Source organism: Myodes glareolus, chromosome 13 (assembly GCF_982192425.1).
Source record: "Myodes glareolus chromosome 13, mMyoGla1.1, whole genome shotgun sequence".
Lineage (NCBI taxonomy): Eukaryota > Metazoa > Chordata > Mammalia > Rodentia > Cricetidae > Myodes > Myodes glareolus.
This window is the reverse complement of record NC_142038.1, coordinates 61,772,468-62,925,900: the sequence shown is the minus strand read 5'-3', so window position 1 is coordinate 62,925,900 and position 1,153,433 is coordinate 61,772,468. Positions and strand designations below refer to the sequence as shown.

General features: G+C 42.9%; 8 protein-coding genes, 1 long non-coding RNA gene, 1 other non-coding gene and 1 pseudogene across 23 annotated transcripts; 8 read left to right on the top strand and 3 right to left on the bottom strand.

The window, feature by feature from the left end:
* The first annotated feature begins 127,962 nt into the window (after positions 1 to 127,962).
* Rmp24 (ribonuclease MRP subunit p24) lies at positions 127,963 to 134,817 on the top strand. The gene is made up of 5 exons (XM_048442611.3): positions 127,963 to 128,112; positions 128,190 to 128,212; positions 130,087 to 130,286; positions 132,589 to 132,785; positions 134,334 to 134,817. The coding sequence occupies exons 1-5, from the start codon at positions 128,036 to 128,038 to the stop codon at positions 134,485 to 134,487; spliced, it is 651 nt and encodes a 216-aa protein (XP_048298568.3). The 5' UTR covers positions 127,963 to 128,035; the 3' UTR covers positions 134,488 to 134,817.
* Positions 134,818 to 139,291: 4,474 nt separating this feature from the next.
* Positions 139,292 to 186,522, bottom strand: Rprd1a (regulation of nuclear pre-mRNA domain containing 1A). Of its 2 annotated transcripts, XM_048442609.3 has the most exons (8): positions 186,279 to 186,522; positions 165,229 to 165,358; positions 161,826 to 161,932; positions 161,651 to 161,748; positions 160,109 to 160,235; positions 159,831 to 160,006; positions 142,480 to 142,675; positions 139,292 to 142,182 (listed from the first exon to the last, which is right to left on the bottom strand). In XM_048442609.3, the coding sequence occupies exons 1-7, from the start codon at positions 186,427 to 186,429 to the stop codon at positions 142,526 to 142,528; spliced, it is 939 nt and encodes a 312-aa protein (XP_048298566.1). In that variant the 5' UTR covers positions 186,430 to 186,522; the 3' UTR covers positions 139,292 to 142,182; positions 142,480 to 142,525. The 2 variants fall into 2 exon arrangements, with proteins under 2 accessions (XP_048298566.1, XP_085556168.1); XM_085700042.2 differs by having other exon boundaries at positions 139,292 to 142,675; positions 186,279 to 186,521.
* An 18,574-nt stretch (positions 186,523 to 205,096) lies between these two features.
* Positions 205,097 to 205,228, top strand: LOC125405891 (small nucleolar RNA SNORA24). The gene has a single exon (XR_007233712.1). It is a non-coding gene; the product is annotated as a small nucleolar RNA SNORA24 (small nucleolar RNA).
* A 17,186-nt stretch (positions 205,229 to 222,414) lies between these two features.
* On the bottom strand, positions 222,415 to 246,052 carry Slc39a6 (solute carrier family 39 member 6). Its single transcript, XM_048442608.3, has 10 exons — positions 245,542 to 246,052; positions 243,008 to 243,865; positions 241,437 to 241,620; positions 240,221 to 240,390; positions 238,565 to 238,783; positions 232,709 to 232,814; positions 228,370 to 228,747; positions 226,823 to 226,903; positions 224,839 to 225,029; positions 222,415 to 223,608 (listed from the first exon to the last, which is right to left on the bottom strand). Exons 2-10 carry the CDS (start codon positions 243,854 to 243,856, stop codon positions 223,456 to 223,458), a joined length of 2,331 nt encoding a protein of 776 aa, XP_048298565.2. The 5' UTR covers positions 243,857 to 243,865; positions 245,542 to 246,052; the 3' UTR covers positions 222,415 to 223,455.
* Positions 246,053 to 246,192: 140 nt separating this feature from the next.
* On the top strand, positions 246,193 to 286,217 carry Elp2 (elongator acetyltransferase complex subunit 2). Its single transcript, XM_048442607.3, has 22 exons — positions 246,193 to 246,380; positions 250,053 to 250,131; positions 251,493 to 251,563; positions 262,008 to 262,161; positions 262,515 to 262,592; positions 264,090 to 264,154; positions 264,348 to 264,414; positions 265,000 to 265,137; positions 266,348 to 266,443; positions 268,679 to 268,779; positions 268,968 to 269,099; positions 271,877 to 272,026; positions 272,165 to 272,353; positions 274,547 to 274,616; positions 275,048 to 275,143; positions 275,278 to 275,335; positions 275,876 to 275,948; positions 278,651 to 278,843; positions 280,484 to 280,605; positions 282,444 to 282,577; positions 283,152 to 283,259; positions 285,283 to 286,217. Exons 1-22 carry the CDS (start codon positions 246,243 to 246,245, stop codon positions 285,461 to 285,463), a joined length of 2,493 nt encoding a protein of 830 aa, XP_048298564.1. The 5' UTR covers positions 246,193 to 246,242; the 3' UTR covers positions 285,464 to 286,217.
* On the top strand, positions 251,571 to 258,010 carry LOC146891807 (uncharacterized). The gene is made up of 2 exons (XR_015005424.2): positions 251,571 to 257,203; positions 257,735 to 258,010. It is a non-coding gene; the product is annotated as an uncharacterized LOC146891807 (long non-coding RNA).
* An 11,914-nt stretch (positions 286,218 to 298,131) lies between the features above and the next one.
* Positions 298,132 to 347,414, top strand: Mocos (molybdenum cofactor sulfurase). The gene is made up of 15 exons (XM_048442605.3): positions 298,132 to 298,371; positions 304,549 to 304,638; positions 307,441 to 307,507; positions 309,924 to 310,565; positions 314,132 to 314,208; positions 316,901 to 317,100; positions 319,021 to 319,137; positions 321,728 to 322,147; positions 325,378 to 325,540; positions 328,917 to 328,995; positions 332,494 to 332,618; positions 336,662 to 336,767; positions 340,299 to 340,437; positions 345,752 to 345,856; positions 347,226 to 347,414. Exons 1-15 carry the CDS (start codon positions 298,236 to 298,238, stop codon positions 347,334 to 347,336), a joined length of 2,577 nt encoding a protein of 858 aa, XP_048298562.3. The 5' UTR covers positions 298,132 to 298,235; the 3' UTR covers positions 347,337 to 347,414.
* An 8,008-nt stretch (positions 347,415 to 355,422) lies between these two features.
* Positions 355,423 to 785,094, top strand: Fhod3 (formin homology 2 domain containing 3). Of its 9 annotated transcripts, none has more exons than XM_087896219.1 (28): positions 355,423 to 355,658; positions 395,567 to 395,673; positions 410,519 to 410,583; positions 533,352 to 533,419; positions 540,210 to 540,315; positions 611,424 to 611,518; positions 626,187 to 626,298; positions 633,151 to 633,245; positions 640,658 to 640,801; positions 646,513 to 646,754; positions 668,092 to 668,184; positions 670,512 to 670,853; positions 676,158 to 676,262; positions 698,402 to 698,536; positions 702,199 to 702,249; positions 709,604 to 709,911; positions 728,049 to 728,327; positions 731,916 to 732,793; positions 742,642 to 742,800; positions 750,048 to 750,230; positions 754,036 to 754,155; positions 755,018 to 755,179; positions 758,689 to 758,879; positions 768,218 to 768,410; positions 772,595 to 772,618; positions 774,061 to 774,235; positions 779,461 to 779,622; positions 784,510 to 785,094. In XM_087896219.1, the coding sequence occupies exons 1-28, from the start codon at positions 355,494 to 355,496 to the stop codon at positions 784,590 to 784,592; spliced, it is 4,842 nt and encodes a 1,613-aa protein (XP_087752345.1). In that variant the 5' UTR covers positions 355,423 to 355,493; the 3' UTR covers positions 784,593 to 785,094. The 9 variants fall into 9 exon arrangements, with proteins under 9 accessions (XP_087752345.1, XP_085556155.2, XP_085556156.2 ...); XM_085700029.2 differs by having other exon boundaries at positions 355,424 to 355,658; positions 709,604 to 709,815; XM_085700030.2 differs by lacking the exon at positions 772,595 to 772,618 and having other exon boundaries at positions 355,425 to 355,658; positions 709,604 to 709,815.
* A 7,946-nt stretch (positions 785,095 to 793,040) lies between these two features.
* On the bottom strand, positions 793,041 to 848,070 carry Tpgs2 (tubulin polyglutamylase complex subunit 2). 2 transcript variants are annotated; one of them, XM_048442602.3, is made up of 7 exons: positions 847,912 to 848,070; positions 828,440 to 828,519; positions 808,888 to 808,975; positions 806,310 to 806,435; positions 797,946 to 798,017; positions 796,047 to 796,207; positions 793,041 to 794,740 (listed from the first exon to the last, which is right to left on the bottom strand). In XM_048442602.3, exons 1-7 carry the CDS (start codon positions 847,991 to 847,993, stop codon positions 794,504 to 794,506), a joined length of 846 nt encoding a protein of 281 aa, XP_048298559.3. In that variant the 5' UTR covers positions 847,994 to 848,070; the 3' UTR covers positions 793,041 to 794,503. The 2 variants fall into 2 exon arrangements, with proteins under 2 accessions (XP_048298559.3, XP_048298558.3); XM_048442601.3 differs by having other exon boundaries at positions 797,904 to 798,017; positions 847,912 to 848,069.
* Positions 848,071 to 848,161: 91 nt separating this feature from the next.
* Kiaa1328 (KIAA1328 ortholog) lies at positions 848,162 to 1,149,110 on the top strand. Of its 4 annotated transcripts, none has more exons than XM_048442598.3 (11): positions 848,162 to 848,459; positions 858,354 to 858,389; positions 859,095 to 859,231; positions 863,302 to 863,396; positions 893,331 to 893,446; positions 949,462 to 949,589; positions 1,035,591 to 1,036,267; positions 1,044,591 to 1,044,698; positions 1,097,791 to 1,097,972; positions 1,108,299 to 1,108,407; positions 1,147,405 to 1,149,110. In XM_048442598.3, exons 1-11 carry the CDS (start codon positions 848,162 to 848,164, stop codon positions 1,147,607 to 1,147,609), a joined length of 2,091 nt encoding a protein of 696 aa, XP_048298555.3. In that variant the 3' UTR covers positions 1,147,610 to 1,149,110. The 4 variants fall into 4 exon arrangements, with proteins under 4 accessions (XP_048298555.3, XP_048298556.3, XP_085556165.2 ...); XM_085700039.2 differs by lacking the exon at positions 848,162 to 848,459 and adding an exon at positions 850,107 to 850,298; XM_048442599.3 differs by lacking the exon at positions 1,044,591 to 1,044,698 and having other exon boundaries at positions 848,362 to 848,459.
* Positions 1,077,862 to 1,086,464, top strand: LOC125405884 (kinetochore protein Spc25 pseudogene; annotated as a pseudogene).
* Positions 1,149,111 to 1,153,433: the final 4,323 nt, after the last annotated feature.

The window sequence follows — 1,153,433 nt, the reverse complement described above, 5'->3', positions numbered from 1 at the left end:
TCCTGTTAGATTCAGGGGTGAAGAGGAAAGCGACGGAAGGCGGAAGGAGAGCAGCTTAACCTCAAGATAATCAGCCTGTTCAGTTCAATCAGAGAAAGATGGCTGCTCTTCCACAACACAGTGGTGGGAGAGAAAGATGTGGGGAGAAAGACGTCTGGGATTTTTTAAAGAGGTGGGTGAGGGGCTTGGGAGTGAGGGTGTTGGATAGCTTCAGGGGCTGTGCAGGTCCGCGGTCTCTCATGAAATTATTTGCTCCAGTAGGTCAGACTCCCCTGGGAGACAGGCTGTCTCAGCAAGCATTCCTTCGTGACTGACTGAGAAAGGTTGTGCAAGGCCAGCTGTAGCCTCCTAGGAATTCTGTTTTTACATCTGAGGCAGTCTGTTTGGCTCTACCCTCAAATGCCAAAAGCTTAAAATCAGTCTGCTAGTTCCTGCCATGGTCTCCCTGCCTTTGCTGTCTCTTCCTTGCCCACTGCGGCTCAGGCACTGAACTCCTCCCTTGTGCTGAGCTCCTCCTATGAGGAGAAGGCACCATATTGATCCAGAAGGAGTCTGATCAGGACGCAGGAGGTGCCTGTGTCTGCCACTGTCCAGTACCATTCAGTCATGCATCAGATTTTTGATTGCTGTTATTATGACATTTTCATGCATATGCATTATTACCATTCGCTCATATCCACTGTCTCCCATTATCCTCCTACATCAGCTGATTGTCTTGTTTTGTGAGCAAATACCTGACAAGGACCAACTTAAAGGATGGATTATTGGGAGATGGCAAAATGACTTCGTGGTTAAGAGCACTGGCTGCCCTTCCAGAGGACCTGGGTTCAAATCCCAGTACCCACATGGCAGCTCAGAACCATCTGCAACTCCAGCTCCAGGGGAATCTGATGCCGCCTTCTGGCTTCCACGGATAATGCATGCACATGGTGCACAGACATATATGCAGACAAAACAACCATATACTTGAAATCAAAATAAACAATTTCTTTTTAATAAGGAAGGGCTTATTGGACTCATGGCTAAGGATTGTGACACACATGGTAGTTGTCAGCTCCATGGCAACAGGGCTGTGCCGTAGCAACTATCACACACTGCAACAACTATCACACACTTGTTCCAGCAAGGACAAGGAACAGGGCCTGGCTGTAAATGTCACGACCCTGTCTCCTACAGGGACCCATGTCTTCCAGCCAGACACCACTTCTCATGGTTCTGTAGCCTCTAAAATGCCTCTGACAATGGGGACCAGGTGTTTGAACACATGAGGGAAGTATGACCATTCAATCCCAAGCCACACTGCCTCCCCGACATGCCTCCCCACCTCCTCTGTCTCCAAATCGCATCGCTTCTCTTTCTGTCCTTCATAATACACAAAGTATAGACTCCGAATGTAGGAAGGAGATTGATGGTGATCTTTCTCTATGACCCTCTTCGTTTTCTTCCTTATCTCTCTTTAGATCCATTTGCCCCACAATCTTCAACTTTATGTTATATATATTGTCCTAGTTAGTGGTTTGTCAACTTGACACACATTATAGTGTTTAGGAAGAGGGAACTTCTATTGAGAAAATGACCCCACCAGATTGGCCTATGGGCAAGCCTGTGGTGCATTTCCTTGATTAATGATTGATGTGAGAGGCCCTAGCTCACTGAGCTCTGTGCCACCCCTGGGCAAGTGGCCCTGGATGCTAGGAGAAAGCAGGATGAGCAAATGTCTTACTTAGGGTTTCTATTGCTGTGATGAGACACCATGACCATAGCAACTCTTATTAGAAAACATTCAATTGTGTTGGCTCTCTTAGAGTTTCAGGGTTCAGTCCGTTATCATCATGATGGTGTGCAGGCAGATGTGGTGCTGGAGCTGAGAGTGCCACATCTTGCAGGGAACAGGAAGTCGACTGAAAGCCACACTGATGGAAACGTGAACAAAAGAGACCTTAAGTCCACCCCCAACATACTTCCTCCAACAAAGTCACATCTCCTAATAGTGCCACTCCCTTTGGAGACCGTTTTCCTTCCAACTACCACAGGAAGCTACAAGGCACAAGTCAGTAAGGATCGTTTCTCCATTATCTCTGCTCCAGGTTCCTGTCCTGAGTTCTTATCCTGACTTGTCGTAACAATGGACTAGAATTCACAGGGGGAAGTAAACCCTTTCCTCCCCAAGTTGGTTTTAGTCTTGGTGTTTGTCACAGCAATAAAACCCCTAAACATGTATGTGTATATATGTGCCTCTGTGTGTGTGTGTGCATGCGTGTGTATATATATACCTGTGTGTGTATATATGTATATATGTACTTGTGTGTGTATGTATAAGTGCGTGTGTGTTTAAGCAGGAGAGAGAAATATATTTCTTTTCTGGTTTTAACAAGTTAACCTCCGATTGCAGCCACTTTCTTACAAATGGCATAATCCCATTCTTTTTTATAGTTAAATGAAACTCACTGTACATCTCTACCATGTTTTCTTAATTCACTCACACGTTATTGTATCATTTTCAAAGGATACTGTGACCTCAAGTGGGTTGCTTTGTAAGCTAGATAAGTCTCTGTCACCATGCACCTATGGGAAGGCACAGACAGAATGTGTTCCCTGGGGATGGAACTTCCTGCGGTGTTAATAAGTTCAAACCTGTTGGTTGAATGTTGAAACGAACATTCACGTCAGCAGATGTCACCAGATGTCTTAGCGTAATTGAATCAATGGTGTTTATTGCAATAGATGCTGCTTATTAACACTGTTGGAGAGTTATGGCGGCTGCTTATTTGTACAAGAAAAGTGGAAGTACCCTTCTGACAAAAAGAGGAGACGGGGCCTTTGCAGAAGCAGCAAACAGTGATGTTGTGGGAACTTCTCTACCACCCTGGAGGCCAGAGAATGCAGCCAGACATCACCGTGAGGTTGTTAAGGGATAGAATCAACACTGAGGGCAAGATGAGACTGATGGGTAGATTTGCCTCCAGGGAAGCAATGTGCCTGCCATCAGTTGGCCAATGCTATTAATGGGGCTTTAATGCTGTTAATGAGGCTCCCAATTAGGGCTCCAGGACCCTGTGTTTGACCTTGTCACATTCTTTTTTTCACAAAAACTAATGATTATTTTATTTTCCAATAAAACAAATCAGGGAGTAATAGAGAAAGTGGTAGACAGCATAATCAAGATTTCGAGCTCTCTTGGGGGTCAGAAATGTCCAGTTACAATGAAAGAGGTGAATCTGTACAGCACGAAGGTCAGAGCTCATACCAACACCCAGACCACTTATAAACCGTGAGTGGGACTTCGGCCTGAAAGGCTTGTGGAGAGAAGAATGGCTGCCAATGTCAGGCTCATCGCCAATCAAAGGTGTGATGTAACAGATGATGTGACGAGTCCCCTCCCGTCTGCACTGATCCTTTCAGGAGAACAAGAAGTCTGGGCTGCACCGGCATCCATGGACCACCATGTCCGGACGTTCTGTTTCATCTCACTGGCTTCAGTGTCCCATATCTTCTCCTTCCCCACGACCACCATTGCCTTGTGTGCTAGGACCATTTTTGTCGCCCTAAGATCCAGGCCTTAGTGAAGGCCCGTTACTCCCCATGTCGAAGGCAAAACCTTGGATCCAGAGTCAAAGCACACGGTCCTCTACTAATTGCTTCTCTTTCTCTCCATGCTTTCTTATGTATTTCCACCAATGCTGAGAACTTACCCTTCCTTAGATACATCCCTACATCCTCCTGTGCCTCAGAGACCGTCTCCCTCCAGCCTTCTCGCTGTGCCTGGTCAAGGCTTGCATCCTTTCTCCACCGCACCACCTCAACCCTGGACGTCCCACCTCCGAAGCTCATGGTTGCTTTGCTGTCTTCTTAGGACATTTTTTTGTACTGAGGATTGGACCCAGGGTTTGTGTGTGCTAGGCAAGCTCCCTACCACTCCTCTATATCTCAGGTCTCTTATGCTTTTAAAACAAGTCTAACTCGAAAATCTTAACATCTGTAAGTAGAGTTCTGTGCCGAAATGATACGGACATAGTGTCCTAAGCTTGACCATATCTTGTGTGTCCTCTTCTTCCCCCTCGCTAGGGGTTCAGATAGGAATTCATTTGTAAACAATAATAACAAATCAAAGATAAAGTATTATCGTTAAATTTAATTCAGTGCTCTAGATCCATAAAGTTTGCTGTTATTCTAACTCACTGGGAAAATTAAACATGACTTTGCTCACCCAGAGAAAGGCAGGGCAGGCAACAGGTGTGGAAGGAAGGTCTGCTTTCAGAGTAGACATGTGAGGTAAAAACCTCTAACTGGTCTACTAGAAGCTTCCACGTTATGTGGGGTTACAGTCAGTTCTGGGCTGAGAAGAGCAGAGCACAGTTGGGTGATTGAGTGACAAGCTCAGGGGTCAGGGCTCCAAGAATAGGAGGAGCAGCTGTAGCAACCAGCACCTCGGAGGAGAGGTCATTCAAGGCTGCCCAGCATCAGACTAGAACAAAGAAGGAGTCGTCACAAACGGTGAGGATGTAGTACAGCATGACCAGACGGCCGAACTGAGGCAGAACAACCACAGTAACAGCCAGCCCCCATACTCACCTGCACGGTGTCCAACTTCTGACCCTGCAAGGTGATGCTGTCATGTGCAAATGGGTTGGACCACATCCAAGCTACCCTGGGACACAGGTGCCCCATGGACCACAGGTTGAACACAGCTGCTAGGGAGAGGCTGTGGCGGGGCAGAAAGGGCAGTATGGAGGGAAGCATAGCATGTGCTATTGCCGTTTAGAAGGCAGGGATATTGTTTTCTACTTTTATAAATGATCTATTTGTGTGTGTGTCTGCCCGTGCCATGATGTGCATGTGGAGATCAGAGGACAAGCCGTAGTAAATTCTCTCCTTTCACCACAAGGACCAGGTCAGCCGGCCTGGTGGCTAGTATCTTTATGCACTGAGCTGTTTTGTTGACCCTTCGTTATCTGTTTCCAGTACCGATTCTAGCAGGCAGCGTGTGTACATATTACACAGTGGTGTGGACAAGTTTAAGTCAACCCAGGATCTGATAATATGAGTGTAGAAACATTTGGAAATGTATGCTATGATCAGTCTTGCATATTTGGGTCATTCCCAGGCTTGAGAAAAGCAGACCATGAACTGAAGACTGAGGGGCAGGCCCAGGGGCTCAGCCTCTAACAACAGGAGGGATCTTTGGAGGCTGCACAAAGGGGCTTTCAGCACCAAGCTTCGGAATTAGACTCAAGAGCTTCCAAATCTGAGTCTAGGAAAAGGTGGCTTCATATGGGATTTCAGACAGAGATAAGGGCTGCTAGGGCAAAACATTTAAACCCTGACTTATGCTTTAAAAATCCCATTAAAAAAAGACAAAAGCAATCCCAGATCTTTCTGTGTCCACCTGCAGGCACCGTAGATCAGAGGCTCAGCCCACACTGTCTCTTGGTTATTCTGCTATCATTAATGCTCCAGAGTCAGAGTCAGGTCTCAGGAATACTGGGATCTGACAGGGCTGTGTTCTGAATTCATTTATAACCAGACCGAAATGAATCCAAATAAATATATTTTTCACCTCTGAAAATTCAAGGTTGTCGGATCTGAAGCTGGTAACTTCATTTCTAGGGATGAATAACTTCATTTCTAAGGCTGTAACTGGTATTTGAGAGACAATTTCTGCACTGGGTACAGGTTAAAGGTCAGGCTGTTGATTTTCATTTTCTTCCATCAAACGATCTGTTGAAAAATTAACAAATCTGAAATAGTTCTGGACAAGCGACAGCCTCTATAAGTTTCAGTACACGAACTAATAAAAACCACATTCTGAAGCCGAAGAGAATGGCATGCATTTATAATTTTACAACTGGCTGAGTGCTATTTTAATTAATGTGGTGAACTTGCGAATTCGGTCAATTTAATTATAGAGGAAATAACTGCATTTGGTTTATTGCCTATTTAGTGCGATTAAAATTTACTGGAGGAAAAAAAATCATGCATGAGCAGTATTTTAACATTTTTCTAAATGCCTGGCTGACATTTGGTGCACAAAAATGAACTCGTATTTTCTACCTTGTGTTGAATTATATTTTGTGATCACAGGCTGAGCTAGATTTGGTCCAAAGCAGCGTGGAGTAAATCAGCTGCTGTGGCTGTAAATCTCCAGAATAAAAAATTATGGAAAGATTGTTTATTAACCCAAGCCCTTCTGAAGAAGTCATTTGCTACAACTTTATTTCCATTGCTTTCATTTAATTCTAATGCTTTCTCTGTCATAAGCTTGCAAGTTCTTTCTCTCAGTATTTCATATTAATATGTCCAGCAGACCTACACAGCACCATGGCCTGTTTGCCAGAGACTTGGCTGGTATGGGGGAGTCAGCTCAAATACATATCACAGGTGAAATGTGCCTGTATGTGTTCGTGTGTGCATGAGGCCAGAAGTCAATGTTAGCTGTCTTCTCTCACTCCCCACCTTATTTATTCAACTGCACTGAACTTGCAGCTCACTTATCTGGCAAGTCTAGCTGGCCAGCAAGCCCTAGGTATCCTCCTGTCTCTGCCACCCAGTGCTAGGGTGGCAAGCATTCCCCCCTCCCCCGTGCCTAGCTTTTCATATGGCTGCCCTACTGTCAGAACCCAGACCCTCAAGCCTGTGTGCCTGGTAAACCATCTCCCTAGTCACAATAAATCCATCAAAAAACTACTGAGTATTTTGGTGGTTTGAATGAGAAATGTCCCAAACTCAGTCCCTATTTGATGGTGCCTTTGGGAGGGTTAAGGAACTTTTAGGAGGTAAAACTTTGCTGGAGGAGTACATCACTAGGGCTAGATTCTGCAAGTTTATGGGCTCTTGTTTTCTGCTTCCTGTGTGTAGATATGTGATGATTTTTATCCAGCTTCCTGCTCCAGTCCACATGTTTTCCCTGCCATGCCCTCTCTGCTACAGTAGAGACGACCTCTCTGGAGCCATAAGTCACAGTAACTGATTTTCTGTGTTAGAGCATTCATTTCATCACAGCAGCAGGAAGTAAGACAAGAGCATTCTCCAGGGCAGAACTATCCTGGAGGAACAAAGAAGACTACAGTCCTGGCTTCAGATTTCAACCCCTGGGACCCACATAGTAAAAGGAGAGAGAACCAAGTCCAACAACTTGTTCTCTGGCCTCACACACATGTGGCATGCAAGTACACACCACACACACACACACACACACACACACACACACACACACACACACCACACAAATAAAAAATTAGAAAACATAAATAAAAATAAAGTACTTGGCCTGGGTCAGCAGAAATCAACTATGAGCTGCCCAGTGCTTTTAGACCCAGGCGGGCACAAGGAAGACAGCCACAGCTCTTCCCCTGGCCACTTGGCATGGGCCAGGAGAAATCAACCCCTGGGCACTATTGTGTGATGAATGTGTACATGGTGAGGATATGGGAGAAAGAGGCAGATGGTTTATGTGCTGGGGAGAGAGGTGGATCTGAAGAGGTGAAGGTGGCGAGGAGCGGGCTGATGTGGGTGACCTTGTCTCCTGCAGCCAGGGCTGTTGCCGAGGGCCATGTCTTGGTCTGTGGCCCTGATGCAGCAGCGGTGGTCTGTGTTAATGCCCAGGGATCCTGTTATAGAGGGCCCTGCAGAGGCCTGGAGTCTGGCACCACCTGTTACTATGTCAGTGTCTGAGGGATAATCCCCCACAGGTGCCATACTGATCTCAGAGGCCTGTGCTGCCACCCAAGACCATGGTGACATCTGGGTCTGGACTGCTGCAGAGGGCCATGTCTGGGTCCATGACCCTGCTGCAGCAGGGAGGGTTTTGATTCATAGCAGTGCATCTTGTTATGGTGGATGAAGATTTGGCGAGAGGGCAGAGCTGACATGCTTCAAATGGTGTGGGAGAATCGCCTGTATCCTGTCAATTATATTTTAAATAAATGCTGATTGGCCAGTAGCCAGACAGAAAGTATAGGTGGGACAACCACACAGGAAGTAGAGGCTGGTCAATGAGAACAGGAGAATTCTGGGAAGAGGGAAGCCCATTCCTCTGCAGTCCTGGACCAATCACAGAAGTAGCAAGATGTGACTGCCTCACTGAATAAGGTACCAAGCCATGTGGCTAACATAGACAAGAATAAGGGGCTAATATAAGTTATAAGAGTTAATAAGAAGCCTGAGCTAATGGGCCAATCAGTTTATAACTAATGTAGATCTCTGTGTGATTTCTTTGGGACTTAACGATTGCGGGAACTGGGCAGGACAGAAAACCTCAGTCAACACTAACAGACAGTAATAACTCCTGGTCATTACTTCACCCCTCGAAGGGTCCGTAAATCAGGAGTTAGCTTCTGCTTTCTGGCCAGGTGCTTTTAGCTTAAATCACTGTCACCCAGTCCTGAGTCACTCACCGTCTACAGAGGGTGGGCAGGCTTCTCCAGCTACTTCTCTACCCAAAACTTCCAGTGATGCTGGAGAAGAAACGTGGGGAGCACATCTCATTCTCCTCTTACGAATTCTGGGTGGTTGTCTCCTTTTGACAGCTTTTAAATGGACTCAAAGTTAACCAAGTTTTGGCTACAAGACTGCCTCACTGTCAGAGCCGAGGACAGCTTTTATCAGAACCTGTCAATGTTGGGGCAGAAAGGGCAAAAGGAGTGGAAAGCATCCCTACCGGCTTCACGAATAGCCAGCGATTCCGTGGGCAAACTGGGCTCTCTCCCTGCCCCACACTGAAGAACAGGTGCTTTCTCTGAGGCTGTTGAATTTATATTTTATGTTTACCAGCCTCGGGGGGCTTTCAAATTTCAATGGGCCCTTCTTTCCTTTCTGTTCTTAAGAAAGCAGAGAGCCAACCCAAGTGAGAAAACTGTAACCAGGCATAACCACACAATCACAGGGGTGGGGTGTGTAGCTCAGTGCATGCCTTGCATGCACGAAGCCATGGATTCCACCCCTGACACCCCCAAAACTGGTCATAAACACTCGGGAGGTGGAAGTTTAAGGGCCGTCCTCAAACCTTTCCAGTTTTACTCTTGGGAAAAAGCCTGCTCTAGCTATCATGGCCAATGGATGTATAGAGAACAATTCTTCATTAAGCCCTAGAAGAACTAGGTGCATCTGTCACCATAGGACAGCCTAGGCAGAAGCAGTGTTGATCTCATCCGGACCTCGCTCCAGGCCCATGACTGGTCTCTCGCTCTGTGGCTCTCATCAGTCCATGATCTCCTTCTCCACAGCTGACCACAGCTCAGGATTCTGGGACTGCCCTCTGCCTACAGCGCCCCTTTGACAAGTGTGGAGCCCCTGCGGGGCTTCCCTTCAGCCCTCAGTGTCCATCTCAGGGACAGATTGTCCTTGCAACACATTTACTTCCCAGTGACAGTAGAAAAGACGGCCACAGCCGGGGAGAGAGACTTGGCATGACCACGTTCATCACTGTATCAAGCACTGGCTGAGCTCTGTGCTCATCCTCCGAGCATGCTCAAGATCTATCCCTTATCAAACTGCCGAGAGCCACTGCCTGGGCCAAGGCTTTGAAGGCAGAGTTATTTCCCTTGGGTCAGACTGGAGTTCTAGGAAGGTGACACCCTCCCCCCACTTCTCCACAAGGACCCAAGGAAACCCTAGTCCCTGGGGCTTTGTTTTCAGAGATGGAGAGTAGGAAGCAGACTCTGATTTCTTTTTTTTTTTCTGTTGCATGTCACTTTTCTTTTTTAGAGCAAAGGGTGTACCATTTATTATTTGAGAAAGCTTTATCAAAAGAAAGTTATTATAAGAAACAATAGAATCACCCAGAATGTAGTCTGTGAGAATGCTGGGGCCAGGTAATGAAACCTAACAGTCGCTTCTGCATTTTGAGCGAGAGAGAAAGAAATCCACAGTGGCTGTCATCCTCACCAGAGAAGATATTGAAGGTGTTTTATAATTAGCTCCCACTCCTCTGACAAAAGGAATGAACGAACTAGAATATCTCAATTCCTCCTCCAGAACATGAGAAAGCCCCCCGCAGTAGCACAGAGGCAGCCACCTCCGTGGCACCTGCCATTTCCCGTGTGCAGACTTTCTTCTGCCAACGACTCTCCGTTCCCTCATCCCCAGAATCCTGGCTGAGTTTTCTCCTTCAAATGTAATATTTCTGTTATTACTTTTTGACAAAGTATAATAACTATGGTGTCAAACAATAGTAGGTGGAGGAACACATGAAAGGCTTCAGGGTTTGCTCGGTGTCCTGATCACATGGGACTCTGGGGTGACAGGGCTGGTCTTCCTCATCATCAGATTCTGTTCTTTTCCTTACCGCCCCATACCGTGGTGTGCTCCCCCAGAAATCCCAGGGCTTGCTGGTTTCCATAGCATCCACCTGTCAAGACTGGTTTGGGGCAGCTGTGTGTTTCTAGAATCCAACTTGTCCTTACCAACCGACCAGTAGGCAGTTCTTGTAGCATGACTCCCAGCAGATGGTAGCAGTCATCTGGGCATGAGAATTCCCTTAGCCCCTGTGTCCCTCTTATCCCCTTGTGCTGGGGTTCCCCGTCTGGGGCAGGAGACACCCCCTATTATCTAAATGATTAGTGTCCTCACTGCTGTTACTAATAACTTCCTAACAGGGAATTTCTGAAATCAGAACACATAGAGATAATTAATGCTAAAGAAGGGAACTGTGGGTTCCTTGTTTCTGAGACAGTCATGGAGGAGCAGACAGGATACATTTTCCTTTCTCCAGGCAGCTTTCTTGGTAAAGTATTGGGGTAAGAGGCAATCTTTGATGGGGGAGTTCAATGCAGGGGATCGATTGGATGACTTGGGGGTGGGAAAAGGGAGGATCTAAACAAGATTCAAGGGAAAAGGCAGACATTTGATGAAGCAAGGAGCTACCATGCCAAGGTCCGTGAGACAAGAGGTGCAGAGGGTACAGCTAGGAACCTAAATCACAGATACTGAAACAATTGGGCTGCCTGGTCGGAGAGCTGGAACCCTAGCAGAAGGGCAGAGCTGTGACAGAAACAACCCCTGCTGAAGCCCAAGAGGTAGAGCTAGAAGGAGTGGCATTTCCTTCTCCCCCAGTTTTCTGCCAGGTTCCCATTAGCCATGCCCACTAGAAATATCATGGAAAAGAACCTGTGGCCAAAAGAGTTCCCACAGGGACAGAATAGCTTGGAGACACCCTCCCGGTCAAGCTTTGCTGCTGCCTTAGTTTGCTTTTAGAAAGACTAGGCCCAAGAAGTCACAGGCCTGCCCATAGCCCATCTTAGCTCCCTTGTCCCTGGAAATGAGGTCTTAGGGTTTCTATTGCTGTGAAGAGACACCATGACCACGGCAACTCTTATAGGGAACATTTAATTGGGGAGGCTCACTTACAGTTTCAGAGGTTCGGTCCGTTATCATGACGTTGGGGAACATGGCAGTGTACAGGCACACGTGGTGCTGGAGAAGTAACTGAGAGTTCTGTATCTTGCTGGCAACGGGAAGTTGGGTGAGACATTAGACAGTATCTTGGGCATAGGAAACCTCAAAGCCCACCCCCTCAGGGACACACTTCCTCTAACAAGGCCAAACCCACTCCAGCAAAGCCACACCTCCTAATAGTGCCACTCCCTATGGGTTTATGGGGGTCGATTACATTCCAGCTACCACACAGGGTCAAGAATGTCATCAGCTGTGGAGATGAGAAAAGGACCCCAGGAAACATCAGGAACGCTGAGAGCTGAGAAGGCAGCTCGGCTCAGGGTGGCTCCCGGGATGGCTGAGTGCCTAGAGACAGAGTCATCTTAGAAGGTCGTAGACATCGGAATCCTCACACTCCATCAGGAAACCTGGGCTAGACGCGGCCTGTGATAAAGAGAAGGGAGAGAGATTAGACTGAGGCCTCCATTTTTATAAAGGTGCTTTGAAGCCATGCGACATGCTTGTGTTAGACAAATTACACGCTTTTGAACTGTTAACGCTTTGTACTAGAATAGAATTGTCATTGCATCGCATAAGACTGAGGTAGGTAGGTGGACCCCTGCGAGCTGAGGCAGCCTAACCGTTAGGAGTTTACTCAGGTCTGGGCTAGAAGTCCAGGGCCACATTCCTATCCTGGCCAGTGACAGTTTTCTTCTTTCTTCTGTCTCAGAGTTGCTATGGGGATCTCATGAGACAATGAAGCACCTGGTTATCAGCCTGCCTCCCCGCAAGTGCTCAACTAATATGACTGACCTTACAGGGTAGAGAGTCCTCTCGTGACATGGAGCAGGATCACCCATCCAAGGGCCCTCAGGTACTTCCTTCCCATGCTAAGTCAATGAGGCCACGCAGTGGGCGAATGGCTTCCTCTCACCTGTTTTTACAGTTGGACAAGAAAGGAGCCCAGAGCACATCCAGATCAAAGGTGGCAAGTCGCTTTCCCAGATTATGGGTCTTTATCCCAAGATAAATCCCACAGATTACAACATGTCGAGGCAGTCCCGAAGCAAAAGGAGATCAGAGGAAAAATACATTGGCCGGCAAAACTGACAGCCTTCAGAGCTGCCTATGAGAATCCAGAAGTATTGTGCTCAGTTCCCGTGGGGAGAATAATGTGTATTGTTATATGAGTGGGAAGAGAAAGACCCTCGTGGGGATAAAGATATTCAGTGTGCCTTCCCCACTGTCAGAAAGGCTGGCTAGAACCCAGATGCCTGGAGGTTTAGGCTGCAAGAAGAGGTGAGTCATCTAGGGGCATGCAGAAAAGGGTAGGTGTCTCCAACCACCATGGGTCCCCTCTATGACCTGTGTGAGCAGCAGGAACTGCAAGTACCTGCTTAAGTTGAGGTGACAGTGACAGGCAGAGGCAGCTGAGGGAGTCTGTTGATTGTAGTGTGGTAGGGCATGGGGACAGAATAGTGTCCACAGGATGCTGGGACAGGAGGACGATGGGGGAGAGGAAGTTGGAGCCCAGATCAAGAGCTGGAGATGAATCAAACACTGAAAATGACAGTGGGGAAATCGAGGTCCCCTTTTGGGGTTCTTAGCCTTGTTAATGACAGAACTTAACATAAAGTTAGGAATTACTCCGATTTAGTAAAGTGGCAGTTGTAGGTGGCTCCTCCCAGATCTATGGCTTCACCAGATCATAATTAGGCGATAGACTAGGTTTCCTGTATCAGACATGATGGGTGGGCCCTGAGTCCAACTAGAGAGCTGCGAACATCTCAGGAGAGGAAGCAGAAATGGGAGCGGGAGTTCGTCCTTTAGAAATGTCAGAGAACTTACATGTAGGAAGTCTCAACAACACGGCTGCCCAAACAAATCCCAAACAATGCTAGCATGGAAGGGAGAAATCTCAGAGCCCCAACTTTGTCTTGTAGACAAGAAACTGCAGACAACTAATGAACGCTAACAGTGGGAAAAATAATCTTCCCAGAGGGAAAAGCTCCCCAGTGGACTGTCCAACGCAGCTGATCAGTCCTGAGAACATACACAGAAGCTATAGGACGCAAACTGAGCAGGCTATATTCATGTATGTAGGAAGTATGTGTGTGTGCGTGCGTGCGTGTGTGTGTGTGTGTGTGTGTGTGTGTGTAGGGTGTATACGTATGTGTGTGGAGGGTGTGTGTGCGTGTGTGTATGCGCGTGCGTGTGTGTGTGTGTGTGCGTGCGTGTGTGTGTGTGTGGAGGGTGTGTGTGTGTGTGTGGAGGGTGTGTGTGTGTGTGGAGGGTGTGTGTGTGTATGTGTGGAGGGTGTGTGTGTATGTGTAGAGGGTGTGTGTGTGTGTGTGTGCGTGCGTGTGTGTATGTGTGTGGAGGGTGTATACATATGTGTGTGTGGAGGGTGTATACATATGTGTGTGTGGAGGGTGTGTGTATGTGTGTGTGTATGTGTAAAGGGTGTGTGTATGTGTGTGTATGTCTGTGTGTGTGGAGGGTGTGTGTGTGTGTGTGTGTGTGTGTAGAGGGTGTGTGTGTGTGTGTGTAGAGGGTGTGTGTGGCGGGTGTGTGTGTGTGTGTCTGTGTGTGTGTAGAGGGTGTGTAGGGGGTATTTGTGCATGAACAATTTTTAAAAAAGGAGGCAAGATTTGCCTTAGGCCATTCTGAAGTAAATTGTCTTATGCCAGTTTGAGAAAGTGGGGTGGGGACCTGGGAGGAGTTGGAAGGAGGAAAGAGAAGGGGAAAGTGGTGCAATAATATTTAATTTCAAACCATAAAAATAAATAGAATGGTTGACGAATGGACCCAAAGGAAGCTCCACGGTAATGTTACTAGAGTTTAAAAACAAACAGCAAAGTGGAGGCCAGGCCTGCTGCAAATGTCTGCAGCGGTCTAGTGGAGGAAAATGGGCAAGAGAGGAAAGGAGCCTTGCTGCTTGCGCTAGGCAGCGTGGAGGTCACGCACATGCTGGTAGGCAGTCATGTGACAAAGTTCAAAGTATCAGGAAAGCGTCCTTAGCTCAGAGGTTAGAGTGCTTGTTGCTCTTGCAGAGGACCTGGGCTCGTTTCCCACATCATGGCTTCAGTTCCGGGGATCTGGCACTGTTTTCTGGCCTCCATGGGCACCAGGCATGTGTACATATACGCAGGCAAAAGTCATATTTATACAATAAAACAAATAAATCTAAAAAATGCATATTCAGGTCCTGACCAGCATCTGAAAGTGTTATGGATCTGGGGTCACTCAGAGATTCACCAGTCTAACCATGAATAACTGCTAATAAATAAAAGATTTATTAAATACTGATCAGGACCATGGATACTGGCCAGGTCCAAACCCAAGGTTCATGTTCTAAGTACGGCCTTGAATTACATTAGTCATGGGCTTATAGGACAAAATCCACAAGGCTGCGCACTTCTGCCTTTGTCCAATCAGGGGGAAGCACACACCCTGATGTATTTCCTGTCTAAGCACCTCCTGCCTATGTGTGATCAAGCACACACCCTGTAGGGCAACCATGCTTGTTTAGAGAAGTAAAAACACATGGTTTGTTATCTTACATAAACAACACCCCCCAGAGTTCCAATAGCCTTTCTGTTTGGGAGCAAATGGGGCTTCCAGGTTAGAGGTATTTTTGTCCTATAAACTTCTTAAGTACAGTAATTAAAACATAACATTAGTCATCAGACACCCCCCTACACTTAAGTTGTGTTCTGAGTCCAATCCTGTGACCAGTTCATATTGGGATCTGTACTCAGTGGTGTCGTGTGCCAGCTTGGCACAAGCTGGAGCCATCAGAGAGGAAGGAGCCTCAGTTGAGAAAATGCCTTCCAGTTGGGTCTTATGAAGGCAGCACAAGCCAGGTCAAGCAGCACCTTCCATACCCTCTGTATCAGCTGCTGCCGCCAGGCTCCTGTCCTGTTTGAGTTCCTGTCCTGACTTCCTTCAGTGATGAACAGCAATTTAGAAGAGTAAACCAAACAAACCCATTCCTCCCCAGCTTGCTTTTTGGTCATGGTGTTTTGTTACAGCAATACAAACCCTAACTAAAACAAAATCTAATAACAACCAGTGCAATAGCATCTAGATGGGAATTTATGCATCTAGCTAAGGCATTAATAATACAAAGGTCAACAATAATTAACAGAAAGTGAAGGATCAAAGGCTGGTATCAGAGTTACGATCCAGGAGGAACCCAAAAATGAAAATGGAAACCAGACATTTATTTCATCTTAGGCCCATTTTTGCATTTTTTTTTCAAAAATGCAACCAAATTATCTCTCATAGTTTCCTACTGGCTTGCATAGAAACAAGAATATTTCTTTTTCTTCTCTTTTTAAATTCTATTTATTTATTTTAAGAAAAAAACAAATTATCTTTTTCCATTTTACATACCAATCCAAGTTCCCACTCCCTCCCCTCCTCCCATTCATCTACCTACCCCCTCATTCTACCCCCCAATCCACTCCTCAGAAAGGGTAAAGCACATTGCTTTGAGGAAGGTCCAAGACCCTCCCTACTATATGTAGGCTGAGCAAGGTATCCATCCAAAGAGAATAGGTTCCCAAAAAGCCAGTACAAGCAGTAGGGATTAACCCTGGTGCCACTGCCAGTGGCCCCTCAGTCTGCCCCAGCCATGCAACTGCACATTCAGAGGGACTAGTTTGGTCTTTCCTGGTGTTGGTGAGCTGCCATTAGCTCAGATAGACTGTTTCAGTAGGTGAGCCCATCATGGTCTTGACCTCTTTTCTCATATTCTCATTCCTCCCACTCTTCAACTGGACTTTGGGAGCTCAGTCCAGTGCTCCAGTGCAGGTCTCCATCTCTGTTTCCATCAGCTGCTGGATGAAGGTTCTAGGGTGATATTTAAGATAGTCATCGATCTGACTACAGGGCAAGGCCAGATCAAGCCCCCCTCCTCTATTGCGTAGGGTCTTAGTTGGGTCATCCTTATGAATTCCTGGGAATTTCTTTAGAGCCAAGTTTCTTGTTAACTCCATAATGGCTTCCTCAATCAAGATATCTCTTTCCTTGCTCTCATCTCTGTCCTTCCTCCATCTTGACTATCCCATTTTCTCAAGTTTTCCTTGTTTCTCCCTTTACCCTTTCTCTTCCCTTATTACCCTGCCTTCTCCCCCCACCCTTATGTTCCCAATTATGTCAGGCTATCTTGTCTATTTTAACTTTCCAGGTGGATCTATATATGCTTTTCTTAGGGTTCACCTTGTTACTTAGCTTCTCTAGGATCATAAAATATAGGCTCAATGTCCTTTGCTTATAGCTAGTATCCACTAATGAGTGAGTACATGCCATATTCATCTTTTTAGGTCTGGGTTACCTCACCCAGGATGATGTTTTCTAGTTCAGTTCATTTGCATGCAAAATTCAAGATGTCATTGTTTTTTACTGCTGGGTAGTACTCTAATGTGTAAATGTGCCACATTTTCTTTATCCATTCTTTGGTTGAGGGGCATCTGGGTTGTTTCCAGGTTCTGGCTATTACAAATAATGCTGCTATGAACATAATTGAACAAATGTCTTTGTAGTATGACTGACCATCTTTTGGGTATATGACTAAGTCGTATTGCTGGGGCCTGAGGTAGGTTGATTCCCAATTTTCTTAGAAACCTCCACACTGATTTCCAAAATGGTTATACAAGTTTTCATTTCTACCAACAATGGATGAGTGTTCCCCTTACTCTACATCCCCTCCAGAATAAGCTATCATTGGTGTTTTTGATCTTAGCCATTCTGACAGCTATAAAATGGTATCTCAAAGTTGTTTTGATTTGCATTTCTCTGATGGCTAAGGATGTTGAACATTTTCTTAAGTGTCTTTCAGTCATTAAAGATTCTTCTGTTGAGAATTCTCTGTTTAGTTCTGTATCATATTTTAAAATTGGGCTGTTTGAAATTTTGATGTCTAGTGTCTTGAATTCTTTATATATTTTGGAGATCAGTCCTTTACCTGATGTGGGGTTGGTGAAGATATTTTCCTATTCAGTAGGCTGCCTTTTTGTCTTATTGACTGTGTCCTTTGCTTTACAGAAGCTTCTCGGTGTCAGGAGGTCCCATTTATTTATTGTTGCTCTCGGTGTCTGTGCTACTGGGATTATATTTCTGTGCCCTTGCATTGAAGGCTACTTCCCACTTTTTCTTCTACCAGGTTTAGTGTAGTCAGATTTACATTGAGGTCTTTAATCCATTTGGACTTGAGTTTTGCGCATGAGGATAGATGTGGATCTATTTTCATTCTTCTACATGCTGACATCCAGTTATGCCAGTGCCATTTGTTGAAAATCTTTCTTTTTTTCCATTGTATAATTTCCATTGTATAGTTTCTTTGTCAAAAATCAAGTGTTTGTAGGTGTGTGAATTAATATCTGGGTCTTTGATTCAATTCCATTGGTCAACCTCTCTGTTTTTATGTCAATCTCAAGCTGTTTTCATGATTATAGCTCTATAATAGAGCTTGATGTCAGGGATGGTAATGCCTCTGGAAGTTCGTTTATTGTACAGGATTGTTTTGGCTATCCTGTTTTTTTTTTTTTCCATGTGAAGTTGATTATTGTTCTTTCAAGGTCTGTGAAGAATTGTGTTAGTATTTTGATGGGAATTGCATTGAATCTATAAATTGCTTTTGGTAGGATTATCAATTTATTATGTTGATCCTTATCTTCACAAAGTTACATTTAAAATTGTTTTCTGTTGCTTCTTCTGGGTTAGTACGATTAAATCTTCCTATTGTGCGACCACTGGGTTCTGGTGTTACCTTGTTGCTTTTTAGGTTGTTGGATGAATTCTTGCATTGGCACCTATCCATTTCTTCCTTCAATTGATGCCGGCAGTGTCTTTGTGTCTTGGTCCAATCCTTGCAGTGGCTGTCTGTGTCTTTGGGGATTGTTCTTGGTCCACTCTGTATTGTCAATATCTGTGTCTCAGGAGGCCACTGAAGTCTCTCTTAGCCTGTTCTCTTAGTCTGCTCTCTTGGTCCCCTCTGTGCAGTCACAGCCTGTGCTTTAGAGTTCCTCTCTTGGTCCCCTCAGTAGGAAACTCCCCAGCTGGCTGGCTAAATAAGCTGAGGCAGTTGAGGGAGGGGCCCCGGGTTTTGCCCCACTATGGAGGGCCTAGAGAGTGTGGTATTCTGCTGGGTGGCTGGTCACTCACCTCTTGGTCCTCTCTGTATTGTACCGAGCTGTGTTTTAGAGTCCGACAGAGGTTGTAGGATCCTTGGGCTTTCCCTGAAGATGATGAAAACATTTGTGGAAATTCTCAATAAGATTCACAGGCAGTAGTTCTTCAATGAGAAAGTGGATATTGCAGATCCCACAATTCCTCGGTGGCTTCTCTTCAGTTCCTTAAAGGCTGCTAACCTGAGCATCAACAAGAATATTTCGTAAAGCCACATAATAACTCCCTTGTTTTACATAGAGCAGGTTGAGAGCCCTATCATATTGCAGCATTATTCCAATCAATGAATCTCCCTGTTGATAGCTCTGGTTCATTTGGTTTTATACAGCACCTTTCCTGGTTTTCCAATAGGCACTAGAGGTAGCCATTTTGTCACCTTTGCCAGAGAGCTTCCTTTGGACCTAACATTCCAACCTTTGTTGAGGGTAAAAGGTGATGTACTCTCTTCCGTAACTACTTCCTGCTGAAAAGAAGACATCATTGTCAGGTCCTGGGAAGGCTGAAATGCTAGTCATAGACCAGGAAGGGATTCAGGCAATGGGCATTCATCAGAAGTATCTTTGTTGACCTAATTGAAGAGACGGGGGCAATCACATTGACTGGACTGGTCCACACCAGCTTTCAGGAAACCCAGGGCTCACCGCCATTTGGAACAGTTGTGAGTCCACAGCTGAGCAGAGGTCATTTGTTTATCACATAGGATAACATTATATCTTCAATTGCTGCATAGGGCAGTCTAGGCCTTTGCCTGATAAACCAAGAAGGTCTGAGAGATTTCCAAGTGGGAAACATGGGAAAATTGGCCTACTAATTTAGGCAAAGCAGACTGTCAACCCAACAGTGTTCACAGCTTTGACTGGACCCTGGCAGTGGGCAAGACATGGGAAGCTTTTTGTCCAGGGGTTAGTGTCACCACAATCCAGGTGGAATCATCTGTATCACATTTTCTCTGGAGGCCTTCGTGTCACCACGAAGTTTTGTCTACCTCAAGAAGCTTTTTCCATTAAAAATTTAAAGGCAGCCCCTTGAAAAGTTTTGAAGTTAGTTATTTGCTTTAGGCTTAACTTTGAAAACATATACAGGAAGCTCAATAAAGCTTATTTCTGTAAATAAATTACATTAGTACATAGCATGAGAACACATTAAAAAATTTGATCATTGGGGGCTGGAGAAATGGCTCAGCAGTTAGGAGCACTGACTGTTCTTCCAGAGGACCTGGGTTCAATTCCCCAGCACCCACATGGCAGCTCATAACTGTCTGAAAATCCAGTTCCAGAGGATCTGACACTTTCACACCAATGTACATAAAATAAAGATAAATCATAAAAAATTTAAAAAAAATTGATCATTTATAAGGTAATTATTAACGTGTGTCTTAATTGTCTCTAACAGTTTATAATAAGGTAGATTTTATAAGATTAGGGTTTACATTTTTATCCCTGTTGGGCTTAGCCTTAAAAATAATAATTTTTTTAATTGAAGCACTTTTAGTATCAAAATAAAACTTTAAATCCTAAATACAGTGTAGGTGGACTTTTTCTTCCCATTTGCCAGCTCTCAAATAACTTCTTATTTTCTATAAAAGCATGGCTGATAGCTTGGGTTTTTTTTCTAACTAGCTCTTTTAGCTTAAGTTAACCCATATATCCTACTCTACATTCTTTAATGTGGCTCGATCACCTTTACTTTGTAAAGCTCGTGGTGCTTGCTCATGTTCCTGGTGTCTCCTCATGACTCCACCCTTCTTCTTCCCAGCATCCTCTGCACCTGGAAATCTTGCCTAGCTTTTGGTCATTAAGCTATTTATTAAACCAAAATGAGTGACACATCTTTGCAGTGTACCAGAAGATCACTCCACAATGTTTCCCTTCCTGTTTTACTTATTGTCCAGTCTCTGTAATGGAAAAATGCAAGGCTTATTTGAAGACCTGGCTGGAGTAGTCTGTGAGGCTGGACCATCTCAGCCAGCAGTCTTGAAGCTGTTCTGGATGCAGAACTCTGAGGAAACTGCAAGAGAGGCACTCAGAGGGGATGAGTCACCTAGACCACACATTTTCATTGGTGTCTGGTTCCCTTGCCCTGAAAACACATAAAGTTTCAAAGATAGAACACATATCTGCAAAACACAAGTATAGAGTGTAGTGTGCACAAGTCAGTTAAAGATTTTTTTTTGTTTTTTTGTTTGAGCAGGTAAAAGGTATCTGTCAACTTTACAAGTCCATGTGAACTGTATAATTAAACTGCAATATCTGTGCCATATAAAAGGATGTCATGTAATAATAAGTCATGAGAATGAGGACTCTGTAGCCAACAAGGTTTATCATGTCTCATCTCAAATTTGTTCCCATGTCAAGGGATTATCTTACATCACCTGCCCTATCATCTTTTTTGGCTTCCTCCCTCATATATGTGGCCACAACACTCAGGAGGTCTTCCCTGGTCAAATCTGATCTCTATCTAAACTTTGGATGAATCTACAGTTTTTCATTTCTAGTGTAAACAAAAGCATAACTCTCTCCAATGCAACATGTTGGATAACTTCTGTTTTGAAGTTAAAACATTTTAAAATATATAGGTTGGTTTAATTTAGCAATTTCCATAATCTAATACCTCTCAGCAGCTATTGTTTTCTGTACATTAGCATTTAAAAATTAAAAATTGACAAGACAACCTACAGGATCCAGATTCCCTATGTATTTTCCATACTTACAAGGCTTATTTTTTTTATTTTTTACTCTCTCTTTAAAGACTTTATTATTTTTAAACTTTTTTCTGTGACTGTCTATACCTGTTTTTTTTTTTCATAAGCCCACCCACAGAGCTAAGCACACTGTAACCTGTTTAGAGCTTTTGTCCATCTGAACCTGCTTTACTGCATATCTGTAACCTTTTCTGTCTGCATAAGAAAAACCTTAAACCTATCATGTGGCTTAGTTCATGGCACACTGAGGGCCCAAGCACTCAGGCAGATGCCAGGAGATGTGTCTCTGTACCATGGCCAGCATGAGCAACACCAGATTAGGAAGCCACATTTGGCTCTGATTTTGTGTGTTTAGAACCTTTTTTTGTTTGTTCGTTTGTTTGTTTTTTCGAGACAAGGTTTCTCTGTAGTTTAGGAGCCTGTCCTGGAACTAGCTCTTGTAGACCAGGCTGGTCTCAAACTCACAGAGATCCACGTGCCTCTGCCTCCCAAGTGCTGGGATTAAAGGCATGTGCCACCACCACCTAGTTAGAACCATTTTTTGGTTTTGTTTTTGTTTTTGTTTTTTTTTAAAAAAAAACTTTCTCAGGTCTTATGTGTATATATACGACTGTATGTTTGGGCACCATTTATAGGAAGATATTTCTGTCCCACCAGCCAGCTCCCAAATAACCACACAGAGACTTCTTATTATGAAAGCTTGGCCAATAGTTTTTGTTTGTTTCTAATTAGTTCTTATAACTTAAATTAACCCATATCTCTTAATCTTTGTTCTTTTATGTGACTCGATTACCTTTACTTTTGTAAAACCATCAGTGCTTGCTTGCATCCCTGGCATCTCCTCATGACTCCACCCTTCTTCCCAGCATCCTCTGTACCTGGAAATCCTGCCTAGCTATTGGCCATTCAGGTCTTTATTAAATCAAAATGAGTGGCATATCTTGACAGTGTACAAAAAGATCGTTGCACAGCAATACAGTCCTTAGGGAAAGTGGCAATTTTACTTTCCTGGTCTTTTCATAGTGTACCTTTACAGGATATTACAGTTTCTTGTGTGACTCAATTTGTCAAAATAGCTAAAACTTAACAAAGTTAGCAAAGACAAGGAGGTTAGAATCAGTCTCTTAGCCTGGATAGACTTAGGTAAGGAAAAACATCCTATAGGCTCTTTGTCATAGCCGACCGTGAGAAGCTCCCTCATGGCAGTTGATGACAGCTACAACTGTGGTAGGCTGGTCCATGCAGCAGGACTCAGCATCTTTTCTAGCTGGACTGGAATGGTATGTCTCCACATAGGCCAGCAATTCAATTCTCTGAATCTTGGGAGAAGAGGTTCTGCTTTTATTTCCACAGGAAATGAGAAACTCTGGATTCATTCTGGGTTAAGAAAAATTAGGTTTGATTGAGAAAGATTGCAAAATCTCTAATGGGAGTGGATAGCCCAGATGTTCCAACATTTCAGAGTGCCTCTGTTGCAGTTTCTTCTGGGTTCTACATCCAAAATAGCTTCAAGGCTGTTGGCTGAGATGATCCAGCCTCACAGAATATTCCAGTCAGGATTTAACCATAATCCTGAATTTCCTCAAGTTTCCTTAAAGATTACCAGCATCCCTCATCATCAGGAAATAATCTAGAGAACTATGACCACATTCTCAAAAAATGGATTATGGGTGTTTGTCTTGTTTAGAGTGTTGTTTACAAGTTGTTATGGATAATGGTCAGGAAAAAAGCTAAACAAAGGAGATTAGATTCAGGGTTCTTGCTTTGAAAACAAAAAAAAGTGGAAATACTGTGGCTAATGCTCTTGTACACTGTAAAGATTTGTCACTCATATTGGTTTAATAAAATGCTGATTGGTCAGTAGTCAGGCAGGAAGTATAGACAGGGCAACCTGACCAGGAGAATTCTTGGAAGAGGAAAGGCAGAGATGTAGTTGCTAGCAAGTTGCAGAGGAAACAAGATGAGAATGACTTATTGAGAAAAGGTACCAAGCCATGTGGCTAAACATAGGTAAGAATTATGAATGAACTTAAATTGTAAGAGATAATAATAAGCCTGAGAGACAGGCTAAACAGTTTATAATTAATATAAGTCTCTGTGTGTTTATTTGGGACTGAACGAAACCAGATGGGACAAAAACTTCTGTCTACATCTGGCATCCAAACTTTTGGCAAGTATTTCGACACAAAGCCTGAAAAAGCTTTAAAAGGAGTATTTTCCTCTGAATTTGTCAAGTGCTAAAGGGTTAGACATTGTTAATGTAACTATTGCGTGTATATATTGTATATAGTTATTGCACTTATTGTATACAGTTTTCTTATATTAATTGTAACTTTCTCTTTTATTTTGGACCTAAAAAAGGGAAATGTGATGATATTTTGTTTGTACTCTAACAAATAAAGCTTGCCTGAAGATCAGAGTGCAGAGCTAGCTGTGCTAGTTAACCATAGAGACCAGGCAGTGGTGGTGCACACCTTTAATCCAAGCCCTAGGGGAACAGAGGCAGGTGGATCTCTGTGAGTTCCAGACCACCCTGGACTATACAAGGTTGAATCAGTCTAAAAGAGAAAGAGCTCACATCTTTGATCCCAGCACTAGGGAGGTGGAGACAGGAGTGGTATGGCTGGGCAGAGAGAGAGAAATATAAGGCAGGAGGAGACAGAAGCTCAGGACGTTCAATCTGAGGATGCATAGAGACAGGATCTTCCACTCTGATCTGAGCATTCAGAGATGTAAATGAAAAGTCGTAGCACCCTGATAAGCCTCTCCGCCGATGCAATAATCTGAATCAGACCAAATCAAACTGAATCAGAAAAAGTCCAGGTTTAATGGATACCAAGGCTCTCAGATGGCGTTCCAGCCACCCCTCCCCCAGAGAGCAGAAAGGAAAGGAAGATCAGAAAACCATGTGTTTGTTCTCCAAGGGGCAGTTTAAATACCCTTTGGGAGTAGTCTGGAGTATCTCTGGGGAGGGGTCATCATTTGGCGGGCTTTCTCAGGGGTGGAGTCTGGACTGAAACAACTCCTAGGGGAGGGAGCTTGGGATGGAACTTCCACCCAAACATGCCAGACTCTCTGGATATATGGATGCCAGGGGCTGGGGTGAAGCCTTAACCCAAGCAGTAAGAACTCTGGCTGCTCTGCTTCTCTGATCTTTCAGCTTTCACCCCCTAATATCTGACTCTGGGTTTTCATTGTTAAGACCAATTAGAAATCACGCTACACTGGACCAGAGGTTTTCTACCAATGGGCCTTTGTTTCTACTTGAACAAAAGTTCTGGGCGAGTACGAGCCCTTTCCCCTAACTATCCAGTTCAGCGGATAGGATGGGAGGAATAGGGTAAGTCTGTGAGTCGGGGGAACATCTTGCTTCAGGAGGGGCTCGCTTGGGTAAGGTTTTGATGAGGGTAATGGAAAGTGCTGGGGCTGAGTGCTTTTGTGGGAGGCGGACAGCCTCACTAAAGGGCAGAGGTAGGACCATGAAAGGCGCTCTGAAGAATTAGTGGTTCAGTGTGTCAGGTCAGCATGCCTGGAAGGCCTCTTTCATCAGCTGAAAGGTACTGAGTTAAAGTTGATGGGGAACTAAGCTAGTTCATGCTTCTTCAGTAATTAACTTTATTGAATTTGAGGGCCTCAGGGAACAGATTCATTTGACAAACCCAACAATTGAATGGCGCTTCTCAGGCATTCTCTCTGACGCAGCAGGGTAGAGAATCTTGTCTTGTGGCTTAGTATAGTAGGACCAAGAGAGGGATGAAGCCTGACTCTATGAAAACTACTGGTCTCCTCACCTTTGCCCCTCCAGATAGTTTTCATACCCCATATTAGGTTTCTCTGCTGACACAGTAAGTCAAATCAAGCTGAATTGAAGATCAGGTTTACTGGGCCAAGTACTCTTGGGTGACTTTCCAGCCCCCCCCACCCCAGGGGTGAGGCAGGGAAAGGGGCAGGAGAAATCACATGGCAGATGTAGAGGCAAGGTTTTAAAAACCCTGTAGGCATGGTCTTGAACTGTGTGGGGCGGAGCCTGGACTTGTGGTGGTTCTTCTGAAGGGGTGGAGTCTGAAGAGGGAGGAGTGGAGCCAAGGGTAGTTTCTAGCTGAACAGATCTGATGGATACCCCTACACAATACCGCCTTTACAAATGGGAGAATGTTTGCATCAGCCCCGACACAGACCTACCACCGAAGGCAAACCTGTCTCCACACGTACACGGCTCCAGACTGGGCTCTGACTCTGAGAATACATTCTGTGTTGTACAAATGCTAAAAACGAATTGAAGTAATATATAAGCAGAAACACAGGCCTTTAAAAAGAACAAGACATAATTTGAATGTGTGGAGCACTTGGTGAAGCAGGGTGAAGGAAACACCAGATGAAGTTGCACCAAGGCTTGCTGGTTTCAGAATCTTGGCAGTTGAGGCCTCTGCTCCGGAGGAAGCAGGGCTGAGGATTAGTCAAATGAGTGCGTATGCTAAGAAGGTTTCCCACTGACAGAAAGGAGAATTAAGGCTTAGAAAAGAGAAAAGTAGCGCTAGTCTGGGGAGGTGGGAGAAATTGGGAGCTGTGAGTGGAGAGAGAGAGAGAGAGAGAGAGAGAGAGAGAGAGAAATTAGCATGTACATAAATGTGTGCATACATTTTCTGTAGCTCTGGAGAGCACATAGCACCCAGATTTTAGCTTTCTGAGTTTTGAACTCCCTGAGCACACACTCTTTCTAGTGGTTTGTACTCACACCCAGAGTCTGGCTTTAGTCTCCAGGAACACTGAGAAAAATGGCTCATGATAGGGCAGGGGTAATGTAACAGGCAAGACAGTGCAGTGGTTCCTCCATCCCACGTTCTTGCTGAGGCCACTTTAGGTTTGACTAGAATTTGACCTCCTTGATGGAAAATTCCATGGAAAATGACCCAGATCTATTTTAGGAACCTGAGGTCAAGATTCCCTAGGCTAATTTATCTTGGTTTCTGTTAAACTGCCTGCTGTGGGAGCCTCTCCCTGCCACTAACTGCTGATCTTAGCTTCTGTTAAACTGCTTGCTTTAGCAAAACCTCCCTGTCAAGTTGGGAGCATAGGCCCCTGCCCCTCACATCTATCCCAGCCCCCAGGCCTGGTCTGGACTCTAAATCCCAGCAGGTCAGGTTCTGACCCCTCCAAAGAGGAACACGTGGTCTCCCTTTCTTCCTCCCGGTGGTCGCATTTCCGTGGCTTCCCGGTTTCCCCACCGGGGCCACCCGAGAGTGCAGAATTCCCATTAAACCTGGATATTGATATTTCTTAATTCAGCTTGTTTTGATTTGGCTTGATTGGGAACTTTTGCATCGGTAGGGAGCTCACATTAGGAAATATTCCTAACACGCCCCCTCCAGCTGCTGAGCAAAATAACAGGATATGGCTTTTGTTTCTAAAAGCCTTGGGTTCCAAATACCTGAGTACGGTCTCCGTTGGCTGGAATAAACACCTTCAACTGGCTAGAAACTGTGTCTGAGGGCTTTTCTCTGGTGGGTTCCTAGTAACAGTAAGAAACATGCATGAGACGCCTGAATTTGTGGCGTCAACCAAGACAAGCATCTCAGGACGGGCCAATATAAAGGCAGTTGGAGTTTACCAAAATAGAAAGGAAAGGTTCAGGAGAAGAATAAAGCTCACCAGAAAGCGAGGAGCCCTAGTGGTGGCCGTATGGAGGAGTCTGGAAGCTTTTGGAATTTCACTGTTCACTCCTCCTATTTAAAAGCAGTTATTTTTGTTTTTACTTATGTGTATAGATGTGACTTGTGAGCACAAGCCCCTCAGAGGATCCATTCAGAAGGCACTGGATTCCCTACAGTTGCAGTTATAAGTAGTTAGGAGCTGCCCGGTTCGGTGCTGGGAACCAAACTCAAGCCCTCTGGTTAAGCAGCAAGCCCTCCCAGCCACTAAGTCACCTCTCCAGCCCCATGTGCAGAGGTTTTCTAAAGGACTCTCCCCTTCTCCATCTCTGCTCCCATTTTTGATCATTGAGGCTGTAGGGTGGCTCTGAGGTTTTAATAAGGGAAACCAGTAGTCAGTAAGGTTGCACGGGATGGGGTAGGAGAACAAGGATTCATCATTTATCATAAGTGGAGCTTCTGCTGAGATCCCTAGAACACTGCAGGTGCACACTTGGAGGAGCAGGCTCTCAGCAAATGTTAATCGTTCTGAAATTGTTGTTTCTCAGTTGACTATGAGGCTTCAACCGGACTCAGAGTGAGAGTCCTATTCTTTCTTATGTCATATAACCTGCCTCTAGAAGTAGAGCCTGGCTAAGCCACGGGAGGAAAGCAACATGAGTCCTTTACTGCCAAGGCAGCTGTACTAGGTGTTTGTAGTCCCGTCTTGGTTTTGTGTTTAAATATAATTATGATGTGACCTAATTTTATCTCAAGCTCCCCGATCTTGCAGTGACCTGTCAGTTGCTGATGTCCTGTGATACAGTGTATCACAGAAGACTCCATGACCCAGATCCTGACAAGGCTGAGACCTAGCTAAAGGTGTCAGACCAGTCATCCCCCTGTTCTTAGGAGACCGAGACCACCCTTCCTTTCTTGGTCAGAATGGATCGTAAGTCACAGGGCAAAGCAAGCGCCCACATGTCTTTCAGACCTAGTTATTAGTTAACTAATTGGAAGAATGAGAAGGGGTTTTCTAACTACATTATTGACCAGTGTATAAAGCAATGGGATTCGTTATGATATCGTCTGACGTATGTGTCTTATATGTAAGAAAGTGTCCTCCTTCATCCCCCTCCCCAGCTGCCCTCTGTAAGACAAGCAGCCATGGTCAGTCAAAGAGAAAACAGGCACAATTCCCTCACAAGAGGTTTATTTTAACCCAAAGGCCTCCAGGCTGTGACCAGCCTTGAGGTGGGAGAAAGAGCCTTAAACAGAAAGGACACAACACATGGAGTTTTTGTTTGGTTGGTTAGTTTGGAAATTTTTTTTGCATATGTGTTTTCTGTTATTATTGTTTACCTGTTTTCTGTTTTGTTTTGTTGTGTTGTTTTGGTTTCAATGTGTATGTGTGTGGTGCAGGTTTTGTTTTTGGGCTTTTTGAAACAGGCTCTCACTATATATCTCTGGTTGTCCTGAAATTCACTAGGTAGCTCAGGCTGGCACCGAACTCCAGAGATCCTCCTGCCTCTGTTTCCCGAGTTGTGGGATTAAAGGTGTGCAAACCACCTGTTTTATGCAGGTTTGTGGCCAGAAATCAACTCAAGTCTTGGTCCTCTGGCACAATTCACCTTCTTGTTAGACACAGTATCTCACTGGCCTGGAGCACACCAAGCGGACCAGGCAAGTCCACAGGTTCCAGGGAATCTCCTATCTCTACTTTCCTCACGCCTGGATTGTTTTAAACGTGGGTCTGGTACTCGAACTTAGGGTCTCATACTTGCAGGGCAAGTTCTTTACAAACTGAGCTATGTTCTCAACCCCCTAACACCTTATTAAGAACTTTATTAAGAAATAAGGTTAAGCATCTTAAGAGAAAAGGCAAAACTCATTGGTGGGGGGTGGGTATTCTGTAGATGTATACCTGGAAGAAAAAGAAAGAAAGAAAGAAAGAAAGAAAGAAAGAAAGAAAGAAAGAAAGAAAGAAAGAAAGAACCAACCAAGTGAAACTTTTAGGGATAAGGGAATGCTAGCAAAAGGACTTTTAAAATAACAAGTGTAATAGCTTTCCTACATGTAACAATAACCAGCTAGCAAACAGAATGGAATAAAACACTCCACTTTAAAATGACACAAAAAGAAAACAAAACTGCTAGACCTAAGACTACTAAGGTGTGGAGAATGAAGGGAAAATTTATACTCAGTTGATAAAACTGAAAGGGCTTAAAGTAAGTGGAGACACAGTTGTCCAAGATAGGAAAATCCACTCTAAAAAGGGACCAATTTACTCTAATTTTACCGTCAAACATAATGGGATCCCAGTGCAAATAGCATCAATTCAACATCCCAACAATGGGAATTTCAAAACTAAAAAACGAGAAAATGAGATGAAAAGAATTTTCAAAGAAATAGTGCCGTTTCTCAAGCAAAACATTCAAGATTAAAATTATTCAGTTCAGCACAGAGAATGAAGAAGGAGAGATGGCTGTCATGTCCAGGGATATGAGTAAGGAATGTAGAAGAAAGAGGGCAGGAAGGAAAGCTGTGAACTACCCAGATCCATACACAGAAAAGCCCTGAAATATTCTCAGAATGAATCCTCTGAGTTAGGACAGTGATGGGAATATCTTTAAACATCTGAGGAAAAGCACTTCTATCTAATGATTTATACCCAGCTGTGACTGCATTTGTTGATAATGATAGTGGTGGTAGTTGGTAGGGTTTTTTTCCCTTCTCATTTATGAATTTAAAATCTGATTTAGTGTAGAAAAACTCAAATACTTAAAAGGTAGAGATGTCAGCTGGTGGTGTGGGACAATGGTCTGTGTTCTGTCAATCATATTTTAAATAAATGCTGATTGGCCAGCTAGCCAGGCAGGAACTGTAGGTGTGACAACCAGACAGGAAGTAGAGGTGGGTCAATGAGAACAGGAGAATTCTGGGAAGAAGGAAGCTCATTCCTCTGCAGTTGTGACCCCGCCACAGAAGAAGCAAGATGTGACTGCCTCACTGAATAAGGTACTGAGCCACGTGGCTAGCATAGACAAGAATAATGGGCTAATATAAGTTATAAGAGTTAATAAGAAGTCTGAGCTACTAGGTCAATCAGTCTATAACTAATGTAGACCTCTGTGTGATTTCTTTGGGACTTAATGACTGTGGGAACTGGGCAGGACAGAAAACCTCAGACAAGCTGGGAGGTGGTGGCACATGCCTTAAATCCCAGCACTCAGGAGGCAGAGTCAGGAGGCAGGTCTGAGTTTTGAGACCTGCCTGGTCTACAGAGCAAGTTCCAAGACAGCCAGGGCTACACAGTGAAACCTTATCTCAAAAAACAAAAACAAAAAATAAAGAAAGTATAGATGTCTGTTTAACTCTCTTGTTCCTACCACCCAGCCTCGATGATGATCAAATTGTGGTGCTTCTCAACACATCTACATGCTGAGCTCATGCCTCCTGTTCTGTCAATGTGGCTCTCCCAAAGATAAGGGCCTAAAATATATACTATAACACCTTTACTCTACCTAACTAAAATTAGACAGTATCAAGCCAGCAGGATAGCCTAGTAGATAAGGGGCTCTCTGTCAAGCCTAACAGCCTGAGTTCATTCTTGTAACTCACATAATGAAGGGAGAATTGGCTCCTACAAGTTGTTCATTGATCTGCACATACATGCCATGGCTTGTATGTGCAGCCTACACACACATGCCTACACACACACATACCTAAACATACACATCTACACATACACACATGCCTACACATATACCTACACATACATACCTACACGTACACACACATACCTATTCATACACACACCCCTATATACACACACAACACTAACACATACCTACACATACACACACACCTATATACACACACAACACACACACAGAGAGTTTTTAAATTTTTAAACAATGTCATCAGAATCTAGTGTTCCAGTTTCCAGTTATCTCATTAATGCCACAGATTTTAAAAAATGCTTTATTTGAATCGGGGTCCATATATGACACATACATTGTTGACTTTCTGAGGTCTTTAATTCTAGACTCATCTCCCTACCATCTTCATTAGAAATTATGCTCTTGGGAGTGCTTTTTCCCCTTCAAATGTATTTGATGAAGAAAGAAGGTCATGTGACCTGCCATGTCCCTCTGTCCTAGATTATCTGACTGGCTTGCATTTCTCTGTGTGGATAGTCTCCTTCTGCTCAATTTCCTCTACAGTATACAATTTCCTGGTGCAGTGTTTGATCTAGCAGAGAATCAGGACTTCCCTTAGCACCCTTTCTCAGAAGCTGATAATGATGTATTCCCCTGAAATGATGGAGCAGACCAAAGACCTGCGGCCAGAACATGAGGGAGGCCAGGAGGTTGCCTAGGATAATGTGGGGACAAGAACTTGGAGGACAGGATGTGGTAGATGCAGGGGGTGAAGTCAGGGAGAACGAAAGGAGGTCCTAAGGCAAACATTAAAACTAACAATACAGGGGGCTGGAGAGATGGCTCAGAGGTTAAGAGCACTGACTGCTCTTCCAGAGATCCTGAGTTCAATTCCCAGCAACCACATGGTGGCCCACAACCACCTATAACAAGATTTGGTGCCCTCTTCTGATGTGTGGGCATACATGCTAGAACACTGTCTACATAATAAATAAATAAATCTTTTAAAAAAAAACTAACAATACACAGGATGATGGAGCATAAAGTTGAATTGGTAATGCCCAAATGAAAAACTAAGACATATGTATTTTAATTATTGATCAAGAAGGGAAAAGCAAAGCATAGTCCACTTCAGCTTCACCTAGAATAATATTTATCAGTTGTAATAATAAAATACTGAATATTGTGTTAACGTAAAGCTGGCGGTATAACTGTACTTAGAAGACAGGAGGAGAAATGTGTACGCGTGCATGCTGGGAGGGGCAGGACTGCGCAGTAGGAAATTATCTAGTGAAGCCCACACGGACAAGCCAATAAGCTTCAGAAAAAGCAGGTGTGTTAGCTGAGTTCTGACCCCCTCAGATGTCCAGGTGTTCTCCTTTGGAGCCTGTATACTAGTAAAATGGCAAAAGAGACGTCCAAGTAAATTCAAACCCTTAAAATGGGGAGATTTTCTTGGATTATCCCTAAATGTCTGTTGTGATTGGTCGACTTGTCCACATGGTCCTGAGAAGGGGAGTGTGGATTGAGGACAGAAACAGACAAGTGACAGAGTCAGGAGGATTCCAGTGAAGACTGTAACAAAAGCCCTGAACTTATCCCTCACAGCCCTTATATTCCCCAGTCAAAAGGGGAGAGCACAGGACTTCCATGATAAACAAACAAACAAACAAACAAACAAACAAAAACAGCAAGGACAATTACCTGCTTACATCTCAAAACACCTGGTAACCTCACCATAAATCAAGCATCCTGGTGTCTGGTCTTTGATGAGCAAAGCATCCAGTAGCCCCACCTTTGGTCAAACATCCTGTTGTTCATCCTTGAGGATCAAGAATAGGTTTGAACTCTCTGACCTTTAGTCAAGATGGAATGGATCCAAAACCGTGGACTCCACAAATGTCCCCAGATGAACCCCCATTACATTGTGTGTGCTTGTGGGTGGAAGCAAACAGCAATCTGGCTTTGATGAAGACGACTGCAAATCTCTCAAAAGCAGAGACAATGGAGAGCAGACTACAAAGCAGTCTCTCCGCTTAGAAGCGACGGGGGAAGCGCGGTCCCTGGGGCCTTCGGAAGAACAGCTCTGCCAGCATTTTGTCCACGGTCCCTTAAGACTCTGACTTCATTTCCAGCAGAGGAATAGGCAAATGAGTGTGTGTTTCTTTAAGACATTGTGTCTGGTGTTTTGTTAGGACAGAAAGCTAGTACAGCACAGCGCACAGAAGTCTGAATGGAGATGTGCAATCAACGCAGCAGCTCAAGCATTGGGCTGAGATGACTCCAGAGAGGGTGGGTAAGACCTGGTATGAGTGGGGTTTTATAACAAGTGGTACCATCTGAGTTTTAAATATGCACATATATTATACTGTGATAAAAATGAAAATAAACTTAAAAATATAGCAAAGCCAAGTGATTTTTAACAAGTGAGTTATGGCATATATCCAAGAAATAGGCAAACAGTTCTGGAGTGAACAGACAAAGGCTCCCCTCCGTTTGCTCTGTGTGTCGGTAAGCACACGGGAGCAGAGGGAGAGAACACACATCACACGACAAACCCACCCCTGAGCAAACATGCACGGAACTGAATAAGGGACGGACAATGAGCGCGAAATGTTGATCATGGACATTTGTTTTCTTTTGATGCCATAACATATCAGCGAAATCAGAGGCTTAGACACCTGTCCTCTTACTTTTCTGTAGGTCTCGGGGCTAGCATGCTTCCACTACAAGCTGTCAGGGGCACACACGTGCCTGTTTGTCCTAATGCTTTACTGTAGGGCTCTGCTCTTGGGGAAATCCCTCTCCAGTTTCCTTAGGTAGTTTGAGGAGGTCAGTCCCTTACACCTGTAGGGTGGGGTGATCTGTGTTGCTGGCTGTCAGCTGAGGGCTACTGCCGCCAACATCCCCAGCTGAAGGCTTTCTTCCATTTTCAAAGCCAGCAACCTCAGACTGTATCTTGTTCATACATCTTTGACCCTCAGTTCTGCCTTGCTCAAGTCTCTAATGTTATTTCCAGGGGGAACCTTCCTGCTGACCTGTAAGGTTACATTTCCACAGGTCCCTGGGGTTGGGGTACCAGTGCCTTAGGGGACCACTGCCTGCCTGCCACCATGTACACACATTTACACTATGGTCAAGTAAGTTTTATCACAGCAGTGCTAATGAGGACAGTTTGTGATGGTTTGAAATTAGAACGTCTACTATTATAATTTATCACACTAACAGATACGAGAGAAAAATAAGTGCAATATCATTTTAGTAAATTGTAAAAAAGTACTTGATAATATTCAACACCCGTTCACAATAAATACTCTAATTAAAATCAGAGTCAGAAGAGTTCCCTACTGGTGTTTGATAACAACCTAACATCGTTTCATTCTTAAAGCCATGCTTTGTTGTGTTTAACTCAGTGTGCACATAGGGTGGTACGTGCACATGTGAATGAGGATGTGCTCAGAGCCCAGGAAAGGCTGTCACATCCTCTAGAACTGGAGCAACAGACAGTTGTGAGCCACCGTGTGGGTACTGGAAAACAAACTCAGGACTTCTGCAGAGAGTAGCCAGCGTTCTTAATCATTTTGTTGACTGTTCTTGATTGTCAACTTGACAACACCTGGAATTAACTAAAACTCAAAAATAAAGGGCACACCTGTGGGGGGATTTTTGCTTCATTTAAAGTAGGAAGATTCACTTCTAATATGGATCTCTGAGGTAAGAAGACACACCTTTAATCCAGATTTCTTTTAAGAATTTTTCATGATCTATTTAACTTTATTTTATGTACATTGGTGTGAAGGTCTCAGATCTCCTGGAATTGGAATTACAGACAGCTGTGAGCTGCCATGTGGGTGCTGGGAATTGAACCCCAGTCCTCTGGAAGAGCAGTCAGTGCTCTTTTCCTCTGAGCCACTTTTCCAGCCCCAATCCAGATCTTTTGAGCAGGGAAAAGTCACACCTTTAATCTAGATCTTGGGGTGGAAAGACATACCTTTAGTCTGGATCACTTGAGCTAGGAAAACCCGTTGGAAGGCCTTGCTGATCAGAGGTTGCAGTCTATCATGGCCTGGCAACCTTTTCCAAAACTCAGTGACATGGGAACCTCTCCACTCCCCAGTGAGACTTCCTGCTCTCTACCTTATCTGGAGAATGTCCCTGGGTCCGGAGGACCGGCCTTTTCTGCAAGTTGTCTCTAATCCTGGATCCTGATTTATCTTTAGCATGATCCTTAGCACAATTTCTTGTTAGAAGTCCCCTTCTGCGCATATGGTAACCAAGATCTGTACTAGGAGCTTTGCTCTAGGACTCTGTAGCCACATACAAAGCCTTATGATAGAACTGTGGCACTTAATGCAAATTAGCTTTTATCCCCAGGCTTCCCCAATCCTATTTATTTCTTTTACTCTGGAATAAAGCTGAGCTGATTCACCCAAGTTGTTTCCTGGAGGGCTGTCTCCATCTTATTCACAGCAATCTGAACCCTGTTCCCCACTGTGCTCCGTCCACACTCATGAACCGATGATCTGGAGGAAGAAGCAGAGCCACAAAATCCCACCTCTAATCTGGGCCACACCTTCTTCTGGAAGCCTATATAAGGAGATGGAAGAAGGAAGTTTCTGCTCTTTGCTTTGCTAGCTTGCTCTCACCTTGCTAGCAAGTCCATTCCTTCACTGGCATTAGAGCCTACATCTTCAGGATTCCAGCAAGAAGACCTGAGATATCCAACCTTGTGGACTGAGAAACTTCTCGATTCTTGGACTTTTTGTTCACAGCCAGCAACTGTTGGGTTAACTAGGCTGCAGCCTGTAAATCACTCCTCTAAATCCCCTTTGTCTCTATCCAACCATCCATCCATCCATCCATCCATCCATCAATCCATTCATCTTTTTATATCTATCCATTCATCTATCCACCTATTATCTATCTATCTATCTATCTATCTATCTATCTATCTATCTATCTATCTATCTATCCATACATCCACTCACCCATCTATCTATCTATCCATTTACCCACCTATCTATTATCTATCATCTATCTGTCTTTCTATGTATCTGTCTTTCTATGTATCTATCCATCCATACATCAATTCATTCATCTATCTATCTATCATCTATCTATCCATCCATCTTTTTACTTATTCATTCTATAACTTCTGTTACTCTAGAGAATTCTGAACTAATAAAACCAGTGAGATGCTCTTCAGCCCCAGCAACCAAAAGTCTTAACCAAATACCATTCTTCACAGTACAGGGTCCAGCCATCCCTTTAAACTCAAAATAAAGGCAAAAATCTCCACTATTTGTCTTTTTATTCCCCACATCATGCATGAGTGGATTTTAATTTTGATTCACTCCTCACTCTCAACCTCCAACTCCTCCCAGATCGCTCCCTTCCTCTTACTGAGTCCAACAACAGCTGCTCACATTCATGTAAGGATGTAGGGCAGCCTAGATATAGGAGTTCCCACTCCTCAAGAAAACTGACTTTACTCCCCTATTGCTGTCAACTGCCTTTAGCTTCTCAGATAGGGGTGGAGCCTTGTGAGTCCCCTCCCACTGCTGAATATTGAGCAGGTTTATCTTGTGTAGGTCTTGTATCAGCAGCCACAGTTGTTGAGAGCCCATGAGCGCAGTTGCCTGTCGTGTCCAGAAGACATGGTTCTCAGCAGTCTTCCGCCCTCATCTGCAGAACTCCCTGAGCCTTGTGGGAAATGTGATGGAGGTGTCCCATTGGGGATGAGCACTCCACAGTCACTTACCTCTGTGCTTTGGTCATTTGGGGTTCAATGTGTTGCTCTCTGGTCAATGCAAAAAGAAGTTTCTCTGCTGAGAGGTAAAGGTGGTATTAGTCTCCAGCTATAAAGGTAAGTATTTAGATGGCAGTTGGATACTCTACCTATTCAGCAAAGTGATAGCTGTAGGTTCTCTCCTAGGGTCTATGACCTCTCCAGGCACGGTTCTTAGTTAAGTTTATAGCTCTTTCCTTTAAATCTAATCAGACAACTCTAGCTGTTAGTTGCCCTTCAAGACATCTGTGCCACAATTGCACCGATGGGCATATCTTGCCAGGTGAGCTGTCTTTACAGTAGATGGGTCAGGCTGTTGGTGGCTTTTCTCTCCCCACAGCCTACCTAACATACTACCTACCATACTGTAGCACTATGACAACTAGACATCAGGGAGCATGTTTCCAGTGCCGTAACCGTTGATGTCTCCAAGTCCTGTGAGGAAAATAAGCACACCCATGTCTGAACATGGCCCATGAATGAAGCTGTGTGAGGAGAACGCTGCCTCTTTGTGAGAAAACTCGAAGAAAACAGGACAAGAGTCTTATGACCTCAGTCCTCCAAAGTACAGGATTGTTCTTGGAACGCGCTTTAGTGCCCCTCCCAGTGTAGTGAATAGGAGTGGGTTTGCTTCAGCTTCCCCATTGCCATTTCCTATGCTATTCAGCGCCTTGAACTCATGTGAACTTGGCTCATATGACCTTTCTTGGCCATCAAAATATAAATTGTCTGATCTAAACAAAGTTGGCTTCAGCATGAGACTTTAGTCCGCCTCACTCATGGACTGTATTCTCCCACTTCCCAATGCTCTAGGGCGGTGGGAACCCACTATTAACAGCTAGAACCAACATTGTACTAGCCACTGTAGTCAACACAAGAACGGGAAGATCAGGAAAAGTCACAGAGGGACCAAGATGATCATTGTTCTCATGAAAAGTAATTATCTGCAGGAACCCCTATGAGAGTTAACAGACTATAAAAAGCAATAAGAGAATTTGGCAGTTTTGTCAAATTCAAGACCCACACAAACTTCCTACATATAAACAATAATCTGTATATGTATATTAATGAATGTTCTCTTTGTGTATATAATATTTAAAATGTACATAGCATTTCAAATGACAGGGAAAACTATAAACTACTTAGGAGCAAATCTAAGAAAACATGTCCAGAAGACTCCTTCGGGAAAAGTGTAGACTTCACTGAAGACTATAATAATCTAAAAGAGAGAGGCACATACAGTACCCATGGAGGAAGAGTCATTTCAACACCCCAACAAGTCAGATTTAGTGTAATGGTAATTGGATCTCCATCGGGATTTTACAAAATGTATTAGAGGGTGGATTGGTGTGTTTCTTTGTTCAACTGCTTCTCTCTATGTACAGAATCCAGGGATCAACTTCAGGTCTGACTCCTCAGGAGCTGTCCATCTTGCTTTGTGAAACAGTCTCTGGCTGGGACCTGGAGCTCACTGGCTAGGCTGGCTGACCAGAGCCTCAGGGTCCACCCATCTTTGCCAGCCCAGTGAGGGATTACAGTATACTCTGCCATGCTCTTTGCTTTCCATGGGTGTTGGGGAGCAAACACAGGTCTTGATGTTTACACGGCAAACACTGTCCTGGGATCATCATCTCAGCTCCACCTACAGGTTTCTTTGTGGGATCTCCCAAGCCAATTTGAAAAACAAAGGAACCAGAATAACCAAGACACTCCTGAAGAGAAGAGAGCACTTGCTCTTCCTAGAGATGGGGAAGGGGGATGTAGTGAGCACACTATGGTTGTGACCACGAAACCTCCTTCCTGGTTGTCATTGCTGCTGGGACATGAAGAGGGTTAATGAATGTGCTCATGTGTCAGTCAGCCTTCCTCTGTCTTCACGTGTCCTTTCCTGTGACTGCCTCTCCTGGCCCACAGACTTAGGTCTGCCTGTCCTGCCCTGGAGAACTCACCCACCATGTTCCACAGACCACACGGGGTCTCTGTGTCTCCTGGTAACTGTCTTCTGGGAAGCACACCCTTCCCGGCGGCCGGGCTCTTTAGAAACTGTGGTCTTACCTGTCTGCTGCGCTCGCACCAGCAGCAGTGCTAGCCTTCCATCCATGCTGACTTTTTACAAATTAGCTCATATGTCCATGCATGAATAATGCTCCAGAATGAGATGGAGCTCAACAAAAGCTTCTTTCTGTTTTTCATCTTTTTTTATGTCGAAATCGAATATCATCATTCACATAAATAATAGATGAGAATGAGATTTGCTATCATTCATTCCATTCTTTGGGCTCCTCTCAATTTCATGCCACATATCACAAATACATCCATACAAAGTGATTGAATCTTAAAGTTCTAAAACATTTCCTGTGATAATAATACCCCAAACGTTAAAATATTTCTTCTGATTGATTGAAGAATGGCTATTAGTAAGTAGTATGTGTTTCTCTCAGTTTCTTTTCCTGGTTTGGTGTTACAACACTGTAGCAGATCAAACAGTGTTGAGAGTTTTTGGAGCCCCCAACTCAAGGTATAGCCCATCCCAGTGGAGAAGTCAAGGCCACAGGAGCTTGAAACTCCTGCTCACATCACAATCACGGTCAGGAGAGAGCAAGCGCTGAAGACACGCGCTGATGCCTGGCTTGCTGTTTTCACTTACACAGCTCATGCTCCACCGATGATTAGGAGGCTCTTCCCAACCCAATTAATGAAAGCAAGATACAATCTTACAGACAGTCTTATAGCAATACAAGCAGAAGCCCATCTCTAGTGACTGTCGGTCCTGTGAAGTTGACAGTTAATATTAATCATGTACAGTGCTTACCAAGATTACGTATAGTTTCATGTATTTGCTTATTATTTATTTATTTTTGAGGAAGAATCTCGCTGTACATCCAAGGCTGTCCTGGAACTGCTATGGAACCCAGCCTGGCATTCTCAGTCTCTGCAACATTGAAGTTGAAATAATGTGCCATCATACGTGGTTGCAGTCTACATTTCAATAAGTAATTATCAAACAAAGGAAAATTAGGAATTACACTTGTAGGCTGTTTTCCTATGCCTGCAGACACTCCCAAATCATCACTCAGAGACTTAATATTAATTGTAAATGCTCAGGCATGTTACTAGCTAACTCCTATATTTTAAATTAACCCATATTTCTTATTTATGCTTTGGCACATTGCTTAGTACCTTTTCTCAGTATGGCTTATCTTGTTTTATCCTGCATCTGCTCAAGACTCTCAGCTCCACCTGTCTTCCCAGCATTCCCAGTTTTGCTCTCCTCACCTTATCCTGTTCAGCTATTGACCAGTGAGCTTCCTTATTAAACCAATCACAGTGACAAATCTTCACAGTATACAAAAGAATTATTCCACAGCATACACTTTTTTACCCAGGAGTGGTAACACACACTCTGGAGGCAGACGTGAGCAGACCTCTGTGAATTCAAGCTCAGCCTGGTCTACATGGTAAATTCCAGGACAGTCAGAACTACATAGTGAGGCCCTGTCTCAAAACAAATAAACAAGACTTGTCTTTTAAAATGTTACTTACAAGCATTACCCTTCAAAGAAATTGAAACAGGCTTTACGGTCACAAGAAGTTTTTGTAAGGTTTCAAATTATAGATATTCTTTGTTACAGATATGCTTTATGGGGCACTGAATTATATAGGTCAGAGAGAATGGAGCAGGGAGAAGACCTAAGGTTGGAGCTGAAGACCAGAGTCTAAGAGTTGTGCTCTCGGGGTTGAGAAGCTGAAGCTGAGGAGTCCTAGGTTGTGCACTCCCTACATAACCTTTCTTACCAGGAGCACAGGTCTCTGCTTTCACATATTTTTAATGTTCCTTGAGAACAGACATAATTGTCTACTATTCTACATAATTTTAATACATTAATATTATTCTATTTTTAGTGTCAGCAATGTGACATTAGCAAAGCACAATCCCATAATCTGACATTTAACTATTGTCTTTAATTTGAGGTTTGTTGGTTTTATACTTGAAAACTTACTTTGTTTTTGTGTAATCATAAGAATACAAAAAATACAAAAATATAAAAAAAGCATCTGCTATTTGTGTTTCTTTTAAAGGAGACTCATTTTGTCCAAATCTGAAAAATTGTCTTAATGTATGGAGGACCCCCAAGTCTGGGAAACCCAAAATCCCTCTGTTGCTGGACAGCATTTCCCCATTGTCATCCAATTACAGGACCCTACCCGGTCCATTCCCCAGGCCCAGAGCCCACTCTCACCCCAGAGCCTCTGGGGACTTAAACCTATCATCTCTGCCTGTCTAAGAAAATAACTGCTCATCCTGCATCTTCTCCTTTTAACACCCCTATACTTGCAGTTAAGAAATCTAACGGAAACTACTGCCTGGCTCAAGACCTCCAGCTCATTAATTCTGCAGTGGTCTCCTCTATCCTGTGGTGACCAACCCTTACAAACTTCTTTCCACTATCCCTTCAGGAACCTCCCATCTCTTAGTTCTGGATCTCAAGGACACTTTCTTCTCTATCCATCTCAGCACTCAGACTCAAAACACGTTGGTTTTCTCCTGAACTGACCCTGACACTCACCTCTCCACAGAGTTCACTTGGACTATCCTACCCTAGGGGTTCCGGGACAGCTCACACCTACTTGGCCAGACCCTAGCTTCTGACCTACTCTGTCACTCTCCAAATCTCAACTCATACAGCGTGTAAATGACCCTCTGCTCTGAGCCGTTCCCTACAAATTAGCCAAACTACTAATACCTCTGCTCTTCTAAATTTCTTGTCCTGCTGGGGCTGTAGAGTCTCACCTTCTAAGGTCTAACTGTCCACTCCTCAGGTCACCTACTTGGGATTAACCATTACCCCAACCCAGAAAGCCATTACTTTGGATAGAAAACATCTAACGCAGACCCAGGCAGTCCCCTCTACTAAATAGGAATTACCGTTCTCAGGAATATCTGGTTGCTTACGGGCCTGCATCCCTTTTCTCCCTCCTTGCCCCTCCCTTATACAAGGCAGCCCTTGGCCCCTCACATGAGCTCCTCCTCAACCCCATTACTAAGCCCTTTCAGAAGCTCCAACAGACTCTCCTCCAGGTTCCAGCTCTTAATCACCCAGACCTAACTCGTCCTTTCTCCCTCTATGTAACAGAAAAGGAGGGATATGTCGTTGGGGTCCTTAACCACCAGCCAGGACCTTCCTTTGCATCAGTGGCACACCTGTCAAAAAGAAACTAAACCTTACAACATGGGATGGGCACCCTGCTTGCATGCTTTAGCGACATGAAATGAAATAATTCATTTTTTCATGAATCAAAAAAATTAACCTTTGAGTCACCGACCGCTGCCTTCTCACACAACCTGTTCCATCTCTTAACTGATAAGGGCCCTATAAACTCTACCTCCTTACCAGGTTCTTTCTCTCCAGGTGGCACTAGTAGACGATGCCACATTTACTTTCCAATCTTATCCAACCATCAATATCTCAAGTCTTCTTCCTTGAGCCAACACGGATCACTCCCTATCTCATTCCTGCATTGAAACCCTAGAGGAACTACTGCCCCACCCCTTACACCTACAGGAGGGCACATTGTCTTGGGCTACTTATACCTGGTACTTAGATAGCAGCCCCTTTTTACATGAGGGTACCCAAAAAGCAGGCTATGCTATAGTGTCAGATACTGGGATGGTTGAAGCATGGGCAGTCCCTGTCCACACTCCCAACCAACAGGCTGAACTAATCGCACCCACCAGTGCCTTTCGATTGGCACAGGGACAGCTCCTAAATGCTTACACTGACTCCAAATACGCTTTTCACATCCTCCTGTCCCATACTCCTATCTGGAAAGCGCACAGGCTACTTACAACAAAAGGAGGATCCGCAACTAACTCAGGCCAAATTACACGCATGCTAAAAAGCCTCGCACCTCTCCAAAGCTATAGGAATTCTTCACTGCTGCTCTCATCAGACTGACAGCTCCAGTCTCTCTAAAGGAATAACTGAGGTGACAGGCAGCTAGAGCAGCCGCCCTTCAGGCCCAGACTCGCCTCGCCCACTGCAGAGAGTCCCTGCACTACAAGTCACATCCTCACGGTCCCCTGACACTCGACAAAGTCTCTTCTATCTCCATCAGTTCTTTTATCCTAAGAGCCAGGCTTTGTCTCATTTTACCAAGGCCCACCTGCAGCTCACCCCTGAGGACTTGTATTTCTTAAGAACCTTTACTGCCTCTTGTAAAATCTGTCAAATGTCAAACTCTAATTCCAGACTTCACAATCTCCCCCTTTTCCTACCTACCAGGCCAGGGGATCCCTCCCGATGACTGACAGGCAACTTGACTTTACCCACCTGCCCACGGTCAGACAAGTTAAGTACCTCCTGTTTCTGTTTTTAGTAGACATGTTCTCAGGCTGGGCAGAAGCACTCTCCAGCACCAACAAAAGGGCTCAGACGATCTCTGTCCTCCTTCTCTGGGAGATTATTCTGTGATTTAGAATCCTCACCTCTCTCTATCCTGACAATGGTGCTGAATTCACCTCCAAGATCTCCCAAACCCTATCCAAAGCTCTCAGCATCCCTTAGCATTTTCATATCCTACATCATCCTCAGGACTCAGAAAGATAAAATGAACCAACTGCTCCTTAATAAACATTCTTGTTAAAATGTCACAGGAACTTCACCTTGATTGGGTAAAGCTCTTGCCTCTGGCTCTTTTCAGGCTCTGGGCTCTCCCCCAAGCAACTCCTTTCAATCATGCCATTTGAACTCATGTATGGGAGGCTATTTCTAACTGCCCCCCTCCCCCACAGGCCTTCCATCCAAACTCTCACCTCTTCCTGGTCACATGCTCACCCCTACTCTATCACCTTTGTTCCCTGCTATGGAACTTTACTGACAGCCCCCTGCTTCGACCATGCACCAACCCTATCCATCCTCAGTCCACATAGCTGCTAAGCTTGAGGGCCTCCCTCATTGGATTCACTTATCCCACCTCAAACCCTTTACCCCGCACCCACACCTCAAGATAATCTTTCTTCATACACAACAACCCTAACAGGGCCCTGGTCCCTTAAGTTTCAGAGGACAACAAGGTCAACTGCCTTGTCTCCAATCCCAGAAAAATGAGGCTTCACATCACAACACAACCATACTCAACCGGATTGGGAACCCCATATGCTTTCCTTCCTGACCCCATTCTGCAAGCTCCTGTCTCTACTAATCACATCCTGCCTCATCAATTTTCTTCCTATGCATCTCCAAACACAGATTTGAAATTTCTAATTAAACTAATTAGATGTTGTTGCAGGACTAGCAACTGTTAGCCACAGAGTTACAGGCGTAAAGACTATAAAACGTGCCCAGGTGGGAAGAAACAACACCCCAGAGATATCCACACCCCAAACTCAAGGAGACTCACAGCAGATTTCAGCATAACCCTTTACTATTGACTGCCCTCAGCGGTCAACCGTCTGAGTCCTGAGTGTTAAGGTGAGGCCAAGATGATGGGGAAGGGGCGGGGGCTTTAAGGTTTATTTACGTGGAGGTAGAAAAGCTTATCTGGTGAAAGGAGAAAGTGGTTCGAGACTACAAAAGGATGAAATATCTTTCAGATTCCTCTTTCTCACTATGTTACTATCTATAACTTAAACACTAGCCAATAGAATTTTGATACACTGTTAATCTAGCTCTGGAAGAGGACTTCCCACTATACTCCACCACTATATTACCATAGCCACAAGTTCAGGATTTTAAATTCCCTTCAGTGGTTTTTTTAACGTATCTAAAACTCATCTCTTTTTAAAAACTTAGAAATTCTCGTAAGCTTCAGGGAGTTGGCTTGGATCCACCCAAACAAGTCAGATTCCTCCAGCTAAGTACCATCCCATCTTTCCCTAGTCTTGGAACCTCCCTCCCTCCTCAATGACCAGGATCTAAGGAAAAATTTTTTCCCTGACTTTAGCTTTATCTTCTGCTCTGACAGCATCTTGCCAGATCCCAACAGTGCCGGATGGTTCCACAGAGCCTGGACAGCAGTGAAACAATCAGGAACCCCAAGACATGGCCAGCACCCCAGCTTTCTCAAGCCCCCCGAAGATGACTGATGCCTCCCACGTCAGCAGGAAGCAGTCTCCATTTTATCTTCATTTTGGCCAACTGCAGAACGATTCCCCAATCAGGCTGCGGGGCTAAGCCCAATAGAACACACTAGCAGTGCAGAAACCGCAACAGAAGAATACTTATGTCTGGTGCAGTCTATGTATCAGGCCCAAAGAGCATAGACCAGCCAGTGTTCAAGCAATGGCCGGGGCCTGCATCCTATGCTCACCTTCTAGGAAGCCAGAACAGGCTGCCAGTGCAAAAGGAATGAAAGGGAAATTGTGGTGGCCAAGGTCGAAACAGCCAACCCATGCCCCCGCTATCCCCACAGTAAGTGCCAGTTCTCAAGCAATACCAGGTCCCGGTAGACAGAGCCGTACCCTGTAGAAGTGATCGGAAAAAAAAATCTTTGTTCTTGTTAAGATGGTAAGAAAGACTTAATTCAAGATGATTACAATAAAGATATTTCAGAGAGAGAGAGAGAAAGAGAGAGAGAGATTGAGAGAGGAGGTCAGACCCAACTCTGAACACAACAGAAAGGGCAGAGAGCCAGAGCTGTGCAGGCCAGAATGTGCCACCGGAGACGCGCCTTTTGGCATAAGCATCATTTTGAGCCTATTATTTTGAGAAACTGCAGACGTGGGAAACGCTCTGACAACAGAGTGGGAGTTCCGCTTTTGTGAGGGAAATTTACATCTGTAAAGGAAATCTCCATGTGTAAGGGCGTCTTCTTCTCTGTTCCAAGAATAAAGATGATTAAATTTCTAGATGGAGACAGCACCCACTTAAATCTGCATGACAAACCTTAACCTTGCTCATGAGCTGTTTCTGCTCAATTTCCATAGCCGCTCTTTCTTCCTTTGTTTCCTGCAAATGATGATATTTAAGCCAGATGGTGCTATCAAAGTCACTTCTTGGAAGTGTACTCATTTCTCTGGGTATGCCCTATGTGTACAGGAGGTTTACAGTTTATTAAAGCTTTTTTTTTTTTTTTTGCAATCTGTCCTGTTAATGGGGTCCTCACCTGAAAAGTTAAAAAAAAAAAATAGTGCTGTGGGATAACGCTCTTGTAGCCTGTAAAGATTTGTCACTCATAATGGTTTAATAAAATGCTGATTGTCCAGCAGCCAGGCAGGAAGTACAGGTGGGGTGACCAGACTAGGAGAATTCTGGGAAAAGGAAAGGCTCGGTCTGGAGACACCAGCCAGATGCAGAGGAAGCAAGATGAGAATGCCTCACCGAGTAAGGTGCCAAGTCACATGACTAAACATAGATAAGAATTATGGGTTAATTTAAGTTGTAAGAGCTAGTTAGTAATAAGCCTGAGCTAATAGGCCAAACAGTTTATAATTAATATAAGCTTCTGTGTGTTTTATTGGGACTGAATAGCTGTGGGACTGGGCAGGACAGAAACTTCTGTCTACAAGAGAGAGAGAATAGAGAAAAATTATTTTTCTTTCTCTGCGTAGCCATCGAACAGGATAGGAGGGTTATAAAAAATTACTAAGTAGATTCTAACTCCAATCCAAAAGTTAAGTAGCCAAAGTCAAAGATGAGGAAGTTGATCCAATAGGAAGGCATTCCCAAATGAGGCTTGCTTCATCCACTGTCCAGTACATCAGTCACTGAAGTTATGAATTTTGCCTGTCAATCCCACAGATGGCGAGGAGAAAGACAATCAATCAAAATCATGGCCGTAAGGGCTTTTTGGCAATCAGACACCATGCAACAGACCTCAAGCTTGCTACTTTTCAAATAACTGAGGTGCCTATTTAACATATCAAAACTGGTCCTGACCACCAGGTTCTCCCAGCCTCCCTCAGCCCCTCCTTGTTACAGGATGTGGCTGGCATACCCTGCCCTCTATGAACTCCCCAGTCCAGGGGCTGAGCTGTCCTTCCCCCAGAGGCTCTTCCCTGTATAATCCAGACATTTTGGCTACCCACCCCTTTTGTACCTTTGGCCTCCTGGCTGCTACACCTCTGTTACTTCTCTCCCCCTCCCTTCTTTTCCCTCTCTCCCCACACGGCCCAGCTTAGTCTAGTTATGTCCACTCTGTACTCTACCAGATGCCTTTGACTCTGGCTATGCTCACCTACATATTTACAATAAACTTTCTCCTCTACCAAAGCTATTTCTTTTTCCATTCAGTGCAAGAGATTTGGGGGGGAGGACAGGAGAGGCTGTCTCTGAGCAGGGATAAGACAGTGTTGACTTATGAGGGTATGAAGCATGTGCATACAGGAGGTGGACATGCATTTCATTAGTGATGATGTGTCACATTGGCCTCTAGTGAAGACATGGCATTGTTGCTGAGTCATTGAAGGAGAGATGAGCCTGGTTCTAGAATGTGGGCCTTTCCTAATAATGCCTAAATTAATTAAAACTAGCTTTATATGTGTACATGGGCTGTCCCCCCTAAGCCGGGGTTCCAGAGATCAGCCCTGGACATAGTGAGGCCAGGGTTTTTATAGTTTTGGAGTAGGTGGTTCCAAATAGGTTGTTTGGCAGGCAAAGAAGCAGAGTTACAGGAATGGGACATAAACATAGCAAGTTGGTCATAACCTCCCGAAACAAAGGCAAGGTTGTCATTTCCTGGAACAGGCAGTTCAGAATTATTTGAAGTTAAAGTTACAGGAAGGGCATAGCCCAATCCTTGAGAACAGAGGTTTAATCATAAGCAGAAATGAACCTATTTTGCCTTTATTGTAAGGTGACTTTCAAGTCCAAGATGAAGGCAAGCTGGTTTATCATTGCCAACATGAGAAAGTTACAGCCTCCAGCATGGACTGTGTCTCCTTGCAGTAGGGGTTAGGGTTATGCACAGAGAAGAGTTAAGGTGATCTGAGGTCGTGAATGGTGACTGAAGACAGGAAAAGACAAAATGTCAAGTAAATATGTCCTGAAACTTCTAGACTCTTCGCTTGTCCTCCAGGACGTGCCATTGTGTGCAGCACTTCCATTTTGGATGAGCTATGACAGTTTCTGTAAGCACAGTAGTTCGGGTCATGGGACTAAAGTGACTTGTTTCTCTCGCTTCTTCCCTGACCTCCTGCACAGTAGGAAAGATGTTTACCGATTAATGCTCTTTTGCTGGTGACTCACTGGCTGTCCCTAGCATTTGTCAACTGTGGGCCCCAAAAGGACACTGTAAACCTTCTTCCCCATATCAGCCCCTCTTCTACCCCAGCTTACAAGTAAGCATCAGGATTTGATTCTTACAGAGACCCTCTCTGTAGGTTTTTCTTCAAGTACATGTCTACACAGTCGGCCTGTCACTCAGCACGCGCCTGTCTTTCCTTCTCACTGACCTTTGAGCAGGGTACAAGTTCAGAAAATGGCTGAATTAGTGTGGTCTTTCTACTCAGTTTTGGCTGAGCCAAATCTTGGTTCTTTAACCTTCCAGATGGAAGCCAATAACCAAGTCAGAGATTCAAGAGGTAGGACTTCGTTCAGCGGACAGTGAAGTCAGATCCAGAGTCAGAAGTTTAGATTGCGTCTCTTACACATACATCCGCATGCACATGTACACACACACACACACACACACACACACACATACCTGGAATCAGGTAATGCAAGAGAGGCTAATGCTTTCTTAGGCAGATTATTAAGTGAATGGAATAGCCCCGACTTTCCTGGATTTTAAGACTCTGCCTCAAAGAATCCTGCCCTCTCTCCTTTGTGACAATAGTTGGCTGGTTGTGGAGCTTGTTGTAGAAATTACAAATTGTCCTGGCACTGGTGAGGGGAAGATTTACTATGGAGATGTATAATCACAAGACAGCAACGAAACTAGAAGGCAACTGTGGATACTGGACCTGTCATTTTGAAGCAGCCTGGTTCTGCCTGATCTTGCATTTAGTTTTCCACATAAGCTCACCCTCTGTGATAGTTTGTGTAACATGAGGGAGGCCGGCTTGTTGGGATTTCTGTCCCGCCCGGTACCCCACAGCCCGCAAGCCCCAAAGAAAATCACACAGAGATCTCTCTATAAGTTATAAAGCTGATTGGCCCATTAACTCAGGCTACTTATTAACTAACTCTCACATCTTGATTAACCCATTTTTCTGATCTATGTTAGCCATGTGGCTCAGTACCTTTTTCAGTGGGGCAGATCACATCCTGCTGCTTCGGTGATCTGGGCAGGAGTGGGAGGAATCAGCCTCCTCCTTCCCAGAATTCTCCTGTTCTCATTGCATCACCTCTACTTCCTGTCTGGTTTTTCTGCCTATACTTCCTGCCTGGCCAATCAACATTTATTTAAAACATGTTTGACAGAATACAGACAATTCTCCTGCACCAAGTTTGAATGGGAAATGTCCTCAAATGGCTATGAAATTTTATCATAGTAAGAGAAGTACAGTAACAAACCACCATTATACTAACTGCACATTCTTAGTGTACACACAGATTACACAGTGTATGCAAGGATAGGGCTCAAGAAAGAGAAACGACGGGAATCAGTGTAAGAACTGACAGAAGTGTACCTGGTAGGACAGGAGATTAGATCCCTCTGCACTTAGGCTCCTCACTCTTGACGGATGTCAAGGGCAAAGGTCATTTTCCTATAACTTCCTTATTCCTGTGTGTTGGCATGGGCCAAGTCAAAAGTCTCATAGAGATCCATCACTAACTGTTCTAAGGAGATGAATAGGTGTACTTCTTCCCTTGGAAGTGTTAGTTGACAGTTCTTATTGTTGTGGTTTAGCTATGAAAACACTACAACCTAGAAGGCATAAACTTAACCAGAAGGTTAAGGATCAAAGAGTAATAAAAAACAGCAATTTTTAATAACGGACCCAAGAAAAAAGGAAACCAGCTGTTCTGTGAGGCTTATCTGATGGTATCCCTATGGAGCCGTGTTGTGGGGGGGCTGGATAGATGGTCTGTAGTGGTACTACTCTTGCAGGGGGCCAGAGTTCTGTTTCCAGCACTCATATCAGGTGGCTTATAACTACCTGTAACTCCAGCTCAGTGCCCACTTCAGGCTTCTGAAGGCACATGCACTTGTGTGTATACACACACACACACACACACACACACACACGCATGCATGCATAATTAAAAAATAATATTTTTTAAAGAAGAGTGTGTGTATGTGTGCGTTTATGTGTGTACCTTTAACACGGCTAATATTGGGGGTTATTTATTCATTCATATATGATTGGAGTGTGTTGAGAGAGTGTGTTTGCCATGGCACACATATGGAGATCTGACAGGTTTCTCCTTCCACTGCGGGCTCCAGGCTCTGAACCCAGGTAACCAAACTCGCATTGCAAACACTTCTAGCCACTGGTCATCTGACCAAACCTAATTAGCTTTCACCTAGGAGCTGGTGACTTCACAATTACTGCTTGCTGTTTCAAGAGAATATAAAGGACCAAACATTGATCTGCGATGCTTTGTCTATGTGTATTAGTTACTTTTCTGTCCAAATACCTGACGAGATGCAAGTTAAAGGAAGAAGGGTTTTTTTAAGGCTTACACCCAAGGGAATGACTCTATCCCGGTGGGGAAGGTATGGTAGGAAACAAGAGAAGCAATTAAAGGAAGGAGACAGGAAAAATAAAACGGGGAAGTGGCGCCCAAAGCTCCTGCACATCACTGCTATAACTGCAGTCTAAGAATTCTTTTCCAAACGACCTCCCATTTTCTAAGAATGGAGTGAGGACACTGAAAATTTTCAGGTGATGAGTGGATGTACTATTAACATCCAGACGAACCTAGCCCCACCCCTTGAGGACCTGACAGAGTGAGGGTGTGCTGGGCAGGCGTACCCTACTTCTTTAAAAGGCAAAACTCCACCTACTTCGTGCTCTTCTTCCTCTTCCCTTTTTTCTCTCTGCCTCTCTCTCTCTCTCTCTCTCTCTCTCTCTCTCTCTCTCTCTCTCTCTTTCTCTCTCTTCTTTTTCGCTGCTCCTGTCCTCAGAGATTGATCTCTTCCCTTCCCTTTTCCCTTCTGTCAATAAACCCCACCCCTAAGTTCTGTCAGTTAGGTGTATTTGTCTGTCCCTCACCTGCCATGGGCTCTCACCTGCCACCAAGGCCATTCTTGCTCAGAATCACAACATGTATTCCAGAAGAAAGCGTTTAAGGGCATATATAACATATTCATGGTGAAAGGCATTTTCCAGGTGCTTTCTTATGAAAAGCGTCAACTACCATATAGGCTAGTCAGTCTCAAGAGTAGAAACTGGAGAGGTAAGAACCAGAAAGTTGGGAGGAAGAGACAGCCAGACATATTATTTCCCAGAGCATGGAAGGAGACTGATCACAGAAAAGATCACAGCCAGGGTACCTGGTTCTTACCATGTACAGAGCAACCAGGCCAAGTTCTAGAGCCAATAGCTAAAGTACAATGATAATGGAGTCATTGCCTGTGGTCTCCAAGGGGTTATCCTTGAGAAGCTGAGATATCCTCTGCTACAAAATACATCTGTAACTTTTCCTTTTTATTCCTTAAACTAGAAATTCCAAAATTCAAGAGTATGAAGTTAAAGAAAGAGAGAGACAGAGAAAGAGAGAGAGAGAGAGAGAGAGACAGAAAGGAAAGAAAGGAAAGGAAAGAAAGAAAGAAAGAAAGAAAGAAAGAAAGAAAGAAAGAAAGAAAGAAAATTAAGTTAATCTGGGAATATTGGCACATATCTTTAATCCCAGCACCTGGGAGTCTGCAGCAGGCTTTGTGAATTCAAGGTCTAACCTGCTCTACATAGTGAGACCCTCCCTAAAACAACAAAATAGAGTATGAAGTCGAAAAGACTGAGTAGCATATCCTCCAAGATAAGAACTAAGACCAGGGTGTTCCGGAGAGATGGGTGGGTGGGCAATCGCTGTTTCAGTAAAGTTGCCAGCCTGCTCTCCAGTGTAAAATCTTGGTTCTTTAACCCTCCAGAGGGCAGCCAAGAACTTGAGAGGTCACTGAGGGAAAAGAGCTGAGGTTTTGTTCAATGGACAGGGAAGAGCAAGATCCAGGGATCAAGCTCTCAGACCATTTCTTCCCTTGCCCCAAAAGGTGATGGAGACAAGGCTATCTTCTCGGGATATAAAGGATCAGATGGATAAATAAGTGGGTGGATTTGTTTGTGGGCTTTTTTTTCTGAGAGGTACCACTGTGTCTCTAAGAAGTCTGTCTTCCCCTTTCTGTTTTGCCATATCTGGCTAGTTCTGGGGCTTGTTAGAGGAATAGTAAACTCTCATGGCACTGCTGAGTAGAAACTTCATATGATGAGATGATGAGATGGTAATGAATTGGGAGGTACCCACTGGCTGAGTTTGATGACTCCATCAGTGTGATGTAGCAGCCTGGCTTTGATGGCTCTAATACCTTGTTTTCTGTAGGAATTCACCATCATGATTCAAACAAGATGCACAAACACACACACACACACACACACACACACACACACACACCATTTTGTTTGCTTGTGTGGTTTATTTCTTTGAGAAAGTTGTCCGATGAGTTTTGACCATCCTTACTTCCTCCACCCCTCCCTACCCACCCAAATTGGCATCTTTTTTGTTTGTTTGTTTCCACCCATCAAATCCAGCTTGATGTCTTGTATGAGATCTTCCACCGGAGCATGGTCCCTACAAAGACTGTCTACAAAAATTGCCTTTCCCTCTCTCCCATCTATCAGTTGCCAATAGCTCTTTGACTAAGAAGGAGCCGACATGTCCACCTCCCCTCTCCTTGCTGGAATTTGCTCTGACTTAAGCTTGCTCAAGGCCTGTGCGAGTTATCATAACTGCTAGGAGTTCACCTACCCTGCTGTGTACAGCGGACACTGCGTCTTTGTAGTTATTACTGCCTTTGCTCTCAAAGTCTTTCTGCCTCCTCTCCTTCAAAGCTCCCTAAGCCTTGAGAGGAGGTGCTGCAGTGTAGATTTGAGCATTCTGCAAACTCTTGTTCTCTGCCCCTTGGTCAGAAAACAGACATTCTTAGTGGACACACTGGCCATGTAAGTGCACTGACCGTGTAAGCAAAGGGAAGCCAGAAGAAACAGTAAGGAAGCGAGAGAAAGGAAAACTCGCCTTCCAAGGAGGGGTTTTAACTCACAAGCTGTGGTGTTTTCTGTTCTCTCACATCAAAAAGTTTTCAACTGCCTACTCTCAAAGATCAGCACCTCCAACAGGTTTGAGATAGAAGAGGCTTCCAAGTCAGACCCAAGGGAATGCTAAGTCAGTGGCGTTTTCTGCACAAAGCTGATGGGACTTCACTGTGTAGGAATGTGAATTCTAAAACTGGATGAAAGTAATGAAGCCAAAAGATTTGTCAAAGGAGGCAGGAAACCCGGGAATTGTGGGTAGAGAGGTCAACTGTTCAAGCGTTGGGCCTTCCATTGAGTAAGGAACAAAAATTCCTGGTATCTTTTTCTTAAACACCTTTTATTGATTATTGTGGCTAAATCCTGCTCCCCACTTCCATTCATTTCCTCACCCCTTCACATCCACCCTTTGCCCTTCACATCTACCCTTTGCCCTTGCAACCTTCAGCCCCAAGTCAAAACAAGGACAAAACAAAAGGCAAAAGCAAAACCAACCAAACAAAACCAAACAGTCTCATTGTGGAAGTTGCAATGTGACACAAAGAGCCAACAGTGTGCCCTTCAGTTCACACATCTTTACTTGTAATGTTCATTGTATTGAGTCGTTGGTCGGGCCCAGGTTTTTAATCATTGACCACAAGGTTAAAAATAAATGTACACCAATGTCATGTCGTTGGCTGCCTCTGTGAGCAGTGCCTACTTCCAGCTCTTAGTCCATGCAGGAGCCTTGTTGCCCCACGAAATGTAAATGACTTCCATGCTGTTAGAAAGAATTTAAAGAAAGGATCTGACACAAAATTGCACTTCAGAATGAGCTTTTGAAGGAGAGAAGAGTCTCCAGACTATGGGGAGTGGAGCAGGGACATGATCCACCTTTAAGTGGGGAAGCGGAACCATTAGCACCACACCAGGGGCCCCTTATGAGACCTTGACGGGAGAATCTTCCCTTCACTAAGAGAGCTAGCCACTGCATACAGCATGGTGAGGGGTCTGAAAGAACGTTTTCAAATCCCCCAGAACCTGGAGAACAAAGAGGGTAGCAGATGCCATAAAATTCCAGAGGAGCTATGGGGTCTGTGATCTAACATGTGGGACGATCCACAAGCAGCACTAAATACCGGCAAACTTGCTTACCTTGACCTTCCTCTGCTCAGAGGTCAACTCCCCCTTCCAGCGAATTTCCTCACACCTGAGCATATTAGCAGCAGACCAGGAAAAAGCAGAGTAATTTTTAGTGCTCAGAATGTCCCATCAGCCTGACTCCTCCTTAATCTTCAATTAAAGCTTCAAAGAACATCATACATTGGCAACTGTTTTCTTCTGGAGGGTCTGCCTTTTCTGGAAGGATGGTAGGCTTCTGCTGTTCTTTCACTTCCTGGAAAGCCTGCTTAGCCCTCACTCTGGTCTCTTCCTGGGAAGGGGGAAAGGGGGGCATTGGAAAGGAGTATAGCTCACCGTTAACAGGCTTATTTGAGATTTTCCCTGGTTTCAGCAGGATTTTGCCTGGCTTCTGCAGGGCTGGCTGAGACAGAACACATAGAGAAGGCCAAGTTGAGGCCCAGGAAAGAACAGCTTAAAGGACCCTGAAGCTCCATCTTGGAAAGAGTCTTAGCAAGAAAAAATATAACAAAAAGAAATTTAGTGGCGAGGAACCCCAGAGATTACTGTTGTAATCAAGAGCTAATAGAAGCACTTGGGTCAGCACATCTCAACCTGTGGGTCGCGATCACTTTGGGGATCGAACAACCCTTTCACAGAGGTCACCTAAGACCATTGGAAACACAGATATTTACATTACGATGGTAGCAAAAATACAGTTGTGAACTAGCAACGAAATGACTTTACCGTTGGGGTCAGCACAGCATGAGGAACCGTATATAAAAGGGTCGCGGCATTAGGAAGGTTGAGAACCACTGTACTAAGTACGGATCCAGGGTGAAAACACTCTGTGGAAGCCATGAAGCTCTCCTGGGGCCTGGCGGACAGTTTTGTAAATGTGAGTGACTCCCAAAGCAGAAGAAAACTGTTTGAAACCCGTTCCGGGAGCTGGAGAAATGGCTTGGGGCTGGAGAGATGGCTCAGCGGTTAAGAGCACTGAGTGCTCTTCCAAAGGACCTGGGTTCAATTCCCAGCGCCCAGATGGCAGCTCACAACTGTCTGAAAATGCAGTTCCACGAGATCTGACACCTTCACACCAATGCACATAAAATAAAAAGTTAAATAAATCATTTTAAAAAAAGAAAAGAAAAGAAACCTGTTCCGGAGCTTGGCTTGAAACATTCACGGGGCCAGGCCTTTCTCCAGAAAGCCTGACCTTGCTTGGCACATACTGTACACACACTACCTGCTACTGTAGGCTACAGTGGACTACTGTTAGGCATGGCTCTACAATTCCCAAACTGTCCAGTAGGCGTGGCTTTCTTTCCCCGTAGATGCAAATCAGTTCTGCAGCTAATTCAGAAGCTCTTCCCTGAGTTCCAGTTCAAGGATAGTACCGTATCTTTTCAAACCGTGCCATTGCCTGAGCAAAAGGCTTGAGTGAGGCTTTCTATTAGTTTATGCAAATACTCATGTAAAATTCCAACAACGATGGCTCTCGGGCTGAGTGAGCATCTCCCCGGAAGAGTTAAAACTGTCAACCTGAGCAGGCGGGGAGGGGATTTTCTGGGACCCCACAGGTACGGATCTCAACGGAGGGTGTGGGAATAATTGATTTGCATAACTCTCACTAACAGTGTTTGGATTCCAACTTACTGATTCAAATATGCAGAAAAGCCCGAGGCAGGGACTGAGTAGGTGTGAACGACAGCCTGACGGCTCCGATTCGCATCAATTAGCATTTCAAAAAGTGTCGTTCGGCTGGAAGACCTTTTCTTAATTACTGCTGCACAGAGGTTCTAGGGGGAGCAAAGAGCTGTCTGTGGGGGCAAATCTTGAATTCTGTGCAGGGGAAAGGCGTCCAAAAAAGGAAGAAGAGAGAGAGAGAGAGAGAGAGAGAGAGAGAGAGAGAGAGAGAGAGTTAGGAATTGACTTCAGCCATTAGTAGGAAAATCGCAGTGATACCAGAGGACTTTGGGATCCCCAAAGCTTGGTTCCCTATGGAACTTGAATTTTCCATTCGCAGTGGAACTTTGTCCTCAGGATACCTGTATTTATGTTATCTGTGTGGGTAATGCAGAGACAGTAGCAAACACAGAAAAGAAAGTGTGTGTGTGGGGGGGGGTCATTTCTGTCTCTCTGCTGTCCCTTTGCTGTGTCTTTTAAAAGGCAACAGAACCATCTCTACTGACTCATTGTCAAATCACCCCCCTTCCCACGCTCTACTGGGGACATTTCTCTTTGTGCAGCTGAAGTAGAAAGTGGGCAGGAGGCTGCTGACTTATTGTGGAAATAAACAGAACACTCGTATGAGAAGAGGCAGAGGCTCTGGGCTCCAGCAAGGGCGCCAGCCACAGTCACCACCCAGTGCTGGCAGAATCTAAGCGCAGGCAGCGGGGTGGGAAGCTTCGCAGAGGAAAAGCGATGGCTCCAGTCGTGCCCTGGCTGCCCTGGCTAGCGGCTGTTGGCGTGGAAAGCTGGAGGCAGGCCGATCAGAAGAGGGGACATTTTAAATGACTGCAGGGGGGTTGGCTTTCTATCTGTGGTTCTCAATGGAGGAGGGGTCCGGATAAAAAGCGGGGACTCTGCCAAATACTAACCCTTTGGCAGAGTGCTGCAGTCGGTGCGGTTTGACTACCCAGACCGGTTGCTATGGATTTTTGTGGGTCAGAATTACATTTTTTCTGTGTGGTGTTGCCATTGTCCGCTAGTGCATTCAGTCTGTCACCAGGGTTCTGTTTGTCACACACACATTCTTGGAGGGAATACCGCAATCTTGAACACAAATGGTAGCCTGTTTAGAAATGCCTCCCATTCCACCCTCATAGCACTCGGGGGAGCCCAAGTCTTTGACCACATTACCACTGGGAAGGTGAAGTCTTCAGGGGGCTGCTAGCACATCTGATTTGGTTGCTTAGGTACAGAGTCAGGAACGGACAAGATGTCTGATCCTCAGGGATCGGGACCGGCAACCATGAGGCCTCTGGGTATCGTCTGCTGGCCTGGTGAAAAGACCCCGGGTCCTAGGCTACTATAGAAACACAACTGACACATATCCCAACCTTGAAAGATCAACGGAATCCATGATCCAAGGAGAACCAGGAAACCAGGGTATTCTGTTGTCATCTGCAGTCACCACAGATCCCCCGAGTTGGAATAGGGACTGTTTGGAACTTCACCCTAGACTGCTCGGTGTGGCACCATGGGACAAGGGGGAAGCACAAGATTCCCTGTCCAGGAGGGGCACATGGCAGCCTGTGCTCCGTAACAGAAAAGGGGTAGCTAGACAAAAGCAGAGAACGGTTGCCTGTCAAATGACTATAGGCCTACTGGGGAGCCCAGCACCTCCCGCCTGACTAGATCCTTCTAGTTCTTTCAGTTGTAGCCTTTCTTCCAGAGAATAGGGCAGGATCTGTCTGGGCAGAGGACCTCTCTGAAGGAATGAGTCGGTGGCTTTTGAAAAGTTTTTCTTGCACCCCGATAAACCTCTCGGCCAACGTAATAATCCGAATCAGGGCAAATTAAACCAAATTAGAAAAAGCCCAGGTTTAATGGATGTCGGCACTCACTAGTGGCTCTCCAGCCCCCCAGAGAGGAGACAAGAAAAGAAGACCGAAAAAACACATGTTTGTTCTGGGGGGCAGACAGGTTAAATACCCTGTGGGCGTGGTATTGAGCATCTCTGGGAAGGGAGTCATCGTTTGGCGGACTTTCTTGGGGGTGGAGTCTAAACTGAGACAACTCCCAGGGGAGGGGGCTTGGGAGGGAACTTTCCACCCAAACATGCCAGACTCTTTGGATATATGGATGCCAGGGGCCGGGTGACACTTCCAGCCAAACAGGTTTATTCAGGCAAGTTTAGGTTAGAGGAGTTCTTTCCTTAAAAAAAAAAAAAAAAAAAAAAAAAAAGTTTATTTTATATGTATGAATGCTTTGTCTACATGTATGTATGTGTATCACACGTATGCCTGGTGCCTACAGCAGTCAGAAGAGGGCATCAGGTCCCCTAGAACTGGAGCTACGGGTGGTTGTGAGTCACCATTTGGATGCTGGAAACTGAACCCTGACCTTCTTCAAGAACAAGTGCTGTTAACTGCTGAGCCATCTCTCCAGCCCCAGTGATTCCTTTGTGGTTATGTTTCTAGAAATATCTGGGGATTGAGCTGTGCTTTGTGTCCCTGCTTTGCGACAGTCTGTTCCTGGGGAGATGCCACACACACACACACACACACACACACTCACACTCACACTGTTCACCCCAGAGTGGGAGCCCATGATAGGCCAAAGTATGGATCAGACACCAAAGTCCAACTTGATGAGCCAATGACATCATTTATTAGGATTACTTAAGGAAATTTGAGTGAAGGGTTATTCATAGGAGCAGAAATGACCCAAAGACAGCTGCATCACCAAAGTCCACACCAGCATGGGTGACATCTCACAACAGCTGGGAACCTGGGGCACACTGCCCAGCCTGCAGACAGCTCAGCAGGATGGAGAGCGTCCTTTCCAGGTGCTGCACTTGGTCTAAACACCTTCCAGGCAGCTTGTCTGGTTTCTGCTACTGCCAGACAGCTGGTTTGGTCTTCGAGTCTTCTTTGCATCTTGGCTGGTCTGAGAGTGACTCTCAGTTCTCTTCCCTGTTTCTCGAGTCTGGGGGGAGGGCTGAAGGAGGTCTAGTGATCGCATCAGTCATACATGATTAATTTCCTTAGTTTCTTAATCCTTGAGGGGGTTCAGGGCCGTCAAAGAGGTGACCTCTTTTGGTTTCAGCATTCCAGGGTCAACCTCCTTCCTTTCCTGTCTCAGTCAGAACAGCAGGAAGGTAGGGAACCGCTAGGATACTTTAGGACTTTGTGTCTTGCTTTGGGGATAAGGATTCCAGCTCTCCGACCTGGAATTAGCAAAGAGGATGCTTTGACTGGGAGAAGGGGGAGAATGAGGGCGAGAGACAAGAGGGTGGGAGAAAGTCAAAGACAGATGAGTTCTGTGGCTGCTTAGGGAGTCATCCAGCCTCTATTTCACAGCACTCAGCACGCCCTTGGGGTATCATTTTTTGACCTGTCAAAATATTAGGTGAAATAAGTGTTCTCAGTAGTCACTGGTCCTAGGGAACAGCCTAGACTAAAAGAACTATATTCTCTCTGAAGCAAGAAATCATATCACTCACAATGGGGCCACTATCGACTTTTCTAGCGGACAAAGAAAGCCTCCATGATTCTTTCCTCCAGACCTTGGAAGCTGAACTCCAAAGCAAGAGAAAAGTTGTGAGCTCAATGAAAGCCCTACTGGAAGTTCTGCCTGTGGCTTCTGTCTTCATTTCACCTGAGAGAAAATCAGCACTGAGATGAAGTAAAAGGAACTATTACCAAGAATTTGGGGGAGACCTATGTTGGGTGCCATATATTACTGGAGAACTTTTTTTTTCCGTTGGGTTATTAGTCTCATTAATAAAATAATTTAGAAAGGGACCTGGAAATAAGATCAAGGACAGTTCCATGACAGTTTAAGAGAAAACAACCAGACAGGTAAGTTGCCAAACTTGGCAGCTTCCAGGAAGAGAGAAAAGAAAAGGAGAAAGCCATGTTGTTTATAGAAGCCACAACAGAAAGGGGAGGGAGAAGGGAGCTGAGAGGGTCCAGTGCAATAGAGGGAGAAAGCTTAGCCTTTGGGAAAGAGACAGGAAGAAGAAAGGAAAACAATTTTCCATGAGGGAAGTTCTGCAAGCATATGCTCTGAGAGAAGGGATAATTATCCCTCCCATCTCCTCAGCATGGCCTTATGAGAAGCATCCTTTTTGGTGGGTCACTTATTGATCAAGTGATTGACAGACCCAGCTGGATTTACTCTTAAGGGAGGCGATAATGGTATGTAATGCTCCAATCTTTGGAGTAGAGAAAATGCCCTGTCTCCCTCCAGGGCCAGAGGTAGATTTTGATCTTTCCACCAGGAGGAAATAGCTTTTCCTCAATGAGTCTCAAAAGGGTCCTGGTATCCCTGGTGGCATCCAAGGCTAGTGTACCAGAACTTTAGGTTTAGAGTCAGGAGACTTGGTGTCAAATGACTCTTAAATTCTCACTGTTATTTTTGGACCTGACAAATTTAAGGATTGCTGTCCTATCTAGGCCAGTTGTACTTTCCTTCATTTTATTACAACATGACACAAAGCCAAAGATTCTAAGAAACAGATATCTGGGGAGGGGTTTCATTCTCCTACTCCTTATGAATAGCTAGTTGTGACAATTAAAACTGGTCACTAGACAGAATCTAGAATCACTTAGGAGACACACCTCTGCATATGTCTGTGAGGAAGTTTCTAGATTGGCTTATCTGAGGTGGGAAGATTCACTTTAAATGTTGGTAGCATTATTCCATGAGTTGTGGTCCCAGACTAAATAAAAAGAACAAAGTTAGGTAATTCATCTTTCTCTCCTTGATTGCAGATACAATGTGACCAGCTGCCTCCCATTCTTTCACCACACCTTTTCCTACCACAATGGACTAAACATTCAAACTTTGAACCTAAACAAACTCCTCTTTCTTTGGATTGTTTTTTGTTTTGTTTTGCTTTTGTTTTTTGTCAGGTGTTGTGTCATGGCAACAAGAAAAGTAACTGATTCGTAAGTCCTACAAAACTATCTGTATCTTGCCATTCCTTCCACTGCCACAAACTGGGTTGCTACACCAGACTTAGATTTATTTATATCTATGATATGTATGATTTATGTGTATGTATCATGTGTATGTTTTTCTTGCATGTATGTATGTGCATCATGTGGGTGCCTGGGACCTGGGAGGTCAGAAAAGGACATTGAATCTCCAGAACTGCAATTATGGATGGTTGTGAGCCACCATGCCTGCTGGGGACTGAACCTAGGTCTGCTGAAACTCACAGCTTCCTCCTGTGCCAGTCTCCCAAGTCCTGGGGTAACAGGTGCGACATTACACCTGGCCTTCCCCACCCCCACCCCCTTTTTTTGAGATGGCCTCTAGAACTTTCTCTATAGCCCAGCCTGGCCTTAAACTAGAAATCCTCCTACCTCAGCTCCTGAGAGCAAGTTTTATGGGTATATATTACCACAGTGGGCTTGGGACTTGGTAACTCTTCCTTCGGGTAGAAGTCCAGGTGTAAAGTCCTTATCTAGTTACAATATGTTTACTTCTTGGAGAACAGAAAAACAAATTTCCCTCTAGTCTTGACTAGAAATATTTTTCAACAGGAAAGCATAATGTCTGAATGAAAAGGGGAAATCTTTTGGAATTTTAACTTGCATATTTTTCTTGTTGTAGATATACAGCACTGTCTGGAAAGGGTGCTCTTAGTCAAGTGTGCCTCACACTTAGGAAAAAGAGGCACTTATTCTACTCATCCCGTCTGCTGCAAAGAGAAGAAAAATCATCCAATGCCAGCAAGGAGCTTTTGCCCAGATAGTACTGGGCTTATTCCAACTTGTTCTCTCTTTATATTCTGGAGACTAGGGCACAATTTCGGAGGGAATCCCTTGCCATGAATAGAATTATTATTTTTTTTTTCACAAACATGGTGTACATGTGTTAAGAAAAGACAAACTTTTATAGCCAGGCATGGTGGCACATACCTTTAATCCCAGCACTCAGGAAACTGAGGCAAGAGGATCAGGGATTTAAGATTAGCCTGGGCTACACAGCAGGACCCTGTCTTTAAAAAAATAACAAACAACAATTACACATTATTTTTACTACACTGAGAAGTTTAACAAAGAAAGGAAGGTGGCCAGGGGCTGCCATGAGGTTGAGCTTGCAGGAGACGAAACACAAAGTGAGGTGTGGGTGGGTTGTTCAGTTGCCCCATTCCATCCTGCTCAGACGCTGTCAAGGGCCCTACTTTAGTTCTACATCTGTTTCTGTGATTAAAACACCCTGATCCTCCTGCCACACCGTGCTACAAAATCAACTTAGAGGAAAGAGTGTTTTTTGGCTTACGATTCCAGGTTACACTCTATCATTGCAGGGCAGTCAAGACAGGAGCACCAAGCAGTCAGTCACTTCACATCCTCTGCCAAGAGCAGAGAGGCTAAACACACATTCAGACTCATACACTCGTGGGTCAGTTCCTCTAAAAACACAATAGAAAAAGTCATACAGTTCTCAGGGTCCAGCCCATGATGGGTGTTGTCCACATTCAAGGAGCAACTTCCCAACTCCATTAACTCTTCTAAGAAAAATCCTTCACAGGCCATTCCGAAGTAGGTGATCCCTCCTTGAGAACCCCCTTCCCAGGAGATTCTAGATTGTGGCAAATTGAAAATTAGAACTAACCATCACAGTCCCTTTATGCCTGACCCTGCTGACTACAGACAGCCAGGGTGATTAAAGACTTGCTTCAGGGCTGTGTGTGGCTATCTTATTTGCGTTGTGGGTGACATTTGGGAACCTACCTTTAAAATGATTTTGGAGGCAGCAGTGTTCTGGAATAGTCCAGTGACTAAGGATCTACAGGCCAGGGTGGGCTCTGGTGTATGACCTGTGACTTGACAAGGCCCAGAGGGCCTAAGTATTGCAGTGACAGTGGGGTGCCAGATGCAGAATGCTAATCTCTGGGGGTGGGGTGGGGATGAAAGTGAGGTCCTGGGAGCGAACTGAATAGTAAGCCTGACCCCCAGAAAAGCAAAGCAGAAGTTTAGTCTTGGCGGATTTCGGCAAAAATCTTAGGGCTGGGAAAAACACATGGTATGATCTAGGCCAACCAGCCCCTGGACAGGCACCGTCACTGGGACCCGGAGAAATAGTGACCCAAGGGCCACCTATAGTTCCTTGCTCACCCAGCTCTGGTAGGAGTAGTGAGAATGGTGGAAGGCAAAGTCAGTGCACACTTACAGCATCCTATCCAAAGATGCTAGGTGTGTAATCCAGGCTAGTGTTAGGGGAACTCTTCACTGAAACAAACTGCTATAGGTTGGATAGCTTACGTATCAAATGTTTTGTCTCCAGCCTAAGTGCTGTGGAGCACTTAGAAGGCAGGGTTTCCTCCTAAGAAGAAGGGTTACTGAGTATGTGGTCTGAGCATGGCTCCTGGGTCCCAAACCCCTTCTATTCCGTTTTCCTGCTGCCATGAAGTGAGTAGTTTTCTCTGATATGTGCTGCTACCATGGTGCTCTGCCTTACTTACCACAGGTTCAAAGGCAACGGACCGGATTACCATGGGATGAAGCGTATGAAACCATGAGCCAAAAGAAACTTTTTTCTTTATATGATGATTATCTCAAGAATCTTTGTCACAGTTTCAGAAATCTAACACATGAATGTAGTTACAAATAAATATGTTTAGAAATATATATATATAGGGGCTGGAGAGATGAATCAGTGGTTAAGAGCACTGATTGTTCTTCCAGAGGTCCTGAGTTCAATTCCCAGTAACCACATGGTGGCTCAACCATCTGTAATGAAATCTTGTCCCCTCTTCTGGCCTATAGGCACACATGCAGACAGAACATTGTAAACAAAATAAATAAATAAATCTTTTAAAAAAAGAAATATATATATAATTATAAGTATAGATATCAATATGGCACAGACACACGCACACACTCACACACACACAGGCACACACTCACACATACATACCCACAGGCACACACTCACACATGCACACACACACACAGGCACACATGCACAGGCACACACTCACACATACACACTCACATGCACACACACAGGCACACTCACAGGCACACACTCACACGTGTGCACACACAAGCACACACACATGCACACACACAGACACACACTCACACATGAGCACACAGGCACACACGCACAGGCACACACAAATATACGTATATAGGATGAACACCAAGGGTCTGACTCTGAAAAAAGCAAAGTTTACTTGAAAATATTGGTGAGGGCTTAGGGATTAAGAAGATAAAGTAAATAGTGGTGTTTTTCATTTTAGAGAAATAAAAAAAAATCCAAGAGAAACCAGGATGTGACAGCAAAAGAAGACAGGGACATTCTAGTCCCATGGGAGAATCTAGAGAGGAAACAGCCTCGAGCAGATCACTTTTGGATCATAGCTCCGACTTACAAAGCCCAACGGCCGCCACCATGCTGACATCTGAGTGGCCGTGCGTCTAGCTGCTTTGTCCTTGGGAAATTTTGAGGCAATGATGGGAATTTAGCCATGGGTGCAAAGTGATCTAGTACCTAAAGTCTGTCATAAAGCTGGGCAACGGGTGGCAGCTGCTCTGCTGGGGTGTATGTCATACTTCAGAGGAAGAAAAAATCTGTTGCGGTCTCAGGTGATGCAGGTCCACAGCGCTCAGCACCACTGAGGCAGAGCAAGCGGCTGGAAAATGACAATATTCTTTGCATTGAATGCAACAGCTCCTTCTGTGGATAATTAGAAATTGCAACAGCTGGTATTATAGTCTCTAGATCATGCAACTTCTACAAAATAAAGTAGATTGTCTTCATTTATGGGTAGGAAAAACCAATGCTCAGAACGGTAACTTAACAGAACACTGCCATGTATCTATATTCATTGATGAGCAAAGATCCAAAGGTGGTGTTTCCTGTAAACCGTCCGGTCCTCTCCTGATGCCGACACCAGCCTGCCAGTTCACAGGTTCCTTCGCTTCCGTCACTTTGACTCATCTCTCTATTTCCACCTGACCGCACACAATTAAGTCTAGCGTAACACATCTTCTCACTTATGTATGGCTGGATAGAGGTGCTTTGACTTTATTGAAGAAACTCTTAGAGCTGCCAGAAGGGAAATGCTAATAAAGAAATAGTCTTATCAATCTTATTTTTTAATGATATGTAAATTTTTTTCAAAGAAAATATTTTAAGCGGAAGACAAAATGTGGCTCTTGAAAACTTGAGTTAAGGGCTGGCCAGACGGCTCTGCAGGAAACAGTTCCTGCCACCAAGTCCGAGGACCTGGTGGTCCCCAGGACCCACACAGGGAAGGAGAAAAGCAGCTCCCACGGGCTGTCCTATGACCTCCACACCCAATCACGGCTTGTGCATAACCCCTGCCACACACAGCAAACAAACAAATGATGCAAGGAACAAAAGCAAACAAGAAACTCAAGAAGCTGGAGAATGACTTAGTCGGTAAAATCAGTTTGCGAAAGGATCCATGTTCGGATCCCAGAATCCAGGTTTAAAAACAAAGCCTGGTGGCCTGACCCTGTAATCTAGTGAAGGCAAGACAGGAGGTGGGAACAGACTGACCTCTGGTAGTCCGTGGGCTGGCTAGACTCATCTGTCTGACAATGGTCCAGGCCTGTAGGAGCCTGTGTCTTAGACAGAAGTGGGGACCGTGCCTGAGGACTGTCACCACGGTTCTCCTCTAACCGCTACGTACTGTTGTGTGTATGCTAAGGCCCTACAGAAACACATGCACGTTCACACTACCTTGAGTTAACACAAAACCAGACTGGCACAGGTTCCTGGCCTGGGTGACAGGGGTAGAGGTAGGGGAAGGATAGCACCCCTTCTGCCCTTTCTTTTTGCATGGTTAACATCCAGAGGCTGAGCGACTGAGTAGGGCTGGAACTGACGACCAGGGGTGTGTACCAGGACCCACATCAGCGCGAGGGTACCTCTAGAACAGCGTAGCAAGGTCTTCAGAGGACGTAAGTGCTGGGAGCTCTTAGTGATTACACACTCTACTTCCTTCTAATTTTACACATGAGGAAATTGGGGCCCAGGGGGTAGAGCAACTCTCCCAGAGGAAGTTTGGCGTGAGATTCTGGGAATAGAAGCATGGCTTCCACTCCACGGCAGTGCCAGTTCTATTAACTAAGAGGCCGTATCCCTCCTACCCCCCTGGCACTGGTGAGCACATGTGGACATTTTTAATGCGCTGCAGAGCTAATTCCCTGTGCCCACAGAAGGAAATAATTGCACTATAATGGCCCTTTTTGTCTCTATTATGTTTTTAAAATCATCATTTTTTTTCTTCTTTGAGAGTTTCACACATGCACACAATACACTTCCGATATTCTCTCCCCGACCCTAACTCCTCCTAGGTCACCCCACATCCCCTTCTTAACTGCATGTCTATCTTTTTGGTTTGTTTTTTTATAACCCACTGAGGGAAATTATTGCTGCCTATACACACACCGATGTGAGGCCTCCCAGTGACCATGGCCTTCCTCCCAGGCTCCCCCAGCAGCCATCACTTGCCAATGGGTCTTCAGCTAGGAGTGGGGCTCACACACCCCTCCCCAAGCCGGCTGGAGTGTTGGTCAGCTCGAGTTTGTCCAAGAAACCACAGCTGCTACATTCAGAGGGGCGTGGTCCTTTCCACCTGGCTGTCTTCTGCTGTTTTTTTTTTTTTTATTTCTGTCTGCTTTTATGTTCGTTTTGGTTTTATTTTGAGACATGGTTTCATTGTGTAGCCCTGATTGGTCTGGAATTTGCTCTGTAGACCGAATTGTCCTTGAACTCATAGAAATTTGCCTGCCTCTGCTTCCTGAGTGCTGGAACTAAACGTGTGTGCCAGTATACATAGTTTTAAGCTTGTTTTTATAACAAAAACATGTCTAAGATACAATTCATATGCCATACAATTCACATACATACATACATACATACATACATACAAACAATTCAGCTGTGGCGGCACACACTTTAAATCCCAGTACTCAGGAAGCAGAAGCAGGCAGACCTCTGAGTTTGAGACCAGCCTGGTCTACAAAGCCAGGCCTACACAGAAAAGTCCTGTCTCACAAAGAAAACAAACAAATAACAACAATTAAAAAAAACAGTTCACTAACTCAAAGTACATATCTCAGTAGATTTTTAACAGTAGATTTTTAAAATTTTATTTGTATTACTTTTAGTTGTGTAGAGGGGTGTGCTTCTGCATGTGGCCCAAACTGACCAGAGGCATCAGATCCCCTGGCACTGGAGTTAGAGAGGACAGTGAGATGCCATGTAGGTGCTGGGAACTGAACTTGGGTCTTCTGGAAGAACAGCAAGTTCTCTTAACCACCAAGCCATCTCTCCAGCCATTTTTGCAGTTTTTAGAATGCTGAGAGTGTGGGACCAGAAGCACAACGCATAGTCCACATCCTGGTCTGCACCGCCATGGCTGCCTCTCTTCATTTCCCCGCAGGGTCTTCAGCCCTAGGAAATCTCAGTCTATTTCTGCCTCTACGGGTTTGTCAGTTCTGGGTGCTATAATTAATGCGATCACGCCAGCTGTGGTTTCTGTGATTGGCATCTTTCACTCGGCATAATATTTCAAGTCAGTAAAGTTACTTCAATCCCCTCTGTTATTAAAGAATATTGTGCTGAATGGACCAGTTGGGGAACATTTGAGTCATTTCTATTTTTTGGCTAAGATGGGTAACATCATGAGCATTTGGACACATACTTTCTGTAATGATAAGTCTTCCTGGGTCATATGCACACACTTACCGAACAACTGCTAACTTACACAGTACTTTTCTGTTTCAAAACTTTTTTTTTTCTTAAACTTTATTTAACCTTATTTCATGTACATTGGTATAATGATGTCAGATTTTCTGGAACTGGAGTTATAGACAGCTGCAAGCTGCCATGTGGGTGCTGGGAATTGAACCCTGGTCCTCTGGAAGAGCAGTCAGTGCTCTTAACCACTGAGCCATCTCACCAGCCCCCTGTTTCAAAACTTTTTGAGCAAGTGCCAAACTGCTTTCCGAAGTGGTTGACCATTGGTATCCTAACACCGTGTGAAGCCCCCAGTTTCTCTGTGTCTTGACCTCAGCCCTGCTCTTTGCCTTTCTTATGGCTCTGACAAACACAGACACAGCTTAGGGAAGAGAGGTGAACCTGGCTCACAGTGTGGTGGGGAAGGTGTGGCAGCTGGATCAGGGTCATCCAGCCAGGAGGTGGCCCGTGGCGTGAGCATCCTGGTGACTGACAGGATTCAGTTAAGTCCCGCATCCCGAAGATCCCGAAGTTACACACCTCCTAAAACAGCGGTGTGTGTGTGTGTGTGGGGGGGGGGGTGTCCAGAGTTCAAACCTGTGGGGGCGTAGACATCAAAATGATGACAGCAGCCACATTTCATTGTGGTTTTGATTTGTGTTTTCAGTCTATTGGCTTTTTTTAAAAAAATTGAAAATATGCTTTCAGGTACATAAATATGAATATCACTTTTTACTGGACTCTAGCCCTTATCAATAGCAGGGTAACCCCGTTCTTTCACAGCATGCTCTTTGCCTTAAACTCCATCCTGATTTTGTGTTTTTAGTTTGGTGAATATTTTCCTGGCATATATTTTCATAAGTTGTTTTGTTTTAGAGAGAGTCATGCCAAGTTTGAATCTGTTTTGCTTGTTTATTTTCTGTAACTGCTCTTAATTCCAGCACCAGACAGGCTATATTCATTTCCACTACAGGCAGATCTTAGGGTATCTTCAAATTTACTACGTTTCTTTGTAACATTTTTACTTCCTCAGCTTTGTGAGATTGATTTAATTTTCTTTACTGTTTTTTAGTGTTTTCTTTAAAGATTAAAAAATATTATGTATCTATTTTTTAAAAACTTCATAGAAATATATATGTTGAGCATCTCTCCCTGCTTTTCAACCCCCACTCTTCCTGTTGGTCTCCTTTGTCCTCCTAGACAATTTTACCTCTGCCATATACACACGTTTCATGGATCCGTATAACATCTAGAATCTACAGTGATAGAAAACTGGCTTATTTTACTTAATACGATCACCTCCCAGTTGCAACCATTTTCCTGACTTCAATCTTCTTTATAGCTGAAAAAAATTTTCCATTGTTCCATTGTGTATTTACACTTTACTTTCTTTACTGAGACAGGGTTTCTATGTGTTACAGTCCTGGCTGTCCTGAAACTAGCTCTGTATACCAGGTTGGCCTGGAACTCACAGAGATCTGACTGTCTCTGCCTCCTGAGTGCTAGGATTAAAGGTGTGTCCACCATTCCTCTGTTGATGGGCACCTCAGCTGGCTCCATATAGCCACTGTGACCAATATCACAGTAAACATCCTGTGAGTGTCTTCAGCATGTGCTGACCTGGAGTCCAGACAGATATCCAGGAGTCACACAGCTGGCTGTGTCATAGATTCACTTTTAGTTTGTTTCTTTCTTTGTTTGTGTTTTGAGAAACCTTCATTCTAACTTCCATAATGACTGCCATTATAGTTGGAGTAAGATAGAATCTCAATGTAGTTTTGATTTGCATTTCTGTGATAGCTGTTGAGGTTGGACATTCTTTTTGTATGTATATTGACCATTGTTTTTCATCTTTTTTTTGCTGTTATTTTGTTTTTCTTTTTGAGCCAGGACACCACCATGCCCAGCTAAATTTCATCTCTTGAAAATTGTGATGAATTCATCAATTGTGATGAACCCTCAATTCATTAGTGTTGACAGTAGTTTCTGTCCTGCCTGGTCCCGCAGCCATTCAGTCCCAACTAACCACACAGAGCAGAGGCCTATATTAATTATAAACTGGTTGGTCTATTAGCTCAGGCTTCTTATTAACTAACTCTTACATCTTACATTAACCCATTATTCTTGTCTGTGTTTGCCACATGACTTGGTACCTTTGTCAGCGAGAGATTCTCATCTTACTTCCTCTCTGTCTGGGTGACGACTGCAGACTGCATCTTTCCTTTTCCCAGAATTTTCTTGTTCTCATCGCCCTGCCTCTACTTCCTGCCTGGTTGCCCCCCCACCATGCTTCTGGCCTGGCTACTGGCCAATCACCGTTTTATTGAAATACAAGTGACAGGGTACAGACCATTGCTTCACAGTACATTAGTGCATTTATTTATTGGGTTGTTTGGTATCTTATTTAGTTTTTAGGGTTTTTTTTTTGATATTACAGGTACTAATCCTTTGCAAACATGTGGCCTGCAAAGATTTCTCTCCCACTCTGTATGTGGTCCAGTTTGTAATTTCAGTAGTTGGCTTCATTTCATGAGCAACCATAATCCTTACCTATGTCTGAGTCTTGAAGTGTTTTTCCTATAAGAGGTTCAGCTCTTAAATTAAGGCTTTTGAATAATTTAGAGTTTATTTTTGTGCAAGGTGAGAAATAAGGGCCTAGTTTCATTCTTCTCCATGTGGCTACCCAATTAGAAGCACACATTTAAATACTTATTTCTGTTAATTCACATCAATTTAACAAGCTTTTCTTTTGCTCTTATTTACTCCTGCTTCATCTCAGGTAACAATTACCAAGAATTTCAGATCCAATAAGAAAACTATTAAGAGTAATGACGGCAATTTGCAGTTATTCTAGAACACCTTGTCCTGTCCCGTAGCTTGTCGTAGGCAACCAGAACATGGATTCCTCTGATGTTACTAACACGTCTGAAGGGAATGTGATGCACCACACAGCCAGGAAGTAGGAGTCAGAGGAGGATGCTAAACATAAGAGCTTGTGGATGAAAATTAAGTAGAAGCCATGAAAGAAAAAACAAACGAGTACAGATAAAACCAGTAGCATAAAAATTCAAGTCCTCAACACCAAAAGAAAAATTTTAAAGAAAAAACAAAAGAGTTTAGTCATAAAAACTATAAAATACAGCTCAACACACATAGTGACTTTAACAAAGTATTATAGAGCTGAAGTGAACCACAGCAGTCATATTAAGATGCACAAAGGCAAGGCTGGAGAAGCAGCTCAGAAACAGCTCAGAGCATTGGTCACTCTTCCAAAAGTACTGAGTTCGATTCCCAGCTTCCACATGGTGGCTCACAACCATCTGTAACGAGATCTGGTTCCCTCTTCTGGCATGTAAACAGAATGTTATGCATAATAAATAAATATATCTTTTTAAAAAGATGCCCAAAGGATTTAATTCAACAATTCAATAATTTTTCATCTGCCTCATAAAGCATGACCCTGTGTGTCGTACAAAAGGCATGCAAGGCATTCAAAAGGAGAATGTGAAGAAATGTGAAGAAAGGAATACCAAGCAATCCCAAATGAGGAGGCAGGGCTGACACTGTTGACCTGGTAAAGAGAGACGTACGTAAGTGATAAAAGTGCACCTTAAGATGATATGGCCCTCTAGGCTGGGTGGTGGCACATGCCTTTATCCCAGCACTTGGGAGACAGAGGCAGAGGAATCTCTTGAGTTTGAGGCCAGTCTGGTCTACTGAGAGAGTTCAAGGACAGCTTGGGCTACACAGAGAAACCCTGTCTCAAAACAACACAACAACAAACACTATCTTGACCATCTATGTACCAAGTAATATAGCCACCAAAACAAAAGGAGGCACAAGGAGAAATAGACTAATATGAGAAAAGATTTGCTTATATCCTAGAAAGACAAAAACAAAAATGGGCATAGGAGAGTCATCCTGTCCAATCAGTAGGCTGAATCTGTCTCGGAGGTGTTGGTACCCAGGTTTTTTCCCCTTTGCTCGAGGTGCTATGCGGGGGGGGGGGGGGGGGGGGGGGGGCATTTTTCCTCTGACTTCCTGGTTTCTCTGCTCGCTGCACCAGCTTAGAGAGAACTCGCCCTCTTTTGTTATGGCAATTCCACCTGCAAGCAAGGTTCCCACCTCAGCGCAGCTGCTCTCTGACCTTGGGCATGGCCACCTGACTTCTTTCCCTGTTCCGGATGGGAGGGGGCTGTTGTCCTTCTGCCCCATAGTATATATGCCCGACTTGTGCTTAATAAAGTTGCCATTTACTCCTTTGGTGAATGAGCCTGGTCTCTCTGTGTGTCTGTTCAACCCTTAGGATATTTATCCATTCTCGTGGACTTGATTCGGGAGGCGCGCGCCTGAATCGGGTGTGGGAATGCACAGAAAAGTGCAGGCAACACGGAGGGTTGTATGTGAGATGGGGTTTTGCTATGCATCCTAGGCCAGCCTGGAGCTCAGTTCATAGCCAAGGTTGACTGTGAGTCCTCCTGCCCTTATTTCTCAGTGTTGGGATTGTGAGTTTGTATCCCAAAATAAACATCAAGGCAGGTCTTAATGAAGTTTTTGAAACATTGACAGAGGAGGATACGCCTGATCCTGATAAAGAGAAAGCACTGTCTACTCAAGGACACATGGACAGCCACAAAAAATTATATTAGTATATCTCAACAAAGCATTGGCTACTCTCTAACATGGGAATATTATAAGCACTCTCTAATAATGATGGAATAAAACCAGAAATTAATGACAAATTGGAAAACTTTAAATATGTTATTAAAATGCTTTTCAGGGGCAGGAGAGATGGCTCAGTGGTTCAGAATGCTTGCTGTTCTTTCCGAGAACCTTAGTTGGATTCCCAGACCCATATCAGGCAGTTCCATTTCCTTCATACACATGGTATGTATAAACCCACATATTCATAAATGAAACTAACCAATAAATCATTGAAAAATGCTTTTTAGAACTTTTGAAAATTAATGATAATGACACTATATTTCGGAAGGTATGGGATATATTTTAAAAGTTCACCAGAGAAGGCTGCATAGTTTTACATATTCATACAAGTAAAAAATTTAAAAAAAAATATAAAATTCTGCTTAAAACACCTGGAGGGGCTTGAAGAGGTGGCTCAGCTGTTAAAAACACTGACTGCTCTTGCAGAAGAAATAGATAATGTTCTCAGCACCCACAGGGTGGCTCATAACCATCTGTAACTCCAGTCCAGGAATCTGTCACCCTCTTCTGGCCTCTGCAGATACTTCATGCACATAGTACACACACACACACACACACACACACACACACACACACACACACAACATAGTGTATATAATGAAAATAAATCTGTTTAAAAACACCTAGAAAATATATATCAAATGAAGTAAAAGCAAAAGAAAGAAGAAATAAGCACAAAATGTAAGTAATAAGGAATAGCAATATGCATACCCACCCAAAGGCTGGTTCTTAAGAACAAGTAACAGAATAGATGATTAGGAAAATGGGAGAAGACACAAGGCACACAGCGATCACTCTGGGGAGTGGTCCTTTGGGTTTCACACATCCACTCACCCTCATGAGCAAACCTAGGCCATATTCTACTCATTGTGGTGTTCCTCAGAGTGAACTATAAGCCTCTGCCCTGTGAGTGTCTAAGGGCCCCCAGCCAGTCTACCCTCTGTTGTCCCAGCTGGGATCCTTGAGGAAGCTGAGTCCTATCATCCTCCATGACTCTAGCTCATAGAGCATTTTATTAACTCTGTCACTGCCGTAGCAAATGATGGCAGATTTAACAATTCTGTCTGTCCCATGCATATCCCACTGAGCTGATGCCAAACAAGCATCAGAGCCGCAGTCCTCTGCAGGGTCTCGACACAATCCCTCCCTGACCTTTTCAGCTTCTAGGGGCTATTTGCTCATGGCTCCTTCCTCCATCCTCAAAACAAGGCTCGGGCTGAGTCTTCCCACTCACGCTTTGGCCTTCTCTGCTCTGGCCTCTTCATCCTTTCTTAAGATACCAGCTGGTTACATGGGACCCACTCAGAAAGCTGGTCTCCTCTGTCTTCTTTGTTAGGTTGGTTTTGGGTTTTTGAGACAGGGTTTCTCTGTGTAGCCCTGGCTGTCTTAGAATTCATTCTCTAGACCAGGCTGGCCTCAAACTCAGAGATCCACTTGCCTCTACCTCCTGAGTGCTGGGATTAAAGGTGTGCACCACCACCACTTGGCTTCTTCTTTGTGTCTTAAGCTCAACTCATTAGCAACCTAATTGTTCTTTGCCATTTGATATGACACATTTATGGGCCAGTCCCTGGGATAAGCACACATCATTGGGGGACCATTAATCTGATGCAGAGTTCAGCTAGCTTTTACATCTAACTACAGATAGTTACTATGATAAGACCTTATTGTGGCCCCAAATTAATCAAGTTTGAGTGGGAAGACCACAGATCTATGGAAGATACACCAGCATGAGTCTATCTCTATCTATAAAATCCCCCAACATGCATGCACACACGTATGCACAGATACACATATACTCACAACGCACACACACACGCACACGCACACACACACACACGCTCACACAGTCAAGTAAGTACACACATAGCAGGCCACAAACTCAGGGTGCACAGAGAGAGTAAGACTGGTTTCAGAAACTGGCAAGGTAGTTCAGGGGCAAAATGTTCACCACTTAAGAACAAGAGCTTGAGTTTGATGCCTAGCACCCAAAGACAAGGCTGTACTTGGTAATGTGTGCTTGGAAGCCAGGCTCTGGGGAGGTGGAGAAAGCAGGATTCTTGGGGCTCACTGGCCAGCCAGCTTAGCTGAACTGGAAAGTTTCAGGCTCCAGTGAGATACTTTGTCTCATAAAAACAAGTTAGATGGTTCCTGAGGAAAAAACCCTAAGGTCGACCTGTGGCCTCCACATGAACACATGTACACATACATGTACAAACACAGAGACCAGCTTGCAGGAGATAACTTTACCTGGGCTGTGTGACCTAGAACCCGGTGACTTTATAGGAGCAAAGCCAGTGATGGCAGTAAAATGGCAGAGCTGAGGACAGAAAACCAAGGCTTGACGAGCACCTTCCACACTCTCACGGCCAAAGGACAGACAGAAGGAACAGGACATTTTGCCAAAGCCAGGGGATGCTCCCAGATGAGACATACTCACTAGAAACTGAGCTCTGTAAAAGAGGGTGACAAATGGTTCTCCTGCATGCCTGTGATGTGACCCTCGCCTTAGTCACCCTGCAGAGAGGACCTCTGTAGCTGCAGGCGTCAGCTGGGGTCCTATCAGGTAACAGATGCCTGCTCCAAAGGACAAACAAGGAATGCTTAAGGAGGGAATTGTTTACGGATAGGTAGCTAAGGACTGAGGGACCCCAGAGAGCAAGGAGGCTCCCTGGGACTTAGAGCGATCTTGTTACACCATTCAAGCTATAGGGAGCAAGGGGTAGGGCCACTACAAAACCCTGTGGGAGCTGTGTACTGGGTGAGGTGGGGTGCTTGGTGTCTCCTGCTCTCTGACATCCTCTGCCCAGCTGCCACCATGCATAGAAGTCAGTCTTTGGAGGGGTGTGGGGCAGAGAAGGGGCCCAGAAAGACTGGGACTAGTAGAAATATTCAACCACGGCCTGCTCGTTTCTGGGTGATTGTAGCAATACCTGGATTTGGGGAAACATTTGCAAGAATGGCAACCACGCAAACTTTCATTTGCCCAGAACTCAGATGGCAGGGAAAGGAAGCCCCAAGGGGAGAAGGCACCGTGAGGAAGTCATGTCGGTGGAGGCAGGGCTGAGTGTGTGGAGGGAGGCAGTGCTCTGTGCTCGCACAAATCACAGGGCTGAATTCCAAACCTTTGGTTAAAAATTGGAGATGTTTACTCACCTGGAGCACTCTCAGCCCCACATCTGTCGTTGTCTTAGGTGTCCTCACGTGCACGCGCGCGGCTTTCATGCTGCTCCTGGGCCCTTTCTCGGCATATTAAAGCACGTTTTAAATTGTCACATCATCCAAGGCAGAGAAGTCCTGATGGAAATGCAGTTTGAAACGAGCAGCAATCAGCAGAGCTCCATCAATTAGCACTCGGCATTTAGCAGAGCAGGAGATTTTCTGAGGCTGAACATTTTACAGGGCTCGCTGTTGTTGCCTGTTTGAGTGATGTCCAGGGCTCTTGACTAGCCGTTTTGACTGACAGGTTTTTCTGTTTGTGCTGCCAAAGAATACCGAGTTTCTTAGGGGAAGCTTTAACACAAATGGTTTAGCTCGTACAAGGCTCTTCATCACCCTTTTTTTTTTTTTAAAGTATCCCTGCTTCAAACCACTAATTATAATTTATTATAACAATACTTCCCAAGAAGCAGAGGCCTCACTATAATTAGCTGCCGGAGAGCAGGCACAGCAACTCTTTATTTAGTTTCGGTTTACTTGTTCGGAATTTGTTACCACTTGAAATTTAACTCCTAATCAGATCTAAACTCCAAATGCTAGGGAATCATCACCATGGGCTGCATATATTTCCCAGCAATTTGCTCTTTTTTTTTGCTTTGTTTTTGTTTTGGTGATGCCTGCTATTTTATATAGCTGAGAGGGAAAGATTTTTATCCTACAATGTTAACATATTTATGCCTTTTCTGGGAGATTGAGATGCATGGCTCCCGGGCATCACGCACAGCTTTCAAGTGCTGGGTTGTGCGGATGGAAATGCACTCCTCCACTGTCATGCTTCATCAAGCACCGAAATGAAGAGTCGTTGTCTCCTGTGGTCTGTCCCGAGACTTGCCCTGGCTCTGTCTCCTTATCTGTAAAATGCGGATGATAAGAGAGCTGTGTGTGGAGTTTCATCTGAGCATTTGGCGAAGGGCCTGGCAGCAAGCAACTCTGACTTTCATTCTGGGCCAGCCAACAGGGTCACGGCGGCAGCGGCTAAAGCAGATGAGAGAGTGGGTATCTGGGCTTGTGCTGAGCCGGGACAGGGACTGTCTGCAAATGAGCAGCAGGACAGGCTTCGAAGACGACTCTCAATGCTTAATTCAGACACAGTCACCAGAACCAAGTGGTTTGAAATTACTTGGCTCTCAAGTGGTTGGGTGACAAATATTTCTTCATTGGGGGCACCTTCTATCCTGTTGTCATGACGTTCAGGCCCTTTAGCACCCCGGACTGAGGTTTCTGTCTTGAGAATGAAGTTTTGCTCCTGGCCTCGTATGGTATGAATGCATGAGGGTACTTGCCAGGCGTTGGGAATGCCCACCAATATTCATGCTTCATGGGGTACCGTGCCACCTACAGTTATTGAAATGTCACTCGGGTAGTTCAGAAAGTCGGTACATAGAGATTTAACTTGGTGACACAATATTGAAAGGACACCATACAGATATGTTTGAAGCACTGCCCTTTTATGCAGATTAGAAGTATTAATAGTTTAATTGTGCTAGAAGGGTGCAGCCTGCTGTGCACAGGGGACCCAGGTTCAACCCCCAACACCATAAACTGGGGGTAGTGGTACACACCAGGGAGGTAGAGGCAGGAGATTAAAACACTCAAGACTGTTCTTGGTGACATAGTGACTTTGAGGCCAGGCTGTTAGATATGAGACCCTAGCCCCCAACTCCACCCCCAGAAAAGAGAAAGGGAAAGAAAGAAGTAGTTTAGCTGTTGTCTGTGGTGGTAACAGCAACATGGTTATTGCCAAAGTACTACAAATAAAAAATGCCATTGCACAATGAAGAATAAACTCGCCAGCCTTGCGTTGCTCAAACCCTGCATTCTCCCCCACCAAGACTGGCCCAGGGCCCAGCTCTTGGGAGTACCCTGCTTATAGTGTCTGTATACCTAAGGCCTTGGCATCAGATAGTTTATGCCAACAGTGAAATATATGGTGAACAATGCCAGGTGCCAAGATTGGTGCTCTGACCTCTGAAACACTGGTGTCTTACTTACTGTTCCATTACTGGGAAGAGATGCCACAACCAAGGGAACTCTTAGAAAAGATAGCATTGAACGGAGAGCTTGCTTATGGTTTCAGAGGGTGAGTCCATTATCATCAGAGAGAGTAGACAGGCATGGTGCTGCGGCAGGAGCTGAGAGCTTTACACCCTGAACTGCAGGCAGCAGGCAGCAGGCAGAAATAGAGAGACACTGGGCCTAGTGGGGGACTTTTGAAACCGCAAAGTCTACCCTCAGTGAAAGTCCTCCAATAAGGTCACACCTACTCCAACAAGGCCACATCTCCTAATCCTTCTCAAACCGTGCAACTAAATGGGGAGCAGGCATTCAAACATATGTGCCTATCCGGGCTGTTCTTGTTCAAATCGTCACGCCAGCTGGGGCAAGGAGCTGAGACTGGCGACACGGGCACCACCGTGTGCACGGTTTCCCCCAAAGCTCCACGTGTCCCTGCATGGCCGCGGCTCCTGTGTCCTGTCACGTCCCAGCTGGGAGGATCTGCACGTGATTCTTCAGGTGGTGACAGTTGAAGGCCCCTTAGTTTTTCCTGTGCCCCATCCTATGTTCCTTTCCTACTCCTGATATTAGTCTCTAGGGCTTTGCTATAACAAGTAAACTTGATCATATTTGGGGGATCCTCTGAGTTTTCCGGTAAGTCATCATAAACAAGGATTGTCTTGGGAACCCCCAGTGCAAACAAAAGAAAAACCATCCATTGTACCCCTCTTAAAGATAAGTTAAACACATGGAGATCGCACACATACTCAAGGTTTTTTTGTTTTTTATAAGTGGAAAACATTATTCTCTGCTTAAGAAGCTTCCCTCGGTTAATACATAATGGATATGCTTTCCTTTGCCCTTCACTACAGAGATGAGATTTGTATGAGGTTCCATTGCGTCAAATTACAGACTTTGAGGTACGTTTGCTTAATCCATTATCTACAAATAGACACGTGACCACTTTCCTCTGCTCTTTGTATTTTAAACAATGCTTCAGTTAACACCAAAGATAATCTCTTTGTGAGCTTTTCTAACTTTCTGTGATATAACTGTAATGCAATTATTGTATAACAAGGATTGTAATACTGAGCCATCGAGTGGGCTTGTTAAGGGACTTGCAACCAAGCCTGATCATCTCACAAGACTCACAAGATGGAAAGAGAGAATTCCTGTAAGCTGTCCTCTACAAGAATGTCACACCATGTGTGTGTCCCCACACAAATTAAGGAATGTAATTAAAAAAATGTAAGGACTGTAATACAAAGATTTAAAAATGATGATGAAATCACTTGAAGTGACAAAAGAGGTGTGTCATAGCAGGGAAAGTTTTTTTGGACTACCGCCAGGAGGACTTCTGATCTTTAAAATCATTGGAATTTGTCTAGAATCTGAAGAAATCCTCATTTACATTAATGGAATCCTGGATCCCCATTATTTCCAATGTATCAACATTACAGGCTGTTATTTATTGTAAGTCTGAAAATATGCAAGACTTTTTGCTGAGATTTATTGTGATCCATTTGTCAAAAGTTTTCAGTTGTAAAGACCTGGCCCACAGCCCAAATGATGTAAGAGCAAGTGTACCTACTAATAATAATACAGCCATCTGCAGAACAAAACTAACCAATCTTAGACAAAGGCAACAGAGCCCAGAGTCTACACCACATATCAATGATAATGTCTAACAGTCAGGAAAGAAAAGATCGGAAAATGGACTCTGTAATCAACAGGAAACAACAAATTAACAAGATCCATGCATGACTAAGATACCGGAATTACCAGACAAAAACTTCTAAAAATAATTAGTATAGATCTGTTAAATAATTTTAAGAGAAAAATGCAAAATGAGTGAGCAGGGGAAAAGGAACTCTTAAAAATAATCAGAATTCTAAAAAAGTGAAATTTGCAGAAAAATTGATGGGTTTGGGAAGTATATTAGATGAGGTAACCCAAACTCAGAAAGAAAAATCTGCACATTCTCTCTCATCTTTGTTCAAGTCCAGACTTGGCTACAGATCACGACTATGTCTCAGAAAACCGAAACAGAAGACGGGACAAAGACAGCTACTGATTTTTCACCAGGACAGACAGGCAGGAGGCAGACAAGCACCCCTGGCCACTAGGGAGATGGAAACTGAGAGCACACTGAAGTAGCCTTACAAACCTAATGGGGTGAATCAGTAAGGCAGGGCTGCTTAGACCGGGAGGGAGGGGTCTCACACACACATGATGGGGTGTGCAGCAGACACCACTTTGGGAAACACTGGGTGCTTAGCTTCTACCTTCCACTGCCCCCGAACCCGCAATCTTGGGATTTTACCCCAGAGGAATGAAAACTATTGTTTCACACAAAGCTTTCTGCATGAATATTTCTAGGAGACTTATTTGTAATTGCCAAAATATAGAGATGTCCAAATGTCCTTAACATGTGGTAGTTTGAAAGGGAATGCCACCCAAAAGCCCATATGTTTGAATACTTGAACTCCAGGTGGTGAAATTATCTGGGAAGAATTAGGAAACACTGTCTTGTCACTGAGGGTGGGTTTGGAGGTTCCCAAAGCCCAAACCATCCCCAGTTGCACTAGCCCTCTGTTTCTCTCTCTTTCTCTGCCTCCTGCTTGTGGGTCAGGTGTAACTTCTCAGTTACAGCTTCAGCACCATGCCTAATGGCCTGCTGCCTGGCTCCTTGCCATGACGGTCATAGACTCGTCCTCTGAAACCGTGAGCCCCATAAACCCTTTCTTCTATAAGTTTCCTTGATCATAGTGGCTAATTAAGGCGGTAGAGAAATAGATAAACAAACTGATCTACTTCTATAATGGAATACTACGTGGCAATATAAAGGCACGCTATTGATCAGACATGCAGTTGACTGGATTTTAGGGCATGGTTGTAGTGTGACTATGCCTACCTTAAGAAGATTACATACATACATAGAGTCAAATTCTACAACGATCTCAAATCGACAGAATTGTAGAGCTGGAGGACCAGATTACAGGTGCCAGGGGAACAGAGGGACAAGAGCAGCGACGGTAAAGCAATAGTGTGAGGTCATTCGTGGGCTGTGATGGGCGGCGCTCTATCTCGATGGGAAACTGTGTAAACCACTCAAGAGCAAGCTGCATAAAGACACACGTATGCACTCGTCTGGGAAAACCGGAAGCATCTGGGGAAGAAACAGTCTGCAGCACTGCACCAATCCCAGCTTCCTGGCTCTGTGCCTATACTGAGGTAACAGGCTACTGCTTGATGAGGAATGGACAGTCAGGATTCCCGTGTTACTTTCTTCACGTGAATCTATAAAAAAAAAATTAAGTCAAAAGACTTTGAAGGACTACTCATTGTCAAAGGCAATAGGGGTTTAAGGGGGTTCTAACACATAGAAAAGGTAAAATACACAACAAAACAAGCCAGAGTGGGAAATAGCGTGAAATATTGTTGTATCTCCGACTGTGAATTACAGTAATACTAATTCAAGGACAACTGTAGTCATTAAAGAGTGTGTACTGACTCTTTACACAGCAATTACTTCTCTCCCCAGACCAGTAAGTGATAGAAAGACAGACAGGAGGGTTAGAACTCTGATGGGTGCAGAGAAAGAAGACATGGCATAAAATAGAATACTGCAAAATTCAAGATGAATCCACGAGGAAGCCAGGATATATGGGGTAAACAGAAAGAACAAAACAGCAAGAGACCTGGTAACTCCAAATGGGCTAAATCAAGCATAGAAAATATGTTTTATTGTTTGTGTGTTTTAAAATCTTCGAGAACCTGCTACTTCCAGAAGGTACACACGAGATGGCAAAGAAAAGGTGCAGAAGATCCAAACGCTAATCCTAAGAATGCTAGTACAACTCTGTTGTTAGAAAGATGGGCTTTGAGATTAACGGATGGTCAGTGAAGGGGGAAGGGCAAAACGAGGGCTGGAGATGTATCTGAGTGGGCAGTGCTTGCCCCGCATGCTTGAGGCTGTGTTCCCTATCCAGCTTGGCATCAACCAAATACGGTGATATGTGTCTGCAAGACCAGCACTTGGGAGATACAGTTCAAGGTCATCCTAGGCTACTGGCTACATAGTGAACTTTCTAACAGCCTGGATACATGGGACACTGAATCAAAATTAATAATAATAATAAATAGTGAAATGATCACCTTAACAGGACACAGTAACCATAAAAATACTCATAAACCAATCTTCCTTCATGTATAGCTCATGAAGCAAAAACTGAGGGCTGAAGCAAGGCATGGTCCCATCCCTCTGTGAGTTCCAGGCCAGCCTGGTCTGCACACTGAGTTCCAGAACAGTCTCTATAGAGAGAGACCCTGTCTCAAAAAAACCAATCAACCAACCAAACAAAAATCCTGAGGATTGGAGAGATGGCTCAGTGGTTAAGAGCTCTTGCTGCTCTTGCAGAGGACCCAGGTTCGATTCCCCAGTACAGATCATCTGGCACCATAAATGAAAGAATGGCATAAAAATGATGGGGGGATGGTAAGATGGCTCACCAGACAAAACAAGCATCCCGACCCATGATAGGGCTGCAGTACCATCTCTGCACCGATCAGGAGCCCACCCAGAGCCTTGGTTGGGCACTGTTATGATCTCTTTGTGATGAGGAAGCTTGGTTCTGCCCAGCACCATGATGGACTAAGCGAGACTAGGAGACCCACACGCAGGCCTGGAGTGGTCCTCCCAAGTTCTGAAGAGAAAACACCCACCAGGTGCCAGGCAGCCAGGCGCTACTGTGGTGAGTAAATGTACAGTGTGGTATGGGAGAGAGAGACAGCATGAACAAGGAAGAGATGCTTCCCCCCAACCCCTATGCCTGAGGTGGGTGGGAGAGCTGGCCCTGCCCCTCAGCAGCTGCAGTACTCAGGACAGCAGACTGCACCTCACCTGGGCAGCACAGTAGAGCCAACCCTCTTGGCAGAGGCTGAGTGGTGGGTGAGCCAGGCCCAAAGTTGTGAGTATGGGAGAACTATCTCATCTGTCACGAGGCACCATGGGCAGGAAAGAGATGTCCCCCTTCCCCTTCACCCCTTACCACTTACAACGGGGAGTCGACCCTCTCCCTTACCAGCTGCAGCACTCAGAAAAGAGAGCCCTGCTCCCCTGGGTATCACAGCAGAGCTAACCCTGCTGGCAAGGGTACCACTGAGCAGGCCCTGAGGGTGCGAGACCGGGCTAACTGGCCACCCTCCCTCGTCTGCCATGTAGCGCTGAGGGTGAGAGAAAGATGCTCTCCACCCCGTGCCCCTGCCATCTGTGGTGAGTGAAGGAAATGCCCCTCCTACCGGCTGCAGAGGGAGAGCAGCCCTGTACCTCAATGACCCTATGGCAGGGGTATGGGTGAACCAGCCCCGAGAACACGAGCTTGGAAGGGCCCTGCCCTTCATCTGCCATATGGTGGTGTGGATGGGGGCAAGATGCCTTTCCCCCCACCCCTCACTACCTGTGGCAGGTGGAAGAGATGACCCCTGAGGTCATAAGAGTAGAAGAGCTGTCCCTGCCCCTCACCAGCTGCAGCACTTGGAAGAGTGATCCCTGTACCTCGCCTGGCTAACACAGTGGAGCTGGCCCCGATAGTGTAGATGTGGGAGAGCTGACCCTGAGGGCATGAAAGCAGGAGAACTGGCCCCACCCTTGGAGAGCTCGCCTTGGTGGTGAGGATGGGCAAGCGCTGGCAGGCTGACCAACCCTGCAATCACCCAGGCCCAGAACCAGGGTTATGAGTTGGCCCCCTGGAATATCCACCCCAGGTATGATCTGTGGGAGCTCATGAAGGGGCCAGTCCTGCAGACTCAAAGTTGCAGGATCTCCACGTCACAAGGCATCTAGAGGAGTCCTAGTGAGGGGCCAGCATCTATAGTGCAGAAGAAACCAGACCAATGACTCTTTGCAATGGACACTTGCAGGTAAAGATGTATGGACAAAGGGGTTACTGTGTGATGCACTGGGTCACACTAGAGCTTCCATGACAAGATTTTTCCTTTTCTTTTTTTTTTCTCTTAAATTTTATGCTATTGGGGAGGCTGCAAGGACAGGTACAAAAGAACTGGAAAGTGAATGGGATGGAGATGTATGATGTGAAAAAACACAAAGAATAAATAAAAAGATAGTTAAAAAGAAAACAAAAAACCCACAACCACCTGCCTTTGTAGGCCTGATGGGAAAGAACTCCAGAGTCGCCCTTTGACCTCCATAGTGTATCCTTATACCCCCACAACATATGCCATACATACTAATGGTGGCTCACAGCCATGGCTAACTCCAATTCCAGGGATCTGATACCCTCTTTTGAACTACACAACCACCAAGCACATACATGCAGGAAAACACTCATACATAATAAACCTATTATTATGAATAAAATAAACCTAACAAAAATTAAACTGAGAGAACAAAAGTAACATCTACAGTCCTTCTCAGAGATTTTAACTTCCTCTCTCAGTCTCCATTTGCTTTTAGGACATTGAGTTCCTGGATATTTTAGGTTGATTATTTTCTAGACTGACTCTCAGCTCCTCCGATGTTTCCTTGTGATTAGATTCAGCTCATTTGATTTTGGCAGGGGCCTCACATAAGTGATTGTGAGTCCATGGTTCTAACAGAGATTGTGACGGTCGGTTCTTTGTGGATGACGTCCACTCCAACCTGCCAGGTTCCTCTCTAGCAATGTCATCCTTGTACATTACCTGTAAAGGGTGTAACTTGCTCCTCCTTGAACGCTCAGCTCAGTGAGGAGCAGGTGTTTGGTTTTGGTCAGCATGGGCTCGTGGTTTCTTACGTATTTCAACATTACTATCAATATGTATTTTGGTGGGCTAGATATGGTGGCACATGCCTTTAATTCAAGCACTCAGGAGTCAATCTCCATGAGTTCGAGTCAGCCTGACCTGCATACATTGTGACACCCTGCACTATCCCACTATAAAACCCCAAAATATACAGTGTATTTTGGTGATCAGAGAGTCCCAGCTGTGGTCACCAAAGCCTCTTCAGATAACTTCTATATCCTTTTGATGAGCCTCTCATTTTTAAAAAAGTTATTAGGGTGTATGCTACACGTGTGGTGTGGGAGTCATATGCACACGGAGAAGTCAGAGAGAAACTGTGGGGTCAGTTCTCTCCTGTCAGGCTCACAAGGCAAGCCCACTGCCTAGCGAGCCATCTTGCCAGCCACTCATCAGGCATTCCTTTCTTTGTGGAACCAGACGATCCAGGCTCATGTTGTATGACTTATCCCAGACCCGGAATCAGTCACTTCTTTAAGGAGCTCTGGACACTGTTCACATAACGTCTTTGCAAACAAAGATCTGGGTGTGAGGTGTGCTCTCGGGACAAGAGTTAAGGAATAATTGTGTGTGTACACGCCATGTGAATGTGGGTGTGAGCGAGTGTGTAAGTGTGTGTGCGTGTCCATCCACACTGAAACCACAATCTGATGGTTTGGAATGGAATCACAATACCTCTGATTCTGCTTCAAGGCTTCCATTTACTGTGGTGTTTGCCCTCTCCCAATTACATCACAGACTCTTCCCATCTCAGAAGACTTCTTAGGGCACCAGAGAAGGCTCAGCCATTAAGTGCATTTGCTGATTTTGGAGAGTACCCGGTTCAGTTCTCAGTACCCACGTGGTGGTTCACAACCATTCATAACTCCAGCTCAGGGTGTCCAATGCCCTCTTCTGACCTCCACAGACACCAAGCGGGCACGTGAGCCACACTATATATAGGGAAAACACTGCATATAGATAAAATGAATAGATCTAATAAAAGAAAAGTTTAAAAGACTTCTCATTTTGGTAACAACTTTGCTGCTTATATTGTCCCTAACATGTTTATCTGATTACTCCAGTGTATGTAGCCCATTTTCCTGACAATGTCCCCCAACAGAGTAATGGGACATCTTACAGAATGCCTTACCTGCACAGTGGTTTATACAAGTGTCTGTCCATTTCCTTCCTCTGGACTGTCTAACCGGTGTCAGCCATGCTTTTCCTGACCCGCTCTGAGTTTCCCGTCAGTCTTTGCTAAGCAGGACACTACGAACACAGTGTCTAGGTTTATGGATGCAATGCAGCATAGCATGGCTGCCTGAACCTGACAGTCACCCGTTCTGAGGCAGAGCAGCTCCTGACTCTCAATCCTTTCAAATTCCTGTCCCTCCCATTAGTTCAGATTGAAATAAAGCCTCTCTTGTTACTCAGTTTCCCTCCACCTCACTCAAGAGAAGGAAAAAAAAATACTGAACTGATTATATTTTAAAATCAATATATTTTTTGTAAAAAGAACATCCTGCAGACAGGGCAAGGTTTATTAAAAGTGCAGGCATTTGGATGCTTTCTGTCCAGGATACAGGGCAGTCGCGGAGAGTCTCAGCAGGCACCCTGGGTGCTGGGGAAGATCTGGTTATAAATGAAGGACAATGCCTTGGGATGGGGAATTGTAGAAAAGTGACCCATGGGCCTTAAGTCAGAAGTCAAGGGTTACTTACTGGACCCTGTGTCCTCAGGATTGACCGACTCCCCTGCTAGCAAGTATGTCCAATCTTTTGAAATTGGGCCACTATGTTATGTTACGTTGCCATTTACAACATTTAAGGTCAAAAACTAGGGAGGAGTTAAAAAGAAAATCCCATCATGTTCCAAGTTCATAGTTTTATGTTGGGCTGCATTCCTGGTTGTGTTCAGCACACACGGTCAGCCTCGCCTTTCTGCAGGCCCTGGGTTCTACATGCCTGGCTGAATGGATGAAAGAACTTTGTTCAAGGCCTGTGGTACAGCCCTCTGCCCTTCTGCCCTAACTTTCCCTCTGCCAATGCCGAATCCCTCGGGGGCTACTGGGCAGGCTCTGCAGCACACCTGCGTCCCTCCGGCTGCAACACAAGACACGAGGGGTCAGAGCAGCGCCCGGGTCCAGTGTTGTAGCCTGAGGACCCGCATCAAGTCCCGTGAGCCCCAGTGGCCTCCCCTACATGGTTCCACCTCTAGATGAGCTTCTGGTTTCCATCTGGGGAGGCCCATCTGCTGCATGCCCAGCGAGGAAGCTGCAAAAGAACAGAAGGCAGCATGGGTAGTGGGCGTGGCACTCAGCTACCATTAGGGGAAAACCCAGTGCATAGGCTGTGTCTGGCGCAGGACCCTGCCTGCGCAGCTAGCCTGGTGGTAATGCTGAGAGACAAAGACTGTGCACACATTCATGACCACGTCCCTCTTCCTCTAAACAATAAATTATGGCTGTGTACAAGCCACTGATTATAGTTTATTACAATAACCCTTCCTAGAAAGCAGCTCTTACTCTAAAACCATGATAAGGATTTTATAAATGCCAGGCTGATTCAATGACTTGCCCTGGATTATAAATATCTTCACTGGGAAAGCGGCAGTCAACACAGTATTATTGCTACTCACTTGCACTGGGCCTATGGAGAATTTATTGTTTATTTATGGTTTATTTTTATTCAAAAACTCTTGTGTATCATTTTTGTGTGGGTTCTTTTTGGTGTGTGATTTTGGTGCTTTCTTATAAAAATCAAACGGTCTAGAATCAAGACAGTGCCCTATGTCAGCTCTCCCAAAGGGACATGTTAATACTTTTTCTCCAGACTCACTGTCAGGAAAACTTTGCAAAAAAGCCCATGGCTTCAGGATTGAGGCATGAAATGCTGTATGCCCTCCCTTTCTCCCTCCTTCCTCCTTTCCTTCCTTCTTCTCTCCTCCTCCCTCCCTTCTTTCTGTCCCCCTTTCCTCTCTCTTTCAGTCTTACTGTGTTTGCTAGGCTAGTCTCTAACTCCCCACCCTCCGGCCCAAGCAATCAGCCTCTTGAGTAGATGGGACCAAGGTTCACACCTGGGTCCAGCTCTCACCTGGCTTCTGTCTTCGGTAAAGCAGACAAGTCCGTTGGTTCCTGCAGAAGGCAGGATGGGGCCAGATTAGACATCGTGCTTCAGGGCAGATCTGAAGGGTCACACGGTTTTCTACCAATGAAAGAAGACAAGACTCTCAAGACCTGCAAAGCAGGATGCAGAATGACATCATAGCATGTCCACCTTTGTACCTGGATTTAAAATTAAACAATTTAGAGGGAAAGTAAAATCCCTTCTCTTGCTCAGATTATCTATAAGGAATCTGAGAGGCTCTTCCCAGTTGATGTGGCATAACCTGTTGTACCTGCTGAGCCATCCTCTCCCAGGACTGTAGGGCATGGTGGAAGAGGACAGAGGCTGTGTGGCAGGCAGCGTAGCCTCGCTGGAAGCCATCCCCTCTGTAATGGAAAAAATTAAAAATGCTGCAGGATCCCCAGCAGCAGTAGGCAGCAGAAATGCTGTAGGCCCCCAAGCGGTGATAGCGGGCCATGTGGTGGCAGGCAGCGGGCCCTGAGAGCAGCCAGCCAGTGCCAGGCAGAGACGGCTGCCGGTCCCCGGGTACCCGAGCGGTGGCTGGTCCCACGCAGGGAGACACGTGGCAGGCGGGCAGGCAAGAGACAGACGTGGATAGGCACGACATGCAGATGGAGGTTAAATATTTATTCAGGGGGTTATGGAGGGAAAGAAAAAGGGGAGAAGAGGGGGAGGGGGGAAAGAGAGAGAAAGAGAGAGAGAAAGCGGGGAAGGAGAGAAGTGGGAAGAGAGGCAGGAGCCGCTTCGCCTCTCCGAGAGGAAGACGGAAAAGAGAAAGAGCTCAGGCCGGAAGCTGAAGATCAGCCTGCCTCAGCGGATGGGGGAGGGAGTGGGTGTGGCTTGTCTCTTAAAGAGACAGAACAATCATTACACGCTCCCCCTGCATGCTTCTTCTCTAGCAGAGCTGGTGACCACTGCCGAGTTACCATTTTCTTGTGATTGAAATCTTCTTACCTCTAGAGGGAGGCAGGAGCCTCATACAACACTTAGGAAATGTCTAAGGTTCACAAGCCCCTCCCAGGGATTATCTAACAATCACAGAGAGAGAGAGAGAGAGAGAGAGAGAGAGAGAGAGACAGAGACAGAGAGAGAGAGAGAGAGAGAGAGAGAGAGAGAGAGAGACTCTTCTGTAGAACTGCCTATAAGGTGTGCAGGAGCTCCAGAGATGGAGGTTTTGTGACTCATCACTGTGCTGGGAAGGACTTCTTATGAGGCAACTACCGTATGCTACTGCAAGTAACCCTAATAAAGTCACTGACTCTCCACAGTAGACTCAGGTAATCATTAGTACCCCATCCGGGATGAACAAATGTTTGTTCATCTCCCTAGGAAAAGTCCCACAACACTTGGAAGTCAAGATGAGTCCCCACATCCCCAGGAACCAGGAACAACTGAAGTGTGGGCCAGCAGGGACAGAGTTGTATAAGCCTGGGCAAGCCTCTGCACCTGCCTCGTGGCATGTTCTCCTAGGTGCCATAGGTTGGGTCCTCTTCCCAGACTACACACAGAACTGGAGCAGTGGAGGAGCAAGCCCCAGACAGCAGGGAAACTCCTGGGCCGGAACAGTGGCAAGTGGGGTGTGTAACAAGCCAAGGAAAAGGCAGCCTCCATCCCTGCTGGCTGCCAGGGACCGTCCACCTCCAGCTCCACCTTCCATGTACTGGAGAGATCCAACCACATCACCTTGCCCAGATTGAGGGGGCTGCCTGGCTCCACATGCCAAGGAGAGGTGGGGGAAGAGAGAACGAAAACCAGAGAGAAGCCAAGAACAGACCTTGAAGTACTTTGCTCCTCCTTTCAGAGGGACATCAAGGAAAGCAGGCATCAGGGACAGGACAAGGAGAGAGGGCTCTGATTATTACAGTGCCTATGACAAGGTCAGGAGCCTCCTAGGGATGGTGAAACCTAGAGTGTGGTAGGACGGCGGGGGGGGGGGGGGAGACAGAAGAAGTTCCTTATTGAATAGCCTTGTTAAAATGCAGCCAGATTCCAGGGCCATACCAGGAGGCAGCAAGTGTCCCTGCAGCTTCTCCAGCAAACAGGGACAGGAGGCACATGTGGACTAAGGCCTACAGGAGAGGGCAGCGGCAGAGCTCCTGCCAAGACTGGAGATGCAGAACCCCAGATGTTCCCAGTAGCTGAAGGGCACACGATGACTCTTCAAGTACTTTGCAGAGGGGAGGCCTCAGCTAGAGGGCAGGCTGTTGGGGGGTTTTGAAGCACTCATGGCTGGCTTGTAGCTTGCACAAACTAGATTAACATTAACTAAGAGGGTCTCTGTGACAGTCATGGCTCCATCCCTGCCTGCGTGGTTCAGGGACACGTCCAAGGCAGATGATGAGGACAAGACCATCAGGAAGGGAGGAAGGAGACAGCAGACGAAGACACTCCTCATGCCCTGAGAGATCTAGACACCTCCTGGAGCACACAGAAACTGAGAGAAGACACAGCCCCATTTGCAAGATGTTTACTCAGGGACAGCAGACACAGCTATCATCAAGCAGATGTTGCTGCACAGAAAGCGGGCCCATTTGCCTTCCATTTGCAGCAGGTTCTGTTTGAACTTATTTCCTCTTTGTTTCTACACCCTAAACAAGGGAAGCCTGCATCACCCATTTACAATCCCCTCCCTCTGGGCAACATAAGTCTCCACTGTATGATTATCCTAGTGAATACGTTTCAGTTGGTAAAGTGTTTATCACATGAATACAAGGACCTAAATTTGAACCCAGAACCTACATGAAAAAACTGGGTATAGTGAGGTGTACTTATCACCCCAGAGCTGGGGAGGAAGATACAAGTAGATCAGTGTGGCTTATTGACCAGCCAGTCTCGTTGAACCGGTGAGTTCCAGTAAAGTGAGAGACCCTGTCTCAAAAGAAACAAGAGGAAGGGTGACTGGGGAAGATGCCTGGGACTGACCTCTGGTGTCTACACGCATGGGCACACATGCACCTCTGCACACACCCACACATGAGCACACACACACGCACGCACACAAAGACAAAAGCCTTGATCTGGCCTCTGTCCAGTTGTGCTTACAGACAGTATAGGATGGATCTTCTCTGTGAGCCCAGATAAATAAATACTTAGAGGAAAATGATTGACCCTGAATTCATTCATCAAATATATATTGAGCCTCTTTGCATACCAGGTCTACCCGACACACTGAAAAGGCAGCAAACCCCTGGGCTGCTTGAGTTGCGGTCAGATCCTCCCACCCACAGCCAACTGCAACGGCGCAGTGCGGGAGTTAAGGAACCTGACCTTTGGAGCCAGGTTGTTCTGAGTTCAAACACAGCCATTGAGCTGTGTGACTGGAAGACTCTAAAAATAAGTCTCTACATCTGAAAAATGGGAGGGTGATGACGTCACGGAGAGAAAGGCAGCAGGCGGGCTACGATGTACTTACTGCCTGTGAGAAGGGCTTGTGACCCCAGAGAAGAGGGAGACCCCAGAGCTCAATGTTTTTGTTGTCATATGTAGCACTGTAATGTACCAAGTGTGTCCTGCTCACCTGGTCAAATCCTAACCCCTACTGTGACTGTATGTGGAAGAGGGAGAGATCGTTTGGTGAGACAGGGAGCCAGGGAGAAATGGGACGAGTCAGCCATCATATTCCCCCATAGCCTCAAGCCTGCTACCCCTTACCCTAAGCGAGCTCAACTCCCTGAGCCATTCCCCATGCTCCTCACGGTGCCCACAGCCCACATACATATAGTAGAAGATCATCCCCTCCCCATCCGACTTCCTTCCCAACTGCCCTAATCAGCCTTCCCTTCTGATTGCCCCCGCCTGTCAACTGTCAGTCTCTGCATTTTCTAGGGCGCAACTCAAGGCTTTAGCCCACATTTCCTGTCCCTTGCCCATCCTAGCAGCTCTCCCCACAGGCCCTTCCCATCCAGAGGAACCCATTTGCTTCCGTCTCCCCTGCTCCTTTGCCTTTGACTCCACCATGACCCATAGGGCAGCCCCTTCCTGCCTATGTTTCCAGGGCCCGCTGGGGCGGGGGATTCTTGCATCTCATCTTCTCACATGTTTAGACTGTGTTGAGCTTCTGGGAGTTTTTATATTACACATCTTTTGAGATAGTAAACACAGTTAGAAAGTCTGGGTTGGAAAATTCTGCCCTGCCAGGAACTGAATCCTATATCCCAAGGTCTCTAATAAAAAATATGAAATATTAAAGGTATGTGATAAATATTTGTTAGATAAATTAAATTACTTTATAACCCTCCCCATTTTATCACTGAAAAGGCCTTTTTTTCCTGGCAGATATAACACAATCCAGTATCTCAAAAGCTTTAGCTGAGATCATTTTCTCAAGCACAGCTATTAATAATTTGCCTTAAAATGCTCATTTAAGTACCCAATGCAGAGATAAGAGGTCTGCTTTCCTGTTGATGCTCACACTCAACCATAATTATCTGTCACAAGAGGCATGAAGAGGTATGAAGATGAAAGCTCCGTGGGTCTGGTCTGACACTTCAGAATCCTGAGACAGGGGGCAATTAGCAGCGGCCTTAAGTGCCGGGGTGGGGAGGGGCACCACTAATCATCTGAGACCAGTGATTCTGAATGTCATAGAATTCCGTGTCCTCTCCTACATCACACACACGCATGCGCGTGCGCGCGCGCGCACACACACACACACCCACACCCTTCTCCCTGTCAGGAAGGAACATCTACAGACAGACGCATGGAGATAGCTGCATTGTGTAAGGGTCCACATGGGACCGTCTCGCTTTCCTAAGCGTGAGAATGCTGGCATCACCCAGCCATTCCCCTTTACTCAGGGTCACCGTCGTGAGCATTACTCGGGGCGCCGTGCCTCTGTGACTTCCCCAGCAGCGCTGTGCCCTCTCTCCTCGGCTGAAGAAACACTCCATTTCTGTGTCTGTTACTTTTCAGTCTTGCTCCGACTCTGTTGTTATGAGGGGACAGACTGCAGAACAGCCCCGAGCTCCCAACAGATAGAGGTACAAATGCCAGGAAGCTGAGCAGGCTGACCGATCGTGACTAGGTATGATGGCCGCGGCTAATGCAGACAGCGGCTGTCCCGGTCCGCTTGCTGTGTGGTCTGGGCTCGGCAAAGTCCGTTCCAATCCTCGAGTCGTTGCTGAGGTACCACCCCGCCAGGATCCAGGCACGTTCAAGCGGTATGTCAAAAGACTTGGCTCAGAATGAGGATGGTAGGAGAGCTTTGTCCTCTCCATGCGTGGCGATTTAATTTCAATACACCAACGTTCACCAAATGAAGTGAAAGCCGCTAATCTGAAGTGTATCGGGTCTGGAGCTTTTGTGACATCTCTGTTTAGGAATCCGTGCTGGCTTTACAGCAGTCAATGAGTTTCTGCATGCTGAAGTAGCTCTACAGTAAGAGTCAATCCTGGGAAGTCCCAAGAATTTTCCTCCATTCCGCCCTATAGAATCTTTACTGTCTGACATTTGACTGCCCTCGGCAGGGACGCTTGTCCTCGCCTTGTCTCGGCTGAAGAGTACTGATGTTTGGTACAACTGGTGTTCGGCTCGCTTTCTCCCTTTTCCTTCTAGTCCGGGACCCATGCGGGGTGGGCCTACTCTCCTCCGTTAGCCCACTCTATGAACTCCCTCAAAGGTACATTCATAGGTGTGTCTCCTGGAAGATTCTAAATCCCATCATGATGCCAGGGAAGGACAAATGCTCGCGTGTGATTCCAGTCTCTCAGCCACAGGAGTGTGCAAGTGGAAGAGATCTGAAATGAACACACAGGCTGTGGACAATCTTAAACCCACAGGCACGTACAGTGGTCAGCACAGGGCCTGGCTCTCTCCAGTCAGGGGCAGTGTGAGGTCTCAGTGAGGAAGCTTGCCTGTGAGAGACTCAGATCCATGAATGTTACCCCCCCCCCCCACTGCCCCTGGAGGAGATTATGCTAGGCCAAACTTCATCAGCTGCTGGGGTTTTCCTAAGTCCCCTGGGTTCCCCTTCTTGAAGCTTCTTGAGCTCCTTGATTCCCAACCTCTGTGTGGTCAGCCCTCCCTTGGACCACCCTGTCTCCCCCTCACAGTGACCCTTGTCATGTGACACTTGGCCACTCCAGGAAAAAAATCTGGCCTTTGAGACTCTTTGCCCTCTGAGGGACACATTCACATACTTCCTGGATAAGGATGCACATACTGTTGGGGGACGTTATTCTGTCTACAAGAACCCCCCAACTCGTGTGATCCTGATGGCCTGACCCTGATCCACCTGACCCTGCCTGGTCTTGCACATAATGAAGAATTAGGCCAGCTCCTGTCATTTATTTCTAGACCTCTATGATTCTGTAACAAAGCACACTGGCACTTTGGTGAGAAGTGAAGACAATTGCCGTTTCTCTGCCTGTGGGTCCCTGGGGAAACGATGGCAAGGTGATGAGACGGGGGCTCATGCCTTGGTGTGTTAAATTCTGTTTTGAAGGCTCTTGGAATAATATAAAAGCCATTCTCAGACGTCCTCCTCTGCTTTTTATCTCTGTACAGCTGTCTGGGAAAGCAAAGGTGTCTGCCGTTCTGTGTGAATCTGGACCTGCAGCCGCTCCCCTCAGAACACTTTTATTTTCCCACAGATGCTTTACTTAATTAGCATGACCCATGACTGTTTCCTGCCTCGGCTGGCTTCCCTCTCCCACCTTCCCCGGTGTGCTCAGGGGAACATCGCTTTCCCTCCGTATTCTGGGAGAGCTCAGGCATTCCCCTCAGCTGCCCACAAATCTAAGCCTCATGTCTGGCCAAACTCACCAGGGGGTCAATAGGAAGGACTCTACATGGTGCACCCAGCCTCTTTTTCTCCCCACTCTTAGCACAAAGGTGGAAGGGGCGGCCAGAGGAGGAGCAGGAAGGATCCGGAAATGTGGCTTCCTTTCCGTGGTGCCGCCTGGGCTACTTGGCGGCTGTGCTGTCCCTAGAAAGGGAGCCATACAAATGCTGCAGACCCGGGGGGCAGGCAGGTTTCTCCACATGCCCGCAGCCTCCTCTCCACACCTTTCTACCGTCAAGGAACGCAGAAGAGTTGCCCCGCGCTGCCTCTTCCAGTCACCCTGGATTCCGCCTCCAGCAGCTCCTCTGCCCCACCTCCCAGCTCAGTCAACCACCCAGCAGTCCAGGAACCACCACCATCTCAGTTATAACAGAGGGAAGGCCTGGGGCTGCCCCACCAGAGACCATTCCTCTGATCTCCCTGAACCACTCAGAGGCTCTTGGTCCTCTGCCCGGAGTGAGTGCCGGAAGTGCCGTTGCCAGGCCAGAGAGTGGCAGGCAGTGGGCCTGCCCTTGGCCCCCAAATTCACTCAACAACCCCTTGGGAGGGACTGGGGCTGGGCACCACTAAAGGCACTGGGGATATTGTGACATGAACGCTACCTGGTGGAACTTTCCCTCGTAATTTACATGCTAACAGGGAAGAAATGGGGCTGAGCAAAGTGGGTGGGAGGAGGGATAAAGAACACCAGGAAGCGGGGAGACTAAGAGGAAACAGTGAAGACTGAGGGAACTAAGAACCAAGAGAGGTATGGCTGGGGCAGAAAGAACAAGGGGAGTATTGGGAGGTGATTTTAGAGGGGTAAGTGGGTGGAGCCAACAGCAAAAGACTTTCGAGGCTACTAGAGTCTGGTTTTGTTACTATGATGAAATAACCTGAGGCAGGCTACTTTATAAAGAAAAGGCAGTTGCTGGGCTCATAAGACCAAGACATCAGGTCCAGGGGCCTCATCTGGCAATGGTATTGTTGTTGGCAGAGTTTCAAGGTGGCCTGGAGCATCACATGGCAAGAGATAGTGTGTGTGTGTGTGTGTGTGATCATATAAAGCCACCAGGATCCAATCATGGACACTACATCCTAAGAACCTTACCTAGTACAATTCCCTCTCTGTAAGTCCACTTCTAAACGTCAACCTAAGTCTTCCCGCATCCTCACACCTCACAGAGGGACACTGGAGGACCCTGTGGCTCGACCCATATAACAGCTCTGAAATTCCTTCTGAATCCAGGAGGGAGACATTGGGAGGACCTGGGAGGCAGAATGGCATGGTGCGGCAGGAAGCCCTAGCTGCTCAGTGGACAAACGGACAGCAGGAAGCAAGAGCAGAAGTACCTGGACCAGCTGGGAGGCCCGGCTCTTTTGGGCAGAGTGACAGGGGCCAAAATCAGCAGGGAGAAATTCTTAAGTTCCTGGTGAAAAGCAATTAAATTCCTGGTGACATTGGTTAAATTCCTGATGAGATGTGGTAAGTTCCTGTGAGACATGATTAAGTTCCTGGTGAGAAGTGGCTAAGTTCCTGGTGAGACATGGTTAAATTCCTGGTGAGACGTGGTTAAGTTCCTGGTGAGGCGTGGTTAAATTCCTGGTGAGAAGTGGTTAAGTTCCTGGTGAGACGTGGTTAAGTTCCTGATGAAACATGGTTAATTAAGTTCCTGGTGCGACATGGTTAAGTTTCTGGTGAGACATGGTTAAGTTTCTGGTGAGACATGGTTAAGTTTCTGGTGAGACATGGTAAGTTCCTGGTGAGATATGACTAAGTTCCTGGTGAGAAGTGGCTAAGTTCCTGGTGAGACATGGTTAAATTCCTGGTGAGACGTGGTTAAGTTCCTGGTGAGGCGTGGTTAAATTCCTGGTGAGAAGTGGTTAAATTCCTGGTGAGACGTGGTTAAGTTCCTGATGAAACATGGTTAATTAAGTTCCTGGAGAGATGTGGTTAAGTTTCTGGTGAGACATGGTTAAGTTTCTGGTGAGACGTGGTTAAGTTCCTGATGAGACGTGGTTAAGTTCCTGATGAAACATGGTTAATTAAGTTCCTGGTGAGATGTGGTTAAGTTTCTGGTGAGACATGGTTAAGTTTCTGGTGAGACATGGTAAGTTCCTGGTGAGACATGGTTAAGTTCCTGGTTTGGTCAAAAGAAAGGTCAACACTTCCTACCAGATTTGATAAGGACTTGAGAGATGACTGAGACCATGATTTGAGGCCTGCGCAGCATGAAAGGCAGAACTGTCACTAAGTGAGGCAGAGGAGACCGGAAGCAGGTGGTGGGGCTGCGTTAGTTTGTGCTGTTTCCTGTCTACTAGGCATCCGAGAGGAGACATCACTGAGGCAGCAGGCATGTTTCTCTCCAGGGAAGAAGTCCAGGCTCCACGTATAAATTGAGACTCATCAGCACCTAAGTGATTTAAAGCCATGACCTGGAAAAACAGAAACCCCAGAAACAGACCCACACAAAACAACCGACTGGTCTCGGACCAAGGAGCTGAGACAGCGAAGCAGAGACGGAAAGGTCTTTCCAATAAGCAGCACTGAGCCAATCAGATGCTGATAGGAATAAAAGGGAATGGACACAGACTGCCTTGGGCTCCTCCTAAAAAGTGGCTTCACCACAGGTCATGAGCAGAGATGCAAACCATAAAACCACGAGGTTTGTGGAAGATTCAGGAGACCATCTAGGCAACATGAGCTTGAGTGGCAAGTTTTTAGATGCAACACCAGAGGCAGAAGCCATTTTGTTTTATTTTTTTAAGGGGCAGAAAGAAATAGTTAACCTTATTTTAAAAAAAAATGTCAGGAAACTGGACAAGGGAATGTGAAGGAAGCCCAGCAGCCCAAGGAGAGATGGCCTAACGCCTCTCCACAAACAGCCAGCCCTCTGCACTCCTGTCCCAGGCATGAGCAGGGCTGGTGTGAAGGCTAACTTTGTCAACTTGACTGAGACGAGAAGGGTCTAGGAGTTTAACAAGGCACATCTCATGCTTTTCTCCTTGCTGACAGAATACCTGAGAGAACTTAAGAGAGGAGAGGTTTGGGGCTTGAGAGATGGCTCTGTGGTCAAGAACTCTTGCTGCCCTTGCAGAGGACCCAGGTGCAATTCCCAGCACCTACACAGCAGCTCACAACTACATATAACCCCAGTTCTCGGGGAATCCAACGCCTTCCCCGACCATCAAAAGCACCAGGCACGTGCGCGGTTCACATATATAGACATATGCAGGCAAAATACATACACAATAAAATAAATAACCCTAAGAAAGAGAACAGAGAGATATTTAAGGGCACGGTTTCTAAGGGTATAGTCCACCAGGGTGGGGAGTATGCAGTCCATGGCTGCAGGGACTCGGTCAACGGCAGAGAGAGTTTAGCATTTTGTTCACAATCTAATGGATCAGTATGCAAGAGAGTGGGACCGGAAGTAAGGCTGGGCTGTAATTCACAACCTCACCTCCATGATCCCTCCCACTAGCTAGACCTCAAAACCTCCCTGCAAAGAGCTTGACACCAGAGCATGCAGGGATAGCCCACTCGCAAACCAGCAGAGGGAAGACTGGCCATGAGTGTGGCTGCACAATCTACGTGCTGGGGGTCTGAATTTAATAAACAGAAAAAGGAAGAAATCTCACCAGTGACTTCTTGGCCACTCCAGGGGTGCAATCTGCTCTACCACACCCTCCCCCATGTAATGACAGAAACCTTCAAAGCCAGGAGCCAAAATAAATCTTTCCTTCCTCACATTATAATGCTCAGGCAACATGTCGCAGAGAGAAAAGATGACTAACGCAGCTGGAGATACAAACATGGAAGCCAGCATGGAACGTCTCTCAAGAAACGGCCTGTCTGCATGAACCGACCTAAGAGTGTCCCAGGCAGAGGAGGAGGCTAAAGAACCAAGGCCTCCCCACCCCCAGAGGGGCAAGTCCCCACCAGGCCTTGGCTGTATTAATGAGCAGTAACCAGCACAGCTACAAAGAACCTGAGGGACAAGAAGGAAGCCAACTCAAAGTATGACAGGCAACTGAGAAGCCAAGGGAGTCTGAGGGTTAACTATTGGATTGGCCACAAGGACCTTAGCGGCTAAACTCTGGGCTATGCTGGTGCAAAGCTCTGCCTAGGTGCGCTCCTGAGGACACCAGTGGAGCAGCAACGAGACAGCCCATAGGCAATTCTAGCCGCAGAGTTGTGTCGAAAGGGAATCAGAGATAATAAGCAATATGTGAAGGGGGAGTTAAGTCAAAGAGAAGAGCTTTGTAAATTGCAGCAAGCACAGGCTATTGTTAATGTTCTAGAAGAAAGAGACAACTCAGCCACACAGGAGAGGAGGGAAGAATGCCGGAGCAGAGGGCTGGGAGAGAGGGGAAGAAATGTCACACTCGACTAGCTAACGCTGCAGAAAGCAAGCGAGATGAAAGCCATCTGGGAAATTCACACATTTCCACTTCCTCATACTTTGGAAGAGCAGCCCATACTCTGAGAAGCACCCAGGGGCAAAGTTAAACCAACCACTCAGAACTCCAGAGGGGAATAAAAGGAGAAGCAAAAGTGAGCACTGGGACCTCCAAGTCAGCCAATGACTGAGCAGATCTTCCCTGCAGGAGTCCTGGGAAACAGTGACCAGGGAGCTGTATTGGTTAGCACACTCAGATGGCCAATCCTTTCATTTTCAGACTAAACTTTATCTTATGCACGCCACTCCAGGTGCAGCACGGCTGTGCCTGAGAAGCACGCCCTGTCTCCTCAGAGATAGCACATCCATGCTCACCCAGGCCTGATGAGGGTGCAGGATGTGCATGCAAAAAATGCCAGAAAACTGATCTTGAAGTGATGGACTCTTCTGAAACCAGGCCATGTAATATATCTACAGCTCTAAGGATACATTTAAATCCACCAAACTGTATGCTCCATATCGGTAAATACTGTGATGTATATAAAGTAGATCTCAATAAACTTATAAAAAGAGAAACATTGATTATAGAAGATATGGGTCCTCTGAGAAGGGGTCACCCACCTCCATCTCTAGGATGCCATGCTCATGGCTTAGAAATTACTGTTTGTCTTCTCTGCTGGTTGAATGAGAAACTCCAAAGCCACCTGTAGAAATCAGGGCTCTATCCTGTAGCAACCAAGAGTTCCCTGGATGTAACAAAGGCTGGTCCTGGGAATACTTGGTTAGCTAGTTAGTCTACAGTGGCCCAATCGGCAGCTTACAAAGACATTTACCAGTCAGTGAAGAACTCGGCATCGGGCACTGCTTCTCAGGCACAGTGGCCCTCAGAGAAGGACAGATGGAACTCCTAGGAAGAGCCAGGTCTTGCTTATTGTAGTTATCCATTTTCTGCTGTTAAAAAAAATACCTGAAGCTGGGTAGTATATACAGAAAAGAAGATCATTTAGTTCAGTTTTAGAGATCAAGGGCATGGTGCCAGCATGTAGCGTCTCCGCTGAAGTCCCTGTGATAGATGACATCATGGAAGAAGTATGTGGAAGGGGGAGAAATCACACGGTGAGACAGGAAGTACAGGTCAGCCATCACACCCATCCTTAAGAGGATTAGCCAGAGCACTTATAGCTACACCTTGCTAAAGCCAGGGCCCCAGCGACCTAATCAACTCCCAATAGGCCCCACCTCCTAAAGGTATCATTACCATATTGGGGTGGAGCTTTTAACATATGAGCCCCATGGACACACTCTTGCCATCTCCAAATCATAGTGCCCACCCAGCCAAATTTTCCTTGTTCACTTTGACTTATCTAAACTCCCATTTTCTCAAATAAGTCTAGCTCTGTGCTCTTGACTGTCTTGGGGGTCTCTGCATTTCAGACGGATCGATCTCTTAGCTTACAGGGCCACGCATGTGACACACAGTTCAGAATGATCCTCTGTGAAAGCTGCCCTGAGTTGGCATAGGTTCCCTCTGGAAGCCACTGAGTCCTCTGAACTACCCAGGAAAGAACTAAGGAAGCCTTGGCTGGACATTTTACAAGCTGCCCCCACCTCTGTGATCCCAGCACTGCGGTTGTCCCTAACAGCAGCAAGCCTCCTAGGTGACTGAAGTATGTGGGTTTCCGGGGGGAGGGGGTGCTTCCCTCTCGCTCAAGGCTGCCCTTCTGCAGCCCTCCTTTGTCTGCTCGCTCCTGCGCACACAGCCATTCTTTCCTCACCAATCTGCCCAGCCTTTCTTCATTGGCACCTCGCCCCCTCCTCATCAACACAAATCTTTCCTGTCTGATCTCAGCAGCTAGGTGCAGCAATTCAGATCTCTCCTATTCTCTGGGCACCTTGGGGAAGTGTCCCGCGCTACCGTCTCGCCAGCAAGAACCACACGGAACACTAGGATCCTTCTGCAGAATAGCTTTATGTCTCTTGGGAGCAGAGCATAAGCCAACACGGCCGTGGGGACCCAGATAAGATGGAACCCATCCCTTATAAAGGAAACAGACCCTGCCCTGGACGTGTCATTCCCGGATTGGCTGACTGTTCCCAGTCCCAGGTGAAACCTCGGGAGTAGGCAGGGACGCAGCGGTAGAGAGTTACAAAGCACGTGCGCTGAGATTAAAGACGTGTGCTGCCACACCTTGGGGTCACAGAGGTCAATCTCTACCTTTGTTCCTAGAAGCAATGGAGAATGTGGTCCGGCCCTCCACATATCCCCCTTTTTTTACTTCTTTGCAGAAAGGCAACTCCCTAGGAAGGTAAAGATAGAGGTCGCACTTCCCAAAATGAAAACATAAAAATGGGCTTACACGGAATCTGTCCCTAGGCTCATGACACCTGGAACCTATCCGGCCTGCCCTCTGCTATTTTTCTGGGAAAGGGAATATACAGCAGAAAACCCTTAAGCAGAGCGACTTATCTCTCAGAGAGGGCCATTCTCTGTGCGATGCTCTTCAGCTCGACAACCTTCAGGGCTAGCTAAGCCAAGCACTCCACCCTGTGCAATGGACCACAGTCCTAGGGGTGCAGGAGCTGGTTGGCTTAAACCCTACTGCTTTAGATAACCACACATCAGTAGAGGCCCCCTGTTTCAGGGCAGCCAGCGCTTGTGCAATAACCACTTTGTCCCTACAATTTTAGGATTTGAGTCAGCAGACCATCCATAGGAAAAACACTAATCCATAGCATAGGACTGTTCCAAAACATTTCCACCCCCACCCATTCTTTGAAGTAGGGGAATGAGAGACACGGCCCAGGACTGAAGTCCTACGGCCAAGCTTATAAATCATATCTAGGACAGTAGGGAGGGGGCCCAAAATCTTATTGGTTGTAAAAAATCGGGGAGACACCGCCATCCTATGGTTGACTGGTAACAACTTCAGGAAGGCTGAGAGTGTCCTCCATCGGTGCTCTGTCATCCATCCGCAAAATGGCAGGAGGAACAGCAGCCAGGTCCTCAGGCGAATCCGTGTGTTGTGGATCACTCTTCACTGTTCGGGTCAATCGCTCTGGCAGCCAGAATGGGCTTTCTTGATCCTGTGGGAAAACACAAACAGCTCCCCTGGATCTCAATAAGATGGGATCCGGGCCTTTCCATTCATTAGAAAGCACATCTTTCCACTTAAACACGCATAGAGCAAATGGTTGAGTCTCATCAATACGGCACAGCTGTGCCTCCTTAATGGATTCCTCCACTAGCAACAAGGCTGCCTCTGCTGCCAGCGTCAAGGCCCGAGGGGAAGTAATATGAGTATCCCCTTCCAAGATATAGGTTTAGGATTTATTGGCTCCCGTATTCCCTGCTGGGAGCGACCCAAGCCCCTTCCTGGCCTATGACCCATTCTGATCATTATATCTTGGGCCTGAGATGAATATACATTAGATAGGGTCAATCCCATGCCCTGCATCACGTCTCTTCCCCATAAGTTGACCGGCAGGGGGAGGACATATGGTGTAAAATATCCTGACTGCCCTTCATCTGTTTCCCAGGTTAATCTGGTGGAGCTAATGGTAGGGTTTGCACTGTAGCCCAAGCCCTGTAGGGCATGAGACGACTCAGTAACTGGCCAGGACTGTGGCCACCAGCGCGATGAGATAATACTTTTGTCCGCGCCGGTGTCCAAAATGCCTTTGAAGCATTTACCATTGACCCAAAGGGGCAGTTTGGGTCGATCTTGAAGGCTAACAACCAAGTAGGCTGAATCCTGTCCTGTTGACCCCATTAATCTATTCTCCGGCCTCTGGTGGATGTCTGCCGGAAGAAGCAGTAACTGAGCTATCCTGTCTCCTTTACTGATGGAAAAAACTCCACTAGGGCAAGAGCATAGGGCTTGTATCTCAGCAGTGTGCTGACTATCAACAAGACCTGGGTGGACGATTAATCCCTGTAGGGTAAGCGAGCCACGTCCTAAAAGCAGGCCCACGCTTCCAGGGGGTAGGGGCTCAGGCAGCTGCACAGGGACGGGCTGTACCCCCATTTGAGGCATTAATAAGAAGTCGGTGGAGGCACACAAGTCCACTCTTGTTCTGCCTCCGAGGGTCCCTCGGTCATTGCCCTGGCGAACTTGTTCCCATATTTTTGGGGGCCCTGGGACCAAGGGCCCGCCATCCCGTTTTTTGGATTATCAATCTGTGGGTTTCCTAATGGTGGGAGGATCTTACCATGGGCGCCCCTAACGGAGTAGCAAAGCTCTGCCCTATGATAACCTTTACCACAGCGTGAGCAAAGCATAGGGGGCGCTCTCTCCTTTTCTGATAACCTACAGTCCCTTTTTAAGTGTCCTGGCTTCCCACATTTAAAGCAAACTCTTCTGTCTGGCCCTTTAAAAGGGTGTTTTTGTGACTGCATGATGGCTGCAGCCAAACCTGCATTCGTCAGGGGTCCTCCTAGTTCTCTACAGACCCTAAGCCAGTCCTGTAGCCCTTTATTTTTCCTAGGTGCTATGGCGGCACGGCACTCCTGCGTGGCTTGCTCAAAAATGAGCTGCTCAATTAGGGGCGTGGCCGTATCAGTATCGCCAAAAATGCGTCCTGCTGCCTCAATCATTCTTGCCACGAAATCTGAAAAAGGCTCCTGAATCCCTTGTATAATCTTAGTGAGCGGAGTGCTCCCTTCTCCCTTTTTTGACAAGGCTTTCCATGCTCTTACAGCTGTATCGGCTATCTGGCGGTAGGCGCCGTAAGGGTAGTTTGTCTGGGCAGCGGCATAGTGCCCTCGCCCAGTCAGGAGGTCAAATGTCCATTGCTGTTGTTCTGGAATTAAGGCCTGAGCGTTAGCTCTGGCCTGTTCCTGGGCTGCCTCGTGCCACAGCGCTTTCCATTCCAAATATTGACCCATGCTGATGAGCGATGCTTTTGCAACTGTTTCCCAGTCCGCTGGAGTCATGGCAGACAAGGCCAATCTATCCAACTGGGCTAAGGTAAAATTAGCAGTCACTCCATACTTTCTGACTGACTCTGCTAATTCTTTGATTTGATTGTACTCCACAGGTGCATGTAATCGCCCGTTTTCCCCTTCATAAACGGGGAAAGCCAAGTGTAGCTTTCTCTTGATCTTGTCAGGGATAAATGAAAAGGTCTTTGGCCCAAGGCTTTCCTCATAAGGAGGCGCCGAAGGGGCAATTGAGGGAAGGTGTAGCCTATAATGAGGCAGATGGACCGTTTGGGATAACCTCATGGCCCTGCCGTTGGCTAATTCTACTTCCTCCTCTGTATCCATTTCTCCTTCCTCTTCTTCTGCAGAAGACTTTTGGCCTTGTGGGCCAATATTCTCCCCCATTTCTACTTCCTTAGAATTCCTGGAGGGTCCTTTTTCCTTAATTTTTTCTCTCACGCGCGCGTCTAACCTCCCACTGCATTCAGTTTCTGATATTCTGTCCTGAATTTCCTCCGCCCTTGCAACAACCGCTTGGCAAGATTCATCTTTTAAGCAATTTTTGATGGAAAATAAGAGAATTGCTAAGATAAGCATCAAGGCCTGTATGAAACCTTCCCAATGCGGAGACAAGTCGAGCTCAAAACCGAAAAATCCAGGAACAGACATTACCTCTCTGATATGCAGACCCTGCAGTTCTGAATCCTTCCTGAATCCAAAGTGAATCCAAGAGATCCCCGTCGGTGCGGTGGTCAGGATTCCTCGGCGTCCCGAGGGCTTCGGCACCAGATGTCCCGCGCTACCGTCTCGCCAGCAAGAACCACACGGAACACTAGGATCCTTCTGCAGAATAGCTTTATGTCTCTTGGGAGCAGAGCATAAGCCAACACGGCCGTGGGGACCCAGATAAGATGGAACCCATCCCTTATAAAGGAAACAGACCCTGCCCTGGACGTGTCATTCCCGGATTGGCTGACTGTTCCCAGTCCCAGGTGAAACCTCGGGAGTAGGCAGGGACGCAGCGGTAGAGAGTTACAAAGCACGTGCGCTGAGATTAAAGACGTGTGCCGCCACACCTTGGGGTCACAGAGGTCAATCTCTACCTTTGTTCCTAGAAGCAATGGAGAATGTGGTCCGGCCCTCCACAGGGAAGCGTGCTGGGTGTCTTCCTCTGCTGTGAGATTAAATGGCTAATGCAGAGTGAGGTGTTTATTAGCACATTTGTAGCGCGCTCTTCCTGTGGCCAATGAACCGTGCCATGCGCTGCAGGCCTTTGGAAACCTGCAGGTCTTGGCCCTTTCCAGCTGCCTTCAATCTTGTTGCTTGTGACTCAGGGATGCTGTTTTATTGCCAGAAACCTCGCTGTCTTCTCTTCCACACCACCCAAGTTCAAAATTGTTGGGTGACTGACTCCGAATAACAAACTTCTTTTCTACTACTTATTTGTAGCAAGCTCCAGTCTCTCTGATGCCGTAGTGGCCTTAATTCCTATTAGTATATCCTTGTTCCTGTTTGTCCCTAGCCCTTTTTGTGTCTTTGTCACACACACACACACACACACACACACACACACACATACACACACACACCCTAGAAGCAGCAAGTGCATCTCCATTTGACCGCACAAAACCCCTGGCCCCTGTTGGGACTCATTTCCATCTCCAGTCCTAACTCTTCGCCCTTTTAGACCTAGCTATTATTGCTTCTAATTTGCATTGAATGGCCCCATAGCAACCATCAGACGCTGCTTTGGATACCAACTTGCTCCTAATCCTGCTAGATTCACCAGAATTGAAGCTCTTCCAGAGTACAATTTAACATGCGATATACAGAGCCGCGAACAGTTTCCACCGCATCCAGATACACACATGCCCTCTGCCGAATAACTGCACGGAACCAAGCTGCTCAGAAGGCACATCTGGGGTGGAGCACGCTGTTCCTCGGCCATTAAAGGAAGAAAAACCAATCTCAACAGTTTACTACCCTTGAAACACTATTAGACCCAAGACAGAGCTACTTCTGGTAGAATGGGTTTACGTGGGAGACATCTGGACAAACAGGCAACACGTGCATGAAAATGTCCAGTGTGTCTGATAACCAGGAAGATGGAGATCAAAGCCACAGTAAGACCCTTCCACTCTCCAATGAAGTGGTTATTATATAAGTAAATACAATAGCAAGCGCTAGAGAGAATTGGAGAAAGGGGGAGCATTGCATGTTAGTGGGACTGAATTAGGAGAGCCACTGTGAACGACAGAATGAAGCGTCTTTCCAAAATTCTAAACAGAACTGACAGCTGGGGTAGTGATGTGCACTTTCGACCTTACAACTCAGGAGGTAGAGGCACGAGGAGCTATGTGAGCCTGAGGTCACCCTGATCTACATAGCAAGTTCCAGCCAGCCAGGGATACATTGTGAGATGCTGTCGAAAACAAAACAAAAACAAACAAGCAAAAAACCACAGAACTACCCTGTGAGCTAGGACCACCACCACTGGGTGTATCTGAAAAGTAAATGATTACATCGGCACCCTGTTCTTTCCTGCACTGTTCATCATCGCTATAAAATGAACACAAATGGACTGGGGAGGCAGCCCCGTTGGTAGGGTGCTTGCCTAGCATGCATAAAGCCCTTGGGTTGAGATCAACACTGCCAAAAGGGAGGGGAGGGGGCACATGGTTGCAGCTCAGCTCTCAGTGGGTGGAGGCAGGAGGATCAAGAAGCACATGGTCATCCTTGGTTACAGAGTTGGAGGCCGATGGGGCAGAGAGAGAGAGAGAGAGTCAGAGACAGAGAGATAAAGACATAGACACAGAGAGAAAGACAGAGACAGAGAGAAAGACAAGATGAAGAAGAAGAAAAAGAAAGAAAAGGGAGTGAGACAACTCAAGTGTCCGTCAACTGAGAAACGGACAGTGAAATGTCATACACACACAACAGAACACTGTTCAGTCGGAATCCACGGGATAGAATCCTGACATTTGAGACAACCTTTGATGGAACCAGAAAGCATTAAAGGCAGACACTGAAAGACAAATACCGCATGGTCTCAATCATTTGTACGATATAAAAAAAAAAACCATTGATCTCTGAAGAATTGGGAGGAGAACGATAGTCACTGGAGGCTGGGGAACAGCAGGAAGGAAGACACGGGGTAAGGTTAACCAGTGAGTCCTGCAGAGCCACTGCACAGAACTTAGAGGTTCAGGTGAGTATTGAACAATGGGGTGACTGGAGGTAATAAAATATTGCTTATCCCAAAGAGATGTGTTTGGAGAGGCAACCTGCCAAACCTGGTTTAACCGGCGTAGGTGCGCTAAAGCGACTATCACAGAACACCACTAACACGGATGTTTACGCTTAACGCGTCGGTTTAAAATGATTCGCATTTAGATTTTAAAAAGAATAAAGGAAAGACTTTAAACAATGTATGATATTTAAGGAAGTAGATAATTTATAATAGCTTTTTAAAAAGCCAGGCGGCGGTGGTGGTGGTGATGCACACCTTCAATTACAACACTTGGGAGGCAGAGGCAAGTGGATCTCTGAGTTCATGGCCAGCCTGGTTTACAGAGTGAGTTCCAGGACCCAAGGGCTATGCAGAGAAACCTTGTATCACAAAAAGCAAACTAACAACAACAATAATAACAATATCCTTTTAAAATAATCGCATTTAGATAGATAGATCCCACTTGTCCCAGAACAGGTGTAAACACCACCATACGGGGAGACGAGATCCCTGGGAGAAAAATCTGAAGGTTTAATTTGTAGTGTTTCTCATATTCTTGAGATAATCGCTTCTACCATGATGATTTCAAGCCATGGACGGTGTGAGAAGAGCTCACAGAATTAACAAAGGTTCTGCCGGTTGTGGAAAGCCAACCTAAAGCAGATGCCAGATGCAGCAACATAACAGAAAGGATGGGAAACACAGCAATGAGGCAAGGATAGAGGTTAAAAATGGAGTCGGGGGGCTGGGGGTAGAGTAGCTCAGGTAGCAGAAGGCTTTGCCTCTCAAAGCGCTCGCAGCACGTGCCTGGTTGTCGGAGTTTGTTTCCCAGAACCCACACAAAAGTGGAATGAGAGAACTGGCTCCATAGTACTGTCCTTTGACATCACACATACACAACATAAAAAATATTTCAAGACCCTACGGATGGGACTGAGAGTCCAGGGCCAGGCTTTGTTTTCTTTTTCTTTCTTTCTTTCTTCTTCTTTTTTTTTTTAGTGGACAACGACTAAGGAATGACACCTGGGGTTGTTCTCTGGCCCTCTCTCTCTCTCTCTCTCTCTCTCTCTCACACACACACACACACACACACACACACACACACACACAAACACACACACACACAGAGAGAGAGAGAGAGAGAAAGAGAGAGAATGGATTCAGGCATTTGTAAATATAAGTATGCTTTGCTAGGCATGGTGGCACACTCCCGTAATCCCTGCACATAGGGTGCTGAGGCAGGGGCACAATCTCAAACCTTGTCTTAAAACAACAGTACTATAAACATCAGGGAGCCTGACACACATCTGAACACCCACATATGTCTTTAAGCACACATCCCCCCCCCCCAAGCACTTCAAGGAAACACCTGGTCCACCATGTTCTGAAGACTAAAGTCCCATGCTGAGAAGTGTTCCTTTCCTCTTCCACAAGTAGGTCATGTTTCTCCACCTTTCTGGGCCTGTGAAGCAGCCACTGTGCCCCTCAGTACTCGCTCTCCTCAGCATCAGCCTGGCGCTCAGACCTTGGGTCTGAGATTAGGAGGCCAGTCACAGGCTGGGGGTGCAGGTCCCACTCCCGCCGTGCCTTGCTGCGTGGAGCTGAGGTGTGTGCCCATGCAGCAGCCTTGAAGGAGTTGTCCGTGCCTAGAGCAAGGATCAGACCTGGCAAGGCTGAAAGTGCTCTCCCTCCTGAAGCACAGCTGCTGGCTGGAAGACCTCCTTCTTCTCAAACATGTGATACTGTGTGGGAAACTTGTACTTTTGCAGATCTCAGTGAGTTCAAGGCTGGCCTGGTCTACAGAGGAGAGCCAGGGCTAAGCAGAGAAACCCCGAACTGGAAAACCAAAACCAACAAACGAGCAAACAAAACTTGCACTTTTAAACTGGGCATGATGACTTATGCCTGTAATCCCAGCACTTGAGATGCCGAGGCAGAAAGATTTCTACATGTTAAAGGCTAGCCAACCTGCAAAGTGAGTAAGTACCAGGCAGCCAGTGCTACACAGTGAGGCTACACACACACACACACACACACACACACACACACACACACATGAACCCACACTGGAATCAGGCTGTGTCCTCTCTAAGGTACTCCACATTGTACAAAGCACAGGTTTTTCAACTGTGTGTTGCCCTAGAAGACTTCATTTTGCGAGCAGCTTTCGGCTCCATTTTGAGTCCAGAAGGTGACTCCGCACCCGGGCAGACATCTGAATGACGCCGTCAGGCACCATAGGCTGATAAACGCCTTGTTCTTGGGAACACCCCACAAATTTACTGGGGTGAGTTGAGACTGTAGGAGCAGGTAGGTATATTAAGATCATATCAGAAAACCCACGCCTAAGAACCTGCCAGACACATCAGATACCACAGAGAGGTGGACACCCAGCATTATGACAGTGACAATCCCCACTGACCTGTCATCTGACCACTCAGTGTCAAGGACAGACAGGCAGATGCCTCCCATCTTTGGTCCCCACTGTTGATGTGACCAACTGACATTGGCCTGTCCTCTTGCTCACCCATCTAGCCTTGAGGTCGTCTGCCTGTCTCTACACAAATGTCCTGCACTTTCCTTTCTACAGTTGAGCTCCACTCCATTGCTTTGCTCTCAGACCTGTGACCCACAGTGGCCTGACCCACAGCAGCAGCCTCTCCAGAGGCTTTGACAGAAATGCCATTTCCTCTCATCTACCCTCCATCCTGCCTCTCAGGCCTCTATGCCCTCCTGAACTCTGCTGTGGCCTCTTAGGCCTTCACAGTTCTGTAATCTACATATGTTACGTATGGAGACATAACCAGTGTGTGGCTTGTGACGTGTGGCGTGAGAGTTACTCTGTCTACCTCAGTCACAGCTACCCCAGGAAGTCGGTATTTGGTAGATTGTTGCCACTGTGGAAACACACATCCGTGTTCACATGTGTTGCTGACAGCACACATCCGTGTTCACATGTGTTGCTGACAAGCACACGCACAGCGATAAGATTTGGTGCAGTGCGATCCACACACAGGAAAGTTCAGAAATCATATGAAAAAAGAGTCAGGACATCCACAGTCCCGTCCCTTTCTGAGCACGGCCTGCCCCCAGTGGTCCCCTTATGCCTCTTCCCAGTCACTCTTCCCCAACACTGACACCTTTGACTAACGGGGTCACTGGCTAATGAACACACAGTGAGCGCGGCGGGAAAGGCCAGTAATCCAAGACCAGAAAATGGTCCCCGTTACAGGCTTTTAGAAGCGTGGCTCAGAAAGCTCCAGCTGCTAGCTGGGACCACTGTCACCTGACTCCACAGAGCCTCAGTCCCCCACCCTAAGACTCGCTGACTGAGGCTGAGCTTTGATCAGCCAGCACTACCCTTATTTATATGGCTTTTATTTGCATGGTATAGATGCAGACCTGGAAAAGGAGAGCTCACACTATCTTTCTAAAACTAGCCAGTCCATACTATCTCCCTTCACATGGCACAAATTGCATCAGGAAACAGAACAGAAATGGAGACGCCCTTCCCACTCCCCTCCCTGTCGCCCGTTAACCTAGGCCGCAGGTAAGATCACTGCCCAGCCTGCTGTCTTCCTGTAGGTTAGTCAATGACCTCTTCTTACTCTGGTCTAAAGGGTGATGTCATTCCCTGCCCTCCAACCCTGTCCCTGCTACCGCCGACCACTACACTAAGTAGTGTTTGCGGCATTTTTTTACTCATGTTTGTGAGATTCAGCTTTATGATGACAAGTAGGTCCTGACCATTCAGTATCACCGCTGTATGCAGAGTGAGGGCTTTGCTGTTGGAATATATCCCACTGTATCCCAGATTTTGTTTTTCAGCTACTATGAATAAAGCTTTTATTACCATTCTAGCACACATGTTTTGGGTGTGTGTGTGCATATATATACTTGGGATGTACACACACACATATATATTTTTCTTGGGATATGTACACATTACAAGATATCTATATCATATTGCATTTCTTCATTAGATGTTGCTATAAAATTTATGAGTAATTGTGCCAAAACTGTAACATTTTATCCATTAAGTTAAGGAAAATTATTTTAAAGTGCAATGATCCACGTTGAAGAAGTTGTGGCAGATCTGGTGCTCTAGTATACAGGTTGGAACAGCTCCCTGCAACCTACCATCACAGAGCAGTGAAGAGATCAGTCCAAAATGCAGAGGAGTAAATATTTATTCATTCACTGAGCAAACAAGAATAAACCATGTAAGCTGTGTATGACCATGGCAGGGCTTGCTCGTTGTTACTGGCATTTCTAGTACAATCAGGAACAGCCCTCCAGTCGGTTGCTCTGTGCTGGGTTGCAGGCAGTAGCCAACACATATAGATTAGAGAAAGCATATAGAGCCTGGCTTAGAGAAGAGCAGAAGGGGGCATTAGCTTATGTCTAATTGTGGGTGACATGGGCTCACACCTGCAGAAGCCCGGAGAGTCAGTGTGACTAACTCCCCCAAACAACTGTCACAGCAAAAAGAAGATGGTGTGAATCTTTTGAGGCAAAAGCTTTTATATGTCAAAAGACACAAGGCAAGAGCAAATTCCACCTGCAGACAGCAGTAAGAAATGAAGTGAATTGTGTAGGACCAGGTGGTTAGAAATGTCTAAACCTGAATAAGAAACTCATCGAAGTTCCCAATAACAGGAAAGGAGCCTGGGACACAGGGGGCTGAGCGTCTGCGCTTAGGGAGCAAATTCTACACCACAAAAATGTCAGTTCTCATCTAACTAGTGTACAAGTGTGATGAGATGCCAGCTGGGGTGGTTGGAAGGAGAGTGCCCCCATAGGTGCATATGTTTGAACCCTTAGTCCTCAGCAAAACTGTTCCAAATGATTAGGGGGTGTGGCCTCTTTGGAGAAGGTGTAGCACAGGGGTGGCTCTGGAGTTTATCTCTCTCCGCCTGCTGCCTGAATATCAGGATGTAGCTCTCAGCTACTTCTCCAATACCATGCCCGCCTGCCCGCCTGCAGCCATGCTCCCCACCATGATGATAGTGGAGCAACCCTCGGAAAGTGTGAGAAATCCCCAATTCAGTGTTTTCTTCTCTTAAGTTGCTTTGGTCATGGTGTCTCTTCCCAACAATAGAACACTAACTGGACACCAACCAAAGCACCAATCAGCATTTTCTTTTTTAAATTTTTTTTTTTATTTTTATTGAGCTCTACATTTTTCTCTGCTTCCCTCCCTACTTCTCCCCGCCCCCTTCAATCCAAGGTCCCCATGCTCCCAATTTATTCAGGAGATCTTGTCTTTTTCTATTTCTCATGTAGATTAGATCTATGTATGTCTCTCTTAGGGTCCTCATTGTTGGCTAGGTTCTCTGGGATTGTGATTTGTGGGCTGGTTTTCTTTGCTTTATGTTTAAAAACCACTTATAAGTGAGTACATGTGATAACTGTCTTTCTATATCTGGGTTACCTCACTCAAAATGACCAATCAGCATTTTCATCAAGCTACATAAGTTGATCAGTCAACAAAGGCCATATATTCTATGAATACATTTATAGGAAATGTCCTGAAAAGGGACAGTTCATACCCACCAAAATGTCAATGATTGCTTAAGCAGGGACAAGAGTAGAAGGTCGAATAGTGATTGATTATAATGGGTAGATGGCTTCATTTAGGACAGGCAAGTTCCTCTAAAGTAGCGGTAGCTCTAATACCTAAGAACTACTGATTTGAATATTTTAAGTGGGTGAAATATACGATATATAAGTTATAATCCCAATAAAGCCACTTAGAATTTCATGCAGAAAATGGCATACATAATGTGGAAAGCAATAAAAAAATCAAGCCAGGGCTAACTATGATATATTAAAACATGCACTGAAGCCTCTTCATTTAAAACAGTAAGGTGCTTGGGCTGGAGAGATGGCTCAACAGTAAGAGCACTGGCCATCCTTGTGGATGACCTGAGTTCAATTCCGAGACCCACGCAGTGGCTCACAACCATCTCTAACTCCAGCTCCAGGAGATCCAATGCTCTTCTGGCCTCCAAAGGCATTAGGCACACGTGTGATACACAGACATTCATGCAAACAAAACACTCACACATAAAAATATAAAATATTTTTTAAGAATGATCCCCCTATGCCTGGCAAAAGAGAGGATGGTATCCAAGAAATAAATGGCTCATCCTGTACTCACTAAGCCTGGGAGAGCTGTGAGTCCAGCACCGTGTTGGGCTCCAGGGAGAGGAGAGCAGTGCATGCCCTGTAGGAGCTCCTGGGTGACTGTCCCCAGGGCTGCCACTAACCCATGCCACCTGCATACATGAATTATAAAAAGAGCTCTCTCTTGCGTGGACCCAGTCCTGTATTGAGGGATGTAACTTGGGTGAAGAACGTTGACCAAACAGTAGCCCCACTTGCTCCCCCTGGCCTTTTGTGCAAGGCAGGAACTATACATCCGTGTGTAGTTGTCCTCATGGTTTCTGCATTGCCTGGGTTTGCAGCCCTGGCCTCTCTTCATTGGCAAACAAGGCCTGTACTTAGAATAGCAGCCCGCATGTCTAGAGTGAGTCTGGAACCCCCACCATGTACACTGCTCACAAGTCAGAGCTTCTGTCTCAAGCCCTGACCAACAGGCAGAACCTAAGAATTGAAGCTTCGACCCAGCTTCTGTCTATGTCCCAGGCACATGAATCCAGGGTTTCCCAGTCAAGCAGGGTAGAAAGGCTACGGTCGCGACACAGGAAGGGAAAGAAACCCTTTACCCCAGCACCTGGCTGGGAGTCAGAAACCTCACCACAGCTGACAAAGCCCAGCGGGTCTCTAGAGACACCATCCCCTTTCCCAAGACAAGTTTAAGCAAAGACATTCAAAGCAACAAATGAACCACACGAGCTTAAAGCCAGGATGTTAAGACCCTGAGCTACATCACTGCTCTCTTCTCTCTAAACCCAAGTGACGCAAAGATCAGCTTTACAAAAGGAAATCCACAGAGAGGTCAGTATGCTAGCACATGCACATTTGCTTATTTTTTATACTATACTTAAATTTCAAGCTTTGCTTAATTTTTCAATCATTTAACAAATTATATGCTTTGGGTAACACGGCTTCCCAGCCATTTTCCTGGATGCACACTGTCCTTTTCTTAATTCTTTCTTTCTCTCCCTTGAATCCTCTCTCTCCTTATTTCTCTCCTCCCTCTCTCCCCCTCCCTCTTTCTCTTCTCTACTCTGTGAATTAACCTGAGGTGTATTTTTTAATCTCTACTTAATAAACTCACTAACTTTGATCACCCTAGCTCATTCTGAACTCTTTTTCCGGTATAGTCAAGTGTGGAGCTTTACCTGACGGCCGCCTGTCGGTGGGATCCTCTGGCCGTGGCTGCAGCACTGCTGGGCTGTGTCCTTGCCACTGGTGATAAGACAATCCTCAGAGGCCAGCACCCTCTGAGGGTCATCCCTCTGTCTGAGCAGCTTCCCCAGCCCTGCCCTGCCCTTTGTCGCCTTGTCCCTTGTCCTCCATCCTCCCCAGAGTACACCCCCACTGAGCTCATCACCCCTCTCTCCCCGTCCCGAGCCCAGACAGATGGTTGACACTCACTGGCACAGATGTGCAGCACTGTCTCAAGACAGGACACAATCTTAGTGACCTCACTTACCTTGTGCCCTCACCAAAAGCACACTGGGTCCAACAGACGCAGTAGGGGTGCCAAGAGAAAGACGTGCTAATCAGTCAGCAGTAATTCCTGAGAAGGTGCTATACCTCCTGATGCCCCCGTCACCCTCCCCGGTATAGAAACAGCCAAGGCCACCTTGGCCTGGTTTCCCTTATTAGGACAGACTCTCCAAGTTCTCAGTTCTGGGGCGATGGAGGCACTGCGGCCTCATAGCAGCGGGCAGGCTCTTGGGGAGTCCCCTTACTGGCCATTGTTTCTTCCTGGATTGTTTTCTCCCTCACGCACTTGGGTATCAGAGCACTTGGCCAAGCCTCTGGTCTGCAATGGGCACTGAGAAAGCAAAGCCTGCAGACATGGTGCTGCGCAAGGACAGGGCCCTTTGCGCTGACCCCCTCTGCCCAGCGGAGAAAGGGCGGGGGAGGCGAAGGAAGGAGTACTGAGGTGTGAAGGGGCACATGCGCGGTGAAAATAAAAACGCAAAGGCTTTTCAAAATGGAAGCCGAGGCCTTGGGAAGCAGAACGTGGGTGGATTCCAGCCTGGAGTGCAAGCTGCAGCCACCTTCTACCCTCTGACTGCCACCAGAGCCACGGGGTAGCTGCCCCTTGCCCAGGGGCTCCAGACATAGATGAAGACGGTTCGGACTATTTCGTCACCCACATCTCCATCCCCTTTCTCCAGTCACTACTGGAGGAAGGGCCTGGCCCTGCTCAACCCCACAATGACCTCAAGCCCCACCCTTCTTCCTTGGGGCACTCCCAGTGAGGTCTTCTGCCCCAACCGCAATCCCCAAGATCCAAAATAAGGTTTGGACCTGAACGGTGTCTGAGTCCTGAGGTGGGTTGAGGGGTGCTGAGTGTGTGTGTCAAATACATACTTCCAGGGTTCTCTTTCCCATGAAGCTCGCTGGTCCCTACTTGCCATTGATTTTATGTATAGACTGTAACTGGATGAAAAAGAATACTGTTGGTGGTGAGGGAAAAAAAAAAGGTTATCTTTTAAAACAAATTAGAATATTCATTGGTTAATCCAGACCCCTTTCCACAACTCTTTACAGACTGTATGAGGTGAGGGGGGAGGGGGTTGGTGGACATGTTCACGTACACTGTGGAGGTGAGAGGGGATCAAACACAAGTTGCCAGGCTTGGAAGTAAGCATTTTACCCCCCAAGGCATCTTGTCAGCCCAAGAAGGAGCCCAGCACCAACTCTTCTGAGGTTGTTTAGAGACAAGGTCTCCTAGAGCCCAGGTGGGCCAGGAGTGAACAGGGACAATCTTTAGTTCCTGCTGGTCCTTCTGTCACATCCCCCTAGGGACAGAGGTCTCAGGCCTGTGTGACACCTTGGTTTAGGTGCCGTAGGAGAAAGGCAGGCCCTGGGTACGCTAAGCAGGCGTCAACCAACTCAGCGACATCCCCTGCACTGGCCTGGTTCTGAGACAGGTTTCCCGTAGCTAAGACTGAGCTGGCCCCCTTCCTCCACCACCTTCCAAATACGGGGATTCAGGGTCTGAGCCTCCAGGCCCAGCTCACCCCCTACCTCTGAATGCCCTTGAGTGCAGATCTCAAGGGAGTGCCAGTGGTTGATGGGCCCCTAGAATGGCAAAGCTCTAGGGGGGACATATACAAAGAATGTTTGCAGGAAGCTTTCCACCTGCCTCATTCCAGAGGAATCTTGAGGCTCATTCTTTCTGGAGCCCTGGCAGAACGAGAGCTTCCTGACAATCCAGAGCGAATTCTAGCTGACAGGTGCACACAGCCTTGGAGGAGCAAGACTGAGAACAGTCCTCTTGTTCTCTCTTTACCAGCGTGTTGGAGCAGGGGCATGACAGACCTCCTCCCTGTCTCCCACTCCACCCACCGAACTGGGTGGCACTGGACTTTCTGTGGGGTGACCACTGTGGTCTCCCAGCTTCATGTGGGCCTGACCAGTCTAGTTCAGTTGAGGCATCTCTGTTTCCTTTGCTGAGGCGTTTGTTCCAGGGATACATTCCTGCAGAGAGAATGGCCCAGACAGAACACACAGGGTCATGATCAGGGGTGGCTAGCAACTCTCCCCTCTGCGGTCCTGAAGGGAAGCTAGCACAGAACAGAACCAGAAAAGTAAAGAGAAAACAAGAACCCAGAACCCCAACGCGGCCACACCTAGAGCACAGCAAACAGCTGTGCCCGAAAACCTGGGTCTGAGCTCAAGGCTGAATACTGGAGTGTGTTTTTCTTCATGGAAACCAAAAACATCACAACTGAGATGCCACACAGCCTCTGAATTGTTAAGCATTCATCGACAGAAACAGGCTGAGGAGATGGTTGTCTATAAAGTGTTTGCTACGCAAGCATGGAGGCATGAGTCTGAATCCCCAACACCCACAGAAAAAGCTGGGTGCAGTGGCACACACCTGTCATCCCAGTGTGGAAGGCAGAGATAGGAGGGAGCAGAGGGTATGCTGGCCAGCCAGTCTAACTAGATCAGTGAGCTCCAAGTTCAGAGAGACCCTGCCTCAAAAACTAAGATGAGCAGTTGAGAAAGACGCCTGATGCCTCTGCATGCATGCATACACACGTGCACAGACACACAAACATGTCTACACATGCGAACCATGTACACACACATGTGTAGACATACACAAAAATAGACATACACACCATCTCAGGTGATAGCTCTGGAAACCCTGGCTTTGAGAGGCATTAGTCTCAAGCTTGTCCCAGTAACCTACCCAGGCTATGCTGGAGCCTCGATTGACCGTTCAGATCATTCAGGCATTATTTTCCACCCACATACTGCTTGCACCTCAGAAGATTTGAACCAACTTAGAAAAACTGACTTATATTAGGGGAGAATTAAAACAATAACTAATTATTGTGGTGGTTTGGATGAGAATGGTACCCATGGGTTCATGTATCTGAACACTAGTCCCCGGTTAGTAGGACTGTTTGAGAAGAATTAGGAGACATGACCTTGCTGGAGGAGGTGTGGCCTTGTTGAAGAAAGTGTGTCACTGGGGGTGGGCTTTGAGGTTTCAAAAGTCCTTACCAGGCCCAGTCTCTCTCTCTCTCTCCTTTCTCTCTCTCTCTCTCTCTCTCTCTCTCTCTCTCTCTCTCTCTCTCTCTCCCCCCCCCCCACAGATGAGGATGCAAAGCTCTCAGCCACTGCTCCAGTGCCATGCCTGTCTGACTCTTTCCATGATGATAATGGACTTATCCTCTGAAACTGTAAGCCAGCCCCAATTAAATGCTTTCTTTCATATAAGTCACCTTGGACATGGTGCCTCTTACAGCAATAGAATGGTAACTAAGACAACTATCTAGGAGAAAGGCCAATATATCGTGAAACCCCAACGAGGGTTCGTTGCTATACCCACAGGTTAGCTGGGCACGTCCTGCCAGCTAAGGAAAAACTTATGATCTTACTATCTGAAAAAGAAAGGATGCTTTTCCCCGGCAGCCAGCTTGTAAAGCTTAGGCTCTGAACGCTGACGTTAGCAGAACCACACTTCAGCTTATCTGTATTTCAAGCAACACCAAAAATGTCAACATTAATCTAAGTGCTGGCAGTGTGCGAATGTCACCGATCCTGGCAGAGAAACGTTCACATCAGCACTTGTAAGAGCACGCAGCGGGCAGCAGTGAGCTTTCAAAGGAAGCATAGGCCGCCAGCAGCAGTAGAGGGTGCGCTGAGGCTCTGGCCTGTGCAGTCCCTCTGCAGACGGGGCAAAGAGGCAGGGAAGCAGGGGGATGAATGGGAGGGGATGGTGTGGGAGGTGCTCTCGGCAGGACAGTGCAGTGGAAGAGAAGAAGCAGTCTTCAGGGATACAAACTGCCAGGGGTCACCATGCTCCCCATCCACGCGAGAACCACGGAGCAGTAGAGTAGCTGTGATTACCTTGGGAGAACCAGGGCAAGCGGCACATAACTGCTAACAGGAAGACCTTGCATAACCATGCCTTGTCTTACCACAAGGTAACCGTGGTGCTCTTTTTACCCCATTACATTGATGATTGCTGATTGGCTATCAGCCTGAATTCTCATACTAGGGGACTGATCCAAAAACCCCCTGCTCAGTCCTGTGGCCACATCCATCCTATCTACCCTTCTAGGAGGCGGCTCCCTGTGAACTGGGCTAGCAGTTCCACCCCTGAGCTTGTGCTGAGCCTTCCCACATCACCACATGCTCCCTCTACAGTGCTCCAGAGGTGCAAAATAATGAGCTGGCCCCAGGGAGCTACAGCCCATGGGCACCACAAGCTAATGAGAAACCTGAAGCTTTCGGGCCTTCTGCAGAGGGTTCTGGGAGCCCTGCAGCCCTGGTTCATGCACATAGCCCAACTCACACAGGCAGCTCCTTCTCCAGCTCGCTCTCGCTCTCCACATACACCATGCGCAGTAGAACCTCTGGTAGAAACCTAAACTGTGATGGTTGGAATAACAACGCCCCCCTAGGCTTATATATTTGAGTTAGTCACCAGAGAGTGGCACTATTTATGAGGATGAGGAAGTATGGCCTTCCTGGAGGAACTATTGCCACCGGGGGTGGCCTATAAGGTTTCAGAGGCCTAAGCCAGGCCCAGTGGGTCTCTCTTCCTGCTGTCTGCTGATCTGGATGCAGAACTCTCAGATGCTTTCCTAATACCATGTCTGCCTACATGCTGCCATGCTTCCTGCCACGAGAGTGATGGGCTAAATCTCTGAAACTGTACGCAAGCCCCAGTGAAACGCCTTCCTTCATAAGAGCTGCCGTGGTCGTGGTGCCTCTTCACAGCGGCAGGACAGTGACTAACGGAAGCTAAGAGAAGGCATCGTCACTGACGCACACCACAAAGCAAACGCGCTATTAGGGTTCAGGCCTTTGCTGCTGAAATCTGCCGAGGAGAGAGAAGCCACAGCGGAGCAAGGTGTAGAGGGAATATCTCCAGATCCACCCAAGGCCAAAGATCTCCACAGACCCCATCTGCCAAGCGACGCAGTTTCGGAAGGACAAAGGTGCACTCCAAAGTGACAGCAGTCAGCACGCCCTGGGCGTGTTGGACAGCTTGTGGCGGTCTCAGAAAAAAATGTGTTTCAAAGCATTCTTTCACTCACAGGCTGTTGGGAGAGGTCAGCGATGGGTCTGAGAAGAGTTGCTTCCAGTTTTCCAGCCAGTGGAGACAAAGTCTCTTCTTTTAGGAAGAAAAAAAAATGACTCTATTGATTCCATTTTCGTATTCTAATGTTATAAGCTCCAGAAGCTAGTAAATCAGCAACGGGGGGGGGGGGGGAGGGGGGGCAAGATGGCTCAGTGAGCAAAGGAACTTGCCGCCAAGTCTGAAGAGCTGAGTCCACCTTCAGAATTCATATGGTGGAAGGGGAGAACCAACCCCAGCAAGCTGTCCATCAGCCAGCACGTGTGCACCATGACGCTTCACTCTGTGCACACCTGTGTGTAACACACACACACACGCACACACACACACAGGTGTTATTGTGCCTAGAACTAAGTCTAAGTCAGAGTGAATTGAAAATGTGTTGTTCAAAGCCCCCAGTCTCACAGATTTTCCTCTCAGGCTCCTCAGGCCCCAAGGGAGCAGTCTCCATCTTCCAAGACAGGCATGGAGTAGTTGCGTGGCCTGTTCAGTAAAAGGGCCTCCTCACACCTGCTCCCAACTTCCAACTCCATCCCAGACAGTGAAAACGAGGGACACAGAATGAGAGGAGATATGATCAGATAATTTTCTTCTGAATTCATGATTTTTGTTTTGGTTTGGTTTTGTTTTTAGAGACAGAGTTTCTCTGTGTAGCCTTGGCTGTCCTGACTCTCATTCTGTAGAGTCTGGCCTTGAATTCAGAGATCCACCTGCCTCTGCGCCTCAAGTGCTGGGATTAAGGGAATGTGCCACCACACCCAGCTTTTAAAAAGTAATTAAAATAATATTTACAATACTTTAAATTAACTCATTAAATGTAGTAATATTAGCAGTAACAGTCTCAGTAGGAAAGAACTGTCAATTTTATATGTGAGCATCTATGGAAAACTGCCTTTTGATTGACAGGTAACACCTTAACAAGTATTTTTAGAGGCTGGAGAGATGCCTCAGTGGTTAAGAGCACATACTGCTCTTCCACAGGACTCGAGTCCAGTTCCCAACACCCACATTGGCACATTAAGCAGCTCACCAGCACCTATAACTCCAGACCCTGTGGGCATCTGTGCTCAAGGGCACATTCCCACACACAACATACTCACATTCATAATTCTTTAAATCATTTTAATCCAGCCTTTGACGATTTCATAAATGCATACAATACATCTTGATCATTTTTACCTGTTTTCCTCTTTTTCCCCTTACACTGGCTGAATCCCTCATTTTGCCCTGCAATCCCCTGCTTGTTCCTTTTCTGTCGCAGTGGTAAGACACCCTGACAGAAGCTACTTAAGGGAAAAGGGGGAAAAGGGGTCTTTCAGAAAGGTTGATTGGCTCACAGATCAAGAGGAGTATGAAGACAAAGCAGCAAGTGCCTAAAGCAGCTGGTCTAAGAGCATCCACAATCAGAAAGCAGAGGGCGATGAATGTTCACTGCTGCTCACCCTCCTTTCTCAGGTTACACCATCCGGGATGCTGCCAGGGACAGGCCCTACTCACAGTAAAGATGGGTCCTGGGAAAGTGAGATGGCCCCAGCAGACTCCTAAAGGCTCATCTCCCAAGTGATTCTGGGTTGTCGCACTGATAATCAGCACTGACCACCACATGCAGCTGCCGCCTTCATGTCTCTTTATTGTTGATACAGGAGGAAGAGTGGAAACCAGTGAGTCTAACTAGGGTTGCTCGCATGAGCACAGTGGGGTTATTTATAAGGGCATGAGCAACATGGGGACATTTACGCCCCTGATGAAAAGCTACTCCCCTCCCCCAGCAGCCATTAACTTCCAGTGGCTCTGGGGGAAGAGGAATAGCTAACAGTTCAAGAAACACCAATCCTCAACCAAGTCACTCAGTTGCTGACACTAAGAGAAATAAAACAGCAAGGGAACAGCCACCGTTTACTGAGCACATACTACACACAATCTCACAATGATTCTTTTGTTTTGTTTTGCTATTCTTTTGGTTTTTTGTTTATTTTTCTGTTTGCTTTTGTTTTTTAATTGATATTTATTGAGCACTACATTTTTCTCTGCTCCCCTCCCTACCTTTCCCCTCCTCCCTCAACCCTCCCCCAAGGTCTCCATGCTCCCAATTTACTCAGGAGATCTTGTCTTTTTATATTTTCTACTTCCCATGAAGATCAGATCTATGTAAGTCTCTCTTAGTGTCCTCATTGTTGTCTAGGTTCTCTGGGATTGTGGTTTGTAGGCTGGTTTTTGTTGCTTTATGATTTAAAACCACCTATGAGTGAGTACATGTGATAATTGTCTTTCTGGGTCTGGGTTACCTCACTCAAAATAATGTTTTCTCGTTCCATCCATTTTCCTGCAAAATTCAAGCTGTCGTTATTTTTTTCTGCTGTCACAATAATTCTTTAATCTCACAATAATCCTCTGAAATGGAGACCAGAAGCCTCATTTTATAAATGTGAAAACTGAGGCAACGTGCAACTTTACACACTCAAGGTCATATGTCCAGGAAGAAGCCTATCCACTTCTCTTAAAGCTCAAGGTCAAATCCACCACCCCAAAGAGACGTTGTGTCTGCTCAGGCATGCACATGACACCCTGGTACCCACTTTGGCCAGGTTCCTCGGAAAGGGCCTCTATCTGATCTGTCACAGTCCCGTTATTGGCACACCCACAAAGCTGTGCCACCTCCTGCCACACCTGACTGCAGAAGGCTGAGCAGGCACGGCAGGCGTGGCAGTAAGGCCAGGGTGACACAGAGCCTGTCACTCCGGGATCAGGAGCAATGTGGCCAGACACTGTGGCCAGAGTTGCGAGCATGCCATATGCTTAGGGTAGGCCTGGGCCTGGTGGGCACAGAAACCAGGAACAGGGGCACAACCCAGAGGATGTCGCACTGATGCCAAAGCAGGGTGACCATCAAAGACGACGGTCCTGAGGTCTCAGTGGGACTTCCGTCCCGACCTGTCCCCTGGTGCCCGGCAGCCGAGGTCTCTGCTACCTCTCTTGCCCATGTGGAGAAGATGGCCACCCTTCCTCTGTGGTTGACAGACTTACAGCAGGGCTACGAAGCGGTCACGCATAAACCTCACAGTTGGAGGGCCTGGCGTTTGGGAGTATGGCTGTTTATGTGTCTACACAGTTCAGAAATGACTTGTCACTGTGACAATTCTGAGTTGGCTCAGGCTGGGTCTCGCATTCTATGTGGGAGCAACCGGGACTGACACTTGCGCACCTAGGATGTTTCGGGCCAGGACTGACACCTTGGCAAGAGTGACCGCGGGAGCTAGAGGACATCGGGCCTCTGTCACCACGCTGTCCGTCACCCAGCGACAAGGACTAAGCTGCTCTACTTGACAGCTAAATGCCAAGAAGGGGACACAGAAACAGCAGCCCTCGCTGGGCCTTTTGAAACATTCTATTGGTCAAAGTGGGCTGCTTAGTGAGTTCCAGGACATCCAGGGCTATGTTCTTAGAAAGACCCTGTCTCAAAATACAAAACAAACAACAACAAAAAAGCGGATTATAGAACCAGCTCTGACTTAAAGAAATGAAAAGTAGATTCTTCTAGGTAGGAAAAGTGGCATGTGCCCACAGGGGTTGTTTGCAGCTGCTTTTGCAGACAATCTGCCACAAAAGATACAAGCAGACCAGGTGTGCAGACTTATCTGCCTTTATTTCTCCGTATCCCTGCCTGGAATGTAGGTGTGGTGACTGGAACTTCACCTCCTGTCCATGACGCAACCTGGGAGATGAGAGCTGCCCACTGAGGAAAGGAGAGAAGGGGGAAGGTTTCCCCTAAAGGATCTGTCACACCAGGCATGGCTCCTTCCAGAGCTACCTGGCATGCACAAAGGTTATTTGGTTTCTCCATTATACAAAACAGTGCGCTCAGCTGCAAATGTGGACAGCTAAGGGAAGGAATCACAGCTGGCCTCCACTGCAGCATTTGCTAGTCTAAAAATCTGTCCCTAGGTACAGAGGCAGACCAGGTGGCGCAGTGTTTGCTTAGCACGCAAGAAGCCCCAGTCTTGACCCCTAGCACCACATAAAACTGGGAGCAGTGCCCTCAGAAGGTAGAGGCAGGAGGATCAGGATCATCAAATCACCCTCCTCAGCAACATATAGAATTGGAGGCCTAGCCTGAGTTACAAGAGACCCTGTTTCCAAAATCAGATGAGCTGGAGAGACGGCTTAGCCAGCTGTGACTGGTGTGCAAACATGATCTGAGTTTGGATCCCAGCACCCGCAAAAACCGAGGGCTGCAGTCTGCACCAAAAAATGCCGAGTGTGTGACACGGGGACAGGACAGGCCCTGACTTACTGGCCAGCTAGCTAAGATAAAACACTAAGAGATTCAAAACTAAAGTGACCGCGCCGCATGGTTTAGCGCCCCGACTGCTCTTCCAGAGAACCCAGCTTTGACCCTCCAGCACCACACAGCAGCTCACTACTATCTGTAACTCCGGGTCCAGGGGGCCCAATGTCTTTTGGACTCCCTGGGCACCAGGCATGATGTAATGCACAGACAAACATGTCCGCAAAACACCCATACACATAAAAAATATTTTTTACAGTAAAATAAGGTGGAGAAGCGATTGGGCAAGACATTCCGACCTCAGCCTCTGGCTTCCAGATGTGCAGGCGAATGAACCCGTACAGATATACACGGGCACCACACACTCCTAAGTACAAGGTCATCCTCGGTGCCGAGCAAGTTCAAGGCTAACCTGGACCACGTGAGTGATGTTTATAAAATACATTAGCTCTAACCCTGAGTAATTCATTCAAGCCAAAGGTTTGGTGGTGAGGTTTGGGGAACCCTGGGGTTGTAGGAGAAGATGCTAGGCCAGTCCTATTCTTTCGTCTACGCGCTGCTGGAGGAGAGACTCCTTTACAGCCTTTCTACCACAGCGGAGGGAGCTTTGGAGCCGGTTCCTGGCATGGCACTTAGGGAGAAACAGCAGGGAAAGTTCAACCCGGGTAATCAAACCCACACTCCCGCCTCCCACGGCTCCCTCGCTGTCAGCCACCCCCTCTCATCGCTGATCTCTACTGCCACCATCTGAGAAACTTGACTTCTCCCGAATTCACACAACCGGCAAATATCTGAAGCAAGAACAGGTGTGCCCAGAGGACCCCACAGCCGCCAAGTCTTGCAAGGGAAGCAAGCTGGGGATTGCAGATGAGAGTGGAGCACACAGGAGGGGTCTGCTATGACCCTCTAGCCTCCAGCAGCGACACTGGGGAAGGGTGGCTGCCCAGCAGAACCGATTTCTTCCGCGGTGGCTGAACTTGCCTCCGCTATCATTTCACTCGTTTTCGTGTAGAGGTCGGCAAAACTTTTGCATATATTTCAAGTTATTGAAATATTTTATTGCCCCCATCTATTTTCAAAGAGCAGTTAGCTATCTAAAAACAAATGATCCCTTTCTGAATATATTTAAATATAATTAGAGAGGCACGGCTGCCGCACACAGTATTATGAGACTTTGTGTAAACAAATTATTCACCGTGCGGGTTGGCAAGGTCTTGGGGTCCTGCAGTCTAATTTTTAACACTAATGGCTCTTCAGAGATACCCCGGGGCACAGAAAAACACAGCACCTGGCAGTCGGCCTCCACATCCCGTAGAGCTTCGCGTCTTCCCTTGCGGTTCCGCCCCGAGCAAACCTGTTGCCTGCGTGCGGGCCTCCTGCTCCCAGGGCCGGGTGACCGGCGTACAGCGTCGGTGGTAACAGGTGGACTCCGGCCCTGCGCGGACTCCCGCTCTCCCTGCCCGCGCCGGCGAAGCTGCCAGTCTAGCCGGCTGCTGTCGGACTATTCCCCGGGCTAACCTCCCAACCCGCTGCACGTTCTCTTCCCGTATGCAATCTCTCTGTCAGTTTCTGCTTCCATCCACTGTGTCTGGAAACGTCCCCGGTGCAGGTCCTTGTCTCCCTTTCCATAGCTCACTGACCCAGGCTCTGCACTGCTCACCACAGTCCAAGCCGAGGTCCTCGACGTAATTCTTCACACCCATTCTAATAAATAGCGGTTCTCCAGCCCCCACACTGACCCGCGTACTAGCGTGACTGTTTTTACCGTTTATACCCCATCTCCTTGGCAGAAGGGTCTTTTCCGCGATCTATGCCCAGGGCTGCAGTCCGGATCCTTCAGCACTCGGACTGCCCGAGTCCTCCGCCCGGCACTGGCCACGACTTGGGGCGGATGGACTGGGCTCCGGGGATGCGCGGTGAAGCTGGCCCGGGCTCGCCGGGATCGCGCTCGAACCACGGAGGATTCTCGCCGGGATCGCGCTCGGACCCCAGAGGATGCTTACCTACCTGGTTCACACTCGGCCCGGATCTCGGGATCCCAGTAGGACCTGGGCTCTCAGGATTACACTCGGACTCGCATTCAAGGTCCACCGGCTCCGGAGAATGCTTTGCTCGGCAGCAGTGTAGGAGTCAGGGGTTGGACGGTCAGCAAGGAGTCCCAGTCAAGTTATCCCTCGTATCTCGTTTGCGGGGAGCTGCCGAGAGTCTGTGCACCGACCTGGCGGAGCCTGAGCGGTCCGAGTGACTCCTCCAAGCCAGTTTACCCGCCCACAGACCGGGGTCTCCCTGGTGCTCTTGGTTGCTTCTCCTTAGTAAGAGAATTTGCGCCTCGCGGGGATCCACGCGAAACTAAACTATTTTTCCCTCTGCTGGTGACTGCCGGGAACTGCAAACGAGCGAAGAAATGCAGAAAAGTTTGCTTCCCTGCTGGCGCTCACCTTGCGGGGTGGGGGAAGTCTTCTATCCACTACAGGCTTTGGAAATGCGCACTACTTGTAAGCGGATTATTCTGTTGTACTGTGTTTTGTTTTATATGCCACATTAAGAAAATGCAAGTCACTCTTAGAGTCATTTCTCCATTTTATTTTATCTTAAAGATTTATTTTGTTTTATATGTAGGGGCGTTCTGCCTACATGTTTGTCTGTGCACTACAAGCATGTCTGGTGACCAAGGAGCCCAGAAGAGGTCAACGGATTCCCTGAATCTGGAGTTACAGGTGCTTGTGAGCTGCTGCTCTACAAAGTGAGTTCCAGGACATTCGGGGCCACACAGAGAAACCCTGTCTCGGAAAATAAGCAAAACAAAACAAATTAAAATAAAAAACAACAAAAGAAGAAGAAGAAGAAGAAGAAGAAGAAGAAGAAGAAGAAGAAGAAGAAGAAGAAGAAGAAGAAGAAGAAGAAGAAGAAGAAGAAGAAGAAGCAGAAGCAGCAGCAGCAGCAGCAGCTAGAGTTCCCTTCTGCATTTATGGCCAGAGAACCAACGACATTTCTGGAGAAGCCATATTTTGGTTTTTGGGTTTTATCTCTTCCTGGACTCATAATGTGTGAGATAACCCTCTCAGGAAATGCTGGACCTGGTAGTGCAAAGACATGGTTTGTGGTTCCTGGAGGGAGCTGTTGACCTGAGAGCAGAGCCGTGGGAAGTGGTGGAAAGAGGAATCAGGGATTGGGAGTCAGGATCCGAGGGGGGGGAGTACACTGGGCACCTGGGCAGGTCTGTGTGGACAATCAGATCAGTTATTTTAGCAACTCTGCCACTGAGAAAACAGGTGAGAAGTCAAGCAGAGCTGCTGAGTAGGCATTTGAAGACAGGAGAGTGGTCTCAGAGAGGAAAGCGGCAGGGGAAGGACAGGATGATGGAAAGTAGAGGAGGTGTGAATCTCCCTTCTTTTCTGCCTTACAGGCTGGTGAAAGGGATCAGAGTCTGGAATCAGATGTGGTGTGGTGGCTCACACTTGTCATCTCGGGACTCAGTAGGCTGAAGCAAAAAGTAGGGTAAGATAAAGGACAGCCTGGGCGGGGCTGGAGAGATGGCTCAGTGGTTAAGAGCATTCCCTGCCCTTCCAGAGGTCCTGAGTTCAATTCCTGGCTGTTCAATTACTGGCAACCACATGGTGGCTCACAACCATCTGTAATGACGCCTGATACTCTCTTCTGGCTTGCAGACATATAGACAGAATATCGTATACATAATAAATACTAAAAAAGAAAAAGAACAACAGCCTGGGCTACAGAGTGAGGTTGAGGACACCCTGGACATACAAGGTATGTCTCTGCCTCAAGAAAGGAAAAAAAACATTTCTTTAAGATGAAGTGGCACTGCATTTATGCTCTGGGTTTGTTATGAGGATTAATAAGTTAACAATACATGTTAGCGTGTTAAGAAAAGCACCTAGCAGTCATGCTCATTACAAACTGCTCTGCATTATATTTCAGATAAGAAAAGGCCAGGGTCTATGGAAAGGCCTTAACATAACTTGCTGTTCATCTTGGAAAAAAATCAGATGTTTTACTTTACACTTAAGAAAAAAAAAATCACACTGAATATAGTTAAAGAATATGCATGCCAGGCTGGCGTGGTGGTGCTTGCCTTTAATCCCAGAACTCAGGAGGCAAGCAAATATATGAGTTGGAGGCCAGCCTGATCAATATACTGAGTTCCAGGACACCCAGAGCTATGAAGAAAGACTCTGTTTCAAAAAAAAATTAAATTAGTAAAGTGAACTCATAAAAAAAAATTGTACGTGAAATAAATCAAACTAGGGCTGGAGAAATGGCTTGGCCATTAAGGGCATTTGGTGGATCACCATTTAAGAGCACACTAATTGTTCTTGCTGAGGTCCTGGGTTTCTTTCCCAGCAACCACGTGGCAGTCCTAGCTTCAATTCCAAGGGACGGGATACCTTCTGACTTACGCAGGTACTGCACGCAAGAGATGCACATACAGACACGCAGGCAAACACCTATACACATAATATATAAATCGGAGGGAGGGAGGACAAACTAGAAGAGTAAAGAAAACCACCTGGATGGCAGTAAACTGATTAACGTTAAGTTACCCAGATCTTGACCTGATGGTTAGAAGAAGCAAAACTAGAACGAAGTCAGTGAGGTTGGTGAAACCTTGGGCTCGGGAACCTGTTCCATTCCGGGCACAAGGACTTCGCTATGGATTTTACAGGGGACCACGTCAAAACGAAATAATGAACTCCCGGCGTGAAACCGAGAAGATCGGAACTTCTAAATCGCGAGTGCGTGTTTCCGGAGGGAGTTTGAGTACGGAGGCCCACGATGGTTACACACGAAAGCTGACTTCCGGCATGGTCTTTCGTGGCGTCTCGGCGGCCGGGCGCGCTAGCTATGCGGCAGAAGCACTACCTTGAAGCGGCGGCTCGCGGCCTGGTGGAAAGCTGCCCTGGCCAGGCCCGCTACCTCCTGTAGGAGAGGGACGGAGGGCGGGCGGGCGGGCGGGCGGCCACGGTGTCCCGGCCTCACTCCTTGCTCTGTTTTGCAGCTGGGCCTACAATTCGACACACGGTAGGAGAACGCCGGCTGCGGTGGCTTCGGCCCTTGTCGCCCGGCTCTGCGCCATTCCGACATTCCAGTGATCCAAGAGAAGGCCGATCGACTTGTCTCATAGAAAAAAACGAAGTCCTAGGTTTCTCAGTTGCACGAAAAACCTAAGTTCCAAATTCTTTAATATGCCTTAACCCTTACCATTTGACACATTGGTCAGTCTTTTTTATTTTAAAATGTTTTTTGTGCTTTGCCTGCGTGTATATCAGAGCACCACGTGCGTGCCTGGTGTGGCAGGAACCAGAAGAGGGCATCGGATCCCCTGGAAGTTACAGCTGGTTGTGAGCTTCTCCGTGGGTGCTGGGAATTAAACCCTAGTCTTCTGCTAGAACGGCAAATACTCCTAACGCTCCAGTCCCTTGATCAGTTTTTATTTTAAAATTTTCTTCTAATATTCTAATTTTATTCTTAATAAGTGTGTAAATTTTGCCCTCATGTCTATACCACTTGGGAGCCTGGTGACCAGATGAGGAGGGTGAATCCCCTAGAACTGGAGTTACCGGCAAGTGTGAGCTGTGCAGAGTGGGTGCTGGGAATCGAACCTGTGTTCTCTGGAAGAGCAGCCAGCATTCTTAGCTACTGAGCCATCTCTCTAGCCCACACATTGTGTGTTTGTGTTTCCAAGAGCATGAATGTTCATAAGTCAGAGAGCGGCTTTGGGGAATACGATCTGTCCTACTAGATGGGTTCCTGGAGATGGAATTCTGTGCCTTGACCCACAGAACCATCTCAACAGCACACTGATCAGTGTTTCAGAAGTAGTTCCCACCTGTCTTCCTGACATCGACTTCTTGCTCCTGTACCTGAGTATACTTTGTTGGTTCTCCTAATCTTCCAAGATCCAAATATTGTGTCCCCAGAACTCAGTTCTTAAATGACAGTTTCTCATTCAGTCTTAGGGTTGGGTACAGTATAGTGAGACCTTCACGATTCCAGCCTAGAGATCTCCAGATTCTAGACTCATATGATCTCATTGCCTTCCTAGCTTTTTTTTTTTTTAAATGACTAGTTCTTCCCACCACAGTAAACTGATCCTGTCCTTACTTTGAAACCATTTTTTACTCCCTAACTTCTCTCCTTAGTCCTTCTTGTGTCAGCAAATCACATTGGCTTTAAGATACCTCCCCATTTTTACATCCATTGCTTCCAACCTGGTCCAGACAATTAGTGTTCCTCTCCTGGACTGTTGCTAACTGCATTCCTGAAGCCTGTTTCTAAGCCAGCCTGCCAAATAACCTCTCTGACATACTGCGTTTGTTCACTTGACTCCAGCCACACCAGACCTGCTTGCTGTTGTATTCCAGGGCTTCTCGGAATGCTTTAGCATGCCTGGAACTCTACTTACTGCCTGCTGTCATTTCTCTCTGCAAATGTCACTGATTACAGTAACAGGACCAAACTCTGATCCCCTCCCTTAGCCCCACCCCCTGGCCCAGCACTTTGCTATTGTTTGTCATCTGGTTGTCCACTGTTCACAGTACCCAAAAAATACTGGTCGTACTAATATGAAAGGAAGGAAGGAAAGAAGGGAGGGAGGAAAAACCCCTGTGCAGTGTAAGTGTGGTAAATGTATTGATAATTAAGCAACAAATGAGCAAAGTAGTAAAGGCCAGCAGCCTGCCTGTATGTTGTTGAAGGAGTAGATGGAGGGAATTAGAGAATTTTATAAAGTACATCATTGCCAGTTTGCTTTTATGAATTTTCTTACCAGGAGTTTGCTTCAAGAGACTGTATCTGTTGATATCATGGGTATATTTATCTTTTTCCCATTTATGATGCCATTTGTTTGAGGTAACAAACATGCTGACTTGTGAATTTGGTTTATGTAATTATAGAGGAAAACAGCACTTTTGAAGAAACATGTCCACACTGCTTCCAGTTGTTGGTTCTGGATAACTCTAGAGTGCGCCTCAAACCCAAGGCCAAACTGACACCCAAGATACAGAAACTCCTTAATCGAGAAGCAAGAAATTATGCACTCAGTTTTAAAGAAGCAAAGCTATTGAGAAAGTACAAAGACTCCACAAGTGTTCTGGTAAGGTTGCAGCTCTAGGACATAAAAATGTGGTTTTATTTTGTCTTCCGTCCCCTAGGTCAGAATCAGTCTGCCAGCATCTGGACTGTTAAGGGCACACACAGTGTCTCTATAACATCAGTTCACCAAGGGCACAGTTTACTTTTATTTATTTATTTATTTAGAGACAGGGTTTTCTTATGTAGCCCTAGCCGTTGTAGAACTCCCTGGCCTCAAACTCAGAGATCCGCCTGCCTCTGCCTCCTGAGTGCTGGGATTAAAGGCGTGCGCCACTACACCAGCTAGTTTATTTTTATTTTTGATAAGTGCCTGAAAACAAGTGATGAATGAGCTTACCTGTGCTCATGTCACTGTGTTTGCCAGTGTAACTCACAGGCTCTGGTACCACTTAATCCTTCCTTTGGTGACACTACCCTTGTGTTCACAATCCAGTGACAGCATGTAGTACTTGTCGACCCGGCAAAGTGTTTAGTATCAGGAATACAACAAAATTCCCTAGGACTTACAAGATGAAGCCCACCATCAGATATGTTTTATATCTTGCATGCTCTGTGTGAACATTATCAGCCTACTCAAGTACATGTAGGCACTGGATATTACTATAGCTTAGGTCTGGCCTAAGACAGGGTCTTGCTATGCAGCCAAAACTGGCCTTAAACCCACTGTGTAGCCTAGGCTGATCTCAACCTATGAGCCTTCTGCCAAAGGAAATTGTTAGAAAACATTGCTGCAACATATTTGGAAAATGTTCCTATAGGAAGTAAGTCTTCTGATGTTTTACTTTGCTGAAGTTTTAGTTAGCAATCACTAGAAAGGCTTGGGATGTTTAGCTGATTTATCTCTGTATGCAATCTTTTCCCAAAAACTGAGGCAGCAGGCCTTTATGCAAATTGCTATAGTCACACTTCTACTGCTGTGAGAAAACACCACAACCAAGGCAATTTATAAAAGAAAGTGTTTAATTAGGCTTACGGTTCCAGGACTAGACTCCATAGAGGCTGAATGAAGGAACAGCTGAGGGCTCACATCTTGATTCACAACCTTGAGGCAGAGAGAGACACTGGGCGTCACTGTCTTTTGAAACTTCAAAGCCCGCCCCCAGTAACACTTCCTCCAGCAAGGCTAACATCCTAATCCTTCCCAAACAGCTGTACCTACTGAATTTCAAGCACGTGAACCTATGGGGCTGTTCTCACTCAAACCACCACAGATCTTCATTTGCATTTTTGTCTGTTTGAAATCTAAGTACCTCAGATTTACATTCTGCTGAGACATGAGCTATGTAGAAAAGGCATTTAAGTACCAAGTAGACCATGTCTTAACAATACATCTACTGGGGCTGGAGAGATGGCTCAGCAGCTAAAAGCATGTGCTGCTTGTTTAGTTCCCAACAGCCATGCCTATAATCAACATAACCTTTTATACCATCTTGGCCTCTTCATGGGACCAGTCATGTACATGGTGCACATATATTCGTATGGGCAAACATCCATATATATAAAACAAAAATAAATATTAAATCTGAACCTATAAGAGTTAACTTCTAGAAGCAATGATGGAAACCGAAAGGTTTTTATAGTCATACCAACATTTACAGAATCACTATGGATCTTAAGGCACTACTTAAAATGTCAGCGATCTGCCATGTTATATTGGGGGAAAAAAATCTAAAATATACCCTAAAGGAGATAGTCAGTCTTTACTGCTGTTACAAAGACTAGCCAGATGTTAGTGTCTGGTCTCCAATGCCCAGTTCCCACACAAACCAGCTTCATGTTGAAGAAGTACAGCTTATTTAAAATTATCTTATTTTGAGATGTACCATTTCCCCGTTCCCTTTCCTCCTTCCATACCTCCCATGTACCCTATTGCTCTTTCAAATTCATGGCCTCTTTTTTTGTTTGTTACATGCATATATGTATATTATGGACATATATATTCCTAAATAGAACCTGCTCAGTCTGTATAAGGCTATGTGTATGTACATTTTCAAGGCTGGGCATTTAGTATTAGATAGCCAGTTGGTGTGCTCTTCCCTGGAGAAGACTATTCCTCCTGCTTTCCACATTTCTTAGTTGCCTATAGGTCTTTGTATAGCATTTTAAATATAAATATTTAGCCAATACCCTCTTATTAGCAATTCTGTTGTTTTTAATTTGTCTTGTCAGATTCCTCCTGGTAGACTGGGGGTAGCCTCTGTGCTAACTTGCTTCTGTCATACTGACAGAGAACCTGAGGATACCAGTGGTTTACTGAGTTACATTACCAGAGAACTCATGGCATCAACTTCTTTTTGTGGTAGCTGGTTACCTGTAGAACATGCAACAGAACAGTGAAACACTATGGCAAAAGTAGAAGCTTCCTGTCAGCGCTGAAGAGCAACGCTGCCACTGCTACAAACAAAGTCAACCTGAAAACACCAAAGAGAAATACCCCAGGCTCCACACACCCAAGTCATAAGATGTCTGATTCCAAAGGCAAAAGCCCCTCGACTTTCAGGTACCTTAATTCCTTAATTTGTAAGGTGCTATGAAGTATGAAATATAACTTAATGTGCACTCTTGAGTACTCCGTGTGTTACAGGCCTTGGCAAATTTTCTTTTTTTTCTTTTTTGGTTTTTCGAGACAGGGTTTCTCTATGTTGCTTTGGAACCTGTCTTGGAATTCACTTTGTAGACCACGCTGACCTTGAACTCACAGAGATCCACCTTCCTCTGCCTCCCAAGTGCTGGGATTAAAGGCGTGTGCCAACACTGCCTAGCTCTTTTTTTTTTTTTGGTTTAACCTTAGTCTCTGTTACCAGTTTCTACCTGTTCTTTCCTGCTGCTGCTGTCCTGGGCGAGGTGAGGTCCTCAGTGACTTTTTGTGAGGATTACGGCAGTGATCTCCTGATGAAGACCTGGCTGACATGCAGCTCTGTCAGCAGCATTTAACCGTGACTCTGTGGCACGGGTCAAATATGTGATCATGGCTTCCCAGGCCGGCTCCTGCCAGCCCATTGTGTCCTTGGCTTACTCCGTGCCACCAAACCTGAAGCCCTCACACGTCTCCAAACTGTACCACTTTCCTTTGTCACAAATGCTTGTTGGACTCTAACTGAATAGAGATCTGCCAGAGATGGCGAGTTTTCATTTTAGGACTCCTCAGTACTCTGTCACTGTGTACTCATACATGCAACTCCAAAGATACTGTGGGAAGAATTTAGAGTATTTTCTTACAAAAAAACCTGAAATATCTTGAGCATAAACAACAAAATCTAGCAAGTACTGAGTTATTTGTGTTCAATGTTTGACATTTCTATTGAGTTTGAAGTTTATGATACTGAGTCAAGTCCACTTTTATGTATATTATTGATTTTAGTCAGTATTTGTGTAAGAATTCAACAGAAAATGTCACTTTTGTATAAATAGGGATAAAAGAAAATGTGGCATATTTAAAACAATTTGATTGTATCTGGGGTACTGGGGACAGGGGTCAGTTGGTAGTCAGTGAGCACAAAGACCTGAGCTCAGATCCCCAGCACCCACACGAAGACTCATACTAGATGGTGAATGGCTTCTTCTGTGGATGTCTGTGGAGTGTGCCATATGCACCTGGCACTACCTAAAAGTACCAGAATATGGACCTACTAGGCTGGTGCCTGTCTGTGGCACTGCCATTCTAATGGGGAGACATGGTGGAATGGTGCCTCCCAAGCCTTTCACTGTTGGGGAATGGCGTGGTCTTCAGTTGTAAGGAGAGAATGTTTTAAAGTTCTCACTTAGAATTGTCATGAATCCTGCAGTCAGGTGTAAAGAGAGCTCAGCCTGATAACATTACCTCCCAGTTTATCTTTCTAGAACCATCCAGTGCGCCTAAATGGTGTCAGAATCTGATATTCTAAGAGGTTTTCATTGTTGTTAATGAGAATTACTATGATGAGGACAGCCAGTGCCCATAGAGAGCTGAAATTCATGTGGTTTGCCAAGTAGAAGATGCTGGGAGGAATTCTCTACAGAACGTTTGTCCTTTGGCAATGTGTTAACAGTAGTCATTCTCTCGTTTCAGAACACCCGCATCTGGGCAGTCAACACCTGTTTGCTCCTCAAGGAGTGGGAGCAAAAGAAAGAAACACTTCTCTCAACTAAAAGTGCTGCTTAGTCAGAGTGCATCTGAGAGGAACCCAAAGCTGGACTTCAGGCACTTCTTATCTTCTCTGTGAGGAGAACGCCTTTGAAAAGGACTGCCTAGTGCAGGTTCTGAGCTTTTGTCTTCACTTAAATATTTGAGCACATGGAAACTCGGTCCAAAACCAAGCTCTTGGCATCCTTTGGTGCTTATGCAGAAAATGCCTCATCAAATCAAGTGACTGGGACTTCCCTGGGTAAATGTGAAGATCAAATACAAAAGACCAGACCAGAGAGATGCCAGTTGTTTTCTGGCATGCACATGAGTACCCCCCCCCCCCCCCATACAAAGAGTCAATGTAATAAAGGGTTGGGGTTTAAGAAACTATGACAGTTCTTACAATAAAGGTATAGTGGATTTTGAATGGTAGCATTTATTTCATTTTTAACAGTTTTTATTGTCATTTATTTCAGAAGGAAACAAAGATCTTTCAACATAAAATACAAATGACGATTTCTTTCAGCAGCATACAAAAAAAAAGCCTGTATTTTAAAAAATATTTTCAAAATTTAGGCCAGGCAGTGGTGGCGCACGCCTTTAATCCCAGCACTCAGGAAACAGAGGTAGGCTGATAATCTGTTAGTTTGAGGCCAGCCTGGTCTACAAGAGCTAGTTCCAGGGCAGGCTTCAAAGCTACAGAGAAACCCTGTTTTGAAAAAACAAAAAATTAAAAAAAAAAAAATCAAAACTTTTAGTGTAATGTAGTATGGTATCATAAATATGGTCTAAATCCACACGGTACACAGTGTGACAAAGTCAGAAATTAAAGCAAAAAAAAAAGCATAATATTTTAAACAAATGATGTCTGATGAATATCTACAGCTTTATAAGAAACTAAAGTCTCTGAAATGACAGATAACAAGCACTGGAATATTCAGGTCATTAACTGCCAAAAATAGACCTCATAAATGTTTTATTTTGCATATGGCCGAGTAACATCTAAAATTGCATGCCTACCACACTGGTTTATTTGAAAAAGTGATTACTTCACTGACTATAAAGACATTAAAAATATTCCAAGAGGGCTGGAAGGATGACCAGGAAGTAGAAGCACTTACCGCCAGACGATGGCCTGAGTTTAATCCCTAGGACCCACATGGTGGAAGGGGAGGGCCAACTACTACAAGTGGTATGTGTATAACCACAGGAAAAGTAGAGAGACAGTGCTGTGATAAGAGCACTTACTGCCCTTGCAGAGGGCCCAGGTTTGCCAGCACCTATATGGTGCCTCACAACCATCCAGAACTCCAGTTCCAGGAGATCAGGTGCCCTCTTTTGATCCCCCTGGGCATTAGGCATGCACTTAGTACACGGACATACAAACAAGCAAACACTAATACGTAAATACATCTAAAAAATCCATAATGAAAATTCTTTCCTAAATTGTAAGACATTCCTCTAAATACTGTTATTAAGTGGTATGCTTTAAAGTGTGTATTACTTAAAGACCTTGTTTTATGCTACTGATTTAAAATTTTACTGTTCTATCCCATTAATGGGCATAAAAGGAAGCAAAGAGGCAGGGGCTGACAACTGTTGTCTGTCTTCCTCAATGCTAGTAAAGACATTTAAACTAGCTCCTCAAACAAAGAAAGCTAAACATTTGTTGCTATCTTGGGCGTCTATGCCAATAGACAGGTACATGACGAACTGGCCGGGAAGCTCACCCGAGGCCCTACAACACTCAAATACCAGCTCAAAACCAGATGAAAAGTGTTAACTGCAGCTCAGGTCTGAAAACCACAGCCAAAGCTCCACTCCCCTATTTATGGCAGTATAGTGAATACAATGAGATTACACAATAGCACTGGGAGTGATTTAACAGCTTGGTCTCAGAAAGAATTTGCTGGACATGGTGGTGCATACCTATAATCCCAGAACTCAGGAAGGCTGTGAGTTCAAGGCCAGCCTGAACAATATAGTGAGACTCTGTGACAACAAGCAATAGTAAAAAAAGACATTATTATTTGGGGAAAGCCATATATTAATATATGACTTTTAAATTCCTCCTTCAACTTGTACTTCCATAAGTAAGGTAAAGTTTTATCTGGTGAACAAAGAAACTGAGATATTGCTTGGTGGCAGAGTGAGTGACTACTATCATGGGCAAGGTACTGGGTTCTGTTCTCAATAGCACACACACAGGAAGACAGAATTAACTGAATAGAGCAGTATTTCTAGCTATATCTGGATTAGCTAATGGTTCTGAATCACAATTATTTAAATTAACTCAAAATTCAAGTTTTGTGTTTTTCCATGAAGCACAACTCAAATGTGGTAATTCTAAAGTTTGTTACATAGCCCACTTTACCAAGAGATTAGGAGCACTGGCGGATGCTTAAGATAGGATGTCCAGGGGCTGGAGAGATGGCTCAACGATTAAGAGGTTACTGGTCTTGCAGAGGACCTGCGTTGTGTTCCAAACACCAACTTCAGACAATTCACACTGCCTATAACTCCAGCTTTAGGGGCATTAAAAACCCCTGACCTGCAGGTACATGTACATATCTGTACGCACACACATACACACATATAAAAGAACAAAATGTTCTTTAAAAAATGTTTTTTAAAAATTTTAATTATCTAGGAATTTTTTAAGAGGTGCATACACCTAATCTTGGATATTGTAAACCTGGGCCCAATAGTTTGCACTAAGAACAAGTTCTTGGCCAAGGCTAATGATTCTGATCTAATATGCCCCTAGCTTAGAAAAATAAAATTCTGAAAATTGTTATTATTCCATTCCCACTTGCTTTTAGACATTTGAAGACATAAGAGCAGCTGAGTAGTAATCTGTGTGCCTCAAAAACTCCATCAAACATCACTTGAAATCATCTCCATCAGCAGTTCACTCTAGCTGCCGTGCTAGTACACACCTATAATCCCACAATAGACAGACAGACAGATAGATGGATGGATGATAGATACATAAATTCTTTAATACATTCATTCATTCATATTTTGGTTTTTCAATAGGTTTTTCCTCTATGTAACAGTCTTAGCTGTCCTGGAACTAGCTCTTGTAGACCAGGCTGGCCTCAAACTCAGAGATCTGCCTACTTCTGCCTCCAAGTGCTGGGATTAAAGGCATGCACCACCACCGCCTGGCAAATAAAATTTTAAAGTTGATTTTCAGCTTTCCTAACCTGGGAGGGAGTAAAGGACTGGGGACAGTCTCATGTAATCTAAGATTTAAAGGTGGGGATTGTTAGGAAATAAACAGAGCAAGTCCAGCAATCGATATTAGAATAGAGAAGCCAGAAGAAGAAACAGTGAATAGACAAAGGGAACAATGAAGGAAAGAGACAAGACAGGTCTGGCTGGAAACAGAATGAACAGGTTAAGAAGTGCAATCAAGGACAGTCCAAATCAATGTGAGCACCGAGCAGGCTGAGGCAGCGAGACCCTATCCCCAGGCCAGCTTAGGTGTCTGTGAGACAGCCTAGCAAACAAACAAAACCAAACCAAAGGGAAAAAGAACAGGGCAAGGCAGAGCTGGTTCGGTGAACTGCAGGTTAGATATTAATATTAACAATAATAAAATGTGAAGGAGAACTGGGAAGGTGCAGAGTTGTCATGCAAACCCTTGGGGTCCCTTACATGTACACCGGGCCTGACTCTTTGCAGTCTCTGGCATGGGATTCTGAGGCAGAACATGTGGCTATGGATTCTGTAGTTTATAAAACCTACATTCTACTCGAGTAATGCGAACAGGAAGCACATGAATTCAGATGAAGTGGCCAAGTGCCATGTAAGAATGGGGGAAAGGGCACTAGCCAGAGGACCGTATTTCCCCAACTTTCCAGAGTGCAAAAATAGGACAGTTTGACCTTTTCTAGTAACTTCAACTAAGTCGTGTGTGTGAGTGGTATGTGTGTTATGTCAGAGATCTAACCAGGGCCGTAGTCTTACTTACAAGCCTTCTACAATTGAACCACATTCCCAGCCACAGCCGAGGCTTATCAAAACTCTTGTCAACACAGATTTCTAGTATTTCCCAATTTTACATTAAATCCAAAGCATGAAAACGAGTGGTATAACTACCACTACAGCACACACCTAGCATCAGGGGCCCTGATTGTGATCCCTAGCACCACAAACGTTAACTCAGGAGTCCCAGGAAGCCTATACTCCAGGAAGTCCACCTGAGAGCACTGTGCTAGTGCTGGCATGTATCAAATGGCTCTTCCCTGCCCCAAAAGGAGCCAACTATGTGATGAACTGTAAAGACTGTACTTCATAATTACCCATAATTCCTAAACTATTTTCGTGTGTGTGTATGCATGGTACATGTGCCCAAGCTGAGGCTAGAACAGGACACTGGTTTCTTTCTCTGTTGCTCTCTGTGTCTTGAGATAGGGTCTCTCACTAAACCTGAAGCTATTCTGGCTATCCTAGCCGGCCAGGGAGCTCCTGGAATCTGCCTGTCTCCACCCCAGGACTGGCACTTGTAACCATGCCCAGCTTTTTATTCAGGCACTGGGAAACCAAACTTAGGTCCTCATGTTTATACTGCAATGGCTCTTACCCACTGAGCTATTTCCCCAACCCCTGCTTAAATATTTGAGATAAGATTTTGGCACTCAGCCATCTGCAACTTAACAAATGACGTAGTAATACTGATAGTCCTACAAGTCTGGACTACTGACCAAGTACAGAGACCCCTTTTTATAGTTTCTGCTTCACTGACACTTCCAGGACTTTGCCAACTCCCTCCCTTTAGCTCCAAGCCTTTCTGTCCTTTATGCAATCAACTGGATTCACCAAAACAAAACAAAACAAAACAAAAAAACCAAAAAAAGGAAAAGAAAAAAAAGAAATCACACGCACAAAAACTCTTCAAAAAGAACATAAAACTTTATTAGTATCTTATACTGTCATCAGATACAGCTAAAGGGTTTGTAAAAGACAGGGAGAATCCTCTTCCCATGTGCCCCTGTCACCTCAGACTGACTGTAGATGGCAACAAAAGCTCTGTATAACCACATCCATTAAGTGACACATGTTCCCTTTCTGTACAGGAGAGCCGAGTCCACACTGTTAGCAACTTTGTAGAGCACACCTGGGAAGCACGGCTCATCTTTAGGACTAACTCCTACCAGATGGTAAAGTAGGGTTTTGTGTTACTTCACATCCCGTCCATCAGAGTGGGAATTCAGGAAGGCCTCGTGCCTCCCAGTCACTGTCCTTGTCCTCTCCAGACTCCTCAGACCAGTCCAGGAACACACACCGTGACACTGCTCACGTGACAGTGACAGCGGACCAACCACATTCTTTGAACTCTGAAAATCATGATGGCTGGATCATCCTAGCTTTTGTTGATTCTAAGGGATTTCTTAAAGATTAGCTCTGATTCAGAATGCTGCGGAGCACTATCACACACCTGCAGGGGTGGCTTTCCTCAGGGAAGGCTGGCGCAGAGCACAGCTCCTTTCCAGGCTCCCAGCTCCCCCTGTGGTTCTTTTACTTACTGTAGTGTTGCAGGAGCAGAGAGGCACCAGGAATCTGTTCAAACTGCCACTGCAGACAGCTCTCTGCACTGTTTGTGGAGAAAAGAGGAGGGTGTCCATTCACAGCACAGGGCCTTGCTGTAAATGTGACTCACTTTGCCCTGAGGGCCAGGCCAGGCTCTCACACCTTAGATGCATGGTAGAGAAAATGTGCATGATTTAGAGTTCGGTATTTTGTACCCTCACCTAAACCTGTTTGTTTGTCTGTCTTCCTTCCTTCCTTTTTCTTTTAAGGCAGGGTCTCACCATGAAACTAATGGCACGAATCTCACTACAGAGAGCTCTGTAGAACAAACAGGCTGGCCTTAAACTCACAGAGATCCTACTTCTATTAAAGGTGTGCACCACCACACCCAGCTTAGACTATCTCCTAAGGCTTACCATGTTAACTACTGTAAGGCTGGAAAACTTACTTCTAGAACATACTGTACAGTTTGTGGGACTCAGGTTTTAAGTACTAGCATTTATCACAGATCTCATCAAGCTCTTTAAAAAAATAATACATTTTATCATAAATATTTAGATCAGATACTGGCATCAAAAGAGTATCTAAGTCTGTCTTCATGGTGAAAATATTTCAGCAAACTTCTAAAAGATTTTGTATCTTCCCAAGAGTACACCGTTTATAAATTAGTTTTAAATGGAAAAAAGTATCTACTTTAGATGGATAAATCACCATGTCAGCAAATCATAAATAAGTTCAAGATACTGAAAATAAGTTAACACACAAAACTTCTGCTTCCAAAAACATCAAAAACAACAAAAACTAACTTACTTGGCATACTTTCAAAACAGGCATAACCAGGGTGTGAAATGTGCATCTGTCCACCCTCCTTTGCTGAATCTTTTCTTCGATCCCTACACCTAGGGAAAAGACAGCAGCACTGGCAGACACCCTACTGTCAGGGCAGAGTCTGGCTGCCACACACAAACCCCTTCCTGTGACAGACAAACGCTGCTCAGGATGTGCCATGAGCCACTCCTCAGCCACAGCACAGGTTAAGTACATCTGTGGTCAAGTGGATTTGGCTCCCAGCTGAGCTTCAGTGGTGTGCACAGGGAACCTGCTATAGCTTCTATAAGGAAATGTGTCCTAACTCCCAAAAGCTGTCTAAAGCACTGGAAGCTAGGATGTGCAGGGGATGGATGATGCTATCTATACACAGAACTGCTTGGAGAGAGGTCAGATTGTTAAAAGCACTGTTTCCCAACCTACTGACTCTATTGAAGATAAATTACCTGTCACCCTTCACATGTAATTCAACTATAATCTCTTAATACTGAGAAAGAAACAGTGAAGCCATTCAGAGTAGCAAGATATAATTGGCCCGTGAAACTTAAAAGGTGTTCTATTAACTAACTAGTTTGACTCTGATTACAATGAGAAATGCAAAGCAATGAAGGAGAAAAACAGTCCCCTCTCATTATCAAATACAAACCTACAGGTTCACAATGTAACTTAAAAGAAAGTTGGAGAGCATGCACCTGCTCTAACACACCAGGACCGAGTAAAGGTACATTTGTTTTATATGTACATCTGTAAACATACAAGTATAAAATTCACCAGATCTACCCTGTAGTAGCATTGCTTAATTCCCAAATATATAGTTATTCAAAAACTTTAAGGAAATAAAATGTTTCAGGCTGCTTAACTGAGTATTATGGATACTGAGTTCTTGAGCTACTTAAGCTAAATGCTATTTTACATTATATGGACGAGGGAATAAGCATGTCACTTTCTGATGTCTCCTTTACTCCCCACAGCTGGTGTTTTGTTAAAGGGACCAATGACACATGATGACCGACCTGAGAGAAGCGGTCAGCTGTACTCTTGATAGGACGTCAAAACTTACATCGTCCTCAAAGCACTGAATGCACTTAGCTCTACAGTAATCAAGGGAGTCTACTGAGCAGGCCTTTATCCTGGGCTGGCCTTCGGGGTGGAGTTACTGCAGTGCTATGGAAAAAACGCTCCATAGGCTGTAATCTGACCCTCCATGTGGCACCCATGTCTAGGGTTAAGTTACTGACCTCTAGGAAATAAAAAATTCAAAGGCATGAGGACACAGAGAACCAATATTTGGGTGGTAAAAAGGGTAAAGGTGAGGTTGAAACATTTAGTCTCTATAATCAAGTCCTAACAATACCATAATACAGTCTCACATCAGCTCTTGATCAGTTCTTCTCTTAGGAATTAGATAGTGTACAGTGATTAGATACTGAAAAAAAAAATAAAGAAAAACAATTGAAAATACATGAAGAAACAGAAACATGGAATTTCTCACAAGGCCTCAAAAAAACATCAAAAAACAAAACTTACAAAAAGATCTTTTGAAAATAAGTACTATTTTAGGCTCATTAATACACAGAAATCACTTGGTTTTAACTAAGTCATGTTAACTCACTAATAAAAGAGTAAACAAACCAACATTTAAACCATTTTATAATTCCTTGTCATTTCTTGTACCATTCTCTGAAAACATACAAAAATAACTCTGCAGGACTATTCACCTAACCTGTCTCCACGTCTGGCAAAGTCCTGGCCTTGGAAGAGACTGGCCATCAATCTTCACTGTAGATGTCCCCAGCAAAGGGCAGGTGCACGTGACTGCCAGTGACATTGGGCAGGCGAGATAAGTCTGGCAGGCTCTGGATCCGGGCTCTGAGTTCTTTGCGAACCAGGGAAACTCTGGCTAACTTGCGCTTATATTCCTGTAACAACAAACCACTCTTGTTAGCTTTCATGACGTAAAAGCAATCTAGTTTTCTACTGATCTCTGCAGAGAGTGTATTATTCAGTTAATGCCAAATAAAAGAACATTCCACTGTGAGTTTTAGTCAAAAAGACTACAGAGGCAATAAAGGGGTTGAATAAAAGTGTATTAAATCCATGCATGAAAACAACATAATGAAACACACTACTATGTATCAAAAAATTATGTTTTCTTAAATTGAAACTTCAAATTCTTTTCTGTGACTGCTGGTAATAAACTACTGCAGCATTATCAGTAAACTGGGACTTTGTCTCCAATACAAACCAGCTGCTTCATAATACATTATAGTTCTACTGGTGATGGTTCCATGTAACCACAGCTGACCATGGTCCACTGTGTAGCTGAGGATGACCCGCTGTCTCCACCTCCTGAGTGCTGGGATGACAGCATGCACCAGCACATTCAGGTTCTGTGCTGCTGGAGAAGAACTCAGGCTCTGTGTACACTAGGCAAGCACTCTACCAATGGAGCTACAATCCAGCCCCAGCATCTTTTCTTACTATCTCCATTTATTACTGCTTTAAAATTAAAATTAAGGTCATGACTACACTCCCACTGTTACTAATAAGTGACACATTATTATACACTCTGAAATTCTGATAGCCGCACTTGAATGCAACTTGAAGTAATGATACACATTTTCTTCTATATATTTTAAAACATTTAACTTCAAATGGGTTACACAGCTCACCAAACTGGGCACCAGAAAACAGGTTTAAAAAGGCTAGCAACCAGTACCCCAAGGAATGAGAGACTAGAGGTCAATGAAGATCATTTGGTTTAGCAGAAGAGATCACTGTCTGTGGCAGGTATTTCTCATTCTAAATGAAGGTTTGACATCCTCAGTTAAATTCCCCAGGATATCACATGGAAATTTCCACATTCCTTTAGCCAACAAAGGCCTGAAGTGAGAACAAAACAGTAAGCATCAGAACCCCTCTTCAGTGTATCTCAGTGCTAGCTGCACACCTCATTCTCCTTAGGGATTTCTAAGAACCCACTTGACTTGTAAAAGAAAACTATTGGGCCCACTACACATCAGTATCTCCGAATATCTGAAAAGGGGTCTAGATCATATGAATTTTGTAAAAGCTTCCCAAATGATGCTAGCAGCCAAAATTGTGAGCCACTTGCCTACATTTCTGATGCCTAAAATATTGTAGTCTTGGTACTTCTAAGTTTCCTCTGTAGAAGTAGAATTACCAGGCAGGGCAGCGGGTTTGTCAGATTACTATGACCCACAGCACTTAGGAAATGGGGTGGGGGTGTCTAAGAGAACTAGGCACATTAGCTGCAAAGCACCAGATAGCTACAGACATCACAGGTAACAACATTCTTGCCTTTCCAACCAATTATGATGCCAAGCTGCACTAACAGGCATTTCAAGGGCCCTACAGTCCAAGGACTAACTCTTTACTTGCCAAGGACACAGTCTTAGAATACCAAAGGTACATATCACTATGGCAGCTGAGTGGTATACACAAAACATTTAGAAGCAGGGGAATAGATTTCTAACTACATACTTCTAAACATCAATTTTGGAGGGGGTTAACGGTGTACCTCACTGGTAGAGTGCTTGCTTAGCATGCAAAGCCCTGGGTTCACTCATCAGTAACAGGTCAAACATTGTATTTGAAAGAGGGAAAGGCACAATGAACTACCAGAACATCTTGCTGTTTCTTTGATAATTTCACTGTGTAGCCTAGGCTCCAACCCCCAGAGTGACCTTAACCAAAGAAAAACAACCTGAATCCTTTTTTCTACAAATTCTACTCTTTTCCATTTTATCTTATTTTACCGATTGGATAGCTGTTTTTTGTTGTTGGTTTTTAGATTTATTTATTAAGCATACAGTGGTCTGCCTGCATGTATGCTTGCAGGCCATAAGAGGGCACTAGATCTCATTTCAGGTGGTTGTGAACCACCATGTGGCTGCTGGGAATTGAACTCAGGACCTTTGGAAGAGCAGGCAGTGCTCTTAATCACTGAGCCATCTCTCCAGCCCTGGATAGCTGGTTTTAAATATTGAAGTACACTCAGGTACAGTGGAATCTTTAGTCCCTGCACCCAAGTAGGGGTAGCAGGTGAGCTCTGTGAATTTAAGACCTAATGTACACAGAGAGTTCTAGGCCAGCCAGAGTGACAGCAGGAGCCTTCATCTTGCCATGTTGTACCACTGAGTTAAAGTTCAGATTTAAAGTTTCTATCATGCTGAAGGCCTGGGCTCACACCTGTCCCTTAGATGATGTGATCAGCCTTAACTAGATCTCTGCAGCCAATGCCTACTATATACTGGATATCCCAGACCTCATAAACTCTATCTTGATCAAATACAGCCACCAATACTGCCTACTCCAGTCTCCACGGATTTCCTATGCACTGTGCTCACTTTTCAAAGCTCATTTGTTCTAACTCTAAATAGTACTGGATTGTTTCCAAGCTCCACACTTGTACTGGAGAGGAGTTTTCCTGAGTCAACTTTTCTTATGGTAGAAAGCAGAGCAATGGGTCATGAAGCCAGGAGACTTGAGATAAATCGTTGCCACCCTAATCTTCTACCTGATTATCCAAGTCCCCATGTTCTCTTTAGAAAATAAGGGCATCTGTCTTACAGATCCATGATGCTTAAAGAACCTTGAACTTTCAAATCAGGAAGTGCTATGTGATTAACATTCTGTGGTAGCATCTGAATTAGCTCAAAACAAGCAACTAGATTCACAGGAGTTCTCAGTCTCCCTAACGCTGGACACTTTAATAGTTCCTCTTGCTGTGGTGACTCCCAACCATAAAATTATTTTCATTGCTACCTCATTACTATACTTTCGCTATTATGAATTTTAATGTAAATATGCTTTCCAGTGGTCTTAGGTGACCCCCAGGCCGAGAAGCACTGAGCTAGAATAAATTTCCCAGACTGGGTGTGGTCACGCACACTATAATCCCAGCACTTAGATGGCACAGGCAAAGCAGCCTAAAATTCAAAACTAGCCTGGTCTATACAGTAGTACCAGGCCAGCCTGGGCTACAGAGTTCTGGAGACCCTTTCTTAAGAGGTGAGGAAAAAATGTTATTTTAGGTCTCATACAGCTGTTCTAAAACTCTTACTGTTTAAAGTGTTTCTTGTTCTTGTTTTCCCATACAGGGTTTCTCTGTGTAGCCTTGGTTGTCCTGGGACTTGCTTCGTAGACCAGGCTGGCCTCAAACTCTGCCTGCCTCTGACTCCTGAGTACTGGGATTAAAGGCATGCATCAACACTGCCTGGCTGGCTTAAATGTTTTTTGACTTGTACATGGAATCACCTTTTCTTAAAGATGCTCCTACTCCTGCCCTCCCTCTTCATACAAATTGTGACAAGACTAAACAAACAAAAATCCACAAGAGAATTGGATGTGGTAGCACATGTGTGTGCTTTTGGGACTTGGGAGGAGTAAGGCAGGAATGAGGCTGGCCTGAACTAGTGATATCTGGTCTCGAGATGTAACTAAATAAAATACATTTTTTCTTAGAAAACAAATGAAAAAAACCCTAAAAACAAAAAGTGGAGAATTTCCACTGAATCCCCCAGATGCCAAGAAGGCTCAGCAGTGAGAAGAACCTGCCTATTAAAACCCCACCCACTTCTTGGGACACTTCTGCTGTGTTATAAATAATACTACACCAAACCAGGAACCCCAAAGCTGATTCCTGTGAGCTGGTTTTGTGACCTGTTGGAAGCAACTTGAACAGATTTCAGAATGCTATGAAAACAGGCTTACACCAGTCCGTTCCTCCCCTTTGCAACTGCTATCTCTACTGTTATTTAAGAATAACATGACAAGATTGGCAATAACCAACATAAGCATCTATACTCTTTCAGAACAGTAACATCCTAGCACAATCATCAAAGACTTTCTCCACAAAATTTCTTAAAGATGGAGAAAATGGAACATTGTTTCCATAGAATTTCAGAAGGGTCAGATACATGAATATCCAGGCAGGTCATCTCTGTAGTTTTCTGTGCGTGTATCATTAAGCTGATATCTGATCACTTAAAAATTCTGTTATGGACTCAACATATTTCATTGAGCACACTCTAGCCCAAACCTAAAACACCAGTCATTATTCTAAACACTCCATTTAATCGCTAAGGTGGAGACTACATGTTACAGACGATGAAACTAAGTCACAACCAGTAAGAATCTTGACTCAAACCCGACAACTGGTAGTTTGGGGACTAACTAGTGTTTAGTACGGCTGTCTTGCCTGACTCTGACCAAGTAAAGTTTCCCCCAAGTACCCACGTTAAAGTAGAAAATGAGGAAAGCTAAGAAGAGGAGATGAGAGGAAAGGAAAGGAGAAAGAGAACTATGGTGGGAGGAAAAAAAAAAAAAGGAAGAAACAAACTACAATGGAGATTAATTATACCTGGGCTAGACAAACTCACACCATGATAATGTAACCTTATTTATACCTACCCATTTTCAGAAATTAAAACTGGGATTGAAAATAAAATTTCCCTTAGAAGATTCACCAAAAAAGTGAATAAAAAATGGATTGCTTATTTAAAAAAAAAAAAAACCTGACAGCTGAAGAAAAGGAAACACAACTCTATACAGACTGGTTCAGTTCTTACGCTTGCCCACTATGCCAATTTGTTTCTTGAGACCTGGAATTAATTTTATGGGTATTCTGAATATTTTTCCAAGCAAAAAGCCCTAAATCACCTACAGGACTGCCTACTGAAAAGGGTTAGCAGTCCTGACGCCCAACTCAAGAGCCAAGGAGACAACTATGACTTGGACCAATAGGCCTGTCATTAAACACCTGTGACTTTTTTCTTTCTTTTCAGCAGCAGAGTCACCACTGTCTCCTACACAGACATTAAGTTTTACAGAAAAAAAGAATAAAAAGGGTGGCCAGGGGTTGACAGGCAGCGTACAACACTGACGACTTCTTCAGTAACCAGGCAACCTCAAAAGCAGGATGCAACTTACAGAACTGCCCTGCTTCTACAGTGATGACTAGATGAAGCTGACATTTGTTAGCTTTAAATATTTTTGTGTCCCTTTTAGTCTCTCCCTTAGTGCATTTTATGTAACATGTACCATATTGTTGCTACTATATTACCTTGAGATTTTCAAATGTCGTGTAGTATGACATCTAAACAGGATGCCCACAGAATCTTGTTTCACAGCTTTTAACAAAGATGCCAGAAAGATGAATCTAGGCTCATGTTTGGAATAAAAATTTTGTAAAATGATCTATACTACATTTCTGTTGTATCCTCCACATGCTGATACCACGAGTTAAGCACCAAGAGGGAATTTCTGCACAAAGCTGCCCTCTGAGTCAGTCATACAGATCTCACTCACGTCAACACTGGATCCAATTTTTCCATATCCTTGTTACTTCATCTCATCACTCCATCACCTCTAACAGCAAACTCACTACTTTCTTTGCTCAAATGTTTTTTGACAGAAAACCCCAGGTCAGTGGGTCTCTCAACATTTTTGAACATAGCTTTCCTGAACACTAGGCATCATTACTGGAGTCACACCTTGCCTCAACAACTCTGCAAAGTCCACTGCCTCCTTTCTTTGTTGCATGCATTTCCTCCTCTGGTTTCTTTCCAGGTTTTCTTGCTGGTGCTGCAATATAAGCAGGATCTGTCTAGGTTTAAACTGCACTTGGTTTTCTTAAGCTTGCTGGACATTCTAGTTTCCCTAGATTAGGGGTGGGTTTCTACCACTCATTCTGGAAATCATTAAGTCATTGCGGCTTCACATTTCTCCTACTTTTTTCTTCTGGTGTTCCAGGCAAGAAACAAGACTGTCTCCATTCTTGGATGTATTATTTATGGGTTTCATTTTTGTCTTCCCGTTTATTTTCTACTCTGCATTTGTTTAAGAAATTCTCATTGGCCTCTCACAAGCTCACCAATTACCCATGGCTGTCCTCTTACCGAGTTAGTCATCTGTCGATAAAAATTGGTGAACTTTTCTTTTATCTTGTTTTTATTTGAGCCATTTTTACCTCTCTTACATTATCTGCTTAATTTGGCATGGTGTCTGCTTTACCCATCAGAACCCTAATCATTTGTTAAAATCCTGGCTTAATTATTTTTAATATTAAGTCTGGTTCTGATACTTGCTTTGTCTCTCTTGGCTGCCTTTTAGTGATCAGTGTGTTCTGTTGTGTTTTTAACCGACGTTGAAACAATGTACCAGGCAATACGGAAGCAAACACGCTTGGGTGTGAAGCACTGTGTCAATCTCATGGGAATTAAGACTATTTAAGGTTGAATTAGATGTCAGACCAAAGACCCACCACTAATAATAGTACTGCTCCTGGTTCTGCCCATGGAAGTAAACCAAACTTTTCTCTTTCCATAGCCTCAAGCACCTGAAGGCACAAATGCCTTCAGTCCCCAGCCCTCTCTCCTAGTGCTCTACTTTAAGGCACTGTCTGCACTTCCTCTGGTGCCCTGGCCAGGGCTCCTGGCTCTAGTTATACTGTGGACAGTTCACTCACATTGCTTATGTAGTATCCCATATTTACTAGTTCAGCTCAATACCATCCTAGCTACATCACCTGGCTAACAGCTACATTTAACCAGTGCTTTTCCCTGACTGACATTACCTAATAAATAGCAAATCTTAACCATGGGTCAAATTAATCTTGGGTGAGTTTTCAGAAGTAGCTCTAAGCAACTTAACTGTGAGAGAAAATGTGTATGTGCATACATGTATTTCTCAAAACAATTGGCAACAAAAACTACCTATCTCCTCTTCTTAATTATTTGATAATATGCTTCTGATGTTGCTTAGGTACATTTTTTTTAACTCCAAAAAAAAAAAAAACTAAACTAAACACACTTGTTATTTTCTCAACAGTACAGTAACTAAAATAGTCTTTGGAATTAAAACACCGTGGCTTAATAAACACTGAATTCCTATCACAACCAGTTTCTTAATTCTGCATTGTGACATGGAAATTCTGATTTTTCCTATAAACTCCCAAGCACATTACCTTATGTTGGAACAAGACTCACAGAAGTGCCATGAATGGAACAGACTTTGACCCAAGCAGTTAGGGGTCCCTCATCATGACCTAAAATATGAGATTTGGGGACTGTTCTACAAAGACTGACTATAGGCCAGTAAGCCTGACCAAATTCTACCTATAAAATCACATTACTCGCAACATCATTAGGCTCACCTTAAATGCCTAATTATTATTGTTTAAGAGGTTCACGATTTATCTCAGTCAGCCCTGGAATACCTCCCCATGAGTTATTGGTCAGAGAAATCCTTCAAACACAAGCTACTGTCATCAGTCTTGACTGCCTACTAGAACCAAACTGTAAAACCCTACTACTGAAGACACAACACCTTTGCTTGTAGGTAGGGTAGAAGAAAACTGCACTGTCTGTTAACTGCTGTCATTATTGCTTTGTTCCCTTGCCTCATCCTAGTTCTACTACTCAACTTCAAAATTACCAACCCAAGCCCAACTTCCACACAAAACCCACGTTACGACAGTAAACCAAACAGCATCTTGTTCCTGACAAATCTACATTTTACATTCCACATTTCATTTTCTACAGCAGGTCCTATGTATGACACTTGTGAAAACCAGCAGACACCATGAGTGGCAAACGCTGGTCCTTTCACAGGGTTATTCAGCTGACACTTCATGCCACACCACAGGACAATAAAGATGTTATACAGCTGAACTGGATAAGATTCCCAGTGATACAAATGCAAGATTTCATGGATTCAAGTAGAATCAAGAAATGATTTCTAAATGTTTTGTCTGATTGCCATGCCCATCAAAGTCCCAGAAACATTTAATCTACTAAAAACAAAATCTTTCCAAACACAACCTTCCTGTTAAATTTTACTCTTCTTTCGCTCCAAGGGGAAACATTTAAACTATACTATCTATATTTTGTAATTAACTTCTTATGAGCATACAAATTTTATACCTTGAACACTGAAGGACTTATATGCCAAAATATAAAGAAATTTGTAATTAACCCCCCCATCCAACCCCGTGTACCATAAACGTTGGGAACTGCATTTTTAGAAGCAGTCTCTTATAGCTCAGGCTGGCCTCCAACTCACTATGTAGCTAAGCACAATCTGGAGCTTCTGGTCCTCCTGCCCCCACCTCCCTAGTGCTGTGGTGTTGGGGATCAAACTCACGTCTTCATGCATGCTAGGCAAACACTTTACCAACTAAGCTACACCCCACCCCAGCCTAATCATACATTCACCCACCCACCCACCCAGAAGGGGGTGCATTACCAGGGCACAAGTACAGAGGTAATAGATAACTTGAAGGAGCCAGCTCTTGTCTTCCGCCACATGGGTTCTGGGGACCAAACTCAGGTAGGGCTTGGGAGCAAGTGCCTTCACCTCTTGAGTTATCTCACCGGTCTCTCGATACTCTGTTTTATACACATTTTTAGTACGTTTTTTTCTTTAATGTATTGTACATACACTTGAGGAGATTAGAGGACAACTTGCAGAAGTCAGTTCTCTCTTCTAGCATGTGGGTCCGAGGAACTGAACTCAGGTCATCAGGCTTGGCATCAAGCACCTTATCAACTAAGCTATCTTGCCAGCTTTTAAAACATTTTTATAACTATATCCTGTTCATAGGGAAAATATCACCATAACACATTAAATTCAAACTACAAAGTGACTCACTTTGTTGTACCCTGACCTAAGGTTATAGCCATTATGACTTCGATGCTTTAGCTTTATATTCTTTCTTGCCTTGTCTAGAATCCCTCAGTTCTCCTTTGATTTGGGGGGGGGGGGAGATTTCTCATATATAGCTATAGCACCTACTAGTTAGGGTATTTCCAATAGTTACTCTACTGTGATTGTTCTTCCTCCCCGCACACCCATATCTTACCCACTCGCATAGTGCTGAGATAGCAGTGGACCAATCCCAGAACCTCATGCATGCTAGGCAAGTACTCTAATACTGAGCTAAAAACAACTCAGGACCCAGTTAATTGTTGCCAGGGGAGACATATTCTTCAGTGTGAAAAGGGATGAGAGTAATAGGGAGAGAGTATGATCAAAATAATTGTAAACATATGTGAAATAAAGCTCTAACAAACCTAAAAAAAATTGTCAGTGCCTAGAAGAAAAAAAATATGTAATAAAAAGATGTTTTTATTGAAATTTGTTTGAATATTCTCTAAAGAATAGAAATGAAAGATTCATTATATATTTTGTAATTTACTTTGCTTACTTAAATTATCCTTAGATTTTTTTTTTCTTCTCAAAGGACATAACTTGTCTATCAACCACATACTTTAAAAGATTGAATTCAGCTGGGTGGTGCATGCCTTTAATCCTAGCACTTGGGAGCAGAGGCAGATGCATTTCTTTGAGTTCGACGCCAGCCTGTCTACAGAGCTAGTTCCAGGACAGCCAGGGCTATACAAAGAAACCCTGTCTTGAAAAACAAACAAACAAAAACCATTGAATTCCCTAATTCTTCAATTATGGGTTAGGAAAGTAAAAGTAGTACTAACGAAACAGAGGCAGAGGGACCTCTATAAATTCAAGGCCAGTCTGGTCTACATAGTGAGTTCCAGGAAAATCAAGAAGGGGAGGGGTATACAGAGAAGGGTCGGGAAGCACTGGTAGCGATCAAAAGTCTAAGGAATTAACCAACTAAGCAAGAAGCACACATTCACATCTGTAGAAAATACACAGGAGCTAATTAAACAGTATTTTACATTCATGCTGAACAAGTCTGACACTCCGTGGTGTCTGCTAAGCTCTGAAGGCATGAATATTTTAGAGTCATTGCAGATATTCATAATCCTTGTTAACTTATTTCAAGTCGTTTTTAAAAGGAATCCTATGTTTCCTATAGCTCCCCAACGCAAAGTTAAAAAACCCACAGACCATAACAACAGCTGGCATACTAGACAATAGTGAACACACAGTGGGAAAATCTACTTCTAGTCAGGTCTAGGTGAGTCCAGAAATCCAGTCTTGAAATGGATCTCCTGTCTTCTGATTCCCTCTCCATTCATCCTACATAACAGTTAAGCACCTGTCATAGTAAATCCCTTTTTTCAAAAAAAGACTTAAACAATCTGACAAAACCAACTCTATTCAATATTAATCTGAACATGGAGGGAAATGCCTGTGATTCCAGCACTTGGAAGACAGACAGGAAACTCTCACGTTTAGGCCAGCCTGTACTACAGCGGGAGATCTTATCTCAATGAACAACAACAAAATGATGAGGACACAGCCACCACCACTAACACCCAGACAATAAAGACTCCATTCTAGAAGAGCAAAACAAACACAAGTCAGCAATAGTGACAGAAGATAAAGGAAAAACATTTTAGAAATGGTTAAACCAGGAGAAGGGATGAGCAAGATGGAGTAGCAACAACGCAGAATACTTAATGCATGTTAAGAGTACAATGAAAAGTTCTAAGTAATAAAGAAGAAAAGCTAAAATTCAACTAAGGTCTCCCTGCAAAAAGAACAAGTCTTCAAAACCTTCAAATCCTGGTTTGTGTACAATAAAATTCCAGCCTCTAATGCAGAGGCAGAAAAGGTTGCTCAACAAAGCTACTTTCTATTGAATTTTGACAAGAGTTGACAGTCGTAACTTTTCTTTCTTTTGTCTCCTCCTTCTTCTCCCCCAACTCCTTTTCTTATGTAGACCAGGCTGGCCTTGAACTCAGAGACCTAGCCAATCAATGAATCCTTTAAAGACCAGGAAAAAGAACAAGACTGTTTTTGATAGGCGCTATAGCAAGGACAGACCTAGAAGCTGTAATGCAAATTAGACAAACATTTCAATATTCTAGTAGTCAAGATCACAGACCATGGTACTGATAGTTAAGTAAAAGGAAAGCATGGGAAACTTGTTTCCTGGGTGAAGAGCACAAGTTTTGTAAAATAAAGAGTTCCAGAAGCAGGACAAACGACAACAGAATGAACTTCAACGCTACCAAAGGGGTTGGAAAAATGGGAGGCCTCGCAAGCACGAAGACTGGATCTGGTTCCCAGAACCCATGAAAAATAAGCCAGTGTGTTGAGGCACACCCGTGATCTCAACACTGAGGAATTAGAGACAGGGAGACCTCGGATGTTCATTAGTCAACCAGCCTAGCCTACTTGGCAAGTACAAAGCTAGTAAGAGACGCTGTGTCAAGAACAACAGGTCTAGTGCTTGGGAAACAACAGCTGATTTTGTTCTGTGGCCTATGCACATATAAAAACCATGTATCTTCTGATGCCCTAACTTTTTTTTCTCCTAAGAATTCAATACTATCACAAACAAGCAAATATTTAAACTGAAATAGATTCAGAGCAGTAAGTTCCACCAGCAAGAAGTTAAATGTAATAGACCCGCCAAAATGTTTATTAATTGCTAAATGTCATTTCAGCCAATAGTTTCAACAAGAAGAAACTGAAAGAAGTCAGACAGTGGTGGTGCAACGCCTTTAACTCCAGCACTCAGGAGGCAGAGAGAACTGAAAGCTAGCCTTATCTACAGAGCTAGTTCAATGACAACCAACACTACACAAAGAAACTTTGTCTCAAAAAACAAAACAAAAAAATAAAGTAGATAGTTAAATACTATGTAACAGGCTATAACTTGGCTGTTAAAGTCAGAGTGATAATCAAGATAAGAGTAGATGGAGGAGAGTTTGGTTGGCATGGGCAAAGCTCGGGGCATCCCAAAAACCAAAAGGGAAAGGGGGTGGGGTGATTATATGGAAATGTTTACAGTAAAAGTGCAAAATAAGACAGGATACAAAAACAGGCATGGATACAACAATCTCATCCTTCATATCTTGTTAAAAGCTAAGGAATAATGGAATTGTAGGTATGATCTATGCTTTTAGCAATGGGTGCAAAACTATGATGAACACACACTACCTTTACAGTATTAACGAAACTTCACCTCACACAAGCAAGGCGGTGGACACTTGTAAGCCCAGCAACAAAGAGGCCAGTCTGGGTTTCAGAGCCAAGAAAGAATCCATCCAACACTTCATTGCTACTACCTGGGCGGCTCAGACCACCACTGCCAGCATGCAGTTTAGATGAACTTTTGTCCACCTTCCCTCTCTGGTTCACTCAGCAACCAAGAGCCAGCACCACTGCTCCTTCCTGCGCTTTGAACTTGTGTAATCATCTCTTCAGGGAAATTCAAGTGCCTTCTTCATTGTGGCTCCAACCTACCTTGAATTTCCTCTTACTCCTAAGAACCCTCAGCTGCTACAATAGCAAACTGTAAGTGGTGCTGACCAGCTAAGGACTCTGCCCCCGCAGGCAGCACACCTGTTCATCTGCACACGCTTTCCACCCCAGCAGTAAGGGACAGAGTGGAACTCCAGCCCACCTGGCACTGTCCCCTTTCAGCCTCAGCACTGCTCACTCGATCCCTGTAGTCCTAGATTACTCAGATGCTGCTCTCTTACTAATGGGAGGAACAAAACAGGTACACTTTCACAAGGTAAAAAAATGACCATTTTCTCTGTTAAAAGGGCTGAGCCAGACTTCCAGCCACTGTATACACTGAGCTCCATGCGGTCTTTCTAGTAAGCAGTCCTCCTGGCTTTTCTCCCTCACAGAGTCAGTCATCCTTAGTCACCAGGATCCACCAATTTTATTACAGCAAATCAAGATATGAGAGGGAGAAAAACCACATTTCATATGCTTATTAAACTGTTATTAATTTATTAATTTATTATATCTAACTTGTTAATTAAACTTTATCTTGGGTATGAATGACAGGGGGAAAAATGGCCCATGACATGATAAAGGAATGAGCACTCTTAATTAAAATACAAAGCTGAAAATAATGAGAAAAAAATAAAATTGCATGCATACAATAACCATGATTAGTTGAAATAGCAAACATGAATGGTATTAGAAAGCAATCAAAGTCACAATTTGCACAATTAAACGTAAAACTTACAGGTCAGTATGCACATGTAAGAATTAAGCTTGGCAGAAATAGCATTTCACAACACTAGTAAAGAAATCATTAATTTTGGGTTTTAGGGGAGAAGGTTGATGTAGAATCTCACTATGGAGCAGAGATCCATACAAAGACCAAGCTGGCCTCAAATGCATGCTTCTGCTTCAGTCTACATTGTACTAAGATTAAGACCCGAGTCACTATACCTGTCCTACTACTAATCAATAAAAGCAATTAATTATTACTTTCAATTTGCTACATCTCTGCATTATATGCAAAACAAATTTCAATAAAATTATTGAGAAATAATACAAAACATCACAAGACCTTTACGGTTAATAGATAGAGAAGGCTATTTTAAATATATATCTATATTTACACAGGCAAAGATAAGTCATAAAATCAGAACTTAAGACTGGTCAAAAGATAAAAGAAAATGAAAGAAAAATATATGCAGTACTCAGTATGGGTGAAATCATACACAAAAAGATGCCCTTACGCTGCAGGCTCTGACAGCCTGGCTCGGAATATAACTCTGTGGGAGAGCACATACCTAGCACGACTGAGACCTTCTGGATGAACCCCAGCACTCCACCCTACTGCAAACCAATCCTCAACATCTTAGAAAGCTCAAGCCTGTACTACGGTTCTATCCATATTAAGCAGATTCATACAGTGAATACAGTTTAACAGAGGCACCATGACAACTCAAGGGAAAGGAGCTTTCTGTGCTTGAACACAAATGCACGTGAAGGACAGAGGTCAACAGACAGGTAGGTAGGTGTCTTCCTCCACTGCTCTCCACTTTGAGAAAGGGTCTCCCTCTCTCTCCGAACCTGGAACTCAGATTCAGCTAAACTGTCTGCCTCCCAGTGCTAGGACCACAAGTGCATGCCGCCATGCTCCGTGCTCATCATTTAGAGAGGGTTATGGATCCGAACAGCTCTCATGCTTGCCCAGAAATAACTTTACTCACTGAGCCATCTTCCTACCCCAGAACAAGCTTTAATAATCAATATTCACATATCAAATAAGCACTTATCCTCTCTATATGCTTTCTCATTATGACCTCTAGTGTTTGGAATTATGGACTCCTTCTTTATAATCTATTCCTAGACTTGGAAGTGCACAGTTTACAAAGATTAGCAAGCACTATCATTATGTATGCTTATCCATGTGTCTATTTTGGTTCTTTTCAAGAGTTTCTCTCTGTGTGGCCTTCTAGCTGTACTGGAACTCTGTAACCCAGACTGGCCTTGAACTTAAGAGCTCCACCTGCTTCTGCCTTCCAAGAGCTGGGACTAAAGGCAGCAAGCACTGATTTTATAAAAGCATGTTTTCTTCCACTAACTTCTAGAAACTAAACAATCAGGGATCTCATTGATATGGAAGAACTTCTCATCTGTACATTGCTTCCTCTTTAAAAAACATCACATCAAAGAGTCACTTTAAGTTATCCTATGGTGGTAGACACAATCTCAGCAATAGGAAGGCTGAGGCAAGAGGTTCAAGGTTGCAGATCAAATAAATCTTTTCTTTTTCTATCTTATGTGCACTGGTGTTTTGTCTGTGTGAAGGGATCAGATCCCCAGGAACTGGAGTTACAGACAGTTGTGAGCTGCCATTTGGGTGCTGGAAATTGAACCCAGGTCCTCTGAAAGAGCAGCTAGTGCTCTTAACCAATGAGCCATATCTCCAGCATGCATGCATCCATCCATTCCCACCCGTCAGATTGCTACATAGCCTAAACTGGCCTTAATCTCAGGATTTCTTTGCTTCAGGCTCACTAATACTAGGATTATGCGCAAGTGCAACAGCCTAGATTAAAAGTCTATTATCTGTTCACTTATCAACGTTAATCCAAAATTACCAAAACAGTTAGAAGCACTTCATATTTTCATCATTTCAAATGTTTTAATAGTGGTTTTCTCAAGACATGAACCACTTTCTCAAGACAAGACCACTTCTTAAACTGATACTTTTATTCCATTTTATAACAATGGTGATTAGTGACATCGATACTTAAACCAGTTTAAGAGACAGTGCAACTGATACAAAACCTTAAACTTTCAGTCCTCAGTCTCTACTTCAGGGTGATGCCACCTACTAATACAAAGCATGTCTAAAGTCATTGTCACGTCATATGACAAAAAAAAGACAAAAAAAAAAAAACCACCCCAAAATGGCTTCTCAATGACAATTTACAATGAGTTCTTGCTAAATAACTTCCTAATTTATGAAAATGGCATCTTTAAAAATATGATCATGAACTGGGCATAATGGCACACACCTTTAATTCTAGAACTCAGCAGGCAGAGGCAGACATATCTGAATTCAAGGCCAGCTTGGTTTACAAAGTGAGTTCCAGGATGGCCAGGGGTACAAAGAAAAACCCTGTCTTGAAAAACTAGAAAGACTTAAAAATACAAAAATAAAACAAAAAAACCTGATCATAATTGAAGTGGCTTCTTCAATTTAAAATTCATTCATGCTGAACAATCAAACTTCCTTGATTTCAAGCCAGTGATTAGTTGGAAAGGGAAGGATTAGAAAGCATTTGAGAAATAGGACTTCTGATTTTTCCAAAGGGATATACTACTTTCTATAAGAACAGAAAGTCAACATGACTTTGGAGTGAATGCACCGAAGCTGGAGGCATTGTTGAGGCTCTCAACAATCCAGTAGTGCTTAGCTACTTTATTTTCCCATGCCTTACTTCCATGAAGACACAGTGTGGATAATAATGTGTCCTGCTGTATAGGATTATGTGAAGAGTCTTGAACAGTACCCCAGAGACATGGTAAGTGTTAGCGTTAATGTCATCAGCTCTATGTATGACTATTAACTAGTAAATCTGACTAGAAAGTACCAGTAAATGGGGCAGGGACAGTGATCTATTTTTTACAGTTACATGTCAAATATAAATTCTATTTTTGAAACCAATGATAGTCAACACCAAAAGTGAGAAAGTAAATATAAATAGAATAAAAATCTTCAATTTTCAAAAACATGAGACAATACAGGCTTTGGAGTTTGATGTTTATTTTTAGCTGGAAATATGCTAATGGTGATGACATCGTAAGAAGATATGCCATGTCCAATACCTGCAATAGAAGCTCAACAGAAGTTAAAGAAACTGTAGTACCAAAAGGCTGAAGTCAAAAACTGTTGACATACTCACCCATACGCTGCAAATGGGAAACAAGTAAAGATACATTAAGACTGAAGTCCACTACAACATCACAAACAGGTTAAGTGAACTACCAAATTCGTGTTCTAGGAAACTCTACTTATCTAGTCCATTTCAAGCAGGCAACCTCTTCAAGGACAGCATAAAATTAAGAGTAGAGCATTGGTGTGTGGAATAATCAAGGAATTCTCTCAGAACTGCAATACAATTCAGTCTAAGCACCACCTGGGGATTAGTGAGAAACTGCTGAGCCAAGAATTAAATAATAAATAAATTTATGAGGCAACACCATGATAGACCTACAAATTTAGAGTGAGAAGTCTATTATACAGGGACTGAATTCAAGACATTTTCACATGGCGCTGAAATTCAAAACAACTCAAGTAAGAACCCGTTAATTGAATGGTCTTTTAAATAAAGCTAAGCCCAGTTCTCCTATGCTGACAATGGTTACTCCACCAACAGTAACAACCATACCCAATCCATCAACAACCTTTTCCGGAACAGCACTGTGTAAGCCCAGAGAGTATGGCTGAGGGGGAATATGGTAAGTGTGACAATCAGATGTGGAGGAGGTAATTTGAATATTTAATGATAGACCTAAAAGATAGTATGTGCTAAGAAAAGGAACTCAATAAGCTGAACAATTTATTACCACTAACACAAGACTTATCAGACTTGACTTTTTCTTATTATGTTTGTGCTTAGAGGATTTAAATTTCTACTATTACATGAAATTTCACATGTAACAAATTCTGCTAAGACCAAAGTTTTTGGTTTACTTAAGCAGTCTACAGGGAAAAACTGATAGCAAGAAGCAGCTTACCTGGGCCACTGCCTAAAATAGTCCATGATGCAAGAACTCTGAGATACACAGATACATTAAGGTACAGTAAAATTAAATAAAAATGCACTAAAGAAGGAAAAGGTTACGCACTTCCAATTTATGTTCTTTCTCTGCAAGGGCTTCCTTTTGACAACGAAGAAAATCTGCTAACATTCGAGTGAGCTGTTTTCTATCATCTATTTCTGCCGCCAGTCTGCCATTATAATCTGCCAGCAACATACAAGCATCCTCTACCATTTTAGAAAGCCTTTCTCCAGATTCTTTATCTAAGAAAAGCACAAGATAATACAATTAATGTACAACAAAACAATGACAAACCACCCCCACACCCACCTCCAAAATAACCCTGTGGACCTCACTCTTCTTACCTGTTATTTTCTCAAGCAGGGACACTTCTTGAACTTCAACAGGCAAAGAAGCTATCCTTTGATGAACTGCTGCATCACCTGAGGCTGCATTTTCTAAATCTTGCAATGCTCTAACAAGGTCGAGAGTCTAAAAAATTACACAACTTCAGAACCAAAAGAAATAAAGCTCTAACAAGTATAGAGGACTTGACACCTCTTTCCTATGCCTAATCCTTACAAAGTACTCACTAGCAAAAGTCTGCATTCTTAAGACACATTTGTAAAAAATACATGTTAGATTACTTTTTAAATGTATCTTACCTCCACGTATGTCTGTCTGCAACACGATCATACCTGGTACCCCAGAGGTCAGGAAAGGGAGCCAGATGCCCTGGAACTGGAGTTCCAGTTAGTGGTAAGCTGTCTAATGTGTGCTGGGACCAAATCAAAGCTGGGTTCTCAGGTTAAGAGCTTAACCGAGAAAGAGCAGCGGTGATCTTAACCAATGAGCCATCTCTTCTGTCCCCAATCCTTCTTTTATATAAGTTAAAAAAAAAAAAACTATGCTATTTTAAGCGTTGAACATGAGGCACCACTTTAGACCTTGAGGTGTTCACACCGTAGTGTTCATGAAAGCAAAGAATGCAAAAACTTTTCTAATTAGCAAACTGAGGTAAGTGACTGGTTCATATGGTAGATACCTCAGAGGAAAGAGAAGGCAGCTGTTAACTCTGACCTAGACAGTATTAATCTAGAAAATTTTTATTTTCCTGAAAAGTTTTACACATAATACATGGCGTTACTACCACCTATTCTGCTATCATCCTAGCAACCATTTTATATGTTTAAAAACAAAAAATATCTAAAGGGGGCAATGTTCATTCAAGCACAGAATTTTAGTTTAAGTCATATAACAAATGTGTTGGTTTTATTTTATTTTAAAAATAAAATGGTTTTTAGTTTTTTTGGGTTTTTTGTTTGTTTGTTTTTCTGTGTATCTTTGGCTGTCTTGGAACTTACTCCGTAGACCAAGATGGCCTTGAACTCACAAAGATCCACCTGCCTCTGCCTCCCAAGTGCTGGGATTAAAGGAGTGCACCACCACAACCAGCAAAAATAAAATCTTTAGTGTACATAGTGGGTGTTTCGCTACATTTATTCATACTTAGCAACTGGAAATGCATTCCCTATATAAATCATACAATATAGCACTTAAGGTATTGCAATGGCTAAGAGCATGAACGGCTCCTGAAGAAGAGTTCAGTGTTTAGGACCATGATGGGTAGGCAGCCTACAACTGCTGAGACTCCAGCCCAGGGAAACAGACACCTCCTAGCTCCTTGGATGTTCACTTGCACATACCCATGGACAGACACATGCATAACTAAAATAACAAAATCTTCACACACACACATACACACCATACTACGTCAAAGAAAAGCAATTTGTTAACCAGAAATATGAGAGATTAACTTAGTGCCTTTCTTGCACCCAGAATACTGAAATTATCAAAGCCCGGAGGACACATGGAGTAAAAAGCCCACAGCTGTCTTGCTTTTTTACCTGTGGTGGCTCACTTGGGGACCCCAGAGAGGAACAATTTTCATTCTCATCCACCTTTATCTGGTCATAAGTCCGCTTCCTGGTCTTCTTATCTCCATCTGATTTAAAAACATGAAGTCTATGAAAGATGTGTCTTCCTGAGAGCCAGAGAAAGTGATCAAGACCCTATACTTACAGAGAGCGTGCTTAAGTTGATCTAACACATCATCCTCATAGACAGATCGCTCTTCCCAAATAGACAGCACTCTGCCAAGGTGCTTCTTACAACTTTCATCAGTTTCACTAAATTAAAAAAAACAACAACAACAAAATACTGACAGTAAAAATGTATAGTGAACACTACCACAAAGTAATGCTGATTTAAAATGGGACCAAATGCTGGCTCCCTGAAAGAACTACTCAGGTGGGCTGAGCACCAGCAGCAGCAGCTCAGTCAAGGTGTGATGCAAACACCATCCTTGCTTCCCTTAAGAACTCAGTAACATCTACACAGAGAAACCCTGTCTCAAACAAAAACCTAAAAGAACAAAAAACTCAGTAAGAGAAAAAAGCAAATCAAATGGTCTTAATTTCAAATTTTCAGGAGCAGACACTAGGAGCTCACAATGATGGTGCTCGCAAGTGAAAGGAGCTAAAGGACAGTGCACGTTTTAAGTCTGCTGAACCCACTGCTGTCTTTGGCACAGAAACCAAAGGGAACTTCCCAGCAGCTGTTGTCCATAAGCACCATGAATGAGGACGTGGTACTACAGACAGCACCCTGACAGATCCAGCCCAGTCAGAGAACAGAGGTACTATCTGAGAAATAAAGGCAAAATTGAAGACTGGATCTACGGGAAAATGGGACATGGGTGACTTTCAACCATTTGTCAATTCCTTCAGCGCTACCTCACCTGTTTTTGCAGTGTGTGTGTGTGTGTCCGTCCGATAACCTGGAACTGGAGTTAAGGCAATTGTGAACTTCCATGTGGGTGTTGACAAACTAACCCGGGTCCTCTGCAAGAGCTGTGCATGCTCCTAACTGTTGAGTCATGCTCGAGTGCCTTGCCTGGGTTTTATACCACCATCATTCACTCATCTCCAGCCTTAACTCCTTCACTTTAAAAAATATCCACTCTATGTCAAATCAGAACAAGCTCTTCTCAACCGTCTCTGAAACCCAAATCCTCAGCCTGAACTACGGTCCCACAGCCTCTGCTTCTGGCAAACTCTCCACACTCCTTGCTGATCTTTAGACTTGTCCAGAATACTACGGTTCATTCTTCCTACCTAAAATCTTTTCAGTAGGTGAATTTTTCTAGAGAGGAACATATATAAAAGCATAGGATAGGAGCTGGGCATATAGCTCAGTTGGTAGAGTACTTGCCTAGCATGCATGAAACCTTGGGCTTGATCTCCAGCACCACATAAACCATGTATGTTGGTATATGTCTGTAATCCCTGCAGCATTTGAGAGGGACAAGTAGGAGGATAATAAATTCACAATCAAAAATAAAAATAAAAACAAAAAGGAAATTCAGTCAATTTTGGCTACATACCAAGTTCAGGGTCAGCTTGGGATATAAGAGATCCTATCTCAAAACTAAAAGTATCTAGAGTGGGAGTTTTAGAACAACTGAGACTACATAGAGAAACCCTGTCTTGACAAACAAAAACATTTATTTTGCTGTGTGGTGGTGGTACAGGCCTTTAATCCCAGGTCTCGGGAGGCTGAGGCAGGCATATTTCTGTGAGTTCAAGGTCAGTCTGGTCTACAGAGCTAGTTCTAGGACAGTTAAGCATATACAAAGAAACGGTCTTGAAAACAAACAAACAAAAAAGTAGCTGAAGGTACAAAGAACTTAGAAAAGGGTCTGTTAGTTTAAAATGCAGACTACAGGTGGGAAAAAGCACAGCGCACATGAGTATAGAGGCGCAGACCGAGCTCCACAATGGAGCACCTTCAGTCTTGCTCAAAGAGAAGGGAGTAATAAGAGTGCTCTGCCACTCTGCCTACAGTTTTCCCAGAGGACCAAGCCACACTAGGGGAGTGGCTACTGCGACCACCAAGAAAAGATGACGGCAACTAGTCAGGAAAATGGCACCCGGCAGGCTGTGTGCTCCATGGAGCATGCAGTGAAGGAGAAGGAAGCGTAGATGACACCCATCATGCTATCAGGACAAATGAAGCTGTCATTCACTGAGATAATGAGATCTAGAGAAGGAGCAAATTTGGTAGGAACAAGGAAAGTTCATAGACAGTGAGCATGAGACACCTAAGTAGAAACATCAACAAGTAACTCGGCATACAGCTCAGGAATGAAGAAACAAGTCTCAACTGAGCCAGACTTGGGCCTTTGTGCCTTTGTTCTCCAGTCCTGAGGGAGAGGCAGAGATGGAGAGTTCAAGGCTAGCCAGGCCAGCCAGAGCTACATAATCACATTCTGTGTGTGTGTGTGGGGGGGGGGGGGTTGAACTGGAAAATAGGATTTTAAATTGTTATAGGACAAAAATTAAACCCAGTGCAGTAAAAGAAACCATCAAAGGCAAGAAAAGAGCATAGCCACAGAAGGTGTAGCACTTAGCTCTAAGCAGCACATCTGATGCGGGTAGAAGGCAATGTGGAAACTGCAGGTCACATGATATTAAAAAAGCAGTAACAGCAACACCTGACATGGACATTCTCACCCTAGAGCACTAATGGATGTAATCGCCACGCACCATTGTATGCTGAAGCTCAGCCTGATTTACTATCTCATCCAGCACTGCTTGCCCAGGAAATCTATTACATTCCAGCATATAATATTTGAAAATAAGATTGTAAGGCAGGTCAGCCAGATGGTTTAGTAGATAAAACGCATTTGTCTCACAACGTAGTGACTTGAGTCCAATCCCTGGGACCCACATTATAGAGGAAAGAACCAACTCTAATCTGCAACTGTGTACAATGGCGTATGTACACAAACACAAACAAATGAAATATAAATATTTAGAGTGCATAAACTAGGATTTCCACACATAAAGTTACCTGAAGAAAATGTTTGAAAAGTTTATGATTAAATATTCGTTCTTTTTTTAAAAACTGTTATTTATGTGTACTGGTGTTTTGTCTACAAGTATATCTGTATGAAGATGTCAGATCCACTGGAACTTGAATTATGAACAGTGTGAGCCACTACGTGGGTGCTGGGAACTGAACTCAGGACCTCTGGAAGAACAGCTAGTACGCTTAACTGTTGAGCCATCTATCATTTCTAAAGTACTTAAAAATGTTAGGAAATACACACACACGAGAAAACAGTAAAAATATTGTGGTATTAAGTAAGTTCAGAATTGTCAAACATAAGATGGAGTTCTACAAGCAAGCATTTTCAGTTCAGTTCCTTTATGCCCAGTGACGTTCATCCCAAGAAAGCAGGCCTTCTGGTCTCTTACAGGAAAGCCATGATTCAAGTATTCCAAATACCCTCAGTGGCAGCTCAAATTCCTCACAGAAAGCAAAAACCATCAAATTACAAATTAAAGAAAGCTTCTAACAAATACATTCCATATATTCTTGCTGATTCTACACCTTACCTCATGTACAAAAAGGACCCTACCTTGAAACATGCTTGAACGCTTCCACAATGACTGGCGCAAAGTCTTTCGTGAACTCTGGTCCCTTCCGTTTGCTGTTCTGAATGACATCATTGGCCAGGTAGAGAAAAGTAAGCTTTCTGTTGGGTTTGGCTAAAAAATGAGAAAAGGAAAAAATATTAAGACATATAAAACATCCTCACTGAACGCAGGCAAACTTTCTTCCCACTGGAACGGCTCCAGCTTCTCCTATGAACTCATCCACTACTGCTACTGACATTACCAGGGCAGCCAGTCTACCGCTTCTGAAGGTCAGATGTGTGTGTGGGAAAAAAAAGAATCAAAGAGGCACAGAGGTCAGTGATGGACCTTGCTGTCCCAGCTTTCACCCAGGGAAAAGCTGAGAGTTACCAAATGTTTAATTTCTCTCCCATTAATTATTTTTGTAAGACTTTATGTTTTACTTATGCATATACGCATGTTAGCCGTCTGAGGGTATGTGATGTATACGCATGCATGTGAAGTCAGACCCCGAGGTTGGAGTTACAGGTGGTTTTGAGTGGTCCTGTGTGAACTCAGGACGTCTGGGAGAACAGTCAGTGTTCTCTCTATGTAATTTGACAGTGTCTTTCTATGTAATCCTGGCAGTCCTGGATTTTGCTACGTAGACCAGGTTGACTGTAAGCTCAGACATTCTCCTGCCTCTGCTTCCCAAGTATTGGGATTAAAAACATGCACTACCATGTCCAGCCTCTATCAAATGATTTATTTATTTTTGCGGTACATTGCAGTTTTCCCTCACCCCTCTCCTCCTAGTCCCCCCACTATATCAAATGATTTTTAAAACTATTTTTTTCTTATCTAAATGACAGACTGACTGCAATACTTTTGAATGGGTGCTTGAGTCAATAAATGGGGTCCTTTCTTAGTTATGGCAACATTTTTAAACTTTTATTATATGCTACATACCACTCTAAGCAATGTATGTATTATCTAATTTAGCCCAAATAATGTAATAAATTGTTATAGCTATTTAGTAACTGAGCAAAGAAATATCAAAAAGGCTGTTTATCCACAGGGAAATAGGGGGCATGATCAACCAAGATCTAACATCCTACATGTTCACTAACAGATAAAATGTGCTGGTCACCCCTTCCAAATGCTATTCAGCCTGACAAAGGAAGAAAATTCTGACAGTCTACAATATAGATGAACCCTGTGGACATCACGTCAAGTGGAAGAATCCAGTCACAAACAGATAAACACTATTCTTCTTCTCCTTAGGTGCAGCACCCAAAGTCAAACCACAGAGCCAGACAGAAGGGCAAGGTTGCTAAGGTTCAGAAGCAGAGGATATTGTTTCATTTACAGTGAGATATTCCAGGTTCACAAGCTGCAGAGTTCCAAGGACTGAGAATACAGCTTCGTGGAAGAACACGCGCTTGGTATGCATGATGCCTTGAAGAGACAGGTAGAGAGAGAAAAGCAGAGGGAGGGAGAAAGAGGGGAAAGGAAGAAAAGAGAGACAGAGACAAAGACAGAAAGAGAATATAAATTGGTTGGATAACTGTGACGAAGAATTCCTGGAAAGAAGCTGTGTCTACAAAGGAGACTCCAAAGCTGTGCTACAGAGAGGTTGGAATATTGCAGGCGCAGAGTCTAATAAAAATTTCTCTTTAGTTCTCTTTACCTTCCTAACAGCCATTCAGTGTCCACCTCTGTTCCAGACCTAATACCTTATGATTAACAGATAAAACTCCTTTGGAATATAAGCATAGACCCCCCCCTCCTCGTTTCCAACAATTAAAGAGCTAAGAAAGAAGCCAGTTTTAAAAACAACAGCCAATACTGCTTTCACACAGGCCTGTAATAACAAAACCTGGGAGGCCACTGCAAAGAGTTTAAGGCCAGTCTAAGAAGTAAAGTAAGCCCCAGTCTCAAAATCCAAAACAACAAAAACAAAACAAAAAGGCTAGGGATGTGGCTCAGTAGTAGACCACTCGCCTAGCATTCATTAATACCTGGGTTTCAGTCTCAAATTCCTAATTCCCTAAAGAACACCTCTGGGGCAGCAGAGAGGCAGGTTAGGTCACGAGTCTGACCTTGTCAGTTCCTAAGCTTCTGCTGTTCACATCAACATGCAAACAATTATAAACATTACATCCCACTGTATTTATGTATTCTGCTACATTTCTATCAATAAAGCATAAGCCAAGTGCCATTTAATAAGTAAAATAATTAATAAGCATTAATAATAATTATTAATGAAGTACTACACTGTACAACCCACTTACTTCCCTGAGGTAAATCTTAAGCTGCACTAGGTGTAGAGGTATAGATCTTCCTAGAGCATGGGTATCAACACACACACACAATTGCACACTTAGGTCTTACAGAAGATCAGGAGAAAAGTCATTATCTTGTAACAAAAATCTATTACAAAGAAAGGTTTGGCATAGCAATGCTTCGTAATCCCACATTCAGAAGGCTTAAGGCAATAGGACCACAAGTTTGTGGTCAGTGTGGAGTAATTTATGGGACTTCATCTTTAAAAAAAAAAAAAAAACCTATACTAGATTGCAGGACAGGTCAACAGGTAAAGACAATTGTTGACAAGCATGACTACCTAAGTCTGATCCCCAGGACCCTTGAGGTAAAGGAGTTGATGTCTCTTGACATCTCTCAGTTGTCCGTGGGCCTCTACAGGTGGGCTCAGTAAATAAACATAGTGATTTTTTTTCAAAGCTCTATAATATGAGGTAGAACATTCGTCTAGCGTATGCAGAGGCCCTGGGCTTAATCTCCAACATTTTCCTCCCTGACAAACTGAACTGCTATGGACAATAAGATTACAGTAAGTATACATTAAATCTTAATTTTTTGAGACAGGGTCTCACTGTGTAGCTCTGGCTGACCCAGAACTAGCACTCAGAGGTCTGAAATGCCTCGGCTGGGAATCAAGGCACATACCACCACTCCCAGTTTAAGTCTTCTAATTTTAAGTGCAATTTAATTAAGTTTCTGAATGAATTTTACCAAAGGATTAATTATAAATGGTGAAGATTTCATGCCATTTCTTCCTCCATTAATTCGGGTAAATTATTTAGTATTTACTATATTCACAGGCATTGTATTAGGCACTAAGAATAAAAGACAACTTTCAGTCAGACAAGCACAAACCTACATATACACATGCACACAAAATAAATAAAAATGTGGTAACGTTCTAAAAAGACTAAGAAAGTTTAAGCTTCACTGTTCAGAAAATGGTGCACAGCAGTTCTACAAGTGGGTGGTGTGCAAAACACACAGATACACCCTCTGGTGCATTAGGAAAGCTCAAACAGAAGGATTGGTATTATCATTTGCGTATGATATGCTACTCAAAGGCTTGGATGTAGAAACAGTGGAACTTTTGAGAGGTGTCAGAGACCTCAGAAGGTGAAGTCTCAATGGGAGGTCACTGGAAGCATGTTCCCCTCCCCCTCCCTGCTTCCTGATAGCCATGAGGCAGGTGAACAGGTATGCTACCCCACATTCACCACAATACTTCTTCTCCACAGTTCCAAAACCAAAGGAGTCAACCAACCATAAACTGAACCATAAGTAAGAGAAAAATCCCTCTTTCATTTTTGGTTTGGTTTGTGGGTGTTGGTGAGACAAGGTACGCCTTCCACTTGGAGCTTTCTTGCCTCCACTTGTCAAGTGTGTCTTTCTTCCTTTTAAGTTGATCTGCTAAAGTATCATGCCACAGTAGTTGCAGGTTACAACTGGACACTGAGAATACAGCAAAGGGTCAGAAAAGAAGAGGATATTTCAAACTGGAGCTTGGGTTTCTGTCTTTTGCTCTCCCTGCTCACTTTAACCACCTTTAGCCATGGTTTGCTTTCAGAGGGTTGTTTACATAGAAGAAAAGGTCTTCTCTTCATTGCCATGATACTCTGCCTCATCTGAGGGCCAGAACAATGGGACAAGGGACCATGGACAAAAACCTATGAAGCCATGAGCCAAAAACTTTCCTGAGATATTGTTAATGTAAGGGATTCTGTAATGGTGATAAGAAAGGCAACTAATACAGATTCAGCCCCAATACTGGGGGAAGGGGGCTGCCAAGAGACTATTCCATTTTTTATTATTTGGTTTTCATTTTATGATTTACTTTTATTTCATATGCATTGGTGGTTTGCCTGCATGTGTATCTGCACAAAGGTGTCAGGTTCCCTGAAACTGGAGTTACAGTTGTGAAACTGCCATGTGGGTGTTGGGAATTGAACCCGGGTCCTCTGGAAGAGCAGTCAGGGCTCTTTAACCACTGAGCCATCGCTCCAGTCCCTGTTGTGCTTTTTCCCCCTGTACGAATTATATTTCAGAGAACCAATGGTTGATGAAGAGTAAGTTTTTACAGATTGGGTATCTGATGGAGGAGGGTTAACTGTCTATGTGTTACTTTCATTGGTTAACAAAGAAACTGCCTTGGCCTTTTTGATAGGCCAGCCCTTAGGTGGGTGGAGTAGACAGAACAGAATTATGGGAGAAAGAAAGCAGAGGCAGACAGACGCCATGACTCTCCTCTCTGAGACGGACACTGGTTAGAATCCTCCTGGTAAGCCACCACCTCGTGGTGCTACACAGATTATTAGAAATGGGTTAGATCAATATGTAAGAGTTAGCCAATAAGAGGCTACAGATAATGGGCCAAGCAGTGTTTAAATGAATACAGTTTCCACGTAATTATTTCGGATAAAGCTAGACAGGAGCCAGGTGTTGGGACACAGTCCGCCATTCCTTCTACAGGTATCCAAACATGAGTCACCAAAGTCACCTAGAAGACTTACTAAACACAAACTGTTGATCCTACCTAGTTTCTGTATGGGGTAAATCTCAAAATTATCCATTTCCACAATTCTCAGATGATACTGATGCTACCAGTCTGAGACCTATAACTTTCTTTTAAGGCAAGGTGTCACCATGTAGCTGTAGCTAGCTTAGATTAAAAACCCTTATGTAGGGGTATGCCTAGATCACATGCTGACTTTACTGCCTGTCTCCAAAGAGCTGAAATTACAAGTACACACCAACATGCCTAGCTGAAGACAAACGTGAGAGAAATTCTATAGTCCACAGAACACAATCTTTTCAGCAAATAAACTGCATGGAATTTAAAACAAACAAACAGAAAAAGGACGCCAGCATGGTAGTTACATGCCTTTAAACCCAGCACTGAAGACGAAGAAGCAGACAAACTTTTGAAGTCAGCCCGATGTACGTAGCAATTTCTAGATCAGCCAGGGCTACACAGTGAAATCCTGTCTCAAAATTAAAGGGGGAGGATAAAGTGAAAAAAAGATCTGTCAGTCAAAATCCATGTATAGATTCTACTTTATTGTTATTTTTTTTTTCGAGACAGTGTTTCTCTGTAGCTTTGGAGTCTGACCTGGAACTAGCTCTTATAGATCAGGTTGGCCTCGAACTCAGAGATCCACCTGCCTCTGTCTCCCGAGTGCTGGGATTAAAGGTATACACCACTACCCGCCCAGCTTGGATTCTACTTTATATATTAATTATTCAAGATATTTCTAAGGGAACCTGGGATACTACACATAGATACTAAGTTGAAAATTATCAGTTATGAGGCTCATAATTATGATGATGGCTCAGGGGAGCAAACATGAGCACATACACAAATGTAAAAGGAATCACGGTTAATTTTGTTGGGTATGATTTCCCCCTTATGGTTGTATCAAAATTTAATATAGGTCTTAAAGTATTATAAACATATCCTTTATGATAAAATGGCTCCATATCTGATATTTGCTTTAAATAACAAGAGGAAAGAAGCATACAGCAAAATGGAGAAGCCATAGGCATGAAACAGAGAAGACACATGTCACTAATGCTGAAACCTGATGAGACCAGGGCTGGGCTCTACACAGCTGGACAGTACTTGCCTACCAGGCACAAACTTTGGGTTCAAACCCCAGTACTGCATAAACCAGGAAGTAGTAGTGCACACTTTTAATTCCAGCACTTGGGAGGTAGAGGCAGGAGAATCATATGTTCAAAGCTATGCTTGAACTATACAATGAGGTGAAGACAAGCCCTGAGTACATGAGAGCCTATCTCAAAAACGATGATGCTGAAACTGGATGGTGTTCATGAAGTATCAAGTCCTGACTTTTGTGTATAATTTTTTTGTCTCTTCTAGATTTTTGAGACAGATCTCTCTATATATTCCTGGCTGTCCTAGAACTTGCTATATAGACCAGGCTGGCCTCAAACTCACAGAGATATTTAGAGATCTATCTGCCTCTGCTGGATTAAAGGTATGTGACACTACCGCCCCTTAGAGGTTGAATATGTTCATATTCCCTTTTTTGGTTACTTCCTATTCGTATCATGTTTCCTGGTTTCAGCTGAGATATTTGCTTTCCTTATTAATTTATATTTATGAATAAATTAGTCTTTTCATGCTACAAGTATCTTCTCTGGAGCTGTTGCTTAAAACTGAAATTTGGTATTTTCTATACTCATAAACTTTAGGAGATTTACGCAGCTAAATCTATTTCCTGCATGAATCTTAGCCGATAGCCTATTTAGAAAAAATACCTGATGCACCAAGAAGTAGTGGTAAATGCACACTTTCTTATTTGCATAACTGCTTTTCATTCACTCAGGTGAAATTAGCTTTCTCTGTGGCACTGGGTAGGATAAGAACTACTTGTTGGTACTCCAATTATGCTCGTGGATCTGAGGATCTAAATGACAGCGGCTTCCCGTGTAACATATCATCCTCAACCGCTGCTCTGTTGCATTAACAGACTTCTAACTCCTGTGCCAACACCACATTGTTTGGAGTAAACCGAGTTCATAGTCCGCCTGGAAACTTCCAATGGACACTACTTCCACTCTTGGCTTCCCTTCAAAATGATCTAGGCTCTGGCTTCCAAGCCTGCTTTTCCCAATAATCTAATCTTTAGAATTGGTTCTAAATTTCTTGTTAAAAAAACATCCTGAGATCAGCAAGATGGATCAGTATGTAAGAGTGCTGATCACTGAATCTGACAACCAAAATTCAATTACAGAACTTCTATGGCAAAGAAAACAGATTTCCATGAGCATGCACACAACACATACTCTTTTGCACAATTTCTAAGCAGTAGGTGGTGCATCCCATGATCCCAGTACCAGGAAGCTGAGGCAACAAAATCATAATTCAAAATTCAAGGCCAATCTGTGCTTAAAAAAAAAAAACCTTAAAAATTTCTCTGGATTTACAATTTAATTTGGAGATCACTATACTGACCTCTTTACAAATGGATTCTATTAACCAGCACTTCCTGGGAGAAGGTGTCCTGGGAGGACCCACTCTCACAGAAGCCCACCAATAACAGGCTACTACACCCATTCCCATCCTCCCTGTGATGTCACTGAAGGCCCAAGTCACCATACCTCCCTCCTATGATGTGCTGTGTCTTAAATCCAACTAAAACAAGACTGAACAAGAGTGAGAATTTCATAACATCATGCAGTAAATCCATGAATCAAAGCCAGATGTAGTAGCACTTACTTTCAAATCCAGTTTGGCAGGGGTCAGAGGCAAGGAAGATCTCTGAGAGCTTGGGGCCAGTCTTGTCTATACAATGAGTTCTAGGACAGCCAGGGATATACAGTGAAAATGGGTCTCAAAATAAAACAAATATGAATCAACTTTTTGGGGGGTTTATTTCTTATCTGTTGTTTTCTGAGACTGGTTCTCACTATTATTGGAACTTGGAGTGGTGTTTTTGTTTCCCAAGTGTTGGTTATATCTACCTAGCAGTATGTCAGCTTTTACATGCTACAACTAGAGACAAGAAGCTCTCAAATAGAATGAAAAATCAATAATCAATACATGCCAACACCAATGAGATGTGAAAATCGTGACAAACTCCTAAAGCAGCCATCATAAAAATGCATGAAAATATGCTTTAAAATGCATTTCAAATCTATGGGACGCAAACGAAGTAGTGCCAAGAAAGGAAACTGAACACCATAAATACACACCGCAAGAAGGATGTCTCAAATCAATAAAGCAAGCTCAGAGCCCCCAAATCTAGGAAGGTATGGGGGCACCACAAAATAAACCTGAGCAAGCAGAAAGAAAGAAATAGTGACAAGATCAACTAAATTAAAGAGGAAGAAGGGATTGATGAAAATAAAGCCCACTCTTGGAAAAGATCAATGCAACTTAAAACTCAGGTGGGAACAGCTGTTCCTGCCTGTAATCCCAGCACATAGGAGTCTGTGGTGGGATTACCATGAGTTCAGGAATAGCCTGAGTTAAAAAACAACCATCAAAAATAGATCTTATTTTTGCCTCTAAGGGTGTTTTGCACGCATGTATGTCTGTACCACTTGGGTGCTTGGTGCCTAGAGGCCAGAAGATCCCCTGAAACTAGAAATAAAAACAGTTGTGAGCTGCTCTTTGGGTGCTAAGAATTGAACCTGGGTCCTCCAAAAGAATAACCAGTGCTCTTGAGTACTGTGCCTTTTCTCCAGCACCCAGAAGACTGCCCTTTAAAGGTGGAACAAAGTCTAAGGCTGCTGAGGAGAATGCCTTCACATTGTGTGAAGATGTGTCATTGTAACTGGTTTAATAAAGAGTTGAATGGCCAATAGCTAGGCATGTAAGGCAGGAATTCTGGGGACAGAGAGGTCTTGGGGAAGAAGAAAGGCAGAGTGGTCAGCCAGACAGAGAGAATGCAGGATGGTCAGTACAGAGTAAAGGTAACCGAGCCACGTAAAAGAACATAGATTAAAATATGAGTTAATTTAAGTTATAAGAGCTATTGGGACAAGCCTGAACTATTGGCCAAGCTTTCATAATTAATAAAAGTCTCCATGTTGTTGGTTTGTTTTTTTTTGTGAGCTGGTGGCTCAAAGAAAAATCCACCTATATAAGACCTTTCAAGCTATCAAAGCTAAGGTAAGTTAATTCAACACTAATAGAACTAACGAACAGGGTATACTAAAAGAACTCTTTAAGGCTAATCTGAAAAACACTAGATACTAATTGAAAAGTCCTAAGAAATAATACTCAACAGTAAGGGTAAGTATAAAAGCAAACACAAAAGCCAGTATTATTGTATTTTAAGTTTGTAACCGTTACACAGTTCAGAAGGATGGCTCAATCACTGACTTAGCTAATTTATTTCTAAATTCATCCAATCCTTTCCTATAATCTCTTTCCAACCCTTCTTCCCTCCAATTACCTTGGCTCCCAGTTATTTACTTGGGGAGGAGCGGGACAGAGAGGCACAGGTTTGGGGGTCAGGACAACTTGCAGGAGTCAGTTTTCTCCTTGCATCATGTGGGTTCTGGGGCTCAAACTAAAGCTGTCAGGATTGGCAAGTGCCTTTACCTCCTGAGGTATCTCAGTGACCTTACTATGTCTTTAAGACAAAGAAAGGACATCACCCTCTATGGAACAGAGACACTGGCACTAATGAAGGCCTACACGGAAGAACTTCAGAGTAAGCCTACAATAAGAGACAATACCTGGATGACTGCTGTGAAGCCCTCTACCCTGGCCTGCCTTCCTCTTTCCTGGTTGCTTTCCACATTCAGGTGTGATCACAACACTAAATCTCTTGCCTTTCTGAGCCTAGCTCACAGAGACCCACAGTGCACTCGCTGATTTGTAGTGAAGTTCAAGCACATGAGGTCTAATTGGATGAACCAGATGTGACTTGGAGAGTATACCTTGTCCTTAGCCACTTATGTGCTCTTTCTGTTTCTTGGCCACCACAAACCAAACTTTGCTCTATTACATAAATGCTCCTTGCCCTGATATTTTGCTCTATGTTGGGTTCAAAAGCAATGGAGCTACTGATTACAGATGAGACTGAGATCTCTGAAATCATGGGCCTTTGCTGTTGTTGTTTTTTGATTTTGCTTATTTGAGATAGGTTTCTTTTTTAAAAAAATAATAAATCTTTATTTATTATGTATAGTATTCTGCCTGCATGTATGCTTGGACATCAGAAGAGGGCACCAGATTTCATTATAGATGGTTGTGAGCCACCATGTGGTTGCTGGGAATTGAAATCATGACCTCTGGAAGAGGAGTCAGTATTCTTAACCTCTGAGCCATCTTCTATCCAGTCCTCAAGATAGGTTTCTTTGTGTAGTCTTGATTATCTTGGAACTCACACTGTGGATCAGGCACCATGCTGCCAAGGGTATTTTATTTGATTGACAACTTTTAGTCCTGCTCACTAACCTTGAATTTGTGTTCCTTCTTTCAGAGGGCTTTGATTACAGATGTGCAACATCATATTTTGAAAACAATCAAAATGCAAAAAAGTATACCTTTATTCATTAGTACCTAAGATAGTTTGAATAATTGGCCCCCATAAGCTCATAGGGAGAGAGGCACTATCAGGAAATATAGCTTTATTGGGGTGAGTATGGTCATGTTGGAGGAAGTGCATCACTATGGAGGCGGGCTTTGAGGTCTTATATCTGTTCAAATCACACCCAGTGTCTCAATTCACTTCCTGTTGCCTTCAGATAAATATATAAAATTCTAAGCTCCTTCTCTAACACCTGTGGGCATGCTGCCCTGTACCACCTGTAATGATAATGGACTGAGCCTCTGAACTGTAAACCACCCCAAGTAAGTGTGTTCCTTTATAAGAGTTGCCATGGTCATGGTGTCTCTTCAAACAATAGAAACCCTAAGACAGTGTCCAACACAAAAAATGTAAATTGTGAAGACAACTACATAAATGGAGGGACGGTTGAACAAGAACAGATTTATTTTTGGATGCTACTGAAGAAAACTGGTACCAAAACAAAGTTGGTTGTATGAAAGAAACTAAAACTGCAGAGAGGAGCTGTCGACAGAGAACGGAAGCTAAGAAACACGGAAGAAACAGGAGAGAGAACATACAAGCACACACAAAAAGTGCATTCTTTTTGTTAAGATGAAACTTACTTAACCATATTAAGGCAGACAATTAATTATTCAGGAGCACTTAGCACATTTATAGGATTATGTAACCATTGCCTTTATGTAGTTCCAATATATTTTCAGTTCCTCCAAAGACCCATCATATCCATTAAACATTCATTCCCTATTTCCCTCCCCCTCACATCTGAATTACCACTTTTTATTCTATGATTTTCTCTAACTTATATATTTCAAAGAAACAGAATTATACAGTATGTGACCTTCTATATGAGACTTATTTTTGCTTTCCATGATGTTTATAAGGTTTGTCCACACTGCTATATATGTCAGCACTTCCTTCCTTTTTATGGTTGAATATTACTCCAGTATATGGACATATCACATTTATCTAGTCATCTGGTGGTGGGAATTCAGGTCCACAATTAAGAAAATCACGAGTTTGGGGTTAGAGGCTCAGAAATTAAGAGTACTTGCTGCTCTTGCAGTGGACCGAGTTCAGTTCTCAGAACCAACACTGGGAAGCTTACAACAGCCTGAAATTCCAAAACCAGGGGATCTGATGCCCTTTCCAAGCCTCCAAAGAAATCTGGACTCACAGGAATATATCACCTCAACCTCCCAACCCCTGAGACATACACACAGAATTTGTTTGTTTTTGCAGGACAGAATTTCTCTATGTAGCTCTGGTGGTCCTAGAACTCAGTCTGTAGACCAGGCTGGCTGGCCTTGAACTAAGAGAGCCACCTGCTTCTGCCTCCAGAGGGCTGGGATTAAAGGCATGAGCCATTACCAGCCCGCTCATAATTTTTTTATGTATGTGGTGATTTCTCAGAAAATCATGAAACAACTTCCTCAAGACGCAGTAATACCACTTTTGAGTATACATCCAAAGGATGCTCAATCATGTCACAAGGACATGTCACAAGGACATATAAACATGCTATGTTTATAGCAGCATTGTTTGTCATAGCCAGAACCTAGAAACAACCTAAATGCCCCTCGACCAAAGAATGGATAAGGAAAATGTGGTACATTTACACAATGGAGTAATACACAGCAGAAAAAAATCAACATCTTGAATTCTGCAGGCAAATGGATAGAGCTAGAAAACATCATTGGGTGAGGTAACCCAGACCTAGAAAGACAATTATCACATATATTCACTCCTAAGTGGTTTTTAAACATAAAGCAAAAAACAAAAAGCAAAACAAAACCCACACACACAGCCTACACATCACAATCCCAGAGAACCTAGATAACCATAAGGACCCTAAGAGAGACATACATGGATCTAATCTACATGGGAAGTAAAAAAAGACAAGATCTCCTGAGTAAATTGGGAGCATGTGGACAATGGGAGAGGGTTGAAGGGAAGGGAAGAGGCAGGGAGGGGAGCAGAGAAAAATGTAGAGCTCAATAAAAACCAATAAAATTTAAAAAAATCTAAAAATTCAGGCTGGAGAGATGACTCAGTGGTTAAGAGCACTGGCTGCTATTCCAGAGGCCATGAGTCCAATTCCCAGTAACCACGTGGTGGCTCACAACCATCTCTAGTGAGATCTGCTGCCCTCTTCTGGCATAAAGGCATACGTTCAGATAGACTATTCATACAGAAAATACATAAATCTTTAAAAAAGGTTTTAATCTAAAAAATTCACCTAGTCATGAGTGTGTTGAGGTAAACAGCATAACTAATGCCATCCAAACCATCAGCTGTAAACAAACCAGCTGACTCAACGTTCATAAATGTAAAATGTCCAGGCAACTGTGGGTTAGAGTAACGCTAAAGAATACACAGACCCAAGACATTGTATGTGCTCAAAGAAAGACATAGATATTTGTTATGAGAGACCATCTCATGGGATTGGGGAGGCTGTTAAGCACACAGATTCAAAGCTTACAAACTAGAAATCCAGCAAAGCCAATAGTGTAGCTCTAGTTGAACCCGTGAGAACCAGGAGTGCCAACAGTGTTCTGAAGGCTGTAGGTGGAGACTCAAGTTGAGCAGCAAAGATTTCTGTTAAAGATGAAAAGTGTTTGGGAAAAAGTACTGCCTGGGGGCTTGAAGCATGTCTCAGTGAGTAAGATCAAATGCTCTTGCAGGACTGGGGCTCAGTTCCCAGGACCCACATGGTGGCTTCACAACCATTTCTAACTCCAGTTCCAGGGGATCAAACACCCTCTTGAGTTCCAAGCACCATGTGATGCACAGACACATGCATAAACACTCACATACAAATAAAACTTAAAAAAAAAATGCAGGGAGACCTTGCCTCCCCCAGAAAAGAAAAGAAAAAAGATACTACCTTGTATCAGGCACTTGGAAGACTATAGCATGAGGACTGGCAAAAAAATCAAAAGCCAGGTACCAGCAGGAGCTACAAGATAGGGCCACATTTCAACAAGACTCTTAACTCAAAAAAGTCAACCAAATAAGAAAAAACTTATTTTACAATAACTTATTTAAGTCAGGCGGTAGTGGCGCACGCCTTTAATCCCAGCACTCGGGAGGCGAAGGCAGGCAGATCTCTTTGAGTTCGAGCCCAACCTGGTCTACAAGAGCTAGTTCCAGGACAGCTAGGGCTGTTACACAGAGAAACTCTGTCTTGAAAAACAAGAAGAAGAAAAGAGAAATAGATGATCTGGTAGTTTGGATGAAATACAATCCTTGACCACTTCAACTAAAATTGTTTTGAAGAATAATCTATAAAATTGCTCTTGAGAGGTAGAGATGGGAAGAACAAGAAGTCAAAGTCATCCTTAGCTACATTCTTAGCTACACAGCAAATAAGCCAAGCCCAGCTTGAGTTACATAAGACCCTGCCTATGAGTAAATAAGAAGTTGAGTAAAATTAAAATCACAACCTAGGAACAAATGTATTACTTACGATATTTGCAAATACTAAAGGTGAAGGAAACACACTGGGTGAAATGCTGAGGTTTACTTAAACTGTTTCTGAAGCAGAACTATGCTTCCTAAACTGGATCAATGTGTCAGAGGACAAACATTCAACAATACAGATCATTTTCTTAATTTACAAAAACACAGCTAACTTTTTTTCAGTTTAAGTTTTTTTTTCCACAAGGAAGACAGAGAGGGAGGATAGTGAACAAGTTCGAGAACCACTTATAATAACCACACATGCAGATTAAGACTACAGTTTTCCGACTAACAACATTGCCATTGCAAAGATGTTAGCTGTCTTTAAGACAGTAACAATTTGAAATGATGCCCTCTCAAAAACCTAAATGTACTTTTCTTGCAGCTAATAAGATAATTCAACAGTTAATCCAGAAAACCAAGAAAATTCTGAAGAAGAACAGCTGTGGGGCTGGAGCACTGGTGGTACCCTGCAGCCCTGGAATCAGTGTGGCAGCAGGACCTGAGAACACAGACCAGCAGGGCGGAACAGTGAGAAGCCACCAAAGGTTATCTAAGAAGCTACTTCCCTTCCTTCCTCCAAAACAGAAATTAAGAACTAGAAATGTTCAGTGGAAATGCCATGGCAAATACCCACATTCTAATGATCAGAACAGCTGAGGGCACTTGTCTAGTATGTGCAAGACCCTGGGTTTGACTTCCAGCAACAAATTATTAAAGCTACTGTAAAAATGTGTATTCTTAGTACAGTTTGTAGCAAATTATACTCACTAATAATCTTTAAGTCTTCCCAATTTCCTAAACTAAGCTAGGTCCCCTGTGCAGTATCAGAATCACTCAGTAGCAGAATCCACTTCCCTGGCTGCTATGAAAGCTCCGTGAAAAGAAAGTTGCGGCATTTTATCTGCTAAATCATCTTAGTCCATTAAGAAGAATACAATAACCTTTTCCTGAAAAAAAGCAAAAGATCTACTTGTACATTTCAAATGAATATTCACTTTATTAAAAACAAACAAAAACACCTTGGGCTGGGAAATGGCTTATGGCTAATGCAAAACTTGAATTCAATGTCCAGAATCCATAAAAGTCAGGCAATACATCCCAACAATGAGAAGGCAGAGACAGGCAGACCCCTGGGGCACGCTGGCTAGCCAGTTTAGCCTCATCAGTAATCACTGGATGAGGGATCCTATTTCAAAAAACAAGTGGTTTCTGAAAAAAGACATCATCTGCATCCTCTGGCATTGATATGGACGTACACAGGTGGCACTCACACCCATGCATACAAACACACACAAGAAATTCCTTTTATATTTTTATGTATATTATGTGTGTATTGTACATGGCATGTGTGTTCGTTCCAGAATGCATGGGAAGGTCAGAGGACAACTCTTCCCACCATGCAGGTAGCAGGAGTAGAACTCAAATCACCAGGCGTGGCAGCACACATCTTTACACACTGAGCCATCTTACAGGACCTTTCCCCTCATTTTTTGCCCTATAAAACTACACTTGTTTGTTCAAAGTAAGAGCACATGTTTATCTTTATTAGAAACTAAAGGAAACTTGCTTAACTAGGAACAACAATGGCCACTTTTTTAAAAAAACGTACGTCACAGGTAAGAAAACTTAAAATTTCAATTCAGAGGAATTCATATTTTAAAAGAAGCACGCTTATGGCACAGCAATGCACCTTCTGCTCCATATCTACCTAACCATTTACAGGAAAGAGAAATATTCCTTAAAAATTAGTATGTGGATCCCTGGGATCCTCAAAACCATCTCCTGGGGTCCATGTAATCAGAACTACCTCTACAACATGCTCAACTATCCTGTGTCTTTTCCTTCTTCTCTCTCTTATACACTCAGTGCTGCTCTTCAGCAGTCATGAGATGTGTGATGTAATGCAGAAACAGACATGAGAATTCATTCCCCTCTAAGGCATTTAAAAGATCTGCAGGGGCTGCGGTAGCTCACTTAGCATCAAGAGGTCCTGGACCCCACACACAGCACCACAAACAACAATGTAGAAATACTCACTCCTCTTCCTAACATTCTATTAGGAAACAAACTTTCACCAAAACATCTTATGTTGTATGAAATCAATTCAGTAATTTTTCAATACTTAACAAATGTAGTAAATGCAAATTTGTATCCTACTTTAAAAAAAAGATGAAGAAAGAAAAAAGCTAACATGTTTTAGCTGTTGAAGATTATCTGCTGAAGCTAGGAGACAACTACATGATGTTCATATTTGACACGGTTCAACGTTTCATGATTTTTCTGTTTTCTTTTTTTTTTTGTTTTGTTTTGCTTTTGTTTTTTCAAAATAGGGTTTCTCTGTAGCTTTGGAGCCTGTCCTGGAACTAGCTCTTGTAGACCAGGCTGGCTTCAAACTCACAGAGACCCGCCTGCCTCTGCCTCCTGAGTACTGGGATTAAAGGTGTGTGCCACCACAGCCCTGCAATTTGGCTTTTTTTTTTGACAGGCCTATCAACTGATAATTTAAATATTTATTCCACCCAAAAAATAATACAAAAATCACTTTATACTACAAATCTTATTCCTAGAAAGGGATGTGAAAAAAAATCTATGAAAATGAGGGAAAAGTTATGCAGCTTCAATTCAACAATTATCTTCAAAGATAGTCTACATTGGTTTGAGAACATCAATTCTTTTATTGTTGTTTTGCTTTGTTTCAGACAGAGTTTCTCTGTGTAACCATGGCTGTCCTCAAACTCAGAGATCTATCTGCCTCTGCCTCCTCAGTACTAAGATTAAAAGTGTGTGCCACCACCATCCGGTCCGTCCATCAATTCTTTTTAACTATGAAAATTTCAGTGCAAACTTATTTAGTTCTAACTACAAAACAGAAATAAGTAACAGTATCACACAACATAGAAAACTGTCATTTTAAAACAGAATGTCTTTAAGAATACACATACACACTGTGCTGTTTCTAAAACAAATTAGAGCAGGTAATATACAGTCTTTATTTTATTAACGTCACCTCTTACTGATCTAAAGCATTATCAGTGAATACAAATTCAACAAGCACTTCAATCGGTTGAGTTAAAACAACTAAAAACTGAAAAAAGAAAACCCAAAGGAGTCCATTATTTGCTTCATACATACCACACCACCACGACCCATTTACAACACAACAGAGTGATAGTTTCCTGGTACACAATCGTGGTGCTGAGGGGACAAAGATCATCCTAAAGCTGATGAAGTGGAAGGGCACTCGGTTGAGGCCCTACAAATCACCCATGATGAGGAAAGAATTTTGGGGTAGACTATTGCAGACCACTTTGAGTTCTATGCAGAAGCAAGTTCACCACCACCAGTACTGTCCGCACTGTCATTCAGAACATCTATTTACATGTCATTTTCTTCCTAAGTACAAAGCATTTCATCACGTAAGGGTGTCTGCCCCCAGTCAGGCTCATAGCACAATTTACCATCTGCCTGCACGCTGGCATCACTATCTTTTCAATATATTGAAATTATCTAGCACACATCTCATTATCACATACCTTTCCTGCCTTTGGTAATCATTATCTTGGAATATAGTGCTCAACCACTGCTTTCCACATAGCTCTTGTTTTGTTGAGGTGGCTGTTTGAGGCAAGGTCTCTCTATGCAGCCTAGACTAAAGTTGAACTTTAATTTGCCTGCCTCGGCCTCCAAATTGGAATTACAGGTAAATATCACCAATACATTGGTGATGCATTCGTGGCAACTGCATGTTATATAAACACTAGATTTTGAGAGTTTTCTAACTTTTCTAAATGGCAAACTGGTCTGTACCCTCCAGACCAGTTTTACTCAGTACCTTGTTTTACTCAAGATTTGGTTGTTCCTTAATTCAGTGCTGTTCCACATAGCTCTATAAGGAATGCCCAGCTTTCTGACACTACAACACACTGTCATCTATAAAACTCACACTCAAGAATTGTGCGAAAGGGGCTGCAAAGATGGCTCAGTGGGTAAGAGCAATTGTTCTTAGAGGACTAGAGTTCGGCTCCAGGCACCCACAAGGTGGCTCACAACTGGGAGAAGATCTTTTATGGCATCCTTAGGCACTGGTGCACAAATATAAATGCAGGTGAAACATTCACACACATAAAATTAATAATTTTTAAAAAACTATGCAATAGGGCTAGAGAGATGGCTCAGTGGTCTAGAGCACTTCCTGCCCTTGCAGAAGACCTGGGTTAAATTCCCAGCACTCATATGGTGGCTCATAATCATCTATAACTCCAGTTTCAGAGGTTTCAACACCCTCTTTGGGCCTCCTCAGGCACACAAACGGTGCACAAACATACATACACATCTATACACATAAATAAAATTTAAAACATTTTCTATGCAACAGAATGACCAAAAAACAAAATCACACGTTAAAAAAATCACATACTGTCATGTTCACAACTCTGTGTTGGGCACATTTATATTGGCTGCATGGAGCCCTCCAGCTGCAGAATGCACTTATCTGCATCTAGTTCACTAATTAAAAAACAACAACAAAATTATTAAGCATTACTAATTTGTGTTAATATCACAGCATAAAGGTCATTTTCTCCTACCAGAATATCTGTTTCCACTTTATAAGGGCTGGAAATGTAACTCAATAGTCTTCTTTCAGGACCCAGACCATGTGTCCTCTTCACATTCCTACAGTTTTGTTTATCAACTTCAACATCTCATCTCTTACAGCACAGTGCCAATGGCAATCATTTAACTATTGTGAACTAGGAAATATTACTGTACACGGTATTGACAGATGGGGTTATGCTGCTTTTAAGAAAACAGTATTACAGTGTACAAGGCCTTAGGTTCAATCCCCAGTACCACACACCCCCAAAAGAAAGTTATTTGAGGTTGGAGAGATAGCTCAGAGGTTAAAAGCATTGGCTGTTCTTCCAGAGGTCCTGAGTTTAATTCCCAGCAACCACATGGTGGCTCACAACCATCTGTAATGAGATCTGGTGCCCTCTTCTGGTGTGCAGACATACATGCAAGCAGAATATGCAAAACATATAAATAAATCTTTTTAAAAAAGGAAAAAACTAAGTTAAATTTCCATTTTTATAATGCAATACACAATTCTGTGCTCTATTACAGGATATATTCCTAGCAAAAGAACAATGACATCAACAGGCATATAGATATACTTTCAACTTCAATCTCCAGGTATGAGCCTTACTTAGCCCGGGCTTCTTATTGTTATCCAATCTATACCTTTAGCAAGTTCATTTCTATAACCCAAAACATCTATCTCATCTAAGTCTCTCAAAGGAACACTGACAAATACAAATTCTCAATCAATGAATATCACAGTTTGCTGGATTTTTTCCAACCAAGTTTTGTATAGGCTTTGCACCTTTGGGAAACTCAGACACGATTTATGTATTTCAAACAAAAGGTGTTGAAGACAAAAGGCAGATTAGATTAAGGCTAGGTGCCAACATTCCAGAATCAAACCAACTGCAGCTCTGTTGGGGTTCCCCCTACACTAAGTTAAATTGCTGCTCTTGCAGAGGACCTGGGTTCAGTTCCCAATATCCACATCAAGTTTAACCACATATACCTGTAACTTTAGTTTCAGGGAACCCAACATCCTCTTTTGACATTCGTAGACACCAGGCACAGCAAAAAGAGAACATATATAATTAAGGCAAACAATCATACACATCGAACTAATTTTATTAATGTTATAAATAAAGTTGCCTGCCTTTAATCCCAGCATCTGGGAGGCAAAGGCACACAGATCTAAGTTTGAGGCCAGCCTGGTGTAGGGTTTCAGGACAGTCAAAGACACACAGAGAAACCCTGTCTGGAAACACACACACACACACACACACACACACACACACACACACAAAGAAAAAGTTAAGCACAGACACTTTTTATGAAAGCTGTGCAGATGTCTGAAACAATAAAGAACAGAGCCACTCTGTTCAATGATCTAAGAATTAACGTACAATTCAGATTAAGCCAATAAAAAAAAGACAGGATCTCACAATGTATAATGTAGCCCTGGCTGACCTGGAACTCATGTAGGCCAGCCAGGATGATCTCGAACTCAAGAGCCCCTGTGGCCCATGTGCTAAGATTAAAGGTGTGTGCCACTACACCAGTCCACCAATACCTACTTTCTGCAGCTCTAGTACAAACTAGCGCTTTATAGATAAAGTTACTCAGCAGGAATGAACTGAATTTTTGCGTGTCGGTGAGTGAAAGACATTTGTTCAAAAAAGTTCTCCTGGCTTTGGGTATCACTACTAAATATTCTGTAAAATGAAGACGCTGAACTAAAGAGTCCTTAAGTTACTAACTGTCATTTTCAGGTAAGGCATCTACAATCCAAAAGCTAAAAGGAATTCGCCAGCCGAGATCCTCTTTCCTACAAGCAGGGGATCTTTACTCCGCATCACGTGTCTTTAAACTCGCGGTTCAAAAACTGACATACCTGTATTAGTTATACATAAGCAAATTGATCTATCATAGAAAAAGCACAACTCCCAACCCTACATTTTTTTTTCCTTTCAACTTTGTGATTTTTTTTCCTTCTATCTTCCATGAAAAACTACAGGATGAGAAAAACGCCGACTGTATGAGTTTCGGGCTCTAAACTGGTGCTGGGCCCAAATCTCTCGATACTATTTAGTGTTTGGTTGTGAACTTCTTGATTATTTACCTTTTAGTCTGTCACTGCGGACCAAGCACCGGTTCTGCAGAAGGCACGGTAAACGAGAGCGGGACACACTAGTAATCCCCACGCCCGAAGACCCCGGGAAAGTACTCATGAGCCCGGCGGGGATGGGTGGGACGCGCAGAGACAGGGCTAAAAACAGTACCAAGGGGTCGGAGTGTTACCGAGTGCCAGGGCCCGGGAAAGGACGCGGGATCCAGGAAGCTGGGGTGCGGCGTGAGATGCTAGGAGCCCGGAGTGAAAAGAGGGCAGCCTGGGGCAGGGCGCGGGAACACGGCACCTCGGACCGAATCACCGGGAACCTGGAGTACGGTGCGGGGAGGCAGCGAGGAAAGCCAGGGAGCCCGGACCGAATTGGCAGGAACCTGGGAAAAACTAGAGAGCCCAGGCGGAACTCAGGAAGCCGGCGCGGGGAGTTCGGGGTGGGAAGCGAGGAACCTGGGGAAAAGACTGGGAGCCGGGAGCAGGACCCCGGATCCAGGAAGCCGGCAGCCAGAGTCGGACGCGCCCGACCGCTCACCTTTGCGAAGCTCCCGCTCCCACACTGTGACGATGGGCCGCGAGTGTTTGCGATGGTGGATGAGCCACAGGGACAGGGTCTGTACGCTCTGCTGCGAGTTGCTCAACTCGGACAGCTTCTTCTCCAGCGCCGCCTCAGAGAAGGCGGACATCCCTCCGAAACCACGTCCGCGCCGTCCCACGCCGTGGAGCAGAGTGGAGGAGAGTGTCGCCGCCCTCGTCGCCGCCTCGCCCCCACACCCCACCCTTCCCCACGCCCTCACCACCGCCACCCCCGAGTCCGAGGCCGGCCGCAACCTAGCAAGATGGCGCCCGGCCGGCAGTGACGTCATGCGCTGGGCCCCGCCCCTCGCGCTGCTCACCCTGGGAAAGGAGACGACGCCCGGAGGCGGGAGTGAAAGGGAGGAACGAGCGGAAAAGGCAGGTACTGTGAGAGGGCGGGGCAAGGGGGCGGGACGGGGCGAGGAGGGCGGGCCTCCTTGGGCGTGGCCAGGCCTGTGAGAGGCCCTGGGCTTTCTGTTTCTAGGGAAAACTGCTCTGCTACATTAACAGGAAGGACAGATAGCTGAGTGGATTCATGCATGAAGCCTTGGGCTTAAACCTCAGTTCAGTAATTAAATAAGCGAACATACAAATGTGGGCTGTAGCTCAGTTGCCAGAGTTCTTGCCTAGCAGCCTAGATTGCAGCAAGTTCCATGCTCTTTACCCAGCACAGCACTAAAAATCCTGGCCGGCTGCTGCAATCCCATCACTTGGAAAGTGGGGGCACAAGAATCAGAAGCTCCGCCTCAGCTACATGGCAAATTTGAAACCAGCTTAAGGATAATGAAATTCTGTCTCAAAAAAAGCGGGTGGGGGACCAGATAGATGGCTTAGTAATTATTATTACTAATTATTATTAGTAATTATTGCTCTTGCAGAGGACCTGATTTCAATTCCCAGCACCCACATAGGGTGGGTCACAGCCACTTGCAACCCCAACTTTGGGGAATTCAACCCCCTTTTCTGGGTGACTAGGCACCTGTATGTATGCATATATAAACAACACAAAAAATAAAATAAATACATCTTTTTAAAATCAAAACAAGAACTAGTATAGCTCACCCAAGGGATCAACAAGGTTTGGCTGTTTTTCTTTCCCAGACTCAGCTATTGCCAAGTGAGTAAGATTGCTACTTGTCAAGACTATGTGCAGCAGTCATTGTTGCTCTGTGGATTCCCTGGCCAAGCCTTAGCCTCAGTACTTGCTTTTCCTGCTACTTCAGATATGGCTTGAATTCCAGAAAGCCAAGAACTGAAAGGTGCTTCATGTCCTCAATGCTAATGCCCACCTCCTACAAGTTACGCCTGTTCCCAGGGAGGAGTGTGCAGAAAGAGGCCACAATGTGCCACCAGAAGCAAAGTGTCATGACCGCTTTGTTGTACTTCTTCAGACCCTGACCACTTAGACCACGTGACCTACAGTCACCAAGCTAGTCAGCATGTGTTTCGGGGGGAGGGGGTGTGAGGAAGGGTTTCTCTATATAACAGCCCAGGCTGTCCTGGAATTCACTTTGTAGACCAGGCTAGCCCCGAACTCACAGAGATCTGCCTGCCTCTGCCTCCCAAATGCTGGGATTAAAGTCTTGTGCTGCCGCTGCCTGGCATCTGTGTGTGTGTGTGTGTGTGTGTGTGTGTGTGTGTGTGTACTTTGTGTATGTTGTATATATGTGTGGTGTATGTATGCTGTATGGGGTTGTATGTAGCCTGGCCACACACATGCAGATAGGATCCATGCTTCTGCAAAACTCTCTGAATAAGAAATGGGTGCTGATTCCCTCCAGGCACTTTTCTTACCCTCAGAAAGCTGGCCAATATTTCTGTGCACCATCATCAACTTCAACAGCAAAGTTTATTATCAGCTGCTTTATATCAGATTCAAGATCAAGAATTCTACTTAAAAAAGAAGCACAATTTACTGAAAATGTGACGACTATAGAAAAAAATACATCTCGGTGCTTTCAGTAACAGCAGAACAGTCAGATCTACAATAAGCTGCACCAGGAGCTGAGGTTCAAGCCGTGCGGAACTTTGGCGCTGCAGGTAAACAGCTGAACTCTGAAGCATGTGTGCATCACAACATGCACATAGCAATGGGAAAGACAGCGATAGTGGATCTGTTTGTTTTAAGTTATAGAAACAAAATTACAGTTTAACACTTTTTTATTGTTTTGTTTTTTTGATTTAGGATCTCACTGTGTATCCTTAGGTGCTCTGAAACATGCTTCCTAGACCAGACTAGCTTTGAACACACATAGAGACCCATCTGTCTCTGCCTTCTGAGTGCTAGATCAAAGGTGTACACCACTGCTTTGGGATATTTGATTGCACTATGGAACTCCCAAACTGTGTTAATAAAATTAACCTTGGATCAGGAGGCAGAGCAGAGACTAATCGGCAGGAATAGGCCATAGAGAGGACAGAGGGGCCAGGAATGAGGATAGAGAGTCCCACAGGAAGGAGTGGGGATTCGAAGTCTTGAGACAAGGAGAGAGACTCTTCTCTTGCTGGATCTCTGGCCAAATAGAAAGACCAGTTGGTTGCTTCTCGACTCCTCTGATCTAGCAGGTTTTCACCCCAACATCTGACCCAAGTCTTTATTGGTAAACACAATGATAAAGACTTAGTTAAAATCTACATTTGGCAACCAAGCCAGTGCCAGCGTGGTGCTGACTTTAGACTGCAAGGCACAGATGGTAGTTAAAATATTAGTAGATTCAGGTGTAGCTGCTAGGCTGACAAAGAACAAACAAACAAACAACAAAAAACACCACAGCCACTTTTTTTTAAAGTAAGTATTTTACATGAATCGAGAAGCACTTAAGTGTGACAGATGGTCTGGAAGAAAACAGCATATTCTACAGTCGACTTTGGAAAGGATCCAAGTTGGATTCTTAAGCTGCTTTTATATTTTCATGCTTATGACAGTAATAGGTTTATGGATTACTTATATGGTATTATTGATTTAAGTGAGTCTATATAGAGATGTGAGGAAGAGATCTGGTCAGTGAGGAAGAGACCTGTTCAGTCGTCCTCATCAACTTAGACCATGAAACCCAATATGGACAAGTTCAACAGAAGCCAACATATACAGGCTGCCCATGCATGCTTCAGCATTTCCAGAGCATAAATTTTCAGTTATTTTGATATATAGATGTGGCTCAGTATAATGTGTGGGTTTGTATTATCCCTACTGTGTGTGTGGTATGGGGAATACACACAGGTGGTGGTCAGAAAACAACCCTGGGGTGTTGGTCTTCTCCTACCATCTTTATGCGAGCTCCAGAGGTTGAAATTGGTTGTCCAGCTTCTGTGGGAAGCGTCCTTACCTGCTGAGCCATCTCACCGGACTGGTGGTCTGCTGCTACTGCTGTTGCTTCTGGAGACAGAGTGTGGTGGTTTGAAAGCAAATGGCCCCCAAAGAGAGTGGCTCTAACGGGAGTTGTGACCTTGTTGGAGTAGGTGTGGCCTCGTTGGGGGTGTCACTGTTGGAATGGGCTTTGAGGTCTGCTTTGCTCAAGCTACACCCAGTGAGACAATTCTCTTCCTGTTGCCGTTGAACAAGATGTAAAGACTCTCAGCTCCAGCACCTGTAGCATTAATTCTAATTGTTCTTAATAAATAAAAACCCAGAGTCAGCTATCAGGGGGTGAAAGCTGAAAGATCAGAGAAGCAGAGCAGCCACTAGAGAGACCTTTTACCTCTACCAATGATCAGACCAAAGATAAGATCCCATCCTCAGACTGCCTCCCCAGACTGTATCCTCAGACTGCATCTGTCTCCACTAAACCTCAGACTGCAAACTGCAACTCAGACTGCAATTCAGACTGCATCTGAGCTCCTTTTTCCTCCTGCCTTATATTCCTCTCTCCACCCAGCCATATCACTCTTGTCTCCACCTTCCTAGTACTGAAGTTAAAGGTGTGTGCCACCACCGCTTGGTCTCTAGTGGCTTAGTTCTGCACTCTGATCTTCAAGCAAGCTTTATTTGTTAAAACACAAACAAAATATCACTACAAACACCATGTCTGTCTTCATGCTGCCTTGCTTTCCATGATGATGATAATGGACTAAACCTCTGAACTGTAAGTCAGTCACCCCAATTCAATGTTTTCCTTTATAAGAGTTGTTGTGGTCAGGGTGTCTTTTCACACCAATAGAAACCCTAGTTAAAACACAGTCTCTTGTCTCTTAGGTTGGGCTCAGACTTGTGGATATAGTGCTTGGTGAGTTCCAGAGCTGTTACACAGAGAAATCCTGTCTCAAAGAAGGAAAAAGAAAAGGAAAGGAAAGGAAAGAAAAAAAAGAAAGAAATTTTCATGGCCAACCATATTGGTGCTATTCTGTAATCTCAGTGCTTGAGATGCCAAGGCAGACAGATTTCTATGAGCTCAAAGCCAGTTTCCGGAAAGATACATAAGAACACAGGCATTCCTGAAGCATCCTTTGAGAATCACAGTGACTCAAGGACTCTAGCAAAGTTAGGTGTGGTTGCTCACACTTGTATTCTCACACTTGGGGAATGAAATGAGGAGGATCGGAGTTCAAAGCCATTGTGGCTAAGTAGATGATTGGAGGCCAGCCTGGACCCCAAGAGTTCCTGTCTCAAACAAACCAAGAGCAAAGACATCAAATGTTTATTAATCTGTTTGGTAGCCAAGTGTGGTAGTGTGTGGTTGCTGACTGGGTACTTGGCAGGCTCAGGTGTGGAGACTGCTGAAAGTTCAAGGTCAGCGTAAGCAACGTGGAGAGTTTAAGGCTGGCCTGGGATTTAGAGTAAGACTGTGTCAAGAAGAACAAGATGAATGTTTTAAATCTGACTAGTTGTAAGCAGAGTTTGTCCCATTTTTCATAGTATGACACCTTGAAGCTCGGAGGAAGTTTAAGAGGGAACCCTTTCCAGCTCTTCTGCAGTGTTCTCCCCTATATCCACAGTCTTCATTCTCTTCCTGGCATGCCCTTCTGTTTATCCAGTTCCTTTGACCTAGTTGTTAGTACTTAGCATAGTCTGAGTTTAAACCTACACCTCTTCAGAGATACGCATGTATCTTTGTGTGTGTGTGTGTGTGTGTGTGTGTGTGTGTGTGGTGTTTTTAAGACAGGGTTTCTCTGTGTAACAATCCTAGCTGTCCTGGAACTAGTTCTTGTTGACCAGGCTGGCCTCGAACTCATGGAAAGCCACCTGCCTCTGCCTCCCAAGTACTGGGATTAGAGGCGTGCGCCACCACTGCCCGGCTCACATGTATCTTTAACCCTATTCTCTCTTTGCAGCTCTCAATTCCTGTGTTCACTGGGGCTCTATCTTCCTCTTTTCTTACTGCAGTCCTTCCTTCCTCAACTTTGCAAACCATCTTATTCCAGCCTTCTTTTCTTCCCTCCCAATTTAACATGTACAATTTCTTTCCTACCTACGTTGCCCAGTGACTTGTGTGTCTTGTTCAGTACTGGTATTATTATTTGCTCATAATTTAGTATGCATGCTTTCTTGCCAGCGAGATTTTGCTGTCAGTGAATCTTCTGTTTCTCTTGGTCCTCAATTCGACTCATCTGTGACTGTCCTAAACACTCAGTGTATTCTGCACATGTGTGCCTGCTTCTTCTTCAGCCTGCAGAAGCCACGCTTAGAAACATTGTTACTACTGCTGTTTTCACAATATCTGTTATAATAATAATATGTATCCCATAGTTATGACTTGTTTCTCTCCCTCCCTCCCTCCGTCCCTCCCTCCCTTCCCCTGCCCCCTCCCCTTGACAAGGTCTCTCTATCTGGCTGTCCTGGAACTCGCTGTGTAGATCAGGCTGGTCTTGGACTCACAGAGATCCTCCTGCTTCTGCCTTATAAGTGTAGAGATTAAAGGAGAGTGCTTTGTTTTTGTCTCTTAACCACAGATTAGAAAGGAAGAGGTAAAATGGATCTCTCCTCATAGAAATCTTGCTGAGTATGAAGGTATTATGGGGTATCCACTAGCAAAGACTACTCAGACACAGTTTTGAGCCAATTGAAAATCTTTATTAGCTGGCCAGCTACTACACTGGGTGTTCAGGCTCCCAGTATAACCCCGGTCAAACATTTTTCAGGGTGAGTTTTTTGCTTTTTTTTCCAAGACAGAGTTTCTCTGTGTAACTTTGGAGTCTGTCCTGGAACTAGCTGCTGTAGACCAGGCCTCAAACTCACAGAAATTCGCCTGCCTCTGCCTCCTGAGTGCTGGGATTAAAGGCATGTGCCACCACCGCCCGGCTCAGGGTGAGCTTTTAAACACAAAAACTATATCCTGGGTTGACATACTTCAGTTAACAAGAGCAGTTAGCCAGAAGCAGAACTACAAAAGCCAAATAAACAAACTTAGTACATTTAGAGACTCTCCCAGAATCATGGACTTTGATGGATTAGGTGTTTGTTTTCATTTTGGCAGATGATGCTGTCTATGTGCTGAGTTAATGGCACTTCCGTCATGGTTTCAGTTGTGCTAAGGCCTGAGGGCCTGTTACCGTGGGACAGGCCTGTATTCCAAGTATTTGGGTTGCTGGGGTGAGATAATCATAAATTTAAGAACAGTCTGGGCTACATAATAAATTGTAGGTCAAGCTAGACTACAAAGTAAGACACTGTCTCAGAAAACATAAAAACATAAGCAGGGAGATTTGGCACACACCTTTAACCCCAGAACTTGGGAGGCCAGCGGGGATATACAGTGTGATCCTGATTCAAAACAAGAAACATAATTCTAAATAAAAGAAGGCAGATACAAAAGACTATATATTTTGTGATTCCATTTATATGAAATATTCAGAATAAGCTAGCCCAGAAACAGAAAGAGGTTGCCATAGGGGTTGGGGGAATGGGTGACTATTCAATGGGAGTTTCCTTTTGGAGTGATGAAAATATTCCGAAACTAGACAGCATTGATGACTGCATTGGAGTATTGATGTACTAAACAGCAGTAGCTTGTATGCTTAAAGGCAGTTAATTCACAAATTAAAAATTAAAGTAAAATGATTAGTTCCCCATTATGTGAATTTTGCCTCAGTACAAAAGGAGGAAGAAGATAATAGGAAAAGTAAGTTTATTTCCAATTTTATCAATTATACTTGTTTATTTATTGGGTACTAGTTATTGAACCCAGGGCTTCATGTGTGTTAAGGATAGACCACTGAGCTATATCTCCAGCCACATTCCTCAAATTTCTTTTTTTTTTAGTTATAAACTGATTGGCCTAGTAGCTCAGACTTTTTATTAACTCTTACAACTTATATTAGCCAATTATTCTTGTCTATGTTAGCCACGTAGCTTGGTACCTTATTCAACGAGGCAGTCACATCTTGCTTCTTCTGTGGCTAGGTCACGACTGCAGAAATGAGCTTTCCCCTTCCAGAATTCTGTTCTCATCACCCCGACTCTACTTCCTGCCTGGCTACTGGCCAATCAGCATTTATTAAAATACAATTGACAGGGTATAGATCATTGTCGCACAGCACTTCCCCCCGTTTTTGTTTTTGTTTTTTTAATATTTATTTATTATGTATACAATATTCTGTCTGTGTGTCTGCCTGCAGGCCAGAAGAGGGCACCAGATCTCATTTCAGATGGTTGTGAGCCACCATGTGGTTCTGGGAATTGAACTCAGGACCTTTGGAAGAAGAGACAATGCTCTTAACCGCTGAGGCATCTCTCTGGCCCACTTCCCCCCGTTTTTTAAAAAAAATACAAGAACTCTGAATCTGATCTCCTTTGTTTAGCTTTTATCCTGACCATTATCCATAACAACCTGTAACCAACATTCTAAACAAAGAAAAATATCCATAGTTCATTTTTTGGAAATGTGGGCATAGTTTTCTAGGCTACTTCCTGCTGGTTGGGGGCACTGATAATCTTGTGAGACCTAAAGAAAATTTTGAATTATGATAAAGTCCTGATTGGAGTATGTTGTGAGGCTTGATCATCTCAGGCAGCTGTCTTGAATCTGTTCTGGATGTAGAACTCAGACATGAGCCATCCACTCCTATCTGAGATTTTTCAGGGGGTCTTCCTTGATCAAACCTGATTTTTCTTACCCTAGAATGAATCCACAACCTCTCATTTTCTGTGGAAACAAAAACAAAACCTCTTCTCCAAAGTAACATATCTTTTGACAATCCAGGTGTTGGTGGCGCATGCCTATAATCCTAGCACTCTGGAGGCAGAGGCAGGCAGATCTCTGCGAGTTCGAGGCCAACCTGGTCTACAAGAGCTAGTTTCAGGACAGGCTCCAAAGCTACAGAGAAACTCTGTCTCGAAAAAACATGGTGCTAGAGAAAGAGTCAAAAGTTCTACGTCTGGATCAGCAGGCAACTGGAAGAAAGAGCCATTGGGCCTGGCTTGTGCTTCTAAAACTTCAAAACCCACCCCTAGTGACACATTTCCTCCAACAAGGCCATATTTTCTAATATTCAATTTCCTATGATCCCATGAAGGTCATTTTCATTCAAATCACCACAGGGAATTTTGTCTAGCGTGCAGGAAGCCCTGGGTTCAATCCCCAACCCCATACACACTGGGCATTGTGGTACATGCTTGTAATCCCAGCACCAGGATCTCCTGATCTTTGCATGTGCCCCCATTTCCCTTTCTTTCTGTCTCTCTCCCTCTCTCACACACACATGCTACACTTACACTCACACACTCTTTCACACAGTAAATGTTTCTTTTAATTAAAATAAACAACAAATGTTTCATGATTCTGTACTTCCCAGAGTTAAAGAATCACACAAATGTTCATTTACAAACACTGCAAGTAAAAAACCACAGAAGATAAAATTACAGGTTTTCAGGTTTAAATATCCTTCTCAACTGATATCATATGTTATATATTTTATGAACTAAATTAAAACACTTAGAATTAGAAAAGAATAATCTTGCTATCACAATATAGCAGTATTCTTAGAATAAATTCGTCTTTGGTTAAGTCTTTGGCTCTCCTCTGTTTTGATAATGTGCTGATACAATAAATTGGAGAAAGCAATTTAACCTGGGAATCAGCAGATGTGAGCTGTCACGGTCCCCACCAGTCACATAAACAGGTTCATCAGGCCCTTGAGCTAGGAGCCTCTGGGTCTAGAGGGGATCAGAGAAGAGCCACAGTGGAAAGGACTTCAGTAAGTGTTGTTATACACTCACATGGCAGAAGACCCCAGGGTGCTGACAAAATATTGGTGTCTGCAGATGGGATTTGTGTGTGAGGCTGGAGACCTGGCTGCTGAGTCGTGAGTGCTCGCTGTTCCTGCGGAAGACGAGTTCAGCTTCCAGCACCCACAGCAGCAAGCTCACAACCAACTTTGATTTTTAGCTCCTGGGGATCTGATGCCCTCATCAGGCCTTCTCAGGTACCTTGTATATACATCACATATCCACACACATACTTACACGTACTTAAAACTAGTAAAATTAAAAATAAATCTTCTTTTTAAAAATGATAAAAAAACACATGCCATCTCAAAAAAAGAAATCTGGCCAGGTATTGGTGGCACATACCTTTAACACCAGTACTCAGGAAGCAGAGGCAGAGGGATCTCTGAGTTCAAGCCCAGCCTGGTCTACAGAGCATGTTCAAGGACAGCCAGGGCTATGAGGAGAAACCCCGTCTCGAAAAACAAAACAAATAAAAACCACCACCCCCAAAAAAGAAAGGAAGCAATGTGTTGTGCTTCCATCCTCACGTCTCCAGAATCTTCAGTATTACTAAGTCAGTCCCAGGAAACAGAAAATGGAAATGAGGCGCTTTGCTTAAATCCCCTGTTCACACAAATGCTGTGGCACACCCAGGGTGACACCAGGGGACTGACAGTCCATCTTCCAACACAAGCACCATGACACGCTGACTTTAGTTGAGAAACACACGTTTTCTACACAACCTTCTAACGGCTGAACCGAGGGAGTACAAAGATAGCATTGGTTGCCCTGCCTAGGCTAGAGTACACCTAACAAAATGTATCCTCGAAGGATATAAGCAGTAGGCAAGTTACTTCTGAAACTATCCTGAACTCAAAAGGCAAGCCGCTAACGTCATCCCCACATGAGTAGGGATAGTTACAGCTCCTTTCCCTGGATGTCCTTACGCCAACTTTCACCTTCTAGCTTTGTACACAAAAGTGACCAATTCTCTCCCCAGTGACCTGCCCCTGCTTCTGAAGAACTGATACTGTTGTCCCTAAAAACACAGTAGGGCAATTCACACAGCTCTGCAGCCACAGCCCCTTAAGCCATCCCTGAGCCTCTAGCAGTGACAAATTGTTCCATTTCCCAAATCCATTTTCCACTTCTTCCGTCCCTAAAATATACAAACAACATATATGAAGACCCTTCTCTCATCTCTAGACCTTAAAAGTTCCAAGGCTGAGATCTGGTAAACCTGACTAGGTGACTCAAAAGGACAGCGGTAGTTCATATCTACCTTGGCCACACTAAATTGGTTTTCCTGATTTATTCTATTAGTAGCATTATCAAAATAGAGGAACAAAGAACATGTAAAGACTAACATGATTATTCTAAAAATGTTGATAGAGCACACATACTCAGAGTTTTCTTTTTAGAATAGTTTTTTGTGTGTGTGTGTGAGTGAGTGTGAGAGAGAGAGAGTGTGTGTAAGTGTGTAAATGTGGAATGTATATGTGTGTGTGTGTGTATGTGTGTGTGTGATGGTATGTGTGTGAGAAAAAGAGTTGTGTGAGGGTATAAATGTTGGTTTGAGTGTGTATGTGAGTGTATGTGTGTGAGGAAAGAGGGTGTGTGTGTGAGAGGGTGTGTATGTGACTGTATGTGTATGAGTGTGTGAATGTGCATATGAGTATGTATATGAGAGTGTATGTGAGAGAGTATGTTGTGAGGGAGTATGTGAGAGTGTGAATGTGTATGTGAATGGGTGTATGGTTCTCTGTGTATGCACAGGAGCTGTGCATACATGTGGAGGTCAGGGGACATCCTCAAGTGCCGCTCCTCACCTTCCACTGTGAGATAGGTCTCGTTTACTCGGCACACTCCAGTTTGCCTTGCCCTCCAGTTCCAAGACTCTCCGGTCTCCTCTCTCCTCTCACCATAGCAATGCTGTCATTACAGAAGTTCTCCACTGGGTCTCAGTTTACACAGGTTTGGAGATCTGAACTCAGATCCTTACATTTTCACAATGGACATTTACCCACTGAGCTACCTCTTCCATTCCAAGAGAATTTCTTTTTAAATATTTATTCGGGGTGGGTGAGATGGATCAGTGGGAAAGGCTCCTGATGCCAAGCCTGAAGTCCTGAGTTCAATCCCTGCTCTTCATGGTGGAAGCAGAGAACTGACTATCCAACAAGCTGTGCCATGATGTACACCCACACTAAATAATAAAATAAACGTAATCAAAGGAGCCCTATTGGTTGGGGCCAGCACATGAGAGAATAAACTTGATGAAGAACGTGCACACAAAAGAAAACTGTCTGATGTTACAGCACGGGTGAACCTTGAAAACATTACTCGAAAAGAAATAAGCCAGGTATCATGTAACAAAGACAGAAAGCATGGGGGGGAGGACTTACTATTAACAGGTACAGTGTTCTGTTTGGGATGACAAAAGAGCTCCCCACGTAAACAGTGGTGGCAGCTGTGCCACATTGAAGTGTCGTTACTGCCAGACTTCAACGTTCAAAAGGACTAAATGGCAAATTTTATGTTAGTCATAATTTACCAAAATAAAAATGAAAAACCTAGATTGAATTTTTTATTATGAAAAACTTCAAGAATATACAAAGGTAAGAGAACAGTGAACAGATTCAACGCAATGCCCATCAAAATCCCAGCAAAATTCTTCAAAGACCTCAAAAGAATGGTACTCAACTTCATATGGAAAAGCAAAAACACCCATTATAGCCAAAACAATCCTGTACAATAAAAGAACTTCTGAAGGAATCACAATTCCTGACTTCAAACTACAGTACTGCAAACAGTCTGGTACTGGCATAAGAACAGACAGGAGGACCAATGGAACCAAATTGAAGACGCGGATATCAATCCACGCATCTTCGAACACCTGATGTTTGATAAAGAAGAAAAAAATATCAAATGGAAAAAGAAAGCATATTTAACAAGTGGTGCTGGCATAACTGGATATCAACATGTAGAAGAATGAAAATAGACCCATATCTATCACCATGCATAAAACTCAAGTCCAAATGGATCAAAGACCTCAACATAAAACCAGCGACACTGAACCTTATAGAAGAGAAAGTGGGAAGTACACTTGAACGCATTGGCACAGGGAACCACTTCCTAAATATAACCCCAACAGCACAGATACTGAGAGAAACAATTAATAAATGGGACTTCCCGAAACTGAAAATCTTCTGTAAAGCAAAGGACATGGTCAACAAGTCAAAACAACAGCCTACATAATGGGAAAAGATCTTCACTAACCCCACATCAGACAGAGGTCTGATCTCCAAAATATACAAAGAACTCAAGAAATTGGACACCAAAAGATCACATGCAATCAAAATGCAAATCAAAACAACTCTGAGATTCCATCTTACACTTGTAAGAATGGCCAAGATCAAAAACACTGATGATAACTTATACTGCAGAGGTTATGGGGAAAAGGGAGCACTTCTGCATTGCTGGTGGAAATGCAAGCTGGTACAACCCCTTTGGATGTCAGTGTGGCGATTTCTCAGAAAATTAGAAAACAATTTTCCTCAAGACCCAGTAATACCACTTTTGGGTATATATCCAAAGGATGCTCAATCGTGCCAAAAGGACATGTGTTCAGCTATGAACATGTCTGTCATAGCCAGAACCTGGAAACAACCTAAATGCCTCTCAATTGAAGAATGGATAAGGAAAATGTGGTACATTTACACCATGAATTACTACACAGAAGAAAAAAATAAAGACATCTTGAATTTTGCAGGCAAATAGATGGAGATAGAAAACATTGTTTTGAGTGAGGTAACCCAGACACAGAAAGACAATTATCACATGTACTCACTCATAGGTGGTTTTTAAACATAAAGCAAAGAGAACCAGCCTACAAATCAGAATCCCAGAGAACTTAGACAACAATGAAGACACTAAAAGAGACTTACATAGATCTAATGTACATGGGAAGTAGAAAAAGACAAGATCTCCTGAGTAAATTGGGAGCATGGGGACCTTGAGGGAGAATTGAAGTGGGGAGGGGAGAGGCAGGGAGGGGAGCAGAGAAAAATGTAGAGCTCAATAAATATCAATAAAAATATATTAAAAAAAGAACAGTGAACCTGCTGGATATAGTGGCATAGACCCTTAATCTCAGTATGCTAAAGACTGAGACAGGAGGATTACAAGTTTTGGGACAGTCTGTAGTAAGACCTTTTCATATATATATATATATATATATATATATATATATATATATATGTATATATATATCAATAAAAATAAAATAAACTTCCTTCTGCTCATCACCAGCTTTAAGTAATTATCAATTCCTTGCTAATCCTTTACACACCAAGTCCCTCCTGGGCCACACAACAGCAAACCTCACACTTCCCATTGCTGCATATGCTCTTATTTCAAAATGCTTCTCCACAATAAATGGTTTCCTTACCAATAAATTTGTATTTCTCATTAAGAACTCAGGTCTGGGTGGGAGTGGGTGGCTGGAGAGATGGTTCAGCAGTTAAGAGCACTGACTGTTCTTCCAGGGAACCCAGGTTCAATTCCCAACACCCACATAGCAGCTCACAACTGCCTGTAACTCTAGTTCCAGGGGTCTGAAAACCTCACAGACATACATGCAGGCAAAACAAACAAACAAACAAACAAAAAATCTCAGGTTGGGGTTAGTAGAGTATAGACAAAGCTCTTGGTTCTGTTCTTTAGACCACATAAGCACACACCTGCAATTCCAGCACTCAGGAGGTGGAAGCAATTGATTCAGAAGTTTACGGTTGCTATGGGACAACCCTTTTGTATGCTGTGAATATGTTTTAATACCATTGGTTAATAAAGAAGCTGCTTTGGCTTATAGCAAGGCAGATAGAGCCAGGCAGGAAATCCAAGGGAGAAAAAGGGCAGAGTCAGGAAGATACAGGGGAGATACCAGCAAGCCACTGGAGGAACAAGATGTCAGAGAATTGGTAAGTCATGGGCCACTTGGCAATATATACACTAATAGAAATGGGTTAATTTAAATGTAAGAGCTAGTTAGAAATAAGGCTGAGCAATAGGCCAAACAGTGTATAATTAATGCCTCTGAGTGATTATTTCAAAAGTGATTGCTTGGCCAGGCGGGACAGGAAAGTCTCTGTTTTCACAAGGTCATTCTTGACTAAAAATGAGTCTAAAGAAGCTGTCAAACAGCAACAACAAAACCCCCAACACCTTCTGTCAGATTCTTCCTCATTGTCCTAGAGTGAACACAACACATCTCTTCTCCTGTGTGTCTCTGACTGCCTGACTCTGATATACCATAGCTCAAACACTGGCAGGGTTGCTTCTTTGAAATAGGTAATCCTTCAGTGTCTGCTACAGTTTAAATGTGTCCTGCCAAAGCTCATTGGTACCAACTTGACTGTAGTTGTTGTTTGAAACATGGTCTCATGCAGTCCAGGCTGGGTTTAAACTCACTATATAGCTGAGACTGGCCTTGCACTCCTGATCACCAACACCTGGTATATGAGCTGGAGCTGTTATACCCAAATGTTAGATGTTCGGAGGAAATGATTTCTAGGAGGTGAGGTGACGAGGGTGTGTTCCCCTATGACACTGTTGGTTACTTTCCGAGAAGAGAAAGTAAAAACTCAGCTTCCATGCCTGTTTTGCCGTTTGATGCTCCCTCCCACGTTAGCATGCAGCAACAAGGCCCTTAATAGGCTAAGTGGACACCATCACCATGCTCTTGAGTCTGGAGCCAATAGATTACTTTTTTTTAAAATATAAATTATCCAACCTCAGGAGTTTTGTTACCACAACAGAAGCAAACAAAGGCAGAAGTGGCACTGTGGATTAGCAGCATGATGACCGATGTAAGCCACAAAGTGCAGCTCTTGACCTTGTGACATTGCGAGATGGCCAGCGCAGTCTCAGGTGCTCGGGCTGGCATGCCATGGGGTACCACATCCGGTGAAGACTCCTTCAAAGCTGCCCTGATGAACTATACTGAATTGCTTCTAGATGCCCCTTTGCTTCATGAGTATATAATCCCCTCCCCACCCCGAGAGGATATCTCTGTGTAATATCCTTGGCTGTCCTGGACCTTGATTTGTAGATCAGGCTGACTTTGAACTCACAGAAATCCACCTACCTTTGCTTCCCAAGTGTTGGAATTAAAGGATTCACTACACACCGGACTATGAGTTTTTAATTTTTGTTGTTGTTGAAGACAGGGTTTCTCTGTGTAGCCTTGGCTGTACTGGAGCTCACTCTCTACACCAGGCTGGCCTTGAGGTCAGAGATCCAGAGTGCTGGGATTAGGTGTACACCACCACTGCCAAGTAGGACATGTAATATTTAAAGGCTGGGATGGTTTAATTTTAGTGTAGCCAGTACTTAATTCTTCCTGGGACCTCCACAGGAAGCTTTTGGAAGCTTTGGCAGATCTTTACAGAACTCCGCAGAAAGCTGAGGCCCTAAGGTCCAGCCTTCCTGAAATGTGTTAGTCATTTCTACAGAAGCCCAGCCATCATTTTCTCGAATGAACAAGTCATTGAGATTCATCTCCCCATGGGGATTCATTTTGTTACAGTTCTGATGCAGATGAGAAGCTTGCTTATTCATGCATTGCTCCAGCACGTACAAAACGAGCCCATCTTGACTTCTGCATGACACCTCAATGGATATGTGAAAACCACATTATAACCAGCCATACAATCATTTGCCAAACCTATGTGTGAAAAAGAGCTTGAAAGCAATTTCTGGTATGAAACTTCAGGATGTTCCTGAAGTGTTTAACCAAGATGGGAAGACTTACCTTGAATACAGACAGCGCCATTTCAATGGCTGGAATCCTAGACTGAATCAAAAATGAAAAAAAAAAAGAAGGAAAGAAGGAAGGAAGGAAAAGGTATGGCAGCACATTCCTATAATCTCAGCACTCAGGACATGGAGGCAGGAAGTTTAGGGGTCCAGGGCTATCCTTGGCTACATAGTGAGTTTAAGGATGGCCTGGGCTACAGGAGATTCTGTCTCAAAGAATCTATGACATATCACTACAAAGGAAAACTAGACTAAAAAAGAGAAGGCTGTTGGCCTCTGGCATCCCTTCTGCTTGGCCCCCACAGACTGTGGTGCCCTGGCTGGCATTTTCCACCACAATGGGCAGCATCCCTCCCAACTGTGAGTCAGAATGAAATCCCCCCTCTCTTAAGGAGCTTGGCAGGTGTTTACTCACAGGGTTGAAAGAGTAAGGGCTCCATCTCCGATGTAGGAGAGGCTGGCCTTGTGCTCAGAGAGACCAGGTATTCTGATGAAAACACTATCACACAACATCTGCATCAGGTAAGACCACACTGTGATCTTCAAAAAGTGATACAAAAACAAATGATAAGGCCTTCAGAGATGACTCAGCTGCAAGAGCACTTATTGCTCAATTCCCGGCACCAGGCACACAAGTGGTATACCGATGTACATGCAAGCAAAACACATGCATAAATTATTTACTTTATGCATATGAGTGTTTTGCCTGAATATATGGGTTTTACATTAGTACAGTGTCCCTGAAGGCCAGAAGAAGACATCAGGCCCCCTGGAACTGATGCTCAAGACAGTTGTGAGCCACCATGTGAATGCTGGGAAAATGAATGGGATCCTCTGCAAGAGCAACAAATATTCTTAATTGCTGAGCCATTCCTTCAGCCCATAAATAAATATTTTTAAGATGATAATTTTATTAGGCCTTACCTAAGTAAAAACACATGCAGAATGGGTCAGTATGTAAACAACAAAGGCCGGCTTCCTAGAATGCCCCACAGGAATCCTGTCTACTGAGTATCCATGCACCATGCATGCCCTTCATAGTCGCTTCTCTATGGCGCCCCCTGCTGTACATGCTTTCTCACTGAAGAAAGTCAAAACCGACTTACTCAGCTGCAGGTATGTGTTTGTACCTGGCAGTCCTTATCAGAGGGCAAGGACCTTCTCAACAATTAATGTGGGCCAGGCACTGGGAATGTAACAGTGGCTAAAACAGACACAAATTTCTCAGACCTTATGTGGAAGTGGAGACCGAGCCGTTTAGTGTCAAGTGTAAAATATGGCATCAGTTTATGCCTAGTGGTTTAAGGCCAATTGAGGCAGGAAATGGGTGTTTGGGTTCTGGAATTTTCCAACTGGTTTGGCAGGATAAGCCTTGCTGAGATGACATTCCAAAATGCGAAGGAGGAAAGCAGGAACCTCATACTTAATAAAGGATGTGCAAGCGCAAGAAAGGCTTGGGGCCTAGAACCGTGACCAGAGAGGAAAAGCAATCTTCAGACATGAGGACGAAAACAGTTCATAGTGGGGACCTGAAAGGGCTTTGGCTTTTACTCTGAGAGAGACAGCGAGTTTTTGGAAGGCATTTGAACAGGAGAACAGCATGGTCTGGCATTTTAATTAAAAAACAAAAGCACTTGTGTCTGTTCTGACACAAAGAACCCAGAAGAAGTGGGACACCGGACACCAGATCTACAGAGATCAATTACTGCTAGCATAAGAAGAGAGGAGCAGGCAGGCTCTGGGTGACTTGGGAAGGTAGAACACACCAGGCTGACAGACGGGGATGGAGATGAGAGACAGAAAGGTCAAAAATTCTAAAATTGTCAGCTGAGCTAAAACCGGAAGACTGGAGTTATCATTAACCGAGACAAAGAAGACAGTTGGAAGCCACAAATTTGAGCAAAAAAACAACAGGAATTCATATTCAATTTGCAGCAATAAGTGGCAATGTTGGGGAGGCAAATTCAGAGCGGTCTGCGCTACAGCTGTAATTTGAGGAGCACAGGTATAGACCGTTGGCTCTACAACTGAGACAGGGTGAGATCACCAAGAAGGACATGCAGACAGAGGGAGGTCAGCAGCTGAATTCAGGTGAATGCCCGAAATGTTCAGAGATTGGGAAGGGAGAAGAGATAAACTACAAATATTCAAAACACTGACCACCAGCATCGGGGGAAGCAGCAGTATGGAATCTTGGAACCTGGAAAATGCTGTGAAAGACAGTAACAGTCAGCTGTTGAGTTCTGTTGGGAGATGGTAGGATGAGGGCTGAGACTCTGCTATCACTATGAGCAGTGCCCTGTCTGGGCCTTTTCAGGAGAAACAGCTGATTTCTTAGCATTATTTTAATTGTTTTGTTTGTTTGTGTGTGTGTGTGTGTGTGTGTGTGTGTGTGTGTGTGTGTGTGTGTACATATGCATCTGGGAGTCTTGAGGGCTAGAAGAGGGTGCTAGATACCCTGGGATGCAGTAACAGGCAGTTGTGAGCTGCCCAGTGGAAGTACCAGAAATCAAACTTGGGTCCTCTGCAAGAGCAGCAAGTGTTCTTGACCACTGTACCACTGGAGACAGTCATCTCTCCAGTCTTTCTTTAGCAATTTTTAAAAATAAAGTATCACTATCTAGCATGTTGTATAACTTACCCATTTATCTTTTCTCTTGTCTACCTGCTATTACATTAAATTAAAGCTTCATGAGGGCGGGGATTTGGGTCTGTTTTGCTAGTTAACACAACAGGAAATCCAATGAGATGCCTATAATCCTCACACTTGGAAGGCTGAAGCAGGAAGGTTGCTGCAAGTTTGAGGCCAGCCTGGACTCCATAGTTCAATGCTAGCCTGGGAAATATATTGGAACAACTTCCCAACCAGGGAAGAGAGTGTTCTTGCTTATCTGTGACACTGTCTCATTTAACTGTTATCAGATTCTGATTTGGCACAAACAACATTCTTCATCATTAAAAGCCCGTGGGATGCCTGGTTATTGGCACACTTTTCTAAACTGTTATTAAAATGTTTCTAGAAAACAAAACAAAACACCACCAACACACAAGGCTTCTGGTCCCAGTAGGAGCTCAGGAAGAATTCATTTTGCAAATTCATTGCTATGGTAGTTCGTTCTTATGACAGTGTTCCTAAATGATCTACAATGGTCAGGCTGTGCTCTCAGCTAAGTCCTGGGATACTAGGTTGGCTCCTCTTTGTTCCTATATGATCTAATATGGCCAGGTTGTGCTCTCAGCTAAGTCCTGGGATACTAGGCTGGCTCCTCTCTGCTCAAAGCCTGGCATTTTATGGTGCAATTCAGCAAGTCCAGCCTGTTTGACAGGTGCACCTCGTAACCACACCATGCCACACTGCTCAGAACTACACAGCTTCCTGGGAACGGAAGGGAAACAAAATCTCTGATCAGCTGGACCCTCACAGCTCAGGATGTACACTCGGCTCCAATGGGGGAGTCCCACCCCTCAAAAGAAATAAAGTAGAAGGTAATCGGGCTTCAAAATTAGAAGTCTCACTTAAGATAAAGATGCCCGATCTAAATTCCCAGTTTTCAGCCTGGGAGATAGGTAGGCAGGCATTTGAGCCCCCTCTGTGGCTTTAACAAACTCTGGGAATTTCATGAAAGCGACTGGGTTCAGAAAGCTTCATTCAAGCGCAATATAGAATCAGTAAGATCAATATTGTTGGCTGTTTGGAGAGCTGGGGGAAATTACATAGAGGACTGTAGTAGACTTTCATAAATTATATGTGTATACATACATGTATGTCACATATGTTCCTTTTTCACTTCATGATCCTATCCAATATCCAATTTGCCTCTTTCATTTATTTTTGTTAAGAAAATAAATGAGGGTCAGTGTAAAGTTGCTACTGCCAAGTGTGACAACCTGAATATTGGGGACCCACAAGGTAGAAGGAGAACACAGATTCCTGCAAGGTATTTTCTGTTCTCGCCAAAAAATCATTATTCTTTTAAAATTTCATGCACGTATATATCTTTATTGTTTTACCCCACTTAGCCTTCCACTGAACCCATTTGCCCCCAACAAATCCCTTCTCCTAGGGACTTGTTTCATCTTTGTGTGTGTGTATGTGTGTGTGTGACATTGAGTGTAATTAGGGTTGCTCCCATGAACATGAGTATGGGGGATTCCACTGAAGAACATGGCTCCCCTTTCCCCAGAAGTCAATAGCTACCAATAACTTTGGGTAGTTATTGTGTGTAGTAGGTGTGGCCTTGTTTGAAGAAGCATGTCATTGGGGGTGGGCTTTGAGGTTCTGAAGGGCTCTTGCCATCCTCAGAATGAAGATGGATGCTAAAAAGAAAACTCACACTAGCTTAGAATTGAGTATAATAAAGGGTTATTTATTTAGGGATAGACTCACAGATCACAGTCCTCTGCACAAACAGGGGACAGGAATCAAATCCAGCAGCTGGAAGAAAGAGAGCAAGAGCATGCTTTACATGGGCATTTATAGTATAAGAGGCCACACCCAAGTGGGCTGGTAATTAAAGGAGTTCCTACAGCACCTCCCCCTTTTGTTTAAATAAGAGTTCTAAGCCTAATACAAAATTATATACAATAAGAACATATATCAAATATAGAAATTAGAATTACAACCAGCATAAATAATATCAAGCAAGAAACGTATGATAAATGCTATAATAATTATCCTATGCTAAGGAGTTTAAATCTTGTGTTAGAAAAAGCTTGGTTAAGTCATGAGAGGAATTTAACTACAACTATCTAGTCTTCAACCCCATCAAAGACCTGAGAAGGTAAATAATATTACTTGAGTCAACAGGAAGTGCCATCAAGCAACTTCCAAAATGTGCAACAAATGACAGAGACAACTGACTACCTGGGCAGTCACCAAAAGTCTCATTTGCAACATTGGAGCAACCAACTTTGGCTAAGGTCTAGAGTAACTGACCATTTTCAGAGACAGGAAATTTTTCAAAACTGTCTTACCCTGTCTTGGCAAAATTTGACAGTCTTTTTTCTTGTATCCTGCTTGTCCTGTCTGGACATTGTGCATTTTGTCAGTGGTCGATGCCTGGGCAGTTCCTTGCCCAAAGGCCAGTTTTTCCAAGAAGAAAACAAGCTCCAAGTGAAGTGTCTTTGGTGCTCAGCATTCTCTTGGGAATAGATTGGTGCTGCCAGGAGCAATTGTGTCTCATGTCAACAGAAACCTAAGGGTTTTGTTTGTTTGTTTGTTTGTTTTGTCGTCTCCCCCCCCCCTCCCGCCGCAACAGAGTTTCTCTGTAGCTTTGGAACCTGTCCTGGAACTAGCTCTTGTAGACCAGGCTGGCCTCAAACTCACAGAGATCCACCTGCCTCTGCCTACCAAGTGCTGGGATTAAAGGCGTGTACCACCACTGCCCGGTTGGTTATTTAAATGCCGTATTCTCAGTTCTTTGAAGTGGTTGAAGATTACCTATCTATGCGGAATACAATCTCTATGTATCTAAAAAACCTGATTAGTCTAAGTATGACAAACATAGATGATTATTGATCTATAATTCTTAATGAATATATAGCTTAAAGACTTAGACTTCATATTAGAATATTAAACAATCTTTAAACAACTGTGCAGCAAATGAGGACAATGACCTCAAAATGTAAACAATATATAAGTATCTTGATCAGAGGTAGAAACATATAGTGCAATATGATAAATATGTCCTAAAATTGTATCAATATTCAAAAGGTCTTAAACAGAGGAAGAATCATGTATACATATAATATGACACAATAACTTTGCCTAGGTGTACAAATGTTGTAGACAGAAATAGTAACATATTCAATATATTTTGAATTTGTATTAATATATAAGAATCTATACCAATGTAAATTGCTTATAAATAATAGCTCACAAATATTCACTCTACTACTCACTATTATTACTAGTGTAAGCTCACACTAATTTACCAATTATCCCATCCAATTTTCCTTTTTTTTTTCCAAAGAGATTCCTGAGCCTACATAATTTCCACTCCAACTCCCAACCCTACATCAATTATAATCAACCCCTAATTGATATCCTTAACCCTGAGGACAAACTTTGTTGGAGAGGGAATGTCATCTTATAGAATTACTTCCAGCTGTCATGGGGGCAATGCTCTTTCTATGGGATCCTGTGAAAGTAAAGTGATGGTTATGTTTCAAGATTACTGTCTGGTATAATTGCAAATAGTCTCTGAGTATTAGGTAGGGTTTCTATGAAGTTCCTATTTGGAGTTCTGGCCAGAACGTTATTAAAAAAAATTGTACCATTTCAGCTAACCATGTTGGAACATCTTGAGCAGCTGGTACTCCAAACAGGTCTTAGAGCAGTGTTATCAGTATCATGATGTCATAGCAACCAGGTGAAGTCGTTGTGGGACCCCATCTTCTTCCTGGAAACTTCAAAGATTACTGCAGGAAAATCTACTTTTCATTGTGGAAAGCATTATACATATAGACATATATTCAATGAGATGTATGACATAGACAAGAATAGACATGGGGGGCAAAGTAAAATATTTCCTTAAAATCCATCTTCTTTCTGTCCCATACCAGATGGCTCCTGACATGAGACAGAAACTCTGAATTTTTCTTTTAACAGCATGCTTGGATTTAGAGAAGGGTAGCCATTGTCCAGCTCCAAAGCCAACTTTATCTCTAAATATAGCTTTATATATTCATAAATACATATACATATATATATATATAATGAATTTTTACACCCTCAGATGACCTGTTCTCATAAGTCATATTCCTTTTTGCTTGGCGATCCTTTCTGGATATTTATTTTTTCCTCTTTAGGCATCCAAACATCCAGGATCTCTTGACTTTTTGATGTGTATTTTCCTGTAAGGACAAGAACAGAACCCTGCCCCAGTCCTTATGAGGTTTCCATATACTACCTGTATGGCTATCACTTCTGCGGGTGAGTTGTCATTTCTCTTTCTCAAGAAGTTTCTCTTTTCCAAACCAAATCTTTAGAAGGAGTTCCTACAGCACCAGAGTATGCGCTCCTGTTTGTGATTTGAACTCTCAACTGCCGCTCCAGATACACGCCTGCTGCTGCTACCTCTGTCCCATCATCAAGAACGCTAAAGCTCTGGAACTGGAAACACAAAATAAGCTTTCTCCTATAAGTTGCTGTCTTTGTTACTGTTCAGTTGCTATGAAGAGGCACCACGACCAAACCAACTCTTAAAAGAGAAAGCATTTAATCGGGGACTTGCTCGCAGTTTTAGAGGGTTGGTCCATGATCATCATGGTGGGAAACTGACAGGAACGGTGCTAGAACCATAGCTGAGAACCTTACATCCTGATTCGTTGGCATGGAGAGGGGCTAGACTCTGCTTTTGAAGCTCGAAGTCCACCCCCAACAAAACAAGGCCACACCTACTCCAGCAAGGCCACACTTCCTAATACTTCACAAACAGTTAAACTCCATGGTGACTAAGCATTCAAATACCTGAGCCTGCGGAGGTTACCTGCCTTCAGATCAGCACAGCTATCTTGGCTATGGTGTCTTATGGCAGCAATAGAAAAGTAATTGACAGCCTTCCTCTGTGAGTTCATGAGTGCAGCAGCCACGCCACGTCCAGAAGATGACGTTTCAGAGCATCCTCCTTGTCCTTCAACTCAACTCATCACCCTTCCTCATGACCTTCCCTGGCCCTTGCAGGGTGTACTATAGATGTCTCGCTTGGGGTTGAACACACGACAGCCACTTAGTCTCAGCACTTTGGCTGGCCAAGTGTGAGCCATTCATTGCAAAGAGAAGTAGTTCCTCTGAGGGACTAACCTGTTCAAGCAAAACCTTCTGTTTACGGTATCAGGTGTGAATTCCGTCCTTTGCCTCAGGCCTCAAACACAGAAGGCAGTTGGCGGCCCCCATAACAGCTGCGCCACTGTTGAACCAGTGGACACATCTTGCCTGGTAATTTAACATCGTAACTTGCATGGCTCACAGATCGGGAAGACTGGTGATCACCCCCCCCCCAGCAGACTGGGTAGCATCTTTAGTCAATACGAAAGCTAGCCACCTGGCTCATGTTTGAATTGCATTTATTTTTTCCCCCTTAAAGTCACATTTCCTCTTATGAGAAAGACTGAAATCCTGTGATACAAAGCATTCTATACAATGAAGACTTATCTTTTCCCCACGAGCTCCCAGATGATGTCTTCAGTCTCTTTCTTCTATCTATAAAGGGAATACCTTTATATTCATGTAAATATTTATGTCTAGAGCAGTATTGAAATTCTGTTTACACAGCTCTTGCATAGCTATGCTAGGTGAAATCAGTTATATTACGTGTGTGAGGGGGTACAGGGAGTTGAACCCTGGGCCTATGCATGCTAGGCAAGCACTCCACCACAGACCTGGAGCCTCAACCCCAAGTTAATTCTTCTTCTTTTTAGTAGTTTTATTCATGTTTTACTTCTTTCTCTCTCTCTCTCTCTCTCTCTCTCTCTCTCTCTCTCTCTCTCTCTCTCTCATTTTTTGAGGCAGGGTTTCTCTGTAGCTTTGGAGCCTGTCTTGGACCTCGCTCTGTATACCAGGCTAGCCTCGAACTCACAGAGCTCTGCCTGTCTCTGCCTCCCGAGTGCTGGGATTAAAAGTGTACACTATCACCTCCCGGCTTCATTTTTAAAAATTTTATTCAATAATTTTAAAAGTCAATTTTCAGATTCACCTTTCATTCCCCTATACACACACAACTCCTCCCCTGCTCCACTATTCTCTCCCAAACTCATGTGACCTTTATTTCTTCTTCCAAAAGCCACGGAAGCCACTTAGTACCACAAGTGAGAGAGGGCAGACAACTAAGAGCCAGAGGTAGTGGATGACTGAATCAAAACACTGTTTACTGATTGACAAAGCTGTTGTACACATGAGATCATAGAGGAGGCTGTTACTATATCTACAAGACCCCTACAAGATTAAGCAAGCCAGAATCCCAGCATAGGTGAGGGAAGGGGTTACAAAATCCAAATTAGTTATCACTCAAAAAAAGGCTAATAATGGAACTATATGCATTATTTCTTAATTAGTCATCTTGTAAATTTATAAAATTTAAAGTTTAATTAAAATATCTCTTCAAAATCTCTACAGGGACACACTTAGATTCATGTATAAATTACTGTTATAAATAATATAATTAAATCAAAAGAGACAAATATACCCCATCATTTTGTTTTGTTTTCTGAGACAGGGTTTCACTATTTAATCCAGGCTGGCCTCAAACTCACAGACATCTGCTTGCCTCCTCCTCCTGAGTGCTGGGATTAAGGTGTGAACCATCATGCCTTGGTACCACATCCTTTAAAAGTTTGCTTTGTTTTTAATTTTTGAAACAGGGTTTCTCTATGTAGCCTGGCTGTCCTGTAACTCACTCTGTAGACCAAGCTGGCCTCAAACTCAGAGGCCCGCCTGCCTTTCCTTCCTGCCCAGGCACATCCTTTTTTTTTTTTTTTTTAAAAAAATATTTTAAAATAATTTCGTGTGTATATGCATCTATGTGAGTTTATGTACACCACCTACATGCAGGGACTGTAGAGTTCAGAAAAGGGTGTTAGATGCAACAAAAATATAGCGAAAATATTAGAAACAAGACAAAAATACTTATAAATTAATTTCATAAGAACATTATCAAGATGTCAAAACCTGCTAAGGGATCTTCAGAGAACTGAAGTTACAGATGATTGTGAGCCACCATGTGGATTCTGGGAACCAAACCTGGGTCCTCTGCGAGAGCAGTAAGTGCTCTTAACCACTAGGTCATCTCTCTAGCTCCTCATCCTTTTACTAAAAATGTTTATGTGTGCGCATGTGCACACACTTGTGTCCAGGTGCCCACAGGGGCCAGATCCCCTGGAACAACGATTACAGGCAGTCACGAGCTCTTTGACAAAGGTAAGGGGAGTTGAACTCCAGTCCTACAAATAGCGCTGAGCATTGTTAACCCCAGAACCATCTCTAGCCTCTCTAATACTCTCTCTTTCTCCCTTACTCTCCCGCTTCACTCCCCTTCTCTGTCTCCTTGTCTCTCTCTTTTTTAATAATTTATTTATTTTTATTATATGTGCAGTGATGTGTATGTCTGTGTGAAGGTGTCAGGTCCCTGAAAGTGGAGCTACAGACAGTTGTGAGCTGCCATGTGGATGCTGGGAATTGAACCCAGGTGCTGTGGAAAAGCAGCCAGTACTCTTAACCGCTGAGCCATCTCTCCAGCCCTTGTCTCTCTGTTTATAGAAAAAAATTACAGGAATATTTTTGCACTGGATTATTGCAAATTTTAATACACATGTAGATTTGTGTAATTATCACCCAAGTTAGTCTTAATGGCCCCATCACTCCCAAACACTTATACTGCCAATTCACATCCACAAACGATTTTCACACTAACTCTGGAAACTTCTGATTTGTCCTCCCAGTCATGTATCTAGAGTATTATGTGACTAGGAGCCTGTAAAACACATCCTCCCGGGTGACACCCCCACAGGCTGTTTTATGCATCAATACTTATTTTTTCACAGAGCATTGCATTGTGCTACGTGAACACAGTTGACAGATGTACAGGTTCTTTCCAGTTTGTGGTGGTTATGAGCAGAATAGGCTTTGTATCAATGTAAATTTTAATTACTCCAGGTAAATACACAGGAGGGGAATTGCTGGGTTATCATATCAGTAACTGTTTGTTTGCTAGAATGTGCCAACTTGCTTTTCATCCCAGCTAAGCCATGGGCATTCCCAGCAGCTGGCTGAGAAGTTCAGTCCATCCACGCCCTTTTTAAGTCTCTAGCTAAGAAATTGCTACTAGGATTTTGATTAAAAATGATATGTTTATTGAATTTTCCAGTCAATGAATAACATATATTTAATTATGCTTGAAAACATAAAATTTAGTTTTTAGTTTTCAGTATGACTGTCTTATACATATTTTGTTGGGGTTATTCTCGGGAATGACATTTGGGTAGGAGCTGTTGCAAGTCAAACTTTATTTTATTTTAATATATATTTATTAATTATGTATACAGTGTTCTGCCTGCATGTGTGCCTATACACCAGAAAAGGGCACCAGTTCTCATTATGGTTGTGAGCCACCATGTGGTTGCTGGGAATTGAACTCAGAACCTCTGGAAGAGCTTCAGCCCCTCAAACTTTATTTTAAATTTCAGCTTCCAACTGCCCCTTGTCAGATAGTATACATCTGATAATTTGTGTGTGTGTGTATGTGAGAATTGTAGTCTGGGTGTAGAATTCCTAGGAGGTTGAAAACCCTTCTGGGTGTGTCTGTGAGGGCATTTCCTGATGAATTATGGAGTGAGACTTACCCTGAATGCAAACTGTGCCCTCCCCATCGGCATGACACAGCAGAAGGAGCAAACAGCTGAAGCCAGCATTCTCCTCTTTCTCTCTGATTCCCAAACAGCCCCGAGGTGCACAGTTGCCCTCTGCCTCACTCTCCTGCTGCCAGGATGCTATCTGTTTCACTGAGCAAGCACTCACAGATGGAACACTCTGGAAAACATGAGCTGAAGGAAATCAAATCTTCCAAGCAAGGGTTGTTGTCCAATCAAGGGCTGGGCAAGGAGAATGAGGGAAGGGTTGATCCTATGATACCTAACAAAAGGCAGGATTAGAAGAAGTTACTGAAAAGCCTGCACTCCATGTACACCTAATTATTTGGAAAAGCGGCGAGCCTGTATGAGTAAATCAGCAGCCTCTAACAGAAGGAAAATTACAAGCTGATCAGCAGTTATTGTAGGGACAGCTGGATAATGGTCACTTTATGCCCTCCAATTCCCCCTGGAATTCTCTAATTTTGTGATTAAAAAGAAATCAGGAAAATGGAGGTTGATACAATATTTAAGAGAAGTTAATGAGATCATGCAACCAATGGGAGCTTTACATCCTGGGTTGCCTTCTCCTCCAGCTATACCAAAAGACACCCATAAGATTATTTTAGATTTAAAGGATTGTTTTTATACCAGTCCTTTGGCACTACAAGATTGTCAAAGATTTGCATTTAGTACTCCATCCGTTAATTTCAAAGAGCCAATGAGGGGCTGGAGAGATGGCTCAGCCGTTAAGAGCATTGCTTGCTCTTCCAAAGGTCTTGAGTTCAATTCCCAGCAACCTCATGGTGGCTCACAACCATCTGTAATGAGACCTGGTGCCCTCTTCTGGCCTGCAGAATACTGAAAATACTGTACACAAATCTAAAAAAAAAAAAGAGCCAATGAGAAGATATCATTGGAGCATCTTGCCTCAGGGAATGGCAAACAGTGCTGCATTGTGCCAGAAATTTGTGGCTCAGGTTATACAAAATGTTAGAGATCAATTTCTACAAGTTTATATTGTTCATTATATGGATGATATCTTGCTTGCCCATAAAAATAAAGGAGTTTTCAACAGAGGAATGTAAATGGCTGAAAGACACTTAAGGAAATGCTCAACATCCTAAGCCATCAGAGAAATGCAAATCAAAACAACTCTGAGATTCCATCTTACACCTGTAAGAATGGCCAAGATCAAAAACACTGATGACAACTTATGCTGGAGAGGTTGTGGGGAAAAGGGAACACTCCTGCATTGCTGGTGGGAATGCAAGCTAGTATAGCCCCTTTGGGTGTCAGTGTGGTGATTTCTCAGAAAATTAGGAAATAACCTTCCTCAAGACCCAGCAATACCATTTTTGGGTATATATCCAAAGAATGCTCAATCGTGCCACAAGGACATGTGCTCAACCATGTTCATAGCAGCTTTGTTTGTCATAGCCAGAACCTGGAAACAACCTAAATGTCTGAAGAATGGATCAGGAAAATGTGGTACATTTACACAATGAAGTAATACACAGCAGAAAAAAATAACGACATCTTGAAATTTGCAGGCAAATGGATGGAGATAGAAAACATCATTTTTAAGGGAGGTAACCCAGACCCATAAAGACAGTTATCATATGTACTCACTCATAAGTGGTTTTTAAACATAAAGCAAAGAAAACCATCCTAGAAATCACAATCCCAGAGAACCTAGACAACAATGAGGACTCTAAGAGAGACATACATAGATCTAATCTACATGGGAAGTAGAAAAAGACAAGATCTCCTGAATAAATTTGGAACAGAGGACCTTGGGAGAGGGTTGAAGGGGAGGGAAGAAGTGGGGAGGGGAGCAGAGAAAAATGTAGAGCTCAATAAAAATCAATAAATTAAAAAAATAAAGGATTTTTGCTTAAGACATAAGGACAAATTCAGCAGAGTCTTACCCAGGCAGGGTTAGCTATTGGCGTATTTAGGTCATATGTTATATCCTAAAGAAATTAAACGTCAGAAATTGTAAATTAGGAAATATAGTTTACAGACTCTGAATGATTCAGAGATTGTTAGGAGCTATTCAGTGACTGAGACCTTTTTTTTTAAGATTCGGTATGGGAGACCTTGAGCCATTAAGTGAAATTCTTAAGAGGAGCAGTGACCCGAATTACACAGACACCCTGCAGATACTTCTAGACAGGTATTGAGCAGGTGGGATATGCAATACGGAAACACCAGGTACACTGTATTAATAATGATCAACCTTGGCAAGCATACATATTACCTACAAAACTTACTCCCACAGCAGTATTATGGCAAAATGGTCCTCTTTTATGGCCATACCTTCCTGTTTTGCCAGTCAAGGTATTAATTAAATTCTTACTTTGAAACAGTAGCTTGTTCTGTACAGAAAAGTTAGATGAATCCTAGGCAATATTTTGGTAGGGAACCTAATGCGATCAATGTTCCTTATACTAAGCAACAGATTGATTGGTTATTTCAAAATAATGATTCTTGGGCAATTGTATTTGCTCAGTTTGTAGGCTAAATTGATAATCTTTTCCCAGGTGATCGATTGCTGCAATTCACACAACTACATTCCTTTATTTTCCCAAAAATTGTAATGAAAGATCCCTTAAAGGATGCTATATTAATCTTTACAAATGGTTCTTCCAATGGAAGAGCAGCATATGTTGCTGATGGTAAAGGATGTGTAGTACAAACAGATCTGGCCTCAGTTCCAATAGCTGAACTGCGAGCTGCTGCTGCAGTAATCCAGCGTTTTACAAATAAGGCATTTAATTTATATACTGACAGTCACTACATTTTTAAAGCTCTTCAGGTAACAGAAACAGTTCTATGTATTAGGACTGGTAATCATCAAGTAAAAATGCTGTTCCAGCAAATTCAAAATGTCATTCATCCAAGAAAATTGCCATGCTTTGTGGGTTATATCAAAGCACATTCAAATCTCCCTGGTCCATTGGCTGAAGGTAATGCTTTAGCTGATAAACTTACTCAATTGATCGCTTTATCTCAAGTTGCGCTTGCTTGGTGATCACATGCTTTATATCATTAAAATAGTAAAAGTTTAAGAAGACAATTTGGATTAAGAGAAATTGCTCATAAGATTGTTAAGCAATATCATATATTCCCACAATATTTACCTGTACCTCATCTGGGAGTAAGTCCTCGAGGCCTGCTTCCTAATCATTTACAGAAAATGGATGTTACTCATATTGCAGAATTTGGCAAATTAAGATGTGTACATGTGACAATTGATACATATTCAGCTTTCTCAATGACCTCTGCACAGACTGAAGAAGTCACTAAACATTGAAAACTTTCTGAACCTTGATAAAAATCTCTGCCGATGCAATAATCCAAATCAGACCAAATCAAACTGAATTAGAAAAAGCCCAGGTTTAATGGATCCCAATGCTCCTGGATGACTTTCCAGCTTCCCAGAGAGAAGATGGGGAAGGAAGACGGGAAAGCCACAGGTTTGTTCTCTGGGAGGCAGTTTAAATACCCTGTGGGAGTGGTCTTGAGCCTCTCTGAGGAGGGGTCATCATTTGGTGGGCTTTCTTGGGGTTGGAGTCTGGACTGAGGCAACTCCCAGGGGCAGGAGCTCGGGATGGAACTTTCCAGAACATTACAGACTCTTTGGATATATGGATGCCAGGGGCTGGGGTGAGGCTTCCACCAAAGCATCCCAGATTCTTTGGGTATATGCATGCCAGTGGCTGGGTTGATGTTTCCACCCAAACAAACATGTGATAACTCATTGCTTAAAGTGCTTTTCATATATGGAAATCCCTAGAATTATAAATATGGAAAATGGGTCCAGATATGTTAGTGAAACATTTCAACAATTTAGTTCCCAATGAAATATTGATCATGAAATAGGCGTTCCTTGTAGTCCTCAAGGACAAGGAATTGGGGAGCATGCCCGCGGCTCCTTGAAAACACAACTTCAAAAGATAAAAATGAGGGAATTATATCCTCAGTTGCCACATAATGCCTTAAGTCATGACACTTTTACTCTGAATTTCTTGACCGTGGATAGATTCTAGCTAGCATCATGGCACCAGAGCAACCTTTGCTAAAGCGAAACAGAAAGACCCTTGCACTGGATTAAGGGAAGGACCTGACCCTGTTTTAATATGGGGTTGAGGGCATGTCTATTTTTTCACAGGAGGGGAATGAGGCTCAATGGATTCTGGAATGGCTGGTCTGGTGTGTGAAGGAGAAGGATGCCAGCCCTGATGACATCATAGCTGCTGGTGCCCCCACAGAAGAGTCGGAGTGAGACTGATGAACCTGTGTTCCTGACCCCTTTATGTCATCATGCTGCAGTCTGAGAAAGGAAGGAAGATGGCGGTGATGGTTGGTGATTCTCAGCTTCAAACTTCCAGATCTTAGTGAGTCCTATTTACTTTGGAACCAGCTCAAGAATGCTGACTGAATGTTTGGCAGTTTATCCATACTATATTTTGGGGCACAGAATTCAGTTTAGCAAGTATAGTATTTGTCTACTGCTGAGATGGAAAGCCCCAGAGACTTCCCCTCTGTGGAAAAAAGACTTGTAAAGACAGTGGAACACTATCGTTCAGGCAAAGAGTGACCACAGACAAGAAGAGGGATGGCACACAAGTTTTTGCTGCTACTCAGAGACTGGGACAGTTCGAACTTATCTTTGAAAGTGAGAGGCAGCAATGCAATTGGACTACAGGAGAGGAAAAAGATTTATAGCTCACCCATCACAGAAACCTCTTTTTTTTTTGTTTCAAATGATTTTTTTTTTGAGACAGGGTTTTTCTGTAGCTTTGGAGCCTGTCCTGGAACTAGCTCTTGTAGACCAGGCTGGCTTCGAACTCACAGAGATCCGCCTGCCTCTGCCTCCCAAGTGCTGGGATTAAAGGCATGGGCCACCACCGCTCGGCATTCAAATGATTTCAGAGAAATGTGATTTGACAAATTGTGTGTTTTATTGTTAATTTCCACACTAGAATTATGGTATGGACCTGTTAATGTTTGTAGCTACTTTAGTTCACTATGAAGATGTTACCGGTTAGAAAAAGGTTAGAGCTTGCCTGAGAAAAATTTGACACGATGCTAATGAGTCCTTAGATTTGATGTTTAATAAGACAAATTTGAATTTTGATTCAGCGAAAAACTGTTAAAGACATCCTGAACCAATTTGAAAAGGCCATCCCATCGTGGTCATTCTTCACTCCTTTATTAGGAGATATTGTGGCCATAGGAGCATGTATACCGCAAAGCATTATCTGCTTGCATATGATTATCTAGTTGTCTGTGAACTCTCTCGATGGAACGTTGGCTCAAGTACACAGAACCTAGCTGCACACCCCCCCTTAACCCTTTACTAACAGAGGTGGATAGTCAATGATGGCTAAGATCTTTTTTCCCTCCAGGAAACCCAAGTCAGAATGTACATGATGGAATGTATTTACCGATAACAGGTAAGTCTGGAAAGTGGAAAACGGCCTAAACCATGCACAGCCACCTGTCCTGTAGCAGAAGCACAGGCTTTATTAAATAAATTAAAAATAGAGGAAAATGTGAAGGGCCACAGAAGTAGGCCTATTCCACTTTGACCAAACGCCAGAGAATTCAAGCCTACATCTGCTTCTTTGTGGATATGACAGGAGGTTTGACCCAGGGAGTGGCTGTCTATAGGATGTTCTAAGGTGTGGTTGCTGCATGTCTTGCCTAAACAACGGAATGCTTAACTCAGGATATAGTTGCTTGATGTTTCAGGTATTGAAACAGGTAATTGCTGTTTGTTCTTTGTGATACATTAAAGCAGATTTTTTTTTTTTTGCCTTCTTCCCCTCCTTTTGGATTGGGATATATAAACATGAAAAATAACGTGAGCAAATTCAGTATTCACTGGATTACCCTCCTGGTTCTACTCTGTGTCTCCATTCCTTTTTCTTTAGTATCTCTGTTCCTCCTAATATTTCTGATCCATATACCCCTACCGTGGAATGTGCAAACCCCATCAAGGCTGGACCCCAACCACATGTGGGGCCCTGGCAGATATCACCCCAATGTGGGGTCACAACAGAGGAGGAAACCATACTATTAAATTGTATCAGAGGGAGTCATTTCCTTCAGTGGTCTACTGATTGGTAGATTATTCAGTCAACTGGACATTGATTTTGGCCTGTTCTACAGTTTCTCAGTTCCTGGTTTTCTTTGGTTTTACACAGAATCACAGGAACTAATTGCTTCAGTATCACACACACACACACACACACACACACACACACACACACACACGTTCAGACTGGAATGGGAACTGCATAAGGGCCCTGTTGTTTCCTTTGACCAAACTAGATGCTCTCACTTCCAGTCTCATAAGACAAGGGACAAGCTTCTGTATTTCACAAACTCCTTGAGGGACATTTCCAGTTAGTACAAGACCCTCCCCACCTTGCCCAGCTGCAGTAGGAGCAGCACGGCTGCAGCAGGAGCAGTGCAGCTGCAGCAGAAGCAACACGGCTGCAGTAGGAGTAGCGCGGCTGCAATACGAGCAGCAAGGCTGCAGTAGGAGCAGTGCAGCTGCAGTAGGAGCAGCACAGCACAGCACAGCACAGCTACAGTAGGAGCAACATGGCTGCAGTAGGAGCAACGCAGCACAGCTGCAGTAGGAGCAGTGCAGCTGCAGTAGGAGTGGCGTGGCTGCAGTAGAAGTGCAACATGGCTGCAGTAGGAGCAGCACGGCTGCAGCAGGAGCAGCACGGCTGCAGTAGGAGCAGCGTAGCTGCAGTAGGAGCAGCGCGGCTGCAGTAGGAGCAGCGCAGCACGGTATGGCTTGCTGGATCAGAGAGGTCATTTAGCCCCAAGGAAGATGATTTTCTCATCCTGGCAGGCGCTCTGTTACACATAACCCTTTGCATCAGGGAAACAAAATGATGGTTCCAAAGTCTCCCAACAGGCCCTAAGTAGGAGGTGGGGTATTACTCACTTGTTTCTGGTTCTATTTAGAATGTAGCTAATAATACTTTGAACACTCTTCCATCTTAGGCGCTGTTCTTTTTTGTTTGTTTATTTTAAATTTAGGGACAGCTGGGCTGGGGCATGGCTCAGTAGGTAAAGTGCATGAGGATCTGAGTTGGGAAGTTCAGCAACCACGTGAGAAGCCAGACATGGCTATCCTCACCTGTAATCCTAGTGCTTGCAGGGCACAGAAGCAGATGCCTGGAGTTCAGCAGCCAACTAGCTGAATCCATGAGATCCCAATTCAGTTAGAGAACCTGTCTCAAAAACAAGGTGGAGAAAGATTTTGGAGGCCACCTTGGTGAACCTCCTGGTCCCCACATATATATGCACATGCACGTGTAACCACATGCACAGGTACACACCTTCCCCTCCAAAGTTAGAGAAAACTGGGATCAAACTATAGATCATTATTCTTTAAAATATCCTTTGAAGGGGGCTGGAGAGATGACAGAGATTAAGAGCACTGGCTGCTCTTCCAGAGGTCTTGAGTTCAATTCCCAGAAACCACATGGTGGTAACTAACAACCATCCATAATGAGATCTGGTACCCTCTTCTGGCCTGCAAATATGCAGGAAGAACACTGTATATGTAGTACATTTTTTTTAAAAAAATCCTTTGAAATCAAGAGTTCAGAAATGAGTAATATGTAAGTGAATTAATTGGCTGGCATATTTTAATCTAGATTATAGCATAAAGGAATGTATTTTCTGTTGCTGTGATAAAATAAACTTTTTTTTTCTTTTGAGACAGGTTTCTCTGTGTAACAGCCCTGACTGTCCTGGAACTCCCTCTGTAGACCAGGCTGGCCTTGAGCTCACAGAGATCCACCTGCCTCTGCCTCCCAAGTGCTGGGATTAAAGGTGCAAAATAAATAACCTTAAAAAAAAAAGCAACTTAATGGAGGGAGGAAGGACTTATTTTGGCTTAGCTCCAGAGGATGGAGTCTATCATGGGGACTGGGGTGGGGGGCATGGAAGGAGGCTGGGGAGGTGTCATGACAGAAGCTGGGGGCTGGGTGGTCACACTGCACTAGGGAGGCAGTAAGCAAACAGGAAGTGGGGTTCACCTCCAACACCCCACTTCTCCAGCAGGGCTGTACCACCTACAGGTTCACATTCCCCCAAAGCATCACCAGCTGGGTACCACATGTTCAAGCATGAGTGCATGGGGACATTTCCCATTCAAACTGCAACTACTACACATTCTAACTTCAGGTGTGTCTGCACACATGCATGAGCATGCACACCCATGTGCATGTGAATAACTAGGTGTTCTGATCTCTAACACTCCATTGTTCCTTTGAGACAAGTTTCTCTTACAGAACTTGTGTTTCGGCTAGGCTGGTGGCCAGCAGTACCCAGTAACCTTGCTGTCTCTGGCCCTTCCACCACTGTGGGTACACAAGAGTACACTGCCAAGCCTAGCTTTTCATATGTGTGCTAGGGCTGGGGACTCAGTTCCTCCTGCTGTGTAGTAAGGGTTCCTACCCAGAGATCCAAGTCTCCAGCCCTCAGACATCTTAACTTTAAGGAAATTAAGGGGAGTTTTGAGACAGGGTCTCACTATGTACTCCTGGTTAGCCTTGTGTTCACAGAAATCCACCTGGCTCTGCCTCCCAAGTGCTGAGACTAATGGCCTGTGCCACTATGCCAGGCTGGAAGTTTTTAATGGGCTCAGTTTTAACTTAGCGAGAAGAACAAGTTCTGAAGACAGCGTGAACAGACTCAGTACTCCATGCTGAGTAAGACAGTAAGATGAAAGGAAGCACGAAGCCTGACATTGAGTTGACACTTTTATTTTCTTAAGAAACATCTAGACAGTGCTATAGACAGCCCTAATGAATGTGCAGTGCCATACATAAAAGGATGGAAGCTCACAGTGACATCTTAAAGCACTGGAAGAGAGCGAAGTGCTTTCTGAATCCAAGAGGTCAAAATAAATTCAGAATGGTTTGTAACGTCCTCATGTGGATTAAGGTTTTAATACATACTTGCTGTTTGGGAACCTAGACAACCAGAAACCCAATCACGTAACTTTGAGTGTGTCATCCCTCAGTGAAAACCAAGTCTTCTGGTGACACACACTAGTTAACCCATTTAGCCTGTCTCCATACACAGATTTAAAATCCTGGTTTTTGTCAACTGACACGTTGCTTGGATTAAGGAAATATACTTAGACTTTTCTATTATACAAACAAATAACCAAACTAAGTGTATCAAAGTGCTCACTGTTTTTTACAGGAACATTAACAATCTGACAGATGTTCAGAGTGTACTCTGCACTAAATACGTCCCTTTACACATCTAACCCCCCCCCCATAGCATAGTCTCTGTTGTGATTTTTCTAAGCAACGGACACCTCCCCAGCCCTTCAGTTCTCTCCTTTCTTATTTCTTGGCTGTACTCAGCCCAACGTTGGCATCTGTGGCTCTGTGCTCATCCTGCCTCACCACTAGCAGGTCTGCAGGGGCCTAACTCCAGCAGGCAACTAATGTTAAAGTTGTACAAAAGAGTATTAAAGACACTTTCTAAGATATACAGAACATGTCATGCCAAAACATACAATAAACTGGTAATACTGGTGAATCGCACATAGAATTTATACTTCCAAAACAGAATAACTTAAATATTAAAACGTACCTTTATGTTACCCAATGTAACTGACTTTATAAGCATAACAAATGGCAAAATTTGATACAAAAAAAATCACAAAATCCACTAGTTTTAAATGCTGTGTATCACAGCATGTAAACATCTCTATCATCTACTCCAACTACAGACAGCAATGCTTCTTCAAGCTACTCAAGGGTTTAGAACTTAATTAGAAATTGATACGAAACACAATTTTATGTTCAAATATGGAAATGAGTAACATAATTCCGAAACCCAGGAGGATCCCAGCGTTCTGCAGGAAGAAATATCCCCAACGGCTGCATCCGTGGTCACTAGCATCATTGTGCAGCATCTCAGGTACCTGGAAGAGGCGAAACAACAGTTCAGCTTTCAGAAGTATAGATGAATTCTAGAAGAATCTGTAGGGCGGTTTTGCCCGGAGCTGGGTGAAGTAGGGGTTGCCCCTAGAACTCGACTATTCCATGCACACTGAGTCTCTTGTCCTGATAGCTGACTAGTTCAGGACTACTGTGGTATTCTGAGCAGGTAAACATTCACCCCACTGTTAAATGAAAAGTGATGCTGACTTCCCCGCTTCAGGTTAAGCATGGTTAAGGTTCAAGTCTAGGATTTTTTTGTTTGTTTTTCCCCAAGACAGTTTCTCTGTGTAGCCCTGGCTGTCCTGGAACTCACTCTGTAGACCGGGTTGGCCTCGAACTCAGAGATCCACCTGCCTCTGTCTCCCAAGTGCTGGGATTAAAGGCGTGTATCATCACTGGTTTAAGGTTCACGGCTAATGCTGAGGGGAGCTCTTGCACTACTTGAAATACAAGTTTAGCAACAAAATTTCTTCTTATGCGAACTTGGTGACAAAAGAATTTTATTTTGCCAAAAAGGGAATGTTATGTACAGCCTGTGGACAACATTGGTTTGGGTTTTGACATTTCAGAGCCTAATTTGATTTTAAAAAGGTAAAATAAAGCTGGGCAGTGGTGGCACATGTCTTTAATCCCAGCACTCAGAGGCAGAGGCAGGTGGATCTCTGCGAGTTCGAGGCTAACCAGTCTACAAGAGCTAGTTCCAGGACAGGTGCCAGAGCTACAGAGAAACCCTGTCTCAAAAAACCAAAAAAAAAAAAAAAAAAAAAAAAAAAAGGTAAAACAAGGGGATGTGTTTTCGTGTGTTGCCTGTAAAATCTTGGGTAGGAGAAAGGTGTGTAAGTGATCAACATGAGAAACACTGAGCTCAAAGGGCACTGACACTCTGAACTGCCAGCCTTTGGGATCCAGGATCTCTTTGCACCACTGGAATCTAACACCATTTTTGCAATAATTTTTTTTTTAATTAAAAAAAAAAGATTTATTTTTGTTTATGTACATGTGGGTTTGTGCTTGTACATTGCCTGCAGAGGCCAGGAGAGGGGGTCAGATCCCCTGGAGCTGACTTATAGGATGTGGGTGCCCCACCCCAGTCCTCTAAAAGAACAGTATGTACTCTTAGCAGCTCAGCCATCTCTCCAGGCCCTGCAACAATTTTACAGAACACAATCCTGTTTTACTTAGTCAGTGCCCTCTGACTTCTGGAAACTCACCATGTCAACCAGAGCGACGTACATGAACAAGCCAGCGGTGAGCGCAAATACCCACATAGAAACATTTTCCGCGTAGTGCCCGATGAATATCCCTGTTGCCATCCCAAGATACGCCAGCATGGCCGACAGGGCGTTATAGAGCACAGCCTGCTTGACGGTCATGCCGGCCTTGAGCAAAACAGCAAAGTCACCTGTACCAGAGAACAAAAATGAGGGGAAAGCCATTGAAAATCATTTCAACACACATCTCAGATTTCTCAGACTAAAAAAAAAAAAGTTTGATTTTTCTCAAGGGGAATAAAAAGAAAATATTCAGGGCTAGAACAGAATTAGTGAGTGTAGTCACCTCAACAGTTCTACAAACTAAACAATTATTTTATCCCACATCTTCTGAAGGCTTCTTCTATGCCAGGGATGACGAGCAAGTCTACTGCTGTATTCTTGTACTGTCTTTAAGGGGGCTGATCCTGGGGTGCAGGCAGGAGCAGCAGGAGTCCAGTTATGCCAAGCTTAAGGCTAACCTGGGCTACATGAGACCCAATCTCAAAAACACTAAAACAAACAACAATAAGAGAACAACTGGCAATAGAGGAGGGTGGTGTAGAACTCACACGGTCGGCAATTGATAAAGGAAACCCCTAACTAAGAGCACCTGAGTCGTGGAGATAGAAATGGCTAAGAAACTTCACAGGGCAGGAAGGACTGAGAGAGGGGAAGGAAGGGGACACAGGCTGACGTAAGCATGTGCCAGGTATGGGAGGCCTTCTGAACAGCTGGAGACACGGCAGGAACAGAAGTGAAAATAGCAGCAGTGTTTGTGAGTGAACATATGCCTGCCCATGAGAGGACACGAACTGGAATCCACACAAGGAAGGAAGTTCTCAAACTGTACTACAACTCAAGTACAACTTATCAACTCCTCTCCTTCAGCTCTAAGACATCACGTCTCTCTCTCTCTGTGTGTGTGTGTGTGTGTGTGTGTGTGCCTGTGTGTACAAGCACTGCATACAGACTCAAGGTCAGAAGAGAGGGTCAGCTTTCCTGTCTCTATCAGTTTCTACTTTATTCTGTGGAGGCAGTCTCTCACTGAACCTTGAGCCAGGTTGGCGGTCAGCGAGCCCCAGTAAGTCTCCTGTCTCCATCCTCCACAAGGTTACAGAAACACACCCGCGTGCTGGGTCTGGGCTCAGGACCTCATGCTTGCACATCCAGTGCTCTTACCCACCGAACCATCAATCAGAAGCCTGTTTTTTAGGTAGTACTGGGACTAAATCTGGGCTGTCACACATTCTAGGTAAGTGCTCCACTGTGAGTTACCTACCACACAAGCTAGACTCTCTTAGCTTAAGAAGTGTTCCTGTATGAGCTGCAGTTCTCTTTTGGGGGTAGAGGTACTGGTGGTGGGAGACAGGGTCACGTAGCTCAGGCTGGCCTCAAACTATATGGTTGAAGATGACCTCAAACTCCTGATCCTCCTGCCTTTCCTCCCAAGTGCTGGGATGAGTCATGCATACCCTACTGAAGAACCACAACCACTCATGTCCCAGCGTGCCAGCACAGAAAGAGACTTGGTAAAGGAAGAATACAGAAGGGGCCCAGGTACTGCTGAACAAACCCTTGCAGGCATGGTGTACTTGTAGGGTCCAAATTCTGAAAGAAATGTGTGTTCAGTGAGAAAGGCAGTCAGATGAGCAGACAGCGGGAAGGCTCAGGTTAGGAAGACGTCAGCTCCAACGCTCTACAGCCAAGCCAATGAGAGCAGGAAGACGTCAGCTCCAGCGTTCTACAGCCGAGCACTGAGAGCAGGAAGACGTCAGCTCCAGCACGCTACAGCCGAGCACTGGGAGCAGGAAGACGTCAGCTCCAGCACTCTACAGCCGAGCACTGAGAGCAGGAAGACGTCAGCTCCAGCGCTCTACAGCCGAGCCACTGAGAGCAGCACAGCTCATTCTCACACCAAAGGCAGTCCACATGCTTCTCTTACCTAGTTCATGAGGCAGTTCATGACAGAACACAGCAACAGAGGTGCTTAGCCCGCTGGACAGGCCCTCAGTGAAAGCGGCACCTGTGTAAATAAAGTCAAGAATAGCTGGCTGGGCGTTTTGAAATCTTGCAGTACACAAAAATGACAGAAAAACAATGGTGTTAAATTTTGGCTGTGCATAAACACCATCTTCCTAGCTCAACCTCTATATTCTTACTAAAATAAAAAAGCTACAAGCTGAGCGTGGTGGCACATATCTTTAATTGTAGTACTTGGAGGAAGAGGCATGAGGATCTCTGTAAGTTTGAAGCCAGCCTGGTCTACATAGGGACCAAGTCAGCCAGAGCTAAGAGAGACCCTGCATAAAGATATAAACACGTATTTATTTTGTGTGCGACTGCAGCACTTGTGAGGTCTGAGGACAACTTGTGGGAAAGGGGCTCTCCTTTTCTCACGTGGATGCTGGGGATGGCACTTAGATGGCAGGTTTGGTGGCAAATGCTTTTACCTCTGTGTCATCTCACTGGCCCCAACCTCTATCTTCTAAGAATCTCACAGCACATCTCACTGGGCCTAAATTTCCCTGGGAAGCACAGCATATGTGATGGGGAAGCGGAGGTTCAATTGTCCAGCAATGAGCAGGTATCTACAAACCAGAGAAGGGAGTGCTCTCATAGCAAACACTGGTCTGAGAATATAAACTAGATTAGAGGAAAGCCCTCTTCAGCCAGAGTGCATAAGCTCTTCGCCGGCCTCCGAGGAATTCATGCCATCACCAGACTTGTGCGCATGCATCCTTTCTTTACTCTTCCACAAGGAGACCCAAGAAACAGCCCCTCCCCTTTAAAAAGCTAATTCCTCTTGCTGACCAATTACCTACCAGCTGTGTATGGGGACAGTGCCCGTGTGTCAGCCCAAGCAGGCCATGGGGAGTAGACCCCCAGTGGGCCAAGGCCTGGCTGGAATGCAGCACTTCTCCCTCTACCAGCTTCTGCAGCCTAATTCCCAGTGTTTCACATTTTGTGCCTGGAACTCTCAATTACGGTACAAAGATTTAACTTTGTCCTTTCCTTTGGCCAGAGATGAGTAACTGGGTTACCAGATCCAAGTAAATTCCTTCATCACAGAAAGAACCCGACCTCAGAGGGGACATGCATATACACAGGATGCCTCCCACACACTTCATGTTTAAACCATGATCTTAAGACTTCACAGATAAAAACACTGTTTTGTGTTTGTGATGCAAGGGCTGGAATCAGGGCTCATGCACAGTGTAACTGCTTCAGCACCACTGAGCTAGAGCCCCAGCTAAGAGCAACTACTGGTAAGGATGGTTAGGCCACAGGTGCGGTATAGCTCCTAGACTGTCTTGTAGCACACATTTACTAAATACTTCGCTGTCAGAGAGCAAACAAAAAAACTTTTTGATAATTTTGGAAGTCAACATCTTCACCTAAACTAACCTATTTATTTCTGTTAAACTTGAACGAACATTTAATGAGCTATTTCCAGGCCAGCCAGCAAGGACCAGCAATGCAACAGCATACCAATTGCAAGGCCGTCACTGAAATTGTGCAGCCCGTCACCCATGATCACCATCCAGGCCAATGTGGCAATGCCGGCATCCTTCAGCTCCTCTCGAGAGTAGCGCTGGCTGTGGCTGTGGGGGTGGTGGTTCTGGTGGTGGTGGTGGTGTAGAATATGATGGTAGTCGTGATGGTGGTGAATGAGGTCATCTGACTGGCCCAGTGTGTCATGGAAGTGTGAATGGCACTTGTTCTTGCAGCCCCTGGGCACGTATTCATTGTAGACTTCTTGCGGGTGTGTGTGGGCTATCATAACCTCTTCTTCTTCCAACATTGTTGGCTGCTGGGAATCAAAGGGGGAGGGCTCTTGGGAGTCCGCTTGTAGATAGCTTTCAGGTCCTAGGGATAAACACAAAGAACGTTGTTGATGTCCCACGGATGGCAGATCATCTCAGGGCCCGGTAGCCCTCCGACCTGCAGGATAGCGCAGCAGAGCTCTGTTGATGAGGAACGCCAACAGGCTCGACGGAATTCTTCAAAGGAAACATATCACAAGAAGAAGGGCTTTCAGTGCATAGTTCTAGCAATAAAGAGGCTGAGGGGAGCTACTCTCACAGTGAGATCCTATCTCATAAAAGGGTTTATTTTTAAGTTTAATTTTTAATTACACTTACTTCTTTATTTGCATGCATGGGCGTTGGCACATGGCCATGGCATGTATGTGGAGGTCAGAAGACAGCCGTCTGGAGTTGCCTTGCCTTTCAGCGAGTGTGCACAGACTGAGGACTGAACTCAGATAAGCAGACCTGACATCAGCCCCTTGTCAGTTAAGCCATCCATCTCGCTGGCCCTACTTCCTCTTGGTTCCCCCTCTCTCTCTTTTCCAATGAGTATATTAATGACTTTCTTGTTTTGTTTTTCCAGATAGGGTTTCTCTGTGTAACAGATCTGGCTGTCCTGAAACTGGCTTTGTAGACCAGGCTGGCCTCAAATTCACAGATATCTGACTGTCTCTGCCTTCCGAGTGCTGGGATTAATGGGCACGCACCACCACTGCCTGGTTTAATGACCTCTTTTTAATTACAGAAAAAATTTCAAAATTGTAAATGCATGTTGATTTAAAACTGGTTAGAGTGTGCTTGTTCTCAAAATGGTAAAAAGCTAGTGCTTCTTTTTGACCATTTATTCACTTTCTCTGACTTTTCTGACCAATTGTGCATTTCTAAGACTGTCACGATTACTACTAAAGAGAATGGATGATACTATCAAATAAGAAACTGAAAATAAAAATTAAAAATCTCTATCAAATTATCCACAGCCCATCTGAAACTCAGTCCACTTCAGATGGGCTCTGCTCTGCTCTTTCTTTGTGTCAGTGAGTCAGGATTTGCAACTGTCATAAACTGAAAGGCGAGAGAGGAGGGGATCTCATCTCAACGCATCCAAGCTCTCCAGTCAAGACACAGAACACAGAATTATCTGCAGTGCCGGAGTGGCTTTCCTGTGATCCGCGATAGTGACGGAACACAGTCCTCTGGGTAAGAGAAAGGGATGTGTATGGTGCACATTTTCATTCCATTCCAGGTTTTTGTTTTTTTTTTTTTGAGACATGGTTTTGCACTCACAAAGATCCACCTGCCTCTGCCTCCCGAGTGTTGGGATTAAAGGCGTGCGCCACCCAGCTTTTTTTTTTTTTTCTTTTTAAATGTGCATTGGTGTTTTGGCACTGGGCTTCAGGTCCCCGGAACTGGAGTTACAGACAGTTATGATCTGCCATGTGGGTGCTGGGAGTTGAACTCGGGTCCTCTAGAAGAGCAGACACTGAGCTGAACCACTTTACCACTGAGCCACTGCTCCAGCCAACCCTCTCCAACACAGTTTTAAACTCCCCCTTGCAGCTCCTATGATTTTGAAGCTGGGAATATTAAAGTTTCCAGTCCCAACAAAGTCACTCTGCAGATGACCAGTCATGGGGCAGTCACAGCTCTCAGCTCTCGGGGAAGGAAAGGTCCCCTTCCTAGCTCTCTAGGGCAGAGGATTCATGGAGGGGGTGGCCAAGGCTTTGGAAGAGAAGGGTCCAGTTTCACCAACAGCCAGGCTCAGAAGTTATTTTTTTTCTTTGGTTGTTTGAGACAAGGCTCCACATGGCCCAGGCTAGCCTTGAGTCAGAACAGAGTTGAGGATGACCTTGAACTCCTGATGCCTGTCAATACTTCTCAAGTGCTGGGATTACAGGCTTGCATAAATCCTTTTGTTGTTGTTGTTGTTTCAGACTGGGTTTCTCTGTGTAGCCCTGGCTGTCCTAGAACTCTCTGTTGACCAAGATGGCCTTGAACTGAAAGATGCACTTCCTGAGTGCACTGCTGCAGCTACCACCACCACTTGGCCTTCTGTGGTGCAGGGAATGGAACCCAGGGCTTCCTGAATGCTAGGCAAGAACTACCAATGCAGCTACATCCTCCCCCTGAGTAAAAGGCTTCAAACATTAGCACTTCACAATTGCCCTCCTGAATATCCCTTAATACCTTCTGCTTCCTTGTATTTGAAAAGATGAGTATTCCTTTTCATTTAAAAAAAATCATATGCTGGGTGGTGGTGGCCTTTAATTCTGGCAGCTGGGAGGTAGAGGCAGGCGGATCTCTGTGAGTTCAAGGCCAGCCTGGTCTACAGATCGAGTTCCAATAGGTCAGGGCTGTTACACAGAGAAAGCCTGTCTTGAAAAAAACAAAATTAACAACAAACAAAAGAAAGTATAGACCTATCAGCTGAGTTCCTATTTATTAGGTGACAAAATCCAAGGAAAACAACAAAATAACCTTAATACTTTATCATCATCACCAAGAAACATTTACTGGCTGGGCTTGGTGGCTCTTGCCCTCAGTCCTCACTGATTATCTGCTTGGATAAAGGAAAGGAAACTAACAGTAAGGCTACTCTTCCTCCTGTACACTGTTACCAATTTGTGGGGAGCATGCCTGACCTTCTTTCTGATCCTATGATTACAAATGCCACTGGCTTCCATTCAGAATACTGCAGACGGACCAGCTACAGAGAGAGCCAATGTGTTGCAGCTGCTCTTTGGGGAAAAGAGAATGGAAAATGCAGGGTGAAGTAAAAAGCTCACCCGCAAGATCAGTGTTTTCTTTCCTCTTAGTGGCTCTCTGTTGAGCTCCTATCCTATGGTATTACATATTGTTTATTTGTCTTAGAGTTCTGCTATGTAGCCCAGGCTGGCCTCACACTCCTAATCCTCCTGTCTCAAGACCGTAAATGCTGGGGTTATTGCTGTTCCAGCTGTTCTGGCGGCCTTACGGGGATACAGGGAACACATCTGCCTTTAAGAAGTTAGTTGACTCTAGTGATACAAGTATACATTTGTGAAAATCCCTAAAACTATATTTAAAACTGTGACTCATTTTAAATGAGTAGAAAGTAAAGACCAGAAGTCTCTTTCATCAACTAAGAGGAAGTTCACTTGTGTGTCTGTAAGAAGGGTGCTTCCCTTCTGAAAGACTCGTGACCCATTAAGATATCCTGGAACCCAATGTGACGCTAAGCAGCCCTCACCATGGTCTCATATGGCCTCATTTCAGTTCAGTTCTCACTTCAGAAGGAAGCGAGAGGGTGCCAGCACCGTGTGGTGTCACGCAACTGAGGCTTGGAACTAAGACCCCCAAGACTGATGGTCCCTCACAGCAGGAGGCATTGGAGGGTATTGTTGGCCTCTTGCCTGAGATTCTGGCCAGCTGTATGCTGTAAGCCTTAGGATCTCTGGAAGGGGTAGAGTATATGGAGGGTGGAAAGTTAACTGAAGGGAGACTCCATCTATGTAGCCATGGGAAACTGTCAATCACACTGGGTGAGATTGTTAGGTGGTATGGCTGCTTTGGGGACATCCATGTTCCCATAAGTCAAATAAGCCCATTAATTCCCCAAGTTAGGCTCCAGTAAACCCAAACCTGGGTTTGTCATTGGCACCATCTTCAGCATTTGTTGCTATTTCCCCAGGGAAAGAATTCATACAACAGACCTTCACACATGGCCCCTCCAGCAGTGACCGCCTTGTGGTATTTCCGGAGGACTCAAGAAGCTTGGAGGAAGGCCTTTGACACACTGCTCACATGAGCTCAGTTCTGTATCTCAGAGCAAATAAACAAGGCTTCTGTTAGTCTGAGGTCACCTGAGCTGTCCTCAAGAGACTACCCTGCTTCGTCCTGAAGAGCACTCACGGCCTGGGCAACCCCAGTCTTAAGTACGGTGTGTGGTGGAGAGGACTGCAAACTCACTGCGGCAGCGAAGGGGGAGAGGAGGAAATGACACACGCAGCAGAGGTCACCTGGCCCAAGTCGCAGAGACTTACGTTCACCTGCGTCCGCCTTCTCCTCATTTGTGGAGAGCTGAGACTCGTATTTCGACAGCTGCTTCTTAATCTCCACATCTTCATCGCTTTCAGGTTTCTTTTGGTTCTGAAACAGGAAGAGCAACGTTCTGAAATAGCTGATCTGCATATGTGGACAGCTCTCAATACAGCTGGGGCTCAGTGCGAGAGAACTTGCCTAATACGGGCGGGACCCTGGCTCCCACCAATCAAGAGCCAGGGAAGCAAAAGGCAAAGAAGGCAAGAGCACTGGCACACCTCCAGGAAACAAAAGCCATCCAAGAGCAGGGCCTTGGACTTGCTTGTTTAGCACCTAGGATGAACTTCTGGCTGTAAAAAGTTTTAAAAAGGCAAAAAATGTCTGAGTCGAGAGAAAAACCACCATTAACCTTCCTGTGTGGCCTGCACCAGCCACTGTAGTGTGGGCTCACACAGTCAGTGTTAGAAACACACCCTCTTGGAGCACAGGAGGACTCAAGATGACGCACAACGTGGACGTTAATGTTAACCAGATCCTGGTGATTCATCACACGTTAAACCAACAAACTCGACCTGTTATGCATTTAGGGATAGTTACAACCACTTCCTTCTGGCGTGGTAACCTCTGAGCCACTTCTTGGACATTGAAACCTACATTTTTCATATTTTGTTATGCAGACTGAAGTACTTTTCCTTAGTAAAACACCTTTAACATTAGAAATTTAGATTTCATTTATATGTCGATGTGCTGTGTGGAGAGAAGTCAGGTAAGGGCACTGGAGCTAGAGGTGGGGTCCAAGACCCAAACTCCAGTCATCTACAAGAGCAACAAGTGCTCCCTAGTCTTGGTGTTTTCTCTCAAGTATTTATCATTTAGCCTTGAAATTATCAGTGGGCTTTTTCAAAAATCTCGATCCTTTCTTGTACATTTTGTGTGGTAACGGGAGTGGAACCCAGGCCCTCATGCATGCTAGAGTTAGACAAGTACTACCTCTGAGCTAGTCCATCAGCGAGCGTGCTCTTTCAGAGAGGTTTCCATCTGAGCCAAGGCTGGCACTCAGATTGGGTGTGGGCCACAGGAGCTCGCTACTCCAGAGCTTTGTAACCACTCCTGCACTAGGCTCCCTGTGTGCGTCTGAGCAACGTTTATTTTGCAGAGGTCTCACTGAACATTCAAGCCTGTGTGTTAGCTATTTATGTTGAAATTAGTGTTTTTAATTATAGAAATTATCACATGAATGTATTTATTATTTGCATTACATTTAAATGAGCAAGACAGACATAGTCACTACTGTCCTGCAGCTGCTCCCCAGAGGACAGGAGCTTTAAGGCAGAAGACGATTATGCAATTCTTCGCTTATAATCATTGATACATTTGATAAACACTGATACATCTGAAAACCATAGGGTGCTATCAGAGTGTATAACAAGAAGACCTGAAAAGTTTCAGGATGGGTTCTTCAAAAATGCAGCAGTTAAACCAAAATGTAAGGGTGAGCAGGACCTTGGCGTGAAGGACGGCGAGGCAGTGGTCTAGGTAGTTTTTGAAATGGAGGGAGGGCCCCCAAACAGCAACGATCTGGCTCTTTTCTGGAACTAAACGAAATTCATGATAATATGAGAGGAGTCTCTGGAAGGTGGCTGGTTTAGAGTGAAAGCTTCAGTAACTGCAGGAGCCCAGGTAGCACAGAGCATGCTGGGAGTGGCCTCTGTCTGCAGGGCAATGGGAAGTCACGGAGGATTCTGAGCAGAGGTGTAGAGCACAGCCTGTTCTGTGTAATAAAGCATGTGGGAGAAACGGAAACTGTGGGCAGGCTGGGTGGGCAGGGGAGACAACTTAGGCCTGGACAAGAAGGACCGCAAAAATGGTTGGGGAAAGAGAAAGACTGTGGACATACTGAATAAAGCTGGATCTGGATGGGGACGGTGGGGTGTTACGATGCTGTGGTTCTCAGTGAGAGCTTTCACCAGTCGCAATGACGCGTGAGGTGGAACTGCTGTAAAGGTCTAACTACACAGAGTGAGCCTGAGCAGCAAGTCTCAATGGAATGCACATTATCAACTGACATGATGCCAGGTGACTGACTACATCTGACTCCAGGACACAGCTTGGACTCCTCAGGGAAAACACACTCTTGCTTCCAACACTCAGTACACAGTCAAGTATTTTTTATTTTATTTATCCTTATAAGGGGGGAAAATAAATTAAGTAATACTAAGACCTGAATGATCTTTAAAAACTATACCCAACATTTTCTATGGTGGGATCAGGACAGGTAATGTTTGCAGAACTTGGCGAAGACTATCTGGAGTACCTTCTGTTGTTTCCTCCGTTCCACAAGCATTCATCATCTCAACTACACGCCAGACTCAAGGTGGGCAGAGAGAAGCGCATAGGACACAGGCATCCCAGATCTTCACGATTATATTCTTACTGGATGTCTTAAATCAGAGATAACTCAACCTCCCTGTGGCAGCGATCCTCAGCAATATGAACATCACATTGTTGTTGCACTTAAAGATACTGGCATAGCACACGGCTCATACACAGCTCACTAGTGACCTGCTCCAGTTGGGAAGGAAAGGGATGTATTTTACATAGTAGCCTATCCTTTAGAATCTTGTTATAGAGTGCCAAGATAAAGGGCAGTTAGGTAACATTTAGGTACAACTTGGAAACTAGGGTTGATGAGCTAGCACAGTGGATAAGAGGCACCTGCTGCCAAGCTTGATGACCTGAGCTCTATCCCTGGGACCTACACGGTGTAAGGCTATTGTAAGTCATCCTCTTGCCTCCACATGTGTGTCATGGCATGCACATGCCCTCCCCCACATAAATGTAATTTTAAAAAATTGAAACTAATTAAAATAAAAATATAAACAAATTAGGGTGTTTTGAAAAAGAAATACACAGCCAAAGATGGTGGCACGTACCTTTAAAGCCAGCCTCTGGAGAGCAGAGTCAGGCAGATCTCCTCTGAGTTCAAGGTCAGATTGGTTTACAAAGGTATTAGACAACCAAGGGTTATACAGAGAAATCCTATCTCAATAAACAAATAGATAAATAAAATAATAAAAATTAATCAAAACCCCATAAGCTGAATTCTAAGTGTCCCGTAAATGAAAAGTAAACAAATATTTTTACTATTTCTAATTATGTGTGTGTGTGTGGGGGGGTATGTGCACATGAATGCAGGTGGCTGCGGAGGCCAAAAGATGGCACTGGATTCCCTGGAGCTGGAGCTACAGATGGCTGGAAGCTGTCCTACATGAATGCTGGACAACAAACTTGGGTTTTCCCTAAGACAGTATACACTCTTAATGTGCTCTCTAGCTCCATGATTTCATATATATATTTATATATTCTGTTTTTTTCCAGACAGCTTCTGTGTGTATCTCTGGCTGTCCTTGAACTCAGAGATCTACCTGCCTCCGACTCCCAAGTGGTAGGATTAAAGGCGTGCACTACCACTGCCTGGCCCCATGACCATATTTTTAAAGCTAAGAATAATTCAAAAGGATATAAAGAAACAGAACGTGTCTTTCAACCAGTCTAAGTGCAGCAAATGGAAACAGTCACAGGGAACATAATTCAGTCATTAAAATAAAGTGGATGAGTCGGAAAATTGGCTTTGAGGTTAAAAGCATGTGTTACCTTTACAGAGGACCTGGGTTCAACTCCCAACACCCACATGGTGGCTCACAACCACCTGTAGCTCCAGTCCCAGGGAATCTGGTGCCTTCTTCTGATTTCTACAGGCACCAAGAACACATATGGCACACATACATACATGCAGGCAAATTATTCATACATACAAAATAATAAAATCTTTTTAAAATTCAATAAAAAAGAAAAGAGTGACGAAACTATTCTTTCATTTGTGCTGTCTTTTGAGATGGGTTGTCACATAGCCCAGGCTGGCCTCAAACCTGATATGTAGATGAGGATGACCCTGAGATTTTAATCCTTCTGCCCCCACCTTGCAGGTGCTATGATTACGGGCATAGGACACCATGCCCAGCTCAGAAGAAGCTATTTCTGTTTACTTCTTCCTGTAAACGTCAGTCCATTAAACAGAGGGTTCATATTTGTAATATATGATTTTTTAAAAATCTGCTATTTTTATTACCTTTTCCCCCCGAAACAGGGTTTCTCTGTGTAAGGGCCCTAGCGGTCCTGGAACTAGCTCCAGGGTAGCTTTGAACTCACAGAGACCTGCCTGCCTCTGACTCCTGAGTGCTGGGATTAAAGGCATGCGTCACCACCTGAAAAATCTCTTTTTAAAGCAAGAATCTCACTATATAGTCCAGCATGTCATGAAATTCAATTATGTAGTTCGTTGGCATTAAACTCAGGACACTCCATCCTCCAACACCTGAGCATGTGGACCACAGATGTGTGTTGCCCTGCCCTGCCCAGCTTAGCATAGGAAGGTTGTGAGTGTAAGATCCCTAAGGGTAAACAGGATGGAGGCGGTCACTGAGTGCAAGTTTCCCACAGTGGGTCTGATGCTCAGTCAGGGCCAGCTATACTTAATTTTCAGACTTTTCCATGCCAGCTCTGCTGGTTGTATAATTGCACAACTTAATTACATGTTGCTCAAACTCTGAAATGACAGTGAGAATAGGAACTTCTATGAAAGCAGAAGCTGAATGCATTTAAAAAAGATTCAAAGGCAAGTTACCACAGAGTCTAATTAATGTAAAGTGTCCATGGTTTAAACACAATCCTTTCAAAATCTAACATGCATGTTCAGAATAGCTCTTTAAGTATGCAACCTCTTGTTCAATTTTAGAGAAAATGAAGTTGGAAATTGTAGATGAGCTACGGCACAGGTATAAATAAAAAGAAGACATGGGACTCATGTGACCCACCTAAAAAAGAGACACGGGATTCACGTGACCCACCTCAAAAAGGCACGAGACTCACGTGACCCACCTAAAGAAGACACGGGACTCACAGGACCTAAAGAAGTTCTGACTCAGTTGACGAGCACTCGTCTGGGCTGCTGGGATCACAGTCAGCGCCATGCTTGCTGTACTCACCACTGTGAGGGCTCCTCTGCCAGGCTTCTGACCGGGCTGCCTGATCACGTCAGACTAGAGGCAGAACACCTTATGACTGAAAGTATCATTAGCAGAAAAAAACAACCTCTACTTGGCTTTGGAATCATTTATGATCCAGTTTGCAAAGTAAGTCATGTATCCTTTAAAATGCAACAGAACCACAGCTAGAGGGCAATTAATTTAAAACCAATGTCTATTTAATCATGGCGTCCCACATACTGATGATATATCCATAACACCAGGCCTCTGCCTTGGTTTCAGTCACATACATACACAGACCTTTAGTCTTTTTCTTCTTATTCCCCAAGAGGTACAAGGAGTACAGAAGAACGGACACTTAGGGCTGGGCTAGGAGCCGGCTCAGCTGGTAAACTGACTGCTGCACAACCACAGGGACCTGAGTTTAGATAACCAGAACCCCAAAACCGCACGTGATACCAAGGAGATGGAAACACGAGGCTCCCGGCTTCCTAGCCTAGTCGGCAAGCTCCAGGCTCGGTAGAGACTTGTCTCGACTAATAAGGTGGAGAGAGACTGAGGAAGACACTGATGTTAACCTCTGGCCGCTAGTCTAACACACGTTAGAAGGCAGGCAGGCCAGCTGTTCCCTCCAGGTTATCAAGACACAGAGCTTCTATCCGAACCCCTGTGGGAACAAAAGCATCCTTAACGGTACTGAATGCGTCTCACACAAAGATCACAGACTCTGGGCAGGCTAGGCTGACGACAGCCAGGATGCCACTCTAAGCCTGTGCCTGACGTACAGCGAGCCTCCAGGGACGGCAGCCTTACCTTCTTTTTCTTATCTTTAAACTGCTTGATCAGTGTGAGGACGTGCTCCACAAGAAACATGAAATACAAGCCCCCTAGAGCTGTCAGACCTTTCCACGTGGAATCAAAATAGGTGCTTTCTTCTATGCTGTCAGCCGACAGGTGACTGAACAGTGGGCCTCTTTTCATTTCCATCGCTGGTTCTTCGTGGCTATGACTGTGGTGGTGACTTGCATGAGACTAAAAGTGAAATAACACAGTTTCATATGTCGGAAGAACTGCCAAGTATGAAATCATTAGGCAATTAATGGAAGGCTTTAGAGATGAGGAGACACTGAAAAAATAAAGAGGATGAAGAGTGCTGGCTACTCAGAGCTTCATGGATGCTACCTGCTATGCACTTAACAGAATGGGTGTTTGGGATAAAGGCAGATACATTCCATAGTGACCATCATAACTTAGAATTTTCTCAATGTCTGATGTGTTACCATGGCCCAATTAACATAGACTTCGTATCACACAGTATCTATTCCTTACAGGTACCACTTAGAGGTTCACACCAGGTTCATCAGATCAGCCCTGAGAGAAGCCTAGTCAGGACGGAGGGGTGAACCCTGCAGATATCTGAGAACCTGGGCACTGCACCTGCCGCCTGTGGCAGAGTAGAGCAGTAACTAGCTGATGCCACTTATGATAGGAAACCACCTGGGTGTGCAGCATCCTAAGCAAGGCCATGGGGTCTCCGCTATGCACAGGCCACTTCCCATAGTTGGTATGCCTAAACATCTGTCATTTGGTAGTCAGACAGACAGCCACTCAGAATAGCTTTCATTTTGAATCCAATATGAGACTGCCAGTGTTCTCTGAAGGAGTAGCATTCCCTTTCTACCAAACTGACAATCTCTATGTCAATTTTTCTTTTTTCAGGGCTGTAATTGAGGCCAGGGTTTGCTTTAATTCAGGCAAGCGCTCGACCACGAAGGCACATCCTCACCCCTCTAAAATAAGTGAGAAAAGTGACCTCCACATATTTCCTGCTTGTGAATTATCCCAAACACTTAATAAAAGGTAAATGCACTTTATCAGGCCTGCATATTGAAAAATTCATGCCAGGCGGTGGTGGTACATGTCTTTAATCCCCGTATTTGGATCTCTAAGATCGAGGTCAGCCTTGTCTAGAGATCGAGTTCCAGTGCAGTCAGGGAGACACACAAAGAACCCTGTCTGGACCTCGCCCCCCCCCCCCCCCCAAAAAAGATTCATTTAGGTCAAGGAGTATCAATCTTTAAATACAGAAATCCTACCTCAAGGAAACCTCAGTTTTGTGGCCGCGAGAACGGGCACACACTTTAAATCTGTGGCAACAACAGGAAGCAAGCGGCTCCCACTGCTTCAGATCTGAGCAGGATTTTTCCTCCTTTAATTAGTGAGTTCAAAAATCTTGGTCTGATTTGGCAGTCTCTAACAGACAGAAACCAACCAAACAAACAAAAGTCTCACCATCATGTACTAAAATCTTGCATAAGTTATCAAATACACTTTAAGACCAACTTTTCAAAACAAAAACTCTAACTTCTGAAAATACCAACACAGCGAGTCCGAGTGCAAACTCAACGCTTGTACTTTCAATGTGTGAGGATAAAACACGGCAGGGGATGGGCATATCACAGAACTTACGTGTGGGAGAAGATGTAACAGAGCGTCTCCACTCAGAGTCCCGACCGCCAGTGCCACGAGGAAGCTCAGCAGGAACTTGAAAAACACCCGGTTCATGAGTGGCACCAAGATGACCCCCAGCAGGGACAGGAAACTGATGATGGAAATGGCTATGAAGCCACCGAGCCAGGCTGGCAAACCAATCAGAGCAGAGGAGTCATGGAGATTTGTAAACTGAGAGGTTTCCTACCAGCATTAAACAGCAGGCGAGCACAAAGCAGCTGCATTCAGGCATCCTCACTGCAATCTTGCTGCAGGCCCTGACAGAGAACCTTATACACAAATAAAGAGACTTCAAGATAATTCAAGATAAGGAAGGTAAACCTAGTTGATTTTTTTTTTGATTTTTTTTTTTTTTTTTTGAGACAGGATCTTACTATGTGGCCTTGGCCGGCTTGGAATTCATAGAGATCCACCTGCTGTGATTATAAGTGTGTCCTACCATGTTTGGCTTTAGTGGAAAAACCTTTAAATGGGGATTATAGGAAGAAAAAAAGTTACAAGGATGAACTTTCCCTTACTTGGGACCCAAGTGGGGCTTTCATTGCTAGAATAGCTAAGCTACGAAACAGGAGAGGGAGGCAAACTAGGAACTCACTAATTTCCTCAGCAAATAAAGCATTCATTTCTTCCTCAGTATAGTATGCTTACTCCCCATTCCCTTCCCCTTCCTTACTTTGTAGTCTCTATGTAGACCATGGTGGCTTTGAACACATGATCTCCCTTTCTCAGCTTCTTCAATGCTGAGATTACAGCTGTTATCATTCAAGGCTTTATTTGTTTAAAAACACACTTTTATTTTGTGAATTTGTGTGGGCTTTACATATGTCTGTATGTGTGTATGCTTTATGCAGGAGCCTCCTCAAGTCTGAAGAGGGCACTGGATTCCCTGGAACTGGGGTTACAGATGGGTGTGAGCCACCAGGTGGGTACTAGGAATTGAACCAGGTCCTCTGCAAGAGAAGTCAGTGCTCTTAACCACTGAGCCATCCCCACCGCCGTGTCTTTTTAAAGGAGGCAAATGCACTTTTAAAATTTATATTCAGAACATTCAGGGCACAGAACAACTAAGATTTTCTATCTAGAGCTATAGTGAAAAATAGTCTGGAATATAAAGAGAAGTACAAAGTAAGTAGATCTACTAAAAACTGTTCTTATGTAACAAAGGTAGATTTACCTATTTGTAAAGAATAGGTCTTTTGAGGGATTTCCGCCTTCTTCTCACTTGCTGTATGAATCAGACAGGACCGAGCATCAATTTGGTTGATGATGGCTGGGCAGAGATAGTTAAACTCCGTTGCATTCAACATAACCTGGATGTTCATGCCATGGGATGTCAGCAGCTTTGTTGCATTGAAGCACTGAAGGACAAGACAGTAAAAAAAAAAAAAAAAAAATCACAGAAAGCAATTCCCACTAGGAGACTCTAAAATGTAGTCTGACTCATCACCCTGAAGCTCTACTAAAGCTACTTTGTTGATAAAATTAATGCAAGTTAAAATCGGCTTTGCTTTCGGCCCTTTGGAATTTGCCTCCAGTAGCCTGAAGAAGATACTATGTCACAATTATGTATGTCATCCTCTCCTGACCACATCACAAGTCACCAAGGGAGCAAACCTCCCGTGGAAGAGCTTGGGGATAAGTGGAGATTCACAAGCCTGTTAACTCATTGTATACAGCTATTACGGAAACGAGCTTTAATTTCGAAATGGGGTTCATTAGAGACTGAGAAATAGGTTCGGGGACTAACGCTCTCCGTCTTGGCCCAAACACGCCCAAGACATGTTGCTCCTCCTGCTATGACACTCCTTGCAAAAACTCAGCTCAGTTCTGTCTACGTGCCTGGCAGAGTGATTCTCTGCAACGAGAGATTTTTAAATTATACAGATGACTCTTGCAGAGGGCAATGCTGGTTAATAAAGCAAACCTGTCCCAGCAGGCAGATGCACTCAACAGTTTAATTGGATGACGAGTTTAGTTTGAAGAGAAACTCCTCTATGCAATTTAGCACCTTCCCCCTCCCCCCAAAAAAGCTCATCTGGTTAGAGTATCTGTTTCTCATCTTCTCTAAAGATATTTCAGATGCACAAGCAACTCTTTACCAATACGACTCAGAACAACTTCATTACCAGTGCTGCTATGGCCCATTCCTAAGATTACCCCAAAGTTCAGTCATACACCGGCTTGAGTGAAGCACCTACACTCTGGTCATTAGAGACAGACAACTAATGCTCCCCCCACCTCCCGATACTCATTTGGCAAAAGTAAATTTAGCCAAAGTAAATTATGTAGTACAGGAAAGTTTATTCTAGAAAAGTCACATGACCTGGGAACTGCACTACCTGACATCCCCTGTCAACTTGCTCCAATTTCAATCCCTCCACAAGCTACTGTTGGGGCTTTCGACCTAGGAGAGACACACAGGGGCTCTTGCGTTTGCAGCACCGTAACCTTGCTTTTCCCTAAACCACGGAGTCTAAGTCCTGCTTCTTCAGATCCCCCACTGTCTATATATTAATATTATTCATCCTTAAACTTTCTCCACAATTAACCTTGGCATCTTTTTATAGTTATAATAAACTCATTCTCCTGGATAGCTAGTCCAGGATGTTTACAACATTCTGTATAGTGTGAGCCTAGCTGAGAAGGAAGAAAAGCTCCCCCTTTTATAACTGTTTTACTTTATTTCACACTCATCCCTGGAGGGGACAAACAGGTGCATTAAATATTGCCCAGCATTTATCTTACCTCCTGAATATTGTCATTTGTATTTCGTGAATATATAAAGCTCTTTCTGGGCTCACTCCCAGACTCGTTGCTTTTCCTACCAGCTAGCCGGCTCAGTCGGCCCACTCGGCTCTTCTCTGTGATGCTGGGTGGGGTAGAAGGGTTTACATCTTTGGGGCGTTTGCCACGTTTCGGAGTCTCTACAGTCTCTAGGAAGTGAGTTCCTTCAGAGACAGAGTTGTACACAGCTGAGGTTACTTCACTTGTGCTCACACCCTCCTTGGCGCTCCTTCTGCCATTCACGCGTTCTGGTGGGTGAGAGCCTTTCCCCTGGCTGGTTCTAGTTTTACCTGAACTATCAGAGTCATGATCTGGGCAAAAGGCTTTCCGATTGTTTTTACCACCAGCAGGGTGACTGCGGCGGGAATGGCGTTCATGGTCGGTATGGTGCTCGTGGTCAGCGTGATGCTCGTGGTCGGCGTGGTGCTCACGGTCAGAGTGGTGCTCACGGTCAGCGTGGTGCTCGTGGTCGGAGTGATGCTCGTGGTCAGCATGATGCTCGTGGTCGGAGTGGTGCTCATGTTCATGGTGTATGTGGACTCTTTTAATCTTATCTATGCCTATATTCTGAAGCAATTTTCTGAACCCTTCAACTGACAAGGAATCATTCTCTCCATAGCGGTAGAAAAGCTGTTGCAAATAATGTCGCTGCATGGTAACCGCCAGGTCCACATTAATGCCAGATTCCCAATTTAAATTAATTTTCTCGGTGGTCTGAGAGAGAGCAACTGTTGATTGTAGTTCATGAAGGGGATTCGTGACCCAAAGGGCAAAGGTCAGAACCATGATTACAGATAAATTCCTGGCCATTGCACCTTCCTAGAAAAGATAAGGGGAAAAGTTCTTTACCACACTTCTAAAACAATTTAAGAAACTTCACGCTAAAAACTGATGCCGAATTACACCGTTACACTGTCAACATTCACACGGCACTGTCTGTTCTGACCAGGAAAGTATGAGGTCGTGTGGAGACAGAACTAGGACTCTGGGTCTCCCCCTGCAGGCCCACACACCTGGAGCAAACACAGGACAGTCATCTGAAAAGAGACAATAATTAGTTCCGCAAAAGCAGCAGCAGGAGGAAAAGATCCACGTGCTCACAGACATGCCTCCGCTTCTCACTGAGCTGAGAACTAGAGCTCAACACCAAACCTAAGGGCTTCTACCATCATAAACAGAAAGGGCAAAGAATCGGAAATAGTAGAGCCAACAGCCTCAACTGAAACTTGGGAATTTTTAAAAATGGTTTCATTTTCCTTGGACACATTTATGCCCTTTATTTCCACTCTACATGATTTTACCAAGTTGTTGTGTGAATCGAGTTATTTTCTATTCATCTTCAGATTGGAGCACACACACACACACACACACACACACACACACACACACACACACAAGCCATCTCTGCACCCCAACTCGGCAATGAATCAGACCTGATTTCCTGTCAGTGCATTGAGATTTCCCAAGTCTTCTGAACGACAGCATAATAATAGTAGTTCTTTGAACAAAGTGAATTAAGCTTAGTGAAATCACACTACATTGTTCTTCAGTCGCTACACATTAGCTAGAGAACGTTTTATCACGTAATGTTTGGAATTCAAGGCCTCTGCCTGAAAGAGGAGTCCCCATTCCTTTCCAAGCGGAAGTGGAGCTTGAGAAGCAGTATAGTAGAGTCAGGTCTTTGGGGGGATGTTAAACCCATGTCTCTAGCAAAAGACTCTGAGGGATTTTGAGCTATAGAGGGCAACAGACTACCATTTTTCAGCCTATTCCTTGGCAGGTTCTCATGACCTCATCTGAAAAGCCGGTAATATCTATGTGCAAGAAAGAACACACAGTGGAAGTGCTTGTTAAACTCCCCTGTTGCCCAAGTGCTGATTATCATACTAGGCACTCAGGTAAATGGAGGCACATACAAGCAGATAGGACCAGACTCCTGCAAACAATCGTCGGGGCCTCACATTTTGAGAACTCCCATGATAGGCAAAGAAGACCCGTGAAGAAATCATTCCCAAGGGGAGAGGCGTCACTAGATGGGTGGGGCAGATCTGGCTTTGAGCCAGAGGAAGATGCTGAGGGCCGCAGACCGGTCCTCGGATCTCCTTTTAGGCCAAGTCTGCGTGTGTGTGTGTGTGTGTGTGTGTGTGTGTGTGTGTGTAAGAAACAAGCCACAAGAGGCCTTGAAAAAAGGGACAGTGGAGAAAAAGGAAAAGCGCACAAAGCTCGCTTGTGAGGGCTCCTGTAAGGAAACATGTTACTAGCTTCTTAGAATGCGAGCGAAAAGTTAACACAGAAAGTCCCTAGTTTTGGGTCCCCAAACCCACATGGGGACCCCAAGTTGGGAGGGGCAGTTATCCAGGGCGAATGGGGTTCGAGGTGGGGCCCTCGCAGCATCCACTCTCCGTTGCCCTGCTTGGTCCCCAGCAGCCCTTCTCTGCGGACCCGGGCCTGCGGGGCTCCTTCCTGCAGTCCTGCAGCAGTCGTGAGGAACTCACCTCTCCCGGTGTCCCGCCGCCGGGTCCCGTGCGCAGGTTCCCCGAGGGCGGTCCGAGGGGGCTGGAAACCGACCCGGCTCCGGTCTCCGAGAAGCCTTTACAGGGCACGGAGCAGCAGCGGAATCATGAGCCCGTCTAACCCTCGGCCCCAGGTTGCCGCGCCTCCTCCAAGCAGGACAATCGGTAATTACCGCCGCCGCCGCTGCTAGCACCGTGGCGCACGCGCAGTGCAACTCCGGAGCCAGTCTGCAAAGACCGATCCGCTTTTCCGCGTGTTCTCAGACGCCACGGGCTCGCCGCGATAGAGAGGCGGGCGCGGGTCCTTTCCTCGCGCCCTTCCTCTCCACCGCCAGGACCGCGGCCCAGCCGGGTCCGCTGTGGACAGCTGAGCTGATGGAACCGCCCCCGATCACGAGCTCCTCCGAGAGCGCCCCGCGTCCAGCGCTCGGGCCTGGCTCGCGCACGGGGAAGCGGTCGGAGGGATGCGCGAGGCGAGCAGAGGCTAAGGGGTAGAACCACGCCAGCAGACGGGGGCGTGGTCGGGAGGCGTGGCCTGCGGGGCTGGGCCGTCTTAGTCCCGCCCTGGCCCCTCGGAAATGCGGACCGGCTGGCGTCCGCGGGAGAAGCCGCGGCTTGGAAGAGTAGTTCCGCTCTGGGGCGGAAGTGCGCGGGAGTGTCTCGGCTACTGACCAGCTGGAATCATGGTGCCTCCTTTGCTAGAGGTGTCTCACGTGTTTTGCTGTCCAAACGGGGTTCGAGGAACTTTGAGTTGGAATTGCGGGCATGGAGGACTCCTGGCCTTCGGCACGTCCTGCTCCGTGGTTCTCTATGACCCTCAGGTACGAGGGATTAGGCGCGCGCGCTACGGGCCTAGCTTGCAGGCCGACTACAGTCAAGGGGTCTAGGAGAACCTCCCGAGGGGCCTGGACTCTGTCCTCTCCTGCGTGGCGCTGCCTCTCTCTGCCTAGGGTGACCGTGGCCCGTGACCCCCGAACTGAAACACCAAGGACGGCATCTTTCTCAGAACCGTTAGAAAAATTGAAATTTAGGCGTGGGTTAAAGCCACACACGGCATCTGAGTTCTTTGTTTCCCCACAGTATAGTTAACGAGCTTACGCTGAATTGCAAAGAAATGTTACGGATATTTTAGAAACGTGAATGCAGCATTTATTTATTTATTTATTTATTTATTTATTTATTTATTTGGGTTTTTCGAGGCAGGGTTTCTCTGTACGAATATTTTAGATACGTGAATGCAGCATCTATTTATTTATTTGGGATATTTTAGATACGTGAGTACAGCATCTATCTATTTATTTATTTGGGTTTTTTGAGGCAGGGTTTCTCTGTACGGATATTTTAGAGACGTGAATGCAGCATTTATTTATTTATTTATTTAGGTTTTTCGAGGCAGGGTTTCTCTGTAGCTTTGGAGCCTGTCCTGGAACTAGCTCTTGTACACCAGTCTGGCCTCGAACTCACAGAGATCTGCCTGCCTCTGCCTCCCAAGTGCTAGGATTAAAGGCATGTGCCACCGCTGCCCGGTTGTGGATGCAGCTTTTAAAGAACTATGGGAAAAATAGAGGATGGGAGTCCTAAGTCCTGGTTATAAGGCAGAACTTAACCCATTTCTTGAAGATCAGCTAATTGTTTATTTTTTGTCAGTTTTCCTATTCAGCTTCTCAAGTGAGTAATTAATGTATTCTACCGGAGTTATGAAGCCTCGCCATCGTTTACTCTAGGGTGGTTCAGTTAGAGTTGCATGGGTCCTGCGTCACAGTTGAAAGGCTGGAAACCAAAATGCAGCGCAGATGCTTGTCTCTGTTTCCTACAGTGCTGCATTGTTAACATTTGATTTGGAATTCCATTTCCCTCAAATTTTGCAGATATAAGATTCTATTTGAAAAAAATTTTAATTGCTTCCTCTTACTTTTAGCATGCTCTTAGCTTTTCTCACGTTTATCTCGTTATCATATATTCTTGATTGGCAAGAAGAAGCATATCAAACCAAAGGTGAACTTTACACTGCCCATCAGCCAGTGGCCAACTAGGCCAGTAGAAGCCCATGTTTGGGCAGAAGGCAGTGGATTTGTTCCCGTGCCTTCCATAACTTTTGTTGTTGTTTGTTTCACTTTGTAGCTTAGGCTGCATTGCCTCTGAAGCCACTGTAGTTGAGGCTGCCTTCAAGCTTACCTTCCTCTCGCCTTAGCCTCCCAGGCGTTGAGACCACGGACCTGAGCCACCATTTCCACCTCGGTCACATTTTTTTAATGATAACCTGATAGTCCCAAGATTTTTTTTTGTTTTTTGTTTTGTTTTGTTTTTTGAGACAGGGTTTCTATGTGTAACCCTGGCTATCCTGGAACTAGCTCTGTAGACCAGGCTGGCCTCGAACTCACAAAGATCCACCTGCTTCTGCATCCTGAGTGCTGGGCTTAAAGGTGCATGCCACCACTTCCTGGCATGTTAGAGGATTTTTATGTTGAACACCCAAAATACTTTGTCAATAATTTGTCAAATATTTTCTGGTTGGGTACTTAATTTAAGGAATAGGAACACTTGAAATACGGGTCTGTGGGTAAAGTACTTGCCCAGCCACCATGAGGACCTAAATTCAGATCCCCCAGCATCCATGTCAAAGCCAGGCGTGTCTGTGTGCATCTCACTCCAGAGCTCACTGGCTACCTAGTCTAGCAAAAACAGTAATCTTGGGTTCAGAAAAGGTGGAGAATTGATTGAGAAAGACATTCTGATATCAGCTTATGGCCTTCACACACACGTACACACACACACGCACACATTGCTACAGTACAATTTTGAGGATGATGCTCTCTTGGCATTTTTTGAGATCCCGTCTAGGCTTGCTGTAGGCGTTGTGACTCTACAAAGATAATGAGTAATTACTTTTCATTCTAGTGGGAGAGACAAGGAAATGCATTTAAGTGCTTTCCAACCTCAGAGAGCTGATTTGTTAAATACATTTGTTTATACACATTTACCTGTACCTTTTTCCCAGCCGTGAGAAATTCTGTTTGGCATGCAAACAGACATCAAGTCAGTGCTACTGGTAACAAACTTGGAAAGGGCTGTAATGAGACGTCCTATGAGCAGATCTTTAGCTGTGTGTGAAGTCATGCTGCCCAGGGGTGGCTGAGGATCTAACTGTAGAACTTGCAGGGATCTGATTTAGAAGGACTTTAGCAGTTGTGGCTTCATGACCTGTGTCACTGTCACTGGGGTAAAGAACCTACCATTTTATTAACCATGAATTTATGTACATTAGCTACAGATTTTTTTTTATTTTATTTTAACCATTGGCTTGAGCCGGAGAGATGGTTCAGTGGTTAGGAGCATTGGCTGCTCTTCCAAAGGACCCAGGCTCAATTCTCAGCACCCACATGGTGTTATGCCCGTGTCATTAGACCACCAGAGAGCCAGTGTTCAATGCAAACACAGAGGGGTTTAGTTGATTACAACCCCAAGCTTGGACCACTGTCCATCACTCCGGTGCAGCAGGTGGAGGAGAGTGGTCTTGAATGTTTACAGGTTAGGGTTTATATAAAGAAAAACCACAAGTGGGTCACAGTCTGGTCAGAGGGTCTTGGGGTAGCTGACATTTAACCTGATTGGTTATGGTGAGAGGAAATACAGAACTGAAGAGTAAAGCAGTTAAAAATACATGAGGCATGGTCGAAGCACGTAGTTAGTAGCTGTCATTAGCCATGTGGTTAGTGGCTGTCGTCAATCATATACTTATCAGTTATACCCAGGGTGGAGTTCAGCTTGTTTCGGGAACTTCAGGTCATGAAGAGGGCATAAGAGAGTTGGTCTTAGTTTAGTTCAAATTTGACCCTTACAGTGGCAGCTCACAACTGTCTGTAATTCCAGTTCCCGGGATGCAACACCCAGACACACATACAGACAAAACACTAATGCACATGGAAAAAAAATTAAACCCTTTACTTAATGCAGCTTGGTAGTATTTTGCTGAGGACTGTGACCCTCAAAGGAACTTTTTGTTTATCCTGGGAGAGTTAAGACAGGCTTGCTGACATGGGAATTGGGTGAACAGAACTGTGGAGAAGAAGATCAAAGGAGCTAAGGTAGTCAAGTTATTAATAGGATGGTGTGAATACCTGTGAAAAGGCAGGAAATCACTCTAGTGAATGGGTAACTCAAGCCACGGTTAGAGGTTGATGGCTTAAAAGGCAACTCTGTTGATGGAATTCTGTTCTTTTTTTCTTTTTGGTTTTTCGAGACAGGGTTTCTCAGTGTAACAGTCCTAGCTGTCCTAGAACTAGCTCTTGTAGACCAGGCTGGCCTTGAACTCACAGAGATCCACCTGCCTCTGCCTCCTGAGTGCTGGGATTAAAGGTGTGTGTCTCCACTCTCCAGCTGGAATTCTGTTCTTTTTTATTGCATCAAAATACTGACAGCTGATTTTTACTTACTTACCAATCCCTTTGTACACTACATTCTAATGTACTAATTGATATTTTTTTCCTCTAAAGAGAAAGGTAGTTATCAACAATCTGAATGGTCACACCGCCCGAGTCAATTGCCTGGAGTGGATACGTAGACGGGATGGCTGTAAGTAGAAAGCCCAGAAGACTGATCTCATGCTTTTGGAAAAAGTACAGTTAGTAATTTTTTTGTTATCTCTTAATTTATTATTTCCTTGATTGATGTATGTTTGGAAAAAATATCATTATAATTAAATTACTATTGCCAGTATGTGTTGGTGAGGTTGGGTTGATTTTTCCACCTACCTTCAAACTCAGGTCTCTGGGTTTGTACAGCAGGTGCCTAAGATGTAATGAACCATCTTAACTGTCTTTACTTGTTTGTTTGTTTGTTTTTTTAAGACTAAGTCTCACTGTGTCCTGGCTGGCCTAGAACTCACGATGTAGACCAGACTGGCCTCAAATCCACAGAGGTGCCCCTGCCTCTTCCTCTGGAGTTCTGGGGCTAAAGGCATGTGTTTCAATGCCCAACATCATTGTCGTTCTTAAATAAACTATTAAAAAATACTTTTTAGTTTTAAATTTCTAATACTGATATACATAGTCCACATTAAAAGCTTCTTAGGGATTCTTCGAATTCTCTCTCTCTCTCTCTTTTTTTTTTTGGTTTTTTGAGATAGGGTTTCACTGTAGTTTTAGAACCCGTCCTGGAACTAGCTCTTGTAGACCAGGCTGGCCTCGAACTCACAGAGATCCACCTGCCTCTGCCTCCTGAGTGCTGGGATTAAAGGCATGAATCACCCACCATCGCCTGGCTGGTTCTTCAAATTCTTAAAGAATGTGAAGTAGTACAAAAATTTTGAAAATCGCTGGAATGCAGTGAATTATTTCTCTTCATTGTGAGACTCTCTGACTCCAGAGTTTCTAATGAACCTGTTGATTGCTGTAACTCTCATTCCAGTGGAATTCTCTTAGTTGTCCTTTTGTACTGGCTGTGCTGTTGTCTAACACTCTTGAGTTAAGTTTCTTTTCATTCTCCATTACAATCTAGGTGCAAGTGCAGAATGTTCTTGTGCTAGTGAGACTCTCCTGTGGTTTTGTCTGTAATATTTAAAAAAAAAATAAGCTCAGTACACCACTTATCTCAAGTAGTAGGTCAGAGTAAGTCGTGTATCAGTAAAAGCATTATATACTACAAAGAATGGCTCTTCATGTATGTGCAAAAGCACAGTTTTAAATAGATTACTTGCCACCACTTGACATCAGAGACCACAGGAATCACACCATAGGACTTTGTTGTGAAGCATGAATTTTGCTTTAGTTAAAAGTAAGGTCACATGAAATGAATTACATGTGTCATCACCATAATTAGTGCCCCTCTAGTAAGTTCTGTCACTATATGATTTAGAGTCCCTAAGAAGATGATAAGAAAATAATTAGGGGAAGAAATGACATGAATGCAAATATTTACCAAAACAACTTTTTCAGCCTCTTCCTCTGAATTGGTGTCTGGAGGATCTGACAATCGAGTGATTCACTGGGAACTAGAGAATAATCAGGTCGGTAGCTGTTTCTAACTCTTAAGAAATGACTGTATTTACTTTTCATGTTTTAGCTCTCCTTTCTTTTCTGATTTATGAGTGCCCTCGTTTTTTCTCATCTATGAACTTACTTTATTTGCTTATCTGTAACCTATATACTTTATCGTTTGTAAAATCTGAAGACGAAACCCCAGCACTGAGAAGAAGGTGGACACAAAGTCCCTAGCCAAGCAGGTATTTGCATTTTATACCTACTGGGAAAGAAAAAAACAAATTTTCTGTCATTGAGTGTCACTGGATGTCTCAAATATAATCTAGGTCAAGCCCCATGTCCAGAAGTAGCTGGCCAACACAAAACTGGTTCCATGTTTTTGTGTTTTTTGTTTTGTTGTTGTTGTTTTTTTTTTCTTTTCATTTTGGCTTTATTTATTTATTTAGTTTTTACGTACCAATCCTAGTTCCCCCTCCCTCCTCCTCCCACATCCCCTTTTCCCCCACCGCACCTCCTATTTGTTCCTCAGAGAGGTTAAGGCCTCCCCTGGGAATTTAACTAAGTCTCTTCCATCACCTCATTGAGAAAGAACCAAGCCCCCACCCCCAGGCTGAGCAAGGTATCTCCATAGAGAATGGGTTCCACAAAGTTGGTTCAGGTTTTAGCATTAGATCCTGGTCCCACTGCCAGTGGCCTCATGTACTGTCCAAATCACTCCATTGTCTCCTGTATTCAGGAGTCCTAGTTTGGACCTATGCAGGTTCCTCAGTTGTCAGTCTGAAGTTAGTGATCTTCCGCTAGTTCAGGTCAGCTGATGTGGGTTTCCACATCATATCATGGCCTTGACTCCTTTCTTTGTTCATATTATCGCTCATCCCTTTCTTCACCTGGAGCTTGGCTCACTGGTTAGTTGTGGATCTCTCCATCTGCTTTCATCTGTTTCTGGAAGAAGGTTCTAGCTTTTTGGGGTGTGTACTGTAGACTGGTTATCCTTTGTGTTATGTCTGGTATCCACTTATGAGTGAATATGTGCTATATTTGTCTCCGGTTCCATCTGTTTGCCTGCAAATTTAAAGATGTCTTTTTTTTTTTTAAACTGCTGAGTAGTACCCCATTGTGTAAATGTACCACATTTTCTTTATCCATTCTTCAGTTTAGGGGCATCTAGGTTGTTCCCAGGTTCTGGCTATTACGAATAATGCTGCTATGAACATAGTTGAGCAAATGTTTTTGGGGTGTGATTGTGCAAACCCCAAAAGTTACAATATTGCTGGGTCTTAAGATTGATTTCTAATTTTCTGAGAAATCGCCATACTGATTTCCACAACGCCTGTACAGTTGTATTCCCACCAGCAATGGAGGAGTGTTCCCCTTACCTGACATCCTCTCCAGCATAAACTGTCATCTTTGTTTTGTTTTTGATCTTAACCATTCTGATTGATGTAAGATGGTATCTCAGAGTTGTTTTGATTTGCATTTCCCTGATGACTAAATGTCTTTTGGCCATTTGAGAGTCTTCTGTTGCGTATTCTCTGTTTAGATCTGTACTCCATTTTTCAATTTGATTACATGATAGTTTGATATCTAGTTTCTTGAGTTCTTTGTATATTTTGGAGATCAGCCCTCTGTCAGGTGTGGGGTTCTGAAGGCAACCGTTTTGTCTTGTTGACTGTTGTCCTTTACAAAAACTTGTCAGTTTCAGGAGGTCCCGTTTATTAATTGTTGCTCTCAGTGTCTTTGCTACTTGGGTTATATTTAGGAAATGGTCTCCTGTGAGAATGCATTCAAGTGTACATCCCACTTTCTTTTCTTTGAGGTTTAGTGTGGATAGATTTATGTTGAGGTCTTTGATCCATTTGGACTTGTTTTGTACATGGTGATAGATACGGATCTATTTGCATTCTTCTGCATATCAACTTCCAGTTATACCAACACCATTTGTTGAAGATGCTTTCTCTTTTCCATTTTATATTTTTAGCTTCTTTGTCAAAAATCAGGTGTTCATAGGTGAGTGGATTAATATCAGGATCTTTGATTTGATTTCTTTGGTCCTCCTTTCTGTTTTTATGCCATTACCAATCTGTTTTCATCACTGTAGCTCTGTAATAGAGCTTGATGTCAGGGATGGCGATGCCTCCAGAAGTTCCTTTATTGTACAGGGTTGCTCTGGCTATCCTTGGCTTTTTGTTTCTCCATACGAAATTTAGTATTGTTCTTTCAAGGTCTGTGAAGAATTGTACTGGGATTTTGATGGGTATTGCATTGAGTCTGTAGATTGCCATTTTTATTATTTTAATCCTGCCTATCCATCAGCATGGGAGATATCTTCTTCAGTTTCGTTCTGCAAAGACTTAAAGTTCTTGTCATACAGGTCTTTCACTTGTTTGGTTATAGTTACCCCAAGATATTTTATGTCATTTGTGTCTGTTGTGAAGGGTGAGGTTTCTCTGATTTCTTTCTCAGCTCCTTTATCATCTGTATATAGAAGGGCTACTCATTTTTTTTCGAGTTAAACTTGTATCCTGCCACATCACTGAAGATATTTATCAGCTTTTGGAGTTCCCTAGTAGAATTTTTGGGGTCACTTATGTATACTATCATGTTATCAGCAAATAGGGAAAGTTTGATTTCTTCCTTTCTAGTTTGTATTCCCTTGATCTACTTTTGTTGTCTTAATTGCTCTAGCAAAGACTTTGAGTGCTATACTAACAGAATAGGTATGGAGAGAGTGGACAGCCTCCTTGTTTCTGATTTTAGGGGGATCGCTTTGAATTTCTCTTCATTTAGTTTGATGTTGGTTGTTGGCATGCTGTTTTTGCCTTTATTATGTTTAGGAATGTTCCTTGTATCCTTGACCTCTCCAAGACCTTTATCATGAAGGGGTGTTACATTTTGTTGAAGACTTTAAGCATCTAATGAGATGATCATGTGGGTTTTTTTTCCCCCTCAGCTTGTTTATATGGTGGATTATGTTGACAGATTTTCATATGTTGAACCATTCCTGCATCTCTGGGATGAAGCCTACTTGATTGTTATGTTCCCCTTTTCATTCTTTACTTTGTTAATTTGGATATTTTTTCTCTGCCTTTTGGTCAGTTTGGATAAAGGTTTGTCAATCTTGTTGATTTTCTCCAAGACCTAACCCCCTTATTTCACTGATTTTTTTTGGTATTGTTTTCTTTGTTTCTATTTTATTGATTTCAGCCCTCAATTTGATTATTTCATGCTGTCTACTCCTTCTGGGTGAGTTTGCTTCTTTTTGTTCTAGATCTTTCAGGTTATCTGTTAATTCACTAGTGTGGGGTTTTTCCAGCTTCTTTATGTAGGCATCTAGTGCTATGAACTTTCTTCTTAGGACTGCTGTCATTGTGTCCCATAAGTTTGGGTATGTTGTGTGGTCATTTTCATCGAATTTAAGGAGTCTTTATTGTCTTTCTTTATTTCTTCCTTCAGCCATTGGTGATTCAGTTGATCATTGTTCAATTTCCATTGTGTTTGTGAACTTTCTAAAATTAGTGTTGTTGAATTCTAACTGTAAGCCATGGTGATCCAGTAAGATACAGGTAGTTACTCCATTTCTTTTGTATCTATTGAGGTTTGCTTTTTTACCAAGTATGTGATCAATTTTTGAGAAGGTTCCATGAGGTGCTGAGAAGATGGTATATTCTTTCATGTTTCAGTGGAATATTCTATAGATGCCAGTTAAGTCCATATGAGTCATATCATCTGTTACGTTTCTGTCTAGTAGACCTGTCCAATGGTGAGAGTGGGGTGTTGAAGTCTCCCATTGTTAGTGTTGGGGGCTTAATGTGAGATTTAAGCTTTAGTAATGTTTCTTTTACAAATGTGGGTTCCCTTGTATTTGGGGCATAGATGTTTAGAATTGAGATTTCCTCTTGATGGATTTTTTTCCTGTGACTAATATGAAATGTCCTTTTTTGTCTCTTTTGGTCAATTTTAATTTGACATCTACTTTGTTAGATATTAGGATAGCTACACCAGCTTGTTTTTTTTAGATCCACTTGATTGGGAAATTTTTTCCCAACCCTTTATTCTGAGGTAATGTCTTTGAGGTCGAAGTGTGTTTCTTGTATGCAACAGAGAATGGATTCTATTTTAGTATCCAATTTGTTAACCTGTGTCTTTTTATAGGCGAATTGAGTCCATTGATATTAATGGACATTAATGACCAGTGATTGCAAGTTCCTGTTATTTTTGTTTTTGTTGTTGTTGGTGGTATTGTGTGTGTTTCCCTTTTTGGGGTTTGCTGCTGTGAGACCATCTATTGCTTGTGTTTTAGTAGATGTAACTTGGACTGGAGTTTTCTTTCTAGTACTTTCTGTAGGGCTGGATTGTTTAAATCTGGTTTTGTCAAGAAATACCTTGTTTTCTCCATATATGGTAATTGAAAGTTTTGCTGGGTATAGTAGTCTGGGGTGGCATCTGTGGTCTCTTAGTGTCTGCATAGCACCTGTCCAGGACCTTTTGACTTTCATGGTTTCCATTGAGAAGTTGGGTGTAATTCTGATAGGTCTACCTTTATATGTTACTTCGCCTTTTTCCTTTGTAGCACTTAATATTCTTTCTTTATTCTGTATGTTTTGATTATTATGTGGCGAGGGGACTGTTTGTCCAGTCTATTTGGTGTTCTGTAAGCTTCTTGTATTTTCGTAGGTTGGGAAAATTTTCTTCTATGATTTTGTTGAATATGTTTTCTGTGCCTTTGAGTTGGATTTCTTCTTCTTCTAGCCCTGTTATTCTTTTTGGGTTTTTGAGACAGGGTTTCTCTGTGTAGCTTTGGAGCCTGTCCTGGAACTTGCTCTGTAGAAGGCTGGCCTCAAACTCACAGAGATCCGCCTGTCTCTTTCTCTCAAATGCTGGGATTAAAGGTGTGGGCCACCACTTCTCAGCTATCCCTATTATTCTTAGGTTTGGTCTTTTCATAGAGTCCCATATTTCCTGGATATTTTGTGTTAAGCTTTTGTTGTATTTAACATTTTCTTTGACCAATGAATGTATTTCCTCTATTGTGTCTTCAGTGGCTGAGAACCTCTCTTCCATCTCTTGTATTCTGTTGTTTATTTTTACATTTGTGGTTCCTGACTATTTACCCAAATTTTCCTTTTCAGAATTCCCTCGGTTTGTGTTTTCTTTATTGTCTGTATTTCAATTTTCAAGTTTTGAGTTATTTCTTTTATCCATTTGACTGCTTCTTCTTGGTTTTCTCTAAGGGATTTTTTGATTACTTCTAATTTTTTGTTTGTCTTTTCCTCCACTTTCTTAAGGGAATATTTTTTTCCTCTTTAACAGCCTCAATCATTTTCATAAAGTTGGTTTTAAGGTCATTTTCTTCTTCATCTGCGTTGAGATGTTCAGATCTTGCTGTTGTAGACCACTAGTTTCTGGTGGTACCGTGTTGCTCTTTGTGCTGTTGAGTGTGTTCTTACCTTGTTATCTACCACTTCTTCCTCCAATCACAATTGGTGGAGCCTGTACTTCAGGGGTCCTTCTTCCTCTAGTTGGTATAGTTGGGGATCTGTGACTCCATTGGGTGCTCCTTCAGGTGCAGGCGGAGCAGAACCTCTGGTAATCTCTCTTCCAGAGCCCACTCCTTGAGGTCGAGGCCGTGCACAGGTCTGGTCTGGTTCCTTGCTGCTCCCAGGCAGGTCAGTTGCTTGGGCTTCTGGTGCTCCCATGTGGATCAGTCACTCAGGCTTCCTCTCATTTTGGGTACTTTTTTTAATTACAGTTTTATTTTTTTGTTTGTTTTGCTTTACAGTTTTTGGTTTTTTGTTTGTAGCACAAATGAGAGAATGAAGTTGGATGGGTAGGGGGGAAGAATCTTGAGTTGGATGGGGGAAACATGATATATATAGTATATGAAGAAAAGAAGAAGAAAATAAATAACTGGGTATGATTGAATTGTTATATAGGAAAGTAAATGGTCTCATATGCTACAGACTCAATATTTGAAGTAAATTGAATCTACTGTAAGAGAAATTGCCAAAAGAGCATTAGGAAAAAAACAATCTGAAGCCCAAATACTTTATCTTTTTTTTTTCTGTCAAGTATATAGCTCTCTTAACTAGTGTTTATTGCTGTGAAGAGGCACCATGACCACAGCAACTCTTATAAAGGAAAGCATTTAATTGGAGCTTCTTACAGTTTCAGAGGTTTGTCCATTATCTTCTTGGCAGGGAGTGTGGTGGTACAGACTGACGTGGTGCTGGAGAAGGAGCAACAGTAAGAGAGAAACGCTGGGCCTGGTGTGAGCAATTGAAACCCCAAAGCCCACCCTACTGACACTTCCTCCAACAAAGCCACATCCTTCAATCCCTGTCAAGTGGTGCCCCTTCTTAATGGCCAAACTTTGGGGGCCATTCCTATTCAAACCATCACAGTAGCCAAGATTATATATATAGTATATTATATCTGTATCTGTATATGTTTTTTAATAAAAAAGATATTTCTGAGGATGGGCTGCAGAGATGCAGTGGGTAAATGCTTGCTGCACAGGCTGGAGGACCTGAGTTTCAGTCTCAAGGACTCACATAGTGGCTGGGCGTGGTAGCATTCACCTGGAATCACAAAGCTTCTATTGTGGAGCAAAGATGGAGACAGGAGAGTGCCCAGAAGCTCTGGGGCAGCTAGCCTGGGATACATCATGGCAGACAACTAAGAGAGACCCAGGCTCAAATCAGGTGGAAGATGAGGACTAAGTTTGTCCTTCAGCCCCACATCATGCCATACATTTACACAAACATACTTAAATGCATATGCATACACATTTCCTGAGACAGGGTCACTGTATGTCCTAATCTGGCTTAAAGGCATGATCCCCTGAAAGACTGGAATTACAGGTGCCATACTGAGTTGAGTTTATCTTCTGCTTGTCAGAGCCCTGTATCCTTATTCTAATTTCTGTCTCCACGTTCTTGTGCTGTCACTTGTCCTTGTGAATCTCTCATTCAGACTGATCTTATGTGAGCTGTTCTGTTTTGGATAATGACAGACATTTTGGTTTATTAAATGGGCAGCTACTGCCAGGTGAATATAGATCTCAAATTGTAAGCGATATTCCTCACAGTGTGTGATGTTCATGGGCCTCTTTAATGGACAGTTAAGTTGTTCCTAGTTTTAGGCTAAGATTAAGAAAAGTAAAGCAAGTTATTGTGCTGGTTTTGAACATTACCCCACAGAAGTAGGTAAGTCAGGGTCCTCTTGGTCATGAGTCAAGGACATTATCTTGAAAGCTTAGTGAACTTGAGTAATGAAAAGTCAAAGTGCTCCATGCCCAGGTGTGTGAACTTACTGTACCTCCACAGCAAACAGATGGCCTTAGTTGTAAGGTGGAGGGTTATTGTCTTGGGAAAAAAATTAAAGGATGAGGATTCAAAGTAAGAAAAATAGTACACAAATGAACCGCCATTCCCATTTAAAATCTTAGCATCCCATTGAATTCAGAGGAGACAGTTTAGGAAATGTTACTGGATAGTACATATGTACAGAAGTAATAGAGAATAAGGGAAGGTCGTATTTGAGTACTAGCTTTAGGAGTTCATTCTTAGGCTGATCATATGGTGCAGGCCTCTACTGTCAGCACTCAACAGGCTGAGGCAGAAGTAGGAGTTTAAGGTCAGTATAGGCTATACAGCAAAACACTATCTCAAAGTTTTTGTTGTTGTGGTTGGGCTGGGATACAAATCAGTGGCAGAGCACCTGCCTAGTATGCATGAGACTAGATTCAATTCTTATCTTTCAGGGGAGGGGTTTCTATTCAGCAAGCATTTGAAAGTCTGTTGGCTAAGGAAAGGAGTAATGTGATAGCACTGCTAACTCAGCATAGGGAATACAGGAAGGAAAGGAGAGTGTGTGTAAAAAACGCTTTTGGCATTGATAGGTTAGTTAAAATAGATTGGGGATACAATGGACAGGGAAAGGAGTAAGTGAAAATTGGGTTCTTTCTTAGTACCCTGGGAGAAAGGTTCTTGAGCAGAAAAAAAAATGGATAAGATATGGAACCATGTCGACAGGAATTAGAGGGCCGTGTGCAGAAGGGGTTTAGGAACCCCTGCATTTGAATGAGCAGAATGCCACCCCCAGTGCGCCCAGTCTTAGCAGAAGATTCCAGGGAGGCTAAATGAGCTCAGGATGTGGAACTTGGTGGAACAGAAACATCAGTCAGCAAATGGCACACACATGAACAGCTGCATCCACATAAAGCCTGAGAGCTTGGGAAATACTTCCAGACAGAAAAGAAGAGAGTTATAGCAGCGTTTTCTCAGGTGGGCTCTGTTTGCTAGAGGCAAGTGTGTCTCATTTAAGAGAAGCTTCCTGACTCAACTTCAGCTGCAAAAACTTTGCAGTCCTTTTAAGAGGCTCTGCCACAAAACACGTAAATGTTTATGAACAGCGTTCAGCATGCTTCTTGGTGGCAGCATGGACCTTGAAATGCCATAGAGTTGTGGAAATAAACATAGCTTCAATCGGTACCTCTGCCATGAAGCTAGACTCTGAGAAAGCTAAAAAATGAGCTGGATCCAGCCGTCAAAGTCACGGCTTTAATCATAGCCATATTGCTTAGCAATAAATTAAAGACTCGTGTGGTCATAAAAATAGAGATATACAGTAAAGATAGATTCAGACAAAAAAAACTCTAAATGGCTTACAGTGTGTTTAAAAATGTATGTAGTCTTGGCAGAGAAAAGAAAAAGGATAAAATTCTTAAAAAAAAAAAAGAAAGAAAGAGTAGTTGGGTATGGTGGCACACACCTTTAATCCCAGCACTTGGGAGGCAGAGACAGGAAGATCTCTGTGAGTTCAAGGACAGACTAGTCTACAGAGTGAGTTCGTGGACATCCAAAGATACACAGAGAGACCCTGTCTCAAAAAGCCAAAATTTAAAAATAAAAATAAAAGAAATAGAGTTTAAAATAAAGCCACATAAAAGATGAAAAATACACAGAGAGTCTGGATACTGTGTGTTATTGTGTTGTCTTTAAATTTTTTGATGGCTGAGGAAGGAGCAAGAGCTACTAAAAGACATTTGATTATAAATGCTGCTGGATTAATCCAACATAAGTATTTTGAAAATGACTTCAAAATTTAAGTCAAAAGGTATGTTACTTTGGAGAAGAGGTTTTGTTTTTGTTTCCATAGGAAATGAAAGACTAGGGATTCATTCTGGGTTAAGAAAAAATCAAGTTTGATCAAGGAAGAACCCCCCCCCCCCGAGAAATCTCCAATGGAAACGGATGGACCACATGATCCAGCATTTCAGAGGACCTCTGTTGGGAGTTTCCTCTGAGTTCTGCATCCAGAACAGTTTCAAGACTGCTGACTGAGATGATCAAGCCTCACAGAATATTTTATTCAGAACTTTTGACCATAATTCAAAATTTTCTTTAGGTCCCCATAAAATTATCAGCGTCCCCAATCAGCAGGAAGTAGCCTAGAAAACTATGCCCACATTCCCAAAAAATAGATTATGAATGTTTGCCTTTGTTTAGAATGTTGGTTACAGGTTGTTAATGATAATGGTCAGGAAGAATGCTAAGCAGGAGAGATTTGATTTAGAGTTTTTGTTTTGAAAACAAAAGGGGGGGGGCAAGTGCTGTGGGACAATGGTCTGTACCCTGTCAATTGTATTTTAATAAAACGCGGATTGGCCAGTAGCCAGGCAGGAAGTATAGGCTGGGCAACGAGAACAGGGGAATTCTGGGAAGAGAAAAGTTTCAGTCTGCAGCCATCATCTAGACACAGAGGAAGCAACTTGTGACTTCCTCACCAAAAAAGGTACCAAGCCATGTAACTAACACAGACTAGAATTATGGGTTCAGATGTAAGATATAAGAGTTAATAAAAGCCTGAGCTAATAAGCCAATTAGTTTATAGTTAATGTCGACTTCTGTGTGTTTCTTTGGGGCTAAATGACTGTGGGACCAGGCTGGACAGAAACCTCAGTCAACAAGCTCTTATTTTTGAGACCTGAAGTGAGAGACTTGCCAGATTCTTCCTCAGTGCTTCCCTAAATTCCTAGTGGCAGGACAGTCAAACTGAGGGGAGAATGAGGCCAGACTGAGGTGGGGGTGGGGTGTGAAAGAAGGATGAAAGGAATGGGGATTCAGGAGGAAAGGCTGAGCATCTTAGGGATTGGGTACCCATCCTTGTGTTTCTGCGTGCAGTGCACCTGACTGCTGATCAAAGAAAGTACCTCTAAGATGGTGTAGCTGAGGATGAGCTCTTGTCTGCCTCCCAAGTGCCGGGATTACAGATATACAGCCATCGTGTTCTATCTACAGCCTCACCTTTCTTCTTTGAGACAGTCTCGTTGATAGTCTAGGCTGTTCTCACACTCACAGTGGTCCTCTGGATCAGCTCCTGCGTTCCAGGATTACAGGCGTGAGCTGCCATGCCCAGCTGTATAATTCTTCCATTCTTGTAACACATGTGTCATTCTTCCTGATTCAGGTTTTAAAAGCATTCCGTCTCCAAGGCCATGAAGGACCTGTTTATGCCGTGCACGCTATTTACCTGAGTGAGCCGCCTGATGTGGTGCACACTCTGATAGCCTCTGCAGCTGCAGACTCCACAGTTCGACTGTGGTCTAAAAAGGGGTCAGAAGGTAGGTTTGGAGGCTTTGTAATCTTAGGTAAAAGAAGTAGAGGTTGTGAAAGACTAACAGCTTACAAGAGCACTTGTAAGTACCAACATTTCAAGCAATCTAATATGAATGTGTTTCTTTTGTGATTTTTCAAAAATATCCCTTAACAAAACTATTTCCAACTAAGCCTTTTTAAATGAGCTATTTTTTTTCCTCTGATCTTGTTGAAATTCAACATTTAATTACTCAAAGTCACTGAGGCTTGGGATTGACTTCTCCATCTCTTTGCTGACATCCTAGACTAGTGATGCCATGCAGCTTCTTAGGTAGATAAGCTCAGGGGTAATTGTTCATGGTGAGTTTTTGTTTTTTAGTAAAATACCTTCAGACCTTGATCTTCGGGGATGCATGTATTCTGACTCTCTGCCTTTCTGTTTTGCCTGGAACTAATGGTGAGTGTCCTTCCATTTATTAAAAGAACAACCTAAGAAATGATTAGGACCTTGATTTTTGTATCTGTTACATTTGTCTCTCTTGTATTGGTGATCCAGCAGATGGCCTCACACATGCGAAACAGCACTCTACCACTGAACTGTACTCACAAGCCCTGTATCTAAATGCTCTTACGAAGTAAGCAAACTGGTCATTGAGGTAAAGGGAGATAGAGGCAGAAGGATCCAGAGTTCGAGGCTAGCCTGGACTACATGAGACTCTGTTTCAGAAACAGAGCTAGAACAGATAAACTGAGATGTTGATAATGTAACATTTATTACAGTATTCAACAACCCAAATCTAGCTCATAAAATTAGGGCAACTATTAGAAATTTTGGTAGCTGAGATTTTATTGATTTAATATATGTACCAAATTACTATTGCTTGTCATTGAATTTTTCATGGATGTATATAAATACAGTTTGGAGAAAGTAGTTCTTTGAAGGTGAAGATTGGACTAAGTTGAAAGGTACTTAACTGTGTGAGCTTCTCAAGATGAGAACTCTTCATGTCTTGCATGGTGAGTTTAGTTTGACTTCCCTGTTTTCTTTAGCCACAGAAATGACAGTTGATGGGTCAGTGATTCTCTTTACCTTCTCCTTTACCTGGGGGACAGGCCTGCTGCTAGAGGCATGGCCAGGAAACTCTAGCCTCTCCTGCTCTCTGTCCTCTGGCAGGAGTTGGAACTCTGGTTCCATGTTGTTTCCTTTATGCAAAGGTGACTGGGAAGTGAGGTTAGTTTTGCAACACATACCTTTCAGTCATCTAAGAGTTCCTGTATTTGATTATGTGCCCTTTTATTTTAATTTAATTCATTCTTAAGCCAAATGTAAAACCCTTGAAGTCAGCAAACACATGTAAAAATATTTAGGTAGCAGCTGATGCTGGGCTCAGAGGGTCTTCAATATTCAGCTAGGCTAACGGTTTTTCCCCTTGGTCCACTGGCTAGTATTATAGAAGTGCACCTTACTTGTTTTTTCTTGAAATTTATTTTGATTAGGGGACAACTTTTGGGAGTGCTTCTGTCTGTGCGCTCTAAGGCAAGGGCTCTCTTGTTTCTATACTTCGTGTATTCTAGGATAGGGGGCCTGCAACTGTCTGCCAGTTCATCTGTCTGCCTCTCATCTTGCCGAGGAAGTGCTGAGATTACAGATGCACAACACCACATCTGACTTTTTTATGTGGGCCCTAGGGATTGAAGCCTTCTCCTCAGTCTCCTCCTTGCTCTACACTTGCACTCCCTTTCCCTCTTCTTCTGTCATATTGCTCAGATTGGGCGCACTGTCTCAGTACTTGCCATAACCGCTGATTAGAACTGTGTAGAGTGTCCCTTTATTCCTGGGGACAGGTTGGACCCTTTCAGTTGATTTGTGCGATGATATGGGGAGCAGAAGTTGATTTCTTCACCCAGTGATCATAGCTGCAGTACTCACAGCCATGCCTGTTTTCCTTCCCAGTCCCGGTGTTGGCATGTGGTGCTGATGACTGCAAAGTTCACATATGTGTTCAGCGGGAAGGCCAGGTAACTACTGGTTTTTATTAAGAAACTAGAATTGTGTTTTGCTTAGCAATACATCTTAACGTAGAAACTTTAAAATAGTTGCAAAATTCCAGCCGCTCAGTGTTTTCAGTGCACATTTAAACTGCTTGAAGATAGTGACTAGGCCAACTAGTCACTGAGGTGTCACGTACCTTACTGACCCTCTTCTTCCTAGTTTCAGAAAGTGCTTGCTCTCATTGGACACGACGACTGGATAAGAGGAGCAGAGTGGGCACACTTTGGTCAGTATGAGATTTTACTAGAAGTGGGCATGGCAGGGACAAGTTTGGTTTTTTTTTTTTTGTGTGTGTGTGTTACATTGTACTGTCCCAGTCAGAAAAGAGACTTGAGTTGTTAGGCATGCATCTAGAGATTAGAAAAGAGCACTGGGGAGCAGGAACAGGGTTTCCTTTCAAGTCCCAAGATCACACTCACTGAGGCTCGGCAGCAGGTATTATTGCCCACTGCGCCATCATCTCTCTGGCCCAGAGCTGTTGATTGGGTGGTGAAGAATGGAATAAACTGATATTTACAATATGACAATATTTGTCTTATTTATATGTAGATGTTCTTGAAGAATTATTCCTAGAACTTTGTGGCCTAGCTATAGAAAACCACCTGTTGTTATATATGTATTTATTAACATTGTGTATATATTTTTGCCAATGCCATTAAAAATGAATTCCAGCCAAATAAATGAAGGATAAGGAAGCAAAGTCTAATATTTTTGGATCTAGAAAAATACACAGCATAGATGAAAAAGTCTTATACCTAAATTTACTACATACACTGTTTTAAAAATAATGTAACATGTATTTTCTAAATAGGTAGAGACCTTTTCCTAGCAAGCTGTTCACAGGATTGCATGATAAGAATATGGAGACTGTATAGGAAACAAGCAACTTTAAAAATCGAGACCCATAATATAAGACTGAAGGAAAGTACTTTCACTGTACGAGACGGAGGTGGGTAACAGTGACGTGTTTGGTATAATATACTCAGCTCTGCTAGCTGTTTATTTGTCTGGTCTCCAAGCATCTGTGTGAAGGTTAGTTTTTTATTTTTATGTGAGATCTATTATTTTCCATGTTTGAAACCCTTTTATAAACTGTGTTAGTCAGGTCTTTTTAACTGCTGAATGTTATGCCCACTGTTTACCAGTGACTTAATCTGTGAGATGTTGCAAGCATAGTCTAGGAAGGCCTAAAAGGCCAGTGTGAATTCTGGTCCTGTGGAGTACGCTCATAAGAGACAAGCTGAATTCTTTCTTTACATTTGAGTGGCATATGTAATCCAGATTTTCTTATAATGTTGTAATAGACTGACTTGCCACTCATAGATCCTATTAGAGATATAGCTTGGCCAAAATATGAAAATTTTCATTTATTTGTTTTTAAGGCCTGGAATATGAATTTAGCTTCCCTTATTCATTTATGTTAAATTTTTTATAAAAAGTTGATAATTAATTATCAAGTAAATAACAAGGAGGCTGACTCTCCTGCTTGTGTTAGTTATTTGTTTGGTTTTGTTTTTCTGTTTATTTAACACAGGGTATCATGTATTCCAAACTGGCCTTTTGACTCTTGAACTTCCTCCTTGTACCTTCTAGATGTTGTTGTATTGGAGAACCACACCATATTGTCCTGTTAATGTCAAACTGGCTGTGCTGGACACACTCATTCTCTCAGCCGAGTTAAAGCCCCAGTCCTTGATTTTGCTTTAATACTGCTTTTATTCTTGGAGGGTGGCATGCCGTGTGTTCAGTTGTGCTGGAAATTAACCCAGGGTTTGCATGTGCTAGGCAGTAGTGACCGAACTGCACTCTCAGGCCTAATTTTTGAGCTGATATAAATTGTATGTGTGATGTTTCAAAATGTAAATATGTGGTTTTGCTTTTTAATTGCTCTGTAACAGTGTTTTCAGGAATATTTCAAATAGTAAGATATATTCTTATTTACTCATGCCCACATAGAGAAAAATGTAGGGGAAAATTCATTTTTAGCTCTTTTTTTAAGTGGGTGAGGTTAATGAAGTTTAGAATTCTTGTTCTTTTTGCTGAATCTGGATTATTATGTTTTGTTCTAATTTTTTGACGTAATTACACAGCAGACTTGATTCTGCAGGTGTTCCTTTAAAAGAGCTGTGAGGAAAGGATGTCTGTCGCTTCTGTTGTAGATACCATCGTAACGTGTGCGATGACCCTGGAGACCCTGCTGGCTGGACACGAAAACTGGGTAAACGCAGTTCATTGGCAGCCTCCATTTTATAAAGGTAGGAGGGAAGTAGAGAGCTCTTGCTTCGAGGATTAAATGTAACCGTGTTTTACATAAAAACAGTATTGCAGCTGACTGGAGGATTGCTTTGGGTGTAACTGAAGTTCATAAACGTGAGGCATTTGTAAGCTGGCCTGTGTAATTACCGTGCTGGCAGCAGCTCCACTGAAACTTGTACTCTGGCAGGCTGACTGGTTGCCGCCAGGGTCCTGAAACTGCCATGCCCTGTTAGTTGTGTTTCTTTAAAGTTCCTATGTGACTCGGGAGCTTAAGAAAAATTGAGTCAAGCCAACCGAACTGGACCCCTCACTCTTGGAAGTGTGGAAGTGGTGATAATGGAGATGGTGTTTATGAGAAACAACACCTTTCCCTTGTTTCTTTTGCCTTTCACCTCTGTCACTGGAGGGGCAGGGTTACCCTCAGACTGCTGCTAGTGTACGGCTGGTTCTTGTCCTTAGGAACAGCAGTCCTTGTTGCTCAGATGACCACCGGCCACCACTCAGCTCTTGGGTTGATCACGTTTGCCACAGTGTCTTCATCATTTTGTCTTTTGTAGCCAGCGCCAATGTATGCCACGTAGCCTTGTCTAGTGATTTCCTTCTTTCCAACCCATCACCCCTCCACTCTCCTGACCCTGTCCCTGCTTTCTCCCAGAGGTCATTGTTTTCCAACTCTGTAGCTGAGAGCAAATAAGCCGTGCAATTTGCTGTTTCTTTCCTAGCAGCTCAAGTTTAGTTCAAAACAAACAAATAAAAAAATATTGGTGAGTATAATGGTACACACATGTAATCTAACCACTAGAGAGGCTGGGGAAAGAGGATTGTGAGTTTGTAGCCAGACTGAACTACATAGTAAAGTCCCATTTCAGGAGAAAAGAAAGAGGTGAGCATGGTGATATAGCAGCAATTCTAGGAGTCTGAGATAGGAGGATTACAAGATCAAGGCTAGTCAATCTTATTTCAAACACACACGTGGAAAAGGAAGAAAGACTATATACTCATTTTTGCTAATTTGAAGCTGTGTTTCTACCAGTAAAATTAAGAAAAAGAGGGACTTGAGAGATCTATTTGACACCTTTGAATTTTAAGGGTACCTGCACTTACACACGTAGACACATAGTTAAAAATCTTTAGATAAAGAAGAGGAAGCTGTTGTTTTGACTGAGCACTTACACCAAGATCAAGTCAAAGATAGAGAAAGTCAAAGTGGAATCACTAGTTTCACATTTCCAAGCTCAAATGAAGCTCTTTGTTTGGTCTTCAAAGGAAGAGGTGGGGAGTCAGTATCAGAGGCTGGAGGGATGGATCAGTAGTTCGAGTACCCCCTGCTCTTACAGAGACCCGAGCTGTTTCCCAGGACCGTCAGGCAGTTCATAAAGACTTGTAATTCCAGGGAATCTAATGCTCTCTAATGACCCTCTGCATGCACAGCATAAATCTGCTCAAACAGCTGAGCAGATGCACTCACACATACATCTATAATAAATAGTTAAAATGTTCAGGAAGGGCCTGGAGAGATGGCTTTTGCAGAGGACCCAGACCGGTCCCCAGCACCCCTATCAGTTCACTCACAACTGTTCACTCCCAACTATAGAGAGATCAGACACCACTGTACATACTCACACAGAGGTGTAAATACAGACATAATTCAAAATAGTAAAACAAATTTATTTTTAAAAATATATACTACTTAAAATTTTTGTATTAGAGAGAAAACCTCTAGCTTTTCTGTAATTCAGGAACATTTGAAGCTTTCCTCCATTCTTCTGTAGAGAAACGGTGCTAAGTTCAATGCCTGTCAGTCCTAGGCATGTTATTGAACTTGAATTTCATGTTTATGTAGTGATGGACAGCATTGTTGTCATTGGCAAAACTTGGTACTAGTATGTGCTCACCCTTTTTCAATACACGTGTACATATTTAGACATAGAGCTATGTTGGTTCATGTTCCTAGCTTATTACTCTGTAATACTCCATTGTCTGAATCTATCACAATTTGTTTATGTTAAAGGTAGATCTTCTGGCTGTTTGTACGATTTTGGAGACTGGTTCCCAGGCTGGTCTTGACCTTAAATCAGTTGTGCTTTAAGTGCCGAAGTTATAGGTGTGGACTATCACATCTGGTTTTGCACACCTTTGCTGTTGTGATCAGTGCTATGTGCCTTTCTGTTTTGTTCTGTCAAACTTGGACTCCGCTTGTTGATGGTTTAAAAATATCAGTTTTTACTCTTCAGATGGTGTTCTGCAGCAGCCAGTGAGACTGCTGTCTGCCTCCATGGACAAGACCATGATTCTCTGGGCTCCAGATGAAGAGTCAGGGATTTGGCTAGAACAGGTAAGATGTGAATATTTAAGAAATTCAAAATGGAGCTTTTAAAAGTCAGTATATCCACCCCAAATCTATATTCCTAGAGCTGTAAATTTCCTCTCTGTATACGTTAAATGAGTTATAATCTCTGAACTGCTTTTCTAGTGTGAGAATTGGACCTGTTGACTGATAACTGTTTTTCTGTTCTTGTGTAGGTCCGAGTAGGTGAAGTAGGTGGAAATACCATGGGGTTTTATGATTGTCAGTTTGGAGAGAACGGCTCCATGATCATCGCACATGCATTCCATGGAGCACTGCACCTTTGGAAGCAGAGTACAGTAAACCCAGTACGAGCATATTGACTCCTTGCTGACTTGTGCTTTCCCAGTAGACACATTTAAGCAGAGATGACTCTCCTTTCTAAAGATAGGCTGTGGTATTTAAATCGAGTTAGAAGTTTGGGCTTTTCTAGGAAGGAAAATGCAGAGTTGTACAGCAGTGTGACAGTATTGAATGGTGCCTAGATGTTATTCATGTGGGGCTGAAATGTGGCTCTGTGGCATTAGTCTAATTTATGTGAGACCCTGGGTTATCTGCCCTGCACCTCCCATCATGTACAGATGAAAGTCAGTCTGGATGCTAGATAAATGAGTTTTAAATTTAATAAATAAATAAAAATATTGGGTGTGGCCAGGCGGTTATGGTACACTCCTTTAATCCCAGCACTTGGGAGGCAGAGGCAGGCGAATCTCTGTGAGTTCAAGGCCAGCCTGGTCTACAAGAGCTAGCTCCAGGACAGGCTCCAAAGCTACAGAGAGACCCTGTCCTGGAAAACCAAAAAAAAAAAAAATTGGGTGAAATGTGACTTGGATATTTTGAGGTGTATCTGATAGCTTCCTTTTTAAAATATATTTTACATATTTTTATTTTGTGTATGTGTTGGTGTAAAAGTGCAAAGATTAGAAGACAACGTAGATACAACTTTCTCCTTATTCCATGTGGGTCCTGGGGATGAAGTTTAGGTCATTAGGCTTTGTGACCAGTGTCTGTACTTGTTGAGCCATCTCACTAACCTCGTAGCTTCCTTTCTAAAGTACATATTCATGGATTTGCATCACTTTTAGTTTGTGGCCTTTGAAATAATCACCTCTGAGGTTTTAACTTCTTGTTTTATTGAAGACTTAGTCTTACAGCCTTCATTTGAACTTAGCCTTTAAGATTATTTCCACAGTTAAAACAACCAATAAATCTACGACAATGTTAGTTTAGAACTATTTTTTGAAGTGAATTCTATTTCTTTAACTCAGACTCTTTGAGAGTCTTTGCAGAAGGAAAACACTAGATGAGGGACATAGCCCCCAAATCAGAAAAAAGTTTCACTGTGCTTATGCATAGGATTTACCATATGTGGGGTAGAGAGTTGATTTTTAAGTGGACTTTGTTTTTGTTTTTTAGAACGGGTAAACTGACCCCAAAACTGAGCGTGAAGCAGAGGGCCTGCTCACCCCAGGCCAGTGCTCATGGGCTTCACTGTCTGCCTCCACACCAGAGTGCTCCATTTATTTATAATCAGGATTAATTATTTAAAGATTTATTTTTAGGTGTTTGTGTGTGGGTATGTACATGTGAATGCAGGTGCCCAGAATAGAGAGGCCAGAAGAGGGTGTTAGATTCCATGGAACTGGAGCTCTAGGCAGATGTGAACTGACTGGCATGGGTTGGGAACCGAGCTTTGGGTGGCTTGGAAGAGCAGTGCGCACTCCTAACCACTGAGCCATCTACCTAACCCTTCAAGATTGATTTTTATTTATTTTTCAAAGATTTATTTTGTATGTGTGTATGAACATATGCTCAGTGTATGTGCAAGTGTTCACACTTGCCTGTGCACAGAAGCCAGGAGAGGGTCAGATTCTTTGAGAGCTGGAGTTTTAGGCATTTGCAGGACGCTTGGTTTGCTCCATGGGTGCTGAGATCTGAACTCTAGTCTTCATGATTGTTCAGCAAGCACTCTTAACCACTGAGCTGTCTCTCCAACCCAGCTCTCATTTTTTTATGAACAAGTAGGAAGTTGCTACGGGAGACTGTACTGGTAATCCCAAAGTGCTATCTATGAACCGCAGCTTGTTGTAAACACTCCTTAGAGCTTAACTTTAGAGCCTGTATAACTTAGTTTAATTATTTATAGAACAAGTATGTTAGTTCATGCCTATATATAATTCCAGCACTTGGAGGCAGATATAAAAACATCAAGAATTCCTTGCCAGCCTCTGGTGTACAGAGCAGAGTTTGGGACCAGTCTGTGTTACATGAGACTCTGTTTCAATATAACAGAAGAAAAAGTATTATTGCCTATATCATTAGTCTTGGCTTTAAACAACCTGCTAGTTGCATAATTAATTTCATTTCCTCTCTTAGTTTTGTTCCCTGTTGAGTTTATTAAGAAAGGCTCTGGGGACAGGTACATGGCATTCTCTATATTACCTATATCCATGGTTGCTGTTGTGAGCTGAACAGGTGGACCAATTTGATGTCGTTCATTTTTCTGTCCTTTATATCCATAAATCCTTTAACTTTTGTTTTGCTTTGCTTTGTTTTGTTTTGTTTTGAGACAGGGTCTCTCTATGTAGCTCTGGCTGTCCTGGAGCTCACATGTAGACTAGGCTGGTGTCACAGAGAGCCGACTGCCTTTGCTTCCCTAGTGCTGGTTTTAGGGTGTTTGGTATCACACCTGACTCAGTTTTTTAACTTAATATAGAAACCCTTTAGGTTCACACTCAAATTTAGTCTCATTTTACTCAATATTCTTTCTTCATTATGGAGTTTAATAAATACTCTGCAATCATGTAGTATTTGTTGTCCCTGCATACTTCATGAGTATAAACTCAATTCTAATGCATTTGTGTGGTGGTCACTTTTATTTACCTGTTTTGCAGGAGAGTTGATAGACAGGTAGCATCAGGCTGTCTTGACTGCTGGGAAATTTTCCATAAACACTGTTTCAAAGGACGTGGTTGAGTGGGAAACAATCAGCTCCTTTTATGATCTTGTCTTGAATATTTAGTTTTACAGCTTTCCTCTTGATGGTCCTTGTTTATCTTGGTATATGTTATCATTTTTATTGCAGAGACAGTGGGTTCCAGGCATTGTCATTTCAGGACACTTTGCTGGTGTCCAAGACCTAATATGGGATCCAGAGGGAGATTTCATTATCACCACTAGCACTGATCAAACAACTCGCCTTTTTGCTCCATGGAAGAGAAGAGGCTATTCACAGGTAAGATACCTTCCTGCTGAACTCAAGACCCTCTTTGCATTTGAAATCTCCTAGTGGAGCAGTCTCCTCAGCTCTTGAAAAGGACTGATTTTGAAGCATGCACTCATTTTTATTTTATCTGTTGTGTTTTAACTCCAGGTAACTTGGCATGAGATTGCAAGGCCTCAGATACATGGTTATGACCTGAAATGTTTAGCGATGATTGATCGGTTTCAGTTTGTGTCTGGAGCAGATGAAAAAGTTCTTCGTGTTTTTTCTGCCCCTCGGAATTTTGTGGAAAATTTTTGTACCATTTCAGGGCAGTCACTGAATTATATGCGTTGCGATGTGAGTATTCCTTTAAATCTTTCATTTCAATCTTTTTCTTTAAAATTTAAAAAAGTTTGCTTCAGGCTGTAGATGTAGCATACAGGTAGAAAAGAAGTCATATCACATGTGTCTGGTTTGATAGACTTAAGTGAAGTGTCACATGTAATGATATAAATTTTAAACACAGGCTGGAGAGATGGCTCAGCAGTTAAGAGCATTTGCTGTTCTTACAGAGGACCTGAGTTTGGTTTTCAGCACCCACAAAATCTTAAGCGTATTCCTGTCTTTCTTAAATCTTAAATTAACCCATTTCTATTAACCTATGTATTGTCGCGTGGCTGTGGCTTACTGGGCTAAGATCCATCCAGTGTCTGTCTCCGGCAGGGACTACATGGCTTCTCACTGACTCTGCCTTTTTTCTCCCAGCATTTAGTTTAGTTTTCCCTCCTAGCTCTATTCTGCTAAGCTACTGGCCAAAACAGATTTATTCATTAACAAATAAAAGCAGCACATAGACAGAAGGACTTCCCACACCATCTAGCCTTAATGAAAATGTTTTGGTAGGACTTTGTTTCTATTACAAGTACATTTTTATTTTTGCTTATTTATACCTGTTTTTTTGCATAAAATTTGGGCTACTTGCAAATATATGTGAATTTTGTTTTAGAACACAGATTGTATTTCTTAGCATGTATGTGGCCCATGTTTCTAGCATTGAAGAAAACAAATAGCATGGATTATAAGATAATAAAGTAGGTGATGTATGCCTTTAATCTCATCACTTGAAAGTCAGAGGCTAGCAGTGTGTGTGAGTTCAAGGCTAACCTGGTCTTTTTAGTGAGTTCTAGATCAGCCAAGGCTGCATAACTGTCTTAAAAATCCAAATAAATAGTGAGTAATAAATAATGAAGTACTGGATATGAAGTGGGAAGACAGTTAGCTATAGAGAATGGTTCTTTTGCACATAGTGTCTGTGTATGCTTTATTACTAAGAGTTGGGTCACAGGTAAAAGGTAGAAGAGAAGGAGAACCAGCAAGCAAGGGGAGGCTAAAGCTGTTGGGGCTTGTGTTAGAGTGAAGAGGGAATGAGAGTTGAAGGCAAGTGCTGGAGGGCTTTAGGTGGCAGGTGCAGTTCATATTGTGCTGTTGAAAGAATGTGATGAAAAGCATTTTGTAACCAAGAGTATTGTATGGGAACCCAGAGATTAAGGGGGGAAGCCAGGAGCAGTGTGGGAAATGAAGTTCAGCGTCACTTGGCAGCACCTCAGCTTTCTCAGTCGCTGAAGGCAGTTGCTTCTCTTCTGCTTGCTCCTGCTATTGCTGAGTTGTTGAAATGAGACCCAGAGGAGCTCAGACTCCATGGTGGAGGGAGAGCAGGTCCAGGATCTGACCAGCTCTAGGAAAGGAACGAAGTGGGGTTTTCTGGGATTCCAGGAAAAGTTTAGCTCCAGACACATTTGATCCTGTGTGCTAGAGCACAGGTGCCCTGTGGCTTCAAGTGGTTCTCATTGATTTTGACTATTTGATATTTGATATTGACTATTGTTTGGTAAGCATCAGGATTGCTTCTCACTGCCCTTTTCTACAGTGTAGAATATCATGCAGCACCTCACATCCAGGTAGCCATTCTCAGTCATTTGGTGTTTTAAATTCATATCACTCATGAGTCTAGTTCCAGCCTGTGTGTTAAAGTTGAATTGGTAAGCACTCAGCATATGGTTGAATACCATTTTTGATGGTTAGAGTTTGGCTCACATGTGAGTGCAGGATCTAGGCAGAGCATTGTTTCTTCAGATCATACTTTACTAAGTTGTAAAGTAGCTTTAAGTTATGTACATATGTCTAATAAAAATGACATGACCGTGCCTTTTTGAGCAACATCCTTGTTTCAGGGACATCCCTTGAGGCTTTTTTGGTGGGTGGAGTTTTTGACCTTGCATTTCAGCCAGGCCCTATAGCCTGCTATGTAGCGGTGGCTGGGGGGCTTACCTAGGAGAGAGTGCATGGTGGAGTTGGGGTGTTGGGTAGAGCCTGTCTGTTGGAGAGGGGTTGGAAGTGGCACCTGTCAGTTCAGGAGTTGGAAAGATGGCAGACAGCCACACAAATGAGGCTCGAAACGTTCTTAGCATTTATGAACCTTACTTTTTTTGTGGGTTGAGGTATCAGTAACTTTTAGTGTCTGTGATGTACATATTGTGCTTTTCGTTCTAGGAGAACAATGAACTTCCAGAGGGAGCCACTGTTCCTGCTTTGGGGCTGTCAAATAAAGCTGTCTTTGAGGGTAAGGATTTAGTCTCGAAAATTATTGAATTTACTTAAAATTTAGTTACAGATTTCCGTGCACCCAATGTTCCTTTAGGCCTGTTCTGACATTTTGTAGCAACTGCTCTGTTCACATGTGGACCACTGACACAGGTGCAGTTCTCACCGGGATTTCACAGAGCATGCCAAGATTGGAAGCTATTTGAAGGGTCAGTTATATATGCCAGAAAAGTTGTAAATACCTAGGTTAAAGCAAATGGACAGAATCCTTTTGGAATTCATTCCTGCTTTAAGAGCTGGTTAGGAAAATACTGAAGTAGAAAAGCCTTTGCAGTCTCGTGGACAGAGCTCTGAAATACACTGTTTGAAAGGGCGGCTCCTCTCTGATATGTGGCTTTGAGACATTGTCATGGCAACTCCATTCATGATGTCCGTGTTTCTCTAAACTAGGAGACCTGGTCACTCAGAATTCTGACGAGGAGGAGCTCTTAACTAGCCCTGCCTTTGGGTATCCCGAAGTGATTTTTCAGCCTGCTATCCTTTCTGGTAAGACAAACTACACACGGTCTGTACTCTGTCGCTGTGCACCTAGAGCTGTGGCTTGTATTTTCTAAATGGCTAAAATTAGGAAAAAGACAGTTGTATGAAAAGTTTACTGTAGAATTAAAAATATATTGCAGAGCCTCCCACTGAGGATCACCTTCTGCAGAATACCTTGTGGCCTGAAGTTCAGAAACTGTAAGTGAAACTGTGGTTTTGGAGTCAGTCATAGCTTGAGGGTCCCTTTAGGACTTGGCTTTCTCCTTCCCCTTCCTCCTACCTACATCTTCCTCCTGCCCAATAGAGTTTCATAGGGGTGAGAATCAAACCTCACAGGGATTTGTTTTTCTTCTTTATGTTGGTGTTACTGTGTTGTTACTGTTAGTTGGTTGGTGTTAATTTCCCAGATAGAGAAGTGTAATATACTATGTGCTTTCGTTTGTTATTCAACCAGTTGTTTTTTTCTTTGTTGGTTCTCATCAATGTCTTTTCATGGTTGTTTGTTGGACTGGCGGGCATTAGACATGAAAACCTGTGTGTTAATCTGATCATTTTGGAAGCTAAGGTTTTTCCTTGGTTTCTTACTTTTTCCCTAAATAGTTGCCTAGGTAAAACGTGATGTTCTCTGAGGAGTTGTGTATTAGGTCAAGGGAATGGTCTTTTCACTTTGAAATTTTTTGCAATGTAGGAATAAATACATTGCTGATTCAGAAGGCATGTTTTCTCCTTAAATTACAGGTATGGACACGGCTTTGAGATATTTTGTGTTACATGTAACAATTCTAAGACTCTGCTTGCCTCTGCTTGTAAGGTAGGACATTTATGGTGTCTGTGTATGTTTTAGTGTTACTTGGTCATGGGTATTTTTTGTAAATGTGGCAGATATAGGCAGTGGTCCACATGAAACGAGCCTTGCAGGTACCATTGCCAGAACCTCTTTTCTTATGTTCTCTTTTCCTCATCTCTCTTTAAAAACATGTGATTAAATAGATTTTAAATCTATTTTAGCTACTCATTTATTCTTAGAGTTGATCCTTGAACAGTTTGGATCTTGGGGTGCTGATCCCTATGCTCACACTAAAAAAATTGCATATGGCCTGACCAGTGATTAACCACTGAAGAAAATGTCCTCTGCAGCCAGCTAGGCAGGCCAGGTCTCCTCCCAGGACTGTGCAGTGACTGCAGCAGCGCCCCCTTGTGTTGTCGTAAGGGCGTTGGAGACAGTTTGCTAGTATGTATTTGCGTGTTTCAGATCTCGTGCTGTCTTCAGTCTGGACTCCTGGCAGTGTATGAAGGTGCCTTGGAGAAGCTCCAGAACAGTGGTCAGGGGTCATATTGGCCAGGGCATCATGTCTACACCAAGCTGTAGAATAAAGAACATGTGATTGAGGCCCTGTGCAGGGCCAGTTCAGGTTCCAAAGAACTGAGGCTTCCCCAAGTTTAGTGCAGATGATCTTTGTGATCATTACAGCTTGAATGGAAAGGCATCTTGGCAGCCGGGAGCAAAGGAATACCACACAGTCATACCACACAACAAATGTCACACAAGAGATTTATTGGGAAAAAACCAGGAGGGTGGCTGCCTCAGTTCGGGTGAGAAACAGCAGCAAACTGAACAGGATACAGAACTTTTATATAGAGTTTCTTGGGAAGGGGGTGGAACTTTTCAGGGTAGAGCTTTCCAGGGTGGAGATTGTTGGGATTTCATGTCCAGAAATTGGGCTTTTTACTCTGTGGGATGGGGCAGAGTCCATCAGTAAGATAGAAGCTAGCTTACAGTTTCAGAGGGTTGGTCAGTCAGGCCATTTTTCATCCTAGCAAGGAGCTTGGCAGCATGTAGACAGACGTGCTGCTGGTGGAGAAGCTTGGAGTTCTGCATCCGGATCCATAAGTAGTAGGAAAAAAAGACTGGGACTGGCGTGGATCCTTGAAACCTCAAAGCTCAGCCCAGTAATACTGTTCCCCTGACAAGGCCTCGCCTCCTAATTCCTTCAGATAGTGCCATTTCCTGGTGACCCATTCAAATTTGTGAGCCTATGGGGGCCATTCTCTTTCAAACCACCACACTACGTGTGACTCCTTTAATGGGTGCTAAATAAGGCTGTTTAAGTTATAGTTACCCCTTAGGATCATTTCAGTAGCGCAGAGTCACCAGTGATACTGTTTTTTCTATTGCTGTGATAAAAACCATGACCAAGGCAATTCTAGAAGGAAGGGTTTATGTAAGCTTACAGTTCCAGGGGGTAAGAGTCCATCACTATCATAGTGGGTAAGTGGTCGAACAGCTAAGAGCTGAGAGTTCACGTCAGAGCATGAGTCGGAAGCAGAGAAATGGGGAGAGTCTTTTGAAACCTCAGAACCTTCCTTGCCTCCCTAGTCACTGAAGACCAAGTAGTCAAATGCCCAGACTATGAGGGGCATCTCATGCAAACCACCATGCCATCTTTTTATTCTTTTTACTGGCAATATTTTTCCTTCCCCAACCCCTTTGTATCTGTGTCTGTGTGTAACTTCTCGGAGTCCAACAAAGTGCACCTGGATTTGTCTGCATCTTTCTTCTGTCTCACAGCGCTGTGGCCAGTCCTCATAACCTAGAAACTAGATTTCCAAAATAAGGCATTCATTCCACAGATTTTAATATCTTGTATTTTTATTCAGTTAAAAATACTTTTGCAGTGGCACACGCCTTTAATCCCGATACTTGGGAGGTAGAGAGAGGCAGGTGGATCTCTGAGTTCAGGGCCAGCCTGGTCTACAGAACGAATTCCAGGACAGCCAGGGCTACACAGAGTGACACTGTCTCAAAAAATAAAATAAAAAATAAAAAAAATCCAAACCAAGAAACTTTGCAACCTTTGACCTCTTGGCTATTTTTAGATGTATTCTAAAGTTTCTATAAACAAAGTATTTTGTAGGTATTTTTCTGTTGCTGATTGTTACTTTTGTTTCTCTATAGTTTCACACTATGACTTGAATCCTTTGAAATCTGATCTGGGTAAACTCTCATTTCAGTTGAAAAGAGTGATCTGTTGATAGCATCTCTGTGACTCTTAGGCTAATTGAGGATGGTGTTGTGATCATCATGTTCTCAGCTTTCTTAAGTAGGATTGGAGGTCTCTGACTATACTTAGGGTATTTGCCTTTTTCTTTCAGTTCATACTTTATGTGTTTTGAAGCTCCATTGATAGATTTGTTTGTAAATAGTTAACAGTGACTTCCTCTTTGTTAGTCTTAATTTTTATTGTGGGGTGACCCTCTTTCCAGTAATACTGACTCCTTGTTCACCAAACTGCGGAGAGACTTCTAAATTGTTAACCATGCAGGTAGTACACACGTGGCTTGTTGTTATTAAAAGTTCTAACATTCTCATTACGCAGGGTCCTTGGAGGCGTTTGTGGAGATACATAGATAAATACATTAAAATAGAGCCACAGAAACACCATACTATTTTTGATGTGTTCTTTTGGTTTGTTTCGGCTTCTGTGTTGTTACTGTCTAATCTCTGTCCTGCAGGCAGCTCAGAAGGAACACGCAGCTATCATTCTTTGGAGCACAGCGTCTTGGAAACAAGTGCAGAGTCTTGCTTACCACACGCTGACTGTCACACAGATGGCCTTCTCTCCTGATGACAAGTTCTTACTGGCTGTTTCCAGAGATCGAACCTGGTCATTGTGGAAGAAGCAGGATGTGAATTCACCTGAATTCGGTAAAGCAGCCTGTGTGGCAAAGGTTATCAGGAAGGCTGTCTTGTCCGTTTTGTCCACATTTAGCAGCTGTGAGATCAACAGAAAGGTAACAGGGCGGAGACAGTCTCCTAACTGGGAGGAGGGCTCAACGCTCTTGGACGACTAGGGAGCACTCGGCTTTCCTTATCAGATTCTATTTAAACCTTTTTTTCCCTTTATAATTTATTTGTGTGTGTGTGTGTGTGTGAGGTGGGGGACAGACAGATCATTCCTCATGATAATGTGAAAGTGATAGGCCCAAGATATAGACTGTATTTCAGATTTTGAATCTAGATCTTCTGAGCATGTGATGTAGTGTGGACCCACAGCTGTCGTGATGAAAGCCACTACTCCACAGCCGACTTGCGTGAGCTGTGATGTGCAGTGGACTAATGTATTAGATGCATTTTTGACTTAACAGTATTTTCATTCGTGATTGATTGTCAGGGTGCAAAGCCACTGTAAGTCCAGCACATTTGTTTTGCTTTGACATCACTAGTGATTTCCTAACTTGCAGCACCTCATTTTAAAAGTTGAACTGTTGGACCACCAAGATGGCTCAGTACTGGCACCAAGCCTGAGGACCAAGTTCAGTCACTGGAATGCACATGTGGAAGAGAGAGCCGAGCCCTACAAGCTGTTCTGACATGCACTCGTGTATGCTTGTACACACATGACTATACACACCCACTAAATAAATAACAAATGTTAAAAAGAAAAAGTTGAAGTGCTGTAGGTGATGCAGGTGTTAATTTGTTATATCGTCTTGGATTATGAATTGATAAATTTATTTTCTTCATAAGCAGTTACATATTCCCATATAAAGTGTTGAATGGAGGGGCCGCCCAGCTTGAAATAACCACACAGAAACTGTATTAATTAAATTACTGCTTGGCCCACTAGCTCCAGCCTCTTCTTGGCTAGCCCTCACATCTTGATTTAACCCATTTTTATTAATCTGTATATTGCCCCATGCCAGTGGCTTACTGGGAAAGATTGTAACCAGTGACCTTCTCAGGTGAAGGATCCATGGCTTCTCCCTCATTCTGCTTTCTTCCTCCCAGAATTCAGTCCTGTCTTTTCCACCTACCTAAGTTCTGGCCTATCAGGCCAAGACAGTTTCTTTACTGATTAGCCAATACAAGCAACACATAGAAGGACCTCCTACACCAATAAAGGTTGCCATTAGGCCTTTTGCTTAAATAGTAATGAAAAAAATGTCTTCCCTCCTCTTTTTACAGTATTTTCCCCTTAATATGAAAATTTGGCTACTTCGTGTGTACAGTTAAATCACCCCAGACTCCCCAGACTTCTTTGTAGAATCATAAATTAGCTTTCAGTTGAATGTCTGAGAGATTTTTATTGTCGTTCACCAGAGAGGGAGGAGACATGAGCCTTGTGCACATAGCCTTTGGTTCGGGGTGGGTTCCTGGCCTCTGCTGCAGAGTGAGTGCAGCATGGGTGAAGTGCATTGTGGGTGAGTGCAGTGTGGGTGAAGTGGCCCCCAAGTTGATATTGGTGGAGTTGGTGTTGGCACCCAGACAGACCTTGCCGCAGATTAGAAGAGGAGCTGATTGTCCTGATTGGGTGTAGTATATGTGAATTTTTTTCTTTTTTTCAGACCCATTTTTCAGTCTCTTTGCATTCACCAACAAAATCACTTCTGTGCATAGTAGAATCATCTGGTCTTGTGATTGGAGTCCTGATAGCAAGTATTTCTTCACTGGAAGTCGAGATAAAAAGGTATTTTTTTTTTCAATAAAAGGTAAAATAATACTTTTTAAATGTTTTTGCAGGTTTTTTTTTTGGCATTGGCTAATTTGTGTGTGTGTGTGTGTGTGTATGTCTATTTGAGCTGTATGTTTTTTCCCACTCCCCTTTTTTCTCCCCTTTCATTCCCACCCTCACCCCCAAGCTGGTGCTGCACGCCTTTAATCCTAACACTTGGGAGGAAGAGGCAGGTGGATCTCTGTGATCTACAGTTATGCTTAAAAGCACATTATTCTTCCTTTTTGACATGAGATTTACAAATTAGTTCATGGCTTCCCCATTGTATATGTACATTGAAAGGTTTTCCTTGCTAAACTCTACAAATGTATTTCTCTGAAACATGAAGAGAAGAACTTTCAGTCAGTTTCTTTCATCAGATAGCGTCAGCACCAAAGAAGGGATGGATTAGCTCTTGGTTAAGAGTGAGAACCAGGAGAACAGGGTGGGGAGACATTTGCTAAAGACACCATTTCTCACTTTCTGATCAATACTCTTATGAGAATAACCTTTTTTTGTGGCTGTTGAGACAGCTCCAACAATGCTCTCTACCTCATCAGTGCTGGGTTCAGATACAGCACATTTTTGTTTGGGTTTTATTTTTAATACAGGCACTGGGAATCAAACATGGGTTCTCATATCTGTGTGACAAGCCTTCAAAGACTCAGCTGTCTCCCCAGTAGTAAAGGTTACAGTGACAGAAGAGGGGCAGAACATGGCCGAAGCTTGAGAAACTCAGGATAAGTTAGGTAGCCCGCTGTGTCTGAATCCACCCTTCTCCTTGTTGTCTGACAACTGCCCTTAGCTCCTGCTTGTCCCTCTAGTTTTGTGCTTTAAAATATTGTCTTAGAGGCTGGAGAGATGGCTCAGCAGTTAAGAGCACTGCCTGTTCTTCCAGAGATCCTGAGTTCATTTCCTGGCAACCACATCAGCCATCTGAAATGAGGTCTGGCGCCCTCTTCTGGCCTGCAGGCACACATGCAAACAGAGCACTGTGTACCTAATAATAAATAAATAGATCTTTCAAAATAAAATAAAAGACTGTCTTTTCTGAGTTTCCTAGTCCAGGCAGGTAGGATGGGGTAGTGTTTCTTTTCGTCCCCTTCTCTTTCTAGTGATAACTGAAAGGCCTGGAGACACCCAGGCTAAAAGTCAGTGTGGGCCTGCTGCAGTCATTCTCCCAGACTGACTGTTCCTTCCCCGTTGTGAGAGTGAGAGTGCATCCCTTGCTGGGTGCAGGGAAGCAGGTGCTGTCTGCCTAGCTCTCGGGGATTGAGTGACTAAAACGGACCCGTTACACTTGCTGCAGTTTCAGAAATGTGTGCGTCCCAAGACCTGTGCTCAGAATCATGCTTTGGTCCTGCATTTGCAGCTTGTCCTTTTGCTTCTTTTTCCATTTCTTCGTGGCCAGACACCCTTGAGCCCTGGGCTCTCAGGGAAGTCTCGTTTTTATGCAGAGCATTGTTCTCCTAAGAGCCAAATTGACTGCCTGAGCTTTAGTTAGTATAGAAGAGGAGACTGCTTTCCTCTCCAGTAAACGTGTTGCAGTTCCCAGGGTGGCATCTGTAGCCAGGACATGATGGCCAGGATTTCACTGCATTGGAACCATGTTGTGTATTATAGAACATGCCAGATAACACTCTGCTCTCAGGGTACACTTCTGTAGCTGAGGTCTGAACCTGTGTCTGCCACACTGCGACTTCTCTGTGATACGTAAAGAACTAGAGCGGATGGTTTTCATCATCTGTTGGGATTTGAATGCACCGCTAGAGAAACCTTGCAGAGAAAGCTTCACAACGTAGTCTGTGTTCTAGGTGGTCGTCTGGGGCGAGTGTAATTCCAACAGTGACCGCACGGAGCACAACATTGGCCCCTGCTCTTCTGTCCTGGATGTGGGCAGTTCTGTGACAGCTGTCAGTGTCTGTCCTGTGCTGAGCCTACCCCACAGGTCAGTTTCTTCAGATTTGGTTGTTCAGTAGCATCTCAGTTTTTGTTTTGGTTTGTGGACCTCCCTGCAGTGTTGCTGCTGCTTTCAAAGTGCTTTTGCTTCTGATAAGAATTTTTAAATCAGCCGGGTGGTGGTGCACATCTTTAATCCCAGCACTTGAGAGGCAGAGGCAGGAGGATCTCTGTGAGTTTGAGGCCAGCCTGGTCTACAAAGCAAGTTCCAGGCTAGCCAGGGCTTCACAGAGAAACCCTGTCTCCAAAAACTAAGAAGATTTTTTCTGAATCTTAGAATTTCGTGATTAGTGGTCAGATGGGAACAGGAATGAAGGTTCTTGTTACAGCAGTGACCATTCTTCCTTCTTACACGCAGCCTAGGAGAGCAGGCATCCGTGCAGCCACTGGGAAAACACTAGCGTGGGGACTTTGGAAGCTAAGGACAGGAGCCTTCATGCATCCTCTGCAGAGGGGAGGCTGGGGATACAGCAGAAGCAGTGAGGTGGATGATGCCAAAGAAGGACTCGGGCAGGTAGAGATGAGATTCATGCTGAACCAGCCTGTCATCTCCCTCCTTTCAGATACGTGGTTGCAATCGGATTAGAGAGCGGGAAGATTTGTTTATTCTTCTGGAAAAAGACCAGCCAAGAAGTCAATGACTGGACCCGGTTTGTAGAGACAAATCCAAGGTATTTTCTTCCTACTCTGCTTCCATCTGATTAAATAGAAACAGGGGCGGTCTTCGATGGCATGTTTTGTGATCATTTTCATGGAGAGCGACAGAGCTCTGTCTCTACTTAGAGCCAAATAGTACCTCCTAACATGATGTTTGCTACTATGCTGGATTCAGCGTTCAATTTGCTCAATAGGTTGCTGGGTTTTGTCATCTGCTTTTACAGACTTTATCCATGGCTGCCTCACCTTACCTCTCCTCTCTCCTCTTCTTTGCTTTCTAAAGATGTGATCTTTTGGCCCTGGTCCTCTTCCATCTCCTACATTCTAGGATCACAGGTCCCATCACACCCATTTTTTAATGTGCTGGGATGGAGCCCAGGGCTTCATACATGTGAGGCAAGGTTTCTGCCAGCTAAACTATATCCCCAATCCTAGCAGAGGTTATTTTAATCTGCCTTTTAGTACATGTTAGTTGCCAGTGTTAATTGTTGTTAATCAATGCCTAAGCTTTCAGTAAGTCATTGATAGCCTTCTGTCTCATTTTCTGAACTTTTCAGTCTTTCTAGTCTGTACTGTTTAAACATATTTTCAAATACTTTTTAAAGTGACAGTGTCATGGTGAGTGATTAGAGAGAGCAGGCCTCACCCAGCCGTGTCCTCTAGAGGAGCTTGTCTCTGTCAGTGGTCACTGAACTGTTAAAATGCGTGTCTGCCTTGTTAATGTTCAGCTTGTTACAAAAGAGGCAGCCGTGACAGTTCATCTTCCCCCTGACATTCTTGCTCTTACCCTCCCCTTTCCTTTACTTCCTTCTGCCCCTGGATTGGGATTCAGACTGCTACTATGGCCCCGCTGTGGGAAGCCAGTTAGCATGGGAAGATGTGCAGAACTCAGGGTTTTCATTTGGCAGTTTCTTTCTTTGTTATTGTAATGATAGGGTTTGTGACTTGAAAGTTGTTCTGGATTCAATTGTGTTATTTGGATAGCTGGTATTCTGATTACTAAATTTTAACTTTTTGCTGGTAATGCATTTCCAGAAATACAAGCAAGACTTTCAGATTGACTTCTTAAAGGCCATGTCTTATAATTAACTGGTGAATTTTGTGTTGCTAGGGATTCAACTAGAGCCTTAAACATATTAGGAAAATACTCTACCACTGAGCTGCACCCCAGCCCCTCCCCCACCAGATCTCTTTCTGCTTCCCTCCTCCCCCTGCTCTTCATGTGGTTTTTCTGTCTGTCTGTCTTTTTATGACAGTCTTACTGTATAGGTCTGCTTGAACTAATTTGATATATAGCCCATCCTGGACTTCCTGGCCCCCAACGTCATACATTTCTGTGACTATGAGTGTGTGTGTGTGTGTGTGTGTGCGCGCGCACGCGTGCCTCTGTCTGTCTGTCTATGTTTTATTAGTCTATGCCTGAAGAGGTTCTCAGGTCTGCTGTTATATTCCTCCCTGCCATATTCACTTGTGAAAGACTTTCTTGTGAATCTGGAGCTAGGCTGGTGGCCAGCAGTCTTCTTGTCTACTCTACACACAGCCCCGGGGATTACAGGATTATGTAGCTAGTCTGGCTTTTTACATGGGGTCCTAGGGATTTAAATTCATGTGATCCCGTTTGCAAACTGAGCCATTTCTCCAGGTCCCTCCATATCTTTTTTTTATGATTTATGTATCTTTTTTGTTTTATGTGCATTGGTGTGAAGGTGTCAGATTCCCTGGAACTGGATTTTCAGACAGTTGTGAGCTGCCATGTGGGTGCTGGGAATTGAACCCAGGTCCTCTGGAAGAGCAGTCAGTGCTCTTAACCGCTGAGCCATCTCTCCAGCCCCCCTCCATATCTTTTAAATGTGTTATGTTAACATGTTAGATTTAAGGAAGAAATGAAACAAATTTAAAAGAAAAAACACACATCATTTTCTGTAAAAAAGTAAGGGCTATAAGGGTGCGCTGGTTACAACCCTGCAGGTGACCTTCCAGTGGGGAATTTTGCAGGCATTGCTTGTTTTCACCTTATAATTTCTGTCTTGCTTGCAGCGAAAGTCACACGCTTGGTATCAGAAGGCTATCCTGGAAGAACTGCAGTAGAAACACGAGGCGGCACGAAGTGGACACTGAGTGGCTGCACTTTGCAAGCTGTGGCGAAGATCACACCGTGAAGATTTACAGGGTTAACAGATATGCACTGATTGACTTGATCACACCCTGCCAGTCCTGATGTGTCTTAAAATGTGTGTTATGTAAATAGGTCCCCTTTCTTTACCTTCGTGATTGAATGAGTTTCCCTAGCTGGGCCTTAGTCCTTCCATTATCTGATGAAGGCCGTGTACGCTTTCCCTTGTTATGTAGTACACATACACACCCATCCAGAACCTTCTCTGTGCTGTCGGAGATGGTTGGATCTACCTTTGCGCGGTCCAGATTAAGAACATTTGTTCTTCATGGCCAAATTTGTCTGATTTTGCATTATGTGGAGTGTTTAGCTCTCTGTGTCTGTTTTGTGTTATGACAAACGCTAGAGCATGGGTACTCGGTAAAGAAAAAGGTTTATGTAGCTAAGAGTTCTGGGGTTTAAGAGCCTGGCCCTGAAATCTGCTTGGTTCTGGAGAGGCCTTGAGAGTGGGATGGCAGTAATGAGAAATGTGTCTGGATCAGGGAGATCACGTGATAGGACAGTGATGTGGGATTCCTCACTGTATGCTGTGAATATGTTTTATCACCATTGGTTAATAAAGAAGCTGCTTTGGCCTGTAGCAGGGCAGAATATAGACAGATGGAAAAACTAAACTGAATGAATAGAAGACAGAGTCAAGTAGACACCATGTAGCTGCTGAAGAAGAAAGATGCCAGAACCTTACCGATAAGCCACAGACTTGTGGCAATATGCAGATTAATAGAAATGGGTTAATTTAAGATGTAAGAGTTAGTTAATTAGAAGCCTAAGCTAATAGGCCAAGCAGTGTTGTAATTAATATAGTTTCTGTGTGATTATTCAGGTCTGGGCAGCCAGAAAACGTAAGCGCTGTCTCAGTTTACAAATGAAGCACAATTAATAAAAACTCGGAGAGAGAAATGGTTCAACCTGAAAATGCAGAAAGCAAAGTAAGTAGTCACCAGGTCTTACCTCTACCTCAGTCCAAAATGGTGATCCTGCCTCCAGGAATCTCAGAGTCAGTCTGTGTCTGAGAACTGTCTCCTCCTGTTTTATAATCCTCTCTAGTTCTGGGATTAAAGGCATGCATTGCCTGGTTTCTATATCAACTAGTTTGGCTACTGGGATTAAAGGTGTGTGTTACCACTGGCTGATAGTAAGACTGACCAGTGGGGTTGTTTTACTCTGATCTTCAGGCAAGCTTTATTTATTTATTAAAGTACAAATGAAATGCCACTACAGGACAGAAAGCAAAAGAGATTGCGGGATGTACCACATCTGCTTAAAACCCTCTCACAAGAATGCTGGATCACCAGACACTAGACCTGCCTCTTCCAGGTTCCCCTCCCTGTCAGTGCCACCACACTAGACCGTACGCTTCCAGCGAGTGGAGTGCAGAATCTACACTCACACCACGTCCAAAGAACCTTCTTTGGGATGCTCTCTTACTTGAGAGAGGAAATAACAGAGGAGCCCAGCGTGTTCAAGTTTTACTTTTCCACTCCCTCTCAGTCAGCACATCACACTGTGTGCTGTTGACCTCTTCTCACTGGCTGCCGAGTGTTCCGGAACTTGGCAGGCACTTTTAAGCTTGAGCTGTAGCTATTCTCCCTTCTTTAATTTAAAGAAAGACTTTGAGATTCTTTAAAAAGCTTCAAGTATCATTTCCAGATATAAAGCAATAAATTAGGGGCTGGACAGTGAGCGATCTGAGTTTAGATGACAGCTGATGTCATAAGAGTGAAGGATGTGTGTCATGGGCTGGAGACATTAGGATGAGGAAGTCCAGTAATGGAGCTTGGGAGAGGTTTGGGCTGCTGGAAGGCTGGAACTCAACAGCCCTCTTGGAAAATGGTCATCTGGCAAGTTGAGTGTGTAGAGGGAAGGAAAACAAGCGTTTCTGTAGTGGGAGCTGATGCCATTGTCGAAGTGAGGTTACCCTTCTTCCGCTTATCTTAACCACTCAGCTCACAGCACGGAATTTCAGACAGCTCAGTGAATGAAATGGATGGTTTCTGCCTTGAAGCTTTTCCTAAGCAGAGGAGAGGCGATGGGATTCTCCCAAGTACATGTTTTCCTTGAACACCAGGAGTCATCCATGTCCCCGGTCTCTCTTTGGTCTCATCAGAGGAAAGTGGATCTGTTATTCATTCCAAAGGGAGAGTGAGAACTGAAGACTGCACAAGGGGGACTAAGCCTCCCTGGCAGCGTTGGGAAGTCCTGGGTGGGCTGCTGTTGAGCTGTTCTCAGCACCTGCTGAGCTGAGAGGGGAAGACAAGACACCGCTCTGGGCAGTTCTCTTCTGTGTGTGTGTCAGCATCACCTCCCCAGCTGCTTATGAACTGGTTGCTAACTGGCCCTGACCCTGGAGTTTTGCATTTATGTGAAGCTGGAAGCTGAGACTATATTTGAAACAAACAAACTCTAAGGAACACAAGTCTCAGTCTTGATGGCATACCTGTTGTATTGTAACCTCAGCTCTCAGCTCTCCCACCCCACCTCTGCACCATACATCCACACCCACTGGTATTAGGGATGTTAGGCCCAGAGATGAAATCTGCTCCAGCCATCTCCAGGAGACTGAAACGCCCTCACGCCTCAGAAGCCCTGTGGCACAGCTGCACATTTGTTTGAGCACACAGCTGCAATACCATCAATGAAATGGGTCGTGCTGATGCCTTCCTGGAGTCTACACTCTCTGAAGTGTCTTTCTGGGCTGGCCTCATGCACAACAAGGAGAGTTTCAGTTTTTGAAAAGCCCATGGAATGGGTAGTGTGACCCCAAAAGCACACATAAGAGTGTGATCCACATGGTGATCCACAACTGCAATCTCAGCTTTTTAGTCCTGTACTCATAACTGACCTTAAAGTCCACATGGCAAAAGATCTCATGTATATACAGAGGTTGGCGCAGGGAGTTGGTCTGTTGCTGGTGGTGTCCTGAGCACTTGGGGGGGGGGGGTCTTAGTAATCGCACAGGTTTTCTGGTTTGTTGAATCGAGGCCATCTTCATAATGATGAAACACATTGAATTTGGACTAATGTACTACACTCAGGAGGACCACATCTATAAAGTCATGTACTGACTTTCTGATAGGATCCTTGCTGCTGTGGGGTCAGTTTCCAGGTCACCTGCTGCTGTCACTGGGGCAGCTAGTCCCATGAGCTGCAAGAGGCAAACTCGGCACTAAAAACAGGATAAAAAACAGAGATAAAGCCGGGTGGCTGTATTGAATCCTTTAATTCGAGCATTTCTGAGGCAGAGGTGGAGGGAATCTTTTTTAGTTCAAGGTTAGTCTGGTTTACATACTGAGCTCCAGGCCAGTCAGGGTTACACAGACTCTGTCTCAAAAAAAACCCAAAAGAACAGAGACAAAACTAGCAGAAGCCAAATGGGTATCATGGAGAGTTGATCTCAATGAGATGCTTACAGAAAACTAATAGAGGTTTGCTAAGACCCCAGCCATCTGATGGCAGATAGGTGTGGTCCTGCGCTCTCTCTCTCTCTCTCTCTCTCTCTCTCTCTCTCTCTCTCTCTCTCTCTCTCTCTTTCCAAGACAGGGTTTCTCTGTAGCTTTGGAGCCTGTCCTGGAGCTAGCTCTTGTAGACCAGGCTGGCCTCGAAGTAACAGAGATCTGCCTGCCTCTGCCACCCGAGTGCTGGGATTAAAGGTGTGCGCCACCACCACCCAGCACCTTTAAGATTTTTTTTTAATATGTAGCTCAGGCTGGCCTTGAACTCATGATCCTCCTGCTTCTGCCTCCTTCGGCAAATCCTACCGGTGTGCACCACCACAACCGGCGCCTTTAAGATATCTTGAACGAACGCATCTCAACCTCAAAGACAGACATCACCTCAGAATAAAAGGTTGGGAAAAAAATATACCAATCAAATGGACCTAAGAAACAAGTGGGTGTAGCTATCCTAATATCTAACAAAATAGACTTCAAGCTAAAATCAGTCAAAAGAGACAAAGAAGGACATTTCATATTAGTCACAGGAAAAATCCATCAAGAAGAAATTTCAATACTGAACATCTATGCCCCAAATACAAGGGCATATGTCAAAGAAACACTTCTAAAGCTTAGATCATATATTAAACCCCACACACTAATAGTGGGAGACTTCAACACTCCCCTCTCACCACTGGACAGGTCAATCAGACAAAAACATGAACAGAAAAATAACGGAACTAACAGATGTTATAACTCAAATGGACTTAAAGACATCTATAGAATATTTCATCCAAACAGAAAAGAATATACCTTCTCAGCACTTTAGAGAACCTCAAAAATTGACCACATACTCGATAACAAAACAAACCTCAACAAATACAAAAAAACTGGAATAACCCAATGTACCTTACCAGATCACCATGGTTTCTAGAAGTCAACAGCAATACCAATTCCAGAAAACCCACAAACACATGGAAATTAAACAATGCTCACCTGAATTATCAATGGGTCAAGGAAGAATTAAAGGGAGAAATTAAAGACTTCCTAAAATTCAATGAAAATGACCCAAGTTTATGGGACACAATGAAAGCAGTGTTAAGAGGCAAGTTCATAGCACTAAACGCCTACATAAAGAAGCTCAAAAAATTCCACACTAGTGAATTAACAGAACATTTAAAAACTTTAGAACAAAAAGAAGCAAACTCACCTAAGAGAACTAGACAGCAGGAAATAATCAAATTGAGAACTGAAATCAACAAAATAGAAACAAAGAAAACAATAGAAAGAATCAATGAGACAAAGAGTTGGTTTTTCGAGAAAAATCAACAAAATAGACAAGTCTTTATCCAAACTAACCAAAAGGCAGAGAAAGAATACCCAAATTAACAAAATCAGAAATGAAAAGGGGGACATAACAACAGACACGGAGGAAATACAGAGGATCATCAGGTCATATTTTGAAAACCTGTACTCCACAAAATTGGAAAACTTAAAGAAAATGAACAACTTTCTGGAGAAATATCACTTACCAAAATTAAGTCAAGACCATATAAGCAAATTAAACAGACCTATAACTGCTGAAGAAATAGAAACAGTCATCAAAAGTCTCCCAACCAAAAAAAAAAAAAAAAAAAGCCCAGAACCAGATGGTTTCAGCTCAGAATTCTACAAGATTTTCAAAGAGGAACTAATACCAGTACTCCTCAAGTTATTCCACACAATAGAAACAGAAGGAACATTGCCAAACTCTTTTTATGAGGCTACAATTACCCTGATACCCAAACCACAGAAAGACAATACTAAGAAAGAATTACAGACCAATCTCACTTGTGAACATTGATGCAAAAATACTAAATAAAATACTAGCAAATCGAATCCAAGAATACATTCAGAACCGTCATCCACCATGACCAAGTTAGCTTCATCCCACAAATGCAGGGATGGTTCAACATACAAAAATTTGTCAATGTAATCCACCATATAAACAAGCTGAAAAATAGAAACCACATGATCATCTCATTAGATGCCGAAAAAGCATTTGATAAAATACAACATCCCTTCATGATAAAGGTCTTGGAGAGAGCAGGGATACAATGAACATACCTAAACATAATTAAGGCAATATACAGCAAGCCAACAGTCAACATCAAACTAAATGGAGAGAAACTCCCAGCCATTCCACTGAAATCAGGAACAAGACAAGGTTGCCCACTCTCTCCATATCTATTCAATATAGTTCTTGAGGTCTTAACTAGAGCAATAAGACACCAAAGGGAGATCAAAGGGATACAAATTGGAAAAGAAGAAGTCAAACTCTCACTATTTTCTGATGATATGATAGTTTACATAAGCAACCCAAGAAATTCTATCAAGAAACTTCTATAGCTCATAAATACTTTCAGTAATGTAGCAGGATACAAGATTAATTAAAAAAAAATCAGTAGCCCTACTGTACACAGTTGATAAAAGGGCTGGGGAAGAAATCAGAGAATCAACACCCTTCTCAATAGCCACAAATAGCATAAAATATCTCGGAGTAACTCTAACCAAACAAGTGGAAGACTTGTATGACAAGAACTTCAAATCTTTGAAGAAAGAAATTGAAGAAGACACCAGAAAGCGGAAAGACCTCCCATGCTCTTGGGTAGGCAGAATTAATATAGTAAATATGGCAATCTTACTGAAAGCAATCTACGGATTCAACACAATGCTCATCAAAATCCCAGCAAAATTCTCCAAAGACCTTGAAAGAACGGTACTCAACTTCATTTGGAAAAGCAAAAAACCCAGGATAGCCAAAACAATCCTAGACAATAAAAGAACTTCTGGAGGCAGCACAATCCCTGACTTCAAACTCTACTACAGAGCTACAGTACTGAAAACAGCCTGGGACTGGCATAAGAACAGACAGGAGGACCAATGGAACTGAATAGAAGACCCGAATATCAATCCACACATCTTCGAAAGAAGCAAAAAAAAAAAAAAAATCAAATGGAAAAAAGAAAGCATATTTAACAAGTGGTGCTGGCATAACTGGATATCAACATGTAGAAGAATGAAAATAGACCCATATCTATCACCATGCACAAAACTCAAGTCCAAATGAATCAAAGACCTCTGTCTTTGCCTCTGTCTCCTGAGTGTTGGAATTAAAGGCATGCACACCATGCCTGGCTCTCCAAGACTTTTATCATGAAGGGATGTTGGATTTTTTTTCAAAACTTTTTCTACATCTAATAAGATGATCATGTGGCTTTTGTCTTTCATTTTGTTTATGTAGTGGATTATGTTCATTGATTTACCAATATTGAACTATCACTGTATCTCTGGGATGAATCCTATTTGATCATTTTTAATCTTTTTTATGTATTCTAGGATTTGGCTTGTAAGTATTTTATTGAGAATTTTTGCCTTTGTTCAGAAGGGATATTGGTCTGTAATTTTCTTTGTTAGGTCTTTGTGTGGTTCAGGTACCAATAATTACCCCCTTGTAAAAATAATTAGGCAGTGTTCCTAAAGTTTCTATGAAGAATAATTTGAGTATTTGTGTTAAGTTTTCACTGAAGGTCGGGTAGAATTCTGCACTGAAGCCATCTGGCCCTGGGCTTTTTTGTGGGGGGTGGGTTAGACTTTTAATGACTGCTTCTACTTAACTGGGGGCTTTGGGTCTATTTAAATTGATTATCTGATCTTGACTTAACTTTGGTAGGTGGTATAGATCAAGAAATGTATCCATTTCTTTTAAGTGTTCCGTTTGGTGGAGTATGAATTTAAGATTCTCTGGATTTCCTCAGTGTCTGCTGTATTGTTACTCCTTTCAGCTCCGATTTCATTGAGTCTTCTCTCCCTCTTTCAGTTAATTTGGCTAAGAATTTATCAATCTTAATGATTTTCTCAAGGCGCCAACTCTTCACTTCATTGATTCTTTATATTGTTTTTCTATTTTTTATTTTATTGGTTTCAGCCCTGTTTGATTATTTCCTGCCATCGGCTCATTTGGGGTGGTACGGTTTCTTGGCTTCTTATTTTAGCGCTCTCAGGCGAGCTGTTAAGTTACTAATATGAGATCTCTCCCGTAGTGAAGAGCGGGGTTGCTTGTTCTGTTCTGTTCGGCTAGCTTATACCCAAAATAACCACATGGAAATTATATTAATTAAATTGTTGCCTGGCCCATTTGTTCTAGCCTCTTATTGGCTAACTCTCACATTTTGCTTTAACCCATATCTAGTAATCTGTGTGTTACCACGAGGTCATGGCTTACCGGGAAAGATGCATGTCTGACTCTTGTGACTCCGTGGTGGCTCTCTGCCTGCCTTCTTTCTCCCAGCATCCCGTTCTCTTTTCCCCGCCCACCTAAGTTTCTGCCCTATCAAAAGGCCAAGGCAATCTCTCTATTCAACCAATGAAAGCAACACATCCTACACCACTCTCCGTTTGTTTTAATGTAGCCACTGTGTTTGATGAACTTCTTAGAACTAATTTCACTGTGTCATAGGTTTAAAATACGTTTTATTTTGGTTTTCATTCAGTTCTAAAATGTTTTTACTTTCATTTTTAACTTGTCTTGACCCAATTTTATTCAATAATGAGTTGTTCAGTTTCCATGAGTTTGTTTACTTTCTGTTGCTGATCTCCCGCTCTAATCTGTGGTGCTCAGATAGGATGCAGGGTGCTATTTCAATTTTCTTGTATCTATTGGGACTTACTTTGTATATGGTCAATTTTGGATAAAGTTCCATGAGCTGCTGATAAGAAGGCATAATCTTTTGTGTTTGGGTGAAATCTGTAAATATTTGCTAGGTTCATTTGATTTATGATGTTATTTAACTTCTCTGTTTAGTTTTCGTCTGGAAGACCTGTCTATTGGCACGAGTGGTGTATCGAAGTCACCCACTGTCACTGTGTGAGGTCCAATATGTAATTTTAAATGTATTAGTGTTTTGTGTATGAGTCTGGTATCCTTGTGTTTAGTGCATAAATGTTTAGAATTGTAAGATACTCTCAGTATATTTTTCCTTTTATGAGTATGTAGTGTTCTTCCCTATCTCTTTTGATTTAGTTTTGATTTAAAGTCTATTTTTTCAGGTATTAAAATGACTACATCTGCTTGCTTCTTGGGTCCATTTGCCTAAAGTATCTTTTTCCATACTTTTATCCTGCCTGAGATTATATCTATCCTTCGTAATAAGTTGTGTTTCTTGGATACAACAGAAAGATGGATCATATTTTTCAAATATAGTTTGCTTGTCTGTGTCTTTTTATTGAGGGAATTGAGATTGTTAAATTAGAGAGTTATTGCTGGGCAGGGGTGGCACATGCCTTTAATCCCAGCACTTGGGAGGCAGAGGCAGGCAGATCTCACTGAGTTCCAGGACAGCCAGGGTTATCCACAGAGAAACAGAAACTGTTACTAAGACAATGAATAAAGCTGAGGATTCATGATAAGTGCAATTAACCAGCGACAAAGGCAGATACTCTGTGACTCGCTTAGCCTAGCTCTCCAGAGAAAGCGTGCAGGAAGACAGTAGAGTGGTTCTGACCAGAACCTGAGGGAGGAGGAAAGGATGGTTGTGTGCCAGTTCTGGAGATTATACAGCGAGCATGCAGAGGTATATAGTTGGTGCTTACAATGACAGGTGTTATACTTAACCACAGTTTTAAAAAGTATTCATAGACACTCCCTTTTCTTGGGTGTTAATTGGTATGCCTTAAAACTCCCTAAGTAAAATATATTTGGACACTAAGCTAAACAAGGAGATGTCTTCACTCTGGGCGTTGGGGTCATTGTACTCTCTTTTTATATGTTTCACAATTCTCTGTGTACTCTCCAAATGGGAAAAGGTATGAACAGGCAAATCTGTAGATGGAATAGCAAAGGATGTGTTTTGTTACCCCTTCCCCTTCTGTATTTATTTATTTATTTATTTATTTATTTATTGATTGATTGATTGATTTGGTTTTTCGAGACAAGGTTTCTCTGTGGCTTTGAAGCCTGTCCAGGAACTAGCTCTATGTAGACCAGAGCTGGCCTTGAACTCACAGAGATCTGCCTGCCTTTGCCTCCCAAGTGGTGGAATTAAAGGCGTGTACCACCACTGCCCGGCTACTCCTTCCCCTTCTAACAAATAGCAGGTTGCTTAGTCGGAGGCCCCTGACATCACAAGCAAGAAACTTAGATGGCAGGGACCATGAGGCTGAAGGGAAGGGAGAGAAAGAATGAATGGTCTTGCTTTGGAAGATCTCAAGAACCCTGGACCCAGTCAGACCTCTCTGAAACTTATAGGTGGACCTATTGTTATGGAACCAAGTCGGAAAGCATCCTCCTGCCATCTGATATTAGCTCTGCCAACTCTCTCAAGGACTCCCCGAAGCCAGTGACCACTGATTGTCCAACTGATTGGCTTGACTGAATTCTGTGTATTCCTGAAGGCCTTCACGTGCCGCGCAGAACCTCCACTTGAGGAATCTGTGGATGAAGCTTTGCATCTGGGCTCTCCCTGGCTCTCACCGTGGGCAAACTTTCCCTTCATCTCTGTGAGTGGAAAAGAATATTAAAGTATTAATTTGGTTTTCACTTCAACTGTGTATGAAAGAAAATGCAAAATTACCTTTCTCCTTTATATAAGATAGACTATTTCTCAAATAAAATGAGTCAAATTAGGCAGCCCAGAATGGATAGGGCATTAACAACATCAGACACCCAGGCTTTTAATTTGCTCCAGTCCTCCACCTGCCAGCTGTTTGGCTCCCTGCCATGATCTCTGCATTCCAGCTAGGAAAGAGGAGAAAGACCTTTCCCTAATTAAGGGAGTTTCTTGAAGTCCCACATAATTCTGTCCAATATCCTTGGCCGGAATTTAGGATTGTGTCTATATTCAGTATAATGAGAAGCTGGAAAATGAATTCGCCCGCCCTAAGACCCTTTGGGCTTGGAGTCACAGTTTCCACTGTATCTTAGTCTTTCTTCTCTCTGCTTCCTTCCCTCCCTCTCCCTTCCACTCTCCCTCCTCTTTCCCTCCTCACTTGCCGCTTTGAAGTTCTAATCCAGGGTTTCCCATGCCAGAAAACACTACCACAGAGCTACACCCCTAACCCCAGAATGTCTTTCTTTTGTTCACAACACCTAGCAGGGTGCATTGTCACCCAGTTACAGAATTAGGGAGGGTATAGATTTGCTAAGGCAAATAAGCCCGCAGGAAGCATCCTCAGACACTACCTGTCATTTGCTATGTAGAACGACTAATACCCTTTCCTCTTTTCCGTGGTGGTATCAAGTCAGAGGCAGAGTCAGAGGGAGGTGAGGTGTCCCAGCACAGAAGGAAAGAGAGGAGGGGTGGCTTCTGAGTGAATGCAGGAGAAATCAAACTCCAGGAAAACAGCTCTAGGAGGAGCCCACTTGGGTGTGCCCACTCTGAGAGCTATGTTCTGCTAGTATTCTTGGGTTTTGTTTTGAACATTACGTTATGAATATAAATATAATGGACCCTTGTTCCCAATCTCTTCATGATTCCAAGCTGCCTTTCCAGCTTCTACCCACAGAAAAGGTCTCTCCAGTCCTCTGGGAAGGAAGCGTCCTGTTTTTTTTTTTTTTTTTTTTTTTTTCTTTCCATTGCTGTCTAGTTCATTCTATTGCACTAAACTGCAGTGCTTTGGAAAGAAAACTATACCATTGCTCAACTGGCCCTCTTCTGATTTCCAAACCACCCCAATAGCTAGACCTGCAGCTTCTCTTTTAGGGAGGCCCATGCTACTTAGGTGGACGCACAGAATTGTATGCATGATCTAAACAAAATTTGCTTTTTAGGAAACACCCACACCAACCTCATGCTCACTTGTTTGGAGATTTGATCATGACCCCCGTCTGGACCCCCGACTTCCTCCAAGACCAATAGGCGAAGGTCTCCCAGGGATCGCTGGCCGGTGAGGGAGCTGCTTCTCCATCTGAGCTTACAAAGCAGCTCTGACAGCCTCGACCTCATTAGGTCACAGTAAAGCAGCCACGTTATGCTAACCCTCAGAGGCCGCTATGGCCTGTCCTGTCCTCTGGTTCTCCTCCTGTACTTCCTCTGGGCCACTCTCACCATGCTGCCTGCCCTCTTTTCTGTGTTCCTGAGGTGCCCACACAAGCCTTCCGTGTGTCTTGTTTCTCCAGCCTGACGTCATCATTTTTAGTACTGATTGACAATCTCCACTGAAATGGCCTGCATAGAGCCCCACTTTCGCTTCTCTGTGCCTGAGTTCCCAGTCTCCCAATCCCTGAGCCAGTATTCGGGACCTCCCTGTCCCTGAATTTCATTACTTTTGCACTATCTGGACCTCATAACCTCACTGTTCCGGCCTGGACACTCCTGCCCAAACGTCGAGCAGCACCAAGCAAGAAGGCGCATTTCACACTGGGCTTCTCTGCCATCACCACCCATCCCACTGTATTTTTTGGTCTTAACCCAGGACGTTGGTTTGGGAGTGGTTGACCTTGACCCAGGCTTCAAAGTTGGGCGTGGTGGCTCCCCTTCTGGTCTCCCATCTGTTGACTTCTGGCCGCAGTTTGGGCTCTCCGTTGTGCAAGGATGTGAGCCTTTTTCCTAGTCTCTCAGTACATGGAAGTCCTGAGAACCGTGCCCTAGTGTTACCCTCCAAATTTAGCTCCTCACTACGCCTTGTCTGAGCACACTTCCCATGCCATCAGGGATTGCACAACTAATCACCTTCCCATCCCAGTCGTTTTCAGATCTTGGTGGCACTTGGCGCACCTGTTGCCTCCTTGTCCTTGGCCCCTACTTTGCGCTGGTTGCTTTGCCTGACTCTCTCAGCTGTACTCTGAGCCCTTAGCGGTGCAGAAGGGAGAGTCCAACCCACTAGCAGCGCTGGACTGGGTCACACTAGAGCTTCCGGGCTCCGATGTTGCACAATCGCTGGGAGTTTATCAAGCAACCCAGTGGTTTTGCTTTGAAACGCGGAGCACTGGCGACCACAGCAGTCCAAGTGTCCTTCCCTTGCGAACCTGGAGCTCAAGGGGCGAGGGCCCCCGGTTCTGGGCCAGGAGAACCGGGGTCACATATGCCTAGCGAGAAGTCATGCACTCCGTTGTTCCTTCCACTTGTCTCAGTGGCGCGGGGATATCCCAGGACTCTCGCCCAGGTGTCTTGGAAGTCACCTGAGTAGCGAGGTCGCGAAGAGCGTAGCTGGGTCCAGTTCCAGGCGGTCAAAGGCCGCTTAGAAATGAAAGCAGCTCGGTGAGTCAGCGCGCTGAGAGGAGGCTGGCCCGCGAGGCGCCGCCCCTGGGTGGGGACCCCAGTCACTCTCCGCCGGCCGGGTTTGAGTCGCTGGCCTCGCGCACTTCCCGGGCTGGGTGGCCTGGACTCTTCAGACGGCAGGCGCGGATCATGGCCTGTGGGGCGACGGAGAGGGGACCTGAGCCCCCGGCCTTCCAGCGCCATCCAGAAGCCATCGCACCGCGCCTGGCCCACGGCTACGGGCTGCGCAGAGAGTTGCGGGACCTGGAGTTCGGCCGCTTAGCAGGTGAGAGGTGGGCGCGGGTACTCGCAGGGATATGCTGGTCTGGAACCAGCGTGCGAGACGATCTGTCTCATTTGGGGGGCGTCCTTTGCACTTGATCTTAGCTAAAAGACCAAGAAGAGATGGACTCCTCGAGAATCGAAAGTCTAGGAGAGATTGTGTGGGTGTAACCGGCTCCGCGCTATCCCTTCAGCAGTAGCAAACTTCTTGCTACAATTGTACAACTGTTCCGTGGTGCGAGACCAGCCTGACCTTTCGTTAGGTCTTGCCACACACTTCAAATAGGTTCTCTTTGCCTGCCTCTATTGCTGGAAGAATACCCCATTCTAAAGACCCCGTCACAGCCAAGGTCACACAATTCATAATATTGAGCAGAGGTGTTTCTGGGATGCCTCACACACGCCAGGGGTGCGCGGGAGGCTACTACACGCAGTTAGGAAAAGTGATTCTGTGGTGGCGACCAGCGATGGCCGAGACAGCGATCAGTGGACAGGTCTTGCAAGGCCACGACCCTCTCTCTCTATAGGGATGTCTTCTCTGTATTCTTTTCGAAACATTATTACTATTACTGTTGATATTTTAAAGAGGGTTCTTCTGGGCGGTGGTGGCGCATGCCTTTAATCCCAGCACTCGGGAGGCAGAGGCAGGCGGATTCTCTGTGAGTTCGAGGCCAGCCTGGTCTACAAGAGCTAGTTCCAGGACAGGCTCCAAAAGCTACAGAGAAACCAGAAAAGGGAAAAAAGAAAGAAAGAAAGAAAAGAAGGAAGGAAGAAAGAAAAAACAGGGTTCTGTGCAATCATGTAGTCCAGGTTGGCCTTGAATTCATTAAGTTGTCGAGGTTTGCCTTGAACTTTTGATCCTCTTTCCTCTGCTCCTGATGCTCTGGACTTAAAGGCGTGTCCCAAACTCGCCTGGCACCAAGCCTCATTTTTCTCTCTTCTGTTGCCAGAACAATGAGCAGAGCATGAGCTCTAGCTTGCTGGGAAACTGGAAGACTTAGAGAAGCATGCAATTTGAGCTTTCACAGGTCAAGCCTGTGAACCCGTGGGTTGGATCCGGTCACATACTTTGGGATCACAGGTGGAACCTGTTGACTGAGTCGGGAATTAAGCTCAGATTAACTGCAGGTGTAGCCCGGCCTACTGCTGCAGATTGACAACTCACCACTAGTCCTGGAACTTGACCAGGAAGGGGGTGCTTCAGCAAAGTTCAGAACCCACGGTGGAGCAGGAAGGTCATGGGCCAGGGTACACGGGTTTGTTCGATCCCCTCGGGGTGCTTGTCCCTGCTGTGCGTGGCAGAACAGTCTTTTACTATTTTGGAATAGTAACTAATTATTCTTTGGGTCTTGGGGGAGCTGAGACCTCCTCTTTACTCTGTAGTTGGAGCCTTGCAACTTATTTCTCCCCCTTCTTCCCGGTGCTTTGTCCCTGCCTGGAGACAGCCCTTAGCTTCTTTGCTACCTCCGTCCTTCCTCCCCCCCTCCCCCCGCCCTTACTAGGGAAACTGCCTACCAATCAGAAGTAGTCTGATATGAATACCCACAGGTGCAGAGGGCAGCAGGCTCCTCTGTTTTCTGGAGCAAATCCCAGATCCCAGGGAGTAATTATTTCGATGTCACGGATCCCTTATCTTCTCAAATCCTCTCCAACCCTGATCTTCCACACCCTTAAAGCTTCATAAAGGTATGGTCACGTCCCTCTGGCTCCTTTCTCTCAGTGAGCTGCACCCAAACTTGACATTAGCTGGTAGTAGCCACTCCTCCAGGTTGGCATTTGAAGCCTTTTAACACCCATGGTGATGGTATATAGGTTATTTAATTTCTTTCTTTTTTTCCTTCCTTCCTTCCTTCCTTCCTTCCTTCCTTCCTTCCTTCCTTCCTTCCTTCCTTCTTTCCTTCCCTTCCCTTCCCTTCCCTTCCCTTCCCTTCTCCTTCTCCTTCTTCCCTCAATCTTGTGACAATTTTCCTGCTTCAGCCTCTCAAGTGGTAGGATTGCAGGTGAGAGTCACTATACCCAGATGGATCCTTTATTTACTTAGAGAATTCCCTGAATGCATTGTGGTTGAGGTAGACACGCCCCCCCCCCCCCCCCAGAGGGAGTGGGAAGGAAAGGAGAGAGAGATCTGTTTATTGTGCTAGCCTGGAAATTCCTATGTAGATGAGGCTTGCCTTTAATCTGCCTCTGTCTCTTGGGTGTTGGGATTAGAGATGTGTACCACCATGCTTGGTTTGAAATACACTTTGTGTGTGTGTGCACGTGTGTATGGAAACAAGAGAACGTGGCAAGTGTCTTCCTCTGTCGCTCTACCTTATTTCTTCAGGTAGGGTTGTAGCATGATTAATAAAAACCCAGAGACAGAAATTGGGGTTCAACCCCAAAACCAGAAAAGCAAAGCAGCTAAGCCACTAGAGAAGTCTTACCTCCACCAAGGCTGGGCGACTGCAAACTAAACCAGCCTCTCTCTCCTCCCATTGCATATTCTCTCTAGTGCTGGGATTAAGGCAAATGACTCCTTAGTACTGGAATTAAAGGTGTGGGCCACCACGACCTGGATTTATTTCTGCATTGTTCTGGTGTAGCCCATGGTGGTCTTGAACTCACAGAGATCCACCCACCTCTGTCTCCCAAATCCTGGGATTAAATGTGTGTGTCACCATTGCTTGACTTCTAGTGGCTTTATCTTTACCTTTGGTCTTCAGGCAAGATTTATTTATCAAAATACAAATAATACACCACTACCCAGGGTCTCACTGGTATGGAGTCTGCTGACTGTCTAGGCTGGCTGGCCAGTGAACCCCATCTCCACCTCCCTGCAGGTATGCGCAGCCACACCCAGCTTTCTTTTGCCCATCTCTGGGATGGAACTCTGGTCTCAGGCTTGGGCAGTGCTCGCTCTACCCACTGAGAAACCTTCCCATCCCTGAGGTAGGCATCTGTGAACTAAACAGGTGCTTTTTCCTACCTCTGAAAACACTGGCAATTATTCACTTTTTTTCCCATAGACATAAACTGGAGAGAGGCCGGGGAGTAACAACCAACCCAACGAGCCAGAATGACCTAGCCCCCATGCCTTCTTTCCCGCCCTGAGATTTTCTGCAGGACTGAAAATGTACCTGCTTAGTTGGTGACGTGGGCAATTAAATGTGTGCCCTGCAGGAGCTGAAAGGTTTTGCTTGACTGGTGGGATAGGGGTTTCCTGGCCCTAAGGAAGGGAATGTACGAATATCCAGCCGTGGCTGGGGCTGGTCTTCCCGCGTCAGGCGCTGACTGGCGATTAAAGGTGCATGGCCCAGAAGAAATCCTGGCCTCTCTCCTTCTCCCCCCCTCTTGCCGTTCCTTCCCTCTCCCTCTTTCCCCCTTTCCCTTCACCTCTTCTCTATTTATCTCTGAATATTAATTCAGAGCTAATGAAACAGCCAAGTATATCAAAGAAAATAAAAGTTGTTTGACTTCTCTTTCTACCAGACCTAATGCTAGTTGGCTTTCGGATCAATTGCCTGCTTTTCTTCACTCTGAAAACTGTGTTTACTGTGTTCCAGGCATCCAGCCGGGTACTGTCAAACTACCTACTAACCACCACTCCTCTTGCAGATGCCAGAACAGGGGTCCAGAAAGGCAGGTGGCTGAACCAAGGTTCTCTCTGGCTGGCTAACTTGGATTTGCCTTGTTGGCCTCCTGAGATCAGATCCCTGGTTCACCTAATTCAGTTGCCTTCTTTTGCAAGATTAACTGTTGAACCCCAGCCAAACAAAGCAGGATCTTCCTGAATGACTTCCTAGTTTCTTGGAAGATTCTGGGCAAGATGTACAGTGCTCCTCAGAGTCAGGGTCTCACCTTGATCTTCACCTGAAGATCTTTTTAAAGATTATAATTAAAATCTAAGAATGTATTTGCATGAGTGGTCATTTTGTCTGGCATATATCTCTGTATATTGCATGTGTGGCTGGTGCCTATGGAGGCCAGAAGAGGGCATCAGATTCCCTCAGACTGGAACTGTGAGCCACCGTGTGGGTGCTGGGAATTGAAGAGGAGCCAATGCTCTCACGTGAACATCTTAGTACATTGACTATTGGACTTCCAAAGCCTTTCTTTCAGTTTGGTGAATTTGTATTTCACAATCTTCAGTGAATAATAAAAGAATTATTTTTAAAAAAGATGTTTTTAATTCTTTGAGAATTCTATATAATGTGTTTTGATTATATTCATCCTCCACTTCTCCCCCAGCTCCTCCCAGACTCAACCTCTACCTCTTCACATCCTCCAAACTCTGTGTCCTCTATCATCATCATCATCATCATCATCATCATCATCATCATCATCATCATCATCATTATCCACTAAATTCAATTTGTGTTGACCACATATACTTGTGAGTGTGGGACCATATGGAACATGGTTTTCCAAGAAAACACTTTAAAAACACTGGGCAGATTAGGCGATGTGTTTTAGTGGCATCAGATTCAAAAGATGGCAAATGAAGTAGAAGAACGGCCAAGGCACCGCCACTGGGCTCCACTGCCTTTGCACTGCCACCCCAGGGCCAGTGGCTGTCTGTCATCCGTGTGCTTCTCCAGCAGCTGTCTGTGTAAATACATACGTGCCCCCTTTTCCTATGAAAGGGAACCATAACATTCTCATTTTCAGATGCTACTCTCGTGAGGGTGTGGAGATATGACTAATAATGGTGATTGAGGGGGGCAGTGAATAAAATGTTCCAGAATTAGGTAATGTAAGCACACTACAGCCACTAATCTGTCCGCTTACAGAGGATGGATTTTTTTTTTATGGTATGTGGGTTATATCTTGATGAAGTTTTTGCAAACAAAAATGGACCCTGCATAATCCAAAAAAAACCCCTGTTAAGTGAATTAAAAAACAAATGGATTTATTCCTACTGTATGCATTTGAAATGATATCCCAGAATTCGCTTCATCTGAGTACTGTGTGTGTATAAGTACGTGTGTGTGTGTGCGCATGCCCTACACGAGCGTATGCAGATTCACAAGTGTGTGTGAGCATTTGTTAAGAGCGCAAGCCAACCTGTGGCTCTTTAGGCACCATTCGCCTTGTTTATTTGAGGCGGGGTCTCTCGTCACCCTGGCGCTTGTGGCTCAGGCAGGATGGCTGGCCAGACTGCCCCAAGGGCACCCCGCTTCTGCTGTCTGCTGGTGGGGTCACAAGCAGGGATTCTGGAGCTCAAAGTCGCAATCCCAAGCCTTCACGGCAAGTGCTGGGCCAGCTGAGTTCTGGCCCAGTCTCATGTCAGTACCATCTCATACCCGTGCTTTAGAAACAGCAGATTGGTGTGGACTACCTGTCTATGTATCAGAGATACATGCTCATGGCCATTCCCTTTGCCGTCTTGTGGTTTTATAATGTTGCATTGGATATCTTCACCTACAGGTTGTTTTGCAGAATCCTAGGCTTCATGAGATACACCTGCAGAAAGAATTGTTGGGGCAAAGTGACTGATGTTGCCCAAATGCTGTTCTATGAAATTGTCCTAATTTCTCCCCTTATCAGCCATGTGCCCGACCCTTACCCTACAATGAGGTACTATCTTCAGATTTCTGCCAATCTGATCACCATAGTATCTCCAGCTTGTCTGAGTTTGTCTTGGGTGGGTGGGTGGGGGAGGCTGCAAGGGAAGCTTTTATCCTCTACTCAAAAGCTCTACTAGTGAATCCAGGCTTGACGACAGTGGCGTGGGTATGGGAATGAAAGGTCAGCGCTCCCCTTTCCCTGGAAACACTCAGTTTTCAGAACGAGCGTGAAACTGCTGTGTTGTCATTGGTCACCAAGGTGTGCTGGGCACTTCCTGGCTGGTGAGAGGGCAGCTCATCAGGCAGGTTCCTCAGGACTGCGTGCGTATATTAAGAAACACACAACAAGGAGTTCAGGGGTGCCAGCTGTGTTGAAAGGTGGCTGCGGTGCTGCACATCTGGAGTCCCAGCTCTGGGGAGGTGGAGGCAGGAGGATTAAGAATTCAAATCCAATGACCACATAGAGAATTTGAGGTCAGCAGGAGATATATGAAATCCTGTCTCAAAAACAAATGAGGAAACAAATGGAGACAAAATGAAATAAAAGAATGGGAACCAGTGTATTCACACAGGTCAGATTTACATAAAGTGTGGAGAAGCACCTGCAACTTTATTTGTAATTAATTTTTTTTCAGGAACTGTCTACCTTGACCATGCAGGAGCCACTTTGTTTCCCCAGAGCCAGCTCACAAACTTTACTAAGGATCTCACGGAAAATGTCTATGGTAAGGAATATCACACACACGGATTTTAGCCAACTACACACAGCTGATTAATCAATTGATTAATTTGTGTTTAGTCATGTTGGATTCCTGGAGTACATGGGGGTACATGGAGCAAATCAGCTTCATGACAGATAAAGGGTCAGGCCAGCACCCTGGGTCATTGTGCATCATACACTTGTGCCTGAGGTAGAAAGTTCCAGCTCAGGGGCACACAGACCACTTGCAGAATGGGTTGGTGTCGGGAAGAGAATCTTGGTTGGAGAGTGCCATGTTTGGGGTGGGTAGTTAAACACTGTCCAGTGCAGAGGGTAGGGGAGCATGAAGAACATTCATTCACCCTTGCTATACATTCCTTGAGTCGCTATGTGTGGTTTGTGCTATGAAATCAGAAGGAAACGTAGTTCCTTTCTTGGTGGAGACTTTGGTTCAGACCTGGAGGACACGATCTTAATCAAATGATCTCAGCTACATGTGCTTAGCAACTGTTCAAAAGTCAGTGCACGAAGGAGGCTGGCATCATGGTCACCTGCGTTTGCAGAAAGACAATAGGGTTGGCAGTGTGCTTGTTAGGGGGGTTGGAAGGGGAGCTGATGTTGAATGATGAGCCAGAATTCACTGGGACAACAGGAGGAGACACCGTGCAGGAAGCTCTAGCAGCAAAAGCCAGGATCTCGGACCACAGAGGGGAGGAGAATGAAAGTCTGAATGGATAGGCTGATGGGTAGGGCCACTTAGGCCTCTGTAGGTGATGCTGTGGTGGCCATTATTCTAGGAAGCATCAGCATAGTGTACTCAGAAGATCAATCAAAAGAGACAAATAATGCCAATATCAGTTGATCAATATGTCATTCACTGAGCAGGTGCTGCCTAAATATGTGGCATGTATTATTGTCATGCATCTGTATGACACTCCAAGAGTCATGGGTTGTGCTATTAAGTTTATGTAGCGTAGCTGTTAGCTGTTTCCTCCAGGTAGGACATGGCCTCCATCATGAATCACAGGACCTCTGGTCACCTGTATGAGTCCCTCACAGGGTGGGACCCATTGATGGTCCCTTGTGGAAGGCTGATGAGAGGGCTCATAGGATTCAGTAGCAAGGTCCCCAAGGAGGCCACCATCCCCAGGGTTTATACAGTAAAACAGTTGACTGTGTTGGGACCATTCTGTAGCTGGTAAAGTTGCCTGTAACTTGCCCAGGGGATGCACAGCTACCGTTGAGTGACCCACACTCTTGTGAGTGACCTCAGCAAACTCACTGGCTGTCTAAGCTGGTCTTGGGTGGATTTTTTTCTTTCACCTCGATGCTGTCTCTGATGTTTGATGTCTCCCCAGGAATAGTCTCCCAATATCTTGATTTACAGGCGAGCAAATGGAGCCCCAGTAGGGGCAAGTAACTAACCGAATGCTACACATTTACAAAGTTCTGGAGTTGAGGGAAGAGGGTCACCGGAGCTGTTTATCTCTAGACAATTTGGCTCCAGGGCCTAAGTCCTGGTCTTCCCACCCCAAGATGCCCTTGTTCATGACAGTCCTGTTACGCTACAGATACACACAGGGGTTTGAGTCTTCACTCTGGACAGTCAAGGGGTCTTTAAATCTGAGAAAGTCCCCAGAGAGGGGGCCACTGAGGGATTTTATCTTGATTTTCATCTGTGATTTGCGAAGAGACCTGAAATTATCCTGCAACCTTGACAAAAACCATAACTGTGGGAGAGCAGTTAGCCTGAGAGATGGCAGCTTCAAGGTCCAGGTGGTCCAGGTGGTCCAGGTGGTCCAGGTGGTCCAGGTGGTTCAGGTGGTCCAGGTGGTCCAGGTGGTCCAGGTGGTTCAGGTGGTCCAGGTGGTCCAGGTGGTCCAGGTGGTCCAGGTGGTCCAGGTGGTCCAGGTGGTCCTAAAGACACGGGGTTAAAAACTGACCTGAGGGAAAAGCAATGGGAATGTCTGCCAAGTCCCTCAGGCTGCTAGCTGAGGTAGAAAGAATGGGCATGAATACTAATATTTAGAAGGTAGCTTGACAGGCACATGGCGTCTATTTATTAGAGCAACAACCGTAAGTGCCCAACCAGGGCCTATGGCATCCCTAGCCACAGGCTTTTGGTCAGGTTCACAGTTAGGGCCTATGGCGTCCCTAGCCACAGGCTTTTGGTCAGGTTCACAGTTAGGGCCTATGGCGTCCCTAGCCACAGGCTTTTGGTCAGGTTCACAGTTAGGGTCTATGGCGTCCCTAGCCACAGGCTTTTGGTCAGGTTCACAGTTAGGGCCTATGGCGTCCCTAGCCACAGGCTTTTGGTCAGGTTTACAGTTCCAGATGTAAACCACCTGCCTTGGCTTCAGTCAGAAAGCAGCTGGCTGCCTTCATTGTAGTTACGCAGTGACGAGCATAATTTTTCTCCCAGCAGCCTGCACAGTACCTTCTGTTCTATAAAAAGCTTAGTATGTTTTTTGATGTTCCTGTCATAGTCAGTATTTTTTTCTTTTGTTTTTATTGTCAAACAGTTGCCCACTGTGTGAGGATTGTAGTACTTTGTCTACCTGTTCACAGTCCCTGGGCATTTCTTCTCCTTCCAGAATTTGGCTTTATGAATAGAGCCAGTATGAACACTTGTGTGGTCTGTATGGATAAAGCATTTTTATTCCTTTTGAGTATGGACCAAGAGTGGAATTGTTGGACCATATGTGACTTTTACGGTTTAAGTTCTTGAGAAATGGAGGGAGAGGGCTTTAAAGGAACACAGGGAGAGGCCATCTCGTTATGAGTTTCAATTAGAGATAATTAAAGCTTTGTCTCTGTAACCTGCCAGGCAATCCTCACAGCCAGAACATCACCAGCAAGCTCACCCATGACACCGTGGAGCAGGTTCGCTACAGGTGAGCCCCAGGGATGTCTGCTAAGAGGGCTACCTAGGTGGACGGACCTTCTAGTAGAGGTCTGTGTCCTACAGCCCTTCTGAGGGGGTTCAGAAAGAATTCAGCTAAAAAGCAGCATATGAATGGCAATAGTCAGGAGTCCAGAAGACAGAGGACATGCGTAAGTACAACAGGGATGGTGGCTCTGAATGGGGGCTGAAGTGACGGGTGTGTGTGTGTGTGTGTGGCCCAGGCTCCAGCTGTGTCTTCAGGAAGAAGCACCATTTTCTGGTTTTCCTTTTTCTTTCTGGTTTATAAGTCAGGTTTACGTATTCATAATCCCATTATCATTTTGAGACAGGCTATCTGGTAGCTTGCCTCTAGCTCTCTTGTAGCAATGCTGGCCATGAACTCCTGATCCTCCTGTTTCCGATTTCTAAGCGCTGGAACTGCAGGTGTGCACCACTATGCTCAACTATCCCATTATTTTCACTAGGTTTTGCATCTAGAGAGTTTTTAAATTGTTCCCCATGCATAATAACTGGTTTCTGGTAAATAATATCTACAAGGTATGTTATCTAAATCAAAAAATTCAAATTATTTCAAATTTGAAAGTGATACTAGTTTTGGATCAGGGCACCAGTCATAAAAGCAATGTACAATAGGCTGCTGAACTGAAGTTCATTGTGTTAGAGGCTGGAGAGGCCGCTCAGAGGTTAGAGTGCTTACTACGCTTGCAGAGGACCCAGGTTTTGTTCCCAGCACCCACAAGGTGCTCATAACTGCCCATCATGAATTCCTGGGGACCTTATTCTTCTGTGTTCCATGGGCTCCTGCACACACATGGTGCACATACGTCTATTCAAACCCACACATAAGAAAATAATGAATGAGGGCTGAGAGATGGCTCAGTGGTTAAGAGTGCTGCTTGCTCTTCCTGAGTTCAATTCCCAGCAACTGCATGGTGGCTCACAGCCATCTGTAATGAGATTTGGTGCCCTCTTCTGGCCTGCAGGCATACATGCAGAATACTAAGAATACTGTATACATAATAAATAAATAATTTTTTTTTAAAAAAAGAAAATAATGAACGAATAAGTATATTTTAAAAATTCATGGTGAAAGAGTGGGCAGAAGTACAAAGAAGAAGGTGAAGTACAAAATATTCAGGTTATTGTAGACATAAAACTTTGCTTAGAATTATTTATTTTATTTGATGTGTATGAGTGTTTTGCCTATATATACATGTAGCATGAATTCTAATTGCTCTTAATAATAAAAACCCAGAGTCAGCTATTAGGGGGTGAAGGCAGAAAGAACAGAGAAGCAGAGCTGCCAGCCACTAGAGTTCTTACCTCTATCAAATCCTCAAAGGGGCTGAACCTCTGTTTCCTCCTTCCTTATACTCCCCCTCCCCGCCCAGCTGTATTACCTCCTGTCCACCTCCCTAGTGCTGGGATCAAAGGTGTGAGCTCTGTTTTTCTTTTAGACTGGTCAAATCTCTTGTAGCCCAGGCTGGTCTTGAACTCCGGATCTTTCTACTTCCACCTACCAAGTGCTGGAATTAAAGGTGTGTGCTACCAGTGTCTGGCCTCTATGGCTAACTAGTGGCTATCTCTGCCCTCTGATCTTCAGGCAAGTTTGTATTTGTAAGAGCACAAACAAAACGTCACCACATGTATATGTATGTGCACTCTGCTCATGCTTCGTGCGCAGGTCAGAAGAGGGTGTTAGGACCCTTGGGACTGGGGTTATAGATGGTTGTGAGCTGCCAGGTGGGTGCTGGGAATAAAGCCGGGTGTTTTGCAAAAGCAAGAAATGCTTTAAAATGCTGAGTCATCTTTCCAGTCCCCTTATAGATTATTAAAAATTTGGAACTCATTTATTAAGAAGGTCTGATCTTGTACCCGAGTCTGCTCTGGAGATTTTTTGTTGTTGTTGTTGTTTTGTTTTGTTTGTTTGTTTGTTTTGAGACAGGATCTCACGTATCTTGGACTAGCTCTGAACTAACTAGGTTGCTGAGGATGTCCTTGAATTTATCATCCTTCTGCCTCCATCTCCTGCGTTTTGGTATTGGCAGGATATAGTACCACCGTGGGTTTATGAAATACTTGGGGGTGAACCCAGGCCTCTTGGGATTTAGGCAAGCTTCAGCTTCAGCCCTGTGTTGTGAATCTCTGCTGTGTCCAAGCAGAGATGGGACTCCAGAGGCAAGAAGTTTAAATTTGATCTTTGTGAGAACTCAGGGTTATCCTTAGCTAAATAGAAAGTTCAAGCCCAGCCTATAGGGTGTGACTTTCTCTGCCCTGCCTCAACTACGCGCTGTGGCTAGGCATACTGGAGGTAGAGACGCCCTACTAGGTTGAGTAGACCTAAAACACTTGGAATTACTCGGCATGAAGCAGAGGCCCCGTTATGACACTGTGGTTCTTCCCAGGATCCTGTCCCACTTCCACACCACCCCGGAGGACTACACCGTGATCTTCACAGCTGGAAGCACCGCTGCTCTCAGGCTGGTGGCAGAGGCATTTCCGTGGGTGTCCCGGACCCCAGAGAACAGCGGTAGCCACTTCTGTTACCTCACCGACAACCATACCTCTGTGGTGGGAATGAGGAAGGTGGCTTCAGCCATGAATGTCACGTCCACCCCAGTCAAGCCAGAGGACATGTGGTCACTGGAGGAAAGGGGTGCCGGAGCCTGCGATGCTGACTGTCGGCTCCCGCACCTCTTCTGTTACCCAGCTCAGAGCAACTTCTCAGGCACCAGATACCCACTGTCATGGATAGAAGAGGTCAAGTCTGGGCGGAGGAGCCCCGTGAGTGTGCCTGGGAGGTGGTTTGTGCTCCTCGACGCAGCCTCCTATGTCAGCACCTCCCCCTTGGATCTGTCGGCTCACCAGCCTGACTTTGTCCCCGTCTCCTTCTACAAGATCTTTGGGCTTCCCACAGGCCTGGGCGCTCTGCTAGTCAGTAAGCACGTGGCTCCCCTGCTGAGGAAAGGTTACTTCGGAGGAGGCACTGCAGCCGCCTACCTGGCAGGAGAGGACTTTTACATCCCCAGGTCATCGGTGGCAGAAAGGTAACTTTGCCATGGCATGTCCTGTGTCCTTAACAAAGGCAAGCTGGCATGAGTGACTGGTAAGATTGTGCAAGCCGAGCCCAGGTTTGGAACACAGGTCAAGGGAGTTTGATATCACCGTAGGACATTCGGGGGCGGGGCTCTCAGATTTGGGAGGCAGAGATCAGCTGGAGTGTGCCATGGGTGGCTCGGTGAACTCTGCCCTGTGTGTAGCTTCTTCACTGGGGTGGAGGAGCGGATCTACAGACAAGAACTGCAAGAGAAAGGAGTGAAAAGTAAGAGCCACAGGTGCCGGGCTTTGGCCTCGGCACTCACTGGTGAGAGATGATAGTGAGAAACAGGGTCTTAAAAGATGCGGTTCTGAACGCATGTGCGAGCAGTTCAAAGCAAACTCAGTTTCCCAGCGGCTAGAGTGAACTCTGCTCCGCTCCTCGGCAAGAATTAACTAAACCCAAAGCCGGAACCTGGGAAGCAGTGTTGGTAGCAACCTCTGCAAGCCAGGCTGAGAAGTTACCAAAAACACCGAAGGCAGGCTGCCATTTGCCTTCCAGGTCTGAAGCCTTTCTCCAGGCTGCAGGAAAGGCTGTATGGCTCTTGCTGGGCACCTTCCCAAAAGTGGATGGTGGGACCCAGAATATTGAGTGTATCAGAGGCCAACATGGCGACTGACCTAGGGGACACCATGAGGTTGTGGTAGGAAACTAGCTACCGTACACTTGGTGCCTGAGAACAGCCCGAGGGGACGATGGCTTAGATTCCCATCCCATGCCCAGCATCCAGGTGCAGATTCAGGGTCGCACTCTGGTGGTAGAGTCAGAGTTAGATATATGGTGGACTAATAGGCTAGAGATCTGGAATCATTCCCCACACAGCTACTGTGACTGCACAAGGCTTGACCTCTCAAAGACTTGTGCTCTTTTATGTAAACAAACGCATCAGAACGTATTATGAGGCTGTTGGAAATATCTTCCATTTAGGGCTTCTCCAGAGCGAATGTTCGAGTACAGAATTGTGAACCTGTGTGGTGACAAACACAGGTGACTTTTGTCATTCTAGCTCTTGGGAGGTGGAGGCTCCAGGTCATCCTTAGCTACACAGGGAGTTTGAGGCCAGCCATGTCTATAGGAGCCCTGTCTCAAAAGAAAGATAACAATAACAATGAAAAACAAAGTATAACCACCTCCTAAAGACAAGGGAGGAAGCTAACAAACTCCCCCTACCCCTAAACTAGGAATGCTAATATAAAACCTTTCGAACCCAAGTGTAGCAGTTTATTGTTTAGAATAACTAAGTGAGAAAAAAAAATAGCATTTGTGATACACTGTGTCTTAGGTATTCCATTGGTGTGAAGGGACACCATGACCAAGGCAGCTTACAGAAGAAGGCATTTAGTTGCGGTTTGCTTCCAGTTTCAGGGGGTTAGTTCATGACCGTCATGGCAGATGCATGTGGCAGGCACAGCACAGAAGCAGCGGCTGACAGATGACATCTTAGCTTAAGTACTCAGCAGAAAGAAAATGAGACTGGGCCTGGCTTTTGAAACCTTAGAGCCCACCCCCAATGACACACCTCCTCCAGTGAGGCCACACCTCCTAATCTTTTCCAAGCAGCTCCACCAATTGGGGACCAAGCATTCAAACATGGGTGCCTATGGGGGCCATTCTCACTCAGTGTAAATCGGGTAAAGACTCACTATGATTTAATCTGGTGTCTTAGGGTTTTATTGCTGTGAAGAGACACCATGACCATGGCGACTCTTATAAAGGAAAACATTGAACTGGGGCTGCCTTACAGGTCAGAGGTTCAGTCCATTGTAGCCATGGTGGGAAGCTTGGCCGCATGCAGGACCACGTGGTGCTGGGGAAGGAGTTGAGAGTTCTACATCTTGACCCATAGGCAGCAGGAAGGGACTGGCCAGGTTTGGGCTTCTGAGAACTCAAAGCCCACCTTCTAGTGACACACCTCCTCCAAGAAAGCCATACTTAGTCCAACAAGACCACACCTCCTAATAGAGCTACTCCTTATGGACCTAATGGGGTCATTTTTATTCACGTCACACAGCTGGGTAACTAGGGGCCTGATGGCCTGGAGAGATGGAGCAGCTCAAGGGGGTGGATACGGGAGCGCTGGGCTGCATCAGAGCACGCTCCTTTGCTTAGATGGAGCACACGTAGATGTGCAGAGAACAGACAGTTCTCTCTTGCCTTTTTAAGCCCATCTCTGCATGCCCTAGAGTGAGCTGGAAATGAAAAGCCTAGTACACAGATGTATCAAGGGTGAACGGACCATGTTTCCGCCTTCTAGACCTTACAGTTCAGTGCATGGCTGCTGTTGCCTGCTTTCCTTCATCTGGATGTTTGGGAAAGGGAAGCCTCATCATCACCCTGTAGACTGTCCTTCAGTGGTCACCTCTCTTTCTCTCTCTCCCTTTCTCCCTCCCTTTCTCTCTTTCTCTCTCTCTCTCTTTCTCTCTCTCTCTCTCTCTCTCTCTCTCTTTCTCTGTCTCGGCTGGATCACAAAACCCAGATTAGTGTCCACATTACTCGGCAACTGAGGGTGACCTTGAAGTTTTTTATCCTCTTGACCCCACCCTGGTCGTGTATATTTTGCTAAAGTCCTGTTAGAGCTGTCCAGCGTCTCTCCTCTGACCCTCCTGCTGCTGCGCTGGGCTTCTGTGAAGGGCCGTGCGGGTTCCCTTTCTCTGTAGAAGGCCCTTTTCCGTGGAAACTCTCAGGCTGACATCTTCTGAAGTCAGACTCCTTCTGACTTCTACTTAGCCTCCACTTAAACCTTCATTAGCGATGACTCAGCTTGACTACACTGTCTCTGTGTTTGCGCTTAACCTGCCTCGTGACTGTGGCTTGTTTTGTTTTCTCCGCCTGTTTGCTGAGCCTTGTTCTCTGCTCTATAGGCCACGATGCTGTGGGAAAGGGGCCTGCTTATCAGTTCCCTATGCTTAGCACCTGGAATAATGCCTGAGGCACAGTGAACTGTCCGAGATGAGTTAATGAAAGTGCTGATGAAGTTCATGAAGTTTATGTTCATGAAGTGCAAACATAACAAACACTTTGTCAATAAAGAAGGTTACAATCATTGGTATTAATGAGACCTTCGTATCTAACCCAAACCTGCGCTTCCATACAGTTTGGAACTAGAGACTCCTTTGTCAAGTGCCTCACAGGACTCAGTGGGATCCGCTTGACTTGATGCCTGTCAGTGGTGCCCTCTGGTGGTCAGAGTTGAGTATTTCACGAGTTTGCGGCCGATTTTGTCCAAGCTCCTCCTGAGACTCCCAAAGTGCATCTCATTTGTCTTTCAAGGCAGTGACTGTATTTTAATGTCCTCTGTCACCTGCAGCCCACTGTAGCAAGTATGAAGGAGTTGTGAAAACTGCAGAGCAGTTAGGGCCCGAATCAGCCAGGTGGGCTTTGGCATGCAAAACTTCTCCCATGGTGGGGAGAGCCAGTTTTATAAGCCACAGAAGGGAGTTATTAACAAATGCCCTCACCTCACACAGAATACATGTGGATTGTGTTGGCCAAGGCTTGACAGCTTGTTCCCTACAGGTTTGAAGATGGCACCATATCATTCCTTGATATAATAGCGTTGAAACATGGATTTGATGCTTTGGAGCACCTCACAGGTCAGTGGACATATTTACCCAAGTGGGCTTAGCTTTCGTTGCTGTATCCTTAAGAGATTGCAGGTATAGATGTGAAGGAGACAAGGTCTGTGGAAGTGAGCGGCGTGCACTAAGTAGCTAGAGTCTTCGTGCAGTGAAGCTGTATTCTAAATGTCTTCAGGGTACTCAGGACGGCTTGGCAGGGTTGATTTTTTTGCTTTTCCAGGCACGACCACATTTTAACAGAGGTCATTTCCAGAGCCAAAGACTAATAGTTGTGCGTGGTGGAGGCATAGTCCTGGGTCCCTGGGCTGGCTGAGGTCTTATCAGCTCTTACCTGTCTGGATTTTCTCTTCAGCCCCATAGGGGAGCTGCTGGCAAACCCATGTTGCCCCCAAATGGAGTGGATGCTCAGCAAGTGTATTCATCAGGGTTCTCTAGAATGATAGAACCTACAGGATGAATCCCTCTCTATGTATAGAAAGGGATTTATTGGAATGAGTTTTAGGCTGTGCTCCAGCTAATCCAACAATGGCTGACTGTGAATGGAAAGTCTGAGAATCCAGGAGTTGCTCAGTCCACGAGGCCGGATGTCCCAGCTGGTCTGCAGTAGATGCTGGGGTTCCGGAGAAGTAGGCTCTAATGCTAGTGAAGGAATGGACTGGAAACAGGCAAAGAGCAAGAGCTTCCTTCTTCTGTGTCCTTACATGGGTTCCAGCAGAACCTCAAGATCTGGGTTAGAAGTGGACCATTCTACTTCAAATTAAGCAGAAATCCCTCGCTGCCATACCCTCCATTTTTAGGCAATTCCAGATAGAGTCAAGTTGACAGCTAAGAATAACCATCACAGAAATATTGAATGCCTTCTCAGTCTGGCACGCGGGGACCTGAGAGGACTAGAATTTAAACCCAGGACTTGTAAATAATGCCTGACCTCAAGCTCCTGGACACGCTTCCACCAGCTTTTGTACGATGCCTGCTCTTTCCTGACAAGAGCTATAGTGGCCAAAACACAGGCAGATGCCACTGCTCTTCCTGCGGGGATGATCATAAAAGTATACGACTGCGGTTGATTACTCTGGTGAGCCGGCATCACCTGGTGTGCCGTGCTCCTGGGAATTCTTTCCAGAACTTTTAGAACTATGTGGCATGACTGTTACCATTCGTGTGTGTGTGTGTGTGTGTGTGTGTGTGTGTGTGAGAGAGAGAGAGAGAGAGAGAGAGAGAGCGAGCACACACGAACAAGTTTTAGGATGTGTTTTCCCTCTCTCCCTGGTCTGAGGCAGTGTCTATTGTGTCCTTTCTGCTGCTGTGCTGTGCATTTCAGGCTAGCTAACCTGTAACCTTCTGCAGGCTCCCCCATCTCCGCCTCCCTTCACACTGCAGCAGTATTGGGGCTAACCTGTAACCTTCTGCAGGCTCCCCCATTTCCGCCTCCCGTTGCACTGCAGCAGTATTGGGGCTAGCCTGCAACCTTCTGCAGGCTCCCCCATTTCCGCCTCCCGTTGCACTGCAGCAGTATTGGGGCTAGCCTGCAACCTTCTGCAGGCTCCCCCGTCTCCACCTCCCTTCACACTGCAGCAGTATTGGGGCTAGCCTGCAACCTTCTGAGGATTCCCCATCTCCACCTCCCATCGCACTGCAACAGGACAAGGGCTAGCCTGCAGCCTTCTGCAGATTCCCAGCCTCTGCCTCCCATCACACTGCAGCCGTCCTGGGATTACAGATTCGTGCCACTTTTTTGCAACATTCATGACTTTTTACCTGGGTTCCGGGCATCAGGTTCTGACCAGCAAGCTCGCGTGTGCTCAGCAAGTGCTTTCTCCCATTGGGCCATCCTCGTTCTCCTCTCACATCTGTACTGTGGTCACCACAGGTCACATCTAAAACACTTTTTATCATCTCAACTCACTTTTTATAATCTCTTGTCATTAAACAGTTTCTCCCTTCTCCCCATCCCCAAGTGACCCCCAATCTACTTTCTGTCTATATGAGTTTGCCTGTTTCAGACACCTTTTTAGATATAAAAGGCACAATAATACAATATTACTCACTTTAAACAGTTAACATGTGTTCATCCATTTGGCAGCAGGTAGCCTTAATTGCTATGCATTATGTTAAAACAATTTAACCAGTAAGAACAAAAATGAACTTAATCATTAAGGGCAAAAATGATAAAAAATATTGCATACTTTTTGCCACTGTCTAACAAAGGTCTAACTAAATAATTGAATGCTGTTTAACTATATGCATGTTACTACAAATATATATATGTATATGAATATATCTACAAGCTTACATGTATATAATGTATATAATTATATATTTAAAAGAATGTAGCAAGAATTCCTTTGGAAATATTCCATAAGAACAACAAAGACAAACTTATCCAGTGTCAATTTTGGGGCTGAATTAATGGCTCAGAGGTTAAGAGACTGGCTTCTCTTTCAGAGGACCCAGGTTCAATCCCATATTGACTCAAAACTGTCTATAACTCCAGTTCCAGGGAATCAGACTCCCTCTTCTGGACCCAACAGGTACTACACAGATGCCACACAGGCAAAACAAAATAAAAAAATAAAAATACATCAACTTTGTCATAAAGATAGCTATAGTTAAAGCCTGGGGTCTGGGTTGACCAGTTGTATAAGCATGTCTTAGACAGCAGTGAGTGACTTGCATGTGAAGTCCGTCTCTCTGCTTTTGTCCCTAGGTGGCATGGAGAACATACAAAGGCACACCTTCGCTCTGGCACAGTACACCCACTCTGCCCTGTCTTCTCTCTGCTATCCCAATGGAGCCCCTGTGGTGCGAATCTACAGTGATTCCAAGTTCAGCAGCCCTGACGTGCAGGGTCCAATCATCAATTTTAATGTGTTGGACGATGGTGGGAGCATCATTGGCTACTCCCAGGTGGGATTTTGAGTCATCTTTTTTTTTGTTTTGTTTTGTTTTGAGGGAGGGTCTCACTCCAGCCCAGGTTGACCTTGCGCTCACAGCATCCTCCTGTGCCTACCTCCTAAGTGCTGAAATTACAGGTGTTAGCCACTGTACCCGACTCAAGTCATGAGGTCCAGCTCTTCCTATATTCATCATATTCATCCTCTTATACCAGGAATGTTCCTGTCTAAGCTTCCTTACTCTTGGCATTTCCTTACTAGTCCCCAGAAGGAGCTGTGAGGAAGCCCAGGCTTAAACACACTTATTTGTTTATCTGTTTGTTTATACACAGAATCTCATGTAGGCAAGGTTGGTGGAGAACTCACTAGATAGCCATGGATGACCTTGAACTCTTGATCTTCCTGCCTCCACATCCTGAGTGCAGACATTAGATGCACCCGTCATACTCAGCTCAGAGGCTTTACAGCTCTCATCAAGACGCGATTCTACTCAAGCTTGGCTGTGTGTCTTTAGCCTCCTTTACTTAGGTAGAGAGAAAGGGCAGGGAGCAGATGAGAACTCGCGAGAGTGGGAAAGCACCTGGAACAGGTAGAAAGGCAGTGTGGGCAGAATGTCACAGCTGAGGTCCCTACATGTAGCCCCACAACACAACAGACCACATTTATCTACCTATATATTTAAACTAAGCATTACCAGTAACCCACCCAGCTTTGAAGAAGCCCTACTGTCTGCCTTAGTCTATGCATGCAAAGACTTCAAAGGATTTGAGAACTGGTTAGGGGCAGTTTCTGTATTGCACCCTTTGTGTGAATTTTTTTTTCCAGTGGAGAAAGAGGGAAATTGCTTTACAGGTTAGGAAGGGCTGGAGTCGGAACAGACTAAGCAATCAGTCAAAGCTGGAAGATGCTGCTCCTTCTTCCCAAACGCCCCAGAACACGTGCAGCTTCGTTACACTACAAACAGATTCTATTTCCTAGCTATGCACTGTGGCGCGATGCTACTCTGGAGGCTGAGGCTGGAGAATTCTTTGAGCCGGGTTTAGGGCCAGTCAGCACACACCCCATAGCCTCCAGGGGGCAGCAGAGAGTGTCATGACACCTGGACTGAGCATCAAGCCTGACTGAACCTTTAGTTGGAGAAATTAGAAACTGGACATAGATGTCATAAAGAATTCACATGATACTTGTGACACAGGCTGTGAGCCGAGATGGTGCTGCCCAGGCATCCCTGGGGCCTGCTCTGTGGTCAGACCCTGTGGTGGCCGATGTGAAGGATCAGCAATGGCCCCAGCCCCACTCACCGTTATTCCTCTGACGCTCCCTGGGAATACACAGGCTCCTCACTTAGACTTTGGTCTGGATTTGATATTTTCTCAAGCTGTAATTCAATTTCTAGGATACTTTCTAGAACGTTGAATAAACCGTAGATCCTGACATTGGTTGTTTCTCTCACCACGGTGATAGAAACCTGGTAAAGCCATTTCAGGGAAGGGGTAATTATCACTCACAGTTGAAGTGACATGGTCCATCACTGGGACAAGGGTGTGGTGGCTGGCAGCTCCATGGTGGCAGGGGGATGTAACTGGGCCCTTTACCTTTCACTGCAGAGGAAGGAAGGGCTAAATTATAACTCCGAAGGCCCACAAATTAGCGGCTTACTTTTTCCAGTAAGACCCCACCGACCCAGGGTCCCACAACTTCCCAAAACATCATCAATGTCTGGGGATCAAGTGTTTAAGCATGTGAGGCCCTTTGGGTATTTTTTACATCTGCAACATAACAACCATGAATTCTAGAGCGAGGTCCAGACTCAGATCGCCTACTATTCTTTGTTAAGAAAGAGAGGTTCAATGCTGTTCCAGAATTCTGTTCCAGGCAATCCCAGCGAAACTAGTCACTTCTGACATTGATTCCGTGTTCCTTTTATCCCCAGGTGGACAAAATGGCCAGCTTGTACAACATCCACCTGAGGACTGGCTGCTTCTGTAACTTGGGCGCCTGCCAGAGGCACCTGGGGCTAAGTGACGAGATGGTTAAAAAACATTTTCAGGTCGGTACCAGACCCTGCAGCCCACACAGAGTGCAGCCGGCAAGGCTGTGTGGTGGCCGGTCATGGGGGCTGGTCATGGGGGCTGGTCATGGGGGCTGGTCATGGGGGGTGGTCATGGGGGGTGGTCATGGGGGCTGGTGGAGGCCGCTGCATCAGGCTCATCTTGCCAGCCAGGCCCCTTCTGTGGGCGGCCAAGGAGAGGAGGGGCTGATAAAACAGAAAGCACTTGAATTTATCAGCTCCGTGGCAGTATTTTCTGATGAATTTTTCACTTTGAGAGTAATTTATAAAATACTCTGTGTGTGTGTGTGTGTGTGTGTGTGTGTGTGTGCGCGCGCGCACATGTGCTGTAGCATGTGTGTAGCGGTTAGAAGACAACTTGTTGAGTTGATTGTCTCTTTCTATCATGTAGGTCTTGGAGATCAAACCTAGGTTTTCAGGGTTGGTGCAAAGTACCTTTACCCAATGAATTGTCTCACTGGCCAGAGGTTAAAAATGTAACTGAAGAGGGCTGTTAGTGGGGGGCATTCAGCTTCATACCCTTGCACAATTTACTCCTTCTTGGGTACAGCTTCCTCACTGAAGTTAGCCTCCCTCCAGGCTGGAAGTGGGTGGAACTTGTTCATGGTCTAAGGGTCCTGTCTCCCAGAATCCTCACCCTCCCTGTTTGTCCTGTGGTGGAGGTTTTTCACTCTGGGAACATATAGCCTATCTTTTTTCCAAAAAATTAATTAATTAATTAGTATATGCCTGCCTGCCAGAAGAAGGCGCTACCATGTGGTTGCTGGGGTTGAACTCAGGACCTCTGAAAGAGCAGCCAGTGCTCTTAACCTCTGAGCCATCTCTCCAGCCCCCATATAGCCTATCTTGAACCATTTTACAAGAATAGTTTCTCATTATTGTGATAAAGCATCCAGTGGCGTTGACTCATCTGGGAGGAGGTATTTGCTTTGCTCATGATCTCAGGGGTTCAGTCAACAGTCACCTGGCCCCATGCTTGGGCCAAGCATCATGGCAGTGGAGTGTGACAGAGGAGAGAAGCCCACTTGGGAACCGACTGGGCGGTAGAAAACATCTAACAAGAAAGGATCAAAGCTCTTGCTGCAGTGACCTGCTTCCTCCAGCTGGGCCCACTGCTCAGTGATTCCACAACTTCCCAAAATAGTGCTGCCATCTGGGAACCAAGTCTCAAGCATGGGTTTATGGGGGGGCATTCCAGTTTTATACCATAGCAAGTGGCAAAGAATCTTGCGTGTCTTGCAGTAGTTGCTAATTTGAGTTTCTTTTTCTTGCCACAAAATATGCATGTGCTAGGTCCCAGTTAACTATTTATTATTATTATTATTATTATTGTTATTATTATTGTGTGTGTATGCATGACATGTTTGGACACAGACAGCACATTACACACTTAGAGGCTTGAGAACAGCATTGTAGAGTTGGTTCTTTCCTTCCATCTTTGCATAGATCCCAGGGTTCAAACTCGGGTCACCAGGGTTGTGCAACAAGCTTCCTTAATCACTGAACCATCTCTCTAGCCTCTGAACTAGATTTTACCTTAAAAAAGAGAATGGGCTGACTAAAGGATGTGATCCTTGGTAGGTCGAACCTGCTCCAGTGAAAGTCACATGTGGGCATGCACAAACTGTTCTTGTTAAGGGTTTAACATAAGGGAGATGCATAGTTGGGTAGGGAAGGAGTGGTCTGAGAGGATTGGGGGGAGGGATGTGATTATTTTCAACATATATTGCATGAAATTCTCAAAGAATTAATATTAGGAAAAATTTGAGCTCCATCTGAGAGAGAAAGGTAGAGGGAGGGAGGGGGAGAAAGAGGTGGAGGGAGGGCGGGAAGATGGAGAAAAGGAGAGAGAGAGAAGGCAGAACTGCATACAGCTCTGGCTATGGCTCCGGATGGGGGTGGAAGGCTGCATCACGTCTCTGTGGGTGACTGGCCTGTACTAGCGAGGTGTCCTGGGCATCTAATGTCACATCTCTGAGGGTGACTGGCCTGTACTAGGGAGGTGTCCTGGGTATCTACTGTACATGCTTCTCATGACCAGCACCAGGTAGCTGGGTGGGCACAGAGTGATTCCACCTTCCCCGCTCTGGCAGGAGCAGCTAAGCTGACCTGGGCCTTAGAGGGGCTGTGGGCTAGTATTGTAGCCTTTCTCTTTCTCTTCCAAGGTCCTGCTGTCAGGGATGCCAGCCTCCCACTTAGAGAGGCTGTCCAGGAGTAGCCAGTGGGTATTCAGCCTTGGCCTGGGCAGACTGTGAAGTAGAGCCCTTGGTGCTTCTGAAACTTCAATCTGTCTGTTGAGCCCCCTGGGAGGATGGTCTCCATGAAGCCCTGCTGCTAGCCTCTTTAAAGTTCCTTCACACTGTTATCAGCTCCAGTTCATAGCTGATGCAGGTGTGGCCCAGGCAGTGTGTCCTGTGTCTACAGAGTAGGAACGGTTTCTCAGGCACCCAGAAATTCTGCCTTCCTGGGTTTATTTTGAAATAATTAAAATTTATTTTTGTACTGTTTTTCCAATTTATCCATGAAGCACGAGTTTCCCCAGCTGACTGACATATCTGGCTAATTCTAGGCTGGCCATGTCTGTGGAGATGATGTTGACATCATAGATGGACGGCCCACGGGCTCTGTGAGGGTTTCCTTTGGATACATGTCCACACTAGAAGATGCCCAGGCCTTTCTCAGGTTCATCAGAGCAATCTGCCTTCGCTCGCCCGGTGACCAGTCTGTTTCCCAAGCTAGCACCAGTGGAGCCTTATCCTCAGGAAGTGACTGTCACTCACCTCCGGAAGGTGCCTGCACAGACCCTACAGTTTGCAATGACTCCTGTCCTGCTGCAAATACCGTGGACCTGGACCGGTCTCTGAGCAAAGCCAGCAGCATCCAGCAGACCCTTCCAGAGGAAGCTGCAGGTATCCCGAATGGGGACCTTGGGTCCCACATTGTCACCAACATTTACCTCTACCCCATCAAATCCTGTGCTGCGTTTGAGGTAAGGGCTTCACAGAAATGGCTGCCTTGTTCCTTTCTCTGAGCACCGTTCCTCCCTGCCCCCTCTTTTGGGAGGCTGTGTACAACCCTTTTCTTCCTTTTTGACAAGAAGTGAAAGAGCAATGTAGCAAGTGAAGAAAAGCAGGGCAAAACTCAAGACAGAATGTTGTCCTTGGAAGAGACATTTTCCTCCTGAGTGTCTTGATAGGGTTGAATTTTTAAGTCTGATACTGCTTGTGAGGACCACCAGAGGACCCTGGGTTTGTGTGCACATGGGTTCATATGTGTATGGAAGTGTGTATACATGTGTATGCATGCATGTAGAGGCCAGAGGACAATGTTAGCTGCCGTTTATTGGGTGCCCTCATGTTGCATGGTGAGGGCCCGTTTGTTCGTCCTGGCTGCCCGGCTAGCTTAGTCCCGAAATAACCCTACAGAAATTGTGTTAATTAAATCACTGCCTGGCCCATTATCTCAAGCCCCTTATTGGCTAACTCTCACATCTTGATTTAACCCATTTCTATTAATCTGTATATAGCCACGTGGTAGTGGCTTACCCGGAAAGATTCAGCATGTCTGATTCTGGTGGCTCCATGGAGGCTCTCTCTGTCTCTCCTTTCTTCCTCCCAGAATTCAGTTCTGTCTTCTCCACCTACCTAAGTTCCAGCCTTTCAACTAGGTCAAGGCAGTTTCTTTATTCATTAACCAATGAAAGCAACACACAAACAGAAGGAACTCCTACACCACCCTACTCTCACCTTGATTTTGGAGACCGAGCCTCTCACTGGCCTGGACCTCTCTTTGTAGGCTCAGTGAGTGATCAGCTGGACTCGGTCATTTTCCTGTCTCCACCTTCCCAGTGCTGGGGTTACAAGTACATGCCACCCCACCTAAGTTCTTACCCAGTGTTTTCCTGGGGACCTGACTCGGTTTGCTTGCATAGTAAACACTTCACCAGCTGAGCCACCTCTCTAGCCGAGGCCTAACTGCCTGAGACTGTAGCTGGGTGGATGTTCGGGGCTTTTTGCTGAAGCAGGTGAGGTGTCTTGTTTCATTTGACCCATAAAATGGTTACATAAGAGGCATAGTAACAGTATCCCTAGGTCATCGCCCTGGAGCCTGAGAGGACCAAGATTAAACACCTTGTCTAGGCCACCTGCAAGAATTGGTATCTGGGTCTGCCGACCCAGGCTCACACTCTCCTGTGACTCCTCTGCCCACCCCATGAAAATAAACTGCAGTGGTCATTGTGACCCACGGGTTTTGTGTCGATGGAGTCAACCAATGACAACCCCCAAATATTAGGAAAAGTTGCAGTTGTTACGCTACTTCCTAAGCAACATGGCAGCTATTCACGGAGCACTTGCATCATGTCAGATAATGTAGGTAACTTAGAGATTTTACAGGGAGATATGCACAGGTGGTATGCAAACCTTATGGTTTAAGAAGAATGGTTTGGGCCTCCATAGACCGGGGTATTTTTAGGGGATCCTGGAAGTAACCTTTTGCAGATACTGAATTACTTCACACCACACAAACATGTTGTTGTGGTGATCCTTGCATTGGGGACAGGTAGCATGCCTTGACTGGCAGTCAACCTTAGTTACCTAAAAGATGATCTTCCTTATTGTGGCCAACATGACGCTGCAAAGATCCAAGACTCCTGATCTCACTCTGGGGTGGCACAGTCTCTGGGGTGGTACGGTCTCTGGATGCACAGTCTCTGGGGTGGCACAGTCTTAGGGATGGCAGTCAGTCTCTGGGGTGGCACAGTCTCAGTCTGGCACACACTGGGATATCACAATGTCTGGGATGGCACAGTCTCTGGATGGCACAGTCTCTGGGGTGGCATAGTCTCCTCTGGGATGACACAGCCTCCTGGTGGTTCTATGGGAGACTGGATGTAGAAAATGTCTCTCACAGGTTCATGTGTCTGAGCACCTCGTCCCCACTGGTGGTGCTGTTTTAGGGTGCTCTAGGATCTTTAGGGGGTGGATTCCAGCTGGAGGAAGTAGTTCTTGAGATCCACAGCCTAACTGGCTTCTGTCCCTCCATGGCCTCCTGGTCTGTGGAGATGTGAGCAAACAGTCTCAGACTTTTGCCTCTATAGGCTCAAGCTGTCCCCACCATGATGGGTTGTACCCACAAACCCTGAGCCCAGACAAACTGTTTCTCCTTTAAGCTGCTTCTTGCTTTCCCTTTTGCTTTTCCAGATGGGTCTGTCCACAGGTCAAGCATAGGAGAGATACACCAGAATTCTGGGGCTCGATAAGGGCTGATTTTGTTTTCCTTCAATCCATTTTCTAAGGAGTCTCAATCCTTTTGGTTGTAATTGGTGTTGGGATATAAGACCTGGGTATATGAATGCGCTTTGTGTTTAAATTCTGTACAAATATGAACAATGCAGGTTTGATGTTTTATTTTTATTACCAGCTTGATGTGAACCAGAGTTACATGGGGAGAGGAAATATCAGTGAGGAATTATCTAGATGTGGAGTGTTTCCTTGATTGTTAATTGAGGTGGGAAGATCCACTATGAATATGGGCAGAACCGTTTCCTGGGCTGGGCCCTGGACTGTGTAAGAGGAAAGCTATCTGAGCATAAGCAGGAGGCAAACAGGCAGCATGGGTGCATTTGTTTCTCTCTGCTCTGACTGGACGTGACGTAACCTCCTTGAGCCCCCGCCTCTGGGATGTCCCGGCAATGATGAGCTGTGACATGGAATCATAAGCCAAATAAACCCTCTCCTCCCTAAAGTTGCTTTTGGCTAGGGTTTTTGTCACAGCAATTGAAACTCGGACGGCAAGAAAACTTACACATTTGAAGCGGGCCAGTTCAGTGACTTTTACAGTATAGTCATATGTCTGCAGTGTTAAGAGACACCCAGACCAGCATCCACTGCAGTGGAAGGCTATACAGAAAGTGGGATCTGGGACATCTATGGGGAGGGATGCTAGCCTCGGGGTTAGAAAAGCATTGCTCTTGTAGCCCCTGCACTCCGCATGCCTTGCATGCACATGCCTTGCCTGGTCAGTGGAGAAGGGTGGAGACTGGTTCTGGAGACGGACAGGAAGGTCCACAGCATCTCCTCTGCAAAACTCTCTCTGTCGTGCATTTTCCTCCTTTCCTCCTCTAAGAGCGCGTGCTGAATTCACAAAGGTCATCTGTATTTGTGTAATGTTGTGAATGACTTTGAGGAGCCCTGGCCTAAATCCCCTACTTCTGCGTAGGTGACCAAGTGGCCTGTAGGGAGCAAAGGGCTGCTGTACGACCGGAACTGGATGGTTGTGAATCACAATGGCATTTGTCTCAGTCAGAAGCAGGAGCCACGGCTCTGCCTGATCCAGCCCGTCATCAACCTGCAGCAGAGGATCATGGTCATCAAAGCCAAAGGTATGAAAAGGGTTCCTCTCCACAGGGTGATCTCTAGGGACAGATTTCATCCTCTAGTTAAAAATCAAACCAAACCAAAAGGCTCGATGTCTCTCTTCTACCAAATGTTAGCATCATTTTCTAGTAAATGAAATGATGTCCAGGAAAGACAACAAAAGCCTGTGCTCTTTCTTACTTTGAGAAGTTTGTCAGAGGGAAGGGGATAGAAACCTGGGATCATAGGGCTCTTCACACTTGCATTTCCATTTTTCCCCACCAGGCCTTGTATTTTAGGCTTCAGTTCTTTCCTCTTGAATTTTACCTTGAGCCATGCACACACTGAAGAGGGGCACTTTCTATGATGATGGGAGGGTTCAGCATCTATACTGTAAAGTCTGGCAACCGCTGGCCATATGTGGCCACTGAATCATCAAACTGTGGTCAGAAGACACCAGAACTGAATTTCAAACGTATTAAATTTTTTTTTGTTTGTTTTGTTTTTTGAGACAGGATTTCTCTGTAGCTTTGGAGTCTGTCCTGGAACTAGCTCTTGTAGACCAGACTGGCCTCGAACTCAGAGATTTGTCTGCCTCTGTCTCTCGAGTGTTGGGATTGAAGGCATGCACCACCACCACCCGATTCAAATTGTATTAAATTTTAATTCATCTAAATAGCTGCATGTGGCTTACGGTTACAGTGTTTGCCACCATAGAGGCAGAAAATAGTATTTAATATACAACTCTGCCATTCAATTTTTAACAAATTTAACACTTGGTTTAATTTCTTAAGATTCTTTCTTTCCTATATTTCTTTTTCTTTCTTATAAAAACCATAGTATGTGTGTGAGTGTGGCTGCCCATGTGCTATGGCATGTATGTGGACATCACAGAACCACTTTCAGGGAGTCAGTTCTGTCCTGTCTCTCTGGTTTCTGCTGTTGTGCTGGGTACCCCAGGCGAGCAGGTCTTCGAGCTTCTGATTCTCCTATCTGCTATTCCCATCCCGTAGTAAGTGTGCTGAGATGACACATGCAGGCCACCTATCTGGCCTTCTATGTGCTTTCGGGATCAGACTCAGGCCACCAGACTTGGGTATTAGGCACTTTTACCCACTGAGCCAATGGTAATGATAAAAATTGTTAATACATATATACACACATATGTGCATATTAGATATTACACACATATGTGTATATAATGAATATCTGTATATTTATCTATATATATGTATATATGTATGTATGTGTGTGTGTGTGCGTGTGTGTGTGTACCCCTCTGTCCCTCTCCTGCATCTTGCTCTTCCCCGCTTATAGAATATCATGACTTTCCACTCAACTGTGGCTGAACTTTCATGATGTCCTACATCTATGTCTTCATGACTTTGTTTCTTGCCTTTTTTTTCTGATTCTGTGGTTGAGTTTTCCTTAAGTCAATAAGTCAATATTTTAGAGTTCCAAAGAAAATACTGATATTGACCCTTTGTTCTACTGGATGGATTTTAGTACATGTACATATTTGGGCAATCACCCCACAGCACAAGTACAGAAGAGCCTGTCATCCCAGGGGAAGTTCATGGTTCTACCCCTGTGTGGTTTCTCTTTACCCAACCTTAATGTCTGATGAACAAAGAGACTGTGGAGTCAAGGGCATCATGTAGTGTGTGAACTTTAGAAACAGTTTCTTTCACTCAACAAGATAGTTTTGAGACCTACCTGAGTCCTACATGTAACACAGCATGGAACTGCATGTCACTGAGCGGTATCTCTGAGTGTGGATGTAATACAGCGCGTTTGTGCATCATTCATTGAAGGATATGCGAGTTGGTGCTGATTTGGAGGTAGTTTTAAATTTGAATATTTATTTATTAATTTAGTATTTTTGAATAGAAGAATGACACGTTTAAAAAACAAATCTCACCAGATCGTGGTTGCTCATGCCTTTAATCCCAACACTCAGAAAGCAGAAGCAGGTGGATCTCTGTGAGCCTGGTCTCCAGGAGTTCCAGAACAACAAGGGCTACACAGAGAAACCGTGTCTAGAACACCCCCACCCCGCCAAACTCAGAAACCAAGAAAATCAAAACCAAAACAAACTTACTAAAAACAAGTCCCTCTTGCTTGAGTCTCATGTTTCCCATGTCTTCCCAGTCTCTCCAGATACATCTTAGCTTCTCTAAGACATAATATACCAGTAACCTGACCAACTCTTCAGCTACCAATCAACTAAAAAGCCCAGGAGGCCATGGCTGGCCTCAGAGGGTCCTCTCTGCTCTTCCTATAGCTGAAGCTTCCCTGTTTCACTGAGGCACCTTGGTAGCATGGGGTAAACATTAGTGAGCCCTGTTGGAAGAGGCCCCCTACCTCCTCTTCTCAAGGGAACAATGCTTTTGCTCTTGCACTGTTCTGGCCACCCCCAGCCCCCTGACTCAGACTCAGAGGTGCAGCTCTTCTTCACATAAGTGGTCTTGGAGGACATTTGACACAAGCATGCTTGGGTCTCATCATCCATGAATGAGACATATTATGTTAGTAGATTATCTTGTCCTGAATTATTCTTGATGTCTTGAGAAGAAAGTGCTATGTGGCAATATGTTTTTAATACTTTGCTAGGTTTGACTAGATAGTATCATGTTGGCCTTTTTTTTCTAAATTAGTGATGTCAAAACCTGTTCTTCATATATACTTCTTGTTCAAATTCTTGTACCCAGAATATTAATAGCTACTATTTTACCTATTACACATGCATGTTAGTCCTGTATATGTGTGGCGAATATAACAATTGAGAAACATTGGATTTCCTTTCCAACCCCACAAATGCAGCTTTCTAAAGCAATGGTGATTGCTGATGCTTGGATCTAGTCTAATTCTGGAAATGTACACTCACTGCCAGTATCTTTACAGTATCACCCCGCCTGTCTATTTCTCCCATCCTAGTACCAACCAGACTTGACCCTGCTGAGCTTCTGAGACCAGATGAGAGCAGATGCATTTGGGGCAGTGTGGCCATATATTGGCTGTGTGTTTCTAAATGACTTAGGGTAGCTTAGAGAACAATGACCTCAGAAGGTGGAGACTCACAGAGCAGAGAAATCTAGCAGAGCAGTTTGTAGAGGTCCTGGGGACTGTGGGTGTGATGGTCCAGTGTTGATGTTCCACCAGGAAGTTCCTTGAAGCATGCACTAGGGTGCTGATAGTGAGGAAGAAAATCTGTGCTATTCGTTTCTAACAGCCAGACTCATTCCTCATCTAACCAAAGCCCAGAGTCATTAAAATGGATGTTTCCTCATCTAACCAAAGCCCAGTGCCATTAAAAGTAATGTATCTCCTAACAATGAGTGTTCCCTTGCACAGCCGTTCATTTGGTGAGGTGCTGAATTTGCTTCTACCTCTGTTCATTAGGGATGGAGCCTATAGAGGTGCCGCTTGAGGAAGACAGCACGCGGGTGCAGATTTGCCAGAGCAGAGTGTGTGCAGACAGGTGAGCTCTGGAGCAGGTAACATGCATGGCTCCTTGGACACAGTGGCCAGAGGGAGGACAGAGCTTTGCCTTATACTATGGACAGATCTCCCATTCTATCTGTCTCAGGCTCCACTCCAACCACACTGCTTCTTTGTATCCTTTTCACCCAACCAGCAGGCTCCATTTTAATCTGTATTTGCTGCTCTCTCTGCCTGTCATGCTCCCTACTTGTGACTCCTAAGGAGAATTTCCTGCCCCACCAGTCTCACTTTCAGCAGGGAAAGTTTGGGCTCTAGAGCGTCTACATCCCTTGTGACCTACATATGACCTACACCTAAGAACATGGGATAGCAAAACTTCCAGTCATGAAAAACCTGTCTAATAGGTGGGTGGTGGTGGTGCACATCTTTAATCCCAGCACTTGGGAGGCAGAGGCAGGCAGATCTCTGTGAATTCGAGGCCAAACTGGTCTACAGAGTGAGTTCCAGGACAGCCAGGGCTACAGAGAGAAACCCTGTCTCAAAAAAACTTAAAAAAAAAGAAAGAAAAAGAAAAACCAGTCTAAGCTGATACCAACCAACCTCTGTCAATAAAATATGCAGCTATAGGCAGTTCACTAGGGACTTACGTGTAATAGGCAGGAGCTGGGGAGACAGCGAAGTCAATAGAGTGCTAGCCACTCTATCATGAGGATCAAGCTAGGTGTAATGGAACCCTTGTAACTCCAGCACGGGGAGGAGGAGGAAGCATATGACCCCTGGCATTTGCTGACCAGCCCGCCTAGCCAAACTGATGAGTCCCAGGTTCCAGGAGAGACTCTTACAAAAACCGTGGGCTGGAGGAGGGCTCAGTGGTTAAGAACATGTGCTGCTCTTCAAAGGACCTGGCTTTGGCTCCCAGCACCCACATGGTATTTTATAACCATCTGTAACTCCAGTTCCAGGGGTCTGACATCCTCTTCTGAGGTTAGCAGACACAAGGCATATAGGTGATGTACATACATGCACACAGGCCCAGGTTCATAAAATAAAAGTAAATTTTTTTTTTTGTTTTTCAAGGGTTTCTCTGTAGCTTTGTAGCCTGTCCTGGAACTTGCTCTGTAGACCAGGCTGGCCTCAAACTCACAGAGATTCATCTGTCTCTGCCTCCCGAGTGCTGGGATTAAAGGCATGTGCTACCACTGCATGAAAATAAATAAATCTTAAAAGAGACATATAGTTAACCAATTGAAGTTTTTAAGGAAATAAAGGTGGATGGCTCCAGAGGAAAGATACCCAAGTTTGACCTCAGGAGTCTACACAGACACACATATGCACATACTTGCACACATATGTGCACCCCCAGAGCAAGCATGCATATCTACTCACCTATCCCCCACCCCATAACATCTAGACTATGAATTATCTATTAATGATTGCAAACTTTCTGATGGAAAGAAATACAGATAGCAAACGTGTTTCCTCTGCAATGGCTGTGAATTCAGTCCCCCAAGTCATGACGGGATTTGCTAAAGGTCCATCCAAAGTGAGCTCAGGTGACTGTGTCAGTCACCTTTTCAGGGCTGTGACCAAAATGTTGGGAAGAGCCACAGAGCGGAGCAGGGCTTATTTTGGCTTTTGGTTTGAAGGTTCGGTCCCTTCTGACTGGAAAGGAATGGTGTCAGAAATGTCCGCTGGCAGTGGCAGCCAGAGTTCAAGGGTGCTCAGTCAGAAGTTGACAGGTGGAAAGCAAAGAAGAGAGAGTATAGCTATTGTGGTGGTTTTCTCCTGTCTGCCTGTCACAGGTAGGGACACCAGCCACTGGGTTTGACATACTCAGGGTGTGTCTTCCTTCCCTCAGTTGATCTCCGTGGAAGCTCTGTCATGGAAATGCCCTCACAGGCATGCCTAATGCGGCAACTCACTAATGTCCCAGTGTTTTTATCCCAATCAATAACCAGCCAGCCTTAGCCACAGAGCGTGACAGGCAAGGCTCCCTCTAGGACTTGGAGTACTACACCACTGTGAAAGAAGAGAAAGGCGCTAATGTGGTGTTGATGGCCAATTGCATGTCTCTCTCTTGGCAGCTGAAATGTTGAGCACAAGCGACGTCTTCTTGCTGGTAGTGTTCGTACTGTTTAAGCAGTTTTGACAATTTAAATATTCATCCCGGTACATTCATCAGGACAATGAATCTCAGGCAGACGTTTTTCCCCACATTGCTATACACTAACCTTCTGACAGGAAGAACTATATTTACATAGGGATATGTGTAGTTATTTTCATTATTTGTGTGTGTCTGTGTATGTGTGTTTGCATGTGCCATGACATGAGGCCAGAAAAAAACTTCTAGAAGTTGGTTTTCTTCCTCCACCATGTAGATTCTGGGGATTGACTCAGGCCAACAGGATAGGCAGTGAGTGCTTTAGCCCACCGAGCAGTCTTGCCTGTCTAGAATATGTGCAGTTTTTTTTTTTAAACTAGGTCATCAATTTAACTTGGCCGCAGTTGAGATGAACACTGTGTCCTGGTTAATAAGGCTTTTCAGATATCTGGAGGTTGGAGGCACTTCGGCTCAGAGAGCCATTGCGATGACTGTGATCTTGGTGTAGTCTCTGAAAGCACAGGGTTGGCGGGGAGGGAGGACAAGCACTACAAACTGGTTTCTTGGTCCCTGGTCTTCCTGGAAAAGGAACCAGCTGTTTTCTCCAGTGAAATTTAAGTTTTTAGCAGTATCTGCTTTGTAACCCTAAGATACTGTGATCCCAAGGTAAGATGTGGCCTTAACTCTTTGTGATATTCAGTTTTAAAGACTCTAGAGTAGTCTAGAGTTTTGTTTTATTTCATGTGCATGAGTGGTCTCTATTTGCACATCGTGCATTCCTGGTGCCCTTGGAAGTCAGAAGAGGGCACCAGAGCCCCTGAACTGAAGCTATAGACAGTTGTGAGGTGTCTTGTGAGCTCTGGGAGCTGAACTCGAATTCTCTGGAAGAGCAGCAAGTGCACCTAACAATTGAACTGCTTCTTCACCTCCGTATTCCATAATTTAAAACACAGATCAGCAGGTTTACTTACACATCAGTACCTTATATACACAGCATTGAAGGCTGTAAATGAAACACATCAGCCCACATAATCTGAGTGTCAGAGAAACTGTTCCATCAGCCCATTGTAAAAACCAGGACGTGATTCTGGGTGGAAGACCTTATTATGCAAAATATCACTCCGTAAATCTCAAACCCTGAGCTTTGTGCTCCCAGGGTTAGTATTTAACATGGAGAAGATCTTCGGGAGTCCCTGCAAAGCTTTGGTCAGCTCTGAACGCCTCCCGTGAGTCCCACCTCAAAGACCTTCTTGGTCCTGGGAGATATCTGGGTAGCTTTCCAAGATGTTTGCTGCTTCAGGCTGTCTGCTAGTAGGGACTTTGAAATGTTTTCTTTTGTGTTCTTATTTTAATTTGAATGTTTTCTATTTGAATAATCATTCAAAGAATTGCTACAAAAATTTACCGTCTTTGTGATTTTTTTTTTTTTGCCAGGGTAAATACTTATGACTGTGGAGAAAATGTTTCAAAATGGCTGTCTAAGTTTTTTGGCCGTCCATGTCATTTAATCAAGCAAAGTCCTGACTTCCAACGAAATGCAAGGAAGACACCTGGAAAAGGTATGACACTGGGATCGGGTATTAAAGGGCTGGAGCCCTAGTTATTCTGCATGGGTCACGCTCAGCCCAGAAAGTGGATTCACTGGGCAATGGGCTCCTGACATCATCTTGTGGCTGCAAGACACACTGCAGAGTTCTAACCTGGGAGTTTTGTGACCTCCCTTGAGGCTTGGAGCACAGCTTCATTGCAGTAGGAGACACGGGAGCATAGAACCACAGCTGGCACTTGGGGAAGAAGCAGGCCTGGGTGCATCAACGGTGGTGGGCACAGAGGAGAGGAGAGGCCTGTGGGCTGCACAATGTGGAGCCAGAACCGGATCGTGGCGCTTATGCCTGCGTCCAGGATGCCCCTCCCGGTGCAAAGCTCCCTGGGTCTAGCTGGCCTTCCACCAGTTTTGTGTTTGGAGAATTTAGGAAAATAATTAAGTTTCATTATTCCCCAGAGGATTCTTACATTTTCATCTAAAGTTGTGAAGGTAGTTTAAACAGCTGCAAAAGATGGTATCTGTAGAACATTTCATTTGTTTTTTGTTTTATCTGCTTGCATGTCTGATGTCTGTGTATCATGTGTGTGCAGTGCCCTTAGAGGCCAGAAGTGGGAGTCAGATCCCCTGGAAATGGAATTGAAGACAGTTGTTAGCCACTGTGTGAGTTTTAGGACCTGCCTGGCTCTCTGGAAGAACAACTCATGCTCTTAGCTGCTGAGCCATCTCCAGCCCTGCAGCACATCTGACTTAGTGTTATTTTGAGTTGAAACTTGTACAGGAGTTTTACCACCATGGTCACAGCTATTTGAGTACTGTGATAATCTTCTTAATGCCATAGCTATTAAAATGTCATGAATTTTCATTAAAATATGTGAGTATGTGAACATATGTGTATGTGTCTATATGTACATACATGTATGTATATAGCTCATGTGTGTGTCTTTTTAATGTCTATATGGCATGTGTGTGTGTTTGTGTGTATGTATGGTGTGTGTGCATGAGTATGTGTATGGTGTGTTGTAAATAGTGTGTGTGTATGGTATGCATTACAATGTGTGTGTGTATGGTGTGTGTGTGTATGGTATGCATTATAATGTGTGTGTATGTACGGTGTGGGTGTGGGTGTGGGTGTGCATGCACATGTGCATGTGTACCTTGCTTGAGGCAGAGTCTCTGGCTCACTGTTGCATGATGGACCTCAAGCTCCTAGGAATTCTGGTCTTGCCTCCCATCTCACCTTAGGTGTGTAGGAATCACAAATGTATACCACTGCATCTAGCATTGCATGGGTCCTGACAATCTGAACTTCTGCTTTCATGCATGCTTTATTCACTGAGCCGTCTTCCCAGAGACAGGGTTTCTCTGTGTATCCCCGGCTGTCCTGCAACTAGCTCCATAGACCAGGCAGGCTTCGAACTCACAGAGATCCACCTGCTTCTGCCTCCCTGAGTGCTGGGATTAAAGGTGTGCGCCACCACACCCAGCTTTTATTTTGTTTTGTTTTCAAGAAAGAGTTTTTCTCTGTGTAGTCCTGACTATCATAGGACTAGCTCTGTAGATCAGGCTAGCTTTGAACTCAGGGATTTGCCTGCCTCTGTCCCCCGAATACTGGGATTAAAGTTGTACCTCCATGCCTGGCATTTTAATTCTTTCCTTTTCCTTTTCAAACTTGGATTTCATTTCTTTTCTTCAGTGGAATCTTGTCTTAGGGTTATTTTATTCATGGAAATATTTTATTGGCCACCTCACATCTCTACAAAACTAAAAAAGAAATAATAGAAACATATACAAAGACTTTGAAGTTTGCTTAGACCATCTGGGTCTAAGGGTTAGGAAATTTCTAGATGAAGTTCTTATAATTCTAACAGTGTCTAGTCAATCAAAATATCATAAATACATTTTAAAAATAATTATTGAACGTAAAGAACAAATCTTGGAACTCTGTTACTGGATACCTGGGCTCTGGTTTGGTTTCCACATTTGGGAGTGGCTGTCATTCACAGACAGGCCTGGGAGCGCTCAGCACCACCCACTTCTGGGAAATCTCATCAAGCAAGAAGAGCTGGGATCTTGGTTAGCTGCTTCGCACACTGCCGCTCAGGCCTTTCTTTTGAGGTCGGTGACCGGAGCACAGGGTCCTAACGTGAAATGCCTTTCATGTCTGTCACTCGACAGCTTAATTAGGTCCTGCAGTTCCGCAGCCAGTAAAGGACTGGACTATATCTGACCTCTGGGAGGATCTTTTGCCCAGGCTGTGGAGCCTCCCGCCGCGGCTCCAGGGTTTGAATGGGATTTTTGTTTGTCATCTGGAGGTGGTCAGCCCCGGTGCAGTGTGCCTTTCCTCTGTGACAGGGGAGCGGGCCCTTTGTAGAGGATGGCCTGGCACCTTCCTTCTTAGGCAGACCAAAGAGGACAGAGGGAGTGGACCACATACTCCGGAGGCCACAGTCCCTGCTTGAAGACCCAGCCAGCCCTTTTATGACCAACTTGGATAAAAGTAGAAGAACTTTAGTTTCTTTCAATAGTTTTTCTTCCTTTTCAGTAGCTTTGAATCTTCTGGTTATTTCTCTATAAGTACAATGTACAAACCCACTGGTTGCTGAGTATCTGCTTCTGTTTATTGCCAAAGACTGTTTGTTTCTCTCTCTCTGTGTGTCTCTCTTTGTCTCTCTGTCTCTCTGTCTCTCTCTCTTCCTTTAAGTACTTTGTGGTGTTGGAGAGATGACTCATTGGTTAGAAGTATTGGCTGTTGAGGGGTCAAGAACACCACAAGAAAACCCACAGAATCAACTAACTTGGGCTCATAGAGACAGAACTGACAACCAGGGAACCTACGTGGTCTGACCTAGGCCCTCGGCCTATATGTTATGGGTGTGTAGTTTGGTCTTCTTGTGGGACTCCAAACAGTGGGAATGGGGGTGCTGTCTCTGACTCGTTTGCCTGCTTTTGGGACCCTTTTCTTTCTACTGGGTTACCTTGCCCAGCCTTAATATGAGGGGAGGTGCCTGATCTTATTGCAGTTTGATATGCAATATTGGTTGATATCCCTGGGAGGCCTTTTCTTTCTTTCTTTCTTTCTTTCTTTCTTTCTTTCTTTCTTTCTTTCTTTCTTTCTTTCCTTTTTTTTTTAAAAAAGGGAAACAGAGGAGGAGTGGATTGAGGTGGGGACTGTGGTTGGTATGAAATATATAATAGAAAATTTTTTAAAAAGGCACTGGATGCTCTTCCAGAGGACCCAGTTTCGATTTCTAGCACCCACATGGTGTGTCACAACTATCTGCCACTCCAGTCTCAGCTGATCCAAGGCCCTCTTCTGGCCTCCATGAATGTGTAGGCAAATACCCATATGAATTAGTACACACACGCACACACACACACACACACCACATATATACACACACCACATACACAATACACACATACACACCCTACATACATACAAACATACACACACATACACACACACACACACACACACACACACACACAAATATAACTGATGGAAGTTGTAAGCCTGTATACATTGCAAGCCTCTCTGTTTTACCCAGTGTAGGCAGGGCTCACTCCAGCCCTGCACTATTGCTTCCAAGATTTGTCTCTGACTCTGAGTGTGGTGGCACATGCCTGGGGCGGTAGAGACAGGAGGATTGGGAACTTGGGGCCTGCCTGACTGTGTAACAAGACCCTGCTTCAAAAACAAAACTCTTGGTCAGAATAAATTCACTTCAGCATTTTATTATTATCTTCTCGGGATCATTTGAAGCAGAGACCTAGCATATTCTAGGACTGTTAGCCCTGGGATTACAAGCAGGTGCCCCTGAGAGAGGCTTTTTACATGAGTGCTGGGCATCAGCTTAGGTTCTCCAGCATGCACCGCATGATCTTCTTTGTTCTGTCTTTGGAGAGGTTTGAGCCGTGCTTAGAACAGTCTCGCTTTCCCCAGTGCTGATGTTTTCCCTCGTGGAAGGCATCTGCCTTTATAAACCTCAGGCCTTGGGGATGAGAGGCGGCAGCGTTGCCTGGAAAGCAACCCTTCTTTCCCTGCTTCCCTTCCAGGGCCGTCTCCTGGCACCGCCGCCACCCTGTCCCTGGTGAATGAGGCGCAGTATTTGCTGGTGAACACATCGAGTGTTCTGGAGCTTCAACAACAGCTAAATGCCAGGTAAGACCCTTTCCCTGGGGACAGGAGAGACATGTATAACTCTTTACCCTTGAGGGGCCTGGTACCTACCTGGGAAAGAAAGATCTGGGAGTTGGTGAGTCCAGACCCTTCAGTTACAGGTGAGAAATGAGGCCGGGCGAAGTCAGCGAACACTTTGGGAAATTCTTGTTTGTCTGCCTGCCTGCCTGCCTGCCTGCCTTCCTTCCTTCCTTCCTTCCTTCCTTCCTTCCTTCCTTCCTTCCTTCCTTCCTTCCTTCCTTCCTTTCTCCCTCCCACCCTCCCTCCCTCCCTCGCTCCTTCCCTCCCATTCTCCCTACCTCCTTTCCTTCCTTCTTCCATCGCTTCCTCTGTTCCATCCATCCAACCCTCCCTTTCTAAATTGTGTGTGTGTGTGTGTGTGTGTGTGTACACATGTGTGCATATTAGTATAAGGGTATACATGTATTCAATTGGGTGTGGAGGGTAGAGCTCAATCTTAGGCTTCTTTCAGTCACTCTCTACCTTGCTCATAGATTGATTAGGCCAGGCCAGGCAACTACCAAGTCCCAGGAATCCCCCTGTCTCTTTCTTTTCAGCACTGGGATTACAAGTGGGTGCCGCTAAGCAAGACTTTGTGCGTGTGTGTGTGTGTGTGTGTGTGTGTGTGCCGGGGATCAACTCAGATGCACAGCATTTGACCATCAAAGCCATTTTCTCAGCCCTGGTTCCTGTTACTAATTCTGAGAGCTCTCATTTACTGCCTGTGCCAATCAGCCTACCATTGCTGTAGCAAAGGTTTGGGACAATCAACTTGTCAAGAGAATGTGCGTCTTCTGGGGTGTCAGTCATATTGGCAGCCCCGTGGCTTGGGCCCTATTGTGGCACATCACAGCAGGAGTACATGGTGAGAGAATGGAGAAGGGCTGGGGACACCCACAGTTCCCTTTTAGGACATGTCTCCAGCGACCCAAACTCCTCCCAGTTTGAGTCTCTTAACGCTTCCACCATTTCTGGTGGGACAATGATGGGAATCCAGCTTTCACTGTGGGCTTTGGAGGATATTTAAGGTCAAGACTGTAGCATGGCCTCTCTTGATGCTCTCATGAAACGTGGAGAACCCCCAGCTCTGGCTTTAATTATTCTATTTCTACACCTCGTTTTAATTTGTTACCAGCTCGACCTGATTTCATCGCCCATCCTCCTACTGCCCCTGTCTCTTAGGATTCCCGCCCTACTTCACACAAGAGTGATTATAAAAGCATTTTGAGTGTGGCCACAAGCAGGTTTTGTTTGTAAGATACACCTTCAGACACAGTGTCCCTGGCTGCTCACTCTCCCCCAGTGCCCTCCCGAGGGCTCAGATACTTTTAGGATACCATCCCAACTCTTGGGATTCTTCCTTAGAGGAAACGCAGGCCTGGTAGCCAGGCAGTTAATTAGGGAAAGTCATGTAGCTGTCTGTCAGGTCTTGGTGGACACAGGCTTCTCATTCATAGTCCTCAGGCCAGGGAGGTAGGTGTGTACTCCTGGCACATCATGGGCCATTGGTGTGGGAGAATTGTCTGTATTCTGTCAATCATATTTTAATAAAATGCTGATTGGCCAGGCAGGCAGTATAGACGGGAAAGCCAGACAGAAAGTAGGGGTGGAGAAAAGAGACCGGGAGTATTCTGAGAATCAGGAAGCTCTCTACATTCCTGCTCAGACTACCAAAGAGGCAGCATGTGAAGCTGACAGCTGGAAAAGGTACCAAGCCATATGGCTAACATAGATCAGAATAATGGGTTAATATAAGTTACAAGGGCTAATAAGAAGCCTGACCTAATGGGCCAATCAGTTTATAATCTTATGGAGTCTTGTATGTGATTTTCCTTGGGAGTTGCCGGTTGTGGGGTACCGGGCGGGAACAGATACCCCAACAAGCCGGCCTTCATGTTACAGGCCATGTGGTCTTGTGCACACATGTTCACACCTTGAACACCTACACATACAGCTGACAGGGGCCACGGGACTCTCCTTGACCTTCCCTCAAGATTAGCTAACGGAGTTTCTAGTCTTTTGAGAGAACACACAATAGGGTTCCTTGGCCGTGGATCAAGTTTGTCTACCTCAGGTGCAGAATTGTGACTTAACTTTGGAGTTTCTGGTGTTCTGAATTTTCTCAGAACCAGGGAACCCTTCTTTCAGACATCCAGAACAGGAGAGAGCAGGTCCTTAATGTGGGTGGTTAGAAGACAGGCTTGTTGCAACCCTGGTTCCTACCAGCAGGGCATATACTTCCAACCAGCTGGATTAGAGCAAGGCTGGCTGGCCCCAAATGATGTCATAGGTCAGAGACTGAGCCAGGCCTTGGTGTTTCTCAGTGTCTGCATGCAGATTGACTCCCCCCCCATTTGCATGGTAACACAATAGTTTTCAGATAAGAAACCTCTCCTTCCGCAAAACCCAAAGGAGTCTGTACCAACTTTGAAAGTAAATCCAAACTGAAGGACTGTATAGTAGTCCTCTCTGGTGCTGGAGATTCTCAGAGCTTGCAGTGAAGCTAGGCTTAGATCTCCCAGTCCCAGGCTCCATATGTGACCCCGGCCATTCAGAAGGGTGTCACAAGCCTTCCACGCCAATCCCACAGCCATCCTACCATGCTCAGTGGCTATCTCCCGCCACTTCCCAGTGTATTCCAATACAGAAATTCTAGGAATTTGTTGAAGTATACAAAGTGCAAAAATCCCCAAGCCCATAGCACAGAGAAATTTACAGATGTGTGCGCCCGAGTGACCCCAGATCAGGTAGGGACCATACCCGACGGAAGCCACCCTTATTTAGATTTCTTTCACTGTAGACACTCTTGCCCATCCTTTGATTTAACACAGTGTGTGCTCCTGTGTCGGGGAAGTCCTCAGAACTGTCTTCAGTGTATTCCTCTGAATGGACTGGGTGTATGGGAACCCAGAAGGTCATTTTGTAGATGCTCATGGCAATAAACAAAACTTTCAGTCAGGAATGATATGAATTGGGCCTGGGGGTATAGGTTATAATTATGGTACTAGGGATGCCGAGGCATATTGGAGGCCAACCTGGGTAACTTAGGGAGATCCTGTCCCATTAAACAAAGAATCTTATCCTCTATGATCTTTTGTTTTTCTTCATTTGTTCTGGCCTGCGTGAGAGAGTGTGGTCTCTGTGCTAAGAAGATCTTTGTAGTTCAAATACCAACAGCTCTTGTCTGTCTATGTCTTGTCCCATGTTATAGAACTGGTGTTTTCTGGAGGCTCATTAATTTTTATTCTGTTCATCTGGTTTCTTCAGCTAAACTTATCCACTGTTTGCTTCCTGTGGGCTTCTCCCTGGAGGTGGGACCATATCCTAGGGAAGGGCTGTGGATGTGTCTAACAGACGGGTGTGTTTTGCTTTTACACTCATGAGAGAAGTTTTTTTCTGACCATTCAGGCCTCAGGTATAGTCAGGGCTGGAGTGTGAAGTGTGTAGAATTGTTACAACAATGTGGGCACCCTGCGTCTCCCTCCGCTTACCCTTCTTGATCTGTATTAACAGTGATGAGCATAGAAAGGAGGAGCCATTGTCAGTGAAAGATCTCGTCTCCCGCTTCCGTGCCAACATCATTACCAAAGGAGCGAGGGCTTTTGAAGAAGAGGCATGGGATGAGGTTTCCGTTGGCTCCTTGCATTTCCAGGTAAGTTTTAGGAGGTGGTTCTCCTTCCTCAAAGGGCTGCAGTGACTGTTGATCTCAACTCCAAACTGGATGGTGACAGCTACCCCTCTCTCCACTTACCATCTTCTGTGCATTGTGTTTGGGCTTAAGTATGTTCTCTGGGTATGTTTGTGTCATGAAAACATGTCCCCTTTAATGATGCTGGACTTCCCAGTGCTGTAGAGCTTGTAGAGGGAGACCTAGAAGCCTAGTGACCCCTTAATGCTTTCTATTGCTGTTGCCTCTCCCTTCCCTTCCTCCCTCTGTTATCCCTTCCCCTCTCTCCGCTCCCTCCTCACCCCTACTCCCTACCCTTTCTTTTCTCTTCTGGCTTCTGCCCTTAATGGCAGCTGGGGAAGAGATTATAGTTAGAGGCAGACCCATTGTCATCTCCTCTCAGTCCCCCAAGCCTTTGCAGGAGTCTTAAATGTATGAGAGATGGAAGGGAAACCGCATCCTGCATCTTCATTCCTCACATGACTGACAAACTCATGAGCTCTGCCTCTGAGCTTGGCCTTCCCTCCAGTCTCCTGCCTCAGGCCTTTGCCCTGTTGCCCCTTCTACCTGTTGTATTGCAACTGAACATTGGCTTAGAGGTCACCTCAGCAATATGATTCTTCTCAGCATGCTGCCTACAACATCCCTGAGTGACCAGGGTGCAGATAATGCCTGCTTTTTTTTTTTTTTTTTTTTTTACCAACTTGCTCTGGGACCTAGAGCATCCTGGCGGAGTCAGCGCCCAGTGAGCAATTATTCGGAAGTCAGACAGGAACGGTAAGGACTAACTGGAGGCTGTAGAGGATGGCTCACCAGTGGACAATGTGCTCAGCTCTTCAGTGGGTATGAATTGATCCTACTAATTGCAGAGGGTGTAACTGGACTGTCACATGACTACCTTGTGTCCCCGGGCTTGTGCTTCAATGCAATACCAGTCCAACACCCAGAAAAACAGTAAAAAGGTCTACATTGCCATCAGTGGATCTCAGATCTGGAGTGGGGGTACACAAAAGGCCTGGTGACCCTTCTTACCCTTGAACTCTGTAAGTTCTTACTGAGCAGTTTCCAACTTGAAAGCCATTCTCTTTTCTTTCCTATAAGCCTGGTTCTGGTAGTGTCTCTCCTGTCATTGCCCTGTCTGCTGGCCTCCTCTTCCATTCCTATTCTCCATCACTGAATCTCTGCTGTTTTAGAAACATCTGCTCTGACTCAACCTGCTGGGCACCAAGGTAGGCGCTAAATATACCTCGTGAGATATTTGGAGAGAGGGAGGGAGGACCAAAGGGAGGGAGAGGAAAGAGCGAGGGAAAAAGTAACTGTGCCAGGCTCACTATCAGAAGCCCACCTGACAAGAGCAGCACCCGTGTCTCCCCAGGGGCTCGGGGCCACACATAGAAAAGGCACGAGGAACCTTTGAGTGACATCTCAGCACGCTTTGCCTTCTATAGTTAACATTTCTAATGTATGGAAACAAACTGAAATTAGACTATGCATGCTCTTTGGCCCAGTAATTTCATTTTGAAGAAAACTATTGCATAGAAATGCTCGTGCACTGGCTGGGGAGGTAGCTCAGTGGTAGAGCACTAGCCTAGTGTGAGCAAAACCCTAGGTTCAGTCCCCAGTGGAGCAAAACCATCACTGCTAACAGCAAGTGTGCAAAGAAGTGTGGTCAGGTTACTTACTAAAGTATTATTATATCATAAAAAAATTAGGGAACATTCTGACTATGCTTGTACAGAGCTATTAACAAGGTTAAATAAATTATGCCACATCTGTACAATGTAGTCAGTAAGTGGAAAATTTACAAGATACAGTTAATTCTGTGCCTTTCGAAAATAAACACTTAAGACACGTCTGTGGATGGCAGTGGGCGCTATGGCAGTTGCTAAGGGACTGGAGCATCTCTTTGAGAAAGCAGATTTTAACTGGATGCCACTAAGCCATCACTACTTTATACATGTTAGCTCAACCTCACTTGGAGAAACTGATCCTTAAAAATTCCAAATAGGGACTGGAGTGGTAGCTTAAGTGTTGCAGTGAGGGCCCACTTGTTTGTCCTGGCACCTGTTAGCTTAGCCCTGAATAACCACACAGAAACTGTATTAATTAAATCACTGCTTGGCCCATTAGCTCTAACTTCTTACTGGCTAACTCTTACATATTAATTTAACCCATTTCTATTAATCTGTATATCACCACATGACAGTGGCTTACCGACAAAGATTCAGCATGTCTGACTCTGGCGGCTTCATGGCGGCTCTCCCCTACTCTGCCCTTCTTCCTCCCAGCATTCAGTTCTGTCTTCCCCACCTACCCAAGTTCTGCCCTATCAACTAGGCCAAGGCAGTTTCTTTATTCATTAACCAATGAAAGCAACACACAAACAGAAGGACCTCCCACACCACTTAAGTAGTTAAGAGCACTGACTGCCCTCACAGATGGCTCAGGTTTGGTTCCCATCTTTAAAAAAATGAATAGATCCAAGTAGGCAACTGGTATGCATTAAGACTGTCACTAAAAATTATCGAGAACTTACTGACTGTTTTTCTAGTGACTGAATATCTGATAAGAAGCAGCTTGAGGGAGGAAAGGTTTATTTAGGCTCATGGCTTCAGGGCAGATACAGTCCTTCCTGGAGAGAAGGTGTGGGGGATGGGGGTGGGGTTGTGGGGGCAACAGTGAGACTGCTTGCTCATGTCTGGGCCAATCAAGAAACAGTGAACAAGAAGCTAGGGCCAGCTCTAGGCCCCATCCCCAAGTGACCATTTCCTGAGAGCAGCTCCATATCATAAAGGGACCACAATGTGCCAAAATAGCACCCCAGGTGGGGGATTTTACATTCCTAGAACAAGAGAAACTGAGTTGTTAGGAACTGTTTCATAGCTTCAAAGAGATAAGAACATCAACTCGGACAGACCAAGCTTTCACCCTGAGAATTACAAAGTGTGAGGAGGAGGAGGAAGAGGAGGAAGCTCTTTGTGTACTGACATGGAAGGGTACCCCCTGTGTGATAGGTGATGGAAGGAAACCCAGGTGGCCTTTCAGATGTCAGTGTGCTTCCCACAAAGGTGCAGAGGTAGGATTGGGTGTAGAGTTTAGTTTGGGGGTAAGCTTCAGCCATATAGCAGCCCTTGTCGCTGAGAATGGGGAGGTTGGATGGGTTTCTTTTCTGATTGCTGTAATCACTGTGAAAGCAACTCAAGCGAGGAAGAGTTAATTTCGGCTCACAGCTTGAGGGTGCGATCTGTCATGGTGAGAAAGATGGCAACAGGAGTGAGGCGGCTGGTCACAGGCAGGAAGGGGAGAGCGTGGATGCTGGTGATCAGCTGTGGTGTTTGTTCAGTCTGGGACCATAGCCCATGGGATGATGGCTACTACAGTTAGGGTAGGTCAGCACACACCCACTAGCCCAATCTAGAAAGTCCCTCATAGACGAGTCTGGAGGAGAGTCTCCAAGAGGAGCCTAGATCTTCCTAAGCTGCTGTCTGTTTACCACAGGGGAGATGGTGACTGTTGACTTTTCCCTTTTGACTCTACTCTGCATGTGCTTGTATTTGGCTTGTTTTTCAACAGGCATTTATGACAGTAAACGCTTTTTAAAGATACATATTAAAAGAAAACTAAGGAAGGCTTAAAAAGGAAGTGTGTATGGATGCATATGTATTTATAAAAGAATATCTGGAAGATGTCCCTCCTGCCACCTGAGAAATTTTCTGAGGATCTTTTCAACAAAAATGATGAGGTTTTGACACAAAGTGTTGTGTGTGAAGAGAAGCTGTCTGGACCTGGGTCTGGCGGCTGCTGTTGGTCCCTGGCATCCCTTCTGCCAGCTCATGGGAGACACTGTTTTCCGGGGTAGCTGAGAGCGTCTCCATACTGAGCTGAACTGGCCCCTGTCTCAGGATCCTCATCCCCAGCAGTGAGTGCTTCCACTTGAGCATGAAGGTGTGTGGGCTTGGCGTCCCTCTAGTCGTGTCTGGACTCCCGGACACATCCAGCTAAGCGGCTGGATGAGGAAACATCTTAATTGGTGTTGTAAGCACCTGGTGTTCTTTCCAGCACCCTCTGCCACTCACAGGGCCTGGGAACGTGGAACTCAGAACCACACAGACACTATTTCCCAGCGGACGGATGCCCATCAGCTAGAGTGAAGACTATACCACAGGCCAGGGCTCAGCTGCATTAGTGCTTCTAACCTCAGCGAACCGTGCTGACCCACGAATAAGCTGAGGCACAAGCAGCCATGGGGAAACCCAGTCACGGACACAGTGATCCTCGCTGTTGAGGTAGCTAAGGCAAGAGGATCTCTTGAGTTCAGTTCACGTACTGAGATTCTGTCTTTTAAAAAAGCCCTTTTGCATCTTGCGTGTGTAGCAAAAGAGCAATCTCATCACTGCTGAGATGTAAACTTGCTGTTAATATTGATGTCTTTCCCCTCTTGTTATGAAAGTGGTAAAGGCTATGGCCAATGACTGCTGAGTCCTCTCATACCATATGACCTATGCCAAGCAGCTGGAGGGGATTTTATCTGTTTTTGTATTGGGTATGTAGGCGTGTGTATCTGTAGACATATATAAAATACATGTAGACCTTGCTTGCTTCTCAATTACAGAATACGAGTATCCTCTCCATTTTATTTAAAGGCCTTTGTGATTTTTTTTTAAAAAGAGTCTTACGTAGCTCAGGCAAGCATCAGACTTGCTGTGATGCTGAAGATGAACTTGAATTTCTGATCCTTCTGCCTCCACCTTGAGTGCTGGGATTACAGGTGTGGATTGCCACACCTGTTCTATGCAGGACTGGAGTGGGAACCCAGGATTTCATGCATGTGGGCAAGCCCCTGACTCACAGAGCCACACCCCCAGCTTCTTGTAGATTAATTTTAATTGTTGTGGTAAGCATCGCATAGATGTGTTATCTTCAGTACCATGTGATGTCTAAGATACACGTTTTCCACACTGTCAGCCTTACGCGGACGAATCCCTGCTGGTGATTCTGTGTTTGGACTTCTACTTCCTTTGTAGGTTAAATCTCTGTGTGGATAGTTGGTGCCCTGGGCCTGGCTCCGTGGTGATTTCCGTCCTCAGATTCCTCCCGCCTGTAGGAACCATCAAGCTCGTCTTCTGCTCCTTTCTTTCTCCCCGCTGTTCTTAGGAAGCCACCTTTCAGCTGGCAGCCCCGGATGGGCCAACCACTGCCCAGGAAGGGCTGCAGAGAGGGGGCCTTGTTTGTGTTCAGAGCTTGGTCGTATGCTTGTGATTCCACCCGGCCTCATTGCATTTCCCTTCTCCCCTGCCAGGTCCTGGGACCTTGTCACAGGTGTCAGATGATATGTATTGACCAGAAAACAGGGCAGCGGAACCAAGATGTTTTCCAGCAGCTTTCTGAGAGTCGGGGGAGAAAGGTAGGTATGCGTGCCCAACGTGGCAGCCGCATTTTAAGATTTTGGCATGCCCTTGGCACAGAACTATTCTGACGGGAGTGCTGAGGAATTTTCAGCAGTGGAGGGTTCGCTGTACTGCCCAATGCCCTAGTCAAGTTCTCGACTTGCCCCTGGTTCCCTATTGTTTTCCTTGCCATCCAGTGTCTCATCCTGTGTTGGATACTGTTTTATTATAATCATTTTAATGTTCTTAGATCTTATTGAATATAGAGGGAATATAAAAATACCAAGACTGGGGATGTGGCTCAGTGGTAGAGTGCTCACTCGCCTAGCACGCACCTGGGTCTGGCTTCCATCTCTACCACCACATGAAAACATCAATCCTACTACCCTGATCACTATTTTGTTCACCACAGAGATCTCATTAAAAGGTCAGATGGCTCCGTGGGTAGGGGATCTCCTGAGAGGGCTCGGTGAAGTCCATGATACCTAGCCCAGCAGTTCATCTTCTTGGGGGTAAAGGACTCGGTGTTGCTGTTGTAGAGTCTCGATTATAAAAGCTGAGAGTTTGAGATATTGATTCACTAGAAGCATTTGTGTTTAGCTTTGTATCTTCTGTTAGGACTTTGTGAAGAATTCCAGCCTTTAAAGCATTCTTGAAGCAGGGTATGGTGATAACTCCTAGAGCCCCAAAGGAGCTCAAGGACATCCATGGTTACATAGAGCGTTTGCGGTCACCCTAGATTACAGTGAGGTCCTGTCCCAAATAAATAATAAATAAATAGGCTGGGAAGATAGCTCAACCTGTAGCGTGCATGCCTTACAAGCTTAAGAGCTCTCTCTTTCTCATACACACACACACACACACACACACACACACACACACACAGAGAGAGAGAGAGGCACACACACACAGACACACACACAGACACACACAGACACACACACAGACACACACACACACATAGACACACACACACACACACAGAGAGAGAGAGAGAGGCACACACACACAGACACACACAGATACACACAGACACACACACAGACACACACAGACACACAGACACACACACACACACAGACACACACACACGAACTGAACTGGACACTTTGACACATGCTTGTAATCCCAGACTGGAAAGGTAGAAACAGGCAGATTCCAGGGGCTCTTCAGCCAGCCTATCTGGTGAGCAACAGACCCATAAGAGACCCTGTCTCCATAGGCAGGGTGGATGGCACCTGAGAAACAGCAGCCAGAGTTGTCCTCCACACATGAACACACGCCTCTGCGTTCTGGAATGCTGGAATTAAAAGCAAGCTACAAATGATTTTTAACAACTTTCAAAATAATATATGGCTTGTCTTGTGACTATCGCCTCTCTCACAGGTGAACTTTGGTGTGTACCTGATGCACGCGTCCTTGGATTTATCCTCTCCCTGCTTCCTGTCGGTGGGATCTGAGGTGCTCCCTGTGTTGAAGGAGCGTGGAGTGTCCTGACTCACCTGCTTCCCAGAAGCACCCGGGCGTTATCATCTAACATTTCTTCCCCAGAGAGCATTAAAGTTTCTCTTCACATCGCTGTCTACGTTATTGAGACCTGTGACTTGGTTCAGTAGAACTTAGTCTTAGAATGGGCACTGCTCTTTGCCTTTGGAGGCCCAACCCAGTCTTAACCCGGGCCCCTGACCTCTCTGCTCACCAGCACTGACCTGCAGTGCCCACACCTAAAAAGGTGTCCTCGCATTTCACATATCCAAACAATGAGCAGTCATAGACAGTGAAATTTTATGATACTCAGGAGATGAAGTTTTTGTTTGTTTGTTTTTTACTTGTGTGGGAGTTGATTCTCTCTACCTTGTGGGTCCTGGAGATCAACCACTGGTGTCAGGCTTGGGGGCAAGTGCCTTTACCTGCTGAGGCATTTTCATGGCCCCATTTTTTTAAAATAGTTTTATTGGGCTAGTGCACACCTTTAATCCCAGCACTTGGGGAGGCAGAGGCAGGCAGATGTCTGTGAGTTTGAGGTCAGCCTGGTTTACAGAGCAAGTTCTGGCCAGTCAAGGCTACACAGAGAAACCCCAAACCACAGAGTTTATTGGGTACATTGCAATAGGTCAGCAGGCTGGCAGCAACTAGAGCGTCTGCCTGGCTCTCATTCTGTATATTTCTGGAGGCAGGGGTAGAGACAGGGCTTTCCGTCTCTCAGGCTGGCTTGATTTTCCTGCCCTCACCTCCCAAGAGAAAGCACCACCATATCATATTCAGCTTGATTTATGTATTTTGAAGGTATTTAATTATCTGTCTATTTATTTTCTTATGTATGTGTTCACACTTAAGATTTCTGTTTTTAAAAAATTTTTATTTTTAGGTAGGGTTTCACTGTGTCTCTCTGGCTGGCCTAGAACTTACCTGGTTCTGAACTCATGGGGATCTGCCTGCCTCTGCTTCCCAAGTGCTAGAATTGTGCCCACACACCTGATTTCTACATCTTTCTGATAGACTGGGTCTTTTCATTTATACTATTTTTTTTGTCCCGAGTATATTTTTCAGCTGTCTAATATGTCATGCTGATATTTCTCAGCCATTTATGAGAACTATGAGCCTCCTCTCATGAATAAATACAAATCTTGAAATTCTTGAAAAAGTATCAAACTTAGTGTAGCAATTTCTCAAAAGATTATGTATCATGGCTGTGTTGGATTTATTTCAGGTGCACAATGGTGTTTTAATTTTATAAAACGGAGTGGGTTTATACGTCACACAAGCCTGCCCAGCTAGAGAGTGTGCCTCTGCACATCCCAAGCTCTCTTCTCCACATTGTCACACTTGCTAATGTTTGTGAAAGATTAGCGTGAGCGAGCACTCTGCTGCACGCCTCACAGATCCCAAACACCCTATGGAGATAGGCAGAGAGGCAAAATAACCCCATGAAGATGGGAGTAGAACCTAGGGAGATCAAACTGGAGCTGGGACCTAAACTGCTGACTCATGATTGTGGGCCACGTTCTAAGCACTTCCGACGGAGAGATCCATGTGATCCTCTTGAAGACAATTATGAGGAGTTTACTAGTCTCATCTTTATAGATGAGAAAACTGAGGCCAAGGTCAGTTGCTTGATCTAGGTTTTCCAACTGGTGATAGATCTGAGATCTGAGAGGCTGAGGTCTGAGGGGCTGAGGTCTTAGGTTCTGGCGTCTGAGGGGCTGAGGTCTAGAGTTTACTCTCTGATCACTATGATCACTGTTGTTTACTAGCAGGGGGCTTTGCTTCAGAGGTACAGGAAGCATGATAAGAACAAATACCCAAGAGCAGTTTTCTCCCCAGTTGCACCTCCCATTGCGTTAACAGAACAAGCTCAGAGGGTTTGGTGGTTCCTCTCAGCCAATCACAACATGATACAACTTTGATCAGCAGTCTAAGCACAGGGGTACATCGAGGAGACATGAGATTAGCCTGGGGGAAGCCAAGGTAAGTCCCATGGAGATGGATAGGACAGTGCCATCACCTGCCCTCTTTGACCTACAACTGCCTCTGGTCTCAGGGGCCTTCAAGCATGTCCCAAAGTGGCATTTGCTGTTTGGAGTGACAGTGCCTTGATTAGATGATGCCATCAGGATCAATTTTGCCCTCTTTTCCCACCTTTCCTTCATTCATGGCGAAGTGGTTGTGGTTTAATTATCCACTTGTCAGGACCTAGGGTCGCCTTGGAGACAACCTCAGGACACACCTGCGACGGATGATCAAGGTTAACGGGTTTGTATATATGCCAAATATGGGCGGCACCACCTCATAGGCTGGGGTCCTGGACTAAACAAAAAAGGAGAAAGTGAACTGAGCACCAATATTCATCTCTGCCTCCTGATTGGGTGCAATGTGATCAGCTGCCTCACGCTCCTGCCACCATGTTCTTTTTCTAAGAAATGCTCTTCTTAGATTGTCTTTGTCATGTATTTTGTCTCAGCAACCAGACAGGTAGCTGTGGTATATTCTTTTACACTGTGTGAGTACGTGCCACTCTGATTGGTTTGATAGAAAAGCTAAACAGCCAGTAGCGAGGCAGGATTTTGGGGGCAGAGAAAATGCTGGGAAGGTGAAGGATGGATCTGAAGGTGGCCAGCCAGACTCAGAAGAAGCAGGATGGACAGTACTTAGATGAGGGAAGTGTGCCTTGGGGTGGCACATAGATTAATAGAAAGGGATTTCTTTAAGTTATAAGAGCCAACTAACAACAAGCCTAAGCTATCGGCCAACCTTTCATAATTAATAAAGAGTCTCCGTGTGGTTATTTGCGAGTGAATTCCTGTCAGCCAATCAAGAGTGGTTTTGTGGTCCCTGACGAAAAATTCTACCTATAAGTAGGTAAAGGAGAGGTGTGTGTGTGTGGGTTTACCAGAAATAGAAAGTATAGGGTTTTAGGCATCTAGAGGACCTGGTGACCCATTGTGGGTATTGAAATCTTGGTTGGGACTTGAGGACCCTCAGGGACCTGGCAACAGCCCAGACCTCCTTGGTATGTATTGTTTCAAGCACCTAGGATTTCTGAGAAAGGCTGGGCCTCTCCCATCACAGGGCCAGCTCAGGGAGCATGTGGAAACCGCAGCCTCTTACATCCTCTTTAATCCTCTCTCTTGTGCTAGCAGAATTAACATCTACGTATTTCACTTTACAAATCCCTAAATTAAAATCGTGGCAAATAATACAGTCTCTGAATAAGTGAGAGAAGATCTCTAAATCTCACCTGAAAACGGAGGAAAACCACAGTTCTTACTGTGGGACAGGGCAGCATCTCAAAATGCCTAAGTTCAGTCATGTCTACCGCCCGGTGGCAGCATTAGGTAAGCACAGAGTTTTTTCTTTCAGGATTCTGAGCTCTAGTTGAAATCGGGTCAGCATTTCTCAACAGCTGAGTGCCGGTGAGGGTTTTTGGATTCTGAGGAAAACTGTATCACTGGTGGTGGCTCCTTCAGAAGGGACGTCCTAACTGATTGCATCTGCACCTTACTCTTCAGTCTGCTTAGCACAGACCAGTCGTTTGGGGGCTGTTTTTCTTAGATTTGTGCTTTGTTTTTCCTTCAAGGATGTAGCTTTGTTTTGTCTAGCCCGCTCCTCTCTACCGCTTCCCTTTCTGTGGATGTATGTGTGCCTCCATACATGTGCTCAAACATGTGTCTATATAGAGGGGTGTGTGCCTCCAGGACTGTATGTCACATAGTTAACCGTTGAAGCGATGACTGAAGCAGTTCCTCACCTTGGGGTCCTCAGGGCTCTTTGCAAATTTATGGCTTCGCTTTTACCTCTGCAGGGGCAGAATCTAGTACCCAGTTTCTGAGTCAGGGGTGGTCCTGAACTGACTTGGTGTCCAACCCCTTCCAAAGCTGTCAAATGGACACTGTGATTTTGTTGTTGTTATTACATGCATTCATATATTTTTTGTGTGTGCCTGAGTGTGTGGAACTCAGGACTACTTGTGGGAGGTGATTCTCTTCTGACGCCGTGTGGGTTATAGGGAAACAACTCAGGTAGTAAGGCTTGGCAAGCAACTTTACCTGCTGAGCTATATCGTTAGCTGCAGCTCAAATCCTGAGCCCAGGGATCAAGAGACTGAACAGCGCCTGCTCTTGGTTTTTAGCATCTGCCTCAGTGTGGAGTTCATGGGAGGAACACTGATCTAGCCTTCCATGACAAACCACATGGAATAGAGGTGCACTGTTCACAGAACTGCTCCACATCAACCAGCTGACAGCCGGCAGACACCCCTAGACGTGATGGTAGATGATTTTAATCGCTTCATTTCAGCGATGCTCTCAGATGACAGCCACAGCAGGAGGGACACCGCTGAGGCCAGCCGAAATGATGACCTAGAGGGCGAACGGAATGGTTTATTACCTGACACCTTTCAACTCAAAACATTTGTGTCTTGGAAGTACAGAACCGCCGCAGTCAAAAGCCAAGCTAAGCGTGGTGGCCGAATGAGAACTGTTGCCTCAAGGTTCATGTATTTGAGTGCTGGGCCCCAGTTAGTGCTGCCTGAAGGGGTTCTACAACCCTTAGCAGGTGCCTTGTTGCAGGATGCACGGTGCCGAGTGGGCTTTGAGAGTTTACAGCCCCATTCCATTTCCCTCTCATTTTTCCTGTGCATGGAAATTCATAGGAATTTTCCACAGTGAGGAAAACCATGGTTCTTATAAAATTAAAGGTGATCACTTAGCTTCCTGCTCCTGCTGCCTGTTGCCATGGCTCTCTTGCTCACCCTCCCTCTGAAACCAGGTGCCAAAATAAACTTGTCTTTCCTGAAGTCACTTTTGGTGACGGTGTTTCATTGCAGCAACAGAAAGTCACCCTACACCGAGTGACACAGATTTGAGAAGCAGGCAGCACCCTGAGGCCGGGAAAGTGGCCAAGAAGTCTCTGCCTGAGGGTACACACAGGCGAGGAGACCTTCCAGGTGAAGCACATCCAGAACCCTTGACTTAAAAAGGCAGGCTACATGACCATTATGTATTCAGTAGTCAGTGCTGAGCCCGAGGCAGACTCCCATCAGCACACACTTCTGCTTAGGCAGTGAGCCGGAGACACACGTGACCGTCTGTTATGCCAGCCCTGCGTGTGTGGCTGCTTTCTACACCCTCAGGTTTGCCCTTGGGTATGGTTACATTCACCTTTCTCTATGGATCTTAGCTCCAAGCTCTGGTGCAATCTCCTTTTTTCCAAACCCTGGTCCCCTGCAAGAGCAGCTGCTCTGCACTGCTGATTTATCTCTCGGGCCTCCAACAATCACATTCTAAAATGTATTTCATCTCTTAGGCCCTAAGACTTAGGGGATTGAAACCCTCTTCTGGCCTCCACAGGCATTGCATACATATGGGGCATAGGCAAAATACCTATACACATACACATTAAAATATATATTACTTTTTTTTTTTTTGCTGTCTGGAAGTCTGGGGATAAGAAACTGCTTTATTTTGCAATTCTAAGTTTAGGGATTCCAGATTTCTTCCCTTCTTGCAAATAAAATTCATTAGTATGTGCATCTGGAAATACCCAACAGGTACTTAGAACGATTTTAGAGATCTCCCTAGATAACTCCTTAGCTTCAGGCCATATGCTTTATTTATTCCAGATGAGTGTAGGCAATCATCTTGCCCAATGTTTCATTGTTCTGTTGCATAAAAACCATTTTTCTAATCTTCAGAAGTCTTTGGAAGCTTTTTCCCCTGAGCTCCCTGACAGTGGGTGAGAGGAGGTGCTGCAGAGTCTCTTCAGATCCGTTCTCAGAAGCCACACACTGTTAATTCTACACACTCTTCTCGTGAGAGCAAGTAACGAAGCCACCCTGATTCAAAAAATGGGGAGCGGGTATGGTGGTGCACGCCTTTGAGTCCATCACTCAGAAGGCAGAGGCAGGCTGATCACTATGAGTTAGGACAGTCAGGACTGCCTGGTAAGACTCGGTCAAAAAAATATCAAGGAATGGAGAAACAGGGTCCATGTGTTAATGGAAGAAGTGACCGAGTTATGAAAATATGAAGGGAGAGAGGAAACAGGAGGACATGAGGGGTGTGGGGAGATGGGGGAATGATGAATGAGAGGGAAATTTGGGGAAATAAGGGGTTTTGGACAAATGGAAATATGAGGGGTGTGGTGAAATTTGGGGGCTATGAATGAGGGGTGTCTGCTGGCTGACAGCTGGTTGATGTGAGGACTTCTGAGAGATAGCTCATCTCCAATCCACGTGGTTTCTTATGGAAGGCTAGATCAGTATTCATCCCCTGAACTCTGCTGGCTGACGCAGATTCTGAGACTCTCCGTCACGTCTGGGAAGGCACACAGCTGGAGCGTGAAGTGGCTACGCTGTGTCACAGTCAGGACACACAGAGAGGTGACTGTGCCGCTCAGCTTTCTTCTTTAGCGCTAGCCCATGGGGTGGGTTTTCTTGTCCTCATTTAAACTTTTCTGGAAACATCATTGAAGACACTCTTAAGGGGCATGTTTCATGGTGAGTCTAAATGCAGTCAAACTGTGGATAAAGACTAACCATCAAAAATCCAAGTAGGCAGAAATGAGTCAAATAGAGTGCATCATGACATTGGAGAGGCTGAGGCAGGAGGATCATGAGTTTGAGTCCAGCGTGGGCTTCGCCAACCCCTCCCCCCCTTTTGAGAATGGGTCTCAATTACGTAGGCTTGGTTTTCCTGGAACTAGCTCTGTAGACCAGGATGGCCTTGAACTCAGAGATTTGAGTACCTCTGCCTCCTGAATACTGGGATCAAAAGGCATGCACCACCAAGCCCAGTTCAAATTTTGTCTCAAAAACTAGTCTCCCTACCAATCAAAAAAGACTAGGACAACTGATGAAGGAATCAGAGGCTGTGTAAAAGAGAGGCCAGAGAAATCTCTAGGAGAATGCACATGCTTATGAAGAGTCCACAGAAACGGAAAGCTGCGAGCGAAGCTGCTAACGGATGGACTAGGGTTTCTAGTCTCTTGAAACTAGAGAGAAGGGAGAGGGACGAATTAGGAGCCCTCTTGGGTGTGAAGAACGACAGATGCTGCTTTTAGGGAGACAGGGATTAGGAATCAGCAATGCAGCCTGGAAATGGAAAAGGCAGTCAGTTCTCTTTAGAAACGTTAGGGGGCGCCCGTGAGCAGCGAAGAGAGCTGGGATATGCTGCGTGGAGCATTGCGGCTCCAGGCTGGAAGAAGCAGGGGGACTGTCAAGCGTCACTCAAATTCCCGGGGTTTCGAGTAGAGCCCTCCGATTTTTTCCCGCCTTTTCATCATTCTGAGATCTGTCCAGAAGCACCCCTCCTCCTCTGCTGCAGATGGGTTCAGTTAGAACTTCCGGAGACCTAACCGAGGAGAGGGGTGGTGATGATGGACAGGTTCAACCATAATTCTTAGGGTGCTCTTGGGGCCCGGCTTTGGGGTCGTGGAGCCTTGCCTTGCAGCCTGTCGGCTCTCACTCCGGGCGCCCTTGGACTCAAGAAAAGCTGCTGGGATTCCTAGGCTCCTTATTCTCCTCAGCTCCTTTTCTCTCTGACGCAAACCTCCCTGGAGTCCTCACCCGGGCTCAGGATTGCGGTCTCCCAACCACAGGGTTGCAGAGAGCTTGTTCCTCGCCTCTGCGTGCCTAGCAGAAAGGCCGGTCCTATAATCTTCATCTGCAAAGGGTTGTGCTGTGTTCTGTCCCAGGGGAAACGTAGTCAGAGAACAGCCCTGTCCCCAATCCAGTGCCCGCGCTCCGAGGCTGGTGCAGCAGGGACCTGGGCGGCGGGTGCACGTGTAGCCGGCTCTGCGTAGGGGCGTTCCTGCACGCTGATCCCTGTTAAGCGCAGGGCTGCGGACGCGGCGCTAGCCGCTCTCGCATTCTCTGTCCCTGCAGCGGTCGCGTAGGTCGGGGAAGCCCGTCTTGGTGCCGGGGAAACCGAGAGAGGGGGGAGGAGCCCGAGCGGGAGGGGTGGGAGGGGGCGCAGCCCCGCCCCCGCCCCGCCCCCCGTGGCCGGAGTCCGGGCTTCAGCCCGGCGCGCCGTAGCCTGCGAGCCCGCGAGCCTGCTAGCGGCTGCTGCGGCGGTTTCCCCTTCGCGCAGACCAGGCGTCCCAGCCCTCGCGGCCCGCTGACCCTGGGGCTCGCGCCCCACGGGGCAGGGATGCATCATGGCCACGCTGGCTTGTCGCGTGCAGTTCTTGGACGACACCGATCCTTTTAACAGTACCAACTTCCCAGAGCCCAGCCGGCCACCGCTGTTCACATTCCGCGAGGACCTGGCTCTGGGCACCCAGCTGGCCGGAGTCCATCGGTTGCTGCGGGCGCCGCACAAGGTAAGATCCGGCGGGGTGGGTGGGGAGCTGGGGACGCAACCCCTGCAGCCGTGCCTGTCAGGGTGGGGGCGCTGCAGACGGACTGGACAGGCAGAGGCCCCGGGGACACGCGCCCAAGGGCAGATATCACTGAGGGTTAGGCAGAGGGGCCCCGAGCACCCAGAGGCTGGCGCATGACTCTCTGGCTGGCGGGAAGGACAGCTCCACGTCCTAGCCCAGATCTTTGGACGAGCGGGGCCCAGCAGGTGCCACACCGGCTGGAGGCGGGATGTGTTGGGATCTCCGTGGCCTCTCCGTTAGCTCGGCCTGGTGGGCGGGGTGCAGCTCGGACGCTGGGGCGATCGGCTCGGGTACCCCGCTTGGCCCCGAGTCGGGCATGGAGAGAGCTCCGGGCGGGACTCGGTTTCCTGAAAGAGAGCCCTGAGTGATGCCGGGGACAGAAGCTCTGTAGGGCCTCCCTGGCACTGCGGGCGGCTAGGCGACCCTCGCGACAAAGCACGCTTTCCGGGAACACCTCTCCCTCCTCCCTCTGGCAAGGGGCGCGCACTGCGATAGTGTTCACACTATCCCGTTTTTTTCTTCCGAGGAGCAGGTGGCCTCAGGAACCTTGGAGGAACAGCCCCTGTGGGAGGAAGGGCGGGGGCGCGGGCAAGAGACTCACAAAGCCTCGGCCCAGGAGCCCCAAATGAGTGTCCCCTGGGAAGAATGGCGTCTCAGTCCACCCGTTAGAGTTTTCTTTTCTTTTCATGTCTTTTCTTTCTTTTTTAACCCTTTGAAGGAGGCCAGGCGTCGTGCAAAGTGTTTGTAAAGAGCCAGGCATTGAAAGCTAATCATTTAGCTCTCCGGGAAAGCCTTCCTCCCACTTACACAGATGGACTGCACCTTGAAGGGTTTACTTCCTTGCTGTATTTTCTGCTTAGGTCCACATCAAAGTTTAGAGATAATTAATTCTGTGAGGATCAACATGGACAAACATTTGGGAAAGAGAACCCTTAATTCCAAGAGCAAAAGTGGTTTTGGAAAATCCTTCCGCTTTCTGTTAGATGCCCACTGGTTTTGAAAGTAAAAGAGGAGGCTGTGTTTGTACCTGAGGGGTTCAGAAATCATCTTCCCCTGCTCTGAGTTCCTCAGTGCTCCCTCCATACCACCTAACTAGTAACCACTTTCTTTTTCTTTTCTTTTTCTTTTTAAATGGAGAGTGGGCAGATTCTCTCATTCCTTCTGTACCGGTTCTGGGTGATTATATAGTCACGGTACTTGCATTCTTTCTGACCACAGCGCGGCCATACCTTGGGAGTCGCTTTAGTAAGTTCTCACCCCTTCTCCAGCAGCAGATTCAGTAAAAGTTTTCTCAGTGTCTCCCACTTCATGGTTCCTCCATTCATCATGGTCTCAGATTACAGTGATCTTTTGTTGAAGCCACAGAAGCCTCATAATTGTGGCCTTGTGACCTTGAAGTGGTCTCCTTGGATCTCAAACGCTATATACATGGGTTGACCTTTCAGGCTCTGGACTCAAGTATGTTTTTAGGTTTCCATAGTCTTAATCCAGTATTCCTGGTGGGGCAGGAAATCCTGACGCTCCCCCCTTCCCTCTCCTGGGCCCCCACCAGAAGCCACAGTACAACAGGCACACTGTCTCCCAGAACTTTCTAAGGTATCCTTTGTGAAACAAACACAAAAAAAAGATTTAGAGAAAATCTTTAATCATCCAAGATCAGTCTTAGACCTTTTTGGCCAAGGACGCCAGCAGTATTTTCACTTGTTTATATACACTGTGTGTAAGTTTTTGCACTTATGAATAGTGCAAACAGCTGACTGGTAACCAGAGTTCCTTCAAGCAGAATTCAGGGCATCCAGTGTTTAAGTACACACATTCGTATCTTTAAGATGTTAGTTTCCAGCAATTAAAAACACCGGAGCGTAGTCTTCCATATCCCAAGCTAACTTTGAACTTGCTCTGTATCTGAGGTTACCCTTGAAGTTTGATCCTCCTGACCGCACCTCACAGCCACGAGCCACCACAAACACATTGTGCAGTGCGGGGCTTTGTGTGTACTAGGTGCAAACTGTGATCTCCAGCCCCTCTAGCGGATAATCCACCTATGACAGAACTTAACACCATACAGCTCCATGATATAGTGCTTTTATTATCCCTGTTTTAGAGATAAAGAAACAGAGGTAGAGAGCAATTAAGTAAACCAATATCTCTGCCGGAGTAGGGAGCTGAGAGCCTAAATAGGCCTGTGTGACTGGACACCTCCGTGCAGCCCTCTGAGCAGCTAGATGTGTGGGTGAAGACAGAGGCTATACTTCCTGAGCCCTCTCATCCGTTACCTTGGCAAGTTTGCCTAACACAACCACTTTTGTGTGCCAAGCACCTTTTGGCCTGGGGGCAGGTGATGTTACAAGCATAAGGGCTTAAAGAATTCCTGGCCTGGTAGAGTTCTTAGAGGTAAGAACATATAGTTAGCGGCTGGATGTTCCAGGCCACCAGTGACTCTTCCCAGGGCTTAGGGAACACTTCTCCTGGGGGCGGGGCGGGGGGACTCTGGGAGGTAGAAAGGGGAAGCACTCGGGTGGACTCACGTATATACCCGATGTCCTCAGTCTTGTACTGGGGAAATGGCTCAGCTAAACTGCTTGACATGTAAATGTGACAACCTGAGCTCAATATCCCAGAACCTTAAAAAGAAAAAAAAAAGTTAGGTGTGGTGGTGCATGCCTGTAATTCCAGCACTGTGCATGGGGATGGCGGTGGTGAATAAGAGGAGGAGTGTGGGATGTTGGGGACCAAAGGATTGATTGGATCAATCAGTGTAGTTGAATCTGTAAGCTCCAGGTTCAATATGAGAGACTCTGTCTCAAAAAATAAAGTGGGGAGTGATTGGTGAAGACACCTGATGTCAGCCTCTGGTCTCACCACACACACATGAACCTTCCTGCCCCCATCCAAACACACACACCATACACACAACAACAAAAACAACAACAATCTAAGGGCAGTTTTCCTCATTTGGTAGACAAAACAGGAATGCAGAGTATGTGTATAAAAAGAGTCATGACTAATATGTGTCTTAAAATAACAATTATGACTTTGCAATTAAACTTTTAAAAATATTTATTTTATATGTACGAGTGTTTTGCTTGCACACATGTCTGTACATTATGCACATTCTAGAACTGTGAGCTGCTGTATGAGTGCTAGGAACCCAGGTCTTCTGCAAGAACAAGAAGTGCTCTTAACCACCGAGCCATCTCTCCAGCCCCACAACTGTAATTTTTAATGACGTAGGTAGTTTGATTTGGGATCATTTTCGTCATGTACTAAGTGCTAGAGAGACTAGAGCTGGGATAGCCGCTCTGTTCCAGGTACCTGTCTCATCAGAACCCTACCAGCTCACCAAGCACATGACTGCCAGGCCAAGGACTATTGCATGTCCTAGCAAGAGAGACTAAATATGGGAGCCCCCTGGTCACGTGAGTTTAAATCCCAGAGTTAGCTTCTGACACTGATCTGGCTCAGTGGAGCTCAATGCTCCATGTTAGTGTCTTGCATGTTCTCCTTCCAGGAAGTCTGTCCATTCTCAGAACACGTCTTCCAGGGCTCGCCTCGAGTGTCCCCTGTTTAATCCCTTCTCACCACCTTTGTCTCTGTGGCTGCCCACAGTGCCTAGGCTATCCTATCCTTAAAACAGCCAGTTGCACCAAGGATTAGATCTTTGCTACAGGTACAAGGTGGACATCGTCTTGGCTTCTATTTGAACTGAACACTCAGGCTTCCCCTGATCTACTGATTCAGAACACGTGTCTTACCATGGTGCTTAGGTAATTCCTGCCCGAGTGCACGGGTTACAGGTGAAGTACATCAGGCTGTTAGTATGTGGGGTTTTTATTATCTTCTCTCTCTTTAGATAACTTCCTGAAGGTAACGCCCTGGTGGCCCCTTTCTCTACGTTGTACCTAGAAGCTAAGTAGTGCTAAGACAGGGCGTGCACCACGTTGACTGACAGGTGTTAGTTTTAGAACACAAATCCACCCGTATTATTGCCCTAATGAATTTCCACCTTAATCCTCTTAAGGGACACATCTGTTTGTTACATTACATTGAGATTTTTCAAAGATGAGATCATTAGTAAACTTGGCAAGTGGGCTATGCCTCGGTATCTTAGGACAACACTGTTTAAGAATGTTCTATGAATGGCTACGAGTCTAAGCAGGGTTGAATCTAGCCCCGCTGTAATTAGCTCACTTGGTTGGAACCTTGCTATTGAGATCGGGATCATGGGATTGAACCCTTTATGGGTCAGCTGGCTTTGCTTCATGCATGGCTACAGACCATGTCACTAACCTAGCCAGACGTCTAGCAGGTGCTCCCATGGCTCCTTGCAAGTATCTGAGTTGGGACAGAATGACAGCAGACTTGGGGGTGCAGTGGGGCAGGGCTCCTCTGGAATGAGCTCGTGTTGAATACTGTCTTATAGACCTCCAAATTTCATTTGATATGGAAATGTCAAATTTCATTTTTCGCTGTCCCCAGCAACTGTGGCAGGTTGACAGACAGGGAAATGCCAGCGAACACGGAAGGAAACAATCATAGGTGGGTTAAACAGGTTGCTAAAGGCCATAAGGCCTTGCTGCTTTAAGTGAAGGAGCTGGGATTGAAGGTCAAGTCTTTTTTTACTCTGAAGCCTGTAGCCAACTGTGTCCCATTATTAGAAAACCAGCAGAGCACGGGCTGCTGCTCCCCACGGGGGCGGGGCACGGCTGCCTGCCGCGGGTCTGTGACTTACATCGCTCTGCTCTGGTGCGTCCACCCTTGGTGGATGCTCTGGGGGCCTGTGCCTTCTGTCCTTGGAGTCCAACCTGGGTCCCTCAGCAAAACAACTGGCCTGTCTTCACCCTCCTACATGGTACCGTGAAATGTTAGTTCTTGCTGGTGACAGCTTTAAACTCACTAACATGCCAGGTCAACTCAGAAACGCCCTTCCCCCACCCTCCTTTCTTTCCCTCCCGGTTCTCTCTAGTGGTGAAACTTTCCGACGCCCGGGGGACTTTGCTTCCTTCAGGCAGAGGCAGCTACTGCTCCTGGTGGCCTCCACACTTCATCTGCTGTTCCTCTGACTTCTGTGGCTGGCTTCGGAGTGACCTGTCTGCAACCAATCTCTTCTTCTTCCTCCATTTGCAGTGTTGGGTTTGAGAGTGAAGTGAAGAGAGGAATATTAAGTCACAGCAAAACGTTAAGACTCCCCATAAGGATGGCACCAGCAAGAGCCCGACTGGAGGATGTTGCAGTTTCCCTACCAAACAAGTTGTGAGGAGAAAGAGATGACTAGAAAGAAACGAAATGGAAAGAAGCTTGAGAGATGTATTAACCAGTATGAGGCCCTAGCTGAAGGCCGAGTCAAGCAAACTCATTGTAAATAAATATTTGAGATTGGTGGGGGAAAGTCAAATGGGACTGGCTAGTTGGTAGTGTACACAATTAACTTTTAAAATTACATATTTATTAACTTACTTTGTGTGGGTGAATACCTGTGTGCATGCATGTGACACAGCGTGAGTATGCGTGGAGGCCAGAGGTCAGTTTTCAAGAGTTGTTCTCTCCTTCAACCACACGGGTCCCTAAACTGAACTCAGGATGGCAGGATGGTCAGTATCATCTTTTCCAGCCCCACATGACTGGTTTTAAAGCGAGATAAAGCTATGCTGCTATTTTGAAAGAAGAATTTGTGTTGTTCAGAGATATGTAATGAAATATTTATAGTCCAGGGTATAGATGACTGGACCTTGCTTTAGGGTGATCTAAGATAGAGAGGCAAGCAGCTGGGCCAGTGTCTAGATAGCTTAGGTAGATCGTAGTTAAACTGAACTGTGGGCTGTGGAGAAGGGGCTGATAGTGTTTCTTATACTTTTGCATGTTGGGATTTTCCTCCTCCTCCTTCTCTTCCTCCTCCTCCTCTTTCTTTTTGTAAAGAAAGGATCCCTCTGGGATCAGAGCTTTGTCATTAAGCCTTACAGTTCCCCGAGCATGCTCACTATGGCCAAGTGAAGTGTTTTGTCTTGCACAATTATGTCTCACTCTGTAGCCCTAGCTGGCCTGAAACACAATGTCTTCACCTCTTCTGCTGATGCTAAGATTTCTGGCCTGTGCCATCATGCTTAGCCTCTGGTGATGTTTTCTCTTCCCACTCGGTTGTAGTCACCTTAGGATTTTAGAAAGGCATCGTTTTTGTTTGTTTGTTTGTTTGTTTGTGTTCAGAGTATCTTCCCAGGCTCAGCTGATCACCATGTAGACTGATGCTGGCCGGTACCTGTTCCATTTCCTGCTGGCCTGGTGAAGGAAATGCTCAGGGAGGGCTGCACCTGGCTGTAGCATAGGCACCTGCACTTTAACCACTAAGTAAGATGTGGTTACAGCTGAAATAAATGGCACCTTATGTAAAGGCAGCCAGTTTCCTACTTCTGTTGAAGCCTGTGGCGTGCCTCCTGGCCACAGCAGGGCTTGATTTCCAGGGAACCAACCCTGCCACTGCATTTCAGCTCCAAAGAGCATCTTGGGGTGTAACAAATGGCAGGGGAATTTTAACAAGTGAAAATGGAAGTTTGTGTATGTTGGCATTTCTCCTATTACCTTCAACTTTTTATGGGCAGACTAAAACATTTGTGGGCTATCGAAGAGGGAATAAGATGAATCATTCCGAAGGAAAAATTCCCAATTGATTACCAACCAGAAAGAACTCATTCTCAGAGGTTTCAGGAGTTTAGAGACTGTAACAAATGGGGTCTACATTGTATCTGTTCACAAAGTGGGGCTCCTCACTCCCTACGTGGGCGGTACTCTCACTCCTGTCTCAGTGCTGGGGCTGCATATGTACCCACAAAGCAAGGCATCCACAACACCTCTTTGCCAGTTAGTTTTGTAACTTTTAGAAATTAAACTGCTAGACTCCAAGGGGTGATGTTTAAGGACTAATGTTAGGAAGACATTTTAAACTTTTTGAACAAATAGAAGAAAAAAAGAAAGAGAACATCGATGACTCAATAAAGAACAGTTTTCCTAGGTTTGTCAGGAAAGAATCAAATTAGTTTCTCAAATGCCTCATCAAATACTTTTTTTTTTGCCTTCTTGAAACAGAGATACCCAAGAAGGAGGCTTCCCTAGAGTTCATAGGGTTACTCTGCTTCGCCACACTCTTGATATATTCTGAAGACGGGATGAAAGGGTGGGGTAAAAAAAGGATGTTCTAGGATAAGCCCAAGGTGTTCTTAAACAACTTGTTTAATTGAAAAATCGTGTGTGTGTACGCGTGCGTGTATGTGGATACGTGTATGTGGATATGTGTGGAGGCCAGAAGATGGTGTCTGATGGTTGATTCCACTCAGAACTGGAGTTCTAGGTGGTTGTGAGTCACTCCATGTAGGTGCTGGGAACTGAACTCAGGATGAGCAAGCACTCCCAACCACTGAGCTATGTCTCTGGTGCCACCAAGGCGTCTTCCACTGGTTGAACAGATGCAAAGGGTTTTATAGCAATGATTGATGGGTGTATTCGATACCTTTATTGCTGCTGTGACTAAATTAAAAAAAGGGCAACTTACAGGAGGAAGAGGTTGTTCTGGCTTATGGTCCAGACTTTACCGTCTATCACGGTAAAGGTGTGGTAACAGAGGCAGCCTCTGTCTGTGGTTGGTGGAAGGAGAGGGGAACATGGGTGCTCAGCCGGCTTTCTCTGGTTTCTCTTCTTTACACGTGGTCCAGGATTCTTCTACCCATGGAAACTGCTGCCCACATCCAGGGTGGGTCTTTCTTAGTTAATCTAGGGGATGCCCATACTCCTGAGGTGCTCTGTGCCAATGCCCTAGACATTCTTAATCTAATCAAGTTAGCTTTCTATCTTCACACCATAGTGTCCAGATGCTCCTGGCTAGAGCTGACAAGTTTAAAGCAGGTGGGACCCCCTGAGAGGTGTGTTCTTAGAGGACAGAACGAGCAGGACGGTCCTTCTGGCCCAGCTAGGGTCATGCACAGCCCCGCAGCTTCTCACCAGCCGTGGTTTTGAGTGAGGGAGTTTATCCCTGCTGCCCTGTAGTCACCTGTGCCCTTGCTCCAGCCGGGACTCGAGGTCATCTTTTCCAGTCCCGAGTTTCTTACAAGGGTGAGCCCAGTGACAGTGGGAACAACCCCTGACTCATGCACAAGAGCACTCCGCAGCATTGGCTTTGAGACAACTGACCCATTTTCCTTCTCTCCTATTACTTCGCTGTTCTTAAATGAAAGCAAAATTTCGTATAACTAACAGTCCTACACCCAGACTACACCTAGCTCTCCACCTACACCTAGCTCTCGTTCCCTGTGAACGGTGACGGACTGCTCGGAGGGGGTCATCGCTGCAAGGCAGTTTGAAAGGTAGGAGATAGATATTGTAGGGAAACAGTCTGAGGGGTGTGATGGTTAACTTAGATTGTCCAATTGATTGGATTATGAAACACCTGAGGGACTAGTGACTCATACTAGTGAGGGCATTTCCAGAGAGAATTAACTGTCAGGGGATGTGGGGAGCAGCATCCCATGGCAGGGGTCTTAGACTAGATAGACTAGAGAGAAATCCAGAGGAGAAGCGACATCCATGTCTCTGTTTCCTGGTCTGCCAAGATGAGGACCAGCAGTCTTCTGCTCCTGCTGCCGCTGATGGTGAGCGATCCTGCTGCCTTGCTGTCCCTACTATGATAGAAACAGGTAAATTACTTTCTTTTCCCTTACACAAGCGTGGGACAAGCTAAACAGTCCACGTTCATATTCTATAATAGAACTTTAAAAATAAGTCTCAGTTCATCAGGCCTCTCTCCCTAAATAAATAAAAAGTCAGCAACAATAAAACTCTTACTGTGTCTGTTGAAGAATCTGGAACATTCCTCCTGCAGAAGGTGAAAGTACAGCCGGCTCTCCTCTGTAGCTGTGAATCTGAACTGCGTTTGTGAACTTAGGATGATGCTTTTGGAGAGAGGTTATACTGGTCAAGTTCAGTTCTTGAGAGAAGAACCAAGGGAGAATTCATCGCTTATACAATAAATAAGATGGAGACGGAGCATGTCTGGGTTTGGAGACAGTAGCAAACTACACCGAAGACATGCCAACCATGTTCTTATCACCGGAAGGTACTGGTTCTAACACGTCCACATCTCACCATAACTAGAACACAAAGCACAAGAATATATCTGAGCATATTTTCCAGGTACACAGTCTTTAATGACAGCGTGATAATCCAGTCTGTTCCTGGACGATGATCCGTGTTTCGATTGCTTCCAGTCCATGAGGGAAAGCACTCCACTTCTTGTAATGTTTAACTTGCCCCAAACTCATGCATGCATGAATGAACCATTGGATATTTAGGTAGTTGACAATAAAGAAGTAACAGGTAATTCTATAATACATTTCCTTATAGGAAAAACACCAAGTCTTTGTGCCTGCTAAATTCCTTAATTAAATTCCTAGATGTTTAACTGCTGAGTTGAAAAGTCAAGATCTCCTCTTTGAGGGAAGACGTTTCTGTGTTATGAACAATGGAGGTAGTTGGAAAAGTGGTATCTAAGTTAGGGCAGAGGTGTTAGAGATTATCATGGATTATAATGGGCAAGCTCCGGAGCCCAGGGCTAGTTGGCTTTCTTTGCCTTCCGCCATTGTGTTCCCTCAGAGAGTGACACCGAGGTCACTGACAGAAGCCTGAATAAATGATGTGTGTGTACCTCACTGCTCTCCGCTGCTCAAAGGGCACCATGTGCCCGGTGGTCTTCTCATCCATGTACTTTCTGTCAAGGAGACTAGTTCTTACTGTGTTTAGTGTCTGTGTCTCCCAGTAAGGTTGAAAGCCCAGGAGAATGACACACACCTGAACTCCCTCTGTTTAGAGGGCCTAGGAACTGATATGTAATTGACTCTAGTAAATACATTTTCAGGCCTTCGTCCCATCTCTATTCTACCAATAGGATTACAACATGTTATACCTTCTCAAGCCGAAGGTGAGTGTGGCAGGACCAACCACTCTATTCTTTGTACCCCTTTCCACACTGGACCTATGCCAAGTCCTCAGACGAGAAAGTCTCACTTATACAAAAGGGTCAGGTTGACAGGGCAAGGCCACACGATCCCATAGGTGCCATTTTTCTCTTGTCTTTGGGTTGGTGTTCTCACCACCATAGAGAGCCGTTCAGCTCTGTGTGTCTCACCAGAACTCCACTGCCCATGAATATAAAGTGACAGAATCTGAGTCATCAGTCATTCTTGGGTGTGCCATTTTTAGTGATAGCATGATAATTCATACACGCATCATGATGACGGAACTGCCCAGTGGTTCTCCTCTTTCTCTCCAACACGTGTGCAGACGAGTTTGTGTGGTGGGCACTTGGGAGGCGGCCTGGGTCAGGAGTCCTATGATGGAGGAAGACATCAGGCTAAGCCTGAAGCCCATGGTCCAAAATGGAGAAGCACCACTTCTGTTTTTTTTTTAATTTTCTTTATTCTTCTTTCATACAATACATCCTGACCACAGCATCCCCTCCCTCTACTCCTCCCAGTTCATACACATCCCCTCTCTTCCACACCTACTCTCCCCCTCCCCCACCTTCCCCCAGAGAAGAACAGGTCTCTTAGGGACATCAACTGAACATGGTACAAGACACAATAAAACTAGGCACAAACCCTCACATTAAGCCTGGGTGAGGTGACCCAGTAGGAGAAAAGTATCCCCAAAGCAGGCAAAAAAGTCAGAGATACCCCCACTGCCAGGAGTCCCCCCCAAACAGCAAGCCAATAGCCATAGCATGATACAAAGGACCCAGCACAGATCCGTGCTGGCTCAGCTAGTATCGCTAGCTTCTGTGAGCCTCCATGGCCCAGCTTAGTGGATTCTGTGGGCTGGCAGCATCACTTCTTCGGCACCGAACACTGAGTCATATTGCTGCCTGTGCTGAGTGCTAAGGAGGGGGAGAGCTGCGGTGTGCTTATGTAAGGGATGAGGGACCCCTAAGGCCATTGTGGCTGTAGCAGCCATGATTAGCGGGTTTGGGGAGGCAAGAGTTGTGGCCATGGAGCCCAACTATTCTTTCATTATTTGTATATTTCAATGTTTTATTTCTTTTCTTTTGTTTGTTTGTTAAGATGGGGTCTCATGTGGCTAAGGGCCGACCTTGAACTCACTATGTAGCCAAAGATGGCTTTAAACTCCATGGTCTCCCTGCCTCTACTTCATAAGTTCTGGGATTATAGGTATATGCCCCATTCCCAGTTCTCACACTGAATAATCTGACTTTGTCAACCTCGGAAGTGCCAGGTAGGATTTTTGTTACCAGTGGTAGCAGTCATTTGGGGGCGGGGGGATGATCTTTGGGGGATGTCTTTCTTTCTGAGATCTGAGCAGCAAGCTGCAGACGTATTCAGGCTGACTTCTGAGAGCAGCAGCTCCTGTAAACCTTCCAGAACGCAGCAATACCCGGGTGTGTGCTCCGTGGGCAGCCAGGGCCTGCAGCTCGAATAGCTTGGCCGTTCTTCCTGTACCTCCTCCAAGTCATCCACAGATGTGTCAAGGAGGGGGAGAGGAGAGCCGCTGGGCAGAACTCTCCAGAACAATAGAGATGCAAGTGGCTTTCTTTCTCTTTCTTTCTTTTATTTTTGTTCCCAGAACTGGGTGCATTTTTGTGGACGGTGATTCACCACGGAGTATGCCAGTAATAGAACCATGGCATGTCTGCAAAAGGCACTGGGGCATGGACTGCCCTGCCTGGTCCCTGTGCAGCCCACTGAAAGGGGCAATGTGGTGCAGCGATTGAGGGGGGCAATGTGGTGCAGCTATTGAGGGGGGCAATGTGGTGCAGCTATTGAGGGGAGCAATGTGGTGCAGCTATTGAGAGGGGCAATGTGGTGCAGCTATTGAGGGGGGCAATGTGGTGCAGCTATTGAGGGGGGCAATGTGGCACAAAGGTCCCCATTAGAGAGATAAGAGAGCTACAGGCCAGCAACATTTGTAACAGATGCCCTCAAACAGACCCTCACAGGAAACAGCCCCTTATAGGAATCAGCCTCTCACAGCAAACAGCTTCTCACAGGAAATATTCCCTCAGAGGAAATGGTCTTTCACAGGAAACAGCTTCTCACAGGAAACAGTTTCTCACAGGAAATGACCCCTCACGGGAAACAGCTTCTCACAGGAAACAGTTTCTCACAGGAAATGGCCCCTCACAGGAAACAGCCCCTCATGGAAATGGCCCATTATGGGGAACAGTATCTCTAAGGAAGCAATTGCTGTAGGAAATGACCCCTCACGAGGCAGTGAAACTTGAACTTGGAGTGTTCTTTCCTTTGTGTCTCTCTGGTGAGAGAACCCATTGCAATCTGTCAGAGACAAGGATGGAGGAAATTGATACCCAGAGAAGCATAGAGAGGGAAGACAGTGGGAGACCCATTTAAGCTGAGTTTACTGATGTTACATACCATGCCAGTACAAATCAGTTCCGGATGTTACTTCCGTCCTGTCCAATAGACACGTGAGAAATGGATGGATGTTACTTCCATCATATCCAATACACACATAAGAAATGGGCAGATGTTACTTCCATCATATCCAATAGACACGTGAGAAATGGATGGATGTTACTTCCGTCCTATCCAATAGACACGTGAGAAATGGAAGGGAAGGGAGGAGAAGACAGCAAGACAGGAAGAAGATTACTCAAAGAACAAGTGAAGGAGACAGAAAGGGGACGGTGTATGGAGAGACAGCCACTGAAAGACCACATGCCAAGACAACATGAGAAGAGGAAAAGACACAGGCTCATGCCTCAGACATGTTTAGGGAAGGCAGGGATCTTGCTGCCCGTGGGTTGGGACTCTGCTATTTCCCGGTAAGCTGATTATTCAGTTACTAACTAGTGAGGACCCTCATCTGAGGGTTTTCTTCCTCTTTCCTTCTCAAAGGTGTTCGCAGGTATTGGTCTGGTGTCAGATTCTCTGGAGAGGAGCAAAGAGCAACACGGCAGAACAGTAACAGAATGGTGACATCTCTGTATTTGATAGGCCTGCGTGCCCCATACCCATGCCTACTCTCATCTGGGTGCACTCTGAGGACTGAACCTAGGGCCTCATACGTGTTTACGCCAGTGCTCTACCATTGAGCAGCTGATGGAGGAGGGTTAACTGTCTATGTGTTACTTTTATTGGTTAATAAAGAAACTGCCTTGGCTTTTGATAGGACAGTAGCTTAGATAGGTGGAGTAGACAGAACAGAATGCTGGGAGGAAGAAGGCAATGAGGCAGTCGCCATGACTCTCCTCTCCGAGACAGATGCAGGTTAGGACCTTTCCCGCTAAGCCACCACCTCGTGGTGTTACACAGATTACTAAATATTACTAAATAAGCAAGATGTGAGAATTAGTCAATAAGATGCTACAGATAATGGGCCAGGCAGTGTTTAAATGAATATAGTTTCCATATAATTATTTTGGGTAAAGCTGGCCGGGCGGGCGATGGGAAGTGGCCCGCTGCTGCTTTTACAAGCAGCAGCCCCGCTCCTCTTTGTTTATCCTCCTGAAACTTTGAGCAGCATTATCTCCCTTGGAAGGCCGTTGAGCAGAAGAATCAAAACAGGCTCTCACCTTCATTGCGTGGCACATATTTGTATGACTTTCAGTCCCAGCTGCACGGGCCCTGCAGGCTGTGCCCACTTCCCCAAATGTTATCCTGTGTCCACAACAATCCCAGCGCATCTATTCCCCCTCACCCGCCCCTGCTCCCCCATGGTGTTCCCACTGCCTGCGCAGGTCCTGACTGAGAATGCAGGGATGAAGCCGACTTTTCAGATGCAGCCCCACCCCATACCCCTGTTGGTCTGTCCTCCCAGGCTTTTCCCTGCTTCTCTTCTCATGGAGAACCTAGCCGCTGTTTGCTGTCCTTACTCTCCACTCCGCTCTGGGATCCTTTCTCTAGCTTTTATATGGCCTACAGCCACCTTCATTCAGACAGGTCCTTCGCTTTGGCCCCTAGGCCCAGGCTTCCATCTTTCTTCTATCTTAGGCCCTCCTTATTTAAGCTCTGCTGTCTTCTCTCATGACCTGTATTGTCCCATCCCAGCTTCTGTACTCATTGTAGTATATTTCCTCTTCCTAATGTAGCTGTCTTTCAGCCCAAAGGATAGTTTCCTGTCTTGACCTTGATCTTAGCAACACTTGCCCGTTTTGGTCAGTGCCATCAATTTCTTCTTTATTTTTTCTGCTCCCCAAGCTCTCTGAATGCTGCCTGTCAGGACACCCCTTCTCTGCACAGTCCTCTCCTTTCTAGGAGGTTTCAAGGACTTTCTGATGACCGTGGAGTTCATATCTCTGGTCCATTTCTCTTTCTGGGCCCGAAAACCAATACGCAGTGGTCCCTTGGGCAATTCCTCCCAGACATACTGCAGATGCTGACGATCCAGCGTGTCCAGATCAGACCTTCCTCTCCTGTAGACATGCTGCCTCCATGAAGAGCACCTATCAGCAAGTTTGTTCAGTCCAAGGGTCTCTCTCTGGCTCCGCCTCTACCCGTCCTCACGCTCAGTCGCTCCTGCTGTGTCTTGGGATCCTCCTCTCCATTCTCTGTGGAGCTGTGTGCCTGTGGAGAAAAAGCTCAGTGTTTATTAGGCGACTAAAGATGAGATACTATTTGAGAGAGATTAAATCATGGGGGATTGCTCAAACCATACGGGCACCTGTGTTTTCTGCTGTGGCTACAAATCAGTAAAAAATGTCCTCCCTCCAGACAACTGTCTCTGTTTTCTCATACTCTTTCCTTCCATTAGGGATCTGGGAGGAGCTCACTGGTGATCTGACTCAGGGTTTCTCAGGGGTTTGCATCCAGGTGGTACCTTGTCTGGGTTCCTCTCAGAGGGTGTTTTATCCATTGCCTCGAGGCCATGCCTGAGAAGATGTGAATAGTTGACAGGCCCCGTCTCCATGGTCTCTCTACTGGGTCTCCCTCACTTCTAGGAGCTGGACTTCTTATACAGCAGTTTGAGTTTTCAAAGACAGCCAGAGCCACAGGAGTGCCAGAACCTGTGCCGCCTTTTTCTCGGTACCACTCATTAGATGCACAACACTAAGGCTGACTCTCACTCCAGGGCAGAGAACAGGACATCACTGCTTCACAGGGAGGATGCTGAAGGGTTGGTGAACTTAGACCACGTAAACACTGTGAAATTCAGTTGTATTTTGGCGTATAGCTCTGTACGTATCAGAGGCCTCTGTATGGACAAGATACGAGATATTTCCGGAAGATGTGTTCATTTGTGGACATGAACTCTTCTTCTTCCCGTCATATCCCTGGCAGGCATGGATCTCTCCTGAGCGGTTTCTCAGAACTCCATGTGAGTAGAGTCATTCTGTATGTGATCTTTTGAAACTGATGTCTTTACTCTCTATGATGTACTTAAGATCCTTGTTAGTTGTTGGGCGTGTTAACAATCCATTCCTTTTATCACCAAGTCCATGTATGGACCTACCATAATCTGTGTATCAGTTTGCTCATTGAAGTATACATGTATTGTGTGAAGATTTTGTGTGAACAATTTATTGTTTTCCTATGCTTTGGCCTAAAGTGGCATTTTTTTTTCCCAGATACTGTTAGGAGAAATTGTTAACTGTGTCTTTGGACTTGAGTGTCTTAAGGACCTTTTGAAACTCTACCTAGAAATCATTGCTCATAGCTGCTTGAGTCTTCTTTTCTTTAAGTCTTCTGAGGCCCCAGTGTGGATGAATCGTGCGATAAGGTTCTGGTGTCTGTATTACCCAGTCCTTGCTGTGTACACCCATCCTGCAGCTCTCCAGAGGGACAGTAGTCACGACTGTGCTTTGACGAGTACCATTTCTCAAATCCCAGAGTACATAGATTCCCCAGAATTTCATCACTCATCAAAATAGTCAGCCCTCTGTATTGCAGGTGCTGTATGTGAGGATTCAACCAAGTGTGGATCCAGAACGTTAGAAAAAGGCTCGCCTCCGCGCTCTACTGAGCAGTTGCTGATTTGTGGTCATCCCCTCAACAGTGCAGTAGAATGACTATTTGTGACCATTTGTGTTGTACTAGGCAGCGTATGCATGATAGAGATGGCTTCCAGTGTACGAATGGATGCTTACATGACTTATATGCAAACACTATGCTGCTTATATCAGAGACTCTGGTGTCTGTTGTGGGGGTCCCGGAGCCAGCCTCCACAGACACCAAGGGATGGAGCTGGCATTAACTAAAGCATCCAGAACGCTGGAGATTGTTAGATTATGCATCTATATGAAATGAGAAGTTAGTGGGGGCATGTGCCTTGCTGGATGTGACTCTTGGCTTCCTTCCTTGGTTACCCAAGAGTTTTAAATCTGCCATTTGGGACCAGAGTTTACCCTCACAGGTCACCCTCATCCTAACCCTTTTGGCTGTCTTGTTTGCACACTGTGTAGACACCTGCACATGTTTTTTTTATGGGTGGAAGCGAGGGACTTTAGCAGAGGAGATTGGACAACGTCGAATCCTGAGAGCCTGGCTTGCCTGAACTTTGCTTGGAACATTAGAGTTTGTGCGCAGCCCTTTAGTTAAAGACTGCACGCATCTCACAGAATCCACGGGGGAGGACGGAGATAAAACCCAGAACCTCTCTGCTCAAATGCCCAGCCCATCTCTTGTGTCCGTCTAATGGCCTGGGAGCATGTGCAAATCCCCTGCTCCTTCCCTGCAATTGTGTCCCAGCAGGTCCCAGGAATGCTTTCTGCTCAATCTGGATAACTTATGTCACACCATGATAGCCCAGACTTTAGAAACTGGGCTTAGGAGTCCTAACTGAGTGTTCCTACATCACCTTGGGAACCTCCTGCTCCATCCTCTTCCTGTAAGTGATGGGAGGAGGGGAGGAGTCCTGAAGTGGCAGCTGCTTTCCCACCATTGCTGCTTCTGCATGCATCCTATAGGCCCAGCCAGCCAGAGTAGGGCCTCAGCTAATCCTGGAGGCTTATTACAAAGGGGAGGGAGGGGCTGACCCCAAGCCTTAGGTTTCTTTGTGTCTCAGGGCTCTGGTGACTTTAAGCCTATTTGGTTCCTTCACACTCTCAGAGAGTCATTTCTCTCATTAAATAAACAAAACAAAACAACAAACCAACTTCCTCAGCCTGCCTGGTCCCAGCAGAAGAGTGTGCTGGTCTCCTTAAGTGAACAGATACAACTCTGTAAAGTCTGAACAGTTTAAATTTCATTATTCAGCATAGTGTTTATCTGGGGACCAGAGTTTGCCAAAGCTGGAGGATCCTGTGAGGGGTTCTGACTAGACTCACAAGATACTGAGAGCCACAGCTGAACTCTAGAACGGGTCCAGGGTAGAAGGTGCAACTGAGGCTCCTTTGCAACTGAGTCACTAACGTGTCAAGTCCCTCTGACCGCATGGGGGTCATGAAGTTGCATGCATGCATACCAAAGCGTGGCTGGTCACATGTGTCTTTAGTGTTTGGAGTCTCTGATTAGAGCTCAGAATAATTAGTGACTTGGAGTTGAAACCAACAAGACCGAGCCCAGCAGTCCACCTTGGGATCTTGTCATTCTGTGGACCTGTTTATTTTAGGGTCTGTGCTTTGTTTTTTTGACTGGGTCCTGGTCTCTTTGGAGATTGGTGGCTGGTGGTGTAGCTCCCATGGACCACATGCCATGCTCCTAACTTGACAGAGCTCTGCAGAAACAGCAGTGAACAGAATAGGCAGGGATCCTGGCCTTAGGAGCTTCTGGTCTAGGGGGAGAGATGCAGTGGCCAGAGAGTCAGGGTATGGGTACGAGGAGCAGCTATGGAAGCACAGAGGAGAGAGGCTGTGCCCTCTGGACCCTTGTGGACCCTGCCATGGGTTGGCTGTACATCCATAGGGCATGTATAAGCTCTCACCACTTCCCGCTACTAGAGTGCCGAGGAGATGACAGCAAAGCCAGCGGCGGCAGAGCCACTTGCCCCCAGGACACTGTCTCTTGATGGCGTTTGAAAATGAGTCTGTTAGCTTTCTGTATGTGAGTTCATGTTTTGTGGATGGAACCCAGCGTGTGTGTAGGTTCCTCCAACTCCCTGTCTTGCTGACAGTCTGGGTATTAGGCTATTGTGGTAGATGAGGGGGTCTTCTAGAGTGGTGATGGGGATTTGATGGAGGGGAGATTGTGAGCAGGTGCCAAGGTCCTGAGGTCAGGCTTGAAGGATAGTAGAACTTGGTAGCTTGCTTGGGCCTTGACATCAAAAGAGCAGCCGGGCCAGAATGGGGTGGCCTTCGCCATGAGAACATGAAGCAGGGCTTGGGAGAGGTTAGTCATTTCTTGCCGAAGTCATCCTCCATTCGCATGCGCATGAGATCCTACAATATAGAAAGGGTGGTAGGGTCATTCTGGTGTTCTCTAGACTGTGTCCCCAATTCCAGGCAGGGCTACAGCACCTCACAAACGTGACTATATTCGGTGACGAAAGCACGCAACTTGAAGCCCCCTTCCAAACTCTAGTCTTGAATCACACACGCTCACCCAGGTTTTTAAGGAAAACAAACTTGGCCAAGTGTCCCCACTGCTGGCCTTGATGTTCCAGTTCCCCCTTCCAGTCAGCTTTGTTTTCTGTTACCAGCTCCTCTGTGGCTGGGGCAGGCTGTGTGCTGGTGAGATCTGTGCTGGGCTGAGTTGGCACAGAAAGGTGGTCTGGTGAGAGGAGCTCTGCTCTGGCTCCTGGTCTGTCTGGTGCGGCTGTAACAAAAAATATGTAATCCCAGCCCAGGGTTTTTCATATTGGTTCTGAGTTTCTGGTATATGCTTAGAAAGTGTCCCAAATATTAATTCTTTGAAAGTCAGGTCCACCTTAAGCATTGGTCTATATTGTTCTGCCTGATCTTCCAGGCTTCTCTACCATCTCTTCCCCAAATGCTGAGCATTGATCCCTCCCCCCCCCCCGCCCCGCCAAATATCCCTCTCCAATGTCTTTGCTTTAAGTCCACATTTCTCCAGTGTAGTAGGAGTCCTCTTGTTTGTTCCTGGCTGCCCAGACTCCTGAAATAACCACACAGAAACTGTATTAATTAAATCACTGCTTGGCCCATTAGCTCTAGCTTCTTATTGGCTAACTCTTACATCTTAATTTAACCCATCTCCATTAATCTGTGCATCACCACGGGGTTGTGGCCTACCAGCAAAGTTTCAGCACGTCTGTCTCTGGTGGAGGCTCCATGGCTTCTCCCTGACTCTGCCTCCTTTTTCTCAGCATTCAGTTTAGCCGCCCGCCCCCCCGCCCCCTGCTCTGTTCTACCCTATCAGGCCAAGCAAGTTTCTTTATTAACCAATGGTATTCACAGCATACAGAGGGGGATCCCACATCACTCCAGAGCAGTAAACAGGGAAGCTGATGCTTGGATATTACACCCCACCCTGTCTGTTCTCTAAAGCTGTATCCACAGTGAAGGGAGGTGCAGATGCATGGGGTCACACTGTTTCAAGTGCTGTACAGATTCTTTATAGGAAAACTTAGATTCACTGCTGTGTGTCACACATTGCTCTTGCTTATTCTTGAGCAGAGGTTAGCCAACTTTTTTCATACAGGGCCAGATTGTCGATATTTTTTGCTCACCCGCAGTTGCTGTGCCATAGAAAGGCAAGTCACAACTCTAGCGTGACTACCATGCACCATCAAGGCAGTTGAAAGTGTGCTAAGATCAAGGCTTGACCAAAGGGAGCAAAGGGGGGAGTCATATGTTGAATTTTCAAAATTCTTGAAACAGGCACAGATGTATGTCCTAAGACTTACTTAGTGATTCTATGACTAATGTAGACCTAAGCGACATGTATGCAGCATATATGCCCCCAAAGACATGAAAGTGTTCATGCTAGCAACTGTTTTCATTAACAATGATTAATTATGTGCATTCACACAAAAACATATAGTGCTGAAAATGGAGGTAATTACATTGATGTAACACAATAGACGAATCTCAACCATGTGATCGAGTGTAGGAAGTTGTCCATTTATATCAAGTTTAAGGCAGGAGCGCTGGTTCAGAGTCTTGGAGCTCTATCTGTGGGAGCAGTGAGTGTTAGTGTTAGTGTAGGGGCTGGTGAAGATCTCTGGACCACAAGTGACTTTTTCTATTCTTCTTCTTCTTCATCATCATTATTATTATTATTTTTGTGGGTTGGCTTTTGTCTGCATATTTCTCTGCATGAGTGTGTAGGATCTCCTGGAACTGGAGTTACAGACAGTTGTGAGCTGCCATGTGGGTTCTTGGATTGAACATGAGCCCTTTGGAAGAGCAGCCAGTCCTCTTAACTGCTGAGCTATCTCTCCAGCCCTCTTTTCTAGTCTTTTACCTGAACGCTGGTGACATGGATGTGTTCATTGAAGAATCCATTTACCGGCAGTTTTGTGTTGTGCGTGTGTGTTACTTAAAAGTACGGGAGACGGGTGTTGTTGGCATGGGGCCTCTTGTATTTTCCCAGCGGGGAACCAGAAATGTAAGAGAGAAGAAGATGGCGACAAAATCCAAGAGGCTTTTCAGGTACTTCCGAATTACAGAGTGGCTGATTTGTCCTCATCCCAGATGGCAGTAGTCCAGGAAGTCATGAGAGAACTATTTCTGTGGTAGAAGGTCCTGGTGGTGCGCAGAGTACCACAGACTCAAGGAACGAAAGCGACAATTCTGCCCCCCCCCCCCCCGCCCCTCCACTCAGCTCTTCTATCCGGCTGCAAAGGGTCAGAATTCTTGCGAGGGAGCCTACACCCACAGAGCAAAAAAGAAAAATGCCACTTTTGAAAGGACAGATGCAAATTAGCATTTTATGGACAGAGCCTCTTGCTGAGCGGGACACCCCAGACACAGTGGGCAGCGCAGGAGGCGGCGTTGGCGGGCAAGAAGTCCACTCTTTCAGAAGCTGAATGAAAGATGTTTCAATAACTTGATTCAGGGGTTGGACAGATGGCTCAGTGGTTAAGTGCTTGTCATGCAAACATCAGGACTAGAGTTTGAATCCCTCAGAATCCATGTAAATGCCAAGTGGGTGGGGCAGCCTGCCTGTAATTCAAGGCTGAGAAAGCAGAGAAGGGATCCTCAGAGCAAGCTGGCTAGCGATAGTAGCCATATTGAAAAGATCTGGATTTGATTGAGAGAGCCTGTCTCAATGAATAAGGTGGAAGATCGATCGAGGATGGCTCCCTGACATCAACCTCAGGTTTCAGTGTGCGTGTGTGCACACACACACACACGTGTGTACCTGCACATATGTGTGCCTCTACACACATGGAAATTAAAAAATAATAACCTGATGCAAAAATAAAGGTTTCACCGCGTGATTATTTCATGATAAGCCACTCCTGGAGAAGCTCATCTGTATAGCAGTATTGACTGAGGCTGCTCAGCAATCCATCTTTTGTGAGTACGGATGTCAGGTCAAAGTAACAGATGTCCTTTGGCTCAAGTGTGGTGGTGCACACCTGTAATCCCAGCCTGTGGGAGACAGCAGTAGGAGGTAAGGAGTTTAAGTTCAGCCTTAGTGATAGAGGAAATTTCAGGTCAGCCTGGACCGTATCATCAGACCCTGACTCAACAAAACAACAAAATAAAGCAAATAAACAAAAACCCAAAGGAATGCCTATTGCAGGTGGTAGGATATTCTCTCTTTTGGTCATAGGAAAGTCAAGGAAAGAAAGTGAGAAGTGTTTTATTGTATAGGAAGAGAAAAGCTCAGAGATGTCCGCCAATGGCATGAATAAACTATTGTTCTATGTAGGTAAATTTAAACATTTATTTACAACACTTTTTTTTTTTGAGACAACGGCTAGATATGTAACCTTGTACTGATATTGAACTCACACAGACCTCTGGCCTTAGCTTCCCAAGTTTTGGGATTACAGGGTCGATCTACCACACCCAGGGTAAAAATCCTTATCGGTAGCTCAAGAGTTTGCTCTTAGTTCCTAAGTTCTGCTGCTGCTCGTGCATAAAGACGAGGTGAGTATTCTAGTTGTTGATTTAACAGACCACACACTGGTTTCCCCACTTCTTTCTCATTAATGAAGTACTTTGAAGGCTAAGTGTCTTCACTGATTGATCGGCTTGGTTCTTGGAGATCCTCAGAACTCACACAGCTGGGAAACTAGAGACCCAAGGGGAGCCTTGCTTGTCCATGCACAGTTTCTGGGTGACGACCCCTGCATCATTAGGAGATTCAAGGATTTTGCCTTTGGAGGAGCCGTTTATCTTCCAACCAGCCAAAAATAGGCACAAAATCAGTCCTTTGCATGTTATCAGTTCAGAGTGTGTCACAAGGTTTGTCTGATTTGGGAATGCTTTCTGCCAAGTTGGAAAGCAGTTCGGGAGGCTCCAAGTAGCTGCGATACTGCGCTGTCTCCTCTGGAGTCAGTCTTTCCTCTAGTAGTGCTGAGATTATCAACTTTATTCCATGCATTTTTATTAACAAATTGTATTTATCAAAGGCACTGAAGTGCTGGCACAGCCCTCAAGCAGTAGCGTTTTTCTGACGATTGAATGAGTTACTGTGTTAGTAGCACCCAGGTGTGTTATTTGATCTTGAGATATGTCCTTGTCATGTACAAAGTTCACGATGGGAGAACTGCATGAGTTATTAAGGTCAATTTTCTAACGTTTTTGGTAATTTTATATATTTTGTGTTGGGCTGCTGTGGTGGCACTACAAGGGACACCTATTAGGAGGAAATACATCATTGGGAATGGGCTTTGAGGTAGTATATCCTGACCCTTCTTTTTGTTCTTTTTCTCTGCTTCCTATGTGTGGATCAAATGTTGTAGCATGAAGGGCCTGCTTGTTGGGGTTTCTGTCCCGCCTTGTACCCCACAGCCGGCAAGCCCCAAAGAAAATCACACAGAGATCTCCATAAGTTATAAAGCTGATTGGCCCATTAGCTTAGGCTACTTATTAGCTCTTGTAGCTTATATTAACCCATTGTTCTTGTCTATGTCAGCCACATGGCTCAGTACCTTTATCAGCAGGGCAGGTTACATCTTGCTTCTTGGTGGTCTGGACAGGAATGGGAGGAATCAGCTTCCTCTTTCCCAGAATTCTCCTGTTCTTATTGCATCACCTCTACTTCCTGTCTGGTTTTCCTGCCTATACTTCCTGCCTGGCCAATCAGTGTTTATTTAAAACATGATTGACAGAATACAGACAATTCTCCCACACCAAAATGTGGTCTCTCTGCTTCCTGTGTGAGGATCAAATGTGGTCTCTCTGCTTCCTGTATGTGTATCAAATGGAGTAGTTAGTCTCTCTGCTTCCTCATTGCCAGGCTGGCCTCATGCCCCTGCTGACGTGCTTTCCTCACTGTAGTGGGCTGTGCACCACCTGGAACTGTGAACTAAAATAAGCCCGTCTCCTCTCAGTTGCTTTTGGTTGTGGTATCTTATCACAGCCAAACAGAAGCAACAATGTGACTGTTCATAGATGTCCTTTGTTGGACGAGGTTTGAGGGCCACTGGATGGACACACTTACACTTGATAATTTCAAATATTCTTTGAAAGAATCATTTGAAGTTCCATGAATTCTCAAAAACACAGAAAAGGTTTGTCTCGTAGGTAGAGTGTGAACTAGTCACGGCAAGATTTTTTGCCTTCCAGATTTGAGCTCCTCACAGCAATGGTGCCATGTGGTGGGTCATAGTCTCGTTTCCCCAATAAGGAAAAAGTCTTAGAAGTTGAGTGATTTGTGTAAGGTTACACTGCTTCTGTGTGGCAGAATTGGGGATTAGCTATGTACTACCACCACCACCTCCTCCTCTTCCTCCTCCCCCTTCTCCCTGCTCCTCATCTTATTTCCATAATGCTTTCTCAAACTGGTGTCCTTGCTTCCTGGAGTCTGTGGACATCATGGTGGCAGAAATGAGGGTTTGATCAATGAGTTTACAATTTGAGAAAAATTTATCTTCCATCGGAAGTTGATAAACATTTCCTGTAAAGGGTAGATGGAAATTTGTGAGCCCTTGTAGACCAAACAGTCTCTGTGGCAATGATTCATTCACTCTGCTGTTGTGATTTGAAAGCTCTATAGACAATACATAAATAACTGTGCATTTGTGCACCAATAAAACTTTATTTATAGAGCTTTGGCTCTCAGTCTGTGTTTGCTGCTGCAGTAGTTCCTGCATTAGTCTGTGCTGCCTTCTTCTCTTGCCAGACTCCACCCTCTCTGGGCTCAAATCCCCACTACCTTCTAGGAAGCTTCCTACTCTCTCTGAGAACTCACCATTAGAGCCACATTCCACTCATGTGCTGGGTCCTGGGTGCAGGGTGATGGCTAGGATGAACTTGATTTCATGGAGCTGGCATGTCTGGTGGGAGACAAGCAGGCATACGTCAAGTCATGGTGAGGAGTAAGAAGAATAAGGAAGGGGATGGATGGAAAGGGATGGGGCTCTTTTACATGGGGGATGTGCAAGAAGGACTCTACATTGGAGGGAAGGAAGGAACAAACCCTTGGCTGTCCGGATGAAGAGGATTTCAGGCAGGAGAAAAGCTTGTGAAAAGATCTCAGGCTGCTGGGCAGAGAAATTTGAATGTGAGCGAGTTGAGAATCCAGAGCCTCCAGAGTAAGGTGCTGGCAAAGAAGCCCTGATTTTCTAAATATCTAACAAGTCAGAGCTACCTGCTTTTCATATTGGTAAGAGTCATTTTTTCTTGTCAATGTAGCTAAAGGAGGAAGGGCTTATGTTGGTTGACGGTTTATAGGGTCCACCATGGCATGAATGGTCTGATAGATGAGTTGACTTGGTTCCTAGTGGTTGGGGTGCATGGCAGCTGCCTGTTATGTGGCATGGGCCAGAAACCAGAGAGAGCTTGGACTAAGCTGTAATCTTAGACCAGGACACCCCCTACCCCCAATGAGCCATTTCTCCTACCTCCTAAGGGTCCTACAACCTTTTAAAACACCAAGTGTTCAAGCAAATGAGCCTGGGAGGATATTTCACTTCCAAATGTGACATTTCCCCCGGAGGATCACAGTAGGGTGTTGTAGGAACATAGAGCTAAAGACAGAGCCGAGATAATTGGAGGGCAGGTTTGAAGAAAGAGGAACAGCTTCATTTGAATGTTTAAATTGGAGTTGTTGGTTGGATCTTCATCTCCAGATGTCAAATAGACAAGTTAGGAGTTCAAATTAGTGCCATATGGTGGGGAACTGGCAAGGCGTAGATTAGATGATCTTTACCAGCAGGCTTGCTGGAGTTGCCCTGAGAGGGACCGGGAAGAATGAAAACAGTCTGGAGGTGTTGGGTTTTTCCATTGATACCTTTAAGGTTTCAAGAATCTTACCTAAATCTATTTCTATGTTCTTTTTCTCCCACCGTTATCCATGGGACTACCATGGATTGGTCCTGGGAACCAATGCCTCTGAAACCCCTTGTGTGTACACCACCTACAGAAGTGTGCCACCATCCTTGCCATTTGCCTTGGTTCTGTGCCTGCCCCGCCACGCAGCCTCATGGCCCACAGTTCACCACAGCTGCCTTCCCTGCCTGCCCCCCCATCTCCATGGTGCTACCCACTTTGTAACTTTCCCAGTGTTATAGAGTAACACGTCACCAATGCATTAAAGGATCTGGAAGGATTCTAGAGTTGTACAATCACTGTAGGGCTTACTCTCTTTCTAGAATGTTCCCTCATGCTGAAATGTCAGTTGCATAATTGGAGTTCTGCTGTGGCCCTCATTGAGTGGTGGCTGCTGTGTTGGTTGGGTTGTTGTATTGGTGGATCTGCAATTCTGTAAGCAGAACACCTGACAGGAAACAGTCAAAGGGAGGAGAGACATCCTCACTTTAACTATCGACTTGACCCAGCCTAGAGTCACCTAAGGGAAGAGTCTCAGTTGAGGTACCAGATTGGTCTATGGGCAAGTCTCTCTCTCTCCCCTCTCCCCCTCTCTCCTTTTCTCTCCCTCTCTCCCTCCTCTGTCTCTCCCTCCTTCCTTTTCTCTCTCTCTTTCTCTTTCTATCCCCCCCCTCTGTGGTGTGTGTGTGGTGTGGTGTGTGCATGTGCATGTGTGTGTGTTTGTGTGTGGTGTGGTGTGTGTGTGTGTCTTATTAACTGATGTAGATGACACAATTCCCTAGGCAGGTGGCCCTGGGCTGTCTAAGAAAGCTAGCTTCGCATAAGCCTGGTGAACATGAAAACCAGCCAACAGTGTTCCTCCATGGCTTCTCCTTTAAGTTCTCGCAGTGAGAATGGAACCCAGAACAAAATGTTTGTTTTCACCCATGTTTCAGGGGATTTCAGGCCACCTCAGCAGAATAGTTTCCCTTTGGTGGATCGGGAAGCAGAGGTGGAGCTGAACCAGGGGCTGGTGCTATCGCTTCCGGAGTCTTACCGCTAGTAACCTACTCCTGCCCAGAAACCCCACCTCCTAAAATGATAACACTCTCCAGTGAATATGCATTTAGAACTCGCTCCCATTGGAGATAATAGGTGATGGAGAGATAGTGGAGGATGCAGAAAATGGAAATGAATGTGTGGTGTTTGAGCTGCAGGAGGAAGGGATGAAGCCAGCACTGTGGCGCTGCCTAGAGGAGAGCAGGTTCCCAGTAGTGCTCTGGATGTCTTGGGAGACTTCGTGTAACCCTAAGAGCCACCCCTTACAGTGGAGAATCCCAGGGAAGAGCTCTGAAGCCTCTGCCAGTGCACACCTGGAAAGAGCTCCCGCTCTGCCGCCTCTCTCAGCTTGGGAGGTAGGAAGGGATCATAGCTTTCACTTGCCTATGCCAAGTCAGATCAACTGATAATGCCTGCCTACCTTCCAGGGCAGAGGAAAGCTGATTGATTAGTCCTGTCGACCAGAGAATGTATGGCGCTGGCTTCATTTTTGTCTAGTAGAGTGTTTCCAATTGTCTGAGAGCGGTCCCTGCCAGGTTCAGGAGAGCTTGGTGCCCCTCACATCCTAGCAGGGAATTAGGCCATGTGAACCACACACCTACCAAGTTAGAGTTGGCTCGAAATTAATCAGCTGGACTGCAGACTAGTCATAATTGATTAGTTTTTGAAAAATGAAATAAAAAAAATCACAATTTTTTTCTGAGGTTTTTGGAGGTGATGCCTGGTAAAGTCATTTTCATGTTTCATATCACATGTAAAGGAAGCTTCTAGAGAAGTCAGAATAAAACACCAGAGAGGAATAAAAATTTAAAAGTAGCAAGAACTTTCCGCTGTCAAAGGAACAGTATTTGTAAAGGTATTTTGAGTGCTGTTTAACTGTAAGGACTGATTTTTGTGCTTTCCTTGAGGAAAACCAACCCAAGCATAGGCTCAAAATTACAGAACACATTGGCCTTATTGTTTTCTCTGCAATTAAGCTGAAGCACTATGGGAAACTCTGACATGCCTTTGATGGAACCAGATGTAGGAGGGCCTGGCTGGAGGGAGGCGATGTGGCCTGCGGTGTGGAGCAACTATTGTTTGTCCAGCAGGAATCCAACCTCCGACAGGTTGGCTATTGCCTCCTGTACAGGCTTAACATATGTGGATTGACTTCATGTGGGAAGGCCAGCCCACAGTAAAGGGGAATGATCGCCTGGTGAGCCCTGGCACATACGGCTCATGACCCTCCTATCAGGCTCTTGGGACTGTACCAAGGTCAGGAAGGTCTTGAAGAGAGCACCAGAACGAGTATCTCTTTTACTTGCTGTCTGTCCATCTCCTGGATGCTCAGGACCCAGCTAGAAAATGAAAGAGAAAGGAGGTGTGGGGTGAGTAGCCAGGGCACCTGCAGGCTGGAAACTGAGCATGCCCTCTGGAGCTGGCTGGCCCTGTGTTTAAGAGCACACATTCCCCTCCTCCTTCTAGGTTATCCCCTGTTATATCCGACATCAGTTCCTCTCTGTGCTAATCTCTTTTGCTTCTAAGTTCCTCCTTGAGATAGGCATCCAAATATTTCCCTTTATCTTTGGAGCATAAGTAAGTCATTATAAAAATAATGTATAATTTTCCATGTTGGTATTTTACAGAGGCAAATGATGAAATGCTCATTGTTGGTAACTGTTAAAAAAAGGTTGGAAAACCTTCAAAGGGGACACAGCGCTATTTGTCTGTACACCTAGTGTTCATCAGGCTGAAGCAGGAGGATGATAAATTTGAGGTCAGTCTGGACTACACATTAATTCCTAGGCCCAGCATGGGCTATAGAGTGATGTCCTTTCTCACAAATATAAATAAAAACCAACCCAGCATAGCCCAGGAAAGGATTTGAGCCTCTATTTATGGTTTGTTGACCAATTGTCATAAAGTACACTAACAGTGTGACTTTCTTCATTATACAAGGCCCTGACATCCCTCGCCACCTTGATGTCTATAGAGAGATTGTACCTGATAGAACCCAGGTGGGATCAAAGAAAATGCATTACAGTCCCCCAGGGTTGAGGGAACCCAAGGTTTCTAGGGCTGGAAAAAGCCCAGACCTTGTTCCAGAAGGTGAAGTACTTGAGTGCTCCACATGACAGAGAAGCTTGCTAGGTTGGTTGGTCTGTGATCGTTGGACAAATCAGAAGCAAATTCCAGAGTCTGTGTAAGGTATACCTGTGGAACTCATGTTGGGGTATGGCTATGCTGGGGAGGAAGTGTCTGGTGCAGAAAGCCTGAGCTACATAGTAAGTTCTAGATCAGGCAAGGCTGCACAGCAAAACTCTACCTCAAAAGTATAATAACCAAAACGTTAACAACAACAACAACAACAATAATAACAACAACAATACTCCCCAAATCCAATGTGTTGGTGGTCCTGTCCCGCTGCTGGATCAGAGTGAACATTGCACAGGGTTTGAATGTAATTCCTGCCCCTTGTAAAGGTCAACCCCCTTGTTTTTTATTAAAATTGGTTGTTTACAATGTTTATATATGTTTACTTATGTACACATGCATGCGCCCGTGCACATTTTCTCCCTCTCCCTCTCTCTCTCTCTCTCTCTCTGAATTCAGAAGACAACTTTGTGAAATTGGTTTCACGTTCACATGGGTTCTGGCCATTGAACTCAGGTTTCCAGGATTGGGTGGTAACCACCTTTCCTCACCAAGCCCTCTTTCCTGCTCTTGACCACATTTTTAGTAATATTTATTCACTGGACTGATGTGGGATTCCCCTCTGTATGCTGTGAATACCATTGGTTAATAAAGGAACTGCTTTGGGCCTATAGCAGAGCTATAGGGGAACAGATCTAGGTGGGGAGAACTAAACTGAATGCTGGGAGAAAGGAGGCAGAGTGAGGGAGAAGCTATGGAGCCGTCGCCGGAGACAGACATGCTGAAACTTTGCTGGTAGGTCACGACCTTGTGGCGATGCACAGATTAATGGATATGGGTAAAATTAAGATGTAGGAGTTAGTCAATAAGAAGCTAGAGCTAATGGGTCAAGCAGTGATTTAAGTAATACAGTTTCTGTGTGATGTTTTCGGGGCTAAGCCGCTGGGAACTAACTAGCAGCCTCCTCCAACACTGAACTGTGTGTGTAGAAGAGCCCTGGAAAGAAAAGTTTCCAAGTTGAGCAGAGGCAGCAGCATCTGAACCATAGCGAACAGTGAACAGGCTTCTGGTGCTGGCCACTGTGCCCAGCAGCACGCGCAAGGTGTTCTGAAGGCTTCCACGGCCACCTTCAGCCCAGCACCCTGGCTCCCTGCATCTGGCTTTCCAAATATTTCCCTGAGTCCTATTCTCATGTTTCCTGATCCTGCAAGGTTCAAACCTGGCTTCCAATTCTCATGGAACTCGCCTGGTGGAAACAGCTTTGATCTTGGGGGGGTCGTAAGCTGGAGGTTTCACACCTGTCCAGTATGTCTCAGCTAGAGGGTTTCCCCATCGGTGAGAGGCAGGAACAGCTCCTTGGACGAGACCTGCCCAGCTTTACCTCAACTGGATCTTGTCATCACCTCACTGCTCCCAGTTTCAGTACTGGGATGTATCTGTGTTTCTGGTAGCCTGGGGTTACTACATCAGGATGGCTTTAGGTAGAATGGGGACCTAGTGGGTGCACAGCTCCCACCCAATGGAGCATTGCCTTGTCTGAGAGTGGAGTGGTCAAACTGTGCTGCTTCAGGCTTCTCTCTGGAAGGCACAGCCTGAGTATTGTGGCAACCTTACAGGACACAGGACATGTCCACCAACCACATACATCCGGAGCTGCAATGCCTGCTTGGTCAGAGCATTTTTCTTTAACATCTGGGGATGATTATACTCTGCCTAAAACACAGTGGTAGGGCAGCTTTAGGAAACGCACTTGGGTGAAGGAGGGCGACAAGCAGGCAGCTGGCTTGTGCGTGACCCTCCCTGGAGACGGCCCTCCCTGGAGACGGTAGGTCTGAGGGGCTTTCCACAGCCAACTTCCTTTGTCTTCGTTTTGAATCAGAAAGGTACCAAGTCCTGTCTTGCCACAAATCTCCCACTGACTGAGACTAAAGTCATTTGAACTGCTTCTGGGAGGGGCCTCAGGAACATTCTGATTTAGGCTTTGAACAATTTGTGTAGATGAGGTTTGTGATAGTTGATATTGTCAACTTGGCAAGGTCTAGAATCACCTAGACAGCACCTGTGGATGTGCCTATGAGGGAGTATCTAGACTGGTTTGCTGACTCTTACCCTCCCTGTGGGCAGCACATTCCCTGGGTCAGGGTTTCCCACTGAATGGAAAGGAGAAAGTCAGCTGAGAGCCAGCAGTCACTTCTTCTGCTTCTGGAGTGCAGCTGCAGTGTGACCAGCTGCCTTGTGTTCCTGCCACCACCTGCCCACTAAAATAATATGTCTTTAACCGGTGAGCCAAAATCAAACCTTTCCTTCCTTAAGTTGTTTTGTAGACACGTTGTCACAGCACCAAGTCACTAAGCCTCACCGTGTAGCCCAGGCTGGCCTCAAATCCCCAAGTCCTCTGCCTCAGCCTCCTGAAGGCTGAGAGTGCAGGTGTGAGCCACCACCCTTGCGGAGAGAAAAAGGTTTCTGATTTTGAAACCTCTTCTCTCAACTCCTTTACTATTATTAAAAGAAGATGATTTAACAGTGTTCGGGGGATGGTGTCCGGCCATGAGCCCCGCCTGTGCCGGGCAAGGGCTGAAATCCTGAGCCTCACTCTCAGCCTTGACTCTGGCTTTTCAAAAGTCAGCCCTGGAAGGCAGAGGGAGGAGGATTTCTGTGATTTCCAGGCCAGCCTGGTCTACATAGCTAGCTGTCTCATAAAACACAAAAACCAAACCCAAAAAACATGAAACCCAACTCCCCAGGCAGGCAGCCAGGTCGTCAGCCCAAGTGTCTCTGGGTGGTAATACAATGACTGAGGCTGAGTCTAAATCTCATGGAGGATAATCTACAACTTCACATTTCCCAGTAGAACATATACTGTGCTTAAAACGTTGATTATCGATGGGTGAGATGGTTCAGTGGGTAAAGGAAATACCGTATAAACCGAAAACCTGTCTACCTGAGTTAATTCGTGGAGCCACGTAAAGGTGGAAAGAGAGAACAGCCTCCACCTAGCCGTCCTCTGACCTTCACAGGTTTCCTGCCCACATCATATACTTAAAAAAGTTACAAAATTTCATTAATTCTCAAGACTTAATTTTCAGCAATCTGAGGTCCAATTGTTTTATTTGGTGTCGGTGGTGAGACTCAGACAGCAGTGCTCTTACTCGGGACACTTCTAGAGTTATGGACCAATAGCTTTTGCCTCAGCTACAGAAGTATACACAGTGGTTAGTGAGTGTGGTCCGAATACGTCACACCTGGCTGTGGCCATAACCCTGCTCATGGCTGCCACATAGCACGAATCTCCCACCAGGAGAGCCCACATTTTCTCCCCAGCCTGTCTGAGACACTGATTAGAGGCGACTCTGTGTTTGGGTTTTTCTTTTCTTTTATTAGGTAACTAACTTGGGAGCATTATGGCTTTGTGAGGGCTTTAGCTGTTTCCTCTGTGTACCTGTTTGAATGGAGGGCTGGAGGAGAATTCTTTCTTTCTCAGAGATGGGCATTCTGTTCTTAAGCAGGCAGTGTTGGCTGTCTTCCTGCCCCTTCCTTCTGCTCCCCCTTCCTTCCTCCCATTCCCTCTTATCCCCTCCCCTCCCCTCCCTTTTCCATTCTCTTTCCCTCCTCTTCCCCTGTCCTTTATGCCTCCCAGTTAAACACGTACAGTTTGCCATTTATAGGTACACGATGCCTATAGGTGCTTCAAGCGTATTGAAAAAGTTATAGCAGAGATTACAGGGCACAGCGTTTGGTGAAAACCACCCCTAGTCCTTCACTTCATGATATCTGCTGGGGAAGGCGGGGTCCTGTAAACAGAGTGATCAGCCTGCTGCCGGAAAGCTGCTGGCTGTGGAGATGTCGATGAGAGAGGGCAGGAGGTGCATGCTGACCTAAGCTCCTGGGCTCCGGGGATCTCATGACAGCACACATGGCAGGAACCTCTGCAGAGCTGTTTTGTGGTGGGATTTTCACCCATCACTGAGCTGGGGCTGTCTGGTCATATAGTTAATGAGTTACCACGGGAACAGAGTAAGGACGTGGCTGACTTCTTGCTGCTGATTTGAAACTTGCTTGGTTTTTTTTTTGAGAAGGTGTGGGGCCGAGTGTACATAGCATATGGTGTCAAAGACAGCTCAAAAGAAATGAAGAGACTTGACATGCGGTCAGGATCTGAGGATAGGGAGTTATTCCATCTCTTGAGTCATGGTCCAGACTTACAGCACACAGGAGTCTGGTGGGTAGGTTTCTTGGAGATTCAGATAGTGTATGCCCCAAAGGAAGTGTGGTGGTGAGGAATCTGAGGGGCTCTCCATTGCTCTGTTCTTCCTGCGAATGCTGAACCGGGAGTTCAGTGCATATTCTCTTTACTCTTACGTATTGGCAACTAACCATACCTATTGTAAAAGGTCAGGTGGCCACACTGGGCAAGGCCCGGAACTGCTCACCGGCATTGTGACATCTGCCCATCTCTGTTATTTTACAGCTGTGATAATGAGTACTGGACTGGTTTTCTTTTCTTTTGAGGATGCTCTGACAAGCTTGTGTGTTCAGGTTTCCTGGCTAGCAGGCAGCTCACCTTCTAGAATTATTGAAAGCATTTCCTAGAAGTTCACAGTGGCAGCCAGCTGGACTTTCCGTGAGGTGTGGCTTCTGTTCCTGGGCCTGGCCATGGGTACCAGGTGAAGCTGGAGGGTTGGCCTGTTTCCAAGGATCCCCGTGAATCTTTGCTGGGTGTTAGCCTGATACCCACAGATGGATCCCGGAGATGTATTTGCTCATTAGAAAGAACCCTTGAGGCTACGTGGTGGCAGTGGAAGGAGAGCCAAAGATTGGGAGAAGAGGAACAAGTTCCAAAGCAATTAGGGCTTCAGCATTTGCTCTTGGCTTACTTCTTTCCTCAAGTAATCTAACAGTATTATCTCATCTGTTTTCTCAGAGTGGAGCCCAAGGTTCCTGGATCTATTCACCACGTAATGGTGGGAATTATACAGATCCTTAGAATCCAGCTGCCTTGACCCACATAATTTGAATGTTCGGATGTGATCCAGTGTTCCAAGAGGCTACTGTATGCACTGAAGCTTGAGAACCACTGGCAATGGATGGTAGAGATCCCAGGTTAAAGAGCCTTGGGGTTCTGGGCTCTATTCTACAGGTCTTATTATGAGGGCATGTAAGGGGGTCAGAGGAGCTCCCCAGCAGCTGACTATCCCTGGCTCACAGTCTAGAGTCCACAGTCTGTAGTGTAATGGTAGTCCGTGGTTGTTCAAATCCTTTGCCTACTTTTAAATGGGGTTATTTGCCCTTTTGCTGTTCAGTTGTAACAGTCTCTTAAATGCTCTAATACAAGTCCTTTACCAGATGCATGTAAGTCTCTCATTGCTTTTCTCCCTCCATTTCCTTTTCTCATGGGATCTTTATTATCCAGAGAGTATGGGGGACAGTGCTTGGTGACAACCTTTCCTAGTGCTGTTCTTCATCATGTCGGCTGGGAAAGGTGTCAGCGTGAAACAGGTCCTACATCAGGGCCATCAGCATGTCACCATGAAGCTGCTTGCTGGGGGATGTAATGAGAAAGGAAAGATGGGTATGGTGACTTAAGCACCCACATAGTGTCTTACAGCCATCTGAAACTACAGTTCCAGGGGTTCTGATGCCCTCATCTGGACTCTGTGGGCACTGCAGACATGTGGTACATATAAACAGTGCAGGTAAACATACACATAAAATAGAAAGAAATAAATCTTAAAAACAACTCCCTCAGATACCACATGTGCACACACACACACACACACACCACATAAAGTAAGTGAAGAAGAAAGAAAACTTACAACAGAGAAAAATAGTATAATTAAAACTTGGTTCTTTGAAAAGATGAATAAAACTTATGTATGTCTCTCTTAAATAACCCCAAATGCCTCCATTTATTTAGAAATAATAGATAAAATAGGTCAGAAAGAGAAATCCCAGCTCTACTCCAGTCCCACATACTGTTTACTTGGCGTTTTTCATGCTGGTGAGTATGTCTACTGATTAGTTTGCTCAGGAAAGAAAGTCAAGATTTTTCTTCTGTGTTGGACACTTCCATATTGGATCAGTCACTAGGTCTCCCTCACCTCCCTACCTTAACCCTCATATTGTTATCCTCCTTCCCCTTCTCTCCTGAAGCAGTGATAGAATTATTTTTCAATTTGAATAAAATAATGTAGACCACAGGACATTGTACCTATGTAAGACAATGCATTCTAGCTTTCTGAACGAAAAAGTCTAATATACTTTGGTGTGGCAGGTCCTTCTGTCTATGTGTTGCTTTTATTGGTTAATGAGTAAAGAAGCTGGCTTGACTGGTGTGATAGGGCAGCGTAGAGCTAGGTGGGGAAAACTAAACTGAATGCTGGGAGGAGGAAGGAGGAGTGGGAGAGAAGCCATGGAGCCACTGCCAGAGACAGACGCTGAACCTTGCTGGTAAGCCATAACCACGTGGCGATACACAGATTAATAGAAATGGGCTAATCAAGATGTAAGAGTTAGCCAATAAGAAGCTAGAGCTAATGAGTGATTTAATGTGATTTAAATAATATAGTTTCTGTGTGATTTTTTTGGGGGGGCTAAACAGCCGGGAACAAACAAGCAACCTCCCTACTACAATACTTCCAACTATTTAAAGATAAAGAGTCATTTACTTTCCTGTCTATGTGTTACCATTCCATAAAACTCGCTCCTTTATCTTCTCAGGGGATCTGATCGAGGTTACTGTTGGTGGGTGGGTCGTGTGCTCATCTTAATTTAAGTCTAGGACTTGATTTGGAAGCTACTTGAGTCAGCTTCAGGACAGGGCATGTATCCTTGGCTTAGTGATCACAGACAGCTTACCTAGGCTTCTGAGGAAGGAAAATCAAGCCACTTTCAAAGTAAATACATTCATAACATAATCTTTCCACCCTTCTTCTACAGTGTTCCCTTAGGTGCCAGACTACTTTGTAGATGTATTCACTGGGACTGGGCTTCATAACCCTGCCTTCTGATTGATTGTGGTTTCCCGTAATAGTCTCTGTATGTTGCAAAGAGAAGTTTCCTTGATGTGGGGGGTGAGGACTACACTTATCTGTGGGTGTAAGGACAAATATTTAGAATGTACTTAGGGATTATGCTGGTTTAGTAAAGTGGTGGTTGGAGGTTCTCCTCCAAGAGCTGTGACTTCACTAGCCCTGGTGGTTGGCTGGGTTTCCTGAACCAGGTGTGATGTCCCCCTGTTCCGTGGGTCTTAAATCCAATTAGAGGCTTGTTGGTTACCACTCAGGTATGCTTGCCACTACTGCACCTTTTGTGCTGTCACACCCTACTGATCATTATTGTGGTTCATAAGCTTCAGAGATAGGTAGGTCTCTTGGTTGTTTCCCTGCTTCAGAAGCTTGCATTGTGCCCTCTGGGTACCATGAAAGCAGGTGCCCAGGGAGGAGGCATTCAGGTCAGTTCCAGCTCAGGGGTCTCCGGGCCCTATGTCTGAAGTGCATGGTATTTCAACAGTAGGGCTGAAACTTCCATCCCTAGGGGTTGGGGTGGCAACCAAGAGTGACAGCCACAGCCTGTGTGTTTTAGGAGTCTCTTGAAAACCATGATCAGTAACTAAAAAGAGGGTTTCTCATACCTGGTGTTGTATGCCCCACTTCTGAAGGGATCCACAACTTCCCTGCCAAAAAATGCTACCAGCTGGAGTAGCTGTTTAATCATGAGAGCCTGTTAAAGATTCGCATTCAAACCACAATATTGTCATCTTTTACTTTGAAGTTTGCAAGAGGAGGAAGGTGGAACAGTAGAGTGAGCTCTGGGGCCTAGGAACTTGGCATGCCTGCTTTCTCTCACTTCTCCGGGAGGGGTTTTGAAATCACTGCTTCCCAATTCCTCAGTGCTTCAGGTCCTGTGTACTCAGTACCTGCTGCTGTCCTTTGTCCCCAGCAGGAGTTTTAGCTCAGGAAGTCAAAGTTAGATTTGTGTGCTCTGTGACCATCTCAGGACGGCCCTATTTGAGCTTATCATACCACAGTACATTTAGTGGACAACTTGTGGTGGTAGCTCCCCCGTCGCCACCCCCCCATCCAGACTCTGGGAACTGTGATGGTCAGATTTGCCCTACCTGTCAGCTGTGGGTGGTCTGCGTTGACAGATCATGGAGATAGGAGACTGACAACCACGAAGTTACCCTGAAGCCAAATGATCTACTGGGAAGTGCTGGCTTAGGTTGTTTCCCTATTTCTGTTGGGCTGTCTCATGTGTCTGTCATCAGCTGTTGGATCATCTGGAGCTTGACAATCTAGATTGGCCTCACTCACTGGCGGGATTCCAGTAATCAGAAGGGAGGACAGCTCCTGGGAGTGAGTAGGCTACAGTTGTCAGCTAGGCTACATCGCTGTCACCCATGAGAAGCAAGACACAGGCCAGCCTGGGTTCTAGGTTGCTGTACAGATCACATGGGGAGGGTGGGGTTGTGAGCACGAGAGGGTCCCGCCACATGACACAAGGGAGTGAGGCTCACTTGAGATTTTCTTTAAATGGTGAAGTCTATTGTTAAACTATGTATTTTCTCATTTCTATGCAGCTACAGAATTAGTGTAAATGGTAGCCTTGTGCATATTTATAGAAGGGTTCTGTTCGAATCTATTTCAGGGTTACACAGAAATTTTATTGCCTAGACTAGACTCAAGATTTGCTGCCAGAACCCAGATAATCATTAAACCACCCCAGCAACACACCACTTCGCTGGCTTAGGGAGAGGGAAAGAATATATAAATCGAGACGTGACATCAGCCTTCCTTCAGATGGTTGAGGTTTTTCCGGCATGGTGAGCTTGCCTTTTTGGAGTGCACTGTCTTTGTTAGGAACAGTCAAAAGAACCCCAGAGTCACTCGGTGAGGCATCTGTAATAAGGAGCAGAGGGAGTTTTCTGTGTCACCAGGCTGCTTGTTTAAATGGTGTGTTTTGACTGGGGCAGCAGGGGGGAGCGGCACATTCAGGAGATGTCATCGAAGGACCTTTATTGTGGGTCTGGGATTGACTCTCTCTGAGCAGCTTGATCCCTGCCAGAACCCCGGCCACAGGTTGACAGCAGGCAACCTGATCTGAAGTCTCCCAGCCACGCCACTGTCACTGCCCCTAAATTCCCTAATCACCACCCTTCTATAATAGCGCTGTAACGCTATCTTCCCACATGGCTCCCTGCTTTGTCTTATGTCCTGAAGTGCCCGACAGTGTCCTGGCCACCAAACTTTCAGCCAAGAAAGGAGTGCAGGGGACATGCTGCCAGGGGATCAGGGTTGACATGAAAATTGTCAGAGTCAGGAAATTCCGGGACCCTTAAGTCATCTGGGAGGACATTTGACATGAGAGGCCAAGGCAAGAGATCAGGTTGCTCTCCCTAAGCCGTAATGGAGGCCAGGGACTCGGTCTGGCAGGAAAATGTCTGAGTCTTTTGGTGAGGAAAACTTGGATATTATGCCGGCATGTTTAGAGCAACCAGTTTGAAATTTGCCTTTCCCTATTGCCTCTACACCTTGGCTTTGGGCATTTGCTTTACAAGCTTGTAACTGTGACTTAGTAATCATTGCCGAGGTTGAAATGGCTAATCTTTGTGGGCAACTTGATTTAGAATCACCAGGGAGACGCACCTCTGAGTTCGTTCACTAGGATGTTTCCAGGAAGGTTTACCTGAGGAAGGGAGCCCCATCTTGAAAGGAGGAGGAAGTGTGTTGAGCTGGTATATTCACCCCTCTGCTTCCTTCTGAACGCAGTGATTGGCTGCTTCTTGTTCCTGCGTCCACACCTTCCCAGACCTAATGGAGTGTTTCCTCGTAAACCACCAGACAAAACAAACACTTCGCTGAGTATTTTTGTCCCAGCAGAGAGCAAAGTAACTAATACAGGCTTCTACCAGTTTGTGAAAGCGAGACCCAAAGCTGACCTCAGATCTCTGAGATGTCTAGGAGACATCTATGTCGTTCTAGCCGCAGTGCGTTTTATCCATGCCCCTTGACTCGCATGATGATAGTTTAAATATTAATCTTGTGTCTTGGGTGTAATGGGGAGGCTGGTGTGCATCGTGGCATCGCTTTGGCGGTATGTTGGCTCCCTTGGCACCTTGGCCTCTATGCACACCATGCCCCAAGGCAATCTGTCCCAGGATAGTCAGTATCCCAGGGATGCTTCTCATCCCCTGGTTGTTCTGCACATACCCCACATTTTCCTCTCAGAGGACTAAAGACCCATGGTCACCTCTTCTTTTTCAGTTGAGAGATTAACTGGCACACATGCATAGGGGCTTGCTTACCCCTTAGTTAGGGGATCAGGTTGGTGACATTTGGCTAGGAAACAATGATAGTCTTCTTCTGGGTGGGGACTTGCGCAATATTATGGAGGGTTTTGGCATCTCTGCTGAAACAGTCACTGGAGAATAAACTAAGGAGGAGCATCCACTGCCTGGCAGTTGGTCTATCTGTGTCTTATTCTAATCTACAGTCTGCTTGTTGTCCCACTCATTCAATGACACCGTATCTCTGAGGGAAGGAAGCCATTCTGTGTTCTTTGGTGCCCTGCCTGTGTCAGATATATAATTTTGTTAAGATGGTATTTTTGAAATGGTGGCAGTTAGTGGTGTCTGGAATGTGAGGAGGGGGGTGGCGGGGTCAGGCAGTTAGGCCGAGGGCTGGGGATCTGTTGCCATAGGCTGAGAAAATTGTGGGGTTTCCTGTTGTTATTTGGGCCTTGACACAGAGCACGTTGAGGCAGATCCCTGGAAGGCCTTGATGACCATGAAAGAAGGTTCAGTGTTCACTGAGACTTCTGGGAATAAAGCTGGACATTCCAAATGGAGCTGAGGAGCCCCAGTGGCCAGGACTACAGTTGTGACCATCAGTACACTTCTCCTCCCTCTTCTCCTGCCTCCGCCCCACTGACTGCGATTTCAGCCAGGAGCTGCCATGCTTGACTGAAGTTTTCAGTTAGAGTCTTGACTCACCAACTAGATGAATAGTAAGAGCCATCCCGACCACTCAGGGAGTCAAACATGACATGGTATACTTGGTTTTCTCACAATATTAATCTCAATCTTTGGCAAAATAATTTTTAAGTGTAGGTAATCGTTCTAAATACAGCAAAATGCTGGTAATGGCCACTTCAGAATTTTAACAACATGGGCCACCGCCAGCCGTCTGACAGACACTTCTGTCTACTTGCACCAGCTCCGCTCCAGTACGCTTTCACTTAGCCCTCCTTCAGCTAGGCATCACGGTTCAGAGTAATGCTGGATTTTTACAAAGCCCATGAGGGCAGCTGAAGGTGACTCGATGATACCTGGGCCCCACCCCAGGAGATGACTGGGACTAACCCCTTCCTTCTCTCCTAGCTCGACGACTGTACCTTGCAGCTGTCCCACAATGGTGCCTACCTGGATCTGGAGGCCACACTGGCGGAACAGCGCGATGAGTTGGAAGGCTTCCAGGATGACACAGGGTAAGCACAGCCATTGTCCCTGCACCCTGGTCCCGCTTACTGTCGTCGTGGGTATGCTAAAGTCTTAAAATGCTTTGAAGAAATCGCTTTGGCCTTGACCTTCATTTAAAGTCCTGCAAGTCCTCATTGGTGACTGTAGATCTTTGTCTATCTTGAGGACTTGGCTCCTTGCAGGTCACCTTGGCTTAAGGGAAGTTGCTGGGATGAGTGAATTGAGCACACAACATTCTCTTTTAAGGGATTTTTAAACCAAAGTATAACAAATCAACCTTCTCTAGATTTTTGGTGGATCAACAACTGTTTTAATACTGTTTCCAATAATTTAGTTGATAATTTAATTTTCTTGGCAGGCTTCCTGGTAGTTTTATGGTATATAATTTTTTTCTACCCATTATAGTGGGTAAAATAATTATTAATGAGGTTAATTAACACAAGTTATTTCTTAGCCTACATCTGGACTGCACAATACTTAGGATTGTTATACTGAGAGATAGGGTAATGTTCATGAGAGATCAGAGATGTATATAGAAAGTGAAGCCTCTGTTGGACTACACATGCAGATAACCAGCCTTCCTGTGTTCACTGAGACACCGATAGAGCCATCTGACGGGGCTGCCTCTCTTCCTGTCCCTTCACCTTGAACCGTGCACAGCTCTGTTTGTATCACCTTCCTCCTCCTGACCTTCACAGAGTTTCCGATGCTTCCCAGGTCATTTTCAGCTGATGTAATCCGGTGTTCAGAGAGACCCCCGAAGCTATCTGACACTCTCTTAGCCAAGCTAAGAATGTTGCTGAGCTGAGCGTATTGATTTTTCATGCATAGTCTGAATAATGGGGATACATTGGAACCTTTCTTGTGTGACTTTCAGGTAGGTCCCTGGCTCCAGTGTGCCCTGATGACTTTCTGGGCTTCTGCCACTTTTGTAGCCTTCATAGTTAAGGATAAATATTCCTCTACTTGTCCCTCTTCACTTCTGGTTAAACTCCATAACTTCAGAACTTGCCTGTCTAAATAAATGCCTGGCACCTGACATTTCTCAGTTCTCTGTAGCCATTTTTGAAAACTGGAGGATGGTGAATGGCAGTCTCAGAGTGAATTCCTATGCAACATGCCTGGTTCATCAAAAAAGTCAATGTACTTTGTAGGATCAAGCAAACGCCTCTGAAGATATCCTGTTGTATTCAGAGTGGCACAAGGCCGCACAAATAGCGTACAGGCAAACTCTCCAGGTGCGTCACAGGCTGCACGTGCAAGAGGGACCACTCCAGCGACACAACTGCTCATTGGCATAACGTTGATTTCATCTTTAGGCTTTCATGTAGCCCAGGCTGGACCTCAAACTTGCAATATAACAGAGAATGACCTTGAACTTCCATGCTCCTTCCTTCACCTCTCAAGCACTGGGGACTGATCCTAGGTCTTTGTGCATATCAGACAAGCACTCTACCAACTGAGCTACATTGCCAGCCTTCACCAGTATTTCAGAAATGGATATTAAAGGATTATGGGACCAGTATATTCAGGGGAAATTCCATTGCAATAATTTTTGCCTGTTTCTGACAGTGACATCCCATTGTAGACCTCAGAATACTGGCTAGAATGACAGTCTCATGGAATGCCTTCATGGCTCATTGATCAAACAGACCCCAGCAGCGTTATGAGTAGATCATTGTTGACTTGAAAAATGTCTCTAGTGGAGTAATGCTTAAAGTCCATGTCCTGCCTGATTTTTTTTTTAAACAAAAACTTGAATGATTTGGCAGCGCAAGGAAAAAAAAGTGCTAATGTATTAGGTGACAATATTAGAATAAAGGTCAGGGGAATGGCTGGGTGGTGGTGGCACTCGGGAGGCAGAGGCAGGTGAATCCCTGTGAGTTTGAGGCCAGCCTGGTCTACAAGAGTTAGTTCCAGGACAGCTAGGACTGTTACACAGGGAAACCCTGTCTCAAAAAAATAAACACACAAACAAAAAGAATAAAGATCAGGGGAAAAGAACACACGGAGGCTTCTTGTTTACAGGATCTTCTGAATAGCAGCCTAGGAGATTAGTAAGGCATACATCTTGCTGTGTCTGTGAGTAAATTTACAGAGAAAATTGACTATAGGTGGAGACCCTCATGAGTGCAGGCTGGGAGTCTAGATGAAATAAAAGGGGAAGGAAGAGAAATATCGCTAGCACAGACATCCTGTCTCTCTGCTCCTTGTCCTCCATGATCGGAAGCCATGTTTTGCTTGGCCATGTTCTCTCGACCACGATGGAATAGAAACCCTGCAATCATGGGCCAGTATACATCCTTCTTCTCTTAGTTAGGTTTTCTCAGGTGTCACAGTGATGACTTCTGACCAGCATAAGCTGGGATCCCATTTCTGTTCCCTTGCAGCAAGGGATGCTGGGAGAATGGGTGATAGCGCAACAAGAAAGGGGCTCAAGATATGGAAACTTCAGACTGAAGCGGATAGCCCCAAAGGTGATGGGTGGGAACATGTTTGACAGATGTGTCCCAAATTCACCCCGTAGGTTTGGGATGTCTTTGAAATGGTCTGCCTCCCTAGTGGCTGTCCCTTGTCTTTTGTAACATACCCAAGATGGAGTGTTAAAAAGAACAACAACACATCTGATCTCTTAGTGGGAGACTTGTTTGTCCTGGGTTTGGGCAGCAGAGGCCCAGCAGCATAGTGACCTGGAATGTCTGGGCCACACTGTTCCCCCAACAGGAGAATTGCTATCACTGAGCCTTGAGGTGCTGGCCAATTCCTAGCTGTTGAGCAGCAGACAACTTCTGGCAGGGATGGTACCTGTGTCCATTCATCCTGTCACCTGCCCTTGAGCCTCTCCCGGGTCCTCCCTTAGATGTGGGGCATTTGGCAAAGTTTATGTGACTGAAGAGTCCTATGTCCCATGATCAAGAGCTACAATATAATGCTTCCTAGTTAAGACCTGACCTTTTGAGGTGTGAACAAGGCCACAGAAGTACTATTTTTGCATGAATTATAGGAAGATGGTCTAAAAATGAAAGTGTATGAAATTGTGGCAATTTTCTGTGGTGTGTTTGGAGTGAGCTCCTTTGCTAGAGGGATCATTTCTTTGTTCCTGTCCATTGCTTTTGGTCCTTGACACCAGACTAAAAATTAACCCACTTGTTGAGAATTACCACTTGAGCCCTAGCTAACCAGGGAAGAGGAGAAAGACCTTCAACAGAGGAAGGACAAAGCAATTATTATATGAACAAAACCGAGCAGGCCTCCCAAGGCCAGGGAAATCAGCAAGCATGGCACAGTGCAGTGGAAACAGGCCCAGAGTCTCTAGATTGTTCTTGACTCTGCTATTGGGTGACCTTGGGCATTCTTCTGATAGAAGTTCACAAAATGAAGATATTTATAAAATGTACTTACAGAGTAAAGATTCCTGATACTGCTTTCCTCCTTGATTACCAGGCACTCTGCTGGGTTTTCTGTAACCCCAGGAAGGCAGCATTGGGTAGTGGCTGTGTTGGTTTGTTCTTGTCAGTTTGACACACATTACAGTCATCTGGGAAGAGGGACCCTCAGTCGAGGAACTGACTCCATCAGATTGGTCTGCGAGGGCATTTTCTAAATTGTTAATTGATACAGAAGGGCCCAGCCCATGGTGGGTGGTGTCATTCCCAGCAGGTGGGCCTGGGCTATGTGGAGAAGCAGCTGAGCAATCCGGAAGAAGCAAGCCAGGAATCAATGCTTCTCCATGGGGTCCACTTCAGTTCCTGGGCCTGCTTCCCTGGAAGTTGAACTAAACCCTTTCCTTCTGGAGTTAACAGACTTAGAAAACTAAGACAAGTGGTTAGGGTGTTGATTCTTGTATCTCACCATGTGCATCCCAGGTATGGGGCTCAGGTCATCTGGCTGGGTGGTGAGAGCCATCTCAGCCGTTCTGTATCGTGACAACTGCTGTGGGATGCCCCTCTGTATGCATCTGCATGTTTTATTGCCATTGGTTAATAAAGAAGCTGCTTTGGCCTGTGGCAGGGCAGAATAAAGCCAGGCAGGAAATCTGAACAGAGATATAGAGAGAGAGTATGTGGAGTTAGAGAGATGCTATGCAGCTGCCAAAGAAGACAGACACTGGAACCTTACTGGTAGGCTGCAGCCTTGTGTTGATACACAGATTATTAAAAAGTTTTAAGAGCTAGGTAGGAATATGCCTAAGCTATTGGCTAAACAGTGTTGTAGTTAATATAGTTTCTGTGTGATTATTTGGGTGGGGGTGGCTGGGAACGTAAGCACAGTCTCCTCTTACAGATGACTTTATGGCTAATGTCATCACTGTGTAATCATGGTATGTAAGTTTACCTCTCTGAACCTCTTATGAACCTTATAAAGATGGAGAGTACAATCATGACCTTGTATTGTCTCTAGGTGAAATATGATGTTGTATATAAAACAGTAAGCTAGTCTGTTTCTCCCTACCCATGCTTAGAACTCACTGTTGTTGGCAACTATAGCCAGAATTTGGAGTCATGGTACTCTGACTGACATGGATGGCTCAGAAGCTCTGGCCATGTAGGGCCACTCAGAACAGCTCTTAAACTGTGGGTTGTGACCCCATATGGGCATATATGGCATCTGGAGGTCTTGAAAATTTTGGTAGCTGCAAACGTTTCTAAATGTGATAAAAATTGATTAAAAATCAAAATGTACCATGAGTTCAAGATGTCTCTGGCATTGCTTGCCTGTGCTGCACGCCAGTGCATCTTGAATAATGCTAGAATTGTATGACTACTGATAAATTGTGTGGCCCATCGCCACCTGCCTGCCTGCACAGGAGAAAAGTGGCCTTGCAAATAAAAGGACGGCCGGGGTGAGTTTAGGAAGGGCTAAGTGGGGTGGCCTGGAAGTCCTGCTCACCAGCTCTGGGAAGCTTCTCACACATGGTCTCATCCCAGCTTCAGAGCTCTGCAGAACAGTCTGGAATCGTGTTTTTTGAAGGAGCTGTTCCAGTGTTTGAACGTTTGGTTAGGGACCCTCTGGTGAGACTCTCAGTCTCTCAGAGATGACGTCACCACTTGCAGTGCTTTAACAGTACTGTTTGCATATCCTACCTCAGGCCTGTGAAGGGAGAGTCTGGGCCTGGGCCCAGGCAGTGTGATTTGTATCTTTAACTAAGTCCAATGTGCAGCCCCAGTTGGGCGAACTGTAGTGTAGATCAGTGGTTCTCAACCTTCCGGATGCTGCGGCCCTATAATACAGTTTCTCATATTGTGGTGACCTCCAGTTGAAAAATTATTTTCATCGCTACTTTATAATTGTAATTTTGCTACTGTTATGGACCATAATATAAATATCTATGTTTTCTGATGGTTTTAGGCTTCCCCTGTGAGGGGTCGTGACCCACATGCTGAGAACCACTGGTGTAGACTGTGTGATAGGTTCAGCTATTCCAACAAATGACCTGTGTGGAAGGAGCTTTTTCTGAAGCCTGAGTATGAAGGCTTGGGGTTAGGGTGGGTAGAAGGCAAGGCAGGCCCTGGGAAGAATCTGGAGTAGATGCCGGTGAGATGAGACTCACCATGGAGATGAGAATGAGTGACCCAAACCTGGTAACAGAGGACTGGGGCCTGGATCAGTGGAAGGAGAGTGGGAAGCCATGACTCATACATGGATAGACTCATGTTTGCATAGAGGTGAACAGAATTATGCAGTTGACCTGTGACAGTAGGGGGACAGTGTATCAAGAGGGTGACTATGCTGAGAAGGGGTGAAATTGTGTTGTGTGGGACAGAGTAAGCAGAAGAGAGGAGTGACTGACGGGGTGACAGCAGCATTTCCTGAGAGCTGGGCCAACCAAACTTCTGTCCTGTGAGGAATCCTGAGTTTAGACCTCAAGGGCAGTGAAATGTAAGAGACCTTTGCCACAAATAGAAACTCAGCTGAAAATGGATTATGTCTAAAATATAACAACTCAAAGCATGAAAGAGGAAGCAGGCTCAAGTCTATATGGCCCCCGTGAGGTAACCAACAGTCTCAGAGACCCCTGTGAGGTAACCAACAGTCTCCATGACTCCTGTGAGGTAACCAACAGTCTCCATGATCCCTGTGAGGTAACCAACAGTCTCCATGATCCCTGTGAGGTAACCAACAGTCTCCATGATCCCTGTGAGGTAACCAACAGTCTCCATGATCCCTGTGAGGTAACCAACAGTCTCCATGACCCCTGTGAGGTAACCAACAGTCTCAGAGACCCCTGTGTGGTAACCAACAGTCTCCATGACCCCTGTGAGGTAACCAACAGTCTCAGAGACCCCTGTGTGGTAACCAACAGTCTCCATGATCCCTGTGAGGTAACTGACATATGTTAGAGATGATTGAAGAAAAGTGACAAAACAAACTGGATTCATCTAAATTAAAAACAGTTTCTCACTTAAAAAATATACTTGGTAGATGGGGTGGAATAAGAAAATTTGTAAATCATATATCTGTAAGTTATATATCAGAATATGTAAAGAGCTCTTGCAACTCAATAACAAAGTGTTAATTATAAAAGGGGAAAAAGTCTGAATAGGGATTTATTCCAACAAGATATACCAATGGCCAAGAAGATGCACAAATGGCCAAGAAGCATGTGAGAAGCCGCTCAACATTGTAAGTCACTGGGGAAATTCAAGCCTAAACCATAGTGAGGTCCTACTGTACACCTATTGGCATGGCTAGAATCATAGTAACAGATGGTAGCATGTGCTGAGGGGGACGTGGTGAAACTGGACACCCAATGCCCTGCTGTGGGAATGTAAAGTGGTACAGACTCTTTGAGCAGCAGCCTGATGGTTTCTTAAAATGCTAAACATAAGTGACCACACAGCTCAGCAATTCTACTTCTAGATATATCCCCGAGAGATGAAGCATTTGTCCATGCAAAGGTCTGCACACAGATGCTCCCTGAGCTATTATTTATCATAGCCCCAAAGCAGAAGGATCCTGAATGCAATTAGCTGAAGAATTTGCAAAGCAAGTGGTCTGTGCGTGCGATGGGACAGCGCCAGCACGAGAAGAAAGAGGTTTGATGTCATAGTGTGGGTGTGCAATGTCCCCCACAGGCTCCTGTGTGTGAACACTGGCTCCCCAGGTGGTGGCTCTGTTTTTGGCAGCCTTTGGAGCCTCTGGGAGGGGATGCCTAGCTGGGGAATGGATTCTTGTGGGGTGGACTTATACCCCAGACTTACTTCTGGCCCAATAGTTCTCTGTTTCCTGGTGTGTAAAGCTGTGAGCTGGCAGCCTCACATTCCTGCTGCCACGGTCACCAGCTGCTCCCACCATCCTGCTTATGTCTCATCAAGTCATGAGCATAAGTAGGTTTGTCCTGCTGCAAATTGCCAGGTGTGAGCCTTGTTCTAAGTCTTGCCAGGCATTTGGTCACAGATGTGAGGAAAGTAACTCTCCATGTCCCCTTCTAGATGAGCATCAAGAACATGTGACTGAGTGAAAGAAATCAGACGCACAGGTGATATACTGCACAGTTCCATCTATATGAAATGTCAGAAAAGCTGGTCTATAGAGAGAGGGTCTTTGTTAGAGTTTCTGTTGCTGTGAGGAAACACCGTGGTCAAAAGCTTTGAGGAGGACAGGGTTTATTTGGTTTATACTTCCACATTTGTAATCTATCATTGAAGGAAGCCAGTCCAGGAACTCAAGCAGGGCAGGAACCTAGAGGCAGGAGCTGATGCAGAGGCCATGGAAGGGTGCTGATTACAGGCTTGCTCAGCCTGCTTTCTTATAGAACTCACGACCACCAGCCCATGGATGGCCCCACATAATGGGCTGGGCCCTTCCACATTAATTAACAAAGTGCTCTACAAAGCTGCGTGGTGGTGATGAATGCCTTTAATCTTAGCACTCAGGTGGCAGAGGCAGGTGGATCTGTGTGAGTTTGAGGCCAGCCTGGTCTACAGAGCGAGTTCCAGGACAGGCTTCAAAGCTACAGAGAATTGGACAGAGGACTGATCTCAAAAATGTATAAAGAACTCAGGAAAATAGACATCAAATTCCCAAATAATCTAATAAAAAGAGGGATACAGACCTAAACAGAGAATTTTCAACGGAAGAATTACAAATGGCCAAAAGACACTTAAGAAATTGCTCGACATCTTAGCCATCAGAGAGATGCAAATCAAAACGACTCTGAGATACTATCTTACACCAGTCAGAATGGTTGATAAAACACCTAAGGTATCTTATGCTGGAGAGGATGTGGAGTAAGAGAATACTTCTCCATCACTGTAGGAGTGAAAACTTGTACAGCCACTTTGGAAATCACTATGACTGTTTCTCAGAAAATTAGGGATCAATCTACCTTAGAAATAACACTCTTGGGCATATACCCAAAGCATGCACTCAAACCACAAGGACATTTGCTCCACTGTCTTCACAGCAGCATTATTTGTCATAGCCAGAATCTGGAAACAATCTAGGTGCCCCTCAACCGAGGAATAGATAAATAAAATGTGGTACATTTGCACAATGGAGTACTACTCAGTGATAAAAAAACAATGACATCTTGAAATTTGCATGTAAATGAATAGAACAAGAAAAAAAATCCTAAGTGAGGTAACTCAGACCCAGATAGACAAACATGGTATATACTCACTCATAAGTGGATGTTAGATGTAAAGCAAAGGATAACCAGCCTATAGTTTACAATCCCAGAGAAGCTAGGTAACAAGGAGAACCCCAAGAGAGACAAAAGATAACCCTAAGAGACATGGATCCCCCTGGGAAGGGAAAACAGACAAGATCGGAAAATATTGGGAGTATAGCAGGGAGAAGGGAGGGTGAAAGGGGAGGGGAGAAGGGGAGGGATGAGAAGAAGATGAGGGAATGGGATGCTCAAGAAGGAGGAAGAACAGAGAAGGAGAGAAAGGAAAGAGATATCTTAATGGAGGGAGACTTAAAGGGCTAGCAAAAAACGTGACACTAGGGAAATTCCCAGGAACCAACAATGATGGTCCCAGCTAAGACTCTAAGCAACGATAGAGAGGATGCCTAAAGTGGCCTTCCCCTGTAATCAGATTGATGACTACCCTAATTGAAGAACCTTCATCCAGTAACTGATGGAAGCAGATGGGTTCCAAGAGAGGCAGGAGCAATAATATGAGCAAAGGGGTCAAGATCATGATGGTGATACCCACAGAAACAGCTGACTTGATCTAGTGAGAGCTCACTGACTCTGAACTGATAGTGGGGAAACCTGCATAGCACCAAACTAGGCCTTCTGAATGTGGGGGGACAGTTGTGAGGTTGGGCATTCTATGGGGTCACTGACAGTGGAACCAGGATTTATCCCTACTGCTTGAAGTGGTGTCTTGGAGCACATTCTCTTTGGAGGGATACCTTGCTCAGGTTAGATATAGGTGGGGAGGGCCTTGGTTTTGCCTTGAAGTGAAGTTTGACTGTTGATTCCCCATGGGAGGCCTTACCCTTTCTGAGGAGTCTAGGCAGAGGCTGCTCATTCGTTCCTGGCCACCCAGACCCGAAATAATCACATAGAAACTATATCATTTGCAGTATTCTTTGACCAATAGCTTAAGTGTGTTGCTAGATAGCTCTTATATTTTTTCTATTAATCTGTGTATTGCTACTTGGTTGTGGCCTACCGGTAAGGTTCTGTCCAGCATCCAGTGTCTGGCGTCTGTCTCCTGCAGCCACTACATGGCTTCCCTTGACTTCACCTACTCTTTCCCTCTGTTTGGAATTCCCACCTTGCCCTATTCTGCACTGCAATAGGCCCAAAGCAGCTTATTTATCCACATCAGAGGAGTGGATGGGGAGTGAGGTGGAGGGAAAGGTGGGAAGGGAGTGGGAACAGGAATAGCTATGTAAAAAGATAAAAGATTGTATTAAAAAAATTCTTTAAAAGAAACCTTGTCTCCATAAGAAAAAAAAGTGCTCTCACAGCTGGATCTTATGGAGGCATTTTCTCAATTGAGGTTCCCTCCTTTCAGATAACTCTAGCTTATGTCAAGTTGACATTAAATTATCAGGCACAAAGGGGGTTCATTTGCAGTCCCTGGAATTGGACGTGGAGTGAGGAATGGCCACAGATAGGCGCGGGGTTTCTCTTGGGGTATGTGGGGAGCAGGGGCAGTTAAAAAGTTAGGCTGTGGTGATGAGGAGACCTCTTTATATTCAGACACCATGTTTTTGAATTACGTGCTTGCATTATGATTCCCGAAGTGTACTTCCTTAAAGCTTAAAATGAATATGTTAATGCAGGACCATAGAAGAAACACTGCACTGGTCCCTGGGTGCAGGGAGAAGGCACAGGTTTTGCAATGAGAGGGCAGTGAAGAGGGGTGCAGGGCCTTCTCAGGGTTTTTCTGAGCATTGTCCAGGGTGTCTGAAGGTGTTGATCTCTTCTGCTCGAGCACATAGGCTTGGTGTTTTGGTCACAGACGTGTACTATGAAGCATCTACCAATTAGTCTTTATATCTGGGGACTCCTCATGCCATGCAGTAAAATGTGCGACCCATCCATCGTCAGTAAACTGTATAACTGATTCATCGTCAGAGCCCAGGACACTCAGGGCCACACACAGCAGGTGTACATATCACTGTCCGTGTTAAATCCTTTGAACTTTAATTGAATCCAAAAGTGTATCAATGACACACTGTCATGGTGGATTCTTGGGAAGTCAGTAATGTGGGAGTTGGAAGAGAGGAAGAGAGGAAAGACGTGATGTGGGAGGAATGAGGAATGGCAGAGAGAACAGAACAGACTACACAGAGGGACAGGCAGGCGTTAGAGCAGTAGAGGAAGAGGAAAGACCAATACGGTGACCGTTGATGAGAAGGATGCCACCTCACATCAGCAAGCCTTTGTCACATGCCAGGCATGACCTCTGCACGGAACCTGACATCCAACCATCATCAACAATCTTCACACCCTCAGCAGAAAATTGACTTGGTAGTGACCCATTTTCCATACAAGGAAGCTGGGCTCAGGGAGGTTAAGGTACCTTTGGAACTCACCCAGCTGGTTTAGCATCCTTTTTCTAGCTTCCCACTCTCCTAGGGCACACAGTGTCTGTCTGGATGTGAACGCAGTGATGGTTGGATCTCTGACTTGAGCTTTGAGCTTCTGAACAACTCAGACTTAGGTAGCTTTATCCTTTGACCAGAAGACAACCCATTCAAATTCCCCTTCGGTCTCTGAGCCAGGGTGCCCAGTGGATCTTACAGTGTTGGAAGCTTGTTAGGGGCTGTTCTCCCTGAAGACCTCCAGAGGGGCCTGCTCCTGCTTCTACAGAATGTTTGCATACTTCCTTCTACCCTCGACTGAAATAGTAGTTTATATTTTCTTAAATGCCTGGAGGCCAACGTGGGTGTCTTTTCTACTGTTGGCTGAAAACTACTGAAGGCTGACTCTGGCCTTTCACAGTTAGGCAAAGAAAGTCCCTGATTAAGAGGGACTTGGTAAGCCATGACAAGGCCTTTCTGTTTTGTTTTTTTTTTTCCTTGTGAAGATGTCCTCTTGAGAGCTGGGAATGTAAACACAGGTTTTTGAGAGTTTCAATGACCCAAATGAGAGTTCTTTCCCCAAGGCATAAGTATTACAAGTGTTTTCTGAGAGGCCAGAAACTTGCTGGAAGCTTAGGGCTCTGACCTTCACATCCCTGGCATTTGGGCCTTGATAGAGTCTTTTTTTTTTGATTCCTGTGACTTCCGGATGACTCCCTGTTGTCACTAGGAAAGGGATGGCCTTGGGTGTGGCCTGCAGATGGGAACACTGGGATTCGGAAGCTGGTGATGGTCCTTGGCATCAGCTGCGCTGATAAGAGAGGAAGCCCATTGCTGCTGAAGCCACAGGCCTCACACACTGTCTTTGCCCCCGGGTCCCAGTGCCCAGCTGACTCAGCAGCTGGGCAGTGTTCCACAGGTGTGGCGACTGGGCAGTGTTCCAACATGTGGGTGGCAGGGAGCAAGGAACCCTCATGAGCTCCTGTGGGACTGTGTCAATCTTCCGTTGATTTGAATCTTGGAATAAGGAAGCCCTGTGAAGTTACCTGCTGAAGTTTGCACTAAGGTGCTCCAGAGAAGCATAACTATTGAATCTCATCCCTCTTCTATTTCTCTTTTATCAACTACCCGCTGCTCCATGCTAGCTTTATTTGCATTTGTAGACAGTATCGAGTTGGTACTTCTTCGTAATATTTCCACACACACATTCACTGCACTTTGGTTGTATTTATCCCCTCTGTTACTCTCCTGTAGCCGCTCTTCCTTCCCACTCCACATCCCCAGCCTGCAGTTTCATGGTCTCTCCTACCCCGCACAGCTAGACTGCCTTGGTATCTTAGCTGCTGCAAACAGCGCAGCTACGAACAAGGGTGTGTAGGTCTCCCTGTGATACGCCGACTTGGATTCTTTGGGGGCACATTCCCGGAAGCGCTGCTGCTGGATATATGGGCATTCTCCTTGTGGCTTTCCCAGCTTTCACAGTGGCTGCACTCCAATTTCCACCAGCACTCAGTGAGGCTTCCCTTGCTTGCGTTCTTGCCAGCGGAGAGGCTTGTTTTGTAAGACCTTGTGACAAGACTCAGGCTGGTAGGTGGGTCAGAGGGCTGGCCGTTCAGGTAAGGACTGACGCTGGAGAACCGAGTGGAAAGGCGGCAGACCAGGCCAGCTGCTTGTGACTGCCCGTGGGAAATCCACGTTGCTCCCTTAGTGCAGCAGGCAGTGGTGCATGCTCTAGTCAGTCTGTGTTACCAGCTCTGCAGTAAGAGAATGAAAGAGGGGCCACCTGCCTGTGAGGCAGCTGGAGGGAGGGGACAGGTGCAGGTCACATTGGTTAGGTTGGGGCCAAGCTCAGTTATCCTACCTGTGAGACTTCAGAGATGGATCACAACTTTTCCAAGCCTCTCTTATCTATAAAATACACAGTACTAGAAGACAAAATCTGTGTAAAGTACTCAGGGCTTCATCCGGAACATACAGTCTATGTGTCTCACGCACATTAAGAACTACTGGGACTTTTTTTTGCCTTTGAAATTTACATTTATCTACTCTCTCTCTCTCTCTCTCTCTCTCTCTCTCTCTCTCTCTGTGTGTGTGTGTGTGTGTGTGTGTGCATGCGTGAGTGTGTGTACACATGCACATGTCACAGTATGGATGTGGAGGTCAAGAACAACTTGTGCATTTGATTCCCCCCTTCTAGCACGTGGGGTGGACCTGGGTATCAAACTCAGGCCTTCGGACTTGGTGTCAAGTGCCTTTGCCCACTGTACCATCTTGCTGGCCTGTAACTGCTATCTTCTGAACCCAGACTGAAACACTACTCCATTTCTTGGGGAAAGATACCAGGGTTTACTTTCTTCTGAAAGTTGTGGTCATAGAGTTAAAGAAAAGAAGGTCTGGATGGATGAACCAGAGTCAAGAGAACTCACTGCTTTGACTGAGGACACAGGTTCGGTTCTTAGCTCCCTATGGCAGCTCAAGCCACCTCAACACGCCCTCAACATGCTTCCAGCCTGTGCCTCCCCAACGCACACAGGGCCCATCAGTTGTAGGGCCTTGTATACATGGACAGGTAAAGACCCAGGTGAACACTGAAACAAGAGCTACAGACGATGACATTACCCTTTAAATAGACTTTTAATTCTGAGTACATGAGGGAGATGCTTGTATATCTGTTTATTGCTGCATGATTCATAATGAGTAAGAAATGGGGCCAGCCTAGGTGTCTAGAAACAGATAGTTAGACAAATGAATTCAATTCTGCTGCGAAGAAAAATGACACTATGACATGCACAGGCATCTGAGGACTGGAGGCCACCACATAGCTTCCTAAGACTGCACGGCTGGTTTCCCCCTTTCCTTTCTAATAATAAATTTAAAGCATGCACACCCTTCTTTTCTGGGCTCAAAAAGAAAATATATAATAGATGCAGTCACTACTTGGGCTTCGTGTCTCCGTCCCACACAACTGGGCTGCTGAAGGCACGGGTGGATTCTGTTACAGGTGAGGCCCCAAGAGAAGGGATGAGGATGGGAAGCGATTCAGCCCAGAAAGACCTGCCTTGCTCCCTGATTCCGGACCATTTGCTTTCTCAGCTTGCTTTCAATGGCAGGCTTCCTAGGGTTTCCTAGTCTCAAGGCCCTTGTTACCTGCATACAGCCAGGATCCGTGGTCTCTCCCACTGTACATTTTATGCCAAGTCAGTGCTGTTCTATCTCTGCATACAAGGGCCTACCTATGACAGGCCTGGTAGGAGTGGAGCTGTGGAGGCCCAGGTCATTTCTTCCTCCTGGAGACTAAGGGGAGGAGGATTTGAGGTGAAGTAGCGAGTGTGCATGTCGTCAGGGCCAATAACAAGTAGCCTGCAAGTATCTGTGGTGGACTCCATCTTCTTGTAAGAATCCCAGGGAGAAGCCATGGCAGCCTTGAATTGACATGCTATTCCAGATGGTAGGATATGTTCTCCTTTCCTATATCTGTAAAACACAATTTAAAATAACCATGGGATTGGGTGAGCAGATTGTGTTGTTATATTCCAGGGATTTCACTTCATATGCTCAGATTTAAAAATCTTCCCAACATGGTCAAGCAGGCTCCATAGACTCTGGGGAATTGGGCTTGGTGATAAAACATGTGTACAAATCTAGAGAAGCCAAAGTTTCTCTCTCTCTCTCTCTCTCTCTCTCTCTCTCTCTCTTTTTTTTTTTTGGTGATGTGTTATTTCAGGTTGCATTCTTGTGTAGAGTAGGTCCCTGCTTATTGGGCATCTGTTTTAGGAGAGTGTGCTGACAGTGCTCACTGTTCAGGTTGTTGGGTGCTGCCGCCTCTGCTGACGTCTGTGTTTTGTTTCCTGTCTCTCTTAGGCGGGGCAAGAAGAACAGCATTATTCTGAGGACACAGCTATCTGTGAGGGTCCACGCCTGCATTGGTGAGTGGCGTCTGCGGCAGGCATGCGTGCTGTCTGCTTCCAGTGATCATGTGTGATGGGAAATGACACAGAAACCGTGATTGTCATGCTATCTGCTTGGGCTAGCCCTCATGGGTTTCTGGAATTTTGGGAAAGCCACTTCTAGCAATCAGTTTTGAAGCCCGGTTTATTCCTGGCTTCCTTTGCTCTTTTGATTGTGACTGGAAATGAGACAGCTTGAGGTCACTGATGGAGATCATTCTAGAAGTCATGAGGATCTTCCTGGTTTGTCACCAGTGAGAACCTCTACCCAGCTGAAGCTATCCTTCATATGGCTCCTTGAAGCTTGCTTATGGGGAAATGGAGCTTGAGACTCCAGGTGTGGTCAGGTGACTGGAAGGAAATCTTGGGTCAATGGAGAGTGGGGTGCAGAGTGGGGGTGGAGAGTGGGGGTGTAGAGTGCAGTGGCGCATCAGTTACTTCTCATGCTGCGGTAATCAAATACCCGGCAGGAAGCAACTTTGGGGTGCAACGGCTTTTGTTTTCGTTTTGTTTGTTTTTGGCTTACAGTTTGAGGGACTACAGTTCTTTATGGCAGGGAAGGCATAAGAGCAAGAGTGTGAGGCAGCTGTCATACCGCGCTTGCAGTCAGGACACAGAGGGATGCTTTCTCCTTTGTGTTGAGTCCTGGACCCCAGTCCTCAGGATCATGTCACCCACATGCAGGGTGGGTCTTCCCATTTGAGTTAAGTCTTTCTGGAGACAGCTTCATAAGCACACATACCCAGATTTACATTTCACTGGAGATTCCAATTCTGGTCAACTTGAGAGTGAAGATTAGCTGTCACAGAACTAAGTAAGCAAGGTACTTGTGGTTCCATGTGGCTTTCCTGTGGTCATTGGAGGACCACTGGGTCATTCCTGCACTCACTGGTTTCCCCACCGCAGCCATGGGTTCACTAGAAAGAAATGGATTGTATATGCCAAGAGGATGACCTCACAGAAATGGTAGATTCTTTCTAGTACTAAACCAGGGGATGCAAGAGTTTAAAATCATAAAAAGAAAGAAAACCAAGTTTACTGTATGCATCAACGATCTCACATGTGCCTAAGTTTGCTTTTATTTGATGTTTGCTGTGGTCTTGAGGCTTCCTTCAATCAGGGGAATGTCAGTCATGCTGCTGATCCTGGCCTGTACCAGAAACAAAGGGTTCATGGATGGAATGGAAGGAACACTTTCTGGTCCCTTCTCATCCCTGATGGATGAGAGGGCAGATGGACACTAAGGGGAATTTATGTCATTTTATTTTGGTGTGAAATTCTAGGAGTGGTGGCAAGTGTCAACCTTTGTATTGCTCCAAAGCAGAAATGATTGTGTAGATGGCTCAAACCCTCAGGGGCTGAAGGTTATTGTAGAGTGGGTTGTAATGTTTCTGGAAACCTGGAAAGGTCTGTGGGACATGCATCATTGACCATCTAACCTGCAGCTGCTGTGAGTATGGCGCACACATGAATATTAACTATATTGCATCAAATCAGTTGTTTCACATGCATGAAGCGTGTCTAAAGACAAATCCTGTGACCCATCACTTTGTGCACATTCCTCCCAGCTTTCACCCCAAATCAAGAACAAGCTTAAGCACATTCCAGGTGTGAAATAACACTGAAGCCCAACATGGGAAAGTAGCCGACAGCTCCCCTACTCCCAGAGACTTGGGACATAAGTGTGGATGAACTTTCCTGGGGACAGGAAGGCAATGGAAAGTTGACTTTTATTACAGTGGTCTGGCTCCACATTTGAAGGTGCTAAATCCTTTTTAGAAAATGTGTTTGTGGGCAAGGGATACAGCTCAGCTAGTCATGTGCCTGTCTAGCACCCAAAGGGCCTTTGGTTTGCTCTCCACCAACATATAAACTAAATAGGGCGATGCTCACCTTTATTCCCAGCACTTGGGAGGTGGAGGCAGGGGGAATCAGAAGTTCAGTGTTGTTTTTGGATGCTTGGAAAGTCCAAGGCCAGCATGGGATACACAAGATTTTGCCTATAAACAAATCAATCAGCCATATAAATACCACACCAAATGGCATAACATGTCATGCAGTATAAATTATACCAAATATAAATACAACCAAACCAATATAAATACCTAAATATTTTAACCACAAAACTTTTCTAAACATCTTTTGTGTTGTTGGCTATTTCTTGTTCGGTCTTCTATAACTGATGGAGATCACATGCTTTGTTCCACAGTGTGTTTACCCCCAGTAGCCAGTTCAACCCATGTGGTGTGACTAGGATATCTCCACTATAATGCCTAGAGGGTGTAATCAGTTACTGATATGTGTGTGTGCCCATGCGCACACTCTCAACCTTCCTTAAGCCAATTTGCCATGGTTATTGCAATCATCTAATTTGATGAAATAGTAGCTAAATGTTTGATCAACTGATTGTGGATATAAAAATCATGGCTTTAAAAATTCACTGACTGTTTTGGAAAAGAATCAAAATTAGTCATTACAAAAACATTTAAGTCAAGTGTGAGCGTGGCCGTCTATGAAAGGTGAAGGGTGTTGGAAACACAGATGGATTCCAGTATTCACAAACGGTTTCAACTCTTACTTCACTTCAAGGGAACTGAATTGGGCAGCAGTAGACCATGCTGCCAGAATGTTTCATGCCAGGAGACTCATGGGAAATTCTAGTTTGTGGAACACCTATGTCTGTGTCTCTGCAAAAGTAAGAAATGGTACTCAGTCCCTGGAGTGCACGTGAAGACAAGGTCTCGAGTTGCACAGCACAGCTTTGACCGGATTCTCTCTTTTCGTCAGTCTCCACCATCAGTCGCCACAGGCCCAGAGGGTTAGGATGGATAAACTGATGCCTGAGACAATAGGTTCTCTCTGCATTGAAAACCGTCTTGTTGGGTCCATTTCTTCCTTTGGTGAGATCTGCAGTAGTTTCATTCAGACACCAATTGAGTGATACCGTTTGGTTATATGTGGAAAGTGGAATGAACGCATCTCCTCTTGAAGTGTTCTTCACATTGGGACATAACCTTTACTTTTCCAAGGGGCCGCATTTGATGCCATTTCTTCATTGTAACAAGACAGCACAACACAAAACAAAGCAAAATAATGAACAAAAGCTGGAGCAGCCTCCAGCTGAAATGACAAAGGAAAACAAGACAAGGGACAAACCCTTTCATATCAGTGAAGTCCTGGTTTCTTCTCAAGATCATTTCTACTCATGGCTATGTGAGAAACAGACTCATCCCTGAAGATGTTCGCTGCAGCTGCCACCAGAGGTTCAACTGATACACAGCACACTGAAAACCTTGCTTTGCACCCATGGTAGTACGGAAAGGAACCATGATCAGCTTTTGTTCCGTGGGTCTACAACACCAGCAAGCCTGTGCTTTCCTCACCCCACCTCACTTCCCCTTCACTCCCGCTTGTCTGGAGTGGGGGAACGCTTCCAGTCCAGGGAAAGTGCTGAGGGATTAGAGGTGACTAGGGTTTGGAATTGTCCAGCACTAGCCTTGGAAGCCTGTACCCGCAGGGATAAGTGTGGAGCACAGCCTTTAAGGTTAGCAACTCGGCAACCCTGACAAGAACCAAAGGCCACAGGGGCTCTGCTTTGATGGTCCTAGCTAATCTCTGAGACAGGTCTGTGTGATAGTGTAGGAGTTGCGACATGTTTGGCAGGAAGCCGGAATAAGAATTTGGTATAGAGAAGCCCCAGGCTTTTGTACCTTTATGCTCCTCCTTGCTATGACTTTTCTTTTGTATATTTTTAGTGTGAATGCCTGATGTAATAATATGTTACAGAAAAACAATGCATATATTGCCGTTTTAATTCAGCTTCGGTCCCTAAAGAGATAAAAACATTGTTTCCATCTTAGGCGTGAACCTATAGATCTAAATTAAAAAAAAGAAATCTCTGATCAGCATAAGTCTGCATTTTATGAAGTTAGCAAAAAATATTTTTTTGATTCTGCCAAGGATCCTATTTCAAGCCCAGAAAAGTGTTCCAAGGGACTGGCTCTGATGAGAGAGCTACAGGAGAAACAGAAAGAAACCAAGGAAGTGCAGGGTTAAGATGGAGTCCAGGATGGAAGAGAAAAAAGTGTGGCTATCCACAGTGGTATATGCCTTTAATTCCAGCACTTTGGAGGCAGAGGCAGAGGCTGTTAGATCCTCTGTGAGTTCAAGGCCAACCTGGTCAACATAGTGAATTCCAGAACATCCATGGCTACATAGTAAGACCATGTCTCCAAAATCCAACAAGAAACCATGTGGAAATTGTGAGACCCTGTGATGGTTGGTCTTATTCACCAATGTGGCTGAATTTAGAATCATCTAGAAGATGTACCTGGCATGTCTGTAAGAATGTTTCCAGAGAACATTAACTAAAGAGGAAAGACCACCTTAAACTTGGGTGCTACCATCCCATGGCCCTTTGGAGGGGTAGAACAAGTGAGAAGTCAGCTGAGTGCCAGGGTTCCTCTTCCTGCTCCCCACCCCACTGAGCTGTGAACAAGCAGCAGCTCCATTCTGGCATTGGAAGAGCTACCTGCAGCCACGCCATAAAGGACTGGTTTCTGTCAAACCACGAGTCGAGTAAACTTTCCTCTTTTAAGTTGCTTCTTATTTGGTCACAGCATTGACAACATAACTGATACAGACCCTGAAGTTGACGTGGCTGGGTTTTCTACTGGCTGCCATTTTCTGCTTGGTTTTAAGTTTTTTTTTTTTTTTTTTCCTCTCACACTTCTGAATTTGGTTTTGTCTTTCGTTTAAGAGAAGTCAGTTCAGTTGATTGGTCCTCGGGTACCCAGAAGTACCCGTGCTTACAAGTGTCCAGCACTGAATTAAAAGGGTGGCATTTAACAGAAGATGCTAAAGACTGTTGGGGCTTATAGCTGCAGAAGAGCAGCTTGGCACCAGGTCCTCAGTGCCGTTTTCCCAGTCTTTGTGACAGTGAGGTCGGGGCATGGAGATGGAGAGGTGGGCAGAAGCTGGCAAGCTGGCTGAAGTAAGCAGTATCTGTGTGAGGTTTGCCACACTGCTCAGAAGGCCAATTCAGAGGCATAGAGAAATGTAGGCAGAGCCTGCTCATTCGTTTCCTGGCCTCCGGGACATGAATGATCACACAGAAACTGTATTAATTACAATAGTGTTTGGCCAATAGCTTATGCATATTTCTAACTAGCTAATTCTTGCACCTTAAATTAACACATTTCTATTCATCTGTGAATCACCACGAGGCTGTGGTCTACTGGTAAAGGTTTCAGAGTATCTGTCTCCTCTGGCAGCTACATGGCGTCTCTTTGACTCCACCTATTCTCTCTCTACATCTCCGTTTGAATTTTCTGCCTGGCTTTACTCTGTTAAGCCATTAGCTGAAAGCAGCTTCTTTATTAACCAATGGCAATAAAGCATATTCACAGCATACAGAGCATATAGAGGGGAAATCCCACATCAGAGAAGTGTTTAAAGAAAAGAACTCAGGAGAAGGACGTTCCACCCACCGGTGGAGAGAAGTGGTTGGTTTCTTGCAGTTGAGGCATTGTCTGTGTACAGAGTGTGAAGAATTTTCCCTTTCAGGCTGAGACATGCAGCTGTGTGCATCAAGTGTTAGCACTGTGACAGTAGTGAGCTGAAGGGACATGTGTGCGTGTGCTCATGCATGTGTACATGCATGTGTGTGTGTCTGTGTCTATTTAGGTATGTGTAGAGGTCAGAGAACACTCTTTTGTGTTCCTCAAGTGTCATCTGCCATTTTTTGCTTTGATTTGAGATGGACCAGTTTCCACTGACCTGGAATTATTTACCAACTGAACTAGGCTGGCTGGTGAGCCCCAGGGGCCTGCCTCTCCCAGAGTTAAGATGGTAAATGTGTGCTAGCAGGTCTAGCACTTTTGAAAAATGAGTTTTGAAGGGCTGGAGAGACAGCCTAGTGGCTAAGAGCACTTGTTGCTCTTACAGATGACCAGGGTTTAACACCCAACACTCACATGGCAATTCACAATCATCTGTAATTCCAATTCCAGGGATCTAGCACCGTCTTCAGTCTCTGTGGGTATCAGGCATGTATATGTTATACATGCATACACATAGACAAAACACTCACATACACAAATAATTATTAACAAAGGGGTTTTGAGCATCTAAGTCATAGTCTCATGCTTATAAGGCAAGCACCTAGCAGTAGAGCTATCCCGCAGCCTGGCAGGCACTCTCAATGGGAAGGGAGCCTAGACCAGCTCTAGCGGTCATTGCTGAAGGGAGGCGTGAGTGTGTAAGGCAGGGTGGCAGCAGGACTCAGGCAAGGTACAGGCTTTGTCCAGTACTGAAACCTCTGTAGCAGCTGTGGTATACAGGACCTTGAGTTCCTGGACTTACAGGGCGAGGCGGAGCTGTAAGGCATGACCACTAGGCCCTCCGTCCGTCCGCAGCCTGAGCTCACAATCATGTTTACCTGTCTATTCTGTTTTGTTTTTTTATTTAAATTTTGTTTTGTTTTGTTTTGAGATAGTATTTCTCTGTATAGCCCTGGCTGTCCTCTCGATAGACCAGGCTGGTCTCAAACTCAGAGTTCCACTTGCCTCTGCCTCCTGCATGCTGGGAGGAAAGGTGTGGCCCCAACTGTGCATCTCTGTTAGCATTTCTTAAGCTCTGTTCTTCTAACTAGACTGGCACAGCTCCCTCCCCTCTCCCATCTTTCCCTCTGCAATCCCTGCTGATTGTCAACAGAGCCCCACCAGCCCTGTGGGAAAGTTCCCTTCCAGCTTCCTTTCCCAGCACTGCCTCTGGTGGGTGATGGGGACACTGGGCTTTGGAACGTTAGTTGAAACAGGTGACCTGTACTCCTTGACCCTGTGTGTGGTTTGAAATTTCCCTTCAAATTAGGGGTTTTCATCAGGAAACAGAAAAACCGACTCCTTGGTGATGTTTCTATTCCTTAAGGAGGATGAGGTACAGCCATGGGTGCTAAGATACCAGGCCTGGGCAAATTAGCTCTGCCATCTGGCACCTTGGGCAAGTGCTGCTGGTCCCTGACAAGTGACTGAGAAAGAAAGTCAAGCTGGCTGTTGCCAGGCCAGTAGGTCTGCCATGCCCTGAGCCATTTGGTCGTTTTGATTCTCTGATTGCCATTGCTTTCTCTGTCTCCGGGCCTTCGACTCATAGCTGACCGTGTACTGCCTAAGCACAGAGGCACTTCTGCATTGAGCTCCCGGGCTTGGGAGGGTATTGCTTCCGGGACACCACAGTGACCAACCGTGTGCATTTCTAGTGAGGTCAGGTACACAGGATTCCAGGCTTCCCTGAGAACTCGGATCCTTCAACCTTTGATTTTCCCATGGGTGTTTATTGGCCTGCTAGTCACGGCTTCAGCATGAAGTGGGGGCTGGGTTTGGAATCCAGAGTCACGGCTGCAGTAAGTGACTTTTGTTTGAAATCTCCTCCCTCTTATCCCCCTTCAAGCCTGTGACCTAGTTTTGCCTGCGGTTCTGCTTTCTATGTTAAAACAAGCTCTGTGGGTTAATCAGATAAGTATCTCACACCATCTGTTTTCTGTCAGTCTGTCACGGGTCCTAGGTGGCAGACCCCACAGAATGCCCACGTGTCTAGTGGCTCACTGGGGTGGGGGAGGGGGTTCTCAGAGGGCTCGCTGTCTCCCCACTCTTCAGTGTCACCACCTCTCTAAGGTGTCTGAGTCAGGCTGTGACAGCTAGATGTGCCCAATTACCCATAATTCCTGCTTCTCCCAAAAGAAGAGTGAAGAGACCCAGGGAGACTGTAATACACACCTGCTGCCAGGCTCAGACCCTGCCTGAGCTTCTGGTCTTAAGATGCCGGGAACTGTTCAGACTGTTGCCCATCTATCCACGGATGATGAGGTCGTGTGATGCATAGATCATGAGTGAGTTCTCAACAAAAATAAAAACAGCAGTTCAGGGATTCACTTGAAGCTTGGCTCTCACCTCTGCAGAATACAGGGTGCAATCAAGACAAGAGGCACGGTGAGGGATGGAGCCGGAGACCCTTCCAGGATAGCTATGTTAGGATTAGAGGCCCCAGGAGAGGAAACACAGATGTGAACACAGATGAATTAAGATCTCTTGGGCAGTTTTATTTCAAGTTGTGCTCAGCTCCTCTATTATTTTATTTAAACTATCTACAACATCCCTAGGACTTAGTTTCATCTTATTACTAAAGATCTTAAGATGATGGATATTGGAGATTGAGCTTCATGTTGGAACCATTACCAGTTTGCTTGCTTTGTCCCAGTCGAGAGACTATGTCTAACCTGGCCACTTAAAAAGGAACATACAATTTGGTAAAAAAACCAGACAAACAAACAAACAAAAAAAAAACAAAAAAACCTGACTTGAGTAATTTGGTAGGGATACCTGTGGCTAGAATTACAGGGGGTTGACTCATAGTATACACCATGGGCTAGCAGTTAGACTGCAGAACACTGCCAGCCAACAAAACCTTCAGTGATGTCCAGAAGCAGCCCCTGGTCTGGTTAGCACTGTGCTCTGGAATGATTCCTATTGCCTTAGAACTTTTCCCATCACAGTGCAGGGCAAGCTCTGGGTACCAGCTTTCTGTGCCCATGACTGTTTCCATGAAAGGATGGAGTCATTTCTGTCATGGACAATCAGAGTCGGTGTTGGGAAATAGAGTGCTTTGTCCCTTTCGAGACATTTGCTATCCAGAGGATGTGGGAATACAGAAGGGGGTGGGTGGGTGTTCCACTGTGCCTTGCTTTTCAAAGGTAGCCTTCTCAGGATTATTCGTGTATTTACACACTATTTGTGGCTTGGTCATAGACTCAGGAAAAGGGGTTTATGCAAGATCGTGGGAGCAGAGTGCCCATTTTTCTGTATTGGAAATAGTTAATGGAAAGTAGTTTAACTGCCCCACCCCATCAAGCAAAAACCAGATAAAGCTAGCTGTAATAGGGAACTGATTCAGGGTTTAATGTAAGGGTGGAAAAAGAAATCAACATTGGGACATTTGTCATCCATCATCTCAAGTTCAAGAACTAGAGTCCCGGTGACAGGAGCAGGGGAGGAAGTGTGAAGGGTTTATCAATTGTCATATTACTGTAATTGGAGAAGGACTTATAAATAAATTATTGTTTGTGCTAATAAATGAAGTGAAAAGACAAGCTCATGCTCTCTTGAGGCTTGTCTGTGAACTTCTCCATTCTCCCTAGCTGTGTAGTAGAGAGACTGTGGTAGAAATGCTGGCCCAGGGCCTTGTGGACGAGCTGTGCAGGTCACCCATGTGTGCTGGAATGGGCACCTTTGGAGACTCCTTCCACTCTCCTGTCCCCGTGGGTTCTTTGACAAGCTTCCACCTGCCTCAGTGTGCTGTGTGCCTGAGATGCCACATGCGGATGAGTGGGTGAAAGTGCAAACTCGAACTCCCCCCTGAGTGGGCAAGTCTGTCCTGTGATGTCACGTGGGAAGATCAAGTCTGTCCTGTGATGTCACGTGGGAAGATCAAGTCTATCCTGTGATGTCACATGGGCAGATCAAGTCTATCCTGTGATGTCACGTGGGAAGATCAAGTCGATCCTGTGATGTCACATGGGAAGATCAAGTCTGTCCTGTGATGTCACGTGGGCAGATCAAGTCTGTTCTGTGATGTCACATGGGCAGATCAAGTCTGTTCTATGATGTCACGTGGGAAGATCAAGTCTGTCCTGTGATGTCACATGGGAAGATTAATTATATACTGTGATGTCACGTGGGAAAATGACGTGAATGAACTTGGAGACATAGGTCTGAGGTTCTTCTCTCAAAGTAGAGTTAGCATCATTGTGAACCCTGATGCCCTCCTTGCTGGGGAGGCCAAGGCCAGGGCCTTTCTCAAGATCAAAATGAAGACAGAGCTGCTATCGTTGGGCAGGGGCTATGGACAGGTTTATTCTATTATTCTAACACATCATCCTCACCTTGCAGAAGGAGAGGGATTCGAGGAGGTTTGGTTGCTCTCTTAGGCACCCCGAGTGAGAGAGAGGATATTTTTCAAGTCCACGTCTGTCTATCTGCTGACAGGAAAAGCCTGGTTTCGGTAGAGGCAATCTACTTTTTAACAGGTTGTCTCTTTCTCAGAAGTAGAAAGATAAATTTCCACTGAGCACTTAACGCTTCTGCTTCCTGATGGGCACTGAGCAAAACACATTCAGCAAAATTCACCTCATTTAATACAGGAATTCCAGTTCCCATTTAGTGGATGAGGAAGTGAGGCATTCACTGGTCCTGGTACTCAGCCAAGGCCTCTCAGGCAGAGCTGGGCCCAGGTCTGCTGACTGCATGGTGCTCTACATTGGCCTCTGTGCTTTGCTTCCTCACATCCTTGGCCAGAGCTTCTGGCCTCTGAGCCTTGACTGGCCCAACTCTGGGCGGATGGGAGAGTACAGCTCTGATGTCAGACTCGCCCCTGAGAAACTGCATGACCTTGGACAGGTGACCTTGCTTGTCAAAGGGAATGATATTTCGTTTCAGAATTGTGAGGATTAGATAAATATTTAATTGACAGCAGAACCATGAAAGCGCTCACCTTGAATACTGATTTGTAGGTTCAGGGAGTGGTCAGAAGAGACAGAGCAGAGTTTAGGTGCCAGGCCTCTGTGTCTCTCTCACTCCTGGCAGAGTTATCTGTTTATCCTTAGCAGTAAAGACCAAGGGACCTGGTGCTTCCTGCTGCAAGTGTAGAGAGTGTGTGCATGCTAAGTACCGCTTTCTGTCATACAGCAAGCACTGGGCACATGTGGCTCACAAAGCAGTCTTGTGGTCTGTGGCTTTACGCATTGCTAGAAAAATGTAGTGGCCCATGCCTGTAATGCTAGCACTTGGGAGACAGACAGGAGGATGTGCCATGAGTGTGAGGGCAGCCTGGTATACATAGCAAGTTAAAGGGCAGCCTGAGCTACACATTCTCAAAACCCACTAACCAATTGCTAGAGCAAAGTCGAATAGCAGTGATGCAGCATTTGGTCTCCTCCCAGAGGCAGAACCCATGTTCATGAGATGCTTAACTAGCCACTAATGCTTGAGGGACCCCATCTCCCTCTTCAGAATTATAGGAAATATGAAACTGGGGCGTGCCACCGAGTTTCCCATTGTTGTGGTAGAGGTCATCTTCATACTCTCTCTTCCTCATCAACTTACCTTGACTATGGGTTGATAAAGGCCAATTGAAAACTTATGTTTGCACAGAGTAGAGTTGCCTGGTACCCTGGGTATGGTGTGGGTGCGGGGTTGCGGGGGATGAGTTGAGTGAGCACTTCTCTTGCTGAGCCTTGGGCTCAGAAGCAGCGGAAAGGGCCCTGTGGTGCTTTGCACTTCAAGAAGTCATTTACCAAACCACTAGGGACTTGGGAAAGAAACTCCATAGAGCTTCCTTATTGAGGAGTTCCAAGGTTGTTTGTGTGTGTGTGTGTGTTCAGCACACATTGCTGTGTATATCAGAGGAATTTTGAAGACAGGGAATCATGGCGGGTTTGTCAGATGAGGTGGCCCGAGCATGCCCACGGCTGTTCACACCAGGCTTCTGCAGGCTGGGCTGCTAGGTGCACCAGCCTGGGACTGGTACTGAGTGCAGCCTGACCTGGGGTGGTAGGTGCGGCTCTTCAGCTCCTTGGCTCAGCTTCAAGATTTGGAAGCCAGTCTTTTCAAGGCCTGACTGAGGCCCGGCCCTTGTCAGGACTCGTAGGGGCTCCAGGCTGTGGTGTCTGGCATAGGATGGGTAGGGAACAGAGGGTCCCCAGATCAGCACGTTAGTAAGCCAGGCAAGAGACACTGAGACAGGCCTTGTGGGAAAGTGCTTTTGATGTCACCCCAGGTGAAGTTGTTCCAGAATCCATGATTAAATACTTAAAACAGTTTTGAAGAGGTCTAGAGAAAGAGAAGAGGGGCGATAGAGAGAGCCACTGGCACAGAAGCAGAAGAGGGAGCTGTTTTAGGGAGAGGGGATCAGCAGCAAAGGCGGCGAAGGGAGGCAGTGGTGGACAGACATGAGTACAGTGAATGACCTGAGCGCCGAGGCGATGGCTCAGGGGTAAGATAGGTGCTGTTCTTGCAGAGGACCCCAGCATTCGCTCCGGCTGGCTCACAGCCTCCTGTAACTTCAGATCTGATGCCCCTAGCCTCTGAGGGCATCTTACATGCACATACCCACACACATGTCCATAGCCAAAACCAATAATAAAACTAAAATTTAAAAATACGTATTGATATGTGTGAAGTGTCACTGTGAAACACGTTATTTAAGTGGTAACTAAAAAGTTAATACAATGGACAAAAATAAAACATGATAGTTTTTTTTTAAATCCTCCTTTGGCATGTTTTTTTTTCTTTCATCCTTTCTCCTCCTTTTTTTCTTCTTCCTTCCCTCCCTCCCTCCCTCTTTGCCTTTCTTTCACTTTTATTGGTTGTGCTGAGGACGAAACCAGGGCCTCTCACATGGTACTCAACCTTGAGCTATAGCCTCATTCTTCTTTATACTTTTTGAGACAGACCCCCATTAAGTTGTCCAGGCTGGCCTTGAACTCACTCCATAGTTTAGGCTTAGAATTCTCCTGCTTAGCCTCATGAATAACTGAGATGACAAGCATGTGCAGCCATGTATTTTTTCTTCTTTTTAATTTGTGTATGTTCATGTGTATGTGTGTGTTTGTGCAGGGATGTATGTGCACGTGCACGTGTGTGTATGTGTCTGTGTGCATATGTGTGTGCGTTCGTGCATATGTGTATATCTGCCTCTCTCTCTCTCTCTCTCTCTCTCTCTCTCTCTCTCTCTGTGTGTGTGTGTGTGTGTGTGTGTGTGTGTGTGTGTGTTGTGGGTGTGCATACAGGCTTGCTATGACTCCTGTTTGGATATTAGAGAACATCTTGGGTATTGGCCCTCACCTTCCCATATGTTTGAGAGAGTGTAGTTTTTTGTTGGTCTGCTGCTGTGCACAGCTGTGCTGTCTGTCAAGCCTCTGAAGATTCCTTGTTTCTGCCTTCCCTTTTCCTGTGAGTGTACTGAGATTATAGATGCATGCTACTGTGCCCACATATACACACATACACACACACATCTGCACACTCTTGAAAGTACTGGGATTACAGATGCCTGCTACTGTATCCACATACATACATAAATACACACACACACCCCACACATCTGCACACACTTGAGAGCACTGGAATTATAGATGCATGCTATTGTACTCACAGATACACACACATCCACCACACACACCCATAGATGCACACATATGCATGAATACGCACATGTATGCACCAGACACATATACACACGCACATACGTGAGAGCACTAGGATTATAAATGCCTGCTACCGTATCTGTCTCTGTGTAGGTTCTGGGATTGATTCAGGTTCTCATGCTTGAGTGGCAGACACATCCTGTGCCATCTTCCCGTCCGTATTTTTATTTCTTAGGAGAAACGGTGTAGAATCCAGAACCCAGCCAATCATGACAGCGAAGGACTGCTTGTTTCTTGGGGACAGACAGTAGTGGAGGGTGTCAGGTGCCCTGGAGGGATGTCGTGGTCCAGGTGAGAGGGTAACTGAGAGAGCGATAGGATCTGGTTGTCAAGCCAGCATCATCTGGTGGCTAGATGTGGAGTGTAGCAGTTTCTCCAGAAACTGGGGACTGAGGAGTCAAGAGGAAAGGCCGTGTAAGAACCAGGTGAAGAACTTTGGCCTCTCTGAGTCCCGAAGGATTTTCAGTAACGGAATCTTGAGTTCCATTCCCGTATGGAGCCCACACCATCATTATCATTTGTGCTACTGTTCCTAGATTTCTGACGGAATAACTGCACAGTTATTAAATGCCTAGTGAGTACAGCCGTGATTGCTGTGCCTTCCCCGAGTTCTGCGTTTTAGACATGCGCTCTCTCCATAGATGATGTGACGCTGGTTTTCATTTTCTTTTGATGTGGGCTCATCCCATTGGAATCACAAGCTCTGTCCTTGTGTGGAGACAAGAGTAGGATCTTCCCCCAGCTTCTCAGGACAATAGGAAGAGAAGCTCCTGTACCCCTCTCTTTACTCCTGCCTAGTGAACATGCGAGAAGTCAGCGGTACTTCTTTAGTGACTGCCCTACTCCAAGGACTCTCGAAGTCTGCTTTGCCTTGGACTAGTGACCTGCTCTGGTGGTGGAGCCAGCAATGCTTCTTGGAAGCCCTCTCTATGAAATTCAAACAGGTCCTCACCTGCTCTCTGGTTTCCTATGTGGTTCAGATATCATGAGGAAGAAGAGCAGTGTTACCTGTGCTGCCAGGGCTCCGTGCAGAGGTTCTCTGGCACAGGTAGACTGGTATAGGACTTGGGAATGTGGTATTTTAGTACCAGCTGTGCTCCAGTGGGTCTGAGGCTGCCTGGCCTGTCAGATGGAAGGAAGGATGAACTGTGTGTGTGAGTGTGTGTGTGTGTGTGTGTGGTGTGTGTGTGGTGTGTGTGTGTGTGTGTCCGTCCGTCCATCCATCTGTCTGTGTGTGTGAACAGAGCAGTAAGCTGTTCCTGGTCCCCGCCCCTCTCAGTGACTCTGATTGAAGAGGTATTGCTTCACCTAGTTGAGCTAAAACTGGAGGTACCCTGAGTTTTGTTCTTTTCAAGGCCAGAATATTCAAGGTCAGAGAGAGGGAGTGAGTTTTAAATAAAATGTGATGTCACCCGTGTGTGTAGTCCAACACCAGCTTGGCATTTGCTCTTCTGGAGAAGACAGCGTGTGCTCTGCTAGGTTACACTCACTGCTCCCACCTGGAAGTGCAACTTAGTCTTGCAAACATATTATTTACCTCGGTTTTTTTTTTCCCCAGCACATGCTTTTTGAATGATGTAAGGAAAGCTACTGCAGTAACAAGCTATGGGAGAGAGACTGTTCTGAGACGAGCCTGTTGCAGCTAGCCTGCTTGAGTGTCCTACCTGATCCCGCTGACGGGTGATCTCAGAGGCCAAGCAGACTGCTTCCTGCCTGGACGGCTGGCAGCAGCCCTTGCTTATCACCCTGGGTTAGCGCTGTCTCTGTGATAAAATGTCTGAAAAGAGTACATTGAGAGAAGGGTTGTTCTGGCTTGTGACCCGAGAGGGTGGAGTCTGTCAGGGTGGTTCACAGCTGCTGCACCAGGGGCATCAAACTGCTGGCCCCTCTTTTCTCCCAGCATTCAGCTTAGTTTTCCCCACCTAACTCTGTTCTTCTATAGCTCTGCTATAGGCCCAAAGCAGTTCTTTCATTCATTAACCAATAAAAGCAACACATAGACAGAAGGACCTCCCACACCATGAGGCGTATGCCCTGGTGACTCATTTTCTTTTCCCAGACAAACCCAACCCTTTAAAACAGTGCCACCAGCTGGGACCCAAGTGTCCAAACACATGAGCCTATAGAGGGACATTTTACATTGATAGCACACCATGGTGTGATGCTGGATTGCCCACATTTGGAGAGGGAAGTATGAGTTAGTTTATTGTTCAACTCTGGGACTGGAGAAACCACAAAGTAAGACAGGCGAAAAAAATGTATGACAAATTTTGGGGGGCAATAATATGTGAATCAACAATGGGTAACGTATAAATGAAACCATCTTGGGAAGAGAAGGAGTTCATTTGTCTGGTCAGTACACTGCCTTGACTTCTTTGCCCTTCACTCAGAAATAGACTATGAATGCTAACCAGGAGGTATGTGATGGGAAGTTAGGAGTTGAAGGTCAGAGAGTTGGGAACTCACATTGTACTCAACATAGTTCTGTTGTGTGTCCTCCCTTGAGCATAAGTGCAAGTTTCATAGGATGCTGGTATCACCTGGAGGGATGCTTGTGGCCAGCAGGTGCACACCCACCATATCCTGAGGGTGAGATGCACCGTGTGGAAAGACAGTAGGGGTACCCAAGGCTTGAATCCAAAGTGTTCTCACTTTTGGTAACAGTCACAGACTAGGTACAGTTTGCCTATTTCTAGACAAATGCCAGGGTTCCTATATCTTTAAGGATGCCTGTGGGTACCTAAAATCCATGTGTGACCCCTGTCCATATCAGGTCATCCTTGTTCATAGAAACTTTTTTCAAAGTTTCAGGAGCATTCTATATGAGATGCTGTGGACAATGGCAGACAGGCTCGGCTCTCAGAGACTAGACCGGTTGAAAGTCCTCAGCTACAGTGGGTGACATCTCAGAAAAGGTTTTTGGTAGCCAGAGCTTTGCAACCAGATGCAACCACATTAAGCCCTCGTTTTTACTTCTCAGCAGGTCAATGAATCTCCTCAGCAGCTCCTTTGCAAAGTGGGTGATGATTTGTCCCATGTGCCTTACAGGATGTGTTCTGAAGCACGGAAGACATGAGGGTGCATGCTTGTCCCTTCGCCCCCTGTTAAGTCTCATAGGCCACATGGACCTGTGGGTTTGTCTGTGTGCTATCTTCTTCATTGACTCAGGCTTTCAGGACTCACTTGTCATCTCTTCCACGATGAGATGGCACATGCAGTGTGCTTGTCATAGGTCTCTGTGTGTGTGCTGTGTGTATACGTGTGTGCATACATGTGTGTTGGGGGGCTCATTGAGTAGGCGTTCTGGCTGTCCTGCCACATGGAACTGGCCCCCTTTACAGAAGGGTCAACTCTGGAAGATATGAGGTGCTCTGTCTGATTTCTGTCTTGGATCTGTTACTCAGGCTATGTGGCCTTGAGCAAGCTACTTCTCTCTGCCTTGACTTCCTTGCCTATAACATGATATAATTACCGTTCTTTGGGGGGGGGTGTTCCAGTATTTATTTTTCATTGCTATGACTAAATATCTGATAAAAGCTATGTAAGGATGGACTGACTTATTTGGCATTGCAGTCTGAAGGTATAGTTCATTATGGTGGGGAATGCATGGAGGTAGGCGCGTCCACATCCAGGAAGCAGAAGGGGATGAGTGCTGGTACTCACCTAGCTTTTTCCTCTTTATTTATCTAAGATCCCAACCCATGTACGGATGCCATTCTGATTTAGGTTGAGTCTTCCCATCTTATTTAACTCAATCAAGGAACTCCTGACTGAAATGCCCAGAGGTTTGTCTTCTCGATGGGTCTAGAACTTGTCAAATTGACAGCATCGAGCACCACAGGGGTTAAAGGAATGAATCCATGTCAGGTAGTTACAATGGCACCTGATGTTCAATAAACACTGGGTATGCAGCAGCTATTATTGGCTGCTTGGCGCAATCTTCAGCACATGGCAGCTTTTAATATATCTGCATGAATAATACGTGCAGCAGAGTTCACGATTAGAGCAAGAGCCAAGCTGAAACACGAGAACACAGGAATCATCTTTCTTTCCTTTCTTCCTGAAATCCTCTCAGGTTTCCCCGAAGTGCTGATAAGATGTAATGGCCGAAGGTGAACACTGTCTACTCAAACTAGCCTCCACGAGTAGACTCCCCAAGTAGACGGAGGAAAGGCAGGCTCTGTCCTCATGGCTCCGACCCTGATATTGTTGTTTTCTTTACTTATTAGTCCCACAGGGACCCAGCAAGGTGGTGTGAGGGCAGAGCAGGCAGGGCGTCTGTGTCTCCTTTCGTGATATTTTCTGTGCTTGTCTGGGTTTCTGCTCACAGCTGATTCGTGCCTCGCCATCCAGCAGATTCTTTTTCCTCTGGCTCCCGCGATGGCAGATGGGAAGGGCGGTTTTAATGAATTACTGTTTTCCTGTGGAGATTAGGCTTTCATTATAAATATAATTGCTGACACACAGCCTTCTGGTGCTTACATATCATTTGCCAATTAGGATAATGGACTCAAAAAGTCTCCTGGAAAGTGACACGGACAACATTAAGCCTGTAAGTCGGTGTGGGGCACTGGTGGATGAAGTCCTTTGGCCAACTGGAAGCAACATGTCCCAAGTCTGCCCACAATGTGCTTGGGCTAAGAGGTCTGAAAATATTCATGACCTATGAGGAAGAGATTAAAATTAGTAGGCAGAGATGCTGCAGCCAAGCTTGTGATGTGTCATTCCACAGCCATGCTTGCCACATGCTTCTGGGACAGCGGTGGGGTGGAAGGCTGTGCCACTTAATTTTAGAGTTAAATAATTGAATGTAGTATTGAAACCATTTGTGATGGGTTTGGAACTGGCGATGGGTGTTGTAATGTTTCCATCATTTTTTTTTTACCCTCTTCCCCCGTCTCTGTGTGTGTCACATATACACGTGTTCATGTATAAGTGTGGGCGCATACATACCAGGATGTGAGTGTGGGGGTCAGAAGACAGCATTATCTGTTGCCTTCCAAGGGTTTCTTTCTGTTTATTGCTGTATATGCCAGACTGATTAGCCTGTGCTCCAGGAGCGTTCTTGTGTCCTGCTTCCATCTTGCCACATGAGGATCTCTGGGATTGTAGATGTACGCTAGAGTGTCCAGCTTTAGGTGGGGTCTAGGGACCAAAACTCAGATGCTCGTGCTTGTCTGGCATGAGTACCACCAATCACCTCAGAGCCCCTCCATCACTGACTTAGGGGCCATAGCTTTTGGGCACCTCTCTATTTTTGTTTTTCACCCCTGGTATTTCAGTGTTTTCCCATATTGGCACCACAGACCACGTGACAATGAGACCAGGCTTTGTCGTGAAGCCTGGTCTGTGCCTTGCAGGGTGTCTACAGCTCCTGACCCCCACCCACTGGATGGCAGGAACAACACCCAGTGGTGGATCCCTCCAGATGCTGCGAATGTCCTTTGGCGCTGTGATGGAGAGCCCCTTCTCCAGCTGTCCACAGGAGCGCTCAGAGGTGACCTCAGAAGCTGTCTGTCATCTTCACAGCAGCACCGCGTGTCATGGCAGACCTTCTCAGCCGAGACACTGCAGGGAGACCTTTGATCTTGGCGCCCCAGCTGGGTGATGAGTACTTTACCTGTCCAAGAATACGGACAAGAAAGAAAGAGACCCGACTCTTAAGTGACTTAAGAAAGTGAGCGTTTTGATTGGAGCTGGGAGGCTTAACTTTAAACACCATCAAAGGACCCTATTCCAGAGTTGATATTAAGGTCCCAAACTTCAGAGAAATTTAGGTTTTGGTCCTCTCTATGAGGTCAGGAGTGACTCCATTTGTACCCACAGCCTGGGAACTAGAAAAACGTGCTGGGAAGGGACTTGGATGGTGAGCAACTTGAGGAAATTGAGTTTATGAACCTAGCGTGAAAGGGCTAAGGAAGCACCTAGAGGAGGAGGAGGTGTGAGCACGGGAAGATATACACAGCACATGAGCAGGACCAAGATGGGAGGGGGTCACTGGGGCGGGGTGGGATTCATGAGGAAGAAATCCAACAGAATGCAGAAGATTTGGGATTTCCTCGCCGTCACCTGAGAAGGATACTCTCTGCTTCACAGGCTCTCTGTTAAGTACAAATAAAATATCAGTGTAAGTCACACATGATAGTATGCATTTGTGACCCCAGCATTTTGGCCATGAGGCCGGAGAATTGTGGGTTCAAAACTAACCCTACATGGTGAGACCCTTTCTCAAAAAAGTGAAACAAACAAAACCCCCCAAAACCCTAAAATACAGAGGTCCTAAGTGAAGGCTGCTTATGAAAGTCTTTGTGTGTAGTGGTTATAACCAGACAATGACATTTTCCCAGTGCCAAATGGAAAAGGAGGGGTCGTTGAGTTCAGAGTCTGAGGAGGGAAGTGTATGATAGGAGTATCACTTAAGGAAGAGTATTTTGGGATGAATTGGATGAAAAGGAGCCAAAGAAAGAAGTAGGAGGCCAGGGGTGTGGCCTAACTGCATAGGAGGGTATGTGGTAGGTGGGGCTTTGATGGGAGGGAGCAGAAGTTATCTTAGTATCCATGATTAGCCAGACTCCTTGCTCCTTGATATGCTAGAAAATATTCCATAGTGTTAAGATGAATCCAGACAGTGTATTAAATATATGAATATCAATCACAAGACCTTACTAAGACGAAAGAAGTCAGTGTGACCCGATGTTTAGGTAAGTCATCAGTCACAGGTCATTGATCATGAGCAACAAGTTTTCTGATAGCTGAGTTGCTCAGGGAAACCACGGACTTTTGTACGAAATATTTCTTGTGTTTGAGAGGGAATCCTCTGAGAATGTATGAGGTAGATTTAGTTTTTTTTGGGGGGGAGGCAGGCACTGGATATTAAATCATTATATAAATGCAGAACATATCTTGAAGTATAGCTTTTTGAGAACCCACTCTAATCTTGTTTCAGTTGGTCGGTCTTTCTTTGAATTTGTGGATCACCTTTTAAAAGTTCTAGTCTTTCAGGAATTTCCATGCTGTTTGAGCAGGGTATTCATTAATGGAATAGGAACAACGGAAATGCAAAGAATCTATGAAGTAGAGAGTTGCTTCTTTGGAAAGATAAACAAAGCAGACAATTCCTTCGCTAAATTAACCAAAAAGAAGAGAAGGCCCGAAATGATACGATTAGAGCTGAAAAGGAAGCATTATAAAGGTCTCAGAACGCTAGGCAAATCATACACACATACATTAAAACCTCTGTCTCACTAAATTGGAAGAGTCTAGAAGAAATGGACCAATTTCTAGATGCATATGACTGGCCAAAATTTAACTGAGAGGACACAAATGATTTGGATATATCCATGACACACAATGAAATCGAAGCACTGAAACAAATTCCCAGCAGCAGCCCAGGTCTGGGCGAACTCAATGCAGAGTTTTCCAGAGAAGGACAGATATTAATACTCTACAAATCGTCCTTAAAATAGAAATGGGTGCTTCCAAACTCCCTTCACATAGCCAGCATTACCCTTGTGCACAAGCCAGGTAAAGATACAGCAATATAAAGAATATTATAGACAAATTTCTCATGAACATGGACACAAAATTTTTCATTAAAATACTTGCAAATCAAATTCAAGATCACATAAAAATAGACCTTTCTTATAGCAAACTTCTGAAAGATGGAAGCCTTTTTAAAAGGTTTCCGTGGTCTCAGTGTACCATCTCTGTGGACGTCAAACTTCCTGAGCCTTGACTGGGCCCACGGAGTGAGGCAGTCTGACTCTGGGCTTCTGTGGGGTCTGAGAAGCAGAGTCAGCAATGCCAGGATACAGATATGCCTCACGGGAGCACATGGAGACTGAATTCTGCAGCCAACCAAGCTCACACTTTAATTTGAAGAGACCTGAGGGTGACTCCTGAGAACACAGAAGAACAAATACACATGTCCAATGGCCCATCTTTATCTGCCACTGGCTAGGGTACGTGTTCTTATAGAAATACAACTTGATGGCCTTTCCTAGAGAGTGGTCAGCTGAGACAAGAGGTCAAAGGCTGGAATTTTAAACAGACTCTCCTCTGTCCCAGGTTGACCTGCAATTCAGTAACCACAGATGACCTTGGGCTTCCACATTCCAAGTCCGGAGAGCATAGGCACACCAGACTTAGAAGCCTCTGTGTATCCAACCCAGGACTTGGTTTATGCCAAGCAAACACTAGCTGACTTATATTACTAACCTCTGCATTGGGTTTTCATAAAAAAGGTCATCATACTCCCATGAGATAATGAAAGCCAGTTCTGTAGTTTAGTATTTTTGTTTACGTAACTTGATGTTTTATAGAATACACTCTGTGTATATAGGAGAATTCATATTGAAAACTGATTTGAATTTGCAATTTAACTAATTTTATTATTTTGAAACAATTCTATTAATACAATGATTTGAAGACAAAAAGTCTGAAAGGATCAAGTTACAAGAGTCTGCCATCTGTCTCTGGCCTGGCTGCCTACTACCTGCTGTCACTGGTTTCTGAAGTTGGTCTGTGCAGGAAGGGGCAGCTATGTACACACTCACACAGATAATCACAGGGTGTTCCCTGTGATAATGCAGTGAATTTCTCAAGCCATTTCCTCTCGAATCCATCAAATGGTAGTGGATTGATGATTCAGAGGCTCCACAAACTCTGAATGGATGCCTGAAGGCAGCTCAGACAGTTTTCTATAGAGTATTTATGCTGGCACAGGAAGAAAGCCAGGCAGAGGAAACCTCAGGGTTTTCAACCAGCATGGTATGGTCTAACTATAAATCTTTGAGAAGCTGGGGGTCTGGTCAGGCAGCTAACATAAGGGAACTGGCTGAGTTCAGTTTGGGGCGTGTTGAATATGGATAAGCATGTAGCTGGGTAAGATGGTATCGGAGGTTCTGGGAGGGGAGAGTTGCTGATGAGTGTGGAGAATCTCATGATACTGCGAAAGGTGGGTGTGCATCCAGGCAGATGCTGGCAGGGAGGGGACAGGAGAGCGCTATGGGGACAAGTAGGGGAGGATCAGAATGGGAAAGAGAAATGAGTGCAAGGGATGTGTATGATTTCTTAAAGAGAAAATTCCTATTTACGTATGTTTGTGTGTGTATATGTGCACACAAGTCTCTCTCTCTCTCTCTCTCTCTCTCTCTCTCTCTCTCTCTCTCTCTGTGTACGCTTTCATCACAGAGGACAACTTGACTCTGTCCTTCTATTGTGTGAATCCTGAGGCTCAAACTTAGGTCCTCAGGTGTAGCCACAAGTACCTTTATCCACTGATCCATCTTGTTAGCTAGTATGAAAATTAAAAATAAAACAAGAAACTTTAAAATTAAATCTTGTTCATCAGGCCTTCTTCCTTAAGTAAAAAAAAGCAACAACAATAATACTCTTACCGTGTCTTTTGAGGAATCTGGAACATTCTTCCTTCAGAAGGTTTATTTTTTTTTTCCTTTTGCAAATTGGCCACGGATTCTGGAGACTTGATGAGCCCTCAGTTCCCTTTTGGGTAGGCTGGGTTTTTCCCCCCCTTGCAGTTATCTGGCAGATTCTCCTGTGCCCCACACAATGAGAGCCAAAGATGTATTAGTATTAGGAAAGCTGAAAAGGTAACCTAACCTGTTTTAAAACTGATGACTTAGGATGAATTGATAAAGAGATGCTATCTAGGGTTGGAGAGAAAGCTCTGCCAGAATGGTGCTTGCCATACAAGCATGAGGACCCAAGCTCAATCCTTAGAACCACTTAAAAGCACCTAGTGAGTTGCATCACTTGTAATCCCAGCACTGGAGAGGTAGAGGCAGATGATCCCTGGGGCTCACTGGCCAGCCAATCAAGCGTGCTTGCTGAGTTCCAGGCCAGTGAGAGACCCTGTCTCGAACAGTGACAACAGAACAAGGTGGATGGCTTTTGAAGAGGTTGATCTCAATCTTACACACACACACACACACACGCATGCACGCACGCACGCGTGTGCGTGCACTCACACACATGCATACAAGTACATAAGAGGTAGTGCTTTTGTTCATTATATGGTGAAAAACTTTAAGGATAATAAAGGCTTGATTTTTTTCTTCCCCTTTATTTTTTGAGTAAATTTTTAATTTCATTGTGAACTTAGGAGTCTAAATATATCTTATGCATTTGAGTTAATTGCACTTACCATTTTATGTGGATGTCTTCCAGCACAGAACTCACTCCCCAGGCTAGTCTCGCTTCTACAGTCTGCACAGTACTCTCATGTACTTACCTTGATTTGACCTTGGTCATCTCTGAGCATCATGCACCCTGCCGTGCTAATTCATAATGTAAAGCAAAGGGCAGTTTGTGGGGCTGGTCAGATGGCTCAGTGGGAAAGGGTAGCTTTGTCATTTATTTTCTTCCTTCCTCCCTCTCTTTCTCCCTCCCTTTCTTCCTTCCTTCCCTCCCTCTTTCTTTCCTCCCTCCCTCCCTCCCTTCCTTCTTTCCTTCCTTCCCTCCTTCTCTCCCTCCCTTTATCCCTCCCTCCCTCCCTTCCTTCCCTCCCACCCTCCCTTCCTTCCTTCTTTCCTTCCTTCCTTCTTTCTTTCCTCTCTTTCTCCCTTCCTCCATCCTCCTTCCTTTTTTCCTTTAAATTGAGGGTCTCTAGTCAGCCTCCAAAGTTGTGGGTGTCACTATGGCCCTTTTCATACAGATATGCCATTATGCTTTGTTCTTATATGTCCCCTTCTCCAGTTTTCTCCTCCATCTCCCCTGACCTTCTCTGGCCCCTGGCACTGCTAACTGTGTTTGACCCGGAGAAGCTCCCCCTTTGGCATTCTGTATCTTTAAAGTGTCATCTGTCCACGCACTTTTGTGTTCCTTCTTGTTTCATCATTTATTTTATTTTGTATTCAAATGGTCCACAATTTAATGTCTCTGTTTTTCTAATTCTAACGTATGTTGCTTTTTCCAATAAGAGACCTCTCATCCTTATGGCACTAGGAACAGACTGCTGACTTAGATGTGCCTTCTGAGTGTACGTTTATTGACTGTGGGGTCTGTACTGCTGACCTCTTTACTCTCCCTTTCCCTACAGCGAGGACTCTGCATGTGATTTGTCCTCAAGTCGTTTATGTTGCTCTCTTTTGGGGTATGTATGAGGAGGAGACAGGGTTCCATTCCATAGCCTAGTTTAGCCTTGAACTCATTTTGTATCCAAGCTGGCCCCCAACTCAAAGCAATCCTCCTGCCTTAGGCTCTGCAGTGCTGGGATTTTAGGCGTGTTCCTCATGCTTGGCCTGTGTTACTCACTTTTACACAAAGCCAGTTCCCCTGACCTTTCAGAAGGATGCTTAGCTCAGAGTTCCTAGTTTTTCATTGAGCTGCTTGTCCATCCTTGTCACTAAACACAAGTTCAGACACTTGGCTGACTGCCTTCTCAGATTCCTGCCTGTTTTCTGCTCATATTATTATTCTTACTTTTCTCAACTCCCAGCAGTTTCTTCTGTTCTAAAAGTAAGCCGAGGGGAGGTGAGACTGTTCGGAGCCTTCAGTCTGATCCATGAGCCTAGGGCTAGCTGGTTAGTGGTTGGTCAGTGCCCCTTCTCAGTTTCAGCTGTGGTTCCCCAGTTGACCTATTTTGGGTTATGCTGGTCTCAGGTTGACCAGATGCCTCCTTGCTTCCCTTCAATCTCACTGGACAGATGATAATTCGTGTGTATCTTATGGCCATTGGTGGTTTGTCCTCACCCACTTAAATTTCAGTGTGTGTGGAGTGGGTCCTCACCCACTGTATTTTCACGTTTGTTATTTTCCTTTAGATGTTTTTTACAGAGCATTTGTTTTGCTGTCTGGTTGCTTTGTTAAAAGTGGGTTTTGGCAATTCAAAAACTATTTTAGACCTCCATGAGGTAGTTGTAAGAAGCAGTCCGGAGGTCCTCCTGCCTGTTGCCTGTCAGCTTGGTGGGTGGTGATGTTGGTGTTTTAAACAGGGTCCTGTTCATTTTGTGTGAGTGTGTGTTCACATGTGTGCCCCTGCATATGTGTGGCGGTCGGAGAACAACTTTGGGGGTGTCGGTACTCATTTCCACCTTGTTTGAGGCAGGGTCTCTACATCACTTGATGCTGCATTTTACCAGCCTAGCTCGACAGAAGGCTTCTAGATATTCTCCTTTTCCTGCTTCCCGTATTGCCCCAAGAGCTCTGGGGTTAACAGATGTGTGCTATTGAGCCCAGCCTTTAAGGGGTTCTGGGAGTTCAAATTCACATTTGTACAACAAGCACTTACCACCTGAGCTATGTCTCCAGACCCATTTTTTGGAGAGATCAGAAAAAAATATGTTGCTACCACTGCTTCCATCTTTGTAGAATTCTCTCCTCCTTGGTGATCTTTAAAAGAATTTAACAGTTATTATATAGAATTCAATTTCCCTTTAGATGCCCCTCCCCCAAGATTTTGAGGCAGGATTTCCTTTCCTGTGATATCAAATGGCCTATAGCTTTGCTCCAGGACTAGGCTGGAGTTGCTTGGGGCACAAGGGTTGTGTGCTTCCTTCTCTCTTGCTGCCTACCATTTTTAGCGAATCTTTTCAGAGTAGGATGGTGGCCTGAGCTCAGTGGAGGGAAGGCTGAAGAAAAGCTTGTCCTGTCTTCCCCAGAGATGGTCTGCAAATTTCCTCATAACACTCTTTCCTCTGTCTGATTGACCACAGTTTAGCCATGGAGCTGCAGGTTGCTGCTATGGAGTCTTGGGAAAGGCCGTACGGCTACCTACAGTAAGACTGGAGTTCTAGTTCCCCTAGGAGATGGGGGAGAGAAAACAGTGGAGGCCTTGAAGCCAGTGGGTCCTTCCTTCTGTGTGCTTGAACACTAGCTACAGAAAATGAATAAACATGCAGGAAATTAAAAGGCTATTTTGAGTATGATTTTAATCTTAACATATTTTTCTGGTTAATCTTGCTGTGCTGCAAATGAAAACATCCCAGTGGCAGGAACTGAACTCTGAAAGTGCCTCAGGACTTCCAATCTCCTGAAGGTAGAGGTGGTGGGAGGGAGGGCGGGTGCTCTTCTTCCTAGAAGGACATCTATGGTCATGTCTTTCAAGGATGACAATGACTCTGAACCCCCTGGAGCATCCCTGTCTGGACTGTGTATTTGTATATGCCTGTGCATATGTGAGTGCCTGTTAATATGTACACAGGTGCTTGCATGTGTATAAACACACACACATATGTGCACCTGCAGGTGAACACAATTGCACAAACCAGAGTACAATCCCAGGTGTCATCCTCAGAAATTCCATTTGCCTCCTTTGAGGTAGGGCCTCTCACTGGCCTGGAGCACACTGATGGAGCTGTGTAATCTGGCCAGGAATCCCTGATGATTCTCTCGTGTCTACCTCAGAGGTGGTGGGACCACAAACCTTTGCTGCTGTGTTTCTCACTCGGATCCTGGGACTGGAACTCAATTCCCCACGCTTGTACCACACGCATTCACTTTTGACTGAGTTGCGTCCTCAGCCTCCAGTATGGATTTGAAGGGCTCACCGGCTTCTGAATCTTGTCTAGAGAGTTAGCGATCACCCCGAAGCCTTTAGACAGACACAGTGGGGAAGAACTGGGGCAGTGCTGGCCCCCTTTCTGCTGGAGCTGGGATGTCTTCACGGAAGCCTTTGCAATTCCCTGATTTGTTAGAGTGCAAGAATGTGCAGAACCTGGATCGGAGGCAGAAGAATTGCTGTTGGTCATGCTCTTGTGTAACATGCGAGCAGCTGTGGATGGCGTGTGGTGACAGAGCACTGAGAAGGAACACCTCTCTGTGGAATTGTTACATGTGTGGCAGATAGGCATAAGCGTGTGTAGTGTTTGTGATTAAGATTTACATAAACAGAAGCTTAGTGGTTAAGAGTGCTTGGTATACAGCCTTGAGGTTTAGAGTTCAGATCTCAGGGTGCTGATACTTTGTTTGTGATCTAACAAATGAAGCTTGCCCGAAGATCAGAGTGCAGAGCGAGCCACACTAGTTAGACATAGAGGCCAAACAGTGGTGGCATACACTTTTAATACCAGCACCTGGGAGACAGAAGCAGGCAGATCCCTGTTGGTTCAAAACCACCCTGGGTTACAGGGAATTGATCCAGTCTAAAAGAGAAGCAGAGTTAAGAGTTGGAGGCTCACATCTTTAATCCCAGTGTTTGGGAGTCATATGCCTTGAATCCCAGCACTAAGGAGGTGGAGACAGGAAGGGCTATGGCTGGGGGAGAGAGGAATATAAGGCAGGAGGAGACAGGAGCTCAGTGCAGTCAGTCTGAAAACGCAGTCTGAAGACAGGATTGCCCGTTTGGTCTGAGCATTGGCAGAGGTAAGAACTCTCCAGTGGCTGCCGATCCGCTTCTCTGATCCTTCAGCCTTCAGCCCTGATAGCTGACTCTGAGTTTTTATAATTAAGATCAATTAGAGTTCATGCTATCTCAGTGCCTATGCAACAAACCAGTTGTTTTATAAATGACTGTAACTATAGCTCTGAGGGATCTGTGCCCTCTTCTGGTCTCTGTGTACATGCATAGGCATGGCACTCCCCTGTGCATGCATATCTATCTATCTATCTATCTATCTATCTATCTATCTATCTATCTATCTATCTATCTATCTATCTATTCACACGTAAATAAGATGTATCTCAAAAAGCTATGCAAAAATAGAATTGGCCACTATAAATGGGTGACCTAGCACGTGTGCCCACATTGTGTTTGTCCAGTCTTTGGAACCTTTCCATCCGGCACTGCTGAAACTACATCCTCACTGAGCATCAGGGCCCAGCTTCCCCTTTTTTCAGGCCTGACAACACCATCCTGCTGTCCGTCTCCATGTGCTGGAATAGCTTGGATACCTTAGATGGGTGAAACCATCTAAACACAGACACCGTGTTTGTCTTTTCCCTGTTGTGGTGCTGAAGATCAAACACAGGGCTTCATGGCTGCAAGGCAAGCGCTTGCCCTGACCCCTATTATAGCATCCTTCATTCCCATTTATGTTTTGAATGGCAGAATTTATTTGGTTTCAAAATCTGGATGACTCCACTCTAAGTAGATAGAACGTGTGTTTTCTTTATTGTCGACCTGTCACTGATGTTGGAGCTGCTTCCATGCCGTGGTCATTGTGACTAATGCTGCTATAGGCTTCAGTGTGTCTTTGATGCTCTGCTTTGAATTCTTTCAGGTATGTACACAGAAGTACTGTGGCCAGTTACTAACAATTTAGTTTATAACTTTTCGGGTGCCAATCTTGTTCTTCTACAGTCATTTTATTTCCCTTCAATTTTCCCCATTCTTGCTAGCACTTCACTGCTTTTGGGTAGCGGTTCTAAGAGATGTCATTGTGATTTTTATTTGAATTTTTACCATTATGCTTTTGAATCCTTGCCTGGTTGTCCTAAAATGGAAGGACCCAAAGGTACCCTCTATGGGGAAGTGGGTAGTAAAGTTGTAGTTTTGGGGTCCAGGTGTGGAAAGCTGCCTTTACCAAGCTCCTGTCTGATTGTTAGAGAGCCCAGCCCCATGCTTCCCCTGAAGCTGGCCCTCCTGGGTTGAACTGTGTGCTGTGGAAATGCAAAAGTCAAGCCTGCTGGAAGAGGTGCCAGCATAAATCGTCTTCTTAGTTTGGGAATGAGGAGGATCTTCTTTTGTTCCCTTTGAAAAGGTCTCCTCATGGTTTGCTTCGAAATGATTTGCTGTTTTCCAAAGGGTTAAAAATAAAAGTATTTATTGGGAGAGATGCCAAGCGTTGAATGGCCACAGTCTCTCCTAAAGAAAGGTGTGATGTATTGAATGTCCTGTGACCGTTTGGGGGACTGTTTGCTAGACTTCCCGATGTGGGAGATACAAAGCCCATTGTGATAAGCACCCGGAACCTTTAGGCAGAGATGGATTGTGCCTTCCTACGAGACCGCCTACATTTCAAACAAGTGGCCTTGCTCTTAATGTCCCTCTTTGGCCCTTTTCCCTGCCCTCTGCCCTTCTTGTCTGTAATCAACATCCTAAAACACTCCTGACGTTTCAGTCTTGCTTGCTTTCCAGGTTATTTGCCGTTTCTCCATTTAGCCACTTTAAAAAAAATGTGTCAAAATACTTATAAGATAAAACTTACATTCTTATTTTAGGATTCAGTGAAATGGCATTCAGCACATTCATGGTGTATAACCATTTGCCTCCCATATCCAGATCTCACACTGCCAAGCAATCTCGCCCTCCTCCCAGCCAGCAGCTCATGAAGAGACCCATTCTTATTGCGCCTTCACAAATCTGGCCAGTCTAGGCATTTCACACATGTAACTAGAATTATATAGCATTTGCCTTTTCATGGCTGCATTATTTCATTTGGCATAATGTTCTTAAGGACCCTCCCCTCTCCGTGACTTCCTACCTCCCATGTAACGGCAGGTGTCAGAATTCCCTATCTTTTAAGTGCCAACTAGCAATATCCCTTTGTAGGTTCAGACATTTCTCTGTCCATAGGTCTGGTGAATCACGCTGCTGTGAATATAGATACATCCTTATTTCTTTGAGAGGTGTATTTCACTTCTTTTGGCTATACACACAGGAGTGGAACTGCTGCATCTCGTGTGTGTGTATGTGCAGGTGTGTGCATATGTGTGCATGCATGCGTGCGTGCGTGTGTGGTGAATCTTAGTTGCTAACTAGGTGAGATTTAGCATGACCTGAGATACAGGCTTGCTTATGGGCAGTATCTTGATTGGGTTAGTAGAGGTGAGAAGATCGGCTCACTGTGAGTGGACCGTTCTCTGGACTTGGATCCGGGACACTGTGTAAGTGGAGAAAGAGAACTGAGCAGGAGCAATCCTCGCTTTCTGTCTCACGACTGTGGGTGTGATGCGAACAGCTTCCTCAGGCGCCTGCCGTGTGATCGGCTCTAACCCAAACAAACCATTTCTCCCATAAGTTGCTCTTCTCAGGGTATTTCATCACGTTGACGTAAAGTAACTATAATTTAATAATTTAACAACTACTGTTTGGTGGTGGAGGGAGGGGCGGCACAGGTGTAACCATGTGATGTGGCTTTGGATTTCACTTTAATGGAAGCCTGTGGGGAGTGGCATTAGCATGTCGTCTTAGCGACCTGTTATGTTATGATGGCCAGGCATATACAGGGGTACCCACAGTATGTGACATCTTGTGCATGCTTGGGCAGTACTAGAAGCTAGTAGCCTGGGTCTCTCAGTTGAGACATGTTTTGTGTTCTCTTTTGCCTGAGCATTTCCCACTATCCAGGGAATGATACGAGCCTAAGGTCTTTTTGTCCCCCTTTAAAGGAGTTATTTGAACACATTAGACTGTGTGAGGAGGAGGAAGGCAAGGGCAGGGATGGATAATGCCTAGGGAAAGTCTCCATGGGCTCGTGGGAAGACTGGCCTCTCCCCTTTTGGTCTGCCTGTGGTTGAGATGAGCTCTGAGCTCACCCTGGGGAGCCAGTGTGGGATCTTGTGGTCCTACACTTGTATTTTCAGAGACGCCTGACTCTCGGGAGTGCAGGGAATCAGGTGTCTGAAACCAAGCAAGTGGAGCTGCTTCAGCCTGTAGGAGGGGGCCTCACCGGTATGAAAAGAAGCCTTACCTTTCTTAGCTTTAAGTGTCCAGACAACAAGGGTGGCAAGTATGAGTCTTGTGCTCCTTCCCCTGGAGGTGCCAGATTCCTAGCCTGGCCAGACTTAGATGTCTCGTTCACGGTGTGAGGAGGGCAAATGCAGCTGGGCTATCAGTCACCTTCCCTTTTGGTTCTTGTTCCTGCCTGGCCTTTCACAGCCTGCACTACTTTGGGGACTGTGGGAGTTTCACTTGGGTGTATCTGGACACATAGTTGGGTTTTCTGATATAGATTAATGTCATGTGTCTATACACATGCTGTGTGTTCATCTTCTGTTGAATCACCTAGAGGTTTCCTTGGGCTGCTTGTTTAATGAAAGAACCATACTAAAGTGTCTCACTGTCCCAGCAGACACATAGAATCTTGCCATAGCCAGTCTTCGGGCTCTACGAACCCTAAAGTTCCTTCTTGGCTGCAAGGCTAAGGACACAATATCTCCCCCTGCCTCGGCTGCCAAAGGATCTCAGGGTGTGCCCTGGCTAGCTGCATCAGCCCTATGCCCTGGACACATCTAGTCCCTTTGCTCATTTTACTCCCTTTCCCTTTTATTATTTATTGTTATTATTCTTGTCTATGTGTGTATGAATAGGTGAAGGATACTGTATTAATTACTTTTCCATTGCTGTGATAAAGTACCATGACCAAAACAACATATAGAAGGAAGGGTCTGTTTGGCTTATGAACCCAGAAAGTTAGGGTTCGTGGTGGTGGGAGCAGCATGGCAACAGGTGGCAGACTTGTTGTCTGGGACGGAATTCAAGAACAGACGGCTCACATCTCCAATTGCAAGCATAAAGCAGAGAATGCAAACATGGGAATTAAAGACCTCCCCCCAGTGACAAACTTCCTCCAGCCGGGTCACACCTCCTAAACTGCTAAAACAGTGCTACCAAGTGTGGACCAAATTTTCAAATGCCTGAGACTATGGGGGACATTTTCAAACCACCCTGGCTGTGTGATGCTCATACAGGGAACAGAGGGCAGCTTTGTGGACTTGGCTCTCTTTCAATTTTTATGCGGGTGCGGGGACTGAACTCCTGCTGTCAGGGTTGTGTGCCAGGTGTCTTTACCCCACTGAGCCATCTTGCTGGCCCCATTTTCTCCTTTTTTTCCAGCTCTGATTTTCAGCCTTAGGAGGCCTATCTGGTCTCAGAACCTAATAGGAAACTGTTACTGGAAAGCAGTTGGGTTCTTTCTGTAGCCACCACCAGGGGCAGTGTCCAGCCTCTACCCCAGCACAAAACCAGAGACACACAGATGGCTTTAGGGGTCCTGTGGGGTTTGGAGTCATGGAGCAGCGGATAGCGCTATAGACCTATAGGTCAGGCTCTTGTTTGAGAGTTCAAGCAGGATTGAACTCTGTTCCTTTTGGTCCATAAAGTCCTTTCAGTCACCTGGATGCAGTAAAAAATGTGAGGATGCTCTCCAAGACTGAGAAGGAAGAGGGCACAGGTTCGCGCTGGAGATTCCCTTTCTCCACCTCTAACTGCTGGACGTAAGATGGGCAACAGTGCCCACCTGGCTGTATGGGAGCTTGGAATCTGAGCTCAGTCCTCATGCTTGCGTCCCACACTGAGGGCTTCACCCACGGAGCCATCCCACCCACTCTGCGTATGCCTTCTGTAAATTGTTGTTTAAAAATTAATTTCTTTACACCAGAATATATTTTAAACATGGTGCTCTTGAAATTGACATCTTTTGGGTATCACTGAGAAGAGGAGAATCCCATGGAGCTGGTGACCTCTGTGGCAGGCACAGGACAAGAAAGTGTGTGCTTACTGGGTTTGCCCTTTTTATTTTTAAAAGCAGGAGATCTGCTGGAGCTGCGGTGAGGACTGGCTCGCTCCTTTCTCTGGCTTTCATCATGGCGGTCAGGAGGCCGTAACAAAGGGCCCCCCAAGGCAGATTAGAAGCCCCATTGACTGCCTGTCACCTCTGCTCACTGTGGCTGTGTCCTTTATGCACAGATACCTCTCTGGGCTAGTCTGCATATATGTAAGAAATATGAGAAACACAGGCTATCTAAAATCACTAGTAACATAATAATAAAGCATGGGCGGCATGGCTATAAAATGTCTTGGCACTAGCGTATCCGCTATTTTATATATGTGCATGAAGAATAAGATACGCTGGAGAAGGAGAGGGACCTGTCCAAGGCCACAGAGCTGGCCGGAGTAGAGTCGCCTTTTCTATGGCAGGTCTGGTTTTCTTTCCTGACACCCACAGCTTCTCAGCTAATGTGACACTGCCTGTCCCTTCAAGTCCTTCTCTCTCTTTGTGCCTACATGGGAGTAGCTTAGTGAGGGATAGAGTGCCATGTGTTTTGGGGTTTTAAGACCTTAGTCACTAACATGTTGCAGGGTTCAGCGTGTCTGAATTAGAACCACAACGACTTTCCATTTGCTGCAGAACACCAAACGTTTACCCAGAACAGCATCTTTTGTTTCACATCTGCAGAAAGCAGGGTTCGCCTGGCCCAGGCTGTGGCCAGCAGTGACGCATGGTTGGAACTCCAGCTGGCCAGGCTGTTGGAATGCTCTCCTTGCCTAGGCTTTACTAAGCCATGACAATGACGTGAAAAGCTGCCAGGACGTTCTGGTTGAGAAGGGGCCGTAGGGTTACAGGGTGCAGGATCCCGGGCTCCTATGAAGCTCCCAGTGAACGTCCTCCAAAACCAGAGTTGGAGCAAGTCAGTTCCGGAGCAGCCAGAATAGCCCTGGGCAAGTGTGTGTGTGGGGTGTTGGAGTGTCTCCTGGATCGTCCTTTCCCCGTGCTCCCAGGATGCTGCTGTGAGGTGGGCCCGTCACCTGTGGCCTTTCCCCACGGTCCTTTAGGATGCCATCAGAGAGGATGTGTTGCCTCAGGTGACTTGGCACTCTTCCTAAGAATAGCGGCTCCATCACGGACCCCCACAGCCCCCTTCTCACCTTGAAGACTTCATCTCTCAGACTGCTGCTGAGTGCCCTGTTTGTGCTGCTAACCAAGACTGAGACGTTAGAACCCTGACTGGACCCCTGGGATAATTTATGTATACATCCATAATTTCCAAATCTGAAATCTTGACCGCCTCAAATCCTAGCTTTTTGCATGCTGAATATGCCACAGATAGAAAATTCCACCCCACGCAACATTGTTTCACGCACAAAATTATGCAGAATTCTCTTTAAGGGTCTCCGGATGCTACGTTAGTGAATGCAGGAAACACCAGTGCATCTAGTAGTTACCCTTGGGACCGAGCCCCAGGGTGTCTCATTACCTAGATGTCGGTATCCCCAAATCTGAAGACTTCTGAACTCGGAAATGCTGCAGGCTGCACATTTCAAATAAGAGATGCCTTATTCATTTGTGCGCTTACGGCAGAGCGGATCATTCAGAGGTCTCTCCGCTCATCTTTGTAGTCAAAAATATGCCACGGCAGAGAGATGTAAGAGTCACAAAAACTGCACAAAATGAAAGGCTGTAAGACAAGGTTAGCAGAAAAATCATAGGGTTTATTATAACAATTCGCTTTGCAAACCACTCTGAAGTTTTGCTAGCGACTGCCAGCAGGCAGTGCAACCTAGAGCCTGAGCTTGGCTAGAACCCTTCATGCTTCCAGGTGGCTTTCCTGTGGGGATATTGTGTTTGCACTGGATGTAACAAATAAAGCTGAAAGATCACAGAGGCCAGGCAGTGGTGACACACACATTTAATCCCAGCACTCGGGAGACAGAGGCAGATGGATCTCTGTGGGTTCAAGGCCACCCTGGGCTACACGCGGCTGAATCTGTCTAAAAGAGAAACAGAGCTCACACAAAGGTAATGCCAGCATGTGGGATCCCACGGCTTTAATTCCAGCACTAGGGAAGTGGAGACAGGAAGGAATGTGGCTGGACTGAGAGAGGACTATTAGGTGGCTGGAGACATCAGTCTGCGGATTCATAGAGACAGGATCTGCCTCTTCAGCCTGAGCATTCGGAGAGGTAAGAACTCTAGTGGCTGGCTGCACTGCTTCTGCGATCTTTCAGCTTTCACGCCCTTATATCTGAATTTGGCTTTTTATTTAATAAGACTAATTAGGATTGTGCTACAGGCTGGTGCTGTGCTATAGTAATGAGCGTCTACAGCCTGACATCATACCAGGTTCTGGATTCCTACATGGCAACTTTTTAGATATCCCCATTCAAGCTCACCCCCTAAGGTTGTAGATTGAGGGGTCCTGGACGGGGCCTGAGATCCTGCGTTTCCTATAAGCTCCTTACTGATGCTAAGTGCAGGGTCCTCAGCTCTAAGGTACATGTGCCCCCAGTTTAATGGCTAGCGGATGCCAAGGGCAAGGCTATCCAATGAGCTGGGGTTGTTGGATGCTCCCAAGATTGTCTCTCTAGTCCCAATATAATGGCCACTCTGTCTGCCATGCTTATGGTGTGACTATGAACGCTCCTACCTTTCACCCAGAAGTTTTATAGGCCTTCAGCCTTCATGGATGGAAGATTAAGTTATTCACACATCCATACTTTGATTTTTTTAATGATAGCATATCCGTTTATCTTTTCCCCCTGTTGTTCTTTTTTTTTTCAAAAAAAATTTTATTGAGCTCTACATTTTTCTCTGCTCCCCTCTCTGCCTCTCCCCTCCACTTCAACCCTTTCCCAAGGTTCCCATGCTCTCAGTTTACTCAAGAGATCTTGTCTTTTTCTACTTCCCATGTAGCTTAGATCCATGTATGTCTCTCTCCCCTGTCATTCTTTATGAAATCGCCAGTGCTCACTTTATCTTTGTGAAGCATCAGCCCCCACTAAGCACAAAGAGAGAACTGGATTTAGGGGTTTGAAGTTCAGCTGTTCCTGGTTCTTTGGCTTAGCAGCTGTTTCCCTGACTTCTCTCTTCCTCCATTTGCTCCTCTGTGAAATGGACCCAGTAGTGCCCTCAGCACAGGGCTGTGCACAGAGATAAGGAACCAGAATCTGTTGCTTTATTTATGTACATTCCGAGATTTTGGGTTCAATTTTCAGAAGGGTTTAGTACAAAGACCCCCCCCACAAATTAATATATATTCTCATACTTTCTGAAGATCTATGTACACATATACAAACATACATATGGCTACTTTTATGATTTTGTTTTTTGCTTCTTTTTTCCTTTGAAATAGAGTCCTACTATTTACCCTTAGCTGGACTCAAACTCAACTGTGTAGACCAGGATCTTAGACTCACAAAGGTTCCTTTGCCTCACCAGTGCTGGTGTAAAAGACACATAGACATATGCTACCTTGTCTTTGACTTTTTTTTGTGATAAGGTCTCAGTCTTTTGCTCAGGCTGGCCTAGAGCTTGCTATGTAGCCCAGACTGGACTTGAATTTAAGTTCTATCTGCTTCAGCTTACTTGGTGCTGGAATTGTAGGCATGAACCACTGTACCTAGCTTCCAAATAACTTCAAATCATTTTCTATGTAGCTCAGGCTTGCCTTGTCTCCTTCAGCGTCAGCCTCCCGAGGGCGAGAAGCATGTCTGTGAGCTACCTGGTGAGCAAGGGCTTGAAAGCTGTGGAGTTGCTCTTTCTCCTTGTCCCTCCTGCTTTCTTGGCTCCATGCTGTGAGTCAAACTAATGGACATGAAATGTTTGCAGAAGTCAATTAAGCATTAAGGGTCCATGTAATTTGTGGACATTAATACATTATGTGAGCTGTAACAGATAATCTCAGTGTCGGAGCCTGGAAAGTGTAAGCAGGTGGAAGCACTTCTCATGGAAGCAGAAGTGGGAGTAAGGTTCAGGGCAAGCATTGAGAGACTCAGGATGGACAGAGTCTATGCTTTTTAAGGTCTGGAGGAACCAGCTATGAGGACATTTTTATGTGGCTGTGAACATGTCAAGATGTGGAACAGATGTACCTCCTGTCCACATGGGAGAACGAGTCTCGCTGGTGGCTGTAAGGCTCGTGTCTGCTGGGAATTATTACACAATAATTGTTTTCCTTTCCTCCACTCATTGTTGGTTAAACACAGCGAAGCTCGTTTTCCATTGGAAACATGATTGTGTAGGTTGGCTGGGGTTCCAGGGGCTGAGTTGACGGCTCAGCAGTTCATGCCTGCAGAGAGATACACACAGTAGGTTTCGGATAATGAATAGACAAATGTATTTCCCGAGTGCAGACGTGGGTGGACTCGAGTCTGCCCTGAGTTCATACTGTTGCCCTGTCTGTTTGAAAGCAAATGGGTGCTCTTGCAGACGCTGGTTCCCATGCTGGTGCTAACTCTGGTTGCCTGCATGTAGAATTAAGTAGGCATTGCTGCCTGCGCAGGCCTGATGCTGCAGATTGGACCTCATGTCTCCCCTCATCTGATTCTCATGTTTTTAAGTTGCATTTTACGTTTTTGTAAGAATTTCCTATTGAGAACGCTTTCTACCTACCCAAAGCACAGCCTCGGGCCTGCATGCGCAACAGGTGATGTGTTTGTGTGGGGATCTTCTGCGGCAGGGTAGCAATGGAGCAGATGGGGAGAGGGTTCAAATTCCAGCTACAGGCGAGGTGGGAAGGGGTTGCATTTGTTTTTACCAGTCTTCTTCACTTTGAATGTCTGCCCGTTCTAGCCTGTAGGATGAACGGATTTGCTTGAATTGTCTTTCTTTCTTCCTGGGATCTGCCACACATAGGGATGGGCCAGTTTTAGGTTTCCAGAGCTATTGGACACTTTTGGAATGGGATTGCACACTGTGAGTAGCCGCTCATTTTCAGAGCAGCCTGTCAACTGCATTAGTGGCTGGTAAGAGGAAAGGCTGTTGGCACAAGGCCACGTGTTAGTAGCATGTGACATTGAGATCTTGGGTGGCATAATCAGACTACAGGTGGGTGCTTATTCTGGCCTGTCACATGACTTACCCCTCTACCCACTCTCCCACCTGTCACCACCGGGAAACATTGGCTAGGTGCGCATGCTTCTGTTCGGGTGTGGAGTGAGGTGCTGTGTGGACACAGTGCTGTACACAGAGCTTTGGGATGCTGTGGATTACAGCGTCTGTAATCCCTGGAGTACTGGATCCATGGTAAAGCCTTATCCACCACCTTTGTTCCTCCATCTCTGTTCACTCCTGATCTCCCTCCTCCAAGGGCTACCTTTGTTTTCCTTTGAAGTCTGAACCTTAACAACCTGGGGTCCCCTTGTACGAACAATAATTGTTCTGCACATCTGTTCCATGGCCACTGTGACCATATCCACAGTCATCTCTTAGCCTACTTCTCATTTACAGTCTGTCAGCTCTGCCCTTTCATGTCAGAACCATGGAGCCCTGACAGTCTGTGGAAATGATCCACTGTTTACTCTGAGTTTCGCTCCCGGGGCTATGGATAGCCCATGTCTTTCCCATGATAGACACTGTCTCTTCCTGACCAGATATAAGTATGTCTACCCTTGGCCCTTGCCTGGCAACCTCTAAGCTGAACTGATACCCATTGATGGCTCTCTCCGACTCCCCCAACAAGTAGCCAGTACTGTGTGAGTCAACACACACTGTGTGATTCACTGCTTGAAAGTGTCTAACATGCTCATTTTTAGTATAGTCACAGAACTGTGAAATTATCACCCCAGTGTTAGGGCTGTTGTTTTCCATTCACGGAAACTCATTCATTAGTAATCTTATTTTCCCAGCCTCCCTAACCCGTGCCAATCACTCAAGTCTCTACAGATTTGTGTGTTCTAGGTACTTCCTTAGAAATGGAATCATACCATTTCATAGGAAACAGTATGGCATAGTTGTTTTTTAAAACTGCTACTAAGTAGCATAACAGTCATGGAATGAGTATATATATTCTCGTATGCATGCATACATATGTATATGAGAAAGGAAACGGAATATTTGCACAGAAACTTGTGCTTGATGTTCGTGTTGACATTAATCCTCACTGCCAAAAATTGGAAAGCATCTCAAACAGGTGACAAACTAAAATCATCATGACGTTCTCATACCACAGAGTGGTAGCCACAGAGCGGAATGCAGTGCTGAGACACACTGCAGCCTGGATGGCCCCTGCAACACTCAGTGAACGGAATCATGTTGCTGTGCATCGTTGCGACATAAGTGTGCTTCATGTTCTAGACACAGTCCTTACAAGAGCTGCAAGCAGTTTCTCCCTTTCTCTGTGGACTGCCTGTCTGTGTTCTTCATCTCCTTTAAAGCAGAAAAATTTTAATGATGTCTCTTTTACCTATTTTCTTTCAGGTTGTAAGAAATCACCTAATTCATTGCCATGAAGCTTGGCTCTTGTCATTTCTTTTGAAGATTGACCCCGTGGGCTTTTACATCAAGGGCTTCAACCTATTTTCGAGTCAGTGTGTGTCATTTTTGCACATAGCATGAGACATGGGTGCAGTTTAATGTTTTTGCCTCTGGTTATGTAGCTGTTTAGCACCACAGGCTGAAAAAGCTGTGTTCGTACATTTCCCATGAGTTAATGAACACATTGTAGCTTCCACATTTGAACTTGTAAGTGCTTTGGTAGTTTTCTTTGGCTTACCTATAATTCTCCAAAGGACGTCATGTGGTCCAGAAGGAGGAGTCAGTGACCTCATGGTTCTGTCTGTTATTAGAGACCCACATTCTTAGAAGGACGTTTAATCATGGAATTTTAGTCCCTGAAGGCCACTGAAGTCTGGTGTCTGGATTCCCGTTTGTTCCTAGCTTCCAGGGCTTGCCGTTTATCGTCCATACTGTGTTTATTGGCGTCCACAGCCTTGCTCTTCGTCAGTAGCAGGTACAGTGCCCTCATTTAAAACATCTGGGCAGGGCGCAGTGGTGGCTCCCTTTTCTTCTCTTGTCCACACGGCTGGAGAAGCTCATGGGAGCACTGTAGCCATTGGCCTTCACAGAGCATGGGGACCCTGGATTCTGGTTCCTGTTCCTTTAATGAAAGCACCCGGGCTCATTCCTGTCCATTCACACTGTCCTGCCTCTGATCTTTAGAGTAGGGCCACCATTTGGCCATGGGGAGATCTGCCCTTCTCCCGTTGCTTAAGCCCTGCTCCAGGCAGTGGTTGCTCTTGTGGCTTCTTTTACCCCCTGCCCAGATGCTCCGAAAATAGACTTCTCCCTGTGGGCCATCTGCAGGGTGACAAATGGACCGCTGAAGGGGGAGGAGAATTGAAGCCCCTTGTTTAAAGTGTGTTTGCTAATTATAACCTAGACTGCTCTGTTTCTCCTGATCCCTAGGCCCATGTTGGCATCAGAGGGTTGTAGGTCTGTGTGTGCGTGCATGTGTGTGTGTGAGAGAGTGTGTGTGTGGTGTGTGAGTGTGTGTGTGTGTGTGTGTGGTGTGTGAGTGTGTGTGTATGTGTCTCTGTGTGTCTCTCTGTGTATATCTGTCTGTGTATGTGAGTGCATGTATGTGTGTGTGGCATGAGTTTGTGTGTGTGGTGTGTGAGTGTGTGTGGTGTGTGAATGTGTGTGTGTGGTGTGTGAGTGTGTATATGTGTCTCTGTGTGTCTCTGTGTGTATATCTGTCTGTCTGTCTGTGTGAGTGCATGTATGTGTATGTGGCATGAGTGTGTGTGTGTGTGTGAGAGAGAGTGTGTGTGTGTGGTGTGTGAGTGTGTGTGAGAGAGTGTGTGTGTTGTGTGTGAGTGTGTGTCTGTATGGTGTGTGAGTGTGTGTGGTGTGTGAGTGTGTGTGTGAGGTGTGTGAGTGTATGTGTATATGTGTTTCTGTGTGTGTATATCTGTCTGTCTGTTTGTCTGTGTCTGTGTTGTATGTGTGTGTAGCACTCAAGACTACAGTTTTAGGAGAGACCTGGGGAACAGAAGAACTAGTCAAATCTAACATTGTATTTACCACTTTCAGAGCAAGGGCATTGGGATACCTGCACAGACAACAGGCCCTCTCAGTGGGTGTATTCACGTATGTGTTTGAGGAAAAATTGGAGAAAAAGCCACATCAATTACCAGTACCAGGATTTCAATTCTGGTACTTAAAATTAAACCAAATGTCCCGGTTACCTTTTTGTCAATTTGACACAAGCTTGCATTATTTGGGAGGAGGAACCTCAACTGAGAAAATGCCTCTATTCAGATTGACCTGAAGACAAGCCTGTGTAATATTATCTGGATCAATAATTGATGTGGGAAGACCCAGCCAATTGTGGACAGTGTCACTCCTGGGCTGGTAGCCCTGGCTTGTATAAGAAAGCAGCTCAGCAAACCATGAGGAGCAAGGCAGTAAGCAGCACCCCTCCGTGCATCCGTTCCTGTCTTAGTTTTTGTTTTGAGTTTCTGCCCCTGCATCCCTTCATGCTGAATTGCAACTATAAGTTGAGACAAACCTCCTGTTCTCTGAGTTGCTTTTGGCTATGTTGTTCATCACAGCAATAGAAACTTCAGTAAGATAGTAAAGTTTGTAGAAATATGATTAACTCTCCGAGGAAAAGGAAATGCCATTCTTCAGTCAAAATGAATCCATAGCTGAAATGCACAGGCGGGCAGGTGGTTACTGGAGGGCACACATCTGAGCACCTGGGGAAGCAGTCTGGTATGGTCCCCTTTCCTCTGTGTGAGTGTGGGCGTGGTGCTGGGGAAGAGCTGCCTAGATGAACTGCTTCTGCCCTCAAGGGGGACTTGAAGTGAAAAAGATGAATTTGCTCTTTAAGAAATTTTGAACGATTCAAAATACATGGTACCATGAAAGAATGCAATACATCTTTGTATCATTAAACCAATATTCCACAACATAAACAAATGAAACACATCTTTAAATAATATTCCACAACAGCCACCTTTTACTTGAGCAAATTTGTCTACATCACTTTATAATTTCATTCTCAAAATGATTTGCAGTCGGCCTCAGCAAAGAGTCTTCAAGGAATGCTTGAGATCTTGTGGTTGTTCGGGTGAATGTCTGTCTTCTCTTGCACATTGTGGAGTCGCTCAGAGCCATGTGCTGAGGATTGGAAGGGAAGGCTTGGAGGACTCGGAGAACTAAGCCCATAAGTAGCTGCATGGATGTCTGGCCCCCTTACCTTCCTGTGTGGCAGCCCATGTGAGCAGGCCACCCCTGTGTATGGCAAAGGTCAACAATGACCCACAAGTCCCTCTACTGGAAGAGACTGAGAAATCAAGCCATTCAGACTTCAAAATGTCCATTTCTTTCCACTAGTTCTTCTAAGTGGGCCATACAGGACTTGCAAAAGTCTAGGGTGGGGGACACTGTTCATTTCTGCCCAACGTTGTATTTAGCCACGTGAATTCCAAACCAAAGATGACAGGGGTATCAAAGTGGTTTCTACCCACAGGGCCAGAGCAGCCACTGCCGCACCCGAGGCCTCTGTCAGCTCATCCGTACATGCTTGTTTCTTAGTTTCTAGATTTTGGGGGCTGAGCTGGTGGCTCTTGCTGTCCTTTTGTGAAGATATCTCCTCCTGATACACTTTGTTTATTGGGTCCATTCTTAGAAGGAGGTTTCTAAACCTCGAGTGAGTCTTTCTGGGTCTTTAACCTTTGTACTGTACCAGCTGGCTGTGAGTATACAATGAAGAAATGGCCCCCCAGAGGGACAGTGACAGCAAGGAGGACACTTGACTGATGGCAGTCATGTGCGATCAAGAGACAGCCATGGATCCTAGCTGACTTCTAGTCTATCCTGTCAGGAGTAAGGAACAAAACAAAACAAAACAAAACACCACTTTCTAGTCAATTTGGCAAGGACCTGGCCATGAAGGGAGTGGCTCTTAGGGAGAGGGGCCAGGTGTTTTCACAGCTGGGTCCTCTGGCCAAGAACATCTGCAGTGTGGTGGGCGAGTGAGACCTTTGCAGGAAGCCACAGATAATGAGGTGGGGCTGGGGTAAGGGGAGAGGAAAAGTAGAGTCTGGCTGGGTGTGTGCTGCTTCTTCCCACAGACCCCCCCCCCCTCCAAAAGCCTGCTCACTTCCCCTGGGTAGCAGCCTCCTTCCCTTGTCAGGTTTGCTGCTCCCTCCCTTAGCTCACAGGAAACTGGCAAAGTCCATCAAGGACTGCTGTGAGAGGCGGTGCCCACAGCGAGGAGCTGGGGTCTCTGAGACTCTCCTGTGCCACAAGGGAAGGGGCACCGAACAGTTAGCGGCTCCCGGAAGGCTTGCTAGTGGAAGGGTGGATGCTGCCCAGTCAGATCTGCGGGATGTGATTTGGTTGGTCCCAGGGGGCGAATGGCCTCTTCGCAGCTTTGCTTCGTTTGGACGGTTTTATTCAGGCAATCAATATTTAATTGCTTGATGGTTCTAAAGTTTAGCAGGCTGCAGTAAATCTATATTTAGCAAAAAAAAAAAAAAAAAAAAAAAACCCAAGTAATACTGTAAGCCATCTCCCACAGGAGTAAAATGACTGGGATGTTTTCTTAAATCCTAAAAGAGAGGCCAAGCACCTGCATGTCTTTGGTTCTATATTTAAAACTTGAACTCATTGTGTGTGAGTGTTATGCGCATTTGTGGAGGTCAGAGGACAGCTCGCGGGAGCGAGTGCTCTCCTTCCGCTATGTGGATTCTGAAGATCAAACTGAGGTCATGAGGTTTGATGGCAAATAACTTTACTCAGTGACCCTAGAATTCCCGTGGCCTGGGGGAATTTAGCGGGATCTGGCCTCGATGGAGAAAGAAGGCCAGGACTGCAGTTCAGTGGTAGAACTCTTGCTTAGTAGGCATGAAGCCCTAGGTTGTTCCCAGTACTGAAGACAAAATACCCAAAAGATGATTTCAAAGCTCAGCCTCCATCCCGCCCGCTAGATTTCAGGCTCCGGTGTGACCCTGGATGGTGGGCGTGCCCTGCTTCTGCCTGCTGGAATTCAGCCCCCATGTGTACCTGGATGGTGGGCATGCCCTCCTTCTGCCTGCTGAACCTCTCTGTCGATCGATGCTTTTCTCTCAGCCTGTAGAGGCTCCGTGCTCCTCGTTGCCTCTTAAGGTTTGGTTTCTGAGAGGAAACAGCTGAGAACTGAGGGAAATCCCCTTCCTTACACTGTCTCTGTGTCCCACTCACCTGGGCCGAGAGGCCCTGGAGGGTGAATCTAACGTGAGCTTTGACTCGTGACTTTGGGCCTTAGAAACCACTCCTGATGATCACACACTTGCCTCTCTCTCACTAATCCACACGTTCACCAACGTGAGAGTCTGAGAAAGAGGACAAATAGAGCTTGTTTGCAGTTTTATTTTTATGTATGTATATGTATTTGTGCCTATGTGAGTGTCGGCCACGTGTGTGTGTGTGTGTGTGTGTGTGTGTACATGCATGTGTGTGCGCGTGAATACCTATGGAGGTCAGAAAAGGCAGCTGGGATCCCTTGGAACTAGAGTTATAGGCGGTTGTAAGCTGCCTGGCTAGGGACTAACCTGAGCCTTCTACAAGAGCAGAAAGTGCTCTTGACCCCTGAGCTGCCTCTCCAGCACCTGAATATGGAGACTTGAGCTGGGACATCTTCCCCAGGTGTCCCCAGCAGCACAGGGTCTACCTTGGAGAGCGGTAAATGCCGCTCTTCATTTCTTCTTCTAAACATTTATTTCCTAGAAAGACCTGTCACTTGCTACTATTAACTGACTTTGATTTTTTTTTTTGTTCATGTTAGCCTTGTTTTTCTTAAAAGATAGTCACCACTCGTTCAAGAAATTTAGCTTAAAAAAACGTTATCTCGCAGGAAAAGGAAAGGTCTCAGGGTTGTGAATGCATATAGTGGAGTTATGCATATTGCAATGTGCAGCCACCTAGGTGCGTGCTTGATAGTGTATGTATGCCTATGTATGTATATACGCTGATGTGTGTGTATGCATGTGTGCATGTGTGTGCGTGTGTGTGTACTCATGCACGTGTATATGCAGACCAGAGGCCAGTGTCTTGCTCTGTTACTCTTCAGCCTGTTTTTTGAAACAAGGCGTCTCATCTCCAGTTCTGCTAGACGGGTGGGCCAGCAAGCTCCAGGGACCTCCCTGTGTCTGTTTCCCCAGCACTAGGATGACAGGTGCATGTGGTCTTCTGGGGCTCCGAACTCAGGTCCTCTCGCTTACGTGTCAAGCCTTTACTAAGCCATCTTTTCAGCCCCAGCACTTAAGGTTTGTCCTTGGGAGTTGATCGGCATTTTTTTTTTTTAAAATGCATATGGGGAGTCTGCCCACATGTGTGTTTATGCACCATGTTACATGTCTGGTGCCTGCAGAGGCCAGAAGAGGATGTCAGACCCCAGTACCTGGAATATAGATGTTTGTAAACTGTCATGTGGGTGTTGGAAATCAAACCCAGGTCCTCTGCAAGAGCAGCCAGTGATCTTAACTGCGGAGCCAGTTCAAGCTCTTGATTGACATTCTTATTTGACATTTGGAGATGCTGTAACTTTAATCAATCCAGACCAAAGTACCTGTTTCTGACTATGCCCAGGTAATGATCCATGGCTGTATAAATGGTCCTCACAACTTCCTGTTGTCTAGGAGTTCCATAAAGATTGGCGTTAGGAATGAGGACCTTGAGAGAGGCATACATGAATCTAATGTACATGGGAAGTAGAAAAAGACAAGATTTCCTGAGTAAATTTGGAGCATGGGGATTAAGAGAGAGGGTAGAAGGGGAGGGTAGTGGGAGGGAGGGAATTGGAGAAAAATATATAGCTCAATAAAACAATAAAAATAAATAAATTAAAAATTTTGGTGTTAAGTTGGTCATCTCATTCAAGGGAACACTCCAGCAGCAGAAAGTTTGAACAAAATGGTTCCCGTGTCATAGATGTGTAGAAAGCACACGTGTTGCTTAGTGACAGTGGTTTGTCACCTGTCAAGAACTTGACTGCTGAAGGCCAAAAAGTAGTGAAGTAGTGCCATGAAATGGAGGTGGCAGGGATGTGACATTTATCATAATCAACATGGGAAGTGACTCAGGTTTTATTTTTGCTGCTTGTATTGTTTGCTTGTTTGATTCTGCTTTTAACCACAGGACACGGGTTGGTCTCCTACAAGAGCCCAGGTTCTCTGGACAAGAGGGAATTCCACGTTAATGAGCAGGACTCAGATGGTGGCTGAGGAGGGAATTCTCTGTGGGTTAGCACAGGATAACGTGGGTGTGTGGGGGTCGTGGTGGCGACAGGGGTGGCCATAAGATGGCCCAGTAGTTAAAGGCACTTACTGCCAAACTTGACAACCTGATTTTGATCCCAAGAACCCCATGGTGAAAAAAGAGCTGACTCTTGTAAGTTGTCCTCTAAACTTCACACATGTGCTGTGACATGTGTGCATGAATGCATGCACATGTGTGTGCATACATACATATTTGAAAAGCAAAAGCATGGATGCCTGAGAAATAATTTACTGTGCTGAAACCCAGGCCGATTTTTTTTTTTTATGAGCCTGGCTATAAACATCTTAAATTCTTCCCCGGCATCAAATTCAAGGAAAATGTTGTGAAATAGCATTGGATGCAGTAAAGGAATTCAAAAATAATTGCAACTTGCTGTCTTCTCCACTGTCAAAGGGTGCATGGGAATCCGTCTTTCCAGCTGTGCAGCCCCGAGGACCTCGGCATCTCCCTTGACTCCTTGGCCCTGCTGTGTGGCTGGCTGCCCCCTTTGGGTTCATGCAGAGGCCTCCTGGACAGCTGATGGTCAGGGCAGCTGAGTGACCCACCTCTAGTGTGCCCCACCCAGAAAAGGAGCTCCCAATTTAGCTGTTAGATTTGAGCACGAAATGCCATAGCTCAGCCACCAGAGCTTCGGCGTTCTGTTTGAATAAAAGGGCAGATGCCTCACACATGTTTCCATGAATCAATATAAACCATGGAAGGAAAGAATGCTGATTCTCAATAGGAGCTCCGTCGACTTGTTAGCTTATGGTTTTTAAGTTTCAGTAAGCAGATGCCGAAAGCAAGCTTGCATCCCTGTTAGTGGTGCGCCAGAAGCTATGCAGGCTGCGTGGACTCTATAAAGAGGAAATTGTGTCTTTGATGACCCCAGAATTGGGTGCGTTTCCTCTGGCCGGTATTGTCTCCTATGGACATACGTTAAGGTTAGAGAGCGACAAGAGGCTGAAGAGGAAGTGTGTGCTCCTTCTTTCTTTCCCTACTGAGATGAGCAGGGGCTGGGAAGATGTTCAATGGTTGTTCAATGGTTACAAGCACTTGGTGCTCTTCCAGAGGACCTGGGTTCAGGTCCCAGCCACCACATGGTTGCTGCCAGCTGGTTGTAACTCCTGTTTCAGGGATTCTAATGCCCTCTTCTGACTTCCGTGGACACTCCACAGAGGGCATGTCATACAGTCAGGCAAAGCATTTCTACATGAAATAAACCTTTAAAAAAAACAAAAGCCAAAACAGAGCTGATACTCAAGTCATGGAATGAATCTGCTGAGTGGAAAACCTAAAATTAGGCCCACAGTCGACTCCATTCTGTTTTGGAGGCATCAAGGGTTCCCAGTAGGCCTCATGCTGAGTTCTTTGACTGACGTCTTCTATACCTGCCTATCTCAAGTATCTTGGGAAGTTGTTTCCTTCTGACTGTGGGGTCCTGAAGGATTATAGCAAATTTATAGTGGTGTGTCCATACCCCCAGACTTCTAGGACAGCGCCAGGCACATGCCAGTGTCTATTAACTGATGGTGTGCACTTGTATGTGCCTGAGACACAATGGGAGGAGGTGGCTCGTACTTACCAGGTTCAGCTGGTGTCAGGTAGCCTGAAATCACGAATGGGCTGTGAACAATTAAGAAATGAACCCTAGGATGAGAACCAATCATGGATGGCATCTCTTGCCTTCCATTGACAGCCAGTACCCCTGCCTGTGTAAAGACCTTCTAGGTGAAGTTAGAGTCTGTGCATGCAGGGTGAGGTGCCAGTGTGTGTGTTCTGCCCCAGGATGGGAGCCATGTGGGATCCCAGGGTACACAGGGAGCCTGTCTGTCAGCCCAGCTTGTGGTTAGCCCTTGTCAGCTCACAACAGCTGGTGTTATAATAAGCCCTCAGACGACACCAGCTGCAAATTAGATATTAAATATGTCTTACTCCATGACACAGGGTTTTTATAAAAGCACACTGACCACTTGCAATAGCCAGCTTATGGGAAAGGGTGAGATGCGAGCTTGCTGCCTGTCTACAGTCAGCTTCGTTGCTTCCTAACTCCCCGTCTGGCCCTGCAGCCTTGTGACCAGCAGGCTGTGTCCGTCTGAGGACAGTGCACAGCAGTAAGCAGAGGTTGTGGGTCGCAGGAGTGCAAATAGCAACCTGAGACAGTGCTTGCTGGTCCTTTCTTTCAGCTGTCAACTTCAGTGGGACCGGGTTCTCAGTGTTTACCACTGTCTCTTTCAGCACCCGCCGACTTTTTTTCTTCCCAGGAGACAAATGTTGAGGTTAAAAATGGTCATGACTCATTCAGATGCCCAGCCAGCATCGAGTAGTAGCCACCAGGGCATACAGTGCCACGAATCTTGCTAAATTGGCCCTCAGGCCCTTCAACTATTTCCAATAACCTTATGGTTGAAAATATTCTAGTTACTTTAATTTAGAAATAAAAGTAAGACTCCTGGCTATTTGTCAGAAACTGAAAGTTCTATACTAATTAATTATTCCCCTCCCCGCGTGTGTTAGGTTAGACGCAGGTGTTCTTTAGAGGTATCCCTTGACTTTTGGAGAGGGTCTTTCATGGGATCTGGACCTTTCTTATCACCCCAGGCTTGTTTGGGTGGAGCGTGCATCTCCCTGTCTCCACTTACAAGCATGAGCCACTATACCCCACCCTTTTCACGTGGGTTCTGAGGATTGAATGTAGTCTATCTCCTCGTGCCTATGCAGGAAGTGATTTACAGGCTGAACTATCCCCTTTTATTGTTTTTCCCTTAAAGGATAAATCCATGTGGAAGGTATGGCAATGAGTACACATTTGATAGTTCTTGGGAAGTCTGGGAGGGTGGGAAAAAGCCATCATCCAAAAGATAAGATAGAAAGGGTGCTGGCTCAGGGAATAAAAGTATCTCCCTAGCAAACCTGATGGTCTGAGTTGGGGTCCCTGGACCCCACAAAGCTCATTATTTGGTAACCCCAGCATGTTCATACGGGGAGATGTGAATAGGAGAGATAAGAGAATCTCTGGAAGCTCATGGGGCAGCTAGTCTGCCTTTACAACACCAAGGAGACGCTGTCTTAAACAAGTTGGAAGGGTGAGGACCAAGGCCTAAAGGTTGTCCTCCGACTTCCACAGGTGTATAATGGTTTTTGCACACCAACATCTCCCACACAAGTAAATACACTCGTACATTTATGCGTCACAATTGCACATCTCTATCGCACGCAATAAAAAGTCAAATAAAAAGATAAACTACCAAATGCACTGTGCCACTGAACAGCTCTTGGTGCCCTTCCTAGATTAGCGAACAGTGAGTTCCTTATCTGGTATTTAGTAGTGTATAGTATTTCACTGTGTGTCCAGAGGAATCCTTCTTTGCTCTAGGCCTTATTGAGGAATACTTGGCATGGTAAACAAGACTGCAGTGAGGCGGTTCTGTGAATATCGGCCCCCCAGTCCACTGATTCCCTGGGCCTAGTCAACTCTAGATGGAAGATTCTCAAAATCGAAAAAAATGTATCTCTCTTAGGCGCAAATAGACTTTGCTCTTGCTCTTATTCCTTAGACTTTTCTCTTGCTCTTAGGTAACACAGTGTAGCAATTACTTACGCTGTGTTAGATATTAAAAGTCATCTGGAAGGGGCTGGACAGATGGCTTGACAGTCAAGAGCACTGATTGCTCTTCAAGAGAATCTGGGTTGATTTCCACCACGGACATGGTGGCTCACAAGTGTCTATAACCCCAGTTCCAGGGGATCTTGTGCTCTTTTCTGGCTCTGAAGGTATACACATAGTGCTGCATAGCCATACATGGAGACAAAACACTCAAGTACACAAACTAATAAAACCCTTAGAAAGTCAGTGGGAGATGAGTTAAAGTACATGGGAGGGTATGCAGGTTTTATGCACGTAAGTTGTCAGTTTACCATCAGGAACCTGAGCATGCATCCTGTGCGTGTGGGATTACAAGAACACAGCATCACATCTGACTTCTACAGGGTTCTGAGCTTGAACTCTGGTCTGTGACTTGCTTATCAGCTGAGCCATCTCTCTAATGTCTATCCATGCATTTTGAGGTTCACAGGGGTGGGATCCTAAAATCAATCACCTACCAACTTAGGTAGAAATATGATGCCATCTTTGCTATGTGCAAGTTTATCTGTTGTTGTATTAGGGTGCTCTGCTTTCCCCATGTACTATATGGTTTTATGAGGAGATTTTTTTTTCCCATAGTATAATGATTTTTAGAGTTGTGTGTTACAAATGAGCTTATCATCTGGGTGTGATGATACTTTTTTTTTACATTTTTTTTGTTCCTTGTCTCCCCTAGCCCTGATGTTTATCAGAGCAGAGTCTCCAAATCATTCCCTTACTGCACTGTGCCCAGAGCCCACATCAGTGTCTGATGCACAGCAGACGTCCACACATTTAACTGACGAATAACAGTTATCTGAGCAAACAGCACTCCTGCAATAGTCTGTTATAAATAAATGGATCTATTTTTACAAAGGAATGACTTTGCCAGGTGTGTATTGTCCCATGGACCATCTCCAGCTCTCAAGCAGAGGCTGGGAAGGAAATGGGTGGGGTTTGGGGTCTCACAGACTTCTGGAATCTGAATGTAAGGAGAGCTTTATAGTATGATGTAGGTTAAGAACAGGGAAGAGGGTCTAGCTCAACTTGTAGAGTGCTTGCCTAGCACACACAAGGCCCTGGGTTAAATCCCTAGCACTGTGGGAACTGAGGTGGGGCACACATGTAATCTCAGCACTTAGAAGACAGGCGATCAGAAGTTCAAGGGTATCTTTGTGTAGTGTGAGGTCAGCCAGAGCTACTGTAGACTAGGTAACTTATAAAGAAAAGAGGTTTCTTCCTTACAGCACTAGGGCCTGGAAAGTCTGAGGTTGAGATGCTTGTACCTGGTAAGGGTCTCTGTGTCACTCACACACCATGGTGGGGGTCACAGGAGCAGAAGGGGAACAAATTTGCTTCTATGACAAGCTTTTTCTCTGCATAGGGAACCTATTCCCAAGGTAAGAATTTTAGTCCATTTATGAGGACAGCACCCTCATCCCCTGAGAACCTTATAAACCCCAGTTCTGTTGCATGTTGAATATTTTCCAAGGCATGATTTGGGGAAGCTCATCCAAAGCATAAGAACACGTGCACATTGGCACAGGGGGCCACTTCCTGAATCCAACCCCAGCAGCACAGACATTTATTATAATTATAATAAATGGAACCTCCTGAAACTGAGAAGCTTCTGTAAAGCAAAGGACACGGTCAACACCTACAGAATGGGAAAAGATCTTCACCAACCCCACATCAGACAAAGGTCTGATCTCCAAAATATACAAAGAACTTAAGAAATTGGTCATCAAAAGAACAAATAATCCAATAAAAGAAATGGAGTGCAGACCCAAACAGAGAACTCTCAACAGAGGAATCTAAGATGGCTGAAAGACACTTAAGGAAAGGTTCAGCATCCTTAGTCATCAGAGAAATGCAAATCAAAACAACTCTGAGATTCCATCTTATATCTGTAAGAATGGCCAAGATCAAAAACACTGATGACAACTTATGCTGGAGAGGTTGTGGGGTAAAGGGAACACTCCCGCATTGCTGGTGGTACAAGCTGGTACAGCCCCTTTGGCTATCAGTATGGTGATTTCTCAAAAAATTAGAAAACAACCTTCCTCAAGACTCAGTAATACCTCTTTTGGTTATATATCCAAAGGATGCTCAATCATGCCACAAGAACTTGTGCTCAACTATGTTCATATCATTGTTTGTCATAGCCAGAACCTGGAAACACCCTAAATGCCCTTCGACTGAAGAATGGATAAGGAAAATGTGGTACATTTACACAGTAGAGTACTACACAGCAGAAAAAAATAACAACATCTTGAATTTTGTAGGCAAATGGATGGAGCTAGAAAACATCATAATGAGTGAGGTAACCCAGACCCAGAAAAACAATTATCATATGTATTCACTCATAAGTGGTTTTTAAACATAAAGCAAAGAAAGCCAGCCTACAAATCACAATCCCAGAGAACCTAGACAACAATGAGGACCCTAAGAGGGACATACATAGATCTAATCTACATGGGAAGTAGAAAAAGACAAGATCTTCTGAGTAAATTGGAAGCATAGGGACGATGGGAGAGGATTGAAGGGGAGGGGAGAGGCAGGGAGAGGAGCAGAGAAAAATGTAGGGCTCAATAAAATCAATAAAAAGGCTACCAATAAAAAAGAACAAAACAAGATAAAAACAAAACAAAACAAACAAGCAAAAAAGAACACGTGCATATAGCAACAGCTGTGGAAAATAGCAACCATGCATTGTTTCTGTTCATCTTCATGGCAGTATTCGATGCATAGGAACTATTTTTTTCTCATCTTTCAAATGAAAAATGGAGGTGGGAGGCAGAGAGGCTTCCTGTTTCTGAGACGACAATGTCTTTGGTGGGTAGAATCTCTGAGATTCTGAATGCAAAGCCTGTGCATGTCTCCATGCACTGTACTGAGAGCCGTAGGGCAGATCCTGATACCAAAAGACTGTCATTTGCCACCAGGAGGAAAGGGTAGGGATATAAATGGAAGTCAGCAGAGTGTGAGGGCGTAAGAGCTGGAGTGGGTACCTGAGTGTTCTGTGTGGATGGCTTTTCCTCTGGAGCAGACCAGAAGTCAGACTTTCCCAAAGGAGGAGATCGTATAGGCATGAGAAGGAAGGCGCTGGCAACTTTGAATTCTTGCCTTGTCCTAAGCACAGAGCTATTCTTAATACTGTATTCTGTATCGAGGATTTCAGCTCTGGACTTGGTGAAGAGTCTTTTTAGTCTGTTTTACTACATCTTTATAACATTCCTGGGTTGGATTTTTTTTCCCTTCATTTTCCACAATACCCAAAGAATGTGCCCAGAGCCACATAGTTAATAACTGTCAATATTTCATCACTACTCACCAGCCAGTGAGGCAGGCCTCATTTGTAGCAACGAGGACCCACAGTGAAGAAATGGCATAGTTAGAATATGAACTCAGGGCTATCTTCAGTCTTTCCCTTATCTTGCTTCGAGGTGTGTTTCTAGAAAAAAAAAATCATGAGAGCTATATTTCTTACAAGTCTTCATAAAAGTAAAGGTGTAATTAAAATAACAGTGGTGATCTTGTGTTTATAGAAAAGCCAATCAGCAAGTTGTGCCGCAGTCCGTCACAGAACGTGGGACATACATGCTTTAAGCATGATAACTCGGTGATGTGAATGATCATATTGCCCATGGTGTATTTTGTGCAAACCCAGCAGGCCTGCCTCTCTGCTGACCAAAACCTGCGTCCATTGCCATGCCCTGGGAATCCTAAGCTGTCCTGGCTACAGTCAGCTTCTGTCACCACTGGGGTTTCTTTCCTGACCCAGCTTTTCCATGTTTTCACGGTGGCGTCCTCTGCACCCTCCCCCCACCCCAAAGCACCATTCCAGTTTCTTGAAAATTCTAGTTCAGTTTGATGCCCTGAGGAAATTCTTAGCCGCATCTCTTGTTTGAACCTTTGTCAGTTTTGCCACACTAAGTTGTAACCACTTGCTCATATGACTGACTTTGCACGTGGCTCGAGAATTTTCTGGAGACTAAGAGTGTGGTGGTTTTCACATTTTATAGCCATGCTCCTTTGCCTGTCTTGGCCCCAGACACATTCAGCCTGTGTTTGTGAAGCAAGGTGGATACAACACGTTTGAATGGTCTCGTAGAACTATGGCACACACTTAACCACTCCCTCAGTTAGAAACAGGCGCTGTTCCTGTGCGGATTGCTCGCCATAATTCATGTAATCGCTAGTTTGTCACTTCTCAAAGTAATTCTTAGGCTATAGAATAGGTTTCACACAGGGCATGTTGTAGATTTTTTTTTTTCTCAAACTGGATAACACCTAGGAATATTACTGCGAGCATTTGCGGTCCTGCTTTTCCAGATTCTAGGCAGCCTTTTAGACCTCTAGAAGAACTTCAGCTCCCCAGTTTCTTCTTCCACATTGACCAGTGTCCTTCATCTCTGCCTGTGGCTTTCAGTAATTCTAGAGGTCAACTTGGAGGCCTTGTATTATCTGCTTTCTGTTGCTGTGATGAACACCTTGCCCTAAAGCTACTTGGGAAGGAAAAGTTTATTTGGCTTCTACATCACAGGGCAACAATTCAAGCAGGAACCTGGAGGCAGGAACTGAAGCGGAACCCGTGGAGAAGGGCTGCTTGCTGGCTTGTTTCCCAGGGATTACTTAATTTGCTCTTTTATATCACCCAGGATCCCCTGCCTTGGGGTGGTACCTCTCCCAGGAAGCTAGGCCTTTCTGCACCAATGACTAATCAGAAAGCACCCTACAGACTGGCCTAAGGCAGTGTAATGGAGTACTTTCTCAGTGGAGGCTCCTTCTCCCAGATAACTCCAGCTTGTGTCAAGTTGACAAGCAAACACGCGGACAAACAAAACCAACCAGAGCAGCATGGATCATGCTTCATAGCGTCAGTGAATTTGACCTGAGGTCACTCACGACTCTCCAACCAGATGATTCTCAGAAAGCAGGGAACATATGAAACAATTCCTAGTATCATCTTCCAGTCTATTTTGAGCAGTAAGATTGTCTATATACTAGTCATAATGAACACTGGAGGGGTGTCATGTTCAGAGTTTGTGTCGACAAATTGCACAATGACTCCTGCCCCAATTCTTGGCTCTCATCTTCCTGTGTGAATGTAGTGACAGAAATATATATATATATATATATGCCACTGTCCTTTTTTATATATATTATATTTATATATATTTATATATATTATATATTTATATATTTTATATATTTTATATATTTTATATAAATATATTTTATAATATATATTATATAATTATATAATATATATAATATAATATATATATAATATATATTTTATATAAATATATATATATATATATATATATATATATATATATATATATATATATATATGCCACTGTCCTTATCTCAGAACAATACTAACAAAGCTGACAGGGACACCTGCTTTGTTATAGAGCAAAGTGGAGACTCTAAGAGATTGACCAGAGAGATGAGACACTGCGAAGAACTACCCTGCCTCTCTGGTTGCAGTTGTTGAGAGAGGCATATAAAAACATGACCTGGAATCGCAGCACTTCCGCGCAAGATCTCTGTCTTAGGTGACCACATTGCCAGAACATAAGGCTTTTCAGAGTGAGCTGGTCTGACCAGCCTTGGGCCTTGTTAGCATTGCACGCCCATGGCTGTGCCACTCAGCTGTAGACTGAGAGGTTCTGAACACCGAGAGGATATCCTGATAGGATGCAGGGCAGTCGAGGATGGCCACAGGGCTCCTGAGCACCAGGAAGATGTCCTGATAGGATGCAGGGGAGTTGGGGATGGCCAGAGGGCCCCAGAAGGGGTCTGTGACATTGTCTCTAGCAACCATGCTTTTCCTGAGGAAGCCGTGGGTTCACTGTGGTCCACTCCAGGGCTACCTCTCTGTGGGTGGAGGTTGCTGACAGAAGCTTGGATTTATGCTTGAGCAAGCTCGGGCTGTGTCTTCAGTGGGTGAACAGCCAAATTTAGTGGCCTCTGAAGTTCCTTCCCAATCTCAAATTCTGCAGGACTGGACAATCCATGCTTTGTTGTAATTTTAGAGCTGCTAACATATGGTTTGGAGATGGACTCATCATTATAATTGGGGTTATGTAATACTATAAAAGGAAACGGTCCTTTAAGTGGGAAAGCTCAGGAAAGTTTACAGAGAAGCAAGAAAAACCACAATGGTTTTGCAGAAGGGGAGTTCTGTTGCATGTAATTGTGATGAGAAACACACACACACACACACACACACACACACACACACACACACACACACAGAGTCTAATTCCTGGAAATATTCTGTAACAAATGAGATGGGGAAGGAAACTTGATGTGCTTAGAATATTATGCTCAAGAATGTATTTTGTACTTAACAGCAAATGCAGTGTTTTGCATGCAACTATCTTAGTCTGGGGGTGGAAACCAGAACTAAATACAAAACCGTCCTTTCTCTCTTTTGGCGATTTGTTTTTGAGTGTTTCCGCTTTCCAGTAATCACAGCTTTGTCTGGCCCCAAGAGTTCTGCCTCTGTGGGGCCAGTGTTTTACAGAGTGGTTATTACAGCTGGAACAGGAGCAGGGAGGCCAAGGACCCGGCAGGACTTTGGCCATACTGGAGATTGTCTTCTGAAAGAGGCCTTGGCTGCTTTCTAATTTTGCCCATGTTTTACTGCAATCTGTAGCTTAAAATTTATTAGACAAAGAATCTACAGTGCCTGCTGGACGCTTTAAAGCTTTCTTTGCTGCCTCTCCCCCCGTTATTCTCATTCATTCTCTCTCTCTCTCTCTCTCTCTCTCTCTCTCTCTCTCTCTCTCTCTCCCCCTCCCTCCCTCCCTCCCTCCCTCCTTCTCTCTCTCTCTCTCTCTCTCTCTCTCTCTCTCTGTCTCTCTGTCTCTCTGTCTCTGTCTCTCTCTCGTGCCAGATGGACACCTAAAGGTTTTTCTCTGGTACCCTCTGCTTTGTTTTTTACACAAGGTCTCTCACTAACTGAAGGTCATCGTGTGGGTGTGGCTGACTCACTTGTGAGCTCCCAGAGTCTGACTGTCCTCCTTCCCCAGTGTGCACTGATATGACAAGTGACTGCCACTACACCTAGAATGTTTTTTTAAGTTGTGAGTTGTATGCGTTTCAGGGCATCACGCTCAGGTCCCACTCCTGCAAGACAGACACGTTACTGGTTCAGCCATTTGCTTTGTGGTTAGGACACTGATGCTTGTCTTGCTGGTAGAAGTTGTTGAGATGCATTTTTCTGTTTCTGAGACTTCAGTACATCAAGACATTGAAAACAAAATCATCTATGTGAAATTTATATTAATAACTTTCCCCCTTAAACCTTGACATGCGGAACCTTGAGATGCGGAACCCTCAGACACCCCACCTATATGGAGGAAGGGGGAGGGCCAACATTTTTCTAAAACGATCTTCTAATGGTAGCCCAGGAGACTACAATCACAGAAAACCCTGAGTGCCTCCTATTTTGTGCCCCTTCCGGGGTCATGTGCAGGAGGGAGGGAGGCCGGAGGGCAGGACCTCCTTGTGTGTGCTTGAGTTCATGGGTCACTGTCAATTGCAGAGGACAGTAAATGGCACCTGCTTGTGACTCAGATGTAATGAGGGCTGTCTCGTAATCAGTGCTCTTTGTTGTAATTTTGGACAGTATTTTGTAGACTGGGTGATGTCTGCTTTTTGGATTTTAGGGTTCTATGCCTTTTGAATGTACAGACTTCCCTTTCTCTTTCTCACAACCTCTGACCATTAGAGTGCTTTTGCCAACTGTTAGATTGCTTTACTGGTTCTTGCTGTGTCAGCATCCATTGTCCACAGTGGGGTCAGTAGATAGCCTTGCTGGATGAAGAAGAGAAGCTAAATCTGATTAAGACTACTGCAGGCCAAAGAAGGGATTTAAACTATAGAAATGAAAAGAAAATACTATAAAAACAAAAGGCAAATGTGGAGAAAAATCAAGCAGCTGAAGAAGAGCTAGTTGTTCATGTAAAGACCCAGAAGAAAGGCTAAGCACAGAACCAACAAAGCTGAAGATGCATAGAAGAAAGCAGTAGTTCAGACCTGCGTGCCTCTTACAGGGTCTCTTGTGGGAGTTTTAGGATAACAGTGGTACCCTGTGTGGTACTTTGAAAGAAAATGGCCCCCAAAGGGAGTGGCACTATTAGGAGGTGTGGCCTTGTTGGAGGAAGTGTGTCACTGTGGGGGTGGGCTTTGAGGTCTCATATATGTTCAAGCCATGCTCAATGGAGACAGACTACTTCATGTTGCTTTGAATCAAGATGTAGGGACTCCCAGCTACTCCTCTAGGACTGTGTCTGCCTGCACACGATCGTGTCATCCCATGACGATAATAGACTAAACCTCTGAACTGTAAGCCACCCCAATTAAATGATTTTCCTTTTTAAGTGTTGCTGTGGTCTTGCTGTCTCTTCACAGCAATAGAAACCCTACGTCAGACACCCTGCTAATTCGGAAAGCTCGACATGTTTCCTAGTAGCACACACCTTTCATATACAGAAGAATTTTGTTCCCCAAATATGTTATGAGCCATGACAACATACTAGTGGCTACTTTGCTTCTCAATCCATGTCCTGTCTAAGTCCCATCTGGTAGCCTTCCCTGCTATAAGGAGAGAGTGATCCCCCTGAAGTTTTCATCTGTCCCTCTTCGACCTCCCAGTAGCAGCGTTTGCTTCTCTTTAGGGAAACTACCCTTTCCTTGGGAAAGTCATGATGTGTTCTTGTCTGTCAGGTTGCACCAAGCCTCGCTGGTTCTGGGTCCTACTAGGACAGTTATTCTTAGAGTCCTGATGTTGAGGGGACAAGGGCAAAGCCAACTTAGTTCAACAACAGGGGTCCCTAGGATGATTTTGTATAGCACCTGGTCCCAAAGTACCCAGGGCTACTCTGCTTCCAGCCCTCCCCACAGCCTGAAGAATTCCACTCTGCTTGGGAATGGGTGAGGCACAGTAGGCCTTCCATACTTTCCCCATCTTTTATTGCTGACAATTACCTTCTTGTTGGCCTTCCTAGAAACTTAATGGAGTCAACATTTTATTTCTCTGTTTTATAGAAAAGGAAAATGCAATGTAGAAAAGTCAGGCTATTTCTGTTAGTTGAGGGTCCAGCTAGTCTGGACTTTCCCCGCAGTTACTGCAGCCCTCTGTTACCAGCCACTCATGCCCAGCCAGAGATCTGCTTGCCTGCCGTGATGGCGTCTTTGTGTACGTCTATATCCTTAGGATAAACTTGTTGAAAGTGGTTTGTAAATAAAAGTAACGTGTGTCTGGTGCTCTTTTTAAAGGTTATTTTTTATTGTCATGTGCATGAGTGTGTGTGACTATGCATGTGAGTGCAGGCGACCACAGAGGCCAGAGGTGTTGGGTTCCCCTGGAACTGGAATTATAAGTGGTTGTGAGCCTCCTGATATAGGTGCTGGGACTTGAACGCAGGTCCTCTGGAAGAGCAGTAAGTGCTCTTAACTGCAGAGCCCTCACTTTTATTGATTTCCAACTGCTCAGTAAAGGACCACCGAGAGTGACTTGAGACACACACCCTTGCATTTGCTCTCATGCAGTTCATGTAGGTGGGGAATCCTGGTGCCTCGTCATCACCAGGCTAGAGGAAAAGACTTGACTGCCGTGTTCTCATCTGAGACTCAAATTCCGCCTCCAGATCCCCAGATTAGTGGGCAGAATTCAGTTCCCCGGTTATTAGACCAGAACTCTCAGCCTTTTTAGGCCACTGGCTGTTAACATGCCAGTCACTCCTTCCGGCTCACCTGGATCACCTCTGGGCTGCTATCGGTTCTCACTTCAGACACTGCTTAAGTCTGGTTAGGACAGTCATGCCTGAGTTAACCTATCTTTTGATTTATGGCCTGAATTAATCTCCACACTTACCCATCATAGTCATGGGCCTTAGTTGTCCTCTGGGGAGGGGATTAGGCCATGTGCAGCTGAGAAGAAATCATGGGGGCTTTGATGGCTTCGCCGATTACAATCCTTTCAACACTGGCTTACTTAAGCCTGACAGAATGAAGCAGGATTAATCAGTAATGTCTTTTATACTGCTTAAATTCCTTTGCATCTCAGGTTACTACTTCAGTATGAATGTTCTCGAGCTTCGGATGGGGACAAGCTTAGTCCTACTCCTAGAAAGATTAGCAGACTTGCTCAATGTTTCAGTACATTGGGATGTTATTAGATATGTGAATTACATATTTGAATTACTGATTGAAAGCTATGTATTGAATGAACTATTCAAAGTGTGATGGATAAATCAGTGCTGAGTTGAGGCTTGTTGCTACTCACCTGGAGATAATACAGAAAGTGAGAATGAGAGTATCCAGGGGAGCATTTGTGATCATTCCACACTGTGGGAGCAGGCGAGTGTAGCAGTAGGCTAGGGTGTGTAGCCAAGTGTAGCTGTAGGCTAGGGTGTATAGCCAAGTGTAGCAGTAGGCTAGGGTGTGTAGCCAAGTGTAGCTGTAGGCTAGGGTGTGTAGCCAAGTGTAGCAGTAGGCTAGGGTGTGTAGCCAAGTGTAGCTGTAGGCTAGGGACTTGTACCCAAGTGTAGCTGTAGGCCAGGGACTTGTAGCCAAGTGTAGCTGTAGGCTAGGGATGTGTTTGTGGTCAAGTTCACAGTCAGGGTCATTTTGGTCCTTTTCTGTGCTCCTCCACACAGTGAGGGAATGCGGGATGAGTCCTGTTCACTAATGACATAAGGAAGAGAAAAGCTGGCCACGGTGGCTCACACTTGTGAACTCAACACGCAGAAGGCAGAGAGCAGGAGGACTGGTATGAATTGCCTGTAATCTCAGTATCCAGGAGTAGAGGCAGGAGGATTACTGTTAGTTTGAGGGCTTGATGGAAGCCTGAGATACAGAGTAAGAATATGTTCATAAGAATCAAAAATACAAATCTATGAGATGAGGTTGCTGTATTATCTCCTCAGTGATTTAACCGCAGGTGTCTGTAAAGAAGATGGCCAGCGTTTCATAGTGAGAGGATGCTGTCCTCATGGCTTAGTACTTAGTTTAGCTAAGCATTTTGAATTTTATTTTCCATCATACAGATCCACACTTACGACTTTCTGAGTATAATCCATATGTTTCAGTGTACTTAGAAAACCGAGGCAGGAGGATCATGAGTTCGAGACCAGCCTGGGGAGAGTAGTGAGTCTTCTCATAAAAGATAAAACATAAGCAAAACCAGTAAGTATATGGTACTTATTTCATCCAAAGGGAATTTAAACCCCATTAAACTGCCCTGGATTGATTGAGGATGCATTTTGAAAACGTTCTTGCATCCATTTTAGAAGAGAGTTAAAAATTAATGTCAAAATTATACTAAAAGCTTTCCCTGTTTTCATCAATGTATCTTGGTGAGACTGGGTTCTCCAAGCACTGCCAAATCTCAATAAAGAAATGGTTTAAATGCACATTCGTCTCTGAAGTTAGATTGCTTTGTTAAGCATATCTAACTTCAGATATGAAGTTAGAATTAATTAATTAATTAATTAACATTAATTAATTAATGTTAATTCAGGTGAATTAACAGACAAACAGGTTGACTGACCCTGCTGAGAAGGGCTCAGTGCTGCCTCTCCTCAGAGCACACAAAGGGGTTTTATATGGGTTCTCTGTTCTACTTGGAGTTTTCTGTTTGTGCTGCAACAAAACACAGGAGCAGTGGCAATTTGTGTATTAAATACCACCTGCTTGAATTCCTTCCCTTCTCAGATTGTATTTGTTAACATCGAATTTTGTGTCTCAAGTCTGATGATAAAAGTATTTGGCATGGGTTTATGTGTCCTTGGTAGATTCCTTTACTACTCCTGTTTTTTTTTTATAATTTACATAATGACTGGCCACGGTGGATTCGAAATGTTCTGGACAGTTTGTGAAGCCCTGAGCCGGCCTTCGAGTGTCTACTTAGGTGCACTCACTTTTGGTGATAACCCCCAACCCATGCTGGCCCCACCCTGACTTTTCCAGTGATTGCTGACAGAAGACACCCTGGGTCTGTTCTAGATAGTTCCATGAAGACCTCTATTGGGACTGAGGAGAGGGCTCGGTGGGTAAAGCGCTTCCTTGTGAGCGTGACGAATTGAGTTTTGTCCTTAGAACCTATGTGAAGACAGATAAGGTAGCACATGCTTGTAATCACAGTGCTGGCCAGGCAGAGACCTCTCCGAGGACTGTAGATAGAGGCATAGTTAGTATCTCTGTATCTGCTCAGGATGGAGAGGGGAGGCCAGTGTGTTTGGGTCATGAATGAATGATGCCTTCGAGACCGAGAACTTTCAAGTCCTTGCTGCCTGTGACTGGACTTGTTAGAGTCCTCCAGAGAAATAGATAATGGGGCACACACACATAAGTAAAGGAGACGTTATGGTTGGAATTGTGTGGTTTTGTAAGACTTCTACCGCCCGCAACCTGTAGACCCCGGAAGAGAAGCTAGGGGTGTAATTCCAACCAGACCGGAAGGTTGCGGACGAGGAGAGTTGATAGTCTGACGCTCAGTGTCAAACCAAAGCCTGGAAGCTGGAAGGTTTGAAGGCCCGGCACCCTGGAGGGGTAGCCTCTCAGAACTGATAAGTGTGGAGGTCCTGGGTCCAAAGAGAAAGAACCTGTTTTCCTTCTGTTCTAGCCTCACCCCTACCTCCATAGACTGATGGATACAGCTTCCAGTGGTACAGGGCCTACTGATCCAAATGCTAGGCTCTTCTAGAAACATCCTCACTGATGGACCATCACATAATCCTGAGACAGAGATGTGGGTCTCCTCTAGCAATCAAGTTGACACCTGGAATTCATTCCTGGGGACCTTGTTAAGATGTAGTCGGTCTCAGTGGGCCAAGGTGATCAAGGCTCCTGGGGGAAGCAGACATCATGGTATCTGGAACCATGCTTTGAATTGCTAGGAATTAAGCCACTAAGCAAAACATAGTGAAAAGCCTGGAGTGGTGGCCCAAGCCTTTAACCCCAGTGCTTAGAGGCAGAGGCAGCCAGATCTCTGTGAGTTCAAGGCCAGCCTGGTCTGCACAGACAGATTCTTCCTGAAAACAATAACAACAAAAATAGCTAGGGGGATTAGGGAGGTGGTTCAGCTAGTTAGGTAGCTACCTCGTAAACCCAAGTCCCTGGAACCCACAGGAAGAAGTGGCTGGAATGGTGGCATATGCTTGTAATCTCAGAACTTAGAAGGAGGAGATAGGCAGATGCGGGGGGGGAGGGGCTCCCTGGTTAGATAGCCTAATCAGATTGGCAGGTTACAAACGACCGAGGAGCCTATCTCAAAAGACCATGGATAATATTCCTGAAAAATGACAGCCAACACCATCCCCTGACTTCCACATGTATGCATACACACAAACTCACATATATACACATACAAAGAGAGGTATTTAAGACCTACTCAGGTGTGGCAAGCTCTCCTTGTTGATTTGGCCAAGTTGTCATGTAGCTCAGTAGAAGGAGATGCAGGGCATTCCATAGGGTTTTTCTCATGTGTCTGATGGAGTCTTCTTCCCTGAAGAAGGTGGGCTGTTTGCCTGAGTTCCTCTTTGTCATCCTTCTTGGCAGAGCCCTGTGTCAGGCTGAGAGAGGTTAGGTACACTGGGCTGCCCTGACCCACTCGCTCTGAATCTGCAGCCATTAGATGACTGGGCGCCATTGGTTCCACGGTGGCCCTCCCACAGCCCACATCTGTACCACTTCTCACCATCAACACCCAAGGGCCACCATTCAGTGGTGCTGCCCAACCCACTTTGAAGATTATCTTGAGGTTGGAGCGGTTGGAGGTGAACTTTTAGATTTTTGTTGAGGAACCTGAGCACCTAATGGAAGAAACCCAATGTGTTGTTGCAAGTCCTGTTAATATCACCCCACTTACGAGCATAGCTCACATTCCTGTCATTTTTAAATGGATCAGTAGTTACATTTTCTCATGTTGCTGAGCATGTCCACGCATCGGGGGCTTTCCTCGGAGACTGGGTGCTGGGCGCTTCTCCAGGCTTTTCCTTTTGGATTTTAGATGGGATTCTATGATTATCTGCTAAAATTATCACCCGTGCCTGCAACCCGTGAAAACTGGCAGGTCACCCAGGGGCATAGTCACAGAACCTGCCGGACTCATTTTCTTTTTCCTCCCCACAGTATTCGCCCCGACTGTAATTGCACAATCCTTTCCACGGTTATGAGTCTAAAGCCAGTCTCTTCCATAGACTCTCTCTTCCAGGTGTGTGGTCTCACCTCTCTGTTTTTATGACCTTCTGGCCTGCGGGAAGGTCAGGGAAATAGTTTAGATGCGCCGATGAGCTGCTTTGTGTCTAGACTGGGTGGCTGCTAAGGGGATGCTGTGCCTCAGTCTGGGAGCAGTACCATCACGTGTGGATGGTGGTGGATGCTGACATGGTTGCTGAGCTAGGTGGATGCCGACTGAGATTTTCTGTGCAGCACCACCATCACGTGGTGAGAACCTGTGTGGCCCAGGCATTGTTTCAGATGCTGGGGAAGTACGAACACTGCTGTGGGCATAGGTCTTGCCTTCAGGCAGTTCATGGCTCTCGGTCAGAATGGGGAAGGAAATGGCCAGTTTTACTTCATTTTGGCAAATCACAGAAAACATAGAATGTCAGGGGTCTGTGGGATCAGACTGAAGTTGGGGTGCTTGGAGATAGGAGACATGTGTCGGGTCCAGAACGGCCTGCTTCAAACTCCTGCCATCTGCGTAGCTGCTGCAGTGGGCTGAGTCCTGGTTGGCAGATTCTGCACAGCCTCGTGTTTGGCAGTGGGCTCCTGCATCCTCATTTTAAGCTCATTATAGAGATGATATATTGGGAAAGCACATGTTACAGGGGAGGCGTCACAGAGAAGCCATGCTGTGCAATTACCTCAATGCCTCCTAATTACAGGAGTTCCTGTCAAGCGCCACATGGCTTTATCACACTGTAGATGCAGTGTCTACCCTGATGGACAAGATGGCTGTTGGTAGGACTGTGAAGTCATTTCATGAATACAGCTAGGAAGGACCTTGGTCAAGTTACAATGACACGTTGAATGTTTAAGTAGTAGTACATCAGAAGAACAAAACGAAAAGGCCAAGCCAGATTGGGATTTCTGACTTTATTCTATGAGAATCAGGGAATCAAGCCATGGAAGAGAATGTTAAGTTACTGCCTGCAGGGTGTTTCCTTTGTGAGTCACAGTGAGAAAGTCATTCTTGTCCACTGTTTGGATGCCATTGCCAGTGACTGGAATTTGCAGGACTCTCAGACACTGGGTCTTCCCTGTGTTTTTGGAGCATTCCTGCATCCATCTCCTGCATCCACTCCCATCATCCCTTGCTGTGTTCGCAGTCCTGTGGCTCACACATCTCTAAAGTATACCCATTCATGGAGTTTAAAATTGTCTACAGCTCAATAGCTGCTGTCTGTCTTTAAAGGTTGTAAGACACTGGTCTATCAGTGCCAGACCAGTGTTGTTCCTCTCGGCTTTTGGTAGGTGGGAGTTTTCACCGCTGAGAGTTTTCTTCCACGTTGGAGACCAGTGTCAGGTACTTGTGTGTGCTAGGCAGCTGCTCTACTACTGAATTCTGTCCCCAGTCTATGTTGAGATTAAAAACAACCTAAATGCCCCTTGACCAAAGAATGGATAAGGAAAATGTGGTACATTTACACAATGGAGTACTACACAGCAGAAAAAATAATGACATCTTGAATTTTGTGGGAAAATGGATGGAGCTAGAAAACACTATTTTGAGTAAGGTAACCCAGACACAGAAAGACAATTATCATATACTTACTCATAGGTGGTTTTTAAACATAAAGCAAAGAAAACCAGCCTACAAACAACAATCCCAGAGAACTTAGACAACAATGAGGATCCTAAGAGAGACATACATGGATCTAATCTACATGGAAAGTAGAAAAGACAAGATCTCCTGAGTAAATTGGGAGCCTGGGGGCCTTGGGGAGAGGGTTAAAGGGAAGGGAGCAGCGAAAAATGTAGAGCTCAATAAAAATCCCAATTCTGATGACTTTGTATTCTTGTTTGGATTTCTTATGACAGGTATACTTGTTTTTCTGAAGGCATTTATTTTTATCTATGTGTCTGTGTACTCCTGTGTGTGTGAGTGTGTGTGCATGCGTGCATGTGTGTGTGTGCATGTGTGCATGTGTATGTGTGTGTTTATACTTGCAGAGACCAGAAGAGGGTGTCAGAACTGGAATTGGACCTGGAGATCCTGGCCATTGTGAGCTGCCTGAAGTGGGTGCTGGGACCTGAACTCTGGTCTTCTACAAGAACAACCACTGCTCTAAACTGCTGAGCCATCTCTTTATCTCCTTTAATATATTTATTTTTCACATAGTATTTTTTAATTTTATATGATTATATTGGGAAAAATTGTGACTATTCCTAAAAACTTGATTTTATTATTTTGAAATTTTGTTGTATTTTAACTTTATTTTTAAGTGATTGCAGACCTTCTAAAAAGTTGAAAACATAGACACTTAGTGTGACCTTCATTCCACCACCTCAGAGGTCCACTTGAGAATCATTGGTGAACCACCCAGCTGAAAGCTATGAACTCTTCTGTAAACTTTGTATTTAGATTTAGTGGTCTATGATTGTCTTTTTTTTTTTTCCTGTCCCAGAACCCAGTTAAGCCTTGCATCTTGGATCACACGTTTTATTTCTGTTAACCTTTGGAAAGCTTAAATAAGATAATCCGGGCGTTTTAGGAGATTGTGACCGTGTCTCTGTTTATACATAAAGCAGCTTCCCCTAAAAGGCTCATGTGTTAAAAGCCTTGATCCCTAATGTAATTTTCAGAGGGGCTTCGGCCGAATCATGAGATATTTGACCTGATCAACTCATCAACACAATGAAATAAACCACGATTCCATCAGTGAATTAATCTATTAAAACCGTAGTTGGATTCTTAATCTGATGATATTATTGGGAGGTGGTGGGAACCAAGAGGTAGGCCTAGTGGAGGAAGTAGGTGTGCCTTTGAGGGGGTCTGTCTTGTTCCTTCCCTTTTCTGTCTCTCCCTGCTTTCCAGCCATCTAGAAGTGAACAGCCGTCTCCATCCGTTGCTTTCACTGCCCCATGCTCTGCCTCACCATGGGTCCATTGCCATGGAACCTGCTGGCCGTGGACTAAATACTCTGAAACAGCCTAATAAACCTTTCCTGCCTTAACCTGTTCCCTGAGGTATTCCGTCACAGCAGTGGAAAGTGACGAGCCACGGGTTGTATGTGTGAGGAGTGCATGCACACACATGTACTGCCAACACTGTGTGTTGTGGAGCTGGTGTGAGTTGTTTTGCCGGAGGCTGGTCTGGACCCCTTGCTTGTCTTGTTTTCTAAGGAGGGGATCTACCCTGGGCTCAGCTTAGGTGCAGACTCTCAGTATGAGCTCTCAGGATCCCTCTGAGCTCTGTTGATTGTGGTTAAGGAAACAACCTCCTATTTAGGAGAAAGTCAAATTTCTGGCTTGGAGGTATGTCTTGTGTTTTCACAGCACGACTTCTGAGCAGGGATTTTATTTAATTATGTTAAGATGAAATGATCAATGATACTAACATATAGAACGTACTTTTCCGTCTCTGGTAGGGTCAGGGTGGTGGATCTGAGGAGTGGATATGCTCAGGTGCAGTGATCCATTGCAAAGTCATTTCCAGTCTTTGTCCACGAATGCTGCTCAATTTATTTAAAGTGTAAAGAAAGGGTTTAAGTTATTCCCTGACCCCAAGGCAGTGTTTAAAATTCCCATCAACGTAAATTTTGCTTTACCTCAGTGTTTCTTGCTTTGGTGAGGGGTGTGGCTGTGGAGAGTTAGGCTCTGTCTTGTCTTGAGTGTCCCGTTTGTCTGTCACTTTCAATAGTCTGGTGTGTCCAGGAAGTAACGCAGGCTTTGGTAACTTGCTGCCTTCCTCATCTTTATTTTAAGTCATGTTTAAGCTGAAGTTGCAGTCCTCTTCTAAGTTAATTCATGAACCGCTTTGGGGCTGGTAGGTCAGCTAGTCGAGTGCTTGCCTTCCCTGCACAAATTTCTGGGTGTGATCCCTTGCCCACAAAGGCGTGGTAGTACATGCTCTTAATCGCAGCACTCAGGAGGTAAAGGCAGGAGGGTCAGACGTTCAAGGTCATCCTTAGCCACTACGTGTCTTATTATCTTAGACTGTGTGAAACACTGTCTCACAATGAAAACAAAATAGTTTTGACTTATCTGAGCTTTCTTTAGAATCTTTGCGAGTACCTCAATAACTAGGGCACCTACACCTCTGTTTATAGACAGATACCTGGTCCTGTCCTGGGATAAGGCTGGAACTTGTGGCTGAGAAGGTGACAATTAGGGCTAGAATAGTCTGGGCATGATCCCTAATCAGTTATGTCACCGCGCGACACTGAGCCATGTGTAGGGGCGAGCACGATCCCTAATCAATTATGTCATGAGTGAGAGACTGATCCATGTGTAGTGACTTGAAAACCAGGCCTCATTGTGAGCTATGGTCACTCAAGGCTGGCACTTGAAGCTAGAACACAGGGAGTCTGGTCTTTCTTGGCCAAGGATCACCCTGGAGTTACCCACAGGTGGCACTCTCCTGAGCAACAGTCTGGGGTTATCAGCTAGGTGAGGAGCCAGTGCCTGAGCTGCCTTTTATCAGCTCTGAGTCTGTGAACTGCCTATTCTTCCCCAGAAGCTGAGGCAGTTGTGGGCCTTCTCCCTTTCCCACACACGACTCAGCATGAAGCCTGCTCCATGGAGACATCAGGGGCTTGTCCTAAGGACAAGTTTTGCCCTGTATTAATTTGAGTGTCCTATACTGAACCCACTTTGAACCTGATTTGGGGGTCACCAACGGTGCACAAGCAGAGTGAGGATGGATGAAGGTGTGAGCCTGTGAGTCTGTGCTGGTTATTCTTTGTCAGCTTGACCTGAAGCAAGTCTGTAGGGTATTGTCTTTATTAATGATACATTTGGGAGGGTCCAACTCATCTTGGGCTGTGCCACCCCTGGGCCAGTGGTCCTGAGTTCTATTAAAAAAAAAAAAACCAAACTGAGTAAGCCAGTAAGCAGCATTCCTCCATGGTCTCTGTATCAGTTTCTGCCTTGAACGGAGATTGGAATGCAACTTTGGTCAAACTGCTTTAAGGTAAGCTGAAGTAAGGAATTAGCTTCACTAAACATCACACAGTCAATAAGATTATTTTTAGTGTGGCAAACTGAGAAATAGCTGTTGTTCAGGCAATTGAATTTCAAACTTACAGGCACATGGGCATTCCTATGTGAACAAGGCACTGCCTGCCTGGCCTCCCGTGGAGTAGGGCTGCCAGGTAGCTGGGGAGGCAGGAGTCTTTCTGGATTTTTCTACTTGACGTGGGCGTCCATTTCTTGATGTTGGGAGTTTTCTTGGCTTCTGGAACTGTGATGGTGTATGATTTGGGTCCCGATCAAACATCTTCGTTTCATAAAAACATCTCTTCACTAGAACAGGTAGACAGCCTTTCCCACTGGGGTAAAGGATGTAGTCCAGTACCCCTCCCTGTGCCCACAGCTCTTGAGTACCTCACCATTATTCTTCATGTAAGAGTAAACAGCCTAGCTCTGCCTTAATGTCACAAAGGGTTTTGGGCACTGATGTCCGAGGTCAATGGCTGGATGCCTGCTAGTGAGAGAGAGTTCCCTTCCCTTCTTCCCTTCCCTCATCTCCTCTTTCCGTTTCCCCTCCCCATCTTGATATTTTTGAAACAAAGCTTCATTCTGTAGCTTAGGCTGCTCTCAAACTCATTACCTAGCCCAGACTGGACTCAAACTTGTAACAGTCCCAAGTACTGGAATTACAGGGATATACTGCCATGCTTGGGTTAAGGGCCACACCTTCTGAGGGCTGTGTCTGCTGCTCTTCCTTGCTCACTTGTTCTACCTGCCTCCAGTCTGTCTTCTTCATCTTTCAGGGGTGACAAGAGCGTGTAGAGAATGTTCATGTTGGCAGCACCAGATTCTTTTATAGAAATATAGTACTTCCCTCCACTTACAGCTGGGGCAGGCTCTGTTGTCAGAAAACTCCTAGGAATAGGCAGCTGCTGGGAAATGCAGTGACCTGGCTTTCTTATCTGCCGAGTGGGATAGCAGGGCTTCCATGAAAGGTAGGGAAAGCTGAGGTGTGAACAGCATCTTCCCTGCTGGAAGAATGTAATACTATCCTGTCATTGGCCTTCTCTTAGTGTCCAGAGGGGTGATGGGAACGCGACCAACTCCTATTTATCAGGATACTTGATGACGGTAATGAACTTGATTCAAGAACTGATTTTAAGTTGCAGAGTGAAATTTCTCTCCATCCAAACATTTGGAAATAATTTCTACTCATGGCTTTGCCGATAGGGTATTTGGGGGGCTATTCAACTATTTTGTTTATTTGGAGCTTCATTTCTGAATTTGATTCATTTTTGCTAAACATTGCTTAAGTCAATGCAAGATCAGCAGACCTCGGCACCCCTGCCCATGCTCAGTTCTTCCCCTCCCGAATTAGCCTCTTTCCAAGGTCATTCTCATGGTGTGTCTTCACAGTTCTAACCAATTTGTTATACCGCTTGTGGTTGGTGCCACTTGCCAACGTGACTGGATCTGGGATTACCTAGATGTCTCTGGGTGTGCCTTCAAGGGCATTTCTAGAGTCTTAACTGACGAGGAGAGACCCACCTTGATTGTGACTGGCACCATCCATGGGCTGTGCTCCCAGACTGAGCAAAAGTGGAAGGAGGAGGAAGTCCTCCCCTTTCTCTGCTTCTTGGTTGGTACAAGGAAGGTGTACGTTCCTTTGGATTGTGAGCCAAATCCATCCTCCCTCAAGTTGCTTTTTGTAAGTTATTTGGTTCCAGTAACAAGAAAAGTAAGCTGATATATTAATATGGGTTTGACCATTTAGTTTAGATGTCTTCTTTTAGTTTCCTTAAATGAAAGATAAGAATTTTATTTCTTCAATCACATATCCCAGCTACTATGAGACTCTTCCTGGGGAGACAAACATGGATTTCCTGAAGGTAGGACATCAGTGACAGACACATGAATGGTTTCACTCATGTGTAGCTTGGTGAATCCATGGGTTTAATTAGAGTTACTTACAAGAACATGGAAACTTTTAAGTGGTTCTACTACTGAAGAAAATGTCCCTTCCTCATCAATGGTTGACTGCTTATATATCCTCAGAGAGGGGTAGAGTTTCATGAGACTTCCCCCTCTGTGAAAGAATGTTAATGGGCTCAATCTTTTTTTTTATTTAGAAAGTTTATTCATACAGTATATTTTGATGATGTTTTCCTCTCTCCTTCAGCTCCTCCCAGAACTTCCCAACTCCCAACCTACCCAACTTTATGTTCTTTTTCCCTTTCAAAGAAAGAAAAAACAGCAATAGCCAAAAACTCAAAAATCAAACAAATAAAGCACCAGTAGGATAAAGAATGCTAAAACAAAACACACACACATACACACACATATACACACACACATATACACACATACACACACATATACACACATATACACACACATACACACACATATACACACACATACATACATATACACACACATGCACACACACATATACACACACATACACACACATACACACACATACATACACACATATACACATACACATATACACACATACACATACACACACATATACACACACATGCACACACATATACACACATGCACACACATATACACACACATACACACACACACACATACATGCACACACAGGAAACCTATGGAGTTTGCATTGTGTTGTTCAACTACTCATGGACATAGGGCCTGCCCTGACGTGTGGTTGATATACTCAGTGAAACCCATCGGAAAAATTAATTTGCCCTTTGCCGTTAAGTACCAGCTGGTGCCCATTTTCTTAGGAATGGGGCCCTGTTTCCACTCACCCCTCTCAGCTCTGAGACTCCATCTGAGGTGTGCTGCCACAGTCTGTGAATTCGTATGTGCATCAGTCCTGTTGTATCTGGTAGAATCCATGTCCTTAGAGTCCTCCATCACCCCTGGCTCACATAATCGTTCCACGTCCTATTCCTGACCTTGAGGAGGGGTTTGGTGAAGCGATCCCATTAAGGACGGATTTCTCCAAAAGCCTCTCATTCTCTGCACATTGTTCAACTGTGCATTTCTGTTTTAAATTTCATCTTCTGGAAGAGAAGCTTATCTGATGTGGACTGAGCAAGGCATTGAAATATGGATATAGTAAAGTGTCATTAGGAGTCATTTTATTGCTATGTTTCTTTAACAGAATTATTAGTATTAGGTTCCTCCTGGCCCATGAACCATCTAATCCTAGGTTCTTGGCCACTTTAGCAGTGCCAGGTATGAGTTTCATCCTATGAAGTAGGCCTTAAATCCAATAAAAGAAAAAGTGGTTGGTTACTCCCACACCTGTGCCACTATTGTACCAGTGTATCTTGCAGGCAGATTGCCATTGAAGGTCACAGGGTTTGTATTTGGGTGATATTGATTGTTACCACTTTCCTATGGTAGTGTACAGAGTACATTAGTGTTCTAGCACAGTGAACACTAGTCAATACATGTGCTCTTTTTACTTAGGCATCAGCTTGACTTTTTCATATTTGATGACATGTTTTATTTGACAAGTATTGTTTTCATCAATAGGGCCTTACAATCAAGTTGTAAAGAGCAACCCCCAGCTTTGACAATTACTTATGATGATGGGGGTTCTATGGGACCCCTTTGACCAGTGACTAAACAAACAATATATAACCTATTCCTGGGCCTGGGGGGGTTTACTTGGTAGTTTAAGATATCTAATTCAGACATTGTCTTCCCTATTATATAGTGTCTCCTTTTAGATTCCTTTCATAAATGCATATATTTTAGGAAACGTATTGTTACTATTACAATAACGAGCTTCCATATGGCTTTTCAAATGGTTTTTAGTGTTAGTTGTCACTCTTCTTGTTTCCTTGTTCACTCTTTTATCTCCTTCCCTATTTATCCCTCTTATTCTAGTTTCCCTTTCATGTCTCTAAAGAGAAACACTACATCCTATTTCTCCTTCAGTGGGAGATCTCCTCTGGTCCCTTATTATGTCCCTAACCTCTGTGGTTATTTGGGTTGTAGCATACCTATCAAACGCTTAACTGCTAACATCCACTGATAAGACAAAACACATGCTATCTTTAGGTCCGGATTACCTCACCTATGATGATTGCTTCTAGCTCCATCCATTTCTCTTCAAATTTCATTTTTTTACTAGTTGAATAATACTCCATGTGTAAATGTGTCCTGTTTTCATTATCCATTTATCGGTTGATAGACATATAGGTTGTTTTCAGTTTCTGGCTATTGGGAGTAGAGAGACGATGAACACGGATGAGCACACAGCTCTGTAGTAGGATGTAGAGGCTTTCAGTTATCTACCCAAGAGTGGGCTAGCTGGATCTTGAGGGAGATCCACTCCCAGATGATTCCCATAGTTGCTGTATAAATTTGCACTCCCACCATCAATGAATTATTGTCCCTCACACCCTCACCAGCATGTGCTGTCATTTGTTTTATTGAACGTGGCCATTCTCACTTGGGTGCGATGAATCCCAAAGTCGTGTGGATTTGCATTTACCTGTTAGCTAGAAGTAGTGAACATTTCTGTGTTCCTATGTCACTTGAGTTTTATATTTTGAGAATTCTGCGTAGTTCTGTGCTCCATTTTAAAGTTGCATTGTGTTTTTGCGTTCAAATCTTTCCCCTTCCTGTGTGTTGCCCTTTTCCCTAAATGACGGTGTCCTTTGCTATACAGAAACCTTTTAGTTTCCATGAGGTCCCATGTACTAATGCTGCCTTAGTGTCTGCGCTATCAATGTCCTGTTCAGAGTGTTCTTTCCTGTGAACGATTGCAATCTTGGTGGCTCTCCTGTGAGCCATCACAGACACTGAGGATTTAAAAGTTCAGTGGTGCTGAGTGATGGTGGCGCACACCTTTTACCCCAGCACTGGGGAGGCAGAGACAGGTGGGGGCCAACTTGGTCTACAGAGTAAGTCCCTGGACAGGCTCCAAAAAGTTACAGGGAAACCCTGCCTCAAAACCCTGCTCTCCACCCCCAAATAGAGTACAATGACCACATTATGCCTGAAGACAGTGTTCTATACCTATGCTACACACAGATGCTCACACAGAGCTCAAGGAGACAGTGCTGTCGATGCACACAGGCACACAGGCACACCTTGCCCTCCCCAGGTCCTTTCCTTGCTACTGTTCTGAGATGCACAGTGGTGTTTCGTTGTTAGGGTTCTGTCAGTGTTGTGCCCAACTGTGACTGCACTTTCTTTCCTGTTAGAATCTGTTTTTTTAGAATTCATAACTGCCTTATTTTACACTAGCATTCTTTTTTTTTCCTGTCTCATATTTCTGGGTACCTGTTTGCCTCTGAACTTCGACAGTGCCTTAAAAATATCTTCTCAGTCTGTTTGGATGTGCCAGAGATTCTATCATTTCAAACTCATATTTAAGAGAGAATGATCTAGTTCCTGCCTGGAAACTTTCAGCCATCTACAGACCTACCCCACCTCCAACTTCCAGTGAGATCTCACTTTCCTTGTGTCTTTGGGGCAGGGGCACACTGCGAACTAACCTGCTTCAGTTGGCTTCTATTTAGGTCTCAGAGCACATGGTTGGTTATCTCTTCTGGCTCTTCCATCTGCTGATACGATGGTCACTTTTTATAGAATGAACAGAAGCAAGCATAAGCTCACAATATGAAACAAAGCAGGAGAGGAAATGACAGCAGACCAGGGGTGTTGGAAACGTTGCTAAAGCTGGGGTGTATGTAGTCATTCTGCCCTATTCAGCTCAAAGTCACTTCTGTTTCTTATTTGCTCCCCAGCAAAAGCCTTGCTCTTCATTACAGCCTTTCCCTTTGGCAGAATGCCCACCCTGTGTGCCCTGCCCTCCTGCCACCTGAGGTGCTGGTTCCTGGTCTTAGGAACAGTACCAGCTTGGAGTACTTGGTATTGAAGAAGAAACTTGTTAGGGAAATATTCTGGGATGGAATGAAAGGAATAAAGAGGAAGCCTCCGTTGCTTTTTCTCTTTTGCTTTGCTCCTATCTGTAGGATGGTAGAACTAACTAGCACAACTTTTTAGTAGGAAATACCTCTTAATGCTGTTTCACTGAGAAAGATTTACTTTCCTCTTCTCTCACATAGCTCTAACAACATTGGTTACACCGTTTGTATTTGATTTGTGTGTGCTCCCACACGTGTGTGCTCTGTCAGACTTCTTAAGAGGATCTTCTTTCTTTTTTGTCTCTCATAAACCCACGATATTGTCTGGCCTGCTTGGCTCTGGGATTCTATGTGCCCCTGCCTTCCAATGCTGAAAACACAGGGTAAATCGCAACACCCAGCTTTTCACTGTATCCAGGGGGTCTGCATAACCAAGTATCTTATCCACTGAGCCATATCCTTAGCCCCTAAGCATCCATTAAAAAATTTTCAATGATTTCAATGCCACAGGCTAATAAATATGTCCAGTTTTAGAGAGAAAAGAATTTAAAAGAAATAATTGGAAATAAGCCAGGCATTGTGGCACAAATGTCCATTTGCAGCCTTCAGGAAGCTGAAGCAGTAAGGTTCCAACCTGGATATAATGGTTTGAATGCAATGGTCCCGTAGGCCCATAGGGACATGCACTATTGGGAGGTGTGTTCTTGTTGGGGTACGTGTGGTGTTGTTGGAGGAAGTGTGTCACTGGCGGCAGGCTTTGAGGTCTCAGATGCTCAAGCCAGACCTAGTATGGCATTCTCTTCCCTGCCTGCTGATCTGGATCTAGGACTCTCAGCTCCTTCTCCAGCACCATGTCTGCCTGCCTGTGTGCCACCATGGTTCCTGCCTTGATGATACTAGAGTAAATCTCTAAACTATAAGCCAGCCCCAAGTAAATGTTTTTCTTCATAAAAGTTGCCATTGTCATGGTGTCTCTTCACAACAATAAAACACGGAGACACTGGGCTACAGAGTAAGACCCTGTGCCCAGAAAACAAAGCAGCAACAGCAACAGCAAACCCCGATTCATGCCCTGCCATCTCAGGCTCTGGGATGAATCAGCAGTTTCTACAGCCTAGATTTAAGACTTTAATGCATCCACCTTGGTTCTAGATGCAGCATCCAGAGCTTCAGGAGAGTAGCAAGTGTGACGGTTTCCATATGGAGTTTGGATCTCCCGCCGTCCCCCCATTATGCGCCATCTGACTGACTGGAGCCAGCAGGCAGATGGGAGTGAGTGCACGGGGCCCTGTACCAACTGCAGAATCTCTCTGTGTGAATGCAGTCAGGAAGCCCATGCGCAGTTCCAGGGTACACCCTGCACGTGCTTGCACGTTCACATCTGCCACTCCGGCACCTGTACTTTTCCAGTGTTTTCCAGGCCCCCTGTGGAGTAAGTGGAGCCTTGGTTCCTGTTGAACTGCCTTTGTCCTGAGCAGTGAACAGTGGCAGGTGAGCCTGACTCTAGCTCCTAGTGAATTATAATTAACTGTGAGGCTCAAATAAATCCCTTAGCTATGCAAGGTTTTCCCTCTTTGCGTGACCTTGGATGGTCTGTGATAAATCAACTTCTAACAGTTGACTCCAACAAATGCAGAACTTGGGGAACAGGGAGCCATGCTGTGTTAACTCAGGGTTACAGTCTGGCCCTGCCGTTGACTTGTCTTCTCTTCTTGAGAGATCAAGGGGCAAAGCCCTGTTGAATGTAATGTAATAGAAGATATTTAGAAAGAGGTGCTGAGGAGATTGCTCAGTCTGTAACAGCCTGTCCTATAAACACTAAGAAAGCACCTGTGAAAAGCCAGGCATGCTAGACACACATCTGTAACCCTAGCCCTGGCTGGATGTAGATAGATCTCTGAAGCTTCCAGGCTCAACTGCTGAGCTCCAGGTTCAGTGGGAGAGCCTGCCTTGAAAATAAGGTGGACAGTGATTGGGGAAGGCACTCAGTACCAATCGCTGGTCTCCACATGCATGATTACATACACCCATGCACATACCATGCACAAACACACAGGAAAATATTTAGAAAGGAAATGCTTATTTTATATAAGTATGCATAAAACAACATGAACTCCTATGATATGGGTAAGGGTCGACTAGAAAGGCAGGGCTATAGAAATCAACCAGCTTGTGAATGCCAAAGTTTATCAAGGTTCTTTCTGGAAGGGTAGGGAAACGGTCTTTAGCCTATGGGTTCCCCACGAGTGACAGTATCAATGATGAAGTCAAAAAGAACCCCACTTCCATTTCCTTCCTACATTGCTGTTCATAAGAAACCACTGCTTACCCCAACTCTTCCCCAGCCATGTGGAACAGAATCACACAAAACTAGGGCTAACACCTTCTTCCCTCAGTCACGGGTTGCCTTACAACAGTGCTATTTAGAGTGTTCCATATGAGTCAAAAGGAAAAACGTTGGTGTGTATGTATTCACCTGTAAAGGGATATCCTGTCTTTTTTCTGTTTTATATTTATACTTTTGGTGTTGGGGGCCAGGGATAAGAATAACAGGAAGATGGAGATAGATGTGGTGGAGAATAGGGTTAAAGTTGAGCTCCAGCAGGTAGGGGAGTGGGAAAAGACATGGAAGGATTAGAATGTTCTGTGAATAGGGAGACTTCAAGCTGTTGTCTGGTGGGCAAGACAAGAGGAGAAAGCATTAGAGAAGCTTAGCTGTGTGCGATGGGTACTCAGGTACCTTCGGTGTGGTTCTGAAATGCATTGAGGAATAACTCGATGTTGGACTTGCTTTTCTTGGGAGTCTGACACCCCAGACAGGGCTGTGCAGATGACTCAAGGAGATTGAGAGCATCTTGTAATGGGTGGTCATGTGACTTTCACTGCAAGTTGCAGATATTAGCTTTGTTAGGTTGTTGGCCAGCGAGAGCATCTTCAGATGTGTTTCAAAACTGTGTAGTAAACACAGCGCTGGTAAAGAATATTTAGTTTTTGTAAGAATTTTGGCTTGAATCTAAACATGAAAGGGTCTGAACCCAGCAATAAAAAGTCAGGGTGTTCAGAAAGCAAGGAGGCAGCTTTTATTATTTTCTATTATTGCTAGATCAAAAAGCCCACAAGAGTTTGACAGCCTTGCCCGAGAGCATGAGAGCAGAGAGGCTGCTGCAGTCCTGGAGGGGCTGGAGAGTCATGTGTCTGGACTTGAAGTTCCTCTCTGAGCCAGCACCTGCTCTTCCTCCATCTTTCTGGGGGATCCCCAAAGCTTATAAAAGCTAGCTTCGTTCAGAACATCACCACCCAGAAATCATGTAGGGAGGCCTGCTGCTTTATCACGTGCTGTGTCACAGGCAAAGATGGACATGGGTAAATTGTAGCCTCGTAATACATGCACTCCTTAATTAATATCATAATGGGTCAACATTCGGATGATGTAGAGAGCCCTTGAGCTATACAGAGGGCCAAGTTGTAGAGTCTCCAGGTGCAAGAGGACCATCTGACAATTCATGCAGAGAAAGGGAAGCCAATACGGGATCGAGGGCAGGCTGAAGATGTAGGAGTAGGTTGCTCTGTTCACTTTCTGGCCCATTTCTTCCTATAGACTTAATCCAGTGACTTCTAGATTAAAGCATGAGACTAGCTTGATACCATACGATATGGTATCATGGCTCACTGAAGTCGTCTATAGTAGTGTCTAGAAGCTCGAAGAAAATGAGCTAGCCAACGTGAGTTGTGGAGTGAGGAAGGAGGGTGGGCATGAGAATTTATCAAAGTTGAGCAGTAGGGTTGAAGAGGGCAGGCTGAAGACTCCTCTGCTTGCACTTTTTGAGGCTCCTTTATACCCTTACAACTTTGGTAAAATACAATTGATTTGAACAGTATTACATATGGCTTTGGTACTACAGACTTTCTGGCCTTGGTGTGTGTGTGTGTGTGTGTGTGTGTGTGTGTGTGTGTGATAGATAGATAGATAGATAGATAGATAGATAGATAGATAGATAGATAGAACATTATAACATTATACATTATTGCACATGTTTTTTTGTACCACTGACTGCTGGCCTTGATGTGTGTGAGGCACAGCCTGGCTGCTGTGGCGGTGAGGAGAAATCAGAATGGGATGGTATCATCTCCAGATAGAAGTGAGCACTTGCTTCTGTTGACGACCTCTTTCTCACCTGTCCATTGATCCATTGCCGTCTCAAGGGTTTCAGAAAACCACACTAACTTTCTGGGTATGTTTTTGTATACTATTCCCCCGGAAATGACCAAATGGCTGAGTTGAGTTGCCAGGGCACTTGGCCAAATGAGGCTACATGAATCTTTTCTGCTTTTTTCTTTAATTTTTTTCTGGTTTATTTTAATACTTTCCACCTAGAAGCAAAATCAGTCTCTCTGAGGAACTTGAGCTATTTTTGAGCCACACTGTCATAAGCTGTCCTGCCTCAGCAGCTTCTGATGCTTGGGGATTTTCCTGATCACACTTCCTCTCTCCTAGATCAGAGCTTTGCCCTGTGATGGCTTCCACGGCAGTGCCCCCTGAGGCAGCTGGAACCTACCCTCCCAGCTGTTTAAAGCTTCTGCTTTCTGAGAGCTTCACAGAGTTCTAATCCACCTTCTTTCCAGCCTGTTCTTTCTGGCCCTTGTCTGTTGGCCAGCATTTTTAGACTCTCTCCACCTCTGCCTCCTCTGGGAACAGTATCCTCCCTTAGACAAAAGGCAAATCACTATCAACCAAAGGAAATTTACATCCATATATTTATATAGCAGCAGGCAGACTGAGCAGTCAGCCCAGGCAGAATGTCTTAGAGAAAGAGAGGAGGAGACCAAGCCCTGTATAAGGATGTCTCAGTCAAACCCAGAGCTGGACAACATGGCTAATCTTTCTAGCTAGCTTGCTCTGGGGATGCCCTGTTTGCCCCTGAGGTTGGAATTACCAGGGCTGCCACTCCCACCTAACATTTAGCTGGGTTTCTGGAGATCTGAGCTCTTCTGGTCTTCACACTTGCTCAGCAAGCACTTTGACCTCCCAGCCATCTTCCTAGCCTTCTCTTTGGTCTCGAATTTGGAATTATCTCTCCTCAGCCTCCTCAGTATCTGGGGTTACAAGGCCTGCGCCACCACACTCTATTTAGAGTGTACCTCTAATTATAAAGGCAAAATTTAATGTAATACAGAATTCTGTGCTATACTTGAGGAAGCATCATCCATCTGATGTTTCCTGCAACTCTTGGTTGCATCAGAAGGCCACGCCCAATGACTAATGCTATACCATTGAGGGCTGCATAGCACCTTCTGTGTTCACACAACAGATTTTCTAATGATGCAATTACAATGAGCAGTTGTCTTTACGTGGCAGGTGACTGTGTGCTGCCTTCCTAAAATGGTCTGAACAAACTCTGCCAAGAGTATGTCAAGAGAAATTGCTTAGAAAAAAGTTGGTTACTTCCAGTGCTTAGAATTGGGTCAGTGGCATCTGTGGAAGAACTCCTTTGTAGTAAGGTGCCTTGGTGTATGTGTTAGGGAGTGGGCAGAGGCAATAGGTGCCAGCACGTGGTACTGCAATCATATCAGGACAGGTTAGGTATGGCGGCACATGTCTTTCATTCCAGCACCCTGGAGGCAGAGGCAGATGGGTTCCTGTACAAGGGGAGCCTTGTCGACACAGTGAGTTCCAGGCCAGGCAAGGCTATGTAGTGAGACCCTACCTTACAAAATGTTGTCTGGTCCCTGGAGGTCAGGCTGTGAGCTCTGTACTTCAGTGTCAGTGAGCTGTGAGGCACCATACACCATGCAGGTACTGAAATCTAGACGCTTCTAAGTTTAATGTGTATGGTGGTTTATGGGAACGTTTATTCAAAGTGCCAGCTGATAGACTGGGGCATGCATCCCACATCTGTGATTGTAGCCCTGAGTCTCCTGTTGATTATTATGTAACTGTGGTAGTTTGAATGTAATTGGCACCCATAAGATCATAGGAAGTGGCACTATTAGGAGGTGTATCTTTGTTGGAGGAAGTATGTCACTGTGGGGTGGGATTTGAGGTCTCATATATGCCCAAGCCATGTCCAGTGCATCAGTCTACTTCCTGTTGCCTGTATATCAGCATGTAGCAGCTCCTTCTTTAGCACCATGTCTGTCTGCATGCCGCTGTGTCTCACCATGACAATATTGGACTGAACCTCTGAACTGTAAATGAGCCATCAAAATTAAATGTTTTTCCTGTTTAAGAGTTGCCATGGTCATGGTGTCTCTCCACAGCAATAGAAACCCTAAGACAGAAGTTGGTACTAGGAACTGGGGTACTGATGTGAAAGGCCTGACCATATTTTTATTTGGAAGAATTTGGACTTTGGTGCTTAGGGTTAGGAAAGCAGTGGAATGCTTTAATTACTGCTTTAAATACTACTAGTATGGACCATACTAGTAGGAGCACAGAAAACAGTGGTGCTGAGTGTGATCTGATGAACTGTATGGGGTCAGCTCTAGAGGTTTTAGAGGAGAATACTAGTATGTGCCCTAGAGACTGGTCTTGTGATATTTTGGTGAGCAATGTGGCTGCTTTTTGCCCTTATCCAAGAAGTTGGCCTGAGGCTAAAGTGAAGAGTTTTGTATTAATTCTGTTGGCAGAGTAAATCTCAAAACAGACTAGTGTCAACTTTTTCATGTGGTTATTAGTGTTAATTCTGATGAAGATTTATCATGAAAAGGAGCAAGCTGAGCGAATAAAATTGCAAAACATATGTAGAGAAAAGGGACATCAGGAAATGCAATAGAGCCAGATCCTCTGTGCAAGGAGATTAAAAATGGAATAAAATGAGTGGTGACCTCAGGACAAGATCCCACCCAGCTAAGTTTCCACTTTTGAAAAGTAATTAAAGGAAAGCGTAGAGCCCGGCATTGTGTACACCTTTAATCCCAGCATATGGGGAGCAGAAGCTAACAGATCTCTGAGGTTGAGGTAAGCCTGATTTACAGAGCAAGTTCCAGAACAGACAAACATAGGCGGTAAAGGAAATTATCAAAAACAGAAAGCTGGTGAAGATGTAATTGAATGAGGGGGCCATGTTATAGCCCCAGCAAGCAGGAGAACTTGGCAGCTTCTGCCACATGGTTCTGGCTTTAAGGCTAGAAGAAAGGGGTTATGGAATCTGTCCCCATGACTAAGGAGGCCAGGCGTGTGTCAGGGGTATCCTTAAATGGATACCTAGAGAGGCCATTGTGTGAAGCTGTCAAGTTGAAGTCTGGATTGCCTTGGAGACTCCAAGATGTTGGAGATGCCAGAGCTGTGGGATACCTGCTGAGGAGAGCTGCTGACAGGGAGTGGAACCAGTCAAAGAGAAAGACGTGTGTTGCAGTCAACAAAGATGAAAGGAACTGGAGATATGAAGAGCGTTTTGACATCAGACATGGAGATGCAGAGTTTGGAGTTTCCCCAGCTGGTTTTCAGTCTTGCTTTGGTCCAGTGTTTCCTCACTATGCTCCCTTCCCAACATTTTGGAATGGTAATGTATATAATGGAAGTATGTGATCTGTTTTTTTGATTTTGATTTTATAGGGGATTACAGTTACGGGTTTGCATGAATCTCAGAAGAATCTTTGAACTTTGTACTTCAAAACATTGCTGAAACTGTGTTAGACTATGGGGGCTTTTGAAGTTGTATTAAATGTATTTTGCGTTATGATATGCCTATAAGCCTTTGGGGGCCAGGGAGTGGAATGTGGTGGTTTGAATGTAATTGGCCTCCATAATCTCATGGGAAGTGGCATTATTAGGAGGTGTGACTTTGTTGGAGTAGGTATGGCCTTTGTTGGAGAAAGTATGTCACGGCAATACAAACCCTAACTAAGACAATAACCTTGAACAAGTCACTTACCTTCTCTGAGCATCACTTTCTAATTGGTCAAATCCAAACTGTAAGGCTGGCATTAGCAGGTTGTTACGAGAAATGAATAAAGAGTCATCTGGGAAATGCCTGCTCCCACCCATGCTTACCTGCTGAGCAAGCGAGGTGAAAACTTTCCTGGCTTTGTTGGGGGTCCCTGGGGACGTCTTACATCTTAGCAAATAAAGTAACTGAAAATGGTAAGTGTAAGTTGTGCCCAGGGGTTGAAAGGCAGGGACCCAAGTGCAAGTTTTTAGGGCTCCCTGCAGAGGAAGGGTGGGAAGCTGGGCAGGTGATTTTCTGCAGTCTTGTCCAGCTCTGCTGACAACATCCTGTTCTGGGTGCAGCTTCTCACTCGCTCTCTTGTTACCACCAGCCTTTGCCCCGAGCAAGAGCGTGTCTCTCCCTTTTTGAGAGAGCGAGCATATTTCCATCATTTTCACTTTTACTAAAGTGAGAAGGCGCTCCTCTAATTCCTTGCCCTTCTTCTGCCATTAGATTTGTGCTGAGGGCATCACCACCACTCTTTGCAAAGGTTGTGTGACCTGAACCCAGGCAGGCATGGATCCTTCCCAGGCATTTGCCCTGCTGGGTTTACAGTCACTTGGTTCAGGAGCATCTTGCCCAACACTGATCATCAATTGGAGGTATTTGAAGACTTGGAGAATCTAGAGAGAACCTGCTTCTGTTTTGAATGCCTGTGTCTGCTTCTCACAGTATCCAGAGTCCCCTTGTGGGCTCTCCTGGGAACTCACCCAACACAGGAAACACTTTTAATAGGGAAATGTCTGTACTGATGCTGGACTACAGGAGGCTGCCCTGTAGATCTTTGACCCCGCCTGTGTATTTTGTAAGGTGCCATGGGAACTGCTGAAGAAGAGGTGATGTAGACAGAATCACAGCAGGACTTGGGAGACCTCAGTCTTGGTCAGAGATCTGTCATGGATACTGTGATCTTCAACTATTTCCTTTTACACTTCGTGTTTTCAGGTGATTTTGTTTGTTTTTCAGTAAAATCAAGTTGGGCAAGACATTCTTGAATACATTTTCCAGAAGTTATGATCCACTAATATAAGACTGTGAAAGTAGCAGTTTTTGAATACTTTGGGGAGACTATTTTTGTGCAAAGCTTTTGTTTGCTTTAAAGATAGAGCTTCACTGTGTAGCTCTGGCTGGCCAAGAACTCAGAGATCTGCCTGCCTCTGCCTCCTGAGTGCTGGGATCAAAAGCATGTGCCGTCACACCCAGCCTACATAAAAGCTGTTTTTACTAAAGTTTCTCTCATATATTCTCCCCCCCCTCCCCGCAACTCATGGCCATCTCTGCTTCTCCTGTGCCCTAGCTTATATGTCCAGGTGTTCTGTTCACCAGCCTGTGCTCTGAAGGAATCAGGACACAGCTTTCTGAGGCTCTGGTAAATCCCATGTGGGTGCAGGCAAGTACTGAGCTCTCCCACCTTCTTTACTCCCCAGTTACTGACTTATTAGATGACTACACATAATTTGGATTAGATTCCCACAGATTGCTAAACCAGTAGTTTAAAGACAGTAACATGCTGCCCAGTATAAGTCTGATTCATGTGTCTTCTGGATTAAAAAGAACCATTCTGATAACTTTGCTCATGGGGACTTTTATTTTCAGACATTATCTTTGAGAGTTAAATGTTTAGTAAATTCAAGTGAGTGAGGTGTTACTGTAGTGAGGAACTGCGGGCAGGCCTGCTTTTCGCCTCACCCGGCTCCCGCACGGCTAGCTTAGTCCCAGAAATAACAACACACAAATTGTATTCATTTAAGCACTGCCTGGCTCATTATCTCTAGAGAGTTAGTTACTGACTAACTCTCATATCTTGATATTAACCCATTTCTAATAATCTGTGTAGCACCACGAGGTAGTGGCTTACCGGAAAAGATTCAGCATGTCTGACCTGGTGGCTGGCTCCATGGCTTCTGCCTCATAGCCCTCTTCCCAGCATTCTGTTCTGTTTTCTCCGCCTACCTAATTTTCTGTCCTATCAAGGGGCCAAGGCAGTCTCTTTATTGACCAATGAAAATAACACAATAGACAGATAACCCTCCTCCATCATGTTACCTCTCATGTCTCTGGTTTCTTATAGTCAAAATGAACATTTAAGTTACTGGAAGGAACTCAGTAGGGTGCTTGCCTGGCATGTACAAAGGTCTGGGCTCAGCCCTTAGCTCTGCATAAATCAAGCGTGATGGCAAATGCCTAATGCCTGTAATCTCAGCACAGGAAGTGAAGGGAAGAGGAGTAAGGGTTTAGGACCATCCTTGGCTACAGAGAGAGCTCCAGGCTAGCCTGGAATACATGACTTCCTTGTCTCAAAGAGGTGTGGGGGTGGGAGGAGAACTGAACATGTAGAAATTCCTTCCTGAGAGTCTCATAGGTTGTGGTCAGCATGTGGACCAAAGTTCAGTTTGTTTGCTGAAAACATACATGTTATCAGTTTAGTTGATGCCATGGGCTTGGGTGTCTTTACTTCACCTGGGTGTTGGTGAAAGTGACATCCAAAGTTTCTTGTAAGTGCTTAGTAGATGGATAGATTAACAACATAATCTTTACTCTTAAAATAATGTTTTCCTCCTTTAATCCCAGCTCTTGGGAAGCAGAGGCAGGCAGATCTCTGTGAGTTCAGGGCCAGGACAGGCTCCAAAGCTACAGAGAAACCCGGTCTCAAAAAACCATAATAATAATAATAATAATAATAATAATGTTTTTCTCCTTGGGGTGTCTGTTTACTGACATGCTCAGAGACATGGACTTTACTCAGCAAATAGGTTCTTAAGCTGTAAGGAAATTCACAGCATTGGTAGGAGTGTTCTCTCTCTGGTACAGGGGCAGGTTTGTGTAGATTAAGCACGAGAAAGCAACATGTTTAAATTATATTTACTCAGGAAAGCTTCATGCTTCCAATAACTGGCACTCTATTTGGTCTGTGCCCATGGCCAAGATGATAATTCTCTTGGAAAACATGCCACTGTACTTGAGATTTTGGATAATTGTGTCAATATTGACGTGTTGAAGAAAAGAATTGTGGAGCCTTTCTGATAAACGCTATCAGGGGGAAGGATTAGCAGAGGCCAAGTCAGTAAGAGCGGTAAACATTCCTTCCCTTAATAACGGTCCGGTCCGTTGCTTCCGAAGGGCATTCCACCCTTTAAAGGCTTCCAGAGAGTGCTAACGGCTATTTGAAATGTACAGTGGGGCCCACTGACCTCTGGAAGTACCTTCCAGTACTTCTGGAAGCTTGTTGTGTGCTGTGCTGGGAGAAACGGCAGTGTGGCCTGGACCTCAGCCCTTAGAAAGCTAGGTCAGGGACCATTCTGCTCCCCCAGAGTAAGTGGGGTCCAGAGGGGAAACTTGGGTCAAAGAGATAAAAGTTCCATCAGGGAACACTGGGGAGAAGGTGTGCTTCTTTTCCCCTGGTGGCTGCCAGTGTGATAAGTTACAGGAGTAGACGGGCTCTGCGCACAGTGGAGAGAGCAGGGGAACCAGGGACACAGAGCAGGGGGCGGAACCTGGATGGGTCTCCAGGAATGGCAGAGATGCGGAGGGAGGGGAACCGGGAGAAGGAGGAGGGGGAAAGGGGAGGAATCAGAGTCAGCATTAGCAGTGTGGCAGTGGCTTGACTCCAGCCAAGGACAAAGCTTGGGAGACGCTCAGTCAGCAGAGAGTCTTCCATGAGAGCACAAGGACCCACGTTTGGATCGCAAGCGTCCACGTAGCAATTTGTCTGGGGTAGAGTGTGACTGTAATCATGGTGCCGGGAGTGGTCATGGCCGGAGACAGAGGCCTGACCAGGGAAGGACAGATTCAGTGAAAGCCTCTCATAGGAGAGAGGGAATAAGGAAGATAATTATTGTCAAGCTCTGGTTTCCATACATAGATAAGCCCATGTATCTGCATGTACATGTGTAAGTATTCACACAATGATACATAGCACACACACACACACACACACACACACACACACACACACACACACACACACGAACATGAGCAAGAGCCAATTTCCCATTCCTCTGCTTTTTTCTTTCTTTGTCTCTCCCCTTCCTTTCTTTCGTTCCACAAGCCCCCAAATGCCACCTTTCTGTCTTTCTCTCGCGATGGCCAGCTCTCACAGATGCTGTGGCTGCCTTCCTGTGACCTACAAGTGACGGAAGGCCTGAGATGACCAGGGATGATGCCCTGGCTTAGCTTTGCCTCTATAGAGAGTCAAGTGAGAGCCAGGAGCTGACAAAGAAGCTCCAGGACCACCTCAGACCACTATGGAGAACCTTCTAGCACTGTCTCTGATCCCCTCTCCTAGGGGATTCACGTAGTGGGAGAAGGCGTTCTGACGTTTGTAGACTCATTGTGTATCTACACACTGCTTTAAACCACAGGCCAAGGTCACTTTTATCTTAAAGACTAACACCTCTCAACTAATACTAGAGTTTTGAAATGCCATGTGCTGAGAAATCGGAGGCCTTGCCTGGTCCTTGTGGGGCACAGCTAGTAGCCTCTGTTGTTGACCACTGAGAGAGAGGTCGCAATTTACTTCTCTGGTCAAAGACCAAAGTCGCATTGGCATTTTCTTCTTGTCTTATATATGCAATTTCATTTACTTCTTAGGCTACTTCTGAGACTGGGTCTGATCTCAGTTCTAAATCACAAGCTAGGGTAAGTCCTCCAGGTAGACAGTGCCAGTATTTGACTCGGGCCTCGCTTCCTTGCCCATTTGTTTGCCCTTTCTCATATTCACTTCCTCCCTAACCACAACACACTCAAATCCTAGGTAATTTTGACATTGCTAAAGAAAGGAACTTGAGATAATTACTACTTCCCGAGAGAGCAGCCCTTACTCTTGATGACCAGGTGGGTCCCTCTGCCTTCATTTCTCCAGGCAGAGGGAACAAGCATCTCCGACTGCCTACAAGACCATGGTTTACCTTCAAGTATCGCATGAGTTTTTGTCTGGCGATGGGCACCTGGGATGATTTCCCTGGAGTTGACTACTCCTACTGACGAGCGAGTCTAGATCTTTGAAGTAGGTAGATACAACATTGCACTCCTTGGGCTGCTGGTGGCAGCAGTGGTGGCGGTGGTGGTGCTGGCATGACCCTGGATGAAGAAGCTCACCTTCTGTTTATGCTGCAGGGCTCCCAGGCATTCTCTTTTGCTTTTGCAGTGATCTCTCAATAATTCTGCAAAACTTCAGTGTCTGCTGCAGCTTTTGCTTCTGGGTTTGTTGGGAGCATATGCAGTGTGTTGTCAACACATAAAGCAAGAACTGTTCTTTCCTGTGGACCCTGTCGTCCAGCAAGAACAGGCCAAAGAGCTATCATTGCCACCTGTGACTGCTTAGCAGATCTCCAGCAAGGGATACCTCTCTTGCCTTTCCATCTGGGGCAAGAGACACAGGCTGCTTCAGCCTGATCCAGCATCACTTCTGGAAGGAGTACAATTGTGTGAGGAGGTCAAAGGCAAGGGTGCTGAGCCTGGATGCAAATCCAAGCCCCTTAGTTTGTAGCTTGGAGGTGTGTGTGTGTGCACTTGTGTGTGCATGTACATGTGTGTGTGTATCTGTGTATGCGCCATGGCACTCAGGCAAAAGTTGGAGGGCAGACACCTCTGTGGAGTCACTTCTCTCCTCCCACCTCTGTGTGGCTTCCTGGTATGGAATCTGGGTTTTCAGGCTTTCAGAAAATGCATTTCCCTTCTGAGCTATCTCACCGGTGTTGGCCTTTGTGGCATTCAGGAAGCCTCACTGTGACCTCCGAGCTGTGTGGCACTCATTTACCATCCAGGTCTGATACGATTCTGCGAGGGGCAGATGACTGCAGGCTTCCTGCTAGAAGCCTCCCTGTGGCAGGTTCCTGTGCAGAAGACCCAGGGAAGTGGGAGATTTGTTCAAATGGATGCAAATGCCAAGGGAGTCTGAGCGATTCACAGCCAGAAGGCAAGGGAAGGTCTGTCCCACAGTAGGACAGGTGGTGGATACCTTGTCTCTCAATAATCCCACTCTCTCCCTGCAAGAATAGAAAGCCAGGCATTCCTGGGAGAAGCTTCTGGATGTAGGAAGGAAGCCACACCAGGAACAGCCCAGAACTTGACCTCTGAATGCTGATTCACCAGCAGCCAGGCTCTTCCTTGTCAGGGCTCTTATCTCCTTAGGACACTGAGATCTCTGCTGACTTAATGACTTAGGGATCCACCAGCTTAACCTGAAACCGCACGGATAGTAGATACCTTTTCCTAGTCTGGGTCATCTGAAAGGGAGGCCAGATGGGGGGTGAGAAAGCCGTGACTGTTAGGGAAGAATGTTGCAGTAAGAATAACCCACAATGCACAGTGATAAGGGTCCAGATGGTCACCGATGTCAGCTGGGGACAGGGAAGGTGGAGGTGGTAGAGACACAACAGGGTGATAAGATAAGACCGTGACACAGGAATGTACAGCCCAGGAATGCATGGCTGGGACTCTGGCAAAGGCCCTGGGAGCGCTTCTCCTGGCTTTGCCCTGCAATGCAACCAAGAATATCTTATATGTGTCACTTGTTCCCAGTGCTTTGTAGGAACAGAAATCTGTGGTTCAGACATATGAAGGGACCACTTGGAGCTTGGTAGCAGAGTTTAGCCTGACTCCATCTTTTCTGACTTCTCCCACAGGCTTCCTACTGCTGCTGTCCCAGGCCCTGAAATGACAGTGCTGTTGTCCTCTGCTCCACTGTGGGAGTGCATAGCCCCTCTAGTGTGAGCGTCGGCAAGAATGTCGCACCACTAACCTGCCATACAGTGAGCCCTCTGTACGGCAGGTCTGCAGACTAGAATCATCTGTAGGCTTGTGCCTTCCTGGAAGTCGAAAGGGACAGACAGATAGCCAGCTAGGAAACAGACAGACACTCAGGTTAGAATGACTTCATGGCAAGGACTAGGAAGGAACTGAATTGTCTGGGCTTCAGCCTGTTTGTGCCTTAGGACTTTGGACTTGCTATATAAGGCCATTCTCTGTAATGTGATTACTCTGGGGCTTGCAGAGACTTGAGGTCAGGTTTTCTACCTGGGTTACCCATGGCTTCCATGCCATCCTCAGCTTGAGGCCCTAGTTGCTCACCAGGCACAGAACTGCACAGTTAAGTTGTATGGAGCCCCTCGGGGCTGGTGTTGACTGTTTTCCTTCCTTCCTTCTGGAACTTGAGGAGATTCTCCAGCTCCTCACCCAGGGCTAGGCTCTACAGATGGCGGTGCAGATAGGAGGTCATATGAAAACCACATTTAGAAATCTCTGGATCTAGTTCACAGCCTCCATCGGCATGCTGAGGGGAGAGATGAACAGCTGTGTTGCCCGGGGGCTGTGAATGGAGGCAGAACACGGTCTGGGGAATATTGTCCCCTGCTTGCTCCTGCACAGAGCAGGCTGGCTAAGCTTCCTTCTGGGATCTGCCAGCTTGCCCTTAACTAGTGAAAGTTTCAGGATGGCATGCTTAGGACAGGAGCCCGAGACAGCTTTGCAAGGGCTCCAAAGCCAGCCCTGTGCACCCAACCATCGCTCAGCTAAGAGGCAGCTGAAACCGGCCCTGAAAGAAATTGTCAGCGTGTCAGACTTGACAGGGGTCTCCAAACCTCATTTTCTGTGGTTAGACCTTACATGAAACCAGTCGGAGCTGGGACTAGGACTTGGGCGCATTTGAGTTGTTCCAGAGTTGCGGCTTCATCCAGCCCCGAGGGAAGCTGTTAGAAGGTTAAGGGGGTGGCAGTGGGTTTGTGGGAGCGTTCCAGTGCTCTGTGGCCAAGCCAGGATAAGCGTGATTATTTCCACAAATCAAGCCATTTTCATGCATATTTCCCCCTGTGTCCTGATCTGTGTAATTGTGGAATGCGTATGTGTGGGAAGGAGCCTTTGGAAAACTCATTCCCCCTCTTTGTCAAGGGGCTGACAAGCTTAGGTAACTGGCTCGTGGGGAGATTGTACTCTGGAGGGCCGGCAGGGATTCCTGCTGGGGGGAGAGGGTGGACGTCTGGGCCTGGCCTGTTCTGCTTTGTCCTCTGCAGGTTGTAGAAGGTCAGGTGATGACCAGAAAGTCGGGAGTCTCTCTGGGAGGTGAGCATGCTTTGAAAGTTAGGAGACCCAGCTGGTATTCTCCTGTTCCTAATGGGAACGACGCCTCTTTTTGTTCTCCTTGTCTCTTCAAGGCTAACAGGGTGCCTGCTCCATAGACGATAACTGCCTATATCACCCATTCTAATTGGCAGCCCCTTGGTCTCTTGGGCTCCATTTCCTCATGTGTTTGGGAAAGAATGGGATTAGCATCAAAGTGGTATGATGGTTAATCCTGACTATCAGCTTGATTGGATTAAAAAGACTTTAGGGCAGGGTTTCTCAACCTGTGGGTCATGACCCCGTTGGAGGCGTCTAATGACCCTTTCGCAGGGGTGCCCTAAGACGATCGGAAAACACAGATATTTATATTACGATTCATAAGAGTAGCCAGATTACAGTTATGAAGATTCATCGAAAATAATTTAATGGTCTGGTCACCACAGCATGAAAAACTGGATTTAAAGGGTCACAGCAGTAGGGAGCTGAGAACCTCTGGCTGAGGGTGTTAGTGATAACTCCTTTGGCTGGGTCTTTGAGGGCATTTCCAGAGATGACGGACTGAAGGAAGCGCTGGTCCCTGACTGAGGAAAAACCAGCTGAGCATTAGCCTTCCCCTCTCTCTGCTTTCCTGATCCACTCAGATGTGAACAAGCAGCCTCAGCCCCCGCCCCCTGCCCCCCCCCCGCCACATCTCTGCAACGAAGGACTGTGCTCTCAAACTGTGAGCCCAAACCCCATTTCTTCCTCCGCTGCTTCTTGTCAAGTATTTGATCATAGTGATGAGAAAACGTCGTCATGCAGGTGGGAAAGGACTGTAGTTGTTGCTCTATGAAGAGCTTTGTGGAGAGGTTGCTGACACACAGATTCGCCGTGGAATGAGCTGCGTGGCAAGGGTGGAATGTGCCCAGTGGTCCTTCTTCAAGTCCCATGCTCGCTCAAATCTGGATCACACAGCTTATTGGAGATCATTATTCTTAGTCTTAAGGGGTGCGGTTCTTGGTGCTATGTACAGATGGTCCACACAGTGATTTTGGGTGTTCCCTGATATGTCAAAGATTAGCCGCTTTATCTATGAAGACACAAAGCTGAGTCAGTCGGAGCTTGGCCTTGATTCCCGATGAGCTTGAGCCAAGCAGGGTCTTAATGGTCCCTGGACACTGATGTCCTTAATACAACAAGGGATAAGGAGACTAAGGTCATGGTTAGGAATGAAGTAACTGGCAGTCTGTACATGATGGAGGGTGGAGTGCATGATGACACCTTGCCCTTTGGTGACCAGGGAAGGTGATGGCATCTGTGTGGATAACCTGCTTGGTCTCTTGAGAGAAGATACCTGAGGACTTTCAGCCCTGGCTTAACAATGCCCAGGCGCATGTGGTAAGGGTCAGACCCTGCAGTACGCAGAGTTAATGCTAAGCATTTCTGCATTAATGAAAGAGAAGAGAAGGCTTTCCAAGAGGGTGGATTTGGGAAGAGGAAGTGCTGCTCCTGGCACTTGGCTGGACCCGTGAGTGCAAGAGCACACACACTTGCTGTTTGAAGCATCCCGAGCTGTTCTTAGTCAGGTTTCCTCTTCCTTCATCCCAAGGTGCCACATCCCGGCTCCCTCTCCCACTTGGTTCACCTGAGCAGCCTTGCATCTTGTTTTAACCTCTGCTTCCCAGAGGCTTCCTGTGGCTACCATGCTTCCCCAGCCTTCCAAGTGGTTGTGAGTAGAAACCACTTCTTCTGTTCTCTTTGACCACACTGCGTCCACAGTGAGGAGCTGTCAACAAGCTCTGACTTCCCTAGTGGCCCCTGAACTTCTCCCGAGGCCCTGGCTCACGGACAACAAAGATCATCTGTGCAGTTAGGCTTCACACCATGGATCTGGTTAGCCCTGCTCTGAGAAAAGACTCCTTTTGTTCAGACCTGACTTTGGGAACATTCTTCTTGAGGTTTTGGTGCAGAAAATTAGAGCCATCAAAGCAAAGGCAGCAAAGAGCACTTCTCTGTGGGGACGTGACCCTGGTTAAAGGTCGGCGGCTTCTACTCTCCAGAGGTACCCGCCGCCTATCCGCAGAGTAATTGATGTTTTCTTTGCAGCTCATGAGAAGGTTTATTTCGGGGTGGGGGGCAGTTTTGTTTTCCTCCTGGGGCCTTTTATATAGACAAGATGATAGAGGCACAGGTAGAGAGAACCAGATGCCTTCCCCAGCCATCTTAGTGCCCAAGGTGCCTGAAAGGCAAGCCGATTCTGGGTGAGAGAGAAAAATCCTTTACTAGATGAAGCATTGGAAAAGTGGAAGTCTCTGGTTTAATGTCAAATACTAGCGTAGACACCACTTCCTTCTAGCTTTGTCAAGATCTGTGTTGCATTTTCCTGAGATGCACTCTGACCACTTAGTGTTTCCTACAAATGATTCTGTAGGCTTTCTGAGAGGAAACTCAGTACCTTTGGAGTTGCTTCCAGGCCAGCCAGTCTTGAACAGTCTCTGGCAAGTTACTATGACATCAGCTACTACTTATGAGTGAGAAAAGAATATTAATTTTACAATAGTGCATATTTAGCATGTGAAGGAGCAATTATTACTATTATTATTTGGATGTGTATATGTGTATAGCTGCCAGAGGAGTATGTTGGGTCTCCTCCTCTATGGCTCCTCACCTTATTCCCGTGAGACAGTCTCTCACTGAGTTTAGGTCTTAGGTGGCAGTTAGCAACCCCAGTGTTCTTCCTATGTCTACCCCACTCATAATGCTGGGGTTACAGGTACATAACCACACTCTGCTTTTTTTGTGGGTTCTGTGGTTTCTGGTCCTTACATTCCACAGCAAGTGCTGTTGCCCACTGAGCCATCTCTCCATTCCTATCTCTTCTAAGCAAGAACTGTTAAAACCAGCTTTATTGAGATAAATTTACCCAGAACTCTCTCTTTTTTTTCTTTCTTGAGACAGGTTTTTTCTGTGTAGTCTTGGCTGTTCTGTAGTTCAATTTGTAGACCAGGCTGGTTTCAACCTCACAAAGGTCTGCCTGCCTCTGCCTCCTGAATGCTGGGATTAAAGGTGTGCACCACTGCCACTTGGCTTATCTTTTTTTTTTTTATAGTACTAAGTGCTTAGTAAAAAAAGTTCTTCAAGCTGAGGACACAGCTCAGTGTGAAAGGTGGTTTGCAAGTATGAGTCTCTGAGTTCAAATCCTGTGTTTACATGTACACTTGCCATGACCACATACACCTCTAAGTTCGCTGCTGTGAGGACAGAGACAGGGGGATGACTAAAGCTTGCTGGCCACCAGGTTCAGGGAGAGGCACTGTCTCACAGGAATGAGGTGGCCTATGATAGAGAAGGTCACCTGACACTCTCTTCTGGTTTCCATTAGTACATGTGGCACACATATTTGTACATACATGTAAAATTACACATACACATACCACACACACACTACATTCTCACACACATGACATTTTCACACACCATAACAGAGTTCTCTGCTATAAGACGCACCTTTAAATTTTATTATTGTTGTTGTTGTTGTGTGCACACATGTGCTGCCGTGTGTAGAGGTTAGAGGACCACTTTGTGGGCTTGGCCCTCTCCTTCCACATTTATTTACATGGGTTCTTGATATTAAACTCAGGCTGTCTGGTTTGCGTGGGAAGTTCTTTTCCCACTGATTCATCTCACTGGCTCCACAAAACAGCTTTTAGTGATCTGGGGGGATTAGTAATCCTTGGAGTCCATTCTGGGAAATGTATATGAGTCCAGTTTGCTCCCCTCCCGTCTCTCCTTCTTCTATGGCGTGGTCGCAAGTCTGTGGGTTCCACATTCCCTAACCGTTTGGTTCTCTGGCTTCTGTTCATTCCTACCCCTTGACCCTCAATAGCAAAGTTGAGATTTAGAAAACACCATTTCTTCTGATATCTGGACATCATAGAAGAGTAAAAAACACCTTGCAAAGGGCTTAGAGATCCCAAAAGCCATCTTAGTTTGGGACAATCTTGTAAAACAGGACTAATTATTGTCCCAAAGCCTTGCTTGTCACCTCTCTGCCATCTATCTCTACTATGTTCACAGGAACATGTCCCCACGGAAGAAGAATGCTAGTCGTGGTGGACTGTGTAATGTGTGATGGCAGGAAGCAGCTGCCATCAGAGGGCAAAGGCCCTGATTCACTGCAGGAGACTTAGAGGCAGATGATCCTTGGGACTACAGGAAACTTCGGGCAGGCAAAGGTCCAGAAACAGTGTCTGGAGAGTAGGACAGAATGGGACAACTCCTGGCAGTCCGAGGCAGAGCTCTGGCTGGTGGGGTTTGGCTCCATTACCTCAGGACGCCCACCCTCTAGACTACCGCCTTGAGCTTGGCTTCAGTGCAGGCCTCTGGGGCAGGAAGGACTTAGCACTAGGAGGCCTTTTTTGACTTTTAACTTTGACCTTGATTGCCTTCCTGGGTGAGGGCCTGCCTGCAGGGTTGCCCCTCTGGACTTGGAGAGTGTGGTAGTTTTCACTGGCAGCCTGGAGATCAGACCAGGCAGTTGGGAGTTGAAATCTATATTCAGGGTCTTTGGAAGAGGTTGGTTTTCTGATGGGTCCCAGGGTCTAGTTGGCAGCAGATTATTCATGGGGCTGGGACCCTGAGCATCTCAGGTCCTCTCTGTTTCTGGAAATTCTAGAATCTCAATGTTCTCAGACACTCACAGTGAGAAACATATATGATGAGGAGTACCTGGGGATACGTACCAGAGAGAAGCCCCAATGAGCAAGGGTTATTCAAACTCAGTGCTAGTTCTACTGAAAGAGAACCGAAGACGTGCACCCACACAAAGACTTGTATGTGAACAGCCACATCGTTCACACCAGCTCAAATGCCCATCAACTACTGAACGGTTAAACATGGTGTGGGGTATCCACATAGGAGAACAATAGCCTTGAGAAGCCACGGAACTGCGTGGTCTGCCACTGAAAACAGTATATTAAGTAAAGGAAACCGAACATAAAAAGTCAAATTTACATTCTTAGATGAATTATCTGGAGTGGGCAAATCCTTAAGATGGAAAGCAGAGGAGTGGGGCCTGAGAGGAGGGCTGGGTTGGGAGACTGGAGTCCGGTGTGGGGTTTCTTTGAAGAGTGATAAAAATGTCCATTGTTGGAGAGAGTGGCTTCCCGACTTTCTGAATATACAGAAACAAAACAATTATAGAGTTTAAAGTATAAATTTTATGGTATGTAAAATATATCTCATTAGAACTAACACAATTCTCCCAAAGTTTGTGCCTCTTTACGTGAGTTCTTTATTTACTTGCTTAATGCAGAAAGTGCTCTGGTTTGCACAGGTATGGCGGGTGGGGGGATGAAGTTGGTGCCTTTCACTCTAGTGCCCGCCCCACCCCTTCTGCAGAGGCTCAGCCCGGATTTTGCTTGCTCTGATGTACATCCAAGCGCATGTGTCCTGGGGTCTTTCTCGACTTGGTAGTCTCTCTAGGTCTGAGTTACACCCAGGGATGGTGTCCTTCAGGGACCTGAATACTTAGGTGGCTGGCATTCTCAACCACTTGGTGATCTTTAAATAGTCCCCAGCTGTAGAAAGTTGAGGGCCTTGGCTGTTACTTCTCATGACAGCTAAAGAGGCTTTTGTGCTGAGGTAGACCAGGTAGCCTGGAGCTCAGAGAGGGGTGGAGGGACCCATAATTGAGAATTCTCATGGGAAGGTCCTGCTATCAAAGGGAAGACCAGCCAGACAACTTTGGAGAGTGTTCTGTGTAGCCACTAGACACAGCCTTTGTCCACGCTCATAGTACAGATGTCTTTGTGAGACCGTTCTCTCCATTGAGCAAGTTGGGGGCCCATCATATTCTGCAGGGTGAGGATCACAGGGGCTTCTTCATGCTGAGATACATAACTCTGGAATTTTGTAATTTTAAATGGAAGCTGTTGCATATAGTTTCAATGGGGAGTATTAGTTTTATAGTTAGAACAAGTGTATATTAAGAAAATAACTGTGTCCTAGGGAATGTGGAGTAGAAGTTTTAAGAGCGGGGCATGAGCAAAGCACAGTAATGCACGTGCATGAAAGTATTGATAATGACGTACATGCATGAAAATGTCCATAGTGATGCTTATGCATGAAAGTATCCATAGTGATGCTCATGCATGAAAGTGTTCATAGTGATGTACGTGCATGAAAGTATCCATAGTGATGTACATGCATGAAGGTGTCCATAGTGATGTACATGCATGAAAGTATCCATAGTGATGTACATGCATGAAAGTATCCATAGTGATGTACCTGCATGAAAGTATCCATAGGGATGTACATGCATGAAAGTGTTCATAGTGATGTACATGCATGAAAGTATCTATAGTGATGTACATGCATGAAAGTATCTATAGTGATGTACATGCATGAAAGTATCCATAGGGATGTACATGCATGAAAGTATCCATAGGGATGTACATGCATGAAAGTGTTCATAGTGATGTACATGCATGAAAGTGTTCATAGTGATGTACATGCATGAAAGTGTCCATAGTGATGTACATGCATGAAAGTGTCCTAAAGAAATATATAATTGTAATTAATTTAAAAAGTAAGTAATTTCAAAAACCCTAGGTACTGGGGGGAGAAAGTCTTTCTAGAATGTGCCATTCACTAAATACTAAATATGTTGTAGAAAGTGTGATCCAAAATTTGGTCAGGAGAATACTTTTAAAGCATTTTACTACTTTTTTTAAAAGACAGTCTCATGTAGCTCAGGCTGGCAGCAAGTTTGCCATTTGACTGAGGATGACCGCAAACCACTGATGGATCTTGCTGCCTCCCCTCTCCAGTGCTGAGATTATAGGCATACATTACCGTACGTAGCTTACTCAGTGCTGGGGATGGCTCCACGGCTTCATGTATGCTTTGCAGTTCCTTCTCCATTGGAGTCCAGCACCAGCGTTTCACTGCTACTGGGAGTTTCAGTTTATGAAGGCTGTTCATTCGTTCATTTAATGACCCATTTCTTCCTAGCATCAGCCCATTAGTCTTGGACTGTTGTAGTCTTTACCCGGCGGTCGCCTCAGCATGTCCCCTGACTGTGGAGCCTAGTATCCCAAGGTGCTCACTCAGTATCACTGCCACAGGTTAGTCCCACTGGGACTCTTGGGGGAATTGCCTCCTAGGCTATCAAGGGGGCCTTAAGAGGCATTGCCTTCACACCTCTGGGACAAAGGAACACAGCGTCAATCCAGAGCAGTTTGGGATCTCCATCTCTAGTCACCAATGGTCCTGTTGGCCTCAAAGGCCAGGACTGCTGCTCCAGACCAGAGTCTCCCATCCTAGCTGAATCTGCTGATGGCGGACCATCTTGTGAGGTGGGAGGCTAGGGTCAGTCACCCCAAATGAATTTCCTCTCGCATCCCTGTAAGTGGTGTGTGCCAAGTTCTTGTCTCAGCCCCCCCCTCCCCCCCAGTCTCCGGGCAGGGGCTGTCGGATGCGTGGCGCTTATTATGTTCAAGTGCGCTCTCACCCAGAGTGAGTCACTCAGCCCAGGATCAAAGGCGGTAATTTCATGTCAATTAGCCACTTCAAAGCATGCTGTGGAGGAAAATTAGAAATCAGGAAACAAATTGAATTATACATCAAAGGCAGGCAATCTCTTGACCTTTTTTCCTTCCAAGATCTGTTCCTTAGTGTGAAGATCCAAGAGATGTGGTCAGCTCAGGGTGGGGGCGGGGGCGGGAGGTGTGCTAACCAGAGCCCCCTTGATCACTTCCTTCCCCATGCAGTGTTCTGGCAGAACGTGATGGGGGTTTCGTCATAAAAATACCAGCCATAAATCGAGGAAGAATTGCACACAGAGGGATCTGGGAGGTGGGAGAGGGGTAGAATGCTTCTGAGTTCATTCCCCAGGACCCAGGTACCTGCATACTCACAAACATGTGCACACAGTAAGACCGTTGTATCGTGTCATGATTATGTGGTAAACTGGAAGAGATAATTTGATGGGCATGAGATTTGGGGGAGGAGAAAGAGCTGCAGTGGTGGGAGGAGCCTGTTAGGCTTGGACCTTGGGGCAGGTCTTAAGTGATGGGTGATCTGGGAAACTGAGGAAGAGGGCTGGTACTCCAGAAAGAGGGGAGGAAAGATAATGAAGTGTGGGATATGTGTGAGAGGCTCAGTAGGGGTGGGGATGGATGCAGGGGTGGGTGGAGGGCTTCCATGTATGTGGGTTCTTAATGCTGGACATAGGCATGTGAACTCAGTAGTCAGGAATTAGAGGTAGTGACAAATTGTAGGGTAGGAGTAGCTTGGACTTGGGAGATAGCCTGCGGCTAAAAGCACTTATGTTTGCAATCCAAGTAAGAGGTAGCAACATGGTGAACATGGTATCTTCATGCTTCCCATCACAGCCTGGCGCTGTGCCTTGAATACACCTAGTATATTTGTGTGTGTGTGTGTGTGTGTGTGTGTGTGTGTGTGTGTGTGTGTGTGTGGCCATGCACAGCTTTACATGGATACTGGGGATTTGAACTCGGGTCTTTGTGCTTACACAATAAGTGCTATTCCGAGATCTAGCACTCATGTGGCAGGTGATGGGTCTCATCTCAGGAAGTGAGACCACATACAGTAGAGTCCTTGGGCCAGAATGGCCCCATAAGAGACAACAATGACTGCGAGCCAAAGGACCTTTAAGACGCTTTGGCTCCATGTGCTGACTTCTTGGGGCCTGACACACAGACTGAGGGAGCAGAGGACTCTGGGAGGCTCCAGGAGATAGAATTCACATTTTGCTCTGCTGAGAGCCAGCATGTAGGGCCAGGGGCCACTCCACTGGAGCAGAAAGTTGGTTCTGAAAGGGATCTCAAGGCTTCCAGGGTTCCCGCCTTTGTCCATTTGTCTTAGTCCAGCTAATTTTTCCTCATTTCCCCTTGATTGTTACCAAGTACCTTGGTTCTCCACACTGAATGGAGACAGGGGTTGTTCTGAGACAGTACACTGACTTTGGACTCACATCTCTACTTAAAATTGCAAGATTGCTTGCATTCCCCCCCTTTCCTTCCTCCCCTCCCCCTCCACCCCATCCTCCCGCTTTTTGTCCCTCCCCATCTTCCTCCCAGTTTTAAAACTAAGGTACAAAAGCGTTGAAAAAATGTGCCCAGCCCTGTACATATCCAGGTGGTTTTCAGAGGCTACTTAGCAGGCAGATTTAAAAAGATGTTTTGGGAGACTTGAGTTGGGTTATAGCTTTACGAAGAAGTGATCCAGAAATGTCTGGATGTCTGCTCTGTAACCACTTTTGCTCACTCTAAAATTTCCTGTAGCTTACATTAAAAATATTAAAGGTTATGGCATGGGTCTTTTTTCCCCCCTTTAGTTTCCAAAGTCATCTTAAAGTGTAATTCACAAATTCACTTTATACTTTTCAATCTGTTACCCTTTCTGCTTAACCAATTGGGCATAATGTATCTTAAATTAAGAAAAAGTGAGGGCGACCTGAAGAGAGCAGGAGTTTCCAAAGAGAACTGAGCAAGAGTGATGATCTAAAACATACAGTTAACTTAGAAACCTGCTAAGTGACTGGTGGTGTGGTGGGAAGGCTTGGGAAAGGGCAGTGAACTTGAAGCCAGGTTCTCTGCGGTGCTGCTGCTGTGGAGCTCCTCCTGGAAACCTCCATTCTTGCTTCTGCCCATCCACTCTCAAAAATTCTGAGGACTCAGTGATTCTGGCCCTCTGGAGGAGTTCTGGTTGCTCCTCCCTAAAGTTGGAATAGCAAAGAGGGGATTCTAAATTTAGCTGCACTATATATGCAAGACCAGAGGAGACGCTGCTTATCACCTTCAGATACCGAGTTCAGACTTGGTAATCAGCGCCCGAATTCTTTTGTGCCATCCCACCGCTAGTGGCTTCCCTTGCCCACGTTTCTCTTTTCCTAGGAACCCCTTTTCAGTGGTCCTTCTGTGTGTCTTCATAGTATGAATGTCACGGGTTATTTTTCAGAGGTGAGAATGGGCTGTCAATTTCTTCCCCGTGGCTGTTTTGTGTGAGCACACTGGACGTTCTCATGACTCGGCCATGTATGCCTCACCACCATAAGCTCCAGACTCCGGCTGAGCTGCACCGTGATGGGACTCTGGCCCCCTGTCCAGAGATCAACTCATCAGACTGGCTTTCTTCCTTATTTCTGAAGTTTGTAGCTATTTATGTTGGTGCTGTCATGAGCTTCCAGGTTTCGGAAACTCTGGGCATGTGGAGGTGTGCATTTATACTCACAGTAGCTTCTTAGGGGATGCACAGAAGTCATCAAAAGCCATCTCAGGACTGTATCATGTTTTGAATGTATTTATTGAGTAACAGTCTCTGATACTTATATCTGTGTTTATGAAACAGGGTCTTACTGTACACCCCAGGCTGGTTCAGATTTGAGTAGCTCTGCCTTCCGCTTCTGACTATTGGGATTCCAGGTGTAAGCTCTCAGACCTGAACTATATCTAATGCAACGATCGACTAGTCAGAAGTCATTACAAATATATAACCCTGAGAGCTTTACTGTGTTTAGTGTGTCTGTTATCTATAGTTTTTTACGTGTCAAAGGGTTCTGTCAATGTCTACTATCAAAGGAACAGACATCCTAGTGTGTAAAATGGACTGTAGCATCCTATCCCCAACTAATTTTCCACTACCAAATGATCAACCCTGATATCATACAGTGACTCCGTATGGACTGAGCAGCTGCATCTGTGCACATATAAATACGTATATATAAAGGTGTACATGCGTATTTATATGTGCATATATGTATATATACCTCTCTCGCTCTCTCTATATATATACACACACACCTCTCTATATACATATATATATATGTGCACACACATACAGCAACAATGATCAAAGAAAGCAAAGCCATAAATTTGAGAGAGTGCAATAAGAGGGGTTGGAAGGAGGAAAGGAAGAGGGAAGTGACATAATTATATTGTAATTTCAAAGTATTCTTATACTAAAATGATGGTCTGCCGTCTCCTTCTGTGCCTTTTCCAAGTTCCTGCCGGGGAAGCCTGGTGCTGGAGCTCCAGCTTCTGAGTTTTCCTGAAGCCAGAGCTTCCTCTTCTTGAGCCCCACTTCCCCCACAACTCTCTCCCAGCTGCAGCTGCAGGGGGCTGGGCCAGGAACAGATGAACCATTCCTAAAAACTGGTCATCCAGAACTAGACAAAATGAGCTGATGAAACCATCCCGTCCATCCACATTACCAGAGCCTCCTAGGCAGGGAAGAGAGACGGCTTCATTCTGTAGAGTGGATTCAAGCAAATCTGCTGTCTGTTTCTTACCCACTCAGGGATCCCTAAAGACAATTTGTCTCTGGGGTTCAGCAGATCGATGCGTCCTGCTGCCCAGCCCTGCTCTCAGGTACCCTGAGGCCTTCCCTTGCTGACTGTGTGTGGTCTGAGAAGTGCTTCTCAGTTACTGTGTCTCGGCAGCTGCTCACTGGCATGTTAGAATGAAATTTGATTCAATCCTGTAATGGAATATTTATACACGTATAGGAAGATAACCCTTGCTTTGTGTCTGCCAAAGATTCTGAAGTGAGAAGGGGGAGTAGCTTAAATGATTGCCTAGAAGAAGGAAAGAGTGCCCAATTTTAGTCCTTCTAGCCTAAAGATGCTGCCCAAGATACTCTACGGCAGTGGTTCTCAACCCGTGGATTGTGACCCCTTTGGAGTTGAGCCCTTTCACGGGGGTCGCCTAAGACCATTGGAAAACACAAATATTTACAGTATGACTCATAACAGTATCAAAATTACAGTTATGAAGTAGCAATGAAATAATTTTATGGTTGGGGGGGTCACCACAACACGAGGAACGTTTGAAAGGGTTACAGCATTAGAAAGGTTGAGAATCACTGCTCTATGGTTTCAATGATATTATCACTATGGAAATGTCTTGTAGGCCATCAAAGGATCTTTTCCATTTATTTGCAGCTTTTAAAATTTATTTGTGTGTATATGCAGATGTGTGAGAACAGTCATGTGTGTGGGTACATATGTGCGCTCACATGTGCAGGCCACTATGTATCGTGTGTGAGGGCCAAGTAGCAACTCTGTGTGCCATTCCTCTGGCAGCATCTGTTTTGTTATTTGACACAGCCTCTCATTGACCCTGGAGCTTGCTGATCCAGCTGGGCTGCTCGGCCAACAATTCCCAACAGCGTACTTCTGCCTCCCCAGCAATAAGGTTTTACGTTTGGGCATGCAGGTCACCCGTACCTGGCTCTTTTCTGTGTTTGCGGGGATCAAACTTAGGTCCTGATGCTTCCATGGCAAGTGCTTGACCAATGTGGCCATCTCGCTGGTCCTGAATCACAATTCCCAGCTTAATTTCATGGGTTACAGTTTTTTTCAGACTCTGGAAACATGAAGTGACAGCTTTAGTCATCTTGGTCACCATTGACCTGATAGTTTACGTTCAACAGATCGTAGCAGGCAAAGAGTATTCGGCTCTTGATTCCTGCCTTGTGGCAAACCAGCACAGCAGGACAGAGAGACCCCCCCCCCATTACACATAACAGGCATTGCACATGAGGAAGCGGAAACAAGCCGTGACTTCTAAATGAAGGCTCCTCACCGCATCAAGACTGGTCTCTGCTTATCTGCCGCGTTTGTCTCCGGCGGGGCTTCCAGCCTTTGCTGGTTCTGTATCCTGTCTTCTGTCCACATGCCTTTATGTCTAAAGGACATAAAGCCAGTTCCTTTAGCTGGCCATGGGCCAGGCTAGGTGTGCAGGGCGTTTGTGGTTATGTTTGTAGAGCACGATCCCCCCCCCCCACACACACACACTTTAAAGCTCTTAAAGACTTTCTAGCTCCTGTTGGAAAGGAACCTAAATTTCCCTCAGCTTTTTTACTTCCACAGAGGATAAAAGTCATAAGCAGCAGGAAGCCCGGGCTGTTTTCTGTGTGTTCTCTGCACCTCTTTTTCTCAGTCAATGGCCTTAGGAATTTCTAAAGTCAGCTATAATCTTTCCCTTGAAGAAAGGCTTCCTTGGGATCCAGCTCTTCAGGTGAACCAAAACTCTCCCTGGGACAGCAAGGTGGGAGAAGATAAGGCAAAGAAAGGGAGGATCTCAGCACGGGTCCTTCTAGACAGACGGGCACATTTTCTTAAGGTGGAAGGAAAGGCCCTGAGGGCCAGAGAACTCTGCTTTTTCTTATTTTTCTTTACAATGATACCCCACCTTCTTTCCTTTTTTTTCTCCTTTCTTTTTAAATTCCCCTCTCAACCAGAATAAGAGTCAACACAGAATTTTTCAAAAGGTTCTGAAAATTGGTGTGGCATGGGATGGGGTGCCATTGGTACCATGGACAGATTCCAAGCTACCATTTCTTTCCCTGGCTGATTGGAAACAACACCTTACAGAAAATTAATGTAGGATACACATGATTAGAGTTTGATGGATACTCACTTCCCCAGCTAATTAAACATCAATATTCATGATGTAAATAGGTTAAACACAATTTTTATGTAAAGTAACAAAAACAAGGTCTTTCATGTGATGACTGACATCTTAAAGGGTGTTTGTCTCCTATCCACTGAAGAAAAAGTCCTGTATTACTGAATTGGAGACAGTCTGAGTCTAAATATTAATTTAGTTGGGTGTGAGAATGAATCAATCAATTTTCCCTTCATTCCAAAGAGTGGTGTAAGGGAGCAGTGTCTATGTCAGAATCTGGGTTGGAGTTTTCTGCAATTAGTCAGGAAGGGGCGTCTGACATTTGATCTGCCTTACAGATCCTGAAAATGACTCCGAGTCCTCAGAAATTAAAAAGAGAAGGGGCAAGGGGTGGTGGCAGACTCAAACCCCTATTCACAAGATAAGGGGAAGCGGGGATGGGGAGCAATTCTTTCCTTCCCTTCACCAGCTAATTCATACCTATTATGTGTCAGTCATTGGTTAAAGCCCCGGGTCAGAGCTGCGCCTTTAACAGACAAAAGCCCCCTTACGCTTGTGGAGCTTGCATTTCCGTTTGTGTGGGAGAGGCGCAGACAGTAAGTACAGAGAAGTGAGAAAAGTACATGGCAGGAGAGTGGTAACCACCAGGAGCAGAGAAAACAGGTGATTCTGGAAGACAAGAGTAGATAAGAATTTAAACCGGGGCTATGAGAGAAGTCTCCCTCAGGGAGAGGTGTTTGGTAATGACCTGGAGACTTGAGCCACGTAGGGGCAAGCGAAGAAGCAGAGTGACCTGGAAGGAGATCACAGGACCCCAATGGGAGATGATGGCTTAGACCACAGGACCCCAATGGGAGATGATGGCTTAGACCACAGGACCCCAATGGGAGATGATGGCTTAGACCACAGGACCCCAATGGAAGATGATAGCTTAGAGCACAGGACCCCAATGGGAGTTGATGGCTTAGACTACAGGACAATGGGAGATGCTGGCTTAGAGCACAGGACCCCAATGGGAGATGCTGGCTTAGAGCACAGGACCCCAATGGGAGATGCTGGCTTAGAGCACAGGACCCCAATGGGAGATGATGCATAGAACAGGGGTGTGGAGCAGGCAGTGGCAAGAAAGGGCTGGATGTGGGAAACCTTGGCAGATGAGACCAGGGATGGAGAAGAGAGTGACAGAGCTGGCCATGGATTCTGCCCTGACATCTGATGCAGGCCCGGTTGTCCTTCTGTGGTCCCTAAAATGCTAGGACTATGGGTTATGACATGCTATATACTGTGCAATTGTTTGCATTTCTTTTTCTAGCCTTTCCATCACAGGGAGTTTAATATATGTCTGTTGGCTTGAATGGAATTGATTCTGTTCCAGAATCAGCACTTGAGATCCATAGAACATTGTAGAATACCTGTTTAGTTGCCAATGCATGATTCATCTGAGGTAAAAATGATAACCAGAGGCCTCCATGGTATCTTCTCTGAGTCAATTAGACCTACACATGGCCTAGAAACAGATATGTGGGCTCAGACACAGGGAAAAGGTGGAGTCTTTCTTCCCATGAAATCCAGGGTCTTCCACCTCCCTCTGGGTCAGTAGGGCTATGTCTTGGTGTGGTGGCACAGGAAGACTCAGATGGAAACTCTTGTGTTGAGAGGCAAATTACTCCAAAGATTCTAGCATAATCTGAAAATGACCTAAAGGCAGACAGCGTGTCCTGAAGCCAGGAGGAGCCAGCAAACCAGTGTGGCTCGTGGACAGTTGGGGTGGAAGGCAGCATGAAGTACAGACCTCACACACCACCAGGCCCAGTCAGGCGTTCCAGGCTGATCCCAGGAGACTGGTGGGCATGGAAAGAAAACACTGTCTATTGTTCTTTCTAGACGGCCATCACTGGTGTTTTCTGTAGGTCGATCTGTTTGTTGAGTGCACCATGTGTTGGAAGAGGATTGTCCTGTTGTCTGGGTTTCTGAAAAGGTCAGAATGAATGGTGCAAAAATATATCACTAAGGGTGGCAGATGTCCTGACTCTTGTATTTTTTTTTTAATTTTTTGTTTTACATCCCAACTGCTGTTTCCTTTTCCTCCTTTCCTCCCAGTCAATCCCCACCACCTCCTCGCTGTCCCCCATCCACTCCTCCTCCATTTCTATTCAGAAAAGGACAGCCTCCATGGATATTGACAAAACATGGCATATCAAGTTGCAGTAAGACTAAGCACCTTGCCTTGTATTAAGACTGGGCCAGGCGCTCCAGTATGAGGGATAGGGTCCCAAAAGCCAGTAAAAGAATCAGAGCTATTCCCTGCTCCAACTGTTAGGAGTCCCACAAGAAGAGCAAGCTACAAAGCTGCCACATATTTAAAGAGTGCCTTGGTCAGTCCCATGCAGGCTCCCTGGTTATCGGTTCAGTCTCTGAGAGCCTATGAATCCAGATTAGTTGATTCTGTGGGTTTTCTTGTGATGTCCTTGACTCTTCTGACTCCTATAATTTTTCTGCCCTGTTTGTCAGGATTCCCTGAGCTAGGCCTAATGTTTGACTGTGGGTCTCTGCATTTGTTTCCACCAGTTGCTGGATGAGGCCTCTCTGGTACTATTGGGCTAGGCACCAATCTGTGAGTATAGCAGAATACCATTAGGCATCATTACATTGGCATTTTCCCCCCTCCAGTTGTGTTTGGTGCTATCCTAGGTCTCTGGGCCATCCAGACACTCCAGGCAGTGCCAAGTGTGGGCTCGCTATCACGGCATGGGTCTCAGACTGGACCAGTCATTGTCTGGCCACTCCCACAATCTCTGTGTCATCCTTAGCCGGACAGACTGTAGGCTGAAGTGATTGCATGGAGTTTTGGTTCAAGTGTGGTGGCATCCTCCTAGTCTTTCTGATTGATGACACATCTTAACATTCCATGTGTGTCACCTTTGTTCACTCACCTCTGATGATGGGTGATGACCCCCTTGGAGCAGATATAGACAGCAAGATTCAAGGCACTCATGAGAGTGTAGGTGTCTACCTCTGACTGGTGAGTTGGCCCCTCCCAAGTACTGTAGACGTTCCTCAACTCCCAAGGCCAGTGGTTCTCTGAACGGTGTCTTTGAACCATTCACAATCCCTGGGGCTACTGCTTCTGAGCCCGAGAGCTGTGCAAAGCCTTCTGCAGCCTGCTGATCCCAGACCTACGCTTGGCATACCCCCTAAGACTTCCCACCACACATTCAAGTTTGAGCAAACTAAAGGTAACTTACCCCTTCCCCAGTACCTGAAATAAAGTAAGAACCCTGTCACCGGTCGAGCTGTGGGCTGTCCACAGTCATAGGGGTTCTTCCTAGGAGGCCACCTATCCCTGCCTCTCAGTACCCCCAACTCCCTTCTTTGTTGCTGGTTTCCTCACATAACTTGTTGTCCATGTGTCTACTTCCTGTAATATGTGCCGTAGGGCATGTGGAGGTTAAACTGTTACAGTCTTTTTGGTAATCTGAGGTCAGATAGACTTGTCCTTCCTATGACCGTCACATGCCACATGTCAGACCGTGAGAGGAGTTAGCCTCAGAGTTCTATTTTAACTCATGCCCCTGGAAGGGAATTTCTGGCTGATTGTGCCTCACAATCCTCTAGAAACGTCTATTAACTCATGCAAGGAGGCTAAAAAATATCTAGTCATCTTAGATCTTGTTGAGTCTGTGAAATTGAAGTTTTTTGTAATTTTCGGACTAGGGGAAGCAAAACAGAATCCAGCTCCCTTGCATACTCAGCAACAGTTTGGGTGCCTGAATTTGGCCTAATGGTACCTTTATCTGCAGTTAGTGTTTGAGGCCGCCTCTAAGTGTGGCATAATGATGGTGTTCATGTCTCTTCCTGGGGCCATGTGGGGGTGCAGGAAAGAGCAACAGCACCCTAGGGGGTGTGGTGATGTCTGGGGCCCTACTGTCGGACCACAAAGATTACCGAGGGAATTTATCATGCTTGTGGCTCTGTTCTGTGAAGGAAGGGGGAATTGAAGGGAAGACGAACCGCCCCCCCCCCCGCCAGGGGGCAGAAAAAATTCTTTCTCTGCAGCTCGATTTCCTGGATTGTAACTGTGTGCCCCATCCGTTCCCCCAGTTCTGCTTCCGAGATGCCACCAACATGATGCTTTACAGGGAGTGGAGTCCCACAATTAGTTAGCACATGCCTGTGCTTCTACTCCCATGATCCTTCTGTCCTTGGGAGTAATGGAAGATGCTGGGTGAACATGGGGGGTATGTAGGTGACCTAGCCAGTGAGAATGCCATCTTTTGCAAATGTGCTCAAAGTTCCCTTTTCCCACCCACATGCTTCCTTACCTGAAATAGTTCAACCAGTGACCAGCTGGCCCCGTTCACAGTGATTTGGGAACTGTATCGTTGTGTTGACCATGGGTCCTCACGTCTGTCTGATTCTGTTAGGAGCTTGTGATTACAACTGTCTTTCGGATGTTCTCTCTCCTCACATAACAACGTGAGCTGATGGTAAAACCACTGAGGAGGCGTGAAGGGGTGGAAAGCTAGAAAGTGAGCCTGGATGCTTCCTGATCGGCCAGACGTGTGTGTGTGTGTGTGTGTGTGTGTGTGTGTGTGTGTGTGTGTGTGTGATTGTCTAAAGTTTATTAAGTGGGCTGGGCTGGGTAGCTGGTCGGGAAGCTGCAGAGGTCTAGCTTCCTCCACCCCTCCAGCAATGGGGTCCCAGACATGTGTCATCACACCTGCCTTCCATGGGTTCTGTGAACCAAACCCAGGTTCACTAAGACCTCACATGCCTTGACAGTCTCTTAACCATTCTTAGTCTTTACTCTCCACCACTCTGGGAAAAATCTTCCTTGCTACTCCTCCAGGGCTGCCCCTTCATTCCTGCTTGCATGAGTCGGTTGGATGCCAATACAGAGCTGGTCCTCCTGGGATTCAGACCCTGATGGGCAAAAGAAGTGCTGGATAACTGAGTCCCAGAAGCAGGCTGAGGAGCAGGGGGAGAGAGCCATGGGAATTCTTTCATCTGCTGACAAATGACATCTCTGTGAATGGACACCAGCCGCAGCCAGTGAACCTGAAGCCTCCCAGAGAGCAGGGCACATAATGGACATCACGGTGGTTGAGTAACTATCATAAATGTGACTTCGCTGAGCTGCCATGCTCATGATTGATGACTTCCAGGAGTCTTCTCACTGCCGGGACACTGCTGCTGCCCTGCTGCCCCAGGCTGTCTCCTTAGTGTGCACTTTCTTCAGCTAGGAGAGCCGCACCTGCTTCGCCGGCCCTAGGGACAGGCTCACTTCTCCACATCTGTCTGGGGCTCTTTGGTTCCTGGAAGGGCAGGCCTCTGAAGCCCCGCCAGAGGCCTCTCTCTGTCAGCATTTCCTGGAGTCCTCTGTGTATCTTTTTGGGCTATTTTGTTAGACTAACCCCCTCACAAACCCTTGGCAGTGAGCAACACAACTCCTTCCTTTCTTCGTCTTCCCCATGACGGCTCGCAGCTGCTGACAGCCATCCTGGTTCTGCTGGAAGGTGCGCGCTATGGCTCTTCTTCCCCCCAGATCCAGCATGAGCATGTGCAGTTGTGCCTCTCCACTAGGCCGTCTTCTGTGCTTTCCCGAGTGCTTCCAAGGTAGTACTGCATGTGCGGCTTTCTGTCTATGGATGCTTTGTGGCAACCACTTTATGGGTACTCGTGACCCCTTATGTCTGTTGTGGTTTAGAAACAGTTACTTAAATGTGTCTCTGAAGAGTTGGAACGTGAGCTGAATTATAGACTCTAGGATCAAATCAACCTTCTCTTTCTTCATTAACTTTACTGAGGAATAATTTACATGCAAGAAGATCGACACATTTTAAATTCACAATTTGATGACTTTTGACAATTGCATGCACCATTACAAGCAAGATGAAAACCATTTCCCTTCAAGTCCTTTCATGCATCTTTCTTGCACCCTTCCCCCTCCCCAATCCAGACAAGCACTGATCTGCTTTCTGTCCCTGAAGATCAGATTTGTCTTTTCCAAAACTTGGTATAAATGCAGTCGTACAATCCACACTCCTGGAGTCTGGCTCCCTTTGCTTAGTGTGATGTTGAAACTCTGCCATGTTGTGGCATGTGTCAGTAGTGTTTGTATTGCCCATTAGCTCTGCTTGTACGAATGCCCCACAGCTTGTTTACCTGCTCACCAGCCAACAGATATTGGACTATTTCTGGGAGATTTTTGCTATTGTGAGTAAGGCAACCGTGAATCTGCATGACATAGTTTTATGGGTATCAATTTTCATATTTCCTTTGGGACAGCCAAGGAGGGGAACTGCTGGGCCCAAGGGTAGGTGTCTATTTCTGTTTATAAGAAACTGTCAACGTGTTTTCCAATGCAGTTGCTCCATATCATGTCTCACAAGCAGAGGATGGAGCCCATTTGCTCTGGGGTCTTGATACCATGACAGAGTCTGTCTTTTTACTATAAGCCACTCTAGGAGTATAATGTGCCAATACTTTCTTTTGCAAATGTAAAACACTGGAGACCTAGAGATTTTCTAAAAGCCAACAGGAGGGTCAGGGCTGTGCTCGTGGTAAGACCTCCACCCTTGAGAGCGTTGGCACATCCCCAAGAGCTTTGCTGGTGCACCCCTGGGAGCACGGCTGGTGCTTTCCTGCTAAACTTGGGACAGCTGTCCTTCTGCCTCTCTCAGGCTGAATTATCTTACTTGAGACTAAAGCATCCCCGGTGAACCCAGAGTCGCTCTGGTACCCTTAGAATAAAATGCCAAGTTTCTCCTGCAGGAACCCTGGCGTGTGACTCATCGTCTCATGCTGACATCTTTTTACAGGACCCACTGCACTTCTGGTACTCAGCGGAGCTGACTTTAGGTAAAAGTTGTGTGTCATCAGGGAGTATGGGCTAATGACAGGCTAGGACACACCGAGCCTAACTCTAGGTGCTCTTTGGTCTTTTCTATAGTTGAAGCCCAGCAGAATTTGAAACTGTGTCCAGGTTGTGCTCCTGTGAACTTTGCAAGCATGCTGGGCTCATGCAGCAGTTTGGTCAGAACTCTCTGCTCATTGTGGTGATGCAGGACCCACCACTTGAAATACACTCAGAAGGGAAGTAGCTAGAACGTGGGCTCCACACGTATGCAGCTCATTCTTCCAGGGGTCCAAATCTGCAGTTAGGTGTGAATTGGCTGTAGGACCAAACGCCATTTAACCTTACTATATTTAATGGTAGAAACATGCCCATATATTCTTTTCCTGTGGATCTTTGGTTCTTCCCACCCCCCATTGGCTTTTTATAAACTTTCCTTAGAGCTGTGCTTTTAAAAACTGGGTCTCTGCTCTGGTTCCGTTTTGTTTGCATGCTACGCTACTTGCCCTGGATGAATGGCGGCTCCTCTCTTGAAGGACACTGAAAGGGAGAGGCCTGCCCCCTGGCGTGGGGCAGGTGCACTCCTGGGCTTCACCATCTCTGCTAGGTCACATGATTGATGTCAGACCGTTCCCTTTTGACCCCAGCTAATGATCCTTATCTTCTCTCCAAGACCCAACAGCTACCCCTTTCTCTCAGAGTGTCCAGGGCAGGGAAGGAGAGCCTTTCCCTGTCAAGATCTATTGACCCCAGCAAACAAAGGCTCTGTCTCCAAGGCAGCGATGGTGCCTTGCTGAGGGTTCCCAAAGCCCAGAAGGCTCTGAGCTTAGGCAGTCTTCTTATCCTACAGGGAACCTGACAGATGCAAGAGGTGACTCCCCAAACCCAAGTGGTGTGCCTGGAAGAGGCCGCCCACGCACTGTACACAGAACCCTGGGTCTATTTCTAAAGGTATTATGTACCCATTTGTATCCTGTTGTTGGGATAAAAAGCAACGAAACAAAACAAAAACTGACAAAAAGCAACTTGAGGAGGAAAAGGATTTATTGAATATTATACTTCCAGGTCACAGTTTATCCCTGAGGGAAGAGTCAGGTCAGGAACTCAAGGCAAGGACTAGGGCAGAGTCTATAGAAGTTTACTTTCTGGCTTCCAGCTTTTTTATATAACCCAAGACTACCTGCCTGAGGAATGGTGCTGCCCACAATGGGCTGGACCCTCCTACATCGTTTAATTTTTAAGACAGTTCTACTAGAGAAAGACACCCAACATCAGTTTTAAAGTCTTTTAAAGGCAGTATGAAAGCTGCTGATGAAATAAGTCTCTGAAGTCCTCCAGATGGTAATTAATGGAGAAGAGAAAAATGGAGTGTAAAAGGGAAGAAAGCAGGAGGACATTAGCTAGAGACGGAGACCAAAGCCAAGACCACCCAACTCAGTCTCATCCCTGGGTCCCTCGGGGCTTAGGCTGCCACTCAAGATGACATAAAATGATGTCATGGGGCCAGCAGCCTGTTTCAGGATAATGTGAACAACTGGCCACCTTGGGAACATGTCTGGGGTTCTCTTTGAGAACTAAGGACATCTGAGGACCCTCTTTTCTACTGTTCTTTGATCCTGGGGATGAAAAAGGTATGTCTGGGACAGAATTTTCAGCTTGTCCAGTAGTCTACTCTATCTTATCTGATTATGCCTTTACCTCTGAGCATGGATGGTTTCTGAAGACAGAGATGAAAGTATTTCATTGGTTCCCAAGGTCAAATCACTTCTTCAAATTCTGAAGGACAACTATTTTCTCAAACTGATTGAGTCTAGATATATAAAAAAACTTTTCCTGGGCTGAATTCTTCAGTGAAGATGAGGATGGAGATGTGGTTTCCAAGGTAACCATCTAAAGGGTGAAGACTTGGATTGGGCCCAGTAGGTAGCAACAGCAGACCAGCACTACACACATCACTGTACAACTGGATATCATCCGTATCCCCTCTACCAACAGCTTCTTACAGGCTATTCACCTCCAATGCTTAGAAGGACTGTAGACCAAAGTTTCTGTCCTGCCTGGTCCCACAGCCATTCAATCCCAACTAAACACACAGAGGCTTATATTAGTTATAAACTATTTGGTCTATTAGCTCATGTTTATTATTAACTAGTTCTTACAACTTAAATTAACCCATAATTCTTATCTATGTTTAGCCTTGTGGCTTGGTACCTTACTCAGTGAGGCATTCTCATCTTGCCTCCTCTGCTTCTGGTTGATGACTGTAGGATGCCTTTCCTCTTCCCAGAATTTTCCTAGTCCGGTTTCCCCACCTATACTTCCTGCCTGGCTATTGGCTAATCAGTGTTTTATTAAACCAATACGAGTGACAAATCTTTACAGTGTGCAAGAAGGACAGCAAAGGACTAATTCCCACAGCAAAGGACTAATTCTTGCCTCTGGCATTTCCTTAAGGTCTGGTGTTTGCAATACTGAGCTGTCTTCTTGGCTGACAGGTCATCATCCTGAGAACTGAATTGTGCCCTGGGTATTGTGTGTGTGTGTGTGTGTGTGTGTGTGTGTGTGTGTGTGTGTGTTTGCAGACATATGTACCACAATGTACAGGTGAATTCCACCTTGTTTGAAATGGTCTCTTTGCTGTCTCAAGCTTAACTGCAGACCCCAGGCTAGCTGGCCCCTGAGCCTCCAGGGGTGCTCCTGTGTCTGCCTCCTTTCTCACCACAGGAGTAGCTGGACTGTAGATATGTACTAGCACACTTGGGTTTACACGGGCTTTGGTTTTTGAACTCAGGTCCTTGTGGTTGCGTGGCGAGCACTTCACTCACTGAGCTGTCTCCCTGGTACCACTAAATGACCCTTCACTCATTTGTTTGGCACATCTCTTGTCATAGAATTAAGTGGCTAGGGCCTGAAGGAAAGAAAGGCCTCCCAATCATCCATCTAGGGATAAACAAGAGCCTGGGAGTGCCTGGGGCAGTAAAGTGGTACCCTCTTCTCTGGGCACTCACAGAGTGCACCAACCTATGAAACTGATCCAAGGACCCTCCCCCAGGGACAAATAACATGAACTCATTCTGGGCCATAAACTCTGGGGGCTGAGGCTGCTTCCGACCCTAGATTGGCTTCCGGAGAGCCTTTCACTATCTCAGGAGAAGGTCCAATGGCCCCTGTTCCTCCTGTGTCCATTTCCCAAGGCCTTTTAAATCGGTTCTGGCTCTTGCTACTCCCCTGTTCAGTTTTTCTGTGCTGGCAGCCATGCAGGCAATGAACTTGATGAAGTCCCATCTCGTTAGATCCCCATCCTCTCCCTGCTTGTATTCTTGAGCCCTCTCTGAAGCACAGTTGAAATCACTCAGCCCAGCCTACAAGGCTCTCCCTGGTGTAGCAATATTCTAATTGGTCTTAATAATAAAACCTTGGAGTCAGACATTAGGGAGTGAAAACTGATAGATCAGAGGAGAAGTGCAGCCAGCCACTAGAGAGACTTTTTACCTCTACCAAATCCTCAGACTGTCTCTGCGAGTCCTCAAACTGCACGTTCTGACGGAATCCTCAGAACACATGCTCAGAATGCCTCCTCCCACCTTCTTTTTTTTAAAGTAATTTTATTAAATTATAAAAGTTTCCATTTCCGCCCCTCTTCCCAACTCCCTCCCACTCCCCCCACTCCCTCTCCTCCTCCCTCTTCGTCCCTTAGGGCAGTCAGGGTTTCCTGCCCTGTGGGAAGTTCAAATTCCTCCCCCCTCCCTCCAGGTCCAGGAAGGTGAGTATCCAAACAGACTGGATCCCCAAAATTCAGTATATGCAGAGGAAACAAGTCGCAGTGTCATAGTCAATGGCTTTTCAGAAAGACTTCGGGCCAGCCACATTCAGAGAATCCGGCCAAATTCAGAGAATCTGGTTAGATCATGTCCTCGTTCAGTCCCAGTCCAGCTGGCCTTGGTAATCTTTCATTAGATTCGTCCCCTTGTATCAGTGGGTGATAGCATCCCTCGCAGTCCTTATTTCCTTTTTCATTTTCTTCGTCCTTCTGCTCCTCATTTGAACCTTGGGGGGCTCAGTCCGGTGCTCCAATGTGGGTCTCCGTCTGTATCGCCATCCATCGCCAGATGAAGGATCTATGGTGATAAGCAAAATATTCATCAGTATGGTTATGGGCCAAGGCCGGTTCAGGCACCCTCTCCTCTGTCCAGAGAACAATCTGGGGATCTCTCCTTGGACCTGGGATCCCATATATAATCAAGTCTCCTGTAAACCCTAAATGACTCCCTTAGTTGAAATATATTCTTCCCTGATACCATATTCATCTTTCCTCCCTCCCCCCCCCATCCCGGTCCACCGAGCTTTCCCCATTCCTCCCCTTCTCTCTAACCCTCTCCCCTTCCAACAACCCTCCCACCCCCCCCATGCACCCGAGGTTACCTGGGACTCTTGTCTCTTTCCTACCTCCTGGTGGATAGCTAAATAATCTTCATCAGGTTCATCTTCTTATTTAGCTTCTCTAGGATCACGAATAATAGGCTCAAAGACCTTTAATTATGGTTAGAATCCATTTATGAGTGAATACATACCGTGTTCCTCTTTTTGGGTCTGGCTTACCTCACTCAGTAAAGCGTTTTCTATGTCCATCCATTTGCATGCAAAATTCAAGATGTCATTGTTTTTTACCGCTGAGTAAAACTCTAATGTATATATGTTCCACACCTTATTAACCATTCTTCTATTGAGGGGCACCTAGGCTGTTTTCAGGTTCTGGCTATTACAAATAGTGCTGCTATGAACATAGTTGAACAAATGCTTTTGTAGTATGTTCGGGAATCTCTAGGGTATATTCCCAAGAGTGAAATTGCTGGGTCCTGAGGGAGGTTGACTCCCAGTTTCCTGAGAAACCGCCACACTGATTTCCACAGTGGCTGCACAAGTTTGCATTCCCATCAACAATGGATGAGTGTTCCCCTCATTCCACATCCTCTCCAGCATAGGCTATCATTGGTGTTTTTGACTTTAGCTATTCTGACAGGTGTAAGATGGTATCTCAAAGTGGTTTTGATTTGCATTTCCCTGATCGCTAAGGAGGTTGAGCATGACCTTAAGTGTCTTCTGGCCATTCGAAGTTCATCTGTTGTGAATTCTCTGTTCAGATCAGTACCCCATTTTTTAATTGGGTTAATTAGAGTTTTATTGTCTAGTTTCTTGAGTTCTTTGTATATTCTGGAGATCAAACCTTTGTCTGATGAGGGGTTGGTGAAGATCTTCTCCCAGTTAGAAGGCAGCCTTTTTGTCTTTCTGACAGTGTCCTTTGCTTTACAGAAGCTTCTCAGTTTCAGCAGGTCCCATTTATTCATTGTTTCTCTTATTGTCTGTGCTACTGGGGTCCTACTTAGGAAGTGGCCTCCTGTGCCTATATCTTGTAGACTACTTCAGAAATGAAAAGGGGGACATAACCACAGACACAGAGGAAATTCAGAGAATCATTAAATCTTACTACGAAAGTTTATATGCCACAAAGTTGGAAAATGTAAAAGAAATGGACATTTTTTTAGATAAGTACCATATACCAAAGTTGAACCAAGACCAGGTGAACAATCTAAATAGACCTGTTAGTCGTGAAGAATTAGAAGCTGTTATCAAAAATCTCCCTACCAAAAAAAGCCCAGGACCAGATGGTTTCAATGCAGAATTCTACCAGAACCTCCAGGAAGAGCTAATACCTATACTCCTTAATGTATTCCACAATATAGAAAAAGAAGAGTCACTGCCAAACTCCTTTTATGAAGCTACAGTCACCCTAATACCAAAACCACACAAAGATACAACCAAGAAAGAGAATTACAGGCCAATCTCACTCATGAACATCGATGCAAAAATTCTCAATAAAATACTGGCAAACCGAATCCAAGAACACGTTAGAAAAATTATCCATTATGATCAAGTAGGCTTTATCCCAGAGATGCAGGGATGGTTCAACATATGCAAATCTATCAATGTAATCCATCATATAAATAAACTGAAAGAAAAAAACCATATGATCATTTCATTGGATGCTGAAAAAGCATTTGACAAAATTCAACACCCATTTATGATAAAGGTATTGGAGAGACTGGGGATACAAGGATTATACCTAAATATAATAAAAGCAATATACAGCAAGCCGACAGCTAACATCAAATTGAATGGAGAGAAACTCCTCCCACCTTCTATTCCTCTCTCCACCCAGCCATTTCCCTTCCTGTCTCTACCTTCCTAGTGCTGGGATTAAAGGCACGTGACTCCCAAATACTGGGATTAAAGGTGTAAGTCATCACTGCCTGGCTCTAATTCTCTTTTAGACTGGATTGATTTTACCTAGCCAGGATAGCCTTGAGCTCACAGAGATCCCATCTGCCTCTGCCTCCCAAGTGCTGGGATTAACGGTGTGCGCCACCACTGCCTGGCCTCCATGGCTGACTAGTGGTTTAACTCTGCACTCTGATCTTCAGGTAAATTGTATTTATTAGATTACAAACAAAATATCACTACACCTTGGGCTGGCTCTCCCCATGTCTCTCCACTGGCTTGGGTGATAACAGGGTGCCCATATGCCCATCAGCCAGCTGTGTTCAAGTGGGTGTTCTCTTTGACTGCATGGCTTTGCTGCTGCTTGGCTGTATGCCTACTGCCTTTCCTTCCTCTTACATACCGCTCCTCATGCTAGCTGATTTTATTCAGGATCACCTTTACGTCCCAGTCCCAGGACCACTGGGTTTGTCACCCCTTCCTCTGGGACCCCTAAACATTGTCATTGCTTTCTCGTGCGACATTGATGGTTACCACGGTAGACAACCAATAAAGGATTGTTCTAAAGGAATTGCTAGGGATACCTTGTAAGGTGGGACTACGATCCAAGGGAATCTGGATTTAAATGAGGTTTTCTCAGGCAATCTTTCAGTCCACCGAGTCTGAAAACCTTGTTGGGTAACTGAGCAGAAAAAGGCATCTGCTAAGAAAGCCCGGTGACTCGAGTTTAGTCCCTGGGATCCATGTAAAGTCATAAGTAACGAACCGACTCTGCAAAATTAATTATTCTATAACCCACATATGCACACTGTGGCACATGTGCCCCTGGCCATCACACATGCATTAATATTCTCTCTCAATAGCAACAACAATAATAGTGTAGACCTTGAAAATTTGAAAGGTCTTGCTCCTGTGTAGCCTTTTTTATCTGAAGGCTGATTGGCTGGCAGGCGCAGGTAGCCACTACTCAGCATCAGGACTGGGTCAGAAGGGAGAAATCACACTTCCTTCCCCGTGTGTATGTGTGTGTGTTCTCTAAAGAACATGGTGATATTTGAGAGTCCTGGTTGGGTATGAGCAGTTTCAGTGGCTCAGGTGTTTACCTTGTTTTATTACGCAATCAGAGCTCGTGGCCAGCGATTTTCAGTTACTCTTCTCTGATTCCATAAGGCTCAAATCTCAGTTTTAGGCCAGCACCTGAGTGACCTCTCTGCCTTCACTTTTATCTGAAAAATGGAGAGTTAGGATTAGATAAAGAGTTTCACTCTGAAATGAGTAGAAGAATCCCGCATAGGCACACAGGAAGTTTCCAGGTCCCCATGTTTTCTGAAATTGTCACATTCTGTGTGTCTGAATATTTTTTCCTGCAACACGTTTGTGAAGTTTAATTAAGAGTTTCTGACTCTAAAATGCTTTTTAAAATTACTGGAATAAGTCAGGTGGTGGTGGCACACGCCTTTAATCCCAGCACTTGGGAGGCAGAGGCAGATGGATCTCTGTGAGTTAGAGGCCAGAGTGGTCTACAAGAGCTGTGTAGCCTCTTTATCTGAAGACTGATGGGCTGGTGGGCACAGGTCCAGGACAGCTAGTGCTGTTATACAGAAAAACCCTGTCTTGAAAAAACAAACAAACAAACAAAAACCCTGGGATAAATGATTTACAGAAATGCCAATTATGATGGTTAATTTTGATTGTTGATTTGAAGGGCTTTAGAACCACCTAGGAGAATGCCCTTAGGAGTATCTGTTGGGGTGTTTCTAGAGAGGTTTAAATTAGGATAAAAGGCCCAACCTGAATGCAGGTGGCACCGGTCTGTGGCCTGGGGTCCTGGGCAGAATCAAGAGGAGAAAGTGGGCAGAGCATCCCTTGCTCTCTGAAGCTGAGTCTGTCACACGTTTTGTCTCAGCAACCAGGAAGTACCTGTGGTGGTTTGAATGGAATTGGCCCCCAGAAGCTCATAGCCAGTGACACTGTTTGGAGGTGTGGCCTTGTTGGAGGAAGAGGCCTGGTGACACATACCCTTAAACTGCACCTTGAAGCTGGAGGGCACACCTTCAAGCTGGGTCACACCTTCTGCTGGAAGTGTGTCACTGTGGGGGCATGTAGTGACATTTCATTTGTATTTTAATAAATAAAGCTTGCCTGAAGTTCAGAGAGTAAAAACTGTTGCACCGATCAGACTTCCAGACCAGGCAGTGATGACACACACCTGCAATCCCAGTAACCACATTTGTTTCCCAGAGAAACTGGGTGGTAGTGGTGCACACTTTTAGTCCCAGCCTTTGAGAGGAATGTAAGACAGGAGGAGACAGCTCTCACAAACAGTCTCATTCTGAGATTCCCGGAGGCAGGATCACTATTTCAGACTGAAGTAGAGGTAAGAGCCAGTGGCTGGCTGTTTTGCTTTTCTGACCTTCAGGTTGAACTCAAATCTCCATCTCTGGGTTTTCAATCATTGTGCTACAGGGGCAGGCTTTGAGGTCTTTTCTCAAGCTTCACTCGGTGTGAACAGTCAGTCAACTGCCTGTTGCATGCATGATGTAGAACGCTTGGCTCTTTTTCCAGCACCATGCCAGCCTGCATGCCACCATGCTCCCTTCCATGATGAATTGAACCCTCCAAAATAGAAGCAAGCCACCAGAGTTAAATGTTTGCTTTTTAAGAGTTGCCATGGTCTTGGTGTCTCTTCACAATATTAAGCAGTAACAGATATGACTTCTATTTTCTATGTACTGGAGATGGCTCCCCTGTGGCTTTCCTGTGACAAAGGGGCCAGCGTGTGGCCTTTGTTTACATGTGATTGTGTAAGACTACAGATTTGGAGAACTTGAGGAGAGGGGACCCTGCACCCAAACATAAAACAGCTACCGGTCATATCTGAAGGATAAAGAAAGTTGTCTCTCAAAGATTACATGTGGGATTTCTGGCATAAATTACACTCTATAGCATATGGAATTAAAAAGCAGAATATCTGAGAAAATACTTTAGCCAAAATATATATTATTTTGGATTTTAGCTTTCTTTTGATATTTGATACTAAAAAAAAGATATTAAAATTTTGTGACTCTCTGGGCTGGAGAGATTGCTCAGTAGTTAAGAGCATGTGTTGCTCTCTCAGAGGACTTGCGTTCAATTCTCAGCACCCATGGCAGCTCACAACTGTCTGTAGCTCCAGTTCCAGGGGATCTGATGCCATCTTCTGGTCTCTGTTGGTAACGCACACACGTGATATGCAAAAAAGCAGGCAAAACACCTATACACATACAATAAAAGTAAATAAATCTTTAAAAATTAGAATCTTCTAAGTGAGTTCTCTTGCGTGAGTAAAGTCGTTCTTAGGGAAGAATGCTGTTCTGTGCAGCTTAATTCGGAATAGAAAGTGTTGAAACAGATGGCGGTAGAAATTAAAGATGTGAGACTAGACAAGTGTTCCTTCTAGAGGAATTTTAGTTTAAATTCAGTGCATTGGACAAATGGGAAGCAAGGACTTTGGAGACCTCACAAATATGTCTTCATCTTTTCTAGAGGAGTTTTCTTACCTAAGGGTGAGAATCAGTGTGGGAACCTCTCTCTCTCTCTCTCTCTCTCTCTCTCTCTCTCTCTCTCTGTCTGTCTCTCTCTCTCACATGAGTTTATAAATGCTATCATACTATCATTTAACTTTGCCCTTGACCCAGTGGATATTCACAGACCAATTCTCCTAATTATGAGAGAATACGTGCCATTTTATATGTATGAATGATTCACCAAGATATACTGGGACATAAAATATACCTTAATATAGCTAAAATCACTAATACTATAAAATCATATTTTCTGACTGTTGAGAAATTGATAGTCATCTGAAAAATCCTGTATATTTAGAAATAAGTAATATAGATCAAGTAAACCACAAGTCAAAACTGTTACAGGATTAGGTTATTTCTACTTGGATTTTAAAGATTTATTTTATACTTTAAATGTGTTTGTTTGCATTTGTGCATGTATGCACACACATGTGCTTGTCTGTGCATGTGTATATGCAGATGTCCATATAGCTCAGAAAACTCCCGGGGCTGGAGTTACAGGTGGTTGTGTGCCACTTGAGATGAGTACGGGCGACTGAACTTGGGTCCTATGGAAGAGCAGTATGTGCTCTTAATCACTGAGCCATCTCTCCAGCCCCTTCACATTTGAATTTAATATTTGAAATAGTCACTATTAATAAAATTTGAATTAAAGCAAATATGTCAAAATATATAAAAATTAACTACGGCAGTGCTTAGAAGAAACTGGAGAATCATTGCCGATTTTCCAAAATAAAACCACAAAACTAGTTAGTGAAGGTCCTGCTTTAAGAAATTAAAAAAATGGACTGGGACCATAGCTCAGTGGTGGAGTGCCTGTCTAGGATGCTGGAGACCCTGTGCTCAAAGGGGGGAAAGTTCCAGTTACCTATTTTACAGCAAACAATTATTTTTAAAAGTAGAAACTAGAAAAGAGAGAGAGAGCAATTGAAACCGAAAGCAAACACAAAGAAGACCATAATCAATGATCCAAACTGCAGAAAGAATGGGAAAGCCAACGAGCCCACAGCTGACTTTTGAAAAGACTGACATGACCGCTATGACTCTACCCAGACTGTTAAATCAAAGGTTATTAGACACAAAAGATCAATATCAAAGCTAAGAGAGAGATTGACAAAGTCAATAAAAGGGGGACCAGGAATATTACAAGTATTTCCATTTCCATAAGACTGTAACAGTTTGTATGAACTAGATACGTCCTTGAAAGAGATCCCCAGAGTTCACTCAAGAAACTATATACCGTATAGCGCTTTATTATAGGAATTGAATAAATTAAGTTGCCATTTCGATGCAAATGCTGCGGCTTAACACCGCTTGCTTCCACATCTCCCAGGGTATGTCACCTTCAGAGTTAGCACGCATAGCAAGTGCATCCTGCTCATGACCACAGTCCTAGTAACCAATTACACCTCTGGATTTCTCTAAGAGGACAAGTGTTACACTAAGAACACCGGAAGTCATAACACACAGTTGTCTCAGATCTGGGCTGAAGCATTTCGAAAGGCCTTTGATGTTAATGTGACATGACGCTATGCACAAGGCAGACAGTTTATGCTATGTGTTCAGAGTCCAGATTTCAGTGAAGTCATGTGACGCAGCAGAGGCAAGTGATGCCAGGCTTAATAATACCTTGAGAAGGTGAACTACTTGCTTGGTTGTGAACCAACTTTTGGTTATTGTGTATTCAGAAACCTTTTTTTGGTTTGTGTGTGTGTGTGTGTGTGTGTGTGTTCACGCACATGCATGCTCCTTATTCAGTTACCTGATCCTATGAGGGGTTGAAAGTCACAGTTCAAGGGGTTAGGGGCTAAGTGACCTTATGCTCTATTCTATCACACAGATTCCTAATTTCTAAATTATTTTATTCTCTACTCTATCATACAAGTTCCCAATTTTTAATTTTTAAATAAACTATTTCCTTGAAAGCTCTAGTGTATGGTCTGTATATGAGTCATTTTCACACTGCTGAGGTGATCTAAGTGGCTGCATTGTAGTCGTTTTCCTGGTAGAAGATGTCATCCTTCATAATTTCTTATGTTTGTGACATTCGTTGAGCCAACTAAATTAATTGTCCTATTCTTTATTTCAGAAAAACTGTACAACTCCAGTGGCCGAGATCTAAGAAGGGCTCTTTTCTCGCTGAAGCAGATATTTCAGGTAAAAAGGGAAAACAAAAGCCAAAATACTACAGTCCTGATTCGCTTTGCTGGGGAACTAGATACATACAAGCTTACACCTGTGTTTGTTACAGATAGGAAAGTCTGTTCAGATGACATCACAAGATGGTAGGGTAGGGAATGTAATGGTCTCTCCTGTCCCTTTAAGAGACAGGCCTCACCCACTCCCCCCACAAAACTGAGTCAGGCAGATCTTCCTGCCTGCCTGCAGCCTGAGCCCCTTCCTTTTTCCCCTCTCTTTCCCAAAGAGGCAACTTCTTCTAGCTTCCTTATCCCCACTTCTCCCCTGCTCTGCTCTTCCCCCATCTCCCCTTCTCCTTTTCCTTTACCCCTCCATAACCCACTAAATAAATACCTACTTCCTCTGCATGGCGCGCCTACCCATCTCAGTCTCTTACCCACTATGCGGCTCCGTGCCTAGGGCCTATTGGCTTTCACGTCCTGTGAGCCACTCAGGGGCTCCCTGCCTGGGACCTGGCTGCCTTCGTGGCTGGTTGTGGTCTTAGACCCACTGCCTGCTGCCTGCTGTCACTTGGAGACCTGTAGCGTTTTACTTAAACCATATCAGGGAAAACACTTGTTTGGCAAGAACTGGGTCCACTTTGGATCTCCAGCACCAGGTAAAGGCTGGATGGGCACGATGGCAGGCAGAAACAGGATTCTAGAAGAATCTGGATAACCTTTCTTGCTGAATCTCTGGATTCGTGTAAGAGACCTTGCCTAATATAGAGGATGACGAGGAACTGGGGAAGACTGCTGCTGTCAACCTCTGGCCTCCACATGGGCCTGCACATGTGTCCACACACATGGAAATACATGTACACATCACACACAAGGGAATCAGATCAGAATTCCAGAGAATATTTATGTCAAATATTTCAAGTATGAACAGCAAAGACAGCGTAATCAAATGTTTTTCTTCTATATTCCAGTTTTTAAAAAGAAAACCCGTTTGAGTGTAATTAAAGACCTGTGTTCTGTGCACCCAAATCAGTATTTGCTTTTACACCCAGGCCACCTAACTACCAGTAGTTGCCTTTCATGTTCCTTGTGTGCATTCATGTTTCCACCCTAGCGGTAGACACCCACAGTGTATGGCGGTCTTTAGTATTAGCTTGCCATTTGTACTGTCACATGGCATATGTCCTACTTTGGTTCATTCATGGAGAGTGAACGGGTGCAGTTGTGACTGTAGATCTGGCTAGGATTGTATTTTATACACTGAGCTTAAGGTTCCTTCTTTGGGTGGACAGTTTGCTTAATTCCAGTTTGGGTATTGTAAAGCCTGCTTCTGGGGGTGTGTTCCCTTGTGGACACGCAAGTCCCTCATCACCGGTTTCATCTTATCACTCCGTACCAAGCCTTCTTTTCATCCCTATTCTGAGATAATCAAAGCTTAGTGAAGGACTAGGTCAGGCTCCAGATCCCAGAGAGACAGCAGTGGGCAGAGTAAGGCTATGGGTTTGTGCAGAGAACCTTTGCATGGAGTATATCTGTCTAGGTTCACTGTTTTCCCCTTATAATTTTAGACTTATGTATAGATTTCACTTCCCTTTAGTTCCTGTTCTATTCTTTAAAAGATTTTTCCTTGTAGAAGATAATTTTAGTGAGAATGAATTTCTCTCTGTTAATAGGGACTAGGTAGGTAAAAAGGTGGGGCAAAAAAATCCAACTCACGCACACATTCTTACCTTCTTCAAAACTAGCTCTTTTTCTGGAATGGAATCCTGCTCTCGCTTCTTCCAGGAATGGGATCCATTTCCTGGGGGGCATTTCTGAAGTCATGTCCTCTTATCTCCCACAGCCTGAGTTTGCTGTTTGAGGCATGTTCGAGGCATGTTATAAATAAGCCTGTATCCTCTTACCACATGAAGAATAGCAGGGAACTATCAGATAATGCTAAGATTCTTCCCCAGAGCTCTCAGAAGCAAGTTGAAGGTTGCTCACTGGTTGTCCAGAGTCAGGACAATATACATCAACGAGGATGGTAATTGAAATGGATCCAGATGCACCAGGGAAGTTTGAATTGATGAACACATTCATAAGGACAGTAAACACTAACGATGATAGAACATGACTAGGTAGTGAACGCTGGTGGACAGGCTGCTTGGAAAAGGGCAAATTTTTAGAACCTCAAAGTCTTCTTGCCTTTTTTCACTGAACTTTAAGGTGAAAAGAAGTTTCCTTTTAAAAAGGGAATCTTTGTAGAAAGGGTCTAGGTAATAAGGAACAACAGAATGCCACTGTTTTGTGCCCCCTAATGAATCCGTTAATGAATTAATAACACAATAAAAGTTGCTAACATGACAGAAACAAGGTACCATCCACCATTAGGTACCTCCTGATAGAAATATACAGTATGATGTGGTCAAGCCAACAAATCAATCCTGGATTCAGACATGAGTCCAATAACAAATAATTGAAGACATAGGCACACATTGAACATCAATTTAGGTAAGTTATCTGCCAAATCCAGACTGTGGGCTACTCTAAAAGACGAATGACTTTCTTCAGCATGTAAATTAATGAGGGTAGGGACATTACCTTTTATTGATTAGTTAATAGAGGTTTCTGAGTTTTAGATTCATATAAATGAATTACCATATGTGGCTCTTACTTGGACCTTGTCCTGGTTTGAGCTCTGTGGTTGTCATAAAACACTCTGACCAGAAGTAACTTATGCAGGAAAAGGGTTTGTTCAGCCTACACCTCCAGATCACAGCCTATTATTGAAGAAAGTCAGGGTTGGAACTTAAGGCAGGAACCTAGATGTGGGAACCTTGGAGGAGTACCGTTTGCTGGCTTGATCTCTGGCTCATGTTCATCTAGCGTTCTTATGTAACTGAGTCATAGCTATCTAGGGATGGTGCTGCCCACAGTGGGTGGGCCTCCCCACATCAACCACCTATCAAAGCCGTCTATTACAGACATGGCCACTGGTCAGTTTGATCTGGGTAGTTCCTTGAATGAGGTTCCCTCTTTCCAGGTAACACTAAGTTGTGTCAAACTGACTATACCTAACCAAGACATCTTGTGTAAATGGTGAAGAAAAAGTTGGAAATTTGAACACTGACTGGTTGTTTGATAGTCTTTTTAATATTGAAATATTTCTTCATGCCAGGCGGTGGTGGCTCACACCTTTAATCCCAGCACTTGGGAGGCAGAGGCAGGCGGATCTCTGTGAGTTGGAGGCCAGTCTCGTCTACAAGAGCTAGTTCCAGGACAGGCTCCAGAGCAACAGCAAAACCCTGTATCAAAAAAAAAAGAAAGAAAAAATTATTTCTTATGAATACCTATTCTGAAAGTTTCTATATTTGGAAGCTACACAGAAATAATGTATTAGCTGATATGTAGTCTGAGAATTGCTTCAGGTTATGTTGCAGGAGATGATAGAATTATGGCTAACGTGGATAAAGCAAGGTTGCTGTGGATTCATTCACACCTGTGTATGTGAGACAAGTTTACATACAGTGAGATTCTCCTAAATTAAAAAGATAGAAAGAAAATCAAGTATACTTTTTTTTAGACTTGTTATATAGTCTTTGAAGCAATTTATTTCTTGGCGCGCATCCCTTGAGGTTTTCCTATTGATTCATGAAATGGTTTTGAACAAATAGACTGGTGCTGTGTAGACAAGGAAGGTGCTGGCAAGCATGAGTTTCAAGCCTGGGTAACTGGTCTGACAGACAGCATGCTGGGTAAGGCTTAGGTAGATGCCTTGCATAATTTTGGGTCTGCATCTTCATCATCTCTTGCACTTTCTAAGCATGGAGTTTCTTTTAGAAACTTGGACTTTAAGAGCTTAAAAAATAGAGACATTGATTATTTGTATTTAGTTATTCATTGACTAATAAGCGTTAGCAATAACAACAACAATAACACCCAAGACAAACCAAATTTCAGGGCTGATAAGATTCCTGGGGGTGGGAGTAGGGGTGGGGGCGCTTAAGGGCCCCTGCTGCCAAGCTTGAAACTCTGAATTAGATCAAATACTCAGGCGACAGCAGGGAGAGTCACATGCTGCCCACTGACCTCCACCTGCATGCTGTGTCATGTGCCCCAAAATACATGCTTCTACATGCACACGCACATACACAAAGGAAATGTAAGAAAATTTAATTAAGAAAAATCACAAGACAGTGAATAGCTTCTATAGAAAATTCTGGAATGTGGAAGTACTCTCTTATCAGCTAGTGAGGACATTTTAATTTCATAATAGCCTGAAGCCAGTGTCTTTAAGAACCGTGCGTTAGTGCCTATGTATTTCAGGATATGTATTTAAAATCGAGGACACTGCCAACTTGAAGACTTTCTCCGCATTTATTACCCACGAGCATCCCCTTCCTCGGTGCTCTATCTGCACGGCTCCATGCATTTTCACCAAGGGTCTGAGTTATTCTCACGAACGCCGTCCCGCCTGTCCAGTACGTTTTTTTCCGAGCGTCTTTGCCAGACGCTCGGTTCTCTGGTATATTAATATTAGTGATTAGCTTGAGTGGTTTCTTGAGAGCTTGTTCGCACTTTTTCACCATGAAGTCATGTGTGAATCGAGTTTTAGTTAAAGCAATAAACATTTGTTACATGCTTGGAAAACTCTCCTGACTAGACATGAGCTCATCTGCATGTCCAGTTTTCACATAAGCTGCTGGAAAAGGGGACAGAGGAGGGGGAAAGCTTTTTTTTTTAATATCCTTTATACCTACCAGTGTAAAGTAATTTTCCAAAGACTCGTGATACTGTCCCATTTTCTCTTTCTTCCCCAGCCACGATTATCTCAAAGTCTGCGTTTGCACAGCTGTCTTTCATTACGTTCAGCCTTGCTCCCCCTGCCCCCTAGCTGGCGCTGACCCTGCCTCTCACTACATCACTTCCCAGGGACCTGTACTGTGTCTGCCCACATTTAGCGCAAGACTCCCATCCGTATAATTGAAAAATGTCATATAATAAAGAAAGGGGTTGATTGCGTGTTGAGACGGGAGAATCGTGCCAGGTCACCCATTTCCTCTCTTGCTGATAAACCCCGGTGGCCACGACTGCTGCCGTCCTCTACCGCCCCGTTGTTTTTCTGTATTCCCACTGCTGGGGTTTGTTTGTGAAGTTTCTGCTCTGTTGTTTTGATGAGGGATGGATGGTCCAGCTGTATCCTACCTGCATTGGAGACTAAGCAGTGGGTAACCTAGGGCATCTCCCCCATCTCGGTGGAAGAAAGCAGCAATGGAAACATCTGTTTCACAGGGCTCCCCAGAATTTGGTTTTACAGCAACCGCCCAGCTTGAGGGCTGGCCAGACATAGTCCAGCGGTCCTGGCCAAGTGTGTTTTGTTTCCCTGTCTCCCTGCCCTCCTGAGTCCCAGACTATGTGTTGTATGAGATAGTGTTTCTTGAGCCACTTGCCCATTTGGGAATTGAAGCAGAGTCTAGGTCTCATTTTAGCAATGCAGATCCACTGCTTCTGTATAGTGTCTTGTTTCCTTGTTCCTTGTCCTCTGAAGCGCCCCAGGTGGTCTTAACGTGAAAGTGAGGGTGGGTGCTCCTTAGAACCTCCATCTTACCACGAAGGAAGGAAGAAAGGTAGGTAAGAAGGAAGGAAGGAAAGAAGGAAGGAAGGAAAGAAGGAAGGAAGGAAGGAAGGAAGGAAGGAAGGAAAGAAGGAAGGGGAAGGGAAGGAAGGAAGGGAAGGCGGGGGAGAGGGAGGGAGGGAGGGAGCGAGTGAGCAAGCTTTGGTACTCAGTCCCAGCTCTGTCCACTGCAGCTCCCTCTCCCTGTTAGGAGTATGGCTAGGCAGTTTGCTCATCTTACAAGTTCCTGTGAGGCTCTCAGATGAACTTCCAAGGTTCCCTTGCCTTGTCTGTCTGGACAGTTCTCTGTGAGTACCACTTCCTTAGCAGTCATCGGCTTGATGTCCTGCCTTCTGCTTGCCAAGGCGGCCCTTTGGAAGGATGGCCGGCAGCTGCGGTGACCGGCTGCTTCTGTACTCTGCCTCCTTACCTGTGCCACCAGCCATGCAAGGCAAGAGATGAGAGGAAAGGCTTCTTTAGGTTGACAGGGAACATTCACAAGCCTCGTGTTGAAACTGCCATCCCTAGGCTATCTGCTGGGACAAGAGTGTGTTTTTCTTGACAGGTTGCACGGTCACAGGATGCTTCCTGTAGTAAAAAGCCGTGGAAGCTTCATGTGGCCAGCATCCTGGGTCCTGTGGGGGCATGAGGCCTGGGGATCTCGAAGAACGAAAGCAGAGCACTGTAAAGCTTCTGGGCACGCAAGCGATTCATTTGCCATGTCTTTATTAGATTGCACAGAAGGCAGTAATTGGTCTTTGGCAAATGCCAGTGTGAAGACTGGTTGTAAAATTCCTTTGGCAAGAGTTAGATGCTCACTCATGTGTATGAACTTTCTTTCTCTCCCTCTCCCTCCCTATTTCTCTCTCCCCACCTCTTTCTTTCTCCCCCCTCCCCCCCAAAAAACCCTTACAAAAATAAAATTGAAAACAAAACAAGACAAAAATCTAGAGGTAGGGAGGATATGGGAGGAGATGGGAAAGCGGCGGGGGAGGGGAGCGAATGAACAAAAAAATTTAAACAAAAAAAAAATTCAAGAGTTAGATGTACCATTTGAATAGAGCAATATTTCCTCAGGGGTCATTTATTTCAAAGATTCCTGCAAAGTTTGGACAATGAAGCTTAGATATAAAGTAGACAGAGACCTATTTGAATGTTTTTTTGTTTTTTTTTAAAAAAAGGTCTTTTCATTTCTTTCTTTTCTTCCTGCCAGGATGACAAGGATTTGGTGCATGAATTCGTCATGGCTGAAGGTCTGACGTGTTTGATCAAGGTGGGAGCTGAGGCGGACCAGAACTATCAGAACTACATCCTGAGGGGTGAGTCCTAAGCAGCCATGCCATACGTGCCTCGCTGTGCAGAGGCCGGGGCCTCCCTCAGGAGCTCACAGGCTGAGAACTTTGCACGAAATCTGGGATAAGGCAGGGAAGACTCACGGCATTTTCATCATCAGCTCAGGGCTGACTTAGTATCCTCTAGGTGGCTAAGAAAAAGAAGGGGTGATTCACGTCTTAAAATCAACCCCTTTATTTGGTAAGAAGGAACACGCACTCTGTGTGCTCGGATAGAATTCTTGATTTTAGCTCAGAGCTACCCAAAACTAAAACTCGATTTATTTCGAGGTGAAAGTCGCTCCTGTTTTTTCTTCTTCTTTAAACATGAGCTGCCCTCTGTCACAGAGCACATCCCTGCCTGTTTCTGCTGAAGAGGCCTCAGGTGGCCTGGGAACTTGCACTGTAAGGAATGTAATTGCTACGTTGTCATTTCGTGTGCTAACTGGTCTATGGGTGGCTTTGGAGCACAGCTTCCTGTGCTGTTCAGAGTTAATGGTCTCTTATGATGGTGGCCATTTATGCCCCTCTGCTAAGACATCTGTTTTCTCCCAAACCTGTGCCAGAGCAGGTAGGGCAGAAATGATTTTATTTGCCTTCCAAGGAGACATTTAATGTCAGTCTTTTGTTTCATTTCATATTATCTCCATTTTATTGACAATAAATTGAGTACCGTTGAAAATAATTAAGACTCAAAGAACCCAGTGCTTGTTTTTAAGGAAGTCACTTTCCCTGGGCATGACCGAACAGACTCTGCCTAGGCACTGGCCCAGGCCAGAAAGGTTCTGGGCTTTTCTGTCCCTTCCGTGTGAATAAGTGTGATCCTGCAAACTGTATGCTGACATTCATTAAAAACAGAAGGCCACAGACATCTTTTAGTTTTCCCTTGTATGGAGGGAAAGGCACACGAGATGTGATAGTATCAGCTGTCCGTGGTTAGAGCCGACTGAGGCAGCAGATGGCCATCTGCCCTGAAAATGCTCCCATGTCCCATGTCATCTAGTTCATGCTAATCAAGCCTTCTTTCCCGTCTGGTGCTACTAAAAACCCCACACAACCGACGGCACAAGGGAAAGCCCCCCCCCCCCCCGGGTCACTGGATACACTTTCAGTGTTCATCATTGGGGCTTATTTGGTAAATGCCATGTGTGTAGGAGAGGGTGCCTTCCTTAGCCTCGCTCTTTGCTCTGTGATGTGCCGATGACTATGTCTGTGTGGGTGGCAGGTTGGCTCCTGTCACCTTCCGTCTTTCCTTGGGCTTGTAACAGATTTGAGTCAGAGGTCAGGAAGGATGCCTGGCAGTCAAGATGCATGATTTCTGTCTTTCGTATAATTAAATCATTTACATGGAGACTGTGATGGTGTGTGTAGACACACAGATGTCAAACTCATGCTGCATTGTAGCCGAAGGGGGCGGCTGTCTGTGTGTCAGAAGGGTCAGCTCCTGCCTGCATCCTCCTTCTTGTGTCTCTGAGCACACTTAGACTAGGTGGCAGCAGAGAAATGGGGTAGGAAGAAGTGTACTTCTACTGGCTTATGTTTTTCCCACTGATAAGTTAGGAACTTAGAAGTTGGATGACACAGGAAATATACACTGAAATGTCTCATTATGAATAACGAGTCCAAACTGACTCTATGGATGCTACTGTTTCAAGTATTTATCATTTAGCATTACAAAAAGCCTAACACATAAAGAAGCTATGCAGAACTAACATAACCTTCCATATGTATTTTATTCATCTGTCCCTCTTCTGGGAGCATATATGTGTGATTCTTATGTGTACACATTTATCCCCATTGCATCCAAGTCTGGGTGAGGAACATGGTTTTCAGCTATAGTTGAGTCAATTTATCAGAACAGATAAGAATTTTTACCAAACTCCCACCCCACTTATAAATGGATCACATGATCACCTGTTGCTGCAAGGGAGGCAGAGAAAGTGGGTGATTAGCTTCTTGGATTTAGCAGAGGAGGAGCTGGCTAGAAAGTCTGGCCTTGGACCTGTAGGCTGCTAGATATGGCCATGTGGAGGGCGTTAGGAAGAGGAAACTTGGTGTGACTGAGAAGAGCCCCTCTAGGGAGCAGCAGTGAGTGCCACCCATAGCTAGCCTTGGGGTTGCCCAGAGAATCTTTGTACAGAGGGAAGGTGGAGCTCAGTAGTCATACAAGGCCCCTGTGTGGAGGATGGCGAATTCTGCCCACCAGCAACGGTACATGGTGTTGACATCAGGAACTCTATTTAGGCTCTGCCATACTGACTGCTCATCCCGAATCTCTGAGTGGTTTGGTCTTTTACAGTGTTCTGATCTGGACCAGAAAGATGCAAAGGGCAATGTACTGAATGGTAGCATGTGAGAATGCCCAGTCGCGACCCACATTAACGTGTGAGAATGCCCATTCATGAACCCATGTTAGCATGTGAGAATGCCCACTCATGACCCACATTAACGTGTGAGAATGCCCATTCATGACCCATGTTAGCACGTGAGAATACCCACTCATGACCTATGTTAGCATGTGAGAATGCCCACTCATGACCCACATTAATGTGTGAAAATTTCCACTCATGACCCATGTTAGTGTGTGAGAATGCCCACTTATGACCCATGTTAGTGTGTGGGAATACCCACTTATGACCCATGTTAGCGTGTGAGAATGCCCACTCACGACCCACATTAATGTGTGAAAATTCCCACTCATGACCCATGTTAGTGTGTGGGAATACCCACTTACGACCCACATTAGCATGTGAGAATTCCCACTCATGACCCATGTTAGCATGTGAGAATGCCCATTCATGACCCATGTTAGCATGTGAGAATGCCCACTTATGACCCATGTTAGCATGTTAGAATGTCCACTCAGGGCCCATACAGATCTGGAAGGCACCTGATGCTTCACTGTCTTGTAGAAAATGCCAATAGTTAAGTCCCTACAGTCGGCACACTTGTGAGATAGGAAGTCTAGTACTCCATCCCCACCGCCAGTGTCAGTCCTTCCTGTTTTTCTTTCCAGTGGTGCCCATTTATTGGAGACCAGAGACTTGCCATGCATTCCCTGGAAAGAGAGTAGTTTCCCATGACACTCAAGTAACTTCCCTGCGTCCTGTTTTCCACAGAAGGGGGCGTCTTCTTTGCCTGCCCCATGTCCAACGAGTCTCCAGAGATTTGCCCTCGGCAGGGCTTGGTATTCACCCAGTAGCCCGCTCTGAGGCATCTGGCTGGGACCTGTGCCAGGAGCCGTACCTTCTGGGAGCATGGAAATGACAGATTTCTTGGGGTGTGACTTTTTTGTTTTTATACAAGGAAGCTATCGCTTTTCTAACCCTCGTGTTGAGTCACTCCTCTGTGTCTTCAACAACGTTCTTGTGAACACTTGTTTTGACATGGCAGTGAGCTGCCAGCAGTCAGCAGACATTCACAGTCAAGAATAACCTTCCAGTTGCTTCTGTTTGCCCAGCCCTGTTTTAGCCTCTTATGCTGGACTGGGGATGGAGGAGGGGCAGATGGGGATCAAAGGAAAGAGGCCTGCTTGAGTTTTATGGTTCCGTTATTGCTTTCTGGTGAGAGCATAGCAGGCCACCGGGGGCCACTCAGAGCACCCAGGGGTTGGTCTGACAGCAGTGGCAGTGGGGGCTGTGGTCAAGCCTCTTCACTGTGGTTCTGAGGGTGGGAACAGATGAAGTAAAATAAGAAAGCCTGTAGGTGTGCTGATTAGTCTTCACTGAGAGTGTGAATGGGTTTAGAATCACCTAGGAAACACGCCTCTGGAGCTTTCCCCAAGGAGAGCCCCACTCTGACTGGATGGCACTGTCCTACGGGCTGGGGTCCTAGATGGAAGAAGGAAGCAGGCTGCCCATCAGTGGTTTTTTTCTGCTTCTTGACTGGATGCAGTGTGTCCAGGAGCCTCACGTTTCTGCTGCCGTACCAGAGACACACTTGCCGTTACACTGTCCCCGCTATAATGGGGTGTGTTCTCGAACTGTGAGCCACAATAAACCCTTTCTTTCCTAAGCCACTTTTGTCAGGAGTCCGTCGCTGCAGTGAGATCAGTCATCAACAGTTACAATTATTCCAGTGGGCTTCGAGGCCTGTCATGGATGACCAGGGCTTGTGCATGGTGACTTCAGCCGTGGGGCACTGTTACAGGACTGGTTGACGGTGACAGGCTCTTTAGAAAGGGGAACTTTAGGAGGCTCCCAAACCAGGCCTAACAATATTTAGGAAACAACACTGCAGATGGTAAGGTGGCTCCAGACCAGCGTATCGTGTGTGAAGTTTCCTCTGGAGTCACCCAAGAGCTCAGCTTGATGAGGCCCCCCCTCTGGCCCCGTGGGCCTGAAGGAGTAGATGTGAAGGCAGCACTTGTCTGGATTGCTTCTAGAGCACTCTAGTTATCTGTGAAGGAACTTGAGGTGATCATTTCTACTTAGCCCCATTGGCTGGTGGTGGTGGTGGTGGTGGTGGTGGTGTGTGTGTGTGTGTGCATATGTGCATGTATGTGCACATGGGGGCATGTGGTTTAAGCTTTTTATGTTTTCCCTTCATGTGTCTGTATGCCACATGTGTACCCGGCGCCCTCAGAAGCCACAAGAGTGTGTTGAAGCCTCTGAAACTGGAGGTATAAATGGTTGTGAGTCACCATGTGGGTGCTGGGAATTGAGCCTGGGTCCTTCAGAAGGGCAGCAAGTGCCCTTAACCACGGAGCCGTCTCTCTAGCCGCATGCCTGAGCTGTTTTTACATAGAGGCCCAGACATTGGTTCCGTTCCATTGAGTGTCCATTGACTGGGAGGTAAAGACAGGTTTGGGATTCAGGCAGCCAAGCGCTCTCCACAAATGTGAACAGGCTGCTGAGAAGAGGGTCTTAGCTGCGCAACACGGAGAAATAATATTTATCTGAGTTATTATTCTTGGATGGTTATAGCTAATGATCTACAGTTTTTCAGGGTAGCCAGTATTTAATATAAATGTACCATGGAATTTTATACCTCACAATTATGCTTATGGAAGGAGAACCTAGAGTGGTATATTCCTGGGAACTTCAACTTTCCACAAACATTACCCAGCCTTTGGCGTGGGCCGCATGCCACACCAGGCCCCGTGTCTGAGAGGATGAAGCCGAGATCGAACCCTGCCCTAAAGCAGATGCCCAGCACATTTTAGAGACTGTAGCCCGTGTTTAGAAATTGCACATGCATGATAGACTTCAGAAGAAAAGGAGGAAGGTGTGTGAAAGCCACAGGCCAGCTGTATGATCTGGCGGCTCCCCAAGAGAAGCCTCCTTGACTGGCAAGTTTCATACAGAGGATTTTTTTCCCCAACGTGGGGTCTCACTGCGAAGCTCTGGTTGGTCTGGAACTTACTATGCACAGCAGGCTGACCTCATGCTCACAGAGCTCCACCTGAGGTCTTTGCTTCCTGAGTGCCGGATGCAGAGGCATTCAGCGCCACACCTGGCTCGTATGAAGAAATGCGATGTGGTCGTTCTGCTGAAAGCAAATCTTGATTGGTCATGAACACACATACCAGCGGCCTTATCAGAGCTGCATTATAAAACTCATGTAGTTCAGTTCTTTCATCCTACAAGAAAAATATGGATATTTTTACCCCCAGAGAATGTTTGAAGAAATTTTGTCTACACCGTCAGCATTTCCAAATGCAGAGATTTCTCAGGGCTGAATTTAAAAAAATGTGGTTGATATATGCAATGGATTCAGCCACAAAGGAAAATAAAATGGTGTCATTTGTAGTAGACTAGATGGGAGCTGAAGATTGTTCTGTTATATGCAAGTAAGGTAGGCACAGATAAATATCATGTGCTTTTTCTCACATATAGCATTTATATAGATATATATAGGTTAATATATTATATCTCATTATATAGATTTATATAGATGTATGTGTGTATATGCATGTGTACACGCATACATTTATGTATATGACATGGGATGGAAGGGAGACAGTGGGAGAGGAAGACTTCTAAGAAGAGGTAAGAGAAAGAAACAGTAATGGGGAGAAAGACAATATATTGCATGTTTTATTTCGTGTGCAGAACCCAGATGTAACTGTAGATGTGAACACATAAGGCGAATTCTTTGGCTGGGAGGCGGAGACTGATTGGGAGGGGGATGGAGGGTGGGGAAGTAGTTCTAGGAGGGGAAGGGTTGGGAGGACAGTAGGGTCGTAAGTATGAGCAAAGTACAGTGACACACGTGAACATGTCACGATGAAGTCCATTAGTTTGTGTTAAAATATTTTAAGTTTTGTGTTAAAAACTTTAATTCAAAGGAAAAAAGAAAACCAGAGTTCATGCTTGCTTTTTTTTTTTTTTAAATGGGAGCTAGTCTTACCTATCTATATTCCACTAGAGGAAAAACTTCCCAAGTGGCATTCCCATGAGGGGATTCTCTTGGAGAATTAGATGTGGTTAGATTTTTGTCAGCATCTACAGCAGCAGCAGCAGAAATCCCTGAGCATGGAGGACCAGTGATGGGAATGGTGGCCACATCAGTGGCACTGAAATCCACATGAACATTCTCTAGCCCAGAAAAATACCTAAGCTTATATCTTAGTGCTTCCGATCAGAGAAGGCAAACAGGAAGTGGGGGTCAGATGTCAGAGGAGTGGGGAGAAGGGGCACCAAAGTGGCTGTCAGGTGAAGAAATGGAAGTAGAGGTGTATCGCTGCTTAGTTTCTGAGCCAAGGTGAGGCTGTGATTTCTGATTTTTCCATTGGCTAGTGGGCTTGACTCCTCCTCTTCTCCTGCCCTCATCCAGATCACTCTGCTGGGCTGGGTACTACTCTTGCTACGCAGGTTTTCTGTGCCTGGTCAAGACTTCAGAGACATCATGGTGGCTTCATCCTCATCCTGGTATGGATGATAGTACTGCATACTTGTGTCCTGTGGTGCCATCTGCCCCGTGTGAACTGAGGCTGGTATCCAAGATGGATTTCTTCCTTGCTTGATGTCATTCTTCTTGCTGAATGGGTGTGGTATGGAGGGAGCCAAATTGAACATTTGTGGAGGCAAGTCAAGCCTGCAGCTCATTTCTATTTAGCCTAGTATCTTTAAATTAAAAAAAAATGTGAACACTGATAAATTAGATTTGGTATGAAACACTAAGTTCAAGCTGGTGTTGGGCCGTCAGTGCTGCATGGCCAGTTAGAGAAGGAAGTGGCCGTTCCTTGTAACCGGGGCATGTGTCTCTGCCTTCTCTGCCCTGGCTTCTGTATGATTGGCCACTCCTGCAGCTAGTCCACTTCAGTTTGCTGCCTCTTTGCCCTGCGTGTGTTTACATTTGAGACCGCTGACTAATGACATCATAGTCTGTGAAGTGAGAATTCCAGTCTAAAGGAGACGAGCCCAGCTCTGTTACAGGAGTGATGATGTCATTTCTGCTTCTTGCACTTGATTCTCAAGTGCAGGGTGCAGCTCCCCACCCCCCCCCCCGCCTTCTCAGCACTCTGGTGTGCCTCTTTCCCTCCAAGGCCTGCTACGAATCCGTCAGAGCAGAAGGCTGTCACTCAAAAAGAACAGTAACTTACAGTCAGAACAGTGCAGCTTGAGAAATAGGGAGGGAGGACAGAGAGCCACTGAGGTACCGGGGTGCAATGACAGGAGGTTCTGGTTGGAAGCTGGCTATATTGGATGAGCCTGAGTTGGCCGACAAGCTTTCATCTCAATTCTAAATCTTTTGCCCTCCACCCCACACAAGTTTTCCTTGTTGATCAAGTCTTGTCTAGGATGAGAGTGTCAGCAGCGTGCCCGTGACATAAAGCTGTCCCAAGACAGCCACATCTGAGAAGATGGCTACAAGGCTGGAGAGATGGTTCAGACATTAAGAGCACTTGCTACTCTTCCAGAGGGCAGGGATTCGGTACCCAGCACCCACATGATCGCTCACAACTGTTTGTAACTCTAGTTTCATGGAAGCTAATGTCCTCTTCTAGCCTTCATAGGCACTGCACACGCATGGTGCACAGGCACACATGCAGGCAAAAGCACCCAAATCACATACAATAATGAATTAAGAATAAATAAATAATAATATATTAAAAATTTAAAAACTGCCCATAAAAATAAAAGACAGACACAAAAATATGGAATGATGTATGTGTTTTTCTTAAAAACGTAAGTAACTGTTATGGCTTTTTTTGTTTTACTGAATAAGCTGTGCAAACCGAATATTTTGAACTACAGCTATCATATAAAGGCCACCAGGGGCTCTATCCACACCCTTGCTTGCTTCATGTGTGACTTTGATAAGAATGGATGTGATTTTACATTCTTTGCCAGCCATATTCCTGGAAGGATGTGGCTTAAAAAAGTGGTCCTGGGACACAAAGACAGTTGTCATGGCCTTGTGACATCTCTTAGACTTAGCATAATTGTTTCTTTAAACTTTAGCTCCTTCATGTGAAAAGGGTAGTCTTATGCCAACTAAAAAATTATACCCAAATCACCCAGTGACAAAGACTGATGAGACCATTAGGCTCAAATAAACTATTCAGTCTAAAACAATATGGAGCTGTGTATGCCCTGTGTCTGACAGCTCCATCCCTGGCACTTTTGCCTTGGAAAATACCTAAATGACTTCCAGCAGATTTTGTATAAAAATTGACATATTGGCACAGGTGTCCAGTTTAGCACCTGTTGGCGATGTGGCCTCCTGGTGTAATCAGCTACCTGCTGAGAAATTTGGTCACAGCAAAGAGAGTCAGTCTGCCCTTTCTGGGGACAGAGATGTGAGGTCCCTCTGGTGGCTACTTGGTGTCCATGGTGACAGATGCTTTCTGTCTTCAGAGTGTTTGCTCTGTGGCCCCTCCTTCCTCCCTGAGTAACAGGGGCAAAATATGGATTCAAGTTGGAACAGTTCCATCTTTCTCCTGGCTTCTTCAGACTTTAGATCACTGCGCCCCCGGCCAACTCTGCTCCTTCAATTTCTGCAGGAGTCTGTTTCCAGAACGAAAAGCCAAGTGCTGCCCCGTGTCCTCTGAAGCCAGTGGCAGTGCCTGATGTGTCTGGGTGGGCTGGCTGGGGGTAGCTGTTGTCCTCCAGGCGACAGGCTTCAGAGCTCTTCCCACCTGCGCTTGTCCTGGGACATCTGGGTGAGCTGAAGAGGAGGTGGTCTAGAGGCGGCTGGACTTTTGTTTGTTTGCTTGATTCGAGTCAGCACAGCCCGTGGTCTGTGCCGTATCCACCCCACAGACCTGTGTGCAAGACTACTGGGCCTCGGGTGGGTGAATGAGCTCCCACCAGGGGGGGCAAGAAAGGACAGAGACAGGTCCTTACCTTTGATGTCACACAATGCTTTTCACGCTCCTTCTGCTCTGAGGTCAGAGAACATGCTGGGATACCCTGTGGGAGGGCAGCCCCACCTCATTGGTCCCTTGGTGGTCGCCGGTGAGTGCGGCAGTGCCCATCCATTGCGGACTCCAGGTTGTTGTTGCCAGCTTTGCTGATGGTGCCGCTTTTCCCTTCTCCTCTCTTTCCAAGGACCTTTTACCCTATAATTACAGAATGCCTATGTGTAAAATTTAAATTTATGAATAAAAACCCACTATCATTAGAAGAAGCAAGCATTAAATGGTAACAGATGCCTAATATCTAAGAGTCTAGAGAAATCACAGCTGGGCAGATCTGGAAACATTACCTCCGACTTGCAGCCTCACTAGGCAGACGGGTGTGAACCGGCTAACTCTGATCCCCTTTTAAACTGCAGAAATGGTAAAGTTATATGCTTACCTCAGTGCTGTTGTGTGCAGGCTTGAATGAGAATACATGTGCGTATGTGACCCCTTGGTTTTCAGCTGGCAGTACTGTTAGGGGAGGTTTAGGGGGTGCAGCCTTGCTGGAAGATGTAAGCCACTAGGGGTAGTGATGAAGGCAGGCTTTGAGGTGAAATAGCCTGTCCTTCCTTCCAGTTAGTTCTTCCTGATTCACGCTTGCAATTGAGGTGTGACTGCTCAGCTTCCTGCTCCTGAAGTCATGCCTTCCACTCGCCACCACCTCTCTGGCCCACCACGATGAACCCATCCCTCTAGAGCCATAAGCCAAAAGAAACAATCACTTTCTTAAGCTGCTTCTAGGCACAGTGTTTTATCAATGCAACAGAGAAGTAATTAAAATATTTAGTTATGGTTAATTTGACAACTCTTTTTCTGTGTCCCCCACATGGCTGTTTGAGTGTGTGCTGGGGATCAAACCTAGGCCTGGTACATGCCGAACCAGTGCTCCACCCTTGAGCTGCACCTCACCCTCCCGAGTAGGCTATTTATAGCATTCCCAATGCATTCCACATAGCACCATCTCTCCAGAAATTCAAAGTGACTTTCGGACAAGAATAAACCCATAAAAATAAAATAAAATTCTTTACAACCCCATGTTATCAAGTCCCTAGTGTTTTACTTGAAGAAGGCCACTAGAAGGCTCTGTGTTCATCCTTTTATCTACTGTGAAAGGGAAGAAAGAGAAAAAAATAGATATTTGGCTTCTTCTTATACAAAGCATGGAATTATCCCCAGACAAATCTCATTATAGCATATCCACCAGGCAATTTTTCTTTTTACACAAACCTAAATTGTGTTCCAGTACCTGGTCTTTTCCTCAGTCAGTGGGCTTTCTGCGGCAGCTGTTGGCTAGGTGTCTCTCAAAGCACTACCCTTGCCCATGTGACTGTTTATTACTTGATCTTGCCTGCAGCCTTCTTTTTATTCAGCTTTGGATTACAAACCCAGGCTTATGATTGAGCAGCATGTCTGATGCAAGACTTACTCTATTTTCTTGGCTGGGATTTCCTGGGAAGGCAGTTGGTGTGTTCATAGAGTCCTTCATCCTGGGAAGGCAGTTGGTGTGTTCATCGAGTCCTTCATCCTGGGGTTTGCAGAGTTCTTAGTAGACAGGCCTGCTTCCCAACACCACTCTGCTCTTGACATGGAGTCTTTCCCCACCGTAGTTGTCCTTTAGCTCAGGACCCGTGAGCTGTCCATCTACTGGGTCTCTAATTCCAGAACACCACATCCAAACCTGAACCAGGTATTGCCATAGCCAGTTGGCCCCCTGCCAGAACCTCTCTGTGCCATCTCCACAAAGAGTGCCATTGTTCATCACATTCAAGGTAGGCATCTGAAGGGCCTGCTACACCTACTCTCCCACTCCCCTGTAGCAATGAGCTGGTAGCCAACTGAGGGGCTTCCTAAACCTACTCTCCCGCCAATCTGTAACAATGAGCCACCAAATCTAGACTTGTCTGTCTTTCCTTCCCTTTCAGATCATCCTGCATCTTCATTCTTAGTTGTGGTCTTGATTTCAGACCCCCATTTGTTCCTTCCTAACCCATCCTCCCACCTCCTGCCACTCCCTGATGGATCTCTGTTTTCAGTCCTATCTATCTTTGGTCCCTCTTGCACCCTGTGTCAAGTTTCAATGTCCTGCATCATTGCTCTGCTCTGCTCAGACCCCCTCTCTTATCTTCAATTGCTCTTTCCTTCCATGCAGGAAGAGCCCACCAGAGTGATACCCTGTGTGTCTGTCTAGGCCAGCATGGATGAATGTCTGCAGCTTCAGGGAGGGTTCTGTTCTCTTGTGAGTGGTTTGTTCATCCTCTTTGTGGGTTCATCCATTAGCAACCTTATTCTGCTCATCCTTCAGGTGGATCCCAGGTTTACAAATATCCCCAGAAGACCATCTTGGACCCCAGTATTTTGGTATTCTGCATATAACCTGATCTGGACAGTTGCTGGCAAATACTCAGTGAGCATGTGGTAGACTGTCCCTAGGTTAATTTCTTCACCTGACTTGACTCTGCTTCCATCCTTGTCTGGGAGACACATTTTCAGGGCTCAGTAAAAGTTGACTGTATGAGGACAAAAATGGATGCTATTACTATTCTCGAGGAGCATGCTAACTGGCATTAGAGGCTGGAGAGACCCATAATTCCCTAAGCTGAAAAGTTGGCCCAGCAGTTACAGGTCTCATTTCTCAGAAAATCTATAGTTCTAGTTGATTTATTTTTGTTCCTTAGCAGAAAGTGCCAAATGATTAAAAGTCCTTGCTGATACATTTGCTGGATCAGTAGTATAGGGTGGTGCATAGTTTGCTTCTGTATGTCCTGATTTTGCTAGGTGAGATGCATGGACGTGCACTTTACTCTGTAGTCTGTTTTATATGAGGGACAGTTATTTTCCTGCTTCTGATATAGGACAAGTTCTTTGGTGACAGAATGATACATAGCAGCCTTTGTAGCCCCAGAGCTAGCATCTTCCTAAGGGTCACATAGATATTTGATAGGCAGTTGGTAAAACATTGAATTAATGAGCCACACTCAAGGACCATCTTGGTTTGTCCAGTGTTCATGAGTGACTATGACTAGGTGTAAATCTTTTACTTAGAACTTCACGTGCACAGCCAGAAGGTGGGAAACTGGAACATTGGGTGTATGCTACAGGGCTACCTTAGGGTTTGGAGGGTTTTCTGTTTCTGTTTCTGTTTCTGTATTGTATCTGTTGCTTTCTTCTTTCTCTCCTCTTCTCTCCCTGTTGGAGGATTGCTCTCGTTTGTTCCTGGTTGCCGAGAACCAAAATAATCACACGGAAGCTATATTATTCGTAATACTGTTTGGCCAATAGCTTAAGCGTATTGCTAGCTGGCTTTTATATCCTATACTAACCCATCTCCATTAATCTGTGTATCGCCATATAGCTGTGGCGTACCGGGTAAAGTTCTGTCCAGCATCTGACCTCTTTCTCCAGCAGGGCTACATGACTTCTCCTCTACTCCACCTATTCTCTCTCTATATCTCTTTCAGCCTGGCTTTACTCTGCTAAGCCACTGGCCGAAGGCAACTTTTTTATTAACCAATAAAAGCAGCACACAGACAGAAGGACTTCCCACACCATCTCCCTATCATCTTAAAATGAGACTCCATCAAAGCCACCCTCACCCTCTTCTGGAAACAGTTCACACAGGCTCTGGTGCGTCTCAGCTGCAGAGACACTTCTGTCACTTCTAGGGCCCCTGACTCTTTTACAGTGACGTATCTGTTCCTTTACTCCCCAGGTAACCCCATCCTTGGAACTGGCATTGAGCCTAGCAGGATTTAATCAGAGCAGGAGTTTAGATGCAGTTAGCTAAGTAAGTGGTTGTTTTTGGACGAAAGGACAATTTTATTTTATTTTTGCTTTTAAAGATGGATTAGAAGCAATAAGTGGAAGTTACAGGAAAGTGGGTTTTTGACGGCAGACGAGCTCCAAGAGTTGGAAAATTAGTTTCCTTCTCCTGCCAACACAAACTTATCTGTGGTGCCATTCTGGAGCAGACTGTGAGGATTCTGAAGCCACATCCAGCTTCAGCAGGAAAGAGCGCCATGGCTGATTAGTGATGTCTGTCAGCAGCTCCCGGCAGGGAGGGCGTGGGAGTGCTGTGCTGCGGATTTAGAGATTAGAGGCTAGGAGGCAGTTTCAGAAGGGTTGCTGGGTTGATTTCAAACAGGTGTGTGCCAATTAAAATTTCCTAGTCACAGACTCACTACCTTGCCTTGGAAATGCTTCAGCTGGTCCATCAGGTCTACAAAACTCAGGACTGACTGCCATTGGCTGACTTTTGTGCATACTTCGATCTCTAAGGTTCTAAGTAAAATATAAAAGGCTGAAGGGAAGAAACAGCTCAGCTACCAATAAAGCCAGCTGTGTTTGTGACATGTAGAGCCCAGTCATGCCATGGGCAAGGCAGATGGACTTCCGCCCTTTGGTCCTTTGTCATCAAAATGGTTGTTAGTCCAGAATCTTTTCGGAGGATTCAGAAACTTGAATGGTTGACCAAGTAAGTGTGGTTTCTATTTGGGAAACCATACATATGTGGTGAGGCCAGCAGCAGAGGACCAGTTTGTAGGCTTCTTGTCTTCCAGAACCTAAGGGCTCAGATCCAGGAGGACGCTCAGAAACACCATGGGGATTGGGAGAGAGGTTGATACCCATGAGGAGAGCGTCCCAGCCATGACTATCCTGGAAGTGGGGACTTTCTTATCTTTACTTGGATGCAGCCACATGTCCAACATTGCCCAAAGAGTTTCTGTCCAGTGTACATCTTAATGGCTCTAACCAGCAGGATTCTTTTCAGGGATAGAACTGATAAAATGTAGAGATATAAATTATAAGGAGTGGAGGGGTCCCTACAGTGGGAGCTGGGTAATCCATCAGTGAGCACCTGCAGAATGGAGAGAGAATGGTAGATAACCAGGTGCCCAGTCCCATGAGTGTGCTACCTTGGTAGGCATACCCACCAAAAGCCTGGAGGTTTCCTAGAGAGTTGCTGGATGTTTGAGTTCATGTTGAAAGACCAGAGAAGCTAGAGCCTGAGGTCAATGGGCAGCAGCAGAGACAGGGACAGTCGGTGACTTGTAAGCTATCAAGCTGTCTTTCCGTGCCTTCGCATTTCATTCGGGCAGCAGGTGCTTTGCAAGGTGCTGTGTCCACTCAGGATGGGTCCTCGTCTCCTAGTTAGACCCCATATGTCAGTCATCAACAGGTAGGTTTCATGAACCCTATGCATAAAGACTATTAATATAAGACAAGCCCTCACATGGACCCTCACCTACCTTTGTAGATTTTCTTTCTGTCTTTCCTTAGCTCCTCCATATCTTAACTAGAGGATTTCGATAACACCGACCTCTTCTAAATTCTACATTTCATTGGTTATTTTTTCAATTTGTGCTTTCCCCAATTGTTTTATGATTAAAATGCTTAATAGATAAAGATGCTCTGACTTATTCACTGGCCAGTGGATTTTACTTGATGTCTTTGCAAGATGCAGTCTCTTTGAAGTAGAATACAGGAAGAAGAAACCATGGTACCTTATGAAATAACAAGCTGTATCATCAAGTTCAAGGATAAGGTGCCATGACGATTAATCCCCATTGTCAACCTAACCGGATTAGAATCGCCATGAAAGCATAGCTCTGGGCATGTAGGTGTGGGTGTTGCCCGAAAGGTTTAGCTGAGGGGGATGTTGCTGGCTCTATCCCATGGGCTGGGGTCCCAGATGGAATGAAAAGGGAGAAGCAAGCTAATGGCCAGCATTCATTTTTCTCTGCTTCCTGGCTGTGGTATATTGTGATCCTGCCTCCCGTTCTTCCCACCACACCTCCTCTGCCACAGTGGACTGTATCCTCAAATAGAAAGTCAGAATAAGCCCTTCTTCCCCTAAACTGGTTTTGTCAGTTAATCTCGCTACAACAATGGGAAAAGTAATTAATCCAGGTGCTGAAGATCATGAACTTAGAAGGTAGTGAAGCAACCTGTAGCAGGGTTCTACGATAGTCCAGAAGGTTGCCTCTCCTGATACACAGCCTGTACAATCCTCTCCTCTTAAGTGCAGGTCAGCCCTATGAGAATGATGGAGCTGTGAATGTCCTAGAACCATGTTGCGATTATATTATCAGGCCAAGCAGAATAAATTTTGCAGATGTAGTTAAACTTCTCAACTTGTTGATTCTGAGTCAAAAGGAAGATGACCCTAGGTATGATGAACCCAGACAGATGAAACTCTTAAAGCAAACTCCAAAAATCCCTCTACTGACCGTGAAGAAGCCACCATGGGCTCCACAGCTGCGCGGAAGTGAAATCTGCCAACAACCACATGAATCTGGACGAGCATCCCAAGCCTCAGCTGAGACCACAGCCCCATAGGCTTGATTATAGCCCAGTGAGACGCTGAGAAGGAGTCCTGGTCAGGCTGAGGCTGGACCCCTGCCTCCTGGAAACTGTGAGGTGACACATGCGTGTTGTTTAAAGCTGCTGAAGCTGTGGCAGTCTGTTATGCAGAATTAGGAAGCGAATGTCACCCGGTGCAAAGGACTGCGATCCTAAGCTGTCCGTGCTTGCTGAAATTTGAATGCTGTATTGAAAACACGGTGCAGCCTCAAAGGCAGCAGTCTCAGGGAAAGGGAGTGGGCCAGTTTCATGAGGACAGCAGCTTTGATTTACACCCTGGGCTTTTTGGGCAACTGTGGAACTACCGCTGAAGCTGAAGTCCCCAGCACTGCCTGCATCCTTCTCTTCCACGCCTTGGCCGTCCTCTCCCACAAGAGGCAAAGGCTCGTTGGAGGTTTTGACTTTTGCTCATGTCTACCTCTGTTCAAATAGAGGGCTTTTGTTTAACATAAGTATCTCCAACTCCTCCATCCATTTTCCTGCAAATGGCAACATTTCATTTTTTTTTATAGTTCAGTAAAATTCTATGTGTATATGGACCCCATTTTCTGTATTTGTTCTTCTCTTGGTGGACATTTAGGTTGATTCCTTAGCTTAGCTATGGTAAACACAGAGCATGTTCATTCTCATATGTGGAATCTAAGTGTGTGCATGCATGTGTGCATATGTGTGTGCACGGTTTTCCTTTGTTTCCATGTGTCCCCATTCAACTCTTCCCCTCACCCAATACAAACCCAATGCATATAGCTGGAATGGAAACAGGAGGGCTCTGGCTGAGCCTTTTACCACAAGGAACTTGGCAGAGGCTTAGGATAGCCTTCTAGTAAGGATGGATTGACCAAGAAAATGCTGCATTGAGTTAGGTTTTGGATCACAATCCCAACAGCCTCCTTCCCCTCCTTAATTTCACCAGTATCAGCATTATTATGCTTCCGAAGGTAGTCAGTAAATCTTAAATAGCTCAGCCCTATGTCATCCCTTTCAAAGGCACAGGAGCTCGCTTTTCGGTTACTCTTTGCATGATCTTTTAAGATGTTTGCTTTTCATAATTGATTTTTTATTTCCTTAAAAAAGGAATCAGCTTAGCGTATCACATTTCTTGGGAATTTCATAAAATGTGGAATGTACTCAAGCTGAATGCCATTGTTGCGTGGACAAGCGACAGCACACGGTTTCTCGTGGTTCTCAGGCTAGGAGACAGCTAGGAAATGGCTTCTGGGTTCCATGTAGATTACAGCGTTGACTCGCATCAGTTGATGAACTGATGGGAAAGGTGCTTGGAGCCAAAAATAATTAGACCTTTGGTACATCGTGGCTGAGCTGCTAGTCTTGCCCAGCTAGGAAGAAACTCGGACCCTCCTTACTCCGCTTGGAAATCAGATGTGTGGAACTGGACTCTGGGTGCCGTGACTCTGCAGACAGTGACGGACTGGCTGCTTGTCCAGTATCTGGTGGTGAGGTCTGGGAAGGCCTTCCAACCTACAGTGGCCATTCTCTGTAGAGATGTGGCAGAGGTGAGTGTTGGCCTGTGACATGTAGTGGGCCACAGGGAAGACCTAGCTTCCTAAGCAAGGGGTGGCATAATTGCATATAAAGGTTTTTTTGCCAATAGTTAAAGGTTTCCGAACCTCTGCTAACCAAAAGTTAATTCAGAATTAAATCTGTAATTACTCTGAGGCGTTTCTGATTGATGTGCCTATGCTATCACACGATTTCCCTGTAGTCTTGGTTCTGAACACATGTGCCATCGTGTCATGAGCACTGGAACGCATCTGCTCAGTCTGGGATTATTGTTTGTTATTAATTACACTGTTGTTACTGTTCTAAAAAGGTTTCTACTCTTGGTCTAGAGAGATGGTTCTGATAACCCGAGTTTAGTCCCTGGAGACCAACTTCCAAAAGTTATCCTCTGACATGTCTCCATGGACCTTGACATGAGCACACATGCATACATGCTCCTCTGTTCATGTTCACTTACTCTCTTACCACACATACACACACACACACACACACACACACACACACACACACACACTGCATACATCTACATACTACAAATATAATTAAAAGAAAAATGCCTACTTTTTGTTTCTTTTTATAGAAGCACAATGGTTTAATCATAGAAAACAAAGACTTTAGATATTTTCCCACCATCATCCCTCAGCTTCTGAGTATCAAATGAGTTATCTTTGGATTGTATTATATTTCAATATTTGATTTTAATAATTGCTATTTGAGATGCTGCCTTGAGTTTCATAACATTCAAACCCTTAAATGATTTTTGTCTTGGAATCAGAACAGAATCTTCAACGATTTCTGAAATGGCTTCACACACACTTCTGCTATTTTGTACTGTGTATTTATATGAAACTGTGTTTTAGCATTGACAGTCATAAAATCAAAATATTGGTCAGCTCTGAAAAATATTGAAGGTGCTGTATCTCCTGAAAGTTTTTTTAATCAGATATCCAGCCAATACTTAATTCTTTACATAAAAAATAAACACACCCCTCTCGTTGGTATTATAATTTGTTTTATTCTTCAATAAATGTGAAAAGTAGTATGTAGGGCTGGAGAGATGGCTCAGAGGTTAAGAGCACCGACTGCTCTTCCAGAGGTCCTGAGTTCAATTCCCAGCAACCACATGGTGGCTCACAGCCATCTATAATGAGATCTGGTGCCCTCTTCTGGCATGCAAGCATACATGGAAGGAATGTTATATACATAATAAATAAATAAATCTTAAAAAAAGTAGTATGTATACCAAAGAATTGTTTTAATGACTTTTTGTCTTTAATTATTTAGTTATTATTGACATTATCGTTGGCATATGATTGGTGTATACCTGTTTTCCATATCTAATCACCTGGTGACCTGACAGAAGTGTTTGAAGGAACTGAAGGAAGGGAGGCTCTGTTTAGGCTTACCGTCCTAGGGAATACAGTCCAGGAAAGCATGGTGGCCAGAGCAAGAGGCAGCAGACACATTTCACCTGGCTTCAAGAAGGAGAAAGTCACGGCTGCTATTCAGTACACTTCATCGTCTTTCTTCTGTTCGGAATTCCAACCCTTCAGATTATGATGCTCTCATTGAGGATGGGTCTTCCCACCTCATGGAACCCTGACAGACGTGGCTGAGGCTGTCTCTTCAGTGAGTTTAGATCCTGTCAAGTTGAAAATCAACATGAGTCACAATTCCCAAGGTAGCATAAAAAAATCGTCTCACCTAAAATTCTGATTAGTCATGCATGAGAAATTAGCACAAGTTCTTAATAACAAGGGACTGACTAAAGAGGCTACTCCCGTGCCTGTGGCCATCACCCACTGTGCAGCAGGGTATGAGAATGCCTCCTGGAAATCTGCCCTGTAACCTAGTGGGTTTCTTGGCTAAAACAGTCAGGTCTCTGCTTGCTTTTGGCTTTGCAGCTTTGTGGTCCAGAGTCAGCCTTGCACTGCTGCTGGACACTGCAGGGAGGTGTTGTTTCTTATTCGGTTGCTGGCAAGAGTGGCCATAGAGGAGCTTCATGAGCCATTGTTCTGCCCCTTTCTGGTTATTGTGCTGTTCCTCTCTAGGTCAAAGACATTAGTGTGCAGTGGTGGCCCCTGAAGATCCTACTATGAGCACAAATTATCTATAGCATGCAGGCCTTCATGGGACATGTGTATTGACCAGGCATGTGGTGGTGGAAGCGAGAAGGTATTTATGCCACCACCATGGCGGGACATCCTCCTGGCTCTGTGTTTGCTGCGTCTGAGGCTGAGCTGCATGGCCACTCTGTGATCTCCCATATGCTCGGTCTTTAGCTCTATGTGCTGACCCTTCCACTGCCTTACCTTACTATAGGATATCTCTCTACCCTTTGTGCCGCCCTTCCTATGCCGTCTCCTCAGCGGAGCTCTTCCTGGACGCCCTGTGCGGTGTAATCGTTCCCATTTCACAGGGTATCTGTGTTTGTCAGGGTTCTCCAAAAGAAACAGAGCTAGAGAGAGAAGGGGAGAGGAAGAGGGAGAGAGAGAAAGGGAGAGAGAGAGAGAGCGAGAGCGAGAGAGAGAGAGAGAAAAGAGAGAGAAGAGAGAGAGAAAGAGAGAGAGAGAAAAGAGAGAGAGAGAGAGAGAGAGAGAGAGAGGGAGAGAGAGAGAGAGAGAGAGAGAGAGAGAGAGAGAGAAGATGAGAATGGATATAGAAATTTTATTAGAGAGGCTTACAGGCCTCTCTAGACCAGCTAGTCCAACAGTGGATTCTCTCAACAGAAAGCTTAAAAATTTGGTAGGTGTTAAGTTCATGAGATTGGATGTCCCAACAATCCTGATGTGATGCTGAAGTCCTAGGGAATTCTGGTTTTCAGTCTACATGGGAATCTCTAAGAAATAGGTTCTAATACTCATGAAGGAATGCCCCAAGAACAGGACAGATAAACTCCAGGTAGAGTGAGGGCAATCCGACTGAACACAAAACCTTCCTTTCCCTTTATCCTTTCAGGCAGGCTGCCACCAGAAGGTGTGCCGCAGACTCAGGCAGTGTCTTCTGACCTCAAATGATCCAGATTTAGGGTGGGTCTTCACCCCTCAGTTGATCCCATTAAGAAAATCCTTCATAGGTGTGCCCAGCTGCTTGGGTTTTAGCAAAGTTGACAGCTAAGATTAGCCACTACCACCTCTGAGGACCACACCCTTTTCTTATTTACGCCCAGACCCTCCGTGTCCTATTCGGAGCAGAGCTTCATATAGTTCCCGGCATACGCTGGACTCCTCAGGGAAGGAATCCGCCAGCGTCTGTGGTCCAGGGATGTCATTAAGAGGACAGATCTTGGTACAAGGCGAAGCCAGAGACTCCCGTGATACGAGCACACCACAGGCAGCACCACGTTTGTACACGTGAAGAGGAGGCCCGCGGCATCTTAGTGTTCTCAGCTTGTCCCTTTCAGGCTGCCCCGCAGGAGAGTGAAATAATTGGGCGATTCTGGGCATTCGGAATGGACTGCCAGGAACAGAGTGCTCTGTGCTCCTGATCATAAGGCCCCAGGTATCTGGGGAATAGAGTCGACCTTCCTGCTGTTCACTGTCTTTCCTGTGCAAAGGGCACAGTGCTGCGAGACCCAAAGAGAAAGTGGGGAAAAGGCTGAACCCCTCATGCTGCCAGTCGCATATCCCTCACCTGGGGGGTCTGGGCTGGTGTCCTGCCCCACCCCCTGCTTCTCTTTCAGCCTCAGATAACATCGGAAGACCTCCTGCATGGTCCTCTGGGCAAAGAGTGATCTCATTTGCTCAGGAGCTCTCCAAAGCCAGCACCCTACACGCACCATTAAATGCCATGAGTTTTCTGTCAATTAAAATTCTTACTTGGCTGTTTTATCAGATTATACTTGGAGGGTTTTGAGTGCTGAAAAAGTTGACATCATGCTACAACTTCTGTACTCCTCAGACATCTGACAGGGGTCCGTTATCACTCCTATCCTTACAACATGCCTTCTGCCAGTGTGCTGGGCAGAATTCTGGCTATCTCACTTCTTTATACAAACCCCCTGATGATGGATTGGTCTTAGCTATACAGGATGGAATAAATACTGGCTAAAAGCTCAGTGTCCCAGGGGGACCTCAGACAACCTTACTATCTTTTGCTATTAAAAGGGTGTCCAGAGAGCACATGGTCTCTTTCTGCCACTGGGTTTTATAAGTAGTTATTGGCAATGTGTGTGTTGATTCTGTGGAACAGTGTGTGGATGGTCCATTGATGCAAGCTTTTGTGGTTGTTCTAGAAATAGGGCAACTTTCAAGACAGATGGGTTTAAGTAGAATGTCCTTATCGGATGGTTCAAAATCTTGCCATTGTGTTTGCCTCATGCTTCTTGCCCGCTGTCAGCATGCCCAGTACGGCAGTAGGGCAGCCAGGCTTCTTCTGAGTGTTCTCATCATTAAGGTTTGGGAGCAGTCTGCTTTAGGTGACTTATCTCTGTAGCAGGAAGGTCTGTTGGAGAATTCATATTTTTCCTCATTTTCCTTTTCACTGTAGAACTAAAGAGACAAGAGGCTTGAGGCTTGAGGGGAGTTTTTCTCAGATACCCTTGTTCTCAGAATACAACAAGGCCGAGGTGGCCTCAGGCCTGAAAAGGCTGTTATCTAGTGCCACAGGATGTTGGTCATCAGCGTCAGTATCCAGATCTTGGCTGGGTTTCCCACTGGGCTCTGAAGCAGTAGACCCTGCTCTGGGAGCATCTTCTGGGTTCATGGAATATCACCCTTGACCTTGAGAACCTCTGCTCCTTGAGAGAGACAGTCTTACAGAGTGGGAAGGTTCAGTTGTGTTGTGGTAGGGATATATGATCTCATGAGCACTGGGCTGTCTTTAAGGGAGAAGACATCAGTGCTCTCCTCTGTTAATAATCCCTCTTAGGTGGCTTGAGAGATAGCTCCGTGGCTAAAGCACATATTGTTCTTGCAGAAGTCCTGGGCCAGTTCCAAGTAGCCACGTCGGTACTTACCACTGCCTATAACTCAAGTTTCAATGTAACTGACACCCTCTTCTGATCTCCTGGGGTTATCTGTACACATGTGTTGCACATATAGACAAGCAAGCACAGACAAATGCTAATACATATTTTTTTAAATTATGTCTCTTATAAAATATGTTTAATAAATTAATTTAAAATACCTTAAACTTTAAAAAGGTATTAGACAAAACTTTATGTTTATTATTTCTATCTACTGATGAACTTAAACAATGTTGTTCTTGTGTGACTTTTTTCTTTATTGACAAACAGCACCTCCTCACTACCCTGCTCTCTCTTGCTTTCTGCTTTGTAGGATTCTGCATAACCTGTCACATGACATGTGACTTGGTGATAGACTTTTTGGTATCACCTTTTTTGTTCAGCCAAATGTCCTCTGTGCCTGGAACAACAGTGTGACTACTTGCTTTTATGACTGTGAATGAGGGACCATAATGCTATAGTTTAGCTATTAAATATTCCACAAATGCCTACATGTCAAAGATTTGCTGTTCCTAGCATCCCTGGCCATGGCTGTCCTGGGAAGTGATGTAAAAGTTAAGAGATGGGATCTAACTGGACAAAGTTAGTTATTAGAGATGTGCTCTTGGAGGGGGTTTTGGGGTCCCCTTTTTTTCCCTTTTACTTCTTGGACATCATGAAGTGTTAACATCTTTCTCTGTCACATGTCCCCACCTTGGGCTTTGCCAAAGGCCCAAAGACAACACCCCCTCCATCCCCAAGTCCCTGCAAAGTGCATCTTGAATACTAGGAGGGACAGAACACCTCCGGGACACATGCAGCACCCCAGCAGCCATAATCGCATTGCTCTCTGGACACATGCAGCACCCAACAACCATGATTGCATTGCTCTCTGAGGCACTTGCTGATAGTCACAAAGGGCACCTGGGATGGATACAGAAATGGCTGGACTTGCATGGGCAAGTTATAGACCACGAGGAGGTCAGGAAACATCTCCCAAATGGGAATGTCTGGAGTGTGGAGAACTCTTACCCCTCTGATCTGCAGACAGTGTCCTGAATCAGGCTCCTTCCACCCAGTCTGGTTTACCCGTGGGCCAGCTCCTCTTGGAGCCTTCCTTTGTGTCACTCATGCTCAGCCTCGGCATCCCATTATCTCTGAGCCCTGTGCTTTTCTGCGGAGTTAACTCATTTCCATCCCCTTTCCCTGCTGTTTGCTCATTGCCTGTCTGTCTCCTGCCCTCTGCCTCCTGCCCCGTCTCCTGCCCCCTGCCTCCTGCCCTCTGTCTCCTGTCTCCTGTCTCCTGCCTCCTGTCTCCTGCCTCCTGTCTCCTGCCCCCTGTCTCCTGTCTCCTGTCTCCTGCCCCCTGTCTCCTGTCTCCTGCCCCCTGCCTCCTGCCTCCTGTCTCCTGCTTCTCCCCTGCCTGTCTCCTTCTGCCTGTAGCCTGCCTATACTCTGCCTGTTCCCTGCCTGTCCCTGCCTGTCCCCTGCCCATCCCCTGTCTGTAACCTGCCTGTCCCCTGCCTGTCGCCTGCCTCCTGTTCCCTGCCCGTCCCCTACCCGCCCCTTTGCCCGTCCCCTGCCTGTCCCCTGCCCATCCCCTGCCCAGCACAGTATGCCCTGCCATGCAGTTTCATGCTACAGTGGAGGATAAACCCAGTTCTTCTTTTTAATTTTTAGTCTTCGTAATTTTTATTTGGGATATCAGTGAGGTTCTGTGATTTCAGAATTAAGTGCATTGATGTATAGACCTCCTTTTGTTCAGTGAGTTTCAGGATGTACAGTGGTGAGGGCCGCATTTCAGTCTTCAGGCTTGGTCTGTGTTTGGAGCACTCTAGGACCCCCACCCTGCTCTTCCTTCAACTATCCCCACTAGTCTTCCCTTTCCTGACATAAGGAAGGATGGAAAGAAGGGAGGGAGAGAAGGAGGGAGGGAGAAGGAAGGAAGAAAGTTAGGAAGGAAGGAAGGGAGGAAGGAAGGAAGGAAACCAGCCATCAGTAGTGGTCTCTGTGGCCTTGGGTGAGAGTACGGGCCTTGGGAAACAGTCTGCAGGGGGAAACCGCTTGGCTTCCTTCTGAGGCTGGGCCTGCCCCACTCTTGGCGGGAGATTAGGAAATGAAGACTTCCAAGAACCTGTGTGGCTCACAGTCAAAGCCTCTCATATCTCTCTTGGTTAAGAATTGGGTTGTAAAGGTGGGGTAGGGGGTGGGTCAATTTCCCGTGTGTTTTGTACATTATTCTACGAGTCCTGGGTCCCTCCAAAGCGGGGATTGTAGCTTACCTCAGTCACTTTTGCTCATGATATTTCAGGCGTGCATTTGCTGAGTTCATTTGAATGGTTAAAGCAACAACAACATTCTTTTGGGAAAGATTGTATTGATAAAACTAAATGGTTATCTGAGAAAAAAAAAGTAGTTTTGTTTCATCCTGGGGTTCAAAATCCTCCATAATGTGGTTCATACTTCGATGCATCATCTTACTGGCCCCCAGCACCAGCTTGGTGGCCTGCCCACTGGGGCTTTGTAAACCCATCTATAACACTGAGATGTTGGTTCTATGAATGGTGTGGTGGGAGATAAGTGTGAGAATATTGTTCTTCAGAGCCCAGCATAGGGTCCATCCACTGTGTTGCTCCTGGTAGAGGGAACTCCAGAGTGTACAAAGGGAAGTTTCTGGCCTAAAGGAACTGTGTGGTGTAGCTACCCCAGGCAAGGACTCTGCTAACTGTGCCAGCCTGCGGAGATGCCTCTGAGTTTCTGCTCTGTGAGCACTGAGCCGCAAGAGGGCTTAGCTGGGAGTAGACCCTTCCACACTTAGTGTGCTGAGGCCACACTAGAGCCGAGGAGACAGCTTAACAAAGGAGTGGTTTCGGATCCAAGCAGTGGGTGAGGGGAACAGTGGTTTCCACAAGTCTTTCAACCTTCCTGATGCTGCGACCCTTTAATACAGCTCCTCGTGCTGTGCTGACCCCCAACCAAAAGCTTATTTCCCTGCTACTTGATAATTGTAATTTTGCTATTGCTATAAATTGTTATGAATATCTGATATGCAGGATATCTGATATGGGACCCCTAAAGGCATCAAGACCCACAGGTTGAGAACCACTGCTCTGTTTAGTTTCTGCATGGTAGGACCCGAGGGGACAGGCCTCAGGCAACATTTCCAACTGGGTGAGGAGACTTGGGGTGTCAATTAATTAGGCACAAGGACAGCAGAGGGAATGGCTTTTGAGGTGTGTTATAGAATAAAAGCTGTTCCTGGGGTGTTTATATGGAATTGTTGGAGTTTAGGATTTCTGAGTCAAAAATGAAGGGGGAATTTGAAGCACTCTAACCCGCCCCTTGGGTTTGGGCAACATCAGTGTCACCTAGAGGCAGAGGCTAATTAGCCTTGAGAGCCACACTGGCTCTGAAGTGGTCTGGGCTCTGGGTTTTGGTGGGCCATTGCCTCTCCTGAATCTCAAGGATTGAAGGACATGGATGTGGCCACTTTAGCACAGGGTCAATGAAGTCATCACTGGAACCAGGTAAGATCAGGAACTGTGTGTGTGTATGTAGCTCTACAGTAGAGCTGGGTATGAGGGTCCAGTCTGGTGACTCTAACGCACAAGGGACATAGGCAGATGCCAGAGAGAAGTCAGAGGAAGGCCAAGCCTCAATGAAATCTGACAGACAGGTGTGCAGTGTCTTCTGGATTCAGAAGAGAAATGTTCAGCCCTTGAAACACACATCCCAGGTTTATCCCAGAGTATCAGGGCCAGAAATGAAGCACACATTCCCTGGTTTATCCCAGGATATCGGGCTAGCAGCTCAAAGGACAATTCCTCAGTGGAAATGGAGACACTGTGGGCTTTAAAATCTGACTGAGAGGCTGGGGAATAACTCAGTTCAGTGCTTGCCTTGGAAGCATGAGAGCATGAGTTTAATCTCTAGAACCCATGTTAGAAAATGAGAAGGGTAACTAGGTGTGTGTGACAGCCAGGTGTGCTACAGGCAATCCAGAACTGCAGAGCAGAGCCAGGCAGATCTCTGGGGCTCACTGACCAGCTAGCCACCTAGCCTAATTGGCAGATTTCAGGCCCAGTAAGAGACCTAGTCCAAAAAATGTGGGGACAGGGTTAAGAGATGGCTCAGTGGTTAAGAGCACCTGCTACTGTTGCAGAGAACTGGTTTGACTACCAGTACTCACATGATGGTCATAACTTTCTGTAACTCAAGCTACAGAGGAATCCAGCGCCTCTGTCCTCCAAGGGCACTGGCACTGACATGCATACATGCAAAATTTAAAATGAGTCTTTTAAAAATTAAAAAAAGTAAGACATTTTGTATTGCTTGGGGGAGGATACCTAAGGTTGTTCTGTGACCTTTACATGTATGTGCAGACATGTGTATATGCATATTTGAACTGGGCTGATTACTCTTAACTATCGACTTAACACAACCTATGCTCACCAGGGGACGAATGTTAAAGATTAGTTATCTAGATGTGGTGGTCTCTGGGCATGCATAGGAGGGGGGGTGTTGTCTTGATTGTTAAGTGTTACAGGAAGACCCAGCCTATCGTGGGTGGCACCATTCCCTAAGCAAGGCGTTCATTGTGGGTGGCACTATTCCCTAGGCAAGATGACAGTTTAAGAGAGGAGGAAGCTAGTTGAGAGCAAACAAGAATCCATGCATTTATTTTCTCTCTCTCTCTTGACTGTAAATGTGGTGCTTTAAATTCCTACCTTAACTTGCCTGCAACCTGGAATTGTCAACCAAATAAAGACTTTAATCTCTTATTTGTTGCTTTTTTCCCCCATAGCAACAGAAATGAAACTAGAATGCATGTATAGATGTGTGTGTGCACGTGCACACACATACACACCTTGAATAATGCAATTTAGACACTAGCAGCCTGAGTTGAGTACCAGGAGCTAAAAATTGTCAGTGCAATTTTCTCATATATAAACCATGGACTAGAAAGCATCTCTCTTTTAGAAGAGGGCTGGATTAACAGTGGGAATATGTGTGATGTTTGGTCTTGTTACAGTGGATGCTTGATTTGCTACTGGTGTGACTGAGAAGAAGGGATAGATGAGGATAAGGGGGCCTGTACTCAGCCCATGGGTGATGTGGGATTCCCTTCTGTGAATATATTTTTATTACCATTGGTTAATGCAGAAGCTGCTTTGGGCCTATGGCAGCACAGAATAGAGCAAGGTTGGAATTCCAAGCACAGATAGAGGATAAAAGAAGGCAGAGTCAGAGAGATGCTATGTACCTGCCGAAGGAGTAACATGCTGGCACCTGTAAGCCATAGCCTAGTAGTGATGCATAGGTTAATACAAATGGGTTAATTTCAGATGCAAGACTTAGTTAATAAGAAGCCTGAGCTAATAGACTGAGCGGTGTTTTCATTAATACAGATTCTGTGTGATTATTTCAGGTCTGGGCGGCCGGAAACAAATGAGCAGCCTTTGTCAACACAAGGGTGCCACTCTGCCTGCCTGTGGTGCTGGCCAAGAGGGTGCTCTTTACAGGGCACATGGCCATAACAGCCTCCCTCTACAAATACTTGTCTTTAAAGAGCACTGTAGCTCTGTGAGTGGTGCAGAGAAGAAGGGGCACAATTAAAACTCATCTCAGGCTTTAGACTTCAGTGAGGCCTGTAAATCCAGAACTTGCTGTGTGTCTGCCCTGTAGTTACTGCTATTGATCAGTTACTGTCCATAGTGGGAGCTGAGTCTGGTGGCTTAGTTGGCTTCCGCATTTCACAGCCCTTGCTGCCCAGTGTCCCCAGAAACATTTGTAATGGATTATTAAAAATTGCTGTGGATCCCCGAGTAGCTTGCTGCAGAATCCCTGGCGGTGGCGGGCAGTGGGCAGGGGGTCCTGAGAGCAGCCAGTCCCAGGCAGGGATGGTGCAGGAGACCACACGGCAGGTCTCCGAAGGTGACTGGTTCCTTGAAGCGAGCCATGTGGGTGGCGGGTGAGAGACAGACAAGTAGGCACACCATGTAGAGTGAGATTGGATATTTATTTAGTGGTTATGGAAGGGAAGGGAAAAGGGGAGAAGAACAGAGGGGCAGAGAGAGAGAAAGAGAGAGAGAGAGAGAGAGAGAGAGAGAGAGAGAGAGAGAGAGAGAGAGAGAAAGGAGAGACTGAAGCTGCCTCTCCAAGAGGAAGATGGAGGAAGATGGAGAAGAGAGACTAAGGCTGTAAGCAGTGAGGGAATGGGCATGGCTTGTCTCTTAAAGAGACAGAACAACCATTACATCATTCCCTAACAAAAGACAGAGGCTTGTTTCCCTGAGAGGAACTTGTAAATGACAGCTATGGCTTTCTCTAAAACCTGTAGATTTGTTCCTAAAAGGTTAGTCAAAGCACCTGGTCACATCTGTCTAGGTTTCCTCACTATGTGGGTGTTGGGAGACGGAATCCTGCCAGGGCTGTGTCTTCCATTTTCTTTCATCTGTGTTTCTTTATTTACTTACTTGTTTCTTCCAAACCACAGCATATCATCTCAGGAAACCCACTTTTTAGAGTTAGAAAAAAATAGTGTAATGAACAAACACATTTCAAACCACCAAAACTTTTCTTTAGAGAAGCTGGGCTGTGTGAGCCACACGCAAGGCCTGATGGGATGGTCAGTGACTCAAGTAAAGTCTCCAGCTTCACTCTCAAAGAGTGGAGATCCATGCTTGTCATCCACATGAAGCTTTAGCAAAGTGCACAGGTTTTATGACTCTAGGGCTCATGGCTGGTAGCGGGCCCTATGTCCGCAGCTGACTGCTTAAAGATCATCATCAGTAAAATGCAGGCCACCGAGGGGAATCCATTGTTCAAGTTCAATGTTATCTTGATGTAGGATTCCCCTCTGTATGCTGTGAATATGTTTTATTACCATTGGTTAGTAAAGAAACTGCTTTGGCCTATGACAGGGCAGAATAGAGCTAGGTGGCAAAGCTAAACTGAATGCAGGGAGAAAGAAGTCAGAGTCAGGAGATGCCATGTTGCTGCTGAAGGAGAAAGATGCCAGAACCTTATGGGTAGGGCACCCTCGTGGTGATACACAGATTAATAGAAATGGGTTAATTTAAGATGTAAGAGCTAGCTAGAAATATGCCTAAGCTCTTGGCCAAACAGTGTTCTAATTGATATGGTTTCTGTGTGATTATTCTGGTCTGGGCAACCAGGAAAGGAAAATGCAGTCTCTGTTTATATTATCTTATTTAGTAGAACATGGAAACATTGTGCATGCATATGTATTTGTGAATGTGTTTGTGCACATGCATGTGTGTCTGTCTGCTCAACAGTGAGAAGTCTGAGTTACAACATAATTTAAATGAATCCACCTGTCATGTTTAAGTTAGAAAGTTACCACAAGAGGAGCTGAATGTCATTTCACTGTATTTTAATAACTAGTTATTTAAAATCATCATTTTTTTATTTGAATGATGGCCTTAGCAAATTTAATACTTCAAACACTTCTTTTTAGTAGATTTATGCCAAAGGTGGCGGACTTGGCCTGTGGGAAGCCCGGAGATAAACATTTGAGCCACCACATTCCAAGAGGCAAATCTGAAATTAGAGTAGTTACTTCCAGAGTGAAGGAGAAAATCCACACACACAAATGGTTTTATTGGCCAAACTCAAAATATAAAAGTGATACCCGAGTCTGTGTTGTCATAGCTCATGTCTAGCCATGACATACATGCATTCGAGTTGGAGACAATAACATTTTACTCATTTGGAATTGTTTCCTGCCAATAAAATTGCCTGCAATGCTTCATCTGTGGAAACTGCTCTTAGCTTGCAGACTAAGGTGGTAAGCTGGGTTTGGCACCTGGACTCTGCTTTGCCAACCCCCAGTGTATATGGACTTAGCTAGGAAAGTTCCTCTCTCACTTTTACCAGTAGCGGTCCTATGCAAATAGGGTTTCATCTGAATGTAACCACCCTTACATATGAACTTGGTGGCAAGTGGACTTTAAATCATTGCTCTGTGTGTTTGTGTAATCGTGGAAGAAAGTCTTGATGCTTTCTTGTCATAGGCAAAATTAACAAAATAGCCATGATCTGAAGTGTCTTCATAAGCACGTGTGGAGGACGGTACTGGTGGGTCCCACTGTGTGCTTCTCCTCAGAAAGTTCCTGTTGGAGGCTTCAGAGCCTGAGCGCTGTCCTCAGTAGGTCTAGAGAAGGCTGAAGGTAGGGCCATCTGTTCTTTCACTTCACAGCATTGCCTGAGGGGTGACCCCCAGGTTCTCCTCTGCAGGAGCACAAGCAGTTGGGACACACTATGCCGGCAAATTGGCCCTAGTACAAATGCCCAATAAATATTCCCTTTTCCCCTTAGTTCAGTTGAAATACCGTGATTTTTCAAGTGGAACCTTTTCTAGAAATAACAATAAAAAGGAAAGAAAAATAAAAATGGAAAAAAATATCAAACTTGGAGTTCCAGAGTACAGCTTGACGGAAATGTCCCAGTCTGAGTTAACCTGAGGTAGCTGTGGTCTCCTCAGGTGAGACCCCTCACCTCTCTCCTTGTGGTTTGCAACCTTGGCTTCCGCTTACTGCCTGGCTGCTGCACGGTTAGGGTTTTGGCTATAGCCTAGGATACAGCTCTTTCCAGAGGCTCCTGTCTTGACTCCAGAGGAGACGCTTCTGGTTCCGCCTTTGTGCCTTCAGTCCCCATGAGGCTGTCAGAATCTTCTCTGTTAACATTTTCTGTTGAGCAAGGACCCCAGGTGTCCCAGGTTTTTGATACCTTCACTTGTCACTTGCTCTGGATCTCTCTGTTGCCACACTTGACGACCTCTGAATGGTTTTCCATGCTGGCCAATGTAAGTGAGGGCCCAGAGAAACCACAAAACTGGACCACTCTGTGGATGGCAAGGGATGTTTATTAGGTGAACGAGCGAGCTGCCAGGCTGCCTGTGGGAATGGAGGACAGCAGCTCGGTGGGAAAGCAAGCAGATGTTATATGATAGTCAGCAGAGTGGGGGGTCTTGGAGCAAGAAGAGGCAGGCCATTCGAGTTAATCTGGAACTAGATGCCCTTGTCTGAGGTAGCTGAGGAGGATCAGGGGAGTGGTGGCTGCCCCGCTAAGCAGAAATGAGGCTCCTGAGGCATGCTGGGTTTAGGCTTCTGTTTGTTTACAGTCAGAGTCCTTCTGTTTAGGGCATTGTTCCTAGCACTGCCATCTGGGAGACCCACTTGGGACCTCACGATCTCCAGCAAGGGCCTCATTCCTGACTGTATGTGCAGTGTCCCCGAGTTTACCCAGGAGTTGGTAGAAACCACACAGGGAACCTGGCCATTCACCTGTACCTGGGGTATCTTTGTCTTCTGGCTGAGATAGCAACAGAGGAGACCAGCGAACTGCTGGAACGTTTACTACCGAGCAGCAGAAATATGGTGACAGACAACACTGTACGATGATGAGATAGACCATTTAGAAGCTGTAACAGTTGTAAGCATGCATGCACCAAACAACAGAGCCACCAGACATGTGGGGCACAAATGGCTGGAACCAAAGAGAGAGGCAGAGAGGTTAGCAGTTATGTCTGGAGACATCACAACTGACTGGACAGCTGGCCAGAACAACACCTAAGTGACTAACGTCCTTATCCAGGAGCCGACACACGTGTCGGATGCGCCACCCAACAGCAGCAGGATGCATGGTCTTTATCCTAACCATCTCCTTTGTTACGGCTGCTTCAGTTAGCGCACAAAACAGAAGGTTTCATTACGGTTTTCTCACTCATGCATATCATACTTTGTTCTTACTCCTCCTCCGCTCCCCACCTCGTCTTCCCTTTCCCTCCCTTATATTCCCCTGCTCTAAATTAGCTTCCTTCTGCCCCCACAGTCCTCAACCCTGCATCTCCCATGTGAGAGACAGTGTGATATTTGTCTCCCTGATGCTGGCTTCTTTCACTCACCATGATGGTTTTGCCCATTTTCCTGCAAGCGACTTATTTTTGTTCTCTTTTGTGACAGAATAAAACTCCATTGTCTATGTATTCAGACCGCAGTTTCTTTATCCATTTATCTGTTGAATGCATGCAGTCTGAGCCTGTGTCTTGACTATTGGGAGCTGTTTTGCCATGAATGTGAACATACAGATCTGAGTTACACACCGTTAGATTCCCAAGGGGATCTACCTAGGGGTGGCATAACTGGACCGTGTGGTAGTTCTGTTGCCAGGTGTTTTTAACTTAGTTTCCTTTTTTCTGCTATATTCATTTCCCTGTGGACTGCATTAGTTTACATTGATAGCAGCAGTGTATAAGAATTCAGAATACATATTCTTTTCTAAGGCCCAGAAAACATACCAACCAAGGCACACTGAGTACTAGCTAATGCAGACTCTATGAGCTCAGGAGAACTAATACCGCACTGGTGCATGCCTGTAATCCCAGCACTTGAAAGGGTAAGGCAGCAGGATCATGAGTTTGAGGCCAGCCTGGACTATATAGTAAGTTCCAAGTCAGCCTGGGCTACATAATGAGACAGTGCCTATAGAAAAAAAAAACCCAACCTAAAAGTCTTCAGAGTGTATGATGTCCAACCACAGTCGATCAAACTAGAAGCCAATAACTGGAAGATAACAGGAAAACATCTCAGTTCATTTGGAAAGTAAGCAGTATTCTTCTCTATGATTCATGGATTAAAGACATTCTCAAGAGTCAGTTTAAAAATACGGAAAGAAAAGGCATATAAGAAAAATATAACACAACAGATTGTGGCATGCAGTAAAATCAGACCCAGTGAGGAAACAGAGAGCCATTTAGAAAATAGGAAAATTTTGAAATGAATAGCCTCAGCTACCTTGTCCAGGAACTGGAGAGAGATGAGCCAAGTGAATCTAAAATAAACAGAAGGAAAAACCAAGCTGAGAATCGAGGTCATTGGCAATGAAAACAACGGCAAGAAAGAAAATCAGTGAAATGGGAATTTGGCTGTTCCAAATCAGCAGTTAAAGGTTCTGGTAGGAATTAGAGAGAGAGAGAGAGAGAGAGAGAGAGAGAGAGAGAGAGAGAGACTTACTAATGGCAGAAAGGAAAGAGAGACTATCCCTATACACTCCTTAGACATCAAATGAGTAGCAAAATCAATACAATGAAAATCTCATAAAATCTGACGGCTTCAATAAAACAACCCCTTTGTCTATTAGCAGGTGAATGGTTAAGCAAATGGTGGCAAATCCATCTATTCATTACTATTCATCAGTCAAAAGCAGTGAGCTGTTGGCATGTGTAGCTTGGATGACTCTCATATGCTTTCTGGGTGTAAAAGGTCTAGCCTAGAGGTCATACATTGAGAGACCATTTGTATGATGTCCTTGGAAGAACAGTATTGTACAGATGCGAGCCAGGGATTATAGATGCAGGTGACCGATGAAGGTGACATGAGGTGGGTTTTGTGTGATGTTGTGATTCTCCATATTTTAATTTTGTTCACTTGTTGTTTGAGACAAGGCCTTGTTATGTAGCCTTACTAGCCTGGAACTTGCTATATAAGAGTGACCTCAAGCTCAGAGACCCACCTGTTTCTGTTTCCCAAGGACCGAGATTAAAGGCATGCACAATTACACCTGGATACCATGTTTTATTTTTAATTATGTGCATATGCATGTAGAGGAGTGCAGGTGCTTGTGGAGTCCAGAAGAAGGCGTGGAATCTCAGTGGACTTGAGTTACAGGTGGTAGTGAGTTAGTCTGTGCGGGTGCTGGAAACCCAACTCTGGACCACTCTAAGAGTGATGCATATTCTTAACCTTGGAGAGCAGAGACATTAACCTGCACGTGATAAAATGCTATGCTGCAAGCATTGCATATCATAACAGTATTAAATCTGTGGTCTGACTTTTTACAGCAGCTTCGTCAGATGTCCCCTTGTGGGGCAGGTGTGGAAAATCATGTAAACCCTCACTGCACCACGTTTTAGTTTATTTATTCGCTTATATTAATTTTATTTTTATTTATTTTATTTATTTTTTTTTAAAGAAAACGAACTGCCTTTTTTTCATTTTACACACCAATTCCAGTTCCCTCTCCCTTCCCTCCTCCCATTCCTTCTACTTGTCCCCTCCATCCATTCCTCAGAGAGGGTAAGGCACATTGCTTTTGGGGAAGGTCCAAGGCTCTCCCTATTATATCTAGGTTGATCAAGGTATCCATCCAAACAAAATAAGTTCCCTAAAAGCCAGTACAAGCAGTAGGGATAAGTCCTGGTGCCACTTCCAGTGGTCCCTCAGTCTACCCCAGCCATACAACTGTCACCCACATTCAGAGGGACTAGTTTGGACCTATGCTGGTTTCTTCCTTGTCTGGCTGTAGTTAGTGAGCTCCCATTAGCTCAGGTAAACTGTTTCCGTGGGTGTCCTCATCATGGTCTTGACCTCTTTGCTCCCAGGTGAACAATTTAACTAGACCTATAATCTACAAGGAAATAGAAGCTGTCATCAAAAACCTTCAAACCAAAAAAAGGTCCAGGGCCAGATGGGTTTAGTGCAGGATTCTACCAGAACTTCCAGGAAGAGCTAATACCTACACCCCCGTGGTCCAGAGAATAGAAATAGAAGGAACATTGCCAAACTCTTTTTATGAGGCTACAGTTACCCTGATACCAAAACCACACAAAGACTCAACCAAGAAAGAGAATTACAGACCAGTCTCACTCATGAACATAGATGCAAAAATACTCAATAAAATGCTGGCAAACTGAATCCAAGAACACATCAAAAAAATTATCCACTATGATCAAGTCGGCTTTATCCCAGAGATGCAGAGATGATTCAACATGTGAAAATCTATCAGTGTAAACCACCACATAAATAAACTGAAAGGAAAAAAATATAATCATCTCATTAGATGCTGATAAAGCATTTTCAAAATCCAACACCGCTTAATGATAAAGTTCTTGGAGAGATCAGGGATACAAAGATTATATCTAAACATAATAAAAGCAATATACAGCAAGCCAGCAGTCAACATCAAATTAAGTGGAGAAAAACTCAAAGCAATTCCACTAAAATCAGGAACAACACAAGGCTGTCCACTCTCTTCTTATCTATTCAACATAGTTCTTGAACTTCTTGCTAGAGCAATAAAACAATAAAAGGAGATCAAGGGGATACAAACAGGAAAGGAAGAAGTCAAACTTTTGCCATTTCTATTAATTTTATATGTATGGGTGTTTTGTCTGTGTGTATGTCTGTGCACCACTTGCGTGTCTGGTACCTGTGAATGCCAGAAGATGGCATCAGATCCCCAAGAATTAGAGTTAAAGACAATTGTGAGCTGCCATGTGGATGCAGGGACTCAAACTCTGGTCCTTCTAGAACAGCAGCAAGTGCTCTTGACAGAGGAGCCATGTCTCCAGCTCTGTCTCACCATACTGCTTTGTCACTGTCTCTGTGTCTCAATGACCAGTAGATCTATATTACCACTAAGCTTCCACCTAGTGTTTTATCTATTCTGTGGTCCGCCTCAGCTCCCCACAATTAGTGTGAACTGTACTAAACATCTTCCGGGTGAAATGCAGGCAGGTAGGAGTCTGTCGGCTTCCGGTGAGCTCTGCACTCCAACACTGTTCTGTGCTCTCTAGTCAGAGACGAGTGGGATTCAGACGGTGATGAACATCTGAGGAAACTGACGAGAAGGATGTCATGAGTGTGTTTGAACTGTTCACAGATACTGATGACACAGTGATTCTATACAGAGGCTCAGAGGTTAAAGCCAGGGCTAGTGGGTAGGAAGTACCCAGACTAACACCCGTGACCCTGACTCCATATTCCTGTCACTGTCCAGAGAGGAAACAGGCGTGACTTATCTCTGATTCACGTGGGCCTGCAGTAGTGAGCGGAGACTGGTGATACCTGTTGGGGTGTTGGCGTTGTGGGGTAACTGTAGTGGCCGAAGTGGGGATTCCAGTGGACCTTTCCAGGGTGGACACCAAAGGAGATGGTTAGGTCAGCATGAAAGAAACCTACTACCAGGTAGGTCAGACCTAACCAAAACCACAAAATGGGCCATTCGTTTTCCTCTGTGCTGTTTAGAGAAACTTAAACTGGGCAAGATGGCTTGCACCGTAGAATACGATGTCCGGGGGGTTGAGTAAGTCGTGAGGATTTGAGGGCGGTGTTATAATGAAGTCTCTCAGAATGGAAAGCAGTGCTGGAGCATGGTGGGTGAGTCCTGGGAGAGACCAGGCTCTGATGTGGCCCTAGAGGAGAAGCCTGGGACAGCTGGGGGGGCCCCCGAGGATCCAGTGGCTTCCCCGGCCACCTCGGATTTCAGGTTGCCTGCATTTAAATCACAACCCCTTTCATTACTATGTTATGTTGTTCCAGCAAATGCGCTTTCTGCAGATCAAAGCAGATTCCTTGATGACACACGTCAGGACTGTGGGCGTGGGGTGGCGTGGGCAGAAGCATTAGACAGGTTTGTAGGGCCATTCCCAGGATGTTTCCCATGTCGGCTTACTTGCCAGGAGTCAGGGTAGCCTGGCAAACAAGCTGAGAACATAGGCTAGTTTGTTGAACACATCCCTCATAGACAAATGCTAGGTGCTTAGACATTGGGCGTCACTGTGGCCAGCAGTTGGGGGTACTAGACCTGGAGTTTTCATAGAATTTGAGATGTACCTTGGGAGAAGGGGTTCAGGATGTGAAAGGCACCTCAGAATTCAGCTTGGATGGGACTTGTTGAAGGAGGGAAGGCAGCGTGTGTGAGGTCATTTGACTCCGCTGCCTCTCCGCCTGCTCATGGTATCAGTGTCTTCTCCTTCCTCAGGGGTGCAAATGACTGAAGTGGGCACAGGCAACAGTGGCTGGAGGGTGCAGGACGAGAAAGGGGAGCTGGAAAAGCAAAGCACATTTCAAGGAAGGTGCGCTAAAGAGGTGGCCCATAGCTGACCCACTGACATCCCTGGTCCAGGCCTCATAGCACAGCTCATCCATTTATTCCCAGCAGGCCTCTCCCTCCCTCTCCATGCCGGCCCCTCAGCAACAGGAAGTACATTAGGTTCCACTCTCATTCTGTTCCTGTTAGTGAAGAGCCACTGCTATGTATTTCTGAGGGGACTTGAAATGCTTGTGACAAAAATCAGAAATAAAATAGAAATGTATGTTTACTCATCCCTAATGAACTGGGAAGTGAATGAGTGGTCAGGCAAATGTGGGCTGTGTCTGTAGGACACCAGGGTTATGGGGAGTTGTTCCAAAGTTGGGGTTATAGATCTATGATTTCCTAAAGCCTTTTAAGGTCTAAGGTCTAACCTTTTTAAAAGTTGGAATTGAATCCTACAGCCATTGTGTGAGGGCAGAATTGGAATTGAAGTCTAGAATTGAACTGAACTAAATCTCTGGCTTATCTGCCTTTGGAATCCTGAAAATTAATGCCCTTCTTTTAAGTAGTCCAAGATCCTCTGATGACGATGCTGCTCCACTCCTGGGAAGAGCCCTCTGCTCATGTCTTGTCCTGAGGGAGAGGTAGAAGGGCTGTGACCGCATCTGAAGGCTCCCTGCAAGCATGCACCCTTGCCAGTCCGGTCCCCACATCAAAGCTCATTTGCAGATGGGAATTTGGATTCCATTGGGTAACACTGGAATTAAAGGGCCAGCAGGCCGTGGTAGGGCTATTTATAATGAGGGTGGCCCTAATGGGTTTCCCATGGCTCTTTGTAGTGAGCACTGTCCTTGTCTTTCACAGAGACACATCCTGTGGAAATGGGCTGGGTCTGAACTGGAATCAGATAGGAAGTAGAATTCACCAGGGTTTCCGTGGTTCAGCGTCCTTCAGCCAGGGAGAGAGAAGCAAAAATGTCTCTCTCATGGACAAACTCAGATTTCCACTATAGGGAGTAAAGAAATTAGTTTTATATCTAGTAATTTTCAAGAAAAATGATGCCTTTGAATGCTATTGGTTTCTAAAAATACAATAAAATGGGAGGTCATTTCACTGAGTATCTGTGTCAGATTTTATGGATTTTAATCTTTTACTTTCTGGAAGAATGCACACGCACTCACACACACATATAACAAGATATTTTATGTAGTCTACAATTTGCATATACAGTCAAGTTATTTATGTGTATACATATAATGTATACATATACCTATTTAGTGCTTTCTGGGTGCTCACTTTTTTATGCTTCTTCTGAATCAACTTGCTAACAAGGATTCGCGTTGGAAGAAAGCTTTACTGTTTCTACTTTCAAAAGTTAGACACTTGCATCCTCCAAGAAAAAAAAATTGGTATATTTAAACCACAGATTGTGTGCACGCATGTATGTGTGGGTATACTCATCCATGTGTACATGTATGGAGATTGGGAGTCGGTGTTGGATATCGTCCTCTGTCATTGTTCACTTCTCTTTTTGAGACCTGGGTTTCAATAAACCTGGAGCTTTCTGCTCTAGCTGGTCCTTGAGCACCTGGGATCTACCTGTCTGTCTCCATGCCCCCAGCGATGGGCTGCAGACGCATGTTCCCATCCCCAGCTGACCTGCCTGTCTCCATCCCCCAGCAATGGACTGCAGATGCATGCTCCCATCCCCAGCTTTCACATGGGTGCTGGGGATCTGATCATCAGCATGATTGTTCATCAGACACTTGACCTACTGTGACGTCTCTCCAGGATCTAGACCATAAATTCCAAAACTTAAAGTCTGTACATCAAGGGATGAAGATGTAAACTGTTAGCTGGTTTTACAGACTTCTGAATTGTAAGGGGGTACTAGTATCACAAGAAAAAGCATCTCGCAATACTCTACTTAAAACACAATTAGTATAAGTGGAAGTCAAATGTAAGAGAGGAGTGTGTGCATGTTACATGATGGTTAATTTTACATATACACTTGTTTGGACCATGTTTTCAGAGTTATGGTTCAGCGTTTTTCTGAGAGTTACCGTGAAGAGATGAGACTGCTGTCTTGATGAGACTAACTTTCCAAGGGTGGACTGTCAGCGAACAGATTGCCTTCCTTCATTGGTGAGGCTGGGGTGAGCACAAGACTAGTTTCTCCAGAGAAAGAAGGAGTTTTGCAATGGACAGCCCTTAGGAAAAGGAAGTTAGAGTTTTTTTCTGAGTCTCTGGCACAAAAGTCTTTGGCCCTGAATTTCTATATCAGCTCTTTCCTGGGTCACCAGCTCATCAGTTCGACCTTCATATGGTGAACATGTAAGCCTTCAGAATTGCGTGAGCCAATGCCTTAATGTGTACACATATATTTCACAGAGTTTATATCAAGTAAATATGTACTTTATATACCCTCACTGCTGGTTCAGAAATTGCTAACACTCCTCTTTTTAGAGTAACTCATTGGTGGAGGACTCTGTGACCAAAAAGTTAAATTGAATGGTGTTTTCCTTCAAACCTAACTGGATCCTATGTAGCCAAGAAGAAATTTTAGTCTGCCTAACATGAACAAAAAAGCATATTTTAGGTTAGGTGTATGTGTGTGCATGCATGTGTGATTTTTATTTTTAAATTATCATACAACGTAGTGGGTTTCTTTAGTGTATTTTCATATATTCTTGGTTTTGGTTACTTCTCTCCCTGGCCTCCCACTCTACTCCCACCCCTCAATATTCTTTCTCCGTTCTGTTTTTCATGTGTTCTTCCACCCCCTCTATCCTTCTTCAGCTTCTTTCTCCCATCACATGATCTACTTCCTGATTTCCTGACGTTTGCCCACATCATGTCCACAGAAATAACAATTAGAAACCAGGACCTGAATCTGAGAGAAAGCATGCCACGTTGCTCTACGCCTTTTACCTTAATATATTCTCCAGAATAAAATTCCACTGTGCTGAGGCACCTCGTTCTTAGAGTCTATCAATTGATGGGCTTCTAGGCAATGACTAGAGCAACAGTTAACATGGCGTGCAGGTGTCTCTGCGACGGGATTTAAAGTGACGAATCCTGCCCCTGAGCATGGTGGCTGCACGTCTTTTGTCCAAGCTCTTGGGAGGCAGAGGTAGACAAATCTTTGTGAGTTCTAGGCCAGCCGAGGCTGCATAGCTCAAGGGTAAAAAAGTAGAATAAAGTGTAATATAGCTAGGTCATAAAGCATTTCTATTTTTAGTTTAAATATTTAAAGTGTCTAACATTCTTAGCCATCAGGCAAATTAAAATTGCATTGAGATGCCACCTCGCACCAGTCACAGTGGCGGTCATCACGACAGCAAAGGACAGCAGATGCTGACAGGATGTGGGAAAAGAGAAACCCTTACTTACTATTGCTGAGGGTGTGGGGATCGGGATGGAGGAATCTCCATAAAGAAAATTAAAATTGTCAGATGCTCCAAAGGTTTTGAAGCCTAGTGGCCAGAGGTGTGCAGGGAACTGTGTATTGGCTCAAGCTGAGGTCCCTGTGAGTACCAGGGCACAACACGAAATGTGATAAAGGACTCGATAACCCCAAACTTGCCCACTATATTTTTTGAATTAGCATTTGGAATAACTTCACATCTTAAAAGTGTTTACGGGCAACCATCATGCTTTGCCTCTTTCTCCTGTGATGTAAGCTGGGTACGGTGTGTCTAAAACCTCGATTAATTGCCCCTAGAGTTGGGTGGATAGGGAAATGGAACATTACTGCAGCAAGTTAAGTCTTCAAACGAAACATATAAAATGGCTTTCCAGTCTTTTATAGGCTTCTGGCACACAGTGGGTGTTTGTTAAACATGCCATACAAAAGACGAGATTCTTGGGTTGTTCAGCATCATCTCCACCTAGAGAACAGTGGTGCAGGTGTTGCTGAAGATGGGGATGCCAAGCACACTGTAAGGATGCTGGTGGAAAGGCCACGTTAGCGAGGAGGTACCGGCCAGCTCCTCTTACAGCTGAGCCTCCCTGGCTGAGCCTCCTTCCTTCAGCCCACGGTGCTGTTAACGCTTTAACGAGGGGGCCCAGACGCTACTTGCTCACTGCCTGTCAACTTTCCTTTTTACTTCTTGTTTGTTTCCTGGCTAATTGCCTCTGGTCTGTGGGTAATGCTTTATGATTGGGACCTAAGCCCAGGCATTCCCTGGACATGATGAATCAGTCTGCGTCTCTAGGTGGCTTTCAGTGTGAGGTGCCGGGCCCCTGAGTCACTGGCCAGTCCAGCAATTGCAGAACACGGCAACTAGATTCCTAGCGCCCGTGGACTCGGCAGGAGTTTGGGTGAGCTGGGAAGGTGGCCACAGGCTGGAAAGAGCCGAAGAGAACCAAGAAGGGTGGTAGACCGGCCAGCGTGTTTTGGTGGAAACCTGAAAGGCAGGTGAGTGTGTGTGGGCAAGCTGGGGCTTGGCTGCCATGCACTGGGCTCCCCTCCTGGTGGAATCTCTCAGGTCCGCCTCCTCTTTCTCAAGTATTTTGCCTGAGCAGACCAATGGCTTCTCGCCATCTAGATACTTTTAAATAGAGAGGTTTCAAAGTGATGTGCACAAATGTGAATAAATCAGATTTATTAGATTAAATCTTTGATACATTAAACTTCCAACACCACGGTCTCGTTTCTGAGACCTGGCGGTTGGCGAGGACTCCATGGGAAGGTGCTCTTAGCTTGTGACACCTTAGGCAGTAGGCTGTGGCACTGATGTGTTGACTTCAGGCCTCGGCATTCACAGTTTACATGTGGTCACCCTGTCTCCTCTCCTCTTCGTGCCGCCTCCCTCTGCTTCCTTCAGTCCCCCAGGCTTTAACTTTTGGTCAACAAAAGTTTGTTTTGTGTCCAGCGGGCCAGGATTTGGGCATTCAGATACAAATAGGACAGGTATGTGGAACTTTCCATGTTGGCCTAAGGTGAGACATGGAACTGATAAAGGATATCATGGATGATGGCAGGTTGTGGGACTGCCGTGAAGGCAGAGTGTGGGGATGGAAGGTGGTGGGGTGAGAGGGGCAAAAGCTGTTTTCTGTGTGGTGAACAAGGAAGGCTTCTCTGAGAGATGGTGATCTACCAGGGAAAGGGAGGGGGCTGGAGCTGAAGGTCCTTCCCAAATGTGGGAAAGGCTGTCCTGGGGCAGGCTGGGGATGAGGAGAAACATCTTTCCTGACCCTCAGCAGCCATTAGCTCAGAGATGTTTATCTTTAATTACTCCCCACACCTGTAATTTTTTCGTACTATGCCTATATTTACTGCCTCATTAGCCCCCCACTGCCGCCCTTTCTACCCTTCTTCCTCCTCACAAACCATTGCCCTTCTGAGGGAATATTTTTAACTTCCAGAGATTCTGTCTTCCTCCGTGTGTATACATACATGTTTCTGATGTGTGTGCTGGGAAAGCACCCTCTTCTCCTTCTGAATCATCTCTGTCTTATGATCTCTGGAAGCCCAGTTCTGCCCAATTTAGGTGACAGGGAAGACAAGAGTGCAGAGAGTGTCTGAGCTGCCTGCTCTAAGTCTTCGTGAAAAGGAATCATTGAATCCTTACCTCTTTGCCTTGTGGGAACGAGTAACAACCTTACATGTCATCTTTAAAAGTGCCTGGTTAATGATAAACATAGGGAAAGCTAGGTCAGAGCTAGTCTCTTGTGAGCAGCCGTGGAGAGTGCCCATGGAAATCCCTCTGCTGGAGAGGACCTGCCTCACAAAATCTAGAACATCTTTCAGACACTGAGTGGAACTCCTGCTGAATCTGTGAGTATGTTGGGGAGGCTTTCCTCGTGGAAGCTTAAGTGTGGGAGCCTTAGGCTGCAGCTCACTTTCAGTGGTAACCATCAGGGGCAGCTCCCCACACGGGAAAGCGCCTGCCACCCAGGAGCTCCATGGGACTTTAGCAACAATCACTTCATGTCTGGATTTACTTTTAGTTTTCTGGTCCATGACAGTAGCTCCTGCCATTTATAACTTAGAATTTTGATATTCCTTTCGTCAGACCGACCTGGGACATCTCGTGGCAGCTTTGAGCACAGCTGTGAAGGTATCCACCTCCTCAGGAGCGCTCAGCGTGGGGGCATCTCAGGAGCACAGCATTTTTGCAGATGTTAGGCTATTGTTTTCTCCCCAGACAACGGCATTCTTAAGATGATCTGGGAAGTGCATTCTATTCTGCAGCGGTCCCAAGAATGGTACTCTAGTGGCATGGTGGAATGGCCATTCAAGTACTTTTGCTACAAGATGAGGCAAGATGATTGATTTAAAATTGGACTTTTGGATCACAAGTCCATTTAGGTGGATGGAGAGTTTGCTTGTTCATCAGTGTTCCCACTGTGTGCCTATGCTGTGTTTTGATACAGTATTTACCAGGTGCTATAAGTAGACCCAAAATATTATCATAGAACATCTGATCTGGAATGCTCTTTGTGCTTCTCACTGAGTCTTTGATGCTGCTGTGGGAAATTGCTGTAGGACCCAAAAGGAGAAATGGCTGTAATGTTGATGTTGCTTATGCAATGTAGTCTCTGGGTAAAATGCCTGCTTTTCCTGCCTCTCTGAGCTGAGAGTGGTGGAAAGGCTCCCCCTCTGCTTTACTTGCAGGAGCCAGGTTGGTGGCTGAACCCCCATGCTGTGTGGCAACACAGAGGGTAGTGACATCTCAGTGGAGACACAGGATAGCACAGGGCTGGGTGAAGAGAGACTAAAGCTTGGGCAGTTGCCAGGTTGGCTTGTTTCTAAGTAAAATCTAAGGCTTTACAAGCCCAGAAAGCCTGAAGCCCCCCCCCCCCCGCCAACTCTTAAGACTTAACGGCCATTTTTTCAAATCTCCCAACATTTCTGACTGAGAGATTTTCCCTACAAAATCAGAAAGGGCTTCCTTTCTCTTTTGGGGAGGTACATTCATCACCAAGTTAAAACATCTCATTTTGAATCAAGTGCAAGGACTTTAGATGTCTGTTTCCTCAAATGCTGAGGAAACGGAAGGAAGGAGGGATCCTTGGGGAAGTAAGCTGAGTACCAGAGTTGGAGGAAACCTATGGCGTCCTATGGCTTTACTGCAGTCACCGTTGGCGCTGAAAGGGGCTGAAGTTCCTGACCTGTGCCCTCCTGAAGCCCGTAGTCTACACTACGCCTGGGACAGGGAGATAATTAAGGGGAGGAGTGCAATTTGCTTCGGTGAGAGTTTAAAACAAAACAAGTTTGTTTACATACTCAGCAAGCTTCAACTTAAATCGATTTCTCAGTCACCCTTCTTCCTCTGGGAAAAGCCCTTGAACTGATTTGCTGGGGAGAAGATATTTGTTAAGGTGGGTGGTTCGGTGGCAGAATCCTTTTGTTATGTGCGACTTGACATTTGGAGGCATTGGTGGTAATTATTTGCCCACTTAACTGTTAATGATAAGAGCAGAGACAGGCAAAACCATCACTAAAATTAAGATTAATGAAGATACCGCTCACCCCTAAGCACTGCATGATGTACCTTATGGTCATGCTAGTCCCCAATGTCCCATTCCGTCCCTAGACACCGTGAAAATCTCTGTCACCACAGCTTAGTTTGTATGTGTAGAAATGTGTATAAATCAGTCATATAGGATATGTTTTATAGTCTGACTTTTTTCAAAAGACCTTTTAAAAACAATTCAGCACCAGTGTGGGTTATTAGTCATTCATTGTTTGATGCTGCTGTATTGCATCTGGAGTCTTCCGAAAGGCCGATGTGTCAAACTCATGACTAAGGCCTGCAGTGTGTGAAGAAACGGTGGGGCCTAGGAGAAGGAAATTCTGGGATAGGTGCCCCAAAGGGAATATTGGCATCACAGCCCCTTCCTGTCTCTGGTGACCATAGGTGACCAGGACTTTGGTGTCACAGTCCGTGGTGTTGACACAAGCCCAACGTAGCAAGGCAAGCGCTGAAAACCATAAGCAACAAAACAAATCTTTCTGTTAAGTTGGCTTTCTCGGGTGTTTTGTTGGGTCACTTAAAGCTGAGTAACAGAAGAGCAGCCCCCATTGTGCAAACGTGCCAGGGTTAAGCAGCTCACATGTGGGTGGAAGTTTTATCTTTCTAGTCTTGTCTTCTTCAGAATAAAGCTACTGTGAGCATTTGGTAACAAGTGCCTATGGGAACACAAGTTTCTCTGTGGGAAATATCTAAGAGGGAAAAGTTGAATCATGAATTAGGGCTATATTAATTTAAATTTTATTTGTTTATTTATCTTTATTATTGTGTGTGCTTAGGCTCGCATGTGTGGGCGGTTGTGAATCATCCTGTATACGAAAGTCAGGGCAGCTTTGTGGAATTGGAGCTCTCCTTCCATTTACACAGGCTCTGGGCATTGAACCCCCCCCCCCCCCCTCCCGCGGTCAGCAGGCTTGCACAGCTGCTGCCTTCCCCTGCTGTGCCTCTGCCATCCCTGTTTCCCCTGCTGTGCCTCTCGCCATCCCTATTTTCATTTTCTGTTTTTATTTCCACGGTAACTGTGATATGTTAGTTCTGTAGTGACTTCCCCATAGCATCCTTCCGCTACATAAGGTGGTTAGTCTGATTTCGGTCATTCTGCAAGTGAGCAGTGAAGCGATGAAACCCTTGGGTTCTCATTTACATTTACCTGGTGACAAATGAGTTCGAGCCATCCCTTTGTACCTCTGTTTGTCATCCCTCTGTCTTCTTTGGGTGAAATGTTTGTTCATCTACTTTGCCACTTTTAAAATGAAGCGTGTGTTTCTTTCAAGACTTATTGTTTTGTGTTTTGTATTATTGTTCATGTTGAGTTTTGAGAACTTGCATTAGTTCCTCCTCCTATTACTGCTATGACAAAATACCTGACAAGCCACATCAGGTGGGAAGAGCTGCCAGTGGGCGTGGTTTGTCCCTACCCCCTTTCCTTAAGTTCATTGCACCCATGTTCAGGAGAGGTACCAGTTTGAGCTTCCTTCTTTCTGTAACACCTGCTTTTGGGTTGATTGCAGTCATTCTTATCTTGCTGGGTAACTAGGGAAATATGCTATTTCCCTTTCAATTAATTAGGAGAGAGACTATGTGTAGAACTGATCTTTTTCATCTTCAAATGTTCCGTGGATTCACCAGTACAGACAGCCTCCTAGACCTGGCACTCAATTCCTAGAAAACACTTGGCTGTATGTTTTGTTTCCTTAGTGAATATTGGTCCATCCTGATTCTCTACTTAGGCTTCAGTGAGGCTTTGTTACTTTACATCTTCCCAAGGAGTTTGTGGGGTTTTGTCTGAGGGGCTCAGAATGTAGTCATGGAGTAGACATTTCTTCTCTTCTAGCACCTGCTCCATCTGACTGTTGGCCACCCTTTCCTAAGCTACACTTCCTATCCTCTTGCTCTCCCTCTGAGTTGACTAAAGATATCTGTCAAATAACCAGGGTTTCTTAGTCATTTTCCTTTGGATCACTGTTTTCCTGTGTTCTCTAGACCAGTGGTTCCCAACCTCCCAATGCTGTCATCCTTTAATACAGTCCCTCATGTCGTGCTAAACCCGACCATAAAATTATTTCATTGCTACCTCATGACTGTAATTTTGCTACTGTTTTGAATCATAATGTAGATATCTGATATGTGACCCCCGTGAAAGGTTTGCTCGACCCCCAAAGGGATCCCATCCAACAGGTTGAGAACCACTGTTCTAGACTTAACTTGCTAACTTGCTTTTCTTTTCCTAGATTTTTTTAAAACTTATTTTCATTTTGTATTTTTATGACGGTTGAGAACCACTGTTCTAGGCTTAACTTGTTTACTTGCTTTTCTTTTCCTAGAATTTTTAAAAACTTATTTTCATTTTGTATTTTTATGACTATATCTTGTTTGTGTATTTTTGCCTCTATGCATGTCATCTTTCAGAAGAAGGTGTCACACCTCCTGAGACTGGAGTTACAGATGGTTGTGAGCTGCCAGGTAGTTGCTGGGAATCAAACCTGGGTCCTCTAGAAGAGTAGCTAGTAGTCTTAAACCATTGAGCCATCTCTCCAGCCCTACCCTAGGTTCTTAAAGAGAGAGTTTTAGCCATGGGTTTGATTCCTTGTTTTTTGTAGCCCAGCCTACAGTGCAGGAACATCCCATCTCTATGCTTCCTGTGTACATCCTTTAAATTTATTGAGAGTATTTTCGATGGGTCAGGATCTGGTCTATTTTTGAGTGTATATTCTATTTTGTGAAAGTCTAAAATGTCATTTAGTCAGGGTGATGGACACTTGAAACTATTTTCCGGGCTTCTGTCCATGTGTCCTATAATTATTGTGGAAGAAGTGTTGATAATTGGAAGGTTTGCTATTTCTCTGTTAGTTCTAGTGCGCGCGTGCATGCATGTGTGTACATGCGCATGTGTGTTTGTGTGTATGTGTATGTATGTGTGTGTTCCTCTTTTAAAGCTCTAGGGCTGGTGAGAAGGCCCAAGCCTGACAACATAAGTTCAGTCCCTGGAACCTGTCAGGAGAAGAAGAGAAGAAACTCCCAGAAACTGTCCTCTGCCTTCCAAGTGTGCCATAGTAACCCCCCTTCCACAATACATACATAATACATGTATACATACATACAATTTTTTAAGCTTTAGAAAGAAATTTCTTCTTTTTTAATTTTAGCTTTGTCTCTTTATACGAATGTCTTCTTTTGTAAGACTTACACTGGTTCTTGCATTTTAGATCCAATCTAACTTAGCATCTTGGGTTTCCTGTAACTGACGATGCAATGAGACCGAGGTCAATCATTTTATTGCTCTGTGTCCCATCTGTACTTTATTTCCCTGTTTTTGTCAGTTATATGAATGTTTAAGATTCTGTTTTGTCTCTTTTTTCTACAGTGCTTTGCTTCTGGTTGCTGTTTGGTTTCTAGAGCAAATCTTTATTTAACCTACCACAGATTGTGAGTGATTTTTATACCACTTCTTGTCCAGTATAAGAAGTTCAGGCACTTCATTCCCCTCCCACATCTGTGTCTGGTACCATACCTGGGACCGCATGCATTGTGATGGATATGTTTAAGGAGCCAGTTGTTTTTGAACAATATTTAAATACTAATTTTAAAAACCGCTACATATTGACCCACACAATTGCCTCTCCTGTGGTCTCTATTTCTTTCTGTGACATCTGACTCTATCTGGCACTGTCTTCCTCAGGCTTCACGGATTCCATGCGGTGAAGCCTGCCTCTGGTGAATTAGTTTATCCTGTATGACAAAAATGTCCCAATTTCACTTGTTCTTTTCAAATATATCCACTGGGTATAAAAATCAGGGCCGATGGGCTGACGAGATGGCTCAGCGGACGGGTGATTGCCACTAAGCCCGATGACCTGGGTTTGACTCTGGGACCCACATGATAGAAGGAAAGCCTCTGTTCCTACAATTGTCTTCTGACCTCCACCCCCATGCCATGGCACACGTGATCACCTCTTCCTACTAGAACAAGTATAAACAAAATTGTAAGATTCCGGGTTGCTTGACAGTTTGTTCTTTGGCATGTGCAGAGGTGTGCATCTGTCTGTATGTGTAAGCCTAAAGCTGACTTTCGGTGTCTTTCTTGACTCTGCTTTACGTACTGAAGTAAGGTCTCCTGCTGAACCCACAGCTGGCAGTTCCAGCTAGTGTAGACAGTCGCCTTGCCCCAGGATCCCCTGTCTCTACTTCTGAAGTATTGGGAATACAGGTGGTTGTTCTAGGGATCCAAACATCAATCCTCAGGCTTGATCAGCAAGTGCGTTATCCGCTGAGCCACCTGCCAGCCCAAGGTGTAGTCAGCACACTGTTCCATGTTCCTCTCGTGGCTGTTGTCAACAGGTCAGCTATGGCTCTTGTCTTTGCTCCCCACGCCCATTTCCTCCCTCACCGTGTCTCCTTCTCAGTCTGACCACTTTGATGGTGCCCGGCGGTGCCAGCTTCTTTTCATGCTTTCTGCTTGTTGTAGGTTGAGCATCTTAAATCCATTGCTTTGCAGGTTCTTCTTTTTTTTTTAAGCAAATTTGTATCCACTCATCATTTCTTCAAGTATTTTTGTGTTACCTCCTCCATCTGGGAATTTGTATGTTCTTACAGGTAGTTGTAAAGCTTGTTCTTTTCCTTACTTTTCTTTGTAAAGTAAAACTTTACTTGGAAATGGCTTGGGTCTTTGCATGCTGCTTTTTAAGTTATTAGGGTGGGTCCAGGGGAACATTTAGTCTAGGGCGATGTTACAAATAATCACTTTTCTCTGTGACCAAATACCTAAGGACCTGGCAGCAAGCGACTTAACGGGGGCAGCATTTATTTTGGCTCACAGTTTGCGAGTACAGCCCATCATGTTAGGGACAACGTGGCCGCAGGAGCACGAGGCTGCTTGTTCAGTCTGGGTGGGCCAGGAAGTAAAGAGCAGGAAATGTCGGCCCTCAGCTGGCTTTCTCCTTGTCCCATGTTAGAGTCGGTCTTCCCTTCTCAGTTTAAATCTCTCTGAAGTGCATTCATAAACACACCTAGAGGTGTGTCTGCTAGGTGGTTCTAAATCTAATCAATATGCTAATGAAGAGCAAACATCACAAGGGTCAGTTATCCCCCACAACCAAAACAATGTCCTCCTGCATCCTCTACCACTGTCTGGTGAACTGACATTTTATCTCCAGATGAAAGGGATACCTTACACGCCTGGTCATTTTCTTTCCCTTCCATTTGGATGGTTCTTTTCCTGGCCTCAGGTATACCGTATGCCAATGAGTGCCCTCCTGAATTCTCTGAAGGAGGGCCCTCCAGTCTCCTGAGTTCTTCCTTGAGGTAGCTCTCTTCCATTATGTCTGGTGAATCCTCTGCTTGGCTCTTCCAGGTCTCAGCTCCCGCAGTCTGCAGAGCCTGGCAGGTTCTGTCCTCCCTGTATCATGGCGTGGGAGTCTTCTCATTAGTCTCATTCAAATAGTCTGGGCTATTTGAAGGCTCATTTCTTCGATTTTCAGCTTTCTGGAACAGCATGGTCTGTTGCTTGACGCCCAGTGTCTTCAAAAGAGCTGTAATATTTAGTCTAGATTTTGAATGTCTCTGGCAGAAGGGGAAACTTGATCTTTGTTCTCTCTTGTCCAGAAGCAGAAGGCTTGTAAACACTGTATTTAAATATACTGACAGTGTTCAGTGACTCACAAAAGATGATTGAACTGTTTGGACTAACAAATAATTCTGCCTCTGAGAGTGAATCTTAAAAAAAAAATCTGAAAGGGAAAAAAATACTACATGCAGAAAAATTCTCAGAATGGCATCATTTATATTAGGAATTAGGAAGAATTTGTTTAACAAAAAGACAGTAGTTAAAATTAAGACCTATATGTCCAGCTAAATATCACATATTTATAGGATAATTTCTAAGATTTTCAATATTCAAAAAGCTTAGTATTTAATACTAAGGCCATTAACCTTGATAGTAAAGACACATTAACTCTTTCATATTATATCATAATTACAGCATCACGCAAACCAACTTTCCTAGGGACTAAGACTTAAACAATTCATACCCCATATCCATGGGTTCTGTACCATGGATACAACCAACTGTAGAGGGAAAATGTTAATTACTTTTCACTGTGCTGAGCATATATGAGCTTGCCATTGTCGCCTGAGCTACAGCGTGGAGCCACCTGCACTTATCAGCTATTGTAAGTCGTGGGGAGGATTTGAAGTATAAGGGAGGATGTGTCTATAGTAACATTCAAAGGCTGTGCCATTTTTCTTTTTTAAAAAAAAAAATTTTTTTTTGGCTGGAGAGACAGCCGTGGGTGCTGGGAACCGAACTCTTATATTTTTGGTTGTGAGCCTAGCCTTTAACGGCTGAGCCATCTCTCCAGCCCTGTGCCATTTTTCTTAAGGGACTTGATGTTTGTAGGAAGTCCTGGAATGGATCTCTGCCCACACTGAGGGATGAATGTCCACAAGTGATGTAATTTCTCAAGGAAGCCAAATCAGGCATTCTCTCCTCACTGTAAAGTGCCAAGGGAAGTAGATCTGAATACTTCCATCACTCACTGAACAATGTATGCATCCAGCTGGCAAGATGGCTCAGGGGTAAGGATGCTTGATACTAAGGCTGATGATCTGACTTCAGTCTCTGGGAACCACATGGTGGAGAGAGAGACCTGATGACCCCATCTGCCTGTGTGCTGTGGGAAGCGCTTGGCCACACACACACACACACACACACACACACACACACACAAAATTGAAGGATATAGTCATCATTGCCTTAGAAACTATCATTTCGGAGTTACTTTCACAATCACTCATCTATTATGAAACACTGCAGTCTAGCAAAAAAAACATAGAGAATAATAGAGAGATGTGTGGGTGCACTATGCCCTTTAGATGTCAGAGTTAGCCGTGTAGTTGAAGACCCCAGTGTGGCCTTCTGCTGTTGCCGAGCTCCTTCCCCAGAGGTGACAAACTGCATTTAGAGTCTTTAAACCCTACATCCTACCTTCTCTGTCTCTAAGCTGTCTGGGAAAGTGTTCTGTCTGTCTTTCTGTGGCTTGGTGTCATCACTCAGCATCGTATTGGACAGGAATCCTTTGAGCTTCATGTGGCGCTTCTGGGAACCCCCAGGACAATCATCCACTCTCCTGATAGAGACCTAGGATGCCTTAGGTTTTACTGTTGTAGGGAGGATAAGCCCATCTCCTTTTGCATGTATCTGTGTTTCTCTAAGGTACAATATATGAGAAAATGCATAGGCAGTAGGGTCAGCCATTATGTTTTATGGAGTTAGAGTTGGTAACTCTTGGTTTTACTTTTCTCTGGAAGAAATAATTCCAGGTTCACGTTCAAATTTTCCCCATAGGTTTAATCAAAAGCACCATGAGCTACGTAATTATTCAGATGCTCTGACACTTAAATGAAAATCTGGAATCTTCCTGATTTATCTAGATAGCTATGCCATAGTTACCTAGTACTCGGGCCATCTCTTTGGGGTTTGAGGTCAGTCTGTGCACCCCTTGTACCTAATTCCTTGTGTATCACACTGTCTAATAAAGCTCTTGAAATTTGCCCGTTGGGTCCACCTTTGGCTGAATTCCGCAGTTATATCCCTGTTGAGTGTGCTTTCCTGCCCCTGCTCTGTTCACTCCCACGCCTGCCTTCTGGTGGCACCACGTTTCCACAGGATGGGCAACATCACCAGGCTGTCACCAGCTCAGTCACCCTGAGCATGTTCTCCATATTAGCACCACACTGTCTTTGCCTCCCAACTTCACCAGACACTGCCAGTCCTCACGGGCAGCTGTTCCTTGATGGTTTCTTCAAGTGAGATTGTTCTTCTGGGGTTTGTGCATGCTTTCAAGAATGATAAGGGTCACAAGGGTCACGTGGTTTCAAACCCCTCAAGCCTTGGGTCAGCATGCAAGACCACCCACCAGCCCACAGTCCGGCAGCACCGTTTTCCCTCCAGAGACGGAGTTTCCCAGCTTAAACGCGGGAGAACAGCGGTGTCCCTGCTACATCCAAGCTTCCTCCCTGAGAAGGAAGCTGCTCAAGTTGGCCCAGATGACTTTGCCCTCACCTTCTCTCCTGTTAGCAGGCCACCACTGGTGTGTGATTAGCATTCATTGATTAGGTGTCATTCATTCGCAGCCCTGCGAATCCTTACACCTCCCCTTTGACCTTCTGCACAAGCTAGCATCTCACCTTTCAGAACATAGTCTAACTCAGTACGCCTGTGAATGCCGAGGGTGGGCTGTATGCCCGGGAATGCATCTGTTGTGGTTCCCCTCGGTGCCTTGCTCTAACTAGAGAGAACAAGAGAGAGGGAAGCAGCAGGGCTTGAGACCACAGCTTAACCTTCCTATGACACATTAAAGGACTAGGAGAACTCTGTTGAGGCCCTTGCCCGCCCGGGTCTAGGAAAAGGCCCGTAGGAGGAGTGACTCGGAGGGGTTAGCTCTGTTGTTATGCTGTCTGTCCCGTAGCCTGGACTGCAGCGCATTAATTGCCTGCCCATGCACATTCGAGACTCAGCCTCTCCTTATGACATGTATACAAGGCAAGGAGAGGCAGCCATGCTTTCTAAAGTCTGTTCTTGCTGGACCTCTGGAGTCACACTCTGCACAGCCAGCTTCTTCACCAACTTGCAAGCCCACATTTTGGGAAGCGACCTATCCCAGTGTGTCTTGGGCACCCAGAGTGCGTATTGCATCATCTTGGCTGATGAGTTAGCCTTAAAACAGAGGATGCGCCTGCTCGCACTGTGCCCCGCTCACACGTCTGCTTGCCGCTGCTCCAGTTTTATAGACTGGCCTACCTGTCAAAGCCCAAAGCTTGCTCTGGGGCCAAGTCTTGCTCAAGAAGATCTAAGGGCAGGCTCTGGATTTAGGGCTGCTGAGAGTGGGCACATGTAGTGGCCACTGATGGAGAGCAGGGAAATAGATGCCTCTTCCCGACAGGGAGCCTTCTAGTTCTTGGTCCCTTGGCACCACTGGCAGATGCTTGAGCTCGCCAGAGACTAGCAAGGGTGGCCATCTCTCATTTGGCTTTCACTGTGGCCCTCTTGAGGCATCACCACCACTTCTGTTTGGAGGAATTTGAGGCAGCAGGATCAAGTCACACAGGCATTGGTGCTCAGTGCTTAGGTGCAGGGATCAAGTCATATGGGCATTGGTGCTCAGTGCTTAGGTGCTTGTTCAGGAGGAGGCAGGACTCCTTTGGCTTGAGAGCCCAGGCTTGCAATCCTGCCCTCGCCTGCCTGCTGAACCTTCCTAAGACTCCAGTGAGGCATGGGGTCCAACTGGTGCTCTGTCCATCTGGCCAAGGCGGTGCTGCCCAGGGGCCCTAGCAGGGATCCTGGTATTTAGCAAGTCCTGGCACTCCTTTTGTGAGCAGGTGGGCATGCCAGTCTAAGAAGGGCTAAAGGTGTGGGAAACATGGAGGGTCCTGCCCCTCACAGACAGCTTCCACTGGACTGAACAGACTGAGGCCCAGGAGAAGGCTGCAAGGACTTTGACCCGGTGCGTCTTCTCACAGTTGTGTGTGTGTGTGTGTGTGTGTGTGTGTGTGTGCGTGCATGAGCGCGCGTGTGTGAACAGCTGGGGTGTGTGTGTGACATTAAGGGACATATTTAACTGTAAAGTTTTAAAGCATTGTTTGTAAACTCCTTCATGCTCATCCCCCTAAGGAGCCTTTGAGTGCATTTTTGTCTCAGTCACCTGTATACTCGCCACTGTGTGAAGTTTGGATGTCACTGACGTCCTGGACAGCTGTCGATGTCTCTGTGCCTGTGAAGGAGTGTTAGGCACTGTGGTCTGTAGGCCACCTTAGCTCCCCATCCCAGCGTCCTTACTCCTCATTCCCATAGAGAATTTGTGGTCTGAAGCATTTCTTCAGTTTCGGTAGTGATGACATGTGAAATGCTTGTGTATTTTTAGAAATGAAAACAAAATACTAATCATCGGCAACCAGTCCTGACTCTTAGGATGGCAAAACAATCCTCTGCTAATGAGCATGTAATTACAGCTGCCAGGAAATAGCTATTAAATAGATGGAATCTGCCACACAGGCCAAGAAGGCAGGATGGGTGGGGGTGCACGCGCCTGCTGCCTTGCTCGCCCTGCAAGGGCTGTAAGGTTCATTTGTATCAGTACACACGGTCTCGCTGCCGGCCCCGGGAGGGCCAAGGCCGGGTCAGAAAGCCAGGACACCTGAGGTCACAACCGTATTTCTCACTGTTGAGATTTTTCTTCTATTAGGTCTTGGTTTTCAGCCAGGTAAATGGGATTGTTGATGGGATTGTTATGCTGATGATTTTGTCATTCGTGTTGTGATGGTGTTTTAAACATGCACACGCTGTAAACCCATTTTTGTCCTTGTAGGTTGTGTCATCCGGTGACAGTTGTCACCACTACGCTGTGCTGTCATCACTGCCACTCCTTCTAACACTGACATCCCCCTAAACCAAGTCTGCCTCCATGAGACATAACTCTAGCCTCCCCCACTTTCCGTCTCTCTGAACTTCGCTGTTCTAGCCGTCCATGGGAGTGCAGACATTCAATGTGTGTCCCTTAGTGTCTGGCTCATTCCATTCATCAAAATGTCTTTCTTCAAGGTCTGTCCATGTTATGGCACATAGCTGGCAATTTTTCACAATGAAGTGTACCCACAGAGCAAATGTATCCATACCTATTACTGATGCATATATATTTCAGCTTTGGAAGCCAGAAAATAATGTATTTACATAATCGCTAGAGGGTAATTATTGTGTATTTTTCATCTTTTAAAAGAAATGTTATCTTTCTTTATTTTCCTTCTTTGAACATCAACAGATTTGGTCTAGCAGGTGATTATGGGGCCAGGAGGAGGGCTTTTCTGTTCATGCTGTTCTGGTATGTCTTGGTATTGCTCTAGATCTGGGTTCTCAACCTGTGGGTCGCTACTCCTTGAGGGTCACATATTGGATATTCTGTCCGTCAGATATTTATAGTACAGTGCATAAAAATAGCAAAATTACAATTAGGAACAAGCAACAAAGGTCGTTTTAAGGTTGGGGATCATCACAACATGAGGAACTATGTTAAAGGGTCACAGAATTAGGGAGGCTGGGAACCACTGCTCTGGAGCATCAAATAAGATCATTAGCGCACATTAGGCAAATGTATAACACAAAGAGTTTAGATTTAACCCAGGCCTTGGGCCAGTGATGGCTGTACTGAATCTGCATTTTTCTAAAGTCCCCCCCTTCTGGGGGGTCTTCAGTGCAGCCAATACTCCAAGAGGACATGAAGGTCTTGTCCTGTGTTGTTGACCTTCACTGTGCTGCATAATGCTCGAATTGAGCTTTTGAAATTGTCTGTGCAGCGTGCTTCTGTGTATAGCAAGCTGCACACTGGTGGCTGGGGAAAATTAGTTCTGGCAACCTGGAGCATAGAAAATACAGACCGGGAGGACAAGGGACAGTGCCACCTACCACGCCCCGGTCCTCAGTCCGTTTCACTGGAGAGTGTGAAGGACAGTCTTCAGGATGCTGGGACTCTGATTTTCCCCGTGCTTCGCTTCAGTTTGGTTTTGGTTAGAAGCAGGTGAATAGTACTGAACCCGTTGGAAAAGCCTGGTTAGGAGGGTCCTTACTGAATGCTGGCCTTCAGTGGAACAAGTCATGAAGCATCACAGCCCCAAAACAACCTCACACCCACGTGTAGATAACTCAGGTAGTGGAGGCTAGGCTCCCCAGGGGTGGGAGAACTGTGACTCAAGACTTCTACCATGGTGACTCTTCTCTGTGAGTAGCCTAGGGATCAGAGTCTGGCCTGTGTCATGACGCTAGCTGTAAGGTCCGGCAGCCTTCTCATAGGATCACAGCAAGTGCTCCAGAGAGTGTGTCATGGGATGAAGATTTACAGATATCAGTGGAAGTTTAGTAACTTTATACATGTATTAGGTTGAAGGTTTCAAGAACGTTAAAATTCAACGTTGAAATTCTAAATACAAATACAGGATTAAATATGTTGGGATATGTTTTGCTATTTTAAAAACTTCACAAAAGTGTGTTACAGAATTTTTTTTTGATGCTCTGTCTACATACGGTTGTTTATTAATAAGGCAGATTTGTGCCACTTGGGAAGCTATCTTACAGGTGGTAATGCCTAGTAGAAGAGCGCTCCCTAGTGCCCAAAACTTCACATTACAGCCCCATAAGCACCTAGAGTAACGTTAGGTGGTAAATGTGGGATTTTGGAGTTGGGAAGCTTTGCGGGGTGTTCAGGTAAAGTCTCTTGTTTCTAAGATGATACAGCTGGAGCTCAGACAGTAGTTAGTTTTGAATCCTCAGAATAATTAAACACTCTGACCATCAGTGTGCTGGACTCAAACACATGTCCCTTGCTACATGATGGGATCATGCTGTTCTTGTTCTTCAGGAAAGCATGTCTAAGTCCTTTTCTTTAATGATTTTCTTTAATGATGCCCTTCCATGAATACAGAAACCAGAGGACCATGCATAAACTTCTTTGCTCATCACATCCAGGACTCTGATCCATCTTCTGCAAGTCACAGGTGTCCCTGCAGGCAGGTGTGCCTCTCAGCCTCTTTCTCTAACCTTCTCTGGTTTCTCAGGCCCACAATAGCCATATGCTTCTGAAATCTGGAGTATTATGAACGCTTTCCTGCTTGCTTGGGCTTAATACTCTCTATATTTCATGTGTCTTGCTTCTAGAAGGTGAGCCGGAGGTTGGATTCCATTCATGGACTGATCCTTCCCCTAAATATCCTTCCTACATGGACTCTCACCAGTACGAGAAGCCACATTTCCCAGGGTCACTCACTGGTTAAGCCTTTGTCACTGACCCAGAGCGCAGCCCCAGGTCCGTGTGGGAAAAGCTATGATGCACTTGAGCACAGGACGGGGACCTCTATCATCCTGACCGCAATGCTCTACGCTTTGCCTTTCTATCATTTCCTTTCTAACTGAGTCAGTATAGGAAGGCTGTGAGTGCCCACTGGTATTCCATGGGTTGTAAGTCCTTGGCAATCATTACAAAACAGAGAATTAAAATGACAATTTTTTTTTTTCCACAGAGGATCTAGGAATCTGTCAAAAGGTTTTGGAGGCTCAAAACCTACTAATCTATTACATGTTTTGTCTTTGGGGGGGTTCCTTATCTAAAAAATATGGGAAATATGGACTAGGAAAGATTGAGAGAGACTGAGGTACATAGATGTCATTGAGACCATCACGGCTTTGTATAATGAGGCCGTTTGGGTGCTGGTGGCTGATAAGGGCCTTTGAAACCAGCTGTAAGGGTGAGTGTGGAATTTCAAGTGTTACTGGTGGAGGGGTGAGCAGAGAAACCAGGCACAGGTCAGTCCTCTGTGCGGCATTAAGTAGAAGAAAAGGCTGAGCCCTGGGTGCCATGACATCCCAAGGAAAGGAAGGTCGACCAGGAAGACCCATGAGAGAAACCTTACAGGACTCTTCCTACTCTTACTAATTAGCTTCTGAGTATTCAAAGAAGCCCTTCATCCTGTTGTTTGCTTACTTCAGTTTTATCTTGATGAAGTTTTGTTTTGTTTTGTTTATTTGTTTTTTTTGGGGGGGCAGCAAAATTCTAGGGAGGAGAAAGGTTAGTTCTCTTTTCTAAATTTGGAAAATTTGCATTGGAAATTCTGTTCAAGTGCAAGCCGGGAGCCCAGAACTTTGACACCTCATTGGCACTCTTCATGTTGATTAAATTCCTGTCTCCAGTCCAGAACTGGCAGCTTATTCTGCTTAATTTTCATGGAGTAATCGGTGTTGAAAGAGAATTTCTTTGACAGTTGCCCTTGGGGAGAACTGGGCTGGGTCTCTTATTTAGGCCAGGCAATTAAGTGGAAGAAAATAATAATAATGCGAACTGCGAGGTCTTCACTTCGTTCCAAAAACGGTTACATTACCAGCCTCCTTTTCCAATACTTAAAGGGGCGGGGCTGGTGAAGAATGGAAATTGGAGATGAACAAATCCACGTCAGACTTCACAATGGGTTTCAATGATCACATTGAAGTATGTTGGGATCCCGTCTTCAAGTTAGAAAACCCTCCCCAAAGTCAGTCAGGATTGAGTCATCGGGTGCGTGCGTGCGTGTGTGTGTGTGTGTGTGTGTGTGTGTGTGTGTGTGTGTGCATTTGCACACACATTGTTCTCTGAGGCTAACTTGAATTTGAAAAGTCAGAGTAGGTGTCTATTCTAGTTGAAGAAAGCCTCACCAATCTTCATGCTTATACTGTCTGCCTTTTAGTGCTGTCTGTGTCCGATCCCTTGACAGCATCCCTGTCTCCATGGGCAAAGTCACATGTTGTCCCCACCCACACTTACCTGGCAGCTGAACGATGTTTGTGGTAAGGGAATTTTGACTTTTTTCAAAGAATTTGCTTTTCTTTTGTAATTCTAGTAGGAAGAAATAGGAGTTATTCAGGCTACATTGTCAAATGATAAAATGTCTTATGGAGGCATGACGGAGAATGTTCTAGAACATCCTGTTACTGATCCAGGCCCATTTTGTACCTTATACCAGAAACTACAAGGGTTTATTTGTAAGGTAGTCAGATGTAAGAAAAAGGGATCCCCAAGTTTCAATCCTTTATTCCTAGTGTTGTGGGAGTAACTTCCGCTGCCTCAACCAATAGTTGCTGAATCACGAGCCCACAGTGCGGTGGGGAGCGCCTTCTGCTCTGTCAGCCAATAGCCACTGAAATACCAGCCCACTGGGGCATGGTATATTTCTCTTTTAAAAAGAGCCACAGATCCTGGATCAGGCCCTCTTGGTTCTGGTGCTTGGTCCCGGCTCCTGCTCCCGGCTCCTGCTCCTGGCTCCTGCTCCAGCGACTAGGCTCCCTTCCTGACGGTTTATGGTGTATGTAAGTTTTACCCCCCAAAATAAATAACCCCTTAAAACATAACTGGTGTGGGATTGATTCGTCGATAAATGGCGCCAACGTGTGGACAACTGTATCCACATAAAGCCTGAGACAGCTTGGGAAGTAATTCTAGAACAAAATAACAGCATTATGCATGGTTTCTTGGTAGCAGCAATTTCTCGGGTCTGCTCTGCTTGCTAGAGGCAAGCAAATGCTCTCATCTAAGAGAGGCTTCCTGACTCAGCTTTAGCTGCAAAACCTTGCAGCTCTTTTAAGAGGTCCTGCCGCGAAGCACTTAAACGGTGTTGATGAAAAGCTGAATGCATGCTTTTCGGGTTTTGAGCTGTAGCAGGAGAAAAAACTGCACTGTTTTAAAATGTCGGCTGTCCTGCCAGGGCAAACTCTGACTCTTTTAGGCAGGCAGTCTGACTGAGTGTGGTCTGTGAGCAGAATGCTGCAGTTTGCTTGCTAGCAAGGACCTTGAAACGCCATAGAGTTGTGGCAGTGAACACAGTTCTGGCTGGTATCTCAGCCATGAGTCTGGAAAGCTAAGGAATGGGCTGGATCTAGCCTTCAAAGCCACGGCTTTCTGTATTGCTTTGTAAATTAAAGGCTCATGTGATCAGAAAAAGAGAGACATACAGTAAAGAGAGATTCAAAGATGAAGAAAACCTCTAAATGTTTTACTATGTGTTAAAAATACATGCAGGTTAAAGGTTAAAGTTCTTAGGGTAAAAAGGAAAGAAAGAGAGTAGTTGGGTGTGGTAGAACACACCTTTAATCCCAATGCCTGGGAGGCAGAGGTACGTTGACCTCTGAGACTTTAAGGGACAGAGCTAGTTGACCTCTGTGACTTCAAGGTGTGGTAGCACACACCTTTAATCCCAATGCCTGGGAGGCAGAGACAGACAGATCTCTGAGTTCAAGGTGTGGTAGCATACACCTTTAATCCTAGCACTGGGGAAGCAGAGACACGTGGATCTCTGTGAGTTCAAGGCGTGGTAGCAAACACCTTTGAGCCCAGTACTGGGGAGGCAGAGACAGAAGGATCTCTGTGAGTTCAAGGACAGCCTGGTCTACAGTGTTATTCCAGGACAAAGATATACAGAGAACCTGTCTCAAAAAGTAAAAGTAAAAATAAAAGAAATAGAGGTTAAAGTAAAGCCACACAAAGATGGAAAATACAAAGAGAATCTTGATACTATATGTTATTATGCTCTCTTTGAATTGTTTGATTGCTGAGGAAGGAGCAACAGCTGCTAAAAGATTTTTGTTTATAAATGCTGCTGAATTAACCCAAGATAGGTATTTTGAAAATACCTTGGCTTCAAAACTGAAGTCAAAAGGTATGTTACTTTGGAGAAGAGATTCTGCTTTTGTTTCCACAGAAAACGAGAGGCTCTGGATTTATTCAGAGTTAAGAAAAATCACCTTTGACCAAGGGAGGCCACCTGAAAAATCTCCGACAGGAATAGATGGCCCAAATGACAGAGTTCTACATCCAGAACAGATTCAAGTCTGCTGTCTGAGATGATCAAGACTCACAGGATACTCCAGTCAGGACTTGATTATAACTCTAAATTTTCTTTAGGTCCCCATAAGATCATCAGCGCCCCCAACCAGCAGGAAGTAGCCTGAAATACTACGCCCACATTCCCAACAAATGGACTCTGGGTATTTTCCTTTGTTTAAAAAAAAAAAGAGGTAAATGGTGCGGGAGAATTATCTGTATTCTGTCAATCATGTATTTTAATAAAATGCTGATTGGCCAGGCAGGCAGTATAGGCGGGAAAGCCAGACAGGAAGTAGGGGTGGAGCAAAAAGACTGGGAGTTTTCTGGGAAGCAGGAAGCTCCTCAGCCACTCCTGCGCAGACCAATGAAGAGGCAGCATGTAACTGGCCCAGCTGAGAAAGGTACGGAGCCATTATGGCTAACATAGATGAGAATAATGGGTTAATATAAGTTATAAGAATTAACAAGAAGCCTGACCTAATGGGCCAATCAGTTTATAACCTTATGGAGTCCTGTGTGTGATTTTTCTTTGGGCTTGCTGGCTGTAGGGTACTGGGCAGGACAGAAACCCCAACAAGCCAGCCCTTCATGCTACATCCTAGGATAGGCTAAAGTGTTTCAAATATAGAAAAAAGGGCGATTTGGTGCCTGGGAGTCAGAAAGGAGCCAGTGCTCTGCATGTGGGCGAGCAGATTTCATGTCTTTTCATGGAACAGATCTTCAGAAAAATGCCAGTGCTGGAATATTTAGTGCTTTGTCCTTTTGATGTCTAAAGTTACCCAGTGGACACTTGTATGACCCAAGTGGAGGCTTGGAGTGGGGGCTTTGGCCAATTTGAAATCAGCCAAATTTTCCTCCAAGTTCCTAAAAAGCAACTGAGGTGACCACTGCTGTTATTGCCTATGCCATAGAGCGAAAGAGGGGCTAGAGGGGTGACTCAGCCCTTAAGAGAACAAACCTGAGTTTGGTTCCCAACATCTGTGTCTAATGGTTCTCGGCTACCTCAGCCTCTAGCTCCAGAGAATCTAATGTCACCCCCTGGATTCCATGGGCACCTGGATTCCATTGGTGCCTGCACTCACCTGTGCACAGATATTCATACATTACATACAGAAAATTAAAAAATAAAAAGAATTTTTTCCGAAGGAGTGAAAGGACGACTGAGGGCTTGATTAAACGATGACCCAGGGCAGGAATATGTAAGAGCTTTTTGTCAAGAGAGTTGGGCGCCTCTGCCAAGAAGGGATTTCCTCCTCACTGGGCCATGGCATTTTTGGTATCTTTGGCTACAGTAAAGGGCATGAACAAGCAGGCCAACAGCTAATTTTGGATTGTATTCTTCAGTGTATTCAGTGTGTAAGAAATTCTTTTTTAAAAGAACGAATTGGGACTGAGAATGTGGCTGAGTGGTAGAGCGCTTGCTAGCATATGCAAGGCCCTTGTTTTAATAGCCATCACTGCAAAAATTTACACATTAAAGAGGAAAAGCAAGCGAGGGAAATGACTCAAAGGGCAGAGTGCTTGCTGCGAAAAACATAAGGACTCGAATTCAATTCCCCTCAGAACCTAAGTAAAAACCTAGGTGTGAGCCTATAATTCTGGTGTTGGGAGCAGCAGCAGAGTTTCCTGGGGGACACAAGTCAGCTGGTCTAGCCTAATTGCTGAGATGCAGGTCTAGTGAAGGATTCTGTCTTATAATATGAAGTGAAATGTGATTGAAGATGCTTTGACATTGACTGTTGGCCTCTGTGTACGCAAGCATATTCATGCATTTGTGTATATGAAGAAAAACAAATGAAAATCAGGTTTATAGCTAGTCTGTTGAGTAAATATCCATTTTCTAAGTACTTTACATGAACTTAAGGTATTCATCTAGCTGAATATTAGCAGGTTTGGGATTGAAACCCTGAGATGACAGACCAAGGCTCAGAGACAGGGATCCAAGAAGTGTGAACAGGATGTAAGGAAGGACAGCAGGTTGTGGGTATGAGGGCTGTGTGGAGCCAGAGACTCTGTCCTTAGGCCACAGGGAGACAGAGTCTTGTTCAGCTTCAGCTAAGATGTTTAACACACTATCTAGCGTGTATTGGGAAGGGAGTGACAAGCCAGAGTTAGACTAGCCAAGACCAGCAGTTTCTTTCATACAATGAAAGTGTGTCCAACCCATGGCCTGTGGGCCACATGTGACCTGGAATAGTCACAGATAGTCACAAGTATGGCCCAACATGAAATTGGAAACTTCTTTCAAACCTTGTGAGCTCTCTCTCTCTCTCTCTCTCTCTCTCTCTCTCTCTCTCTCTCCCCCCCCGTGTTTGTGAATTTTGTAACTCAGTTATACAGTGAACTTTGAGAATGGCCACATCTATAGAAGTGCTAAAAGGTTAGACATACTTTACTTCTATAGTAACAATGGAACATGTTATATATAGCAACATGGAAGAGATGTGGCAGTGTCAGACGGAAGTGCCCATGCTGTGGTGACCCCCACCATAAATTTACTTCCATTGATACTTCTCAACTGTAAATTTGTTACTGTTATGAATTATAATATAAATATCTGATATGCAGTATATCTGATATGTGGCTCCAAAGTGGTCGCAGCCCACAGGTTGAGAACTGGGGAGTTTGAGGCAGCATGGAGGAGGGAGGCAAGGAACTCACTAGAGGTGAAAAGTGAGGAAGGACGTTGAGTCTGGCATAGTTAACTAATTCCAAGCATTATTAGTGGAAAACCTGCAGGATAGAAGCATGTATGTAAATTCAGCGAAAACAAAGACAACCCCTTCCTTCCTAAGCACAAGACTCCATTTCCCATGTTTATTTACTAAAAACAACGCATTGTTGGTTGAGACTCGTGGAATTGATTTCACAACTCATTAGTACCGTCTGGAATTGTAAGTATGGAATGGGCTCCAGCTGGAGCCTGGGTGGTTGAGGACTGTGCGCTATAACAGGGCCCCTGAGGACCCCAGAAGGAGGCAGGTTGTGGAGGATATAGAGTCGGATGGAGGACAGTTGGAGCCTCTCAGCACTGCTTCCAGCAAAGCCCCCAGTGACCTATGCTCTGGACCAACTTGTACTTGGAAGAAAGGGTCTCAAGCTGCAGGAAGGAAAAGAGAAGGGAAGGAGAGAGAAAGGGGGTAAGGAGGAGAAAGATGAAGAAAGGAAGGATGGCAAATCACAGGCTTAAACGATGAGGCGAGACGCAGAGTGGTTCACTTGCCCTCCATCCACAGAGAGGCTGCAGCACAGGTGTTAGTTGGGTCATGGGTGAGACGGCATAAACACGCAGCACCCACTGTGCTGAGGGAAGAGACGTGGGCAAATACCGGAAGGCCCAAGAATAAATGTGAACAGCAAGTTGGGAAAGAAATCTAGAATGTGAAAGGGCACCACATTGATGGTGTGTTCATCAAACGCTCCATGCCTGTATTATTACTTCTCTGTGTTGCCAACCCCACTGTCCCTGAGTGAGACTCGCTGTGGGGACACTTGGGAAAAGCAGGAGCCTGGGAATGCCTAATAGTTTGTTTAGGAAGACATCGGTCCCAAGAGGGTGGGACTGATGGTGTCTGGTGTAGAAACTATTACAGATGGTTAGTCACAGAGCAGGTTAAGTATGCCCAGCCTTCTGAAGGGGTGCCTCAGAGGACCTAGAGATAGCAAAATACTGAAGAAGTGGTGTGTGTGTGTGTGTGTGTGTGTGTGTGTGTGTGTGTGTGTGTGCGCACGCATGCGCACGCGCGCGCAGGCAAGTGTGTGTCAGATTTATATGAATCCCAGGCTCATCACAAACTGTATCTGAGTGAATTCATGCCCTAAAGAATTTACCAGAGAGTCAGAAATCTAAGCAAGGTTAAACAGAGTCCATGCCCCCACTGGCCATTCTGCGATCCTCACATAGGACCAGACTTAGAGAGCCAAACAAAATAAGCCTCATCCCAGATCCCATTCTGGCCACCATACAATCCTTTGATCCTTTTGTAGAGCCAGTCCAGACACACAACAAAGGCTTGAAAAATTGCTGGTTTGGGGAGCCACAGCCTAATGAAAGGAAGGCTACAACTCAGGGCCCAAACTGAGTCAGGTGAGCTGCCTACTTAAATAAAACAACGTTTTCTGTGGTCCTTAAACAAAAGCCAAAGTTTCTTGACATAATTTCCAAATTATCCAGGATCTAAGCCAATGTTACTTGTCATGTAATAAGCTTGGAAAGTTTTGTCTTGTTGGGAAGAAAAAAAAAACCAGTAGATCCCAGTGCCAAGGTGATGCAGACATTGGATTTGTGAAAGGCTTAAAAATAGCATTATAAAAGTGTTTTGGGTAGAAGATAAATAGAAAACAAGAAAGTCCATGCAAAGAAGTAAGCTGAAAGATTTCGTGATGACTCATGTAATAAATAGAATTAGTAACTTCGCAGATAGTCTCATTAGCAGATAGACCTAAATTCAAACACATCAATAATTGTGTGATATGTGACTAGCTTAGTCACTGCAATTAAAGGCGGGGCCTATCAAGATAGACAAACAAAAGAAGACCTAACTAAATGTCACAAGAAAGTTATCTTAGTATACACGGTTCAAGAGCAAAGATCTAATCACAATGCAAAAAATGTAAATACTAATCAAAATAAAGCAAAAAAGTGGCCACATCACTATGGGTAGAGTTGGGAGAAGTGAGTGGTAAAAAGGACTTCACCATGGCACAAAGGGCTGGTGCTTCAGACAACTAGAGCTCAACATATATGGCGCCCAAGAGGCGCCCAGTTGGAATAAGAAATAGAAAATTTCATTTCGTTGGGAGAGTTCACTTCTCCCACTTGATGATCAACAGACATGATAGAATGAAAATCAGCAAGGCTATCGAGGAACGGAACGACTTCACCAGCCAGCTAACCCCAAGGGACATTTCCAGAGCATTCCACCCAGCTTCAGGAGAATATGAACCTTTTCACATACAGGCAAAACAGTCACCAGCATAGGTCATATCCTAAAGTCTGAAACAAACCATAACAAATCTTAACGAATTAGAATCAGATGATGTGTTTTTCTGTTTGTAGTGGAATTAAACTAAATCAGTGACAAAGATAATAGAAATATGTCCAACCACTTGAAATTAACATGCTTCAGAATCACCCACATGTCAAGGAGAAATTCTCAAAGGAAATTAGAAAATAGTTTGTACCAAATAAAAAGACACTGTACTAAAAACTGTGGGATGTGATACAGAGGGGAAAATTGCAACACCACAGACTTACACTAGAAAAAAGAAAACCATGTAAACACCCAAATTTTTTTTTTAAAAAAAGACTAAGAATAAAAATGATCTGAAAGGTAGAGGAAATAGTAATGGAAAATATTGAAATTGAAACATTAGAAAAATCAAGAGAAAAAACTTTTTTAAAAAAGAAAAATAAAATTGATCAAGAATAATGGGAAAAGACAGAGTGGCCAACACTAGGAAAGAAAGATAAGACCCATAGTACAAGCTCAGCAGCAGAGTCTTCTTGCTAATAACTCTAAGTTAAAAATGGGCAGCTTGGAAAAATGGACCCATTCCTTACTGACCACAAGCTACCAAACCCTAGATGGAGACAGATAAGCCGAGACCTTATAACTATTGCTAATGATGACTTCAAAAGAAAAGAGTTTGCAGTTAACTTTGAAAACAAGACTCTCTAGGCCCAGATGGCTTGCTGGCAAGTTCTACCAAACAATTCAAGACAAAACAAAACCGATGTTATAAAATCCCATCCAGAAAAATAGGAAGAGAACTACTTTCCGACTCTTGTCATGACGCCACAGTCCCCATGATGTGAAAACCAGACAGACAGGATGGTACAGGCCGGTACGCTGAGCAAAGATGCAAAGCTCCTTAAGAAGATGCTAGCAAATCAGATCCAGCAGCAAGCAGCAAGATGAATGCACCATGACCAAAGGAGGTGCAAGGCTCATCGGATGCCGAGATTCAAGCAGCATGAACCAGTTGTACCAGCAGTCTGAAGAAAAACCACAATCATCACGTCAGGTAATGTCGGAAGGGCACCTAACACAGGCCATCATCATTTGTGATCACAGATCCTCCCAGGAGTCACAAAAACCTGCTTCTAACATTGCAGTTAGCAGTGAAGATCTAAACAGACTTCCCCTTGATACTGGGAACAGGAAAAGTATCTGCTGTCTCCACTCCTGTTGGCTATTAACGCAAAGTCCTAACTAGCAGAGGAAGGAAGGCTCAGGTATGGTTTGGTGAGGAAGAAACCAAAAGATTTTTTTCACAGATAATATTATTGCCTGAGTAAGCAATGCAAGTAAATCTACGGAAACAAAACCAAAAAACTAAAGCCTCCTAGAATTAATACATTTAATGAAGTTAGAGAATTCAAGAACAACACACCAAAGCCATTATTTCTATCTCCTAATAAGCAACGGGGAATGAAAAAAACAACAAACAAAAAACTTTCTATGATAACTTCAAAAGACAGGGACTACTTATGTAAATTTAGGAAACAAAACCAGAAAACATATACCACATCTGTAGCTGAAAGCTAAACACAGTTGACAGCAGTCAGAGGAAATCCACATTAATGAACTTAGTGGATTTATGAATCGGAAGTCTCACCTGCTAAACCTGTTCTCTCAAAATTTATCCATAAACCTTAACATTCCAGAGTTTTTGTCCTTTTTGTTTTCCACATTTGTGTGGGTTGTACCTTCATGTGCATATTTGCGCACACACATGCGTGTGTGTGTGTGTGTGTGTGTGTGTGTGTGTGTGTGTGCACGTGCCCATATGTGTGGGCTGGACGTTGATATCAGGTATCCTCTAGAATGTTCTTTCTTCATTCTGGCAGAGCCATTCAGTCAAATGCAGAGCTCGCTTTTATGGCTGGTCGGGCTAGGTGTTTGCTCTTACATGGGCTGGAATTACAGGTGGACCTCCAGGCACTTGTGTGAGATCCGGGGATCTGAACTCTGCTCCTCAGTTGTGTGACAAGCACTTTAACCCCTGACCCATCTCCTTAGCCCTGCCGCAGGAATCTTTTTAGTAATATAGACAAACTGCTTCTGGACTTTATACAACGTTTATTTGAAAAGGATCCTAAACAGTCAAAATAGTACTGAGGGAGAAGAGTGACACAGAAGGAGCAAACAGACACGTAAATGTCCAATCTTACCAGAAAGCTGTAACTGAGATAATGTGATATTGGCAAACAGATCAATGGAGAGAAACCGGCATGCACAAGCATAATCTATGGATTTTTGCTACCTTGCGAAAGCATTGAATTAAAGTCTCTTAACAAATGGCCTTAAGTCAATTGGGCAATTAAATGAAAAGAAAAGAACTTTAAACTCTGTATAATCTCAAAAATGAATCATATAGCCAAGTATAAAAACTAAAACATAGCGGTTGTGTTAAGAGAAAAGTCTTGGAGACTCTGGGTCAGGCAGGAGTTGCTCCCTGGAATCCCGTCCTGCGCCTGGAAGAGGTGAGCAGTAAAGGGCTCAGCCTTCGAGAGAACGGTGTTCAGCATACACTGCCAGTCAGGGCACGGTTGATGTCGGAACACGTCGTGGGCAACGACGTCTGGGCAGCATTCTTCCTCAGTCCCTACCAGTGCAAGACGGGCCTCTCACTGCCACTGTCTTAGTGTTTAGATACGTGGAAGCAATCAGTACGTTCCAGCTGTGGCAGAACACGGAGTGTCCAAGGGACCTCCTTTTGGGACTAGGGTGTCCCCACCACCCTGCTCTGCCTGTTCTTAACATAGACCACCAAAACATACAAAAAGCAAACAAACAAGCACTAATAAACAAACAAAAACACCTGGCTCCTTGACCCAGACGCAGGTATGTTACCATGACATCCACCTTGTTTCTCACGTTTTTGGTTGGTGAATCTTTGCTTTTGATTCCTTTTACAGTATCAGCTGAGTTGAGTCTCGTTAGTGCCATCTTGTGTCTAGAGTAGGCATTGCAGGAAGAAAGCTCCAGCATTTTAAACATCTATTTAGAGGGTAGGGTTTGGATTGTTCAGGTGTTAGGCCAAGTCACTAAACACGAACATTCTGATAAGCGCCATTTTCAGTGTGAGAAGCTGATAGAATCAACCAGGTTTTAAATCCTCATCTGCTTGTTCCTTTTGTAGAAGGGTCCAGCTTCTCACATCTGTTGTCCAGAGGCCCCTGAGCAGTTTGGATGTAAACCATCATTCCAGAATTTGGGTCTTGTGTGTGGAGGGTGAGCCTTACAGGCTGAACTTTTCTGGGGGCTATAGGGTCCAGTCAGAACCTCTTGTGGCTTTGGGTGGACTTAGCGGAAGTCAGGACTGGCATTTTGGAATGAGACAATGACAGACGGTAGAAAGCTCACAAACTTACATGCTGCATACTTCGTTTGCCTTGTTTTTGAGCTTTACTGCTTGTTTTTTTATTGCCGAAGTATCGTGATGTGCACAGTAGGAAGACAGAGAGAGAGAGAAGAGAACATGCCTCCAGTCCGAATGCTTCACGCGGCAGCCCTTTCCTCCCTCCCCTCTGCAGCGCCACGCAGAGTTTATATCTAAGCAAGTCCCCATCCACTGAGCCACGTGCCGCTTGTAATAAATTACTCTTCTATTGGCTTGCGACAGGTGTTAGATTTTACTTGTCATAGAAATGACATTTTGGGAAACTGCTTTCTTATTTATGTATTTTTTTTAAAAAAAAATGTAGAGGTCTCTTATTAAGACAGGTTCTTCAATCCATGTGAAGAAACATGCAAAGAGGATTTAGTCTCTTAGCACAGGCTCCTGTAAGGAGAGCCACCCCACCTGTTTAAACCCTGCTTTTAGTAAGAGTATCTCCAGTGTTTAGATACTAGCAAGAATCTGAACCTATCGTGTAGTGTTTATTGTGTTTTGAGTACACCCAAAATGCCTTTTTTTTTTAGCTTTGTGTATTCAGATGCAGTTTTCCTTTAATGTTTGTTTGCTCCAGGGTAATGCTGGAGTTTTTGACAACACACACACACTTGTCTGTCTCGATCCCTGAAATGTCCCTATTTTAGGTTGTACTTTCTTCAGTCAATGCCCTTTCACGTAGATTGTTTCCTAAAACCTACACGCCAGCTTTGTATTAAAGAAAATCTGTCAGTGGATTAAAATGATTATCCTTAAATTATGGGATTAGGGATCATTTTGTTTACTTTTCTATAATTTCCAATTTTCAAAATGATATGTTCTGCTAAAAATGAAGTTTAATAAACTGTTGATACCATGGCAACTACTTATGGGCGAAAGATGGTTAGGATGGTAGATATGAGCTAAGGATACCTGCTTAGTTTGGATAGTCACTGCCAATCTTTGCAGTGTCTACAGAAGAAATTATTCTGATGTTACTGGAGCTGTTTAAAGACAGTCCGTTGCACTTTCTTTTTGGAGAATGATGATAGAGTGAATTATGTTTTCTTAAACTGAGAGTTTAAGACTTGGTGCGTCGCAGGTCATTTGGAGGGTTTCCAGGGCCATGCGCACTAGGGAAGCACTCTGTCAGCGAGCTACAACCTCAGCCCTCTTTGCAATGTTTAAAATGTTCAGACAGTCTCTCTGTGGTGGACACCCTGGCCATGAATTTCTACTCTGCCTACCTCAGCTCCCAGAGTAGCTGACGTCACAGGTCTGCACCTCTAGACTGGTCAGAAGATGATTTTTTTTTAAGTATGATGTTTTCCATCATATCACCTTTGAATTTCAGAAAATTCAAAGTAACATTTAAATGCGGTGTTGTCTTTTCTCTAAGGGATCAGAGTTGTATTCACGCAGGATGGTTTTACAAGACATGGGACCTGCTGACTGCATCCTGGGGCACTGGTTGCTTTGGGAAGCTTCGTGTGCCCTTTTGGTTTCAGATGCCATCTCTTACAGCCTTGTCCTGTCTTGTCCAGCATATGCATCAGAATGGAGGAGAATGTGTTTATGCACCAGGATGCATGCACCCAGCGATCAGGGATTCCAGTGCCTTGGGTACACCCTCCAGATGTCATGAATAGCCCCCACTGTTTTTAGTTCTGAAATAAGGTTCAGCCAATTTCAGATCCTCACACTTACCTTCAGAATTGGTTCTCTATAAATGGTGCCCTTAACTTGATGAAAACCTCAGCTGGGCTTCTGATCATTGAAGATTGCACTTCTATATAAACCCATAACATCTCCTTGTCTCTTTTCCCTGTCTGCAGCGTTGGGACAGATTATGTTGTATGTGGATGGGATGAATGGAGTTATCAACCACAGTGAGACCATCCAATGGCTTTACACTCTTGTTGGATCAAAGGTAAGACAAGTTTTTTTTTTCTTTTTGGAACATCTTGTTCATTTTGCAAATCATTGCCTTTTTGTTTAAATACTCTCTGAAATGTTTTCACAAAGAGAAATCCTTCTCAGCTTTGTTCAAGTCCTGTCTTGGTATAAATGATGACTAATCCTTTGTAGGTTTTCAAACCCACGCCAATCACAGATAGCTTTATAACGTTATAATGCAGTTCTAGTTTTTTTTTCTCCTAAGCTGTAATCAAATGCCTTTGGCACTTTTGGTTTCTAATGCTTAATTAAAATGCTACACCATAGATAAAGTACCTATGTATGCCTTATATTTTGTGACCTCAATGGTAGGATGCCAGTGGCATGTGAGGTCATAGATACCAGACAAGAAAGTTCCGGTGCCATTACTGGCCCTTGGATTTCCTTTCTCAGGGTTGTGATGTGAAAAAAAATCTCTCCCATTTCATAATGGAAAAACTATTTTCCCTTGGGCAACTGAAACGTTTTTTTCCCTCTGTCTTTTTAGCTTTGTTTTCTGTGGAAAATGGAAGCAACTCTGTTTTGATGCTAGTGCGAGTGGTCTTGGACGTGGAGTGGAATGCTGGGTCTCTGAGGTTGACTTAGCGAGGCTGGAGGGAGATTTGTATCTGTTCTCCCTGTGGTGGAGGTTTCTGTTTTCCTTGCATCTGCTTGGAGGCCTCCCTAGGCTGACAGGTCTGTCTGGAAGCAGTTCCCTCCACAGCTCTCTGATTGATGTCCATGACCTTAAAATCTAGAGAGATGAGCGAGACTTTTTTTAATTAAAAAGGGACTTTTAATACATGTTACAAATGAACGAAGAAATCTTGGTAGTTCTGTTGTGGTCCTGATGTGGTGGCATGGGGACAGGGAAGAGCACGGATGAGCACAGGGGAAGGGGAGTGCTATGGCCTGAGTACGTTCCCTGAACCCATGTGCTGGGAGCTCATGCAGCTCTGTGGGAAGGTGTGGCCTTTTGTGAGGAGCTCAGGCCATGAGGATTCTTCCCTTGGTAGTGGATTGTTGCTATTGTAGCAGAGGCCTTGTTCTCTGCTTTTCTCTGATGTCAGAACATGACCTATGTCCCTTCTGGTATCTGCAACAACCAGTTACCATTTTGGATGGAGAGACTGGCCCTCTCTGGAATGTGCTATAAAGATCTTACATGTGTCCCTGCCTGTCAACCTATGCAAAATGCAGTTCTGTTCTTTAAAAAATAAATCATGTAGTCTCAGGTGTTGTGTGATGACGCTAATGGAGTAAGATAGGAGAAAGTTCTAGAGACGAGGAAGGGTTACAAAGAACTGGAAACTGTGGGGGAGGGGATAAAAAGACATGGTCGCTCATATCTAAAACCTCAATGCTTGGAAGGGTGAGGCAGAGGATTACTGAGGGTTCAAGACCAGCCTAGGTTATAGTGTAAGGTCCTGGCTCAAAACCCCATAAGAAAAAGAAAAATAGGAAATGAGACGGAACAAGGAGGAGGTAACAAATTCATCTCTTAGCCTCTGGCCTGTGGCATCACTGCAGCCCGTGGTGTCCGTCCCCATGCCGTCCCCATGTTGTTCCCCTCCCCACTTTGGGATCACTCTGCAGGGTAAAGGATCTGAAAAGAAGAACCAGGGGAATCTGCATTGCATTTTGAAGTATGCCGAGAATCATTAAACCAGAGGAAGAAATTGCAGAGCAGTCATGCCTTCCCTGGCTGACCGTCAGAGCTCTTGCTTGCTCTGGGGTCCCTCCTCAGGCTCTGTCCAGGGTTGACCAGTTATCTCTTTCCCTACCCTCTGGCTTCATTAGCACTAGACTGTCTAGAACATGTAGGGTTTTGTCTCCATCTTTCATTTTTCCAGTCTTCAGTGCCCGATGACTTCCAGGCATTGTGAGGCTGGGCAAATAGAGTTTCGTGAGCTTGCGCCTTGGGGCCTATGGTGATGCTAAAAGGGTGACACCAGAACTGCTGTCCCATTTACTGTGATGTCAGACACGATCTTGAATCAGGCTACCGGGTATACTCAGGTCAGGTCCGCAGCTGAATGCAGGAAGCAAGCAGCCATTGGCAAGTGTTTTTCCAGCACAGTCCTCCTGAGGTGTCCCCTTCTCTACAAAACCTGCTGCCGCCCCTTCCCTCTCTTTCGTCTGGGTAGTGAAGGATCCGGAAGACTAAGTGCCTGAGCCTAACCAGGACCCTTAGGTTTAGAGAATGATGCCTCAGTTCTGTCCTCAGCACACAGATTAACCAATGCAGCTACTGTAGGTTTCCCTAGCTCAAGTGGAGAAGGCAGGGAAGCTGTGTTCAAGCCTTTTCTGTTGGCGGAGTCACGGCTTCTAAACCTGAAAGGTTTGCCTTGACAGCCTGCTGGCTTTGCCTTATACAGGCACAACGTTGATAAAGGAAGTGCTGGTTAGAAAAAAAATCCTGTTATTCTGTTTTCATAGCGCTTGATTTTCCTCCCATGAAAGGCAACAAGATGTGAATTTGCCGCCTGCCAGAGGGGCATTATGCAATGCACATTTGCAGTTATTTGAAACTCAAGAGAAGAAAAGGATGCATTTGGCTTTAAAAGAGAAAGCACAAAGTGTTTTCCGTGAGGTCTTTCTGTTTACACGGGCCCATCTCGAAACTCCTCCGCCAGAGGGAAGAGGTGGGTGCCCCTGCACTGACTTATTAAGGGTATGTAGTTGTTTTCTTCACGGGCCTGTAATTCTAATTAATTGAGGTAAGCTGATTCTGTCTGTACAGTTTGGCCTGCCATTCTGTCTTCCATTCTGGCCCTGAGGAAGACCCTTCATCCCCTGACCAGGGATGGTCTTGATGTTGCCATGGAAACCACCCTTTCTTTATTCCTTTCTACCTTCGCTCACCCTGCTCTCTATTTCTGCCCACCCCACGGAACCTCATTCTTCCAGCTGTGTGTTAGGCAGCTGACAGACATCAGTGGGTTTCCTCTGCATCTATGTGAAGATGGGAATGCTGTTCTGCTCCGATGTAACCCTGCTAACCAGGGCGGGATGTAGGGCAGGATGAAAAGAGCCGTGGCCATACTGCCTTCTCTTCACACATTCTATATTCTCTCCGTGAGCCCTCATTAGGGCAGTAGCGTGGACACAATCTGAGCTACACGGCAAGGAGGACGTAGGATTAGAGGAGGGCGAAGATGGGAGGACCAGGGACAGATACTGTGAAGACATAGGGCCTGGGAAGGGTAGCAGCCAAGGTGAGAAAGATGTGGAGACATCTTGAGGAGCAGCTTGCGAGGCCTAGCTTTCTGGATTTAGAAAACGTGAGTCGTATCTCGGAGTGGGACAGCGCCTCTGGCAGGAGCATGGAAGTTGATATACATTTTAGAAGGATATTTTTGAAATGAAGGGAATGTTCCCAGGTAGAGCCGAGCAGGTGATTCCCGGGTGCCCAGTGCTCCCTGTGTCGGGAAACTGTGCTGGTTGCTCAGGAGATGAGAGCGAGTAACCATTTGGTTCTGAAGTCACTACTGTGTCACTGGTAAGTGACACTCAAGTGACCCACATATAGGCTGAGGCATGAAGAATGTCGTTAGTACCTTCATCATTACCAAACACTGTGTATGTCAGGGACTGGGGATATATGCATATATAGACATATTTATGTATACGTGTGTGCGTAGACACATGCACACACATAGCCTAGTCACTAAAGTGCTTATATGTAACCACAAGGACCTTAGGTTGCTTCCTGGGACCCGCATTTAACAACAAACAATCAAAACCATGTTGGGTGTGGAGGTGTGCTTATAATCCCAGCACTGGGGAGGCTGCACAGCTACCCTGGACTGCTTGGCCAGCTTTCGGCCCATGAGAGACCCCATTTCAAAAATACATGAAAATAAAGGTGAGTAGCCCCTAAGCAGTGACATGTGAGGGGGTCCTTTTGATTCCACATGTAGTCATGTACACATAAGTATACATACTCATCCACATGTAAGGATGGCTCTCCTGTGAGTCTGTCCATGCTACAGCATATGCTTTACTGTAGCTGTCCCAGCAGCCCAGTAACCAGTTCCTTTTTCTCCTGGTCACCGCCTGCTTTTTGCAACTGATAGAAGGTGTACAGCAGCCTCCTGAGAGAGGACATTTTCTCCCACAAATTTCATCTTTTCTTTAGTGGGCCTTTTAAGCAGCAGCCCCGGATGCTGGCCGAAGCTAGCCTAGCAGTCCATTAAACTTGGCTGGCTTTTCCTCATACACCATGCCTGCCAGATCTTCTTTCTGCGTGTCCGTGACTGATGGTTGTGTGTCTAAATGCAAGGCATTGCAATTTTCCCCGTTGATCAGACCACAGTTCCAGCCCCCAGATAATTGTGAATTCTGCCTTGGCCATTTATCATCTTAACTGTTAGTGCCAGCTTTATATAACATAAATTTAATAAGTTATGCCTCTTTATGATAGACGGAACACTGAGGGGGAGGGAGAGAGTGTGGATTAACCAGGACAAACGGCATGATGACGCTTATTAGTCGAGGTGTTTTAGGGTCACTGTGAAGTGAGTCGGGAGCTGCCTAGCTGACCATCAAGTCACTCCTTCCTTGTCCCCAGTGCCTTCTCAAGCTCTTTCTGAAATCAGGACATACTGCATCTCACAGCACAAGCTAGGGCTTTGGAGCCTAGTGTATCCTTCTCGTGGGTTGTCTTTACGTCTATAAATGGAGACCGTCTGTAAGATGAGTAGATACGAGTGTGTAAACTGAACACTCTTCGTTCCTGGCCCTGTGGCCTGTATCATTTGTTAAAAGCTCTTTTCCCCAGAAGCACACTCAACATCCTAATTTAGAGATGTTCTCAACTGAGACCATTGGGCATGGTGTTTCCCTCTCTCCCTTCATTTTTCCTTCCCTCTCTCCCTTATTCCCCTCTCCCTCCCCCTCCCCATCTCTCCATCTCTCTCCCACTTTAAGCATAAATTTCCTGGGGTATTTTTTCAGGAATCAGTGGTAAGTTCAGAAAGCTATAGGATGCCATTTTGGGAGTCCATCCATTTTTGGTAGTTGCTTTCAGTCTGATTTTATACTGTGGGTGGCTTCTGTCCACCCTAACCTTGTTCCTTACTTGCCAGAGGAGTGCAAGGCAGGTCCCTAGAGAGCAGCTTATAGCTGGTCTTTGTGCCTGTCATTTCTGGGGATTTCACGCTGTGATGGTAGTCCACATGTGACTTCCCAGAACTCATGAAATTCATCACACGTGAGCATTTCTTGATGCTTGGCAGGGTGGCTCCAGCTTCCTCCCCTTTGTCTTCGGCTAGGCCATGGCAGACACCTTTTCCTCTCATGTGAAGAAAACTGTCCCTCTCCTTGCATTTCAAGCCACTTGCTTTCCTCTGCATCCCTAGTTCCATGGCAGGCTCAATATCAGTGGCAAGTTTAATGATCGTGCAGCTTTTTCTTTTTTGCACATGGGTGTGCACATATATGTGGGCGTGTAAGAGTGTGGAGATGGGAGGATGGCGTTGGATGTCTTCCTTGCCTGCTTCCCACCTTGTATTATTGAGGCAATGTCCTGTTTGAATCCAGAACACACCAATTTGGTTGGTCTAGCTAGCCAGCTTTCTTCGGGGATGGCCTCTCTCTGCCTCCTGCATTCTGGGATTACAGTTGAAACACCGCACCCACCCAGCCTCTCCGTAGGTGTGATGCTCCAGAGTCTAGTCCTTATGCTTCTGTGGCAAACACTCTGTCTGCTGAGCCATCAGCCCAGCCCTCTGTTTGGAGGTTTCCTTTCTGCCAATCTGAGAGTGATACTCTCTACAGCTAAGTAGGAAATATCTGAAATCTATATCTGTATCTATATCTATATCTCTATCTCTCTATATATTGAACTCACACTGTAAACATATTTAACACCATGACGTCTGCTCAGCCATTGAGTTCTATATGGCAATGGTACCTGTTGTGTTAAATCAGTTCTAGATTTGGATCTTGTATTTATTACTTCAAATGACTTGAATTAATATATTAATTCCATTAATAGAAGTTGGGCTAATATTAATTTTTATAATGAAGTTAATGACAACAAATTGAAGAAAAAACCCAAGTTGATGGATATCCTCAACATCTTGGTAGCATTATAAAAACTAACATTTAAAACTTTTCAGTGATTATAAGGATAAAATGTTCTCTTTATATAAAACTAGAAATTTTTAAAAGTAAAAACAAACAAAAATACTATCTGGAGATGCTACCAAAATTAATGATGATGATTAACTTTGGAATCTTTCTATTTTTCCTTGTTTCTTTCTTATATAGTAAGCCCTAGACATAGTCTAAATATTTTCTGTGTCACTGTAATAGTTAAATTTTGTTTGATGTCTATATAATAGTCTCTTGCATGTCTGCGCTGTGACTCATTGGAGTTCATTTCATGTTTCTCATGTTGTCAACCAAGTGGCTTCAGGTTGGATACTATATTTGAAGATATTTTACTATCATTAAAACCTGTTTAGTGAGTGAGGCTACTTTGACCTTGTATTTGTCAATATCCCATTAGTATTTCTAAAGATCCTTGCATTGCCCCAGTGTGTTCATGTGCTGCTGGCAGGGTGACACTGTGGCTTCAGAGCCGGTGTCCCCTGTAGAGCTCACTCCCACCCTACTCCTCTGCCTGTGCACACCCAGAGCACAAATCCCAATGTGTATCATTCCTTTTGCACATGTGGGTGCACATATGTGTACTGGTGTTTGGAGGCCAGAGCTCAGCCCCTGATGTCATACCTTAGACGCTGTTCACCTTGTGTTTTGCAGGCAGGGTCTCTCCCAATCTAGGCTAGGCTGGCTGGCCAGTGGGGCCTCAGAGACCCTCTTGCCTCTTCAGCGCTAGGATTACAAGCAAGCTACATCTTTCCCTTTTCTTAGCATAGGTTCTGGAGATTGAACTCAGGTCCTTATACCTGCAGGGCAAACACTCTACCACCTGAGCCACTCCCTCAGTGTCAAAACATGTTTGGTTTCTTAGATGCCCCAGTAGGAAACCATTCTCATGGGAGAGAAGAGTAGGTTGAAGATCAGGTTTCACAAGCACTTGCTTTAGGAGTGAGTGACCTGAGCGTCTTAGAGGAACAGCCAACAGAGGCCCTGGGTGGCAGGAGTATCTCTCTTTTAGTCCATGGTGTAACCTCAGGGAGCATATTTGGGTCCCCTCCACTCTCAAGAAGCTTCTCTATAAGTTAGCCTTGCTGCTTCATCATTCACAAACAGTTTTTCTTTATAAAAGCCAGAAATACAAGTGGGAGTAGAACTATGGTGTTTCTGCTCCTGTGGCTAGAGAAAACGGCCATGTTCTGTCAGCAGGAAAAAGAGTAGGAACCTGGGAACACATCTGGAAGATTGCAAAACCTCAAGCAGCCAGCATACCCTTTCTCCAATGAAAATGCTTTCTATCTTCTAGGGCAGTAGAAGGACGAAGGACAACAGAGGCAGGAATTTTGGGAGTTATCCCAGAAGGTGCCCTGCAGGTTTGGGTTCCCTTTGTCAATACTCTTAGCCTCCCCCATCCACTCCCTCCCCCGTCCACCACCACCAGCCCCAGGACTTTGTTTCTGTCTGCCTGGCACCCTTATGCACTCACTTCATGAAGACTCCTGGCAACCAAGCTCTCCTGACAGCACATTCACCATGCCAGGCTTACCTGCTGTCTGCTGGCATGCCTCCAGGACTAGTTGTTTGTAGAAGAACGTTCTTTTACTTGGGAAATATTATCTGTCCTCTTTCCACAATGCATATAGTTTGAGCCAAAACATAGGAAAGATAGGGCTTTTCACTGGCTAAGGGCAATAATCTGACCTGTTTCCCTTTGCTTTCATTTAGAAATTGGCCATGTAGGAAGTTATTTTAGCCTCCTAGAATGTGGGGTTTTGTACCCCAAACTGGGCATGCTGCATCCTGTAAAAGCACCCAAGCTTGTTGATTTCCTTCAACCAATATTGCATTCTGCAAGCAGTAACAAGATGCCCCTTATCTGGCGTGTTCGTGCAAGGGTTTGCTATTCCTTTCTCAATAGTAAAGGAACGAATTAATGTTATTTTATGAATTGATACTTTTTATTTTTCACATTTTATTTGTTATGTTTGTGAATGTGTGGGTGTGTGCATATCATGGCACACGTGTACAGGTCAGAGGACAACTCTCATGTGTCGCTTCTTTCTCTCCATCATATGGGTACCAGGGGTCAAACTTGGGCCATCATGTTGGGTAGCTAGTCCCTTTACCTGCTGAGCCATCTCTCGGGCCCTCAAATGACTCTTTGCAATTTCCTGGGTATCCTCTGGAAAATTTAGCCATGTGAATATTTTCTAATGTTTGCACACTTCTATTTAAATAAAATTCCAGCTAAACTCCAGCTGAATAAGTTATAATAATTTGTAACTTTTTGTTTTGCTTTTATCTTCCACCATCTTTGGACAGCTTGCTCTGTTTTATTCTGTACAAAATGTCTTACTCACTGGTTAGTACCTTCAGGGCTAGCCAGCTTCCCCTGGGTTACTTCACTGTTCATAGCATTGGTCTCCTTTCTGTAGACTACACTGTCAGAAGCATGCAGCTGTCACTCAGCCAGAGCACAGGGACTTGGTGCAGGTGACTTCTTGTCCTGGCTGATATGCCAACCCTGATCACTTTATTCCTCGTAAATCCTTGCAGGCCAAGGCCCAGAGTTCTGTGCCTGAGGCACTGTTTGAGCCTCTGTTTTATTTCTGATAATCACCCACACCATGTTGCGGACAGTCTGTTCGAGGTTGAGAAGGGAAAGATTCTGGAGCCTAAGATTTTTGTTGAGTCATTTAATAATTATGAAGGCCTTGAGCCTGAATGTGAACTGCTTGCTTAGAAAGTCACAACTTGAGAGTATGACATTAGAATAAAATGTTAAATAAGGAGTCTTAATGATGCATAACTAGGGGCTGCAACTTTTTCGTGGAAGGGGAGACAGGGTCTCACTCTGTAGAGCAGGCTGATCTGGAATTAACTTTATAGCCAGGCTGGCTGAAAACTCAACAGAGATCCTCCTCCTGCTCAGCTTCTAGTGTTGAGATTATAGGCATGAGCCAACGTGTCTGGTTTGATTTTTTTCCCCCGATACCTAATTTGTTCTAGAGTATAGGTAAGTACGGTAAAGATCTATAAACCAGGATTTCTTACAGTCTCTGTGCTAGTTTATAGGTCAGCCCTGTCTATAGCACACATCTATGCTACCTTTAGTGGGACATGAAACAAAATCAGGTGTCTCTCTAAACCTCTTTGCAACTGAAATCCTAAGGTTGTGAACTTGTTTTGAGACAGGAAATGGCAACTGGAAAACTCTGGATACTTGTACTCAGTGAGCAGCGTATTTGACCCGCTCACTGGATTTCTCCTGCTTCCTTAAATCCAGTGAGCTGTGTGTGAAGTTCCAGCTTAAACGTCTTAAGAATCTGCCTTGTATTCCTTCCCCAGGCTTCTGGTAGCTGCATTCTAAACCCTAGATGCTGCCTGCAAGATGACCAGGAAAATCAAACCCTAGTCAAGCACTATGGTGGTCCTGCTCCCCTACCCCCAGCCTCTCTGAAATGAACGTGACATTGGATCCAGAGTGTGGTGGATATGGAGGCTGTCCTTGGTTGTTTTCTTGGTTACTTACCTGGTACTTTGGCCTTCACAAAGGTCTTTCAGCCTATATTTTATGCTGACTAGGAACATAAAGTCCAAAATAGTAGGTACAGCAGAGTCCAGCCACCCTGAAAATGCGTTAAATCTTCATGAAGTATGGCGACTGCATGTTCCTGACCTCTGCACTCTTTTCATACAAAGGGACTATCGCAGATTCCTGCTTAGCTATATGTTTTAGCAAAGCATAAAACATTATTTTCTAGGGCTGGGAATGTAGTTCTACGGAGTGCTTGCCTAGTGCCCATAGTACCTGTGAAGTGGAAGCAAAGATGTGTGGATTGGAAGGGACTCGAACATAGCCAGCCATTCTACCCCACCCAGGTTTACCTCCTGCAGGGATTGCCCTCCTCTTCAACACATTTGGTTTTGAGCCGCTGGGGCTGATTCCCTGTTGCCATATCGCCTGTCTGCTTCATGATGCTGAACCAGTGCATGGTGTCACATGCTTCATGGGAACTGGTTCAGCTCTTCCAGGGCTAGACAGACTGCCAGGTGCTGGATGCACTGCCGTGACACTGCTCTTGTTAGGATAGGAAGGGGCTTTGGTTGGAGATGAAATTTGGGCGTTTGGGGTTGGAGTGATACTCTGAGGCTTGATGTGTCCAAGCCATGTGATGGTATATGCCCTGACTGCTTTGCATACTTTGAAGCTTACTCCCACCCCTCCTTTTTTGGGGATGCTTCTTCCTGCAGCCACCTTAAGCCCACCTCCCCTGCTCTACCACTGCCTCTTGCCCGTGAATGTGAGCTAGGACTCCTAACAGTAGTTCCTATGCAAATGTGCAAATACACCTAAGATGAATCTGAGAATCAAGCAAGGGCCTTGTGCATTGTACAAAAGCACTTTACTGCCCAACTGGTCCTCGGCACCAAGGAAAGATTTTTGAAGAACTTTGGAAAAGGCAATGTGCTGGCCTTTGAGGAGGGGGAATGTGGCGCCTGTGCTGGTTGCTTCACACTCCAGAGGGTGTGGCCATATCCTCCATACAGAAGGGCATCAAAGAGAGTAACTATTGAATAAGTGAAGGATTCTATAGCAGTATTTAGAAGCAGTGTCCCCTCCCTACTTTGAAATCTTCACAACATGGCTAATGTGGAATTTCTGAGTAGGAGCCCCGGATGCATCTGAAGATGAGCCGCGACATGCTTTCAATTAGTCCCTGGAATTTGCCCCAAATTAACGTTCCGACGTCCTTGCCTCTAAAGCACTTTAATCATCTAATGTGCTTGCTATTCGTTGGCATAGTAAAGCTTCCGAAAGCACCAAACATAAACTAAGGAGAAGCCAAAGTCACAGAACTCCTGAACATACGAATCATGTTTAAGAAATTTTTACAAATAAAATTGCGGTGCCTGAAAAACTCCCAACAGAGGCTTTCCAGCAAAGGGGAAGAAGACATGAAAAGGAAGGCTTCCGTGGGAAAGCAGGTTCTCCAGCAGAAGCAGCCATGGCTTAGGGATTCTGGGTGCTAGGAACCACACCACAATAGTCAAGGCCTGTGACCCCACAGATGCTCAGAAAGGGCCCTATGGGACTGGCAAAGCAGGCCCTGCTGAGACCAGCCTCACGGGAGCACACTGCACAGCTGCCAGGTTCCTTTCAGGAACCACAAAAGGAATTTCTACCTCCCGGGGAAGCCGCCAAGCCTGGACATGCTGGTTTGTGTTTACTTGAAGACACTTCTCCGGCTTTAAACATACAAAACACAGTTCATTCTTCTGGACTGCCACCCCCAAAAGCCTTGTACCTGTTGAGAAAATACTGTGGAATTTGACCTCTTCCTAGACAGGAAGGAGCAGGGAGATGGTAGGACTGGAGTTAGGTGGTAGGAACCCTCTAAAGTGCTTAGAGTCCCCCCCCCCCAAATACTCAGTTCCCTTTGTGTTGGGAACACAAAAGGAAGAGGAAACCCGGGACTTCTGGATCTTCACCTGACTGAAGGGCCTTAGGTTGGTTAGGGGCTGTGACCAGTTCCATGCCACTGTGATGGATTAGAAGGAGAAACTCAGTGAAGATATGCCGCCTGCACATGTAGTGCTGCTAGTGGGGGTGGCATGCATGGGTCAGGCTGGTAGTAGGGGTGGCATGCATGGGTCAGGCTGGTAGTGGGGGTGGCATGCATGGGTCAGGCTGGTAGTGGGGGTAACATGCACAGGCCAGGCTGATAGTGGAGGGTGGCACGCATGGGCCAGGCTGGTAGTGGAGGGAGGGTGGCATGCATGGGTTAGGCTGGTAGTGGAGGTTGGCATGCATGGGCCAGGCTGTTAGTGGAGGGAGGGTGGCATGCATGGGCCAGACTGGTAGTGGGGATGGCATGCATGGATCAGGCTGTTAGTGTTGGGTGGCGTGCACGGGCCAGGCTGGTAGTGGGGATGGCATGCATGCATCAAGCTGGTAGTGGAGGGTGGCATGTGGTGAGAATGAATGAAAATCAAGTTTTAGTCACAGTGAATCTGAGGTGCAGCATAGTACCTAATAGATGTCAAAGTTATAAGAAAACCCAGCCCAGAAATTGGGTCAGGCCTGGAAAGCAATAGACATTTAACGTTCGATCTTAGCTGAGCTTTAAAACCCAGGGGTAGGATAAACTTGTCAGAGAGTGTGTGGCGAGAAGAGCGAACGCCCAGGCAGAAGCTGTTAGGTCTTCACAGAGCCGTCCTGAATACCCTGGAAGTAGCAGTGAGGGAGTCACCATCAGGTGGGAGGCTAGCTGCCCTCTTCTGAGAGAGTAGTTGTGTGACAACACGCAGGCCACCATGGACCTGAATAGCTAAACTGAGTAGTGGAGACACAGTTAAATTCCCATCAAGTTGGACTGGAGAGCATCTGATTGCTTTGCTAGTTGGTGGAACAAAAATACTTGAATAAAATGAACTTAGGAAGGAATGGTTGATTTTTGTCTCATATTTTTAGGATATAATTCATGATGGCAGGGATGGTGGCAGGAGCTGAGGCGGCTGGTCACATGGCATCTACAGCCGGGAAGCAGAGGGAGATGGATGCTGTGCTCAGCTCGCTTTCTGCTTTTGTTGAGTCTGGGATTCTAGCTCATGGAATGGTGCTGCCTATACTTAAGAGACTTACCACATCCCTTAACCCAGTCTAGAAAATCCCGTACAGATATGCCCAGCAGTTTGTTTCAGCAGAGATTCTAAATCCTGTGAAGCTGAGCATCAAGATCCCTGGCAAGCTGGGAAAATGAAGCCACACAGGCCTTAGGAACTCTTGGCAACATTTTTGGTCTCAAGGGGAAGAAAGGAGAAGGCACCAAGTGGAGAGAGTGGGACCAAGGACAAGACAGGGAATTAGTTACCTAGGTAGGTGTGACGGCAGAGAAAGAGCCTGGGAGCAGAGCCGTGGAGGTCTATAGTGGCCCTGGAGAAATGACTTGGAGCAGGCGCTGTTTTTTAAACTGTCCCCTCTTGTATTAGTGTTTTCTCCTTGCTGTGACAAAGTAAATACCAAACAGGTGCAATTTGGGGAAGGAGGATTGATTTTTCACTCCTGGCTTAAGAGGATACAATCCAAGCATGACAGCTAAGACCTTCTTGGTCTGGGAGGCCAAGAGCTGGCACAGGAGACAGTTTTTTGGGTCAGGAAGTAGTGAGAGGAAGTGCTCACACTCAGCTTGCTTTCTCGCTTTCCCTCGTTTCTTCCGTTCAAGCCCCCAGACCATGCGGTGGTGGTGTCCACATTCAGGTTAAGTCCTTTGCTCACCAATTAATTCTCCCCACAGCTCCCTCATGGACAGGCCCAGCAGCTTTCCTTAGGCTCCTAGGAGAGCCTGAACCAGATCGGTCAGGGTGACAATGAAGACTGACCATCACACATCTGAGCTGTGCAGGGTGCTTCTTTGCTTGGGGTTCCCTCACTTTCCCCGTCAAGTCTGCTTCCCTGTCATTGTGATAGAGTCCTGGGTTCTTCCTCTAGGTGCAGGGCAAATGAAGAAGCAGGAGCTGATTTCCGCAATGTGGTGGGCAAAATGGGACTGGTGGTTTAGCCTGGTCATTGACTGACAGATTAGGGCAGCTAGCAGACACCCCCAAACCCACTCTGAGTCATGTGCAGTTCTTGGCCTTGGAGGAAAACATGTAAACAAGTCCCTCTCCATTTAGGAGAGTTCTGTGGGGTTGGAAGGGGGCAACAACAGCTTGGGAAAGGATGGATGTTCTCAGGCGCATCGTTTGTGCAATCCTCAGGAGGTATGTGTGTAAGGTCACCGAGGACGAGATTCTTGGGAGAAAATGGGATAAAGGGAAAGGAGGCTTTGGGGGAGAGAGGAAGGAACAGCTGGGGGTAGGGAAACTGATGCAGAACCCCTCAGGACCAAAGGAGCTGGAGTTAGGAAGCCCTGGTAGCTTCCACTGAATGTGTCACTCATAGTCTCTCCAAGGGTAAGTTCTGTGGGAAAGAAAGGTTCTGAGCTGGCTGCCGCACCTCACAAATGCTGAGCCTTGGATCCAGGGTCTGTGAGTTCCAAGGCCCCAGGCAGCCTGCTATGCCTGTGTTAAGTACTTGGTGCTTGACTCAGGATCCTGCTTACCCAAGCTTGCACTTGTGCCCTAAACCAAGTGTTTGACCTGCCGCACCTGGTTCCTCACTGGAAAACGAACTGTGCCTGTTGTCACTGGGATCAAATGAAGTTCCCAGTTCAGCATGCATGTCTTACTTGTTGGAGGCCGGATGTGAATCCCGGGGTCAAATGTCCTGGGTTCAAATTCCTGGTTCCATTGCTCACTTAGATGTGTGATCATGGACAGCATACTCTGCCTCAGTTTCCCAACCTTCACACCTTCACAGTTGGGGCAGGGGACTAATACCTGCCTGCTGAGGTATCTGATAAGAGGTGAGTGAGGAACCAGTGAAGGAATCTAGGTGACCTCTGAGCCTCCAGGCGGACTGGCGCTGGGTGCTGGCTGCGGGGGAGGGGAGAGTGCCTTCAAGTGGGCAGGGCTGCCTCGGCTTCTCTGTGATGGTTTCATCTTTTCTCCAGTTCCGCCTGGTGGTGAAGACAGCCCTGAAGCTCCTGCTCGTCTTTGTGGAGTACTCTGAGTCCAATGCACCACTCCTCATTCAGGCCGTTTCTGCTGTCGACACCAAAAGAGGTGAGCAGCCCCTACTGTGGGGCCATCAAGGTCACGGTGCTGGATATAGGGAGGCTTCCCGTCTTCTGCTGAGCTATTGGGAGCATTTGTGTGTAGCCATCTCCCTAAGGGATCCACAGGGGTGACTGTGGAGATTTGGGCAGGGCTGTGACAATGAAGAAAATGGACGTGAGGACTTAGCCAGGACATGACAGAGGATCTGTCCTTTTGATCCAGTTCAGATCACCGTGGGTCCTTCCTTCTCTTCCTCGTCCTTTGTGACACTGACCCATAGATGTTCCTTGAGCCTTCTACCCCCTCCCCTTCGTCCCATGCTGTGTCTTACTCGGGGGCTGGCCTTTCTCTCATCACCCACCACCCTGAAGTACAATTGGAAAATTCTTCATCACTCCATCTAACCGAGTTGGTGCCTATAGCACAAAAGCCACCCAAACATTTCTGAGAAAGGGACTGCCTGCCCTGCCGTCTCCCTCCTGGTCTGTAACACGCCTCCCTTTCTTCGGTGCTCCCAAAGCCCCCAAACAACCTTTCTCTCTGTTATATGATCATCACTGCCTGCCTGTTGGCCTGAGTACGTCCTGCTCATGGGCACCATCTCTGTTCCAGCACTCAGCTGTCCCGAGCAGATAGGTATGCTATGCACAGGTAGAAAAGAGTAGAGTGACATGTGCCACATGTAGCTCCAGCACTGAGGAGGCTGAAGCAGGAGGATCCTAAGTTTGAAGTTAGCCTAGGCTACCTAGAAAGACCCTGACTTGAAAAGAGAGAAGAAAGTAGGAGCTATGGTTGGATTGGTGTGAACCATGCTGTGGTCCAAAGTGATGTGAAGCCTTTAGCTGAAAGGCTAGGGTGCCTGCAGGAGACATGGTTGGATTGGTGTGAACCATGCTGTAATCCATAGTGATATGAAGCCTTTAGCTGAAAGGCTAGGGTGCCTGCTTCATTTCTTGCTCATTTTCTTTAGGAGAGGAGCTGATTGTTCTTATCACCACCCCAACAAAGACTCAAATAAATAAGAAGAAACTCTGAATAATTTTTTCTCTTTATGATTGTAATAGTGATACTTTTATAAAATATGGAAAACTCGGTCTCCAGATGATCCCAGATCACTTTCCATATCAACGGGCAGGTGTGCTAACATGTTGATGTATTCCCATCCAAGTCATGGACTCTTTTGAACAAAGCAACCTTAGTGCTTTGTTGGGGAAAAGAGCAGTCTGGGTTATACTCTTTATTTAGACCACTTATGTCTGACTCAGCCTTGCTCAGGAATACCTTCTGCCCATCAAAATGTGAAAGGCAGCAGCTTCCTCATGTCTTTGAAGCTCTCAGTTAACAAATGCCAGTCAGGTCTATGAACTGGGCACCTACATCTTTGCTCTGAATGCACAGGCCAATACCAGTTCTGGCATGGTCAGTCTAGCCCAGAACCAACTCTCTGAAGGAGTATGTAAAGATCGCAGAGCCTCAGGCAAGGCCAGAGGCTGGAGTCTGGAAGGCAGGTCCCAGACCACAGCCACCTTCCCTCTACAACAACATGTTGCCGTCTGGTACCAGACAGGAGATGTCTTATGGTAAGAACAGATTATACTGCCACTAACAATCCTGAATAAGACAGCCAGCAGCTCAGAAATCATGTCTGGCTTCCGCAGAGCCAGGTGGGCATTTGGGAAAATGGCGATTCACTTGGTCTATCCTTGCAGGATGTGGATTCCATCTCCCAACTCTGAAGCTCCTTTCAGACAATGCTTGGGCATTTTGGTAGCCTCTTTAAAATTGTGGGTATCAAAGACAGTTGCCATTGGGCCATGATATAGGGACATCCTTTTCATAACTTTGAGGTTCTCCTTTGGCCTTGTTGATAGGAACTCCTAGCATCTTTCTTTGGAGTTCCTACTGCATAAAAGGCATGTTGTAGAGTGGGAATGACCCTCAGATGAACCTGGGGCTTTGTTTTCCACATGCAAGCTTCATTCCGCGGTCTCAGCCTGAGGCCTCTACTATCCTTAGTCTCTCCAACAAGACAAAATGATGGCCATCTTTTTTCAATTAGTAAAAAAAAAATCCCATAGATTGTTTTCTCAGCTTGGTAGATTTTGCCTATAAAATTTCTTCAACCTTTGGCAGCTGCTACCATCTGCCTGCCACTAAACATGAAGAGCTGCAAACAAAGAAACAGCACTAATGAAACAGCTCAGAGAAAGTTCATCATGTGTGGCTCAATAGTATGTTTCTTCACGGACATGTGTGGTCTTGGCTGTGATTTCGAAATGCATACATATAGCGTCATCCTGGTTTGCTGCTAGTAAAGTTGTCCCGGAATTCTGTGATGGAATTAAACATACAAACGTGTCAGGGAACTCTGAAGAGAGCAGCGCAAATGCCAGGTGTTTCCAGCAGCAGGTTTGAGCACAGTCTCCGGTTCCCCACGGGCCAGAGATGACTGAAGGAGAGCTGAGCATGCCCACGTGGGCACATGTGCAAACAGCCCATAAATTCTGCTCCGCAGAGTCTCCAGACTCATTCCTTGGCAGGCGGGACTGGCATGGGAAAGTGGGACAGTTGTCTTTCCATTGATTTATTGGACAGGAAAACTCTGACTTGAGGAAGCAGCAACTAAAACTAAGATAATAAACTTAAAGTCCTCAAAAAGTCATTACCACCTAAGGTAGTTGAAGTCATTCTAGAATAGATCCCCTTGGTGGATTTATAAACACCATGCATGGCCACCTATGAGTTAGCCAGGAGTGTGATGTGGGCCTAGAGTGTGCCACTTAGAGAGCCTAGAAAGAAAGCAAAGTCCGTCAAAGAAGCCCGGGAGCATAGTTCAGAGGAAGAGTGCCTGTCGGGTATGCATGAGGGTCTGTGTTCAGTCCTCATTATCCCAAAACAGACAAACCGAAAAGTACATCGTAGGCAGTAATTAATATTTATGAATATGTGAACATTTTAAATGCCTTATTTGGGCTAGTCCACTATACTTTAGCTTTGGGGATATAATAAAGAAGTGAGTTTGATTAGCCCTGAATATGTCATGAATCACAACTGACTTTTTAGATCCTCTGGATCAACTTCACCTCTGTAGTATGGAGGAGTGGACTGTGTCCTGCTGTTGGGCTAGCTTAACCCTCGAAATAACCACAAAGAAATTGTATTAATTTAATTATTGCCTGGCCCATTATATCTAACTTCTTCTTGACCAACTCTCGCATCCTGATCTAACCCATTTCCGTTAATCTGTGTATCACCATGAGGTTGTGGCTTACCGGAAAAGATTCAGTGTCTCTGACCTGGTGACTTCATAGCGGCTCTCCCTGTCTGCCTTCCTCCTCCCAGCATTCAGTTCTGTCTTCCCACCTGTCTAAGTACTGCCCTATCAAAAGGCCAAGGCAGTTTCTTTATTTAACCAATGAAAGCAACACAAATACAGAAGGACCTCCTACACCTGTGTGTGTGTGCATGTGTGCGTGTATGTGCGTGCATGTGTGCGTGTATGTGCGTGCATGTGTAGGTCAGAGGTTGACTTAGAATATCTTCTTTAATTGCTTTCTGGGTTAGTTTACACACAGTCTCTGACTGAACCTGAAGGGAGATCACTGATTTGTCTAGACTGGCTAGCCAGAGAGCCCCAGGAATCTGTTTGTCTCTGACTCCCTCGTACAGGAATTATAGTCACAGATCACCATATCTAGGTTTATTATGTGGGTCCTAGGACCCAAACCCAGGACCTTGTGCTTGTACATCAAGCACTTTATACCATTCCCCAGCTCTCTCTCTCTCTCTCTCTCTCTCTCTCTCTCTCTTTCTCTCTCTCTCTCTCTCTCTCTCTCTCTCTCTCTCTCTCTCTCTCATATCTTTATGTCACTTTTCTTTGGGCGGATGCCTGATGGGAAGAGAGAAAGACGGTAACTCATGGGAGCTTTAAGGAGATGGTTGGGTTGTCATTCTACCTTGTCAAGTTCTTTCCTAAGATTTGCCCTGTGCTGGGTTATCTTGAAGCTAGGTAGAGTGACAGTCCCTCGGACATGTAGTTAGCCTCTCTCACAGAGAGTGAGCTTGGGGGAACAGATAGGGCTACTCATTTTGTCATAAATCTTGGGTCCTATTAATTTGGTCCAACATAGCTTTTGAACTTATATTTTTCATTTGAATGTAAAGTGATGAGATATGACTTAATTCCTGTACATGCATATCATACATGATGATCATGGGATAGAGTCTATCATCCCTTCAAGCAATCCTGTATCTGACTCTGCTAGAGGGTGTCTTGAATGGTGAAGGATGTCCAAAGTATGGTGGATGCTAGAGGTTACACACTTGAACTGAATGGACTGTTCAATGTCAAAAGTCTCTGTGGAGACTATATAGATATATTACCTGGAAAGATCCAGAATATGCTGGAAGGATTGTCCAACGTGTGTTTGACCATTAGTGCAAGGCATCATGCAAAATGTCTGATGAAGTTCAATACAGGAACCTATCAGGAGAATAAATGGGAAATGTCTCAATCGTGTATTCTGTGTGTATGTCTTTAATCCGAGTTAAGAAAGAAGCACCGTGCCTTCGTGGCAAAGAACTGACCTGTAACCTTGTGGAAAGTGAGCATTTTAAGTATTGGTGTCATCACTAGCCACAACTTTGATAATGACAGCTACTGATGTTGGAGTGTCTGTGGCGCAACAGTCAGTCAGTGTACACACACAATTCAGTCAAATGTCTGTGTCAACTATGTGCTTGACAGCATCAGGAGGCACCTGGCTCTTATGAAACCTATACTGCAGTGTTTAGGGTGGATCTTGAGGGAGACAGATGCTAATGACAATGTACTCCATCAATGCTAAGAAAGGAACTAGAAATGCTTCATCTCCTGGACACCTTGCAATAATCTCTTAAGACAAACACTTGCATCTCAGCTTATAGATATGTCCCCAACCTGCCCTAATATCCCAACCTAAATATTTTTCTTTTTACATTTATATATTTAGTGTGTGTGTGTGTGTGTGTGTGTGTGTGTGTGTGTGTGTAAAAGTGAGGTGGGGATCTGGCTCCCTCTCTTTGGGACACCTGTCTCTGTTGCTTGGCTTTTTCTTCCTCAGCTCCCACAGGGTACTTTGAATTCAAAGTCGACAATAAGGAAGTAATTCTGAGTCCAGAAGCACCATAAAAATTAGAAACTACAGATTCAGTGTTTCTCCCAGGCACTTCACCCAGCATCTGCTGGGAGTGCTCTAGTCCTTGAGATTGATGCCCCATTAGAAACACAAGCATATGCTCCTGAACTCATAGGGGCAGCAAGGCCCAGGGTCTACTGGCTACCTTGGTTGGCTGTCTTGAAAGCTGAAATGGTCACTCTGTTGACACTTGAAGAACAACTTTACCCTTGTGCTAACTGCAAAGAGTTTGACAATAAATATCCAAATACAATTCAATAGGTCTTGGGAGGGAGAACATGTCAGCACATTCAGAGTTAAAAAGAGGCAGGAGATTGCTCGGGTCTAACTTGCTGGATAACTCAGCTAAAGGATGAGACCAGGTTCATTTGCTGGAAGAGCTGATATATTTGCCTGTGGAATTAATCTGTGTGTGTCATGTCTTCTAGAAGGTGCCTACTTTTCCGTCCTTCTGTCTTTTTTCTTTTCTTCCTGTGTGTATCTTCCCTCTCATTCTTATAAAGCTGTTCCATCTTCACATACCAGATGCCCTCTGAGAAATCATTACTGTTCTTGGACATTTTATTGACCTTGTCCTCTATGGCAGGCTTTGTGCTGAAAGTGCAGAGATGAACAAGAGTGATACCATTTTTGCCTTTGGGAAATGTTTATTTATCTCAAGGCCAGGATCAGCTCTGTCACAAACCATCCAAGGACCAGCATTTGGAAACTGCTGTGCTCAGACTATTTGCGAGTTTACTTTATCAAACAAAGATAAGTGATATTCTTTTGAGATAATTTATAGAGGGATCACACAGGAAAGAGGGTCACATTCCAGCCCACCAACCCAAGGGCAAGCCAATGCTTCTATCACTTCTAATATTTATCGCGGGCATGGAGTCATGCCAAAAGTTGCTTTCTCCTCCATGACCTTGCACTTAACTTGATGGTCTAGAGTGTGATGTGTTTTCTACCTCTATCCTAGAGGCCGGAGAGAGCAGCTCATGTGCCTTCAGTAGTGGGACTCACTGGAGAGGAACCTCATTTCCCAAGCCTTCCATATCTATCTTTACTGAATCTCCCTTGCCAGCCTTGTGTGTAGACTAAATATGTCTACTGCTTGTTAGATGGTGGCTCTGTGCTTGTGTCTATGTTTGTGCCGTTTGTCTAACTACGTCACTAGATTCTAAACCCGTCAAGGGGAGTTACCTACCAGACTCTGTGCCTAGCTGGTGTCCTGACAATATCTGTGCCCCGATGGATCAGAAGTAGTGTTCTTTTACTCTGGATGTTTTCTAGAAAGCGATGCCACTGTTACTGCTTGGAACTGAGAGTAAATAAAGGTCTTCATGCCTTGCTCAGCGTCTGCTGATGGACTTTCAGTGATGACTTAGAAAGGGTTTTAGTCTGCCTCACAAAAGTGTGCACATGAACAGACTTAAAAACTGTATATTTAATATAAAGGAGACTTCTCAAGCAAATAGTTATGGATATAATGAGCACAAGACAGGAAAGTATATTGGTTGCTAGGAAATACAGTTTATTAGGATAGGAACAAGTCTGACTTAAAGATGTGTCCGCCTTACACATGCAGGGATGGAAAGACATTACCATCCCCAAGGGAGAACTCCTTGGTGACAGTGTGACTGGATAATGAGTGCCATTGAATTGCTGCTTCTAATGATTTTTGCTTTACTCGTAGGCATCAAACCCTGGTCCAATATCATGGAAATCCTGGAAGAAAAAGATGGAGTTGACACGGAGCTGTTGGTTTATGCAATGACTCTAGTAAACAAGGTTGGTTTGTGTGTGCTCTAGGGTGAATTATTACCCCTTCAAAAAATAGATATGAAAGCCTTAAACCCCGTACCTATGAAGACGGTCTTTGCAGATGTAACTCTGTTATTAGGACAACTCTAACCAAATATGACTAATGGCCTTACAGGAGGAAAAGAGAGAGAGAAAGAGGTAGAGAGAGACAGAGACAGGAACACACAGAGAGAGAGACAGAGACAGAGACAGGGACACACACACACAGAGAGAGAGAGAGAGAGAGAGAGAGAGAGAGAGAGAGAGAGAGAGAGAGGAAAAGAAAGTATGAACACATACAGGGAAGACAGCCACGTGAAGACAGGCAGAGACTAGAACGGTCCATCTGTTAGCCAGGTAATACCAAAGTTGACTGACAACCAACCTAGAAATAGTCAAGGGAGGACCAGTCCACGGAGCTGCACAGAGAACATAGCCCTGCTGACTCCTTGGTTTCAGACTGTGAAGTTCTGGCATGTTAAGACACCTGGCTCATGGTAGCAAGTTGCACCAGCTGTAGGAAACTAATACCACGTGAAAATGTTAAATGATTCCTCGTGAGCCACAGCTTGATTATTGGAAGGCAATAGCAAGAATTGTAAGAAGATGTTTCTTATCGAGTCTCACCTGTAATGACATTTCCCCATTAGAATTAGCAACTTGAGCTAGAAGAAGTGATTCACAGGTCAGGAAGATGCAAGACTTATCTGTGGAATTCTGACTCTTGGACTGCGGCGAGGATACTGGAGGCAGTGCCCATCTCCTTATGCTGTCATGGCCTCACCTTTGTGAGTTTGTTGCCTCTGTCACATCCCTTTCTGGTCATCATCCTGTAGGACAATCACAGTTCTTTGAATCTCTCCTCAGAAGTACTGACTTGGGGGGCAGGCTTTGGCTCCCATGGTGACCCTGAACAGGCTGTCTTGGTTCTAATTTCCCTTCATTCAGATTGTCACACCCCGCATCCCAAGCGTCATTGTCATCACCCTGAGAATTTTCCTTAGATTGTTGACTATGAGTCTACAGAATCAACCACGGTGATGAGGAGTAAGGTCTTGGAAGGTTCCAAAATCCTTTTCTGGAACATAACTGGGAGACCTGCTTCTTGTAATGAACAGAAGACACATTTGTAATAAACCATTTAGATATGAGGCCCAGCTTGCCCTCAATGGGACCACGCTGCATTCACACTAAGGGCGGTCAGTTATTTTCACGTGCAGATGACTGGCGTAGGGTGCCCTGAAGCAGATCCAGTGTTCAGAACTTGCCATGCAGTCAACATCATGCCAATAGGACAGATTCATCCGTGATTGGGATGGGGTGGTGATAAATAGAAAGAAACAGGAACATTTTCAGGCCATACATCATAATCCATCCTAAAAGAAATAGATTCCAGCATAGCTTACCAAACTCTAGGGGAAAACCTTGGAGAAAGAGATGAAGGTGCTATCAATCTCTATCTAGTAAGACCAATAAACTGAATGAGGATGAAAGGTCTCAGGTCTGGGGTTCAAGAAGGACACAGGTGGGTTTGGGGAGTAAGAAGCTTTTTAGAAGAGTTATTGACGCTGTCAGCAAAGGCATGGTGCAAGCTCCGGAGAATTCAAGTCCCAGCACAGGACAGACAGCATGATGGGGCTCTCAAGTAGAGTCAGGCCTACAAGGCAGAAATGGGGGTCCCTTCTTACGGTCTCTGCACCTGACAGCCTGCAGCCAGACTCTGAGACTGTAGCAGACAGCAGGGAAGAGGCAGGGAGCAGTGTGTGGCTCTCTGTAGAAATCTTGGTGCTGGAAAGTCTGATGGCCAGATACCCACAGGCAGTGCTCTCCGAATGGCGCTTGTCTGTGTCTGCGAGAGGGGAGGGGCTGCTGCAGGAACTGTGGCCTAAGCGACAGTTTGATCCAGATCCAAACAGTGGGGAGATTGGCTCACCTAAACAAGAAATTTATTTGGAGATAGTTAGAAGTAGCAAGGAGTGGCAGTGTGGGATAGACGTGTGATGGCAAGACACTAAAGGCACATTTTCAGAGGCTGAGGTAAGGGGCACTTTCAGAGGAAAAGAAGCCACATGTAAGCCACTTTGAAACAAAGGCCATTGGTAAGGGGACTTTAGTTGGTTGGTGTTAGCTCATTGGTAGAGGCAGCTCTCCTTAGACAAGAGTTATGGCATAAAGAGCCTCTCTGAAGTTCTGTGGATAATTCTTAACCTGGACATATTTACATAAGTGACCCTGCAGTATGGCCCAGACCGTCTATTTGCCTTGGATTTGACACAAATGACTCCATTTTCATATTGACAACTTTTTGTTTTATTTCAAGTTTACTTTAACTATAAAGCCAGTAAAAGATTGCAAAGAAACTATTTAAATATGTTACTGAATAAAATCATAAAGGGTCTTGTTCGTAAAATGAAAGTCTCAATGCTAAAGGCAGATGACAAACTAGAAAGTTATTGCCCCCCCAAAATACTCCACAATATCATGAATATATTAATAAAGTAAAAAAGGGGGGAGAATGAAAGCCCTTTCTTTAGTCAACCACGAATGCACAGTAAAACAAAAAGACATTCTCCCAGGCTACATGACTGCCACCAGGGTAACCCTGGGCCCTGTAGCTCTGACAAGTGAAGCTTGGCCACCTGCCCTTAAAATACCAGCTCAAGAATCAAGTCTGTGAAAAGTAAAGAAGCAAAATTTAGTTAATATGGCCACATTGGGAAGAGAAGCCAATAAAGAGGTCAGTGGACAATTCTGGGCTAGTAACATGAAGTTAAGGTTTAAACCAGGGGCAAGAGACCTGCACTGCTGGTTAGGGTGCCATTAATAAAGGCGAGTTTATTCTATGTGGGCACACAGAAGGTGGTTACCGCAGGATGGGGGAAAGCTCTCTACAGGCTGCAGATGCTGGCTGATGGCAGCCTGAGCTTTTGAGTTGGTGGAAGTTAGGGGGCTGTTAATTAATAGATTTCCGAAGGTTTTTGCCTATTAGTCAGTTTTTGTCTGTTAGTCTATTTATTAGTTCTGAGAAAGAGGTGGGGAAGGAGCAACTATGGGGAGTAAAGCTAGCCAGCATCAGGTAGTGAGCCTCTATACCTGCAGCCTGTCCACCCTCACACGCCACTGCAGCTGTGGTAAGCCACCTGTCTATGTAGACACAGCTGTCCCCCTAGGGATTCTTGTCGAAACACCTCATCTATGCCCATCCTGATTAGTTTTTACTGCCAATTTGATATGAGTCAGCTGGAAAGAGAAAATCTCAAATGAAGAATTTCCTCGATCAAATTGTCCTGTGACCATGTCTGTAAGGGAATTATCTCTACTGATGATTGATGTGAGAGGGCCCAGCCCTCTATGGGTAGCACCATCCCTAGGCAATTATTGCTTAAGCTATGAATCAAGAAAGCTGAACATGAGAGAGACAACAGGCTGCCAGGCAGAATTCCTCCGTGTTTCTGCTTCAGTTCCTACTTGGATTCCTGTAGATTCCCTCAGTGATGGACTGTGACCTAGAAGTGTAAGCCAAATGGGTCCTTTTCACCCCTAAGCTGCTTCTGGTCAGTGTTTTACCAGAGCAACAGAAAAGTCAGACCACTGCCATTCAAGGGTTCATTTTGCTTTATTGAATTGCAGTCATGTTTATGGTTCCAGTGAGTCAAACGCATCAAGCTACCAAACAGAACAGCAAACTGGAATGTTAATGCACGTATGCAATAAACAAAAACAAAAATAAAAAGGCCAGATCCTAAAGTCTGGGAAATTCTATTGCAAGTTGGGTGGTTTCTAACCAAAATCAATCTTAGCAAAATAAATGGTGGTATAATAGCATGAATTTAAAAACTGACATTTTTATGATTAAAAAGGCAGTCAACCCTAGCCTGCCTTGAGTTCTGAGACCAGTGTGGCTTTTTTGTTGTTGTTGTTGTTTACCAGAGACATCAAGCAGAGCCTCTACCTTTCTGCATCCCTACCCAAGTCTTGAAAAGAACTGAGGGAAAGAAATGTCAAAAGGAGACCGTAACCTCCTCTGCCATAGCTGAAATCCTCCTGGGTAGAGTCCTTTCTTGGAGTAGGGTCTCATGTACGAGTCATCTCATAGACTAAGATGAGGTAGATGGGGGATGTAAGGTAGGACCCCAGGGAGCTCTGAGAAGAGGCATTGCTTCAGTAGGACCTGGGAATTGTTAATCATTTGGGATTCAGGATAAGTAGATATGTTTTTTAAACATTTACTTTTATTGCTTTATACATTGCAATGGATCTTTCTTAACCCTTATCCATAATCCTTGGCAACCACTAATTTTCTATGTACTATTATCAATCATGTCTTTCAGGTCAAATGGAGTCTTATAGTATGTAACCCTCTGAGGCTGGCTTCCCTGTCTGTATAAAATTCACTCCAGTCTGTTATTGTTTATATTAATGACTCACTCCCTTTGGATATATACATATATATATACATATATATATGAGTATATATACTCATATATGATTGTGCTGCACAGGTACACCCCAATATATTCACCCATGTGTCTTTGAAGGAGACTAGGGATCTCTAACTTATCCATTTGCTTGTGGAAGAGGTTGAAGGTCACAGTTCTTGACTTCCATGGGAGAGTGTGGAGCATGGGCTTTACCATGCTGGTTTGATCCTGTATGAAGGTTTTCTCCTCTGAAACCCAAGGAGAGACAAATTTCTTTGAAGACAGAGTTTGGTCTCTGATTAATGCCAGTAAAGAATTGTTAATGACAGATCCTGGCAAGACAAAAATCCGAAAGAAAATGGAGGTTGGGAATGCCAGGTGTAAGGCAGCTGTGGGGCGTTCCCAGCCTCAGGAAACTCACGCCTCCAGGACTTTCTGGCAAGGCCATGGTCTTGATGCCAGCGGTGATCAAGCAGGGAAACTGGGAAAGGCCCAGGTGGGAATGCGATGAGGGTAGCTGAGCAAATTAGAGTGGCAGCCTGGAAAAGGCAACTTTGCGGCTAGGATGTGGGACCTTCCTGCTGAGGGGGAGCTGCCACAGTCCCATTGCAGCCTGTGTGAATACCGGAGGGCCACAGGTTCAACTCTAACTCGCAGTTTTCATGGTGGGGTTAAAAATGGCTGCTTGCAACTCAGTTCTGTTCCTGTTACTTGGCAAAGGTCTTTGTGCCTGTTTATTATAGAGAGCTGGCCATCTCATTATTTAAAAGCTGGCTCTTTAAGACAAGGGAATTAGGTATAGAATTTCAGCTTAGTCCCCAGGGTTTTTGAATGTAAAAGAACCTATGGGACTGGAGAGATGGTTCAGTCAGTAAAGTGCCTGCCCTAAGGACAGGAGGACTTGAGGACCTGAGTGTAGGTCCCTAGAATTCATGTAAAGCACCCAGGTTGGTACATGTGAGCTAGGTGAATCCCTGAAGCTCATTGATCAGCTAGCCTTGCTGAACTAGTGAGTTTGTACCTCAGGGAGACTCCCTTTCTCAAAGGTTATGTTGGAAAGTCATTGAAGAAAACACTGGAGCAAAAAATCCTCTGACCTACACACACACACACTCACACGCACACACACACACACACACACACACACACACACACACACACACACACACCACTACCTGTTTGTGCCAGATATGGGAATGAGAGGTGGGGGAGTGGAGGGAGAGAGTGGAGGTCTCCTAGGCTGCCTTCCTTAAGTTGCCTACTTTGTAGTTGTTAGGTAGTTTGGGGGTATCCAGTTATCCTCTATTTTCCTGCCTAGCATAACCACCCCTCCTATCTTGTCCTTTAATGAATGTTAGAGTTTTCATGGAAACCAGGGGGTGAGCTTGTGGTGATAATAAGAGACTCTGAGTGCATGCCAGGTGGGTGTTGGTGTTGTTGTTGTTGGTGGTGGTAGTGGTAGTGATGGTGATGATGGTGGTGGTGGTGGTGGTGGTGGCGGCAGTGGCCGTGGCATTGGCCTAGTTATTGGTAGTTCTCAGGTAAAGCCCAGTTGACTACCACCGTGGCAGACACAGGTGTGTGCTGTCATACCTATCCACATGTGTGAGTATCTTTTGTAGTTTCCAGGTCACGACCTCCTGTTTTGTGTTTATTTTTTATTGGGTGGGGGTCTCTTGAGTGATCAAGATGATCACGTCTCTGACCTCAGCCATTGTGAGTCGTATCCTCTTTGATCGGCATAAAAAGTGAAAAGCCATTATTTAGTGTATAAATAAAGGCACTCTTTCTACCATTGACCTGTGCAAGTGTCTGTCAGTGTCTTCTGAAGCAAACTAACATGTTAAAAATAAATTTTAAATACATGTGGTCTTCTTAGAAATCCAAAGGCAGTGAAATAAATAGGGACTGAAGAGCAGGGCCTGGATTCCAGGCTGAAATAACCTGTGTGGGCGCTGGGCTGGTGGCTCTGAGAGGGGCTTCCCCCCGGTCTACAGTAATTTCTGGTCACATGCGACATCCCTCCCCTCCCTGAGCCTTCATCTCCCTCGCATGTGAGATAAGGGGCTCGCACTAGCTCTCCAGGCTTCTCTTCTAAGAGGACCCTACTGAGACTATCCTCTGGTAGGAGAGGTAGAACTTGGAAAAGTCTGCCGCTTTCCCCCAACCCCCGCTCTGTCTTGCTTTGAAATTTTGGCTCTTGGTTGCTGCTTTGAAATTTCTCATGTTTCCCAAAGTTTCACAGAGCAAAGAAAGGCCCCGCTGAACGTCAATGGGAGAGACTCATCAAATTATAACCCACACTGTTCCATCGATTATACGCGAAACATCAAATCTCGAAGCATGTTAACTTTCTACTGGCACATGACAAATCCCACACGTTCAGTCAGTCGCTTGGAGCGATGAATACACGCCACTCCCCTCACAGTTCCCGAGGGGCGGGCGTTCAGACAGGTCCTTGCTGGGTTGTCTGCTCAGGGTCTTCCAAGGCTACAGTCAAGATCTGGCCAGGATGGACTCTGGCAGCCTTTTGTGGCTGTCTGCTGGACTCCTTTCCATACAGCTGTTCAGCTCATTGTGTCTTGCTCTTTCTTCCAAACCAGCCTGAGCTCAGGGGAGACCTACGCCCTTTTTTAAAGGGTTTTTTTGCCCACTTACCATGGAGGATTATGTGATTTGGAACCTTGACAACATCTGCTAAATCCCTTCTCCTAGCTAGCCTAATGAGTGTCACAACTCACCCACAGGAGTTCCCAGCCCCCACTAGGTCACAGGTTCTCCTGATGCCCTATACCCCACTGGCAAGAGTCCCGAGTTCACCCTGCTGGCTCCCAGGAGATTTCCTCATTGAATGAATTTGTCATGTGTTTTGCACTGTTGTGGATTGTTAGAACTTAGGCCACTGGACCACATGAACATGTCTTCATTGCTTTGTGACATTCCCCTAAAATATGGCTGTATCCTTTTCTTGTCTTGCAGACGTTGGCAGGACTGCCTGACCAAGACACCTTCTATGATGTGGTAGACTGCTTGGAGGAGCTGGGCATCGCCGCTGTGTCCCAGAGGCACTTGAACAAGAAAGGGACAGGCTTGGACTTACTGGAGCAGTTTAATATCTATGAGGTAACAAATGTGCCATTTCTAAGTCATCCACAGCGTCAACAAAGGTCAAAGGGTGATGTCACATGTCCTCCCGGCCCGGGTTCTAAGCGTGGTATGAGGGGCTTCCACACCATGAGAAATTTTCTAGAAATGCAAGGTTTCAGATCCTACTCTGTCCTTCTGAATCAGGAACTCAAGAGTGGGGTCAGAATCTTGTCCCAGCAAGCCTTCCAGGAAACCTCAGTGTGTATGTGCTCAAGCTTACGAACCTTTGACATAGAGAAAACTCAGAACTGTTCTGTTTTGAAGAACGTGTGCTCAGTTGTCAGGACCTCTACTGAAGGTGAAATCAGGTAGAGAGGCAGGATCAGGGAGGAGGAAGGGGAGGGAAGGAGGGGGTGAAGGAGAGAAAGAGAGAGAGCAAGGGGGATGGCTATTCCCCTGCATAATGTATAGCGCGAAGTGGAAATTCATGGGGTATTTTTTAGGAAATCCTCATCCCCCATGTTAAAGACAGAGCCTCATGTAGCCCAGGTTAGCTTCCGACTCCACATGAGGCCAGGGTGACCTTTAATACCAAATCCTGCAGGCTTCACTTCCCAAGTGCTAGGATTGCAGGTGCATGCCCTCACTCCTAGGACAGAAGACAGTGCTTTATGACGCTACCCAGCATGTGCTTTCTTCTGGGCTTTCTCTTGCCTTACTAGAGTGCTTTTCTCTTTGCTCTGGTCTGTCACAAGGAAAGAAAGATCAAAATTGAACATCAAACTCTGCTGCTTGTCTTTGCACCATGTGACATTATTTAAAACACAAATATAACAGTGTTTTGTAGGCAGAGTTGTCCAAAGTTCCTGGCTCCTATTTGGAAGCTGCTGTTTGCAAACATGGTTAGTCATACCAGGACAGAGGAAACAGTATTAGAACCATCTCTATTACTCTATTTCTCTTTTGTGTCTGGGTAAATAAGTATTCTACCAGCACTCTGTCCCCAGCTTCCTGGTCAGTCAGTAATAAAAGGATGGGTAGAGAAGGAATCCTGAGCTGCTCTGTCTCCACGTTGTTCTGTGCATACGTGATTGGCTAATCTGGGAAAGTAGCAGGGATGGGAAGGATGTACGAGAGCTCCCTTCTCTTTGTTCGTCTACAGGGAAGCAAAGCTCTCGGGATGGCTCACTGGTTGGTATTGTTGTCTCCCCATTTCATGGTCTACCTAAGTTAGGCTTGGCGTGGCCCCAGACTCCACTGATGCCTTTGGTGATTCAATTACACCCAGATTCCCCTGTTTCTTGCATGTGGAAATTGGGTCATTTGAAGAAGCTTTCTTTACCTTCTTCTCCACTTTATGTGGGTTTCTTTATCGCTACTCTCCGGTTGGCAAACTCCTTAAGTATCATCTCCGAGAAGCCTTGCTCCCCATTCCCCACTGTTCATAAGCGAATGTCTCTGCATCTCTGTCCAGCGGTTCTCTGCCTGTCACTTTGGGCTACACTAAGTCCTATGCCCCCTCCCTCTTTCCAGTGCCAGGGCCTAGCACAGCTGCCTAGAGTTTATTAAAGACTTGGATAACTTCCTCCTGCAAGCATCACACATGTGGATACCAGTGTTGCCAGCACGGGGCTGGGGAAGGGTATAGTTTATTCTGATGCCCAAGTAATAACTCAGGGTGACAGCCCCATGCTTTAGGTAGCAGACGGAATCTGGATCCTCATTCCAGTCTGAAAGTTAATGCATTCTAGAAAACATTTACTGACATAGGCAGCCAATTTTAAATATGCACAAGGAGAGCTAGAAGAATCAACATGCAGAGCCAATACTTTCCTCAAAAAGACTTTGAACTTCTCAAGTGCCTGCAGAAAGCTCGGGTAGACTTCTTGGGTGCTTCCTCATGGGGCAGGATGTCTGGTGGCCATATGTCTCGGGCTTTCTGGGACAGGCCTTGTTTTGTGTAATTTAATTCCATTTCAGAAAGGTGATTTGATCCATGTTTAATTAAATTTGTTGAAATTTCTTTGCCACATGTGATTTTTCAAATACATAAATGGCCAAAATAAAAAATCTTTTGTCAGATCATATGTGTTAACTTTTAGTTCTAAAAATGTTCTTTCTGTATGTGGAAAGACATCTTGCCGCTGGAGACGTCCAGCTGAGAAATAGCTGTTACTTTTAGAACTTGTTTACTAATGGTTTCCCTTCCCTGAGAGCTTTCCATCTCATAGGTGATTGAAAATGTATGTCAGTTATCTTTTGCTGTGTCACCAACACACCATCAACAAATGGTTGAAAAACCTCACTGATCTTGGTTCTTAGGATCAGGAATTTGGCCTGGCTCAGCTAAGATGCTTTCAGGCGGTTCAGCTACCTGGCGGCCTTACTGGGCCTGAAAGGTCTCACTTAGCCTTGATCACCTGGCTTTCAATTTGATTTGGGCTCTTGTCTAGGCCATGTGTGATCAGCAAGCTAGCTCCCACTTCTTCATGGGATAGCAGCTTTTGTGAGAAGCAAGACTAGCAAAAATACTTCCAGGCGTGGTGTCGTGTTTACTGATGATTCACTGGCCAAAGAAAGTCAGACGCACGGTCACGCCTAACCTCTGTGTGGGAGGGAATGGCACAGAGTAAGGAAGCAAGGAAGTGCGAGTCTCTGTAACACTGTGTGGCCACAACCTGCTACCCCACAGCAGGTGGATAGGTTGTGACCCTGACATACACCTCACCTAAGAGCTGAGCTGAACTGTGTAGGTGTGAGACAGCCGTGTGAAGAAGGGTCACATCTTTTAATAAGATGACTGCCCATCATGGGTCACAGTGATATTATGATAAAAACTCAGAGAAATGGTAGTGGTTTTGAGCCCCATTAAAATGTTCAAATTGTTCTGAGCAACTTACACAACTAAGTCTAGACTCAAGAATGACACAGAGTGATGTATAAGTTCCTGGAGACTTAACTGTACGGTCATCAATGTAGCTCCCTGGTAGTGCATGTACTTAGCATGCATGAGGCCCAGAGTTCCCCCTAGTGCCTCTCACCAAATCTTAATATTTGATAATATTAAGATCTTATTATGTTAAGTAGGACAATAATAGGGTGTTTATGGTTTTAGCAATCCTTTTAGGGGTATATGTTAAAATATTTACAGATGATAATGTCATGATCTTAGACATCTCATTGAAAAATTGGCATGGGGTTGAGGGCAAAAAGTGAGATGTAACTGAGCAAATCTTGATTCTCAACTGACAAGTGTTAGACGACCATGGGTGACCGTGGGTGGCTGTGGGTGATTGTGGGTGATGTACCATCACACAGTCTCTACTCATCCCTGTCTGTTGTGTATGTCTGAAATTTCCACGGTAAAAGAGGATTAAAACACTGTGAAAAAAGTTCATAATGAAACCATCCACCTCTGGATTTTTACTAAAAAGTACAAGAATCAAAGATGTCCATAATCTTGTAATAATTGCAGCATAATTTGCTATAGCTCCTCTTCTTGTCTTCTTTACAAACAGAGGCTTGTTACATGTCTAGGCTAGCCTTGCCCTCGGAATACTCCTGCCTCAACTCCTGAGCTGCTGGGCCTATAAGCTGTACCACCACACCTGGCTGCACCCCTCCTCCCTGTCTGCCCCCCTCTTCCCCCTCCAGGTCCCTCCTCTCCCTCCTTCATCCTCCATTCCCTCTCTTCTCCTCCCCCTCCATCCTCCTCCTCCCCCTCCATCCTCCCCTTTCTCTTCCTCTTTGGCAAGTGTTTTGTCATGGATCTGAATCTGTGATATTCCCAAATGAATTATATATCACAGTGATGCCTAGATCATTGCCTCGGATTCTTCTCTTCACTAGAACTTTCTGGTCAGTCTTCCCTTTCCTTGACATGGAGCAGTGAAAGTGACTCGTCCCCCTACCCACCCTGCATACTGCTTCTCGGAAAGGCACTGTGAGTGGAGTGTCACTCGATCCTTGCACCTTTGGGGTGAGACAAGGAGCTAGGAGTATCTGAACTGTGCTTTAGACCTGCTCATATCACTGCAAATGTGTGCTCAATAGAAACAGTCCACACTTCAGGCCAGGGGAACTTCAGATGGTCTAAGAGCGTTCTGTCAGAAATGGAGGGAGAAACAGACTAGACACTCTCAGAAGTGTTGCCACCGAGAAGGTGTTCTCAGTCCCAAATCTGCCCCAACACAGCACTGCTTAGGGCTTTAAAGTTTTGATGGCAGCCATGACTTGCCAATCATTGAACTTCACTTTGTTTCCGCTTCCAGACGGAGCTCTTGAGAATGGGAATTTCCAGGGAGATTGTGCAGAGATGAGCCTTGGTGAACTCATCAGTTCTCACCCCAAGCCTTTAACACCGTGTTTGGGAATAAATTCTAGGGGGAATAAAATGACCAAAAAATTTTCAAATATCTGTCACTTAGATAGGTCACACCAAATCCATCTTATCTAAATGCTGGGGCTGGAGGAAGTAGGGAATGAAGGGTGGAGGTGGATGACCTGTTGTCCATCAGCCGTGTGTCTTGAGGACTGTTCTGTCAGGGGACCAACACAGGTGTGAAAATGTCTGGTAATTGCTTCTGTGGAAGCCACCTCTCCTGCCCTGGGGAGCATACACTATGCCCGACTCTCTGTCTTCTCTTTACTTCTCCTTTCTCTCACTGGGCAGGATTAAGTTGTAAGCATCTTCAAAACAAGAAAACATACACACTCAGGGGTTCATGGGACCACGTGAATCTACAGTTGCTGAGTCTAACAGTTACAGAACTTAGCTGAGCTGGTCCAGCTGGACTGAGGTTGCCTACCTAGTGGGTCTGTGTAAGAGAAGAGGAGCTCCTCTCACTATTCCCCACTGTGGAGTTTGCTCATCTTCATTTCTTCTCATCGTCTGGTTTGTTTTTTATGTGTACTGCCTGTAAATCTAGACAGCCAGAGCACCTCCTCTGGAGTAAAGGAGACCTTTGTTCACATGTCAGCTCTGCCACTAATGAGCTAGATGTGACCTGTAGCCAGTCACACCCTCACTGGTCCCTTGTTGATAACAGCTGTGTTTGTGAGGATATCGAAGGAGGGGAGATTCTCTGCAGATAGTACTCAGGCAGTGACCCAAGCCCAGAGGCAGAAACTAGAGGGCAGCGTCTAGGTGGAAGGAGGAGGCCCCTGGGGAGGTCTTTTAAGAGAGCGTCTTCTCTGTGGTGCTTTCTGCCTCCTGGCCACCATGGAGTGAACAGCTTGGCTTCTCTGCTTCCAGAAAGTCATGGAGTAGGTGTTTGGCTCTCTGCTTCCTGGGTACAAGGGGGTTAGCAGCTTTCTTCTGCCACGGTCTTCCACTGTGATATCATTGTCTTTCTGTAGACGTAAACACACCCAAACCATCCAACTCGGTGAGCCAAAACGAATCTTTCCTTTTAAAGTCAACTTTCTCAGACATTTAGTCACAGTGATAAGAATCTGACTAAAACATTTAGATTTCAGATAATTTCATATATTTCTCTTACTTAGCTTGTCTGTCTGTATCCACTTGATCCATAGAATGCATAGTGACAGGCACTGTGTAATCACAGATTGAATTGACTTCTGGACACATGTAGGGGTCTTTGAGATTGAGGAGAGGCCTTCAATACAGGGAAAACAGCAACAACAAAAAAGTAGTTTTAAATCCACTTATAGGTGACATATAGTCACAATCCAGACTGGAAAAAAGCTCTCGAGTTTGACTTGCCTGATACACTCTGCTTTTTCAGGTGGCACTCAGGCATGAGGATGGTGATGAGACAGCTGAGCCACCCCCCAGTGGGCACCGAGACCGGAGGAGAGCCAGCATGTGTTCCGGTGGCAGTGTGGGTGAGCACCAGGGCCTTGACCGCAGAAGGAGCCGTAGACACTCAATCCAGAATATCAAGAGCCCACTGTCCGCTCCCACCAGCCCTTGCTCCCAGTCAGTTCCTGCCTTCAAACCCAGCCAAGTTCGAGATCTCTGTGAAAAGTAAGCTCAACCCCAGTGATGGGGAGGGAATACTACTGGGGAGAGGGAAGGAGAGACTGTGAGTCACATGTACTGACCATGATTCCCTCCCCCACTAGATGGTTAGAGCATCCTGGCCTTGTTTCCTTTCTTTCCTCAATCAATAAACCATTCCTCCCTCAGGGAACTTCCCACTCAAGCTGCTCTTGATGGCAAGCATAGACTTGACCTTGCCAAACTCATTTAGTATTTTATAAATTGGCAAAAAATCCGAAGTACAAAACCATGGCCTAGAAATAAATGGTATGCCACACAGCAATGCGAGACTGGAATGGTTCTTGAGATAATGATGCGAGACTGGAATGGTTCTTGAGATAATGAAGCCTTATTCAGATTGGCTTTAGGCATGTGAGCATACATATGTAAATTTAAAGATATCTATTTTTACACAGCACCTACTTGTTGCATCATTTAGTCACTCAGTAAACATTTTATTGGGTGTCCAATATAGGACGGGACCATGCAAAGGTATAAAGACACATACACAACAAAAGTACGATCTTTATCTTCATCAACCTCACATCTAAGCTGGGGAAAGAGAATGAGGTAGATAGAAAGAAATAGAAGAGGCTTGACTCTACCTCTGGTGACCTGGAAGGATTGGGGAAAACGGGTGCAACAGAAGGATGGCTGACTTCACAATCCTGAGACAGCTGCTCCAGCTGGATGCTGCCTCGTTTCTGGAATAATGGACCACCGAGCTTGACCACCCCATTCATGGTGGTATGGTAGGATGCAAGTCATGCTCACATCAGTATCAGTAACAGTGGTTACACCATTCTCTCTCATCCTGGAAATATTTCTGGGAGTCAAATTTAGCTTACCTAGCTACACGATGAAGGAGAAAATAACCCAGCATAATCAGGCCACCTTTAGAAAGTCAATCAAGAATATTTGGGTTTCCCCAGCCCCCATCGCAGAGAGTAACTCACCATCTCCATCATCAAGACTCAGCCCAAGCAGCCTGGTGCTCATGTGCCTGTTAACCAGGAAGCTGGAGGGATCCTGGTTTGAGAGTCATGTGCAGCATGCATGGTCCCTTTCTGTGTCATGGCCCTTGACATGGTCCTGTTTCTGAGTTTGTGTGACCAGCTCTACTCTAGTGAAACCCCCAAACTTCTGAATAGATTAAAATAAGGAGGCTGCTAGCTAGGGGCTGTGCTGGGAGAAAGCTTCAGGTGCACTGTGGTTCAGCCCTGGGTGAGTTTCTTCAAGATCCTGGGTCACAAAATGCACAGCTCCTCCCTAGCAGCTTGAGGAATTGACTCAGAGGAGGTCGAGGAAAATGTACGCAGTCATGAATACTGTTTAAAAACCAATGGAGATGCTGAAGGCAGGGGTGCGGTAAGCCTTGTTGGCCCCACTGGTTCTTCACTGCCTGATTCATGTTGTGCTTGTTTCTGGTCTCTTCATTCCTCTCCTGCTTTTAAAAGGTCCTTATGTTGTATGCTTGAGTAACAGCATCTCCTGATATACTAGCAAAGATGACAGCAGTTCGGGGACTGTCCTGAGAAGAGTTCATTGTCTCCAAGTTATGGGCTCAGCAGGAATTCAATCTGAGTCGGGGAGAAGATGGAAAGACTCCTCTCTAAACAATGCTTGCTTTGTTCTTTTCAAACACTATGCAGTTTTCATTGTGCCGAAGCTATTGCTTTAACGTAAATTTCATAGTGTTTGGAGAAAGTGCTTTCCTGATTGTAGAGATAGGCAACACTACAGAGGACTGGGGTGTAGCTCAGCATGGAGTGCTTGCCTAGCACACATGGTGAGGTCCTGAGTTTGATCCTTAGTACTGCAAAAATAAACAAATGAATGTAAATTCAAAATATAAACCCAAAGAGAGAAGACATCGTACAACCTTGTAACTTTAAAATAACTTTGTTCATAAAGCCTGTTGGAGAGAGGGAGGCTGGGGTGGCATCACCATGGTGCAGTTCTCCTCAAGACAAGACTGCAATGGGGGAAAGGATGGCAAAGTAGGGGGTGGGGAGAATGGTGCTTATGTGCTTAGCAGTGTCCCCTGCTCAACATCTGTGACTTAAACTATACTTCAGGCTCAAGCGGCTGTTAGGACCCATTCCTTGGAGGCCTGGGAAGCAATGCCCGTAAACTCCCTGGACATACTTGGTGCTCGTCTGGAGTAAGGTACCTGTAGGTGCCACATAGGAGGACTCGGAGGCTGGATTTTATCCTTCGGTGACACAAGTCGTACGCACCCTCTAGCAAAGATGGGAGAATGTGAGAGGGCAGAAAGGAAGTTGTGTTGGAAATGTGTGTGGAACTCCTTGCTCATATCATTTGAGTTCGGTTCTTGAAGACCCTCTTGTACAGGACAGCAGGATAGATGCCAGACAGCAGGTAGGAGGGGCTTTGTGGTGAATAGCAGGAGTAGGGGATAGGCTGAGCCAGGAGTTAAGCTCAAATCTTGACTCAGTTCTCAAAGCTACTTCCCACCTTCCCACTCTTAAACATATTCACTGAACAAGACTTACACGTCAGACTTTTTAGGCAAGAGAATTGGTTGGCATACTATAGGGACATCATCTTTACTGAGGTAAATATAAATATTCAAGAATTGAAAAGGACACCATGTCACATACCACGAACATGTATACTTCCTTACACACATAAGCCTGCCAGATTGTTACTACCGTTTTAGTGATGTTAGTGCAACCCTGAGCCCACATTACTGTGTTGTGGCTTCTACACTGGCCTGTGGCCAAGTAAGGTAGAGTTTATTGATCATCTGTCACCTGAAAAAAATTTTATATGATGTGTGTACCATAAAAAATTTCATCTCTGTACTTACTTTCTTCTGACTTGATTGTAAGAAGAAAAATTAGAGCCTTTTATTTACTGCTGAGAAAATTATTTGGGGTTATCTAATTAGCAAAAATGAGCAAAACCCCCCAAATTCCAGCAGTGTATCTGACTCACATTTCTGCCATTCTCAGGGCTAAAGTGTTCTTGTAGTTTGTCTAGCCTAAAGCAGGAACCCAGTGAAGTTCACGTACAGGCTGAGGCTCTTTCTTTCCTGAGTATCCCATTCTACCCCCATATTTCCTGCTTGTTAGGGCAGTCTCTGACCCTAATTTGCGTCCCTAAACATGCTCCTTTTCAACCAGGTGCTTGCTTTCAGCGCATAGTAGATTCTCCATCTGTTCTGTCTTCCAGTGTTTCTGGTATGAAATACTGCACAGGACCTAGTGTGCAACTCTGAATTTCATCCCGTTGAGTTGCACACAGCATTCCACTCTCCAGAGGTAATTCTGAACTTCCCTAAGTCAGCTGATGCTTGCATGGTACCATCTAGCTCTCAGTCATGTGTGTATTTGAAGGACATGGAAGAGTGACCTGGCGAATTGTGCACAATGACAGCTGGCTGGGGGACGGAACATAGAGATTTATGCCATGTACACCAAAGGGCAGTAAATGGTGGGTTGTCATGTAAATTTCATAAGTCATGAAATACTAATCTCCTGATGTTTTTCAACCGCTGAAAATGTAAAATATATACTAATGTTCAGAGTCTCCAAAACAGATTTTAGGCCAGATTGAGCTCACTGGTTATGTTTTACCAACTACCGTTCTCAGGAGACAGACATTTTTAGAGAAATGGAGAGGAAATGGGCTGAAATTGCCAGTGAGGATTATGTGAGAAAGAAAGGGGAACCCACCATGCCACATGAGAGGACTGAGGGGATCTTATAGTTGGGGTTACAAAAGAAAGTGAAAGAGGCTATGATGTGGCACAGGCCCTGGGCTTGATCCCTGGCATCACATAAGCCAGATGTGGTGGTTGATTCTTATAGTGCAGGTGTTGTGATGGATACTTAAAGTCCTGGCACTCAAATAGTAGACAGGAAGAGTGAGAGTTCAAGGTCATCATCAGCTAAATAGCAAGTTTGAGGGCAGCTTGCGATATATGATATCTTGGGAGGAAAATTCCATGAAGAGATTACGAGGCTCTTGTTGATCACAAATGCCTATGCTACAGGTGAAGTTGGAGATGGGTGGGTGAAAAGTTGGGGTGGGGGTATACAGAGCTTAGTAAGAAGAAAGGGCTAATGACATATGCAGGGAAAATGAAGCAGTTAGGGAGGTTAAAGCAAGATAAGTTTAGCTCTAGAAACCCCTAGGGATGAAGGAAGTAGTTCTCAACCAGGGATGACACCGCCACTCAAGGGACTCCTGGGCATGTATGTTTTTGGTTGTCGCTACTGGTGCTGAGTTGCAGTGGGCATTGGTAGGACAAATTCAGGAATGTTGTCCCATCATGCACAGGGTGCCCGTCACTGAAGACTTAGCTTCTCTGCAGTGTGTTGGTGCTGCATCTGGGTCAGCACCTTAGCAGGCTGAGTATCGGCTAGACTTTTCACCCGCTTCTTGGGAGGCTTCCAGGGTTGGGAACAACTGTTGGACAAGATAGCTCTTTTATAAGAACACAGGATTCTGTACCTGCCTCAAGCTCACATACCAAACTTTGAATCAAAATTAACTTCATTCAGAATGTATCATGAATCAGTTAAAATTCAAGCCTGTACATGATATTCCTGGTATAAAGATTTCATTGACATTTTACAACCAACACAGAGACAGCACTTTTTAGCAAGAATGGAGATATGGAATGTCTTAGCTATTACCTAGTCTCTCGGCCTACATAGGTTATAGCAGAATCCTTTTTCCTGTATTTGTTTTATCTCAGTTTAGCAAATTTTACTCTTCAAATTTTTAGCAAATACCCTGAATTTGGTTAAGGACAGGCTTGACTTAATCTAATGCATCAATCAGTAACCAAACACAGCCAGTTCTCATCAGCTTGGAGTCTATCACATTCCAAAATTTTGACATCATGGAATGTGACACCTGCGTGAAACAAACTGGCAAGACAGCAATATACTTATATAACAAGAGTTGTGCAATCTGAGGCCAGGCCCCATGATCCTGTGTGGGCTAGGAATCATATAACTGTGTGTGTGCACAATCATGTGTGTGTGTGCTCATATAATCAGAGATGTGCAGGTGGAATTGGGGACTAGCATGGAGGGGCCGCTCCACAAAGTTCTCCTTCAGCTGCTGATGTGGTCAACCATTGACCCAGAAGCAAAAAGAGTAAATAGAGGAGTTGCTGCGTTCCCCACGTTAAGTTAGAAGACGCATAGTGATAGGGATGTGCCTGCTGCGTTTGAAATAGAAGTATTCATTTTAATAAATTGCAAAGTCACTAGGATAAAAACACAGGTTGTTTTGTGAGCTTTTGTTGAGGCGATGAAAACAAACATCCCCCTGCTCCAGAAAGCACACTCATGACTGGAACAAATCATTCCACCCAAGTGTAGCTTAAAGTGCCAGTGAGTCTAACTCCTGTTACTTCTAGGAGCATGGGAAACTTATGGATGTTTATGTCACTGAAGGAAAAGATTGCCCAGCAACCATTAGCTGCCTGTTACTGCCTGGTGGATGGTTATGTATTCAATAAAGCTTTCCAAGTATTGCAGCTGTCAGTATTGCTGAGATGCTATCGGGTCCCTATAATGCAGCTATGGCTGTGTGTAAGATGCTATGAAGCTATAATAGTGGAGCCAGGCTCTGACCTGATACTCCTACCTCCCCAAGGCATGTGGGGCCTTGAGAACCCTTTCCTCTACAACTATCAGCTTTATAAATCCTTAAGGGAGGGTTGGGTCTTCATGAGCACCTTTTCCCAGAAACTATGAACTGTCCATGGGGCTTCAGTGAGAGGTAGAACCTTGTAAGCCCCTCCCTGCCATAGTAAAAAATTAATGGGCCTGACTTTCTGCAAGTCTTCTGCTCGTCGTCACAAAATTAATGGCCCTGTCATGTCCAAAGGACAGCTTTCCACGAACGCAGATCTACACAGAGGTCAGTTGTAGATAGGCATTGACCCTGTAGCCAGGAACCCGGAAGTACCAAGCAAATGTGAGATGATGTGGTCTTGTTTCCGCCATCCTAAGGCTGAGGCCTAGTCCATCTGAGATGCAGAGAGAAGTTTAACAGAGGTATTGTGGGGCCTCGAGGGATGCTAATGTCTGGAGCTCAGTCTGGATTTGTTGACTGAGAAAAGCCATGGCTCCTACGGAATCCTTGATCTGACCAAGTCTACCTCATTTGGGTGGCATTCAGAATTGCTTTGGAGTTGAGCATCAGATAGACATGTCTGAGCATAGGAGACAAAGGTTCAGAGCCTGATACCACTATTATAGCCTTATATCAGTTAACATATTGCCGTTGCTTTATAATCGGACCAAATAGCATCTCAGCATTAGTGGCAGCTACAATATCAGCAAGCCTTTATTGAGTGCATACCCATCCACCAGGCAATTTGCCAAATGCCTGAGACGTTTTGTCTTTGCTCTTGCTGTGAGTACTGTTTATAGTTGCCATGTGGCAGCAGGAGAGGCAGAGGCAAGTGGATTTGAAGTTCCTTGCCTGAGGACCCACAGCTAGTATGATGGGATTGATTTTAGAGTTTTGTGGGTCCGGTTTCAGATTGAGGAGCTCACTGTTTTGTGTGACTACACTTGTTTTTGTGATTCTGTAGATCTGATCTCCTGGGCGAATGGCTGAGAGGAAGCAATGACTGTGGTAGTCCCTTTCTCAGCAAAAACGGGTGCGGAGTGCCGACAGCCAAGGTTGTCTTCTGATCGCCACATGTGCTGTGGCATGTGCATGCCTACACACATACTTAAACATTCAACATATCACGCATCAGGAAAGTATTGCTCAGTGTCCCACTCTGTAGATGGACCACAGTGCCATACTGTCAATCATTTTGCCTTGGCTTCATTTCGGTTTTTCCTGGTGCTGAGTTTGCAGTAGTGAACATCTGTGCACTCGTTCCTGTGTATTTGCTCGCAACTGCACTCTTCTGGGATAAATGCTTAGAAGTGGAATTCTAGATGCATAGGACGTACATTTCAATACTGTGGGACTCTGGAGAAAAGAACACTTAAATTTTCAGTATCACCATCACACCTAACGGGTTGTACTTTGTGCTTTCCCATCAGCCTGTAGCTGGATATTTTCACACTCCATTGCTTGCACTTGATGTTAGGAGCTCTTCAGAGGTTTTTGTTTGTTTGTTTGTTTGTTTGTTTTTAATTCCACAAGGTTACATGCAGTGACTTGGGGTTTTGTGGTCATGACTACACATCCCCTGTTTAGATCCTTTACTTTTTTATCCTGTCTGTTGGTGTTGATGTATAGGTATTCTTTATTGTTTGCATGGAAAGACAATATACTTGCTCTTGCTTTGTTTTAAATATTAGCCTTTGGACATTTTATCCCCATCTCTCCAATATCCTTTAAAAAAAACATGGTATTTCTCACTTTCTACATAAAACACACTGTCAGCATGACCATACATGAGTGGTTTCCTGTGTGGATTTGAAGCCATGCTTGCACAGGAATGTATATTCTCTGAGCTGCATCCTCGCTGGGCTGTTCTTCCTTCCCTTAAGACAAGTAACAGCAGGGGTAGCACTTAGGAAGCACCCACTGTGTGCTGACTGAGACAGCACTTAGGAAGTACCCACTGTGTGCTGACTGAAATAGCACTTAGGAAGTACTCACTGTGTGCTGGCTGAGGTAGCGCTTAGGAAGCACCCACTGTGTGCTGGTCGAGGTAGCACTTAGGAAGCACTCACTGTGTGCTGGCTCAGGTAGTGCTTACAAAGAACCCACTGTGTGCTGACTGAGGTAGCGCATAGGAAGCACCCACTGTGTGCTGGCTGAGATAGTGCTTAGGGAGTACCCACTGTGTGCTGCCTGAAGTAGTGCTTAGGAAGCACCCACTGTGTGCTGGCTGTGGTGCTAAATTTTATGTGTTGAAAATTCCATGGAGAAAGGTGTAGTATCCTTTTTATTTAAGAGACAAGGAAACTGAAGCACAGAGTGACAAGGAGCTTGCCCTAGATCAGACTGCCGATCAGAGGCACTTCTGGCTTGGAACCCAGGCAGTCATGGCTTAGAACTTATGCCCAGTCCAACAGGACTGGAAAGGCTGTCTGATGGGCCTGAATGTGTTTGAGAAGAATGATGATTTAGCTTTGGGGGGGGGGCGATTAGATTCCCGAGAAAGAAGTCATCAGAATAAATGATTACCTGAGCATGGTAATCTTAAAGAGTTGTATTTTTTATTGGCTTTGATATTGAAGTTATCATTGGGTTTGCTTTTCTCATGAATGGGCACTGACATGGCTTCTGAACAGGACTTCTGAAGATATGATTCTGGAACAAATGTACAGTGACAAACTGGCCATTCTGGAAGAGATCATAAAGGAAGGTGCAGAGAACAGGCACCCACTAAAGAAGCCTCCGCTGGGTTGCAATCATTGGGTGCTGAGGAGGATGCTGAGGAGAAGCAGGATCTAAGTCATGCTAAAGTTTAGCATCTCATAGTCAGTGCACACCAATTAGTGACCCAGTGGGTGGTGGGACGAGGGGAGCCAAGCCTTCAGGGGAGCCTGTGGGTGCCAGTACAGGGAGGAGATGGGGGGATGTTCACAGTACTCCTATAAAGTGGGGAAGGGCATTGACATCACTCTACCAGCCACAGGAAGCAGTGGGCAAATGGAGAGCCTGATTATGAAACCCACTGGACCGATGAGCTCAGCTTCCTATATTTTGATGAGAAGGAGATATATTTGGTTGCTTAAGTTTTAGGACAGGACTTGCCCACAGGGCTCTGTTGCCAGGGTTACAGGATTCATTCAGTGATTACCTGGAGAGTCTGCAGCAAAGTAATGAAGCTGACCTATCTCTGGGAAGGAGCTGGCAATAAGCAATCTGTTTACAAGGGAAAAGCGTACGACGAGACACGTAGGCGTTACACAAGGTTAACTTATGAAAGTGGTTGGCTTAGGTGACCTGTTAAGTGCTGGCTCCATCAGCTAGGCTTGGCCAGGTACAGTGAGAGACAGATGTGTGGTCAGGAGCAGAGGTCCGACCCTCAGGCCTCATGTGGACTCCTAATGTGGATAGCTCCTTAGGAAGGTGGTAGAAGAGTTAGGATAGACAGAAAAAAATGAGTATGTAGCCAGGTAAGAGTTATATTGCTGCTTCCCCAGAGGTTGTTCTATTAATGAAGGTAATTGTTAAATAACTATGGACACGAGCTGGAGAGAATATTTTATGTTCCAACAAAAGCTTGCTAGAGGATTTCATAACAATCAGATTAACAACCAGTGGTACCACGGGCAGCAAGTAGCTACTTGGGGAAGTTTATCTGATGGAAAGTTGTTTGTTATGAATGAGATGCCCTAATAGGGCCTGTGACCTCCTGAAATAATTATTACTGGATGGCAGCCAGGGGTGTGGAGATGTTCAAGGCTCTTCCTGAGTATTCTCTAGCAAATGGTGGGCTGGAAAAAACAAAGATGGGGTCAAGGGAGAAGGAGCTTGGCCGGGGGTGGGGGGTGGTAGCAGTAAAGAGGGAAGACTGGGCCTGGAGGAGGAAGTGAGCTTGTAAAGTTCCTGACTGTTGGAAAACTTTCCATGATTAGATTGCCAGTGTCTCGGGACTTGTCTTTGGTTGGGTATATTTGGGGATCTTTAGAGATTATGGGTGAATTGGTAGACTTTGGTCCTTAAAACCACACAGAGCCAACAGTGAGTCTCAAATGGAAAAGCGGGTGTGTGTATGTGTTGGGGAGTCCTGGAAGCATTGAGGCAGAGCTGGGTCAGGTGAGGAGGTTGGGAAAAGCTAGAATGCTATTAGAGTAGCTACAAGTGTGAAGGTGGGGAGGATGGAAAGTGGGGGGACGTCATGGGATACAAGAGAGCATGGTTTCTAGGACACTGTATCCAGTCTCATTCAATGTCAGCTGATTCCCTAGCAGCCAGTAATGCAGGATCCTGGGCTGGCTCACTCAGTGAACTCTGGGTGTGGTGTGTTTGAGGGACCTATGAATGGAAATCCCAGCCATTTGGACAGGCACCTGTGGAATCCAAATATGTACAGCTGATTCGTGATGCCCAGACTGTAACCCAGGAAAAATAAAGCAAGAGGTGGAGAAATGATGATGAATCCCTGGAAAAGAAAGCACTGGATCGTCTTTTGAAATGTTACCAATGAGACCGTCACACAGTTTCACAGTCAGGGAGCCTTTAAAGAGCTCATCTTCAGGTGTGAGTCGGCTCTGATGGTGTGAGGCTTCACAAGGAGACAAGCAATTCATGTGTGGGTTAGAGGAAAGGCCTGACTGATGTTCCTATTCAGTCTTGGATTTGGTTGGTGAACGACTGAGCTTGCTTTCCTTTGACCTGTACAGACCCCATGTTTCCTTTAAACACACTTTCCCTTCCAGGATCCACACACTCGCAACCTTTACTGCTGAGCTTGGATTTCTGAGGTGGTCCATGATGATGTAGACACTGGGACATGTGGTTCCCAACATGTCTTTGGAAGCAGAGCCAGACTTTTCCAAGAGTTGTTGATTGATTAGATCCAGTCATGGAAGGAACAATATCAGACTTGCTTCCTAAGTCAGGCTGGGCATGGTGGTGCATATGTTGCAAGGAGGCCACTTATTCATCCTGGCTGCCCGGCTAACTTAGCCCTGAAATAACCACACAGAAACTACATTCATTAAATTCCTGCTTGACCCATTAGCTCTAGCTTCTTATTGGCTAACTCTTCTATTAATTTAATCCATTTCTATTAATCTGTATATTGCCACATGGCAGTGGCTTACCAGCAAAGATTCAGCATGTCTTACTCTGGCAGTGGCTCCATGGCAGCTTCCTGACTCTGCCCTTCTTTCTCCCAGCATTCAGTTCTGTTTCCTCAGCCTACCTAAGTTCTGCCCTATCAACAGGCCAATGCAGTGTCTTTATTCATTGACCAAGAAAAGCAACACACAAACAGAAGGACCTCCCATACCACATATATGTTCTTCTGGTACTTGAGAAGCAGAGGCAGGAGGATCTCTGAGAGTTTAGGGTCAGCCAGCTGGGGTTACATAGCAAGATACTATACCAGATATGGGGCTGGGAGGTGGGCAGGGGGAAGACAAAGAAAGGCCTATATGGAGAGAGTCTAGAGTTAATTTTAGACTAATGAAGATTGAGCCTGAAGTTAAAAGTCCAAGAGGTCAAACGTGAGAGCAAAAGATAAATCCCTACTGAACATAGCTGGTAAAGTGTCGTCAAGGGCCCTTGGGAGACTGAAGAGGACACACCTGGCCTGCAGCCACACTGTCACTCCATAGTCACAAGAAGATGGTATCAGTTGTAAAAACACCATTCTCTTGGTGAAAACAGTTTTTTTTTTATCTCAAAATGAGGCCATCATTATGAGAGACATATCAGAATGGACATGGTCCAGGTGTGGCTTATGGTGTCACTGATATCCATTGCATGTCTTTACTTCCTTGTGGATGCAGGGCCTTATAGTGGAATGGAGAAGGAGAATGATTGGCAGGAGAGGTGAGCTGGTGGGCTCCTCATGCATGTGAATACGGGCATAAGAGCGGCTAGTATTCAGGGGGGGAAGGCAGGGAGGCTAAGTGGCTTCATCCAGTTATTAAGGAAAAGAAGCATTTTCTCCAGCTGCTTGTCTTAAGCAGAGGTAGCATGTCATAGCTGTTAGGCCCATGATGCTGGGATTGGACTCCTGGGTTTAATTCCAGTTTAATGCCAGGGGTCCCTGGGATTACCCTTGACCTCTCAGTGCACTAACAGAACCTGTTCTGGAGGTTGACCAGGAGAGAGGTGAACTATGGGAACTGTCTTACGTAGGCACCCAGTACAGAGCATAAATAAGAAGAGTCAGTAAACAGCTGCAGAGAGGTCACACAGTAGGACCAAGCCCAGAGGAGGGAACCTGTCCCTGTACCCCAGACCATGCCCTTTAGAGTTCAGGGGTCTCTGGTGCCTTTTGGAAGGTGATTGCCTTTGTTATCCTAAGGAAGCTGCTTCCCAAGGGCATAGTGTCTCAGTAGGGGCCAGAGGCAATTCTAGGAACTTTGGGAAGGCTTGGTGACAGAATCCACATTGCCCCAGAGACAGCAATTCATTCCTGAGCTCTTTGCCATGCGGTTTTGGTTTTATAAACATGGGATTTAAAGGTGACTAGAGAGGAGCCCTCTGGAGGAAGTGGCTAGTCCGGGCCTGCTGCATGCTGGCACTTCTCCCCCACAGATCCATGGGCAGGACAGGGCAAGGTTGGGGAGCAGACAGCGTGGCATGGCTGCATGCCACGGGCAAGTCTCCTGGAAAGGAAGCAGATGCTTGTGAGACTTGAGAAGCCATTTTCTTTTCCTACACATCTTAAATTTAGGACCATTTTTGCAAATTTGCTTTCTCAGTTGAAGGGGGAACAATTTGAATCATGACATCGGAAGAAGAAAATTATCAATTGCCCCTGACCTGGTATTGTTTGTATTTTAGAACTTGTCTGCAACCTAAGAGCTTTTGTCACCAAGCAGACAAGCAAGGAGCCTCCACTAGAGAAGCCCAAACTGCCTGCTTTTGCTGAGCAGCTTTGCAGGAACACTTTGCAGTAGCACGTGTTCTGAGCTTTGCCTTTTGTGACCGACTGAGTTTGGTGAGCTAGGAATATTAGTGCCTTTTATCAACAGGCCCAAATCATATGCACTGATTACTCTACTCCTGTTTTCTCCTGCCTCCATAGTCTAGGATCTGAAGCTGTGACCTTTACAAAGATAACAGTTTCATAAGACCGTGTGCAGATGAATATGACAGCAATACCCATGCATGGCTTTGGAAGGGGAGCGATGAGCTGTGTGGAAGAGGGCAAGGCAGAAACAAGCATGGGCTCTCAGGGAGAACCTGAAGAAGTATGAGGGGGCAGCCATTGCAATATTATTGATGACAACAGAAGACCACTGTTATAAGGAACAGCTACCTATGTGCATGGAGTGTTGCATGATGGGTGTAGTACCATTGCAAGAAATGTATGACACTGGAAACACCAGCACACTTGCCACACACTTGCCAGTTATCAGGTGTCTAACATTTGTACATTATGCTTCATTGGTTTGTATTTCTTTGAAGCGAGGTCTCGTGTAGTCAAAACTGGCCTTGTGATTCTCGACTCTTGATTTCTCTTTGTCTGCCTCTCAGTTCCCTCCTGGAGCAATAAGTGCTCATGCCCAACATCAATTTTTTTCAGTTCAGACATTTATTCACTAAATGTATACCAGTATTTCTGATAAAAGAGGACTTACTTTTTGTTACTAATAATACACTCTCTCAAAAAGACATATCAAATCCAAGAATTAAATATTAATGTAAAAATTATTTTAGAAAAGAGAATAGTGGAATAGTCGTGGTCCAAGAAAGGATAAGAAGCAATGAGTCTTGATGGGTAAGATTGAGAAGACCTCTTCAGGCCATGGGAACCCCATGTTCAGTAGGAAATGGGGAGGAGGGCTTGGTGTGCCTAGTGTCCTCTAGGCAGCTGAAAAGGCAAGACTGTAGAATGTGGAGGGAGGCAGAAGTGGCAGGAGATGAGTTTATATGGTAAACAGGTTGAGACGTGCAAGGCCTTGGAACTCATAACATGACGTCTGGTAATCATTTGGTATGTGAGTTCAGCCATGCTGGCCATGCATATTTGAAGCAATGCCCATCTGCCTGATAGGAATTGGGTTGGAGGTGAGGGAGACTAGCAATGGGAGCCCAGGTGGAAGCTATTGAGACAAAACTGCTGGAAAACAGTGGTATCTTGGACCTAGGGCAATGCTCCTGAACCCTTTAAAATTCCATGTTCAAGCCCAACCCTCGGATAAAATTTGCAAAAGCAAGACCTGAGCCTCTGTGTTTTCAAACATCTCTCAAGGGTGTGAATCACTAGGCTGAGGTGGCCCTTGCCCCTTGAGAGTAATAGGGGTTTAAAGGCATATGTTGGGGAAAGAATTGGTAGCCCTGCCACTTGATCTCCCAGGAGCTACTTCAGGACTACAAGGAGCCCAACTCTGAGGCCCAGTGAGACTCAGCAACAAGCATTGAGTTCTCTGTTAGCGTTTTGTCGCTATAGCTAAACATGTGAGGCAAACCATTTAAGGGAGGAGAGATTTGGGCCATGGTTCCAGAGGGTCTACCCTTCATGGCTGAGTATATACTAGAGCAGAACAGCTCACCTCCTGAATGAACAGGAAGCAAAGAGAAAATTCCTTCACTGGTGGGCTCTCTCTTTCCCAACTTTCTATTCCATCTGAGCCACTAGCCTATAGAATGATTCTATCCAGGGTCAGAATAGGTCTTTCCTGTTCAGCTAATTCTCTCAGGAAACACTCTCAACACACAACCAGAGGTAAACCTCACACGTTTTTGAAGCATTTCTCATTCTAATCAAGCTGAAAATTGAGATTAAGCATCAAGTGGTCCTTGGGTATATTAACCCAAAAACGGTTCTCATAGCAAAGAGAATATGATATGTCATTCCGGAGCCAAATATGAATGATCATGGCCCAGGAACGTAGCTTTAGATTTCCCCAAATACTATGTTCATCCATGAAAGTACTCACATGAGATTGTATTAGTTATAGTACTTAGGAAGTTGTAAATCAAAACATTCATTAGCTATATTGGTGGAGAGGGTAAACTCTGTTATGGGTTTCAGACGCTGTCTTATGACAAATTAGCTTTGAGTTTGGTAAAATCTTTATTGGTCTGCTAAGAATACATTGTTCAGCTGTGATGGCCACAAGGGTGTTAGGTAGGACCCAGGGGTGGATAGTACATAGTTTTCAAATGGACTGAAAATAGTTCAAGATAATTTGGCTCTGGTCTGCGACATGTTTCCTGTTCATAATCTTGAGGTTCACTCATTTGACCTTGTAGCATCTTTAACATGGGCGTAGCTTCTCTCTCTTTGTCTCCTCTCTTTATCTGTCTCCCTTCCCTCCTCCCCTCCTCCTTCCCCTATGGAACTTCAGATCATAGGCGATAATCTTTGTAGATAGTTCTGGCTCTTGCCTTTTAAAAGCCTTGCTGTTACCTCTGCTATAGACGATTCATTTCTCATGGATGTTTTCACCAGCAGACGGAGAATAGTGGAGAAAGCCACTGCTAGCCACACAACTCCAGTGGTTACCACTGGCAATTCAGTGGGCATGACTTGGGACAGAAAACAGAAATGAGGTTGCTGGGAAAAAGCCTGGCTGCCATGCAGGATTTGGGGTTTATCTCTACACACCAATCTACATGATTACCGTATTAAAAGCTGATTGTGGAATGTTCAATCAAAGCATGTGAAAGGGCAATTAGCTGTAGAATCAAACAGGGTCACACATTGAACTGATCTTACTACACACTGAAGCTCCAAAGCACCTTTGGGCTTCCTTGTGGTAGTTATACTTGATATCTGCTTCTAAACACACAATACCCTGTCTTGTTCATGTCTAAGAGACAGGATAAGTTCATGCCTCCTGAATTATACCCCTCATTGGTGGAAAACCTGAGAGAGTAGAAAGCACAGGAGAATGCCATTAGAGTGGCCACCTATCCTTACCCATAATGCTTTGAGAACACATGGTGAGCTGCCTTAGGCACCTGGCCCACATCTAAGCATGAAGCTCACTTAAGTTCTGTGTCTACCGCATACACCTAACGTGAAGACAGTTTTAGTGCCTGTGTTCTGATTGAAATCTATCACATGACTTCAGATTTGGAGTTTACACTTAGAATAAATTGCCAGTACTCAGAACATTTCAGGTTTTGAGGGTTTCAGAGTTCGCGCTTTCAGGGGGGATGCTCAACCTATGATGGACTCAAAAGCAAGCCTGCCCAGAGAAGGTTCATGTCAGATGCATGACTGGTAGAAGGTAGCGTTGTGGTCATGTGTTTCCTTCCGTCAGTGACACGGGCCAGAAATAGAGATTCCCATTTGGCTGTGACATGTTCTTTCAGCTGTGATAGGAGAGCCTTGGGTGGACCAAGGATTTAGATAGACTGAAGCCCTACCTGAGACAGGTCCTCTGAGGCTAGTAGCCTGGGACTCTGCTTGCTGCTTTCTAGAAGCATTTGGAAAACCGCAATCAACCTCCTTAGGGTTGGTCTCTTAGACCCTTCAGGAGCATTGGAAACAATGAGCTAGCGACTGTGGCTAAGAGAAATGTCTTTTACTAGCATGAAATTAGGGTGTGTGCAAAAGAAAGGAAGGAGGCTGCTGGCCTGTGACAATCACTATTTACACTTATTTATCTATCTACACCTGAGCAGATCTGCAGCCCCTGCTACCAATTGTGTTTCTTCCTGTTGATGCGTACCCTCTGCAGATTGAATTTAGCCTATTACAAGACCTTATTTTTTCAACAGGAACTTGCAGGAATCATTAGTATTTGACTGTAATCAAAATAGCAAAATTAAGGACTTTTGTCTTGAGATGCCAGCCAGTCAGCCAGCTTCTGGGGGTGTATTTGGGATTCCTGAGCTGTACTCCATGCTCTTTCTGAGTGGTGTAGGTTGCAGGGACAATAAATATGTTCCTGTCTAACTTTGGGTTGTCACCATGGAAACGTTAGAGCTGCAGCTGGACTCTGTCAGATGTCTCTCATTCACTTGGCTGGTACAGATCTTTTGAGGGAAGTTTTATTCCATTTGGCAGATGGCAAATCTCTGTTTTTAAATGACATCACCACTGCACTTGGTCGGATATTTGTCATAACTGATTAAGAACACTAATTGGAACTCTTCAGGCTTGGGCGCCGGGTATCCTAGAAACAACCTTAATGCTAGCAGAAAGCATGAGTCACGGAGACTTAGTGGAAACTACAAGTCAAGCACTTGCAAATGCAGAGCCATGAGAACCAAGCCCGAGGGGGCATTTTTCGTCTTAAGCTCAGCAAAGTATTTCAACGAAATGATTTCCATCTAATTGTGATATAAGATGCCCTAATCGTATGGAACTAGAAGAGTTGTCTTCCTTGCTTCACAGGGTTCGGTCATCACTGGTCTGTGGTTCCAGTCTGGCTTACTTTATATAGTATTTATTAACCTAAGAAACATTGACAAAACTGTGACCTCCCTGGAAACGTGACAGAGGTGCCCACTGGCACTGAGATATGGTATTGTCAACTGCAAGTGTGCTGGGCCTTGTCCCTTTCTCCGGGGGTTGCATTCAGCCTGTATGTGGACTCCCTTGATGCTGGCTTCTATGCCGCTCCTCTCTGACATCTGTCTGCGTGCCTGTTGCCTTAGACTTCTAGGGCTGGGATGATGGTCTTAGCTATGCATTTGTCATTGTCTTTTGGGTTGTTCTGTTGCCTATAATTAGAACAAATTATGACAAATGTGTAATTAAGCAGTGTCTTATTCAAATTTGCTTTTTTAAATTGATTAAAATAGATGTCACACTGTGTGCCTGTTTTCCCCCCAGCACACCCTGCTTCTGATGGGCTCTGATTATTGTGGGAATCTGCTCCTTGTTTATTTTCTGTGCGTGGGTGTTATCATAGTCCATTCATTCGGTTTTCTCTTCGTGGACATTTTGATCATTTCCAGTTTTGGAATGTGACACACAGTGCTTCTGAGAACATTATTGGGTTCTTTCTTGGGTTCAAATATTTGAGGACCCTGAGGGAAGGGTCTTCATCTTGGGCATTGTGGACTCCTTGGACCTAATGTTCCTTGTTGGGGACGCCCTACTTCTGCCCACTAGATGCCAGTATCTCCCCAGTCACACAGGTGGGACAAAGTCTCCTTTGGGTTGGGAGGGGCTGTCTTGGTTCAGAATGTCTCCCTGAGGGTACAGCAGTGTGGACTCTTGGTCAGGACATAAATGTGTTTACAGGCTAGTTCTAGCTACAGTATTAAAGTACTTAACTCCTTCACCTTCCTGTCAGCAATGCAAAGGAAGGATGCGGCCTATACTCCCTTCGGCATGTAATATGTCAGATAATTTTGCATGCAGAAATGAAATGGTATCTCACTATGGTGTTAATATAGCTCCCCAGCTTAGAGGTTAAAACAGAATCTTATAGTTTATCAGATGTTATAATCTTGCCCACTTCCATAGCTGTGCTTTGTACCTTTAGGTATATAGTTATTATATCTTTCCTTATAGTTGACACACAAAATGTTCGCTGTGTCATTTTCATGCGTGCATACTTGACATGAGGGTTCACCATGCCATTTTCATACATGCATACCTGATCTGAGAGGGTTCACCATGCCATTTTCATACATGCACACCCGGCGTCTATCATCCTAAATGAGTTCGTCTGTTTTTGTCCACCTTTGTTCTGAAAGTTTGCACTGTGATTTTGAGACAGCTTGGCAATATTCATTATCCTCTGTTTGTGCTTGGAATCTAAGAGACATGCCATTACCCTGAGATGCAGATTTGGGAAAGTTAAAATTGACTATGGTGGAAACTATGTCCTGCAGAACTGAACAGGCTGTGGGCCTCTGGCTTTTCCAGCATGGGGCTAAGGTGGACAAAAATCTGGAGTTATTTTTTGTATAAATGAAAATACATACAAATTCATAGTAAGCTTGTGCCTGTGAGTAATTCCTCATCAGTTGAAACCAAGCAAAATCAAGCTGTGTGTCACAGTCATAATCCCAGTACTTGAGAAGCTGAAGGTGGATGATTGTCATGAGTTCAAGACCATCCTGGAATATAGGGTAAGACTAACCTTGTTTTATAGCAAAACCCAATAAAAGAAGCATTTGAAAGCTAGAGGCCAAACACCCACCAGAATTCCGCAGCAAAATAGGATCAACCATGAGCAGTCATGCTTTAGGAGAAAAGCCAGCTTGGAAAAAACTAAGTGATCTGGACCATTTCTTCAGCCTGTAACATTATTAGCATGGGAATCATCTGGTTTGCTTATTTTATCACAGACTTAATGAAACTAAATCAAATCAGCATAGGTAGTCCAAGGTCATGGGAGACGTGTTTCCTTCCTAACCCTGTGGCATCCCGGGACAAGGCCAAAAGAGGTGGGACTCCCCGTGTGTCAGTGTGCCACCTGCCTTTTGTCCTGCCCTGCCATTGTGGTTGCAAGGCTACATCACTCATGTGCTGTGTGATGAGATTTAAGGAGGCAGCACAGCGTTTATGTCAGAGAAGCCATCTTCAGACATCGGGGAGAAAAGACTCAAAGGGCAGAGCCAACAGTGGCAGGCGTTCGCTGCTGGAGAGAATACGGGAGAATGCTTAGCAGTGTGCTGTGCCTCCTCTCTTTTCGAATCTCACAGCTCCGAGTCTGCATCAGTCGGAAGGTTAGAGTTTTCCTCAGAGGGCCAGGAGGAATAGGGGTAGAGAAGAGAAGAAGGGAGAGGAGATGATGAGGAAGATGGTGATGATTGGCCCGTGTTGCTGATGGCAACGACAGCAAGTAGTTCTAGCCTATTTACTGTCCTCAAAACTTTTCAATCTATTTTTCATTGACAACGTGACTTTCTTAGGAGGTGGCCACTATCACTGCATTAAAGGAACAAAGAAACTGAGGCCCACAAGTGGCATTGCTCAGAAGTGATCAGGGTAGAGAGCAAAGGCAGGCAGCCTGGCTTCAGAACCTCCCTGGCTCTACCTGTGAGTGTAGTGGACTCAGGTAATTTTGGAGGGGAGGCTCAGTTATTACAAAGAAGAAGCTCATTAGATCGGTGAGGCCGATGGAATTCAGGGTAGACCAGAAGTCGCGACTCCGGCAAATTCTCCATCAAGCTGAGGGATGATGACCTCTAGCTAGCGATTGTGGATGGTGAGCGTGGTGCTGTGGGAGCAGGGGAAGGAGAAAGGAACCAGTGGAGAGCTGTGGAGTGTGAGCCCGGGCTGTGCAGGCTTGGCAGGCAGATGGGCTGTGCTCGTCTGGGCCTTTGGCCCTGCAGGAAGGCTGCTGCCCTGCTGTCCGCTGGTCTCTGTCTTTGTGACAGAGGCACCTGACACAGGCACTGTGACACAGCCCTATGAATGTGGCTGTGTCGCAATCTTTCTTCCTGCCCTATCTGGCCAGTCACAAACACGTGGCAACAGAGTCGTGTTTATTGTATGCAAGGTTGGCTTGCTAGTTTTAAAGCATCAGTCTCTCTAGTTTGTTAGATATTTCCAGAAAACAAAAGGGGGAAATGATGTCATCTTAACAAGTGAATGAAAAATACTCAATAGAACAAAGGTTTGATATGAGAAAAATAAAAAAAAAAACTTATAAAAGGTGAAAAGCACTAGCCACCAAAAATGAACTGGATCTTACTAAGAATTTTGCTCATAAAAAAGACCTCACAAAGTAAATTTAAAAACAATCTACAGAGCAGAGAGTTAACAAGGCATAAGTGTCAAGGGAACTTATAATCATAATTCCAAATTGTGTGGAAAAAATTCAAAAATAAAAGAGAGCTTTTCATACCATTGCAGATGGGGACCTAGAAAGGCATGGGTTCCACAGTCACCTTCCAGAGCCACCCCTCCTGACCCACCTACTAAGTAAGCCAGGCTTCCCCAGATACACCATCAAATGGGAAGCAAGAGTTCAAAATGGGACTGGTGGGGCCCCGTTTAGAACCACAGCGTCTTCCATCTGTGAGAGCTGTTGGGTACAGGTGTTAAAGTCACCAGAGAACTGCTTTCTTCTCTCCTTGCCTTTGCTCTTCTGTGTGCATTTCGATGTGGTTCTTTTGTTTGAGGCAGTGTCTTAATATATAGCTCTGGTTGACGGGGAACTTACTATATGAACCTTGCCTCTGCCTCTCGAGTGCTGGGGTAACAGGTATGTGCCCCCATGCCCAGCAATTGGTTGTTCCTTGTAACTCAGAAGTTACAGGGTGCTCCAGACTAAAACTATCACCATAGCAAGTCATTTCCTGAAGAGATTAGAAGAAATCTCAGAGGTGGTGTTGAATACGTCTTTGAAATAGGAGATGAGTCTAGAACACTCACTGAAATGGAGGGCATATCCTTCCAAGACTGTGTGCCACCGCAGAGGGTGGTCCACACCGGATGGTCAACCTCTCAGTGAAGGGACTGTGTTTGCAGCAGGAGCTTGCATCACGAAGAACGTTGACCAGGTGACTCACTGAAGTGGGATAAGCCACACAGAAGGTCCTCCCAAGGCAGGAAGCTTCTCTGGATCGTATGTAGAGGGCTCAGGGTAATGGCATTCATTGTGATGATAATGAAATCCTCTTACAGGCTGTATCATCTCCTCCCCACACTAAGGTCCCTTAGAACCACACGGGCTGTGCTAACTGACCGTGAGGCCTTCTGCTTTCTCTCCGTTGTGTTTCCGTGCTTTGGCGTCCTGTTCGTGCTACCCATCTCGCTTTTCCATCTCGTTTCTGTGTTTCTTTTCTCCTGGTCTTATCTCAGGGATGAGGAGGAGGAGGAAGAAGAAGAACCGATCACCGAGCCCAATTCAGAGGAGGAGAGAGAGGACGATGCCCAATGTCAGGGCAAGGACAGGTACTGAGGGCTGGACCCACCTCATACCAAAAGTCAGAGGGTCCTTCCTGCTAGACCTTTGCTGCCGCTGCTTCACGATCTCCTGTCCTTTGGGAGCTCACAAGGGCAAGCACTCACATCCCTGTGTACAAGCCGCAGAATGAGCACTTTTGTAGAAATGCCTGAACACGCTTTCATCTGAGGCCTGCTCTCTTCACTCAAATCCTTTCTGTATGACCATAACCACTATTTATAGGGGGGGGGTGGGGACAAAATCACACAATTGGTTTCCTTGAGCACCCCTCCCTCCCTCCATATCGAGGCATTTGATCACCCAGATTGGTGGTGATTCAAAAGACTTATTTCCTCTTCGGAGGTTAAGCTCTTTCCAAGAAGGACCACAGTAAGAATTCCATGTTTCCCCTTCCTATTTTCGTTAGTACAGCTAATATATGTGGGACTTGCTTTGCTACTAACTCAAATATCATTTTATACAAGTGGAAGGGGATAGTCTGTATTCTATATAGCACAGAAAACTTACCCAGTGTTCATGTTTGTAGGCAGGACACCTAACAGGCCTACAGCCTTTCAGAGAGCTTGCCGTCATCCACTCGCCTGGGTAAAGTCCATTGTGTCCCTGCTCAGTGTACTCTGAAGAGAAACAGGGAGGGTGCAGAAAGTGGGCACAGAAGAAGCCCGCAGGGCACAGTAAACCCCTCCCAGATGCCTTAGATTTTATGGGTATTTATCTCAAATCATCTTTCTATAAACAAGAATGTCCACAAGTAACTATATCTTTCACTATTCAAAACTGGTTTTGGACTTGAATAATTTTCTTCACTTAATTGATTGTCACTACAACATGATGTTTTTTTACTCTGGAATGTGTTGTTAAGTTAGAGTGAAATGTTTCTCTTCCCAACTTCAAAGTTCAGGGAACTTAGCAGGACACTTCACCTGTCCTGTTCTCCATACACATAAAAGGCCTGATTTCACAATAAGTCGCCCTCCCGTTCCTAAGTATTATAGAATCCTTTGGAAATTGACAAAATAGTGGTTTCCTTCCCCTTTGGGAAGGTCTGCAGAGAAGCCAGCCAGCACACAGGGAAGAAAGCAAAGAGCTGTTGATGGAGAACTAGTCACATGTTTTGAAATGAGAGAGGAAGGAGGATCAGCAGGAAATAGCCCTGCCTTATGATGTGCTAGACTTGTGGGTAGTGATGGGTCAGTTGGGTCCTGGGAGTGGGATAGGTTTGACAGTCCCACCTTAGCATGAAAATGAGCCATGGGGAATTATGTAGACTCTATAAGTACACTGTGCCTTTGGATGTGTTCAACAGCGCACGCTCTGTCCCAGAAACCTTGAACCCAAAGGTTCGGTATCTACAGAATAGATGGGAGGAATATCATTGAGAAAGATGCCCTTCAGTGCTGTCCCTGTTGCAAACAGGCAGAGAACTCTGAGTTTGGCCCCAGAAAGGAAGCAGTTTACCTTCTGTTCCCAAACCTGCATGGTTGTCAATCAGGTTGTCTGAGAGAAGGGACTATGGTTTTCAAACATGCAATTTTACTTAGGTTCTCATATTATAAACGTGTTAACATTTTCAAATGTCTAACCCCAGTCCTCTGGATGTAATTTTTTAATTAAAAATTGATTTTTTTTGAAAAACACTGTATATATTTAAGGCAGCCACATAGCAATTTTGTATAACTACATCTTGCACCATGACACAACCAAGTTACTAAGTGTATATACCATTCCCTGTGACGGCCCTGTTTGGGGACGGCAACATGTCGCTGTAGCTGTAGACCTGACAGGAGGAGCCCGGTTATTGAAGGTCTACTGTTAGGCCCTGGAAAAAGAAAGGGGCAGAATTAGTCTTCCTTATGTTGTTGCCTCTCTTCGGCATGGTACATTCCTTGCTTCCCTTTTTCTCAAGTCTATTTCTAGATTGGAAAGAGCTCTGAAAGCCACTACTGAAGCACACACTTTTCAGCAGGAGGATGGGTCTTTTGTGACTAAGTCAAAGAGGTGAAGTTTAAAGTGTGGAATTTCAGGCGCCAGCCAGTGTACCCAGAGGAGAAACAGGGAGGGTGTAGAAAGTGGGCACAGAAGAGCCTCCTAAGGCCTTTGTCTGCCCAGAGGCACACTCTCGTGGTCAGGGGTGACTGGGCACGTCATGTTTCTGCTGGTGGACTCTTCCTGTGTCTCAGGAAACACACGACTGGACGCGTGCAGCCACTGCATAGTGAGTGAGGTTTCCCCAGTCTTTCTCTTTTTCCTAACCTTTGCTTGCTCTCTCTCCAATCTCTGTTTCTCCCTCCACCCGGTCTTTCTGGGCCAACAGCAAGGCCAGCTCTGTCTCCAGGCACAGCTTCCCTGGGAAGGATGCTGATGCAGAGAGTTCTACACTCCCCGCCACCTCACAGGGGAGGCACCCTCCAGCCGGCACAGCAGCAGGGACCCCCGTGTCTGGTGGGGCCTCTGGGTCTGAGGCCAGCCGGCCGGCTCTTCTGCCACCTCCCAGCCCTGGCTTGGCTCCTCGGCCCTCCAATGCACTAAAGGTGTCACCGCCCAGAGACAAGCTGCCCTACGTACCCCACAGCCCCTTCCATCTCTTCTCCTATGACTTTGAAGATTCACCTCTCCTCACCAAGGACAAGGGAGCAGACTCTCAGACAGAAAACAGGTAGATTGGCCCGCAGTTGAGGCCTGTGTGTGATTAACCCAGGGACGAAGACACAACTAAGGGCCTGTGTCCCGTGCTTGTCTTGTGTGGATTCACTCAGATACAGAGGCACTGGGGCTGAACTAACTCTCTGATCACTAACTTAACGGGCACAGTGAGATGAAAAAGAGAAAGTCACCTGTGTGAACTAAGGAGCACCTTGATTTTAGTGTCACTACTAATAATGGCTTTTAGACTACAGTCTGTCGGGATCTCTTGTGTTCACCCCATCACTCAGCACAAACTTTCTGACCTGCAAGGTGAGGGGAGTGCTGCACCCTCTTTCTGTAGCATGGCCAGAGTGCTGCTCTTGTCTCCCACGTGTCCCTCAACCCCTCCCACTGACTGCTGCTGTGAAGCCTAACTTCTGGTCTTTCCCTAGCTGTTCTTTATCTTTCCTGTAGCTTCCTGCTTTGTTTCCTGGCATATACGTTTGTGTTTCCTAAGGCTGCTAATGCTATAGAATTGTAGATTGTACCCACTGCTGGAGTCTTAGGATGCTCGCATTATCTTACTTATGGACCCTCCAGTATTGTAATAAGAAATTGTCTTGGTGGTAGGTTGAAGGGAGGTGTGCAAACCAGACTGCACAGGGAAAGTGTAGCTGCGGTTTGCTGCCAAATGCCTTTACTGTTGCTTCAGTCAGGTGTGCTGCTCAAGTGGACACTGGGTGATACTCATACATATTTTCATTTTTCTAATGGCTGTATTCTATTTTTAAAATGTCATTTATTGCATTTATTTGTTGGGTGGTGCATGTGTGGAAGGTCAAAGGGCGGGTTATGAACATCGGTTCTCTCCTTCCTGTGAGTCCTGGAGAACAGACGCAGGTCATCAGGTTTGGCAGCAAGGGCCTTCACCCACTGAATCATCTCACTACCTCCAAATAATTACCTTTGAAGGGGTTAACTAGACGGGTAAAATCCATTCTAATAATATACTTCTTTTAACATAATATGTCTAAAATCTTGCATTTCTGCAATCTGTATGCACAGTCATTGGTTGTTTAGAATATTGGAATGATAATAAGAGAGCTATCGCTATGCATTTATTATTTATTGGCCAGGCTCTCTTTTTTCTATGAAGTTGGAACTTCAAAGTATCACTTGATTCTTAAGAAACAGGTTGTAAGGTAGGCGGTGGTGGCACATGCCTTTAATTCCAGCACTTGGGAGGCAGAGGCAAGTGGATCTCTGTGAGTTTGAGACCAGCCTGGCCTACAAGAGCTAGTTCCAGGACAGGCTCCAAAGCCACAGAGAAACCGTGTCTCAAAAAATCAAAAAAAAAAAAAAAAAAAAAAAAAAAAAAAGGAAAGGAAAGGAAGGAAGGAAGGAAGAAAGAAAGAAAGAGGTTATATCACTATGTCACTAGCCCCTGGTTATGGTAAGGAACCTGAGGCTGAGAGACTTAGTAACTTGGCCTGAGTCAACCTGTGTGCAGTGAGAGGTAGTTACAGTACTAGGAAGCCTGTCCCAGAGTCAGGCTCTCCTCTGTAAGTTGTCCCCCTGTGGTTCCATGTTCTCCTGGGCTTGCAACACCCCTGTCAGTCTTCAGACAGAGTCTTGCCAACAAGGGTGAAATGTTTACGAAAGCTTGTGATGTAGGGACTGGCAAGAATTTAAACTTTGTTCAAAATAGAGCCTTATAAGACTTAACCAAGAGGCAGCTCTTCCCACTGTGAAATGGCCAGTCTTCCAGGGTAATCAGACCTCTCATCTGATAACTGAAGGATTAATTTATGACTGACAACCCCTCTGGGTTACATACAGTCTAAAAGAATCTTGAAATGTCCCTTTCATTGGCACCTTTAAGGTTTGCCAGTGTCTTAGGTAGGCCTTACTATTGCTGTGATGAGACACTATGATCATGGCAACTCTTATAAAGGAAAACATTTGATTGGACTGGCTTACAGTTCGGGGGCTCAGTTCATTATCATCATGGTTTGTCATGGTGGCATACAGGCAAACATGATACTGGAGACGGAGATGGGAGTTTTATATCCTGATTCAAAGACAACAGGAAGTAAACTGTGACATTGGGCATAATTTAAGCATAGGAGACCTCAACGTCCACCCCCCACAGTGACACACTTACTCCAACAAGGTCACACTTATTCCAACAAGATCATACCTCCTAATAGTGCCACTCTCTTTGGGGGCCATTTTCTTTCAAACCACCACTGCCAGGTACACATGGATTCAGCCTGCTGGAGGGTGTTTCTTCACCCTTCTGAGATTGGGAGGCCATGGTGGAAGGAAAGGCTTGCTGGAGAAGGGGGCCATTAGAGCAGCTCAGGTGGAGCCAGCTGAAGAAGAAGCCATACTTAGGCCACATTTAAGACATAGTCCGTCTTGCTCAGAACTCTGGCTTCCCTATAGGTCTCTCCCAAGTCCCAAATCCTGACATTGTTGTGTCTTGCACACAGTTTTTAACCCAGTGAGTCCAGCATGAGCCTTCCACCTTCCCAGAGAGTATCTGCATGCAAGTTAAGAACTAGCCAGGTTGGCCTGGAAGACATTACTGGCAACCTCAGCTTTCCCAGCAAGGGATCAGCCTGTTGTGCTGATTCTGAACTTCCTGGGAGTGATGTCAGTACCTGAAGGCTCTTTTCTGGGTCCTTAGTTCTTCTAAGCTTTGCTAGTACATATAGTCCTTGGGAATGAGAATAATAGGAACCTGTAAATTACCCAACTGACTGTGTTTGCATGTTGTGAAACCCAATCACACGCCGCCGAGTGAAGACTGCATAGTTTAACTAAGTGAAGCCGGTTCTTCGTCTGAGAAGACTCTCAGTATTGTTGGTTGTGTTTTGGCTTTCTGATGGATGTCCAGTTGTTATGGTTTTTGTGGGTCTGTACGGCCACAGGTCTGGCTACTCAGTAGCTTCCTGCAATTGAATAGGTTGTAATAGAGACCAAGCCATTAGTCATTATAATGAACCCTCCCTCCTCACACACACAAAATGCTGAATAGTGAATTATGATCCAGTAAGTTTGGTTGAAATTGAGAAGCAAAATTGGGCAGGCTCTGAGGCACTTGAATTAATTACTTGGCCATTAGGAAAACCAAAGGAGGGGAAAACACACTGTGCATGGTCTATCTCCATAACATCCTTTAAACAGAATCTCAGCAACATGGGCCCATGAAAACATTCAGCAGGATGTCCACAAGCAGTTTGAGGGTGAGCTTCAGTGGCACAAGTAGCAAGCCAGCGTCCAGGCATCTGGGACAGCCAAGCTGGGAGCCTGTGTTGTGGCAGCACCCGACTCTACTCAGTTCTCGTCATCCTCTTCTGTAACCCTGTCTGGGGCATCAATTAATGCCCTGTCTTTAACTTCATTCTTTGCTTCTCTGCCTTCTTCATAGCCTGTGGTTTGTGGCTCCTTCTGAAAGATTAATCCAGTGCTGATCTGGAGAATGAATTAACATACTAGACATATGGAATGATAATTTTTAAAGAAAAAAGAAAATCCTGCAACCCCAGCTACTCCAGAGAATCACAGGTTCAAAGCCAGTTTGGGTTCTACATGAGTTTAAGGTCAGCCTGGGAAACATATGAAGATCTTGTCTCAAAATAAGAAATGAAAAGCAGTCTAAGGATACAGCTCTGTGTTAGAGTATTCATCTGTAAAGCCCCATGTTCCAGCTCAGTGTGACCTGAGAGGAGTTGGAGAAAGGGGATCAAGTCCTCAGAACCAAGGACCATGAAAGCAACTTAGTAACAGAAAAGGACACTGGCCAGCCCTGTGGTCCTGTGGTGGAGTGGGGCCATTTCTGAGTACACACCTGACATGTTAACATACAGACTGATGAAGCAGTAGCCAAGGTGCCGGAGTTAGGAGCCTAGAATTAGAGTGGGAGGGATGTGAATATTTTCTGTTGTTGCAATTTATTATTAAAACTTGAAATTTTGTAGACATCTCCCACTTTTTAGAAGTAAATGAACAACTTTTTTAAATTGATTTTTTACTTTTTAGAGTATTTTTACACAATGTGACTAAACTATGTCTTGGTGTTTCCATCTAGCCCATTTATCAATGTTTCCCATGATGCCAGTTATAAAATTGATCAGCTTTTATGGTTGCAGAATCAATGGTCTGTCAACAAATACGAACCCATGCTTCCTTGGCTATCCTATCTCATACCTGGTTGAGCTATCACCATGAGCTAAATAATGCACCATTGAGCATTTTCCTATGTGCTATTTTCTCATGTAAATGCCAGAAATGTTAAAGTGGTTTTTCTGGTGCTAATGTCTTGTGGGGCATCTCTAAAACCCAGTCACTTCTCACAAGTCTCTGCTGACGGGAGTTCAGCCTGCACTTCTCATGTCCAAGATCTTTGTGAATGTTCATCATGGTGACCCTCGGGGTCCCACGCATCCTAATGCAGTGTCCCTAAACAGGTTAAGGAATGAGTTGGCCCCATCACTGACGTGTAGGGTTAGAAGCTGCTTTCCATGAATGCCAGCTCTGTATGAGGCTTCAGGTGGTGATCTGTTCCCTGGGAGCCACCCTCAGTGACGACACCTACATAGAAGAAATGCTGAAGGATATTTCTGCAAACAGGAAGTTCCCGGATTCTACAAATCTTGATGTCTGTTTAATAGAGATGGCTGGGAGAAGATCAAAGTTCATTTTATTGTAACCTCTGCAGGTTCCAATTGGGATAAGTGTTGGATGAAGTCTAGATGCCTGTATCTCTTAGCAGTAGGCTAGTCCAGAAGGCCTGGCGACAGACTGGCCATGGGATGAAAGAAAAGGAACACGACAGATTCAAAATGACCTGCAGCAGAATGTGCAATAATAAGACATCTCGCTAGTCAGGCAGACGTTTCCACAGGTCTTCAATGGTATTCTAGTTGTGTCGTCATAAGTAGAAAGAAAGATTACCATAGTACAGATGAACACAGTTCGGGTTCTTGATTTATGTTCACAATTAATCTTAATGTGCATTTATAAAGCAATAGGAGATGTGCTGGTTCTTCTGCAACCCTTTGTTATGACGTCTCCTACCCAGGGTTTTGGAGTTTGGGGAACCTTTTTAATGAAGACTCATCAAAATGCAGTATTGTATAAATCTCTGAAGCTTGAAATAATCTGCTTTGCAGTGGAATCTTCAGAAATATTTTTCTTGCAAAAAGCTAGATGGTTTTCTAGATCTTATATTTAGAAAAAAATCACTTGTTTTGTCTCTTTTTTTGTTTGTTTTGTTTTTTGTTTGTTTGTTTGTTTTTGTCTCCAATCTGAACCTCTGTGCTTTTAGATACAGCAACTTCAGCAACAACTCTTTCCACCCTGCTGGTCCCTCATCTGGACCTAGTGTGTCCCCGTCATCAGCATCATCCTTCTCGTCCCCACAGGAGGCCAGGTAGGTCTGGGGCATGGTGAAAATCTGTTCCCCTGAGCGGTCAGAGGAGGCCAGTGGTGCTCATGTCTGCCTGTAATCCTAGCACTTGGTAGGTTAGTGCAGGAGAAATCCAGAGTTCAAAGTCATGCTCAGCTATATCGTGAATTTGGTGAAGGCCTGAGCTATGTGAAACCCTATTACAAAATAAAGAGTCAGGAGTGTTGATGCTCACCTTTAACCCCAGCACTCTGGAGGCAGAAGCAGCTGATCTCTGTTTGCAGCCAGCCTGGTCTATAGAGCAAGTTCAAAAATAACCAGGGTTACACAGAAAAGCCACCCTCTCTCAAAACAAACAAACAAAATCAAAAACAAATGAATAAATAATAAAATATAAAAACAAAGGAAAGCAAAGAAAGGTCTAAAAATGTAAGTAAAAGGTATATTCTGAAGAATTTTCCTTTAAAAGATGAGTTTTTCTGACAATGACACTACTTACTAAGCAAGTATTTCATTCGAGATGATGATTTGTTATTCTTATTATGCTAGCTCCCATATACTTCCCATAGATATTATAAACATTTCTTCTGGGGCTGGAGACATGGCTCAGCCATTGGGATCACTGGCTTCTCTTCCAGAGTACCTGGGTTTGATTCCCAGTATCCAAGTGGTGACTCACAATTGTCTGTAATATCAGGCCCAGGGGTTCCAACACCTTCTCTGCCCTCTGTGGGCACTAAGCATGCGTGTGGTACATATATATGCACACAGACGAAACACTCATACACATAAAAAATAAAAACAAAAAGTATAAACATTTCTTTTAAAGTATGTAAGTATGGATATCTTAATATGCCCTTTAAAAATGATTCTGAATATTACGTGAGCTCTGCAATTTGTCAGAGAGACAATGTTTTATCTTTGAATGAGTAAATCTATGTAGATCAGAAGGAAGAGGGCCCACCGAGGTGCTATGCAATTAGTCTAAGACCTACCCAAAGAGAATAGAATTGTATGGGTGCATAGAAGGAATGTAACTTGGCAAGTGCATTAGACCACCAGAACTCCTTGCTGATTATTACTCCTGGAAACCAGTGATTATGCAAGGATGTGTTTACAAGGGAAAGGTAAGACCTGTAATTTTAGAGCAATTAAAAGCAGTTACCCTTAATGGCAAGAGTGCAGGAGTTGGAGAAGAGAAGGCCTTTAGATTTCCAGCTCACTCTCTGGGATGCTACTTACCCCTTGAGGGTAAAATGCTGATTGCACCAACCCTTTCCCTTAAAGGGTGATTTTGGTGAGGAAAGAATATTGACCACACAGGAATACTGCAGGAAGCCATTGTCTGCAGCCAGCAGAGAGGGTAGGGAAAGGATGGTGGCATACCACTGGGAATCTAAACATGAGTGACTACAGAGATCACTTGCCTCAAGCATTGTTTTTAAATAGGATCAGTATTTCACATTCATATTCTCTTTTGCGTATGTGGAAGTGTTTTACTAAGCATCTCTGGAGCTAGGTGTCTCAGTTAAGGTTCTTATTGCTGTGAAGAGACACCATGACCATGGCAACTCTTATAGAGAAAATATTTAATTGGGGTGGCTCACTTACAATTTCAGAGTTTCAGTCCATTATCATCATGACAGGGAACATGGTGGCATGTAGGCAGATGTGGTGCTGAAACTGAGAGTTCTGCATCTTGCAGGCAACAGGAAGTCAACTGACTGTTACCCTGAAGGAGTCCTTAAAGCCTGCCTGAACAGTGACATGCTTTCCCCAACAAGGCCACACCTCCTAATAGTGCCATTCCCTTTGGGGGCCATTTTCTTTCAAACCACCAAACAAGGTTTGACTTATAGTTACAGGGAGAAGAGGTGTCCAGTGGAGTTTGCCTCTCAGGGGTATTCAACTCAAGTCTCATGAATATATCCCAACACAAAATTGTAAACTTATTTAATAGATTAAGAGATGTGTGTGTGTGTGTGTGTGTGTGTGTGTGTGTGTGTGTGTGTGTGTGAAGAGAGATGTGAGCATGTGTGGGTGTGTTGTAACTAAATTCATTTTCTTATATTTGAATTTTATAGATGATAACCTTGTATCACAGTGTCATGCAAAATAAATGGATGTATTCTTCCACCAATAAAGTAAGGATCAGATACCCCTGGCACACAACACTAATGAACCCGTATAAAACTTTCAGATTTCACAGCCAAAACTGACCCTGAATTCGAGATTCTTAAGCAAAGTCAGGACTTGCTAATAGGGAAATCAGTAAGGATGCTGTCTTTAGCATAGGTTCCAGTCCCCTTGGGATTAGGTGAGGTCACTTGGGGGTTGTTACTATGGAGATGATCCTTGTCATATCAGATACAGAATTAGGATGCACAGTGAGGAATGTTGGCGTATGCCTGGCATTACAAATCTCATGTTTATTAGGTGACTTAGGGTTTCTATTGCTGTGATGAAACACAATGACCAAAAAGCAAGCTGGGGAGAAAAGGGTTAATTTAGCTTATACTTCCACATTGCTGTTCATCACTGAAGTAAGTCAAGACAGGAATTCAAACAGGGTAAGATCCTGGAGACAGGAGCTGATGCAGAGGTCATAGAGGGGTGCTGCTTACTGGCTTGCTCATATTTCAGAGGTTTAGTCCATTATTGTGGTGGGAAGCAAGGTAACGTGCAGGCAGACATACTGGAGAAGGAGCTGAGGATTCTGACATCTTGACTGGCAGGCAACAGAAAGTGGTCTATCTCACTGGATGTTGCTTGAGCATACATGAGACCTCAAAGTCTGCCTCCACAGTGACACACTTCTTCTAACAAGGCCAGACCTATTCCAACAAGGCCACACCTCCTAACAGTGCCACTTCCTTTGAGGGCCATTTTCTTTCAAACTACCCTACTAGGTAACCAGTCCTTTTGGGACTAAACCAGGTTCTGTCATTATGTCCTACTTAGTACCAGGGTCTATCCATGGTAGAAGCAGGGTAAACACTGGCTGAAGAATCCAGCGAATCACCACTCATTGCTGTGGGAACTCTTTCAGTCAATAACCTTTAAGACACTGGCCCACTTTGGTTGTGGTCACATATACTATATATGCAGATGTAAAAGCTTATGCATCCCCTTGGCTGCTTGTTCATTCCATTCACCCAGACCTGAATAATCACACAGAAACTGTATTAATTACAACACTCCTTGGTCAATAGCTTAGGCTTCTTATTAACTAACTCTTACATCTTAGATTAACCCATTCCAATTATTTTATATTTTACCACTAGGCTTGGGGTTTGCCAGTAAGGTTCTAGAGTGTCTGTCTCCTTTGGCAGCTACATGGTATATCTCTGACTTCATCTTCTTTTCTTATCTATCTCTGTTTGGAGTTCCCATCTTGCTCTATTCTTCTCTGTCATAGGCCAAAGCAGCTTTTTTTATTCATTAACCAATAAAAGCAACACATATACAGAAAGACTTCCCATACCATTTCCCTTTTTCTGTCCAAATAAAAAGGAAGGTTTTAACTTTAACATAGTAAAATTACATATACAAAACAGTTATCAAGCAAGAATTATAGTTACAATATTTAGTCTATTTACATTTGACAAATGAAGGAAAATATCATCTATCGTATCTTCGTTAGTCTCAAGTTTTATATCTATTTTATCTTTTATCATAACTAAGGAAAACTATAACTATCTGTCCTTCAACTCCTTCAAAGACCCCCCGAAGGATATACTATTACCTGAGTAAATGAACAAGCAGTCTCTGCCTACAACTCACTAGTCAATAACAGTTTGGGGATCATTAGGACTTTAGGTCCACGGGTCCAGAGACCTAGACTTTAGCAATGATATTCTCAGGACTCAGAAAGGGTTATCCAATATAGCCTACTTCCCAAACTTTGAAGACCCCAGCACTGACTAAGCTAGTAGCTCTAGGATCCAGGTTACTTAAGTAACTCCTCCCCAGTCTGTCTATCTGAGACAAAGATCAAAACATGCTAGAAGAGCAGAAAGTGGGTATGGCAATTTCATAAGCAATTCAAGATGGGGCTTGCAAGGTGGGAGACGTCTGTGTGACACCCATCGAGACATACAGCAGACTCCAAGTATTGAGGGCTCCGCAGTCCTCAGCTTGAAGCACTCGCTGGCTTCATTAAACTCCCAGACAGCCTGAAAAGCTGGTCACTGGGGGACAGCAGTGGCAGGAGCCAGTTTCTGGGCTCCTGTTCTCTTTCATGGCATGCTATTGCCTTGGGGACTTGATCACCTTGGCCACTGTCCTCTGGCTATACTAGCTTTCTAGAGCTTTTTCTTTTCTTTATATTTTCATATCCTTTCTGGACATCGTCACACAGTTTGAAAGTGACGATACCTTGAAATGACAAAAGCTCAGTCTCATTGCACCAGGAATCCAGCGAGCCTGAATACTACTTGTTCCAGCCTTGCTAGCTTGTTATTTTGTGTCTGTAATGATAGAGAACTAGCTGTCAGATGGATTGATAGACTCATATACTATAGAAAATGAATGATAGATAAATGGAAAGACAGGTGAATGTTATATAGATATAAATAATCAAAAGATGATAATTGATAGGCAGATCGGTAGGTAGAAATAGGTATTATATAGGTCGATGACAGGTAGGTGGGTATATAATAAGAATGTAGAGAGTGTTAGGTGGATGGATAGTAGGCAGGTAGATAGATAATAAGTAGATAAATGTAAATAGATGCTAGATAACTAGACAGATAGACAGACAGACGGCAGATGGATGCATTGAAGCCCTGGATCACAAGTCACATTTTTCTGCTGTTGCCTGAGTGTACTGCATCAATTGCACTCACAATAATGGACATTTTATGAAGTTTATTACTTGAAAGCTGAATTCTTTGTATATTATTTATAATGCAATTGCACATCTACCACTATTTTTTGCTCTATTGAGACATATAGCTATTTTTACTGAGATACATACTCAATAGAATTTTTAAGATTTATTACTGAAATTACACACACACACACACACACACACACACACACGCTTAGGGTGAAAAGAAGCATCTCAGGAAATGCACTCGACTCTTACAAACAATAGGCATGGTTTTGCAAGGAGAAACATGTACCTTTTGTTAACAATCACCCCCATACCCCAACTAGTAAACGTAATAATGCCTGAACCCTGCACAAGTCTGTAACTTTAGAATGCTCATAGTCTTGATTTAGAAATGAGATTGAGTTTTCAAAGTTCTAGGAAAAATTGGGCAGCATCATGAGCTTAGTTTTCCATTCCTCAGGCTTGTTTAGGCATGTTAATGTGTTGGATGTTAATAAAACTTGGCATTATTTTGTATTAATCAGGGTTATAGAGGAACAAAACTGATAGAATAAATTTATATACTAAATAGAGCTGTATGGACATGAGTTATAGGCTGTGGTCTGGTTGGTGGGATAAAGGCTGTCTGCTGACTAGAAGGCTAGGAGTCTAGTAGTTGTCTGTGAGACTTGTTTCCAGTCTTTGCTGAAATCTAAAAGAAATAGATGCCAATACCAGTAACGTAATGCCTTAGCAGCAGGATAGGTGAAGTTGCCAACAAGAGTGAGGGCAAACAGGCAAAAGGAAAATCTTCTGCCATGTCCTTTCATGTTGACTGGTATGGTCAAGTTATAGCGGCTCTTCTGATCTCATGATCTGGATTTAGGGTGCATCTTCCCACCTCACAGTCCACTCTAGAAAAATTCCTCACAGGTGCACCCACATGCTTATATTTTAGTTAATTCCAGATCTAGGCAATTTGACAGCCAAGATTAGCCATCACAGAAATGGCGAAAACTTTATAAAACCAAACCAATACAGGGATATTCAGGTAAATCTGTCTCTCGTTCAGTGACAGAGTCATTTAAAGCAGTCTTCTAGAAACAGAGAGCACAGCACTAATTTTCATGAAATTGGAATTTAGAGTGTGCCAAAACAAAACAAGAAAGCTGGGACTGTTTACAATATCCTCAAGGCTTTAGGGCGCAAGTGTGTAATGGAATCAGACTTTGAAAAAGCCCCAATTGGAAAATGTGCTTTTTGAGCAGAGAAGGTCTAAATATTTTCTTTCTGAAAGACAACAAAATTAAAGGAGTATTTGAACCATTCATCTCGAGTATTCCAAGGAGACAAATGAATGCTAACTACAGCGCAGGGAAGTTTGGGGCCATCGGCCTGGAGAGAGACAGAACACACGTCCATTCCCTCCCTGCAGTGCTGGCTCCATCCTGCGGGCCTTTTCAGAAATGGTGGTAGAAGGCAGCTGGGTAGTGATTAGACTGAGCCAGTTGAGTGAGTGGACACAAGGGGCTAAAGATAACTTAAGACAATCAGTCCTCATGCTTAGACTAGAGGGTTCACTTTTAGTGAGGCCTGGGCAGAACTGCCTAGGAGGAGGACCTTGGAGGATCCTTGGGGCCAGATTTTAGGAGGGACTTCCTGTGGACATGGCTGACATGAACCCCAGGCCCCTTGTGTATCTTTAGCATGAACTCTGTCTTCCTGCTTGAGCTAGTGCTGCTGATTGCTTACCGTAAGCAGGAGTTGCCTATCTGCCTTCTAGAACAGTGTTCAGAAACCTTGCTCAGAATGGCCTGGCTTCTAGGGTTGTCCCTGCAGAGCTTTTCCCTCTTCCTGGGAATGGCATCCCTTAGGCAGTTAGAAGGGGTAGTAAGGTGCATGGGGTGTGGTACATTGTGGTGTATGTGACCACTTGAGAGCCACCCTGCTAGGAGGTAGCATCTTAGCTACATGCACCATGCTGTTATAGCATATCTCTTACTTATCTGTATAGCTGTCACTGTACACCCATTCGACAGTAATTTCTCACCCTCCTTTCCCTCGTTCTTATTACCCCTGTTCTAGCCTTTATCTACATCTGTGATGTCTTAGATGTCTCATACAAGAGGGATCCTGCAGGCTTGGGGACATAGCTCAGTAATAAAATGTTTACCTACCATGTGAGAGACCCTCGATTCAATCTCTAGTACTGCATGACAGATAGACAGGTAGATAGACAGACAGACAGACAGACAGACAGATAAAAGAGCCATGTGGTATTTTGTATGTTGTCTTTATATGGATGACTTAATAAACTTAGTACAAACTCCACCTATGTATATTATAGATAGCAATATTTTCTTGTTTTTTTAAATGTTTTTCCATTAAGTTTTCATATGGCATTTCCTCACCCACTGCTCTGTTGATGAACACATGACTTGTACTCATATGTTAACTGCTGTCTGCAATGCTCTGATGAGCATGGGCATACATATATCTTTTTAAGTAATTCTTTTGAATATATGATCCTGGAAGTGGAGCTACGCGACTATAACAGAGGAGAAGCTTATGTTAAATTCACTGATTGTCCTATGGACTTTACATGTGTGCTGTATAAAATGTTAAGTTGTATACAGGAAGGAAGGATGTGGTGGTGGCACTTTCTCCTATTTTTGAAAAGGGACAATCAGAGTGACTTGGTGTGTATACTTCTGGGACCAGCATACATCTATTATAATGACTTCAACGTTCTAGATCATTTAGACAGATATCAACCCAAGCTTTCCCTTGTCTTCCTTTTTTCTTGATGATCCTGTCTTGGTTCTCTTTCCGCAGCAGTGCTTGGTGCTGAAGCATCCTTTTTAACAGCTTGCCTTCCTGTTTTTCTGTGTGCTATTTCATCCCAGCCCATCCATAGATATGCACCCAGTCTGTTGCTGATATATGTGATGTAGTGAGGGTAGTTCCTAGAATATGTCATTTTGCACATACGTGATTATCTGAAGAATCCTAATATACTCCCCCAAAATGGGTTTAATAAATCAAAATAGTGCTGCATACTTAGCACTTCAGGAGGTAGAGGCAGGAGGATTTTGAATTAAAAACCATCCTTAGCTACATAGTGAATTGTAGGCCATCTTGGGCTACCTGAGATCCTGTGTCAAAAAAAGCGATAGTTTTTAAACTTTGATGATATTTTGTCACTGTGATTCATAAAGATCATATCAATTTTGATTTTCAATATAGTGGTGAGAGCCTAGTTTTCCATATCTTTGTCAAGAGGTAGTAAACTTTTGACTGTGTAGTTGCACATAAGTAAATCTGTGGCTTGCACTTCTCTTACTTGCAGTGTGATGAAGGTTTTCTGTTTCCTTTTCTCCTTTTGGCTCATTGTCCTCATGTTCTTTTCATGATGAGTTGCGGAAGCACTTCATAAGCTACAGTAGGATCCTTTACAATCTACTTATGACGTTCTTGATGTTGCATTAGTTTGAGGAAGTATTTGCTATAGTTCCCCGTTGGAGAAGACGATCCGTCATTATAAGGAAGCCTGGCAGCATATGCAAGAGGCAGCTAGCCAGGCTGCTTCTGTAATCAAGGAGCAGAGAGTGGTGAGTGCAGGTAACCTGCTTCTTTTCTTTTTTTTTTTTTCAGTCTAGGTTTCCAGTCAATGGGATGCTTACTTCCACACTTAGGGTAGGTCTCCTCAGGTTTATTAACCTAATGTAGAAACTCCATTACAGGCACGCCCATGGGCTTATCTCCTAGGATTCTAGATTCTGTCAAGTAGACACATTTCAACCTTATCAGGATAAATGTATTAGATATCAATTCCTCCTGTCTTCTGTGCTTTGTGTTTCTATGGAAGAAAGCTATTTCTCTTGTGGTTCCTTGTAACATTGCTATCTCAACATTTTTTCACATCTAAATACTTTACCTGCCTGGAAATTGCTTTGGCAGAGGAAGAATCCAAGTTTTTCTCCTTGTTCTGATACCAGATTTGTCTTAACCAATAGGAAGGATGGCAGGTTTATTGATGCATTGATGTGTCCAGACCCCTTCCTGAGGAATGGCTCCCATCTTCTGGAAGCAGTCACTCTGGGCTCTCAGGGGCTCCCCTTCCTGCCAGTATTTGTAACTGAAACATGACTATACAGCATTGTTTTGAAAGCTTGGAGTGGTGATTGACAGCCCTGGAACAAAGGGAACAGTAATATTTGGGGATACAGGGACCAGGAAGCTGGCCTAAGCAGTAGCTTCTGCTTCCAACTCAAGCCCCTTAATGAACTCTCGCTTCCGTTGACCCCCTTGAAAGCCCACCTGCTCCAGCTGTACAGTGACCACCTGTCCTTGTGGCCATCTCTACTTTCATGTACTTCCTCCAGTGCTAGTTACTGCTGCTCCCCCTGTGCTCTCCTGCTAGCCATGCTTGTGACTTTTGTCCTCTGCGTAGCTTGCTGGCACTGGTGTCTTCCTCACCCTACTGGCCTTCTCCAAATGGACCATCTGTTCCCCATGGGTCCCATTGCTGCTGTCTTCCCTCCCTGTCTTCTTTAGGGTGATTTCTTGTGCTGACCTTGCCAGTATCAACATGTGTCTCAATGTCCTCCTTGCCTGGGGTTTCAAGTCTCAGTGCTTAACAGAATGTGATCTCTGAGATTGTCTGGATCCCAAATACTTGCTGGCTGTGTTCTATCACTTGATCTGCTTAGAATTTTTTGTTGTTGTTTTTAATTGTGTCAGTGGAGTTGAGATTTCCACTCTCCAATGAAGCATTTAAAAAATTAGATTGTTTGATCAACCTAGATAAAGAAAAAAACCCCACTAAAGTAAACATTGCTGAGGAAAACTCCAAACAGCATGGAAAGCAGTGTAAAGGGGATCGATCAGCTTTCTTCACGATGACACCTTATGTCACCCTGACAAAAAGAGTTCAATGGACCCATGTAGTGAAAGCTCTGCCCTTCAGTTGTAGAAGCTGTCTGTTCTTTGTGCTGTGGGATTCCTGCTTGCATGCCACTAGGTCTTGATAGCAATCTCATTACAAGCAATATGAGGCTCTGGAAAGCAAAATGTGGTCCTAATTAATCCATTGCATTCCATCCAGAGTGCACAAGAGGAGGAAGGCAGGTTCCGTTGGTGAGTAAGTTTATGTAGGGTCTGGTGACATCACATAGTGACTTTGTGTACTAGGGTCCTGGGGTTCTTCATCAGTCCCTGAACTACTCAAGAATGCCTGTCTTCAACAGATACTAGGGGTTTTTGTTCTTGCATATGTGTGGGGTCTGACTCCTCACTATTACTGCTCTAGCTCAAGAACCAAATCATGCTGGGAATTGGATACTGCAGTAGGCTATGTCCTTTTCTTTATGAACTACAGCTCTGAGTGGGTAGCTTTTTCTTCTTGGACACCTTGACTGCCTCCTTGCTGGCTAGTGGCCGGTCCTGTGTGATTGAGTTTGCAGGTGGAAGCTCTCACATCTGGATTCTGCATAGATCTTTCAACCTTGTTGCTATTTGTATGTGCATCCTTACTGTAGTTCAGTTCCAAGGAATTTGTCCAATGAACAAACCAGCATGTCCTGGGGCTCCTCTTTTAAACTCAGTGTATCATCTCTCCTCTCTCCTTATGTGATTCTTCTTATATGCCAAGACCAAAGAAAATTACATTTGTCCCATATAATGTCCCTGAGTTGTTCACATTGAACATATTGTGGATATATACTCTTGTGCCCCTATTTCAGCTTTTGGCACTTAAGAGTTTCACATTTATCCCCAGTCTTCTAAACCAGGACTTACTTACCTCCTGTGGTCTAAGACTAAGCATGTTGGACCTGTAAAACCATGAAGTGAACTTGCTCACTTTGTTGAAGACTTGGAGACAATATTAAGCAGGACTGTAGCCCAGAGAACCTGGTGTTCATGTGACTTTTCAAGATCGTTTTAGTGCGTGTTTGCTGGGAACATTTCATTCTGTCCTGTGTTCTTGGTCTTCTTCTTTAGGGCTTCCCACTCCAACAATACTTTCTGCCCGTTTCATGTCCTTCCTGATAGATGTCCATTAGCCACATGTCATGCTTTCCCATCAAACAACCAGCTCACTGCCCTCTTCCTATACCTTTGCCAAATAACAAGTACATGAACTACTTGTAACCTCTCTTCCTGTTTTCTTCCTGTGGACAGTGCATAGTTTTCCTCCCTCATCTATAGATGATGTGCCCAGTAACCTTAAGCGGCCATATTATAATGCTATTTGCAAATGAGAACATGTCTTACATAACATGGAGGCTTACATGAGGTTGGTAACTGGAAGGGTCAAGTATCTCTCACCAGAGAAATTATAGATGAAGTTGGGTCTCCACAGGGCTGAGATGCAACCAAATGCTCTGGTGTAAGCCTTGTGTTCCCGACCCCTGTCTGGTATGCTCTTGTGGTGGGACAAATAGTTCTCAGTTGTCCCTGTTTTCCACTGGCGTTATACAAAGATTACAGATTACAGTTTCCTATTGAGAAAGTGCACCCCCAGTTCTTTAGTACTTGTATACTTCCGCTTTCCCCACCATTCTCTCCAGGCCCAGCAATGAGAAGTAACTAAGTGTTATCTTGTAATAGAGCCTCCTGTGCTTCTGGCTTGCTTTTGGACATGCTGTGTACAGAGGACACTAGTCCTACAAACCCATGGTTTGCATATAGCAGCTATGTGTGTGTGTCCTGTGCTTGGACATGTTAATCCAGAATTGCTGGAATCACACCCAGTCCTTAGCTTCCTATGATTTACATATGTGTGTACAGAAAAAGGAGTCACCAAATATAGTTTCCATTGTCATAACTACCACAAAGAAAATGAGCCTTCATAGAGGAGCTAGGAAAAGATGGGACTTCTAGGATTGGGGCTGTAGCTTAGTGGTAGAGGGCTAGCCTCACCTGCATGATGGCATGAGGCCCTAGGTTCAATGCCAGTACTTTGAATACACACACACACACACACACATACAATACGCACACACACACACACACACACAGAGAGAGAGAGAGAGAGAGAGAGAGAGAGAGAGAGAGAGAGAGATTGAACTGTATGGGCTTGCATAGCTATACACATATTTACCATAACACATATAAAAAAGAAAGGGAAGGTGAGAGAGAGTGAGAGAGGGAGAGGGAGAATAGGCCATGCAAATAGGGAGCACCTTCTTTCAGAGGGATACCCTTCAAGGAGTATGGGAAATTGAGCTAGCTGCCAGCATAAGACAAACTACAATTTTCATTGCTTTACTGGTGAGGGTTGGAGGCAAGGTGCAGACAGTCAAGAGGAGCTGAGGAGATGGGATGAGTCTATACCTTTCTTTAAACCATGGTCTTGAAGAGCTGGACAGAATGAGAGACTGGGGGATGGCATGGAGTAAATCTGATGTTCAGAGATGAGAGAACAGAGGGAGCACTGGCCCCAAGTGGGAGAGAGAGATGGGCAGGGTGGACATCAGTCTGCCAGCCAACCTGCCAGACAGCTGGTGGCAGTCAGTGCTTCTGGAAGCTGCCAGAATGGTGGAGTCGTGAAGCTGTGCAAGGGGGACCTGGAGCCATGACAAGAGAGGGCTGGCCTCCTTTTGTGTTGGAGAATTCAGGGTCTTGGACAGAAGGCTGGAAAGTCAGAGGGGAGGAGAAAACCGGCAAGACTTGCTCAGTGCTAAGGTCAGGGCCAGCATCGGCAGCCAGCAGATGTCTGAAGCCTGAGGACAGCAGAGCCTGAAGGAATGGCCCTGTGCCTTCTCATGAGCCAGTCAGGTAACCTGAGACGCCTTGGGGGACCAGCCTCCCTAGCTCCCTGCGTGAATCCTCTGATTCCCGCCCAGGGCCTGGAAGCGCAGAACTGCACGGAAACCACGTGTGTAGCGTGCTGAAGAAGACAGCAGGAGGCAGCGGCAGCCTGCAGTGTGCAGCCTTCTGACAGCGGGTGTCCTTGGGTCGCTGTGGTGGTGACAGTGGAGGGCAGCAGCATGTTCTTGGCGTTGGCTCAGGGACTTGTTTCCTGGCTGTAGCCCAGATGTGAAAGGTGTTTACATTTCCTGATCTAGGGTACTCTAGTTTGGTTGCAGAGTGTCCACCAAAGGATCAAGTGTTAATGGCTTGGTGCTCCTGGGAGGGAGTTGGGCCTTTAGGTGGTGGAGCTTAGAGAAAGGCCTTAAGGTCATTGGGAACATGTCCTCTAGAAGGATTGTGGATCCCCTGGCTCCTTCCCTTCTCTCTTCCTGGATGTATGAAGTGGGCCTGTCACCTGATCTTTTCATGATGCACCACCTGAACTGGGGTGCTGGAGAGCACAGGGCCCCAACTGTGAGCTAGCACAGTCCTGTGCAGAAGTTCCTGCCCTTGCCGCTTCATTCTTATTCCCCAGGTCATGTGACACTCAGTTTCACAGCCAGGTGGGGGAGCCATCCCACTGTTCAGCATAATTATCCTCATTCTACTGTTGTGTGATCATATAAATCTTTGTGGAAAAATTGCATTAGCCACTTGTGAATTAAATGATAATTTGAAATATCAGATGCAGTGAAGACTTCATCTGGTTTTTTGTTAATATTTAATTAGAGATTACATTTTTATGTGGAAAACATTTGTTTCTTTATCCAAGAAGATTTTATTTCACTTGAACCAATCAAAGGATATTTTTCCAACCATTTTCACAGTAAAATTGACAAATATAAATTCCATAGGAATTCTGCCATATGTGTCCCAGCAAAGCCATTCGCACCACCAAGGTAATGCACGTGGGTACATCTATCACCTTCAGTAATGTTCTCATGCCTCTTTGTAGTTACTGGTGTCTTTCCCATGCAACCACCATCAATATGAATTCAGTTGCATGTTTGAACGAGGTTTCTGTTAACATGATGTCGTATTCTCCCAGGGAACTGACTGCTTATTTCTAGCAGAATTGTCTTGACAGTCATTCACTTTACTAACACCCTTCCCTTTCATGGTTGTGTAGTATTTCATCGTGACTTGCTGACTTAACTGTTGTTAGACATTTGGTTGTTAGTGATTTTGACAGTGGGTCTGGGCATGCTTTTGGTTTCTCTTGGGTAAATGACAAATAATGGGATAACTGAACCAGATAGTAGGGCATGCCTAGCTTTGTAAGAAATCGCTCAACTATTTCTGAAATGATTGTACACTGCTGTAATTTCAGATTCACAAAGTGTCATGAAATGGGTTTCTTCAGCTCTCTAGAGAACTCTTCAGAGTCCCAGCACAACTCTTCCCTAAATAGTCTGTAGAATTTGCCCATGAAGACAACTTTTCTTTTTGGAAAACTTGTAACCATATGTTTCATTTCTTCAACAGATGCTCCTCCACTATGAACAGTTAAGGTTCTCCTTTCCTGTTTCTTTGTCTTTGGGGTCTTTTAGTTGATAATTGATCAAGTTAATTACACACACTTGTCTGTAGTTGCCTCTTGTTCCTTCAATATCTGTATGATGTCATCTCTCTGTGCTTGGAACTATTGCTTTGTGTCCTTTTTCATTATTTTTTCTGGCTAGAGGCTTATACATTTTATCAAGCTCAAAAATATTTTTATGTTTTATTAAAAGTTTTAAGTTTCTTTAAAGTGAAATAGAATATTATCGCTTTTCCATTTTTTTCCTACAGCCCCTCCCAGCAATCCTCACTTGAACCCCTCCCAGATCCCTCTCTTCAACTCTCACATTGATAGCCTCTTTTTCTTCTGATTATTATTATTTTTGCATTACATGTATATAACATATATATGTGTGCATGTCCAATTACATATAAATACAACCTGCTGGGTCCATTTTTTTCTGTATGTATAGTTCCAAGACTGGTTGCCTTTGGCAACCTGTAAGGGGGCTTATCCCTGGGAAAGGCTAATTCTGCTTCTCTCAGTAGTCATTAGCTGCCTCTAGTTATTTGTCCAGGGGTGGGGCCCCCAAGCTTTCCTCTTTCCATGTTTATGTGTCTATTGATATTGCCATTGTTCCCATCTTGTTTATGTGGCCATTTCTGGGAGAGACTATTTCACAGCCGACTTCCCCATGTTCTGGTGCTTACAGCATGTCCATCCCCATTTTGGAGATGCTCCCTGAGCCACAGATGCAGGAACTGTGATGTACATGTGCCCAATCAGGCTGGGCTCTCTGCATTGTGTCCAGTTGTAGTTTTCTGTGGTGGTCTCCGTTTGCCATAAGACAGACTTCTTTGATAAGAGAAGGTAACTATATATCCTTATATCATCTGTGGATATAAGGAGAAGATTTAGGATGTAGGATGGGATTATGCTTGTCTAGCAGAGTGGTAATAGTAGATTCTTTTTTAAGGTCCATGACCTTCCTAGCCATAGGAAGCTGCTAGATTTCTGGTACCTAGTGTGACTTTCCTTCCTCCTGTTGAGTGAGCCTCAAGTTCAATTAGACAGCTGTTAATCACCACTGATGGTATGAGTGTCACTTATTGTACCTTTATCCAAATCTTGCCATGTTGGTCATTGTCACAATTCTATAAATTGCTTTTGGTAGAATGGTCATTTTCACAATATTATTTCTACCAATCCATGAACAGGGATGCCTTTCCATTTTCTAGTGTCTATCTCTTTTGTAGGCAGAATTTTCTGTCCCGCTTGCAAGCTCCCAAATGAGTGACACAGAGACTTGTTATTAATTGTAAAAGCTCAACCATAGCTTAGGCTTATTACTAAGTCGCTCTTACAACTTAACCCATTTTTATCAATCTATGTATTGCCACATGACTCAAGGCTTTATTTGTCTTCCAACCTGTGTTGCTCTCCCTGTGTCTCCTGGCAACCTCACCTTTCTTCTTCCCAGAGTTCTCTGTGTCTGACTGTCCCTCCTATAACTCCTGCCTAGCTAGTGACTGTTTAGTTTTTAATTAAACCGATGAGAAGGCGCCTTGGCAAAGACGCATCTTCATGGTATACAAAAAGATTATTCCACAACATTCTTTCTTCAGATGTTTGAAGTTTTTATTATAGAGATCTTTCATCTCATTGGTTAGGTTTATTTCAAGATAATTTATTGTCTTCAGTGCTATTGGAAATAGGAGTGCTTCCATGATCTCTTTCTTGGTGTGTTTGTTGTTGTAATAGAAGACCACTGATTTCTAAAGCTGATTTTGTAACCTGATCCTTTGCTGAAATTGTTGAATGTTTCTAAAAGTTTTCTGTGTATTCTGTAAATTTTTATATAATATCATCTGCAAATAAGGATAATTTGACTTTTTCTATTCTTTTTGTGTCTCTTTCATTTCCTTCTCTTGTCTTATTTCTCCAGTTAGTATTTCCAGAACTGTTTTGAAAAAAGAGTGGAGGTAGTGGACAGCTCTGCCTCATTCTTAATTTTAATAAGATTGCTTTGATTTTTTCTCTGTTTAGGATAATATTGGCTGTACATCTCTCCAATTTTAACTAATGCGAGTTGGTAACCAAGAGACTTGATTAAAAGGGCAGTAAAATATATCATGTCATCTCCCCTTACCTTGTCTTAGAAGCATTTATAGAAAGCCATGGCATATTAAATACCAAAAATTGCTAGCCATTTCCATGTCTAAAAACATATTCAACCATCTAAATATATATAATAAAATGACTGAAATGCCTAATAAAGGAAGAGATAAAACATTCAGTTTTATAGTTGTATAGCTCTGTATAGAAAAATACATTAGTCCAAAGGGCAACTTAAAATGCCAATTACAAAATATTTACAATTTTATAAACAATAACAGAAATACTGCGCAAATATGCAGGCTGTTAGACGCTGCAGTGGTGGCTCTGGCTTCTGTGAGTTCCGCTATGAAAAGAATAATGTGTTTGACCTTTACAAACTCCTTGTAACTTCCTCAGGATGTATTCAGAACTGCACATTTGGGACAAAGAGTTCCTGAGGAAGGGGGGTTTTCTTTTTAGTGTATTGCATGTATTTTCAGATAGCTATTTCAACTTGTGTTTCCATATTCTAAGGAATTTGCTATTTCTACAAATCCATGTAAACTAGATAATTCTTGGTGCGATTTAAATAAAATACATTTTCTAGTTTAAATAAAGTATGTCTGTCCTCCATGCTCCCCAAAAGAATTATTAAGTTCTCTGTTTGCTTTTCATCTCTTTTCTTCTACATTTCTTGTTTGCATTTCATCTCTTTCCCATCAATTTTGACAATAATTCACCATGTTTACTGTTGCTGTTTTTGTAGTGTATCTGTTTTCTCTAATTGCTATTATCTTTTTGTGATTGACTTTTGTCAATTTGAATTTGATATGAATTGCTATGGTCTTCTTGATAGTTCTTGTATGTGGGGGTTAATGAAATTCCTTTGCATAGTGTTTATAATTCTCAATATTTGGGAAACTTTTCAGTGTCTATTTCTCTTAAAAAAAATTAATCCCCCCTTTCTTATGATCACTCCAGTTACATGTTGAGTGGATTCCCAAGCATTATTGGTGTTCTGTGGATTATTCTTTCCCTTGGGATTTTAGTGTGTTGCTTTTGTTGATGTCATTATTTGTTCAAGTTCACTAATTAGTTTTCTGCAGCACCAATTTACTCTTTTGACTGGGCTCTTACACCTATTGTGTATGCTTCCTTGGGTCTATGGGCTTTAGTTACAAGGACTATTCATGTGACTTTGTGTGTGTGTCTTGCTTCTTTTCTTACATTGGCATTTTTAATCAGTATATCACAAATCTTACCTTGTTGGGAACCCAATATTCCTTTATTCTTGGGTTTGTTGTGTAATACACCTTTCTGAGGTCTTGCACTTTTAGCCCTGTTAGCCCCAGCTGTACTCAGCACAATATCTTTCCATGACTGAGCCAGGACACCTCTTAGAACTTGAATCTCTGTCTTGAATGACTTGCTTGACCGGAGACTGTTGGATGTGGTGATGGGTGAGTTTACTGAGTAGGTAGGATTATGAAGTGAATTTTATTGTTTCTACATTTAGATTTTATTGGAGATTGCAAAAACAAATTGCCAGAATTTTCTGATTAGAAATAGAGAAAATCTTCTCTTGGCCCATTCTGTTTGGGTCAGCTCTAGGCATATATGTGACATCTAAAGTTAGTTGTTGAAAACACGCTGTGTGGTACCTCTCGGTTTTCTTTCCTGATTATGTCATGGCCATGCTCGTTCTGACAGATAATCTGGTTCCAACTTGCCTTACTCAGGTGTTGGCGATCAGCTGGTCACATTGGGCTTTCTGGTTATCTAAATCTAGCAAAGACCACAGCAGAAGCATGATGGTGGAGCCACCTCACTCAGACTTTCTAGCACTGTGGTGCTTGAGGGGCCCCCAAGGGCAGCAGAGGGGTGAGCCTGTGTGTGGAAGCATCCAGGACTTTTTGACATAATTCTTATAGTTCTATTGCCGCATTGACCAAAATAAGCCATGTGATCAGCCTGGATTCAAGGGTGGGGGAATCAGCTGTGAGCTTGTAGGTGTGTAGGTGCTCATGTGTGAGAGTATACGTAGGGGAGCAGAAGACGGCCCTGAATGTCACGCCTCCGAAGCTGTCCATTTTGTCTTTTTGAAACAGGGTCTTTCATTGGCCTAGAGCTTGCCAAGTTGAGTGGGCTGACTGGCCAGAGCCCCAGATAGTTCTTTCTTCTTTCTGAGGTCTTGCGTTTCAAGAATATGCCACCATGCCTGGCTTGTTTTGGTTTCTGATGTGAGTTCTGGGGTTGAACTTAGGTCCTCGTACCTCCAAGGAAGTCACTTTGCCAGCTGAGCTGCGTCCCCTGCTGAGCGCTGCTGTCAGAGAAGCTGTGCCGCTTGAAGTCTGTCTCTAGAAGATGCTGTGTGTCCATTCAAATTCACTGCGCAACGAACAACCAAGACCAAGCAGCTGGCTCCTGAGCTTAGAGCCTTCACTTGACCCAGCAGTTGCAGGCTAGCTGGCAGACTGAGACTGTCTTGAATGATTCTCAACTGTTTTAAAAACTGAAGCTAGCATTCCCCTCTCCCCTTTGCCTCAGCTTTGTCTTTAGAAAGACTTCCAATCTCATGTTTAGTCTGTCTGCAGATTCTTAGATCAACAAGATGCCAATTCATCATCAAAAGGGAAAGATCACTGATGACAGAGAGCCCTCCATCTCCACTTTTGGTCAGATCATCTGTGTTGTGTTCACTCAGCCCAGGCCTCAGTCTGTTCGCTAGGAGCTAAGAGGCCTCCCAAACCACTCAAGTCATGATTGAACTGGCTGCCTCGGCTTGCTGGGCAGGATGCTTTTCTACTGGGAAAGCAGGGATGTCTTAGAAAAAGAAGGGCTGACTAATTCCACAGCGTGGAGCTACAGGACCTGCTCATTTCCAAACCTAAGAAAATCTTTCTCACTCTCAAGTCTATCATTTCATTTCTTTCTGGAACTAATCCTTTATTGCTGACATTAGTGTAATTGAAATAAGGTTCAAATCCTATGAGAAAAATAATGCCCTTCAAGTTTTTCTTTCCTCTCAAACAAAAACCAAATACCTGAGGTCAAATATCAGAAAGAGATAGAGGAAGATACTCCTTATTACTAATTAACGCGCGGGAGATTTCTGGGTCCCTGACGGTAGTGCAAAGTTCCAGGAGGAACCTTCTGGGGATCTTCAGTAAGTGTGAAGCTCAGGAAAACAACATCACTGCCAGACAGGCAGGCATGTGAGTGACAGTGGCCTAGATGGTGAGGACAGCATTTATCTCAGCTGGGAGGACTCCTGCAAAGACCAAAGCGTGAGTGGTCAGATGCTGTGTCGCTGGGAGGAATGGGGTGGTCTCACAGCCTCTACCGCAAGAGGAAGGCATGTTTTGTAGCACTCTACAGCATAGGTTGATTTCATATACGGTTCATTTTTGGCTCAACTATTTAGAATTTTGTCCCCATGTTTGGTATGAGGAAGGGCTCCCTGAATTCTATGACTGACACCACTTGTACAGGGCCTATCAGTGCCCCCGCTGATGTGTGTTGACGTGTGTGTTATGAACTAGAAGTATATGTGTGTGTGTGAGCGTGTGTGTTTGAGAGTCTGTGTCCTAGGCAGTGACCTCCTTCCATGAATCAATTTCACTTGTGAATCAAGATCACATTCACACCTGGCCGCTGTGGTTAGTGAATGGATTTTGGCGTTTCACGAGACAATGCTCTGCTTTGTTTTTATTCAGATTAATAATAACAATAGTAGTAATAACAATAGTCTCAGATCTTCTGCAAAGATTTTAGACTCATTGTAAACTTCCATGAAAAATCCCATTTGAGGTGGTGATTTAGATATGTATTAGCTTAAGAGAATCAAATTCTTGGCCCGATTTTTTATATTTGTGTATGAAGGCAAAATTTAGAAGTGTGTTAAATTTTACAGTTAATGAGATTTTTATTTCAGTTTTATCTCCTTACTGTTTATTTTCAGTTTAACTGCATTATGATCACGTGACATGGTCATATGACATGGGTACTGGTCATCTATCTATTCATTTTCTTAGTGATCCAATGACAGGTTTTAAATCTTTGTGTGTGTAAGAAGAGCATATTTTTTCTATTGTGGGGCATCAGATTGATATATAAATTTATTATATAATATTATATAAATATCCTTAATACCAATCATTATGCAAGAGATTAAAGGAATTCCTTTACACTGTTTGTGCATCAGGTTTACCTGCATATAGCATTTTAAAAATAAAATTGCAAAATTACAGCAACTCAGAAAATATGGACTCTATACAGCATAGTATAGACTTCCTAGGGTGAAAACTAAATAAATTCTGTCTATGCCTATGTGTCCAGGGCTCATTAAGACCTTTCTTGTGAGCCTGAGGTACAGAACTTGGTTATAAAGGTAATGAGTTGCAATCCTCTGTTTCTCAACCAATTTTTTTAACTTACATTTACCAGTGAAGATGACTTGGATGTGTGTGACATGGGATCCCATCTCTCTCAGCACTAAGGAGCGCCATGTCCCCAACTGTGCAAATATATTGTCTCTGAACTTAAATATGTTTTGCCCACTCTGCATCCTTGGATAAAGAGACAATATATTTCAAAGCTGCTTGATTTTATATTCGGAAAACTTTGTTGACAAGCAGAAGCAATAGCTTCATGGTGTATTTTATTCCCCAGAGACCCAGCTGACTCCCCAGCTCATCCCCTTTTTACATTTTTGTTGAGTTTCCAGTTTTCTCATCTCTCACCCATTCTCTTCCTTGACATTTCCTGTGATTCCCATACCACCCCCGCATTGAGGCCCCCACTCTATTGAGAATGGTCTAGTTTTTACATGAACTCTGGCTAATTAATAAGAGCTGGCCTTTGACATACAGAGTGTCCTTGGATGATTCTTAAAACTGAAGAAAATTCCTTAATTGGATTCACTTCTTAAGCCTCTCTCATGTCTTTTGTGTCTGTCTTCCAAGCACCTGGTTTTCAGGTGATGCCATTATTTTGAGATGTACAGAGAAGTTAGTGTATGGTAGAATGTGTAAACAGATTAGGCTGAAAGTTGATTGTAGTCAAAGTTCCAACATAGAACTTTAAATGTAAATTAAAATTTAATATAAATATAAATTTAAATATATATATGTATCCATCTATTGTATAAATATATGTACATACATGCAATGCCTCAGCCTGGACTTCTGTATTTATAGTGGTTCCCATGACTACGACTGATGATCACTTACAGGCCAAGCATGTTGCTTGGTATTTTATATACATTGCCACCTTCAGTTCTACCAGTATAGTAAGCAGTTTGTTTATCACCATTTACAGACGAGGCTTCTCAACTAAAAGGGCTTAAGATGCCTACTGATTGTCTAAGACTACCTGGGTGCTGGTAGACCCTCCATTCAAACCAAGCTGGAGATTAATTCATGCTTCTATGCTTTTTTTCTTTTTTTTCTCTGTGTGTGTGCACGCATGTGTGTAGTATGCATATATGGACACATTTGTTTTCCTACATGTATCGTGTATGTTGGGGAGGTACATATACGTATGTGTATTCATGTTGGTAGAAGTCCTAAGCTGATGTTGAGAATCATCCCCTATGTCTCCTCTTCCTTTACTCATTGAGGTAGGGGTTCTCAAAGGGACCAAAGCTTGCTGCTATGGCCAACTTGCTAGCCAGCTTGCTCTGGGGATCCCCTGTCTCTACCATCCCAGACTGGAATTTACAGGCAGTCTACCATACTAATAATTCATCATTTACATGGAATCTAGGCATTTGAGCTCTGGTCCTCACCTCCACGGGACAAAAGATTTAACCACTGAACCGTCTCCCCAGGGCCTACTCCATGATTTCACCCACAGTGAAAGCAACTAAACCATAATGTGCTGTGTTTTCAGGTCATCGTCAAGTAGTCTTCTCACATCCTCCTTTAGGCAGCACCAGGAGTCGCTGGCAGCAGAGAGAGAGCGGAGGCGACAGGAGAGAGAAGAAAGGCTGCAGAGGATAGAGCGGGAAGAACGAAACCGATTCAAGTAAGGGATTCTAGACATTTCTGTGCTTTCAGACTTAAAGACTGACAGGCTTCCTAAGTGGGTTGGGAAACGACACATTGGTCCCACTTCTGTCTATATCTTGAAGAGGAGAAAGATTCACCTGTAGCAGACTGCCTGGGTGTAGTGTGTTCTGGCTTCCTCTAGCCATGTGGCAGGAAGCACAGACAGCCAAATACAATTAGAGTGCTGTGCAGCCGTGGTCACCATCCATTAAAGGGGCTTCACCCAGGACACAGAGCCTAATTGCCTCAATGTAATTTGCCATTTCTTCCTGAAGGTCCTCATGTTTTATGCATATTCTATTAGCTGTAGAAAGAAAATCTTTATTTCCAACTCTCTGGTTTGTTCTTTGCTCTCTGTAGTAACCATATATTCATATACGTGGATGTATTATATATTTAATATATTACAATAATTACAAAATACAACATATATAATACAATAGTAATACCATTTATCTTATATAATATGTTTTGCTTTATCCTGGTTTCCATGTTCTCTGTGCCCCTCCATGGATGTCTCCCTGGGCACGGCCCATTGAAGGTTCCATGTCCCATTGAAGGTTCCATGTCTTAGCCTCTCTGTTCCCATTGAAGCCAGTGTCCCTCTGCTCCCCCTTTTAGCGGTTCACCTCTCGGCTGTTCTCTGGGTTCAGCACTCCCCTCTCCCCTCCTGGGCTGCACATGCTGTGTTCTGCAGAGTGCACAACCCCCAGTCCTCCTTACATTTCTTCCCGCCCATCTTTCTGTCTATTTTTCCGCTCTGCTTTTCCTACCTTTCCCCACTTCACTCCTGTATCTTACGCCTTCTCCTCCTCCTCACTATCCCTCCCATACCATCAACATTTTCCCTTCTCTTCCTGTGTCTACCCATCCCTGCTTTCTATCTCATCAGTTTAGTTTCTTTGCAAAGTCTCCCACTGATGATGGTAGTTCCATCATTAGAGGACACAAGGCTTGATCAGTGAGATCTTACAGATTCAGTGACTTCTGGCTTTCCCCAGAGGCCAAGAATATGTGCCATTGTAGAAATGATCCAAATATGATCAGAATTATAAAGCTACATAGTGGTCACTTCCTAGCTCATGCAGAGACACCCAGAGTCTCTCGGTGGAAGGATAAACCTGGCTTTGGTGGGAAAGGATGAGTAGGTGGCATGAAGTTAACCAACATCATTTCCTGCCACCCTTGTACGGTGTACTGTGAGCTGCCAGAATTCTACCAAATGATGCCTGGGAACGCCAACCAGTCTGCACCCCGTCTGAGGCAGTTCCAGAAGTTGTTTATAAAATCCAGTTTTTAAAACCCCTGGGACAAGTTAAATGCTTCTTGATTTATGAACCTCTGAGAAATCCCACATTTTACTACCAATTATCAGCTGGGAATTTGGCTCCAAAATATGTGGAAAATTCAGGGATTAAGTTATACATCAAAAGTCTTATTGAAAATCCCTTACGCACACAAAACTAAATAAGGTGCAGAGTGATTTTCAAGGAATAACCCAAGGTTGTTCTCTGACCTTCACACATACACACACACACACACACACACACACACACACACACACACAGTGCATAGTGACTTCTGAGGAATAACCCAAGGTTGTTCTGTGATTTTCATGCACACATACACACAATAGAGAAAGAGACAGGGACAGATACATATATACAGAGACAAAAGACAGAGACAAGGAATACAAGAACAAGGAACTTCCTGAGCCATAACCCACCCGTCTCTGATTTGAACATGTGTAGCTCCTAGCATAAATATCAAGCCCAGCTCTGAGGACTAGTTAGAGAGAGGACTACCACCCAGGTCCCATAATGGCTGCTGGGTGGCACACAGGGCCTGATATGACACAGTAGAAACACCTGAGACCTGAGATAACACTGGAGCCAACTTCAGCAGCTGCTTCAGAACTCACAGGGGGACCCAATCTCTTTGATTAGCTGCAAAACCAAAACGAGAATGAGTATCATTTTTAGAATTTAAGTCCTCAGGATCTTGTTATAGATTGAAGATGCACAGATGCAATGCACAACAGTCTGTCACAAACAGCTAGGGAAATTTTAGACAAAGAAGAAAGAATGAAAAGCTGATAACTACAGAAGGGACTTGGGTGGCATCGTTATCAGGCAGATTTTAAAGGCGCTATTGTGGATGTGTTCCAAGAGTAAGAGCAGACACATCTCTGCCACAAGCTATTCTTGGAAAGAATCGATCTACATGACAAACTATATTAGAATTCATTCCCAATATATTACAGTGGAATGTTAGAGTAAGGCCTTTTACTAGTAAGACTTAAAATAAAAGAGTAAGAGAAGTTTGCATGGAATAACTGAAAAGACAAGGCCTTGTGAAGATCTGGAGAATCGCCAGCTAGAAATACACCGAAATAGCTGAAACATGGGAAAAATAAGAAATTCACTGGATGAGCCAGGCAGCAGAATTGAAATGAGGAAGGAAGGCCAGTTTGGAAACAAAGTGTGAGAAAGAGGTCTTAGAAACCTTTGGAGTAACACCCGAATCCCTATCATTTGTGTCACCAGATCCCAGTAAAGCAGGAAGATGGCTGAGAACATGTAACATTTGAACCTCTGTTGTACACACAACTACATGCATGCAGACTATATATATATATATATATATATATATATATATATATATATATATATATATATACATATACACTGATATACTGGCCCCGATATCCCGTCTTCAGAGATGGTTTACCACCAGTCACCCTTTGCTCTGGTGTTCACGTGATTATCACTTCACATTTAAGAGTGCAGAGAGAACCAGGTCAAGTGACCCCCTTTCCACGAAGAATGCTAGTCACCTCTCTGCAGGTGACAGTTACAGTGACCATGACTCCATATTTGAGACCATGAATGGAAAGGGAACTCAATAGGGAAGCACAGAAAGCTGAGAGCCTCCGCTCCCCAGGGCTGATGCTTGCTCGGGCAGCCCACCCACTTCTCAGTTGCTGAGTGAAGTGTTCTCGTGCCTCAGAAGTTCTGCACACCTCAGAGTCACCCTCTGGCTTCGGGTGCTTTAGTGATCCAGCTTTAAGTTCTGGGATGGAAGATACTGTGTTTCTAGCTTGGAAGGCAATGAACTTGGCTGCCTCTGCACAGCACATCTGATCCTCGCTGCCTTCTCCCCAGTCTCCACCCCCTTTAATCCTTCTAATGTTGTGTCGTTATGCCCAGTGTGGACAACCATGATGAACAGACTCTCCAGGAAAACAGTCCACTGAAAGGCAAGCGGCCAGCTAGCCCTAAACTTAAATTCAACCTGAAACCTCAAAGACCAGAAACATGAAACATTAAAGTTGAACAATATTGGACATATCATGGGTGTAAATAAAGGCAAAAGCACCAAGTCAGGCCTTCCGGTGACCTTGGGTGAGAACCGAGCGCTGGGTAGTCCCTGAGTGAGCCTGATGTTTTCCTGCTCTTCTGACTTCTTTGCCATTTTGTTGAAAAAAAAAAAGAAAAGAATCCATTGTGTTTAGCATGTTTGAAGTAGTCTCTAGACTTTTAATATCCAATTATTTTTGTTTTAGTAATTGCTCCTTAATCTTATGAACATCTAAGTCTATTTTCTCCTCTTTTCCTTTGTTCTGAACATTTCCACTAGCCGAGAATATCTAGACAAAAGAGAGGAGCAAAGACAAGCAAGAGAAGAAAGGTGCGTACGTTTTCTTCACTGTGTAGTGAGGTGTCACGTGACTTTGCACTGTTAACCAAGCATGCAGAGGCCTCTGAGATGCATTAACCTCGTCTTATCATTGCATGGCTGGTACTTGCAAATACCTGTCTTCCTCACTTTATATGCTGAGAAAACTGGATTTGTGGTAGATATGGCAACTGATAGAAATCAAAGATGGAAAGAGGCCTAGAGTTGCCATCGTGACAAAATTTTTGCTCCAAAACCCTTCTCAAAATATGCATATTATCATCTCCATCTTGACATATGATCGCTACAGTCATGTGTCACAATAATGGAGATGTGTTCTGAAAACTCCTTCGCTGGGTGACTTTGGTCCTTGTCTGAATATCTCCGTGAGCACTAGCAAACAAAGATGGCAGCGCCAAAGCTAGGCACTAACTGCTCACGGACTCTCATTCCATAAGTAATCCATAACTGACCAAACACCACGATGCCTCCATTGATCACACTGGAGACCCCTGAACCTAGCTTAGTCATTCTTGCTATGTACTTGCAGGTCACTTGGTCCGTAGTCATTCAATAATTGAGCACACGTGCCATGCCAGATACTGTCCCCGATGTGCAGAAGACCCTTGACTTTTATAACTGATCACTTCCCTTCCTCCTGAAATACATCCTCTGTCCTACATGGCAGGAGCCGTTCTCAAACAGCCCCTGAAGTATTTGGTGCTCACGGTGGGCACTGAGGAATAAAGTATAGAATGAATGAATAAATAACACCCTGTGGGAGGGCTTAGAGGTCAATGGCACTCGCTGCCAAGCCTGATGAACTGAGTTTGATCTCTGGGACACATATGATGGAGAGAACCAACTTCTACACTCTGCAAGTTTTCCTTTGACCCCCCCCCCATATGCATATGCATTTAATGCACGAGAGAGAGAGAAAGAGAGAGAGAGAGAGAGAGAGAGAGAGAGAGAGAGAGAGAGAGAAAGGAAAGAAGGGGAAGGGAGGGGAGGGAAGAGGAGGGGAGGGAAGAGGAGAGAGAAGACAATGTAGTTTTAAAAATAAACAAATGACTTAACAACCTAGCAGCTTTATTTAAAATCTTCAGGCTGCAGACTTAGTCCATTTTATTTTTTATGTGTATGGGTGTTTTGGCTGCATGAATATCTGTGCACCATATGCCTGCCTGGTGCCCTTGGAAGCTAGAAAAGGATGTCAGGTCCCCTGAGACTATAGTTACAAACTCTTGTGAGCAGCCACATAGGGCTTGAGAATAGAATATTGGTCTTTTGGAAGAGCAACCAGTGCTCTTCACTGCTGAATCATCTCCCCAGCCTCAGTTCATTAATGTAACTCCATTTGAAACTGTCAAGTTCACATATTAAGTTTGTGGTAGCTTGAGATAAACAAGGGACACTGGTCATGGAAGTCGACGGGCCAAAGTTCTTACCCCTTCCCCGCTACAGCCTGCAGTTACTAACTCTGTCACCAGATGGCGATATAGTATGTGGAGAGGGATAGGCTCAGTTTATGCCTTTTGTACTGAAGCCTAGTGGGAGCCTAACCATTTCTGGCCTGTGCCTATGTGATGTGGAATTGCGCTAATGTTTTAGACACCATCAGCTAAATAGATCAAGACAGTCTGAGTCAGGCAACAGCGGAGACTGTCTGTGCTCAATTAAAAAATTAGATGCTTAAGTCAGCCTCATGAATAAAACATTGGTTTATTTCCTACATTCTATTAGATTACTGTCATCCTAATCACCAGTGGTGGCCAGTAAAGCCAGAGCGAAAGGTGCTGGAGACAAAGCAAGAAACTTCTCTTTGTCTGCTGAACTTCAGAGAAAGAGGAGACATACCCTTACTGAAGGATTCTTGACCTTTGGCCGGGGGTTAGGGAACTTTGAATTTTTTATGTTTAGCTTTCTTGGAGAGAGTCTGTGCTTTTGAGCTTCTGACAGATAGACTGGCAGGTTATGTCCACACAGGCAAGGAAGGCTTGGTGGCTTCTGCTGGCTATGTCCACACAAGCAAGGCTCCGTGGCTCCTACAGGGAATGTCCAGTGTGTAGTCAAGAGTCAAGATCAGAACTGGGCTCAGACCAACTTCACAGAGCTCTCTGGCTATTCCCCATTCAGGCTTTAGCTCATTCCTGGCATGCTCGCTATTTAATTATTTATTTATATAAGAAAACAACCTTTTTTACTTCTTTTTTTTATTTTTTCATTCAAAAATTTACACTTCCTCCCCTCCTCCCAATTCTCTCCTGCTCCCCCACTCACCCTCTTCCCTCCCCCTCCCTCCTTAAAAGAGGGCTGGGAACCCTGCCCTGTGGGAAGTCCAAGGCCCTCCCCACTATATCCAGGTCTAGGAAGTTGTGCATCCATACAGACTAGGGTCCCCAAAAGCCAGAACATGCCATAAAAACAAGTCCCAGTGCCTTTATCAATGTCTTCTCAGTCACTCCCCATTGTCAGCTACATTCAGAGAGTCTGGTTTGATCACATGCTCGTTCAGTCCCAGTCCAGCTGGATTTGGTGAGCTCCCATTAGAACAGGCACACTGCCTCAGTTGGTGGACCAACCCCTCGTGGTCCTGACTTTCTTGCTCATCTTCTCCCTCCTTCTGCCCTTCAACTGGACCTTGGGGGCTCAGTCCGTTGCTCTGATGAGGGTCTCTGTCTCTATCTCCATCTGTCGCTGGATGAAGATTCTATGGTGATATTTGAGATAATCGTCAGTGTGATAGTGGGGCAAGGACAGTTCAGGCACCCTCTCCTCTGCTGACTAAGGACCTAACTGGGGACATCCCTGTGGACACCTGGGAACCACTCTAGAGCCGATCTCTTGCCAATCCTAAAATGGCTCCCTTAATGTAGATATCTTCTTCCCTGCTCCTATATCCACACTTCCTTCATCTCCACCCTCTCACTCCCCCAGGCTCTCACCAGTCTTTCCCTTCTCCCTTCCCTCTCCCCCTCTCCCCTTCCTCCAACTTCACCTCCACCCCTACTCCCACCCTTATGCTCCCAACTTTTTCCCGGCAATCTTGTTTGCATCCAATTTCCAGGAGGATCTATATATGTTTTTCTTTGGGTTCACCTTGCTATTTGGCTTCTCTAAGCTTGTGAACTATAGGCTTAATGTCCTTGGTTTATGACTAGAGTTCACTAATGAGTGAGTACATACCACATTCATCTTTTTGGGTCTGGGTTATCTCACTCAGGATAGTGTTTTCTATTTCCATCCATTTGCATGCAAAATTCAAGATGTCATTGTTTTTTACCGCAGAGTAGTACTCTAATGTGTATATATTCCACACTTTCTTTATCCATTCTTCCATTGAGGGACATCTAGGTTGTTTCCAGGTTCTGGCTATTACAAATAATGCTGTTTCCCAATTTCCTGAGAAAACGCCATACTGATTTCCAAAGTAGCTGCACAAGTTTTCATTCCCACCAGCAATGGATGAGTGTTCCCATTATTCCACATCCTCTTCAGCATAGGCTATCATTGGTGTTTTTGATTTTAGTCATTCTGACAGGTGTAGGATGGTATCTCAAAGTTGTTTTGATTTGCATTTCCCTGATCACTAAGGAAGTTGAACAAGACCTTAAGTGTCTTTTGGCCATTTGAACTTCTTCTGTTGAGAATTCTCTGTTCAGTTCAGTACCCCATTTTTAAATTGGGTTAATTAGAATTTTAAAGTAGAATGGAAGATCTGGGGTGCATGCATGGTGATGATGGTCCAGGAACCACGAGAAAGGACACTGTGTACTGCTGGAGGCCCAGAGATGTCGGAGGGCTTGAACTCAATGGGAGGGAGACCTGGGTAGGAGGACAGTAGGGAAAGTCACAGGGAGTAGGATTGGCTCATACAGGGTGTGGGTGTGGCTCAGAGAAGAGACTGAGCAAAAATTTCTGGTTTGGTCCTGCCCTGGTGTACCTTCTGGTGTCAGAGCTCATTCCAAACGTTTATTTACCTCTCCCGGTGTACTGTGAGCTGCAGGAGGGTGGGCTATTTTTCTTGTTTGTTATTAATTCCTTAATACCTACTACAGTCCTGAGCACATAACAGATAGATTGAACAAACGTTCAGTAGACAAATGACAAGATGATCGTATAAACAAAGGGGAGAGGCATAGCAGAGCGGGGGTCAATGGAGGAGCAGAGGTAAGCGGTTGAGTCGTGGGCCTGAGCTCCCCATCCTAGGTAGTGCTTTTGGTCGCAACCTCATCGTGGTTGTGTGGTTGGTGTTGCTTCACAAGGCGTTAGGGACATGGGGACAGTCACCTCATGATCTAGTGACTCCCAAGACGATGTGTTCGAGCCCTTGAGTGCATGATTTTCAGAGTCACTGTGTATGCAAAGGTCATGCCATAGGTCTAGCTTCCTGCTCAGGATGCTGGGAGTTCCTGTGTGTCACAGGGGTGGTCAAGCCATGACATGCCTCACTGTGAGCTGTGCCTTTGATGTGGACCAGCCTGCCACCCTCATCTCTCCGATCCTTGCGGACAAACACTGCTGCTGCTCTTCCAGGAGAGTAATGCTCCGGATCGGCATGGCACAGGGCAGTGGGGCAGCCCTGTTAAACTAAAGACGCGTGGGCTGGGGCTGCAAAGGCGGCTCCGTGCTTTAGAGCACTTGTGGCTTTCACAGAGGACACGGGTTTGGTTCCCAGCATCCCCGTGGTGACTCACGACCATCTGTAACTCCAGTTCCAGGGGATCTGACTTCCCTCTTCTGACCTCCTCAGACACCAGGAACACGTATGACACTTGCATACGTATATAGGCAAGCAGTCATACACATAAAGTAAATAAACCTAAACAAGTTACTTTAAAGAGTGTGTATGTATACTACATACACCTATCATATACTTGACCACTTTAGGCATTTAAATGTATGGGCCAGTAACGTAAGGCATGGTCTCACAATTATACAACCATAAGTCTTGTTGTGTAAACTGAAGCTATACCCCTGCTGATCCGCGCTGTTCTCCCCAGCTCTGCTCTCTTGTTACCCTAGAAATAAATATCCTCATTCCTTGGGGGCAATTCTAGTTAAGTCTTTTGGCTCGTCCTCTGTCCCATACATCTTTGGCGATGGCCCTTATGCACCTATGCACACTCAGGAATAGTCTTTGTGGATGTCTAACAATCTCTTGGAAGAACAGCCGTTTGGATTCTTGCCAGAAACTGATCTGAATCCATTGGTTGGCAGCCCCTGCAACCAATGCACACAGAATATAATGTGGAGGACTAAGACTATGGATAGACCAGATAAAAAGCCAGAATGGGTTGGTAAGATCACGTGTGAGACAAGATGTGGCTATCTAGGGAGCCACTGGTTTTGTTTCGTTTTGTTTTTAATGGTTGAGTTGGCTTCCTGGCTTGGAGTCTTTTGTGTGAGAATGTGATTCCTGGGATGCTGTCTTTTCTGCTCTTGGGTTCACATCTCCTGGACTACCATCATTAGCAGGGCAGACAGAATAGACCCTTCCTCTCTCTGAGGCAGCCCTCTGCACCAAGCTTTGGGTGTTAGCATGTGCATTCCATCACTGCTCCTCCCAGGAAAGCAGACCCACTGGCCAGTGCGATGGGGCACGTGCCACCCTAGGCCTCCTGACTGCAGGTGGGCCTCTGCAAGTCAGGGCTCCTCAGCAGCTTTCTCCGTGCACGCTTTGCCGGCCCCTTATCAGTGGACACAGGAAGGCACCGACAGAAAGAACCAAGGAGGCTGCGCTCCCTGCCCTCCCAAATCACATTATCTGCTTGTTGAAAACAGGCGCACACATGGGAAGAGCTGACTAAATATGCCAGGCAGTAAATGTAACATGCCATCCGCGCTGAATGGGCTACATATCCGACATGAGTTCAGAGGCAAGACTGAGATTGCTTGCAGCTGTGCCGGTCCGAGCTGGCTCTGCAGAGGAAGAAGTACATGCTGGCATAGCCTGAAGGGCAGTCTGCCTTTGTGGGGGAGCAGAGGGGTGAAGGTGACAGAGGAGGCCACACACTCCCGAAGGGTGAGACTAGAAGTGTACACTCCTGTGTGTGCACACATGTGCTTGTGGGCAGGTCAGATGTCAACCTCAAATGTTCCTTCGGTGTTGTCTGTGTTGCTTTTGAAGACAGCGCCTCTGAGTGGCCTGAGCTGCCCCTGTATGCTGGGTTGACTGGTCAGTAAGCCTCGGAGATCTGCTTGTCTCTCATTTCCCAGCATGAAGATTATAAGAGCAGGGCACCATATCTGACTTTTATATGTGAATACCAGGATCAAACTCAGGTCTTTATACTTGCAAGGTACACATTTGACCAACTGAGTTTGTTTCCCCCCTACACACACTGCCCCCAAGCTGCAGTTGTGTTAATTAATTACAATTAAATTACTTTAGAGACTTGAACTATGCTCTCTGCCTTTCTCATGCTGGTGAATGCGGAGTGTCAAGTCCAGGGTCCCTGGTGACCGCTGGAGGTGGCGTTTGTGAGGTGCCCTAAGGCATATGCATGGAGTAAGGCTGCCCATTGGGGAAGATGGAGACCCGCCCCAGCCTAACTCACGCATGATTTCTGTGTGGACATCTGGAGAAGCACACATTGCAGAGTTATTTTGGTCTGATCTATAAAGTGCACTATGAGGAAGATGATTGGTAGCTGTTCTTAATAAACAGTTAGTGGGTTCTGCCTGCCTGCAATGCAAAACAGATGTATCTTTGTTCTTTTAAACTGACTTTGATGCATAAACTGTATGTGACGTCAGGTCCAAGCTATTGGATGTCTGAGTCCTGCTCAGAAATATTTTAGAATATAAAAAAGTTTCCATGGGCTAATGCTGAGAGAACAAAGTGAATTCCAGTTGCGTTGCTGTGAGCGTTGAAGCAGGTTCAGGAATTCCAAGAGGCATCTGTCCAAGCAGCCCCCTTTTGGTATTTGGGGGCACCGTTTCTCTCTACCACACCAAGAAACCCTCCCACTTCACAGCTGCGAACTCCACGGGGGTTCAGTTCTCAGCTGTCCCTGCCAGAGCCTTTGGCGGATCATTATTTGCTAGTTTATTGTTGTTGTTATTATTTGTGTCAGTGTGTCCTGAAAGGGGAATGGAGACTCTGCAGCAGTGAACCAGGATCCGCTTTTGTGTGATGTGGCCACTTGTCCTCCCTTCCTTGCTTATGAGTGATGCAGGCTTTTTAGTCGCTAGCATCTTGGCTTTGCTGTGCGCTTTTGGCAGGCTGACCCTCCAGTCAGCCCTGCCCTCCGCTCCGTGCATCAGGAAACCAGCTCACTCTGCAGGTGTTTCGTCCATAAACAAGCGTCAGCCACGGGCTCCTCTTTCTTTTTACGGAAACCCTTTGGAATTTAACTTTCAGATACAAATACTTGGAGCAGTTGGCAGCCGAGACGCAGGAGAAGGAGCTGAGAAGCCGGAGCGTGAGCCGGGGCAGAGCTGACCTCTCCTTGGACCTGGGCTTGCCAGCAGCCCCTGCCTCATCATCCCTATCAAGCCAGAGTCCTTCATCTGCTGACTCACAAGAGGCTCTCCCAGTGCCCACCTCCCCACCCACTCGTCAGTACCCCCAAGGTGAGTGCTGGGAGAGCGGTGGGAAACGTGACCATCACCTCAAACAGGCTCCCTCAGGAGTCCAGCATGCAAGCCAACATGAAGATAACAGGGCAGGTGAGTTTCAGGGTGCCTGCAGCCTGCGCTGTCACTGACATATGAGAGGTGGCCAGAGCAGCTTAGATGAAAGCAGACGCATTGATAGAAGTCACCCACCTGTGGTCACTAAAAGATAAAAATATACAAAATTAGACTGATATTGACAATCCTAAATACCAGGCATTTAGTACTTCTTGATTTAGATATACGTAGCTTTGCCCTGCAAGGTGACAACTTTGGAATCCTCCTATCCTAAGAATCGTCTTTTTAAATTGATGGGAGTAAATAAATGAAAGCAAACAAAAAAATTAGAACATAGTGATAATAGATGATAAATACTAAAAAAAGAAAAATAATGACATTTGCTGATATGTATCGTGTGTGTCTCTGTGTGTGTGTGTGTGTGTGTGTGTGTGTGTGTGTGTGTCCACAAGCTTGTGTGTAGACAGGCAGGCTTTCCCTGGAGAAATTTTGCTAGCAATATCATTCACTGCAGCCTTGAACCACAGCTGCCCTCCTGCCTGCTCTGTGCACTGGGGGACTTTCTCTTTCATGTTAATACAAAGCACAGCTGCCGGCACAGGCGCTTGCACAATGTATTCACAGCACCGCGCCAGCTCTTTGGGTTTCACTGAGTGCTGTGGCTTACTGCCTGATGGAGACATAGCCAACTGAAGGCAGCCGAGACACAGAGCTTTCGACTCTGGGAGGGTTGGCTATCCCTTGCAGCTTCCTCCAGGCAAGGCAGGACTCCGTGACCTCAACAGTACTGGGTGCTATGGAAAGATTGCCTATCCAACTTTCTGCCGACTCGCCTAGCCTCAGGGTTCATTGGGCAGGAGTAGGCTACTGTCCTCCAGACTTTGCAGTATGTCTCGTTACTCCTGGTTCCTGACCCCATGGAGGATTGTCCCGGCAGATGGCTCCATCACAGATGAGTAATTTCAGTCTGAAAATACCAAGCCTGAGTCTGAGAAGGCCGCCGTTCTGTGGCAAGTATAAGCCTTCCAAACACCGCCTTAAGGTTATTGTCTTCTCTGTGTCTGGCATTTCCACAGGCAGTATAAAAATTTGCCTCTAGCAAAGTTGTGGCTCAGTGCTTAAACTGGGAATTTTACACTCTAACATCTACCTCCAGCTGTTTAGAAAAATGTTGGTCTAAATGTGAAATAGAGGACAGTCATAAACAGAGAGGGGATTGGCGGTACCTATAAAATCTCATTTATCCTCAGAGTTTTTAACCATTCAATGTTTGCTGCAGAAGACAGTTCCTCAAGGATTATGTCTAATTAGAGTCGTGCCTGAGGCCACCCCATCTAAGAAAAAAACTATATTTTAAGCTCCCAGAAGAGCACAGAAAATAAAACACACACACACATATATATATATATTAGACTTATGCACATAGATATTTGCTATGTTAGTCATATATATTAATCAGCATGAACTTTTTCCAGTAAGCTTTCAGAAAGATAAATAGCAAATGTCATTGTTTCTCCAGTGAGAGGATTGGTAGAAACGGAGAGGATGTTTGACTGAAAATCACACTGGTGGGGTTTCGATGAGAAACAAGGCTGGAATTTACACACCTGGACATCAGTAAAGCAACCTCTGTGGTATCGTTTGAATTCCCTTGGGGAGACCAGTGGGTCTTTAAGTCACAGGTGGTTGGCTCTCCTGCATTAACTGTGATCTGAAGGAGCAGGACCACCACCTATTCTGACTTCCTTGTCCTCATGTGTAGTTGATTTTTGTATTGGAGATGAGGGTCTGGGGGGACGACTCTGTCAGGAAAGTGTTTGCTGTGCAAATACAAGGGACCTGAGTTGGGATCAGGTAAGTCAGACATAGTGGTTCTACCCATATTTCCAGCGTTGGGGCAGGGAGTAGGGAGAGACAGAGGAGTCCTTGGAGCCTGCTAGTCAGGCATCCCAGCCAAACAGTAAGCCCCATGTTTAGGGGGAGATCCTGCTTCAAAAATTAAGATGGAAAAGTGATCAAAGCAGACACCTAGCACCCCCCCCTGCACACACATGTTTACACACAAACACCCAAACACTACACACGATTACACATAAATCAAGAATAGTAATGATCTAAAAAGAATTCCCTAAAGGAAGATCAAGAACTGCTGGGAGTTCCTGCCAATTTGGGGCATTTTTTTTTGACAGAGCTACAAAGCTGAGGTGACAAAGGTGTAGCCCTTCTGCTTTGCTATTGTTCTTTAGAACACCCCTGCAGCCTCTCGTCACTAGCCTCTTCTTTCTATCTGGTCTCACTTTCAAATTTCCCAAGTAACTTTTTGCCTACCCCAAATGTTTACAATAGTCCAACATCTGGAGGAAGAATAACACATATAACCACACATCCAGATGTTTGTCCTGCACCAAACACCTGGCATGGTTGTGTTCCCCGTGTGCCAAGGGTTGGCGTGCTTTTTCATTCTTGGTCATTTCTGGAGCATACGACCACAGTGCATTTCATGGTTCTATCATACCCTGCCCCTTCCTTCCCAGGCTCCTGTTGAATATTTGGTCATGTGTTTGGGTAGCGTGGCATCATAGCAGGGCATCTGTAGTGTCCTGAGGATGACTGCAAGGGAAGATTCATGGGGCTGTTATGGGCTATGCCAGGCTTGGGAGAAGGATGGTGGGTAGAGCGGCATCCCAGCGTTTGAGGAGCCACAGTGGCACATGCCGTGGGTTGTGGTTGTAGTTTATACCATGCCATCCCTTTGCCTACCCTCTCCTCAGTGTTTGCACAAAGCCAGCATTTCAGAGTCATATTGATAAGAAAAGGAAAAGCTAATATTTGTTCCTAACCTATGTATGCCTCAAGATGGCCCATCACTTTCTGGCTGCTTTTTGCTATGTTTAGTTTTGGCGTTTCGAAACAGGGTCTCGTGTGTTGGCGATAGGCTTCAAGCCTCCCTTCCTAGCAGATCATGGCTTTGAATTCCTGATCTTCCCAAGTTCACCTCAAGAATCTGTGGTATTAATGGACACATCCAGCTTACAATTATTTACTCAAATTCTGGAGGACTTTTAAAAGCACAAGAGCCAGGCTCTGTGGCACAGACCTGTAATTCTAAGCACAAGTAAAGGTAGAGGCAGGAATACTAAGAGTTCAAAACTAGTCTTGGCAATATACCATGATCAAGGTCTACATAAGGCAGGCCCTGTCTCAGAAACACAAAGCAAGAGAGATATGAAAACATTGGAATTCCTTTTCATTCTCCGTACAAAATCCACTTGCAAAGGGAAGACCCAAAGGCTAAACTGCTGGCATCGTGTACCATCTAGCAAGCCCTCCAAATCCATCCCAGCTAAGTATGCTGTGACTTCTGTAATAAGCGAGGCCACTGGCTCCCACCATCAAGACAGTGTGTGCAGGAATTGTTTTTCCATCTGGTCCTTTTGCAGCTCACATGTGTGTCCCTCACTGCCTAGTCTTGGTTGTCATGGTCTGGGTATTTTTCCTTTTGTGTCAAGCTAGCAGACCAAGTGAGGTGCTGACATCTGCATGCGTTCATCCTCGCGCTGTGCTCGCTGTAGGTAGCGCAAGCAGCCTCAGCGGTCGGTGAGCATGGCAAAGCATCTCTCGCCAGCCACTGCTTTGGTAGGCTGGCATTGTGCTGAGACCCGAGGGCTTGCATCAGAGTATATGATAAGTTTACTTCCTATTATGCTGAAACCCGCAGATGACTCTGGCATCCAGGTTATTCTTACTGATCAACGTGAAGGATTCTGGTTAAGATAACGTTGTTGGATATGATTTATTTTTAAGTTTTTTGAAGAATTAAAGGGAATTGTGTGCATGCTCTTGAGTAAGAAGAAGTCAATGTAGTCAAGCGTGGGCCGAAATAAGAAGCTGTGTCAGGCATTTTGTCTGAGCAATGAGACAAGAAACTGTCACACAAAGTATTATCACCAAATGAGTCGTAGCCGGGGAATTCGTCTCATGGAAACAGTAAAGTAAAACCACCGGCCTGAAAGCCAGCTATTGTCTTGCTGGTCCCGGCGATGTGTTCCAGCTAGACATATCCCCTTTAGTATGTCTCTGGGGAATGGGAGCTGCACTCCCACCATACTCCTTTCCTCAAACACACAGGACCCTCCTGAGGCCAGATGGAGAGGAGTTATTTTTCCCAATGGAGGAAAGCTACCGTTGAGAGTTTAGAAATACACTTCTTATCCATATGTATTACTGGGAAAATTACAGAGGCTAGGTTGTCTGTGTTGTTTCCCGTATACGCATACTGAGAAAAGACTTTAGAGGTGCATCTGAAAATTTGGGCCTACTACATAAAATTTAAATCAAGAAAAATATATTCAGTAGCAGGGTTTCTTTTGCTGTCTTTAATTGGACCTTAAGGTATTACCAAAGGACCCATTGACTCTGGGGAGATGAGGCTAATCCAATCACATCTGCACCTGGAAGCATTTGCAGAAACAACTGGCAGTGACTTACGGCTACGTCTCTCTCAGATCCAGGAATTTAAAGTAAGACAGTTCTCCAGCATATACTTTCTGGCACCTGGAAATAAAGAATAAACATGCAGTTCTGTCATAGAATATTCAGTCCATTTACATGAATGATCATTTCTCACAGAGGCCTCCATCCATCGTCTCGACAGTAGTCCTCATTGGTAGTGCTGACTGGGTGTCCTGGTCGGCTTTGTTGTGTGCTGTTTGAGTCTCCTTCGGGTTACAGGTACTGTCTTAGTTGACCTAATCCCTGTGGCACGAGGTGGAAACATCTGGTGGCCTAGCAGCTGTGGAACACTGTCAGCCATCAGCCTCATACTTGCCGGCTTGTGAGCGTGAAACTTTTGGGTACCTTTAGTCCAGTGTTTTATTAATTGACTAGAAACCAGATTCCTGTGGCTGTGGGCCTCACAGCTTTATACGCCTCCTCATTCCCCACCTGCCTGAAGCCACTCGATGCCATTCAGTTCCTTTGACCACATCCTTCAGGAGCGCCACCCGAGGCCAGGCCGCTGTCTCCTCTCTTGTACGTCCTCACTGAAAGTCATTGTGCCCACCAGCAGCTCACTGGAAAAGGCCAACTGTTCCAAGCTGGAGAGATTGATAGTTGCCTGCAATGTTTTTCTTGTCCTGTGTTTTTCTTTTCAAGGTTTATTTATTTCTATTTTATGTGTTGTGAGTATTTTGCATGAATGTGTGTATGTACACCGTGTACATACAGTGGCCAGAAGAGGGTAGTGAATTATCTGGACTGGAGCTAAAGACATTTGTGAAACACCAAGTGGGTACTGACAGTTGAACCTGGGTCTTCTGCAAGAGCAGCCAATACTCTTAACTGCTAAGCTATCTCTCCAGCTCCTTTTATGCCATATTTTGGCATACTGAAGTTTTGAGTCTTTTGAAGTAGGTCAAGTATAAACCTCAAGTGAAGAGAAAACATTGAAGAACTCTGAGAAGGCTGGTGAAGCTGTCACTTTTTGTTCAATGTGATGCTCTCAAAGAAACTAGTGTTAAGAACTGGGAAAGCCTTGGAACTCTACCCTACATGTAAGTTGAGAAGCTGGGCTGTAAGAACTTCAGAGATGCTGGTAGACAGCATAGAACTCCAGGGTCAGGGATAAGGACTGTGTGCCTCTAACAACAGAGGTGATCAGAGAACCTCCACTTGTGCCATTTTCCCAGCCCTGGTTCCCATGGTGATATGAATATGGGCTAGTGTTGCCTGGACATGTACTGTGAGCAACCTGAAGAGAGGAGCTCTGAGCTTTTCCTTCATCCCAGAGGCACACAGAACGGTGGACAGTGAAATGCATACTCTCGCGCATGGTCATGTTTATATTTCTTTTCTCTTCCATTTCTGCCTTTATGTATCTCCTTAGAGATCTATTCCAGAAGAAGGGCTCTCAGTGCCTCCTCTAGGCTGCAGGCACATGGGCAGTTGTTACCCAACATTAAAGGACAATGGTTTTTAAACAGACTTTACCATCAACTTTATATTCTAATGTTAAGTAAAATAAATTCATGTTTTGAATAGCAATGAATGTGCTTGTTCCTATTTAATAAAGAGGGTGTGAGGAGCACAAGGTCCTGCTTACATCGGGAGGCTAGGAGAGACATGGGTGCCTTTCATTGAAGGCAGAAACCTCAGACTGATGCTTTCAGGTGTAATCAGGAAGTTCTATGAGTTGGGACAATGAGGATCTTTAGTCTTCTGTAACATGAAGGCCGGCTTGTTGGGGTTTATGGCCTGCCCAGTTCCCACAGCCGGTAAGCCCCAAAGAAAATCACACAAAGGGTCTACATTAGATATAAACTGATCGGCCCATTAGCTCAGGCTTTTTTATTAGCTTTTATAACTTATATTAACCCATTATTCTTATCTATGTTAGCCACATGGCTCGGTACCTTTTTCAGTGGGGCAGGTCACAGTCTTCCATCCAATGACCAAAAACTTGGAAGCAACAATCAATGACAGTCTGAGTTCCTTGATGGCATCTGTCTCTGGCTCAGGACCCTAGAGACCACATGTCATGTCCACGACTTCTACTTTTCCTTCGGCGCCTCTCCCTGCCCATATACACAGTGATCTAAAAGCTGCAGTGTAGCTGAGAAGCACGTGCTGTCTTTACAGGCCCTAAAATCCTGATTCTGTAAGACTACCCCTGGACTCAGGGACCCTGCAAATACATTTTGTGTGTTTGAGACACACAGGCTTCTTTTATGACTTTCCAGGTTGGAGCTTCTCTGAGAAAGCTGCCTCGGTGTGATAGATCCACTGATTAGAAGGTTCTGGTAGCTTTCTTTGATGAAATCTCTTTGAAGCCCTTTACATCTTCAAGATAATATGCACAAGAAATGTGCTGTTTGCCGTCTGGGTCCTCCCCTTGCCTCACTATTTCCTCATCATCTTGTCTCATGTTTCTCGGAGCTGTGTTGCTCCTTGGTGCTTCTCTTTGAGGGTTGACTCGGGCCAGAGAGGCTACTGGAAAGCTCTGCCATTTTGGAGTGTCTCCACTCTCCAAGAAAGGCTGATCTGAGGATGAGTGAGGAGTAGAGCCGATCCCATTCCACATGTTGGAACCTGAACAACACCTGTGCGTGTCTGACTTAAGGAAAGACATTTACACAGCTCAGAAGTCTTTGTAACCTAGTGTTTATGGTCCCATCACCTGATTTCAAAATCATAACTATGTAAACAATGTACGAACCTGGGGCAGGATCCCACTTTCTGTTTATTGTATGAAATAGAATATTTATAGTACTTTATCAGGTGCACAATAACTGAACCGGAAACTGGATGCTGTTGTTTTATTTTATGACACTACAGTGTTGAATTCAGTCAGAAGTGTCACCTGAGAAGGGAGAGGGTAACAGAAATTGCGTGTGTCTATGTGTATACATATATATTTAAATATAAGATATGGTAGGCTACATAGTGTGTAAAAACATTTATTGTGTGTACATGTGTGTGTGTGTATGCAGGGACACATATGCATGCTTGTGGAGGTCAGATGTCAACATCAGTCATCATTCTTCAATTTGCCATCCTCTCATTTGTTAAGATAGGATTCCCTTGGCCTAATGCTTAAAGATTAGGCTAGAGTGGCAGGCCAGAGATCCCCAGAGATCAGCCTGTCTCTGCCTTCCTAGTGCTAGGTTACAAGCATGCACTGACAAGCCCAGCTCCTCTTTAAGTTCTGTGTACTGAATTCAAATCCTCATGATTGACTACATGACAGGTACTTTAGAGACTAAACTATCTCTGCAGCTGTGTGCATGTGTGTGTATGTGTATGTGCATATGTATGCATGTGTATGTGTGTGTGTGTGTGTGTGTGTGTGTGTGTGTGAGAGAGAGAGAGAGAGAGAGAGAGAGAGAGAGAGAGGAGGGAAAGAGAGAGAGAGAACAAGAATGTGCTGTTGTTTATTTTGAACCTAGACCTCGCACTAGGCAGGCAGGTACTCTACCGCCTTGCTGCATGTTCAGCCTAGAAACCACCATCCCTGTAGCACTTGTGATCTTGCCTAACTTCGAGCCCAAGCACACAGAGCAGTTGAATACACCTGGCATCAAGGTCCTAGATCTGTCTGCTTTGATGGCCATCATTGTCATTTCTTGACCTCTTCCTTATTCCCATGTGCTCTTTGGAGTAAGATTAATATGTAAAATTGGATGTGATTTGAGAGTGTCAGAATTTGGATTTGGTGATAGTGCAGCCTATGAGTACAAGCCTGAAACTTCAGAATGAGTTCCACATTGCTAAATGAGAAAAATCTTGGTGGTTGGGACTGTGGAGTTCAGTTATGGGGTCTATAAAGTGGCACTTTCTAAGGGTGCCTTAGTATATCTTAGATAGAAATGTCTTTGAACATCTAGCTCTAAATTTTGAAGCAAGGATGGAACCTTAGTTTTGAAGACCTATAAATTAACAGTAAAATTACTTTTTTGCTGGTGAAAACATGTTACATTGAAAATATTTATGTGTTTCTGTGTGTACTTACATTAGTTTATATGCACCAGATGCATGCAGTGTCCACAGGAGTCCGAAAAGGACTTGGGTCCGCTGGAACTAGAGTTCCAGAAGCTTGTGAACTACCACGTGGGTGCTGGGAACAAAGCCCTGATCCTAAGAGAGCGCTCAGTGCTCTTAACTGCTGAGCTGCTCTATCACTGACAACACAACATGCTACTTTTGTGAAACTTGCATAGCCGAGTTTGTACTCAGCTAATGAAAGTATTCCTGTGAGCAGAGATTCTTTTTGGGGGTGATTTTACACTTGGGGGACATTTGACAGTGTCTGGGGACATCTTTGTCACAGAAGTGGGAAGGTTGTGGGTGTAATGCTAAGGGTTCCTAGTGAGTAGAAACCAGAGGACTACAAATCCTATAACACACAGGACTGCTTTCCATGGCAAGGACGAGTTTGGCCCTCAACGCCCACAGTATTGGGGATGAGAACGCCTGCTTTAGATAAATCTTAGCGACCAGCGCAGTAAGCGTTGGCCCAACAACAAAGCAAAGTCTAAAGAATTTTCAGAGTTGTGAGTCTTTTCTCCTGGGACCGTTCTCAGATTTATGCATTAAACCTCAAGTCTCAAGTCGATGGTGTTGGTTATTAGCTCTAAACTGGGGAGGTCCCTGGAACGTGCACTCTTTGAGCAGCTATTATAGAACAGCCTGGCCCAGTCTGTGGTTTCATAAGACTTGCCTGAAAGCCAAGCTCTGGCAGAGCCATTGGGACACTACCACAGACTAAAGCTGATTAAAGCCACTCAGAGATTGATTGAATCTAGATGTTGTAAGTGAACATTGGGCTCCACTACTGGGGACACTGAAGAAAGCAGCCATTAGCTTGACTGTGTTGCTGGGTGTTTTCAGGACTATTTACATATTCCTCCTTTGTGGCTCAATCACCTTCCACACTGCGGACCCTGTTACTAACAGGACCTTCAGGCAGGTCTATCTAGTTAGAGTCCCAGCAGTATCCCATGTACTCTGCTTGACCGTGAGATCCTGTGGGAAGACAGTGCTCTAGACTCAAGAGATGTTTAGTGAAAGGCTGCTTGCAGAGGTGTGGGGCGGTCAGGGGGCCATCAGAGGTGCTCAAGCACCCTAAGGAAGCAGCTAAGGAAAGGAGGAAATGGTCACTGCTAGGCTTGAAGGTCTGTGGTGAGTGATCAGCATTCAGAGAGAGCCGTAAGCAAGGGAAGAAGCCACAGGACTGAACAGCTCCTGGTCCATGGTGCTCTGGAATAGACATACCAGTCTTTCCTCTCTTGCTGGCAGCAGAACGTGCGGGGGTCAATCTGGCAATGGTGAATGCCCTGTTTTCATCCCTGCTGTGTACTGCTGGGCAAGTAGATCGCCCCCTCTGAAGCTGCTTCCTCATTTCTTACATGGGGACAAGGGTGTTTATAGAAGAGGAAACTGAAAAGGGTAACATTTTAATATGCTTCCTAACACAACCTGTGGGTGGAGAAGATACTTAATACATGGTAACTTCCGTCTTCACTTCACTCAAGGTCAAGTGGGGCCCAACGTCCAGCAGAGGTTTTGGAGAGCCGCTGAGGAGGTGGTATTGGCCCTTGGGAGGACTCTCTGCTCAGTTGCCTTTGGAATGCAGAAGGAGCCAGTGACCCTGCTCAGGTCTTTCCTGCTATTGTCCGTTTTCCAGTTCTCTGATGTACATGACAGCATAGCCTTTTGTATCCACAGAATAAGGAGCCAGTTACCCCCTTGCTTCTCTGGCTTCTCACAGCTGTGGGTCCCCTCGTGGCTTCTCAACCTCCCTTTCTCCTGTAATGTTTGATTCTCTGGTGTGAATAGATCCTTTGAGAGTTAGTTACAGGGCTCAGGGGATAGAGAAGCTTGCTGAACAAGCTGGATGGCCTGAGTTTGATCCCTGGGACCCAGGTATGAAGGTAAAAGGAGAGCATTGACTCCACGAAGTTGTCCTCTGACCTCTACACACATGCACGCACATGTTACACTATTAATAAACAAAACTCAAAAGAGAGTTCCTTTGAGTGCAGCCCATTGGCCTTGTGGGTCCAGGACCCATCCTGTCCTGTTGCTTCTGTACTTTGCATAAATGACACATGGACACATCTTTTCACTGGGTTTGTACTTTGCATAAATGACACATGGACACATCTTTTCACTGGGTTTAAGGTTTCTTATCCCTCCTCTCTTATATCCTTCTCCCCAACCTTGAAGTCTGGTTTCCACCCTCAGAATCAGGTCAGTGTGCTTCTGGCCAAGCACATTTTTCTAGGCTTTCCTAAGTGTGTCCTGGCGATGCTGAGCTATGTCCATCTGCTCCCTCAGGCTGCAGTCCAGCAGCGCCCATTCAGCTGTGGGCCCCTTGAATGTCATCCACCCCTCCCTGCAATGCTCTCCTTTCACTCCTGCTGGAGAAAGTGAGGCTGCTAGCACTTCTTGCAGTCCCCTCCCCCTGCCAGCCCTTGAGACACAAGCAGAACTGCATGCCCCCTTTCTAGCCAGGATGTGAAGACAAGGGCATGGCATTCTGGCAACCCCTACCCCAGATACCTGCTCCATCATGGTGGTCCCATGGGCAGGGGTGAAATCCTGATGAACACACACTAAAGAGGTACCATACCCCACCCTGCCCCTTCTGGCCAGCCACCTTGGCATAATGTCCCACTGTGATGTTCTGGCCATGTGTGTGTGGCATGTGCATGTGTGCAGGTGTGTGTGTGTGTGTTTGTGTGTGTGGCATGTGCCTGTGTGCAGGTATGTGTGGGCAGGTGTGGGGGAGCATGTGCGTGTGTGCAGGTATTACGTTTCTTCCTCAGTTTTTTTCTACCTTTCTTTTTGAGACAGACCCTCTCCTAGAACCTGGAGCTCACTGATTGAGCTAGGCTGGTTAGCCAGATGGCTATAGAAATCTACCTGTCTCTGTCTTCCCAGAGCTGGTTTACAGATATGTGGTGCTATGCCTGCCTTTTTATGTGGGTGCTGAAGATATAAACTCAGATCCTCATTTTCATGCAGCAAGCACTTTACTATCTGAGCCAGCCACCAGAGGCACCCCCTTTTCCAAAGGGTCTTCCTTATCTAGTCCAGGCTAGCCTCTGACTCACTACGTAGTTCAGGATTACTTCTAATTTCTTACCTCCCGGTTCCCTCGTGGCCTCTACCTCTTGATTGCTAGGATTATAGGTATACATCATAACATCAAGTTTTAATGTGGTACCAAGGATGGAACCCATAGCTTTGTGCATTCTAGGCAAATACTCTACCAACTGAAGTGCACATCCCTAGCCCCTTGCCTTGGCCTTCTGAGGATTATCACAGAGCTTTCCCTTTGGAGAGGTCAGGGAGATCTCAGCAAACATACAAAATACTCAGTAAGTGTGGCCCAGAGGGTGCTGACAGTGCCTGCTCCCTCAAACTCAGCATAGCCCTTCCCCTAGCTGATACCTGGGAGGAAACCATCCCAGTGTCCAGGGCCCATCTCATCTCCTGGGTAGTTCTGGGTTATCGGGAGTCTCTCACCTGTCCCAGGTAGTCCTGGGTTATCAGAAGTCTTTCCCTGTGGAGGGCTTCTATCTCTCACCCGTCCTGGGTAGTTCTGGGTTATGAGCATTCTTCCCCTGTGGAGAGCTTCAATCTCTCACCTGTCCCAGGAAGTTCTGGGTTATGAGCATTCTGCCCTTGTGGAGGGCTTCCGTCTCTCACCTGTCCCAGGTAGTTCTGGGTGATCGGCAGTTTTCCGCTGTGGAGGTTCCTTGACTGGCATTTGCTTCTTTCTAGTCTTCATTTCCAGTCTCATCATTTGCAGTGCTGCTGCCTGACTCTATTTCATTCTCATTGGAGCTTCACCCTTATGTCCAAGCCTAGGTGTTCCCACAGGAAGCACGTTGGACCTGACAGAGGCATAGACGGGGTGCTTGTAGACAGTACAGCACATGCTTGCTCTCCACCTAAAGCAGCTGTCACTGCCCCTCAGGCAAACTCTCAGGTGCTTTTCTAAGCATACAAGGCCAGCAGTCCTAGCCCTGATAGCTGGCCAACTTCTTCTGACTCTGAGCTGAGCCAACTGAGCATCTCCACATAGCGTGCACTCCAGGCTTCTCTGTGTGCTCTTCTCCCTTCTCACCACAGTGTTTGCCCCTTTAACTCCTCCTCATCCTCGGAGACTGCTAAAATGTCTTTTTGGCACGGGGACTTATAGATCCCTCCTGGACTTCATGAAAGTGCATTGCTACCATTTCCCGGGGTATCAACTTCCCAGGGCATGGTGCTGTTGATACTGAAACATGCATCATGATGGTAGAAGTTTTATGTTGTGTAGTAGGAACTAAATGGCTGGCATCATGCCATCCCCATGCAGCAATAGGACTCTTGTGCCTTGCCGTGCTAAACTTTAGGATCTCTTCTCTCTCACTCTGTGCAGTTGTCATTGGTGCCACAGTGCAGCTGATTGGGCATCACTGTCCATGTGACCACCGACACTACTGGTAGACTGGAGAAATGCTTGTTAACTACAGGAACTTGGGGTAGCCCGGAGGCAGAAACACTTGTTTTCATCCCAGGCATTAAAGAAAACTTTTGTTTCCTGCAGACTACAGACTCCATGCCTCCTCTATGTTCTGAAGCCTCTGAGATACAGGCTACTTCCCCTATTTATCCACAAGGCAAGAGGCCCTTCACAGGAAGAGTAACCCCAAAACAATGGTTGTGGGCATAAAGAGAGGCATTGCTAAGAGAAGCCCTGATTAAAGAGATAAGAAAGAGGACCAAGAATACGGTGGGATTTAGTGTTGTGTCTCGGGGTCATCATGGGTACTTGACCAGGAGTGACAGGAACTTTGTGAGGGAATGCTGGTTCCTGCACCAGACAGGGCTTCTCAGATGAAAGAAGAGAAGATGTGGTCCTTAAAGAACTTTTGCCCTAGCTGTGACTCAGTTTCAGATGGCTAGAGGAGGGTCTACTGTGGCCTGCTGCTCCCTCCCGGTCTGCCTGTCATCTTGCCCAGTGATCTCCTACACACACATGAGCCTGACTTCTCCAAACAAGGCTCTCTAGCCAGTGTCCTCACTGCGTGGTAAACTTCTGAAGACAGAGGGACAACGGGGCTGAACATCACTGCTGGCTCATCACATGCTCCTAGGAACAAACCTTCCTTCTTTCTTTCTTTCTTTCTTTCTTTCTTTCTTTCTTTCTTTCTTTCTTTCTTTCTTTTTTCTTTCTTTCTTTCTTTCTTTCTTTCTTTCCTTCCTTCCTTCCTTCCTTCTTTCTTTCTTTTTTTCTTTCTTTCTTTCTTTCTTTCTTTCTTTCTTTCTTTCCTTCCTTCCTTCCTTCCTTCCTTCCTTCCTTCCTTCTTTCTTTCTTTCTTTCTTTTTATTAAAAATTTCCACCTCCTCCTCTCCTCCCACATCCCTCCCCTCCCCTCCCCCCACTCCTCCTCCCCCTCCTTCTCCAGGCCAAAGAGCAGTCAGGGTTCGCTACCCTATGGGAAGTCCAAGGTCCTCCCTACTCCCCCCAGGTCCAGGAAGGTGAGCATCCAAACAGACAAGGCTCCCACAAAGCCCTCCCTGCAGTAGAATCAAAGCCCAGCGCCATTGTCCTTGGCTTCTCAGTCAGCCTCTACCGTCAGCACATTCAGAGAGTCTGGTTTGATCACATGCTCCATCGGTCCCATTCCAACTGGCCTTGGTGAGCTCCAATTAGATCTGTCCCACCGTCTCAGTGGGTGGATGCACCCCTCGCGGTCCTGACTTCCTTGCTCACGTTCTCCCTCCTTCTGCTCCTCATTAGGACCCTGGGAGCTCAGTCCAGTGCTCCAGTGTGGGTCTCTGTCTCTATCTCCATCCATTGCCAGATGAAGGTTCTAAGGTGATATGCAAGATATTCATCAGTGTGGCTATGGGACAAGGCCAGTTCAGGCACCCTCTCCTCAGCTGCTCAAGGAACAAGCTGAGGACATCTTCTTGGACACCTGGGGACCTCTCTAGAGTCAAGTCTCTTGCCAACCCTAAAATGGCTCTCTTAATTGAGATATATACTTCCCTGCTCCCACATCCACCCCTCCTTCATCCCAACCATCCCATTCCCTCAAGCTTTCCCCATCCTCCCCTTCTCCCTTCTCTCCCCCCATTCTTGTTTGCTGACTTGAGTCTTAATTCGTTGCTTGTTTTGTTTCGTGTGGACGTGTATGAGCAGTATTTAATTAGCTCTTAAATTAGTCAGGACATTCCCACATGTCACAGCTTTTTAGTCAGACCCTGTGGATGCTGAGGCATGTATTCTAGGCAGGAGGTGACTTTGAAGATGATGGCCTTCCTACAACTCATGAGAAGAAATCCCCCCCAATGTTTGGAATCACAGATTAACGGCCCAGCCTCCATGCAGTTAGGTTCTGGCATGCTGGGGTGGCATTATGTTGTTTCTTCCCAGGAGTATATGGCTCATCCAGACCTAGCACATCTGTTACCACATCTGTCCAGACAGCCCTGGGCCAACCAGGGCCTGAGTTGCTGTCCGAGTTCTGTGGGTTAAGCGGGATGAGACAGCTCAGGTGGTCCATGCCAACTACGGTCAGGCAGCAGCAGGCATGCATATTCCCTCTCCTTTGCGGAGTCTCCGGGGGCTGGCGAGCTGTTCTAGTTCACCCTGCCAGGGGCAGAGTCACTGGAAGACACCCTTGTCCAGGTCCCCCACATGCTATGTCCAAGTGCAGGCCACATGCTAGGCTGTTGCAGACACATTTTCATTTGATGTGGGTATTCTGAAGTGCGTGTGCATGTCCACATATGCTTTCTGTCAGCCCCATCATGACACCACCATTGCTCATGCTCCCCTTTGGCCTGGCGTGTAAAGCTCACAGAGGTTCGACTCTCTCTGCTAAAGACTGTACCACCAAATGAAAAAGAAATTAGCATTGAGATCCTTCCACCCCCAAACGGGCTTCTCCAGAGGGCATACTGAGTCTTTTCCAGGATATATCCTTGGCTTTGCCTTTACGGGACAGTGCAAGGCATGCCTCTTCTCAGGTGTGTGAGCTCAAAGGGCTGTGCCTTTTGGCTTCCTTCTGCAGCTATCAGCCGACATCTTTGTTTGGAAAGTTGGCTGTCTGGGACAGCCTCTGGGCTCTCAAGCAGGTTCCTGTGCTAAGTGAGAGACCCCAGGGATAAACACATGGCAGGTCATCCATCAAACAGAGGAAGAAACACACTATCCCACCCCAAATTCATGCTTGAAGGCCACTGTGGGGTCCACACAGGGTGTTTCTCTGGTGGCTGGAAAGTGTCCAGAATGATAAGAAAAGGCCACAGTTCTTCCCTTTCTCTTCCTCTGCCCTTCTCATCCTCCCTGTCCCTACCCATCTCCCTGATCCATCCCAGAAGAACACAGGTACAAGACAGGGATGGGGTGCTGTCCTCAGTGACTCCTGGCACAATGGCTTCCTGCTAAGAAGCTGATGATTGTTGGGCCTCTGCCCAGTGAAGGCCGTTTCCCTCCCGTGGTAAAGGCAGAGCTAGGCTCACCCACAGGTCGAGAGGCCAACCCTAAATTCCCTGTGGCTGGCTCTCCCCCACCCTGAAGGCAGCAGTATGCTCCAGAGAGGGAGTGGGGGAAGGGAGAGGGAAGGGGAGGTTTCTTTCCGTTCCTGCTGAATGTCTTCATCAACTTGAGAGGTGTGGTGTGGGTGTGTGTGTGTCTCTGTGTGTCTGTGTGTCTGTGTGTCTGTGCATGTGTCCGTAGGCACTGGCAGTTTTAGCACTATAGCCTCATCCAGGGGGTTGCTGTCAGGAGGGACCAGACCTCGTCTAGCCTGTCCATATGACGTTTGTCTGGAGGTTTTTGTATTTTCTGTCATTTTGTTACTTGTCCAAAGCTCAGAGCTGAGAGCTTTGCTCAGCAAAACCAGGTGTGAGGCAGACGCCATTTCCCTGCACCCTGGAGCAGCGCGTAGCTAGAAACAGGGACATTTTACTTTGGCACCAGCACCACATTTCTAGTCTTCACTGGTCTACGGGGCCTCTGCCCATGAGTGGTCCTTTTATTGCAGTTTTTGTTGTTGTGTTTTCAGAGTCTCACTGTGTATCCCGTGCTGCTGTGGAACTCACTGCGTAGCCCTGCTAGCCACAGATTCTCAGTGGTACTAGGATTACAGGCATAAGCCATCATACCAGTGCTTTTCTTAAAAATAAGTTAGTTTGTTTTACTTTATGAGTATGCATATTTAGCCTGCATGTGTATTTGTGCACCGCATGCATGCCTCTTGGATCTCCTGAAACTGGGTTTACAGGTGGTGTGAGCCACCATGTGGGTGATGGAATTTGAACCCAGATCCTCTACAAAAGCAACAAGTGCTCCTATCCATCAAGCCATATTCCTGGCCCAACACTTACTTTAAAAGTATTTCCATAAGCAAAGTTGGAGCTTATTAAGAAAGGGGAAATATATTTAAGCATAGGCTTGAAGGGAGAAGAAAGAAAGATACCTATGGAAAGAACATTTGTGTAGACAAGAGTGTAGGCAAGGGCTACTCAAGACTGAGGCACCAATGAGTCCTTGAAGCAGGTTTTGCAATTGAGAGCTAACTTCACACCATGGGTAAGCAGTGTGAAAGCAAAGGGTCATTGGCCTTGCTGGGCTAACCCTTAGATGTAATGGCATTTCACTTGTATTTTAATAAATAAAAGTAACCTGAAAGTTCGAAAAGCAAAAGAGCCACTCACTGGCTCTTAACCTACCTCAGTCTGAAACGGTGATCCTGTCTCCAAGAATCTCAGAATAAGACTGCGACTGAGAGTTATCTCCTCCCGCTTTATAATCCTCTCTGGTTCTGGGATTAAAGGCAAGCACTACTGCGATTAAAGTCATGCACCGCCCAGTTTTTATGGCAAACTAGTGTGGCTACCATGATTAAAGGTGTGTGTTATTATTGCCTGCTCTGTAAGGCTGGCTAGGGTGACTGTTGGACTTTTCTGAACCTCAGGCAAGTTTTATTTATTAAAATTCAAATGAAATGGCCCTACACCTAAATGTCAAAAAGCTTTGGGCTGCAGCCTGCTGGTCAGCTTGATTCAGTGTGGGTTTTCCTGTTTCCCTCCCAAAGACCTTGCATTCCATTCTGGGTTGGATTGGAAATGGTACCTGCATATTGTCTTGCAGTTTCCTAATACAACTCAGCTGGGGTCCTGTGATCAGCTGGGCCTTGATCTCCAGGAGACCTGGGAAGACATCTTCCAGGCTTGCTCAGTGTTACTTGGTAAACCAGGTCCCTGTTCATTGTTGGCTGCCAGCCAGGGTGTCCTGTCAGCTTCCAGAGGCCACCTGTATTCCTATCACATGGCCCGTTTCATCTGGAACGCCTGTGGCACATGTGGGGTCCTCAGGTTTCTAAGCCTGCTGACACTTTCGTGTGGCTGTTTGGGCATCTCCAATTTCAGAGGCTCACCACGCTGGAGCTGGCTTGCCCGACTCCTCCACATTGTAAGGTTCACTGAGTGGACTTGCACACCACCTGCACAGTCCCGGTCATAGAAGCAGACATTAGCTCAGTAACTGCAAGCGGGAGTCTTGGGGCTATTCTTAGACCTTGCCCAGTGGAATCGAACCCAATTCTTGTGTGACGCCTGCCCCCAAAGAAATCTGTTATTGATATAATCTCTACTCTTGTCTTCATCAGTGAGCAATAAGGACCACGTGCCTGAGCTGGAGGCAGAAGCTGGTCAGGGTGCTGATGAAGCCAGCCGGGACATAACCTCTGCCCACCAGGGAGCAGAGAGCCAAGAAGAGCCGGCACTGGAGCTGGAGCCTGAAGAGAGAGCCTCACTGAGTGAAAAAGAGAGGCAAAATGAGGAGGTGAATGAGAGGGACAACTGCTCGGCCTCCAGCATCTCGTCCTCCAGTAGCACCTTGGAGAGGGAAGAGAAGGAAGGCAAGCTGTCTGAGGACAGGACGACAGGTAAATGAAACCCATCTCCATGTGCAGATGTCCTGCTGGACAACAGCCTGGCTGCAGGCTACCCTCCAAGTGACCTGTGGGAACGGCTCCCTCCCTCCTCACCTGCTGCCTGTCTTACAGTGACAGTGAGTCAGTCTGTGACTTCCTCCCGTGCTGGGGGACCTCTCACTCCCACAGGTGCTGGAGGGCTCCAGACGTTAGAACTGTGTGGAGGACTGAACTGTGGAAAAGAAACCACTCGTTTCCTTCGATCTGTCTCAAGGCTGATGATACCAAATGTGGTGTTGCCAGTTGCTGATTGGTTTAGACATGTCATGTTGTCTATTCCCTTAGAAGACTTGTTGGTGGGCGGTGTTTAAAACCACCACCAAAATAGATAAAGCAAGCAAATTGAGTACTTGTCAAACAACACGCTCAACAGTGCATGGAGGAGAATTTGACATACCGGACCAGCACATACAGGCTTTAGGTATAGTGTTACACATTGTACTTACCACTCTTCCATGTAACCTATGTGTTTTCCTTATGTAACTCTGAAATCCATTCCTTTCACTTACGACTGAGATCTTACAGTTAGTGGCGGCATGGCCTTCATTTAACCACACACCAGAGCCCACATTCAAATCCCTAGGCTCCCCTTGCCATTTCATGCCATGAGCCAGACATTGAGACTATAGTCTCTGAAGCCCATAAGATTTAGTGAATGAATGAAACTATTCTCTTTCCCAACAGATCCATCAATGACCTGGTCTAAAATGGTTACTGCCTTATGTTTTTTTCCCAGTTAGAACATGCTACTGAATTTGATTTTGCAAATGACTTATCACTATGATGTTACAAGAAAGGACCCAAAGACTGTTAGTGTATCTTAGAACATATTGCACTAAAGAACTTGTCTATTTGAATACATGTGTGCTAAGAAGTACTATTTAGTTTCCTCAAAATAGTATGTATTATAGCTATTTCTAAATACTAGATGTGCTAGCTACTCAAGTTTAACAGAATTGCAATCACAGTGTCGGGGGTCAGATAAGTTCTGGGTTGCTTTAGTACTAACTGATTTTTGTGTGTTATGAGTAGCGGTATGAGTTATTCATCATATTTGGGCTCAGCAGCCTAAAACACATCAACAAGTTGGATTAGGAAAACTAAAACAGGGAACAGAACTTTCTTGGATCTGAGCATGTAACATTCTTCCAAAAAAGGAAAACTGCAAAAATGGAACCTCTGAGCTCCCAGGGAATGACTATTAATTCTGCACAAGGAGCAAGTGGGATCCAAGTATATAGCTGCAGAAACTGGAGCTCCTGGAGACTCCTCTGCGTCCCTCCAGTGTTGGGGAGACAGTTAGTTCATCTGTGGAAATTTACTGTTCCCGAAATTCCACACTGTTCACAGCCTCCTTAGCAGTCGAGTCAAGGCCACTCTGTCATAACAGCTTTTGCTCTTCCTCAAAGTCACCAAGACAATTAAAATTAGAGACAATTTAAAATGCCCCAAATCCTATTTTTAGCACCATTGTGTCTGTTACTAAGAAGTGAATTTGTAGTCACCCAAAGTAAAGCTCGGAAGAGTTGCAACTCATTTCAGGCACCTTTGTTCTTGTTTTGTGTGTTCAGCTCCGAACATGATATTTATCAATACTTTGCTATATGATACTTGATGATCAGCTGGATGAGAGCTGGGGATATCTGTCCTGCTCTCTGTGAGCCCTTATTTCCTAGCTGTGTGCGGAGAACACAATCTTCCCAGAGGTTACTGAGGGTCGAAATGAAAGTCTCAATGCTATCTGACAGCATTCTCTGTAGAGGAAATACTCCAGATACTTTAAAAGCACAGAAGGTGGATGGAGTAGCTTATATTGTTAAATCAGTACTAGTAGACTGGAATAATTTAGGGGTGTTCATTGTAACACATGGAACAACCACTAAAAATAATATGTAGAGTTGTTACTTTAAAACACTATTTAAGCCGGGCGGTGGTGGCGCACGCCTTTAATCCCAGCACTCGGGAGGCAGAGGCAGGCGAATCCCTGTGAGTTCGAGGCCAGCCTGGTCTACAAGAGCTAGTTCCAGGACAGGCACCAAAAACTACAGAGAAACCCTGTCTCAAAAAATAAAAAAAAAAAAACACTATTTAAAACAGGGTGAATTTAAAAAAAAAAAAGCTGTTTAAGCAACCTTCTGGAGACCAAAGGACGAGAAAGAAAAGGAATAAATAAAAGACAACACATTTCAGGCCTAACATTGCAGCCATTAGTTTACATTAAAAGACAGTTTAGCAGTGGAGTTTTAGAAACTCATCTATTCTGTGCATCCTATACAAAACCATTTTTATTGCAAATTTTTTATACGATACACTCTGATCATGCTTTTCTCTCCCCCAACTCTTTCCAGATCTCTCCAAACAATGGAGAAAAAAAAATGTGACCATCTCTTGAGAAAGACCGGCTAATCTGCTATCAAAGCAGTATCTCTGTTTAGGAGGAGAGCCGTGCTGGCTTGAGCTGGGATTGAGCAAGCGAGGGGCATGGGGAACAGGGCTAGCTTCTGGCTGTGGTTTATCAGCAGGATGCCTGGATGCCTTGCCTGGGGAGGATGACAAAGCAGATGGAGCAGTGAGCAAAACAGGTTTCAGAGGCAATATTATCTTAAAGGAACGGATCAAAAGTTGGGAGTGAGGTGGAGATGTAAGAGGAGTCAAGAGAGGTTGTAAGATGGGAAAATACACGAGTAATATCAATGCCAAAGGAAAACTCTATGGGATGGGAGGGGAGGAAAGGACCTAGTGGGAGGGGCAAAAAGGACCTAGTGGGACAGGCAGAAAGGACCTAGTAGGAGGGGCAGAGAAGACCTAGTGGGAGAGGCAGGAAACACTGAGGAGAGGGTCATGAAGAAGCAGGGCAGAGAATTACCCCAGTGCTGTCCTAATACACAGGTAGAGTGGCTAGACCTACGAAGGGACAGTTGTGGACCGTCACAAGAGAAAGGCTGTGACTGAGTTCACATGCAGGTAGGAGGCTGGAGGTTGAATGGCAGACCCCTTCGAACCTCATCTGTTAAACTGGTAAATTATAGCGACAAGACAACCCAGAGGATGAGCTTCACAGGCAAGTGAAGGGAGAGAGGGGCCGTGGGGGAGCATTTTGAAGGAAGTAGCATTAAGTCCTCTGCAGATGAGACTGTGAACTTGAACTGATGGCCTTGTGTAGGGCCAGGGAAGAGATGTCCTTCTAGCACTTAGTTGCCTTGGACCAGGGGGGTACTTCCTGCTTTTCCTAGTCTAGATAGGACGGATGTCCCTTAGCTGTATGTGGGGGGATAGATTCTGCCCACCTGCCACAAGCAGAAGAAAGGGAGGAAGTTACATAGTGCAGGCGGGAACCAGGAGTGCATGCATTTGGAAGAGTCTGGAGACCTGGAGTGAGTCATCGGCTGTGAACATCTTCTGCTTCGATGACCTTGTTTTTTCTCCTGTTTTCTTCAGAGTTGCTCCTGTGTGTCCACCTGTTTTCATGCATAACCGGTTTTCTTGTGAAATGGAGGCCCTGTGTCTCTTTCTTATCTCTTCCTTCCCATGTCCTTTCAGGTTTATGGTCCACCAGCCTTCAGGATGTGGGAGTAAATGGACCGTGTGGCGACATCCTTACCAGCAAAAGGTTCATGCTGGACATGCTGTATGCCCATAACAGAAAGTCCACAGATGATGAGGAGAAGGGTGATGACGAACCTGGGAGGCCTGTGCAGGAGGTGGAGGCAGTGGCCAGTCTGGCCACCAGGATATCCACCCTGCAGGCCAACTCTCAGGCCCCAGAGGAGAGCATCAAGAGAGTGGACATTGGCTGTTTGGACAACCGGGGCAGTGTAAAGGCATTTGCTGAGAAATTCAACAGTGGGGACCTGGGGAGAGGGTCCACGTCTCCTGAGGCAGAGTCTCATGACAAGGTCCCAGACACAACCCCTACACAGCCAAAGACTGAGTCTGATTACATCTGGGACCAGCTGATGGCCAATCCAAGGGAGCTCAGAATCCAAGACATGGATTTCACTGATTTAGGGGAGGAGGATGACATCGATGTTCTAGATGTGGATCTTGGCCACCGTGAAGCCCCAGGGCCACCCCCTCCACCCCCTCCCACCTTTCTGGGTTTGCCACCCCCACCCCCTCCACCGCTGTTGGACACTGTGCCTCCCCCACCAGTCCCCGGTAATTTATTGGCTTCTCCTGTGTTCAGCACTCCTCAGGGCTTAGGGTGGTCCCAGGTACCTAGGGGTCAGCCAGCATTCACCAAGAAAAAGAAGACTATCCGGCTATTCTGGAATGAAGTCCGGCCCTTCGAGTGGTCGAATAAGAACAATCGCCGATGCAGGGAATTCCTGTGGTCAAAACTGGAACCCGTCAAGGTGGACACTTCCAGACTAGAGCACCTGTTTGAGTCCAAGTCTAAGGAGCTGTCTGTCACCAAGGTAGGCTGGGGCCCTCCATCAAGAGCTGGAGAGGTTGGTTCTTGACGAAGCATGCTAGTTGGTGCTGCTTTAGCTGTTTGGTAAGCAGTCCATTGGGATAAGAAGGCTAACTTTTCAGATAGTATTTCTTGGATCTATGCTACATCAAAAATGCACAGTAGCACACCAGATTAACCATGAAAAAAGCAAAATGGCTCATTATGGGTGGCCCTGTAGCCCAGGAGCAATATCAGTGCTCTCCTGAGGAGCTGAACCTGTTGCCTACCGGGTGCACTGAATGTACTCATATAATGTCACCTCAAGTTCGGGATCCTGGAAGAGCTTTAAACTTAGCTGTAGCCACTCAGTGATTTTTTTAGAGGCAATAATTTAGTCCCTTTGGATAATTCTCCGGGCCAACATACTGAAACTTATTTTTTATGAGTTCATGAGAACCTGCAGGCATCGCTATTGCAGTATTGTTAATGCAAGTGTTATATACAATTATACATGGGGAGCATAATAAAATGATTGGACATAACACCATGGTCAGCAAATTCTGATATAGAAATTGCCAATGGATTGTGTTTCCCATGGGAAGTGCTTCAATAATGCCTCCATTTTGCATCTCAGCCCACAAAATGTGTGAGTCAGGGTATAGTGAACATTTAAAACAGGCTAGAAGCTACCTTCTCTTAGGAATTTGGGGTATGAGAAAGTACTCTCTAAAGTCTAATGTAGACAGACACAGCGTGTATCATCGAGAAAGCTCATGCCCGAGAACCGTGCAACTGAGTCCCCGGAACAGTTGCAAAAGTCTTTAATGTTTTAAGTGACATTTTTGATTTTATGCTGAGCCAGAGTCCTAGCTGTTCTGAGCTACAGGTTGGACACCTGCAGTGGAGAAGATATGTAAGAGCTTGTCACTGTGAGTCAGTTGTAGTCCCAGCTCGATCCAGCCATTCGTCATCATGTGAGCTGAGTTGGCCTCCCAGGCTTAAGAGTCAGGTACCAGTTCTGAAGACAAGACAAGGTAGCAACCTCAGGGTGTGCATGCATGTGTGTGTGTGTGTGTGTGTGTGTGTGTGTGTGTGTGTGTGTGTGAGTGTGTGTGTGTCTGTTTGTGTGTGTATGTGTGTGTGTGAGTGTGTGTATGTGTGTGTGTGAGTGTGTGTATGTGTGTGTGTGTGTGTGTGTGTGGGAGAGAGAGAGTGTGTGTGCATGTGTTTCTACAGAGATGCCACGGCTGTTGAGTGATGCTGAGGGATCAGCAGGGGTGCAGTCATTGGTCAGTCTTCTTTTAAGTCCATGCGGAGATTCTTAAACTCCTTGCCACTCTTTGCCCCTGGTGTTCTTCCCCATGTCTGTTTCTGCCCAGGTTTGGAGAAGGTGTGACTTTCAATCATTTCTTGCCTCAGAAGCCTCCTTAAGCCAGAATTAAAGCTTCTTTACTTTAAAAGCCAACTCCTAAGCTTTAGTGTAAGCTCATCAATACTGTTCTTTTGGCTTAAGCAGGCCCAGACCTTGTTCTTTCCATAACATGTCACTTGGGGATGGAATCTTGAGCATCTACTCTCAATGGACCCATGTCCTGACCTCTTCAGGCTGCTGTCACGTAGCGCTTGGGTGCCCACATGTCCTCTCCCACTTCATACAGTCAACCTGGCCTTGTGGAGAAGGCCAGCTGGGAGTTAGCTGGCACCCTGCAGATGTCAAGGATTCTTATGACCCACCTCATGCACTGTGCCAGATCCACTAACCACCTGGCCTCCTATTCCTGTGCTCGTTTGGCTAGCTCAGCTGCTGGCTTCCTCATAGTTGTTCATACCCTGGAGGTTGTTGGAGGGAGGCTGCCGTGGCCTCAGGACAGAGAATGAGAAGGGCAGAAGGTTGTTAGGGAAGCCATGTTTTACTTCCCTTGCGGTGAGATTAAGTTTCCATGAGAAGACTTCCAATGCGTCTGTTGCTTCGCCCATCTCCCTCCTTCTCTTGGTTTCACTGTGGCTGATCTGGTTGGTGAAAAGATGCTGGCTTCTGTCCTTTCACTAACCTTGAGTCTGTTCTTATGTGTAGTAGGGACCACCTCTGAAAATACTGAAAGGCGCTACTAGTGCCCAAATGTATGGCTAGATTTGGTAAAGAGGGGACTTGGGAAAATAGTCACCCACACTGGCAGGTCCAACGTCTTAAGATCACATGAGCTGCAGATGGAACCCATTTTTTTAAATGTGTAACTTTGCTGAACATTTACAGAATGTTTCCTTGTCTTTATTTCTAAAACAATACAACAGCTAGTACGTGGCATTTGCATTGTGATAGGTAGTATTAATAATCCAGAGACGATTTAGAGCACTCTAGAGGGTTTCAAGGGTTATATACAAAATATGTAAAAATCCATTTCATGTGAGGCATTTGAGAATTATTGTACTCTCTGGTGGTCCTGTAACTAATCCCGTAGGGACACCAAGGGACAACTAAACTGAAACATTTATTAAATTGCTTCCAGAATGTTCTGCAATGAGACTCAGGAGCATATATATATCTTTAAAAAGAAAAGGAAATCTGAGCAGGAGCTAATTTGCAAAATTTTACAAGAAATGAGAACGCAAATTAATATTAGACATCACGTTGGAGAGGTGGATCCTGTTTGTATATGTTGTTAATTCCGATCTAACCGAATTCCACGTCTGGTTTTGATCGCTGACTGAGATGTTCATGCAGCACAGCTGTAAACAGCCACTTCCGAACCCTGGCTCGGGAGAAGTTTTTCATTAAAAACAATAGTCTACAGCAAAGTGCAATTGACTTCACAAGACAGGGTGAAACAAAGGAAAGTGGTTTTAGTTTCTGTTGGAAAGCTGACACCAGACCAAAGCAGTAGGGCATGGCTGTGATTAGCCAGTCGCCCCCTCCCCAGATTCACGCGTGAGAGCCGGTGCTGGGGGGGCCACTTCATGAACACGAGAAGAGCGAAAGATGCCTTTCCTTCCTGGTTTCTTTACTAGCTTGTGGAACAGAGCCCACTTTGCTGACTTGGCGGCAAATGTGTTCGCGGAGCTTTTCACAGCACGCTGCTCGTTGTGCTGTGTGGCGACAGGAACCCTGGGGGAAGCCTTTCCATGCTGTATTCTTGCTGCTGCTCTGGGATGTGGTGATGTATGTTCAAATGATTCCAGAGAACTATGTCAGGTAGAGTCCCCCAAGCGCCTGGACTGGACATGAGGAACCCTGTGAAATGTACTTACCAATTCTGTTGTCCAATCAGGGGCTGGAAGACCCCGGATATTCTCAAAGGACATCTTCTTCATACCCCGACTAACTACCAGACCAAGGCAAGTCTGGAGAAAGCAGGCATGAGGCAAGGAGAGGACCTGGTTTTGCCTTTGAGGAGACAATGGTTTCTTGGGTTTATTTGGGGCAGGATCTCCAGATGGAACTAGAGAAGTTTGCTTGGCTCTGTGTAGTAGGGACATTTCTACCAAGACACCATGGTCAAAACGACCCATAGAATAGAGAATTTATTTGGGCTTCCAGTTCCAGAGAGTCAGAGTCCATGCTGGCAGAGCAAAGATATGGAAGCAAGGACAAGAAGCAGAGGGCTTGAATGGCACACACAAAGCAGAGAACAAGCTGGAAATGGTTAGCCCCAGCAACACGCCTCCTCTAGAAGGCCACACCTCCTAAATGAACCCAAACAGTACCACTAACAGGATCAAGTACTCAAATGCCTGCCATTCACATTGAAAGTACCGCACTCTGTTTGCCCTGAAGTTTCTTAGTATATCAGAAACTACTGTCAGAGACTTTTTTTTTTTAAGAAATAGAGAGATGAGATTTTATTGGCCAAGGTATAAACCTCAGCCTGGGTTTTGTCCCCCTCCCCCACCCCTGACACACACACATGTGTAGCCCTGGCAGGCCTGGAATTTACTGTATAGACCAGGCTGGCTTCAGCTTTGCAGTTGACTTTCCTGCTTATGTCGGGATTACAGGTGCTGATACCTGGCAGGCCTAACCGGGATGATTTGTAAATGCCTCAGAGATCATGGAGGAGACCTGTCGTTGTAAGCCCCTGTTTGAACATGGCCCGTGAGGATGGCCTCCTGCCTACCTTCCACAGCAATGCCCCGATCTGGCCTCGTCCCAGAGAAGAAGTAAAAAACGTCTCCATGCTTCATATTTGGAATACAAAGAAGTTCATTATGTTCTTAATGTCAACAACAGGAACCCCAAATTCTACCTAGAGATTAGAACTTTTTCTTCCTTGTAGTGCTACCACAGTTAGTACCTGAGTCTGTGTCCTCTGTTCCCAGTGCTAGGGAACACACAGCTTATCCTGTTGTCTAGCCATTGGCCTCAGTTATCAGAGGCTCCAAAGTATGGGAAAATAATACTTTCCCCTTAATAATGAGGCAAGCCTGTTCTGGAATGGAAAGAATTCTTTTCTTTCACCCTCCCGTCATTTTTTTTTTTAAAGACAAGAGTCTTATTATAATACCTAACTGGATTCAAACTCAAAACAATTGCCCTGCCTCAGCCTCCTACCTACTGGGGTTAAAGGCATGCACCACCATGCCAACTAAAAAATCTTATTCTTAACTAAAGAGGGTGGGATTTTTTTTTTGCCTTAATGTAGACTTAAGTTTTTATTTGTTTTTATTTTTATTTTTTGCTGGAAAGCTTTGCTGTGTATTTCTTTATGATTCTTGCAGAAAGACTAGGAAAATTCTAGCGTTCTCTTCCTTGTGACATCTGTATCATTGCACCTTGTAGCCTTGTAACTGTCAGTTTCTCAAGGGAGAGTTTTGAAAATATCTTGTGGTGTCATTCTTGGCGGGTGAGCAGGGAGTCGGGAGGCATGATTTACCATTTCGAGAATGGCCACGCTGAACCAGACCCAGACCCGGGGTCTCCGGCACGGCTGCCAAGCTGCTCGCGCAGAGGCCGGTTGCCTTTCATGGAAGTGCTCTCAGACCCAGAGACATTCTTCAAGACTCAGGGAGTTCTCCAAATGCATCATGTCCCTAGACGGGTTTCTATTTTCAATCGCACCTCTGGGGTGACAAGTTCAGTGTGTTCAGTGTTCACTTTTTAAACATTTTGATCCTCTGTTCCTAATAAAATGACTCTTTAAAAATTCAAGAGGGTTAGCTCAAGACATAGCTCGGTAGTACAGTGCTTGCCCAATGTATGCAAGGCCCCTGGTTCTATCCCCAGCAAGGGCAAAAAAAAAAAAAGTCTAAGAAGTGATCTGTTGTGTCAGCATTTTAGCAGACTTTAGGCTTAATGAACGCTGTTTACTGTTTAAATGTCTTTCTGACTCTTCTCACTGCTACTCAAATCTTCATCCTTCTGTTTTCCAAAACTGCCTGACTGACTCAGAGGGGAAGTTAGGTCCTTTTTCCTTTCCCTGGAATGTTGACTGAAATCAGGGTGCAATCACACTTGCATGTGGCCTCATGCCCCCATAACTATTCAGAGTCGAGTCCTTATCTGCAGCTTCAAAACACTGGTTTCTTAGGGATAACGGTTTGACCTGCTCTTAAGCCCAGATTCTACATCTCTAGCCCAGGAAGCATCAGCCGTCTGTCTCTGCACCGAGCGCCCTTTTCAGCTAAGCCTAAGCATGGCTTAGCTACTCCAGTCAATATTTACATTACCTTATGTGACCTTTTACTCTCTGGGAAGCAGACGTGCAGGCCTCTGGTTCTCGGTGGTGGATCTCTAGCCCAGGTAGCCAGCCTCCCTCTGGGGCTGCAATGAACAGCTGTCTCCAGTGGCCCATGGTCTGTGCTCTGAGCCTCAGCAGTGATCAGTCTCTGCTCAGGTGGCTGCCCCTTCCCCTTTGCTTCCCAGAGGTCCTATAACTTTTGCAGGTGAGTGCTGTTCATTAAAACCTCATCCTAAAGACATTCAACTCCCTCTTCTTGTACCCTGGAGCTTCACCCCTCTGGGACAGCTTGAGAGAAAATGCTATACTGTCCTCCTGTGTTCCTTCCTGTCTCTTCTCTCTATGAGGTCTCGGTTCCCCTGGACATACAGGGGACCCTCTGATTCTCTCTCATCCATCTTGGCTGCTTTGACATCTCACTCTTTCCCTTTGGTGTTCCTAGTCAAGAGCAAAACAAATGAACAACAAGCCCCCCAGGGCATCCAGGCCTGAGGCAGGTCTCCAGAGACCGTCCTGGGGGCGGGGTGGTAAGAGGAGATGGAGGTTCTCAAGGGAGGAACTTTCCTTATTAGGCTTCCTGGAGCTAAAACAGCCTAGAGACTTTTCAAGGTCTCTCCCTCCGAAATAAACAAATCGCCTTCTCCCTTGAACCCTTCTGTGGACACACTTGGGAAAGTAGCGTGTTCCAACACTGCCCTGCAGCTGTTTCCCTCACAGGGCCGCATGCCTGCTATGCAAAAGCAGATACATCTAGAGATAGCCCTGATTTCACGTCTAGCCACTGTAGTTGAGGCCTCTATGCCTGGAGCCTGGGCAACAGGTACTTTCTGTTCCAGCATTCCTGCCACCTTGACCGTTCTTGACATTTGCTGAAGAGGAGGGTAGAGGTTGGCTCTCTTCCATCTTTGATGAAGGACCAAGACTGAAACCACCCTTCCTGTGGCCCAGAGCAGCATTGGAGGCCTCCTGGTCCTTCAGGGAGAGGGGGAATGCTCTTTTCACACTTGGACATGAAAAGTTCTCATTTGAGAACTAGACACCCAAAAGCTGCTCAGGAAACGAGATAGCAAAGAGGGACAATAAATAAATCTTTAAAGCCAAGCAGCCAGTTGGAAAAGAGACTCTTAGTGCCCAAATGTCTGTTATCCCAGATGCCAGGAGGTGGACTGAGAGAAAAGGGTCATGGGTTAGAGAACAGCTTGGGCTACAGAGTAAGTTAGGAGACTACCTAGAGAAATCTTACCAGTGAAACTAAATCAGAACAAACAAAAAGGACTGTTGGGGAACTAGACTGGTCTCTAAACCTCTTGTGCTGTGTTCAAGTGTTGATCACTGTCCACTGATGTATTGAGACAGCTGTCAGCAGAGGTGGACATCTGCCATATAGCAGTCTGGAAGGCAGGGTCTCCTTACGTCTTTTTCCCTGTGCCTCTCTCTGTGTCTGCTTTCTCCTTGACCTTTTCCTCAGAAGGAAGACATCGGTGGATCCTCCAGTCATGCTGCTCACTTGCCGTGTTCGACCTGACTTTGTTTCTTGTTTTGGTTACAGGCTAGCTGCCGTTCTCTCACGTTAGGTTTTGGTTCAGGGATTTCAGTGTTGGCGAGGATGACTGGGGCTGTGTTGTATGAGCCTTCCCATTGTACCGCACCACTCTTTCAGTCCCGCTATCCCAGCACACTGGCTGACTGGCTCAGTAGTACATAAAGCTCCATGACCATTCAGAAAGAGATTATTAGTGCCTGACAAAAGAATATTGGTAGCTGGAGAGATGGCTCAGCAGTTAAGAGCACTTGCTGCTGTCTCAGAGGACCTGGGTTCAGTTCCCAGCACCTACTTGGTAGCTCACAACCATCCTTAGCTCCACTTCCAGGGAATCCAATGCCTTCTCTGACATACAAGGACACTAAGCATACATGTGGTAGAATGCATACACACAGACAAAATAGCCAGACAGATAAATAAATAAATATAAAAGAATTTTAAGGAATATTGTTGAGCTTGAAATGAATGCTGTCTTTTATTAACTTTAGAATGGATTTTTAAAATCTCAAAACAAATCTTACTAGAATATTGATAGAATTATCATTCCCTTGAGAGAGGGTGTATTGGTCAGGGTTCTCTAATAGTACAGAACTGATAAGATGACGTATGTTCCCACTGCCTCTTCCCGGGCTGGGATGGTCTCAGTCATTTACTTCATGAGGAAATCTACATATTTAAGGACCTAAAGTAGCGATGAAGTTTGAGGACCCGGGAGGGTCTGTAGAGCCATGGTCTGCTTCTCCTTTCAGACCACAGCTCTGCTGTTGTCCCCATTGAGTGGCTCATCTGCCCCTGGGCTCAGGCAGCTTCAAAGGAGCAGTTCAGAGGGCACTGTCTGCAGAAGTGGTCAGAGTTCCTCCCCTAGGCTGGCCTGGGAGGTCTTTTAGGACATAGTCTCATCCAGCCTCATCACTGACAGCTCTCAGCCTGAACACAATGGCTTCTTTTCTGCTTGCTTTCTCCTGGAGCCTAGCAGAACCCCAGAGAACCGTAAAAGTGTGGTTAGAGAGTCACTGCTTGCAGACCCGGTCTTTTCTAGACATAGCAGCTGCCCTGCCATTGGCATCCTTGCTTAGTGAGCAGCACCCACCATGACTGGCTGCGTTTTCTTTAAGAGAAGCCTCTCCCTTCATCTTTGCCACCCTCAGAGGGTCCCAGCTTCTCAGATGCCTTTGCACCAAGGGAACCTGAGCAGTTGTCGAGACTCAGTGGACTAGTCTTCTCTCACGGCCCTCCATTGCCGCCTACATATGACTTCCTGACAGCTGAAGGGGAAAGTGGAGGCAGCATCTGTCACAGCCTGTGATTATCTGTCAGGACAGTCATAATAAAATACCATACGCCAGGCTGGAGAGATGGTTCCTTTTGTTGTTCTTCCAGATGAGTCAAGTTCAATTCCCAGCACCTACATGGTAGCTCACAACCATTGTAACTCCAGTTCCAGGGGATTTGACACCCTTTTAACTCCACAGGCACCTGGCTTACACACACTACACATACATACATGTAGATATACCATTCATACTCATAAAATAAATAAATGTAAAAATATTTTAAATACTATATAGTCAGTGGTTTAAACAACAGAAATGCATTTCTTACAGTTCCTGAGGCTGTGGAGTTAAGATCAAGATGCTAGCCAGGTTAATTCTGCCAAGGGCTTTCTTCCTGACTTTCAGATGGCTTCCTTCTTGCTGTGTTCCCATAAGAAGAACACCAGTCCCATTGTCAAGATTCCATTCTTACTACCTTACCTAAACCTAATTACCTCCCAAGGCTGCAACCTCTGATACTAGAGTCTACCTTTTTGGCTATCACGGGGCCAACCTGTGAATTTGGAGAAGGGATGCAAACATTGAGTTTGAAAGACATACAGAGTTCCAGCCATATGCTAGCCATCATCTTGAGGTAGGCCCAGCGCCTGCCTCTGACAGGCACCGATGCTGTCAGGAAAGCCCCCATCACAGGGTTTTACAAGGATGCTAGGACACCTCTGCTTCTCTGTTGTCCTCTTTGGCCTGTTCCTACTTTCCACTTATACCCTTTTTTCTGCACATGCCCTTTCTTTCCTTCTCCACCTTCCAGTGGATAGCTGTATGATGGTCACATGGACAGGAAAGATGGGCACGCTCTGCTGTGAAGGGTGCAGGACATTTGGGTAGTAAAGAAAGCCCTGGGGAGATCCAGGAACCCGAGGACTAAACTGACATAGCAGTCACACAGGGAGGATGCCCTCCCTGTCCCCTCAGCCTCTGTGTTTAGTCACTGTTATGGGCACACTGCACACACTGAGCCAGCCAAGACGCATCCAAATGCTTCACAGCATGCAAGAAAGGAACTCTAAAATGGTGGGGGAAAACAGGTTTTGTTTTTGCACAAAAAAATCTCCTATTGAAAGAAAATCAATTTTATTTTGTAATGTGTCTGGCTTGTTCCAGCTTGTGTGAAGCTTGGAGGAAACTAAGTGCCTGAGCCTTGATCTCCTTCTTCCCCATTCTCTTCCTATGCTGAGTGGCAGCCAGTTCTTCCCTGAACCAAGTCTGAGCCATTTACTTTCTCTTTTAAATAAGGAGTGTGTCTGCTTTTAGTAATGAAATTTAGGAAGGATCCAGGATGATACACTAATCTTTTGACTTTCCTTCTTTTATCACCAAGAAAACAGCTGCAGATGGTAAAAGGCAGGAGATCATTGTCCTGGATTCCAAGAGGAGCAACGCTATCAACATCGGTCTGACGGTGCTGCCCCCTCCAAGGACAATCAAGATAGCCATTTTGAACTTTGATGAGTATGCCTTAAACAAAGAAGGGATTGAGGTAAGACAGGTTCTATGATGAATCGTTAGCGTTATGAAATGTGCATCACATTATTGCATTGAATATTACTTTGGATGGTTTGTAATCTTTTTTACTCAACTGAACTTCGAAATATATTAATGATTCTTAGATGTTTATCTGGGATGGGGAGATAAGCCCCTTTGCCTGTGAAGTTCAAAGATCTTGGCTCGCTCACAGACCTCAACGCTAACCAAACATTTCTTACCTCAGAATGAAAAAAGATCATCACGTCCTCCATATGAGGATGCTTAGGTCTCTTCCATGTCATGTCCATATGTCTAGGAACACTTAGGAATTGCAGTCTTTCATGTGGTGCTGAAGCCCACATAAAGGACATTATTTAGATCTTATAAAAGATGTGATTTGGGGGTAAGGATGTGCCTCACTTACCATCCCAGTTTAGTCCCTAGCACTGTATATGTGGGTGTGATGGCACCTGCATGTGGTCTCCGTGCTTGGTAAGTCCATCAGAAGGATCACAAAAGTACAAGGTCATCCGCAGTTGCAGAGGGAGTTTGAGACCAGCTTGGGTTCCATGAAACCCTGTGTCAAAAGGAAAAATAAACAGATATGCTTTGTTGCGTCATCTGGAGAACAGAGCAAGCCAACTGAGGCTCTCATGCTTGCTGATGTGTTAAAGGTGGAGAAAGCCCAGTGGAGCATAGTTCACCTAACGTGCCACAATTCCTGTCCTTGCACGTGGCTATGCTCTCCTGCCTCTGTGGGATGGTGAAACCTGTTATCCTCATGACGGTAAAGGGAAGGAGCTACTGGGCAGCCTACAGATTTGTGCCTGGAGACATCTGGGTGCAGATCAGGGGTCTGGGGACACTGCTTTGTGGAATCGGGTGGTGGTGCATCCTTCTGTTGGTAAGAGGCCTTCACATCTGAGGTTTATTCATGCATAGTCTTGTTTGGAAAACTTCAACATGGATGGAAACAGTGAAGCCTAACTCCAGAGGGAGTGCAAGTCTTTGGCAGGAAGGTCCCCCGAGAGGAAGGCTTGAGCCACGGTGTGAGACTCATCTACAGTCCTGGGTAGAAGAGAGGGCAGTGAGCAAATAGTACCTGCAAGGTTTGGAGCCCAGTAGGCCATACACACCTTGCCACTTATGGAAGAAGAGATGAGAACAAGAAAAACTCCACTGAAACAAGTACTTGGTTGAACACACAGTATCCTTGCTAAGCTCATGACCATCCAGGAGGTGACTGGCTTGGAAGAACAGTTCCATTAGGATGAGCCGTCAGTCCTCTGACTGGTATTCTTGAAAGGGGAGGGACATTTGGATACAGACAGGTGGGAGTGCCGCCTGCATCAGAGAACACGCAGGGAGGTTCAGTGTGGAAGTCCATGTGGTGACAGAGACAGATGTTAGCGTGACGTGCTTACAAACCAAGGGATGCCAGGGGTCATGTTGAGTATCAGAAGAGGCAAGGAAACGTTCTCCTCTCCAGCCTCCAAAGAGAAATCATGGGTTTCCCACAACCTTGATTTTGAACATTATGAGAGAATCAATTTATGCTGTTTGAAGCCACTTGATTTGAACAACGTTGTTACTTTGTCAGCAATAGGACCTGTAACCATTATACCAGATGCTAGTGGTACCTACCCTCCTCCACACAGCCAGAAATGTCTCCACACACTGCTAACCTCCTCAGGGAGTGAAAGCATTCCAGCCAAGAAGCCCTCATTGGAGCTGCTTCCATATCCTAGGACTGTGCCTGTCTCTCAGCTGTTCTCAGGCAGAGCTGTAAAGACCATGGAATAAGACTTCTTATGGAATGGGAAATACAGGAGCCTCTGTCCTCTCCTGTTCATGACCACTGATGCCAGCCGCCTGAGAGGTACAGGAGATCTACAGGAGGGAGGACCCAAAGCTTGTCCTGGACTCTTGCTGTTCAAGAGTTAAAATGAGACCGGGAAGAAAAAGCAGTTGTCAACCTGCAGACCTTTGCTAATAAGATTTGCAGTTAATGCCCACCGGCCTTCAGCCAGGCCGTCTGCTTCCTGGACACACGCATTATGTCATGGCATCGCTGCTTCACGGGGCGACTGGAAAGCTCTGTGTACCAAAACACAATTAGGATGTATTAAATGACATCCTGGGCCATTGCCTAGCAACTCACGGTATGAATCTGGATTTGTCATACAAACCTGAGTAATTAACTCCATTAAGGAAGTGGCTTTCAGATGAGTATTAAACTGTAGGAAGTTATTTTAGGGTCATCTCTAGAGAGCATCTGTAATACTTTTCTTCAAGTAAATCACAGGGAGTGATCACAAACAGAAGCGGGAAGACGTCACTTCATTACTTTTCTCTTCCTCCTCTGCTTTTCTGATTTTTGGGGCATAGTCCACTTAGGAGCTAGGACAATACAGTTGTCTCTCATGGCATTTAACATATCTCACTTTGGCTGTCAGATCTGCAGAAATTTCCTTTAACTGTTTGGGCCACAGTGTCATTCTAAAGAGTTTATATGGCCTAAGGCCTGTCCTTAGCTGTATTCGTAGGTGCTTGGCACATAGCACATAGGTGAATCTGCACATGAGCTGCGAAGCTGGCTCAGGGAACAAGAATGTTTTGACGATGGGACACAGCTGTTCATAGTGTTTGCACTGCAGATGAGTGGCCCCGGACAATGGAACTCCTGCTAGGACATGAAGGCAGCCCCAGCAGCTCCCCTGCTCTGCTTGGGAGAGCCTTCAGCCTAAGCTCCAGCAAAACCTTTCATCTCTGCTGGGCACAATAGTCTCTTGCCCCAGTGTGCTGCCCCAGAGTGCTCATGGGAATGACAGGAGATATCATCAGGGCTGCTTTTTAAGTTGCTTTCTGAGAGTGAGTGCAGGGATAGAACCCATTTTCTCAGAATATGCAGACTGTCAACAAACTAACCCCAACCAAACTTTTCCAAGACCCTGGTGCTCTACCCAAATCCTTGTATTATATTCTTTATCACCATAGCAACAGTTCTGCCAAAAACAAAAAATCATTGCTGCTGTGTTTCATCTGCAGGTAAATGTGATGGCCAAACTCAGCCTAGCATTTAGGTCCACAGTAAAGGATATGTTTGCATTGTTTTTCTTTGGATAGTACCGTTTGCTGTAAAAACAAGTATAGTTATTGTAGTAATACAGGGGCAGTGATTCTCAAACCTGTGGGTTGTGACCCCATCAATAAACCTGTATATTCAAAAATATTTACATTATGATTCCTAACAGTATTGAAATTATTGTTATGAGGTAACAACAAAAAAAAACTTTATGGTTTCTAGGGGAGGGGCGGTTACCACAACATAAAGAACTATGTTACAGGATTGCAGCATTAGGAAGGCTGAGAATCATTGATCTAGAAACAAACATTCAGGCTATTGGTCTTGTCGGATGTTCCTTTCCCTACAAAACCAAGTAATAATTCAGAATAGTATCAAAGAAACTATGAACGTGGCAAAAGTCTGACTTCAACCCTGCCTTGTGTTCATCTATATCGTCCTGGTGGAGAAAAGGACCACCAGATCGCCAGAGGTGACTCTGATCTTCTGATTAGCTGTCCCGTAGCCTCCTTATTGACAGTGATGTACAGAATGAGAAAATAGACTAGCAGGTATCTGGTGAGCTTAGAATCCTCCGTGGTGAAGAAATGGTTTGAAATAGAGAAGTAAAAGCCAAAGGAAACACGCTCAGTTCCTTCTTCAAAGGGACAAAGGGACAAAACTTGCAGGAACTTGTCTCCTGAAGACTCGACAAGGTGTTGGCAAGCTTTTGTTTTGAAATTACTTCCATGCCTAGAACAATTTAAGCATTATGAAAATTAAAGTGCACTTTTTTACTAAATACTTTAAAAACTAGTCACGGTCCAACCATAGATGTTTTCAAAGAGTGTTATCTGTTTGAATTGTTTGGATAAGTGTTTTTTAAACACTATATTTGTGGTCAGTGTGACCTAGGGAATTTTGGCTAAATCTCTCCTTATACTCAAATTCTGCACACATAGCCTCATCCTGGAGCCGCAAGGAAGAACAACTTGGCAGGAGTTGTGCCTGAGTGTTTGCCAGGTGTCACCTTCTGCAGCCTCGCTCTGCAGTTTAGAATATAGCCTCAGTATAGCTGTGCTTCTGATGACCTGAGGCCAGTCCTCCTGCCTGTTATGATGCATCAAGCTCCAGGCTGCTTCTGTCCAGATATACCCAGATGCATTGTGTTAGCATGTGCATATTTAATAGCAGCAGTTAATTTTATAGTTGTGAGTTTTAAACTATTTGGAGGCAATATAGTATAACGTTTATGTAAGTGGATTCCTGCAATCAGGATTGAAACCCTCCCATCTCCCTTGCTGCCCTTCTGTAGTTCCAGTCCCTGGCAGGCAGAGATACATTTTCCATCACTGTGGTTTTGTCTTTTGGAGGCTGTCATATGGACTCTCACAGTGTCGAACCTGAAGAGATCCTCTGCTTTCACTCAGCATGACAGGCAGCCTTGAGAGTCATCAGAGTATCATAGGCTCGAGAGCATTTTGATGTTACCACAGACGACTGTTCCCTTTGAGGATGGATATACCACAATTAGTCTACCTGCTTATGCGCTAAAAATAATTAGCTTGACCCAGCCTTGGGCTGTAATGAATAAAGGAACTGCCAATATTTTGGTAGTTTCCTGTGACTATCAGTTTTCACAGTTCTGGAGTACATGCGCAGGAACAGAATGGCAAGGTCATAGGGTCCTCTATGTTGACAAATTAAACCTTATGTTTTCATTCTTTTTATAGTGAAAAAAAATTAACTAGGATACAGTTTATCAACTCTTTATTAGGGATTTTTTTTTGTCTACCATGGGTCACAAAGATTTTTTCCTGTTTCTTTGCAAAAATTTTACGGTATTACATTTTCCTTTTAACCCATGGCCCATGTTGAGTTTCCTTACGTAATAAAAGAATCAAGCTGAGATTCATTTTTCTCAAATATGGAATTTAGTTGTTTCAACACCACTTGTTGGAAATTCTGTCCTCTCTCTGTTGAATAGTCTTCCACTTTGTCACAATCAGCAGACCGTCTTTGTGCCCCGTGTCTGTGCTCTTCTGCCTGTTGATACATGCATTTGTTCTAATTACTATGATTCTATAGCTCTTCAAGTTGGGCAGAGTGATATTTCTGAGGTCACCTTTCACCATTCACCATGGTTGTTCCATTTCTTTTTCCTTACTACATAGCTTCTAGATCCAGCTTGTCTGTTTCTATACAAAGTCATGCTGGTCTTTTGGTTGGAACTGAGTTAAACCTATAGATCTATCTGGGGAGACAGCATTCTGACTACAAATCTCAGCCCATAAACATAGTATCCCACTCTAAGGACTTAGATCTTCTATGGCTGTTTTCATTAGCAACTTAATATTTCCAACATGTAAAGTTTAAATTATTTATTAGATTTGTCACTTGTATATGTCATCATAAATAGCACCTTAAAATTTACTCATTACTATATAACAATAAAGTAGGTTTTGTGTCATGAAACATTGTTAAACTCACTTCTGTGTGTGTTTTAGAAACATTTTTGTAGGTGCTTATAATTCTTTACATAGACTATCATAGCCTCTGTGAGTATGGATAATTTTACCTTTTTCGTTCCTCTCTCGTCTGTATGTTTTTCATGTCTATTTGTGGAGGGGAGGAAATGGTTTCCAAACAGTGTTAAAATAGGAATAATGAGGATGGATACGATTTTTTTCTCTTTTGAAAATGCAATGAATTAAGCATTTGGACCTGTAAAAATCAATTGGATTCTAACATCCTTTGTCCTCTTGGTATCCCACAATTGGCTTTTGCCCAAAGCAAATAGAAGTAGAAAGATAATACTGTTAGTCACCTGGAAACGGGAAACAGACAAGATCGCCTGAGAAAATTAGTAGCATGGGGGTGGGGGAGTAGGGGCGGTGGAAGGGAAAGACAAGGGGAGAAGGGGAGGTGGGAGGAGAACTTGAGGGAACAGGATAGTCAAGATGGTGAAATACAGAGATGATAGCAAGGAAAGAGACATTTTAATCGAGGGAGCTGTTATGGGGCTAGCAAAAAACCTGGCACTAAAAAAATTCCCAGAAATCCACAAGGATGATCCCAGCTAAGACGCTAAGCAATAGAGGAGAGGGGGCCCGAACTGCTGAATATATTAGTATACCACCATAGAACCTTCATTCAGCAATTGATGGAAACAGGCAGAGACCCACAGCGGAGCACTGGGCTGAGCTCCCAAAGTCCAGTTGAAGAGTGGGAGGATGAGAATGTGAGCAAATATGGCCAAGTCCATGATAGATTCACCCACTGAAACAGTTCACCTGAGCTAATGGGAGCTCACCAACTTCATCCAGACAGGGAAGGAAACAGCATAAGCCCAAACTAGTCCCTCTGAATGTGGTTGACAGTTGTATGACAGGGGCAGACCGTGAGGCTACCGGCAGTGGTACCAGAATTTATCCCTATGCTTGTACTGGCTTTTTTGGAACCCATTCTCTTTGGATGGATACCTTGCTCAGCCTACATACAGTAGGGAGGGCCTTGGACCTCCGCCAGAACAATGTGCCTTACCCTCTCTGAGGAGTGGATAGAGGTTGGGGTGGGAGGTTAGGTGGAGGGGAAAGAAGGAGGGGAGGGAGTGGGAACTGGGATTGGTATGTAAATAAATAGATAATATATAAATTTGAATATAACAAAAATACTGTTTTCATCATTGAGCAGGTATTGCTTTATATATATTATATATATATATATATAAACTTATATATATATATAAGTTTTTCCTCAGATTTGTGTTTGATACTAAAGCATTATTTCTCTAGGAGTTTTAGTTAAAATTTATAATTAACACAGAAAAGTCAATCTAACTTTGTGAGTGTTTCATTTTTGTAATCTATTAAAATAGTTCATGAGATGTGCAGCAAGGTACACGTTCTTGGCACATGTTGCTGCATCTCCTCAGGAGCAGAAAGCTGTTCTCCAATACTCTGTCTTCTTTTTGTCACACATCATTCCCTGTCCTTGCCTGGGATGCCCTTTATGCCCTTGAAGGCCTGAAGCAGAATCCTTAAAGTTTACAGATTATCATATTATAACACCTGCCTACTAATAAAAACAGAATGCTTTTAGCTATCTGTTTGGAAAATTGTAACAGAAATTTAAAAATATTGCAGAAACAGAGCCCATTACTAACAAAGAATTATTACATCACCCTATCTTTCTAGAAAATTCTGACCATGATTCCAACCGAAGAAGAGAAGCAGAAAATCCAGGAAGCTCAGCTGGCCAACCCTGACGTGCCCTTGGGCAGCGCCGAGCAGTTCCTCCTCACACTCTCCTCCATCAGCGAGCTTTCAGCTCGACTCCACCTCTGGGCATTCAAAATGGACTATGAGACCACAGAAAAGGTAGGCAGGCCACAGGAGCATCCCCCAGCCCAATGTGGAGGCCAGTGGGTTTTACAGTTGGTGGATAGTAAACTGGGGAAGACTCGTTCTTGACACAGCATTTGGAGGGGGAGCTGATGGTGACTGCATCATAGCTCACACTGGGTGGTGTGCATTGCATCGGTACTAGGTGATGTGTGCCTTCTTGACGCAGCCTCGGATGCTGATGGTAGATGGCAAATAAGATGTTTAGTAATCACAAGGTACCAGATTGATTTTCACTGTAGAAAACAGAGAAAAGCAGAATGTGGGGAAAACCCTATTATCCTTCCCCCTGATGACAATAACCTAAATTGATACAGGCCATGGCAGTTGGCACCTTCACGGGTACTTTTGAGAGAATACTAGTAGTTACTTTTCCCATTGTTGTGACCAAATGTCTGGCAGAAATGACTTATGGGGGAGAATTTAGTTTGGCCTCATGATTACAGAGGTTAAGGTCTTCATGAAGGGAAAGTCATGATGGTGAGTGGGACAGCTCCATCTGTGGTAGCAACAGCTTGAGGCAGCAGACAGAAAACTGAATTATACTAGAACTAAAAAGCCACACACCATAGTGTGTGTCTAACCTCAGTGCTTTTATGGTAAGATGGAACATGGCCACAGGAGAATCCTGACAGGCAGGGACAGACACCTGGCAGAGGTTGTCCTCTGACTCACATACATGTGGACATGCAGACACAAAGACATGCACACAGAGGATGGGAAGGGCTTAAATGGCAAAGGTACTGAGACCCTTTTAAAACAGCAGTGGAAGACATCAGTGTCCTTCCTGCACTGGGCGTGCTGTGTGACTGTAACATGAAGGGGCCTGCTTGTTGGGGTTTATGTCCCGCCCAGTACCCCACAACCAGCAAGCCCCAAAGAAAATCACACAGAGATCTCCATAAGTTATGAAACTGATTGGCCCATTAGCTCAGGCTTCATATTAGCTCTTATAACTTATGTTAGCCCATTATTCTAGTCTATGTTAGCCACATGGCTCAGTACCTTTTTCACTGGGGCAGGTCACATCCTGCTTCTTGGTGATCTGGGCAGGAATCCAAGGAATGGGCTTCCTCCTTCCCAGAATTCTCCTGTTCTCATCACCCTGCCTCTACTTCCTGTCTGGTTGACCTGCCTATACTTCCTGCCTGACCAATCAGCGTTTATTCAAAACATGATTGACAGAATACAGACAATTCTCCCACACCATGTGACTCCCCTAGGGAGTTGTGAACAAGTGTCTACTCACCCCAGGCAGCAACAAGAGCAGACCAAAGAAGTCTTCCACCCAAGACTAACTCAGTGAACCAGAGTTTATCAGGGTCATGTACATGAGGGTGGGTCAGGGGTTACTTATAAGAACATAGATAACTCTAAGGGAGCTGTAGCACCATGAAGCCCATTCCTGTGTGGGCATTCCTGGATTGCCCTGCCCGATACTAACAAGCAGCTGAAAAAGTACCCCTTTCCCCAGAAGTCGTTAGGACTTAATGTAACTTGGGTAGGGGCCTTATGAATCTTGCAGTTAAGGAATTTCCTGAAACTTGTAAGTTTTAGTAACTTCCTAAATCCCTCTTAGGGATTTTGATTTGGAAGGAGACATTAAACAACAAGTCAGTGGAATGCTTTTGTGAGCTGAATAGGAGCCAGTGGGACTTAGTACCAGAGAAGATGGAAATGGGAGCCCAGAGGAACATACTGCTGTACTAGGGAACAGCTATAAACAGCGATTTGGGAGGTTTCAGGGAAAATTACGGGGTGAGCATTTCTTTTTTTTTTTCTAGCAAAATTCAAAATATAATTTGTCAAGTATCAGTGCGATTTTCTTTCATGGGTTTTGGGAATTTTGAAGGGAAAGTCCTTTGACATTTTGTGTAAGTTTAAAATTCTAGAATCAATTAAAAAATTAAAGTTCTTTCTTTTTCCTGCCTTCTTTCTTCTTTTTTCTTTCTTCTTTTCTTCCTTCCTTCTTTCTCCTTTCTTTTTTTTATTTTTTATTGCTTTTATTGAGCTATATATTTTTCTCCGCTCTCCTCCCTTCTTTTCTCCTCCCCTTCTACCCTCTCTCCTGGGTCCCCATGCTCCCAATTTTCTTTTTCCCATGTACATTAGATCCATGTATGCCTGTCTTAGGGTTCTCTTTGTTGTCTAGGTTCTCTGGGATTGTGAATCATAGACTGATTTGTTTTCTTTAGGTCTAAAAGCCACTTATGAGTGAATACATATGATATTTGTCATTCTGGGTCTGGGTTACCTCACTCAATATAATGTTTTCTAGATCCATCCATTTGCCTGCAAATTTCAAGATGTCATTATATTTTTTCTGCTGTGTAGTACTCCATTGTATAAACGTACCACATTTTCCTTATCTGTTCTTTGGTTGAGGGGCATTTAGGTTGTTTCCAGGTTCTGGCTATGATAAACAATGCTGCTATGAACATAGTTGAGCACATGTCCTTGTGGTACGATATGAACATCCTTTGGGCATATACCCAAATGTGGTATTGCTGGGTCTTGAGGTAGGTTATTTCCTAATTTTCTGAGAAATCGCCATACTGAAATTCAAAGCAGCTGTACCAGGGTGAGCATTTCTAGTACAAAAATATGAAGCGCGAATGAACAAAAATCCAAAACGTTTTTGGGGTCAAAATGATGCTGCAGTGAACATTTCACACTTTACCTTATGTGACAGGTCACAGATGAAGCAAAAGTACATTCAAAAGTATTTTTTCAAATATTACATGAAATTACCTTCTGGCTGTGCTGTAAGTAAAGGGTGTGTTATGACACAAGCGGGTTTCATCCTTATACTTGGATCCCGTCTCTGAGATGTCTTTTTAGGTATATTCACATATTTCAAAATAGGAAACACTTCTGGGTCCCATGTATTTTGAGTACGGGGTTTTAACGCGTTCTACATCTGAACTCATGGAATCAAGCAGGAGTGAAGACACCGCTAGGACTTCTGGGTGACTGATGTAGCTCGATTGTGAAACCATTTGGCACACTTGGGCGACTTTAGTGAACTAAGATGACGCTGGAGGAAAGGGTGTGTAACTAGCTGTGATTGAGTCCTTCACTGGCAAGGCAAGGCTGCTCAAAAGACTGAAGTTGAACCTCCTCATGTGGGGATCCAGGCAAGTGAAGGACTTCGTAGGTTGAGGTCACTGAGGCGCAGGGCAGGTCAAATGTCTGAGGGGGTGAGAGTAACATGGCTTTCAGATGTGCCCAATCCAAAGCCCACAGGCTTTACGCACCCTTCCATAGCTATGAATATCAACACAATTTCTTAAGTGTATTTAAAACACTTAAGATCTGGGTTTTTGTGACTAGATTATGTGATTCTTGGCTGCCAACTTTGTAGATGAGAATGCCATGTCACAGTGTCAAAATATGGGACATATCTATGTGAGTAACTTAGCTCAGAGGTGGTCAGCATGGGGTGCCTGGAGGGGACAGGAGGAGACTGTGATGATGCAGAGACTGTGAGGACACAGCATGTACGGTCTTCTGCCCACAAAGAAGAAAGACAAAGAGGAACCTGTAATGCCAGTGCCGAGGGAACACGGAAAAAAAGATGGTCTCTGGCGGGGGAGACGGTCCTACTTAAGCTTGGATGTTGCATATAGGACCAAGAGTCTTCATTGCGGTGTCTGCGGGTAGTCTCCTATCTGCCGCCGTTCAGGATTGTCCATATCCTATGCTACACAAACCCGGAAAAGAAAGAAGGAACCCAAGGTGTGTATTCTTTCTCATCTCCTGCTTTCTCTTTATCTGAAAGGAAGTGGCTGAACCGCTTTTAGACCTGAAGGAAGGAATAGACCAGTTGGAGAACAACAAGACTCTGGGCTTCATCCTGTCCACACTCCTGGCCATTGGGAACTTTCTAAATGGAACCAATGTAAGATTCCCCAGTCCCTTACTCTCTGGCCTCCTTTGTCACAGTCTCTACTGTCATTTACCAATGGATCTGTACTTTCGATTCCCTGAAGCACAGTGGAACAAGCTGCTTTTATATCTTTTTGCTTAAAATTCAAAGCTTTCTGTCCTCAAAGTATCAGGGTCCATTCATTGAATAGGAACTCTTCTATAAGAAGCTTAAAAAATAAGTCCATAGCCCTTACAGGGTATGACTGCTCTAAAAAATTAACATTGGGGCATTTTCATCCAGAAAGATTCTTTTCCTCAAAACTTATCACTCAAATATTTAAGCTTATAACATTCCAATATTCTTTTAAAGATTGATTTTATTTCTAATTGAGTATGTGCATATACATGAGTGTATACACTCATGGAAGCTAGAGGCTTTGGATGCCTTGGAGCTAGAGTTATCAGTGAAGTTGCGAACCCTCCAATGCAGGTGCGATGATCCAACCGGTTCTCTGCAAAATCAGTATGTCTTCTTTAACCGCTATAAGCCTTTTCTTCAGGCCTGATATTCTTTTTTAAAAGCAAACGTATTGGTTGCTGCTGTTGGCCTGAGTCTAGTCAGAAAGCAGACATTCAGGAATGGTCAGAGGAGAAAGAAACTGTTGGTATACAGGTGTCAGGGACCTGTCAAAGCCCTGGGAGGTGACTCTGGGATGTGGTGGGTGTGGCTGTTCCAGTCTGAGCAGCAGAGGAAGAAGGATTGTATGGCTCACTGGTCTTGGAGAAACTAAACATTGGGCTACTGTCGGACATTGATTCTAACCATTTGCACTGTTGAAAAAGCCCATGTAATATGTATTTTTCTTACGTCTTTATTCAATGTCACCAAACAGGCCAAAGCATTTGAGTTAAGCTACCTCGAGAAGGTTCCAGAGGTCAAAGATACAGTGCACAAGCAGTCACTTCTCCATCACGTGTGCACCATGGTGGTGGAAAACTTTCCAGACAGCTCGGATCTGTACTCAGAGATCGGGGCCATCACCAGGTCAGCCAAGGTACGTCCCTGGCCTCGGAGGCGCTGGCCTCGGAGGCGCTGGCCTCGTGGGCCTCACTGTTGGGTCTTCTGCGTCATCTCAGAGGCATACAGCCTCTGTTCGCAAGCCATTTGGTGCAGCCTGTGCTGCCTGCTCTGGAGTTCACAATTGTGATTCATTTCATGCCATTTCTAATGAACTTTTAAGATCTTTTTCCTATCTCTGGTTCTTGGTCAGATTCTTTCCTAGTGAGGTATGCGGGGCAAGCTTGCCATGCAAGCCTCACTCCAGTGTCCACTGGCGAGAGAGAGTGCTAGTTTCCAGACTATTCTCTCCAATGTTGCAAGTATTCAGCCTGCTTTAGGTAAGCATATCAGAGGCAAATATATCAAAAAAGATGCTGTCTGGCTCCTCCTGAGATGCCACAGTACCCAGGATGAGATCTGGAGCCAGAAACTCAAGTATGCCTGGCCCCAATGCTCAGAGATTGGCCGTTCCAATGATCGTACACACAGGGAACATTTTTACAGGGCTATAAACAGATATGGCTTTGGACCCTCAGCTGCAGGCTCTTAAAGTACAGACTTAATATCTTTGTGAGCACATGGCTGGTTAGGGAAGAGACCATTGTAGTATGTGCTCACTTAGCTGCCTGCAAGATAGGGGGACCATTGAGGCAGAACACTACCCATGGGAACCCCAGAACACAACAGAATTGTGAAGGCTATAGAAGCGCTGGAAGCCAGGCCACTGTGGAGGAAACTTCTGGAAATATAGTAGGCTTGGACGTGTGAGTGGAAAGTATTAGGATCCACTGCACTTGAGGATGAGGTGTGACTGGAGAGTAGCGTGGCCAAGAGGGAGAGTCGGGGTTACAGAGGTCTCTTTGAAGGAGCACCCTTCTCTGTCATCACCCATTGGATTGGCACGTGACCTGGTAACTAGAGCTTCCTTCACCTGCCCCAGGAATTACAGCTTGGCAGCTACCAGGTACACCCAGCAGGATCCCTCAGTTGGATTCATAGTGTCCCTGTCTTGAGGCAAAAAGAGGCCCAGCCATGGGTTTTCTAGTCCTGACAGAGCTCACAGAAGGCTTCTCAGAATGGAGCCCTCTGTTCTGTAGTGGGCACTAGGCTGTGGTCTTTACACATAGGGAGTGCCCTAAGCAATGCAGAAAACCCCTCAGATGGCCCTGTAGTCACTACTGTACCACCTCCACAAGTCATTCCTCAGAAGGCTTTGATAGGAATTCAAGACCAAAACCAGTTTGCCTGGAGTCCCTTCCTCTTGGCCTTATTTCAGAGCCTCCCAGAGCACCTGGGTTCTATTTGGTTCTACCCAGGGTCTTAACCAGCTGGAGCTGGTTAGCAACCCAAGTGACCCTGACACAGAATTACTGATACGGGACCAGATCTGTGGGTGTCCTGGGCCCTCGTCAATACCAGCTCTTTCCCAAATGCCCGCTAGACATTTAGTGGTCATTTAAATAGTAGCTGCATAATTTACCCTTGCCTACATACTGGCCACACCGGCCCAAACTGCCCACCATAGTTACACTAGATGCTGGCTGGTCAAGATCTATGTCTCCCAACAGAAGATCATGTGGCTATCTGCTGCCCTTTCCCCAACTTCACAGAGCGTTTGTAGCTTGGAGCACTAAGCCTTGCTTTCCTGGCCAAGGGAATCCTCTTACTCTTCGCCTTTCTCCCATGGGTCCAGATCGTCTCTCAGTCTGCCTTTGTTGACTTGATTCTTTCCGGGGTTTTTCTTTTGGGCCACCAACAAGCTCCCAAATCATGACATGGAGGCTTATTATTAGTTTTGAATGCTTGACTTGAGCTTAGCTCGTTTCTGGCTAGTTCTTTTAACTTAAATTACCTGTTTCTCTTTACCTACCATTTGTCTTGGATATTTTTACTTTTTCTTCTTCTGTGTATCTATCTTTCAGTGCTTCTCATGTCTGACTGACCGGCTGCTGCATGGCTTCTGGCCCCAGGTGTCTCCCTTCTTCTCTCTTCCTCTTCCTCTCGTTCTTCCTTTTGAGTCTAGATTTCTCCTCCTATTTATTCTTTCTCCCTTCCAGCCCCATCTATCCTCTGTCTACCTAGCTATTGGTCACTCAGCTTTTTATTAGACCAATCAGGTGCCTTAGGCAGGCAAGGTGAGACAAATACAGCACATCTTTACATCACTAGGCAAATGTAGAATAAAGAAATATAACACACCTTTACATAGTTAAATATTCTGCAGCATAAACAAAGGTAACACATTTTTGCCCAGTTAAAATAATACTAATATAAAAATAATATTCTACAATGCAATCCCTTCCCTTGTCTTCTGTGGGTGGGGCTGGAAGTACAAGGTCATCCCTGCCATCCTGTTTGGGTCCTCCCTTCTAGCCCTGCTGCTCTCCCTGTCTTGACCATCAAGGTTATCTCCTTGATCTGCTCTGTCAGACGCCTGTCTGTCTCACTTTCACCCCTCCCACTGCTGCTCACTTCTTGTCCACCTCGGCCCCTACATGCAGCCCATTTCCACTTGCTTATCTAGTTCTTCTCCTGTCCCTTTCAGTGTCCTGCCCACTCCTCGTCTCATTCTACCAAACCTGGTGCTCAAGTATATTTTTTCTGGACTAACTAACCCTCTACATTACCTTATAAAGCCTCAGATGGGGCATATTGTCCTTCCGAACTCTTTGCACTTCCCTGAATACTTGTTCGTGCACTGTCTCAAGTGTGTGTGTGTGTGTGTGTGTGTGTGTGTGTGTGTGTGTGTGCGTGCGCGCGCGCGTAGCTTGCATTAACCCTCAGGCTCTCAAGCCTCTCCACCTCCACACACACAGCGTTGAAGGGACTGTAGACCCCTCAGAGCTTAGTCTATGGGATGAAGTTACTTGATGACAGGAATTCAGTTGCATCCTGCACTTGTCTCTGTGTACTTATGGGGATCCCTGTGCATTTATCACCTGATATAGGGAGTGTTGTACACTAGGTATTCCATGAGTGTTGGATGAATTTATTAATGCTGGGTGAAACCAATCATTTTTTCATCTAAATTGTGAACTGTGGTGAAGAGAAGTCAGCTGTCCATTGCTGGCTGAGCACAGCCGATCCATCTGTGACTGGGAGAAGTTCCTTAGTCTTTAGTAAAATATTAGCCCTGGAGAACAAGAGGACCCTGAAAAGGTTTATGAGACGTCTACTCAGATCATTGTGTACTAGGTTCCTTCATTTCATGTTTGAATTTACAGTTCCCAAAAATTCTCAGGACACTTCTTCCCAAACAAGGCAAGAAAAGGTGACTCCCGTATGGGGTTCACTTGGAGAACGGTTTTATCACTAAATAAACTGATGTGGCGATAATGAAAACTACACATGTGAATCATTTTTTTAGGCCATAAATATGTTTGTATTTCAGCATGTAAGTTCGGTTTTATTCTTGTTCCCTCCCAGGGGCTTTGGGCTCCCGGCTCCGGCTGGTGTCCATTTGTTTCATGCATTTGCCATGTTCTCTCTCCCCCTGATTTTCAGGTTGACTTTGATCAACTTCAGGATAATTTATGTCAGATGGAGAGAAGATGCAAAGCTTCGTGGGATCACCTCAAGGCCATTGCAAAACATGAAATGAAACCAGTTTTAAAGCAGCGGATGTCAGAGTTCCTAAAAGACTGTGCAGAGCGAATTATCATTTTAAAGATTGTTCACCGGAGGATAATTAACAGGTGCGTGTGCGGAAGAACCTACAGAAAAACTGAAAACAACTTGTGCCCAAAGATCAGAAAGTTAAATTTACACAAATGTTACTGTGCATTCTAGGTACATATAAGGTGCTCCTAAGATACTGAAGTCTTGATATCTATGGATGCGCAACAGTACCATTGAATCCTAATTAAAAAGAATGTTGGGGATACGTGAGCAAAAAAAAATCCCCCTTGACCCAGGAGATGCTTTTGTAAGATCTCTGGCTGTTGGAGTCATGCCACCTACAAAGAGCCTACTCCTCTGTGAGGCTGCTCTCCTCAGGAAAGTTCTTTCTTGTATCTGACCTACACTCAGTCCCTGAAGGCGCTCTGGTCATATGCTCTCCAGCTACACAAGTATACACAAGTGAGGTCTGGACCCTGCCCCAGAGCCTCTCCTCTGTATTAGGCTTCCTCAGAGTTTCAGGATCTAGGAGGACCAGGATTCTGGAGTCATGTTTGATTTCCAAGGAGACTGGCGCAGGTCTGTTGGGTCTAGTATGGCTTGGTACCTAAGTGCCACTTCCTTTTAAACCAGGCACAGAGTCCTGGTCTGCCAACCTTCCATGCAAGGACGGGTCACTCTTTGATGAGCCATCACCTTCTTTTGGTCTTCATCACAGCATATGGATATAGGAATATATATCTACATCCCTCTCTTTTTGCTTTGGTCAACTTTTCCTTCTAGTATTCTTTTTTTTTCTTTTTTTTTTGAAAGTAGATTTTATTAAATTATAAAAGTTTCCATTTCTGCCCCTCTTCCCAACACCCTCCCACTCCCCCCAATACCTCTCCTCCTCCCTCTTCGTCCCTTAGGGCAGTCAGGGTTTCCTGCCCTGTGGGAAGTTCAAGTTCCTCCCCCCTCCCTCCAGGTCCAGGAAGGTGAGTATCCAAACAGACTGGATCCCCAAAATTCAGTATATGCAGAGGAAACAGGTCCCAGTATCATAGTCAATGGCTTTTCAGAAAGCCTTCGGGCCAGCCACATTCAGAGAATCCGGTCAAATTCCGAGAATCTGGTTAGATCACGTCCTCGTTCAGTCCCAGTCCAACTGGCCTTGGTAAACTCTCATTAGATCCGTTCCCTTGTATCAGTGGGTGATAGCATCCCTCGCAGTCCTGATTTCGTTTTTCATGTTCTTCCTCCTTCTGCTCCTCATTTGGACCTTGGGGGGCTCAGTCCGGTGCTCCAATGTGGGTCTCCGTCTGTATCGCCGTCCTTCGCCAGATAAGGATCTATGGTGATAAGCAAAATATACATCAGTATGGTTATGGGCCACGGCCGATTCAGGCACCCTCTCCTCTGTCCAGAGAACAATCTGGGGGATCTCTCCTTGGACCTGGGATCCCATATATAATCAAGTCTCCTGTAAACCCTAAAATGACTCCCTTAGTTGAAATATATTCTTCCCTGATCCCATATTCATCCTTCCTCCCTCCCCCCCATCCCAGGCCACTGAGCTTTCCCCATTCCTCCCCTACTCCCTTCTCTCTAACCCTCTCCCCTTCCATCAACCCTCCCACCCCCCCATGCACCCGAGGTTACCTGGGACTCTTGTCTATTTCCTACCTCCTGGCGGATAGCTAAATAATCTTCATCAGGTTCATCTTCTTATTTAGCTTCTCTAGGATCACGAATAATAGGCTCAAAGACCTTTAATTATGGTTAGAATCCACTTATGAGTGAATACATACCGTGTTCCTCTTTTTGGGTCTGGCTTACCTCACTCAGTAAAGCGTTTTCTATTTCCATCCATTTGCATGCAAAATTCAAGATGTCATTGTTTTTTACCGCTGAGTAAAACTCTAATGTGTATATGTTCCACACCTTTTTTAAGCATTCTTCTATTGAGGGGCACCTAGGCTGTTTCCAGGTTCTGGCTATTACAAATAGTGCTGCTATGAACATAGTAGAACAAATGCTTTTGTAGTATGTTAGGGAATCTCTAGGGTATATTCCCAAGAGTGGAATTGCTGGGTCCTGAGGGAGGTTGACTCCCAGTTTCCTGAGAAACCGCCACACTGATTTCCACAGTGGCTGCACGAGTTTGCATTCCCACCAACAATGGATGAGTGTTCCCCTCACCCCACATCCTCTCCAGCATAGGCTATCATTGGTGTTTTTTACTTTAGCTATTCTGACAGGTGTAAGATGGTATCTCAAAGTGGTTTTGATTTGCATTTCCCTGATCGCTAAGGAGGTTGAGCATGACCTTAAGTGTCTTCTGGCCATTCGAAGTTCATCTGTTGTGAATTCTCTGTTAAGTTCAGTACCCCATTTTTTAATTGGGTTAATTAGAGTTTTAGTGTCTAGTTTCTTGAGTTCTTTGTATATTTTGGAGATCAGATCTTTGTCTGATGAGGGGTTGGTGAAGATCTTCTCCCAGTCAGAAGGCAGCCTTTTTGTCCTACTGACAGTGTCCTTTGCTTTACAGAAGCTTCTCAGTTTCAGTAGATCCCATTTTTTCATTGTTTCTCTTATTGTCTGTGCTACTGGGGTCCTACTTAGGAAGAGGCCTCCTGTGCCTATATCTTGTAGACTACTTCCGACTTTCTCTTCTATCAGGTTCAAAGTGGACGGATTAATGTTGATGTCTTTAATCCATTTGGACTTGATTTTTGTGCATGGTGATAGATATGGATCTACTTTCATTTTTTTACAGGTTGACATCCAGTTATGCCAGCACCATTTGTTAAAGATGCTTTCCCTCTTCCATTGTATACCTTTAGCTCCCTTGTCGAAAATTAGGTGTTCATAAGTTTGTGGGTTAATATCTGGGTCTTCTATTCGATTCCATAGGTCGACTTCTCTGTTGTTATGCCAATACCAAGCTGTTTTCAATACTGTAGCTCTATAATAGAGTTTGAAGTCAGGGATGGTAATGCCTCCAAAAGTTCTTTTATTGTATAAGATTGTTTTGGCTATCCTGGGTTTTTTGTTTTGCCATATAAACTTGATTATTGTTCTCTCAAGGTCTGTGAAGAAGTTTGATGGGATTTTGATGGGGATTGCATTGAATCTCTAGATTGCTTTTGGTAGAATTGCCATTTTTACTATGTTGATTCTCCCAATCCAAGAGCAGGGGAGGTCTTTCCATTTTCTGGTATCCTCCTCAATTTCTTTCTTCAAAGACTTAAAGTTTTTGTCAAATAGGTCTTTCACTTCCTTGGTTAGAGTAACCCCAAGATATTTTATGCTATTTGTGGCTATCGTGAAAGGTGATGTTTCTCTGATTTCCCTCTCTGCTTCTTTATCCTTTGTGTATAGGAGGGCCACTGATTTTTTGAAGTTGATCTTGTATCCTGCCACGTTGCTAAAGGTGTTTATCAGCTGTAGGAGTTCTTTGGTAGAGTTTTTGGGGTCACTTATGTAAACTATCATATCGTCAGCAAATAACGAAAGTTTAACTTCATCCTTTCCAATACGAATCCCCTTGATCTCCTTATGTTGTCTTATTGCTATTGCTAGAACTTCAAGCACTATATTGAAGAGGTATGGAGAGAGTGGACAGCCTTGTTGCGTTCCTGATTTTAGTGGAAAAGCTTTGAGTTTCTCTCCATTCAGTTTGATGTTAGCTGTCGGCTTGCTGTATATTGCTTTTATTATATTTAGGTATGATCCTTGTATCCCCAGTCTCTCCAACACCTTTATCATAAATGGGTGTTGAATTTTGTCAAATGCTTTTTCAGCATCTAGTGAGATGATCATATGGTTTTTTTCTTTCAGTTTATTTATATGATGGATTACATTGATAGATTTGCGTATGTTGAACCAGCCCTGCATCTCTGGAATGAAGCCGACTTGATCATAATGGATAATTTTTCTAATGTGTTCTTGGATTCGGTTTGCCAGTATTTTATTGAGAATTATTGCGTTGATGTTCATGAGTGAGATTGGTCTGTAATTCTCTTTCTTGGTTGTGTCTTTGTGTGGTTTTGGTATTAGGGTAACTGTAGCTTCATAAAAGGAGTTAGGCAATGACTCTTCTGTTTCTATATTGTGGAATACATTAAGGAGTATAGGTATTAGCTCTTCCTGGAAGTTCTGGTAGAATTCTGCATTGAAACCATCTGGTCCTGGGCTTTTTTTGGTAGGGAGATTTTTGATAACAGCTTCTAATTCTTCGCGACTAACAGGTCTATTTAGATTGTTCACCTGTTCTTGGTTCAACTTTGGTATATGGTACTTATCTAAAAAAATGTCCATTTCTTTTACATTTTCCAACTTTGTGGCATATAAACTTTCATAGTAAGATATAATGATTCTCTGAATTTCCTCTGTGTCTGTGGTTATGTCCCCCTTTTCATTTCTGATCTTATTAATTTGCATGTTCTCTCTCTGCCGTTTGATTAATTTGGATAGGGGTTTGTCAATCTTGTTGATTTTCTCCAAGAACCAGCTTTTTGATTCATTGATTCTTTGGATTGTTTTCTGTGTTTCTATTTTGTTGATTTCAGCCCTCAGTTTGATTATTTCCAGTCTTCTAGACCTCCTGGGTGAATCAGCTTCTTTTTTTTCTAGATCTTTCAAGTGTGCTGTTACGTCTCCAATGTGTGCTTTCTCCGCTTTCTTTAATTGGGCACTTAGTGCTATGAACTTTCCTCTTAGCACTGCTTTCATAGTGTCCCATAGGTTTGAGTATGTTGTGTCTTTGTTTTCATTAAATTCAAGGAAGAGTTTAATTTCTTTCTTTATTTCTTCCTTGACCCAGGGGTGATTTAGTAGTTGACTGTTCAGCTTCCATGAGTTTGTTGGCTTCCTGGGGGAAGCATTGTTGTTGAATTCTAATTTTAATCCATGGTGATCTGACAAGACACAGGTAGTTACTAATATTTTTTTGTATCTGTGGAAGTTTGCTTTGTTACCGAGTATGTGGTCAATTTTCGAGAAGGTTCCATGAGCTGCAGAGAAAAAGGTATATTCTTTCCTATTTGGGTAGAGTGTTCTATAGATGTCTGTTAAATCCATTTGATTCAATACCTCCAATAAATCTCTCAATTCTCTGTTTGGTTTCTGTCTGATTGACCTGTCCATTGGTGAGAGAGGAGTGTTGAAGTCTCCTACTATTAGTGTGTGTGGTTTGATGACTGCTTTGAGTTCTAGAAGAGTTTCTTTTACATATGTGGGTGCCTTTATATTAGGAGCATAGATATTCAGGATTGAGACTTCCTCCTGATGAATTGTTCCAGTTATGAGTATGAAATGTCCATCTCCATTTCTTCTGATTGATTTTAGTTTGAAGTCGATTTTGTTAGATATTAGAATGGCCACACCCGCTTGTTTCTTAGGTCCATTTGCTTGGAAAACCTTTTCCCAACCCTTTACTCTGAGTAGGTGTCTATCTTTGTGGTTGAGGTGTGTTTCTTGTAAACAGCAGAATGTTGGATCCTGTTTTCGTATCCAATCTCTAAGTCTGTGCCTCTTTATAGGTGAATTGAGTCCATTAATATTAAGTGATATTAATGACCAGTGGTTGTTGACTCCGGTCATTTTTTTTTTTAGGTAGTAGAGTGTATGTGTTTTTCTTCTTTGATTTGTGCTTGTGAATGGTCGCTAGATGTTCGAGTTATTGTAGGCCGTGTTGGGAATGTTGGATTCCTTCGGTAGTGATTTTCCTTCTAATATTCTCTGTAAGGCTGGATTAGTAGCTACGTATTGTTTAAATTTGTTTTTATCCTGGAATATTTTGTTTTCTCCGTTGATAGTGAACAATAGCTTGGCTGGGTATGGTAGTCTGGGTTTGCATCCATGGTGTCTTAGTTTCTGCAGTACCTCTATCCAGGATCTTCTGGCTTTCGTGGTTTCCATAGAGAAATCTGGTGTAAGCCTGATAGGTTTACCTTTATAAGTTACTTGACCTTTTTCCTTTGCAGCTCTTAAAATTTTTTCTTTAATATGTATGTTTTGTGTTTTGATTATTATATGGCGAGGGGATGTTTTTTTCTGATCCAGTCTATTCGGTGTTCTGTATGCTTCTTGAACCTTCATAGGAATATCGTTCTTTAGGTTGGGAAAGTTTTCTTCTATAATTTTGTTGAATATATTTTCTGGGCCTTTGATCTGCAGTTCTTCTCCTTCTTCAATCCCTATTATTCTTAGATTTGGTTTTTTATTGTGTCCCAGATTTCCTGAATGTTTTGTGAAGAGAATTTGTTGGATTTGCCGTTTTCTTTGACCAGAGCATTTATTTTCTCTATGGTATCTTCAGATTCTGAGACTCGTTCTTCTATCTCTTGTATTCTATTGGTTATGCTTGATTCTGTAGTCTCCGTTCGTTTACCTAGGTTTTCCATATCCAGCCGGTTCTCGGTTTGTGTTTTCTTCATTGCCTCCATTTCAGTTTTCAATTCTTGCACTGTTTCCTTTACTTGTTTGATTGTTTTTTCTTGGTTTCTCAGGGTCTCATTCACGGATTTACTTATTTCTTCAAACTTTTTGTTATATTTCTCATCTATTTCTATACTCATTTCTTCAAACTTTTTGTTATATTTCTCATCCAATTCTTTAAGGGAGTTATTCATATCCTGTTTAAGGGACTCTATTGCTTTCATAATGGCACTTTTTTCCACTTCTTCTGGGTTAAGGTGTTCAAGTCCTTCTGTTGTAGGGTCCTTGGGATCTGGTGTTTTCATGTTGTTTTTCAGATTGTTGGATGAGGTCTTGCCTTGGCGTCTGCCCAGCTCTTACTTCAAATGTTCTCTATTAGAACTTCTGTTACCGGGTCAGGTTCCCTTCTTGGGCAGGGACTTCACTGACAGAATGCCCACCTTTCCTCAGGCAGGCTATTGAAGCACAGGCACTCCCTCTTTCTGGGATGCGCTTAAAATGCAGGCTCAGCTTGTAAGGCAGCTGAGCTGGGGAAAATTTTATGGCCCCAGGGGGAAGGGAGAAATATAGGAATTCGTACCTGGATGGGAGCTGGGATGGCAGGCGGGAGGGGGTAGCCAGCACTACAGGGCAACCTTGGCGTCTATGGGGTCGGGGAACACCCAAGCTCCTCCTCACCGGGACCCTGCCACGGCCCGAAGCAAACTCACCCCACCAATGGTCCTCTGCTAGAAGTCAGGGCCCCTGCTGGATGGGAGCTGGGATCTCCTTCTAGTATTCTTAAGCCCATTACCTGATGCTCTTATCGCCCCATAGCCCACCCTTTCTTGTGTCATTTTCTGCTTTGATGAACATACTTTCTCAGGCCTTGTGTGATATAAATGCATAGTGTTGGTGTGTATGTCCATATGTGCATATGTGTTCATATGGAAGTCAGAGGTCAACATCAGGTGTCTTCCTCAGCTATTTTCCAGAGTCTTTCAATGAACCTAGGGCTCACTGAATGAACTTGATGAGCTGACCAGGAAGCCTAGAGATTCTCCTGTGTCTATTGCCCCAATGCTGGCAGTACAACCTGCACGTCCATGCCCAGCGTTTTGTGTGGGTTCCGGGACTCTGAACTCACCTAAGGTTGCACAGCAAATTCTTTATCTACTGAGTGATCCCCCCACCAGCCCCTCTTTCTTGGCCTTGATGGTAACTCGTGAGGAAAAGTGGGGGAGAGGGATGTAAAGTACTGAGCAGGATAGCAATTTTGGTCAAAAGTATTATTTTTAGGTTGGTGTCTAGCCATTAATGAGAACTTTTGGGATTAAGCTGCTTAACTATAAACCCCCTAACTACACTTCATCCAATCACATCTACATTTCAATTACCTTATATTGCTTTTGTGTAAGAGAATTTTATAAGGTATTTTATCAAGGTTCTCACTCAAATTATATTATGCTTTTGATATGGTTATAAAAGGGGAAGCAGAGGATGCAGGCTGGTTTGATCATTTATTCTTTTTATTATGCAAGTGATTACCAACTTTGAAAAATATGAAAATAAACAGTTTCCATTTGGAGTCTTGTAAAACTAGAGCAAAACATGAACATCTTGTGAAGCTGTTGTACCTGTTTTTATTAACCATTTTATCCAAGATAGATGAAAAACTTGTTAAAAAAAAAGCCATTCCTTACCATATGTTTGCTCGAATTGATCCTTCCAAGCTGGTCATGTGGACGTTGGTTGCTCATGATTGACCCATGTTCATAGATCTTCACTGTTGGCCATCCCATTGGGGATGACCAGGAGGGATTAGAAATATATCATAGCTGTGGTTGGTACTGAAAGTTTCATGACTGACAGGGGATATAAAGAGTGTACAGCATAAACACCCACCCTTTAGAACTCTGGGTTCAAATGAAGTCTTGTAGGAGCCTGGATTATAGGACAGGTTAAAGCAGAAATTTATTGCTAAACTGGGTGGACTAGAACTGAGTCATACTGCCTTGCTTCACATCCTTAATTAAACACTGCCCAGAAGCATAGCCCAGATCTACTAGGGTCATCTTTCACCCATGTCCTGGGATGTAGACCAAAAAAAGAACCTTAAATTAGGGCTTTCTACTTTGTAATCAATACCTACATATAAAGTTTCAGATGAGAAAGTTGTATGTGATTTCACAACTGTTGCCCCAGGCAATACTTTGCTTTCAAGCAATACCTGGCTTTCAAAACCTCCGACCTTTCCAGAAAATCCTGTTTGGGTTGCTGGCACCCACACATTTTCCTTTCGTTTTATCCTCCTGCCCTAACTTGGAGCTCCAAGATCCATGGAGCTTGACTGGCTCCATGGATCGAGTGCAAAGTCACCCGTTCTTGTGGATTCACCAGTTAGCCGTGACTGTGAAAGACACGCGAGAGAAGGCAGGTGCCGCCGTGTTCATCTCAAGCATTTGGAATTTATAAACATAGTAACTGAAATAAATTTTTTGTTCAACTAATTTGGCATAGCCTAGTTAAATTAAGATTACATATATAATATTACAAGAAAAACATTTCAAAATTCTTTGAAAGATTGGTAGGCATCTCTTTAGAACCCATTTTTGAAGTGTATTGTCTGTACACATTCACAGTTACTCCAAGAACCATTTCAGGGATTTCAAAACTCTTCTCAGTTCTTACATAATCTAGAAATTGTGCCTGTTTTCTTAAGACACAACTTCATCATTTTTCTGGAAAGCTTGACAGATCCATGTGCAAATGTAGAAGCACATGAGGTAATCTGAACTCTTACCTCCTAGACTTACCATTCAGAAGAGAGAGTGAAGTGGCCTGGACTTTTGATTCTGTTTTTACTCCAGAGGACTCTTGACTTCAGAGGCCCAGGAATGAACAGTGCTCCCCCACTGGGCGCAATGCTTTCGCATAGAAAACTTTTACACTAGTAATTTTGGTTCCTCAAAGGTGAAGTCACTGCCATCGCTGTTGTTGTTTTTGCCTGCAGATTTCACTCCTTTTTGCTCTTTATGGGCCATCCCCCCTACGCAATTCGAGAGGTGAACATCAACAAGTTCTGCAGGATCATCAGCGAATTCGCCCTCGAGTATCGCACGACCAGGGAAAGGGTTCTGCAGCAGAAACAGAAGCGGGCCAATCACAGAGAGAGAAATAAGACCAGAGGGAAGATGATCACCGACGTAAGTTTCATGAACTCGCTTGCTTCGTGTCGTGGCTTTTGAAACCGAGACGAATCATAAGTAGGTTCACAATTTGGGGGGGTGTGTTATTTTCGTCTTCCCGATCGTGGACAAAGTTTCCCCTTTTACAAAGTGTTCTCACACTGCTCTTCTACGGTGTCCGTGGCGATCTGCTGTGTAGCACAGGAACACCAGGACACTGTGCGTGGAGATTGGGTGCCTGGAGGAGAATGTGTATCGTAGCCCTGTTGGTGTTATGTGAAACTGATGATAATTCACATTTGATAAAATGCTGGGGGCATGTATCAGATGGTGCCAGGAGCATAGGAAGGCAGATGTATTTGATGTTAATTCAGGAATTTCATTCTTGTAACAATATCAGCCACTTGAACCACTCGGTTCGAGAATATGAATTGTCAAACTGATGTTACTGCGCTAAGATATAATATTATGGTCACATAATTTGAGTCACACAATGTTAGGGTTGGAAGATATCCCAGAGGACATAAAGTTCAGCGGAAGTTTCTACATGGCATTTGGGGTTGTCCTTGACACTTTTCTCTCCTATTGCTGGTTCTGTATTTCCCACCTCAAGCCTGAGCCTACCTATGACTCAGGCGAATATCACATGGCCCCGGGAAAGGATTTTGAAGTAGAAACAGAAACAGACTAGCTACAGATGCTGTATAGTGTGACGTGTTCCATGAGTGGAGCCGAAAGGATGCAGGAAGGTGCTGTAGACTGACAAAGGCGCCCAGAGCGCGGTCCCTCTGTGTGCCTCTGTGAAACAGGCAGGTAGGATTAGTGTCTTATACATTGTTACTAGTAAGCTGTAAGTTACATTTTAGAAAAAAAATGAAGACATTTTCTTGGAATCCTCCTTTTCAGTGAATCCTCCTTTCTCTCCTCACTGCTTATTCGTATTTGAATAGGCTCAAAGGGAACAAGGAATTGGAGCTGTTAGACCAGATTTGGAGCCTATTGAAGATCTCAATGTGATTTTTTTCAATGATGTTATTCGTGTCCATGAACTTCTCCCACCTGTGCAAGTACTTGGCATCCGTGGGCTTCCCAGGGAGGGGAATGGGAGAAGTAAAGGGTTAAGTCATCAGGACCACCATCACTCTGGGGCTTTAAGCCTCAGTTGGACTCAAGTCAGGCAGATGTCTTTGCAGAAGAAAGAAATCAATTAGGACCTTGTGGAGGCTGCCATCTGTGACCAGGGGAGTGTTCACGGTGCAGGCAAAACCGGGAATGTGGTTACTGCTGAGAGTAAGCATGCCTGAGGCCTCCCACTTCCTGTGGATGTCCAGATGCACTGACTACAGGAAACTTTGCACTTAAAAGGCAATTCTAGGGAGAGTCGTAGACTACCAGTCCCCTTATCACCCACCTCTGCTCAGACCGCCTCCCACAGACTTTCCGGGCTCTGGGGGCAGAGGACCACTTTCCCCGGCTTGTTCTGTGGCCCTTCACAGCGCTGACCTGACCGTTAGTGTCAACAGCCAGGCTCGTCTGTCTCTAAAATCTGGCTCTCTTGGAGCTTTGGCCTTCTGGGGAATTCAGAAAGCAGATTGGACCCACTTGGGCAAACTGTGACCTACATTTCATTCCAATGTGTTATTTTTAAAAGTCATAAAAAAGGAATCATTTATTTTTGTGGAAATTAGACATATTGTAAGGCAAACAACACAAGTCCAATATGCTTATAGTTAGGAAAACACGTTAAAATTTCCTGCCAAATTCCTGAGAATTTTTTTTTTTTAGCAGAGACTACTAAGTTTTAAATTTGTCCTTCTTTGAGAACATTTGGCTCTCAGAGAGGTAGAAGCATCTAGAGTGTGATTCAAAAGTATTTAAATTTCTATTAAAATCTGGACAGTACAGATTCCTTCAAAGTTAACTTTCAACCTCGTCCCTATTAGTAGAGGTCGTTTGTATTTGCGTGGAAAGCCTGCCACCTTCTGGAATATTAGAATATTGTTACTAAGGCCAAATAGTCTTAGATTAGCATGCTCTGAGATTGAACTGTATGCCTTGTTCTAGGGTGCCTGAACTGACAGCCAGAGGCAAGGTCACCCCACAGGGATGACATAACCTGATTAGAAAATGACATACACACAGCTGAAGCCGCATCGTGGAGCCCTGAACATTTTAGAGAATTCTGTAGTTGGTCAGTTTTAATGTAGATAACCAGATAAGTAGGGTGGTGCAGTGGCAGCTTCAAGCGAGAAGCCTGGAGGAGCTCTGGACACCGATTTCCCTGGTCTGTAAGGCCGAATTTCCTCCACCTTTCTGCCTCCTGAGCATGCACTGGCCCCCTGGAGTCTTTCTGTGACTGGCTCAGTGTGGACTTCAGTCTTCATCCTTCTGTCCTAACCTGGCTCTATATCAATGGTGACCATTGGCGGGGCACCCTGAAGTTGTCCAGGAAGGGAAGCGAACCGCAAAGGAAGAGAGTGAAAGCTTAGTTTAGATCGACTTTGTCACCTTGAATCAAGACTTCAGAGCGTCTGATATCATACAGTTTTAATAACAAATTTAAGCTTGATATAATTTGGAGAAGTTTCCTGGTATAATACAATCTCTGGTGCACAGAGAAGTATAATTACATTGACTCTCACTCAGAGTACATGTCATTTCCTCTAAGAAGATGGGTTCTAGAGATAGGCCACCTGTAATAGCTTAAAGGCTTAGGGAAAGTTCTGGCCTAGTCTTGGGCATACAGATAGTTTAGAGGTCTTTTGGACTATTAGCCACCCTTGGGGGAGCCTCTGGGTATACAGATAATATAAGGGTCATTTAGACTATCATGTATCTCCCTTTCTGGTTGGGGGAGTTTGGGGAGCCCCTGGCGGTAAGGATCATTTAGATTACTAGCCAACTCTAGTCCTGACTGCAGGAGATTGATATGGCCTGGCCCAACAGATGACACAGATCACCAGGCTACTAATCAATTCCAATTGCCAGTCTTCTGGTTGGAAGAACAGGTTTTTCTTCTTTCCCATTGAAGGACAATCCTGTGTGCTTAACATTCCTGCTTTCTCTGGAGCTCTGTGGGTGCAGGCAACTGCTATGTGCTGTGCTCCCAACTGCCTTCATAAGCCCAATGGTCTATGGGAATTTAGATTGTCAAGTAAATTGCAGAGGGAAGAGGGACCCTAGTGTGAGACCCTTCTCACCTTTCAACCCTGACTTCCTCTCCTGTAGAAAGGGACCAATGACACTTTGAGGGCTTGAGAAGGCTGGAGAGTCAAAACATAGCATCTTGCATATCTGCATCTGCCTGGTGAGAAAATGCCAGTCATCCTGGCTAAACTAGTAATCCACTCAACAAGAAGGATGTTAGAGGGGAGTGGTCTCTTTTGCCATTTGAGTGAAGCACTTTGTTGTCTTACATCCCAAAAGTACAACCAGTTCTCAAAAGGTCATGCCTGGTTTGTTGGCCTGGCCTCTAACCTCTGTGGAAATACTTAAAGTGTACTGGATTTAAATCAAGACATTGACATTCATACTCACTTTGTATTTAAAAAAGGGGTCTTCAAGGCACATCTACTGATAAATTAATTGTGAGAACAGTGTCACCTCTGGTGGCCACCTTGAGGACTGGTAAAATTCTACAAAGAGCGTAATTTCGTGTGTCTGGGGAGAGGTAGTATGGTATGTTTTGCTTGGGAACTATCATGTGGCCTGTGTGTAGAAGGGTGTTCTGTAGTCTAGGCCCTGCAGGCTAGGCAGGGAGGAGCACAAAACTTAGGGTAAAATGAAAATGTTGCTGATGGGCACAGTCAAGTAAATGAAGGCTAGTTCACTTACTGGAGCCAGTAGGTGGTGGGGAGCCCAAGCAGAGTGGCCAGCTGCGTGGAGGATGTAGATTAGTAGTGATCAGGAAAGCCAATTACTGACTTCATGGGTATTCTCGGGAGACTACCACCTGAAGCCCTTCTGGTAGTTTCTGCGTTCTCTCAGTGTGGTCTTGGAACACACAGAAGAAGCACCCAGTGAGAACAGGGGAGAGAGCCTGGCACCTTCTGACTGAAGGCAGTGTGCCCCGCTGATAGCGGCTGCTTTCTGGTTTTAGAATGTTGATTTGTCGTTGAGATGATCTCATCTTTGTTGATTTCTGTGCCTTCTAAGAACCCTTCTGTCTTTTCCATCTTGTCCTGTCCTGTCCTTTCGGGTAGACTGATGACGAGGATGACATTGAGGTATGACAATTCGTGAACGTGAAGAATTCTGTATTTGCCCTTCTGTGTGCTGTAGAGTAACCTAACATAGTCGGCATGAAGTGTTGGCACGGTTTAGCACTTGGAACTATGCACGACATTTTCTGATTTGCTTTCCTGTGATCACTAACCATCCGATCAGTCCTTGTCATGCTGTTTGTGCCAGAGAGTGAGGCGCTAACTGCATTTTCCAGTGTCCCTGAGCAAGGACTAATCGTTACCCTGTCACTCAGAGCAGGTTCAGCCCTGGAAAACTGGACGAAGACTTTCCCTTCCAGCCCCCTTTCTGTGCCTTTTACAACCGAAACATGAGAACTGGAATTCTAGCTTAGCCATGGATGTGGTGAGCACAGTGGTGCATGGCTGTAACCGCAGGACTTGAGAGGCTGAGGCAGGAGAATTGTGAGTTTCAGACCAGACTAAGTGACATACCAAGAGTATAAAGAGCAAAACAAAGTAGAATCAGGTTTGGATGGAGCTCAGTGGCATGGCACCTGCTGTGGATGTACGTGGCTCTGGGTTTGATCCACAGCATCAAAAGCGAGAACAAACCAAAGTAAATGTGTAGAGCATCCTTCAGTAAGGAAGGAGAGCAGTGAGGGTTGACCCTGGGGACCGAGGAAGGAGAAGCATAGACACTTGAGCACAGATTTGTCACAGATCTATAACAGTGGCTGAGAAGCAAAAACTTGGAGCTGATTTTGGTCCATGTTTAACATCTTGTGGATCATCTTTCTCTTCACTCAGATGCAAGCATTGTGCGCACATAAAACTCGGTATAGAGTTCTAGAGAACCCCTTGAAAACCTATATGTGTGCATTTTTTTGAGAAAGCCAGCCTGCATTTCTAATGCTCGTTACAGCAAGCTTCTGCATTTTCAATGAAACTAAAAGTAGTATTGCTGAGTTCAGTTTCAGCTTGGATTTATCTGGCATGTTCTGTGATCTGACACTCAGCACATTTGGGGCCTCTGGCAAAGCCACTTATTCTTAGAGACTTTCAGTTTCCTTTCTGCTAAAGGTGAGATGAGGTTAGATCCACAAGAACCCTCAGCATTAGCTTAGAAAATGAAGCTCAAAGCATCTGATGGACAAGTCAAATGTCAGGTCTTGTCAGGGTTTTGTTTGATGTTTAACTCCTGCAGTAGGGAGTTAGTGTTAGTCTCCCCTAGATGGTGTCCGCTCTGGTGCAGGATGGATAGGTGAAGTTCCTTCTGGGGCCTGTTGTATCTCTTTCTGGTGTTATGTCTTCCTGTAGAGAGGTATTTGCCGTTTGTTGACATTCTCTATGACTGCCAGAACTCCAGAATATACTGAGTATCCACCAACAGAAAAACCAGAGGAGAGAATGTTTCCCTCAAAACAAAGCTCAACGGCCTCTTTGGAAAGTGTGCCTCACATCTTAACATCACTTTGGTTTTGCAGTCTGGCAAGTTCTCTGGCAGTTCTCCAGCAACACCAAGCCAGCCACAGGGTCTGAGCTATGCCGAGGATGCAGCTGAACATGAGAACATGAAAGCTGTTTTAAAAACGTCGTCTCCTGCTGTGGAGGATGCCACCCCTGTGCTTGGCATGCGCACTCGCAGCCGGGCAAGCCGAGGTAACTTCTGGTGGGTGGGGTTTGTCTTCTCAGGTAGGCCATGTCATAAAAATGGTCCCCATTGCAATTTGTAGGTGACTGTGTCCAGAGAATGTGTGTGAAGAGCCATCAAGTCCCCAGTACTCTCAGTGATGGATTAGCCATGCCTCCTTCTACAGAAGGCTGTACTGGTTGCGTGTAAAAATGGTACAGTGGAAACCATCTCAGGAGAGGGACTCCAGTATTGAGGCTTTTCAGATATATTTACTATTATTATTGTGTGTGTGTGTGTGGTGTGTGTGTGTGTATGAGAGAAAGAGAGAGAGAGAGAGAAAGAGAGAGAGAGAGAGAGAGAGAGAGAGAGAGAGAGAGAGAGAGAGAGAGAAATGAGAGGGAATATTACTGTGTGCATGTGGAGTTGGTTTTATCTTTCCATCTTTCTGTGGGTTCTAGGATTGAGCTCAGAATGTCAGGTTTGTGCAGTGAGCTCTTTTCATTGAGCCATTTCAGTGGCCTACACTGTACAACTTTTAAAAGAAACTAGACATCTATTCTGGTCTAAAAGGAACCAAGGTTAAAAAAAAATCTTGTCAGGTTTGTACTATGTGGGTTCCCTTTCATTCGCTGGTTAAGGAGCTTAGAGAGTCTCTCCACAACTGCTCTATTACTGTGAAGAGACACAATGGTGGAAGCAGCTCTTAGAAGAGATGTCCATTCTCAGAATTCACCAGCTGAAAGAATATGATGTCTAGAACTCAGAGGTTCCCACATCTCCCCCAAATACTGAAAGCCTGTTTCTGGGGGCAGGGCTGCCTCATGACTGCTGTACAATGAAGGCACTTATGCCCTCATAGGCCAAGTTCTATATTCTAAGAGAGTCATATATGACCCACATACAAGACTGCATTGTTATAAAGACAAATATATTAATATTGCACATTAAAACACATTTCTCGATAAAAATTCCATTAGAAAGCAGTATTTAATTGGAGGCTTGCTTGCAGTTTTCATAAAGTTGGCTCATAATCATCAGCCAAGATGCAGGCAGACATGAGAGTGGAGCAGAAGCTGAGAGCTTTACATCCTGAGCTAAGGGAACAGGCAGGGGAGGGAGAGGGAGAGAGCCTGGGCCTACTGTGGGCCTCTGAAACCTCAAAATAAAAACAAAACAAAACCAGTGACACATGTCCTCCAACAAGGCTACACCTCCTCAAGTAAGGCCACATCTCCTAATCCTAAGCAGTTCACCAACTGGACACTAAGATGCAAATATATGACCTAATGGGGACCAATTTTATTTAAACCACCATGGGAAGGGAGGTTGTTGAGTTTCTTTATATATCATTTTTCTAAAAAGAGACTTTTAAATGTCGTGTCCCAGAGAGTCACAAGTCTCCAGTCCTGGTATAAAGACATAAAAAAACAAAACAAAAAAACGCAGTGAGTTAAAAAGCAATTTATAAGGCATTACAAAACTGTGAAAAGAGATGGTAGTAGACACACAAGAATTCTGAGGGAGCTGAGACTAACTCTCTAGGATTGGTTAGACTGACTGGCCAGCGAGCTTCAGGGATCTGCTCATCTCTGCCCACACCAGAGCTATGCTTACACATACAAGCTGCTCAGACCTGTTCTTACATGGGCGCTGGGGTCCAAACTCAGGTCCTTCTGCTTACGCAATAGGCAAGTGGTTGACAGAGCTATCTCCAAAGCCCCCTGGACTGACTCTTAATTAAAACCATTATCTGGTCCAAGTAGCTCAAGACATTGCTGTCTTTTGGCAGAGGAAAGGGAGAAGTTTCTATAGGAAATGAACCTGCTGCCAGTTTCTGCATTCTTCTTAAGTTTTTAAATTTAGTTTTGTGTGCCTATGGAATATGTCACAGCCTACTGTGGAAGTCAGAGGACAGCTTCTAGGAGTTCTCTCTCTCTCTCTCTCTCTCTCTCTCTCTCTCTCTCTCTCTCTCTGTGGTATGTGGGTTGGGGAAGGAACTCAGATCATCAGCTTAGCAGCAAGGGCCCTTCCTTACCTGCTGAGCCATCGCACCGGTCCTCTGCATTCCTTTATCCACAAACATTATAAGCTAAGAAAGACATGAAAACATGACCGACAGTCAACAGAGAAAGCAGACAATCGTGGCATAGTCCTGAGTCGTCATCATACTGAAATATAAACCCGAGGTCTTGAAATGAAAGCATACACAAGTGGGTTAAATAAAAGTGGATGATTTTACAGATAACTAGAATTTATAAGGGGTCAAATGGACTTGATGAGACCACAAAATAAAACACCTGAAGTAAGGACCATAGTGGACAGGTTTAATAGCAGATTTTTGTGTGAAAAGGAGAAAAAGTATTAATTTCAAAGACAATTTATTTGAAAATATGCAAAGAGAAGGACATTGAGAAAATCAGAACAAGGTGTAAGAGATACAAGTGCTTAGTGAAACAACAATTTACCCACATGTCTAAAACACAAGCAGAGGGGCTGGAGAAATGGCTCAGCAGTCAGAGCACTGGCTGCTCTTCCAGAGGGCCCAGGTTCAATTCCAGGCACCCACATGGCAACTCACAGACATCTGTAACTCCAGTCCCAGAAAATCTATACCCTCCTTTGGCCTCTTCAGACACCAAGAACACACATGATGCACAGATGTATTTGTAGACAAAACACCCCCCCCACACACACACAAAAGAAAATAACAAGGAGAATAAGTATAGAAAACTACATATAAAGATAACATTTTTCTAAGAGAGAATAGATACACTACTTACCTAGGATCCAGCTATAGAAATGGTGGTTCATTTTTCAACAGATACTATGGGAGATTTAAACAAAACCTAAAAAGTGTAGATTGACATCTTAAATGCTGGAAGAAGCTTCCCCTCTAGCCATTTATCGTGGAGATTATCTTTCAGAAGTGAAACAAGCATTCCCTTTATATTCCAGCAGTACCTCCATTGACATGACTCATTCCCTGTAGACTGAGGTTAGATACCCAAAAGGGAAACTTAAATATGCATTTGCTTTCAAACAGTTCCGTAGAGTAAGAGATGCAGTGAAGATAACGTGATAGTATGCCATTATGGGCCAGACTGCTCTTTCCCTCTGCTATGTCTACATGTCTTGAAATGAAGCCTGGCCCCTTGGATGCATGAGAGGTCATGTCAGTATTTTCCCAGTGTCTACATAGAGGCGTAGAGGTCCTAAGAAGGACATGTATAGAAGCAGAAAGAATGGGAACAAGTGATGACCAGGTAGCAAAGAGAGTGACCAGGAAAAGATACAAAACAGAAATCGATTCCAGAATGAGGTCACCCGATGACAAAGTCATCATAGAATAGCCCAGGAGTGCTGGACCAATCTCTAGAAACAACCTTTGGTTTCTCCTGACTGCTACATTAAAACGAGGTCACCAGGGAGGTGTGGATGGGCGATGCTGGTAATTCTCAGAGGGGAGGGTCTCTAAATTCCTGCATTTCTGCCCAGTGCTCTGAAAGTCTATCAGGACAAAATAGAATTGAGGGAGCTGTGTGAGGTTCATGCAAGGTAGTTCAGATTTCAGGATAAGACACAGAATTGTAAACCAGGTAGGTGAAAGGGAATCAGGGCCCTGCTACATGAAAGACAGTTTTGCTGTTGATGGCTCTTCTCTAAGGACAACCATTGTCATAGAGACTATGTGGTCCAGTCTGAGAGCTGGACCAATCACGTGGTCCCCTACCACCCATCACAGCACCTAGACCTTCCTGAGAACATGTGGAAACTCAGCAACAACTCTAAAAGGTGATTTGCAGGGAAGTGCCCATTTTTAAGAATGGTTTATGATGGTGGAAGGAAAGATGGCCTTCTGGTGGGAGCAAATAAGTCCCCTTAGCTATAACCAGCAAGCAGGAATAGTCTTTGTGCACATGCAGATACTGTAGGTATGCCACTAGAAAGCTAAGCAAAATAGACTTTAAAAGCTGTGTCAACAATTACAACAGCCCCTGTCACTTGAAGACATTGTCCTCAGCTTCTTTCATGTTTATAGTAGGATTTCAAGCACACACTTGCACATGGATGGACATACTCCTCCGTGTGCACCCATAAATATCATAGTTTACTAAACAACCACTGTTTCTAGATTGTTCAAATTTTATATCATTAATAGCTAGATGCTTATGAATCTCAAAAATTTAAATATACCAGTATGAAAGAAGAGGTAGAATACATATGTATTAACATGTTAATGTTCATTTTAAAATCATTTAAGAAATCACTTTCCTTCCCTCAGAATTTGGTTTCAGCTAGGACTTAGCCAGGCTGGGTTATCAGTGGCTATGTATTTGAGAACTTAAACCTGCAGGCTTATGAAACTGTATCTCTACTACAAAATGAAGTTTAAGGTATAGAGATGAACAGTTTGGGATATCCCTGTATCTTTCCTTTTGAAGAAGCTCCTCATCATCCCTGAATTTTCAGAAGGACATTAATCTACCACAAAGGTCATAGTCCTAGATGTTAAATTACCACTGGTTTCTAGCTGGTGTTTTTTGGAAACCTGTGCTTTCTTCCTGTCTATAGTCAATAGCCACCTATAGGGAGATTTGGACTGTCTTGACACGTAATTATTTACAGAACACATTTTCTTGTCAAGGAGCAAACAGGTATTTGTCAAAGTCCCTGCTGAGGACTGAAGAGAGCAGTCCCCTTCCAGTGCTTTAGAGGTGATCCCAACCTAAAGTGTCTATCACAGACCTGCTTGCTTTCTCTTTAACACGAGGGAAGTTCGTTTAGTGACAATGACTAGGCACATATAGCTACTGATGGAGAGCTGATTCATTAACCCTTTGGTGGCTCTCCATGCGTTATTGGATGTGCCTTGCTGGGTGTCACTGATGTGCTATGTAGTGTCTGTCTTAGGTCATTTGCCCTCAGATAATCACAGAACCTACAGGTAGCAATGGCACATACAGAAGAGGGGAAGAGAGCTAGATAATACAAGAGACAGGAGTATAGCTATGTTGTAGGGAAATATAAAATAAATGTCCCAATTCAGGTTTCCACTTCACTGGCAGGATAGCAAACTCAGGCAAAGACAGACCAGCATCCCATGCATGCCACTAACTCTGAAGCTCTCGCTGGCCTTTTCTGGGATCCACCTCTGATGGATGTCAGCTCCATAGAAAACTGCTAAGATTTTGCTGCTTTTGTTTGTCTTTTCTCTGAGCACGTGGCGTTCTCTGGTTGTCTCATCTTCCAGGATCCACTAGCTCATGGAATATGGGAACCGATGAGTCACCTGCTGTCACCGATGATGCAGCTGATGAGATCATGGACCGCATTGTCAAATCGGCCACCCAAGTGCCCAGTCAGCGAGTGGTGCCACGGGAGAGAAAACGTTCCAGGGCCAACCGCAAATCTCGTGAGTGCATTTCAGTTTGACCTGGAAAGCCGGAAACTCAGAAGGAAGCGCCCATTAGAGTGCCCACCTGCACTCCTTAGCAATAAGGAAAGAAGTTCCTATCAGTGTCTGTTATTAAGGAGGGAGGGGTGACAGCTATACTTGTCAAAAGTACTTGCTGTATGTGCCCTAGCCTCTATCAGTTAATACCCTGTGTTAACTAGCAAGGTCTCAAAGGTCGCTGAAAGCCTCCAGTATGTGGAGGCAAGGCTTACTACCAAGTACTGGCTCAAATGCTTTGCTAGAGGCTGCATTTCTGCTCTTCACCCAGCACCAGAGGCTACTTGCTGAGCTAAAGGCTGGCTCCTCCAGGACTTACCGTAGTCTCTGGCAGGTTAACAATAAAAAGCAGGGGTAGCAAGTGACTTGATGAATAAGCAGAGTACTTACCATTTAATGTTCTCCTGGCTCCCCCCTTTTTTCTTCAACCAGCCTTCAATTAAATCAAAGTGATTGCTTCGTCTTTTTAGTCTGTACCTGCTGCCTGTTCTTGACCCCTCTCTCTGCACTGCACTGATTCTTATAGGCACCCCTCTCTGTGAAGAAATGGGATCCCTGTGGACCTCTGGCATCTGCTAGCATTAGCTGTGGCCCACAGTGTTTTAGACACATTTCCCAGGCTTCAGCCTGCTGCTGGGCCATTCAGGGGACAGCTTGAATGTCCGCTGGCTTTGACTATGAGAGTAAGGGATGGTGAGGAGGAAAAGGAGTCCCCAGGATAAAGCAAAGTCATGCTACAGTGGCAGAGAACTTAGTAGGAATGCAAAAACAGGATATCCCAGTTCATCCTGTCTATGAGATTGACACAGGGTGACTCAGGTATGAGATGCAATGTTCTACATGTCTCACTACCATGCTTTTTCTCCAGGATAATGAATGCAAAAACAAATTTCTTCAGCCTATCATACCTTGCTTTTCTTTTTTTCCCATATGATCTACTTTAGTGTCTGTTTGGAATCTTCCCAGAAAGTAAAATAACATTGGGGTCAAGTGAATGATGCAATGTTGTTGAAGCTGGATGGGCTAAGAGTTGTTTTATGGCAAGCTCCTAGGTGCTGCTGTTGGCCCTCAGTAGTGTGTTCAGCAGTAGAGCATTGCCTAGCATGTGCAGAGCCCTGAGCTCACCCCACCCCTTGCCTCACTAAATGATATGCAAATAAGCAAACAAAAAGACAAGTATTTTTGGCTAGAAGATATCATGGTGTGCTTAGAGAGAGATGGCGACAGGTTGCCAGACCTGGGAGTACCCTGGCAGAGAATGGCAAGGTTGAGCCAGGGACTTTCAGCAGGGAGACTGTATAAGGTATTGACTTAGCTTTCCATTCCTTGGAGATGGAAGATATTCTACAAGTTGCTTGTCTTCATTGGACCCAACACATGGTTCGGATTTTTCCTACCCACAATGTCACTGGGAACAATAACAGTAACAATGAATTTTCCTCTTCAATCTGTCCAGAGAGCGTCTATTTTGGTGGCTGTCATAATTTCCTGTGGTGTAGTTACTATTTCAGTGTTATGCAAAGCAGCCATACATTCTGTTTTGATTTAGCCCAACAGAGTTTTTCTGTGACACAGTTACTCTAAGGTGTGTGGCGCCCTGTGCATGTCAGTGTGTATCTCTACTGGGTGGCACTAGCAACAGAAATTGAAGATGGGAGATGAAAGACTTTGAATCCTACTTTAAAGAGACGATAATGTCAAGCTTTTTAAGAGTAAAGATAAGACAAAACAAAACAAAAAACAACTTGGAAAAAATCTTTGTGAAGTTCAATGGTTTAGAGAGACCTCAGTAGGAAACAGTGCTGTGTTTAATTACTTACTAATGGTGGTAAGGTGAATAGATATGAATGATAAAGATGTCTCGGCTACATAATTCACTTGACTAAAGATGAAGTCCATCCTCTAGAGAAATAAAACAGAATCCTAAAATCCAGAAATCTGTGACCTGTCTATAAAGGTCACTGTCACTTGCGTGTCCCCAGAGCCAATGATGGATTCCACACATGGTTCTTGTACAAGGCCACTGTCCATGCCCGACCTGCCGGTGTGACATGTCAAGCGCTTTTTCATACACCCACAAGCTCCCACAGCACATTCTGTCGCTTTTCTGACACTGCTAGTTAGCACCTCATCAAGAGACTACCAGCCTGTGATGTGTCACCTCAGCTCTCTCACAAATTCCAGGCATGGCTTGACAGTTGGCTTGGCAGGTCTGATCCAGGAACAGTGTTCTTGGAACTTGAGTTTTTCTATATTTTGGTTTCTTGCTTTTTCATATCGGATTGCATACATTGTCACAGGAATGATTGCAAACCTAAACTGCCTGGATTTTGGCCTTGTTTAGATGATGTGGAAGCTCAATGGTGTTGGAGGGCTCCAACCCAGACTGATGCAGGATAGCTGTGGCAGCTAGGGAGAATCACCCCACTCCTTGTTCTTTCTTCTCTTGGACCCATCTATTGAAAGGGTCTGTCTTGCTGATCACATACCTGATACCAGGTACTCTATCCATCAGATAACATAGCCACAAACCATGGACACATAGTCAGCCTTTTCTTGTCTGAAGGAAGCTCAGATCTTTCCATGATTGAGAGAGGTTCACACTCTCACTGTTGAGTTCCCTTTCAAGATCGGATCTGGCTCCTATCTGTGATGGGATCTTGAAGTTCCAGGATCAGAGACATGTTGTTGTAAAGATGCTGTCACTTTGGCATGACCTACAACCAGCTGACAACTTGAGGTTTGTCATGGTTGCTCACTGGGAAGATTCTGAGGACAACTGGGATAGAATTACAGTCTCTGATTATCTTCCTAATTCCTGTTCCCTCATACTATGACTATGTCCTCACTGCTTCTCCTATGAGCACCAATAGCCATTTTGAAGGCTGAGACTCATTCTTCAGTTGTTTACTGAGGATTATAACTATGCTAGCTGATAAGTGAAATACTAGAGATGATTTTTACCTAACCATAAGAACTCTTCAATCTATTTTAAAAGAAAAGTAGACTTGTATCACAACATGTTAGACACAGCACTGAACCGTATCCAGTGTACAACATAGTTCATTTAACTTTTCTTTTCCACAATGGTATTTGAAATATACTGTTTTTTAAATGACTCTCATTAAGAAAAAATTATTTTTCCTTATTCTAAGACAAATATATGTTCTTATATAGAACAAATTAACACTAAGCCCAAGGTTTTAAATTACTGCTCTTGAGGGAAAAACAGATGTTACAAAAAAGGACTAGAATTTCTTGATCAAACTTTTAGGGTTCATGGGTCAACTTCTCTCCTAAAGACAGCTGAGGGTACCTACCTCAGCTGTGTGCCCAAGTGGACAGTCACTGCCTCTCAGTGGGCAAGGCTGGACCAACAGAAGCTAAGATTATGATGATGAGAAAAAAATCTGGGTTCAACTGGAAGCCTTGGTCAGAGAGGTGGTTACAGGGAGACTCTGAAACATTCCGCTGCACTGCATAGCCATTTGTTTCACACTAATAAATTACCCCCGCCCCAAATGGGAAGCCAGCACTCAGAAAGAGAACACCGGCTTTCCAACTTCTCAGCATGGCTGTTCTTTTGCTAGACATCCATGTGACCCAGGGGAGAGAATGGTGATGAAAACAGCCTGGAACTTTCAAATTCTTTGCTATATAATAAATGAGCTTTTGTGTGGCAGGGGCGGGGGTGGGGAATAGAGGCATAGATTAGGGGTACTGCCAACAGAGCCTTGAAATGGGGCCCTGCCTTTCTGGGGAAGGTATGATGGGACTTGGGTGGGTTGGAATACGGAATGGAAAGATTCAAGGGATTAGTTTTTTTTTTCCTACAATGATTAGTAGACTGTTCTGATCAACTGAAGAATTGGTTAATTTGTGATTAGGGTAGGAGGTAGATCTAAACATTCTAAAAACAGAATAAATATAGCTATTTTTATGACCTTCAAATAACCATAGTGGGCCAAATATAATTTATAACTTCAGGGAAATGTAATGAACCTTTCAAATGTCAGGGTTTCTTAAACAGACAACGGCTACTTCTTTCGCCTTTATGCAATCTTCATTTGCATATCAAGATTTCTGATAACAAACAATAGGAAATGTGTATTGCCAAGCTAAACCTGAGCCTATTCCGTGCGAAATATGGGCAACCTCCAGCAACCAACAATGCCCCAGTGAAGGTGGTGTGGACATTGGCCTTCTTGAAATTTGTGTGATATATAGAAAGCAGTGTCTTCTCAATTCTCTAAGGAGTTGTATAGTTTGCTCCTTGATATCTATTTAGGAAAAGTCACTGATTATATCAATCACTGTCCCAAAAGGTCCTTGGTCAAGTTGACGCTGAGACCCATGTCACTCAGAGTCTCTTGGTGACCATCACCCCTTTCCCTGAGCTCTGCCTAACACTTGGTTGCATAGGGCGTGGCTACATCCCCAGTTTTGTATTTCCTCCCATTGCTTTGCAGCTGGGCACTTGCTGACCCCTCTCTATGTGCTGCTTAGTTTCCCTCTCTTGTATTATTAGAACCAGGTTTCCCATGTTATGACTCTTACAGTTCTGCTACATACCACTCTAGGGAGACAGTGAGATTTCCACAGCCACCCACACTTTCTGCAGTCTGTGCCCATTCTCTATAAACCCTATGAGGACATCCCTCTCCTCCTTGCAACCCTATCTTCCCATGGTCTCTCCCAGGGTACTTCATTCAGAAAGAGCAGAGTAGTCCTAGGCTACCCTGGATTTTTTGGGTAGGTGGGTATTGCTACACTGAGTACCATATGTTTCTCGCTAATACTTCCTTCTCTTCTTGTCTCTTTGTTTGTGACCTGTGGGGACCACTGCAGTACGAAGGACCTTGAAGAGTGGCCTGACTCCAGAAGAAGCCAGAGCCCTGGGCCTGGTTGGCACGTCTGAACTGCAACTGTGACATTTGTAGGCCCTCAGGAAGTATGCTGAGCAGAGCACCCACTCTGGCTAACCCACCCCTCTCAGCAGGGGCAGGAGACTCTGATGGTTCAGAACCGAGAGCTCATTTCTGGGTGTTCCACTGCTTGTGTCGCCACTGTGCATTGACGTGGATCTCCGGGAATCTCCTGCATGTACTTTCTTTATCAAGTCAGCTGTGTTTCTCTTGTTTCCTTGATACCTGGTTTATTAGTTCCCAGTGTGACACCTTTTCTAGGAAGCAGCAGTCCTTGTAAGGAACAAATCACTTCTGTCACAGTTGTTACGATAACACGAGGCAATGTGATTAGACTCGGGACCTGGGTCTCCTCAACAACAAAACGTCCAGATATAAATGCCAACGTTGTACACAAAAGCAAGCACAGATTGTTTACCAGTTGTGGATTTTAGATGTACTAAATGTTTATATAAGCTCATAAATGTACACCATGTTTCAACTACTAAATAAACAGAGTTTAATGTCATCACAAGAAACTTTTATTTCATAGATGAAGGGTCTTAAATAGCCACGCAGGTTCACACCCTTCCTAACCCTCAAGGACTCTTGTTTGGCATGCTCTTTAGGTCTTTTGGGTTGTGTTTTGTTGACATGCTTTTTTAACATTCTTTTATTTTTAGTTACCATCGCTGCAGGAAATGTTAGCTGTTGTTAGCCTTGCTGTGCTTTACCTTCTCCATGACGTCTGATGTGTATGAAGCTAAAACAGAGACCAGAGTAGCTTGCCACACTATTCTGGAAACAACATTTTTTGCCTTTTATATAAAAATTCATTTTCTCAGAAAATTTACTAATCACCTAGATGAAGTAGAACTTAAAGTGCTGTCTACAGAGAACCTTATGGATTTTACGTTCACTTGTCTCAAGTACGAGTGATCAAGACCTACAGTGTTCCAAACAGCATTAGTGCTGGGATCTTGGGGGTTTCAGAGTGACAATGGGGATGGCAGGTGCCTAGGAAGAGACTGGCCTGGTCTCCCCATGAAAAACCTATCTCCCAAACCAGGAAAAGGTAAACCATTTACAGTAGCTACTTTCAGCAGCTGGATGAATATTCCAGCTTTCAGAACCTTTGTGCACCTGTATCTGGGACGATGATTTGTAGGCAACGTGCAGCAGATGTTAGCTATAAAAAGGTGGTGTATTCACACCTACCCCTCTGACTGTGCCCTCCCTAACCTGTTGTTGAGCACCCTTTCAAGCAGGCATTTGGGAGAGGCTACCTGATGGATGTGAGTACTGCATGAGAACCTGGGAATGTCAGCGGGTTTGTAGATTACAGACCAGGGAACTGATGTAATCGCCCCTTGGAAAGGATACGTAGGACATTATAGTCATTTCCCTTTTGTATGTGAACCATTTCCCATGTGGTTTACTGTATTTGGGGGCATTGGCTTATTGCCCCAGCACTGAACTCAGGCATGGGCTATCGATCACAGAGGACAGAAATGTACAAACACAGGAAGCTGCATTTCTGTCATGCTGTGCTGCGGGAGTACCTTCCGCTACTTCAGCCAATAGTCGCTGAAGCACGAGCCCACAGTGCTGCGGGAGCGCCTTTCTCTCCATCAGCCAATAGCCGCTGAAATACCAGCCCACTGGGGTGTGGTATATTTCTCTTTAAAAGAAGAGCGGCAAGCCTCGGCTCGGCCTCTTGGTTCCGGCGCTTGGTTCCGGCTCCTGCTCCAGCGACTAGGCTCCTTTCCTGACGGTTTATGTGCATGTAAGTTTACCCCCCAAAATAAATACCCCTTTAAAACATAACTGGTGTGGGATTGATTCGCCATTAATGCTGCTCGGTGAATGGATACTTGAGTGCCCTTTGGGAGGCCCCTAGTGTTCTGCTGAATTCTGTTGTTTTAGCAGAGGTCACATTCAGAGTGACTGGGAGAATATAACATTAAGTTTAGGGATCAAACACTTCTGAGAAGCAAGTGAGATTGACCAGTTTCTTCCTTTGCTGCTAGGCAAGGAGAGTCTTTTATTTAGAGCTTCATTTGAATATATTCACTGCAATATGGGACAATGTAGCAGGCCAGAGATGCCCATCCAAGTCTGTGGATGGGACTCACCCAGTGTACACAGAGCTACTTTTATCTTTAGCTTCCTCTCTTACCCTCCGCAAGATGTTGTGATCCTTGCCCTATTGGCTAGCTGTCTTCATATGACTCTCTGCTATCTCTGTCGGCTAGTTGTCCTTGTATGACCTAGGTAGCATAGGTAGCAAGCTGAAGCTGTGGTGTGTGTGCATGTTCGTGTGTGAGTGTGTACATCCTGTGATCCATTTTATTTAGGAAGAGATACAAATAATTTATTTTGTATTGACAACTCTCACACTAGAAAGGAACTGATCAACAGGACATGTTTGAGCAAAGTCTTCTTCACACCATGTGCCTAGTGAACTATGCTTGGCTTTTCCTTCCCTGAAAGCCAGAAGAAAGACACAAGATTCTCACCAAACAGATTTCGATGTCCTATCACGTGGAGTAAACAAGATTGTGGTACAAGAGGTCAGCTCTTGAATTCTCTTTTATTTACCCAGAGGTCCTTGTTGGGAAGTGTCAAAGTGTAGTTAAAATACACCAGTAAGTCCTTCCAAGCCTTCCTTTCAGGATAGCTCTAGAACACTGTTCTGTGTCATTTCTTTTTCCTTTTGGATTGTTGAAGTCTACTGACTAAACAGATACATTAAAAAAGCTCAAAAGAGCCTCAAAAAACCATTTTGTACCTTTAAGTTTAGTAACATTATCTTTTTAGTGAAACTGGAGGGTTTTATTTCCTGTCCTTGTTGCCACTTTATAATTTATCCGCCTCTATTTAGCAATTTTAAAGTGTGTGTGTGTGTGTGTGTGTGTGTGTGTGTGTGTGTGTGTACATTTGTAGAATCAAGAAGAGGCATATGATCCCCTGGAATAGGAGTTTTAGATGGATCCAGGTGCTAGTAACTGAACTCTGGTTCTCTGCAAGAGCAGCCTGAGTCATCTCTCTGATTACATTAGCAATTTTTATATTTTAAATGTCTCTATAAGACTTTTGTGAAATGTTAAAGACTGTGGTACTTTACCTGTGTAAGATGTCATTGCTAATCTTTCAGGTCATGATCATAGGTACTGCTGTGTCTTTATTGTCACATAAATGCTGGAATGTGATGAAAGGCAAATGTTATTTTGTTGAAGATAACTGATTTTTTTCAGAACTTTAAGACTTTATTTTCTGTTTAAAAGTAACTTAAAGAAAATTGGGGATGAAGGAATCTGTGCCTAGGGCCTGGGAAGGCTGGAGACCTACTCTTTGTCTTCTTCCAAGTTCATTGTTGAACACAACACAGGGATGAAGAGCAGGGGCACAAGTAGCAGTTTAGTTTCTCAGCTCTTAAGTTGCTTCTAGATCATCTGTGGCTCTCAAAACAAAAATTTGCATCATTCATGGTCCCTTGAAGTGGTGTAGTAGCAAACACTACTGTGGCACTTTGACTCATGGCACCTCTGGGACCTCAGGTTCTAATCTCTGAAGTCTAAAGAAGACATTTACAGGTGTGGGCAGATCATCCTGCAGTGTCTGGGTACACCTCATATCCAATCATAAGTCCTTATGAAGGTCAGCCAGAAGAGACTTGAAAAACACAGAAGAGAAGGTGAAGTGGAATCAGCAAGAATTGATGTGGCCCCAAAATAACATCTGCTGGAGGAGGCAAGGACAGGCTCTCCAGCACAGCCTCCAAGTACAGTCCCAGTGACACCTGGATTTTGGCTCTGTGAAATTGATATTGAATTTTTGGATTCCAGAAGTATGTGAGAGTAAATTTATGTTCTATTAAGCCATCAGGTTTGTTGTAACTCGTTATGGCAGTCCTTAAAAAAATGATACAACCATACAAATTTGCACTGAGAGCCAGGTCTGGAGGTAACTGCATGCCAGGGCTGGGTAATCAGTTGGGAAAGGGGGAACCATGATTCTTCTCCTTAGGAGGCATAACAGAAGCTGTGGGAAGCTGTCATCAAATTAAATTTCAGTTATCCACCATTCTTTAGCTATTTCTAGTTTTGATTAGAAATCATTTTATCAGAGTGATAACTACACCACAAAAGTGCCAAATTGCTTAAGAAATGAAATGTCTTTTCAATTTTAAAAGAAAGCTAATGACTTTGAAATAGACAGTGAAGATATGTATTAAAATAGATCATCAATTTTCTCAAAATATCATCTGGTAGAGTAGTTGGTTCTGTTGGTTAGGTAATTCATGGGGAGAAAATGGACTTTCTGAATGCTATTTAAAAAGCTGTTGCTTATTGAAACCATCTCCATGTACTTGATTTGCATTATTTAATAGAGTTTTACAGCCCTTCCATAAATTTTCATTTTACATCTGAAGAAATGGAGCATCAATGATGTTGAAGAACGTTTCCTATAGATACAGGATAAGATGTGGTACATCCCAGCATGTCTCACAAGTTACTTTTCTGTTCTTTAAGAGTCTTATCAAGATAGCTGCTGGTGGGATACCCAGTCAGCTAGGCTGCTGGGTAGGAAATACGTGGTGCAGAAAAGACGCGGGGCACTCGTGGCTCCATGTGTAATGTATTTCATTATGACAGGGTTTTCTGACAAATACATAGCCAGACTAAGGGTATCCAGACTCTAAAAAAAGGCAGTTACTGTCTTCTCAATTTTTAAAAAATTATGCAATTTCATAGCCTTTTGTCATTAATTCTTAGTTGTTCTAAAATATGATGCGTTTTACTTAATGAAAATTTTGGATAACCAACTTTAAATTTTATATATTAATGGTTCATGGGACTCCATAATGACTAGAATGGTTTTCCAAAGCAGCACAAAAACCCCTGGTCACAAAATTACACTGGAAGTACAGAGGTCAGCTAAGATGACCAAAATTCACTGGATGGTAATCTCCTTAAAGGAGAGCAGGGGGTTCATTGTGCTCTGGGTAGAGGCATACTCGAGCTGAACCTCAGGAGGAAATGGCAGGTAAAAAGGCACAGGGAAGAACCAAATCGGTGTCTTGGAACAAAGAATGAATGGCTTAGGAGAGCACAGCTGCGAGCAGAAAGTCAACAGCTAGAAACAGTGGGATCACATTATAAAGGGAGAACAGGAAAAGCAGCAACTGCCTTTTCTGAGTACTGATTCTATGCCTGAACTCATTTAACAGTCACAACTCCATAATGGAGGCTGTGTGGGTTTATAAGAAAATAGGTCGGCATACTTGAATAGTGGGTCCCTGATTGGTGGTGCTTGAAGAGGCCATAGGGTATTTAGGAAGTGTATACTTGCTGGAGGAAGGGGCTGAGCTTTTAGAGTTATAGTATAGCCTTGCCCCGCTCCTGGTTTCTCTGCATCATGTTTGCAGGTGAATATATGCTCTCAGTTTCCTGCTCTGGCTGCCTGCAGCAGTGCCTCTCCTGCCATAATGGGTGCCTTTGGAACTGTAAGAAAAATACTACCTTCTATAAATTGCTTTTGGTTATGGTACAAAGTAAGGTAATGACCTAGTGACTGAAGCCAAAGGAGGGGATCTATCAACATATTCTAAATTTAAGAGCACAGCCATGGGTTTGCTACCTACCTGTAGTCCATTCAGCTGTAATGGTCAGAATTACATTGCACGAATAGTGCCACCAGGGACCCTGTGTGAAATACTGCTCTAAACAGAAAAAGGAACATGCATTATAACTACCAGAGCAACCTCTAAAACCTAAGGAAGACATATGACTTAAAAACTAATAGGTTGCAAAGAGACAAAGTTGGAGAAATAGGAGTATAGCTAAAACTTTAGCCATGAGACAGTAACTATTGAAACTGTGATGGGCACTGTTGTATTCATATCTGTATATGTTTAATAGTCTCCACAACACTTTAGGAAAATATATTATGCAAAAGTGAAAAACTGTGATTATTCTTTTTTTGATTTTTCAAGACAGGGTTTCTCTGTATCTTTGGAGCCTGTCCTGGAACTAGCTCTTGTAGACCAGGCTGGCCTTGAACTCACAGAGATCAGCCTGCCTCTGCCTCCCAAGTGCTGGGATTAAAGGCATGTGTCACCATTGCCCAACTCTATTCATTAGTCTTAAAAAATCTTTTTAAATTTATTTATTTTATGTGTATTGTTTTGCCTGCATTTCTGTGTGAGGGTACCAGATCCCCTAAAACTGGAGTTATAGACAGTTGTGAGCTGCCTTGTAGGTGCTGGGAGTTGAACCTGGATCCTCTGGAAGAGCAGCCAGTGCTCTTAACCTCCAAGCCTTATCTTCAGCCCCTCTATTCCAGGTATTATATATGCTTTACTGGATGACAAAAAGAATTTTTATTTTTCATGAAATTAAAACCAAACAACTCAAACCTTAAGCAGAATGTTTCAGACTCAGTATTACTGTTAAATTGACTAAAATCCCACAGTGGGCATAGTGGTGTACGTCTGTAATTAAAACATTAGTGGCACACTGTGTCTGTATGTGTAAGACAGGAGATTACATAGCTGTAGCTCAGCCTGAGATACATGGTGTGGTCTTGTCTTTAAAAAAAGGAAAGAAAATCCTGATACCTGGAATTTTCCTTGGCAATTCTGATTTTGTAGAAATGAACTGGATCTTATTTTCCAAGTGATACCAGTGCCTTTGGTGCACATTTGTAAGTCTAGAGATCACAGCTTTAAGCATTAGGTTCTATAGGCTATTGTGTGCATACTAGCTGGACCCTTTCATCATTGTCTTTGGCCTGGCTGCCTCCCTACAAGCAGGATGACGTGACACTGTGTGTGGTACATGACACTAGCTACATCAGTACAGCATGAGGTGTTCAGTTCTGTTCATATTTTGTGACTCTAATACAGGGAATTTTTCCTGGGCAGTTAAGTTTCTTGCATAGCATATACTAACATTTTACCTGTACTTTAAAAAGAGTTTTTGTTTACTTTTTTATGTGTGTGTTTTTTGAGACAGGGTTTCTCTGTGTAATAGCCTTGACTGTCCTGGAACTCATTTTGTAGACCAGGCTGGCCTTGTACTCTGAGCGACCTGCCTGCCTCTGTCTCCCAAGTATTGGGGTTAAAGCTATGTACCACCATCACTTGACTGCATTTTTAAAAACATCAGCCTCATGGGTGTTTTCTCCCATTTAACTCATTCATCTTCCATGTTAAGACTCTGCTAGAAGTGCCCATTTTTCTCTTAGAAGGGCAAATTCCCTGGGTGAGTGACCTATGCATTTGCACAGGGCCACCTATATAGGGCTTCACTTGATTTACTGCTCTGCTTAAGTCTGGCCTTGTGTGTCCTTTAAGGGCAGTATGATGAGACAAATAAGTATTCAATGAGCAGAGAAGATGCGTGAGTTGTTCATTTGTGCTATCAAATTCAAGAGCTCCACAAATACCAACCGAAGGATACCTACTACATGGAGATAATGCGATTGCTTCTAATTGTAACACAAAAGCAGACAAATGATGGCCTGGTACTGTTGGATTTCCTTGGAACTGTTACACATTTTTAAATGTTCAAGTGCAATAAATCATTTAAAAAGGGTTGACATTATCTCCTAAGTTATGGATAATCTGACAGTCATAACAGTCATATCATCATTAAGTTACACATAAAGAATATTTTTTGCCACACTGAATGTTATATGGTTGGTTTTGAAGCTGCTTTTGCTTCAAAAGATAGATTGATGTCATTTTAAACACTTTTCCATTGGAAGTGGACAGGTATGGTGGTATGTGCCCCGATTCCAGCATTGGAAAAATGGAGGCAGGACAGCTGCAAAGTTGAGGCCAGCCTGGGTTATAGAGACAGATCGTGTCTTGAAACATAAACTAGGATCATGTATCAGCATGTTTTAAAACATTGGAATCCACTGCTAGCATGGAGCTCTGTGTGCTCCCAAATACACTGGAGCACTTACCTTTCAGTATCTGAACTATTAAAAAATGTGGATGCAGCCAGGCAGTCTGCCAGTCCTTGATGACTCTGAGATTTCCTGGTTGTATGGAAGTGGTAGGAGGAGAAAGACTGTGGTAGTTTGAATGTAACTGGCCCCATAAGCTCATAGGGAGTGGCACTATTAGGAGGTGTGGCCTTGTTGGAGGAAGTATGTCACTGTAGGGGTGGGCTTTGAGGTCTCCTTTGCTCAAGCTACTCCCAGTGTCACAAACCACTTTTTGTTGTCTTCTGATCAAGAGGTAGCCCGCACCGTGTCTGCCTACATATCACTATGCTCCCCGCCATGATGATTATGGACTGAACCTCTTCAACTGGAAGTGAGCCATCTCAATGAAATGTTTTCCTTATAAGATTGCCATGGTTATGTCTCTTCACAGCAAAAGAGATCCTAAAACAAAGACTGAAGACCCCACTCCCTTCCAGAGTATCATTATAATGAACAACAACAACAACAACAAAATACGTTTTTCAAGTCTTTTTATTCTTTGTGTGTGCATAGGTTCCTGTGGAGGCCAGAGGGCACTTTGGGTCCCCTGGAGTTGGAGTTATAGGTGGCTGTGAGCTGCTTCATGTGGGTGCTAAAGATGAATTTGGGTTCTCTGCATTAATAGTGCATGCCCTTAACTGCTAAACCATCTTTCCAGTCCCCCAAACAAGAATTTGAAATGTTCATAAATATTCAAAGTGATGTCAGAGGAGTGCAGGTGGAGAGAGAGAGAGAGAGAGAGACAGGGACCTGTAGCTCCCATCACACGACAGAAAAGAGAAGCCTAGTGTGACCAGTAGGTAGAGGCAGCACACAGAGCCTGGCTGGACAAGCACTGGTAGAAAATATCAAGAAAGGATGTGTGCAGTCTCCCCTTCCTCAGAACTCTTTATTTTTCTACTTCTGGAATATCAGTACAAAAATTGCAGCCATTAAGAACATTGGGGTTGCCCACTGCCAGGACTGCAGAGGAAGGAATCAGATATCCTTAACTGAAAATCAGAGTAATTTCTTCATAGAAATTGCTATATGCCTAATATTTAACAGAAGATAAACCTGTGGGATGGCTCAGTGTCTAATACCACCATGTTTCTTCTGAATTACAGGACATGCTTACAAAGGCCTCCTGGCACCCACACTGTTCCAGGCAGGGTACTGCTTAGAACAGAGGTAGATGGGAGAGACAGCTCCCAACTGTGAGTAAGCAGAACAGCTAAAAGTTCTTGTGAGCAGACTGGCTTTAAAAGATAAAATACAGCACGAGTCAGTCTCTTAAAAAGTTGGTTTTGGCAAATGTAGAAATATCCGTACAAAGCTGGAAACAGGAAAATGATCAGGAACATGGGTTTTTACAGTAAATTAAAAAAAAAGAAATGACTTAAGTGAGATATGTTTGTGGTATAGGTCATAAAAAACACAAGACTGTGTCTTTGAAAGTGTCTTCTCAAAACATATAGCCTATAAAGCTAAGGTATTAACATTATACATTGACAGTATGAAAATGTTCGCATGCAACATTTCTATGACAGAAATGCTCCCTGTCTCTATGTTATCCCATATGGAATCCACTATCAAGTGCATAATTGAAATGTGGCTAATGAAATGAAGGGTATAAAATTTTCATAACTGAGATGGTCACATGACTAGTTGTTACTGATGATGATGATGAGTTCAGCCATGGGTTTATTTGGGAGGACCTAATTACTGCTAAGACATTAAGGATTGGGTATAAACGTAAAAACAAAACAAAACATTTCAGACACACCTGAAAGTCTTAGCTGGTTTTGGAGATGGGGTTGGCACAACCTGTGGAGGAAAGGACTCCTGTGGTCTTCCCAACTCCTGGCTAAGACTTTGGTCCCCAGGAGATGCCCGAGGATGGGGCCACCCCAGGGCACCTGTGCGTTGATATCACTGCTGTGAAGCTGATGGGATGTTTATTTTCGGACAGAGTTTCCAGAGCCAGAGGAAGGTTTAGCAGAAGGAGGAGCTAAGGGCCCGGGTCCTTTCTGGCCACTGGCAGGTTGCACAGGCCCTTTCTTTTTGGGGATTAAGATCTTGTTCTTGCTCTTGAACACTTTGCTGGGGTCCAACTTATTCACAAAGGAGTCAGTCTCTTCTGTGAGCAGGCTTGTATTGTTGTAGGTGATGGGTTTGTACATACTGAACCATTGCTGTAAGGCAGAAGTGAGAAAGGGTCACAGCCTGAAGGGGAAATGGGCCGAGAGCAGTGGCACATAGGACAGACATTACAAACTGACCATCACTAACCCACATTTTTTTTTTAACTGTCAGCTGGTAAAATATATGTGATTATTTCAAAATTCAAAAAGCTACAAAATCTAATACATTTCTGGTCTACACATCCAGTGATGTAATGCTGATTTTATACATGTTTTTATGAAAAACTGCCTTAAAAACTAACAGTAAGTGATGAAAGACCCCATCAGCTCTTGGACAAGCATATCCAGTGTTTTTCAAGGCCTCCAAAATAAATGCAGTATGAGAACTACTGAGCTCACCAGAGGACAATGTCCTCCTACTTGCCATCAAAGCAGATGGTGCCCACCATGGAAATTCCAGGTGGTGTGGCAGAGGTCAGTGCAGAACTTCCATATGGGAAGCTGTGTGCTGGTACTCTATACCTGCAGTTGCTCAGAAAGCTATGGAAAAAAGGACAGTCACATTTTCTTTTTCTTTTGTGCCACTGTTCGACCAAAACACCTCACAGTATTAATTACATGGAAGCTGTCCTTATGAAAAATATGAGAAGAATGAGGCCATTTATCTAGTAAAGCTGCAGTGGAATGCAGTCTCTAATTTTTTGCTAATTAAGTGCTATAAGAAATCACTATGATTTTTCTTTAGACAAGACCAGTTTATTCCACTAAAAAGTTCTAGCCACCACTTGGTATTTTCAGGGCAGGCTGTATAAACCTGGCATCCCTGTTTGAAATGATGCCTAGTCTGTATGCAGAAGATAGTTCTATATGTATCCATATGGGGCGCTAAGTGAAAAGATAAAAGTGCAGAATTGCTACATTTGTGTTAACACAAAGATACAAAAAAACCCCAAAACAAACAAAACTAACAACAACAAAAAACCCCATGCATGTAATGAGTCTCTCAAGGAGGGCATACATACTGACAACTGTGCCTGCCAATGAAGATGTATACCGGGAGCAGAGGGCAAGCAGAAACTTGTTAATCCTTCTAAGTGTTTGTATTGTCAATCAAAAAACAGTTATCTGGATCCAAGCCCTCAGTGACATTTAATTAAAAATAACACTCCAGTTGATCCTGATTACTTAATTAGATCCAAATCATGTGAGGCTATTAGCCAACAATGGAATCACTGCTTATTGAAAATATGGGTTCCACCCTTGATCTGTTACTGCGGATGGTATTTGGAATGTAACACTTTCACAGGAAATTCTTGATACACAACGAATTTTGGGAGGGTGGTAGTTCTCTCCTTACCTTGGCCTGTGGGCTAATGCCATAGCTGGTGAAGGCATATTGCCACTGGGGCAGGCCCAGGTGGGTGATGAGCAGGCGGTAATAGGCAGTAAAAGTATCTGTGAGAAAATGCCAGTATAATGCTCTGTCCAGGAACCAGATCTCAGTGTCATGAGCTAATCCTAAACAGTATAAGAAGAAAGGGACAGCTTTATGTTTTTCCTTTTAGCTAAAATGTCAATATACATTGAAAATTAAGAGAAACTCACAGTAGAAAAGTTTTAAAGCATAAAATAAAACTCCTTCTCCTTCTATCCCCCCAGTTCTGCTCTTTCATGGCTGCTTTTTCTCATCAATTTGATACTATTAGATTTCTGATTGATCACACAATGGCTTTGACCATGAGGCATTTCATTAAGGCTATCTCAGTAGATGTTTCTCTGTTCTGTGTGGACTCAGCACTCCTTCCTTTTTTGATGGAAAGAAACTGTAAGGATCAATCTTTTAAAAAGAGGTCTCTAATCAAAAGTGCTTTGAAAATAAACAATAACAAAAATCCAATGTAAAAGAGTCTATACTAGTGGTTCTCAACTTTTCACCCATTAATACAGTTCCTCATGTTGGTGAACTCCAGCCATAAAATGATTTTTGTTGTTACTGTTATGAATCATAATGTCACTATCTATGTTTTCCGATTATCTGAGGTGATCCCTGTGAAAGGTCATTTGATTACCAAAGGGGTTGGACCCACAGATTGAGAAGCACTGGTCTATACCATCTCACTCCTGCAATCCCGCTCGTATGATATCCTATCCTAGGTCAGCTAACCCAGGCACTATTATGCCAGCTCCTATCTTAGATCCATCTGTGACCTTCCATTTCTGTCACCTTTAGCCTATTCTGGCTCATTAGCTTTCTAGATAGCTGCAACACCTTCCCCTAGGTGTTTCCCACCTGCTCTCCTCCTTCTCCAAAACTACCTGCCCATTTTCATTTGAACCTTGCCACTCTCCTTAACCAGCTTTGAACAACTCTTTAGTCTTCTAGACTCTCCAGACCTTTTTGCTCAGTGAGGAAAGCCTTTCAAGCTCTGCATGAGAGGAAGTGGCTGCATCTCTTTTGAATGAGATGAGCACAGGCTAACCACTTAAGGTCATTCAAAGGGAACTGTCATAACCACAAATCAGTTGAACTTTTTCATGACAATGGCTTCTATCCATCTGTCCCTCTGCTTTGTTATCCCTTTCACTCCTTCCTCATATGTAATTCCAATCACTGTTTACAATGCAGCTCCAAGTCTTGCTACAGCAGCTTTACCTGGAAACAATCTCTTCTCCCCAGAGGTAATTTCTAATCTTTATGCCTCTTCGCACCACCAGAAAGAGGTAAAAAGAGCGCTTAAATGTGATCAGCTCTAGATTCAGTCTGTAGGAGCAGGCAGTGGTTTCTGTTTAGGTATACATAGTCTCTCAGTAACTATCATTTAGCCCTGCTTTCTCTTGGTTTTCAATGTGGGGACTTGAGGTCTAGTAATTCTGGTTTCTATTGCTCTTAAATGACCTACATATAAAAGTAAAAAAAAAAAGTACCACATTTCCTAAACACTTATCAAATGCACAACCATATGAACAGAATGGGTCATTCCTGAAGCTTTTCTCATGTGTCTCACTGACTGTTCAAAGTGACTCACACAAGGAGATAGAATATAGAAATTAGCTTAGTGGGAGATGTTCAGAGAGGACCAGAGGGGCTGAGTCTTAGCACAAAGAAGAGATATGAAAGCATCTCAGAGAACTTTTTGTTCACTGATGGATGACAGGCAAGTTCAAGGAAGACCACACCCATACTGTAGAATCATGCTCTGGAAATGATCTTTACCAGGTTTCCCATGTTTGTAGACGAGGCAAACCTTCCCATTACCATTGCAAGAATCCAGTTCAAATATCACACTGCGACAGTCAAAGTGAGGCTTCTCTGGCTGGTCTTCATTGGCTGTAAACCCAGAAATCAATAGTAATGTTTAAACAAACTCAACTCAGATACAGCACTATACTACACAGCACTATATATATAATTGTGAAAAGATGAAAAAAAAATGGTGAAAGATTCTATGCTCTAAATGCCGTGAGATTCAATGATGGATCAGGCCTTCTTATCACCAATAGAAACTGATAGGCAATCTGGGGGAAAGAACACTGAATGGAGCCACATTAAGGTAGAGCAATATGAATGTTGGGGTGCTGAAGAAAGCCTCTTCCCTTTCCTAGGTTTACTGTGTTAAGAATGGGATGCAAGGTCTACAGGGGTGGATGAATCATAACCTTCCAGTGGTATGTATACATCTTATCATCCTCTGGTGCTGATTCCAAAATGTGCGTTAGTTCTGGATTTGTTCTAATTAACCTGTTTCCCCCATTCATACTGTAGTTTCCTGACTGGTAACCTTTGATTAGATGCCAAAAATTACTGAGTGGTAGATGTTTTCTAATTTATAAGTATTCTTGGGCTTTGTTCTTAGACACAGATAAACTACTTAGAAGCAAATACTTTGGCCTTACTTTTAGGATTTTTCAGGCAGAAGCTGGGTCTGATGGTTTAGCCTCTAATACTAGCACTTGGGAGGTGGAGGCAGGGGAATTAAGAGTTCAGGGTCACCTCAGCTATATAACAAGTTCAAGACCCTGCCAGAAAAGAGAAAACATGAAGAAGTTAGGAACAGTGGGACTGTCCTCTGCCATTACCAGAAGCATAAGGTTAGTGTTTGGATGCTGTCCCAAGTCTACAGCTTCAAATGTGTGTTCCTCCTTGAAGCGTCCCCTTGGTGTTAACTCCATCAGCACACTTCACCATAGCCTCAAAAAATATAAACTATTTTGGTATAACTCTAACCAAGCAAGTGAAAGACTTATATGATAAAAACTTCAAGTCTCTGAAGAAAGAAATGGAAGAAATCAGAAAATGGAAAGATCTCCCATGCTCATGAATCATTACGATTAAGAGTAAAAAAAAAAATGACCATCCTACCAAAAGCAATTTTCAGATTCAATGCAATCTCCGTCAAAATTCCAACACAAATCTTTACAGACTTTGAAAGAACAATTCTCAACTTCTTATGGAAAAACAAACAAACAAAAAAAAACCCTAGGATATCTAAAACAACCCTGTATAATAAAAGAAGCTACAACCTAACATAAGGGCATTTTCTAAAGGTATCATCATTTCTATTAAAAGTTGTACTACAGAACTATAGTAATAAAAGCCACATGGTATTGACATAAAAACAGACATGTTGATCAACAGGCCTGAATTAAAGACCCAGAAATAAGTTCACATACCTACAGATACCTGATATTTGATAAAGAAGTCAGAAATACTCTGGGGAAAAAAAAGCATCTTCAACAAATGATGCACGTCTAACTGGATGTTGGCATGTAGATGGATGCAAATATGTTCATATTTATCACTCTGTAAAATTCAAGTCCAAGTGGATCCCAAAGACATCAACACAAAACCAGATACACTGAAACCAATAGAAAAGAATGTGGGGAGCAGTAGCCTTGAACATGTTGGAACAGGAGACAACTTTCTGAAAATAACACCGACAGCACAGTCACTGAGATAAGCAATTAATAAATAAGACCTCATGGTACTGAAAAATTTCTATTGGGCAAAGGACACCATCAGTTGGACAAAGAGGCACCTATGAAATGGGAAAAGATTTTTAACCAGTTCCACATCTGATAGAGATCTAATATTAAAAAAACCTCAAGAAACTAGATATTAAAAAAATAATCCAATTAAAAATGGGATACAGATCTAAACAGAGAATTCTCAACAGAGAAATCTCAAATGGCTGAGAAGCATCTAAGAAATGTTTAACATCCTTAGCCATCAGTAAAATGCAAATCAAAGCTACTTTAGGATTCCATCTCACACCTGTTAGAATGGATAAGATCAATAACCTAAGTGACAGCTTATGCTTTTGCAGGTGGGAGTGCAAACTTGTACAGCTACTGTGGAAATCAATGTGGAGATTTCTCAGAAAATTGGAAATCAACCCACCTCAAGATCCAGCTATACCACTCCTGGGTATATATACAAAAGATGCTCCATCCTACCACAAACACACTTGATCAACTATGTTCACTACAACTTTATTCATAATAGTCAGAAACTGGAAAAAGCCTACATTTCCCTTAATGGATAAAGAAATTGTAGTACATTCACACAATGGAGCATTACTTAGTTGTTAAAAAAATGACACCATGAGACTTGTAGGCAAAGCAAATGGATATAACTAGAAAAGATCATCCTGAGTGAGATAACCCAGAATAAGAGAAACAAAATGGCATGTATCCACTTATAAGTGGATATTATTTGTTAAGTAAATCATAACTAAGCTACAATCCATAGACCAAGAGAATTTGGAGAGGAGAGATATATGGAAATCATCAATCTCCCTGGGAAGAGGAAATAGAACAGATTCTGAGGACAGACTCGGGATGAGTGGAAGTGGGGGCATGGGGGAATCAGTTGTGTGTGTGTGTGTGTGTGTGTGTGTGTGTGTGTTTAGGGGATGGAGGGAGAGAGAGTGTGGGAGAGGTAGCTGGAACTGGGGGCATTGTGGGGGTGGTAGAGATACCTAGTGCAGTAAAAACTTCCTGGAACCTATGAGGCTGATCTTAGTGAAGACACCTAGTAATTGAGGATATGGAATTTCAATTGGCCATATTTTATAGCCAGACAAGGCTTCCATTTGGTAGAGTTGTTGGCTGAGGAGGTCCTGTGGAGATCTCTAAACAACCCATGCGGATCTAGGACAGAAGTCACCCTCTAAACCTGATAGTGGGTTAGGGGGCATTGGCAAGGACACTTCCACTCAGCTCACTGAACACGGAGAGGTTGAGCTGATGTGGGCTTGGAGCTGTCACCCCTACGTTACAGTGTCTTTGGCGTGAGAAGGTAATGTCTAGGCTGTGCAAAGAGAAACCTGGATACCAACCCAGCCACAAACCTCTCCATCTACCTGTCCTCCTGCAAGATGTGCTGGTGCGGTGGTGGCACAGAACATGTGGGAGCAGCCAACAATTGTTTGGTTTAACTTGAGGCCCACCCCATGAGAGGGAACACATGTCCTACACTGCCTAGATAGCTAGGAATCAGAGATTGGATAGCACAGAAACCAAGGATTGGTGCCTTGTTCAGTTGTCATCAGAGAGGCTTCCTCCAGTAGCAGATGGGAGCACATGCAGAGATCCATTGTCACATAGTACATGGGCAGGGGGGGGGGGGGTTAAGAGGCAGAGAGAGTCTAAATTGGAGGCCTCCATCAGGTCTGTCCCTTTGGAGTTTGGGAAACCCTGCAGAAGAGGAGTCAGCAGGAATGGAGGACACCAGGAGAACATGGTTTACCAAATCAACTAAGCAGGTCTCACAAAGACTAAAGAACATGAAAAGCATGGGGCCTACATGGGTCTGTACCAGGTCCCCTGTGTTTATCTTATGGCTGTTAGCTTGGTGTTACTGTTAGACTCCTAACAGCGGGAGTGGGTGTATCTCTGACTATTTTGCCGGCTTCTGGGACTCTTTTCCTCCTATTGAGTTGCCTTGTCCAGCTCTGTATGAGGGCTTTCACTTTGTCCTGTCTCACCATCATCTCCTGGAGACCTGCTCCTTCTAAAGAGGAAAAAGAAGGTGAGTGGATCTGAGGAGAAGGGAGATTGGGGGAGGGGGACAGGAGGAGTGGAAACTGAAGATGAGATTATTGTATGAGAGAAGAATCTATTTTTAATAAAAAAGTTAACAAAAAAGAAAATAACTACAGAACGGTTGCCCCATTTGCTGACAATCACATTTACCATGTTATGTGACACCTGATCAGAGAGATGACTCTAAATCATAACAGAAATCTTAACTTTTATTGTAGAATTAAGTGACTTTTTTAGAAATTACAAATCCGTTGCAAAATACAATTATATTAAATAGAATATTAATTTCAATGAAAAAACTAGAATTAATTTAATATAATTTTGGGGTTTAACATTTTCTGTGAACTCTCTGGCAGCTTCAATATACAGATGACTCACACTTGAGCTTCAATTCATGTGAAGAGTTGTTTCTTCTAGTTCATGCTGTCTCCTTGGGTACAGCATTTTTCAGTGCCAACCCAAACAGTAGAGTGGTTTTTAATGGGGACCATCTTTCACAGGCCCTGGAATCCATCTTCTCCTTTGGCTCAGTTTTTCAGTTGCATACTATCTCTTGTGAATAAGGACAGTGCACCCTGGGCAAAAGCCAGTCTTCACTTTAAGAGTTCTCTAGATTCTCTAGCTTCTTCCGGATGCTGCTTTGAAGTTTTTAGGAAGATGAGTTGTAAATGTTGTCCCACTTTGCATCTTCAGTAGGAAGGCTGCTCTCAACCACCCATTTGCCGTTACCTCAAGAGGAAGTGTCTTCACCAGGTTAAGTGTGCTCCTAAAAAGTAAGATGCAGGTAAATTCTGGTCTAATAGAATTTCTTCAAAGGGGAAATTCAATTTAGTATTACTTATTACAAAGATTGATCTATTTCATTTTATCCCATTATGTTTCTCATTTTATGTTTTCTTCCTTTTCCTCCCCTTTTAGACCGGAGATGCCAATATAGAGTTTTATTCCTTTACTGTATCAAAGTTACTTAGGTCACTGTCCACCCCAAATTAGAGCTGGTAGGTCATGAAGAAGTGGGAAGTGTATGCTTGTGTCTGAGGTACAAACTATTAAAAAGGTTTCCTCAAAGTCAAAGGTGTTCTCATGGAATCCACATGCATCTCATGCATGCTTTATTTGCAAACTCCCTTCATTTTACATATATTACATTTTTCTGTCTTAATTTTTTAAAATAAATTATTTAAGACTGCAAAAATTCAATAAAGAATTTCAATGGCTATCTCTATCAATGGTTAACACCAAGTCTGCAGTGGCCTTCAATCCGTTTCAAGGCAACTTATTTGAACTTCATTTTGTCTTTCAAAACCCCTCCTTTCTGGAACTCTTCTGGGCATACCCATGATTCTGTAATAACCACAAGCCAGACTAGAATTCCATTCATTCTCAGATAACTTTTTTTCAAGAGCCACTCTCTCTGTTGTTACTTCAGATGAACAAATACTTATTTTTTTCTTACATAATTAGAACCATATGACTAATTTAATCAAAAAGTGCCAGGGCATTTAGCTAAGAAGAGAACTCAGCTACCCTGTAGGTGAATTCTTAACTCATGGAAACTGTTGATAAACAAAACCAACAATGGATTTGTGTAGTTTCAATCCATTAAATTTGTGGTAATCTGTTAGGCATAGAAAACTGATACATCAAGGCACTGTTGTCCCCAATAAGGTGTAAGACTTCATTCCTACAATAAAGGAAACCTTTTGCTTTGCCAGCTTTGTCTCCATTCTCCTCTAGAGGAGCAAAACCAGTGTTAGTTTGTGAAGACTTCAGTTATAAAGTACCACCAACTCAGTGACCTAAATGGAATTCTTGTCTCATAGACTTGGTGGGCACAAGTTTGAAATCAAAGTGCCTAGAGGTCACTCCACCTGCGGGCTGTGGGGAAGAATCTGTTCCAGCTGCTCTTCTAGCTTTTCATTTCTTGCTCAAGTGTGTGTGTGCACGCACATGCTCTTGGCTTGAAGAAAAATCAACCCAACTTTGCCTTTATCTTCAAATGGCACTCTTCTTGCATGTGCCTGTCTCCAAATTTCTTCTTTTTATAGTGTTCGCCCTGATCCAGCATGATCTCATCTTAGTCAATTCAAACTGCAGCTTGAGAAGGAGGTTACATTGAAGAACTATGGGATCTATGACTTGAAGATATTGCTTCCGGGAATGGGCTTCAAATTAACCTACAAGACTTTAAGTTAGCCTCTCTTTATAACTTTAAGTTTAACTAAAACAGGATAAACATTTTAAAAATGTTCCTTTTATTCAAAAGTTGTACACAACAGTCCTACAAATTATAACTTTCTTCTTATAACCCAAAAGGTACATTTACTTTGCATATACAGGACTTTCAATTTTCATTATTCGCCCCCCCCAGTAACCACTAAATGTTTCTCACCATTTTCTAATTTCCACTACCACACACAAGAAACTTGATTAGTGTGTTAACATGATTATCATTTCTTCACAAGTATAAAAGCTTGTCACCTTCTCCCCAGTAATCAGGGTGTACAAATGCCTTTTCTTTCCTTTTTGTTCTTCCTCCCCTCTCTCCCTCACTCCCTCTCTCCCTCCCTTCCTCCCTATCTTCTTCTCTCCCTCCCCATTTTGGATGAATCCTTTCAAATCTGTAGATACTTCCTTCTAAAGATCAAAAAGAATTCAGATTTATTGAGTTTAGTTTATTTTTATTAGTATTTTTCCCCGAATGTGTGTCTGTGTACCATACACATGCCCTGGTGTCTGCAGAGTTCAGAAGACATTAGGTCCCTGAGAACTGAAGTTAAAGTTGGTTGTGAGACTAGCATGTGGGTGCAGGGAAAGCAAACCCAGGACCCTACAAGAAAAAGTGCTCTTACTTGCTGGGCTATCCTTCCTTGTGTGTATGACTGTATAATTTTATGTGCACCACTTGCATGCAGATGCCTGCAGGGTCCAGAGAGCATTTGAATCCCTGAAACTAGCATTACAGATGCTTATGTGAGCTTCCTGATGATGTGGGTGCTGGGAGTCTCAGTCCTCTGTAAGAGCACTCTTAACTACCAAAACATTTTCTTTTACTAGTGTTTACTTAACATGTTTCTTTCTCACATCCTATAATGATACCAAAGTCTAGACTACTGTAAAATGCATACACCCAGCAGTAACTAGAAGGCTGAGTGTTTTTTATACCCATAGGTATATAGGCACTGTGGTCCCTACTCTTTGTTCAAGTTTTTGTGAAAATATCTTCTCTAATCTGATTCATGACTTCTAATCTCAAGGAGAGTGTAACCCTAGCCTATCTATTTAACTACTTTGCCTTTTAGAGAAGACTTATCATACATGTATTATTAAGTCAATGTAACCAATCTCCCTATCCTTGTGATCCTATAGCTCTTTGAGTGACAGTCTCTTTTTTTCCAGTACCCATGACTTAACCAGTCTGTCCCTTGACCCCTCTGGTACTATTATTTCTTGATCAACTGGTTATGAGGGAAGCCTTACATTATTACCTTTAGAAGGACTTTGGTAAACCTTCAAGGCTTAGAAACAAGTTGTTTGTTTTCCTTTTCTTAATTAATTCCCAATTCCACTGGAAGAAACAATTCTTTACAAATCTAAATACTCTCAAGATTCCCCTGCTTTAACAATGCTCTGGTCAATGGCTTTGGAGAACATGGTTGTTCTGATAAGGGAAAAATGGTAGATTTTGCCAAGATCTTTTCCCCTACCTTGTCTTTTCTTCTTTCCCCTGGAGCAAAGACTTGAAGCCCATAGGTAGAGCCTATATATATATACATATATATATATATATATGTATATATATATATATATATATATATATATATATATATATATATATATCAACCACGAAGAAAAACAAAACACAGCACAATATCCCAAAAGGCTGGCGCAGCAGGAAGCCTGGAGACTGCCTTTCTCAATTAAGCCACAATGTCTGTCTATTCTCAGATTTCTACTTCAGAAGACAGTGTAACTGATTTTGCCATACCAGTTAAAGACAGTTCTGACTAAAGAACTCCTTACTTGCACACCACTGCTCTTAGTCTCTTCTAGTTATTTGGTCTGTAAGCCATCTCATTCTCAAGTAGCAAAGTGATTAGAGCTCGGAATGGGAAGAAAAGTAGCTGTATTTAGTCTTCCCTATTTCTTGAATCCTGTTGTTTTAGAAATGGTCACACTATGTAGTTGGCTGAATTCAAATGCATGATTCTCCTGCTACAGTCTCCCAAGTACTGGCATTATAAGCCTGTGCCACCATGGCTGGCCTCTGAATTGAGTGAATTTTAATCCATAACACTGATTCCTTCAGTAACTACTTATTAAGTGCCTCCACTACATGACTGGCACTAAAATGGGTACAAGAAAGAAAATAAAAGACATGACCCTAGAATTTCCTTCACGAAATTTTTGTTTGTTGGTATTTGTTTTCTTATGTTTCTATCTTATTTCCAGAAGCTATGGATGAAAACATGTTGAGTGGAAAACAATTCTACAGCATGTTCCTATAGTTCTCAGTATCATAAAAGTGAGCCGAGAGGGCTAAGTTCTAACCCAAAGCAAGAGTTCCACCAGGTACCTTCTTCATCGTCCTCTAGGTCTGCCAGAGTTGGTGCATTAGGAAGTGAATACATAGAAGACTGGATGAGCTGAGTCAGTTTTGAAATACCATTAATCACCATGCTTCCCAGTGGAATGATGTGTTCTATGAGAACAAAAAGAATGACAAGTGGTTAGACAATGGTGACCATAAGTGATTTTGCTTGGCTAACCCAATAAACCCACTGAGAGTGGCTCCATGTCTGAGGAGCCTGAGAGAAGGTCACAGAAGAGGAGCATTTACTATATATGTCCCAAACACTAGCTTTTTATGTAAACAAACAGAGGAACTGGGCTCAAAGGATGATGAGCAGTTCTAACCATGTTTATTATGGTACCATTGAAGAAAAGGTTTTAATGGGATATTCACAAGGGCTAGAAAATTTACTCAGTAACTGCATGAAGACTAAATGACTTAAAACATATTCTCACTCAATTCCCTTGTATTAGCCAGAACTACTTTCTTTTCCCTCTTTTTTCTTTTTGTTTGTTTTGTTTTGTGGGAGACAGGGTTTCTTTGTAGCCTTAGATGTTCTTGGCTGTCCTGGAACTCACTCTGTAGACCAAGGGGGCCTTGAACTCACATAGATCCATCTGCTTCTGCTTCCTGAGTACTGGGATTAAAAGCACATGCCACCATTGCCTGGCAAGAACTAAAATTTACAATGGAATTGTGGCTTTATGTAATAGACACTTTTTGTTAAAAAAATTATAAACCTTCATGTTGGAAAACAGCTCTCCTTCTGTTTGTCATTTTCCCTTGATATAGAGAACTTGACACCCTTCTTGTTTGTTGGGTCTGGTCTTTTATGAATGGGGTATAACTAAGAGACAGCATACTACATATTGCCTTATATTACATAGAAATGAAAATGAAATTTATGCCCTGGCATTGATGAAGCACGCATGGGCAGCCCATATATGGTAGTTCTGTCGAACTTGTCCATATTGGGTTTCATGGTCTAATTGATGAGACAGCTGGCCAGGTCTCTCCCTCAAGAGGGCACTGGATCTCATGACAAATGGTTGTGAGCTACCATGTAGTTGCTAGGAACTGAACTTGGGACTTTTGGAGGAGCAGGCAGTGCTCTTAACCACTGAGCCATAATAGAACCCTGTTGATGTAGAATGATGGATAAAGACTGGCAAACAAAAACTCGGAAATCTAAAAAGGCTAGAATGAGCAAATCCATAAATCATGGAATATCAGGAAAGATCACTAAAGTAAATATTAAAGGCCACCTCTGCTACCTTTAATTCATTTTTATGTGTATGTGAGTGTCTGGCATGTGTATGGATTCTCTTGGAGGCCAGAAGAGTCCCTGGGTCCCACAGAGGTGGATTTACAGGTGATTATGAGTTACATGGACACTTGGGAACCAAACTCAGACCCTCTGGAATAGCAGTAAATGCTCTTAACCACCCAGTCATCTCTTCAGCTCTGTTGCCTTTTCTGTCACTGCATTAAGCCATTTAGTAATGGGGATAAAAAGACCGTGATTGAGAAATAAATAAAGTAACAGAAGAAGATATTACACTATGAACAAGGTTTTTAGTCCACTGAATAAAATGATTTTGGTAAAAGCTAGTATCATATATTCATTAACAGTCTATAAAAAGTACCTCTGGCTAGGTACAAGAGACGGATAGACGTTTTAGAAATCATCAAAAAAGGCAACTCAGATGTGCTAGGAGGAGGCAAAGACATGGAAGGGAGAAGTCAGTTGTGTAGCTTTTCTGTGCAACAGAAATCACTCCTCCTTAACAGCAGCAGTGTGGAGCTATAGGTGCTTCCCCAGGCCCAAGAGCATGTGGAGATGTGGCTAGAGTATAAAGTAATAAAGGCTCCTTTGAGGTCACATCTGGTAAGACTGTGCCAGGCACAGGCTGGATCCCAAAGGGTACTTCAGGACTTCCTAACTTATGAACTTTTTGAAGAATTTTCATATACATATGTAGTGTTTACCACCTTTCATATTTTATATGCTATCTGAAATCCTTGGCATGTAACAAGCTGGGCTTCTACATCGGCAATGCAAATGTTTAGGCATAGATACATGACTTAGAAAACGCCTGAACATAGGTGTTTGGTGATGTAGGCTGAGGTGATTGATGTAAAAAAAAGAAAGAGAAATTCTGGTTTGAGGGTTAGAGCCTTAAAGCTGCACAGTGGTAAGAATGACATTTGGAGCTCGGTAGAGTTGGTCAGCTGTTTCAAGAAAACTAGGAAATACTGCTTGTAGCTAGAAAGTTCTCAGATGCTTTATGTTTGAGTCAGTTGGGTTCTCTATGTGGTGACTAATGATTTCCTCTAGCAAGAAGTCTCTAAACTGGGCTTCTAGATCAGAACAATTCAGGCTCAAACACTGTAAGAGTAGAGAAAGCACTGATAGCATTGGTTAGCATTGGAGGAGGAGGGGATCACAGCTTCTGGATTTGACACTTGAGACCCACACAAATAGTATAGATGAAAAGATCTTACAATTCTAAGGACCTCAGAGCTGCTCATCTAACCTCTACCAGGAAAGTGTTCTCCAGCATCAAGGAGACTGACTTACCATCTAGCTTCACACTCCATGTCATATGAAAGCCATTGGTCATCAAATAGAAGTTCCTCACATCTTCAGGCATCACACAATTGTTTTTCTAGAATCAGAAATTACTTGGTGTTAGGCCAGGGCTTGGAGAGCAGATGAAGGCAATGTCTCAGAGTTCTGCATACAATGTTAACCATCTTCTTTATCCTCCATGTAGGAAGCTGGATATTACCTATAAAATTACTAGACAGGTACTGGGTCTAGCAAACAGTTACCATTGTGTTTCTGTGTGTGTCCGGATAAAGCAGATTAGGTCTCTGTTCTGCCATGATATGTTAGCTGGAGAGGGTGTTCAAAGGAAGTAAAGGCTAAGAGGGGACAATGGGATGTAGCAAGAGGATGTTCCAAGTAAAGTGTGACATTATCAGAGCAGATTGCCATAAACTGCAGATCCATGTACATGTATTTTGAGACAAATTATTGGACAGGAAAACACCTTAAAAGTGTGCTATGTATGTTATTTCCATAGCATTTACTAACATGAATCTATTTTGATAGTTCTTAACACAAAGATTACAATAGGATATACAAAAGTATTTCGTATGGATAAAAACTGTCACCCAAACTGGAGGTGTGGAGAATAAAAGAACAGCTTAGTGGCTTTTTTGTTGTTGTTGTTTTTTTGTTGTTTTTTTTTTTTTTTTTTTTTTTGGCAGTAATAGGAGCAACCCTTAAAATCTAACTCACTTACACCTATGTACAGGCCTGATTAGTCTTCTCTACTTAACCCAAACCCCTGAAATGCAGAGAGAGGTTAAGTTCTTCAGGCTCTTTCTGGAATCTTTTCCAGTAATTTCTGACATCGTTACAGAGGCACAAAGACAATACAGTAGCAACTTCAAGCTTCTGGTTTCACAGGTCCTTATAAGGTGTGATAGCGACCACTGTGTACATCCTTCACTTTGGGTCATACCGTCAGTCCTAAATACTAAGTGTGGTGTTCTGCAACAGGACAATCTGGGTTCATTTTCCAACTCAGCCATTAGTTGAGTGACCTTGGGCACTATCATTTAAATGGCTAATCTAGGTTTAAGAATACACTTTAAGGTGATGTCTACAGAACACTTGAGGTGGGGGAGGCACAACCTGATAGGAAAAAAGAGGACTGAGAAGTTGTGATAACATCTTCAAGAATTTTATGTGAAAACTCAGGCTTACAGGTGATTTTAAACAGCATTTGTCGGCTATGAAATGGACAGCAGTTTTCATTTTAGCGAATTAAGTTTCAAATTTCACTTCTGTTTGTTGTTGTTTGTTATGTGTGTGTGTGTGTGTTTATTTTTTAAACCAAATACTTCCCAATCACACTCACGAGATTCTAAGGTTTTATTTCCCACTTAGTACATTAGCTTGAGCAGGGCTTGATTTTAGTGTCTTCTGCTCATTCTTGGGACTTTCAATAGGACACCTGCAGTTATAAATTGTTAAGATTCTAACTTCTGAGAGGGTCAGCAGAAAAGAGCTACTAGAAGAAAAAAGGTTATCATCAATACCACAGAGCTACAAACCCTTGTGATCTACAAAACAGTGACCTGTCTGCAAGATATACTGGTATAATAGTGGCACAAATGTTATAGAAGTAACTATTTATTTTTTTTATTTGATTTAATGAGATGGAATATGTACCTCATGTTGCTAAGATGACCAAGAACCCAAGACTAGACAGGTTATGGACCTAAGAGAATACCCACTACTTATTCTGCTAAAGGAACATAGTATGCATATGACACCTAATGGCACACAACTATACTCATAGATCAGTGCCTTGCTCAATCCATATCAGAGAAGCTTCCTCTTGCAAGTAGATGGGAATTATCAGAGACCACAACTGGACAATGTGCAAAGAGGGAGAGACGAGAGACTTTGCAGCACTCAGTCTTAGAGGAAATATCTTCACCAACTTCCCACTCCCAGCCAAGACTCAGAAAACTATGAGGATTGTATGAACCAGAGGTGATGGATTACTCCAAGGAAATAGTGTTTTCAAGATATAACAGGACTGAAAAATTCACCGAGACTGTAGTAACACACATAATACCTGCTCAGGTTCAAGCCAGACAGTGTCTGGGCACTCAGAAGGGAAAGTAGACACAGGGTCCCATCTCTAGCCCAGGAGCCATCTGTAATTGATACTGGCTAACAAAGGAAAAAAAATCAGTATTCACCAGTGGAATCTCACAAGGTACATCAATCACACTTTATGGTAGGCTCTGAGCATAGGAGTAGTTAGCCAACACAAAACAAACTCAATAGGATCTTTGTAGACTTTTTGTTTCATTACATTTTGCCTTGGCATTTTTTGTCTTATCAGTCTTTTGATTGTTTTGATTTTCATTTTTGTAGGGTTTCTGCTTCTTATTATTTTGTTTTTTGAAACAGGCAGAAAAAGGAAAAGAATGTGAAGTTGGGTGGGTAGATAGGTAAGGAGAATCTGGGACAAATTGGGGAAGGAGAAAAACATGAACAAAATATATTGTGTGAAAAGAAAATTTTCAGTTAAAAAAAGATGATTACTTCTGTAGCTCTAAGAGGCTAAGACTTACTTACAGATTCTGACTGCTGGTGCCATCTATTGATAGAGAAACACAAACTGGAGACTTCTAGCCTTTTTTTTTGGACCAGCAGAAAAACCAGGATGGTTGGTAGGGACATAGTTTATAATAATCAGAGTAAACTACCAAAATAAAATATTTCAAGTACTAACCTGAGCATATAAACTGTGAAGTAAACCAAATTTCATGAAACACACTAAGTCTTCACTATCCTTCTAACAGTGACTGGTGGGTCCTTGCCTGGCCTTTAAGGTAACTTTGCTACAGGTCTTTCTGTCCCAGGCACCCACGGTCCTGACAGGGCCTCCTATCACAGCGCACTCTACTTAGTGAAGTTTTCAGGGTACTATATTTAGCTGGTTTATCTGCCCTGGCCAGTGACTCACTTGCTGATATTTTATTTTCTCTTTCAGCCAATATAAATTTGGCTTTTCCTGGGGTGGGGAGAACAGCCTACCTACTTCAGAGGGCATCTTCCCAAAACAAATACACACTCACTCTTTCCTTCTGCTCCCCACCTTTGGTGGCAGAAGATGGGAAGGAACGAGAAAGAAGATAATGGACAGGAAGTGAATGAAAAGGGGGCATAATGAAGATTGGAGGGAGGAGCTAAAGAGAAAGTCAGGAATAACCCTGCAGACCAGTAACATGGAATTCCAGTGCATGGTAGGGTTCTGTAACATAGCTCTCTGCTTTCAATGCTTTCTCCTCTAACCACAAATTTCTTTAAATTATACTAAAAACGGAACCCACTAGAAACTCTACTATTACACAATCCGTTTCAGGAACTGAATTTCTAGAAACTCTTCATCAAAATTGTCTATACCTTAAGGAAGGGGAGGAGCTGCCCACTGTCTCTTGCTCACCTGCCTACTTTTACACAATCTTATATGCTACTGTTCCCTCTACCATAGAGGTACTTTATCTGGGAAGGGCATAGGACGAAAGATACAAAAGGGCAGGGAGTGGGTATTAATTTTGAAACAGGTACTTGTCTTTGCTAAGCTGACAATCTGAGTGCCTGTTGCAAATACAGCCAAATAAAGGGTTTCTCAAGAAGCCCACCAAGAGGGCACATGAAAATATTACTGGCACTCTGAAGCAATGAGTACAAATTCATTTACTTAAAGTCTTCTTGGAGAGGACGTTCTCTAGTGGAGGGAAAACATGGGTTGTGGCGTGATGGTATAAAACTCCTAGGACAATTCTCAAAAGCATCTTTAAAGTTCTTTCTAGGAAAAGGCAGAGAAGGTGGTTTATTGAAACCTTTTGGTGAGTATGGTCTAAGAGTCTGGAGCCAAAGATAAAGTGCTGAAGACTCAGAAGAGAGGTAGTACACAACTAAAAACAATTATAAATTGTCTTATCTAGGGGTCAATACTTACATTGCTGAGGCTCTGATAAAACTCAGCAAAAATAACTTTCAGGTCAATAATGCCCAATTAAGGCTTACCCAATTAAGATTCAGAAACAGGAGGATTGTCAGGGAGGTCTTTGCAAAGGCAGCAACCTGGCTTCAGAGCTCTTGGGTGTGGTACCTTCTATTTTAGGACTCTGCATAAACAGCCAGGCTATAATGTCATAGTCTTATAGTCTCCTGACTTGTTTTATCTAATTCATTCATTAATCCATCATAACAAGTGTCTATTCTGACATTACTATAGGTTGGGCATTAGAAACTGTGAATGAGTCCAAGAGGAGGCTGGGTTATAAGGACTGCTAATGCAAACCCACCTTCCTCTTCATCCTTGACAGAACTCTCTCTTAGCTAAAGAGCACTGTATCCCATTAAACACTTGCTTTTTAAGACCTCTGCAATCCAGGCTGCAGACTGATGTGAACACAATTCAAAGAGGAGGTTTTTAAGCAATCTTCCACTTTCCTGGTCAAAAGTGACAGACATGGAATCAGCTTTTCTTCCTGCCTTGAGCTCTAGGTGACGGGTGTGAGTCTAGCAGTCATCTAGCTAGCCCAAAGGAAAAGAACAGAAGAATTCCAGAAATAGTGGCTTAATACTGTCTGATGAAGCAACGCAAACTGCCCATCACAAGACTTCTTACATAAAAGCAATACTCTTTGTCTAAGCTATTGCTAGTTTTATACAGAGAAAAATGAACAACAGGTGTGGATCTCTGATGGACCAAGAAAACCAGGAAGGGTCCTGAGGGGGTGGGGAGGTCAGAAGATAGTGGTGCTTTAGCATCCAAAAGATTTATGGGTAGCAAATTGGCTTGAAAAACTACCTTCTAACTGGAGACACAAACAAATGAACAAAGAAAACACCAATAGCAGCTTTCTCACTGGGTGTCTGAGAAAGAGTAGAGATGCTGAAGAGCTCAGGAAAACGTAATGGCCTTGGTGGAGGAAACTAAGAACACACCTACCATTCCATCTCTAGATCAACCTAAATGGACTGATTGGATAAGAACAGAGTAGTAAGAAGAGGCTCATAGTAAACCCTACTCATATCCCAGACACCAAGGTATCTACTGCTAAAACAGTTTAGTTCCTAAGCTCAGTTTGGAGAGCTCCCTGAGTACCATATGCCATCACATCACAGCGATACCCAGAGAAAGAGTACTGCACAAACTCTGCTCTCACCCATTCAGACTCCTGCTGAATAGCAATACCATGGGACCTTTCCCACCAAGGGTACCGGGAAATAGCTAGGAAGCTGTCCCAGCAGCTTAGGAGACTTTAATTGTTGACTCCCAAAATAGCTTGGTGGCCACCTTGAGAAGCTCAACCTACAAAGGCCTTGGGAAGCAGACAGGTGGTTCCACTCATCTGGGAATTCAGGGTTGGTGGTAGGGAGTGATTGAGCAGCATTCTTTGAGTGGCTTGGCTCAGTGAAGCTCAGGGAAAAGCCACAGTTATTTTTCAACAGACAAGAGGCAGCTGAACACCTTGACCTTAGAAGCTTGGCCTGCTGATGCCTTGAAAAATAAAGGCAACGCCCTGCCCATCACCCTTGTTTCTGGGAAACAGCTGGGAAGCCTGTCTGCAGAAGTTGGCACCAGATAACCTGCAGAAAATACTTCTGGAGCTTTTGGACACTGGCAAGTAGTTGGTTTGAGCCCAATGGATGTTCTAATCAACAAGAATCTCTCATACTAACAATGTATTCCACTCATCAGCATGCTGTAATAGTACCCCACACAATGTGACCTATAAAAATTGACAGGTACCCCACATCACGATGTCCAGAGCTGTAGTGAACCTGTTGTATCTAAAAGACCTGTATCTCAAATGTTGCGAGAATTTGGCAAATACCGCAGCAGGGATCAGGGAATTACCTGCAGATATCACCAACTTTGATTACTGCTGAAGAAATCACATAGAAACCGAAGTTTCAATGTGTAGTCGAACTCAATGCAGCATATTTAGCCAACATTCTAAATGTAGCATATATAGCCAACATTCTAGAACAGTACTATAAAATCTTTTATTATAAAAATCATTCTATAAAAATTAGGGTAAGCAACTGACTTACCAGATGCAAAATAAAACAAAACAAAAACTCTAGAAAAAAATTAAAAAACAACGAAAACACCTGAAAAAATGAGACAAGAAACATGAAATGAAGCAAAGCAAAGTAAAATAGCTCCAAAGAACACAATGTTCTAACAATAGACCCCAAAGAAAAGAAAATCAATTTACTACTTAAGAAAGAAGTCAACTGCATGGGAAAATTTTAAGATGTAAGATAAGAATGAACAAAGAAATAAATATATTATAAGAAGGCAGCAAACAGAAATTCTGAAGCTAACGAGTTAAATAATAATACAGTAAGAGTCTTACCAGCCGGTAGTGGTGGCGCACGCTGGTAGGATTTGCTGAAGGAGGCAGAGGCAGGCGGATCATGAGTTCGAGGCCAGCCTGGGCTACACATTTCCCCCTTGACAATCTGGTCACCAGGCAGAGGCGACTCCTCCCTGCGGAGCTCTCCTGAATCCCATCCCAGCCTTTATCCAGGAGAGAGTGAACTTCTAGCAGACTCCCATTGGAGGAGGGGTGAGTTTTCTCCTGGCCAGAGGGCTTCCTCTAGGTGGAATTCAGCCTTTCCCCGCTCCCCTCGGCAATCTGGTCACCAGGCAGAGGCGACTCCTCCCTGCGGAGCTCTCCTGAATCCCATCCCAGCCTTTATCCAGGAGAGAGTGAACTTCTAGCAGACTCCCATTGGAGGAGGGGTGAGTTTTCTCCTGGCCAGAGGGCTTCCTCTAGGTGGAATTCAGCCTTTCCCCGCTCCCCTCGGCAATCTGGTCACCAGGCAGAGGCGACTCCTCCCTGCGGAGCTCTCCTGAATCCCATCCCAGCCTTTATCCAGGAGAGAGTGAACTTCTAGCAGACTCCCATTGGAGGAGGGGTGAGTTTTCTCCTGGCCAGAGGGCTTCTGCTAGGAGGAATTCAGCCTTTCCCCGCCCCCCTCGACAATCTGGTCACCAGGCAGAGGCGACTCCTCCCTGCGGAGCTCTCCTGAATCCTGTCCCAGCCTTTATCCAGGTACACCTTCCTCTCTTCCCCCCTTCCCTCTGGGGCCACAAGATCTCCCCAGAGCAACTCCCTTGCTCGCTGGGCCTGGGTTGTGACTGCAACCCGGTAGTAGGGAGTGCCTGTGTTTCAATAGACTGCCTGAGGAAAGGTAGGCCTTCTGTCAGTGAATTCCCTGCCCAACAAGGGAACCTGACCTGGTACTAGAAGATCCAGTAGAGAGCATTTGAAGGAAGAGATGGGCAGACGCCAAGGCAAGAACTCCTCCAACAATCTAAAAAGCAACATGAAAACACCAGAACCCAATGACCCTACAATAGAAGGACTTGAACTTCTTAATTCAGAAGAAGCGGGAAAAAATGCCCTTATGAAAGCAATAGAGTCCCTTAAACAGGATATGAATAACTCCCTTAAAGAACTGGATGAGAAGTATAACAAAAAGATTGAAGAAATGAGTAAAGAAATGGATGAAAAATATAAAAAAAACATCAAAGAAATGAATAAATCCATGAATGATATACTGGGAAACCAATAAAAAACAATCAAACAGGTAATGGAAACAGTTCAAGAATTGAAAACTGAAATGGAGGCAATGAAGAAAACACAAAACGAGGGCCGGCTGGATATGGAAAATCTAGGTAAACGAACAGAGACCACAGAATCAAGCATAACCAACAGGATACAAGAGATGGAAGAACGAATCTCAGAGTCTGAAGATACCATAGAGAAAATAAATGCTCTGATCAAAGAAAACAGCAAATCCAACAAATTCTCATCACAAAACATTCAAGAAATCTGGGACACAATAAAAAAACCAAATCTAAGAATAATAGGGATTGAAGAAGGAGAAGAACTGCAGATCAAAGGACCAGAAAATATATTCAACAAAATTATAGAAGAAAACTTTCCCAATCTAAAGAATGATATCCCTATGAAGGTTCAAGAAGCATACAGAACACCGAATAGGCTTGATCAAAAAAAAAACATCCCCTCGCCATATAATAATCAAAACACAAAACATACAGATTAAAGAAAGAATATTAAGAGCTGCAAAGGAAAAAGGGCAAATAACTTATAAAGGTAAACCTATCAGACTTACACCGGACTTCTCTATGGAAACCATGAAAGCCAGAAGGTCCTGGATAGAGGTACTGCAGAAACTAAGAGACCATGGATGCAAGCCCAGACTAATATACCCAGCCAAGCTATCATTCACTATCAATGGAGAAAACAAAATATTCCAGGATAAGAACAAATTTAAACAATTCGCAGCCACAAACCCAGCCTTACAGAAAGTAATAGAAGGAAAATCACAACCCAAGGAGTCCAACATTGCCAGCACTGCTTACAATAACTCAGACATCTAGCGACCCTTCACGAGCTTAACTCAAAGAAGGGACACATACAAACTCTATTAATCAAACAAACAAAAAGTAATAATAACCGGAGTCAACAACCACTGGTCATTATTATCACTTAATATTAATGGACTCAATTCACCTATAAAAAGGCACAGACTAAGAGACTGGATACGAAAACAGGATCCAACATTCTGCTGTTTACAAGAAACACACCTCAACCACAAAGACAGACATCTACTCAGAGTAAAGGGATGGGAAAAGGTTTTTCAAGCAAACGGACCTAAGAAACAAGCAGGTGTGGCCATTCTAATCTCCAACAAAATTGACTTCAAACTAAAATCAATCAGAAGAGATGGAGATGGACATTTTATACTCATAACAGGAACAATTCATCAGGAGGAAGTCTCAATCCTGAATATCTACACCCCTAATATAAAGCCTCCTACTTATGTAAAAGAAACACTTCTAGAACTCAAGGCAGTCATCAAACCACACACACTAATAGTAGGAGACTTCAACACTCCTCTCTCACCAATGGACAGGTCAATCAGACAGAAACCTAACAGAGAAATAAGAGAATTATTGGAGGTATTGAATCAAATGGACTTAACAGACATCTATAGAACATTCCACCCAAATAGGAAAGAATATACCTTCTTCTCTGCAGCTCATGGAACCTTCTCGAAAATTGACCACATACTGGGTAACAAAGCAAACTTCCACAGATACAAAAAAATATTAGTAACCACCTGTGTCTTGTCAGACCACCATGGATTAAAGTTAGAATTCAAGAACAGTGCTACCCCCAGGAAGCCATCAAATTCATGGAAGTTGAACAGTCAACTACTGAATCACCCCTGGGTCAAGGAAGAAATAAAGAAAGAAATTAAAGTCTTCCTTGAATTTAATGAAAATAAAGACACAACATACTCAAACCTATGGGACACTATGAAAGCAGTGCTAAGAGGAAAGTTCATAGCACTAAGTGCCCAATTAAAGAAAACGGAGAAAGCACACATTGGAGACTTAACAGCACACTTGAAAGCTCTCGAAAAAAAAGAAGCTGATTCACCCAGGAGGAGTAGAAGACTGGAAATAATCAAACTGAGGGCTGAAATCAACAAAATAGAAACACAGAAAACAATCCAAAGAATCAATGAATCAAAAAGCTGGTTCTTGGAGAAAATCAACAAGATCGACAAATCCCTATTCAAATTCATCAAACGGCAGAGAGAGAACATGGAAATTAATAAGATCAGAAATGAAAAGGGGGACATAACCACAGACACAGAGGAAATCCAGAGAATCATTAGATCTTACTACGAAAATTTATATGCCACAAAGTTGGAAAATGTAAAGGAAATGGACATTTTTTTACATAAGTACCATATACCAAAGTTGAACCAAGAAGAGGTGAGCAATCTAAATAGACCTGTCAGTCGTGAAGAATTAGAAGCTGTTATTAAAAATCTCCCTACCAAAAAAAGCCCAGGACCAGATGGTTTCAATGCAGAATTCTACCGGAACTTCCAGGAAGAGCTAATACCTATACTCCTTAATGTATTTCACAATATAGAAACAGAAGAATCACTGCCAAACTCTTTTTATGAAGCTACAGTTACCCTGATACCAAAACCACACAAAGACACAACCAGGAAAGAGAATTACAGACCAATATCACTCATGAACATTGACGCAAAAATACTCAATAAAATACTGGCAAACCGAATCCAAGAATACATTAGGAAAATTATCCATTATGATCAAGTGGGCTTCATCCCAGAGATGTAGGGTTGGTTCAACATATGCAAATCTATCAATGTAATCCATCATATAAATAAACTGAAAGATAAAAACCATATGATCATTGCATTGGATGCTGAAAAAGCATTTGACAAAATTCAAGACCCATTTATGATAAAGGTGTTGGAGAGAGTAGGGATACAAGGATCATACCTAAATATAATAAAAGCAATATACAGCAAGCCGTCAGCTAACATCAAATTGAATGGAGAGAAACTCAAAGCCTTTCCACTAAAATCAGGAACACGACAAGGCTGTCCACTCTCACCATTCCTCTTCAATATAGTGCTTGAAGTTCTAGCAATAGCAATAAGACAACATAAGGGGATCAAGGGGATTCGAATTGGAAAAGATGAAGTTAAACTTTCGTTATTTGCAGACGATATGATAGTGTACATCAGCGACCCCAAAAACTCTACCAAAGAACTCCTACAGTTGATAAACACCTTTAGTAATGTGGCAGGATACAAGATCAACTCCAAAAAATCAGTAGCCCTCCTTTACACAAAGGACAAAGAAGCAGAGAGGGAAATCAGAGAAACATCACCTTTCATGATAACCACAAATAGCATAAAATATCTTGGGGTTACTCTAACCAAGGAAGTGAAAGACCTATTTGACAAGAACTTTAAGTCTTTGAAGAAAGAAATTGAGGAGGATACCAGAAAATGGAAAGACCTTCCCTGCTCTTGGATTGGGAGAATCAACATAGTAAAAATGGCAATTCTACCAAAAGCAATCTATAGATTCAATGCAATTCCCATCAAAATCCCATCAAACTTCTTCACAGAACTTGAGAGAACAATAATCAAGTTTATATGGCAAAACAAAAAACCCAGGATAGCCAAAACAATCTTATACAATAAAGGGACCTCTGGAGGCATTACCATCCCTGACTTCAAACTCTATTACAGAGCAACAGTATTGAAAACAGCTTGGTATTGGCATAACAACAGAGAAGTCGACCTATGGAATCGAATAGAAGACCCGGGTATTAACCCACAAACTTATGAACACCTGATTTTTGACAAGGGAGCTAAAGCTATACAATGGAAGAAAGATAGCATCTTTAACAAATGGTGCTGGCATAACTGGATGTCAACCTGTAGAAGAATGAAAATAGATCCATATCTATCACCATGCACAAAACTCAGGTCCAAATGGATTAAAGACATCAACATTAATCCGACCACTTTGAACCTGATAGAAGAGAAAGTGGGAAGTAGTCTACAAGATATAGGCACAGGAGACCACTTCCTAAGCAGAACCCCAGGAGCGCAGACAATAAGAGAAACAATAAATAAATGGGACCTACTGAAACTGAGAAGCTTCGGTAAAGCAAAGGACACTGTCAGTAAGACAAAAAGGCTACCTTCTGACTGGGAAAAGATCTTCACAAACCCTTCAACAGATAAAGGTCTGATCTCCAAAATATACAAAGAACTCAAGAAACTAGACACTAAAACTCTAATTAACCCAATTAAAAAATGGGGTACTGAACTTAACAGAGAATTCACAACAGATGAACTTCGAATGGCTAAAAAGCACTTAAGGTCATGCTCAACCTCCTTAGCGATCAAGGAAATGCAAATCAAAACAACTTTGAGATATCATCTTACACCCGTCAGAATAGCCAAACTCAAAAACATCAATGATAGCCTATGCTGGAGAGGATGTGGAATGAGGGGAACACTCATCCATTGTTGGTGGGAATGCAAACTTGTGCAGCCACTGTGGAAATCAGTGTGGCGGTTTCTCAGGAAACTGGGAGTCAACCTCCCTCAGGACCCAGCAATTCCACTCTTGGGAATATACCCTAGAGATTCCCTAACATACTACAAAAGCATTTGTTCTACTATGTTCATAGCAGCACTATTTATAATAGCCAGAACCTGGAAACAGCCTAGGTGCCCCTCAATAGAAGAATGGTTTAAAAAGGTGTGGAACATATACACATTAGAGTTTTACTCAGTGGTAAAAAAACCAATGACATCTTGAATTTTGCATGCAAATGGATGGAAATAGAAAACGCTTTACTGAGTGAGGTAAGCCAGACCCAAAAAGAGGAACACGGTATGTATTCACTCATAAGTGGATTCTAACCATAATTAAAGGTCTTTGAGCCTATTATTCGTGATCCTAGAGAAGCTAAATAAGAAGATGAACCTGATGAAGATTATTTAGCTATCCGCCAGGAGGTAGGAAATAGACAAGAGTCCCAGGTAACCTTGGGTGCATGGGGGGGTGGGAGGGTTGTCGGAAAGGGAGAGGGTTAGAGAGAAGGGAGTAGGGGAGGATTGGGGAAAGATCAGGGGACTGGGATGGGGGGGAGGGAGGAAGGATGGATATGGGATCAGGCAAGTATATACCTCAACTAAGGGAATCATTTTAGGGTTTACAAGAGACTTGATTATAAAGGGGATCCCCGGTCCAAGGAGAGATCCCCAGATGGTTCTCTGGACAGAGGAGAGGGTGCCTGAACCGGCCTTGGCCCACAACCATACTGATGAATATTTTGCATGTCACCATAGAACCCTCATCTGGCGATGGATGGAGATGGAGGCAGAGAACCACGTTGGAACACTGGACCTAGCTCCCTAGGTCCAAATGAGAGGCAGAAGGAAAGAGATCGTGAGCAAAGAAGGCAAGGGCACAGGAAACCATCCGACGTTGGATGGCGATACAGATGGAGACCCATATTGGAACACCGAACTGAGCACTCCACAGTCCAAATGAGGAACAGAATGATGAAGAAAATAAAAAAAGTCATCAGGACTGCGAGGGATGCGAGCACCCACTGATACAAGGGGACTGATATAATGAGAGTTCACCAAGGCCTGTTGGACTGGGACTGAACGAGGACGTGATCCAACCAGATTCTCTGAATGTGGCTGGCCCGGAGCCTTTTTGAAAAGCCATTGACAATGACACTGGGACTTGCTTCCTCTGCATATACTGGATTTTGGCGCTCCAGTCTGTTTGGACTCTCACCTTCCCTGGACCTGGAGGGAGGGGGGAGGAACTCGAACTTCCCACAGGGCAGGAAACCCTGACTGCTCTAGGGGATGGAGAGGGAGGAGGAGAGGGAGTGGGGGGAGTGGGAGGGTGTTGGGAGGAGGGGCTGAAATGGAAACTTTTATAATTTAATAAAAAAAAAAGAGTCTTACCAGCAGAATAGATCAAGCAGAAGGAAGATTTCCAAGAATTAAAAAATGCCTTTCAAATGCACAGGCCACCATCAAGACTGAAAACTATTATGAGTATTCAGAAGAAGGGAGAAGCAAAGAAAATGTATGCAAGAAAGTAATTGCTGAAAATAATTGGCAATTGGGAAAAATGCCAAATCTTGGTACAGATACTCATAATTCAGTCTAGGAAGTTCAAGGTCTTGGTGAAGAGACTAATATTCAGTCTAGAAGTTCAAAGGCTGAAATAATGCACTGGTTCTCAGCCTTCCTAATGCTGTGGCCCTTTAATACAATTCCTCAGGTTGTGGTGACTCCCAAACATAAAATTATTTCATTGCTACTTCATAACTGTAATTTTTCTACTGCTATAAATCATAATGTAAATATTTTTGGAGACAGAGGTTTGCCAAAGGGGTTGAGATCCACAGGTTGAGAATCACTGTCATAATGTATTCCAACAAGGAAAGAAACGTGGATAACATGGTACAAGAAAACTATCTAAAGTATAAAAATAATTTAAGAACAGAAACACTTTTATTGAACTAGTGATGTACCTAGATTAGTAAAACATACATCTGGATACGTACGCTAGAGTATTCCTAGACAGCATTAACAGGCAGGAGACCCATCCTAAATGTGTGTGGTGTGGGGGGCAGTATCCCATAAGATAAGGTCCTGGTGGAGTACAAAGCAGGAAAGGAGAATCCCACCAGCACCAGCAATTCTCTTTGTTTCCTGGCCACCATGATAGAAGCTGCTCTGCTTTGCCATACCCTCCCTCCATAATTGATTAAAACCTCCAAAATTGTAAGACAGACTTCATTTGTTTCTCTACCTTAAACTAAAGTAAACCCAGAAGAGCTTAACAGCATACTTCTTCAGAAATCATACAAATGAGGAGAAAATTGGCTATGTTCAAGGCTTTTAAATATTATGAATTATTAAATCTTCCTAAGATAAGTAGACACTGTGGGATTCATTACCACAAGACTGCTACTACAAGAAATGCTTCACACTTGAAGTGAAAGAATGATGTGCTGGTTTTGTTGCCAATTTCTCACACTCCAGAATCACCTGAAAAGAAAGCTTCAGTGACAGATTATCTAGATCATGTAACCTGTGATCATATCTATGGGGGATTATCTTGATTGCTTATGATAACTGATGTGTCTACTGTGAGTAGAACTGTTCCTTAGGCAGGGGACCTCAGAGTGTGTAAGTATAGAGATGGAAGTGAGAGAAAGTCAGCATGCACACATTTATTTTTCTCTGTTCTTGACTGAGAATATGGCTACCTGTTTCAAGTCCCTTCAATGATGGGCTATAACTTGGAAATGTGAGCTAAAATAACCTTGTCTCTCTTAAGTTGTTTTGATCAGGGTATTCAGGGGGAGCAACAGAATGGAAACTAGGAAAGTTGATAGTCACGTTCATGAAAACACAGCAAAGTTACAAAAAACAAAATGAAAACAACCCGCAGCAGAGCAGAAATACGAGAGAGAGAGAGAGAGACAGAGAGAGAGGAGAATGAAAATGAATAATAACACTAGATAACCAAAACAGAATGAGCAATAGGAGAGGAAAAAAGGCATGCAGGCTCTAGAAAATTAACAGATTAAATAAGAAAAAAATAACAAATTGACAGTACCGTCTTCATCAGCAATAACCTTAAAAGTAAAGGATTAAAGTTCCCCAATTAAAAGATACAGACTGGCTGAATGAGGAGCAAACAAAGACATAAAACCTTAACCCAATAATGTATTGCCTGTTAGAAAGTTACTTCATTAGACAGCACACTGTTGTCGAGTATTATTTTAAGAAGTGTTACAATTGTTTATGCTGTGGAACATTTTTGATGCAAAGATGTGCTGCATTCTTTTATGTTATATTTGTCTAACTCTGTGAAGCTGTGTTTCTTTGCCTGTCTAAAACAACTGATGGCTCTAATAAAGAGCTGAACAGCCAATAGCAAGGCAGGAGAAAGGAAAGGCAGGACAGGCAGAGAAAATAAATAGGGGGAGATCGAGGAGCTAGAAAAGATGGGGCCACTCACTTAGCCAGATATGGAATAAGACGGAAAGAAAAGATATACAGAAACAGAGAAAGGTCAAAAGGTAGACAAGATAATTTAAGAAAAGTCGGCTAGAAATAAGCCAAGGCAAGGCCGGTCATTCATATGCAATAATAAGTCTTCACATGATTTATTAGGGAGTTGAGTGGTGGGTTCCCTAAAAGAACAAAGAGACAAAGAATAAAACAAACAAACAAACAAGAAAAACCAACTACAGCACACAGAATCTGAGAATGCAAGAATGGAAGGTTTACGTACTGTGGTTTGGGTCTTGTCTGTCTCCCTTAAACTCATGGATTAAAGGCTTGGGAAGTGATGGAAACTTTAAATGTTTCTCATTGGAAATCTTAGAACACTGGGAGCATGTCCTTAAAGGGGATAATGGGATTTCAGCCTCTCCCTTTCCCTCCTCTGTCTTTCAGTTGCTATGAAGCAAACAGTTTTCTTTACTGCACACTCCAGCCAGGATATACCATCTTTACAAAGGCCCAAAAGCAAACAGCCAAGAAACTATAAAGATTGAAATCTCCAAAGTCATGCATCAAAACAAACTTTTCCTCTTTTCAAATTGATTTATTTCATATATTCATTATGGTAATGGAAAGTTGAACACTATAACATGCAAAAAGAAATCAAAAGTGAATAGGAGTAGGTTGTTAACTTGTATCAGATAAAATGGACTGTAAGTCAGAAAATGTACAAAGAGATGAAGGTCACTATATAAAAGAAAATGGATCAATTCAACAAAAGGAAGCATATAAATATATATGCATATGTGTGTGTGTGTGTATGTATGTATGTATGTATGTATCTTAGGATTTTTATTGCTGTGAAAAGACACTGTGACCAAGGCAACTCTTACAAAGGACAACATTTAATTGAGGTGTTAGCTTACAGTCCAGAGGTTCAGTCCATTCTCATCATGGCAGTGTGCAGGCAGACATAGTACTGGCTCTATCTTGATCGGAAGTTGACTATGACACCAAGCAAAGCTTATGCAAAAACCACTGCAAAGGCTGCCCCTGACAGATACTTCCTCCAACAAGGTCATACCTACTTCACCAATGCCAACCTCCTAACAGTGATACTCCCTTTTGGATTATGGGGGCCAATTACACTCAAACTACCATAATACATAATACCAAATATTTAATAAAAATACTTACTCTAACAGAGGAACAGATTCAAAACTAACAATAACCAGGCACTGAAGCAATTTTATTAACAGATAATTTTTACCCTTGGGTAAATCATTCATAAAAAATCAAGGAAAAAAAAACAGAGTTAAACTATACTTCAGACCTTATGGACATAACACACATCTATAGTCCAAAAAACTTCCGAATAACATTCTTTTTATTAGCACATGGAACAGTCTATAAGGAAATTATTATAAGCTGTAAAACAAGTCTCATGAAATTTAAAGAAAATTCTGACCACAATGGAAATCAGTAAGAAGGACTTAAGAAAATACAAATATATCAGTTAAACAACATTCTCTTCAGAGAAAATTGAATGAATAAAGAAATCAAAGTGAAATGTAAATATTTCCTAAAACAAGAGTGTCTCAGCTAAGCACTGAGCTGAGCTCCCAGAGTCCAACTGAAGAGATGGAGGAGCAATAATATGACCAAAGGGGTCAAGTCCATGACGGGGAAACCCACAGAAACAGTTGACCTGAGTTAGTGGAAGCTTACTGACTCCAGATTGACAATTGGGGAACCTGCATAGGACTGAACTAAGCCCTCTGAATATGGGTGACAGTTGTGTGGCCTGGGCAGTTTATGGGGCCACTGGCAGTGGGACCAGGATTTTTCCCTAGTGCATAAACTGGCTTTTTGGAACCCACTCCCTGTGGAGGGATACTTTGCTCAGTCTAGATACAGGGGTGAGGACCTTGGTCCTGACTCAAAGTGATGTGACAGACTTTGTTGACGTCCCATGGGAGACCTCTGACAAGTGGATGAGTGGTGGGGTGGGGAGAAGGTAGGGGAAGTAGAGGAGGGGAACTGGGATTGGTATGTGAAATAAAAAGATTGTTTTAAACAAATCTAAAAAAGGATTATAACAGACAAAAAACAAACAAACAAAAAAACAAGGGTATCTTAATTAGGGTTTCTATTACTGTGAAGAGACACCAGGGCCATACCAACTGTTAGAAACATTTACCTGTGGTGGCCCACTTACAGTTCAGAGGTTTGCCCATTATCATCATGACTGGGAGTATGGCGGCATGTAGGCAGACATGTTGCTAGAGAAGAAGCTGAGTGCGCTTACATGTTGACTCACAGGCAACAGGAAGTGGTCTGAGACACTGGGTAGTATCTTTCGCCCACTACCACAATGACACAATTCCTCTAACAAGGCCACACCTCTTAATAGCACCACTTCCTTTAGGTGTCATTTTTTTTCCAATCCACCACAAAGGGTAACATAAAACTTTAAATATATTACTAAAAAAAATTGACAAGGTATAGCAAAAGCAGCACTAAGAGAGGCAGTCAGTGCCTACATACACATACAGAAAAGACTCCAAATACAGACTCTAAAAATAAAACAAAGGAATGAGAAAAACAAGAATAAAGCTGAATTGCTAGAGGAAATTTCTAACTAAACAAAAACTTAGAACCAGGAGACAAATAAAGCATGAATAGACCAATAATGAGTAAGAATAGAGCAGTAATAAAGTCTCCCAATAAAAAAAACCCAGGACCGTATGGATTTATTGTAGACTTTACCATATAAGGAAAACTATTTTTATTTCTTCTCAAAGTATTCCAACATATTGAAAAGAGGCAACCCTTTCAATTTCATTTACAAAGCCAGCATTACCCTGGCACTAACTTAGACAAGGAAACAATGTGACAGAGTGGTGCCAAGGAATGGCAGAAGAGGAGGAAAGGCTGTAGATAGTTAGAGAATAATTGGGAGATGAAAAAAAAGACAGTCGTTAGACCGGGGCTTAAAAAACTGTAGCACAAGGCCCTCTGTACCTGTCATATCACTTCTTTTTTATATAAAAAATTATTCAACCAGTCACAGACCTGCATATTGATGGTTGCTTTCAATGTTTGTTCCCACAGCAAAAATGAGTTGCTGTCACAGACTGAGATGCCACAGAGTCTAAACTATTTGTTCCTTGAACAGAAAATACTTCCTGAATCTTGACTTTGACACATTTTCTACATGCTTTGTATGCAAAGGACAGATGATCAAGCAGCTAGAAGGAGAAATATACTGCAGATTTTGCTTTGTTTTATTTAGATGTTAAAGAGATGAACAAGTCCCTATAAGGAAGTTATCAATGTACCACAGAGGGAGGAATGAAGCACTAACTGAAGAGTAAGAGCTTGGGGGCTGCAGGGGACTGTCACTTGTCATGTGGGAAATGATCACAGTATACGCACAGCAGGGGTGTGTGAGGGACTTATCTTCAAGAAAACTTAGAATCTATGGCCATAATCTAAATAAGGCAGAAAAGAAAGGTATTTTGCCAAATTGTTGGGTCCCTGTAAGCCATAGTTCCATCATCACCATACTGCACTGGAGAGTCTAACCCAAGAACTGTCAGGGACTCTGTAACTATGCAATGTCACCAAGATGCTTAATAATATTGTGGTTCTCCTGGCCCCAGGATGCTGTGAAAATTCAAAGGCAGATTATTTCATTATATATGAACCATGGAAAGTCCAGATAATGGAAAGCATTTAGGTCTGATAAATTTGCAGAGGGAAACTGGGAAGTATCAGCCACAGATCCGTTAGCGGTTTCTGCAACACTTAACCATTTTCTGTCTAGTATGACGCATACTCATAGGCACCTTTTTCTTCCACACTTGGACTCGTAGTTTGTTGTGTATATACAACCTAAACATCCACTGCTTTCATAGATTACCAGGGTCAGAGAAAACACTTCGCTGGGAAAGTGGAATGAAATAGAAGCTGTGATCTGACATGATAATAAGTTTCTTGCTCTAATCATTCCTTCCAAGGGCATTTAAATTGACCTCTCTTTGTTGAAAGATGAAGATTCTACACAGAAACTTACTTGTTCCCATGAAGAAATCATATGACGTTCAGCAGGTAGCTTTTCTATTATGCTTACTTCTGTCACACCTGGGGAAGATTCTGGAAGAAGAAAAAATATGGTATAAAGTTGTAGTTGGCCTGCTCACACATTCTGTACTTTAGGTTGGTTATATGTTAATTACTACTCTATGGCTGTCCAATCCTTCTGATGAGCATTTACATCCCCTGTGAGCAAAGTAAAGGACTGTCTGATCCCTCAAAGCCCCAGTACCATAACCTTGTAGAACACAGCATACCTCAAAGAAAGACCACAACTAAACTGTCTCTACCCTCTACATTTTTCTAGTTGAATAACATACAGAGATTCTAAACTTTCAGTGATTTCACACTGGATGTCTTGACTAATGTCTATATACACAGTTAAAAGGAATAAGGAATAGCACCTCTTTAAGTTTCTATAAGAAATAAGACTTATCCAGGTATGGTGATACAGGACTTTAATCCAGCAATCAGGAATCAGAGGCAAGCAGGCAGGTATCTGTGAGATTGAGGCCAATATGGTCTACATATAGCAAGTTCCAAGACAGCCAACCCTGATTTAAAAAAAAAAAAAGGAGTTGATTTCTAACTTTCTTCTAAATAAAATTCATCTACTGGACATAACATTCCACTTGATGGAGTTCAGGATTTAAAAGCTAGACTAGGCTAGGCTAGGCATTATGGTACCAAACTCTACTGAAGTACTTGCCAGAATGAGGGAGCTGGTTCTAACAGAAGTCAAGGCTACACTGTACTAGTGTGTTTCAGGTAAGCCCAAGCTGCAAACAATGCCTAAATAAACAAACAAATTCAAAGCTGGGGTTGGGGAGATGGCACAATGGGCAAAGATTGCTATGCAGGTTTGATGTGTGGTATGGGAGGTCCTTCTGTCTATGTGTTGCTTTTATTGGTTAACGAATAAAGGAACTGCTTTGGGCCTATAGCAGAGCTATAGGGGAACAGAGCTAGGTGGGGAAAACTGGACAGAATGCTGGGAGAAGGAAGGCGGAGAGGGAGATGCTTTGGAGCTGTCTCCAGAGTCAGACGCTGGGAACTTTAGCTGGTAAGCCACTATTGTATGAGTTACAACGGGCTGCGTTGAGCAAAGTAAGCTTTTGAGGGTGTTCACAGCAACCTTCCAGAAGGGCGTGGTCTATCATACCACATTGGTCTAGAAGCAATCTACAGGGTCTCATCTTCTGTGAAAACAAAAGAAGAACCTCTTTTCCAAAGCATCATATCCTTAGACCCACATTCTGAAGTTATAATACCTTTATAATATAATGCTGGTTTAGCTTAGCCCATACAATGAAATGTCTCTCTGAACTTAGCTCCTTCACAGTCAAAAAATTTAAAGAAAATACAATAATACACATAATCCAAACTCTCTGTGAATTTTCCATCTTTACGTGGCTTATTTTTTCTTTACTTCTTTTAATCTATGACTATCTGTACTCTGTCTCTTTAAAGACTTTACCCTTTTCTTAAAGCATTAACTTTATTTTATGACTTTTAATACTTTTTTCTTTTCTCTCCCAAGCCTATGAATGTCTATCTAACACTATGACCCATTTAGAGGTCTTTTATGTCTGAATCTGTCCTACTACATTGTCTGTAATTCTCTACTGTCTAAAAGAGCTTTTAAAATACTAAACAGCTTGGTTGCAGCTGCTCTGGATGTTGGCTCCGCCTCTCTCCAATTTCAAAATGGTGGATGTACCATTTCTGCTAGCTCTGGAGCTGCCAGGTAGGAGCCGCAGTTAGCACTTTAACTCTGAGAATGAGCTTTTTATCTGAGTTACAGCCAAATCTGTCAGTCAGAGCACTGCGCAGCCTGGAAACATCTCTCTGTATGGCAGCAGAAATGCGCCATGCTCTCCTGCTTATGCAAGGCTAGTAAACCTGATCCCGCAGCATGCCCAGGCAGGGAGCGCTGAGTCACAGGCATGGTCTCAGCCACTTTCCTCCCAACCCTAGTGGGCACAGAAACACCTGGGGCCCACAAATGTCATTGAAATGCTTTATAGCCGGAGTTTGCTCTGGCAGCACAGCCCAGGAAGCCTCGTTTTAAAATGGTGCACTTTTTTCCTCCTGTGGCTGCTAAGTCAGGAAAATTTCTCTCTGGCACCCCGCCAGCAAACAGCAAAAGGCTGTGCTAAACAAAGCTGTGTTAAACTCTATATTTGTGTCTAGAATTCCTTTTAAAGCCCTCTCAGGTTTTACGTGGCATTAGTTAAGCACAATGGGCACCACTCAGTAGTATGGTGAGCTGGCTGTGTCCACCGCCTGGCTAGTTTAACCCCTGAAATAACCACACAGAAAGTGTATTAATTAAATTACTGCCTGGCCCATTAGCTCTAGCCTCTTATTGGCTAACTCTCACATCTTGATTAACCCATTTCTATTAAATCTGTGTATCACCATGTGACTGTGGCTTACCAGCAAGATTCTAACCTACGTCCATCTCAGGCAGGAGATTCATGGTGTCTACCTGTCTCTGCTTTCTTCCTCCCAGAATTCTGTTCTATCTTTCCTGCCTACGTGAGTTCTCCCCTATCAACCAAGAAGCCATGCTTTACTCTATTCTTTTCTGCCCAGAATTACTTCCCAAGCTCAGTCAGGCTTTAAGTGGATACAGTTGTCCATGTGGGCGCCATTCTGTAACATGAGGGCCTGCTCATTGGGGTTTCTGTCTTGCCCAGTTCCCACAGTCATTTAGCCCCAGAAGAATCACACAGAGGTCTCCATAAGATTACAAACTGATTGGTCCATTAGCTCAGGCTTCGTATTAGCCCTTATAACTTATATTAATCCATTATTCTTATCTATATTAGTCACATGGCTCGGTACCTTTTTCAGTGGGGCAGGTCACATTCTGCTTCTTCGGTGATCTGGTCAGGACTGCCGAGGGAGCTTCCTTCTTCCCAGAATACTCCTATTCTCATCGCCCTGCCTCTACTTCCTGTCTGGTTGACCCGCCTATACTGACCTGCCTGGCCAATCAGCATTTATTTTAAACATGATTGACAGAATACAGACAATTCTCCCATACCTCTAATTAGAGTTGCTATTTAATTGCAAACATTTGAGAGACCCCAAATTAGAAGTATCTCAGTTAAACCTCAGTCACTGCTGGACTTAGAAGAGCAGTTACTAATTTGCTTCAAACTATGGTGTATTTGGAGTAGATCAGCGATAGATAAGTGGAATACACTTCAACAGTCAATGATTCAAGATTTAATGAGGATCTGCTATGGCCTCAACTTGGGAAAATTACTATTAGGTAATAAAAATTTAGGTAAGAAACACTGTTTGAAGAAGCACTGCTAGTTAGATATACAACACAAATGTTTAAAACCAGGAAAGTTTCAAGATAATGCATAATTATGTTAAACTTGGTAAAAATGATCCCGAGTACCATAGTAGTTAGAGGCAGGAGGTCTATGAAGACTGAACACATTAAAGGTGTCAAAAATAATGTCCAGTTGATCTGGACCTTGTGGAATGATGTGGCAATTTCTGCATTCTGGCTCAAAGGAGACTTATTTTGTTCCTTCCAAATTTGCATTCTTGTGTTTTAGAGACTGGTCAGCTGATGATTACAATTTTCAGAATCCAATAAAACTAAAGCCTGCCAGGTGAAGTCAATTCCTATATAGAAACCTACTCTCATAAAATCTGGACAAGTAATTAGTAGGTGAGACAGCAGGCAAATAGAAAAACTCTCTTTTCTTCTACTGATTAATAACATACAAAAAAATACTGTGTGAGTACTACTGCCTTTGAGTCCCCATCAATGGCTGTTTGTAGCCATGTAAAAATCTTTATTGGCAGTTTTGATTCAACCTGTTTTGTGTATGCTTTTGGAAACTACAAATAGCTGAACTGGGTTTTGACCCAGATTTAAGTCTTTTGTTGATATTCATTTATGCTACACACACACACACACACACACACACACACACACACACACACAAGCATATCCCCACATACATATATATGTGTATGTGTGTACATATATATATATTAATTTTTAAATTCATCTATTTATTTTACATCCTGGCTGTAGCCTCCCTTTATTGTTCATTTTTATTTATATGGGTGTATGTATGCATATATGTCTATGTACCACATGTATTCAGGGCCAGTGGAGCCTAGAATAGGGCATCAGATGCTCTAATACTGGAGTTATAGGCCATTATGAGCCACGATGTGGGTGCTGCAGACCCAAGTCCTCTGGAAGAGCAGTTAGTAATCAACTGCCGAGCCATCTCTTCAGCCTATTACGTTTGTTTGTTTGTTGCTTAAAACATTTGGGGAATATATTGGTTTTTGCATTGGTAAGCAATCAGCATGAATCTGAAGTTTTAAATATCATCCTATTAGCTCACAATTCTGTAGCCCAGAAGCCTGGCATGGTATGATTGGGTTCTACACTCAACTGTTTCACTGATTGCTCAGTTGTCAGCTATTATGCTTTCATTTGGAGCATGGAGTCATCTTGTTGGCTCATTTATGTTTTTCAAAGAACTCGGCTCTTTGTAGTTGTAGTAGGGCTACAGTTTTCATTTTCTTAATTGCTATTAAGACCAATGCTACTGCTGTAAAGGCCTTTACTTCCTGTCAAGTGGTTCCACCCATCTTTAAGCAGACAAGAACATTACAAACCATTCCATATTTCATATCTCTTTGGCATCCCTTTTTGTTAACAGCCTGTTTTAAAGGGCATGTTTGACTTAAATAAGCTTACCTGAATAAGGTCCCTTTTGTCATTTTATCATTTAACATATCAAAGGTTTATATTTCCTAGGCTTCATAATATTGGTGTTCAGAGTGAGAATTCTTATAATGGCTATTTTTTAAAATTCTTCTTTTTAAAATTAGCATCATTAAGACATAATTCCCATATCATAAAATTTACTCCTTTAAATCACATAAAATTAGTAAGTCCGGTGTTTTAATGGAATTGTGTACATTATTATACTGAGAAGTAACATCGTATCTATTAGCAGTCACTTCTCTGAACCCTCTCTCATTAGGCTCTAGCAACTCTTAATCTACTTTAGCCTCTACAGCTTTGCCAAATTTGGGCATCTTCATGTAAATAGAATCCATCAACTAAACAGAATCATCCATGACATAACACTCTGCACCTGACATCTTTCAGTTTGTTTTCAAGCTGAATTCATATTACAGCATGTGTCAGTTATCTATTGCTTTGTATGACTTAAATTTTTTCTATTGACCCCAGTCAGGGAAGCCAGTAGGTTCAGATCTTTGCCTATCAGTCCTCTCCCCCAAATCCAATCCCCCAGTCTCATCCCTGACCACGTGCTGGCTGCATCCTCCCTTACTCCCCAACCCCCATCTTCAGTAGATCAATCAGATCTTCCCCTACTAACTTTCCTCCCCCTACTCAGAGTTTTATCCCAGACTCTAGCTCCAGTAGGCAACCAATCCCTGGAAAACCACAGGCTACTCTGACCAGGGAAAAAGGCTAACTGCAAATCTTCACCTATTTGTTCTTCTCCTCCAAATCTAATCCCCTACTTGATATGGACTGCATGGCAACCACTGCTGCTTGATGAAGTTCCAGCATTTTGACTTTGGGGATCACAATTCTCCAGTACTCTTTTATTTTTATTTTTAATAACTCTCACTGTGTGTTATGGGAGCTCTCTTATGCCTTTCCCTCTGGGAAATTTTGTGTGGGGTTGGAAGGATGAAAATGTATATAATGATAGCCTGTTTAAACAAAATAATGTTTTGGAAAAAAAATCCCTGCCACTGTGGAACCATATAGTATAACTAACTCTGCCTACTCCCATACAAGTTAATACTAAGTTTCTAGAAAATTTAACATTCCGGTGACCTTTCTCTGAACTGAGCTTGTTTGTCTTGAACCTTTGCAAAACGGTGACTGCAGCTAAAGCCGAGTTGGAGTCTTTCAAGGGAAGCAGGTAGGCTAATTGCAGATCTTTACCTCTCCTTGCATTCCTCCAAGTCCAGTCCTCCAGTCTCATCCCAGATATGTAACAGACCTTCTGCTGTGGCCTCTTCTCATTCTCTGCACCCATTCCCAAGGAATAAGCAGATACTGGTGGAATATCCTTCTTTTCTCCCTCCTGTGGGTCCTCTTAGACCTCTATTCTAGGCAATCCCCATTCCTAAGTGTGAACTCAAAATACCTGGAAGCAGATTTTACTTGGAACCCCCAGGGGCCAGTGTAGCTTAGAACACGCCTGCCAAGACAGGATCTATAGATCAACAGAAAGTAGGCCTGAGTATCAGTTTACCCTAAGGCAATACCTGGTTCCAAGAAAGACAACAAACTAAGACCACCCTTGTCCCACCTATGAACAGACCATCCAAAGGAAATTCCTAATGTACCAACTATTGTAAATAGAATCACTTGATGTCCCTTAGCCCAGCACACACCCATTCCCTTTTTGCTAAGGCACCCCTAGACAAATGTTTGTCAACTGGGGGCTCTGAAACTTAGAAATCCCCGTTATTATAAAAACCCCACCTGAACTTTGCTCAGGGCTCTCTGATCGCTCCATTATGTTGGGCACATAGAAAGTCCTGAGTTTGTGAACTTGTATAAGAATAAAGGCTTCTTGCTTTTACATACAAGACTCAATTTCCTTGTTGGTTTTTGGGGGACTCTGCGGATCTGGGTATAACACCTATAACTATCAGGATCCCAGAAGATTATCCTAATAGGCAACATATAGCGATCACATTCCCCTAAGAACCAGAAAGGGCAATAGAGACTGTGGGGCCTAGGGATCCTGGCCAAACATGGGGCCCAGGCTGTATAGCTGCCATAGCAGGCAGCTCCAGGTTGCAGAAAAAGCTATAAGCTGGTACCACCCAGGAACACACCATACAAAATAAATTCCAAACATTCCAACTACTGTAGTCAGCAAGCACCCATCTGGTATGGGAAGTTCTTCTGTATAGTTGTTGCTTTTATTGATTAATGAATAAAAAAGCTGATTTGGCCTGTTATAGGGGAGAATAGAGCTAGGTGGGGAAAACTACACTGAATGCTGGGAGAATGAAGGAGGAATCAGGGAGAAGCCAACGGAGCCGTCAGAGGAGAAAGATGCAAGCTGATAGCTGGAACATGGTGGTAGGCCACAAGGCTCAAGGTAAAATATAAAATAAAATAATAGAAATGGGTTAATTTAAGATATAAGAGTGAGCTAGAAATATGCATAAGCTAATAAGCTAAGCAGTGTTGTAATTAATATTGTTTCTGAGTGATTATTTTGGGTGGGTGGGAAATGAACGAGTAGCCTCTGAAAACAAAATGGCGGACCAACATGGGCTGACTACATCCACATAAAAAAATCCTGGGGGACCTTGAAAAGAAATTCTAGACACACACAAAAAAACCAGAATTTAACGCAGCTTCTTGCTCTATTTGCTGACAGTGAGCAGGAACACTGCGGCTCCTTTAAGAGGAGTCTTAAGTCTTCCCGATTCAGCATAGCAAAAATCAAAACAAAACAAAACAAAACTGTGCAGTTTCAAAATGGCGGCTTCCTGGGCTGTGCTGTCATCATGAACTCTGACTCTTTTGGGGAGGTCTGGCTATGGAACATTTAAATGGGGTTTGTAAGCAGAGTGCTACAACTTGCTTAATGGCAACATAGACCTACTGTGACCTGACTCTGGATCTGGGGTGGAGAGAACGACTCTCAGAGGCAGTGAACAGAGCTCCACTATGTTGGACTGGGTGAAGCCAAAAAGCAAAGCAGTCTTAATCCTAGTAACACTGCTTAGCATTTTAAAAAGTGCTCCTGGATATTGTATATCAGAAAAAGATTTCAGATATACAATAGGACAGATTCAGACATAAAAGAGCTCTAAACTAGACACAGTGTGTTTAAAAATATATTTAGGCTTGGGAGAGAGAAGAAAAAGAGTAAAGTGACAGTAAATGTAATATAAAAGAGTACAGACAGTCATAGATTAAAGGAGTAAAGATAATAAAATAAATATTAAAATTGTAGAAAACATAAGAGTAAGAAAAATAAGCCACGTAAAGATGGAATATACACAGAGTCCAGATTATGTATATTATTGTGTTTCCTATAATTTTTTTTGACTATGAAGGAGCAAAGAACAGAGAGATATTTTGTTGTACAGGCTGCTAAGCTAAACCAACATATATATTTCTAAAGGGCTCTTGACTTCAATATTTGGGTCTAAGGATTTGCTGTTTTGGAAAAGAAGCTCTGCTTTTGTTTCTACAGAGGATAGAAAGCTGTGAATTCCTTATCGGCTAATATGGTTTGATCAAACAAGAGCCTCCTGAAGTAATGGCCCAGATGGCCCCACATCCATGACAGCTTCAGTACTGCTGTTTGAGATGAACGTACCACACAGGATACTCCATGAAAAACACGATTAACAGTGCCCCCAGTCAGGAGGAAGTAGTTTAGAGAACAATGCCCAAATTTCCTAAATGATTGTTTATAAATGTTTCTTTACATTTAAAGGGGGATATACTATAGAGATGAATACTTTGCATTGGTATGGATCTTGGTCTATTGATACAAATTTAAGATCAATTTTGTTTTATATATATATATATATATATATATATTTCTGCTCTTCATTAAGGTATTATGTTTGTACTGCTCATTTACAAATGTAATATATAATTAAGAAATATAGGCTAATAGATAGTCACGTACAATACTCAAGCTTCTAGTCATGTTAGTCAGCTTTTCTAGATCTACAGAGATATATCTCAGTTACATAGGTATTCTTTCAGAGACCTTCACAATATGGCATTTAATATGTTTTAATAACAGGACTTTTTATGACAATAACACACTTCTGATCCTGGCAGCACCAATTACTTCCAGAGGAAGATTGGCATCAAAGAGGCTACTAATGAAGGTTGTTAGCAATTTGGGCAAGAAACTGCTCTTGCCTGAACTACTTGATATTATGCTGTATGAACTGGATAAGTAGGACCCACAGAAAAATGACAGCTGAACTTGCCTAAAGGTGAGATGGTCCTTTGGGGTTTCTGCTTCATGAAAGAGTTAGCAAGACATTCTTGAGGACACAGAAGAAAGTGACTGACAAATTGCCAATATTGGTGGAAATGTCTTTGAAATTTCCTGCTTCATGGGAAAGTCTGACAGATACTGTGGGCCAAAAGGCTGAAGATGGATGTTCCAATGATACAGAAAAACTTTGGTTGACTGTCCAGGCAGTGAGATTCAAGAGCTTTGGAAGTTGTTTATAATACACTTCCTGTTTCCTTAGGTAATATTATATCCTTCTCCTTTGATGGAGTTGAAGAATAAAAGTTATAGTTATAGTTTTCCTTAGTTATGATAAAAGATAAAGTAGATACAAATATTGTAACTATAATTCTTACTTGATAACTGTTTTGTTATATGTAATTTTACTATGTTAAAGTTAAAACCTTTTTCATTTAGACAGAAAAGGGGAAATGGTGTAGGAAGTACTTCTGTATGTGTTGCTTTTATTGATTAATGAATAAAGAAACTGCTTTGGCCTGTGATAGGGCAGAATAGCGCTAGGTGGGGAAAACTAAACTGAATGCTGGGAGAAAGAAGGTAGAGTTGGAGAAGCCATGGAGCTGCCAGAGGAGAAAGACACAAGGTGTCAGGTGGAACCTTGCCAGTAGGCCATAAGCCTACAGTTAATTTCTTGGGCTATGATCTTATGTTAATTAAAACCAAGGTGAAGGGTAAATACAGAATATTAATAGCTTATTAGGGTAGAGCAAAAGGCTAACAGATTACACATTCCTGAGTCTGCTGCTAGAGAATTCAGGGCCACTCAGACATACTGTCTCTCTGCTTAGTGACTCCTGCTTAGGGCTCCTTTCTTTGTGGACATCCTGTCAATAGGTAGATGTGGGAGACTAGTTTTATGTAGATTTGACTTTGAGAACAAAGGTTTGGCTTAGTGAATGCTCTCACAGCAGGGCTCTATGGTGTGTGTGTGGGGGGGGGATGTATGGAGTTGCCTGTACAGGAAGAAGTTATCTCAGTGAATGATTTATATCCTGGGATATTATGGAAGAGAGAAACATCATGATTTCATAAGATTCTACAGAATTGACAGTGACTATCCAGAAGACAAGTGTTCCCGAAGCTTTGCAAGTCAGATTCTCCATATATAGTGTTCACACTCCATGGATTTGTCTAATAGATCTGTCAGCTGTATATTTACTGTATAATACTTGTGGACTAAAACATTAACAGAACATTACCCTCCAAACATAAAAGATTATACCTTCTTCTCTGCACCTCAAGAACTTTCTTTAAATTTAACCACAAAACAGGACACAAAACAAACCTCAAAAAATATAAGAAAATAGAAATAACTCCCTGAATACTAGCAGACCAATACAGATTAAAGTTGTATAACGACATCAGAAAAATAAAACAAAACAAAACCAGGAAGCTTATAAACTCTTGCAAAATGAATAACTTGCTAATGAAAACTGAGTCAAGATAGAAATTAAACATTTCCTAGAATTCAGTGAAAATAGATACACACAAGCCAAAGCTTATGGGACACAATCAAGGAGTTTCTAAAAGGCAAGTTCACAGCACTAAGTGCCCACATTAAAAAAAGAAAAGAAAAGAAAAAAAACTGAAGAGATCTCATACTAGCAACTTAATACAACACCTGAAAGCTCTAGAACGACAACAACAAAAAAAACCCACAAAAAACCAAAACACATCCATAAAGGGTAAACAGGAAGAAATTGTCAAATTCAGGTTTAAATCAATAAAATAGAAACAAAGAAATAATATAAAGAATCAATGAAACAAAAAGGTTTTTTTAATTAATTAAGATCAACAAACCCTTAGCCAAATTTAGTAAAAGGAAGAGTTCCCAAATTAACTAAATCAGAAATGAAAAGGAGGACAGAACAACAGACACCAAAAAAAAAAAAAAAAAAAAAAATCAGAGACTATAAGGACTATAATCCACAAAAGTGAAAAACCTAAAATAAAAGGATAATTTTCTTGATAGGTAACACTTACCAAAGTTAAATCAAGATCATATGAACAATTTAAATAGACTATCACCCCTAGTGAAATAGAAGAAGTCATTAAAAGTCTCCCAACGAAAAAAAGCTCAAGTCTAGATGACTTTAGTACAGAATTCTAATAGACATTCAAAGAAGAGTTAATGCCAATACTTCTCAAATTCCACAAAACAGAAACAGAAGGAACACTGCCCAGTTCATTTGATGAGATCACAGTTATCCTGATCTCTAAGCAATATACACACCCAACAAAGAAAGAGGAGTACAAACCAATTTCCTTTGTATGCATATATGCAAAATACTTAACAAAGCACTTTTAAACTAAATCCAAGAACACATCAAAAAGATCATCTACCATGACCAAGTAGGCTTCATCCCAGAGATGGAAGGATAGTTCAATATATGAAATCCAACAAATGTATTCTACCATATAAATAAACTCAAAGAAAAAAAAAACCACATGATTATCTCACCAGATGCATAAAAGGCCTTTGACAAAATCCAACAACCCTTCATGATAAAAGTCCTAGAGAGATTAGAGACACAAGGGACATATCTCAACATAATAAAGGAAGTTTATAGCAAGTCCATAGTCAAATCTACTTAAACGGGAAGAAACTCAAACACAATTCTACTAAAATCAAGAACAAGACAAGGCTGTCCACTTTCTCCATACCTACTCAATACAGTATTTGAAATTTTAGCTAGAGCAACAAAACAACTGATGGAGATCAAAAGGATACAAATTGGAAAGGAAGAAATCGAAGTATCTTCATTTGCAGATGATATGATAGTATATACAAGGGATCCTAAAAATGCCACTGGGAAACTCCTACATCTGACAAAAACACTTTTAGAAAAGTAGTTAGATACAAAATTAACTCGGAGTAATCATGTTGACCAGTGGAGTCGAATTGAGGTGAGTCTATTTGGCTCAGTAAGGTAACGATGGCCACCCATCTGAGACCATAGATGAACTTAGATGAAAACTGATGGTAAACAGCCAGGGAAGTAGTCAATCCTGCTGCTCCAGTAGCAGCATCAGCAGTTATACCCAGGACTGTGGGAAATGGTGGATCTGAGCTGCTCATTTGTCATGCCAGGCCATTACATATAAACTCCATGATGGCAACTGGCAAGGTTGTTTACCAGGCACTCTAAGGATTGTAGCTTGGATACAAAGGTATTACGGCAGTCAGGAGTCAAGGAATACCACATAGCAGCTTACAGCTCTGCTCCAGGGAAAGGTTTCTCCAATGCAAGTATAACAACTCTGCTCTGGCATGGGAGGGTTTCCCCAGAGAAAGTGTTATTAGTTCTGCCCCACTCTGTCTCTTTAGAAGTGTTACAGCTTTGCTCAGGTCTCCTGAAGTGCAACAACTTTGCTCAGTTCTGGCTCCATGAAAGTTGTTGGAGATGGGCTCTGCTCCAGCAAAAGTTTCGCACCACACAACAAACCTCACTCAAGAGTTTTACTGGGAAGGAAAAATACAGGAGGGTAGCTACTTCCAAGGATGAGTAGCAGCTGGAAACTAAACAGAGTACAATGCTTATATAGGGTGTGTGTATGTGTGTGTGTGTGTGTGTGTGTGTAAGCAGAACTTTCCCAAAAACTGGTGGCTTTTTGCAGCTGGATTCTGGGGCAAGCTCAGGGACTGGTGGGACTTTGTGCCCAGGGATCTCAAGGACTGATGTGATTCCACATTGAGAGATTAGTGAGATTTTGCAGCGTGACTCTAAAGCAAGCTCAGGAATTGGTGGGATTTCAAGCCCAGGTCCTGGAGTTAAGTCAGAGTCAGGCTGTTTTTCCATGGCCCTGGTCTTGGGTCAAATCAGGCACAGGGTGTTTATTACATGGCTCTTTTTTACTATAGGCAGCATTCCTAATTCTGGAAAAAGGAACATCAGGAAACAAGTCCCAGACCACCTAGCAGGATGGCAGCAATAAACTGAATGTCACAGAGGATGAAGATGCTGTGAGTGTTTGGACATAAGGGCTGGGTGGCAGTGCTCAGAGTCAAAGCATTATTACAGTTTGAGGAATTCAGTACACTCACAAAATACATCCCTGAGTTGGGGGAGGGAAAAGAGGGGAAGAGAGAGAGAGAAACAGAGACAGAGAAAGAGAAAGGGACAGAGAGAGAGAGAAAGAGAGAGAGAGAGAGAGAAGGAGGAGGAGGAGGAGGAGGAAGAGGAGGAAGAGGAAGAGAAAGAGGAGAAGGAGAAGGAGGAAGGGGAGGAGGAGAGATAAGGAATACTAGTGGAATTTGGCTCAGAGCAGTTAATGAGAGGCAAGGTGAGAGAATCTAGTAGTTCAATAGGTGAGACTATGAATGGTGGTCATGAGTTTGACTTGGGATGGACACATAACTAGCATTCTTCAAAGTGACCAGAATGTTATTTAGTTGTTGATATGCATTTAGGATTGTCCAGATTTGTCCAGTGGTATTTGCTGGACCAATACCTCGTTTAAGTTTCTGACCACCTTTTACAATAATCTTCCTTTTGTTCATAGAGAAAACAGGCATGGGGGTAAGCCCTGGTCAAAGAAAGATGGATAAGGGAGTTGTATGGGACAGACTTATATACAGCAATTTCTCAACCCTAGTAGGACAGGCTTTTGCTTAGAGACAGACATCTCTTGGATATTAAACATCCATATGTAAGAGCTGTCTCTGACAGGTGGAGATGTGGGATTCCCCTCTGTATGCTGTGAATATGTCTTATTAGCATTGGCTAATAAAGAAGCTGCTTGGGCAGAATAGAGCTAGGCAGGAAAACTCAACTGAATGCTGGGAGAAAGAAGGCAGGCTCAGAGGCATACCATGTAGCTGCCGGAGGAAACAGATGTTGTAGCCTTGCTGGTAGGCCAAAGATTAATAGAGGTGGGTTGATTTAAGATGTAAAAGTTAGCTAGAAATATGCATAAACTAATAGGCCAAGCAATGTTGCAACTAATATAATTTCTGAGTGATTATTTCAGGTCTGGGCTAATGGAAAATGAATGAGTACTCTCTGCCTACAAGGTCTAGAGGAGGAGAGTGCAAGTTTATATATCATATCACCAACTTGAGTCAGTATGCAGTATTGAATTATGGGCGTGGCTGAAAGATAAGTGTGGCATCCTCTACCAATGCTACCTAAACAGAGAGAATTCAGGAAGGGAGTAGTGTTTAGCGACTCTTGTATGTTAGAAGGTGGGATGTGATGAGGAGAGAAGACAGTAATAGGAGACCTGAGGGTTAATTTCTTTAATTTGCATATAAGTTTGACTGCAGCCAGAGGTACATTCTTGTATAATATGAATACATGGAGATGTGGCTTTAATACCTTATTAAACAAGCAGTGTTTTCAAATCTTATCTTTCCTAAACTGAATCCAGTGACCAGAAAGTCCAGAGATAAATTCCTAGCTCTGGCCATCAAGGCAGTCATAGCAAGAAGCCTTAGCAGTGCTGCCTAGAGGCTGGCCGTGGCAGAGAAAGCAAAAACAATAGCAATAAACACAGAACAGAGAAAACTCAAAGATGACCAGTCAGAAACAAACACAGTAGCTACCATCATTTATGTGTTCACCTGAGCCTGACCAATTTCTGTCTTGGCTCCATGTTAACAACAAAACTTATGGATACACCAGAAACACACACTCATCTGCACACAGAAAACAGACAGACAAAACTACAAACAGTCAGAGCCATCAAATGCGTGGGCTGCATCTTGCCTTTTGCCCAGGATAGGAATGAAAATGTTTTGTAATTGGATGACAGGGCAGTGATGCTTGACTATCGAGTGTTTTGGGTATCCCGTATGCTGGGATCTACCTGGGAAGCTGGTATGGGAAAAGATGCGTCAGATTGTGTGATTTGAAGGAGGTGCAGAGGGATGGCTAGTGAACCTAGGATCAAGCACATGGGAAGAGCAAAAGAACAGAGGCTCCTACATTAGCTAGGAGATCCCTTCACAGCACAGGGACAGGACAGGCTGGTACCACTAGGAAGGAGTAGGTAAAGGGAATATCACTAAAAATACAGCTAAGTGGTAGGGTTTGCTGAGGCTGGTAAGTCTGTCCCCCTACTCAACAACAGAGGAATAATAAAGAGAGGTGGGTCCTCAAAACTCCGTCAGGACCATAAAAAGGTTAAGGTCATAGGATTAGATAATATACTGAAAATCGTTAATAAAAGTGGAAGGATTCGCAGTATGGGGCCTTAATCTTTTTTTCTATTTGAAAGAGTTCAGATAAGGAGAAAGGGACATTTACCCTGACTAAATCATTCACCTCTTGCAAAGGAGAAGTGGAGTTGGTTTAGATTGGAGAGGTGCAGGAGGTCCCATAGCAGAGCAGGAACAATTGCAGGATGACTAGGGACTATTCTGATGGCCTGAAAGTGAGTGCTAGTGAGAGCTGACCTGGATGACCTGTCAATGAGGAAGGAGAGGGGGAAACTGAAGGAATCAGAAGAGAGGGAGCTGTAGGCTTTGGTCTATATGGGAGAAGCTCATTAGCTGGATCGAAGGTAATAGATTTTTCACCCTGTTCTGACTTTATAGCTAGCAGGAGCTGCATGGGGGTAACAGGAGGCACAGAGATAAGGCAAGAGAAATCTTTAACAAAGACAGTCTCTTTTCATTGCCCCGATTGTTCACAGTAGTTTCAAAGGTCCCAAATAACTAAAGTGCCTTTAGGTGACCATTTTGATTGGCTATGTGATGGATATTGAGGTCAAACTTTATTGCAAAAGCAAGTAAGTTTAGGGCCTTTCAAATCAGGTGTGAGGTGTAGAGGTTTAAAGTTTATCTAAGAGGCATTCTAAGTGGGAATGGGAGGGTATGGAATGCTGAGCTAGCTCCCGTGGATGAGAGAGCTAATGGAAAAGGTCACTGCAACCTGTAGTTGCAGGCATGCCCTGGACTCAGGGAAGACCAAACAAGTATCAAACCATTCAGAGGGTCATCATCACACTCAACAGGGATCAAGTTTAACCTGGCTAAACCAGAACACAGAGAAAACCAAGCTCTAGAAGGAGAGCCTCATCCACAGGAAAGGGCTGGAGACAGGAGTCACAAAAGCCATGATGGCCTAGAGGAGCTGTGGTATTATGGGCAGCTCCAAGGGAAGACGGGAGGAGAGGACAGGAAGGGATGCAATAACCCAGTCGGGCCTAAGGACACTGCCTGATTGATTACAGCTCCAAGGGTGGGGAGTGTGGTCAGGTGAAGAGGGCCAGCCGTAGCCTTAAAGACTGTAACAGGTGGTATGTACGTGTCTAAGAGTACTAGAGGGGTGCTGAACACTCACAGGTCACTTCCTCAGACTCAGGGAAATGTATACACTGGCCAAAAAGGTACTGCTTGTACTGGCTTTTTGGAACCCATTCTCTTTGGATTGTTACCTTGCTCAGCCTAGATATAGTAGGGAGGCTCTTGGTCCTTCCTCAAAGCAATGTGCCTTACCCTCTCTGAGGAATGGAAAGGGCATATGGGGAATGTGCGGGGTGTGTGAAAGGAATGGGAGGAAGGAAGGGAACTGGGATTGATATATAAAATGAGAAAAGATAGTTTGTTTTGTTTTGTTTTTTAAATAAAGTAAAACAAAAAATAAAGCTTAAACATGACAGCTAGTTTTCGCGTTTCAATTCCATACCATTGATCTGTATTTTTTCTTTATGCCAGTATCCCTTTAAAAAACTATTACTATAATTTTGTAATAAATTATCTTCAATGTAGTAACTATATGTTACATAAAATTTATCCTTACATAAAATTTATTCTTTCATCACATGTAAGTGTAGAGAGCAGCAGCATGATTATTCACATTGTTTATAATCATTAGTATTACTATCTCTCAAACTTTTAGTCATCTTCAATATAGTAAATTTTCAAAGAGAAAGAGAAAAGAATGTGCAAGAGGAACTTTGTTCTTCTGTTCCAAGACTGTTTTGGTTATTCTTAGTCTCTTATATTAGATATTAACTTTTGCATAATTTGTTAGCTTTTGCAATGGTGGCTGTTGAGATTTGCTGAACTACCTGGGAAAAAGCTAGTCTTCTATAAAGATGACATTTCTTCTCACTCATTTTGTTCTTAATATGCTTCAAAAAGCTTTTACTATTTCAGTGCAAAAGTCATGGACTTCTCTGTTAACATATTTCTAGTTTATTCCTTTGTTAAGATTGTAAACAGCTGCTTTCCTAGTTTCATTTCTGTATTGCCTTCTGCTACGTGTGTGAGTGTGTGCATGTGCGAGCACATGTGTACGCATGTGGGCGCAAGTGTGCACATGTATGAATTCCTTAGGGTTAATTTGTAAGGGCATATCATTCAAAAACAGAGGTATCTTTACATTTCCCCTTATAATTAATTTTTATTTTCTGCCTAATTTCCTGACCAAAATCTCTAGTACAATGCTGAGAAGAAATGCTAAGACTGAAAAGATCAAGCGTAGTACACCAAGACTGCAATCCTTTACCAGGCCTTTCTGAAAGGTTGGCTCTTGGATGGCATCTGAGAAGCTGGATTTCAATGAGGTTTGTTCCCATCATTGTTAAAGGAACCTGGCTCACTATCTCCAAATTATTAATGCAGATAAAGTGTGTTGAATAAAAGTTTTTCTTTTGGGAGACTGAAACTTGGTACATGTTAGATAAAGAATGTCCAAACCAATAACTGCCAAAAAAATTTTGGACTCTTCAGTTTAAGAGCCCTCTCCAGACCCACATTTCAGACACATTGTTATAAACACGTTGTTAGGGAAATGAAGTATGTCCTGTATGGTTTCAGTTAGAGAACTCTTGAAAACTTCCACAGGGTTTCCTTAACCTCCATGCCTGTACTTTTTTTCTTTGTTGATTTTGCTTTATCTTTTTCTGCTGGAACAAATTGAGTCTAGTGCATTAGCAAACCTGAACCAGCTTTGCTAAACTTTTAGTATATTTTGTTGTTGTTCTTGATCTTAAGAGTAAAGCAGGTAGTCTATCAACATGATGTTAGTTAGCTATGGGATTTTTCATAGATGCACTTTATCAAGATGATAAAATTCTCTATTTATTAGACAATAAAATTCTCTATTTATTCTTTTTTGGTTTTAGTTTGAGGGGAAAAAAATCTCAGTAGCACAGCATGACTTTATGATCACCATTATACTCCTTTCCCAGCGATGGGATTGAAAAGATGTATCAATATTACTGGAATAGTCTATTTATAAGTTTTTTTTTTTCAGTCAAAGGGTGCTGGATTTTTTTCAAGTACCTTTTTGGCAGTCAATGATGACGTAGGTGTTGTCCTTTATTCTACTAACATTCTATTACATTAGTTTTTACATATTAAACAAATCTCACATTTCTAGGGTAAATCAGGCCTGGTCTCAGATTTATATTATAGAAAATGGCTAAATAAACACATAAATAAACACAGTGCTAATAGTTGCTGCTAAAATGAAAAAAGGGGGAATGAGAGTAAATTTTATCAGAGATAATACTAATTTGATCAGAAATCTTAATGATGAAAGGAAGACAATTCCAGGTGAAAGGCCGGGCAAACTGAAAATGGAGGTAACTAGGAACAAGTTTAGTGTCTTTAAAGTCGTAGCCTCAACAGCATATCCCACCATGGTTCAAAGCAGTGAAGAAGATGGAAACAGATCACATAGGGACCTTGTGGGTCACCGTAGAGAAATGTCAATTCCTTTCCAGTTGTTAGGAAAGCATTTCCAGCACACTTTCTCAACCGGCTTAGGCAGCTTTACCCTGACCCCTCCCTTTATCTCAGAAAATCTAGAATCATCTCTGGGAAATGATTCTCCTTCGCGACCCAGAAAGGCCAGGTACCTTTAGGTCTCTGCTACCTCTGATTAGTCAGGGAAACATTACTGATTCGCTCTGGGCGGTTAGGAAGTGAATGTGCTTCGCTTTGCGGTGGTTAGTTAACCAATGTCCAACCGAAAGAACAACTCTCAACTCCTTCAGCATGGTCAGCTCCTCTCCACAGCTCGGTGCTGTGCAAGGAAGCGCTGGCCAGCAGCTGCCCTGGGACACTGGCAGCACCATGACCTCAGTGCACCGTGCGACTACCAGCAGGGCTTGCAGTTCAGGGCTACGACCCGAGCTGAGGAGGTCTCCAGGGAGACAAGTGTCCCCAGCCCCCACCCCCAGAGTCCGGGAGCACCTGTCTCTGCTCCCCTTGCAGGTGTAAGGCTACCCCCCCCCACCCCGAACTCTCCGCACACACTTAGCGGCCTGATCACACACACACCCTCCTCTTTTCTCCTCCTCCTCTGCGGAATTCTCGACAGCGATGACCCGTGCAGTCAGGTCCAGCTCCCTGCAGCGCACCCAACCCCAGCCCTTCGCCCTCGTCCTTTCCCAGCCATTGTCCTTTTCCTTGTCCACTCACCTAAGATGCGAGTGATGCCCAGGGTCAGCTTCTCCAGGTGCGGCTTGCTGCCGGCTTGCAGTGGGGGCGGCGTCTCCTCCATGGCACGCGTCCCCACTCCGCGCGCGGCGCCGGCCACAGTGACCGGGGCCGCCGCGGAGGGCCGGCCGGCCGGCTGACGTGCCCGACCCCGCCTCAGCTCTGCGGCCGTCGGGCTCACGGCATGCCGGGAGTTGTAGTTTTCGGCGCCTGACGGCTCGGCGAGGAGAGGATGGGTGGCCCGGGCGACCCTGGCAGCAGCAGTTCCGCCGGGCGCTCGTTCCCGCGACCCTGGTCGGGGCCTCAGTTCACATCTCCGCGACCCCGCCTCGCCTCGGCCGGGAGCTTCTCCCCTCGCCAGGGCTGGAGGCGCAAGCGGGGGCGGGCCTCTGCGCCGAGCGGCCAATGGGGACTGAGCCTGGTGGCCGGGGCGTGGCGGCCCCGGCGCGACGCCTCGAGTGGCGGTTGTTTCAAGATGGCGGGTGCGGCGTGCCCCTCCCTGCCGGGCTCGGCGTTCTGGAGCCGCGACTGTATCCTTTGCCCCGCTGCCAGGGGGCGCCGCGCCGTCCGGGGTGGCGAGGGTGGGGGCGCGAGGCTTTCCTGGGCCAGAGAAGCTTGGCGCGCAAGCCCGACCAGGGACGGGCCTTTCCGCTCCGAGCTGGGTGTCCCCGCGCCTGCCTGGAGACGTGGTGTTGCTAGGTGGGAATTCTGGCTCGTGAGAAATCCGTCCTCCTCGTCTGTGGGTTTCACGAAGGTGGCCTTTAATGGGGACGCCTCGGGCAGGGCTGGAGAGGGGAATCATTGGCTGACGAGGGTACGAATGAGTTTGTGTGGTAGGGAAGGCAAGTGGGGGTGGACACACTTTGCTGGGTGGGCAGGGAGTCTTTTTCTCTTGATTTGGAGTTACCCTTAGTGTGCGCCACTGGGAGCAAATCAGGTGATTTTGTTTGCTTCTTGGACTAAGAAAGGCCTTTTAGTGATGCTGTGTTTTCTTTTGCGTCTTTAAGAGAGATGTAGGTTTCATGGGGCTGGATCTCCTGTTGCTAGTTAGGGGATGCATTAGGAAGTGCCTAGAAGCAGCGTTGACTTACTAGATTGTGCAACACCCTTGTTGGAAATTGAAGTTTGAGGATTGTTTTTGCTCAGGAAACTGGAGCTTTCTAGTCGCGCAAGTAGTTAGAATCCCCGGTTCAATAACTGATGAGATTTCAGGGGTTCATTTCTAGAATTAGATTAGCTCTTGCATCCTAAGCGTTCTCCTTGGTTATGTACTTCGTTGCTGGAGGGACATTAGTGGAGTGAACATGTAATCAGTATTCCCGAGTGCCCGAAAAGAAGCCAGTTGGCTTGCTAGGTGTGGCAATGACATTGTTTTAGGCATTACTGTTACTTTTGGCAGAATCATTCTGGACATTCTATTCGACATAGCTCCCAGTGAAACATAGAAAATTGTATTACCAGTTTCCTTTATTGAGTTACTTGGGTTAGAGTTTCGTGCATGCAGACAGGAATGCATTTGCGATCTGAGCTGCCAAGGGTTTAGTGTTGTTTTGTGCACTTACTAAACGGAATTACTGCTTGTCTCTGGTAGGTGGGCGAGGACCAAATAAAATTACGTCAGGTAATGTAAAAGAAATCATACCAGTATACTTTCAAAGCAATTTTTCCACTTATTAGAGTAGAGTTGAAAAGCAAATATGTGTATCAGGACCGCTGTGCTGAATTAGGAACTCAGGAAATTGGGATCAGGCTTGTCCTTTAAAAACATAAAGAGTTATTTCCTTATAACAGCTAATGGTATTTTTCTGATATACAATAGAGGAGATGACAGTCTGTTTCACTGGGACTAGAATGAACAGTGTGTGGTCCAAACCTTTGCTCTTGTTGTTAGCTGCCTTGTACTCATTTATGCAGTCGTAACACTCATCATTTCTTATAGAAGAAATAAAATATTCCCTACCATTTACATTTTCTCATGAGCTGAATAGTTAATGTAGAGCATTCACATCTATCCACTAATAATGAGAAATTGAAGTTGTATGGGAAAGTGTGATGGTAATTAGGTCCTATAGAAATTCAGATATAAGAAAGGAATTGCGAAGTTACTGATATTGATTTTTTTCCTTAGCCTATTCCAATAACCAATATTATTATTCCAATAATAACCAATTAACACTCAGCATCTGATATTTTCATTCTAAATTTCCAAAGGCTTACAGCTGTGTTAAATGTACATTGTTGCTATTTGCTGAGAAATGTAATGATAAATATGAATCATTAGGTCTTTGGATCTTGATTTCTTCCTGACACATTGATGATTATTCCCCAGATCTCTCCAGAGTAAAATCCCACTTGGATAAAGTCAAATGGTATGCACCTATGATCTGGTATTCTTTTGCTTTGCTGAATAAAAGATTCTCAGTGCTTCACTTAAATGATTAAATAGATGTAATTGAGAGATTTCTCAATTCTGGAAGTTTTCATCATGAGAGAGCAAACAATCAGTGATTGATCATCATCTTTAAAGAAATTGTTTGTATCTTCTGCATATTATGATTCAGTGGTGGTATTTGACACAAGGTATTGGCATCTAATGTGAGAATGCCACATTGCATTTGTGGATTAAATCTTCTGGTAAAACACAGGGTTTTTTGGTTGTGAATTTTACTCTTGTAGACCAGGCTGTCCTCAAACTCACAGAGATCCTCCTGTCTCTGCCTCCCAAGTGCTGGGATTAAAGGGGTATGCCACCACCACCCAGCTGATTGTGGATTTCTTTACTGTAAATGGAGACTGCTCTTTCGTTTCTGGCCGTCTAGACCCAAATAATCACACAGAAACTATATTAATTATAACACTGCTTGGCCAATCACTTAGATATATTCCTCGCTAACTCTTATAACTTAAGTTAACTCATTTCTATTAATCTGTATATTACCACCAGGCTGTGGCCTGTCTATAAGGTTTTGGCATTCTGGCATCTGTCTCCTTTGGCAGCTACATGGTGTCTCCCTGACTCCTTTTTTCTTTCTATATTGCTGTTTAGATTTACCATCTGGCTTTACTCTGCTAAGCCTTTGGCCAAAAAAAGCTTTATTCATTAGCCAATAAAAGCAGCACATATACAGAAGAACATTCCACATCATCTTCTCTTTTCTAATTAAAAGGAAGGTTTTAACTTTAATATAGTAAAATTACATATAGCAAAACAATTATCAAGCAACAATTGCAGTTACAGTATTTCTTTATGAATCTAAAGTTTTATATCTAATTTATCTTTTATTATAACTAAGGAAAACTATAACCAGAACTATATGTCTTCAACTCTTCATAGACCCCAGAAGGATATAATATTACCTAAGTAAACAGGAAGTGCATTGTTAGCAACTTCCAAAGTTCTGGAAATGACAGAGACATTTTGTTACCTTGATAATCACCCACAGTTCTTCTGTAAAGTTAGGACATCCATCTTCAGCCTACAGGCCATTGTATCTGGCAAACTTTTCCATGAAGCAGAAAATTTGAAAGACTATTTCAACTACATTGGTAGTTTGTCAGTCATTTTCTCCTGTGTCCTGCAAAATGGCAGACTCTTTCATGAAACAGGAACCCTGAAGAACTGTCTCACTTTTAGGCAAGTTCAGCAATTATTTCTGTGGGTCCTGCATGTCCAGTTCATTTAGCATACTATCAAGCAGTCCAGGCAAGAGCAGTTTCTTGCCCAAATGGCTAGCATAGTCCATAAGGAAACTCTTCAATGTCCATCTTTCTCTTGAAGTTATTGATGCTGCCAGAAGCAGACATATCTCATTGTCGAGAAAAGTCTTAAGTTCTTAAAACATTTTAAATGCCATATTCTGTAGGTCTTTGAAGTGTTGAAGATTACCTATCTAATTTAAATATATTTATCTGGAAAACCTAACTACAAGTTTGACTATTATAAGTCACTATCATTAATCTTTATTTCTTAACTATATATTTTTAAATGAGCTGCACAAACACAATACCTTAAACAAGAGCAGAAATATACACACTGTAATAAATTGACCTTAAATCTATGTCAATAAACCAAGATCCATACCAATGCTAAATATTCATCTTTATATTGTATTCCCCCCTTTTTTGAGAAAGAGATTGACTGTGAGTACTTAGTCATTTAAAATCAACCCCTCTTAAATGAAAATAAACATTTACAAACAATCATTTTGTGAATTTGGGCATTGTTTTCTCCAAACTGCTTTCTGCTGTTTGTTGGGCGAAGTACTTTTATGGTTTATGGAGACCTTTCAGGGGTATTGTTTTATAGAACCACATTAGCCTGGAGGGAATGAATCCACAAGTTCTCATGTTCTGTGGATCTGTGGAAACAAAAGCAGAACTTCTTTTCCAAAGCAACATATCTTTAGACCCAAATTTTGAAGTCAAGATACTTTTAGGTTGATTTAACTTAACAGCTCCCAGAATCAAACATCTCTCTGCAGTCAAAATGTAAATAAAATGCAATAATATACATAATCCAGACTCTTTGTGTGTTTTCCATCTTTTCATGACTTATTTTGTTTTACTCTGTTACCTTTTAATATTTAATTATCATTACTTCTTTAATCTATGATTTTCTGTACTCTTTCTTCTCTCCCATAAGCCTATGAACATTTATCCTACACTGTAACCATTTAGAAGTCTTTTTTTTGGTCTGAATCTGTTTTTATTGCATATCTGTAATCATTTTCTGACCATGAGTACTTTTTTTTTTTTAATGCTACTCGGGCATGACTAGGACCAATTCCATGGCCCTGCCTGTTGGCTCTGCCCACTGTGGCAGAGTGATGAGGCATGCTCATCACCCCAGCTTCAGAAACACAGCAGGTCTTTGTGACCATTATGCAATTTGTAACATGCTGCTCACAAACACCATTTAAGTGCAGGACCTCTCAAAAGCCAGTTCATGGCTGCCAACCCGAACCAGGAAGCTGGCTCTTAACAGGTTTTTTGTTTTTTGGGTTTTTTTTATGCTGAGTCAGGAAGATTTCTTTTAATGGAGCCATGCCTTTGCTTGCTGCCAGCAAAGAGAGCCTATCTGAAAACAAACAAACAAAAAAATTGCAGGTACAAAGAAGCTGCAATTGATTCCCATTTTTGGGGTTCAATGCCTCAGGTGGTGCGGTACCATTTTGTAAACGGAGACTGCTCTTTCATTCCTGGCCATTCAGACCCGAAAAAATCACACAAAAACTATATTAATTATAACATGCTTGGACAATTGCTTAGGCATATTCCTGGCTAACTCTTATTTTGTAAATTAACCCATTTCTATTAATCTGTGCATTGCCACTAGTCTGAGACCTACCTGTAAGGTTTTGGCATTTTGGCATCTGTCTCTTTCAGCAACTATGTGGCATCTCCCTGACGCTGCCACTTTCTCTCTCTATCTCTGTTCACATTTACTTAGCTTTACTCTGCTAAGCCACTGGCTGAAAGAACTTTATCTGTTAGTGAATAAAAGCAATATAGACACAGAAGGACATCTATCATTTTACTAATCCATGTAGTTCATAGTAGTGTTAGAAGTGGATACTCTTTCTACAGTATCTAAATTCGATTACTAATGTGCACTTGCTGGATTGACAGACTTAATAACAATATAAGCAAAGTAAACTACAAAGGAGTGGCTCAAAACATTACAATAATTATCATCTCTATCACTGAGTTTTCAAATAAAAATAGATTGAGACTTTACATTGACGTAAGCCTAATTGACCTCAAAGCCTCTGTAGTAAATAATAATTACATATACCTGTGTTGGTGGCAAATGATGTATTATTCAAAACATTAGAGAACAGTAAGCAATACTTAGCTTGTTTATTTCACATACTTGTTCCTCTGTACCACTTCTGCCCTGACTTCCCATGACTACTTTCCTTCTGGGGATATAGGTAGATTGTTATCATCAACGAGAATATTTTGTAACTTGAAGAAATTCTTGTTTAATTACTTCTAACTAACGAAATAGAGAAATAAGCTGGCATGCAGATTCAATATATATTTGGTATACCCTTTGTTTGATCTTTCTAAAAAATATAGCTTTGTTAGGAGAGTTTATATAAGTTAAATATTTGAGTTCTTACTGAGACAATAGGCTGTTTTATGTTACTGGAAGAGACAACTTCCAATGCTATTTTTAAAAATGTTTGTTGGAATTAATATTAGAGTTGTTGGACTCATGCCTCATAAAAATAAGTATCAATTTTATTCCTTTTAGATGGCTTAGTAAATATTAGGTATTTTTTTGGTTTGGAAATGCATACAAAATTGAATATGCAGCATGAAAATCATCTATTTTGGTGTTAACATTTTAAAGAGATGGGCTAAGGCTATGAATAAATGAATTGCATGCATCTACTAATAGTAGATCCTTCAGAGAAAAATCAAGTAGGAAAAGACCAAGGAGGGATCACAGTTGGAGAGGATTGTGCAGTTTAAATCCCTGTGTGGTTAGGCAATGAAGGCCTCAGCCAAAAAGTGATATATGGCCAAAGGCCTAAAGATAATGAGTAAGTATGAAGGCTTGGAGGAAAAGCTATGTTGCCAAAGAAACCATAAGTGCACAAGCTCTAACATGGGAACTTTTGTAATCATTGACATATTCAGGGACGATAGGAGTGAAGGGCAAGTGTATCAAGAAATGAGGAGAGAGATAGGGTGGAAGGATCAGTTCTTGAGCATTATAGATCTTGTACATACTGTTATAGACCTTGTACATACTGTTATAGACCTTGTACATACTGTTATAGACCTTGAACATACTTGGATATTTATTCTAAATAGGAATGACACAAGGTTTTAAAATGTTAATCCTGACCTCTGTTTAAAAAGTAGAATGTTGCCAGGCAGTGGTGGCTCACATCTTTAATCCCAGCTCTCAGGAGGCGGAGGCAGGTGAATCACTGTGAGTTCAAGATCAGCCAGAGTGGTCTACAAAGTAAGTTCCAGAACAGGTAGGACTATTTCGCACAGAAACTCTGTCCCGAAAAAAACAAAACAAAGCAACCATCATCAACCACAAAACAGTAGAATGTTGAGGAGTTCTGTATGGAAATGAGAGAGCAATTTGGAGGCGATGGCTATAATCCTGGTGAGAGAAATGGTGATTTGGATTTATGTGCCATTGTTTGTCAGAAGTTGTTGGGCTGTAGGTATATGTTAAAGGTTAAGACAACAGAATTTCCCGAATGTGAGACAGGAAATAAAAGTCAAGAATAACTCCACATTTTGGGCAGCTAGGAGTATGGGAAAGCCAATGGGGTAGCCTTTGAGGTGCAAGTAAGAGCTTCAGTAGTGGACTTAACTTAATCTGGTATCTTTTATGTATCTGTCAGTGTTAAATTTAGCAGATATGCTTGATTTAAAGATTAATTTGGTAGAAATCAACTTACTGATAGTTCTTAAAGACAGGAGAATCAAGTAAGATCATCAGTAGAATAAGGAAAGAAAAAACCCACTAAATTAGGGGCCCTGGGATCTGCAAAGTGACAAGGAATGGCTAGTCTAGGAGGAGTTGAAGGGAAAGGAGCAGGAATTGTTAGAAAAGCAGAGGAATTTATGAGTGTAGTATCTCACATTCAAATTTTAATGAGTGGTCATTTATATCAAATGCTACTGATAGATCAAATCCAAAGAAACTTATGAATTAATTGATAAGTTTACCAGTATGAGTTTTAGTCTAGTTTTATTGGATTGGTAGAATCAAAGCTTGATTGAATAGGTTCATGACTAATTAGGAGGGGAGGAATTGGAGACCATGGGATGTCTCTTCTGAGAAGTTTGGTTGTAAAGATGGAATGTAGTGCAGTTGTTGGAGGGGGTGTAGGGTTAAGGAATTTATTTTCCTTATTTCAAAAAATTTAAAGAAAAAATTAAAAGAGTAGTACATCTTTAGATGCAATAGGAATACTTAATAGAAAAAATATGATAGCTTAAACGGAAGGAGGATCAAAAACAGCAGCAATATCCTTGCGAGAAAAGAGAAAAAGTAATTGTGTGTGTGTGTGTGTGTGTGTGTGTGTGTGTGTGTGTGTGTGTGTAAGGGCTCCTTTGCCTTTAGATCAGTGAGTGAACACTTCTTCTGTACAAGAAGGGAAAATTGGTAAGGTCTTTACAGTTTGTTTTCCTAAGGAATTAGGGAACTTTATTAGCTGAGAGTAAGAATGGTAGAAGTGTGTCAGGATTGAAGAAGGAAGAGAGAGGGAGAATGCTTGTTTGAGCTTCTGAAACTGAGTAGGCTCCCAGTTCTAGACTCAGGCTTTTCTCTTCCATTTGTGAGCAGGCTTTTTGTGAATGACCTAAAAAATACAATGTGTTTTCCAGGACATCTATGGAGAACACCCTGCATCTATCTTGTAATTAAAAGCACTGCTCTATGAAGCATGTTTAAACCATCGTCTTGAATTTTTTCTCCTATTTTTGTTTTTGTCAAGTACATTTCAAACATTACACATTTATCAAGTGCCCACTGTGTATAAAGTCTGTGTGTCAGAGTATAAAGTAAAAAAAAAAAAATGGTTTCTGTTGCTCAGGAGACCATACCATGTCATTTCATAGAGCTGTTTGAGATTGGTTATTGGTGAAGTCAAAGTTGGCTTCTTTGGAACAGTAGTAATTCTAGTTCTCCAATACTGTCAGACCTCATCCACATTGTTTGATGAAATTGAAAATTTATGGGTGTTTATTATTCAGTAAACATCTTTCTGTAGGTATTTCTTTATGTGAGACAAGGTTTCATGTAGTGGAGGCTGGCTTTGATCTCTTAATCTTCTGCCATCTTCCCCAGAGTACTGGGATAATAGGTCTGTACCACCACCTAGCCAATCAACCCAAATCTCAGAGTTATGATAGCACATGTACTTGTGCTGTAGAAGAAACCACCCAGTAGCTCAAGCGTGACATCTGAGAGTTCCTGCTTTTCTGTTACTGTGGATGATAGAACTCAGGGCCTATCTCATGCCAGGGAAGCCTTCTACAGTTCCAGTCCTCATCCAACTCACATCCCCACCCTCTCCTCCTTGGAGACAGGGTCTTAATTCAGACTGTCCTTAAACTCATTTTGTAGTCCAAGCAGGTCTTGGTTTCTACCTGCTCAGCCTCCCTAGTAGCTGGAATAATAGGCTTGCATCACCAAACCTATCATTTTGTTAGGCAATTCTGATAGTATCCCCTAGAAAAAGATTCCCTTGCTAGGATTGATACTGAGCTAAAATATGTATCTATTTACTTTATTATTAAATTATAATTTTATACATATACAGTGTGTATTTTGGTGCTTCTCCCATTTTCATTTCACTTCTCCTGCCCCCAACTCCTCCTCCCTATAAAATCTACTTCCCCTGTTCAATAGGTTGGGTTCTTTTAGTAGCCCATAGAGCATAATCTGGACCTTCTGTATGATCATGACTTTGGAACTAACCTTCATGTTGACCTTATGGATATGTCATGGAACCCACTACATCATTTTTTCACACAACTGTGGTTAATAACTGTTTTGTCTAGAAATCTTTAAAAATATTTTATAAACTAAAAAATTTGGAATTTTGTATATAGTGTGGATGGAAAATTATTTATATGCTTCTTGCCTGGAATGTTATTAAATTGTTGGTTTATATAGATGTATCTTGATTTAGGCAGAGTTCCTAATAGGATCCTCTAGAAAGAAAGCTTTTTTTGTGGTGTTTCTTTTTCTCTAGCAAATGTATATATTTATAAACACATACATCTATACATATATGTATATATACATCTGTAGCAAATATATACATACACATACATTTGCATGCACATGAAAATATATGTGCATATAATGTATATACATATTTGCTACAGGAAAAGAACTATCAGAAGAAAAGTTTATATATTTATATATATACATATATATATATTTGCTATAGACCTTTTGAAATTCAAAATAGTTCTTTTTTTTTTGTTCTAAAAATTTTCCCATGTCTTCTATAGAAGGGCCTCTTGGGACATTTCCCGAATGTATTACAGAAGAATAAACATTGCCTTTGTGTTTGCATGATTGATTTGCCCTGAAACATTGTTTAATCTTCAAAGCTAATGCCTGTCTTGGAATTATTTATTCTCTCTGCCTAAAATAACTGTCAGCTCCTCCATGGTGCTTAACTCTTTCTTTCATAAAAAGAAAGCAACATAATAGCAAAACATGTATCCCAAAAGTATGCTATTTGGGAATAGGTGTGAAGGAATGATGCATGAACCATGGCTTCCAGTGTCTTCTCTACACATAAGATTATGACTATCTAAAGTTAAGTAAGTTATAAATTCTCAGCTCAAAATAGGTGAATATTTATTACAGATATGCATGGATATTTCATGATGTTTTATAGTATTTTCCTTCATGTTCTCCTCCCTAGTTTCTGATGAAGAACAATCAGTAGTTTATGTACCAGGTATGACATCTACGTTAAAGTTCTTGAAACTTCCGCTGTTTCTTACGTGTTAGGAGAAAATTAAATATTGGGACAACCTTGTATGTGCAATTGGATATGAAACAATTCATTTTCTACATAATGAAAGAACAAATATTTGTGAAAATTTGACTATATCCTCTTAAGATTTGAAATATTGGTTCTTAGGGTCTGGCTGGGAAAGTCAGCATTTATGGTTTATACAATGTGTAATTTATTAAAGAAAAGAGATTCTTTTTGAAAATTTACATCTCATATCTTAAAAGAAAATATGAAAAGTTGATCTAGATTAAATACAAGTCTTTATGCTTACTGATTGTTCAATTGGATGAGTAGTCAAGCAGAATCATTGAAGGTACTCAGGGTAAAAACCAACTGTTTCTTGATGTCCCATGTCATCTCAATATGTTGTAACTTATCACTGTTAATGTGATCTAGAAATCTTTACAGCACCTAACTGAATTATCCCATTTTCTATGTTACTTTTTTGTGATTATGTGCACACAAGCATACACACACACACACACACACACACACACACACACACACACTTTAAATTGAAATTTATAAATTTTTTCTCATCAGGTTCCATAAAGTACATGATACCAAGAGAGGGTTACTGGGGAATATGGGGAAGCTGAAAAGATTAAGATCAAATCTGAAGTCTTGTTTAATGAACATTCTTAGGAATATCTACAGAAGGAAATACAAGATCAAGACTCAAGTTGATAAATCCAAAAGTTGATGTTAAAGTTAAGGCTTCCAGGGTGACTGATGCTTCCATGGAGTCTTTAAAAGGTGCGGGAGATTCGATAGCTGAACAGGTCAGTAATCTTATTTTTCTGTATGTGCGTGTGTGTGTGTGTGTGTACACGTGTGCATGAGTTGGGGTGGGTGGTAGTGGTGGGTGTGAACATGTGTACATATGTGTGTGCATGTGTGAAAGCCAAAGTTAGGTATCTTCCTCATCCTCTACTCCTCTAACACTCTACTTTGTTGGTTTTTTGCGGGTGGAGTGGGGTGGGGTGGAATGGGGTTGTCTTTTGTTTATAGCACAGGTCTCTTACTGAACCCAGAGCTCGCCATGGTCAGTCTCCATCCTTTACAACCCCTCTAGTTGCAAAGTTACAGGCAAGTGCTACTCTGTCCTCATTTGAACTCAGATGCTCATGCTCGAGATCCAGACACTTTACTGTCTCAGCTGTCTCCTAAGCTTCTTGGGTTTTATACATACTGCTCAATAAGACACAAAGACCTTTAAAAGACGGCCTGTTTGTATCTGTAGAAGACACAAACCTTTTGTGGCCCTTGATAGTGCTAAGTATCAACATAAAGCATCTGGACTTCTTGAGAGTTTTGCTCTAAAATGTATAGATGTGCTCTAAGCCTTAGCTAAGAAAATGTATTATCTTACTGTGTCTCAAAAGGTTTAAATTTTCCTTGTTCCCCTTTTCTGGAATTCATGAGTAAGTCAAATTCACTATTTTTCTGGTTAGGTATTGTTTATGTTTTTATTTCTCAAAATTTATTAGTTGATTTATGATACTTTCATATTAGAATGAAGCTTATATGAGGAAAATCAGTCTGCATTTTTATGACTTTGACTTAGAAAATAATGTCATTGAAATTTTTTAGAGTTTGTTTTGTTCTGTATTTTAGAATAACAAAACTAAACATTTTTGGTTTGTTTTGAACCAGTGCCTCAAATATATGAATTAGGCTTTGAATTTGCTGTGTAACTGAGTCTGACCTTGAGCTCATGATTTCCTTTCCTCTGACCCCCAAATACTGGGATTGCAGAAAAACTCTTGATGTATTAAAGATTTATTTTATTTTATGTGTGTGAGTGTTTTGCCTGCACATATGTGTGTCTAGTACCAAAGGAGGCCAGAAGAGGACATGGGATCCATTGGAACTGGAGTTACAGATGGTTGTGAGCCATCTTGTGTGTGGTGGGAATTGACCCCAGGTCTTCTGCAAGAACATCAAGCATTCTTAACCTTTGACCATCTCTCCAGCCCCTCTTTCTTTATTATTCTTTTATTTTTGTCATCTTTTTTGCATATATATGTGTTGTGCCTATCCATGTATTCATATTTGTTTGTATGAAGGCCTGAACTTGACACCAAGTTTCTTCCTCAGTTCCTCTCTACTTCGTTTTTGAGGCAGGATATCACGTTGATATCCAGTGGCTAGTCTAGTTTTCTCAAGGAATCCTCTGTCTTTGCTTTCCAACTGCTGGGAATCGAGGTGGCCACCATTGCCTGCCTAGTTTTATGTGACTTGAGGGATCCTGACTTTTACAGTGCTAACATTCTTTGTCCACTGAACTACCTCCCTGCCAACAGTTCTTGCTTTTTATAGGCCATTGACTAGTTTTGCCCTTTTCATTGTCTTCATAATGGTATCTGCACATTCCTTTGGCGTATGTCTTTTTCCATTTGTTTTAACTGCTGTATTTCAAATGAAATTCACTTTATTTATTGTAATGCTATAACTATTGTTAAATTTTCTTCCCTCAATCAAAGTTTGACATTAGTGTTTATAATCTCGGTTTATGGGCAGAATCTTCTTTCTGCTTATGGTGTGTGATATTTTCTGGGGTGGGGGTGTGTGTGGAGAAACTGTTCAATCTGCTGTCTATCCCATATAAGACAAGGACAACAGACTCAATCTGGCTTGGTGAATCAGTGAGTTTACTGGGATGACTTACAAGAGCATGCAAAACTCCAAGGCAGCTACATCACCAAAATGTACTCCACTATGGGTGACAACTCAGAACAGTTATGCCCTGCAGGTCCCTCCTCAACTTGTAGGCAGCAACTCTCTCCTCAGAAACTGTGTCCTGCTCTTAGAACTTTGTGAGGTGCACTTTCTGAGCCTTGGAAGACGTAAGCTTCTTTAGTCCCTCAAAAATAGTGCTTCATTTTGAAGGAAGCAGCTATACAACAGCTTGTTTTGTAAATGCTTTTTTTTTTAATCCCTGGGTAGGCTTATGCTTTGAGGTATTGTCTATGACTGCTTTTGTAGAATCACAAAAGTGGCTGTAGTGGCTATTACCACCAAAAGCCCAAAATAACCCAAACATTTACTGTCAGACTAGCTGCAGGAAGTGTTTTACAATTCCTAATGTACAATCATTTTTGATATGTATTACTAATGATTGTCTGGCAGTGAACAGGATTTGGTGGTGAACGATGTGTCTTTTCAGATGGCTTTAGGAATAGAAATGGTGCATTGCGGTGTTTCTGCTGTTGGTTGATGCTGGTATGAGCACTGCAGTGCACCCAGAAAGGCATAAATGAAAGCCATTAGCTAGTTACGCTTCTTTCAGCTGTCATATTGTTTCATTTGCACAGTTTCCAGTTTTATTCTGAAGCTGTGTTTAAACACTCTGACCAAAAGCAACGTGGGGAAGAAATGGTTTATTTAGCACATAGTTCCAGGTCATAGTCCAAAAAAAAAAAGGGAAAACAGAACAGGAAGTTAAGCAGAAACTTCAAGCAGAGTCTATGGAGGAATGCCACTCACTTACTTGGCTCTTTGACTTACAGACCAAAATAATCTATTTCAATTACACAACTTTACCCCCATGGCATGAAAATAATCTTAGGGACTCTGTAAATGATTTACTTGGTGGGTTTTTGTTTTTTTTTTTTTTAAATAAATTTTCATTTACAAACATATAGTAAACTAATTTTGTCTTTCAGGTGTAGTTTTCAGAACCCTGTCCTAAATAAAACAATATATTTTGATTTTTCAGCAATGTTTGGTTTTATATGTTTGTAACTTTATATAAACACCCATACAATATCTATTATAGAATTAAGTGTTTTGCTTTTCCGTCTATTCATGAGAATTCTTGATGCCATATATGGAACTTTTAAACTTCTCTTACTGATGTAAACTTTCGTTTACTAACATGTCACCTCTTGTTCAGTAATTTTAACTGAGAGACTTAACTGGAGAAATGGCCAGCGTTTCAGAGCACTGGCTGCTACTTCAGAGGTCCCAGTTTCAAATCTCAGCCTGTAACTATGTATAGCACCAAGAATTCTGTGTTGACTAGGATTCCCCATTGACGCCCTGAATTTCATGGGTTTAAAGACTCCTCTAACGTTGTTACAGTACTGGAGAAAACCCACTCTACTACAAAAAACACAGTCGCATTGTTATATGAAGGGTTGCTTGTTGGTTTCTAGCTGCCCAGCCACAAAATAACCATTCAGAAAACCATATTATTTGCAATACTGTTTGGCCAATAGCTTAAGCATATTTCTGGATAAAATCATATCCTAAACTAACCCATTTCTATTATTCTGTATATCACCACATGGCTGTGGCTTACCTGGTAAAGTTTTCAGCATCTGTCTCAGGCAGAGGACTCATGGCTTCTACCTAACTCCACCTTCCTCCTCAGATGCTATAGGCCAAGCGAGTTCTTTATTCATTAACCAATAGAAGCAACACATAGACAGAAGGACTTCCCACATTGTAGCATGGTGCTTAAGACCACAGCCCATCTTTGCACTCCATTCTGTTATGTGGCTGTTATAACCTTGGCCAATCTGGAACTAAAACAATGCCTGCCTAATTGCACTGCTATGAAAATAAGATGGAGTAACAGGTAAGACGTACTTATCGCATTCTTAGCATGTGATAAACACTAGCGGTAAATTCCAAGTCTCCTTAGCTCTGTCCCTTCCAAATTCTGATTTTTTTTTAAAGATCTACAGCTACTGTCTCCTAGAATGCCTTCATGTCTTTAAACAGTCTTGGCTACAGTGTCAGATATTCTCAGTGTCTTCCAATGTCATCTGAGCATTCTTTCTCAGAAAGTACTTAACAGTTGTTTTTAGTAAAAAAAAAAAGCTAACAAGATGTTTTATTCTAGAATTTCTGCAAGGAAGGAATGAAGAGTGCATCACTGAAAGATTTATGCCTTGAAGACAAAAGACGCATTGCCAACTTAATTAAAGAACTGGCCAGGTGAGACAAAATCTTATATGAGATGCATCTATAGATGAGACAGCTCATTTTAAGAGTAGAGTATTGCTAATACATTTGATGTCTGTGGTGGTTTCAATAAGATCATAGATTGAAATGCTTGGTCACCAGGGAGTGACATTGTTTGAAGGGATTAGGAGGTGTGGCCTTGTTGGAGAAAGAGTGTCACTGGAGCTGGACTTTGGTGTTTCAGAAGTTCAAGCCAGATCTGGAGGCTGTCTCTCTTCCTCCTGCCTGCAGATCTGGATGTGGAACTCTCAGCTCTTTCTCGAGTACCATGTCTGCCTATGTGCTGTCATGCTGAGAATGGACTATACTTCTGAAACTATAAGTGAGCCCTAATTAAATGTTTTCCTTTTTTATGTTAATAATATAAATCATATATTTAGCCATATCTGATTATCTAAATACAGCCTGTTCAGTTTGTATACCCTTACACATATGTATGTTTTCAGGACATTTGATATTGGATAACCAATTGTTGTGCTCTTTCTGTGGTAAGATTATTTCTCCCCTTTCAGATTTCCTTAGCTGCCTCTTAGGCTTTTTTTAAAAAAATTTTTTAATTAAAAATTTCTACCTCCTTCCCTCCTCCCATTTCCCTCCCACTCCCACCACTCCCCTCTTCCCCCCACCTTCTCTAGTCCTAAGAGAAGTCAGGGTGCCCTGCCCTGTGGGAAGTCCAAGGCCCTCCCACTTCTATCCAGGTCTAGGAAGGTGAGCATCCAAACAGACTAGGCTCCCACAAAGCCAGTCCATGCAGGAGAATCAAAGCCCAATGCCATTGTCCTTGGCTTCTCAGTCAGCCCTCATTGTCAGACACATTCAGAGAATCCGGTCTGATCACATGCTCATTCAGTCCCAGTCCAGCTGGCCTTGGTGAGCTCCCATTAGATCAGTCCCACCGTCTCAGTGGGTGGACGCACCCCTCACGGTCCTGACTTCATTGCTCATGTTCTCCCTCCATCTGCTCTTCATTTGGACCTTGGGAGCTCAGTCCAGTGCTCCATTGAGGGTCTCTGTCTCTGTCTCCATCCATCACCAGATGAAGGCTCTATGGTGATAATGCAAATATTCATCAGTGTGGCTATGGGACAAGGCCAGTTCAGATACCCTCTCCTCTGCTGCCCAAGGACCTAGCTTGGGACATCCCTTTGACACCTGGGAACCCCTCTAGACAGAGCCAAGTCTTTTGCCAACCCTAAAATGGCTCCCTTGATTAAGATATCTTCTTCCCTGCTCCCATATCCACCCTTCCTCCATCTCAACCATCCCATTCCCCCAAGCTCTCCCCAATCCTCTCCTTTTCCCTTCTCTCTCCCCATCTCTCCGTACCCCCACCCTACCCCAACCCTCGTACTCCCAACTTTTGCCTGGCGATCTTGTCTACTTCCAATATCCAGGAGAATAACTATATGTTTTTCTTTAGGTTTACCTTCTTATTTAGCTTCTTCAGGATCACAAACTATAGGCTCAATGTCCTTTGTTTATGGCTAGAATCCAATAATGAGTGAGTACATACCATATTCATATTTTTGGATCTGGGTTATCTCACTCAAGGTAGTGTTTTCTACTTCCATCCATTTGCATGCAAAATTCAAGATTTCATTGTTTTTTTACTGCTGGGTAAGTACTCTAATGTGTAGATGTTCCACACTTTCTTTATCCATTCTTCCATTGAGGGGCATCTTGGTTGTTTCCAGGTTCTGGCTATTACAAATAATGCTGGTATGAACATAGCTGAACAAATGCTTTTGTAGTATGATTGGGCATCTCTTGGGTATATTCCCAAGAGTGGAATCGCTGGATCCTGAGGTAGGTTGACTCCCAGTTTCCTGAGAAACTGCCACACTGATTTCCAAAGTTGTTGCACAAGTTTGCATTCCCACCAACAATGGATGAGTGTTCCCCTACTCCACATCCTCTCCAGCATAGCTTATCATTGGTGTTTTTTATTGTAGCCATTCTGACAAGGGTAAGATGGTATCTCAAAGTTGTTTTGATTTGCATTTCCCTGATTGCTAAGGAAGTTGAACATGACCTTTAGTATCTTTTGGGTTATTCAAAATTTTAATGTCTAGTTTCTTTTCTTTATATATTTTGGAGATCAGACCTTTGTCTGATGCGGGGTTGGTGAAGATCTTCTCCCATTCAATAGGTTGCCTTTTTGTCTTAATGAGAGTGTCCTTTGCTTTACAGAAGCTTCTCAGTTTTAGGAGGTCCCATTTATTAATTGTTGCTCTCAGTGTTTGTGCTACTGGGGTTATACGTAGGAAGTGGTCTCCTGTGCCCATGTGTTGTAGACTACTTCCCACTTTCTCTTCTGTCAGGTTCAGTGTGGTCAGATTTATATTGAGGTCTATTTTTTATTTTTTTTTTATTAAAAATTTCCACCTCCTCCTCTCCTCCCACTTCACTCCCTTCCTCTCCCCTCCTCCCACTTCCTCTCCCCCTCCTTCTCCAGGACAAAGAGCAGTCAGGGTTCCCTACTCTATGTGAAGTCCAAGGTCCTCCCCGCTCCCCCCAGGTTCAGGAAGGTGAGCATCCAAACAGACAAGGCTCCCACATAGCCCGTCCATGCAGTAGAATCAAAGCCCAGCCCCATTGCCCTTGGCTTCTCAGTCAGCCTCCATCATCAGCCACCTTCAGAGAGTCCGGTTTGATCACATGCTCCATCAGTCCCATTCCAACTGGCCTTGGTGATCTCCCATTAGATCTGTTTCACTGTCTCAGTGGGTAGAAGCACCCCTCGCGATCCTGACTTGCTCATATTCTCCCTCCTTCTGCTCCTCATTAGGACCTTGGGAGCTCAGCCAGTGCTCCAATGTGGGTCTCTGTCTCTATCTCCATCCATCACCAGATGAAGGTTCTTTGATGATAAGCAAGATATTCATCAGTGTGACTATAGGACAAGGCCAGTTCAGGCACCCTTTCCTCTGCTGCTCAAGGAACGAGCTGGGGCATCTCCTTGGACATATATTGAGGTTTTTAATCCATGTGTGACTGACTTTCTCCCCACAATGTTCTTCTTACCTGCTTGAGTCTCTACCTCCTACTAGACTTCTGTGTAGATACTCTTTTATATCTCCCTGGGTTCTGGGCCCCTGCTCTGAGCAACTCCTCTGTGCAGATGTCATCATTATATTCAGATTCTGATTATCCCCAATCCTGCTCAGTATTCAAGAAGAAAATACAAAGTAAAATGAAGAGAGAGGAAATGAAAGCTCAAATTTCATTCTGAAGAGAAAAAAATTGTGTTCTTTATAAAAAAGATGTTTAAATATAGTTGCTTATTATAAAACTTTGCTTTACAAATCACATCATATAAAATAATACAAAATCTGCTGCTTTTGTGCTTAGCTTGCCTTGTGTAATATATCATTTTTAAAATGAATAGACTCATTTTTGATTTAATAGAAAATAATGATGTTTTAATAGGAAATGGTTAGACTGTAGTTTTAAAAGTTACCTTAATTCATATCTTTTTAAGAAAAAAAAATAGCCATAAGAGATTGTTTGTACCTTGTATAAGGTCAAATCAAATGGAGACAAGTGCCAAAAGCATTAAGAAAATGACATATTTCTGTGACGTATTTGAATACACCTGCTTATGCTTTGGCTTAGATGCAAAGCTGTTGGTATTGTTTAAGGAGTCACATCACTGAGATTGGCTGGCACCTACCACTCAGAGGGATACAGCATTCAGTAGCTCTCAGCAAGCCTACAGAACAAGAAGTGTCATTTGTTTTCCTTTTTTCAGTTGTAGATTAATATATAAATGCATAATGTTTACTTATTTTTCAAATATTACTTTTGATGTTTAAAGCATCTTTATTAGAACTATTTCCAAGCCCTGCATTTCTCCCTTTTTTGAAATATGGTCATGACTTTGGTAATGTGATGTGGGAAAACATATTTGTATCTTGGACAGGTCCTCATACAGGCTCTGTATGTGAACCTCCTGTTTAATATCTGTACTGATGCTATGGAACAAGGGGTCAGAAAGACACCTCTCAGCTCCACAGAAAAATGAAATCTCAATATGAAAGAAAATGGATTAACTTAGAATGTATAATATTAAAGTCACCTAACCTCATATGTAGATTCTAGCCTATAATATGTACATGTGTTCAAATGTAACTGTGAATCTTGTATATATTTAGAAAGCAGAAAGGAAGGGAGAGATATTCGGTAATGACAAAGGATAGAGTGCAAGTAAAAGACATGAATTGTGAGAGAGAATATGATTGTTTCCTAATTTTAACACTGTAATGCATTTTTTTATTTTTGTGTTAGATAAGAGCATAAAAATGTAATTGATGGTAAAAGTATAAAATCCAAGGCAGAGGGGCCTGGAGAGATGGCTCAGCGGTAAAGAGCATTGCCTGCTCTTTCAAAGGTCCTGAGTTCAATTCCCAGCAACCACATGGTGGCTCACAACCATCTGTAATGATGTCTGGTGCCCTCTTCTGGCCTGCAGGCATGCACACAGATAGAATACTGTATACATAATAAATAAATAAATAAATAAATAAATCCAAGGCAGAGCTCCACAGCTTCAGAAAGGCTTTTCCAGCTGTGCGGTCACGGAGACATATAGACATGGGTTTGGTCAAATACTTGTTTGAATACTTGTAGCTGGATCATGTTTATTATTTTCAAGTTCTTTGCACTAATGTGAAATTTAACTAAAAATATAAAAAGGAAAGATGCCTGTAAGATGTATTAGTAGTTTTAATTGGAAATATATATTTGAATAAAAGATATAAAATAAAATTTATCATTGGCATAATAGGCTAGAAAAATGAATTCATTCAAATAAAGGACAATAGTGCTGATAAGAGCTTATGACATGCATAGAATATTAAAGGTCAAACCATCGAGACATATGCATTTAATCTTGGCACTCGGGAGGCAGGTGTAGACAGAACTCTGAGTTCAAGGCCAGCCTGGTCTACAAAGTGAGACCCTGTGTGTAAAAGAAATTAAAACAAATCAAAAGGGAGAAGTGTCAGAAGATTCAGAGAACTTTCATATTCCTTAAAAATGTTCAAGTGTAGCACAGGTAAGGAGTTTCTGCTCTGGGGATAACTTGGTGCCATTATTCCAGGGGATGTTGGAAATTTTTTTATGGAAACGCATGATGATTAGACAGCACAGATAGATAAAATAAACCCCTCATTCATAGTGAATATGAGTGAACAAAACTGTGCTAGTGGGTAAGAAAGCAAACAGACTTTGAAATTTCAGCTATGAGTTAACTTTCTGTGGGTGCTTCCTTACTAATCTATATTTAGGGAACTTTCCCACTATTAGTACACAGATATTATTAGTGTACAGAGGTGAACCAAAATTCAGAAGCTAATGGAGAATAGATACAACAAAGAAAAATTACAGTGATGTGAATTATGTTGCTTATAGAAGAAGATAGTAAGGGATAATTTGATACGTAAATTTCAAGTAAATGAAGAGGCTTCCCTAAGGTGTCCAGCATTGATTTACATGTGCATAAGAGTAAGTGGGATATTGGCTGAGCTTTCTCTAGAAAGATTTAGGGTAGAAAGAATTCTTGTTGCAGTTGCAGAATTATATGACTTCAGAAAGTCTTTCACCGTAGCATTAATGAATTATTTTCAGGGATGGTAAAAGAATTACTTGTGGAGATCAGCTCTGCATGCATGCTCTTGTTTACTGGGGCCTGTAAGGTGGCAACGGGTGCTGTGGACTAATACATAGATTGTTTCATTGACTTTATTTTTGAAGAAAAATAAGTTTCAACATTTTAAAATTATTCTAGCCACAGTTGCAGTACTAGATAGGGATGAACTATTCTATAAGAATCTGAAAACCCTTCTGTTTCCTGTCTTGGATCCATTGTCAGTTCATGCATTGTTCCCAAGAGACTACTTTTGCAGTAACTTATTTGAGAACAAATTCTTTTTAGGCCCAGATACTCTGATTTTTCCCAATGGACATTTTGCTAGTTCTACTTGATATTTCCGAGATGCAAAAAACCAAAATAAAACAAACAAACCCGATGCACCATTGTAAAGTAAGTTGATCATTATTTTATTTTTTATAAAAATATTTATTATAACTTCTAGGTAAGAATGAAATGTACATTACCCTACAATAGAAATACTAGACTTTTATTTTTCAGTAGCTTAAGAGTTTTTACTTTCATTTTTGATACTTTCATTATTTGGGTTAGGGGATGACATACAATAGTCCTTATAATTAATTACTTAGAAATTGTAAGAAAAGACTTTTAACTTCCTGTAGGTAGAAAGTCATTAATAGTGCCGAAGAGTTGGTATTCAAGACTTGAATTTTAGATAGTCCATTTTGAAATCTGTCACTCAAATAATATGTTTTAAATAATTAATGCACATTTAATAGTCTTTCTTCTAGTCTGACTACAATGTGCCACCTATATGAAGTTAATTTTTCTGTAACAAGTACTTTTTCCCTTTTGTGTGACATTCGCACACAGCCCTATGAGTGTGAACAACCTTTGCTGATTTGTGTGGATTTATTCTGACTCATGCTTGACCCACATTTGGGTCAATGGAAGATTGATGGACTATCACTATAGGTCCATTGAAACAATATACCCTATCCTATAGCATTTGGTCTTTTCTCAGTTTTCTGTTTAATGTCTTTTGTCCCTGTGCTTATGGACCATGATTATTCTCTGCCATAGTTCATTTGTATACTGTTGTTCCTTAGTTAGGATTTCTATTACTGCAATGAAACACCATGACCAAGAAGCAAGTTGGGGAAGCAAGGTGTATTTGACTTACACCTCCACATTGCTGTTCATACTTAATGAAATAAGGCAGGAACTCAAATGGGTCAGGATCCTGGAGGCGGGAGCTGATGCAGAAGCCATGGAGGAGAGCTGCTTACTGGCTTGTTTGTCCTGGCTTGCTTAGCCTGATTTCTTTCTTTTTTTAAAAATTGATTTTATTAAGCTATACATTTTTCTCTGCTCCCCTCCTTGCCTCTCCCATCTCCTTCAACCTTTTCCCGTGGTCCCCATGCTCCCAATTTACTCAGGAGATCTTGTCTTTTTCTACTTCCCAGGTAGATTAGATCCATATTTGTTTCTCTTAGGATCCTTATTGTTGTCTAGGTTCTCTGGGATTGTGATTTGTACTCAGCCTGATTTCTTATAGAGCCCAGGATCACCAGCCCAGAGATGGCACCACCAACATGAACTAGGCTCTCTACCATTGATCACTAATTGAGAAAAGGCCTTACATCTGGATCTCATGGAGGCATTTCCTCAACTGAGGTTTCTTCCTCTCTGATGACTCTAGCTTCTATCAAGTTGATATCAAAACCTTGCCAGTACTTGCTATAATAAATTTGGATCAGAATAGACCTGAAATAAGTGGGAGAGAAGAAAAGTCACTAATATGTGAGGGATCACACTGAGTAGTTTCTCAGAAATCCCCAGGAGTACTTGTTTAGGTGGCTGCCTCAAAACTGCATCTGGGAATTTCTTGAATTATGGCATTTGAGAACTAAGAATTCTCAAGTTAGTACATTAGAATGTCTTTATTCCCTATGCTATTAATTTATATATAATTGATTGTAACACAATTATTGATCATTTGATGTGTATGTTCTATCTTTAAATCATTGTTAAAGGACATAATTATCATCTTATACTAAAAATTTTGATAGTTTAAAAGTATTTGAATATTCTAAGTTAACAAAGATATCTAAAAGATATACTTCTGTAACATATTAGTTTTTACAGAGGTCAAAATATTACATCTTTATTTACTCTATACTATAGTTTTCTTTCCAGTGGTCAGTGGGCAGAAAAAAATTGGTCCAGTAAGATTGAACGAGAGGAAGAAAAGTCCCATCTATAATTATTTCTTTTTAGTATTCTTCAGTCTGTGACAGTGTTTTATTCCTTCTTGGCCTTGTCACTTTCAATGAGTAGTAGTCATATGTTTTGTAGAATTTTCCTAAATATGGATTTGTCTGTTTTCTCTTAATAAGATTTAAGCACTGCATTTATAACAAGAGTAGGAAAGAAGTGGTGTGCTTTTTGCTGACCCTAGGTGAGGTGGGGACTTACTGCTCCATGTTTCTGCATTATGAATTTGGTTTTTCCATGTTTTAAATAGTATATATTGTAATTTTGTGGGATATAATCTAATGCTGACTAATGCTTTGTTATTAAACTTGCTCCAACTTAGGAAATGGAAAAGGAATTGTAAGGAAAATAAGTGCAAAAACATGTAGGTAAGCATATGCATTTATATAATTAAGTCTAATGACTTAAAGGATATTATTCCTTATCTTACAATAATAAAGATGTACAACAAACTGAAAACAGAGGACTTTAAAATAGAGTTGAGATGGAAGAGTAACCAATTAGCCTAAGTTCTAAGGAGAACTGTGTTGCTCATGAAAGGCAGCAGTAAGTACTAACATACCTGACCATTCTGGAAATAAATGGGATTTTCAGCTAAAAAGTATGTGTGAGATTGCCAAAGGCCAACATTGGGCAGGCAAAAATGCGATTCCCTGGGACAGCAAATATTCCCTGGGACCCCCCTAAAAAAAACTGTTTTGACAGTGTTTGTTCATAGGCTCTATTTGGCAAGAAAACTGATTTCTCTTGGTGCAGGTGTTGGAAGGGAAACAGCACTTGCTACAGGGATGACAGGAAAGTTCTCTTGGTGTGGGAGGTCCTTCTGTCTATGTGTTGCTTTTATTGGTTAATGGCTTGGCCTGATAGGGTAGAACAGAGCTAGGCGGGGCTAGGCGGGGAAGACTAAGCTGAATGCTGGGAGAAAGGAGGTAGAGTCAGAGAGAAGCCTTGGAGCCACTGGAGACAGACATGCTGAAACTTTATCCGGTAAGCCACGTGGCAATACAGAGATTAATAGAAATGAATTAAATTAATATGTAAGAGTTAGCCAATAAGAAACTAGAGTTAATGGGCCAAGCAATGATTTAATTAATACAGTTTCTGTGTGATTATTTTGGGACTGAGCTGCTGGGGACCATCAAGCAGCTCTCTCCTACTACATTCTCTGTCTTCCTCTGTAAAACAAAACACATTTTCAGGAATAGAATGTATGTTTCTTAAAAAGCCACGTAACATTGTGGGAAGGAGGCACAAAACTGAATGGAAGCAAGAGTTATATACTGGTCCCCAAATTATAGAAGAAATATAAGAATACCTCTTAAACCCAGGTTGCACAAGACTGTTTAGCATAGGCATAATTACAGCAACATCAATCAAAAGTAAACTACCAAAATCCCGACTACCATGTGTATAGTAAATATATAAATTCACCAGACTAGGAAAGTATAAAGCTGAGGTTGGGGAAGACATTGAGAAGAAGCATCTGGCCTACCTGAAGGGAAGTGTTGCCTTGAGGAATATGATGCCTGTGGTACACTGAGGATCAAGAGTACCAGCAAACCTCAAAGCAGTCTGTTCATATGAAATTAGTAAAATCTGAGCCATGGGAAGGTCTGCTTAGTTCTGAGCACTGGAATTATACTCATCTTCTTTATTGAGCTTCCAAGATATTCAGACATGAGTAAACCATGAGGCACAGAGAAAGCAGAGAGATCTGAGAGACAGCAACAGAGGCAGATGCAGTTGGGATGCACATACTGCTGAGCAAGCTGATGAGGATTTAAAGCCATTGATGAGCACATTTATAATCTGTGTTCTCTATGGGTGTTCAATGCATTACAACAAAACATATCAGCTTAAAGTAATGGTAAGCTTCTTGGAGGCTTTGCTGTTTGAAGAAATTTTGAGCCCAAACAATCTTTTAACATGTCTTTTCTGTTTATATTGAGATATAGACTTTAATTTTTTTAATGCCTCAACAAAAGTTTCATCTTTGCTTTTATCTCTGACACATGTTTTACATGGTGTTATCCAGGATTTAAAATACACTGAGAAGTATATTTTAAAAAATTCAGCCTGCCCCTCCGCCCCTGAGAGAGGAGGGGGAGAATGTGTGCATTGTGTATAAAAATCTTTGAAATCGCTAAGGCCTTGCTTATTGTAGCTTAATGGTCTTTATTCAGTTTCCTTTTTCTTTTTTTTTTTTAGAGTGAATCCAAATCTTTTTTTTTTTTTTTTAGTAAATTTTATTAAATTATAAAAGTTTCCATTTCCACCCCCCCTCCCAACACCCTCCCACTCCCCCTACTCCCCCTCCTCCTCCCTCTTCGTCCCCCAGGGCAGTCAGGGTTTCCTGCCCTGTGGGAAGTTCCATTTCCTTCCCCCTCCCTCCAGGTCCAGGAAGGTGAGTGTCCAAACAGACTGGATCCCCAAAATCCATTATATGTAGAGGAAACAGGTCCCAGTGTCATAGTCAATGGCTTTTCAGAAAGACTTCGGGTCAGCCACAGTCAGAGAATCCGGCCAAATTCGGAGAGTCTGGTTAGGTCACGTCCTCTTTCAGTCCCAGTCCAACTGGCCATGGTAAACTCTCATCAGATCCGTTCCCTTGTATCAGTGGGTGATAGCATCCCTCGCAGTACTGATTTCGTTTTTCATGTTCTTCCTCCTTCTGCTCCTCATTTGGACCTCGGGGGGCTCAGTCCGGTGCTGCAATGTGGGTCACCGGCTGTATCGCCGTCCTTCGTCAGATGCAGGATCTCCTGGTGGATAGCTAAATAATCTTCATCAGGTTCATCTTCATATTTAGCTTCTCTAGGATCACGAATAATAGGCTCAGAGACCTTTAATTATGGTTAGAATCCACTTATGAGTGAATACATACCGTGTTCCTCTTTTTGGGTCTGGCTTACCTCACTCAGTAAAGCAAATCTCAAGCAAAACTCAAGTAAAGTAAATCTTTGAAATCGCTAAGGCCTTGCTTATTGTAGCTTAATGGTCTTTATTCAGTTTCCTTTTTCTTCAGCCAGTTTCTATAAGCATCAAGAAGAAGCAGGCCAACACCTTCAACATTTACTTGACTCTTTGACTTCCATTGGAATTAGCAACAGTGAGCATAACAGAAGTCAGTGTCTTTTGTGACCTAATCTTAGATGTGGTATTTGTGATTTAGCCCTAACCTTAGCAACAGTAAATGAATAATACCAGGATAGAGGGTTATAGTTACATCTTTGAATTTATCACAGTAACATTGTTTTTTAAAATAGTTTATTTTGATGTATTTTCTGTAGATATCTAAATGTTTCTTATAGAACAGTGTCACCTGTACAAAGAAACTTTGTTTCTTTCTTGTCTGTATGTATTTTCTTTTCTTGCATTGACTTTCAGACATTTCTAAAGTTTCATTTCTAAACATTTCAGAGTTGTAGTTGACAGACTTCCTTCTTATAGAAGTATAAGGACAGAAACAAATTGTTCTTTTTGTTCAACCTTTTAAGTTGATAACTATAAGGAATTTTTCATAGATGATGTTTATTAGATTGGAGGAATAGTTCTTTTAGTACTCAGATTAATGAGATTTTTTATTATGGAAGATTGTTTTTAGCAATTGCCTTTTCTATACTTATAGACGGGCATATAAAGTTTCATATTTTTTATCTGGGTTAATTTTTTTAAACTTCTATTCTTGCACATGTGTCTGTGTATGTGTGCCTTCTGAGTGTAGGTTCTGATGGGAGGCATTGGATCTCCAGAATCTAAAGCAATGATTATCAAATTTCCTCATGCTGTAACCCTCTGGTATAGTTCCTCATGTGGTGTTGATTTCCAAACATAAAATTATTTCATTCCTACATTATAACTATAATTTTGCTACTATAATTATCAACTATAATATCAATATCTGGTATGCAGGATAGCATATATTAGAAATCCAAAGGGATCACAACCCACAAGTTGAGAACCACTGATCGAGCATTTCAATTGTGAGCTAGGAACTGAAGTAGGGTCTTCTGAAAGAGCAATAAGCACTTCAACTGCTGAGTCTTCTGTCCAGCTCTTTGTTTTTGCATAAATGGTCTCATGTAGCTCAGACTGGCCTGAAAGTCACTATATAGCTGAGAATTTCTGCTGATTTCTCTGTCAGCTGTTGTTATTATTGTACAGGGCTTGTCTTTTTATTTGTAGTTTTTTAAAGGACCTCCATAAATGTGACAAGCATGAATAAATACAATTTTACTTTCTTTTCATAATATGTATCTTTGTGGTTTTTAAACTATCTTTTGATAATTTCATATAGGAATACTGTTATTTCATCATTTCCACCCCTACAACTTTTCCTTTCTCCTCCATTTTTTTCTCAAATATTTGATCTTTTCTTTGTTGATGTTTTACACAAATACATACATATATTTGTATACACATATATACATACATATATGGGTTCATTTAGTGTTGATTGTATGTATATTTGCTTAAGTCTGGCCACTTAGGATCAGAGAACTTATTAGGGGACTACTCATTGGAGAAGACGAATTCTCAGCACCTACTCATTGCCTGTATCTGTTCATTCTAGGGCTGGGGCTTGTGGGGTTTACCCCATCCATGTAGGCATGGCAACTGGTGGTGGTATTGTTCAGGTTTTGTTAGGCAGCAATTTTGTGGAGATTTCGTGGGTACAGCTTCACTGTTATATTTAGATGACAAGATCTTGCTGAAGATGTGCTGGTCCTCTGGCTCCCACAGTCTTCCCCTCCCTCTTTCTCTTGCTCCCTCCCTGAGTCCTCTGTGTAGAGATTGTGTTGTAGAGTATCAGTTGCAGTTGAGCACCCCACGGTAAGTTGTTCTCTACTTCTGTAATGGTCTCTATCTGCTAAAAAAGACACTTCTCTAATGATGGGTAAGAACCACACTTTATCTGTGAGTGTAAGGATAAATATTTAGAATGCAGTAGGAAATAATACTGGTTTATGGAAGTGGTGGTAGTAGATTCTCCTTTAGTGTTCATGATCTTCTTTGCCAGCCACAGGTAGTTGGCTGGATTTATGGCCCTAGATACCTACCATATGGTCCTGAATTCCCTACCATTGAGCTGGTCTTAAGTACAATGTGTGTTGGTTACACACAATAATAAAGTACCACTACTACATCTTTGGGGATACTTTGTTATAGTGGTTATTGTTGTGTTTGTAGGCTGTACAGCTGGGTAGGACTATTGATTGCTTTTCTCCCTTGGCAGCTTGCACATCACCATCTGTTATCATGCTAGCTAGTCCTTGGGAAGAGGCTTCCAGGTCAGTTCCAGCTGAATTCCTCCAAGTCCTGTGTCTAAAGTGTGTGGTCTCTGCAGCAACAGTTAAGTCTGGGAGTCAACCAAGTAGCAATATAGCAATAACCTAGATTATTTGAGAAATTTCTTGGATGCCCCTGATCAACAACTCAAAAGGAGATTTCCAATTTTGGCCCTAGGGTTTTTGTTATATAGTTTGTGGTTCTTGGGGTGAGTATTATCACCCCAATTGGTGTAAATTAATTTAAACTAATATGGGTGTATGCATATAGTAGATGTGTAATTGTAATTAATCATAAACTTATATTTTCTTAAGGATTTTTCAAGCAACTTTATTGTCATGTATTCTTTTCCCTCACCTCCGTATTGCCCTCCTCCTTTCCCCAAGTTAAAGTGTCCCCCGATTATTTTTATTACTCCCCTACACAGCACCGCTACGGCCTTGTTATACTTCCCTGGTTTCTGTATTTATTCCATCTAAATATTTAGATCCCTATAGACTCCACAAATAAGCAAGAACGTGCAGCATCTGTCATTCTCTGTCTGGGGTTACCTTTTTCAGTATAAGATTTTCTAGTTCCATTCATTTACCGGGAATGTCATGGTTTTCTTTTTATTTACATTTGAATACTATTGTAAATGTGTACAACATTTTCTTTATCTAGTCATCATTTGCAGGACATTGAGGTTGTTTTTGGTTTCTAGCTTTTTTGAATGGAGTGGCAATAAACATGACTGAGCAAGGATCTGTGGAGTAAGATGTGAAGTCCTTTGGTAAATCTACTTTTGGCATTTTGAGAATTCTCTGATCTTCATCATTGCTGTAACAGTTTGCAATTCACAAACAGTGGATGATGGTTCCCCTTTCTCCACATTTCACCAGCATTTGTTGATCTTAGCAACCCTGATTGGTATAATATGAAATCTCAAAGTAGTTTCAATTTGCATTTATTTAATTGCTTGGATGTTGAAGACTTAGAAATCAATAGTCTCTGTGTTCAGATCCATTGCCAAGTTTTTAGTTGGATTGTTTGTATTCTTGACTGGTTCTTTGCATTCTTTGTATATTCTGGAAATGATATATAGCTGGCAAAGATTCTTTCACACTTTCTGGGCCTTTTCATTTTTATTGATTACTTACTTTGCTACATAGAAATAAGCTCTTAATTTTGTAAGGTCCTGTTCATCAGTTGTTGGTTTTAATTAATTTTAATTGTTGGAAAATTGAGTCCTGTTCAGAAAGTTATTTTTATATCTATATCTTGTAGGTACTTTCTATATTTTCTTGCAGCAATTTCAACAATTCAAATTTCATACTGGAGTCTTTGGTCCATTTGAAGTTGATGTTTGTGCAGGGTAATAGATATGGGTCTGATTTCATTCTTAGTACTGTGTCTGAAAATCAGTATGCTGAAAATCAATCACTTGAAATCAAATTTCAGTCAAAAATCAATTTTGATTGTAAATAAAAATATGAGACATGTTCTGAACTCTCAGTTTTGTTTTATTAATCTATAGGTTTATCACACCATCTTTATCAGTGAAGTTGTTAGTAAGTTTTGAAATTGAGAGGCCTATACATGGCCTATGGGATCCAATTCAAGGCCCACAAGCTTGTGGATGGCATGCTTTAACCCCAAACCGTCTCCAACCCAACTATTGTGTTATAGTAGTTCACAGGCTTTCATTTGTTTTAGTCTTTCTTTCTCTCAGCAGTATTTGCAGTTGTCAGGTATTAAGGCTAGTATTCCTTATGTTGATTTTACCCGATTACATTTTATTCTCATGATGTAAGGGCAGTTATTTCCATAATTATATTTGAGTAGTTTACTACTACAATATAAACATACAGCTGGCTTTTGCAATTTTCTGTGGGAACCTGTATTTTCTATGATCTCCTTTATTACAGTACTTTTTAGTGAATTTTATAATTTTTTCATCTTTGTGTAGTTTCCAGCATCAAATGAGAGTAGGGGATATGGTCACAGATAATTTCTTAGTTTTGTATATGAAGTTACATGATATGAGGTAGACATGGGTTCACTCTTTCATTAGAGTCTGGATACCAGTCTCTCTATTGCTTGATTGCCTTGGCTGTCAACTAATACTGTGTTGAATTCCTGGTTCCTGAACATAAGCAGAATTACTTCAGCATTTCACTATTAAGTATAATATTTTATAGGTTTATAATAGATGGTCTTTTTTCTCATTTTTAATTTTCTTAATATTTTTTATAACTTTTATTTTTAAAATTAAAATATACTTAAAATATATCACTTTCCCCCTTCCCTTTCTGTCCTCTCATATACTGCCCTTTCTCAAGTTCATGACTTCTTTTTCTTTCAATGTTTTCTTACATACCTATATATTTTTCCCTAGTATATAAATATCGCCTGCTGAGTCTGTATACTATTATTTTTATATATACGTTTCAGTGCTGACCATTTGTTCTAGATACCCAGTTGGGGGTCTCTTACTTTGGGAAGTTTAGTTCTCCCACTGTCGGCATTCCTTAATTGCCTCTAGTTTTTATATAGGAATGGGGTCCCATTACATTTGCCCTTTCCATGTTAGCATTTTGTTGGTATCATCTGGTAGGTTTTTTTCTATTTATTGAATTTTTTAATCATAAAATTCTTTTATATTTTTTCAAATGCTTTTTATATATCTACTATAGATAATCATATACGTTTTGTCTCTGGTTCTATTAATGTATGGTACATTGCATGAGTTAAGTTTTAGATATTGTACTGACTTTACATTCCTGAGGTACATCTCAGCTGGTCGTGACATATGTTTTTATATATCTAGATTCTGCTTGCTAGTGTCTTGCTGAGGAATTTTTGAATCTATATTCATAAGAGATATGTATTTGTAGTTCTTAGAATCTTTGCTAATATTGCTTCATCTGTTATTTATAAAGTACTGTATTCCTTTAGACAGTACATTTTAAATTTCTGCACAGTGTTGAAAGTTGTCAAGAGGAAATTAAAGCATTTCATTGAAATATATTTTACTTTTCAAATCCATTAATTTTTCTTTTAACCATGATGTTGTTTGTTTGGAAACCATGTGTCCCTTTCTCTTGGGAAGTATTCTATGAAACTGTTCTTTCTCCAAAGGGAGAAATGATGTAATTATATAATAATCTCAAGATGTGGAGTGTAGGCTGAGGCTGCTCATTCGTTTCCCAGCCATCCATACCTGAAATAATCATACAACTGTATTAATTAAAACAGTGTTTGGTCTACTAGCTTACACGTATTTCTAGCTAGCTCTTACATCTTAAATTAACACATCTCTCTTAATCTGTGCATCACCATGAGGTCATGGCCTAGTAGGAAAATTCCATAAGGTTCCAGCAGGTATCTTTCTCCTTCAGCAGCTACATGCTTTCTCTCTGACTCCACCTACTGTCTCCCTGTATCTCTTACAGCCTGACTTTATTCTGCCCTGCTATAGACTAAAGCAGCTTCTTTTATTAACCAATGGTAGTAAAACATTCACAGCATACAGAGGGGAATCCCATATCACCTCCCCTTTTCTGTCTAAATAAAAAGGAAGGTTTTAATTTTAACAAGTTCTGTGGAGTATAATATCAAGTGCTTTGGGCATATACCAAGGAGCGATATTGTCATGTCATGTGGCAGATTTATTTTCAGCTTTGAGAATTTTCCATATTAATTTCCATACTGACTGTACCAGTTTATATTCCCACCAACTGTGAATTGAATGAGGTTTCTCTTTTCCCTACAACCCTTCCAGCATTTGTTGTCAGTTGTTCCATTGATCTTTGACATTCTGACATGGATAAGGATGAAATCTCAAATTGTTTTGATTTGCATTTTCCTAATTGATAGGGATGATGATGGGTTTTCTTGTGAGATTTTGCAGCCTTTTTTTTTTTTGAAGTTTTATTTTAAAAACTGCTCAGGTCCCAGGCCTGCTTTTCAGTTGGGTCATTTATTTATTTGACTGGTTTCTTTTAGTTCTTACTGTGTTCTAGATATTATTATTACTCTGTCAGATGTATAGCTGGCAAAGATTCTGTCCCATTCTGTGGGCTTCCTCTTCACAGGGTCTAATTTTTTCTTTAGCTTTGCTGAACCTTTTAAGTTTCATGATGTTCCATTTTTCAATTGTTAATCCTAATTCTTGGGAGAATTATTCAGGACGTTCTTTCTAACACTTATATCATGTAAAGTTCTGCCTGTGTTTTCTTCTGGCAGTTTTGGTGTTTCAGGTTTCAGATTTAGGTCTTTGATCCATTTGGAGTTATTTTTTTATGACAGGTGATAGATACTGTTCTAATCTCTTTCTTCTGAATGTGGACATCTAGTTTTCACATCACCATTTGTTGAAGATGCTTTCTTTTCTTCAACTTACAATTTTGTCTCTATTAAATACATGTCTGAAGTTATACTCACTTCTAACTTCTATTTTATTTCATTGCTCTTGATGACAATCTTTGTGCCACTACTTAATGGTTTTTATTAGTTTGACTCTATAGTATGTCTTAGATCTGGAATGGATATCCCTCTAGCAGGTTTTTTGTTCAAGATTGTTGTAGCTATCTGAGGTCTTTTGTGGTTCCATATGAATTTTAGGGTACCTTTTTATGTTTTTTTTGTGTGTGAAGAATTAGATGAGGGTTTTTGATTGGGATTACATTGAATCTGTAAGTATATTTCAGTAAAATATTTATTACCACAATATTAATTGTACCAATCCATGAGCCTGGATGTCTTTCTATTTTCTTGTGTCTTTTTGTACTTATTTTTTAAGATACTTAAAGTTTTCATTGTTAAGTTCCTTTACTCCTTTGGTTAGGCATATTCTTTCATATTTTTTGAGGCAATTTTAAATAGGAGTGTGTCCACAATACTTCTCTATATGTTGAGTGTATAGAAAAAAACTATTATTTTGTGCAAATTGACTCTATCTTTTCACATTATTGAATTAGTTTATTGTTTTCCTCAAAGTTTTCTTATATAATTCTTGGGGTCTCTAACATATAGTATCATATTATCTTATATGATACTTATAATATGATAGTTTGACTTATTTTTCCCTTGTTTCTGTTTGATTTCCTCCTTTTATCTTATTACTCCAGGTAATACTTTGAGCACAGTGTTGAAAAGAAGTAGGTGTTAGTGTCCAGGCACACCTTGGCCCTATCCTTTGGGAACCTGGCACAGTGTGTCACACCTTGTCATTGGGCTCTATTGTCTTCCTTGGGAGAGAGGGTGAGAAGGTGCAGTGTCAACATCTCAGACACTGGTAGTCAGTTAGAAGACATACAACAGACTCGGTCATTTAACTGCAGGAAAAACATATATTCTCCCAGCATCCAGGTGTTCTGATCAGTTGACATTGCATGGTCACACCTGTTTGGCTAGGGACAGTCAGTACCTCTGACAGAGGTCATCCCTTATTGGCTAGGCATGGTCAGGACCTCTGACAGTGCCAGGGAGACTCCAGGTTTGCTCCTTTTGGCCTGGCAGGCCTTAATTTTCAACAACACCTCACCCCTCTGCACATGGCAAGCAGTTCCCTGACTGTATGTAGATGCAAAGGTCCCTTTAAGAGACAAACTCCACCCATTCCCAGTCTCTCTCCAGTCTGTTCTTCTGAAGAGGCAAGTCGACCTTTGGCTCTTTCTCTTCCTCCTCTCTCTTCCCTAGTCTCTCCCTCTCTCTTTCTCTGTCTCTCTCTTTTCTCCCATTATCCATTCCCTTTATCTCAATAAACTCCACACTCAAACTGTTTCTATGGTGAATTTGTCTGTCCCTCACCTACCTTTGGACCCACCCTCCATGGGACCCACTGCAAGGATCCCTCTCATGCATAACAAAAACAGAAGGGATAGTAGATATCCTTCTCTTGTTCCTGACTTTAGTAGGATTCCTTCAAGATTTTACTACTTAGGATTATGTTGGCTGTGGACTTCTCATATCTCTTATTATGTTGACATATATTTCCTCTTGTTTACATTCTTTAGAACTTTATCATTAAGACATGCTGGATTTGGTCAGAGGGCTTTTCTTTATCTATTGAAATGATCATGTGATTTTTATCTTTAAGTCCAGTTATGTATTTTATTATATTTATTGATTCACAAATATTGAACCATTCCTGCACTTAAGCGATAAAGCCAACTTGATGATGATGGATAATCTTTTGATATATCTCAATGTACTGTTTACAAACATTTTAATGTATATTTTTGAGTCTATGTTCATCAGGGGATATCAACTTACAGGTTTTTTTTTGTAGAAGGAATTTTGGTCTGTTTATACTGTTTCTTTTTTTTCTTCTTCTTTTTTGAGTAGGTTACATAGTATTGTCTGTGGGTCTTCTTTGAAAGTCTGGTAGAATTATGCTGTTAATCCATTTGGTCCTGGGCCTTATTTATTTATTATTTTTAGCTGAATGCTTTATTAGGACTTCAATGTCCTCCTTTGTTATGGGTCTGTTGATGAGACCCATAGGTTGTTGAGTTCTTCATGATTTGATTTTGGTGTTTTTTTCTGAATCTATGATTTCATACATTTTGTTTAGGTTTTACATATGTGGCACTTTGAATGAAAATGGCCCACATAGATCCATAGGGAGTGGCTCTATTAGGCGGTGTGACCTTTTTGGAGTATGTGTGACCTTGTTGAAGTAAATATTTAACTGAGGGTGGACTTGAACTTTCCGAAGCTCAAACCCATGCCCAGTGTCACTCTTCTTCCTGCTGCCTTTCAATCCAGAAGTAGAACTTTCAACTACCTCTGTAGGATCAAGACTGCCTGTGTGCTGCTGTGCTTCCCGTCCTGACTAAATTGGACTAAACCTCTGAACTGTAGGTCATTTAAATGTTTTCCTATGTAAAAATTGCTATGTTCATGGTGTCTCATCACAACAATAGAAATCCTAACTGAGACGGAAATTGGTACCAGAGACTGGGGTATTGTTCTGATAGCCCAGATCCTGCTTTTGTTTGGAGGAATAAATTGCCATGGTTATGGAGTCTCTTCATAGCAATAAAACCCTAAGACGGTAGCTTAATGCAATAAAAGTTTTTAAAACATTTCTATGTAATATTCTGAATTTCTTTAGTGTCTGTTCTAATTTTTTCTTGTTTAGTCTCTCTCTCTCTCTTTCCCCCCTGCCCTGCTCAGATTTCCTCTTTTTTGGCTGATTGGGCCAAAGTTCTGTGAATCTTGGGCCACAAACTGTCGCAAAACCAGCTCTTAAGCTTATTGGTGTGTATTGTGTTCTTTTTTTTCCCCTATTTTATTTATTTTCATTCTGACTTTTATTATTTCTTCCATCAACTGGGCTTAGACTTTTTTCCTCTGGTAGGACTGAGGTTTACTAATTCTGTAGATGGTAAGGTTGGTTGTCTCCTATTAATCCCACCAATTGAGAATAAGGCCACTACCACGGTTTAAAGCCAAATTTGAAGAAACTTTAATCAAATACTGGCTGAGTGGAAGGAACCTGGCCAGATCTATACCCAGGTTCTTGGGAAATGGCCCAGGATTAAGTATGGCAAGGACATAAGAAGGAAAACACATAATTCATTGCATTTCCATTAGGTCTTACCAGGGACAAGCATATATCCTGACATATTTCCTGCTTATTTACCTCCCACCCACATGTGATAAAGCATATCCAGTGCAGATGGGTCAGACAAACTTGTTTAGGGGAGTGAAAACACGTGATTTGTTATCTCCCATAAACAACAGCCTCCAGCATGTCAGGAACTATCTGTCCATGGGCAAGGGGCTTGCAGATCAGAGACATTTTTATTTCATGGATCTCTTATGCATAGTAATTAAACTTAAAATGTAACTTTGACTCTCACACTTCCTAGTGTTCTTTTATACACACAAGTAAGAGTCTTCAGTAGAAACAGTTTTCAAAATTAACACTTCCAAATCTGAGAGTTCCAACTCTTGGGGATGGTGGGGCAAATGAGTCTTAAAAAGGCAGAGTTCTTGCCAGAATGGGCATAAAATATGTCAGCCAAATGTCATGCCAGGGTTGCTTTGACTTTGGTTTGTTGCTTCGGTGTTGATTAGTCAGTCTGTATCTTTTGATTGGAGAATGAGGTCATTGATATTTAAAGTTATTATTGAAATGTGTGTGTGAATTGTGGTCATTGTGTTGTTGATTTTTGATGATGTTTGTGTTCTCAGTGGCACTTTGTAATTTTTTTAATCATTATAGCTTCACTTTTCTTTCCACGGTATCTCTGCGGAGCACATTTCTTCAGCTGAAAACATTACTTCATATTTTCTTTAGGTTTGGTTTGATGAATATATATAAAGACTATTTATATCGTTGGAAGTCTTTCTTTTTCCCCTAGTTATGTGAGTAGTTTAACTGGGTATATTAATCTGTGATAGCTGTCATAGTTTAATACTTGAAATCTCTTGATGCAGGCTCTCTGACTTTCATAATTTCCATGAAGAAATAAGCTGTTATTTCTGGTGGGTTTTTCTTTATATGTGATTTTTGTTTTTCTCTTACAGCTTTTAATACATGTTATGTATACTTAGTGTTTTAGCTATGATAAGATGTGGGGATTTTTATTTTACTTGGTGTTCTATGTGCTGGTATTTGTGTGGGTGTGTTTTTCTCACTTTGGGGAAATTTACTTCTATGATCTTGTGGGAGATCTGGTTTATGCCATTGAAGGCCATGACTCTGGGTGAGGCATGGGAGCCCCATGGGCTACAAGAGGTGGAAGTGGGGGCGGGACAAATCAGTGGAGATTGAGAGGAAGGCAAAGGAGGGGGGCAGGACAAACACCAGGCTACAAATCAGAGGGATCCATAAACTGCAGGTTATGGAGCCTTTAGATAGACCAATTTAGAAGGATTTTTTGTAAAAGGCCCCTCAAGAGCATTTGAGTAATCTGCTTGGAACTGTAAGGACCTTTTTTTTTTTTCAAAGTTTATTAAATTATAAAAGTCTCCATTTAGCTAAAGCTATACAATGGAAGAAGGAAAGCATCTTTAACAAATGGTGCTGGCATAACTGGATGTCAACCTGTAGAGGATGAAAGTAGATCCATATCTATCACCATGCACAAAACTCAGGTCCAAATGGATTAAAGACATCAACATTAATCCGACCACTTTGAACCTGATAGAAGAGAATGTAAGGACCTTTTTTTAAAAGTCTATGCCCAATGGGACTCAAGTCTGTCGAGATGCCTCCACCAAACACAGTCCTTGAGTCAAAACAGGGGTGTATGAGAAATGAGTGGGGGACGTCTCTCTACACCCAAGTTCTATCTCAGTGAAAGCCTGGCTTTTGCCGTGCGGTTCATGCTCCCAGCATGGTCCTCAGCTTCAACCAAAGCCCGAAAAGCAAATGGGTCACCCTGGGGACCCTGCCAGCATAGAGCAAAAGAAGGAGAACTCACCGAGTCTGAAGTGGAGTGTGGCGGAAAGCATGGGGGATGGGAGTTTTTCAGCACGGTATTACTGTGCCCATAGGAAAAATAGACCCATCTCAGTAGGACCTCCAAGATGTTAGGAATATTTCTTAACTGAGCCTCTCCGCAGGCAAAGAACTCCAATCAAACCAGATTAGACCGAATCAAAAATGCCCATGTTTAATGAATGCCATGCTCTCCGGTGGCCGGGAACATGGCAGGAGGAAGATGGAGATCACATGCAAAACTCGAAACCACATGTTTCTTTTGTGTGTGTGTGTGTGTGTGTGTGTGTGTGTGTGTGTGTGTGTGTGGTGCCCGAGCACCACATAAGTACCCTGTGTGAGTGGTCCTGACCCTCCCCAAGGAGGGGTCAGCATTTGGCAGGCTGGGAGTTTGAGTCCAAGCGCTTAGCAGGCTGGGAACTAGAGTCCAAGCACTTGGCAGGCTGGAATTGAAGTCTGGACTAGGGCAATTCCCAGGCCAGGGGCTGGGGTGACACTTTCAACTTAATATTACACTCCAGACTCCTTGTATATAGGGGTATTAGAGGGCTGGGGTCTCACTTTTGACCAAACAGTATTGTCTTCATTATTTATGTCAACCTTGTTTGCGTTTTCTTGGGCATCATCCAGGCATTTTTTTTTTCCTTAAATTCATTCTTTTTAATTTCACTTAACTCTTTCTTTTTGTCTTTAAACTCCTTGAATTCCTTAATGAAGTTTGATTGTTCTTTTAAATTCTGTATCCTAGGGTTCATTTTTGTAATTCTTATTGAACTGTTTTTTTTGAGGGGAGGGGGAGGGGAGGGGAGGTTTGTTTCATTTTTTCAAGACTAGTAGACTTTTGGAGGGAAAATACTGACTTGATCTTTTTTATATTGCTGATATTTTTGCAATGAAATTTGGGCATGTGTACTCCTTTGTTCAAAGTCTGATATGAACAGAGAAGGGACAAAATTGATTATGTGTGAGCTGGGTATGTTGTCTGTGGACTTGTTAGAAATCACTTTCATTATGTTGCTGTATGTCCCCAGTATCCTTCATCTCTCCTGGACTTTTGTCAGGAAAGGATGTTGGATAATGAGATGACCATATAGTTTATATCAGTTCTGTTCAGTGTGTTGAATTAATTTATGTAAGTTGAACCATTTGTGCATCTCTAAGATTAAATATACTTGCGCATGGTAGATAATCTTTGTGATGTATTTTTAATTCAGTTTGCAAGTACTTTGAGAATTCTTGCATTTCTGTTCGTAAAGGAAAATAGACAGTAACTTACTTCCTTTGTTGTGTAATTGTGACCTCATAGGAAGAATTAGGCCATGATCCTTCAGTTTCTATTTTGTGGAATAATTTGAGGAGTACTGACATTTATTTTTCTTTTGAAAATTGAGTAGAATTCTGTGCTAAATCCAACTGGCCCTGAGCTGGTTTTGGATGGGAAATATTTAATTACTGCTTCTATTACACTAGGGTTATAAAGTTATAGATCTATTTAAATTGCTCATCTGATCTTGATTTAATTCTGGTAAGTGATATGTATCAAGAAAATTATCCATTTCCTTTCAAATTTTCCATATGAGAGGGGTATAAACTTTTAAAGTGATTCTCTGGATTTCCTTGGTGTCTGTTATCATGACTGTCTTTTTTCTCTACCATTAGTACTAGCCAGCTTAGTGTTGATATTTGTTCTTGTCTTTGTTAGATGGATGTTCCTTTCCTTGGTTTCTATCGCCTGCTCTTGATCTTGGGAAAATGTGGTGGCTGTGTGTTGCCTGGTAGAGAGTGCTACTGCAGGTCAGTGAGTGGCAGAGATTTATGGATGTGAGCTAGGTGAAAAGGCTTCACTAAGAGAAAATGGGATCCTATTCACACCAACAGGTGGGGGGTCCTTAGGGTGTTGGAGATGTGGTCAGAAAGGGGGTTCCTGTTAGTAGGTTGCAGCAAGGTAGAGAATAATCTGGAATGACAGGGATGAAAGGTCCAGGATGATCCTGAGACTGAACCAAGAGGTGGAGTTAAATGGAGTTGAAGTGGAAGGAGGGAAACTGTAAGCAGGTTGTTACTGGGCTGAGGATGAAAATGGAGAGATTGTATTGGAGAACAGGAAGCATGGTATGTATCACCTGTCTGAGTTCCTGCCTAGTATAGTCACTGGTATTCCCAGGTAGAAAGTGTTTCTAGATTTAGGGAGATGACACCAAGGGATGGGGATGAATTAGAAGGGAGTGTTGAAGGGGTCTATAGTAAGAAAAAAACTGGGTCCACACCAAAGTTCTTGGAGTCTCTAGGGAATGGAGATAGGGTGGAAGGACAGACCCTTGCATGCAGGTTACTACAGAGAAGTGGGGAGACTGGAGAGAATGTAATAGAAGACAAGAGGAGTGTGAAAACTGCCTACCAGAGTCTAGGTCCAGTGTGACCTGCAAGGGTTCTAGGTAGAGAGTGCTGTCAGGTTTTGGTGGCTGACACAAAAGAATGGGAATGGGTTAGAATGGAGGGCCAAGAGGGTCCACAGGAAGGGGAAAGCTTGATCTACCACAAGTTTTGGCACAGTCTCCAGGGAACATAGATAGTGTCTCAAGTTCATGCTTTTCAATATGATTTACATATTTAATCCCTAATCTTACCTTCCTTCATTTCTAGAGTATCTGATAGAACATCAGATATTTTCAAAGCTATATATTTCTCTTTGAAATATTAGTTGTATTAAAATATACAACATAAGATAATACATGTTACTGTGAGAGGGTGGTGTTTTCATCACTTTTATTTCAGTGAGGAGAAACCATGACCAAGGCAACACTCATAAAAGAAAAACATTTAATTGGAGACTTCTTTACAGTTTCAGAGGTTTAGTCCATTATCATCATGGCAGAAGCATGGTAGCACACATAGTATTTGAGCAGTAGCTGAAAACTACATCCTGATCCACAGGCAAAGAAAGAGTGTGTGTGAGATAGACTCAGCCTGGCATGGACTTTTGAAAACTCAGAGTTTACCTCCAACAAGGCTACACCTACCCCGACAATGCCATATCTCCTAATCCTGCTCAAATAGTGCCATTTTATGATGACTAAGCATTCAAATATATGAACCTGTGGGAGCCATTCTTTTCCAAACCACCACAAAGAGCTTTTGATATTAAGACAGATAATATTATCTTACAGAGAAATATAAAATATTCAATAATACTTAAAGTAAAATATAAGATTTCAAAAGAAATCCATTCCTTCAGGCACTACTATTATTCCAGTCACTTAACACTAAGGGTTTTTTCCTGTTAAGTAAGAGGACAGTTTATGGATGTTTTGAGGAAGTCATCTGAAGAGTCTGTAAGTGATGGCAGTGGTAAATATGCATAAGCTATTGTTCTCCCTCCCAAGAATGAAAAAGCCAGCACTGGATGTGCACTCCTGGGCAGAGTTTCTTTCCTCTTAATGGTGCCAGTCCAGTTGTTCTCTCTATTTAGATTATTGCTTTGTTGACTAACCTATTGCCTATTCAAAGAGAGATGGAGGGTGAGATCTTTCGTTCTTTCTTTCTTTCATTTTTGTTTTTTGAAACAGCATTTCTCTGTACCTTTGGAGGCTATCCTGGAATCACTCTTGTAGACCAGGCTGGCCTCGAATTCAAAGAGATTGTTGCTTGCCTCCCAAGTACTGGGATTAAAGGCATTCGCCACCACCACCTGGCCTGAGAACTCTTATTGTTACTTTGTGCCCTGACACTGCTTCAATTAAAAATGTACACCATGATTCTAAATTTTTTCTTTCTGTACATATCTTTTAAAATATTGAGCATAAATGTTAAAAATTTGAAGACTTTTATAAGAGAGTAAATTAGAAACACAGAACCACCCTAAGAATCCTGTTGTAGGTGGAGACTGCTCATTCATTTCCCAGCTGCCCAGACCCAAATAATCACACAGAAACTATAATAATTACAACACTGCTTGGCCAATAGCGTAGGCATATTCCTGGGTAACTCTTATATCTTAAATTAACCCATTTCTGTTTAACTGTGTATTGCCATGAGGCTGCAGCTTACCTAAAGTTCTGGCTGTTGTCTTTCTTCTTCGACAGCTACATGGTGTCTCCTTGACTGTGCCCACTCTCTCTATATATCTCTGTTTGGACTTCCCACGTGGTTTCACTCTGCTAAGCCATTGAACAAAACAGCTTTATTCATCAACCAATTAAGCAACACATATACAGAAGGACATCTTACATCATCTCCCCTTTCCTGTCCAAGTAAAAACTAAGGTTTTAACTTTAACATAGTAAAATTACATATACAAACCAGTTAACAATCAAGAATTATAGTTACAATATAGTCTATTTGTGTTTGGTAAATTAAGGACAGTGCTCTATCATCTATTCTATCTTTGTGAGTCTAAAGTTTCATATCTAATTTATCTTTTATCATAACCAAGGAAAACTATAACTCTGTCTTCAACTCCATCAAGGACCCAAGAAGGATATAATATTACCTAAGTAAACAGGAAGTACATTGTAAGCAACTTCCAAAACTCTAGAATTGGCAGAGACTTCTCACTGCCTAGACAGTCACCCAAACTTCTTTTGTAACATTGCAGCATCCATCTTCAGCCGAAAGGCCCATAGTATCTGGCAGACTTTTCCATGAAGCAGGAAATGTGAAAGACTGTTTTGCCTATATTGGCAGTTTGTCAGTCACTTTCTTCTCTGTCCTGCAGAATGTCTGGCAGTTTCCTCTGTGAAGCAGGAACTCTGAAGGACCATCCTGAATGGTGCCAATGTTAGCCAACTACATCCACATAAAACCTGAGAGAACTTGAGAAGGGATTCTAGATGTAGAAGAACAGAGTTAAGCACAGCTTCTTGGTAGCTGCATATTTTTAGATGGGCTTTGTTGGTCATTAGCAGAGGTGTGGCTACTTTAAGAGCTAGCTTCCTGGTTCATGCTGGTTGCACAAATGACTGACTCTTTCAGCAGGTCCTGCTATGGAGTACTTATGGGGTTTGTGTGTAGTATGCTGCAAGTTGATTAATGGCAACAACATAAACCTGCTGCATCCCTGAATCTGCTGCAGTGAACTTGACTTATAGAGCTGGTAGTAAATGTACTTCCGCCATATTGATAGCCCAAGAGTGGCGGAGCCAGCATCCATGGCTGCTGCTACAACACTGCTTACTATTTTTAAATATTCCTTGTCAGAAAGGTATTTCAATTACACAGTAGGACAAATTCAGACATAAAAGACCTCTAGATGAGATGTATTATGTTTAAAAATGTATGTAGACTTGGGAGAAAGAGAAAAAAAGAGAGTTATAAAAATAGTTATTAAAAATAAAACAACGTCTTGAAAGAGACAGTAAAATATAAGAGAACAGACAGTCATAGATTAAAGGAATAAAGGTAATAAGTATTAAAAAGTAATGGAGAGAAAAAAGCTACACAAAGATGGAAAATATACAGAATTGGGATTATGTATGCTATTGTGTTTTCTTTAAATTTTTGACTATTAATGAGCTAACTCCTGAGAGACATTTTGTTGTGGGGTTGTTGCTAAACTAAACCAACATGTATTTTAAAGGTGTCTTGACTTCAAAATTTGAGTCAGAAGACATATTACTTGGAAAAGCTATTCTGCTTTTGTTTCCACAGGAGATGAGAACCTGTGGATGCCTTTCAGGCTAATGTGGTTTGATGGAACAAGACCCCCTGAAAGATCTTCTTGAACCCCTAAAAATACTTCTCCCCGCAAAAAGCAAGAAGAAGTTTAGAGAAAATAATGCCCAAATTCCCAAAATGATTGTTTGTAAATGTTTGTTTTCATTTAATGGGGGTATGGTATAGAAATGAATACTTTACATTGGTATGAATCTTGGTCTATTGATGCAGATGTAAGGACAATCTTGTTATTTGTATATTTCTACTCTTGTTTAAGGTATTATGTTTATACATTCATTAAAAATTAATAATTAAAAACTATATATTAATAGTTATTTATCATAGTCAAATTTGTAGTCATGTAAGTTAGGTTTTCTAGACAAATAAAGATGTATTTTAGTTAGACACTCTTCAACAATTCAAAGCCCTACAGAATATGACATTTAAAGTATTTTAAGAACATAGACTTTTCTTGACAATGGAACATATCTGCTTCTGGCAGTACCAATTACTTCAAAAGGTTGATGGGCATCAAAGACATTTGGTATGGAATTTGCCTTCAATTGAGAAGGCTAGCCATTTGTGCAAGAAACTGCTCTTGCCTGGACTGCTTGATGGTATGCTATAAGAACTGGACATGTAGGACCCACAGAAAAGTGACTGCTAAACTTTCCAAAAGACAGGATGGTCCTTCAGGGTTCCTGCTTCACAGAGGAAACTGCCAGACATTCTGCAGGCCAGAGAAGAAAGTGACTGACAAACTGCCAATATAGGCAAAACAGCCTTTCATATTTCCTGCTTCATGGAAAAGTCTGCCAGATACTATGGGCCTTTTGGCTGAAGATGGATGCCGCAATGTTACAAAAGAAGTTTGGGTGACTGTCTAGGGAGTGAGATGTCTCTGCCAATTCTAGAGTTTTGGAAGTTGCTTACAATGCACTTCCTGTTTACTTAGGTAATATTATATCCTTCTTGGGTCCTTGATGGAGTTGAAGACAGATAGTTATAGTTTTCCTTGGTTATGATAAAAGATAAATTAGATATGAAACTTCAGACTCACAAAGAAATATTGTAACTATAATTATTGCTTGATACTTGTTTTGTTATATGTAATTTTACTGTATTAAAGCTAAAAATGTTCCTTTTTATTTAGACAGGAAAGGGGAGATGATGTGGGATTCCCCTCTGTATGATGTATATATGTTTTATTTCTATTGGTTAATAAAGTAGCCACTTTGACACATGGCAGGGCAGAATAAAGTCAGATGAGAAATCCAAGCAGAGATCTATAGAGTAGGTGGAGTCAGGGAGATGTCATGTAGCTGCTGAAGGAGACAGATGCTGGAAATCCAGAACCTTACCAGTAGGCCACAGTCTTGTGATACATAGATTAATATAAATGAGTCAATTTAAGATGTATGAGTTAGTTAATAAGAAACCTGAGCTAATAGACCATACAGTGTTCTAATTAATATAGTTTTTGTGTGATTATTTGGGTCTGGGCGGCCGGGGAATGAATAAGCAGTCTCCACTTACATCCTGTATCAGAAATGTAGTTTGGGTGAGCTCGAGCTGTAGGCATGTGTCTTTATTCTGGTGAACTTTTTATTTTTTCCTCTTTTTTTGTCATTTCTTTTAGAGTAAGTGAAGAAAAGGAAGTGACAGAGGAACGACTGAAAACCGAGCAGGAATCCTTTGAGAAGAAGATCCGGCAGTTGGAAGAACAGAATGAACTGATCATCAAAGAAAGGGAAGATATCCTTTTGAAAGTTTCTTTCATTTTTATGTACAGTAAGTTTGACTCTTGTATGAAGAAATTGTATACTCCCGAGAAATAATTGTTCTAATTTATTACAGGGAATAAATCTGTATGTGCTGCCATTTCTGAGCAATCAGAAAGATACTTAGCAGCATGTGCTGTTGCTTCCTTTGTGCTTGATAAGGCCTTCCAGCTGTTCTGCTGCTGTTATTGCTCATACAGAACACATTTGTCAACTAAAACAGACAATAAGAAATTTGGGCTTTACCACAAAATGTTGCATCTTCATTAAATCCCCCCCACTACTATAATAGAGACTTAACTCATATTTAGAATTCTTCCTAGGTAAAGTTTAAACAGTTGAAAGGAATCCTGTTCTGTTATAAACATGAATAGAAAAAAATCTAGAAGTCAGAACAACAGCTTATAGAGTATATAGCTGTTGTAGTTGATAAATGCTTACACTATAGTATAAAACCAACAAGCAATGTCATGAAACAGAAAGCTTTGCAATTTAAATTTAGTAGTATTGAGCATACATGCGTGTGTATATGTACCCATGTACATAGTGTGTGGTTTGTACAAAAATAAACACATTATTTAAGACTGACTTTTTTGTTTAAATTATGCTGTATGTGTGTGTGGCTTTGTGTTTGTGAGGGCATGTGCCCATTGCGGTCAGAGAAAGGATTCCCTGGAGCTGCAGTAGCGACTGATCATTAGCCACCTCATACTGGTGCTAAGTACCTTTGGAAGAGTAGTAAGCATTCTTAATCTCCGAATCATATCTCTACCCCAGTAAAACATATTTAAATTAGAAAGTTCTACTTAGAGGGATATGTGAATTAAAATAACCATACTTATGAACTTTCTCTTGGTTGGGTAGAATTGTGTAATGTCATAGATTAAAGAGAGAAGCAGCTGTCCTTAAACAAAGAATGATGGATCTTTCAGCAAAAGCAGTGTCAATGCTTGAAAGAGCCATTGTCCTTATTACTAACTTGATGGTTATTTTTTCAAAGATTCTGCACGTGACAAGCAATCTCTAATATTGATAATAATAATGCATTTAAAATATTAGAGAAATCAAATCATAAATATAAATTAACTAGCTTGAAAAATCACAAAACTTTACTATAAAAATGAGTTCTGAACTTGTTTTCACACAGTAGAATCATATAATAGAAAATTAATAATTAGAATTTTTACTTTTTAATTTGTAGAGTAGATCATTAATAAGGTTTATTGACACCACGATAGTATTTTTTTTAGCCTTTTCCCATTCTCTTTCTTTCTCTGTGTGTGTCTCACTCTGACATCTCTCTCTGTCTTTCTTTCTCTGTGCCTCTATCTCTGTCTCTCTTTCTCTGACTCTGTCTCTCTCTGACTCTGACTGTCTGTCTGACTCTCCATCCCTCCATGGGTCCATCATCTTGGGCCTCTTCTGGCTTTTTTGATTTCATTGTTACAAGAATGTCAGCCCTCAGGACAGAGATCCTGTTCTGCTGGTTTTCTCTCCTTGTTAGAGAAATGCTGTGTACTGAAAATTCATAACACACTTTGGATAACACTTTCTCAAAATAGTAGTTTAGAAATCCAATGGCATTTCCATTTAAAGGTCTGTTTTCACATAAGAACTGGAGAGAGATGACCTCTGGTATTGATTTGTGGGTTTAAAGTTATCAGTGTTGGCAGCTCTACAGTTCTAACGGCTATTCGAGTTCAAAGGGCCACATTTAAATTAGGGCAGGAATAAAGGGCAACTGTAAGTCCTCTCCATGTAAAAGAAAATAAAGGAATTTTATCAGGGAGTCCTCCCATCCCTCAGGTGATAATGTTGTATGATATGATTGATATCATGTGGATTTGCTCTGACATGAAAGAGGCTGAGAAGGTTAAGCACAGACAGTTAGTTGTCTGATTAGGATAGTGTTGCAAGTAGTGAGGGAGGATCCTGAAGTTGCCTTCTACTCTGCTAGCAAAAGTAAGGGATATAGAACTCACTTTTTCTATGGACACAAAGAAAGAAATATTTTGACCTTCTTGGGACAAGATGTATAGCATCCAGTGACATCAGTATTAAGTTGAGGAAAAAAGATAAGAGAGATTGGTATTAGAATATTTGAAAGGCTGGTCAGCCAGAGCAAGTCCTTGTTTGTTGTGTTAATACTTAAGATACTTATATAGCTTTCTAAGAAGGTAGCATGTCATTTCAGTGGGCAGTGACATTAGTACTCTGTGAAGAACGGTGTTTTCAGTCCTTAAGCTGTATAAACTCATCAAGCCCATGAATGGTTTCTTCTGGAAAGCGGGGTGTTAAGATAGCGCAAGTGTATTGGAGTGGCACAATATTTAGTGTTTCCTCCAGGACTTAGCTCAAGACTCAACACAAACACATTACTTCTGTAGCCTAAATCCAGAGTGATAGCAACTAAGTTTAGCTGTGTCCTTTATGTCTGTGGCTACTTCTGTGCTCTAACTTCCTCAAGTAGCTGTGTCCAAGACCCCTGGGTTCGCTTAGCCTACAATACTCATTGTTTAACCCTCTCCAGAGCAAGGGAAGGATGTACATGAGGGTATAGACCTAGAGCTGTTTCATATACGGTAGGCAGGGAGTTGGTGTAAGCACTTATTTTGAATTGTGAATGAGGACTGAAGTAAATGCTGGGGTATTAGCAGCAATTAAAATGGATTAGTTGATGTAATCCCTCTTGAGGCATTTTAAATCACAAATGGTAGGTCATGTTTATAGAAGTTCATTGTTGAAAGGGGAGAAAGAAGTGATACAAACAATGATACTCAGGATTTTTGTAACCAGTATATTGCCCAGGTACAAATCTCCTTAATAGAATAAACCTGTCAGAGGTTAATACAGATGATTTTACAGTACATAAAACTCTATAAAACTCTGAAACATAAAATGAGGTTGTAATTTAAAACAATATAATTTTAACTACACATACATTTACCTATCACACATGAATGGTTTAGACTCTTTCATCTATATGAAGTCAGATAATCTCAGTTCCTTTTAAAGTTCATTTCTGTGTGAGGCACCATGGCAGTATACCAACGAATTATAGTTTGGGGCCTTTTTAAGGTATATTATACCAAATTTGTTTTTCTTTTAAGGGATAATAACCATTTAACAATACAGACTAATTCCTTAGTGGAAAAGAAGGTTATTTTGCATGTTTGCATAAGGATATGGCATGTGATAGTATATACATATATGTGTATATACTATATTAGAACATAAAAGTTCTTATAATTTTCAGTCTTTAAACAAGGAATACTATGCTTTAAGACCTTAGAAGTCTAAGTAAATATGCCATTTTCACTGCCACATGGTTCTCTTGAGCCTTGTGGAACTTTGCCTGCCTGTGAAACAAGAGAGAATCTTTAAGAGACACCTAAAGAGAAATTTGATCAACAACTCTAATTCTGAAACATGCAGGCATGTGAATATTTTAAGTTGTAGTGGGTGTATTCATTAGAAAAGTTAATTAATATTTGAACTCATATTTCTTGAGAATGACACAGATTGATGGTGTTAGTAAAATCTTGTAGAAGGAGAGTGAGGTCTGATGTTTGGTAGCATTACTATGTTCTGAACCGTAAGGCAAATGTCTGAAGCACAGTGCATGTTAGAGTAAAAACATTTCTTGTTTTCATTGACTACATGAGAAGGCTACTACATTCTGTCACCATTCTCCTGACTCGTGTGTGTGTGTGTGTGTGTGTGTGTGTTGCACACACGTGATGTGGCGCATTTGTCCATGCAGATATACTCATATATTTGACGGCACCACAGGTGGATGTCAGGCGTTTTCCTTAATCACTGTCCACCTCATTTTTGAAACAGTCTCTCACTGAATCTGGAGCTAGATTGGGCTGGATGAACTGGCCTGTGATCTCAGGAATCTGCCTTTCTCCACCTACCCACCACTGGGGTTGTAGTACATGCTATGGCAAGCATGTTAGAGATCTGAACTCAGGTTGTGATGTCCGTTCAGTAAATACTTTACCAACTAGTGCTTTTCCCCAGCACCTGACCCCCACTGATTATAGGATTGGAGACTGAATTCAGTACTTCAGCCAATGTTGTACCACTGAGCAATATCTCCACTCTGAAAAGTTATTCCTTTTGCATCTAATATTCCATTTTATCTATAATGCCTCCTTTGCAGGCTTATTAGAATTTGAAAATTTCTTTTTGTTTTTATCACATCCATAAAGAATCTTACCAAGTTCTGTAGTAGGCACTGATTAAAAGATGGCACTTCTCTTGTGAGTATGAGGGAGGGAATGATTGTTCCTTTTGGTTTTCATTCCTGTGCCCTCTTTTCACTAGTATTTGGATGGTTTTTAGTATATTATATAAGTTCTTGGGTGGCTTCTAAGCTCTGTGAAAGAAAACTTAGCTTGTATCTGTTTGTTGCTCACTGAAGGAAACCAAGAAATTTTTGTTGTTAGTGTTTTCGTTTTGGCGGAGTTTGTTTGTCTGTTTGGGCTTCTGTATGCATTGCTTCATTGGAAACCAAGCACTTCCCTCTCTGTTTTAAAAATTCATTCTCTTAAAATTTCACACACATATATAATTTATTTTGATCATATACATTCCCTTCTTCCCTTCACTTTCCCCCATTTTCCCAGGATGCATCTTCCAACTTGATGCTGTGTGTGTGTGTGTGTGTGTGTGTGTGTACGTGTGTGTGTGTGTGTGTGTGTGTGTGTGTGTGTGAGAAAGAGAGAGAGAGAGAGAGAGAGAGAGAGAGAGGGAGAGAGATTGAATCTGTTTAGTGCTGCTTTGTACACATGGGTGTGTGATCATCCACAGAAATATAGACAACTGTGGCCATCCCCTGAAAAAAACTGCCTCTGCCCCAGTAGTCTTCAGTTAACAATAATTTCAAGGGTGGGGATGTCCACCCCATTCCCTGGTGGAGTCCTTTCCCCTCCATGATGGATTTTTAACTAACTTATGCTGGTCGTGTGAGGCTAAACATGGCTCTTGTGTGTTCATCTACACAGCAGCCATGTCCTATCCAAGGAACAGTATTTCAAAGCGCTCTTCTTTATCCTTCCGTCTTATATTCACTCCACCCACTTTTGTACTATGATCCCTGACTCTTGAGTGTGGGGTTCGATCCATAGCTGAGAACTCACTGTCACTTATTTTTAGCTATTTGAACAGCTGTGAGCACCCACATCAAGTGGCTCACAACCACCTATAACTCCAGGTTCAGGGAATTTGACACCCTCTTCTGGCCTCCATGGACCCTACACATACATGCAAAGACACATATAAATATAAACATATAAAATGAATCTTTAAAATAAATTACTATAGGCATTGTGTTGCTTGAGGCCATTTTGCTTACTGCATAATGCTGTGTGTATCTGGTAGGTTTGGGGCCATAATGTTATTGTATGCTATCGTGGAAGGTCATTGTAAGTCAGAATTAACAGACAAAAATTCTTTCTGTTAATGAATGTTATGGGGAAACAGTCTCATTTCAGGGGGAAAACTGATCGTTACTGGTTAATTTTGTTGTCCTCTAAACCATTCACTGTCTGGAAGATTATTTGTTGGGCTAGACATATAGCAGAGCGCTTGCCTGGTTAAACAAGGTCCTAGATTTAATTCCCAGCACAAACAGATAAATAAGATTATTTTCTTTTAAAAGTATTTAGCTACTAATGGTAACTACAGGGTAGAAGGAATTGATAGCAAATATTTGCAGAAAATAGGATAATTCTATTAACATATGTATGCTTAATTTCATTTTGATTCATCCCATATTTAAGTTACTTTTTGATAGCAGACTATCAAAAAGATAGACTATCTGTACAGTTGGATTTTCTGAAACTAATTGACAAAATAATAGAAAGCACTTCTAGGTTATCCTGCTCACATATGTGTATACTTTCTCTGTAAGAGTGTTTGAGACTGTTATGGATAATAAATTCACCACTTGCTATCTGTACATTTAATTCCACCACAGCTTAGAAACGAAAAAAAAAATTGTAGCAAATAGAACTGTAGCGAAAATATTGAAATTGAGAAAAGTATTGACAAGAAAACTTTTGAAAGCACATAAAAACTGAAGATGGCTAATAGTATTGAACTGTATCCCCTAGATAAAATGTGAAGACTTTAGTCTTAAAGGTCTCATGATTTTAGGCATCAACATAGCCCTGTGTTGTCTTCTGTTCTCTTTACTACTTCTGTCACTACACATCTTACATTTGCAAGTTCCTGTCATGAACAGAGCACTTTCTCATACTTTTCCTTCTTTGTGACAACCTGATGAGTAGGAAAGGCAGACCTCTGCATCTGGAGCAGTGATTGGAACAGCATGGTGCAGAGCCAAAAGTGAACTTTGACCACTCTCTCCATTATACTAAATTCTTTCAGCACTGGTAAAGTGTCCAATATTTGTAACCCTCTGTTGAAGCATAACTTTATGAAAAGGTCTGATATGTATCTATATTGTTTTGTATCTGAAGCTTTTAAAACTATTGTTGCAAATAGGAATGGTGGGCTGCTTCCCGCCGTCCAGCTAGCTTTACCCAAAATAATTACATGGAAACTGTATTCATTTAAACACTGCCTGGCCCATTAGTTCTAGCCCCTTATTGGCTAACTCTCACATCTTGACTAACCCATTTCAAATAATGTGTGTAGCACCACGAGGTGGTGGCTTACCAGGGAGATTCTAACCTACGTCCATTTTGGACTGGAGCTTCATGGACTTCCTCATTGCCTTCTTCCCAGCATTCTGTTCTATCTACTCCGCCCACCTAATTTCTGACCTATCAGGCTAAGCAGTTTCTTTATTAATTAATCAGTGAAAACAACACATAGAAAGAACACCCACCTACATTAAACTATGTTTTTCTAAAAAAGTATGTATGGGAAGTCATGTTGTATAGGTTCTTGGGTTTTGATTCCAGTCTTTCCTGTGCTCCCTGTGACACATTCTGAGCCCATTGTCCTTTTCAGTATCCCTCACTGCATTCCTGCAGGACTGTGGTGTTCTTGTGTTTGTTTCTGTTGTCTAACTGTTCTTTAAGAATGTTCCATCACTTTCTTAAATACTAATTTTATTACATCACTTGCCTTTTAATACCTTTCTCTAGCTTTATAAGATCAAATGGATTTTTTTCTTCAGTACTGATGATCAAATCCAGAGCCTCAAATATACTACACAAGTGCTGGACCACTGAGCCGTATTCCCAGACTCATTTTCAAAACAGCTAAGCTTTCCCAGACAGTCTTTACACTCAGCCTCTAATCGGGAATACTTTAAACTTGCAATCCACCTGCCCCAGCCTGTTGATTATTTGGCCCAGCTTCCAATAGGTCCTGATTTTGACATTCAAGTCTGGGCATTGCTAGTGTCAAATGACTTGTGGCCTTCCTTTGGATGACCCTTATGTGACTCCTACAGAATACCTAGGAAAGAGTGTTTGCTTTTTCCCACTCACTACAAGTTTTTTTGTTTTGTTTTGTTTTGCATTGGTCCTTTGATCAGTTTTCCATATCCTGGTGTCTTTAAAACATTATTCTTTTTTTTTTACGATTTCAAATTTTTTAAAAATTTAAGTAATAAGTTATGTTACAGAAATATGCAATATGCTAGGTATGGTGGTACATGCCTATAATTGCTGCTCTTGGGAGACTGAGGCTAGCCTGGGCTACAATATGAAATCTCATCATACCACTATCCCTTCAAAAACCTACAAAGAAACAACAAACTCCAATGAAAAAACTGAACAGACTTAAATCGAACAGTTCTTTTTAGTAAACAACCACAAGAAAGTGGTTCTGAGTGTTCCAAGTTCATTTATTATTTGTTATTGTAGCTTTTGGTATAGACCAAACTGTGTCTGTCCCAAATTTGTACATTGAGGTTTTAATCCCTGGCGTGACCATAGCTGGATAGGGTCTCTAGGAGACCTTAAGGTTAAGTGAGGTCACAGTGGTAGGTGTGCCCTGATCATGTAGAGCTTGAGATCCCAGCTTGCCTTCCCACCATTGTACAGGACACAGCCACAAGGCAACTCATAAGACAGCACATATGAAACCTAACCAGGATCCTGGAATATCGAATTCAGAGCTGTGAGAAAATCGGTTGTTGCTTAAGATGCTTCATCTTTAAGTCTTGGCTATGGAAGTCTGAGTGAAGTAGGAAAGTATTCAAAGGTACCCCATTCTCTGGTCATTTTTCCTCAGTATAAAGTAAAAGAACCATTTGATGCATTTGTTAAAAATTATATTTTTAAACTTTATTGTGCTTTCAGGTGCCATTTTCTGTCATAGGGATTTTCCTCAGTATAAAGTAAAAGAACCATTTGATGCATTTGTGGACATCAATTTTTACTATTACTGTAAGTGTTACAGCTCAAAAGGACAGGTATCCTGGCAGTCGGGAGCCAAGGAATACCACAAAATCTCACACAACAAATCTCACACAAGAGATTTATTTGGAGAGAAAGACCCAAGAGGATAGCTGCCTCTGCTTTGGTGAGAAACAGTAGTGTTTCTTAGGGAAGGGGATGGACCTTTCTAGGGTATCAGATATTGTGGGATTTCAAGTCCAGGAGATTGGGCTTTTTACTCTGTAGAGTGGGGGCAGGGTTCAGTAGTTAGAGTGTTCTGTGGGTGGAACCTGACAGTTGGAGGTCCTCAGGGGAGTGCTTCACAAATACTTAGTATTATTCTAGGTAAACTTTTAGGTATTTCTCTGGTTTATTGACTGGGATCTTTTCATATCTGTGGCATACTCATTTTAGAGTAAATCAGTAGTTTTGTTTTCTAGGTTTGGTTTTGCTTTCTCGAAAAGCTCCAGATATAAGTCCTTAGCACTTGACTCTAGAGAACAGTTTCTTTATTGCTTCCCAGTGAAAGAAACTGAAATTCAAGTAATTATTATTAGTACTATTACTATAAAGTTTATATGGCACTCTTGACTTGAATGGCTGTTTCTTTTCAGTGTTCACATATACAGTAAAGTGAACTTAATACAAAACTTTCCATGTGTGTATATATAAGTAATATATATAGTACATAAAACACAACATCTAAAGTAACACACGTATAATACATGTATGTAATTATATAGTATATGTTTATAGTATATATAATTCTATATTTATAAAAATTTCTATACTTTTTAAATGATAGTTCTGAATATGTTTTATCAAATATATATAGTATTATATAAAATTACTTAGGAAAGTTCCAACAATTCCTGCATGAGTAAACAGACTTTCAGTGAATTAGTTTTACAGTACTTTCTGCTCATAAAGTCCATTATTCTGTTTAGCCTTCATGTTGCTTATCTCCCATAAAGGACTATTCTGAAATACCTCTTCAGTTGTCCATTTGCCATACCAGTTTGTAATGATTTTAAGTTTAGAGAGTATAATGAATGACTGTGTTTTTAATCGAGAATAACTTTTTCTTTATATTTTTTTTCTTTTGAAAGTAATTTTATTAAATTATAAAAAGTTTCCATTTACGCCCCTCTTCCCAACGCCCTCCCACTCCCCCCCTCCCTCTCCTCCTCCCTCTTTGTCCCTAAGGGCAGTCAGGGTTTCCTGCCCTGTGGGAAGTTCAAGTTCCTCCCCCCTCCCTCCAGGTCCAGGAAGGTGAGTATCCAAACAGACTGGATCCCAAAAATCCAGTATATGCAGAGGAAACTAGTCCCAGTGTCATTGTCAATGGCTTCTCAGAAAGACTCCAGGCCAGCCACATTCAGAGAATCCGGCCACATTCAGAGAATCTAGTTGGATCATGTGCTCGTTCAGTCGCAGTCCAACTGGCCTTGGTAAACTCTCATTAGATCCGACCCCTTGTATCAGTGGGTGATAGCATCCCTCGCAGTCCTTCGTCATTTTCTTCCTTTTTCTGCTCCTCATTTGGATCTTGGGGGGCTCAGTCCGGTGCTCCAATGTGGGTCTCCGTCTGTATCGCCATCCAACGCCAGATGAAGGATCTATGGTGATAAGCAAAATATTCATCAGTATGGTTATGGGCCAAGGCCGGTTCAGGCACCCTCTCCTCTGTCCAGAGAACAATCTTGGGATCTCTCCTTGGACCTGGGATCCCATATATAATCAAGTTTCCTGTAAACTCTAAAATGACTCCCTTAGTTGAAATATATTCTTCCCTGATCCCATATTCATCCTTCCTCCCTTCCCCCCATCCCGGTCAACCGAGCTTTCTCCATTCCTCCCCTACTCCCTTCTCTCTAACCCTCTCCCCTTCCAACAACCCTCCCACCCACCCCCCATGCACCCAAGGTTACCTGGGACTCTTGACTATTTCCTACCTCCTGGCGGATAGCTAAATAATCTTCATCAGGTTCGTCTTCTTATTTAGCTTCTCTAGGATCACGAATAATAGGCTCAAAGACCTTTAATTATGGTTAGAATCCACTTATGAGTGAATACATACTGTGTTCCTCTTTTTGGGTCTGGCTTACCTCACTCAGTAAAGCGTTTTCTATGTCCATCCATTTGCATGCAAAATTCAAGATGTCATTATTTTTTCCCGCTGAGTAAAACTCTAATGTGTATATGTTCCACACCATTCTTCTATTGAGGGGCACCTAGGCTGTTTCCAGGTTCTGGTTATTACAAATAGTGCTGCTATGAACATAGTTGAACAAATGCTTTTGTAGTATGTTCGGGAATCTCTAGGGTATATTCCCAAGAGAGGAATTGCTGGGTCCTGAGGGAGGTTGACTCCCAGTTTCCTGAGAAACCGCCACACTGATTTCCACAGTGGCTGCACAAGTTTGCATTCCCACCAACAATGGATGAGTGTTCCCCTCATTCCACATCCTCTCCAGCATAGGCTATCATTGGTGTTTTTAACTTTAGCTATTCTGACAGGTGTAAGATGGTATCTCAAAGTGGTTTTGATTTGCATTTCCCTGATCGCTAAGGAGGTTGAGCATGACCTTAAGTGTCTTCTGGCCATTCGAAGTTCATCTGTTGTGAATTCTCTGTTCAGATCAGTACCCCATTTTTTAATTGGGTTAATTAGAGTTTTAGTGTCTAGTTTCTTGAGTTCTTTGTATATTCTGGAGATCAGACCTTTGTCTGATGAGGGGTTGGTGAAGATCTTCTCCCAGTCAGAAGGCAGCCTTTTTGTCTTACTGACAGTGTCCTTTGCTTTACAGAAGCTTCTCAGTTTCAGCAGGTCCCATTTATTCATTGTTTCTCTTATTGTCTGTGCTGCTGGGGTCCTACTTAGGAAGTGGCCTCCTGTGCCTATATCTTGTAGACTACTTCCCACTTTCTCTTCTATCAGGTTCAAAGTGGGCTGCCATGCTTGAAAGGCTTCAGAGTTGGTTTAGCACTCTTTTGTCCCTGTAGAAATGATGGATACTGAGCTGCTTGTTTTTCTTGACCCTTTAGGCCTGTGCAGGGTAGAGCCAAGGAAAGAAAGAGTGCTTCTGTCAGATACTCTCAGAAAGTAGGGAGTCATTAGCTGCTGTTGTCTGATGAATTTCCAGAATTTAATGAATAGATTCGGGGTTGGAGGGACTACAGAAACTGATTGGAAATAGTAATTTCCCTGGTGGACCAGCCTTCTAGAGTCATTATTCCATGAGTTAGGAAACTGTACCTTCTCTGTCTTGGCATTTAGTGTTCAGGCCTCTTGAGTACATTGTCGCTAACAGCAGCACAGCCTTTCCACTTTGAAGTTTGTTCTAAATTTGGTTTTAATTTTTGTATGGTTAAATTTAGAAACACAAGTGATTTTTATGTATTTATTTTATAGCTTTTAACATTTCTAAATACTTTGTTCTTTTAGTAGTTTTATATATAAAATGATGTCAGTCTGCAAATAAAAGCAATTGTAGATATTTTTTCTGTCTTCCACTTCTTTCTCTTGCTACAGTATCTCCAGTTACATGTTAAGTAGATATATCTGAGAGAACATCCTTGTCTTGTTCTATTTCACACGAGGAATACATATTCATCCTTGAGTTTGACATTGGTCAATGGTAGCAGCTTTTTTAGTCACCTTTTTGTTTCTTGAAGTTTTCCCTTATTCCTTATCTGCTGTTTTTTTTATTTTTTGTTTTTAAAATTGTGAATTGATGTTGATTATTTGTAATGCTCTACAATATACTTATTATCTATTTCCCTCAGACATAGTGTGCGCCTTGTGTGCTGTTGCCTGCGTCGACTGTAGTAGAGACTGCTATGTCTGGCATTAGTAATATCTGTTATGTGAATAATTTCCTGATACAGTTTTCCTTGCTCAGAGAACACCCGATTCCTGACAGCAACTTACACCTTACCTCAAAGGCTACCTAATCTGGCATTCTGCTGTTACCTGGTGATAAATATCAATTACAATAAAAGTTTCTCTAATCAATAATCATAAGAGCTGAAAGTACAATCAAATTCTTGTGAGAGCTATACTTTTTAAGTAAACTCGTACTTAATTTTTATAGCAAGAGTGTGTCTGAGATCTAGCAACTTTATTTTACATTTATTAGTTTCTGATTGGTTTTGTTTTTCTAACTGCTAGAAAAAGATGGAGGGTCAGTTAAATTATATTTACAGAAACAGAATAAAGAACAGTAGTTGACAGGAGAGTAAGAGCAAAGACATTTCTGGTTTTCAATCTCACTCTGTCAGCATTTTCTTGCTGTTCGACTCTAGCTAAACAAGAATTTTAAAGACCAGGAATTTTCCCGTTCCTTATTATCTTATGCTAAATATTTTATGTACTATAAGAAAGTCCAGTTTGTTGCCAAGAAAGAAGTATAAGGTGGTTTATTCTTAAAAATGCAATCTTGTGGTTGCACAGTATTCACTGAATCATAATGAATAATCCAAGTGGGATTTATCTGTTAGAACAGACAGTGTCTTGGAACGAAGCCACCTATTGTTCACATTTTAAAATTGCCAACATATATTTTTATTTCTTAGATTCCCTTTAAAAAAAGTACCAGAGCCATGTGTTAAAAATATATTAATAAAGGTTTTACAAATGTAATTCAAATATTAAAATCCTCCCATTGATATTGAAATGGTCAACCTTGTGAAATATTAAGAATTTTGCACAAGGGTTCTTCTGTCACCTCCAACAAAATGCCCTAGGGTGACAGTGTTAGGAGTATTGTTTTAGCAATAAAGATTATCATGTGGATATGTTCCATAGAAGGCCCCATGATGGTAATACCCCTAGATTTTGTCTTTAAAGAAAACTGCTGAGAGGCAATAATTTTTTTGTGTATGTGTCCCATTTTCATTAATGCATGGTAATTGATGGAGTTGCAGTGACTCGTAGCAGTAATGAGTTCTAAACATAATAACGCACTCTTTTCTAATAAGTGAGCACTGCTGGGGTTTAAAAGCATACTAAATCAGTTGCTTTAGTATGAATTTATTAGTTTTTTTCAGCATTAGCTTTAATAGTAGTTATTTACATAAGCGTACATCCCATTAACCGCCATCAGGGCTGGAAAACATGCTGAACTGTTCATATTTTCATATAATTATTGAACATAATGGTTTCATTTGCATTTCTAAACAGTGATGTTTCTGTCAGCCTTGGAAATAGTGTCTTTACGCAGTCCCTATTTCACATCCACTTATTTGACATCGTTAAATTTTATGCTAATGTGCTTCCGTAGAATATCATCAGTAGGACAGATGCTTGTGCTTTAATATACAAATCAGGCATGCTTTTCCATCCCCCCAAATTGCAGAAGAGATTTTTAAAAATCTGCACCTTTTGACAGAGTCCATCTCTATATAAATACGTTTATGAAATAAAACTTTTAGGGTTAAACGTTCTAAGCTGATTGTTTCTTCAGAATGTTTTATTGTAAAGCTATCTATGTGACTGGGTTAGTTCTGTTGTCTTGCATGAGGAGATAAGTCTTAATGAAGATCTTGGAGCTTATGAATATTTACAATATTCTGCTTCTGAAATGTTGATCTTGAGATGTAGGTTTTTCCACTCTTTTGAATACTGCAGGTCACACTGTTAGCTTTTAACGTGTTCTTTATGGTTTTGTTCCTTTAATGTCTTAACCTGAGTTGTAAATTTTATAACAAAAGCTTTTATGTTAATGTTGTTGGACATCTTAGCCTCTGGTGCATTTACAAAACCTTGAGTGTGAGAGTGTGAGCCATTTGGTAGGGAATACTGTCAAGGGAAGTAGCAGAATACAGAAGGCTGCTTTGTGGACACATTCCTTGCCCATTGGTTATGTGTGTACAGTCAGCTTCTGTGTCTCCTGCAGTTGGGGATGCTTTTGTGAGTGGCTGGAATATGTTAAATAGCAGTTATCAATTACACGGTTGTTTTGAATTGTTTGAGGTTTTATCATGAGAGGGATACTCATTGAAGCCACTAAACTTTTTTAGTAGGTCTCACCTTTTCTTTTCCTGTATTCTGACAACTAGGGCAGCATTTTATTGTTGACACTTAGTGGACCTGCAGTGCTGGAGCTGACTCTGCACAGTGCAAAACGCAGGGCTGGCAGTCTTGCAAGACAGAGCAAGAAGCAGCTTTGAGAAGAGTTCTTGCCCCAAATTACCTGCTAAAAATAAATCAGAATTGCTCTAGCCCAAAACTGATCCAGCATACAAGGATTGTCTGGATAGGAATGTGATTTGGCTTAACAGGTCAAGAGGCAACTGAAATTTTTGCAAAGACTTCTATTCTTTGGGGAGTTGTGAATAAAGAAATAAAGAATAGTGCAGAAACTACTAGATGAGTATCAGGCCACTCATTTTTACTCCAGCTTTTTCATAAATTTTCTATATGATCTCTTAAAATAAGTCTGAAATTAGTAGCTCTCACAATTACAAAATCTGAGTTATACTTAATATATTGGGCAGACAGAAAGGGAAAATTCGTCCTTCTCATCAGAAGATCTGTTGCACGTCAAGCATCATATATGAGTGTCAGGAGAGGATAGGAGGTGATAACAGCACGTGCTGCAAGCCTGCCTGACTGGGGTTAATCTCTGGGAGCCCAGTAAGGGTGAACAGAGATGACTGACTTTACCAGGTCATCCTCTGAGCTCCTTTTACACTCCGTGGCACACTCCACTGCTCCCCCACAATAATAGCAAATAAAGTTTTTAAAAGTTTAATTTTAGACTGGAAATTCAGGCTATTTTTCTAGGAAAGTGTTTTCACTCCTTTCAAAGCTCTTTTTAGCACCAAGTTGGTACTATTATTGATGGTTAGGGTGGTTTGCTACAGAAGAGAAGAAACATCCCTGCCACCAAAGCATTGCATTGTTTTCTTTCCTCCTGTACATACTTCCTCTTCTGGAAACTTTACCAATAAAGTAAAAATTTAATCTCCCCATTCAGTATTACAGGACCAAGGTGTTTGCTCTGATGATTCACCTATAATGCTTACTTCCGGAGCAGAGGAGTTGAGGTGCTCCAGCACTGTTTCAGCTCTGTTTCGTAGCAGCTTCTGTGTAGTTTTTGAAGCTGTGTTAGATAGCCATAAGCTATCAATCAGTTGAGAGGTGTTTGAGTTTTATTTATTTTTTCTTTTTTATGACTTGGGGAAGAGAATTATCAACTTCTTTTGAGAGGTGACTGAACTACTGAGGAACTTGATCCTGTGGTTGAACTCCCCCTGCTCTGTAAGACTGCTGGGCACTACTCTGTACGTAGCACTGGATAACGAAACTTAAGTAAAGAAAATTGATTTTCCACTGCATAGATTTTCTTTACTTCTCCTGTCATTATCATAGAGATATTTGCAAATATATATGTTACTTTTTTCTTAATTCTATGGTGTTAATATTTGAGGGTGTAAAAAGAGAGCTTATATATTGCTTGATAATTGAATTATTCGTTAAAATTTTTATTTTTTTGATTTACATAACAAGTATATGTCCAATGTTTATTATTTGAAAATAATACCAGATATTGCTTCATTCTTGAAATCAATGTGTGTCATAATCTAGCTTTCATTTAATCATTGCTTGAATAGCAATATACATTTAAATTTATGTAATTTGGCATCAGTGTAAAAGTTATTAGAACTTTTCCATTTAGTTTGTGTATGATTAACAGTATTATATATAAGGTAAAGTTAACATCTCTTAAACATCAACAGAACATCTAATCATCTAAAAGATCTTCAATGAAGGTTTTAATAGTGGGAAAGGACAGAGTGAGAGTGGCGCACGCCTTTAATCCCAGCACTCGGGAGGCAGGGCAGGCGGATCTCTGTGAGTTCGAGGTCAGCCTGGTCTACAAGAGCTAGTTCCAGGAAGGTTCCAAAAGCTACAGAGAAGCCCTGTCTCGAAAATCAAAAAAAAAAAAAAGAAAGAAAGAGAAAATCTCAAATTAATGCGAGTTTAAGATAAATGTTTGGACTTTTCCTTGGATCTCATGTAGTGTTCAGACCATTTATGTTCTGCTAAAATAGGTAGATTGATGTGAGTAAAGAGTACAGAGTGTGCTTCTGATTCCTTCCCTAGAAAGTGAAAATAATAGTATGTACTTTAGTAGGCTGATTGTGAAGATTAAATGAGATCTCGATATGAACTGCTTTGCACCATGACTACATACCCTAGAATAGCCCCAGATGGTTTCTGCCATTGCCATTGTAGTAGTGGGAATGCCTAAAGTGAGTGTTCTTTCCTCTCCCTTTTACTTGTTTGGTCCTCTAAGACATCTCTCAGACAGAGAATGTGAACCTCACCAGCAAGTCCTAGGACGTTGCTGAAGATGCAAGGCTGCATGCTGTACTTTACTTTTCCAGACTCTTCATTTCAACAAGACCTTTATATCTTTATATTCAAGAGCTATTTGAAATAAAGGATGTTTTATTGTAAGAGATATTGACAGTGGGAAAATGTGTATTTGTTCTTTTGCATTTTATTTTGTCTTCTGAAACTAGGTCTTGCTTTTTAGCTCAGGTTGCCCTCGAAGTTGTGATTCTCCTGCTCCAATATCCTAAGATCTAAGATTCTAAGATCTCTCTTTCATATATGTAGTGTTGGATAATTGTAGGGAGCTGTAAACTGCTTTTCAGTAAATTGTTCCTCAAGTGTTAAATGTGTGCTTCAAAGCTTCCGTTTGTGTGCTCATTTTTTCTAATATCTTATTGTTTTATCATTTACTGAGAATGGGATATTAAAATCAATGAGTCTGGTTATGAGTTTATCCATATATCTTTGCAGTGATGTCTGGTTTTGCAGCATAAATTTTTAAGGTATATTTTTACATGCATAAAACTTTGAGATTGTTATTTCTGTATAATGAATTGACTCCTTTGTCATTGTGCACCAGCCTTATTTATCCTCAGTGATATTTCTTGCACTGGAATTTATGCTTTCTAAGATTCCTTTGACCTACTTTAGCTTCTTGGAATAGTGTTAGCATGGTAAATCTTTTTCTACCCTATAATTTCCTGAATAGTTATATCTTAATATTCAAAGTGCATTTCTTATAGTCAACTCGTAGGCAAATCATTGGCCAGTTTGGAATTATGTCACTGTGTTTGTGTGGATGTATTTTTTAAGGCTTTGTGTTCTGTTAATTTGTATCTATTTCTTCACCAATCCACTAGATAACTGGCTATATGGCAAGTACTGAAATCCTAAAATACAAATCTTTCAGCTTTACTCTTCCTTTGCAGAATTGTTTTGGCTATTCTTACTCTTCATATTAAGTTAGAATCAGCCTGTTGTTACCCTCAAAAAGATTGGTAGGATTATAATTTTATTTTACATTATCTATCATCTTTCTTTGTACTCCTATACCTCTTCAAAAATAAGCAAATGAATAAGCAGGTTTTTCAAGATCTTATGCCTATGAAAGAAAAAATCCGACATATTTTTTAAATTTTCTTTAAAAATTACTCAAAGGCTTGCACAGAAGTCTTAGAGTTTACAGATTATCTTAATATGTTATATAATAATAAAACATTTTTTAAATTATGCATCTCTAGTTTTAGTTTAAAATTATAAAGTCATAAATGGTATCTTAGTCAGTTTTCTATTGCTGTGAAGAGACAATGACCAAAGCAACTCTTACAAAAGAAAGTATTTAATTGGGGGCTTGCTTACAGTTTCAGAGGCTTTATCCATTATTATCATGGTGGGAGTGTGGTGACAAGCAGGCATGGTGCTGGAGAAGTAGTTGAGAACTACATTCTGATCAGGAAGCTGATAGAGAGCCTCAGCCTGGACCTTTGAAACCGCACAGCCCACCCACTTCTATACAGTTCCTCCAACAAGGCCACACCTCCTAATTTTCTAATTTTTTCAAACTCTTCCACTTCCTAGTGACATAAGTATCAAATATATGAGCCTATTAGGGGCATTCTTATTCATTCAAACTACCACAAATGCCAAACTTTATCCTGTTCTAGATGCCTTATTCTACTTTGGATGTCTCATAAACACTAATAAAAAGTAATTGCTTTTATAATAAAAACGAAACTCAAGATACCTATTATAATAACTTAAACTTTAACAATTTAATTTTGGTTAAGAAAATAAGCCATTAATGTAGTTTACCTATGTTTAAAACCTAGATATGTAAGGTGCTATATGTTTTCTGTGTTTTAGATACAGTCTCCTGAGCTGTCATTTTAAATTCAGCTTTTAAAATTGTTTTTGAAATTTTGTAATAACAATAACAATGCTTATATTGAAATATATATAAAAGTTTTTAAAGAAGTGAATAAAGCTTTGACTAAACTAAAAATAGCATAAAGGCTTTAAAGTATTTAAAGGTAAATTCAATATCTTGAGATAAAATTAATTCTTTACTTTCTACATATTATATTCACAAGCATTGATTTGTTCTTAAATATGTTTACCAAAACCCACCTTCTAACAATATTTTCTTATAATTGAAAGTTTTAGATATTTTTACACTTTTCAAATAGGCAGTCATGTTTTTTAAAAGAAAAATGGATTTCTTTATTCTTTTACAATCTGTATACTTTCCTTTCTTTTTATTATAATGTTATGAGAATTTGCAATGCCTGGATGAATGAAATTGGCCCATCCTCACTTTCATCATATTTTAATAGTAAATTATTTAGTCTCTAGCCATTAACTGTGATTTTAGTTGCTTTACCTAGATGTCCTTTATTAGCTTTCAATAAGATTGAACATTCTTATGGGATCAAAGGGGCAGTTAGGGGAGTTTCTTTCCTGACTTGCTTTTACTTTTAATCACAAAGGAATATTGTTTTGCTTAAAAAAAATACTTTTTCAGTGTCAATTGATATGATTGTATCGATTGGTTTTGGTTGTTTGAGCAATGCTGTTAAGTCAAGAGAGTTTTTAATATCCAGCACTATATTCCTGAATTGACCCTTGATATGATATATTATTTGTTTATATATTGCTAGATTTTGTTAATTTTTTCTGAAAAGGCATATTATCATTAAGTTTTCCTTTTTTGACAATGCCTTTGTCTGATTTTGTACCAGGTAATGCTGGGCTTGAAGGATGTTTTGGGAAGTATTTTCCTCTTTCATACTTCCTATGACAGTTCTTAAATAATTAATTACTTGGCTATAGGTTGGTTTTTTAAAATGTCTTTTTTATTAATTGTTTGGGTATTTCCTATAATATATTTTGATCATATTCATTCTCCATCCTGCTTCTTCTCCCATGTTCATCCCCACCTTCCTACTCACCCAACTTTATGTTCTTTGTTTTTAGCCTGTAAGTCCCAAATACTCCTGGGAACCTGTCCTGGAAAGCAATAGACCTCCACCATGTTAATTGCTATCTCCTGTTTAAAAAAACAAAAAACAAAAAACAAACAACAACAACAACAACAAAACCTCTCTGATCAAAGTTCATTGGTTTAGGATACATTTTAGCTTTTTCCCTTAAATTTTTGTTAAAATTCATAAATGAAACCTTCTGATTCTGGAATTTGTTTACCACACTTCCAGATGGAAACATTTTTAACCATAAAGTTTTCTTGTTTCTCTGTTTCTTCTTTAAAAACTTCAGTAGTTGGTGTTTTTCTTTCATCGGATTTTTCCATTTCCTCCATGTTTTCAAATTTATATGTAAAGTTGGAGAAGTACAAGTTTTGAGGGATTAAATAGATTTTTATTACATTAATTTTAACTAACTTATAATAGATTCACATCATTTTCTTCACCTTCAAAATATGCTTCCAAAAGGAATGTTTGAAACATAGTTGCTTCCTCATTAAGGAAGAATTGCTCAGTTCTTGATTGAATTAAGAGACACAATTGATTTTAAGATACTAAAATAATTTTGTTTTCACTTATTTTAGCAACTTATAACTATCTGAAACCCATAAAATAAATTTTATAAATAAGTTGTAAGAGTGTATGTCAGGTGTGACTATATTTACATAAAATTGGGAGGCAGAATTACAGCCTCCTTTATGAACAAAGAACATGTATTAATACTTGTTTATAATTAGTTGTAATGACATATGTAAATTGAGGCATTCCCTATTATATAATATATATAGCTTCATTGTGATGACTGTTGTGGTAACTTCTATTCATCCTCCTAAGTAATCTTTTGTCATCTCAAGTCTGTAAATTTAGGTGATAGTGCTAGTGAAATCTTTTAGTTATTAATTTATTATTACTATTGCCCCTTTCATTTTAACCCTCTGGAAACTTTTAAGTAGGAATATTTTTAATTATTTTATTTAATTTTTTTGGGATAGGATCTTTTTTCCCCATGTTTTGTTCTAACTTCCTCAGATTTCATATACATATATATATATGTACTATTTCTATTTTATTTCTTTATCTGTTATATTAAGTATATTAAATATATACTGTGACAGAGAATTCCAAACTTATAGCCCTTGCATGTATGTAGTTTTGAAAATTTTTTCATGGTACATTGTTTTCTCTGTATTTGCTGAATTATTAAGATGTTTGCTTTATTGATGATGATGATGCAAAATAAGAGAAAGTTTTTTCTAAAGCCAAATTTGAATGACCATGGCCCAGGAACATAGATTTAGCTTAATCTAAATTCTGTTTTCCAAGGTGGAAATAGCTATTTTAAGCTTCATGAAGTTTTATAGTTTTACAGAACAAAAATTATCATGAATCAAGACAGTTTACAAACACATTTGTGTGCTTATCAGAGAGGCAATTACTACTGCAAGATGGGCTTTGGATGCTATCCGAGAGCATTCTTAGCTCTTAGGTTTGCGGAAGCTAGTGATCTGCTGAGTTGATAGATTTCAAAGCGTTTTTGTCTATTTGTGATAGGATGATAGGTCAGACACAAAGGTGGGCAAAGATGGCTATTTAGGAGGGGTGTAAAGCTACCCTGAGATAAGATAATTAGCCTCTGGACCTGCAACATTCTCATTGTGACCATGATACTGGGCCCAACAATAAACATGACCAGAGTTTCAGAGAAGGCAGATTACGTGTTTTATGCTTAGGCTTTTGCAACTAAGGGTAGCGAAGGAAGAAACTGGTTCCTTTAGAGACAGAAAGGAAGTGTCAGTTGTTTTCCTTAGATATGCTATTTCTGATACTTAAGTTTCTCTTGTCTCTTTCTGTAAACCATCTTATTTTGAGGGTAGCTACTGTCTGAGTTAGGTACTTCTGTAATCTCCAAGTAACTGGCTCACTTTAGGGGCTTGCCTTTTGGGAGGGAGGGGGGAGGGATCCTTTACCCACTTCTAATCCTATACAAAAATCAGATTAGTTTAAAACTTTTGGGTAAGATCTGAATTTTAGAAGATAAAGTAGGGAAAACTCTTTAAGATATTGACAAATGCAAGAGCTTTCTGTCAAGGACTAATTGTTCAAGAAATAATGTTAACAGTTGAAAACTGGGATTTCTTAAAATAAAATAAAAAATAAAACAACAATAAGCCACAACAAATTAAACCACGAATCATTTGAGGACTCAGCCTACACAGTGGGAGAAAAATCTTTAGCTACTTATCTGGAAGAGGATTAATATATAAAATATAGAAAGGACTCAAAATCACAAGCAAGGTATCAAAAAAAAACGCTAATCAATAAATGGGCTAATGAAATGCGTTCACCAAAAAAGTGAAATACAAAAAGCCAATAAACATAGGGGAAAAAAGTTCAACCTCACTAGCTATCAGAAATGCAAATTAAAGCCTCATGCAGTTCTATCTCTCTTTAGTTAGAATGGCAGTCATTAAGAAAATATATCAAATAGTGCTGGTAAGTATGCAGGAAAAAAAGCCTTATACACTGCTTGTCAGAATGAAAATTAGTCTACCCACTATAAAAAATTTCTATAGAGGATCCTCAAAAAAATAGAAAAATAAAAACTAGAACTAACATGATTTAGCTATATTATTCATAGAAATTTTACTCAAACACTCTAAGTGAACATAACAGAGATAGATGCATATCCATTTTTCTTGCAACACTGTTTAGAAGAACTAAGTTATGGTACCATCCCAGGTGTCTGTTATAGAGTAATGGATAAAAATTTAAAAAATGGAATTTTATTCAACCATAAATAAGAATAAAATTAAGCTGTTTTCCAGAAAACTAATGCCACTAGATGTTATAATTAAATGAACTAATAAGTTAATCTCTGAAAGGCAAATAGCAAATAGTATATTGGTTAGTTTTAACTGTGATTTCATGTAACTGAGAATCCGTGAAGAGGATCTGCTGAGGAATCATCGAGATCAGGTTGGGCTGTGGACAAGTCCACGGATGATTGTCTTGATTGTTAATTGATATAGGAAGTCCCAGTCCATTGTGAACAACACTGTTTCCTGGACAGAGAATCTTGAATAGTATAAGAGAAAGGTAATTAAAAGCAAGCAAGGAACTATATCTTTAATCTCTCTTTTCTTGACTATGGATATGACATTCCTCGTTTGACTTACATGTAATAATGGGATTATTGTAACTTGGAAGTATGGGCCTATGTTACTTTTCAGCAAGCTGTTTTATCACAACAACAGAAAGAAAACAACAGCAATGTATTCCTGGATTCTAGAGTCTATATACTTACATAAAATCATGTATGTATATATGGTAAGAAAGATTCACTTGACTATGGGGAAAAAGTACTATTGAGAAAAGGGAGGCAGGCAAAATGAAGGTATGGGGTATGGCAGCTGTGGTGGTCTGAATGAGAATGGTACCTATAGGCTCATATATTTACATGTTTTTTTCCTAGTTAGTAGGATGTTTGAGAAGGTTTAGGATGGAGGAGTTTGTTACTTGGGGCAGACTTTAAGGTTTCAAAGCCCATGCCAGATCCACTCACTCTCTCTGCCTGCTGTCTGCAGATCAGGATGTAAGCTCTAAATTGCTTTTCAAACACCATGCCTGCCTGCCGCTCTGCTTCCCACCATGATGGTCATGGACTCACCCTGTTTTATTGAGGATGGTATTGCTTGGAAGAGACACCATGACTACAGCAACTCTTATAAAGGAAAACATTTAACTGGGGCTGGCTTATAGTTTCAGAGTTTTTGTCTATTATCATCATGATGTGAAACAAGGTGGCATACAGACAGACATGGTGCTGGAGAAGGAGCTGAAAGTTCTACAGCTTGATCCAATGTCCACAGGTCTGTGAACCACACTGGGTATAACTAGAGCCCCTACAGTAACACACTTCCTCCAACAAGGCCCTGCCTACTCCAAGGCCACACCTCCTAATAGTACTATTCTCTATGAACCAAGAGCAGCATTGCTGGCCTTGGGGTAGATTGATTCCCAATTTTCTGAGAAACTGCCATACTGTTTTCCAAAGTAGTTGTACAAATTTTCTCTCCTGCCAGCAGTGGAGGAGTTTTTCCCTGACTCTACATCCTCTCCAACAGAAGCTGTCCTCAGTATTTTTGATCTTAGCCATTCTGACAAGTGTAAGATGGTATCTTAGAGTCATTTTGATTTGCATTTTCCTGATAATTAAGAATGTTGAGCAATTCCTTAAATGTTTTTCAGCTATTTAAGATTCTTCTGTTAAGAATTCTCTGTTTAACTCTGTACCCATTTTTTAATTGGATTATTTTGTGTTTTAATGTCTAGTTTCTTGCATTTTTTAATACATTTTGGATATTAACCCTTTGTCACATCCGGGGTTGTTAAAATCTATTCCCATTCTTTAGGCTGTTGTTTTGTCTTATTTACTGTATCCTTTGCCTTGCAGAAGCTTTTCAGTTTAAGAAGGTCCCATTCATTGATTCTTGTTCTCAATGTGTGTACTACTAGTGTTTTATTTAGGAAGTGGTCTCTTGTACCAGTGCATTCAAGATTACTTCCCGCTTTCTCATTTATCATGCTCAGTGTAACTGAATTTATGTTGAGGTCCTTGATTCACTTATACTTGAATTTTGTGCATGGTGATAGATATGGATATATTTGAAATCTTCTACAAGTTGACATCAAGTTATACTAGCACCATTTGTTAAAGATGTTTTCATTTTTCCATTGGCTTCTTTGTCAAAAATCAGGTGTTCATAGGTGTGTGTGGATTAATGTCAGGATTTTCGGTTCAATTTCATTAGTCTATGTGTTTGTTTTTATGTCAGTACCAAGCTGTTTTTATTACTATAGCTCTATAGTAGAGTGAAGTTTGGGATGGTAATGCCTCCAGAAGTTTCTTTATTGTAGAGGATTATTTTAACTATTTTGAGTTTTTTTTGTTTTTACATATGACATTGATTATTGTTCTTTCAAGGTCTGTGAAAAATTGTGTTGGTATTTTGATGGTGATTGCATTGGATCTGTAGATTCGTTTTGGTAAGATTGCCATTTTTTATTATGTTGATCCTACCTACCCAAGAACATGGGAGATCTTTCATTTTCTGATATCTTCTTCAATTTCTTTCTTTAGAGACTTAAAGTTCTTGTAATGCAGGTCTTTCAATCGTTTGATTAGAGTTACCCCCCAAGATATTTTATATTTGTGGCTTTTGTAAAGGTGATGTTTCTCTGATTTTTTTCAGTCTGTTTATTATTTGTATATAGGACACTACTGATTTTTTGAGTTAATCTTGCATCCTGTCACATTACTGAAGGTGTTTTTCAGCTGTAGGAGCTCCCTGGTAGAGTTTTTGGGGGTCACACACACACACACACACACACACACACACACACACACACAATCATATCATCTGCAAATAGCGATAGTTTGACTTCTTTCTTTCCAATTTATGTCCTTTTGATCTCCTTTTATTGTCCTATTGCTCTAGGTAGAACTTTGTGTACTATATTGAATAGACATGGAAAGAGTGGACAGCCCTGTCTTATTCCTGATTTTAGTGGAATCACTTTGAGTTTCTCTCCGTTTGATTTTATGTTAGCTGTCACTTGTTGTAAATTGCTTTTATTATGTTTAGATATGTTACTTATATCCCTGATCTCTCCAAGACCTTTATTATGAAAGCATGTTGGATTTTGTTGAAGGCTTTTTAATCTAATGAGATTATCATATTTTTTCTTTCACTTTGTTTGTATTGACATATTTTTATATGTTGAACCAACCCTGCATTTCTTGGATAAAGCCTACTTGGTCATAGTGGATGACTCTTTTGATGTGTACTTGGATTTGATTTGCCAGTATTTTATTGAGTATTTTTCCATTAGTGTTCATGAAGGAGATTGGTCTGTAGTTCTCTATGTTGCATCTTTGTGTGGTTTGGGTGTCAGGGTAACTGTAGCCTCGTAAAAGGAATTTGGCAATATTCCCCTGTTTCTATTGCTTGGGGGTATTGAGGAGTATTGGAATTAGCCCTTTTTTGAAATTCTGGTAGAATTCTGCACTGACGCCATCTGGTCCTGGGCTTTGTTTTGGTTGGAAAACTTTTAATCACTGCTTTCATTTCCTTAGGAGCAATAGGTTTATTTTAATTGTTTCTCTGGTTTTGATTTAATTTTGGTATGTAGACCCTATCCAGAAAACTGTCTATTTCTTTTAAATTTTCCAGTTTTGTGCAGTACAGATTTTTGAAGTATTAGCTGATGATTCTGAATTTCCTCAGTGTCTGTTGTTGTGTCCACCTTTTCATTGCTGATTTTGTTAATTTGGATATTCTCTCTACCTTTTGGTTAGCTTGGATAAGGTTTGTCTATCTTGTTGATTTTCTCTAAGAACTAGCTCTTTATTTCATTGATTCTTTTTATTGTTCTCTTTCTATGTTATCAATTTCAGCCCTTAATTTGATTATTTCCTAGCATCTACTCCTTCTGGGTGAGTTTGCATGTTTTTGTTCTAGAGCTTTCATGTGTTCTGCTAATTTGTTAGTGTGGGATTTCTCCAACATTTTTATGCAGGCATTTAGTGCTATGAACTTTGCTCTTAGTACTACTTTCATACTGTTCAATACATTCCTTTTCATTGAATTCTAGGAAGTCTTTAATCTCTTTATATCTTCCTTGACCTAGTGGATTTAGTTGACTGTTAGTCCATGTGTTTGTAGGTTTTCTGGATTTTGCATTGTTGGTGAATTTTAACTTTAAGCCATGATGATCCAATAAAAGGGGTTTATTCCAAATTTTCTGTATCTGTGGAGATTTGCTTTGTGACCCATTGAGTATATGATCAGTTTTAGAGAAGGTTCCATGAGGTTCTGGGAAGAAGATATATTTTTTGTCTTTGGGTGGAATGTTTTATAAATGCCTTTTAAGCTCATTTGAGTCATAATGTCTGTTATTTCCCTTATTTCTCTATTAATTTTTCTTTCTGGCATTCCTGTCCATTGGTGAGAGTGGGGTATTGAAGCCTCCCACTGTTGGTGAGTGGGATTTGATGTGTAATTTATGCTATAGTAATTTTTCTTTTACAAATATGGGTGTCCTTTTATTTGGGGGAATAAATGGTCAGAATTAAGTTTTCATCTTGATTGTGTTTTCCTTTGGTGAATATGAAATGTTCTTCATCTCTTTTGATTACCTTTAATTTGAAGTCTATTTTGTTAGATATTTGGATAGCTTGCTTCTTAGGTCCATTTGATCACAAAGTCTTTTCCCAACCCTTTACTCTGGGGTAATATCTGTCTTTGAAGTTGAAGTGTGTTTCTTGTCTGTACCAAAAGGATGGGTCCTGTTTTTGTATCCATTCTGTTAGCCTGTGTCTTTTTTAGATGAACTGAGTCTATTAATATTAAGGGATATTAATCACTGGTGATTTTTAATTCCTGTTTATAATCTTTGTTGTGTCTTTGTTTTTCCCTTTAGAATTTACTGGTGAGGAATTATCTATTGCATGTGTTTTTGTGGGTACAGCTAACTTCCTTAGGTTGGAGATTTCCTTTTTGTGCTGTCTGGAGGGCTAGATTTATAGGTAGGTATTGCTTAAATCTGGTTTTGTCATGGAATATCTTGTTTTCTCCATATATGTTATTTGAAAGTTTTCTGGGTATAGTATCTGTGTTGGCATCCTTGGTTTCTTAATGTCTGCAAAACATCTGTCCAGGACCTTTGACTTCTCCATTGAGAAGTTGGATGCTACTCTGATGGGTATGCCTTTCTATGTTACTTGGCTTTTTTCTTTTGCAGCTCTGAATATCTTTCTTTATTCTGTTTGATCTGTGTTTTGATTATTATGTGTTGAGGGGACTCTTTGGGGGTGTTCAGTGTATTTGGTGTTCTGTAAGTTTCTTGTATCTTCATAGGCATTTTCTTCTTTAGGTTAGGAAAGTTTTCTTCTATGATTTTGTTTAATATATTTTGTGTGCATTTGAACTGATATTCTTTTCCTCCTTCTATTCCTATTATTCTTAGGTTTGGTATTTACATGCTATCTCAGATTTCCTATATGTTTTGTATTATGACTTTGTTGGCTTTAATGTTTCCTTTGACTGATGTATCTATTTTCTCTATCATATTTTCAATTCCTGAGATTCTTTCTTCCATCTCTTGCATTCTGTTGGTTATGCTTATATCTATAGTTCCTGTTTGTTTACCCAGATTTTCAATTTCCGGAATTCCCTTGGGTTGTGTTTTCTTTATTGCCTCTATTTCAATTTTCAAGCCTTAAACTGTTTCCTTCGTCTGTTTGATTGCTTTTTCTTTGCTTTTTTTAAAATTTTTTTAATTTATAAAAGTTTATTAATTTATAAAAGTTTCCATTTCCGCCCCTCCTCCCAACACCCTCCCACTCCCTCTCTCCCTCTCCTCCTCCCTCTCCATCCCTAAGAGCAGTCAGGGTTTCCTGCCCTGTGGGAAGTTCAAGTTCCTCCCCTCTCCCTCCAGGTCCAAGAAGGTGAGCATCCAAACAGACTGGATCCCAAAAATCCAGTATATGCAGAGGAAACAAGTCCCAGTATCATTGTCAGTGGCTTTTCAGAAAGACCCCGTGCCAGGCACATTCAGAGAATCCGGCCACATTCAGAGAATCTGGTTGGATCACGTGCTCATTCAGTCCCAGTCCAACTGGCCTTGGTGAACTCTTATTAGATCAGTCCCCTTGTATCAATGGGTGAATGCACTCCTCACCGTCCTGCCTTTCTTGTTCATGTTCTCCCTCCTTCTGCTCCTCATTTAGATGGGATTTATTGATTTCTTCTAATTTTTTGTCATTTCCTGATTTCTTTAAGGGAATTAATTTTTCATTTTCTCTTTAAGGGTTTCTATCATCTTCATGAAGTTATTTTTAAGGTCATTTTCTTCTGCTTCTTCTGCATTGGGATGTTCAGGTCTTCCTGTTGTAGGACCACTAGGTTCTGGTGGTACTATATTGCTTTTTAGGCTGTTAAATGCATTCTTGCATTGGTGTCTACCCATCTCTTCCTCCAGTTGGTGCAGACAGAGTTTTTGCCTCTTGGTCCAATCATTGCATTTGGTGTCTGTGCCTCAGGGATCCTCTCTTGGTCTGTTCTGTGCAGTTGCTGTCTGTGTCTCAGGGAGTTGCTTATGTCTTGGGGGATGGGTGGACATGGCGGCAGAGTGGGACTTGTCAATTATAGAGTCCAGTACAGGGGGGATGAAACCTGCCTGTAGGAGCCTTGTCTGCTGACCTGCTAGTGTGGCTAAGATGGGTTGGGGAGGGCCCAGGATTTTGCTTCAGGGCATAGGACCTAGAGACTGGGCTGTCCAGCTAACGGGCCAGTCACTCATCTTTTGGTCTTCTTGGTGTAGTCACTATGTATGTCTCAGGGAAGCACTGAGGTCATGGGGGATGGGTGGGTTTGGGATTGGAGTGTAACATGTAAATTACAGGGTCTGGTGGTGATGTGGAGCAGCCTGCCCACAGGAGCCTTGGCTACTGACTGGTACAGTGTGACTGAAATGGGTGGAAGAGGGGCCTAAAGCCTAGAGACTGGACTGTCCAGCTGGAGGATCAGTCACTCATCTCTTGGTCCTTTCAGTGCAGTCACTGTGCCTCCTTTTTCTTTTCACAAGTTGGAAGCTTACGTGAGTGGGGTCTTGCCCTGATGTCACTACTCCCTTTAATCCATTTAACATCCAGCTCTTCTTTAAATTCTGCATATCCTTGAACATAGGATTTAGCTCCATTCTATTTTCTGGTGCACCTTTTCTTCTCGTTGTGTACATTTTGTATTTTTACTTGCTAAGCTTGTTTCTTTTCATTGTAAATCTTTGTAAGAGTGAATATTAGTAACCCCACAAGAGAGTACATAGTAATTTGTCCTGAGATTTCCTTTTTCAGTGCAATTAATCCAAAAATCTTCACTTAAGCCTCAGACAGACTTTTAGGACAAGGGCAAAAAGCTGGCACATTCTTAGTTAGAATATCACGAGAGCAAACCCTAGGCAACATAATTTTTTTCTCCTTTGAAACTTCTTGAGCCATGTCCCCACAGTTTAAATCATTTTTTGTACCACTGTTTTCAATGTTCCTACTAGTATGGCCCATTGCTCCATTTGAAGGTTTCAGCTGCTTTTTAAATCTAAACTCCCAAAGTACCCATTCTTCCGAACAAAAGCATGATCAGTCCTATCACAGCAATATACCAACTTGTGTTTTAGTTAGGATTTTATTCTTGTGAAGAGACTCCATGACCACAGCAACTCTTATGAAGGAAAACATTTCATTGAGGCTGGCTTACAGTTAGAAGGTATAGTCCATTACTGGCAGACATAGTGCTGGAGTAGCTAAGAGTTCTACATCTTGATACACAAGCAGCAGAAGGGAACTGTGTACCACATTTGGTGTAGCTTGAGTATGACACACCTCAATGCCTGCCCTCACAGTGATACATTTCCACCAACAAGGCCACACCTTCTCCAACAAGGCCATCCACCTAATAGTGCTACTCTTATAGGCCAAGCGTTCAAACACATAAGTCTTTGGAGGTTATACTGTTCAAACCACCACACCCTTTTTAAGCATGCCCTCAGTTAAGTGCTTCCTTTTATAAGTTTCCTTGATTATTGTGTTTCATCCAAGCAATAGAATAGTAACTAAGATGGAATACAGTATACTCCCAATTATACTATATTCTGCTAGGGAAATGACATTATAAAATCTAGTCCTATGTAAAAATTTTATATATATCAATAAAAATAGAGGAAAAATTTGAAAATAGAACCAGAGCTGGGGATGTGATCTCAGTGGTAGAATGTTTGCCTAGTCCACACAGGCTGTATATGGGTTCACTTTGCTATACCAGAAAAAGATTTTTTTTAATGAAATTTAAAAATACCATTTACAATACTACCTTTTGTAGCATGAGGACTGGCTTATTTGAGTGCCATTCTGTAACATGGGGGGGGGGCTGATTGTTTGTGTTTTCTGTCCTGCCCAGTTCCCACAGCTGTTTAGCCCCAAATAAGATCTCACAGAGATCTCCATAAGTTATAAAACTTATTGGCCCATTAGGTCAGGCTTCTTATTAGTTCTTGTAACTTATATTAACCCATTGTTCTTATCTATGTTAGCCATATGGCTCAGTACCTTTTTCAGCTGGCAGATCATATCCTGCTGCTTCAGTGATCTGGAGAGGAGAAGGAGGAATCAACTTCCTCCTCCCCAGAATTCTCCTGCTCTCCTTGCATCATTTCCACTTCCTGTCTGGTTTTCCCGCCTACAACTCCTGCCTGACCAATCAGAATTTATTTAAAACATGACTGACAGAATACAGACAATTCTCCCACACCAACCTTTCCAAGTAAAATATTTAAATATGAAGTTTGATAACACATTTTACTTTATAGTTTTTCTTCTGTGCTGAATTCCTTGTTCTTTCATTATTGAACATTGTTTTAATGACTCTTTTAAATTGCTCTTGTATCAGCCCCAGCATCTAAGTTATTTTAGGGTTGGTCTCCATTGATTGCCATCATGGGCCACATTTTTTTTTTTTTTTTAGAATTTTACATCTCTCTTCCATATTATGAATGATACATTGTACACAATTTGCTTTCTATTGTGTTACTCTGAAGAATTTTAAATTTTATTTTCTCTCAACTAAACCCAGACACCAACCTCTGTTTTCTGAGACTGGGCTATAGCTAGAATTTATAATCAATTCATTCCATCCTGGAGACTTCTCTATGCACGTGTAATTCACGTCAGCCAGAGACTTAGACAACTTCATGTATGGGATTATGTACTACCTTTTCCTCCCTGTAGTATGCCTCCTCAGTTTCCACTGTTATTATTCTTCTAGTTTTTGTTTTTAACAACAAATAAGACCTATCTGAGCTTTGTTTTGTTCAAGAGTGAGTTAGGTGTACTTTCAGATAAAAAGCTGTAGAAAATGGAAATTTACTCAGTATTTTCTCCTTTTATTTTCTAAATACTCTCACAGACACACACCACATGCGCGCGAGTACACACACACACACGCACACACACACACACACGCACACACACACACACACGGAGTTCTTAAAGTTGTCATCTATTCAAGAGTTGGTTCAATACAAACTACTTCACATTACAGGAAGCTGGAATTTTCTTTTTTTGTTTTACACCCATTATAATATTTTTTTCTTTTGTGCCTTGTACCTTTTCCCTTTTTTTTTCCCGTGGTTTATTAATTTTAGTTTTTTCTAGAAAGTCATCTTTGGCCTTCTTAATTTTCCATTTTGGCTGCTTTAATTAATTTTCATGATTCTTACTATTGTTTCTTTCTTTCCTTTTACTTATGTGTGAATTAGTTTGTTCCTCTGTTTCTAAAACCTGGAGATTCAAACAGACCATTTTTCCTAAGCTTTGCATTATTTCTTACAAACACCTAAAACTAAAAATGCTTATTCAAGTTGTCTGTTGACTGTGTTCCAAAAGCTGTATCACAGTGCATTTAAAGATATTTTTATTTCTTTTATACACATTATTTTAAAATGTAGTTATTTGTTTCCTTTTTAAATTTACTTGTATTTTATGTATGAATTCTCTGCATGTATGCCTACGTGTCAGAAGAGGCCATTAGATCATATTATAGATGATTTGAGCCATGTGGTTGCCGGGAATTGAACTCAGGACCTCTGGAAGGGCATTCGTGCTCTTTACCACTGAATCATCTCTCCTGCCCCTTGTTTCTTTTTCCAAAGATTTAATATTGCTTAATTTGTATGTGTGGGTATGCATACATGGACGTATTACCTGTGGAAGTCAGAAGACAGTGTCAGATCATCGGAAGTTGGGTTTAAGACGAGGCAGTGAGTGACCATGCGAGTGCTGGCAACTGAACCTGGCTCTTATAGAAGAATAGTCAGTGCTCTTAACTACCAAGCCATGTCTCCAGTCATCTTCTAATTGTGGATTCTTAATCTGTTATTGACAAAGTTAAGTTTCGGCCTTCTATTGTTCTGTTGGTTTGTTTATGCCATTTCTGTTTTTTTTTTCTTTTTCTTTTTTTAGATTCTTTTACTGCCTCCTTGGGGTAACAGATGTGTAATGTGTTGTTTTTGATTTAGGTATTGAAACTTTAGCTTTACTTCTTTGCATATTCAGTAGCTGCTCTTCAATTATAAAAATGTGCTTTGAGTTAATATTGTGCTGCTTCTTGTTAATGGAACCTAGCAAAAGTTGAATTATGTTTCCCTATCTTATGAATCTTAATTGCTTTTACTTTCAGTGAATTACAACAGAGAGTTAGTCCTTTGTTCAAGGTCAAGACCTTAGTGGGGAGTTCACCTTTTTTACAATTCTTAGGTTCTTCTTTGTATTCTTACCACTCCCTTTATTGACTTTATCTGTGCTGTTAGTCTACTTCTATACAGTTCTTCAGTAGATCATGTCTGATATCTGTTTCTTTCACTTTCTGTAAGATGTGATACTTTACGTCTGTTCAAACCCATTGACCCACCTTTCTAATAACTTGGTTTGTCCGTTAGTGAGGCGTGGAATCCATGTGCTGATTTTGAGTAGTAGATGTTTTTGACAACAATATTATCACAGAAAGCTCTCTGTGATGAAGAAACCAGAAACTTATAGAGAAAATATAATAAATGTCAACTATGAAATTTTAACACAGGAAAGCAATAGAGAAAATTAACATGGCTACTTAAAAATATTGAAACTCTATTGGTACTAATAATAGTGCTCAAAAAAGATGATAACTTATCAATTCAGAAAAGATAGAGGCCAGATTTCTACATATTCTACAAATATTAAACCTGTAAGAGGTGATTATAAACATACATAACTTTATACATGAAAATCTTGTAGCATTGATGAAAGTAGTAAATAGGTGTAAACAGGTAAAGTTTATTCTAGAAGAAACAGGTAGCTTGCATAACCAACTATCTGTAAAGAATTTAATTTATAGTAGTTTCAAACACATACTTTTGGACAGAGGGACATATACCAGAATTAATAGAAACAGCATTGATTTGTACCATTTATTATCCAGATGACAAGTTGAATTAGGACACAATAAAATAGAGATTTCAGTTTTTTGGTCACACTTGCTGTTTTTTTCTACTTCTGTGTTTTATGCATGTTCATCTACTTACTGCTGTGTAGGAGATGTATAGAACATTTACATCATCACAGTTCTGTTGCTAGAGCTGTAATAATGTGATCAGGAACTTCAGTTTGGTTTGATGCAAGGCTTGGTTGCAGTGGTGATGAAAGTTGCAAGAGCAAATTGGAAGACAGTGGTGCTGGAGCATCAGCCAAACCCAAAGTTAATGAATGTCTTCAGCAGCAGAAGTATGAGGACTGACCTGGGAAATATGAGGTTGCTGGTGCAGGAAGGGTTTGGTGAGTTTTTACTGTTGAAGGTAGATAATGATCTGATTTGTGTTTTAAAGACTCTTTCTGGTGCCATTTTGAAGACAGATTAAAAAAATGAAATAAATTCATGGAAGCCTGTTTTTTTTTTTTTGGTTGTTTTTTGTTGTTGTTGTTGTTTTTTTTTTTTTTTTTTTTTTTTTTTTTTACTGTTTGGCTATTTTCCAGGATAGTCTACCACCCAGCTCCCAAATAAATACATGGAGCCTTATTCTTAGTTATGAATTCCTAGCCTTAGCTTGGCTTCTTTCCAGCCAGCTTTTCTTAACTTAAATTGACCTGTTGGTTCTTTTCCTCTGGGATTTTACCTTTCTCTATTTCTGTATAACTTTTCTTTCATTTTTACCCCATGGCTTGTTGTGTAGCTGGATGACTGACCCCTCCTTTCCTTGTTCTCTCTTACTCTGTCTTCTCTCCTCCCAGAGTTTTTCTTCTAGTTATTCTCTCTGCCTGCCAGCCCTGCCTATTCTTTCTCCTGCCTTGTTATTGGCCGTTCAGCTCTTTATTTCTACAATCATGTATTTTAGACAGGCAAAGTAACACAGCTTCACAGAGTTAAGTAAATTAACATAAAGGAATGCAGCATATCTTTGCATCATTAAACTAATATTCCACAGCAATAAAAAATGTAACACAGCTTAAATAATATCCTATACCAGAGGCCCAACCATAGACAAAGAACTAAAGACAACTAAGTTATGCTGAGAGCAGTAGACACTTCTCAAGTGATCTCATACCAAGTGGTCAACTCTTAAATTATATATATTACAGATAACCATAGAGACTGTACAGTTTTATATATGGAGTAGTGTGTGTGTGTGTGTGTGTGTGTGTGTGTGTGTGTGTAAAACAAGAAACAAGAAAGAAAAACAGGTTATGAATTTGAGAGCACAGGCATATGGGAGGCCTGGAGAGAAGAAAGAAAATAGGAAAATTATATAATCATATTTTAATTTCAAAACAAAAATGAATGAATTTATTGTTCAGGAACTTTATTTTATATTTTTTTTAAAGAAAACTATCTTTTTTCATAATTCATACCAATCCAAGTTCCCACTCCTCCTCCTCCTCCCATTATCTCCACATGTCCCTCCATCCCGCCCCCATCTACTCTTCAGAGAGGGTAAGGCACATTGCTTTGGGGAAGGTCCAAGGCCCTCCCTACTATATCTAGGCTGAACAAGGTATCCATCCAAAGAGACTAGGTTCCCAAAAAGCCAATACAAGCAGTAGGGATAAATCCTGGTGCCACTGCCAGTGGCCCCTCAGTCTACCCCAGCCATGCAACTGTTAACCACATTCAGAGGGACTAGTTTAGTCCTATACTTGTTCCTTTCCAGTCTGGCTGGTATTGGTCAGCTCCCATTAGTTCTGTTACAGTGGATAACTGTAGACGGTTTCAGTGGGTGAACCCATCATGGTCTTGACCTCTTTGCTCATATTCTCATCCTCCCACTCTTCAACTGGACTATGGGAGCTCAGTCTAGTGCTCTGATGTGGGTCTCTGCCTGTTTCCATCAGTTGCTGGATGAAGGTTCTGTGGTGATATTTAAGTTATTAATCAGTCTTACTACATGGCAAGGCCAGTTCAGGCACCCTCTCCTTTATTGCTAAGGGTCTTAGCTGGGGTCATCCTTGTGAATTCCTGGGAATTTCTCTAGAGCTAAGTTTCTTGCTAAGCCCTTAAAATGGCTCCCTCGATTAAGATATCTCTTTCCTTACTCTCATCTGTCTATCTTCTGTCTCGACTATCCCATTCCCTCAAGTTCTCTTCGCCCCTACCTTTCTTTTCTCCTCTTCCTCTTGATCTCTCCCTTGTCCCCCCACTCCCATGCTCTCAATTTTGTCAGACAATCTTATCTATTTCTACTTTCCAGGTTGATCTATATATGTTTTTCTTAGGGTTGACCTTATAACTTAGCTTCTCTAGGATCAAGAACTATAGGCTCAATATTCTTTGTTTATAGTTAGTATCCATTTATGAGTGAGTACATACCATATTCATCTTTTTGGGTCTGTGTTATCTCACTCAGGATAGTGTTTTCTAGTTCCATCCATTTGCATGCAAAATTCAAGACGTCATTGTTTTTTACTGCTGTGTAGTACTCTAATTTGTAAATGTGCTACATTTTCTTTATCAGTTCTTCAGTTGAGGGGCATCTAAGTTGTTTCCAGGTTCTGGCTGTTACAAATAATGCTGCTATGAACATAGTTGAACAAATTTCTTTGTAATATGATTGAGCATCTTTTGGGTATGTGCTGGATCCTGAGGTAGGTTGATTCCCAATTTTCTGGGAAACCCCCGTACTGATTTACAAAGTGATTATTATACAAATTTGCATTCCCACCAGCAAAGGATGAATGTCCCTCCCCCTTACTCCACATCCTCTTCAGCATAAGCTATTATTGGTATTTTTGATCTTAGCCATTCTGACAGGTGTATAATGGTATCTCGGAGTTGTTTTGATTTGCATTTCCCTGATGGCTAAGAATGTTGAACATTTCCTTAAGTGTTTTTCTGCCATTTGAGATTCTTCTTTGAGAATTCTCTATTTAGTTCTGTACACCATTTTAATTGGATTATTTCGAATTTTGATGTCTAATTTCTTAAGTTCTTTATATATTTTGGAGATCAGTTATTTGATGTGGGGTTGGTGAAGGTCTTTTCCCATTCAGTAGACTGCCTTTTTGTCTTATTGACTCAGTCCATTGCTTTACAGAAGCTTTTCAGTTTCAGGAGGTCCCATTTATTTATTTTTGCTCTCAGTGTCTGTGCTACTGGGTGTATATTTAGGAAGGAGTTTCCTGTGTCCATGCATTGAAGGCTATTTCCTACTTTCTCTTCTATCAGGTTCAATGTGGTCCAATTTATATTGAGGTCTTTAATCCATTTGGACTTGAGTTTTGTGCATGGTGATAGATGTGGATCTATTTTCATTCTTCTACATGTTGACATCCAGTTATGTCAGCACCATTTGTTGAAGATGCTTTCTTTTGTCCATTGTATTATTTTAGTTTCTTTGTTAAAAATCAGGTGTTCATAGGTTTGTGGATTAATATCCAGGCTTTCGATTCGCTTCCATTGGTCCACCTCTCTGTTTTTTTTTTTGCCAGTACCAATCTGTTTTCATTACTGTTGCTCTATAATAGAGCTTGATGTCAGGGATGGTGATGCCTCCAGAAGTTCCTTTATTGTAAAGGGTTCCTTTGGCTATCCTGGGTTTTTTTGTTTTTCCATATGAAGTTGATTATTGTTCTTTCAAGGTCTGTGAAGAATTGTGTTGGGATTTTGATGGAGATTGCATTGAATCTGTAGATCGGTTTTGATAGACTTGCCATTTGTTTTATGTTGATCATATCTATCCAAGAGTATGAGAGATCTTTCCATTTTCTGGTATATTTTTCCATTTCTTTCTTTAAAGCCTTAAAAGTTCTTGTCGAATAGGTCTTCCACTTTTTGGTTAGTGTTAGCCCCAAGATATTTTACGTTATTTGTACCTGCTGTGAAGGGTGATATTTCTTCAATTTCTTTCTCAGCTTCTTTATCATTTAGATATAGGAGATCTACTGATTTTTTTTAGTTGATTTTGTATCCTGCCACATTACTGAAGGTATTTATCAACTGTAGGAGTTCCCTGGTAGAGTTTTTGAGGTCACTTTTATATGCTATCACATCATCTGCAAATAACAAAAAAAATATGACTTCTTCCTTTCCAATTTGAACCCCCTTGTTTTCCTTTTGTTGTCTTATTGCTGTAGTCAGAATTTCAAGAACTATGTTGAAGAGATATTGAGAGAGTGAACAGCCTTGTCATGTTTCTGATTTTAGTAGAATCACTTTGAGTTTCTTTCCATTTAATTTGATGTTGGCTGTTGACTTATAGTATAACGCTTTTGTTATGTTTAGATATGAGGAAGTAGCTTTCTAGTGCATCATTTCTCTCCATGAGGAAGATACCAAAGGGTGAGCAGCATCAGAGACAGTACATAGACGAAGGAAGGGAGTACTTGTTGGAGAACGCTGCTTGTTGATTCCCAGCATCCCAGATAGCTTAGACCCAAAATAACCACACAGAAACTGTATTAATTAAATCACTACTTGGCCCATTAGCCCCAGCTTCTTACTGGCCAACTCTTAATTAATCTAACCCATTTCTATTAATCTGCATATCACCATGTGGCTGTGGCATACCCGGTAAAGTTCCCACCAGCGTCTATCTCCTGTGCCTCCTTGGCTACTCTCTCACCCCATCCTTCTCCTCCCATGCTATGGGCCAAGCCAATTTCTTAATTCATTAACCAATAAAAGCAACACATAGACAGAAGGACATTTCACACCATTTTCACTTTTCTGTTTAAACAAAAAGGAAGGCTTTAACTTTAACATAGTAAAATTACATATAACAAAGCAGGTATCAATCAAGAATTACAGTTATATAATATAAATTCTCCAATATATAAATTTTTAAATTCTTCAACTCCATCAAAGACTCCAGAAGGATATAATATTACCTAAGTAAACAATAAGTTCATTGTAAGCAACTCTTTCCTTCTGAAGTCCCTTCTCCATTCACACACTGATAGTTGTCTACCTGCCCCACACCAAGTACTAGCTAGGGGTAGGTAGAATAGGCAGGCATGTAGTTACCATTGCAGTCAATCATGTCTGTGCTAGAAATAGTCTTTTCCCAACAGACATTTAGTACAAAGTTGAGCCATCTCAATCAATAGTTGAAGTGAGTTGAGGTCTTTTTTTGGCCTCCTGTTTCTGTCGATGTTCCAGACTGTTAATTCACCTAGTTGTGGGGTCCTTCGATACTAAGAGCATTTTCTTAGTGATTCTGGTCTCTCGCAAGTGTTATGGAGTGATAGTCTATGCCCCCCTCCAAATATTTTGAAACCCTAATGCTAAGAGGTGAGAAGAAGGACTGGAGCTGTAGCTTAGAGGTAGAGTGCTCATGAATGGGACTAGTGAATTTATAAAGCACACTTCCCAAAGCACTCTGGTTCTTTCTGCCTTGTAAACATACAGTCTTCAGCTCAGAAGAGGGTCCTGACCAAGGTACCTCTGCGCTCAGACATCCAGCTGCCAGAACTGTGCAGAATCAGTTCTTGGTCATGACTTTCTCCCTCCTTAGGAGTCTGAACTAAGACAGATGGTAGAATGTATTTCCCAACACTGTTAGCAGCTTCCAGTAGGTACCAATGAGAAGGACTTCCTCAGGTCTCTTGCTGTAGGAGCCCCTATTAGAGAATTATGACAAAGATCTAGTGCGTGTGTGCATATGCTTCTTCTCACAAGTGCTTACATATCACACTAGTTCATGATAAGCTTTAAAAGTTGTTACAAATTTCAGCTGTTTTCTTACCTTCCTTTTATGGCCACATTTTCTGGGTTCAGTCTCTCCTGAGAGGGCTTGCAAATACTTCAGCTCATTAGCTGTGACCTCAACTTTACTGTTGGTCCCTAAAATCATGGACTGTAGATTGTCTTGATCTCTGTCATGTTTGGTGAGGGAGGAACAGTCTCCTGAGACTTCTGACATTTCCACAGAGTGAACCCTCCCACACTCTAGTGACATGTATCCTATAAGCAGGCAAGTCAGGTAGAAAAGAAATGTTTTATGTGCAGAACTGCCCTTTAAATTTTGAGTATAGTAACAGGCTTTTAAAATATTTTTTTCAAATAAGGATATTAATATACAAGTGGATAGGAGTATGCTTTTTAATAGGCAGTGCAAATGTGTTAAAGAGTGCATACCAATGCTTTGATTTTGTAGTGTTCAGAAAAATGGGCCTCTACCCATGCTCATTTATCTAGTGTCAGGATCTACTTTTTTACCCTACCCGTCGGTCAGGTACAAGCAGTAACCTCTCATCTTTTGCCTTAGTTAATTTTCTGTTCAAGATAAATGAAGAGTGTAGCATCCACACCAAATCTGAATATATTACATAGTGTTGCTGCTATAACAATTTGATAGCAGTAGACAGTGATTTTATTAAGGGCTGGAATTGTAGCTCAGTGGTAGAGTGCCTGCCTAACATTCATGAAACACTGGGTCCATCCCTAGAACAATTTTTTTAAAAAAAAAAAATCTTTGTAATCTTAGGAACCTATATAGTTGTCAGCTTCTGTTGAGCCATTAGCATGTTGCTCCATTGATAATGTGCATTCCAAGGTTGTGATGGTCACTAGGACTGTTCCTGATGCTGTCTTCTGCTTTTATCCAACACTAGTCTAATGAAAAGGAAACAAATAAGCAGCGGCTGCCACCAACAAAAGAGAAGTCTTTGAGATAGAATTGCCTTTTATTGATTGCTTTATAGTGATAATGATGGAACATGGAACTGGCTAGACAAGTCCTCCACCACTGAGCTCCATCCTACCTTAGGACCTGGATTTGTGAACAGTCCTGGGACTGCTGATTTCTTTGTGCTAGTGAGAACACATATGAATCTAGTTTGCCTTCCTCTAAGGTCATTTGCTACAGTATTTGTAGACATTTTTTCTCTTTATATATGTGTAAATTAATCTTCTCTGTGGCTTTTATTTTATACCAGAAATAAAAGTCACCTGTAATATATCAATTTACAGTGACCTGAGACTTTAGACGGAATGTATGTTGAGGTGTAAATATTTTTAAACTACCAAGCTTAACAATTTAAAAAATTGTTATGTTTTAATATTTACTGTTTTATTTTACTTTCTCATATTCCTTAAAAGAATATTTTTGCTCTTGGAATCCCACTTTGCATAATATAGTCCATAGAAAATATATGGACTTATATATATATAATTATATAAAATTAGTTATAAAAGGTTTAAACAAGTAATTCTCAACCTTAATGCTGCAACTCTTTAATACAGTTACTCATGTTATGGTGAACCCAACCATAAAACTTTTTCCTTGCTTCGTCATAACTGTAACTTTGCTACTTTTATGAATCATAATGTAAATATCTGATATGTGACCTCCCCAAAGGGGTCACAGCCCAGAGGTTGAGAGCCACTGGTTTAAAACCATACATAATTAACTTTTCTGTATTTTTTATTAGTTTATTTTTATATTTTCAAGAGAGCAGAATGAAAATGTAAAATGTAAACAAAAGAAGTAAGTTTTGCTGGACGGCGGTGGCACACGCCTTTAATCCCAGCACTTGGGAGGCAGAGGCAGGTGGATCTCTGTGAGTTCGAGACCAGCTTGGTCTACAAGAGGTAGTTCTGGGACAGGCTCCAAAGGTACAGAGAAACCCTGTCTCAAAACACCAAAAAACAAACAAACAAAAAAAAGAGAATGTTTTTACTGACAAAGAGCTTATATTGTTCTTATTGCCTTTATGGAACATACTGCATTAGTCACCCATTGACCATAAACATTTCCAATAATCCATCCTTCACTTTTACATTAGAAAAGGCAGTCTTATTTAGGTATTTTTCTGATTACTATAATTACCATGAAAGGAAAAAAATTCAGTAGTAAGTGCGGGTGTGTACCTCTGTTGGCTGGCCTGAGGAATTTGCTCTTGGATAAAAACAAAACCACAAAACAATAGCTTTGTGTTTTTCACTGGTCCCCTGGCTGCAGAATTAGTAGATCATAGTAGTTCTGAACCTAGTTTTTTTTCTTTATTTTATTGATTGATTGATTGAGACATGGTTTGTCTGTAGCTTTGGAGCCTGTCCTGGAACTAGCTCTTATAGGTCAGGTTGGCCTTGAACTCACAGAGATCTGCCTGCCTCTGCCTCCTGAGTGCTGGGATTAAAGGCATGGGCCACCATCACTGGGCCCTAAACCTAGTTTCAAATGCCACTTTCTCATGAGTCTGGAAAAGTACTGAATGTGGATTCACCTTTGTGCTTCAAGTACTGTGGTGTGTTTTATGTCTGTACTAGGTGTCACTCATAATTTGGTCACAGGGGTCATCAACAGATTGTGGGTTCTTGGCATTTTAAATTTTATCATAATATGCATGCAGTAATGAGAAGTATAATTGTTTTCTATAAAATTTGATAAATAGTCCTTTCAGATTAATCTTATGAAGATGTCATCATTATATCTTTTTTCTATGTGTTTTACTTTATTATAACCAAAAGTCCGAGTTTGGCACATTTACATGTAATTGAGGAAGAAAATGTTAGCTCTCAGGGTTTTTTGAATGTTTAAATAACTACTGAAATATATCACATAAGTGTGAGTTGTTGGGATTTCTGTTCTGTAACTTTTAATTGACAAATAAGAATTGTATATCTGTATATTGGGTACAGTATAGCATTTTGATATGTCTACATTGTGGGATGTCACATTGATTAAACAATCTATTTCCTTATATATTTGTCCTTTGTGGTTAAAGCATTTGGAATCTCTTAGTAACTCTAAAGTACAGTGTGGTATTACTTCTCTCGCTACATCTCTAAAGTTCTTCTTTTACTGATCAACAACCTCTGCTCCAGTCCATGGTAACCTTCATTTTAGTCTCTGCTGTGAGTTTGGTAGGTGACTGTATGTGTGTGTGCATGTACATGTACGCACATGCATGCCTTGCTTATTTTATGTAGTATCTAGGTCTGTTCATGTTGCAAACATCAGAATTTTCTTTTTTTTAATTTTTATTTTTATTTGTTTTTTAGTTTTTGTTTTGTTTTTCTGTTTTTTGTTAAATATTTATTTATTTATACAATATTCTGTCTGTGTGCATGCCAGAAGAAGGCACCAGACCCCATTACAGATGGTTGTGAGCCACCATGTGGTTGCTGGGAATTGAACTCAGGACCTTTGGAAGAGCAGGCAATGCTCTTAACCTCTGAGCCATCTCTCCAGGCCCCCAGAATTTTCTTCTTAAGGCTAACTAGAATTCTCTTACGGAATATAGATTACATTTTCTTTAGATATTGTACTACTTCCATATCTTAGGTATTGTGAATAGTTCTGTGCTGAATATGAGAGTGCAGGTCTGTATTTCTTGCACATACTGATTTAAGACATTTTATATGTACAAAAATGGGATTTCTGGATAATACATTAATCCCCTTTTTAGCTTTTTGAAGAACTTCCTACTGCTTGCTCTAATAGCTGTATTAATAATTTATATTTCCAGAGCAGTTCATGGGGTTACCTTTTCTACACAGCATCATCAGTCCTGGACATCTTTCGTTCTTTTTTTTTTTTTTTTTTAATTTTTGAGACAAGGTCTCACCATGTAGGCTTGGCGACCTTTGAACTTAGTGTGTTTGCCAAACTGTCCTCGAATACCAGTCCTCCTCCCTCAGCCTTCCTTGTGCTGGAATTAAATGCTTGCCTCATCTGTTCTTTTGGACAGAAGCCACTCTAACAGATATGAGGGGGTGCTTCTTTGTGGTTTTAATTAGCATTTTTCTGATGCTCAGTGATGAAACACTTTTTCATGTATCTGTTAGCCATTTGTGAATCCTCTATAGAGAAACGTCTCTTTGTCTTCTCGCTTGTGACTTTTACCTATTAGCCTTTTATCAGATTGTTGTCCCACAGATATCTTCTTGATTTCTTCATTGTTTTCTTTACTATAAATAAGGATTTTAATTTGATGCAGTCTGACTTATGTATTTTAACTTTTCCTAACTGCTTTTGGAATTGTGTTCAGGTAATCAGCTGGGACCAATACAATGGAGCATTTCCTGATACTTTCACCTAGTTTTATAGATTTGGGTCTTAGACTTAAATCTCCAAGCCAGTTTGAGTTGATGGTGTCAGTGAGTCTTTTTATGATAGTACTAAATTGGTTCTGGTTATAATTTGGTAATAATTTTGAAGTGGTATAGATTAATGCCTCCAGTTTTGTCAATTTTTTGCACAGGTTTCCTTTTTGCTGTTTGAGTTCTTTTGTAGTTCCATGCAAATTTTAGCAGTTTTTTTTCCCCAAGAATAACGGACTTTTGATGGGGTTTTTTGGTGGAGCCTTTAGATTATGTCTATAAGTCTATGCCGTTAATAGAGATAATTTTACTTCTTTCCCCTTTTTTAACCTTTTTTCCTTGTCTAATTGCTTTGGCAATTATGTAGTTAGAGTGCTGGGAGTAAGCATCCTTGCTTTGTCCTGATCTTTGATGAAAATCCTTCAACTTTTTGCTGTGAAATGTGAGTTAACTATGGACTTTCCATATATGACCTTGTTCTTTGCTGGATTAATAAGGGTTTATAAAGACATTGAATTTTATCAAATGTTTTCCTGCATTTATTGATATGATCAGTGGGTTTATACTATGCCAATGTCTGCCTTTGTATGTTGAAATTATCTTATATTGCACATAGATATCCATAAGAAAATATGCTCTCTAAGAAATTAATATGTAGCCACATTTAATTTACTCCAGACATCTTTTGAAAAAGAAATATTTGAGCATTTCTATACTTTACTGTTGCACGAATTCTAATTGGTCTTAAAAAATAAAACCAGGAGTCAGAGGGTGAGAGCTCAAGGATCAGAGAAGCAGTACACAGAGCCACTAGAGAGACCTTTTACCGCCACTAATATTCAGACTGAAGCTGCGATCCTCTCCTTAGACTGAAACTGTCTCCACCAAACCCAAGACGTCACTGAGTTCTGATCTCCTCTCGCCTTGTATTCTCTCTCCCCAGCTATACCACTCTTGTCTCCACCTACCTAGTACAGGGATTAAAGGCATGGGATCTCAACTACTGGGGTCACCTTTGTGTGCGCTCTGTTTCTCTTTTAGACAATTCAGTCTTGTGTAGCCCAAGGTGGCCTTAAACTAAGAGATCCCTCTGCCTCTGTCTTCTGAGTCCTGGGATTAAAGGTGTGTGCCACCACTGCCTGGCCTTAACTCTACACTCTGATCTTCATGCAAGTTTTATTTGTTAAACACAAAATATCACTACACTTTACTATCCAAATATATACATTATGTTCTAAAATATTGAAAAACCAAAAAATAACTAATTTTTAAAACATGCTTTCCAGTCTCATGCTCTATAAAAATTATGACTTCAGTGATGAAGTTGCTTTCTATAGTGGTTTAAACTGGTGCCTCTCACTAGTCTTCCTACTGCTTAGTGTGCACACCGATGACCTCTCAAAGCAGCTGCCAAAATATACTCTGACCCCATCTTTTGATTTCATAATACCTAGTGATACCCACTCACTTTTAGAATCTCTTCTTTCTGAAAAATAATTTTTCTTTTTCCAACAAGTTGATAAAATGGAAGTGTCACCCAGTGCAGGCAAATTACTAATGTTGAAGTAGACGTCGATAGGCAAATGGGCAGTTGTGAAAGCTGACTAGTTAGGAAGTCATGTGAAAAAAGCCGTTAGCTAAATTAAGTATTGTCATATCTGAAAGGTTATCTTGAATTCCCTTTTGCCTCAATGAATTTTTTTCCTTTTTAGGAAAAATGAAAAGCGTATGAGATACTGTATTTTTATTTGTGAAAACATATGTTTGGATTGTATTTTCTTTTAAACTCCATTCTCTCTTTTAATATCACATTCTTGTCTTTTATTTTGAATGGCATATACAAGACAAGGAAAAATTCTTTATTTTTATATAAGGAAGCATTTAATTAGGGTCTCATTTTCAATCAAATCACCACAGGTAATATTTGAGTTCCTTTATGAATAGGCTTAGTGGGACCACTTTATATTTTCTCATCCCTAGAGCAGGCAGGCCTTTTATCCTTGATTTTAAGAAAATTTACGAGATTTGGTATTGTGAGCAAAGTGACATGGAAGCTGTCAAAAGAAGCTGGATGCACACCCAGGTCTCTCTTCTTTTTCAGGATCTTTACAACCATACTTTCCTCATTCTGATACACTGCCCATTCTTCATATCCATATTTGTGAGACCAGATATGTCATTTCACCCTGTCTCCACAGTATTTCTTCTTTACTTATTACTTCAACTGTGCATAGTATAGAAGTTATTAATACTGTTGTAGATGGCACTTATTTTTTATATACCAGAGAAACTTACTTCAGGTATTTTAATTTAAAAGATCCTATTTTTTGTTTAGCAGAAACTTTTACTCATTTCAGGCCTTTACTTCACATCTGAAGAGGTCTTCATAGTAAAATTAGAACAGGACCATATGCCATAGTCAATAGGATATTGAATGGGAAATAGTGAATTGGAAAAACAACATTTTTTTTTAAAAAAAAGAAACTTGAGTGTGTGTTTTATTCTAGTTTATGCACACAGATAAATATTTACTCCTAAATTCATGTGAAGATCTGTAACTTAGGAAAGAGCCTATTTAAATGGAGACAATAGGGAAATGGTGATAAAAGAAATAGACACATAAAACATTTTAAGCTAGCTGGGCTAGTCACACCTGAATCTCAATACTTGGGAGTCTAAAGGTGGAAGATTGAAAATTTGAGGTTAAAATAGGCTATATAATGATACTATATCCAAAAATTTATATGATTTTGATATTTATAAGTGTTTTATTCCCATGTATCAATTGGATAGATGTAATTAAATTTTGTTACACAGTCAGTTCTTCTATAAGCATGCACACACACAGGGATTTCTGAAAATAATTATATAATGCAAAATTGTGTGGTAAGACAACACAAGATACTTAGGCAAGTGAGTTTAGGGCCACAAGACTCAAAAATTACTAATAAAACCTCTTAAAAAGTGAAAAAATAAACTTAATAAAATTGGCAGTGCAGTTTTGCACATATTTGTAGATGGAAGTTTCTGTCCTCCCGAGTCCTGCAGCTTTTCAGGCCCAACAAAACACACAGAGGCTTATATTAATTATAAGCTGGTTGATCTATTAGCTTAGGCTTATTATTAACTAGCTCTTACATCCTAAATTAACCCATAATTCTTATTTATGCTTAGCCACATGGCTTGGTACCTCAGTGAGGCATTCTCATGTTTCTTCCTCTGTGTCATGTTAAATGCTATAATAAGTAGGGTGCTTTACTTGTAGCACCCTACTTTGAAAACACTGAAAGGATTACACAAAACTTATGTAGGTAATAGTAGAGGGAGGTTAATGAAACTATGTAGAAACCTGTAGTGTGTGTGTGTGTGTGTGTGTGTGTGTGTGTGTGTGTGTGTGTGTGTGTTTGTGTGTGTGTGTTGACACACAAGTGAACAGTGGGAGCTGGCAGATGTGTGAGGCTTGAGGCTCAGGGCACACATTTTGTGTCTTACCAATTTTGCATTATGTTGTAGTTTTCCACCTGTACCTCATGTCTGTCACTGTGATACTCACATTAGTTCGTCACATGCACTTTAACAAATTTGTGTATTCTAAAGCAGTGTCATAACAGAACTCTTTTCATGTTTCATGTCTTATTGGAGAAATAAAGCTTTATTTTATTACAATTCAGTTTCATGGACAGTAGGGGGGGTAGTAAGTTCACATTTTGTGTTGTACTGACCAGTGCTTTTCTTAGCTTTGCAGCTGCACATATGGCAAATTATTATCATTTTATGGCTACAGTTATAAGTAATTTGGTAGAGAATGACAGCTAAATTATGCAGTGTTGCTTTTATTTGTTTTAATTTTGTAATCTAAATATTTTTTTAATAAGAAAACACAACCCAGAACAATTCTTAGCGGGAGAGTAACCTTTCTGTCACTTAGTGCTAGGCCACTAGTAGGCCTTGCACTTCACTTTTGTTGATCTCTTAGGAATCGTCAACATTGGGCATACAATTGTGGGATTGTCTATGTTTTAGGAAATGCATGTTTTTACCTAAATTATTACTGGCTCCTGCTACCTAATAGAGAGAAGATTTAACAGGCAGTTGAACTGACACGTACATTTAAAACTCCTCTCTCAATTTTTGAAGACAGAAGATTCTCACTTTTCACTCTAGGAAGTAGCCCAGTAATGACGCCTTACTCCCCACATGCAGTGGGATTGCCTCCATCCTCATCCTTCCATGAAACTATTCGAAATGTAGGTACTCACATGTGCCAGCCAGCACAAGGATATTGAGTACCCATTTTTTTGAGGCCTGGTGTATTATAAGGGAGTATTAGTTATTAACACCTAGCCCTTTTGGGGAAGATTATTTGCCCCTGAGACTATCTGCCTTGCGGCTGCAGTGTTTATTAGAGTGCTTCTCTTAGCTGTCGCTGTGATGACTCAGCTGGTTAGGCGACCCGTTACCAACCCTGGTGATCTGAGTTCAGTTCCCAGGATACACAAAGTGGAAATAGTGAGCTGACTCCTACAAGTTGTTCTCTTAATTCCACCCATGCACTCCCCCACAGGCATGCACACATATGTATTTAGACACACATGCATGTGCACACCCAGTTGTAAAGGAATAAAATGTGATTTAAAAACCTTCAAGTACATAAAAGCCATCTGCCTTATTAATAAAAATGAGATATACTTAAAAATAAGTTGCTTTTGTTTGTCTCTCTGCCCTATAGTAGTTCATTACTCTCTAAGGTTGTTAAGGTTTTTTGTTGTTTCTTTCATCTCTCAGTGTTAAAGTTTTACATGTTTTGTCTGTCACATATAATTTACAAAACTCAAGACAAGAAAGCAAGTATCTTTGTCTGTCTGGACTTGGGTTCTTTTTGTTTTTCATTCCTACATGATATTTTAAAATTCAGCCCTTTATCATTTCCTTATTGCTTAGAGCCCTCTTTGGTCCTTTATATTAGATCACAATGAATTCTTGTAGGTATCCTTCATTTGAGAATTCCTTGATTTATTCATGTCAGAAGGATATATTTGCTGAATATCCAAATCTAGACAGACAGTTCTTTCCTTTCAGTACCTGAAAAAGACATGCTGCTGTCTTCTAATGTCTGTATTTCATAATGAGACCCTTGTCATTTATCATTTTTCCTGTATTGGGTATGACTTCCGCCTTGCTCTCAAGATTATTTCTCCTCTTCCCCCCTCCTCCACATCCATTCCCCAAACTTCTGTCTTTTGCGTTCAGAATTTGACAGTGATGTTTCTTGACATGGATTTTTAGAAGTTAATTCTGTTCAGGATCTGCTCAACTTTTGGAAAGGAGGAATGAATTTTCAGCTGTTACATCTTTAAATGTTCTTTCATCCTCTTCCTTGTGCTCTTTTTCTGCTATTGGAGTGGCACTCAGGTGAATCTTTTGTTATGTTGTCATAGTTCCTGTAGGCTATGTTTGTTTTCTTTTTTCATCTGTTTTTTTTCTCTGCTGTTCAGGAGGTGTATTGTATTTTCAACTTCATTAATTTTCCTATGTCTTTTATTCTATTGAGTCCATGCAGAGGACATTTTATTTTGATTATTATAATTTTCCGTTTCTAATTTTCATTTTGATTCTTCTGTATTTGCTGTTTCTTTTCTGAAGCATTCTAATTTTTCATTTGTTTGAAGCATACACATTGAAACATTTCAGGATGACCAGTTTAAAGTCCTTTGCAGGAAACAATAAAATTCTTTTCTAACATCTTAGTTATTTCAGTATTGACATCTGTTGATTTTCTTTTCTCATTGAATTGATATTTTCTTGGCTCTTGGTATGGCATATGATCAACTGTGTTACAGACAATTGAAATATTGTGTTATAGTCCTATTTAAATCCTCTTTTTTAGTATACCTTTCTGATATCACACCAATGGGAAAGAAGAGGTTCTGCTTCATTGCATTGAGATTGGAGTGAAAGTTCAGGGTCCTTCATATACATTTTTTTGGCACATGGGAATAAGCACCTCATTATTGCTGGGTGGAGATGGAAGCTTAATCACCTGTAGATACCATTCCCACCTGATGAAGGCATAGGCTTTCCTGGTGACTTCCATTCTGCCTCTGGAACAGTAAACTTTTTCAGTTCCGGTTAGCTTTCTATCCCACTCTTGCAAACAGGGATATCTTATTAATGTTAAGTGAAGTGAAGCTTCTTTCTTCCCATGAAGCTTCTAGTGATGATCATAAGCACAGAGGAGGGAGTAAAAGTAGAGATTCAATCCTGGCCTTCACTCCCTCTTCTGTGGAACCACCCCTGGGGAAAGAGGGTGGTGTGTGGGTTCTCTGAAGTCCCCAGAGGAGTTGTAATCTTTTTCTATGGTGTCTGGCTGAAATAAAGCAATCTTGGTTGTTTTGCCTAGTTTCTCCTTTAATGATCAATCTTTTCTCCTGACTTTATCTGTATGAAGGCAGATACTCAGTACCAGATCAAGTGGTATTCCCAACATCTGAGTAGAGGCTAAGGTGGGGGATGGCAGTGGATTTTGCTGGACCAGAGAGAGAGTTCGAGTTACAGTGTCTTTTCATTTTGGCAGCCTGCTAGGCCATCTTGTCTGGTCTTTAGTATCCCCACCTCAGAGTTTTTACTGTTTCGTGTGCCACCATATTCATTCTACTCAGAGGCTTCATTTTACTTTTCTTTGTGATTCATTTTCATGTTAAGTCTTTATGCTGCAGGAAGAGATCATTCTCTGTAGCCTCCTCACCTGATTGGTTTAGTTGTTTAGATTTCAATGGGATCTTACTCAATACAGTTGCTGCTGATGTAGGTCATTTGTGAGGGCTTCTTTCTTCAGTACACACTGTGGTAACTGGTTGCTTTTCTCACTTCTACGTAGTTCTAGCCATACTGCAGCATGCCTATTTGTTTCATGGTTTGTTGTACACCTTTTTCTCAGGTTTCATCTCTTATATCTGGTACATCCTTTTCAGTTGCATAACCAAGATTCAGTTAAGTAAGTCCTCCCTCATTGAAGAATACTTTTACTTAGATTTTCCTAATATCTCACTCCGGGTACAGGGCTAAAGTCTCACTATGCTAGGGAAAAGGAAATATGTGTCATTTTCAAATCTTGTAAAACTAAGAAAGATTTAAAAACTAAAGGTAAGACTGTATATTTTTATATCCTGCTGCTTACAAAATACACGTGGGGCTGACTGACAATTTCAGAGGTTTAGTCCGTTATCATGGCGGAAGCATGGCAGTCTGCAGATAAACATAGTGCTGGAGAAGGAGCTAAGAGTTCTATATCCCAATTGGCAGGCAGCAGGAAGTAAATTTCACACTAGGCTTGTTTTGAACATTTGAGACCTCAAAACCCACCTCTTAGTGATGTACTTCTTCCAGAAAAGGCACTACTCCAACAAGGCCACACCTCCTACTAGTGCCATTCCCTATAAGCCTGTGGGGGCCATTTTTCTTCAAAACACCACACTGCCACATGGCATGTATTTAATGTCAAATGCTGACGTTAACCCATAGTCTCTGTAATTGTACTTGCTTTTTTTCCAGAATAAAATTTGTATTCTGTGACTAGACATTCATCTATTATAAATATTACTGCCTATGGTAGCAGCTAGAATAAAAACTTTTTGTATTCATAATCGCTGTCACAAACACCTTACGACCAAACAAATCATTTGTGTCTCTTGGAGTTTACACACACACACACACAAAACCAGAAATGTAAAACCACAGAAATCCAACATAGATTGACATTAGAAACTATTACCTTATTTAGACCACTGTTCTTGTTCTGTTATTTCTGCTATTGTTTCAGACGCTTTTGGAATTGATGTATTCTATAAGCTTAGTGACCTGGCCTTTCACTGTGAGCCAGTCTTCTCCTATAAGCCATCTTGGGCTCCTTTTTGTTAAAGGTTAATAACCAGAATAATGAAGCAGTTGGTTATTTATGCAGTTATGATTGGCAAAAGTTATTAGAATAGGAATCTGCCCAGAAGCAATGATTAGGTTATGAAAATGTTAAGGAATATTGAAACTAGTTACAATTTTTGACATTTAAGAAATATTATTCCTTTTCTTAATCATGATGCTCTTGTGTAGAAGTATATGTATAGAGTAATCCCATTGGACAGTAATTCTTATGCCAACAGTATACCTAAATAAGTGCTGAGAGGGAGATTCAGAAATGATCTGAGGGAAAGGAAGAAAATTAAGAAGGGAGAACATTAAGAAGCTGGGAGGTGCCTGACCTATGAAGTTGGACCTTTCTGACTTAGTGCTTTTACATTGAGCATTCTTCATATGCTAGGAGCTGTAGGGGGGGAAAAGGAGCACAGCAGAAAATTCCTGGTAACAGTATTAGTGATGTGATTATTAATATGCAAAACAAGACAAAAATTCAAAATATAATTCCTTCATGCTTAATAGAGTTAGGAACTCAATGTATAAAATAGTCAATAATCATTAAGATAATGTTTACATAAAAATCTGACATTTTCAGGTGTATAAGTAAATAACATTTTCCCGAGTAACAACACTGCCATCATCTCACTCCAAAACCTTGTCCCAAACCTGCACCCATTTCCCCAGTTTTTCTCCTCCAGTCTTAACAACACCAATCTACTTCCCTGTCTGACTTGCTTGTAGTCTTGACTTCTCATAAAAATAAATGCTTATGATATCTACTCTTGTGTAAGTACTCTTTTTCTTGACATAATATTTTCAAGGTTTGTAGCATGTAACAATTCCTCATTTATTTATGATCAAAAGATGTTCTATTTTATAGATACTGCTCTGTTGATAAATTGATGGACGTTAAGGTTCTTGTTGCTTCTAAACTACTATAAGCAGTGCTTCTCTGAAGATGCCATGTATGAGTTTTTGTTTAGGCTTTTTAAATTTCTTTCTTAGATAATGAGATATATTGGATTATGTAGCAAATTCACACTTAAAAATACTACGAATTTTTTTCCAAAGTAGAAGTACATTTACGTGCCTGTTAGGTAAACTGGAAAGTTCCACTTTAGCATATCCTTGTTAGACTTGCCTTCATGAGTCTTTGATTAAAGATGTCCTACTGGATATAAAGTCCTTTCTCCTAGAGTATTTAATTTACCTTTCTCCCCGATTTCCAGTTGTGGTTAGCATATTTTACTTCTTGGCCATCTATGTATTTCCTTTTCCAGATTGCCTCAGCCTTTGACAGTTTTTAAAATTAGATTAATATTATTTATGTTTAGTTATAGGAGCTGTTTATATTTTCTGAATATTAATTCTTGTCCATATATATGATATCAACATATTTCATTTTGAGGCATTTGTTTTTGCGGTTTCTTAATTCAAGGTCACAAAGAAATACTTGTATGATTTCCTCTGAGATTGTTAGTTTTTTTTTTTCTTTTATTGATTTTTCTCTGCTCCCCTCCTTGCCTTTCCCCTCCACTTCAACCTTCTCCCAAGGTCCCCATGCTCCCAATTTATTCAGGAGATCTTGTCTTTTTCTAGTTCCCATGTAGATTAGATCTATGTATGTCTCTCTTAGGGTTCTCATTGTAGTCTAAGTTCTCTGGGATTGTGATTTGTGGGCTGATTTTCTTTGCTTTATGTTTAAAAACCACTTATGAGTGGGTACATGTGATAATTGTCTTTCTGGATCTGGGTTACCTCATTCAAAATAATGTTTTCTAGCTCCATCCATTTGTAGTTATTTTTTTCCGCTGTATAGTACTCAATTGTGTAAATATACCACATTTTCCTTATCCAATCTTTGTCAAGGGGCGTTTAGGTTGTTTTCAGGTTCTGGCTATGACAAAAAATGCTGCCATGAGCATAGGTAAGCACATGTGGCATGATTGAGCATCCTTTGGGTGTATACCCAAAACTGGTATTACTGCGTCTTGAGGCAGGTTGTTTCCTAAATTTCAGAGAAGTCGTCACACTGATATCTAAAGGGGCTGTACCAGCTTGCATTCCCACCAGCAATGCCGAAGTGTTCCCTTTTCCCCACAAACTCTCCTGCATAAGTTGTTATCAGTGTTTTTGATCTTGGCCATTCTTACAGGTGTAAGATGGAATCTCAGAGTTGTTTTGATTTGCATTTCTCTGATGACTAAGGATGTTGAGCATTTCCTTAAGTGTCTTTCAGCCATTTTAGATTCCTCTGCTGCGAGTTCTCTGTTTAGGTCTGTACTCCATTTTTTTTTTATTGAATTATGTGTTCTTTTGATGACCATTTTTTTGAGTTCCTTGTATATTTTGAAGATCAGACCTCTGTCTGATGTGGGGTCAGTGAAGATCTTTTCCCATTCTGTAGGCTGGCATTTTATCTTGTTGACAATGTCCTTTACTTTACAGAAGCTTTTCAGTTTCAGGAGGTCCCATTTATTGATTGTTTCTCTCAGTGTCTTTGCTACTGGGGTTATTTAGGAAGTGGTCTCCTGTGCCAATGTGTTCAAGTGTACTTCCCACTTTCTCTTCTATAAAGTTCAGTGTGGTTGGCTTTATGTTGAGATCTTTGATTCATTTGGACTTGAGTTTTGTGCATGGTGATAGATATGGATCTATTTTCATTATTCCACATGTTGGTGTCTAGTTATGCCAGCACCATTTGTTAAATATGCTTTCTTTTTTCAATTTGATATTTTTTGCTTTTTTGTCAAAAATCAGGTATTGAAAGATGTGTGGATTGATATCTAGGTCTTCAATTTGATTCCATTGGTCCTCCTGTCTCTTTTTATACCAATACCAGGCTGTTTTCAGTACTGTAGCTCTGTAGTAGAATTTGAAGTCAGGAATTGTGATACCTCCAGAAGTTCTTTTATTGCACAGGATTGTTTTGGCTATCCTGGGTTTTTTGCTTTTTCATATGAAGTTGAGTACCATTCTTTCAAGGTCTGTGAAAAATTTTGCTGGGATTTTGGTGGGCATTTGCTGTGGAGTTCTTTGTTTCAAGTCTATTCTGTCTCAGGTTGCTGGCTCAGGCCTGGTTTGCCAATGTCTTTGGACTGGATTCACTTCTGCTCCCATGGAGCTAGCTTTCTCGGGACCACTCTGACCTAGGTAGCTGGTTCAGTCCCACTCCTGTGGAATTGGTTGCTGCAGGCCTACTTTGGCCTAGGTTACTGGCTTTGACGTGTTACTGTAAATCCTGGTCTGGATCCACTCCTTCCGAGGTCCCTGGCTTGGAATTGGTCCTGCAAAGGTCTCTGGCTCTGTTCTACTCCCTCAGAGTTCCCAGGCTCGGGTGTGCCCAGACCTGCAGAGGACCTGGCTCAGGCCTACTCCCTCTGAGGTCCCAGATTCACACCTGGACCGTCAGAGATCTCTGGTTTTTGCCTACTCCCTTGAAGGTCCCAGAGTCATGCCCAGACCAGCAGAGGTCCTAGCTCAGGCCTAGTTCCTAGGAGGTCCTAGACTCATGCCCAGACCAACAGGGTTCCTGGCTCAGATTTACTCCCTTGAAGGTCCCAGAATCACATCTGGACCCTCAATGGTCTCTGGCTCTGGCTCACTAGCTCAACAGTTCCTTCCCCTGTACCTGTTCCTGTGGAGTTCACTTCCTAGGTCTGAGATTGTTATAGTTTTAACTCTTAAATTTAAATCATTGGTTTCTTATCTTTTTCCTTTCCTTTCCTTCTCTTCCCTTTTCTTACCTTACATTTCCTTTCTCCTCTTTTTTTCCTTTCCCCTTTCTTTCTTTTAATGTCTGACTCTTTTGCCAAGTCCATCCTTGGGCACATGGGATTGCAGTCAGTCTATGCTCTGCTTCATTTTGCTTCTTTACATAATGTGATAGGCGTTCCTTTGCATAGGTCTACAAAGAACTAAGAGAAATGTCTCTTCACTGAGATGGCCAGTGCTACTTTCTTTTTATTGTTGTTTGGTTTTGTTTTTTTGGAGACAGGATTTCTCTGTGTAACTTTGGAGAACTCACAAAGATCCACTGCCTCTACCTCCTGAGTGCTGGGATTAAAGACATGCATCACCACTGCCTGGCTTCAGTGCTACTTTATTTACTAAAATTATTGCTTTATGACGGGACACATATACTGCTTTTATCTGATGACCCCATACTCACTGCCTCTGACCAAATGTTGTATTTCTATTTTTGTCTTCTTAATTGCAATCTGTACACGAACCAGTTTTTTCTCCTTAATTAGCACTCTCACCTCTTCAGCTACAGTATAGAGAATGCCAAGAACTTCTAAGTCTCTACCAGAAGTACCTATCAGAGCAGCAAGAGAAGCTCACCATGTCGCTCTCAGAACTTGGTGCTGCTAGAGCACAGGAGCAGCAGGTAAGTGACCTCTTCTGACCCAGAAGGTTTGTTTTCCTTTTATGTTGGAAGTCACATTATATGCATGCTGTTTTAAAATATACAAATATCTCATGGCTTCCCTGACTGTGGCCCTCTTCTTTCCTTTTCCTCTCTTGTTGTTTTAAGAGTCTAGTGATCAGAAACAGAAACTTGAAGCAGGCGGGGGTTACTGGAGAGACAATTGATGGGATAAGAAAATGCATTGATGGTTACTTAATAAAGAGCAGTGGATATTTGGTGTTCTTTTGGAAAACATTAATGTCCCTTTTCTGTTTTTAGTTTTAGAATAAAAAGCTATTTGGTGGCTTCTGTATGTTTGCATGTATTAAATATTTAAATATATGAGTATTTATAAGTAACCACATAACATCAACTGATAAATATTTGGAACTATATAAGCTTGTATATGTTAATTTGTACATTTAAATATACAAGTGTTTATAAGTAACTATATGACGTTAAGTGATGAATATTCAGAGAACCTTGCCCTTTATGATGTAAAATCAGATACTAAAGCCACATTTTCAGCCTTCTAACACTGATATTTGATGTCTTTCTTCTGTTCTTATGAGTTTAAGTCTTCAAATAGCAAAAAATAATCTTTATATATTAAGATAAATATAATTGTGTCATATAAAATTAATATCATGAAAATGCAGGTAATGTGTTAACTGCCATTTCCCAAGTAGTATCAAAAGCTCAAAGGTCAAACATAAGGATTTCTTGCAAACTTTCTTAAGAACATTGCTGCTCAGACAGGAGACATCTGTCCTATATGGGTGAAGAATTTTAGCTAATGGAAACTACAATTTGCATATATGGGAAAGTGAAAACAGAAATCCCAGCAATATTAATGCCATGTTATGTGGTCTAGCTGAGTTGTTTAACATAGACCATTTTTACTCTGTTTTCAGAAAGCTAGATTTTACAGTGAGCACAGGAGGAATGTGGCAGCTTATGCTATTTCTATGCATGTCTTCACTGTCTAAAAGGAGGTTGACAGCCCTGTAGGTGCCTTTAGGCCAGAGTTCTTGTAAAGGTCAGTTTCAGGTTCCTCATCACATTCCTGTTCATGCCCTTGGCATAACCTAGTTGAGTGAGACAGCACAAAACAAAGGCAAATTATTTAAGAAGGAACTGCAACAGGGAGACAGGAGAGTCTTCATTTAACAGTATTAGTAGAGTCTTATAATCTTAGGAGCATAGACTATGAGCCAAGACATGATCACTAAAGTAAAAGAAAAGAAGAGAAAGAAAACCAACAGGAGGGAGGAAAAGAAAAGTTGATAGTTGGTGGAGAGACTCTAAGAATACCTAGAATAGACCCAACCTGAAACTGTGGACAAACAAAACTTCCTTAGTTGTTGTTGGTTTTTATGTAAGCTAAGTATGAATAATCATTGTTAAACTGCCACACTTAATCTAAACCTTGGGTGGTATAACTAAAAGAGATATTAGAATGAAAATGTTGGTCAATTATATGAAGAGAATATGCTCTCTAAAGGAGGTACCTAGTCTTGGGGTGTGACATGGGGTAGATAGAACACTTGTGTAGCATGTATAAGGCTCTGTGTTCCATCCCCAACTCAGACAGAGACAAAGACATGTTATAAGGAGAACTACTTGTTTGTTCCTGACTGCTCAGCCTCTAAATAATCACACAGAAACTCTATCATTTAAAACACTGCTTGACCTATTAGCTCTAGCTTCTTATTGACTCTTACATATTATAACCCATGTCTATTAATCTGTATATTGCCCCGAGGCTGTGATTTACAGGGTAAAGTTCCAGCATCTGTCTCTGGCAGGGCAACGTGACTTCTCCTTATTCCACCTTCCTTCTCCCAGCATTCAGTTTAGTCTTTCCCACCTAACTAAGTTCTGCCTTGCTATAGGTCCAGAGCAGTCCTTTATTAACCAATGGTATTCACATCATACAGAGGGAAATCCCGTGAGAGAGACAGAGACAGAGGAGAGAGTGGTATCTCTTGTTTTTTGCTTTATCTAGAGAACTTTTTGAACTATATATTTCATTTTAAATCATGTCTATGTATGTGTGTTTGTGTGGGTGTATGCACATATATGAGGTATCATGTCTCTGGAGCTGGAGTTACAGGTCCTTAGAAGCTATTCCACAAAGGTGTTGGGAACTGCACTCAGTCCTCTGCAAGAGCAGCAAGTGCTCCTGACTGCTGAGCCACCACTCCAGGTTAAACTATGTTTTCCTTGAGTACTTGATGATCAAGTTCTAAATGTTCTCATAAACAGTGAAAATGAAGCTGTGAATTAGAGGCAGCTTCGAGGCTCTGCTGTTTGACTTAGAAAGGGAAAATGTCTTTTTTTTTTTTTCTTTTTAAGGGAGAATAAAGGTCACTTCCTTTGTTGTTTAGTTTGTTCCTCGTGACAGGCTTCTCTAAGCTGACCACTGGGAAGCCCCCTCTTTGCTTTCCTCCTTTCTCATAGGAAGAACACCATACTGGACTGACTTCTTTTTGCCTCTCCTCATCATAAAGTATAGTGTACTCTTAATGTATTTACAGCTAGCCTGTGCCCATCTTTGTAGAGCACTGTTATATTATTGTAATTATTGTTTATCCTACCACTTCCTTTGCTCAGGGTTCTAAAGTCAGGCATACTGCTTGTTACATAGGTGGTGTTATGCTCTCAGAGTCTGGTATAAGGATCAGAGTGACCTCAAATAAATAAGCTAATGATCCACTTCAGGGTTCTAGAAAATTAAAAAGACAAACAAATACAGCAGATGTCAAGAAATAATAAATATTAAGGCAAAATAATGAGATAGAGAATACAATTACAATATATAGACTCAAAAAGCTGATAATTTGAAAGATAAAGATGGTTGACAAGCCTCTAGCCAAGCTAACCAAAGGTTAGAAAATACCCAAAACAACAAATTAGAGATAAAATGGAAATTGTTACGGCAGACCCTAATAAATTCCAGAGGAACATTAGGGAGTACTTGGAAAGCTTATATTCCAATAAATTGGAAAATATAGACAAAATTAATCAATTTCTAGATATATGTAGCCTAATAAAATTAAATCAAGATTATATCAACCTTTTAATCCCATTACAAGCTATGTTTGGAGTGGTAATTAAAAATCTCTCCACAAAGAAAAGTGTAAGACAGATTCACTGCTGAGATCTACCAAACTTTTAAGAATGACCTGCTAACAATACTTCTCAAACTATTTCACAAAGCATAAAGGGGAGAAATGTTCTGCAACTCATTCTACAAAACTATTATTTCTGTGATACCAAAATATGCTGGTGATACAACCAAGACAGAAAAGTTTAGATCAATTCCCTTGATGAATACAGATGCAAAAATTCTGAATATCAAATTTAAGATTATCACAGCCAAGTTGGCTTCATCTTAGGGATACAGAGTTACTTCAACATACAAAGATCAGTACATTTAATATGTTCTATAGCTATACATCAGAACAAATATCACAGGATAATCTAGTTAGATGGAGAAAAAGCATTTGAAAAAGTTCAGTATGCTTTTATGATTAAAAGTCTGAGGAATCTAGGAATACAAGAACATATTGCAGTGTGGCAAATATTATATGCAGCTAGCATATAAGTCAAAATGATTATAGTAAGTGGAAAAAAACTGAAAACATTTTATCTTAAATATGGTAGTAGACAGGAGTGCTCACCCTTTCCTGGCACACTCAGACTCTTTCCTAAAACAACATAGAATGTTCTGAGTCTTTTCGAGAACATCCAGACAAGAGAAAGAGAAAAGAGACACACCTAAAAACTGGCAAAAATATCAGAAACACACACCGGAAAAGACTATTCAACTAATGGTGCTAGGGAAAATGAACCCATATTTTGCACACATGCACACACAGACTCATGGGGCAGGGGGTAAGGAGAAACACATCAAGATATAGACTGTTGCCCGCACTTTTCTGTGAATACCCAGACCTCGGAACAGGTGCGTGCTTTCCCGAACCAAGCCCACAGGAATGGATTAATATCCTAAGGGTTGAAGCACACAGACATAAAGAGACCTGCTCATTCACCAAAGAGTAAATGGCCACTTTATTAAACTCAAGTCGGGTATATATACTAGTGGGCAAGGGGGCAAAAGGGCAAAGCCCCCTCCCATCAGGAGCAGTGGAAGAGGATGACAGGTGCCCGGCGCCCAAGGCCAGAATCAGCTGCGGGAGGCAGGCATGGCAGCTGGAACCTTGTTTACAGGTGAAATTACCTTAACAAAAGAGGGCCAACTTCTTTCTAAGCTAAACCCTCAGGCCGGTACAAATGCAGAAAAGCCAGGGAGCCAAAGGTCAAATGGCCCTACAAATCACCAAGAACAAAAGGGGGAAAGACCTTTGTACCTACAATAGACATAGGGGAGACTTTCTGTAAAGAACTCTAGGAACACAAGACATAACCCCGGGAATTGGGAAGTGGAATTTATGTAATTTAAAAGCTGCTTCTTCACTGCAAATGAAACTATCAATAAAGTAAAGAGATGACCCAAAGTATGAAAAAAATTTTTGCCCCCTATATTTCTGAGAAATGAGTACTATCTTCAATATCCTACAGAACTGTACAATTAAAGTATAGTCCCTAATAAAAGGACTTTGCTTTTTCTTTTATTCAACAACACACAAAAAAAAGTGTCGCACAAATTCTAATTGTTAATAATAAAAACCTGGAGTCAGCAATTAGACGTGAAATTAAAGGATCAGAGAAGCAGGGCAGCCAGCCACTAGAGAGTTCTCCCGTCTACCGATGATTAGACCAAAGGGATGATCCTGCCTCTATGAATCCTGAGCTCCTGTCTCCTTCTGCTTTAATCCTCTCTCTGCCCAGCCATATCATTCTTGTCTTCACCTCCTTAGTGCTAGGATTGAAGGTGTGGGATCCCAAGTGCTGGGATCACTTTTGTGTGAGCTCTGTTTCTCTTTTAGACTGATTCAGTCTTGTGTAACCCAGAGTGGCCTTGAACTCAGAGATTCTTCTGCCTCTGTCTCCTGAGTCCTGGGATTACAGGTGTGTGCACTACTGCCTGGCCCTATGGCTAACTAGAGACTTAGCTCTGCACTCTGATTTTCATACAAGCTTTATTTGCTAGATCACAAACAAAATATCACTACATTTCTCCTTTTTCCAGAAATGAAAAGGAAGGTTCTAACTAGTTTAAGAAAAGGCAATAAATACATCAACAATGTCTAGTCCATTGGCATTTAACAAATTCAGAGAAAATACTCTACTATCTATCCTATCTTCGTGAGTCCAAAATCTTGTATTGAATTTACTTTCTATCCTAATTTACATTATCATCCAAAACTATCTTTTGATATATTTCAACCTTAACACGTAAGCAAACCTCTTTAAAGAGTTTGCTTTCTGAGTCTGGTAAACAAGGAAAACTATAAATATCTAGTCTTTTTTCCCCACTTTTAGAAATTTTTTATTCTTTTTTTCCTCTTTTTTATTACTTTGTAAATAATACCAATCAAAATTCTCACTTCCTCCCTTCCTCCCACTTCCCTCCTGCTCCCCCCCACACCCTCCCCTCCACCCCCCCTCCAGTCTTAAGAGAGGGCAAGGCACCCTGCCCTGTGGAAAGTCCTGGGCCCTCCCCCCTACATCACGGCTTAGGAAGATATGCATCCTAAAAGAATAGCACCCCAAAAAGCCAGTACATGCAGTAGAGACAAATCCCAGTGCCATTATCATTGGTCCCTCAGTCTGCCTCAATTGTCAGTCACACATTCAGAGGGTCCAGTTTGATCCCATGCTCGTTCATTCCTAGTCCAGATGGAGTTGGTAAGCTCCCATTAGCTCAAGCACACTGTCTCAGTGGGTGAACCAACCCCTCGTGGTTCTGACTTCCTTGCTCATATTCTCCCTCCTTCTGATCGTCAACTGGACCTGGGGAGCTCAGTTCAGTGCTCCGTTGTGGGTCTCTGTCTCTGTCTCCATCCACTGCCAGATGAAAGTTCTATGGTGATATTCAAGATAGTCATCAGTCTGACTACAGGACAAGGCCAGTTCAAGAGACCCTCTCCTCCACTGCCCATGGACCTATCTGGGGTCATCCCCATGGACTCCTGGGAACCCCTCCAGAGCCAAGCCTCTTGCCAACCCCAAAACGGCTCCCTTAATTAAGATATCTTCTTCCCTGCTCCCATATCCATCCTTCTTATATGTCAACCATTCCACTCCACCAAGCTCTCCCCAACCTTCCCTTTCTCCCCTCTCTCTCCTTCTCTCCCCTTCCCTCTACTCTCCCTGCCCCCATGCTCCCACTCCCAACTTTTGCCTGGCAATCTTGTTTGCTTTCAATTTCCAGGAGTGTGTGTGTATATATATACACACACACATACACACACACACACACACACACACACGTGTGTGTGTTTTTCTTTGGGTTCACCTTAATGCTTAGCTCCTCTAGGAACGTGAACTATAGGCTTAATGTCCTTTGTTTATGGGTAGAATCCACTAATGAATGAGTACATACCATATTCATATTTTTGGGTCTGGGTTATCTCACTCAGGATAATGTTTTCTACTTCCATCCAGTGTATGCAAAATTCAAGATGTCATTGTTTTTTACTTCTGAGTAAGTACTCTAATATGTAGATGTGCCACACTTTCTTTATTGATTCTTCCATTGAGGGTCATCTTGGTTGCTTTCAGGTTCTGGCTACTACAAATAATGCTGCTATGAACATAGTTGAACAAATGCTTTCGTAGTATGATTGGGCATCTCTTGGGTATATTCCCAAGAGTGATATTGCTGGATCCTGAGGTCGGTTGATTCCCAATTTTCTGAGAAACCGCCACACTGATTTCCAAAGTTGTTGCACAAGTTTGCATTCCCACCAGCAAAGGATGAGTGTTCCCTTTACTTTGTCAGAGACCCACGAAAGAAATATTACTTGAGTAAGCAGGAAGTATGACCAAGCAACTTCCCACACATGTGAGAAATGACAAAAACAACTAGCTACCTGGACATTCACCCAAGGTTCCTCTGCAATATTTTTGTATCCATCTTCATCCTACAGGTTTAAAATATTCGATAGACTTTTCTATTAAGCAGTGTTTTTAAAGGACTGTTCCACCTTGTCTTGGCAATGTTTTGTGTTCACTCTCTTTGAGTCCTGCTTGTCCAATGTGGACAGCATAATATCAGCAATAGATGCAAAACCACTTTGTTTCCTAGTTGTTTACTTTTGACACTAAGAAAGTAAACTATGTGGAGTTTCTTTGGTGCCCATCATCTTCTCCAAAGTATATTGGTGCTGCCAGGAGCAAAAATGTCTCATTGTGATTTTGAAAAAAAAAAAAGGAAACTGTGTTATTAAAACATCTTAAATGCCATATTCTTTGGATCTCTGAAGTATTTGAAGACATCCTATCTAACCTATATCTCTGTTTGACCTTGAAAACATTCCTAATATGACTACAAGATCAGTTGTATTAACCTGCATTTTTTATTATCCTAAATAGTTGGTAATAATAACTTTCTTTTTTTGGGGGGGGAGATTTATTTTTGCTTTTTTTAAATTTATTAAAAATTTCCACCACCACCCCGCCTCCTTTTTCCCTCCCCCTCCCCACTTTCCCCTCCCTCTCTAGTCCTAAGAGCAGTCAGGGTTCCCTGCCCTGTGGGAAGTCCAAGGTCCTCCCACCTCCATCCAGATCTATAAAGGTGAGCATCCAAACAAACCAGGACCCCACAAAGTCAGTCCATGCAGTAGAATCAAAACCCAGTGCCATTGTCCTTGGCTTCTCAGTCAGCCTTCATTGCCAGCCACATTCACAGTGTCCAGTTTGATCACATGCTCTATCACTCACAGTCCAGCTGGCCTTGGTGAGCTCCCATTAGATCAGTCCCACCGTCTCAGTGGTTGGACGCACCCCTCGTGGTCCTGACTTCCTTGCTCATGTTCTCCCTTCTTCTGCTCCTCATTTGGACCTTGGGAGCTAAGTCCAGTGCTCCAATGTGGGTCTCTGTCTCCATCCATCGCCAGATGAAGGTTATATGGTGATATGCAAGATATTCAGCAGTGTGGCTATTGGAGAAGGCCAGTTCAGGCACCCTCTCCTCTGCTGCCCAAGGAACAATCTGGGGACCTCTCCTTGGACCTGGGAACCCCTCTAGAGTCAAGTCTCTTGCCAACCCTAAAATGGCTCCCTTTATTAAGATATTTTCTTCCCTGCTCCTATATCCACCCTTCCTCCATCCCACCCATCCCATTCCCCTAAGCTCTCCCGAATCCTCCCCTTCTCCCTTCTCTCTACCCATCTCCCCTTACATCCATCCCCCCACACCCCAAGCACCCAAGTTTTGCCTGGCAATCTTGTCTACTTCCAATATCCAATATCCAAATATATCTTTCACTTCCTTAGTTAGAGAGTTACCCCAAGATACTCTATCCTATTTGTGGCTATCGTGAAAGTTGATGTTTCTCTGATTTCCTTCTCTGTATCTTTGTTCTTTGTGTATAGGAGGGCAACTGATTTTTTGGAATTGATCTTGTGTCCTGCCACAGTACTAAAGGTGTTGATCAGCTGTAGGCGTTCTCTGGTAGTTTTTGGGGTCGCTTATGTACACTATCATATCATCTGTAAGTAATGAAAGTTTGGCTTCTTCCTTTCCAATTCAAATCCCCTTGATCTCTTTATGCTGTCTTATTGCTATTGCTAGAACTTCAAGCACTATATTGAAGAGGTATGGAGAGAGTGGACAGCCTTGTCTTGTTCCTGATTTTAGTGGGATGGCTTTGAGTTTCTCTCCATTCAATTTGATGTTAGCTGTCGGCTTGCTGTATATTGCTTTTATTATTTTTAGGAATGAACCTTGTATCCCTAATCTCTCCAAGACCTTTATCATAAAGGAGTGTTGAATTTTGTCAAATGTTTTTTCAGCATCTAATGAAATGATCATATGGTTTTTTTTCCCTTCAGTTTATTTATATGATGAATGACGTTGATAGATTTTTGTATGTTGAACCAGCCCTGCCTCTCTGGGATGAAGCCACTTGATCATAATGTACAACTTTTGGCTGTGTTCTTGTATTCTGTTTGGCAGTATTTTATTGAGAATTTTCGCGTCGATGTTCATGAGCGAGATTGGTCTGTAATTCTCTTTCTTGGTTAAGTCATTGTGTGGTTTTGGTATCAGGGTGACTGTAGCTTCATAAAAGGAGTTAGGTAATGACTCCTCTGTTTCTATTTTGTGAAACACATTAAGGAGTATAGGTATTAACACTTCTTGGAAGTTCTGGTAATATTCTGCATTGAAACCATCTGGTCCAGGGCTTTTTTTGGTATGGAGGTTTCTGATAACAGCTTCTATTTCCTTGCGACTTGCAGGTCTATTTAAACTGTTCACCTGGTCTTGACTTAATTTTGGTATATGGTATTTATCTTAAAAAGTGTTCATTTCTTTCACATTTTCCAATTTTGTGGCATACAGGCTTTTGTAGTAAGATCTATTGATTCTCTGAATTTCCTCTGTGTCTTTGGTTATGTCCCCCTTTTCATTTCTGATCTTGTTAATTTACGTGTTCTCTCTCTGGCATTTGATTAGTTTGGATGGGGGTTTGTCAATCTTGTTGATTTTCTCCAGGAACCAGCTTTTTGTTTTATTGATTCTTTGGATTGTTTTCTGTGTTTCGATTTTGTTGATTTCAGCCCTCAGTTTGATTATTTCCAGTCTTCTACTCCTCCTGGTTGAGTCTTCTTCTTTTTTTTCTAGAGTTTTCAGGTGTGCTGAAGTCTCTAATGTGTGCTTTCTCCATTTCCTTTATGTCGTCACTTAGTGTTATGAACTTTCCTCTTAGCACTGCTTTCATAGTGTCTCATAGGTTTGGGTATGTTGTGTCTTTATTTTCGTTGAATTCAAGAAAGACTTTTAATTTCTCTCTTTATTTCTTCCTTGACCTAGGGATGGTTCAGTAGTTGACTGTTCAGTTTCCATGAGTTTGTAGTCTTCCTGGGGTTAGAATTGTTGAATTCTAACTTCATTCCATGGTGATCTGATAGTACACAGGTGATTACTACAATTTCTTTATATCTATGTATGTTTACTTTGTTACCAATTATGTGATCAATTTTTGGCAAGGTTCCATGAGATGCTGAGAAGAAGGTATATTCTTTTCTGTTTGGGTGGAATGTTCTATAGATGTCTGTTAGGTCCATTTGGTTCATTACATCTGTTAGTTCTCTTATTTCTCTGTTAAGTTTCTTTCTGGTTGACCTGTTCATTGGTGAGAGAGGAATGTTGAAATCACCCACTATTAGAGTGTGGGGTTTGATGTATGTTCTGAGTTCTAGTAATGTTTCTTTTTCATATGTGGGTGCGTTTATATTAGGGGCGTAGATATTCAGGATTGAGACTTCTTCCTGAAGTATTGTTCCTGATATGAGTATAAAGTGTCCATCTTCGTCTCTTCTGATTGATTTTAGTTTGAAATCAATTTTGTTAGATATTAGCATAGCCACACACAGATATTAGCATAGAACACACTCTGCTTGTTTCTTTGGTTCATTTGATTGGAAAACCTATTCCCAACCCTTTACTCTGAGGTAGTGTCTGTCTTTGTGTTTGAGGTGTGTTTCTTGTAGGTAGCAGAATGTTGGATCCTGATTTCATATCCATTCTCTTAACCTGTGCCTTTTTATAAGTGAGTTGAGTCCATTGAAATTAAGCGATATTAATGATGAGTGGTTGTTGATTCCGGTTATTTTTCCTGGTGCTAGTGTTTGTGTGTTTCCCTTCTTTGAGTTGTGCTGGTCGAGGGTTGTCAGATGCTTGTGTTATTATGGGTGTTGTTGGCTTCCTTGGTTTGTGATTTTCCTTCTAGTATTTTCTGTAAGGCTGGATTTGTGGCTACGTATTGTTTAAATCTGTTTTTGTCCTGGAATATCTTGTTTTCTCCATCGATGGTGAATGCAAGCTTTGCTGGGTATAGTAGTCTGGGTTTGCATCCTTGGTCTCTTAGTTTCTGCAGCACATCTATCCAAGACCTTCTGGCTTTCATGGTTTCCATTGAGAAGTCAGGTGTAATTCTGATAGGTGTCCCTTTATATGTTACTTGACCTTTTTCCCTTGCATCTCTTAACATTTGTTCTTTATTCTGTATGTTTTGTGTTTTGATTATTATATGGCGAGGGGATTTTTTTTTGATCCAGTCTATTTGGTGTTCTGTATGTTTCATGTACCTTCATAGGAATATTTTTCTTTAGGTTGGGAAAGTTTTCTTCAATAATTTTAGTGAATATATTTTCTAAGGCTTTGAACTGTAAATCTTCTCCTTCTTCTACCCCTATTATTCTTAGGTTTGGTCTTTTCATGATGTCCCAGATTTCCTGGATGTTTTGTGTTAAGAATTTGTTGGATTTGTTTTGTTCTTTAATCAGTGAGTTTATTTCCTCTATAGTATCTTCAGTGTCTGAGATTCTTTCTTCTGTCTCTTGTATTCTGTTGGTAACACTTGTCTCTGCAGTTCCTATTCGTTTACCCAAATTTTCCATATCCAGCCTTCCCTCAGTTTGTGCTTTCTTCATTACCTCCATTTCATTTTTCAAGTCTTGAACTGTTTCTCTTACCTGTTTGATTGCTTTTTCTTGGTTTTCTTGTTTTTCTTGGGTATCTTTGAGAGATTTATTCATTTCATCTACCTTTTTGTTTGGTGTCTCCATTTCTTTACAGCAGTTTTTCACCTCCTGTTTAAGTTTCTCTTTTATTTTCATATAGTTCCATTTAAAGTCGATTTCTTCTACTTCTTCTGGAGTAGGGTGTTCGATTCTTCTTGTTTTGTGATTCCTGGATTCTGGTGATGTCGTGTTGCCTTTCGGGTTGTTGGAGGAATTCTTGCATTGGTGCCTGCCCATCTCTTCCTTCAAATGCAGCCAGGAGCTCTTGGTGTCTTGGTGCAACCTTTGCTGTGTCTGACTCTGGGTGGATCTCCTCAGTGCAGGTACAGGAACTGTTCCCTGGTTGGCCGGTCTGAAAGTTTGTCCTCAGCACAGGGACAGGACTCTTGGACGCCTAAGGACCCAGCAGATAAAAGGGAGAACTTGAGGGGGAGGGGAGAGTTGTGCAGAGCCAAGAAGCCCCTGCAGCAGGAGCTGGAGGGGCGGTGTACTCCCCTCCACCGGGCTGGTGCACACTCACCCCTATGGGTGGGTAACCTCAGTGAAGGAGCAGGACCTGTTCCTGTTCTTGGGCCAAGGATCTCCCAGACAATAGGGCAGGCTTTGGCGGTTGGGGGTTGGGCAGGGAAGTGTGGAACAGAGAAACCCCTGCAGCAGGAGCTAATGGGGCCCAGTGTTCCTTTCCCAGATGTTCTGCCCCGTCCCAGGATGGCACCCACTCACAGGTCTGAAAGGTTATCCTCAGCACAGGGACAGGACTCTTGGAGGTCAAAAGACCCCGTAGACAAAAGGGCAAACTCGAGGAGGAGAGGAGAGTTGTGCAGAGCCAAGAAGCCCCTGCAGCAGAAGCTGGAGGGGCTGTGCACTCCCCTCCAGCCGGGTGGGTGCACAGCTCACCCCTCTGGGTCATTAATAACTTTCAAGGACTAGAAATTTGCATTATATTGTTAAATGATATGTATGGGTGCAATACCGTGAACAAGGGCAAAATGTATCTACAGTATATTCTAACAAAATTAATCTCAAATTTGTATCATTATACAAAATTTGTATACAATATACAAAAGTCCAATCCATTATAAAATATTTAAAACTAGTAATCGCTTTTTGAAGGTAGATTCAATAATCTACCTTTTTATCTTATCACATATATATATATATATATCCTCCCTTTTTTCTTTTCAGAATATATTCAGTAATCTACCCTTTTATCCTATCATGTCTGTATTTCCATTTTTTCTTTTCAAAAAAAGAACCCTGAATCTAATCTCCTGTGTTTGTAGCTTTTTTCTGATCATTACCAATAACAACTTGTAACCAATCCCCTTAAACAATGACATCTATCTATAATCCAATAAATGACCAAAAAAACCTACCCACTTTACCCCTCCCCTTGGGAATGTGGGTGTCATGTTTTTTAATTTACTGCCAGTTGTCTGGGGGCAATGATATCTTTAGGGGAACGTGAAAAGGAAAGTTTGGGTTAATTGTCAAGTCTTAGAAGAGTTAGCTGTCTCATTTATTGTCCAGTCTATGTGTAATGGGAAAGTGCAATTTGTGAGGCAGGATCATCTCAGCTAACCACCTCAAAAACTGTTCTGAGCAGTCTGTAGTCCAAAGCCAAACTTTAGGTGGTATTTTTCAGCTTAGTTGTGTTATCATAGACTTGGTTTATTCGTCATTGTGGGACCCCATTCTCATTTTGGAGACTGTATAGGTCACTGTTAGGCATGCTCATGGTTCACTGCAGAAAACTAATAGAGACTCAAACCAGAAATAATGTACAGGAAGGTAGATAAAGCCTATTTCTAGAATTACTTAGTTCTCAATATAGCCATTAATATCATGACAAAAAGTGTCTGTTGTTATGTCCCCCTTTTCATTTCTGATTTTGTTTATTTGGCTGTTCTCTTTCTGTCTTTTGATTAATTTGGATAAGGGTTTGTCAATCTTGTTGATTTTTCTCAAAGAACCAGCTTTTTGTTTCGTTGATTCTTTGTATGGTTTTCTGTGTTTCTATTTTGTTGATTTCATCCCTCACCTTGATTATTTCCTGTCTTCTTCTCCTTTTGGGTGAGTCTTCCTTTTTTTTTCCTAGAGCTTTCAGACATGCTGTTAGGTCATTGATGTGAGCTTTCTCCATTTTCCTTATGTGGGCACTTAGTGCTATGAACTTTCCTATTAGCACTGCTTTCATAGTATCCCATAGATTTGGATATGTTATGCCTTCATTTTCATTGAATTCAAGGAAGATTTTAATTTCTTTATTTCTTCCTTGACCCAGAAGTGGTTCGGTAGTTGACTGTTCAGTTTCCATGAGTTTGTAGGCTTTCTGGGAGTAGTGTTGTCATTGAATTCTAACTTTATTCCATGGTGATCTGATAAGATTACTTCCATTTTTTGTATTTGTGGGTGTTTGCTTTGTTACTGAGCATGTGATCAAGTTTAGAGAAGGTTCCATGAGGTGCTGAGAAGAAGGTATCTTCTTTTTTGTTTGAGTGGAATGTTCTATAGATGTCTGTTAATTCCATTTGATTCATTTCATCTGTTAGTTCTCTTATTTTTCTGTTAAGTTTCTGTCTGGTTGATCTGTCCATTGTTGAGAGAGGAGTGTTGAAATCTCCAACTATTAGTGTGTGGGGTTTGATGTGCGATTCAAGTTTCAATAATGTTTCTTTTACATATGTGCATGCTCTTGAATTAGGGGCATAGATATTCAGGATTATGACTTCATCTTAATGAATTGTTCCTGTTATGAGTATAAAATGTCCTTCTCCATCTCTTCTGATTGATTTTAGTTTGAAATCAATTTTGTTAGCTATTAGAATAGCCACACCTGCTTGCTTTTTTAGGTCCATTTGATTGGAAAACCTTTTCCCAATCCTTTACTCTGAGATAGTTTCTTTTTTGAGGTTGAGGTGTGTTTCTTGTAAACAGCAGAATGCTGGCTCTTGTTTATGTATCCATTCTCTTAGCCTCTGTCTTTTTATAGGTGAATTGAGACCATTGATGTTAAGTGATAATAATGACCAGTGGTTGTTAGCTCTGGTTATCTTTTGGTAGTAGTGTTTGTGTGTTTCCTTTCTTTAGGTTATGCTGGCGGGGTTATCAGATGCCTGTGTTATTGTGGGTGTAGTTAACTTCCTTGGGTTTTGGCTTTCCTTCTAGTACTTTTTGTAAGTCTGGGTTTGTGAATACGTATTGTTCAAATCTGTTTTGTCATTGAATATCTTGTTTTCTCCATCAATGATGAATGAAAGCTTTGCTGAGTACAGTAGTCTGGGCTTGCATCCATGGTCTCTTTGTGTCTGCAGCACATCTATTCAGGACCAACTGGCTTTCATGGTTTCTATTGAGAAGTCAGGTATAATTCTGATGGGTTTTCCTTTATATGTTACTTGACCTTTTTTTGCAGCTCTTAACATTCTTTATTTGTTCTGTACGTTTTGTATTTTGATTGTTATATGGTGAGGGGATTTTTTTTATTTAGTCTATTTGGTGTTCTGTAGGCTTCTTGTACCTTCATAGGTATATCCTTCTTTAGGTTGGGGAAGTTTTCTTCTATAATTTTGGTGAATATATTTTCTGTGTCTTTGAGCTGGAATTCTTCTCCTTCTATCCCTATTATTCTTTGGTATGGTCGTTTCATGGTCTCCCAGATTTCCTGAATGTTTTGTGTTAAGAATTTGTTTGATTTAGTATTTTCTTTGACCAATGAGTTTATTTCCTCAATAGAATCTTCAGCGCCTGAGATTCTTTCTTCTATCTCTTGTATTCTGTTGGTTATATTTGTCTCTGTGGTTCCTGTTCATTCACCCAGACTTTCCATTTCCAGAGTTCCCTCGGTTTGTGTTTTCTTTATTACCTCTGTTTCAATCTTCAAATCTTGAACTGTTTCCTTCACCTGTTTGATTGCTTTTTCTTAGTTTTCTTGATTTTCTTTGAGGGATTTTTTAATTTCTTCCAGCTTTTTGTTTGTCTTTTCCTCCATTTCTTTAAGGGAGTGTTTCACTTCCTCTTTAAAGGTCTCCATCAGTTTCTTTTTTTTTTTTTCAAAGTTTATTGAAATACAAAAGTCTCCATTTCCACCCCTCCTCCCAACACCCTCCCACTCTCCCCACTCCCTCCCCTTCTCCCTTTCCATCCCCAATAACAGTCAGGGTCTCCTGCCCTGAGTTCAAGCTCCTCCCCTCTCCCTCCAGGTCCAGGAAGGTGAGCATCCAAACAGACTGGATCCCAAAAATCCAGTATATGCAGAGGAAACAAGTCCCAGTGTCATTGTCAATGGCTTTTCAGGAAGACTCCGGGCCAGCCACATTCAGAGAATCTGGCCTCATTCAGAGAATCTGGCTAGATTACATGCTGGCTCAGTCCCAGATAACTGGCCTTGGTGAACTCTCATTAGATCAGACCCCTTGTATCAGTGGGTGATCGCACCCCTTGCGGTCCTTATTTCCTTTTTCATGTTCTTTCTTTTTCTGCTCCTCTTTTGGACCTTTGGGGACTCAGTCCAGTGCTCCAATGTGGGTCTCCGTCTGTATCGCCATCCTTCGTCGAATGAAGGTTCCCTCTGATCTTGCCCTCCCTGCTCACATTTTCTTTCCTTCTGCTTCTCGTTTGGACCTAGGGAGTTAAGTCCAGTGTTCCAGTGTGGGTCTCCGTCTCCAACTCCATCCATCGCCAGATGAAGGATCTATGGTGATAAGCAAAATATTCATCAGTATGGTTATGGGCCAAGGCCAGTTCAGGCACCCTCTCCTCTGTCCAGAGAACAATCTGAGGATCTCTCCTTGGACCTGTGATCCCATTTATAATCAAGTCTCTAGTAAACCCTAAACTGACTCCCTTAGTTGAGATATATTCTTCCCTGATCCCATATCTATCCTTCCTCCCTCCCCCCTCCCAGTCCCCCGAGCATTCCCCATTCCTCCCCTGCTCCCTTCTCTCTAACCCTCTCCCCTTCCAGCAACCCTCCCACCCCCCCCAAGCACCCGAGGTTACCTGGGATTCTTGTCTATTTCCAATCTCCAGGAGGAAAACTACCTGAATTTTCTTCAGTTTCACCCTCCTATTCAGCTTCTCTAGGATCACGAATAATAGGCTCAAAGACCTTTAATTGTGGCTAGAATCCACTTATGAGTGAATACATACCATATTCCTCTTTTTGGGTCTGGCTTACCTGACTCAGTAAAGAGTTTTCTTTTCTTTTTTTTATTTTTTAATTTAATTTTTACTGGGAACCCCTCCAGATTCAAGTCTCTTGCAAACCCTAAAATGGCTCCTTTAGCTGAGATATAAACCTCCCTGCTCCCACAACCATCCTTCCTCCCTCCCCCCTCCCATTCCCCCAAGCCATCCCCAATCCTCCCCCTCTCCCTTACCATATTCCCTTACTACCACCCCCCCCACCCCCCATGCACCCGAGTTTGCCTGGAAATCTTGCCTAGTTCCACTCTCCAGGAGGATAACTATATGATTTTCTTCAGGTTCACCTTCTTATTTAGCTTCTCTAGGATCACAAATTCTAGACTCAAAGACCTTTAACTATGGCTAGAAACCACTTATGAGTGAGTACATACCATATTCCTCTTTTTGGGTCTGGGTTACCTCACTCAGTAAAGCGTTTTCTATTTCCATCCATTTGCATGCAAAATTCAAGATGTCATTGTTTTTTACCGCTGAGTAAAACTCTAATGTATATATGTTCCACACCTTTTTTAACCATTCTTCTATTGAGGGGCACCTAGGTTGTTTCCAGGTTCTGGCTATTACAAATAATGCAGCTATGAACATAGTTGAACAAATGCTTTTGTAGTATGATAGGGCATCTCTTGGGTATATTCCCAAGAGTGGAATTGCTGGGTCCTGAGGGAGGTTGACTCCCAGTTTCCTGAGAAACGGCCACACTGATTTCCACAGTGGCTGCACAAGTTTGTATTCCCACCAACAATGGATGAGTGTTCCCCTCACTCCACATCCTTGTCGTGTTCCTGATTTTAGTGGAAAGGCTTTGAGTTTCTCTCCATTCAATTTGATGTTAGCTGTCAGCTTGCTGTATATTGCTTTTATTATATTTAGGTATGATCCTTGTATCCCCAGTCTCTCCAACGCCTTTATCATAAATGGGTGTTGAATTTTGTCAAATGCTTTTTCAGTATCTAATGAAATGATCATTTGGTTTTTTCTTTCAGTTTATTTATATGATGGATTACATTGATAGATTTGCGTATATTGAACCAGCCCTGCATCTCTGGGATGAAGCCTACTTGATCATAATGGATACTTTTTCTAATGTGTTCTTGGATTCGGTTTGCCAGTATTTTATTGAGAATTTTCGCGTCGATGTTCATGAGTGAGATTGGCCTGTAATTCTCTTTCTTGGTTAAGTCTTTGTGTGGTTTTGGTATTAGGGTAACTGTAGCTTCATAAAAGGAGTTTGGCAATGACTCTTCTGTTTCTATATTGTGGAATACATTAAGGAGTATAGGTATTAGCTCTTCCTGGAAGTTCTGGTAGAATTCTGCATTGAAACCTTCTGGTCCTGGGCTTTTTTTGGTAGGGAGATTTTTGATAACAGCTTCTAATTCTTCACGACTAACAGGTCTATTTAGATTGTTCACCTGTTCTTTGTTCAACTTTGGTATATGGTACTTATTTAAAAAATGTCCATTTCTTGTACATTTTCCAACTTTGTGTCATATAAACTTTCGTAGTAAGATCTAATGATTCTCTGAATTTCCTCTGTGTTTGTGGTTATGTCCCCCTTTTCGTTTCTGATCTTATTAATTTGCATGTTCTCTTTCTGCCGTTTGATTAATTTGGATAGGGGTTTGTCAATCTTGTTGATTTTCTCCAAGAACCAGCTTTTTGATTCATTGATTCTTTGGATTGTTTTCTGTGTTTCGATTTTGTTGATTTCAGCCCTCAGTTTGATTATTTCCAATCTTCTACTCCTCCTGGGTGAATCTGCTTCTTTTTTTTCTAGAGCTTTCAAGTGTGCTGTTAAGTCTCCAATGTGTGCTTTCTCTGTTTTCTTTAATTAGGCACTTAATGCTATGAACTTTCCTCTTAGCACTGCTTTCATAGTGTCCCATAGGTTTGAGTATGTTGTGTCTTTGTTTTCATTAAATTCAAGGAAGACTTTAATTTCTTTCTTTATTTCTTCCTTGACCCAGGGGTGATTTAGTAGTTGACTGTTCAACTTCCATGAGTTTGTTGGCTTCCTGGGGGAAGCATTGTTGTTGAATTCTAATTTTAATCCATGGTGATCTGACAAGACACCGGTGGTTACTAATATTTTTTTGTATCTGTGGAAGTTTGCATTGTTACCCAGTATGTGGTCAATTTTCGAGAAGGTTCCATGAGCTGCAGAGAAGAAGGTATATTCTTTCCTATTTGGGTGGAGTGTTCTATAGATGTCTGTTAAGTCAATTTGATTCAATACCTCCAATAAATATCTTCTTTCTCTGTTTGGTTTCTCTCTGATTGACCTGTCCATTGGTGAAAGAGGAGTGTTGAAGTCTCCTACTATTAGTGTGTGTGGTTTGATGACTGCCTTGAGTTCTAGAAGAGTTTCTTTTACATATGTGGGTGTCGTTATATTAGAAGCATAGATATTCAGGATTGAGACTTCCTCCTGATGAATTGTTCCAGTTATGAGTATGAAATGTCCATCTCCATTTCTTCTGATTGATTTTAGTTTGAAGTCGATTTTGTTAGATATTAGAATGGCCACACCCGCTTGTTTCTTAGATCCATTTGCTTGGAAAACCTTTTCCCAACCCTTTACTCTGAGTGGGTGTCTGTCTTTGTGGTTGAGGTGTGTTTCTTGTAAACAGCAGAATGTTGGATCCTGTTTTCGTATCCAATCTCTAAATCTGTGCCTCTTTATAGGTGAATTGAGTCCATTGATATTAGGTGATATTAATGACTAGTGGTTGTTGACTCTGGTCATTTTTTTTAGGTAGCAGAGTGTATGTGTTTTCCTTCTTTGATTTGTGCTTGCATCCATTGTCCCTTAATTTCTGCAGTACCTCTATCCAGGACCTTCTGGCTTTCATGGTTTCTATAGAGAAGTCTGGTGTAAGTCTGATAGGTTTACCTTTATAGGTTACTTGACCTTTTTCCTTTGCAGCTCTTAATATTTTTTCTTTAATCTGGATGCTTTGTGTTTTGATTATTATATGGCGAGGGGATATGTTTTTCTGATCCAGTCTATTCGGTGCTCTGTATGCTTCTTGAACCTTCATAGGAATATCGTTTTTTAGGATGGGAAAGTTTTCTTCTATAATTTTGTTGAATATATTTTCTGGACCTTTGATCTGCAATTCTTCTCTTTCTTCTATTCCAATTATTCTTAGATTTGGTTTTTTTATTATGTCCCATATTTCCTGAATGCTTTGTGATGAGAATTTGTTGGTTTTGCTGTTTTCTTTGATCAGAGCGTTTATTTTCTCTATGGTGTCTTCATAATCTGAGATTCGTTCTTCTATCTCTTGTATTCTATTGGTTATGCTTGTTCCTGAAGTCTCTGTTTGTTTACCTAGATTTTCCATATCCATCCAGCCCTCAGTTTGTGTTTTCTTCACTGCCTCCTTTTCAGTTTTCAGTTCTTGAACTGATTCCATTACCTGTTTGATTGTTTTTTCTTGGTTTCACAGGGTATCATTTACGAATTTACTCATTTCTTCAAACTTTTTGTTATATTTCTCTTCCATTTCTTTACTCATTTCTTCCATTTTTTGTTATATTTCTCTTCTATTTCTTTAAGTGAGTTATTCATACCCTGTTTAAGAGACTCTATTGCTTTCATAATGACACTGTTTTCCACTTCTTCCGGAATAGGGTGTTCAAGTTCTTTTATCGTAAGATCGCTGGGATCTGGTGTTTTCATGTTGTTTTTCAGATTGTTGGAGGAATTCTTGCCTTGGCGCCTGCCCATCTTTTCCTTCAGATGCTCACCATTGGCTCTTCCCTCTGCTGGGTCATCTGCTACCAGATTATTGCCCCTTGCTATCCAGGAATCACTTTGCCTGCAGTCCTATCTTGCTGCAGGCAGGCTATTAAAACAAAGAAACTCCCTCCCATTTGCACTCACCACCCCTCCCGGCCGCGATGCCCACCCAGGCTGAGTTGGAGGAATTTAAGCCCCGAAAAAGGGAGAGAGAAAGGGTAGGGGTTCCAGGCAGAAAGCCGGGATGTCGTGGGAGGAGAGGGGGTTTAGCTGGGGGAAGCTGCCCCTTTGGAGTAGCCAGGGAGATAAGGATGGCGGGAAGATTGTGTGTTCCCTTTCAGGACTTGTGTGGCAGTCAGGATCACACTTACCCCTCCATTGTATCTTCTGGTACAGGGTCAGAGCCACTTGCTGGTCAGAAGTCTCCCTGCCTGCAGTCTTACCTTGCTGCAGGCAGGCTTTTAGAACAAAGGGACTCCCTCCCGTTTGCACTCACCGCCCCTCCCAGTGGCGGTGCCCACCCAGGCTGAGTTGGAGGAATTTAAGCCCCGAAAAAGGGAGAGAGGAAGGGTAGGGGTTCCAGGCAGAAAGCCGGGATGTCGTGGGAGGAGAGGGGGTTTAGCTGGGGGAAGCCGCCCCTTTGGAGTAGCCAGGGAGATAAGGATGGCGGGAAGATTGTGTGTTCCCTTTCAGGACTTGTGTGGCAGTCAGGAACACACTTACCCCTCCATTGTATCTTCTGGTACAGGGTCAGAGCCACTTGCTGGTCAGAAGTCTCCCTGCCTGCCCATCATTTTCATTAAGTAATGTTTAAAGTTGTTTTCTTCTTTATCTTCTGGATTAGGATGATCAAGTCTTCCTGTTGTGTGTCTGCTGGGTTCTGGTGGTACCATATTGCTTTTTAGGATGTTGGAGGAGTTCTTGCATTGGTGCCTTACCATCTCTTTCTTCAACTCTTATGTCTCGTATGTCCACCAAGAATTGGTCTACATGGAGTTCGCAGGAGGGAACAATGCATTGGGGGCAGGGTAGATGGCTATCTAGCAGACCAGCTCCCTGCTGGTGCTCGAAATGCCAAAGGCACCTTGGAGGGAGGCCCCTGGCCTTTCTCCCACATGGAGGTTTTAGGGAGTGGGGGGTCTGGGGTCCCATGGCCACTGTTGTCTTACCTCTTATGTCCATCAAGTATTGGTCTCCATGGAACTCGTAGGAAACGATGCATTGGGGACGGAGTATATGGCTATCTCTTGTTGTCTCTTCTTAGTAAAGTAGCTTTTGTTAATTAGATAACTGGTCCAATACATTTATATTACACACACTTTTCAAGCCTTCTGATTCTAAAGCCTATTCTTTTCCAATTTTTACCTTCTTAGATGCTTGCTTATTTTCATAATGACAGCAATAACAGTGACAGCTTGTGCTTACACAGCATTTATTCTGTACCAAATACTATTTTAAGTTCTTTGTGTACATTGACATGTTTAATTCTCACCTTAACTTTTTAAAATAGGCACCATTATTACCCTCTTCTGTGGAGGTCAAAGCGATAAAATAACTTGCTCAGAGTCAATTACTTACAGCTGTAATGAGTGGGACCCGGACTCTAACAGAGTGCAAAGTTGTTACTGGAGCAGATGAAAATGTCTATATTTGTCTTAGCTGTTTGCTGCATTTTTTGAAAAGGCTTTAAATTTAACAAACAGTAAATAACTGGTTGGGTTTCTTTGCTTTGAATCTCTGAGATGTTATTGAAACACTAAACATCTTCTGACAGCTTAGGTTTCTGTTGCTAGACAAGAAATAGCTAACAAAAAGTTATGGGGAGGAGAGGAGAGGGAACTTTGTTGTCATGTTTGTCTTCCTACATGAACACCTCGAGATGAAGAAAAAGAAAAAAAATTTCTCTGAAGCATCCATTTTATTTTGTTGTTCTGGAAGGCAATATTCATCTAGTCTTCACTGTTATCACCAGGTAAAAGGTAGCAGGCATTATCTCGGCAAGTTGGTCGCAGAGTATTTCTCTGTGTGAGTTAAATATTTGGACCTGTTGGAACTCTGTGTCTAGCTTGACATGTACATAACTTTTCCTTTCATTCTGTTTTTGATATCACAAGACTTTGAAGTTCAGGAAAACTGCTCTGGAATACTACCATCATGCTTTACTTTCTTGTATTAAACTCTTTGCATTTTATTAGTTTATCCCCCCCCCCTTTTTAGGAAAGAATAGTGAAAGGATCTTTAGAAAACACATTGTCATCCAGAATGGATTTTAGACACGTTGCTGTAAGTCATTCATTTTTATTTTGATGATTTTAACATGTAGAATTTAGAAATGTATTAACTGACTGACTTCCTTTTTCATAAAAGGTATTCAAAGATTATAAACTTTCTAGCCCAGTGGTGGTGGCACACCCCTTTAGTCCCAGTACTCAGGAGGCAGAGGCAGGCAGATCTCTGTGAGTTAGAGGCCAGCCTGGTCTACAAGAGCTAGTTCCAGTACAGACTCCAAATTTACAGAGAAACCCTGTCTTGAAACCCCCCCCCAAAAAAGAAAGAAAATAAAAAAGAATGTAAACTTTCTGAAATGTCTCCAGTTTTCCTGTACTTCACACATTTTTAACAGGTTCTTGGTTAATAGTCAATTATGTAAACATTATCTTGTTGAGTTTCAATTTTTTTCTAATTTTAAGGTAATCTGGAAATTTTTCTTCATTTTACAAATCCTGGTTTTTAGTGGCGTTCAGATAGAAAGGTTTAAACTCACTTGTCTTTCTTCTTTGCTCAGGCTTATCTGACCTTCCTCATGGTGAGTAGCCACCAACAGCAGCTGTTGCTTGTGCTGTTTCTGATATGATCATGACGAAATTAGTGTCTGAGAAGCAGTGAGAAGTGCTGAGTTAGTGATAGCTATTTATTTGGAAAACATTCCAGAGAGCAGCCTCTATTGCTGGAATTTTCACATCTTTCTATTCCTTCACTGGACTCTCTTTTCCAGTTCTGCAGATTACCTTCCATCTCTAATGCTGTAAAGTCCTTAAAAAGGATGCCTGCCTGTTCCAGAGCAATGATCTAGCAATCTGCTTTAAATAGAAGTACCCTTTTGTCTAGACTACCTTACAGTAGGGCCTCAAATTGTGTCTCATCTGGAAAATTATGTGGTGATTTAACCAATAGTAGCCATAATTCAGTTTCTTGAGCCAGTCATCACTTCTTTCTTTCGTCTTTTGTTTGCAGTCATCAAAGATACATGAAGTACATACTGAGAAGGCATGGGATATTTTTAAGATTGGCATCTGTATTAGTTTCGTGTTAGTTAAGGAGAACACCTGAGATAACTTGCACTTTTTTCGTAATGGGTATGTCCCCAGTAAACTAACGTTCAAACACAAATGAGTTAGAGACTTTGGTCTCTACTGGCATATCAAATGTCTAATGTTTATGTCACTGGTAGCCAAAGAAAGACATTATCTTTAAAAAATAGGAAGGTATAGTCAGTTCCTAAAGTTGGGGGGGGGGGGTATCCTCAGCCTCCAGAAAAAGACTTCTTAAAAAAGTCTTCATAAGACATAAATGAGGGCAAAATTTCTTTTATAAAATTATAGGAATATTTTCAAGGATACAATTAAGAACAACAGTTTAGGAATTTATGGGTCTGCTCAACACCGTCAGGACCAAGCAGGTAGAGATGGACACACACCTGACCAAATGCCAGGAGACAAAAGACAGAAGCTCTGCTCTAGGGAACAGTGATTACATCTTGGAGGCTAAGCCATCGTTTTGTGACTGTGGATTGGTGATTCCATGTCTTACTTGAGAGGTGGAAAATCCTCGAGAACGGCTAAAGGAGCCGCAGATTGTATTCTTTTAGGGACCTTAAAGCAAGGCAGAGCAAACAATTTGTTTAAGCTAATGCGTTCTTCTTCCTCTACATTGTTGGTGATATCTTGTACTGTTAATTTTGAAACTGCAATAATATGTCCATTTTGGTGCCAAGATTTGGTCACTAAAGCATTCACTAGATCTGCAGTTAATTTAGATTATGCAGGGACTTAATGGACAGCTTATCTCTCTATTGATTATAGTCATGGGTCCATTAAAAGGAAAATGGAGAAGGCAAACTATACATACACCTGGAAGAGTAAGAGACAATATTGAGTTGGTGCTTTGAAATCCCTTACTAATTTTGGGAGCAATATGAAGGCTAAAATGTTACTCACCTTCGACCCTGAGTAATACTGATCAATTATATATCACAATTAATTTTCAGGAACTGCAAGAAAATCTAGAGTTCTGTTCTAAAAGATAGACGACTACCTGACAACAACTAAGAAAAAACAAACTAGAAAACCCAGCACAGAAAAATTCTGTAATAATCAAGTTGCCTATTTTGTGACCTTTTTCTGGGAAAATGTTAACAAAAGTTTATTCAACCCCATATAGTTCAAGAGATATTGCTAATCAACCTTAGTGAATTTTGGGAGATTACCTATTGGACCATGGGTAACTCTATGATAAATTAATAACAACTCACAAACACTGCATTTCTGAAACTCTCTAATTTTCCATTAGCTCCAGTGAAGATACTCACCTTCTCTATCAGTTGCTCCTGCTTAATGTAGTCTTAAGGAGGGGCCTGGTGAGTCTGTGACCTGTTGAGTCTGTGACCTGTTGAGTCTGTGACCAGGCTGCAAGGGACTCTGGAGTGTGATTTGTAGTCTCCCACTTGGTCTAGTTAAATGAAGGGTAAGATAGAGTAAGCCAAACCTCCATCGTCAGTATACTATCTAAATTTCCATTAATAAGGGACTGTTTAAATAAATTATGGTATGTTATACAGAAACTGAAGAATTTGTTTAGGTGTTGAGTGTTCCATAAACCACAGTGTAATTACATTATTGATTGTAGGTTAATAGTGATTATTTTAAATGTTAAATTCTTAAATCTAATCTATACCAAAGCTAGTATTCCCATTGTAGTTCTATAATACCATCATTATATTTGTGCTGAAGATATCATTACTTCTTGAAAATAGTTAAATCAGATGTCTTTGGCAAAAAAGATTGAATTTCTTAATACTCAAAATGTCAAATATAAATTTATAAAAGAAACAAAATTTTCCAAGATGACAGGTAAAGAAAGTCTGTAGAAACTTTGTACATGGGGGACATCAGCTGTAAGAAAAAGTTTCTTTAGAATTCATGGTAGTTATCTAGAACAATATAATCTGAACTCTTAGCTGTGTGCACAACAGTTCACATTTCCTTTAGGGGTAGTCTTGTTGTCCTGACCCCGCTAGCTAGGACTAGTTTGCAAACAGTCTGCGTAATTGTCCATCCACACAGAAATGATTTTAGGGCAGTTCATTTCAAACTGAAGTTCCAAAGAGGTGAATTTCAACTGATGAGCACAAGTCTTCATGCTAAGTCCTGCCTCTCTCACCCTCATGAAATAATTTTAGAAGTATTTTTAAATTAAATTTTAAAAGCTATTTTATTTTAAAGATTACAAGTGTTGGCATTCAAGTGAATTGTCTTGGAAGCTAATGACCACACCTCCCTAACAGATTTTAATTGTTTTTATAGTTTTTCCTCAAAAAAAGATTCAGAATAGCTATTTTAAGTAAACTACAACAGCTCCTTCATCTTCATTGCAAACTTCAGACCCTAAACAAAGCATGAATCTGGGCTGTGCATTGTTTAATTTTCAAATTGGATTTTTCATTATGTTTAATGATAACTTTTTATTTTTATAAAGTTGCATCTTAGTCTCCTATTAGACACTGGAAGATTTCCAGCAAATGATCTGGATGATATCTGAACAAATAAATCAGTTTACTCTTTCAATAAAGTGCTAGTAATGTAATCCATTTTTTTGTTCAGTATTATAATACCTTTAAAACTAAGCAGAACATTAGTGGCAATAAAGCTCATTTTATTCAATTCATTCCTATAACGAACCCTGTTCTATAAGACTCTTTTTCTTTGAAGAAAAATGCCTTTAGCACAGTTCTTGAGTTCTGACTCTGGAGTTGGACTTTATAATTTTAAAAATATACTTTGCAGGATGTCTTTGTGTTTAATGCATATGGAAGTTTCTTGAAAGAGTTCTTCGAGCAGTGGAAGCATAAATGTTCCTGAACTGGTTTTTGTTTCATTGAAGATCGAGAGGGAACCTGGCCTGGTTGGAACCCAAATGTGTGCCCCATTGAATTTCAGATCAGGGAGGGTTTTACCAAAGCCAAACCCAGTGTTCATACTCCAGGGTGTGAGAATTGCCAACTTCTCTTATGATCTGATAGAATCCCTAGTTAAATCCTTTAACTGGATGAAGTTCTATGCATGACTATTATTCAGGTAAGGAAGGTAAGGAGTATACTGCTCCCAAGCTCAGATAGTATAAAAATTCAAAGGGATCAGAGACCTGACTGAAACTCCCATCACCTGGTCAATATCTTAGAATTATGACTTCAAAGTAAATAATGGTTGGAGTCTCAAGATAGTATTTCATCCTTAGAAGATCAGTCTTCAATAATTTTTGGAAAAGAAAGTCTAGTGGGATGTGTTGTTGCTGTGACGATAGAAAGTGCTTTTAATGAAGAGAGGTATCTAATAACACAAGAAATTGAACACCTTTGATTGTTAAATTACATAAATAAAACCCTTTAGAAATAAAGCTACTTTTCTTGACACGTCATCTTGTTCCCTGGAGCGTTAAAAGATGTGGAAGCTTGTCGGAGCCCCAGATATATCCTCTCACCTTCTCTTGTTTAGACTTCTAAGCTGGATGTAAGAAACACAGATGCAGCATTGCCGTGACTTTGTGCTTGTTAAATAAGAGTTTGGGGAGGTAAGGGTTATGTTAAGATGGAGATATATTTATGAAAGTCCAAGCAATTACACACACTCTTGGCTTACAGTAGTTTCCATAGCCTAGACAAATAAGTTGAGCAATTGCTGTACAGTTCTAATTAGAGACAGTGAGCTCCTGCTCATTGGAAAGCACTGCTAGCATTTTGTAACAGACAGGCTCTTTCTCTATTTTAAATGCAAACGATCATTTTTTTTTTCATGCCACTGGCAGACTGCTTAAAATTTGCTTTCAAGTTTTAGTGTCATTTATTGTTTAAGGTAGCAGTAAATTTGATTCTAACTTTTAGTTTATGCCTTTCTTAGTTCCACTTCAAAGCTTTTAGAAGTTACATTTCTAAAAGACGATTTATTTTTTTGTGTTATTAGTATCAGTGAACACCTGTGAACTGCTAAGTTGATTTTCTTTACAGCTGTGACTGTAGAGGTTTTAGGCAGTGATGCAGGGATTCTGAGTCCAGTGGGAGGGACCTTCCTTGAACCATTTGTCCTTAATTTAGGGACTCAAAATTCTGAAAACCTGATTATAGTGGTATATTATTTGTGTTTTAATAAATAAAGCTTTCCTGAAGAATAGTGCAAAGCAACCACACTAGTTAGTCATACAGGCGAGGCAGTGGTGGCACACACCTTTAATCCCAGCAGACATACTAGTTAGCCATAGAGCCTGGGTTATGGTGGTGCACGCCTTTAATCCCAGCACTAGAGAGTAATATAAAATGGGAGAAGGCAGGACTCATTCTTCGTCTCAATCTGAAGATTTGTGGAGCCAGGATCTCCCAATTTCAGTCTGAGGTAGAGGTAAGAGCCTTCAGGTTGAACTTTAGTATCTATCTCTGGGTTTTATTATTCATATTACACTCAATGGCCATCAAACACTCAGTACTTTGTCTCTCTCATGACTAAAGAATAAGGATGTGGGTTTTCATGGGCATGAAGAAATATGGAAGCAAGCTTTATTACGAGATATTAGGGAAAGTGAGAGAAACTCTCAAAAGTGGTTCCCCAAAGAGGAAAAAAAACACAAAACAAAACAAAAATAAACAAACAAAAAAACCACTTTGAACCTCTTTGTACAGGAATTGTTATGGAGCCTTCACAGAAAGTGGATATAGGCAGAGCTCATTATCTCTTAAATAAGCTGAATCATAAGCAATACTATATAAAGAGGAATAGTACCCTGTATGGACTTGGGATGAGGGCCAAATGGTCCACGATCATTTCTCAGAATCCTGCCCTGTCCTTATCTGTTCACTTATCACAATCACAAGCCCTCTTCTTTCCCCGTGGTTAAGGCTTTGCCATTTTAACCTTTACCCTTCCTTTATAACAGCAGTGTCTGTTTTCACTGTAACATTGTAAGCAACTTGAAGTTTTTAACCATAAGCTCTTTTCCTGCTTAACAGAGTGGCAAAAAGCCACATCCTGTTACCTATATTCCCATTTTAATACTATCCGTATTTATAAAGGATATCAGGCTATAGTTTTCTTGTGATAGTTTTGCTTGATTTGTGTATTTGAGTAATTCTGGATTTATTAAATGAATCAGGAATTGTTTACTGGTATAAGTATCACTGAAGCCATCAGGAGCTCGGCTTTCCTGTTAAAATATTTTTAATTTGATAATTTAATTTACATGGGAATACTATTAATAATATTTTTTTGATTTACCTTTAGCCAGCTTGACAGTTTTTGCTTTTCATTACATTTGTCTGTTTCATTCAAAATGGTTTATATAGTTCATTACCAAACTGTCAGCTCTGAAAGCATACATACAAGTAACATTATACAGACCTAACAGGCTATATTTAACAATATGTATTTATACATATATACGTCTGTGGTAGTTTGAATAAGAATGGCCCCCATAGGCTTATTGATTTGGATGCTTGGTCATCAGAGACTGGCACTACTTGGGATTAGGAGGTGTGGCTTTTTGAAGGACGTGTGTAGACAGAGTTTTTCATCAAGACCACTGACTACCAAATAACCACACAGAGACTTACTATTAATTATAAATGCTTGGCTGATAACTTAGGCTTGTTACTAACTCATAACTAACTAACCATTTCTTTATTTTTATTTTATGTATATTGGTGTTTTGCCTTCATGTATGTCTGCATGAGGGTATTGGGGACCCTGAAACAGGAGTTTCAGGCAGTTATGAGGTGCCATGTGGATGCTGGAAATTGAACCCACATCCTCTGGAAGAGCAGTCAGTTGCTCTTAACCACTGAGCCATCTCTCCATGACCACTAACTCTTCCAACTTAAATTAGCCCATATTTCTTAGCTACCCTCTGTCATACTTTTCTCAGTATGGCATGCTCATCTCCTGCTTCCTCTATGTCTCTGTTTGTATCTCCTCAGACTATGCCCTTCTTCTTCCTGGCATCCTCCTAGTCTGGCTCTCCTTCCCAACCCCAGCTGTCCAGCTATAGGGCAATCGGCTCTTTATTAAACCATGAAAGCAATCCATATTTACAGCACACAAAGATTGTTCCACCACAGAAGTGTATCACTGGGACTGGGCTTTGGGGTTTCAGAAGCTCAAGTCAGGACCAGTGTTTCTCTTTTTCTGCTGCCTGATGAGCTAGAGACAAAAAGTGACTTCTCTAGCAGCGTGTCTCTCCGTGTGCTGCCATGTTTCCTACCATCATGACAATGGGCTATGCTGAGGAAACTGTAAGCAAGTCCCACTAAATCTTTATTTTATAAATTTGCCATGGTAATGGTGTCTGTTCACAGCAATAGAATACTGACTAGGGCAATGTGTATGTATGCAAGGAAAGAGGCCATGAATTTGAAGGAGAACATGGAGAAGTGTACAGAAGGGAGAAATTTAATTATGCTATAATCTCTAAAAATTAAAAAGAAAACTATAAGGAAAAACTTTTATATCACAAGTAGCTTCCTTTATAATACCTTAATGATGTTTATGATATCTGTATTTATGCACCCTCTTTTCATTTATATTATCTTTTCCTTGATCAGCTTCTATCATTTTTTCTGTCATCTTCTTTTGTATTTCACTTATTTCTTTTCTTGCTCATTTTTAATTCCTCTTTTTCAGAATTTAATTTGCAAATTTTCAAGCTGCTAATATAGATATTTTAGTACTTGATGTGGACTTCAACATCTTTTCTATTATGGTAATACACAATTTAATGGTTCAGAACAACACACCCCATCTAAAACACAGTGGGCCCACACAGTCTCATAGCCTATTGGCATCATAGTAATGGTAGCCTATGTATATATACTCTGACATTTATGCAGAAACAAAACCACCAAACTACATCTCTGTGTTTAAACAGTAAGTTATCATTACCATTTAAACTACAGATTTTCCTTTGAAAATTATTGTAGCTATATCCTACAAGTTTTCCTGTGGCTTTGTTAATATTTTTCAACATATTTTATAATTCTTGCCCTTTAAATTGTTTATAACTGTTTTGTTGTAGACTGGGTCTTGTTATGTGGTCCTAGATAGGCTAGATTCTGTGTAAACCAGGCTAACCTTGAATTTTTGGCACTTCCCCTCCGTTTGCCCTCTAATTGATGGGGTCACAGGCATGCACCATCATGCCTGGCTATAGGATTTTTAAATATTTACAAATTGCTCAGATTTCTGTCATGTGTTCCTAATTTAATTTCCATTAAATATTTTTAATTCCTTGACATTACTGGGACTTCTTTTATATCCTATCTTATAGGTTATCTTGGTAAAAATTTCACCTGCATACAAAATTAATCTGGTCTGTAATTATTGTATGCCATGTACTCTCTATAAACGTATACTGATGTATATATATATAAGTATATATATATAACTACATATGAACGTTTATGTAATCTAAACTTTCACTATTCAGCATTTCAAGTATTGAACTAGGATCTACTTTTTCTTTTCATTAATAAGACAGAAGTTCAAGTTTTTGAAGTTCAGTTGTGGGTTTGTTATTACCATATATTTGGAATTTCCTTTATTAAGCCCATTTACATTTAGGGTGTTCATTCTTTGAAATCAGTACTCCTGCTTCCTTATGGCTGGCATTTGTAGGATAAATTTTTTCCTAATTTGATGCTTCTTTGTCTTCTATAATTGAAGCATGATTCTTATAGACACTACATTGTCAGATTGGCTTATTATCCAGTCTGAAATCTCGGGATATTTGTATCCTTTGTATTTCATGTAATTATCAAAATAGTGGACTTTTATGTCTGCTACCTTGTAATTTATTTTCTAGTTGTTAGTAACTTTTCAACTTCTCTTTAGTTTTTCCTACTGTCTTTTGACTAATTATGTAGTCTTGATAATATCTCATTTGGGCTCTTGGGTCTGCAGATGGCATCTTTAGAAGTCTTTTTCAAATATTGTATCACTTAGGCAAGTGTTAGTAAACACTTTTAATCCCAGCACTTGGGAGGCAGAAGCAGGGGGCTCTCAGTGTGTTCAGGCCAGTCAGGGCAGCATAGTGAGACACTGATTCAAAAGAAACATAAATTTACTATTTCTGTTACCACTGTAGTCATCCTTTTTTCATTATTTTGATAAAATATTTGTGATAGATTAAACATAGTTTATATATACATAATGAATCATAAAAGATTATTCTGGCTTGTTGTTTCAAAGAGTTTAACCCACTATTGCCTGGGCATAAAACTAGACTGAACATTATGGTAAAGAGGTCATGGTGTAGCAAAACTGCTTCCTTCACTGAGGCAGGGAAACTAGAGAATAGAGAGGACAATAAAAGAGGGCTGTGGAGAAAAGATGCCCTCCAAAGCACACATTCCTCCAGGAACCTACTCCTATGAATTTCTAATGATCTTTACAGTAATGATGCCAGCCAGGGACAAGATTGTCAGCATAGTATCTTTGAGGGGACAGTTCAGATCCAAATAACAACAGCTCATAAACAATATACAGCATATGTCTCTGCAATAGCTTGCCTTCATTTCACTTTCCATGAGTTTTATTGTAACCTATTATCACCATAGATTTACTTCTATATGTTATAAACTCCAAAAATTTTTGTTATCATTATATTAAAAAGTCAATTTTCTTTTGAATAGATTTTAAATATAAAAATGTTGCTTGTTTCCATTTCCTTCAGTCCATTTTCTTCTATTCTTAGATCCAAATTCAGATCCATTTAGTATTATTTTAATCACATTTAATGATGTTTATTTATGGTTATGTGAGTTTTTCTGGATGTACTTTCATTTTTGTTTCTCTTAATATATGCTTCACTTTCTATTTGTAATGGAATTTTTATGATTCTGGTTCACATCTTATTTTTTCTGTCCCATCACCACTGTTAAAATTTGTATTATTTCTATCTTTTTCTTTCTTAGTTTTTAAAGTTAGCATACAATGTAATGTTTTTTAGTGTGGCATTTTCATTCATATATCACATATTTTGCATTTCTTCTACTTTTATTTGTATTGTGATGCTATTGTTTCTCTTTCAATACATTTTTGAAACTTTGTAAATTATGTCTTTGTATTTATATATTTTGTGTATTATATATGTGAGTCCTTATTTGGTGTGTGTGTGAGAGAGAGCTTCTTGGGCTATAGAGTTAGGCAGAGGTCTTTTGTTCACAGTGTCTTTCTTACTGATTAAGATGAAGAGATGAAGTCTTCACTACACTGGCTCAGAGGTACTCAGAAACAGCACTCCCCTCTAGCTTTTATGTCTAGGCCAAATGCACTTAGATAAAGTGCTTGTTGTGGGATACGGAGCATTACTTTAAGAACCATTGTGGTTTGTTCCTTTAGGTTAGCTAGTAGATTTCTCCCTAAGTGGTGTTTCGTAAAGAAAGCAAAGGAGATGTAATTGATGAGCACATTTGTCTTCAGGTGAACTTGGGTTATTTTCATTAAGGACTTAATCTAATTTTTAGAAAGAAATAAATGTCATGGAGCCAACACTTGTCCCTGGGTACTGAACTTATATAGAAAACTGCAGAATATGGTTCTCAACCCAAAGGCCAAGAAGACTTAGGGAATTCCTTCATTTCTATGGGAAGTTCTTTTCTTTCTATTGTTGCCATTGAAATCTTTATCTCTCCTTATGACTTTGGGCTCTCAAAAGAATGACAAATTTTCTTTTGCACAACAAATTGGAATGTTTTTATTATTAGTTACAATAAATCTCTTTAAAATGTAGCTTTCTTACCCTTAATTTTTTTTGCCACGAGATTAGTTTCTTTTATGTTATACCCAGTTTCTTTAAAATATAAAAAAAATTCATTCAATTTTATATACCCTACAAGTTTTTTTTACAACAAACTTATACTTTTGATACATACATACTTTCTATAATGTCTGTTTTCCTAATACCACTAAATTTATATAATTAAATCTAGCTATTTTATTTTAATAAAAGTTTCATTGAAAATTTAATTTATGTTATTTTGAGCTGGGAACATAATTATCCATATACTATAAACTACAGAAAACTTGTCAAAGAATATTTGTAAAAATTGGTTTAAAATATTATACACCAGACAATGCAAGTGTCTTACCCTAGGAGAAGGAAACAATGAGGCCAGACTGTAGGCTTGGATCCCTGGTCAGATCAGTGTTCCAGATTGTGGCACAAATAGGGAAGTCCAGATCTAATATGTGTATTCTTTTTATTATATTGACTGAGATCAGAATCCAAAAAAGTTAAGATGGCCAGAATCTGAGAGAAGACAGTGCTATACAGAAAGACAATTGAGTAATCCTTTGTGTAAAGTCTAAGAAATCCACAAAAGACAGAATTTCTAGAATAGTGTGTTCATCAAGAAGATACAAAACCTTGTACCATGCAGACTGAAATATACAATGAAAGTACTGACAGAAAATGTGAGACAAGTAAGAACTCAAAGGAATGCCATGCTTAATACACTTACAGTCAGAGGCCTTGAAGGAAGAAGTAACTGTAGTTGTTTTCCTTTTTCCACTCTTTGCTCTTTGGGGACCTTTCACCCTGCTTCACCCTGAAAATCACAGAGATACTTATTCTTACTTATGAATAACCAACCTTAGTTTAACTTTTTTCTAGCCATCTCTTCTTAAGTCAAATGACTCAGTCTACCCTTTGCCTCTGAACTTTATCTTTTCCTATTTCTGCTATTATTCTGTGTCTGGCTGTTTGGCTGTGTAGCTGGTACCTGGCATCCTCCTCTCCTCCTTTTCTCATTCCTTGTCCTGTTTCTTCTCCTTCTATTCATTATCTCTCCCTGACAGCCCTACCTATCCTTCTCCTGCCTTGCTATTGGCCTTTTATTAGACCAATCAGGTGTTTGAGACAGGCAAAGTAACACAGATTCACAGAGTTAAACAAATGCAACATAAAAGAGGGCAACACAGATTTGCATCATTAAATAAATATTCCCCAACATTAACAAATGTAACACATCTTTAATTAATATTCCACAATATTTTCCTGTTTTGTTTAAATAAAAATGAAAGGTTTTAACATAATAAAACTACATAAAATAAAAACTGTTATCAAGAAGTACATTTACAGGATTAAGTTCATTTGTATTTAGCAAATTCAGAGAAAGCATTCCATTACCTATCTTATTTTGGTGATTCCAAAGTTTTATACCTAATTTACTTTCTATCATAACAAGAAGTCTGTAACTCTTAACTATTTAGTCTTTAATGCCAACAAAGACCCCAGAAGGATATATTATGTAACAGCTGGCTGCCTGTATAGTTACCCAAAGTCATCTGCAGTGTTGGGATATCCATCTTTAGCCTACAGGCCTAGAATATCTGGTAGACTTTGCAGTGACACAAAAAATTTGGAGGACCATCCCACCTTATATTAGCATAGTTCATTAGTCATTTCCTCTGTGTCCTGCAAATATATATGGTAACCTCTTCTTTGAAGCAGGAATCTCAAAGGACTTTACTACCTTATTTTGGCAAAGTTCAACCATCTTTTTCCTGTGTCCTGCACAGTCTGTATAGCATACTGTCAAGCAGTCAAGGCAAACACAATTTTTTTTCCAAATGGCTAACCTTGTCACAATGAAAGCAAACTCGATAAAGAGTTTGCTTTTTTAATGCCCATCATTCTTTTATGAAGTAGATTGATGCTGCCAAGGGCAAACATGTCTCACTATCATGAAAAGTCCCATGTTAACAAAACATTTTAAATTCCATATTCTATACGTCTTTGAAGTATTTGAAGACCATCTGTGTATCTAAAATATACCTATTTAACCTTCAAAACATACCTAATGTGACCACAAGTTTGATTATTATAGTTAACTACTAACCTCATTTTTTAATTGTACATTGTATTTTTTTTTACATTTTTGTTTCTATTTTATTGATTTTTAGGGTGGATTTTGGTTTTTTTTAAATTTATTTATTTATTTGTTTATAAAATTTTCCACTTCCTCCCCTCCTCCCCATACCCTCCCATTCCCCCCACTTCCTCTCCTCCTCCCCCCCCCCACTACCTCTCCTCCTCCCTCTCCAGTCCTAAGAACAGTCAGGGTTTCCTGCCCTGTGGGAAGTTCAAGTTCCTCCCCTCTCCCTCCAGGTCTAGGAATGTGAGCATCCAACCAGACTAGGATCCCAAAAAGCCAGTACATGCAGACTAAACAAGACCCAGTGCCATTGTCAATGGCTTCTCAGTCAGCCCCCATGTCAGCCACATTCAGAGACTCTGGTTTGATCACATGCTCGTTCAGTCCCAGGCCAGCTGGCCTTGGTGAGCTCTCATTCGATCCGTCCCCTTGTATCAGAGGGTGAACGCACCCCTCGCAGTCCTGATTTCCTTTTTCATGGTCTCCCTCCTTCTGCTGCTCATTTGGACCTTGGGGGCTTAGTCCAGTGCTCCAATGTGGGTCTCCGTCTCTATCTCCATCTATCGTCAGATGAAGGTTCCCTCTGGTCCTGCCTTTCTTGCTCACGTTCTCCCTCCTTCTGCTTCTCATTTGGACCTAGGGAGTTAAGTCCAGTGTTCCAATATGTGTCTCTATCTCTATCTTCATCCATCGCCAGATGAAGGTTCTATGGTGATATGCAAAATATTCATCAGGATTGTTATGGGTCAAGGCCAGTTCAGGCACCCTCTTCTCTGCTGCCCATGGAACAATCTGGGGACCTCTTCATGGGCCTGGGAACCCCTCCAGAATCAAGTCTCTTGCAAACCCTAAAATGGCTCCCTTAGTTGAGATATATACCTCCCTGCTCCCATATCCATCCTTCCTCCCTCCCACCCATCCCATTCCCCCAAGCCATTCCCAATCCTCCCCCCTCTTCCTTCTCTCTAAGCATCTCCCCTTACTTCCACCCCCCGCCCCCCGTGCACCCAAGTTTGCCTGGAAATCTTGTCTATTTCCAATGTCCAGGAGGATAACCATATGATTTTCTTCAGGTTCACCTTCTTATTTAGCTTTTCTAGGTTCACGAATTATAGGTTCAAAGACCTTTAACTATGGCTAGAATCCACTTATGAGTGAGTCCATACCATATTCCTCTTTTTGGGTCTGGGTTACCTCACTCAGTAAAGCGTTTTCTATGTCCATCCATTTGCATGCAAAATTCAAGATGTCATTGTTTTTTACCACTGAGTAAAACTCTAATGTGTATATGTTCCACACCTTTTTTAACCATTCTTCTATTGAGGGGCACCTAGGTTGTTTCCAGGTTCTGGCTATTACAAATAGTGCAGCTATGAACATAGTTGAACAAATGCTTTTGTAGTATGATAGGGCATCTCTTGGGTATATTTCCAAGAGTGGAATTGCTGGGTCCTGAGGGAGGTTGACTCCCAGTTTCCTGAGAAACGGCCACACTGATTTCCACAGTGGCTGCACAAGTTTGCATTCCCACCAACAATGGATGAGTGTTCCCCTCACTCCACATCCTCTCCAGCATAGGCTATCATTGGTGTTTTAGAGTTTGGCTATTATATGGCAAAACAAAAAAACCCAGGATAGCCAAAACAATCTTATACAATAAAGGAACTTTTGGAGGCATTACCATCCCTGACTTCAAACTCTATTACAGAGCTACAGTATTGAAAACAGCTTGGTATTGGCATAAGAACAGAGAAGTTGACCTATGGAATCGAATAGAAGACCCGGATATTAACCTACAAACCTATGAACACCTGATTTTTGACAAGGGAGCTAAAGGTATACAATGGAAGAAGGAAAGCATCTTTAACAAATGGTGCTGGCATAACTGGATGTCAACCTGTAGAAGAATGAAAGTAGATCCATATCTATCACCATGCACAAAAATCAAGTCCAAATGGATTAAAGACCTCAACATTAATCTGACCACTTTGAACCTGATAGAAGAGAAAGTGGGAACTAGTCTACAAGACATAGGCACAGGAGACCACTTTCTAGGTAGAACCCCAGTAGCACAGACAATAAGAGAAACAATGAATAAATGGGACCTACTGAAACTGAGAAGCTTCTGTAAAGCAAAGGACACTGTCAGTAGGACAAAAAGGCTGCCTTCCGACTGGGAGAAGATCTTCACCAACCCCTCATCAGACAAAGGTCTGATCTCCAAAATATACAAAGAACTCAAGAAACTAGACACTAAAACTCTAATTAACCCAATTAAAAAATGGGGTACCGAACTGAACAGAGAATTCACAACAGATGAACTTCAAATGGCCAAAAGGCACTTAAGGTCGTGCTCAACCTCCTTAGCGATCAGGGAAATGCAAATCAAAACAACTTTGAGATACCATCTTACACCTGTACATTGCATTTTTAATGTCCTTCATAAATCAATACCCCAAACAAGAATAGAAACATATATATTACATAACAAAAATAACTTTAAATTTGTATCAGTATACTAAAATCCATGCCAATGCAAAAAATAAACTGTTAATCTCAGATTAATTGTTGTCTTTTTAGCCATTCCTATATTCCCCTAAATGCTAACAGACATCCATCACCTATTGTGGGATGTCCTTCTGTATATGTTTTGCATTTATTTGTTAATGATGTTAAAACCTGCTTTTGCTTGGCCGGAAGATATAGCCATGCTAGAAAAGATACAGAGAGAATAGGTGGAGTCAAGGAGATACCGTGTAGTTGCCAAAGGAGAAAGACGCCACTACCATAACCCGTCTGGTAGGCCACAGCCTCGTGGTAATACACAGATTAATAGAAATAGGTTAATTTAAGTTTTAAAAGTTAATAAGAAGCCTGAACTAATAGTCTGAACAGTGTTGTAATTAATATAGTTTCTGTGTAATTATTCAGGTTTGGGCAGCTGAGAAACAAAAGAGCTGCTCCTACTACAGTAGACCACCAAATAACCAAAGACCACCTCCCCCATCTCTTGGGATTATGGGGGTCGTGTTCTCCAGACTTCTTCCTATGAGTGAAGACATCTTTAACGGTCTCTCAGAAAATTGAAATAATAGTCAAGTCCTGGAAAGACCAGTTGTAACCTCTCAAGATTCAGGAGATCTTCCCCTAGTAAAACCTAATCCATATCAGTCCTGAAGGAATCCACAGCCTTACCTCTCCTGTGGGAACAAAACCAAAATCCCTTCTTCAATGCATTGTATTTTTTTGAGTTCCATTATAAAGTGTAGACATTCTTGAAATATCTAGGCTTGTTTTTATCATCAGTTCCTCTTTCAGTCTCACATCTCTTAGCAACTGCCATTTGCTTATCAACAATCAAAATTTAAGGTCCATACATCAGCATACATGATCCAAACTTCATGTGTATTTCCCATTTCTACATGACTTATTCTTTTCTAATATTACTTTGCTTCTCTCTTTAAAGATTTTGTTTTATTATTCTTAAACTATTCATTTTTTTGTATTACTGTCTGTACCCATTTTCTTTTCTTTTTTAAAGCCTATCCCATTATTAAATATACTTATTTAGAGGTTTTTTTTCCCTGTCTGAATCTGTCTTTACTGAATATCACTAGTGTATTTTTGTCTGCTGAGCAAAAAAACTGCAATGTGGCATGGCTAAACTCCACCTGCTTCTCTAGTTTGTGAAAGTGAAGCCTAAAGCTTGTGGCCTGGTTGGAGATGCTTGACCAGGAACTGCATTCAACCCCCCAGGTTTGTAGTTGGGTGCCCTGTACATAAGCATTTTTATGTTTCTGTTTCTATTTCGCATGAAAAGGGCTGTTAAATGCTCTGCTGTAAGGCAGAGTCTCTTTCTTCCTTTCTTTCTTTCTTTTTTTTTCAAGGCAAGGTTTCTTTATGTATGTTTGGCTGTCCAGGAACTCCCAAGGCAGTTTCTTAAAGGAGCTGAATCTGGTTTTGTTTTTGTTTCAGCTTTCTTAGGCCCTAGGGATATTTGAGAGCCCTATGTTGGTATTCCAAAATGTAGTTTGCTTGTTTTTGTCCTTTGCTCTTTAGGGGTCCGTCACCCAGCTCCCAAATAATCGCACAGATACTTATTCTTTCTTATGAATGACCAACCTTAGCTTGGTCTTTTTCTAGCCAACTTTTCTTAAATTATCCTATTTACTTTTTACCTTAAGGCTTTTACCTTTTTCTATTTCTGTTATATCTTTTCTTTCCTTCTTATTCTGTGTCTGGCTGTTTGACTGTGTAGCTGGTACCTGGCATCCTCCTCTCCTCTTTTTCTCACTCCTACCTCCTGTTCCTTGTTTGTCTTCTATTTATTCTTTCTGCCTGCCAGCTCCACCTATTCTTGTCTTGACTCACTATCAGCTGTTCAGCTCTTTATTAAACCAATCAGGTGTTTTAGACAGGTAGAGTAACACAGCTTCACAGAGTTAAACAAATGCAACATAAAGACTGCAACGTATCTTTGCATCATTAAACAAATATTCTACAGCATAAAGGAATATAACACATCTTCAACTAATATTCCACAATGTTACTCAGGATTCTTTCTTTCTAAAGGAAAATGTGCTCCAGTGTAATTCACAAAATGTTAGTCAATGATTGAAGTTTAGCTTTAGACTAGGCATAGGGAATGATGCTGTGTCTGAGCAGGAAAGGAAGTGGGGTTCATTGTGCAGATCAGGAAATAAGAAGCCTTGAACTGGATGCTGACTTCCTATAGCCAGATGTCCACATGTAATGTTCGTTAGTGCATGGCCCTGGATATGTCGTCCCCAGATCAGCTTCATTACCAGATGAACACTAGTCTAAAGAATTTGATCCTCAAACCCACTTGCACCTACTAAAGTGGAAACTTGGGAGGTGGAAGTCAGATACTTCAGGTGACTCTCACGGACACTGAGGTTTGTAAATGTCTATGCTGTGAAAGAGAAATCTTTCTTTCTTAAATGGCTAGTGAACTCCTTCACAGTGTAAACTCATTAGACATGTTTTCTATCAGAAGTGTGTATATTGAGTCACAAAAGTGCTAGGAAGCAGAAGAGTCTGTGAGAGAATTATATCTCCATATATTAAAAACAGTTTAAACACTCTTATCAATCAATTGATAAGAGTGTTTAAACTGTTTTTAATATATGGAGATATAATCAAATATGATATTTTCAGGGTCTTTTTAAGTTTAAAATAGTTTTTAAGCCTAATTTGCAATACTGAAAAGGGGGCTCTTTGTTTTTCAGTATTCCTTTTCCTGGCTTAACTTCTTTTTTTTTTCCTTATTTCTTCCCTTTCCGCTGCTCCTCTTGGTTTTTCTCTCACTTTTCTGCCACACCACCTCATCTTTTCCCTCGCCTTTATGTCAAAGTATGGCATGGAAAAAGAAAAGTGTTTGTTTAGAGACAGGTTTGGGTTTTTAAACCTTGGTCAGGTTTTAGTTATTGCTTCCGTTTTTCCTAGTGAATGGTCTCTTTCTTGCATTAGCATTTAACCACACATGGTTTGACTCATTTCTGGAAACCATAGAAAAATCCAGTTATTATGACATTTGGATGCAAGTGCTGCTCAAGTGCATGCTGCCCTACCCTTTTTTTGCAGTTTCATGCAAGTAATATAGCAAGGCTGACGGTAGTGTCACCTGCTTCACTAGGTAATTAGGACTTAGCTAATAAGCCTGATACCCCGTAATGCTCTCTACCCTGCTGGAGCTCTGCCAGTCTTCTTAGGTGAGACTGATTGGTGGAAACCCTTTACATACAGCTCATTAGGACAGATGGCCTATGCTGAACAGATAATGACTTTTTGGCATCTGCATATATTTCATATAATCTGAATTGCTCAGTTCTTATTGCTACATACAAAATAAGTAGACTGTTTGCCAACATGCCTAGTCTATGCTTATAGCCACCTGCTCATTTTATTTCGATTTATTGTATTGACTATCTTTCTAATTTAAATGACCAAGCCCCCTCCCCCACCTCTCTCTCTCCACATGAAAGGTGCTGGAAGAGCTCAGCTTTTAGTTGTACATCCACACTCTACAGTAGGGCTGTGGTTTGATGCCCTTTGTAAGGGCAGGTCATCTCCCACTCTCTGGCTGCCATTAAGTGTAAATGACCTATTTGTTGTGGTCTGTGGCAGGCAATAAGACAATTTCAACAATCATCATAATTTTGACGTCAGCCAAAATGTGTCCAGAAATTATGCAGTATATGATACTTCACAATGATTTCTAGATCCTAAAAGTAACCTAGGACACTGGGCTGGAATACCAATCACTCCATCATCACTTAGCCCTCATCAGACAATAGTCTTCTTGCAGGAAATGATAATTAGCACAGAGACCCACTACTGAACAATGTACAGAGAGTAAGAGATTTTCTCCTCTTTGCTGTGCATGTGTGGCAGGGGTGAGGGAAAGATATTGTTTGTTTATTTTGAGAGAGAGATAAAGATCTCAAGTTTTGTGGGTAGGGAGGTGGGAAGCAGGATTATATGATAGAGGGCAAAGAATATGATCAAAATATATTGTTATAATTTTTACCTAAAAATGTTTAAGGGTAAAGCAAGCAGAAAGATAATCAGATTCTGAAGTAAGTATTAAAATGTTAGACAACGTGATAATGTATGTAGAAAATCTTTAAGCATTTAAAAAAGACCAAACTGTTAGAACTAATAAACAAGTTCAACAAACATTCATGATATTCTACCAACCAGCAAGAGTCAGTCATAACTGTACTCAATGAACAATGCAAAGACAAAAAGAAACAGGTCATAAACACTGTAGCAGTAATCTTTCATTTGAATATTTATCATTTTTAACTCTTAGCAACATCTAACCCAGTCTTTGAAGTCTTTTTGTCCTTATAATTAACTTTTCTTTTTTCTGCCTGTTTTCTAAAAACAATTGTTCACTATCTATATAGTGCCATATACATAATGTGAACTTGCCACATATGTGGATGTCAATAATATGTCACTTCCCAAATCAAATAACTTTTCAACCAATAAACCTGTTTTTTTTCAATGCTAAGAATGGTACCCTAGAGCTTTTGCATGCTAGCAAGTGTTGTATCTCTGACTTCTCAGCCAACACACGTTAAAGGCCCGTCTGTCACAAACTAAGAGAACCTCAGACCGCCCTTGTTTGTGACTTGTTTCTTGAACAGATGAGACACTGCAAAAACAGCAGAATCCCGAGGCAGGGGTTTCAGAAAGGCTCCATCATTCACTTCACTCTCAGTCAGGCAGCCCTCTCATTTTACCTCTTGTCAGTATGATCATCAAATTTAGTTGTCTCTTTCAGCTAGAATATGGAGATCAGGAGAAGCAGGCAGACTCTTTGCACAGATGAATCCACATTCTCAGAAGTACCTGCATTTGTGCATTAGATAAACATCGACAAATGAGTGAATTAATGAATATTAATGAATAGTGTCCATTTTAGTAGTTTTATTTTAAAATTCACTCATTTCAAGTATATGAATTGATGATCTTCTGATAAATTTACAGATCTATATAATCATAGTATATTTCAGTTTTCTAACCTCACATCAGAAATGTTTGTCTTGTGCATTTGCACTCATTCCTGGTCCTTCCTTTGCACCTGGGCAGTAGGTGATCGGTTTTTTCTACCTATGAACTATCTGAATGTGTGATGTAAGTATTATCACACAATAGTCATTTATATTTGAATTTTGGATTAGCATCATTTCTAGGTGAATTCTCCTTATACCATTTATCAATAATTTGTTCTATTTTTGCCAAATAATATTCTGTTTTATAGATGTACCTTTTTTTTCTCTTCAACGGTCAGTAGATGTTTGGAGTTTTTGCAGTTTTTAACTACTATGAATAATGATAGCCATTTGCAGGCAAACGTTTTTATGGACGTGTCTTATAAACATAAAAAAATCTTAATTCATTAGTCAATTTATACTATGTCCATTTAGCAGAATGATAGTAGTAGGTTCTCCCTTAGAGCCTGTGACCCTCCTAACCATAGTTCTTAGTGCCAGGTATAGAGGTTTCATCTCATGGAGCAGGACATAAATCCAGTGAGAAAGTTGTTGCCACCATGATATTTGTGCCACAGTCACACCAGTGGTCTTGCCAGCTGAGTCATTATTGTAACTCACAGAGTTACTCACAGCTGGGCAAGATTGATTGTGACCTTTCTCCTCCAGTAACACAGATAGTAGTATCTTTGAGTTCTATGAAAGGTAGCCAGTAGGGATGACATTTCCAGGTCACCAAGTGTTGAAATAGCCAGGCTAGCTAAAGAATACAACAATTACAGTTTTATTTATTATAAGGGAAATGCTCACGAAACAGGAAATGAGAAATCCAAGCACAGCAGTTTTCCATGGGAATGGTGCAGAGAGTTCCTTGCCCAAAGACCAATTGTGCCAAGAAGAAAACAAACTCCAAGTGGAGTGTCTTTGGTGCTCAACATTCTCTCAGGAATAGATTGGTGGTGTCAGGAGCAATAATGTTTCATGTCAACAGAACACTAAGTTATTTAAATACCATGTTCTGCAGTTCCATGACGTGGCTGAAGATTACCTACCTAGACAGAATACAATCTATGTATCTAAAGAACCTAATTAATCTGACTGTATGTATAACAAACATGAACAACTATTGACCTAATATTTAGTACCTATATAGCTTAGCCGGGAAGTCTGTCCAAATATGTTGGGCACCAAGTGTTGAAATAACCAGGCTAGCTAAAGGGTACAACAATTATAGTTTTATTTATTTTAAGGGAAAAACTCATGAAACAGGAAATGAGAAATCCAAGCACAGCAGTGTCCTGAAGAAATGGCACAGAGAGAGAGCACCAGGGCAGTGCACAGGGTTTTTTTTGGGGGGAGGGGTCCAGAAAACCACACCTTACCTGGGCTCCACCTCTTAAAGATAATTGGTTAACAAGGTTTTCCCCATCAACCAAGCAAACCAACTTAATTTCTGCATGTTCTGTAACTCAAGAATGCAATGACTTTGGCAATAGGGTCTTATTATCAAGTTCTATAGGGTTAAACAATAGCATTGGCAATAGCCTGTAATGTTGAGAGGGTCTTTTTGAACTCACTGGTCAACAACTCCAAAGGAAGAAACTTAGTCCTGGCTCTGAGCTTTTTATTTGTTGGTTTATGGTGTCTAGTACTGGTATTGTTGTGCCATTGTAGGATCATTCCATTTAATACTTTTTATGGTGTACGCCTCTCTTATCAAGGCTCAGAGAATGTTGCAGAAGAGAGGTTGGAAAGAGTTTGAGCTAGGGGGAATGGATGACTACAAAGAAACAGTATCTTCTGGACATAGCAGGGCAGCTGCATATGTGAACTCTTTATAGATGTATCAGCATGCACAAGACCTTTGCAAGTCAAAGCTATACCAAATTCTAGCAAGGAATGGGAAGTTAGGTACAAAGTTCCACCCCTAGTTGAGTAGCTATTGGCAGTCGTTAGCTTCTAGGAGATGGGGAGTTCTTTTTCTCTTAAGAATATAGCCTCTGGTAGATCAACCATATTTGAGAGAATGGCCATATAACCAAAAATATTTGTGCAACACAAATTTGCCTTGATTGATTAAGGTGGGGGAGGGAGGATATTGGGATGATAGTGTTAGGGAGGTGGAGCTGGGAATAGTTGGGAGAGGAAGGATAAATTTTATCAAAACACATATCTGATGTCCTCTTCTGGCATAAAGTCAATAGAGCTGTCATATACATAAAATAAATAAATCTTTAAAAGCACATTTTATAAAATTTTCAAAGCAATAATCAAAACATTTTTTTAAAAAAGATTTAAAGTGATAGAGAAAAACACATGATATTTCCATACATGCACATCACTTATACATGACATATACCATAAAAAAATAAATAGAAGAATGGTAAAAATGGGATATATAAGACAACTGCTACATAATTTACATATTCCTGTAAGCATTTTATAAATAGAAGGATTGCACTCAAATAATGACAAAATTACAGTGCAGCAAATACACAGTAACAAGTCAGCTATTTGTTGGGTCTTAAGTTACTGTATAACTTTGTCTTATGCTTTCTTATGACTGCCAGTACAATTGGGTTGTTTAAGGAAGCATCCTCACAGACATGAGCAGTTTGTCACAGCAGCTGTGGTGGTAGATTTTCAGCTTGTTCTCTGATAGGATTGCCATTGTACGTGTGCCTATCATTGAAACAGCATTGGGTGTTATCTGTCTAGATGGCTTGGTGTCCCTCAGGTTTCTGAGACTTAGGATTTCATCATTCTTTTTGCTTTTCCTCTTCAAATTGAATAAGCTGTAATCTCTTGATATTTCTAATTTCTAATATTTCACATATGCTATTGAGATTAGTTGATGTATTTCTCATTTCATTTATTGTATTTTTCAATTGGAAATTGTATTTCCACTTTTCTTTTTTGATTTTGGGTTTTTTGGTTTTAATTTGATTTAAGTATCACACAAACTCATCTTTATTGAATTTGTCTATTTGTTTTCACTATCATACTTTCCATTCATTGCAAATGGAGGTTTCTCTGTTCCGCACAGTTCCACAGCCACTTCTAAATAATCACTCAGAGGCTTATATCAATTATTAATGCTCAACCAATAGCTCAGGCTTATCACTAGCTAACTCTTACATTTTAGTTAACCGATATTTCTGTGTTTTGCCATATGGCTCACGGCTTGTTACTTCATTCTCTAAATGTCCTGAATATTTGGCAGCTGGCTGGCATCTCTCAGTTCTGCCCCTCCCCATCTGAGTTCTCAGTTTGATTGTTCCACCTAACCCTATCCTGCCTGGCTATTGGTCAAACAACTTTCATTATTATCCAGTGAGAGAATACATATCCATAGCATACAGAATGATCACCCCACAGCAATTAATTCTTTAAACAGTTTTAAGACTTTGAAGCTTTTTTTTTCTTTTGTCTTTTTTTCTTTCTGATTTTTTTGAGACAGGGTTTCTCTGTAGCATTGGAGCCTGTCCTGGAACTAGCTTTTGTAGACCAGGCTGGCTTCGAACTCACAGAGATTCACCTGCCTCTGCCTCCCGAGTGCTGGAATTAAAAGTGTGCACCACCAATCCCCAGCTCTTTGAAGATACTTTTTAAAAGTGCTTTGAAAAGTATTCTAATATTTGGCTCTTTTCTTTTCAATTGATGTTTTTTAATATAATTTACTTTCTCTTATTTATTTGTATTCTTTGTAACTTTTTATTGAAAAGTAGACATTTCCTGTGGTGCGGTACCTGCAACTTCTTATTTCTTTTCTTGAAGGCAGTTAGTCTGTTACCTTGCAAGGTATCCCCTGGCATCTTTAGTCATTTGAGGTCATAGTTCATAGCGGACCACCTTGAAGCTATATAACCTAATTAGCAAATGGCTGTTAACAATAGGTTTTCTACCTGTTTTGCTCTTGCTTATACTCATGAGTTGAAAAATACCTTTATTTTCTATCATGCCTTCTCATATATTCTCTGTATGTAAGATATCACATTCAATAAAATATAAAGTTAGGTCCACCTCTAATCTCTACTGAGTATACACATAACCATGAGCATAGATACTGCCTTCCAGACCACAAGAATATCAGAATCCCTTTAAGGATACCTAGTGTATCTCATTAAGCCCGTGTCTCTGTTAAAATGCCAGTTGTCAGTCAGCTGCTTTCTCCAGCCAATCAGTTCTACTTTATGGCAGTGTATGTTTCCAAAGGTTACCATGGTAGCACATAACAAAAAAAATTTTATTAATAGAAAGATACCATGACATCAGAAGTCAAACATCAAATTTAATAGTATAGAGCTGTAATTTCATTAGTCATAGGCTGACATTTCAAGCAGCTCAATTCCTAACTTTATTTATAGCTCTGTGTAATATTTGCTTTTGAGGGCAGACTATCATTAGGCGTCATTTTATTCTGTTTTTAGAACAGTATTATTTGGTTTTACCCTAAGTCCCTGGAGTGTCTTGTCTCAGGTTCTTGGTCACCCTAGTAGTATCAGGTATGGGTTCCATCTCATAGAATGTAAAGTCAGATAGTGGTTGGTTACTCCTGCAAGCTTCATGCCTCCATTGCTCGAGCATTTCTTTCAGGCAAGACACTACCATAAATTTAAGAGTTTGTGGCTAGAGTGGTGTTTACATTTCTCTTCTTTTGTTCGGAGTACCTTCCTATACCAGAGACACTGGGCATGTAGTGGGGAGGGCTCAGCTTCTCCATGTTAGAATGTATTGTGTCAGTGTTATGAAGTTCCCCCTTCAGCAATAGGGCCTTGCAGTCAGTTTGTAATCTTGACAACAGCCTGAATTGCTTGTAGATTCCTCTGGGACCCTTTTGGTCAACAACTCAATTAGATGTAACCTAATCCCTGTACTGAAACCTTATTTGGTGATAAGAGTTGGCCAATTACAGTTCTGTCTCTTTCATTATTTGGCAGTTTCATTTACATTACCTTCAGATTGATAGATAGATAGATAGATAGATGGATGGATGGATGGATGGATGGATGGATGGATAGATTTTTAGGAATCTTCTACTGTATTAGGTTTCAATTTCTGCTAACAGTCCTTAATTTTAACTGTCTCTCCTATATTACCTCCCTCATCACCCCCTTACTTCCCTTTTACCACTTACTCCTTCTACTCTACCTCCCACCCATTCATAACTTTTTTATTTCTCTTTCCTAATGAAATCTATCTGTCCCCCAAGTCCCTTACTCTATTTGTAACCTCTGTGGTTCTGTGAATTGCAGCCTGATTATCATTGACATAACAGCTAATATCCACATATAAGCAAATGCATAACATACAGCAAGGAACAGGGCCAATTCTCCTGCTCTCACACCCTCGGGTCCAGCTCACCCATGCTCACACCATCAGGGACAGTTCTACTGTTTTTTCTGGGCAAGATCCAGGACCTGTTCTCTGGATTGCTGTACTTGGTGAGGGTCAGGGCCAGCTCTCTATTTTCATGCCCCCTAGGTCAATTCTGTCTGTTACAGGTGGCAAGGAGTATGAGGAACATTTTCCCCTTACCCCTGTCATCCCATGGCATAAGAGGGAGGGGCTAGGGCAGATCTCCGGCTTTCACACCTACAGACCTAGCTTATCTGCTGCCTTACCAACAGGGTCATCTCTAGTGTGCTGTCCAGGTGAAGTGTGTGCTCGCTTTCCCACATACTGCAGCTCCTGAGGGGCAGGGCCAGCTCACCTACTCTCGTGACCCCGGGATCAGCTCTTTAATCTGATGCAGGTGGCAAGGGGCAAGGGAAGAGAGGACATGGTTTCTTTTTATTTAAGTGGCTGAACAATACTCTATTTTATTATGTGCCACATTTGCTTTATCCATTTTTCTGTTGAGAGACATCTAGGTTGTTTCTAATTTCAGGTTATTGTGAATAGAGCAGCAATGAATATTGTTGAGCAAGTGTTCTTGTGATAGGATCAAATGTCCTTTGGGTATATGAAAAGCTGGCTCTTGAGGTAGATCAATTGCCATCTTCCTGAGGAGCCTCCACATTGATTTCCACAGTGACTATATAAGTCTGCACTCGCATCAGCAATGGATAAGTGTTCCCCTTATTCCATATCTTCAGAAGCATGAGGTGTCATTTGTTTTATTGATCTTGGCAATTCTGACTTGTGTAAGATGGAATCTTAAAGTAGTTTTGAGTTGCAGTTCTGTCATAACTAAGGATGTTGAACATTTCAAGTGTTTCTTGGCCATTTAAGTTTTCTCTTGTGAGAATTCGGTGTTTAGATCTGTACCCCATATTTTAAAAATGGGTTATTTTCTTGAGATCAAGTTTTTTGAGTTCTTTATAGATTTTGGATATTAGACCTCTATTGGATATGTAGTAGATAAAAAGCTTTAACCATTCTATAGGTTGGGACTTTGAATGATGGTGTCATTTGCCCTGCAGAAGCCTTTAAATTTCATGGGGTCCCTATTTATTGGTTGTTGATCTTGGTGCCTGTGCTAATGGTGTTCTGTTCAGAAAGTCTTATCCTGTTGCTAATGAGTTTAAGGATATTTACAGTTTTATCTTTTATAATGTTCAGTGTATCTGGTTTTATGATAAGGTCTTTGAACAGTTTGAAGTTGAGTTTTGTGCAAGGCAATAAGTATGGATCTATTTGGATCCTTCAACATGCAATCATACAGTTTGACCAATACCATTTGTTGAAGATGCTGTCTTATTTCCAGTGTGTATTTTTTTATAAAAAAAAAATCTGGTGTCCATTGTTATGTGGATTTATATCTGAATGTTTAGTTCGATTCCTTTGATCACCATGTCTACTTATGTGCCAATACCATTCATGCTGTGTTTATTTGTGTAATTCTGTAGTTCACTTTGAAATGAAGCATAGTTTACCTCCAGCAGTTCTGTCATTGTTCAGGTGTTGCAAGGAGGGCCTCTTGTTCATCCCAGCTAGCCCGAATCACAATAACCACACAGAAACTGTTTTAATTAAAACACTGCTTGACCCATTAACTCTAGCTTCTTACTGGCTAACTCTTACTTCTTAATTTAACCAATTTCTATTAATCTGTATATCACCACAAGATCATGGCCTACCGGCAAAGATTTGGCATGTCTGACTCTGGTGACTCCACGGTGTCTCTCTGACTCCACCTTCTTCCAGCATTGTGTTTTATTTTCCCTCCTAGCTCTGTTCCCCTACAGCTCTGCTATAGGCCCAAAGCAGTTCCTTTATTAACCAATGAAAGCAACACATAGACAGAAGGATTTCCTATACCAATTTAGGATTGTTATAGCTCTTCTGGGATCTTTTGTTTCCATATAAAGATGAGAATTGTATTGGAATTTTGATGGGGATTGCATTGAATCTGTAGATTGCTTTTAGTAGGATTGCCATTTTTACTATATTAATCCAACTGTTCCATGAGCATGGGAGATCTTCCCATCTTCTGCTATCATCTTCAATTTGTTTCTTCAATTCTTTTACTTGCTTCGCTAGAGTTAACCCCCAAGATGTTTTCTATTATTTGAGGCTATTGTGAAAGGTGTTATTTCCCTGATTTCTTTCTCAGTCTGTTTTACTTTTAGATATACAAGGGCTACTGTTTTTTGTCAGTTATCGAGCTACTTTGCTGAAACTGTTTATCAGCTATAGAACTTTCCTAGTGGAATTTTTAGGGTCACTTGTATACACTGTTACATCATTTGCGAGTAAAGCTACCTTGACTTGTTGATTTCCAATTTATATCTCCTTGATTTCCTTCAGTTGTCATTGTTCTAGTTAAGATACAAAGTACTCTATTGAATAGGTATGGAGAGAATAGACAATCTCATATTATTCCATTTTAGTGGAGTTTCTTTGAGTTTCTTTCTATTTAAGTTGATGTTGACTATGGTCTTGCCGTAGATTGCCTTTCTTATGTTGAGGTATATCCCATGTATCTCTAATCTTTCTAAGCATTTTATTGTGAAGGGGTATTGAATTTTATCTCTCTACTCTTCATTTCCTTCAGCTTCTGTTAACTAGTACTCCATTCTAAACTTAGATTGGTTTTTATTTTTAGATCCTACTTATAAATGGGGACACACACATACATGAAAATGTTTGCATATACATACAACTTCACTACTATTGTAGCCATTTGTGTGTGGTCTTTTTTACTCTTAGCAAACCAAAATCCTACCTTGTAAGAAGCCAGCAAAGCAATTTATATGAGAATGTTGCGCACTGCTTTTTTACATTTTAAATTCAGTCCTCTCTTTCAAAGCCATGTGTTAGTTGGTGATTTAGGTCTGTGGTAAAGTCCTTGCCTGCAGCGTTTAACAACTGGGTTCTTTCCCCTATACATACATGGGGTGGGAGTACTAAAACTTATTTTTCTGTTTCTTTCTCTTGATTAGTAATCACTTTTATGCAGGTCTATAATGAAAAGGAACAAGCTAGACAATTAGAAATACAAAATGTACAGTATGAGGAGAAAGGGAGTACCAGGAAGTGTATTGGAAGTAAGTCCTGTGCTCAAGGAGATAAAAGATTTTACAAAAAGCTTCATGCTAATAGAATAAAGGGAGTGGTGACCTCAGGGCAATACTTCATCCAGCTAAATTTCCAACTTCTGGAAAGAATTAAAGAACAGCTTCAACAGTGAAGAAAACCATCACCAACAGAAAACTGATGCAAACATACTTGAACCAGTGAATCAAGTTGTAGCCCCCTGCAAGCAATAGAGCTTGGCAACTTCAGCCAATAATTCTGTCTTTAGAGTCAAGGATATGAGAAAGGAATTGAGGAATCTCCCTCCTCAACTAAGGAAAGCCACTGAGGGCAAGTGTATGTCAGGGTTATCCCTGCTTGGAGATCCAGAGAAACCATTGCTTGAAACTGTGAGGCTGAGGCCTGTATTTTGTTTGTGACCCCAAGATGTTGGATATGACAGAGTTGTGGTATACCTGTAATGGTCTATCCTGTCCCTTTAAGAGACAAGCCCTGGCCACTCCCTCCCCCATCTGCCAAGGCAAGCTGATCTTCCTTCTGCTTCCAGCTTGAGCTCCTTCCTTTTTGCTGTCTCTCTCCTCTCCCTCCCTCTCCCCTTTCCCCTTCCCTTCCAAAACCCACTAAATAAATATCCAACCTCCCTCTCCATGGTATTCGTCTGTGTCTGTCACTCACCCACTATGTGGCTCCCCGCCTGGGACCCACTGGTTTCCCAAGGGGTACAAACACTGACCCTCGTGACCTGCCACTGCACCCCTTGTGGAACTGCAGCATTTTATATAAACCATTTGAGTCATGACACTAAATATTGTGGTAAAAATAAAATGGCACCATCCCCCAAGTGGCTGCAGTGGGCAACAGGCCATGAGAAGCCATGGTGGGTGAGACAGGTAGGCACACCATGCAGAGAAAGTGGGTATTTATTTAGTGGGTTATGGAGGGGAAAGGGAAACAGAGGAAGGGGAGAAAGGAGAAGAGTAGATAGATAGATAGATAGACAGACAGAGAGAGAGAGAGAGAGACAAAGAGAGAGACAGAGAGAGAAACAGAGAGACAGTGGAAGGGGAAGAGAAGGAAGGAAAAGGGAGAGATGCAGAAGCTGCCTCTTAGGGAGAGAGACAAAAAGGAAGGAGCTCAAGCTAGAAACAGAGGGTAGATTCATTTGCCTAAGCAAACGGAGGAGGGGATTGGGCAGGGCTTATCTCTTAAAGGGACAGGACAGACCATTACAATACCTGTTAAGAAAAGCTTCAGCCTGGGTATATTGCATTCAACAAAGCTTAAAGGAGTTGGAGATTCAAAAAACACTTTGATATCAGACATAGATATGCAGAGTTTGGAGTTTCTTCTTCTGCTGCTCTTTGGTTTGTTTTGGTCTAGTATTTTCATGCTTTGCTCCCTTTCCTCTCTTGTGGTATGGTAATGTATATTCTTGGCCATTGTATACTAGAAATATGTGATATGTTTTTGATTTTGATTTCGCAGGGTGTTGCTGTTGTTCTTTTTTAAAGACATAGTGGGGTGGGGGGAAGGCTGGTCCCATGGGAGGGGGCAGCAGTCCCACAAGAGGTAGTCAGTGGGCCTTGGCAGGTCACCCCAGGCCTTGGTGGGTTGGCAGCAGGTGAACCAAGACCTCAGTGGGTCCCCTTGGTGGGTGGGAGACTGGCAGGTGAGAGACAGTCAGATATGCCATGCAGAGAGAGTTTGGGTATAGAGTTTATTTAGTGGGTTATGGAGGGGAAAGGGAAAGGAAGAAGGGGGGAGAAGGGAGAGGCAGTGGGGGTGGGGAAGAAGAGAGAGAGAGGCAGCAGCTACCTTTTCAGAAAAATGACAAAAAGAGAGAAAGTGCAAGCTGGAGGAGGCAGGATGGTTGGGAGTGGGCAGAGCTTGTCTCTTAAAGGGACAGGATACCCAGGTGACAGGCCAGCAGATCATAACCATTGCAATTAAGAGATTGCCTTGAATATCAGAAAATACTTGGAACTTTGGACTTTTAAACAATGTTGAGACTCTGATAAGACTATGGAGACTTCTGAAATAGAACTAAATGTATTTTGGATTATGATATTGTTATAAGCCTTGAGGGACCAGGGAATGAAATTTGATTGTTTGAATAAGAATGTCCCCCATGGGTCATATATAGTAACCAGGAAGTGGCACTATTTGAAAAGACTGAAAAGAATTAGGAGATGTGGCATTGTTGGAGGAAGTATGTCACTGGGGTTGGGTTTGGGGGTTTCCAAAGTCCAGGTCAATTCAAGAGTCTTTCTGCCTGTGGATCTGGATCTAGCTCTCAGCTACTGCTTTAGGACCTGCCTGCATGTAGCCATGCCCCCTGCCATTATGATAATGGACTAACTTCTGAAACTAAGCAAGCCCCCAGTTTAATGTTTTTTCTTTATAAAACACAGTGATAGAAACAATGACTAAGACAAAAGGACTTTCTCATGTCTGGTGTTAAGAGATTTGTTCTGTGTTCTTTCCCTCTTGGAGGGAACATCATCAGCCCAAATGAGAAAAGTTCATTAAAAATGCATATGTGTACTGTGTGCAGTATAATATTTTTAGGGAAATTTTTAATATTATGATTTCTTGTGGATTTTTCAGACATTCATTCAAAATTCTGTTATTTTATCCACCTCCCTAATTCTCCTGTACTTACCTGCCCATGCTTCTTCTTTAAGGAGCCCCCCTTTTCCCATTCCCTATCAAATGATTTGTATCTTACTCTTGCCCTCTACCTTTCTCCTACCTTCCTCTGCCTTTACCTCCCTCCCCCTCCCTAAAGAGCCCCCTGGTTTCCATTTTTCTGATCAGATTATATGACCCCCTACTATTTCCCTCTCTGCACCTCACCCCATGCACTATCATGACAATAGTACTTTTTTACATTCCTGTTTTCTGTAATTACTACAGACTGTGTCATATGATAAATTTATTTTTAGCTTTTGAAAAATTCTACTCACTGATTTTCATACAGGCAGGACCAGTAAAAGAGGATTCCCTTTTCCATGAATCCCTCCTGCATTTGTTGTTCATTGTTTCATTTCTCTGTGCCCTTCTAAGTGTAGTAAGATGAAGTCTTAAAAGTTGTTTTCCTTTAAACTTCCCTAACAAACAGCTAGGGATAGTAAACATAGGCATTTTTGTTCCTTTTGAGAACTCTTATTTTAGGGTACAAGGCCCATTTTTTTGAATGGGTCATTTGTTTATTTGACTCTGTGTTATTGTTTTTTGAGTTCTTTTTATATTCTGGATATTAAACCTCTAGCAAAGATTCTCTTTCTGTGGGCTTCATTTTCTCTAAATTGATTGTTTCATTAGCTGTTCAGAAGCTTTTTTGGTTCCATGAAATTGCATTTGTCAATTGTTGTACATAATTCTGGGGCAAATGGAGGCTTTTTCAGGAAGTCCTTTCCTACACCTATATTATGTAGATTACTGCCTGTTTTCTTCTAGCAGTTCATGTTTAGGTCTTTGATCCATTGGGCACTAGTTTTTGTGTAAGGTGATAAATACAGGTCTAATTTCATTCTTCTGTATATGGACATCCCGTTTGCCCAGCACCTTGTACTGAAGATGCTTTTTTTCCTCCAATATATGTTTTTGACAACTTTTTTAAATGTTTAGTGGTTGAGATTATTTATACTTGCTATGGACCAGCTCACTCAGGATACCACAACCATAGGAGAACCAGGGCTTTGGGACTCAGGAAGACACGAGTTCGACGAATGACAAACAGACACAACACACAAGAGAGTGGTTTGAATCTGCTGCAATTTTACTTCTCCAGTTAGTTGATTATATAGTTTATAAACATGGAACAGATCATGAGGGAACAAAGCAACATCAGCATTTTCTAAGAAAAGATACATTATGAGGAACTAGAGCTAGACATGATACATCCTCTACCCCAGGAGCCTTCTGCCCCTGAGAACATGCTCAAAGCCCAGACAAAATCAAAACCTCAGGCTAGTGGTTTCAACTCTAGCTGACATTTGTGCTGTAATAGTTTCATTTTGATTAATTCAAGGACCATTGAACTACACCAGATTAGTCTTTATGCCTCCTTCTAACTTTTGCCTAACTCTGTCTTGTGGCCAATGAAGGAAATACTATTTTAACACTTGTTGCATAACTGCTATAGGCTAGCTTTAGATATCAGACACGAGGGAGGTCTGGCTCAGGCCAATTTTTCCATGGAGTTTAATGACCAATATAATGTTCTTTGCCCTTCTACATTAACCCATCTGTTTCCTTGTTCATCATATACTCCTGTATATGGCAATGGCTCAGGTGTAGTTTTATACATTCTCATACTGTTCTTTCCTAATGAAGAAGCCCACCACCTTCCTTGAATTAAATAATGCTTTCTACCATACATCATAGTAGTGGGAATTCCCAATGGACTCTTTCTAGCTGAGTGTTCATTCCCAATAAGTACCTGGACTTTTGTGGTTTTACTATCAAGTATATCTAGGTTTTCCACAAACAGTTCCTCCTATTGCAGTCCATTGAGAATGTCCTTGAAAGTTTGATTTTGCCTCCAGACCACCTTCACAAGGGCCTGAATTATGGGTGGATCTTTTGTAGAAATGTTCCATGATTGCCTGTCACTTAAATGTCTAAGTAGGTCATTAATTTCCTGACTCGATACCTTTGGCTCCATTTCTATTTTTCTATTGTTGTCATGTTCCCCCCGGGGCATCAAGTCCCTTCCCATCTATCAACCATCTTCCAAGAGATATTGCTTGATTAATACATAAAAGAAAAAACATAGTCATAAAAGAGAATACACAGACCCATATCCCAGGTAGCTGATCAAGCGAGAAGCACATATTGACCTGATACTAGGCCAGGGTTGAGCACTCTGCCAGGGATCTCCAGGAAGCCTAGCCCCAAGGGGCATGTAGCTCCCGTCCGGCCTAATGACATAAGTCATGTCACACAAACAACACTGGAGTTGCTGTGGCAGTACTCATGTTTGGGTTCCAGTCTACTTCCTGCCTTCAGTGGGATTATTTCAAATTCTTTTATATTTAGGATGATGTTGGCTGTGGTTCTCTAGGATATAGTTGTTATGCTGAGGTACGTTTGCTCTAGCCCTTCATTCTCGAGGACTTTTATCATGAAGCCATGTTAGATTCTATCTGCATCTATTTAGATATGATTTTGGCTTTAAGTCCATGTATGTGGTTTATTACACTTACTGACTTGTATATATTGAACCATCCGTATATTTTATCGATAAAGCCAACTTGGTAATGGTGAACACACTTTTTAATGTATGTTTCTGTTTTGTTTGCAAGATTTTATTCAATTTTTTTCAGTCTTTGATCAACAAGGATATTGGCCTGTTAGGATATTTTTGTTGAGTCTTCTTCTGTTTATGGTATTAGAGTAATACTAGCCTCAAAGGAGTTTGCTGATGCCCCTTGACTGTATGTCTGTCTGTCTCCCTTCCTTCGCTGCCCCCCCTCTCTCTCCTCCCTCCCCTGGTGTAGGAGGTCCTTCTTTCTATGTGTTGCTTTCATTTGTTAAATAAAGAAACTGCTTTGGACCTGGTGATAGGGCAGAACTTAGGTAGGCGGGGAGACAGAACTCAATTCTGGGAGGAAGAAAGCAGAAGCAGAGAGAGCCGCCATGGAGCTGCCAGAATCAGATATACTGAGTCTTTCTCGGTAAGCCATGACCTCGTCGTGATACACAGATTAACAGAAATGGATTAAATCAAGATGTGAGAGTTAGCCAATAGGAGGCTAGAGCTGATGGCCAAGTAGTGATTGAATTAATACAATTTCTGTGTGGTTATTTCGGGTGTAAGCTAGCTGGGCGGCCATGACAAAAATCAGGCCCTCTCCTCCTCCTGTTACATTCCTCTCTCCTCCTTCCTTCCTTTCTTCCTTCCTCCCTCCCTCCCTCTCCTCATCCTTCCTTCCTTCCTTCCTTCCTTTGTTCCTTCCTTCCTTCCTAGTTTAAGAAGTTCTTCAAAGACTCTAAGAAGTACTTGAAAGACTCATGGAGGAGGACTCTGGCAGGTTCCCTGGCGGGTGGAAGACCTTAGAGGATGAGAGACCGATAGATGCATCATGCAGAGAGAGCTTGAGTATAGAGTTTATTTAATGAGTAAGGGGTAAGGGGATTATGGAATGAAGATGGATGGATGGATAGATAGATAGATAGATAGACAGACAGACAGACAGACAGACATAGAGGGAGGGAGAGAGAGAGAGGAAAGAAGAGGAACAGAAGTGGGGGCAGTAGTTACCTCTACAGAAGAGGTACAGAGGGACTGACAGAGAAAGAAAGAGAGGCTGGAGAGAAGGTCAAAATCAGCTTGCCTTGGCAGGAAGGAGGATGATTAGGGGTGGTCAGAGCTTGTCTCTTAAAGGGACAGGGTACCCAATGACAGGGAAGGTCAGCGATACCAGTACTGGCTGTCAATCTTTGAATATCTGGTAAAATTATGCTGTGCCATCTAGCCCTGGACTTTTGTTTTTCAAGCTGGAAAGATTTTTATTATCATTTCAACCTCCCCATTAGTTATGGACCTGTTTTAAGTTGTTGATTTATTCTTGGGTTAATTTTTTTGGGGGGGGTGGTTTGGCTGCATCTAGGGAATCATCTGTTTCTTTTAGATTTTACAACTTAATGGAGTACAGGTTTTTCAAATATCCCTTTATAATAGTTTGAGGTTTTTGGTATCTGCTGTAATGTTATGTTCATCTCTGATTCTGTTTATCTGGGTCCTCTCTGCTTAGTGGAGTCGAGGGTCTGTCAGTTTAACGTCCCAAAGAAATGATGCTTACATTTGTTGATTCTTTGTGTTGTTTTCTTTGCCTCTATTTTATTGACTTCAGTTGTTGAGTTCCGTAGAAACACACAGAGATCTACATTAATTATAATCTGATTGACTTATTAGCTTAGACTTCTTATAAACTTTTATAACTCATATTGGTCCATAATCTTGTCTGTGTTAGCCATATAGCTTGGTACCTTTCTCGGCAAGACAGTCTCATCTTGCTTGCTCTGTGTCTGACTTCCTCTGTGTCTGGGTGATGACTGCAGACTAACCTTTCTTCTTCCCAGCATTTTCCTATTTTTGTCATTCTGCCTATACTTCCTGCCTGCCTACTGGCCAATCAATGTTTTATTAAAAAATAATATAAGTGACAGGCTAAAAGACCATTGTCCCATAGCATTGACTGGGTTTGGATTTGGGTTGTTCATTGTTTTTCATACTTTTTGAGTTGCTTCATTAAGTCATATGTTGTTTTCTTTGTGATTTTTTTTAATTAGGCCATTAGAGTTATAAATTTTGCTTATAGGGTTATTTTCAGAGTGTTCCAGAGGTTTTGTTATGTTGTTTTTTCACTTAGTTCCAGGATTTTTTTATTCTGTCTTTAACTCATTCTGCATTTAGTAATAAATTTGTTAATCTCTACAAGTTTGCATATTTGCTAAAGTTTTTTCTGTCAATTTTAAGTTTTATTGCATTGTGATTAGATAGGATACAACGGGTGATTTAATATTTTTGAATTTTTAAAGATTTGTTTCATGCCTCAGGATGTGTTCTGTTTGTTTTTTAAATAAATAAATAAACAACTAAATAAATAACAACAACAAAAAAAACCCTGAGATTTGTTTCTTGTAGGAAGCAGATAGCTATAGATGGATTTTGTTTCTTGATTCATTCAGTATTCTGTTTATGTCTTTTGATTGAAGAATTGAGATCATTGACATTTAAAGTTACTATTGAAATGTGTGTGTTAGTTGTGGTCAGTATGTTGTTGAGTTTTGGTAGTATTGTGTTCTCAGTAGTTTTTTGTTTTTTCGTAATTATGGTTTTGTATTTTGTTATGAGTCTGTAAGGACAAACAAGTCCAGGAGTGTTAAGAGGCAATATTAAGTGAAATGTTATGAGTTTTACGGATAAACAAACCGAGGAATGTTAAGATGAAATATTAAGTGACACACAAAATGGAACTAAAAAGTATGAAGCAATGTGTGCAGTGGTGATAAGAGTTTGAGCTGGTGAACAAGTGTGACGTAACTATATGATAAGCAGACATGTGTGTTAATCTAGAATTAAGAAAGTAAAGTAGCCACGAACAGTATAAAAACTTGAGGCTCACGGCCAGAAGACATTCTCAAAATGACTTGCTAGACATGCTGTCAGAGCAGTCATAGAGAATCCAACGAACCAGCAACTTCACAGCTGAGACCGTCCAAGAGCCAGAGAACTAGCTCTTGCCTGCGGATCAAGACTTGCTGACTTGCTGATAGATCTTCCAAGAGCCAGAGAACTAGCTCTTGCCTGCGGATCAAGACTTGGTGATCCAGAGGTCTACGTCGAGAGCCACGGACCATTATCAGGTCGTATACACCAATGCCTCAGTAAGATAGGATAGAAGACCTTGCCTAGGACATAGGAACCCTTGCTGAATGTGTGATGCACAACTAATACAAAATGGACTCCAATTCGAAATGCCATAAATCGGCTTATCACGCCAAATGGCTCTGCTCCGAGTCCAGGGATAGAGATTAGAGAGTCCAGACCATATAATCCTCAGGAATTGTCAGACTTGAGGAAGGATTTTGCCCAGAATGGTGCCACAGATGCAGAGTACATGGTCAGATTGTAGGAAAAAGGAGCAGACACAATCTTATTACATTCCACTGAGATGAATAGAATTAAAGGTATAATAGAAAATCCATCAGTTTTTGAAGCACTTTAACAGACTCTAGAGACAGCAGCAGGAGACACCCATCCATTATTAGACTGGATAACAGCAGCATGAAGGCTGGCTTTTCCATCCCTAGACCTCACACAATTTGAGACTAGCGCAAAATGGCACACTTACAGTGAAGCCATAAACATATGTCGTAAATTAGAGGTTCTATGGCATATTTACAATCAAGCCCCTACACCCCAAGCAGCACCAATGACACCAGCATTTATCAGAGTGGTAATTAAAGGAGCTCCACCACATCTGAAAATGAGCCTTACAACAGGATTGCAAGCCAGTCAAACCATAGGAGATGCAATTAGGTACTTCAAGCAGTTTAGAGAATTGGAAGCAGAAAAGGTGGTATCATTCCAAACACAAGTGAGGAGACCACCTCCTAGGAAAGACAAACCCACTGGAAAAGATTAAGAAATATAAGATTCAGACCATTTGGAAACAGGAACACAATGCCTATCAGGCCAAATGGCAGAGGCGGACCATTTAAAAGAATAATTGGAAGACCCGCCACCCCATTCCCTAGGCAGAATAATTTTTTTAGGACAGAGGCCTGGCAACCAAAGACCTTGGGAGCCAAGGCAGAATCAAAGGCAAGGACAAATGGGACCATTCAGACCCAGGTTCAGGAACAGATACGACCCACACAGACGTTAAACATGACTAATAACAGCTTTGAAAATAGACCCTTTGTAAATATTCCAATTAGAATAAATGGTAAATTAATACCCACAAAATGGCTACTGGATACAGGTAGTCAGATAAGCATAATAAATACTTTAAACAACCAAAATAAAAGTAAAAAATGGATAGAACTAGCAGGAGTGAATGCTACACAGAAGGTACCAGTAATTGAAATAGAGTTATAGCTATATGATAAAATCTATAAAATCCAAGCAGCAAGCTTTGCAGCACCATGCGGTGTGTTAGGCATAGACCAGATAAAAGAGATTTTTCCAGAATTTTTACAATATAAGAAAATTTAAAAAGTATATGCAAACTTAGCAGAAGTAAAAGTAGAACCTGTAATGTTGCCTAAAATTAAACCCTCATTTACACCACAGTACCCCATTAAGGGAGGCATAGGACAAATAACAAAAACAGTGCAGGAACTGTTAAAGGAAGGCATTATAGCGCCAACACAAAGTTTTAACTACAATTCACCCGTATGGCCAGTACTAAAACCCAACGGGAAATATAGATTTACTGTGGATTATAGGAAAATAAATGAAAAAAGTCCAAAAATGCCAGGATCTTTGCCAGATATAGAAGATATATTTTTAAGAATAAGACAGAAAGCTCCAAAATGGCTGGCCACTATAGATTTGTCGGATATGTTCTTTGGGATCCCATTACATCCAACATCACAGGAGATTACTACATTTACATGGCAGAATAAACAATACAAATTTTTAAGATTACCACAAGGATATTTAAATAGCCCCATAATAGCACACACCACACTGACACGAACCCTAGAGGATTTCGATTGTCAGGGGGTGGAATTGCTATCTTATGTAGACGATATTTTAGTCTTTGGACAGGAAAAGGACAAGGTAGAACACGCAGTAAAAAGAGTAATACAGCATTTGAGAGATAAAGGATGGACAATAAACCAGGATAAGATACAAGGACCAGATACAAAAGTAAAATTTTTAGGAGTACATTGGTCAGTCACAGGACCACAAATACCAAAAGGAGTCATAGATAAAATAGAACAGCTAAAAGACCCAGAAAATAAACAGCAAACACAGCATTTAATAGGACTATTTGGATACTGGAGACAACATATACCATACCTACAAATTATATTGAAACCCATATATGAAGTAATTAAAAAATTATGAGACTTCATATGGGGAACTAAACAAAAGGAAGCTAAGGAACTAATAATAAAGATGATTAAGGAATATAAAGAATTAGTATATATACAACCCTCAGATACAGTGATAATAGAAGTATTATATTCACAAGGATATGGTAATTGGAACATTTTTGCAAAATCAGATAGGATATTACCAATTGGATTTTATTGTAAAAGATTCCCTTGGTCAGAAAATAAGTACTCTCTATTTGAGAGGACCGTCTGGGCAGTCTATGAAGCATGCAGAAGTATACACTCCCTGCTGAGGAACAACGAAACCATAGTGAGGACTGAGATGCCAATCGAGGATTGGATCAAAGCCCCTGGGGAGGCATGGGCAGGCCTACCAATAGAAGCAAAGGTGCTACATTGGAAATGGTACCTGATGGACTTCTATAAAACAAAGTGTCATCGAAGGGTAGTATAACTAACAAATCAAACGATATCCTTCATACGGTAAATCCGGATGACTGGCTAGTAAGACCCAGTGTGATCCCAGCAAAGTCCCCGGCTGAAAAGCCATTGAAGCCAATAGGTTTCTGGGGCACGGAGATATATTCTCCAAAGGTCCTGAATGCTTGGTTTACGGATGGTTCCACGGCCACAGTAGGGAATAAAGTACATTGGAAAGCAGCAGCATATAGACCAGAGGACGGCCAAATAATTACAGACCAAGGAACAGAAAAATCAGCCCAACATGCAGAAGGAATAGCCACAGTTCTAGCTGTTAGTCAGACAATAAAAGAAGGTAAAAACAAATAACAATATACACAGATTCATGGTGTGTAGCAAATGGAATAGCAATATGGTCAGGAAAATGGAAACAAACAGGATGGAAAATTAATGGCAAACCACTGTGGTCCATGGAAGCATGGAAAGAATTAGAGCAGGCAAGTGAAAATGTAAGAATAACAGTATACCACGTGGATGCACATACTAAAAAGACAGATGAGATGCATAAAAATAACGATATAGTAGATAAATTAGCTGCATTAACTATAAGAATTAAAGGACAATATAAAATAGAAGATAGAGAGCCACTAAGAAAGATAATAAAAACAGAATACAGGATTCATCAACCAAAACTAGAAGCAGTAATTTCAGATCAGGAGATTAGAACCCTACATGAACAAATGGGACATATAGGAACCCATGCAATGAAAAATTGGTTTCAAGGAAGAAATATAGATGCACCATGGCATAGGATAAAAAATGCAATACAAAAATGCCCAGGATGTCCAACAAATAGGATAAGATTTAACCACAGGTATGGAGGAACTGTGGGACCTAGGAAAGGATTTAACTCTATAATACAAATAGACTTTATAGGACCACTAAAAGAATTTAAAAATACATATGCCTGCACTATGATAGACATAACTACAGGACTAGCCCTGGCAAAACCAGGTCCAAAGCCAGACCAAAACACATATATTCTAACAATATTGCAGTGGATAGCAAATTATGGAACACCACAAATAATACAATCAGACCAAGGAACACACTTTACAGGGAAACTAACACAGAAATTAGCAAAAATATATGACATACAATGGGAATTCCATCATGGATACAACCCGACAGCAGCCGGAGCAATAGAACTATTAAATGGACTTTTTAAACTAAAATTGACTCAATATAATAAAGAACCTTTAGGCAAAGCACTTCTATTAGCCTTAGTAGATTTAAATAACAGACCCAGAATGAATAGATTAAGCCCTATAGAAGAAGTAGTTAAAAGTATGCCTGATATAGAATATCCGGATACTTTGGACAAGGAACTAATTAGACCCTATATGTGTGTCCACAAAAATAGGAAGAATAATTCCCTGACAAGAGCAGAAATTGTGGCAGAAGCCGAAAACAATAACCTGTGGATAACACAAGGTAAAGGAGATCTAAAACAAGTAAAAAGAGAGGATATTTCATGAGCAATGAATTGGATGCGAATGCTAAAATGATATATAAACATCTTAACAGCAATAGCATTCACATTATGGGGAATTATACCACTGATAGATGTAACATTCGATCTATGCCCAAAAATGTGGAAAGGAATGACCAAATTCAACAGCACAGACATGCACCCAGCATCACTCTTTGTAAACTAGACTGTGTGCTGGCTATACTTTGTCAGAAGGTAACTGGTGACAGCATTAATAGGGACACTACCACTACTACAGAATTACCCTTTAAACCTATGGAAGTGCCTACAGGATATAAATCAGATTTACTACCAGAATATTGGAGAGATTTTAGAGATTGGACAGAAATGACAGGAGTAACCAGAAGCTTTTGTCAAAAATATGCATATTGTACTGAATATGCATGGAAACAAGGTTGTGAACAGTTCAGGATTGCACAACATGGCACAACACACCATATGAAAACACATATGGCAGATATGACAAAAAATATAACAAATTTAGATGAGGAAGAAAACCCACTGAAATGCCATTGGAGCGAACTGTGGACTAATAAAACTAACCAAATGGCCATATATGCAGCCATAATTTTGCCACTGGTGACCATGGCAAAATTTAGATGTAGTAACCCTTAAGGTAAATAATGTATATAAAACTATAGCCATAGAAATACCAACCATACAGGACGACCCAGAAGGAGAGGGATCCACATTTACTTGTGGAATAGCAAATGAATGTGACTTTTGCCAGATCATGGTTCCTACCAATGATAGCACAATCATACCAATTGATACCCGAGGCACCCTATATAGAGCTACTAGACAATCAGTTATGGAACTGGACAATTATAGAGAAACTATTACCTTTAGGAGTACATCATTTGAGATTTCCAATTGTACTAAATTCAATATTGCCACAACCATGGCAAACATTAAGAGATTCATTCCAGAGAACTAAACACCCTACTTGTGTTAGACCAAACTGGGAATGCAGGAAAACAGTATATAAACAGCATAAAACATATTTTATATGGGCATGTGTACCATACAGCCCACCAACAGGTAGCACAAAAATAACATTCAAAGGGGGTGAAATGTCATATGACATCAACTTTAAACCATATGACAATAAGGGAATGATAACGCATTCAGAAGAGCTGAATCCTAAAATGACCACAAGAAATAATATAGTCCTGTTTATAAACAGCACTGCAAACCTACACAAATATAATGGTATATCAAATTATCAAGCATGGTGGTATAATAGATCAGAAGTACCAGTGTTATTACCTTATAATCTGACCGAAGGAATTATATTTAGGAATAAAAAGAATATAAATAAAACGCACATATGTGCATATCAATCAGCAGGTTTAGACGAGTTTCCAATACCATTAGACATTAAGTACACAAAGGGAAATTATGTGAAACAGCCAAAGACATTTAATTTACATGGAGATACCATACAAACACAAAAAATAATATTACAAACATAATAACTAAAATAGAATATAAATTACCTAAGGTATTGGAGATGGATGTACCATCATTAGCAGAACACAAAAAATGGGATTCCATACAATTATTTAGCCATAATGAAGGTGCTATATCAAATAAAACTGAAGTATTTTATAGTACCGGATTGAAAACTTCCTTGGAATGGCTTAGGAATTTGGACATGATAAGAGAAAATGGAGTTAAAAGGATAGAACATGCAGGATTCCCCTACTATTTCACAATGTGGAATATTAATGAACTATATGGAGAATGGCAAGAAACAGATTGGGTAGCCCAGGACCCCAAAGGCATGAATAAAACCTTTATGACAGATTGGGATCGAATATATTATTTAGATTGGAACTTTAATATGTGGAATGAACCAAATGATAAACCTTGGATACCCAAGATGGTAGACAGAGGACCAATTAGGAATAGGTCAGATATTTATAGATTATTCACAGCACATTACCCACAGGAATACCTATACCCTCCCCCAGACAAAGAACCAACATTAGTCAGAGCACCCATGATAGTGCCAGACCTAAAATCACCAGCAAAAGTAATATTATACCCAAAAATTAGGAAAGTAAGCCTAAAAATAGACCTAGCAATCCTTAAACCACCCAAATATTATTGCTCAATAATGGGTAATACACCACAATATAACGGCCTGTATTACACCACTCCAGTAAAGACAGGCAGGAAATCGTTACAATTTTTGGTATTAGGAACAGTTTTGGCATGGGCAATTATGGGTGGTCTAATGGGAGGAGGTATATCAGCAGCAATGTTAGAACCAATAAAAGCAGAAATAAAACACATGCAAGAGACAAACAGAATGACATCAGAAGCCCTAGCAGCAATATCAGATTCAATAGATTCATTAAATTTGTTAACTCAACAGATGAGGTCAGAAATAGAAATAATAAAAGCAGAATGGCAAAGTCATCAGACATGGAATGAAGTAGCAATAAGACAGAACCACAATCAGATAATGTGTTTACAATATCTAAGAGCAATAGATCAAGCAAAAAGTGAACTAGACACCCTATTCATAACCGGAATAGGTAGACAAACACCAGAGTTCCAGACCCTATTAGATCCTAGCGAGGAGAATACGAGTGAAAATGGATTTTGCAATCTGAATGTAATAAGATATTCACACATAATGCTTTCCACGCATACCACACCAGACCAGTACCACAAAGATGGGATAGCAAATTAGACCCATGGAATAGTCTAAGTTACACCACATGGGTAACACCAATGGATTATTTCTTATGGATAAATATGAATGGTACACCATCATATATCCCACAAGAAGAATGCCTAGGCATGGGGGTTAATACATTCACATACCCTCATATGCCAGCATCCAAGTTAACAGAGACTAGACTAACAGCAACTACCATGTCAGACACAATACAAGACATGGGAGATTGGACATGGATGATATGCTCCAATACAAGCAAAAACCTAATATGTACTAATTTAAAAAGACAAACCATAAATGATACCAAAACCACATTAGTAATAAAACCAGGATGTTGAATGTTGCATAACTTTTCGGTAGTGGAAATAGACAATAAAACATTAGTAACAGAGATATCAATAAGAACAAAACATACATATGTGTCACCAACACTCCAATTACAAGACTTGGAGAAACAACATTATGACACATTTATCAAGAAAACACAAGAATTACAGGTAGCCTCAGAATACAATGAGAGACAACTGCAAAACATACATAGGAAAATAGAAAATGCAGAACAGTCATTATTAAGAAATAAAGATAAGATACATAATTTGGTGGGATTAATTAGAACAAATACCTATATACATAAGGATTGGAATAAAAACATGAAAGAATGCTCATTTTTTGATATAATGGCTAGAATGATTAGATTAGATTTTGTATGCCTACCAGTTTATCATTGGTGGCATTGGATTAAGGAAAGCATAATGATAATAGGATTGTTAATTGTTTTGATAATATGCTTGAGATTTATAATGTGTTGCAGAGAACGGAAAAAGATATGACTCATTACGGAAGCAGACAAACCCGCAACTGGAGAAAACAGTATAATCCGTCAGGAACAAGATGCGACCTACTTCAGCCCAGGGGACCAGAAATATTGCTTAAACATTACTATTATAGACATTTTGATGTGATTAGAGATTTGGTGAAAACAATGGGATATTCATATCATGGTGTGAATCAATGTAACTTTTGTAACTATAGATTTGCTGATAGATTCTTGTCAGGAACACCAGAACATGATACCTTATGGAACTTAGTGGAACATCATGTTCATCATCCACGAAAATATGTAGACAGGAATCCCTTTGAAACCATGCTACATATACTAGCATCAATCCTTTCAGCTTACGTTACCAAAGGATCTCATAACCACTATCAAATATACAGAGCTATGATAAGACATGATCCTGAAGGAGCATTGAGACTTCTAGAAGGAGATTGGTATTGTGCCAGCTCTTTAGAAAATAAATTCACAGCACAGAGTCTCCAAAGCTTTTGCCTTAGAAGATTACTAAGACCCTTTATAGAAGAAATAATTAAAGAATTTGCAAAAAAAATAAAAAAAACAAAAAACAAAAAAAAAGAATTTGCAGCTTATGTGCATTGGTATGAAATGTATAGAAATTACAAAATTATGACAAAACAGCGTTTGCATTTTAAATTTAGAAGATCATTTATGCTTATGACTAGAGGTGCAAACATGCCATTATACCCAAAAATAGTTCAGGCTGAAATGAGTGTAAACCCTCGCGTTGCACCGCTAGATAGTCCGGAATCAATGAACACGGACTGATAGTGATACCCTTTATGTTGACTACATTTCGGGTATCAGGGGGTGGAATGTTATGAGTCTGTACGGACAAACAAGTCCAGGAGTGTTAAGAGGCAATATTAAGTGAAATGTTATGAGTTTTAAGGATAAACAAGCCCAGGAATGTTAAGATGCAATTTTAAGTGACACACAAAATGAAACTAAAAAGTATGAAGCAATGTGTGCAGTGGTGATAAGAGTTTGAGCTGGTGAACAAGTGTGACGTAACTATATGATAAGCAGACATGTGTGTTAATCTAGAATTAAGAAAGTAAAGTAGCCACGAACAGTATAAAAACTTGAGGCTCTCGGCCAGAAGACATTCTCAAAATGACTTGCTAGACATGCTGTCAGAGCAGTCATAGAGACTCCAACGAACCAGCAACTTCACAGCTGAGACCGTCCAAGAGCCAGTTTTTTCTTTCCAGTTTTTTCTATGCTCATTCTTGACTTCACTAAAAATAATGCTTAGGTTTGGTTTGTTGGTTATAAAGTGTTTTTACAGTAGAAGAATATACATATATATGGGATTTATTAGAGTGGCTTATAGTCTGTTTTCTGACTATTCCAACAATGACTGTCTCCCACTGGAAAACCCAATAATGCAATCCATGCTCTGTCTACGAAATTCAGTGTCTCAGCTGGTCTTCAGTGTACTCTGAAATCATGACATAAGCTCTAATACCAGTAAAGGAATGAACTTGCCAGCGAGAGTTAGGGCAAGCAGACAAATTGCTGGCTATAAAAATGTTTAAAGCTGTTTATGTCATATACATTTTTTTTTTCTTTCAGTCATGATTGATAATTTTGCTGGCTATATTATTTCAGGTTGGTTGTCATAAGCAGAACTTGGAATACATTGCTCCAGGACCTTCTAGCTTTCAAAGTTTCTATAAATAAAGCAACTATTATTCTGATAGGTTTTCCCTTATATGTGTCTTATACCTTTAATACTTTCTTTGTTATGTATACTTAAGTGGGGCTTTTTGTTTGTTTTTTTTTGTTTTTACCAAATGCCTTGGGGATTTACTGCCCTTGTCTTTTGGTGTTCTGTTTTATTCTTCTTGTATTTGTATGACTGTGTCTTTCTTTAGGTATATTTGTTTGGGGAAGTTTTCTTTTGTGATCTTGATAAAGATCTGCTCTATGATATTGCATTGGGATTCTTCTTTTTCATCTATGCTTATAATCTGAAGAACTTTTTTTCATGATATCCCATATTTCCTATGTGTTTTTTTTCCTTTTTTGTTAAATTGTTTTGTTTTGTTTTGTTTTTTATGGTCTTTGATTACTCAGTCTAGATCCTGTATTGTATACTTGAGACCCAATACTCTGTTTTCTGCTTTAATCATTTTACTCCTAAGGTTTTTCTTTGAATTTTCTAATTGGGGTATTGGGTTTTTCAAGTCCAATTACATGTTATCTTGATTCCTTTTTAATGTTTCTATCTTCTGATTGAATTTCATTTTGATTGAAATCCATTGGATTGCCTTCATCATTTCTGTCAGTTTTATGTTTGTGTTTTCTGGGGCATTGCTTGGTCATTTATTCTCTTCAATCTTTTTCTCCTTTATTTCATTGAACTGTCTCTTTATTTACTCGTTGCATTCTTTTAATGCAACATTTATTTTTGTTGTTTTAATTTCTGTATCTCATTGGCAAGCATTTTCACAGGATTGTTGGTTTTGGAGAGAAGATCCTGGCTTGATTTTTTTTTCATATTGTTGGTGCTCCTGTGATGAGATCTCAGCATGTAGACTTCCTTTGTTCTGAGTTCATTATAGACAGTGCAGGGTAGGGGTGAAGAGAACATCTGGGGTCATTTGGGGTCCAAAAGTTGGAAATGGAATGGAATGAAGTTTGGTGGACTGAAGTACTGGGTTAGAAACAGGATATGCTTCCTATTTCAAGTCAGAGGTGTGAGGGTAGATAGGTCTGAGTGGAAACATAGGGAATGGTGTAGGATTGTCCTGTGGTGATAGGTAGAAGGATATCCTAGCCCAAGCCAAGAGCTCCACTGCAATAATAGCAGGAAGGCCATACTGGGCATAACAGGCCAGGGCACTTGGATGTATGACAGGCTAGATCTGGAAGGATACGGAAAAACAAGTATTGAGTTCTATAGGATACTCACCATGCTAGACCCTGGAGGAGGAAGGAGGTACTCTGGGTCCCAGATATTTGTAATCATCATATTTATTTGGTAATAATTTTTTTTATATTGGAAAACATTAACTAGAAATTACTTGTAGAAAACACAATTTGCTTCATGGTTTTGAATCTCTGCTTATTCCAAACTTCCTCTTTTGAACATGTTGTGTCTCAAAATGTAATGTCCTTGTTTATGGCATAGAGTAATTTCTTTAATCCAAGTTTGACTCCAAAGACAATGTGGCCTTTTATTCAGATTTTGTATTCTGTAGACTGTTTGCTTGCCTATCCCAACTTTAGTCTGAAATAGCACATATTTTTCAGGTTTTTTCCCATTACTATTTCTTATTTTAAGCTCTTTTTATGGAACATTGCCAAAAGTAATGTAATTGTCTCTGCTCTCAATTGAAATATTTACTCCAAATTTTTGTATAGTTCCACAGATCTTATATTAAAAATCCTCTAAGGGCTAGTGAGATGGTAAATAGGTAAAAACATTTGCTATGGAAGCCTGAGTTCAACCCCCCAAATCCATGTTAAAAAGTTAGATGCATTGGCATGTGTCTATAATCCAAGCATTCTTACAGGTAGGTGTGATGCAGAGACAGGAGATAACCCAGAAGTTTCACAACCCACCTGGTATTGAGTTTCTATTTTTACAAGTTTAAATAAATAACATCACAAGGAAATTTAAAAGTCTGAAAATAGTCAATACTTAACGGCATAGGATCAGGTTGAAGTAAGTTCAGCAATAAAGAAATGAGTAATATGCTTTTGGGGTGCTGTGAAAGCACAATCATTTGAACTGAGGGAATGGTAAAACCACATGAAAGGAAGTGGCACCAACCAGGGCTCTTAGGAATAGAAAAGGGAGTTGGGTATTTGGCACTAGGAAATTGAATCACTTCATTCTCTGTTATTTTAAACCAAATTGCTTGGCTTTTTACAATAATATAAACCTAAGCTAAGTAAGAATGTACCAGATTTTTTAGAATAAAGATTGACACAATGCCAAGCACTTAGCAGTTCTTTTTATCTTAAGGCAGGGCTAATCCTCCAAAAGCAGCCACCTTCAGTCCCTGGTTTTATACTTTGCTGCTCTGCTTCAGAATTACTTCTTCCCAGCTTGCCAGCATCCCTGGGTTGTAGCTGCTTACACAGAGGCTCAGGAAGAACTCTGGTCTTTAGTTACAGGACTGTGATTTACTTTGGCAAATCTTGATCTAATAACACTCAAGATTTCCAAACCTCTGACTGTTGGTTATTCCTAATGGTTCTTTTTAAATATCCCTTTTGTTTTTCAGAACACTTTGTGTCTAGTTGGTAGTCTTAAAGTTTAATGCAAATTATTTTCTCCTAGCCAGTGGCATATATAACAGTGTGACTTCTGGTCTCCCTCTTAGGAGTAGTTGGTCACTTTCAGATACTGTTAATTGGATACTAGTAAGTGTCAGACTTGGTGGGGAGGGGTATAAGACATTTAAACTTTCCTTCATAAAACAGAAATTCATTTTTCTTGCCCCTTTGAAAACTGCATTGAAACATCTACCCACATGCAATTCTTGGGTCCATTCTGGAGCCTGATGATTAGTGAAGAATGAAAAGACTGTGATTCAGGCATCTTCCACATAACCCACACTATGAGCTTCTTTCTTAGCACTGCTTTTATAGTGTCCCATAGGTTGGGATACGTTGTGCCTTTATTTTCATTGAATTCTAGAAAGTCTTTTATTTCTTTATTTCTTCCTTGATCCAGGGGTGGTTCAGTAGTTCACTGTTCAATTTCCATGAGTTTGTAGGCTTTCTGAGAGTGATATTGTTGTTAAATTCTAATTTTAATCCTTGGTGTTCCAATAAGATACAGGGGGTTATATCTGTGGAGGTTTGCTTTGTTACTGAGTATGTGATCAATTTTAGAGATGGTTCCATGAGGTGCTGAGAAGAAGATATATTCTTTTGTGTTTAGGTGGAATGTTCTATAGATGTCTGTTAGGTCCATTTGATTCATGACGTCTGTTAGTTCTCTTATTTCTCTGTTAAGTTTCTGTCTGGTTGACCTGTTCATTGAAGAGAGTGGAGTGTTGAAGTTTCCTACTATTTGTGTGTGGGGTTTGATGTGTGATTTAAGTTTTAGTAATGTTTCTTTTACATATGTAGGTGCTTTATTAGGGGCATAGATATTCAGATTGAGACTTCATCTTGATGGATTGTTCCTGTTATGAGTATAAAGTATCCTTCTTCATCTCTTCTGATGGATTTTAGTTTGAAATCTATTTTGTTAGATATTAGGATAGCTACACCCACTTGTTTCTTAGGTCTATTTGATTGGAAAATCTTTCCCCAACCCTTTGCTCTAAGATAGTGTCTGTCTTTGAGGTTGAGTTGTATTTTGTGCATACAGCAAAAGGTTGGATCCTGTTTTCATTATCATTCTCTTACCCTCTGTCTTTTTAAAGGTGAATTGAGTCCATTGATATTGAGAGATATTAATGACCAGTGGTTGTTAATTCCTGTTATATTTTGGTAGTAGTGTTGGTGTGTTTCCCTTCTTTGAATTTTTTTTGCAGGGGGTTATCTTTTGCCTGTATTTTTGTGGGTGTAGTTAGCTTCCTTGGATTGAGGTTTTCCTTCTAGTACTTTCTTAGGGCTGGGTTTATGGATACATATTGTTTAAATCTTGTTTTGTCATGGAATATCTTGTTTTTTCAATCGATGGTGATTGAAAGCTTTGCTGAGTATAGTAGTCTGGGCTTGCATCTGTTGTCTCAATGTCTGCAGCACATCAACCCAGGACCTTCTGGCTTTTATGTTTTGCATTGAGAAGTCGGGTGTAATTCTGATAGGTCTACCTTTATATATTACTAGAAGGAGGCACAAGGAAACTTCATATAACCCTCTTAGGAGACTGTGGGTGCTGTATCATTAACTGGGTGGACTTCTCAAAATTTTTCACCACTTCTGACAAGGTATCTTTTTCTATATCTAATTTTCACTATAAAATTATATAGAGATGATTCAACATATGTAAACTGATAAATGAAACCCAGCATATAAACAGACTGAAGTACAAAAACCACATGATCAGCTTATTAGATGCAGAAAGGGCCTTTGAGAATATCCAGCATCCTTTCATGATAAAAGTCCTTGAGAGTCTAAGGTTACAGGTGACATACCTCACCATAATAAAGACGATTTGCAACAAACCCGCATGAAACATCAAGCTAAACAGAAAGGAACCTGAAGCATTTCCACTAAAATCAGGAATAAGACAAGGATGTCTACCTTCTTCATACTTATTCAATATAGTACTTGAAGTCATAGATGGAGCTAGAGCAATAAGACAACTGAAGGATGTCAAGTGGCTAGAAATAGGAAAGGAGGAAGTCATGAGATCTTTATTTGCAGAATATCCCTCTAATAAACACTTTCAGTAGATTATCAGGACATAAACACACAAAATTAATAGCCATCTTATATACAAATGACAGGATGAGAAAGAAATCAAGGAAATCGTGCCTTTCATAATTACCTCAGAAAGTTAAAATTTCTTGGGATAACTCTAACCAAACAAGTAAAGGACTTGTATAATAAAAACCTTAGGACACTAAAGAAAGAAATTGAGAAAATCAGAAGATGGAAAGCTTACCCATGTGAACGAATTGGTGGGAATTATATAATGAAAGTGACCATCCATCCCACCAGAGGAGGGTTGTCTCTTGGGAAGATTATTAACACAATTCTGGCAACTTATCATATCACCTTGTAAGAAAGACATGAGATGAGACAAGGATGAGCAGTGATGGGCAGGATTTCATCATGACCATGATTGCTTAGCAATATATACTTCTTGCTCTGTGTTTAAACCCATATCTCGTGTTAAGACCCTGAAGATTGATGTGTGAGTCACTGGAACGCTTATATTTGTTCCTTTTCCAATGTGGCCATAAGTCAATATCCTCTGCTTTTACACACACGCACGCACATACACACACACACACACACACACACACACACACACACACACACACAGAGAGAGAGAGAGAGAGAGAGAGATACAACCTTTTTCTTTTGTCGAGAGATACAACAATTCTTAAGTAATTAAAACTAGCTGTGTGTTTATTTCTTCTAGAAACTATTTAAAACATTTAAAGCTGCCCTTTTTTTTGCATTTTGCCTGAATGAGCTGAGTCACTACTGTAGTTACATTTCTTTTGATGAAATAATTGTCCCTTTAAAAGATTCTATCAGTATTCTTAGAATTGTTATCATAACTATACATTTATCCCATCCAGTCATCTGTTTGGGCAAATATACAAAATAATGTGTGAGTTTTCCTTAATGTGTGAGTCTCAGAGAGCAGTAACTGAGTACTCACTTGTTGCCCTTTTTCTTTTCTATCCCTTCCTTAGGTTATAAAACCCCAATCTTAAGGATCGCATATACCACAAAGATTATCAAGTCTAAATCCCTCCTTCCAAATGACTAGACTACTTCAGACAGCCAAAGTAATATGCCTAAAGCAACAGAACGCCAAAGTAACCATAGTGGAATTCTAATTAGTGTCTTTTGACTTTAGCTTGAATATGCTATCAGTTATTAGAACTGTTTTTATAACAACTCAAAATTCTGACTTTCAGGAAGTATGGTAACGAAAAAGAAAGTTTAACCCTTTACTGCATCTGGTAGTAACTGCAAAAAAATTATTGGCAGACCTATGGTGGTATTCCTAGAACCTGGTATGGTACTTGGTATCTAGTTCATTGTTCTGTCATTTACATGTCATTTTGTGTCTTCCCTTGCTTACATTCTTTTAAACCTTATAATTAGTGACTTTAATGTCTTTTAGATTCAATATTCCTAAAGTGTGCTGCAGTCCCTTTGGGAACTAGAATAAGTTATTAGAGTCTTGCAGATGTGCGTGGCTGCTGTGTTCTGTCATTTCCCCTTCCGTTGATAGCCTAGGGCCTCAGCTGCTGAGCTGTGAAGGAGCTCAAACCCCCAGGGTCCATTAGATTTAACTTGTTTGCTGCATTGATATCTATATGTTAAATGACAAGAGAGTTCAGGTTATTGAATAATTTAAAATTCAGCTCTAATTGGTGTCATATGACCTGGAAAAGGCCATGGATGATGCCAGGAGCATGCTGTGAATTTCTTATAAATTATTCATAAATTAGATGATTCATTTTCCTGAGTGTCTTGCTAAATGCAAAAGTTTGTAAGTTATAACTGATGATATAACACCTGTAAGTATTTAGTTCATAACGCTGGAAGGTAATCTACCTTGATGATCTTCTAGCAAAATCTGCCAGTATAGGAAAGTTAATTGCACTGAGGAGAATGAACATTTATTTGGGATGAGACGTTGGCAAACCACACAGTGCAGCTGTTGCATTACGAATTTTCTGTCAGTTTGACAACTGTTCCATGTATAATGTTAAAATGCAACATGCCATTCTGTGCTTTTTTTCCACATTAATTCCAAAATATCCTGTGAGGTAACAGTAACTTGTACCTCTCCCACACTCACACATACACAGTACTACTGACCTTTTAAAAAAGGAGAGGGAATTTTGAAGCTCAGAATTGATAATTATCTTTTCATAAACTGATAAGGAGGAAAATTAGAATTGTTAACACTTGTCAAGGTAGGAAAATTATTTACCATAAAAAAATAAATACCTCAAGACTTGCTGGTAATATTAACTATTCCTGTAGATAAAAACTCATGAGCACATTGGAAGTAATCCGTTCCTAAGTATCCAAAGATGTGGTGATGACATCACCAGTTGATATCCCAAAGAGGACAGGGGAATCTTATTGAGTCCGTGCCCTGAATGAAGAGCTTTCAGGTAATCATTGATTGCTTAGAGAGGGAAATACAGTCTTCTCCATTACCCTGGTAGGTTATCTCATGCTAGGTGATCAGCCCTAAACACATACACATATGAGCAACACTCAATAGACTCTGCAGGTTGTAGTGTGTGTGTGTTTGTGTGCATACATATCTGTGTAACAACAATAAAGAAGAGGTATGAATTTGAGAGAGTGGTGTAGAAATGAAGTAAATACAGTACTCATATGTGAAGTTCTCAAAATGTCTTAATAAAGAATATATTACTGCTATTTAGTTTATGCTCTACTTGTTCTTTTATAGCAGAGAGATTATCCAACTATAGTGGTGATTTATAGAATTATATGTGGATAATTATACAAAGTAGTAATGTAGGGTATTTTAATGTGTAAGAATGGGATACACTTTTTGTTTATGCACTTGCATAGATGTTTATAATGTAGATATATATAATGTATTATATTAAAAAGTATCTTAAAACTTAAGTAAAATTTTTAATTCCACTGGTTTCCTAAATTTTAGTTGAAGAAAATTCTTCATAATGTCTAACCTAAGTCCTGCCCTCAAGTGATGTGACAGACTTTGTTGACTTCCCATGGGAGGCCTCACCCTCTCCAAGGAGTAGATAGGAGGAAAGGGAGCAGTGGAAGAATGGGAGAGAGAAAGAACTGGGATTTGTTTGTAAAATAAGTTTGTTCAAAAAAAGGAGTTAAGATTACTGGCAGCTCTAGTGGATGTGGGTTTGATTCTCAGTACCCACACACTTGGTACCCAGATATATATGCAGGCAAAATGTCCATATCAATAAAAGAAAATTAATCTTAAAATATCTGTTGTAAAAACAAAAGTGTGTGGTAGCTAGGGCATGTTTCATATGAAATGTTGACGTGAACTTGATAAACTTACATTGTTTAATCAAACCTCATTTTCTTATCCATAAAATACTAATTAAAGTAGCTTTCCAAGCCCTTGGGAGGCAGAGACAGGATTTCTGTGAGTCTGAGGCCAGCCTGCTCTACATAACAATCTCCAGGACAGACAGTGCTACATAGAGAAACTCTGCCTCCAAAAGTAAACAGCTGTCTTGTAGAGCTGTAGGACTGACACTAAGATAATGTTAAGAGTTATGTATATAAGACAACTAACATAGTATATTCTAGGTTCTGAGTTAAGAATTGTGTGTGGGGAGGGGGTTAAGGATATAGATCATTAGCAGTGTGTTTGCCTACCACTACTGGTTCAGATACCAGTTCCATGCATGTTCATCAGTGTGTACACGCGCACACACACACCAAAAAAAAAAAAAAAGTTCCATAACACACTAAGTGACAGATGTTTGGGGAGTATGTGACTATTCAGTGGTCACATGATCATTTACAGCCAAGTTTTCTCATTAGAAATAATTATCATTGCCAGGTAGTGGTGGCACACACCTTTAATCCCAGCACTCGGAAGGCAAAGGCAGGTGGATCTCTGTGAGTTCAAGATCAGCCAGGTCTACAAGAGCTAGTTCCAGGACAGCCATGGCTGTTATAGAAACAAACCCTGTCTTGAAAAAGCAAAAAAAGAAAGGAAGGAAGGGAGGGAGGGAGGAGAGAGAGAGAAAGATTTAGCACAATTTTTTTTCTTGTTTTCTGTGATAGTTACTATTGGTCATCAACTTAACAGGATCTGGAGTCAGCTGGGAGACAAGCCTCCTGATATGCCTATGAAGGACTATCTAGTTTGTGTTTGTCTCTGGGCATGCATGCCTGTAAGAATTATCTAGATGGGTCAGCTGATAAGAAAAACTTGGTTAGTGCCATTTCACATGATAGAAACATAAATTTTAAAATATGGTGAGACTTTACTACATGATAGAATGACTAGAAAAAGTGTATGACCAAGTATTAGTGAGAATGTGGAACAACTGAGGATTTTGTACTTTGTTGATGGGATATAAATAAAATGACCGTGTTAGTTTATAATAAAGGTCATGCACATTCTTTACCAGAGTCTAGTCAGGGGAGTCCTCCCAAGCCTCTCCTCCACAAATCTTCCCATCCTCAGATCTACCCGCAAAACTACAGTTTTGGGTCAGAACCTTCATCCTGAAGGCCAGGCAAACTCCCTCCCTGCACCTGACTTTATTCCTTCTAAAGCATACCCTGTCTTCAGGCCTGACTCAGCCTTCACATGAGCCCTAGCCTGCTGTCTCCATATCAGACATAGAACCAACAAAGGAGGTCCAAGTGCTGCAATCTTGTTGCAACAATACAAAGAATGAGAGATCAAGACAGTATTCCTCACCTCACTCCAAACCCACCAGTTCTATAGACATGTTCTCCAGTGACAATTACTGAGATGAATTCTAGGACATTTAAAAGAATAATTGTAAACTTGTTTTAAAGAATTCAAGGAGTTTTAAAGATAGCACACACAAATATCTTAGTGAATTTAATGAGACTATAAAGAGAATAAGCATCTGAATAATATTCAATAAAGCATAAATGTAAGGCTGATGGGAATGGTGAAGAAGGACCAGGCTTTGAAAATGGAATTCAATAAGGAAATAGAAGCATTGAAGAGAACTCAAGCTGAAATGGAGATGTAATTTAAAAAACCAATAACCTAGTGAAAAAACTCAAAAGCTTTACAAATAGCATGAATAAAGCAGAATGGGTTATCAGTGGATATCAATGGATTATCCAAAGATAAAGTGGAGGATCTAGATGAAATAAGTAAAGAAAATACAGAAAAAAATGCAAGAAATGTGAAATACCATGAAACATGTCAAACCTTTGAATTAAAGGAATAGATGAAGGGAAAGAATCCCAGATCAGTGGCATAGACCAGATACTCAGCAAAGTAATAGGAGAAAACTTCCCTACACTAAAAAGGGCACACTCATAAAAATATAAGCAGCACACAGACCATCAAATAGACAAGACTCAAAAAGAATATCCACATGGTATATTGTAGTTAAAACAATAAGTGTACAGGACAGAGTACTGAGAGCCACAGTAGAAGAAAACATTCCTCAAATACAGGGATGCTTCAACATCTGGAAATCAATGTAATAAACCACATAAGTGAACTTAAATACAAATATTACATGATTATCTCAAGTGATACAGTAAAAGCCTTTGACAAAATCCAATTCATGATAAAAGTCTTAGAATACGCTGGACAGTGGTAGAACATGCCTTTAATCCCAGCACTCAGGAGGCAGAGACACGTGAATCTCTGTGAGTTCCAGGCCAGCCTGGTCTACAAAACTAGTTCCAGGACAGGCTCCAAAGCTACAGAGAAATTTTAATGTCTCAAAATTTAAAAAAAAAAATTCTTAGACTACAATTAAAAGAAATATATCTTAACATAATAAAAACTATTTATGAGAAACCTGCATGTAGAAGCCAGTGTAACCTCATATGGAGAAATAGATGAAGCAATTCCATTGAAGTCAGAAGTGAGACAGGGCTGTCCCAATATCACTATTCATTTTCAATATGGTGCTCAAAGCCCTAACCAGAGCAATAAGGCAAACAAAGGAAGTTAAAAGGCTATAAATAGGAAAGAAGTCAAACATAAGAGATCCCAAAAATTTTACAAAAAAAAAAACTAGAAATTATCTGCAATTTCAGCAATGTGGCAGGATACAGAATCAACTCTGAACAAATCAATAGCTTTTTATGCACCAACAATGAGCTTGGAGAAAAAGGTATCATGGACATTCACAATAACCCATAGAGATATTAGTAGAGAAAATAAAATACCTAGAACTAAGCTTCACTAAAGGGGTGAAAGATCTCTGCAATGAAAACTTTAAGTTTCTAAAGAAAGAGATAAAAGACTAGAAAAGTGGAAAACCACCCCATGCTTGTGGATTGGTGGCATTGATATTGTGAAAATAACCATTCTACCAAAAGCCTTTAACAGATTCAGTGCAATTCCATCAAATTCCTCACGTCATTCTTCATAGAAATTGGAAAAAATCCAACTTCATATGGAATCAAAAAAATATTCTAAATGGCCAAAACGGTCCAGAGGGGGGGATGCTGGAGGGATTATCATTCATAATCTCAAAATATATTATAGAGCCATAGTAATAAAATTAATATAATTGTATAAAAAGATAGTTGTAGATCAGTGAAACAGTGAAGATCCTAACATGAGTATGAATTACTACAGCCATCTAATATTTGACAATGATGACAAAATTGTAAGCCACAGAACACATTTTCCTTTGGTGCTGGGAAAATCAAATGCCCATATGCAGAAGAGTGAAATTAGACCGGTGTCTATCACCTTGCACCATACTAACTCCAAATGGATCAAAGACCTAAATGTGAAACCATAGACACTGAAACTGCTAGGGATCTTAATGATACAGTTGTATGAAAGGGTTTTCAGAATAGAACCCCATTTGCCAATAATTGAGAAGTGAGATCTCATAAGACTAAAAAGTTCTGCAGCTAAAATAGCGCTTAAAGAAGGAGTTAATAGGATGGGAGAAAATCTTTGCCAACTATATGTGTGACAGAGAATTAATATCCAGAATATATAAAGAACTCCAAAAACAGAGATTAAAAACAAAACAAAAACCCCAACCAATTCAAAATATATTCCGGGAACCTGAAAAGATTGCTATCAAAAGAAAAAAATGACAAAGAAACACCTCAAAAAATGACGATTTCATCTTACCCCAGTCTGAATGGGGTTGTGAGGAAACTTTTGCGTCATTTTTATTCTCTGTGGAGAGCCCTTAAAAAGCTGAGAATAAATCTACCATATGACCCGGCTAGTGTGCTTCTTGGGCATATACCACACTACTCACAGTAATTAGGAATGGAAATAACCTGGGTGTCCTTCAACTGACAGACAAATAATGAACATGTGGTAAATATACACTGTGGACTACTATTCAATTACAGAGAAAAATTTACAGACAGAGACCATTAAAAAAAACCACAACCTATCAAAACACTGAAAACACGTGGATACATCTACTATACAACTCTTATTTCCAAAAGCCAGACAACGGAAGTTTTCTGTGAGATTCCATCTCCTAGAAATGTCAAAGGATTCTCACCAACTTGGCTCTAAACAAATCTTGAACAAAGATGTTACCAAAAGACATGCTAACATGGAAGGAAAAAAATAAGATGGGTCCCCAAGCCCTACATAAAATACTACAAAATGCTGCGAGTGGGAAAAACATTCTTTCTGAGGGAAGAGCCCCCAAATTGGTTATTCAATGCCAAGTGGTCAGCCTAAAATCACATACATATAGATAACATTAAATGACCTAGGCAGGTTTGTGTGTGAAGAAAGAAATGGGATGGAATGTGTAAAAATGATATAATTATATTTAAATTTCAAAAAATAAAAATATTTTTAAAACACTTATGTATGAACAATAGCAGCTCTATAAGAGTTCTGAATGGCTGTCCCCCCATTAATAAGAGAAAAATAAATTGTGCCTTAGCCATACAACAAAATACCATGCAGTGATAAAAAAAAAATGAATGTTCATTTACTGTAGGTGTAAATCAGTAAAGGTATAACTGATGAGCACAGAGCAGTGATGTTGACCAGAAAACATACAAGGAAGCTTGTGGGTGATAGAGGTGTTCAGGACCTGTATGATTGAAGGAAAGGACGAACTCCCACAAGTTGTTCTCTGGTCTCTCTGTGAGCATCATGGTAGCTTTGTGCTGGTGCACACCTGTGTGCGTGCATGTACAAACACTGAAATATGTTATGCAGGTTTTTAAACACCCACATACCACAGAAACAATTCAGAACTTTTTGTTAGTTTAAACCTTTGTTAAGTGAATTTGTGTTTGTTAATGGAGCAGCTCTAGAAAGAAAAACACATGTTTCATTCAGGTCTGTTGTTATTTGCATGGGTCCCAAAGGCATTAGATATCTTCAACTCTGCTAATAAAGTAGCTGAATTTTGCATTTAGAACCTTTTAGGAAGTTTGTTTTCTATGTCTTTTCTCATCTTCTCTTGGTAACATATGATTTGAGAAGTCTCTCTGGAGGCCAGGTTAGTCTGGAACCTGCTACAAGAGCCCCGACTGGCTTTGTGGTTCTTCTTTTTCCATTAAGTCCTAAGACACTTTTTTTTTCATAACTAGCCTATAACTCAACTTGAATTTTTCCAATAACAAAGCATGCAGTCAAAGCATGCTTATTGAGAATATAGTATGTGTAAGCACAAATGTTCCATACACAGATATATACATAGCCCTTTCTGTCAGAAGTTGTTGAATATCCATCATTTTTCAGCTCTTGTAAATTGGGGAGATGTTTATTTCTACTGCCAAAGATCTCAGAACTCTTTCATTCTGTCTAAATAACTATTTAAACTGTTCATGAATTAGTTCATTTAAAAAGATATGTAGATTCAACACACACACACACACACCCCAATGCCCTAAATCCTGCAAACCATAAATATCAACTTATATGGCTAAGTGGTCTTTATGAACAAAAGGACTTTGCATATGTGATTAAACTACGGATTTGAAGGTGAAGAAATCATCCTGGATTACCTGGACAGGTGTCCCCTATAGACCAAAAGGAGTAAGAAAGAAGTCAGAGCACAGGACACTATGATGTTGGAAGCAGAATCTGGAGTGATGCACTTTGAAGATGGAGGAGAGACTGCAAACCAAGGAATATATATGGTCACTAGGTGCTTTAAGAAACAAAAAGGAAATAGATTCTGTCTTCAGGGCTTCCAATAGGAACAAGCCCTACCAAAACCTGGATTTGAGCCCAGTGAGATAGATTTTTAATTTCTGACCTCCACAATCTTTGGAGAAAACATTTGTGTTGTCGTACACTGCCACATTTGTAGTAATTCACTATAATGGCAATATGAAATGAATGTAGTAATTGTAATTTATTAGTTTATTGTGAGAGGGATATTTCTGTCAACAACCTTGAGCAAATAAGCTCAGTGTGCAGATAATTGTCCAGGAAAAGTAAAAAAAAATACTTCAGTGGGTATGTTATTAGCAAGCTGTGTCTTTAACATATAGACACCTTTGTGCCCTTCTACAATGTCAGAATATATTGAGTGTTAATAGATTCACCTTAACCAAGTACTTATACGTTCCTTTGAAGTCATGACTATGGTAATGATACATCACACTTCAATCAATTACATATAGGTGCCAAAGTTAAAAATGAGTATATAAAAGCTAACAGGTAGTAAATCATTGGTACCAATCAGAGAGCCATTTCAGGTAGGCAGGTGCTCGGTTGAGGGAACTTGACAACTTTGAAGTTGGTGATGTCAGTGACGGTAGGATCAGGCTGAACCAAGTCAAGGTACAGTTGGAAGTGTGTCATCTGGCAATCTCCTAAGCAATGGCCAATGACAAGTGCCAAGATGGTGCACCATGGTGTGGGCTCGGGTGGTTCTGCTATGTTCAGATTTGTGGCTGCTGCTTTCATTGATTTGGTCTGTTCAATAAGCTTAAAGGTGGTATTTTTTAATAAGCATGAATAAGTCTATGCTTTATGATGTTAAGACAGATGACGATTATTTATGAACAATATGCCATTATTCTGTCTCAGTATTTGTACCCAGCCTTGAGTAACTTGTAACAAAGTAGCTGCTCAAGACACAATGAAATCTAGACAACATGATTTAAGATTCTTTCACTTGTTTGGTTAATAGTACTGTTTAGTACTATTAATGGCTTTCTGGACTTTTCTTGAATCCAGATAGGAAATGGCAAGAAAGTAGAGGAGTTTATGTAAATGAAAGAGTTTGTACATGAAAGCCAAAGGAAGAGGTAGGTGTGAGTGGATGTCATAAAGAATATTTCAAACCTCTTTCTCATTTGCTTAGTCTTCTCTTGGCTTATCTTTCAGTGGAGTCTATGTTGGCGACTGTGTTTTCTTCAGAGGTAGATGATCTGTGCCTTTCAGCCTTTGTTCTAAAACTTATACTCTGGCTTCCCAAAAGGAATCTACACAGCTAGTAATAATGCCACTTTGAAGAACCAATCTTTGTACTTAAGTAATTGGTACTTGGTGACTCTCATATGTTATGCCTAATATCTAAGTTTTGGCTATAGAATATTATCTGTCCTTGGAAGAATCTAGACTTTGTTGGATTAATTTTCAGAATTATACTCTTCCCTATCAATTTAATTTGATTAAAATTCTTCTGCATTAATTTTATTAATGTTTTGTTAATCCCAAGTATCCAACTTTACGAATAAGCTGCTTATCTTTGCTACACTCAGCATTTGCTTGATCCTAAACTATTTTAATCTAGGCAGGCTAGAATTTGGATATACCATGTTTATAAAAGGCACTGAGAGGAAAAGTCACTTACTTATAGTAAATCAAAGATATTCAGAGCTGAACTAGTACTCACTCAGTTTTCTGAGGCCGGTATAAACAGTTAGATTCCATAGTCTAGACTGGGAATTTTCAAATGCTGGTCCCATTTCAACATCAGCATCATCTGAAACCTTCCTATAGATGCAGGTGAGCTGACTCTTCTGAACAGAGTTAGAAACTGTGACTGAAACAAGCCTTTCAGGTAATTCTCATGCCCGCTCCAGTTTGAGAATAATTGATATAGATGAAGTTTCACTCTCCCACTAGAACAGGTTTACAACTAAAATGTTGGGAAAGCTTGCTCTTCACCTGGCAGCTTAGATTTACAACTGCTCCCTATCTGCCTGAGTTCTATTAGACTGTAATCACTTGAATGGTTTAATTGAAAAATCACTTATGTTTGTAGCTGAACTTAAAAATATTTAAATAATTGCTTTTTATTGAAATTATGTATGATGAAAGTAGTTTTATCTGTGTTCTCTAAAGGTATTTATAAAAATTCATCTAACAGTAGCTATTCAGAATAATATGAAATGTTTTACATCAAATCTTGTTCTCTATAATAGCTAATCAAAGAATATTTAAAGTGACTACATGAATTTCTTGACTCAATATTCAAAGATAGACATTTTTAGATATTAATGTTTAATGTGTTGACATCTTAAAGTTGAATTTATGTAACCTTAAGTACTTGCAACTCCTAAAACCACCAAAGATTTGCAAAAGAAACATGGAATAATGCTGGACCTTTCTTATCCTCCTATAGATTTGCTGAAATAAAGGTTGTTTGAAATTGATGTAGCTTTGTGGAATATTAGCAATGTAGATACTGTCATATTTAAGAAAAAGAAATACAAGTTTTGTTTTATTGAATATATATCACTGAAAAAGAAAAACCAGAAGTTGTTTTTCCCATGTTTCTTTTTAGATAACCAACAGGAAAAGTACTCACCAATCTGCATTGATGGACCTGGATGGTTCCTACCTGAGTGTAGCCAAACCACAAACCTACTGTCAGACCAAGGCAAGGCCTAAGTCAGCAAACCAGAACTCAGTTTCAGAATCCCATACGGCATTGAGAAATAATTCTTTTAAACCAATAACACTTCATCATCACAAAGAGGGTTTAGAGAGGGTGTCATCAGAAACCAGAACAGGTACTTCTGAATCTCTAGGGAGGAAACCAGTAGATGCAGCCCCAATAGAGAAAGTCCTATCTTCAGAAGAGTTGAAGATAAAGGAATATCCACACCTTTCACATACTCCATTAAGTCAGTACTGTGGTCATAAATGCTCTGAAAGTGAAGACTATGTTCGTGAGAACTATCAGCCTGCAAGCATGGCCCCTCAGTATTGTAAGGCACATATGGAATCATGTCATTGTGGGTTTTCCTGGGCATCTCTCATGCATGGTAGAGTGACATTGCAACCCAGTGAAACTGATGTAAAAAAGCAACACTCAGAAGATCGAAGGCAACAGTTGATGCTTCAGAAAATGGAACTAGAAATTGAAAAGGAACGCCTTCAGCATCTTCTGGCTCAACAAGAGACAAAGCTTCTCCTCAAACAGCAACAGCTGCACCAGTCCCGACTAGATTACAACTGGTGAGTCCTACCTCTTCTTTCTGCACTGAATGTAGGTTGGAGAATACAGTTTCAAACACTTGGTTTTTATGAACCTCAGTTCACAGAGGTTCTTCAGTTTCTTGGCTTATTGGAGTACACACCAACTACGACTACAAGTAAATTGCTGTTTTATACAGAGTGTGTGCATACAAGTATGTACATGGTGCTTGTGCCTTTAAGGACACATGTGGAGTCCAGATGAGGACTTCAGGTGTCTTCATCTGTCATTCTCTACTTTACTTCCTTTAGACAGAGTCTCTACTCAGTGAGAATCTCAGCATTTCTACTAGGCTGGATAGACACTGAACTTCTGGGCTCCACCTGCCTAACCATCCCCAGTACTAGGGTTACAAGCATATGTAATCATGCCTATCTAGGGATGTGAACTCAAGTCCTCTTCCTTGTACAGCAAGTTCTTTACCCACTGAACTATCTCCGAAGTTTCAGTGGTGACTTTTCTCAGACTTCAAAGCCATATGCTTTGCTATTTGTCACTATGAAAAGTTAATCTCTAAGTTAAGTCCTAATATTTCAGAGTGTAGAATCAGGTTGTAAAGCAGTGTGATTTGTTGTAATGTCTTTCTGCCATCATATAAAATATTTTATAACATGTGGTAATGTGTTAAGGACATTTATACAAGTACATGTGTGTTGATCATATTTGCTCTGTATCTTCCTTTTTATTATTTATTTTTATTGGAGCTGGGGCTCAATCCCAGGACCTTGTTCATGTTATGCTAATGTTCTGCCATTGAGATATATCCTCGCCCCCATTGTTCTTCTCTTAATAATTATCTCCTTAGAATACAGTTTCAAAAGTTGGATTGCTATTTTGATGTTACCTACTCTTCAGGGTGGTTTTATACTCAGATTCATAAAGTTTATTGTTTAATGTAAGAACACTATTTACTATAGTAAATGAGTGTTTATTTAAAATCCTAAAATGTGACATTCATATTCTTTAAAAACCAATGAATTACAGATTTTCCAAGGAAAAAGCTTCTGTCTCCTGCCTTGTTGCCATCCCCATCTATAGATTCTTATTAGATTTACTCATCTCTTTATAATTCTAGCTTAGGAAAAAGATGTAAGAAATAGGATTTTTGTGGAAAATTTGTATGTATATTTTTAATGATATTTTTAGTTTACACATATTCATAGTTAATTTTAAACTTTATTTTGAAACAATTATAGGTTCATGAGTCATTTTAAAAATATTACAGAGACATTCTATATGAGCTTCTCCAATGACTACATGTTACATAACTACACTTGTGAGTTATCATTGGTACAGTATATGTGATTATCTGCTGCCATTTTATTGCTGTCACCACCACAATGAAAAGACAGAGCTGTTTGTCACTACAAAGACTGCTGCATTGATGGAGTTGATGAACATTTTCTGATATCACTTTTTGAGCCCACCCATGTTCTTCTCTCAAATTTCAGACACAAATCTAGATTTTTGTTGTTGCTGTTGCTAAGGTCCCTGGGATCTAATCCTGGGAGCTACTGCTGCTTCTGTTTTCACTGTGTTGTTTTTCCTGTGCTTTAGTCAAGTGTCTGACTCTCCTTTCTTCCCTCTTAGTCTGTCATCAACATTAATCTAGTAAGGTTTGTTTTCTTTCCATTTTGCTGATGATATTCTTTTACTTATCTCAGGTGAGCATGTTTCCAAAGTACAGTTTCTGTCTGGTTTTTATTTATGTCTTCTATTTCTTTTTAGAAATTTATCGTTCTTATCATTTTTAGAACGATAGAGTAGGTTTACTGTTTAAAAGCTTTCTACTTCTTTGACTATATTGCTGACCCCCTTCCATGGTTTTGAAGTTTCTAGGTCACCAGTATTCTTAGTGTACAGACAAAAACAAAGTCATTGAAAAGTACATCCTTCCTTGGGACCCAACCTACTAATTGCCCACCTTTCTGTCATTGTTTTCTCTAAAGTCAGCAAGGAGATTCATAGGCATCATAACTGAGCTTTTTGTTGAAGCTTGCTGGAACTTTCTGATACCATCAATACCCTCAGGGAAGGGGCATTCAGGTCAACTCCAGCTCAAGGGCCTCTGGGCCCTATTAGGAACTTAACTTGAACCTCTGGGGGTCAATCAAGGGCAACAGCAGTGGACTCTGTTTTTGGAGTCTTTTAGACAGCCCTAACAACTCAAAAGATGGCTTCTCACCTTTCATTTCTTAAACTCTAAAAATTTCTGTCTTCTGGAAAATTCTACAGAAATAGTTTTCGCTCCCTCATGGATTCATTCTCTCTATCCTAATTTTCTTTTTAACCTAACTATTGGGTCCAAGGTTTATGCATTGATGGGGAGACAGACCACCAAAGTCTATTAAACCAGAATCAAGCTTTATTACAGAAAAAAACAGCCACTATGGGCTACACACAGCTTATAAGCTATCGTTGTGGAAACAGCCAGAGATCAGCTTCTGAACTTGTGGCAATGGGTGTTGGTTTTGGGCCTTCTCTTATAGTAAAATCAAGCACCAGGTGTGGGTCAAAGAACTTTTACAACCTTGAGGTCAGGCTTAAAGTTACATTACATTTTAAGTTGTACAACTTTTGGTTATAGGACGTTAGGATATTAACTTATGATGTTTGCAAAAGCCTGTGGCTGACACAGCTGCTTTTCACTGTCCCTGAAAGAATGTAAGGCAGAGAGTAGAGTCACATAGGGGACAGTTAAAAATTAATGAAATTCAAGCAGAGGATCACATAGAGCAATAGTTAGAAGCTAAGATTTGTCTGCAGTACCTGCCTAGCTGGGAAGCTGGGAGGCAGGAGACAATTGTTAGAAGTTTACCTCTGTACACAGTGGATGCCAGGATGTCTGCTGTTAAGGCAGAAAGCATTTGTTAAAGGCTAACAATGGCTGCCAGCTTTATTTTTCTTCCAAAATATGTTTGGGCTTACAATTTTATATTTCCATTTTCCTGGATGGGACCCTTTAGTTCTATATTCTATTCCTGAACTCTTCACTGATTGTTTATTTCCTGTATTCAGAATTATTGTCCTCAAATCATCATGTGATTTAGTCAGTTCCCTTGCATGGATGAGTATTCCTGTGTGAGGTTGCTGTCTGCAGTCTTAGAAAGTGCTCAGTGTTTTACACTAGGGTGTTTTCAGTCTTGTTGATCAGGACTTGTAAATATATACAAATCACGAAACAATGCCCAGTCGCAGTGCTGTCCATCTTCATCTTGCTGGTTTCTGGTGCCTTCGGCATCTGTTAAAGGTTTTTGTGGTTCTGTGAGCCTTGTCCATCACAATTCTGCCATTTCATTTGTTGTTTGTAGCTCTGACCATAAAATAAAATTCTCCCAGGTCAAGAAGTTAGAAGCTTCTAAGGAGGTTCCCAGATAAACTTAAGATACTGGAATAGAAGCTTTCTGAGACAGATTCTGCCTCTGTGACCCAAGCTAACCCAAACCTGTGTTTTCTTCTGCCTCCTCCCAAGTGCTAAGATTAGTTTTCACCACACCTGACTGCAGACAGTTTTAACTAGAGGAGGTTCTCTCTTCCTGCTTTTCTGCTATGGAAATCATCTGATCTACCAGGGTCAGCTGGGCCAGGCTAGGCCAGAAGTCAGGACTTGGGTTTATCTGTTCAGTCAGTGTCACAGTTCTCATTTCTAGACTGAAAGTTGGCATACTCTCTGTCCTGCATTTCAGAGTCATGCAGTGTTATCACTTAGGACTTATCTGAAAGTCTGCCCAATGGTGATGTAAACCAAAAATTTCTGTGGCGAATGTATTGTTCTTTTTAAAAATAATACCATGGTGGGATGTCCCAGGCAGCTCGCGGAGCAGCTACAAGTGGCAGCGCCATGTGGCCGGGGGAGTCAGGGTCCCGGGCCAGAGTCAGGCAGCTGGATGCGGTGGACGGCAGAGTAAATGGACATAAGGCTATACATAAAGCTAGACATTTATTACTTAAAGAAAGGAAAACATAGACAAACATAGAGAGAACAAAGACACACACACACACACACACACACACACACACACACGAGAGAGAAGATGGCTGAGGGGGAGGTCCAAAGTGGCTGGGGTGGGCGTGGTTAGTTCTTAAAGTGACAGCAGAAGACTAACAGAATGAACCCTCCTAACAGTGCCTTCATTTTACCACTTCTGTATTTTAAAACCTGGTTAAAATATTAGTTCCAGATTAGATGCTGCCAATCATTCTAGTTTGCAAAACTCTCTATGATTTGCAGTCATCTGTCTACCCATTTGCCCAATTTTTCCTAAGAAATGTTTTTTTTCCTGAAAATTTGTCTTAGTGCAACTCTTTCCATACACCATTCATAGCTTTTCTCAAGCTATGCTTTCTCCTCTGGTTTAAATATGTTTGCTTTCCTTTTCCAGTTATCTATGCCTTACTTAATTTCAGGTCTGGTTTCTTTGTCTCTAGCTCTTTAGGTTTTAGGATATATACAAAGGAGAACCATAATATATTTTGTCTACTGTAGTCTATAACTCAGCTCAGTTTTCATTGTGTTAGCAAAGTACTTGTTATTTCTGCCCAAAACTATGTGGGAGGTATACGTAGATGATTAAAACCTGGCCTCTTTCAGTGTGTTATGCAGACTCATACACTAATTTATATACTAATTTATAATATTAACAAGTATTTATCTTTACTGAATTTGTAATTTAAGTGGTCTGGTAACTCACTTCAATCAGTAATAAATTAATATTGGGTATGTACATTATTGTTCTTTAAAAAGAATATGATGATGGGATGCCCCGGGCAGCTCGCAGAGCAGCTGCTAGTCCGACAAGGATGACTGTGGGTCCCTGCAAGATCTCCAGGGTGGCAGTGCTTGCGGCCAGGGGAGTCAGGCGGGCGATTACGGCGGATAAAAGGCTCACAGGACATATTAAATAAACATAAGGGTAAACATTTATTACTTAAAAAGAAACAGAAAAACAGAGAGACAGAGATAGACAAATAAAAAGACATAAAGACATAGAGACAGAAACGTGTGTACACGACAAGAGACAAACACAGGAGAGAGAAAGATGGCGACGGGGGAGGTCAGAAGTGGCTGGGGTGGGCGTGGCTAGCTCTTAAAGTGACCGCAAAAGAATAACATATATGGCATTATTTATGTTGCTTAGGATATTTAGGAAATGTATTGAAAGACAATCTATAATTGAATACTAAATGAGTAGCATATAATTAAAGTAGTTAAAATAGTTCAGAGTTTGGAGATGAGACTTTCCCATTTAAGTGAATTTGGGAAAACATTAATGTTGTACCCAAGTCGCTGGGACCCCAAGAAGACCACTAAAGATAGACTCATCAAAATGCAAAAGCAAGATTTAATTATGCAAATTGTAATTTGGACCTCTTCTTGCACACCAACGCAGTGTGAGCCAGAGGAAGTATACCACATGCCACTGTTCTTAGGCAGGGTTTATAAAGGGGAAAAAACCCACAAATCTATTGTTTAGGACATAAAGGGTACAGGTGACTCTCTGGTTGGCTCCAGTCCAGGGGACTATCCACTCTGCTGATATCAATCTTGAGCAGCAGGGCTCCAGTCTAGGGAACTTGTTGTTCTGCTGACAATACCTTCAGCAGCTGGGCTCCAGTCTAGGGAACTTCCTGCTCTGCTGACAACCACCTTGGGGCCTAGGACAAAACAGAGTTGGTTTTGTCCCTTCAGTTAACACTTACTTAAATTCTGATTTATAATTGGTTCTGCCACCTTGAAATTACATACATAGTCAGTGCTTGCAGAAAGTCTTTCTTTGTGAGTCCTTTCTAAACTGGTTAAAGATTTATCCAGAATACAACTGATTGCAGTGTCATAAGCTCCTTTGGGATTAAGAATGCATTTGTAGTGAATAAAGTCTAAGCTATTCATAAATATTGTCTTTGTTTTTCCTCATTTATACTAAATATACTGTATACCTAGCTATGAGAACTGTACCACCTTTACCACTTAAAAGTGTTCCACCTTGGGTAAATTTTGTGCCTAGGCCTGCTACTCTTTCCTCTATAAAAACATATAATAAAGTTATTACTTCTGGGGTATTTATGAGGATTAACAAAATAATATATGTAAGAAATATTCCATAAGTGATTGCTACTGACTGCTGTTATTACAGTTTTTCTTACTCTTTTCTCATAATTACCTGATTTTAGCATTTGACACTTGTGTTCATTTGCATGTCACTACAAAATAATAATACTGTAAATTCTTTGTTTATTACCATAATTACAACTGAAAGAATGTCTTGTGATGGTGAAAATACCATGTTCATGGTTCTTTTACAAAACATTTCATAGTTTTTTTAAATAACTTTTGTTTGTTTTCTTGTTCTGTTTGGTTGGTTGGTTGCTTTGGTTTTTTGATACAGGATTTCTCTGTGTAACAGTTGTGGCTGTCATGGAATTTGTTTTGTGGACCAGACTGGCCTCGAACTCTCAGAGATCCACTTGCCTATTCCTGCCACATGTTGGTACTAAAGGTGTGCACTACCTCCTCCTTGATTTTTTTTCACAGTTAAAGAATATACTTGTACATGTAATCAGAACTCATTTTCTGAAAGCTGAAGGGATGGATGTTCAGCATCACATGTTTGTTATCAGTGATTGATCCCTAAATTCTAGGAAGGTTTTTGTATGGATATTTTCAACAGCCTTCCATTCTTAGTACATGTGAGTATGGTCTTAATCTCAGTAGATACCATGCCTTCTGTCTTGGGTTTTCTATTGTGATAAAACACTGTGAACAAAAGCGAGTTGGAGAGGAAAGGGTTTATTTCCAGGTAATAGTCCATCACTGAAGGAAGTCAGGGTAAGAATTAAGGAAGGAACCAAAGCAGAAGTTATGGAGGAACTCTGCATACTCATTTTCTCCCTGTGGTTTGCTCAGCCTTCTTACAGCACCAAGAACCACCAGCAGTGGAGGGAACTGGCCATAGTGAACTGAACATTTTCACATCAATCATTAATCAAGAAAGTGCCCATAGGCCAATCTGGTTGGGGCCATTCTCAGTAGAGGTTCCCTTTTCGCAAATGACTCTAGCCTATGTCAAGTTGACAAATTAACCAGGACACCTAGTTCTATTTTTGTCTGTGTCCCAAAGAAAATCAATTGTCACTGATCTCCCAACTCTTTGAAGTGTCACCATGAGAAGCTGGGTACCTCCTAAGTTTATGTTTTACAGTCAATAATACTTGAGAATTAAAAAAGTCTTTATTTTGACCATGATGACTTGAATGGCTTCTATTTAAAGTGTTTCCTCAAAAGGCCCATATGGCGTAGGCTCAGTCATAAAGTCCAGTGTTCAGAGATGGAGTTTAAGGGATATGATTGGCTCATAAGGGCTCTGGTCTAATCAAGTAATTGAGCCAATGGAATAATCCATTAACACATCAATGAGTTGATCTTTTCTGTTAAAGCTATTGATAATTCACAATTTCTGGCATTATTATGACTTGGTAAAATCTACAAGACAGACCTGTCAAATGTGTGCCTTTGATGGATATTTTCTGTCCCTCTCTGCTTCCAGGCTGACATGGGGAGAGCAGCTTTCCTCTGCTATGCTCTTCTGCCTCACTGCAGACCCACAGAAATAGAAATACAAACCATGAGTTTAATAAAACTTTCCCCCATTAATTTATTTACTTGTGTATTTTGTAACAGTAATGAAAATTGTGATAGTAATGTTGATTGTTGAGTTGACAGAATCGAGAATCACGTAAAACAAGCCTCCAGGCTTGTCTGTAAAGGCCTATCCTGGTTAGGTTGATTAAGGTAGGAAGACCTCACTCTGTGGGTCTTGAGTGGTTGTTTGAGCTCAGGTCCTAGATTACATGAAAAGGGAAAGTCTAGCTGAAGTCTAGCATTTATCTCCTCTGCCTCCTAACCACAAATACAATGTGGCCAGCTGCCTTAACCTCTTACTTTCAGGTCCTCTCTGTTGTGATGGACTACACCATCAAACTGGGAGCCAAATAAGCCTTTTCTCCCTCAGACTTTTTGGTCTAATGTTTTATCACAGCAACTGAAAAAAGTAACTAAGAGCAAAATAACTAACACAATGGGCAAAACACTCATATACAGTCTTGAGTTTTAAAATCATGTTCTCACCAGTTCACTTTTCCCACATGCTTCTATATGGAAAATCTAAAGTCTTGTAAACTGATGGGCTTACTTAATGTATATTTAGGACGTGTGTGTGTGTGTGTGTGTGTGTGTGTGTGTGTGTGTGTGTGTGTTGAGTCTGTCAGGCGCTTTGAGGTTAGACATTCTTAAATTTATTTTTACAGGTTAAGGACTCAAGCTCTATTTAAGTCCCAAGAACTGGTTGCTGATAAAGAGTTTCCTAAGCCCCAAGAACTCAATCTTGATGTGAATGGTAGTGACTCTGGACCAAGGTAAACCTGAGGGTGGGGGATGTTGAAAATACTAAGGATAAACATATTTAGAATGATTTGATAATCTGAAAATTGTTTTTACCTTTATTTTCATCATTAGCTTTTTTATTTTTCTTCTTTTTAACTTTTGATAATTATGGTATTTTTGAGGCACTGTCTCAACCGGCTCAGGCTGGTCTTGAACTCATTATCTGACCAAGATTGGCCTTGAACTTTTGATCCCCCTACCTCTTCTACTGAGACACACAGGTCATGTGTGTGAGCCACATGCTTGGTTGCTATTACTATTTTTGATCGCATAAACCTGCATAAATACATTCTCATTGTGAAATTTTTTTAAAGTTTTAAAAGAATAAAAATCATTCACAATCTTACCTCTCAGAAATAATCTTTAAGCCATTTTATTCATAATTATTGTATTCTATATTGAGTAATAAAGATTTTGCTTATACAGAATTTTATTTCCTGACCCTTTTCTGAAATCATTTAATACTGTGTAAAACTGTGTTAGTTTAGTCAGCAAATATTTATTGTGTAGCTCTGTGTGCCTCAATATTTCTTTATTAAGCTGTACTACATTTACTGCCATTTTAAAATCGATGCAGTTTGAATACTGATCTTTTTGTTATTCGTTTTTGTATGAAAAGTATCTTGACCTTGTCTTTCTGTGAATTATTGTAACATTAGTTCTCCTGTGCATGAGTTAGCCTTTTAAACACTTATTTTTGTACCAAGTGAACAGTGTGCTCTTACAGTTGGGAAACTTGCTTCAGTCCAAAGAAATGTACTTTTTGCAGTCTATATAGTCTATTCTTATGTGGTCTCTTCTGAAATTGAAATTCAGATGATGAATTTCTTAGAATCATCTTTCTTCTTTTTCCTCCTCTCCTATTTTTACTATTCATCTTTATCTTTCCCTCTAGCCCATAAGAATCTTGCTGAATTTTATCTTTCAGTGTTTCTGTTCAATTTTATTTTTGCTGTAATTTTTAATGTCAAAGAACCACTGTTCTTCAAATGTGCCTTTAAAAAATATTCTCCCATTCTTGTTTTATGTGTCATATTTCTTATAACTCTGAAGATGTTTGTAGTAGGTTTTGAAGCTGCTTCTGTTCCTGGTACTTTATTCTGTTTCTAACAAGTTCAAGTTTGTTTTTTCCGCAGATGTCTAGTAAGCCACTGCTATTTCTAAGCAAAAGCGGTAAAGAGCTATGAAAAGTTTTGGTGTGTGTCAGCAAAGTTTGTCAGCTCCTGAGTTCCCTATGGTTAGGTTAGAGCCATGAGGACTTCTACCTCTTTCTGCCCATATGTCTTTTCTCTTAGGTAGTCAGTTCTCCTAAGGATAAATTGTATGACTTGCTGGGAAAATTGGATGGGACCATTTTATGAGCTAGGCTGCTCTTAGTCAGGTTTTCATTGCTATAACAAATGCATTTTAAAAAACTCAAAAGATGAAAATATTATTTTTATTTGAGATATTTCAGTCTGTGATGAGTTAGCCTATTGTTTCTGAGTCTGTGGTGAGGCAGAGTATTGTAGTAGAGAACACTTGGAAGAAAAAAGTTGTTTACCTCAGTTTAGCAAGGAAACAGAGAAAAGGAGCCAACATTCCTATCCCATTCAATGGTTGATTTTCTCTGGGGCCTGCCGGTTGTGGGGTACCAGGCGGGGACAGAAAACACAAACAAGCAGGCCCAACATGTTACAGAATAGCACCCAACGTGGGGCATCCCCAGAGAAAATCAACCACACAATAGATCTCTATAAGTTATAATGCTGATTGGCCCATTGGGTCAGGCTTCTTACTGGCTAACTCTCACATCTTAATTAACCCATTTTTCTGATCTATTTTAGCCAGGTGGCTCAGTACCTTTTTCAGTGGGGCAGCTCACATCCTGCGGCTTTGGTGGTCTGGGCAGGAGTGAGAGGAATCAACTTCCTCCTCCCCAGAATTCTCCTGCTCTCCTTGCATCATTTCCACTTCCTGTCTGGTTTTCCCACCTACACCTCCTGCCTGGCCAATCAGCGTTTTATTTAAAACATGATTGACAGAATACAGACAATTCTCCCGCACCATTTCCCCCTCTTTTTTTTTTTTAAACAAACAAACAAAGGAAAATATCCATAGTCCAGTTTTTGGAAGTGTGGGCGTAGTATTCCAGGCTACTTCCTGCTGGTTGGGGGTGCTGATAATCTTATGGGGACCTAAAGAAAATTTAGAGTTATGATCAAGTCCTGACTGAAGTATCCTGTGAGTCTTGATCATCTCAGGCAGCGGTCTTGAACCTGTTCTGGGTGAAGAACTCAGACATCTGGGTCATCTGTTCCTACCGGAGATTGCTCAGGTGGTCTCCCTTGGTCAAAGATGATTTTTCTTAACTCTGAATAAATCCAGAGCCTCTCATTTTCTGTGGAAACAAAAGCAAAATCTCTTCTCCAAAGTAACATACCTTTTGACTTCAATTCTGAAGCCAAGGTATTTTCAAAATACCTATTTTGGGTTAATTCTGCAGCATTTATAAGCAAATATCTTTTAGTAACTGTTGCTCCTTCCTCAGCATTTAAACAATTCAAAGAGAGTATAATAGCATACAGTATCAAGATTCTCTGTGTATTTTCCATCTTTATGTGGCTTTATTTTAACCTCTATTTTTTTATTTTTATTTTTAACTTTTGGCTTTTTGAGACAGGTTCTCTGCATATCTTTGTCCTGGAATTCCCTCTATAGACCAGGCTATCCTTGAACTCCTAGGGATCCGTCTATCTCTGCCTCCCCAGTGCTGGGATTAAAGGTGTCTGCCATCACACCTTGAATTTACAGAGGTCTGTCTGCCTCTGCCTCCCAAGCCTTGGGATTAAAGGTGTGTACCACCATATCCAATTACTCTCTTTCTTTCAAGGACTTTAAATCATTTAGAGGTTTTTTTTTTTTAATTTCTCTTTACTGTATCTCTCTCTCTCTTTCTGACCACATGGGTCTTTAATTTGCTAAGGAATATGGAGAAAACAACACTCAAAAGCTCCTATGGCGTTTCAAGGTCCTTGCCAGGAAGCAAACTGCAACAATGTTTTCATAGTCAGAACGGCCTGCTTGAAAGAGTCAGAGTTTTCCCCGGCCCAGAAAGCCGGCATTTTAAAACAGCACAGCTTTTTTCCTGCTATGGCTGAAAAGCAAAATGTTTTACTCTAGTCTTTCCCAAGCTTTTTCAGGCTTTTTGTGGATTCAGTTATCCACGTTGGGTGCCATTCTGTAACATGAGGGCCAGCTTGTTTGTGTTTTCTGTGCCTCCCAGTACCCCACAGCTGTTTAGTCCCAGAGAAAATCAGCCACAATTCAAGAGTATGTCCCCCAGTTGTATGACAGTTGCAGACTGTAGGGCCACTGGTAATGAGACCAGAATTTATTCTTACTGCTTGTACTGACTTTTTTGGAACCCATTCTCTTTGGAGGGATACATTGCTCAGCCTAGATATAATGTACAGGATCTTGGTCCTGCCTCAAAGCAATGTGCTAGACATTCTGACTCCCCCTGGGAAGCCTTACCCACTCTGAGTGAGCATGGGATGGGGCAGGGAGGTGGAAGGAGTGAGAAACAGGCTTGGTTTGTAAAATGAGAAAAGATGGGGGTTTTTAATAAATAAATAAATTTAAGAAGAAAAGGAAAAGAGTGTGTCCACAGTGTTGTGTTCATGGCTCATCTAAATGTACCACCAGCAACCAGAAATTCCCCCAGAACACTTAAGATCTGAATTATACCAGCTGGCTATGTGAGGAGCTCTGTGAAGGAAGAAGAGGCCCTTTAAACTATTCGTCTTTCTAACCCTAACTGTGCTTCAGACTCCCAAGTCTAGGATCATTCTTACATGTACATGTGTTCATGTGTGGGACTCCATGCGAAGGCCAGAGGACCACCTTGGGCTTATCATTCCTCGTTAATATAATATTTTTATTAACACTTTGAAAATGTCATGCAATACATTTTAATCATATTCACGCTCCACTTCTCCCCCTAACGTCTTCGGTGGTCAGTGAGCCTCACCTATCTCCGCTTCCCCAGTGCTGGAATTGCAAGCTTTGACACCTATCTGGGTAACATCTTTTATTTGCTTCTTTGTTTGTTTATGCTTTTTGCTTTTTACATGGGTGCTAAAGATCAAACCCAGCAATCGTTTAACCCACCAAACCATCTCCCCATGAGCAGTCACTTTCCCAACTTTCTGAAGGCACAGCTCCCATCTCCACCACTAGATGGAGACAGAGAGCCAAGGGCAGCTTGGTGTTCAGGCTCAGGCCACTTTCAGCCAGCTGATTTTCTGGGGAGGTTGGGTTGCTTGTTTGTGATTTTGCTGCTTTCCTATCTGCCCTAAGGCTTTGAGGACTTCTCTGGCAAGAGTCAGCCCTTTTCTTTCCCCACCCATAGCAGTTTTTGATTTTGTTTTCCTAGTTTGCTAATTGAATTCAACTCATATATGCTTTTCAGACTTCTGAACTTTGTGACATTTTTTGCCTATTGTCACATTTCTATAGCTTGATGGGCTTCTATCCTTCTCATTCTTTTACTGTTCTTTCAGAGAAACTTTAGAAAGGTACAGAGTTATGTTTTCAATCAGGTGAGCTAATTAGCTTTCTAATGTTGATTTTAATATTTAAACAACATTTGGAAATTTAATAAACAGAATCCTATGTAATTAGCAACTTTCCAATATTCAAATAAGATGAACATATATCTATTAACACTTTGTATTTCTTCTTTGTAGAATTTTCATTCCCTGATAGTTTTCTTTGAGGGGACATTGCCATTTTTAGTTGCTATGTAAAAATTTTGTTACTTTCTTTAGAGGGAGGCACAGGGTCTCACTGTGTAGACTTGGCTGATCTGAAACTCACTGACTGTGGCTGACCTGGACACACAGAAGTCTCCATGCTAATGCCTCCTAAGTAATGAGGTTAAAGTTGTGAGCCACCATGTCCAGCCTTTTTGCTACTTTTTAGTTTAAAATATTTTCCCTACTAATACTATTTTATATATGTGTATACAAATATATATCTTTACTTACATATGACAAAAAAATTAAAAAATGCTAGCAAGTCAAAACAAGAAAATTAATACATCGAGTTTTTAGATAGATATAGTAATCTATATATATATGTGTGTATACAAATATATATCTTTACTTACATATGACAAAAAAATTAAAAAATGCTAGCAAGTCAAAGCAAGAAAATTAAATACATCGAGTTTTTAGATAGATAGTTATAGTAATCTAATAATCTTCCCCCATAAATGGTGGTGAGATAGCTCTGTGCATAAAGGTCCACACTACCAAGATTGATTAATTGAATTCTATCCCAGGGAATTTACATAGTGGAAGGACAGCACCAATTCCTGAGCTTCCATGTACTCACTGTGGCCTGAACACTCTTTCTAATTAAATAAATACATAAACAAACATAAGGAAATACTTCTTCTCCAAAGAGGTTCATGCTCAAGATCACTTTAATGCCTGAATCTGTTGCTTCACATGGCAAAGAGACTTTGCAGGTATGATTAAACATAGACCTAGGACAGTTACTTTGGATTCTTTTAATGAGCCCAGTCTAAATGCTGGAGCCCTTAAGTGTGGAAAATTTTTATGTGCTGGTTCAGACACATGAGGGAAAAAAGGAAAATGGAGATTATAAATATTAAAATGACTCCACCATCCTTTGCTGGCTTTAAAGATGGAGGAAGGCGAACACAGGCTAAGAAATTCAGGTAAAAGAATAAGAACAGATATCTGATAACCAGCAAGGAAGTAGCACCTTCAGTGAACAAGGGAACATCCTGCTCATTGATACCTGACTATCCAAGTGAGATCCCATCAGACTTCTGAGTCACAAAACTATAAAGTAATAAGTTCATTTTATTTAATCCAACTAATTTGTTATAAATTCTTAAATAAAAAATAGAAAACTACTACAAATACTAATTCATTATTTATTATAAGTGTATAACATTCCATAGTATATATAGATAGCTTAACTAGTAAGTTTCTATCACCAAGCATTCACATTATTCCATGTTCTTTAGTATTGCACACAATGATAAAGTAAGCATCGTGGAACATATGTTCTTGTGTTCAGGTAATTTGTTTTTCATACAAATTTTCAAACAAATAGATTTGTTTTCATACAATATATTCTGATTATCATTTACCCTACCTCTACTCATCTCAGTTCCTTCCCAACTCCCCTCCCATTCAGATTCATACCTTTTCTGTCTCTTGTAAATAAAAAATAAATAAAGTAAGATAAATTTAAAAAATCAGAATATGACAAAACAACCAACAAGAAATGCAGCTAAAGTAAATCACAAGAAAGAAATATAAATGCAGAGACATGCATTTACATACTCCGGAATCCTATAAAATCCCAAACCTGAAGCCATAAGAAGCCAAAAAAGAACCTGTAAGGTAGAAAGCAAGAACAAAACAAAACAGAGGAAAAAACACCCTCAATTAATATAATGAGTCAAAGAACCTTTAAAGCTGCTTTTGTGTTGGTCATCTACTGTTGAGCATAGGCTTACCCTTAAGAATGGTTTATCTTCCCAGTGATACTCCCTTGGAGAAAAGTAATTTTTATATGCAAGTGGCTATCAATTGGAGATAGCTTCTGAGTTAAGGGTGGATAGAGTGTCCACATTCCCTTTCAGCTCTAGAGACCTGGTCCAGTGCAGACACTCTGTGAGCTCATGTGTGTGCCAGCTCTGTTGCATCTAGAAGGCCTTGATAACTTGATGTCCATTCCTTCTGGCGTTTTAACTCTTTCTGCCTCCTCTTCTGTGAGTTCCCTGAGCCCTGAAGGGAGGGAGTTGGTGGAAATATCCCTTACAGGGTTGAGTAGTCCAGGGTCTCACTCACTGCAAATTGTCTGTCTGTGTTCTCTGTATTTGTTCCCATCTGCTGCAGGAGGAAGTTTCTCTGATGATGACTGAGCAAGACACACATCTATAGGTATAGCAGAGTGTCATTAGCAATCATTTGATTGCTACATTGCTTTAACAGAACAGTACTATCTATATTTCCCATAGGTCTCTGACCTATCAGTCTTAGGTTCTTGACTATCGTAGCGGTGTCTGGTATCATCTATCTCATGGAGTGGGCCTTAAATCAAATCAGATATTGGTTACACAAAAAGGAAAGGAAGAAGTCAAAATATTTTTATTTGCAGATGATAAAATAGTATATATAAATCACCCTAAAATTCCACCAGGAAACTTCAACATCTGATAAACATATTCAGCAAAGTAGTCATATACAAATTAACACACAAAAATCAACAGCCTTGCTATATACAAATGACAAATAGACTGAGAAAGAAATCAGGGAAACAACACCTTTCACGATAACCTCAAATATATAGAAAGTATCTTTGGGTTAGCTCTAACTAAGCAAGTGGGAGATTTGAGAGATGTGAAACTTTAAGACATCGAAGAAAGAAATTGAGGAATATATCAGAAAATGGAAAGATCTCTCATGGATCAGTAGGATTAATATAGTAAAAATGCCATTTTACCAAAAGCAATCTCCAAATTCAGTATTCTGGTATGTTTTTAAAGGATAGACTACTCCAAAATAAAGTTGGTAGGCCAAAAGTTATTTTTACAAGATACTTTGAGTAATTTATTATCATAATTTATACTTGAAAGATTGTTAGTTTGAATCTGAAATGAACCCCCACCCAGAGACTTGTGCTTTGAACCCTGGTTCTCCCAGAGCTATTTTGGTAGGCTTTAGAAATGGGCCCACACATCAGTAGCATCTGCTGTGATGTGAATGAGCTCCTGCGCACATTCCAGCATCCATGAACTGAACTGAGACTAAGCAGAATAAACCTTTGTCCTTTAAGGTGTTTCTGTCAGATACTGCAGTCATAGCCGTAGATAACGGGTATGGCCATGCTAACTCTCTCCTGGAAGTTTGTAGCTGTTCAGATTCCTGTTTTGGATTTCAGAAAACTTTCCTGACTGGTGGTCAAGTATGTATAGAGAATACTGTGAAGATTGGTGCTCCCATGAAGAGATAGATGGGCCTGCTTTAACAAGGTTTTCAGGCATTATGCTGTGTATGCTCTAAACCTTAAACTGTGAGAATGATAAGATTATAACTGCTTCCAGAAAACTGTTTCCTAGTATGCCAATGATGATGAAAACATGGACTTTTGAAATATTGTTATCTAAGAATTGGAAGCAGCATTAGTCTCTGCTTTGACAGTGTGAGGGTTGTTGGGAAGCCAAGAATTCTCACCCAGTAGCTCTTAAATATTTTAAATATAAAATGAAATTTAAAAAGGAAAAGGCAGTAAATTCTCGCTGACTCAGTTGGTACAGAAATGGTAGAGGTGGATCAGTCAAGAGTCCTGTACAGCCTTGGGCAGCCTGCACTGTTGGAGCTGGAAAGCCTGCTGCTGTAGAAGACTAATCACAAACCATTAGGAGAATGACCTTCTTTCTACCTCACAAGCTCTTTGACGTTAATAGAAGAACTCCCTAGATAAAATTTAATTATGAGCTAAATTTTGTTTATTTGGAAATTTAAATTATCTGAGTATTAAAAGTACTCTGTGTATTTAAAATATCAAACTGACTCAAGTGAGGCATTAAGAATTTGGAAGTAAAATAAATGAGATAATGAGAAAGTTAAAAAACATATTTTTTTATAATTAACAGCTCATTTTAAGTTAATTATATACAATTACCAAAATCTAATTGCAATTTATTTTCTATTATCTGTGGGAAGAATCACAGACAAGGGAGCTTCCATTGCTGCCTTCCTGCATAAATGCTATAGAGTGAAAATAAATAATATGCAAAGCCTTAATGACAAATGATCAAATCATAGGGCACAGCTGAGCCAAGCCCTTGGAAAGTAATTATCACAGAAAGATGGAACTGACTGAATTCACCAGAATCTTTGACTATTTACAGACCCTTTTTTACTATTTAATTCCTTGGATGTTTGTTTATTTACTGAACAAAGATGACTTTTATAAAGTCGCCGCTTTTCTAATTAAGCAGATTTCTAAATTTCTCACCATTTTTGTGCTTTCATATAATGCTAGACACTTTATTAACCACACTTTATTAACCACACTTTATTACCCTTACCCATTTAGTCAACCAAACACTTTATTAAATACTTACTTTTAAAAAATAGGTAGGGGCTGGGAATGTAGCTCAACAGTAGACCATTTGTCTAGTATGCTGCGATTCTGGGTTGGATCCCAGCAGCTAAATAAATAGACATCAGTTTTGCCGAGTGTGGCAGAAGTGTAGGGGAGCTGTTACCTTAAGGAGTTCTAGGGAGAGTAAGAACTGAGTGTGGTGCAGACGCGAATGACGAGAACAGCTAAGTGTTTTCTCTAGATCTAGTTCTGCCATGGGGGGGGAGGTAGATAAAATACATACTCGGAACTGAAAGTGTAGGACTTAATGTGAAGCTTCACAGCTTCTGTTCCTACTGCACCTAAGTGCATTGAGTTGTACAGACGCTGGGCCTCATTACTGTGGGTATGTGAATAATAGTTTTATTTATTTGTAGGATTTTCATAATAAAATTTGTTTAATAAAATAGTTTCTTAAAGTACAGGAACATTTAAAATTATTAGTTGTAATTAAGTTTTGTAATAAAATATGGGTTGTTTTTTTTCAAAAAAGAGAAGGCAAATATGTAAGTGTTTAAGAAGCATAGGAAATAAAAGATATCTCACCAGAGTCCTGAAAGGGAAGGTAGTACTTTGACAGTCCAGGAATAGGGACCTCCTCCCTCTTCTGCCAGTGGGAGACTCTTAGAGAAAGTAAGAAATTGACACTTGTGTATAAGGACAGTGGCAGGAATGTTTCACTGCCACTAGAAGATTAAGGGAAAAGTCCACTGTAGAGTCAAATGGTAGATTAGGCTAGATTTAAGAGGTTTTAAGTGTCAGGTTCCAGGTTTGGAACCTGAGTGATATGGAGGGAAAGACATCAGAAAAAGAGATTTGTGAAGAGCTGACTGATTTGATTTTGAAGATCACTGGTGTAGTCAGGTGCTGGGGCTTGCTATTTTTATTAATTAGCTGCAGCTTTAGAGATGATGTGGTGCCCCCTAATCGCCCTGTCTGTGAGGGAGAGTGTCCCTGAACACTTACAAGGAGTCTTTCCCAACCTTGGAAGCTGGACTGTTCAGCAGGGAGGATTCTCGGGCTAAGCTCTCCAATAGATGACTAGGAAATGAATCAAAATCTCTTCAAAAACATCAAAGTTAGAGATTTCAATTGGAAATCATGTCTGTTAGCGTTAGATCTAAAAGTACAGGTGTTTATCTCTGAAAAAAGGGTGGGGGGGAGAAAAAAAGAGAGAGGAGAGAGAGAAACCTTAGGAAATACCTACATATGAGAATCCTAAGGCAAAGGGGGGTGTTTATGTCAGAAGTTACAAGTTGACAGAGATTGATGAGCCCACCTGCCTGTCTTTCTTTTCTTCTCTCTCTCTCTCTCTTCTTTTTTCCTTCCTTATGTTTTTTTTTTAGTTGCCATATACCTATTGGCCATTTGTAATGTTTTTTGAAAATGTCTGCTTAGTTAATTCCCATTTTTAATACCAGGCTACTTGTGTTTTTGAATTTTTACTGTTTTTTTTTAGTTTTTTATAATTCCATATATTAATACTTTTCAGATATATAGTTTAAAAATAGTTTTTCACTCTTCACCCTATGTTTGTTTCCTTTGCTATTCAGGTTTTAGGTATCTCTCTTTTTTTGTTTGTTTGTTTTTTGAGACAGGGTTTCTCTGTAGCTTTGGAGCCTCTCCTGGAGCTAGCTCTTGTAGACCAGGCTGGCCTCTAACTCACAGAGATCTGCCTGCCTCTGCCTCCCGAATGCTGGGATTAAAGATGTGTGTCACCACTGCCTGGCTATCTGTTTTTTTTTAAATTTCATGTACTCTTACAATGCGTCAAAAAAAAAAAAGAAAAAATAGTACACACAGCATTGTCCTAAGAACTATGCTTCTATAGTAGCTTCATTTTTGTGAGTCCTATATGTAGGTTTCAGTCCATTTGGGACTGAGCTTGTAAGTGATAGGGATCTGTTTTTGTTCCTTTGTATATGATGCCATTTGCCCAGAACCATTTATTGATAAGATTGTCTTTTCTCCAATATGCTATCTTATTTTTATCAAAAATAAATTAACTCTAGATGTGTGGAGCTATTTGTAAGTAAAACCTTCTGTTCCTTTGGTGTCTGTCTGTTTTCATGGTTGACTCCATTCATATGTGTGACATAAAAGCTGATCTTGTGGAACATACAAATAGAATGATGGTTACCAAATGCTGGAGGCAGTGCTCTGGAGACCTGTTCTCATCTCTCAAATTGTTTTGAGCTATTTTAAAGGTTGTTTTCTCTGCAGTGCTTTTTCCTAGTCCTATATTACAATTTTCAAAATTTATCTACCTTTTTGATAGCTGTATAATCATCAGTTAATCATTGAATACTTGAATTGTTCATCTATCCCACAAAATAACATATCCATACAAAACTACTTGTGCATGCTCATAGCTCCATTTTCTTATAGTGACTGGATGGTGGAGGCACTGCAAATGTACGGCCAGTAAATGGTAAATAAAATTTCCTTTTCTACCATGGAATACTTGGCAGTAGAGAGGAGCAAGATGCCGATGCACACACCTAAAGCATGGTTACTGTTGAACAAAATGTCCTGAGGAATCAGCTGCATAGATAAAAGTTGTAAGTCAGTGATGATCCACTTGGGAAAGGAAAATGTGGAATGACTGTACATGGATGTCATGTTTCTTTGAGGTGTGTATAATAATGTAACATTAGGTGGTGATGACTATTGTACTGACTTGAACTAACTTTAAGCAACTAAAAACATGTTACATATTTAGTACTATTCAAAATTCTTTTTTTATTTTTTATTACTTTATAAATAATACCAATCAAAATTCTCACTTCCTCCCCCTTCTCCCACTTCCCTCCTGCTCCCTGCCACACCTTTCCCCCACCCCTCCAGTCCTAAGAGGAAAGCAAATTAGAAGTCTTGACATAAATATTATATATTATTTTCTCAAGTTTCTAACTGGCATGCACGTTTACTTTCTTGATGTGTCCTTGTATGGATTGGTGTGAGACTATACATATAAGGGGAAACAATTCAGTCAATAGTATGTATATATGATATCACATTAGCTGTTTACCAAAACTTAACTGTGAGTCTCTGTGTGTTCGCGTGAGTGTGTGTGTGTGTGTGTGTGTGTGTGTGTGTGTGTGTGTGTGTGTGCCTAGATTTATAAAAACTGCTTAGGAGCAGTAATGCCGTAGCAATGAATTCCTCTAGCATCCAAATCTTTGTTCCTAAATTCCATTCTCTAATGAAAGAAACTTTTTTCAATAAAGTTAATGCTCAGGATGACAAAAATAAAATGAAGATACAGGTAACACCAGAGAGCAAGGAAGTTTGATCACCTTAAAGAGCAAAATTATTAGTATGACTTTGGGTTAAAACTCAAAATATATATAAATACAAGAGATTTATTGTATTTATGTATTTTATTGAGAGATTTTTGTATTTTCACTGAAAATTCTTTTTTTCTTTCTTTTTTTTCAAAGTTTATTAAATTATAAAAGTTTCCATTTCTGCCCCTCCTCCCTACACCCTCCCACTCCCCCCACTCCCTCTCCTCCTCCCTCTCCATCCCTAAAAGCAGTCAGGGTTTCCTGCCCTGTGGGAAGTTCAAGTTCCTCCCCTCTCCCTCCAGGTCAAGGAAGGTGAGTATCCAAACAGATTGGATCCCAAAAAAAAATCCAGTATATGCAGAGGAAACAAGTCCCAGTGTCATTGTCAATGGCTTTTCAGAAAGAATCCGGGCCAGCCACATTCAGAGAATCCGGCCACATTCAGAGAATCTGGTTGGATCACGTGCTCGTTCAGTCCCAGTCCAACTGGCCTTGGTGAACTCTCATTAGATCCGTCCCCTTGTATCAGTGGGTGATCGCACCCCTCGTGGTCCTAATTTCCTTTTTCATGTTCTTCCTCCTTCTGCTCCTCATTTGGACCTTGGGGGGCTCAGTCCAGTGCTCCAGTGTGGGTCTCCATCTTTATCGCCATCCATCATCAGATGAAGGTTCCCTCTGGTCTTGCCTTCTTTGCTCACGTTCTCTTTCCTTCTGCTTCTCATTTGGACCTAGGGAGTTAAGTCCAGTGTTCCAATGTGGGTCTCTGTCTCTATCTCCATCCCTTGCCAGATGAAGGTTCTATGGTGATAAGCAAAATATTCATCAGTATGGTTATGGGCCAAGGCCAGTTCAGGCACCCTCTCCTCTGTCCAGAGAACAATCTGGGGATCTCTCCTTGGACATGGGATCCCATTTATAATCAAGTCTCTTGTAAACCCTAAAATGACTCCCTTAGTTGAGATATATTCTTCCCTGATCCCATATCCATCCTTCCTCCCACCCCCCCATCCCAGTCCCCCGAGCTTTCCCCATTCCTCCCCTATTCCCTTCTCTTTAACCCTCGCCCCTTCCAACAACCCCCCTCCCCCCATGCACCCAAGGTTACCTGGCACTGTTGTCTATTTCCAATCTCCAGGAGGATAACTACATGATTTTCTTCAGGTTCACCTTCTATTTAGCTTCTCTAGGATCACAAATAATAGGCTCAAAGACCTTTAGTTATGGCTAGAATCCACTTATGAGTGAATACATACCATATTCCTCTTTTTGGGTCTGGCTTACCTCACTCAGTAAAGCGTTTTCTATGTCCATCCATTTGCATGCAAAATTCAAGATGTCATTGTTTTTTACCGCTGAGTAAAACTCTAATGTATATATGTTCCACACCTCCTTTAACCATTCTTCTATTGAGGGGCACCTAGGTTGTTTCCAGGTTCTGGCTATTACAAATAGTGCTGCTATGAACATAGTTGAACAAATGCTTTTGTAGTATGATAGGGCATCTCTTGGGTATATTCCCAAGAGTGAAATTGCTGGGTCTTGAGGGAGGTTGACTCCCAGTTTCCTGAGAAACCGCCACACTGATTTCCACAGTGGCTGTACAAGTTTGCATTCCCACCAACAATGGATGAGAGTTCTCCTCTCTCCACATCCTCTCCAGCATAGGCTATCATTGGTGTTTTTGACTTTAGCTAATCTGACCGGTATAAAATGGTATTTCATAGTTGTTTTGATTTGCATTTCCCTGATCGCTAAGGATGTTGAGCATGACCTTAAGTGTCTTTTGGCCATTCAAAGTTCTTCTGTTGAGAATTCTCTGTTCGGATCAGCACCCCATTTTTTAATTGGGTTAATTAGAGTTTTAGTGTCTAGTTTCTTGAGTTCTTTGTATATTTTGGAAATCAGGCCTTTATCTGATGAGGGATTGGTAAAGATCTTCTCCCAGTCAGAAGGTAGCCTTTTTGTCTTACTGACGGTGTCCTTTGCTTTACAGAAGCTTCTCAGTTTCAGGAGGTCCCATTTATTCATTGATTCTCTTATTGTCTACTGGGGTTCTACCTAGGAAGTGGTCTCCTGTGCCTATGTCTTGTAGACTACTTCCCACTTTCTCTTCTATCTGGTTCAAAGTGGTCAGATTAATGTTGAGGTCTTTAATCCATTTGGACTTGAGTTTTGTGCATGGTGATAGATATGGATCTACTTTCATTCTTCTACAGGTTGACATCCAGTTATGCCAGCACCATTTGTTAAAGATGCTTTCCTTCTTCCGTTGCATACCTTTAGCTCCCTTGTCGAAAATCAAGTGTTCATAGGTTTGTGGGTTAATATCTGGGTCTTCTATTCGATTCCATAGGTCGACTTCTCTGTTCTTATGCCAGTACCAAGCTGTTTTCAATACTGTAGCTGTGTAATAGAGTTTGAAGTCAGGGATGGTTATACCTCCAGATGTTCCTTTATTATATAAGATTGTTTTTGGCTATCCTGGATTTTTTTGTTTTTCCATATAAAATTAATTATTATTCTCTCAAGGTCTGTGAAGAAGTTTGATGGGATTTTGATGGGAATTGCATTGAATCTATAGATTGCTCTTGGTAGAATTGCCATTTTTACTATGTTGATCCTCCCAATCAAAGAGCAAGGGAGATCTTTCCATTTTCTGGTATCCTCCTCAATTTATTTCTTCAAAGACTTAAAGTTCTTGTCAAATAGGTCTTTGACTTCCTTGGTCAGAGTTATCTTAAGATATTTTATGCTATTTGTGGCTATCTTGAAAGGTGAAGTTTCTCTGATTTCCCTCCCTGCTTCTTTATGCTTTGTGTATAGGAGGGCAACTGATTTTTTGGAGTTGATCTTTTATCCTGCCACATTACTAAAGGTGTTTATCAGCTGTAGGAGTTCTTTGGTAGAGTTTTTGGGGTCGCTCATGTATACTATCATATCGTCTGCAAATAATGAGAGTTTAACTTCTTCCTTTCCAATTCAAATCCCCTTGATCCGCTTATGTTGTCTTATTGCTATTGCTAGAACTTCAAGCACTATATTGAAGAGGTATGGAGAGAGTGGACAGCCATGTCGTGTTCCTGATTTCAATGGAATGGCTTTGAGTTTCTCTCCGTTCGGTTTGATGTTAGCTGTTGGCTTGCTGTAAATAGCTTTTATTATATTTAGATATGATCCTTGTATCCCCAATCTCTTCGACACCTTTATCATAAAGGGATGTTGGATTTTGTCAAATGCTTTTTGAACATCTAATGAGATGATCATATGGTTTTTTTCTTTCAGTTTATTTATATGATGGATTACATTGATAGATTTGCGTATGTTGAACCAGCCCTGCATCTCTGGAATGAAGCCTACATGATCATAATGGATAATTTTTCTAATGTGTTCTTGAAATCGGTTTTCCAGGATTTTGTTGAGAATTTTTGCATCAATGTTCATGAGTGAGATTGTCCTGTAATTCTCTTTCTTGGTTGTGTCTTTATGTGGTTTTGGTATCAGGATAACTGTAGCTTCATAAAAAGAGTTTGGCAATGACTCTTCTGTTTCTATATTGTGAAATACCTTAAGGAGTATAGGTATCAGCTCTTCTTGGAAGTTCTGGTAGAATTCTGCATTGAAAACATCTGGCCCTGGGCTTTTTTTGGTTGGGAGGTTTTTGATAACAGCTTCTAATTCTTCGCGACTAACAGGTCTATTTAGATTGTTCACCTGGTCTTGATTTAACTTTGGTAAATGATATTTATCTAAAAACCAATCCATTTCTTGTACATTTTCCAACTTTGTGGCATATAAACTTTCGTAGTAAGATCTAATGATTCTCTGAATTTCCTCTGTGTCTGTGGTTATGTCCCCCTTTTCATTTCTGATCTTATTAATTTGAGTGTTCTCTCTCTGCCGTTTGATTAGTTTGGCTAGGGGTTTGTCAATCTTGTTGATTTTCTCCAAGAACCAACTTTTTGTTTTGTTGATTTTTTTGTATTGTTTCTGTGTTTCTATTTTGTTGATTTCAGCCCTCAGTTTGATTATTTCCAGTCATCTACTCCTCCTGGGAGAGTCTGCTTCTTTTTTTTCCAGAGTTTTCAGGTGTGCTGTTAAGTCTCCAATATGTGCTTTCTCCGTTTTTTTTTTTTTTTAAATTGGGCGCTTAGTGCTATGAACTTTCCTCTTAGCACTGCTTTCACAGTGTCCCATAGATTTGAGTATGTTGTGTCTTTGTTTTCATTAAATTCAAGGAAGACTTTAATTTCTTTCTTTATGTCTTCCTTGACCCAGGGATGATTCAGTAGTTGACTATTCAACTTCCACGCGTTTGTAGGCTTTCTGGTGTTTGAATTGTTATTGAATTCTAACTTTATTCCGTGGTGATCTGACAAGACACAGGTGGTTACTAGTATTTTTTTGTATCTGTGGAAGTTTGCTTTGTTACCGAGTATGTGGTCAATTTTCGAGAAGGTTCCATGAGCTGCAGAGAAGAAGGTATATTCTTTCCTATTTGGGTGGAATGTTCTATAGATATCTGTTAAGTCCATTTGATTCATTACCTCTAGTAATTCTCTTATTTCTCTGTTGAGTTTCTGTTTGAATGACCTGTCCATTGGTGAGAGAGGTGTGTTGAAGTCTCCTACTATTAGTGTGTGTGGGTTGATGACTGCCTTAAGTTCTAAAAGTTTTTCTTTTACGTAAGTGGGTTCTTTTATATTAGGGGCATAGATATTCAGGATTGAGACTTCCTCCTGATGAATTGTTCCTGTTTTGAGTATGAAATGTCCATCTCCATCTCTTCTGATTGATTTTAGCTTGAAGTCAATTTTGTTAGATATTAGAATGGCCACACCTGCTTGTTTCTTAGGTCTGTTTGCGTGGAAAACCTTTTCCCAACCCTTTACTCTGAGTAGATGTCTATCTTTGTGGTTGAGGTGTGTTTATTGTAAACAGCAGAATGTTGGATCCTGTTTTCGTATGCAATCTCTTAGTCTGTGCCTTTTTATAGGTGAGTTGAGTCCATTAATATTAAGTGATAATTAATGACCAGTGGTTGTTGATTCCGGTTATTATTTTTGTGTGTGTGTGTGTGTGTGTGTAGTAGAGTTTGTGTGTTTCTCTTCTTTGAGTTGTGGTTGTGAAGGGTCGCTAGATGTCTGGGTTATTGTAGGCAGTGATGGCAATGTTGGATTCCTTGGGTTGCGATTTTCCTTCTATTACTTTCTGTAAGGCTGGATTTGTGGCTACGAATTGTTTAAATTTATTTTTATCCTGGAATATTTTGTTTTCTCCGTTGATAGTGAACAATAGCTTGGTTGGGTATAGTAGTCTGGGTTTGCATCCATGGTCTCTTAGTTTCTGCAGTACCTCTAACCAGGATCTTCTGGCTTTCATGGTTTCCATAGAGAAGTTCAGTGTAAGCCTGATAGGTTTACCTTTATAAGTTACTTGGCCTTTTTCCTTTGCAGCTCTTAATATTCTTTCTTTAATCTGTATGTTTTGTGTTTTGATTATTATATGGCGAGGGGATGTTTTTTTTGATCCAGTCTATTCGGTGTTCTGTATGCTTCTTGAACCTTCATAGGAATATCGTTCTTTAGATTGGGAAAGTTTTCTTCTATAATTTTGTTGAGTATATTTTCTGGGCCTTTGATCTGCAATTCTTCTCCTTCTTCAATCCCTATTATTCTTAGATTTGTTTTTTTATTGTGTCCCAGATTTCTTGAATGTTTTGTGAAGAGAATTTGTTGGATTTGCCGTTTTCTTTGATCAGAGCATTTATTTTCTCTATGGTATCTTCAGAATCTTAGATTCGTTCTTCTATCTCTTGTATTCTATTGGTTATGCTTGATTCTGTAGTCTCCGTTCGTTTACCTAGGTTTTCCATATCCATCCGGTTCTTGGTTTGTGTTTTCTTCATTGCCTCCGTTTCCGTTTTCAATTCTTGAACTGTTTCCTTTACCTGTTTGATTGTTTTTTCTTGGTTTCTCAGGGTATCATTCACGGATTTACTTATTTCTTCAAACTTTTTGTTATACTTCTCATCCATTTCTATAATCGTTTCTTCAAACTTTTTGTTATACTTCTCATCCAATTCTTTAAGGGAGTTATTCATACCCTGTTTAAGGGACTCTATTGCTTTCATAATGGCACTTTTTTCCACTTCTTCTGGATTAAGGTGTTTAAGTCCTTCTATTGTAGGGGCATTGGGATCTGGTGTTTTCATGTTGTTTTTCAGATTGTTGGACGAGGTCTTGCCTTGGCGTCTGCCCATCTCTTCCTTCAAATGCTCTCTATTGGATCTTCTGGTACCGGGTCAGGTTCCCTTGTTGGGCAGGGACTTCACTGACAGAATGCCCACCTTTCCTCAGGCAGGCTATTGAAGCACAGGCACTCCCTCCTTCCGGGATGCACCTACAGCCCAGGCCTATCTCGCAAGGCAGCTTAGCTGGGGAAATTTTATGGCCCCAGGGGTAAGGGAGAAATATAGGAATTTGTACCTGGATGGAAGCTGGGATGGCAGGCAGGAGAGCTTAGCAGGGTGGAGCCAGCACTGCAGGGTGACCTGGGAGTCTATGGGGTCAGGGAAAGTCCGAGCTCCTCCTCGCCGGGCCCCTGCCCTGTCGCGGGCCAGAAACAAACTCACCCCTCCGATGGCCCTCTGCTAGAAGTCAGGGCCCCTTGCTGGTCAGGAATGTCGCTGAGCTGACACCAGGTCCACCTGTCCTCAGGCAGGCTTTTGAGACACAGGAACTGCCTCCTGCCGGGATGCGCCTGCAGCCCAGGCCCAGCTCGCAAGGCAGCTGAGCTGGGGAAATTTTATGGCCCCAGGGGGAAGAGAGAAATAATAGGAATTTGTACCTGGATGGAAGCTGTGATGGCAGGCCCACTGTAAATTCTTAATTAAGTTCTTAAGTTCTTATCCCCAGGGGAAAGCAAAGTAAATTTTCATTCCTCTTGAGCATAGACAGCAGTTAACAGCTCTCACAGCAGAAAGGTATTTGGAAAGCAGGAAATCTTGCAGACACTAACCTAATCAAACAGCCCTGCTCATTCTCACCAACATTTCAGTCATTTTAGTATCATGTAACTGCTTTAGCATGATGAAGAACTTCACATCTATATTCTTGGTTTGGACTTTGTGTTGTGTCAGGATCTTGATGTGTAGCCCAGGGTGGCCTTAAATCTCTTAGGCTGGACTTAAACTTGGGATCTGTTTGCCTCAGCCTCCAAGTGCTGGGATTATAGACATGCACTACCATGTCTGCTTCTCAGTTTATTTTTTAATGCTCAGAAAACTAACTGTGAGAAAACAGGAGAAGTATACAAATTGAGAGGCATTAGTTGTCTGGTGAGTACTTCTGTAAACTGATCATATAAATCATGAAAGTAGAAGGATGGTTGAGCATCTATAACAGGCTAGAGGAAACTAAGGAGATATAATAGCTAAACATAATATTTACTAGATGACCGCAAAGGAAAACATGCAATGACTAATGGAATCCAAGTGTCTAGAGTATAGTCAGTATTTATGTACCAATCTGCTTTCTTGTTTGCTTTCTTGGTGCGGTAGATTTATATGATGTTTACATTTGGGAAATCTGGTTGAAGAGGTATGAGAATTACCTATATTTTCTTTGGAAATGATGAGACATCTACAGTTATTCTAAGGTGAAAGCTTGTATCTTAGGAGAGCATGGTAGTGTATTTCCCCCACAACCCATGCACTGAGGTAGGAAGACTGTAAGTTTAAGGCCTGGGCTACATAGACTAGGAAGACCTTCTCAAAATATCGTTGAAATGATCTTCCTTTAAAAAAATAAAATGTGTAAAGAGGAAAAAAGGCAAATAAATTAGAGTATTCATTTCTTTTTACAAGTCAGTCTTGACTTTATAATGTATCATTTGGTATGTTTCTACTCCGTGTCATAGTGTTAAAGTATTTAAATCATATGCATATATTATTTGCTTTAAAAATGACTTACCAGAGTTATTAACAGAATCTTAATTTATTTCTGTAAGCTTTCTGACCTTGAAAGAAAATAGAGCAAGAAGAAAATGATGACTTCACAAAAGCATTTGAACAAGCATCCTAATAGTATCTAAAGATGTGTATCTTTTCATAATACACTTAAACTTCATCCTGGAATGCTTTGATATGACAGATTCTTAAGCTGATTTTTCATAGGTATCTTGATAGTGCTTGGAAGGCTGAGGATGGCCATGTATGCCGCTTGCCTTCCATGCCTCCTTCTTCATCACAGTTATAGTTTTGTTAAGTGATTCATAGTAATATGTATTTTTAGAGTTTAGTGGTTGAGTTATCCAACTAATTTCAATAGTGTTTCATCATCACATCATATCTTCAAATTAGTCTGTGTGATCTAATCACTTTAATTATAAACTATGAAAGCCAAAATGTATGTTTAAAAACAAATTATAGGGGATTGCAAGGACACTTAGTCACCTACTAAATCATAATGTTGAGGGACAAGGCCCCAGGATGTGTGTTTAGATAGCACCCTGTGTTGACTGAGGTTTCTGTGTCCTGCCCAGTTCCCGCAATCATTAGGTCCCAAGGAAATCACACAGAAGTCTATATTAATTATAAATCGATTGGCCCATTAGCTGAGGCTTTTTATTAACACTTATAACTTACATTAACCCATTATTCTTATCTATGTTAGCCACATGGCTCAGTACCTTTTGCAGCAGGGTAATCACATCTTCCTTCTTCGGTGTCTGGACAGGACTGGAGGGGCTTCCTCCTTCCCAGAATTCTCCTGTTCTCCTAGACCCGCCTCTACTTCCTGTCTGGTTGTCCCACCTATACTTCCTGCCTGGCTACTAGCCAACCAGCGTTTATTTAAAACATAATTGGCAGAATGTAGACAATTGTCCCGCACCAACCCTGGCTGATTCTGATCCTTTCTCGTAGGAGAAACGCTAGCCAGGGTCCTTTCTACAGTGGTTGTGCTTGTGTGAATCAGTGTGACAGGTGTTCTGCTGTAATGTGACTGACATCAAATAACATTTCATTATAATTCTTGGTCAGTATTTTTAGCTAATAACTTTAACTTATTTCATTGGAAACTTAAAGTAGCTCTGAAGTCACGCTAACATGCTTTCTAGCATGGAAATATGTGAAGGCACCCTCAGGAGCCATAGTTAAGATCCTCTGTTTTGTTTTATTTTCTTGTTTATTTGTTTTGTTCTTAGAGTATTTAGAGACAAGGTTTCTCTGTGTAGCTTTGAAGCCTGTCCTGACACTCACTCTGTAGACCAGGCTGGCCTCAAACTCATAGAGATCCACTTGCCTCTGCCACCCGAGTTCTGGGATTAAAGGCATGTGCTGCCACCACCTGGCTAGGATTCTCAGATTCTGTTTGCAGCACCTTTGGACAATGTAAGACGAATTTACATCTCTGATGCATGAAGGAGTACACAAAATACACTGTCATAGTTTCCCATGACTGAGTGATTATTTATATCTCTATATTTAGCAGCTCTGTCCTATTCTTCACTTCTCTCCAGTAACCAATGAAGCATTATACCTAACAGTGAGGCTTTGATGAATCACACTTGCTGCATGCACACAGAAGGCATTTTATGGAAGATCACAATCCAAGAGCTCAACTTCAAATACCAGAAGTTTCAAAGTGTGGTTCATTTGGTAGCTGTGCAATATAGCCAGTATCACAAACAATAAGTGATAAAAATATATTAATGACTCTATCTGTAAATTACATGTCACTACTAACATCAAAGAAGTATGATTGTCAGCATGCTGCTGAGGACCATGTCTAGGGCTGTGGTCCTACTGCATCTGGGATCTGTGTTGTTGTCCATGGCCCCTGTTGCCACCAAAGGCCACAAGGATGCACAGCTTCTTGGCCACTACTTGTGGCCATGTTTGTGTCCAAGAGACTTGTCAGCCGCTGGGTCCATGCCAATCTGAGTGTTCTTGTATTGCCACCTGTAGCCATGATGTCATCTGGGCCTGAACTGCTGCCAAGGACCATATCTGGGTCCATGGCCCTACCATAGGCAGGGTCTGTATCAATGTACATGCCTCTAGTTACCCCCCACCAAGGCAGTACAGATGTCCAGAGTCTAGGTTAATACCTAAGATGATCTTGGTGTCCAGTGGTCATGCTGCTACCCAGGGGCCATGTTGACATCTGGCCCAAGCTGTGGCCAGGGGCCATATTTAGGTTTGTGAGCCTACTACAGCCATGAAATATGTTAAGATCATTGGCCATGCAACCGCCAAGGATCTGAGCTGCCACCTGGAGCCATGTTGATGTCCAAAGACCACACTGCTGCCCAGCGCATGCTAATTTGAGAGGCCCACTCTGCTACTTGGGGCCATCGTGACTTCTGAGCCCAAGTTGCTGCTGCTGGTCATGTCTGGGTCTGTGGTCCTGTTGCAGCTGGGCTCTGTGTTATGTCTATTGTCAGTGTTCCACAGGGGCCCATGTGAACCATGCGTTGAAGTATGAGGGCTGTGCTGAACTGGCCCGCCTCTCAGTAGAGACATGAGTCCAGCATGGGAAAGCTGGCTCTGCCCCTAATAGAGAGCCCCAGTCCCCTATACGGTTGGGAAAACTGGCCCCACCCTTCACCATGGGCATGGGAGAACTGGCTCTACCTCTTACCTAAGGGAGCTGGTCCCTGAGACCCAATTAGAACACCCCAGCTACCACCAAGATACACATCCGGGGCTTTGAGTGGGCAATCCCCAACATCTAGCCCATCTATGACCTGCTAGAGCCTGTGAAGGAACTGGTTCTATAGAATCATAGCCACAGGATCTCCATGACTCAGGGAAACTGCACGATATCAGAGAGGTGCTTCCGTGAGGGTCCAGTATTGGTGGTGTACCAGAAGCCAGAGGCTTTGAAGCTTACCCTTTGCATGGGACCATACAAGGGTGAAGGGCGAATACAGAGGGACTGGAAAATGAGTGGAATTGGGGTGCATGGTGTGAAATTCACAAAGAATCTATTAAAAATTACATTAATAAACATTTTTTAAAAAGCATGATTGTTTTCCCTTAGATTCTTCACACTAGGGCAGTTAAAAGCTTTCACTGTATCCTTTTTTAGATCTGGGACTTTTCATACTGTTGAATGGCTCTGAGTCACATGAGTGCCAGCACATGACCCATACAAATAGCAAGTAACCGTGACTTTGTAGCTGGAAGCTGACTGTTCCAATTATGGGGCCTTTTACATGTTTCTTTGAATTCCTCTAAAATGCTACTTTTTTGTAACCAGATTTCTATTATATTTGCAACCTTCATTCAATGGTGCTTCTATGAATAAGACCTACTAAGCAGCAAAAGTTCAAAAACCATCTTACTGTGCTGCCTAGACTGTTCAAAAGCCTGAGCTCAAATAATCTCCTGTTTCCGCTTCTTTTTACTTATTTTCAAAGCTTTCACAAAATTTTGAATTGAGAATAAAAGAATAGTGTTTGCAAGCATAAATTAAACAATTATGAGCTGCCTTGGTTATAATGTGTTAACACGGCAAAAGAAAATTAAGATAATAGGTCATAACTATTTGATGTAATATCTATTAATATTTTCTGTAATAGAAATTAAAACAAAATCACTTTTAAGTTCACATAAGTGATACTTATCTATGAAAATTGTGCTTTCTATTTTTGTTTTTTGCAAATTTCCCTAATGTCTGACTTTTTCCGAATGCTTCTGTGTTCAGTTTATTGTTCTGTCAGGTCATGTGCTTTGAAGAGTTTCATGGTACACTTGGGAGAGAAAAAAAGTAAAAAGGAGGAATGACACTTTAGTACTTTTATAGTGGTCTCACATCCTCATGCCACACCTAGTAACTACCCACTGCTTTAGATATAGTAGAAACACAATCTTATCCTCACCTTGATCATCAGTGAGACCGGCTGTGTTAATTCGCCCAGTATATCTTTGCCTTCTTTAGGGAGATGCCAATCACAGCCCACATCTGATACCATCAAAACTTTCTTTCTTGACATTTACTACCCTCTGGTACTTTAGATTGGGTTTGCTTTGGTTCTAGAATTTTTTGCTGTATTCATGGTCACTCTGTAAGGGTGCTGTTTTTTGCACTGTCAGCGTGTCTTCTCTTCTTGTGTAAGTTTTTTTTTTTGTCTTTTGGTTTTTTGTGACAAAGTTTCTCTGTGTCCTGGAACTCTCTTTGTAGACCAGGCAGGCCTTGAACTCATAGACATCTGCTTGCCTCTGCCTCCATGAGTGCTGGAAACAACCTAGGTGCCCCTCAATAGAAGAATGGTTAAAGAAGGTATGGAACATATACACATTAGAGTTTTACTCAGCGGTAAAAAAACAATGGCATCTTGAATTTTACATGCAAATGGATGGAAATAGAAAACGCTTTACTGAGTGAGGTAACCCAGACCCAAAAAGAGGAATATGGTATGTACTCACTCATAAGTGGGTTCTAGCCATAATTAAAGGACATTGAACCTATAATTAGTGATCCTAGAAAAGCTAAATAAGAAGATTAACTTAAAGAAAATCATAATGTTATCCTCCTGGATATTGGAAGTAGACAAGATTTCCAGGCAAAACTTTGGTGCACGGGGGGTGGGGGGGTGGAAGTAAGGGGAGATGGGTAGAGAGAAGGGAGAAGGGGAGGATTCGGGAAAGCTTGGGGGAATGGGATGGGTGGGATGGAGGAAGGGTGGATATGGGAGCAGGGAAGTAAATAATTAAGGGAGCCATTTTAGGGTTTGCAAGAGACTTGATTCTAGAGGGGTTCCCAGGTCCAAGGAGAGGTCCCCAGATTGTTCCTTGGGCAGCAGAGGAGAGGGTGCCTGAACTGGCCTTGTTCCATAGCCACACTGATGAATATCTTGCATATCACCATAGAACCTTCACCTGGAGATGGATGGAGATAGAGACAGAGACCCACAGTGGAGCACTAGACTGAGCTCCCAAGGTCCAAATGAGGAGCAGAAGGAGGGAGAACATGAGCAAGGAAGTCAGGACCACGAGGGGTGCGTCCACCCACTGAAACAGTGGGACTGATCTAATGGGAGCTCACCAAGACCAGGTGGACTGGGAGTGATGGAGCATATGATCAAACTGGACACTGTGAATGTGGCTGACAGTGAGGGCTGACTGAGAAACCAAGGACAAAGGCACTGGGTTTTGATTCTACTGCATGGACTGACTTTGTGGGAGCCTGGTTTGCTTGGATGCTCACCTTTACAGACCTGGATGGAGGGGGGAGGACCTTGGACTTCCCACAGGGCAGGGAACTCTGACTGCTCTTAAGACTAGAGAGGAAGGGGAAAGTGGGGAGGGGGAGGGAAAAGGGAGGCAGGGAGGAGGTGGAAATTTTTAATAAATAAATTAATTAATTTAAAAAAAAATTTAAAAAAAGAGGAGGCTTCCCATGGTTGTCAACTAGACATGGCATAACAAATTACAGTAAGACTAGTCATAAGCCCTCATATGAAGGCTGGATAAAGCAACTTGGTAAGAGGAAACGGGTCCCAAAAGCAGGGATAATGTCAGAGACATAAGCTCCCACTCACACTGTTAGAATCCCACAAGAACATGCATACACAACCATAATGTATATGCAGAGGACCTAACTCAAACCCATATAGGGTCTGTGATTGCCATTTCATTCTCTGTGATGCCTTATGAGCCATGCTTTGTTGATTTTGTGGGTTGTGTTCTCATGCTGACCTCGACTCCTCTGGTTACTGCAACCCCCTCCTACCTCTTGGCTCTGCTTGGTATTTGGCTATGGGTTTCTGCATCTGTTCCCATCAGTTTTTGGATGATGCTCCTCTGATGGCAGTTGGGCTAGGTACCAATCTATGAGTATAGCAGATTATTATTAGCAATCGTTTGATTGAATTTGCTTTTCCAAGTCATGTTTGGTTCTGTCCTAGTTCTCTGGATTCTCCATCCTCTGGTTTCTGATCGTCCAGGAACTGTCAGGCATGGGTTCCCTCTTGTGGCATGGGCCTCAAGTAGAACCAGTCATTGGTTGGCCACTCCTCAAGTTTTGCACCATCATTACACCAGCACATCTTGGAGGTAGAACAGATTGTAAATTGAAGTTTGCTGCTCGGTTGGTGCCACAGTCCCTCTGCAGAAAGTCTTGCCTGGTTATAGAACATGGCCTGTTCAGGCTCTTTATCTCTCATTACTAAGACTCTTTGCTAGGGTCACTTGAAGATTCCAGGGAGTTTCCACTGTACTGGGTTTCCATATCATTCCCCTAATGTCCCCCAGTTCCAGTTGTCTCTCCCAGTATGCTCTCCATCCACAACCACCACCCTGCACCTAATCCCTCCTATTCCCATCCCTACCTACCCCCTAGTCCACTCACATAATCTATTCTATTTCCCTTTCCCAGAGAGATCTATGTTTCCCAAGTTGAACCCTCTTTGTTACTTAACCTTTCTGGGCCTGTGAATTGTAGCATGATAATCCTTTACTTAACATCTAATGTGCGCTTATAAGTGAGTACATACCATGTTTGTCCCCCTGGGTCTGGGTCACCTCAATCAGGATAATTTTTTTCATCCATTTGCCTGAAAATTCCATGATGTCATTGTTTTTATTAGCTGAGTAATATTCCATTGTATAAATACATCATATTTTTTATCTGTTCTTCATTTGAGGGACATCTAGATTGTTTGCCATTTCTGGCCATTATTAATTAAGCTGTTATGAACATAGTTGAACAAATGTCTTTGTGGTAGGGAGGAGTGTCTTTTAGGTGTATGTCCAAGAGTGATATAGCTGGTCTCGAAGTAGATCAATTACCAATTACCTGAGGAACCACCATGTTGATTTCCAAAGTATCTCTACAAGTTTGTACTCCCACCAGCAATGGACGGGTGTTACCTTTGCTCCCCATCCTCACTAGCATAAGCTGTCACTTGTGTTTTTTATCTTAGCCATTTTGACAGGTATAAGATAGAATCTCAAAGTCATTTTGATTTTCATTTCCCTGATGGCTAAGGATATTGAACATTTCTTTAAATGTTCTTCAGCCATTTGAGATTCCTCTGTTTATATCTGCATCCCATTTTTGATTGGATTATGTTTTGCTGATGTCTAAGTTTTTTGAGTTCTTTATATATTTTGGAAATTAACCCTGTAAGAAGTGAAGTTGGTGAAAATCTTTTCTGAAAGCTACCAATTTGTCCTATTGATCCCATATATTGATTTTTGATCTTAGCACCTATTCTATCGGTGTCTCCTGTGCCAATTCTTTCAAGGCTAGTCCCCATTTTTCTCTTCAATTAGGCTCAGTGTATCTTGTTTTATGTTGAGGTCATTGATCCACTTGGACTTGAGTTTTGTTCAGGGAAATAGATATGTTTTTCTGTATCCTGCCATCCAGTTAGACCAGCACCATTTGTTGAATATACTTCTTTTCATTGTGTATTTCTGGCTTCTTTATGAAAATAAAATCAGGTGTCTATAGCTGTGTGGATTTATGTCTGGGTCTTCTATTCAATTCCATTGATCAAACCATCTATTTCTATGCCAGTACCATGCTTGTTTTATTACTATAGCTCTGTAGTAGAACTTGAAATCAGGGATGGTGATAGCTCCAGAAGTTCTTTTATTGTATAATATTGTTTTAGCTATCGTAGGGTTTTCTTTTTCCATATGAATTTGAAAATTGCTTTTAAGGTCTGTAAAGAATTATGGTGGGATTTTAATGGGGATTGCATTGAATCTGTAGATTGCTTTTGGTAAGATGGCCAATTTTACTATGTTAATTCTCGCAATCCATGAGCATGGGAGATCTTTCCATGTGCTGATATCTCCTTCAATTTCATTCTTCAAAGACTTGAAGTTTTTAATCATACAGATCTTTCACTTGATTGGTTAGAGTTACCTCAATATTTTTTATATTATTAGTGGCTTTTGTAAAGTATTTTTCCCTGATTTCTTTCTCAGTCCATTTGTCCTTTGTATATAGGAAGGCTACTGATTTTTTTTTAAAAAAAATCTTGATAAAAGAGTATATCAGCTGTAAGAGTTCCCTGCTAGAATTTTTGGGGGTTGCTTATGTATACTATTATATCATCTGCAAATAGAAATATTTTGAATTCTTCCTTTCTAATTTTAATCTCCTTTATCTTCTTCAGTTATCTTATTGCTCTAACTAGAACTTCAAGTTCTATATTGAATAAAGAGAGAGTGGATAGCCTGATCTTATTCCTGATTTTAGTGGAATTGCTCTAAGTTTCTCTCACAGCATTTTAATTTGATGTTGGCTATAACCTTGCTGTGTTGCCTTTATTATTTTTATGTATATTCCTTTTTATCACTAATCTCTCAAAGACTTTTATCGTGAAGGAGTTTTGGACTTTCAAAGACTTTTTCTTCATCTAGTGAGATGATCATGTAGGGTTTTTTCTTTAAGTTTGTTTATATGATGGATTTTATTGACTGATTTTCATCGGTTGAACTATTGCTGAATCTCTTGAATGAAGCCTACTTGATCATGGTGGATGATCTTTTGGATATTTTTTAATTTGACTTAAGAGTATTTTATTGAGTATTTAGGCATCAGTGTTTATTACAGGCATTGGTATGTAATTCTCTTTCTTAGTTGAGCATTTGGGTGGTTTGAGTATCAGAGTGACTATATTCTCATAAAATGAATTTGGTAATGTTCCTTCTTTTTCTTTTTTTTTCTTTTTTTTCCTTTGAATTTTTTTTCAAAGTTTATTAAATTATAAAAGTTTCCATTTCCACCCCCCTCCCAACAACCTCCCACTCCCCCCACTCCCTCTCCTCCTCCCTCTTCATCCCTAAGAGCAGTCAGGGTTTCCTGCCCTGTGGAAAGTTCAAGTTCCTCCCCGCTCCCTCCAGGTCCAGGAAGGTGAGCATCCAAACAGACTGGATCCCAAAAAAATCCAGTATATGCAGAGGAAACAAGTCCCAGTGTCATTGTCAATGGCTTTTCAGAAAGAATCCGGGCCAGCCACATTCAGAGAATCCGGCCACATTCAGAGAATCTGGTTAGATCACGTGCTCGTTCAGTCCCAGTCCAACTGGCCTTGGTGAACTCTCATTAGATCAGTCCCCTTGTATCAGTGGGTGATCGCACCCCTCGTGGTCCTAATTTCCTTTTTCATGTTCTTCCTCCTTCTGCTCCTCATTTGGACCTTGGGGGGCTCAGTCCGGTGCTCCAATGTGGGTCTCCGTCTGTATCTGTATCGTCATCCATCGTCGGATGAAGGTTCCCTCTGGTCTTGCCTTCTTTGCTCACGTTCTCTTTCCTTCTGCTTCTCCTTTGGACCTAGGGAGATAAGTCCAGTGTTCCAACGTGGTTCTCTGTCTCTATCTCCATCCATCGCCAGGTGAAGGTTCTATGGTGATAAGCAAAATATTCATCAGTATGGTTATGGGCCAAGGCGGTTCTTATGGAATAATTTAAGTACTGTTGGCATTTGCTCTTCTTTGAAAATCTGATGGGATTCTGTATTGCAACCCTTTGGCCCTGGGCTTTTTTTTTTTTTTGATTGAAAGACTTTACTGACTGCTTCTGTTTCCTTGGGTGTTAAACATCTATCTTATATATTTATTTAAATTGTTTATCTGAACTTGGTTTAACTTTGATATCTATGAAGAAATTTATCATTTTCTTTCAAATTTTCATATTTTGTGAAGTACTGGGGTTTTTGTGTGTGTGTGTTTGGTTGGTTGGTTTGGTTTTGGCTTTTTGAGACAGGTTTTTTTTTTCTGTGTAGCTTTGGTGCCAGTCCTGTAACTAGCTCTGATAGAACAGGCTGGCCTCAAACTCACAGAGATCGCCTGCCTCTGCCTCCCAAGTGCTGAAGTACAAGTTTTTAAAGTATGACCTAGTGATTCTCCAGATTTCCTTGGTGTATCTTATTATGTCCCCATTTTCATTTCTGATTTTAATTTGGATTGTCTCTCACTCCCTCTTTTAGTTAGTTTGGATAAGGGTTCATCTATCTTGTTAACTTTTTCAAAGCACTAACTCTTTATATCATTGATTCTTTGTATTGTTCACTTTGTTTCTATTTTATTGATCCCAACCCTCAATTTGATTATTTCCTGTGCTTGCTTCTTTTTGTTTTAGAGCTTTTAGGTATGGTATTAAGTTGCTAGTACTAGATCTCTTCAATTTCTTTATGCAGGGAATTAGTGCTATGAATGGTCTCCTCTTACCACCACTTTCATCGTGTCCCCTAAATTTGGTCATGTTGTGCATTGGATCCTAAGACCTCTCTAATTTCTTTCTTTGTGTCTGTCTTGATATAGTAGAGAGCTGTTTTGTTTCCAGGACTCTGTAGGTTTCCTGTTATTTCTGTTTTGATGATATGCAACCTTAATCCACGTTGGTCTGATAGGATGCAAGGGTTATTTCAGTTTTCTTATATCTGTTGAGTCTTATTTTGTGACCAAGTATATGGTAAGTTTTAGAGAAGGTTCCATGAGGTGCTGAGAAGAAGGTATATTCTTTTGTATTTGGGTGAAATGTTCAGTAGAAATCTGTTAGGTTCATTTGATTAATAAATTCTGCTAGCTCCAGTATTTCTCTTTTTAGTTTTATCTAGATGACCTTTTAATTGGTGAAAGTGGGGTATTGAAGCCTTCCACTGTCAATGTGTGAGGGTAGATTTGACTTAATCTTCAGTGATATTTCCTTTACAAATATGGGTGCCCTTGTGTTTGGGCATAGATGTTGAGAACTGAGACATCATCTTTGTGAATTTTCATTTCATGAGTATGAATATTCTTTCCCATTTTTTTACTTACTTTGATTTGAAATCTTCCATTAGATATTAGAACAGCTGCACCAGTTTGTTTCTTAGGTCCATTTGCTTGAAAAATCGTTTTCTATCCCTTTACTCTGATGTAATGCCTATCTTTGAGGTGTGTTTCTTCTGTGCAACAGAAGAATGGATCCTGTTTTTGCTTCCATTCTGTTAGTCTGTGGCTTTTTTACTAGGGAATTGAGTCCATTGATATTGAGAGATATTGATGATCAATGATTGTTAATTCCTGTTATTGTGGTGGTTGTGTGTGTGTGTGTGTGTGTGTGTGTGTGTGTGTGTGTCTCCCTTCTCTTGCTTTTGCTGGTGTGAGATTATTTATTGCCTGTGTTTTTCTGTGTGTAGTTACCTTTCTTGGGTTGGAGTTTTTCTTCTAGTATCTTATATAGGGATAGATTTGTGAGTAGATATTGCTTAAATTCGACCTTGTCCGGAAATACCTTGTTTTCTCCAACTATAGTCATTGAACATTTTGTTTGGTGTAATAATCTGGGCTGGCATCTGTGAACTCTTGTAGTCTGCAAGATATCTGTCCAGAAATTTTTGTCTTTTAGAATCTTCATTGAGAAGTTAGGTATAAGTCTAATAGGTCTGCCTTTATATGTTACTTAGCCTCTTCTCTTGAAGCTTTTAGTTTTCTTTATTAGTTTTATATGTTTAGTGTTTTGATTATGTAGTGAGGGGGTTTTCTTTTCTGATCTAATCTATTTGGTGTTCTGTAAGCTTTTGTACCTTTATAGGCCTGTCCCTTTTTTTAAGTTAGTAAAATTTTCTTCTATGATGTTGTTGAAAATATTTTCTGGGTCTTTGAGCTGGACTGCCCTGCCCCGCCCCCAGACTTATTATTCTTAGGTTTGGTCTTTTCAGAGTATCCTGTATACTTTGTGTCAGGATGTTTTTAGATTTAACTTTTTCTTTAATTGGTGTATCTATTTCTTCTATTATAGCTTCATTGCCTAAGAGTCTCTCTTCTATCTCTTGTATTATATTAGTGATGCTTCCTTCTGCAGTTCCTGTTCACTTATCTAGATTTTTCCATTTCCAGAGTTTTGTCAGTTTGTGTTTTCTTTATTGCTTCTATTTCCATTTTCAGTTCCTGAAAGTTCAGTTTTATTTGTTTCCTTCAACTGTTTGTTCCGTTTCTTGGCTCCTTTAAGGTATTTATTCATTTCCTCCAATTGTTTTTATTTCCCTGCATTTCCTGAAGGGTTTTATTCTTTTCCTCCTTAAGAGCCCAAATCATCTTCATAAAGTTGGTTTTAAGGTTGTTTTCTTGTGTATCGACTGTGTTGGAATATTCAGGGCATGCTGTCGTAGGAGTCTGGCTTCAGGGGATGACATATTGCCTTTGCTGTTGTCGATTGTCTTCTACTGTCATCTACGCATTTAGATTTGGGGAGATTATAGGTCTAGGTGCTGATTTCTGAGTTTGTCCTTGTTTGATGGGTGTTTTATTCCTCGGTTTCTGTTTCCTCTCTGGTCTTCTGGGCAGGGTGGCCTGTGATTGAGTAGCGGCTTTCCATCTGAGTTGGGTACTAGACATTTGGCAGTGCGCATGCTCTCTGGTGGAGCAGTGTTCTTCAGTATGAGTTGTGGCCTAGGGTTCTGGCAACTGATGTGGCTTCAGGAGTTTTGCCAGCAAGCTTCACCTCTGGGGGAACAGAGGTCTTCTGCTGAAGTTGTAGGTAGGTTGGTAAAGCACGAAACAATCCCACACCAGTTTGAATTCAAAGGGTTATTTGAGGGGAAAAAACCTACAGAACACTGCCCTACACGACAGCCAGGAAAGGAGTCTAGTCACTGGAGCAAGAAAGAGAGAGCACAGAGAGCGGCCCCTGCTTTTTAAAGAGAAAGAGACCATGCCCCAATGGGCTGGTATCTCAATGGCTATTGCCTGAAGGAGCAGAAGGAGCTCCCCCAGCAGGTTGGAAGTTCTGTTGATGAATGTGGTCTCTCTACTGATCTTTTTAAATTTCCTTTTTCCCTTAGCAGCTTGTGTAAAACTTTCAGATATTATAAGAGGTAGTCTTCAGAGAGGACACACATCCAGGTCAGATCTAGCTCGAATCCTCCAAGTCCTGTGTGAAAAGTATGTTCCCCTTGCATCTGTTAACCGTTTTTTTTAATGTTTTTAAAAGTTGCATAGGATCACTTCTCTGCGAAATCGTGCATTCATTAACTTAAGAGCTATTTTGTTTCTTGACAACCTAATAGAATTATGAAGACATTCCTGGAATAGAACAGGAGAACTCTGAATGAACAGTTTGGTGGTTGCTGTAGCCATGTTTTATTTTGCACATAATCATACATGTGTATGTGTGTGTGTATGTATTTTAATACAACCCACTGTATCTGTTGTTGTTTGTGTGTATATGGTTTCAAGGCTGACCACTTTGCATTACATAACCAATAAAGGGTGCTCATCTAAGCAGGCACTAGTTACTTGTGGTTCTTAGTGGTGGGACCCCAATCGACTGGTGAGTTCCCCTTATACATTAGCATTTTTGTTAATATTAGCATGTTGTTCTAGTCTTGTTGATGCAGCCACTTTTTTAATTGTTTTTATTGAGATTTACATTTTTTTCTGCTCTCCTCCCTTCCTCTCTCCTCTATTTCTACCCTCTCCCATGATCCCCATGCTCCTAATTTACTCAAGAGAGCTTGTCTTTTCCTGCTTCCCATGTAGATTAGATCCACGTATGTCTCTCTTAAGGTCCTCTTTGTTGTCTGTATTCTCTGGGATTGTGAAATGTAGGCTGGTTTTTCTTTATTTTATTCTAAAAGCCACTTATGAGTGAGTACATATTATATTTGTCTTTCTGGGTCTGGGTTGATACAGCTACTTCTTAGAGTGTTTTATAGTAGACTTCCTAGAATTCTTGTTCTTCTAATCTTTCCACCCCTTCTGTGATGTTTCATGAGCTTTAGAGCTGTAATGTAGATGTATCTGTTGGCTCTGGACTCCCAACAATTTGTTGATCTCTGTATTATATCCAGATTTTCCTTGATTGTCTCTATTTGCTGTAATGAGAAGCTTCTTAAAAATTTAGAATGCTGTAAGGAATTATTCTGGAACAATAAAGTGCAATGGTAGATTTTTTTTTTACTAGCCCTGGAAGGTGGCTAGGTTCTCAGTACCAGGCATCATGACTTCTCACCTGTTAAGTGGGCCTTAAGTCCAGTTAGACAGCAGTTGGTTACCACGAACTTGTGAATGCCACTTATTGCACCTTTACAGGTATCTTGTCATGCTGGTAATTGTGTTTCTTAGGTGTTGCAGCTCTGTATTCTTAAAACAACAATGAGGCATATTTCATCTTGTATGACATTACTACCCATCTCTCAGGTCATTTTTCTCTACTTCACCTCCCATTCATTTGCAGCCTGCTGTATCATTCAGCTGAAACCATGGTCATTACTATTCTCCCAACTCCCAAGTCCCTTTGCTATGTCTGTGTATGTATGTTCATGTTGGTGTGTGATGATGCAAATGGTATCTAACACATATCTGAATCTGGAGACAAGAGGATGGTCTTCACCTCTCAGTTCAAGTGCTGTCTATGTTTTTTGTTGTTGTTGTTGTTATTGTTGTGGTTTTTAAGATTCACTAAGGAAAGCAGTAAGTTCCCAGTGATCTCCAGGGATCCATCCATCTCTACCTCCCAATCCTGGCATTGTAAATATGCCCCACGATGCCTGTCTTTTACATTGATTTTGGAGGTTGAACTCAGGTCCCTGTGATTACAAAGCAAGCACTTACCAACTGTTTAATCTTACATGACTTTCCAATAGCAACACAGCTTACCTGATTTTATAAAACCAAGAAGTTATAAAATTCTATGTTTAATGAATATAGTTATAAAATTCTTAATAGAATCTTAATTGACCAAACCCAGCAATACAGAATGGTTTATGCACTATAGCCAAACAGGATTAATTCCAAATATTAAGGGTTGATTTGGTATCCAAATATCTTTTTTATGTCTGTATTTCCTTGGCAATATTCTTTCCTTCTTTGCTTAGCTACTCATTGGAGATTATCTCTCTATTGGCTTTTCCTTCCTTTTCCTGTCTGCTGTCTTTATTTTGACACTTCTATCCTCTTCTATCTTCTCAGCTCATTCTCATGACTTTAGGTCATATTTATATCCCAATTATGCTACAGTCTCTGTCTTGGGTACCATCTCTTTCCTTCCTAAAATCTAATCCTGTCTTTACAACTGCATACTAATATAGTCTCTCAGGAGTCATTTGCAGATCCCTCAAATTCAACATCTCTATAACTCATCCGTTTAATCTGTACATGAAAAAAAATGACCTACCTTTCCTCTACAATCTCAATAATCATTAATACTCATCTATTTAGCCAGTCTGTGAATATGTATTGAGCATCTACTATGAACCAGCTATTTTTCTAAGCTTTTAAAATGTTATCTAATATAACAATACTGATGACAGGAGTTGATAATAAAATCTTTTTTTAGTTGAGATACCTATGAGGACAAGACAAGTTCAGAAATCACATCTGCCAGAACTTACAAATAGCTAAAATCTACTCAGTTTTCTCTGACACCAAGTCTTCTCAAAACAAGTCTTCTCAACTACTAGACTCCTCTAAGTGCTCCTAAAGTCTTACTTCTTTATTCCTTACACTACACAAAGCATGTTTCGGCTATTTCTATAGGACTTCCAAAGAGTCTGTTATCCAGAGATTATCATTCTACCTACTACAACTAAGGGATCTGTAATAAATTCTTTTCTTTTGTAACTTTTATATGCATGGATGTTTTGTCTTCATACTGTATACTACATGTGTGTCTGGCCCCTGTGGAAGTCAGAAGAGAATGTCAGACAGATACCCTGGAACTGATCTACCATGTGGGTGCTGGGAATCAACCTACATTCTCTGGAAGAGCAGCAAATAGGAAGTACTCACAGCTGAGTCATTGCTCCAATCCATGACTTATTGTTTATAGAAGTGCTCCATTATGGAGCCAGGGGTCATCTCATTGCCTTTGCATTGTAAAGTGCCACTCCTACTCATGACTTCTCTTCCCTCCATGTCTCTATTTCCCTTTTGCCCCTTTCTAAAGCTTCCTATTACTGTTTTTTTCATTTCTATATTTTGCTTATGCTACCATCCTTACACCACACCATAATGTGTGTGTATATTTATACATTGCTTGCTCATGTATTTCTCCTTGTTAACCTATAAGTATTCAATGATAGCTATTCCTTTGTGTGCTTTCATGCCTAAATATAGAATCAACACATAGTAGGCTTTTCTGGTTCAATGTACTAGATATATGAAAATAAAACTTACATCAGTGATTCTGAAATGGTAAAACAAATATAAGAGCATATTGAACATTTATTAAATCTTATTCTGAAAACTTCTTGGTCTCAAAATATTTTGTTCAATCTGTTTCTAAAGATGTGAAGATTTATCTAGAATATTTAGGAAAACTTTTTAAGAAAATTTCTAAGTAATACGGTTATGTGACATCTGGCTTCATTTTCGCTTTTGCCAATATGCTTAGAAATGGTGCCCAGAAGCTGAAAGCAGAAAACATCACCAAGTCTTTCTTTGAAAACAGTGGATAGAATTTAAATGTTCCACTTGGAGTTGTTTCTAAACCCCCTTTTGCTGTTTGAGTCATATAATATATCAGTAATACTCTGTTTATAGAGTAAGCAACCCGTCTGGCCTAGATTGATTTATTGAGATGAACAGCAAGAACAAGTGAAATCCCATCATCACATCCCTGCATAAATTTCAATACAAATTTAGTTGGTGTTAAATGGACATTTGTTTTTATTGTCTCCAAGATTGGACTTTTCCTCCAGTAAAGCGGAATAATGTATCTATATGGCATTCTAACTTGAGCAGTACATAAAGATTAGTAAATAAGACTCCATTAAAAATACTTATAATGTAAGTAACATGAGTCCCAGTAGCATTTCTAATGTCCATTAATGCTTATTCTGAGGATCAGAGCTCATTTTACTGAGCCATTTAGTCAAACCGTGTGATTATTTAGAAAGTTAATTCATGCATACTAAAATCTAGCTTAAGTAATGCAGAGGGTAGGAGGTAAAACTCTATGGAGATGATAGTCCTTTTTGTTATTTAATGATCAGCCATAATTAACTTGCAAATTTGAAATAATTAGAACAAATTAAAGGTATTTAACTTTGCCTCCCTAAAGAAAAATTTAAATTGCACCAAATGCAGCTTTAAATTATTCAAGTCTCAGAGGTCTAGGCTAGATTTTTTTATAATGCCTTTTCTATGATGAGAATACCAATCTGCTTTTTGTCAGAAGGCATCCTATCAAGTAATTGTTCTTTGTGTTAATAAATTGACAGCTATTCTTCCTTATAAAAGTATTTCATTTTCCCAAGACTGCATCAGCATTTCCCTGGCATTTAAATTCAATAAAACAAAAGGTTAATGTTTTTCTGCTTTTTAAGGAATGCAAATACAAGTGGTTTTCAATTGGTCCTGAATGACATTTAAAATTTGCCATTCAAGAGCAGACTATCGCGATATGAGACATGGGCAAATGAGAAAGAAAACTTCAGGATGCTTTAGTAAAGTGGTTTACTTCTACCTACTCCAAAACAGAGTTTATTAGCTACCCATTTAGTAGTATTTTATAATATTAAAACGTGAGGAATAGCTTAGTAAAATCTTAGTACCTTGAAGGAGACTAAGATAGTAATTCTAAATATCATGGCTTTAATCTCTTCTATCTTGTTTGATCATTTTCCCATCAGTTGACTAGCTCCAATCAGTGTTAAATAATAACTAATGTCGCTAATAATTCTAGCCCATCTCTAACTGATATGGGCTGTTGGTCATAACTCTTGTGGTTTGGGAAACAATATATGTTGCTATAGACTTTCATATATCTCAGACTCCTTTGGTGACATATTTTCTATATGTACTTTTGCTTAATTTCTTTTTAAGTGTACTTTTTATTTATTCTTTGAGAAATCCATGCATATATTTAACATGTTTTCATATGTACCCCCTGCTGCCCTCCACCTCCTAGCAGCACTTCTTCACCATGTCTCCCTCTATCTTGATGTCCTGTATTTTTAATCCACTGAGTTCAGTTAGTGCTTCCAGCATGTGCAAGGATATATAGTCATCCACTGGAACATAAGTAGTTACTGACTCTCCCTTCGCTAGCAGCTAGCAATGCTAATTGCTCCTTAGTTAAGAATGGGGTGGGGCTACATGAACTCATCCCTCATCCATGCTGGAAAATTGACTGGCTTGATTTTATGCAGGTCTTGAGCAGATAGCCAACACTTGAATTCATGCTTGTAATGGCCTTCTCAAGTCCAGAAGATACTAACATATATATTGTGTAACTGGCACCTTAATTAATAAAGCATCCACACACCAAAAGCACTTAGTTTTATTTTTTAATATATTTATAGTCCCTGTCCCAAAAAGCCAACAGTCTGACTGTTATCACTTCAAATTGTTTTGTATGGTCTAAATATTCATATAAATAAAATCATTTAAAATGTAGATATCTGGTATCTTTCATTAACCACAAGATTTGAGGAATATAAATACTTTATTGTATGTTTCAATAATCCATTGCTTTTTATTTCATACTAATAATTCACTGTATAGCTGTTTACTACTACTGATTTTTCACTTCCTGTATGGATAGATATTCAGATTACTTCAAGATGAATCTCAAGACTCATTCTTTTTCACTTTCTTTTTGTTTGTTTGTTTGTTTGTTTTTTTGGTTGGTTGGTTGGTTGGTTGGTTGGTTGGCTGATTGGATTGGTTTGGTTTGGCTTGGTTTTTCAAGACAGGCTTTCACTGTTTGACTCTGATTGTCCTGTAACTTGCTTTGTAGACCAGGCTGGTCTAACACTCACAGAGCACCTACCTCTGCCTTCTGAGTGCTGGAATTAAGGCATGCGTCAGAACTGCCCAGCTCTCATTCTTTTTTATGCAGATACCCAGTTATTTAAGCATTGTTTATTGAATTTTTTTCTTCATTAAACTGTGAAATACGTTGTCAGAAGTCAACTGAATACCAAGGGCATATACACAGGACAATGTTGATTGTTACACCCATTCAGATGTCAATAATATGGAGTGTTCATTATTTCAACTTTATAGTAAATAAGTAAATCGAGCAGAATAAATCTTCTACCATTTTTTTCTTACTAAAAATTTTCTTGGCTATTCTAGGTATTTACTGTTTACACTTAGTTTATCAATTTCTGTTGAGAAAATTGAATTTGATTTTGATATGATCCATTGGGGATAACTAACATACTCAAAATATTGACAGTGAAATCATGTTATCTCTACATTTATTTAAATCTTTTCAAATTAATTCAGTAATGCCTTGTAAATTTCATTATAATGATCTTGCATATATTTTATTGAATTTAATGGTAGAATTTAAGGAAAAATACTAGCTTATAAATATCTGACTTGTGTACCACAATTTGCTAAGTGCGTATAACCTGTCAATTTTTCTGTTTTGTGGATTTCTTAACATATTCAAGTTCACAATTATGTTATGTTTGAATGTTTTTTATACCTTTACAAGCTTTATATCTTTTGTTGCTTGTTCTTCATTTTTTTGTCTAAACTTCCAATACAATATGGAATAAAAGTAGCTAGAGAAGAAATTCTTGCATTGTTCCCAATATTAAGGAAAAGACATTCAATATAAGTCCATTAAATAGAGATTTTCATTGTTGCCTTTTCTCAATCCACTTTTTCATTACTGTAACAAGTACCTGAACCAGGCATACTGCACAAGGAGATTTTTTTTTAAGCTCACCGATCTACAGACTAAAAGTCCACACAACACAGCATTGAGACTGGCCAGGCCTGTAGCATATGAGTCCCTGTAGGAGGAAATAATCACACTGCAAACCTGAAAGCCAAAGAAGTGAAGCACTGTCATTCATCCAAAGGCAAACTTAGTCATTTTGAGGATCTCAAACTAAACTTTTCTCACCTCTTAAAAATTTCCAGTGTAGTTTTCTTTAAGGGTCTGGCCACTTGGAGCGTGCCATGCTCCAGTGAATATATGGGCAACACAAATTAGACATGTGGGGGATTCGGGGGAGGGGAGCACAAGAAGAGGGCAGACGTGGGAGGGCTGGAAAGTGTGATCAGGATGCATCATGTGAAATTCCAAGATAATTAATAAAAATACTATGTTGAAGGAAATTTTTTAAGTACCACTAACTGGAGAAAACAGTCCTGACATACGAATCTTGGATAACAAACCTCAACAAGCTCTTTTACAAATTGAATGTTCACCTCATGCCCATGTTAGCTGTTTTTCCATCAGTGATATATTCATGTGATTGTTCTCTTAATTCTTTCATGTGGTCAACATCAGGACTTATTTGGAAATGACCAGCTAACATTGTGTTTTTGCAGAAGAACACACTTAGTCATTATGGGCTATGCTGTATATATTCTAGAATCTGGTTTGATAATATTTTGTTGAGAATTCTTAAGTCCCATGTTCATGTGGGTTATGTCTTAGTAATAGCTTTTTTATCACACCCCATGAGATTCGTGTGTCATATAATCACACAATACTCTATATTTTCTTTTGTTTCTGAAAGGGTTGGTATAAGATTGCTAATGCTTATTTCTTACACATGATAAAAATTACCAGTGAAGCCATTTTGGCAGTTTCTCTTGTAAAATTATCTTTGACTTTTGACTTCTATTTTTCTAGGCCTGAGACTATTTATATTTTTCTGTTTCTTCTTAGTTTTTGACAATCGAGATTTTTTTTTCAAGAAATATACATGTTTGGGGAAGTCAGCATGGCTATGGAACAAAGGTCTGACAAAGGTGGGGACAGCACTAGGCCACCCAGCATCTTATACAATGACAAAGACAAACTGGCAGTCTTCTATAAAGCATACATGAATTTAGGAGAATTTCAGAAACAGTTTCAGTGATGATCCTAGTCAAGTGCTGTGGCTAAGAGATGCCTACAAGGATTCCAGTACAGCACTTTCAGAAAAGCTGGTTTTGAAATTAAAGAAAGAATAACAGATGGTTGAAATGTTTCTAGAATTTCAAAGTCAGGTCTGTAAGGAAAATACACTCATTCAAGAAAAAAAAAACCTGATAAAGATGATTGCTGAAGTAAAGGACAAAAAGCTGGAACTGGAAGTACTGATGTCCAATAGCCAGCATCTTAAGGAGGAATTTTCTATGAAGAAAGGAAGCCATTTTCACTGCTAACGTGGATAATGAAAAGCTCCAGAAGTCAGCCAACTTGTATGTAAGATTGCCTTGCTCTAGTTATTAGAAAGGTTCATGATAATAAATTGTAGTTTATTTACTCTAGTATTGACCCTAAGCATCCTGGGAGCCCATTTATGTTTTCTCTGAGCCTAAATAAAGCGAGGGAATGGGAAGTGTCCAATTGCTTGAGTGCCTAGCAAAGTTTTAAGAGAACATGGGGGACCAACCATTTTCTTAGTGCTTCTTGCCAAAGAGGAAACTTTTACTGCTGTAGTTTATAATAATGTAGAAATAGAATGTGAAATAGTTTGCTGTTCTTTGTTATTGTGTATATATTCTAAAAGAATTCCTATGTCTTGCTCCTCTGTAGTGTTTTAGTGTTTTGTGATGTTTTGTACGGTATGAAGGAAACCAAAATGCATCATTATAAAATATGCCTCTTTAGCATACACTTTGAAGACCGTTAACCATAAACAGAGTAAGAAAAACTCTCTGTTCTTCCTTAATTTGCCTAAAAGCAAGGCCTAAAAGTATGAAGGTGTCTCCACTCCCATAACTACAAAGGATGAAGGTTAATCACTAAAGACATCTCTTACCAGTTCAGACTTGCTGGCACTGGAAGACTTGACAAACCTTGCCTCATTAGTTTATTCCTATAAATTCACTTCCATAATTTGCCACTCGTGGATGCCAAAAGCCAAGCCTACTATCAGTATTGTCATATCTCTAAAATCCTATTGTTGAAGATGCTGTGTAGACCAGGGCTCTAAGCAGCTATTTGGAGTTCATTTCAGTTAGGTTTATACATGGAGGTTTCTCTTCTGCCCACCAGTTACCAAATAAACAGTCAGAGGCTTATATTAATTATAAAAGTTTGGCTGATGGCTCAGGCTTATTACTAAAAATTAATGAAAATAGTCTATCATCTAACCTATCATTTTGAGTCTAAAGTTTCATATTTAATTTTCCTTTATCATAACTAAGGAAAACTGTAATTATAACTATTTAGTCTTCAACTTCATCAAAGACTCCAGAAGAATATATTACCTAAGTAACAGGAAAGTGTGTTGTAAGCCCCAACTCTGGGAAGCAGTTTATAGCACAATGCCCACAAACCCCACTTCAGTACTCCATAGTAGAACCTCTTAAAAGAGCTGTTAGTGCTGCCGGCATGAACCAGGAAGCTGCCTCTTAAAGGAACCTCACATCTGCTCACTGCCAGCAAGCAGCCTATCTGAAAAAATGTGGCTACCAGGATGCTGCACTTGACACCTGTCACCTGTTTCTTTCTTTTTTCTTTTTTGAGAACTTTAACCTTTAGCCTGTATATATTTTTAACACACTGTAAACCATTTAGAGGTTTTCTTCCTCTTTGAATCTCTCTTTACTGTATATCTCTCTTTTTCTGACCATGTGGGTCTTTAATTTGCTAAAGAATATGGAGAAGATTAAAGCCCTGGCTTTGACTACTAGAGCCAGCCCATTACTTAGCTTTAAGAAATTCTACCCTCATGGTGGAGGTACAGGTTGTAGCCACGTTTTTTGCCACAACTCTATTGCATTTGAAGGTCCTTGCCAGCAAACAAGCTGCAACAGTGTGTCCATAAACAACACTCAAAAGCTCCTATGACATTTCAAGGTCCTTGCCAGGAAGCAAGCTACAACAGTGTGTCCATAAACAACACTCAAAAGCTCCATAGTCTGGACCGCCTGCTTGAAAGAGTCAGAGTTTTCCCTGGCAGGACGGTCCAGAAAGCCCGGATTTTAAAACAACACAGCTTTTTTCCTGCTATGGCTGAAAACCAAAATGCTTTATTCTAGTCTTTCCCAAGCTTTCTTAGGCTTTCTGTGGATGCAGTTATCCACGTTGGGCGCTATTCTGTAACATGAGGGGCTGGCTTGTTGGGGTTTTCTGTCCTGCTCGGTTCCCACAGCTGTTTAGCCCCAAAGAAAATCACACAGAGGTCTCCATAAATTATAAGCTGATTGGCCCATTAGCTCAGACTTCTTATTAGCTCTTATGACTTATAATAACCCATTATTCTGATCTATTTTAGCCATATGGCTCGGTACCTTTTTTCAGCTGACAGGTCACATGTTGCTTCTTTGGTGGGCTGGGCTGGGCTGGGAGGAATCAGTTTCTTCCTTCCCAGAATTCTCCTGTTCTTATTGCATCACCTCTACTTCTTGTCTGATTTACCTGCCTATACTTCCTGCCTGGCCAATCAGCGTTTATTTAAAACATGATTGACAGAATACAAACAATTCTACCGCACCAATTCACAACATACAGAAAGGCATCCCACATCAAGGTTTGTTCTGTACAATGTGTACTGCATGCATTAATAAACTTGTTTGGTTTTCTCTTGTAAAAACAAACAAGAAACGTGCATTTTTCATTTAATATTATTTTGCTATATTGGTGTTAAAGTTGTTTGTGATACATTCTTGATATTCTTTTCTGTATATAGACTTTGTAATGATATATAATTGCTAATTCCCAATATTTGTGGCTATATAATATTCATGTTTTAATAGGTGGTGGAGATCTAGGAAAATGCAGATTTTATTAATCTGCAATGGCCATGTTTGTTTTTCTCTAGTGGCCTTGTTGTCTATTCATATTTTCTCCCTCCTGATTTTATAGATAGTGTGTTCTTTTTGTAGCTTCATAGAATATAGTATCTTATCAGTGATTCAAAACTTATTTCTAATATAGACATTGAAGTTATTTTCCTTATTAATGGTTCTTTATCTTTCCAATTTTGATAAAGAATTTTTATTTTTGAATACAAACTTATCTCATGTGGTTTTTTTTCAGCCTGTGGATTATTTAGGAGTGTATTAAGTAATTTCTAAATACTTTACAGATTTTTCTGATATGTTGACTTTTATTTTGGTTTAACTCTGTTGTGGTTAAATTACATATTGTTTTAAACAGCTTTAATTCTTTTGAAATATGTTGAAATTTATTCTGTAAGCCAATATAGGATGTATTTGTGAATATTACATGCGCATTTTTAAGAGTGTCCATTCTGCTATTGAATACAATGATCTTCCCATGCAAAATAGATCAGTTGATGTACTCTGGTTTTCCACAGCCTTGTCTCATTTTTCTTAGCAACTGATAACAAAGGAAGAGTAAAATCCTAAGACAGGGTGTGAATTTCTCCATTCTTTAGTCTTTTATTATTAATTTTTATTTACTCTTTACCCAAGGCCAAAGTTTCCTGTCCCTCCTCTCCTCCTAGTACCTATCCCTTTAACCCCATCTGTCCCCACCCACCAATCCACTCTATTTCTATTCAGAAAAGGGCAGTCATCCAATGGATATCAATAAAGCATGGTGCATCAAGTTGCAGTAAGACTTAGTGCCTCCCCTTTTATTAAGGTTGAATGTGAGGAGTACAAGGATCAGGGTTCTGAAAGCCAGAAAAGTATCAGAGATACCCCCTGTTCCCACTGTTAGGAGTCCCACAAGAGGACCAAGCTACAAAACTATTACATATATGCAAAGTGCCTAAGTCAGTTCCATGCAGGTTCCCTGGTTGTTGGGTCAGTCTCTGTGAGCCCCTATTAGTTGATTCTTTGGGTTTTCTTGTGGTGTTCTTGACTCCTCTGACTCTACAATCCTTTTTCCTCCTCTTCTGCAGGATTCCCCAAGCTCTGCTTAATTTTTGGCTGTAGACTTGCATCTGTTTCCATCAGTTGCTAGATGAAGCCTTTCTGATGACAAGTGAGCTAAGCACCAATCTATGAGTATTTCAGAATATTGTTAGGTATCATTACTTTAACTTTTTTTTACATAATCATGTTTGGTTCTATCCTAGATCTCTGGGTCATCCAGCCTATGGGTATTGGTGCTCCAGGCAGTGTTGGGGTAGGCTCACTCTCCTGACCTGAGTTTTAGGCTAGATCAGTTATTGATTGGCCATTCCCTCAATCTCTAGAACACCCTTACCCTAGCATATCCCATAGACAGCACAAACTGTAAATTGAAGGTTACATGGCTGGGTTGGTTTCCCAATCACTCTACTTGAAGTCTTGCCTGGCCACAGGAGATGGCCAGCTCAAGCTATGTATCCTCTTTAGCTAGTCTTAACTGGGGTCATCCTTGTAGATTCCTGGGAGGTTCCATTGTACCATGTTTCTACCTGACCCCCAAATGCCACTCCCCTTTTTCAGTAGTCTCTTTCCACACTCTTCTCCTCCACCTCCCGCATACAGCTTATTGTTCATGCTCCCATCCCCGTCCTCCCACATTCCGCTCACAAACTCTCTTCAATTTTTCCCCTTTTATGGAGAGCTTGAACCCTCCTTGTTACCTAGGCTCTCTGTGGATTGTAGCATGGCTCTCCTTTATTTTACAGGCAATATCCAGTTATGAGTGAGTACATAACATGTTTGTCTTCTCAGTCTGGATTATCTCACTCAGGATGCACTCTTCAGACTTAACAGGCTTTGCTACATCTTTTTGATGCATTGTCTTAGATGCATGCATGTGTCCTATGATTTTTGTGTCTTCTGACAGTTTTTAGTTTAGATTCTATTTTTAATTGAAAATATTGTTCATACGATATATTCTGATATGTGAATAGAAAAAAGACCTAAAACAAAAGCACAAAAAACATATGGATACAGAGATACATTCACACACACAGAGAACCCATAAAAACAAAATTGGAAACCATAATATATTAAGCAGAAGACCTATGAGGTTAAAAAAAAAGTGCCCAGACAAAGCATTATGAGATTTAAAAAATGACTCCAAAATTATCATTAAGTTCATTTTCTGTTGCTATCTACTGCTGGGCATGGGGCCTGCCCTTAAGTGTAGTTTATAAACCTAGTGAGACTCTGTTGGAGTCACTTTCTTTTCCAAATGGTTACAGTTTGTAATTGAGTGGAGAGCTCACCTACCTGTGCAGTGTTCTGGGTTTGGTCTCCAGCCTTGTAATCAAACAACTTTCTACACAACAGATGACAGGAGCTAACTAATGTACATAATTCATTTAAAGTTAGGCTTATATAGATTAGGAAGGGCTAGCTCATTCCTTTTGTGTTTGGAGACATGGTCTTACTCTGTGACACAGACTGGACTAGAACTCTTGGCAGTCCTCCTGCCTTACCCTCCCAAGTGTTGGCTTTACACACGTGAACCACAAGCCCCCTTCTTTTTCTTATTGCCTTTAAAGGAAAAAATATATACTTTTTCTGTTAACTCCTCAGCTGTTCCTTTTGGTAGTTTCTGTAACCATCTCAGAATGCTTCCCTAACTTAGAGTATGACTGTACAGCAGCAATGCTGTGCTGCTTTGTGTAGACAGTGGGATCTTTTCAGCTGTACCAGTACATTATTTCCCTGATCCTTATGGTACTGTTGTCATATACATATATTTATATATATGATATATAAGTCTATCTCATATGTATGTATATATTACACACACACACACACACACACACACACACACACACACACACAACATCTCAGTACATGTGAGCCTGATAGCATAGTGTTACCATTTTGGCTTTGAGGATTCCTATACTTTCCAAGAAAAAATAATAATAACATTCTTTTATATTTATCTACCCATGTACTATTCTAATGATCCTCATTTCTCTTTATAGATCAAAATTTTCATATGGTGTAATTTTTCTATGATTTGAAAAACATCCTGTTATTTCTTTTAGTGCAGGTGTTCCTGCAACAAAATTTCCATTTTTAATTTTAAAATATCATTTCTTATTTTTGAGGATTTTTTATGAGAAATCACATTCTGAGGTGGCAGGTTTGTCTGTTTACTTTCAGCATTGTGGCAATATCCCTCTTATGTTCTGACCATCCTGTTGTAGTGCTAGTAGAGCATCATATGTAATACCTGCCTCTCTTCTGTGTGTCACTAACATTTCTCAAGTTGAAGGGTCCTCTTTATCTCTGCTTTTACTCCATTGAACTGTTAGCTTTCATCATGGCTAGAAAATATTTTTACATTACATTTAGGATGCATTTCTTTATTTTTTTTCTCCCCCAATCTCATGAATTTTCCTTTAAAGGTTCAGTTTTGCCATCTTGTATAGCTTTGGATTTTCTCTAAGGTCCTGGAGAGCCTGCTTACTTTTCTTCAAATGTTTTTTTCTATTTTTTAAATTAGGTCATTCTGTTGCTTCTGTTATAAACTTCACTTAACATTTATGTTTTCATCTTCATTTTCCAATTTTTATATCAACCACTGTAATTTTCAGTTCTAAAATTTCCATCTAGTTTTAATTACAGTCTAAATATCTCTCCTGAAGCTGCTTGTGTGCTCATTCATTAAGGTTTTGTTTTATGTCCATCATATAACTACTCCTTGATTGCCTGATAAACCAACCTTAAGTTGAAATTAGCTTAAGTCAAAAATCTATTTCAGCTCTGCTTCTACCACCAAAGGACCTGGATTGCTCTCAGCTTTGGTCAGAAAAGCCTCTTTGTGCAATAAAGAGATATCCAGCTGGTCAAAGTGCTGAGAATAAGAGGCTAAGTGCTAAGCCATAAATGGGATAAATAATCAACAAAACTCAGGGAATATTCTGAAATAAGAGGCAAGAAATAATGTAAGAGCTGGAAGATGGGGATGAGTGCTGTTAAAAAAAATAGTGTCTTCTGGAGATGACATGACAATCACAATAATGAACTCAAAGCATCCCTGGTCACCTGTTCAAGATATACTCCAGATCAAGCTAGCCAGAATCCCAGCACAGATGAGAAGATGATCCCCAGATGTCATTCCAAACTGAGGATCTATTGGCAGTGAATAGTTCCTGGGAGAAAGAGAACCATCCTTTGTTGAAGACAGAGACATTGGTAGGTTTCCTATGCTCCAATGGATGGCTACATAACCATATACATTTGTGTGGCACTAACTGGACTTAGTAAATATCAAAAAATGACATAAATTTGGGGAAGGCTTATTGGAAGAATATGAAGGGAGTTGGAGGAAGGGGAAAGGAATAGAAAGTAAATATGATCCTATTTTATTATATATATATAACACTTTAAAAAATATTTTTTTTTATAAATGGATTAGTTTATTTTGGCTTAATGTTCCTAGGGAGAGCCCATAGTGACTGGGGAGGCATGGCAGCAGGCAACCAGATCAGGAAGCCAAGAAATGAAATATTCAACCACAAGCAAGCAGCAGAGAAAGCAAACTGGAAGTGACATGAGGATATACGTATATTGTTGTTGGAAGCTGCTTGTTTATTTCCAAGATGCCCAGACTCCCAAAATAATCACACAAAAATTATATTATTTAAATCACTGTTTGGTCAATCACTTAAGCATATTGCTAGCTCTCTTACATCTAGTATCAACCCATTTCTGTTATTTTATATTTTACCACGAGGCTCTTAGCCTATTGTCAAGGTTCCAGCTAGCAGCTCGCATTTTTCCCCTCTGGCAGCTCCATGACTTCTTGCAACTCCTCCTTCTTTCTCCCAGTAACAGTTTAGTTTTCCCCACCTAGCTCTATTCTGCCCTATCACAGGCCAAAACGGTTTCTTTATTCATTAACCAATAAAAGCAACACATATACAGAAGGACCTCCCACACCATTTCTCCTTTTCTGTTTAAATAAAAAAGGAAGGTTTTACTTTAACATAGTAAAATTACATATAACAAGACAGGTATCAAGCAAGAATTAGAGTTACAGCTTTTATATCTACTTTTTGTCATAACTAAGGAAAACTATAACAATAACTATCTGTTCTTCAACTCCATCAAAGGTCATAGATGGATATAATATTGCCTAAGTAAATATGTGTGTGTGTAAATATAATGGGCTCCTCTGTAGGTCTGAAGTTATCTTCTGTAGTCAGTTTTCACTCTGCACAGTAGAGAGGATAGGGACAAATCCCCTTTTCTTTGTAGAACAGTGAGGGACATGAGAACACTTCCTGCTTTTCTTTCCTTTTCATCCTCCTCCGCTCAGAAGTTCATCATAGAACTTCATCATATAGAGAGGGTTTCCTCTCTATAGCCCATCTCTTCCTTCAGGGCTTTAAAAGTTTTCCCCCTTGAAAAATAAAAACTTTTCACAAGAATTTTGTCCCCAATCTCTGCCTTGACTTGTGATCTTTCAATCATGGACATTTTAAAAAATTATTTAAAGAGAGTTAATGAAAAGGAAATCACATCAATAACTAAACCTTTGTTTTAAAAGAAAAAAGTGAAGCTCTCATTTCCCCATAAAAATTATCTTAGAAAACTCAACTATATAAAAGGGGATTCATGTGTATATAAGAATGCAGTGGACAGGAAGACTCATCCAGAGTGTATGTCTTATGTTTCTGTGATGCACACTAGAGTGGATCTGGGCTTCCTGTGGTTCTTTCAGCAGCTATCTCTGGAAGTTAAGCCACATAGCAATTTACATGCTTTGTATTATTTGATACATAGAACATAAGAAAGACTATCATATAATCTGATGAAATTTGGAACTCAATAGACATGGGTTTGTTAGTCTAAAGGGAAAAACAATAAGAGGAGGGGACAGGAGACAAAGGGAGGGACAGGGAGAGAAGAAGAGAATATAGAAGAAAAGATTATTTAGCAGTTTGCATCCTTTTTATTTAAATATTTTATTTTTATTCTTTAAACAATCTCATTTTACATACCAATCCCAGTTCCCTCTCCCTCCCATCCTCCCGCTCCCCCATATTCTCACCCCACCCCCATCAACTCCTCAGAGAAGGTGAGACCTCCATGGGCAGTCAGCAAAGTCTGTCCCATCACTTGAGGCAAGGCCAAGACTCTTTTCCCCTGTATCTAGGCTGAACAAGGTATCCCTCCATATGGAACGGGCTACAAAAAACGAGTTCATGCACTAGGGATTAATACTGGTTCCACTGCTAGGCCTCACAAACTTCCCAAACAGCACCGCTGTCACCCACATTCAGAGTGCCTAGTTTGGTCTTATGCAGGTTCCCTAGCCATCAGTCAGGACTTCCTGAGCTTTCACTACCTCAGGTCAGCTGTTTCTATGGGTATTCCATTCATGGTCTGTCACCTTTGCTTGTAATACCACTCTTTCCTCTCTATGACTGGACTCCAGGAGTTTGGTCCAGTGCTTAGCTGTGTATCTCAGCATCTGCTTCCATCAGTTAGTGGTTGAAGGTTTTATGATGACAATTAAGGTAGTCATCAATCTGATTACAGGGGATGGGCATTTTAGGTACCCTCTCCACTATTGCTTAATTCTTAGCTTGGTTCATCCTTGTAGATTCCTGGAAATTTCCCTAGTGCCTGGTTTCTCCCTAACCCCATCATGGCTCCCTCTTTCAAGGTATCTCTTTCCTTGCTTTCCCTCTCTGTCCTTCAACCAACTCAAACTTCCCAATCCCTCATGTTCTTCTCCCTGATTCCCTGCTCCCCTTCTCCTCTCCCCACTCCCCCACAGTACTGTGGGACAATGGTCTTGTACCCTGTAAAGATTTGTCACTTGTATTGGTTTAATAAAACGCTGATTGGCCAGTAGCCAGGCAGGAAGTATAGGTGGGATGACCAGAATAGGAGAATTCTGGAAAAGGAAAGAACTGTTCTTGCCTGGATGCTTTTCTTCATGTTGACATCCAGTTATGCCAGCACCATTTGCTAAAAAAGGCTTTTTTTTCGCATTGTATAATTTTAGCTTCTTTGTCAAAAATCAGGTGTTTGTAGGTATGTGGCTTTATATAAGGGTCTTTGATTCGATTCCATTGGTCCACCTGTCTGTTTTTGTGCCAGTACCAAGCTGTTTTCATTACTATAACTCTGTAGTAGAATTTGAAGTCAGGGATTGTGATCTCTCTGGAACTCCCTTTATTGTACAGGATTGTTTTGGCTATCCTGGGTTTTTTGTTTTTCCATATGAAATTGAGTATTGTTTTTTCTATGTTGACAGAGGTTTCTGTCCTGCCCAATTCCACAGCTGTTCAGTCCCAAAGAAACACACAAAGGCCTACATTAATTATAAACTGGTTGGCCTATTAGCTCAGGCTTCTTATTAATTAATTCTTTTATCTTACATTAACCCATAAGTGACAAATCTTTACAGGGTACAAGACCATTGTTCCACAGCATTTGAAGGTCTGTGAAGAATTGTACTGGGATTTTGATGGGGATTGCATTGAATCTGATACAGCAAGCCAACAGCCAACATGAAACTAGATGGATAGTAGTTAACATCTTAATCAAGTAGGCGTGGCTTTTCTTTAGAGTTCAGAATACTGGGCAAAAGGAGATGTCATCTTCCCAAGGAACAGCCATGATTGTAGAAGTCCCTTGGCAGTCTTTGAAAAGAAGAGCAAGCAAGAGGGAAACAGGCATGGAGGGGGCGGGGCTGGTCACAGGCAGTCCATTCAGTTAAATGGGTGAGACTCCAGACATCCTATCACTAAAACCTTTCCAGATAATTTAAATTCACCACCAGGCTATGAACCAGTGCCTAAGATCAGCATCTTATCTGAGAACACTACTTGTGATAGAGGCCTTTTTTTCCTGTAACATTTGATAAGAATAGTGACAAGCATGCCAGCATTTTTCTGACAAACCTGCCTCCTTATGTGAATCTCAGTGTGTCCCACTATGTTCCATCCTTAAATTGTTTTCTGTCATTATCTCAGTAGAACATTGACATGACATGCCAATTAAAATCACTGTGTTTCCACTCCCTTCGGTCCTTTGGTGAACCTCTCATAGCCACGTGGTTGGTCTATCCCTGGTATAGCCAAGGAGATTTTATTCTTCATTTCTCCACTTTTCTAAAGTGACTGGCGTGTGACCATATAGCAAGCTTGTCACCTATTGTAGTTTCATAGTGCTTAGTGCCTTAGTGCTCTGCCTTTGTGTTCCTGCTTTTCTTTCTTCAGCCTTCTGCCTCACATTCCTCACCACACCAGAGATCTTCACATTAATCTTCTTTTGTTTTTGATTGATCTTACATAAATAATACTTCATTTCTTTTTTATTTTCTGCCAGTCTTTGATTCCTCATTGCTTCACTCTCTTGTTGTTGTCTATCCCAGACCATAAAGGTAATGTATGTGCCTCCTTGCCGACTTACCTAACCTCCTTTGGCCTCCAGTTGTTGCACTATCCCTGGATAACAAATGCTGACATTTTAATTTAATTTTAAGTTCATCTTTAGTACTTACAAAACATGTTAGATATGCAATCTCACTTTAACCTGCTTTTTTTCATTCTGTAGACATTCTGATTCTTACTCATAGTCTTTGGTTTTATTTGCAGTTTAATGGACTTGTCTTTTTTCTGTAACTCTGACTGTAAACTTTGAGGATTAACATCCTTAAACTGTTCTCCAAAATAGTTGTAGCAATACACAAAATATACATCTAGAAAAATATTAAATTATCTATCAATTAAAATAAGAAAAAGATTCTCACTGCCGTGAACTGTATTGAAACTCTTGTCCATTTCAGATATGTCCGTGTGATCTGTGTCTTCCCCTGTGCCCGCTACAGTCCATTCATGTTTCCTCTTTCAGTTTGTTAAAGTCGAAATGTGATGGATGGCTGCCTGGAACCTCATCATCCTTTAAAGTGTGCTCAGACTCTCCAAACAGTGGACAAAACCGGAGGGAGAAGAAGACAGTGGAGTTTCAGTCACATGTGGAGGATGACGTCCAGTGGATATGCCAACAGAAAGACACTTGCAGCCCCCAGAGAGGTGAGTGTAGTGTCTGCAGTAGCAGAAAGAGAAGGATGGTGGAAGGTGGTTGGTGCCTGCAAGCCAGTGGGCAGCAGGTTGTTTCCACTGTGCTGAGCTGGAGGTAGCATTTCAGATAAACATATGCCTGCAAAACTGTGGGTGGCACAGGTACTAGATGTTCAAGTCACATCTGCGTTTATTTCTCTTAGAGTATTGATGGGAGACACTCTGTTCAGTTTGGCCCCTTTTTTAAATTCTGAATTGGACAGTAAGTAAGGTTATAAATTCTAAATGATGTTCTCAAAATGAGTAACAGAATGAAGAGTTGAACCTAAATCTCTCCTGGAAAAGTAAGGTCTCATAATAATGGTTAGTCTTCAATTGACTGGTAATGTGGGGAGGTCATGAGCAACTTTACATTGGAACTAAACATGATCACCCACGTCTGAGAAAATATTGCCTTGCCTTCTTTGAAGTGCTAATAATACTACAAGGAACTCTGAAATGATGAATGAAAGAGGTATTTGCTTCCCAGCCGCTCTGGTGTGACTTCTGGTGCAGTCTATGCCAACAGCCTTAAGGACAAACTTGAAAGGGAATGACCCTCCTTGTGGAGAGATGTGTGGGAAACAGCCTCCTCTGCTCACACCCTACTCATGATTTTTTTCATCCTCCTCTCCTGTGATATTAAGCAGCCAACTGTTCATAATCTCTGCATCAACACACCCTTCTCTGCTTTCCCCACGTGCTGCCAGCTTTGCTGTTTTGGGGGGTTAACTTCCAGTAATCTAAAATATCCCCTTTATCCTCTTCCAGGCAACTGAGAGATGACAATTTTTCCAAACTTCAAAAGGGAAACACCACAATTTCTCTTTAGCATAAGGCAAATAAATATTCTACAGGGTGCCACTGAAGACAGACAACATTGAAGCTTCCTTTTAGGTGCTGCTCACAAGACAAAGATGAAACTGAGAAGACTTACTATCCGAGCTAGCCTCTTACTTTCTCTGGCAGTCGTCTTTCAGCAATGAAAACCTTTACTTTAGTTCCCCTTATTCTTGCCATTGCACTGCAGAGAGAGGTTCTGGGCAGAACTGGTCTAGTGGTTACTCTGCAAGGCTTAACGTAATCTTCTCTTGACATGTCAACGCATGTATGTCGTGTGCCAATGCTAAAATGGCAAAATGAAAAACTGTATAGCAGAACAGCAGAGGAATAACAGCATGTGAGGCTGGGTGAGACTGCTGCAATGTTAGCAGCTCTTGAAGACTGGGACAGCCTAGCTGTGCTGGAACAAACCTCTCCTATTCCCAGCTACAGAAGCCAGAAGCCTGGAAAAGGCTGCTATACCAAAGAAATCAATTTCTAATTTGAAACAAAACCATTTTTGACTACCAGGACTTCAGAACCCATTACTTGTGCTGTATTGTGTGCTGACCTTGCATCACTTTGTGTTGTGCACAGTGAGTCCCAGTAGTGCTGCTAGACAATCGAGCTAACTCAAAGGCAGCTGTTACACATCTGCAGAGATTTCAGGGGCGCTGTCATTCACCCTTTTATTTTCCAGCAGCTCCCCTCATCACTCTTTTCCCTTTTTCTTTAAAGGGCAGGAGGACGTAGTGTGATAGTGAAAATAATATCAAAAATCTCATCTGTTTAAAAGTTTGAAATGTTTTAACATTTTAAAATATAAGAACCATTAAGTTTTTCTACTCATGGAAAAGATTGTCTTGTATTCTTCTTTTCTTTTATGGTCTTCCTGATCACTAAAGACATGAAGTTGCCCCTTGAGCCACTCTGCCACTGTAGAGCTGGTGCATGCAGACTAGAGACAGGGCAGGGTTATTGCCTTGGCCTTTGCTGCAGCATCCAGCCTAATGGGAGAATTAACTTCCCTAGGTGTGCACCATGGGTCTGAATGCCCTGAATATTATGGTGCCAGTGACCCAACACTAACTGCCCAAGTTACACTGCTTGGTTGCACCTCTTTAATTGCTTTCCTCTCATTAGCATGACAGAGTCTTTTGGTATACATTTCTTCTTTATATCTGTGGTTTCTTTTGTTGCTATCATTTAATACAGAAGTGTTATACAGGATATTTACTGCAGGACCATTAATCTTTATTGCCAGTCTCTCACTCCTTCACCTCTCCTGTTCTCCTCAACATTTGGCCAACTTTATGGATGCTAAACATATAAAAGAAACAGAGTCGACTCAAAGAGCAACCTTATAATAACAAAAATGGTTACATTATTATCAAATTAGCCTACAGCTTAAGTTTTCTCTTCCATCATCACTTAGAATGTTATATTTTAGTTGGTTAGAATGAGGAAATGCTACTTTAGATAATCTAAACTTGGGTAAAGAGCTTTTAGAAGGCATGCTCAGGGGGAACACATGCTCTTCCTTCTCCCCATGAGGGAACATTCTAGAACTGCTTCTACCTGAAAAATGACTGATCCTCTGTCACAAAAGCCCTTGGAACTCAGGGCATTTTCCCTGCAATACTGATGAACTAACTAAGACTGAAGCCACTGAGCACAAATTTCAGAATTAAAATGAATTAGACCATGAAGCTTGCACTCTCCTTTTTTAACTCTGCCTGAACATCACTCCAAAGGTCCCTACCATATTTAGGGATACCTTTTGCTCATTTCTGAATCCCTTTATATTTGTGGCAGAACTTCAGTTCAGAGTAATTTCAGCTTAGTTGATACTGTTGGACACACACTGTTATTTTTTTCTTTCATGATGTTTTAGACTAACCTCACATAGGTTAACCACCACTAGTTAAATTCTCTGAGAGGGTCTCAAACACATTTTTTCTGGGAAATGATTATTTTCTACTTAACTGAAGTTAATAATAACCTCTAGTGCTATAAGTGAACCTGTGCTTGTAGTGATGCAAGATGCTTGATGCCCCATGGTGGATAAGCACAGGACACAAAATAATAAGTATGTTGGAAGAATCAAAGTACAGAAGTGGTTTCCATCTAGCCTCTAGGAATCATTTACTTATGTTCTCTTTATTATTACTGCCATCTGTATCTTATGTTTAATACTAAGAAAATAAACTGATTCCTAGAAGTGTAAAATAAAAGATATGCTAAACATTGATGTCTTTCTCAACAGCACACGGAAGACACACCCACTAGAGTGCTATGAATAAACCCAGACAGAAGAGTAAATCATCCTAAAAAAGAAATTCAAGTTTATAACCTATCTTTAAGAGTTAATCTTGCTGTAAATATGGAATAGTGTCACTTAAACCAGAGCATCTACATTGTCTATCCTCTATAATTGAAAGAATTCCTGAAAATATCATCTACTTTATTATGTTTCAGATCTTCTATCACTAGACAATAACATGCACACCTCTATATCTTAGAGCATAGCTCAACATATGATAGGTTCTCATTATATATGTGTCAACTGAATTAACATCAAATATTGATTTTTCTTTTTCTTCCCTTGTTTCATTTTTCTCAAAATAAGGACCTAATCAGTTAGACCTTTTGACCTCAGCACCTGCAGTGATTTAGTGATTTAAGCAAAATATATGCTTACTACTTCAGAGTCCTTATGATGACTGATTGCTAATGTCAAAGAGAAAGACTATAGTGAGGCCTTAAAATAGCAGTGCCTGAAAAGTCAAGAAAACCTTGGTCATTATTTCATTTCCTTTTATTCTAATTGAGGTTTAAGTATATATAATACAGTTGCACAAGTCTTAAATGTAGCTTGATAAGTCTCACAATTCTTTTACACCCATGTAATCACCAGTTCATATGTGGTACATTTACCTGATTACCAAAGTACCCTATACTCTCTGCTAATCAGTTACCTCCCTAGGCCCTTCCCTGGGCTTATGAAGGCTTTCTTCTCATTGTGACTTCTCATGATCCTTCCTGTATATATGCCTCCCAGGCATCTCTCCTCTTTCCAAAGATACCAACACTCATGTGACTCCATTAACCCTTGATGACCTCTTTGAAAGCCTTGTCTCCAAGTACAATAAGTTCTAAAGAGTACTGGGGATTAGGACTGGAATATAGCTAGTCCATAACCAACTTCTTTCTTTCTATAATTTATGGCTTTTATTTTTTTGTTGTTGTTGTTGTTGACAACCTAGGAGTTCCATTCCAATAAATAAATGTTAAAAATTTGTTTTCTTACCTGTTCCAGGTCTCAGAGAAGACAATCATGCACCAACTAAGTATGTTCTTGCTGGTGCTATTTGTAATTGCTTTTTATCAGGTTGGAAAAGTTCCTCCCAAATGGTTGAGAATCTTTCTCATAAATTGGTGTTTGATTTCATCAAATCTATTTTTTCTGCATCAGTTGAAATAAAATTGTTTTAGTTATGTTCATCACTATGACCAAATACCTAAGAAAATCTCTTTGAAAGAGCAGGAATTATATTCTGGCCCACAGTGTCAGAGAGTCCAGTAGGCTACCACCCTTGGGTCGAACATCAAGGCGAGAAGAGTGTTGTGAAGACTGCTTTATTCCTTGAGATGTAGGAAGCATCTCTCCCACCCCCATGACGTTCTTTCTCCGGCTGGTTCCCACCTTCTAATGTTTCTGGAACCTCCAAAGGTAGCATCACTAACTAGAGACCAACCTTTCAATGCAAGAGTGTTTGGGGGAACATTTCCTACCCAAACCATAATAATCATGTTTTTTTTCATTCACCAATTTGATTATTTGCTAACTGAAGTATTTGAGATAAAATGTCATATATCTCAAATGTGGTTGTAATAATTGTTCAGATTTGCTTATCATAACATATCAATGAAAACAGTGATATAGATAAGCCTAGGTAAACATCCTCTCCCAGAAACACTGAAGACCACACAATTAAGAATCCACTTCAAGCTGAGCAGTGGTGGTGCACACCTTTAATACCAGCACTTGGGAGGCAGAGGCAGGCAGATCTCTGTGAGTTTGAGGCCAGCCTGGAGCTACAAAGAAACCCTATCTCAAACAACCAAAAAAAGAAGAAAAAAAATCCAATTCATCAGAACTCTGAAGAAAGGGAAGCTTTACAGAAACACAATAGGATAACTTTGTGGATTCTCAGTATTGATGACCCCTGCCCTAGGATGGCATCAGTCCTGAGATGTCAGCCCAAGCACAGATGAAACCTTGATCTCTGTGAAAGCAGAATCCTGGGGTCAGATACCAGGGCTCTGTTATAACTTGTCTCAAGACACAGGTTCTGCTTTGTATTCTTCCTAATGCTCAACTTTCATAGGTTATTCTGTGAAAACTTTGAAAGCCAAATGAACATGCTGCTGCCTCCTAAGAAAGTAATATTGAGACAAAATACACAGTAAAGGCCAAGACGCTACAAGACCTAGATGAACACACAAATTACCATACTCTAGCAATTATTGTTTTTTTAAAACATTCATGAAGAAGCCAGAACCATATATAGCTTCACAAGGGAATTTCACCAAATCTTTAAAAAAAAAACAGCAAATGGCTGGGTGGTGGTGCAAGCCAGGCGGTGGTAGGCACATCTTTAATCCCAGCACTCAGGAAGCAGAGGCAGGAGGATCTCTGTGAGTTTGAAGCCATTCTGGTCTACAAAGCAAATTCCAGAACAGCCAGAGCTGTAACACAGAGAAACACTTGCTCAAAAAAATAAAAAAATAAAAAAGTGAGGCAAATGCTACTCACAACCTTCTGTAAAATAGAATAGGAAGGTACACATCTTAACTTACTTTAAGAGTCCCCAGTGCTGAAACCAGGCAACAACAAAACAAACTGTAGCCTAATATCTATTATAAATATGCATGAAATAGCCTCTACAAAACCGTAGCAAGCTGAATGTAGTAGCATATTAAGAAGATGATAAATCATGACCAAGTGGGATTTAGCTCAGGAATGCAACGGTGATTCGACTCAGAAAAATCAGTCAATGTAATGCACTACATTAGCAGAATGAAGGCAAACCCACATGGTCATTTCAGTTGACGGGGGGAAAACACATTTAACACAGATCTTTTGTGGGAGATTTCCTAAGCAATTAGAGGAACTTATGTGTAAAACCTACAGAGAGTATCATATTCAGCTGTAAGATTGACCCTCACACACACAATTTTGAAAACAAGGCAAGGGGTTTGAACTCCAGGGCACTCTAACCCATGTTGGAATGCAGCTGTGCCTTTTGTCTACATACCACCCTGGCTGCTTTTCTTTACCATCGTGGAGTTGAGCATAGTGACTAGTAGTCTGGCACACAAAACCTAACATGTTTGTTGACCCCGCCACAGTGCTAGATAAGAAAGAGGTAAACTAGGCTGTGGAACAGAAACATGGAACATTTTTATAGGACAGGCTGTGGTTGGTGCATGTAACATCCTGTATTTTTTTAACCTTGCCATACTGAAGCATAAAGAAACTGAGGAATGTAGTGTGACTTGCTGCTGGGAAGAAAGAAACAGTGCATTTCAGCAAATAATTGGTATCTTCTGACATAGTCCTATTTTTCATAATCACTCCAAACCAGAACTACTCCAGTATCCCCCACAGCAATAGTGCATGACACAGAAGAGGACGCAGCAAAGTGAGCAAACCGTGTATACACAATCATCAACAGAAATAAAAACTTATTTAGTTTTTAAGAATCAAGAGCACCAATGCTAAAGAACTTTTTTTTTCTAATTGACAGAATATAATTAACATTTTAAGCCAAATACATATTAAAGCTGTAGAGAACAGAAAGGAAACAATATTCAAAATAGTGCTTGACTCTGAGGAACAAAGACATCATGGCTGGGGACAGAAACAGGAGGTGTCCTAACCACCAGTGCTGTCACTGGATCTGGGGAAAGGTTATGCCAGCATTTGTGTGTGTGTGTGTGTGTGTGTGTGTGTGTGTGTGTGTGTGTGTGTGTAATGGGTTCCTCAACCTAAACTGAACAAATGATGCAATTCAGCTGTTTTTATCAAAGAGCCCAGAAGCAGAAGTTCTTAATCTTTGAACACCATGAAAAGTTATCAAAAATGTTGATTATAATGGGCTTTTTTTCTTTGGGGCCACCAACCCGCTCACATATCACGACAGACACTTATTATTAGTTTTGAATGCTCGTCCTACCTTAGGCACATTTCTAGCTAGCTCTTTTAATTTTAATTAACCTGTTTCTCTTTATCTACCTTTTGCTCAGGGGTTTTTACCTTCTCTTACTTTCTGTCTCTGTGGCTGCTTGGCTCTGGCCCTGGGCGTTTCCCTCATTCTCTCCTCTCTTCTTCCTCACAAGCATAGATTTCTCCTACTCATTCTCTCTGCCTAGCTATTGGCCATTCAGCTTTTTATTAGAACAATCAGGTGCTTTAGGCAGGCAAGGTGAAACAGATGCAGCACATGTTTTCATAACTAAACACACATTCTTACCTCATGAAACAAGTGCAGCACAAACAAACATCACACACCTTTACACAGTTAAAGGAATATCCTGCACCATAAAAAATGGAACACATCTTTGCCTAGTTAAAATAATATTCCACAGCAGTTGACTAATGGATGGGCAGATAAATACAGCTACATATAAAGAGGAAATGGCCCCATTCATCTTTATAAGCAAAAATTATAGGTATGTTCACACATGAATTAACATAGGCATTTATATAAAAATTTGATTAACCTATTGGATAGCATTCTTCCTAGAACTTAGATTTTTTATAACATATAACATCTTTGTATTTGTGTTTGTAATTATATAGGGTTATATATTTCTGTGAATAAATGAAGATACAATATTGCTGATTTAATATTAAATCAGAATTTATCAAAGGAACAAATATAGTTAAAATCTAACATGTGGCTTTTGAAAACTTTTAAAAAGTTTTGAGAATTAAAAAAGAAACGAGAAGAAACTTGACCTATACCTGAGAGGCAACATTCTTGATTGACCTTTTTGGGATCCATACCCTTCAGAATTTGATGGAATCTGTGGTCCTTCTCCCCACATGTTATGCAAGTTTTTCCAAAAACATCCGAACGTCCCTGATGTGCATTCTAGAAGTGGGGACATCACCTAGATCCTCTGAAAGTCCCTTCCTTCAGTTTCATTAGATATCACTTGTCAGAACTGAATTTAATAGAAGTATCAAAACAAAAAAGTCTAGTGTTGTGTTCCAAGATAGTGACTAAAGAATAATTTTAATCTTTTCCTACCAGAAACATCCTCTTCCCTCCCTGCTCACCGACAAACCCCTTATTTTTGCCTCGACTTGTTGTCTCTACTTGTTACCTATCTTCATCCCCTGCCTCCATTCTGTCTTAAATTGTCTGTAATATTAAATTCTCTAGTTTTTACTATTTCTGTCCTTGAGTCTACCACTAGGTTCATCTCTCCGGACCAGTTAGGCATGGTGTTGTTGGTGCTGGTTTTCCTGTTCAAACTATCTAACAGGGTGACTAGATATCTGTCTGGCAGGCCCGAGTGCATTTAATCCAGTGTCACCCTCATAGCTGTGCAGTGCTGGGCATGCGCTTGAACTCCACCTCCAGTTCCATAAGATGGGGAACAGAAAAGAACCTGAGGCTCTTAACACAACTGATAACTTAAAATACTTATTAGAAAGTTATCAAGGTTTAGTCATTTTTTAATAAATATTTATTGTTGTGATAAGACACCATGACCACAGCAACTCTTATAAAAAAAAGCATTTAATTGGGGTGACTCCCTTATAGTTCAGAGGTTCAGCCCATTATCATCATGACAGGGAGCATGGCGACATGCAGGTAGAAGTGCTGGAGCTAAAAGTGCTACATCTTGACCAGAAGTCAGCAGGAAGTCAACTGACTGTCACACTGTGAGAAGCTTGAGCAAATAGACCTTCAAGCCCACCCCCACAGTAACACACTTACATTAACAAGGCCACACCTCCTAATAGTGCCTCTTCCTTTGGTAGCCATTTTCTTTCAAACCACCACATCATTCTTTCCTACAAGAAAGAGTAGATCTTCCCAAATAAGCTTTTAATGAATATTGGGCCGCAGTTTCCCAGAAACCAACAGAAATTATGACAGAATCCTCAGAGTTCTCCAAAATAAAGACAAAGATATTTCATGTTGTTGAAAGATAATATATATAAAATAAAAACCAAAAAGAAAAACTTAAGTCGGGTTTATAGAGGCCCACAGAGACTGGAACAACAATCATGGGATCTACATGGGTCTGTGCTAGGTCCTGTGCATCTATGTTATAGTTGTTAACTTGATATTTTGTGGGACCCCCTAACAGTGGGAGTGGAGGTGTCTCTGAATCTTTCATCAGCTTTTGAGACACTTTTCCTCCTACTGAATTGCCTCAGATAGCCTTGATCTGAGGGCTTGTGCCTAGTCTGATCTGATCTTGTTATGTTCAGTCAACATCCCTGGGAGGCCTGCTCTTTTCTGAGGGGAAATGGAGGAGAGATGGATTTGCTGAAGAGGGGAGGTGGATTGAGGAGAAATGGGAGAAATGAAGGGGGGAAACTGCAGCCAGAATATATTAAGAACAAAAATATAAAATAGGTAGATAGATAGATGATGGATGGATAGATAGGATAGATGGATAGATAGATAGATAGATAGATAGATAGATAGATAGATAGATAGATAGATAGATAAGGTAGGAAGGTAGAACCAAAAGGAAAAATACCTCCTTTCAGTACTATCATCATTTTATTTAACATCAGGAAGTGAAAAGTAATGAATCAACTAATCAACACTTCTTAGAAGGGAATGGAGGCCAAATCAGCCCATGCTGTAGGAAGATACATTATTGCTTAGGAATATGCTAGGACCCTAAATGAAGATACGTTACTCAGGTCTTTCACATAATACTTGTTGTAGTCCAAATCAGACTTCTTTAAAAGAAATGAGATATTTATGTCTAATCTTAAATGTTTTTAAAGAGACTCCTTCAACTTGAAAGGTCTAGAGATGCAAGGTGCTATGATTTTCTACTTTGTTTGCAAAAACGTTTTTGTTAATAATGTTACAGGGAACAGGTTGAAACAACTTACCTTCTTAGACATCTCCACAGTAAAGTGAAATCATGAGAAATATGATGGGTAAATATGTCAAAAAACAAAATAACTTCTCTGTCACTGTACAGATAAGTGGGTTTTGTTTGTTTTTAAGTGAGGCAGTGTAAATCATTGATATGTATGAAAACAAACAACACAAGGAATTTTTCATCTGTCACTGTTCCTTTTCAGGAAGAAAAACCAGTTATCCATTGAGGTTTTGGGGTGCCCCAAATGGTCTACTTTGTTACTTGAAGTTAACTTTTTATTTCTTTTATTGAGTACTCAAATTATTTCCTTTATTGTTTATACAGAGACAGTGACAGCAGTTAGAAAAGATGCATCCACATCTCCTATGGCAACAAGAAGCCCTAAGGACCCCATGACCCCAGCCTCATCATCATCCCAGCACACCACCTCACGGTGAGCCTGGGAGACCCTTGACTTAGTGTTCTCCTTGGGAGAGTGTTTATAAGACTGAAGAAAATTGGACAGTTTTAGTGCTCTTACTTTAGACGCACCAATTCTGAAGCTATTGGTTTGCCAAATTCATTGCAGAATTCTTTTCTCCATATTTGCACTTTCTGAAATGATCATGATAGTTGGCAAAGATTTCCATAGAAACCCAAAGTATCCTGTCCACAGAAACCGCTTAGCAGCAGGTCCTTCTCAGCTGATCATGGAAAGTAATATATTTGGTCTGCAACTTATAGACGAAGAATGCGCTTTTCTTTCCTGGCCATCAAGACTCAAATAATCACATAGAAACTGTATTAATTACAACACTGTTTTGCTAATGGCTCAGGCATATTTCTAGCTATCTCTTACATCTTAAATTCAACTATTTCTATCAGTCTATGTATTGCCACGTGGCCATGGCGTTACCTCATTTTCTACATGTCTTGTTTCCTTGGTGGCTGGCTAGTGACTGACTCTGCTTTTCTTCTGCCCAGAATTCTCCTAACCTGGTGGTTACCCCACCTGTACTTATTGTCTGACTACTGGCCAATCAACATTTTATTAAACCGATATGAGTGACAAATCTTTACAGTGTACAAGCGCATTCTCCCACAGCAACAACTTAAAGTGATTAAATTCTACAAATCACAGTGGATTTGTGGTTTGCTAAAGGTATATTTATGTTCATTTATACCAGAGACTTTAGAAGAGCTAATCATTTGATCAGCCATTTCTGTAGTTAGAGAATGAAATATATTATTTAAAACTTCTTACATCAATATAGCAACTCACATATTAACATATTATACAAGTATTTTTTATATATATATACACACACACACACATACACACATATGTGCATTAGTTTCAAAAGGACTTTGTTTATGTTTCCTTGGGGATAAGGTTAGTTTGGGGCACTTAAATACCTCATATTATCACATGAATATATATTTTAAGATTTAATTTGTAGTTTAATTGCCTAAATTGTTAATATCAAGGCTGTTGATTTCAAAGGTATACTCTAAAATATATTTTTTGGTTTATGGTTTGAGAAATGAGTTTTAACTCTTCGTTGAAAAGCAGTATTTGTTCTAACTGTGGCTCTTACTGGCATGCAATGAATTCTGAAGGCAGAAAGATAAACACACAAAAAAAACCTGGAAAGTGAATGCTGCAGAGGATAGTAAGTTAGGCTGCTGTCTTGAGTACTGTGTACCCAGAACTGTGCCAAGCTCCTTGACTTGTAATCTAATTTAGTTTTCACACCCTGTAGAGCTAGGACTACACTTATCCCATTTTAAAATTGGGAAACCATGAGTTAGAGAGATTGAGTACATTTTCTAAGACCTTCCTTATTTTGTTTTTTTTTAACTTATTTATTAAAAATTTCCACCATCTCCTCCCCACCTTTCTTCTCCCTCCCCTCCCTCTCCAGTCCTAAGAGCAGTCAGGGTTCCCTGCCCTGTGGGAAGTCCAAGGTCCTCCCCCCTCCATCCAGGTCTAGGAAGGTGAGCATTCAAACAAACCAGGCTCTCACAAAACCAGTCCATACAGTAGAATCAAAACAGTAGAATCAAAACCCAGTGCCATTGTCCTTGGCTTCTCAGTCAGTCTTCATTGACAGCCACTTACAGAGAGTCTGGTTTGATCACATGCTCCATCAGTCCCAGTCCAGCTGGCCTTGGTGAGCTCCCATTAGATCAGTCCCACTGTCTCAGTGGGTGGGTGCACCCTTCGCGGTCCTGACTTCCTTGCTCATGTTCTCCCTCCTTCTGCTCCTCATTTGGACCTTGGGAGCTCAGTCTAGTGCTCCAATGTTGGTCTCTGTCTCTATCTCCATCCATCGCCAGGTGAAGGTTCTATGGTGATATGCAAGATATTCATCAGTGTGGCTATGGGAGAAGGCCAGTTCAGGCACCCTCTCCTCTGCTGCCCAAGGAACAGTCTGGGGACCTCTCCTTGGATCTGGGAACCCCTCTAGAATCAAGTCTCTTGCAAACCCTAAAATGGCTCCCTTAATTAAGATATTTACTTCCCTGCTCCCATATCCACTCTTCCTTCATCCCACCCATCCCATTCCCCCAAGCTCTCCCGAATTCTCCCCTTTTCCCTTCTCTCTACCCATCTCCCCTTAGACCCCACCACCCCACCATCCCACCCTCCATGCACCCAACTTTTGCCTGGCAATCTTGTCTACTTCCAATATCCAGGAGGGTAACATTATGATTTTCTTTGGGTTCACCTTCTTATTTAGCGTCTCTAGGATCACTAATTATAGGCTCAATGTCCTTTAATTATGGCTAGAATCCACTTATGAGTGAGTACATATCACATTCCTCTTTTTGGGTCTGGGTTACCTCACTCAATAAAGCATTTTCTATTTCCACCCATTTGCATGCAAAATTCAAGATATCATTGTTTTTTACCGCGGAGTAAAACTCCAATGTCTATATGTTTCACACCTTCTTTAACCATTTTTCTATTGAGGGGCACCTAGGTTGTTTCCAGGTTCTGGCTATTACAAATAGTGCTGCTATGAACACAGTTGAACAAATGCTTTTGTAGTATGATTGGACATCTCTTGGGTATATTCCCAAGAGTGGAATTGCTGAGTCCTGAGGTAGGTTGACTCCCAGTTTCCTGAGAAACCGCCACACTGATTTCCAAAGTGGCTGCACAAGTTTGCATTCCCACCAACAATGGATGAGTGTTCCCCTCACTCCACATCCTCTCCAGCTTAGGCTGTCATTGGTGTTTTTGAGTTTAGCTGTTCTGACAGGTGTAAGATGGTATCTCAAAGTTGTTTTGATTTGCATTTCCCTGATTGCTAAGGAGGTTGAGCATGACCTTAAGTGTCTTTTGGTCATTTGAATTTCTTCTGTTGAGAATTCTCTTTTCAGTTCAGTACCCCATTTTTAATTGGGTCAATTAGAGTTTTAGTGTATAGTTTCTTGAGTTCTTTATATATTTTGGAGATCAGACCTTTTTCTGATGAGGGATTGGTAACGATCTTCTCCCAATCAGTAGGCTGCCTTTTTGTCTTAATGACAGTGTCCTTTGCTTTACAGAAGTTTCTCAGTTTCAGGAGGTCCCATTTATTCGTTGTTGCTCTTATTGTCTGTGCTACTGGAGTTCTACCTAGGAAGTGGTCTCCTGTGCCCATGTGTTGTAGACTACTTCCCACTTTCTCTTCTATCAGGTTCAATGTGGTCAGATTAATATTGAGGTCTTCAATCCATTTGGACTTGAGTTTTATGCATGGTGATAGATATGGATCTATTTTCATTCTTCTACAGGTTGACATCCAGTTATGCCATCACCATTTGTTAAAGATGCTTTCTTTCTTCCATTGTATAATTTTTGCTCCTTTGTCGAAAATCAGGTGTTCATCGATTTGTGGATTAATATCTGGGTCTTCGATTCAATTCCATTGGTCAACATCTCTGCTTTTGTGCCAATATCAAGAAGAGACACCATGACCCAGTAACTCTTATAAAAAAAACATTTAATTGGAGTGGCTCACTTACAGTTTCAGAGGTTCAATCCATTATCATCATGACAGGGAGTATGGGGGCATACATGCAGATGTGATGCTGGAACTGAGAGTGCTACATCTTGTATGGAACAGGAAGTCAACTAACATCTCCTGAGAAAAGCTTGAGCAAAAGAGACTTCAAAGCTCACCCCTACAGTGATACACTTCCTCCAACACGGGCACACCTTCTAATAACGCTGCTCCCTTTGGAGACCACTTTCTTTCAAACAGTCACAGACCTTTAGCTAATAAAAGACTCCAATTTTTCAATATTTCAGACTCCAAAGCATGTAATGGCCAACATCACCAGTCCCCCAGCCCACTGCAAGGGTGACATAATCACAGTAATTAGTCAGTTTGTCCATTTTTCTCGGCTGACCCTCTCTCTTTTAGTGCTGGAATTTGTGGGATTTTCTAAGAAAACAAATGAGTTATGATTCTGAAGAGTGGAGAGAGCTCCCTTTGTTCTCTACCACTTCACATTGTGCTTGGAAGCTTGTACTCAGAAGCTTTCCATCCAACCCATATGGACTGGCCCAGCTGGGTTAGAAATGGCTAATAGACTAGATTTTCAATCTCAGTGAATTTTCTTACTGTTAATATTTAAATGGCATTTTTTTGGTTGGTTAGTTGGAACTAGGCCTCATACTCGGGGCTGTGTATGTGGTAGGCAAACAGTCCACCCCTAAGCTACACTACAGCACTAGGTTGTGATCTCTAACACAACTTTAATGTGTATGTAAAGGCTGATTTCAATTTAGAGGGAAGCATGGAAAGTAGGAATAGAATGTTTCCCTGTAAAGGTTTTATAAAACATTCTCAGCATAAATATTCTGAATGACCATAAATTTTCTGAATATCAGCATGGTACAGCAAAATGATTATTCATCTACTGGTCCTTAATACTGCTGATGAGCTAAATATAGATTCTTAGGAGCTTCGTAAATAGTAAGCATTTGACTGACTAAAAGAATATGTAACACACCTGATCCTATCTTTAGAGGAGTGCACAATGGCATATCATCAGTGTATCATACAAAGTGCAGAGTTGAAGATGATTCAGTCCTATGGAAATCGGGTATCAGGACAGCACGGTTGTTCTTCTCTGTCCTTAGAGTCCAGAGTATTTGCATCATTCACATTTCAAAGTGTACACTAGTCATTTTTATACACTTTTTCATTATACAAATTCTGACTCTTTCTTTGAAGAGAATACATTTTAAGCCTTACACACCCTAAATTCCAAGAATGTTTAAGGTTTATGAAAGGCTTGCAAAAGATGGTGGCATATTTCAGTGCTGGGAGAGATGTTTTTCCTTTGTTCTTGGAAAACACCTAAAGTATCCATATCATTCCATGTACAGGCAAAGAAAATAGTCATGGCAGTCATCTTTCCCTTCATGGTCTAGGTTTTTAATTGTTCTCTGCTGGCTGTCAATATAATGTGAAATTTCCATTTCCCGTTTAAGATGGGAAAAGTTTGTGGCTGAAAATGTTAACATTTGCATTTTTATTTGTTGATTTATTTAAAGGACAGCCTCTCCTACAGCAATCCATCACTTGGTGACACCCAAGATATGAATAATGTATTGTAGACTTGCGGTTACAATGTGTAATAAGTGCTTGAGACAGTAAAAGAATGTCAACTATGTTGCAAATGTAATATTTATCAACTCATAAAGTTTATTGCTTTTGAGGTTCAATAATACTGACCATAGGACATTAATATCACTTATCTTGATTTTAACTGGGCAAGTATGTATGTAGAAATATTCATCTATTTCATACTAACAAAATAAACATGTAATTTACCGCACAAGCAGAAAGCATTATAGCCTTCTGTGCTGGAAACAATGGTGCTTCTTTCTCTCCATTTTACCTGTGACTCCAGTGCTAGTTGCGTACCCCTAAGCTCTCAGGGATGGCAAGGACAGTGGTCCAAGAGGCTGTGTTCTTAAACAAAATGATACTGTTCACTTCTGCTTAGTAAGAACAAGTGATCCTGCACAGACCAGTCTACCTGGAGGGGCTTTGTTCCTTCTCATTGTGAGCCCCTTGTGGATATGTGAGCCACTTTAGCTCTGTAGAAAATCTGTGGATGTTCTCTGTTGCTCTGAAACTGAATCTTTGATTCTGTTTTATCTATCATGAAGTCAGAGGTGGGCAGTTTACCCTTTACTTCTCAAACAAATCATTAGGAACACAAATATTGTTTTTTACATGCCACAAATATGCCCTTCCCAAGCTGGGTACATCCACTGCCAACATAAAAGAAAAGAGAAGTTTCTAAGCACAAAAGCCAAAGAAGTTGTATTTCTTAACCAACAGCTGTAATTGTGTGCACTTCATTAAAGTGCAGAATTATGTGTTTCCTCACTGTAAATAACCTTTCTGATTATACTTGATGTATGCAATTTAATCACAAAGTATACTTACATTAAGCAGATACTTGCAGTAATGTAGCTTTGGATTTCAAGTCTTTTATCTTAAACCATACTAGGAAATAAGTTTTTATACAGCTGTGTGTCCTTTCGTGTCATACGGTGCATTTCCTACTAAAATGAGGTAAGCACCTTCTGTGCTCCTTCATAGCAGCAGAAATGTCACTTTTTGAAATACTCATGGAGTTTCTATTTCTCAGTACTGTGACAGCAAATGATAATAAACAGAGACTAACTCCAGACCCATGGCCGCAGGATTAATCCATGGTCTCAGAAGTGCAAGGTCACTGAGCCCCTTCTCTGCTCCTCCGTGACTCATTAAATATCGGGGCACTTGCTCTTGCATATCTGTTTTCTTATGACATACAAAGAGAGAAAAGCAAGAAAATTTGTGCACCTAGAGCTAGATTTATCTATTTCTAAAAAGTACTGTTTGTCTTTATATCTTTTGACTTAATTATTTTCAGGAAGATTTTGAGTTTTTATTTATTAATATTTTTACATTCTTACTGCAGTTTCCCCTCCCTCCTCTTCTCCTACCACCCCCAATACCTACCTTTTGCTCTCCCATCCACTCCTCCTTTTCTATTTAGAAAAGGGAAGACCTCCCATGGATAACAGCAAAACATGGCATATCAAGTTATAGTAAGACTAAACATCTCCCCTTGTATTAAGGGTGGGCAAGGCGACCCAGTAGGAGGAATAGGGTCCCAAAAGTGAGCCACAGAGTCAGAGACAGCCCCTGCTCCTGCTAAACTACAACTGTCACACATATGCAGAGTGCCTAGGTCCGTCTCATGCAGGCTCCCTGGTTGTCAGTTCAGTCTCTGAACCCCTATGAGCCCAGGTTAGTTGATTCTGTGAGTTTTCTTTTGGTGTCCTTGACCCATCTGGATCCTACAATCCTCCTCCCTCTCTCAGCAACATTCTCCAAGCTCCACATGTTTAACTGTGTCTTTTTATCTGTTTCCATCAGTTGCTGGATGAACCTCTCTGATGACTTGACTATTGGACTAGGCATCCATCTATGAGTATAGCAGAGTATCATTAGGCATCGTAACATTGTCTTTTTTTGCCAGTCATGTTTGGTTCTATCTTAGTCTTGGTGCGCCAGGCAATATCAGGGGTGGGCACTCTCATGGCATGGGTCTGAGGCTGGGCCAGTCATTGGTTGGCCACTCCCACAATCTCTGCCCCATCCTTACCCCAGTATATTCTGTAGTCAGTACAGACTGTAAGTCTAAGGCTGTGTGACTGAGTTGATGTCTCATTTCTCCACTGAAAGTCTTGTCTGGCCACAGGAGATGTCCAGTTCAGGCTATGTGTCCCCTATTTCTAGGAGTCTTAACTGGGGTCACCCTTGTAGATTGCTGGCAGGTTCCCTTGTACCAGGTTTCTACCTCATCCTACAATTCCCCCCACCTTTTTTCAGCCATCTCTTTTAGTACTCTTCCCCTCTATGCCCTCCACATGATTCCTCATGTTCCCATCCCCACCCCTGTCAGTCCATCCAAGAAATCTATTATTTCCCCTTCCCAGGGAAATCCAAGTGTCATTCCACCCCCTTGGATCCTCCTTGTTACCTAGCCTTTTTGGGTCTGTGGATTGTAGCATGGTTGGTTATCCTTTACTTTACAGCTAATACCCACTTATGAGTGAGTACACACCATGTTTGTCTTTCTTGATCTGGGTTGCCTCACTCGGGATGATTTTTTTCTAGTTTCATCAACTGGACTACAAATTTCATGATGTCATTGTTTTTACCTGGTGAGTAATACTCCGGTGTGTAAATGTACCACATTTCCTTTATCCATTCTTTGGTTGACAGACATATATGTTGTTTCCAGATTCTTGCTATTATGAATAATGCTGCTATGAACATAGTTGATCAAATGTCCTTGTAGTATAATTGAGCATCCTTTGGGTATATGCCTAAGGGTATTGCTGGGTCTTGAAGTAGATCAATTCCCAATTGAGCAACTGCCTTATTGATTTCCTTAATGGATACAAGTTAACACTCCCAACAATAATGAAGGAGTATTCCCCTTGTTCCACATCCTCTGCAATGTGAGCTGTCACTCGTGGTTTTGATCTTAGCCATTCTGACAAGTGTAAAATGGAATCTCAGAGTTGTTTGATTTTTATTTCCATGATGGCTAAGGATGTTGAATATTTCTTTAAGTGTTTCTCAGTCATTTGAGATTCTTCTGTTGAGAATTCTCTGTTTAGATCTGTACCCCATTTTTAATTGGATTATTTGAGTTTTTTTGATGTCAAGTTTCTTGAGTTATTTATATATTTTGGATATTAGCCCTCTTTCAGATATGGGGTGAGTGAAGAACTTTGCCCATTCTGTAAGCTGCCATTCTGTCCTATTGTCCAAAGCTACAGAGATACCTGTCTCAAAACACCAAAAAAGAAAAAGAAAGAAAAGAAAAAGAAAAAAAAAAGGTGTACACCACCACTGTTTAGCTCTCTTGCAGCTTTTAATATTCTTTCTTTATTTAGTGCTTTATTATGTGGTGGGGTGGTACAGGAGAATTGTCTGTAATCTGTCAATCATATTTTAAATAAATGCTGATTGGCCAGGCAGGAAGTATAGGCGGGAAAACCCGGCAGGAAGTAGAGGTGATACAATGAGAACAGGAGAATAATAGGAAAAGAAGAAGGAACAGAGTCCCAGATCAAAGGCCCAGAAAATCCCCCCACTGTAACATGACAGGACAGCTTGTTGGGGTATCTGTCCTGCCCAGTACCCCACAGCCGGCAAGCCACAAAGAAAATCACACACAGGACTCCATAAGATTATAAACTGATTGGCCCATTAGCTCGGACTTTTTGTTTACTCTTATAGCTTATATTAACCCATTATTCTCATCTATGTTAGCCACGTGGCTCAGTACCTTTTCAAGCGGGGCAGGTTACATCTTGCTTCTCTGTGGTCTGGGTAGGAATGGTGGAGGGAGCTTCTTGCTTCCCAGAATTCTCCTGTTTGAACGGTTTTATTAGTTTTCTTCACCTGTTTGTGTTTTCCTGCATTTCTTTAAGGAATTTGTCATTTCTTCTTTAAGGTCCTCTAGAATCTTCATAAGATTTGATTTAAGGTCATTTTCTTGTGCTCCACCGTGTTAGACTAGCCAGAACTTGCAGTAGTAGGATAGCTGGATTCTGGCCATGCCATATTGACCTGGGTATTGTTAATTGTGTTCTTATGGTGGCCTCTCAGTTTGGGGTTATTATCAGTTTAAGGGCTGATTTCTGAGTTTATCTTTGTTAGTTGGATGTTTCTTTGTTGCTTTCCCGTCCCCTTGTTTTCTGTTTCCTCTCTAGTTTTCTGACCTGAGTGGCCTGTGGTTCTGTTGACCAACAAGTCTTCAGGTTCAGTAATGTGTCTATGCTGAAATTGATGGTCTACTTGGCCTCTGAAGTTTTGGGTGCTTGCTTTGCTTCTGAGGTTCTGGGGTTCTGGGAACTGGCATGACCTCTGGCTTTTAGATACCAGAGTGGTCTCTGGGTTCCAGGTATCTGGGGTTCCTAATACTAGCATGGCCCCCAATAAAGCAGGTATCTTCTAGAGTGGCCTTCTGGATTTCCTAATACCAGTGTGGCCTCCAGAGCAGGAGTCTTCTGCCAGGGATTATGAGCCATGATATGGAGCCCAGAAAAGTGGATATTGTTGGGGATTGACGGGCAGACTGAAGGGGTATTATTGGGCAGTGGGCAGTGTCTTTCCTGGAGTTCCTAGTACCTGCTTGACCTCCAGTAGAATGGGAGTCTTCTGCTTGGAGTTGTGGACTGGAATAAGAAGCCCGTTGATTTTCTTTTTAAACCACAACATGGAAGATTTTTATTTTGTTTGTTTTTGAGTTTCAAGATATGGATGAAGTTTATATTGACATGTTTCCCCACATGATGATAATGACTAAAAAGTATAAGCAGACACCAATTAAATATATTCCTTATACCTATAATCACAGTACTCGAGAGGCAGAGGCAAGTGTGAGTTTGAGGCCAACCTGATCTAAAAAGCAAGATCCAGAACAGCCAGGGCAACTACACAGAAAAACCTCTGTCTCAGAAAGAAAAACAGAAGATTGCCGTGGTTATGGTGTCTCTTCACAGCAGTGAGACCCTAAGACAATTAGTTAATTATTTCTTTAAAATCTTGGTTGTTTGCAGTCAGTCTCCAAGTTTAATGTGTTCTGAATGTCTTGCTCTTAGGTGTACTTCTTGCTTAGCTTTGCTTACAGGCAGTTGCACACAGCTAGTTCCAAGTGCCTGGAGATCATTTTCTCATTGATGCTGGTCAAGGCCTAAAAGTCTTGGGAACCTGGGATCACACTCTACCAAGCTCATGCTGTAATAAATCCCTCCGTCTTTTAGACCATTGGTTCTCAACCTTCTTAATGCTCTGATCCTTTAATACAGTTCCTCATGTGGTAACCCCCAACCATAAAATTATTTTTGTTGCTGCTTCCTAATTAACTATGCTACTATTATGAATTGTATCTGATATGAAGGCTATTTGATATATGACCCCTGTGAAAGAGTCATTCAACCCCAGGAGTCATAACCCACAGGTTGAGAAACACTATTTAGACAGTATTTTTATTTTTCTTAAGTAACTTCACATGAGAAATCCAGTTATTTTGATTCAGATATGATGATGCAGTCTTGAGAGTGCTAGAACAACTGATAGCATGTTGGACCTTGACTGTGCTGTGAAAAGGATCAAATGGAAGGTGTCTGAGTTGCTTTTCAGTTACTGTGATAAGACCATGACTAAGATAGTTTATAAAAGAAAACATTAAATTTGGGGTTGTGTTGTAAGGGGAGCCAGGCCTCCTGCCTGAAAGAGTCAGAGTTCACCCTGACAGCGGCCCAGAAAGCTGGCATTTTAAAACTGCCACTTTTTTCCTTCTGTGGCTGAGTGAGAAAAATCTCTCTTAAAGGAACTGTGGCAAGCTACCAGCAAACAGCAAGAAGCTGCTTTAAACTCCGTATTTTTTGGTTTTTTTGGTCTAGACTTTTTTTCAAGCCATCTCAGGTTTTATGTGGATTTAGCTGACCATGTTGGAGCACCAATTGTTGGAGGAGGGCCCACTTGTTCATCCCAGCCACCCAGCTAGCTTAGCCCCAAATTAACCACACAGAAACTGTATTAGTTAAATCACTGTTTGGCCCATTAGCCCTAGTTTCTTATTGGTTAATTCTTACATGTTAATTTAACCCATTTTTAATAATCTGTGTATCACCACGTGACAGTGGCTTACGGGCAAGATTCTAACCGGCATCCATCTCAGATGGAGGATCCATGGCGTCTCTCTCCTACTCTGCCTTTCTTTCTCCCAGCATTCAGTTCTGTCTTCCCCACCCACCTAAGTTCTGCCCTATCAACTAGGCCAAGGCAGTTTCTTTATTCGTTAAGCAATACAAGCAACACACAGAGGGGACTCCCACACCAGGGTTGTAATTTCAGAACATTAGAGTTCGTGACCTTAAGGGTGGGGACATGGCAGCAGGCATGGGACTGGAGCAAGAATTAAGAGTTTACGTCTCAGTCCACAAACATGAGCCAGAGAGAGATAACTAGGAGTGGCGTGTACTTTTGAAACCTCAAAACCCTCCTCCACTGTCATCTCCTCCAACAAGGCCAACATCTAATCCTTTTACAGCTCTACCAGCTGGGGAACAATCATTCAAATATATGAGCCTGTGGGGACGATTCTCATTCAAACCACCACAGAGGACTACATCAAAGCTTTAGGCCGTGGACAGTTTCTGCACCATCAAATTTCCTGTATCATGTTGCAAGTAACTGTTTAGATTGAGGAGAAGGAAAAATCATGTCTGTTTCCTTCCTGATTATAAAACTAGTCTGTTTTGTCTCAACAACAAGATTCTCAAGTGGCAGCTAATAGAGGACTCAAAGCTTTAACAAGAAATATTTTAATTATATTAATAGTCAAGAGATGATAATGAATATTATCATTATTGAGAATCACTAACATTATTTTAGAACTAATAAAATATTTTCAGTTTACATTATTTCATTTAATGTACAACAACACCCTATGAGTTAAGTAATAGTACATTTTCATTTGTTAGTGAAGACATGAAATGAATTTGACAGTATAGCTGGCTAGGATTACAGACTAAGGAGGTAGGAAATAAGACTTGAATCTACCTTTTATAACTTGGTTTATGTGTATGTGTGTGTACTTGCATGAATTCATTTGTGAACCACATGCATGAAAATTCCCCAGGAGGCCAGAAGAGGGTCTTGGATGCCCAGGAACAGGAGTTACAAAGGTTGTGAGCCATCATGTGGGTGCAAGAACTGAACCCTGAACCTTGTAAGGCAGTAATAACTGCTCTTAGCGACTTAACTCTCCAGACTCTGTTACCCCAAATTTCAGTGTTTTGTTTCTTGTTCTTTCTGTTTTCCACACTTTCTTAAACTAAGACGTAGTTATAAAAATATAAGCATTGATAAATAAAACATAGGATTGAAAAAATTCCACTCAAGGTAAGAATCATGTAAACTTAAGTGCCCAAATTTGCTGATATATTTGTCCTAGAAGGAAGTGATATAAAGATAGAGATATGGTAGAGTTCAGTTTTGCACAGCAGCAAAGTTGCAGTATTTCCTTGCATTTGTACTCAGAATCCTCATTACTTATTCTTAATTATTATTCATATTCCTAAATATTCAACCAGATTGTTTCGAGTCTGGCAGAAGTGATCTGATGCTGCTCTTCCAGTGGAAGGCAGGGATGAGGTAAATGGAAAATCCCCAACCTCTCCTGGGCTTGTGTTAGTGTGAATGGCAGGCTTCACTACCTCTGTATTGTAGAAGATATGATATATAATGATACTGCCTATTATTCATTGAATAGCTAATATATATTAAGTATTATAGTGGGCATATGCAGGTATATTAACTTGTGTGTTTATAAAAATATATTATTATAAAGATTTTAAAGATACTTAGCTTCAAAATACTATATTTTGAAATATTTTCAGATTTTTCAAAATCACTTTCTTAAAATGAGGCCAAGAACTCAGCTTAATTGTATCTGCCTATAGCGTAACATTTTATATGTGGCATAGTCACATTGCATTAGCTCTGTTTCCATTGTGTGTTGTAGTGAAAACAAAAGTAATCAGAGGAATGTGCATGAAGTGAGGACAGTATAAAGGTCTAATATGAAAGAGTATGTTGACTTTATAAAGTAAATGTGAGGTTATAAATGTGCATTTTCCCATGTTTAATCTGGAAGGTGAAAGTCGGTCCATTCATACGGGTTTTCATTTAGTCGAGTTGGTACCTGAGATTCTCTGCCAGCAGCTGCATTACCCCAAGAACAGTTAAATGCATGGAAATTTTTATTTGTTTGATAAAAAGATACTGTTTTTCTTTTTCAGTTTAAAGTTTTCGTACTGTATATTTTGATTGTCTTCCCCCTCTTCAAGTCCTTCCAAATCCTCCTCTCCTCCATAACCACCCAACTTCAACTCTTTCCAGATCCTCCTCTCTTCTATAACCACTCCAAGTTTGTTCTCATTTCTCTCCCTCTTGCTCTTCCTCTCCCTACCCATTTACAAAAACAAAAAAATCAAAACAAACAAAAAAATAAATAAGATGAAAAATACTAAAACAAAAAGTCCATCAAAACAAACAAGCAAATATGAAGTCAGTTTTATCTTGGTCAACTTTTAATGGGCATGATGTCTGCTCTGGAGTGTGGTTTACTCAGTGACACTTTGATGTAGGTGGGTCTTCTATCTATCTGTTGCTTTCATTGGTTAATTAATAAAGAAAACTGCTTGGCCTGATAGGCCAGAACATAGGTAGACAGAGTAGACAGAACAGAATGCTGGGAAGAAAGGAAGTGAGGCAGACACCATGGCTCTCCTCTCCAAGATGGACGTGGGTTAGAATCTTTCCGGTAAGCCACGACTTTGTGGTGCTACACACATTATTAGAAATGGGTTAATTAATATGTAAGAGTTAGCCAATAAGAGGCTAGAGATAACGGACCAGGCAGTGTTTAAAAGAATACAGTTTCCATGTAATTATTTCCGGTAAAACTAGCCGGGAGGGTGGCGAGAAGCGGCCCGCCGCTCCTGAAAACTGGCTTTCCCTGCCCAGCAAGTATCAAGTGCAAATACCTTCTTGGTTAGGGGTGATACTTTGCGTCTCCCTCTCAGTGCTGGAATTTTGTGTGGGTTGAAACTGTGTATATTTTATACATTATGTCCTAGTCTGAGAGTTCCTATATACATCAGTCCTGTTGTGTCTGAAAGGTGCTTTCTCCTTGAAGCCATCCACCACTTCTGACTCTTTCAGTCTTTCCACCTCCTCTTCTACATAAATCAGTGAGCTGTCATAGGAGGGGATTGACTGACACCCCCTTTTAGGACAGAGTACTCTCAAGCCTCTCACTCTGTGCACATTGCCAGTTGTGGATCTGTGTGTTAATTACCATATACTACAAAAAGAAGCTTCTCTGGTAAGTGATGTATTGACCATATGTATAGCAATATGTCATTAAGAGTCATTTTATCACTGTGTTCCTTCATCAAAATAATAACAGTAGATTTTTCCCTAGATCTCGTTACCTGTCTAGTCTTAAATTCCTGACCACTTCAGCAGCATCAGGTATGGGTTCTATCTCATGGAGTGGGCCTTAAATCCAGTCATAAAGTGGATGGTTATTCCCATAGTATTTGAACCATTATTGTACCAGTGTATCTTGAAGACAGGTATCTTGCTTTGTTGTAAGTTGGAGAGTGTCTTAGTTTGGGTTTCTATTGTTGCAAAAAGACATCATGACCACAACAACTCTTACAAAGAAAACTATTTCATTTTGACTGGTTTTCAGTTCAGTGGTTTAGTCCATCATCAGCATGGCAGGAAGCATAGCAGCATGCAGGTAGACATGGTGCTGGGGAAGTAGCTAAGAGTTCTACATCTTGATCTGCATACAACAGGAAGTGTATCCTACACTGGACATGGCTTGAGTAAATGTAAAATATCCTCAAATTAAAAACCTCAGAGCCCATCCCCACAGTGACACACTTCCTCCAACAAGGCCACACATCATAATGGTGCCATTATGGGCTAAGCATTCAAACACATGAGTCTATAGGGGCCATTCCTATTCAAACCACCAGAGAGAGTTTGTAGCTAGGTGATAGTGATGGTTACTTTTCTCCTCTGGTAGCAAGAAGAGTATCTTACAGCACCTTAAACCTTAATCAGTAGGGTAAAGGTTCTAGTTTAGCACCATCTCAATTTCCGCATGTTCAGTAGCATAAGTAAGTGGTATCTTCAGCAATAGGGCATTACCAGCAAGTTGTGTGGAATAACCAATAGTCTTGTAATAGCCTGTACGGGTTTTGTGGGGGGGGGGGCGACTCCTGTGGGACTCTTTTGGCCAGTGGCTCAATAAGATGTAATCCTTTCCTGGCACTAGGGGTTTTACTTGGTGACATAAGATGTCTAGTTAGGGTGCTGTCTCAATGTTATATGGTAAATCCATCTAAATTCCTTTCATATATATGTGAAATGAAACTTCTGCCAGTCCCATGTGGCTTTTCAAAAGCCTTTATTTTTATTGAAGTGGTCCTCAACCTGTGGGGAGGACCTTGAGGGTCACATATCAGATATCCTTCATATCAGATACCTACATTATAATTCATAACAGTAGTAAAATTACAGTTTTGAAGTAACAGCAAAAGAATTTTATGGTTGAGGTCACCACAGCATCAGGAGCTGTATTAAAGGATCACAGCATTAGGAAGGTTGAGAATCTCTGTGTTAGTGTTAGTTGTCCCACCCCATTCTTTCTCTTTACCCTGCCCTCCCATCCTCCTAATCTGGGTTCCTCTTTGTCTCTTTGTAGCGCTATATTCTGTATCCCCTTCCTTGGATTCCCTCATCCCCCTTGTCATGATAAACCAGCCTGTCATGATAAACCATATTAGGCTTAAAAGCTATCTTATAGTAAAGACAAACTTAGGTTTATTCCTGTTTATGGTTGAACCTCTGTTTCTCAAGGATTGGGCCATGCCCCACCTGTAACCTTACCTACAAATGGTTCTGTACTGCCTGTTCCAGGAATGGCAACCATACCTTTGTTTCAAAAGGTTGTTATGACTACCTTGTTATGATCACCTTGTTATATTCTACCTCTGTAACCCTACTTATTTTCCCACCAAATCCCCCATTTTGAAACCCCCTTACACTGAGCTTTAAAATCCCTAATCCTCCCCATGTCCATTGCCAATCTCTTGAACCCTGCCTTTAGGGAGACAGCTACATACTACACAATTTTTTAAAAAGCATGCTTTAATTAATTTGCCCATGATGATTTGGGTCAATGGTCTTTCTCCTTGAATCTTTGGAATTAACTGTCCTTTATTATAGATACCTAACTTCTATGATTATTCAAAATAAAGTACACATATCAAAAACTTAAAAGCTACCATCCCTATATAAGAACAAATGTGATATTTATCTTTGGGTCTGGGTTACCTCAGGATAATTGTTTCTAGCTCCATTCATTTACCCTCAGATTTCATTTTTCATGATAGTTGAATAAAATGCTATTGTGTAAATGTTTCTGATTTTCATCATGCAGTCATCAGCAAATGAACAGCTCCTGTTTTGATTGGATCATGGTATGCTGATGCAATAATTCTCACTTATAAATCCCCTTAGTACCTCAGTGTCGTGGTGCATACATGGGATGTGAGCACTCAGATGGCCTGAGGCAGGAGCGTTTTAAGTTTGAGCCCAGATAGAGATATATAGCAAGAACAATAAATTGCTACTTTTCTCATTATTTTGAGCAAATACCTGACAAGAATCAACTTAAGGAGGGAGGAAGTGGGTTATTTTTGCTCACTGTCATTGCAGCTGGAGCATGAAGCTACTTGTGTGCAGGAGACAGAGATATGTATGTACTCAGTTGAAGTTGTTTTCCCTTCTCATGGATCTTCTACCTCAATTACATTTCCCTAGAAATACCCTTATATACATTCTCAGAGATGTGCCTCAATGATTCCCTGGGTGTTTCTTTATGCAATAAAGTTGACAAAAGAAATTAGCTATCACAAACCCCATTTCAAAAATAAAATGTTGTGATCACCCATATCTTTTTGTATACTTGTTTTATAGAATAAGGTAAGAAAATGAAGCTAATCGGCTGATTATCAATGCTAAAGGAACCTCATTAGGACATTGTTATCATGGGAATAATGCCCAGCTTATATTGTCCCAAGTTATATTAATAGTGACCTAGAATCCATGCCTCAGCATCAGGACATGCTACAAAGTCCAGACAACACAGTGAATATAAGATCTTAAGTATTTTATTCCTCACAGTTTTATACTGTCCAAATGTTCTATAACAGTCATACATTGCCAATGTGTTTTGTAAATTTTTGTTTGTTTCCTTACTTATTTGTTGCCATGCCTTCGCTTTGTGGTGCAGGCTGGCCTCAAATTTGCAATCTCTTATATCAGCCTCTCAAGGGCTTAGATTTCAAGTGTGCATCTCCACATATAGCCTTAAAAAATATTTAAAATGAAGGCAGAAGGTGCACATTTGTAGGATGCAAGCACACTTCAAAATTTTACACTCTGTAATCCCAAGTAGTTGCAGAGTTACTAAGGTTACCCTTGGCCCATGTGACATAAGCATTCCATCTCTTTGTTAATCCAGAAATAGGTAAGGGTTGTGCTTTCTGTGTGTGTCAGCTGAACTCTGAAAACTGTAATTAGTGGTATCTTTTCAATATTGCAGCCCTTGCTATCATTTCAGTTTTTAGTCTCATGAAAGAAATGCAGTTTGGAATTCTTCATCTGTTTGAGATCACCAGATTCCCTTAACTTCAACTTTTAAGAAACTTCTTTTGAGTACCTCTGTTCTAGGAACTTTAATTCCTTTGTAGAAAATTGTTTTATATATGTTACATAAAGTAATCCTCAGAATCATGAAAACATAAACCTCCAAGAGGCAATTATAGAACACCTAAGAGCCCTGTAACCTGGGTTTATAGGCCTGGGCTTCAATGCTAGCATTGCAGTTTTGAAAAATAATTTTATCTAATCTATAAAATGGGAATAATAACAGCCCCCTTATAGACATGTCATGCTGATTAAGAAAGATAGTATATATAAAGTACTTCACACTATTCTGTTCCATGCTAAATTCTCTACAAAGAATAACTACCGTTATAGAACTTCCCAAGGCCCATAAGCCTGAGAAACATGATGTGATTCCAAGATTTAACCTAGCACAACATTAGGAATATGTTTAGGCTCAACTCTGAGGTGAGCATTTGACTTATTTGTTTTGTTTTGTTGTCATTTGGCTTTGGATTGGTTTTCCTAAGAGGGTCTTCCTGTGTATCCTAGATTGGCTTTGGACTTCTGATCTTCTTGCCTTAACTTCTCAAGTGCCGGAATTTCAGGCAAATGCCACTATACCCAAAATATGATTTGTTTATATTTTGGCCTTGCAACAGAAGTATAAAGACAGATATGTTGGACACATCCAATATGCTAAAATCCATTTTAGCTTTCTTCTGTGCTGTGGGGAACAAGAATTTTCAGGAAGCCTGGAACAATGTGTGTTAATGATACTGGCCTTACCATCAAATGCCATGAATAGTCCCACTGCAAAAATGGTTTAAAGGCAATCTTGAATGACCTGCCTTAGCAAGATTTTTCTGGTATTATAGGAAGATGTCACCATTAGTAAAAGTACTTCTCATATAAGGAGGAGAACATGAGAACCCACCTACAGCCAATAAGCTATGTCAAGCACAGTAGAAGTCTAGTGTAAGCACCAAGGTTGTGCTCTGGCTACACGTGTGTGCCATGGCGCTCGCACATATCATACATAGAGAAAAAGATGTTCTTTTGTTCATTTTTTATTTTTTTTTTATTTTACATACCAATCACCAAGGAGGGAGTTTTTTCCTCCCTCCTTTCCTCCTGTTCCCTCCCCCTACCTCCTTTCTATCCCCCCCCATCAACTTCTCAGAAAGGGCAAAGCCTCCCATGGAAGTCAACAAAGCATGGCATATCAAGTTGAGACAAGACCAAGCTCCTCCCCCTGCATCAAGACTGGATGAGGCATCCCAGCATGGGGAATAGGTTCCCCAAAAGTAGAAACTGGCTATTCTAAGTGATTCTTTATTCCAAGAAGAAACTTATTTGGACTGCTCCAGCCCCCCCAGAAGTTAAATAACTATAATAGTCACTGCTAAGTATCCCATTGCCTTAGTGGCCAGCCAAGGGTTAGCAAAGCTGAACATTTGCCCTGTTAGAAACTCTAGTGTCATTGGACATTGACTTGTTGGACATAGGCCAACTCCTTCAGCATCCTTACAATGAGGACAAGCAAATGCCATAGCCACAATGCTGAATCCACCCATGTTTGCCCTGCAGTAATTAGGGAAAGTCTCCTCCTCAGTGCATGATCTTGAGACTGTAGCTACTCTTGTGAAATCTTTTTCACCCTTGCCTATATTTGGAAGCATCCAGAAGAGTCCTACAGTAAAGAAATGTAGCTACCTCTGGTCTCAACCCCTGCCAACACCTATGCTTACCCTGAAGTATCGAGGCAGCTTTCCTTCCTCTTTGGTGACTTTGGAACTAGATGTTAGTGCAAAAAGCTTTGATATCACTCTAGCTTGCCCCAAGAGCAGGTAAAGGATGTCCATGTCCTTCAATGATATGATTATGATCTACAATGCCACAAGTATCAATACTATCACAACTTTCCTCGTGTAGCTGAGAGATAATCCCAACAAGCTGTGTAGCTCCAGAACCACAGATTAACAGTCGAGGTGCCAGCACCAAGTGCATTTAAACCACAGTAGCTAGTAGAGATCTCCCCCACATTCCTCACCACAAAAGGTATGGATATAAGCACTATAAGCCCAAATATTAACTCTGTATTTTCTAAATGATCTAAGATATATCTTCTCTGTAGCTCACAGATTGTAGATCATGGATACCAGCACTATAAACCTCAATACTAACTGACTTAGTTTGGATTTCTATTGCTGTGAAGAAACACCATGACCATGGCAACTCTTATAAAGGAAAACATTTGATTAGGGCAGGCTTACAGTTCAGAGGTTTAGTCCATTATTATGGCAGGAAGCTTGGCAGCATGCTAGCAGACATGGTGCTGGAGAAGGAGCTGAGAGTTCTACATCTTGATTTGCAGGCAGCAGAACGAGACAGCCACACTAGACCTGGCTTGAGCATATAAGGCCTCAAAACCCGCCTCCGTGGTGACACATTTCTTCCAACAAGGCCACACCTAATAATGCTACTCCCTATAGGCCAAGCATTCAATCACATGATTCTATGGGGACCATTCCTATTCAAACCACCACATTCCACTCTCTAACCCCCATAGGCTTGCAGCCATAAAATAATGCAGAAATGCATTCAGTCCAGCTTCAAAAGTCCCCATAGTCAGTAACAGTTTCAAACTTGTTTAGACGCCCAAAGTTCAAAGTCTCTTCTAAGATTCGTGCAGTCTTAACTTTAATCAAACTATAAAACCAAAATTAAAAATCAGGTCATCTGCCTCTAGCATATAATTAAACAGGATCTATATTACTATTACAAAATGAAGGAAAGGGAGAATAGTGAGGGAATACTGGACCAAAGCAAGACCGAAAACCAGCTGTGTAAAGTCCAAACTCTGCATCTCTATGTCTGATACCAAAGTGTTCTCCAACCCCTTGTTGGCTGCAACACACTTCTTTCTCTTGGGCTGGTTCCACTCTCTCATAAGCAGCTTTCCTTGACAGGTATCCATGACTGGCATCAACTAGATTTTTCTGTCTACAGACAATCTGAGCTTCACCTTCACAGCGTCACACAATGGCCTGTAGGCCTCCATGCAGGGACACCCTGACATTTTTCTGTCTTCAGGGGTTTCCTTACTCTGTTTATCCCCTTGAACACAGGACTTAGATCTATACCACTTCTTGGTGTCCCTTTTCTCTTCAATCTGTACATTTTGTATTTTTCCTTGCTCAGCTTGCTATTTTTCATTATAAGATCTTCATAAAAATGAACACTAACAACCACACAGCAGAGTCTATACTGGGCTGTTTTGAGGTTTTCTCTGCCAACAGAATTAATCCTAAATTTTCCACTTTAGCCTCAGGTAGACATCCCCAACAGGGGCAAAAAGCAAACTCATTCTTTGCCAAAATGTCACAAGGACAGTCTCTAGGTCACATACTAACATTCTCCTCTGACACGTCTTGAACCTCTTTGAAGAGATAGGGGACACTGGCATTGCTGTAATGCTCACAGATGGGCCTCATAGCCTGGGCTGGAGTTTCCTTCCTTGCTCCTCTTGGGAGCTTTCCCAGAACTGTCCTTCTCCACTGTGTACTGTACCACACACAGCAGAGCCCATTCATTCCTTCTCCACTGTGTGCCACAGCAGACCCCATTCATTCCTTCTCCACTGTGTGCTGTACCACAGTAAACCCTATTCATCCCTTCTTCACTGTGTGCTGTACCACAGCAGACCCTATTGATCCCTTCTCCACTTGTATACAAGTATCTCGGTGAACAGCAACTGAGATGCACACTGTAGGCTACAAGGTGTTGACTTTGACTCGGACAAGATTTCATGTCACGACTGTAGCATGCCATCATTACATTAGTGCTATTGTTTGTATCGATTTAATTTCACAGCCTGCAGATTTCATGGACTTCTATGTTCTCTCTGCTCCTGTTTATGCATACAGAGAAAACCTTGGGTTCACATTTCTTTTAGATTAAAAGAAAATGCAAGTGATCCATTTAAAGTATCCTGACAACTTCAGATCTAAAAAGAAAAATTGTTTGAGAATAATTCTTTTCAGCTAATCTAGGTGAGTAGGGTTCTAGGGATCACAAGAGGGAGAAAGCTCTTCCTATTGCGAGTGCTGTCTCACTCAGCACTGTGGTCATGAACTCTTAAGAGAAACATAGACTCCTAAAGTGTTGGAAGATCAAAAACCTCATACTGTGGCCAAGATAATTTTTACCTAAACAATACTGATGTGAGAGAAAAATTTAATCTATCTTCTTGCAGCTGTAAGAGTTGTAAGAAGAAAGAAAGAAGTGTAGTAGAGAAAGCTGTGTAGGTAAGTAATGTCTGGATAGTTCTATAACAGGCATGTTGGAGAAAAGCCAGGCATTATTGATATTGGATATTTTATTTAAGTGAATTTTTAAAAAAAAAATGAAACAAAGCCTGTGTGGTGGTTTGAAAGAAAATAGCCCCCAAAGGGAGTGGCACTATTAGGAGATGTAGCCTTGTGGAGTAGGTGTGGTCTTGTTGGAGGAAGTGTGTCTTCCTGGAGGCAGGCTCTGAGGTCTCATATATGCTCAAGACACCACCCAGTGTCTCAGACCACTTCCTGATGACTGTAAGATGTAGGGCACTCATCTACTTCTTTATCACCATATCTGTCTGTATGTCTCCATGTCCCACCATGTTCTGCCATGATGATAATGGACTAAATCTCTGAATTGTAAGCTAGCCACCCCAATTAAATGTTTTCCTTTATAAGAGTTGCCATGGTCATGGTGTCTCCTCACAGCAATAGAAACCTTAACAAAGACTGCCTGTGTGTAAAGTTTTTTCCTGCCAGAGGTTTAAGAATTAGCACAGAATTAGAATTGTACCAAGAGCTCTAACTTTTAAACACTACTAATAAGTATATTTATCTAGCCTTTACAGAAATTGAAAACATTCTGTAGTCTGTAATGAACTTCAAATCGACTTTCTTGCCACTATCTTCAGACTTAACCTACTAAGAAAAAATAAGTACTATGACATGAAGAACCAGAATTCACCTCCTCACAAAGTCGCCCATGGTAGTTGTAGTTGTACATGAAGTAAGAAGGGTTCACTCTAAAATAAAATGAGCATGCTCTTACAGGTGGTTTGATAGCAATCACCCTAAATGCTTGTGTTTAGTTGGAGCAATTAGAACAGTATTGTGGGGTTTTGAAGTAGCATATAAATTAGCAATAACCGTAATCTCACTATCTATACTATATGTATCAATAAATAGTTTAGTGTTTAGTGTGTTTTATTATAGACTGCTTTTGCTTTATGCACTTATATTTTCTCTAAAGTCTTTCCGCAGGCATGGCAATTTGTGCTTCTAATATCAGCATTCAAGAGACTCAGGCTGGAGCATTACTATGAATTTGAGGCTAGACTGAGCTGCAAAGTAAAGTCTAAGAGTGGGTGAGAATCTTTTCACTCTATGCTCATCTTTCTTTTTATGTGCTGGTGACTGAACTCACAGCCTCATTTATGCTAAACAAATGTGCTACCACTAAACTGTACCACCAGCTAGATAGATAGGTTTTATTGTTTGATTAGTTGAGTTCTGGTTTTCTAGCCTCTGAATAAGGAAGACACAGCCAAGCATTGGTATAGGGCTAGTTGTTGTTAGCCAATATATTCTCTCACAAGGAATAACATGATGTGTCCAGTTATATACATTAGAAGCTTAATCTGAAATTGAGATCACTGATACAATTATATATAGTATGGTATAAGAATGACTTCTAACTCTGTGTTTAAGATGAGAAAGATGTGAATTAAAGTTATAACAAGCAATTAGAAGCATCTTGTTTGTTTTTGAGAAAGGGCCTCTTGTAGGCCAGACTGGTCTTGAGTTCACTATATAGGTGAGAATGACCTTGATCTCCTGCTGCTGTTGCCTGTCTCCCAAAAAATGGGGTTTCAGGATTGTGACACTGCATCTAGCTTCATGTGGTACCATAGATGGTAGCCTTTTTTTATACTAGACAAGCCCTCTACCAGCAGAGCTACATCCACCCTTCCCAGTAGTCTCTTTCAGTACTCTCTCCCTCTGTGTCCCAACAACCTGATTGTTCATGTTCCGTTGCCCACCCTCCCTCACTCTATTCACAAAATGTCTTCTATTCCCCCTTCCCAGGGAGACCTGATAGTCCCCCCTCACAACAGTGTCCTTCCTGTTACCTACTTTTCTGGGACCATGGATTGTAGCATGGTTATTCTTTGTTTTACAGCTAATATCCACTTACAAGTAAGTATGTACCATGTTTGTCCCTTAGTCTGGGTTACCTCACTCAGGATGATATTTTTTCTAGTTCTATCCATTTGCTCTCACATTTCCTGGAGTCCTTGAATGCTTATCTATGTGTGCCCTAAATGTACTACAGTACATGTTAATGAGCAGAATAATCTCTTACCACTTTGATCTAGCAAGTTTTATGAGGCAAGAGTCTCTTCTCTTGATTTGGTTTCTGCACTGTGTTCTCCTGTAGTTCACTCTGCCTTTGGAAGTCTGGCACATAATGTTCTTCAGTTTCAAGCTGCCCCGCAGTATTTACCTCTCACTACAATGAAATAAATACCTGTAAATTCCAATTGTTCCGTAGCTTTTCCAGCTGTTCTAAATTGTGTCTTAATTTATGCTTAGCAGGAAATTATAATTCTATAGAAATGAAAGTATTTTATATTGGATGGTCATTTTATAAGTTCACAAAGCAATTAAGATGCTAAAAGCCAGATATGTTACATTCTCTAGTGCTTTAAAGTAGTCATAAATGACAGAGACAATGTGCTTTAAAAATCCATGTGCAGTGCCTTCTGTGACAAAGAAAAGAATCAATTCAGTTTTTATGGTTACACAGCTTATTAGACTTCCTCAGATCTCTGAAATCAAGTGTTTTGTGTAGAGAGTGATGATATTTTATTTTCCCTTCTATATTCATTCTCATCTATATGTATTCCCTCCTCCTTTCTCAATTGTGATACAGAATCACTGTATCACTAAGTAGCACCCCAATTTACACTGATAGATTTTTTTTTCCAGAACTCAGAAGCACATAAGTGGGCATCTTGTGAATCTTAGTTAGTGGAAGTTAGGCAAAGGTTTTTAGAAGGTTCTTTCTGTTAGTGTGATGTGGACTATTAAGATGTAAGTCTTTCAAAGAAATGATAATGCTCCAGGGTTAGTCTCTCAAAGCTCTTGAAGCCAGATATATTTCAAATTATTCTTAAGCGCATGTTTTATATCCCTCTGAGTCAGATTTTGTGGACACACAGATTTGGGTAAAGGATCCATGTTGTTACTGGACAGTGAAAAAAATTGAGTGCTCGGTACTTTTAAGATTTCAAAACTGCAGATTAGAGCTAACTTAATCACTCTTAGACATTTTATTTATTGTGTCTATTCACAATCCAAGAATCCCATAAAATCTCTGCTTTCTTCTGTTTCTTTGTGTTCTTGTACAGAAGTTTTAATAGGCTGTTGGGGTTACAGAAGGAGCCTGTGAAGGCATTTGTGTTCAATGCAGTAAATGCTTACACTTCACAGAAGAAAACTCAACTGTTTGTAGTTATTGTCATCAGATGAGCAGATGTGTAAGGATGTTTATGTAAGAGGCTTCTTTACTTCAGCTCCAGTCTTTCAGCCAGCTTTGTACACATATGGGGGTGCCTATCACCAGCTTCCTCTGTAACCTTTCAGAAACTTTCCGTGAGTGCTTTAGGGCATGTGTATAGATGCATGAACTGTAGACATGCCTCATTTGTTTGAATTGCTCTATAATGTTCTACCATAGTCAACAACCATGATACAACTGGACAGTTAACCAGTGAATGGATATTTAGGTTATTTTCACTTTTGTGGTTAGATAAAATGCTCATTGATTATTCTTATTCATATTGCTTATATATATGAGAGGATATCCGTAGGTAGTGCTAGAGATGGGATTATAGGGCAGATGATCTCACTGGATTCCAAAGGCATTACCAAATTGTTTCAAGAGTGAGTGTATGTCCACCTGCAATATTTGAACATGTCTATTTTGTCATTTCTTTAAAAATCAGGTAATAGATACTTTTTTCATAAACAAGGACATGAAATTGAATTTTTAGTTTTAACTATGTCATAGAGTTTTCAATTTTGGTGGTGGATAAATGCATAAAAGTATATTTGATAGTGAAAGTGTAACATCCAATGTGAAGCTCCATATTTTCAGAGTGGCTATTCTAACTATATAGAAGTTGGTTGAGATAAAAAGACTTTGAGTCTGGTTAATTGCTTGATATTTTTCATTTGTAAGTTCTTTAAAATAGAGTTTTAATAATAAAAAGGCAACCAAATACAATATCTTGTAATTATCATTACCATTTATTTTATTTATTCACTTATGCATTCTTCAGTTAGAAACAGGGTTATATAATCCAAACTGTCCTACATCTTCTTACATAACCAGTAATGACCGTGAACTTGTGATCCTCCTGTCTCCATTTCCAGAGTGTTGGGATTAGAGATGTGTACTGCTGTAACTGGTTTTATGTAGCAGTGGCAATCAAAGTCAGAGCTTCATGCACCCCACACAAGCACTCTGCCAACTGAGCTTTAGCTCCAGCCTTGAAATTTTATTTTCTATAAAGAATGGCTCTTTTGCCCACTTTTGTTTGCACCAAGTTGTTAATATTTTTCATTTTCCCTTACAAGTAGTTTTTTCCTTCGAAGGAAAGTAGTCCATTTTGTGATATCTATTATTACAAATAATTATTTGTAATATCTCACATCATTTCCCAGCTTTTCTTTTTACTTGGGTATTTATCAGGATTTTTCTATTCAGAAAATTCTCCCATACAAATGATTGGTCAGTATCTTGAGTAGGTATACCTGTGTTTCATCTCTGGTCCTTTCTCTCTGTTTATTCATGAAGTAATTTGTTATAAGAGCTTTTAATGTCTCTATTAACTGGAGTTGTTTGGGGTGTTTCATTTTGTTTTTCAGATTCTATAACTATCCTTTCTTTGAATTTCTACTTCTTCATAAAAACAATTAAACAACATAATAGCAAATAAAGAAATAGCTTTACTATGGAGCACTAACTAGAGGTCAGGCATTGCACTGAGCACTGTCGATGTATGTAGAATCTTAAGCAGAAGACTGTTAGCACTGGCTTTTGATACAGGGAATAGGAGTGCCATTTGAGTGGAGAAATTGGATACTGAAAGGGCTTTTCTTTATACAATTTTATATATTTGAATTTTTATAATGAAAACATACTTTTTCTATTATTATTTGAGAATTTCATATATGAATACACTGTATTTATATCATATTCACCCCTTCCTTTTCCTCTTATTTCTCTGACTTCTACCATGTCCCTTATATGCCCCTCTCAAATTCATGTCCTCTTCTTCTATAATTATTATTGTTAAACACACACACACACACAAGCAACCTACTGATTCTGGTAGTGATGCCCTTCTGTATATGGATTTAAGGCTAACTATATGGACATGAGCAAACTGTAAAGGGGCATTTAATGAAGGGGAAAACAGATTCTACCTTAGTAGGACTGCCTGTGGCTCTTCAAGTAGGAGTGGGGACTTGTGAAGCTTCGCCATTCATGCTAGCACATCAACCATTATGGCTTACTGTGGGCTTTGTGCAGACAACCATATTGTTGCTAGTTCAGGGGTACAATGTTTCTGTCAGGTCCAGAATGTGGGAAAGATAAGTAAAACGTAAAGTCTTCTCTATCATGGAGTTAAATGAAACAAATTTCCATCTTTAAATAAATTAATAAAGATACCATCTGGCAAAAATCTCTCCCCCAATCAGTGTTTTTCTACGACAAAAGTATGTGCACAAGGTCGATTCCACTCTCAAAAGTTACATTTGCTTAACAGATGTGCCTTTTTCAGTTAGCCAACCATGCATAAGAACATAAGGCTAACCTCTGGCCACTCAGAATAAGCACAGAACCCCTTTGTTAGGAATAAATACCCAGCAGGACCTCTGTTGGGTGTGCGTCCTGCGGAGTTTAGAGCAGCTTTGCACCAAAATTTCTCAGGGTTGTGTGAATATTTTCTTGGACCTTTTATCTTCCAGCAGTCACATAACACTGTCAACACCATGAGAGCTAATCCTCAGGGAGGAGGCTACCAGGCCAGGACTACCTTGGTTTCTCCAAGTCCTATGACAAAAGTATGTAATGTCTTCAGAAATAGAGTCCTATCCTCAAGTAATGGCAAGCAGCCAAGAGCAATGCTATAGCCTATTGTTTTGGGGGTTGTTTGGAACCCCAAACCAACAACTAGAAAGGCCCTTGTCTGGCAGTGTGATTTCTGTTGGATAGTTTATGACCCTGGAGAGATCATTATCCCTCTGTGAATGTAACTCCAACTAAATCTCTCTCTCTCTCTCTCTCTCTCTCTCTTTCTCTCTCTCTCTCTCTCTCTCTCTCTGTGTGTGTGTGTGTGTGTGTGTGTGTGTGTGTGTTAGAAAGCTTGTAAAGTAATAGTTTTTCAAATATTTTAATGTTATTTGTGGCTTCCCACCTGTGTTACCCTCCTGAGTCCTGTTATCCACCTATGTAGAGCTCTTTCTTCCTCCCTCCTCCAGTGGTCCCCTTCTACTTTCCTAGCTTCCACACTTACTTCAAGTTATGAATTCATAACTTGGCTAAGTGTTTGTCTTTCTGGGTCTGGGTTACCTTACTTGGTGTAATATTTTATAGCTCTATTTATTTACCTGAAATTTTTATTATTTCATTTTTCTTTAGAACTGAATAATATTCCATTGTGTATATGTACCACAGTTTTATTATCCATTCATCTATTTATGGACCTCTAAATTGTTTGCATTTTCTAGCTATTTTGACTATAGAAACAATAAGCATGATGGTCTTAGTTAGGTCTATTGTTGAAAGAGACAGCATGGCCATGGCAACTCTTGTGTGTGTGTGTGTGTGTGTGTGTGTGTGTGTGTGTGTTGTTGTTGTTGTTGTGTGTGTGGTGTTGTTGTTGTTGTTGTTGTTGTTGCTGCTGCTGCTGCTACTACTGTTTGGTTTCAGGGGTTTTTTGTTTGTTTGGTTTGGGGTTTTTTTTTTGTATGTTTCTTTGTTTTGGTTTTTTGAGACAGGGTTTCTCTGTGTAGCTCTGGAACCTGTCCTGGAACTCACTCTGTAGACCAGACTGGCCTTGAACTCACATATATCCGCCTGCCTCTGCCTCCACTGGGATTAAAGGCGTGTGCCACCACTAATCACATGGCAACTCTTGTAAAGGAAAATATTTCATTGGGGCTGGCTTATAGTTCAGAGGCTTAGTCCATTATCATCCTGCTGGGGCATGGCAGCATTCAGATAGACATGGTGCTGGAGAAGAAACTGAGAGTCCTACATCTTGATCCTCAAGCAGCAGAAAGAAAAACTGTCACATTGGCCAGACTTGAGCTTATAAATCCTCAAAGCCCACCTCCACAGTAACACACTTCATCCAACAAGACCACACCCACTCCAACAAGGCCACACCACTAATTGTACCATTCCCTATGGGCCAAACATTCATGCACATGAGTCTATGGGAACCATTCCTATACAAACGGCCACAATGGCTGGGTGTTCAAGCTAATATCTCTGTTGTAGAATGTAGAGTCCTTTGGGCCAAAGAGTCATATAGTTGAGTCATATGGTAGATCTATTTTTTAGCTTTTTAAGAATTTACCACACTGATATCCATAGTGGCTACCCCAGTTTGCAGTTCCCCTGACAGTGAAGAAGAGATCCCTACATCCTCATCACATTGTTACCCTTATCTCTTTATCTTTTTGTAATTTTTATAAATGTAAACATATCCTTTCTTTACCTTTGAAACATAATCTCACTATGTAGCCATGTGATAGCCCTGAGTGACTTGAGACTCACTCTATAAAGACTAGACTGGCATGAAATATTCTTGCCTCTGCCTCCCAAGTGCTAGGATTGGAGGACTGAGCCATTATGTTCTGACTCATTTGTTTGAACAATTAAAATGTTTAAGAAAATAGGAAAATAGAACAATGTAATTTGATACATTGTTTACTGAGTGCTTGTCATTAAGGATACAATGGCAAGAAAAAGAAAGCCATTTGATTCTTGTCCTCACCATTTCCAATCAGATGAGGAAACATATCCTATAAGTTATGGCCAATGCTGTGAAAGAAAAGAGCAGAGGATTATGAATTAAAAATCAGGTTTGTGATCTGACCTTAGATTGTGGAGTTAAGGATGGCTTTTCTGAAGGTTTTAGTTCATCTCTAGCAGGATGAATAATAGTTATCTAAGAGAAGAATGGGAGCATAATTAAAAACCATCTGTTTGTCTTATGGTATTCTTCTTACACTATACATAGATACAATGTGTGGCCATTTTTTTTAAAGAAGAGTGGGGGAAGAGATTGGAGGAACAATGGCATTCCTGAAACTAAAGATGGATTGTTAAGAGTGAAGGGGGAAGGAGAAGCCAGGGTCTTACCACCTGTACTCATTAGTATGCTTTAGAAAAACAAAGACAATAAATAAAATTCAATGTATTTTAAAGGAATCAAATTAAGCAATTCATGGTGGCTAAAAGTCTGAAGCCCACAGAGCAGTCAACAGTCTGGAGACTGAGGCAGAGCTGTGGTATGATTCTGTCTCCTGTAGGAGACCTCTCTTAAAGTTTGGTGGTTGTGATAATTGCTAGTTTGGTTTGGTTTGTTTCCTAATGTCTTTCCTCTTGAGGCCTCTATCTTATTGGGATCATGGAGAAACATTGCTTTACTAAAATCCAGCTGACTGTAAATGTTAAATAAATACATCCAAATAATATATGCACAGCAACATGTACATCAGAGCTTGGTAAACTAGGCACCATTTCTCAGCCAGGTGGGCACATAAATTAGCCATCCACTTGCCCTTGTTAGCTGTTCTGTACTACATGTGCAAAGGAATGCCATTGAAGGGAGTTGGCAGAATCTGTTTTATGTGCAAACTGTGTTATGGAGACGAGCAAGAGTGAAAATGGGAAACTCTTGAGGCTGTAGGTCATAGATGATAGCCCATAATAATTGTGACCGAAGAGTTGAAATAGCATAAGAGCAATCAGTACCACAATGTGTTTGCGGTGTGGAACCAACAAGGCCTTTAAAAGGAGGTGTGAAAGATGGCACTATGGTTTGGGACTTTGGTGGTAGAATGGATGAAAATGTGCTTGTTTGCTTGTCTGCTTGCCTTTATATGCATTAGTTTTAATGGAAAAATTAGAAGAGAAGGAAGTAGATTTAGCTATGCGTAAACAGGAAGTTGTGGGGTAACGTAAGGACTTTTTGTTTTAGAGAAAATTAAGTTTGAAATGCTTTGAGACATCCCAAACACTGCAACTGGTAAACAGGAGGGTCAACTCCCTTGCCAGCTAGAGGCAGGGTGGGGGGAGGGCATCTTTCCCTGGCACACACCACCACTGCAGATGAGGAAGGTGGTACCAGCTGTCCCACTCTCTTGCCTTCAGGGTCAACTCTCAACTCTACTGTGTGCCCAAGTGAGCCACAGGGCCTGGGGAACTGTTCTTACTCAAACTACCACATACAGCATGTGGCTGAGAGCTTCTTTAAGCATTTCACATCTGTTATAGTTTCCTTCCTTTTTATTTGTCTAAGTAACTGAGTCATTTGTCATAAGATTTCACACATTCTACTTCTTAGTTTATCATATGCTTGAGGCATCTTTTTGTCTTTCTCTGTACTATATAGTCCATGTGAGTTGACAGGTATATCTGGAGGTTTGGTTAAGTTAAAGTTTATCATAGGAAGGATCTTTCATAGGTCATGCTGTCTATGTACTTTCTTTTGTTACATATCAGGAAAGAAATTGGTACTAGTGATTTTAAGATGGATCAATGGCCTTAAATAATGCCATCCTGATCTGTAATAATTTTTCACTTGTTTGCAGTGGTCATCGCTGATTGTTGGCCAGAACTGGGGTTACAGAATGATAGTTTGTTTTTCATTGTTTCCTTAGCATTTGAGAAACTTGTAAAAAAATTGTTTTTAAAATACTGGAAGCTACTAGTACATGTGTGGACACTGAAGGTGATGATACAGTTGAGAGGGAAGTACAGAGACGATGACAAATGTCAGAAGTCCTTGGGTCCTTGGGGTGTCAAGGGTCAAAGACAATGGGAAGGGCCAGAACTTCTCCACTGTAGCCTGAGAGAAAAGAGGATGCAGATCAGAAGCTGCAGGTTTAGTTGTCTGAAGAATAATGTGGTTACCTGTGGCTTATAATTGTCAATAACATGTGCAGAAGGTTATTGGGTATTGCTTTCCACTTTTCTCTTTCAAGGGGGTTTCTGAAAGCCTTCTTTCTAATTTCATTGATGGAAAGAGAAATCAAGAATTTTTTAACTTAATTTTTTGCTTCATACTCCCTTTGTTTTTCTAAGAGCTCAACTTGGTTTCTAAATGGAAGCCTTCCTTTCCCCTTAGGCATGATGGGACCACCATTGTACTGCTCTTCTCTCCCCTCCCGTGCCGTGTGCCATGGCAACCCCGCTGAAGAAACAACTTGCTGACATATTTCTGTTGTTCAAAACAAGAACTCTAAATTGAATCTCCTTTGTTTAGCTTTTCTCCTGACCATTATTCATAACAACTTGTAACCAACATTCCAATCAAAGGCAAACATCCATAATTCATTTTTGGGGAATGTAGGTGTAGTTTTCTAGATACTTCCTGCTGATTGGGGGGTGCTGTTAATCTTATGGAGACCTAAAGAAAATTTAGGATTATGGTCAAGTCCTGACTGGAATATTCTGTGAGGTTTGATCATCTCAGCCAGCAGTCTTGAGGCTGTTCTGGGTATAGAACTCAGAGGAAACTCCAACAGGGGTCCTCTGAAATGTTGGATCATTTGGGCCATCTGCCCTTATCGGAGATTTTTTTCAGTGGGTCTTCCTTGATCAAACCTGATTTTTCTTAATCCAAAATGAACCCACAGCTTCTCATTTCCTGTGGAAGCAAAAGCAAAATCTCTTCTCCAAAGTAACATATTTTTTGACTTAAATTTTGAAGTCAAAACATTTTCAAAATACATATAGTGGATTAATCCAGCAACATTTATAATCAAATGTCTTTTAGCAACTGTTGCTCTTTCCTCAGCCATCAAACAATTAAAAGACAACACAATAACATACAGTATCCAGATTATCTGTGCATTTTCCATCTTTACGTAGCTTTATTTTAAACTCTATTCCTTTTATTTTTAATGTTTAGTTTTTGAGACGGGGTTTCTCTGTGTATTTTTGGCTGCTGGAACTCACTCTGTAGACCAGGCTGTCCTTTAACTCTCAGAGATCTGCCTGCTCTGCCTCCCAAGTGTTGGGGTTAAAGGTGTGTTCCACCACACCCAACTTCTCTCTCTCTCTCTCTCTCTCTCTCTCTCTCTCTCTCTCTCTCTCTAAGGACTTTACCTTTCTCTTTTCTCTTCCAAGCCTGTATATATTTTTTAACATGTTGTACACCGTTTAGAGGGTTTTTTATGTGAATATATCTTTACTATATATCTCTTTTTCTGACCACATGAGTCTTGTGGCTAGGATTAAAGCCGTGACTTTGACCACTGGATCTACCCCATTCCTTAGCTTTCTGAAAGTCAAGCCTCATAGTGGAGGTACTGGACAGAGCCATGTTTGTGGAGTTTCAAGGTCCCTGCCACCACTAAAAAGCATGTTGTTGGCTATTCAACACCATTTAAGTGTTTTGTGGTTGGGTCTCTTAAAAGATCTACAAGGTTTTTGCAGCTAAAACTGAGTCAGGAAATTTCTCTTGAAGGAAACATGCTTGCCTCTAGCAAACAGAGCCCATCCAAGAAAATGCCACTACCAAGAAGCCATGCTTAACTCTGTTCTTTTGTGTCTAGAATTACTTCCTAAGCTCTCTTGGGTTTTATGTTGATGTAATTATCCATGTTGGTGCCATTTTGTTGTAGGAAGCTGCTGATTCATTTCCTAGCCACCCAGACTCCCACACAGAATCTCTATTAATTAAATCACTGCTTGACCTATTAGCTCTAGCTTCTTGTAGGCCAGCTCTTACATCTTAATTTAACCCATTTCCATTATTTTATATTTTACCACAAGGCTCATGGCCTCGGAACTGGCAAGATTCCAACTGACAGCTCGCATCTTTCCTCTCTGGCAGCTACATGGTGTCTCACGGCTCTGCCTTCTTTCTATCAGCATTCAGTTTAGTTTTCCCCACCTATCTCTATTCTGCTCTGCACAGACTCCAGACAGTTTCTTTATTAACCAATGGTATGCACACCATACATATGGGAGTCCCACATCAGAAGACAAACAAATGAGGCTAACTCTACAATTACATTTCAGGACCACAGTTCAGGGACCTCAGTGGAGCCAAATTCTCTGACATAAGTCTGAGGAGACCTAGCTGGCTAATATTCACAAGGCAGCATGCTGAGTAGAAGACAGTTTTGTGTTCTTCTGTGATGTGATGTGTTTAAAGCAAGGTCTATGGTAGCCTTGGAGTCTTTAAAGCTGTTAATAGAGGGGCATCAATGATCAGAGAGGCAAATTATTTATGATGCTTTTCTTTTAGTCTTGTTGGCATGACCAATGTTAGAGTGTTCCACTGGTGATAGTGACAGTGACTAAATACTTATCCTCCGTGAATGTCTTGTGTGGAACCAAGGCAAGAATATTTTGAAAACAGATGAGACAACACTAATTTAGTACAACCTTGACCTTGCTTAGACAAAGTTATGTGAAAACGTGAGGCATTTGGTTTATAGCTTTTCATTGTGTTGTTCAGCAGTGGCTCCTTTAAGTGAAAGCATTTGAATTAATTTTGTTATTGAGTCAAGAGTTCTGGTTTTAAAACTCACTTGTTTTCACAGATTTTAATGTTGTCAGTTCCTCGATTTTTTTTCTCAAAAGTAAAGGATAAATACTCTGATCAATGACAGTAGTTCAGAGGCTAAACAGCACTCAAGGTTGGTGGGGTTTTTTTTTGGTAATTTTTATATAAATTCAGAACTGACACTGAATTTTTCCTGAAGATGAAGAGTCTGCATATAGATTGGCCTGTGGTGATCATACAGCAAAACCTGTATGAACCATACATTATTGATGGAGACAAACAATAAAAATATATGTGTATATGCATAGAGAGATAATTATAATATAACTTATGTAAATTATATTTTATTGACTAATTAAAGAAAAATAAAATATTATAAAACTGTAACATGAGGGGCTGACTTGTTGGGGTTTCTGTCATGCCCAGTACCTCACAGCCAGCAATTCCCAAAGAAAATAGCACAGAGTCTACATTAGGTTATAAACTGATTGGCCCATTAGGTCAGGCTACTTATTAGTTCTTATGACTTATCTTAACCCATTATTCTAATCTATGTTAGCCATACGGCTCAGTACCTTTCTCAGCTGGGAAAGTTACATGCTGCCTCTTCAGTGGTCTGCGCAGGAGTGTAGAGGGAGCTTCCTGCTTGCCAGAATACTCCCAGTCTCTTTGCTCCACTCCTACTTCCTGTCTGGCTTTCCCACCTATACTGCCTGCCTGGCCAATCAGCGTTTTATTAAAATATGATTGACAGAATACAGACAATTCTCCCACACCATAAAACGATCTATGAAATGATAGTTGTTTTGGAAGGTCAGCTTTGAGGAAGTGATATGTAAACAAAACTATTCATGAATGGAAAGAGCCAGAAAACTGTAGAAGGACCTCCTAAGTAGACATGCAGACTCAGGTAGGGATCAAAGATAACAAGGTTTTTAAAGACTCATTTCTACTACTTTTAATTATGCGTATGTGTGTATGCATGTGGGTAAGTGGAAATGAGCATAGGTGCCTGCAGAGCCCAGGAGCATTGGATTCCCCTGGAGCTGGAGTCACAGGTGGTTGTGAGCTGATTCACGTGGGTGCTAGGAACTAAACTCGGGTCCTCTGTAAGAGTAGTATGCTCTTAACAGCTGAGCCATCTTTCTGACACGGGTAGGATAGCAGATTTTTTAGCCTGTACAACTAGATTGATGGAAAGGAGTATAGAAAAATGCCAAGTTCTTTATTGGATATTTTGAAAATCCTATTGCACATCTGAGTAAAAGTATCAGGTATCAGTTGACTGTGTGATTCTGGAATTTATGGCCAATATTGATACCTGTTTTTAGTAGTTATTGATGTGTACATCCTAACAAAGGTCATGAGAGTGATAAAATCACCTGAGAGATGGGAGCTAAGGACTACACTGGCAGGAAAAGAGCAGGGTTGGTGATATGAATGGAAGTCAGGGTGGTCTAATGAAATCACAATATCAGAAAGAGGCAGGGAATCTCTGTCATAGTGTCTCATCTGTAACAGCCTATGGAGAGGTTCTTGATTAGGGCAGCAAATGGAGAGATGCTTTTCATTAGGGGCATCCTGTGGAATAGTGTTTCTCATCATGGGCAACCAATGAAGAGGGGTTTCTCATTGGGGCAGCATTGGGCAGCAGGCTTTTCTTTCATGGACATTTAAGAAGAGATACTTCTCATGGAGAAAGCCTATGGAGAGATTCTTCTCATCCAGGGCAGCCAATGAAATAAACCCAGAAATAATTTGTTTTCAGGCTATTCCATCACACCCTGTCATATTGTCAGAGAGTAGGATCTAACTCTAGCTCTATGTCTAGCTCTAAAGGAATAGAATTAGTGCCTCACCATCACAGGCAAGGATGGAACTGGCAGAGCACACCAAGCAAGGTTTTTGCCCATCTGCCACATGAAGCTCTTAAAGTACCTAGGAAATTTGGGAATCGTAGCTCTGTGAAGTTCAGAAGCAATGAAGTTCTTGTCTGTTGCTAAAACACGGACAGACCAGATGTTTCAAGAATTTGAAACATTCAGGTTTCGTGAATCTGGGTAATTGATGTGTCCTATTATTATTCAGATAGCAAACAGTCACAGACAAACTTGATAACTTTGTAGTCTCTATCATGTTATTTCAACACAGTGAACCACTGCTCACATGATGTGGGCTGATAAAGACACTGTTCTTTTCTGATATGACATCACATAGGAATTCATTTGCATTTCCTTTTTGGCATATATAGGTCTTGACTAAATTGAGTTTTCTTAAAGTTTGCTCTTTAAAGTGATCTTTGGCATTTGCTATTTTTTGACTTGCCAAGTTATTTGGACTTTCATAATAGCAAAAGTGCAATTGAAATTAGCTGTGAGGAGCAATTTGCTCCCTGCCCACCCCAAATTTTTTGATTTATCTCCCATAGTAAAATCCATGCTTTCATGTTTCTTTCAGAGAAACAGAATTTCTGTAACAATGGCAGATCCATAAAGATGAGTATTGGTCCATTAGATTAGATTAATTTGTTGGAGGAAAGATAGCATTCTTTCAGCTAGCTAATAGCCTCATTACAACAAACTAACATATAGTTAGGCAACAATCTTTCTTTTTCTGTCTTTGCTTAATTATTCATCTTTTGGTTTTGGGTTTTTTATTTGTAATTAGTTTTTATTGTTAATGTTGTTGTTGTTTTGATACATGATTTCTTTGTGTATCCCTGACTCTCCCTGGAGTGTTGGGTTTAAAAACATATGCCACCATCATCCGACCTATAATTATTTTTTTTAATTTAAAACGATCTTTTTATTTTACATACCAATCCCACTACCCCCTCCTTCCCCTCCCATTTCCTCCATCCTTTCCCCACCTCTGCCTCCAACCATTCCTCAGAGGGTAAGGCTTCCCATGAGGAGTCAACAAAGTCTGTCACATCACACTGAGGCAGGACCAAGGCCCTCCTCCCTGCTGTATCTAGCAAGTGTGGTCCTCTACCACACCAGACAGGGTTTCTCTCTGTAGCTTTGGAGCCTGTCCTGGAACTTGCTCTATAGACCAGATTGGCCTCGAACTCACAGAGATCTTCCTCCCCCTGCCTCCCAAGTGCTGAGATTAAAGACATGGACTACTACCACCCATCTTATTATTATTATTCATTTTTAATATGATCTCACTATGCAGACCAGGCCTCAAGCTCCCCTGCCTCTGCCCCACATGGTTAGGATAAAGTCACATGTCACCTCTGTTGTATTTGTTGGTCTCCATAGCAAAATTGAAGACACTACTCTAGGAAGTCAAAGGGGCCTTTGTTGGAGGAGGGCCTGCTTGATCATCCCAGCCACCCAGCTAGTTTAGCCCCAAAATAACTACACAGAAATTGTATTAATTAAAACACTTCTTGATCCATTAGCTCTAGCCTCTTATTGGCTAACTCTCACATCTTGATTTAACCCATTTCTATTAATCTGTATATTGCCACATGACAGTGGCTTACTGGCAAAGATTCAGCATGTCTGACTCTGGCCGCGGCTCCATAGCATCTCCCTAACTATGCTCTTCTTTCTCCCAGCATTCAGTTCTGTCTTCCCTGCCTACCTAAATTCTTCCCTATCAACAGGCCCAAAGCAGTTTCTTTATTAACCAATGAAAGCAGCACAAAGACAGAAGGACCTCCTATACCAGGCCTTGTTTCAAATCACTTGACTCATCTTTCTGGATCTCAGTTCCCTTGCCCATAAATAAGAAAATTAGTACAAATATGTCAAAGACCCCTTTGCTGAGTGGATAAGCATTATGGCTGCTCCTCTTCTTGGAGATCAAATCTGTCCCATATAAGAAGTACTTTATCCCTTCCAAGTCATGAAGAACATGTAGAATTCTTCAGCTTCTCTGTCATGCAACAGAAAAACTTGCACACTGTGGGTGACGGAGCCCAAGCCTGCCTCAGCCTAGTTTGACATAAGCAATATCATCCCTGTTATCAAGACTGCTCTTCCTATTCTACAGTCTCTCTTCCTAAGTTAGAAAGGGCTGGTGGGGTCAGCAGAAGAGTAAACTTTACAGACAGTAGCAGGGGCCTTGTTCTCAAACCCCTCCTGGGGAATTTTTCCCTTAAGTTTCCCCATGGTGGAATCTGTGGTCAAACCCTCGCCCTGGGTACCTCTGAGGGGCTTTTGGTTTCTCATGTTCTAATTGTTCCTGTTTTGTCTGGGCTGTCTTACAGGTATGAGGCATCTCTGCTGGATTTGGTTCAGTCTCTGAGCCCAAATTCTGCTCCCAAATCTCAGCTCCATCCCTCAAGAGCAGCAGGAGTGTGGAGTGCTTTCCGACCTAGCCCTCAGAAGTCGATCTGGAAGAAAGTGGGGATGCGCAGGAGCCCTGAAGAGCTGGAGGAGAATCAGATGCTGGAAGACATATTTTTCATATGACTACAGAATTTCCATAGGAAATATTTGGGTTCCTTTACATGCTGATGTAGGATGTTAAATTACTTAATTGCAAAGCAGCCAAGTCTCTCCTTTCACAGGGATCCTCTTAAGTATCGAATACAAAAATCATCCTAACAAATCAGGGTGGTTTTTATCCAACTAATCAAAAAACAGGCTGCAGGAGGTGGACTTAGGGATAGAATCTTTTCTATGCCAAACAGAGATTAGAAATTTAGGATATTTTCTGCATATCAGGCACCATGGATATCTAGTATCATTTTAAGAGGGTTTTCAATTTACTACTTCAAAATGTTGACTCTTTCCTTACATTAGAAAAGTATCCACTTCAGAAGGGTTCTTCCTTCACCCTTTCTCTCCTCACTGAGAGTGGCTGTTCATTGTGAAATTGGAGTTAGTCACCCTAGTATCACCACTACTTGGGACCCAGTATATGTGAGTCATAGTGGTCATCAACATGGCCATTGCTGCCCCTTACACTAAAAAGTTCAATGATTAGAGGAAAGTTTCCAACCAGACTGTGGTATTAAACTTCATGTGGGAATGGCTGCCTGGAGAAATCTACCTGTGTTCAGACAACCACCCCTCCAGTTTCTTGTTGACTCCAATTCTGTGTATTCTTGTGTACTTCCTCCATAGGTGTGTCTGAGGAAGATGGCACTACCGAAGAGTGGTACCCAGTGGCTATAGTTGGCAGTTTTCCTCTGCTCCTGCTTCACTCCATAAGGATGACTGCCCCAGGGTGCACCAAGTCTAGGAAAGCTCAGCTGAGCATCCTTATTTGCCTAGATCTAAATCTTTCCTCTCCAGTCTGAGCTCAGTCCTGTTGATTCTACCCAGTTTCCCTTCCCTTCAAGACTCTCAATTCCATACTCTTCATCTGAGGCAAATACAAGGGCAAGACTGATTACTGTCGTCATTCGTTCTAGAAGTTGATGGTTCATTGCAGATTCAAATTTTCAAAACCACCCTGAGAGTAACTAAAATAAACTTGTTCTATTTCAAAACACCTTTAGGATACGCCTTTGGAGTGGCAGAAATGGCAGTTAGGTTTCCAGAACCATCTTCTCTCTTTCCTGTGTGTCTCAGACAGCTGACCTATTCCCTTAGACTTGCTATAACCATAGTCACTTGTTCTGGGCATCGGTGTTACTCCAAAGTACGTGTCTCCAGAAGGATGAGAAATGGAATATGATCTCTTTAAGAAGCTTGTTTGCCTAAAAGTTAAAGGTTTGGGGGGGGGGGGGTTGCCATACCAGTGAATGGAATTTAATTGCTTCTGTGCCTTAACAACATGGGAAGTTTGTAAAAGGAAAAAAAATCAAATAACAGTTTCTATACTTCACACTCCCTGCCAGTTTTTTTTTTTTACATTGATACAAGGGTGGTAGGAAGGGAATATGTATATAACTTAGTGTCTTTGTTATTAACTGAATGATATATGTTAACATTTTAATCTCTATTAAATTTACTTCGAGATGTATTTGTTGTTGCAAAGTATTTGGGCATGAGCTAATTGTAGCCTGTGCCACAGAAGAATGGGAAGAAAATAGGAGCCATGTGACCTCTCCTGATAATGTTCCTTCCCTTCAGTGACTGGTTGGGACTTGCTTGACCATCCCCTAGGTATTTCTTCAAAGCAAGGCTGCACACACACTGAATGCCACAGCTAAGGTATTTCCCACCTTGCAAACTGCCACCCTGTGAGAGAAAACTAATCAGTGTTGTAAAATGGAACTGGAGTGTGTCCACTGGACTCCCTAAGTGAGGTCCAAGTGCTTGATTTAAAAAGTCAAGATTAATCAAGGAATACCTTTTGTTCCCATCCCCCTTCCACCTTCCAAGAGGCGCATGTGTCTCTCCAGACCTGGCCCACAGTGGGGACTCATCCAGAGTATTTTAGGTGTCCTGAAGAAGGCCTGACTCTCTCCCTCCCGTCAAATCACTTTTTACTGGCTCTGTGTCAGCATGAGGTTTATTTTAGAGGTTTTCTGGGGAAGGAAAAGGGCCTGAAAGAAGTCGCTACAGTTTGCTAAAGGTATATTAGTTTTAACATTGACAAATGTTTGTGGTAAGTTGATAAATAGTCTATATTGCTATTTTCCTCTTGTGGTTTTGATAATGAATTCTCCCCTTGCACCTTATCTAAAGCTATAACTAAAGCTTTAGAGCAAGAACAGAATTATCTAAGTACTATTCTCTCCTTGTTACTTGTTGGGACAACAGGGGTGCATGGCCATTTGAAAAAAAAAGTGGAAATAGTGTGCCATATCTCAGCTGGTATTCCCAGTGCAGCTCCATGCCGTTCCCATCACCAGGACATCAGGACTCAATAGGTCCTGTAGCTGCTGGAGTGCACAATTCAATCTAAGCACACTTCTGAGTCCATCTCCTTAACATCTCAGCAAGAAAGATAGAAGTTGTGACCCTGCCTGGTGGGTTTTAGGTTCTTGAAGAATCCAAGCCAGGGTTTGCACAGATTCATAGTTCCAAATCACACCCTTGTGTTCCCCCAAAATAGCCAAAGACCCTGACTTGCTCCCTTCCTTCAGACCAGCCTGTCACCCCCACCTGTACAAGACCTCTGAGCAGCTGCCCCTCAGAGGCCCAGGTAGAGGAGCAGAATCATCAATCAGCCCTCTCTCACACCAGAAATGAAATAAGTAAACAGTTTGCCCAATTGTCAAAAAGATACCTGTGAGTATGCGGAGAAAGCTGAGCATATGTAAAACGGTCCTTATCCTGAGAGGACGGATAAGCAGACAGCTAGAGAACCAGCTTCATAGATTAGTGACCCATTGTGTGGCTTCTTGACATTTCTGCTCCACTTGGTGGGGGGTGGGGCGTCTCACCTCTCAGGCTTCAGCTTTGTAAATATTTTCCTTCCCTGTCATCCTTACCACAAACACACTAAGAACTGAATAAGCTCCTTCTCCTAATCCATCGATGCTGCTGCAATAAAATGCCTGAAACTTGGTCATTTATAAAAGCCTGGAATTTGTTTCTATATTTCTGTAGGCTAGGTCTAGGATGCAGGTACTGATGACAAGGTTGAGTTGTCTGTCTATACTGCATCGTCCAGAGGGCAGGTGTCTTTATCCTTATATGGCTCACGACTTAACTAGCAGATTACCCTAATGTTGAAGCAAACCTCCTTTTATAAGGGCCTTATGGCCATCAATGAAGTAGCCCAGGTTGTCTCTTACCCAACCCCCACCCCACTTATTAACATTGTCACATTAGCAATGCCTGAATTTTGAAGTAGACTTATGCAAACCAAACATGTAGTCCAGAACTTGTCTGCAGCCTCTCCTTTCTGTACCACCGTAAGTCCATTATATTATTATATCCTTTGTGACCAGGATGGACCCACGAGCCTGTTTAATTCATGCTTTTACTGAAAAAAGTGTTTGTTTGCTTGCTTGCTTATTTTTAAGTAACTTCTCTAAGATCCTACATCCTGGCAGTGACAGATCTGGCTACCAGGTTCATAGTCTCTCTACAGCACAGTATCTGCCTTTGTCTGCTTTTCCAGGAAAAGCATTTTTAAGGATTCCATCTATAACTAAGCATTCCACTTCCGTCTCTCAGGAGTGAGCCATTATGTCCTCCTTGGGGTCATTGTCAGTTGGTAGCCCTCAAGGACTGATGCTAGTGTATGGACACCTCACCTGCAGAAGTAGAGGCCATGGGAGACTATCTAAAACTGTCCAAAATGACATGCTTAGGGGGAAACAAACATGCATTTCCAGAATGGCTTCTCTAAATAATAGAAGCTGTCTATCTCTAGTAAAGACTTCTTCTCAAGGACAGTGGCCAAAATGAAATAAGTTGCAGAGGGAGGAAACCAGTTGGTTGGTCCTTGGAAATCAGTAGGAATGATCCATCCCTTATATTACACAGCTCCTTCGTTCTGAGCTGCCAAATCCTAACACTGGTACCCAGATCTTCATCAGTGTTCTTGGGCACTTGAGAGATACTCACTTTACACATTAGGCACTTTGCCGTCTCTGGAAAAGTGGTTAACAGCATGAGCTATGAAACCATGGTACAGATCTATTGTGAAGAACCAGGTATGGTGGTGCCTACACTTGTATTCCCAGCATTCGGGTGGAATTAGATGGTGGCCCAAATAAGGGCATGTTAAATATTAGACGATGGATTTTAACCTTCACTCAATGGAAAACCTGAGATACTTTGAGATTACTTGTTAAATATTCCTCTAGCATTAGTGGTGTTCTCTTTCAGAGGAGACAAGATCTGGAAAGATAAGTAAAGTAACACCTGTCCAGTGTCTACTAATATTGAGTGAGGCTTGTAGGTAGGTTCTCATTTAACCCACACAACAACTGCTTATAGATATTGGAGGTTGCATCTCAGCTGGTAATTCATGTTGCTCCTAGGTGAACTGGGATTGAAGCTATCCATTCCCCAGCCATGTTCTGTGTTTGAGACTTCTTCTTGTCTGCCAAAGCAGATGAGACATGATGCAGAGATACCAGTTGACACAATGTTGTCACAGGCAACAGAGAAACTAGAACTTTATTACTGCCAGTTTGTCCCTCTAGTGCTTTCAAGTCTGGAGAGAAAGTATTTGATATACTACTATCATCAAGTTTCCTAATAATTCTTCCTAAGTCTGGATCTTGTTGCAACTCATCCACAGGACAATTGGGGGCAGTAGACAAGATAACTGACTCATGTGCTAGGGCCTAAGTAGAAAGACTTCAATTCCTGAAGAAGAATGTATACCAAAAGAAACTGGAATGCCACTGACTGATGAATAACAAGGCCTTCAAGAGAAAGACCAGAAGTAGAGACAGGTCAGAAATTGATTGGCCAGCTCTCTCATAGAAGGATGTCAAGGAGAGTTAGCAAGGTGGTAGGCCCCATTAGTGTCAAGGACAGTGAAGGAAAGGACTTCAGAGGCAAAGATGTATTCATTAGTCCTCATACATTGCTGATGGGAATGTAAATTAATGTGCATTCACTTGAGAAAAATTGCCTGGCAGGTTGAAAATGTCAAACAGTTCAAAAATGACCCAGCAAGTTCATACCTGGATATTTCCAAGAGAAATGAAAAGATGTAGAAACAACTCAACTGTCCGTCAACCAATTAACAGGTAAACAAATTATGGTATCTCCATATGCCAGAATATTACTTGATAATGAAAGGAAATGAATACACACTACTAAATAGATTCAACTTGAAAACATGAAGCTGAATGAAAACAAGCAGTCATAAAAGACCATATGATACCATTACATTGAAATCCACATAGGCAGAAGGTAATCCACGAACAGTTGTTGGTGTAAGGTCCTTCTGTTTATGTATTGCTTTCATTGGTTAATAAATAAAGAAACTGCTTGGCCTGATAGGGCAGAACTTAGGTAAGCAGAGAAGACAGAACTGAATTCTGGGAGGAAGAAAGCAGAGAGAGAAAGAGACACCATGGAGCCGCCAGGTCAGACATGCTGAATCTTTCCCGGTAAGCCACAACCTCGTGGTGATATACAGATTAATAGAAATAGGTTAAATCAAGATGTGAGAGTTAGCCAATAAGAGGCTAGAGCTAATGGGTCAAGCAGTAATTTATTTAATACAGTTTCTGTGTGGTTATTTTGGGTGTAAGCTAGCCGGGTGGCCAGGACAAACAAAGGACCCTCTCTTCATCGACAAGTTGTTATTCAGGAAACAGCAAAGGAGCACCCCACATTTCAGCAGGTGAAAGCTTCACATGCCTCCCACAGCATCGCTTCTACACTCAAAACTGAAAATCACTGTGTCAAGTTGTGGTAACCTTGG

Excerpts from the sequence above, each read along its gene's own strand:
- Rmp24 (XM_048442611.3), top strand. The coding sequence starts at position 128,036 with ATGCGGCAGAAGCACTACCTTGAAGCGGCGGCTCGCGGCCTGGTGGAA. Across the intron at positions 128,213-130,086 it reads GGCCTACAATTCGACACACG|AGGAAAACAGCACTTTTGAA; the intron begins GTAGGAGAACGC and ends ATGTAATTATAG. Across the intron at positions 130,287-132,588 it reads AAGACTCCACAAGTGTTCTG|CTGGTTACCTGTAGAACATG; the intron begins GTAAGGTTGCAG and ends TTTTTGTGGTAG.
- Rprd1a (XM_048442609.3), bottom strand. The coding sequence starts at position 186,429 with ATGTCCGCCTTCTCTGAGGCGGCGCTGGAGAAGAAGCTGTCCGAGTTG. Across the intron at positions 161,933-165,228 it reads GCGTTCAAGCATGTTTCAAG|TGAAACTGATGAAAGTTGTA; the intron begins GTAGGGTCCTTT and ends TTTTTAATTTAG. Across the intron at positions 160,007-160,108 it reads CCTGCTTGAGAAAATAACAG|ATAAAGAATCTGGAGAAAGG; the intron begins GTAAGAAGAGTG and ends TGCTTTTCTTAG.
- Slc39a6 (XM_048442608.3), bottom strand. The coding sequence starts at position 243,856 with ATGGCCAGGAATTTATCTGTAATCATGGTTCTGACCTTTGCCCTTTGG. Across the intron at positions 241,621-243,007 it reads CAAATGACAATATTCAGGAG|TGCTTCAATGCAACAAAGCT; the intron begins GTAAGATAAATG and ends CTTGTCCTTCAG. Across the intron at positions 225,030-226,822 it reads TGAACTGCCTCATGAACTAG|GTGACTTTGCTGTTTTGCTC; the intron begins GTAAGAGAAGCA and ends TCTCTGGTACAG.
- Elp2 (XM_048442607.3), top strand. The coding sequence starts at position 246,243 with ATGGTGCCTCCTTTGCTAGAGGTGTCTCACGTGTTTTGCTGTCCAAAC. Across the intron at positions 262,593-264,089 it reads TGTTTTGCCTGGAACTAATG|TCCCGGTGTTGGCATGTGGT; the intron begins GTGAGTGTCCTT and ends TTTCCTTCCCAG. Across the intron at positions 283,260-285,282 it reads TTTGTAGAGACAAATCCAAG|CGAAAGTCACACGCTTGGTA; the intron begins GTATTTTCTTCC and ends TCTTGCTTGCAG.
- Mocos (XM_048442605.3), top strand. The coding sequence starts at position 298,236 with ATGGCCTGTGGGGCGACGGAGAGGGGACCTGAGCCCCCGGCCTTCCAG. Across the intron at positions 307,508-309,923 it reads GTGGAGCAGGTTCGCTACAG|GATCCTGTCCCACTTCCACA; the intron begins GTGAGCCCCAGG and ends GGTTCTTCCCAG. Across the intron at positions 322,148-325,377 it reads AATCCTGTGCTGCGTTTGAG|GTGACCAAGTGGCCTGTAGG; the intron begins GTAAGGGCTTCA and ends ACTTCTGCGTAG.
- Fhod3 (XM_087896219.1), top strand. The coding sequence starts at position 355,494 with ATGGCCACGCTGGCTTGTCGCGTGCAGTTCTTGGACGACACCGATCCT. Across the intron at positions 670,854-676,157 it reads GACTCTCAGACAGAAAACAG|ATACAGCAACTTCAGCAACA; the intron begins GTAGATTGGCCC and ends CTGTGCTTTTAG. Across the intron at positions 750,231-754,035 it reads ACTATGAGACCACAGAAAAG|GAAGTGGCTGAACCGCTTTT; the intron begins GTAGGCAGGCCA and ends TTTATCTGAAAG.
- Tpgs2 (XM_048442601.3), bottom strand. The coding sequence starts at position 847,993 with ATGGAGGAGACGCCGCCCCCACTGCAAGCCGGCAGCAAGCCGCACCTG. Across the intron at positions 796,208-797,903 it reads CTACAAACATGGGAAACCTG|GATTAGCTCATGACACTGAG; the intron begins GTAAAGATCATT and ends TATACTGTTTAG. Across the intron at positions 794,741-796,046 it reads GCATTAGCCCACAGGCCAAG|CAATGGTTCAGTATGTACAA; the intron begins GTAAGGAGAGAA and ends TCTGCCTTACAG.
- Kiaa1328 (XM_048442598.3), top strand. The coding sequence starts at position 848,162 with ATGGGTGGCCCGGGCGACCCTGGCAGCAGCAGTTCCGCCGGGCGCTCG. Across the intron at positions 863,397-893,330 it reads TTAATTAAAGAACTGGCCAG|AGTAAGTGAAGAAAAGGAAG; the intron begins GTGAGACAAAAT and ends CATTTCTTTTAG. Across the intron at positions 1,097,973-1,108,298 it reads CACTTGCAGCCCCCAGAGAG|AGACAGTGACAGCAGTTAGA; the intron begins GTGAGTGTAGTG and ends TTGTTTATACAG.